The 1,153,433-nt window shown below is 39.5% G+C and overlaps 2 protein-coding genes and 5 pseudogenes across 20 annotated transcripts; 5 read left to right on the top strand and 2 right to left on the bottom strand.

The window, feature by feature from the left end:
- The first annotated feature begins 37,611 nt into the window (after positions 1–37,611).
- LOC309806763 (small ribosomal subunit protein uS17-like) lies at positions 37,612–38,128 on the top strand (annotated as a pseudogene). The gene has a single exon. The product of its transcript is annotated as a small ribosomal subunit protein uS17-like (transcript).
- A 253,964-nt stretch (positions 38,129–292,092) lies between these two features.
- Positions 292,093–292,514, top strand: LOC309806522 (protein BEX1-like; annotated as a pseudogene). Its single transcript has 2 exons — positions 292,093–292,255; positions 292,289–292,514. The product of its transcript is annotated as a protein BEX1-like (transcript).
- A 102,903-nt stretch (positions 292,515–395,417) lies between these two features.
- On the bottom strand, positions 395,418–417,687 carry DIPK2A (divergent protein kinase domain 2A). The gene is made up of 3 exons (XM_082625288.1): positions 416,938–417,687; positions 401,146–401,449; positions 395,418–398,306 (listed from the first exon to the last, which is right to left on the bottom strand). Exons 1-3 carry the CDS (start codon positions 417,592–417,594, stop codon positions 397,975–397,977), a joined length of 1,293 nt encoding a protein of 430 aa, XP_082481414.1. The 5' UTR covers positions 417,595–417,687; the 3' UTR covers positions 395,418–397,974.
- Positions 417,688–418,347: 660 nt separating this feature from the next.
- SLC9A9 (solute carrier family 9 member A9) lies at positions 418,348–1,103,469 on the top strand. Of its 14 annotated transcripts, none has more exons than XM_082624526.1 (20): positions 418,348–420,117; positions 423,561–423,805; positions 440,906–441,000; positions 443,408–443,451; positions 518,484–518,566; positions 577,409–577,611; positions 608,513–608,590; positions 610,553–610,629; positions 723,987–724,102; positions 760,185–760,290; positions 824,487–824,625; positions 828,922–829,027; positions 847,181–847,269; positions 893,760–893,873; positions 895,457–895,568; positions 916,236–916,389; positions 994,524–994,572; positions 1,006,831–1,006,910; positions 1,101,632–1,101,737; positions 1,103,007–1,103,469. In XM_082624526.1, exons 6-20 carry the CDS (start codon positions 577,417–577,419, stop codon positions 1,103,232–1,103,234), a joined length of 1,749 nt encoding a protein of 582 aa, XP_082480652.1. In that variant the 5' UTR covers positions 418,348–420,117; positions 423,561–423,805; positions 440,906–441,000; positions 443,408–443,451; positions 518,484–518,566; positions 577,409–577,416; the 3' UTR covers positions 1,103,235–1,103,469. The 14 variants fall into 14 exon arrangements, 13 of the variants coding, with proteins under 13 accessions (XP_082480652.1, XP_082480651.1, XP_082480650.1 ...); XM_082624525.1 differs by having other exon boundaries at positions 418,348–420,126; positions 423,561–423,772; XM_082624524.1 differs by having other exon boundaries at positions 418,348–420,126.
- LOC309806396 (cytochrome b5 domain-containing protein 1-like) lies at positions 466,836–467,543 on the bottom strand (annotated as a pseudogene). Its single transcript has one exon. The product of its transcript is annotated as a cytochrome b5 domain-containing protein 1-like (transcript).
- On the top strand, positions 877,018–881,645 carry LOC309806086 (eukaryotic translation initiation factor 4 gamma 2-like; annotated as a pseudogene). Its single transcript has 2 exons — positions 877,018–880,149; positions 880,372–881,645. The product of its transcript is annotated as a eukaryotic translation initiation factor 4 gamma 2-like (transcript).
- Positions 1,103,470–1,151,952: 48,483 nt separating the features above from the next.
- Positions 1,151,953–1,152,573, top strand: LOC309806395 (large ribosomal subunit protein uL22-like; annotated as a pseudogene). Its single transcript has one exon. The product of its transcript is annotated as a large ribosomal subunit protein uL22-like (transcript).
- Positions 1,152,574–1,153,433: the final 860 nt, after the last annotated feature.

Here is a 1,153,433-nt window from a genome sequence, read left to right as displayed (position 1 = left end):
GGTTCACATCAGACTTCTGATCTACAGAACTATAAGATAGGAATTCTGAGTTGTTTTAAGCCACTAAGTGTGTGGTAATTTGTCACAGATACAGTCAAAAACTAATACAGACACCAAACAAAATAATCACTCCAATAACTGATTAACTACACCTCTGATGATTGTTGTAAGCAGTGTGCCACCCCCATGTTAATAGGGGTACATAATAAATACTGGGAATAAATGTCCAAATGCCAACACTTTTATTTTAGAAACTTCAAAATGGTTCATGCCTTCATGCCTTTCCAACCCTTGCTTCAATTCTCACCATCTTCCATCGTATCCAACCACCATTTTCCAGATTAAACCCCCATTACTCAGAACACCAGCCAACACATACTAAGATCTTAATGAATTAATTAACTCGTTAATTATGAATGAAATAATTCATTAATTAATGAACACCTAAATGGTTAAGAGTTATATTTGTGCGTTTGAAACATGAAATATAGATTTATGACTAGTAAGTATTTAGGTGTTAGCTGTTCTGACAAAAGAATTGAGAAAGACTCAGGAGATTATAGGAAGTAGAAAAAAAAAGAGTCAAAAACAGAATCTTGGCAAATATCAACATTTAAAAAGTACTCAGAGATGATTATATATACAATGTGAACATTAAAAGATACTAGGTACTTGATAGAAAATCAAGATTTAAAAAATTTAGATAATTTGATTAGACTATTGAGAAACACATAATCACAAACATATACAACACACACAGAGCCTGGAAAGAAACTGATCAAAATGTTAACTAGTTGTGTTTGGATAGTATACATGTTGGTAACAATATATTGTGACAATAAAGAATATTGTTTTATTCTTTCTAAATTCCAATTTTATGGAATATAATTTAATCATATCTTAAAAAATAACAATAGCATTTCATGGGCTCTTTCAAAGAGCTTCAAAAAGTTTCTTCCTTTAGAACAGTGGTCCCCAATCTTTTTGGCACCAGGGATCGGTTTCGTGGAAGACAATTTTTCTGTGGACTGGGAAGGGGGGATGGTTTCAGGATGATTTGAGCTTATTACATTTATTATGCACTTTATTTCTATTATTATTACATTGTAATATATAATGAAATAATTATACAGCTCACCATAATGCAGAATCAGTGGGAGCCCTGAGCTTGTTTTCACTTGCTACTCACTGATAGGGTTTTGATATGAGTCTGCAAGCAATTGATTTATTATGGTCTCTGTGCAGTCAAACCTCTCTCTAGTGATGATCTGTATTTGCAGCCACTCCCCAGCAGTAGCATCACTGCCTCAGCTCCACCTCAGATCATCAGGCATTAGATTCTCATAAGGAGCACGCGACCTAGACCCCTCGCAGGTGCAGTTCACAGTAGGGTTCACGCTCCTATGAGAATCTAATGCCTCCGCTGATCTGACAGGAGGCAGAGCTCAGTCAGTAATACAAGTGATGGGGAGCGGCTGTAAATACAGATGAAGCTTTGCTCACTTGCTCGCCACTCACCTCCTGCTCTGTGGCCTTGTTCCAGTACTGGACCATGACCTGGGGGATGGGGACCTCTGCTTTAGATGTCCAAAGGGAAAATCTTTTATTTTCTTATCTTGGGGATAGAGCCCATTCCACCTTGACCCTTGATGATGGCACTGCTCCTTGCCCAGTTCAGTCCTCTCTGTTTCACACCCTTAGATTCAGATATTCTAAACCAAATATCAATACCATTCAGTGCATGGGCTCATGTCATCACTCCTATTTCAGAAGACACTGCAAACTAGGGTCCACAATTTCAGTTTTTTACCTGCTGCACGTAGCAAAAGAAGCCCAAGGATATTTACACTTGAAAACTGAGAATTCCTTTACATACCACCACTTCCCAGGTGCTGGTGAGGTTTGCCTGGTAATGCCAAAGCTGTCAATCAACTCCCAGCTACCAGGCTTTCCAGGGACCAGCCAAGAGATGTAAGGCTAAAGAAGGCAATGACCAAATGTATTCAGCTGTGGACTCAGAGGATCAGTATAAACTGAAAATAACTGTGGATACACTGTAAATGCCATAGATTCATGCACAATAACCTTAAAAAACAGTCCTAGTGGAAGTCCATGCACAAGGTATCATTATGATTAAGACTATATTAAAGGTCATTTTTAAGTAAAGATACTGCCTTGAGAGGATGGATACAATAACAAATAAATGAAATGTTATTTTTACCTTTCTTTATCATTTCATGTCTTATTTCCTTTATTTCTTCTTCTTTTTTTTTTTTTTTTTTTTTTGTGGTACGCGGGCCTCTCACTGTTGTGGCCTCTCCCATTGCGGAGCACAGGCTCTGGACGCGCAGGCTCAGTGGCCGTGGCTCACGGGCCCAGCCGCTCCACGGCATGTGGGATCCCCGTGGACCAGGGCACGAACCCGTGTCCCCTGCATCGGCAGGCGGACTCTCAACCACTGCGCCACCAGGGAAGCCCTTATTTCCTTTATTTCTAAAGATTATTACATTACATACCTTAAGATATCTCTTAGTCCATTGTGACATATATAACATGTGACATTATGACATAGGGTTAGATGCACGCTGAATAAAATAAACTTTAATTGAAGTGCTTCTTCAGTTTCATGGAGAAATGTGGCTGAGTTTCATTTCAAAAACTGTATTAATATATCTAGTATAAACATGTCTAAAATGTTTATGTTTTGATTTTAATATGAAAAAGAAAACCAAACCTGAAATTTTCATTATATATTTAAAGAGTTGAGATTATTTGGGTTTTTGGTAAACCATATTTTTAAGTATTTGGGGTTTAATTTTTTCTGGGATGAAAAAAATCTGGCATAAATAAATAGCAATGCAAATACCCTATTAGGTGAAATCAATTGGTTATGTTTTTGTTGGGCAAGGAGAGAAGACCCTTCCTTCTGGATGCTGTGCAGCTGTGTAGAAACACAGTGATCTCTGTGGCTTCCCACGAGTCTCCAATATTATGATGCTAAGATTCTGTCACCATCTCCCCTCCCACCACCACCCACAGCTCTTTATTGGCTTAATGCTTTCTCGATGCTCTGTTTTTCATCTGACATATAAAGTCTTTAGGTCTTGTTCTTATTCAGAGCAATAACTTTCATAAATGTATCACCCACTGTGCAGTGCTTCCTTGCCAATTGCTATGGGTTGAATTGTGTCCCCCGAAAATCTGTATATTAAACCTAACTCCCTGTATCTCAAAATACAACCTTATTTGGAAATGCGGTCATTGCAGACAGAAATGAGGTGTGAGGGTGAGCCTTAATCCAATATGACTGGTGTTCTTATATAAAAATGAAATTTGGATAGAGAGACAGGCATGCACAGAGGGAAGAAACTGTGAAGATACATAGGAAGAGGAGGCCTGAAAGAGATCCTTCCCTCATAGCCCTTGGAAGAAATCAACCCTTTTGACACCTTGATCTTGGACTTTATCCTCCAGAATTATGAGACAGAACATTTCGGTCATCTAAGCCACCCGGTTTGGGTGCTTTGTTATGGTAGCCCTAGCAAACTATATACAATTTTTAAGCATCATACCTTTTCCTAGTTATATCTAGAATTCTAAAACTTCATTCAACCCATATTACATTCAGTATTCAAGCCATTTTTCCATATAAAAGCTTCCTTATTTTTAAATACATGCTTCTGCAGCTTTTTCACTTTCATTTTCTTTAGAGGTAGCATCCAGAGCCAATTGCAGAAGCCTGTGCCTTGATATAACAGCCAATCACTTACTGAGCCTCAGTTTCCTCATTTGCAAAAGGCATTAAAAATTATCACACAACAGGGCTTCCCTGGTGGTGCAGTGGTTGAGTCCTCCTGCCTATGCAGGGGACACGGGTTCGTGCCCCGGTCCGGGAAGATCCCACATGCCGTGGAGCGGCTGGGCCCGTGAGCCATGGCCGCTGAGCCTGCGCATCCGGGGCCTGTGCTCCGCAATGGGAGAGGCCACAACAGTGAGAGGCCCGTGTACCGCAAAAAAAAAAAAAAAAAAAAAAAATTATCACACAGTAATAACTGTATGATTTGTTTTGAGGACTAAACAAAATAACATGTATAAAAGTGTTTGAATTGCTACTGATGCTTCTGTATCATTTGCATGGCCTCCTCTGATGATTCACAGAATTGTGATAACTGTTTTTGTCACCACAAACTTCAGGTAGAAGTCCAGGAGGAGAAGATAGTAATAACTCTCAAATCTTTATCCTGGGTCATCACTGATGCTCAAGGGTTATCATCATATAAAATTTGGTTTGTATTCTTTTTTCTTATTCTACAACATTCACACATCCACGGTGAAGTCCATCTTTGTGTCCTGACCTCACACAGAAGAAGGAAAGATTTTTCTACAGTTTATCCTTATCAGCTTGACATTTAATTACCCAGTGAAGCTTAGTGTCATCTGTGAACTTGAAGATTTTACTGGGCACTTCATCTTCCTGATCACTTATAAAAACCTTAAATGAAGACAGCCTGGCAAAAATCCCTGAAGCAGAGCCTCCAAACCGGAGTGCTGGGAGTGAGCTACAGATGTGCTGAGGTGCAGATGCTTCGGGAGCAGCCTTTTCCACATGCATGAGTGAACAGGGACAAAATTATCATCTTCTACAGGCATTATGTAAGAAAAATTGGGGAATGACACTTTAAAGATAGCTTCTGTTAAGATCATTTTCTGCATAAAAGTAGTTGTTTATGCCCTTGCCTTTTTCCCCGTAAATAAACCGGGCTTCCAGCCACGAAACCATATTCTCCTGAATTTCTAGGCTATTTGTTGTGTGTGTGTTTGTATGTGTGTGTTTGTGTGTATGTGTCTTCTATGACTATTTTTAGTGGCCTGACTTCAGCATAGACGATTTTCAGATGTGTTGCAGTCATGGCAACTAAGAATCACAGGGGAGGTGAAATTCAATGTTATGTGAAGAATCAGTCAGATGAATAAATAAATAAATCAGAAGTGAAGGTCAAAGAACTCATATGAGGTATCACTGTCATATCTCAACAGATGAAATCATTTTATGTTTCTCATGTGGAACTGTATTGTTATGGAACCTATATACATTCAGAAGCCTTGTAAATGTTACCTTTATTTTCTATCTACTGGATATTCCTTGGGCCATTCCAAAAGGTCATCTCAATAAATGTGTATTTTGTTTTACTTAAGTCCAGCAAAGCTTTCTGAAAAGATAAAGGGTTCCTGTGCAGGTAACAGCTCTTCCCTCCAAAGATCATGGAGGAAATAAGAGATGGGGAGGGAGTCGTTTAATGGGAGGAGTAGGAATTCCCAGGGGAGAGGTGAAGAAGGAGCAAATGCAAGTAAGGCTGGGACACCTGTTAGAAACCTAACAGCCTGGCCAGAGCAGTGGCAGGCGAGGCAGTGGGTGATCAACAGCTCGGAGCCTAAACCTCCCAAAGGAAGGGGTAACCTAATAAGTGGCTCAGTAAACAAATAGAAAAATAAAAGAGCAAGAGTGAGAGAGGGAGAGAAAAAGAATGGAAATGAAAGCAAGGGTGAAAGTAAGAGATAGTGAAAGAAAACTCTAGACAAGGCAATCCACTTCCTGTCTTACAGAAACATTTGTTGCTACGTGAAGACGGCTTCTATATATGCCAGTAGCAAAATTCTGTTTAAAATTTTATTTTCTTAATTTTTTATCCCATTTTAATTAATGGGGGATACTCTTCATTGTGGTGTGCGGGCTTTTCATTGCAGTGGCTTCTCTTGTTGCGGAGTATGGGCTCTAGGCAAGCGGGTTTCAGTAGTTGTGGCTCACAGGCTCCAGAGTACAGGCTCAGTAGTTGTGGTGCACGGGCTTATTTGCTCCGCAGCATGTGGGATCTTCCCCGACCAGGGCTCGAACCCATGTCCCCTGCATTGGTAGGCAGATTCTTAACCACAGAACCACCAGGGAAGCCCTGTTTGAAATTTAAAACCTTGTGTGCTTGTGTGTCTATCTACACACACACACACACACATGCACACTCTCAGCATCCTAGGTAGATATCTATTCTGCATATAGAGAAAACAATATAAGAACTATTTGGAAAGCCAATTATTGATGCATATTGTGCTATTACTGTGCTTTCGCATTGTGTCATACACGACAAACTCAAACAGATGACTTCTCTGGGGTAGGATCCAAGGGGAGAGAAGGTTAGAGAGACAAGGCAGTGTCAAACAACTTGTGAAATCATGTCCCTGTCCTACAACACTGGCACATGTTCCAAGCTGAATTTTTCCTAATTGCTGTTATGGGGGTTTTTGAGAGTCTCTCTCTGCCATATCCTACTAGAATACTGGTAATGCACAGGGTGCCTGCATCATTCCCAGCCTCAGAACCCACAGACTGTCAGGCCCTTTCTGGGCTATGTCACCCAGAATTGTGTTGCATGGATTTCCTTCCAAGATGGCTCCCCTTAGGCTCTCCCCTGATGGATGTGTTGGGAGGTCCACCTAAGACTCTTCCCATGTGACATAAGGTCTGGAAGGAATCAGTTCTCTTCCTACCCCAATAGAAGGGAGAACAGACAGCCGGCCCATACTCTATCTAAAGAAAATCTCCCTCATTCATTTTCTACCTCTATGCTTTTGTGGTTGGAGGTGAGTGATCACTAATATGACACAATCAATTTAACCAACTCAACATATCCTGGTAAAAGGTGTAGCAACTTTCTTTGAAACTTTTGGCATACTTGACATTGATTGTGTTATTCCTGGCCTGAGGGGTTTCAGCCAAAAATAAAATAAAAGGAGTTCTGTCTACTAGGTTGCTAAATTTTAAATTGCCATGTTTGAGGTTGAATATGGATGGTCTACATAGGCAATTTCATATACTTCAATATAATGAACATCTTATGTAAGAGTTTTCCCTCTGTCCTACTTTTACCACCCAATTTTTGCCAAAATGGAACTTGTTAGGCAACTCTTTTCTGTCAACCAGAAGTTTTTGAGTGACCTAAGGAAAAAAAATATATGTACTAAATTCAACTCTTTCCTGTTGCCTGAAATAGCTGTTCATCAAACAAATGAACAAAGCACATACCCAACTCAATGTTCTCAAAATTATACACTTCCAAGTTGTCTTTTATTGTAAAATGACAAAACAAATTGTTACTCATTGCCCAGCTTGGATGGATATGGGAATAAACAAGTTTTCTTATTTCTTACAGAATGAGCTGTGACTTTTCTGACTGCCTGAAGGAACCCTGCTTAAGGAAGTCTCACGGCACTGTGTCAGATGCAGGTTCTGTAGTTATGATGCCCCTTAAAAATGACTGTCATGGCTGCTGACCTGTGACTTTTACCTAAGCTCGAATACCTTCAGAAAGCGTCTTCACTCCTATGATCATCTACGATGTTTGTTATTTGTACCTCTCATTTGCTAAAAGTGAGAGGTATAAATATGTTATTTGTTTCCTCTTTTTGACTTGCATTGCAATTGAATTATGTTTATTTCCATAGATTCTGTGCTCCTTATGTGGGGTGGCATGCAATACATTGGAGTACAGTTCTTTATTACCCTCTGTGCTTCTCTGGCCTTTACACAGTGGAAAAACTCAATAAATGCATGCTGAGGGAGCTAATGAAGATGTCTGATCTTGAATGCTGAATTTCAATGTTAGTATTATTCTATTTAGCTGTAATATTTATTTTTGAGATTATTCAAATCAATCACAATAGCTGGAAAAAGACACCTTTTTACATTTTTGGGAGAATAATATGTATTATGTTTAACTTTAGGAGTGGTTCTTTGATTTATTGTTCTGACCTTTTAATTTTCTGCAAAAATGAGATCTTTTACACATATTCATCTTAGGCTAAAACCAACAAGAGAATTCGCCTAATTTTTAAGCTCAAAGAAAATGGAAGCTTATGTGGATCACAGTATGATCCTCTAAAGATCCCTTTGTCACCTCAGCATATATAAGAAGTTGAATAATCACATCAGAATACCAAAGAAAGTGTAAGACTGTATCACAGCTTTTGCAAGAATATGGAGAAATCATTTTTTTATTCTCTTCCTTTAGCCATTATAAAAGGAGAAATTTAAAAAGCAAATAATACATTTTTAAATTCCCAAAGTTTCTATAATACTTAATTTATCTGCTCATTTAGAATCAAACTACAGATTTTCCCAGAATGAATAACCACAACTTAGAGACAATCATATAAAAAGACCAGAATAAAGACAAGATACTTTATTCATGGTTGGTAGGTTTTTTTTTTTTTTTTTAATAGATGTTCTTTTTCTCTGGAGCTCAAAGTAGAGTTAGTCAAATTGTTTTATCTGTATGGTTTTTAATGAAATTTACTGTTTGAGTCTCATTTTCAGCAATCAATGAATGTTTGATGATATAGACCTCGACTGCATCTTCTTTGCTAAAACTCCAGGAACTCCTGTAATTCTTTACAAACCATCTGTGCCAAATGGAAATAAATTGTGAAGGGAAAAATGAAAGAAACTTAAAACAAATATTCACAAATGGACAAATGTTTATAATTAGCAAGTGCTTTGCATGACTTGTAGTAGCAATTTACTTACATTTATAGAGAAACATACTGTTAAAAAAATTGAATGTGTGAACATTGTCCTTATTATCCAAACAACACCTGTTGTTGTCAATTAGTGGATGTTTAAATGAGACGAGTCAAACGAGTTTGAAAATAAGGGAAACAGATCATACTGGGGAACCCCATTATCAAATACACTCAGAGGTGATCAAGCAGAGATAAGCAAAGTCACACAAAAGAAACAGAAATTCTTTCAGGCTTATAAACTTGATTATAACCAAGCTGAAGTTATGAGCATACAGAAGAATGATGAATGTCAGTCAATATGGAGTTGGTATAGAAAATGAGAATCATGAAGGCAATATCCAAAGTCAAAATTAAGTCAACTGCCTTAAGTATGAAAGGAAGATTGGCAAGAATAGTCCCATCACTGTGTAAATAAATAAACTGGGATTAGCTTTAAACCATTACACATTGAAGTCATGTGACTAATTATCCCTTGAGCGTGGCTTTGTGAAACCCTTAGCAGAAAAGCCACTCATGCTGATGCACTTTTGACCTACTGACCTGTGAGCTAATAAATGGGTATCATTTGTTGTGTGGCAATATAAAAGTAATGCACTGTCTGCGACTAACCAGGCTTTACAGGACCAACCTGAACTAACCAGGCTCTACTCAGCTCTACTTGATTATTATCATACGAATGCGGGTTTGCTGTTGCCCTGTATTCCACTTTTTTTTTTTCTTCTGGTACGCGGGCCTCTCACTGTTGTTGCCTCTCCCGTTGCAGAGCACATGCTCTGGACACGCAGGCTCAGCGGCCATGGCTCACAGGCCCAGCTGCTCCGCGGCATGTGGGATCTTCCCGGGCCGGGACACAAACCCGTGTCCCCTGCATCGGCAGGTGGACTCTCAACCACTGCGCCACCAGGGAAGCCCTCCACTTTTTATGAGATGCTGGAAATGTATATTTTTAGGTTAAATTTCCTAGTGTTTTTGAAATTGACAAGTTATTCAATTAAAACAGAGAAAAAAATCATTGTGGAAGCCAAATAAATCACATCTGAGGGCAGCCTGTCTGAAACTAGCCTAGATGATGATCAAGGTGCCTTTTAATTCCCATGTCCCATGGATTTACTAAATGAATGTTATAAAGCCTTCTCCTTTTTGTTTTAAATAATAAATACTGTAAATGTTGTAATATCCTAAATGGCTTCCTTTCTTCCAGATGAAAGATTTATGATTATTAATGCATTATTTTTTTTACTTTTTTCTATGAGATATCTTCCTGTGCAGAGAATTACAGGAATTGAAGCTTATATTGTAAATTTGCCACAGTAAGCCATCAGACAAATTCAAAAATAGGATATATTTACTTTGATGTACGACCTTTTTAATTTTAATAGAAATATGAAAATAATAATATGTTCCAAGAAGGAATAGCTGTGTTTTTCTTCCCATCCACAGAGGTGGTAGTTAAAGAGTGTGAACTTGGGCAAGTTGTATGACCTTGGGCAAGTTGCTTAACCTCTCTGTGTCTAAATTTCTTGATATATAAAAAGAACTTATAGTAATAAGAAATTAATAGGGTGTTGTGAGGATGATATGAGTTAGTATGTCTGAAGTACTTAGAATGTTGACCAGAACACAGCATTTAACAAATGTCAGTGATTTACAAACAGAAGCATGTAAATTCTAAAGCATGGAGGAGCTCATGCCTTGACCAGGAATAATCAGTTGCTTCCGTACTCCTTTCTGTGGCTTTCAGTCTAGCTCAAGTCCATCTTTTCAGCTCCCTCGTCTGCTTTAGGCCAACTTGACTCTATAGTCCAAATCATTCAACTGCTCAACATTTCCTAGCCCCTTAAAGCAAGAGTCCCCAACCCCCGGGCCTCAGACTGGTACCGTCTGCGGCCTGTTAGGAACCAGGTTGCACAGCAGGAGGGGAGCAGCGAGCCAGCAAAACTTCATCTGCCGCTCCCCTTTGCTTGCATTACCACCTGAATCATCCTCTCCCCAGCCCCCCACCACTGGTCCGTGGAAAAATTATCTTCCACGAAGCTGGTCCCTGGTGCCAAAAAGTTTGGGGACCGCTACCCTAAAGCACCTTCCCTCTCATTTAGATCCCACAGTCTGGACTACCAGAGTCTTATTTCGCCTTGTTTGTCCATCTTAAAAAGGAAATCTGTAGACAAGCCCTCCACAAAACCTTCCCAGATCCTGCAGAGGTTTGACTGGTTATTGCCATAGTAAGTGTTTAAACTTCAGGTAAAAGTGAATGGCTGATACCTTGCATTATACTCATTTACATATTGATCTGTCTCATCTGTAGATGATAAGTTCTTTACAAATAAGTATATTTTAGTAGTGTTCCTACAGAACTTAGTATAATGACTTCTCTATGTTAGGAACTCAGTAAATGTTAATTGAATTGAATTGAAAATGTTCAAAAGAAGCAGGCAGACCATTCAATGATGAACAAAGATAAAAGGAGAAAGAAAACATTCAATATTTATATATAAAATTTAAACAGGCTTTGGCCTGCCTGTTTTTTAGAATTTTGTGTTTGTTTTGTTGTGTGTGTGTTAATTCACCTTTTCAGCTTTAAGAACAAAAGAACTACTGGGAAGAGAAGCGTGTCCAGGAATCATTTCAAACAACATAATTATGTTCCATCACAGCACAATAGTCTAGAGCTCCATTTATAAAACACATATAGGCCTTTGACAACAGCAAGAGCACAAAGGGAAAACTTTACCATGAATGAAAAGGAAGCATGCCCATTTATTTAAGATCATAGTATCCATTATAATGCAAAATGTTGCCTTTATTGATAGCAGCAGGAAGGGTTTTCTTTAGCATAACAACTCACCCTCTGGGTAGAGTCTCAATGTTAGACAAAAAATGATGCTTAAAAAAAAAGAAAAGAAAAAAGAAAAAGAAAGGATTTGAGTGGAAAGTTCCTTTCCGCCCCTCCCAAAGGCAAATCCATCAATCTTCATTTAACTTGGGATTCTAATATACTATTTCATTTGGTCAACAGCTGCTTCTGCTACTAAATTTTTGCCTCTTTACAAAGTAATCACATGGCAGAATCATCTGCCAGGGTATACCTGGGTGGTTCGCCTGTTAATTTTCTTTGCTCTCTACCCATTGTAGATGCTGAAAATACTAGATTCTTACTTCCTGGTCCTTCCTTCCAGCCTGGTTGATTTATAAACCAGTGCTGGTCAAGGGAACCTTGTTGCCAGTCTGCTGGGGGTTTCTGGGAAAGGTTTTCATCCCTAATAAAAAAAAAAGAAAAAGACCTCTTTCTGCCTTTGAATGTGTTGAATGAGGATATGCCTGTTGTCTGGAGATTATTTTGTAGCCACAAGAGGACACACCTGAAAACTAAAGCCAAATCACCAAAGATGGAAGGACCCTAACACTGCTCTGCCAGAAGATAAAACCCAAGGTCTGCCAACTCGGGACTTCTTTTTCTGTTAGACCATAAATCCTTATTGTTTAAGTCACTTTAAGCTTGGAATTCTTTTACTTGCAGCTGAAAACATTCTAACAGACGCAATTTTCTCCACATAGTCTAGATCTACCAAGTCTAAAGTGTTTCCTGAATGATACAGTATTCATCATAATCACAGCAGACTAACACCTGTATTTCTCAATCAGTTTTTTTCTATATAAAGTTCCAGTTAACAGCAAGATTGTTATAATAAAATGATGACAAGGGATATTTAAACTGAAATTATGTGACTGTCTTTATAAACCGTAATACTTTGAAAGATAAAACTAATGGTAATCTTGTGCAGTTAAACATTAATATCTTGTTAATCCTGGACCTCCCTGGTGATTCACAGCTCACCGAATACTGCTAATAAATATTCTAGTGTAATTCATGTTGATAATTCTGTGAGAGAAGGACTGTATCAGCTTACTTCCAAATGAAGCAGCAAGACATTTGAGCTAGAAACCTTTCAATTATTTTATGACAAAGAAATTGAAGAAGTTTCTATTTCAAAATTCAATTGATATGTATTACTGAGTTTTGGTTTGTGTACCCTTGAGGACTTATCCAGCCAGTATAGAAATATGTAGGGCACCTCTTATGCATAGAGCCATTCCTAAACAGTCCTGTTCACTTCAGGTGAATTAGCAAGACTCCTAACACTAACACTCTTATTTTAGACAGATACTACCTTAGTAATATTCCATTGTCTATATATACCACATCTTCTTTATCCATTCCTATGTCAATGGACATTTAGGTTGCTTCCATGTCATGGCTATTGTAAATATTATGCATCTATAAAGAAGAATGAAATAATGCCCTTTGCAGCAACATGGATGGACCTAGAGATTATCATAATAAGTGAAGTAAGTCAGACAAATATCATATGATATCAATTATATGTAGAATATTAAAAAAAAAGATACAAATGAACTTATTTACAAAACACAAATAGACTCACAGACATAGAAAACAAACTTATGGTTACCAAAGGGAAAAGGTGGAGGGAGGGATAAATTAGGAGTTTGGAATTAACATATACATACTACTATATATAAAATAGATAATCATCAAGGACCTACTGTGTAGCACAGGGAACTATACTCAGTAATCTGTAATAACCTATATGGGAAAAGAATCTGAAAAAGAATGAATATATGTATATGTATAACTGAATCACTTTGCTGAACACCCGAAACTAACACAACATTGTAAATCAACTATACTCTAACATAAAATAAAAATTAAATTAAAAAAAGATAAATACTACCTATCTATACTAAGACAAAGCACACAGAGCAGGGAAAGGTAGAGTATATATTTGACTTAAATAAAACAAAACAGAAATTCTTTAAGATGTACAATTAGCAGAATCAGGATTTGGTGTTTGTATAGTTTACCTATTAACAGACCTTACTTCATCCTTTTTATAATCAAAGTTAGATAGCAACTGATTATGGTAGAATGGGGGCAAACAGTGGCTAACTACATTTTAAAGGGTGAGTGGAATGTGTGGAGTTTACTTTTTGTTTTGGAAGGAATGAGCAATGAACATTTTAATCTCTTCCTTATTTGGTAAAAGAAGGTGAGTCAGAACTCCTATGATTACAGAAATCTCAGCTCAAACTAACTCAAGCTAAAAAAAGAACTCTATTGAGTCAGGTATCAGAAGCGACTAGAGCAGGTTCTTATTATGGTTGATCCAAGAATGGATTCAGTATCATCTGGATTTGATTTCTCTGTAGGGTTTATTTCTAGTCTCCTCCTGTAGCCTTCCGTAGCTTCTGGCTTACATCTTTATCATTACTAATAAGATCAAGGAGACAAGAGCCATGCCTTTCTGTCAATGGTTCCAGGAAGTCTCCTTGCATTTCATTTTCCTTCATTGGGTCTCTATCCAACCCTGAATCACAGTGACCAGAGCACTACAGTTCCAATGAGCCAGGAGCCAGAAGTGAAGATTTCTGCCCTGAGAATAAAGGAGGGTGTTGATCATTAGAAGACAGTTGTGGATTTATGACCAAGAGGAGAGAGAATAGTTGCTGGGTAGCAAAGACAAAGATGTCCACTATCATCTTTTCTTTTTTATCTAGACTTGAAATAAGACTAAACTGACATACATTCTTTTGATACATAAAGAAACAGTCATTTAATTGTCATGTGACAAAAATCACTTTGTTTAAGGTTGATTGAATTGACTCATTATTCCCAAATCTTTCAGGATAAAACTAAATGCAAAATATATTTTATACATATTACTTAATATATTTACTTTCTTTTAATCAAAAAGCAAATTCGGTATTTGATGTGGTGAAGTCTACCATGATCTCGGCACTGCAAAGGTGTTTTCATAGAAATAGAGAAGATGAGACATGACTCCAGATACCAAATTAACCTAAATGGGGAGAAAATACTTACTTACTTAAGTAGTGTTGGCTAATGGAATGGGAGATTCAACAGTGTAAAATGGTGTGTTCCTGCTGTGGAAAAAGTAGGACAGATATAGAAAATTTTAAAAGGGATTGAGGTAGAATTCTCAAAGAATTTTAGGATTTAATTAGATGAGATCAGAAGATAATCTTAGTGGAAGGAACAACAGCACCCCTTAAAAAAAAAAAAACAGGAAAACAGTGAATAAAATAAAATTCATTTTTAGTGGGACAACAAAGATATCATTTTCATAAGAACAGAAGAACAAGTGAGCACAGAGTTTTATGCAGGAAATCGTGGAGTCCTTAAAACCATGTAAAGAAGGAGTGACAGAATATGGTAACAATGTGGTTAATGGAATTACAGAGACAAGAGCTCAAATCCCAGCTCTGCCATTTACTAGGTATGTGACCTAGAACCAATTACTAAACCTCTCTGTGCCTCAGTTGCTTCATCTGTTAATGAAGGTTAAGAAAACCCACTTTAAAAGATTGTGAGGGGGACTTCCCTGGTGGCACAGTGGTTAAGAATCCACCTGCCAATGCAGGGGACATGGGTTCGAGCCCTGGTCTGGGAAGATCCCACATGCCACGGAGCAAGTAAGCCCATGTGCCACTACTACTGAGCCCGAATGTCACAGCTACTGAAGCCCACGTGCCTAGAGCCCATGCTCCACAGCAAGAGAAGCCATCACAATGAGAAGTCTGTGCACCGCAACGAAGAGTAGCCCCCACTTGCGGCAACTAGAGAAATCCCGCACACAGCAATGAAGACCCAACGCAGCCAAAAAATAAAAATAATTTAAAAAAAAAAAGGTTGTGAGGACTAAACAAGACAATGTATTGAACTTAGCACCACTCCTGGCATGTGAGGTACATGTAATAGCTGCCAGTAGTTATTATTATTACTATGTGACTTAACGTAATAAAAAGCAAAGATCCGGGCTTCCCTGGTGGCGCAGTGGTTGAGAGTCCGTCTGCCAATGCAAGGGACGCGGGTTCGTGCCTCGGTCCAGGAAGATCCCACATGCTGCGGAGCGACTGGGCCCATGAGCCACGACCACTGAGCCTGCACGTCCGGAGCCTGTGCTCTGCAACAGGAGAGGCAAAAACAGTGAGAGGCCCGCATACCGCAAAAAAAAAATAATAATAAATAAATAAATAAAAAGCAAAGATGCTATGTTGGGCTCTTTTAGGAAAAAATAAACACCACCGTACTCAACTCCTTCAAGTAACATAAAGTTGTTTGTTTTCTAGGAGTAAACACAGAAATAAAGGCAATGCAGGACAAGGTCTCAAAAGAACCCATGAACCATCGGAGAATAGAAACCACAGTCAACCTAACTTCACAGTAACCAGATTGCCATACTGGAGTGTGGTTCAGGCTCCAGGGCTCTGAAAAGACAAGAGTTAATTGTGCTTCTTTCTCATGATAACCTGGTCACATTCTCTGATGAATCTTTTTATGAAGATTCTCCTACCTCCACTGAGCTGACTCCTCTCATATGGCCAGTCAAATCCTGAGAGTGAAGGTTGGATCCAAGCCATTCTTTGGATTCACCCCTTCACCTGTGAGCCTGCAGATGGGCTATCCTTGGATCAGATGCCCATCTAGTCAGCAGCTGCCAGTGAACAGAGTGGAATTTGGGAAGAAGGTAGTTGTAGCATGGAGAAATTTGCAGAAGGAATCTTGTAGATGGGGACTGTGCATAGAAATGGGGGTGGAAGACTTTGTAGATTCTATGAAGTGTGGTCTATCCAGGACACAGAAATTTCAAAAATTATCTAAGAAATTAATAATAAAAGTGATCATTTAAAACAACTACTCAGGCATCAATATACCAAATGCTTCAAAGAGAAGGATTCTTGGGTTAGGCAGGCCAGCGCAAAGGTTGTTACATTCATACTTGGATGATGTGTGAAGACCTGATCCAGGACTACAGGAATGACAATGGTGAGGATGACTTCACCCCAAATATCTAAACAAATTAGTATGACTTGATAACTGACCAGTTAAGTGGTAAAAGGCCTTTTAGCAAAGTGGTTGAAAGCATATACTTGGTGCTTTGAGAGTCTGCACAACATTGCTTAATGCTCATATTTTCTCATTTGTTAACCGTGTGACACTAAGTGTTGTGTATACATTCCAAACCTCAGTTTCTTCACCTGTGAAATAGGGTTACTCACAACAGTAGCTGCACGGTATTGGTGGGCCAAGCAGAGGAGATCATGCGTGTGAAATTCTGAGCTTAGAGTGTCGTTTAGTAAGTGCTCAACTCATGTTACCTGCTTCCATTAACTCTATCAGAAGAGAAGGAGTCTGAGCACTCCAAGAGATTTAGATGGAATCCAGGAGAGTCAGAGGCTCAGGAGAGAAATTTATCCTAATGCAGCAGAGGCTGGATTCTGCTTTGGATGTGTTGTGTGGTTTGTGGTACAAAAGAGTCTCGAGCTGGAAAGGCCATGAGCGCCCTGAACACATGGAAGGTCATTAACTTGGAAGAAGACAAGAGACAGAACAAGAGAGTGGCATTGGGAGAAAAAGAGGATAATGTCGGAAGGTAAGCTTCCTAGAGAAAAAACCAGAGAGATCAGAGAGAAGAGGACTGCCCCTTCCCCCTGTTAGAGGCTGAAGTGAAGTGTCAGGAAAGAGAATAGAAAGGGCTCTCTGCGAGAGGGTCCCAAGATTCATTTAGAGGAATGTGTAATTTAAATAATTTGAACTATGTTTAAAATTGTGTGTTTGTTTTTGGCCTTTTATCTCCCTGCAAGAATATAATTCTCTGTAATTAACTGGGAAGTTCAATAAAAATGATTTTAATTTATATAAAGTGGTCTGTGAACAAAATAAATCATGTGGAAGTAATGTTCCTTAAGCACTACACTGTACATGAGAATATTTGGGGGATTGTAATACAATGACACATATTTTAAATTTGCTTACTTCTGTAGGTTGTATCATTCAATACCATAACACAAGATGGAATTCACTCTCACTGGAATCAATCGGCAATTCTGTAATATGTGCTAAAGATCACTACCTTCTACCTAGATTCTCAAGCCATAAATTTAGGAGAATTTCCTTCCTTTTTTCTCTGTGGTGCTACACAACATACACACACACACACACACACACTCACAATCAATCATCAAGACTTTTGCTTCTGTAGCTTAATTATCTGTCAGAACTGTCCCGATTTCTACATCCCCACTGCCACTGCCCTTATCCAAGCTGCCATCTTCCCTTGTCAGGACCACTGCAGGGCCTATGAGCCAGTGTTGCAACTTCCACTCCTGTTCTTCTCTGACCCTTCTCCATTCTGTTATCTAGAGACATTTTGTAAAAACACAAATATGATCATAAATGTCCACTGCTTAAAACCCAACAATTGCTTCCCTTAGGCCTTAGATGAAATCAAATCTCTTGGACACAGTTTATACGGTCCTTCACACCTGGCTTCCCTCTACTCCCAGAGCTTCATCTTTCACCACTCTGATTTGTATTCTATGTCCCAGTTGTACTGGACTCTTTCCAGTCTGTGGCTCATCCCTAGTCAACTTCCTCACCTCCTGACCTTATACTTACCTAAGACAAGTCTAACAAGTCTAACTATAACGCCCACTTGGGCATTCTTCAAGTGGAAGTCTAAATCCCTCTTTCTCCAGGAAGACCTGGCCCCCAAATCAGGATAAGTCTACAATACTATTCATTCTATTATTCTTTTGCCTCTTTTGGCACCTGTCACACTCATAATTACTTACTTATTGTCTGTCTTTCTCATTAAGCTGCATACTTCTTGAAGGCTGGGAATGTGTCAGTTTTGTTTACACCCAAAGCTGCAATAATAAATAGCAGAATCTATTGTATAGAAGAAACACAATATTTATTGGCTAAGTTGAAGTTTTGGAAGAATACTATCAAACCAAATGGTAGGAAATATTTGTATTATCACTGAGTAATTCTATTAATCATTTCAGTTATTTGTCTGTAGAGCCCATTTTTATCATTATACTATGACATACATGTCAAAATATAAACTAAAGGGCTTTTGTCTATATGCACGTCAAATCAGATAAGAAATGCATTCTTTAAAATGGAGATATATTTTTTTAAGATTGTGATTTCATATGCACGTTGGTCTCATAATCATTTAAATGATTTTAGAAATACACAAAACTGTTTTCTACAAATATATCTTCTTTGTTACTAATTTCTTGGCAAAATTAAAACTTGGTAGAATTTTTTTCCAAAAACTTCTCTATAATCCAAATCCTTTCTTTATTCTAAATTAATATGACTTTTTCATTAAAAAGTAATTTCTTAAGAGGAGGAATAAACTGTGTGACTTGGTACTTGAATATTTCCACTTATGCGAGTAAGACAGGAATGGCAGGGGAATATGATAAATGAAAATTATGCTTTATTGTCAAAATGAGCCAGATGGTATGGTATGGCAAGTAGGAACGTTTGAAGCTCAGAGATACAGGGATTTTCTAGGAAATACATACCCCAGATAGTCAAAGCTCGTTTCAATTCAATCCTAAAATAATGGAGCCTAAATTATTAAATAGAATCTGTCTCAGACACCCAGAATTAGAACAGAAGCCAATTAAGTGTTTAATGCTATTGGGTATCATGAACTAATTCTCCCAAACTCCAGGGACAAGTTTCTTTCTAACCCAGTCCTAAAAATAAGAAGCCAGAGAACAGTCTTAGACTATTTTATTTCATCTCAGTTTATTAATCGACTTGATTCCTGCCCTTGTTGGGGGTTAGGGCAGTGGGTACAAGCTATTACAGGGTAAAAAGACACTTTAAAATTAAAATTATGGCTTTCCATGGCAATCAACGAGAGGTGTTCCTGTCTTCAGAACATTTACTTCAAAGATTAAAGCGCAATGCATTTTCATGGTTCATGTTAAAAAAAAGACAGACACTATTTCACTCCAGTTGATGACCATGGCCACCGTAGGCCAAGAGCACAAGTTCAACAAAGCCCAAACTTCCTGGCCATCCAGGTCTTCCAGTCACACAAGTCTTTCAGGTTTTGACTAGAGTGAAATTTTCAGATTTAATTTAGGTTTAAATTTAACAGCAGGATTATGGCAGAAGTCAACATCAGCAACTAGAGGACCTATATCATCTTTATTCCAGGGTTTTGAACTCTTGTTAGGGAAGAGATCAAAGTCTTACCTTTGCTCATTGGGAATAAGATAGGCAAATGAAAAAGTGATTATTCCTGCTTTTATTTCCAAATACCCTTCTCTATGTATGCAGATGTTGCTTTTTCCTGTTATCAGCTTGAAGCCCCAGCTGCAGAGGCATCTCATATTTCCTCCTGTGACTCAAGGGCTGGTGTCTTATATTCTCTCTGCTATGATGTTAGTTCTGCCTGGTGAAGATGTAAGTCTCACCCACCCCTACATCTCACATTCCAGTACCTCCACTGCACCTTCTTCTATTTAGGGGGAATTATATCCTCTCTTCTCAAGACATTAAATCTGGGCTTCCCTGGTGGCACAGTGGTTGAGAGTCCGCCTGCCAATGCAGGGGACACGGGTTTGTGCCCCGGTCCAGGAAGATCCCACATGCCGTGGAGCGGCTAGGCCCATGAGCCATGGCCGCTGAGCCTGTGTGTCCAGAGCCTGTGCTCCGCAACGGGAGAGGCCACAACAGTGAGAGGCACGCATACTGCAAAAAAAATAATAAATAAAAATAAAAAGACATTAAATCTTCTCTACTTTACTTGGTTCAGCTGGCAACTTCATGTGAATGCTGAACACTGGCTTCTTAAACACTTCAATGATTTTAGAAATATATAAAACTGGCAACTTTGTCTAAAATGGGAAGTCTGCTGTCCTTGCTGGACCAGAGATTCAAGAAAAACTATCCTCTCTGCACTTGAGAAACTGTCCTGACCAAGGCTACCAATGATCTCCTGAAATCAAAACAAAAAACTTCTTCTAGGCTTTCATCTTTCCATAATTTGGCACTGATGACCAATACCTTCCTTTGGTTTCCAGGACTACACACTCTCCTGTTTCTCCTCTAACCTCATCAAACAGTGGACCATTTATTCTCAGTCACATGAGAAGGTGCTTCCTTTTCTGTCTAGCCCATAAAAGACCCTGAAGCATTAAATGGCTTATCCTCTCTTTTTATTCAACACACTGTCCTACCCATATACCATCAGTCACCTAAAATAGCTAAAGACTTCCCCATCTCCATTTTCAGCCCAGGACTCATTCTAGAGCTTCATGTTTATATACCCAGCCACCTATTCAATATTTCTGCTCCAATATGATGCAGGAAGTTCAACTTCAACATATTTGAAACAGAGGTGTTCCCCCTTCTGCACTCTCCATCTTATGAAGGGTACCACTTTCCAACATCAAGTCATTAAAGGGAGAAGTATGGGATCTATCAGGATCTTCTCTTTTCTTTGAATCAAATCCTGTTGATTCTTCCTCTTTATATGTTCTTTGTAACTTCTCCACCTCTCTCTTTCCTTTCTGATATTTCATACCTGCATGTCTTAAGGTCTCGTGATGGTCAGCATGTGCTCATAAATGGTCTCTCTGTTCATTTTATCTCCCTCTAATCAAATTTTCACTAAAATAATCTTTTAAAATACTGATTTGAACATATTATCACCAGCTTAAGGCCGTTTAGGGGCTTCTCTTAGTCCAGTGGTTCTCAAACTTTAGCATGCTTCAATCACCTAGAAGTCTTGTTGAAGCACCGATTGTTGGGCTCCACCCCCAGAATTTCTGAATCAGTTGGTTTGGGGTGGGGTTGATAATGAACATCTTTAATGAGTTCCCACGTGGTGCTGTTGATGCTACATTGAACCTACACTTTGAGAACCACTGTGTAGCTGACAGTATACATTTCAACCTCCACAGCCTCATGTACAGGGCTTTGTCAACCCATCTCTCCAGCCATATCTCCTAACCACCACTATCAAGATCTGAGAAATGGGCTTCAGATGCATGAAAATGCCTCACTGCTTCTTGCCTCTTTGCCTTTGCTTAGCTATTTTCCTCTTCCTCTTTCCCTGCTTAATTAATATCCACTCATCTTTCAAGGTCCAGCTCAAGTCTCATCATCTCACTGAGGTATTTCCCCAAATTGTCTCCCCACCACACACACACACACACACACACACTTTGATCGAACTGGCTAATCCTTTCCTCGGACCTCATTTAGGAACTGAGTCTACTCTTCTCACAGGACACATATCTCTTTATCACACTCAACTGCCTGTCTCCCCCTTTAAATTTTAAGGTCTTATGGGCAGAAACTCTCTTAATAGTATGTATACCTCCAGTATGTAGTAGAACATCTATAATATTCTAGAAATGCAATATTTGATCGTGGAATGAAAACAGATGACTATATGAGTTAAACTATTTTTAAGCCTACACAGTCCCACAAATGCTACTCTGTACCCTTGTGTAAAGGAAACTTATGAACTAGAAAAAAAATATCCAAGGGTATTTTACCTTTTTAGTACATGAATAATATGGAGAAGAGAAGCAGAACAGATTAAACCTTCTTCTTTCTTCTACTTAATGAATGTATACACTAAGAATAACTTGGCTAATGGAATATTAAGCCATACAACTGATTACATAGCAATTCCATAAGAATAAAGAGACTCCAGTAATTCTATTGTATTCTTGGCTATATTGGGTAAGGCCAGAATTAATTTATGATGCATGTACCATGATTAAATAAAAAGGATCAGGCCATCTTTACAAAGAAGAGAAATAATTCACTTTAAACAGGGCATGAAATGGGTGGAAGAATTGGTTCTAACTATAAATTATGGAATGGCCAACCAAAATGAAATCTTTATATTCCTACTGGGTCAGAGATATAAATCCCTGCACGTTTCATAACACAGTACCCAAATGTTTTGAATAGTTCATTTATTTTTATTTTTAAAATACAACACAAAATAGAATAGCCAATAACTATAGTATAAAATATTGTGCTAAGTACAGTGGAGGATTCAAAGAAGAGGTCAACACCACCCTCACCCTATATGGCAACAGGGGCTCTATTGGTATTTGAGGTAGGATAATTCTTTAATGTGTGGGATAGTCCAATGCATTCCAGGATGTTTAGGATTCCTGTTATTCATCTACTAAAATACTGGTAGCCTCCCCTAGTTAATGTAACTAAATGCCTTTATACTTTCCCAAACACTTTCTAGGGGTAATATCAGCCACAGTTGAGATTTACTATATGAGAGTTTCCTTGACAAGAGGGTTCTTTGTGAAAAACTGGGATACTTTCACTCCCTGGCTATCCCACCCCATTTTGAAGGGTATAAGAGAGAAATGAAGAAGAAATGCTTTAAATTTTCTTTTTTTTTTTTTTGTTATGGTTAACACACATGCTACTCATATAACTCGCTAAGTTTACATATGAATGGTAATGGTAATATCTAGTAATTAGTTACCAGAGGAATAAATATTTCTTGCACTGATGTCAGCTATTATAAAAATTGGACAATAATTATTATCTGGCCTGGATTCTATTTTTAGACAACAGGCACATAACAGAATGCTTCATTTTCCATCAATGCATAAATATTCCTATGCCAAAGTTTATACAGGGCTAGCTTAAATTTATTTATTGTAGTCAAAGTAAAAAAGGTGAATAGATTTAGACCATGACTCCTGGCTTTGATCTTTAATTGTGCAGAGCATTTGATTTTTGTCAGTTTACTCACATGTGATTAGAACTTGTTTAACTCCCAAAAATGTAAAATATGCTGGTAAGTCAGAATGTCAATTTGTTAATTCACAGTGGGGCTTAGACTTTGTTTGGGACCAGAATGTTTGTGTCCTCTCCTCAGGACAGTTTAATAAGCCCAAGTCATAATTAAAAGGCTGTGCATCCATCTCTCCCACTTCTACCCTTGTCCTTGCCTAGGCTTGCCTTGTCTAACTCATCCTGACCTGGTGCATCCTGTTGTCCCATCTCCAACCCGTTCTTGACTAGTTATCCTTGTAGTGTGTATCTCTAGAAAAATTAAATGATGATTTTACTTCCCTGCTTAACCCCTCCAATAGCATCCCATTGCTCTTAAGATTAAAAAAAAAAAAAACATAAAGATGTTTTTCAGAAAAATAAAAGCTCAGAGACTTAGTAGCAAGCAGGTCAGAAAACTTCTAAAAGAAGTTCTTCAAACTGAACAGAAATTATAACAAATGGAAATGGAAGGTGATACAAAAAGATAAAGAATACTAAAAATGGTAAGTATGTGGGCAAATATAAAAGCCTATCTATCTTTTCTCTATTTCTTAAAAAAAAACACTGAATTTTACAGCAAAAATAATATTACATTGTGGGTTTTCTAATATTTGTAGAAACAAATTATAGGATAAAGGGGGTAAAAGGAATTATATTTTTAAGGTTATTTTATTCTACATAAGGTGATACATATCAATTCCAATTAAACTGTATTTTATGTCCTAGAGCAACCTATTAAAAAATAAAAACAAAAACATATAAGTAAAAATCTGACATAGAAATTAAAATGAAATAATAAAACATTATTTGAGTGATGAAAAATGAAGCAGAAAATAGGAAAAGAAAAATTGAAGAAACAAATGGAACAACGAGAAGCCAAATAGCAAGACTGCAGGCTTAAATGGAATCATATCAATAGTTCCATTAAATGTAAATAAACAAAATAATTAAATGACAAAAATTGTCAGACTGAATAAAAACATAAGAGTCATATACCACATATAAAGACACAGATTGAAAGTAAAAAGACAAAAATTATAAACCATTCAAACAATAAGTAGAGAGAGAGTGTGACTATAGAAACATCAAACAACATAGACTTCAAGAAAGAAGTATACAATTCAGAGCAAAACAAAAAAAAAAAAGAAAGTATTGCTAAAAATAATGATAAATAGGACAATTCATCAGAAATACTTAAAAATCCTAAAAGTGATTTATTTAATAACAGGACTTCAAAATACAGTGTTAAAATCCACACCCCAAAATGATGTTCAGATGATCATTGATATGACGAGCAATTTAAAAGCTAAACTTCTAAGGCTTCCCAGAGGAAAACAGAATGTTTTCACAAACTTGAAGTAGGCAAAGATTTCTTAGTGAATATCAAAAACACTAAACAGAAATTAAAAAAAAAAAAAATATATATATATATATAAAATTTGGACTTCATCAAATTCAAAATTTCTGCTTATCCAGTGATACTCTTACAAAGATGAAAAACAAAGTCTAGAATGAGAGAAAACATTCTCAGCACAAGTGTCCAACAAAGCACTTGTATCCAGAATCCAATAGAGAACACTTACAATTGAATAATACATGAAATGCGATTTAAAAATGGGTAAAACTTGAATAAACATTCACGAAAATAAGATAAATAAATGTTCAATAAGCCCATAAAAAGACATTGAACATCTTAAATCATTATTAAAACAGAAACTAAATTCACAATGATAAACCACTTTATACACCATGAACACCAAATACTGGCAATGATGTGAAGCAGGTGGAACTCTACTTCACTCAAAGGGACTGTAATATGACTCAATCAATTTGAAAAATTGCCCTTTTATTAAAGTGTTAAATATATACCTAATGTAATCCAACAATTCCAATTCTAAATATTTACACCTAAGGGCTTATAAAAGACTGTTCATATGAACTTTATTTGTAATGGTCAAAAACTAGAAACAATCAAAAAATTAATCAACAGGAAGCTGGTAAAACAAATTATGGTATATTGATTCAACAGGATGTTACTCAGCAATAAAAAATAAACAAGTGATACATGCAATAACATGCTTGAATCCTACAAACAGATCTTATACATATGAAGTCAGAAAAAAGAAAGAATGCATATTTTATGATTCAGTTTATATGAAGTTCAAGAGCAGGCAAAAATAATGTATACCTATAGAAATCATAAATGTGGATGCCTATGGGAGCAAGAATTGACAAGAAGTTGGAGAAAGAATTTTCTGGAGTGATGGAAATGCTCTGTGTCCTAACTGGAATAGTGGTTATGTGTGTGTAGACATCTGTCAAAACTCATTGAACTAAGTACTTAAGATCTGTACATTATAAGAAGTTTACCTCGAGAAGAGCCTGAACCAAGATGGTGGAGTAGAAGGACATGTTCTCACTCCCTCTGGTGAGAACACCAGAATCGCAACTACCTGCTGGACAATCATCGACAGAAAGACGTTGGAACTCACCAAAAAAGATACCCCACATCCAAAGACAAAGGAGAAGCCATAATGAGACAGTAGGATGGGCACAATCAGAGTAAAATCAAATCCCATAAATGCTGGGTGGGTGGCTCACAGACTGGAGAACACTTATACCACAGAAGTCCACCCACTGGAATGAAGGTTCTGAGCCCCACGTCAGGCTTCCCAACTTGGGGTTCCAGCAAAGGGAGGAGGAATTCCTAGAGAATCAGACTTTGAAGCCTAGTGGGATATGATTGCAGGACTATGACAGGAATGGGGGAAACAGAGACTCCACTCTTGGAGGGCACATACAAAGTAGTGTGCACAGTGGGACCCAGGGGAAGGAGAAGTGACCCCAGGGGAGAGTGAAACAGACCTACCTGCTAGTGTTGGAGGGTCTCCTGCAGAGGTGGGGGATGGCTGTGGCTCACTGTGGGGACAAGGACACTGGCAGCAGAAGCTCTGGGAAGTACTCCTTGGCATGAGCCCTCCCAGAGTCTGCCATTAGCCCCACCAAAGAGCCCAGGTAGACTCCAGTGTTGGGTTGCCTCAGGCCAAACTACCAACCTGGAGGGAACCCAGCCCCACCCATCAGCAGTCAAGCAGATTAAAGTTTTACTGAGCTCTGCCAACCAGAGCAACAGTCAGCTCTAACCACCACCAGTCCCTCCCATCAGGAAACCTGCACAAGCCTCTTACATAGCCTCATCCAATAGAGAGCAGACAGCAGAAGTAAGAAGAACTACAATCCTGTGGCCTGTGGAAGAAAAACCATATTCGCAGAAAGACAGACAAGATGAAAAGGTAGAGGACTATGTACCAGATGAAGGAACAAGATAAAACCCCAGAAAAAACAACTAAATGAAGTGGAGATAGGCAACCTTCCAGAAAAATAATTCAGAATAATGATAGTGAAGATAATCCAGGACCTCGGAAAAAGAATGGAGGCAAAGATCAAGAAGATGAAAGAAATGTTTTAAGAAGACGTAGAAGAATTAAAGAACAAACAAACAGAGATGAACAATACAATAACTGAAATGAAAACGACACTAGAAGGAATCAATAGCAGAATAACTGAGGCAGAAGAATGGATAAGTGACCTGGAAGACAGAATAGTGGAATTCACTGCTGCGGAACAGAATAAAGAAAACAGAATGAAAAGAAATGAAGACAGCCTAAGAGACCTCTGGGACAACATTAAATGAAACAAAATGCACATTATAGGGGTCCCAGAAGGAGAAGAGAGAGAGAAAGGACTAGAGAAAATATTTGCAGAGATTTTAGCCAAAAACTTCCCTAACATGGGAAAGGAAATAGTCACCCAAGTCCAGGAAGTGCAACAAGTCCCATACAGGATAAACCCAAGGTGAAACACACCGAGACACATAATAATCCAACTGGCAAAAATTAAAGACAAAGAAAAATTATTGAAAGCAGCAAGGGAAAAATGACAAATAACATACAAGGGAACTCCCATAAGGTTAACAGCTGATTTCTCAGCAGAAACTCTACAAGCCAGAAGGGAGTGGTATGATATACCTAAAGTGATGAAAGGGAAGAACATACAGCCAAGATTACTCTACCTGGCAAGGATCTCATTCAGATTCGAGGGAGAAATCAAAAGCTTTACAGACAAGCAAAAGCTAAGAGAATTCAGCACCACCAAACCAGCTCTACAACAAATGCTAAAGGAACTTTTCTAAGTGGGAAACAGGAGAAGAAAAGGACCTGCAAAACCAAATCAAAAACGATTAAGAAAATGATCATAGGAACATATATATCGATAATTACCTTCAACATGAATGGATTAAATGCTCCAACCAAAAGACACAGGCTTGCTGAATGGATACAAAAACAAGACCCATCTATATGCTGTCTCAAGAGACCCACTTCAGATCTAGGGACACATACAAACTGAAAGTGAGGGGATGGAAAAAGATATTCCACGCAAATGGAAATCAAAAGAAAGCTGGAGTAGCAATACTCATATCAGATAAAATATACTTTAAAATAAAGAATGTTACAAGAGACAAGGAAGGACATTAAATAATGATCAAGGGATCAATCCAAGATATAATAATTATAAATATATATGCACCTAACATGGGAGCACCACAATACATAAGGCAACTGCTAACAGCTGTAAAAGAGGAAACCAACAGTAACACAATAATAGTGGGGAACTTTAACACCTCACTTACACCAATGGACAGATCATCCAAAATGAAAATAAATAAGGAAACAGAAGCTTTAAATGAAACAATAGACCAGATAGATTTAATTGATATTTATAGGACATTCCATCCAAAAACAGCAGATTACACTTTCTTCTCAAGTGCACATGGAACATTCTCCAGGATAAATCACATCTTAGGTCAAAACACAAGCCTCAGTAAATTTAAGAAAATTGAAATCATATCAAGCACCTTTTCTGACCAAAACGCTATGAGATTAGAAATGAATTACAGGGGAAAAAATGTAAAAAACACAAACACATGGAGGCTAAACAATACATTACTAAATAACCAAGAGATCATTGAAGAAATCAAAGAGGAACTAAAAAAATACCTAGAGACAAATGACAATGAAAACATGACAATCCAAAACTTATGGGATGCAGCAAAAGCAGTTCTAAGAGGGAAGTTTATAGCTGTACAATCCTACCTCAAGAAACAAGAAAAATCTCAAATAAACAACCTAACATTACACCTAAAGGAACTAGAGAAAGAAGAACAAACAAAACCTAAAGTTAGCAGAAGGAAAGAAATCATAAATATCAGAGCAGAAATAAAGAAAACAAAAGCAAAGATCAATAAAACTAAAAGCTGGTTCTTTGAGAAGATAAACAAAATTGAGAAACCATTAGCCAGACTCATCAAGAAAAAGAGGGAGAGGACTCAAATCAATAAAATTAGAAATGAAAAAGGAGAAGTTACAACAGATACTGCAGAAATACAAAGCATCCTAAGAGAACACTACCAGCAACTCTATGCCAATAAAATAGACAACCTAGAAGAAATGGATATACTCTTAGAAAGGTATAACCTTCCTAGACTGAACCAGGAAAAAAAAGAAAATATGAACAGACCAATCACAAGTAGTGAAATTGAAACTGTGATTAAAAATCTTCCAACCAACAAAAGTCCAGGAGCAAACATTTAGAGAAGGTGAATTCTATCAAACATTTAGAGAAGAGCTAACACCCATCCTTCTCAAACTCTTCCAAGAAATTGCGGAGGAAGGAACAGTCCCAAATTCATTCTATGAGACTACCATCACCCTGATACCAAAACCAGACAAAGATACTACAAAAAAAGAAAATTACAGACCAATATAACTGATGAATATAGATGCAAAAATCCTCAACAAAATACTAGCAAACAGAATCCAACAACACATTAAAAGGATCATACACCATGATCAAGTGGGATTTATCCCAGGGATGCAAGGATTCTTTGATATATGCAAATCAATCAATGTGATACACCATATTAACAAATTGAAGAATAAAAACCATATGATCATCTCAATAGAGGCAGAAAAAGCTTTTGACAAAATTCAACACCCATTTATGATAAAAACTCTCCAGAAAGTGGGCATAGAGGGAACCTACCTCAACAAATAAAGGTTGTATACCACAAACCCACAGCAAACATCATTTTCAATGGTGAAAAACTGAAAGCATTTCCTCTAAGATCAGGAACAAGACAAGGATGTCCACTCTCAGCGCTATTATTCAACATAGTTTCCTAGCCATGGCAATCAGAGAAGAAAAAGAAATAAAAGGAGTACAAATTGGAAAAGAAGAATTAAAACTGTCACTGTTTAAAGATGACATGATACTATACATAGAGAATCCTAAAGATGCTACCAGAAAACTTCTAGAGCTAATCAATGAATTTGGTAAAGTAGCAGGATACAAATTTAATGCACAGAAATCTCTTGAATTCCTATACACTAATGATGAAAAATGTGAAAGAGAAATTAAGGAAACACTCTCATTTACCACTGCAACAAAAAGAATAAAATGCCTAGGAATAAACCTTCCTAGGGAGACAAAAGACCTGTATGCAGAAAACTATAAGACACTGATGAAAGAAATTAAAGATGATACCAACAGATGGAGAGATATACCATGTTTTTGGATTGGAAGAATCAATATTGTAAAAATGACTATACTACTCAGAGCAATCTACAGATTCAATGCAATCCCTGTCAAATTACCAATGGCATTCTTTACGGAACTAGAACAAAAAATCTTAAAATTTGTGTGGAGACACAACAGACTCCCAAGTAGCCAAAGCAGTCTTGAGGGAAAAAAAAGGAGCTGGTGGAATCAGACTCCCTGACTTCAGACTATACTACAAAGCTACAGTAAACAAGACAATATGGTACTGGCACAAAAACAGAAACATAGATCAATGGAACAAGATAGAAAGCCCAGAGGTAAACCCATGCACCTATGGTTAACTAATCTATGACAAAGGAGGCAAGGATATACAATGGAGAAAAGACAGTCTCTTCAACAAGTGGTGCTGGGAAAACTGGACAGCTACATGTAAAAGAATGAAATTAGAACACTCCCTAACACCATACACAAAAATAAACTCAAAATGGGTTTAAGACCTAAATGTAAGACCGGACACTATAAAACTCTTAGAGGAAAACATAGGAAGAACACTCTTTGACATAAATCACAGCAAGATCTTCTTTGATCCACCTCCTAGCATAATGGAAATAAAAACAAAAATAAACAAATGGGACCTAATGAAACTTCAAAGCTTTTACACAGCAAAGGAAACCATAAACAAGACCAAAAGACAACCCTCAGAATGGGAGAAAATATTTGCAAATGAGTCAAGTGACAAAGGATTAAACTCCAAAATATATAAACAGCTCATGCAGCTCAGTATTAAAGAAACAAACAACCCAATTCAAAAATTGGCAGAAGACCTAAAAAGACATTTCTCCAAAGAAGACATACAGATGCACCAGAAGCACATGAAAAGCTGCTCAACATCACTAATTATTAGAGAAACGCAAATTAAAACTACAATGAGGTATCAACTCACACCAGTCAGAATGGGTATCATCAGAAAATCTACAAACAACAAATACTGGAGAGGGTCCAGAGGAAAGGGAACACTCTTGCACTGTTGGTAAGTATGTAAATTGATACAGCCACTATGGAGAACAGTATGGAGGTTCCTTAAAAAGCTAAAAATAGAATTACCATATGATCCAGCAATCCTTCTACTGGGCATATACCCTGAGAAAACCACAATTCAAAAAGACACATGCACCTCAGTATTCATTGCAGCACTATTTACAATAGCCAGGTCATAGAAGCAACCTAAATGCCCATCGACAGACAAATGGATAAAAAAGATGTGGTCCATATATACAATGGAATATTACTCATCCATAAAAAGGAACGAAATTGGGTCATTTGTTGAGACATGGATGGATCTAGAGACTGTCATACAGAGTGAAGTAAGCCAGAAAGAGAAAAACAAATATCCTATATTAACGCATATATGTCGAACCCAGAAAAAGGGTACAGATGAACTGGTTTGTAGGGCAGAAATACAGACACAGATGTAGAGAACAAATGTATGGACACCAAGGGGGAAAAGCGGTGGGGGCGTTGTGGTGGTGGTGTGATGAATTGAGCGATTGGGATTGACATGTATACACTGATTTGTATAAAACTGATGACTAATAAGAACCTGCTGTATAAAAAATAAATAAAATTAATTTAAAAATTAAAAAAGTGTACCTCAATAAAAATAAATATATTCCTTTTGAAAATCCAAAAAGGGGAAGGGAGGAGTTATCCAGTGAAATGTAGTAGAAATGAGAGACAATGTTTAAAATCCCATGGAGAATGGACTTGAGGACATGGGGAGGGGAAGGGTAAGCTGGGACAAAGTCAGAGAGTGGCATGGACATATATACACTACCAAATGTAAAACAGATAGCTAGTGGGAAGCAGCTGCATAGCACAGGGAGATCAGCTTGGTGCTTTGTGACCACCTAGAGGGGTAGGATAGGGAGGGTGGGAGGGAGATGCAAGAGGGAAGAGAGATGGGGATATATGTATACTTAGAGCTGATTTACTTTGTTATACTGCAGAAACGAACACACCATTGTAAAGCAATTATACTCCAATAAAGATGTTAAAAAATCTATTTGAAAATAAATATAAACTTATAGCTATATTCCCAAAGAAATAGTGAGCCAAGGAATAAACGTATACATTTCACTGTGCTTAATAAGTATATTAACATTTCAGTGATCCTGCAGATAAAATATAGTAACCTGTTAGAATGCTTAAATTCTTGTGACTGACATCCCATGATTTATAAATTCATATATATCAACAAATAATGTAGAATATTCCCTTGAATTAAGTTACTAGTCTATAATGGTTTGGAATAAGAAATTAATATAACTCTCAAAACTGAAATATCAAAGTTTATCAATGTTTCATGAATATTTCTCCTCTAATAAATATACTTCTAAGGTCTAAATCTACTATTGGCATTAGTGTTGTGCACCCATAGAAATCTGAGCAATTGACAGTGTCATGTACTAATCTGTTAAATAAAATTAATGTTTTAAGATGGTATCATGCAGCCCAGTCTGCAAAGAGTTCTTCTGAGGTGTTTTACAATATTCTGCTAAGGAAGCACTGGTCATGAAGAATGAACTAAACAGTGTTATTTATTTCAGTGCAGAAGAACTCAAGTTTTTCTATTTCTTAACATCGTGGTTTGTAAAACCAGAAGGATGTATGAAATAAGTCCTGCCTCTTGATCTGTAAGAGAAAACTTTTAAGTGTTGATTTCTTTGATACATGTAAAAGATTGAGATATAGCTGTACCTGAAGTAGTTAATCATACAAAAGGACTATTTCAATATATAAAGGGTTAATGTTCTGTGTAGGAAGCCAAAAATCAAGTACTAATGGTCAGAACCAAAGCTAAATGAACTTTCGCTGGGCATGAGGATAAACTTGAAACATTTGCAGTTGTTCTGATTCATTGTGATCAAAGTCTTTGTTCTATTCTGTTCTCGAAAATGTTTTCTTAATTTCTAAGTTTTTCTTTTAGCCCGAAACAGTATTAGAGAGCATAACAACTTCTCGACAAATGTATGATGAATAAACTAATACACAAACTAAATGGAATAGCAGATAGGGAAGAGTGAAAGAGGGGCCCCATAGTGTGTCTCTGGAAGAATGGCGGTACCACTGGCTTGAGCAGTGGAGATGCTGTAGGGGGTAACAAATTCTTGCAGAATGTCTTCTCAGAGAATCAAGCAGTAAGTCCTGAAATTCGAGACCTAAGCCCTGCCCTCGGAGACAATATTGGCTTGGCCAAAAAGTTTGTTCGGGATTTTCCATAAGATGATACAGAAAACCCAAACAAACTTTTTGGCCAACCCAATATATCAACAGAATATCCTTTCCTAGTGTTGTCAGGCTGAGAATATTCTGGAGAATTTTTGTCTGTGTCATCAGATGTTTCAGCATCAGAGTCAGGAAAGCAACTTGGCTGGCAGATCTTTCTCAAAGCTCAGTTTAAACAAAGTTCCTGACGGCAAGTGCATTAAAACTGAGATAATGAAATGAACATGAATCATCAGCCAACAAACGGAGTAAAGAGGTGGACTGGCTTAAGTTCTAATTTAAGGATGCATCTTTTACATGTGCCCATTATTGTTAAAGCCCCGTCCAAACTGACCCTTCATCTGTGAGGATGCTGCTCACACTGGAGGAGAGAAGTGCAGGCAACATTGTCCCAAAAATGAAAATATCATTTCCTGAAAATGTTGCTGTAGGAAATTCCTACTTATTAAAATAGCTAAATTAAATGTTTTCAAATGAAATAACTGCGTCCCCCTTGCTAACCTCCGGCTCATCATATTACTGTTCTATTTCCTAAAAGAAAGAAACCTTCGATTGTGAATTATCAAAGAACTCTGGAGTTTGCATGGTACTTCATCATTATTTTTCTCTGCAAGAAAACAAAAAAGAGACTAGTAGAATGCAAAAAAAAATTCATATGTTTCAACAAGATAATCAGTTTTTCTGAATGAACAATAGTATTCAAAATGGAGGCTTCCCCACACAGTACTGTAAAACTAATTTAAATAAATAAGTAAATAAATAAATAAATAAATAAATATAATAAATAAATGGGGGCTTCCCTTGCAGGTCTATGGGGACCTGTAAGTATTACTGACCCACAAACACGTGCATCAGAAGCCATGGCTGTGCTCACTTCACATTCCTTCGTGAGTCTGTGCTATACACACTCTCATCTTTATTGCCTGGTATTATACAGTGGTAGAAATTTTGGGGAGCTATATAAAAAAATTCTTCCCAGAATCCGCTAGAGACAGTTTTTTTTTTTTTTTCTGTTCCAGCTCAGAAATTTGTATTTGGGCAAATTTCAATTTGGATATTTGCAGCCTGTCAAAGATAATGATTTCATCCTTTAAGCTCTAGGCTTACTTTATCTTTTAAGTAATGAGGATATCAATTTTCTTTTGGAAAAGAACAAGCAAACTGAGGTAACTTCTCATGGTCCTTCCAAACTGATAACTACTCCCCCATAGAGATGCCAGCTTCTGTCTTCTTTGAGCAAAGAGCTTACTATTCTGGCACTGATTTTTCTCATTTGAAAAGATGGAATAAAATGGCATTTCTCAAGATAGGTCTGTGGATACTAGTCCTGTTTGGTGTAGAAAAACCTACTGCACTGTCGGATTTTTTAAGAAAGATGTTGCCACTTATAAGACCTGTGTTACAGAGGACAAAGGGGACCCCATCAAATCCCTGCCCCATGGTCAGCAGAGAGGAGGGCCCTCAGCTCTCAGCAGCAAAGGTGAGGTTGGACTATGTAATCATAAATCAACAAATTACAAAAGGCTATTTAGAAAGGGTTCTGCTAAGATACAGATGAAAGAGGCCACAGTATTTACACAGTAAAATATTAATCAGTAAGTTTTTTTATCAGTAAAGAGGTAACAGGGCGTTTCTAGGAACCAATAATCTCTTTGTTAGTTCAGATTTTAATGTTTTGAATATGGGACATGAAGTTCTGTTGATTTTGGAAGGCATTTATCTCTTTAGTGATTCTTTAAGTATAAAGGGTCCAAGTTCAAAGAATCCTGGTAAACAGGGCTCCTACCCTTGGAGAGTGTACATGAACAAACTGAAGGCTCTCTGTAAGCTGTGTTTAACTGTGTTTCCCAAACATGTTTAACCACAACATGTACTTGCATCATATGGAAATAACCTCCTTAGAACAGTCTTTGGGAAATACTGACCTCAAATAATTTCCAAATCCTGATATATATTCTGCAAAGAGGCTAAACCTGAGTAGATTTTTATTTCTAGCCTTCCAGACTAGTGAAAAAATAACAACAGTGTTTCAATGGTTCCTTTTTGTTTTCATATTTCTTCTCTCAAATACGTTTTAACTGATCTTTACAATTCCATGAAATGGGTTTTATTTTAAAATGACACCAAGAAGCCACAACACTCAAGAGACTTCTGCACTTGGTTTTAGTGGAAAATCACCTGACCTCACAGTAATAGTCATAAACTGCTCAGTTTGCAAGATCTTCTCTGGCTAAAGCCATGTCATGCTTCCATGTCCCTAAGATGTCAATTCCTTGAAAATTACCAGCCAAAATTCCCCATGCTTCCCACATAGACCTATGCAGTAACTCCCTTTATGCTCCAAATGACTCCTACTTCCCTCACTCTCTCAAGATTTGGAGAAGTGCTATATTATGGAAATAACACTAGTTAGACACTCCTGGGTTCCAATCCTTACCCTGTAAGTCATCAACTTGAAGACCTTGCAAGTTACTATTTTTTAGTTTTTTTTTTTTTTACATTACTTTATATTGCAGTATAGATGACTGTTGTGTTTCGGTTGTACAGCAAGGTGGTTCAGTTATACATAGACATATATCCATTCTTTTTCGGATTCTTTTCCCATATAGGTTATTACAGAGTACTGAATAGAGTTCTCTGTGCTACACAATAGGTCCTTGTTGATGCAAGTTACTCTTTGCAATTTCATTTACTCCTCTTGAAAAGAGAATGATGACATCTATACTTTCCAGGGACAACAGCGTCTTGATCTAGAATAGAGACCTTCAATAGAACTGATATTCGCTTGACCTCTTCCTCACTCTCATTTTCCTACACCATCAACAGAATTGCAAACAGCTAAAAATGAAGATTACATTGATATTTATTGCTGAAAAACTGTTATCTTGAGAAAACAATGGTGAATAGAGTAAGGAGAAGAGCCATCTCAGCACCATCATTATCCACAACCCTCCTGCAAAATGTAATCTTCACTATAGGACAAAAGCAGTATGTTCTAAGACTGTGAACTACAGTGACTACAATGGGGTCGAGGGCTTTACAATGGACTCCCATTTCTCAGGCAGGAAAAGCCTTCTGACTATACTTAGAATGGAGTGTGGAAGTGAAGAAAGAAAAGGCCAAACATTCACACCCCTTGTTCAGTGAAACCCAGTAGCACTGCATGGGTGTATTTTGAAAAATAAAGGGTATTCTTTTTCTTCCTTCCTTCCTTCCTTCCTTCCTTCCTTCCTTCCTTCCTTCCTTCCTTTCTTTCTTTCTTTTTTTCTTTCTCTCTTTCTCTCTCTTTTTTTTTATTCACTCATTCATAAAATATTTATTGACCACTTACCAGGAGTCAGAGGAATAAAGGAAATTGTGATTTTTCCATCCTCAGCCCTCAGTTACTGCAGTCCTGGGCTTGTCTTCTGTGTCCCAGGAAGCTGTGGGGTGGCCAGCACCAAAGTGAACAGTAGCTCATGGTGGCACTAGAAGAGCAGAGGAACATATGAACTGGAATGGATATGAGTCAACCTCCCTTTTTACTAAAAAAGCCAAATCCTCTCCCCAATAGAGGGGTTTACTAACCCAAATGGATTTTTAAAGAATCAGTCTGGGGTGATTAATTTTTTATGAGAGGTTGCAGAAAGACCCATGTACTATGCATTATTTAGCAAAGGATGGCCACATTTAAAAACTGATTATTGGATACATATTGCACATAAAAATGAACTATTTTTTAGGAGAGTTTTGTGGCATAGCATTGACTATTGGGTGTCAGAGAAGTGGAACTATCTGTATTTTTACTTCCAACTTATTTGTCACCAAAGCCAACTCTGAAATAAAAGATCTATGGTTGTTTCTTTTGATGTTGCATAGAAAGAACTTTCCCCCAAATTACAGGTAGCCTAGTGTGTAGGCAGTGCAGTCATGAGTGTTTTAGTTAATGTATGGCTCGTTTTGCAAAGACTTTTGCACATTTAAAAGAAATGTTCATGAATTTCCAAATGCTATGTTTGCTGTAGCAAGACATTTAGAGTAATCATTACCTCCAGCTGTGATTTCCATCTTCCCCACCACTGCTCCCCGTGTGTGCTTCTTTTATATTTGACAGACTTTCTGCATTTTTAGCCACCCTGACAATAATTATGTAGTTGGTGAACAGCAACCATTAGGTTTAGGTACATTTAGTTCCTACTTAGTCCCAGTTATCTGATCACGAAGCACTTCAAGAAGTAAAACAAAATCAAGCATTATGACAATATAAAACCGAGACTTTAAATGAAACAAGGAAAAGAAGTTATTCTGAGTGAAGTACAAGATAAAACACATCTTTTATGGGGTCCTTTTTTAATGTAATAAGTTACCTTAGAACAAAAATTATTTGAAAATAATTTATGAAATTACCATCAGAACACATATCTATAAGCTATAGCAAAGACTTCGTGAGATTTTTAAATCTTCTGAATCTTTTTCTTTCTTAAATATTAAAATTTAACGTTTTTTCAGGTGGCGGGGAAGATGGCGGACATTCAGATGGAGAGTGCCTACCAAAAGCAATCGACCATCTTTCAAAATAAGAAGAGGGTTCTGCTTGGAGAAACTGGCAAGGAGAAGCTCCCGTATAACAACGGAAACATTGGTCTGGGCTTCAAGACACCGAAGGAGGCCATCGAGGGCACCTACAATGACAAGAAATGACCTTTTACTGGTAATGTTGTCATCCAAGGGCGGATCCTGTCTGGCGTGGTGACCAAGGTAAAGATGCAGAGAACACTTGTCATCCTCTAAGACTACCTCCACTGCATCCGAAAGTACAACCGCTTCGAGAAGCGCCACAAGAACATATATATGCATCTTTCCCCCTGCCTCAGGGACATCCAGATTGGCGACACTGTCACAGTGGGCGAGTGCCCTCCCCTAAGCAAGACGGTGTGCTTCAATGTGCTCCAGGTGACCAAAGCTGCTGGCACCAGGAAGCAGTTCCAGAAGTTCTGAGACTGGACACCTGCCCACTGCCCCAAACAAAGTAAAGGGTTTTTTTTTCCTAGTCAAACAAAACAAAAACATTTTAGCGATATTGTCTCAAAATAGAGTTACTATCCAGTAACCCCACAAAGGGGTTTTCTTTTTTTTTCTCTGTAAGATCTCAGAGTGCATATTATCTCATTTTAAGACTCCATTCGATGTTTTTTTTTTTTTTTTTTTGCGGTATGCGGGCCTCTCACCGTTGTGGAGCACAGGCTCCGGACGCACAGGCTCAGCGGCCATGGCTCACGGGCCCAGCCGCTCCGCAGCACATGGGATCTTCCCGGACTGGGGCACGAACCCATGTCCCCTGCATCAGCAGGAGGACTCTCAACCACTGCACCACCAGGGAAGCCCCAATGTGTTCTTTATAACAGGTTGTTTAGGAATAAAACAATTAATGTAGAATTGCATCTAAATTATATTCTACTTGAAATGAGCAAATAAAGTCAGAAGATTAACATATTAAAACTGTATAGCAATGTCTTCAGCAGGCATATTGTATGTGTGTATGTATACATATATACATTTATGTGTGTGTATATACATATATACACATATATACATATATATTTACTTTTTTTAGCTGACATTTTTGGGATGTAGACATAGCTAATCAAGCTAGACATAGTTGATTCTAGTAAGAGTTATTTCCTTACTTTTCACTGCATTTTTTTGGTAGAAATATTTTAATGGAAACTCAGTAAGAAAAACAACAGGTAGTATCTTTTAATTCATCAAGTTCCAAATTACTTAGAGTTGTGAGAATGCATATGATGTACACACACAAAGATATTTCTTCCAAAAACATTAGACCTACTTTTCAAGTGTCAAATGAGATGGTAGACCTAGGTTATTTCTCAACTCCCTAAGTTAGGAATTTGGAATTTGTGAATTAATTTTTTAATTAATTAATTTGTGTTTTTCTTATTAAAAGTTTCCATTAAAATACTTCTACAAAGATGCAGTGAAAAGTAAAGAAATAATTATTACTAGGATCAGCTCCTAAAACTGTAAGCTCAAAAGAAGTCTGGCTCCATTATATAGCTCTAGGTTACATATAATTCAGATGTCAATCAGATAGAGTCAAAAAACACATATACATATTTTACTATTAGATATTAGGATTACAAAAACACAGCTTTGGAAAAAGGAGGATGGAAAATAAAAAAAGATTATCTTCATATCTCAGCAGTTAAAAATCGTGGAGAAATTTCATGGGAACAAATGTGATCTTGAATTGTATATTTCTATTAATAGTAGAATATATATTTTTTGAAGTTTGGGATTAGGAGATAGTCCAGAGCACAAAATGGAGAGAAGCTGCTTCCTTTGCCATATTAGGATTGTATAGGAAGCACCTGAACTTGGCAATGACTCTTTGCAATTAAGTGACATAAGAAAATACATTATCCGGTCAAGATTTTGCAACATTTTTGAGAAATCTGAACCCGTTGTACCAAAATTCTCATTATTTACCAGGCACCTTTCCAACCATAATACAGCAGAATTTTCTTCTGAGCTCCTTCTCAATGGCTACAGAGAATTGGCTGAATAGAAAATGATGGAAGAAGTCAAAATGAGATCAGAACTGAGCAATAGTTATTGAACCATTTTTTAATGGGAGCCAACGTGATCCATGAAAACTTTATCCTTAACCCATAATGATGATCTCTTTATATCAACCATCTCTATCATCCTTTATTATATTTATATGTACTTGTAACTTTCTAGAATTTAATTATGGTTGACCTGTGCTCCCTTTTAGACATGAGGAGTTCCATTTTCTTGTTGGTCCCATTACCTTTTTACTGTGATCTCATTTTTATGAGTAAATCCTTCACGGGCAACAGTCACAATTCAAAGCACTGTACATTAAACTCTTATCTCCTATAGTTATAATGCTATGAGTAGGTAATTCACTCTTGGAAACCTGCCTTACACCAAAAAATACTAAAACTGATTAGAGAGAGAAAGCAAACATGATTAGAGAGAAAATAGTTAGAAATATGTTTTAAAAACATGTTTTAAATATATAAAATCAACCAAAGTGCAATGAAATCTAGCCTCAAAATGCTTTCTTTCTTTTTTTTTCTTTTTAGATATCTCTACAGTAAATATCACTTATTTTCTTACTCCAACGTACATTCAAAATTTAGAACCATCCACCTTTAAACTTCCGTTGCTGATTTCTATTACTGATATACATAAAAAGCACAGAAAATCTCTGAATGTTAATACTGCAGAATTAGTTTCTCTAAGGCCCTTTGTATTGGTAAGAGGGAGCGGGTCAGCAGAATTCACTGAGAGGCGGGGTGTGAACATTACTTGGGAGACAGACAGTTATAATAAACAGCCCTCAAAATGAACATCCACAAGTCAAACAGCCTCAACTCTGTACATGCATTTTAAAATATACTTCATGGTCCACTGGGTCCTATTTCAGAACTGCTCAGATGATATTTATGGACAGGACTTCAAAAATGTTAAATTTCTCCAAAATGTATGTATGGAGTCCAAGGAGGGCTCCACTCAATACGAGTTAGGAGATAGGAGTCCCTACATTTCTCACTGTGGTCCCTGGGATTGCTTCACCCAGCTATTCCAGGAGCACATCCTTGAAGGAGAACCATCACCAGCTGGGCTGAAGGACATCCTGATCTCTTCAGTTTCACTAGCAGGCAGGAAAAAGGAAGCAAGAGGCAAGATTAGGGCCACATACCCTGCTCTAGCCTGTTGATATTCTCTTGAGGCTTTGGCAAGATTAGGGCCACATACCCTGCTCTAGCCTGTTGATATTCTCCTGAGGCTTTGATGTGCACAGAAGAGACCTGTATCCCTCATCCCTTATTTTACTGATGAGCACATTCAGATTCATTCTGGGGCAGGGAATTCCCATTTGAAACCAAGCATTCAATCATAGTCTTGAATTAAAATGACATCCAACCCCTCCTTGGAAAAATAAGTGTTCAAGTCAGGGAGAGGCACGTACTCAATAACAAACTTGGTTCCACTCAAATTTCTCTCTAGTCTCTCAGAAAAGTAGCAGTGCCATTTTCTGAGAGTTGCAATGATTTTGTCACTTTATGCGTTTTAATTTTTCCATGACATTTTATTAGAGAAGTTTTAAATGTGTTCTTTTCCCAACAGAAAACAAGCAGCTATGTTGTCTAAATATAAAATGTCATTATTTAAACTTAGTATTTAATAATCCAAATGGAGGGAAGGGTCACTAAAAACATATACCTGTGGAATATATATTTTGTTTCCTTCAATTTCAGAAAGGAAACTCTTACTTTCAAAGAAGTACCACGGACCATGAGAAGTATCTTGTACGTCAAATCTCTTAACAAGGCTTTTAGAGAAATAATGGATCAGAATGCTGTGTCTTATCAGTAAAACATACATCATGGTAAACTCGGAAAGAAAGCATTGAGTGGAACAGATGTATGCTCTTTAAGGACCATTTATAATACCAATCCTATTAAAAATAATAATGTAGCTTCTCTCTCTTTATAGTATTTTGATCCTTCCTTTTGCTACACATAATACTTTAAGTTAATACTTTACATGAAAATCCATTTCCAGGACAATCCTATTGGGCTGCTGTACTACAGTAAACTCTAATCTCTGGAAGAGAGGGAAATTGCCATAAAGGATAACAATGTCTACCTTTTAAATATGGGTTGCTGTTTTCTTTTGCATTTAGTAAAGGAAAAGAAGGAATAAAGGGGGCACCATTCAAAAGATTTATTGCCATGCTAAAGAAAAGACTAAAAATAAGAATAATCCTTCCAAGTAGGAGATCAAACCTACCAAGCCCAGCATAGGGAAAGCTGATGTCACTGTATTCAACTGAATAAATGAATTCTAAACATGAATATAGATTATAATGAAAGATGACTTTATAATCTTAAGAAAAAACTTTTCAACCTAAGGCAGACAGTTCGTAAAAATCAGGGTGTACGTGTATATTCACGCAGTGTAATATTATTTTTTTTAGTGTAATATTATTCAAAAAATTTACATGTAATTTTATAGCTTCCTCCTACACACATTCATAGGGCACAGATGAATGAGGACTCATGTTGATAGAAGAACAACTGTTACAAACAATAGTAAGTACGGTTTTCTACTTCCCCACCACCTCTCGAATCCCAACTCTTCTAAAAGGGAAAAACAGAGACAAAACCATTTCTAGAAAACAGGGCCCGGGGGAAATCTTACTCTACATGCCTCCCTCTTTGTCTCAATCATTCATTCAGCAAATATGTATTGATTGTACACTATGCACCAGCTAGGGTTAGGGATATAATAATGAGAATAATGGAGTTTCTTCCTTCAAGGAAATTATTATCTAGGGGGAAGAGAAATCTAGAGACTATTATAATACAGCACACTAAATTCTCCTCTCTGAATACTGTATTTTGTGATAACAAGTCAAAATCCTGAGAGTGCCTGGAATTAGAAAAGACAAAACAGGTCTGCATTCAGAAGGGGAGATGGAGTTCGCATAGATGCTATAAATTCATGTACCTTTTTACATCAGGAGATGAAAAAAGATATTTCATGACCCCCTGACTCTCTGGGCCCTCTCCCTACTCCTGCATTCTTCATATTTGTCCCCCATATTCCTCCAAACATAGGCTCCAAGACAGGTGCCCTTATTTTTTGTGCCCTACAGATAGTTTTCCAAAAACAAGCAGATAAAAACATTCTGAGAAAAATTCAATTGAATACAGCATGCCTGCAAGACCGTGTCTCCTGGGGACTCCCAGTCTCCAAAAACCAGTATCATCATCTATTAAAGCAGAAGTTTCATCTGCGACATTAAGATAGATATCAGATACCCAGGCAAGATACAAGACAAAGAAATTTTTGAAGGAAATTGTCAAGTAAAATATAAGGTTAAAGATGTACTTTATTTACATCCAAATTAAGAATATAAAAGAGTCAAGTGAGAATTTGGGGAGAAGAATTCGTATGGCAAGAGGAATTCTATAGGAACCATTTACCCCAAAGGGAGGGAGGGAAAACTTTTTCCTCTTCAACTCAGGTCAGAAGAAAGGAGGGTTCAAAGGGACCACTCCCTACAGGGAAGGTGACCCAGTAAACTAAGGTCTGCCTTCCATTTATAAAGGAGGCTTAGTAAGCTGGAGGGATGGACCAGAGAGCTGCTTTGATGATACAGAGAATGAGGGTTGCTTCTGTACTGGGACTGGTCTGCCCACTCAGAAGTTGTAGGGGCAAAGAGTGCCCAAGTGTTTCCTGTTGACCAGATGTGAGCTCTCAAAATAGAGAACCAATCAAAATTGCTGAAGAGGACTGACCTGAGAGAAAACCATCATAGAAAGCCCCTTGAACTCCAACAAAGAGAACCTGGGGGGAAGAGACCTCTGAAACACCAGAATTTAGGGGCCCACAGAAAACAAGAGGAAAAGCAGCACTCACATCGGGCAAGTACCACCATATGTACCCAGTAGGGACCTCTGGAAACCCATAAAAACACCCTTCTGAGAGTCCATGTTAAACAGATGCCAAGCCCGCAGAAGCAATCATGAAAACCCTTCCTACCCCCTTCCTCGTCTTTTTTTCCTCAACCTTCAGAGTCAGAAACCAAACAGAGAAACAGAGGGAAAAAAAGGAAAAAATTAAAAGCCTGGAACAGAGATACTAGGGAAAAATGTCCAAAACTTGGGAAAGAGGAGAAAAGACAGACAGACTGCATGTCCTTTCAGTGTCCCGTTGAAGGACAGCTAACAGGTTTACCCAGGGGGAATCATTATTTCACTTACTATCTCTACTGATTAGGGCCCAGACTCCAGAATTTGACAGTGACTTATAGATTTCTGTCCAGGAGAAAACAGAACCCAAAGGTACAGTTTTAGGACAAATTTAGGAAACTTAATTCAGCTTTATTTTCCTGAGCGACTATATTGATTCTGCAAATGCTCTGAAACCTGCTTTATCAGCCTACCGATTTCCTCATTCATGAGTTACATACATTTTTGATATGTGCTTATTTTATGATTGCAAGAGAGTCATGTTTTAAACTTTTTAAAAAATGCTTTTCTAGAGAGGCAACCTTTCTCTGTCTCTCATTGTCAACCTCCAGCCTGCAGCATAACCCCAGCCAAGGAAGGGGGGAAGATTTAACTAAAATCAGCTCCAAATTTCTCATTACTACATGGAACTGTCCCTTTTAATTTCTGAGCAGAGGCCATATTGGCAACACAAAGTGACTTTAAAAGTTTCAGTAACCTAAGAGTGATCATAAATGTCTTGTATCTGACAAAATTACCTTTCCAGGGATAGAGGAAGACTTTCTGTAATATATTTTTAAGTAAAGGGATAATTGGAAATAAAAATGTTGTCTTTGATAAAAATCCTATGAGTTATATATTTTTAAGTAAAGGGATAATTGGAAATAAAAATGATGTTGTCTTTGATAAAAATCCTATGAGTTCTGTTTGTTCTGCTTATAATGACTTGTAGTCTTCTTAAATTGATAGTTTCACTAAGAGAAAAGAAACCAGAATATGTATTTCTTTGTTCTTCTCTCTAACCAGGATGTCTCATTTTTAGCTAACAAGAAAGAAATAAAAGTTTTATATATAAATGATGTATGGTTCTTTTACATACAGATATTAGCATATTTAAATGTACAAGCACTATATATGCTATAAAATATATTGAATCAGGTATTCATAGGATTATAAAAAGCAAGCTCCAAAAAGTAATAATTTTCATCAGGACGATTTCATTTGAATTCCACTTTATCCAAATGATACCGATAATGTATTTTTCTTGAGCAATTATAAAGCAGATGGGATCTTATTATAGATTTTTGCATAGCAACAGTAAGATTAACTATAACCAAAGTTGAGATGACCTATAAAACCTGGCACAGCTTGTGTTATACAAGATGTTAACATCCCATACACAGAAATTCAAATGAAATAGAATGCAGAAATACAAAGAAATAAAAGAAACTTGTTAAAACACACTTTCATTAAATATAAGCTTTGAGCATCATATGAAAACCTAAGATACTTAATTCAATAAAAGTAGTAATGCATTATATCTTCATATTGTGCGTAGTTTATAGTTCACACAGGAGTGAATATAATCCTTGGAATCAAGTCTGAAATCTGGGGTCTACATGGATTCAAAATCTACATAGACTCAGGTTCTAAATCCACTTCTTAACTGGCTGTGGAATGTGGGGGAGGAATCACTTAAGTTATATTAGCCCCCATTTCATCATAATGTCTACTGCAAAGTGTGTTAAGTACTAAATATAACAAGGCAACATATATGAAGTACTCTGTAGACTTCTAAATCCTCTGTTCATATTTATTATTAAAGTTTCTGTTTGTAGATATTTTCTCTTCTTGGGGGAATAGTATCATTATAATACAGAGCATTTTCCTGAAGACTAATACATTAATGGGAGAAGATATAGTGTACCATCTTTGAAGGCTCTAATAAGATTAACTGAGACTTTGAACTTGAGAAATAAAGAAGGAAGTCAAGTGGAGACCTCTCTGCTGCTGCTTCCCTTGTACACAGCTTCTACATATTTCTGGCCAGTGGAGTGGGAAGGCAAGGAACACAGATCACTCTCTCAATGCGTGCAGGGGAAAGCCAAGTGCAGCAGTTGTTACCAACCATGGGCATTGGCTCCCTGATAGCCAAGCTCCCAGCAAGACTCCTGGCTCCGAAGCCAGGCAAGTACTCAAGAGTCCTCGACTTCAAGAAAAGCCCTTCTTCCCTCCTGTTTTACTGCCCTGAATCTACTGAAAACCAATGCCAGAAGCAGCAGAAACTCAGGAGCTGAAGGTCCACCATGCCACAGGACTGATATTGCTGAGGGTGGCAGAGTAGCCTCTGCCAGTATTTAGCTCTACAATGACTGATGAGGAGCCCCTGGATAACATCCTACTTTTTCAAACTGCAGCTTCTCTATGCAGAGCACAGATAATAAAGGGAGAAAAAAGTTAAAACTCAGAGAAAGACAAAGTAATGAATACAAGTTTCCTCATATTTTAAGGAAATACCTTGTTATTTGGAGATACATTTTGGAAAAACAAATGAATATGTTTTGGATTGGAATTATCCCATTGCATTAGAAGATATTCTGCAGCTTCTGGAGTAAAAAATTGCAAACAGAATGAAAGCAAACAGACGTGAGATTATTTAAAAGTAGCATATGGTAACTTTGGACTATTAAGTAAACTATTGTGTTCAACTAGTTTCTCCTGTACTTCCTTGTACAGTTCTGAGAAATGTATAATGTCCTAAAAGGTAAATAACAGGTAATACGTCAGATGATAAGCACATTGAAGATTTATAACTACTGGATATAATTTTGGAAAACAGTGGGGTAAGTGGAAAACACTTAATGTATCATGGTGTTCAAGGCGCCACCTCCATATACAGCTAGCTTTTTTTTTTTTTTTTTTTTTTTTGGTACGCGGACCTCTCACTGTTGTGGCCTCGCCCATTGTGGAGCATAAGCTCCGGACGCGCAGGCTCAGCGGCCATGGCTCACGGGCCCAGCCGCTGCGCGGCATGTGGGATCTTCCCGGACCGGGGCATGAACCTGTGTCCCCTGCATCGGCAGGCGGACTCTCAACCACTGCGCCACCAAGGAAGCTCACAGCTAGCTTTTTGGCTCTGGAGAATGACTACACAAAATCATTTAAAGGTCAGCTAATCAACAATTTAAGAAAAAATATACACATAGTATCTTGCAGTTTCTATGTTTCTGGTATCAGACAAGTCATGTGAAAGTGATAAATTCCAGCCTGCAGCTGCTGTGCTAATAAAGGTGCCAGTGAGTCAAGTTCTGTCTAAATATATGCACGGGCTTCCCTGGTGGCGCAGTGGTTGAGAATCTGCCTGCCAATGCAGGGGACATGGGTTCGAGCCCTGGTCTGGGACGATCCCACATGCCGCAGAGCAACTGGGCCCGTGAGCCACAATTACTGAGCCTGCGCGTCTGGAGCCTGTGCTCCGCAACAAGAGAGGCCACGATAGTAAGAGGCCCGCGCACCGCGATGAAGAGTGGACCCCACTCGCCGCAACTAGAGAAAGCCCTCGCACAGAAATGAAGACCCAACACAGCCATAAATAAGTAAATAAATAAATAAATAAATAAAACATACATACATACATACATAAATATATAACTAACTAACTAACTAATTGTAGGAGAACTAGTGAGAGGTGTTCGGATAGGGACACACCTACCCAGTCAGAATTTTTTTAAAAAATAAATAAATAAATATATGCACATGCATTTCTCTTGCAATTACATTTACCCCAAAGACATCAATTATCTCAAGAGTTAAAGGGTATTTCTTTACACCCCTACCAAAAAAAATACCCAGAATAAATTATGCGTTCAACAAATCCCCAAATGTATTCAATATGCCCCAGGATAGCATTTGGATTTCAGTCATTTAAAAGGACAGCTTCTGGACCCTGACTTGAGTGTTTTCTGCCATCACAACTGAGAAAACAAGTTTTTACTGTGCAATAGTATTAGTGTGGGGTTTTTCTGTCTCATGATCTTGGTGATCAATATTAAAAGGAAAATATATATTTGACCCAACATTTGTTCATAGTTGTATTCACAGATCTAAGGCAAACACAATCATCTTTCCTTAATAATTTTTTTTCAAAATAATAATATTCTGTTGTCATAATAACATCTTCTTTTGCTTTTGTGTGGAGATCACAATTCAGGGTGAAAAATATAGAGGCTAACTAATTCTTGATTATTTTAGTTTACCCTAGGAAAATCCTGAAGACAACCATAGTTAAAATAGCCACAGATTGTAGGAACTGAGATTCCACTTTGCAGGTATTTGTGATTGAAGAAACTACAGAGCATAAATTGTCAAAAGCAATAAACTAGGTCAGACTGCCAGCTCTGCCAATGCCAACGAGGAGTGGCCTGACCCACCTGTGTCATTTGGTGCTTAGGGTCACCATTGACTGACCTGCAATCTGAGAATGTTAGGGAAGTTCACTTCAGAAGGCTTCTTAGTTCTAAAACCCTATATTTGGGTAAAGAGAAGGTTAAGTTATATCATAACTTGCAAAAGTAGCAACAATCACCCCCTCCAAAAATCACTATTTTTATGATTAATTTCCCCTCTCCCAGTAATTCACCTTCAAAAATAGATAGGCTGTACATCTGAAGAAGCAAAAGTTTTCTTTGTCTACAAACATAACATATACATAAGCACAATTTTTAAATCATATTACTCCTATACAGTAATTTCACATATGTGCATATATAATTTATTTCTTATGTGTATATATACTGCATACAACCTTCCCAAGCTATTGGTACATGTATTCATTTCTCCTCGATGTGAACTGGGAGTCCGATGTTGAATTAAATACATATTCATGTAATGAATAATAGATGGCTGCTAGACATATATTTCATGTTACAGAATATAGTATCCAACATAGTTACCACCACTATTTCAAAAACATTTTCTATTCAGACATAATACAATTACCTCTGCTTGTTCTCAGGGCCTACCATCTGATTATGAGTTATAAACATGGAACATTTAATGTCTAAGCTGCCTGCATTTAAATGTAAGGCACAATCAGAATAACTAAGCGCATCCACCACATTAATTTGCAGTCCTGGTAGGAACTATAAATTCAGAGGAAAGTAATCAATTCACCAAGGAAATTATGTTGATCTCTTAGCCTTATATCATATTCACCCTGGAATTATTCCACTGCCATCAATCAGAAAAAGAAACATAGCATATAAGCAGCAGAAACCATCAACCATTCTTAAATAGAAACAATCTTTGCATATGGTTTCCTAGAAATAATGCATGGAACAGGTTCTGAATAGTAAGAAAGCACTGAGTCACCATACTGTGTGGTTTTCAACTGAGGAAGTAAAATAAAATTTCCTCTTTGAACACCTCCCCACCCCTACTTATGAGAAGGAAAAAGAAAGGTTTGATGGGACACCTATAAGTTACTAAAAGGGAGATAATTTCCTTGGTCCATGAAGTGGTATTGGGGAATTATCTGGCGACCACATCACACTCCCCTCCACTGCTGAGATCATCAATGACCTGAAGAGTCAACTTCATCATTTTTTAATTTAGAAAAATACTGTGCTTTGTGCACATGGGGCAGCTGTTTGGCTGGAGGGAGTCAGGCTTACTGGTAAGTGACAGAATCCACCGTAATAATGTGTCACAGGGTTTCACAGCCTTCCCTTGAGAAGCAGGAGAGGAATCAGCTTTATCCAGCCTCTCTTTAAGAAACTTCCCCATCAAGATTTCTCTGAATGATGGCTATCGATGTGCCCCTCTACCTTTCTTTCAATACGCATCATCTTTAGCAGGATTCTGGAGGTGTTATCCCTCAAAAAGTACTTACAGACTTTGAAAGAGTTGAGTTGATCTTTAAGGAAATCAAGGCAATACTCAAAAGCAAATTTAGTGGTCAGTAACTAGTCTAAATCTCAGATTCTCCTGCTGCAAGTCCTAATTATTTAAAAAGGAGAGAAGAGGGCTTCCCTGGTGGCACAGTGGTTGAGAGTCCGCCTGCCGATGCAGGGGACACGGGTTCGTGCCCCGGTCCGGGAAGATCCCACATGCCACGCAGCAGCTGGGCCCGTGAGCCATGGGCACTGAGCCTGCGCATCTGGAGCCTGTGCTCCGCAACGGGAGAGGCCACAACAGTGAGAGGCCCGCGTACTGCAAAAAAAAAATTAAAAAATAAAATAAAAATAAAAAAAATAAAAATAAAAAAATAATAAAAAGGAGAGAAGACTAAGGAGTGATGAAGGAACACTACTGAGCACGTGACTTGTTTTAAGAAGACGAAGGTGGAACCTAGATAACTTAATATTTATCTTAGCTATGTTGTAGAGAACACATAAAAGTTGTTGGATACTTCTGTAGCCAGACCCAAATTATACAGTTACTTTACCTTGAACTCATCAAGAATATGCCAAATTAACCTCATAGAATGAAGGCTTAGAATACATTGGATTAGGAGGAATTTGATTGGATTTTTACTGAGTTAACTACTCACCAGTTACGAATTGATACAATTCAGTTAATATGAGAGGAGGGAGAAGCTTGACATAACATGGGTTTTTTTTTCTATTCAGTGGCTCAGTTGAATCAAAATCAGAAAGATGTGCTCATTTTTAATTTACGGTTTATGAAAGATTGGGGAAGCTTAGATCCTACAAAACTCATGTTTATCTGAAGAAATATTATTGCTCATTATATATCTGAGAGGGAGACACCAAATAGACCCTTCACCATCACTATTGGTAACTTTTTTTTTTTTTTTAAGATGTTGGGGGTAGGAGTTTATTAATTAATTAATTTATTTTTGCTGTGTTGCATCTTTTTTTCTGTGAGAGTGCTTTCTCTAGTTGTGGCAAGTGGGGGCCACTCTTCATCATGGTGCGCAGACCTCTCACTATCGAGGCCTCTCTTGTTGTGGAGCACAGGCTCCAGACGCGCAGGCTCAGTAGTTGTGGCTCATGGGCCTAGTTGCTCCATGGCATGTGGGATCCTCCCAGACCAGGGCTCGAACCTGGGTCCCCTGCATTAGCAGGCAGATTCTCAACCACTGCGCCACCAGGGAAGCTCCTATTGGTAACTATTGAATCCATTCATGAAAGGGCTGGCCAGAAGCAATTAGAGAATGAAATCAATCTCCATTGGTTGAAGATTCAGCCTCTCTCTTTCTGCTTGCACCAGTTGTTTCTTGTCATCATTAATGAATAAAATTGATACAAGGGTTAGAATTAGAGTTGAGGCTAGATTTTAGGGTTTCAGTTCAGGTTCAGGATAGCATGAAAAAAATTGCCTTAAACTTACACTGATTCCAGTAGCTACAAGTTCCTAATGGACAGTTCCATGTGGGTAGTTCATGGTGTAATTCAGCATTCTCAAAGCCTAACTAAGGATCTTCCTAAAACAGAGACCTTCCCAACTTGAGAGTTTCACCATTAGGTTGCCTTCCAGCCCAGAAACACTGGAGTTTTCTTGTCTCCCTCTATAACTCATGTATCTCTAAGTCCTGTGAATAATTTCCCACTACCAACCTCCTTTATTTTCAATGTCTTCCCTACCTCATCCTGAAGGCAACCAAGTAAAGATTCTCACAATCACAACATGCATTGCATCAAAAGTTACCAAATAAGTTTTTCTTTTCTTATCCAATTTATTCTACACAGGCAGAAGGTCTCATTTATATCACTGCTTTGCCCTTGAACCTATACTACCTACTTGCTGCTTTTGAATCAAAGTTAAATCTCACTTGGTTTTGAAGGTCCTCTACAGTGTGCATCTCCCCTTCCTATCAAAAGATACAAGTGCTTACACACATCCTTGGCTCAAAGAGAGCAGGCTCATCATGGCACAGCCATGTGGGGGTTGATGCTTATGCTTCCACTCTCGCCACTCCCCACCCGGGAAGGCTCCGCCTTCTGTACCCTGCTTGACGACACTCATCTTTCTAGCTCAACTTAAGTCACCCTGCATCCATCACGTCTCCTTAGACTATGAAAACTTAGAGTCTTTTGGGGGATCCTACAGCACTTACCACACATACCTCCTCACTTAGCACTTTGTAAGTTGTGTTCTTACTCGAATTGTTGCCTGTATATTGACATCTCCATAGCAAGTAGTTCAGTATGCAGAAGCTGTTCAATGTATGCTTAAATCATTAATCTATTAATATGAAAAGTGCTCTATTATATACTAAGATGGAAGCCCAAAGTACAGATAGAAATGGAGATTGAGTCTTTACAAAAATGAAGCTATTTTGGAAAAACGGAAACAAAAAATATTGTCATTTTTAAAATTATCCTTTGGCTGAGTACCTAGTATGTGTGGGAAAAGCTCTGTGTAGATGGTCATCTCTAAACAGTGTATCTTATTTAATCCTAACAGCAATCTTGTTAGGTAGGTAATAGACTATATTCATTGAGAGCAAAGAAACTGACTTTAGGAAAGGCGTGCCTAAGACTGTCCATCGGGCAGGTGGTAGAACCAAGATGGTCTCCGGGTTTGTCTGACCTTAAATCTACTAAATCTACTGTTATTTTTCCTGTCCAATAAGGTAGAGTTTAAAGACATAAAAACAGAGGAGACATTTTAAATGGAGAAGCTATATTAAAATTAGAGCATGAAATACTCACTTCTGTTATCTTTTTGTGCATGAAAGGGAGCTAGCCATGATCTTTCCCAGGCACAGACTTTCACCCTGCCGCCTCCCATGCCAAGATTTATGCTTAGACAAAAGAAAGCCGGGTTCTCCAGCTGCCAGGTAATGAATACCCCTCTGGGAGAGCAGCATCAGCTGCTTGGAGAATTACCTGTGAATTAAAATGACATCCCTGATCTTTCTAAATCAGTGCCCCTTCCAAAGATGCACATGAGCGAGACAGTTTTCTCTTTCTTGTTGAGGATTCCTTATAATTTTTGTGTGTGTGTGTGTGGTACGCGGGCCTCTCACTGTTGTGGCCTCTCCCGTTGTGGAGCACAGGCTCCGGACGCGCAGGCTCAGCGGCCATGGCTCACGGGCCAAGCCGCTCTGCAGCATGTGGGATCTTCCCGGACTGGGGCACGAACCTGTGTCCCCTGCATCGGCAGGCGGACTCTCAACCACTGTGCCACCAGGGAAGCCCTCCTTATAATTTTTAATAACAGTACACATATGAATTAAGAATACCCCATTCCTCACATTCTGCGTAATCTGCCCTGTACTCAGAGTGGTTATAGGGATGGGGAAGGGAAAGCCGCAGGGATGCTAGGAGGCTGGCAAATGGAACACTGGGAGAAGAGGACAAGATAGAATCTGTAGCCCTTTGAACCCAGGCTGCGGAGTCTGGAATTTGTCTGATAGGCAACCAGAAAGCACCGAATTTATTGTGTAGGAAGATGACATTATCCTAAAAGGATGCCACAAAATCCTGCAAGTAGTCATGAATAAAAACAAGTAATCTGTCCTTATTCTAAGCTCAAAATTACAGTTGAATAGCAAATTGGACCAAAATTTTTAATTTAAAAGCATCAGATTTAATATTATTTATTTGATCTTGAGCAAGATATTTAAATAAGATGCTAATGTTCAAGTTCTTCATCTTAAACACACACACACAAGAAATGATAAAGCCGACCTCCCATGCTCTAGGGGTATTGTGGAAAAAGTGAAATAAGGTAAGTGAAAATATATACAAAACAAATTTAGAAACAGTGAGAGTATAAAAAAGCAAGTATTTCATACTATGTTTTTATTATGGGTGAAATGGGAAAATACAGACTCAAACCAGAAAAACAAAATCTCGAATTTGTAGAAAGAGTGTGATTCACTATTCTTGACATTGAAAGACAGTCAGAGAAGGTTTATTATTTCTCACAGCTGGGAGGTTCTTCTTTATATCCAGCCAGATTCCTGAATTCTACAGTTTGTATTCACTTGCTAATGTTCTCCCTCCTGTGAATTTGCAAATGGTTATCATCTTCTCCATAATAAGGTCTCCCATTCTTGCATAGTTTTTAATGATCTTGTGCTTTATTGTCTAAATTATTCCAGTTTCTTTAGCCTTTTCTCTGAATACAACATTCTATTGCTTTTATAATTTGCCTACTCCGAAATTAGGGGAAAAAAAGTGTGGACCCTGACCATTTTTTAAAAAGGAAGAGAAGGATATTTGCTGATCACTCCCAAGCATGTACATTTTGATGAAATGCAGATGAAGTATATGTTGTTTATTCTGATTAATAATAATGGACAGAATTGATACATTCCCTAGAGCTTGTAGATAACCACCAAGTATTTTAATATTCCACATGGGCTCTTTAGGGACTCTGGTGATGGAAGGAGGAGGACAGCGCTGACGGGACAAGAAGCACCCCATTGCATTCAGCGGGGGTCCCTGTACTGTCAGAGCAACCTCCTCCCTCAGTCAACGGGATGCAGCCCAGAATCCGTGACAAGCTTCATCTATGTTTCAACTAAATTTTTAATTTGTTTGTGCCTAAGGAATAAGGTGTCGGACTCTCTTTTCAGGTTTTGCTCTTTTTTATTCTGTCTTTAGCTTTAAATGTTAAATTACTTTCGTACAACGTGTCCATTATTTTGTCCTAAATTCTTCCCCCCGTGTGTTTCACACTGCACTTCTCATCGCTCTGTTTTTACTCTCAGTAACAGCTTTGAAGTTAAAATAAGAGTGTCATTAATCCTTGTCCAGAGTTAGGGGATCTGAGCTCAGTCAGTTGATCTCCCCCAAGTACAGGGTGGAAGGCTGCCCCATTATGACCCCAAATAAGATGCCAGGTCTCCCCACTCCATTTTCCTTGGATTTATTGGTGCCCTGGAATCTGCTATGGGGTAACCAGAGAGGGACTGGGACTAGTCTTAAGGTACGTGTGGTAGAATATTTATGAAAATAGTCCCGATTCTTCCCCCCACCTTAATCTAGCTCTTGACTTTGCAGCTCTTCCAAGCAGATAGCATCTATTTCCCCACTCACTGAATCTGGGCTGGCCTTCTAAGTCATTTTGGGTGGTAGAATGTGGCAGAACTGACAGTGTATCAAATAGGAGTTTGGGCCTCAAGAGGCTGTGTGCATCTCTTTTTGATGCCTGTCCCCACCATGAGAACCAGCGTGGGCTAGCCTGCTGGAAGGTGAGAGACCACATGGAAGAGAACTGAGGGCCAAGTCTCAGCCCAGCTGAGGGCATTCTGGACCAGCCATCCCTCAGCTGACCAACCAGCTCACTGCAAGTGCAGGAGAGAGCCCAGCAGATTCTCCAAGCCCAGCCAACCCCTAGACCCTTGAGAAATTATAAATGGTAATTGTTTTTAAATCACAAAGCATTGGAGTGGTGTGCTATGTAGCATGATTGCAACAATAGCTAACTAATATAACATGTTGTATTCAGATTGTCGGATTGTCAGCCTTCAAAAGGAGAACATGTTATGTACAATTTCCCAAATGTATTAATAAGAGAACTTCTGTTATGGAACATCTCATAAAACTCGTCCTCAGAATGCATTCTGAATTGCACTGCTCTGGACTATTTACTTTATCAGTTGTCCTAAGTTAGACCTAGGACTCACATAACAATGACTTGTTTTCCATAAATGCAGCCCAGAGTATTTCTTTGCACCTCAGAACAATGAACTCCCCAGTTTCAGAGATGAGGGAATGGCTAGAGCTAGAGCAGATAGCTCAGGTAGTCAAAAAATATCATTTGCAGGCAATTTTCTACTCTTATTCAAGGCTTTTTACTCTCTTTACAATTTCACTTAAGAAAATCAGAGACCATGAACGAAGGTTGATCATCGAATTAATAGAAAACTCCCAAACCTTTTGCAGAAATGAAAGTACTTTGCATCCTTTCTCCCATAGTTTATAATGATTAGTTCTTGGCATTTTTTCTCTTTTTCCTTCCTTGAACAAAGTCGTGAGATTTTGTGTTTGTTTTGTACATTAACTGAGTGGATTAATGAATGATAGTAATTTTATACTAATATCACAAATAAAGCAGTGACCTATGCTCACCTTTACTTGCTGACACAGCTCTATAAATATGAAAACTCAGTCTCTCAGATATTTAAGATCTACGGTAGCAAATGTGACAGACTAAATTGCATCCCCCCAAAACTCATATGTTGACATCCTAATGCCCAGCATACCTCAGAATGTGACTGTATTTGGAGGTAAGACCTTTAAAAAGATAACTGAAGTTGAATGATGCCATAAGGTGGACCATAATCCAATAAAACTAGTGGCTTTATAAGAAAAAGAGGAGACACCAGGGATAGGGATTCACAAAGAAAAGGCCAAATGAGGACACAGAGAGCAGGTGGCCATCTGCAAGTCTGGGAAAAAAGGCGTCAGGAAAAACCAAAGCTGCTGAAACCTTGATCTTGGACCTCCAGCCTCCTGAACTGTGAGAAAATGAGTGTCTGTTGTTTAAGCCACCTGGTCTATGGTATTTTGTTATGGCAGCCATAGCAGACTAACACAGCAAGTAGCCAACCCATTGCCCAAACATCTAGCTAATTACTTGGACTTTTTGCCTTTTACTTAGAAATTAAAATATATAAGACCTAGAATGAGACTGCAGGTTTTATGACTAGACTCTATTACTAACTGGTTGACCCAGAGCAAGCTATTTAAAATCTCCAAGTCTCATCAGCAAGAGGGGGCTGATAGGAACACTATTACTTAGTGCTTCTGTGAAGAGTAAATGAAATAATAAATGTGAAGTATTTATTAAGCCCAGTTCCCAGAAGCGTATAACAAGGACTCAATACATGTGACCTATCAGCATTATTGTCATTACATTAGCATGACTGAATAAAAGCAGACAATTCAATTCCCCTATGCAGATTCCTATCTTTGTAAGGCTTTTAAAATACAAAGTGGCAGGAAGTCCCAGCCTTGAACTGCTTGTTCTTCCCGTCATGCAATATTAGAATAAATGTATGAAAGTTTGGAACCCTCCTGAGCAGTGGTGAGAGTTGGTGGGATGGTGACATTTTCTAAGACTTTTATTAAAGTTAGTCTATGAAATTTGCAGTCATAGGTTAATAAAGAGAGTTAACAATCATGTAGAAGCTTCTATGATCAAAGAGCCTGGTAACATTTTACACAGAGGCTCAGATTTTTCTCCTAAAATCTGTGACATGTTTCAAGGGAGCTCTGCAATAGCTCACCTACACATTTCCTGTTTGTCACCTACTTGTCACTCTCACAGTGAAAGCAAAAGGGTCAATATATGAACAATGGTTGGAACCTGAAATCTGAGAATTCTGGGAGCAAATGTAAGGCCATAGGAATACAAAATGAGAAACAGAAAGAATCTGCTTTTAGCAAAAGCTCTTCTCATCATCCTGGAATTCCGAGCAAGGTCTGTTTAGTTCTAGGTGAACTGGGTTTCAAATCAATGCCCTCATTTACATAAAAGAAAGCAAGCAGAAAAACAAGAGCACATAAATTTAAAGGGTAAAATTGCACAGCATCTCATGTATTTAAATAAGAGCACTTACTTGGATTTATTTTGGAGACCTCAATTTGCTCAATTTTCACCAATTGTTTAAGAATCTCTGTTTGCAGTTATGTTTACCACCATCCCTGCCCTGCCTCTGCTGTACTCTGAATCCCTAATTTGAGAGTTTGGCATTTGGATTCTAACAGTCTGGGCTCAACCAACCACCATTTGGTAGCTGTGTGGCCATGGGCAAGTCATTTAAGTCCTTTATCACTCAATGTACCCACCTATGAAATGAGCATAAATACCATACCACTGTAATAATAGTAACCTAACGTTGCCTCATTTTGTTAAGTATTGAGCATGTTGACTATATGAAAAGTGCTTAATAAATTAATAAATTATACTATTATTGTGGAACATTTTCACACCCAAATCTCTCTTTAATCCTATCACTTCACTTCTGTATGATTCTCATACACACAGCATCCTTTTCCTGAACATACCTTTGACTCCCTCTACCCTCTTGATTTCAATATATGGTCTCATATTAGGAAGGGAATTCATCTTGACGTGTGGTCATTGTGAATGCCACCCTTCATTATCTAAAGTGTTTAAACAATGAAGCATTTTGGTTAATAAAGTATTTGTCTAACCTAGAGGAAATAAGGTACTGCCTATGCTTGAATGATTAGAATTTAAAAACAAAACAAAACAAACAAAACTCGAATTTCTGAATCCTGATTTGGGGATTTACAAGGTACTTCAGGATTTTAAAGTATTTGAGGTAGCATAAGACAGAAAACACTGGATAATGTGAAATAAAATAGACCTTTTTGAAGTTTAAGTTTACTTACAACTAAGGTCATTTGGATTTTTAATAACTTATTTTTCATATCATCCTTCATTGTGTCTCTTTTCCTGAATAAAATACTTTTTTTTTCTCCATTGGTACATGTTAATACAGAGGTAAAACATCTGCCATCTGCTTTTTTTGTCCTGCTGACATATATTTTAATCTTCCTTCTAATGAATGTGGTATGGTACAATCTATGTTGTCAGAATCTACAGGGACTGACTGCAGCTATTTCTGAAGACTATCATTAATTTTCAAGAAACTCATCACAAACGTGTAGAAAGAGTGGCATTTTGCAAATAACGTATTGTCCTCTTTAATATAGAAATGACCTCTATATACCCAAGTGTCCCAGTTCTTCAAATAGGCTTCTCTCCATTTTTGAGAGTCAGGCATTCTATCAAATTAACCAAGAAATTGATTGATTCTATTTCTGAACTGACAAAAATCTTATCTGCCAGCTTTGCTTTTATTTGTAAATGTTTGGAAGATAATTTTTATTCCCCTTCTCCTTAGAAAAAGCTCCTACACATTTGCAAGACATTATTTTTCCATAACACCAATATTTCTAAACATTTACTCCATAAAAAATCACTATAGTCTAATTATTTAAAAAGTCTTAATTAGTTATTTCAGATTATATAATTTCCTAATATGTTTAAACATTTAGAATAGCTTCACTAGTGCTATTTGATTCAATATATAAAATCTTTCATACAGTTAAAATATTGTTGTGTTTTTGTGTTGGCTTCAGTGCCTGCTATTAACTGTCTGAATTTTTGTCTCATACCAATAACGCATGAACGCCTTTATGATGACTTAATGGACTTCAATGATTTTTAAATCTTGACTTTATTTTGGTTTTATTACAGAAAAATATTTCCCTCTTGCTATAATATCCTTATTTTAATTTTTTTAAGTCGTACCTGCGTGGATATTCTAATCAACTTTAAAATTCTTGAAGTTATTTCCTATAGTTAATACCTTTAGGGGCTAGTACACTTCACCAAACCTTTAAAGTATAAAGTAGCCAGTAGCAGCGTTTATCAAAAGAACTAAGGGAGCAACCTCATAGACCCTGGGAAGCCAGGAGGGACCATGTCAGGGATATTTACACATGCCTTAGCCCTTGCTCCCAGGATTAGGTGAGTAGAGGTTTCACCATGACATGGAGAGAATAACTCTAACGAACCTCCTGCCCCTGAAAATTATCTTGCAGATGTCTCAGAATCTTGAGAATTTGCAGTAAAATTTTAATAAAGGAAAAACTTCATCAATCTAAGCAAAATCTCTAGGCCAATAAGATGAGTCATTCTGAGCTGCATGGGAAGTAATTTAAGAAAGCCTTGTTGGTATCTCTGTAACAGAAACAATGTATTTTTCCTTTATGGGTGGAAAAAAGGGTTCCTATGTATATGAGTAGACTAATTTCATAGGTAAAGTTGAGGGCCTAAAGATATTCCAACATAAATCAGCCAAAAGACCTACTAATTTGCAATTAGTAGGCTGTCTTTTTGTGGCAGGTTGTTGAGGGGAGGGGGAGCAAGGAAGTGTTGCCTAGGATACAGAATATACAATGCACGGAAAAATAAGGCTGCCTTCTGTAAAGCAACTGAGAACAGAAAAAAGAGACTCAATATTTTAGCATAACAGCTTTTATAATGCCAAGTGAAACTGGCATTAAAACTGCAGTAAAATATGGGACCATCTTGGAGACAGCGGACTTTGAGTTAGCACTCCTAAGGGGAGGTTGCCTCAAACTACCTCCTTCAAAGGAGAGAATCAGGACCCCTCTCTAGAACAGCAGGAGGGGGTGGGGGAACAAGACTGATAGAACAGAATTAGTGCTAAAGGAGGAAAGGGGATGAGATTAATGCTCTTTGAGAAATCCGTAGAACAAACTGAATAGGGAGAAGCCCTGACCCTTACCCACCCCAGTGTCCTTTGGATGCACACAAATTACAGAGATTAAGAAGAGCCTTCTGCACACCCTCTGGCTTCTCTGTGTATTGACTGGCTAAAAGTAAGATACACTTTTTAGATAATAAACTATCCTTTCTCTCTTTTCAGCCCGGAGTGTACGGTAAGGACATTACTTTTAGAACTGTGGAAAAGTCACCCCAGATTCACCTGGAGGAACTAAACAGTTTAGAGTTTAGAATGCCAAACTGCCTTGCCCACCCTGGTGTCCTGTTTCCCTGATCCCTCAGATCTCATCCTGATTATCTGACCTAGTCCAAGTCTTTGCCCTTACACAGAATCACATGTTTACACCAGTTACATACCTACACATGTGGGTTGATTGGGTGTGTTTTGTGTTTTCCATGACAGATTGGATCACATGCTTACACCAGTTACGCACCTACACATGTGGGTTGATTGGGTGTGTTTTGTGTTTTCCATGACAGATTGGGATGCTGAGATGGCTGCAAGATCCAAAAGGCTTTATTCAGACAGCACAAAATTCATGCTGACCACGAGCTGGGAGCTCAGTTGGGGCTGATAGCCAGAGCCTTCCATTCTCCTCCATGTGGACCTATCGTTATGGTTACTCAGGCTTCCTCACAGTATGGCCGCTGAGATCCAGAAAGGAGGAAGTAGGAAGCTCCCAGTCCTCTTGAAGCCTGGCCTCAGAAGACCTAGAATGCTGCTTAGGCTACATTCTATCGATCAGAGCAGTCAGAGGGCTAGCCAAGAATTATGGAAAAAAGAATTACATTCTTCTTTTGGATGGAAGAGTGGCACGTATGTACAGAGACAGAGGAATTGATGGAAGCCACCTTTGGAGACTACCACACAGACTTAATTTGATTTCACTTCTGAACAGGTTAAGAAAAAGCAAAAGAAAGCTTTCAGAATTGGCTTACACTATAATAGCTCTGTAAATCCCAAATCAACACAATAAATCTCTTTGTGTAATGTTTTTCTTCTGTGTAAGAAGTTTTTTTTTATTTAGTTCTTAGAACTAAAAATCATTATACATTTTCTTTGTTTCATTGTATTATTTTGAGGCAAAGAAAGCATTTAAAACATTACTAAGTTAAATGTTAGGTACTATTCCTTTTCTAAGTGTTACTATATCCACCAATAATTTGTTGAACAGAATAATTTTCAAGGATTTATGTTAAAAACAAATGAGCTTAGACTCAAAACTGAATCTTTAAAGGCAACGGAAGTTGCCCAAAAAGCTGACTTAAAAAGAAAAAGACATATTATTTTAGCCACTAAATTATTATGAAGAATAACAGCTAAATATTTAACATTTTAGTCACACTTTGAGACTTACTTCTTTTAAAAAAATCTGAGCTAACATAATAGAGTGGGAAAAATAAAGAAAAAGAAGAAGATGACAAAGAAGAAAGAACTACCAAGTAAAAGGCTAGCAAAAAAAAAAAAGTGAGGCTAAATTTGGTAAAATATGGCATTTCAGAGAGAATCTCGTGTCAAAAAATAATTGAAGAGTGTTTATCCATTAGATCACTGTTTTATTTACCCAAAATGAAATATGGATATAACATATGTCAACTTCCAAATCTGTTGAGTTAAATATGCCCAGAAATCTACTTAAGAAACTAGAAAGATTCTGAACTATTTGTTTTATTTATTAGTATTACAGTCTGACACTACTCATCTCCAACTGGAAGAAAACTAAAACCCACATACCAATGTGCCAGACTGAGAAACATATGGCACTTTCCAATAACCAAAGCCTGCATATTTGTAGGTGGTGAAAATCCACTGGGGGCCTCCTTATAGCTCATGAGAAATAGCATCATATGTTTACTTTCAGGAGTTTCAGTAAGAAGAAATTTTAGATTTATTTACAGCATAGAGGAAAAAGTATTACCTTTATTCATGAAATGTGGGGATCTTATGGAGACTGGAGGGAATTCTTTTAATACATTTCTTTAGAAAGGGTTGGCAGCTCAGAGAGAACACTTTGTGGGGTTTTTAAACATTTAATATCCCACTGCTGCTTTGCAGCTTGAGAAAAACTTGTGGTTCTTTATTGGTAAATATTTCAGAGCTTACCTCAACTGGTATGGAATTTTTAAAAAATGTTTAATATTTCTAAAATATAAAGCTAGATGATAAAACAACAGCTTAGGGCAACAAGGTAATTCTGTCTTTGCAAAATTAAAAAACTAAATATTAAAATTTCAAACTCATAGATTTTCACAGCTGGATAAAATTATTCTTGTTATTGGGGTTTTAATTCATTATCTTTTAATTAATAGTTGTTGGTTCTCCATTGTACATGAATTATTTGAATTGAAGAGTGGGTGAGTCAAATAATCATGTGCTCTCTGTTCTTAATAGTGAATAATTTAGTAGATACACATATTAGACAAAAGATATAGTGATGGAAACAGTTCAAATAGGGCAACTGTAGAAATATTTTTTTTAATACTGCTAGAAAGTCACTCTTAATGGATTACTACAGGTCTGGAACCACATATATTATTAACCTCATAAAGTTAAGTCACTATCAAAATAATGTGTATTGCCTGGAAACTAAAGAATATTATTTATTTTTGATCCTTTATATGTATGTATATATTAAATTATCTATTTATTATATAATCCCCATGTACTATCAGAAAGGACTGTCAAGACAACTGGTGATAAAAGGCAAAATATAAGGAAATTTCTAAGTTATAATGCATTTTTAAAGTTAAATATTCAGTTCCACAATTCAATAATGGCAGTGGTTAGTAGTAGGGATCCTATAGTCAGAGTATCTGAAATTTGATCCTTCATCTACTATTTAACAGTCGTATCTGATAGGACTTTGGCAACTTAATTAAAAGCCCCATGGATCAAATTCCTCATCTTTAGAGATGTGCCATATTTTATCTAAGATGCCTTTGATTATAAGATACACCATTATTTTATGTACTACTACAAAAGAAAAATCACCCAAAGCAAGGAGTTGAAAAGAAGATGCTGTGTTAAGTGGATAGACCAAAGGGCTATCACCTCAACATGAGGAAAATGAGAAAAAGTATTGATACACATAAAAAGGAACCAGAAAACTTGCACACCTCCATCTTGGCACAGAGTAGAGAGAGAGAAAAAATATGTCCCCTAAAATATGAACAAGAAGCCAGTAATCATGCTGTTCAGCCCACTGAATTTACACTATCAGTATGGTCTGAAAAATCTAGAGAGACTTTATTTGAAAGTGGCTTTAGGTTGGTCATGCTCCAGGTGACTGGCAGAAGCAAACACAAATTGTCTCTGGAAGATTTTGATGGAAATCCAGGCTGAAGCCACCTCAGGACAGCACTGTTTATAAGACCAATTTCAGAGATGTTACAATGAGGAAAAAAAGGTGTATGGCAAATTGATTGCAAGTATAGCCCCCATTCTTTTCTTCCCTGAATCCATATTCTTTGCACCATGACTTTGCAGGTTCTCCCATCAAGAAGTCTATTTATTTCCCCAACACTTCAATCTCTGCTTGCCTCATGACCTGTTTGGTCTAATACAATATGACAGACATAATGGTGTGCTCGTTATAAATGTAAGCTCAAGAGACCTTGCACACTTCTACTTGTTCCTTGAATTCTGCCATTTCCAGGAAAATAAACCCTCACTAACTTGCTGACAAGCTGAGAGACCATGTGAAATAAAGCCAGTTCATCCTAACCAAGGTTTTGCTAGATCACTCAACCCAACCCCTAGCCAACCCAACAGCTGATCACAGATGCATAAGCAAGTTTATACAAGATCACCTAAACCCACCCAGGTAAACAAACCACCCTATAAGCTAGTGAGCAAGAATATTATTATTTTAGACATTACATTTTGGGAAGTTTTATTATACAATAGCTAGCTAAATAACATATATCTTAAAATCAATGAAATATAGTACTAGTATCACCTTAGCGAGCTATGGTAAGAAATTAATTGACTTAATACCTCTAAGGCATTTAGAATAATGCTTCCTACATGGTCAGTCTTAAGAAATGCTATCTAAATTATTTATTGAGGTGTTACCATGTTCAACTGAGACACTTTTGTCTCCAACTTTACTCATAAATAAAACAGGAGTTCTGATTTGCAGAATGATTGTGAAGATCAAATGCATGTAGACATATTTTATGACTATAAGATACTAAATGAAATGTGATTACAACTGCAATTACACATAAACAAATAGCTACAACACGTATATGTTGAGAAAGGTATGAACTGTAAGTGAACACAAAAAAGCAAATGATGAATTCTGTCTAGGAGACTCAGGAACGGCTTTATAGAGAAGGAGGTATTTGAATCAAAAAGAAAAGAATAGGAAAGATTTGGTAAGGTAAAAGTTACTATGAAGAAGAGTGTGGAAGGCATTCTAGGTTAAAGAAACTTCCTGTACAAAGATTTAAAGATATGAAAACATGTGTTATACGGCCATCTTGCCTAACTGTTTGATGTGACAAAAGTAGAAAGTATAAGAGGAAAAATGGTCAAAAATGAGGCCAGAAAGATAAGTGGAAAAGCTAGTCAGTCATGAATCTGGTTAAGCAAAAATGACTTTCTTCTTTAAGCAACATACATCATCAGAGGTTCTAAGAAGGCAATAATATGACAAAATCTATTTTAGACATATAATTCTGGTAGCAGTGTAAAGGAAAGATTGGAGGGAAGACAGTAAACACAATCATCTAGATGAAAAATGATCAGGGCCTGATCTAGGGTCCTGAAACTAAAGAATGAGGAAAAATAAATAAATAAATAACTAGAGACGCATTTGAAAGGCACGTTGGAAGACCATGAAAATTCTTAAGTGTGCTACAGTGTAGCAAGTCCTGAGCTAACTGCTCTCACATGTTTTCCTGCAGGTAATTCCTCTGAATTGTGAAGCGTGAACAGCACACTGTGCATGATAACACAGCTGGTGATGAAAACCTGAGTCAGCCTGCTTCCAAAGCCCACAACTATTTATTCTTATGCCTTGATCACCAATTTACAGAGAAAACCAGAAACCAAATATAAATACTAAACCCCTAATGTATTTGTTGCAATTATTGAGTTAACATCTAGATACCAAATGAAATACCTATGAAGCATAAATAAACTTTGAATTAATTCACTGAATTACCATAGAAATGAGTTTTTAAGAATGGATCATGGTCAAGTAAGACTTCATTGGGTGAAGTTAAAAAAATCACTAGTCAGGCTTCCCTGGTGGTGCAGTGGTTGAGAGTCTGCCTGCCAATGCAGGGGACGCGGGTTCGTGCCCTGGTCTGGGAAGATCCCACATGCCGCAGAGCGGCTGGGCCCGTGAGCCATGGCTGCTGAGCCTGCGCGTCCGGAGCCTGTGCTCCGCAATGGGAGAAGCCGCAACAGTGAGAGGCCCGCGTACTGCAAAAAAAAAAAAAAAAAATTCACTAATCAGATAGGATGCCACATTGAGGATTCCCAGATAGTGCAAAAATTTTATGAGTGGACTAAGGTCAAAGGAGGAAAAGTTCTGAGAGGAAAATGTTGGTAGTGAATATAATAAGGTGTCTAGATGCCAGACTATAGAATAATTCTTGAGGAGTTATTTTGCTCAGCCCTAAAAAGAGAAAAAGTATGCAAACAGTCTTCAAAATATGTGAAGAGATGCCATCCATTCAATGGGCTGAACTCTTAGTGAGTTGCTGCAGAATTTGGAACTCAGAATAATGAGTAGGAATTAGAGGAGGTACAGTTTTTGACTTACCAAAGGAAATATTTTCTATTACCTAAAGCTATCCAACTAGGAAATGAGTTCATTCACAGGGTTATGATCCCCAACTCTGGAAGTATTCAAGTATTGTTCATTCAAAACTATTTAATTGAGCAACTAAAATTTGCCAAGCTCTATTCTAGGCATTCAGGAACAATAACAATCATTGCTGACCATATATCAGAAATGATTATAGAAAGGGATTCCACATTGTTTATATAATAGACCCGTATATAATGCTTACTACATTCTAATCACTGTTTGAAATTCTTCAAAAATATTAATTTACTTAATACTCAAAACAACCTTACAAATAGGGAAACTGAGGCAAAAAGAGGTAACTTATTCAAGAGCTAGTTAGTGTCAGCACTGGAATTCAAATCCAGATGGTCTGGCTCCAGGGTCTGTGCTCTTGGCCACTATGACTGCGTGGTCACCAGCCCCAGTGGATGAAGCTGGACCATGGGAATGATAAGGTGCATCCGTGTCTCACTCCCAGAAGCCTATGAGTTCACTCATAAAGTAGTAGAAGACACTGAAGCCATTTTTTTTCCCCAAATTCAATATGCTTCCAGGGATTAGACTTGATCATGTTTTGTCGCTGTTTTCTTTTTTTTTCAAATGTGACCACACATATCCACAAAACATACATGTATACCACTGGTCCAGAATGTTTTCCTGTTTTACTCAGCTTTTAGATGTAAGAAGGTCTGGGTGTTTACAGGAGTGAAAGTTTAGAAATCTATTTTGTTATACAGAATTTATTTTAAAGAATCCATACAAACTTAAGAATTATTTCTTCCGGATATGAGATGGGGAGAATGAGAATAGAGGAAGAAGGGATTTTACGTTTTAGAATTCTGAACTATTTGTTTTCTTATTAGCATTCTTTATTAAAAACATATGGGAGACTTGTGTAAGTTAAAGTTTATTATGAAACAATAATAAGAATGTCTCTCATCTTTGTTATTAGAAAAGAAAGCAAGGATTTGGAATTGTGAACAAAATTCATGACTTCCTCTAATTCTCATAATTAGAAAATGTTGAAGCTAATAGTATGAAAATCACCTGTCATCTAACTGCCTTATTTTATAGATGAGGAAGCTGAGGCCAAGAAATTTTATGAAACGTGGATAGGGTCAGAAAGTAAACTGATTAAGTAGAAATGCACATAGAAGTCATTAAAACTATAGTCATTAAAACTATATATATAGTTATATATATAGTTATATAGTCATTGAAACTATAAAGCACTATACAAATACAAGTTTGGACACTATTGGTGCCAGAACCAGGCCTAGAACTAAGCTCTTCTCATCCGCAGGTCAGGGCTTCTGTTACTTTCTCACAGTATGTGTTCGGAGTTGCCTGCCATTATGACTCGCTTAGATATTAGTGTCAGGGGACAGAGAACCCTTGGGAAAATTCATTTAACCTTTCTTTTTTTTTTTTTTTTTTCTTTTTGCGGTATGCGGGCCTCTCACTGTTGTGGCCTCTCCCGTTGCGGAGCACAGGCTCCGGATGCGCAGGCCCAGCGGCCATGGCTCACGGGCCCAGCCGCTCCGCGGCATATGGGATCCTCCCAGACCGGGGCATGAACCCGTATCCCCTGCATCGGCAGGCGGACTCTCAACCACTGCGCCACCAGGGAGGCCCCATTTAACCTTTCTGAGTCTCAGTTTCCACATCTGTAAAATGGGGATAATAAGCGTACCTGCATCATACTGTTGTTCTGAAGATTAAATGAGAAAATTCATGTTAAGCTCATAGCCTGGAATATAGCACACTATAAATGTTATTGATATTTATTATTACTATTATCATATTACTTACCAAATCACTGGCTACAGCTGGTTTCCCACAGCAAAATTACTATTCCCTCTAAAGTAATCTGTTTTTTAACGTATCTTGATGATGGACTTTGAAATGAGACAGATGGGAGCACAAATGTCAGCACTGCCAATTACTAACTGAGGGATCTTGAGCAAACTATTTAAATTTCTAATACTCACTTTTCTAGATGAAAAATATAGTGATACTATATAGTGGAGTTGTGAGGTCTAAGGGGAAAGGCATGAAAAAACACTATACTCCTGGCATTTATTAAAACCTTCAATAATATACAGCAATCATCATTATCTATTATATCATATTATTATATGTTCTGAAGGCTTTGTGGTGCATGCAAACAACATAGTAGAAAGAGCTCAGAGGTCAGCAAGATTATTGCACCTGGGCAAGAGTTTTGCTTCATTTTATTTCCCTAGGTTTGTTTTTCTATTCAGCTATTTGACTACAGCCACCTGCATTCAAGTGAAAACTCATGGAAAAAGAAACTAAAGAGAACAATTAAGAATTCAATACCCCTCCCTGGGAAAGAATTAGGTATGGATCCATCTAGGGATCAAGCCTGTTCACTGGTCAATTCCAATCCATGTGCTATAGCCGAGAGGAGGAGATGGAAAATGGCCAGTGTCTCTGATCTACTATGTTGTGTAGCATAAATGGGTGAAAACATTGGATTTTGACCTTAAGGAGAGTCCCTGGGTCAACCCAGGATAATTCTTCAGAAAGGAATCATCAAGATGATGAGGGATACAGTGGAAGCCCAACTGTGGAGTCAATATGGGTATGTGATGGCCTGCTGAGGGGATGGAGAAAAAACCTGTGAAGGGCTGAGGTGACCATGACTGAGGCTAGGTGGGCTTTGTTGTTTTCCTGATATGCGTGATCAAGGATGCCACTAGCCATTTAAAGAGATAGGATTAAGTGGATAGAAAAAGGTAAAATACATGAAATAGAAAAGCAAGGGATCAAGAGAAGTGTTTCATTTCAACACTTCACTTGACTTAGAGCGGTGGTTGTCGATGTGTGGTCTCCAGATCCACAATATCACCTTAGCTGGTAACTTGATAGAAATGTACATTCTCAGCCCCACTCCAGGCTATTGGATCAGAAACTCTGGGTGTGGCCGGTTGGGAAGGGCATTAATCTGTGTCTGAACAAGCCCTCCAGGTGGTTCTGCTGTATGTAAATTTTAGAGGAAAATTCTCATCATTTTTCTCCCTTTTTATTCCAATCAACAATGTCTTTTTATGTCCCTATCTGAACCAAAAAGATAAGGGAGAAGGGTGCAAAGGCTAGGAGACTGGGACAGACCTACATAAATAATTTGCAAATTCCAGACTTCTGAAATTTGCAAGTTATTTATGGTAAATATACTATTTTATAGTAAAAGTGAAGGTTAACAATTTCTAATCACAGTGAAGTTTTAATCACAGTCATGCATGACTTTCACAAAAGAATAGACAATAGACATATTAGTCCAATGGAATAAATAATAAGATCAGAACAATACAGAACAGTATTTGTCAAGTGAAGAGGAAATGGCACTCGATGGGTTGCACAATGAACTGGGAACAAGTTGTCCTAGATAGACCCTTCCCTGTCACCATGGCTCCTGCCAGGCCATTTCTACCCACAGCACTGAAGGACATTATTTGCTAAAGCTCAGTTGATCCTTTGCAACGTGGATAGAAAAAGATAAAATACATGAAATAGAAAAGCAAACAGGACAATGCTGTATAAAGACTTTTCAAGTTTTCTCACATCCCTGATTCCAGCAAAAGACTAGCATTATTAGGAAAATCCTGTGGTGGAAGTTAATAAAAAAAACAGCAAATAAAAGACTGAAAATTTATTTCATCGTTTGGAAGAAAAGACATACCCCGTTGGAAGGGCATTGGAGTAAGTTTTCTGCACATCTTGCCTCACCCATTTCCTACCTGACAAGTCTAACATTGTACTTTTTAGTGGTACGAGGCTTGTTTTTATCCACCTTAACCAACAGAATGTTCTTTCAGCTGTTCCAGTGCTAAGAAGTTCTACTTTAAACTTAGCAAGTGAAAAATGGGCATTTTAAAGTTATTTCATGCGTTAGTGAGCCTCTCTTTTCATATAGTTACTAAAACCCTTGGTAAGGTGCTAATGAGAAATGCCATCTTGGGTACCAAAAATTTCTAACTAGGCTATATTTTACTGTGTATTCCATAAAGTCCCAAGGGATCATCAAATTCAAAGAGACCTGAAAATATAGAGTAATGCTGTTGCATTCTGATAGTACAAGATATATTGCCTCTCATTCACTTTTGTGGTAAAAATTAGCCTATAAAATTAGTCTATAAAATTTTCATAGCAACTTCAAAGCATTAAAGTGTAGGTCATGGAATGAAATAGCTTGAAATGAAAAATTATTGAGATTTTGCCAGTGGGTGGCACAACTGAAATTAGAACAAAGAACTAAAAGACTTTAAAAACATGTTTGGGAAATACGTTTTAAAAGTTGCTATAACTCTCTCTTAAAGAGAATGTATAATGGCAGTGGTTAGATATTCTATCATATATCGGGCTGTCCTGGTCTGCAAGTCCATGTGTAGCTAGGAGACGGGATAGGATTTTTTTTTCAAAGGTAAGGGATCTTTGCAGGATGCTCTCTTTTTATAAGTGGCATGTTCACTTCTTAGTCAAGATCCAGGTTTCCTGATATAGAAGTGCCCACTCTCTCTCCTATCTCTCGGGTAAGTGCAAACAGAGAGCCCACAGGTAGAGAGCTCGTGTCTAAGGGAGTTGACTGGCCACTGCTGGGGCTGGAGCAGATTCGGTGTTGAGTGGAAGTGCAATGAAAGCGCTGTGAGGGAGGAGAGCCTGGAGAGGAAAAAGAGAACGGAGTGAAGCCATCTGGCTACCAAGAGAAAAGAGTTCAGTTGCTTTGCCTGTAAACTCTCTCGACTCCCTACCTGAAGGATAACCGCAGGGACCACAGCGTCAAATGAAAGGGTTTATTTGATAAGAAGTCGAATCAGCAAACACCAGAGCCACCAAGGTCTGTGTTGCTCCCAGATCCTCCCGAAAGCCTGTGTTTGTTGCATGTGTGATGACTCTAGGGCAGCAAGTACCCATTTGGAAAGAGACAGGTGAAAGGTCATGATACATTAGCACTGAAACTTCTTCCAGACTCCTTCATTTTTCTCAAACACAGTTTCCTTTGATGACAGGAAGACACTCTAATATGGATGTTTCAGAGAAAAAAATTTGCTTGCTCAGAAGCCTTTGTTTTAAAGATTCACTGCAGCTGTTTCAGCAAGAAGGCCAGAAAGGATGCATATGACTCTGAGTGCCCCGTGTGCCGCCCACTGAAAATTCACTTTGCTAAATGAATTAACCTCTTTGACTCAGTTGCTTGGCTTTAAAAACAGAAACAATAATATGGCAAGGTCACAGTCTTGCAAATCTTTTTAAGCAACACACCTACACATTCAACTGTCTTAGACATCAACCACCACTTGAAGAGACCCCGGCAGCTCAAAACCACAAGTTTCCCTAAGGAACCTCAGCATCTTTCCCCAAACCTGCTGTCTGGATTTCTTTCTTTCTTTCTTTTTTTTCTTTTTTTGCGGTACGCGGGCCTCTCACTGTTGTGGCCTCTCCCGTTGCGGAGCACAGGCTCCGGACGCGCAGACTCAGCGGCCATGGCTCACGGGCCCAGCCGCTCCGCGGTATGTGGGATCTTCCCGGACCGGGGCACGAACCCGTGTCCCCTGCATCGGCAGGCGGACTCTCGACCACTGCGCCACCAGGGAAGCCCATGTCTGGATTTCCTGTCACACAATTTAGACCTTCTGCTTAGTGGCCGTTTCTTGAAACGACTTCCCCTCCTATTCTTACTGACCCGGTCTTCATTCTGATTCTCATTACTTACCTGGGTTAATGCAGCCATAATCACTCTTCCTAAGTGGCTGCCCTCACTCCAAGCTTGCCTTCTCCATTCCTCTTCCGAGAGGGACAATTTTACCTTTTTATCCTCATCAGACAGAAGGACTGGAAAGGGATGGAGAGAGACACAGGTGGAGGAGATTAGCTTCTAGAGGCATGAAATAAAAATAATTAATATTGGTGTGGGAATTTGCTCTTCCAGCTTCAACCTATTTTTTCATTCTACTGAATACCTCAAAAAGAATGTCATTAGAAGCCAGTAAAAAACAAAACAAAACAAAACAACAAAAACTTTCTTTCTTCTTTCCAAAATATCTAACATTTTATCTGTTAGGAATCCTGAAAACGAACAGAGGAGTCATTCTTTTTTGTTGATTTGTAAGCTCAAATATACTGCTGGCTGTGCATAAAATTTCTCTCTCACAGTCGTATGCCAGAACATAGAAAACTTTAAAAACAACAAAAGCACTTTCTGCTTTGCAGAGGTAGTAAAGCACAGTTTTGTACTCTTCATTTTGTACCCAGCTGGCAGACACAAAGATCTCATAAACAAGTGTATGACAATTCTGCTAGGCGGGCACTTGTCTCTGTCAACTAAGTTATAAACTCACTAAACTACTTGCAGATTCTGAATGCAAGGCTCAGCTCTTCCTAAAGCACTAGAAATTTTCTCAGAACCTGCGCCTTAGAATAAGCACAAAGGACAAACAAGGGCCTGATTTGGTCTAATTCTCCAGAAAGAAAGTGGCTAATAACAGGTGCTTTCTCAGCTCAGCAAGGAATGAGTGGATCCTGTACAGGTGAGTATCAGAAATATTGCAGATGTGATTCCTAAAATAGAATCATAAAACTTTGGAGCCGGAAAAGACATTAGAGAAGCAACCTCCTGGCTGCGGTAGAAAAGCATGCTGATACTCAGAAAGTGACTTGCATTTGGCCCGTGAAACTGTCACTCAGCTAAGAGAGGGGCAGAGCTAGCCTGGAACTCTGGGCTCCAGATGTAGAGACAGGACACCAGCCATTTGCTTTTTTCACAAGTAGCAAATACCCAGAAGTTAGCTCGTCTTAAGTCCTGACAGGTGCTGAGTTATCTCAGCTTCCCAAATGGGAGCCGCTCTGGGGAGATTCCAAGCACGTGAGTTAAAACAAATGGAAGATGCACCCCCAAGTGTCTCCTGCCTCTAATGAAATACTGTGCCAGTGTCAGAGGCAAAAACGCCTCCGTTTGCCAGACCAAAACAGCAGCAGGAACATGAAACAAACACGTCTAAATTTCTGTCATCAGTACTTCAAAAAAATAATGCTGCCTGTCCTCTAGAGGTGCTTAGATGCTGCTGCATCACACATCGGTTATTCTCTGAGCATCAGGTTACTAACATGGATTTACTCTTTCATGTACATGGTCATTTGCAACTCATTTAACAAGCGTTTATTGAGCCAGACATCATGATAGATACTGGAGCAAACCTGGTACTTGTAGTCTGTGCCTTTGTGGGACTTTCGCTGCAGCAAACCTTTTTATGATTTGCCTACGCTGCTCTTCAAGCTCTACTCAAGAGTTAAAAAAATGCATTGATATAACAAAAAACTAGTTGCATGCATGAAAAGACTGGGAAAGCTAGTAAGTTACTTTTTTCTGGAAAATTACTTAATTATACTAAAGCATGTGAAAATAAATTCCCCCCCAAGACAAGATAGATTTTCTTAATCCTCCAAAAATGAAAACTTTAAAATTAAAAGATAACAAGTGCTTTTAGGTCAGAGCCACAGCATATTTAGCAAAGGATAATGAGAAATTGAAGTAGGATACCAAGTTATAGGTTTCTCCTCTAACCTAAATCAGAGAGCCCTGGCTTGCAAATGACCCAGCTACAGTGTTTCTTATTTCTTGCACATTACATGTTTTAGATTAATTAAATAGACAATCTATTTCTCTGAGCTTTATTCCTTAACATCTAATTTCTCAACCCCCTGAAATCTGCTCACCTTTTCATTGATCCACTGATTCAGTGAAGTGGCCAAATCCCAAGGTCCCGGCTCAGCTTTTAATAGCATCATGGTTTTTTACTAAATTCAACACACTTGAATGCACTGTTAGTCAAAAAATCACTTTCTCTCTCTGATCATTTTCTCTGGTTAGCTCCCTCTCTCTTCTTACATTCACTTTTTTAAAATTTATTTTTTTATTGAGTATAGTTAATGTTCAATATTATATGTTACAGGTATGCAATATAGTAATTCACAATTTTTAAAGGTTATATTCCATTTATAGTTATTATGAAATATTTCCTATATTCCCCATGTTGTACTATATATATACACACATTCACACACACACCCCACTTCTTCTTTATCCATTTATCTGTTGATGAAAATTTAGTTTGCTTCCATAGCTTGGCAATTGTAAATAATGCTGCTATGAACACTGGAGTGCATGTATCTTTTTGAATTAGTGTTTTTGTTTTTTTCAGATATACACCCAGGAGTGGGATTCCTGGGTCCTATGTTAGTTCTATTTTTAGTTTTTTGAGAAACCTCCATACTATTTTCCACAGTGGCTGCACCAATATACATTCCCACGAACAGTGTATGATTACTCCCTTTTCTTACATCCTTGCCAACATTTATTATTTGTGTTCTTTTTCATAATAGCAGAAACTCTGCAGGCCAGAAGAGAGTGCCACGATATATTTAATGTGATAGAAGGGAGAAACCTACAACCAAGAATACTCCACCCAGCAAGGCTCTTATTCACATTTTATGGAAAGATGCAAAAGATTTACCAACAAACAAGAGCTAAAAGTTTAGCATCACCAAATCAGCTTTAAAACAAATGTTAAAGGAACTTCTCTAGGTGAAAAAGAAAAGGCCACAACTAGAAACAAGAAAATTACATGGACTTTTTAATTTAGATTGTATATCCCATGTTCTTCCAAAAGCATTTAAACTGTCTTACAAGGTAAACATAATATAAAATGGAGCAGTTCGGAATAAAACAATTTTAACCACACACCTGAACACAAAGGCAAGTAGATATCATCCCTTGCTTGAAGTAAGTGGCAGTTTAGGTTAGGCAGAACTGAGTTCCACATTTTCTACCAGCTGAAACACCAAGGGAAACATGTCGAACTACATTCTTTTCATTGTCTGACAAGCAAAGGTACACACAACTGTCTCTGTAGTCTGTGCTATTTCCTGGAATGAAATTCAAGCAGGAATTTATGACTTGAAACCTTGTAGAAGACACAGCAAGTAACACCCCGTTTCAATTACGTGATTATAGAATTATGTGATTACAAAAAATCCATTCAGACCACGCTTTGTCAAAACAGCATGCATAAAGTCAAAGTAAAATTTGATGAAAGCTTTGGGGAGAGAAGGTAGGACAAGGTAGTCTAGAGCCTCACATTCTCAAGATCTAAATGAAGATGGGGATCATTTTCAATAGTGAAACAATGAACATGTCTATTAGATTCTCTCAAATACCAGATTCCTTAGGCAATGTGGCTGAGGCTAGATTATCGTTAGTTCATGATTAAACTCTCACAAGAAACTGCAGTGTAAATATTCCGGGTTGTCAGTTAAAAGTAAACCTCCTTGCTTAATTATTAGTCAAGATGTCATTTTTGTCAATAACCACATTTGTTCTCATCACAAGCAAGTAGTCTCACTACAGCAGAGATGCCAGCCTAAGAACAACTATTTTTCTTGTAATTGGCCTTGGACAGAATCTCAGGAAAGATTCTATCATCTGTATCTGCTAACGTGAGGAAAATAGTTTCACTCTGAAAGTTTTTTTTTTAAGCCTAAATGACTTTGTTTTGTTTTATGATGAGTTATTCTCAACTGTTGAAGAACCTCAGTGGAATACCTCTTAAAGATTAAGTATTAAGAATAACACTTCCTGGGGCTTCCCTGGTGGCGCAGTGTTTGAGAGTCTGCCTGCTAATGCAGGGGACACGGGTTCGAGCCCTGGTCTGGGAGGATCCCACATGCCGCAGAGCAACTAGGCCCGTGAGCCACAACTACTGAGCCTGCGCGTCTGGAGCCTGTGCTCCACAATGGGAGAGGCCGCGACAGTGAGAGGCCCGCGCACCGCGATGAAGAGTGGCCCCCGCTTGCCACAACTAGAGAAAGCCCTCGCACAGAAACGAAGACCCAACACAGCAAAAATAAATAAATTAATTAATAAACTCCTACCCCTAACATCTAAAAAAAAAAAAAAAAACTGTATTTAAGTCAAACACTTGCAGGTAACTGAAAAAAAAAAAAAAAAAAAAAGAATAACACTTCCTTAAAGACCTCATGATTGTAAGTGAGCTGTAAATGTAGCCTTATATAACTACCCACCAATCTGTTTGTTGGATGAATCTCAATTAGTTAAATAGTGGTGAGTGTCCAGATTATTTCAATTTATATTTAATTGATGCTGAGTTGTTCCTTTATGTAATGACTTGCTAATAGTCTATATCTTAAGATCTTTCCTGATTAAAATGAGAAGCTTTTCTTGTGTGCTATATAGTAGAACATGCAGCTAGCTCTCCTAACAATTGCCCAAATGAAATAGATGTCCATTAAAAGGGAAGAAAAGGAATAGTGTTAAGACATAACTTTTTGTCTGCATTTTGCTTTAAGATTGTATCTGTTAGGTTTCCACTTCTGGCCATAATGTAGTCATTTGAACCAAATCGCTTTCCCACCAAAAACAATGAAAAAATTAGACAAAATACACAAAATAACTCTGTAGATACTGGATGACATACAAGGCAGTACTATGATCCTTGAGAGAACAAAAACAAATGAGATGAGTCCTCTAATCACTCTAGGTCACTGCCTGACAGCGCTTTCCAGACTGCAGTGCAGGGAGGGGGGTTCCATACAAGCACAGTAGGGTCTCACGGTTCATGGTAAATATGAGTTCGAATATCTGTACTCACTACTTTATCTTAGCAGTTAAATTTTTAACTTTTAATGGGATCTAGTGGGACTCTAAATTCTTCAGATTATGTGCTCTGGTAAAAGAATTTGAACTTAATAAGACTTTCAAATACAAGTAGGTTTAAAATTGGATGATCTATTAGAGACAGCAGATCATTTAAGAAAATAAAGCAATTGATCAATTGATACAGAAAAAACATTTTAAAAACCCTTCACTAAACCTTTTATTTTAACAAACTAGACATAAGAACTTAGAAAAGAGGAATTAGGAAGTAATTAGGGAGCATGATAAAGAACATTTAAAACCGCTAGTCAATAACATACCAAATAATGTAGTTATTTTATTATTCTCAAGGTCAATGTAGACTAGAGGTCTTCCTACTAAAAGCAGTAATAAGACACAAATGCTCCTATTACCTTTGTGGCTTAATATTATTCTAGGATTAATAAAATGTCTAACAATAGGGGACTACTTTAGCAATATAGGTGTTAGATATAAAATAACCATTAAGAATGATGTTGCAGATAATTAAACAGGAAATATCTGCATGACTTTTAAGGGCTTCAGAGAATTTAATTTTAAAGAGTTCCTGTCATTTGTGCTATTAATCAGCAATTATAAGACATTTCTAGAATATAAAATGTAAATGATGAATGAAATAAAATACAGCAATTTTAACAAGGATTATTTCTGGATAGTATAGTATTTTTTACCTTACTAAGTTTTCTAAAATAAGCATGAATTACTTTCATTATTACATTATTATTATTTCATTATGTTACAATTACATTTAAGAAAAAAAATTTTAAAACACCAACATATGTGTACATATGCTTATATAAACAGAGGATATGTAGAAGATTGCAGATCAAGCAATTAATATTGGCCATCTTTGAGTTGGTGGCATGCGATATGTGGGCTGGGGCAGAGATTTCTATATTATTTGACTTGTTATAGGTACATGTGTTCCTTTTGTGATTTCAAAAATCCAATAAAAAATTATTCCAGAACTACCATAAATAAAATAAAGGAAAAATAATAACATTCAGGGATAACTATTCGCCAGATATGATACATTGGTATTTTAAAGTATTAATAACACAGATAACTTAATAATAAAAATACAAACACACCACTATAAAATGCAAAATAATATTAAAATAAAAGCAAAAGATACAAATAAGACAAGAAATTTGAAGAAGAAACATACATCCCTAAAGCATATAAATATTGGTAAATTGAACGTTTCAAAAAAATACAAAAATAGGGCTTCCCTGGTGGTGCAGTGGTTGGGATTCCGCCTGCCGATGCAGGGGACATGGGTTCGTGCCCTGGTCCAGGAAGATCCCACATGCCACGGAGCGGCTGGGCCCGTGAACCATGGCCGCTGAGCCTGCGTGTCCGGAGCCTGTGCTCCACAGCAGGAGAGGCCCATGTACAGAAAAAAAATAAAAAAAAAAAAAAAATAATATATATATATACATATATATATATATATATATATATATATATATATAATTTGTTAACATTTTGCCAAATTCACAAAAGTTCCAAAAATTATATAAGTTGCTGAAATTATTAAGTTGAGAACAATTGTCTTATAAACTAGTATGAAAAGATAAACTGAATTTTTTTTTCTTGAAAGTAATTTGGTAATATAGAACCATTAACATTTTCTCCTATTGAAACCAGTAAATTCCACTCAAAGAAATCTACCCTAAAAATTATTGAGATCTAAAGAAAAATGTGTTGAAAACAATTATTGCAGCAATGTATGTAATGGAAATACTCTAAAGTCCAACAGTAAGAGAATGGCATATTAAGTACAAAATATTTAAATTGTAAAACATTACAGTCTATGGGTGGGTTAAACTAATCTTTATTTCTAGTGTCAACTGAAATCTTGACCCTGTGGAATGACTTTTCTACAAATACTGCTTTAGGTTTAGGACCAGCTGGCCAAATTTCTGTTTTTCTAGGCAAGGGCAATCCTGCTTTTTTTCAGTTTATCCAATCTCTGCTTAAAGTAGAAGTCTCTCTCAAACAGAAGAGTGATTTCAGCTTTTCTGGCCTTCTATGGTTCTCCAGTCTCATGTGTATCTAGTCTCACCTGGCTTCCTGGCCTTTCCTCAGACTCCTCCCAGGGCTGTGGCATTCTCTGCAGGTGGGGATAGACACTGTGTCTCCAGGAAAGGTCAATAATGCACTACTTTTGGACCATAGCCAGTGTAAGATTTACACATAAGAATAAGATTCAATGTCATAAATAATATTTTGGAATGGTTAGAATAGCACATACTGCTATAGTCCTATTCATAAGAGAAATCAATAAGTAAGCGTGGTAACATGTCACTGTGCCTAGAATGTATTATCTAAAAATGTTCTGGGTTTTGCAATCTGCACAAACAAGGCTTTCAGATCTGCCAATTGGAAAAACGTTTCATTTGTCACGATTCATAGATTAAATAGTAAATTATTAAACAGGACCTACTCAAGTTTTGCAGTAGTCCTCATTGCAGATGTAAGAATATGCAGTATTAACAAGAAATATGAGCTCCATAGGACAGACTCTTCTTGTGCAAGAAGCCAGTAGCCCTACAACTCAGTGATTGGTTCATGCTACCTTGGCAGCCACCAACAAAATGTGTAACATCATACAAAGCATTTCCTTCTCTGGCATTTGAAAACATTACTGTTGACTATTATTCCTCAATATGTGAAGCCCACTTTTGTTCATCAAACATTTATTAAGCATTTACCTTGGTGTGTACTGTATTGGAGACTTGATAATAACATCGTCCTCATTCTTGAGTTGCTCACCATCTTGTACAAAGTAACTGCTTACACTTTTTGGATGTTGATATAAACACTTACCACATGTATAGAAATATTGAATCACTATGTTGTATACCTGGAACTAACATAGTGTTGTGAGTCAGTTATGTTAAAAAAAATCCTAGTAACAAATAAATAAGCAAATACTTACTACAAAAATAATCTTAGAGAAAAGTAGGGAGGTAACAAGAAATGCTTAGATTCAACCAGCATTTTTCCTTTGTTCTTTATTTAGATCTATTAAGTTAACATGTATACAGTGTCTGAAATCATTACAGCACTTGATTACATCTTTATCTTTGAAAACAAGCTAATAAAACTCCTTATTTATGATCCAAGAAATAGAATTTATGATCCAAGAAATATATGATAAAGGAATTATCTTTTTTTCTTTTAAACTTCAGGTGTACAAAGTTGAGTTAATAAGACTCCTTCCTTTTTGGTCTGTTATCTTTTTTTTTTTTTTTTTTTTTGCGGTATGCGGGCCTCTCTCTGTTGTGGCCTCTCCCGTTGCGGAGCACAGGCTCCAGACGCGCAGGCTCAGCAGCCATGGCTCACGGGCCTAGCTGCTCCGTGGCATGTGAGATCTTCCTGGACCAGGGCATAAACCCACGTCCCCTGCATTGGTAGGCAGACTCTCAACCACTGTGCCACCAGGGAAGCCCAGACCTGTTATCTTTGCAAACTGCTCTCCTACTTTATTTTAGTGTATTTCCCTTCATCCCCATCTCCAACCCCATTTTCCCCCTTGGTCACTCACTGTGACCAAGATATTTAATACATGTCCTTACTATATATGCATCTCCAGAAATATGTAGTATTTCTTGTGTGACACTTAATATACATGAGTTAAACTGCACTGTAAATTTCAACACAGTTCTTTTTTTCACACTCAACACTATACTTTAAAATGTGTCCATGTTCTGTGTCTAATTCGTCCTCGTTTCTTTGGATACAGCCACGCCACTTCCATCATGTGCACACATTACATTTTTCTTATCCACACCCTTAGCGAGTATGTCTATGTTGCCTCCAACTTTTGCTCCTATAAGCAGTGCTAGAGCGAACATCTTCCTGTATGTTCCTAATGGACCAGTGAAAGTTCCTCCCTGACAGATACACCCAGGGATAGAAATGCTAAGGTAGGGTACAAGCATGTTAACTTTCCTAATTACTGCCAGGTTGCTCTTTAGAATGAGGGCAACAATTTACCATCTTACCATCAAGCACAAAATACCCCATTTCTTCATATTTTCTCAAACATCTAATATCATCCAGTTTTTGCAAATCTAATGAGACACCAGAGGAATTCATTGTTATGATTTAATTTCTCTGGAATCTGAGGTTAAAGTAAAGCTGAACATTCCTTTACATACTTAGTCATTTGGGTTTCCCTTTCAACAATGCGCCAGTGTGAGGCTTGCCCACTAGCAGAGGTCCTGCCTGAGAACCGTGCACTAAGAACACACCTGCGAAGACCGACCTGCTGCCTTCCACCTCGAGAGATCAAGAGGAAGCCCAATGTGATCTGAGTTGCACAAGCCTCCTCAGCCCTCTCTACCCCTTGGTGTCTCTATCTAAACCTCATCTTTCTGTGTGTCCCTCATCTTCTAGCTCTAATTGAGCCCTGGATCCCTTCAGAGGACACTACATCTCCTGTAGTTCTCACAAGTGGAAGCTATTATTTCTCCTCAATACTTTGTTCCCATGTTTGAAGAAGGTGAAGGTTTTCTTTGGCCTTGTTGTGGTTCCAGCCCATTCTCTCCACCTCCTCCCTAAAATCCTGCATCTCTGAATCCCATGTCATCACAATGCCTCACACCTACTGCTCAAGGTTGGTTGCCATCCTCTGCTGATGTCTGTTCTCTCCCTCACTCCCAGAGATGATTTTCTCACATTCTCTCCTCTCAAATCCTTCCCATTTTCTCTCACAATGGGCCTCGCTTTCTACTTCTGTGAGAAAATAGAACTATCCAGAACTCCCCCACATTCTTCCACATCTACCCATGAGCACACACCTGGCCCTCCCAACAGGTGAGTGGATGAGCTCTCCAAGCTCTTGTGGAAGGCCCAGCCCTCCTTGTGCACTGATGTCCCTCTTCCCAATTGCTCAGGGACATTGTTCTAGCAATTCTCTGAATTCCTGAACATACACTCATACTATTATTTCTCCAACGCTAAATCGAAAACAAACAAACAAAAACTGCTGCATCACTTTTCTCTCCAGCTACTGTCCTACTCCTCTATTTCCAGTTAGTGCAAAACTCCTTCAAGGAGTGGTCAGTATTTGCTCTCTCCCATCATCCCCCGGCCATCCCCTCTTAACCCATTCCAGCCAGATTTCTCTTACTACCACCCTAAGGCTTCTCTTGTCAAAGTCACCATGCCCCCTATGTTGCCAAATTTAATGGTCAAGTTTTAGTCCTCCTCTGATTTGAACTGTCAGCAACATTTTGCACAGTTGAGCACCTCTCCCTAAAATAACTTCCTTCAATTTGATTCCAGGACACCACTCTCTTGGTTTCTCCCTTACCTCTATATTCCTTTCCAGGTTCTCAGCTGGGAGTCTTTTCCTAGTGTCTCTGAAACACTGCAGTTACTGAATCTCTCTGAGCCTCGGTTTGTGGTGTACCTTGCTTAGATTCAAGGAGGATTCAATGAAATAAAATATATCAGGAGCCAAGCATTAAGCTTGGATCACAGACATTCAGTGAATGATGGTTATTATAATCAGTAGTAGCAAACATGATATCAGGGGACAGTTATAAGTCCCAGGTAAAGAATAATAAAGAGATACCTGCAATAATTCCCAGTCAGCTTTCCTTAGGAGTATATAAAAAATAAAAGGTCACAACTTTAACCTTTAAAAGAAATAAATGTAAATAAAATACAGACTAATTTTATTTCTTGATATGAAAAAAAACCCTTGTTACAGAACTTAAAAATAATCAAGAAACTGAAATGCAAAATGTTACCTTAAATAAGAGTTGGTAAAACCACATATTTTAAAAATATCAACATCTATTATACCAATATATAAGCCAAAAATTATTAAGGGCAGTGGTATACTTTTTGAGCTTCGCATGTCTGTTATAAAACTTTGAGAGTCTGGTCTAGGGAAATATTATGTTATTAGGAAAATGTCATTAGTCACAATGGACTACAGTATGTGCAAATACCCCCAAATTTCAATGGCTTAAAACTTAGTTTTCTGTGGGTTTTCCTCACTTATGTCACATGTTATCATGCATGTGGCTCTGACTCATGTTGTTTTCACTTTAGGACCTTGGCTGATGGAGCAATCACTATCTGGAATGGTGCCCATCACTCTAATTGGAAAAAGATGTAGCAAGGCACACACTGGTTCTTAAAGCTGGCCTCTGGAGTGACAGGCATCACTTGCTTCATGTCTCAAAGGCTAAAGCAAATCATGTGATTATACATAACTGCAATTGGGTGCAGTCATGTAACCCTTCCACGTGCTCAGAAGAAGAGAGAGAGCTGGATATTTGTGAACAGCCTGATAGATGCCAACTTTGAATTTAACACTGAGAGTTCAATACCCAGTTCCTTTGACTCCTTGAATGGAAAGAAACCCTTAGCTCTCAGTAATCTTTATAAACAGGAAGTAAGAACTTTCTCTGGAAATTGCAAGGGGTATCATACTTTCAGTAGCAAATCTGAACTTAGATCTGCAAAAGAAAAAGGTTCCTTTAAGGGAGCAAGACTTGTTGATACAAGTACTGAAGTAGGAGTTGGTATTTCTGTCTAGGTTTTACAACTGATATCTTCTGTGGCCTAAGGCAAGTTGTTAAATAACACCATCCTTCAAGAAAATAAGGAAATGTAATGACTGACTGATGGTGGAACATTTCTGAGCAGAGTCAGGAGGTGGCTGAGATTAATAGTGAAATCTTCCCATCAGATGGAAGCCTGAACTACTCAGTGACTGACACTAAAGAAGCAAAACACTGACATGCAAAGTGTTTCAAATCCTACGTGACGGGCCGTCTATATTGTAAAGAGTAATTATACATGAGCATGTCATATTCCTTTCTCTCCTTCACACTGATGGAAAAAGAAAACCTACAGGTTCAAATCTGGCTCTGAATTTTCCCTGTAGTAATACAGGCATTATCAAGAACTAGCTACACAATATTGTATTTATCACACATCCCAATGTGAATGTCTGCATTACCTAGTAAAGAGTAAAAAAACTACTAGAAATAGTCACTGTAAGGTTTTTGGATAAACGTAAGTTTTTATTTATCTTAGGTAAACACCTAGGAGTAGGAATGTGAAATCATATGGTAAATGAACATTTAAAAGAAAGTGTATGGGAATTCCCTGGCAGTCCTGTTGTTAGAACTTGGTGCTTTCACTGCCAGGGCCAGGGTTCAATCCCTGGTCAGGGAACTAAGATCCCACAAGTCTCACGGCCAAAAAAAAAAGAAAGATTGCTCAACTGTTTTCCAAAGGGAGTATACTATTCTGCATTCTCACCAGTAGTATATGAAAGTTCCAATTGCCCTGCATCCTCACCATCAGCACTTGATATTATTGTGGGTTTTTTTTTTTTTTTTTTTTTTTTTTGCGGTACACGGGCCTCTCACTGTTGTGGCCTCTCCCATTGTGGAGCACAGACTCCAGACGTGCAGGCTCAGCGGCCATGGCTCATGGGCCCAGCCTCTCCACGGCATGTGGGATCTTCCAGGACCAGAGCACGAACCCGTGTCCCCTGCATCGGCAGGTGGACTCTCAACCACTGCGCCACCAAGGAAGCCCCTCTGTTGACTTTTTAGTCCATTTATTCTTGTTTTTTTGCTCCTAGGACTATTCTACTGCCATAGCTATATTCTCCTATGTTTTGGCTGTCATTTCATCTTATTTTTGCCCATAGATCTGATCCTATCTGTTTTCTCTCTTTCAGAAATTTAGAGCTTGCATGTGGAACTCTTCTTTTCCTGTGCTTATGTAGATTTTTTCAAAATCTTCTTTGTAATTTCATGAAGTGCATTTCTGCCAGGTGGCAACTTGAACTCAATCTTTGCTTGCTCTCAAATGCTGCTCCCCGACTTGATATTTTTCATGAGTAAGGTTTGCTTGCAAATCAGGCATATTTTGGAAAAGTATACATATAAAGTTTCTGAAAACTAAATCACATTTTAAATATACTAGGTAAACTTAACTTTTAATAACATCTTGCAAACTGGGTAATCAGTTGTGAAGTACAAACTCAAAACTACCAAAAAAACAAAAACCTATGGTATCCACTCTGTGTTATTTTCATTAGGACTTGGTATCAGGATAACTCTCAGCTCATTCATTGAGGTTGAAGTTTCTTTTTTTATTTCTACAAAATTTTATCTAATATGGAAATTATATAGTCCTTGTATGTTGTTAGATCTTTCCAGGATAATTAATTTGCCTTATTACCAATAATAGAAACAGATTTCAATCACTATTTTAAGTTTTTCAATGGCACTGGTCTATCCCAATGTTTTGGCTCTTCTTGAGTTAATGTTAACTGAAAAAGTTATTTTATCTAAGTTTTCAAGTTGCTTGCATAAGGCTTTTCATAGAATTATAATTTTTAACTGCTTCAGTTTCTGCAGTTATATTTTCATTGCTCATGTTGTCTAAATTTTCTATCAACTTGGATGTCTGTTCTATCAACCAAAAGATGTCTTCTAATAATTATTTTCAAAGCACCAGGTTCCTATTTTTTAACATCTTTTTTGAACGTTTTCTCTCTTTAATTTCAACTTTCACATTTAACCATTTCTTTCTACTTTCCTTGAATAAATTTTGCTGTAATAACTTCCTGAGTTGAACACATTTCATTTATTTTCATAATAAGTATATTCCAGACTCCAAAACCTCTATAGTTTCTCTTTGACCACTTCTCACAGGTTTTACACTTCCTTTGTCATTTATTTTAAAATTATTAGAGAACTGCTTTAATGGGACAAGGACTTGCTAGTAGTGAGAGAGGATGGCATGTGTGTGTCCTTCTTTGCTAATATTTTAAATTTAATTGTTATAAGATTTTACATGGCATCTGCTTTCTTTTTAATTTTTTTTATTGATTGATATTTTGTTTAGAATCTCTTCAAACTTTTGACACTATCTCATGTATTTAAAAATAAATTGTGAGGAATTCCCTGGTGGTCCAGTGGATAGGAATGTGTATTTTCACTGCTGAGGGCCCGGGTTGGTGGATCCCTGGTCGGAGAACTAAAATCCTACAAGCCATGAGGCACGGCCAAAAACATTTTTTTAATTAAAATAAGTAAATAAATAAATAAATTGTGAGTTGTTTGCAAACATCTCTTAGAGTCAAATAATGGCTAAGAGATAGAAAACAAACTTTGATTTACTTGCCTATGTCTGAAAAATTAAGATGGCCTCATGGGAAATCAAACAGCCTGACCAATAAGAAATCAGAGAAAAGGCCTGAAAAGTATTTTCAATACGTTGATGCTGTTATTCTAGCCTCCACCCTCTTCAAGTAGAAATGGGAAAGGTTGTGGTTTTTAATTTGCTTTTTTAAAAAAAATTCATCTTTGGATGTGAAGACCCACAAATTTTATTTCTTACAATTTCTTCTAGGTTTAGTGGCACAGGAAGCACTAGAAAAGTAGACACGTTTGACATAGGAGACAGACAGTGCAAGTGTAGGAGATCATAGAGAATTTGTCGGGATCAAGTGATATTTCTTTGGAACACCATTTGCAATATTTGATAGCACATAGTTAAGTTACAGCCTAATATTGCTCCATAAATGGGATAGAAAAGGCATTACAATGGATGGTGATTTTTTTTTTTACCCTCTAGTATATTGACAAGTATAAATTGAATAAAGGGGAAAGTACTTAAAGCATATAAAGGAGTTATCCCTATTTCTTCAGGTCACACCATCTTAGAGGCAGAATGGTGTTCCAGTATTAGTAATAAGTGGCATTATTCTGGATTTCATTCCCCAACGTGTGAGAATACCTTTCAGTCCTCAAATTCACCTCACACTTGCTTCTAAGTCTCTGTGGACCAGCACAGGTGGGCTTACAACCCCTTCTCTCAGCAGCTGCTAAGTCCAGAGGCCTCAGCTGCTCCCAGCGGTATATGAAGCAGCCTCACCTCCTCTCCAGGAAGGAGAAAGGCAATGGGGTCATGACAAAGACTGCGCCTCCCACCTCCCTCAAGTCCCGAGCTCCTTGTAGTACTGATGTGACGTGGCTGAGGGCCTCTGCTACCACTGTGGCCTTGGAGTCCTCACAGTACCTCACCTGGTTTATCTGGAGCTTCAGTTCACTCAAGCCAGAAGTGCCCCTGGGCCAAAGTGAAATTTGCTTCCTTCCCCCTTTACTGCTATTCTATTATCCTGTCCTCAAAGAAAAGCTGCCTTTTGCTCTCAACATAGCACAGAGATGATGTGTAGAAGGCTCTCTTTTGGTTTTACCCATGTGCCATTTACCCCCTAAGACTCAAATGTGGATATATGACCATCATACTGCTGTTACACATGCTGTAATGCATTAGTCACCTCTTCCATCTGATGGCAAGACGTGGCTAGATATTAGACCAAGTTCATGTACCCAACTTTCTCCCCCATAAGATGAGGTTTTCTTACAGGGCCTCTCAATATCTGATGCAGAGAGACTCCTAGCATCCACTCCATATTCTGCCAGTGGTGCTCAAGCATTTCTGAACCCAGATGAATATGTAGCTCAGATAAACCAAAGCCTTCCCTAAAAAATAGAGACTATATTTAATCTCCTGGAAAATCAGCAGAGAAAATATGCAATAAGTAATAATCCTGTTTGATAAGCCTTTTGTAGAAATTTACATAGAGCAGGAACCTGATGGTGCACAAAGCAGTGATTCATCAGTGAGGCTGGCTGATGTCGTAAACCAGGAGAGGCGAGTAGGAGAAGTTTATGGGCAGTAGCAGTTGTCTCTGAGTAAATTACTGCTGTGTACTCATTCTGGGACATTTACTACTTTCTCCTATAAATACAATTAATGTGCTGAATTTATTTTCAAAGCACAAAGCCGGGTTATAACTTATCTTAAAGTTTTTCAGTGGAGAAGCATATAAAACAACTTCAAAGGAAATTCTTTGGGACTGCCTTATTGAAGAATTGAACCAACATCTTCATTTTCCTTTTGGAAAGCATGGCACACAAAAACAGAATTTCCTTTCAGGATGTGGCACATTTTCAAAAGCAATAGACAGAAACTAGATGCTCAGTTACTGTTTTCTCTTAACTTTATCATTCCTGTCTTTCCCTGAAAATCTGAATTTGACTTAAACATGGTACTTTAATTTTTTTGAAGGAGCTTGTCATCATGAATAAAACATGCTTACAAGTAACCGTAAGCCATGGAAAGTTACCTCAATTCGTTTTCAATTATCTAAAAATACACAGTTAAAAGGAAACATTCACAGAAGTTTACCTGAAGCCTACAGGAATTTTCCAAGTTCTTCTAAAACTTTGGATAGCCATCAAGGGGCCTAATTTGCCCTGACTTTATATTCCATTGTCTTTTAAAAAAAAAAAAAAAAAAGAAGAAGAAAACAGTGATTCCTTTGATTGAAGAACTATAAATACAGTGAAAGGGATTTCTTCCAGTCTCCCTTTCCCAGCACACATTCTCTTTCCTTTGTCTTTCACACAATCTCAGCGTTCATTCTACAATGTTCCACCAAGAAGGGGGAAAATAGTGCAGGTGGGGAATGGGTCTATCAGACAGGAAATGGAGCATGCAAGCAGGCCACTGACCAAGTACTTAAGCATCCAGATGAACCACATGGCCGTAAATTACGGTCATTACTTTCTGAAAGTTCCCTAGATGGTGCAGGATTACCCATGCAATCACAATTACAAAGCAAGCTGTAGTAATCATTAAACAAACACTGCAACTTCTGCAGTCTTAAGTAAAATGCTTGTTTTCCTAACTGATGCTCGTGCACAATCTAGAATTACCTAGTGGGAGGCAATAGCTCACCTTCAGTCCCTAGGATTCAGAGAGAGAGTTATGCTTTCCATAGGTGGTCATGATTTTCACCAGCAATGACGTTTGGCAAGTTTATGTTTCAAAGTGTTGAAATAAGCAAGTAATCAAGGTAGCTCTGAGGACCATATAGGAAAATTACTCAAGAAATTCAGTGAGAAATTCACAAATTCGAGTTACCATGGGATGAATTGTTTTCCACTTGGCACACCCCTTACAGGTGCTGTTTTACTTTCTTGATATTCATGGAGGAATGTCAAATTTGGAAATTGACATTAATGGGTACTTATCATGTGGCAGGGTGCGAAACTTTCTTCATTTATTATCTCCTTTTAATATTCACAGCGACCTTCTATATAAAATAGCTTACTTGCCTCCATTTGATAGAGGGGCACAGTTCGGCTTCGAGTAGTGTGATGATTTACCATTTTTCATCACTGGTTAGTGTCAGAACCATGATTCAGCACCAGGATTATCTGTTTTGGAAGGCAACGCTACCTCTACTGCCCTGCACCAGGAAAGCTGGGAGAGTTTTCTAAAGTAAAAAAAAAAATCTTGGGTGGCATTTTATTTAATGTTTCACTTTAAAGGTGAGGCAGTTTACACAGATCCAATAAAATTACAACTGTTATCACAAACAAAAACCAATCAGTCAGACTTCCCTGGTGGCATGGAGGTTAAGAATCTGCCTGCCAATGCAGGGGACACGGGTTTGAGCCCTGGTCCAGGAAGATCCCACATGCCACGGAGCAGCTAAGCCCGTGCACCACAACTACTGAGCCTGAGCTCTAGAGAATGCGAGCCACAACTACTGAGCCCGTGTGCCACAACTACTGAAGCCCATGCACCTAGAGCCTTGCTCTGCAACAAGAGAAGCCACCGCAATGAGAAGCCTGTGCACCGCAATGAAGAGTAGCCCTGCTCGCTGAAACTAAAGAAAGCCTGTGCTCAGCAAAGAAGACCAAACATAGCCAAAAGTAAATAAATTTTAAAAAAAAACCAACAATCAATCCAGGCTGTACCCGGAAGAGCACAGATGCAGATGTTTACCGTAGGCAAAAGGAAAACTTAAGTGTAAACACAACATTTATTTACACATCTTAATGAGTGCTGATTTGCAAAATACTCTGTTAGACGTGGGTGAAACAACGAATATGGCCTGACCCCATATTCTGAGCCGAGCAGATGGTCACAAAGATAATTAAAATACAAAAGAACCAAGGCAGCGAGAAGCTACAATGAGTGGTGTACTCAGGGTCCCCAGAAAGAGGAACTCCTCCACTAACCTTGTCCACCTTGTATACCCGTGCTCCCCAAGACATGAGCAAGCAGCCGTATACCCTGGTGAAAATGCCACATTGTGAGAGGAGGTAACAACTCATCTCTATGGTTCTGGGTGGACCTAAGCATTGTGAAAGAGGAGAAGGATGGAAAAGACCAGCTAACGGTGAAGCGCAACTTCACAAATGTTGCCTTAGATGCCAGCCTGCAGTAAGCCAACAATGCTCTTTATAGTCAAATCTCTGTTTATTCCATCCCAGACAAGCCCAGGCAGCAATACCAGATTCATACGCTGGAGAAACCCAAGAAGCCATGTACTGTTATTCCCACTTGGAGAAATAACTTGGAATTGTCCTGAAACATAAATGTTGCCACCTCCAGCCCCCACCTCAGCCCTTGCTCCTTGACGATGTGACTCATGGATGCTTGGCCAGCTTCCCCCTTCACTAGCCACTGTATACCTTGCACTGCTGGACCTCCTGCAGTTCCCAGAGAGATTCCCATTCTGCTCTATCTACCTGCATGTCCTCCTGCACTCTTATTTTCCTACCTTAGTGTTTTAAAATGCAGCTCAGACATTTCCAGCTTCAGTAAGACTTCTAATTCCTCTAAAACGGTATAGGTGCAACTGTGTGATTTCATTCATGATACTATCCAAAACACACTTACAAACACTGAGGAGTCAGCAGTGCACAAGGCAGGCAGCTCTGCCTTCATAGAGTTTATATTACGAAGAAATAGGATCATTTCGGATATTGGTGAGTACCATGAGAAGGCATCAGGGAGAGTTAATGATGCAGGAGGACGTGGTGGATGGTGAGGGGCAGTGGCGGCTTGCTTTACCAAGGGTTCCGCTCGGGGAAGCGATAACTGAGCTGAGCTGTGAACTACAGGAGACTTCCATACAAGAGGCAGTGGAAGAATTCATTTTCAAGCAATAGCAAAAACAAGTTGGAGTGCCTTATCACAGCATTTCTCCAGTGGCATTCTCATTGCCTTCTGAGGTCAGTCTGAATATTTTGAGGGTAAGGTCTATGTCTTCTTCATCTCTGCATCACCAACATATACCTTAGTACCTGGTAAATGGGCAGTCAATAAATGCTTGCTAAATGAAAGACAATAAAAATAGCCTGAGCCCAAAGAAAAACTTTACATGAGTGTCTTTATATCTGGAACATAACACTGTGATGGACAAACAATATCCTAATTCCACAAATGTAGTAGTGTAGGTGCCTTGGCAGAGCAGGGACTATAGTGGCTTTGGGTGTGCCCACTTAGACACATCCATCCTACATTTATCCAACTGCATCTATTTACATACAATGCAGCTTAGAAAACCTTCTGGAGGGAAAAAGGCTTCCACAAACAGCACTGATATTTGGACATACCAGCCAGGCTAATGAACAAGGACCATGAGAGCACTGAAAGAAAACTTGCTCTAAGGGAGAAAAATCTGACTTCCGGTCGCCAGCCAAGGCATGCATGTCCAATGGAAGTGGTGGTTTCTGGCCATAACAACCTGTCCTCAGCCAGCAACTCCAGAGCACTTGAGAGGAAGGGACTCATGAGCTGAAAGTAATGTCTTCATGAACTCTACACTTAGTGACCCTTAGTGACAAACACATCCCACTGTGGCAAGCCTAACAGCGTAGGATAGAGGGAGGAAGCTTTCCCTCTACATTTATGAAAGTTGACTGAACTGCTGTAGTATTACCAAGGCTAAGAACAGCATTGGGCCACAGTAACACTCCAGGGGAGCCCAAAGTAGCTTCGTTCATGGGAAGCAAGCTCCCATTCAGCCACAGTGACAACTCTGCCCTCGAGACATTGGCTGTGGGGATCTGGCCTCCTGGGGGCCGCAGAAAACAACAGGGTGATTATATTTGTCAAGAAACATTTGAGTCTCCTAAAAAATCTTAGAAATTCTTGAAGCCAAGAAACTGTCCAAATTATATTTTATAAGTATATATATATACATATATATATATTTTATATCCACGTATGTAGAGATTTGTGGGTAAAGAAGATAATGTTTAACCGTGGTTCTGTAAAGGAAACTGATGGGAGCAAGATCAATTTAACATAATCTAGTTATTCCTAGACTATAACACAGACTGGGTATTTCTTGTGCTCTAGCTTACTGTTGAGTTGAAATTTAAAGTCTTGTAATTTAAATGATTAGTATTTCTTAAGCTAATATTTCTCAGTAGATGAGTGTGTGGAAATATATCCAAATCACCTAGGAAGTTTTTCAAAGTAAGTTTCCCTTGTTCTCCCTCTGTCTATAATCCCTACCCCCATGATTCCAATATACTCCCCCCTTCCTAACCAGCTGAGATGGGATATGTGTCTCTTTTTGTAAAATCCCCCTAGATGATTCTAATTTTATACTCCTTACATGGCCAGCCATCTCCTGAACTGAGAACTGCCCTAATCAATCTATCAGTTGCCGCAGCCTAGTCTTTGACTAAAACTGTTTAGTAAATCAGAGGTAGTACTATTAGTAAGTCCCTGAAACACAGGTAAGTTGATCACAATATTTCTGGCTGCAAGTAATTTTAAAAAATTGAAAATACCTTAAAATCAAAGAGTATGTATTATGCACACAGAAATACATCTGAAGATAGGGTGGCTCTAAGCCAACATTATCAAGAAGGAAGCCTCTACCTTCTTCATCTGTGCTCCCCATAGCACAACCGCTCATCCTCTTGGGCTGGGCACCTCATGGTTTCAAGATAACTGTGACAGTTGCAGGTATCACAGGCAAACATAGTATCACCCAGAGGAAGAAAGGTTGTTTTTTTTTTTTAAGTACAGACCTATCAATAATCACTTTAGGGCTTCCCTGGTGGCGCAGTGGTTGAGACTCTGCCTGCCGATGCAGGGGATACGGGTTCGTACCCCGGTCCGGGAAGATCCCACATGCTGCGGAGCGGCTGGGCCTGTGAGCCATGGCCGCTGAGCCTGTGCATCCGGAACCTGTGCTCTGCAACGGGAAAGGCCACAACAGTGAGAGGCCCACGTACCACAAAAAAAAAAAAAAAAAAAAAAAAATCACTTTATTTTTCATTGTTTGTTTTTATTTTTGTTTTGTTTTGTTTTGTTTTTATTGAGATACAGTTGATTTATAATATTATTTTAGTTTCAAGTGTACAACATAGTGACTAAAACTTTTTGTAGGTAATACTCTACTGAAAGTTATTATAAAATATACTGGCTATAGTCCCTGTGCTGTACAATATATCCTTTTTTTAACTTTTTATTTTATATTGGAGAATAGTTGATTAACAATGCCATGTTAATTTCAGGTGTACAACAAAGTGATTCAGTTATACATTTTTCTTGTAAACTTCTTTTTGAAAGATGTCAGTGAGGGTTTATTTATATTTCTGATAACTGATAAACCAAACATTTAAAAATGTCTATAGTCTTCTCTGTGAAGGCTTCTTCCAAATAAAAATGTTGTAATCTTTTTCCCTCTAAAAATAAAGTCACTCTTCGAAATATTTAGTAAAAGGTTTGATATCTGCTTCTGGCAACAGTAGGGGATGACCTTATGACCACTACCTTGGTGACCTCTAGGGGGAGCTCAGGTTTCCTCTTCACTCTCCCTGGGAGGCTCAGGGCAGACAGGCTAAAAGGGACGTCACATCGGAGGGGTGAAGGGCATTGAACTTTCAGTACTCAAGGGAAGGGGATTAAGTTTGAGGCCTATGAGGAATCAGTTTTTCTCCCTTTTGGAAATCTCAGAACTTCTTCTTGAAAATTGTCTTTCCTTATAAGATTGGTGGAAAGAAGCCCAGTCTGGAAAATCTGTACCAATTTTCTGGAACAAAGGGATTTTCTGTTCCATTCCTTGGTGTGCTTTCTTTTCAATCTGCCTTGTCTTGCTATTAAGAGACGCTAGAGAGAACTGAGATCTGTGTGAGGGCTTAAAAGGAAATGAGTTGAAAAGATTACCTCCAAGGCCACCCCAGTTTTACTTGTGACACTGAGGCCACCAGTAAACTAATAAAGTCCTTCTGGCTCCATATAATTGAGGTCAGTTTATTAGAGCTAAAGATTGACACTGCAGTTTGGAGCCAAATTCTCCTTTGACTGAACTATTTCTCACTCAGGAATTGCTTGTGGAATGAACCAAGTGTCAGTGTTAGGGCAGGATCATGTTTGGAATCCTGGGTTCCAGCCCCTTACGAGTCTCTTCCATCTCAACACAACTCATGCTACCACGTAGGTTGGAGATGAAAGAAGAGAAGGAAAAGGAGAGCAATAAATATTCAGGTTGAATAGTGGTAGTGCTCACTGGCCTTGAAAACAGGGAGACATGATTTCATGCCCTGGATCTAATACTTATTTATGTGCTCTCAGACAAGGTGCTTAGAATCTCTAACCTTTCATTTCCTCAGATATAGAAGAGGGATAGTAACAGCAGACACATACAGTTAAGATGAAGGCTAATTTCAATCAGTCATTCTCAAAAAGAGCACACGTAAGAATCATGAGGAGGAATATATACACAATGGAATATTACTCAGCCATAAAAAAGAATGAAACAATGCCATCTGCAGCAACATGGATGGACCTAGAGATTATCATATTAAATGAAGTAAGTCAGGCAGAGAAAGACAAATTCCATATGATACCACATATATATGGAATCTAAAAAAATGATATGAATGAACTTAATTACAAAACAGAAAGCATACCTATAGTTACCAAAGGGGATGGGGGGGATTAACAGATACACACTACTATCTATAAAATCGATAAATAAGAAGGACCTACTGTACAGCACAGGGAACTATATTTAATATCTTGTAATAACCTATAATGGAAAAGAGTCTGAAAAAGAATACGTATATATATAACTGAACCACTTTTCTGTACACCTGAAACTAACACAACATTGTAAATTAACTATACTTCAATTTTTAAAATGGTTAAAAAAAAAGAATCACCTGGAGGAATTGTTGACCCATGGATCACTGGGCCGTACCTCTAGAGTTTCTGATGCAAAAGACCTGTGATGGAGCCCAAGGATTTTCATCTCTGTTAAGTTATCAGATGATGCAGGTGCTAGTGGTCTGGAAACCAGACTCTGAGAACCACTTAATATAATGCAAGCAAGCTACTTAGCACAATTCTTGGGAAACAGTAAGCAAGGAGTAAATATGTTTTAGCTATTATTTTTAAGCTACATTTTGACTTATTCTTATTGCAAAAAATTTATCATGTTTTAGAGTTTTTAAAATGAAACATCTGCTATATAATTCCTAATGCTGGCAGAGAGTTTGTGCTGACCTTAGCCAGTTATCTTTCATAAATGTAATTATAGCTACATGTCAAGGCATGTAAGTGGTTTTTGGTGATAGACTATTCTCCTATGACATGTTTATTTGCCAGTATGAGTGAGTTGCTAAATCTATGTCTAGAAAATTCTACCTTGACTATTTCTTCACTCTGAATCTTTCTGTATTAGGAAATCTGAACTTTCACTAAATTGTTAGCCAATGTTGGCAGTTTCTTAAGCAATTGGGTTCTTCAGTACTTACCTCATGAGATGACCAGGTATTGTCTAAAGAATCCTGGGAAGCAATAGTTCTGCACAAACTGGGCTAAAAGGAATCATATCATTTTGGCTGTTCAATCATAATTTATCCCTCTCTTCATCAGGGTTAAGTAAATTGCTCTTTCAGGTAAATCATAAATTCGGAATGACACTCATACAAGCTTCAAACTACCTTCACATTTATTATTTTATATGATCCACACAGCCTCACAAAGGCAGTTTTCTCATCACTGTAACCATCCCACAGATGAGAAAATGAAGATCTGGACTGGTTGTAATTGTATAGTCTCATTTGCTAGATTTCTGGAAGCCAAGTTCTACATACAATGTGTGCTCGAAATATGTTCAGAATTTTAAAAAATCAAACATAAGATTTGGGCTTAAAGACTTTCATTTTTCATTTGACAGTTTAGTTAAAACTGAAAAAGTGATGCTTATCTACTATCAGAAATCAGAATATATGTAGAAAAAGAAAGAAAATAATTAAAACCACACCCAATCTAACCCACTCAAAGAAGACCACCATAGCATTTTGGTGCCTAATCCCCTAAACTTCCATCCCTGTCACCATGTGCAAATAAAACACTGATGCTTTTGAAGCAGCTGTTTTCATTTACCAATATATTATGATCATCTTTCCATGTTAATAAATTCAAAATTTTTATAGCATAGTGGTTCATTGTTTGAAAACATTATATTTTGCTTAACCAACTGAGTGCTAGGCAATTTCCAACTTTTGCTTTTTCAAAGAACATTCCAGTGAATACTCTGGGAGCTCAATCTTTCCCACATCCTTAGTTATGTCCTCGGGAACAATTCCCAAAAGCGAAATTACTGTGTCAAAAGCATGCACGTTTTAAGTCTTTTGATACGTATTGCCAAATTGACCTTGAGAAACGTTGTACTAAATAGCTTGCCAGTCCTCAACTCATGAGCATGGCACTTCCCCCTTTTATTATTATTGCATATTATTTGTTTATTTGGCTACTGGTCAATTTTCCCTGGCCAAAGCCTCTTATGTTCTGTACCTCCGCAAAAGAAGCCTTGAAGCACTCAATAAGAGCACCTAAAAATCTCTTCTCATGAACAAGATTGAGGATTGTGTAAAGAAAATTGGTAAAGCTCTTTCACTTAACTCCATTGTCTCAAAACTCCACCAATACCTTCAACTCCACATTCCCACCTGTAACAGCCCATCTTTACAATGAGCCACACATTAACCTAAATCTTTCATGTGTGCAAGAGGAGACGCTATTATCATCTCCTCTCTACAGAAGAGGAAATGGAAGCACATCTTTGCCCAAGATCATATTGGAAGTAGGAGAACTGATGTCTGAACCCAGGTAATCAATCTTTAAGTGAAAATAAAGGAAACTGGAGAGACAAACAGGAAGAAGGCAGAAAATGGCGGGGAACAAGAGATATTGTTCCAGAATGTCAAATGGACAACCCTGAGAGAGTCAAAGGAGATAATAAAATATGAGTATGCTTTGTATTTGTTATTACTCCCAATAAGATATAAGGAAATTAAACTAATGGGACTAGAAGCACTGCTCAACCGTTTCTGTAGCACCATCACTGATCCCTGTGAGGAAGAAAACCAGCCCTCCTGAAGCTCGAGACCTCTGCATCAGGGTGCATCCCCTCTGAAGCCCCGGTCTGTAAACAGAGCTCTTCCGTCTCTCTGCCTCCACAATTTATGACTCAAAGTGGGCACACTAAATCATTAAAAGCTCTGATGGATAAAACCCATTTTCTTGACCCATCCTAGGTTTTCCAGATCAGGAAATAGAGCAAAATAAGGCATGATAATTTAAAAACAAAAACAAAAAAGAATCCCAAACCTCAGACAAGCTTTTATGTCTACATCACAAATCCTGGAGGAGATTGCACAAAACTGCTCATCAATTCTGGTGCAAAAAGGGTACAGATTGTGCTAAGCTAAATGTTGCTAACCGTTGGAAACCTGGATGCATTTCTGAATAGAAGTACTTCTTGAAAGCAAATAAATAAGTAAGGGTCCCCATGCTGATATTTTATTGAGTTGTGTACTGCTTAAGATTTGGGGTAAAACTAATGGCGTTATTCATTAAAGCAATTTAGACCATTATCAGTCCTTTGCAAAAAGGGGTTTTTATCCAAAAACAGCAGATGCTGTATGTCTTCCCTTTGTCATGGTTTGATTCTTTTAGCCCTTACCTAGTCTCAACACATTTTTTCCCCTAAAGTACTGTTTGTCACTGTCCTCTTTTTTGTTGTTTTTTATCTTCACAGCTCTACCTTCTAAACTGGAAATTATTTCGTACCTTTTTTGTGTGTGTGGTTCGCGGGCTTCTCACTGTTGTGGCCTCTCCCGTTGTGGAGCACAGGCTCCGGACGCGCAGGCTCAGCTCACGGGCCCAGCCGCTCCGCGGCATGTGGGATCTTCCCGGACTGGGGCACGAACCCGTGTCCCTTGCATCGTCAGGCGGACTCTCAACCACTGCGCCACCAGGGAAGCCCTGTACCACTTCTTAATATCACAACCTCAAGACATTGTTAACTAGATTTGTGGACGCTTAGTTAGGTAAGAAGTAAAGTAAGGAACGGGGGTTAAAAAAGGATGTAAATGTATTTTTTCCCCAAATTAAATATGCCTCAGTTGTCTCCAGATCCTCCTCTCTTCTCTTTAGGGTTAAATAAAGAAGGCAGCAAGAAGGTAAGTAGGAGGGCTTGACCAGAACAGAAGGTACTGGTCCTAATGTCTTCATTCTGATGCGAGAGAGGGGCAATATATGGAGGCCCTGCTCCCAGAGAACATGTTGCAAAAATGCACTGGTCCCTTTGAGGAGGAGGATGTGAGGTCTTCTTACCTCCTCTGAAGGAGCTAGGTCTTTTACTTTTTCTTCGTGTTGCAACTTCATTCTTAATCCTTAGTCTGACTCTGAAACAGCTTATTTTTTTTTTTACTCATGGTTTAATTTTCCTAACATGTTTTCAAGAGCCAGTAAATTTCTGAAGCAGACAGAAAATGCAAACCAGATGTCTGTTTAAGGCCATGGGCAGGCAACAGCATACAGTAGACTCAATTTTTTGCTGTAATTTCTTTTTTGGAAGTAGCTACAGATAAATAACCAACTCAAACAATAGCAACAGAAATGATGGAAGAGATGATAGAATAGTATATTCAAATGCAACATCCTTCATTTCTTCCTTTTAGTTGAAGAACTATTCCAGCTGGCTTTACTGTGTAATTTTCCTGCAAAGGAACAAATAAATAAAAGCTAAAACCTCAAAAACTTTACTAGAATAGTTGGAAAAATGCCTCAGGATAAAAAAATAACCAAATACTGGAAACATGCTAAAGTGCTGTGGTAAAATATTGTGTGCCCATTGTAAGCTTTCCAAAGTACAGTAAGTCCCCTGCATACGAACCTTCCAGTTGCGAACTTTCAAAGATGCGAATGTGCATTTACATGTCCAATCACGTAAGTTAGTTCACGTGTCTGGTGTACATTCTCACGTGTGTGCACCCTCTACAAGTGGTTGTGCTTTTGTGTACTTTACTGTACAGTACTGTATAGAGTAGAGTAGTACAGTATCTTTATTTCAAGCCCAGGATGTCTGGAAGCAAGCGTAAAAGTAGCGGTGATGTAGCTGGTACTGCTGAAGAACCGAAGAGATTTATGACGCAGGAAATGGCAAGAGGATTTCCCTTACTTCAGGAGGCACTGTTAGTTTTTGAGGCACAGGACCCGAACGTACAACGGTACACAATGGTTGCAGCAGCCGTTCAGAATGCAGTCCAGTGCTACCATGTCATCTATGGCGAGAAAAAAAGAGCTACTACCCAGACATCACGGGATCGTTTTTTCAAGAGGGCAGATAGAATTGAATCCACCGAGGAACCAGAACCTGTGCCATCAAAGTCAGGCGTGAGTGAGATTGCAGCTTGCCCTCCGTCTCCTATGACTGAGGATCCTTCAGCTCTACCATCTCCCACCTCCTCTCCCTCCTCCAGTCAGTAACTCTTCTTGCCTGTTCACTGGATGCCAGCCCCTGTATGCCAGTTGTTGTACTGTACTACTGTACTTTTCAAGGTACTGTACTGTAAGATTTAAAATGTTTTCTTCATTTTTTGTGTTTGTTTATTATATATTATTTGTGTGAAAAGTATTATGAACCTATTACAGTACAGTACTATATAGCCGATTGTGTTAGTTGGGTACCTAGGCTAACTTTGTTGGACTTACGAACAAATTGGACTTATGAATGTGCTCTCAGAACAGAATTCGTTTGTATGTAGGGGACTTACTGTGATTACACTCTGTATAATACAAGCTTTTCAATTCCCAGGATCATATTACTTGTTTGCTGTTCTCACTAGAACCCATAAAGAAAAATGAAACCAACAATGGCTACTAACTCTTCAGGAAGACATTTCCTTTCAAAAGTAATCCTTCAAAGATACCTCTAAAGTTCATGAACCAGGTTTGACTTGGCCCAGATCATCAACTTCTTGAGTCTCTCTGAAAAGTCTAAGAGCTTAGTTATAAAATACAATAAGACTTCACTAACTCAGATTATGTGTAGGAAAGGCTAACATGTTCAAATGATAAGGTTTTCCTTGAAATTTAGTTTTGCTATTATGAGACTATACACATGAATAGTTACTGCCATATCAGAGTGCTGCTAGATTTTATAAGCCCTATCTTTAGTTATGCAATTATTTACTGCGTACAGTTTGGGTTTCTCCCTTTCTCAGGTATTACTTTCTCCCAAAGAATAGAATCTTTGGTTTAGACTGAGTAACACAGATAGTCATCACTTTATACATTAGAAGATTAAAAAATAAAAGAGTATAATGATATAGCCTCCAGCCAAAAGGCTAATTTATTCCTATTCACTGCTGGCCCTAGAATATTTCCAGTTGTACACTCTTGAATGCTAGTTTCCTGGAGAACATAATTTGGAGAAAGATGCTTATAAGAATCTTCTCTTAGATGGGAAAGATCTGCAGGGTATTCAGGTGAGGCCTCATCTCACCCACCTCACTATTACACTAATAGATTGGGAAGAGAGCTGTAAGTGAGGCTATTTTAGAATTCCAAAAGACTGTGATAACCTTGAGAAGTAGTCAAAAGCTGACACTGAATTTTCATAAGCAAGATTTATGTATGTCAAGCATGATCACAAACAAACTTCAAAACAAAAATAGAATTTCTTTTTAAGCTTGTTAAAGTAAGCAATATTATGTGTGCACAGCACATGGGCAAAAATGGAGACAATTTTCACATCTATTTCTTGAAGCTAGAGACTGTGTGAAACCAATGATCTTTCAGAATGAATGAAAAATGAGACTAGCAAGGTTCTTCAAATTAGTTAGCACAACATGTGATCTATAATGGAGTACAAGTTATTGCCAATGTGAAATATGTGTGATTACTTACAACCTAGAAGAGAGATCAACACAATAGCTAAGGTTACATCTGCCTTTCTGCAGTCATCACATTATGAGGATGTTTGATAACTGCATGTAGTATTCAATTGAAAGAATTTCAAGCTGCCCAACCTAATCTGAGCTTCTCTGGTTGGTGAATCTTTCAACAGTGTTTCCCATTGAGGGTCTTTTAGTTAGTTTTACAAGAGGAGGCTTAAGTCCCCAGGGAATGATAACACCATAATATTCATCCCTGAGCACACAACAAATTTCCATTTATTATCTACAAAACCATTTAAAGAAAAATTACATACTCCTTAAGAAAAGATGAGCTTCATCAAATTTTTAAAAATGTGCTCTTGAACTAAAACACACATAAAAAAGTACAATATGAATAAATATGCTCATGGAAGGAATAAAGGGAAACATGCCAATATATTGAGAGAAATCTTGCCCTTTCAAAAAGGACCAAGTCAGGTATAAATGAATCAGACTTGACTAGCAGCAAGGGTATTTGTGTTCTGGGATAGCCAGAAACTAATTCTATTCTGGAACACTTTTATAGCTAAATAAAAGTTTTTCAACCCTGATTCCCATTATCTTTGCCCTATTTCTTTAACTTCATGTTTTCCCTTGTCATTGGCCAAAGTTCAATCACTTATTTCCTTGAAAAGAATTTGGAACGTGTAACTGAGGTCCCTATTTGGAAAAGAGATTGCATGGGTAAAGGAGTCAAGAGAAAAGTAACAGAGAAAATTCTCACCATTTTGGCTTCAACCTCTCGGATCTTCACGATTTATAACTTAGAAACCACGAACCTACATACAGACGTACAATTGGTTCTGCTCTAAAACATTGTTTACCTTACCAAGCATGTCACCAAGAAAGATTATTGCCAAAGTGTTTAGCTCCAGAAAGTGGAAAAATTGTTTAAAAAGGAATGAATTTAACATAAAAAGCATACAGCTTCTCCCCCAGGAGATATATTTTTATGAAGAAATGGAAAGCAGTACATATATACAGCAAATCCTTATTTACTCAACATTAGCAGGTAATCTCCCATGTTTCTCGTAATCAAAGCTTATCTGGACATTTGAGAATATTACACACTTTTCTACTTTTTAAAAAAGTTATTTTGTTTTGTTTTGTGTTTTTGCAGATCCTTGGCATTAATTGTTCTAAAATGATATAGTTAGAGACTCCTGAAGAATTTTATATATCCACAGAATGCTGTGTTGTTGTTGTAATGACTTTTGTCTGTTTCTAATAGTTTTTCATCACCATATTGGCCAAGTTGTCATCTCTCCCTCGCTATATGGAAAAGGGTCTAACAGACTCTGTAAGGCTCTACTAGAACGAGTCTTTTTTTAATTAGATACTCTGATCTGCTGTAGTCTCAGAAACTAGATAAACAAGTTTGTTAAAAGTCAACTTAAACTAAGAATAAATAAATTCTAAGTGTGGATTTCTTTCTCGTTTGTCAAGACCATAATATGTGGGCCACTCGGAAGCCTTTCCAAGTAGGCTTTTTAACTTTTCGACTATTTCCTGAGCAGTAGAATGTGGCATTTAAACAACTTTCATGTAAATGAGGCATTGCGTGGTGTGCCTGTTTGGGGGTTGTGGTGTTACTCAAAACAAATTTCATCATTCTAATAATTTTTAGTCTTAAATGAATTTAGTGGGAGATCTTTCCTATCCTGCTGCACATGTATTTCAGACTTCAATGACCTCTATCACCAAATTAAATTAAGATAGAACATACATAAGAGGGATGAAGGCAATGTTCTCACATCTTTAGAATAAAGCAGGGTAAATGTTTGGCTTCAGGTCATATTCTGGATTAATGGGTGGGCAAGTTGAGGGCACAAACACATTCACACCACGTGCACACACTCATGCACAGACTGACCCTAAGAGGCCTGGGTGACTTGTTATTCTGGCAACTAAATCCGGTTCTCTCTCCTAACCTGAGTTCACTAAAGGCTGATTCTCTACATCTCCCACCCTACTATGATATGTTGTATGGATGGTACTTTGCTCTTGGATGTTATTAGGAGAAGCAAAAGATTCTCGGGACTAACACATCAGTGATGTTCTCAAAGCATCTTGGTAAAATGAAGAAAGCAAAACAGAGCAGTGTTTTTAAAATAACAAATATCTATGGTTCCCTTGAAGAAAATTCAAAAATCTCACTCTAACAATCTATTTGTTTTTACTCCACTCCTAAAAATGGCTTCTTTTTCACATTTCTGCCCCCTCCCTCTTCTTTTTTTTTAAATTATTTTAATATTTTTTTAACCATGAGAGCATCCTGCTCCTCTCTAGCGAATATCAAACGTAATTTCAGGCAATGGGATGATTAGAGGCTGCATCATTACTCTAGAGAAAAAAGAAAAGCACCACACTGGCCATTATCATCATGCCAAAAAGGGAGAAAACATACTCAAATTATGGCTGAGTTAAGCCATAATCCTCATTGCTTAGACAGTTGCTATCCAGAGGTTCTCTCATCTACTTATCTTCAAATATATATTAAGAGCCTAGTTTCATTTTCATTTCTGCAGATTATATCTAATCAGTACCCATCTTGGAGCACAGATTGAAGATATAATGCTGATCATTAGGCTGTGATGGATCTTCATCTATTCCAAACTACTGTTAAGCATCTCTGAAATGAGGGGGAGACATTCTCTTTACTAGTGAGAGGATATATTGATGTTAAGCTCCAAAATACTTGGGGACATTTAGAACTAACTCTGAGTTACTTATCTACATTTTAATCTTATTGTAAATTTCAACTAGTCACATGCCCTAGACATTTAATACCTGCCTGTAGACACTGACACATGCTTGGTACTTTTCACTCCTCCCCACTCTCCCATTTCTATCCCTTCACTCACTAGCTAACTTGACTAAAACTTAGAAACTAAATTTGAGGCCTTCAATTTTAAACGTGAATTGAGAGAATAACAACTTTCCCCAATGCTCCCTTTCATTTATAATACGCTCATTAGTACAAAACACATAGACTCAAGGAAATGGCACAGAGATATTACACATTCTGCAGTAGAATGCAGAAATAATCCAAAAATGGATTGGCTTTGGGAAAAGTTTTAAAATAGGTGATTTGCCTTTGTAGCTTCTTCTTGTCACCCATTTCCTCATTAAATTTCTTTACATTTATCCACTCGTTCTTCACCACTCTTTCAGAAACCTGGTGTTTCACCTAAAGTTTTTGTCTGCTACTTAATTTATTTAGACCCAAATATTTTGTTCATCACCAACTGAAACTTCCTCTCCTCTTGCCTAGAACAGGCTCCTTCTTTTTTTTTTTTTTTTTTCTCTTTTTTTTTTTTTTGCGGTATGCGGGCCTCTCACTGCTGTGGCCTCTCCCGCTGCGGAGCACAGGCTCCGGACGCGCAGGCCCAGCGGCCATGGCTCACGGGCCCAGCCGCTCCGCGGCATATGGGATCCTCCCAGACCGGGGCACGAACCCGTATCCCCTGCATCGGCAGGCGGACTCTCAACCACTGCACCACCAGGGAGGCCCACAGGCTCCTTCTTTACCTTCCCACTTCTTTTCCTTTTCTCTTTCCTCCCTTTCACTGTTTCTTTCCTCAGTATCTTCCTACTTCTTCTTTTTTTAAATTAATTAATTAATTTATTTATGTCTATGTTGGGTCTTCGTTTCTGTGCGAGGGCTTTCTCTAGTTGTGGCAAGCGGGGGCCACTCTTCATCACGGTGCACGGGCCTCTCACTATCGCGGCCTCTCCCGTTGCAGAGCACAGGCTCCAGATGCACAGGCTCAGTAGTTGTGGCTCATGGGCCCAGTTGCTCTGCAGCATGTGGGGTCTTCCCAGACCAGGGCTCAAACCCGTGTCCCCTGCATTGGCAGGCAGATTCTCAACCACTGTGCCACCAGGGAAGCCCTTTCCTACTTCTTTCACTCTATCTAATCCCTTTATTTCTTTTATACCTTTGTGAACAACAGAGAATATCAGCACATAGTGGGAAAATAATAAACACTTGTGGAAAGAAGGCAGAAAGGGAGAGTGAGCAGGAGGCAAAGAATTAGCTCAGACTCAACCTGATTTCCCAGCCCAGAATGCCTAGGTTTCCAGACCTTTCTTCCAATCTAGCTGAAGGACATGGAGAGTAGGAAAAAATATAATATATTAGGAAATGAAAGTATTGAAAAAACAGATTATGAGATATTCTCGTTTTCTACTCTTTGTGTTTCCAAGAAAATAGAAGACAGAGGTAATGATTGTTTGACTGAGTTTATTTTGTCAGAATTTTAGAGCTGAAAGGGACCAGCTCCCATCAACTGGGGGCTAATTAGCCCTTTTTGGTTTCCATTTATGTATGATCATCATGCAACATATTCTTCAATTCTTTGAGTTCAGATTCCTCTACTGTGACTGCATAGTTCATTTTTCCATTTGGCAAAGAGCCGTCTTTTTCCATGAGGCTGAAACTAGCCACACTCAAGAACATGCTAAGGCTCTCTCTTCTGGATTCTGCTCTCTGTAGCCAGAACCCCATCGGTATCCTGTAGTGAAGGCCTACCTATGTCACCTTGGCCTGACAACGACTGAGTAGTTCCTTCAGCATCCAAGGCCTATTAGTATTATTTTCTCCTCCGCCACCTCCCTTCTCTCAAAGTTGTTTGGTATCAAGAAAGAAGCTACTAATACAGCTAATCATCTTAACATACCTCATCGAGTTGAGAAAATCACACAGTATGCACCAGCACCTCAAAAATAGAAATTATCCAGTTTTGAGATAATATAGCTAATATATAATATAGCTTCAATTAAGGCATCCACTAATAGAGGCATTTCTTTCTGCTTAATCATCTTTTCTTTGCATTAGTAAATGATTTCTGGCAAGAAACCCAAGGTTGTTAAGCTGCTGCATTTCCTTACTTCATTTCTAAGTAGTTCCACCTGGACTGGATTTGTGACGATTCATACAAAAAAAGCCAAAAATATCTTGTCTCTCAACAAAATATTTGGACTCTGGAATGAACTGAATCTCTGAACACAGCATTATGGAAACTGACAGCATGAGCTCAATATTTTTAGGGGTGTATTCATTTTAATCTCTTATAAGTCTAGTTACCAGAAACATCTTGGGAGCCAGTCCACTAGCCTTCCATGGTATCAGTGCAACTTAAAACTTGTTCCACTGAATCTCATGTCAGTCTACTCCTTCAGGATAAGATAAAAGGCAAAACTGTCTTATCACTCAACTCCGAAGAAGAAAATCATTTATTAGAGAGATGGTCTTGACTTATCTAAAAAATTACTGTAGGCTGTCATAATTTTTCTCCCATAGCTAGTAATTCTGGACATTTTTTAGTGATGATGTTTTCATTGATTGCTAATGAAGAAGAGATTTAGTTTCTTAAATCTTCCACTTGTGCTGCATTATAAAATGTTGCTTGAGGGTTTGAAGTGTTTCTTAAATTCTAAAATTAGAAATCACTCTGATTTGAATGAAGAACAGCTCTGTTTAGTTCAACAGTAATTCTTTGTATTAAAACATGTTTCCATTAATGTAGTAATAGAAAATGTAACATGAAATTAATCAAAATAGATCCTCAGCCTTAAAATAGAAAGGATACTCAGAAGAGGATGCTATTTACAACCACAATCTTCTATCTCTCTGAAGGATACAGAAATATTACAAGAGAAGAAAGGTTAAGATGGCTGACTGAAGCCATTCAAATTTCTCAGGATATATAGAGAGTTAGCTGGATATTTAAATAAATTTATCTTAAAATATATCCATAGCATCACTGCTAACCAAGAAATGTTGTCCATTGTGAATCAGAAATGTGGATGAATCTGTGATAAATAGAAACTGAGATAAAATTAGTAGAAGAAACTACAGATCACACCCATGCAGGCAGGGGCTGCTGCGGAGGTGAGGGTGTTTCCAGGGTTATCCAGACTTTTTCAGGAATTCACGAGAGGCCCCAGGGCAATTACTGGAAATAAGAAATTGTGTTAGAAGGAAATATGCTGCATGACTCCTCTCTCCTTCCACATTTGTGTTGAGCAACTGGCAGTAGAAGCACGTGTCCATATAGAGGAGTACTAAGGATAGGCATGCCCCACCTAGTCATGAACTACCTGAAGGCAAACTATGGGTAAAAACCACACATTGCAACTCTCACACACTCACCCCCATTGCATTCACTGTAGATGACCTCTGGTTATCAGAATAGTCTCCAGCAACAGGGCAATAGAGATTCTCAAATACAAGATGAACACATGATTGAGACTCACTATGTGATTCAGGAAAGACCACACCATGAAAAATAAACACAGATAACAAAAAAAAATAAAAGAACCCCATGGATTTCCCTAGTGGCTTAGTGGTTAGGACTCTGGGCTTTCACTGCTGTGACCCAGGTTCAGTCGCTGTTCAGGGAACTGAGATTCTGCAAGCTGTGCAGTAGGTCCCCATCCCCCTCCACCCCAGGCAAAAGAAGAACCCCACCCAAGAAAACAGAGGTGCTATAACAAACAGAAGAACTTTTAAAATAAGGACAATTGATATCTTCAGAGAGAGTTGAGAAGATCATTCATTCAAGAAAGAGAACAACTAGAAAGCATAAATGTTTAAAATATGATTATCAAAAGGACTAATTAGCAGAATGGAACAAAAGCATGGAACTGGAAAATTATTAAAGTGTAAAAGAAAGGTTCAGAGACATGAAGGATGCAATAAGAGATCAGAGAGGCTAGATGTAAGAAATAATCAAGAAGTTTAAAAAAATCCCAAAGTCCTAGAAAAATATGTCTTCAGTTTAAAATGGCCCAACCAAGCAGGATGTTTGGCAAACTGTTCCACCCTCCCAAAATATCATCCTGCAATTTCAGAACACAATAAAAACTGACCAGTCAACTTTCACTAAGGAGAGACTTCACCTGTCTAGAAATCTATACTATTCTTAGAAATCAACAAATTGTGTAGATTAAAAAAAAAAAAAAAAAAGTAAGGGCTTCCCTGGTGGCACAGTGGTTAAGAATCCACCTGCCAATGCAGGCGACACGGGTTTGAGCCCTGGTCCGGGAAGATCCCACATGCTGTGGAGCAGCTAAGCCCATGCACCACAGCTACTGAGCCTGAACTCTAGAGTCCATGAGCCATAGCTACTGAGCCCATGAGCCACAACTACTGAGCCTGCGTGCCACAGCTACTGAAGGCCACGTGCCTAGAGCCTGTGCTCTGTAATACGAGAAGCCACCCACCACGATGAGAAGCCTGCCCACCACAATGAAGAGTAGCCTCCACTCGCTACAACTAGAGAAAGCCCACGTAGAGCAACGAAGACCCAACACAGCCAAAACTAAATAAATTGAAATAAATAAATTAAAAAAAATAGTAAGTTGCAGAAGATTTAGATTAACAAAATAAGCTTGATTTAGTGCAGGTATAAAGAAATCTCTCCTGAATATGCTTAAAGGAAAATATATTCTAAATTTAGAAAGAAATCAACAAAATTTTATTTATTTTCTGAAGTTTTCAATAATGGTTCAATACTATGCCCCTCAAAACCTTAAAATTCAGAAGTAAATGAAACATGATAAAACCTAAAATATAATTAGCATAATCCTAGAGGATATGGAAACAACAAAAAAGAATCTTACTCATAATCCGACCCTTGAATAGCTCTTCTACGGAGGAACACACACACACACACACACACACACACGTGGATGCACGCATTTTCTTTTCTAAAACATTCCTCAGGGAATACTTGTTCTCTTTGTCTTGATTCAGTTTCCTATACCAAAGGGGAATATTGCCACAAATAAAAATCCTATACAGAAACAAAATATTTATGATAAAGCAAGCCACTCAAAAAAGAGCCAGGTTCACTGGCAAAAGCAGGAATGGAATAGAAGATTATGCTACAACTGATAACCTGGTACAATTTACAGCCATGAACTGCCTCAGCACAATTGCTCTGGACTTTTCCTCCATCGCAGAATTTGAAGTGGTTAGATTCTATCAAAATTCTGGTTGTGCAAGCTCCTATTGAGGCCCATGGATATTAAAGGAGAAATTCACAGGGCCAGCCTGGAAATCAACAAGCCCAGGGCTCCAGCATTTAATATTAGGCCTCCTTGATTGGGCTTCCTTCTCTAGACCTCCCTTGAAGAAATGGATTTGTAGCTCCGTAAGGCTTCTGCATTACAGGAGACAGAAACCTTAAAATGCATGCACTACCAGAATGATCTAGCAGCAGGTGCATCGATTTTAAGTCAGTGTGATGGAGGAGGAATGGGATTCACAATGGAGAGGCAGCTGGAAGGGGTACCCTGCTTTCTAACGGCCCAAGTTCCTTGGCTCCTAGGGTTTTCACCAGCCAGCTCAGGAGAATCACAAGTTCAGCATTTCTTTCTAAATCCCAGTTGGCAAAACAATAACCAAACCTCATAGACTGGTCAGAGAGGTGTGAATGGTATGTGGGAAAGCCATACTTTGCATGTGGTGATGTCTTTTCTCACAAGCATACAGGGTTGTTGCAGACACAAGAGATTTAAAAATTCTCAGTAAGTTAAAAATAAGAGATTACTGAAAGCATTTTTAGAATTCTGAAATGATTCTAATATAGTGAATTGAAGGAGATATATATGATATTTTATATATCTATATATGCTTTTAAAAATTGTACTACAGGAATGGCAAACAAGGGCAATCCTGTTCACAAAGATGGTTGCTTAAAAGCAACCCAAATGTTGGGGGTACTCACTGGGGCCTCTTGAGGTGACAAGGTAAGTTTGGCTATAATAGAATGGACTCAGAAAAGCCATGTTATTTTTGCAATTGTGCTAGTGACAGTTTTATGAAAAACTTGAGAATTCTCACTAATTATGAATATGCCTCAGTTTCTCTAACCATAAAATACATAACCAATTCTCAAGATCAATCTGAAATGAACTATTATAAAAAATGGGACAAATGTCAATAAATACTAATAATGAAGTATCATTAACTAAACTAAGATCCTTAGGTAAAATCACCGAAGAATAACTATAAAGCTCTCTGAGCACTGTTTACCAGGTAAGAGTGAAATCCATTTACATAACTGATATTTAATGGCGATTTTATTGGCTTAAATTATACCATGAAATGTTACTCTTTTTAATTTAAGGTAACCATAAAAAAGAATACTAGTAATCAAATTTAGAGACTGACTAAAAAGGGAGATTGAATAAAGTATAGAAGTATGAAAAGGTATACAAATCACAAAATCCACGTTCAAGTATTTCAATGAAAATAAAATCCATAAAGAAAATAAGAGAAATTTTTCAAAGGCACAAAAGGAATGTAACTAGAAGTGACAGAAATGATTGACAAAATAATCAAATACAAAATGGAAAAACAATAGAAGCCTATAAGTTGGTACATTAACACTCAGCTACAGCCAACGGCTAGAAATCAGTATAAAGACAGTGATGTTGCCCTAAAAACTCTCACAAAAGGAAAGCATTTGTTATTAACCATTGTAAAGCAGGATGCTGCCAGCATGAGAAGGGTCTCAAGATAGGATTCTAACATTGTCCTTTCTATGTTCATCTTCCTGTAATCATTTAGTTCCACTTTAAAAACTCAGTGATATATCATGACCATAAAAACAAGAGTCTGTTTTCCCAGCAAGAGAAATCAACATTTGTTCCATCCTGCAGCTGGATTCCCTACCCAGGCCCATAACAGGGAGAGAAGAAACAGGGTGGTGTGACCATTCCAGTAGCAGCAACTCTTTACTGCATTTTCTTTCACTCCTTCCTTCAATAAGAATTGAATTTTGTATAAGGAAGGTCACTTGTTACCTTGCCTTAGACAGTTACATGATTCCACTTACCCAACTTTCAACATCCCTCCTCTACCCTCCCCCTCCCCCAGAGGATGCTGTGCTCTATGCCCCACCCCAGCATGTTTTACAAACACTCTTTATTCTGCAAACCATGTTCACCCATGTTTAGAAATACGACTCTCTTCTTGTTAGTCCTCAGCTGAGGCTCCAAGCTCAGGGCTGGCATGATAAAATTTTCTTTTTAAAAGATTGAGGTAGGAATGGAACAGAAGGCAATTATCACTGAAAGTTGTCATCCTTGTCCTCTCCTGGGGGCGCATTGACATTCCCTTTACAGGGAGTTGCACTGATTCTGCCCACGTGTACATAGGGATGGGGCATTCGAGAGACCGAGGAAGTGGCCAGCTAACCTATAAGGGCTTTTGTTTATTTGGCAGAGTCAGAGGGACTTATTGTCTTTTGAAAGAAGAAATTATCCACAATCATGTCTGGTAGCTTACTTTTACTATAGGGATAAAGACTGGCAGTTAAGACAAGGTATGAGTAAATGTTATGACAAAGAGAAAAAACAGAAAGAAGATTGTCACACAATTTGCAATCTGTGGGCCCAGCTTACACATTTCTTCCTGTTTTCACTTAAACCCACTGCTTATAGCAGTGAGGCAGAGTAACTTAAAGAGTAGAAAGGGATAACTAATAAAGGAAACCTTACCCAAAGCTTTTCTGGTTTATTCAGAAAGATCTAGTTTTCAGGGTGAACACCTGGGTGTCAAGGATTATGAAGAACATTCTCCCTGGTATCTGTAAATGTACTGCTCTAAACACTACACAGATCAACTTCAGTGTATTTTTCTTTCACTTAGGAGAGAAAATCCATTTTGAGCACTGCTTTTGAAACAACTCAAAAAACTTATTTTCTACTATGGCATGCAACATCACTACACATGATTAAAATAGTATTTAAATTCAGCAGGATTCACATTTATATCTAGGTTTATGCATCCATATTAGTAAACCTGAAAAATATTAAGGAAACTCTCAATCAAGAATATCCAGCAATGTTCAGGGATGCACAGGAGACCTAAGGAGAATAAAACAGGTACAGCAGGTGTTTTTGTGCTGTCTGCTCAGCCTATGATAAACCCTTTCTTCTGAGAACTAATTACATCCACCAGGGAAGGACTTCAGTAGCCATGTGTAAAACATGTGACGCTGCAACTCTGGCCACAGATGACTGGAACAAAATTAATGCCTGGGCCAATCAGATTCTCTCTTCACCAGGAATCTGTAGAGAAGGGATGTAAACTGAGGACAAGAGGACCAGTGAGTCAGTCAGTCACCTTCTTCTTGCAATGTGCATGGACAAAGAGATAAACCAGATCTTGGGAAAGACAAATGAAAGAGATGCAAAGAATGAAACAAATGAATGAAATAGAGAAAAACAGACGGTACTACTTGGACTCCTGAAAACTTTCCATCTTTTCTTGCTGACAATCCCGCTTCCTTCACTCCCAACAGGGGTTGTTCTATGGCGGTGGACTTTGGGAACAAATGTAGACTCAGGGTTTGATGTATGTGACTGCCTTGTTTCTGATTTTTATGTTTATCTTAGTACAGTATTTAGTGCTTGATATCATTGGTGGATTTGTTTCTTGGTTTGGTTGTTCTCTTTTTTTTATTTTAATAAATTTTTTATTTTAATAATTTTATTTATTTATTTATTTATTTATTTATTTATTCTTTTTTTCTCCCTCCTCTTCTGAGCTGTGTGGCTGACAGGGTCTTGGTGCTCCAGCATGGTGTCGGGCCTGAGACTCTAAGGTGACAGAGCTGAGTTCAGGACACTGGACCACCAGAGACCTTCCAGCCCCATGAAATATCAATTGGCGAGAGCTCTCCCAGAGATCTCCATCTCAACGCTAAGACCCAGCTCCACTCAATGGCCAGCAAGCTACAGTGCTGGACACTCCATGCCAAACAACTAACAAGGCAGTAATACAAACCCACTCATTAGCAGAGAGGCTGCCTAAAATCATATTAAGTTCACAAACACCCCAAAACACAGCACCAGATGCCGTCCTGCCCACCAGAAAGACAAAATCCAGCCCCACCCACCAGAACACAGGCACCAGTCCCCTCTACCAGGAAGCCTACACAAGCCCCTGAACCAACCTTACCCACTGGGGGCAGATACCAAAAACAAGGGGAAATATGAACCTGCAGGCTCTGAAAAGGAGATCCCAAACACAGTAAGTTTAACAGAATGAGAAGACAGAGAAATATGCAGCAGATGAAGGAGCAAGGTAAAAACCCACCAGACCAAACAAATAAAGAGGAAATAGGCAGTCTACTTGAAAAAGGATTCAGAGTAATGACAGTAAAGATGATCCAAAAGCTTGGAAATAGAATGGAGAAAATACAAGAAACGTTTAACAAGGACCTAGAAGAACTAAGGAGCAAACAAACAACACAATAAATGAAATTAAGAATTCTCTAGAAGGAATCAATAGCAGAATAAATGAGGTTGAAGAACGGATAAGTGACTTGGAAGATAAAATAGTGGAAATAACTACTGCAGAACAGAATAAAGAAAAAAGAATGAAAAGAACTGAGGACAGTCTTAGAGACCTCTGGGACAACATTAAATGTACCAATGTTCAAATTATAGGGGTCCCAGAAGAAGAAGAGAAAAAGAAAGGGTCTGAGAAAATATTTGAAGAGATAATTCCCTAACATGGGAAAGGAAATAGTCAAGTCCAGGAAACACAGAGAGTTCCATACAGGATAAATCCAAGGAGAAACACACCAAGACACCTATTACTCAAACTATCAAAAATTAAATACAAAGAAAAAATATTAAAAGCAACAAGGGAAAAGCAAAAAAAATAACATACACGGGAATTCCCCATAAGGTTAACAGCTGATCTTTCAGCAGAAACTCTACAAGCCAGAAGGGAGTGGCAGGACACATATAAAGCAATGAAAGGGAAAAACCTATAACCAAGGTCACTCTACCCAGCAAGGATCTCATTCAGATCCGATGGAGAAATTAAAGCCTTTACAGACAAGCAAAAGCTAAGAAAATTCAGCACAACCAAACCAGCTTTACAACAAATGCTAACAGAACTTCTCTAGGCAGGCAACACAAGAGAATGAAAAGACCTACAATAACAAACCCAAAATGATTAAGAAACTGGTAATAGGAACATACATATCGATAATAACCTTAAATGTAAATGGATTAAATGCTCCAACCAAAAGACATAGACTGGCTGAATGGATACAAAACAAGACACAAAAACAAGACCTGTATATATGCTGTCTACAAGAGACCCACTTCAGACCTAGGAACACATACAGACTGAAAGTGAGGGGATGGAAAAAATATTCCATGCAAATGGAAATCAAAAGAAAGATGGAGTGGCAATGCTCACATCAGACAAAATAAACTTTAAAATAAAGACTATTACAAGAGACAATGAGGCTTCCCTGGTGGCGCAGTGGTTGAGAGCCCACCTGCCAATGCAGGGGACACGGCTTCGTGCTTTGGTCCGGTAAGATCCCACATGCTGCGGAGCAGCTAGGCCCGTGAGACATGGCTGCTGAGCTTGCATGTCCGGAGCCTGTGCTCTGCAACAGGAGAGGCCACAACAGTGAGAGGCCCACATACAGCAAAAAAAAAAAAAAGACAATGAAGGACACTACATAATGATCAAGGGGTCAATCCAAGAAAAAGATAACGATTGTAAATATTTATGTACCCAACATAGGAGCACCTCAAAACATAAGGCAAATGCTAACAGCCATAAAATGGGAAATCAACAGTAACAAAATGATAGTAGGGGACTTTAACATCCCACTTTCACCAATGGACAGATCATCCAAAATGAAAATAAATATGGAAACACAAGTTTTAAATGACACATTTAATAAGATGGACTTAATTGATATTTCTAAGACATTCCATCCAAGAAAAACAGAATACACTTTCTTCTCAAGTGCTCACGGAACATTTTCCAGGATAGATCGTATATTTGGAGAGAAATCAGGCTTTGGTAAATTTAAGAAAATTGAAATCATATCAAGTATATTTTCTAACCACAATGCTATAGACTAAGTATCAATTACAGGAAAAAAAACTGTAAAAAGTACAAATACATGGAGGCTAAACAATATGCTACTATATAACCAAGAGATTACTGAAGAAATCAAAGAGGAAATCAAAAAATACCTAGAAACAAATGACAATGAAAACACGACTATCCAAAAACCATGGGATGCAGCAAAAGCAGTTCTAAGAGGGAAATTTATAGCAATACAATCTTACCTCAAGAAACAAGAAACATCTCAAATAAACAACTTAACCTTACACCTAAAGCAATTAGAGAAAGAAGAACAAAATAACCCCAAAGTTAGCAGAAGGAAAGAAATCATAAAGATCAGATCAGAAATAAATGAAAAAGAAATGAAGGAAACAAAAGCAAAGATTAAAAAAATGAAAAGCAACAAAAAGAATAAAATATCTAGGAATAAACCTACCTAAGGAGCCAAAAGACCTATATGCAGAAAACTATAAGACACCGATGAAAGAAATTAAAGATAATACAAACAGATGGAGAGATATACCGTGTTCTTGGATTGGAAGAATTAACATTTTGAAAATGACTCTACTACCCAAAGCAATCTACAGATTCAATGCAATCCCTATCAAACTACCAATGGCATTCTTCACAGAACTAGAACAAAAAATTTCACAATTTGTATGGAAACACAGAATACCCCTAATAGCCGAAGCAATCTTGAGAAAGAAAAATGGAGCTGGAGGAATCAGGCTACCTGACTTCAGACTATACTACAAAGCTACAGTAATCAAGACAGTATGGTACTGGCACAAAACCAGAAAGATAGATCAATGGAACAGGATAGAAAGTCCAGAAATAAATCCCCTCACATATGGTCATCTTATCTTTGATCAATGAGTCAAGAATATACAGTGGAGAAAAGACAGCCTCTTCAATAAGTGGTGCTGTGAAAACTGGATAGCTATATGTAAAAGAATGCAATTAGAACACTTCTTAACACCATACACAAAAATAAGCTCAAAATGGATTAAAGACCTAAATGGAGGCCAGACACTATAAAACTCTTAGAGGAAAATATAGGCAAAACACAGTATGACATAAATCACAACAAGATACTTTTTGACCCACCTCCTAGAGAAGTGGAAATAAAAACAAAAATAAACAAATGGGACCTAATGAAACTTCAAAGCTTTTGCACAGCAAAGGAAACCATAAACAAGATGAAAAGACCACCCTCAGAATGGGAGAAAATATTTGCACATGAAGCAACTGACAAAGGATTAATCTCCAAAATTTACAAGCAGCTCATGCAGCTCAATATCAAAAACACAAACAACCCTATCCCCAAATGGGCAGAAGACCTAAATAGACATTTCTCCAAAGAAGATATACAGGTTGCCTACAAACACATGAAATGATGCTCAACATCACTAATCATTAGAGAAATGCAAATCAAAACTACAATGAGGTATCACCTCACACTGGTCAGAATGGCCATCATCAAAAAATCTGCAAACAATAAATGCTGGAGAGGGTGTGGAGAAAAGGGAACCCTCTTGCACTGTTGGTGGGAATGTAAATTGATACAGCCGCTATGGAGAACAGTATGGAGGTTCCTTAAAGAACTAAAAACAGAACTACCATACGACCCTGCAATCCAACTACTGGGCATATACCCTGAGAAAACCATAATTCAAAAAGAGTCATGTACCACAATGTTCATTGCAGCACTATTTACAACAGCTAGGATGTGGAAGCAACCTAAGTGTCCATTGACAGATGAATGGATAAAGAAGATGTGGCACATATATACAATGGAAATTTACTCGCAATAAAGGAAATGAAATTGAGTTATTTGTAGTGAGGTGGATGGATGTAGAGTCTGTCATACAGAGTGAAGTAAGTCAGAAAAAGAAAAACAAATATTGAATGCTAACATATATATGGAATCTAATTTAAAAAAAGGTTCTGATGAACATGGGCAGGACAGGAATAAAGATGTAGGTGTAGAGAATGGACTGGAGGACATGGGCAGGGGGACGTATAAGATGGGATGAAGTGAAGGAGTTGCATTGACATATATTCTCTACCAAATGTAAAATAGCTAGTGGGAAGCAGCCACATAGCACAGGGAGATCAGCTCTGTGCTTTGTGACCACCTAGAGGGGTGACCTCCCTATCCGGGAGGGTGGAAGGGAGATGCAAGAGGGAGGGGATACGGGGGCTTCCCTGGTGGCGCAGTGGTTGAGAGTCCGCCTGCCGGTGCAGGGGACGTGGGTTCATGCCCCGGTCTGGGAAGATCCCACATGCCGTGGGGCGGCTGGGCCCGTGAGCCATGGCCACTGAGCCTGCACGTCCGGAGCCTGTGCTCTGCAACGGGAGAGGCCACAACAGTGAGAGGCCCACGTACCGCAAAAAAAAAAAAAAAAAAAAAAGAGGGAGGGGATACAGAATATATGTGTAAGTATAGCTGATTCACTTTGTTATACAGCAGAAACTAACAGAACACTGTAAAGCAATTATACTCCAATAAGGATGTTTAAAAAAAAAAACAACAACTTTGGATTCTTAAGAGTGTAGAAAATCTCATATTTTCTTTGTTCTTCTCTTGGCAATTATAGTCTTTCCTGAAATCTGAGAGCATGGAGAATTAATGTATTTTCAATTCAAACCTTGAAAACATCCATTTATGTCTCAGTGATAGAAATATATTGTGGCAGAAAATTCTCCTCCACTATCGAACATATTTTGTACAAGCAAAGGGAAAAGTCTTTAAACTCTATCAAAAACTCATGCAGTTAACTAAAAGTAATATGTTCATATTTTATTATAATCAGTTGTACTCTAATAAGACCCTAAATGGACTACGGTTATCAAAAATACTTTGTCTTTTTTGTAACTTCTTTCTCTTTGAGGGCTCAGAGAACTTTTAGCAGAATTAAAACATTTATAAAGCTTTTAAAACAGCTTTGCTTTCCTTTAGGGGCAAAATGCCATTTTTATTTGCAATTGTTTGATATCACTGATGTCTTTGATAAGTGACATCATGGTAGAAGCTAAGAATACCATCTAAATTATTATTTTCCCTCTAGCATTTCACTGGATATAGGAGTCTGATTAATATTTAATCACTGTAAATGTGAACATAATTCTATAGAAACTAATGTATTGTCCACTTTAAATACATCTGCCCCTTATTATAACAGATCAGTGGCCAACACATATGTTTCCTATAATAAGTGTGCAAAACAAAAGAATGCCCTAAGTCGGGAGAATATTAAGGGGAATTTAACATGGGATGCCATTTCAATTCTCTATATCTGAAATTGGTTAAAGCTAGGTACTATACGAAGAAAAGTTGTAGATTGTTCTGACTTCTTCAATAGCCATTTTATTATTTGGAAAGCATATTAACCAATTTAGCCCAATAATTGAAATGTTGATGCACTCTCAGCCTTTTAGCTAAAGCAGAGCAATTATGGGTTGTGAAAGCTTTATCACAGCTTTGCAGTTTCCTGGCCTTTAAGCCTGTATCTCTATGGGTTTCTGAATGAGGTGTCGTTTTAGTAGTTATGGGGCCCATTTAAACATCATTGGATCAATTGTGATCATTGCCTGCTAAGCTGCCCTTTACCCCCTCTCACTGTTGTGGCCTCTCCCGTTGCAGAGCACAGGCTCCGGACGCGCAGGCTTAGCGGCCGTGGCTCACGGGCCCAGCCGCTCCGTGGCATGTGGGATCCTCCCGGACCAGGGCACAAACCCATGTCCCCTGCATCGGCAGGCAGACTCTCAACCACTGCACCACCAGGGAAGCCCTGTAGAGGTTTTTTTTTTGACTGCTTCTCTGGGTCTTTCCTTGGGTTGAGATAAACACTACTCTTGGCAAGATTTGGATTTCTTGATTACCATTCTCATTGCTATGTCCTTTTGCTATTTGGATTGTTTATTCCAGGGATAAATTTATTTGTCAGTCTTGCTTTATCTTGGATCATAACACTACCCTGACTGGTACTTGACAACAGACCAGAAGTTAATTACCATGATCAAGACAGAAGATATAGAGCCTCCACCTGTTTCTACACTGAGTAAATATTGGTCCTCGCAACAGGAGCTGACCCATATGTGATGAATCGTTTAACAAATGAGTGGTTTGTATATTGCAGATACACTTGCCTGGTTTGAGCCGTCTTGAATAAAGATCTGTCTCAAGAGCTCCGAAGTCTGAACCTCTTCCATAATGAGCCAAAGAACCAATCTTTCATTTCACTTTATGCAATTTTAGATTTCCATAGGATTATAAAATAACAGGTGTTCATTTTGCTTTTTCTCTCCCAAAGAACCATCCCTCCACATACACGTACACATGTGCACAAGATGTATAAAGGCCAAAGAAAAAGAATTTTATTTTTGCCTGTAAATAGCTTTGATATATACGTTTTCAGAATTTTATTACAAATTCAACTTTTCCACCATATATCTTTAAAAGAAATCCCTTGAAATTCAGTTGTCATTGATCCTTGGTTCCTTTCTTAGTGGCAGAAATTTTTAAATTCAATTTTATATAGATATTTTCTTCCTGCCTTTCAGTGAAGTGCCAAATTTGCAAACCTTTTTAGCAGTCTCACTGAATTCACCCACAGCCATTTTGTGAGTGTTTGAACACTTACTTGTTACATGGACGCCCTCCGAGTGACACAGAAGAGTTCTCCCCACTGGGAGTGTAATGGTCCCTCCCTTGCACATCAAAAAAACCAGAATGTTCAGCCTGTTGTCCCTTCTATTTTTCTATTACGTCACATTTACTTTTCTATCTCGGCTTCTTTAGCGAAAAATGAAATGAGTGGAGAAACTATTATTTCTCATCAACCTCTTTGGAAAAGCAGACATTTAAAACTGTTTCACTGACTGGGAGTATTCCTTTACTTCTCCTATCAGATTTATCATCTTTATACAACAGTTTTCTGAGCATGATATGAAGCCTCGGAGGCTTGTGCTCAGGCTGAACATTTGCTCCTGGTTGAAAGAGCCTCTTATTCTCAACATTTCTACCATCACTCCTGGGTAGAGAATCAGCGAGCACAGCCTCCTGCATATCTGTAGGGTTGGGTTAGGTCTTCCTCTGGCCAATAAAGCATAATTCTGACAAAACCCATTTATTCTAAAGTTCACACTGTTTTTCAGCTTCACAATCACCTCCCACCCTTTTTCATGTACTTTAAGAAAAAAAAGTTTATTGTACAAATGTTTGGGAAACACAGATAAGTATAAAAATAAAAACACCAATAGCTCCCAACCAGAAGATGACCACTGTGGTTCACAACCTCAGGTTTATCCTTCCAGAAATAAAATATAAGTGAAAAAAAATAAAAATGTTTATTTTAAAAATTGATATCACACTATACCACAGTTTTGAAAAATGTTTTTTTTGTTCATTTAATACATTTCTATGTTTCTCTATGAGATTTTAGTGTCCATGTCATATTTCATAGTACAGATGTCCCTTAATTCCTTTAAACATTCCTTTGCTTTTGGACATTTAAATTTTCTTAAATTATTTGCTGTTATAGACAGAAAAGAGGTAATGTTGCAGTTTGGAAGTTCCTGTTACATATACCTTTATAACTTTAAAGTATAAAGGATAAAACTAGGCTTTATAACTTTAAAGATGATTTTTGCCAAATTGATTTGTGATTAATGGTATTTTTTGTTCTGCTTGCTCGTATACTCAATATTGCACACATGAATCTTTGGAGAAAGCGGAAGTTAAAAGAGAAGGAAGGAAGAAGGAGAAAAGAGAAGAAAGGGTCATCACTGAGTGCTTCCTCTGTACCACATTCTGCTAAAAGCTTTCAACACTTGAAGTCATTCAACCTTTACCGTAAGCCCTGACTTGCCACCTTCTGTTGTATAATTATTAGCTCATTTTAAAGGTGATCAATTTGAGGAAAGAGAGGTTATGAAGACCACAGATTATAAACAGCTTGAGTACTTTTAGACCAGAAAGCTGTGTAACCTTGCAACATTTGCTTAAGTTCTCAGAGACTTGATTGTCTCATTTATAACATGAATGAGATGTTCAGATCTCTTCAAGTTCAAACAGTCTACGATCCTAGGTTTAATAAAAAAGAATGCTGCCATACCTTGGAGGTATCTTCACATTCCAATATGAGGATACCAGACAACTTAAGTAAGACTTACCAAAGAGGGACCAAAAACGTGTTCTATATCATTAGCCAACACCCACCCTGAGGGTTTAACAAGATGAAGGTTGAAGAAGACAAAAGTGTCTCATTGAAGAAAGTCGCCGATGTGCTGTGGCAGTGTACCTCACATACCCCCTCCCCTCCAGCCGTGCCCCCTACTAATGGGGAGGGCAGGGAAAAGAAGTCCTTTCCTTTGACCTTCAGTTACATGCAAGGAGCTTCCTGGGGATGATGCAGAGTAGCCCTTTGGAAATTAAGATTTACAATAAAATGGTGTCTCATTTTTGACAAGGTCCTAGCTGAAACATTTTGCAGCAATGATGAAAAGGCAGGATTTGGGAAATGCCTGCAGTACCGCTGATAGCAGATCAAAAATGTGTGTGTGTTTCCCAAAGTCCCAATGTGAAGCCTACTTGTAGAGTCAGGCCACTCAAGGTGGCTGTTCTCTTGCTCTCTGTACATCCCCTGAGAGACCAGTGCCTGCTTCACCTATACCCTACACATATGACTGACCTTCTGACATACTTGTTCCAGGCCCCAGCAGGTGATTTTTCTTATCAAAGGGGTGGTGAGGGGTGTACCCTTCTTCTTCCCCTGGTAACTGATGAGCCCACTTGATATCAATTCCCCCTATAACTGGTAACATCCTCCATCCCCCAGGGATCAAAGATGGCCACCATGTCCTGCCCCACTGTCTGTCCCACATTAGGGTGTTGCTCCAGAACCTTGTTTCAGATGTGTAAGATCCTCTTATCCACTAAACCATCAATGTCTCTCTTGCTGACTCCAGGCTCTTTCTTCAGTCTTGAAACTGGGCAAGTACAGGGCTTGCAGGCCTGCGGGGTGCAGCGCAACCCTACTATAGAGCAGTCTACCTGGGCATTGCCAGGGTAAGGCTATGTCAGCAGAAAGAGGCCAGAGTGGGGGTGGGAGTGGGAGGACATTATAAGCAACCATTTGCAGGGGTGGCTCTTACCACATCAAGGGACTAATCTGGTTACTCAGGAAAGATGATCACAGATGTCCCCACAAGATAAAATTTCAGCTTTAAATACCTGCCAAGGCCAAGAGAAACCAAGGTCATATTTCCTTAGTCAACCCTGCCCCTTACCTCTCCTCCCTACCTGCTTCCATTCTTGGAGGGTCAGGGCAGCCTACAGAGTGGGGGAGGGGTAGAAACTTAAGAACATAGAGAAGAAGCTGACCACGTGCTCACCACCCGGTAGGCTTCTGTAGCCATGGCCAAGCCAAGCTGGAAAAATAGAAAGAGGTTTGGAGTTTGGATTTCGTATTGGACTGAACATGTTAATTACTGAAATGAAGTTATCTTAATACGCAAAAATGACTGGAAGATAGTCCATTATCTGAGAGTGACAAGATAAGTCAACAAATCTACTCAACTTTTTATCCAAAGAGTGGGGTGGGGGTGGGGGGGGGAAACTAGTGCCCTGAGCTGGATAAAAGAGGCAGATGGAGGGAAAAAAAAGTTGCTTTCCTGTGGTACCCTAGGGAGTCCCACCTCTTTCCACAAATAGGTTGATTTAGAAGGTATCAAAGGGTGCAAAGCCCTCCTCAGCTTGAGTATAAATATACCTACTGCTAGTTTCAAACATGTCTGGACACGCCTGGGGAACTGGTGGAGTAGGCCTGCTGGCATCTCTTTATTAGGACACTCTCAGGAAGACAAAATATCTTGAAATGGAAAAATAGGCTTGACTCAGTGACAAAGCTCTATGCCTCGGGGTGAAGAGGTGATTCTGATAATGGCATTTGTCAAAGGGATTCTTTTGCTGCCCTCTCTAGACTCCTGTAGTATATAAGAAGAGAATGAAAGAGAAGGCTGTATAAAAATGAAAGATATGTCTCCAAAGATTCCTTTCCTTCCTGTCCTCACCATGGTTCACTGTGACTGGAGTATATACTTCTTGGCCACGTGACTTGTTTGGGCCAATAGGATATGGATGAAAGTTACAGTGTTTTCTGAGGCCTTATAAGGCATCATTTATTTCCATTCAGTACTCGAGCTTCTGCCGTTTCCATAAGAACCTATGTCTGAACGCAACCTGCAGCCTAAGCCCAGGCAACGCTACTCGAGCCCAGCAGAGCCATAGCCATCCCATGAATCCAAAAGTAAAAATTTAACGCTGATTTTTGTAAGTCACACATATTTTGGTGTTATTTGTTGGGTAGCATTGTCACGGTGAGAAACAAAACCGATTGATACAAGCGATTTCTATTAAAATGCAGTTGGACACCGGGGCATGTAAAACACTGGAGTTTGAAGGATGTATTCACCCCTTATTTTGCTACTGAACACTCAGAGTTGTAGCACCTTTAGTGATTCAGGGTAACAGAAGTGACAGGAGGACCTGGGAGAGACCACAGTGCCTGTTGCCTGGAAACGGGTGGCAACGGCCATGCTCTCACAGGTACTGAGTGGCGATAGTAGTCGGAATTTCTGTATGGAGATGCTTAATGGCCCACAGGAGGTGGGAGAGGGGATGACAACCTCACAGATCCACACTGAGGCTGACCGTACTTGTGTAGGACTAGGTGTGATCACATCCTGTGATCTCCCCAAAAGACATGTGGTCGTGTAATACCAGTCAGAGCCAGAAACAAAGAGATCCAGGTTCTATCATTGAAATGGACTTTCACTGAAAAAATCAAATCCTCGAACAAAGTAAAAAAAAAAAATGTCCCAAAGGGTGGTGGGAAAACTGCTACTTCTGATGATAGGATAGAGATTCAAAATGTCAACAAGGTGAAAACATGAGATGAAATCAAGAAAATGAAATGTATGAGGATAAATGTAAAACTTTGCATTGTGATTCAGGAAATCTGATGTCCATATTCAGACAAAGGGATGGACATTAAGAGAAAAAGTTCAGGACATGTTATATGATAAGCCCATTTGATTTACAGTAAAGCTAATGCAATCTTATATTGTATTAATAAAAGTGTAATGTCCAGATGAAAGATGGGATAGTTTCTCTGGACTCGGCACTGAATATAGTGTATGGCTCAGTTACATTAAATTCTGTCAGCATTAATCCGTCTGCTTTGTGGGTATCATTCAGCTGGATATGGCATTTTGAGAGTGTACAGTGATGCAAAGGAATGGTTCCAAAGCACTACAGTGAGGAAGGTGAGGGTTCTGGAAGCTGCAACATAAAAGGCATTCCTGAAGAAAAAAGAGGTGTTTAACCTGAAAAGAGATGACTTCAGGGAGTTAATGAGAGTTATTTTCAAATATCTGAAATCTATTCTTCGAAAGAATGAATAAGCTTATTTTATGAGATTCCATAGAACAAAGCCAAGGCCAGTGAGTGGATGGTATAGAGTCACATTTTGATGCAATGTAAAGGGAACATTTACAATTAAGTCTATTGAAAAAATAAAATAGGCTCTCTTGCAAAGGAACGAAGCTTACATTCCTAGAGGTATATAAGCAGAGGTGTAAAGTGACCATGTGGCAAAGGGATTTCAGTTTGGGGTTCTGTTTCTCTCTCTCTCCAAAACTCTATCAATCTGTGAAGGCTTCTGATAATTTACCACTTACTCAGCAGTAAAACAATCTTCATAGAATCCCTCTGCTTTATCATCCAGAGGGGCGTATGTGAGAAGCAATCCATATAAGAATTTTCCCACATTTACAAGAGCTTAACTTGCCCACATGATATTTTCTTACATGCCTTTTGGAAAAGTGAGCTCAGAAGCAGCTGAGGTAATGTTTGAGTACATGTGTATATGAGCTTGCCCTTGCGCACACATTTGTGGTACTGTGTAGATGGTTGGGTCTGTCGATAAATAGAGACAGATGGAAAGAGAAGAGCAAGAAAAGAGAGAGCAACAGCGAAAGAAAGGAGAGAGACAGACAGACAGAGGGAGAATGTAGCCAAGAGGGTAAAAATTGCTGTTTAAAACTGCACATAACTAGAGTCCCCATCCTCTAGGAGAATGAGATAGTTTTCTCCCTTTGGGACACTGTGTGTTCAGAGAAACTCCTTCCTACATATAAAAAGTGAAGCACTCCGGCACAGTCCATCAGCCAGATAAGTTAAACAAAAGTTACTGAATTGTTTAGCAGAGTATATGTAAGAAGAAGTTTAAGCTTCAAGGGCAGCTTAAAGCTTAACATCGTCATACATGATGAAGGGTCTAAGGAGGAAGAGGGAGAAGAAAATGCCCAACAGGATGACTGGATGCAGTGGCCGTCCCTCTGTGGGTGAAGCCAGGGAGATAAGCAGAGAACAGGGACGTCCAAGAGGCAGCTGGGGCATTAATGAACTAATTATTCTTGAGTTACTCCCAAAACACCAGCATAAGTTGGCTGCACATGCAGTCTCGTGAGGATGGACCTTTGAAAGATGAAACAATCTGGGAGGTGTCCAGTGTGGGTCAATGCTAGGCATGAAGGTAACAGGATGCCCGAGAGTTGAGAGTCTGGCAGACACTAAAAGTAGAGCAAGAGGAGACAATGATAAATTTAAACCTTACAAAGAACCCTGAAATATTAAGATGGAAACAGAATTTCTTACAGGGTTTCCTAGTCTTGTGATGGAAGTTGGAGCAGTTTTACTTAAATCCTGATGGTCAAAGTCATCCCTGGAGACTATCTGCAAATGAGCTGACAAGTCTGGCAGGCTTTCCTAAACTCAATGTATGAATGAATAATAAAGAAACAAAATAATCAGCATCCACTTTGAAACAGTTTGTAGGCTTAAATTTATTATTAATGCATTGTTAATAAACAACAAGTAAATGAAGAAAACCCAATAAATGCCATTCATATTTTTGAGCACTTTGCTTGTTAAGAAAATTATTAAAAAATAAATGAAAATTGGTGCAGCCATTAGGGAAAACAGTATAGAGTTTCCCTCCTAAATTATAAATAGAACTACCATATGATCCAGCAATTCCACTTTTGGGTTTATCTGGAAAAAATGAAAACACTAACTCAAAAAGATACATGCACCCCCATGTTACTGCAGCATTATTCACTGTAGACAAGGTATGAAAGTAACCCATGTCCACTGATGGATGAATGGATAAAGAAAATGTATGTTTCTATACTATATGTGTATAGACACATACACAGCGTAATATTATTCAACCATAAAAATGAAGGAAATCTTGCCATTTGTGACAACTTGGATGGACTTGGAGGGGACTATGTTTAGTGAAATAAGTCAGAGAAAGACAAATGCTGTTTGCTCTCACTTTTATGTGGAATCTAAACAAAAACAAAAAAAACCAAACTCATAGATACAGAGAAGAGATTGATGGTTGCCAGAGGTGGGGTGGAGGAGTGGGAGATGGACAAAATACATGAACAGGGTCAAAAGGTACAAACCTCCAGTTGTAAAATAAATGTCATGGGAATGTAATGTACAGCATGGTGACTATAGTTAATAATACTGTATTGTATATTTGAAAGTTGCTAACAGAATAGATCTTAAAAGTTCTTATGATAAGAAAAATAGATTTGTAACTATGTGAGGTGATGAATGTTAACTAGACTTATTGTGGTGACCATGTAGCAATATACACCAATATGGAATCATTGTGTTGTACCCTGAAACTAATATAATGTTACATGTCAATTATATCTTAATTAAAAATAAATAAATAAATAAACAAATAATTGGATTCTTTTATGGATAACTATATTTTTCCCAATTATTGATAGTCTGTACAAATATTCAAAGTTATTTTGATTGTTCCTGATTATTTCCTGGCTAATGAACAGTAATATATGAGAAAGTTTTGTATGTATTGTGTCAGGATCCCATATTAATTTTTATAAAACAAACATAATAGTTTACAAAAGAAGCACTTCTCTTTGTAGACTATGATTTTGCTCTTCAAAGAGCTTTAACATCTATTGTTTTATAAATTGTCTTTCTACTCAGTTTATTTTATTAATGGTTGATTCATTTATAGCATCCACCAAAATCCTGAGAGGTTCTCTTGATGTCTTAGAACCGAAAGTATCCCCTGGAATTTCTCACAAGATCAAAATAAAAATTAAGTCATCTACATATAGTCTGGAGAGAAAATTAAGGCCAAACATTTTGACACAAAAGGAAACAGGTAATCACTGATGGCTCGGCTTAATAGATAAAGAAGTGTCCTGTGTTAGAGGGCTCCACTAGGGCTTAATCTAGATGGAAAAAAGGGAAAGAGACATAATAGACAAGAGAGGCGTGACTCTAGAACCCGATTCCTTAAAACAGGAACTTAGTCCAATTCCAACTGAATATCCTGTTTTATGTCTTCCTCGGCAATACATCTGAAAATATTTCACAAAACACAACATGCTCTTCCGTAAAGCCCATTTATCATAGGAGGAGCTGAGGCCACGAGAGTTTTATTCTTAAGATCATCCAAGGAAGAAGTGGCCTGAGAAGTTGATATTCAATATTCTGCAAATGGGTAAACAGAACTCCTAAAAATGCAACATGGACTTTGGGACTTCACAGTGGTGTTTTCCCTCCCTCCCTCTCTCTCTCCCTCCCTCCCTTCCTTCCTTCCTGCCTTCCTGCCTTCCTTCCTCTACAAATATAATGGATATTTGAGAAAGATTCAAATAAAGAAGCATATATTGAAAAAAGGAGACTTTCTCCCTCTGTCCACCTCATCTCACCCCCAGAGGTAATCATGCAGTATTTAGAGTCTACCTAGAATCCTTCCATATCATCTCAGCTCAGGCCGATGTAACAAAATACCCCAGACTGGAAGGCTTAAACAACAGATATTTATTTGTCACAGTTCTGAAGGCTGGGAAGTCTGAGATCAGGGTGCCAGCATGGCTGGTTTCTGGTGAGTACCGTCTTCCTGGCTTGCATATGGCCAATTTCTCACTGTTTCCTCCACAATAGAGGGTGAAGGGGCAGAGGTTCTGGTCTGTTTTATAAAGACACTAATGCCATCGTGACCCCCCTCATGATCTCACCTAAATCTAATTACTTCCCAAAGACCCTTCAAATACCATCACACTGGAGATTGGGGTTTCAAAATATGAATTTTGGAAGGGTGCAAACACTTGGTCCATTGTACATATCTTCTATACATTTACACATTTAAATAAATAAGTATTGGTATTTACAAAGAAGTAGGAATATGCTGTATGTATTCTTCTAAAGTTTTTTTTTTTTAACTTAAAAATAGACCATGGATATCTTTCCATGTCAGTCCTTGTGGACCAATCTCACTTTTTAAAATAGTATATGATATTCCATAGTATGGCATTTCCAAAATTTATTTAACCATTTTTCTCTTGATTGACATTTAGGCTGCTCTCAATTTTTCTCCATTAAAAATAATCTTGTGGTTAGCATATATAGCTTTATGAGTATGTGATAATATTTCTAAAGGACAGATAGAGTCTTAGAAGAAGAATGAGGTAGGGCTGGGTAGTCATAGGGCACATGCATTTAGGACATTGAGGGACACTGCCAAATGGTCCTGCAGAGGGCTCTCCCACTCCCATTTTTTCATTCTCACCACCAGCCCTTCTACTCCCATCCTGGTATTGACGATCTTACATTTCAAACATCTATCCTATTATCTGACACATTGTAAATGCTCAAGAACTAGTATTTTTATGATGAAAAAATGATATAGACTAGGTATATATCCAGAAAAGATGAAAACCCTAATTTGAAAAGATACATGCACCCCGATGTTCATAAGTGGCACTATTTACAATAGCCAAGACATGGAAGCAACCTAAGTGTCCATCAGCAGATGAAGGGATAAAGACGATGTGGCATATATATACAATGGAATACTACAGAGCCATAAAAAAGGATGAAATCATGCCATTTGCAGCAACATGGATAGACCTAGAGATTATCATACTAAGTGAAGTAAGCCAGACAAAGAGGAATATATGATATCATTTATATGTGGAATCTAAAATAATGATACAAATGAACTAACCTATTTACAAAACAGAAACAGACTCACAGACATAGAAAACAAACTTACATTACAGAATGGGAAAGGGGTGGCAGAAGGCTAAATTAGGAGTTTGGGATTAGCAAATACACACTACTATATATAAAATAGACAGAAAACAAGGACCTACTGTATAGTACAGGGAACTATATTTAATATCTTGTAATAAGCTATAATGGAAAAGAATCTGAAAAAGAATAGATAGATATAACTGAATCACTTTGTTGTATACCTGAAAGTAACAAAACATTGCAAATCAACTATACTTCAATTAAAAAAAACTGACATGGATTTTCAATTTATAATGCATCATGTTAGTTAATATTTTGCTTTATGATTAACCACAAAGGTCCTATGTTAAATGACTTTCTATGCATGTGAGTTCTTATTAGAATATTACATGACATCACACTATTAGTAACATGCTGTAAGTCTCAAAATCCCCATGGAACATTGGTATAATGAGAAAGTCAAGGAGAGTTGGAGGTTACTCATTAGGTCTCCACGCTTTAGAACCAACAGCAGCACAAAAACACGAGTCCCTTCACATATTCCTCACATCTCCATAGCCAGGGGAGGCAATATACCAAATTAATTCTGAGGCAAAAAATGAGTGTCACTGGGTGAATAAAATTGGGAAAAAATATTAGCATGAAGGAACATCTGCTGCCATCACAATGAAGTACTGGCACATAGACCATCTTAAAGTGACAACACTCACAACAATGAAACTAACGTATGGACAGAAAACCCAGTAACTGCCTCTATGTACCTGTGCCCTCTTTAGCTGCTTTCTAACATCCTTAGCCCAGGCCTGTGAATCACTGGAATTGTTGCAAAAATTGCCAAAATAACCTCTGAGAAGCAGATGGCTCGAAGCCTTCTGTCCAGATGCCAGAACCCCATATGCTTGCCAATCTGTGTTTCCAGCATGCACCATTATACTTAAAATTATATTTTTCCTTTTCCTGCCATGTTCATTCTACCATAATTAACAAGTTTCTAATACTTTTCCAGAAAACAAGAAACATCACAGCCTGTTCGCCTCCCTTTTATAAATAGAAATGTGAAAAGCAAGTGTAAGACACCCCCAAACATTCAACCTAAGCTGCAACTCAGCTGTTTGGGACTCACATTAGTGGTCTTCATGGAGTCTTTTTTATAATTTTCTTTTATTTCAACAGAGTCACTGTCTTCCCTGGGCTCTCTCCAAGTACCTCAGTACTAAGAGGGCTGCTCCCTAATTCTTTTCTAAGTCTATTAGCAAACAAAAAAAGAACATTTTTTTTTTGTCATGAATTTTTCATTATACAGAACCAGGGAGGAGAATGGTAAGAAGCAAATTCTCTGCTTTAGAACAATATGTGGATTTCTCAAGCCAGCAGTGCTGGCTAATATACCCCACACATCATGACAGCAAAACCTTTGGCACAGTCTCAGAGATTGAGCTTTTAGATACCAAAACAAAGCACTTTGATCAGCACCCAAGTTTACATGTCACAGGGAGAACTGAAATATTTCCCAAATCCAAGTTGACCCTTTGGGGAGCTCAGAGATGTCCTTGTTCAGAGGTCAGTCTTTCAAACAATTAGTTTTTCTATTGACTTGTTTATTTGCTCCTGGACCAGAATGCCCACCCCCTCCAGGGTCTGGCACCACTGGGTGTGGAAAATGTCCAAAATTTCACAACAAGTTGTCTATTCTGCAACAGTCAATTTGGCATATTTACATGGTGTTCCAATGCAGGGCTTTGAAGCTACCAATCATGAACAGCACACCCTCACATTCCTCTTATGTTATTTTCCCAGGAATCTGTGTACCATACCTGTGATGTTGGAAAGGAAATACCCTTAAACATTCAACCTTTCAACAGAAAAGGAACTTAAATTTCTTTCAGTGAATATTTTGGAGTTGTAGAACAGTACGTTGATTTTATTAGTAAATCTGACACAACATTTTTTTTTTTTTTTTGGTCTGGTGTAGGGAGCATGATGTTTTTGAAAAACTTAGACTACATTGAGATATGTGAATTTAAATCAGCAATTTAAAAGTAAGTATTATGACATTTTAATTACATTTTAATGGTAAAACCTTGAAAGTGATGCTGATTTAAGTCAAAATAACCTTTGAAAGTGTTTTTCTTGCCTGCAGCTATCTGGATACCTGACAGGAGGGAAATAGGAAAAGAGAGAGTGAAAAGAGAATGATGTTCTCACCAAGAAAAAAAGTGAGTTGCGGGTTGGGGGTTTTTTGTTGTTTATTTGAATTAAAGTTGATAACTGTGATGGAAAGATCTAGGAGTAATAGGAAACATTTGGACGTGTCAGCATGCAGGATACTATGTTTACATTTGTTTTACAAAAAGTCAACATTAAGGATGAAAAATTGATGACAAAGATTGCAACATAATTTCTGTCTGCATGTATGCCCTCTCTCCCGCTGTCATATGATCTTATGTTTAGGTTCTGCTTGAACTCAAAAGAAAGGAAGGAAGGAAGGAAGGAAGGAAGCAAGGGAGGGAGGGAGGAAGGAATGAAGGAAGAAACTGAGAAGTTCAGGAAGATTAGATGCAAACACCAAAATCCCAGAACATTTTTTATCTCAGTATTTCTTCTTCCCAAGGAGAGAGGAAAACTATTGAAATATAACTGATAAAAAATGTTTACTTTGAGAAGCTAACAATAATGAGTTAAAGGCAAAGACATTAAAAAGTTGTACTTAAACATACTGACCTTCTATAAAAAAATAACAAAGGGATGAAATAAGCCCAAGTATGTATGATCTAAAACAAATCAAAATGGATAAATATTACGTTTCTGTTGGAGAGTGTTGTTTTATTTACAGTATTTTTTTTCATTAATTTCGCTTGGGACTTCCTAATAGTGTTTGTAATTTTTTCCCCTAAACTTAAAACTCCAACCACACTAAAATTTTTGCATTTTACAAAGCACTTGCCCCATGGCCCTGAGCCTTTGCACTGACTATTTCTTCTGTGCAGGATGTGCATTCCTAACAATTCCTGCCACACAGAAAACTAGCCAACAAGGAAGTTTCTTCTTCAGATGGAATAAAAGAGAATATAGATATAGGCATAAGAGAATTTTTTAATATTATAAAGGTGACAATTCAAATGAGTGGGTTAATTATTTTGTCCACAACTAGAATTGGAAGAATTTGCTAATTATTTGGAAAATAAGTAAACCTAGACCCCTGCCTCATGCCTTATTCAAAACTAGATTCCAGAGGTTTAGCAGTGTGAAAATGAAAAACAAAACTACAACTATTAGAATATCATTTATGAAAATAATTTTTCTAAAAATCAGTTACAATGTGGAAATTTATGGGAAAAAGCAAATAACTAATAAATATACAGGATGACAACCTCAATAATGATTAGATAAATGTAAATCAAAATATCTAGTCTATATGAATTATCACTTATCAGAATGTCTTATAAATCTGTGAGGGGGTGAAAAGAGTCTTTCTCAAATGTAGGTGAAATTCTAAATCAGTATAAGGATTTTAAAGGGCAATTAGACAATAACTCAAAATTCCAAATGTGCATACATGTCAACCCAGAAAGTTTAGTTTTGAGGAATCTATCTCATAGATATACTCCTACATATGTACAAAGACACACACACACACGCACACACACAGTCATTGCAGTATCATTAGCTATAACAATGAATAGAGATAAAAAAAGTCCGTCGACAGGAGATTGGTTAAAACAATTAGAATTCAACCATACAACAAAAAATCAGACCACTATTAAAACGAATAAAGTATATCTGTATTGACCGAGTTGGACAAATATTCATGATATACTATTAAGTCAAAAAAGAATGTTTTAGAACCGTATGCGTTGAATGCCTATACATACAAATTCAAAAATGAATGTAATGTTATGAAGGTACACATGTTGTAATTATACAACCGCATGCTTCAACCTGCGTATGAGTCATCTCCTTTTTGAACCTTTCTCAATCTCCCTGTGAATATGATATCCACCGCTTAAATCCATACTTTAAGAATACACCTACAATTCCACTACCATCATACCTTTGTAGTTTCTGATCAAATAAAGATTAAAATGTTTTTCAGTGAAAAAAAAGATACAAACTCATTTACAAAACAGAAATAGTCCCACAGACATATAAAACAAACTTACAGTTACCAAAGGGCAAGGTGCAGGGGGAGGGATAAATTAGGAGGATGGAATTAACATATATATACTACTATATATAAAATAGATAACCAACAAGGACCTACTGTATAACACAGGGAACTATACTCAGTATTTTGTAATAAACTATAAGGGAAAAGAATCTGAAAAAGAATATATATATATATATATATATATATATATATATATATATATATATATATATGAATCACTGTGCTGCATGCCAGAAACTAACACAACATTGTAAATCAACTATACTTCAATAAAAAACAAAAATTAAAAAAAAATGGGACAACCAAAAAAAAAATGTTTTTCAGTGGACATAGGGTGCTGAACTTTCAGAAATATATGCTAACTTGCCACACCCCAAATGCAAAAACCACGCTGGAACTAAAAAAAAAATCAGAGGCAATTTTCCAACAAATACTTGGAGCCTCAATTGTTTGCCTAGTCTGTCTCCAGACAATACAAGACGCAGAGTTAATACACAAAGGCACGTCCACAGTAGTGACACCCTCCACCAAGATCAGACAGACTCCTGGGAGGAGACTGGGGGAATCTTCTCTGCTAGGAAGCCTGCCCCTTGTAAATGTTTCTCATTTTTAAATTTCTAATCAAGTGTGGGCAGGTGGGAGCCAAAGAAGGAGAGAGTGGGAGCCCTTGCTCACACTCCAGCAGCCCACAGCAGGGAACAGCGGACAGCTCAAAGAGATGTATCACAGTTATTCACCTAACATCTGCTCCCGTCAACCCATTTGCCAGACAGGGTTTTATAGACAATAAGATTGGATTGAGGAGGGCTGATTAGAAAGTGCATAGTTTAAAGGAAAGACACCCAAATGTAGATGAGTTGAACCAAAGTAAATATTCACATTTAACTAATTTTATATTTTTAAAGTATCATCAGTCTCAGATATTAGAACATCTCAATGCTGAAGCATTTTCTAAAAGGACAGAACTATTCAAGATATCTGATATCTTTAAGATCTCTTATGAATTTTTCTTTCCAATTCTCTCTGCAAAAGCCGATGACGGGTCATTAAGATCACCCCGAGAAAAAACTGTGGTATCTCCTTAGAGATTTTCCTTCAACTTCCAATCCTTTTCTAACCACCATCTCCAAATTCAAATTCAAAATCACTAAGGTATTTATGAGTTTAACAGAATTCAGACTAATCTGGCAAAAAGCTATATTTTGATCGGTGAGAAATAAACAGAGAGCTATAAAACCATATATGTTTTAAATATACATTATATGTGTTTGTTGTAATGTAAAACACGATGTGAAAATAATTGCAGATTGTATCTTATAGTGATGTTACTATATATATATATACATTTTTTTTTCTGATAAGCTACACAGAAAACAAAAATGTCTAGGAATTTCCCGGTGGCTCAGTGGTTAAGAATCCACCTGACAATGCAGGGGACATGGGTTAGAGCCCTGGTCTGGGAAGGTCCCACATGCCGCGGAGCAACTAAGTCCGTGCACCACAACTACAGAAGCCCATGCGCCACAACTACTGAAGCCCATGCGCCACAATTACTGAAGCCCACGTGCCTAGAGCCAGTGCTCCGCAACAAGAGAAGCCACCTCAATGAGGAGCCCGCTTGCTGCAACTACAGAAAGCCTGTGCGCAGCAATGAAGACCCAACGCAGCCAAAAATTAACTAATTAATTAATTAATCTTCTTAAGAAAGAAAAGAAAAGGAAAAAAATCTAGTCAAGTGAAAACTGGAACAAGGCAGAAAAATCTTTTCTCAAAATCTCTTAGGCATCTTCTAATACAGTGGTTCTCAAAATGGGGTCCCTGGAAAGCAGCATCAACATTCCCTGGGCACTTGTTAGAAAATCTGAGGGTGGGGGCCAGCAATATGGATTGAATGAGTCTTCAGGTGAGTCTGATGACCACTCAAGCTTGAGAACCACCATTCTAATAGTTATAGTCTTGCAGGCTCTGATAAACTCAACTTGGGGTAAGTTCACTCTATGTGTTACTCAAGGTCTTCTTTAATAGGACTTTTTTACATTTGTCATATTGGGCATACTCAGTATTTGAGAGGGAATCACTTGGTCACTCTAGATGCATACATATATTTTTAAATGATAAGTATTTGATATGAGCCATGATGACAGTGAAATATATAATCTAGTTTTTGCTGGTTTATAAATGCTTACATTTAAAGTCCTATAGAAGTATGACAATTGAATCCATTGATTTATGGTTAACAAATCATCTCTATTGAAAATATATATCTTTAGTAATTGGGCTTATCCCAGTATATTCCAGTAGTCATATCTAAATGAGAACAGGACACTATCTGTTCTCATTATAAAGGAAAGTGATTGTAATATACCTCTTCCTTGACTCAATTCTGCTTCTACTGCTCTTTCACACTGTCACAGTAGTAAGATGATTATCTTACTTGATGGCCTTAAATTATTAATAGCCTTTTATGGAGTGAGCATTTCATTCATGCTACAGATGAAAACTCAGTGCCTTCTTACTTCACGTATATTGGGGAATAATAGTCTTCTTCCTCCGGTCATAGCATGGTGTACATTTTCAAGGTCTCCAAACTTTTTAAACCTTCAATGAATTTTATATAAAGCCACAGTATAAAGTCAGTGCTCACATTCTTCCTCAAATAATTCAAACAAATTTAATCCATAAGATGAAAGGCATAATAATGTACATGTAAATTATGAGTATTTGCCATTTGTCTTACCGCGTTTGAAATTACAAATAACCCCCCCACACACACCGTCCCCCCCACACACATACACCAAAAAAGCCCTCCCCAGGCAACACCATAGCCTTGATTACAGAAGAAACAATTTTTATTCTATTAGCTCCAAGTACTTTAATAGAAACACTAATTTTATTGTAACTTAATTGAAATGGGTCAGAAGTTCAGGTGATTGTATGGAGAAGCAAGCAAAAGCAATAAGTTAGCAAAAACTTTCTATAATTACCAGAGTGCATAGAACACCATTAATTTTATTCTTATTTCTGATTTGTCTTAAATCCCCATATTAATACTTCTAAGATGAAGGCCAAGTAATAGGCCATTCTCATAGCTCTCTATGTTTTAACTTGCTGTTTATTATGCCTCTTCAATTTAGTCTTTTAATATAACATTTATAAAACAAGCCATAAGTATTACAGGCTCTGGGTTAAACCCTTCATTTAATTCCTGTACATGTATGTTATACCTTTAAAGATTCAATTAATCGCAATTTTCATATTCAAAATCAAATAATTTAGCCATTATAATTAGAATTTTCTTTCAGCTAATCTCTCAATTTAAAATGTCAAACTAAAAGTAATATTCATCTTTAGGAAAAGATAACACATAGTAAAATGTTTGGCATGATTGGGGATTACATAGAGACTTGAATTCCTCAAGCCCAAAAGGAATAAAAATGATGCCACCATATGAATATGTATCTTATTTGGGGGGTGAGGGGGAGGCAATAAATAATTTTTAAATAGTATTTAATGTCTTTCTTATCAGCCTCACTATGCCTCTGCCTCTTTTTCATTCAGCATTGTCGGTGCTGAAAATTGGTAGCAGTAAAAAGGTAAAGGTGCCTTTGCAATTTGTTTCTCCTCTCCACTCCTCCTTGCCCCCTGAGCCTGACATAAGTTGCAGTTGTCATCAGCAGCTCAGGTAGCAGACAGAAACCCCAGCCTGTTCCGAGACCTTGCCAAGAGCAGCAATTGTTCAGCCCCAGTGGGTGCAGGAGTGTGCCTGGCACTTCCATCAGAGCATTCTGAGTCCAAAGACAAACCTCTATTAATGGCGCCTACTAATGATCTTTACATTTTAATTAGAAATGCTTGAGTTAAGATCACGCGCTGAAACTTTAATGAGCAAAGGAAGGCTTACCTCCTGTTCCTCTGCTTTTCAACTACAAGAAAAAGCAATAAGCTGAGCTGAATCAGGTCAGAGCAAATATCAAGAAAACTCATTAGAAATCTGTGATTTAGTCCAAGCTGGAAATACCAGATATTTCCACTACAAAGCCAAGAAAACATGAGGTTAGCAAAGGGAATCATCCACAGAGGTCTCTTCTCCCTTTCTCTTTTCTTTTTCCACTCACACATCCATACATTTTTATTTGACTTTACCATAGCCAATCCCTTCAATATGCAGAAACCAAAAGCCACATGCCCATATCAATGTCTAAAGGCTCTATCAAGTTTGAATATTTTCCTAAGCAATTTGAGGGTTTTGTTTACTTTCTTTTGTCTAAAAGCACCAAGTATTATATTGGATGAACACAGATTTATATCTAGATTATTGTAATAACAAAAAAGTAGATTTAATACTATTGGAAAATGGTTTTCGAAAGTTTCCTTTAAACTGAAGACTGATGTGTTCCTTTTTTGAAAACGGAGACAAGTTATAGGTAGTTTTAAAGGTGCTTTTATTGGGGAAAAAGTTCTATGAGGTTCTGCTTTCCCACTCCCAATGACTTCTAAAGCATCATCATCACCATGGAAGCTTGCAAACTTATAAATAAGTCCTCAAATATGGAGGAGAAAGCATCACAACTAGACTCCGTTCCAGGGAATGGCTTTGAGCCTCTCCACTGAAAACAGAGTAGAGGTGAGTGGTCTCTCTCAACGGTTTCACTTCTCTATGTAATTTCAACTCAGATTTTGTCTCAACTTTCCTTCCTCAAATTTGTGGAGCAGGGTTTCCTGAAGTGGGGTTTCCAGACATCTGGTGTTCCACAGTTGTCAATCAAGTGGTCTTGGATAACATGGAAGCTTTAAAAGAAAAAGCAAGGAAATGGCTATGCTAACAAGCATTTCAGAACCTTATGAGGTGAAATGTGAAATGATTTGGTTTTCACAGAAATCTTGTCACATGTCCAATAATCATCACATTTTGAAAAGTTGTCCTAGGTACTGTGAATGTGCTGATCAATTCTTCTTGACTATGCTTCAGTTAACAGTGTGTATTTTTGTCTCAGCTGATGAATTTTCCCATCTTTTGTGATATATTTTTCATAATTGTGAATTTAATATTTTCTGTTGTAAGTATCATGCTGAGTTAATGCCCATTTGAAAACTTAGATCAATGGCTTGAAAAGGGTTCAATGATGCATGAAAGTAATAATGACAATAATAATAATTTCTACAACTCAGAAGGTCATGCAAATAAAAAGAGAATGGAACTCTACAGCAAATATAGAATATGAATTTGTATATATTCACATATGTGAATCTGCTGGCTTTCCATAAGGAGATGAAAAAGAAAGCAAATATCTGGAAATGGTTGTTTTGAGGGAACAGCAAAACTATTGGAATCCAGCCCAATTCTATTTTCTATTTTGAAACATTTCCCAAATAATGACATAACACATAAAAGCTTCATTTCTAAAGATAACAAAGTGACTTCTTATGGAAACAACTTGAGTTAACATAGGACAAATATTTAATAATGCTTTTCAATATAAAATTAATTTTGTTACCTGGCCAGAATGGGACTGAAACCAGAGTGGTATCATTGACAGTGATCCTCCTCATAAGGCCAGATCCTTTGTTCTAATAGCACATTTAAGTCTCGCTGGCCTAAAACGCTTCCCATTTAAATTCAATGTTTTCTATTTAAGGTCATTGTGTCATCTACAGATAATGACAGTTGCCTCTTACTCTCCAACAGTTCCTCTTTCTTTTTTCTTATCAAATTTATTGTTTGGGCTTAATCCTCTAGCAGTGTTGAAGACTTGCAGTAATCGTTAGCATCTTTGTCTTATTCCTGACTTCAAGAAGTCTTCAATAGTTACACCAGTTTCTCTGACACTTGCTGTGGATAGTTGATGGAAATCCATTAGCACATTAAGGAACTTCCCTTCTGTTCCAAGTGAAGAGTTTTTAATATTAAATGGTATTAGATTTTATTAATTGTTTTGGAAGGGCAATAGTTAAGATAATTATATGGTATTTTCCCTCTTAAATCTCACTCTAGAGAGAATTACATTAGACCTCCTAATGAAAAGTCTAAATTCCTAAGACAATCCTTACTTAGTCATACCTTCAATACTCTGCTGCAATTTTGAAGTTTTGCATCTATGTTTATAATTAGAATACTACTAGAAGTTTGCCTTTTTTTTTTTTTTTTGTATTAAAATCATTCTGCTTCGGTATCACTCTAACCTTAGCCTTGGAAAATTAATTAGATAGCTTTCTACCTTTTTACTCATCTGAAAGAATTTCTAAAACATGAGAATTAGCTCTTCCTTTAAATTTTTATGAAACAGAGTAAACCATCGGGCACTAGTTCTTCCTTTGAGGGAGATTTCTGACTACATTTGCCATTTCTTCTGTGGTTGTTGATGGTTTTAAAGTCTTCTGCTTTTTTTTTGAGTCATTGCTATTAATTTGTATCTTCTTAGAAAAATAATTTTGTCTCTTAGAATTGCAAATGTACTTACTCCAAATTCATCTCCACAGCTCTAGTTAACAGCCCTATCTCTTCTTCTCTGTTACTATATTATCATTCATGTTATTTTCTCCCTTGATCACAGTAGCAAATGTTTGTCAATTTTGCCCTCTATTGCTTTTATTAATAAGACTTTTAATCTATATATATTTCAACTTTCATCTGCATTAATTCCTTCTTCATATTTTATTAGTCATTCACTTATAATCTAGTATCTGAGAATTGAGACATAATTTCAGTTTGTCCAACTGATAATGGTATTCACTGATCACTTGATTAACATGGGACCTAAATATCCTGTTCCTTATCAAGCTTTTAGTTTGTTTATTTATTTATTTAATTGTATCATCATGGACTCATGGTTTCCTATTTTACCAATGAGTTATAATTCATTAAAATCATTAGTTATTTTGATACACAAATTGTACTTGGTTTGGTTACTGGGAACCCATCCAAGAAGACTTCTGAGTTCTGTCTTCTGTCACAGATGACTCAGGCGTATCAAACTTCTCCTGCCCCATCCCTGAAAGCAGTATTTCTCAAAGGAGCCCTGGATCCTTTTTGTGGAGAATAGTTGTTCCAGAGCCCTCTCAGTGGACAGAGCTAGGGAATTTATGTGTGTATACACTTAACACGTTCACAGACACACACATACATCAATGTTCAGTGTGTTTACAAACACATAACTCTATTTAATTCTGTAGTTACCTATCTTTATTGATCTATACTAAAGGCCATGAATTCAGACCAATACTGTTGAATCCAATCTACAGAGTTCATTCCAGTTTCCTTCCTTGCTATATTTGTAACACCTCTTCCAACCATGAGAAACTGGTTCCCATTATCTTTAGAATATTTAATTGATCAATTTCTCCATATATATGGCCAATATCCCATTTCTGGTTATTCCCCATCCAAAGACTCAAAAGCCAGCTTGGATGTCCTCCTCAGCCCACTTGGGCTCCAATTCCTGATGGCAGCTGCCCCTGTCCATGGACACCTCCTCAACTTGCTCAGACTCTGACATGCTACACAAGACCACCCATCCACATGAATTTCTCTCTCACCCTACTCAGGTTCTAAGGGAACCATGCTGGGCCACCTCAGATGTAGGTGCCCATTTCACCCTGTGAGACCTCTGACTGCTGGTCCACTCTGGGCCCCCTGGCTCCCACTCCCAATGACATGGACACCTTTATCAACCGCATCTGAATGATTTAGGGAGGAAAGGGAAACAGGAAGAGAAAAAAACCTGTATTCTATGCTACACTGAGCTCTCCTCAGTATTATTGAAAACCCAGGAAAACTTTTTACAAGGATAAGTATTTGTTCATATTGATCAATCAACAAACATTTATTGAACACCTTCTGTGGGGTCAACTGAGGCATTAGAAGCATGAAAAAGGTTCCTGTCTTGTAGCTACTTGAAATTAGATGGGAAACTAAACAAAGAGTAGAATAATAAAGGTTCCATATATTTTCCATAACAGCAGAAACACAAAAAGGAAACTATATAACTATTAGATTCTCAAATTGTCATAATATATCATTTGCTTTGAGGTAACCTTTCCACGCCTTGATGTCGAATACCTTTCCTTCCAACACCATTGAAGTTCCATTTGCCCCAAGCTTTTTATTAATGCTTCAGAATGGCTGGAGGTAAGTTTTCTTCTGTTAACTTACTGGAGCAGACACTATTATTGTGTTGGTAGCTCTGTCATCAGAACTAAAGCATAATAATGAAAGTCACAGTATAATGTAAAAAAAAAAATCATCACTTAAGGAAAAAGGAAAAGAAGAAAGATGTTTACAGAGTAATTCTTAAAATGTGCTCGCTCTAGGTTGGTATGTTTATATTTTAAACATCATGTTCATAAAGGTCTACATTTCATGTGAAAAGTGTAAAGCATAAAGCTTGGCTCCATGTTCTGGCTGGGAGTGTGGAGGTTGTGTCTGTAGAGCCGAGCAGTATCTATAGAATTAAAAACAGAACAAGGACCTGTAGGGAGAGGAGAAGGCAAGGAGCCGCCGGTGACAAAGGAAGACAGCAGTCCTGCTGGGAGGCCCCGGAGGAGTGCAGGGAAAAGGAAGTAGCTGCTGCCAATTGCTACCGTCACCACAACTATCATCATTTTTGATGGTTCAAAGGGATATCATTTGTGTCTTGTTCTACATGGATTTAAAAAAAAAGTGATTACAGTGGCTGAGAGGACAATGTCACAGCTGAAGGCCAGATACTGACTAATGTCCACAGCAAGCAATGACGACTATTATTAAAATCATTAATTGCTGTTCCCGATACTGCTTTTCTCAAGGTACATGTGCAGAAACAATTATGAAAGCGATTATTCGTGCCTTTAAATTTCACAGGTGTGTTTGAACTTCACTCTCTGGCTTCCTACAGGAGTGACTGAGACTCAGTACTTCTAAGTAATGCCACTGATGATCAAGGCCCGGCTTTCATTAAGATACGAAATATTTCCCTCCCTAGCCTAGAAGGAAATGAAAGCTGATTCCTTAACATTCCAGACGTCCTTTCCTGCAAGAGACAAAAGCCTCCACATGGTCCTCACTTACTGCAAATGTGGTTGGTCCTACATTCATTAAACGAGATCTTTGTGAATGCTGCCTGGGCTCTGCGCTTTTCTCTAAAACTCCTCTCCAGCTGTCAACCTCTGGGACCCTGCCCCTTTTGCCCAGATCATTCCATTAAGGTAAATGCTGACCTGAGCTGGATTAATGAGATCCTCCTTCCTGTGAGTTTACAGTTAAAACTCAGGGACTCCTGTCACTTACCTGATGAAACTGAATTTTTAAGGATATATAAATATGGTGACTGGGGAGATGTGTCTCATGTTGGTACTTGTAGTCCTTGTGTGAAGAAGCAGAGAAAAGTGATCTACAAAGAGACTAGAAGGTGAAGCAGATGGGCCGAGAAAAATAGACACAGTCAAGGGATAAGTGGAGGAACCTCTGTCTCAGACCTTTCAGCTCTGGATCCACCATCTGCCCTTCCATTTGGTAAAATTCCACTGGTTCCTTACAAACATCCCCTACCTTCACCTTGCCTTTTACTTAAGTTGGCCAGGATTGGACAGAGTTGGGGAAAACTTTTGTTCTGTGAACGGTGTATCTGTCAGTGCTTTATAAGTCTTACCTCTGACTCTGTGACCCTTTGTTTTAACTGGTGGCAGAATGTACATGGACATACCACTGACATGTTTTATATACCTGGAGGTGGCTACCAATGGGTTACAGAACACCCAGGATCACAGACTCATTTGGTAAGGCTGCCTTTCCACCCAAATTCACTCCTATCAGTCCTGGAGCAGGTGGTCCAAGAAGCAGGGGCCCTAGCTTGGGAAGTTCTATCAACAGCTCAGAATATCTCCACTTGAGATACTTACCAGAGATTTCAATGTTTGTTTCTTGTACGGGTCCTGAAAAGCCCAGCTGACCTTATTAATGCTATGGAATATGCTAATTAATTCATCTGGGCCCTCGAAGAATTGCCATAACAACAACTATTCTATTATGTCAGAGACACTGCAAAGGCTTTTAATGTTCCCTTACAGTAAATGTACAAGAGATTGCCTTAATTAAGCTAAACTTCCTAGCTTTCTTTTTCCCTGCCTGCTTTTATTATTTGGTTCTTATTTTTTCATTTGGGTTTTCATGTTTCTTTGCTGTTGTTGTTTTGTCTAGTTTTTATTATTTGTTTTATTGTTGTTTGTTTTGTTCTGTTTAGTTTTATTGTTTCTGTATCTTTTATGGTGAATATACTCTTGAATAAAAGAAAAAAAACAAAAACTTATTTTCAGATTCATCCACTTTACTAATATATCATCCAGAGATATGGAGACACCATGAAATGAATCATCACTCAGACCCAAAGCTCCTGGACCCTTTCCTACAAGGTTAACAATACCACATGCTCCATGCTCCAGGGCCTCTTTCAGGGCCTTCTATTTATGTTTACAATTACTGAGCATTTACTCTCCCTGCAGGAAACAAAAGTAAAGAAGAAACAGTTCTTTCACTTGAGGAATTTACAGTCAGTGGGGAAGGTAGACATGAACTCAGTTAACAGGAATATAAGTAAGAAATGTCCATTAATGGATGAATGGACAAAGAAGACGTGGTATATATGTACAGTGGAATATTACTCAGCCCTAAGAAAGAACAAAATAATGCCATTTGCAGCAACATTCATGGATCTAGAGATTATCATACAAAGTGAAGTAAGTCAGATGGAGAAAGACAAATCTCATATGATATCACTTATATGTGGAATCTAGAAAAAAATGATACAAATGAACTTATTTACAAAACAGAAACAGACCCACAGACATAGAAAACACACTTATGGTTACCAAAGGGGAAAGTGGGGGAGGATAAGTTAGGAGTTTGGGATTAATAGATACACACACTACGACATGTAAAATAGATAACCAACAAGGACCTACTGTATAGCACAGGGAACTATACTCAATATCTTGTAATAACCTATAAAGGAGAAGAATCTGAAAAAGAATATGTATATATGTATATGTATAACTGAATGACTTCACTGTACAACTGAAACTAACACAACATTGTAAATCAACTATACTTTGATTAAAGACAAAAAAGAGTATAAGTAGGCTCTAGGAAGGTAAGTACACTTGCATGATAAGATAGAGGACAAAATTGGCTATAAAGGAAGAATAGATTGAGAGAAACTAAGAGGATATCAGATGTCCCAGACCAAAGGACCACCCTGAGCAAAGGGGCAGGTCCCTAAAGATCTGTCTTTTGTTTGTGAAACAGTGAAGAGCCAATCAGGAAAATCTTGATTTGTTAGAATTTTTTAGAAGCTTGATCCATTTGGAAAACAATATTTTTAAGTTCAGACATAAGATATATCAGATAATACACATTTCATTAATAAGGCTAAGTTTTATCATGTCAAATGCTGCTTAAGTAAAAAATAATCTAAAGACAAGGAATAAAATGAGGAAACTCGAGCTGGGACTGATGGGAATAGAGGCGGAGAAAACATTCTATGGGCCTAAGCATGGAAACCCGTTATTGTTGTTGCTGTCTTTGGGAGTCCATCATGGACACAACCATTAGCTGAACAGTCTCATGTTCTTCCACCGGAGCCAGCCAGTTACAACATGTTTTTAAAAAACAATCTATTATTGTATCCCTTACAAATCTGTGCTTGAGATCATTTTTTTTTTTTTTTTTGCGATACGCGGGCCTCTCACTGTTGTGGTCTCTCCTGCTGCGGAGCACAGGCTCCGGACGCGCAGCCTCAGTGGCCATGGCTCACGGGCCCAGCTGCTCCATGGCATGTGGGATCTTCCCAGACCGGGGCACGAACCTGTGTCCCCTGCATCGGCAGGCGGATTCTCAACCACTGCGCCACCAGGGAAGCCCTGTGCTTGAGATCAGATGTTTCCAAGGTAACTGACCTCCTCTGTGCCAGATGGTCAGTCTATGTCTACGCTGGCATCACACTATGGTTCTTTACCTTTGGCATCACACACCACCATGAACTTCCTTTGGTAGAGCAGAGCATGTATAAATTTTTAGTGCCAGAAGTGACATTGGTGTTACCACATCCTTATTTTCACTAATATTTTATGGTAACTGTACATAACTGAAGGATTAATGTTTAATGTTATAAAATCATCTGCTATTTTTCTAAGACTTTGTTTTTTATAAACTAGATATTAAAACACTTTTTTCTATCACTTAGAAATGGTTATTGATCCAACATGAAACAAATTAACTTAAAAATAGGTTATAGTTCTTACCCCAAAAGCTACTTCTCTCTTTTTCCCAGAGGATTTATATTTAGCAAACTACATTTCTTCTTGTCAGTGTGTGACAATATGCTACAAGGAGACACATTAACTAAAACTGTCAAAACTAAGCTACTGATGGCACAGTTGTGTGATGGGGCAAATCTAGGTTGATGTACTGTGATGACAAATGCAACCCAGTCAAAGGGCCATGGGGCAGCTATTCTAATACCCAAAGTTTGGCATCTTACAGAAGAACAAGGCAATCCATACATGTCAAGATGAACACATGATTTAAAGGGAGATTATGTTACGGTCTTACATTTCAATTTTTCACATGTATTTACTTAAAGGATATCTTATAATAATAAATAAGGTAAGAAATGATGGAGCAGTGAGAGGTGAGCAGAGCAGAATCCCACAGTCAAACAAGTGGAAAGACTAGATATTAAATTCAGTGCAAAGGCATTTGCTTTTCAATCATTTCACACAATCTTCCAAGGGCTTCTCTCCCACTGCGGCCACAGAGAGCAGAAGGGAAATCAGTTCGTGTACAAGCGAGCTCCAGGAGTTCCCTATTTAGTTCTTATCATTTATTTTGTTTTGGACACTGTGGTGAAACAACAAGCATCATCTTATCTACTGGAAATCAGGGTCACTTTTCCCCCTTTTTAGCACCATCAATTGTGCATCTGCCTTTGATCTTCTCTCTTAATATTCTTCAGCAGGAGACTTCAGGGAAATTGATTACTAAAATGTTTGAAGGCAGATATGAAGAATTACCAGCTCTTACCGAGAATTCATGTGGTGACATATTTACGATGCACCCTTATGGAGAAGAAACTTCTATCCAGCCAGGCAGAGATTGGAACAAGATGAAAACATAACCTCATAACAACGTCCTGTGAGGCCCACTGTTCTCCTGCTAGCTGGGCCATTCCCTTCTCCTGTGGAGGAAGAAAACAACTGGAGGGTAGGGACGCTTCTGGACTCCTGTCGAGGGCCTGACTACAATGGACCAGGGAAGTGGGCTCTGCCCACTGTCAAGTGTGCTCTCAGTGTCCCTAGGCTGTATGGGCATTTCCCACCCACGATTCTTCACCTCAAAGACTCTCCAGGCATAAATAAAAAAAATATTCCACCCACAATCTATTATTCATAGGCCCGGGCCTTCTCCAAGTTTATCAATGGAAGCACCAGATGCTCACTTAATCCCCTTATCTCTGAGCTCTTCCATAGTCAGTAAAGGGGCTGAAGAGCAAATAGCATTAAGTCACATCATCACAGCAATGACAACCAACAGTCAGACTTCCAGCCACTCAACTACTGGAAACAGCCTCATACATGTATTAAACAAGAAGAGATCTCTAGGGCTTCCCTGGTGGTGCAGTGGTTGAGAGTCTGCCTGCCGATGCAGGGGACACAGCTTCGTGCCCCGGTCCAGGAGGATCCCACATGCCGCGGAGCGGCTGGGCCCGTGAGCCATGGCCGCTGAGCCTGCGCGTCCGGAGCCTGTGCTCCGCGGTGGGAGAGGCCACAGCAGTGAGAGGCCCGTGTACCTCAAAAAAAAAAAAAAATCTCCAAATGACAAGGAAAGACTTATTCCCTTTCTATTTGGGAGGGGCAGGGGAGCTTTAATAAACATTCCTTTGACCAGAAGCTTTTATTTTTAACTTTTTATTTTAAATTGGCGTATAGGTGATTAACAATAGTGCTGTGTTAGTTTCAGGTGTTCAGCAAAGTGATTCAGTTATACATATACATGCATCTATTCTTTTTCAAATTATTTTCCCATTTAGGTTATTACATAATACTGAGCAGAGTTCTCTGTGCTATACAGTAGGTCCTTGTTGGTTATCCATTTTAAATATAGCACTGTGTACATGTCAGTCCCAAACTTCCCAACTATCCCTCCCCCCTACCTTTCCCCCTCGGTAACCATAAATTCATTCTCTAAGTCTGTGAGTCTGTTTCTGTTCTGTAAATAAGTTCTTTTGTATCACTTTTTATAGATTCCGCATATAAGCGATATCATAAGATATTTGTTGGTCAGAAGCTATTGATTTAGTATTGTACATAAAGTTAAGGTTATTGGTTTAATATGTTAGATTATATTTACTCTGAGCATCCCCACTCTACCTTAACAAACAGGGGAGCACACAGGAAAAATGGCAAGGGTTGATTGAAGCAAAACCAACTGAAATAGGAAGAAACAGCTGAGATGTAGAGAGGAAAGAGGATAAACACCCCAGCTTGCTTACTAGAGAGAGTGTAAGGTCTGAACCAGACTTTCTGGGTTCAAATCTGGCTTGGCTACTGACTGCTTGGTGGATTGAACAAGGCTCTTAACTTCTCTGTGCCTCAGTTTACCCAGCTATAAAGTGGGGATAACAGTGATACATGCTTCCATGGGTTGTTCTGAATGAGTTTAAATGAGCTAGTTCCTGTGAAGTGCACAGTACTATATTTGATGCAGAGTAAGCCCTCAGAGTCTGTAACTGTTAGTTGTTAGTGAAGGTGGTATTAGGAAAGCATAGCAGTTAGAAGTATTTGAAAGGCTCTTACACATCAGGATAGACCCAGAGGGGATCATTCTGTTGTAGTCTTTTTTTCTTTTAATTAATTAATTTATTTATTTATTTATGGCTGCGTTGGGCCTTCATTGCTGCACGTGGGCTTTCTCTAGTTGCAGCGAGCGGGGGCGACTCTTCATTGTGGTGCATGGGCTTCTCATTGTGGTGGCTTCTCTTGTTGCGGAGCACAGGCTCTAGGCGTGTGGGCTTCAGTAGTTGTGATGTGCGGGCTCAGTAGTTGTGGTGCATGGGCTTAGTTGCTCTGTGGCATGTGGGATCTTTCCAGACCAGGGCTTGAACCCATGTCCCCTGCATTGGCAGGTGGATTCTTAACCACTGCGCCACCAGGGAAGTCCTGTTGTAGTCTTTTTTTAATAGACTTAAAAAAAAAAAAAGAATAAAAGTATCAAATTGCACATTGTGTTTTGTAATCTTTTGTAATCTGCTTTTTTCACTTCACGTTTAGTGAACACTTTCCTGTGAAATTAAATATACAATTCATCCCATGGCCATATCTTTTAGTTGCCAGTGTCTTGTTATTACACACTTAAATTGTTTTCAATTTTTTTAAAATAATAATAGATGTAGTGAGAAGAAACTATCCATACATAAAACAGACAAAACACATTAACCATCACTATTTCCATACACTAGTGGAGATGGCTCTCTGTTTAGGAAAATATCTAGAAAAGCCTCTTTGGGCATGAAGAGTACCAATCCATTCATGGTCTAAAGGAAGAGGAAATTACAAAAAGGAAGATGAGCTGCCCAGCATAGTAGAGGGAAGAAAATTGTGTTTTGCCTCCGGGTTGCCTGAGGAGAATAGGTGAGGTTTGGAGATGCAGAGGCTCCTCAGGGAGGGGAGGCTCCATGGTTAGAAAGGCATGACATGGGCTGGGGCTCCATGGAGGACACATCAGCAAAAAATTTCCCAACGTGTGGGATAATTTTCCAGTCATGGTGAAATTTGACATCAATGTCAAAGCTGTTTCTGGTACTATGATCTACCCCCCATTGGTTATCCCTAGACCTCATTGCCTCCGACAAGACATTTATAACAATGATAACATAGGGGATTAGAGGAGGATATACGTGTAATGTGGAGAAAAAGCAGGGCACCAGGAAAAGCCAACATTGTTTCTAGCAGTGAGATTTTTAGGGGTGTTACTAAACCATGCTATGCATCAGTTAATCTGAAAATGGTGACGATGTCACATTTCATAGAGTTGCAATGTAAACTTAAAATGCTTAGAAGATGACTGGTAATAGTGTATGTGCTCAATAAAGGTTAACGATAAAAGTCTACTCCAGGGCTTCCCTGGCAGCACAGTGGTTGAGAGTCCGCCTGCTGATGCAGGGGACACGGGTTCGTGCCCCGGTCCGGGAAGATCCCACATGCCGCGGAGCGGCTGGGCCCGTGAGCCATGGCCGCTGGGCCTGCATGTCCGGAGCCTGTGCTCCACAACGGGAGAGGCCACAACAGTGAGAGGCCCGTGTACCGCAAAAAAAAAAAAAAAAAAAGTCTACTCCAATGAATATCCTTGTGCACATCCATGATTGAATGTAGTACCCTACAAAGCCACCAAAGGAACTTCTAATCAAAATAAAATTAGGTTTTTGTTGTTCTGCAAGGTAGACACTGGGATACATCAAGAATGCAAGCTAACATCTGAAGTCCAGAACAGATATGTAATTAAGTAAATATAGTATAGGCCTACCTCATTTTACTGTTCTTTGCTTGCTTGTGCTTCTCAGATATCATGTTTTTTACAAATTGAAGGTCTGGGACAACTCTGTCTCTAGCAATCTATTGGCGCCATTTTTCCAACAGCATTTGCTCACTTGTATCTCTGTGTCACATTTTTGTAATTCTTACAATATTTCAAACTTTATTTTTATATTTCTTATGGTGATCTAGGATCAGTAATCTTTGATGTTACTATTGTAATTGTTTTGGGGCACCATGAACCGTGCCCATATAAGAGTGAATTTAATTAATAAATGAGTGTGTCCTGACTGCTCCATCAACTGGCTGTACCCCCATCTCTCTCCTTCTTCTTGGCCTTCTTTATTCCCTGAGACATAATAATATTGAAATTAGGCCAATCAATAATGCTACAATGGTCTCTAAGTGTACAAGTGAAAGGAAGAGCTGCATACCTCTCACTTTAAATCAAAAGCTAGAAATGATTAAGCTTAGTGAGGAAGGCATGTCAAAAGCCAAGATAGGCTGAAAGCCAGGCTCCTTACACCAAACAGTCAGCTATGTTGTGAATGCAAAGGAAAAATACTTGAAGGAAATTAGAAGCACTACTCCAGTGAACACCTGAGTTATAAGAAGGTGAAACAGACATTGCTGATATGTGGAAAGTTTTAGTGGTCTGGATAGAAGGTCAAACCAGTCACAACATTTCCTTAAGCCAAAGCCTAATTCAGAGCAAGACCCAAACTCTCTTCAATTCTGTTAAGTCTGAGAGAGATAAGGAAGCTGCAGAAAAAAAGTTTAGAGGTAGCAGAGGTTGGTTCATGAGGTTTAAGGAAAGAAGCCATTTCCATAATATAAAAGTACAAGGTGAAGCAGCAAGTGCTGATGTAAAAGCTGCAGCAAGTTATCCACAAGATCTACCTAAAATCATTCATGAAGGTGGCTACACTAAACAGCAGATTTTCAATGTAGATAAAACAGCCTTATATAGGAATAAGATGCCATCTAGGACTTTCATAGCTAGAGAGGAGAAGTCAATGCCTATCTTCAAAGCTTCAAAGGACTGAATGACTCCTTTGTTAGGGGCTAATGTCATTGGTGACTTAAAGTTGAAGCCAATGTTCATTTACCATTCCGAAAATCCTAGTGCCCTTCAGAATTATGTTCAATCTACTCTGTCTGTGCTCTATAAATGGAACAACAAAGCCTGGATGACAGTAAATCCATCTGCAACATGGTTTACTGAATATTTTAAGCCCCCTGTTGCTATGTACTGTTCAGAAAAAAAAAAAGATTCCTTTCAAAATAGTACTGCTCATTGACAATGCACCCAGTCACCTAAGAGCTCTGATGGAGATGTACAATCAGATTAATGTTGCTTTCATGCCTGCTAACACAACATCCAACCTGCAGCTCATGGAACAAGGAGTAATTTTGACTTCCAGGTCTTATTATTGAAGAAGTATATTGTTAAAGGCTCTTGCTGCCATAGATAGTGATCCATTTGATGGGTCTGAGCAAAGTCAGTTGCAAACCTTCTGGAAAGGATTCACTATTCTAGATGTCATTAAGAACATTTGTGATTCATGGGAAGAGGCCAAAATATCAATATTAACAGGAGTTTGGAAGAAGTTGAGTCCAACCCTCATGGATGACTTTGATAGGTTCAAGACTTCAGTGGAGGAAGCAACTGCAGATGTGGCAGAAACAGCAAGAGAACTAGAATTAGAAGTGGAGCCTAAAGATGTGACTGAATTGTTACAATCTCATGGTAAAACTTTGAAGGATGAGGAATTGCTTCTTACGGATAAGCAAAGAAGGTGGTTTCTTGAGTTGGAATCTACTCCTAGTGAAGAGGCTGAGAAGATTGCTGAAATGACAAGGGATTTAGAATATTACATAAACTTAGTTGACAAAGCAAGGTGTAAATGGATTGACTCCAGTTTTTTTTTAAACTTTGTATTGGAGTATAGTTGATTTACTATGTTGTGTTAGTTTCAGATGTACAGCAAAGTGAATCAGTTTTACATATACATATATCCATTCTTTTTTAGTTTCTTTTCCCATATTGGTTATTACGGAATATTGAGTAGAGTTCCCTGTGCTATACAGTAGGTCCCTATTAGTTAGTTATTTTATATATAGTAGTGTGTATATGTTAATCCCAATATCTTAATTTATCACTTACCCCCATGTTTCTCCTTGGGTAACCATAAGTTTGAGTTCAAGATCTGTGAGTCTGTTTTGTAAATAACTTCATTTGTATCATTTTTTTTACTTGATTTCACATATAAGTGATATCATATGATATTTGTCTTTGTCTGACTTGCTTCACTTAGTATGATAATCTCTAGGTCCATCCATGTTGCTGCAAATGGCATTATTTCATTCTTTTTTTATGGCTGAGTAATATTCCATTGTATATATGTACCACATCTTCTTTATCCATTCCTCTGTTGATGGACATTCAGGTTGCTTCCATGTCCTGGCTATTGTAAACAGGGCTGCAATGAACATTGGGGTGCATATATCATTTCGAATTATGGTTTTCTCCAGATATATGCCCAGGAGTGGGATTGCAGGATCATATGGTTGCTCTATTTTTAGTTTTTTAAGGAACCTCCACACTGTTCTCCATAGTGGCTGTACCAACTTACATTCCCACCAACAGTAGGATTCCCTTTTCGCCACACCCTCTCCAGCATTTATGATGATGGCCATTCTGACTGATGTGAGGTCATATTTCATTGTAGTTTTGATTTACATTTCTCTAATAATTAGTGATGTTGAGCATCTTTACATGTACTTTTTGGCCATCTGTGTGTCTTCTTTAGATCTTCTTTAGATGTCTACTTAGATCTTCCACCTTTTTTTTTTTTTTTTTGGGTTGTTTGTTTTTTTGACATTGAGTTGCATGAGCTGTTCATATATTTTGGAGATTAATCCCTTGCTGGTTGCTTCATTTGCAAATATTTTCTTCCATTCTGTGGGCTGTCTCTTTGTTTTGTTTATGGTTTCCTTTGCTGTGAAAAAAGCTTTTAAGTTTAATTAGGTGCCATTTGTTTACTTTTGTTTTTATTTTCATTACTCTAGGGGGTGAATCAAAAAAAATCTTACTGAGATTTATGTCAGGGAGTGTTCTGCCTATGTTTTCCTCTAAGAGTTTTATAGTATCTGGTCTTATATTTAGGTCTTTAATCCAGTTTGAGTTTATTTTTGGATATGGTATTAGGGAGTGTTCTAATTTCATTCTTTTTCATGTAGCTGTCCAGTTTTCCCAGCATCACTTATTGAAGAGATTGTCTTTTCTCCATTGCATACTTTTGCCTCCTTTGTCATAGATTAGTTGACCATAGGTGTGTGGGTTTATCTCTGGACTTTCTATTCTGTTCCATTGATCTATATTTCTGTTTTTGTGCCAGTTGCATACTGTTTTGATGACTGTAGCTTTGTAGTATAGCCTGAAGTCAGGGAGCCTGATTCCTCCAGCTCCACTTTTCTTTCTCAAGATTGCTTTGGCTATTCAGGGTCTTCTGTGTTTCCCAACAAATTTTAAGATTTTTTTTTGATCTAGTTCTGTGAAAAATGCCATTGGTAATTTGATAGGAATTGCACTGAATCTGTAGATTGCTTTGGGTAGTATAGTCAGGATTGACTACAGTATTGAAAGAAGTTCTACTGTGGTTAAAATGCTATCAACAGCACTGCATGCTACAGAGAAATTATTCATGAAAGGGAGAGTCATTCAATGCAGCAAGCTTCACTGTTACCTCGTTTTAAGAAATCACCACAGCCACCCCACCCTTCAGCAACCAGCACCCTGATCAGTCAGCAGCATCAGCAGTGAGGCAAGACCCTCCACCAGCAGAAAGATTACAAGTTCCCGAAGGCTAAGATGATAGTTAGCATATTTTAGCAATAAAGTATTTTTTTAATTAAGGTATATTTTTTTAGACATATGCTATTGCACACTTAATAGACTACAGAATAGTGTAAACATAACTTTTATATGCACTGGGAAACCAAAAAAATTCATGTGACTAGGTTTATTGCAGTGATCTGGCACCAAACCTGAAATATCTCTGAGGTTTGCTTGTGTATGATCTTTCCAAATTCCTTTCTCTAAAGAATTATCCGTGCAAGATAAACATTGTGTAAATAAAGAATCAACTCCTACCAAAGACTATTCACATTCTACACACTTTGTGTCTGTACCCCTTGGATACACAGGTTATTTTTGCAGTGAAGCAAAAATTACACAAAAGGAGACTCCTGGAATTTCTAGATCTATATCTAATTTTAATTGTCTTTAAAATGGGGTTTTTACTAATAAGTATTAAGGACAATGTTTAATTATATAAAACATATTTAATTTAATAAGGCAGAGAAGTAGCGTACCCTTTTAAAGAGAGTTTGTTCAAAAGCGAATACATATATGCTTTGAAGAATAAATTTCACTTGTTTGGGAATTTGGTTATCTAGAATAAGTCATCCTCTAAAAGTGCCAGCTAACATAACTTCTGGTTTACTACTCCTCTGAGATTTCTGCATTTCACTCTATTAAACATGAAACAACAACTTGTGAAAAGATTTTTTCAGCCATTTATTCTTTCACCGGCTACAAGTATTCATCTATTCACTCATCATGGGCCAACAGATATCTATTGTGAAGCTGCTATGTGCCAGAGACTGGGCAATAGGTAGGGATATATTCTGATTTCAGAGTATTTTGTTTAACTGAACATGAGGTTACAAATATATGCTGCCATCCTTTGGTTATACAGAGTGTATCCCTTTTTGCTTGCCAGCTGTCATGAAGGAGGGCTTGGGAAGATTTCCATATTATATCCTATAGAGTAAGAAAAAGGCTACACTGGAGACACGTACAGGCCAAGCCTGGGATTACGAGAGAAGGCAGAGGCCCCATCCTTTTGTTATCCAGCAGATGGGTGTGCCTGGCCACACCACGGCTGAAGTTTTCAGGGGAGGGTCCATGCCACTATGTTGATCTCCCTTCTTCTCAGGCAGTCATGAAAACAACTGTGTGTGTGTGTGTGTGTGTGTGTGTTTGAAAGAGAGAAAGAGGATGTGGGTAGGGGAGAAAAGAGAAAGTCTGGCACAAGTGAGAGTGTGGTAGTAATCAGAATACTGGGGAACCAGGCACACCAAGTACAGTTTTAGAGGTCTCTATAGTCATCTGGGAAAGCCAATAATCCAGCTCTTGGAGTTCATGGGAAGTTTGGTTCAAGCACAGCTCCTCCTGCCAGAGCCCCTTTTGCCCTCAGTCCTGTGGGATGCTGAGCTTGGGTGCAGTACCTTCCACGGAGAGAAGGAGTAGTCTCCTCTCCCATCTGGTTCTTTTTTCAAGGAAACAAGAAACTACCAGATTAATTTTCAGACAATTTGAGGCTCTCTTGTATGCCACAGTTTATGCTAGGTATCAAGAATATAAGAGTAAATAAATTGGATAAAAGTGCCAGCTGTCATGTAACTTGCAGTCTAGTGGGAGACACAGGCTAGCACAATTAAGGCTACCAGATTAAGTATTATCTGAGCATAATATCAGTTTTGTCCAAGATGTACAAGAGATAATTTTACATTCATTTTAATGTGTAATAGAAAAAAAAATATCAAGTGCATCAAATTTTGGCAAATATTTCTTGAGATAAGGGCAAAGAAGCAATAAGTTAAAAAATGGGAAGGGGGAGAGTTACTTGTTAAAGCATGGTAAGTAAATAGTAATACAGATAGAACCCAGACACAACACTAAAATTGCTCATATGGTGTGTGAATAACTAAAGTTTAGGAAACACCACTTTCAGCCACTGAAACCTCTCATCAAAATCCTGTGAAGTAGTCACTCATATATATTACTGTCAGAAATTAGACTCAGAGAAATCTAGAACATTATCCAGTCCCTCAGGACCTGAAGGACGGACTGCTTGGCTCTGCAGCCCATATTCCCTCCATGGTCTTTCCCTAACATCAGGAAGGCCAATGATCATCAAAAATTATAATTCTTGTAGGATTTTCCCAAATGCTAACCCTACATAATCAACTCTCTCTCCTGCAGAGCAATCTGGAGCCACCATGCTGTGCATCACGAAAGGAGTTGCAACTTGCCTTTTCCCTCCAGGAATCAATAACTCAATGGTAGTAGCATTTACTCTGCCTGTGCTTCTGCAGCCCAGAAACCTGAAGGCAGTTACCTCAAAATTCAAGAAAATGTCTGCTGATAATAGGTAGCCCCACGGGGAGGTTTCCTATCATAGGAAAAATCAAAGAGAAGAGGAACTAAAGATGGACTGAGAGAAAACTGCTGAGCTGGCTTCTACCCTGGAAGTCATTAAATAAGTTGGATTAGTAAACTCTTCCAAAGCTACATCTGCCCTATTAAAGCTTGAAGGGCCATATACCAAAGTGAAAATTAAATAAAGCAACAAAAAGACTGTGCCCAAATGAATTTGGTTTTATTTTAACTACACAGTGAGGCTCTGCATAATAAAGCAACCACAGAGAGACTTTGTTGAGTTGTGGTGGTTTCTCAGAATGCATTAAAAACTCAGGAAATCTCCATCATCTCTACTAATGATGTTTACTACTGGATCATAAAAGGACCCCTGTTCTGACTTTTAGGGAAAAACCCATGTAGTGAACATTTCATCAAGCAATGGGAAATTTGCACTTTAATTTTAGTATAGTCTGTCAGACATGCTAAAAATTCTGCAAAAATAAAGGTTTCAAAATGCCTTGTTGTAATCAAAAAACCTCATTCTTGTGTTAATTGCCTCTTTTCCTTCCAATATTACTAAGTATTTTAATCCCATACAAAAAAAAATCTTGGCTCTAAATTTAGTGATGGACAAAGAGTACAGTTCCAGGGGCTTCCCTGGTGGCGCAGTGGTTAAGATTCCACTTGCCAATGCAGGAGACACGGGTTCGAGCCCTGGTCCGGGAATATACCACGTGCTGCGGAGCAGTTAAGCCATGCACCACAACTACTGAGCCTGAGCTCTACAGCCCACGAGCCACAACTGCTGAGCCCACGAGCCACAACTACTGAAGCCTGCATGCTTAGAGCCAGTGCTCCACAGCAGGAGAAGCCATTGTGATGAGAAGCCCGTGCACCGCAACGAAGAGTAGCCTCCGCTCGCTGCAACTAGAGAAAAGCACGTGCACAGCAACAAAGACCCAACACAGCCAGAAAAAAAAAAAAAAAAAGAATACAGCTCCATGAAATTAGATGATACATTCAAATGCTGTTATGATTGCAAAAGGACTTTTCCTATTCTGTTCATTGCTTGTAGAAGGCAGTATCAGAAAAACTTTAGCCCTTAGATAAGTTTCATGATTGCCAAGTTGCTTCAAGTGTTGAAGTTTAAATTATTTAAAAATTATTTCCTGGTATACATATAATTTTGTGTATCTTCACCAATTCTGGGATGATAAGTCTGAATTATGGAATATTTGTTTTGTCTTGCTTTGTTTCTTGTATCTTTTTTTTTTCCTTCAAGTATATGCAGTAACTCAAACCAGACCAAAAATATTCCTAACAACCTGTTTAAATGAATACGAATAATGAAAAGTATTTCTAAATAATACAACAAATATATTCTCTAGTGCAAATATGGTTTGTTCACCGAATTACAAAGACTTTTTTGTAGCAAATTATCCTTCCCAATCCTTGTTTCATAATCAGTAGAAAAAGCAAATAGGTAGACTACAATATAAAAATTTTTTTTTCTAATACAAGCTTTTAGGAAAACTGGGTAAAATATAACAAGTTTGTTTTTCAATACATAGCATAACTTGATAAAACAGTAAGGGGAAATATCAGGTGTTAACCTCAAGAAAGTTCTGAAAACCCCATTGTATGTCTATGAAATAACACTGAAAGAACCCAGGGAGAGAGCATCAGTACTATTAATCTAGGGACTTGAATTTTAATATCAATCTAGGGACTGAAAAGTAGCAATGGAACCATAGCACTTGAGATCCCAGCAAAAAATCATAATACTTGAACGCCTGCCCACTCTGAATTGGTGGCTTCAGAGTATGGGGAAAAAATTCCCAAATGCCTATAGAGGGCTCCGCTCATAAAGACTAATTAGCCACACAAGACTAATGGATAAAACAGACCTTGCTAAAACTTAGTTGGCAAACAAAGTTAACATAACACATGGAAAAATGTATATAAGCAAGAGTCAGAAGACATAAAAACAAGATTTGATCCCATAGAATTTTATGTAATATAACAATACCTCAGTTTCTAGGTAAGTTGAAGTCTTATTCCTTATCAGAACAGTAGGAGAAGCTGGATAATAACAAGAATGCTAAGCTTGGAAATATTATTGGAGGACTACAGATTAGTGAAATCCAAGAGGGTCTGGATTGTGGAGACAGCAGAACCACGAAGAAATGAGCTGACTTTTTGCAGCTGCTTTTTCCCTGGCCCAGTTGTTGATTTGGGGAACTGGGCGAAAGGCTAAGTATTTAGATTTTTGCCTGGGCAGAAAAATTCTTCGAGGAATAGAAAAACCATCAGAGATTTTAGTAGTCTAAAAAGATGGAGAGAGAAAATTGGAGACTCAATAATTCTCTAACTGGACACTTGATGGTGTTCTCCTCTAGGCATTTGCCAAATCATCATGCTGCAAAAGGGAGGAGGCTGAGGCTACGAGGCTCAGAGAGGCAGAGCAGAATTTTCTGGAAACCCATCAGGACAAGGAGGCAAAGACTAGAAGTTCAGGAATAACCAGGGGGAGGAATCTGAGTGCATACAATACCCTCCCAGTTGAATGCTCTGGAGGGCTATGACCTAGAACAGAGAAGAATGAGAGGTAGACTGAGCTCTACCAAAATTGCAACCCAATTATGAACCTGCTTAGTTTCTGACTGGATTAATGAGTTCAGCCCCAACTTTATCTGCCTTTCAAAGAGTAAAGCTTGATGAAGAAATATAGTATTAACTGGATCTCTACAATTTAACATACACAGTCTGGCATTCAGTCAATACTAACTTGACTTTTCCAGCTTATAGAGGCTGCCCACATTCCTTGGTTTGTGGCCCTGCTCTATCTTCAAGAACAGCAACCACATCACTCTAACATTTGCTTCTGTCTTCACATCTTCTCTGACTCTTCTGCCTCCCTCTTCCATCTTTCAAGGACCTTTGTAATTTTGCTGGGGCCACCCAGGTAATCTAGGATAATATTCCTATTTTAAACTCCTTAATTTAATCACATCTACAAAGTCCCTTTTGCAATGTAAGGGGATATATTTATGGATCCTGGGATTAGGACATGGACATTTTTGGGGGGCCATTAGTCTGCCTCCCACAAGAGTAACATAAAAAAATTAAAGTAACAATGAGATCTATTATACAGCAGATTAGGAAGTAAATACTTGTCTGTTAACAGCAAGTATGGGTGAAAATGTAATGTAAAGGGGACTTTTACACTCTACTGGTGAACATGTAGAACTTTACAGTCTTTTTGGAAACTATTTTGACAATATCATTTCTTCGTGTCTACCCTCGAGAAGACATTACCTGTGTACAAGGAGACAAGTTCAAAATTATTTATTGCAGCTCTGTTAGTAATAGTGAAAAAGAGGAATAATCTGATTCTTAGTGGTAGAAAGAGAAGTAACCATTGTTTACATGTGCAATGGAATCCTATACATTAGATAAAAGTCAATGAAATATATACATATATTAATATGATATATTACAGATTATTAAACTATATATATATAAATCTCAGAAACAAAAAAAAATAGGGAAAATCTATGGTGTAAATTTCTGCAAAATCATGGTAGTGAGGAAGATGGAGCTAGCACCCAGCTCTAGACTTAAACTTGCAAATGTGCATGTCCATTTTCAAGTACACATAATAATATTATATTGTATATGGATACATAGCTATAGAAAATAATAACCCAAAATTTCAGATTAGGATTGCCTCAAGAGTGGAAACAGGCTGAAAGAATGAAGAAAGAGAATTAGATTTACATGTAATATTTAATTTTTTAAAAATCTGGAATAATTAGTAAAAATTAACCTCTGTTTAATCCTCAAGGAGGTTTATGAGTATTTGTTTTATTATTTTTCAGTGTTCTTTATTTTTCATTTTAAAAAATAATTATAGGTATGCATTAACAGTATTTAATTTTCATTCTATTTCATTTCCAAATTATCACAACCCTGAAATTAAAGGAATCAAATTTAAGTAGGGATTGACACAAGAAGCTAGATCATAGACATATTCATGAATAGGACATAAAATTGAACATAACAATACAAGTGATTAGAAAATAGTCCTAAGAAAAGGGATTATCAAATCTGACTGTGTCTCATAATGCTAGATGTGTTTATTTGAAGTACTACTCAAAGTTTATGGAACTTCTGCAGAAAATCTAGCTAAGAATGTGGGTTCAAAAGTTTTATTATCTTTCAATGTACTTTTATAGACACCATAAATTAGCAATTTCTATATAATATACTAAAATAATTTAGAAATCTACCCTGCTATTTCTGTCCCTTTCATCATTCATAATGAGCATTTTAGGCATTTGGAGAGCTGTCATCTGACAGCTCTTTCTCTCTGATGTCCTCTCATGGTCCTGCTCCTAAGATTTTATTTGCACAATTTTGTTCTTTTTGTGCATGACAGAAGACAGAAAGAAAAATCATTGACAGACATTTCTAGAATATCAATGCCAAGTAAATTCCTTCTCACAATCAAGTAGGGCCTCACAATACTGCCTGGATTGCACATAAGACTGTTCTACGTTTTGAACCTGCCCCAAATGTCAAACTGCCCCTCTTCTAAGATATGTCTCTAAAGTTGGTTAATTTTCCTCCAGTCTCAAATCTAAAAGTATAAGTCTAGAGCTGGGTGTCAGCTCCTTCTCCCTCACTACAGAATTTTCTAGTAATTTAACCATAAATAAACAATAGCAAATGGAGTAACACTCCCAATTGTAATATATGTTGCCTCCAAAATCCAAGTTACAGCAACTTGTCCTTTACCTTGGCAGAGATTTTCCTGCAAGTCCCAGACTACTGGACCTCAGAAATTTCAATAAGAAAGCAAGCTCTTCTGTTTTCATGGAACTGAACTCCCATCTTCCAGCTTGCATTTTGCATTTGTCTTACCAAAATGTCTTAGTAAGAAATTTGCTCTTGGTTTTCAGCTTTGGTGAAAGGGAAAGCTTGATGGGTTTCTACATGGTTCATTGCATCCTAATACCTATTGCTCAAAGATTTAGAAAGTCACTATGGAAATCCTATCATTTGCTAAGTATATTTATATAAAATTATACACTCAGAATTTGGAGAATAGCCAGATAATGGTTTGAAGGTACCAATAACTTATCCATGAAGTTGAATGTGTCAAAATCCCTTTCACTGATCCACACAAGCCTCCACTCTGACTGATGCTCTGGGACCCAAGATCTTTTCTGTCTGTTCAAGTCCATTTCCAACAATGCCTGAAAGGTCTGCTCATTTGTCTTTTTCCAGTCCAGTGACTCAGGTAAATGGCCACATAGAGACTTAAGAGGTTTTCTGTATATGTTTGTGAAATTTGCACCTGCTTCTTCCTCTAGAAAGGCTTTCCTCTTTTGAGGGGCTCTAGGTTTGTGAATAGACTAAGGTTCAAGATTTGGGAAAAGCTATGACTCTTAGGTTTCTGTTCACCAGACTTTTTTTTTGTAAGTTATAAAAATCAAGTAGGATCCTTCTTGATTAGTTGGACTTCTCATCTTTTTCAGGCCTAGGGATCAATAACCAATTACCCACTATGGATCACGGTGAGTCAAACCACTTTAATGAACATGCCTACCTCTTTACCAATTACTATTGTCATGTCCATCCATGCTGTGGCATTTAAGGATTTGAATCTACCACTCCTGGAGTGTCTTTGCATATGAAATGAAGCATCCCATTTCAAAGGCAGTGTCTCTTACCAGCATCCCAAGTTAACAAAGAACAATTTCAAGAGTGCTTTTCAAAGATGATGGAACTGCTGTTACCAATGCATTTCTTTTTTCATTAATTATGCCCTTTAGAGAGTCTTTTTCAGAGCCCTCTTGGGAAACATGGGTTAGGGGGCAGGCAAAAATGAACGTGTTGTATGTGAGCAATCCATTTCAATTCATATCTCCCTAAGTCTTTAGAGTCCTTCCCAAAGCCCTAACTGTCACATAAGAGACCAGACAAGGCTGTGAATTTAACTGCAAAATAGTGGCAACTGCAGGACCAAAATTTGAATTTGGTTTTTTATGTATTTCAGCCCTATGCCACAATTGGTAAAATATTTTTTTTAGCAAAGAAATTATATGGCTTTCTTTCTCTCTCTTGAAATATGAGCTTCAGATTTTGAACTTGTAATTCTTTTTTAAGTCATCAAATGCTGTTAGAATCAAACACTCTTGTTCCTTGAATTCCTTATGTCTCTGCGTATGGTTTTTTGGCTGTGGCCTTGGTTCCCTCAAAGACTCATCTTCTGTGGCTATTTCATTGCAGGTGACCACAGATGAAAATTAGAGGGCCGTTTCACACTGCTTGCCAAGAGCCTTTCATATTGGCTAGATTTCAGAACCCTCAGCCTGAATCAGACCAGATAACCAATTCCAGGTACTTCCTATTTGCCCGAGGTTCTATTTTATAATATGTCTTCTGGAGTCAGTGTCTGTATCATTTAGGGTTATAAGTAGTAAGCAAAATAAGCTAATTTTAATAGTTTAAGCAGAAAATGAGTTTGTTATAAAGATATGGCAGCTGATGAAATTTTGAGAGGGACGGAGGAACAGGCTAAAGATTCCAGAATTACTGCCCACCACCATATCACAGAACTGGCCCAAGGAGAGAATAGTCACTGCCACCAGTACTAAGCACTTGAAACTAGAGTTTATATGACTGCCAGTGAAAAGACTTTATTTGCATCTGATAGTGATGAAACTTTTGTGCCAGGAATTCGATCCTGGAGGCAATTCACACTTGAGAGGCAAATGCTGAAGTACTGTACTGACTAGTACAGCTAGTAAAATGAATTCTTCATGGAGCCTCCTTTCTGACATTTCTCACTTCTGAACCACAGTCTGGCACCGAGTTTAATTGGGTTTACCCAGGTCACACACTTGTGCTTTAAGTGCAAGAAAGTAACAAAATGAATTTTCTGGTTTCTACTTTGAAGATGCTAAACACATAAGTAGGAAATTCTCCAAACATAAGAAAGTTTTCAAAAATGCTAGATAATCAAAAAATATAACAGATATTCACTATTACTGATGTGTACTCTTATTTTCCATCTTCCTCTGTGAATAATTTTTGCCTGAAGTATGTTGGATATAAATTGCATAAAGTCTTCTTTCTTTGGTCCTATCATGGGATTTTTGGTGTTTATGTTTTCTTTTGCTTTCTTGCTTTCTAATATTGCTGTTTTACTCAAGTTTTCTTTACATTTTTTGTCAAGTGGTTTAAATTTTTTGCTTTCAGTATTTACCATTAAATTAACTTTGAAAAACTGAACTAATATTTCTCTCTTACAATCAAAGAAAAAAATCTCCCATCAGCAGGATAAGAAATTTAACCCTTATTATTTGTTTCAACCCACACTCGACTTATAGTTTTCATTAAAATAATCTGGAAATTTTACATCCCGAGTATTTTATTTGTTCTTACTGTATCCTCTCTTTAAAAATAATATTTTGGGCATTCCAGTGGTTAGGACTCCATGCTTTCACAGCAGGGGACATGGATTCAATCCCTGGTTGGAGAACTAAGATCCTACATGCCACACAGCACAGCCAAATAATAATAATAACAATATTTTGCCACATAGTATTTCATAACTATGTTAACTTTTTTTCCCAAAACTCAAACTTTCCATATAATTTAGATATTTATTTGGTTTCATTTATTAAGTAGCTAGAGAAAGTTTTCTACTAACTTTTTCTGGGAAGTCTATTTGGGTTATCTACTTTCTAAATCATTGCCTGTCTAAAATTTCTTTCTTAAAGCATTTATTTAAGAAATATAAATTCACAGGTTACAGAATGCCTTGGTGACAATTATCCCCTTAAAACTTTGAAGAAACTATTCCAATGTTTCTTCCATCCAATGTTTTGGGGAATTCAATGGCACCCCATGTGTGTGAGTGTGTGTGTGTGTGTGTTTTAACTCCTTGTTAGATAACCTGCTTTAGCTTAGTAAGACTAAGAAGGAGAGAGATTTACCACCTGCAAAAAATGTGTGCAGATTTCCTTTTGGTTCTGAAAATTCAACTTTTACCAAGATATATTCTAGATGTGTAATTTTTGTTAATTTTGCCTGCAATTAAAATCTGGAAGTTTGACAACATTCTCTGTCAATGAAACTATAGGGAAACAGGCTCTCTCATATATAATATATATATATATATATATATATTGCTCATATATATATATATTGCTCATTTGAATATGTAATGCATAATTTATATGGCAGGTAATCTGCTAACATCTAATAAAATATTGTTTCTGACCAGCAATTCTACTTCTAAAAATTTTCTCAAAGATACCCTGGCAAAAAAAATGAAGTAATTTGTACAGAGTTATTCATTTCAAGATTATTACCTTGTAAAAAGCAAAATGTCCTTCAACAGAGCTAATTAAATAAAGTACCTACAAAGTAGAGTGCTATGTAACTCTGAAATGGAATAAGGAATATCTGAAAATGCTAATATGGAGTGACCTCCAAAAAATACAGTTAAGTTTAAAAAAAGAAGAAAAAAGCAAGGTGGGGAAAATTGCACACAGAATGCTACCATTCAGCTCAAAAAGGAAGGGTATGAGCATAAATACATTACCTTCCAATCTTAAAAAGTAAACAACAGAAAAAAACACAAAATAAAAGAAGTGGTTTCCTTTAGAAGGAGAACAAGAACATAAAAATCTACATTTCTTTGGATATGTCTTGCTTTTACATTTTACATATTTATAAATAAATTTATTTTAAAGGAATCTCTGAAAAATTAAAATAATAGTTTGGGAGTAAACTTAATGTGTGTTTAGTTGATGGCACAAAGATTCTTCCAAATGACTTTTAAATATAGTAATTTGACTGTACATTCCTAGAAGGATATAACCCAAGAAGTAAAAGAAATTTTAAAACTCATTTTTTAGTAATCATACTGTTAGCAAGGTGTTGATGTTTTTAGTCTGAATCTGCTATGGGTATATTTTGGGACAAAAAAATATAAATGTGATATTCTTATTCTATAATTCTCCCATGTTACTCAGAACCAGGATTCTCAGCATGAGTAGAGGAGATACAAATGTAATGTTGAAATGGTTAAGTAAAACCTTTTGTAATCTTGAATTTGAATTGAAAGTACCAGTGCAAACTTGTGATTAATTTTCCTTTAAGGAAAAGTATTTCCTAACTGCATGCTAAAAAGCCAAGAGAGAATGACAAACCCATTTGTAACAAATGCTCTTACGTCTTAGATTATGGTCACCACATACTATTTCTCATTAAAAGGGACTGAGGTTCCTTGAAGAAATGTCTGATTCCAGGTCTAGAGTAGAAATTTTACAAAGTGAGCTCAGTATACTGTCAGACCACACACCAAGGAAACACTCCGAGACTGGTCATGCCAAAAGGACTCAGAAGTCAACCTAAAGAGGCTCACACTGGTCAAAGACAAATTTTCAGCATTAATAAGAAATTAAGTAAGTGGTTTGAAACTCATCATATATACTTAAATCTATGTCTCTGTGATATAAAAAATTAAGTACCTAGGACGTTAGTGAACAAAGTCATAATTTTGAAAACTAGTAAACAAAGGGAAAGAATAATACACCTATTCTGCCTTTCCTATACTGTACAATGGGGTAACCCATTGTAGTAATGAAAGGAAACTTCTTTTAGAGAAATATTCTATTTGCTAACTAAGGAATGAATGATAGAATTAGAATATTACTATTTTTCAACCCATAATGAGTCTAGGCACTGATCATCAACTGTTTCTAATATCAAAAAAAGATAAAAGCCCAGGCATTGCATGCTTCCTAATAGAAAGCACTTATGAAGCAGCCTTACCTGGGGGGGAAAAAATATCAACCTTTTCTGGTCAAGCCTCTAGATCCATATACTAACTTTTAGGAAATACAGAGGTTAAAAGATCTTTTTATTCAACACAACAGGGAGGCAATTCGCAAAACTCAGACTGGAAAACTCCAGGAGTAAAACAAAAACAAAAAAAACAAAACAAAACAAAACCCCACTCTTTCTTTAATAAGAAATAATTGCAAAAAAAAATTATTTTATGACATTTATGAGAAAATTAGAAATTCAAACAAGACAATATCTGATGATACTAAGGAGATATTATCAATTCAATTTTTTAAGAATTATAATGATTAGCCTCTTTAAAAGCATTTGTTTTAGAAATAAGAACTGAAATATTTACAGAAGAAATGATATGGTATCTAGGATTTACTTCCAAATAATTGAGGAGGAAGAAGTTAATTTGCATGTAGAAGAAACAAGTTGGCCAAGGACTAATAATTGTAGCTGGATAATGGGTATACGGGGGTTCATTAACCTATGCTGTCTACCTTTCTATTGGTTTGCAATTTTCCATAATAAAAAGTTGTAAAGTGTCTACTACTTAATAAATCCTATAATTCAGAAGATACAATCCTGTATGTGGTCTCAACTAATTTATTACGTGTTTGACTTTTTTTTCCTTCTGCCTTCTTAGTTCTTGACTTTTGGAATTCCTGTTTTATACATTTTGGATCTACTGGATGTATATTTAGAGGCTTTTGTGTTTTCTCTTATTATGTTCTTCTCTTTATGTTTTTTCTCTGATTGAGTTTTTAAGCCTTCATTTAAAACTATTACAAAATTAAATTAGGTTATTTTCAAACATCCAAAGTTTTATTCACTACTTTTATTGCATATTTTATTTGCCATTCATTTCTCATCTCCAAAACAGCTAATTTTCTCTCAATCTCATTGAGAATATTATCTTATTAAATAATTTAATAAAAATAATAGTAATAATAATAATTTCATTAAATGATGTTTCAGGCAATATTAAATAATTTCATTAAAAGCTTACTATGTTTCATAGATTTGCATACATTATATCCTTAGATTATTCATATTTAAAGACAAGAAACCTGGGATTTATAAAGCTTTAGTTACATTACAAAGCCCCAGGCTGGACTTGACTGGGCTCACTTGGAAGGCACTGTGCATCTTGGTTGGGCTTGCTCAAGGGTCTGGGGCTTGGGTGGAGGTTGGCTGATCTAGGTGGGATTAACCAGGTGGTTCCACTTTGTTCCATGTGTCTCTACTCCTCCTTCTGGGACCAATGAGCCAGTCTGCACACAGTCATTTAATGATGATAGAAAAAAACGTAAGGAGACAAGCAGAAATATGCAAGGACTCTTAGGACCTCTGCTGGTAAATGGCACATCAACGATTCTTAAAGTCACATGGCTGAACTTAAAGTCAAGAAGCAAGGAAATATATCCTGACCCTTTACTGGGAAGAATCTCTATGTTACAGAACAAAAGGGATGAATTTGTACACCAAATTCACTCATGCAGGCTCTTTATATATTACATGACAGAGCGTTAAATCTGGACAAAACTTGTGCCCTTAACCACTACCCAACAATGACATTTCTAAAGTTTTATACTAAGTTTTGCTGTATCATTCTTTTATGAGAAAACATATTCATTGATGCCACGGAATGATGTGCTCATTGGAATCTATTGAATCTTTTCATGTGCCTGTGATTTTTTTTCTCTTTTCACAAATGGAAGAGTGAGGGGCATGTATTTTTGTACAGTATTGGGAATTGGGATGGTCTGTAAGATTTTGTGCATATGTTCCTTTCATTTTTCACATCAACTAATTAATGACACTCCAACATATCTCACTGGATTATAAGAATTAAATGCAACATCTAGACATACCTGGCACATAGTAGTAACTTGATTTTTAGTCCCCTATATCTCCCAACAGTCCCTTTTCCTCCTTCATGGAAACATGCACAACACTTTTTAATGCTCCTCAGATTTTCAACAACACTACCTTCCATTCATGTTCCCTACTTCCTCAATTATTTCTCAGGATGACTTGCTCCAGCCTCCATCTCTTAAGCATCTTGAGAAACTAAGCTCTCACATGACACCAATAATCCAATTTTCTTCAATTTCCATTCATTCCTCAGACAGCTAACACTCCATACAATCGCATTTCTCGAGGTCGTCAATATCCTCCATGTTGCCAAGTCAATCAACACGTTTCTTTCCTCATACTACTCACAATCTTAGTAGTATTTTCCATAGCTGATCACTTAAAGCTTCCAGAAACACTCTCTTCTCTTGCTCCATGATTTCATACTCTTGAGGTTTTTTTTCCCTATACCTCTCTGGCCATTCAATTTTACTCTCTTTTGTGATTTCTTCTCCTCTACCAAATCTCTAAATACAAGAGTTCCCCAAGGCTCACACCACCTGGAATCATTTCTAATTTTTGTAATGTATTTTTCTCATTAGACAATTTCATGCTTTCCAATGGCTTTTGACAACTTCCAGATGCTGAAAACGCTCAGATTTATATCTGAGCCTAAACCTCTCCTTTGAACATCATGTTCTTACCTGACATTCCCACTTGAATATGTCCATGGACAAATTCTTGATTTCTGCTGTTAATTCCCTGAAGTCTGATAGCCATTCCAGGCAGATGTAACCTAAGCTAACTCTCCCAATAACCCTATTTCACATCACTTTGTTTTACTATATGACCAACACCACACACGCACAGACACATACACACAAATAAATCTGAAATAATCTTTTTTTTCCATTTATTTGATTCTTGTTTATTTTCTATCTGATCATTAAGATAAGCTGCATGAGAGCAGAAACCTTGCCTGTTTTGTTTACTGTTTTATCTTTAGTACTTAGAATACTGCCAAACACATAGTAATAACTTAATAACTATTTTTTGGATGAAAGAATGCATGTTGTCTTACTTTGGTTGGTTTTCTGAAAAACAAGCTGAAATATACTAAAGTCTATTAATTATTAATAATAATTGCTCACTTATTTATGCTGCTTTATGTTTTGCAAATAATTTCATTTAAAATGTCTCATTTAATGATCATTGTAACCCTGCGAGTAGAGATTATTACTCTCTTTATAAAAGTGTAGAATATTGTGACTGAGAGGGCTCACACAGATGTGAAGTTGAGTTTTGATTCCAGGTTTTCTGATTCCAAGTTCACTGATATTTCTATCATACCATAGCATTTATGATTTTTTCTAAGGAGGAAATAAGCAAAAGTAATTAGAAATGCATTTTTTAAAAGAAAAGTTATTAAAGGCACATATTCACATTCCATATTCATTCATGTACATAGAAACCATAAAGTCAATAGAGTTTTTTCCTGGTGTTGTATTTTTTAACTTCTCAATAATGAAGGATGTACTTAGACTACTATACCCAGTGACTTAGAGCGTCATTTTTCATCTGGAAATTTTTTTGCAATGATTCAAAGAGAACGTTTCATGAATCAACATGACTGGATTTAAATAACAATGACAATCAGAGTCATAATAATCATAATAACATTTATGCTTTTGTATGGTACATCATATATTTCCAGTGTACTTTTATGATACTTGATTTGCACACAGACTATAATGTAAGATTATTAAGAGCCTTTTCAAAAAATAATTTTAGGTATTTTTATTAAAAAATTTTTTAAATAAATTTATTTTATTTTTGGCTGCATTGGGTCTTCATTGTTGTGCACGGGCTTTCTCAAGCTGTGGCAAGTGGGGGTTTCTCTTTGTTGTGGTGCTCAGGCTTCTCATTGCAGTGGCTTCTCATGTTGCAGAGCACAAGCTCTAGGCGCGTGGGCTTCAGTAGTTGTGGCACGTGGGCTCAGTAGTTGTGGCTCGTGGCCTCTAGGGCACAGCCTCAGTAGTTGTGGCTCATGGGCCTTAGTTGCTCTGCAACATGTGGAATCTTCCCAGACCAGGGATCGAACCTGTGTCCCCTGCATTGGCAGGCAGATTCTTAACCACTGTGCCACCAGGGAAGTCCCTAGGAATTTTTAAAAACCTACTTTAATATAACTATGTGAATAGCCTAATGAAATACTCTCAAAATTGACTCCTTCTTAATTTCTCCCTACACCCACACTCAGTAGGAATTATCTTTGAACTCTTCACAGAATTTTCCATCTACCAATTCATGCATTGATACCTGTCCCTCCAACCACATAACCCCCTTATATCCTTCTTGAGTGCAATCTGGACCTTCTAATGTCCAATATAATTGCCCATTACAAGAAAAGTGTTGTCTGCAGTCTTCTATACATCTCCTGCTATTTACACTTCATTATTTTTCCATAACCCTTAAACCTTACATACCACTCAGCATCTTGCATGCTTGTCTGAACTCTCCACACCTTTTGGCTCTGTGCCAATACATAATTGCAAGCAACAGAAATACTCTGGTTAACTTAAGCAAAAGAGAAGTTATTGGAGTCTCACAACATAGTTTGAAGGTAGGAGGCCTACTGAGGAAATTGTGTAGGGAAGAAACTTGGCCATAACATGGACAATCTAGTCAATACACCACCATCAGGGTAAAATCTCCTTCCAAACACAGCCAGTTGTCTTGTCTCCTTGATCAAAACTGAAGAAAGCGTCCAACTCACTTATCTTGGGTGATGTGCTACCCCTTGGCTAAGGGAGTATGTGAACAATTAAAGCATACCTATATTCAATAGACAAGAGGTGTACAAGACTATATTCAATAGACAAGAGGTATACAAGGCTATATTCAATAGACAAGAGGTGTACAGGACTATATTCAATAGAGACTCTATTCAATAGACAAGAGGTAATTCAAGAGGGAATAGGAGTGCTGGTGTTCTTTTTAAAGAGAAAATTATGTTATATTGACAATGAAAAACAAATTCCACTACAGTCTACTTCTCTGACTATATGATATCTGTACACCCAAACTGTCATATGTACATTTTCAACAATATCCCTGTAAAACAAAAATTAATCTATTTCCTTAAAGAAACAATGAAAATTCATCCAGATCCAAGTCCACAGTTTCTGGCATTGCTCTTTACCTCATCTAGTTCCTTCAAGATATCATCTCAATATTCTATAGTGTAGAAACTAACTGGAACATCTAATTACCACATAACCCCCTTTATAAAATAGTGGGATAATGGAAGAAAAACGCGAATACATATTGATTTAAAGTATAAAGATGTGTGCATAACACCCAAGGAGGAAAATAATGGTAAAGGTTAATACCATCATTTCTGCTACTGGTCATGAGGCTGTTTTTTTACTTCCTTCCTCTATTGCCTATTATAGAGTATCATGGCTTTTAGTTGGTATCAGCAGTATCCCAGCTGGAAGAGATTACCTATTCTGTGATATAATCCAAGTTTGCAATATGGGGACCTGAGTGGTTGATGATCTTGCATATATTGGATTGTAATAGTCTTATGTTAACTGTTTCCTCTAGTCATACCAAAACAAGTTGGTACCCCCAAATAATTTCCCAGGTTCCTACCATTTCTCTCTCTGCCTTATTGTACAGCAGAAACCCTATTTCCCCTTGATAAACATGGCCAATAATCTCAATTAATGTCATAATTGTTTTTCACAATTTTCCCAGTTGCATGACAAAGGCAAAATCACTAGATGTTAGTCCAAGCTTCCAAAGCGGTGAACCCATTGCTATGTTCCTTCAACATTCCTCAAATGGAAACAAAACTAAAAACTTGAATGGCAACACAGTGTCAGAAAAGGAACATCAGCCCCCTCGACTTATTTTCCTTGATGACTTAATACATATTTTCTGATGTTAAGGAAACTCTAACTTTCATAAGATGATGTGTGTCAAATGGAATCATAACTGAACCTCCAATAGTCAGTTCCACTATTTCATGATTTCAGTGAAACTTCTTTACCTTAAATCAAATTCTTTGGTCAGAAGTAATAAAATAAGGGATATCATGACAGGGTATAAGGTATAAGGAATTTCCTCAGTAAACAGAGGCATAATGTGAATAGAAAACAAATGTAAATTCAGAACAGACATCTATCCCAGTGGGAATAAACTGCAGTTTCAAGGGCAATCAATTTTCTCCCATATGGTTGGATGGTCACAGAGGTATAAAGCCAAATTAAAGCCCCAGCTTAGTGCTGCTTTCTTGCAAATTGGACTCTCGGTGACAATAGCCAGATTGCCCTCGGTGAGAAGTAAATGCTCTTGAGTCCTAGGATGGACTCCATGTCCATCCTACCAATATGACCACTTTATGAGCTCAGTGAACAAATATTAGGATGGCAGTGGTAAATGGCTGACTGAAAATCAGAGTGCACATCCTATCCACCTGATTTTTAAGAACTTCTTTTGTAATGGAGACACACATGAACATTTGGGGACTTAGTTTGAGAGATTCATCTACATTTTTCTTCCACAACATCTTGTCACTACTTCTTCAATTATGCCCCTGCCAATTTTCCAAACATGTAGCCAAACCATTACCTATTGCTCATTAGTGTATACAAATCTTTACCTCATGCCATCATTTTTTTCCAGGCAAAGTGGAGTACTGTGACACTGGTGGCATGTAGAATCACTGTGCATGTTAGGCTGATTACTTTTGGGAAAAGAGGGCTGCCAGGCAGCCATAGGAGTGGAGTAGTCGTGCTAGGCATTTTGCTGAGCGTTTTTTCTTTCAGTATCCAAATCCCCTTTCTAACTTCACCCCAAAAAACCTCTTTGAGAAACGATTCCCAATTGAATTATTTTGAATAATTATTTTTAATAAATTTTAAAACAAAAGAGCAAGAAAGATGTGGCAGTAGACTTGCAATTTCCTATCTTCCCATGTAGCCTGTTATAGTAGGAGAGTAAATGGGAATTGGATGGAGAAACACAAACTCAGGAATAAAGAGTGCGTTTGACCATCATTTTCTGTAGTTTACTGAGAAACTTCAGTATAGTAATTGGCAGTTGGACCACATCTACTTTACAAAAATAATCTTAAATTAGACAAAATCAGGAGAATGTTACTCTAAAATCTGAGGGATCTCAACAACCGAATTCCAAAATGTGTGCCTCTCTACAGTTTGATGTGGATTCTAACTAACCTTGTCCACAATTTTTCATATATATAAATTTTATTCTTTATTATGTTAATTGCTTTTGCCAAGATTTGGAGATAGAAAGTATTGGAAATTGAATACTTCTCATAATTTTCTTATAGTTCCAGAAACTTATGCAAAAATTTTATTCTTTTTTGACATTCAAATGAATTATATTTCTAACTGTTCTAAGGACATGAGTTTTAGTGAGAACATCAGTGAACTTTGGGTTCTAGTTTCAAGACAGCACTTGAGACAATAATTTCTTTGGAAAATGTGTGATTGAACCTCTATGAAATATGATTATAAATCATGATCACCAGTGGAAGTGTATTATTAATCCTGCATAAATGATGCAGCAGTTATTATTGCTACTGTGCATTCAGTCCTCTGTCTAGGAGTGTAGTTGAAATTCCCAAATTGTAGGTCAAATTAATCTTTCAGTTTAATGAGCAGATTTTTGTATCTATCATTTTCATATTTATCTTCATCTCTTATAATTATGGATTATTAATTGTCTTCTGGCATTAAGCCATCTGCCTCAAAGTTAGTTTCACATTCTAAAAATCTTTTCAGTGACTGTCTTTATTATAGATTGCTGGAACTGCTAGAAAGGAATGACATTTTCACCACTTTTCCCTTGAATATTTGACCTGTTTCGAGGAAGGAGAACCATTTTCAAATTTTCAATGATTACGAGCTGTTCCATCATTCTGAAATAGGTATGTGCAATGAAAATGGGGAAATTTCTAATCTACAGAATGGTGACATTTCACCCTGAAAAATTTCAGCATCCATGAACATCTGATTTTGCATGTGAACACTGATAATTAAAGAATTTCAAATAGGCTCAAATTAGTAAAAGGCTAGACTTCAGATCTCTTCTTTAATTAAGATTTAACTTTCATTTTTATTTAAGTAATAGAGGTTCACACTTTAGGACCTAGAGATTATCACACTAAGTGAAGTAAGTCAGACAAAGACAAATATCATATGATATCGTTTATATGTGAAATCTAAAAAATAATACAAATGAATCTATATACAAAACAGAAACAGACTCACAGACACAGAAAACAAACTCATGATTACCAAAGCAGAAAGGGGGGTAGGGATAAATTAGGAGTTGGCGTCAACAGATACAAACTACTATATATAAAATAGATGAACAACAAGACCATACTATATAGCATGGGGAACTATATTCAATATCTTGTAATAACCTCTAGTGGAAAAGGATCTGAAAAAATATATATATATGTGTGTAACTGAATCAATTTGCTGTACACATGAAACTAACACAACATTGTAAATCAACTATACTTCAATTAAAAAAAATAGAGGTCAAAGTTTAAAAATAAATACTAGACTTAAAATGAAAAGCCGATATCTTCCGTCCCCTTTCTCCCCACTCCCGATTCTCCTTGCCAACAACTGATTCTCACTCATCAGAAGCAGCCACTTTCATCTCTCGTAGATTTTTCTTAGAGTATATACATCCATATTTTAAAATAACAAATACCGTATGCTAACACATATATACGGAATTAAAAAAAAAAAATGTCATGAAGAACCTAGGGGTAAAACGGGAATAAAGACACAGACCTACTTGAGAATGGACTTGAGGATATGGGGAGGGGGAAGGGTAAGCTCTGACAAAGCGAAAGAGAGGCATGGACATATATACACTACCAAACGTAAGGTAGATAGATAGTGGGAAGCAGCAGCAGAGCACAGGGAGATCAGCTCGGTGCTTTGTGACCGCCTGGAGGGGTGGGATGGGGAGGGTGGGAGGGAGGGAGATGCATGAGGGAAGGGATGTGGGAACAGATGTATATGTATGACTGATTCACTTTGTTATAAAGCAGAAACTAATAAAAATAAATAAATAAATAAATAAATAAATAAATAAATAAAATAACATGATTATACTGTTATCAATTACTTAATTCTTACATGGAAGAGGAAGAATGTGCCATTCTCCATACACAAGCTCGCACGTACACACACATGCATGCACACACACACACATCCACTCTTCCCTCATCCCCATCCTCCAAATACAGTTATATCATATTTTTGGATTAAGTTCACATTATTATGACCAGCTAAATATTGTTCACAGTTAAGCTACTAAGTATGCTATTATTACATTTTCTTTCTTGTACAAACTTGTGCTTCCCTGCAGGTATACTTGCCTCATCTTTTATATTTGCTTTAAAAATGTATGTATACCTGACTAATTCATCCCAAGTGCTCCAACTTCCTCTAAATATATGTATCCAATGTTCTAGCAATATTATTCATTAGAGTATCCCTACCAAATCCCCCATCAACCTACTTCAAATTACATTGCTTGATCTACAGATTTCACCCTAAAATTTGCTTTAATTAATTTCTCTATGAATCCCCTTCATTTTGTTTTTTTAGTAGCTTTCTGAGAAGAGTGTTTGGGTGGTAAAATGTTCAAGATTTTACATGTCTGAAAATGCCATTTTCTACGCTCATGATTGATTTTTAGTGGGGCTGAGTAACAAATTACTGGTTATAAATCATATATTCTCATCATTTTGAAGGCCTCACTCAGTTGAATTCTAGTTCAGGTGTTGGCCAATTTTTTCAATCACGAATCAGATATTAAATTTTTAGGCATTGCAGACTGTGTGATCTGTGTTGCAGCTACTTAACTCTGCTATCATAGCTTGAAGGAATCATAGAAAATTTATAAACAAATGGGCATGGCCCTGTTCCAGTAAAATTTTATTTACAAAAACAGGCTGTAATTTGCCACTCCCTGTTCTAGGTTCTGATGCTACTTAATGCATTGTGATTTCTAATTCATTTATATATAACATTTTGTTTTCTTTTTAGAATCTTTGAGTTTTAAAGGTTCTTAACTTTGACCTCGACATTTGAAATATCCAGATGATATACTTTGTTGGGCATTTGAGATTTCTTGCTAGAAACTTGGTGGGCTTTTCAAACTGGAGAATCTGGAAAAGGTTCTTTTTATATTGATAATTTCCTTCCATCTCCTTTCTTTGTTCTCTCCTTCTGGAACTCATATTAGTTGAATGTCAGGCCTATTGGATGTATTATTTTTAACTTGTCTCCACTATTTTTATACTTTCTGGAAGATATTTTAGAAGTTAACTTTCAATCCTTCTTTTTGACTTTTTATTTATATTACCATTTTTTAATATTATATTACCATTTCTTATTATCTGACTCATCTTTATTTTATGGCCTCTTGTTCTTACTTCATGTGTACAATCTCTATGAGGATGTTAATTGGGGGGGTGTGTGTGTCTTCGTTCGTTCAGGCTGCTATAACAAAATACCATAGACTGTGTGGCTTATAAACAACAGAAATTTATTTCTCACAGTTCTGGAGCCTGGAAAGTTCAAGATCAAGGCACCAACAGATGTGATGTCTGGTGAAACCTCCTTCTGGTTTGTAGGGGGCTGTCTTCTCAGTGTGTCTTCACATGGTGGAAGAGCTCTCTGAGGCCTCTTTCATAAGGACACTAATTCCAGTCATGAGAGATCCACCTAATCATTTCCCAAAGTCTTCACTTCCAAATACTATTACACAGGGGATTAGGTTTCAACATATGTGTTTGGGGAGAGGCATAAGTATCTAGTCTATAGCAGTGCGTGTGTGTGCGTGTGTGTATGTGTGTGTGTGAGTGTGCGCTCGTGCATGTGAGCATACACATGCACATGTGTTAGCGTGTTAGCGTGTTATCTGTATTGCCTTTTTTTCTTTGACTTTATTCCCTCTTCTCCTCCTCTTCTTCTCCATCTCTCTCTTATAGAGGCTTCCTTGAAGGTTAGGTGATTTTTTGCTATCTCTTCACATTTAAGAACAAGGAACTAAACTGATGACTGGAAGTTCTATAGACCTAAGTAATCTTGGCAACTGGTGGGCTTTATTGTAGCATGGTCAAATTAAAACCCAGCAATTTCATTGAGACCCCTGATTCAGCACGTAGGAATTTTTTCTTAGGCTAATCAGTTTCCAAGAAAGCAATTTTCCAGTCTCTTGCCTGGGGAAATCACCCAGCTAAGAGCATTCTGGGAGCCAAGGAAGGGAAGTATGGTGTAAGGATCTCACAATTCAGTATGTAGCCTTTGACTTAATTCCTGTAGTTTCAGTGTGCCTCACCACAGCCACCCTGGGTGTGTTCAGTATTCCCCAACTCAGAACTTGTCTGACTCAACATCTAGAGTAGGAAAATTTTACTCAGCCTTCTTCATGGGTTAGAGAAAGGTAACAATTTGCGATCAGGAAGGTGATCCCATGGTCTGATACTTTCAAGACTTTCATCTGATCTTCCCTTTTTTCATCCAATCCTATATCCTTTGTCCTGAGGTACCTGAAACCACCAACTCTTTAGCCTTTCCAGGTATCCACAGGACAAACTGGCTTGGTTCTTCTTTACTCTTCCACTAGCAAGCTTTGATTTGAGATTTCTGTAGTTGGATAAGTCAATTCCCACTCATACATCAGTTTCCCAGCAATTAAAAAAATGGTTTAAGTTTTTAGTCTATTGTAGTCTTCTTTTTTATTCTTCATGTTTCCCCCCCACCGTGGGCTTTTTAAACTGTTTCATTCCTTTGGGATCATTTTAGTAGGACTTCAGAAAGGACCAGACATAAATCAATGAGTTTACTCTAACATGTTTCATTTCATTATATTTCTAATTTTAGGAAACCCATATGTACACAAGCTATTTAAAAATTCCATAGGGAGCTCTGGAGGTAGGATGGCCTGGCAGAGTCATCCTGAGTTGGGGTGAGGGGGACTGAGCTTTTATACACGGTCCTCCAGTGACTGCATGCCCCGGGAGGGGACACATCCTTGCATGAGGGAGCTGAGGGCAATTCCAGGAAGGAGTTTAGAGAGGAGGCCTGCCAACACACATAATGGGAATCTAGGCTATGCAGCTTAGTGTCTGCTGCATGTGGCTTTTAGCAAACTTCCATTTGAACATCTGGACGAACAAATCAAATTTTAAATTTTAGAAGAAAATTGCAAGTGGTTTACTAATCAAGGAGAATTGACATTTCTGAAACAAGCAGGGCTCTGAACTTAGTTGTAGAGATTCAATTGTAGAGACTAGGTATAATTCATCGCTTTGTCTGTAAGATATAGCCCTTTGCTTGGTGCATAGTTGATCCACACTTAATATTTGTTTAATAATTATGTGAAATTTGTAAATTTAAAAACTTAGCTTCTATTCCTAGAGATTACCATACTAAGTGAAGTAAGTCAGACAGGGAAAGACAAATATCATATGATATTGCTTATAAGAGGAATCTAAAAACAAAAAAAAATGATACAAATGAACTTATTTACAAAACAGAGATAGACCCATAGACATAGAAAACAAATTTATGGTTACCGAAGGGGAAAAGGGTGGGGGAGGGATAAATTAGGAGGCTGAGATTAACATACACACACTACTATATATAAAATAGATATTTTATATATAGTAGTGTGTGTATGTTAATCACAACCAACAAAGACCTACTGTATAGCACAGGGAACTATACTCAGTATTTTGTAATAACCTTTAAGGGAAAAGAATCTGAAAATGTATAAACATACATATATATATGTGTGTGTATATATATATATATATATATATATATATATATATATGTATAACTGAATCACTGTGCTGTAAACCTGAAACTAACACAACATTGTAAATCAACTATACTTCAATAAAATATATATATATTAAAAAAAACTTTACTGCCTAATATGGACTTCATCTATTTCAGCAGCTAAAAAAAAAATTCAACATGTGGCAGTCAATGAAAAGAAGATTGTAACAAATAGAAGAGTTTAACCCACATGAAACACATTGAAATGAAAAGGTCACAAAATATCACCATTATCATAAGTGGAAGAGATGCCACACTCTCCCCAACTCCCACAACCATGTCAATTTACTCTTTGACAAAAAATCATTGATACATTTACAGAAGTAATGTAATGACCAAGAATGTCCTAGGGATAATTTCCCATCAATAAGTGGATTATCGTCTCATCTCTAATAAAAACTAGAAATGGAAAGAGTTGGGATTAATGATCCTGAAAATAAAATGTTAATTAGAATTCAGGAATAGATTTCTCTAAGCCATTGCTCCATATGGAAATAACACTGGACAAAAGATGTCTCTCCTTTCAACTATGTGTCATCTATTGGCCAGTTTATTACCTCTGAATGGTGAAGCATCACAGATCTCCCTGGGCATATCCAGCTCATTTACATAGGCCAGTGGTCCTAGACTCAATGTTCTCATGTTAAACTAGCAAATAGCAGGAAGAAAATGAACCCCTTTCAACACACTCAGTTCAGAGCCATATTTTTCTCATGTTGATGGCTTGGAGAGAGTGCTGCTTCCCAATTTTGTTCTAGATGGGTAATGTTATGCTGCATCAGTCAAATCCCATTATATAGAGTTACAGAGCAGGTCAGCACAAATGGCTGTGTTCAGAGAAGTCTCTGACTTCCTGCCAAGTCGTTTGGCACCACTCAAGTTGTCATCAATTTGAATTACTTGTAGATCATTTCAGGAGATATTAAGATAATTATTGGCTGTTCTTATAAGGGGAGGAAGCCAGCAAAGCACTCACTGAACCTCCGCATCCATCTATAAATTGAGAAACAGACACTATATCTTAAAACAATATAATTCATGTCATGTTGATGTATGCACCATTTCAGTTTATATTCTATTATTCCACTCTTAAATTATAAACTATATTTGGGTAATTGTCCAGTTGATATTAGCACACAGGCAGCCTCGGTGAGGATAAGATATTTTCTCTTAGTGCTTTGTTATTTTTCCACTAAAGAGTTATTGGAGGATAAATGTTACCTGGTCATGCAACATTCAAGAAACAATTGAAATTAGACTTTAAAATTTACCTTTTTAAAGAAATATGGGGCTTCCCTGGTGGCGCAGTGGTTGAGAGTCCGCCTGCCGATGCAGGGGACATGGGTTCGTGTCCCAGTCCGGGAAGATCCCACATGCCGTGGAGCGGCTGGGCCCGTGAGCCATGGCCGCTGAGCCTGCGCATCCGGAGCCTGTGCTCCGCAACGGGAGAGGCCACAACAATGAGCAACAATGAGAGGCCCGCGTACCACAAAAAAAAAAAAAAAAACAACAACCAAAGAAATATGCACACAACAACTGATATTACAGAAATACTCCCCATTCACTCCAAAATTTCATTCAAAGGCTGGTTGCCTGAAATACCATTTCACATGGAAACAATACAATTATGGATCCCACAACCTGGTTATACTGTATCAATAATAATGTAGTATATCAATAATAATGCCTATCTACAATATTGGTGCTGTGAAGAAAGTCATTCTATCCTCGAGGAAGCTCTAAGATCTCATCTCTTGGCATGATGTTCTAGCAGAAAAAACACTCAACCTCTGTACCTTCTTCATTGACTTCTCGAGATGCCAGCAATAGTAGAGACAGTAAAACATCATAATTATCCCCAGAAAATCAAGCTCAAGAGAAACAGAATGGAGATTAGCTCCTGATAAAGATGATTCCTATCCCTAAGTTTGTAACTTTACATGACAAATGGAAATGGTACATAACTAGTTAGTTCCTTTGTCAACTTCAAAACTTATTCCACAGCTTCCCACTTTGCTTTTGAACTTTATCTTCCCATCTCTTCTCTTCTGATTACTTATTACAGTTTATCAAGTAGAGCCTGTATGATAGTTAAAAGCACAGGCTAGAGTCAGACCATCTGGGCTGAAAATATGACTCCATGTTGGAAGACAATTATCCATGGGTATATCACATTTCTGCACATCCTTTCAGCAGAGGTACTAACAGCCTTTATTCTGGAATATTTTTTCAAAGCTGTTTGTATAGTGAACAACCTGGGACAGCAGAGATGGTCCAAGTGTCTCTGGGGCAGAGGGCATATTATTTGTTGCCCAGTATAATAATGTCTCTACCCAGGGCAATTGTTGGACAAGTTTGCATGCAATCCATTAAAAAGATTGGGATCTCCTAAACTTGGGGCTCCTCAGCTGTGATGCGAATCCACAGCATCCAGCTGGGTCTGTCTCCATGTTGCCTCCCTGGGACTTGAGGGGCAAGAGTAACTGACAGGAACATGAAATTCATGCTACCTGCTCTGTCCTTTGTCTTTGATCCAGGAGTGTTGTGTCTTTTGCAGGCATCCGTGAAACTGTAAGAGGCTAACCTGTTAGCTTAGGAGTGGGGTGAAACCTCAGACCTTAATAATGCCACTTAATAGGCATGTGACCTTGGAAATGAACCTTTGGTTTCTGCATCTAAAAAATGAGGTTAACAACAGTCTTTACCTCACAAGATTGTTAGATGCTTAAATAACACCAAAGAAATATTTAGCATAGTTCCTGGAAATGTAAATGCTTACAAGTAAGTTAACTCTGGTTGATTTTAATTTTTTTGTGTTTCTCCTGACATTTTTGGCTTAAATTTTGGTTTTGGGGTATTTTTTTGTTTTGTTTTTTTGCTCTTCTTATATGAACAATTCATCTTTTTGGAAGTGCTGTATGTATTCATCTTTTTCTTTTGTTTTAACCATATATGAATTTGTATGGAAATGGAAGGTTTAAGAATTCATAAAATACAATAGAACCTGGGAATTGTATATCTAAGCACCATTCAGAGATTTGCAGAGGAGAGAAAAGGAGCTTACTGCTTTTGAACTCACAGCTCAAAGCCATGAGTTTAACTCTACGTATGTATTACAGGCAAGTTGCTGTCAAACAGAGAAAATTCCCAAACATATAAAATTAGAGCACCTTACTATGGGGCCCCAGGCAATGATAGCATCTCCATATTCTCCCAGGTAATAGTAATGTTCAGCTCAGTTGAAAACTACTGCTCTGGTCAAAAGATTTGTCTGTTTTCTTCTAAGACAGTGGTTGAGTCCTGATTGGAAGCACCTGGCGAGCTTTAACAAATACCTATGGAGGCCTGAGCCCCACCTCAAAAGGTCTTGATTTAATTGGCTTATGTGAGACTCTGGCAACAGGATATTAAAAACTCCCCAGGTGATTGCAATCTACAGCCAATGTTCTAAGCAAAAGAGCGGCAAGAAACTAAAGGCATCTCTTTTTAAATATTTCAAGGAGGTAGGGCAGGGGATGAAATAACGTCATGAAAAATTGAAAGGATGAATCTACCCTTTCTCATGCTTCAAAGTTTGTAATGTCTAAAATCAAGTTGAAGGCCCTCAAAATCATAAGTCCAAATCAACTGGTTTTCTCTCTAGGTGGTCAAAGTGGTCTTGCGTGTGGTTCTTCCCCAACACAACTACATTGTGGCACATTGTAAAGTAAGCATTGTATATTTCAATGTTGATGATTCAGATGATTTCTATAGCCAAATATGCCACAGACATTAGTCAGACGGGTTGTATAGACAAGTCTATAGTTGATCCTTGTGATTTGAGAAGGTTATGTTTGCTCTGAATGAAGCCTTCTTTGTTTTTCACATCAGCATGTTTCACTCATACGTTTGTAAAACGTGAGACTATCCAGGATAGGAAAGTCAAAACAGGACTGTTACTGAATTATCTGCAAAATAAACAGTTTCATCTAAAACAGCCATTTTTAGGCCACCCATAGACAAAGATTTTACAGGGATCCTTCAAGTTAAATATGAATGTTTAAATCATAAAAATATGGTTTAAAATCAAATGCAGGACTTCCCTGGTGGCACAGTGGTTAAGAATCCGCCTGCCAATGCAGGGGACACGGGTTCGAGCCCTGGTCCAGGAAGATCCCACATACCACGGAGCAACTAAGCCCATTCACCACAGCTACTGAGCCTGCGCTCTAGAGACCGCGAGCCACAACTACTGAAACCCGAGTGCCTAGAGCCCGTGCTCTGCAACAAGACAAGCCACCGCAATGAGAAGCCCACGCACCGCAATGAAGAGTAGCCCCCCACTCATCACAACTAGAGAAAGCCCACGCTTAACAACAAAGACCCAATGCAGCCAAAAATAAACAAATTAATTAAAAGGAAAAGAAAAAGCAAATGCAGTTTGAAAATGAGAAACGGGAAAACAATTTAGGAAAAAACATTATTTAAGAACGTGATTGGTGAACAATCACACCATTCTCTCCTTCCAACGTAAAAATATAATGATCAAGACAAGTTAATCACTATTTCATTTTATTCCTTATTTGTGGCATCAAAAGGGATAAGGCATTAGTATTTGAACAATTTCTTCTGTAAATGTTAGGCACTTTACCAACAGCATTTCATTTTCTTGCCCACAACAGTCCTATGAGGTGTTTTCGTTATTGGGGCTCATGGAGGTTAAACTCTCTGAAGTATTAATAGTTTAACTACTCTGTGGGTATGTGGGTAGGAAGGTAGGAGTGGACCTCATCCGTCTCATTTAGAAATCTCACTCTTTCCCATTACCTCACTTGACATTAACAAAGGACTGAGCATGCAAAGGTAAGTGATGTAGGTGTTATAGACTGAACTGTGTCCCCACAAAATTCACATTTTGAAGCCCCTAACTGCTAATGTGACTGTATTTGGAGATGAAGGCTTTAAGGAGGTAATTAAGGTTAAGTGACATCATAAAGGTAGGGTCTTAATGTGATGGGACTGATGTCCTCATAAGAAGAGACACAACAGATTCACAGACTTGTGGTTGTCAAGGGGGGTTGGGGAGTGAAGGTTTGCGAGTTTGGGATTAGCGGATGCAAACTATTACACGTAGAATGGATAAACAACAAGGTCCTACTGTATAGCACAGGGAACTATATTCAATATCCTGTGATAAAGCATAATGGAAAAGAATATAAAAAATACATATATATATACCTGAATCACTTTGCTGTACAGCAGAAATTAACACAATATTGTAAATCAACTATATTTCACTAAAATTTTTTTAAATTCTTTAAAGTGCAAACAAACAAACCAAAAAGGGACACCAGAGATCTCTTTCTCTCTCTCCATGAGTGCACAAAGAAGAAGCTATCTGAAGACACAGAGAGAAGGTGGCCATCTACAAGCCAGGAAGAGGGCCCTATCCAAAGACCAACTATGTTGGCATCTTGATCTTGGACTTCTAGCTTCCGGAACTTTGAGAAAGTCAACTTCTGTCATTAAAACCACCTAATCTATGATATTTTGTTAAGGCAGCAAGAGAAGACTAATACAGAAGGAAATGGTTCTGTAATTCATTTATAATCTCGCTATATGTGTCTGGAATCATAAACCATTGAATAGTAAAGAAATCCCTGGAGCAGGAGTTGGAAGTTGCCATACCTTCTCCTCAGCATACCAGCCAGTGAATGTGGGCATTCCAAACATTCTTTAAGCCCCAGTTTACTCATTTGTAAAACTGAGATTTTACTATCTGCTCAGCCTACCCCTCCCAAGTTATTGTGAGGATGAAGTACTAATGCTTTATAAATTGTAAAGAACTAAGCAACCATAGGAAAGACCACCAGTAAAATTCAAAGTACATGTGACAGTTACCCAGAAAATACCAATTTCCTTCAAACAGGTTTGGAAAGTATTTACAGTAGCAAGGCATTGAGTAGATATAATGCTCAGAATAGATTTCAAATGGCCTGTCCTAACACACAAAATTTAAATTTCTCTGTCAAGTGATTACTCCTTGGATAGAACCCAGGAGACCTCTTAGGGTTCCCTGATTGAGTGGCTATAAGTGGGCAATTTCAGCCCCTTATTATACAACACCAGCATTTATATTCCCTTATTAGTCTTCCTTTCAGGGTATTTCTCCTCTACCTGTAGCGTATCTTAGGGTTTTTCCTAAGTACGTGGGAATCAAAAGATCTGCATTCTTATCCCAAGTCAACCACATTCTAACTACAGATACCAGCATATTTAACCCCTGTGGATATAGCCTCTTCATCTAGAAAATGAAAACATTGGGCTATGTTTAGGGTTGCCAGATAAAATACAGGAAGGCCTGTTAAATTTGAATTTCAGATGAACAATTTTTTTTTTTTTTAGAATAAGTATGTTTGGTATTTTTATTTGCTAAATTTTACAACCTTGGCTGAGTCACTTCTCGCATCTTGCCTGGTATAACTTCAAATTATATAAACAATGACAATAGCTGAATTATTGAAAGTTTGCTCTGTGCCAGGCGTATTTGTCTTTAACATCTATTATCCAACTTAATCCTCTACAAAGCCCTATAAGAATGTGTGAAGTCAGAGGGAACACAGACCACAAGACAGTCTCACTGCTGACACCAATGGAAAGTTCAGAATCTTCAAGACAACCCTTAGTTTCAATAATTCACTGCAAGGACTCACAGAACTCACTGAAAGCTGTTAGACTCACAGTTACAGTTTATTACAAGCTAAAATCTATAGATTAGGGAATTCTCTGACAGTCCAGTAGTTAGGACTCTGCACTTTCACTGCGGGGGGCCTGTGTTTGATCCATGGTAGGGGAACCAATATCCCGCAAGCTGTGCGGCACAGCCAAAAAAAAAAAACAAAAACAAAACCCCCAAAAAACTACAGATTAAAATCAGCCAAGGGGTTGACATGTACACACTACTATATTTAAAATAGATAACCAATATGGACCTACTGTATAGCACAGGGAACTCTTCTTAATACTCTAATGACATATGGGAAAAGAATCTAAAAAACAGTGGATGTATGTATAACTGATTCACTTTGCTGTACAGTAGAAACTAACACAACATTGTTAATCAACTATGCTCCAATATAAAATAAAAATTAAAAAAATAAATCAGCCAAGTGAGGAGATGCATAGAGCCAAGTCCAGGAGGGTGCCACAGCAGCTTCCACGTGTCCTCTCCCATGTAGTCGTGGGCAGTGTTGACACCTCCTGGTGATGATGGGTGACTGTACACACAGAGCATTGCCAACCAGAAAAGCTCACCTGAATTCTGGAATCTTTACTGGGGCTCCATCATTGACTGCCCACACAGCTAACATCAGTTTCCAGTGCCTTCACAGGTCAAACTGATAGCATAGAATTTAACATTCCCACCATAAATCACATTATTAGACTTTCTGGCATGGCTCAAAGCACCCAGGTAAACAAAGACACCCTCATCAGGCAAGACATTCCAAGGGCTTACAGATAATCTCAAGTAGGGCAAAGGCCAGACCACTCTTTGCGCAAAGTTGAATTTTTTACTACATTGATAGAGATTAGTAGTAGCTCTCTGTTTAAAGATGAAAAAACTGAGATACGCGGTCAAATGACCCACCCATGGCCATATAAATAGTAGCAGAGATGGAATTCAAACTCAGAGTCTATGCTTTTAAGCACTGAACTGTGCTGTATTTGATTCACAGAAAGATACAGAACAAGTCCCAATAACTGTGGTCCATCCTCCAGCTACTGTTACTTTCCAACCAAGCCGTCAACCCCTTTTAAACCAAGCCTGATCCAAGTCAGGTTGTTTACAATAAAAGCCTGGTTTCAATCCCCTGATTTCTTAATCAGGAAAACAGCCAAAGATGATTTTTGTTTTTGACTGAAAAGGTATAGCACCCCAACTTTGTCAAATAACACCACAAAAGTTGAGTATCCCATATACTGGGCAGTGTACTAATGGCATTACTGTACCCAAGTAAATGTTAGTCATGAGGGGTGTTCCTTTCATTATATAATTTCTGAATGACCAACATGTAGCTCTTGTTCAGATTCTCAGTCTTCCTCTCACTCCCCCTCCTTCCCTCTCTCCTTCCATCCCTCCTGCCCTCTCATTGAGGCAGTAATCCTAACTGCTGGTTTTCTCTTTCACGCCTTATCTTCCGGTCTCTTGGGTGAGAAGAACAAGGTATGTAGCTTGTGCTTAGGGGAAAACAAAAAAAACAAGCAAAGCCAGCTTTGGTTTGAAGTTCTCCTGGCCTACTTAGCATTAAATTAAAAAAAAAAAATAAATCCTCAAGCTTCAGCTGAGTTATTTGGCCTAAATTCAAAGGCCTTCGAATTTGGCCTAAATTCGAAGGCCAAAAGCATTGCTAACCTTATTTGTGCTGCCACTATAATCTTATTTTTCTTTTTGTTTATCTCAAATGGTGAATTCTTGAGAAAATAATAGATTTAAGAATTCCTACATATTTTGCCAAAATAACATCATTATTAAGACCCAATAGTTACCACTTATATATACCATGCTACCAATAGAGTAGAGAAAACTAAGGATCAGAGAAGTTATATGAGGAAGCCAAAGTCACACAGCAAGTCAAGGGCCAATTCCGAACTAGAACAAATGTTTCCTAATTTAGAACTCAACAAAGGCTATGCCATCTCCTCTACAGACAGAGAGACAGTCTTTGCTCTAGACAGACGATCAAGCAAAAGATAACAAGGGAGATAAGCTGGCTCTCAGTCAAACATATGAAGTAACTCGAAGTAACTCGAAGTAACTCAAAGTAACGTCAATAACTTAGGAAAGATTTTCTAAAACCAGCAGAGGATTTTAAGTTTTTTGCTTCTGTTTATCTGCATTTTACATTTGTCTTTACATAGCACATCAATACAATAGTCTCCAAAAGGAGTGTTTTGTTGCTTGGATTGAATTTTTTTGTTTGTTTTATTAGTTTGTTTTTACTGTGAGGTCTGTTGAAAGGGTAAGAAGGGTGAAATGTGAGGTGGGGGAGTTAGAGAATGAAGAGGCTACCTTGTTTGTTTGTTTTTTTTTTTCACTTTGAAATAGTCTCACAACTTATTATTACATAAGGGTAATATTAGCAAATGTTAAAACACAGGTGCATCAAGGACAGCAATTAATTAGTCTCCAATATCACCAATCAGTCCAGATGCTGGCCATAGTTCATGGGTTTGGAGAAATGAGACCCTGGTACACACTGGCTAAAGGGCAATGTTTTACAACTCCTAAGTCCTAGTTTTTATTGAGCACTGTTATGCACTGAATTCTTTGTGTCGCCCCTGCCCCCTTACAAAAAAATCATATATTGACATCCTAAGTCCCAAGGTATTCATATTAGGAGGTATGGTCTTTGGGAGGTAATTAGGTTATGAAGGTGGAGTGCTTATGAATGGGGTTGGTGCCTTATAAAAGAGACCCCAGAGAGCTCTCGTCCCTTATGCCATGAGGACACACCAAGAAGATGGCCAATTATGAACAAGGAAGTGGGCTCTCACCAGATCAAATCTCCCAGCATCTTAACCTTGGACTTCCCAGCCTCCAGAAATGTGAGAAATTAATTTTTGTTCTTTAAGCCACCCAGTCTATGGCATTTTTGTTGTAACAGCCCAAACAGACTAATCAAGCACTTATTTTGAATCAGTCACTATTTTACAAACACATTATAGTACTTAGTCCTCTCAATATCCCATTTTACAGATGAGAAAACTGAGTTCAAGAAAGGTTAAATAACTACCCAATATTTTACAGCTAGAAACTGGCAAAGTGTGAATTTTTATCTAGTTTCTGCAACTTCAAAACTCATAATATTAAGCACATAACATTGCCCCATAATATGGTGACATAGTAAGATATATTGGCCATCGTTAAGGATATTATTGTTTGGATGGTTTGGCTTGGTTTGTTTGATTTGGTTGGACTTAGTTTGGTTTTAAGCCAAGTGTCCCAAAAGAAAATTTTGGGAATCATCATTTTGACTTAAACTACTTTACTTGTTTTGCCTCAAAGATATTTCAGGGCTTCCCTGGTGGCACAGTGGTTGAGAATCTGCCTGCCAATGCAGGGGACATGGGTTCGAGCCCTGGTCTGGGAAGATCCCACATGCCGCTAGGCCCGTGAGCCACAACTACAGAGCCTGTGCATCTGGAGCCTGTGCTCCGCAACAAGAGAAGCTGCGATAGTGAGAGGCTCGTGCACCGCGATGAAGAGTGGCCCCCGCTTGCTGCAACTGGAGAAAGCCCTGGCACAGAAACGAAGACCCAACACAGCCAAAAATAAATAAATAAAAATAAAGAATTATTCTAAAAAAAAAAAAAGATATTTCAGCATATTTTTCCTGCCAACAGAAATTCTATAGATGCAGTTTCACATAATAAAAAAGTTTTACTACTTAAATAAATTATAATTAGCTGTTGTAAAGTACTTCTCATCTTTAAAGTTTACTAACATCCAGCCTATTAATTTTCTCACACCTCTGCAGCTGTTCTCACAGGTGGTTGATGAGTGAACTCCAGAGTGAAGAAGAAGATGGTCACAGAAGAGCTATGCCTTGTGGGGAAAACCATCCCCAAATCAAAATAAATCTTTGTGCACCTGACTCTTTGCAAAGGCAGTATAGGGTGAAAATAACACATTGGTCTTCCTTTTGCACTGAGTTCATTTGGTCTCAGACTCCTGGGGAGGGAGATAGCTGGTCAATGGAGCACCTCCCCTATAGGTGCTGGGGAGATACACTGATCAGGAAGATAATTATTCCAACGGGTGGGTAAATAGGAGGGATAAACACCACCAAAAAAAAGAGCATTACTGTGAGGCAGGACTTAACTTTAAAACTAACTATAGAAACAGGTTAAAGAATTGCTAAAGAAGAACCAATGTGAGTATGAAGAGGTGGGAGTGCAAATCCTTGTTTCCTTGTCAGTTAGACTTCCACATAGCCAATGCCAGCTCTTCCTCAACTATGCTGAAGTCATTACAGAAAAGGGAAGTGCTGAGTCAGCAGTAGGTCAAAGAAACTCACCTGGAGATGAGACAATATTATTAATTACACCTCAGTAACAATCCCCAAAGCGTGTTGATAAAAATCTAAGCCAAGGGACTTCCCTGGCAGTCCAGTGGTTAAGACTCCGTGCCTCCACTGCAGGGGGTGCTGGTTTGAACCCTGGTCCGGGAACTAAGATCCCACATGCAGCATGGCATGGCCAAAAAAACCCACAAAAAACAAATTCTAAGCCAAGTGTTGAATGATTCTGACTTTCTTTCCCCAGTATTAGCACAGACAATCATTTACCTGCAATCCAAGAACAGAAAGAGGAAAATATTTCTACACCATCATCTGTGTGGAGCTAAGTCAGATATCTGGCCTTTGAATTAGGCAGTGGGGAATAAAATAAGTAGCAACCAAACATGGAAGATCACAAAGGATTGGACATATGCAGGAATCATCAGCAGTTGCTCATCTAACATCCATGTTTGGAACGGTGGGTGTTAATAGGTTGAGTTGTAGTACATATCCAAAGTCCAAAGTTCACAAATCATACATGTGACAGTTCTCATGGATGCATTGTATTCACCCATAAAATCACCTAATGAGACTGTTCATCATAATCTTGGCTCCAAAGCCTAAGAACTGCCACCCAAGTGTGGCTAGACCCAGTTCCATGATGAATCAAGGCTCATTCCAGAGAACATTCATTAGCTCTGCTATTTATATGGCTTCTGAGGGAATCTAGACTATTTCCTTCTAATCACAAATTAAATCAGACCAGCATATTATGAAGCAAGTGCACTATTGGCTATTTTATGCAAATAGGCCACTTACAGTTTCTTTCCAAGGTTTCCCAAATCAGAGCCCAATCTAGTAGTCAGTGCAAAATTGGTCCAGATAAGGATAAATGTGGTGAATTTGCATCAAATAAATCACAGTGGTTAAAAATTCTAGGCCAACTTGTAGCTGGTATCTGTGTACGGCAAATAAGTAGATTTAGAGGATCAAGGTTGAAAATAAAGTGAGCCTCTTCATTTAGGGGACAGAAATCACATCAACCAAATTCCCCAGGGATCATCTTCGCTGCTACAGCAACCCCAAGCCAGTCGGAAAGAAAGTTCAGCTGGTCTTAGTTCCATCTGGCCTCCAAGATTGAAGCCAACGAACCGAAGTAAGCATGCTATAGAATGGAGACCCCTAGAGTCAGATTACTTTATTTTGGTAATGGCTGATTGGTTTTGAAAAGAGAACTGAATTTACCATGTGTTCACTTCATATCAGCATGTTTAGGATAAAAAGTTACTCTAGGGCTTCCCTGGTGGCGCAGTGGTTGAGAGTCCGCCTGCCGATGCAGGGGACACGGGTTCGTGCCCCGGTCCGGGAGGATCCCACATGCCGCGGAGTGGCAGTGCCCGTGAGCCATGGCTGCTGAGCCTGCGTGTCCGGAGCCTGTGCTCCGCAACGGGAGAGGCCACTGCAGTGAGAGGCCCGCGTACCGCAAAAAAAAAAAGTTACTCTAAAATGTGTCCAGTGCTGTGTGTTTTAGGTTATGTGTGTGTGCTGTTTTAAAATACTGGTTTCACTACATGTGTGGCACGAATCCTGCTTAATCAGGAGTGGGTTAATGGCTGCAGTAGTGGCTGACATTAAAGCTGTCATTTAGTTAAATAGCACTAACCTACTGGGAGAGAACGTGGCATTGGAAGAAACCAGAGCAGAGCATTAGTAGTGGACAAGAGCAGCTTCGTCGCTGAGAGCAGAGGCAGCCAGGGAAGAGGAGAAGGGCAGAGTGCAGACATTTCAGCGGATCAGAGAGGCCGATATTCAAAACTGTCCCATGTTAACAATGTAGAAGTTCCTTAAATTTGAGGAGTTATAAAAAATATGTTTTTCAAAAATAAATAACATTACATCTTGAAATTTAAACTCTAACTTCTGCTAAATTTCTGTACTAAATGTCTGGAGGGTATTTTACCTTTTATAGACTATTTCTCTTACTGTAATAATTTTGTTTCCTTTTATTCAGCTCACCCTTCCGCATTCCTAACCCAGTCTTTCAGTAATTAATATTAACAGCCTGGAGTTAACTCCTTCATATCTTCTATTATAGATTATGTTTATAAAATATAAAATAGTAGTTTACAGGAATGACTGAAAAATAACAAACAGTTACAAAGAAAAACTTCCACAGTGGCATGTCCTAAGACAATTATGATGATATTTGAGAAAATTTCTTTCTTGAATTATTTCTTTTTGTAGATTTAGATTATTTTTTAAAGTTAATATATATAGCTTATGATCTTATTACCTTTACCTGTTACTTTCAATAAAATTAAGGATGAGTTTTAAAGACATTTGTAAATATCTGCATAATGTTCTGCTGAATGGATGGATCATGGATGTGGCAGAATATTGGTACTCTTAGTGCCAGCACCCACGTGCTTCTCTTCATTCCCAGGTGCCCTTGCAGTTAGATTAGCTATATACTAGTCAGCGGACTATAGATGAGAGTGATGTATGTCACTCCTAAGTCTGTCTTCCAAATCTTCCCTCTGCCCTCCCTTCCTTCTTCTCTCAACTGGTTATAGAGGAACAAGCTAAAGACTCAGGAATCCAAGAAGTTGGAAAGAATCTGCACTGTTGAATCACCACATAAAAGGCCATTTACCAAATACCTGACTGGACTGTGACATGAGCAAGAATTAGAACTTTATTTTTTATGTCATGAAGGTGGTTGCTTGTTACCTCATCAAGCTTACCCTCATCAGAGCGTAACTTACCCTAAAATTTTATCTTCTAGACATAGCAGTTCTGTGGCGTCATGGAAGTGCACTGCTCAGATCTACAAGAGGAACGGTGGCAGGAAGCATAGTTCACTGAGCACTCCAGGCACTGTTCCCTGGCTCTGCCATGGTGTTCCCACCAAGGTCAGGCTCCTCTTGGACCGCTTGCTCCCAGCCAGTAACTGAGCACACAGTGCGAACTAGAGCCGGGATATTCCTACCCAAAGCAGGAACCCTACAACCTTTGTTCAAGGACTCCCCATCAGTATAGCTGAGACTTTCTGAGAACTACGCTGCAATCTGAAGGTTCTTCCAACTTCTTCTCCCTCTTATTTATCTTTCACAGATTTGTCCAATAAATCTCTTATATATATAATATCATCTTCACATCCTCTTTCTGTAGGATCCAAATCAATTTAGGTTACTTCAGGATTTTCACTATTATATATAAAATTGTGATGAAAATATTTATGCATATTTTCTGAATTTCAGATAAAATTCTTAAATGAGATTCTTCAGGAGACATAATGAACATTTCAGGACTCTTGGCACATGCACCAAATGGGTTCCGAATTGTTACAATTTACTCTAATACCGATTAAATGAAAGTGCTCAGAGTAACATCCTCAGCAAAATTAAATATTATAGTTTAAAGAAATAATAAAAGCTTTTTGCTCATTAGAAGGGCAAAAAGCATCATTCATAGCTGTTTTGCTATGCATTTTTTTCAAACCTAGTGAACTTGAACATAATTCTAGATATTTGCATATAAATTGTATTTCTGCTTTTGTGAGAATTCTATTTGTGTATTTTGCCCATTTACCTTTTGTTGATCTTACCATTTTTTCTCTTTGTGACATTTATTTTTATTCACTAAAATTCCTAGTTCTTTAATTTCCTTCAAAAAAAAGACCCTAGGGCTTCCCTGGTGGCGCAGTGGTTGAGAGTCCGCCTACCGATGCAGGGGACATGGGTTCGTGCCCCGGTCTGGGAGGATCCCACATGCCGCGGAGCGACTGGGCCTGTGAGCCATGGCCGCTGGGCCTGCGCGTCCGGAGCCTGTGCTCCACAACCGGAGAGGCCACAACAGTGAGAGGCCCGCGTACCACAAAAAAAAACCCAAAAAACTAATTTTAAACAGAAATAGAATAACTAAACAGAAAATGTTTCCTTGTAAGTACATCAATGCTACATGTAGTTAATGATAAAATATGGGCTGTTTTTAATTAACACCCTTCCAGTGTTAACACAAGCTCCTCTTTTACCAGAATGTCAACGTTTATTCATTGGCAAATTAAATTAATTAATTATAAATTTATTTATTTATTTATTTATTTATTATTTTTTTTTTGTGGTATGCGGGCCTCTCACTGTTGTGGCCTCTCTCGTTGTGGAGCACAGGCTCCGGACGCGCAGGCCCAGCGGCCATGGCTCACGGGCCCAGCCGCTCCGTGGCATGTGGGATCTTCCCGAACCGGGGCACGAACCCGTGTTCCCTGCATCGGCAGGCGGACTCTCAACCACTGCGCCACCAGGGAAGCCCTGTTTATTTATTTTGTTTTTGGCTGCGTTGGATCTTCGTTGCTGTGCGCGGGCTTTCTCTAGGTGCGGTCAGCAGGCTTCTCATTGCAGAGGCTTCTCTTGTTGAGGAGCACTGGCTCTAGGTGCACGTGCTTCAGTAGTTGTGGTACGCCAGCTCAGTAGTTGTGGCTCATGGGCTCTAGAGCGCAGGGTCGGTAGTTGTGGTTCATGGGCTTAGTTGCTCTGCAGCATGTGGGATCTTCCCAGACCAGGGCTCAAAACCCTGTCCTCTGCATTAGCAGGTGGATTCTTAAGCACTGCACCACCAGGGAAGTCCCTCATTGGAAAATTTTAAATGTTAACAATGAAATATGTGTTGAATTACCTATCATGGAAAAAACAGAAATCTCTGTTGAAGATACTTAAGAAAATATCGTATCTCTTCTTATATCATTTTTCCCCTTTTTCTCGGTATAGTACTGTTGTCTTTTACCCATCTTCCATGCCTCCAACGAATAAAATCAGTTGAGATTATTCTTTAACTGTATCTTCAAAACAAAATATCACAAGGAAAAAGCTCAAATTTTTATACAGAATCTCTATTGGACAACTGAATTCACACACACACACACACACACACACACACACACACACAGTCCTACTAATACTGACATACAAAACTAAAGAAAATAATGTTACACCTTTGTACACACCACCAAGCCTAAGAAAAGAACACTGCAGATCATATCAAAGCCTCATGTAGAATCTCCTCAATCTCTTTCCTCTCCAATTCCCCCAAAGATAGCCACTATTATGAATTTAATGTTTATCAATCTTACCCTTGTTTTTACACTTTCACTATATACATGTCATGCCTTAATAAAAAATATGAAACATTGTTTTTCATTGTTTCAATTTTATTTAAATTGTATTATATCCTACACATCCTTCTACAACATGCTTCTTTACCTCAAAGATATGTATATATATTTTTTTTTTCCTTTTTTTTTTTTTTTTTTTGTGGTACGCGGGCCTCTCACTGCTGTGGCCTTTCCCGTTGTGGAGCACAGGCTCCGGACGCACAGGCTCTGCAGCCATGGCTCACGGGCCCAGCTGCTCCACGGCATGTGGGATCTTCCTGGACCAGGGCACGAACCCATGTCCCCCGCATTGGCAGGTGGACTCTCAACCACTGCGCCACCAGAGAAGCCCAATATTTTTGAGATTTCTTTATCTTGGCAGGTGTAGCTCTGGTGCACTTTAACTGTTGGATAGAACCTTCTTCCAGGTAGTGTCTGTGGATCATCAACATCACATCACCTGGGAATCTATTAGAAATGTGGGATCTTGAGACCCACTCCAGACCTACAGAACCAGAATCTGCATTTTAACAAGGTTCCTGCATGATAGAGATGCACACTACAGTCTGAGATATATTGCCATTGATTTCCTTTGTATTAAAACTTCACACTTTATCTATTCTCTGCTAATGGATATTTAGACTGTTTGTAAATTTTTAATATGCTGATTTGATATTTTGCTTCTTTTATGTTTTTGTTTTTAAGAAAGCTTCCCCATCAACAAAACAGTAAAGGTTTCATAACCAGTTCCCATTTAGGCATGTAAGTAATTTACTGAAGGAGTAGTTCTTTATTCCAGGGTTAGGTGCACTAGTAACGTGTATAATTTGCTCAACAGCCCTCAATGTGTAAGACATGTCATATTTCCTTATTTGTACTAAACTCACTAAAATCCTGCATCTGTTGACCAAGGCCAACAAGATGTCCAAAATCATAAATTTTCATGGTTTCCTCACCCTCACATCATTTTACTAGAACTTTAACCTATTAAGACAAGAATGAGGCATCTGGTTATCATTCTGTCAGGTGGATGATGAGGATGCTCCCTGACCAGGCCTACGAAACCCTTTCAAAAGTCTGTGGCTGTACTCCATCTGCACCAAGCCTCACCAGGGACACTTCACTGAGTCCAGTGGCCATGCCCCCGTACTCACAGGCAGGCATTCACTTCCAGGTCCTGACACCTCCAAGTGCCCTCATTGGGCCACCTGCAAGCCTTTCATGTTCCTTCTCAGTGTTTGAGGCATGAACTTCTTGGGTAGAGCAGTTACCCAGTGAGAACACAAAATACCATCAGAGTCCTCTCCTGCTCTTTTGGGTCAGCTCTGGTATGCTTAAAACTCTTCCTGTTTTTCACAAAAACCTGTTAATCCTGTTTTGGGAACAAGGAGAGCCCAAACCTTGGGAAGAAGCCCAATTTAAGTCCTCTTGTTTCTAAAGAAAGAACATACATCCCAGAAAAATAATACAAGATGCCAATTAATTTCTCATAACAATCTATTATAAGCTTCACATTTGCCAAAGTTAAAGGATCTAATTCAGGGTAAACCAACCATTTCTCTTTAGCACTGATTGTCCTTAGCACTGAGTCACTGCATTTTTTTAAACTCGTATCCTCCACCTCAACACCTTCTCTTTTACAAATTAAGAATTTGGCCCCAGAGAGTACAAATGCTTACAAAACCTTGACCAAGGTCCAAAGTTTGCTCTGGAATTGATGAAACCAGAGTTCCTCTGGAAAACATCACTTATGAAATGGTCTCACAAATTCCATGCAGCAGTCCAGTCGCCATTCTTGGGACCACCATGGGGGTTCACTCAAAAATGCTACCTCTGCAGTGAAGCTGCAGTCTCACAGACAGTTCCTATTACCAATGGATTACAAAACAAATTTAAAAAATAGAACTTGGCAAGGCTGAAACAGATCAGAGAAATTGGTAGGATTGACAGATTACTTGGGGGTAGAATCTAGTAATAAGTCAGCAATTATTAAAGACTTGCTAAAGTGGGGGCTTCCCTGGTGGCACAGTGGTTGAGAATCTGCCTGCCAATGCAGGGGACAGGGGTTCGAGCCCTGGTCTGGGAAGATCCCACATGCCGCGGAGCAACTAGCCCCGTGAGCCACAATTACTGAGCCTGCGCGTCTGGAGCCTGTGCTCCGCAACAAGAAAGGCCGCGATAGTCAGAGGCCTGCGCACTGCAATGAGGAGTGGCCCCCACTTGCCGCAACTAGAGAAAGCCCTCGCACAAAAACGAAGAACCAACACAGCCATAAATAAATAAATAAAATTAAAAAAAAAAAAAAAAAAAAGACTTGCTAAAGTGGACACAGCTAGTGGATTGTAGGGGTGGAAAAATTCCACGAGTCTTGCTGCCCAGGCAACTCAATTCAATAAATGTGTTCACTACCCACTAGATGCAAAGTGCTTCATACTTTATTTCATTCAATCTAAAAAATCATCCTGTAGGGTAATATAATGATCATCATGATACATATAAAGAAGCTAGTCCTTGCATTTTCAAAAAAGGATTACATACCCAGCAAGTAACAGAATTGAGTTTGCTCCAGGTGGGACTTCTGGTTGCAAATCCAGCTCTCTTTCCTGTATACCTCACTAAGTAGCCAATAAAAATACCAGGCAGTTATAGACCTCTAGACTTATCAGATAAGTCATATTAACAGTAATCATCCAGAGCATCCCATCTTTTGGCTCTTTTCTGCTCAGGTTGCATTTCATCCACCTGAAAAGAAGTTACAGTATTTCTAGGAGATTTGCTTTGGAAAATGTCTGCTTCTACCTGGACACAAATTCTGAAGTATTCCTTCCTGCCAGGTATCTGCTGGGTATTGTCAAGTCAGAAAGGCACCACCATTTCTCATCAGATATTCACTGGGCACTTTTACCAGAGAACACCAGAGAACTCAAGATTCCAGACTTGGACTTTGTTCTATTGTGTTATAGCAAAGAATAGCAAAGAATCTCTCTTTCAATCTCTCTCCCTCCTTCTCTCTCTCTCTGTCTCCCTCTCTCCCTCCCTCCATTCTGTTAGATAAATACCAAAGTAAGGCTATTAATATTCCATACACAGGCTTTATAATGAAATTGTTCATCACCATTTTTACTGACAACATCTTTATTCTTTGTTCCTGCCCTTGGTTACCATAGTACTTAGGTACAAGTTACAGGAGGGTTCAGACAAATCAGTCATCACTCAAACTCATCTCACCTATGTGATGTTCAACAGTCAGGCTTCTTATTTTATTTTATTTTATTTTATTTTATTTTATTTATTTATTTATTATTATTATTATTATTTGCTGTGCACGGGCCTCTCACTGTTGTGGTCTCTCCCATTGCGGAGCACAGGCTCCGGAAGCTCAGGCTCAGCGGCCATGGCTCACGGGCCTAGCCGCTCCGCAGCATGTGGGATTTTCCCAGACCGGGGCATGAACCCGTGTCCCCTGCATCGGCAGGCGGACTCTCAACCACTGCACCACCAGGGAAGCCCCAGTCAGGCTTCTTGAACACAGATTCTGCTTTATCTAGGTTCCCCATGTAAAGAGGCTTCTGGACATCCCACTCCCAGTGTTTCCCAGGCATGTCTCAGTCCCATCTGAAGCCAGTCCTAAGAAAGCCCCATAAAGATAAACAAGAGGGACAATATTTATTGGGTTCCTGCCCTAAGTCCTGAGTCACGTGTTGTTTATATTACTTATTCTTCTCATGTACCTGCAGGTAGCTATAATTATCTTCATTTTCATATAAGGAAACTGAGACTCAGAAACTTTAAACTACTTGAGACTGTACAGAACATAAGTAAATTTTACCTCAGCTCTTTCTGTCTCTGAAAGCCATTGCTAGAGGTTTATGTCCTCCCAAAATTCATATGCTGAAGCCCTAATTCCCAGTGTGACTGTATCTGGAGATAGGGTCTTTAGGAGGTAATTAAGGTTAAATAAGGTCATAAGGGTGGGGTCCTAATTCAATAGGACTGTGGCCTTATAAGAACAGGAAGTGATTCTTTCCCCCTCCCCTCCTTTCCCACATTACCACTACCACCATGCCACCATACACAGGGAGAAGGCAACCATCTGGAAGCCAAGAAGAGAGACCTTACCAGGAACCAAATTGACCAGCACCATGACCTTGGATTTTCTAGCCTCCAGGAATGTAAAATATAAATTTCTGTTGTTTAAGCCACCAAGGCTGTTAGTACAGCTTGAGATGACTAAGACAGCCATTCATTTTCCTCTATCTCATGTGTCTCTCTCAAGTAGCTTCCAGGCCATTTTATTCTACCCACAAGTAAGGTTTATACTTATGTACACTGTGCTGTGTATGGGAAATATAATGATGAGAAAAAACAGTCCAGGTGCCCACCCTCATGGAGCTTAACAGTCTAGTGGAAGAGATAAATAGGAATTAAATCATCATACACATATATAATCATATGATTACTGATATTGAGCTCCCTGTCTCCCAAGTCCATCAGGCACGTCTATATAAGTCCAAAGGCAATTTGTGAACACAATTCAAGATTTTTTTTTTCCTAGAGATTTCACACTCCTGGGTTAATTAATAAATGTATATTGGTATTCATTAAAGAGGGGCAGGAGTCACCTAACCCCACTGCTTGACTCATCCAAGTCTCAGCTAGGGTAAATCTGGATCCTGTGATGTTGCAATTAGTCTCAAAATGAAAATTACTCTGGGAGAGGTACTACATGACTGTACAGCCACACTAAGGTATAAAATCTGAAAGCAGACACCCTTGAGAGAAATTTTGCCAACAAGGTATGTGCAAATGTTTCCTATGGTATCATTTTGCCACAGGCCTGTCGTGGAGAAGAACTATAGCTCCAGAAACTCAACATGAGTTTAAAGTCTTACTAAGGTAATTTTATTTCCATTGTATAAGTCTTATGTACATTTCATGTAGTTTCAACTGCCTTGGGAAAAATATTAGAAATGAAGTTTGGAACCTTTCCTTTGAAGGAAAACTCTTCATGCTATTAGACTATTTGGGGAAAGGTTACACAGAATGATAAGGAGAATTTTAAGATAATGGCTGCTCAGAGCTCCGGTTTAGAATTTGAGGCTGGGGTTTGAAAAGTCAGAGCTGGCAGAAACTTTATGACCTCTTAAATAAATTATAAGAGAGCACTCCCGCCGTACTTAAAAGAGCATTATTTTTTAGAACCAGCGAGAATCTCTCTCAAGAGCACTTTATGCCTCTAACTGCTGTAGAGTGAGCAAGGAATCTCATTTCTGAGACACCTGCAATGCAGGGAAGTGGCTGCTGGTTCGAGTCCCAGAGCCTTTAAGGGAGAGGAGTAGCGAATGTGAATGGGTGGGTCATAGAGGCTTGGCTGAGGCCAGCATCATACGTATTATAGGGCCTGTGCATTGGTGGGGTGATCCTTCTCTTCCATGGGCTGTAATTTTGTTTCCAAAGGGAAGATGGAGATGCAGTTAGAAGGCAGTTGGCTCAAATCTCTCAAGCTGTCTTCTTCTGACTTGGGACAGTGAAACCCCCAGAGATATGATGGAGAGGAGGTGGCTTTCTCGTAACTGGGGAGGAGATGATGGCATGCCTGGGACGGTGCTCACTCTTACGGTGAGTCAGCTCATGCTGGACAGGTCCTGAGAACATAGACCCAGGTTTAATAGCACATCAGTGACAGGCTTCAGTAGGGAAGAAGGGCACTGACAGTAAGCAGAAGAATCATGAAAATAGCAAAACCTACAAATTCAGTCATACCATACCCCTGCTCAAAATCCTTCAGTGGCCTCCTAATACCCACAGTATGAAACTTCAGCATGGCACACTTCTATCTAAGCAGCTTTCTAGCCGCTGTTTCTCCTTCCCATATTTGGTGATTCAGGATAACTGCCATGGTCTCCTGCCTCTGGGTCTTTGTTCCCATATTCCCTACTTTCCCTCTAACTTTGTTTTTTGTTTTTTTTGTGTGTGTGTGTGGTACGCGGACCTCTCACTGTTGTGGCCTCTCTCGTTGCAGAGCTCCGGACGCGCAGGCTCAGCAGCCATGGCTCACGGGCCCAGCCGCTCCACGGCATGTGGGATCTTCCTGGACCGGGGCACGAACCCGCATCCCCTGCATCGGCAGTCGGACTCCCAACCACTGTGCCACCAGGGAAGCCCCCCTCTAACTTTTGAGTGTCTATTTGTCTTTCAAGACTTGACTCTAGTGTAATGCAGTCTTCCCTGTCTGAGGGTATTCTTTCTCTACCAGGCAGAGCAACTGACCACCACCCTCCATCCCTCTATTCCAGCACTTCTTATCACTTTGTATAGTCATTGTTTGCCTTGTCTCAAGATTGTCAGGTCCCATGTTGTTTTCTTCTAACTTACTAGTTGGGTGACTTTGGGCAAATTACTTAACCACTTTTTACCTCCTTTTTCCTTCAGAAAGGGGGCTGCTTATGTCATATATCCTTGCACTTCAAAAAATAAAGGGATGTAGATAATGTCTAGCCTGGTGATGCCAAAAAGAGGCTGTACATGAAATTCACAACAGAGAAGGGAATACATCAGAAGTCAGGACTCAAAACTAAAGTGAATCAGGAAAATGAAGCCTCTGAGATCCCTGGAGATACTGGGGAAGACCACAAGGGTTGGCGTTCAAGGCAATCTGATTAAACCTTGAAGAATCAGCTTGTCCCAAGAGACTGAAAGATTTAAGGTTATCTATCCAAGCAATAGACATGCACACCTGTGTCCCCTATTATTATGCTATTGGTTATATCCTGATGTTCTCCATTCTCCAGCTTTGCCCCAGGAATTAACTCTAACTTTTCTCATGCCTTCTGTCAGAGTAAGTCAGTAGTGGTTTAAAAAAAAAAAATAAAGACACTGGTCAGGGTTTCATGAAGTTTCATAAAACTCCCCTGGGTAGATGCAAGTGACTCAGCACTAATTCAGCCAGACAGCAATCTCTTTAGAGTGCAGCCCAAGCACTGGTTCTGCCCCTGCACTTTAGGTAGACAGAGGAAAGAGGTCATTCCTCAGACTACAGACTGGCCTAGATATACGCCAGGACTAGAAACAGTGAATCTCAGTCTCTTCAGCTCCTATAATACCTCTATACCTTGATCTAGCATTACCTTTATATGATAAGCAGATATCATATTCTGAGGTTGTTACACTGATATTTCCAAATCCATTAAGCTGATTCCACTTCAGCCGTTGTAGTGTCCTACGAAGGATTATGGTCACTTTCATCTTATAGTTTCTGAAACGTCCTTAAGAGGTGAGCCATGTGGTTAAAATATGAACCTTTGAGGTCTCTGAATTAAAGGGATCCCGATAATACTATTGTTCACCCAGCCTCACAAAAGTCACATCATAATTAATGAGGAGCTCAGTGACACCTTTATATTCGCTATCCATGACCTAAACTATTATGCACAACCTCTCTTCAATGTGTAAAGAACAGCTATAGATCCAACAACACCATAACACATCCTTTGCTACATGATATGTCTTTTTCTAGGGCAGAATGGAAACAGTTAAAGAAGGCAGGCCTTCGATGAAAGACTTAGCACATCCATTGCTCAGGTCCTATGGACATGGGCTTTCTGGCTTCCTTGAATGAAGTTCACATGTTCCTTAAACTCCACAAAAATGCAAAACGTTTTGGGATGGCATCTAAGAAAAATAGAAGTTTTTCCCCTGAAATGGTCTTTTAAAATCAATAATGATTCTTGACCATTTTCTTGGTCAGTTTGGAAACTTGTCACCTTCTCCAGGTTTGAAGGTCAGTTACCTTTTCCAGATCATGACATGTTGCTTCTTGCTAATATTTTCAGGCAAACAATACATAATGTTATGTATATATATATATATATATATATATATATATATATATATAGGGGTGTGTGTGTGTGTATATATATATATATACATATATAGTTAACATCTTCTAAAATAACATTTCGCTAGAAATAGAAAAGATGGTTTCATAGGTGGATAGTTCATGTTGAACTTTCATAGGTGGATAGTTCATGTTGAAGGTTTGTAATGATGTGAATCTTGAGGCTTTCAAGCAGTTGATGACAAAGTCTATCAATCACCTGGAAAAGGTAGCAGACAGGTGGGAGGCTTCATAGAGGAGAATTTACTTTCATGAGTCCAGCATGGTCTAAAATTAGTATCTTTAGCTTTCCAGGCTCAGACTCCATTTTGCCAGCACACTGAAAGCTCCTCCTTCCATCATGGGGCGGGGCACATGGGGGATTCATATGAGCTAAGCTCACATCATCATTAAATAAGAGTGAATAAAGATGCAGATGTAGAGAATGGACTTGAGGACACGGGGAGGGGGAAGGGTAGGCTGGGACAAAGTGAGAGAGTGGCATTATGTATACCCTACCAAATGTAAAATAGATAGCTAATGGGAAGCAGCAGCATAGCACAGGGAGATCAGCTGGGTGTTTTGAGTCCACTTAGAGGGGTGGGATAGGGAGGGTGGGAGGGAGACACAAGAGGGAGGAGATATGGGGATATATGTATATGTATAGCTGATTCACTTTGTCATAAGGTAGAAACTAACATACCACTGTAAAGCAATTATACTCCAATTAAGATGTTTAAAAAAATAGAGTATTATTTCTCTCCCATGTAAAATAAGTCCAAAGTTGTGAACCATGGCTGGTGTAGTGGTTACACTTATCACCATGGACCCAAACTCTATCTCTCTACTCCACTATTCCTATCATTTCCTTCCATTATCAGGGCTGCCTCATTATTCAAGATGCCCAGGATATCCACATTCCAGGAAGCTATACAGAAGAAGAGGTAGAGAGCAAAGAATGAGCATGGGAGTTGTTGGTCTTCTTTTTAAGGAACATTTTGGAAGACCCATTAACAATGATTGCTTACATGTCACGAATAACTGAAAATGAGGCCTGGGTATTTAATATTTTACTGATTCCACCTGGAATAAAATTGGGCTCCAGTTAGTAAGGTAGAAGTGGAGAATGGAGATTATTTCATAACTAATATCTCTTCCACAGATATATGAATCAGAATATCAAGTTATTGATTTACAGCAAGAAATGTTACTGTGTTATATTAAGGAATGGGAAGAACTGGGATGAAAAGTCAAGCCATTAAGTAGGAGCTGCCTGCAGATATACAAATGGAAATTACCATGAATTGATCCCAGTCAAAACAAGTGACCACAGTTAGAGGAACAAGACAGAGCAGAAGTCAAAGCCAATAAATAAAGCAGGACAAATAAGGAAAGGAATGTCATTGTCACAGTACATTAAGGAAGCAGAAGCAAGAAAACCAAACCAGATCAAAACTCAAAGAATGTATAAAGGGAATAGATTTGCAGAGGTAAAAGTAATTGTGCTATAACAGTTTCTCAATCTCAGTGCTATTGACATTTTAGTTGAATAATTCTTTGCTGTAGGGAACTATCCTGCATTGCAGCATTCTTAGCCGCCACCCACCAGATGCCAGTCATGACCATCAAAAATATTTCCAGACATTGCCTAATGTCTCCTGACCTGAGGAGAGCCAAATCACCCCCTGTTTGGTATCACTGTGCTAGACTTTTTATTGTTCTAACAGTTTTTGTAGTTCCAACTCTGAGAGTTCCTTAAAGGCAGAGTTACTGCTTACATTTCATGTATCTTATCTCAGCAGATGTGGTTCTCAGAAGCACTGATGGTGGCATCGAGGAGTTGGGGGTGACCTAAGAGATCTATCACTAGGGAGGGGGTCAATAAAGTGGTGTGGATGCATGCTCTGGAACCCTAGGCAGCAGTTAGAAGCAAAGAACTGGATGGATATACAGCAACATGAGTATAACTTTAAAAATTAAGGGAGATCTATAGAGTAATGTGCATAGAAATTTAAAATACAGATACACACAGAAAAACATACAGATTTTACAAAGATACAGACCTATTGGAGGACATATAGGAAACATACAAGAGTGAGTGCCTATGTCAGGGATTGAAAATAATAAGGGGAAAATAAAATTAAATTAAGGCTAAAGCTTTAAATAGTACAATGAGTTAGTATGCCATGAATTGAAGAGTATAATTATATCAGTTCTCAACACTTGTTGTCCAAAAAGAAAGAAAGAAAAAATGACACTGGATATCTCAAATTCACATTTTCACTAGATGGTTAACATATTGTCATGGTGGAGGCCTTCTTGGCACTGAGAAAACTCATCATCTGTGGATAAGTTATGCAGCAACTTGCTGATAACTTCCTAAGTATGATACAACTCTAGGCTTTAAGTTATGTGAATAATCAAGAACTAATGACAGGAGGTGAGCTGAACTTCTACAAGACTCACTGAGCTCCATTTTGATCATTTTAAGTAATCAACAATTTTGTCAACATTCTTCATGTAGAATCTACAGTCTTCCTTCCTGAACTGGACACAGAGCATTGGCATATCACTCTTTGGCCTGATAGAGCAATTGTTTCCACAAAACTCGCTCTCGAATAATGAGGAGGGTCCAAGACTCTAACTGTTGACCGACAGTAGCCCCTCTCAGGTTAGTAGGTGATGGTAGAGATGACGTTTCAGCCACAGATGGCTCAGTTGTTGAAGCTTCTCCTTCATTTTGTGATCCTACAGTGACGCTGTGCTGCTCCTTTCTTAAGCCATTCATTACAAATGGCCAAAGGCATTGTTACATGGCTTCATCATAAACTCAATATGCAAGATCAAAGAATGGGAAAGATCTCCATGAATTTCAGTGCTAATACAGAGGTATAATTTTGCAAGAGTGACATTAACACCCACAGCAGGCTTTGATGGTCCTACGGTAACTTAAACCTCTGAATGGTAGCTGGTTGTTGCAGACAATGGATGTACCACTCATATCCCTTCAAGAAAGGACTCCTGCCCAGCTGCAAAGCCTGTGATTAGTAGAGAGCCTCTAGCTTTTACCTCCTTTAGGACCTCCCTTAAGCATTACCCTCAAGGTCTCACTCTAGCCAGGAAAGACACCAGTCAATGATTAAGCAAGGCAGTGGGGCCTTACCATTTCTGCCCAGTGTGAGACTTCTCTAAAAGGCAGTCTCTGCTCAAAAATCCCCCCACAGAATTAACAGAGTTTTCTCAGTTCTGCATAGTTATCTGATGCCTCCCATCTGCCAAACTCTATTTCTTCTCCTTTTATTTTGACAAGTGTTTTCCCCCCACCAAAATCTTTAAAACTTCTAACTCCATCTCAGATCTGCTTCCTGGAGAATCCTATTTGTGACAAGGGTGGTGCTGATGAAAGTGTCATTTACATATTTTCATATTTCTGTGGAACTTGGTAAGACTCTATCAGAGGGGAAGTCTGAAACAAATCCCAAAATCATATTAAAAATGTGTGTATGCATATGTGAATTTTTCTAAAGACATCTTAGCATTTAAAAAGAGTCCTTTGAGATTTTTCTTGTTTCTTGAGAAAGGCCTGTATCGCTATGAACTTCCCTCTTAGAACTGCTTTTGTTGCATCCCATAGATTTTATAAGGTTGTGTTTTCATTGTTGTTTGTCTCGAGGTATTTCCTGATTTCATTGTTGACCTACTGGTTTTTAAGTAGCATTTGTTTAGTCTCCATGTGATAGTTTTTTTTCTCATTCTTTTTTTTTTTCCTGTAGTTGAAAAGATTCTAAAAGGTGTCTGTCACATAGAATGATGATTGTCAACCCTCCCAATATTCACCCTTACCTTCATTTTTAGCTGAAAACGGAAATGTCAGAATAAAGACTTCCCTATCCACCTTCCCTTGCAGCAAGGCATCAACAGATGACCATGTTACTAAATAAGAAAAAGAGATTATCTCCATCCTCTTTCCATCAACATGATGGCTGGTGTTTGACCAGCCATCTTGGAATATGAGGTGGAAATCAAGTGCTGAAGATAACAGGAAAATAAATTAGAATCCTTGATGATCATGGAGATGACATTCTAGTTACAGATTGCTTAGGTTTACAGGAAAAATAAACTACTACCTTGTTTAAGCCATAGTTATTTGAAGTTTTGGTCACTTCCAGCTGAATTTAATCCTAACTGATCCAAGGTCCATGACACCAAAAAGGTTAAAAACTATGCAATAATTACTTAAATTAATCTAATGGCCAAAGGCATTGTTACACGGTTTCATCATAAACTCAATATGCAAGATCAAAGAATGGGAAAGATCTCCATGAATTTCAGTGCTAACACAGAGGTATAATTCCTTGAGGTCAGAACTATCTCTTGTTTTACTATACTGTATAACACTATACCTGGCATCTCGTTGAAATTCAGTGTGTATTTTGATCTTGAAAAACATATGGTAAATATCTGAGCCCCATGTATTGTTGGGAGCTGCACGTTTTGGCCCAAATTTTTCCATTTAATTTGTTTCCAAATTGAATGAAAGTCTCTCAGGCTATAAATCCCAGGAGGTGGGCTTTTGTCATCAAACTGTTGAATATGTCCCAAGATATCTATTTTAACCTCAGAATCTGGTCTGGTTCCAATATTATTTCAGGGTTGATTTAAACTGTATACAATTATCCAGCTTTTTAAAATGGAATTTCCTTTTTATAATGGAAAAGATGTTCCCTTTATTGAATCTCTGTACAACAATTGAGCAGATGACAAGCAGTCTGTTCCAAGGTAGGGCTTTGGCTGGGAAACTACCACACATTAATGAGTGACCCTTTTCTCTACACTGGCCAAATCACAATAGCCTAGGAATTCAAAAGAGCTTAAATAAGAATATTGAATATGGGAACAGATGTATATGTATAACTGATTCACTTTGTTATAAAGCAGAAAGTAATACACCATTGTGAAGCAATTATACTCCAGTAAAGTTGTAAAAAAATAAAAAAAGAATATTGAAAGTTGATATCTCATAATAATCACAACAAAGAACAATTCAAAGTTTCAAGTTTTGGTATTCACCCACATCTTATTCTCAATCTATTTCCCACTATTCCACTAAATATCAACTCCAAGTTACATATGAGGCTTAAAAATCTCCCCAGTTTTCTACTGTTGAATCCACATATGCCATTAGGATAAAACAAGCTCAGTTTGAACCAAGAGTCTCTGGCTAGTTTTATATCTTATGGGGAAAATCTGAAATGTGAGTAAAGCAATCATTTCAGTAAAGGCTTTGGAAATGAGTACCTTTCCTTTTATGGCAAATTGTTCCAGTCACTTCTCTGTTCTCTGGCAAGTCTAAATGACAGCTTAACCGCTTTTGTATTTTGTTCAAATCTTGGATAAGAAAAGTTATTCAAGGACATTGATCTAATGTTTGAAGTTCCAGCACTTTCCCCAGAATGAATTACAACCTCTGCAAGATGCAGAAAGAAAGTTACAACCCCTAATGTCTTAACTTCCTTCCATGCCACCCTGGTCACCACAAAAGCCTCTTGAGGCTGGCAGGCTGTGTCAGCAAAGTCTCACAAGTTTCTGCCTGTGCTGACTCTGCCTGAGGATTCTAACAGGGCAGCCATCCCAGAGCCTCATCAATTCTGTCATGTTTGGCTGCGGTTCATCCTGTGCTGACACAGACCTGAAGATGTGTCAGCCGTGGCAATGTTGGCTTCTTGGAATCTCACATGGTGCTTGTGACCAGGCTGCAGAAATTGCCAAAGAAAGCCTTGCACATCAGTTATAATTTTAAAGAGAGGGAGAGAAAATTGCACAGAACTGCTTAAGCAGGCCACACCCTTGGAGAAGCAGCGTGGAGCCAGGCTGACTGGATTTGAATCCCAGCTCTGTCATTATTCACTGTGTGATCCTAAATAAGTTACTTGCCTCTCCATGCCTTCCTTTCCTGATCTGTAAAGTGAGGATCATAGGACCTAACTCTTAGGTCTATTATGAAGACCAAAGGAGTGAAAATTTGTAAAGCAGCTGGAACAATGCCTAGCACATGGTAAGAATTACATAAATGTGTGGGACTAACATATACACACTACTATGTATAAAATAGATAACCAACAAGGACCTACTGTAAGCACAGGAAACTATACTCAATATTTTGTAATAACTTATGAGGGAAAGAATCTGAAAAAGAATATATATATGTATATATACATATGTGTGTGTGTGTGTGTATATATATATATATATATATATATATATATATATATAACTGAATCATTTTGCTGTACACCTGAAACTAACACAACATTGTAAATTAACTATACTCCAATTTAAATAAATAAATTATAAATAAATACATTTTTGTTTGTTTAACCCATTAGAAGATGCATCCGAGTCCTAGTTTCTTACACAGAAATGGGTCTTTAACTTCTTGTATGGCTTCTCATAAGATTTCAGTCCTGTTTTTAATTCCCAATATAAAATGTATCTCACATAAATAAGAGCCAGTGTAGCTCATTTCAGCGATTTCTACAGTACCATCAATGAATAAGGCACCGGGCTTTGCAGAGTGTGGCATGGCAGGTGAGCCACGATGCCCACCCTCAAGGACGTTATAACCTAATAGGAGGAATAAGAAATTATGTGATCTTAATCAAGTCACTTAACCTCTCTCTCAGAGCTTGGTTATGCATGTCCCTGTCTATAATTAATCTCAGAGGTATCTTCCATCTTTAACAATTTATAAACCAAATAACTTAAAAGGCTGAAAGCAATAAACTACAGGAGAAATACAAAGTATTATGAGGGCCCACAGGACAGAAGATTATTTGTTAATGTTTCTTCAGGTTTAGTTATAATATTACACAGACTGTCTCACCTTAAATTGTTGCTCCTTCTGTACTAATTCAAATTGTTTAAGGCATGGTGATTAGGTCTGGGAAGTATTCTTTAGTAAAAACCAGTAGAATTTAAATCATGAGGTATTCTCAAATTTTAATTCCAGAGCTTTCAGTTATAGAGTTTATGGAGTAGAAGTTCTTTTCTTAACAGTGACAGGGAACGTTTTGCACCTGGCCTAAGCCATACACGTCTCTACCTTAGGGAATCTACGTTGCTCTGACTCTGGCTCTCGCCAACATACGCAAGAGCTCTGGCCCACGGTAAACTCCCTGTCTGGGGCATCCTCAGGCAGGGTCTCACATGTACTCGACCTCCAGCCTACTCACCACTGTCCAGGCTGCTCCCCCAGACACTGCTGTTAATCTGCTCAGCTTCACTCCTTAGACCATCTGCTGTGCTTATCGGGATAGAGCCGTCTCCCCGTACTCAGCTGGGACCAGCATCTTCAAGGCATAATGTTCACTGCGATGCTAATAACAGTTTCACCAAACACCCAGGCTGCCTTGTGTTGCTTCCACCTGGAGGACCCCTCCCTGGAGGTCCCTCAGATGCCACAGTCCAATACAGGTGTGCTCCTGGTCTGCCAGGTATCAAAGTTTGTGTTCATTATAGCACAATGGGAGGAAATCAGCACTCCCACTCATGTGAAAAACTATTAGAATGGTCCCCAAAAGGAATGTGTCTTGGGTCCAAAATAATTACAAAGTTCTATTGGGTGTTAGTTACACACTGCTCTTCCTCTCAAGGACCCAAATATGCTGTCAATGATTCGGGGATAATCACCACCCTGCACTAGCTGGGTGTACCCTTCCAACGTGAAAGCCCTCGCTAGCAGGCCCAGCTGGCCTTGACAGGCTTCTTGCTTTAGGATGAGACCTCCCTGGGAAGGCCCTTCCCTCTGCACATAGACCTCTGTCAGGACATTCACCAGTTCCCTCACATGCCTAGATGTTTCTTAAACTTGGCAGTGAAGACAGGTTAAGTCCTTTACCAAGAATCTCCTCAATCCTCAGGAAATAGCCTTGAAATGATATTGCTCAAGCTTTGAGATAAATACTTGATATAAGTCAAATCTTCAGGTAAACCTCTAGAGAGGCAGCTGGACAAAATTAAGAGGAAAGAAAAATGTAAAGGAAGTGTGGCATCTTGCTACTTATTCGTCCAAAATCCATCCTGCCCTTCTTCCAAGTTATGAGAGTTTAGTAGGGCTTGCATTTGCCCAGCCAGGACAAAATTACCCAAGCTCCTTTGCACCCAGGAGGCACCACATGGCTGAGTTCTCGCCAACTGGACATGATTGAAAGTGAGGTGGGTAACACTTGTGCCATTTGCTTAAAATGCAATCTATACTTCCCTCCCCCTCCCCCCACACTGAGAGTAACCAAGCTTCAACCAAGGGAAAATGAAGCAAAGATGTGGAAAGGAAGGAAGGAAAGAGGGGAGGGAGGGAGGGAGGAGGGATGGAGAGAAAAAGAGTTACTTTCTTAAGCTCCAAAGTCTGTAGACTGAGATGAATACCTACCACAATTGCTTGTTTAGAGACAATGTTAATAATACTGTATTATATACTTTAAAGTTGCCAAGAGAGTAGATCTTAAATATTCTCACCACACACACAAAGGTAATTACATGAGGTGATGGAGCTGTTAACCATACTGTAATAATTTTACTATATATGTGTAGCATATATATATTGTACACCTTAAATTTACACTTTATATGTCAATTAAATCTCAATAAAACTGGAGGGGAAGAAAGAGACAATGGTGGAGGCACACAAGCTAGATCAACAACATAAGTGTAAGGATATCTCTTGAGAGAAGAAAACCTTTTTCCCTGTGAGCTGAATATTTATGTTATCGGTTCTCAAACTTCAGTGTGAATGTGAATCACCTGGGAAATTTGTTTATATAGATTCAGAACTTCCATCCCCTAGGATTCTGATTTCAGTGTCTTTGGTGGAAGGCCGCCACCACAGCTGCAACATTAAACACCCAAATATATTTTCAATGGCTGGAAATAATAGGATCATTTATTATCTCCCAGCCAAACTTTACTTCTAAGATGCTCTTGTGAGAAAATAACATTTCCTATATTTTCTTATAAAAAGTATTTTCGACAGAGTATGAATTGTTATTTCAAAATTTTTATAACTTTCTTGTTTACAGTTCTTCTTATGATCAAAACTACAAAGAAATATCATTGAATCATCTCCCCAAATTGTTCTACATTCCTAATTATAGAAGCCTAATTATGAGGTTCCCTCCACCTCTCTCTGCCTCAATGACCAAATCATTCATGGAAAATAAAACTGTGTGATGTTTAAGACCTTTTGATATTAGAACCATGATAATATGATATTAGTCCATATTAGAACCAGAGACTTGACATATCATAAGCTTCCTATCTAACCACTTATTTTGGTACAACTTGTTTATAACTCATTAATAAGATATGCTGCTGATTTGGTACTTGTCTCAACTTCTAAAGTTCATGGTAGAGTAGATTTAAGCCATCACTCACCCAAGGCAGGGTCCTGCAAGTTACCTCGACCAGGCTTTCTCAAAGTGTGGTACCTAGACCAGCAACAGGAGCAGCAGCATCACCTGGAAATGTGTTAGAAATGCAAATTAAGCCCCAGCCCAAACTACTAGGGGTCTTTCAGGTAGTTCTGTGGTTCACGAGAGTTTGACAGCCCCACCCTAGACTTCTCGCTCTTTTCTGCTTTTTCTGAACAGTAAGCATAGCCCATCACTGTACTTCCCTATTTTTCCTGTCAGTCCCATTCTTTTCCATATCCCAGTCCAATCCCTTATCATATTTCACCCATGCTATGGAAGAAGCCTCTGTATGGTTTCCCTGTCTTTAATCTTGCTCCTTCTGCATCCAGCCTTCACAAAGAGTGAAGAGCTAGCCTTCCGAATGCTAATTTGCACATGAATTTTCCTAACTAAAGTTCTTCAAATGCCTGCAGGATAAAATCCAAACACATTAACTTGCTGTCATAAAAGCCCTTTATTATCTGGCCCGCCTTCAAGGCGGTATACCTTGAAAAGCAACACTTCTTTCCCCATTCTCATGTCTCTTGACCCTTGCATATATTGTTCCCTATGCTTGATATGAATCACTTAAACTGGAAACTTGGATATATAAAATAATATTATTCTCATCTATTTACTAAAGCAGAGTTTCTTCTTAATCTTCCTCACTCCAACTACTGCCCTCATCTTATGCACAATGTACACAAAAGCAAAATTCTATTTATTCATATAGACTCAGTAAAGTCTCACTTCCTCTGAGCTTCCCATGATCACTCGCAGCAGATTCAGTTGCTCTGTCCTTTTAGCTCCAATGCACTCTGTAAAAGAGCTATTCTAAGGCCTCTCTTGGACCATTACAGTGTATAAATATGATGTTCTTTCTATTAAGAACAGAGACGATGTCTTGTTCCTCTCCAGCACCTTTGGACCACAGTACATGGTCCAAAGACACTAAATGATATTGTTGATTGGTAAAACCAATGAATGAATGAAGGAATAAATGAATATCAAATAATACGTGGTAAGGAAAATAGCTTGGGCCTTGAAGTCATTTACAACTTGGATTTCTATTTTCTGCTATATTACTTTCCAGGTTGCAAACCAGTGGCCAGCAAGAAAATATTTTCCAAGGATGTGTCTTATTTGGTCAGCACAGTATTTTAAAACAATTTAAATGATTTTAGTTGAGTCATGTACCCCCTCTCCAGTATCTAGTCCCCCCCATCCATTTTTGTCTTGCTTCTACCAGACTCACCCATTCATGTTACCATCTGGGCTCATGAAGGCATGTGAGTCAGCCACCAGCCTTATCTGCTTTTCTGGACCCTGACTCTCAGCTCCTATTTCTCAGCTATAGCTCTTGCACTCCATCCCAATTGCTGCCCAAGTCCTCCCCTTCACCTTCCACTGGTATCCTTAGATATGTATGTAGACATTCCAGAACTCTCAGCATCTCTCTTTGTCACTCACCTTGGGCCTCTCTGGCTGAGTTTTTAAATCCACTGTTTCTCTAATTTGATGCCTTCTCACGGTCCCAGTTTAGGGTTCTCTTATCCTCCAAGGCATGTAGGGTGATCTTTAGGGCACAAACACCAGCTCTGGCACATTCAAACTGGGTGACCTTGGAAGAGTATTTCTAAGCCTCAGTTTCCTCATCTGTAAATGGAAAATCATAGCTTCCTTGTAGATTTGCTGGAAGAATTAAATAATGAGAAAGAAGATAAAACTTTGACTGTATAGCTTTGGCAAACTAGAAGGTCTTTATTAAATTCTTTCTTCTACAAGCTGGTTAAACCAACACTAGCCCCAATAGCATAACTAAAGAGGTATTTATTAGTGAGCTGCTCTCGAGTGTTAGTCTGTTAAAATACATTATTCAATGAGTCGTTACAGAACAACAATCATAAACTGAGTTAAGCACTATTAGTCTCATTTTACATAAAAGGAAATTGAAGCTCAGAAAAGTTAACAAGTTTGTCCATCATAATAAATGTTGTATATCAGTAAGGAATGCTTTTGGCTACAAGCAATGAGTTTTTTTTTTTTTTATCACATTATAAGGAATCAGAAAGATAACCCCAGGATTGGGTCAGTGATTCAACCAGATAGAGGTGCAGGTCAGAGTCCTGGCATCTTCTTGTTCTCTGCTTCTTGGTCAGAAGATAACTACAACCATTTTATCCATTTACAGATGCAATACAGGAAGAAGATGGGCTGGTGGCAAAAAAGAAAATGACTTTCTTTTTTTTTTTTTTTTTTTTTTATTTTTATTTTATTTTTATTTTTTTATTTTGTTGTTGCTTTATAACAAATTTAATCAGTTATACATATACATATGTTTCCATATCCCCTCCCTTTTGCGTCTCCCTCCCACCCTCCCTATCCCACCCCTCCAGGCGGTCACAAAGTACCGAGCTGACCTCCCTGTGCTATGCAGCTGCTTCCCACTAGCTATCTACCTCACGTTTGGTAGTGTATATATGTCCATGCCGCTCTTTCACTTTGTCACAGCTTACCCTTCCCCCTCCCCATATCCTCAAGTCCATTCTCTAGTAGGTCTGTGTCTTTATTCCTGTCTTACCCCTATGTTCTTCATGACATTTTTTTTTTCTTAAATTCCATATATATGTGTTAGCATACAGTATTTGTCTTTCTCTTTCTGACTTACTTCACTCTGTATGACAGACTCTAGGTCTATCCACCTCATTACAAATAGCTCAATTTCATTTCTTTTTATGGCTGAGTAATATTCCATTGTATATATGTGCCACATCTTCTTTATCCATTCATCCGATGATGGACACTTAGGTTGTTTCCATCTCCGGGCTATTGTAAATAGGGCTGCTATGAACATTTTGGTACATGTCTCTTTTTGAATTATGGTTTTCTCAGGGTATATGCCCAGTAGTGGGATTGCTGGGTCATATGGTAGTTCTATTTGTAGTTTTTTAAGGAACCTCCATACCGTTCTCCATAGCGGCTGTACCAATTCACATTCCCACCAGCAGTGCAAGAGTGTTCCCTTTTTTCCACACCCTCTCCAGCATTTATTGTTTCTAGATTTTTTGATGATGGCCATTCTGACTGGTGTGAGATGATATCTCATTGTAGTTTTGATTTGCATTTCTCTAATGAGTAAAGATGTTGAGCATCCTTTCATGTGTTTGTTGGCAGTCTGTATATCTTCTGTGGAGAAATGTCTATTTAGGTCTTCTGCCCATTTTTGGATTGGGTTGTTTGTTTTTTTGTTATTGAGCTGCATGAGCTGCTTATAAATTTTGGAGATTAATCCTTTGTCAGTTGCTTCATTTGCAAATATTTTCTCCCATTCTGAGGGTTGTCTTTTGGTCTTGTTTATGGTTTCCTTTGCTGTGCAAAAGCTTTTAAGTTTCATTAGGTCCCATGTGTTTATTTTTGTCTTTATTTCCATTTCTCTAGGAGGTGGGTCAAAAAGGATCTTGCTGTGATTTATGTCATAGAGTGTTCTGCCTATGTTTTCCTCTAAGAGTTTGATAGTGTCTGGCCTTATATTTAGGTCTTTAATCCATTTTGAGCTTATTTTTGTGTATGGTGTTAGGGAATGATCTAATCTCATACTTTTACATGTCCCTATCCAGTTTTCCCAGCACCACTTATTGAAGAGACTGTCCTTTCTCCACTGTACATTCCTGCCTCCTTTATCAAAGATAAGGTGACCATATGTCCGTGGGTTTAACTCTGGGCTTTCTATCCTGTTCCATTGATCTATCTTTCTGTTTTTGTGCCAGTACCATACTGTCTTGATTACTGTAGCTTTGTAGTATAGTCTGAAGTCAGGGAGCCTGATTCCTCCAGCTCCATTTTTCGTTCTCAAGATTGCTTTGGCTATTCGGGGTCTTTTGTGTTTCCATACAAATTGTGAAATTTTTTGTTCTAGTTCTGTGAAAAATGCCAGTGGTAGTTTGATAGGGATTGCATTGAACCTGTAGATTGCTTTGGGTAGTAGAGTCATTTTCACAATGTTGATTCTTCCAATCCAAGAACATGGTACATCTCTCCATCTATTTGTATCATCTTTAATTTCTTTCATCAGTGTCTTATAATTTTCTGCATACAGGTCTTTTGTCTCCTTAGGTAGGTTTATTCCTAGATATTTTATTCTTTTTGTTGCAATGGTAAATGGGAGTGTTTCCTTGATTTCACTTTCAGATTTTTCATCATCAGTATATAGGAATGCCAGAGATTTCTGTGCATTAATTTTGTATCCTGCAACTTTACCAAATTCATTGATTAACTCTAGTAGTTTTCTGGTAGCATCTTTAGGACTCTCTATGTATAGTATCATGTCATCTGCAAACAGTGACAGCTTTACTTCTTCTTTTCCAATTTGGATTCCTTTTATTTCCTTTTCTTCTCTGATTGCTGTGGCTAAAACTTCCAAAACTAGGTTGAATAAGAGTGGTGAAAGTGGGCAACCTTGTCTAGTTCCTGATCTTAGTGGAAATGGTTTCAGTTTTTCACCATTGAGGACGATGCTGGCTGTGGGTTTGTCATATATGGCCTTTATTATGTTGAGGAAAGTTCCCTCTATGCCTACTTTCTGCAGGGTTTTTATCATAAATGGGTGTTGAATTTTGTCGAAAGCTTTCTCTGCATCTATTGAGATGATCATATGGTTTTTCTCCTTCAATTTGTTAATATGGTGTATCACGTTGATTGATTTGCGTATATTGAAGAATCCTTGCATTCCTGGAATAAACCCCACTTGATCATGGTGTATGATCCTTTTAATGTGCTGTTGGATTCTGTTTGCTAGTATTTTGTTGAGGATTTTTGCATCTATGTTCATCAGTGATATTGGCCTGTAGTTTTCTTTCTTTGTGACATCCTTGCCTGGTTTTGGTATCAAGGTGATGGTGGCCTCGTAGAATGAGTTTGGGAGTGTTCCTCCCTCTGCTATATTTTGGAAGAGTTTCAGAAGGATAGGTGTTAGCTCTTCTCTAAATGCTTGATAGAATTCGCCTGTGAAGCCATCTGGTCCTGGGCTTTTGTTTGTTGGACGATTTTTTATCACAGTTTCAATTTCAGTGCTTGTGATTGGTCTGTTCATATTTTCTATTTCTTCCTGATTCAGTCTTGGCAGGTTGTGCATTTCTAAGAATTTGTCCATTTCTTCCAGGTTGTCCATTTTATTGGCATAGAGTTGCTTATAGTAATCTCTCATGATCTTTTGTATTTCTGCAGTGTCAGTTGTTACTTCTCCTTTTTCATTTCTAATTCTATTGATTTGAGTCTTCTCCCTTTTTTTCTTGATGAGTCTGGCTAATGGTTTATCAATTTTGTTTATCTTCTCAAAGAACCAGCTTTTAGTTTTATTGATCTTTGCTATCGTTTCCTTCATTTCTTTTTCATTTATTTCTGATCTGATTTTTATGATTTCTTTCCTTCTGCTAACTTTGGGATGTTTTTGTTCTTCTTTCTCTAATTGCTTTAGGTGCAAGGTTAGGTTGTTTATTCGAGATGTTTCCTGTTTCTTAAGGTGGGATTGTATTGCTATAAACTTCCCTCTTAGAACTGCTTTTGCTGCATCCCATAGGTTTTGGGTCGTTGTGTCTCCATTGTCATTTGTTTCTAGGTATTTTTTAATTTCCTCTTTGATTTCTTCAGTGATCACTTCGTTATTAAGTAGTGTATTGTTTAGCCTCCATGTGTTTGTATTTTTTACAGCTCTTTTCCTGTAATTGATATCTAGTCTCATAGCATTGTGGTCGGAAAAGATACTTGATACAATTTCAATTTTCTTAAATTTACCAAGGCTTGATTTGTGACCCAAGATATGATCTATCCTGGAGAATGTTCCATGAGCACTTGAGAAAAATGTGTATTCTGTTGTTTTTGGATGGAATGTCCTATAAATATCAATTAAGTCCATCTTGTTTAATGTATCATTTAAAGCTTGTGTTTCCTTATTTATTTTCATTTTGGATGATCTGTCCATTGGTGAAAGTGGGGTGTTAAAGTCCCCTACTATGAGTGTGTTACTGTCGATTTCTCCTTTTATGGCTGTTAGTATTTGCCTTATGTATTGAGGTGCTCCTATGTTGGGTGCATAAATATTTACAATTGTTATATCTTCTTCTTGGATCGATCCCTTGATCATTATGTAGTGTCCTTCTTTGTCTCTTCTAGTAGTCCTTATTTTAAAGTCTATTTTGTCTGATATGAGAATTGCTACTCCAGCTTTCTTTTGGTTTCCATTTGCATGGAATATCTTTTTCCATCCCCTTACTTTCAGTCTGTATGTGTCTCTAGGTCTGAAGTGGGTCTCTTGTAGACAGCATATAGATGGGTCTTGTTTTTGTATCCATTCAGCCACTCTGTGTCTTTTGGTGGGAGCATTTAGTCCATTTACATTTAAGGTAGTTATCGATATGTATGTTCCTATTCCCATTTTCTTAATTGTTTTGGGTTCGTTATTGTAGGTCTTTTACTTCTGTTGTGTTTCTTGCCTAGAGAAGTTCCTTTAGCATTTGTTGTAAAGCTGGTTTGGTGGTGCTGAACTCTCTCAGCTTTTGCTTGTCTGTAAACGTTTTAATTTCTCCATCAAATCTGAATGAGATCCTTGCTGGGTAGAGTAATCTTGGTTGCAGGTTTTTCTCCTTCATCACTTTAAGTATGTCCTGCCACTCCCTTCTGGCTTGTAGAGTTTCTGCTGAGAGGTCAGCTGTTATCCTGATGGGGATTCCCTTGTGTGTTATTTGTTGTTTTTGCCTTGCTGCTTTTAATATGATTTCTTTGTGTTTAATTTTTGACAGTTTGATTAATATGTGTCTTGGCGTATTTCTCCTTGGATTTATTCTGTATGGGACTCTCTGTGCCTCCTGGACTTGATTAACTATTTCCTTTCCCATATTAGGGAAGTTTTCAACTATAATCTCTTCAAATATTTTCTCAGTCCCTTTCTTTTTCTCTTCTTCTTCTGGAACCCCTATAATTCGAATGTTGGTGCGTTTAATGTTGTCCCAGAGGTCTCTGAGACTGTCCTCTGTTCTTTTCATTCTTTTTTCTTTATTTTGCTCTGCAGCAGTTATTTCCACTATTTTATCTTCCACCTCACTTATCCGTTCTTCTGCCTCAGTTATTCTGCTATTGATCCCATCTAGAGTATTTTTTATTTCATGTATTGTGTTTTTAATCGATGCTTGATTCATCTTTAGTTCTTCTAGGTCCTTGTTAACTGTTTCTTGCATTTTGTCTATTCTATTTCCAAGATTTTGGATCTGGGAAATAGAATCTTGGATCATCTTTACCATCATTATTCTGAATTCTTTTTCAGGTAGAGTGCCTATTACCTCTTCATTTGTTAGGTCTGGTGGGTTTTTATCTTGCTCCTTCTCCTGCTGTGTGTTTTTCTGTCTTCTCATTTTGTTTATGTTACTGTGTTTGGGGTCTCCTTTTTGCAGGCTGCAGGTTCGTAGTTCCTGTTGTTTTTGGTGTCTGTCCCCAGTGGCTAAGGTTGGTTTAGTGGGTTGTGTAGGCTTCCTGGTGGAGGGGACTAGTGCCTGTGTTCTGGTGGATGAGGCTGGATCTTGTCTTTCTGGTGGGCAGGTCCACGTCTGGTGGTGTGTTTTGGGGTGTCTGTGGACTTTTTATGATTTTAGGCCACCTCTCTGCTAATGGGTGGTGTTGTGTTCCTGTCTTGCTAGTTGTTTGGCTTAGGGTGTCCAGCACTGTAGCCTGCTGGTCGTTGAGTGAAGCTGGGTGCTGGTGTTGAGATGGAGATCTCTGGAAGATTTTCGCCGTTTGATATTATGTGGAGCTGGGAGGTCTCTTGTGGACCAGTGTCCTGAAGTTGGCTCTCCCACCTCAGAGGCACAGCACTGACTCCGGGCTCCTCAATTTGGGATGATGTGTTGTCTATTCATGTATTCCACAGATGCAGGGTACATCAAGTTGATTGTGGAGCTTTAATCCGCTGCTTCTGAGGCTGCTGGGAGAGGTTTCCCTTTCTCTTCTTTGTTCTCACAGCTCCTAGGTCTCAGCTTTGGATTTGGCCCCGCCTCTGCGTGTAGGTCGCCGGAGGGCGTCTGTTCTTCGCTCAGATAGGACAGGGTTAAAGGAGCAGCCTCTTCGGGGACTCTGGCTCACTCAGGCCGGGAGGGAGGGAGGGGCACGGAGTGCGGGGCGAGCCTGCAGCGGCAGAGGTCGGCGTGACGTTGCACCAGCCCGAGGCGCGCCGTGCGTTCTCCCAGGGAAGCCGCCCCTGGATCCCGGGACCCCGGCAGTGGCGGGCTGCACAGGCTCCCGGAAGGGCGGTGTGGGCAGTGACCTGCGCTCGCACACAGGCTTCTTGGCGGCGGCAGCAGCAGCCCCAGCGTCCCACGCCTGTCACTGGGCTCCGCGCTTTCAGTCGCGACTCGCGCCCGTCCGTGGAGCCCCTTTAAGCAGCGCTCTTAATCCCCTCTCCTCGCGCACCAGGAAACCAAGAGGGAAGAAAAAGTCTCTTGCCTCTTCGGCAGCTCCAGAGTTTTCCCGGACTCCCTCCCGGCTAGCTGTGGCACATTAGCCCCCTTCAGGCTGAGTTCTCGCCACCAGCCCCAGTCCTCTCCCTGCGCTCTGACCGAAGCCCGAGCCTCAGCTTCCAGCGCTGCGTGCCCCGGCGGGCGAGCAGACAAGCCTCTCGGGCTGGTGAGTGCCGCTCGGCACCGATCCTCTGTGTGCGGATCTCTCCGCTTTGCCCTACCCAGGTACGTGGGGAGTTTCTTGCCTTTTGGGAGGTCTGGGGTCTTCTGCCAGCGTTCAGTAGGTGTTCTGTAGGAGTTGTTCCACGTGTAGCTGTATTTCTGGTGTATCCGTTGGGAGGAAGGTGATCTCCGCGTCTTACTCTTCCGCCATCTTACCCGGAACCAGTTCTGTGAATCTTAACACACGTATAAATTCATGTAACTACCCGAAAATGACTTTCTCCTCGTGTTGTTCTGTCTTTTCTAGGAAAACATTTCCTAGAAATGCCCTGGAGCCTTCCCCTTACAGCTTAGTGGACAGAACTGGGACATACAACTTCTTTGGAAGAGAGTCTGGGGAAGCTGGAATCTTACTTTCTCAGCTGCTCTGTGGGAAGTTGGGGAGAGGAAAGGAAGCTGGGAAAGGCAGTTGGGTGAGCCAAACACGTGTCTGCCACAGGTGGATTGGGAGAACAAGGATTCCATGCAAGCCTGTTAGGTTTCAAAGGCTACATCCCTGTCACTAGTCTATACTATATCTTGTTACATGAATGTAAACTATTTTATAGGAATGTAACATGTTAGTAAAAAAAATCCAAACTGTTTCTATTTCCATTCTGAACTCTTTCAAAAAAAAGCCTGATTTCTCTCTCTGGTGACCTACAATAAAAATGGCATGTTTTATTAAATAAACCATTGTACCTTTATGGAATAGAGATATTAACTTTCTTGAAAATATGTTTTCCCTTTGATATCAAAAATATAAGTGATGTTATAAAGCAGGAGTCATCAAATTGACAACTGACTTCAGATAAATTTAAATTGGAGGAGGATGGATTCTATGCTTTTAAAAGATCCATTTTATATTTTTGATCATACATTCATGTAACCTAGGTAACATGTTTCCACTACATCTTTCAACCAAATATGTCTTCAACATTTTCAAATTTCAGCCAGAATCTTATTCCAAAGGATTTTTGTGTTTGTTTGAAGACTACGGTTGCATTTCAATTTATTTTAGCAATCCACTGACATTTATCAAAATGTGAATATATAGAAGACTAGAATATTTCAATCAAAATTTTTAAAGATACACATTTACTTATTAAATCAATTTCACTTTTGAAATTTAATTCAAATCCAAGTTTTATTTCAGTTAAAATTGCTAGTCACTCAGTTTTGCAGGAAATAACTGTATTTGATTTATTAAAGACAAAAAGACATGAACGTCTGTTTATCTAAAAATTAGCAAAGAGGCTAGGTTAATTACTTTAGGGCATAAGAGAACAACCTCCTCTTTTAGTCTAAAAATTCACCATGATTAACTATACTAGTTGTCAATGATGGAGTAGTTTCTCTGGTTTAGTATTTCCCATTTTGATTTATGGAATCACCTTTTCTCTGTTATGAATATATAAGGAAGGGGTGGATTATAAATATTGTGCTTAGATTTGTCATCTAAAAACAAGACATTTATAAAAGAACACTAAAGCAATTTTATCTGCAGGGGTGCTAAAAACTCTGCCATTAAAGAAATAAAAAACCTTCAAGTATCTGATAGAAACAGTTTATACTGGAGATGGTTACAAAATACTGACTGAATGCCAAGTATGATTAGATTATTGACCTCAGAACTGCCTGATGAGGGGTACTAGTGTAAGGCTGCATTCATTAAACTGCATTCAGCTCTTTGCAACAGAAAACCAACTAAAAGTAGCCTCACTATATAAGAATGTATTGTTTCACACAACCAGAAGTTGAGAAAAAGCAGTCTAGGGCTGCAATGGCACCTGAGTGATGTCATCAGGGACCCAGATCCCCAAATCTTAATGTACAGGCCTCATCCTCATGGTCACAAGGTAGCAGTTTTGACTGCCAGGTAATCAGTCTCATTCTAGGTGGGATGAAGAAGGAAGGGAGGTGTGAGGTCTGACCAGTAGTCCTAGGAACACCACTGTGAAATTTGATAACATAATTTTAAGACCATCAATTCTAGTCCCCTAATTTTTTCTAGTGAAAAAAAAAAAACTCAAATGCTTTGTGAGATCAAATGGTTTTCCCTAGGTGGCCCAGCTAGTTATACTTAGAACAAGAGTAGGTCCTTTTAGTCCTTGGGCTAATGTCATTTCTATTGTACCCGCTCCTCCCCTCCCCAACTTTCTGGCTATTGGGTAGGCTTCCTTTGGAGTGCTAAATAATGATGGCACTGGAGACCACGCTATATCCTGAAGGAGAAGGGTAAGGAGAGGGTTGAGTCACTGACTCATGAAAACTTTTACCGTATGACTACCAGATCAGCGGAGCATCCTTCTCTATAACCCCACCCTTTTCTATCATCCAAAGAATCAGCTCTTGGCTCCTTGGCATCAAAAGACAGAGCATAGGGCTTCCCTGGTGGCTCAGTGGTTGAGAGTCCGCCTGCCGATGCAGGGGACACAGGTTTGTGCCCCGGTCCGGGAAGATCCCACGCGCCACGGAGCCGCTGGGCCCATGAGCTGTGGCCACTGAGCCTGCGCGTCCGGAGCCTGTGCTCCGCAACGGGAGAGACCACAACAGTGAGAGGCCCGCGTACCACAAAAAAAAAAAAAAAAAAAAAAAAAAAAAGACAGAGCATAAAGAGATCTTGAACAGAGCAGTGATCACAATTATGATGACCATGGTGGTGAAGGTGGTGGAGATTATATGGTAAAGGGAGTGGGAGATGAGGAATTGGTGTGGAGGAAAGAGGATCCAATTCATTTTAACATGGAAAGGTTCTTAGTATCTATTTTTCTTAGCTTTGTGCACCACATCAAAGCACAGAGATGAATGCAAAGGTCTTATTTGACATCCATTACTACATAAACAGAGAAGAGAGCTCATAATTATCATTGAAATTATACAGGTGGCCTAATACTTTAACCACTACCAAGCAGATTAAGTAGTTCTGGTTTGACTGAGTACTGAATTCTTGTTGTCAGAATAACTGGGTCGTGCAGCCCGATAGGATGATTATTGTCTGAGAGTGGAGCCATGTAGTCAGAATTCTACTTGAAGAAGCGGAAACCCATCCTGCTATGTGTGACGGCAGATGGCCTCAGCATGCCTTCATGCTTGGTCAAATATTATTAATCTATGACCAAAGAAGCAGGTGGCAACCAGCGACCGCATGACTTCCTTCACAAGTCACCGAGCCACAGAAAAGTATGAATTGTATCAATGTGTTAGACTCTCCATACTGCTTATTTTTAATAATTGTACTTTTTAAGCAAATGGAAATGAGGAACTGACATTTTATCACCGTTTTCCTGATGTCTATGAAGGGCTCCGTAGAATATTTAAGTGAATAACCCCTCACTCAAAGACTCACTGTTCAAACGTAATTCTAAAATAGGACATTAACTCCACATTTAAAGAAAAATTCATTAAATCTGAGTAGTTCATTGCCATGAAAGGCATGTGATTATATTTTATAGCATGAATAGGAGTTTCCACAGTATAAAGCATTCAGCCAAACATTTTGCAGATTAACATGCATTAGGAATGTAAATTATTCTAAACCAAAGACTATTTCCTTTGTGGTTCACTTCTGTGCAGCCCTAGATATCACCCTAGGGCCTGATACATCAATATCTCCTTGAATCTTCCTGGAGGAAGGGTCCTAATAGGCCTCAGCAGTTCACACTGGTATATTCCGGTAAAGCAGTTAAAATACCAGCATCGCAAATTAAAACCTTAAATTTATTACCTACAGTTATTAAAATGCCATTGTCAGATGTTACTCAGCAACATCCCAACAGCTTTCCTTTCATATTATTATTTGTATTACTTAAAGCCATTTAAAAACGAAATCCCATTTCAATTTATCTTTGTGTTTAGATTGGTGGTCTAGCTTAAAAAGAAAAAGAAGCAGGAAAAAAAAAAAAAACCCTCAATCCCTTTACAAATGAAAATTGCCTTCTTGTGCTCTGAACTAATTTAATCTGAATTGTTACCTCTGCAGAAGTTGCATTCCGAAGAGAGAAATCTCATCCCAAGAGCTAGAGGGGTAACAGCTTTATTTTACTGATGCGTCTGGTGCCCTAATTCATGAGACTCTGAAACTCCGGACTTAACCACTCATAGCTCACGGCCAGCAGCGGCTCCCTTTTATTCAATAAATTCTGCAGTGGCAAAGCAATATGATAATAAGCTCAACCCAGAGGAGCGTCCAAGATAAATACCGAGCGACGACATAAAGCTTTAGGAATTGGAAAGGAGCAGCTGTTGGAGATCACGGGAAACTTCCTGGAGTTGAAGTTTGGGAGGTAGGAGGGAGGGGAGTTGGAGAGACAGCACCTTTATTTCACCCAGTTTGCAAAGGGAAAACACAGCCTTCCAAAGCAAACAGCTCTGAGTCTTAAGTGTAACTTTTTTTTTTTTTCCCATGTGCATGATGCCCTAAATCTGTTTATTTGTGTTTCAGACTCACCGCTGCAAAAAGAAACACGTGGTTGTTAAACTTTTATATTTGGAGCAAAATACTGAATGCTCTCTTAGATGAATCCACCCAATATCTGTTTCTCTGTTATGTATCAACAGAAGGCTTCCACATGGATGCCTTTAGCTCACTTCTTTTCCTCTCCCCACACAGAGCAGCCTTATATTTGGGATTTAGAAACCAGGTCCTGGCAGGTGTTTTAAACAGTGTCAACATTTCTTCAGTCTATAGGGGATTAGTTCCTTGCACTCTGCCTCTATAAGCTTACCTCATAACACAGGCAATTAGGAAACTCCATTTAACCAGATTGTGGTAAAATATTTCATCATAATTTGCTTTCTATTCCAACTGGATTGAAGGAGGACACATGGAAATCACTGTGAAACTTTTCCCCAAACCTAGACCTTGAATGAAGCGTCCCAGGCAAGTTTGTTCCTGCCTGAATGTTTGTTTCGTAGCCCTTGCTTGTTTCTGTCCAAATAAAGCTGTTGGACAGGTTCCTGTTTAAAAGCCTTGGTAAACTCCGCTTTTAGCAGCAATTCCAGCACCTACTAAAGATAATTCAGACCCACACAAAGTGCACGTGAAGGTGAATAATTGCAATGTTTCCACCTCCTGTAGGCAAGATAAACAACTTATCATTATGATTGATTAATTCCGTGAAACTACTGAAAACATGATGAACTCGGAAGCAGCTTAGATATTAAGTTAGGAGATATTTGTTGTGCTTTAGCTACCAGGGTGAGGGGTTCCCCCCCGCCCCCCTTTTTAATTAAGGAAGTCTACATGCACCCATGAATTCAGGATAGTCAGGACTACAGGTCATGGTCTAGAATCATGTCTCTCCTCACCTTTGCCTGTCACGGCAGCTTACAGTGAAGGTGCCCTCAACAGAGAATGAGGAACTTAAGAAGACACCAGATGGGTCCAGTGCATCTAGGAGAGCAGATTATGTTCATTGGTTAACAGAAGATCAGTGAGGTTGTAAATATGACGGGAGGTAGCTGCTGAGATTAGGATTGTTAAATCATCTGCCAGTTGCTGGTTCTGTAATCTCGGACGTGTCCGAAGTGAGGAAACTGCTATAGTTTCCTCATCTGTGAAATGTGGACAAGAATACCTTGTAAGCTTGTTGTCAGGAATAAATAAGCTGATACACAATGTACTCAGCATGGTGTCTGGTTCACAGAGGGTGCTTTACAAACCTTACCTTTCCACTAAATCAAAGAACACTCCCTCCCTGTAGTAGGCTGAAAAACAAACCCTCCCAAAGCTATCCATATCTTAATGCCTGGAACCTGTATATGTAAAGTTTTTTCTAAAAAGAGAAATACGGGGCTTCCCTGGTGGCACAGTGGTTGGGAGTCCGCCTGCGGATGCAGGGGACACGGGTTCGTGCCCCGGTCCAGGAAGATCCCACATGCCGCGGAGCGGCTGGGCCCGTGAGCCATGGCCGTTGAGCCTGTGCGTCCGGAGCCTGTGCTCTGCAACAGGAGAGGCCACAACAGTGAGAGGCCCGCGTACCGCAAAAAAATAAATAAATAAATAAAAATAAAAAGAGAAATATGATTAAGGATTTTGAGATGAGATTTTCCTAGATTATCTGCGTGGGTCTTAAATCCAATCACAAGTATCCTTGTAAGACAGAGGCAGAAGGAGACTATATACACAGAAGAGAAGGCAGCAATGGCCACAGAAGTAGAGATGGGAGTGATGCAGCCACAAGTCAGGGAAAGCTGGCAGCCACCAGAAGCAGGAAGAGACAAGGAGGGATTCTTCCCTAGATCTCCTGGAGGGACGCAGTCCCACTGACATCTAGATTTTGGCTAGTGAAACTGATTTCAGATTGTGGCCTCCAGAACTGTGAGAGAATAAATTTCTGCTGGTTTAAACCACTAAGTTTGTGGTGATTTGTTACAGAAGCTATAGGAAACTAATACCATCCCTAACTTCTTCAATGTCACACACTATGGTACCAGATAGTGTTCACCCTCCTTTCAAGGACACCAGCAATTCTTTTCACTGTCCACAAAGACAACCATCTTGTTTATGTCATGAAATGAAGCGCACTTTGGTTGGCACACCCAAATAAAAAATGTCTGTTTTCCCTTTAATTGCATATTTTTCACCTCAAAGTAAAAAAGAAAACCCTGGGTAGTTTGTGATATATGACACCATAGGTTGTGCTGGTTAGGAGGCATTTATGCATGCTACACAACTGGATTCCAACGTGAAAGCCCACCATTTGTTTGCCCCCAAGCCCTTCATCATTAGGGTAACTCCAACAGTGCTCCAGAGCCTCTGGTTGGGTGAGGCAGGACCAGCTTGTCCTGGGGCGAAGAATGTATATTTCCTCCTAAACTGATATTTCCGTAGTCACCGAAAAAATGTGTTGAGATGATTTTAAGTAATATAGCAGATGGTCTTCAGTGGTACATGGACACAGAGTTAGTCTCATTGCCTTTTCAATTCTCTTTCAATCCAATTCACATCAAGGAGGAAGTCTAATGGTATTTATATTGATTATGAACTCCTATTTTATGGCAAAGATTTCTCTTTTTTAACCATTTATGATAATCATACAAATGTTCCTTCTTAAACAAATGTATTTAAGTAAACATAGTGAATCAATCTAAACAAAAATATTCAGTAAATAACACTACAGATGGTCATAGTGAAAATTGTCCTCCAATGCTTAAAGTTTGGGACATACCACCCTATAAAGATAGAAACTTCTATAAAGTCCATGAAGGACTGCACCCAACCCCAAAGTTTCCCAGACCATAATAAGTCAATTAATATCAAGCCTTAACCCCAGGTCTGTCTAAGCTCCAAACTGCTCTCAAGGAGTTCCAGTAGATTCTGCCTGAGAATCCCAAAGTGTGATTGAGTGCTTCTTTTCACCTGGGAAGCACCCTGAGCATTCCTAACATCCTGCTGAGTCAGGCTCTGGTTCATCTGAACTGCTCTGTCCACCCACTCCCTGGACCATCTCCTTAACAGTCAAGAGAGTCTTTGTCGAGGACAAATCTATACAATTCTTAAGTTAAGCAACTGTCTTATACGATCTTACTATTCCCTATCCTTCCAAAATTAGAAAAGTAATTGGCTCTCACATTAGCCATCAGAATGAACTGAGTGGTGTAGAACACCATTGTGTTCTAATGGTGACTTTAAAAGAAAAATGCAGTTCAGTAACCTTAAATAATTTGAGTCATGTAATTACAGTAATTTTCACATAGAAAACAAAACAAAAGCACTTAGATAATTTTGGTTGAGTCATACTTCACTCTGGTTAGTGGAAAATGATAATAATACATCTAGGGTTTATTTTTCCCCCCATGTATGATGACAAAACTATACTCCAGTACCTTTAATGGGCAGAAAAAGAAAATTACTTCAGTCTTTTGGGTACTTACATTACATTCACATGTGCAGGAAAATTTTTCGACCTTAACTCCTCTATAACAGATTCAGCTTCCCTCCTGAGCCCCACCCACATGATGGCAGAGAAAATAACTAGATTTTAGTGCGACAGAGTAACCCCAGGCCAAGCCCATCACTGATCAGCTTAGGTCACACAATCATGTTTTGATAAAGGCTGTTCTTTACCCTTCTCCCTTCCTTCCTCAAGTTGGCAGTGGGTATATAACAGAGAATGACATGCTCTTGGAGCGGCAGGCATGTCATATACATATTTGTGCTCCTTGTACAACTCTCCTCATCACCGAGCCTTCTAGCTTCTCCTATTGAATAGTAAAGATTAGTCCATCACTTAACTGCCTCTTCATTTGATCAGGATTACACGGGTTTCTCTAGTTGATTCTTGTTGGTGTTCGGGGCATCCTGAGGTCTGGCCCAGGCAGTTTGTCCTATAGACCTTGGTTATAGGACCACTCCACTCTGAACAATGATCGCCACCCAGGATATGACACCAGATTGTCTGTTTTCAGATCACTGCTTATTATCTGTGACCTTAGGCAAGAAATTTAATATCTTTGTGCCTGGGTTTCCACATCTATAAAATGGGAGGGGGATAATAATAGTATCTACCTCTCAGAGTTTCTCAGAGGATGAATTAATAAAGGTGAAGTACTTTGAGCAGTGTCTAGCACCTCCAAGTGCTATATAAGTAGTTCTTACCATTACTGTCACTGCTGTGCTAGGAAGGTGTGCAGCCAGATCGCTTACTTCCACCTCCCACGGGAGCTTGTGAGGACCTCCAGATTCTATTCAGATCACACACCAGCCAAAGGCAGCTCAAAGGGCTAACCTCGGTGGTCTTCCCATGCTAAGCTATGGGGCATTCTCAGTTGTGAGGAGATCCAGGTCAGCAGGGGAGCCAGCTGGGAGGCAGCCTTCTCTTAGAATCCCAGAATGAATCAAGGGGAAACTCCGCCCACATCATTTCCTTTGGTTTGTCTAATCCCTGTGCCCAGGCCAAAGCCAAAGAAAGGAGCTGGTCTCAGTCTCACTTGTCTCTCTCATCTCTTGCCCTCTTCCTCCCCCAACTATCCTGAATGAAACTGCTCTCAGGATCTTTTCTGTTACTTTTCTTTCCTGTCTTCCTTCCCTTGCACCACACCTTCCTCTTCCAGACTCTAGCTTTTTTGGCCATGACACAGTGGTGGACAGAGTGGAGGAGAACTTACCAACGAAGAGACGCACATCAGGAAGCTTTCAAAAATATCATACATATCTTACACTAGCTTATAACCTAAAAAAACAGCAAGAATTGTCTTCCAATACTCGGTGATGGAAGAAGAGAAGTAAAAACAGCCATATTGGATTGAGAGTAGCATTCAGAGAAGTAGCGGAAATTTACTATATTTCAGCTCATGGAAGTGATTTCCTGAAGAGAAGCCTCCCAGCCTCTCCTTCAAAGATATTTGGAGGAGGAAGAGGAAACCTTTTAAGTCAAAATAAAGTGTGATTCCAGGTAACTATAAACTAAGATTTTTCTGGGAAAATTGACCATAAGATTGATCTTTCAAAACTATAATAAACAAAACAGGAGACACAGTACCTTAATGAAAAACAAACTGAAGTCAGGGTTCTTTTCTTTATAAAAAATTTTTTTTGGCCATGACCTGTGGCACGGCGAAGCTTGAGGGATCTCAGTTCCCTGACCAGGGATCAAACCCACGTCCTCTGCAGTGGAAGCACAGAGTTCTAACCACTGGACAGCCAGGGAAGTCCCTCAGTGTTCTTTACAGACACTGTCAGCAGGAAATGCCAATTTCTAGAGTTCTTGGTAAGTAAGCTTTTTTTTTTTTAATGTAATGCCAAAAAAAAAAAAAAAAGGCCTGAAAAAGGAGAATCACTTGGCTCTTTGCAGAGGTCTCCTGTGATCTATAAAGGTAAGACACACACAGAGGTTCAGGATCTGCCTATTCAACACTCTGCCAATACCAAGAAGCAAAGCATGCTGTTCTACTACAAGGGAAGTGCTTTGGGACTTCCCCAGGTTACTCCTACTAAAGTATAAAAACAGAGAATATGCCATAGAATATATAAATCTAGAAATACAGACATCTCCAAACTTAATAACTGTAAATCACCATGAGAACCACTTGTCAACAAGCTGCAGTGTCTCCTAGTAATCAGACGACTGCTGATTGCTTCAAGTATAAACTGTTTTGTCTCTTCTATTAACACTGAAGCCATAAGCACACTATTTCATTTTCAGAGGCCTTATGTGCGTGTCCACGCACATGATGAAAAGGTTAAACTGGCTCAGAGTCGGAAAGAAAACTTTGGTAACTCTAATTGTGTTGCCCATTTCTGTCTGCAAGGTCATTCATTAGCTGCAATTTTATGAAAGCGGCAGGCCTAACTCATTAAAGCTATTGGTGTTTTTTAAATGGAAATGGTTCATAAGAGTTTTACAGAAGAAAAAAGCCCTGGAGGCATGCAGAAGTTTCTTCATTAAAAGAAAATTAACCCTGAATTTGGAGCACTGTGATTTAATGAGCAATGGTAATGCTTGCCCAAAATATACAAGATCAAAAAGGTACCATATGGCTTGATTATAAGCAGTAATTAGGATAGAATTGGGAAGGAATGAAATCATAGAAATTTAGACCTGGAAGAGCTGGAACAGGTCATTTCAGCTAATCTGTTGAGTTTCTCCCTCCCAACCACCTGTATCCCTTTCTCCCCACACACATTTTACAGATGAGGCAACCGAGTACCAGAAAAATTAAATTTCTTTCTCTGGGTTACATATTTATTAAAACTGAAAGCCCACATTCCCATTTCAAAATACAGGAAAAGGCAAAAGAAATTCCAGTGTAAATGACAATCTAGAACAAAAAAAAATTGTATTATATAAGATAAAGATGCTAATATCCTTAATATGTAAAGAATTCTCTACTAATCAATAAAAAAAGTTAAGCAGCTTAAAGGGAAAATAAAGGACATTAATAGACAGCTTAATGAAGAATTCATAGGAATTCTTGATAAATGTTCAATCTTAATAGAATGTAAAAAAATGCAGTTTGAGACAATAAGATTGCATGTTCAACTATCTACTGATAAAGTTTTTTTTTTAAGGTTAATATTCAGTATTCCTGAGGGTTAATGAAAGGAGTCCCTTTATATGCTACTGATAGTCATGAAAACATACTTTCTGAACAGCAATATGTCAAAATCCTTAAAAATATTTCTGTTCTTTGACTTACTAGCTCAATTTCACTTATCTTAAGGAATTACTTAGAGATACACAACCAATAATTATGTGAAAGGATGTTTATTGCAGTGTTATAGCAGTGAAGAGTTGGAATCTAAAAATCAATATAAAAATCCAGTAATAGGGAAAAGACAGTCTCTTCAATAAGTGGTGCTGGGAAAACTGGACAGCCACATGTAAAAGAATGAAATTAGAACATTCTCTAACACCATACATAAAAATAAACTCAAAATGGATTAAAGACCTAAATGTAAGACCAGATGCTATAAAACTCTTAGAGGAAAACATAGGCAGAACACTCTTTGACATAAATTGCAGCAATATCTTTCTGTATCCACCTCCTAGAGTAATGAAAATAAAAACAAAAATAAACAAATGGGACCTAATGAAACTTAAAAGCTTTTGCACAGCAAAGGAAACAATAAACAAAATGAAAAACAACCCACGGAGTGGGAGAAAATATTTGGAAACGATGCAACTGACAAGGGATTAATCTCCAAAATATACAAACAGCTCATGCAGCTCAATATCAAAAAAAAAAAAACCCAATCAAAAAATGGGCAAAAGATCTAAACAGACATTCCTCCAAAGAAGGTATACAGATGGCCAAAAAGTATATAATAGGCGTTCAACATCAGTAATTATTAGAGAAATGCAAATCAAAACTACAATGAGGTATCACCTCATACCTGTCAGAATGGCCATCATCAAAAAGTCTACAAATGATAAATGCTGGAGAGGGTGTGGAGAAAAGGGAACCCTCCTACACTGTTGGTGGAAATGTAAATTGGTACAGCCACTATGGAGAATAGTAAGGAGGTTCCTTAAAAAACTAAAAACAGAGCTACCATATGATCCAGCAATCCCACTCCTGAGCATATATATGGAGAAATACGTAATTTGAAAAGATACATGCACCCCAATATTCACTGCAGCACTATTTACAACAGCCAAGACATGGAAGCAACCTAAATGTCCATCAACAGGTGAATGGATAAAGAGGATGTGGTACATATATACAATAGAATATTACTCAGCCATAAAAGGAATGCAATTGTGCCATTTGCAGAGGCATGGATAGACCTAGAGACTGTCCTACAGAGTGAAGTAAGTCAGAAAGAGAAAAATAAATATCATATGGTATCACTTATATGTGGAATCTTAAAAAAAATGATACCAATTAACTTATTTACAAACCAAAAACAGACTCACAGACTGAGAAAACAAACTTATGGTTACCAGAGGGTAAAGGTAGGGGAGGGATAAATTAGGAGGCTGGGATTAACATATACACACTACTGTATATAAAATAATCAACAAGAACCTACTGTATAGGACAGGGAACTCCACTCTATACCTTATAATAACCTATATGGGAAAAGAATCTGAAAAAGAATAGATATATATGTATAACTGAATCACTTTGCTTTACACCTGAAACTAACACAACATTGTAAATCAACTATACTCCAATATAAAATAAAAATTTTAAAAGAAGTCCAGTAATAGGGATTGAGCAAATACATTTTTGTATATTTTCAATTGACTACTACCCAGTAATCATGTTATATGACAAAGTACATTTAGTGTCATAAAAATGTTTATAAAAATATCAGGTTATAGAAGAAAAGTACAGTGTGATTTAATAAACTGATCTACCAATAAAAATTAAATGTATGGAAAATAGACACCAAAATATAAAGCACTATCATCATGAGTGATTTTTTTCTTCTTTATTTCTTTTTGATAATTGTTCAAATCTTTACCAATGAACATGCATTACCAAAAAATAAAACCTTATCTACAAAGATAAATCTCACTTCTTTATCAACATGGAGGTTGAATTTTATAATCTCTAGGAACCCGTCCAAGGATAGCATTTATAGTTCAAATCGGAGCCTTCAGAAAAACACACTCTGTTGAATTCTGCTTCAATGAGTAAGACAAATGCTCACATACACCAAAAAAACCTAACAAGGAATATTTTAATACTGCATTTAGCCTTTTGGAAGTATGGAGAGTGGGAAGAGGACCAAGTGTTCCTTTAAATCTTTTTTTTTTTTTTTTTTTTTTGCAGTACATGGGCCCCTCACTGTTGTGGCCTCTCCCGTTGCAGAGCACAGGCTCCGGATGCACAGGCTCAGTGGCCATGGCTCACGGGCCCAGCCACTCTGTGGCATGTGGGATCTTCCCGGACTGGGGCACGAACCCGTGTCCCCTGCATCAGCAGGCAGACTCTCAACCACTGTGCCACCAGGGAAGCCCTAAATCTTTTTTTTTAATTGAAGTAATATTATAACATTATATTAGTTTCATGTGCAGAATGTTATTTTTTACTTCTGTATACACTACAGCATATTCAAAATAAAAAATTTAGTTTCCATCATCACCATACAGTAGACCTCCTTTACCCATTTCACTCTTCCCCTCCTTACCCTCTGGTAACCACTACTCTATTCTCTGTATCTATGTGGTTTTTTGTTTTGTTTTTTTTTTACATCTTTATTGGAGTATAATTGCTTTACAATGGTGTGTTAGTTTCTGCTTTATAACAAAGTGAATCAGTTTATGTGTTTGTTTTTGTTTGGTTTGGTTTGTTCATTCATTTTTTTGTTTGTTGTTTGTTTGGTTTTTTTTTATATTCAACATATGCATGAAATCATATGATATTTATATTTCTCCATCTGACTTATTTCATTTAGCATGATACCCTCAAGGTCCATCCATGTTTTCACACATGGCAAGATTTCATCTTTTTTATGGCTGAGTAGTATTCCAGTGTGTGTGTGTGTGTGTGTGTGTGTGTGTGTGTACCACATCTTTATCCATTCATCCATCGATGGGCATTTTTTCCATAACCTGGCTACTGTAAATAATGCTACAATGAACATATCTTTTCCAATTAGTGTTTTTGTATTCTTTGGATAAATACCCAGAAGCTGAATAGCTGGAACATATGGTAGTTCTATTCTTAATTTTTCAAGGAATCCCCATACTGTTTCCCATGCTGACTGCACCAATTTACATTCCTACCAACAGTGAGCATTCCGTTTTCTCCACATCCTTGCCAACTCATGTTAATTCAGGTGTGAGGTGATATCTCACGGTTTGATTTGTATTTTCCTAATAATTAGTAATGTTGAACACCTTTGCATGTAGCTGCTGGCCATCTGTATGTCCTTCTTGGAAAATTTTCTATTCAACAACTCTGCTAATTTTTTAATCAGGTTGTTTGGTTTTTGTTGCTGTTGAGTTATATGAGTTCTTTATATATTCTGAATATTAACTCCTATTGAAAATATGATTTGCAAATATCTTCTTCCATTCAGTAGAAGGGCTTTCATTTTGTTGATGGCTTCCTTTGCTGTGCAGAAGCTTTTGAGTTTGATGTAGTCCATTTTTTAATTTTAATTTTTGTTTCCCTTGCCTGATGAAACTTATCCAGAAAGATATTGCTAAGACCAATGTCAAAGAGTATACTGCCAAAGTTTTCTTCTAGGAGTTTTATGGTTTCAGGTCTTACATTCAAGTCCTTAATCCATCTTGGGTTGATGTTTGTGTATGGTGTGGGATAGTGGTCTAGTTTCATTTTTTGGCCTGTGGCTGTCCAGATTTTCCAACATTATTTATCGAAAAAAAAAATTTTTTTTGGCTGCACTTTGTGGCCTATGGGATCTTAGTTTCCCAACCATGGTTCGCACCCATGTCCCCTGCAGTGGAAGCACGGAGTCTTAACCACTGGACTTCTGGGGAAGTCCCCAAGACTCTTTTCTCCATTGTATTTTCTCTGGTCCTTTATCATAAATTAATTGTCCATATATGTGTGTTTATTTCTGGGCTCTCAATTTTGTTCCATTGATCTACATATCTGTTTTTGTGCCAACACTATGCTGTTTTGATTACTATAGCTTTGTAATATAGTTTGAAATCAGGGATTGTGATACCTCTAGCTTTGTTCTTTTCTATCAGGATGGCTTTGGTTATTCAGAGTCTTTTGTGGTTCCATATACATTTTAGAATTTTTTTGTCCTATTTCTGTGAAAAATGTTGTTGGGATTTTGACAAGGATTTGCACTGAATTTCTAGATTGTTTTAGGTAATGTGGACATTTTAGCAATGTTAATTCTTCCAATCCATGAGCATGGGATATCTTTCCATTTCTTTGAGTCTTCTTCAATTTCTTTCAACAATGTCTTATAGTTTGCAGTGTACAGGTCTTTCACCTCCTTGATTAAATTTATTTCTAAGTAGTTTTTTCTTTCTGTTGAGATTATAAATGGAATTGTTTTCTTAATTTCTCTCTTTGTTAGCTCACTTTAATGTATAGCAATGCAACAGATCTTTGTATATTGATTTTGTATCTTGCAATTTACTGTATTTGTTATTTCTAATAGTTTTTTGGTGGTGTCTTTAGAGTTTTCTATTTGCAAAATCATGCCATCCACAGATAGTGACAATTTCACTTCTTCTTTTTCAATTTGGATGCCTTTTATTTCTTTTTCTTGCCTAATTGCTCTGGCTAGGGCTTCCAATACTATGTTGAATAAGAGTGGTGAAGGTGGGCATACTTATCTTTTTCCTGATTTTAAAGGGATAGCTTTCAGCTTTTCACCATTAAGTATTATGTTACCTCTGGGTTTGTCATGTATGGCCTTTATTATGTTTCTTCTATACTCACTTTTTACTGTAAATAAGGGTTGAATCTTGTCAAATGCAGTTTTTGCCTCTATTGAGATGATCATATGATTTTTATCTTTCATTTTGTTAATGTGGTGTATCATGTTGATTGATTTGCAGATGCTGAGCCATCCTTGCATCCCTGGGATAAATCCCACTTGATCATGGTATATGATCCTTTTAATGTACAGTTTAAAACTGAGCCTTCAGAAAACCACACTCTCTCTGTTAAGTCCTGCTTCATTGAGAATAAGAGAAATGATCACACACACACACACACACACACACACACACACACACACCCAACAGGGAATTATTTTAATACTGCATTTAACCTTTTAGAGGTGTGGGGAATAGGAAGAAGGACCCAGTGTCCCTTTAAATCTTAAGCATGACTTTGTAATTTCCATTGCTGAAACAGGGTCATGGGTTTAATGCCTTTAGCACCTGATTAATTAGTAATCAGGATAGAGTTAGATAGCTTTTATGCTTCAGAGCTGGTAATTATCATTCCTGACACAGAATTCAACTTTTGGAAGGCAGCAGGCACACTGCTGTCACCATTATACTCTGCTCCACACTCCAAATTTATTTTAAGGTTCTATTTGGAAAAAAGGAAAAAGAACTCTTGCGAAGATTTTACCTAAAGCAGCCTCTTGGAATCTTTTTTTTTTTTTCTTTCATAGCATCCCTGTATTCATAGGTGATGAAATTAATTTTTTAATGAAAGCAAAGAAATTGTGGGTAGCTCAGGGACATATTAAACATTTTTAAAACTCATGTTATGATTATTTAAAAGCAGGGGCTGGATTTTGAAAAGACTATTGTATTTTAAGAAAGATTCCTAAAGTATCATGGAAAAATAAGAAAATCTGGCTTTTTCCTTTTCAATTTTAGCATTGTGCCTGTAATCAAATGTGTGTCCAAAATTGTCTAAAGCCATGATTTATCTAGGGCCTATTAATTAAGAATTAGTTTGGAAAAACATATGTAATAATTCAATTGATACTCACATTTGGAATGTAAGTAACCAAATTACCAACTATAATAAGTTAATTTTTCCACTGTCAATGTTGGATGCCAAAAGGAAAAAAAAAAAAAAAAAAAAGGTGAGATAACCACGACAGAAAACATCTTAAAATTTCTGTAATGAAAATTTATCACAGCTGATACAGCCATATATTCATGAATAAACACATAAACAAGAAAACAGACAAATACAGTGCACTGTGACAATACTATATGCATGGGTGGTCCTATCTGTGGTGAACCTCTAGAGTAAGGTGCTATTCTCCTATTCTAATTACAGTACCATACCTTTTGTGTTCCTCTGACATTTGCTGTTTTCTTTTTTTTTAATATTTATTTATTTAGGCTGCACCGGGTCTTAGTTGTGGCACATGGGATCTTTTAGTTGCAGCATGCAGATTCTTAGTTGCGGCATGCATGCGGGATCTAGTTCCCTGACCAGGGATTGAAGCCAGGCCTCCTGCATTGGGAGAGGGGAGTCTTACCCACTGGACAACAAGGGAAGTCCCAGCATTTGCTGTTTTCTAGTTAGAATTTTAGGATATGGGGAGCCAGGTTTAAGAGACATTTCTTTTTTAAGTAGTGTTGTTACTAACTCTAAGCTCATACTGCTCACTGCACAACAGGCCTATAAATTGAGAGGTGAGGTGTTGAGGCAGGGAATAGCGATTTTATTCAGAAAGCCAGCAGACCGAGAAGATGGTGGACTAGTGTCCCAAAGCACAATTTTACCTGAGTTAGCATTCAGGTTTCTTTTATAATAAAAGTGTGTGTGTGTGTGTGTGTATGTGAGTGTGTGTGTGTGTGTGTGTGTGTGTGTGTGTGTGTGTGTGTGTTGGGGGGTGCTGGTTGTTGCAAACTTCTTGATTCCAGCCAGACCCCGGAAGGGATGTGATAGTCCTTTGTACTTGCACCTGTCCATGTAGGCCTGGTCACAACGTTCCTGTAAACCTCCAAGACAAATGTTATTCTCTGTTCTGTAACTTTTTATCTCTATATGAATGAAAAGTGTTATACCTTTAAAGGCCAGGACTGGGAGGCAGAGCCTTGAGAAAGGGCTATTATGTATATTTCAGGCTACAGGCAACAATCCTTTACAAAGGTGCAGAGCCAGCATGACTAAGCATGGGCAACAGAGCACAAAGGTTAGAGCTAAAGGAATAGATCCACTATGGAGTCAGGTTTGTTCTTCTCTGTTACAATGTAAGCAATGTAGGAGTCTATGTGATCCAAAAGTTCTTTTATAAGAGTTTAAATCCATTGACTCTGGAATAGGACATTTCCCATTTCTTTCAGATGCTGGTGTTCTCAAAGGAAAGAAGGAAGTATGTCTGATGCATAAGTGATGTCTTGATGCTCAGAAACAGAAAAACAAGTCCCAGGCCAGAGCTGCAGGGTGGTGTAGCAGTGATACTGCAGGAGCCAGGCAGTGGTAGGAACATGCTAATGAACAACACAATGACCCTGTGCCTTTGTGTAGGAGCATTAGAAAAAGAGCATATGATAAATAGGTTGCATTGGAATCTAGCATGATATTAATGATTGCTCTTGAAAATGCTGAGGAGGCAGTTAAAAAGAATTCTTGGAAGTCAAGTTATTGGGGAAATGAAGGTATCAGAGACATACTGAGGTAGTCAGCATAGTTCGCCAAGTATGTCCAGTTTTCCATGTTCCAGGAATCTCCAGGTGTCCCTATGGGTGGAGCCAAATGACTATTTTGGTCAATGAGTCATAAGCTCAAATGAAGTATGTCATTTCCAAATCAGAGCATTTAATAGCCAGTGGGAGACACTCAAGCTTTCTTTTTTCCATCTGGCATGGTGGCTAGCTGCATTCAAGGTGGGCAGCCACTCTCTCAGTCTGAGATCCTAAAGAGATGATGAATCCAACCCACTCTAGACCCACAATACACATTACTGAATGAGAAATAAATTTGGGTTATTTGAAACCACAGATATTTGGAGTTGTTTGTTACCTCAGCATAACCCAATATTCTGACTGAGACATATGTGACTTCCAAGTGGATTTGGCCTAATGATAAAGCTTTTAATGGTCTTTCAAGAAATCAGATATAGATTATAAAAGTCATAAAAAGACACAAAGGCCACAAATATCCTAGAATGGTTAGAAGTGAACAATGTAAAAAGTACAGCAAAGCAGACTTGAACAAGTATATTTCAGGGAAAAATAAATTGAAGGGAAGCAGTGAATCAAGAGCTACAAGCATAATCCTCATAAATAAAATTTTACTTGTGTTTGCTACAGTTCTTCAAGCAAAGTAAAAATAATTCATAGAATAATTTCTTATCATAAGCACTTGTAAATTATTTCCTTGCTTCTGGTACATTGTTCTATACATAAAATGCACCATTCCATTATTCTGATAACACTGTCATTTTTCCCTGTGAATTAGCAATTGAAAAGCTAAAGGCTCATGCTTTTATTATATAGACAATATAAACACACTGGCAACAAATTAATCTTTCATCTTAAACCAACTTATTTCTCAAAAAAATGAGATTAAAAAATAAAGTAAGAATGTAGATTATATAAATGTCCATAAAACATTTAATTCTGCTTTTCCTTGTTAACAACAAAAATTCTCTGTTGATTTTGATAAATAAAATGTGTGCTACTTAAGTTATGTGCCTTCATCATAAAAGCATATTTGAACTATGATACCTATGCTATCCCCATTTCATAAATGAAGAAAGGGAGGCTCAGAAACATTACGAAGCAAACTAACATGAATTTAGGAGTCCATTTTTTAGTATTATTTGAAGTTTCTAAGGACTTGACATTCACTTGGTCATTCAATAAATATCTAATGAGACCCTCCCAGGCATCACACACTGGGTTAGGTGTGCAGGACACACTCTAATTGGGAAGGCAACCATCTATGAGTAAGTAAAAAACAGAATGGAACGTCCCAGCTTGAAGTACAGCAAGGGAGCTGTGGGGGTAAACAAAGCGCATGTAACACAGGTGAGCGGGGGCCAGAGGAAGCCTTCCTATTGGTGATGCATAAAATGAGACCGGACTACAAGGGGCTGAGGAAGAGCAAGACAAGAGAAAGGCTTTAAAAAACAAACAAACCCTGAAGCAAGAGAGCATGGGCCCTTGGTCAAAAGATTGGTGTCCTCAAAGGCAAATGGAAAATGGACAGAGATGAAACCAAAGAGGTAAACTTGATAGGATTCAGATCTTGAAGCTCCTTTTAGACCACATAAAGGGACTTGTGTCTTTGGTTAAAAACCAGAGAACCACTGAAGGATTTTAAGCAGAGATTGCTGTGATGGAGTTTGAGTTTCAGCAAGGTCATCCTGACTATGGTCTAGAAAATGGATTGGACAGGACAAGCCTGGAAGCAGAGTGGCTGACTGGGAAGCATTTTAAGTAATTCTAGTTCAGTAAACTAGGACAGTGGCAGTAAGGTGGAGAAAATTGGACAGTTTGAGAGAAAGACAAGAGAATCAAGGGAATGTCCACAGGTCAGAGGATGGGAGGAACATTCAAGGACATCCCTCCAATGGCTCTGGGCTCACCTGCCTGGCTTAGGATCCTGGCTTCATGATTTACTATTGGGTGACCTTGAGGACCTTTCCCAACTTCTTTCACAATAGTTTCCTCATGTAACAAATAGAGATAAAATTAGTACTTACCTTATAGATTGTTGTGAGGTTACCAGATCCATTAAGGCCTAACACATAGTAATCTCCCAATAAATATTAGCTATTAGGTTGCAAAGGAAATTAAGCAGGATTAGGACTGAAAGTATCCATTAACTTATTGACTTTGGGTAAAATAACTCTATCATTGGAGGGCAAAGACTGATGTCATCTTGCAGTGACTTAAGGAGTAAAAGAGATAAAGAAGGAGAGATGGCGAGTGTGGATAAGTCTTAGAAGAAGGAGGAATAGGAGGCAAAATAAGGACTTTTAAAACCAAAAATTTTAAGATGATATCTGTGTGTAATTAAGTGCTGATAGGAAATAGAAAATAGAAAGGGTGACATTGAAGTTTCAGGAGAGAAAGGGCATATGTGATGGTACAAGTCCCATAGGAAGGAGAGCAAAATTGAGATCCAGAGCACAGCTGGAGGAATGAGCCACAGAGGAAAGAGAAGAACACTCTTTCAAATTCTGAAAGACTAGCTATACTGTTTTTCAGACAAATTGTTTACATATGGGCAATCAACAGAGCATTTTTGTTCAATCTTATCACAGAAAAGAGGACACTAACATACATGGCACATATGACTCAAGATAAAAAATCACATAAATGTGAGCAAAGTGAATGAAGCAGGACTGTAGTTTCTCTTAAGCCCCACATTGCCAGACTGTACCCTAGTCCTCTGGATGTCACTGACAGAGCCACATTAGGTCACTGTCCAAAGAGTCCTTGTGAGGTCAAGAGGAGGGGACAATGATGGACTATTGAGCAACCAGGAGGATTCAGCAGCAATTTAGCAAATGATGCCAGACCAAGTAAAAATATTCATGTGTCCAGAAATTAAACTCAGAGAGTAAGGCTTTATAATATAAAGAGGACAAATGATATATTTAGATGCAGTGAAAGGCTAGGACAAGAACCAAGGTGGGATTCTTGCATGAAATATTTACCAGTATGGAATATTTAAATTTCTATATTTGCCAAAAAAAATTCTCCCAGGCTCTGTTACAAAGCCAAAGCTCTTAGGAAGCCTAGGCTCACAATGCCTTCCAGGGTCAGCATTCTATCAAGGAAGATATTAATTGAAACTCAGACATGATCACTTGCAGGGCTGTTGGTAATACAGTAATGAAAGAGCCATTGGTATGCAATTGGTATGCAATTGATTTTTAAGACGACAGTAAACATACTCTTATGCATGACTATTTCTGATTCATCTGTAAGGCAACATATTAGAAACCTACTTAAGTAAGTCTAATTTATATTTTGCAGAAATTTTTCTAATGAATCACACTCTGAAATATGAAGAAAATGTAAAAATATCCTTTAAAATTATAGTAAAGCACAAAAATAATAACAGTGCTTGAATTTTAAAAGATCAAAGAGATAGCTCATTAGAATAACAGGAGTATTATAGATAATTTTTTTCTAAATATTAGGTACTTATAACTGTAAACCAGTTTGGAAGTCAAGTTAATGATATGCTTGCTGAATTATTTAGGAATGAAAAGTACTGATATCTGCAAACTCTTTTGAAATGCATCAAAAATATTAGATGCTTTGTTTGATGGATAGAAGGATGGATAAATGAGATATGTAATAAAGCAAAAGTAGAAAATGTAGCAAAATGTTAATGCTAGAAACTAGGTGATAGATATATGATTGCTAACTTTATAATTTTTCAACTTTTCTGCATGTTTTAAAATTTCGTACTAAGATGTTGTAAAAAGTACTTTTATAAGTAATCACTTTACTCAAGTTCTTGTTTTCATCAGCTACCGTCCTCTTGAGGGCCTTGTTTCATCAATTATGAATTACTTTTGCTCTATCTTATACCACTTTCTCATTTTCTCCCTACTGGTTCTTAACTTCATTTCAACACTTTGAATAGATTGTGTGCATGTGTTTTGTAAAAACAGAAATGTATTCCAATTAGTCTTACAGAAGAAAGGTTTGGACTACTCACCATTTGCAAGTTACAAAGACCTAACTCAATCTGACTCAAGTAAAATGGAGAATTACTCACTTAACTCAAAAGTCTCGCCACAGAAGTGGGGAATCTGGAAGCCTCAGGCAAAACTGGATCCAGAAGCTCAAATTGTGCTGTCAGGAATCTACTTTTTTCTATCTCTCTGTCTTTCTTTTACTATGTTGGTGTCTTTTCAGCCACTGTAAAATTATTTGAGAAGCCGTTATATGAGAGGTAGGATCACAATATTGTTAGACATATTCCTTAAAAAAACCTCTCTTATTCTGGAAAATTCCACCCTTGAATCTTTGTCTCCTTCTGGCTCTCACCTTATTACTTGCCACACATTTTGGAAGCTCCATCTATACTCATTTCCTTCTTCCTCACCTGAAAACGCCTCCATGGTTCTCTGCAATCTGGATTCTGCTGCCATGGCTTCGTTGAAACTGCTTTTACAAAAGTAACCAATGACTTCCATATTGAGGAAACCAGGGGAGACCGTCAGTCCTCTCACTGGTCCTCTGTGCAATATCTGACTCTATTGACCACACACTTCTTTTCTTACTTTGGATTCTCTCAGCCGCAGACCCTAAGACAAGAGCTTGGGTTCAAGAAGTTTATTTGAAAGATGATCTCCAGAAACACAATTGAGGAAGTATCAATAGAAAAAAAGTGAGACAAGGAGGAGAGAGATGCTAACAGAAAGGCATTCATTTAAAAAGGCCATCATCAGCTTCATTTTCACCTGGACTGTGACAGCAGTCCCCTAATGGGTCACCTTGCCTGGGTTTTGCTTTCCTAAATCCATCTCAACATGTATTCAAGGAAATGTATCCAAAGGGTCACCTCTCCCTTTTCAGGTTTCCAGATCCCTACCAGGTAAAATCCAGCTACTTAGCATTCGGCACAAGGCCTCCCACCACTTCACTCTTATTTGCCTTTCTTATCACTTCTTGCTCTGGTCTCCATCTGTAGTTTTGGACTCTAGGACTCGGCTACTATGGGACTCCCAATAAGACAGGCTCCTTCACAGCCTCTTGTTTTTGACTCTGCCTAGAGCACACTTCCCACTTTCTGTGCCTAAAATGCCTTATGCATCCTTCATGACTGGATCAGGCAGGCTTGCTCCACGACATCCCAGTGCATCTTGAGCAAACTTTTACATTGGCACCGTGTATTATTATATCAACATAGTCTGTTCCCTTTTTCCATCTCCCATATTAGACCATAAGAACCTCAAGGGTAAAGGCCATTTACTATTCAGTAGGCACTTAATAAATATTGAACTGAGTACTAGTAGTACCATTCCTGACATCTCTTGACTTAAGCATATAAAATTGATTATAATTTATTGGGGGACATGAAATTACAAGCACTGTTTACTGAGGGAGTGAGGAAGAACACAGCAAGGAGGTCTGTTTTACTCTAGTATGTTGGAGTTAGCCAAATGCCCACGGCATAAATTACTGGAGCTGGTGAAGGGGGGAGGCCAACAACCCCACTCTGTGCTCCTTGGCACTCTCCTTGGTGAATTTGCTAGTGTTTCCAAGGTCTGGATTTGGCTTCAGCCCCTAGGCTGAAGATTTGCTTTTATTAATAGGTAGAGAGAATTTAAGCTGCTGTTTATCTTACCTACTTTAACTAGATGTAAACTTCTACCACAAAAACAGGTGACCTGATCTTACTTTCTTGAGATTCTCAAAACAGTCTGTTAATAAAGAACTTTTTGTCAACCTTTATTATTCATTCATTCATTGAACTAATATTTTGTTTCATTTTAGTTAATTTTTTGAAAAAAATATAACATGAACATGGTATGAATACTAAATGGTAAAAAAATAATATACATCAGTGCTATCCAAAACATCACTCTGCAAAGATGGAAATATTCTATTTCTGTGTTATCCAATGCTGTAGCCACTATCCACATGACACTATGAAGCTTTGAAATGTGGCTAGTACAAATGAGGGACCGAATATTTTTTATTTTAATTAAGTTAAATTTAAATAGCCACATGTGACTGGTGGACAACTTATTAGTGTAAAACAGATAGTAAAACCTCTCTTTCCCAATGTTTCCCCTCAGCCGCCCAGTTCCACTCCTCAAAGGAATCCATTATTATCAGATTTTTGCACATATTTCCAGTGATACTCTACACAGTCACAAACACATATAGATGTGAATGTGCACAAATAGCAGCATAGAAAGTTGTACAAACCACTTGGAATTCTGGTTTTTCCCTTTAGATATTTTACTAACATTTCCACATCAGAATATAAGATTGCCTCATATAGGAGTACTGTACAGTGTTCCTTTTTGTGAGTGTGCCATAACTAGTTCCCTTTTCATGGACATTTTACTTGTTTTAATATTTTTCTGTGAAGACAATTTATAATAAATATTTCACACGTCCCCAAGGCCATGTGCATATTCCATGATTCACTAGAAGGACTCTCAGCTCTCAGAATATGGTTGTTCTCACAACCAAGGTTTATTACAGCAAAAGGATACATAACAGGCTCAGCAAGGGAAAAAGACACAAGCAGATTCTGGAGAAATCCATGCATAGGCTTCCTATGTTCTCCTCCTCCTGTGAGGGGACACACAGAGTGTGTTCCTTCCTTCAGCAGCAAAAAAATGTAGTAACATGCATGCAATGTTTCTGCCCAGAGAAACCCATTAGACACTCAGTACAAGATTTTCACTGGGGACTGATCACATAGGTACCCCCTGCCTAGCCACTACCCAAATTCCAAATTTCTAGAAGGAAAGCAGTTGATTAATGTCCCAAGTGGGTATAACAGCCTTATCACTTAGGAAAAGTTTTGCATCAGTGCAGGTAACTATTTACTAGCTGGGTTCTCAGATGCCAACCAAGGGCCACCTTGTAAGCAAGTCCTTCTAAGACAGCAGCCTCAGGCTTGCTATGTTAATTCTTTTCTGCACCATGAATATCTTTTCACGTACCTGATTTTTTGGATGTGCAAGTATATCTGTAGGATAAATGCCTAGATGTAGAAACGCTGCATCAAAGAGCATAAATAACCTTTCTAATCCTGATAGATATTGCTGAGCTGTACCAATCTACACTTGCACCTCCAGGGTATGTGAGTGTTTCCTTAAATCCCCACAAACACAATGAAACAAATATTTTTAAAAATTTACTATGCACAAGGCAATATTCTAGGCACTGGCCATAGAGTGTTAAACAAGGCAAAGGCTTCCTGCTTATACTCTGTATGAAGGAAGGCAGGAAAAAAATAAGTAAATAAGTGAACAAAAAAGATTAAAATAATGATAAATCATAAGAAGAAAGTAGAATAAGATCATATAATATATGGGGGCAAAGAGGACTATTTTGGATTCAACAGTCAAGGAAGTTCTCTCTGATCAAATGATCTTTGAGATGAGATCTGAATTACAAGGAGACAACTACCCCAAGACTGGAGGCACAGGCCTACTATATAGACTTAACGGAACCATCCATAGGCCTCAAGGCTAAAACAGAAAGAAGGTCACTATGGCCAGAACACAGTGCTGGACCAAGGGGGAGAATATCTCAAGTTCAAGCCAGAGAAGACAGCTGGGGCTTTCTATGTCAATGCAAGAAGTTTGGGTTTCATGCTGAGTGTTGGGGAAGGCAGTCTCATGCATATGCATGCTGTCTTCAACCCCCTCTCAGCCACATAAGAATGGGCCATGAACTTGCAGACCTGCCTTACCAAGAGCAAAAGAGTCCTCACAACCTCACATCTGTCGATGGGCTTATGACCTTATGTGAGAATATCTTTCCCTGTTTCAGACTCAGTCATGTACTGCTTTGTTCTGCTTGGGTGTCATATGACACCCAGTCAGCCCCACTACTATATCTGTTACCTGCAGGGGGAGGACAGGGTCCTTCCTCTGTAGCACAAGAAGGGTGCGTGCAGGCCAATTGCCCTGCACGGGCTGCTAGGAGGAACCTGCTGGCCATGGGGGTATGACACTCATCACTGAAGCTGATCTTGCTCTGTCTCCCCTCTAACTGAGTAAAGTGTTGTTCCATCCAGTGCCTGACAGTGTTGTCTTCCTTGGACTCTGCTACCAAGATGTCAAGGCAGAAGTGCAACAGATACCACTTGCTCAACAAATGCAATGTGAAATTTTGGAAGATTTTAAGTAGGAGACAAGAGTGATCAGTTGACAATTGTGTAGAGAGTTTTGAGAAAAATATAAGAAAAAGAAGAAAAATTTGGAAATTATAAGGTGAGAGATGATGGCAATGAAACTACAGGAGTAGCAGTAGGGACAGAAGAAGTGAAGCCAACAAGAGTTGCTGAGAGTTTGGATGTGTATATACTGGGGACTGAAACCAACATAATCTCTGCCCCTGTGTTAAAGGATCCTGGAACAGGCATAATTTCTTTTCTCCATGTTAAATAGTAATGAGAACAAGCATAAAGTAACAGCTAACTGCTTGAGGAAATACTAGCTTCTTAAAGACAAGACTATAGAACCAACTAAATAGCTTACTCGTCAAGACTAACAGCTTCGGGGTGGGGGGATGGTGGTGGGATGAATTGGGAGATTGGGATTGACATATATACACTAATATGTATAAAATAGATAACTAATAAAAACCTGCTATATAAAAAAATAAATTACAAAAAAAGACTAACAGCTTCAAAACTATAGCCTTGACATAGCTACTAAACCAAAATTATTATGTTATAAACTCTATCTAATCTCAACCAGTTTCTTGCCTTAGAAGATTCACCTTAAAAATTACTCAGTCCACACCCTAAAATCCTGTAAATATCCTCCCTGACTTCAGAGACACTGCTAAGATGTCAAGGTGATCTTCTTATTCACTACAGAGGTCTAATAAACTCAGCTGTGCTTGATCAGCAGCTTTTTTTTCATGTTTTCTTGTAGTGTTAAAGGTCCAGAATATGTTCGGAGAAAGAGAGAAAGAAGCAAAGAGAGTCTCATGGAAGATTACTGTCGTATCTCTATTACTGTAAAGTTTTCAGAATCTCAGTATGAGATCCCAGTAGAATGAGTCCTAGATTAAAATTCAAAATGCTTAGTCTATGACAAACCCATCGACTTAAACCTCTCAGTGCCTCAAGCTCTTTTTTCTACTAAATCATGTAAAAATAAAAAATTAGGGGCTTCCCTGTTGGCGCAGTGGTTGAGAGTCTGCCTGCTAATGCAGGGGACACGGGTTCGAACCCTGGTCTGGGAAGATCCCACATGCCACAGAGCAACTACGCCCGTGAGCCACAACTACTGAGCCTGCACGTCTGGAGCCTGTGCTCCACAACGGGAGAGGCCGCGATAGTGAGAGGCCCGCGCACCGCAATGAAGAGTGGACCCCGCTTGCCACAACTAGAGAAAGCCCTCGCACAGAAATGAAGACCCAACACAGAAATAAATAAATAACCATTTGAAGCCTTTAAAAAAAAATTAACCTCTCATCCACCTTCAAAAAGTGTGAAATTATATATGTAAAACACTGAGTATATTGAGGGGAAAACTGAACTTTATGAAGTAAATGAACTGTATTATTTTCTTTCTTTCTTTCTTTTTTTTAAAGCTATACTTTTTGTTTATAACTTTATTTACTTATTTATTTATTTTTGGCTGCATTGGGTCTTCGCTGCTGCATGCGGGCTTTCACTAATTGCAGTGAGAGGGGGTTACTCTTCGTTGCGGTGTGCGGGCTTCTCATTGCAGTGGCTTCTCTTGTTGCAGAACATGGGCTCTAGGTGCACTGGCTTCAGTAGTTGTGGCTCGCAGACTCTAGGCACACTGGCTCAGTAGTTGTGGCGCACAGGCTTAGTTGCTCCATGGCATGTGGGATGTTCCCAGACCAGAGCTCGAACCCGTGTCCCCTGCTTTAGCAGGCGGATTCTTAACCACTGTGCCACTAGGGAAGTCCCAGAACTGTATTATTTTCTGATTGGAGTGGAACTTTTAACTCACATTCAACCAACTCTCCTTTTGAAGTACAAGATGAGATTTTCTGATTCCTGAGGAAGTGCCTTGAAACCCATTATGTTTTACAAGAATATAGATTCTATCAAAATAGGTGACAGAACTAGCATCTGGGTGTTAATTTTCTTTCAAATGGTAGGAAACAGATTATAATCCCAGAGCCAGCAGGGCCTTAAAAACAGACAAAATCCTAAATTACACAGAATAATGATACATAAAACAAGGAGTAAAACTATCGGCAGATAGCCATACAACACTTTATTCCAGTTATGCAAATTCAATTTTAAAATATTACTTTTTCCAAAAGAACCCATGCTTGTTATTACAGACACATTAAAGTTTTGCTGACTTTGAAATGCAAAAGAAATCTTTGTTCAAAAGGGGAGGAAATAGCTATACTTCTCTCTTGGTTTGAATTTTCTTTTTCAGTATTTCTCATCAACTATTTGTAATTTCCTTATACATTGCATGGACCAGGTGCTACACAAACCAGTATAAACCTTTTCAATGAAAACACAATAGTTACTCGGAAAATGAGAGCCTATAAACAGTATGTTGTGGTATATCATCTTGCAACATCTAAATATAGGGCAGGGTCAACTCCTGTAGGTCATTAAATAGAACTGCTGGCAAATCCAGACAATTACTTTTTGTATTTTTCCCCTGAACATTTGTACCACCTGTCTTCATGTCTGACCTGTCCAGTCATTTCAAGCAGTTCACAAAGAGAAGAAGGAAAAAAACCTGGCAAGCCCATATGCCAAACTAAATCATATCCAGGAGGCCAAATGCCTTCTGAATCCAAGAAATGGTTATTTATAGACCTGTAATTAGTGATTAAAACTCCAGGGAGTATTTTGTTTTCCTTTTAACCTTAAACTCCTCTCAGCTTCCGTGTATTCTCATACTAAATGTGATGCTGCACAGCTCTGCCATTTACTAGGAAACAACCTAGTAATTATTGTGAGAAATGTGCTCTTCACAGTATGTCTAGTTTGCCTCATTTTTTTTTTTTTTTTTTTTGTGGTATGCGGGCCTCTCACTGTTGTGGCCTCTCCCGTTGCGGAGCACAGGCTCTGGACGCGCAGGCTCAGTGGCCATGGCTCACGGGCCCAGCCGCTCTGCACATGTGGTATCTTCCCGGACCAGGACACGAACCCGTGTCCCCTGCATCGGCAGGTGGACTCTCAACCACTGAGCCACCAGGGAAGCCCTGCCTCATGTTTTTAGTGGCCAATTATTCTTTAAAATAAGATCAAAGCCTAATTTTTTCATGATCAACCATCAGGAAACTCAGCAATGTAGAAATTTGGAGATACATTAAAAATGAAAAGCAACTTTTCATTAGTACGGATATTTCTGATATCTTTAAGCTGAAAGAGAGATTTACGAAATGGGTGTTCAAGTAGGAAAAACAGAGCCAAGCTCAGTATATTCCCATAGATTTAATAACTGAGGGGTGAGTAATGTTAGATTAAACGTGTTTATCTATCATCAATTATTCTGAATATTAATGAGTGAAGGCCTATATATTTGCTTGATTAAAGTTTGCCCAGGGACTTCCCTGGTGGTGCAGTCGTTAAGAATCCGCCTGCCAATGCAGGGGACACGGGTTCGAGCTCTGGTCCAGGAAGATCCCGCATGCCGTGGAGTAACTAAGCCTGTGCACCACAACTACTGAGCCAGCATGCCTAGAGCCCATGCTCCGCCACGAGAAGTCACCGAAATGAGAAGCCTGCACCACAACGAAGAGTAGTCCCCACTCACCACAACTAGAAAAAGCCCACGCACAGCAAAGAAGAACCAATGTGGCCAAAAATAAATAAATAAGTTAAAAAAATTTTTCCCAATATAAACAGACACCTCACTTCTAGCATTGAAAAACAGAGATCAGAAAACAAACAAACAAATAAAAAATGATTAAAGATGTCATGCAAAGAATTCCAAATAATTTATGTAGATACTCTGTCCTCAAGGGGGAACACCATACCCACTGCTTAAGTATGGGCTGCACATAGTAACTTCTTCCAAAGAGCAGAGTATTTTCCAGGAACAAGGGGGAACAAGAGAGTAACTTTAAAGTCAAGAAACCTGACAAACACCACCTCAGCCAGGGGATCACAGTCAGTATCAACAGTGTAACTCATGTTGATAGTATTACCCTTGATATGATGTGATGAGAATGGTACTTCAGCTCTGGATATTACTCCTCTGAACACATAATCACAGTCTAATGAGAAAAACACCAGCCAAATTCCACTAGAGGGGCATCCTACAAAATACCTGACCAGTAGTCCTCAAAACCATTAAGATCATCAAAAACAACGAAAGTCTGAGAAACTGTCACAACCAAGAGGACCCTAAGGAGACATGACTACTAAGTGTAATATGGTATCCTGGATGGATTCCTGGAACAGAAAAAAAGACATTAAGTAAAAACTAAGGAAATCTGAAGAAAATGTGGACTTCAGTTAATAAAATATCAATGTTGGTTCATAAATTATAAAGAATACACCATACTAATATGTTACTAATAGGGAAAACTGTGGGGTATGGGGGTACTTTCTGAACCATTTTCTCAATTTTTCTATAAATCTAAAACTGTTATAAAAGATAAAGTATATTTTTTAAAAAATAATAATACATGTGAGCACATCTAGTACCCAGATCTTGGTTTCTAGTACCAAAGGCTCCTTGGAGAAGTGGCTGATCCTTGGACTAGGGCAGGAAATAAAACCTGGAGCATGAAAGTAAGAAAGTGCTCCAAAAAACCCAAAACAAAACAAAATAATGAGTATATGTCAAAAGGATATATGAGCTAAAAGAGCTCCTAATGGCCAAAGCTGAAAAAAATCATTTAGCTTTTGGCACTGACAAAGGGGAAAGGAAACTAATATTGACTGTAGGCTGTTTATGAACCAGGCACTATGTTAAATGCTGAGCATTCATGCTGCATTTAATCTGAGGTACCACTCTGCAAGGTAGCTGTGATTATCTCAACTTTACAAACGAGGAAGCTACAGGTCAACAAGTTGTGTTACCTTGCCCAAGGTCACACAGGTTTCAAAAACAAAACCAAGAGAGCACGCAGCCCTGCTTCCCATGGGGACACGGCCTGAGGGGCAGGGGCGGGAGCTCTGAGACTAGGACGGCATGAAAGAATTGGCCTAATATATATGCCATTAAAACAGAGCTTCAGGGAGGAGCTTCAAGATGGCGGAAGAGTAAGACACGGAGATTGCCTTCCTCCCCACAACTACGTCAGAAATACATCTACCTGTGGAACAGCTCTTACAGAACACCTACTGAACGCTGGCAGAAGACCTCAGACCTCTCAAAAGGCAAGAAACTCCCCACGTACCTGGGTAGGACAAAAGAAAAAAGAATAAACAGAGACAAAAGAATAGGGACGGGACCTGCACCAGTGGGAGGGAGCCGTGAAGGAGGAAAGGTTTCCACACACTAGGAAGCCCCTTCGTGGGCAGAGACTGCGGGTGGCCGAAGGGGAAAGCTACGGAGCCGCGGAGGAGAGCGCAGCAACAGGGGTGAGGAGGGCAAAGCGGAGAGATTCCCGCACAGAGGATCGGTGCCGACCGGCACTCACCAGCCCGAGAGGCTTGTCTGCTCACCCACCGGGGCAGGGAGCAGGGGGATTGGGAGCTGAGGCTCGGGCTTCGGTCAGAGCGCAGGGAGAGGACTGGGGTTGGCGGCGTGAACACAGCCTGAAGGGGGCTAATGCACCACAGCTAGCCGGAAGGGAGTCTGGGAAAAGGTCTGGACCTGCCTAAGAGGCAAGAGACTTTTTCTTCCCTCTTTGTTTTCTGGTGCACGAGGAGAGATTAACAGTGCCGTTTAAAGGAGCTCCAGAGACGGGCGCGAGCCGCGGATATCAGCACAGACTCCAGAGACAGGCATGAGACACTAAGGCTTCTGCTGCCAGTCACCAAGAAGCCTGTGTGCAAGCACAGGTCATTATCCACACCTCCCCTCCTGGAAGCCTGTGCAGCCTGCCACTGCCAGGGTCCCGTGATCCAGGGACAACTTCCCCGGGAGAACGCATGGCACGCCTCAGGCTGATGCAACGTCACACCGGCCTCTGCCGCCGCAGGCTCGCCCTGCACTCCGTACCCCTCCCTCCCCCCAGCCTGAGTGAGCCAGAGCCCTCGAATCAGCGGCTCCTTTAACCCCGTCCTGTCTGAGCAAAGAACATTCGCCCTCAGGCGACCTACACGCAGAGGCAGGGCCAGATCCAAAGCTGAACACTGGGAGCTGTGTGAACAAAGAAGAGAAACGGAAATCTCTCCCATCAACCTCAGGAGCAGCGGATTAAAGCTCCACAATGAACGTGAAGTACCCTGCGTCTGTGGAATACCTGAATAGACAAGGAATCATCCCAAATTGAGGAGGTCGATTTTGGGAGCAACAATATATATATATTTTTCCCTTTTTTACTTTTTTGAGAGTGTATGTGTATGCTTCTGTGTGTGATTTTGTCTCTATAGCTTTGCTTTTACCATTTGTCTGGGGGTTCTGTCTGTCCGTTTTTTGTTTATCATTTTTTATTTTTATTTTTTACTAAAAATGTTTTTTCTTAATTGTATTTTATTTTTTATTTTAACAACTTTATTTTATTTTACTTTATATTATTTTATCTTCGTTCTTTTTTCTTTCTTTTTTTCCTCCTTTTTATTCTGAGCCATATGGATGAAAGGCTCTTGGTGCTTCAGCCAGGCATCAGGACTGTGCCTCTGAAGTGGGGGACCAAGTTCAGAACATTGGTCCACAAGACACCTCCCAGCTCCATGTGATACCAAATGGTGAAAATCTCCCAGAGATCTCCATCTCAACGCCAAGACCCAGCTTCAGTCAATGACCAATAAGCTACAGTGCTAGACACCTTATGCCAAACAACTACCAAGAGAGGAATACAACACCATCCATTAGCAGAGAGGCTTCCTAAAATCATAATAAGGCCACAGACACCCCAAAACACACCACTAGACGTGGACCTGCCCACCAGAAAGACAAGATCCAGCCTCATGCACCAGAACAGAGGCACTAGTCCCCTCCACCAGGAAGCCTACACAACCCACTGAACCAACCTTACCCACTGGGGACAGACACCAAAAACAACGGGAACTACGAACTTGCAGCCTGGGAAAAGGAGACCCCAAACACAATAAGTTAAGCAAAATGAGAAGAGAAATACGCAGCAGATGAAGGAGCAAGGTAAAGACGCACTACATCAAACAAATGAAGAGGAAATAGGCAGTCTACCTGAAACAGAATTCAGAATAATGATAGTAAAGATGATCCAAAATCTTGGAAATAAAATAGAGAAAATACAAGGAACGTTTAACAAGGACCTAGCAGAACTAAAGAGAAAACAAACAAACAGTGATGAACAACAAAATTAATGAAATTAAAAATTCTCTATAAGGGATCAATAGCAGAATAACTGAGACAGAAGAATGGATAAGTGACCTGGAAGATAAAATAGTGGAAATAACTACTGCAGAGAAAAATAAAGAAAAAACAATGAAAAGAATTGAGGACAGTTTTAGAGACCTCTGGGACAACATTAAACATACCAATGTTCAAATTATAGGGGTCCCAGAAGAAGAAGAGAAAAAGAAAGGGACTGAGAAAATATTTGAAGATATTATAGTTGAAAACTTCCCTAATATAGGAAAGGAAATAGTTAATCAAGTCCAGGAAGCACAGAGAGTCCCATACAGGACAAATCCAAGGAGAAACATGCCAAGACACATATTAATCAAACTATCAAAAATTAAATACAAAGAAAAAATATTAAAAGCAGCAAGGGAAAAACAACAAATAACACACAAGGGAATCCACATAAGGTTAACAGCTGATTTTTCAGCAGAAACTCTGCAAGCAAGAAGGGAGTGCCAGGACGTATTTAAAGTGATGAAGGAGAAAAACCTAGGGCTTCCCTGGTGGCGCAGTGGTTGGGAGTCCGCCTGCTGATGCAGGGGACATGGGTTCGTGCCCCGGTCCGGGAGGATCCCATGTGCTGCGGAGCGGCTGGGCCCGCGGGCCGTGGCTGCTGGGCCTGTGCATCTGGAGCCTGTGCTCCGCAGCGGGAGAGGCCACAGCGGTGAGAGGCCCGCATACAAAAAAAAAAAAAAAGAAAAACCTACAACCAAGATTACTCTACCCAGCAAGGATCTCATTCAGATTTGATGGAGAAATTAAAACATTTACACACAAGCAAAAGCTGAGAGAGTACAGCACCACCAAACCAGCTTTACAACAAATGCTAAAGGAACTTCTCTAGGCAGGAAACACAAGAGAAGGAAAAGACCTACAATAACAAACCAAAAACAATTAAGAAAATGTTATTAGAAACATACATATTGCTAATCACCTTAAATAGAAATGGATTAAATGCTCCAACCAAAAGACACAGACTGGCGGAATGGATACAAAAACAAGACCCGTGTATATACTGTCTGCAAGAGACCCACTTCAGACCTAGGTACACAAACAGACTGAAAGTGGGGATGGAAAAAGATATTTCATGCAAATGGAAATCAAAAGAAAGCTGGAGCAGCAATACTCATATCAGACAAAATGGGCTTTAAAATAGACTATTACAAGAGACAAAGAAGGACACTACATAATGATCAACAGATCGATCCAAGAAGAAGATATAACGACTGTAAATATTTATGCACCCAACATAGGAGCACCTCAATACATGAGGCAAATACTAAAAGCCATAAAAGGGGAAATCGACAGTAACACAATCATAGTAGGGGACTTTAACACCCCACTTTCACCAATGGACAGATCATCCAAAATGAAAATAAATAAGGAAACACAAGATTTAAATGATGATACATCAAACAAGATGGACTTAATTGATATTTATAGGACATTCCATCCCAAAACAACAGAATACACTTTCTTCTCAAGTGCTCATGGAACATTCTCCATGATAGATCATACCTTGGGTCACAAATCAAGCTTTGGTAAATTTAAGAAAATTAAAATCATATCAAGTACCTTTTCCAAACACAACACTATGAGACTAGATATCAATTACAGGGAAAAAACTGTAAAAAATACAAACACTAGGAGGCTAAAAAATGCACTGCTTAATAACCAAGAGATCACTGAAGAAATCAAAGAGGAAATCAAAAAATACCTAGAAACAAATGACAATGAAAACACGACGACCCAAAACCTACGGGATGCAGCAAAAACAATTCTAAGAGGGAAGTTTATAGCAATACAAACCTGTCTTAAGAAACAAGAAACATCTCAAATAAACAACCTAACCTTACATCTAAAGATATTAGAGAAAGAAGAACAAAAAAACCCCAACGTTAGCAGAAGGAAAGAAATTATAAAGATCAGATCAGAAATAAATGAAAAAGAAATGAAGGAAGTGATAACAAACATCAGTAAAACTAAAAGCTGGTTCTTTGAGAAGATAAAAGTCATAAACCTTTAGACAGACTCATCAAGAAAAACAGGGAGGAGACTCAAATCAATAGAATTAGAAATGAAAAAGGAGAAGTAAGAACTGACAATGCAGAAATACAAAAGATCTGAGAGATTACTACAAGCAACTATGTGTGAATAAAATAGACAACCTGGAAGCAATGGACAAACTTACAAATACACAACCTTCTGAGACGGAACCAGGAAGAAATAGAAAATATGAACAGATCAGTCACAAGCACTGAAATTGAAACTGTGATTAAAAATCATCCAACAAACAAAAGCCCAGGACCAGATGGCTTCACAGGTGAATTCTATCAAACATTTAGAGAAGAGCTAACACCCATCCTTCTCAAACTCTTCCAAGAAATTGCAGAGGAAGGAACACTCCCAAACTCATTCTATGAGGCCACCATCACCCTGATACCAAAACCAGACAAAGATGTCACAAAGAAAGAAAACGACATGCCAATATCACTGATGAACATAGATGCAAAAATCCTCAACAAAACACTGGCAAACAGAATCCAACAGCACATTAAAAGGATCATATACCATGATCAGGTGGGGTTTATCCCAGGAATGCAAGGATTCTTCAATATACACAACTCAATCAATGTGATACACCATATTAATGAATTGAAGGAGAAAAACCGTATGATCACCTCAATCAATGCAGAGAAAGCTTTCGACAAATTCAACACCCATTTATGATTAAAACCCTCCAGAAAGTAGGCATAGAGTGCAATTTCCTCAACATAATAAAGGCCATATATGACAGACACACAGCCAACATCATCCTCAATGGTGATAAAATGATACCATTTCCACTAAGATCAGGAACAAGACAAGGTTGCCCACTTTCACCACTATTATTCAACATAGTTTTGGAAGTGTTAGCCAGAGCAATCAGAGAAAGAAAAGAAAGATAAGGAATCCAAATTGGAAAAGAAGAAGTAAAGCTGTCACTGTTTGCAGATGACATGATACTATACATAGAGAATCCTAAAGATACTACCAGAAAACTATTAGAGCCAATGAATGAATTTGGTAAAATAGCAGGACACAAAATTAATGCACAAAAATCTCTTGCATTCCTATACACTAATGATGAAAAATCTGAAAATGCAATTAAGAAAACACTCCCATTTACCATTGCAACAGAAAGAATAAAATATCTGGGAATAAACCTACCTAAGGAGACAAAAGACCTGCATGGAGAAAATTATAAGACACTGATGAAAGAAATTAAAGATGATACCAACAGTTGGAGAATTATACCATGTTCTTGGATTGGAAGAATCAACATTGTGAAAATGACTCTACTACCCAAAGCAATCTACAAATTCAATGCAATCCCTCTCAAACTACCACTGGCATTTTTCACAGAACTAGAACAAAAAATTTCACAATTTGTATGGAAACACAAAAGACCCCGAATAGCCAAAGCAATCTTGAGGAAGAAAAACGGAGCTGGAGGAATCAGGCTCCCTGACTTCAGACTATACTACAAAGCTACAGTAATCAAGACAGTATGGTACTGGAACAAAAACAGAAATATAGGTCAATGGAACAAGATAGAAAGGCCAGAGGTAAACCAATGCACATATGGTCACCTTATCTTTGATAAAGGAGGCAAGACTATACAGTGGAGAAAAGACAGCCTCTTCAGTAAGTGGTGCTGGGAAAATTGGACAGGTACATGTAAAAGTATGAAATTAGAACACTCCCTAGCACCATACACAAAAATAAACTCAAAATGGATTAAAGACCTAAATGTAAGGCCAGACACTATAAAACTCTTAGAGGAAAACATAGGCAGAACACTCTGTGACATACATCACAGCAAGATCCTTTTTGAACCACCTCCTAGGGAAATGGAAATAAAAACAAAAATAAACAATTGGGACCTAATGAAACTTAAAAGTTTTTGCACAGCAAAGGAAACCATAAACAAGGCAAAAAGACAACCCTCAGACTGGGAGAAAATATTTGCTAATGAAGCAACTGACAAAGGATTAATCCCCAAAATTTACAAGCAGTTCATGCAGCTCAATATCAGAAAAACAAACAAACCAATCCAGAAATGGGCAGAAGACCTAAATAGACTTTTCTCCAAAGAAGATATCCAGATTGCCAACAAACACATGAAAGAATGCTCAACATCATTAATCATTAGAGAAATGCAAACCAAAACTACAATGAGATATCATCTCACACCAGTCAGAATGGCCATCATCAAAAAATCTACAAATAATAATTGCTGGAGAGTGTGTGGAGAAAAGGGAACCCCTTGCACTGTTGATGGGAATGTAAATTGATACAGCTACTATGGAGAACAGTATGGAGGTTCCTTAAAAAAGTAAAAATAAAACTACCATATGACCCAGCAATCCCACTACTGGGCATATACCCTGCGATAACCATAATTCAAAAAGAGTCATGTACCAAAATGTTCATTGCAGCTCTATTTACAACAGCCAGGACATGGAAGCAACCTAAGTGTCCTTCAACAGATGAATGGATAAAGAAGATGTGGCACATATATACAATGGAATATTACTCAGCCATATGAAGAAATGAAATTGAGTTATTTGTAGTGAGGTGGATGGACCTAGAGTCTGTCATACAGAGTGAAGTAAGTCAGAAAGAGAAAAACAAATACCGTATGCTAACACATATATATGGAATCTAAAAAAAAAGTCATGAAGAACCTAAGGGCAAGACAGGAATAAAGACACAGACCTAATAGGGAATGGACTTGAGGATATGGGGAGGGGGAAGGGTGAGCTGTGACAAAGTGAGAGAGTGGCATGGACATATATACACTACCAAATGTAAAATAGATAGCTAGTGGGAAGCAGCCACATAGCACAGGGAGATCAGCTTGGTGCTTTGTGACCACCTAAAGGGGTGGGATAGGGATGGTGGGAGGGAGGGAGACGCAAGAGGGAAGAGATATGGGAACATATGTATATGTATAACTGATTCACTTTGTTATAAAGCAGAAACTAACACACCATTGTAAAACAAGTATACTCCAATAAAGATGTTAAAAAGAAACAAACAAAAAACCAAAAACAAAAGAAGTTTTGAATCCTCTGGTTGCCCAGCTCCTGAGTTCACACTTTTTGCACTATCCAAAGCTGCCTCTAATTCAAATTCAGTCTTCATCTGATCTTGAAGCTTAGTCCTAAATTACTTAAAGTTTTCTTGTGAATACCCACTAAAAAGTTTTAAAAAATTGGATGGGGGAAAGTAGCCTATAATTAGAATTTATTATTATTATTCCTTTAGTGACCATGATGTACGAATTACACACACACACACACACACACACACACACAAATACACACATGTGAAGCCAAGGAAATGATAAAGATATCTGTTTCAGGTACCCAGAGCTTAACCGTTCTTGGAACATTAATTTGCATCCCAGAAGTGGCAACTAACAGTCTGCCCCTTAAAAAGCGGAGTGTTTCTGCTTCATTTCTGCTCGCTTAGCCTCCAGGAGAACCAGTTTCTAGTACAAACTGATGAGCAAATGGCTAACAGAATCTCCATGCGACCTCATCAGAGGAAAGAACCCAACATACTTTGTAAGGCTGCTCCCATCAAGTTGCCACCCTGGAAAGGCCAAAAGGGATGTAGTTAAACAGAGCATCACCAGGGAATGCCCAGTAAAAGTACAAACGAGCATAGCACACACTGCCCATGTCGGGGTTACATCTCTCTCCACACGTCTACTCCCACATCCACTCCCTGTCCCCACCATCCACGTCATGTGGTGCTTACCACCATCATGGGTTGGCTTATCACCCAAAGGCCTCAGCATCACACTGACCCAGGGACTGGTCACTACTATATTTAATTAATACTTTATTACATAACTTTCGTTGAAGTTTATTTCTTCTTTGTGGATAAGTAACCCACGTTGGTTGTTTGGGACTATAGGAGTTTTATTTACATCTTTTCTTCCTTCAGCCTCTTTACTTAGTGGTTCATTCCAACAACACTTTCAAATTCTAACTTGAACATTGTCTCAGGAATTGTGTAGCTTGGAAAGTTAAATCCTAGACGATTATCAGGTCTATGAGTTGTCTCAATATACTTTTCTGACTTTGAGAATGTATCCTTTCAGACCCCTTTTTTTCTTCCAAATTATATTCTTCATCATTATTCAATTAGTCACTTTTATGTGTAGGTCGTTTTCATTATATCTTTGTAAACAAACTTTTAAAATCTTCTTAGAATCCAGCCATGTTATTTCCTTATTTTCTTTGCATAAACAATCCCTAAGTCATTGAAGAATAGACTAAGAGGTTGAAAAATATCTGACACCAATATAGGTAGAAATAATCTTATTAAACTGAGAAGGCAGCCGAGGTCTTCCAAATTGGGCTTCCAGGCTCTGGGAACGTTTTATGAGGCCACAGCTCAGATCCAAAAGGTTTGATGTACAGTAAACCAATTCGCGTTTCTGTGTCAAAGAAAAAAACCTGCCATTCAGGATGGTTTGCTGGGGTAGGGGGTTGGGGGCTAGTATTAACTTTATTTGGTTAATCTAATCTTTATTAGATTACTAATCTTTCTGTAAATAAATTATGAAACAACTTTAAATAATTTATTTTTCTTTCTTAAAGAAAAAAATGTATGGCTAACTTCCAAATAAAATGCATATTTTGCCTGCCTTAAAGAAATTAACAACAACATGAATGATAAAATTTTAAGCAGAGTTTGAAAAATATTATTTCTAATATTTTCCCACAGTTAACAGTCTGGGGACATTTTCTCTTGTTAGATAACCAAGAAGCTAACCCTGTACAACATTCTGGCAGTTTGCCTCTCTGGACAAGGGTGGGAAAAGCAAGTATTCAAATTCTGGGAAAGGCCATCTCCTAGGAAACCCCCATGTTTACCCTTCTTTGGGAAAATTGTGTGAGGGCAGGACTCTCCATGTCTAGGCAGGTGACAGGCAGAAAGAGCTTTTAGAGAAGGGGTGTCCAAAACCCCTCCTCAGCAAATGCCTCAGGCAGGCACTAGCTTATTCGACTTCTTGTAATTAGATGTCTGTGTAACTGCCCAAAGACATATGCTACCACAAAGAATGAAATCTCTGGGAATTTAGCCCTTGGATTTAAAGGCTGGCAGGGAGAAATGGTCAAAAAGAGAGGGGGTTGAGGAAAAGGCAGAACCAGTTGCAGAAAGGATGGAGCAAAGCTTCTCTCACCTAAAAAAAAATTAAAAATCAAATTTTAGCACCCAATGCTTCTAATTAAATTTGGATTATTTCAAAGACATTCCCTTTCCCATCACAAACTGTTTTAGAAAGGATTAAGCATGATGCTAAAGAAGAGATCTGGGGATCCAAACCGTTGAACAAATAGCACCCTTTTAGTATAACAGGTCAAATACGAGCCTGGCTCCCAGTATAGAAAAACCTGGGAAATGTACATACTGGGTCTAACCATAGTTAACATTAGATTTTGCACAAATGAGGGTGGAAGAAGTAGGCAAAATGCACCAAAGATATAATTATATCCTTGAATCCCATTTAAGAGATCTGCTATAAGCTCTTAGGGAACCAATCTAGAAGGATTAAAAAAAAAAAGATTAAGATTCAGTCTTTTTTCATCAAGGAGTGTGTTGTCTGGTAGAGTAATAAAGAAGGTACATTCTATGATCAAAGCAGTAATGGGGGCTCAGGGAAGAATGAAGCCCATATAGCTAGGATTAAGAGTAGATGTTTTATTGATGAAGCATCTTTGAAATGAGCTATGAGGTAGGAAGAGCATCAAGTTTTGACAGGTGGGGATAGGGAGGAATAGTTCCAGGCAAAGGGCAATGGCTAAAAATTAATAATAACAATAACAAATAATAATAGTGAGTTTTAAGTACATGGAATTGGCAATTTGTTTGGAGCAGTGGTTAACAAAGTGTGGTTCCTGAACCAGCAGTATCAGCATTATATAGAAACTTGTTAAAAATGTAAATTCTTCCAAAGAAGATATTCAAATGGCCGACAAATACACGAAGAGGAGCTCAACATCACTAATCATCAGGGAAATGCAAATCAAAACCACAATGAGATAGTATCTCATACCTGTTAGACTGGCTATTATCAAAAAGGTAAAGGACAACAAGTGTTGTCAAGGATGTGGAGAAAAAGGAATACTTGTGCACTGTCGGTGGGCATAAAATTGGAGCAGCCACTGTGGAAAACAGTATGGAGGTTCCTCAAAAATTTAAAAATAGAACTACTATGTGATCCAACAATTCTACTTCTGGGTACATATCCAAAGGAAATGAAACCACTATCTCAAAAAGATATCTGCACCCCCATGATCACTGCAGTATTATTTACATTAGCCAAGACATGGAAACAACCTAAGAGCCCATTAACAGATGATTGGATGAAGAAAACGTGGTGTATATGTTTACAGTGGAATATTATTCAGCTATAAAAGAAAAGGAAATCCTGACCTTCTGACAACATGCATGGACCTTGAGGGCATTATGCTAAATGAAATAAGTCAGACAGAGAAAGATAAATTCGGCATGATCTCAATTATGTGTGGAACCTAAAAAAACCAAACTCATAGAAACAGAAAATCAACTGGTGGTTTCTAGAGGCCAGGGGTGGGGGTTGAGGGGTGTGGGGAGGAGGGATCATTGATTCTCCTCTGGTAATGGTTTATATTCCTACTTGCTTATTTTAACTCTCCTATTTCATAAACATGTTAGTTTTATAGGAAAATTCAAAATCTTTTTTTGAGGTAGCTGGAATCAAACATGCACATAAATATCATAAATATTTCTAACTTGGAAACAACAAATGGAAAGCTGATTATTTCATAGCAGATGGCATCATAATTAAGGGATGTTAGTTCTCAGAGACTAAAAGATTTTAGTTATTCTTAAAGTAATTTAATGTATATACTATAAAAATATGCAGGAATAAACATTGGTATGAGCCAAAAGTATGGATACTCTGACATTCAGTGCCTAACTGCAGTAATTTACCCAAATTTTCTGGGGTGGAAATCAATAAAAGTTTTCAGTGGTGACAAAGCACCCTTAGCTAGCAAACTGATAACAGAAGAATATATTAACTACGTAAAGAATATGTTACACTTAGAGAGAGGAGGGCAATACATAGTAGGGTGAGGAGTTTTAGCCCTGTGAATGACAGGGTTCCCACTGATCTCACCTGGGACATTTGAGGATCTAAATAAATAATAATAGTGATGGAAAATAGCCCATTAAATAAAGTAGAAATCCAGAGTTCAAAACTACATAAATAAATAAATAGATGGAAAGTTTGATAAGAAAGAATATTTCAGAGTCTCCAATTACCTTTGCATAAATTACTTAAAAACTGCAAGAAGAAAAGAATAATTTTATGGTGGAGAAACCTATAATCAAGTGATCAAAGTGAAGATCATCAGACATAGGACAATTCAAAATCACAGGCCTCCTGATAGGATGTAATGAGAAGAACACCATATCACATCTGAGAGAGCCCCTCAAAGATGATTGAATCTCACCATTAAAAAAAAAAAAAAAGACAAACCCAAACTGAAGGGTGTTCTACAAAATAACTGATCATTAAAGGCATGAAACTCAAGGGAAGACCAAGAAACTGTTATTGACTTAAAGAGATGACAACTGAATGCAACACATGAGTCTGAACTGGATTCTTTTGCCTGAATTACATTATTAGGACAACTGAAGAAATGCGAATGGGATCTCAGCTTTATTTATTTATTTTTTATTTTTTTTTTGCAAAGCACAGTATTTTTATTTCTTACAGATTTTCCATTCTAATTGTGTCTAATATAGGCTAATATTAACATTGATCTTTTCTTTTGGGGGGGAGGGATCTCAGCTTTAAATGTTAACAATACTTGGGGGATTAGGAACCAAGATGGCAGAGGAGAAGGATGGGCTCTCACTCTCTCTTGTGAGAACACCAAAATCACAACTAGCTGCTGGACAATCATCGACAGGAAGACACTGGAACTCACCAAAAGAGACGCCACATCCAAAGACAAAGGAGAAGCCACAATAAGATGGTAGGAGGGGAGCAATCAGAGTAAAATCAAATCCCATAACTGCTGGGTGGGTGACTCACAGACTGGAGAACACTTATACCGCAGACGTCCACACACTGGAGTGAAGGTTCTGAGCCCCACATCAGATTTCCCAACCTGGGGGGCCGGCAACGGGAGGAGGAATTCCTAGAGAATCAGACTTTGAAGTCTAGTGGGATTTGATTGCAGGACTTCGACAGGACTGGGGGAAGCAGAGACTGCACTCTTGGAGGGCAAACACAAAGTAGTGTGCGCATCGGGACCCAGGGGAAGGGGCACTGACCTCAGGGGAGATTGAACCAGACCTACCTGCTAGTGTTGGAGGGTCTCCTGCAGAGGCAGTGGGTGGCTGTGGCTCACTGTGGGGACAAGGACACTGGCAGCAGAAGTTCTGGGAAGTACTACTTGGTGTGAGCCCTACCAGAGTCCACCAATCACAAGTAATGAAACTGAAACTGTGATTAAAAATCTTGTAACAAACAAAAGTCAAGGAACAGATGGCTTCACAGGTTAATTCTATCAAACATTTAGAAAAGGACTAACACCCATACTTCTCAAACTCTTCCAAAAAATTACAGAGGAAGGAACACTCCCAAACCCATTCTAAGAGGCCACCATCACCCTGTTACCAAAATCAGACAAAGATACTACAAAAAAAGAAAATTACAGACGAAGAACACTGATGAATATAGATGCAAAAATCCTCAACAAAATACTAGGAAACAGAATCCAACAACACATTAAAAGGATCGTACCACATGATCAAGTGGGATTTATGCCAGGTATGCAAGGATTCTTCAATATACATAAATCAATCAGTGTGATACACCATATTAACAAACTGAGAAATAAAAATCATATGATCATCTCAATAGATGCAGAAGAAGCTTTTGAAAAAATTCAACACCAATTTATGATAAAAACTCTCCAGAAAGTGGGCATAGAGGAAACCTACCTCAACATAATAAAGGTCATATACAACAAACCCACAGCAAACATCATTCTCAATGGTGAAAAACTGAAAGCATTTCCTCTAAGATCAGGAACAAGACAAGGATGTCCACCCTCACCACTATTATTCAACAGAGTTTTGGAAGTCCTAGTCATGGCAATCAGAGAGGCAAAAGGAAGAAAAGGAATCCAAATTGGAAAAGAAGAAGTAAAACTGTCACTGTTTGCAGATGACATGGTACTATACATAGAGAATCCTAAAGATGCCACCAGAAAGCTACTAGAGCCAATCAATGAATTTGGTAAAGTTGAAGGAATCAAAATTAATGCACAGAAATCTCTTGCATTCCTGTACATTAGTGATGAAAAATCTGAAAGAGAAATTAAGAAAACACTCCCATTTACCACTGCAACAAAAAGAATAAAATACCTAGGAATAATCCTACCTAGGGAGACAAAAGACCTGTATGCAGAAAATTATAAGACACTGATGAAAGAAGTTAAAGATGATACCAACAGTTGGAGAGATATACCATGTTCTTGGATTGGAAGAATCAACATTGTGAAACTGACTATATTACGCAAAGCAATCTACAGATTCAATGCAATCCCTATCTAATTACCAATGGCATTTTTTATGGAACTAGAACAAAAAATCTTAAAATTTGTATGGAGACACAAAAGACTCCGAATAGTCAAAGCAGTCTTGAGGGAAAAAAATGGAGCTGGAGCAATCAGACTCCCTGATTTCAGACTATACTACAAAGCTACAGTAATCAAGACAGTATGGTACTGGCACAAAAACAGAAACATAGATCAATGGAACAAGACAGAAAGCCCAGAGACAAACCCATGTACCTATGGTCAACTAATCTATGACAAAGGAGGCAACAATATACAATGGAGAAAAGACAGTCTCTTCAATAAGTGGTGCTGGGAAAACTGGACAGCTACATGTAAAAAAATTAAATTAGAACACTCCCTAACACCATACACAAAAATAAACTCAAAATGGATTAGAGACTTAAATGTAAGACTGGACACTATAAAACTCTTAGAGGAAAACATAGGAAGAACACTCTTTGACATAAATCACAGCAAGACGTTTTTTTATCCACCTACTAGAGTAATGGAAATAAAAATAAACAAGTGAGACCTAATGAAACTTAAAAGCTTTTGCACAGCAAAGGAAACCATAAACAAGGCAAAAGACAACCCTCAGACTGGGAGAAAATATTTGCAAATGAATCAAGGGACAAAGCATTAATCTCCAAAATATATAAACAGCACATGCAGCTCAATATTAAAAAAACAAACAACCCAATCCAAAAATAGGCAGAAGACCTAAATAGACATTTCTCCGAAGAAGGCATACAGATGGCCAAGAGGCACATGAAAAGCTGCTCAACATCACTAATTATTAGAGAAACGCAAATCAAAACTACAATGAGGTATCACCTCACACCAGTTAGAATGGGCATCATCAGAAAATCTACAAACAACAAATGCTGGAGAGGGTGTGGAGAAAAGGGAACTCTCTTGCACTGTTGGTGGGAATGTAAATTGATACAGCCACTATGGAGAACAGTATGGAGGTTCCTTAAAAAACTGAAAACAGAATTGCCATATGATCCAGCAATCCCACTACTGGGCATATACCCATAGAAAACCATAATTCAAAAAGACACATGTACTAGAATGTTCATTGCAGCACTATTTAAAATAACCAGGTCATGGAAGCAACCTAAATGTCCATTGACAGATGAATGGATAAAGAAGATGTGGTACATATATACAATGGAATATTACTCAGCCATAAAAAGGAACGAAATTGGTCATTTGTTGAGATGTGGATGGATCTAGTGACTGTCATACAGAGTGAAGTAAGTCAGAAAAAGTAAAACAAATATCGTATATTAATGCATATATGTGGAATCTAGAAAAATGGTACAGCTGAACTGGTTTGCAGGGCAGAAATTGAGACACAGATGTAGAGAACAAACGTATGGACACCAAGGGGGGAAAACTGTTGGGGGGGTGGGGGTGGTGTTGTGATGAATTGGGCGATTGGGATTGACATGTATACACTGATTTGTATAAAACTGATGACTAATAAGGACCTGCTGTATAAAAAAATTAAATTAAATTAAAAAATTAAAAAAAGGGCCTCCCTGGTGGCGCAGTGGTCGAGAGTCTGCCTGCCGATGCAGGGGACACGGGTTCATGCCCCGGTCCGGGAAGATCCCACATGCTGCGGAGCGGCTGGGCCCGTGAGCCATGGCTGCTGAGCCTGCGCGTCCGGAGCCTGTGCTCCGCAACAGGAGAGGCCACAACAGTGAGAGGCCCCCCCGTGTACTGGAAAAAAAAAAAAAAAGCTTTTGCTTACACAGACGTTATTTTTTTCCTTAGAATTTGAATCTCTAAAACATTATGGTGACGATTATTATATAACAACCCCAAATAGTTAAAAGCCTTCCTAAAGTGGCTTATCATAATTCTTTCACATATTTTAGTGAGGGAATTTATTTTTCAAATATCTTAATAATAAAATCAAGTATGCAGTTGTTATAAATGAGATCAAGATAGGTTGATAAGTTAGAACAAATATGTTTTTTCTGTGTAATGCATTTGCATTTATAGATATGAATATAAATAGCCATTCCCTTATTAGAACTTAAGAGAGAAATATGAAATGAGGTTTATTTTCTAAACGTTCAGAATTTATTTTCTTATTATAACTATATGAGCATGATTGCAACATTATCGCAAATGAATTTTTCAGTACTTTCACTGATGTAGTAGCTATGTGCTTGAAATATTTTGCAAAAATTCTTGTTAACAACTCTCTTATTCTTGCTCCTTTTACTTATGTTCAGCCAATAAAGCCATGTAAACCAATAAAAAACAAACAAACAAACAAAAAACAATACTTCGATGTTAACTTCCTGAATTTGATGGTTGTATTACAGCTATTTGTGAGAATGTTCTTGACTGTGGGATTTATATATTAAGATGTTCTTTGGTGATGAAGCGTCAGTTTGGCAACTTATCCTTGAATGGTTCTGCAAAAAAAAGTTTCTTTTACTGTCCTTGGATCCTTGTGGTAAGTTCAAAGATGTTTTGAAATAAAATTACTATTAAAAAATAAAACAAAATGTTTGGCATTTGGAAAGAACTGCACTGGTTGCCAATGTTTGAAATGCAATGTGAGATCACAAACCCAATGTACAGTTCCACACTTTCAGTTATGCTACCAAGCAGGGGAGGCGAGTTCCAGAATGCTAGCAAGTAGAACATAAACAGCTCTTTTGAATCATACCCAACAGGGCAAAATGACTGGAGGGTGAGGAGTTGGTTCCAGGGCAGGTCAAGCAGGAATCAGAGCTCTATCCCTTCATGTAGTTCAGCGATGACTCTGGAGTTTAAGAAAAACTTAGGTGTAGGAGCAAAACAGAAGCCCAGTTAGCCCAACAAGATAGAGAACAGGGCACAAAGTAACATTCAAAAGAGGACCCCAAGTGGTGAGACTCGGAGTCCCAGACCATTCCTTCATCTCTCTCCCTCTATTTATTCTTTTTAATAGCAAAAAAACTGTGGAGGATGGTTGGGGGGGTACTTAAATGTCCATCGATGGGTGATTGTTTAAGTACATTGTAATATAGCTATACAATGAAATACTTCCCAACTAGAGTTGACCTTTTAATAACACAGGTTTGAACTGCGTGGGTGTGCGTATACATGGATGTTTTTCAATAGTAAATACAATAGTACTACACAATCCACAGATGCAGAACCTCAGATGTGGAGGACTGAGTATAAGTTATACTTGAATTTTTGACTGTGTGGAGGCTCGGGGCCCCTAACCCCTGCATTGTTCAAGAGTCAATTACATTTAAAAAATGTGGCTTACCTATATGTTCTGACTGCAAATCCACAAGAGAAGGCAATTTGTCTACTCCATTGTTTACTGCTCTGTCCCTAGTGCCTGAAAAGAGTGTGGCATGTAGTTGTCGTTCAATAAATATTTGTTGACTATAGAAAGGAATGAATGCTAATTTTTTTAAAAAGTTGCAAATTAATATGAATAGTCCAATCTCATCTAAGTTTTACCTGTATGTCCCAGGTCCTCAAGGGTTTAGCCTTTTCCTTTAAATACTCAAACCCAACACCTCTAGCCCTAATCACTTTTAACTTTTTGCAGGAGAGGGGGACCCATTTCTAAAGGAGAGAGGGCTAACATTCTCTTAGAGGTTGCTGTCACCTCATTCCAATTTCCTGCTCAGTTTCTCTAAGCTTCACCTAAGCACCTCTTTGGCCTCTCCCTCCACCACTTGGCCATCAGCATGGACTGTCTTTCTTTATTCCCTCTATCACCACTAATAAAAGGCTGGTTGTGCAGTATACTTTAATTGAAGACCTGTGAACAATGGAGGTTCATTTCAGCTTAGTACACAGAACTATTTGAAAATGAACATCAAGCATCATTTGTCATTCCTAAACCCACAGGGCACTCTTTGACAAGGAACATTCTCTCCCATGCTTGTGGCCCTCCTGATTCCCAGACTCCCATGAGTCCACCTCACCAGCTCTTTATTACCTGGGCATACCCTCACAACTTTTATTTTCCCACATCCAAGGTTTTCTTCATTACATACCCCCTACTTGCTCTCATGCAGCTCTAGAAACAGTGAAAATAACTGTTAATTTACTACGAACAGCATTTTTGGTCTCAAGCTTTCCATTCAACTGAGCCCTGAGTCTTTCCTTTTCCTTTTCAGAGCCACTAAACCAACCCATTATTGTTTTCTCCCACCAACATGCAAGTATCTCCCCAAAACAATGTCTACCCTCCTAGATGAATCTGCTCAAAGTGAAGGCTATTTTGGAAACAGTAAATGTTCTAGCCTCATTATGCATAGATATAATCAGAAAGATGATAAACCAAAGCATCAACAGTAGTTGTATCTGGCAGATGGGGCACCAGAGGTTGAAATAAAATATACCTACAGGGCTAAGTAGGCAACATAACCAAGTGAATCAAGCTGATGTAAGAAATATTTCTTCCAAAGAAGCAACAAAGTTTTCAGGAGCAATTCTTTGTCAGATATGTGCCTGATTTATTTTTTAAAAATACAAATGGTCATGAAAACATGAAAAGATACCATTTACCATCAGGGAAAAGCAAATTAAAACCACAGTGAGATACCACTTTACACCCACTGGAATGGCTAGAATAAAAAGTCAGACAATAAGTGTTGGTGAGGATATGGAGAAATTGGAACCCTCACACACTGCTGGTGGAAATGTAAAACAGTGCTTGGAAACAGTTTGGCAGTTTCTAAAATGCTTTAACATAGAGTTACCATGTGATCCAGCAATTCCACTTCTAGGTATATACTCAAGAGAAAAGAAAACATCCACACAAAAACTGGTACACAGGAGAGGACCTTAAAGATGGCGAAGGAGTAAGACGTGGAGATCACCTTCCGCCCCACAAATACATCAAAAATACATGTACATGTGGAACAACTGCTACAGAACACCTATTCAATGCTAGCAGAAGACCTCAGACTTCCCAAAAGGGTGTGCAAGGAGAGGAGATTCAGAGCACCGCCTAAACGAGCTTCAGAGACAGGCAAGAGCTGCAGCTATCATCGCAGACACCAGAGACAGGCATGAAACGCTAACATTGCTGCTGCAGCCACCAAGAATCATGTGTGCAAGCACAGGTCACTATCCGCACCTCCCCTCGCAGGAGCCTGTGTAGCCTGCCACTGTCAGGGTCCCGTGATCCAGGGACAACTTCCCTGAGAGAACACACGGCGTGCCTCAGGCTGTTGAAATGTCACATTGGCCTCTGCTGCCGCAGGCAATCCCTGCATTCTGTACCCCTCCCTCCCCCCGGCCTGAGTGAGCCAGAGCCCCCTAATCAGCCGCTCCTTTACTCCGTCCTGTCTGCGTGAAGAACAGATACCAGAGGGCAACCTACATGCAGAGGCAGGGCCAAATCCAAAGCTGAATACCAGGAGCTGTGCAAACAAAGAAGAGAAAGGGAAATTTCTCCGTGCAGCCTCAGGAACAGCAGAGTAAATCTCCACAATGAACTTGATGTACCGTGCATCTGTGGAATACCTGAATAGACAACAAATCATCCCAAAATTGAGGCAGTGGACATTAGGAGCAAATGTAGACTTGGGGTTTGCTGTATGCAGCTGACCAGTTTATGATTTTTATGTTTATCTTAGTTTAGTTTTTAGCCCTCGTTATCATTGGTAAATTTGTTTATTGGTTTGGTTGCTCTCTTTTTTTTTAATTACTTGTTTTATTTAAATAATATTTTCTTTAATTTTTTACTTTAAAAACTTTATTTCCCTCTCTTCCTTCCTCCCGCTCTCTCTCTCTCTCTCTCTCTCTCTCTCTCTCTCTCTCTCTTTCTCTCTTTCTTTCTTTCTTTCTTTCTTTCTTTCTTTCTTTCTCTCTCTTTTTCTCCCTTTTCTTCTGAGCTTGGTACTCCGGCCGGGTGTCAGGCCTGAGGCTCTGAGGTGGGTGAGCCGAGTTCAGGACATTGGACCACCAGACACCTCCTGGCCCCACATAATATCAGTCGGCGAGAGTTCTCTCAGAGATCTCCGTCTCAACACTAACATCCAGCACCACTCAATGACCAAAAGGTGCCAGTGCTGGACACCCCATGACAAACAACTAGTAAGACAGGAACACAACCCCACCCATTAGCACAGAGGCTGCCTAAATCATAATAAGTTCACAGACACCCCAAAACACAAGACCGGATATGGTCCGACCCACCAGAAAGACAAGATCCAGCCTCATTCCCCAGAACACAGACACAAGTCCCCCTCCACCAGGAAGTCAACACAGCCCACTGAACCAACCTTACACACCAGGAGCAGACACCAAAAACAGTGGGTGCAGCCTGCAAAAACAAGACCCCAAACACAGTAAGTTAAGCAAAATGAGAAAAGGGAGAAATACACAGCAGATGAAGGAGCAAGGTAAAAACTCACCAGACTAAACAAATGAAGAGGAAATAGGCAGTCTACCTGCAAAAGAATTCAGAGTAATGATAGTAAAGATGATACAAAATCATGGAAACAGAATGGAGAAAATAAAAGAAATGTTCAACAAGGACCTAGAAGAACTAAAGAGCAAACAAACAGTGATGAACAACACAATAAATGAAATTAAAAATTCTCTAGAAGGAATCAATAGCAGAATAACTGAGGCAGAAGAACGGATAAGTGACCTGGAAGATAAAATAGTGGAAATAACTACCACAGAGCAGAATAAAGGAAAAAGAATGAAAAGAATTGAGGACGGTCTCAGAGACCTCTGCAACAACATTAAATGCACCAACATTCGAATTATAGGGGTCCCAGAAGAAGAAGAGAAAAAGAAAGGGACTGAGAAAATGTCTGAAGAGATCATAGTTGAAAACTTCTTTAATATGGTAAAGAAAATAGTCAATCAAGCCCAGGAAGGACAGAGAGTCCCATACAGGAGAAATCCAAGGAGAAACACACCAAAACACATATTAATGAAACTATCAAAAATTAAATACAAAGAAAAAATATTAAAAGCAGCAAGGGAAAAGCAACAAATGACAAACAAGGGAATCCCCATAAGGTTAACAGCTGATCTTTCAGCAGAAACTCTGCAAGCAAGAAGGGAGTGGTGAGACATACTTAAAATGATGAAAAGGAAAAACTTACAACCAACATTACTCTACCCAGCAAGGATCTCATTCAGATTCGACAGGGAAATTAAAACCTTTACAGAGAAGAAAATGTTAAGAGAATTCAGCAACACCAAACCAGCTTTACAACAAATGTTAAAGGATCTTCTCTAGGCAGGAAAGATAAGAGAAGGAAAAGATCTACAATAACAAACCCAAAACAATTAAGAAAATGGGCATAGGAACATACATATTGTTAACTAATTACCTTAAATGTAAATGGATTAAATTCTCCAACTAAAAGACGTAGACTGGCTGAATGGATACAAAAACAAGACCTGTATATATGCTGTCTACAAGAGACCCACTTCAGACCTAAGGACACAAACAGACTGAAAGTGAGGGGATAGAAAAAAATATTCCATACAAATGGAAATCAAAAGAAAGCTGGATTAGCAATGCTCATATCAGACAATATAGACTTTAAAATAAAGACTATTACAAGAGACAAAGAAGGACACTACATAGTGATCAAGGGGTCAATACAAGAAGATATAACAATTGTAAATATTTATGCACCCACCATAGGAGCACCTTGCAAATGCTAACAGGCATAAAAAGGGAAATCGACAGTAACACAATAATAGTAGGGGACTTTAACACCCCACTTTGACCAATGGATAGGTCAACCAAAATGAAAATAAATAAGGAAACACAAGCTTTAATGACACATTAAAGAAGATAGAATTAATTGATATATATAGGACATTCCATCCAAAAACACCAGAAAACACTTTCCTCTCAAGTGTTCATGGAACATTCTCCAAGATAGATCATATCTTGGGTCACAAATCAAGCCTTGGTAAATTTAAGAAAATTGAAATCATATCAAGTATCTTTTCCGAGCACAATGTTATGAGACTAGATACCAATTACAAGAAAAAAAATGTGAAAAATAAAAACACATGGAGGCTAAACAATACACTACTTAATAACCAAGAGATCACTAAAGAAATCAAAGAGGAATTCAAAAACTACCTAGAAACAAATGACAATGAAAACACGATGACCCAAAACTATGGGATGCAACAAAAGCAGTTCTAAGAGGGAAGTTTATAGCAATACAATCCTACCTGAAGAAACAAGAAAAAACTCAAACAACCTAACCTTATACCTAAAGCAACTAGAGAAAGAAGAACAAAAAATCCCCAGAGTTAGCAGAAGGAAAGAAATCATAAAGATCAGATCAGAAATAAATGAAAAAGAAATGAGGGAAACAATAGCAAAGATCAATAAAAGTAAAAGCTGGTTCTTTGAGAAGATAAACAAAATTGATAAACCATTAGCCAGACTCATCAAGAGAAAAAGGGAGAAGACTCCAATCAACAGAATTAGAAACAGAAAAAGAGAAGTAACAACTGATACTGCAGAAATACAAAGGATCATGAGAGATTACTACAAGCAACTATGTGCCAATAAAATAGACAACCTGGAAGAAATGGACAAATGCTTAGAGAAGAAAAACCTTCCGAGACTGAAACAGGAAGAAATAGAAAATATAAACAGATCAATCACAAGCACTGAAATTGAAACTGTGATTAAAAATCTTCTAACAAACAAAAGCCCAGGACCAGACGGCTTCACAGGTGAATGCTATCAAACATTTACAGAAGAGCTAACACCTACCCTTCTCAAACTCTTCCAAAATATACCAGAGGGAGGAACACTCTCAAACTCCTTCTACGAGGCCACCATCATCCTGACACCAAAACCACACAAAGACGTCACAAAAAAAGAAAACTACACACCAATATCACTGATGAATATTGGTGCAAAAATACTCAACAAAATACTAGCAAACAGAATACAACAGCACATTAAAAGGATCAAACACCATGATCAAGTGGGGCTTATCCCAGGAATGCAAGGATTCTTCAATATACACAAATCAATCAATGTGATAAACCATATTATCAAATTGAAGGATAAAAAGCATATGATAATTCAGTAGATGTGGAAAAAGCTTTCAACAAAATTCAACACCCATTTATGGTAAAACCTCTCCAGAAAGTAGGCACAGAGGGAACTTAACTCAACTTAATAAAGGCCATATATGACAAACTCACAGCCAACATCATTCTCAATGGTGAATAACTGAAACCATTTCCCCTAAGACCAGGAACAAGACAAGGTTGCCGACTCTCACCACTATTATTCAACATAGTTTTGGAAGTTTTAGCCAGAGCAATCAGAGAAGAAAAATAAATAAAAGGAATCCAAATCATAAAAGAAGTAGTAAAACTGTCACTGTTTGCAGATGACATGATACTACCTATACATAAAGAATCCTAAAGATGTTACCAGAAAACTACTAGAGGTAATCAATTAATTTAGTAAAGAAGCAGGATACAAGATTAATGCAGAGAAATCTCTTTCATACCTATACACTAGTGATGAAAAATCTGAAAAAGAAATTAAGGAAACACTCCCATTTACCATTGCAACAAAAGGAATAAAAAACCTAGGAATAAACCTACCTAAGGAGACAACAGACCTGTATGCAGAAAGCTATAAGACACTGATGAAAGAAATTAAAGAAGATACAAACAGATGGAGAGATATACCATATTCTTGGACTGGAAGAATCAACATTGTGAAAATGACTCTACCACCCAAAGCAATCTACAGATTCAATGCAATCCCTCTCAAACTACCACTGGCATTTTTCACAGAACTAGAACAAAAAAATTCACAATTTGCATGGAAACACAAAAGATCCCAAATAGCCAAAGCAATCTTGAGAAAGAAAAACGGAGCTGGAGGAATCAGGCTCCCTGACTTCAGACTATACTACAAAGCTACAGTAATGCAGACAGTATGGCACTGGCACAAAAACAGAAATATAGATCAGTGGAACAGAATAGAAAACCCAGAGATAAACCCACTCACATATGGTCACATTATCTTTGATAAAGGAGGCGAGAATATACAATGGAGAAATGACAGCCTCTTCAATAAATGGTGCTTAGAAAACTGGACAGCTACATGTAAAAGAATGACATTAGAACACTCCCTAACACTGTATACAAAAATAAACTCAAAATGGATTAAAGACCTAGACAAAAGGCCAGACACTATCAAACTCTTAGAGGAAAACATAGGCAGAACACTCTATGACATAAATCACAGCAAGATCCTTTTTGAACCACCTCCTAGAGAAATGGAAATAAAAACAAAAATAAACAAATGGGACCTAATGAAACTTAAAAGCTTTTCCACAGCAAACAAAACCATAAATAAGATGGAAAGACAATCCTCAGAATGGGAGCAAATATTTGCAAATGATGCAACTGACAAAGGATTAATCTCCAAAATATACAAGCAGCTTATACAGCTCAATATCAAGGAAAAAAACGACCCAATCCAAATATGGGCATAAGACCTAAATAGACATGTCTTCAAAGAAGATATAGAGATTGCTAACAAAGACATGAAACGCTGCTCAACATCACTAATCATTAGAGAAATGCAAAGTAAAATTACAATGAGGTGTCACCTCACACCAGTCAGAATGGTCATCCTCAAAAATCTACAAACAAAAAATTCTGGAGAGGGTGTGGAGAAAAGGGAACCCTCCTACACTATTGGTGGAAATGTGAATTGATACAGCCACTGTGGAGAACAGTATGGAGGTTCCTTAAAAAACTAAAAATAGAACTACCATATGACTCAGGAATCCCACTACTGGGCATATACCCTGAGAAAACCATAATTCAAAAAGAGTCATGTACCACAAGGTTCATTGTAGCATTATTTACAATAGCCAGGACATGGAAGCAACCTAAGTGTCCATTGACAGATTAAGGGATAAAGAAGATGTGGCACATATATACAATGGAATATTACTCATCCATAAAACGAAATGAAATTGAGTTATTTGTAGTGAGGTGGATGGACCTAGAGTCTGTCATACAGAGTGAAGTAAGTCAGAAAGAGAAAAACAAATACCGTATGCTAACACATATATATGGAATCTAAAAAGAAAAATGGTTCTGAAGAACCTAGGGACAGGACAGCAATAAAGACACAGATGTAGAGAATTGGCTTAAGGACACGGTGTGGGGTAGGGTAAGCTAGGACGAAGTGAGAGAGTGGCATGGACATATATACACTACCAAATGTAAAATAGATAGCTAGTGGGAAGCAGCTGCATAGCACAAGGAGATCAGCTCGGTGCTTTGTGACCACTTAGAGGGGTGGGATAAGGAGGGTGGGAGGGAGATGCAAGAGGGAGGGGAATTGGGGATATAAGTATACGTATAGCTGATTCACTTTGTTATACAGCAGAAACAAACACAACAATGTAAAGCAATTTTACTGCAATAAAGGTGTTAAAAAAAAAAAACTAGTACACAATTGTTCACAATAGCCAAAAGTAGAAGCCTCCCAAATGTCCATCATCTGATGAATGAAAAAATAAAATGTGTTATGTCTATACAATGGAATATAATTTGGCAATGGAATATAATTTGGCTTGTAGCAAGTATATCCTTGTTACAGTATAGAGCAACTTTGAAAACATTATGCTAAATGAAAGAAGTCAGCCTCAAAAGACCACATATTATATGATTCCACTTATACAAAATGTCCACGATGGGCAAATCTATAGAGACAAAAAGCAGATTAGTGGTTGCCATGGATTGAGGAGGTTGGGGGTAAATGAGAGATGACTGCTTCTTTCTGGAGTAATAAAAATGTCCTAAAATTGATTGTAGTGATGGATGCATGACAGTGTGAATACACTAAAAGTCACTGAACTGTACATTATAAATGGGTGAATTGCATGGTATATAAACTATACCTCAATAAAACTGTTAAAAAACACCAAGTGAGTCACACAAAACATATCTACAGGTCTGATGTCACCTGCAGACCCTCCAGTTTGGAGTCTTTGCTTTATACTTCCTTATTTATTGAATGTTTTATAGTGAATATTGTATTAGTAAACTCTCACTGCCATGACAAAATACCATAGAGTTGCTGGCTGATAGGACAGAAATTTACCTCATCATTCTGGAGGCTGGGATGTCCAGATCAAGGTGCTGCAGGTAGATATTCTGCAGCCCCTTTTGTTGGCTTGTAGGCAGCCACCATTCTCCATGTGCTCATATGACCTCTTCTTTGTGCATGTGAGAGGAGAGAGAGCAAGCAAGCTTTCTGGTGTCTCTTCTCTTAAGGGCACTAATCCCATCTTAAGGCCCCATACTAACAACCTCATCTAACCCTAATAATTCACCAAAGGCCCCATCTCCAAATACCATCTTATTGGGGGTTAGGGTTTCAACATGTGGATTTTGAGAGAACACAAACATTCAGTCCATAAGAATCATGAATTATTCTAATTTTAAGAACTGTGCTTTTTAATAAATGTTTTTAATAAAAATAATGAAACCTCTACAGCCTATAGTCTGGCTTTATCCTAAAAAAGACTGAAAGTAAGCTCCATGAGGATGGGAACTGGTAAATCCCAGCTATGTGACACAGAGTTGGTGCTCAAAAGGATTTGCAGGAAGAGGGGAGGAAGGGAGAGAGAGCTAACAAACAGGGGTCCAGGACTAAACCTGCAAGTGGGGTTAAGAACAGAGTGAAGTGAGTCAGAAAGAGAAAGACAAATACCATATGCTAACACATATATATGGAATCTAAGAAAAAAAAAATCTCATGAAGAACCTAGGGGTAAGACAGGAATAAAGACACAGACCTACTGGAGAATGGACTTGAGGATATGGGGAGGGGGAAGGGTAAGCTGTGACAAAGTGAGAGAGAGGCATGGACATATACACTACCAAACGTAAGGTAGATAGCTAGTGGGAAGCAACCGCATAGCACAAGGAGATCAGCTTGGTGCTTTGTGACCACCTGGAGGGGTGGGATAGGGAGGGTGGGAGGGAGATATAAGAGGGAAGAGATATGGGAACAGATGTATATGTAAAACTGATTCACTTTGTTATAAAGCGGTTATACTTTGTAAAGCAATTATATTCCAATAAAGATGTAAAAAAAATAATAAGAAGAAAATAAAAGGTAATATTTGTGAAGCAGTTAAAAAAAACAAAACAAAACAAAACAAAAAAACACAAATAATGGAACCTTCAGGGCTACAGAGGGGAAGTCAGGCACTCCGAGAACCTTCACCCTTAAACTTCACCTTCTTCATTCAGGTACCAGTGTGTGCCTAAGCCCAATCTGTTTTAAAGACAGGCAGTGAGCTGAGGTGTAAGTAATTCACCACTGTAGGTAAACCTTGTGCCCTGCCTCAAGCAATTTCAAATAACACAGACGTAGTAAGGCCATGTACACATCAGCATTGATCAGTTCATTGAATTAGAGGTCAACTAGCAGAGAAGCAGAACAAGCCTCTGTGAAATGAGACAACAGTGTCCTGCACACCGTGGGGTGCTCTCGGTGGACCCTGATGCCTCGTGTGGCAGCAGGAAGTGAAGTCAAGGGCGGGAGGTGTTGCTGAAAGCAGCCATAGGATTCTGTCTGGGAAGGGGTAGTACCTGTGACTCGTGTGCCTCGTCTGTCAGGAGACTCAAGGGTTTCACAGTTTTGCCATGAAAGGAGCATTCATGTGAGCTCCGCTGATGAGATGATCACATCCCAGTTTTGCTTCTTCAGTGATTTCAGCCTCACCCCACCCCCCGCAGCCCGGCACATCTCACAGCCTCACTTCCTTTCCTTCCCTCACGCTCCACCTTGTTCCCGAATTAACTTTCAAAGGTCTGGTCTGACATCTCTTACTTTGTAATAGTGTCTAAAGTAATATCCACCATAACTCTGCTATCAAATCACACAAGCAAAGAACTCAGTACTGGGGGAGGAATTTCCAAGAAGAAGCACAAAAATCAGTACTATGTTTCAAAGTGCCACTTTAAAAGACATAATGCCCTATATTTGTATAGTTATTTACACATTACAAGCACTTTCCCATGTTTACCTCATCTGATCTTTTTGAATCTTACAGGTATCGTCTTCTGGAAGCTGAAGCTCAGGGAAAGGAGATAACACAAAATATTTAAGACTGAACGGGGTGTTGATGCTGTGCAGACACTGCTCTTAGTGTTTAGGTGTGTGAACCCACTTAATGCTCATGACAACCCTGACAGGAAGGTACAGTAATTACCCAGTGAGGGCATGGGACACCAAGAGATCCCATGGCTTAGCCAAGACTGCACGAGCACACACAGGAAGCGGTAGGAAAGCAGGGAACCCAGCCAGACCACATCCTGAGCACACAGGCTTGTCCTGTGCTCATGTACCTCCCTCTGCGTGAGTGGCAAAAACCAGGCTGTTGGTGCCAGGGCTTGTGTACCATCTGTTGGTCCAGGTCATTACTACTGTTAGTGATGGTGCTGAGGCAGTGGGGGGGGGGTGAGTTTTAATAAAGGTAGATGATTTATAATCTTGTCTTTCTGAACTTTTATATCCTAAAACAGCACACGGACACACACACTTTACTTGTATGAACTGATGACAGGTGTTTTTTTTTTTTCTTTTTTATAATTGAAAAGAAGAGTCACACTGATTACTCTTTGGAGAAAAGGGTACCGTGTGTCTTCCCAGCTCCCCTCAAAATAGGCTTCACAAAGGAGATGCAGGAGGTGGAGCCTGAATAGAGTGGCTGTGCAGGTGGATAGTAGGGGCTGGGGGGATGGCTGAGAGAGTAAATACATCAAGACATGCTCATTTTGCTTCTATTATGATATGCCTCACTCTGGTAGCTATAAAGAAGACCTTTCTGAGGATATTTCCCTCAAGGAGCTTGCACTGTCTAGGAGACAAGCCCTACAGATATAAAATAATTAGAGAACACCACTAACACAAGTGCGAGAGTGTGCAGTATTGACAAGAGATTCTCATTCTGGACATGAGGATCTAAGGCCAAGTACAGTTTATTGTGCACAAGCTCTGTAGTGCTACGTGGCAGACTGTAAGGATCTTTTTTTACATACCAGTGTGTGCAATTGTGTGTGTGTGTGTGTATGTGTAGGGCAATGGAAGGTATGTGATCATATGATTGTGATTACACTTTTAATCTCTATTGATTGAGAATATACATATATATGTGTAGATGAATTCAAGAACACCTCGGAATAAGAATCTTGCACCTATGGGTGCAGGACCTGCATGCTTTAAGAAGAAAAGCAAAATGAGTCAGGAAAGATGGGAGGTTGTGGGGCGTAGGATAGACAAGAAGAACTAGTGAAATGTGGATTAAAAGAAGAATAGAGATGTTCAAAGCAGAGGGAATACAGAGTTAAGGCTCAGATGACGGTATCAATTTTGAATTTGTGGGGCCTGTAGGGAACAATGCCATTTTTCAACTCTACGTTTTTCATGGCTTTCTCTTTTCATAATCTAATATAGTTAAGTAAGAACCTACTTGGAATGGAATTGTTCCTTATAATTTCATGGCCAAAGGCATCATGAAAATTATTCAAATTGCTATTTTTTCCATTGCAAAGTTTCTAGATCACTTAGGTAATTCACAGTAGAGATGTATGGACTAGGCCAGATCATCTTCAATACATTCTTTACATTCTTACTGGTAGAGAAATTCTAAAGTGAAAACTATAAAATACCACATACTGATTTCAATAGCTACTCAGATATGGTTAAATGGATCTTGCCATGTCTGGAGTGTTTAGCCCTCTAGAGGGGAACAAAGGCAGCATTCCATTGAATACCTGGGTAATCAGCCTGTTTATTGTACCACTGTCCTGAGAAGTACCAGTGACTACTTCTGATTTTCCAAAGAACATGAAACAGTAGTGGAAGGAATGTTTCTTAGAGCATAGGGCAAACATTTTAGCTTTATAGCTTGACATCTGAGATTACACACAGACAACATTCAGTTTCCTATATCCTCAGGCTAATAATATTTTACTTCCTAAAAGGCCTGTGTTGTTTCCCAGCTTCAAGACAAGGTTCCCAAAGAGAAAAAGAGATGTTAGACTCTTTATGATGTCCCAGGTGATCCAGATAAATGAAGACAGAGCTAGAGGTGGAGAAATTATGTTGTTTCACAAGAGAAAGTAGGATGGGTACAGAAGGAGGATGTATCAATCAGCTACTGTTGTAATGACATTACGTATGTAATGACAGACTTGTAATGACATGCATAACAAAGCACCCCAGAACTCAGGGGACTATAACATGAGCATTGCTTTTTCTTGTGCACAAGTCTTTAGCTTTGCAGGCATGACTGCTCTAGGCTGTGGGTTGGCTCTAGAATGCACGATGGGACCAGATCCACTCTAGATGTCTTTCATCTTTCTTAAACAAGTGTGGACAAGTGACTGCCTGAAGCAAGTTCTTCCTGATACTCAGCAACCTGGGTCATTACCACAAACCAAAAATCAAATGTGAGAAAAACCTGGAACTTCTAAAGAATCTCTTGAGATGCAAGAAAAAGAAAAAAATACCATTCATGACCTGGGAAATATGGTTCTCTCCAAACAGCCTTCCGGACCTCATACCCTTGCTCCTACTTCCCATGTATACCTTCTGATGAGCTTCTGAATTTTCTGTACTCCTTCAAGTCCACTGATACATGGCTAAACTCATAATCCCCCCCAAAACTGGATATTAAAGGAAAGAAGCAAAGAAAGAGAAAGGCCACATTTAGTAACAAACAGAAGACCCTACTTTGTAGGTTACTCATTCTCTCTACACCTCAGTCTCTACAAAATGGGACTTTTGACTGTAGACAACGTTGGCAGCCTAAAAGCAGTAAAGCAACTAGATGCAGGGGAATGGAGTTCCAAAGTCTTGAGCGCCTTCCTGAGAGACATGCTAGAATTAAACAAATTTAGCAACATCTTCTCCTTAAATAAAAATCACCATTAAGAGAGTTTCTAAAGGCCAAGCCTGAACCCAAAATAAACATGTTAATAGGTACTTATTGGGACAATTGTCCTGAGAAACAGGTTTCACTTTGCAGCTGAATTTCTTCTGTCTGAGGGTGGGTGTCAGGGTAGGGAGAGATGTCAGGAACATGAATGAGGAAGGTGGGGAATGATTTAGAGGATGCAGGTTTTTTCTTGGAATAGGCACAGGCACTGCTAGAAACTCCATTCCCATCCCTTCCTATCTCTCGTAATCCCCCTCTTCTCTATCCTTGGTGGGTTTGGGCTCCGTGCAAGTGAGTGAAGTGGGGGTCAGAGGGAGTGAGTCAGCAGAGTCCACTCAGGGGTGCTGGGTGCACTGGGGTCTCCTTGGGTCACAGCAAGTGGCTGGGTGCTGCATTCAGTCTTCTACAGATCAATTTCACTCATCAGGGCTTCCCTGGTGGCGCAGTGGTTGAGGGTCCGCCTGCCGATGCAGGGGACATGGGTTCGTGCCCCAGTCCGGGAAGATCCCAAATGCCATGGAGTGGCTGGGCCCGTGAGCCATGGCCACTGAGCCTGCATGTCCGGAGCCTGTGCTCCGCAATGGGAGAGGCCACGAAAGTGAGAGGCCCGCATACTGCAAAAAACAAACAAAAACAAACAAACAAAAAACCAATTTCACTCGTCAAACAAAGGAGCTGCTGTGAGCTTCCTCCTACACCTGCTTCACCTTAGGTGATGAATAGCAGAGCACGGAGGTGAAGCTACCCAACCCTGCCATTTCTGCTTGTGCTGCTGAATTTTGGAGATGCTGCCATTCCACTGGCCTTCAGGCTCAGGGCAAAGGCCTGCACCTGCAGGGACAGCATACTGTCATGTCAATCACCAGAGTCTTGCCAACTTCCGGAAGAAGAAGAGGCTGCTAGGGCTGGAAAAACAACCTGGTGGGAGGCACCTGGTAGGCAATAGACCCAGCTCTCTTATATAGAGCAGCCAAAGCGAGCCAAGGAGTAACCTCAGGTGATGGGGGAATCAAGGTGCCAGATCCTATCTTGCTGCCAGCTGAAGCTGGAAACTGGTTCCCTGATAAGGTGGGCAAAAATATGTCCCAGTCCTTTGGGAGAGCCTTGCAGGATGTCGGATGGGGCCAGACCCACAAGCCCAGAGAGAAAATGAGCGAGAGTAGGATCACAAAACTGTCAGTTGGACGGTTTCTGTGCTCTGAGTGTTTTCTTAGTTTGCTTTTCTCTCAGCACCATGAGAGAAAACCGTGTCTTTTCACATCAGTCTACTTCAGTGGTGGAACTTTCCAGAGAAGACAGGGCTTCCCCCACCCAGAGCAGTATGTGGTGGCAGTGGTTACCCCAGGAGAGAGTGACTCAGAGGTGATACAGGTGGAGCTGCTTGGTTCAGGTGGTTTTCCCCATTGAAGGATACTGCAATCCCACTCCTGGGCATATATCTGGAGAAAACCTTGTTCTCTGTGCTCATATACCTCCCTCTGCATGAGTGGGAAAAACCTGGACCCTATCCAAGCCAACAGGAAGGAGAAAAAGAGGAAGGAGAGCATGACCCCCCTCCTTTAAAGACACTTCCTCAAAGCCTCACAGAACACATTCATTTACATACATTTTGCTGGAACTTAATGAAATGTCCACCCCCAGCTTCAAATACAACTGGGAAATGTGGTCTTTGTTCCAGGAAACCCAGTTCCCAGTTAAGTGAGCAGATCACCTCCTAAAATAAATAGGTAGATAGATAGATAGATAGACAGATAGATAGAGGATAGTAACACAATAGTAGTAACCCATTTAAAATGTTAACTTAAAAAGTTTCCCTGATAATAATAATAATACATAATATGATACATAGGAATAAAGCAAAAAAAATAGCAACTCAAGCAAAAAAATATATGTGGGAAAAGATGGAGAAAATCATTATGAATTATTTAAAAAGAATAGAAAAGTTGAATATGTAGAGATATATACCATATTCATGGATGAAAAGACCCAATAGCACAAAGACTTTATTCTTGTCAAACTAATCAATAAATTCAAAGCAATTACAATAAAAAAACTGAGCTAGGTTTTTAATAAAATTGTCAAATGAGTCATAAAGTTCACATAGGAGAACAAGAAGTTAAGAGTCAATTTTGAAGGGAATTAAATGGCAAGAATTACCCTACCAGATATTAGATAATAAAGTTGGAAAGGAGTAGAAAAATAGACAAGTGAAACAGAATAGAGAGTCAGAAAAAGATCCAAGCACACACAGAAACTTGATATCTGACAGTGGGGATTGCATACAAAACAATAGGTATATTAGTCAAGGTTCTCCAGAAAAACAGAACCAATAAGGTGTGTGTGTGTGTGTGTGCGTGTGTGTATCTACATCTATCTATCTATCTATCTATCTATCTATCTATCCATTTATCTATCCATCTCTATAGTGAGAGAGAGAGGAAGGGAAAGATAAAGGGGGTGAGGGGGACAGTAGAGAAAGGGATTGATATATTTTTAAATATTGGCTCACACAGTTGTGTAGGCTAGCAAGTCCAAAATCTGCAGGGTACGCCAAGGTGTTAGAGACCCAGGGAAGGGTTGATGCTGCAGTTCAAGTCTGAAGACAGTCTGATAGCAGAATTCCCTCCTTTTCTTCTGGGGAGGTCAGTGTTTTTCTATCTAGGGCTACAACTGATTGGATGAGGCCCACTTACACTATGGGAGGTAACATACTTTACTCAAATTCTATTGTTTAAATGTTAATCTTAGATTTTAAAATGTTCACAGGAACATCTAGAATACTGCTGGACCAAATATCTGGGCACTGTGGCCTAGCCAAGTTGACATATAAAATTAACCATCGCAGTGCGGTAAGAGAGAGATATTCTAAATGTGATGCTGGGACAAATAATTATCCACATAAAAAAAATTAGATCTCACTTACTTCACTCCAAAAATTAATTCTAGATGGATTAAAGACTTCAATGTAAAGCAGTAAAACTTTCATACATTTAGGGAAAAATATAGAACATTTTTGTTGCTTTAGGGTAAAAAAGAGTTTATTAAACACAACAAAACCATGTACTATCACGGCAGATTAATAAATTCAGTTACCTAAAAGTGAAAATTTTTCTTTCAAAAAAGGAACCATGGGCTTCCCTGGTGGCGCAGTGGTTGAGGGTCTGCCTGCCGATGCAGGGGACGCGGGTTCGTGCCCCGGTCCAGGAAGATCCCACATGCCGCGGAGTGGCTGGGCCCGTGAGCCACGATCGCTGAGCCTGTGTGTCCGGATCCTGTGCCCCACAACAGGAGAGGCCACAACAGTGAGAGGGGCCCGCATACCACACACACACACAAAAAAAAGGAACCATAATCAAAGTTCCCAGATTGGAAAAAAAATACTTGTAATGAAATAAATAACAAAGGTGTAGTATGCATATTTAAATAATTTCTTCAAATTGGTAAGAAAAAGACAAAGAACCAAATAGAAAAGTAGACAAAGGATATCAACAGGCAATTCACAGAAGAGAAGATTAAGTGGCTAATAAAGATTATTCAATCTCTCTGGTAATCAGGAAAATAAAACTTAAGACAATGTCATGCTATTTAATATCCATTATATTAGAAAAAGTTTTAAAATATCTAATAATTCAATTTTTATAACAGAAACAATGCAGCCACTTCAAAGAAAAGTTGGTATTTTTTAGTGAAATTTGAAGATGCATGTGCACTTCAAACCAGCAGTTCCATTCTTGGTATATACCCTAGAGAAACTCCTATCTATGATAAAGAAACAAAAGAAAGAATGAACATAGTAGCATTACTTGTAATTGTGAAAATTAGAAACAACCTCCTACCTGTCGAGAATGGATTCTTAACATGTGGTATTTCAATATTCATTCAATAGTATATTACATAATGCTAAAATGAATGACCTCTAGATCAGGTATAAGGTAATATGAATCAAAACAGCCAAATCTCAGAAATATAATGTATAATCTGGTACTACTTACACAAACTTTGAAAACATGCAACACATTAAGTATTACTTATGAGTTTGTGGGGGAGGGCATGTGCATATATATAAATGGAATAAAGTATAAAAATGTGAATGAGAATGATAAACACCAAATTCATGACAGAGGTCACCCTGTAAAAATGAAGGAGGGGAATGGGATTTGGGCATGTTACAAGAAGTGCTTCAATTATACTAATGGGTACACAGGGGTTCTTCATGTTACTCACTGTACTTGTCTGTTATCATTTAAATAACAGAATAAAAATGTTAAGAATTTACTAGTTATCTGTAATTTTAAAACTGTCCCTTTCACAAAAAGGCCACATTTTTTTCAAAAACATATTTTTTTGGACAGAGTATTAAAAATATAAAGTGGTTTCCTGACTTGCAAAACAGCTTCCTTTTAACAAACTCTGAACAGTATCCTTAATTTCCTTTAAGTACTAACTCTGTTTAACTCCACATACTTGTGGATTTTTAGGAAATGCTTCTGTTGATATGAATTTAAAGACCTGTCAGTAGACAGGAATATAGTAAATTATTAAAGGAAGATATAAATACCCAAAGCGTTCAACCAACTGGAAGAAAAAATATAGCTAGTTCTTTTAACAAAAATTTATAAAATGTATTCATTTCGATTGTGCACACATTAACTACTCTGCTGGCATGATATATAATAAAACATTGCTAATACAGTATTATTCACAGGGGATACATTCCAAGAGTCCCAGTGAATGCCTGAAATCACAGGTAGTACTGAATTGTAAATATACTGTTTTCTCTATACATACACACCTATGATAAAGTTTACTTTATAAATTAGGCACAGAAAGAGATTAATAATAACAAATAATAAAACAAACAATTATATACTATAATAAAAATTATGTGAATCTCCCCCTCCAAAAAAAAAATAGCTTGTCCAAATTTAACACCTTTTCCATCTTCGCTAAGCACTTACACACACCCTGTGGCCATAACTTCTGCAGTTTGAGGAACAACAACAAAACTAGCACAAATTTCTTTTTCCTTCTTTCCACAATTTCATGGACAGAAGATTTGTTCTCAACGTAGGTCTTAGCAATCTCAGCATATGATATTTTTTTCTTTCCTTATTAGGTGGGGAACTTTCACCTTTTACACTTGAAGAAATCACTTTACAGCTTCTCTTTGGCATATCTGATGCCAGCATCACTACTCTTGTGCTTTGGGGCCATTATTAGATAAAAGAAGGGTTACTTGAACACAAGCACTGAGAAACCACAGCAGTCGATCTGTAACCCAGACAGCTACTAAATGACTAACTGGTGGGAAACACTGAACAAAAGAATGATTCCCATCCCAGGTGGGATGGAGCAGGATGCTGTGAGATTTCATCACTCTATGCAGAATGGAATGCAATTTAAAACTTATGAATTGTTTACCTTGGGAATTTTCCATTTAATATTTTCAAACTGTGGTTGACTAGGGTTAACTAAAACCACAGAATGTGAAACTGAGGATACAGGACTAGATCTGCAACTGCTGTATTCTCCAGTTAAACTCTGTGCTGTGAATTAAAGATATTATCACTTTCAACTTTAAAATATTTGAAATAATACAGTGATATAGTAAAGAAAGACTCAATAAAATTTATCTCCCGTCCCTCTTGATTTCTTGCATGGACCTGAAGTTGTAATTTGTGTATGTACTCAGTTGTGTGAAAACCATCAGGCAAGGCATCTTGGCCAATGGAAAAACCACAGGCTGGGGGGTGAGAGAGACTTGGATTCCATTCCAAGCCCGACCACTTTCTAAAAGCATGATCTAACTTGAGAGGTTTTCCCATATTGAACTTCAGCTTCCTTGTCTATAAAATTTAGATAGTAACACCTACCTTATAGATCAACATGTACACTCATGTGTACAGTGTAAATAACAGTCATACAATACACACCAGCAAATCGGAGCTGTTATTACCGGCTTTTAGAAATGAGAGTGTATGTTTCAGCCCAAATTTAAATTTAGCAATAGCTTCAATCTGAGGCAAGATAAGCACTGTCCAAGTGAAGAAAATTATTTAGTCACTCAAAGTCATTGATTTGTGAGCAAACTTTAAAGCCACTTGGAAATATTGGAAAAAATACAAAGTCATTTTTGTGCTAATTCTCTGATTTTGAGCAATACCAAGTCATAGAAAGACTTTCATCTGTAAATAGGCCGTAGCATGTGCACTGACTGAAGCATTGAATAAAAACACACTTTCAATTTATACACTCATTTTCCTAAACCAGGTTCTACTCTCTACAAGTCCATATGTGATGTCATGTTTAGTGTGGCCCTAAACATGGAGGGAGTTACTCAGCTTTTCCTTCAAGACAGAACCTGCTTCCGGAAGTGCAGGTGGCTCAGGGCACCCAGGTGCACCACCTTGTCAATTTACTACAGTTTTCAATCCCAGCCCATGAGTGAGCTCATAGGTTGTGCTAGGGCACAGCCGTTTCTGCGCAATGTGGACCTTCTCCGTGGCCATCGTTACACCAGAGCTTCTGATTGGTCTGGACAAGACTTTCTTAGACCTGCACCACAGCCTAAGGCTCTTCCAATGCAATCCTCCTTCCTTACTACTCTTAAGTCATAGTACTTGTTGCACAAGTACTACACCCAGATCTGAAGACTTTCCCTGCCTACTCTCGCTCCCTTTCCCCTTTATCCTTCATAGATGTAGCTCCCAATAAATGTCCTGTATTTCCTACTGTCTTAGCTTCTGTTTCCTGGAGGACGTGAACTGAAACAAGGGGAAATAAACATTTTTGTTCCTGAAGGGATTTTTAATCTAGAATATAATACACATTAATTCTATTCTTATAGAAATATGTACATTTTAATTTTTTAATTGAAATATAGTTGATTTACAATGTTTCAGGTATACAGCAAAGTGATTTAGTTATACATATATATATACATTCTCTTTCAGATTCTTTTCCATTATAGGTTATTACAAGGTATTGACTATAGTTCCCTGTGCTATACAGTAGGCCCTTATTGTTTATCTATTTTATACATAGTCGTGTGTATCTGTTAATCCCAAACTCATAATTTACCCTCTCCCCCTTCCCCCTTTGGTAACCATAAGTTTGTTTTCTATGTCTGTGAGTCTGGTTCTGTTTTTAAATAAGTTCATTTGTATAACTTTTTTAGGTTTCACAGGAAATATGTGAACTTTAAAAGCACATTATTATCAGTCTACTATAAGGCAAGTAATTACAGCCTACTACTCCCCACAAAGCTAATTGATTTAATGGATGTATTTTTTAGAATCTTATTGTTCTGCTATGATGTTCTAGGAGCAAATGGGATAGAGGTGGGCAGTGATTCAGAAAAAAAAAATCCAACTTTTAATTACTGAATTCTATCATGACTAGCAAGAATAGTAGCTATAATTACTTTGACCAACACTACCTGACACTATTGAAATCCTTTCCTTTTTGAAGAATTATGGAGTGTGATTGACTCCTTGCTTTTCAATTCTGAGAGATCATTCTGGAGATTTATTGATGGCTAGTTGAGTTGATACAAGTACAAACAAGCAAGCTGTAAAAGTGTTTGGGAAAAAATGACAAAATATCCAATATATTTATACTACAAATACTATGGGCAAGGCTCAGTGTTAGTGTTAGCCCTATTGGAGAGTTATAAAAATGAAACAAATATAAGTATTCCCTTAAAGAGCTTAGAGGGTAGTCATGAAATTCAAGATCATTTAGGTATTTCCATTTTTAAAGTCATACCTACAAATTTAGAAATATTTAAAAAGCAGGAGAAAGTAGCCAGAGGAAAAATACATTAAAAAAATAAAGATAGGGCTTCCCTGGTGGCGCAGTGGTTGAGGGTCCACCTGCCGATGCAGGGGACACGGGTTCGTGCCCCGGTCCGGGAAGATCCCACATGCCGCGGAGCGGCTGGGCCCGTGAGCCATGGCCGCTGAGCCTGCGCGTCCAGAGCCTGTGCTCTGCAATGGGAGAGGCCACAATAGTGAGAGGCCCGCGTACAGCAAAAAAAAAAAAAAAAGATAAATACAAGGCATCAACGTATTAAAGAGGCAAAGATAAAATGCTACGGGAGTTCAGAATAAAGAGTACTACTGCCACCTGAGTTGAGAGCAGAGAAAGGGGTAACATGGAAAACTTCACAGGGAAGATGGAATTGGAGATAGGAGGTACAGAATTTGGACTTCAAGCACAGGATAAGCCATGCCCTGAAAAGTGAAGGAAGGTGAACAAAGTAGCAAGGACATGGGGAGGTCATGGGTGGGAAGAACATTAATTCAGGCTCACTGGCACAAAGGATAAATCAAGAGATATAGTGAGAAATGGGGTCAGAAGGGTACATTGAGGCTGGATATGGAGGGTCTCAAGTGCTACACAGAAGCGTCTTATTTTATATCATACGTACCAACTGACAGGAACAGGTGGATGATGAAAAAAATGGACAGGTGTGCGATTTTACAGTAAGTGAGGCCCAAATGAAAATATCAGTATCAACTTTGACTTCAATGTCACAAAGAAGCAAAACCTTTCCACACATTTTGAAAACTCATTACCATAAAGAACAAGTGACTTAGCGTGCCTGAAGTGGGATCATGGTAAAGAATTCTGCATTTCATTTAGCTTTATAAATATGTATTTCTCCACTTGCTTTTAATCTGGGAGAAAAAAGTTCTCCAATATCCTTCTCCATGAAAATGATAAGAGTTTCACACCTGGTGTCTATCTGTAAAGAACACAACATATTCAAAACTTCACTTAGCTAGGAGTGGGAGATTTAAGTCCTGGGTTGTATCAATATCAAAGCTCTAAGCTGCATGTGATAGGAAACGTCAACTCAACTAGCTTAAAAAATAAACAAGGGGCGGTGAAGGGGCCAACCGCCTGGCTGCAGCACCCCCACTGCCCCGACCCCAACCTTCTGCAGGTTTCAGTGAAGCAGCGAGAGAATCGGGAGGAGGAGACAGCAAGGACAGCCCAGAAGCAATGGCGTCGCAAGAGGAACAAGCAGTAAAAAAAATCTCAGCATGGAAAATGCCAACCAGGAGAATGAAAAAAAGGATGAAAGGAACAAGATGCTAATAAAAGAGAGCCTTTGGTCCTCCCTTTGGAAGCTGGTGACTATCGTGTACCTAGAGGAAAGTTCCATGTTAGGCATAGAACTTTCCTAGGCAGTTCCTAGGCAGTTCCTAGGCAGTTCCATGTTAGGCAGCCCATCCTGCAGTATATACGGGACACGACTCAGAGGCTTGGAGAACCACAGGCAAGGATGAGAGAGGAGAATATGGAAGGGATTGGAGAGGAGGTGAGGGAGCTGATGGAAAAGCTGAGGGAAAAGCAGTCTGCAGGCAGTTAGCACGGACCTCCCTCACCATGACCATCGTGATGAGTTTTGCCTTATGCCTTGAATCCTGATGTTTTCCCTGAAGTTAATAGGGAGACACACCTGCTTCCTTACCTTACCTGTTTGTGATGTACCTTTGTTGTAAACCTTTTGGTGTTACTTGTTTCTTGCGGGTCTCCTATTTCCAGCTTCTAATTGAATGTTGTGTTTTTGACCCAATCTGTAAGTTTCTGTCAGCAGGAGAGTTTTACTTATTGCATGGAGAGATGTTCATTATATATTGTGAAGTTAATAAAGCAGTTTTAAAAAAAAGTAAATAAATAAATAAAACCAACAAGGACCTACTGTATAACACAGGGAACTATATTCAATATTTTGTAATAATCTATAAGAGTAAAAGAATATGAAAAAGAATATATATATATCTGAATCACTGTGCTGTACACCTGAAACTAACACAATATTATAAATCAACTACACTGCAATTAAAAAAAATTAAACTAAATTTTAAAAATAAAGATGAGTTGGCTGCACACTGAAAAACCAGAAACAAATGAAGAAATAATCAACTCTTAAGCCAAAAAGCCATTGGTTAGTGACTCAGGTATATGTTTGCATGTTGAATTTCCCCATACCTGAGAAGATAACCAAAGTCATGGGCTGAGAGGAGGGGAGAGGAGAGGGAAGCAGAGACTAATTAAGGGGGCAGGAGAAGGTGACACTGACAATCTTAAACTCACAAAAGCAGTTGGGTTATCCTCACTGCTTCCATTGAGGGGCATCAAGAAAAGAGTGGAAACAATAAAAGAAATGCTTGCAAAGATAAAAAATAAACAAACAAATAAATAAGAATTACTGCCTCATATAACTAGAAATCCAAGGCAGTTTCCAAAATTGGTTAATTCAGCAACTCAACAACATCATCCAGAACCCCAGCGCTTTCCCTTTCTGCTCTGCCATCCTCAGCATGACACTTGCCTTAGGGCTAGCTCCCCTCATGGTGATAAGGTGGCTGCCTCAGTTCTAGGCAGCAAATTTCAATCGGTAAAGCCCAGCTGAAAAAAGGAGGGCATCAGTCTTGTGTGTCTGCTTTCATGAGCCAGAGAACTTTTACAAGAAGCCCCTTGAACAGACTTTTCCTCTCATTTCATTGGGTAGTTGCCAGGAAGAGTTCACATGCCTATTCTTAAGGCTGAGACTAATCAGGATTAGCTCTGGGTCACTGAGTCAGGGGTAAAAACCTAAACAATTAGGATCAGCCACCAAGGAAGAGTAAACGGCCTTGGGTTGGCAACCAACAATGCCTGCTGTATAGTCTCCCACTACATGCTGGATGACTGTGTATGACCTTTAACATATCTGAGCCACGACATCCTCATTTGTAAAATAAGGAATTTCATAAATTCTACATGTTACTTTTCAACTTCCTGTTAATTATTTTTCATGAAATGTTATCTTTCTCTTCCAAATTTTCTTCTCTTCAGTTGTATTTCTTGTTTTTGACTGAAATTTAGGAAGCTGGTGGTTTAATGCTGCAAAGGCATTTCAGATAAAATTGAGATGAACAGAAAAAAAAAGTGGTAGAAAAAATTTGTAATTCATACAGAAGAAGGGCTGAATTTATATATATATATATATATATATATATATATATATATATATATATATACACATATAAGAAAGAAGGTTCGTTCCTTCAAATTGGAAAGAAAAAAATCAAATTAAAAAAATGGGTGAAGTTCATAAAGAAACAGATCCTGAAAGAAGAAATACAAATGATTCTTAGGTATATGAAAATGATACAGTTCAGTTATAGTGAGAACAATTCACATTAAAACTACACCGCAATACCATTTTTCACCTGTTAGACTGGAAAAGGTCCAAAAGTTTGGTAATGCTTTCCATGGGCAAAACTTCAAGAAAGCAGGAGCCGCGTGTGTCTCCTATAAAATTGGAGATGGGGAGACTCCTCTGTAGGGTAAGCAGCTGATAGCTCTCCACATGACAAATGCACATGCCCTCTGAGCCAGCAAAGCCAATTTTAAAATATTGTCCTATATTGTATCTCTGGTAACAAGATATTCACTGCAAAGTTATTCTTTAAAACAAAATACTGGAAACATCTCAATATCTGTCAATAGAGGATTGGTTTTAAAAAATTAAGTAGTATACTGCATACATACAGAGAAATAGTATGCCTGAGGAAAAGCAAAAAAAAAAAAAAAAAAAGGAAGACTGAGGTGCTCATACATATACAGATGTGAAAAATCTCAAAGACCCACAGACCAAGAAAACGCACATAGTATGATAATATTTGCTCAAGAAAAGTGGAAAAATATAGACTATTTTTGCTCGCATTTAACTATCTCATTAATTGCTTAGAAATTAATCACATTGATTCCCCGTGTGGAAGAAAACTTGACAACTGGGAGACAGAGTTCGGAGAAAAAAATGTTTTCACTGTAAATCATTTTATATTTTTTGAGTACTTAATTATATAGGTACATTGCCTATTCAAAGTTAAATAAAACACTTTAAAATTATTATGATAGATGCCTCATAAAACTAAAAAGTTTACTTCAACATCTATCTCACAAAATGTAACAATAATCATCATAAGCTGGAAAAAAACTCCTACAATATAAATTTCTATTCAGGAAAAAGTACATTTTTTAATTTAAAAGAATATATAAGTAGACTTAAGAACAGTATTTGCTCATTGATTATTGACTGTTCCTAAAAATGATGCCTGTGGGGTGCTTGAAGTTGGTTTATAACAGTGAGCATCTAGAAATTGATTGTGTATACAAATCCAAACTTTGGTATCCTGCCATCAGCTGCTGTGGTAGCCATGTAATTCACTCACTAGGAGCCCCCTCAGGGCAGGAGAGGAGCCAATTTCCTTATTTCCTTATTTCCTTGTTCATCTGCCACAAACCAGCAAAACATGACTAGACCCATGATAAAGATCAACCCTCAGCTTCACCTGTATTATTATGGAGATTGGATTTTCTTTAAAGATGAGAATCAGGACCACATTTTAAGCAAGTGTACATATTTATTTTGAACACTGGGCAATAAGAAACTTCCCTGATTTGAACTATAGCAAGCTATTTGGGGAAACTATAATAGTGGGAGTACTGTCCAGAATAGTCTACTCAGCCACTGCCAGAAATGAAACTCCTCTTTGTACATTTCTGAGTGCATCCCAGCAATATAATTTTTTGACTTCAGAGCCTCCTTTACATCTTTCATATCCTATTTACAAATAAATTCATTTGTAAATTATCTACATTGACTTCTTTAGTAATAAATTATATATAAAACCTACACAAGAAACAGCAATACTTTTAAAGATCAAGAGATAAACATATATAAAAGTTTAAATATTTCCTTCCTACAGTCCAGCATCATGTTCTCCTTCTGGTGCACACACCCTACCATAGAATATCAAAATTAAATAATTTAGTAATTTTGTCAGAATTTTCATACTATTAGAACTTTTGTTTGTGAATATAATTATAATTAATATCCATACCTGAACCAATAAGATGACCTATTTATCCAAAAAAAAAAAAAGATTTCATGATCCTGAACTACACAGAAGGCTGTGTTCTACATGTTTTGAATGAAATAATGATTAAGAACTCCTTATCCTTGTCCTTAAGGAGCAGAGAACTTAGAAGGGATGTTGCAATCCATGTTTTTATGTAAAATCTGTATTACCAGGAACTGATAACTATTATATACTCAAATGACTTGCAGTTTAGAGGGAAGATTAAAGGGCATTTCAACAGTAATCTTCAAGAAAGACATGACTGAAGAGGCTAGGTTACATCTTGGCTTTGAAACACAAGAAGAATTTCAACCAGTGGAGGTGGGTGTGGGTGGGTCATGGTAGGCTGCCATGGCATTCTACATGGGGAGAAAGGCAGGAGCAATATGGTAGAATGATGAGGGGTGTTCAAAGAGCAAGGAGAGGTGAGCTGGAAGTGTGAACTGGGAGTCAGATCGTGGAGGACCTTGAATTGCTGGCTAAGGATTTGGGTGTTTACTTAACACTCATTAAGAAAGCTCTGAAGAAGATGTAATGGAATTGAAAGAATTCTAAAATAAGAGTTAGGACACCTGGTTCTAGTGCTACTTACAGTTATTTGATATCAAGAAAATTAATCTCTCTAAACCTCATTTTCTTTCCTAGATGAAAGCTTCTTTCATCACTGATATTCTATAATTCCTCAAGGACTTTTGAGCTTGTCTTAGCATAAGCTGGGATCTGGTTAAAAGTATATCATAATAATCCAGAGGTGGGTAATGGTGGTCTACACTAGGGAGGTGGCAATGGAAGAAGTCCATGGTGTCCACAACAATGGAACAAGGACTGCCCTGCTACAGGCTTTACTTAAGAAATTATCCAAATAAAACTGGAAAGGAAGAAAGAATATGAATGACATTGCCAAGATCTTACCCTGGGGCATAGTGAGTAACTGGAAACAGGGGAACAGGAGAGAGAAATGCAAGAGGATTAAAAAATTGTTAGCCTACATTATCAAGAGAATTTCGGCAACATTAACAGAGGGATTGGGATTTGAAAAGGAAAATATTCTAGAAGTAGGAGGTGAGGACAGTTTGCAGGCTTTTGAGTAGGTAGGAGATTGTCTGGGTCAAAATCTCCAGCAAGGAGCTGTTAACTTGACATGATAGATTTGAGTCATCCCCCCAAAAAGGGAAAATTCAAGCTCAGAATTATAAATAAATGTTTCCAAAGAGTTTATAAAGACATAGGAAAACGCTCAGGAAATATTCTCAAGGGGGAAAAGAAACAATATATACATTTTGGTTGCAATGTATGTACATATAGGTTCACAGATAAAAGGTAAAACCAAAATAATCAAAATATTATTATTCAGTCTACATTATGAATATATAAGCGAATTTTATTCTTTATACTTTTTTCTCCCAGTGTTCTATAATGAACATACATTATTCTTATAAACAGAAAAGAAAAACAGTAAAAAAAGAAATGCAAAAATAAAAGTGATGATCAAAAAGTTTCTATTAAATCTTGATCAGATTTTTAACACAAATGTCTCTGAAAAAAAGGTCTGTCTCAGAAGTGCTTATACTGACTACAAATCACAGTTCATGAAAGTCCAGTGGGACACAAGGCAAGAATTAATTTTCTCAAGACTACACGGTTCCAGTTATAAACAATGGGCTATTTATTCTCACATTCCTAGTAGAATCAGGTACATTCTACCTGTCTTCTTCCATAACAGTCATCTGTATTCTTAAAAGAGAAATAGAAATATATCTGGACATGGAGAAAACCTTTGAGGGAGAAAAGATAACTCTTAAGTGTCAAGGTAGAAAACTTGAGCTTCAACAATACAGGACTGCCCCATTAAAATCACTCCATCACCAAGCATTAAAACTGAGACTTCAGTTTTAATTTTATGGTTTAATACATGTTGGCAGCATCTTTTCTCTTAACCCCTGACAAAAAACTATATCAAATATAGGAGGAGTCTTAACTGAAAAAAGAGACACTGTTATTAAATCTAGAATTAAGCAACCTAATTTGTTGGGTCAGATGTAACCAAAGTATAAAAAAAAAAAAGTAAATATATTGGCTTTGTCTACTCAGAAACTCACATTTATGCTAACATTAACTATAATTAGCCTAGAGCAGAATATAGCAGCTAATCAACAGGATACAGGATTCCAGGATTCCTCTGAAATTGGTTAGTATTTTTCCTTCCTAGCTATCTGGAAGGGAGCTATTTCGGTTACACCAAGTGGCCTGAGACATTCATTTCTCCTAATGAGAATTCTCCTAGGGCCATTTGGATAAGGATAAAAACATAATTGACCCATGTGATGTCATGAATAAAAAGAACAGACAGTGACAGGACCAAAAGAGAGGTCATTCCTTATATATCATTTAGGTGGGAGGCAATTAAGGTGCTAGGTGCTCATCTGCAATTTCTTAGCCCAATGGGAGTGATCACTGGGTCAGCCTAGACTGTTGATCCCACATCTGGAGCACTAGAGAGTAACGTCCAGCTGAGGACTGAATCTAACTTAGAGCAAACCTCCAGAAAGAACTATAGTTGCACCATAATTGACTTTCTAATATCCTCTGCTTATGATCTCACTAGGGTACCAGAAAACAACATAGCATATTGAAAGGAACACAGGTTTTGAAACTACAAAGACCTGGATTTAAATTCCAGTGCCACCATGTGACACTTACCATATGACCTTAGACTAGTCATTTAACCGCTTGGAACCTGAGTTTTTGCATCTGTAAAAAATGGGGGGAGAAAATTTTACAGGGGATAAGCATGATAACTGAGATAACCACCTACAAATACTGTAACTGTATCAACTCAATATTAATATAGCAAATTGCCTTGTAACAAAGAACTCTTGTATTAGTCAGGTTCTCCAAGGAAGCAGAACCAATATGAGACAGATGAGAGAGAGAGATATATATACATACATACATACATACATACAGATACATAGATAAATACATAAGCAGATAGATACATGGAGAGAGAGAGAGAGAGATTATTAAAGCTGAGAAATCCCAAGATCTAAAGCAAGCAAGTTGGATACCCAGAAGAGCTGATGATACAGTTCCAGTCCAAAAGCCAACAGACTTCAGACCCAAGAAGAACCAATATTTCAGTTTGAGTCCAAAGGTAGGAAAAGACTGATGTTCCAGCACAAGTAGCCAGGTAGAAAGAGATCTATCTTACTTGGCAGGGTGTTAGCCTTTTTGTTTGATTCAGGCCTTCAACTGATTGGATGAGGCCCACCCACATTGGGAGGACAATCTCCTTAACACAGTCCAATGATTCAAATGTTAATCTCATCCAGAAATACCTTCACACACATACCCAGGGTAATTCTTCACCAAATATCAGGGCACCCCATGGCCTACTCACGTCGACACATGAAGTTAACCATCACTACAAAATCTTAGTGGTTTACAAGAAGAATTCATCCTCCTTAGACCAGTGGCTACCCCAGGCATGATCTCACAACGATGGTGGACATGCATGAGAACATGTCCATTTCATGTACAAGCACATTTAAGCATCTGTTCACATCATGTCTAACATCGGATTAACTAAAGCAAGCCACATAGCAAATCCAACATTAATAGAACATGGAAATATACCCACCTCTGGTAGGAGAAACTGCAAAGCCACAGAACAAAGGGCTTGAATACAGAGAATGGCAAAAACTGTGGACAAATAATACAATTTACTATGGTAACCCATGCCAGGAACATGTTAGATAGCCAAAAAATTTTACTTGTGTGCCTTTCCAACTCCCTCCACCCCAGTTACACTTGCTGTTTTCCAAGAATTTTCCCATCCCTCTATGCAATGTTCTACATTGAATACAAATATAATATTTTAAGGAATTAAGATAATGCTATTAATAAGAGAATGCTCTTTCACTCTATGGAAAGTTTCACATACCAGGCAAGATGTTTCCTTAACTGACCCACAGTACCTGTTAGTTCATTGCCCTAAGAAGTTTTACAATCAATTAGGAATGTACAGTGTGTATAAGTAATTTACATCCTATTCTTCAGTGTGTCCTACTTCACACTTGCCTGTTTCAAATTTCACCTGCTGTTATTTTGCTCAATTAACTATGCTCATTCCACAATTATCTAATCTATTTAGTATGTACTAAGAGTCTTTAAAACTCCTTTCTCATCTTTGCCCTGACTAAATAATTTATCATCTGGCACGTTAACCATCAGGCCATTCAGCCCAGCTTGTCAGAAACTTCTTTGAAAATATGAACATTTCAAGTTCCAGTGTAGAAGGCATGGATGTTGTACAATTAATTTCTTTTCATGCTGTGACTTGCCTTTTTCTCTTCCTTGTTTTGCTAATCTCTCAACTCATTTTAAAATCCATGATAGAATTTTAAGTCTCACCACAATGCTGCCAGTTTCTTTGTGTACTTCTTTATGGAACAAATATGAAGATCTTATCAAGATATCAAGAGTCACAATTACTTGAGGCAACATGAAAACCACTCATAAAGAACTGAAGGGTTCATGTAGAATTTTAATCTTTAGAAGCCAATGTTTAACAGGAAGATGGGTATTTAACCCTTAAGATGTCTTATTTCAAAGGAAGAACACTACTTATATTGCCTCTTCTAGGATCTATCAGGCCCTGTATGGATGTGCTCACTTTTTTCACTTTAATTCTCACCACAACCTTACCAAATTGTTACTGTTATTTCTATTTTACAGATGAAAAAAAAATGTATTAACCACAAGGACTCGACCAGGGTTGTCAGCAAAGATGTGAAATTCCTAATGGTTGATTTCAAAGTCTGTCTTTCCTCTAAACCTCACTTAATAGCTCTTTCTCATTCTTTTGTCTATGACTCTTAGTGATAAAGAAAATTTCTCACTATTACATAGCTATATTGGGTATTATATTTCAAAAATAAATTGAAGCAAGAGGACAAAACACCAGGTTTTTCAAACTATACTCTTCCCTTAAAAAAGAAAAAAAATGCATATATATACATAGATATATATAAAATATGACTTCCCATGGGAGAGTTCCCCTCCCAATTTGAAAATCAATCCTTTATAATATTAAAATTAGTTCATGAAAATTATCTCCCCTATACCAGTCTCCAAATTCACTAGGCTTATTTACTGTTCTCACCATACAGTAACTCCGGACATTTCTGGTCTGACATTTCTATTAGTAAAAAATTTTGCATATCCATCTCCAAAGCAAGTATATTGATTTATACATTATTTACATGGACTATTTTGATCCATATGCTAAATTTTTCATAAAGCTAATGTTTTTCTTGTTTTCAGGAAACAAACTTAATTAGAAGTTTTAGTATCTTTTCCTCCACGTCCAGGTGGGAGCAAGGGTAGTTAGAGACCAGTGCTGAATCATAAGCTCCTTGAGGTCCTCAACAGTGCCTTGTTTGCCTTTGACTCTGTGAGACTGAGCATAGACCTGGACCATGCTAGGCATGGAACTGAGGCTTGTAAGATGAACAATGGATGATGGAGATGACTTTTTAGGAAAAGATCAGAGCCAAGCCTTTGTTGTACTTCTCTAACTCCAGAAAAATACCTTTTGTCAAGAGCACATTGGGAAAAAAAAATTAAAGAAAAGAACACATCGGGCCTTACATTCTTTCCTCAAATAATCTGAATTTTCTCATGAAATGAATCTGGCTTGCCGCCATAACACTCAAATCTCCACTCTAAGATGAAATGGTTCCTAGGAAAGGGCACTGGCGTGAGACTTCCCGAGATTTGAGTTTCAGCCCTTTTACTGGCTTAACTTCATGCCTTTGCACAAGTCAATCCAGCCCTCTGAGTCCCTTTTGTACCAACTATTACAGAATCATGGAATGGATAATTATGAATAACACTGCAGCTATACCATCTAAATAAAGACTGCTTGTAATTTTTTTTCTAAAAAAAAGTTATATTGTATATATTCAAAGATTTATATTATATAAAAACCTTGAAAAAATAGTTACTTGAACTAGTCTGAGACTGAGAAAAAAATCCAAAAGCTATTCCTTCTTCTCTGTATTCCTCAGTAAACAAGGAAATTATGCCCAGAGGTGAGTAAGGATGTGGCTAGGTTCAAACATGGTTAAGGGTTGTAAGAGGTACCATCCTTCAGCAACTCCCGTGTAAACACACTGTGTAATAAATTCCCAACTGTTTCCCTATGAAGCCTACCTTTGTGGTAGAGTCTCTAAGGAGAGATAAAGACAATCAATCTAAGGCTAACAGGTGATGCAATAAGAACCAAGTCATAAATTTATTTGTTCTGGTCTGTTTCTGTTCAGGGAATGGATGCAACTTGATTAAATTACAAAAATGTTATTATAGGAAAAGACAAATAAAGGAGCATTGGGGTTAGGGGAGGAGAGACTCTTTCTTAGAGTAGCTGAAAATTTCCATTTTCAAAGAAATAACATTTATTTATGTAATTAAATATATCATGTAAATCGTTCTGCCAGACACACATTGTATCTAAAAATCACCTCTTGGGGTTTTGTCAGACTCTGATGTCTCAAAGCCCACACTAATGTGAAGGATTGAAATAAGTTATGCTGAATAAATAGAAAATTCTACCATCAGATGGCAATTTTCTGTCAGAGATCTGCCCTTTATCTCTTGAATTAGATCTAGTTGCCTTCCTGGAAATAAGCATTCTTATCAGAGATTGAAGTAGTCCCAATACAAAAGAAAAAGTTTAAATGCTCTACAGTTTCACAAAGCAACCTTCTGACTTCCCAATATTTATTACTTTGACAGAAAGTAAAGTGTACATTTTAATACGTATTCAGCAGGATGAAAATAGAATCCTTAATTTTTTTTCCTTCGTGTAATGGTTTGCTTAAGGAAACTCCACAATCAAATGTTCTCTGTAAGAAAGGCTGCTTGCTGGACAATCTCCTGGTGAATAAAGTGGATTGGGGAAGATTTTCCTTCACAGGAGCAGTTCTATGGCTTTTTTCTCATTCTACAGTGTTTCCCACCAAGGATGCAAGACTCAGAGCAAGGAATGCCCAAAGCCAGCTTTTGAGCCCCTACTAACAGCCACGTGATCTCAGGGAGGTCATCTGAGTGTGGATAAGACAGCATTATTCCCTTTTTATAGCTGAGTAAATTGAGGCGCAAAAAAGGTAAAATAACTTGCCCAAATCCAGATAGCTAGCAATGACCAATGTCTGTTTACCCCAAAGCTCACTATATCATGCTAGCGTGTGGACAACCTGCTGATATCCTGAATGCTCCAGTCTTGTTTTCATCTCAACAGTGATGGAATAAAATAGAATTCCTCCAGACACTCCTGTTACCTCATACAAGATTAACCCTTTACTCTTGATTTGACTTTACATTGTGGGAATTTTTTTAATATTTAAAATTGAACACAACTTTTTTCCTCTGAAAACAAAGCCACATGTCCTTAATGAATCATGCACCCACAAAATGTTTAAAACCAGGAAAAGTGAGTTACCCAGATGTATAAAGAAATCTACTCTAGTAATAACTTTCTCCTTAAGAATTTACAGTGTCTTCATATTTATCATCTCATTCCTTATAACATCTTTCTATAAAACCTAATTACCACATTTCATGATTGGTCATAGTTTCCAAAGACTGCTATTTCTAAACTAGCTCATCCAAAGAAACCGCAGGAGGAGAGAAAGATTTATTTCATTGTCTTAGCTTTAGCACAGGTTTTTCCTAAATAAAAACAACTGAAGAATGAAGAGTACTTGTTCTAGTTGAATGTAATTCTAACCAATACCTATAACCCACTAGCTTTTCACAAAGTGCTTCTTTCCATTCTCTCACTGCTGCCTCCTCCCTCCTTTCCCTCAAAGAAAATTTGGACAGATTCTAGAGTCATAATCAAGTAAATTTCTCCATCATTCTCACAACATACAATGCAAACACACATGTGCATGCATGCACATACCTTTTTATTTATTTATTTATTTATTTATTTATTAGAAAAGCTACAATAATATGTCTTTCCTTACTAAAGGCTGGTGATTCTGCAAGCCAGGCAAGAAGAATTTGTCATTTTCACTAGGATTCCACAAGTTTTGAATTTCTCAAAATTTCCTTTCCTTAAAAACTAGTGAGTAAAGCAACACATACAGTTATATAGAAAAAAAAATACTGCTGTCCATGCCTTTAAACATAAATAGACTAGTAATTAGCCTCTGAATTTGATAATGAAATTAGCCTTAGGAGGTTACACAGGCACTCATATTATTCAACATGTCCTTAGCCAGCTCAAGCATAAATTTTCATGGCATTTAATAGATATTCACTGCAACAAGGGAAAAGGGATGGAAAGAGATATCCTCAGAGTCTCAAATAAAGAGACTAAGATCTACCCAAATGCACAGTTGTGGCCCCGCTGTTGTGGATCAGATTTACCTGGAATAAGAGGCCTTATTATGGCGTCCAAATGTAACCATTTACTACCTCAAAGCCTGGTTATCTACACCTTTGTACAGGTTATCATATGAGTAAAAAAAGATTTTCACCACTTGTTATTTTACCTTATTATCATGTAGAAGATCACATCGATGCAAATTACCCACACTGGTATCAACTCATCAAGTAATTTTTGCTCTTACTATAAAACACATATTCCATCCCTTTGCCCAAAAGCTGTCCCTGTGATTAAAAAGGATTCTTAGAAAAAGAAATGTAATCCAAATTGGAAATGAGAACCATCACTGAGTCTCCAACTTTTCTCTTAGATGAAAAAAATATGAATTTAGAAGTATCTTTATTACTTCTCTTCCAGACACCTGTCAAATACGACATCAGGGAGAAGCTGCATAGACGCCTCACAAGAGGAACCTCTCTAATTTATATTTATCATTGTGATTATCACCAATGAGTTCCTGGGTAATACATAGCTCCCCTCTACATGTAACAAGTGGTGTTGGGCAAAACCCTGTCCATTTTCCTAAGACATGAGTTAGTTTGCTAGGGATGCCATAACAAAGTACTACAGATTAGGTGGCTTAAACTACAGAAATTTATTGTCTCACAGTTATGGAGGCTATAAATCCAAAATCAAGGTATCACCAGGGTTGGTTCCATCTGAGGGCTAGAAGGGAAGTATCGGTCCCAGGCCACTTTCCTTGGCTTGTAGATGGCTGTATGCTCCCTATGTCTCTTCATATTCTCTTACATCTATGTGCATCTCCATGTCCAAATTTCCCCTTCTTATGAGGACACCAGTCATGTTGGATTAGGGCCCACCCTAATGAGCTCATTTTAACTTAATTATCTCTATAAACATTCTATCATAACATAAGGTCACATTCTGAGATACTGGAAGTTAGGACTTCAACATATGAATTTGGAGTGGACACAGTTCAGCCCATAACAAGACACTGCTACCTAAATATCATGCACAGTTTAGGAGAACTGTGTCACGTTTTATGCAGTAAGTTACTGATTTTTATCATCACCAAATTTTTATAAGAAACTGTTGCAGATACAGGAGATCCAAATAGCATAAGCACCCAAATTCTGCCCTCAAAAGCTAACCAATCTTTGAGAAACTGGACACATACAATGTGAGATAGTATTACGATGAATAGTGAGATAGAATTTTATAAATTGTATTACATTCTTTCATTTACTTTTGATTTTAATTATACATTTATCAGTGCAACCAAACTTGACGTGCTTGAGCAACCACAGCAGAAATCACAGCCATGACTTAGAGTGAATAGAGGCCAAGTACAAACAGAAACACCACCCGGAAATTGTTTTTAAGTGTAATAGGCCAGTATCAGAGCTCAATGTACAATAATATATCAACAGAACCTTTGTGTCTGGTTTACTTGCTCTGAATGCTAGTTTCGACACTTGTGCTAGCAAGAGATGCAACTGCCAGCTGTTATACAGGTCATCTTATTTGGTTTTCCCAGCACATGTACTGTAAATTTACAAATGAGGACAATGAAGCTCAGGAGCCCTTAGTTGACGTGGCCAAGGTTATACCACAACTTGGCACCAAAAACAGGTCTAGATCTTGGGTTCTTCTGCTTCTCCTCACTGTTCTGCTTCTCATAAAGTGGGTAAGGAGTGCAAACCTTGCATGGATAAGATTGCTTTTTTTTTTTTAACATCTTTATTGGAGTATAATTGCTTTACAATGGTGTGTTAGTCGCTGCTGTATAACAGTGAATCAGCTATATGTATACATATATCCCCATATTTCCTCCCTCTTGTGTCTCCCTCCCACCCTCCCTATCCCACCCCTCTAGGTGGTCACAAAGCACCGAGCTGATCTCCCTGTGCGATGCAGCTGCTTCCCACTAGCTATCTATTTTATATTTGGTAGTGTATATATGTCAATGCTACTCTCTCACTTTGTCCCAGCTTACCCTTCCCCCTCCCCATGTCTTCAAGTCCATTCTCTATGTCTGTGTCTTTATTCCTGTCCTGCCCCTAGGTTCTTCAGAACTATTTTCTTTTTTTTTTTTTAGACTCCATATATATGTGTTAGCATACGGTATTTCGGTATTTGTTTTTCTCTTTCTGACTTACTTCACTCTATATGACAGATTCTAGGTCCAGCCACCTCACTACAAGTAACTCAATTTCGTTTCTTTTTGTGGCTGAGTCATATTACACTGTATATACATGCCACATGGTTTCTCAGTCAATCTGCACCTGCTCCAGGTAGCTGTCTCGTAAATGTGTTTTGTGGGTCACAAGGCCTATCAGTGAAAGGCTGTGAGTGAATCAATAAGAACAATTTAAAATGAATGCTCTACCAGTGTTGGGTCAGGAACAATCTACCCATCTTATTACATGAAAAATGTACTTATAAATTCTATTCTAGACAGTCAGCTAAAAAAACAAACAAAAACAAAACAAAAACCCCCCCAGCATTCTTTGGAACCATTTCTGTTCCCACAGCCTTGATACCATGTTTACAAATCTGTTGCTATAGTTTCATGCATTCACACACAGTTTCCTACATGTATGGGTCTTGTTGCTACTATGATGAATAGACACAGAATCAGAGCAGCTGTGGAGGAGAGAGAGAAATATAATGGAACAGTCATTAGAGTAGTTGAGCTTACACACTGGAGATTCTCAAACCAGAGGAGTCCTGTCCCTAAGGAGACCTCAGAATCACCTCACATGATAGACTGTCCCCAGATGATGACAATGATCCCTCACATCCCGATGTTCTTTCACTAATGTAATTGTGTCCTTTTCTCATCAAGAGCTGGTGTCTATTTCCCCTCCACTTAAAGCCGGGCTGACCCTGTGACTTATTTTGACTTTGGTGCTTTTTGAGTTTGGGATCTCCATCTTAAGAGAACTTACAACTTCTATTTTTACCTTCTTGGAAGCCAGACGTCACGTAAAGAAGCTGGGGTGAATGATGAATTACCATGTGGACAGAGAATGCTCCCAGCCTCCTAGGCATCCTCAACAAGGCCCCAGACACGATGGTGTGGGTGAAGCCATCTTGGACCTTCCCACCCCCCAGCTGCCAGCTGAATGCAGCAACCTAAGTGAGGCCAGGGAAGACTAGCAGAAGAACCATTGTGCCAATCCACCAATCATGAGAAATTAAATGGTTGTTGCTTTAAACCATTCAGTTTGGGATTGGTTTGTTAGAGAAATAAATACCTGAAACACCTGAGAGATTTTCTGAAATACCCATGCATCCCTAATTTACTCCCTTGGACTCTGATGTGCTACTTACCTTCCCAGGAACTTGAGATTCATCAAGTAAGAATCAATAATATGACCTTTTCTTGCTTTCAGTTTGTTCAAGTGAAGACAATTAGCCATAGTACAAGGCAACTTGTGGTAAGTGTCATAATTTAGGGGCACAAGAATTTTGTATTTTATCAGAAGTGCACCCCACTCTTGTCAAAAGAATTGAGAATTTCTACTTTAAGGAACAATTAAAAATAATTCTCATTCAACAACAACAAAAAATAATCACATTTATTTTTAAAATGAGCAAAAGACTTGAATAGACACTTCTCCAAAGAACATATACAAATGGCCAGCAAGCATATGAAAAGATGCTTAATATTACTAATCATTAGGGAAATACACATTAAAACCATAATGAAATAACCACCACATACCCATGGAGATGACTACTATCAAAAAAAAAGAAACAAAAAATAACAAGTATTGACAAGGATGTGGAAAAATTGGAACACTTGTGTATAGTTGGTAGGAATGTAAGATGATGCAGCTACTGTGGAAAACAGTATGGTGGGCCTCAAAAAATTAAATATAGAAATTCCATATGACCCAGCAATTCTACTCCTGGGTATGTATCTGGAAAAAAAGGAAAATGCTAATTCAAAAAGACAGGTGCACCATAATGTTCATAGCAGCAGTATTTACAATAGCCAAGATATGGAAGCAACACCAAGTGTCCATCACAGACAAATGGATAAAGAAGATGTGATATATACATATAGATATGTACATATACATCATGGAATATTACTCAACCATAAAAAGTAATTAAATTATGTCATTTGTAGCAACATGGATGGACCTAGAGAATATTATGCTTAGTGAAATAAGACAGAAAGACAAATACTGTATGCCATCAATTATATGTGGAATCTAAAAAATAAAACAAGCAAATGTATATAGCAAAACAGAAACAGACTCACAGACATAGAAAACAAACTAGTGATTACCAGGTGGAGAGGGAAGGGCGGAGGGGCAAGTTAGGGGTATGGGATTAAGAGATACAAACTACTCTTATAAAATAGATAAGAAACATGGATATATTGTACAGCACAGGGAATTATAGCCATTATCTTGTAATAACTTTTAATGGAATATAATCTGTAAAAATACTGAATCACTATGCTGTACACCTGAAACTAATATAATATTGTAAATCAACTAAACTTCAATTTTAAAAAGAAGAAAGATACTCCATTGTAGAGTAGCACTGACATATATACACTACCAAATGTAAAATAGATAGCTAGTGGGAAGCAGCTGCATCACACAGGGAGATCAGCTCGGTGCTTTGTGACCACCTAGAGGGGTGGGATAGGGAGGGTGGGAGGGAGACGCAAGAGGGAGGGGATATGGGGATATATGTACGCATATAGTTGATTCACTTTGTTATACAACAGAAACTAACAAAGCAATTGTACTCCAATAAAGATGCTTAAAAAAAGAAAGATAAACTCCTAAAAAAATTTATATTCACACAAAAACCTATCCATGACTATTCATAATTGCAAAAACTCAAATACCCTTCAACTGATGAATGGATAAACAAACTATAGTACATCCCTACTATGTGATGCCTCAGTTTCCCCAGGGCAAATGGAACTATATGAAGAGATTAGTTCTGAGAAGATGTGGATAGAAACACATAGATCTCAGTTTTGTGCAGTATTTCTTTCTGACACATATCCCATCAAACACTGTGACCAGGAAGCTTCCTGGCAGAAATGAAAGGAGCAGGTCTATGCCATACAGATAATGGGCAAAATAAAGGATGTGCTCCATGTGGTTTGAGATCAGTCTATTCTCAATCACATTGGAGAAATGAGACCTAGGTAGAAGTAAAGAATGAATAAATGACCAATCTCTGCCCTCAAGAAACTCAAAGTTTAGGAAGGAACTGTTCACCAACAAATGGCAACTGTCCAATATAATAGATGGAGTAATAGTAACATGTAGTGAGCCATGGAAATACAAGGAAGGGGATGATCCACGGAATCAGAGAAGGCCTAAGAGAGGAGACGATAGCTGGGTTTCATTTTTAACAATCCTGTTACGCCACCAAGGAAATGTAACTTAAAACCTTGAGATACCACTTCACACATACTAGGATGGCTAATTAAAAAAGACAGATAATGACAAGTTTTGGTGAGGATGTTGAGAAATTGGAACCCTTGAACACTACTGATGGGAATTTTAAATGGTGCAGTTACTTTTGATACAGTTTGATACTCCTCAAAAAGTTAAAAAGTAGAGTTACCATATGACACACCAATGTCACTTGTAGGTATATAGCAAAAAGAAATGAAAGCATATATGCACACAAAATCCTGTATACAAATGTTAATAATAGCCCCTAATAGAAATAACCCAAATGTCCCTCAACTGATGAATGCATAAATAAAATGTGGTACGTCTATACAGTGGAATATTATTTGGTAATAAAATGAAGTACTGATACATACTACAACATGGATGAATCTTGAAAATATTATCCAAAGTGAAAGAGGCGAGTCACAAAATGCCACATATAAATGATTCCATTTATATGAAACGTGCATAATAGGCAAACCCATAGAGACAGAAAGTAGAAGTGGTTGCCAGGAGCTGGAGCGAGGAGAAATGGAGAATAACTGCTAGTGGATATGAGGTTTCTTTTTGGAGTGATGAAAATATTCTGAAATTGATTATGAATAAATTAAAGACCATTGAATTGAACACTTTTAATAGGTAGATATTATGAAATGTAAATTACATCTCAATATAGCTATAAAAAAGTTCTGAAGGAAATATGACAAAATTCTAATGTTTCTTAATCCTTTTGTGCATTGGGGAGTAAGTGTAAGTTCATCAGAAGACAGCAAGGGAATTGAACTCCAGGGTAGAGAACGTGGTCCAAGGCATGGAGGCATTAAAGAGCATGTTGTATTGAGGGATTAGTGAGAAATCCAGTATGGTCCTGGAAGGGTATGGAAAGTATGAAGTGGTAAGAGCTGAGGCTGGAAAGAGGTTTTCATCTTTGGAATTTGCATCAAATTCTGAGTTTGCCCTGAAGGTAACTGAGAACCATGAAATGTTTTTAAGCAAGAGAGTGAGTCATATTTTAGGAATATTTGTCTGGCAGTGTGGAGTGAATTGCTGAGGTAGTGACTGTAAGCAAGAGAGACCAGTTGGAGGGTGGCTATGATCATCTTCATGAGACCTGACAAGGACCCGACACGTGATAGTAGTGAAGATGGACAAGAGGGAACATATTTGAAAGCTAGTTACAAAAACTCGAAAAGACCAGAAAAGTCACTTACGATGCTAAGATTTCTAGGTTGGGAGAATAAGTAGATGCTGTTAGCAGTTTTACCCTTTATAGTAAAAGCCAGCAAATTTGGGATGCAGTGTCCATGAAAATGCACCAGTGGGATCTCCTGCTGCAGGGGCATAAGGACTGAAGGCTCAGGTGCTCTGAATTCACCAATTTGTTAGCACCAAGGTTGCGCTTCCCCTGGGGTGCTCTCAGCCAATGATTGATGTGGTAGGAGCACTAAGGCAGGTCCCTTCCTGCAAAATGTGGCCCTACTCTGAGAGGCAAATTTAACTCAAGGACTTCTTACTGAAACTTGCTTAGAATGGTGCTGCAGTACGAGGCTCCCTCTCTCCTTCACCAAGGTCAGACCTGCATGGCTCTGACAGCTCTCTCAGTCTCTTCCAGCTCCCTCCCATTTTTCCCTTACAGGTTGCTCTAGACTGAATGTTTACGTCTCTCCAAAATTCATATGTTGAAATCTTAAGCCCCAATATGATGGTATTAGGAGTCAGGCCTTTTTTTTTTTTTTTTTGCGGTATTCGGGCCTCTCACTGTTGTGGCCTCTCCCGTTGCGGAGCACAGGCTTTGGACACACAGGCTCAGTGGCCATGGCTCACAGGCTCAGCCTCTCCACGGCATGTGGGAGCTTCCCGGACCGGGGCACGAACCCATGTCCCCTGCATCGGTAGGCAGACTCTCAACCACTGTGCCACCAGGGAAGCCTGGAGTCAGGACTTCTGATGGTGTGTGCTGCACCCCTATGTTCATAGCAGCACTGTTCACCATAGCCAAGACATGTAAGCAACCTAAATGTCCATCGACAGATGAATGGATAAAGAAAATGTGGTGTATATATACAATGGAATACTACTCAGCCATAAAAAAGAATGAAATAATGCCATTTGCAGCAACATGGATAGAACTAGAGATTATCATACTAAGTGAAGTAAATCAGAAAGAGAAAGACAAATACCATATAATATCACTTATATGTAGAATCTAAAATATGACCCAAACAAACTCATCTACAAAACAGAAACAGACTGACAGATATAGAGAACAGACTTGTGGTTGCCATGGGGGAGGGGAGGGAAGGGAGGGATGGATTGGGAGTTTGTGATTAACAGATGCAAACTAATATATATATGATGGATAAATAACAAGGTCCAACTGTATAGCACAGGGAACTGTATAGCACAGGATACTATCACAAATATCCTGTGATAAACCATAATGGAAAAGAATATAAAAAAATTCTATATATATATATATATATATATATATATATATATATATATATATATATAACTGAATCATTTTGCTGTACAGCAGAAATTAACACAACATTGTAAATAAACTATACTTCAATTAAAAAAAAAAGATCTTTAGGGGTATGACTAACTCCATTTTGTCAGCTCCATCTTAGACCCACAGTCCTACCCACTCCCTTCTCTATGTAACTGAACTTTAGCCTACTCACAAGGAATGTGCCCAAGGCAGATAAATTCCTCATCAACTTTTACCCTTGCCTTCATCTGATATGAAAACTGGAAGAGTGTCTTTTTCTGATACAGATGGTTAATGGTCATGAGACCCCTGGTGAGGAAGGAAAAAATTCCAGTTCCAGTCAGTACAGACAGGCTTCTCACTTGATAGTCAAATACTATTTTTAGTGTTGGTCCCTTTAAATCCTGCTGTACCCCTTTCAGTGATGCGCAGTGCAGCTGTGAATGCCTCTGGATCTTCTGTCTGCCTGCCCCATTTTTCCTGCCTATATTTAACTTACCCACAACAAACTTCATAATTGTACTTTAGGGAGTTGCACACTCAGTTTTTCAGTCTCAAAGTTCCTTCTCAGTTCAGAGAATATTACTCAATATCTCTGTCTCCCAACAGGAAGATTAGAGCATGAGGGTGAAGCCTTCATGAATGGGATTAGTGCCCTTACAAAAGAAAAACCCAGTGACCTCCCTCACCCCTTCCTGCATGTGACAATACAGTGAAAAGACAGCCACCTGCAACCCAGAAGACATTTCTTACCAGAACCCAACCATGTGGGCAACCTGATCTCAGACTTCCAGCCTCTAGAACTGTAATAAAGCTCTGTTGCTCATAAGCCACCCAGGCTTTGGTGTTCTGTTACAGTGGCTCACACTGACTAGGACAGAAGCTGGCACTGAGAGGTGGAGGTGCTGCTTTGACAAATACCTGAAAGTGTGGAAGCATCTTTGCAACTGGTAGAATCTGGAAGAGCTTTGAGGTGCATGCTAGAAAAAGCCTCCATTGCCACAAGAAGACTGTTAAGGGCAATGGTGCTGAGAGCTTATAAAGGAGAGGAGAGCTCCAGGGAAAGCCTCAGTCTTCTTAGAGATTACCTAACTAGCCATGAACAGAGTGTTGGCAGAAAGGTGGACAGTCAAGGCCATCTTAATGAGGTCTCAGATGGAAATGAGGAACATGCTATTGGACAATGGACGAAAGGTGATCCTTGTTATAAAGTGGCAAAAAAACTTGGCTCAATTGTGGAAGGTAGAATTTGTGAGCAATGAAATTGGATAGTTAGCTGAAGTGATTTCTAAGCAAACTGTTGAAGGTGCAGCTTGGCTCCCCGTGACTGCTTATAGTAAAATGTGAGAAAGGAGAAATGACTTTACAAAATAATTGTTAAGCAAAAAGAAACTAGTTTAAGTTCTAGTTTTAAGATTTGGAAAACTCTCAGACGGTGGATATTGCAAAACATGAGAGTGTGTTGGGAAGGGAACACTAGGGTGTGGCCAAGTGACCATCTGATGAAGATTTTAGTCTGAGTGTGAACCATGGACTTAGTCACCTATTTCAACAGAAGCCAGGCGCTATTCTCCAAGCCAGTGGAAGAATGACCTCAAAGTCAATTCAGAGAGCATCAGAGTTGCCAGTCTACCACAAGCCCAGAGAAAGGAAGGAGGGTCGGGGAGCAGAAGGGACCACATGATTTCAAAGTCAAAAGACTGGCGCCTGTGGGTCCTGGTACAGCATGGGCTGCTTTGGCTGCCCCTCTGGAGGACACAGGCAGCAAATTTTGGCAGTTTCCATGTGGGCCTGAGGGACATGGCTGCCTCCACCTGGATTTCAAAGGATGAGACTTGTCTAGTAGAGCCTCTGGCACAGGACCCCAACCTGGGAGAGCCCCAGGGTCTGGGCAGAAAGCTGCTACGAGGCCATCCCACTGAGCCATGGGGCAACAATGCCATCATAGTTGGGCCTGGAAGGCAGAGCATTGAACCAAAGAGAATTATTCACAAACCTTAAGATCTCATAGCATTTGCTGTGGAGTTTGGACTTAACTTGGAAGCAGTCTATCCTGTGTTTGTCCCACCTTCATATTTTGGAGGTACACAACTTGTTTGGTTTCACAGATTCACAGCTGGAGAGGAATTGGCCTCATAATGACTGTACCTTGAGTCTCACCCATATCTGATTTAGATGATACTCTGACAAGAGTTTGAACTTTATACTTCAGTTGATGCTGGACTGAATTAAGACTTTTGGAGCTGTTGAAATGGAATGAACGTATTTTGCATGGACATGAATTTTGGGGGACCAGCAGTGGAATGTTGTAGATTAAACATATGTGTACCCCCAAAATTCATATGTTGAATTATTAACCCCCATATGATGGTATTAGAAGTGGGGGTCCTTTGAAAGGTGATTAGGTCATAAGGGCAAAGCTCTCATAAAGGAGATCAGTGCCCTCATAGAAGACAACCCAGAGAGTTTCCTTTGCCCCTGCAGCCATGTGAGGACAATAAGAAGTAAGTCATCTATGAGCTAGGAAGTGTATCCTCATCAGACACCAAATCTCTCGGCACTCTGATCTTGGAGTTCTCAGCATCCAGAACTGTGAGGAATAAATTTCTATTGTTTATAAGCCACCTAGTCTATTGTATTCTGTTATAGCAACCCAAACAAACTAAAACACAGGTGTTTTCTCCAATAAATTTCTTGCAATCTAATCCCATCTTGGTATCTGCTTCTCAGAAGATCCAAAATAATAAATAGAGGAAAAGAGATGAAAATAATGCTCCTTATTCCTTTAGCCTAGTTTCATTTTTTTTCATTGAAATTCAACATTCACTCAACAATATTTTTGAAAACCTATACAATGATCCGTAGAGTAACTGAAATCAAATACCACAAAGGATTTCTTGGTTATAGTTGTTTTCCAAGGTTCTGTGATTTTGTATTACGTATTAATGACCTGGCCTTGGTTCAGTAAACATTTTATTGAGAAATATCATATAAAAATAAACATTGTATAATACTAAGGGAACAAAAACAAAGTTAAAACTTTAAGGTTTCCCCAAATATTTTAAATGTATTTATGTACAAAGAGAGAGAAAAGACTAAAAGAAAATAACAACCAAAACTTGAATGTTGATTTCTGAGAGGTAGAAATTATGAATTATGGGTTAGAATTATGAGTAACTTTCCGTGTTTACTCTCTTCATTATATTTTTTAATTATCCAAAATTGCTGAAACAAACATTTTGGTAACGAGCAAGATGTCTATTCTTTGAGGTTACCTATAGAAAGAACTAAGTTCTTTGAGGCAGATAAGAAAAGTTTACTTTCTAGTATCAGAGACCTTGGCTAGACTCTTTTAGTGTGTTGCCATGGGAATTAAAATAAAAATAAGAATTGCTATGATTTTTTTTAAATCTAGAAAGATCCACATATAGTGTTGAATCTCCTAGATTATCTGAATCATCACTCTGCAGTTCTATGTATATGTTCTCATAAGTCTTACTATTAAAACCAGGTTTAAGAGCTCACCCTTACAAACTGTGCTATAAACTATGAAAAACCACTCTCTTAAATACAAGAATAAATATGCCCCCAATGCTCATTAACACTGAAAAGATATTTAAATTCAACATAATCCTTGAAAGAAAATTTAGGGGCAGCGATGTCTGTGCCTGAGGTGCACTTCAGTTCCCTTTCCACTACACCATTGTTTTTTTTTTCCTTCTTGGTCTTCTTCATAAAAACTCATCCCTTCACCCTGGCTGCTATTTTTGCCCACAGCAAGAAAGTCAGATGTGGCATAAGCCTGTACCTAAAAGATAAAAAGTAAATGACATTACACTTCTATCCTTGGGAGACATGACTTTACTTGCTTCATTATGTCTATGGCTATTGTGCCACTCAATTACTCAACCAGAATCCAGTGAAGAATAAAACATAAATGTTTTATAACTCTTGCCAACACCCTGAACAACCAGTCAACTAGAGCTCCAGATTAAAAGACCCAGTAGATATAGAAAAATGAAGGTGACCATTCAAGAAATTTGGTGCAAAGAAGTCATCAAGGTGTAAGAAACAATAGCATTATTAGAAAAATGGAATCATTTTCTTTTCTTTAAGAAGACAAATTTCACTGCTTAAAAGACTGCACAGGGGGCTTCCCAGGTGTCACAGTGGTTGAGAGTCCGCCTGCCGATGTAGGGGACACGGGTTCGTGCCCCGGTCCAGGAAGATCCCACATGTCACGGAGCGGCTGGGCCTGTGAGCCATGGCCGCTGAGCCTGCGCGTCCGGAGCCTGTGCTCCGCAACAGGAGAGGCCACAACAGTGAGAGGCCCGCATACCGCAAAAAAAAAAAAAAAATAAGACTACACAGTATTCAGTTTGAAATACAGATCTCTGGGCCAAAATCTCCAGCTTTAAGCTCTTGCTGTAATACACTGGACCAAGATTGCTGTGTCTAGGTAGCTCTCAGTGAATGGTGAGAGCCATTTGATTTTGTGAGAAGGGAAATAAATCTGGAAAATACAGAGACTATTTTGGAGGAACCAAGTAATCTCTTATGCATTGCTATGAATTTGACTAGTGTTCCCAGTCTCAAATTAGTATATTAAAAAAAAAAAAAAAGGTAAATACTTTAGTTACACAAAACCAACAGGACTTGAAATGTAAGCAATCTCATTTCACAATACAGAGCAACAATGGCAAAAATAAAGCAGATCATTATTACAATGTTCTCTATTAATTATTCACATGTAATATAACAATATTGGACTGAGAATTAAAGAAAGCCAAGTTCTAATCTCAGATCCACCCTTTACCAGCTGTACTAATTACAGCAAGCAAACTGAACTTTGTCAGTTTCCTCATCTACAAAATGGGTTTAATAATACCTGCCCTGTCAACCTAAAGGAATTATTTGAGATTTGAATAAGAAAATGGCATAAAAGTGCTTTGAATATCATGAAGCATTACTTAAAGTAAAAATTATTATTACTTCCAAATTATTAATGTATAGCACATGGGAAATATGGCAATGTGAATTTCTACTCCTCAGCAATGTCAGATAGAATGCTCTCTCTCTCTCTCTCTGTCTCCCTCTGCCCGCGAACACACACACACATACACACCATCCCTTATCAAAGCCAGCTATGAAGAACAACTTGGGTGATAAAAGAAATAATAATATTTAAGAGCACATTAAAGACATCTTTAACTCATTAAAGAAAAAAAAATCTGTGCTTTCTGGGAAGGGGAAAAGGTGATCAGGTGTGAAGATGTTGGGTGTGACATGCCTGAGAAACATCCAAAGATGTGAGGAAACAGATTAGGAAAGAGATCTGTATGGGAAATAGAAATTAGTGAATTGTCAACATATGGTTTACATTTAAAGCCATTGTAGTAGGTGAGATAAGGCTAAGAAAAGAGAACAGGAGAATAGGATATTGCTGTTGAAACTGCTGAGTTGTGGAGAAAACGAGTTTTGTGGGTGCAACACTTCTGAGAAGTCAGGTAAATACAAGAATGAAAAGTATCTTTGGGATTGGTATTTTATTAAAACCGTTTCAACCACTCTATTTCTAGGAAATTATTCTAAGGAAATAGTTAGAGGAGCACAGATGCCATTAGGTAAAAAGGTGTCACAGAATTCTTTATAATAGGAAAATAATCTAAATGACTGAAAATAATTGATTAAATTATGTTTCATCTATAAATAGAATGCTATTAAGTCATTTTAAATGTTTTTGAAGAATGTATAAATAAGTATACAGGAAAATTTTCAGGATATTTTTTAAAAAGCAGAATACAAAAATACATAGCATGATTTCAAATGTTGTAAAAAAAAGTCACAAATATAGGATTCCACACAAAATATTTTTAAAGACAATATATCAAATTCATCTCTATGCAAAGTTATGGATGATTTCTATTATGTTTTTTAGTTTTCGCAATATTTCTACTGTGACTGTGTATTACTTTAATAGAGAAGAAACTATAAATTATACACATGTTTTAATAAGAGGTTGCTTATGCACCTCTGAGCACCCTATAGTTTTTAGTGATAGTAAAACCATTTTTCACAATTCAAATATGTTTCAAATAATGTATCTAACCAGTCGAAGATGTTTTTTATTTTTATAATAAAGGTGGAAAATATTGATCCAAAAATATTTTTTCACATGCCAAAAATCCAGAAATAGCAAAATTAAAGCCACCAAGTCAATAAATAGTAAGAGTTGATTGTGTATATAAGAACATTTTGCAAGCTGGGAACTTCCTAATTCCAAGACTGATATGAAGCTCAGGAGCAAGAAGTTACAAGATGGACTGTAAAGTGAAACTGAGAAAGTTGTTAACCTTTACAATGATTGATTATTATGGTGAGGGTTTTCAGGCAGCAGGGTATTGGTGAAAAGTAATTATCTCATACGTTTTTAAGGAAGATGACTTGTTGTTTTTTTTTTTTTTTTTTTTTTTTTTTTCTTTTTGCGGTATGCGGGCCTCTCACTGTTGTGGCCTCTCCCGTTGCGGAGCACAGGCTCCGGACGCGCAGGCCCAGCGGCCGTGGCTCACGGGCCCAGCCGCTCCGCGGCATATGGGATCCTCCCAGACCGGGGCACGAACCCGTATCCCCTGCATCGGCAGGCGGACTCTCAACCACCGCGCCACCAGGGAGGCCCGACTTGTTGTTTTTATGATGGTCAGAGGCATTTACAAGAAATGACCTAAGTTAAGTTTTGCTTATGTTCATAAAGCAAGCTAGATTTAGTTTTGCTTATGTGTCTTAAATGCTTTTGTCTGCTTGGGAAAGTCACAAGTCTGGTCTCCATTTTGTATTGAACACATAAAATAAATTTAGGTTACAGGGAAAAGACGGGAGAGAATGAATGAGCCATGGGACAATCAAGGAAGAATACTAGAAAATAAATGATCTCCAAGACTTCTTACAAGTACCAAACCTTAGGCTCAGAAAGGCCAGCCCCTTGTAGGAAGAGTTGCAGAGAGATGGTGACGTTTCACTTCTTCTAAAGCCAGGACACCTGCATCTCTATTTCTTTAGCAGGTTATGCTGCTGACGCTGCTAACTGGATAAAAAAAGAGACCCCAAATTCCCTCCCAAAAGTTAAAATTCTATATCCCTTTCTTTGTAAAGTGATATAAATGAAACTAAAACAACAACAACAGAGAGTAAAGGAAAATAATTGATCTAGATTCTTGGTTTCAGAACTCAATGTTCAAATCCATCACCCATCGAAATGACACTTGGGGAGGAGTCTTAGACATGTAGATAATAGCTTCCAGCTAAAAAATGAAAGAGCAGTACAGTAGGTTTTGAATGGGTCATTGAGTTCCTGGCCTGGAGCAAGTCAGTCTGCTTAAAAAAGAAAAAAAAAAAAAAAGTCTGTTTCTCACAATGTTACCATGCTTTCAAAATCAGAATTTAAAGTTTGTAATAAAAGACAATATCTACTTGCAAAAAAAAAAACGTATAGTAAAACAGTTATAGAAAATAAGTCTTCACTGCACTGCTCCCACAAGACGCATACACCCTTTAAAAGGGATGCCTGCCTTTTCATTGAGGACTAAAGAAACATTGAAATCTTGGTGGCAAAAGTTACTGCAGGTATACAGACAAATTTTGAGGTGAGAAAACCCAATATTTTGTTTCTGAGAATAAGAAGGATTTACAAATGCCATACTTTTGGAGCACATTCTCATGTACTTTTCTCTTTTCCATTGAGCTGTATGCCCTCAAATGTTCTCTAACACTACTTATTACAATAAAAACATCTTGCTTCTGCTTCAACCTACTTTAAACTAAGGTTATCCTTTTTTTAACATCTGCTTTACTTGCTTTAAAAGAAATTCTTCATTGAAACAAAGAAAAAAATAATCCACAGTTATAAGTTAATCTTTAATAACTTTGAACATAAAGATTAATAAGGAAAATCAGCTTTTTAATGGAAAGCACCTATTAGCACAACTAAGTTTGAAATGTGTTAGAGTATCTTGCTTAGTAATCTTACTGCCTCCTTCATTAAAAGCCTATCATTTTTTAGCTATGCTTGACTTTCTGCCTCAATTCTTAAGAGAGATTAAAAATCTACCTTCCATTTTGACAGATTAATTTTGCTAACTTCCAACTTTCAGAGTTTCAGAAGTTTTCATGAAAGTGTACTGTTAGCAGAGCTTTGTTAAACTAATTTACTCAGCATCTCTCTTTATTACTGTGGGCTCAGTTTCCAATAGTCCTCTAAATTATATCTGCAAAGTATGATAACCTTCTCAACAGACAAAATTGCTTATTTTCTGCATAATTGTTAATTTTGACCATAGTAATACAAGAACTTATCTGCAATTTTAGAAGTCTTTGCCAACTTATTAGATCCAAAAGAATTTTTTCGTATCGTTCAAGAGCTGATAGATATTTAAAACTTTAGTTCGAGGTCTAAGAGGGAGAATATTTAATTTATTTTTTCATTTTACTTGGTCACTAAATATAGACTAGCTCCCATACACAGACTAACTAGACCAGGATTTCCAAACACAAATGCCTACCAGTGTCAAGAAAGTTGAGAATATATGAGAAAAGCAGAAGTGCCCTGCACAGTAAGAGGATATGACCCATTCAGAGCAGACAGCTGCCCCTCAGCACTAGCCAACTTTTGCTAGGAGAGAATATCGACCAGATGAAACAGAGCTTTTGATTCATCAAAGGAAGCCAGAAATTTGGATTTATATATCCATTAGCAACTAATGTTTAAAAAAAAAAAAACACTGAAAATTAAATCAAACAAAAAAGAAATGTTTGTGTCCCATATCCAGCCACGATTTTGTTACTTCTGGTGTAGGAAATCCCTACAAGAAGTGCAAGTCCCTCTGTACCTGTTCCTTTAAAGGTATAAATTTTACTGTTTAAATGTAATTATACTATCTGAAAGGAAAAATATTAATAATAGTCTTAGTTTATAAAATCAGAAAAAGATTAATCTAAAACTAACAGAAATGAGGGACTTCCCTGGTGGTCCAGTGGGTACGATTCCACACTCCCAAAGCAGGGGGCCGGGGTTTGATCCCTGGTCGGGGAACTAGACCTTGCATGCATGCTGCAACGAAGATCCCGTGTGCCACAACTAAAACCCAGCACAGCTTTAATTAATTAATTAATTAATCAATTAAAAAAAAAGAAAACTGCAATGGATTGTAGCATGAGAAAGCCTAGATGTAGATGAAGCAATGGTCAGTGATTTTTTTTAATGCAAATGAAGTACATGAGCTTGGGAGGCTTTGAGGATCTAAAGGCTCTGCAAGAGTCCCAAGGAATAGGGATGAGGCTGCAAAAGCTTCAGCGATTTCTAAAAGTTGGAAGAGGTCAGCTCTGTTCTCAAACAACTATTTCTATTGGCAATTTAGTGTAATAAGTCCCGAATCAATCAATCAACTGACTAAGTACAGTACAGGGGAAGAGTTGCTAACTTTTTTCATCCACCATGTTAAAATTAAACATTATGCAAAGCATTCAGACATTTAAGAATCATATTATTAAACCACCACCAAGTCCTGGCAACCAAGACACAACAAGAAATCAAAGCAAAAGAGGAATAGTAATAGTACAGCAGCTGGTGTTTTTTGCAAGCCAATTTGTTTATAGGTGTTGGGTAGCAAACTAGAAAGTTCTCATAGGATTCAAAAGAGGGCCAAATATTGAGGTAAGTGCACAGCCAGGTTCTAAATTATATATCCCAAGTACCACGAGACCAAAACACCTCACACTTCAATTACCTCTATTCTGACCATGTTCACTCTTTTGTTTCTTCTTCTGATGCACAATATTCTCATGCTCTTTCATTATGGCATTTACCGTAAGCTGGCTTGTATTGATACTGTGGTTAACTGTCTTTACTTGAACAGCTGGAGAACAGGAAAAGGTTATATTATTACCACTAACATACCTAGCAGGTGCCCTGGTAGAAAATACCAGCTCCATAAACTTTGACGTGAATCTAATGGATGATGGTGTTTCCCTATTGCTTCCTGGTAGCTCCCTCTTCTTCAACTATTCCCCAGCAAACATCTGCTCTACCTTCTTATCCAGCTCTGCTGCCAGCCTCATCAAGAACGATCTCACTTCTCCCAACAGAATCTGTCATCCAGAAACTGTTTACAAAGTTTGCTTTTCATAATACCCTTATGCTGGCTCTAACTTTGTGTCTTGGTATTGAAAATGGTCTTTTAAAAACTAGCTTTTCCTTCACATTTTACAAATTATTCCTGATACAAAATTCTCCCAACCTCTTATAAAACCTGAAAACTATCTTAATGTAGTCAATAACCTTCCTAAGACTTTATGATGATAAAGACTTGAACTCTGTCACATTTACCTCTGAATTTCCTAGTATTGCAAATTCCCGTCTCTTCAGAACTATTATTTAACTCTCTCTTAGGGTATGATTTGGTCCTTAATCGGTATTGACTCTTCTTTCTGACAGTCCAAAGACACCTTCATCCTTATAGCAATAGACAAGGTTTAATTTCCTTTCTCTCTGCTAGAATAGCTGCCAAGAGAAATGGCATTGCTGAAAAGTGAATGCGATTCGATTCTCCATTTGGATGGTGAATCCACATGCTCAAGTGGGCATCCCAAAAGTCTATCAGGGATCTCAGGAGAACACAAACCTATCTTGCTTGAACAGGCCCTTGTCAAAAGAAAACCAGTGCTTCTCAAACTTTGGTGCTCATATGAATTACTTGGGGATCTGGTTTAATGCCCATGCTGGGTCTTGCAGTCCACACAGACTGCACTCTGAATACCAAGGATCCAGACAAGGTGCCTTTTGAACTCTTCCTCTGACACTTTTTCAGTTTTCCTTTTCTCCAAAGCACCCACCCAGTTTCTACACCTACTCTTGGTCACACTGCAATAACCCACACAAGCCTGCCTCTCATGTACTGACTGGCCCACCCCAGTCCCTCATTACTCTCTGTGCGATTCCTATAGGGACCTGCCCTAAGCAGGCTGCAACATTGCAAGAGAAAGCTAGTCAACTGACTCACATGAAATGTTAATAGCTGCTTTCTGAGCTATGCTTTATTTTACGAATCTCTACTTCATCTAAGAGCAGTGAGAGGAAGATTCTAGAGCAAGGGTGGGGGATTTCTCTAGACTCCTTAAATCCCAAACCATTGAAGCTACCTAAACTCACCTGTGTCAGCTGGCTCCCTTCTGCTCTTGAATGTTATTATTATACTAGAATTTTCCACTATTTGGTACAGCTCAAGTTCACCTGCCTAGAGTGACTCTGATTCTCCTTATTTTCTCCTAACCCCCAAGTGGAGATGCTGTGACAGCTTACTCAAGAGCTGAGACTGTAAAAATTGTTGAAGTGCTTCTGAAAGCCTATCAGACTTGGCAATATTACAGGGATGAATCAGACACAGAGGTATGTTCAACTTTCAGCTGAGATGAGAATGTCTGTATCTAAATTCCATTAAGCCTGGCACCTTTCAGAGAGTTCTCCAACAGGAACAAAACTCAAACATAGTGTCTGCAAGCCTGCCAAGTTCCCCTTATCTGAATAACCTTCAATTTAGGGCTGGCCTATATCATTGACTTTAGAAAATTACCTGTCATTCCATTTTTGCTTCTTGTGTATTTTAGGTTTTATTATAGTCAACTTGAAGTATCATTTACAACATAATATTAAGATTCTTTATGGTCATTATTTTAACCTCCATAAGCATACACGCCCATGGGTGAGAAAGAGAAGAGATTTTAAACTTGAAAAATTTTTAAATATTCATCATCAAATGCTCCTGTACCAACAAAGAAGAACAACCAGCCCCGAATTTTAGGTGTATTTTTCCCTGAGAAATGTTTTTAAGCAGAGGTGAAGGTTGGGTCATCTGTAAGCTGGATGAATGTGCCCTGTCTCTTTTATAGATTAACCATCAATAGAAACAGAAAGGAGAGGTCAAGTCAACAAGAGGCGAAGCATATCATTAGGTGATGAAAAAAAGAGGATTACCAGAATGGGAATCAGAGACAGGAAGATATTTGTCTTGGATTTCCTCCTTAACCCACTAGCATGATTCTGATTACAGCTCCTGTATTTGCTTCTTTAAACAAAGATTATCCTAATTATCCTAATGATTTTTTCAACAATTACTTAGAAAAGCACTGCCTTACTTTCCCAATTAGGCACTAAGCAAACAAAAATAGGATCTGATTTTACAGTATTGACAGAATGAAGCAGCCACAACCCAGGGTCAGCAGAGAAGAGTATTGAGAGACACAGACCAAGAGCTTCCTCTCCTGAACTCCAAAAGGTACATGTAGTGTTGCCTAGCATTTCCTATTTTGGAACTCATTGTTTCCTTCTCTTTGAATACAAAAAAGGTTGACACTAAAAATCTGTCTGAAAGGGCATACACTGGGCAAGGCAGAGCAATGTGAGGGTCCTCCTGTAATTCTGAATGTATCTAAAGCTGAACAGCCTTAAAAGCTGGTATGTTCAATCTCACAAAATCCCTATCACCTATGTGACTTTGATTTATCAAGAAAACCCCCAGCTAACTTCTAGGCTCTGACTTATAAGAAATAAGCAGGAAATCATTAGTTATGAAGCACACAAAGCAAGCATTTGCTGGGAAGTTATATAAATCCAACCAACTCTTAAGTTCCCAAATTAGAGCTATAATCCTGGGAGGGCCTCTTAGCCTCCCACCAGCAGCTTTGGTAGGGTATGAAAAAAAGGAAAAATGGAGCCAGTGCAGGTTGTAAATCTACTGTGATGGATTCCTCGATGACCTTGAAGCTGGAGAGATAGCTCTATGGTAGAAGGCTCTGGAAGCCTGCAGCCTGAAGCTGATTGCATAGCAGCTAGAAAATGTAATCCCAGAGTCAGCAGCAGCTTCTACTAAGTGTGAGTTGTCTGCAGGTGCCCACTTATCATCCTTAATAAGTGCCTGGGAGGTGTCCGTCATGTTCACAGTCTGGTCAGACAGAAAGAAAAATGTGTACAGCAAGGTCCTTTCCCTGTTATACCCTTGTTTACTTTATCCATAAACACCACTCAAATCCTTGGCCCACAGGAAATCCTCAGTGAGCATCTGTTGAAAAGGCACATAGCCCAGAACTGAGAATGGGAACATTTCAATAGATTAAAGGACAGAAGCCAACAGATTCACTTATAAATTAAAAAGAAAAAATGGGAAGAAAGAGTTGTAGACAGAGGTTGGCTTAGTGAGTTTGGACACTAATCAAACTACCATCAGTATCATCTGGATTTTAAAGACCTGGCATTTTCAGAACTTGCCATCTGTTAATTATATAATGCCCAAGTTTTCCTTTCTGAAAATTACCAATTCATGAAATAAAAGATGTTCTAAATGTTATAAATGAAAACACGTATTTCTCCACTACTCTTGCACTAACATGAAATCTGGTTTCTTCTGTTTGAAAACACAGTTACCAAAATGCAGCTTTACAAATATTACCAAAATGTATTACTTTATATCACTTCATCAGAAAGTGGGCATAGAGTAAAATAACAGAAATATTCTATATTTCTCAGTCAGCAAAGGCCATTATATACCCAAGGCAAGAAATTATTTGCCAGAGTAAACTATTAAACTATTTTATGACTCAATGAATTGTCAACAGAATAACGCAAATATTTTAGAAGGCTTGATTTCATAAGACTAGCTCACGAATGAGAAGTTCACAGTATATTTATTTAATAAATGTAATAAGCTCTTGCGAGAACACCAGAATCACAACTAACTGCTGAACAATCATCAACAGGAAGACACTGGATCTCACCATAAAATATACCCCACATCCAAAGACAAAGAGAAGTCACAATGAGATGGTAGGAGGGGTGCAATCACAATAAAATCAACTCCCATAACCATAGGGTGGGTGACTCACAAACTGGAGAACATTATATCACAGAAGTCCACCCACTGGAATGAAGGTTCTGAGCCTGACATCAGGCTTCCCAACCTGGGGGTCCGGCAACAAGAGGAGGAATTCCCAGAGAATCAGACTTTGAAGGCTAGTGGGATTTGATTGTAGGACATTGATAGGACTGAGGGAAACAGAGACTCCACTCTTGGAGGGCACACACAAAGTAGTGTGTGCATCAGGACCCACGGGAAAGGAGCAGTGACCCCATAGGAGACTGAGCCAGACCTACCTGCTAGTGTTGGAGGGTCTCTGGCAGAGCAGGGCAATGGCTGTGGCTCACTGCAGGGACGAGGACACTGGCAACAGAAGTTCTGGGAAGTACTCCTTGGCATGAGCCCTCATGGAGTCCACCATTAGCCCCACCAAGAGCCTGTAGGCTCCAGTGCTGGGTTTCCCTCAGGCCAAAAAACCACAGGGAGGGAACTCAGCCCCACCCATCAGCAGACAAGTGGATTAAAGTTTTATTGAGCTCTGCCCACCAGAGTAACAGTCAGCTCTACCCACCACCAGTCCCTCCCATCAGGACGCTTGCACAAGCCTCTTAGATAGCCTCATCCACCAGAGAGCAGACAGCAGAAGCAAGAAGAACCACAATCCTTTAGCTTGTGGAAAGAAAACCATATTCACAGAAAGATAGACAAAATGAAAAGGCAGAGGATTATGAGCCAGATGAAGAAGCAAGATAAAACCACAGAAAAACAACAAAATAAAGTGGAAATAGGCAATATTCCAGCAAAAGAATTCAGAATAATGATGATCCAGGACCTTGGAAAAAGAATGGGCGCAAAGGTCAACAAGAGGCAAGAAATGTTTAACAAAGACCTAGAAGAATTAAAGAACAAACAAACAGAGGTGAACAATACAAAAACTAAAATGAAAAATACACTAGAAGGAATCAATAGCAGAATAACTGAGGGAGAAAAGTGACCTGGAAGACAGAATGGTGGAAATCACTGCCACAGAACAGAATAAAGAAAAAAGAATAAAAAGAAATGAAGACAGCCTAAGAGACCTTTGGGACAAAGGTTAAACACACCAACATTCACATTATAGCAGTCCGAGCAGGAGAAGAGAGAGAAAGGACCCGAGATGATATTTGAAGAGATTATAGTCAAAAACTTCCCTAACATGGGAAAGGAAATAGCCACCCAAGCCCAGTAGGTACAGAGAGTTCCAGGCAGGATAAACCCAAGGAGACACACCAAGACTCATAGTAATCAAATTGATGACAATTAAAGACAAAAAAAAATTATTAAAAGCAACAAGGGAAAAATGACAAATAACATACAAGGGAACTCCCATAAGGTTAACAGCTGATTTCACAGCAGAAACTCTACAAGCCAGAAGTGAGTGGCATGATATATTTAAAGTGATGAAAGGGAAAAACCTACAATTAAGATTACTCTACCTGGCAAGTATCTCATTCAGGTTCAACACAGAAATCAAAAACTTTACAGACAAGCAAAGCTAAGAGAATTCAGCACTACCAAATGAGCTCTACAACAAATGCTAAAGGAACTTCTTAAGTGAGAAAAACAAGAGAAGAAAAGGACTTACAAAAACAAACCCAAAACAATTAAGAAAATGGTAATAGGAATATACATATTGATAAATATCTTAAACATGAATGGATTAAATGTTCCAACCAAAACACACAGGCTTGTTGAATGGATTCAAAAATAAGACCTGTATATTTGCTATCTACAAGAGACCCACTTCAGACCTAGGGACACACACAGACTGAAAGTGAGGGGATGGAAAAAGATATTCCATGCAATGGAAATCAAAGGAAAGCTGGAGTAGCAATACTCATATCAGATAAAATAGGCTTTAAAATAAAGAAAGTTATAAGAGACAAGGAAGGACACTACATAATGCTAAAGGGATCAATCCAAGAAGAAGATAAAACAATTATAAATATATATGCACCTAAGACAGGAGCACCTCAATACATAAGGCAAATGCTAACAGATATAAAAGAGGAAACTGACAGTAACACAATAATAGTGGGGGACTTTAAAACCTCACTGACACCAATAGACTGATCATCCAGACAGAAAATTAATAAGGAAACAAAAGCTTTAAATGACACAATAGACCAGATGGATTTAATTGATATTTATAGGACATTCCATCCAAAAACAGCAGATTACACTTTCTTCTCAAGTGCACATGGAACATTCTCCAGGATAGATCACATCTTGGGTCACAAATCAAACCTTGGTAAATTTAAGAAAATTGAAATCATATCAAGCATCCTTTCTGACTATAACACTATGAGATTAGAAATAAATTACAGGGAAAAAAAGTAAAAAACACAAACACATGGAGACTAAACAATACGTTACTAAATAACCAAGAGATCACTGAAGAAATCAAAGAGGAAATCAAAAAATACTTAGAGACAAATGACATTGAAAACACGATGGTCCAAAACCTATGGGATGCAGCAAAAGCAGTTCTAAGAGGGAAGTTTATAGCAATAAAATCCTACCTCAAGAGACAAGAAAAATATCAAATGAACAAGCTAACCTTACACCTAAAGGAGCTAGAGAAAGGAGAACAAACAAAACCCAAAGTTAGTAGAAGGAAAGAAATCATAAAGATCAGAGCAGAAATAAATGAAATAAAAACAAAGAAACAAAGAAAACAATTGCAAAGATCAATAAAACTAAAAGCTGATTCTTTGAGGAGATAAACAAAATTGACAAAGCATTACCCAGACTCATCAAGAAAAAGAAGGGGCTTCCCTGGTGGCACAGTGGTTGAGAGTCCACCTGCCGATGCAGGGGACACGGGTTTGTGCCCCGGTCTGGGAAGATCCCAAATGCCGTGGAGCGGCTAGGCCCATGTGCCACGGCTGCTGAGCCTGCGCATCTGGAGCCTGTGCTCCACAACAGGAGAGGCCACAACAGTGAGAGGCCTGCATACCACAAAAAAAAAAAAAAAAAAAAAAGAGAGAGGACTCAAATCAATATAATTAAAAATGAAAATGGAGAAGTTACAACAGACACCGCAAAAACAAAGCATCCTAAGAGACGATGACAAGCAACTCTATGCCAATAAAATGGACAACCTGGAAGAAATGGACAAATTCTTAGAAAGGTATAACCTTCCAAGACTGAAGCAGTAAGAAAGAGAAAATATGAACAGAACAATCACAAGTAATGAAATTGAAACTGTAATTAAAAATCTTCCAACAAACAAAAGTCCAGGACCAGACGACTTCACAGGTGAATTCTATCAAACATTTAGAGAAGAGCTAACACCCATCCTTCTCAAACTCTTCCAAAAAACTTGCAGAGGAAGGAACACTCCCAAACTCATTCTATGAGGCCACCATCACCCTGATACCAAAACCAGACAAAGATACTACAAAAAAAGAAAATTACAGACCAATATCACTGATGAATATGGATGCAAAAATCCTCAACAAAATACTAGCAAACAGAATCCAACAACATATTTAAAGGATCGTACACCTTGATAAAGTGGGATTTATCCCAGGGATGCAAGGATTCTTCAATATATGCAAATCAATCAATGTGATAAACCATATTAACAAATTGAAGAATAAAAACTATATGATCGGGCCTCCCTGGTGGCGCGGTGGTTGAGAGTCCGCCTGCCGATGCGGGGGATACGGGTTCGTGCCCCGGTCTGGGAGGATCCCATATGCCGCGGAGCGGCTGGGCCCGTGGGCCGTGGCCGCTGGGCCTGCGCATCCGGAGCCTGTGCTCCGCAGCGGGAGAGGCCACAACAGTGAGAGGCCTGCATACCGCAAAAAAAAAAAAAAGAAAAAGAAAAAAAAAAAACTATATGATCACCTCAATAGATGCAGAAAAAGCTTTTGACAAAATTCAACACCCATTTATGATAAAAACTCTCCAGAAAGTGGGCATAGAGGGAACCTACCTCAACATAATAAAGGCCATATACCACAAACCTGCAGCCAATATCATTCTCAATGGTGAAAAACTGAAAGCACTTCCTCTAAGATCAGGAAAAAGACAAGGATGTCCACTCTCACCACTGTTATTTAACATTGTTTTGGAAGTTCTAGCCACGGCAATCAGAGAAGAAAAAGAAATAAAAGGAATCCAAATCAGAAAAGAAGAAGTAAAACTGTTACTGTTTGCAGATGTCATGATACTACATATAGAGAATCCTAATGATGCCACCAGAAAACTACTAGAGCCAATCAATGAATTTGGTAAAGTTACAGGATACAAAATTAATACACAGAAATCTCTTGCATTCCTATGTACTAACAACAAAAGATCAGAAAGAGAAATTAAGGAAATAATCCCATTCACCATTGCAACAAAAAGAATAAAATACCTAGGAATAAACCTACCTAAGGAGACAAAAGACCTGTATGCAGAAAACTATAAGACACTGATGAAAGAAATCAAAGATGACATAAGCAGATGGAGAGATATACCACGTTCTTGGATTGGATGAAACAATATTGTGAAAATGACTACACTACTCAAATCAACTTACAGATTCAATGCAATCCCTATCAAATTACCAATGGCATTGTTTACAGAACTAGAACAAAAATTCTTAAAGTTTGTATGGAGACACAAAAGATCCCAAATACCCAAAGCAATCTTGAGGGGGAAAAAAAGGAGCTGGAGGAATCACAATATACTACAAAGCTACAGTAAGCAAGATAATATGGTACTGGCCCAAAAAAAGAAATATAGATCAATGGAACAGAATAGAAAGCCCAGAGATAAACCCATGCACCTATGGTCAACTAATCTATGACAAAGGAGGGGAGGATATACAATGGAGGAAAGACAGTCTCTTCAATAAGTGGTGCTGGGAAATATGGACAGCTACATGTAAAAGAATTAAATTAGAACACTCCCTAACACCATACACAATAATAAACTCAAAATGGATTAGAGACCTAAATGTAAGACCGGACACTATAAAACTCTTAGTGGAAAACATAGGAAGAACACTCTGACATAAATCACAGCAAGATCTTTTTTGACCTACCTCCTAGAGTAATGGAAATAAAAAACAAAAATAAACAAGTGGGACTTAATGAAACTTAAAAGTTTGCACAGCAAAGGAAACTATAAACTCTCAGAATGGGAGAAAGTATTTGCAAACGAATCAACGGACAAAGGATTAATCTCCAAAATATATAAACAGCTCATGCAGCTCAATATTAAAAAAAAAACAAACAACCCAATCCATAAATGGGCAGAAGACCTAAATAGACATTTCTCCAAAGACATACAGATGGCCAAGAGGCATATGAAAAGCCGCTCAACATCACTAATTATTGGAGAAATGCAAATCAAAACTACAGTGAGGTATCACCTCACACTAGTTAGAATGGGCATCATCAGAAAATCTACAAACAACAAATGCTGGAAAGGGTGTGACAAAAGGGAACTCTCTTGCACTGTTGGTGGGAATGTAAATTGATACAGCCACTATGGAGAACAGTATGGAGGTTCCTTAAGAAACTAAAAATAGAATCACCATATGACCCAGCAATCCCACTACTGAGAAAATACCTGGAGAAAAACATAATTCAAAAAGACACATGCACCCCAATGTTCACTGCAGCACTATTTATAACAGCCAGGGCATGGAAGCAACTTAAATGCCCATCAACAGACGAATGGATAAAGAAGATGTGGTACATATATACTATGGAATATTACTCAGCCATAAAAAGGAACGAAATTGGGTCATATGTAGAGACGTGGATGGACCCAGAGACTGTCATAAGAGTGAAGTAAGTGCGAAAGAGAAAAACAAATGTCGTATATTAACACATATATGTGGAATTTAGAAAAATAGTACAGATGAACTGGTTTACAAGGCAGAAATAGAGATAGATGTAGAGAAAAAAACATATGGACACCAAGGGGGAGAAGGTGGGGGTGGGATTAATTGCGAGACAGGGATTGACATATATACACTAATATGTATAAGATAGATAATAAGAACCTGCTGTATAAAATAAATTTAAAAAAAAATAATAAATGTAATAAATATATATGTTGATCAATAAAATATTAGAGGTAGATTAGATTTTTGTTTTTTAAGTATTTCCATTGCAAAACAGAAAAGTAGCTCTTGCTATCATATATGTTTTGCTGTTCAACATTCTCTGTTAGTAAAGTAAAACATTACCCAAGTATGATGGCAAGTCATATCCTAGAACAGGTAAGCCAAGAGTTGACAAACTTATTCTGTAAGAAGTCATACAATAAATATTTTAGGCTTGCAGGCCACTTCGTCTCTGTTACAATTACCCAACTCTGCAGCTACAGCAGAAAAGCAGCCATAGACAATACATTGAAGAATGAACACGGCAGTGAGACAATAAAACTTTATTAACTAAAACAAGTAACAGACTCAATTTGACCAACAGAATATAGTTTGTTAACACCTGTGTAAAGCCAAACCCCACTGTAAAAATCGGATCCAACAATGTTGTCAAATTTTACCTAATATTTCTAGTATTTGGCATTTATTTCAACTGCATTTTCTAACTGTACTAAACTCATATTTCCACAAGTATGCAGAAAATGAAAAATTCTGATAAAGTGTATAATCAGGTTAACATTTTTTTCAATGTATAAGTATTCATTAAACTAGGACATGTCACATAATATTGTGCTAATACTAGATTACATAGGAAATTGCATGAAAAGCAAATAGTATTCTGCTAAAACATCATAATCAAAGCACCTTTCAGGATCTTAAAGTAGTGCTGAAATGTATGTATAAACAAACTTCATTATATAACATTGTTAAAATATAATTACAAAAAAGCAAATCGTGGCTCTCAAGCAAACATAAACACATGCTAAAGATTTTATTTAACTCATTATTGAATGAGAGAAGTGGTTCAAGGAACATTTGAAAAGGTATATGTTGGCAATTTAAGAAAAACATATTAGGATAAGATTACTGGGCTAGATTTAAAACTGGTTAATTGACCAAAACTGAGGTTATCTATTCCACTGGACAGAAATTATTTGCATATTACCTGCCATAAATTTACAAGTTAATCTTTGTCCCACAGAATTATAAATGGCCAAGTTAATAGAAGCCCAGCACTACACTGAAAGAATACTCAGTAATCTCTTCTGCCTCTTTCCAAGTTTCAAATGATTTTTCTGGCAATATTGGAGATCAGCCTATATCTATTCTGCATGTATAAAATATCTTAAAATGTATTAAATAAATTCTATGTATTACCTTGTGGTCTCATTTTTTGTTTTGCTATAAGAGTAGAGGATAGAATTAGGAAAAAGGTGAGCTTCTCTGCATCATAGCACAATGGAGACTCAAAAAAATTATGACAACAAACAGCCTTCTCCCAAGTTGTTCCGCACTAAGCCCTTGGTTGTGAGGACTGCACACCCATGTCCTTGGGCTTTACTGTTCCCAGAGTCTGTATTCACATGGCCAACAACGAACAGCTGAGTGGAGGATGGGATATTAGCACCATAGAATAAGTGCAGCTGTTGCCATCATGTTGGAGAAACATTTTTTGGCATGAAAATATTTTCATAGTTTATTCACAGGTGAAAAAAATTAAGCCACTGAACAATATGCATAGGCACTTCTTTGTGTGAGTGTATTTTCCTGGTTTTTTGCATTACTTTTATAGCTTTTAAAGTTTAAGGTCCTCTCCGTATTCCTTAAATGTAGTCTGTACATAATAACGTTTTTTTCCAAAGAGTACAGTATGCAAAGGGAGGAAAAAATAACTTTACAGTGAAGACACCTGACAAACACTACCTCAGCCAGGTAATCAAGGTCAGTATCAACAGTGATCATTCATTCATGTTGACACCATATACCCTTAATATGATGTGATGAAATGTCACTTTACCTCTGTGGTCTTCCTCCCAAAAACCCATCGCCCCAGTCTAATCATGAGAAAAAGTTCAGAGAAATCCAAATTGAGAGACATTCTACAAAATCCTGGAATTGTACTACTTAAAATTGTTGAGATCATCAAAAAGAAGGAAATTCTGAGAAACTGTCACATCCTAGAGGAGCCTAAAGAAGACATGACAACTAAATATGATATCCTGGAACAAAAAAGGACATCAGGTTAAAAACTAAGGAAATCTGGGGACTTCCCTGGCAATCCACTGGTTAAGACTCCGTGCCCCCACTGCAGGGGGTGTGGGTTTGATCCCTGGTCAGGGAACTGAGATCCTGCATGCTACGTGGTGAAAAAAAAAAAAAAAAAAAAACCTGAGGAAATCTGAATGAAGAACAGACTTTCATTAATAGTAGTCTATCAAAATTGGTTCATTAACCTTAATAAATGTGTCATATTAGTGTAAGACATTCATAATAGGGGAAACTTGCACGTTGGACATATTGGAACTCTCTGAAATATTTCACAAGTTTTTCTGTAAAGATAAAACGGTTTTAAAATAAAAATTACATTAAACTTTTTTGAGATTTATGAGTCTCTATTTTCTGTATCATTATTTTTTCACTTCAATCTCTTCAAAAATTTTCATCCACGTTTCCCCTTCATAAAGTGAAGGCATATTCACTTTAAATGAGGAAGGCATATTTTGTGAATTTATGCTTCTATATTTTCAAAGCTGCCATCTCAAGTCTCAAAGTCTCTTTTCTCAAAAAAAGAATACTTCTATATGCATCACACCACAATTTTCTCCAATATCTCCTTAATCATTTCCTTTAAAAGAATCCTCTGCACAAATATGAAAAACTGTAACTTTGATATAATGAGACTTAAAATTCTTCATAGGGTTTGCATGATTTATTTCCTATCACATAAACTATCTTCTGTAATAATATTTTACTTTATGAATACCACCCTAATGCCTCAGTTAAATCAATGCAGCTGTATTGGTAAGGAAAGAAATAGTAAAAATATTAAATGCGGGCCCTGCTTTATAAACATTCCAGTATAGTCTAGGGTGACAGAGGAATCTAACAGGTAATCTGGTGGTCAGGACTGATTTGTGTCTTAAACTTTATCCCATACTTACTGAGAGGTCAAGTTATCTGTGTGGTAATTTTTAAGTATAAATAATATGATATACGTGTGTAAATTAACTTTATATTCCCAGGTAGCTCATTAGCGGTTGGAAGACCCCAGTCAGAAATCTACAGGACAGAAGTGTCTAGTAAGCCCTTCAAATGCCTTTATTGAGATATGCATCAGGATATTTGTTAATTAATATAGAGGGTATCTAGAAAATAATTTTCATGCTTGAAATAAATTGTGTTCCATGGTGTTTACCTGGACTAAAATGATTATACAGACTCCACCAGCCTTGAATGAAGTGAGCACAAAAAGCCAACAAGCCCCACACTCTAAACCTACTGCTCCGTTCATTAGGGGAACCACTGACAAAAACCACCCGCCCTGGCCAGGCATGATAGTAACCACTTGCATGAGTTATCTTACAACAGGAGGTCCTGGTAAGGAACACAGAACTGACAAGCTACCACCAACTGAAAGAATTCAGGAAATGTCAAAAGGAGAGAGGAGATGCCAGTCCATATGTCCTACCAAATTCCCAGAATCCTTCTCGCTGGAATTCATATTAGCTGAGCAATGCATCCTGAGTCAGAATGATTGGCCAGAGACAACCTGGAAACTAACCCCATTACCATAAACTGTGAGACTGCGAGCCACGTGGCAGAGCAGTTCTCCTGGTTTCCCTCACCCTGCTGCTCTCCACCCAGATGCCCCTTCCCGATAAAGTCTCTTGCTTTGTCAGCACGTGTGTCCCCTCAGACAATTCATTTCCGAGTGTTAGAAAACAGCCCACTCTCAGACCCTGGAAGGCGTCTCCCTTCCTGCAGCACATGGGGTTCTGGGTTCTCCCCACTTCTCAGGTGACCTGTGGCCTGACCACTCCAGAGTTAATGTTGGGCCACTAAAACGGTGGAACATGGTTTGTGTCCATGTCAGTGTGAATCTTAAAAGTAGGAAGAACTAAGATTTATTGATCACTTGCTGTAAGTCGGGCATTGTTCTAAGCTTCATACACACAGAAACTCATGCAGTGTCTCTGAACCCCCCTAAGATATGCAGAGCTATGTAGCACAGATGAAGAAACAGAGGCACAGAGAGGTTACATAACTCACCGAAGGTCTCACTGCCAATCAGTGATGATAATGAAAGAAGCCCTCCTAACCCATGGAAGTGTATTATGTCCTATATTTTAAAACAGCTGTCCCCTACCTTTTTGGCACCAGGGACCGGTTTTGTGGAAGAGAGTTCTTCCACGGACTGGGGAGGGGAGGAGGTGGGGGATGGTTCAGGCGGTAACGCGAGCGATGTGGAGCGACAGATGAAGCTTCACTCGCCTTCCCGCTGCTCCCCTCCTGCTGTGCCGCCCGGGTCCTAACAGGCTGCGGACTGGTCGCAGTCCGAGGCCCAGGGGTTGGGGACCCCTGTTCTAAAAGGTAGAAATTCCAATAACAAAGATATCCTTAAGGTATACACTGCCTTGAATATATTACATGACAGGACACTCTCCTTTGTTCTTCTGAATTGACTCCCAATTGACTCCCTTTTATTTCAAATGTTTGTTTACTCTGTTGCCCCTTCTTTTTAAAACGTTTATTTGAATTTCTTTTCAAACGTGTATTTGACCTTTTTTTTACTGCTATCTCCTAAACTTGCAAAATAAATACTTTAATTGCTTTTAAATTCATGTGTTCAAAAACTATTGTGTGCATACATCCTTCCTCTATGTCTGCATCTCTATTCATGCCTGCAAATTGGTTCATCTGTACCATTTTTCTAGATTCCACATATATGGGTTAATATACTGTATGTGCAAGGTGGCGGGGGGGATGAACTGGGAGATTGGGATTGACATATATCCACTACCAAGTGTAAAATAGATACCTAGTGGGAACCTGTGCTATAGCACAGGCAGCTCAGCTCGGTGCTCTGCGGTGACCCCAGTGGGATGGGGGTGGTGGTGGTGAGAGGGAGGTCCAAAAGGGAGGGGATATATATGTATACATATAGCTGATTCCCTTCTTTGTACAGCAGAAACTAACACAACATTGTAAAGCAACTATACCCCAATTAAAAAAAAAAAAAAGAACGACAGAAAAAACTATTGTGTGTTAGTACTTGGACTCCAGCTGAAATGACTGACCCATCATTTCATCCTCCAAAGGGACAAATGTTATGCTGGTCTTTTCCCACCATACTTTGGTGTAGTTTTGGCCTGACAGGAAACAGAACAGACCCTGAAAAAGAGTAGATGGGCTACAGGAAAAAGGCTCATCAAAATCTCCAGAAAACATTCCCTGAGCAGTTTTCACTTCAAAAGGCTCTCATTATTTCAAGTACACTGAGCCCGACTTCTGCGTTTGCTCCTTCTGTCTATCCTGTCATCCCTCCCTACCACGTTAACATATTTTCTATAAAGATTCCATTAATCACTTTTTCTACGTAGCCTATTTTCATCCTTAGGCAAGATCCACTTTTTATAGATGCTCTCTGTCCAAGGGTCAGGGAAGTAAAGCCCTACCCTGCTCAGTTATTTTCAACTAAATGGACTCCATTCTGCATAATTTGGTGTACCAGCGATGGCCCAAGGTATTCCCTTGATGACTTCTAGGATCATCATGACCTGAATCATCTCAGAAAAAATAGAAAATGTTTTTCCAGTAGAAAAATTCCATCCTGGCCAGATGGAATCTGGTATCTACAGGAAGAAGAAGCATGCAAAAAAAAAAAAAAAAAAAAAGAAAGAAAAAGCCATATTTTAATTGATTCCCTCTCAGATGCCCAGGAGAGGTTGAAAACCTTACTAAGTACAGAGAGAGAATTTAGGGACAAACCTTATAAACGTATCTGTTAGAAGGCCCCAAGAGCAAAAGTTCTAATCCTCCTACCTTAGAGGGGGTACAGGCTCAGGTCCCTCCACCAGACTATGATTGGAGACATGGACCCCTGAGAAACTCCTGGCACTGATAAAGTGTAACTGAGCAGGACCCCAGGGGGCCTTCCCGGGACAGGCCTTCCCCCAGATCCTCTGCTGTGGCTCCTCTCTGAATTACCTAGATAATAGTATTTGATTGCACATTTCCTGAGTTGCTTTGCAGATGTAAAAAACCCCCCTCTCCAACAAATGCACAATGTTAACTATTGACAACCATGAGCACGTAGCCCCAAGCCTCCTGGAGCCTAAGGACTGATAACTTTAACCCCTGTGACACCACCCTGCTTCCTCACCATCAGCTAATCAGAGAATTGTGCACAAGCTGATCACATACCCTGCGAGCCCCATTCCCTCACCTGACTTTCAAAAGTGCTTTGTCGAAACTCTTCAGTGAGCTCAGGGCTTTTTAGGGCATGAGCCACCTCGTCTCCTTGCATGGCCTTACAATAAACCTTTCCCTGCCCCAAACTCTGGTGTTTGTTTGACCTCACTGTGAGTTGGGCACACGAACTCGTGTTAATAAGAGGAGTGTCCAATAACTTCAATAACCTTCATACTTTGCTCCTAGGCTTATAACCACCCATACAGTGAGTCCCTACCAGCTTCCAGATTTCCTCCTTCAAGGATGGTAGGAAAGTTTCTGAACAATTACTTCGGTATAAGATTAAATATTCAAAGCATTATTATTGAAGTTCCTAAACCCTGAGGAGGTCACAGCTTAGAAATAATGGCCAGTGGTGGCCATTCCACTTACAGTAAATGGAACAAAAATGAATCCACAGAAAAAGCCTTCCTCTGCTGTCCATTCCTTTACTTTTAAATGGTAGGAAGTAGATCAAAATAACCTCTCTCAAGCAAGCCTAAATTACAAAGAACAGTAGAATAGAAAAATTATTAGTCTAGCAGGAAGCAGTGAGTAGATGTTGAAATTCAAACAGGTATAATTGTAAGCAATTCTGTTTTAGGTTGTAATGTAATCTCTCTTCCATAGATGAGAAATATTATCCTAAAAAATATTATCCTAAAAAAATTTTATCCTAAAAAAACACTAAAAACCTGTTTGGATAATTACAAACATAAACTTGTTGAATTACAAATGATATTGAGAATACTTTAAGAATCTTAAAAACTGTCTGTTTGAAAAGGGGCACTCCAAATATATTTACCATATAAAATGTCTATTTTAAAAAAGTATAAAATGTATTGAATGTAAAGTAGAATATTTTGACTGAATATGACAGTTGATTTTTTTTAACCAGAAAGACGGGATGACACTGAAAGTTTGTGTATGAAAATTTAAAAATAGTCTTAAATACTTTTTAGTTGTTTACAATAAGAGTCTAACACTCAAAAAGAAAAAGCTATCTGTGGTCTGATAAAGGCCAGCAACAAGCCAAGTAACTGATACTAGGCTTGAGCCTGAGGTCAACCTTTGAAAGTGAATAAAAAGAGAGGGAGGATGACTTCCCTGGAGGTCCAGTGGTTAAGACTCCATGCTTCCACTGCAGGGGGCATGGGTTCCATCCTTGGTTGGGGAACTAAGATCCTCCCATATGCTGGACTTCAGTTCTAGAAAACTGGGGAAGAGGTGACCTCATTACATCCTTTTCTTTAATAAAATATTCATATTTTATCTCACTTTTCTTTCCAAAACATTCATTTCAATTTTGTGGAGGTTTTGTTGATGTTGTTGCTGTTTAAACATCCCTGTTGGGAAAAATATATCTAATATATGGAAATAGGCAAAAGGATGAGTGTGTGTCCTTTCATTGTCATCCTGGAACATTGTCTAATAAGAGTCAGTGGACTAGGGGAGTATTCCTTTGTTTGACTTACTATTTACTGTTGATTAAAGTTCAGACAGTGTAAAGTTAGCTATTAACTTACAGAATACATATAAGTTGCAAATGATTTTGATCTGGTAGAGATGTAAATAATGACTGCCCTATAGAAAATACAACCCCAGAGATTAAAGCTTTATTGTCCTGTTTTGCACCTAATTTAGTGCTCTTATTTCAGCATTCTTTTTTTGAATACTCCTTTGATCCAGCTTTGCCACCCTGCTGGTTTCCTCTTTAATGAGTTGAATATATCTTTGACTCATTCTATATTTATATGAGAATTATGTTTTTAACTATCTACCTATTATACTTTGACATCTTTAAGTCTCAAACCATAAGTTTTAAAAACATTGAATAATAAAAATGAAATTTCTATTGGTGTACTTGAATTGTAAGGAATATAATTTTATATTGTACTCTAGTTACAAGAGCAATTACTATGAGATATGAAATTGGAAATCTCAGGCAGAGCATATTTGTTTCCATTCAAGAATTTGAATTTCTGCACTAAATCTGAAGAGCTAACGTTTTATGTAAAATATGACATTTCTTTCATTTGGAATGAAGTGCAATTGAAATGCGTTATAATTATAAACCTGGGTATTCTTTACAAGTATCATTCTAACAAGACCCCAAGAGAATCTGAAAATTATATGAATCCATGGAAAAGTTTCCACTTGAATTTCTTGAGTATAAAATCTTCAACATTTTCCAATTATTTTTAAATCAATTTCATTTTATTTGGATATACTCTTGATAGATTTTAACATTCTTAGTTGAGTTTTAGAAGTCTGAATTCATAAATCCTAACATAATATCTAACTGTGTTTATCCAAAGGCTTCTGAAAAAATGGTTGTGTTTATTAGAATCATTATTAAACTAAGGATACCAATAATATATGTGTAGTAAGTATTTTTGACCTTTTATTCCAGACAAGGCCTGAGAAGCCTATAGATCCATGTTTTGTTCTTTGATAATCACATGAGTTGTAACATATGAGGTGTTGCCTTGATATCCTTGGAGCAAAATGGAAGACCTTGACAGTACTGGGTCAATATGATCCTAGTTGGGAGATTTGGATTTGGATACCGTAAATTTGGTATAACAACGTAAGTCATGAGATGCTGAGTCCTTAATGGGATGTTATATATTGTAAAATAAAGGAATTTGTAGCTCAGAAAAGAAAGCAAAATAAGATCAGGAGATGATTTAGCAGAGTTTAAAATATATATAACTAAATACATAAAATATATAGATTCTGATATTCTAGAAATTCAAGAATACTTAGTAATATTTTAATATATGATTTACTTTCATATTTTTATTAGGGATGATGATGTTATAGACAATGTACAGAATTTTGAAAACTGAGCTATTCGCATTTTATCTCAAGTAGAGCAGATCTTTCTCTCTCCTAGTTGACAACAGGCCAAAAATTAAGGAAGCTTATGAAGTCGTGTCAAAATTACACCACGGCCAATCATAATGGAGCTCCCATTGGCCAAAATTGTAATCATCTGGGTATCAAAAGGAGAAAACTGGCTGAAGTTGACTCATACTTTAAATCTGAAGAGCCATAAATCCATAATGATACATGAGTGGGGAAAAGGCTAATGTAAAATAACCTGAGAGAAAAGAACTAAAAAATATATTTCTATCGTTTTGTACTCAATCAAGATGGTCTTACTGAATCATTTATTATATCAAATGATTAATAAATAATTAATCATAATTAATCATAATGATTCATTATAATCATTATAATTATAATGAAGCAAATAAATGTAAAAACTTAGGTAAAAGGCATTTTCTGATTATGGAAAATAGCAATAGAAAGACTCCATAAAGTATGACCTGGGGACAGATAAAGCCACATAAAATGTACACATTCAACTAAGATAATGTTAAATATTTTAAAGAATTGATCTGAAACATGTAAAAGAATACACAATTTCACCAGGTCCCAAGACTTTACATTTCTCAGGATACCAGAGCGAGGAGACTGACCTGAGTGGGAGCTGCAGAGTTCTATGGTGACATAGAAGAATCAGGCAATAGGAAGAACTGGAATGCAGGAGAATGGGCTACAGGATCACCACCCTCTTGAAGACAGAGGATAATTGACATGAAAACCACAAGTGGGACTCAGCATACTCCTACAAAGCCTACCTGGTTGGTGTACCACAGTATACAGTAATGGTTAATTTTATGTGTCAACTTGACTGGGTCACAGGTACCCAGATACCTGGTTAAAACATTACTTCTCGATGTGTGTGTGGTTGGGGAAGGGGGGTGGTACTTCCAGAAGAGATTAACATTTGAAATGGTGAACTGAGTTAAGCAGATGGTCCTCCTCATTGTGGGTAGGCATCATCCAATTGGTTGAGGACCTGAATAGAACAAAATGACGAGGAAGGGAGAATTTTTTGTTTGATTGCTTGAGCAGAGGCATCAGTCTTCTCCTGCCCACAGACTGGGATTTACACCATTGGCCCTCTGGTTCTCAAGTCTTAGACTTGGACTAGAACTTACACCATCGATCCTCCTGGTTGTCAGGGCTTTGGAGTCAGACTGGAACCACACCACTGGCTTTCCTGGGTCTCCAGCTTATGCATGGCAGATTGTGGGACTTGGCAGCCTCCATAATTCTGTGAGCCAATTCCTTAAAATAAGTCTCTTTATATTGACACTGTTTCTCTGCAGTACCCTGAGTAATACCACACTACAACAAGGAAGTCTGAAAGAACTGCATGGAGACACAGGACAAATAACCTCAGGACTGTGTTATGAATTTGAAAAGCCATTACACTAATAGTGGCTATAGGACTCATTCCTTCTTTACTTCACTTACAGTTGTAGTTTGCTGCTCCCTACAAGACGTTCCTTCTAACCCATTTCTCAGACTTCACCTTCCCCAAGTATCTCTCACAGTGAACAATGATAGTGCTTGGAAAGGCAGAGTTAACAGAGTTAATAAAAAATATGTAGGTATAAATGTGTGGATTTTTATACCCAGAAAAGAGAGAAAATGATGACAGAATCAGAACCTCTATAATCAACAGAAGTTTAATATATGTTCTAAAATTTTAAATCTCAATTCATTTTTAAAAATCCTTAACTTTTCTCTCTGGAAGCAACTTCATGAATGCTTCAATATCACATCGCTCTTTGTTCTTCCAAAAAAAACTTGACCCCCACCCCATTCTTTGCAATAGATATCTGAATTTCTTTTCAGAACTGTATTTACTTTGTTTACTATGTCTCCCTTGTTTCAAATGTATATTTCATTTTTTAAAAATTCACATTTGATCTAATTTACTGTTGATATTCCCATTTTCAAAATATATACTTGAGTCACTTTTAATGTCCTAAGAATTGAAGTGTCTGACTTCTGACTGATAGATGTTCCCTTGTTTCTTCCTGCATGTAAATTTTATACAAATAACAAGTCTTTTTTCCAAAAGCCTTCTATACTCTTTTCCCCTATCCAAGGCAGAGCCTGTGGATAAAACCTAGTATCTCATTGATCAAGTGTCTGATGACAGGAAATAGGGTGTTTAATTAAGATTCAAAAATAGGTTCTATGGTATCTCTTTGCTAATAAGTAATGCCTTGCTTCATAGAATTTGGCCTAAGACTTACTTTAATTCTAATATACCCCTCAGACAGAGTGGTGAGAGATAGATATGGCCTAAAAGATCCTGAATCACCAGAAGCTCCTGATATTTACCAAAAGAACTTAGCAACTGCTGAACAGCTCTGGTCACAGCATAAGGCTATTTCACTATATTAAACATTAATATTCTTTTTTATTGAAATATAGTTGATTTACAATGTTCTGTTAATTTCTGCTATACAGCAAAGTGATTCAGTTATGCATATATATACTTTTTAAAATTCTTTTCCCTTATGGTTTATCACAGAGTATTGAATATAGTTCCCCGTGCTATACAGTAGGACCTTGTTGTTTATCCATTCCATATATAATAGTTTGCATCTGCTGATCCCAAACTCCCAATTCATCCCTCCCCCACCGACTTCCCTCTTGGCAACCACAAGTCTGTTCTTTATAAACATTAATATTCTTACTTACTAGATCAAAATTAATAATGAGAACTCAGACTTTGTGTTTTGTAGATAAAGTTGGACACAGTGATTTTTTTAAGCTACCTTGGTATGCATTTTAAAAATAAACAGGCTAAAGCCTGTCATTTTATCAATAAAATATTTTTAAACTTAACACATATTGATTTCTAATCATGCAGTCCAATTTCTTAAAACTGCAGATGCCTTTGGAAAGTCAAAAGACTCTAATTCTACCTCTTTTCATGCTGTTAATTATCTGTGGGCAAGTAACTCAGATGTTAATACCTTTATCTATTGTTCCTTTTCTTCAGAGTATTGTAGTAAAGATCAATGAAGAAAATATACTTGACAATGCTTCAAAAAAGTTAAAAACAAAAAAATAAGGCTACAGTTGTCAACCTTTTTTCTACTGTGAAATAAAATTTGTATTTTATGGCAAGACAAAAAAATTTAAACATAAAAAATTTTCTCTGCCATTTGGCCTCCTCTTTCCCCTCTACTGTGCATTGTGCACCTGCATTATGCTTTCACCAAACCTCCCCCAACAGCAGAAATACTGGCTCAGCCATAAAAAGCATTCTTCTAGCCTTATTCTCCTAGCTTAAACAAGACAACTCCTTAAAAGATAACATTCCTTTTTTGATCTTAGTTCTGAATTGTGCAAACTGTCATTTAATGTACAGCCTTGTGTCTCAAAAAACTTAAATAACTGTGCCTTGACTTCTAAAGGGCAGAACAGTTCTCAGACCTTTCTGAGATGCTGTTCCCAGGTTATAACCCTCAGTCTGACTCAAATAAAATTTTCCATTTCTTTCTTAGATCAACTGATTAATTTTTGTTGACACTACCAAAGAGTACATGATAGATGATGTTGACATACACTATCCACTCCTATGGGAATATTTATATATTTTACAAACATTCAAACAACACTTCCTCTATTCCAGACACCCTTCTAAGCAATTTGGAAATAACAACTCATTGAATCCACAACTCCCTATGAAGTAGGCATCCTTATAATGTCTATTTTACAGATGAGGAAACTGAGGCACAGAGAGGTCATGTAACTTGCTCAAGGTCACACAGGAAGATGAGTGAAAGAATTAAAATATAAACCTACCACACTACGACTTCTTACCTACCACAGGAAACTGTCTCTAATGAAAATAAAGTGAATCATGATGCAGTTTTTGTTTGTTGTTTGCTTTTGAGTTTTTAGCAGTTATACAAAGTTGCACAAAAAATAGTCAGCTATTTGAAGACCCCAAATTGTAATTTTACAGAAAAAATAAAATTAAAATAAAAATAAACTGAACCTTTTTAAAAATCTCAATTTTTAAAAATCAACTCTTCTCTCCTCACCTTGGGTAATAATAATAAGACAATCACTTGAGAGGCATATGGCATAGGGGTAGAGAGGAAAGTTTCTGGAGTTAGACTTCAGAACAGCTTAGCACTGACATTTTTGAAGGATCTTGTAACTGCTGTTCATGAGTATTTAAGGGTCAAAGAATAATATTTGTGATTTTCCTCATTCAAGACCTGTTGCTGAATCATTTCCCACAGATTAAGGACCCCCAGAGTCTCTCTTTTGTCTGTTCTACATGGGAGAAAAAAAGGAGGGCAGAAAGCAGAAAGATGCTTCTCAGATGATAGCATAAATTTCTGGGTTCTCTTTTTTTCTTTTCTAATCAGAAAGCATAACTTTTACTCATAAACAAATAAAAGGATACCTTTCTTCCCCAGCAGAAGTTTTACTGATTGCTGCGGGTAAGGTATTTAGTGAAGTTTAGTAACAATGGATTTCCTCTTCAGCTAGAGTTGCCACTGGCTGCAATTCCATTTTACACATATTTCAGCAAGGTAATATTTCAGAAATGATGCCTCAGTATCTTGTATCCTTAACAGAAACAAAGATCTTTAAACACTGCAGAAGAAAGAGTAACTTCACAGTTATTTTTATACAACAAACACTCCTGGTGGTAAATGCCTACTATGTGTGAAGTCCTGCACTCATCGGGGAGACCAATGTAAGTCACGGAACACGTCCTAAAAGAGGTCCCATAGCAGTGGTGGAAGCAGTCAGAGGAGTAAATAATGACAGGGTAATATGATTTGTGGTCTGACGCAGGCAGATAAAATATTGTGGAAACACTGCAGGTGAACAGCTCCATCATCCTAGGCAAGCAATCATGGCGTGACCTTTAGTTTTGCCTTGAAGGGCAAAAGAATTTTAATAGGTGGAGAAGGGAAGCAGAAGGTGTCCATATTTCAAGAAGGAGGAACAGTATGAGAAAGGGCTAGAGGGATCAAAGGCAATAATTTTGGAACTGATGATAATTCTTAGTGGCTAGAGAACAGCACCCATGGGAGAAGGCTGGTGAGAAATGAGGCTGCTGAGGAGTATGGGGATGATTTGTGAAGAACCTTGGAGGGCATTTTAAGGAGTTTACATTTTATCCCCATAGACAAATAGGAGAATTTTTTTTTTTTTTTTTTAGTTTAAAAGTAAGCCAAGTAACACTTCTAAAAAAAACCTGTGGTTTTGAAACATCACTCTTGTTGTAATGTGGAGTTTAGAGAAAAGGAAGAAATTAGAGGTGGGAACACTGCTAGAGGAGTATTGGGATAATCCTAATGGAAGATAATAAGAGAGTAGCAAAGGAGATCAAAAAGATGATTTGAAAGCACTTCATGAGGGGACATCCCTGGCGGTCCAGTGGTTAAGACTTCGCCTTCCAATGCAGGTAGTGTGGGTTCGATCCCTGGTTGGGGAGCTAAGATCCCACATGCCTCGGGGCCAAAAAACCAAAACATAAAACAGAAGCAATATAGTAACATATTCAATAAAGACTTTAAAAATGGTCCACATCAAAAAATCTAAAAAAAAAAAAAAAAAAAAAAGCACTGCATGACATATTAATAGAATCAGTGGGAGTTGCTGACCATTTGATTAGCTGAGATGAGAAAAAGGATGACACATAGGTGTGTGGTCTGGATCACTAGAGTAGGGAGTATAGAAAGAGAAAGATTTAATCAGAAAGTAAAAACTGAAAACATACCTGGTACTCATGCTCTGCCAGAAAAGGACAATGGGGAGTAACTGAATCAGAGTCTCTGAAGTGGGTGTTTGAATGCAAAGCACAGAAAGATAGGAGTGGGTAGTAGAATCAGAAGCAGAGAGACACCCAGAGTGAAAGCACTTAGAAGAAGCTATATGTCTATAGAAGTCATGAGTTGGTAGAAGCCACAGGGCATCAAAAACCATGCCAACAAGAGAAGGAGAGTGGAAAGAATTCAACTAATAAAGGCAGGAGCAATAAAGGCAGAGATGGTGCTCGATGGGTTGCTTTCATGTGAAGCTCCTGCAAAGTAAGGATGCATAGTTTCTAGAGCTGCCATTGTATCTCCAACAGTGCTGGAGGTCAACTGCAGGACCACCGCTTTGCCCAATGAATCCTGACCATTCAGCTGTTCCTGGTCTTCCAGGATTGCACAAGGAGCTCTCTATTCCTCCACTCTTTCCCACATACTCTGAAAATAAAACCTCTGTCACCTGAATCAACATGAGTTTATTTGTTGTATACTGCTTTGTTTTGTCTTTATGCAAGCTTATTACAGAAAAAGACAGTGAACTATGTTTTAATTGACTTCAAATCCATGGCATTGGATTATCTTAGCAAGTATTGTACCTCTAGAGATTTGATACAGTAATATAATTACACCATTCAAGGACTACACCCTTCTTAGAAGTTAATTTCTGAAAAAAACTCATAAATTTGTGTTTGGAATTTCATGATCATAAGGGTATCATTTTAATGCTAATGAAACTTCAATAAACAAAAGTTATCCTTCAGACACTGTACATGGCTTGCCCATGTACATATATGTCTGCCCATAAGTTCTAATTCCTTTTCTTCTTATGTTAGATCAGAGGTAGCTGTAAGCTCTGAGGTTTTAATTGAATCAAAATTAATAAAGAACTTGCTGCAGGAAAGTACAGGACAGATGACATGGTTTCTTCAACAAATGAATTACAAAGAAAAAAAGAGAAATGATATTAAACCCATAGAATAAGAGAGGTTTAAAATCATACTAATCACAATGTGTGAGCTTGATTTAAATAATGTAAACAAATTCAAGTAAAAATATAAATAAATACAAAAAAGTTGGCATTTATGAGACCCTTGGAAATTTGAACACTGACTGGATTTTGATGGCAAGAAGGAATATTGTTAATTATATTTGTTTGTGATAATGTTTTGTGGCTATACATAAAAAAAAAAGAATCCACATCTTTTAGATGCACAAACTAGTATCTAGGAGTTCCTTCAAATAATACAGGAGGGGAAAAAGAGTGAGGACATAGATGAAACAAGATTGGTCATGAGATAATTGTAGAAGCTGACGATGGAGATTCATAATACTATTCTGACTCCTTTAACATATATTTTGAAATTTTTCATAAAAAATCTTTTAAAAAATTAATAAAGATTTTGAGCATCTGTTCTTCCTGAGCCTTGATATTATGTAACAAAAATGAGATAATTTTGTCTTCTTCCAAATGTGTGTTTATGGATATGTATATATGAAGATATAATTAGAAATAAAATGCCAAAATATTAATAGTGACTATATGCATATGGTATGTGCTTTAGACTGTTTGTATCCCCCTAGAAGTCATATATTAAAACCTAATGCCCAGCGCTTCCCTGGTGGCAGGGAATAGTCCGTCTGCCAATGCAGGGGAAATGGGTTCGTGCCCTGGTCCAGGAGGATCCCACATGCCGCGGAGCGGCCGGGCCTGTGAGCCATGGCCGCTGAGCCTGCGCATCCGGAGCCTGTGCTCCGCAACAGGAGAGGCCACAACAGTGAGAGGCCCGTGTACCGCAAAAAAAAAAAAAAAAAAAAAAAAAAAAATCTAATGCCCAATGTGATGGTGTTTGGAGATGGGACATTTAGGAGGTGATTAGATCATGACGGTGTAGCCCTCATGAATGTGATTAGTGCCCTTATAAAAGAGGACCCAGAGAGCTCTCCTGCCCCTTTGGTCAGGTGAGGTTACAGCAAGAAGATGGCTGTCTATATACCAGGAAGCAACAGACACTGAGTCTGCTGGTACCTTGATCTGACATTTCCCAGCCTCTGCAACTGTAAAAAATAAACTTTTATTGTTTGTAAGTCATCCAGTTGATGGTATTTTTCTTACAGCAGTCAGAATGGACTAAGACTACATGATTCTGAAAGAACGCTTTAAAACTTTTCTGCTTATCTGTATTGTATATATATATATATTTTTTCCTCCCATAGTGGGTATATATGATGTAAGAGATTTTTTCTTTCATTTTGCACAAATATCCATAATGCCTGAGATAATAGTTGAATCATCATGCTGAAATTACACTGCTCAAGTTGGTAGATATCCCTGAACTGAAACATATACAAGTTGAGAATTACTGGGCCAATCAGAAACCTGCTAGGGACTAATACTTTCAGCCACAGTTCTCCCTTATTCCCTGAATATCACATTGATATTGTTCTAACTGCTTTCAAATGTATACTTTCTTCATGATTTACTCTAAAATACCACATTCTCAAAAGTCAAATTATAATTTTTTTGCCCAAAATGAAATCTTTTCCTTCTACTGCGTATTTCAGGTATCAAATTAATTCTTTTGGCAAGTCGAAATTCTAAAGATCTACAAATTTACAAACATTTATTGAACATCTATTGGGTTTAAGATACTGTGCTGAGTACTACAGGAAATAAAAAAGATGAACGACACGGCAGTCCTGCCTCTACATATATATAATCTTTTGTAACATTTTATATATTTATATATATTGGCCAAACCAATATATATGTATATATATAATCTTTTGTGATATTATACATTGTGTGAGACTTCATATATATATATATATTTATATATATATATATACACACACACACACACACACACACATATATGTATCTCTCTTTTGTGAAAATTATGACAGCAACACAAGCAACTACAAACATAAGGCAAATGGAATGTGATAAAATGGAGATGTTAAAATTCTATGGGGAAAATAAAGGAGGGACAGATTACTTCTGATGAGATGCTCTTGGAATCCTCATGGAGTTGGTTACATTTGACCTGGGTCTTCAAAAGTAAGTGGAATACAACAAGCAAAAGTGCATAGAAGGATATTTCTCCCATTTCTAGGAAAAACACTCCTGTGTTCTCCTTTTCTCTCACACTTACCACATTTCTGACACTATATGTGTGGGTTTTCCACACATCAAGTAACTCCCTGCAACACCACCTGAGTCTCTATAATCCAATTCAATTCTGACGCTGTCTACCTGAAGTTAGCATCATATCCCACAAGTTAAGGACTCAGTCCCACAAGACTGCTCCCACTTTAGACATCCACTGCAAGTCTCAGGTTGTCACCTGTACTTCTGACCCACTGTCTATAGGTGGGGGTTCCCACCGCCCCACCTTGGGTTCCATAATTTGTTAGAATGACTTAATGGAACTCAGGAGAACACTTTCTTAACATTTACTGGTTTATTACAAAGGTTATAATAAAGGATAAGAATGAACAGCCAGCTGAAGAGACATACAGGGTGAGGTCCAGAAGGGTCCCCAGTGCAGGAGTTTCTGTCCCCGTGGAGTTGGGATGTGCCACCCTCCTGACACGTAGTTGTGTTCACCAAACCCAAAGCTCTTCAAACCCTGTAGTACTGGGATTTTTATGGAGGCTTCATCACATAGGCATAATGGAACATTAACTCAATATCCAGCCCCTGTCTCCTTGCCAGAGAATGGAGGGTGGGGCTGAAAATTCCAAGCTCCCAATCACAGCTTGGTCTTTCTGGTGACCAGCCTCCCATGCAGGAGCCCACCAAGAGTTACCTCATTAGAACAAAAGATACTCCTATCACCCAGGAAATTCCAAGGTGTTTAGGAGTTTTGTATCAGGAACTGGGGTCAAAGATCAAACATAAGAACAAAAGATGCCCCTAGTGCTCTTATCATTTAGGAAATTACAAGTGTTTTAGGAGCTCTGTGCCAGGAACCAGGGCCAAAGTTTTTTGTTTGTTTGTTTGTGTTTTAAAGAGAGATTTATATTTTTATCATATATTTTTTATATTATTTCACACTCCCTGGTATAGGGAAAGGACAAAAAGAAGCAGTCCAGTGGCACACAGCCTACAAGAATCTTAAGTGAGAGATGAGTCTGGAGAAGTAAATTAGGGTCAAATCATAGGTGGCCTTAGATACCATATTGAGACTTCTATGCAGTTTAAGAAAATGAGGCCAAAAAATTAAATTTTACTCAGATGCAATTTTATTGGTATCACAATGCTCTCTGAATGTAACGGTCTAGTCAGTTACCACAATCAATACTATTGAAAATTTTACTAAAGTGGGCCTCTCAGAACCTTTGGGACCCAAGGCCCTGGCTGGATCAACTTAGTTTTCCATTGACACTGTGACTGTAGATAAAACTCTTGGGAATGTCTACATATTTAGGAAGTAGGCAAAATGGGAAGAAAAAGTGGATTACTTACAGGAATATGTCAAATTTCCTTTGAGGTTTTTGCTTTAAAAAAACCCTCTTTTCCCATCCCATGTCTTCTCCCTGGTCCTACACATGCTTTTCCTTGACCTCCCAGTTCACATTCCTGCATCTACACTGGGGTCTGTATAGTCACTGTGCACAGAAGGCCAGGCCTAACTCTGAGCACACCATGTTCTGACATGCTTCAATACTAAGCCTTTGTCTCTAAGCTCATATGAGAAAGAAATACTCCCCCTCTCAGGACATTATTTTTATACTACCGATGCCCCTGATGAATATTAGATTAGTAAAATCCCATTACCATACATCTCAATGGATAGAAAGGAAAGCATCATACATGATCCTATCCTGGGTAGACTGAAGGAACGCTCTCAGCCTGGTCTGACTGCATTTATTGCTCCCCAGCAGACCCAGCTTGGGGCAGAACAGAAAACCCCAAAGTGATCACTTTATGATCAACAGGTTACAAGAACAAGCAATTTTACAAAGCAGCCTTAGGCAGCAATATATACAAGTGTGTATAAAAACAATGGACAGTGTTAAAATAAAATCCAAATGTCAGGCATAAAAATGCATTTTTCTTACTTTACTCTGAAAGGATGCACCAGGGAGAAATTCAGCAAATAAAACCTGTTGAAAATATGAGCGTTCCTGCAGGCTTATTTCCAGTGGGACATTAACACAGGCTTGCAGTAATACCTCTATTAATGAAGAGGATGTGTTCAAATGACACACTTATTCATCAGATATTTCATAAGCAAGACAGAAAAAATACAAAAGATCTAGGTGCTGGCTGCAGATCTTCATGTAGGAGGGTAAAAATATGACATATATTACAGGGGAATATGACAAAATACTAAAGAAAATAGCATCAAATCTGTGGGAAAACATAAAACAGGCCTCCTATGAGTCAGTGTTGAAATAAATGATGAGAAATCATGCTAAAGGATTTTAGGAAAGAAACCCAATATTAACCCTGTAGTTAAGAAAGGTGGAAGGTTTGGGGGAAAGTTGATTGGAAAAGTTTCACCAGGTGACCTGTTGAAGGGCAGGACAGCCCAGGTTTCAGTAAGACCCTGTAGCAAAAGACACAATTTCATCCAGCTCCAGCCACCCCAGTAAGTGCTGTTGGTGACCCAGTGGAGGGAGGGGAGAGACAGAGAGGAGTAGTCTAGGGAAAACATTGAAGTATCATTCCTCCCCTCCTATTTGTATTTTTTTTTTCATTTTTTCCCCAGTTTTATTCAGATATGATTGACACACAGCACTATATAAGTTTAAGGTGCACAGCATAATGATTTGAGTTACATAAATCATGAAAGGATTGTCACAATGTTTAGTGAGCATCCATCGTCTCATATAGATACAAAATTAAAGAAATAGAAGAATAAAAATTTCCTGTGATGAGAACTCTAAGGATTTACTAAGGGTTAACAACTTTCACATATAAGTTACAACACTTTTATATTTATCATGTTGTACATTACATTCCTAGTACCTATCTATCCTACAACTGGAAGTTTGTACCTTTTGACCATCTTCATCCAATTCCCCTACTCCCCACTCTTTTGCTTCTGGTAACAACAGATCTTATCTCTTTTTCTATGGGTTTGTTTTTGAAGTATAATTGACCTACAACACTATGTTAGTTACACAATATAGTGATTAAATATTTCTATACATTTCCAAATGATCACCATGATATGTCTAGTCGATATGTCACTACACATAGATATTACGTAGTTATTGACTATAGTCAATAACTATAGTTCCCACAGAGTACATTTCATACCTGTAACTTGTTTATTTTGCAACTGGAAGTTTGTACCTTTTAATCTCCTTCATCTATTTCTTTCCTCCACCCACAATCCCCCCCATCTTTAATAGGAGTAACTCTACTTTCACAATCTAGAGACCACATGATTTGAGTTACTTACATACCTGCTTCCCAAGGTCTGATATTCTTTTAAGAGGAAACCAAATCTCTCCCTTCACAATTAGAATGTATAGGTATAAAACTTAAATTCGTAAAACGTAAGTGCTATTGAGGGTAAAATAATCATTAAATACAGCAGTCAAAAGAAATGTCCACAAGGGCCAGCAGGTGACATAAATGAGTGAAGCAGCTGAGGAGGGAGAATGATGGAGTTGCTGTAGAGGGCACGTCTTGTCTGCAGGGGACAGACATCTCCCAGCTTCAACTTTGGGTGGCCAAGGGAAAGTCTGGATGGTTACAAATGTTGCAAGAGCTTCTTATATTTCAAGAGAGATGCTGACCCCTATTTTTATGTAAAACGTTTGTATTTTCAAAACAGTGGTAACTAATTCATTCGAGCAAACAAAACAAAATACTCTGTGAGGGCAAACAAAAGTTGTAACAGCCAAACGCAGGATATAGATAGCCATTTTGTAATTTGCTCTTCAAGAGGCATTCAGTCAATGAGGAAAGCTAGTGGAAGTGAGAGTTATTAGAGCTTCCTCTTTTGGCAAAGTAGAGAGTGAAGAGCACAGGAGGGGTATTGGTTTAACGGGGTGAGGCATATTTTGACGGCCTCACAGTTTTGCTCCTTGTAGCCCTGGCCACCTGTATTTAGATGGGACAAGTGGAAGCAGCCGTGTAGTGCCATCTGTCAAGCCGGTTAACCACATACAAAGTTTTACTTCCCACAGTTTTAATACTGCCAGTTTCGTGATAAAGGAGACCAGTTCCCAGAGTTTTCACTAATCAAGGTATCACATTATGTTTTTTGGCACAAAGCGTATTTATGAATCACATTAAGTTCCATCTATATGGATGATTTTTCCAAGATGCAGCAGACTGAGTGTGGTTTTGGATTCTGCAGCCCGAACATCAACAAGGCATTTTTTTTTAAGGAATTAAACTGTAATCTGCAATGCAGCAATAATTCACCTCAGAGCTTTGGGCAAGAAGCCTGCCACAAATTGTCAGCCCGAAATGTTATTAACACATCAGCTACTAAGGTCACCAAAAGACAGTATAGAAGCTTCTTTCACTGTTTTTAGATGGTGAAATACATAAATCACTTAACTGGTGCACAGAACTTGCTTTAAACAAATAAATTCAACATTTGCTATTAATCGATTTCAAGGAAAGCAGCAAGCTGATGAATAGCTCTTGGAATAGTGAGAATCCTAGAGCTTAAGTTAGATAGCAAGAATCACCCACAATGATACCCCAAGGTATTCACGTACCTCTGAGTAAGAGGAACATATATATGTTTATAGGTATGTGCATGAGGTAGCTATATAGTGTGTGTGGAGAAACTGTTCTCTTGGAAAAACTAGAAACATTCATATGGTCTCACTATGAATTTTTTAAAGCTGGTACTGCTTGGTTACATGCTTTTTGCACTCTGTTGTAAATTTATTTTATACATAAATAAATATTATCTCATTACCAACCATCTCCATTAGAATCTAGCAGACCATGAAATAGGCTTTGCAAGATCAAGCAATGCACTTAGGCCCAGAAAAACATTGTTTTGGCTTCTAGCTTAAGAATTCACAGAGAAATAAAATTTTACATAATAGTTTGAAGAACATACACTATATAATCCTTTCTAGTCAAAGGCATTTCTAAAAAGGAAAGCAGATTATTTATAATTGTGAAAAATAAATGTTTCTACCTACGTCTTCGTCTACCTTACTAGTATTTCTAACTTACACATTTTCTGACAATCCATGTTTAAAAAAGTATATTTTCTGTAATACAAAAATAACCCAAGGGGTACTTCCCTGGTGGTGCAGTGGTTAAGAATCCGCCTGCCAATGCAGGGGACATGGGTTTGAGCCCTGGTCCGGGAAGATCCCACATGCCGCGGAGCAACTAAGCACGAGAGCCAAAACTACTGAGCCCGCGTGCCTAGAGCCCGTGCTCCACTACAAGAGAAGCCACCGCAATGAGAAGCCCACTCACTGCAACGAAGAGTAGCCCCCTCTCACCGCAACTAGAGAAAGCCGCGCGCAGCAACGAAGACCCAACACAGCCAAAAATAAATTTAAAAAAAAAAACCCAAGGACAAAGCATCCTGAGATTTAAATCTGCTAAATTAAGGACCAAGTAAGTGATCAATCCATTCCCCGACTTGTTTCGAGCACATAACTTCCAATGATAATGTCACTAAGAATATTATAAAGTTCAAGAGCAACTCAGTGGCCACATCCTAGATGCAATTCTGAAATGTTGCTAAAATGTCAGTGAATCAAGTGTATACTCCATTAATTAGGCAAATGATGCCCTATGATAATGACAGCAAATATACACAACCAATTATGGTTATAGGCATTCATTTAAATTTTTATTTAAATTGCATAAATTTTAGCACTTTTACAAAGTGCATGTGCCGAGAGCCCAAAGTTCAAAAGGAGCATTTAAGTACCCTCCCAAAGAAAAAATTAAAGAGTTGTATTTTTGCCCAGCATTTAAAGTGAGCCGGAAATATAGCAACACAAACTTTTGCAGCACAAGTTCTCTTGCCAAGTTTAGGAACTGGCAAAAGCCCAGGAAAGTTGGCACAGCGGGAACAGTCAGTTTTGATTGGCAGAAGGCATGCCTTGAGAGGCACAGCAATGCACACACAAGGGCACTTGTATTCTGGCTCCTGTGAACCCCAGAAAAGAGGCAGTGTAAGGACCCCAGGATGCTTACACAGCAGAAGGCATCAGTTCTGCAGCATGCATGAAACATAACAATATTTTTATTTAGCAGAACGTGAGAGTTTTAAAAGAACTGAGCTTATGCTTGAAGAAAAATGAATTCATCTGTTAAGTCATTTGGTCTAATACAGTGTTTATATCGCTTATTATAGGATGTAGATTTTGGGTGGCCATATTTCAAAGTCATATATATTTTTCACATCCTCCAAGGGATTTCTAAAAAATCAAGTGTATTTAAATATTAACTATTTAATTAGAGGATTTTATTTTCAAAATAGTAATCAGTCTTAAAGTTCAGCTACTTGGTGGTGCTGAGGCATCACTGTAGAGACTGATGGCTGGAGGGGAGGAATGTAGGTTTGTAGGGAAGGACCTGGCTGGGGCCTCTTGGACTCAGGGAATCAGTCTTGGCCCAATGGTGGAGGGGTGGTGGGATGCATTAGGAACTAGGTGACATTACTCATAAAGCATTTGTGTCAAAAATGTATCAATACAACCTGAATCAAATCACTCCTAAAGATCAAACTTCTGGTTTATAGAAAAACAGGCGCTGGAAGAACAAGCTAAAGGAGCATCGCCAGGAAGCAATTAAACAAATTCAAAAAGCAGGTGGTTTTACAAGACAACTGGCCTAGTCTCATCAACAAGTTAATATCATGGAAAGGGAAGGAAGTAAGGGAGGGAGGGAGGAAAAAGTGGGGGTTGTAGATAAAAACAAACAAAAGACATCACAACCAAAAGCACTGTGTGTCCTTCGTTAGGATCCTGGTTTCAGTAACTGGCTATAAAAGACATGTTAGGGACAACACAGAAAATTTGAATGTGGGCTCAGTACTAAATAGTGTAAGGCAATTATTATTATATCTTTAGCTGTGATAGTAGAATTGTAATTATGTGGGAAACTGCCTTCATTTTCTAAGAAATCCATTCTGAACTATTTAGAGACAAAATGTCATGATGCCTATAGTTTATTTTAAAAGATTTCAGAAAAAATAGAAATATAGCAAAAGTTTTAACAATTGTAAAATCCCAGTAAGGGGTGTATGGGTGTTTATATGTGGTATTCTCTATACTTTTCAGTATGTTTTAAATTTTTAATAATAATAAATATAAATGAAACAAAACAAAGTTTTTATCTTTTTTTTAGTTATTTATCTTTTTAAAGTTACTTCTGTTACTTTATTAACTTTAGAAATTCAAAGCAAATAGTCACTATATTGCATTTAACTATCTCCCTGTCCCATAAGTCCTAATGAATAATTCTTGATCTTCTATTTATTCATACTCTTTAATGCTTTTCAAAAAAGCAGCAGGTTTCTGGGCCTTAATTCAGTAAATTTTATAGAAAACTTAAGAGCATACCTTATTCTACTCCTCTAAAATACAAGTTAAAAAAATAAAGTATTTTAAAAGATAGCATGTCACTCAATACCATCATCCAAAAATGACCACGGTTAATATTAATATTCCAGTCTTTTAGAGTACCATATATTTTAATATACTAAAGATATTAATATATCCAAATTTTTATTCTGCTTTTTACATATATTGTAAAAGAGGCCAGGTATTGGTCTTTTTCTAAATATTACTTTAAATTTTCTTAAAGCAATTTCCCAACACAGGGTAGATTTTATAACTACAGTGCACCTATGCATAAGGAAGAATTTTATAACTACAGTGCACCTATGCATAAGGAAGAATTTTTTAAGTCAACATTTAATTATCTTTTCCATTAGAGAAAGTCCTATTAAAGAAGCCACAAAGAGGAAAACCACAGTTAGCAGACAACCACCAAGCTATATTATGACTAGATCACAGCCCCAGGGCTCCCCACTGCCTACATCCAGCCAGAGATGGGGGCAGACTCATTCCATTCAAAGTTGCATAATACTGACATCCAATTTCATAACTTTAAACAACTTGAGGCAATATAGCCTTGGGGATATGCTCCTTCAGAATGGAATAACTGAACTGAGATAGAAATATTTATAGAAGTAAGACTTAGTTGGACCTGGAAGAAAGCATGGCATGGATATTTGGACTGAGAGTCAGGGTGAAGGTAAAAAAGCAAGAGAAGGGATTGAATTGGAGAAGGGTTTGAAAATGGGCATCTCTGGCAAAGACAACAGAAGCAAAGATGTGGGGATATGCTGAGTTTGTATCAGAAACCAAGCTATAGCAGAGAGTATAGTTTGGGGAGATTTAAAAGACAATTTCTATAAGTACTATTAGACTGATGATAAAAGACATTGAATGACAGTCAAGTTCAATTGGATTTCAAACTTCAAGTCATATACAGTTGCTGTGAGCTCTCAAGCCAAAGAGAGCCACAATAAAAGCAATGTTCTAGTTAGATTAATCTGGCCAAAATGTGCAGTATGGTTTGACCTGGAGATAAATAAAAGTTGGGAAAGAGTGACATGCTGGTAACAACAATGAGTCAGCAGAGGGCTGTAGCCATGGCACTAGGAAGGAAGGGACACTGCAAAGGAAGAGTAAGCAAGATTCCATGGCTAATTAAATAAGAGAGATAATGGAGAGGAAAAAGTGAACGATGACTCATGGACATATCCCTTAATGACTGGGAGAGAGGTATGCCACCGATTGAAAAGAGGGGTGGGGAGATGGGAAGAGGAGCCAGATAAGAGGGAGGCTTGACTCAGGATACGAGAGTTTGAGCTGATAGTGGGACATGAATATGAAAATGCTCTATAGGCCTCTGGAAAGATGAACCTGGACCTAGAGCGAAGAGTAAAACTCTGACAATAAAGTAATGTGAAGAGTTTCATGAGTGGTTTGTAGAATCCAGCATCTTAACTAACTATATAGGACTCCTTGTACAGGCCAGTTACTTAAGTGGTCACTGAAACAAAAGTGAAAAATAGTCTTCATTCATTCATTTATTCAACAAATACACACTTATTTTCATCATGAATGACATACTACATTTACTCTTCATCAGTGACATTCTAATCCCATTCACATTAAGAAGGTTTACAAGTAAAATTCAAAGTACATGAAAATCAATTCAGGATAACTAGGGAATGTGTGCTGTCTTCCTCTATGTTGGCAATTACCTGTGTATTGAAAAATCGAGACGGGTTGTTTTCATATCATAGAATTTATCCGTGTGACTCTATCTCCAAAATTTGATAACACATTCTTTTAAAAATACTTGTTAGCAAACTTAGTCTTAAAAGGCTATTACCTCTGGAGTCAAAGTTATATTAAACCCACTTATAAAAAATTCCCTGCCATTATCTTTGCTATAACTGTCAATATTACTCAGCTCCCATTATCCACGACATGATTAAGTCCCACTGAGTCTATTCCAATTCTCTTACATAGTTATTCATGGTGTTTCTGCTATGTCTCTAACCCACATAGGTATGAGGTCATATAATTCACAAAACTGTCAAAAAAAAAAGTGAATCAAAAGGACATTAGCATAAGGGCTTAATCATTCAAAAATGAGTGGTGGTAGCTAGATGAGCAAGTCAAATGCCTTTTCAGAGCTCTTTCCCAGGGTATCAAATTCCTGATTTTCTTTATCCTATGCCATGGTCTAGATATTGTTAATATTGTTAATATTTTTGTGCATAATGTTAATAAAAAACCAATATGTCAGAAATAACCATTTCTAATATAGGTCATTAGTCAGCTGATATTAGCTGGAATGCTCTCAGCTGCAAATAAAAATATGATTTAAGCTGTCTAGGATAAGGATATGTACTGGCTCATATACCTAGAATTCCAGAGGAAGGCATAGTGAAGGTTTGGAACAAGCCAATAAACTCCAGTCCTATTTCTCTGTAATTCACTCCACTAAATCCTCCACTGTGAATTAATTTCATCCTTAGATTAGCTTCTGCATAGTGGAAAAAGAGCTGTGGCAGTTCTGAGCTTTTTATCTGCACTTCCATGATGACCAGAGAAAGCAAGAATATCCCTTTTGAGTGGCTCTTCCTTAAGAGCAAGAAAATCTCTTTCCCTGAAGCACTTAGCAAACCTTTCTTTACATCTCACTGGCACAAACTGGGTCTCATCACATGTCCATTTCTGAAGCAATCACTGGCAAAGAAGAGGGATTATTTTTGGTCAGTGATACCAATCCTTAGAACTGAGAAAAAGGGTCTTACCCAAAGTCCGTGAGCTGCAGGGGGACAAAGGGGAGATATTAACAAAAAGGCAGGGGAGGGACTTCCCTGGTGGCTCAGTGGTTAAGAATTCTCCTGCCAATGCAGGGGACACGGGTTCGAGCCCTGGTCCGGGAAGATCCCAAATGCCGCAGAGCAACTAAGCCCACGCGCCCCAACTACTGAGCCTGCACTCTAGAGCCCGGGAGCCACAACTACTTAACCCACACACAACAACTACTGAGCCCACATGCCACAACTACTGAGCCCATGTGTTGCAATTACTGAAGTCTGCGCACCTAGAGCCCGTACTCCACAACAAGAGAGGCAATGCGAAACTTGCGCGCCACAGAAAAGAGAAGCCTCCACTCACAGCAACTAGAGAAAGCCTGCGCACAGCAATGAAGACCCAACGCAGCCAAAAAAAAAAAAAAGAAAAAAAAAGGCGGGGGAGGGGGATTGTTAGGAAGAAATAGATGCTCTAACAGACCAAAAGCTCTGCCACTGGACATTATTATTATTATTATTTTCAGGTAGGGAATTTTTGGTGTGAGGTAAAGAAGAAAATGGACAAGAAGCTGTTTGCCAGTTCTCATGGTTATCCACTCCTCCCAATTGCCTCAATTTTTCTTTTGGATTTTTCAAGATACTTTGCCCTGTCATTGCTCCTCATTTATTAGCCTAATTGCAAGTTTAATTTCTCAATAAGATTAGTGACTAGGATCCAATATACTGGGACTACTTCTTCCTAGTAATTTTTTTCATGTATGTATTTTTCTTTCTTCTATTTTTAGAAATATTAGTCAAGTTTCTAATACTTGAGGGAAAACTCATCAAGAAATAAAGATTTTCTGTGTATCACTTCCAATACTAGATCATTTGAATACTTTTTCGGGGTGGGAGTATGCGTGGTATTTTTAAGACACCAACAATTTATCAAAAGAGATCTCACATTATCACTGCTAGGTAAAAATTTTAAACACAATATGCTTGAGCCTGGTCAGATTGAATGTTCTCTCTGTCTCCCATAAACTGCTTCTGAAAGGGTGTAGTTCTATCTATTACCTTCCTTGTTCTCCCACTGGTATGAAGAATTAGTCCTTTGCTCCCAAATCTGAAATTTATTACAAATAATAGCTACTATTTATTGAGCATGTAGGAAGTTATCTAAGTTAGTCCTCATATCAATTCTGCATGGTAAAAATTTTTCACTTAATTTATTCCCAAGAAAACTGAGGCCCAGAGAAGTTAAATTTCACAAAGTTTTCAGACTAATGATTGGTAGAGTCAAGATTCAAATAATGTCTGTCTGATTCAAGGTCCATCATGTTATTTTCACTGCATCAAATGGAGTCTTAATTCCAAATTCCCACGAACAATTTTTTTTAATTAAAAGGTTTTTCTTTTTTTAAGAGCAATTTTAGATTCACAGCAAAACTGAACAGAAACTGAACCAAAAGTACAGACTTCTCTTATACCCGCTCAGATGCAGAGCTTCCCCACTATCAATATCCCTTACTGGAGCGGTATATTTCCTTCAGTCGACTCACTCTTGATGTCATGCATTTAATGGGCTTTGATATACATGCAAGTCAAGTACACACAACTGTAGTATCATACAGAATAGTTTTACTGCCTTAAAAATCCTCTGTGTTCTACCTATTCATCCCTGACACCCTCTTACCCCTGGCAACCACTATTATTTTTACTGTCTCCATGTTGTTTTGCCTTTTCCAAAGTGTTGTATAGTTGGAATCATACAGTACGTAGTCTCTCAGATTGTCTTCCTTCACTTAGTAATATGCATTTAAGTTTACTCTGTGTCTTTTCATGGCTTGATAGTTCATTCCTTTTTAGCAGTGAATAATATTCCATTGTCTGGTGGTACCACCATTTATTTATCCATTCACCTACTGAAGGAAGCAATCTTAGCTGCTTCCAAGTTTTGGCAGATATGAATAAAGCCACTATAAACAACTGTGTGCAGCTTTTCATGTGATATGTTTTCAATCCCACCAACAATTTTCAGTCACTGCCAGCCCCAACAAATCCATTTAAACTATACCAATTGTCACAAAGATTTCCTGCAACCTTGTCCTCTGAGTGGAGTTTCCCAGGGACATAAAGAATTCTCTAAATCCAAAAGAAAATGTTTTAGAAATATAGATTAGCTGTTAATAATATTTTACGAGAGAGTTTATATCAAAATTATACAAATGCTTAATATGGGCTTCTCAACACAAATGGAACTCCTGAAATACTGTAAAAATGTAATTTGAAGAATATTATTAACAAAGATTAGTTTTCACTGTTCTTCAATTGGTAGAAATGAAAGTCTCAATGTCAAAGGAAAATAATAAAGAGGAATTATTTTCCAGGAATCACATATTTGTATCCCATCCATTCTTGGCACATATTTTAGAGTGAACATATAAAGAAAAAAGAGAAGGCTGTAGAAGCAAACACAAGAACCTTATCTTCAGAGGCCTTAGATCCTGTGCTCCCATGGGAAAGGCGAAGGGTGTGACATCTGCAGCGCTAGAGAGCAATATAATTAATTCCAAATCATAAATTTCACTGAGGGCTAATGTCCAATATGGGCTGAAACAATCATTTTAAAACAAGGACACATAAAATAAATTCCATTTTCAGGACAATTTTAGGAGTTTAATATGAACCCGATGAATCATGTTTAACACATATAAATTTTTATTGGTACAGTTCATGTTATTTTAGATCTTTTTTTTTATTATACAGACAGATCTCAAAGATATTGTGGGTTTGGTTGCAGACTGCTGCAATAAAGTGAATAATGCAATAAAGCAAGTTACACAAATTTTTTGGTTTCCCAGTGCATGTAAAAGTTGTGTTTACAATGTACTTTAGTCTCGTAAGTGTCCAATAACACTATGTCTGAAAAAACAATGTACATAACTTAATTAAGAAATAATGCTGTTGTTTGGGGGTTCCCTGGTAGCTCAGTGGTTAAGAATCTGCCTGCCAATGTAGGAGACAAGGGTTCGAGCCCTGGTCCGGGAAGATCCCACATGCTGCAGAGCAACTAAGCCCATGCACCACAACTACTGAGACTGCGCTCTAGAGCCCATGAGCCACAACTACTGAGCCCAGACACTACAACTACTGAAGCCCACGCGCCTACAGCCCGTGCCCCACAATAAGAGAAGCCACAACAAGAAGCCCACGCACCACAACAAAGAGTAGCCCCCACTCGCCGCACTAGAGAAAGCCCGCACGCAGCAACGAAGACCCAATGGAGTCAAAAATAAATAAAATAAATAAATTTAAAAAAAAAAAAGAAAGAATGCTGTTGGAAAAATGGTGCAAAGAAACTTGCTTGTGATGTAGGGTTGCCACAAACGTTCAAAGACGGAGTGGAGAGGCTAGACAAGGGACCCACACTTGTGAGGCTATAATGAGCTGCCCCAAACCCTGTCTGTGGTACCGTTAAAGAAAGTAAAGTAGGATGAAAAAACCTCCATACCAGAGAGGACATCCTTGTCTTAAATCGTTTCTGACAAATCTGCTGTCAAATCTTTTTAATTTATTTTATTTTCAGAAATAATGTGATATTTTCAATACTAATGTCCCAACCATAAAACAAATCAAACAAACAAAACACCTTGATGTTAGTTAAAAATTTCTGGGAGGTGTTATAAAGTACTGAATAAACATTCAAACTGTGAATAGTACAAAGACAGTTATGTCTAAAAGAACAAAGTTAAAACTGTACTATATAATCTTAATAGACTAAATATTAACACCTTATTTTTTTAATTTAATTTTATTTATTTTTATACAGCAGGCCCTTATAAGTCATCAATTTTATACATATTAGTGTATACATGTCAATCCCAATCTCCCAATTCATCCTACCACGCCCCCCACTCCCCACCACTTTCCCCCACTTGGTGTCCATATGTCTGTTCTCTACATCTGTGTCTCTACTTCTGCCCTGCAAACCGGTTCATCTGTACCATTCTTCTAGGTTCCACATATATGCGATAATATACGATATTTGTTTTTCTATTTCTGACTTACTTCACTCTGTATGACAGACTCTAAGTCCATCCACCTCACTATAAATAATTCAATTTCATTTCTTTTTATGGCTTAGTAATATTCCATTGTATATATGTGCCACATCTTCTTTATCCATTCATCTGTCGATGGACACTTAGGTTGCTTCCATGTCCTGGCTATTGTAAATAGAGCTGCAATGAACATTGAGGTACATGACGCTTTTTGAATTATGGTTTCTCAGGGTATATGCCCAGTAGTGTAATTTCTGGGTCGTATGGTAGTTCTATTTTTAGTTTTCTAAGGAACCTCCATACTGTTCTCCATAGTGGCTGTATCAATTTACATTTCCACCAACAGTGCAAGACAGTTCCCTTTTCTCCACACCCTCTCCATCATTTGTTGTTTGTAGATTTTCTGATGATGCCCAGTCTAACTGATGTGAGGTGATACCTCATTGTAGTTTTGATTTGCATTTCTCTAATAATTAGTGATGTTGAGCAGCTTTTCATGTGCTTCTTGGCCATCTGTATGTCTTCTTTGGAGAAATGTCTATTTAGGACTTCTGCCCATTTTTGGATTGGGTTGTTTGTTTCTTTAATATTGAGCTACATGAGCTCTTTATATATTTTGGAGATTAAGCCTTTGTCTTTTGATTCGTTTGCAAATATTTTCTCCCATTCTGAGGGTTGTCTTTTCGGCTCATTTATGGTTTCCTTTGCTGTGCAAAGCGTTTCAGTTTCATTAGGTCCCATTTGTTTTTCTTTTTATTTCCATTACTATAGGAGGTGGATCAAAACAGTTCTTGCTGTGATTTATGTCAAAGAGTGTTCTTCCTATGTTTTCCTCTAAGAGTTCTATAGTGTCTGGTCTTACATTTAGGTCTTAAATCCATTTTGAGTTTATTTTTGTGTACGGTGTTAGGGAGTGTTCTAATTTCATTCTTTTACATGTAGCTGTCCAGTTTTCCCAGCACCACTTATTGAAGAGACTGTCTTTTCTCCATTGTATATCCTTGCCTCCTTTGTCATAGATTAGTTGACTGTAGGTGCGTGGGTTTATCTCTGGGTTTTTTATCTTGTTCCATTGATCTATGTTTCTGTTTTTGTGCCAGTATCATATTGTCTTGATTATTGTAGCTATGTAGTATAGTCTGAAGTCAAGGAGTCTGATTCCTCCAGCTCCATTTTATTCCCTCAAGACTGCTTTGGCTGTTTGGGGTCTTTTGTGTCTCCATTCAAATTTTAAGATTTTTTATTCTACTTCCATAAGATATGCCATTGGTAATTTGATTGGGATTGTGTTGAATCTGTAGATTGCTTTGGGTACTATAGTCATATTCACAATATTGATTCTTCCAATCCAAGAACATGGTATATCTCTCCATCTGTTGGTATCATCTTTAATTTCTTTCATCAGTGTCTTATAATTTTCTGCATACAGGTCTTCTGTCTCCCTAGGTAGGTTTATTCCTAGGTATTTTATTCTTTTTGTTGCAATGGTAAATGGGAGTGTTTCCTTAATTTCACTTTCAGATATTTCATCGTTAGTGTATAGGAATGGAAGAGATTTCTGTGCATTAATTTTGTATCCTGCTACTTTACCAAATTCATTGATTAGCTCTAGTAGATTTCTGGTGGCATCTTTAGGATTCTCTATGTATAGTATCATGTCATCTGCAAACAGTGACAGTTTTACTTCTTTTCCAAGTTGTATTCCTTTTATTTCTTTTTCTTCTCTGATTGCCATGGCTAGGACTTCCAAAACTATGTTGAATAATAGTGCTGAGAGTGGACATCCTTGTCTTGTTCCTGACCTTAGAGAAAATGGTTTCAGTTTTTTACCATTGAGAATGATGTTTGCTGTGGGTTTGTGGTATATGGCCTTTATTATGTTGAGGTAGGTTCCCTCTATGCCCACTTTCTGGAGAGTTTTTTATCATAAATGGGTGTTGAATTTTGTCAAAAGCTTTTTCTGCATCTATTGAGATGATCATATGGTTTTTATTCTTCAATTTGTTAACATGATGTATCATACTGATTAATTTCTGTATATTGAAGAATCCTTGCATCCCTGGCATAAATCCCACTTGATCATGTGGTATAATCCTTTTAATGTGTTGTTGGATTCTGTTTGCTAGTATTTTGTTGAGGATTTTTGCATCTATATTCATCAGTGATATTGGTCTGTAATTTTCTTTTCTTGTAGTATCTTTGTCTGTTTTTGTTAACAGGGTTATGGTGGCCTCATAGAATGAGTTTGGGAGTGTTCCTTCTTCTGCAATTTTTTGGAAGAGTTTGAGAAGAATGGGTGTTAGCCCTTCTCTAAATGTTTGATAGAATTCACCTGTGAAGCCATCTGGTCCTGGACTTTTGTTTGTTGGAAGATTTTTTTTTTTTTTTTTCGGTACGCGGGCCTCTCACTGTTGTGGCCTCTCCCGTTGCGGAGCACAGGCTCCGGATGCGCAGGCTCAGTGGCCATGGCTCATGGGCCCAGCCGCTCCACGGCATGTGGGATCTTCCCGTACCGGGGCACGAACCCGTGTCCCCTGAATCGGCAGGCAGACTCTCAACCACTGTGCCACCAGGGAAGCCCTGGAAGATTTTTAATCACAGTTTCAATTTCATTACTTGTGATTGGTCTGTTCATAATTTCTCTTTCTTCCTGGTTCAGTCTTGGAAGGTTATACCTTTCTAAAAGTTTGTCCATTTCTTCCATGTTGTCCATTTTATTGGCATAGAGTTGCTTGTACTAATCTCTTAGGATGCTTTGTATTTCTGTGGTGTCTGTTGTAACTTCTCCTTTTTCATTTCTAATTTTATTGATTTTAGTCCTCTCCCTCTTTTTCTTGATGAGTTGGCCTAATGGTTTATCAATTTTGTTTATCTTCTCAAAGAACCAGTTTTCAGTTTTATTAATCTTTGCTATTGATTTCTTTGTTTCTATTTCATTTATTTCTGCTCTGATCTTTATGATTTCTTTCCTACTAACTTTGGTTTTTCTTTGTTCTTCTTTCTCTAGTTCCTTTAGGTGTAAGGTTTGATTGTTTATTTGAGATTTTTCTTGTTTTTTGAGGTAGGCTTGTATAGCTATAAACTTTCCTCTTAGAACTGCTTTTGCTGCATCCCATAGGTTTTGGATCATCGTGTTTTCATTGTCATTTGTCTCCAGGTATTTTTTGATTTCCTCTTTGATTTCTTCAGTGATCTCTTGGTTATTTAGTAACATATTGTTTAGCCTCCATGTGTTTGTGTTTTTTACATTTTTTTCCTTGTAATTCATTTCTAATCTTACAGTGTTGTGGTCAGAAAAGATGCTTGATATGATTTCCATTTTCTTAAATTTCCTGTGGCTTGATTTGTGACCCAAGATGTGATCTATCCTGGAGAATGTTCCGTGTGCACTTGAGAAGAAAGTGTAATCTGCTGTTTTTGGATGTAATGTCCTATAAATATCAATTAAATCTATCTGGTGTATTGTGTCATTTAAAGCTTCTGTTTCCTTATTTATGTTCATTTTGGATGATCTGTCCATTGGTGTAAGTGAGGTGTTAAAGTCCCCCACTATTATTTTGTTACTGTCGGTTTCCTCTTTTACAGCTGTTAGCAGTTGCCTTATGTATTGAGGTGCTTCTATGTTGGGTGCATATATAATTGTTATATCTTCTTCTTCGATTGACCCCTTGATCATTATGTAGTGTCCTTCCTTGTCTCTTGTACCATTCTTTATTTTCAAGTCTATTTTATCTGATATGAGTATTGCTATTCCAGCTTTGTTTTGATTTCCATTTGCATGGAATATCTTTTTCTATCCCCTCACTTTCAGTCCGATGTGTCCCTAGGTCTGAAGTGGGTCTCTTGTAGACAGCATATAGATGGGTCTTGTTTTTGTATCCATTCAGTAAGCCTGTGTCTTTTGGTTGGAGCATTTAATCCATTCACATTTAAGGTAATTATCAATATGTATGTTCCTATGACAATTTTCTTAATTGTTTTGGGTTTGCTTTTGTAGGTACTTTTCTTCTGTTGTGTTTTCCACTTAGAGAAGTTCCTTTAGCATTTGTTGTAGAGCTGGTTTAGTGGTGCTGAATTCTCTTAGCTTTTGCTTGTCTGTAAAGCTTTTGATTTCTCCATCGAATCTGAATGAGATCCTTGCTGGGCAGAGCAATCTTGGTTGTAGTTTCTTCCCTTTCATCAGTTTAACTATATCATGCCACTCCCTTCTGGCTTGTAGAGTTTCTGCTGAGAAATCAGCTGTTATCCTTATGGGAGTTCCCTTGTATGTTATTTGATGTTTTTCCCTTAATGCTTTCTATAATTTTTCTTTGTCTTTAATTTTTGCCAGTTTGATTACTATATGTCTCGGCATGTTTCTCTTTGGTTTATCCTGTATGGGACTCTCTGTGCTTCCTGGATTTGGGTGGCTGTTTCCTTTCCCATGTTAAGGAAGTTTTCAATTATAACCTCTTCAAATATTTTCTCGGGTCCTTTTTCTCTCTCTTCTCCTTCTGGCACCCCTATAATGCGAATTTTTTGTGTTTAATGTTGTCCCAGAGTTCTCTTAGGCTGTCTTATTTCTTTTCATTCCTTTTTCCTTATTCTGTTCCACAGCAGTGAATTCCACCATTCTGTCTTCCAGGTCACTTATCCGTTCTTCTGCCTCAGTTATTCTGCTATTGATTCCTTCTAGTGTAATTTTCATTTCAGTTATTGTATTGTTCATCTCTGTTTGTTTGTTCTTTAATTCTTCTAGATCTTTGTTAAACATTTCTTGCATCTTTTTGATCTTTGCCTCCATTCTTTTTCCGAGGTCCTGGATCATCTTCACTTTCATTCTTCTGAATTCTTTTTCTGTAAATTTGCCTATCTCCACTTCATTTAGTTGTTTTTCTGGGGTTTTATCTTGTTCCTTCATCTGCCCCATAGTCCTCTGCCTTTTCATTTTGTCTATCTTACTGCGAATATGGTTTTTGTTCCACAGGCTGCAGGACTTTAGTTCTTCTTGCTTCTGCTGTCTGCCCTCTGTTGGATGAGGCTATCTAAGAGGCTTGTGCAAGTTTCCTGATGGGAGGGACTGGTGGTGGGTAGAGATGATTGTTGCTCTGGTGGGCAGAGCTCAGTAAAACTTTAATCTGCTTGACTGCTGATGGGTTGGGCTGGATTCCCTCCCTGTTGGTGTTTTGGCCTGAGGCAACCCAACACTGGAGTGTCCTGGGCTCTGTTGTGTGGCTAATGGTGGACTCTGGGAGGGCTCACACCAAGGGGTACTTCCCAGAACTTCTGCTGCCAGTGTCCTTGTCCCCATGGTGAGCCACAGCCACTGCCCGCCCCTGCAGGAAACCCTCCAACACTAGCAGGTAGGTCTGGTTCAGTCTCCCCTGAGGTCAATGCTCCTTCCCCTGGGTCCCGATGCACACACTACTTTGTGTGTGCCCTCCAAGAATGGAGTCTCTGTTTCTCCCAGTCCTGTAGAAGGCCTGCAATCAAATCCCACTAGTCTTCAAATTCTGATTCTCTAGGAACTCCTCCTCCCATTGCCAGACCCCCAGGTTGGGAACCTGACGTGGGGTTCAGAATCTTCACTCCAGTGGGTGGACTTCTGTGGTATAAGTGTTCTCCAGTTTGTGAGTCACCCACCCAGCAGTTATGGGATTTGATTTTACTGTGCCCCTCCTACCATCTCATTGTGGCTTCTCCTTTGTCTTTGGATGTGGGGTGTCTTTTTGTTGAGTTCCAGTGTCTTCCTGTTCATTATTGTCCAGGAACTAGTTGTGATTCTGTTGTTTTCACAAGAGGGAGTGAGAGCACGTCCTTCTACTCCGCCATCTTGGTTCCTCTCCAATCTTATCTTTATTAATCTATAGTGTGTGTTTTTTTGCTTTTCTCCTTTAGTTGCTTTTAAGATTTTCCTTTCATCACTCCTTCTAGGTAATTTAATCATAAGGTTACTTGGTGTAATTTTCTTCATGTTTCTTGTAAATGGGATCCATTGAGCTTCCAGGATCTGTGGGTTTAAAATTTCACAACTCTGAAAATTTTTCAGCCATTATTTATTCAAATATTTTTCTATACCCCACTCCCTTTCTTCAGAGACTCCAATTACAGTCATATGTGGCTGCTTGAAGTTGTCCGAAAGCTCACTGATGCCCTTTTCTTTTCTTTTATGTTCTTTTGTCTCTCAACCATTCGTTTTGGATACATTTTATTGTTATGTCTTCGAGTATACTAATCTTTTTCTTTCCTGTAATGTCTTATCTATTGTTTATCTTATTCAGTATATTTTAAAATCTCAGTCACTGTGGCTTTCATCTCCAGAAGTTTGATTTGGGTCTTTTAAAGATATTTTATTTAGCTTTTTGAATATAGCTTAATCTATTTTAATGTCCTTTTATTAATCCAGTTCTGGGTCAGTTTTAATTGATTGATTTTTCTCATTATTATGGGTCATGTATTTCTGATTCTTTAAATTCCTGGTAATCTCTGATTGGATACCAGGCATTGTGATTTTTGTATTATTGATGGCTGCATGCTTTTGTACAAATATTCTTGAGTTTTCTTCTTCAACACAGTTAAGTTATTTGGGAAAAATTTGATCTTTTTAGATTTTGCTTTTAAGATTTGTTAAGTAGGACTAGAGTAACATTTAGTTTAGGGCTGATTAATTATTCTCCATTGTGGAGACCTTTCTGAGTACTCTACTCAATGCCCTGAATTGTGAGATTTTTCCAGTGCAGCTGGTGAAATCAGGCCCTCTTCTTGGCAGTATGTGAATACCAGGTTCTATTACTTCTAATCTTTTTTTTTTTTTTTTTTGGAATAGTTCTTTCCTTGACCTGAGGTAGTTTCCTCCCATGTAGATGTTGATTAGTACTCTACTGAATACTAGAGAATGTTCCTCTGCAGATTTCCAAGATTCTCTCTCTGTGGAGCTCTCTTCTTTCAACACTCAGCCCTGTGAACTTTACCTACCATAATTTCTCTGAACTCCCAGCAGCATCTCCTTAACTCAGGGAGTCCACCGTTCTCTGCCTCCATTTCTTTTTTCTGTGCCAACGCCTAAAAACCCTCTCAGGCAATAAAAGAGGCAATAGTAGGGCTAACTTCATGTGTTTCCCATCTTTCAAGGATCACTATCTTTATGTCCAGTGCCTTGAAAACAATTTTTTTCATATATTTTTGTCTTATTTGTTTAAAGCTGGAGGTTAAATTCAATCTCTGTATTCTCTCTTAGCTAGAAGCAGAAGTCTGGTGAGAAGATCTTGAAAAAAACTAGATTTGGGAATTGTACAGTCAGAAGAGAAAGGAACATGTATCTGCCTACTCCCTTTTACTCTTCAGTGGGATTTGGTGTTCTGATAGTCACCATTAACTAAATTTTCTTGTCTCCCTAGACCCCACCTTCACCAATTCTCAGAATACCTCAGCCTTAGGGAAATGTGCTCTTAGGAATGGGGGATATATACTGGACCTATATCCTACTCCTCTGTATAGGAGTTGAGTTTTTCTGAAGAGAGTGGAGATTCACCCAGCACAGTTTCAGCAGAACTTGGAACAGAGGATGCAAACTTGAGATAAGCACATGGCATTTAACCTGTGAAGGCCTGAACTTTTTGAATGTGTTTTCACACCAGCCCTGAGAAGCACACATGATCCGAAGGTGCAAATTCCTCTAAGGGGAGAACTCAGGAGGGATGAAGCTAAAATCTCCCCTTTTCTAACACATTCTAGAATAAGCAAATCTTAATTACATTACTTAATTTCCCCAAGAAAGAATATAAATAATAGATTCATAAATATAGTGAGAAGAGACTATAGTGAAAGCCACAAGTTACTAAAGTTAAACTCATTTGCTTAGTCTGAGATTGCTGAAACTGACATTCAGAGAGTAAAGTTTCCTGGCTGTGCAAAAACAAGTTTATTCTTAGACAAGAACAATTAAAGAAATGACCAATACATAAAAAAATGATTTTCAGCATATAATATAGACAAGCTTGCAACATATTTTCAATGTAATGTTACCAAAACCTGCCATTTGAGTTGAAGTTCTAGTGAAAAAGCTAATCCTCAGGAGTGACCAGCTTCCCTGCCTTCTTCCAAATTTCACTCCAACTTCCTTCTTGGAGAAACTCCTCTTGCTTATATGGACATACAGCTTATCCTTTCATGAAGTTCATTCCTCAGATGACAGCCCAAAAGGAAGAGCATAGGACCTTGTTTGAGTCCTATGATATTAAAGATATCGATAAACTTTACAAGGAAAAACATGGTATCCTAACACCAAAACTCAAGCTTGCCTGCAGATATCCTACCTTTTCATAGAATCTAATTCAAATCTCTCAAATGTATAGAGGTGATTTAAAATAAATTCTTTCTTCATTAACACTCCCCCACCAAGGTCTCTATTAGAAATTCAGTGTAATAGCTGCAGCCACTTCTTTCTTTCCCCAAACCACCATTTGTCTTTCATTGAATCTGGGAGATAGGCAATAGCTCTAAAACAATAATATGTAAGAAATGGCTGAGCCCTTACTCACAGGACATAGAGGTATCTGATGTGCCCAAGGTCCCTTTACACTCTGAGCACATAATCCCCTCTCCTATACTAAGATTGAGCCCCAAACCAGCTGAGAAGTCTTGATTTCCTAATCTTATTAAAGCATAGGTATAATAAATAAGTACTTTAAGCCTACAGTAGGTGGGAGGGCAGATCCTTCTCTGATAGGACAAGAAAAATCTTCACTCTGCTACAGAATCAAGCTATCATACAATCCCCAGCTCTAGTACTACATACTGCTCCTAGCTCCAATTCTACAGTAGCAATATATGCTCCTAGTCATTTATCCAACAGATATCTATTGTGCACCTGTTCTGTGTTAGGCATTGTGCTAGATGATAGAGACACAAAGGAGAACAACTCAGAAAAGGCCTCTGATGTCACAAAGAGTGGAAGAAGGTGAGAACAGATAATAGATGAGTAAACGAACAAGACAATTTCAGAAAAATAAATGCTTAAGGAGATAAAACAGGGTAATTATGAAAGAGTACTTTAAATGTGGTATAGGGGTTTCATTAAATAGAGTGGTTAGGGAAGGTCTCTCTGATTAGGTGACACTTGGGTTGAGACGGAAGGCAAGCCAAGCAAGAGCCCAGGGAAGAACCTTCTCTCAAGTAAAAGGGCAGGAAGGGCAAGGTAAGGCCCTGTAAGATCCTAGCCAAGCTTGTGGTCCTTTTCTGGAGCCCCTACCTCCCAGACATCAGGTCTCATAAACACTTACTTTCTGACCTGCCCTACTATGATACACCTGTCCTACCCCAAACTCCTTTCATGTTGAGCACAAGCACTAAAGATTCCCAGCTCTATCCAAAGAGTCACCATCCCAGGTCCAACCTTCTGCTCATGATCAGCACTCCAAGAATTGCATTAGCTTTACCCTACAAGTCTACGTAGACATAGTCTTTGGGTGTCTTCCCAGCCAGGTGTTAGATCTGTGCTCAAAGCACACTTACAGGAAGAAGCAGAGATAAGAGATGGGGAGAAATTGATGTTTTCCAGTTCCTGGAGTCACTCCCTTCCTGAAGCCTGACCACAGTCATGCTGTCGGCATATGAGACACTTATAATAAATAATTTTTAAAAACACAAGCTAGCTTGAGTTACTCTCTGTTACTTACAATCAAAGAATATTAACCATAATGCTCTCTCCACTTTTCCCTCTACCATGCAAGTATTTCTATCTAATGTGAGTTCTGAACTATGCACCCAGTGATTAAATATAATGATGTGTGACCACACTTTCTCAGGCATTTTCTTCCTGATGGTAGAGAAGTTTCACTAGACAGTCTGTCATTTCTTAGATGCTAGTGGCTTGTACTGTTTTCCAAATATAATACTGGATCTAGCCTTCAAATTGCCCAGCTGCTATTTATTTCATATCTTTCATCTGATGGCTATGCACTTTGATAATAATGTGTTCATTTTCCTGATTCTGTCATGTTTACATATTTTACTTAATATTCACTTTGACGTTAGAGTCTTATTTTTTCCTATAAATATTTTAACAAATCTTCTTATATTTGCCTTGATACCACTGAAAGTTTCAAAATGGGTTCTGTTGTAGCAAAACACCCATGCTCTATTCTTTGATCAGTAATTATGTGTAAAAGAAATGTCACGTTTTCCTTCTCACTTGTTAATTTATTTTTTTAACTCTTTATTTTATATTGTAGTATAGCCGATTAACAATGTTGTGATAGTTTCAGCTGCACAGCAAAGGGACTCAGCCATACATATAAATGTATCCATTCTCCCCCAAACTCCCCTCCCATCCAGGCTGCCACATAATATTGGACAGAGTTCCCTGTGCTATACATTAGGTCCTTATTGGTTATCCATTTTTAAATATAGCAGTGTGGACATGTTGATCCCAAACTCCCTAACTATCCCTCCCCACCAGGTTTCCCCCCTGGTAACCATAAATTTGTTCTCTAAGTCTTCTCACTTGTTAATTTAGTTCAGTGTATTTGTTAGGTATTATAGACTACATCAATTTTACTCTCATGTACAAATACATAATAAAAGCAAAATCAGGAATAGATGCTAATCAGGAAAAGAAGCACTGGAAACTATTTCACAGAAAATAACTTAGAATCTGTTCCCAATAAGAACAAGTTTTTCTGAGAACACAAATTCTGTTTTTTAGTAGCCATCATCATTTTCATAATACTTATAAGAATAATTCCAGTAGAAGAAAGAATTGTTGGAAAAAATTATTGGAAAGATTCAGACATTTAAGTCACTTTTTTTCTTAGTATAAACAAATGATCCTTAGTTACTATTTCTAAGATGATTTTAGTAATCCATCTACAATTGATTTAGTTATGCCAATAAATATTTTAATTAAAAGATAAACCACACTTAGATAAGTGATGTCTAATGGAAACTCTAATTTCAAGTGTATAGAAAGAGACATTGGAGATGTGATGTGTTCGTGTTTTGGTGTTCGAAGCCCATAGTGGGTGTGTAATAGAACAATCTAGTAAATAGGCAACCCCATTCAGATATAATAGATATATTTTCAAAGCATTAGACCAGCTCATTTACCCCATTCTCTTTGAAATGCCCCCTGACACACTGGGCTGAAACCCTGGCAGCCATTTTTGCAAGTGGAAATAAGAAAATAAACAACTAAAATATACAGTACTTATATGATAAAAAGTGCCATGGAGGAAAATAAACCAAGGAAGGGGCTCAATCATATTCAATGCATCTTTTACACAGGGGAACATTCATGTTCTATTTCAAATGTGAATATGATTTTGTTTTACAGATATTTAAAAGAAATTTGATGAGACTCTTAATATTTAGGACCTAATAGAATACATAGCTATTTAGAGACTTAAAAAATGTGTCAATGGGGGGCTACCCGGGGGCTACCCTGGTGGCGCAGTGGTTGAGAGTCCGCCTGCCGATGCAGGGGACACGGGTTCGTTCCCCGGTCCGGGAAGATCCCACATGCCGTGGAGCGGCTGGGCCCGTGAGCCATGGCCTCTGAGCCTGCGCGTCTGGAGCCTGTGCTCCGCAACGGGAGAGGCCACAACAGTGAGAGGCCTGTGTACCGCAAAAAAAAAAAAAAAAAAAAGTGTCAATGGAACACAAGTTTATAATGCTTTAAAAATAGTTCCTATAAATAAAAAAGCTTTACCAAGTTCCAGAGAATAGCACTTATTTAGCAACAAGATCATCCTCCACGTTCAACTCCATCAACACCACACATCATCCCAACAAAGAACAGGCCACACACACATGAATGTCTATGAAAGCAAATATATTTCTTTAAGGTACTAAAATCACTCACAAGAAAGCATGGAAAAATAGGTCTAAGAAAAACTTTATCCCTTGGTCTTATTATTTTATGCACCAACCTGTTTCTCACACAAAGTCTGCTAAGACCCACTACAGTTTACAAAACACATCTAATCCTCCAGCAAGCTTTTAATACAATCCATTTTGCCTCACACTCTAGTTATTCGTGTTCACGTCCCATCATACTGACAGACTTCCAGTTCCTTAACGGTGTAATATTTATTGAAAGAATATTTTTAAATATTTAACAACTTTTTAGTAACTTGTTCAATATGACTTATCCAATGATATAGTAGATATTATTTCAGAACACAGAGTAGTTGTTATTTTAGGCAGGACTTTTTGAGAACTCAAGATATGATGTATAAGTGTATAATGAAGACCACAGTCAATTTATATCAACTTGAAATTATAGAAAACTGCAGCTGAAACGATCTTTAGGAATAATTTAATCCTATTTCCCTTTAAGAGGAAAAAGTTGAAAATCAAAGAGAAAAAGTGATTTTCCCATCTGCACTTTGATAATAATGTGTTCATTTTCCTGATTCTGTCATGTTTACATAATGCCTGAGAAAGTGTGGTCACACATCATTATATTAAATCACTGGGTGCGTAGTTCAGAACTCGCAATAGATACAAATACTTCCCCATCATTTCCCATCCACTAGTGAGCTGATTATTCAGCTCACTAGTGGTAAGGAGAGGCCTCAATCAAAAATATTCTGGCATCTAAATCTTATCTTCTCTCTCTAAAACTTGGCAAATGCCCTCAAACTTAAAAGTTAATACTCTGAATTATAATTCAGCAAACTGCATTTTTAAAGTATTGTGTAAAAATCCTTAAAATGCTTAAATATGCTCTGAGAATGTATATCCTTAAATTTACCCATAGACACCACTAGCTTCATCATAGCAAAACAGCAGCATTTAAGTCTTCTCTGCCAAATGATATTTAATGGAAAAATATACAGCCTTTGCCTTGAGGTTGCAGCCATCCTGACCTTGGTGCCCCATTGTCTAAGATGAAGACATTTAGGTAGACATTGTAGTAGCTCTCTGCAAAGAGCATCTACTCGCAAATCCAAAGAGCTAATTCAACCTTAAGGATGAGGCATTTTCTTATGTTATCCTTCAGGTTTGACCTAGCCTCAAAGACGAAGAGATTATTCACAGTGACTCAGCTCTGGAGTGGCAGCAAAGGAACTAAAGCGTGGGTAAAGATGGAATTCAAATCTGGAACATTATAAGACAGAAATCGTTCTTTTAGGGCCATGGTTTCCATATGGAAATTACATTGAAGGCTTTTGTCTAGGACTGCCTCCTTGCATCCTACAGAGTAAAGCACACAATTAGATTTTTTTTTCCCTCAGTAGACATCAAAGAAAATGTCCTAAACATTCTTCAACCAACCTCAGTCCTGAGCAGACATGCACATTTATTTACAAGGCAGCTGCTCAGAGGAAAAAGGGGGAAACCTCAGCAGTTTCCAAAAATTTTAACTTACAGTAAACTAAGGGACTAGTGGTTAACTTTGATGATACAGCACATTCTGATGTCCCTTTATATCACTTAAAGTGGTAAAGATACGGCTTCCCTGGTGGCGCAGTGGTTGAGAATCTGCCTGCCAATGCAGGGGACACGGGTTCGAGCCCTGGTCTGGGAACATCCCACATGCCGCGGAGGAACTGGGCCCGTGAGCCACAACTACTGAGCCTGTGCGTGTGGAGCCTGTGCTCCGAAACAAGAGAGGCTGCGACAGTGAGAGCCCCGTGCACTGCAATAAAGAGTGGCCCCCCGGGCTTCCCTGGTGGTGCAGTGGTTGAGAGTCCGCCTGCCGATGCAGGGGACACGGGTTCGTGCCCCGGTCCGGGAAGATCCCACATGCCGCAGAGCGGCTGGGACCGTGAGCCATGGCCGCTGAGCCTGGGCATCCAGAGCCTGTGCTCCGCAACGGGAGAGGCCACAACAGGGAGAGGCCCGCATACAGCCAAAAAAAAATGTGGCCCCTGCTTGCCACAACTAGAGAAAGCCCTCGCACAGAAACGAAGACCCAACACAGTCAAAAATAAATAAATAAATTTATAAAGTGGTAAAGATGAACCTGCTCTCCTAAAGACTTCAAATGTAAACAGACAGAAAAAAAATTAATGAATGTGTCCTACTTTTTCAGATTAAGCTTTTCCCTCCTTTAAGAATGATTTTTCAACAGTATCCTGTTTGCAAATAGTCAGGCTGAAAATTGTTCCAGCATTTCTTCTTTGTTTTGGTTGAAAAGCGTGGCGAGTAGGTGAAGGATGAGTTCCCATGGCCACAACTCTTCTTCTTTTTCCAGTTTCTCATATATGTAACTCTAGGTACATCCACAAATAGAAATGCCCTCCAAAGAAAGGACAACCTTTTAAAATGTGGGAACACGTATGAGCATATATTTTGTTGAGCTCAAGGCCTGGTACAAGCTAACTTTTTCATGTCAAAATATAAAATGGTGCAAGGCAAGTATTGAAGATCACATCACAGGCATATATTTTTAAAAGCATCAAGCTGTCAGAAACTTGCCAAGAGGAAACAAATATCACACACACAGAAAAACATCTTGCCAAAAACTTGAACAAAGTTGAAAGATCTGCAGACCCATAAAATCTTTTGCCAGTAGCACTAAATATAACCTGAGGTGGCATGTAAACTCAAAAGCTAATCTAATCTGATGGGTCATCTCCTAAATGTGACTTGAGAGTATTTTAAAAAGGAACACAAAACAGATACGAACATTACTTTTAGCAGTTGTCAAAACTCAGAATTTTTGTTAAAACCAGACATGCAGGGTAAATAAAAAACTGATGGCTTGAATTCAGTTTTTTAAATCACTCTTTTTATCCCTATAGAATGTACAAAACAGACAGTAAATAAATGCTTCTTAGTTAGTAAAAACACCATGGGGAAAGAATTGCTGGGAATTTCAAATGGGACCCAAATGACTAAACTGTTTTCTTAAGGGGGTTCTTCATCCAAAGGTATGACATAAATAAATTTTTCTTCAGGGACTGCATCACCTAGATATGTTTTTGACAGTCTGGACAGCTTGTCAGAATAACAAAAGCATTACTAAAGATCTAGAGAGCTTAGCAATTTTCCCCATGATTGCCAAGATTCATCTAGATTTTAGAGATGGTAACAGCACACTTATAATTCAGAACTTAATTTTATGAATTCAGTAAGAGTGAACAGATCATTTTCTCAAAATCAGACTGAAATACCTGTACTTGAAAAAGTGTGCATCAAAAGAAAAAAATTAGAATCAAGTGAGAAATTTAAAGATGCTTCTATATATTTTTACCTTAAATTTTTATTGGGGTTACCATTAAAAATGAAATGAATCCTTTTTTTAAAAGTATTGCCTCATGCCTTTATTTTACTTTCTACTCCTTTTTAATATTTATCATCCTACCATGATGCGCATAAAAAGCACATCCATTTTAAATAACTCTTAACAAAATAATATGAGTAAGAGACCCTCAAATATTGGTGATATGGACTTATATCATGAAAGATTATTGAGTGGGAGCAGATCAAATGAGAAGTAGGACATGTAGTGAAAGAAGACCCAAACTGGGGCAGGAGACCAGTTTCTAGGCTAAATATTGCCACCAACTGCCCCCTCCTACTTCCTGGTAATGACCTTAACCACTCCTGGTATAATTTCTCATGTATCATGAAGAAACTAGATTTGGGGACTTCCCTGGTGGTCCAGTGGTTAAGACTCCATGCTTCCACTGCAGGGGGCACGGGTTCCATCCCTGGTCGGGGAACTAAGATCCCGCATGTTGTGTGGCACGGCCAAAAAATAAATTTAAAAAAAGAAAAAGAAACTAGATTTGATGAATGATTTTTTTTTTTTTTTTTGTGGTACGCAGGCCTCTCACTGTTGTGGCCTCTCCCGTTGCAGAGCACAGGCTCCGGACGCGCAGGCTCAGCGGCCATGGCTCACGGGCCCAGCCGCTCGGCGGCATGTGGGGTTTTCCCGGACCGGGGCACGAACCAGTGTCCCCTGCATCGCCAGGTGGACTCCCAACCACTGTGCCACCAGGGAAGCCCAATGAATGATTCTTTTAACTGTGTTTTTCAAAGTAATAGGGTTTTGAGGAAGTGCCTCCTTTGGGGCCACCCTGAGGCTGGCATAGGTGATGGCTACAGCAGTCAGAGTGGGCCTACACTATCTATCGGGAATCCTTCAGGGATTTTGTTTGCAAATAGTTTACCTCTGCTTGTAACACTTTCAGAAACTACTGGACTAAACCACTAACATCCCTTTGGCCCTAAATTCTTAAAAGTGAGAAATAGTTATGGGTATTTAAAGGTATCTGCTGTGATCCGTTGATTCAATTCTCTCTGCTAAAGAGTAGCACATCCATTTCTTTCTGTGGCTGCCTTGTCATGTTTTTAAGTGTTGTCTAAAATCCAGGTATTACCTGCATTCTGATGTGCCTTCCCAGAGGGAGACAGTCCATGTGTTAAGAGAATGTGCTCTGAGTAGGATGGGGTAATCTCCAAGACTGGAGAGCAGACCTTCCTGGGAAGCTCTGTGTCAGCACTGTCCTAGCCGATCTGACCTAGCAGGTCCCAGCTGGCCAGGCTGATACTGGAGAAAAGTAGCATAAGCATTATATGTAAAGGTGCAGTCATCATTATCATCATCATCATCATCTACATACAAACTAAGGTGAGAAAGAACAGGAAAGATGGGAATAATCAGGAAGTGTGGAAAGCTTTCAATTTTAAAGCTGAATCCAGAAGTTAAAAATAAAGTTACAAAGGGACAGCAGAGAAGCTATGATGGCTGAGGAGGTGCTGTGAGTTAGAAGCTCTACCTAGCCCTGTATGTACACAAATGGAACCTCTAGCAATCTTTTGATGTTCTAAAAATCCAGCACTAGGAGTCCTTATGAAAGTCATACGTGATGGAGAAATGTGAAATCAATGGCTTGATTTCATAATATTTGTTTATAGAAATAGTAGTGCTACGTATCGTGTGACCTGCAATGATTTAATTTGGCTGATATGATATAGCTGTAAAGAAAACATGTTGCCTGCCATAACAGTTCTACAAGGATCAAATTATTAGCCACTGCGGTCGCTCATTGACAGTGCACCCTGAGGGGAATTCAGGATGGAGGAAAACAGGAAGTATTCTGTGCTTTGGATTGACCGGCCTCTAGATAGTTAAGATACATACTTAAGGAAAAATTTCAATGACCCCAGATTCTTGCATCTTCACATACATAGAAAAGCACTAAAATCTTTAACTTGAGATGTCCATTCTTTGTGATTAGCAGTAATCTCTTGATGTTCGTCATTTTTTTTTTTCCGCAGCAAAATTGTATATATATGCTGGCTTCTCATTTACCTCTTAAGAATAGTTCCTCAGAGCTGTCTGAGAGGCTGTCTCCTGGGCTATAGTCCTCAGTAAGGTCCCTGAATAAAACTTAACTAACAACTTTTATGTTTTGTGTTTTCCTTTCAGTTTACATAGCCTACTAGGAACGGTCTAGAAACTTAGGTGGGGTACTACTGGGCATATACCCTGAGAAAACCATAATTCAAAAAGAGTCATGTACCACAATGTTCATTGCAGCTCAATTTACAATAGCCAGGACATGGAAGCAACATAAGTGTCCATCAACAGACGAATGGATAAAGAAGATGTGGCACATATATACAATGGAATATGACTCACCCATAAAAAGAAACGAAACTGAGTTATTTGTAGTGAGGTGGATGGACCTAGAGTCTGTCATACAGAGTGAAGTTAAGTCAGAAAGAGAAAAACAAATACCATAGGCTAACACATATATATGGAATCTAAAAAAAAAAAAAGAAATGGTTCTGAAGAACCTAGGGGCAGGACAGAAATAAACACTCAGATATAGAGAATGGACTTGAGGACACAGGGAGGGGGAAGGGTAAGCTGAGAAGAAGTGAGAGAGTGGCATGGACATATATACACTACCAAATGTAAACTAGATAGCTAGTGGGAAGCAGCCACATAGCACAGGGAGATCAGCTCAGTGCTCTGTGTCCACCTAGAGGGGTGGGATAGGGAGGGTGGGAGGGAGATGCAAGAGGGAGGAGATATGGGGATATATGTATACATATAGCTGATTCACTGTTATAAAGCAGAAACTAACACACCATTGTAAAGCAATTATACTCCAATGAAGATGTTAAAAAAAAAAAAAAACTTAGGTGGGGTAAGGTGTAGAACCTCCTTGAATGTTAAAAAATGCTCAGGCTGTATCAGTGTCTGGATCATTTATCTATTGCCGCTAAACAAAAGTATCTAACACTTAGATATGGGAACATATGTATATGTATAACTGATTCACTTTGTTATAAAGCAGAAACTAACACACCATTGTAAAGCAAGTATACTCCAATAAAGATGTAAAAACAAAAGTATCTAACACTTAATGACTTTAAAAAATAAACATAAATCAACCACATAAGTCAATTATTTGCTCATGATTCAGTGAGTCAGCAATTTAGGCTGGGCTCAGCTGAGCAGTTTTTCTGTTGCTTTTGCCAGGTCACTCATGTGGCTGCAGGTATTAGGTGGCTCAACTGAGACAGGATGGTCTATGATGACCTCATAGACATGTTGATGGAAAATTAATCAGTCGATCTAAGAAAGAAATGGGAAATTTTATTCAAGCCAAATTGAGGATTATAACCCGGGAACAGCATCTCAGAAGGCTCCGAGAACTGTTTCTGCCCATTAGAAGTCAAGGTACAGTTATATAAGTTTTTTTGAGACAAAGGGTTGCACATTAAATGACATATTATGGGCAGTTTACATAATCCAGATCTAAGGATCATGGTGGACCCTTACAAGATCAAGAAGGAATGTTATCTTTTCAGGAGTTGTATTTTTGATGCTAGGAGAATGTTGCTCCTATGGTTGATCAGGTATTTCTGACTATGAGGGAGGTTTGGTCAATGCAATAACGCAGATCCACGATGCACAGTAGGTGGTAGACAGGAGGCCAAAGGGTAGAGAAAATCTCTTATGCTTAAATTCTTCTTGTCTTGCCATAAAATGTGAATTTTATTTCACAGACATAACTGGCAGTGGGTACTGCCCATCAGCTGAGTCACATGTCTTCAGGCCATGTTCTCAGGCTCCTTCATAGAACAGCAGCTGTGCTCCAGGAGGGCAAGAGCAAACACTTCAAGCCACCTTGAGGCCTAGGTTCAAAATTACACCATTCTGCCATAATCTATCAGCCAAAGCAAGTAACAAAGCCAGTCCCAGATTCAAGGAATGGGGGAACAGAATCTACCTCTTCATGGGAAAAGGAGAAAAGCCACACTGCAAAGGAGTTTGTGTACAAGTGGGATGGATTACCTTCCACAATGTCTTTAATGCATTTTTCCTCACTCATACCTGGAGTGACAGCTCCCAATATAGAAAGAAAAGGAAAGGATAGGAAAGGGAAGGGAAGGGAACCTGGCATTTAAATAAATGATGCTGACCTTAGTAACTTTGGAATATGTTTTGTCTGGAAACTGTTAAGACTAAAGACAAAAGGAAAGGTGCATAAATACTGTACTTAGATGGATAAAGTTGTTTCCTGTGGAGGTTAACATTTCTGAAAGTACTCTACATATATACTGAGATTGAGCAAATAAGTAAAGGCAGGACAGGTGGTGGGAGCCAGGTTTCTCCCTGTTGGAGAAGGAGGCTACAGGCTAACAAGAGGGGCAGGCTAGAATGAACCGTGTGGGCTTGGATTAAATTTGGCGACATCAGCATGAACTCATGTTTAGCTTAATATAGATACAGATGGATAGATACATGAATAACTATAGATATTTGTGTATACATATGTGTACACGTATGTTAATACACATACATATATTTCCTAGCTCTCTGCACTGAAAAGGCTTAGGAGCAATGACACTCCCATAGTAACAGGCACACCAAGGGCCCACATGTTGCTTTCTGTACCATTCTCCTATTAAAGAACCAGTGATCTTTGGAGAAATGGCTTATTCTAGGGCTGGGGCCGGGAATATACCAGATGAACCTGGAGTGTTTTGTAGTGCCAGAAAGTAAGGAGATGCTGAAAAAATAAACGATGTGGTCATGTCAAAGGGACACGGGAGCCAATCTGAAGAGCTCCCAATGGCCAAAGCTGGAATAATTCAAACAATAAAACAAATAATATGGTATTGGATTATAGCCCAAAATATAAAATAAATATTCAAGAGTCTGTGCTGATATAAATGAATGATTGAATAAATAAATAAATGGGGGAGAAGACACAAATCTCTCATACAGGAGAATTCCAAATAATTTATGTAGATACTTCTCTGAAAGACGCAGCTTAACTCCCCACCCCTCAAGTATAGGCTGTGCTTAGTGACTTGCTTCCAAAGAATAGAATAGGAAAGTTAAAAAAAGTAACTTTACAGTGGAAAAATGTGGCAAAAACTACCTCAGGCAGGTGATCAAGGTTAACACCTACAATGATAAGTTATGCTAGTAACATGAACCCTTGGTATGAACATGAACCTTAATGAGATGAGAATGGCACTTCACCTGTGTGGTCATACTTCTCCAAATTCCATAATCCCTGTATAACCATGATAAAAACATCAAACTACCCCTCAAAACTGCCAAGATCTTTAAAATCAAGGAAAGTTTGAGAAACTGTCATAGACTAGAGGAGGCTGGGGAGACATGAGGACTAAATGTAATGTGATATCCTGGAACAGAAAAGGACCATTAGGCAAAAACTAGTGAAATCCAAAAAATTATGGAGTCGAACTAATAATGTACCAGTGTTAGGTCCTTAGCTGTGACAAATTTACCATTGTAATGAAAGATGCTGATGACAGGGAAACCAAGTGAGGGTTATACAGGAACTCTCTGTACCATCTTTGCAACTTTTCTGTAACTCTAGAAGGCTTAATAAAAAGCTTATTAAAAAACAAACCTGACTCCTACTCTCTGGTTTAACCTTACTTACATCTGCTTTCCCAACTTTCCATCCTACGATCTTGGACCTGGAGTCTCTTAATATGCCCAGCCCTTTGGGTTGAAGTCTGGATGACCCATTGATTTTCAAATGAAAAACATAAATATATATATGTTTAAATATACATATATACATACACATATACATGTGGAATGCACACACACATACATATATGCATATACACACAAATATAATCACATTGCAGAGATACAAAATAAAAATATACCAAAAGTAAAAATACAACAAATAACCACTGCTAGCAACCCTCTGCATAGCCCATTAGGCTTTTCTGAAATAAGAACAAAGTTTCACACGCTATTGAGAAAACTACCTTCTTCACAATGTGTATTTATGAAGCTTAAGCTTTAAAGCCCCACATAAGCATAGACCCCTTCCAGGTATCTGAATCTATCTTCTTCTTAAAGAAATTGTGTAAACTTCAGGCCCTACATACCTGGATTCACTCACTTCCATGTGAATAAGTGTATCTCTGCATTATCATTTTAAGTGCCAGAAAGCATCATAGTATTTGACTGCATGGATGGACCATCCTTTTTTTCAATTAATCCCTTAAAGAGACGTCTAGCTTTTCTAACTCTTTGGAATATCACTCAGTATTTGCACTTGGGTGTTGAGTTAGCATCGCTCTAAAATGCTTCCTCTGAGCCCTGAAGCCCCGCACTCAATCCAGGCTTCTAGCTAGTGTTCCTGTCCTTGGTGCTTCTGGCCCCTAAAGGTCTTGAGGGGAGAACTGGGAGTAAATTTGGGACAACAGAATATAAGTGAGAGTTCTTGAGAAGGAAGTCAGTGAGAGGAAGCTGTGTTTGGAGACTGTTATTATGACAATCATTTTATCAACAAATCAGTATAGCGTGTGTGTGCTTCGCAAATGTAACTCTCAGAGTAACAGGAAAAAGAGAAACTGTGACAGATCTGAGACCCCCCTGTAGTAGCAGTTGCAACCCCAGGGGCATAGGATCCCTTGACATGGCTCTTAGGAGACACAATCTTTGAGCTATAAGTAAACAAATAAATAGGAAATAGAGGGTCTGCTGAACGGTAGGGATAGGGTATGTGGGTGGGTACACTTTAGAAAGGTACCCCCATAAGCTACCTTTTTTTTTCTCCTGTGAAAATAGGAGGCCCCGTTATGCAGGAAGAGACAGGAGTTTGATGTTGAAATGTGCACTAAGTCGACAGAGGAGGTTATAAGAAAGTAAACTCATACCAGCAGCACAAGGGATGGTTTAAGTTTGGGAATGAAGCCTAGTACGTCACTAACCAGACACCAGACACAGTGAAAGAATCGCACAGCTCCGGGCAGAATCACAACAGAACAACAGCCAGTCCCAGGAAGGGCAAGGCAAGCCTGCAAGGAAGAGGGACCTCGCTCTTTCTGACAACGGTAGGCAGGAAAGGGTGGTAGTTAAAGAAAGCATTTCAAATGTGGAACTTGTAGGGCCAGAGCGGCACAGTGAAGAGGGCTGGGGGAGGGGGCACACCCCATCTTTGAAGTTCACTAGCTCTGGGGCCTTGGGCAGACACAACCTCTAGGACCATAGTTTCCAGTATGTAAAATGGAAATAGCATACCTCTCTTGCTTTAAAGATTAGATATAAAGTGTTAAGCACAATGCCTATCACTTAGTGTGTGCTCAAGGGGAGTGGTATTTTAAATGATGTTAATAGACCTAAATCATTTGCTTCTTCTCTCTCCCTGTCTCCTTTTGGTAGCTTCTTCTCTCCCCAAGCTCCAGGTCATTTCTGTGGTTTCTCACTCTCTCTCCTTTCTTAGGCAGAGCCATTGAGCTCTTTCCACCTGCTTTCCCAAATTTAAAAAGATGAATTGTTCAGTAACTCTGGGCATAGGCTTACTCCTTAGATTTATTTACAATGACTAATCTCTTTGTTTCTAAAGATACAATTAAAGAACCTCTGGCTGCTCTTGCACTTCATAAGACATACACCTATGTGGACACTGTTGCTCCCAGTTCCCTCACAGCCATTGCTTCACCCTTACCAAGTCTGGGACAACAATGGACAACTTTCTGTTCATCTCCATGGTGTCAATCAGATGTTAAAGTTAAAAGATACGTGATAGTCTGGCAATTTCTGAAAAGGTTAAAAATAAAATTCCCATGTAACCCAGCAATTCCACTCATGCATATACCCCCAAAATTGAAATCAGGGACTCAAACAGTCACCTGTATGCTAACATTACTTTCAGCATTATTCTCAATAGTCAAGAGATGGAAATAATCCAAGCATCCAACAAGAAATAAATGGATGGGGAATTCCCTGGTGGTCTAGTGGTTAGGACTTTGTGCTTTCACTGCTGAGGGCCCGGGTTCGATCCCTGGTCAGGGAACTAAGATCTCACAAGCCGTGCAGTGAGGCAAAAAAAAGAAAGAAAGAAAAAGAAATGAATGGATGAACACAATGTGGTATAGACATAAAATACAATATTCTTAATAAGGAATACAATTCTGGTACATGCTACAACATGAGTGAACCTTGAAAACAAGTGAAGGAAGCCAGACACAAAAGGACAAATGTTGTATGACTCCACTTACATAAAATATTTAGAATAGGCAAATTCATAGAGACAGAAAGTAAATTAGAAGCCTGGGGCTGGGGAAAGGGGTAATGCAGAGCTGTTGATTAATGTGTACAGAGTTTTGTGTGAGGTGATGTAACAGTTTGGAAATAGACAGTGGTGATGGTTGTACAATACTGTGAATGTAACTGATACCACTGAACTGTACACTTAAAAACGGTTAAATGACAAATTTTGTTTTATATATTTTACCATAGAAAGAAAAGAAGAGGCATGACACATTGGAAGAAAAGCACTCTAATTCATCAGTTAGAACACAAACATTTCTTCAAATTTTAATATATCTGACACCAACATTTGTTTTACAATCTCTGCGTCTTATGTTTGCTGTCTACTAGGCTGTAGTTGTGAAATGAAGCCATTGCCTGCACATGTTCAAATGTGGTTGATACTCCCATTATTATTGGAAAGGTGCAACCTCAAAACACGAGGGTTGACATGCTATTCAAGAACCATTTAAAGAGAAGAATGAGACTTCTAGTTTTTTTTGTCTGAAACCCTGTTACTTCTATTGGTAAGTTCAAGAAAGTACCAGCATCAAAACTTAAAGAATTGGTGGCTATGGCTTGGAAGAAAATTCTGGAGACAGCACCGAAGCACTCTTTGGAGAAACGTGGCTGCACCAATGTTCTTGGTGACACAGAGGATGACATATACTGTGGAAAAATGTGTACAGCAAGGGCTCTGATAAGTGAGTCAAGAGAGTGAATTCTGAATATAAAATGTTTTGCAAATACCTTAGCCAATCTATTTTGCTTATATTTTCCCTCTTAAGTATACACTCAAAAAGTCTAAGCAAGCTCTTTCAGTACATATAAAATAAAAATTCTAAGTGATAAGACTCACTGTGACATAGCTTCACTAACAGCGTTTTATTTTGTTTTTTAGGCTTACTCCCCTTAGGAGTATATAAAATAATGGTATCTCACAAGCAATGGCACCTTAGATTTAATAAATGCAGTAATTGTGGTAAATAACCAAAGATTAATATCCTTAATAAGATGAAGCACTCCTACAAATCAATAGAAAAATATCAACCAGCTTTTAAAAGTGGTCAAAGGATAACAGCAAGCAGTTCACACAAAAATTAAATGGTCATCAAACTTATTGGAAAGATGGTTAACCTCACTAAGGCTGGAGCTGGGGTGTTGGGGGAAGACATTAACTCATGTTTCCAAGTGGAAGGACTGCCTGAGAGGGGCACTCCTGATCTGTCTTCTCCCCATCTCCAGTGACTCATCTAACTGGTGAGTTGGGAAAGGGAACTGGACATGTGTGGTCAGACACTTTCTCTTTCTTTAAGGGGTATGACTGTCTTCTGAGTCACAAACTCTCTGCTTCTCCATGTATGTTTTCCAAGGAGAGACTACCAATGGCAGAAGGTCTGTCGTTTTGCAACTCTGTCTGTGATAAAAGTGGGGAAGATTAATTCTAGGATATAGTATTCAGAAGACGATTGTTATCATGGACATAGGCCATGCTGTCCAACAGCTTTATATTGATAAATAGCATAGGTGATATTCTCCATCTTCTTGATTCCTGCATTTGCCTCTCAATTTATTCTAAATCAGGCAGGAAGGTAAGAGGGTGTTATTAGTTCTCTCAAGCTTCATCAACTAATTATTAGGAATAAGGGGAATAGTATTTTGCACATAATATTTGTAAAAATAAAACTAAATAGGGAATTCCCTGGTGGTCCAGTGGTTAGAACTCGGCACTTTCACTGCCAGGGCCCAGGTTCAATCCCTGGTTGCGGAACTATGATCCCACAAGGTGTACAGCACAGCCTATATATGTATATATATATATGTTATAGTCAGTGTTGGCAGGCAGTAAGAAGCCTATTCTCATACAGTTTAGGGGAGAATAAGTTGGGAAGCCTTTAGAGAGTTTGGAAGATATATTTCCATATTTAAATATGCATACCTTTGACCTGGCATTCACTTCCTACAGAAGTACTCATATATGTACAGTGTTATTTGTATAAGGATAGTCAAAACAACTGTACTTAATAGTGAAAAATTGGACATGATTACAAAAATAAAGTATGGTTATTTATTTATTTTTTTTGGTACACGGGCCTCTCACTGTTGTGGCCTCTCCCATTGCGGAGCACAGGCTCTGGATGCGCAGGCTCAGCCATGGCTCACGGGCCCAGCCGCTCTGCGGCATGTGGGTTCCTCCCAGACCGGGGTGCGAACCCGTGTCCCCTGCATCGGCAGGTGGACTCTCAACCACTGCGCCACCAGGGAAGCCCAAAGTATGGTTATTTTTATGCAGAAATACTATGTAACAATTTAGAACAGGAGTTGGCAAACTGTGATCCATGGGCCAAACTTGGCCTATTTTTGCAAATAGAGCTTTATTGGAACACAACCATGCTCCTGAGTTTTTGTATTGTCTATGGCTGCTTTTGTGCTATACAACTGCTATACAACGACAGAGTTCAGAAATTCCAACAAAGACCACATGGCCTGCAAAGTCTTAAAGAAAATGTTTGCCAACCCGATTTGGAAAAATGAAGTAGATTTAGACTGATAGGCTCTGAGTTCTACCAAAAAAAAAAAAAAAATCCAGTTGAAGACTAATATGATGCCTATTATGTAGTTAATGTGATCTCCATTATGTAAAAAATCTGTATGTATGGCTACATAAATGCAATCCAACACAAACAGTATGAACAGCAGTTACTTTTTTGAAGGAGAAGAGCTGGGGTAGGGGAAGAGGGGTGATTTTAATAGGTATATATTCATGTGTTACTTTTGGAATTCTTATACAGGCATCAAAAAGGGCAAAGAAAATGTCTGGATCCATCCAGGGATTTCTCTCTTTGCCTTCTAGCCTCCCTAGCCCTTTACTAAATCCTTGCTCTAGACTCATGTTCTGACAAGCCAAGAAGAAAAACTCTTCATCTGCTTCTGTACCATTTTTACTGGTACTGTTTCCTTCCAATGAGGAGGGTGTGGAAGAAGTGGCTTATTATTTGATTATTAATAAGTTTGCATATTTTGCCATGTCAGCCCCATTATGTTTCCTCTTTTCAGAACTGTTAAGACTTAAGTAACATATACTATACTGGTTTCATTTATTTTTGATCAAAGAAGATCCTAAGTAAAACCATGAGCTGAAAATAAATAGCCATACTTTAAGTATCATGGTAACTGATATTTTTTACTTTTTGATATTTCAACAAAAGATGCAAAAATTTAGCTTCAAAAATGATAATTAATTTGACAAAAGTCTTGGAACAGTCCCCTCCCCGAAAAAAGTTTGTGATTTTTTCCCCCTGTGGATTATACATTATTATCCTATGAAGCACAAGAACATGGAAACTTAAAATTCTCATGCTGAATCATATCTTTGGCAATTTCATCTAAACCACAGGAAGTTTTCTAAAAATATCTGCTGCCTTTCCTCCTGCTAAAACTAGTTTAGAGCCTTAAGTTATAAAGAGGTAAAAGTCATGGGTGCCTGTGCACTTCCAGCTAGCAAGAAGCCAATTATTTAATCCTTGAATGAAGCCTCTTCTTTCTCTCTGGGCAAACCATCAATGTTTATTTGTTATTACCATGTACTTGTATAGCACTTCACAGCTTACAAAGTGTTTTCCCTTATATTACTGCATCTGGCCAGTAAACTTGTAGTAAGAGTCAAAAGAGGAAACTCTGTGTTTCTTTAATGTGAACACTATCTCACAGATGTTAAATAATTTGTCTAGGGGAACACCTGGCAAGTATCAAAGAAGAGATTCAAACTCTCTCAGAAACATTTAAGTATACATTTTTAATAATTCAAAGATGTCTTTCTTCTCTTTTTCACTGCCTTTTCTCAAATGACATCAGAGAAACATTTTTCCATGGGGGACATGTAAGTGTTAAGTGTTTGAGATTTCTATTTGTGGCTTTAACAACAAAAAATGACTTTTTAAAAGAGAATATTAGTTTCAGAGGAAGATAGAAAAGAGCTATACTCAAAACTTCATTACAGGGCTTCCCTGGTGGTGCAGTGGTTGAGAGTCCACCTGCCGATGCAGGGGACATGGGTTCGTGCCCCGGTCCAGGAGGATCCCATATGCCATGGAGCGGCTAGGCCCATGAGCCATGGCCGCTGAGCCTGTGCGTCCGGAGCCTGTGCTCCGCAACGGGAGAGGCCACAGCAGTGAGAAGCCCGTGTACCGCAAAAAAAAAAAAAAACCAGAAAACAAAACAAAAAAAACTTCATTACATCTGAGTACACCAGTATCATTAACTAATTTCATGAGACCAAAATCTGCCTGCAACTTCTAATTCTTACCTTATTCTACTTCCACAACATTTGAAAATGTTATGTCTGAAAATCATTACATAAAAGGACCACAAAAATATAGTGTCCCAGTAATAGTGGGGAAAAAAAATCAAAGAAACTCAAAAATACAGGCGTTGATTAAAAAAAAAAAAATTCTAGAAGGTTGCCTTTCAGAATTGTTAACGAGACAACTGAAAACACCTTTCAAAGCAAGTCTCAGGAAATAATTTGGGTAACCCAATATTACAAAGTGATTACTTAAAAAACGTAAAGATAACCTACATGGGAAGTCCTTAGGAGACTGTAAGTATAATTAAGTAATTTGCGTAGCTAAAAAAAGAAAAAAATGAATACATATTACAAGAAACGAAAACCAATAATCAATGTCTTTAAGTATAAAAAGAAAAAATGGAAAAATAGTGAGACCACTCAATGTCATTGGAGAGCCACTGGTTTTGTTTCAGGATTAAAGTGAAATACAGAGAGCATTGCTTCTGCTTGTCCTATCTTTATCTAACAGCCTACAGGTGACCTCTTTCAGTATTCTGAGTCACCAAAACACCTGAGATATACAACTAAAAGGAAAACAAATTAACAAAATCCCAAGCCTGATTGCATAAATGTTGAGCTTATTTTAATGGTCTGTCACCTTACAAAGCAGACTTTCTTATAGGTCTGTATAGTCTTAGAACTTGGGAGTATAAGGCATGATGTACAGTTTCAAGTTATCTGTAGGATAAAGAAAGGTGAAAGGGAAGAAAATAACTTGAAAGGTTGAGGTAGATCCCTAGAGACAGAATATATTAGTAAACTCATGTTGGGAAGAGTAATCTAATCTATATAGATCTATGAGGCCTAACATTTCAAGGTCAAAGAAGAAAACATCTTACCCTTTTATTTCTCTCACTCTCTACTCTTCTCCCCGCATCTCTTTTTTTTTACCTTGTATTTTTAAAAAAAATTTTTTAACATCTTTATTGGAGTATAATTGCTTTACAATGGCGTTAGTTTCTGCTTTATAACAAAGTGAATCAGTTATACATATACATATGTTCCCATATCTCTTCCCTCTTGCGTCTCCCTCCCTCCCACCCTTCCTATCCCACCCCTCTAGGTGGTCACAAAGCACCGTGCTGATCTCCGTGCTATGCGGCTGCTTCCCACTAGCTATCTATTTTACATTTGGTAGTGTATATATGTCCGTGCCACTCTCTCACTTCTTCTCAGCTTACCCTTCCCCCTCCCCTACCTTGTATCTTAATTGGGGTTTTTCTACTTCTTGCCCTCACAAATCTTCCCCTCCACTAATTTATTAAAAATTGAGGATATGGATGTAAACGTTTTATGCAATTATATTCATATGCTCTTGTCCTCAACTATATGCTTCTGGTTCTTAAAAGTTGCCACATGGTATAGGAGAAAGAGTGTTCAAGTCAACCAGAAAATCAATGTTGAGCCGCAGGTCTGCCACTACCTATTTTTGTGACCATGGGCAAATAACTTAAAAAAAAAAAAAAACTAAAATGTCTTTATCCAAAATTTAGACATATAGACAAATTTAGACTTCATATAGGTAGTTTTATCGTTTTTCCACATATTAAGGCAAGTGCAAAATTAAAGTAGATGAGGTTACTCAAGACATCCACCTTTTTGTTTAGTTGTTCAAATTTGTTTCCACTTGGTTTTAAAATAGATTTGTTCAAATCAGGATACAAAGGTGACATTTGCATTTACTTTATCTGTTACTAAAGTCTCTTTTAATGTATAGGGTCCCCCTCCTTTTCCTTGCAATTTGTTAAACAAAGCCAGGTCATTTATCCTGTAGAATTCCCTGTGTTCTGGATTTTGTTGATTGTATTCTGTAACATGTTCTGTAACATGTTCTTTTGTGCTGTGTTTTTCCCATTAATGGGTAGATCTAGGGGCTTGATCAGATTCAGGCTTTTTTTTTTTTTTTTTGTCCCTGTCAAGACACTTCATAGGTGGTGCTGGGTACTTTTTCATTGAGTTGTATTAGAAGACACATCATTAAGATTAACCAATGAGTTCATCAGGCTGCCATTCAGATCCATTCATCCAAAGTTCCTCATCAGCTTTTCAATTAATAGCTTCAGCTGTCACTGATGTGCATTGCCTAGCTCTTGCCAATTCATTAGGAATTTAAAAATGGTGATATTCTAACAATACTCCTTCTGCATACTAACTAGAATAATTCTACAAATTCTTCCCCTCAGTTATTTGATTATCCTGGGGGTAAGGCAGGATAAATGCTTCTTTCTCTGCAGGTTTCCAGTTTTCAGAATAATTCCTCAACATCTTTCCAAAGGTAACTGAGTTGTTTTGTTTTTGTTCACGTTTATCATTTTGAATGCATAGGTTACATATTTAATGAATTTCATTGCATTTCAGTTATTATCCTTATTTATCATCATATTACTCCATGTATGTATCGCCAGTGGTTTAAAGTCCCTGCAGTTGGATCTTGAGCTTCTGAGAAAACATCTTTGAGTTTCCGAAAGCTCTCTTGCTTTGGTGATATTGAGGTATTAAGTTTTTGGATGTGAAATTTTTGTTGGAGAAAATGCCTCATGTGCACGGCTGAATCAAATGATATCTCTCGTAAAATAAGCTGGGGCAAGTAGGCTGGGGTACAGATGAAACAAGTTTGGCCACCCGTTGCTAACTTTTGAAATTAGTATAACAACAGTTTATTATTGTTCATTATATTATTTTCTTGTATACATCTGAGAAATACCATAATGAAGTTCTCTATCCCATTTTAGTAGTAAAAGTTTAAAAAGTCACCAACTACTACAGAAAAACAGAAGAAAACAAACACACCTTAAGTTCGGATCACACCCAACCAGATAGTTTCTGAAAATTATATCAAAATATATGCAAGAGAAAAAAAAAAAAACTTATCTATATAACTCCACTTTCCATTCAAGAAAAAGCTGTATATTTGAAGTTAAGAGATAGTCTGAAAAGTGTGATTCTTAAAGTATTCTTTATTAAGATCATTAAAAGTTGTAGAAACAACTTTATATTATAAAGGCACAGGGAGACAGTTCTGATAAAATATTCAAATTAAGCAGTAACTTACAGTACAAAAGACAATTTTAATGCACATACAAACCCCAAATGTCTGATTCAAAAATATTTTACTGCGTCTATTAATGGGCAATGATTAAAAATATAAATTGCTGCTGTATAATAAATATCTGATAGTGAACATCTTGATAGCAAAGTGAACAAAATATTTATTGCTTTTCACATACATATTTTTCCCTGTAATTTTAAATTCCTAATTCTTTTACTATCTTCTCCTCAACTTTTCCAAAGATAAAAGAAATTACACGTAATCTCATGGGGGAAATGGTAGTTATAAAAAACTACCTCAAGTTGCAATCACTGCTGGCAGTGTTTTCTCACTTCCTGTTCTGCAATCACAATCACTCTTCCAAAAAGTAAGATAAATGTCTGCTAAACCACAGAAAGACAACTCCTCTAATGACTGGCATTCTAAGGTTTGTAATGAATACTTATCAAATATAAAAGGTGCTCCATTTTGAAAATGTGTATTTTATTTGAAGTTTTGAGTAAGAGGCGAATGTTTGACACGTAATTTTACCTACTCCCCTCAAAAGTTTTCCAAAGTTGTAAAAAGTCAGCTTAGTAAAATTTCCAGCACTTAAATATTTCTTTGAGGGCTAGTTGATACATGTAATGTACTGATGTATAAAAATTAACTTTACAACGAAGAGATCTTACCCTTCTTCCAGTTTTTAAACTGGGATTAACTTTATTGATTTCCTCCTGCTCTTTTTGTAGCAACCCAGTTGCAGATGGTACAGGTAGAACTTCCATCACAACAGTAAAGTAACATGAAAGCATCATCCCAATTTAATGAATGCTCTTTCAACTTAAGAAATACCCACATCAAAGTCTTTGATAATCATTTTAAAGTTACTTAACCATATGTCATGTTCAGACAGTGTGTAGCAGCTAGTAATGTACCTGGCACAGAGTTGATGCTCAATAAATAGTTGCTGAATGAATGAAAAAGAAAAGAAAAACTTGGCTTTGGTTGTGCATATTTAATCACTTTCTGATTAGAATAAGGTCAGTCTAGAACTACATACTGCACACTACACCAAACTTTGCGGTAAACAAAAGTTGTAATTTCAAACAGAAAAATATCACCTACGTTAGTGATAGCCTATTTATATATATATTGTAACTTTAAAAAACAGCCCACAGAAATCTCACACGTTTAACTTTTATCCATATACTTAAATTTGATGATTTTTATGGCTAATAATTGGGTAATGAAGATCAAGTTGGACAGATTGGCTAAACCTGTCTGCTTTATAGTAAGAATTATTAGTCCATCAATAAATAAAAAGTTATGATGCCATATTAAACTCAAACAATGACTACCACGTTGACTTTTGCAAAACTACCAATGAATAAAAGGTACGACATCTTTAAGTTACATATGTTTGGAAGCAGTAGCTTAACTTTTCAATGTAAAAGAATAATCAGGAAGATATGAATTTAATAATGACAAAGTTGAAATACTGGAAGTAGGATAGTAAAAATAGCTAGGTGACCAATTTTAAAATCTAACCATAGGACTAGGTCTAATATTTCTTTGGCATATGCATTACTATCCTGGAATAGTTAGCATTTAAAAAATACTGGGTTTTTTTTTCCCTCAATCAAATTAACATCAAGGTATAGACTGCTAGTATACTCTTAAAGCCTTTTAAGGGACAAAAATGACATTTTGCAACATATGCCAAAGTTCATGTTTAGTGTACACTTATAATTTATTGGCATAGAGGGATGTAACTGTTAAACAACCTTAAATGATCTCATGCAATGGTGAAACCACAGAAAGTGGGAAGAAATGTATTTACATAATAAAATATTCAGCTTTCTGAAAAAACAGTAAACCTGGGAATCCTGCCCTAACGGTAAATGTGTACCTTACGGCACTGAATGAAAACTAGCCCAGATGTAAATGAATACCTATAGTAACCTGAATGTGTAAAATTTAATTAAAAACATAAAAATGGGGAAAAAAAACCAAATCTACACATCAGAAGGAAAAAGTAGCCTATAAAACAGGCCAATCTAATTTGACATTCAAAGTAAATACAAGAGATTCACAAAATCATAATCATAACGCAAACTAAGTCAAGTACCAAGTACCCTTTGATACACAAGCCAATATAACTATCAGACTCATTTCCAATAGCTTAACAATACTCATTAATCCAGTCAGGCATTCAGGGGGTAAAGCAGTTAACGATAGCTCAAGCCTCCAAAGTGTAAGAACAAACTTATTTGCAGAAGCATCATGTGATTTTTTGAAATTATGTCTTACTTTGATGGATGTTAACATTAAGATCTATCAGTGCAAGTTTATCATCCTCTGAATGTATTACTTCCAAATTTCATTTTTCCAGATAATTTTTGGTGGTTTCGTTTTAGCCAGTGCTATTTAAATGAAGAAAAGCGAAGAAAAGTCCACTATAGACTACCTCACATTGTTACTTAATTGTGCTAGATATTCACGCAGTTCTTTTGCAGCCTGGAATCTGCCATAGCGCTTCTTTGGGTTGGCGCACTCATCCAGCAAGGCCTCTAGTCGGCCATCTTTGGCAATTTCACTTGGTGGATCATGAAGCAGTCCTCCAGAGGTGCCACGCCAGGTGGCATGTCTGGATAAGAGGTTCTGACAAACAGCATAATAATTGTGGTCCACAGTGGCACGAGCACAAAGAATTTCTTTTGAAAATGATAAGCAAGCTTCCTTATCACAGTCATCAAATTTGCTTTCATACCATACATCCCAATTTTCAGGTTTATCTGTGAAAAGCGAAAAAGGAGAAAGAGAAAAATACATTTTAAGAGAGTTTTCATTGTTTCCCAAAATGTAACATTTGACTAATTAACACAGTATTTGTTCTTAAAATTGTATAACATTGAACACTTAAATATATTAATTTATACACAAACGTTTATTAGGAGTCCATCAATGCCAGGCAGAAGGATCAGACAAGGTCCCTGCTACTAAAAGGTTCAGCGTAGAGTGAAACTCTCCATGATACAGAGAAAGTGCCATACAGAAGTATGACATAGTGCGACGTGAGTACAGAGGAAGCAGTACCTGTGCCTGGGGCTGCAGAAAGCTGCACAGAGGAGAACAACTGATTTAGGTCTTGAAAGATAAGCAAGTCTGAAAAGCAAAGAGGGAAAACAGCATGCTAGGCCCAGGGTACAGTATGTACGAAGGCACGGATTTAAGCGATTGGTACGGCTGGTTCAGGAAACAGTAAATTCACTGTGGCTAGAGCATGAGACAGGTAACTGGGGAGGAGGTACAGATAAGGCTAGAAAATAGTTTGTACCTTGGATGGTCACGACCATGATTCGTCTAATAGAAATGTAAATCTGGGCTGAAGACTGGAGGGACTAAGATGGTCTAGGAAAAAAAGCCAGACTGTAGAAACATTTGAGAAAAAAATTAACAGGGAAGTGTATGAGTAAAGTCTGAGGTTCTAACTAGATGACAAGATAGACACTATTAACATAATGTTAATATTTTATACATAAATACAGAGTAATATAAAGTAGCTGTGAGGTATTCAGTGGAAAGGTTCATTCAAGAAACTAAAAGGCCACTGTAGCTGAAGCATTAAGGGCAGTGGAGGGATGTTAAAAATGAAGCAGAACAGATCCAAGTCACACAGATTATTCTCTGGTAAGGAGTTCGAATTTTACTCGAAGAACCATGGAAAGTCATTAAAAGCATTAAGCAAAGGAGTGCTAAGATCAGATTTATGTTTTAAAAAATGAACTACCTGAATAGAAGGAAACCAAAGGAGAAAAGAATTTCAGAAAGTTGTTACTATTAAAATACTCAGTGAATGATGAAAAAAAAAAAAGAAAGTTGTTACTAATCAGTCACTTCATGAATTTGCCAATTGGGTGGTTGCAGATGGTAATGCAGTCTTCTAAGTCAGGTTTAATGGGTGGAGAAATGAATGGAGGCTGAGGAAGCAGAGACAGGCAGTAAGCAACTTTTTTAAATGCTGGGAAAGCAGAAAAGAATCTTATGCATACTTGTTTTGGGGAAGGTAAGAAAAATTGGATTTTAAGGAGGAGGGTGGAAAGTTGAAGAAGATAACTGATGCAACAATTTCTCAAGGAAGGATCTATTCTGTTTGAAAAAAATGAATGTGTATTGTTTTTACTAGTTTAGATGATAAAGGGAAGGACATTGAGGGAGTTGCCGAAACAAAATCACAATTTCCCTGTAAAGGTCATTTACAAGAGTTCAGAAAAGAGGGTGAATAACTAAATATGGCCTTTTGCAAAGTGTCTATTTAGACAGCCCTACCATGAGACATTTGAAAAGAATTAGCCAGAGCTAAAGTAGCACGGGAGTAATGCTCACTGGATGAAATGCGAGAATACAGAAGCTATATTGTATTCATTCAAGGTCGGGAATTAGTTGGTATAAAACTGTAACATGTATTCCAGGAATGCCCACATTAAAAAGAAAAAAAATTACAAAAATATTATTTTTACGAACACTGGAATTAAAGTGTTTTAAAGTTTAGGCAAGTTGCACAACTCTGAATATAATAAAACCATTGAATTGTACACTTTGAAAAAGAAAAGCATGGTGTAAGCTGCTACAACATTCACAAATGTAGGAAGAGATAAGTAGGAAATGAAGCACTCCAGAGCATGGCATCCACTCCCCATGAAAGGATCTACATGGCAGGTCAAGAAATAATCAGAAAGTAGTTTGGTGAGTATGGAATCAGATCAAGGCATTGAGAAAAATAAAGTATTTAACAAGATCAAGCTGATGTAAAAAGTATAAACTTAATAGATTGCTGTTACATTCACTGCATTCTGTAGGTGCCACAAATTTTTGGTCTCTTCATCAACAGACCCCCATATGAGATGAGGGGATTAAGAATACAAGACCTTCACCATGGAATAACAACCCTTTGGGATTTTTTTTACTAAATACATTAGTTATAGAACTATAGGCTTTGTCTCTTAAACTTTAAAATTCCTATGACACTTAATTTTCAAAACACTTCAGCCATTCTGCCCACCTATCCTTTGAAGAGCTCATAAATAAACGGAGAGCAAAGTTTTGGATGAGACGTAATAATGTCAAACCAAAGTTAGAGATCTGCAGTGCTACGAATCATCTAAATGGTTGAAAAGAAAAAAAAAATCACCGAAGGGACCTCACAGAACAATGAAACACAGAATATCGCTAGAAGAGACTCCACAGAAAAATATGGACTCCACGAAAGCAGTACAGTCTTTCTGGTGGCCTTTAACTATATAAAAACTTAATTCTGCATTAGATCCTAAACCACAGCATAAATCAGACAGTATGAAAAAGACATGTGTACACACACACACACACACACACACACACACACACACACAGTATATCTGTGTCCATTTGAATCTGAAGGCTATTTTCTAAATAAGGACAAACTGTGACTAAGAGTACAAGCGTAAGTATAATAAATCAGTATTTGTTTACTGATACTGGTCAACTAAAACAAAGAAAGATGCAAGGTTGCCCTCTAAGGAGGAAATTAAAAGTTTGCTTTACATAAATGTAAACATTATTTTGACATAGAGAAAATCTAAAAGTTATAATACTTACTTTGTCTAATTAACCTTTTGTCAGCAACCAAAACATTTTCAGCATCCACAATGATCACCTTCCCATCTCTAGGACCAACTGCAAAATTGTCAAAGCTGACGTCCAGGAGGTAGAGTGCAAATTCAAAGTCATTGTTTGTCAGCTGCTCTGCTATTTCCATTAATTGCCAAGCGAGGTCAACTCGTTTCTCCCATGGTGCATTAAAGTAACTCCACAGTTCTTCTCCAACATAATTTACAGCCACCATTCTTCCACAAGCTCCAAGATATTTTGCAAATGGCCAACCTTCATCAGATGGAAAACTCTACAAAAGAATTATCTTATTATAAGAGATTCTGATGAAGATATCCTAGGTCTACCCCAGATCCTCCGTAGGGATTTCTACTAGGCATGAGCTTGGATTTTCTTTTTATATTCAATAGTTCAATAGAGAGTAACTTTTTTTTCCTTCTTTCTTTCTTGAAGTATAGTTGATTTACATTCAGTTATACATATATACACATTCTTTTTTTAAATATTCTTTTCCATTATGGTTTATCTTAGGATACTGAATATAGCTCCCTGTGCCATACAGTAGGGTCTTGCTGTTTATCCATTCTATATGTAATAGTTTGCATCTGCTAACCCCCAACTCCCAGTCCATCTCTCCCCAACTCCTTCCCTTCCCCTTGGCAACCACAGGTCTGTTCTCAATGTCTGTGAGTAACTTTATTTCTTCTTTAACTCATACCGTGACCATGGACGTGAAAATTTTTTAATAGATTACATTATAAAGCTAAAATAAAGAAAGTCTTTCTTATCAAAATCTCAGAACCAAATTGATCAACAAGACACAAGACACCTTCTTTATTACCAGATCTAAAAGTATGTATGCTTTCCTTTATCTTTTTGACTCCTGTAAGTACAATCAACCAATCCTTTCTTCGGAATGAATAGGACTGTAGGCCTATTAGCCAGCAAGTGTTTAGCAGGCACCAGGCACTGTGTTATGCTGGAAGAGTGAACTACACAGTCTCTAAAATAAAAATTTTAGAAGAAAAGACATATACCAAACAAATAATTATGAGTGCGATAAGTGTTAGTTACTAAAAGGTGGTGCAGGTCCTAAGAAAGTCTTTAATAGGGGCCTTATCTAGTCCAGAGGAAAGCAGGGGTGGAATTCAAGAAGGATTCTTGGGAAGTATCTTCTATCTATACCCAAAGGTTGGTAAAGAGCAATCTGATAACCTACCAATGCAATCTCTACTCCAAGTACCTCTGGTCCCAAGTTAGCCTTGCTTCCCTTTCCAATGCCATCACATTGTCTATTCACCTTAAACCCAACTTCAAAATTATTCTCTTAATCTTGGCAAGATTTTCTAATGGATTTTATAACTACTAGGAAGATTAACATCCTAAAACAAAAATCTTCCAGGATCATGAACATGTCATTTTCAACCTAAGTAAAATGGCAGGCTTATTCTAAGGTACTCACTCTCCAAAGCTAAAACACCCAACTACAAGATGAGCAATGGAGTGCAAAAGGGTGATAAATATTGTTTTAAACAACTTTTTGGAAGACCACATGACCAGAGGCGTTTTTTTAAAGAGACATTTTTCAGTCTAGCACCTTTCCTTAAGTTGGGGGAAGAAATTATATAAAGATGATGTTTACATAAACTTCAGGGGAAACAAAGCAAAACACTACAGAATATAAATGTAGCCTACTTCTATTGCTAAAAATTGAACAATCTACATACAAGAGCTGGAGATGAGGCTCTTCTTGGGCCTCTCAAGAAAAGTAAGTAATTTTACCCTGAGCTTTTATAAAATTGACAAAACTCAATAATACCCTTACATTAAAACTTTTATCAACTTTAAAACCATAAGATTTTTAGAACCAAACTTCCTCCATAATTACCTATGTTCATTTGTGTATCCTTTCAACACTATCAATGTACAATAACTATTTGTTCTTGGTACATATACCTTTTTTTCTTTTAAATTTTAAGATCTGGAGTTTTGTGATAAAATACTAATTATGTAAATTAAAAATTTAGATATGATAGTATGAATCTTTAAATACAGTAAATTAATTGATTCAATTTTGTTCAGAGACGATATCTACTGATTTCTTTAATTAGAGGAAAATACGTTTTTAATCGTATTACCTGAGATATTAAAATTTCTTGTGGGCAATGGGAAGAGTGACAGATTGCTCATGTCCAATGTGACATGCAAAAACTGCTAACCACATGTTATTTTCAACCTTTCCTCCCAACTTAAAATACCTCCACAAACTTGAAAATTTATTTAGACAAAATGATTACAAAAGATTTAACTATTTCCCAGAAGTATTCATGTATAAAACCTGACATATAAATGAAAGCACTGAAAATACGTAAATATGTGAGATTACATAGTTTTGTCATGCAAAAAGTAAACGAAAAAACTCCTCCATACACTATTGGTATATTATTCACATGCCATATTGTAGAACAGATACAAACTTATCTTTGTGAAAATAAAATGGTCTTTGACAACAGGAGAAAAGGGAACTCTGCCAACCTCTGCACATGTACAAATGCCTCCTTGTTTTTGGAGGCTTTCCAACTGGCAAACGACAGTCAGATATACACTTCATTACTCAAGTCCCTCATGGAAGACGATAAAATATATGAACAAATGTCATACTGAGCAACTTTACATTCATACAGTAATTTCTGACAACGTTAACTGAAATCCTGTTATACCTCATTTTAAGAAGAGCACTACAATTCTTTCATACAGTTTGCTACCTAATCTTTTGGAAGAACTTTAACAAATGAATTCACATCACTTGCTCATGAGAAGAATGTTCATTGTGTAGTCAAAATAGTCAGACTTCATTAATGAGAACAGAATTCTATTGAGCATTCTATTGAAAATGCTTCAAGGAAGCCAAAATATTTATAATTTGTATTTAAAACAATTCTGGCTTAGGATCAAATTACCATGATGAAGGAGAGTTTGAGAGACAAACTTTTAAGATGTTACTGCTTGGATTTATTAAATATATCAAGCAATAAGAAACACAACTTCTGACTTCCTGACTACCCAACTCCCACAGTGCACAAAACCACAGTAGCTAAGATAAGAAGTATACTGCTGAGGTCCACATTTTTTTTCTTTAAACAAAATCTTAAAATCAGATTTTCAAACTGCCTAGCACAACAGGCACACAATTTAAAGTAACCTGAAATAAAATGCGTGTATTTCATTTTTATTTCTATTTTTACTTTATTTTTTATTGAAGTATAGTTGATTTACAATATTGTGTTAGTTCCAATTGTAAAGTACAGTGATTCAGTTATACATATATATCCTTTTTCAGATTCTTTTCCCTTATAGGTTATTACAAAATATTGAGCATATTTCCCAATGCTATACAGTAGGTCCTTGTTGGTTATCTATTTTATATATAGTAGTGTGCACATGTTAATCCCAACCTCTTGATTTATCCCTCCCCCCTCTTCCCCTTTGGTAACCATAAATTTGTTTTCAAAGTCTGTGAGTCTCCTTCTGTTTTGGAAATAAGTTCATTTGTATCTTTTTTTTTTTTTTTAAAGATTCCACATACACGCAGTATCAATATGACATTTGTCTTTCTCTGTCTGGCTTACTTCACTTAGTATGATAATCTCTAGGTCCATCCATGTTGCTGCAAATGGCATTATTTCATTCTTTTTTATGGCTGAGTAATATTCCACCGTGTATATATACATCTTCTTTATCCATTCATCTATTGGTGGACATTTAGGTTGCTTCCACATCTCAGCTATTGTAAATAGTGCTGCAACGAACACTGGGGTAACATGTATCTTTTTGAATTTATGGTTTTCTCTGGATATATGCCCAGGAGTAGGATTGCAGGATCATATGGCAACTCTTATTTTTAGTTTTTTAAAGAACCTCCATACTGTTCTCCATAGTGGCTGCACCAATTTACATTCCCACCAACAGCGTACGAGGGTTCCCTTTTCTCCACACCTTCTCCAGCATTTATCGTTTGCAGATTTTTTGATGATGGTCATTCTGACTGGTGTGAGGTGGTACTTCATTACGGTTTTGATTTGCATTTCTCTAATAATTAGTGATGTTGAGCATCTTTTCATGTGCCTTTTGACCATCTGTATATCTTCTTTGGAGAAATGTCTACTTAGATCTTCTGTCCATTTTTTATTGGGTTGTTTTTTTCTGATATTGAGCTGTATAAGAAAATGTGTGTATTTTACAGGATTATTTACTACTGAAAAAATGTGTACAAACACTTTTCATGTGAAGGAAAGAGACTTTCAACCTGGAATGGTTTAAATTCTAATTGGATTGGAGGCACTCCAATTAACTGTTCAGGGCTTTTCATCAGGCTTGAATGTGTATGTCATAAAGTGTAGTATGTGAAGTTTTTATAACTATTAGTCTAAGATTACACAAAGGCACATAATAGTTACAAAACAATATATTTACTACTCTATTACTCTTTTTTTTATATTGAGTGGGTGACTACCCAAAGAAAGTCTACAGAGTATTATTACCAATTTAAAAATTAAAAATGGAAATTTAAGTATCATGTCAAACATGCTTAACTCTAAGATTTAAAGCAACATTAAATGCCTTCACTGTTAATTTACATAATAAAAGGTACTGTGAATATGAAACCTAAGATAAGTCATCATGTCTAGGTATCTTTTAGCTTAAAGCCAAGGTTTCGGAAACAAACAAAACCACTAGGATCATCTTCATTTTATGAGAAAATAAAATGAAGGTGACATAAAACATATATATCAATAAAAAGAAAATTTATTTTATACTCTTTAAAGTACATAATATTTCATAAAATTTCTATATTTAAAGGGTGAAACAGTATATGAACAGAATAATGGACTTGATATCACAAGTCTAGCTTTTGAGTTTCACCTTCACCTCTGCATCTCACTAGCTGTGTGATGGTGGCAAAGCCAAAACTTTTTAGAGCTTTAGTCTCTTCCTCTGTAAAACTGGAATAGTATTTGCCCCATATTCATCAGGGCAATGTAAGATCAAAGAAAAAAGTATGAAATGTACAATTTACTACTGCTTTATAAAGAATTGCTTACCAAAACATTTTTATACTTCCTGTTTAAATCTTCCTATTTATATAAGTCCATACATTCATCAATAGAGGTGCTTGTTTGCAAACCGCCTATTGAAAAGGCATCTACAAATAATGAACACCTTCCAAACGTAGCCAAGAACCACTAAACTAGAAATCTATCTTCACTGTCCTCTAGTAGTTTTTAATTTACAAAGGAATGTATAAATTAGTTACCAAACTTTAAAAAGGCTCAATGCTATGAGAAATGTACAGGGCATCCACAAGCACTAAAAATATAAAAAATTTAAAACTTGGTAATATGTATAAACACAGCATTGTAATTTGATTTTCATTTATAATAGGCAAGCACCACAAAATGGCTATTTTATAGCCATTTATTATCTCACAACATTCCATTAAAAGGAATATAACTTTGCAGTTTGCCTAAGAAGGAAATGTGTTATAAGACTGGCTCTTTTTTTTAAAATTCTAAATGCTGACATAACTATCACATATCTATTGATCAAAACCAAATGTCACGACACTTTATGTGACCAATAAATGGGATGTGAAATCTAAGAATTCTAGATTTGGAGGGTACCTGAGTTGTAAGTACAGTTCAACTTTATCAGCATAGTTTAAGTGATTTGCCTCAAGTCACACAGGTAATTAAGAGGTGAACTCAGGCTAATACAACCCCTCAATCCAATATCCCTCTGTTTCAGAAGTTTTCAGATTTTGGAAAGGTGACAGTACGTATATTTCATACTCATATTATGCAACGCCTCAAGGAGAGTCTGAGGTAGCACCTCACAAGAAAACATATTACACTGCAAAAATACTATAAGCTTATTCATCCTAAGTGGGATAAAGCACATAAATTACCTTGTGTTTTCACATTTGTTTGTTTTTAATTTGACGAAACCTACTTTTCTTCAGATTTTTAAATTTGGAATTACAGATAAGGGATTGTAGGTCAACCCACATTTCATTGAGTACTACAAGCAGCTGGAGTAAAAGGCAGTGAGACAGTTACTGTAGAATGAAAAAATACAAACCTTGAATTTAAAAATCCTAGATCTAGCCTAACTAACTCCATCAAGAAATGCTAAGTAAAGAGCTGTAAATAAAACATAGCCCCTATTCTAAGGAAGGCTTTTTAGCCTGAGTTAGGAAGATGATTATTAAACATGTATAAGTAATAAATTATGGAATTTGTTGCAAATCACAGAAAAGTATACAATATGTTGAGAAAGAAGAGTAGGGATCTATTTTAGATGGTGTGGTAAAGGGCAGCCTCTCTAAGGAAGTGCTACTTAGGGAGAGATCTAAAGGATGAGTATAATATTACGTAGACTGGGGATGAGGCAGTTTAGAATGTTGGAGGCATATGTTAGAGCCAGAAACTGTCCTCTTCAGAACTTAAAAAAAGTCCAAAGCAGCTGCAGTGAAATGAGGAGGGAATTGCTTGAGGTGATGGAGTCTGGAGAGGGAGGTAGGGATCAGATCACGTTGGGACTTACAGAACAAAACACAAACTCCTCAACATGGTCCACATGCCATGAAAATACAAAGTATGTGTCCAAGGCTTAACATTCAGAAACATCTTACTTACTGGAGTTAGTCAATATCCCGTGGTATATAACATCATTCCAAAAAACAAGCTTTTACAATATCACAATATCCTTTAATCAATAGCCATTGTCCTACCAGATTAATTACATCATTTTATTCTATTATGTCAGAACACAGTCCTAAAAAAAGGAGATATGGGATGTATAAGAAAAACTGATAGAACAAAGTAAGGTCAGCTCTAAAGAGTTTGTGTTCTATTATCTTTTTCTCTCCTTACATGACCAAAAGTAGTTTGCATACTAAGTTTAAAAGATCCGAATTCCTTTCACACAAAAAACATAAAATATTTTATAGCCATTTATTATCTCACAACATTCTATTAAAAGGAATATAACGTTGCAGTTCGCCTAAGAAGGAAATGTGTTACAACAATGGCTCTTTTTTTTTAAAGAAGAAAATTCCTAGTAAAAAGACACTGACTTGAAAAAAAAATCCATTAATAGTCAAAACATGCAATCTAAAATCTAGTTAATAGGTTTTCTAAAGAACTGGCATTTCTACACGTACACGCAAATTTAAACTTGAGAACATTCTTAGAAAGTAAATTATCAAAAGCATAGAAAATGCTTAAAGGTTCAATTTGAGCTTCAAAATTATTTTTAAAAGCCAAAATTTGAACAAAATCCCATTGTAGTAACGCATGTTGTAACAGCTGTTCATAGAGATTAGTCTAATGCACTGGTGACAGACTAATGTGTTCACAGTTTTGTGAACTGTCTGGAGGGAAAATAGAGTAAAATTACTGGGATGATTTAATGGTTACCTAATTTTTGATAAAATTTCTCTAAGACCTCAGCTTCTTAATTTATACTGCCAAATAGTGGCCAAAATCCATTGCAAATACTGTAGAATCTTAATAATCTCAAGATTTTCAAGTCACAGGGTATGTTCCATTTATTTCGTTAAATAATTTTCTGAATGCCATTTCCACCCACCTAGAATTCCAACAATATTAAGCAATGCCTTGAAAATAGCATGGTTGTGTTATTTCACTGAATATCATGTCCAACAGCTGTATCTAAAATAGGAAACTAACATCAAAACACATCAAAAACAAAAAATCTACTAAGTTTAACAGAAATAACTCATCTTTTAGAATGAGTAGCTTAAGAAATGCTCTCCCACACCAAAAAAAAAAAAAAAAAATCACTTGGCCACAAATTTTAAATGTAAATTTTTAAATATATAAATATTTAACTCGTCTCAACTGACCCTTTCTTACCTCATGAGAACCAGCAACTGTGGTCCATGTTTCTAAGTTGAAAAATATACCTAGAAACACTATACTCAAATATTTACTTTCAGTAAAACAAAATGTCAAATAAAGAAAAAAAAAAGATATAAGCAGTTTCTTTTGAACCCAATAACCTGCATTACTTTCTTTAGTCAGACCTGATTTCTTTAAAAAGTCTGCCAATAGAACAATACTAACTTCCCCCCTTCCCTTTAACTGAATTAACACAGCCCTTCAGAAGTAAAGCAAAATACCTGCCAGGAACATACTATCTCTGCATTAAATACTTGGTGCCTGGTTTTAGATTTGTATTCCTGTTGTCTTAACTTTATCATAGCCAAAACAAAACTCTTGGTTCCCCCTACTCCAACAGCCATTCCTTCTCTGGGCTTCCTCATCAACAGTTGCTCGGACCAAAAACCCTGGAGGTATCTTATTTTTCTCTTTCCCTCATACTGTAACCAATCCCAATCATCAAGTCCTGTCAGCTATTTCTCCAAAACATATTGGGTCTAACAGCTTTTCATAACCTCAACTGCAACCACCTTAATACAAACCACCAAGCTTTCTCCTACAAACCAGTGCAAAAGCCTTTCTGATTGATTCCTCTCTTATTTCTTATAACCCATTCTCCACAAATCAGGCCCTACTAAAAACACTTATACTGTTTCCCAGTGCTCTGAAAACAAAATTCTAAACTCATTAAGCATGTTTCCAAGGCCCTACAGGATATGGACCTTGCCTACTTCTATGATCTTGTGTTCTACCACGCTTTGCTACTCCCATGCTTGATCCTGTTGGGGCCTCTAAATTTGTCATACCTCTTGCTTAAAAACACTCTGCCCTCAGAACTTTGCACCACTGGCTTTTTCTCATCATGCGCACCTCAGCTAAAATGTCACTAAATTCTGACCACCAAATTTAAAATTCTATCCCCAATCCAACTCTCCATCCTAGGAATCTGCTTTGTTCTTTTCATAGCGTGTAAAATCTAAGATTACCTTGTTCTCTATTTGCTGCCCACATCTAATGCCCCAGAAAGCAAAGACTGCACAAACTGTGCCCTGGCGTGTCATCTTCACTGTATCCTAAGGGCATATAGGTCAGTTCCCAGTGCTACGGAGCGATGCTACAGAATTCCTGTCAGATCTTTTCAGTTCATAGTTAAAATTCCAAATGAGCAGTAAGGCAAATTATGAAGACCCTGGAACATCAAACTTACCTCAAATAATAAATCTTCTAACATTCTGTCTCAGAGTCTAAGAATGTCTAGAAATAACCCAGACTTAACCTCTAGTTTTAAAATTATCATTCATCAGTGTACTAAACAAAATTATTAAGCTTAATAATGATTTACAGAGAAAAATTAAACTACTTGCTTTGTATTAGTGAATCCTTACAAAAAACCATGTTTCGTACAATATTCATTCTATTCATCATATGGGACAAATCCTTAACCCCCTTTTAATTACTAGTCCAAAAAAACTATAGTCTGAAGCAACAGCTACATAGGTATTTATGATGTGTCTATGTGTATGTAAGGGTGGTGACATTTGAACATTTGCCATAGGAAGAGTAAAATTTACATATTTCTAAGATATCAACACAGTGTACTAAGGAAGTTTACTATAGATCTCTAAAAATGGAATAAGCTGATTTGCAAAGTAATAATATACTGTAAAAAACTTCACAAATAAGGATATTTTGCGTATAGTATCTGAATAATCCTATCTCCTTTAAAATAATCCTTTCGATCAGTATTAACATTCCCATTTTACTGATTAAAAAACTCAGGCTCTGAAACATTAAGGGACTCATTCATTGCCACCCAACAACTTTGTGGTAGTACAGAACGCTATCTCAATACTGTCCTCACCACACCTCCTGGGCCCCCCCAAACCCCCACCTCCCAAATCTACAGGCAAAATCCCATTTATCCTCAGAATTCAATTCCTCTGTGAAATCTTCCCTGGTATCCATTCTCATGAAGATACACCCAGATGTCCCTCCCTAAATGAGTCATCTGACAGGGTGCACAATATCCTTTTTTTTTGTAGGGCTTATTATGATAGCATAATAATTAATGGTAATTAGTCATGTATATACCTACCTCCTACACAGCTAAGCTACTTAGTAGTTGCCTAGAAAGAAGGTTTCAATCCAAATGCCTTATAACAGACTATTTAGCAAATGAGGAAACAAAATTCAGTTCTTCTGACTCTAAGTCCAGGGCTATGGTATGTCCAAAGAGCTTCTGGGTATTTTACAGATAACTTCCTCCTATAATCTACAAAAAGACATAAAAATTGGATAAAAAATTTGATTACATAATTTAAAACCTTTCAAGGTCTATGACCAGGATGAATAACTATCCTCATCTTACACCAATAATTTACAGTCTCAAGACAGCTTACAATCATGTACTAAAGTTCACTGCATGTATAGGGAAAATGCAGGGCTTATATTCTAAGCCCATGTTAGTTTAATATATACAAAATGAGTGAGTAAAGAAAGAAAACGTGTCAGCATTCTGTGAAGAGTCAGCAGCAATAACTGCAATATAGGAAGTAGACCAGAGACATAAGCCAGAAAATCAGAATAAAAACCAGACTGATGAGCCACTGAGAAACTGACCACCTATGTCCAGAAAGTAGATCCCCCAAAAGTAAGCTTTCTACCCCCCACCAACATACGTGAGGAATATGTGCTGGTGCAAGCAATGGAAATATGAGGGAAAATAGTTCAAAGATTAGATAAAAGTACAGAAAGGATCTCAGAACTAATAATAGTCAAATGATATGAACATATCCAGAAAATAGGCTAGGGTGTCAAATGATTTTGCTCCACTGATCTGAAAGTGGTGCCTTCCTATGGGTGACTGTCTGTTTCTATAATCTTTCCAAAATAAAAGTCTCCTTCTTTTTAGGACCTGAGTTAACACAGATTTTCCTATTTTTGTTTGCTTTGTCAGGAAGCACAATCAAGTGTCAATGAAACCTCAGATAAAAAGAAAAACAGGAAAAAAAAAAAAAACCAACCCTCTAGATTTAAGCTCATTCATTTATTAGATAAAAAGTGCTCTACTCAGAACTATCTAGTCAGAACCATCTCTGAAGCCTAAATCGGGGAGTGCAGGAGTGTGGTTACTGCAGCAGCAGCCAGGAGGAGAGAAGGAGGTAGCCGCTTAAACTGTTGCTTGAAAAGAAATTCCTGTGACAAAGTCTGGAACATCCTTTCTAGGTGCCAATACCCGACAAGACCCTTAGCTACCTTTAGCTCCAGATTTGTTTCCTTTAAAGGCAGTCTCGAATTTTGATTTGCTTTAATCTGATTTCATGTGTGTAAAAATTTGAGGCTAGGAAGACAAGCCTGAAAAAGGACTATCTATCCTGGCCTCCAACCCATAGCAGGGATCAAGTACAAAAACGCCCAACCCCCTTTTATAAGAGCTTAAACTCACCAGTTAAAGTCAAGCTCAGAAGAAGAATAATTTCTCAAGTCGAGAGTTTGAGAGTCAGAGGATGTTGGGGCTGAAGAGAATTTAATCCAATAGTCTCACTTTATAGCTAAGTAAAGGGAGTCCCATAAAAAGTTTATCAACTGGTCCAAAGTAAGACAATTAGATAAATGGCCATAATCTTTTGTTTACGTCAAAAACTGCATCTTAGTGCATCTTAAAAGTACATTCTTTTCCTATAGAAATTATTTTTAAGGACAAAAACAACAACATTCACTCAAAGTTTAATTATAAAATTCATCTTGTAATGTAGGAATGGAATAAATCTGTAATTAAAGATATGGTTGATATTCAGAATCATAACTATTTTTAAGGTGATTCACATTCCAAACAGGCTTCAAAACCACTAATCAAATGCATTGGATAATTAAGTCACTTACTTATTTAATATCTAAGCACTCTAATTATTGAGTGCTTACTATGCATGAGGCACTACATAAAATGCTTTCAATGTATTATGTCATTTGTAAGAATAGAAAAGTTTAAAATCTATAGCTTAAACAATGATAGTTACGTTACACACTGTAAATATTAAAGAAATCCCATTAAAACCATGATTCAGAAAATTTAAGACAAAGTTCTACAAATATAATAAGACAAATTCCCACCTCCTTGCCCCAAACAACCAAGAGCTTTCTTATTTCTATAAACAAGACCATCTTCACTATCTCCAAGCGATAACGTCAGAGAGACAGTTTGGGCCTCAGGAAATCCAGACAGCATTTTTCTCCCTTATACACACAATTTTTATAAATTCAAGGATAAGTAAGTACAAATACTGGTAGAAATTTTATCAATAACAGAAAATATCCTACTATCTTGCCAAATACTTCAACACCTCAATTTCTGACTATTCCAAAAATGCCATACGAATATTACAAAGTTCCTCTCCACATTTTTTTCCAGTTAAGATTAGCATACTTGTAATTAAAATATACCTCTGGGTGAAGTAAAAATGTGAAGAGAAAAAGTAGAAAATAAAGATTCTAGCATTATCTTGTTGCTTGATGCTTATAAAAATTTTTTAGAAGATAATTCTATGGCAGAACAACTTTCCTTAGAATTAGATAAGCTGCTGAAGGCCAGTAAAACTATCTAACAATGGGAAGAGAGTTGTACTTCTGTATCATTTCATATTGGGAAATCTATGCTACAAATCTGTATAGCCTTACATAGCTAAGGTATGTCCAAAACATATCTTGCAGACATTTAATACCATTCATGTCTCCTTTCAAGGCATAACAGAAACTTCAGTTTGTTACTGTTTCTTAAAATCAGAAGATGCATGTTTAATGGGTTACATTAATATATACTTTTCAGTTTTTTCTTTAGTACCTTATCAAAAGAGATTTTTCAATGTTTATTTTTGGAAGCATGTTTCCTACATTGGAACTTTTCTTAAGAATAGTTTGATGAATTCAATCCAAAAGACTTTTTCTCTCCAGTAGTTAATCTGGGGGCAATATAAGAAAAATCTAGTTTGTTATCAACTGTCCAAAAATTCAATAAGTAGCTCCCTCTCCTGGAAAAAAAAAAAAAAAAAAAAAGAAAAGAAAAAAAACAGCAAGTTCCTCTTCAAGCTGTAAAACACACACTTGTACCCTTAAAAATATTTTTTAAAACTACATGAACCCCAAAATATAGAGAGCCAAATCTGAGTGAGTTTTTCTACCAGTATCAATTAATATCCCAATACTACCATAAACAGCTATGAACAGTTTCACAGAAACCTGTATAAATACTAAAATTGTGTATGTCTGTCTAGCTAACAAAAAGTAATGAACATCATGATGTGACTTAGTGTATAACAATCTTTGTACTTGACCAAAGGATTGTGAGATTCCTTTCACTTCAGTGGTTTTATACAGTCATCAAATTTTAATTATATTGTTCATACTTAACTCATTAGTTTTTACTGAAGATTAAGTGGTTCTATAAAGTAAGTAGCAGCTCTATGAAGATCTTCTATTTAAAAATAAGTCTTCTTATTCTACTTGTTTGTTCAACAGTTAAAAAAAAATACCAATGACTGACTGGTATTAAAGACCCCAAATTTATATTTCACACAGCATGTAAACAGCTATAGAACTAAATTAAAATTTCAAGTTACAAATATCACAGTCAACAATGTTGATACAGATATTTCCTCACATACTGAAAACAAACTCTTATACTATAACCCACCTAGCCACCTGCTCACTGCAATTGTGTCAAGTAAGCTTAAATTACAAAAATATAACTGATTTTTTAAAAAAGTTTTTTATCACTAAAGATGAAAAGAGAAGAAAAGTTTAAGCGAAGAGTTCATCAGAAAACAAGATATACGTACACTTGACTGTCTCAACTATAAAGTAAACTAAAAATACTAAGACAACTTCAAGCTTCAAAAACATGTAAGTTTCCCAAATAAAGCAGATTTACCTTAGTGCAAATCAAATGCCAACGTTTCTCATATTAAAATGCCATACATTTATAGAACTGGATATACAACGTTCTTAAAATATTGGTTCTAATATAAGTAGAATTAACTGATAAAAACCTTTCAATAGCAGCCACTATTTTAGTTGCAGAAAATGTGTATTACTAAGATAGCTCTTTACTAAATTTTTGGGTCCCAGAGAATTTGAGAGACTATCTGCTAAGCAAACCATACTGCTAGAGCTTTCTCCAGGGACTAACCTCGTTAACATAAACATCTATTTCTCACAGAGAAAAAGCAGCTTAAATGGAAAAAACCTTTCAAATCAAATGTATGTATCATAAGTACGGACTTAAACTTTAGAGGCTGACTAGTTTTGGAACTACCGAATAATGTAATTTCTTCGAGGAAAGCTTAACCAGTTTTATATACCATTCACTGTTAGAGAAGCATTTACTATACAATCTGTACTTTAAATGACCCGTTACATACATCCTAGGACGACTTAAAATTTACTACGGTTTTGTTGGAGGCAAAGTATTTATTTTGTGTTAAAATTATTTGGCTGAACTAATCAAACGATGCTGGTTTCTCTTAGTTAAGTTGGGCAGCGAAGAACTTGAGAAAAGCCAGCAATATAAATGAATACTGCACATTCCTATTGATGCACTTTAGATTTTAAAAAAATGCAACCCTGTAAAAACCCCCCAGCCATCAGTGACATTCTTAGCAGCGCCGAAAGGGCGTGAAGTATTCAAAATTACTTGTGATTAATTTTACGTCATGTTTTTTTTTCCCTTTGTATTTGAAATACAGCACAACTGCTATGTAAAACGAGCAAGGTAACTTTCCCTGCGGTTATCGGGCTAGATCAAAACCCCAACAGTTGTAACCACTATCCAAGGACACACTGCACTAAAGGCGAGTGGGAATGTGGATAAACTCAGCAACTTTTCCCAAGGTAAACACAGTTTTGAGAGGTTCTGTTTTCTTTTTGGCTGTCACCACCAGTAAAAAGATCCCAACCTACTCCCCTAAAAGGCTCGTTTGGTTTCAAAATAAACTCACGAGAGAACCAATAAGTCAGCTAGAAGAGAGATGACTCTCCTTTTTCCCTGTTTTCTAACCCTGGCCTAACATTTCACCTTCCTGCTGCCAAATTACCGCATGAATAGAGCAGGTCACAGGATCAGGATGAAAATGTCCGTCTTGGCCTTAAAGCCTCGCAGCCCCAAGTCCAACGGGCCTTACTTTTTCCTCTTTCTAATCCCACCCAAAGCACGGCTTGCAGACTGACCCCACCCCGGACCCCGGTCCCCATTCTCTGATCTCATCCTCCCGAGTCTGTCCCCAAATTGGCGGCCCCAATGATGTGCCAGGTGAATGAGCTAAGGAATAAAACAAAGACAGACTTTGGGGCCGAAGTGAGGCCAGCCGCGCGGGGTGCTGAAGACGAGACCAAACGCGGCACAGAAACACTGGAGAACTAAGAAAGGTCCAAGGGCTCGTGAACACACTGCGCCGCGGAAGCGCAAGCCCCGGCGGATCAAAGCAGAAGGGCAGGGAGGAGAGCCGAAAGAAACTCGGCGGAGAGACATTTTGCGAGCGTACAAGACGCGCTCCCTCTGGCGTTGAAGGATCCGCAGTCAGACCCGAGATGAGCCCGCGCCCAGCTGAGAAGAGCAGACTCTCCAGCAGCCGGGTCCCCCTCCGCGATACCTCACAGCGCCAGGGGTCCTCCAAGCGCCGCCCCCTCCCCACGCCCGCCCCCTCGCCTCGCCGTGCCGCACTGGGTCCTGACCCGGCGACGGGCGCGGGAGGGGCCGCTTCTCCGGACTCCCGTTCCCCGGGCGGCCCTCCCGGCAGGACGCCCCCCGTCCGGGCTCCGCGCCTACCTGTAGCACCAGCGGCTCGGGGTTGAAGGCCAGGGTCAGCAGCAGCTGCATGCGCTCCGAGTCCTTGAGGTTGCGGAGCAGGAAGCTGCCCGAGTCCTTGGTCTCGGCGTAGCGGCGCACCAGGCGGTCGAGCAGACGCTGCGAGGGGCAGTGCACCAGGTCGGACCAGCCCTCCACCGCCTCCGGCGTGAGCAGCCGCACGTCGCCGTTGAGGCGCGCGAACTCGGTGCGGGGCATGGCCTGGAGCAGGTCGCAGCGGGGCCGGCCGGTGGCCCGCTTGCAGATGCTCTGGTCGAGCTGCGCCAGCTCGCGCTGCGAGCCGAGGCGCTTGAGGACCACTCGGCGGCGGCCGCCCTCACGGGGCTCGCCGTACTGCGCGAAGTAGACGTTCTTCACGTTGAGGAAGTCCAGCAGGCGCAGGCGGCCCCACGCCTCGAACACCACCTGCCCGTTGAGGAAGCGGCGGCACCAGCTCGTGCCGAAGCACGCCGGGCACTTATTGAGCTGCAGGAAGCGCCGGTCGGCCAGCTCGTTGCGCTGCCAAGAGGCGAGCAGCGACGGCGAGTGCAGCACCATCAGCACCAACAGGCTGCCCAGCGCCGCCAGCTTCAGCGAGCGGGACAGGCGGCCCAGCTTCGGGGGCACCAGGCGCCACATCCCGCCCGCCGCCCGTCCGCCCGCACCCGGAGGGCGAGGGCACCCCCGGGGCGCCCCCGCCGCGCCGAAACCCGGAGAGTGACTGGCAGGGGCCCCCGGGCGAGAAAAGGAGCGAGGGCGCAGGCTGGGGCGGAAGGCGGAGTAGGTGTGTTAAGAGAGAGAGAGAGAGAGACGGGGAGCGGGAAGGAGCCGACCGGAGCAGGCTGCCACTTCTCCCAGTCACTAGTCTCCACAACTCTCGAGCTCCCTCCTCCGAGCTCCCCGCCCTCCGACTCCGGCGGCGCCTCCTCCAAGCCAGTCAAGTTATACAGCGGGGGGAGGGGGAGGGAGCGCGGGGACCTAACGGCCGCGCGCCCGCGTCCGCCCGTGTACGCGCACGCGCTCTTCTTGTTTGGGGCGCGAAAGCTGTTGCGCTGGTGGCCGCCCGTCGAGCGAATGGGGTCTCTAATGAGGAAAGGAGGGACTCACGGAAGGGGATGAGAAGCTGGAATGTCTCACATCGAAAAGTAGCAACAGTGTAGGAAGGTGGGAAGGATGAGGTGCCCGCGCGTCCCTGACGCCGCATGCCCTAGTTCGTGCGCGCTGGCTCTCCTGAGGGAGGGAGAGGGGGCCGGAGGGCGGGGCTGGCGGGGCGGAGCGAGCGCGTCGCGCACCGCCCGGAAAGCGTAAGCGCGGGCTCCCAGGGGCGGCTTTGGTTGGGGGGGGGGGGGGCGGCTCCATGGGGGCGGAGTTCGAGCTAATTTGGAGGCGGGGTAAACTCGCGAGGTCCTGTGCTGAAATTACTTTTAGCAACAGTTACTCTTTTATGGTTGTTGACTTCTACTGGGCCCTGTTTTTTGCCATTGTGAAAACAGTCTTCTAAGAGGAAAAAAAAAAAAGAAAGAAAGAAACTGCGGAAACCTATTGCAACCCTTGCCTCCGCCCGGCGCGCGCGCGGGCTGGAGGCAAGGTGGGCGGAGCGGCGTGCCCCCCGAGCCTTATACGGGTGGGGCGCGCGCCCGGGGGCGGGGCGCAGCGAGGCCGCGGCGGGAGCTCGAGCTTCCCCTGTGCCCGCACAACTCTCACTCGGGGGCGGCCCTGCGGAGAAAACGTGGGAAAAGGCGTGAGTTTTGGCGGGACTGTTCGGAGGCTTCACCTTTGGCGTCTGTCACGTTTGTGGAGGCATCTTAAATTATCCTGCGTGGGCACGGAAAAAACGAAGTCTGCAAGGCACCATGATAAAAAAGGGAAAGAAGGATGTAGAAGGAACTGACGCGGCCTGGTGTTGCTGGGAGCTCTGCCCTAGCCATTGCGAAGAAGCAGGGACGAGCATTTGGCTTGCTCCCCGCCAGCTTTCCCAGCCCGGCCCTGAAGCCGTTTCCTCAACTCGGGGAAGACAGTGTCCCGGCGCCTCCCCTGAGCGTCCCTGAGGCGCGGGCGGGCGCCCTCGCCCCTCCCCGCGAGCTGGGGCCTGCCTTGCGGGACGCGACGCGTTGCTGTGGCGGTAGCCGTGGGGACCCGGGGCCGCCTGGTGCGCCACACGGGCACCTTGGCTCAGATTCACGTCACAACTGCAAAAATAACTCGGAAATGCTGAACTGCAGCGCCTTGTTTTGGTAGAAGTTTTAGGGGACCCAGACTCTACAGTAGCTGGAATATGCAATTATAATGCTTTTCAGTTTTAGCGCTAGAATAATTAAAATGAGGACTAGTCATTTTTCTGATGGACAAGTGATTCTTGATGTGACATTAAATATCTGGGTTTTAACTGAGTTAATGATAGGGATTGGACAATGATTTTTAGAAGAACCGTTAACTGGCCTGTATACATCACCTCTGGAAGGCTTAATGAGTAACATCTATACTGAATTATCAAATTTATTTCTCTGTGTTGTTCTCAGTAGCTGTTTAATTGTAAAAGGCAGAGCCATTCTCTTGAGAAGTACTGTTGAAGTCAGTGTTTTGACCTTCATGATATAAGAATTCAAACTTTGAAAAAGGAAACAAAAAAACTTTTGTACAATTTAATAAATGCATTCAACGCAGAAGTGACTTTTATTTTTTTTATTTTTATTTTTATTTTTTGTGGTACGCGGGCCTCTCACTGCTGTGGCCTCTCCCGTTGCGGAGCACAGGCTCCGGACGCGCAGGCTCAGCGGCCATGGCTCACGGGCCCAGCCGCTCCGCGACATGTGGGATCTTCCCGGACCGGGGCTCGAACCCGCGTCCCCTGCATTGGTAGGCGGACTCTCAACCACTGCGCCACCAGGGAAGCCCCAAAAGTGACTTTTAAATGGTATTACATTGACTACAGACAAGTTGGACAATTTAGTCTTCCGATTTGTACAAAGCCTGTACAAAGTGCTTAAGAAATGTGATAAAGCTAAGGACTTTTTGAAGCCTTTGGCAGTAATTGGATTTAACTTACCTTCAAAGCATCCCAGAACTTCATAAAATGTAAAATTATGAGCAATATCTCAAATGAGGATTTCGTAAGAAAAGAGTTTGGTGCGATTGGTCTGGAGAAGTCAGCTCTGCTGAATGGTAAACTAGGCAAGTTATTACTAAATGCAAATTTCTTATCCCTAACATCTTTTCTACCTGTCATTTAGATGTGTTCAATTAATAGTAGATAATTTATGTGGAATTGCTTTAAAACAATAAGAGCACTACATACATTTTTATATTTTTATTTAGAATGAATGATTCCATTGGCACTTTTGCCAATGATTAAGCTGAGAGGATTGAGGCGCAGTGAGACACCATTTACGGCCCTTGTAACAGGATTAAGGAAGTACTGCTTCTATGTATAGAAAAGATCTTTGGAGTTCTTAAGCTATTTTCAGTCTCCAAATCTTTGCAATTTTATAGGCATCATTTGAAGAATGGAAGTAAAAAAGATTACTAGCCTATATAAGTTGAATTTTGAAAAATATTTGTATCTAAATATATTACATGTGTTTAAAAGCCTTGATACTCTTTCAGTTCAGTTTTCTAGACTTTTACAAAGAAAGATAGTCTTCAAGAACTTAATACATTCATCAAGGGGAAAAAAAAAAGAAGGCTTAGAGCTATATGAGGTAAACTCAAGAGTGTTCTAAGGTACCCGTTAGGGTTTGGGAAAAGATCTGTAAATGAATGTTAATGTACATTACCCACCTATCCTATGAACTGCTGAATGCCTTTGGCTAATGGATTGTGAGCTAACATCCAAAGTTCCTCCCCATAAGTTCAAATAATGGCAATGTAATTTCCAGTACATCATAAAATGTAATTTTACAATCGCTCTTTTAAATGTATGCAATGGGATTAAATATAGTATTTTGATACCCATCATATATTTTAAAAAAATGAACTAGCTCTTTGATAAAGTTTTACATTACACTGCTATTATATTCCCTACAGCAGTGGCACTCAATTAGGGAATATTGCCTCTCAGTGGGGTGGGGGAACATGTGGCAATATCTGGAAACATTTTTGGTGTCATAACTAGGGAGTAGGGGCTATTGGCATCTAGTGGGGAGAGGCCAGGGATATTGCAAAACATCCTACATTGCACAAGGCAATTCCCAACAACAAAGAATTAACCAGCCCAAAATGTCAATAGCGCTGTACTATTGAGAAACTCTTAACCTACAAAATGCCACTGTTAGGTAGTAAGGTTTTAGGTATGGAAGTTTTATTGGTTATTCTTTTGCAGCAAAAAAAGTGTGTATATTTACATTTATTGCGTATCTTGTGATCATAATGTTCTGAACGTTGTCAATTCAGAGAAATTTTTTATCATTACAGCTGTTATTAGTATACAGCTGATCAAAGTATAAATGTCACAATTTTTTTTTTTTTTTTCTTTTTGCGGTATGCGGGCCTCTCACTGTTGTGGCCTCTCCCGTTGCGGAGCACAGGCTCCGGATGCGCAGGCCCAGCGGCCGTGGCTCACGGGCCCAGCCGCTTCGCGGCATATGGGATCCTCCCAGACCGGGGCACGAACCCGTATCCCCTGCATCGGCAGGCGGACTCTCAACCACTGCGCCACCAGGGAGGCCCAAATGTCACAATTTTGAGTATTATAAAAAGTGGAATATTTTATTGGAATACATTTCTTAGGATATTGGGGTTTTTTATCATTTAGGTAAAGTTTTCATGGATGAGTAGTATTTATTGCTGTAATCTGACAGAGTTCAACGTACATTCTTTTTCTCTTTTTCAGTTTTAGAGATGTAAAGGCCAAAACATCTTGTTAAGTTGAGAGGAGTAAAAAGAATGTTATAAAGTAATGTCATTCAATTCTTTTTATTCCTTCAATGTTGTATGCCAAAAAATCATTACTGACAGTGATCTATCAGAATATTCTTAATGACATATCAGTTAGGTTCTCCAGTTTAGTCTGGTTAAGAAGCAGAGCATTGGAATCTTGACTTGGAAAATGATTCCTTACTGAGTCATTAACTTTCTCATTGTTGACTGTTTAGTCCCCTCGTAGTTATGTCCTGGGACAATGCATCATAGTGAATTTAGGATGGATAAGAGGTATTCCTTTTGTAAAGGCCAAAGGGGCAATTCTCTGTGTACTTAAGTACCCCAAACAGTGTCTGATATAAGTGGTTGTTTATTAGTAGTTGTTGGATGGGTGGATGGATGAACAGTTGAAGCAGTGAACACTTTAGGATTAAATATTATTGTAATAATCCAAACTAGAAATGACAGCTGATAGCAAGGAAGCTGGTAAGAATGTTCTGGTGATATTCCGAAGACCGATGTAACAGAATTTACTCAAGGTTTGGATGTGAGAGAAGGAAAAGCATCAGCTATCACTGCATAGTTTTTGTCCCAAACTACTGGAAGAGTTACCACTTACTGAGATGGGGGAGATTTAGAGGAAAAGAATGAGGAAGATACAAGTAAAATTTTCCATGTCCATTTACTTCAGTGCCACATTTGTGTTTCTAAGCTTAATTTAGCTGTTGAAACCTGTAGCTACCTATCAAAATATGAATAATAATAATATATTACTTTCAGTCTAATTAAAAGACCTATGTCATTTTCCCACAAAATGATGGGGTCTTTTCCCTGTTTCCAACTCCAATACCTAAAATTCAAACACTTGACAATGTTAACTGTAACTCTTCTACTAAGTAATGTTAATTATCTCATTTATGTATATTAGATGTACCATAAGAACAGGTTTTGTAGTTAAAAGCTGTTCAGTGTTTCAATAGAATTTTAAGCACATTTTATTGTATTTTAAATCAATGACACTATACACAGGTGTTTTTTAGGACAGGTTTAATAAACAGTTGGCTTCATTGGATGTAAAAAATAGACTTCTCAAACTAATAAACCTCAAAACCATGACTTTGTTTGAGATAACTGAATCATATAGTTTTCTGACTTGGTCAGAATAATTCAAATTAGCTCAACTGCAACTGCAATTTATAATTATTGATGTATATTAATTCAGATTAACATGTAGTATTACATAAGAGTTTTCTACCTTGACTACGCTAATCCAGAGAAGCACATTTTCTCTTAGTAAATTTTTAGTACTTCTGTTTTTTTCCCAGCTTTTTTCAGCAGAGAAAGTAAGATAAGCAAAGACAAAAAAATTAACACCATTTCAATGAGAGAACACTTACAAACCCAGTTGTCAAGATCTTTTGAAAAGTTAAACCAAAACTTATGTGAATTAGCATTATTATTATCTACTTTATGAGTTGGCATATATACTGGAAGTGCCTCTTATTCACTTCCACCCAAGTATAAGATTCTGTGGGTTTGGGTTTTCAGAGTCCAGTGGAGAGACAGGTACATACATATTAACTTTATTACATGTTTGAGAAATATTGAGATATAAGTAAATATTAAAGATTCATAAATAAGGAAGAAATTCCTATAGCTTATAGACATTATCTTTGCATTCATAGCACTCCTCTTAGGAGAGTAGGTTTTGTGCACTAGGATAATTTTGCTTCTTTTTCCCTTGACAGTCTCTTTTCCTCATAAGCCTCACATTTTATGTCTCCTACCCCTCTGAATCTACTGGCTTATGCATCTGATGTTCCTGTCACCTCTGCTGGATGATGGCAGCTGCAGCCCATTGCTCCTTTTAAGCAAGCATGCCAGAAAGCTGGGAGAACCACAACTGCCCTTTTCAGAGCAACAGAATCTTCTGGGTAGCTACCGCTCGGACTTCTTCTAAGTAAGGATCCCTTCACGGAAACCACATGTATAGGTAAAAGATCTGCCGTAGTCTTCAGCCTAATGGCTGTGCCCGTCATAAAGGTCAGCCACAGCAGAGGAAGGCCATTTATGTTTTGCACTTGGATATCAAATGTAGTGTGTATTTAGTATTCAAAATTATGTGGTTGATATATGTCGAAGTTTTTGGTTTTTTCCTTATAAAAGGGTTTATAAACCCTGTAGGTAAATAATTAAGAATCCCATTTTGGGGACCTAAAGATTCTGGTCACCAATTCTTGTGTGTGGGGTGTATGTGTATGGGAGGGCATTCCCCACATCAATAAGCAATTATCTGACACAGGCTGGATATCCTACAATTTGACTCAATTCTGACACTGTACGTCTGGAGAGAGCATCAGATTCCACAGGTTAAGGACTTAGTCCCACAAGACTGCTGTTTACTTCAGAAGAAATTTGTGAACCCAGGTTGTTGTTACCTGTACTTCTGATAACCAGCTACAAATCAGAGGTTCCCTCGACCCCCTCTTTGGGTTACAGGTTAAGGGGTCCATCCTACAAGACTCCCCCTCCCACTTCAGAAGCCGGTCATGTCAGTCCAGGTTATCACCTATGCTTCTTACCATATGCCCTCCTTGGGTTTGGTTAATTTGTGAGAGTGGCTCACAAAACTCAGAGAAACTCACCAGATTACTGGTTTATTATAAAAGGATATTACTCAGGAACAGCCACATAGAAGAGATGCATAAGGCAAGGTATGGGCAAAGGGCTCAGAGGTTCCATGCCCTCCCCAAGTGTGCCACTCTCCCGACTCTCTACACGTTCACCAACCCAGGAGTTCTCTGAATCCCATCCTTTTGGGGTTTTATGGAGGCTTCATTACATAGGCACAGTTGATTAAATTATTGGCCATAGGTGATTGATTCCACCTCCAGTCCCTTTCCTCTTGCCTCTCCCCTCATCACGGAGAGGGACTGAAAGTTCCAATCCTATATTCAAATTGTTTCCCCTGGCAACCAGCAGCATCCTTAGGTGCTCTCCAAAAGTCACCTCATTAACGAAAGCCAGCTGTGGTGGAAGGGGGCTTGTTATGAATAACAAGACACCTACTTCACCTTGATGGCTCTGAAGTGATTTAAGGAACTGAGGACAAAAGACCAAATGTTATAACAAAAGGTGCTCACATTGCTCTCTGCTCAGGAAATTACGAGGGTTTGGAACTATGGGCCAGGAACCAAAGGCACATATGTATTTTTTATTATAAATCACTATGTCACAGGAACTAACTGTAGAGATGTCTTATTATCCAGTCTAATCTAATTACAGAGTATGGCCAGTAGAACTATGAGTTCACAATAGAGATATAATTGATTCACTGGTCTATCCGATTTGACAGATCATCTACTACTTTTCTGTACTTCTTACGCTGCCCTATACTTTCTGTAGAAAGTAGAGGGGATGCACAAACAAAGGAAAAGCAGTATAGCAAGAAAAGTAATGATAACCTAAACAATAGTTCGGTGAAAAAAAGGAGTCCTAGTTCCTCCTCAAGGGATATACATAACAAACTGATGCTTTTTCCCTTTTTTTCCTTTTTTTCTTCCAGGAAATAGTAAAGCTCTGGTTATTTTTTGAGAAGTTGCTACTGAACTGAATTTGAGTCTGCTTGCCTGCCTTGTAGCAAAGCCAATCTACTGACACTAGGTTGTGGTTAAGGAAACTACAGCATTTATTTTCAGGGGCCCAAGCAAGGAGAAAAGGCAGCTCATGTTCAAAAGACCCAAACTCCCCAATGGCTCTCATGGAAGGGTTTTTAAAGGCAACATTTGGGATGAGGGTTGCAGCTCAGGGGTTTTCTTCTAATTGGTTGGTGGTGAGGTAACAGCATGACCTTTCAGGAATCTTAACCGTCAGCCTTCTGGTTCCAGCCAGTCTGGGGTCTATGTTCTCCTGGTCAGCATGTAGTCCACCTTCTTCCATATGGGTAGGGGGTTTTAGTTTCTGCAGAACAACTGGAAGATATGCATCAGATCATTATGTATCTCCCTGGAGGAGGAACTAGAACTCTTTTTTTTTTTTTTCACTGAACTATTGTTTAGGCCAGAGGTCCCCAACCCCCAGGCGATACCTGACAGAAACCTGTTAGGACTGCACAGCAGGAGGTGAGCAGCAGACAAGCAAGGGAAGCTTCATCTGCCACTCCCCATCGCTCACATTACCTCCTGAACCATCCCCCCATTGCTCACATTACTGCCTGAACCATCCCCCCACCCCAGTCCATGGAAAAATTGTCTTCCACAAAACTGGTCGCTGGTGCCAAAAAGGTTGGGGACCACTGGTTTAGGTTATCATTACTTTTCTTACTTTACTGTTTTTCCTTTGTTTCTGCATCCCCTAACTTCCCTAATTAGTAACTATTTGAGTCTGCTCTTTGGAACTCAGGGAAGGCCTAGGAGATTAAAGTCTTTTTCTGCAAACAAGAACCAGGAGACATGGAGGGGTTTTTGTCCCTGGGAGGGGCCGGAAGGATCCTGCTCAGTTTCAAAGTCAGGGATTAAAATCTTAAATCACATCAAAGGGATTAGAAATATTACATATTCCTTTATTATAACTAAGCTTCCTTGAAGATTTGCCTGATACTTAGAAAATAGAACTGAAATAATCGTATAAGTAAAACATGTGTAGTGATCTAATTAATGATAAAAAATTATAGAACTTGTTGACAAAGTAAAAATAGCAACTTAGTAAACTGAAATGTAAAAATAATTTATATATTTATAAATGTTATATCATTCTAACATAAGGTAGTACCTAATTGCAGCTATTAGTTTGCAGACTCAGTAGTAAATACAGTAATTGACGTTCTAGAATGTATTTTAAAAGAAGCTTTAAACTCTACATAAGGGCAGATTTTATTTTATTTTATTTTTGGCCACAATGCGCGGCTGGTGGGATCTTAGTTCCCCCTGCCAGGGATCGAACCTGGGTCCTAGCAGTGAAAGTCTTAACCACTGGACCGTCAAGGAATTCCCAAGGGCAGATTTTAATTGTTTTTTGGATTAGGTTTTGATTCCCAAGTCTTTAAGACACTAGTACTTAGTATAGAACTGTAGATAATGAAAGACAATTTAAAAAACAGTTAAGTAATCTTCAATATCAAGAGAGAAAAACTAGTTCAGTGTTAAAGTCTGAAATACCAAAGCAATGACCAATAGTAAATAGTAAAAACTTTCCTATAAAAATCATTAAATCGTAACATGTATGTTTATTCATTTTTTGGAATGTTCGGTTTCTACCAAAATGACTACGAATGAATTACATTTCCTTTACATTGTTTTCTCTCTTAAAACTGGAAGTAATTTCAAAGGAAATTACAGAGAAAATACTAAGAAAAAATTTATTTTAAAAATTGCTTTCAAATTCCACAGATATTTTTAAAAGCCACAGCTCAATGTGCAGGTTAATCCTCAGCAAGACTCTAGGTCAGCCTTCTACAGATCTCTGCAGTGCTTTCTATACATTATTATATCTCCTCAACATCATTATATCTTGCAAATTATAGAAAACTTGGCATCCTTAAACACCAAACTCCAGTTCCCTAATTTAGTGTGACTGCTGATTTATGTTTGGGTACCCTTTCATATGATGCAATCTGGAAACTCCAGAAATAAGCTTGGGCAAAATAGGGCTTACCTTCCTTATTTCCTTTTTAACAGGGTCATTGATCACTGTCCTGTGCTGACATTGCCCAGAGTCTGAAAACCATTGTTTCATATAGTTTGTTCCCTGACCAGGAATCTATTTGTTATGGCAGGAGGATAAAATCTGGTCCCTCTTACTCCACCATAGCTGGAAACTAAACTTACTTCAGAGTGTTTTAAAAACTTTTTTGAAATTAAATTCCTTGAGAAGGCACAAACTTTCCAGTTTTACCCCTAAACTACTCACTCACCACTAAATATAGTTTTAGAATGAACAGTTTCTCACACATTTATGCCACCTGCTTGGTCTCTAAAGTTGGCTGAGTTTGCAAGTGATTTCTAGTGTCACCTTTCCAGTCAGCTTTCTCTTCTTAGAGTTTTTTTTCTTTTACAACACTAAAGCTCCTACAACTGTTCAAAGAACAAGGACAAAAATAATACACAGGGCAATCCAGATCCAAACATAAAAGGAGACTTTTGCCAAGGAAGCCCCAAAACTTGTAGAAACCTGATACCTAGGTACATTTGATTTACAAAACAAAACTCTTAGCTGCTCTAAGATATTTACATTCAAGATTCTTGTGGTTTTCTCAGGAACAATAGATACATGACTTGATTTACTTTACAGGCCCACTTTGTGGCTTTCTTAGAACAAAGAAACAATCTAAAAGGTAAAGTTAACCTCTTGAAAAGCAGACATACTTATAACATTTAAATGGCATTTTTCCCAGTCTGTATTCATCCAGGATTCAAAAGCATCTTGTAGTCCAGTGTGTCACCTTTTTGCATAAATGTGTAATAGAAAAATATTTGGTCTTTGTCCCTAGTTTCTCACACAAATCCAAAATTTCTGGAACTTCCTTAGTGGTAAGGCAGGCCCTTAGATGGCTTCTGGATGGATTCTGGTCACCAGAAAGAGCAACCCACGATTAGAAGCTTGGAACTTTTGTTATCTGAAAATAGGTTTACCTTTTAGTGAGTGCCAAAAGACACAAACAAGCCAAAGAATGGGGCAGGGATTTATTACTTGCAGCAAGTAACGAGAACACCGGGGATCTTTCCCAAAGCATTGTTCCCCAAACAGCAAAGCTGAGGAAGTTTTAAGCTAAGGGTACATTCATATTCATGAAGGGTCTTGGGCAGTGTATGCATATTCATGAAGGGGCTTAAGCAGAGGAGAATTTAGCATTGAATTGAAGCAAAGGTTGACCAAGTCCAAGCTTTAGTTGATTAAAGTCATGAGGGTCAGAAAAGGTCAACATCATCATTCCTTAGGTTCCACCAGTCTGAGGTCTCAGTGTGTAGTTACTATCCTCCACCTGGGTGTGGGCCTTAGTTCCTGTGGAACTGAAAGAAATGTATCAGAGTGTTCTGTATATCCCTTGAGGAGGAACTAGGACTCTTTTATCTGAACTATTGTTTCTTGACTGCTTTTCCTTTGTTTCTACATTGCCTCACCTCTCTTAAGATCATTAATTACTGAGACCTGTTCAAGGGCAAACATTGTGGCCAGGCTTAGATCACAAAAGGACTTAGGCCAAAAATGGTTTCTTTTATTTCTAAAAAGCTATGCCTGGTTCTCTTTCTCTGGGACCTCCTACCCTATCTGCTTACACTTTCAGCCCTACCCTCCAACCTCCAGGAAGGGAGAGGGGCTGGTGATTGAGTTATTTACCAATTATCAATAATTTAATCAATCATGCCCATGTAATGAAACCTCCTTTAAAAACCCTCATCAATGGAGTTTGGAGAGTTTTTCAGTTGGTAAACTCATTGAGGTGCTGGGAGGGTAATGCACCCAGAGAAGGCATGAAAGCTTCACACAACTACACCCATACCTTGCCCTACACACCTCTTCCATTTGACTGTTCCTGAATGATATCTTCTATAATAAACCAGTAGTCATAAGTAAATGCTTTCCTAAGTTCTGTGAGTTGTTCTAGTGAGTTACCAAACCTATTGAGAGGGTTGAGGGAACCCTTGAATGTTTAGTCTGCTGAGCAGAAAGGTAAGTATTTTGGCACCCAATTTGTGGCTAGTGTCTCTAGTGGGGGCACTCTTGTGGAACTGAGACACTTGTGGATCCTGATGCTAACTCTGGGAGTTGGTGTCAGAATTGAATTGAATTGTTGGAAACCTAGTTGATACAGGAATTAGTTGATGTGAATAAACAGCAAGTATTTACTTTTACAGTGACAATTGTTATGGGCTGAATTGTGTTTCCCCAAAATTCATCTGTTGAAATCCTAATCCCCAGTATCTCAGAGTATAACCATAGTTGGAAATAAGGTCTCTAAAGAGGTAATTAAGTTAAAATGAGGCCATTAGTGTGGGTCCTAATCCAATCTGACTGGTGTTCTGGGGAGGTAAGACTGAAAGTGAAGCAGATAGGGTAGGGGGGGAATCCTTGGAGAAAGAGAACCAGGCATGGCTTTCTTGACATAAGAGAAGCTATTTTTGCCCTTAGTCATTTGCTTTTATAGAAGAGGAAATTTGGACACAAAAACTGACACCAGGGGGTGTGCACACACAGAGAAAAGACCATGTGAAGAGGCAGCAAGAGTGCAGCCATCTGCAAACTAAGGAGAGAGGCCTCAGAGGAAATCAATACTGTTGGCACTTGATCTTAGACGTCCAGCCTCCAGAACTTTGAGAAAATAAATGTCTGTTGTTTAAGCCACCCAGTCTGCGGTATTTTATTATGGCAGCCCCAGCGAACTAACACAGTTTATTACTCCTTCTTCATTTCTGCTGATTTTATATGCTTATTTCAGGCCTGAGTCTTTAGCCTGGAAATTTTAGGAGCACATTAACTAGTATCCCTATTTCACACTGTCCCAACCCAAGGATTTGAATCATAATTTTTGCACTTTAAAGCTCAACACATAAAAAGCCAAAAACTCAGCACATAAATCATATATCAGAATTAATAGTATGAAAATTGAAATGGTGGAAAATTGAGAGCACAAAACAAAAATATAAGTGGATGGAAAGCATAAAAGACAAGATCACGGCTTCCCTGGTGGTGCAGTGGTTGAGAGTCTGCCTGCCGATGCAGGGGACATGAGTTCGTTCCCCAGTCCAGGAAGATCCCATGTGCCGCGGAGCATCTAGGCCTGTGAGCCATGGCCGCTGAGCCTGTGTGTCCGGAGCCTGTGCTCCGCAACGGGAGAGGCCACAACAGTGAGGGGCCCGCGTACCGCAAAAAAAGAAAAAAAATAAAAGACAAGATCAGAGAACTGAAAGACACATACAGAAGACCCAACAGAGTAACAGGAGTTCCAAAGGGAGGAAGACTAAAAGATGGAGTAGCATTTCATATAAAAAAATATAGAAACAATGTTCCTGAACTAGAGAAAGGCATTCATCTGCAGAATAAAAGATCTCACTCAGGCAGGATTGATGAATGAAAACATTGTTGTGGAAAATAAGACCATAGACTCCAAATTTTAAATAAGACTTTGTTGTTTACTAAGAATGACATTGCAGAAAAGGAGGGGAGTTCCCATCAGCTATAGCAAAGCAACCATAACTAATGTCTTAATACATCAAAATTATCATGGTTTATATTACACAGCAGTACAATGAAAGCCCAATTCCAAGAATTGCATTATAGGCAAAAGGGAAGAAAGGACCTCAGTGACAATGAGAAAGGAAATATCATCAGTCACAAATTAGCAAACAAAAATGACTATGTGAGGGCTTCCCTGGTGGCGCAGTGGTTGAGAGTCTGCCTGCCGATGCAGGGGACTCGGGTTCGTGCCCCGGTCCGGGAGGATCCCACATGCCGCAGAGCGGCTGGGCCCGTGAGCCATGGCCACTGAGCCTGTTCGTCCGGAGCCTGTGCTCTGCAACGGGAGAGGCCACAACAGCGAGAGGCCTGCGTACCACCAAAAAAAAAAAGAAAAATGACTACGTGAAAGATATGCTAATATCATGCAATTAGAAAGGGTCATAGAATCTATTCATTAATATCTTAAGGACCTGTCATTTTGTTGAGGTTTCAACTTCCTTTATTCACATGCTGACTTTTAATACTATCTTGTTATGGACATATTAGAAATAATCTTAAATTTCTAAGTTCCAAGGATAAAGAAAAAAGTCTGTCTTCCTTGGTAAAAGAATAAATCATGAAGGAAAAATAATCAGACCACCTTTTACTTACAATATGAGAAGCAAGAGGAAAATTTAGTATCATTTATATTGAGAAAAAGGACTATGACCCAATAACTCTAATATAACTAAGATATCATTTAATTGTCAATTTCAAAGGAAGTTGTTTGGAAATATGCGAGGATTGGTAGAATATATCACTCAGTAGTACAACTGAAGAAATAGTAAAGGAAAGGACTGTAATCAAACAGCAAACAAATGAAAGAAAATACAGCCCTTAAGACATGGGAAGATGGACTAGATGAAAGAGTGATGAGCTCTGACACATTTGTTACCTGAAGAGAAATCTAAACAGAGATGCAGGCTGAGTATGTATAATATGAGTACAGACTGTTGATTCTTGAAATAGAAGTGGCATATATGAGGAATCCCTGATAATAGACTGACTAAAGGTAATTATCAATAAAATATGCTAATTAATCCTAGCAGTTTGGGGGTGGGGAGAGGGGACGTGAAAGTATTCTAAAGGACTCATCCAGTGAAGGAGCAGAGCACCTAAAAACAGAATTCATTGGTTTCTTATTTTCATATAATCCTTTCGTATGGGTTTCATTTTGAGTATATGAAAATGATAATCACCAGTTGAATGGAAAAGTGTAATAAAATTTGCTAATTATAAAGAGGAAAAAGATAAGTAACAGTAATGATCAGAGAGGGAACTAGTAAGGGAAATATTTAGAAGGAAAAAGGAAAATGTTTAAAAAAGCAAACAGGGCTTCCCTGGTGGCACAGTGGTTGAGAGTCCGCCTGCCGATGCAGGGGACACGGGTTCGTGCCCCGGTCCAGAAGATCCCACATGCCACGGAGCGGCTGGGCCCGTGAGCCATGGCCGCTGAGCCTGCGCATCCGGAGCCTGTGCTCTGCAATGGGAGAGGCCACAACAGTGAGAGGCCCCCGTACCGCAAAAAAAATAAAATAAAAAATAAATACAAATGCAAAGTATAAGGTGAAAGGAATAAATCATAACAAATGTTTAAATTCCCCATTGTGTAAAACAGATTCTCAGATTTAGCTGATAAAAACAAAACCTATCAATGTATTCCTAAACACACACACACACACACAAACACACACACACACTTAAAGCAGTGAAGAAATATTGGAAATAAAAAATAGGAAAAGAGATAAGCAACTGCATACAAAATAAATGGAGGAAAGGCAACATTCAGATCAAATAAAAAGGTTAAAAGTATTAAAGATTATGCAGTGATAAAAGTCACAGTTTACAAAACTATAACAGTTATAAGCCAGGTTTTAAGGTATTATCTCTCAGCTTCAAATTGACCCTTCTATATTTTGCTTTGTGATGCTGGAGTTAGAACTCTGGAAATTGCACTTCTGGTTTGTCAGCTTGCTCCCTGTTAACCTCTGGCAATAGGGAGAAGTATAGGGTGATCACAGGACAGAAGGAGGAGGAAAGAAACTCTTCTTTTTCTTACTATTTTCTTCCTGTTCCTATTAGCATCACCCCAATAAAGCTTCACTCTGACACTAACATTTCCTTTCAGCATCAGCAGTTGACTGTAGTTTGCAGTCTTTCAAATATCATGCTGATTATGTCCCCTCAGGGAAACCAACACGAATGTTGCTCCAGCTTCTCTTAGAGCTGGATCCCAACTCCATGAGTCCCCTCATCTGAACTCAGAAATGCCAGCACCAGCCAAGTAATAAACATTCTTCGGTTTCCCAGATCTAGATATGGTAGTTGCTTCCTGCAGTTTCTAGCTCTGTGATATTCAAGAGTTCTTTTTATGCCTTTTGGTTCTTTAACATCTAAATAACTTTTTTATATTAAGTCATCTCACTTAAATAACTGTGTGAGATTCTGAGAGGATGGTAATAGAGGTGGTAGCATATGTTTGAGATCTTTTGAATCCCCACATAAAAAGAGATTGCAACTAGATAACAAAGCCAAAAACAAACAAACAACAGGCTGGCTCTCCTCACAAACCCCAGAATACAAGCAGGTGGGACAATAGTCGTAAGACCTGTGTCTTATCAATGTCTATGTAGGGGAAAGCAGTGTGAAGCCAAGGGACATCTGACGGAGCTGAGAACAGAAAAACCCCACATAAACTAAAAGTTATTCCCTGGAAATCATGGCAATTCAATTTGAGAACAGCAGCTAAAACTGGGAGAGGTGTAGCATATTCCAGTAATCAGACCTAAGTCTTAGAGTTGGTTCATTCCCATAAATTCTCATAACTGAGACCAGGGCTCGCTTCAAGTACAAGGTCTCACACTGAAGAGAAACTGCTGGGATGACACAAAATTGTTCAGCATGGGAACAACTAAGACAAAGGAAAAAGAAGATCCAGAGAAAAGGGAGAAGGAAACGGAGCTGGTAACTGCACCAAGCAAGCACTTATAGCTTTACTAATATAGCAAACTATAGAAAAGGGAGCTCATGAGAAGTTAGAAAAGCTATATGAACCAAATCTAAGAAGCTATGCAAATTAAATCCATGTAAAAATGAACATTGGAAAACTATTGAAGTCAAATAACATACAAGTAACTATAAGAAAAGATGACAATAAGAAACAGAATAACCCTGCAGGCAAAGAAAACATACTAGAAAGACATGCTCAACGTGTATGCAAACTGAAACATACCATTTCAAAATGAGCTAAGAGACTTAATGTTGCTTAATGAAAAGATACAAGATATGAAAACAAAAATTAGAATTAGAAAAACTCAGAAATTAGCTAATAAAGCTCAAAAAAGAAAAAAAGAAAAAATATTTCAGAACTGAAGAATAAATTAGAAGAAAAATACTTAACACACACACATACACACACACAGAGACAAATACAACAAATAATGCCTTACAAGAAATAGTAAATTAAAGGGAGGGAGTTTAAAAAAAAATGAAAGAAAAAAAGATTTGAGGGAAAATGACAAATATTGAAGCTATAAAAAGAAGATTCAACATATAGATATAGGAGTCCCTAAAAAAAGAAACAAGAACATCTAGGGAATAGAACAAATATTAAAAACTTGCTGAAAAATATTACTGTGAAATATACATTAAAAGAGCACACTTTTACATGAGAATATTCAGAAGAACTAAGACCAAGAAATATTCTAGTAAAGGTATTGGACTTTAAAGGAAAAGAAAGAAAAATCATTGGGAATCTAGGCAAAAGAGTACATAGTTCAGAAGGGCATCAAAATTATCAGATTTTTTAACAGCAATGCTTTATGCAGGAAGAAATGGGACAACATATTTAAGATACTTAAATATGGGATAAAAAACAAGGATAAAACAAATGAGCAATTGTGATATATTCTAAATCTATCATTACTTGTGACCTTGAGAATGAGGATTCTCAGTGTGAAAAGAAAGATGTAAAATAAAAAAGGTTAATTAAAAACCCTGTAGTCCTGAATTTGAAAAATCCTAGAAAAAAAAAAATCACCAACCAGTAGCAAATAGCAACCCTAGCTTCCAGAATATTCTTTTGACATATCATTTTCTTTTGAAGGAAACCATAAAGGCTTCTTCAAGATATGATTGATTCCAGGTGTACAGCAGAAAATATACTAGAACATCTTGAAGTATTATATAGCAGAAAAACAATCAGAAATTACAAAGGTCATGTCACAAGGATTCAGAAGTCAAATTGAGGCTCTAATTGGCCATAGTTTGTATAAAAATTACAATAGATTGAAGCCAATCAGATATGTTTAAACTTGTGAGTTCATAATAATATTAAATAATATTTTTTAAAGATTGCATTGGTCACTGTGGTAGGCCTCCAGAGATATACAATTTTTACTGTATGTGGAAAAAGGGTCTTTGCAGATATGATTAAGAATAGTTAGATGGTGGGACTTCCCTGGTGGCACACTGGTTAGGGCTCCGCGCTCCCAATCTAGGGGACCTGGGTTCGATTCCTGGTCAGGAAACTAGATCCCACATGCATGCCGCAACTAAGGAGCCCTTGAGCCACAACTAAGGAGCCTGCCTTCCTCAACTAAAGACCCAGCACAACCAAATAAACAAATAAATATTTTTTAAAAAAAGAATAGTTAGATGGGGAGATTATCCTCAATTATCCAGGTCTTAAACATAATCACAAGTATTCTTATGAGGGAGAAGGAGATTTGACTACAGACAGAAAATAAGAAGGCCATATGATGGAAACATTGTCAAAGAGAGAAGATGGAGGAAGCACCTGGACATGGGATTCTCACCTAGAGTCTTTGAAGTGAGTGTGGCCCCGCTGAAACCTTGATCTTAGCCCCATAATACTCATTTCAGACTTCTGGCCTCCAGCATTGTAAGGGAACAAATATATGTTGTTTTAAAGCATCAAGTTTGTGGTAATTTGTTACAGCAGCCATAGGAAACTATTATAGTCGCAAATCATTATCTTAAAAACAAATGAAAGGAAAACAGCAAGCATTCGTGTCACCCTACCTAAGTGAACCATACCACTTGGTAAATAATAAATAAGTTTGTGTCTTCTTATAAACTTATTTCAACTAATAAAAACATTAGGCTATCACTATTTCACAAGCACCAATGAATTAATGAATCTAGGCATTGAACACAAATGGCTGCACACATCAAAACTGAGTGAAAACAAGCTATAAGTGCCTTCAGATGAAAATTATAGTCTTACCAAAGGGATAAAAAGGTAGTTTTATCAAGCTACTGGATCCCGAAGACAGTTTGCAAGAAATAGAAAAAATAGAATATTTGAATTACACCATGAATACGTAAACAGCAAAATTCATACTGTGAGAAACTGGACAGGACAAACAGCTCAGTTCTTCAACAGATAAATAGTAAAGAATAGAAAGGGATGAAGGGAACACCTGTATATAAAAAGAGACTTACAAGACAATTCAACTTAACAAAAATGGGTAAGGGTCTAAGGGTGCCCACTTCAGTGATTGAAAACCATAAAAACTCCAAGGAAGTGAGTATTATAAAAGTTGGGAAAGTCGATATGGGTGGGAGGGGGCTGTGAAAGGAAAAGAGCACACAGAGAATCTTCTAGGATGGCTAGTCAATTTCTGTTTCTTGGCCAGAGCGGTAGTTACAAAGGTATAGTCTTAGACTGTTTGGGCTGCTATAACAAAATACCACAACTGGGTAGCTTATGAACAACAGAAGTTTATTTCTCACTGTATTAGAGGCCAGAATTCTATGATCACAGCACTGGCATGGCTGGATGAGGGCCTTCTTCCAGGTCACAGAATTTTTCTTGTATTCTCAGTAGGAAGAAAGGGCTAGGGAGCTCTCTTTTGCCTCTTTTATAAGGCACAGTCCCATTTGTGAGGGTTCCACCCTCATGACTGAAGCACCTCCCAAAGGCCCCACCTACTAATACTATCACCTTTGGTGATTAGGGTTTTAACATATGAATTTTGGGGGGACACAAAAATTCAGACCATAGCAGGTATTTAACCTTATAATAATTCATTAAGATTCATTTTCTTTTGTGTTTTTTTTCTGTAATTTTATTTTATTTTACAATAAAAATACAAAAAGGAAAGTAAGTAAAAAGTACTAGACTGGCATACAACTAAAAAACTGGACAAAGTATAGGAAACAACTGTTTTCAGACTTCAGAAAACAGGCAACACAAGGCTGTGATCCTAAAGAGAAGGGAAAGCACTTAAGTGAGTCCAGCAATCATTCTACCTTTCTAACTGGAGGCACTTTCCAGAATGAAAAGCAGGACGGTAGAGCATAGACAGACCTGGGATATATTTGAGTTCAGACCAGCCAAAGTGTAGTAACATTAGTGAACGGTCCAGGCATTCAGCAGAGACCCCAAAAGGGTACTACCTTAGTAACAAGGCTAAATTACATCCACATTAAGGCTAGTCTAGCACCTCACAAACAAAACTTTTTAAACAACCTCAAAGGGATGAATAATTGTGTTACACAAAAAAGTCAGCATTCTTTAGAGGAAAACTAAAAATCCAGACTCAACAACATGAAAATTATCATATTCAGCATTGAATCAAAAATTACTAGACATGCAGGAAAAAGCAGCTAATAACTAGGAATGCAATTAGTTAATAGAAACAAACCCATAAATAAAATAATGATATTAGCAGACACATTCTTTAAAATAGCAATTAGAAATATTTTTAAGGAATTATAATGAGGAAAGAAAGTTATGAAAAGAGAACTAAAATGAACTTTGAGACCTGAAAAATATATCCAAAATGAAAGAAAAAAAAAAAAAAACAGGAAACAATAAATGGGCTTAATGGCAGATTGTCCAGTGTAAAATAAAGAATCAATGAACTTAAAGATATAGCAATTAACAATTGTTTAAAACAGAGAGCAAAAGGGTTGAATATAAATGAACATTCACTCTGTGAGCTATGGGACTATATCAAGTGATCCAACTTAAGTACAAATGGTGTTCCAAATGAGGGGAGCAGAAATTTTTTTGATGAAATAACAGTCAAGTATTTTTTTCAAATTTTAAGAAAATTATAAACTCACAATCCCATGGAGCTCAATAAGTCCCAAGTAGAGCAAACACAAGAAACCATACCAAGGGACATAAAATCAAATTGTTGAAAATCAGTGATAAAGAGAAAAATTTTAATGAACCAAAGATTAAAGAAGGGGGGGCATTTTCCATGCTTTGGAATTAATAAGAGTTAAAATTGACTTCTCATTAGAAACAATATCAGCTGGAGGGCAATGGAGAAACATCTTCAAAATAATGAAAGAAAAAGAAAACTATTGATCAGATTCCATATCTAGTTAAAATATCCTTCAAAAATAAAGGCAAAAATAAAGACATTTTCAGACAAAGCGAAGAAAAATATATCATTAACAGTCCAGCACTACAAGCACTACAAAAATAAAGGAAGTTATTTTTGGCTAAATAAAAATTTAGATGGAAATGTGGATCTACACAAATATTCTTACAGTCCAATTAAAAGGTAGAGATTTTCAGACTGGATAAAAAGGCAAGGCCAAACTTTATGGTGTCCACAATAATCACTTTAAATATAAAGACAATTATAGGTCTTTAGTCATAAAAAAGATAAAGTGGCTATATTAATATAGGACAAAATCAATTTCAGGTCAAACAATATTACCAAAGTGAAGAATGTCATCTCATAATAATTAAAGGATCATTTAATCAAGAGGACATAATTCTAAATGTGTATGTGCCTAATAATGAGCTTCTAAATGCAAGAAGCAAAAACTAAGAGAATTGAAAGGAAAAATAAATTAATCCATAAATGTTGTTGAAGATTTCAACACAGTTTAGTAATTCATAAAATAGGTTGACAGAAAATTTCTCTAAGATTATAGAAAACATGAATAACAATAGCACCCTGACTGTCCTAACTGAAATTACAGAAAACTACACCCAACACAGAATACATCTTATTTTTGAATGGGCAGGAAATATTCATCAAGATAGATCATATGTTGAGTCATAAAAGAAGTTCCAATAAATGTAAAATAATCAAAGTCATACAGCATGTATTCTGTGACCACACGAAATTAATTTAGAAAACAATGACAACATTTATCTTGAAATAAATCTCTAAATATTTTAGAATTAAATTACACAGTTCTACATACCCCATTGGTCAATGAATAAATAACATGGTAAATTAGAAAAAATGTTGAACTGAATGAAATATTATTTTTGAACTATAATGAAAATAACACATCGAAATTTGTAGGGTGCAACTACAGTAACTTACAGGGAAATTTATAGCTTTAAGTGCTGATATTAGAAAAGAGGAAACATTTAAAAACCAATGATCTAAAACCAATGATCTAAGCTTCTATTTTATTTTATTAATTTTTTTTTTTTTTGCGGTACGTGGGCCTCTCACTGTTGTGGCCTCTCCCGTTGCAGAGCACAGGCTCCGGATGCACAGGCTCAGCGGCCATGGCTCATGGGCCTAGTTGCTCCATGGCATGTGGGATCTTCCGGACCGGGGCACGAACCCATGTCGCCTGCATCAGCAGGCGGACTCTCAACCACTGCACCACCAGAGAAGCCCTAAGCTTCTATTTTAAAAAGTAAAACAAACAGACAAAAAATTAAACCCACTGTAAGTAGGAGGAATGAAATAAGGAATAGAATAATAAATTAAATGGAAAATAAACGACAGAGAAAATCAGTTGAACAAAGAGCTAGTTCTTTGAAAGGATCAATAAAATTGATAAACCTCTTGCTAGACTGATCGGGAAAAAATGAAAAACAAAAATTGCCAAAGACCGGAATAAAAGAGGAGAAAACGCTATGGAGCCTACATACATTAAAAGAATAGTAAAGACATATTTTGTTAAAAACTATGACTACTTAGATAAAATAGAATACTCCTGAAAGGCCAAATTAAAACTGGCATGGGGGGAAAAAAACATGTAAGTCTCCTATTTAAGAAAATGAAATTGATTATTTTAAAACTTCCCTTTTACAAAGGAAACAGCAGTCCCACATGGTTGGACTGGTAGATTAAAACAAATATTAAAAGGAAAACATCACTAATCTTATACAGTCTCCTTCAGAAAATAGTGGTAATGAAACTATTACCAATATCCAATTCATTTTATGATGCCAACATTATCCTAATAACCTAAAACCAGACAGAGACATTGTTAAGTAAACAGAACTACAGACCAATATCCCTTAGGAACATAGATTCAAAAATTCTTATCAAAATATTATAAATTCAGCAATATATAAAAATAATATATCATAACTAAGTGGAACTTATTCTAGAAATGCAAGATTGATTTAATTTTCAAAAACTACAGACACTTAATTTGAAATGGGTCATCTAAACATAAAAGCTAAAACATCATAGAACTTCTGGAAGTAAACTTAGGAGAAAATCTTCACAGAACTGGAGTAGAAAAATGTTTTTGAGATAAAACACCAAAAGTTCTCATCATGAAATCAAAAACAATGATAAATTTGGGAAATTCCCTGGTGGTCCAGTGGTTAGTACTCGGTGCTTTCACAGCTGTGGCTCCAGGTTCAATCCCTGGTTGGGGAACTAAAATCCCACAAGATGCAAGGTGTGGCCAAAAAAAAAAAAAAATAGGCTAAATTTATTTTATCAAAGTTGAAAACTTTTTTAAAAATGCTTTTATTGTAAATTTTATAGTTTAACAAATTATTTAATAAAATATATAAAATATATTTTATGAGGTAAGGAACTGAAGTAACTGGAGAACTGGTTACAGAGGTTATTGAGAGAGTGGGCATGTGGATTCTGAGATCTAATTGTCTGAATATAAATTGCAGGTACTAACGAGGAGAGCATCCTGACTCCGTTAACATCCTGAAGTAATTCTTCATGCCGGGAAATTACTGCAGCTTTTAAAACTCTATTTGGCAGGGTAAGACCACACTTCATCCCAGGGTAGAATGTGAGAGCAGCTATATGTTTTAAGACTAGTTTAAAATCTACTAATATTCTTTTTTTAACATTTATTCTATGATTCTGACTTTCCTACTCCTTTTCTCTTTTCCAGTTTCTTCTTAATTATTAGCTGTTGGTTTACAGTGCTCACCCAGTTTATCCTTACTTAATTGTTTTTCCTTGCTTGATGTTTTTTCTTGCTTGAAGGACATGTAGAGGTGCCAAAAGATCTCATGGTGATAACTGCCCCTCTTCTTTTCTCCTGTGCTTCCCACTCAGGGTTGTTTTTTTTATTTTTTTTTAATAAATTTATTTTATTTATTTATTTTTGGCTGCGTTGGGTCTTCATTGCAGTGAGTGGGCTTCTCATTGTTGTGGCCTCTCCTGCTGCAGAGCACAGGCTCCAGGCATGTGGGCTTCAGTAGTTGTGTCATGCGGTCTCAGTAGTTGTGGCTCGCTGGTTCTAGAGCACAGGCTCAGTAACTGTGGCGCACGGGCCTAGCTGCTCCGTGGCATGCGGGATCTTCCCGGACCAGGGATCGAGCCCGCGTCCCCTGCACTGGCAGGCAGAATCTCAACCACTGCGCCACCAGGGAAGCCCAGGGTTGTTTTATTATCCATTTTCTAGGTGTAAACCTGTATTACTATGTGTTTTGTTATGACACAGTCACAGTCTTGGTTCCTTTTGGAGTGGTTTTAATAAATGAGTTATTTTTAGATTTTGCAATAGTATCTTTGTTATATTTTTCCAGTTTTATTGATATATAATTGACATACAGCACCACATAAGTTTAAGGTGTACAGCATAACGATTTGACTTACATATTTGTGAAATGATTACTGCAATGAATTTAGTTAACATCCATCATCTCATATAGATACAAAAAAAAAAGAAAAATTGTGTGTGTGTGTGTGTGTGTGTGTGTGTGATGAGAATTCTTAGGATTTACTCTCTCAACAACTTTCAAATGTGCCACAGAGCAGTGTTAACTATAGTCATCATGTTGTATATTACATCCCTATTACTTGTTTATCCAATTACCTTCACAGCCCCACCTCTGGTAACCATAAATCTGATCTCTTTTACTATGAATTTGTTTTTTGTTTTTGTTTTTGGCTCCACATATAAGCGAGATCATACAGTATTTGTCTTTCTCTGTCTGTCTGACTTATTTCACTTAACATAAATGCCTCAAAGTCCATCCATGTTGTCACAAATGGCAGGATTTCCTTCTTTTTATGGCTGAATAATATTCTATCATATACATATATATATATGGTGATATATGTGTATATATATATATATCATAACTTCTTTACCCATTCATCTGTCAGTGGCCACTTTGGTTGTTTTCATGTCTTAACTATTGTAAATAATGTTGCTATGAACATTGGGGTGCGTGTATCTTTTAGAATTAGCATTTTCATTTCCTTCAGATATATTTCCAGAAGTGGAATCGCTAGATCATATGATAGCTCTATTTTTAATTTTTTGAGAAAACTATACTGCTTTCCATAGTGGCTGTACCAATTTACAATTCCTCCAGTAGTGCGCGGGGGTTCCCTTTTCTCTACATCCTCACTAGCATTTATCTTTTATCTTTTTGATGATAGCCATTCTAACAGGCATGATGTGCTATCTCATTGTGGTTTTGATTTGCATTTCCCTGATGATTAGTGATGTTGAGCACCTTTCCATGTACCTGTTGGCCATTTGTATATCTTCTTTGGGAAAATGTCTATTCAGGTCTTTGGCCCATTTTTAATTGGATTATTTGCTTTTTTTACTATTGAGTTTTATGAGTTCTTTATATTTTTTGGATATTAGCCCCTTATCAAATATACAGTTTGCAAATACTTTTCCCCATTCTGTAGGTTGTCCTTTTACTTTGTTGATCATTTCTTTTGCTGTACAGAAGCTTTGTAGTGATGTAGCCCTACTTGTTTATCTTTGATTTTGTTGCTTGTGCTTTAAATGTCATATCCAAAAAATTACTGCCAAGACCTATGTCGAGGAATTTTTTTCTTATGTTTTCTTCTAGAAGTTTTATGGCTTCTGGTCTCATTTTGAAGTCCTTCATCCATTTTGAGTTAATTTTTGTGAGAGGTATAAGATAGGGGTATAATTTCATTCTTAGAAATATTCAATTTTCCCTGCGATATTTATTGAAGAGACTGTCATCTCCATTGAGTATTCTTGGCTCCCTTGTCAAATATTTGTTGACCATATATGTGTGGATTTATTATGTTTCTAGGTTCTTGATTCTGTTCCCTTGGTCAATGTGTCTGTTTTCATGCCAGTATCATACTGTTTACTTACTTTAGCTTTATAATATAGCTTGAAATCAGGAAGTGATGCCTCCCACTTTATTCTTCTTTTTCAGGATAACCTCTGCTCTTTAAAACACATGATTAAGAAAATGAAAAGGTAAGCCATATTGGGAGAAAATGTTATATCTATCAAATTACATACATATATATGTGTGTATAATTATACATGTATAATACACATATATATTTATATTATAATTATACTTTATATAAAACTATATATATTACATAAATATGTAAAAATATAGGTAGTCAACAAACACATGAAAGAATGCTCACTATCAATAGTTGTCAGAAAAATACAAACTTAAATGCAAATGAGTTACTACTACACATCATTTCACATGGCTAAGATTAAAATAACTAGAAATAACAAGAGTTGGCAAGGATGTGAAGCAAGAGAAACTCATACATTGCTGGTGGGATTGTGAAATAGTACAACACTTTGGAAAACTATTTAACAGTTTCAACAACATCTTGTTGTAGAACACATTTACACAAATAAGTCAATGTCAATAAATAGCCTAAACATTTACCTTATTCCAAAAATAAAGAGAAAATTATATAGAAATTCATCCCAGTTACAATCAGTGCTAGAAGATGATGCAACATTATTTACGTTTTCCTCAGGAAAAGAAAGAACATCAGAAAAATTTAATACAAAACCAAATTATTATACATGTTTAAAGCCAACAAACAGAGTTTTCAAGCCTAAAAAATTAGAGGATAGATTATATTAATTTTAAAAAGAAAACCATTGAAATTTTAGGAAGAAAATAAGCTTAAAACTAAACCAAAGAGAAAAGATAACCTTATAGTAAACATTAAAAAAAGTTAAAAGAAGAATACAAAACAATTTGACAAAACTAAGAACAAACATATCTATCAGATCAATAAATTTAAATAAAATAAACTCAGCTAGTGAAAGAGGAATCTCTTAGGTCAAATCATAGAGCTAAACCCAAGTATAAACTGTAGATTCAAGAGATTCATCTAAAACCAATCTAATCCAGAAAGGCTGAAAATTAATAGTTGGGCACAGACATACCTGCAAATGCCAACAAAATGAAAATAGGAGATACTTGTGTATGTTTGTATGTGTCAATTTTTTTTGCAGAAATTTTTTTTGCTAGGTGCTTATCAATCCCACTTCTCCTTCCACATAGGAAGACTGCCTTTCCCGGCCCAAGCTGCAATATGAATATGACTCGATTCTAGACAAAGTAGTGTGGTAGATGGGATACATCCACTTCCAGGGTTGACAGCAAAATGTTTCATGCAGCCTTCTCACTTTTTCTCTTAGCCAGCTAAAAGCAAAAGATCCAACATAAAATTCTGAGAGGGTCATAGTAGGTGGCTTGAACTAATTTACTCTTTTCTAAATATAAATATATAAAGATGATAGTTTATACTTATTCCTCTAGAAAATATGGTCCTCCACACCAGAAGATAGCATCTCTGGGGGTGATTTCCTAGTTCTGGGGCCTTGGTCTGCTCAAATCCCAACTATCAGATATCCTTAAGCTTCAAGGGAAAGGTAATGTTGAAATATTGCTGGGAAGTGCAATATAAAAACCATTGTTTTTAATGGAACTATAGCTGATTTACAGTGCTTCAGGTGTACAGCAAAATGATTCAGTTATACAGTTATACATATATAATATACAGATTCTTTTCCATGATAGGTTATTACAGAATATTGAATATAGTTCTGTGTGCTCTACAGTAGGCCATTGTTGTTTATCAGTTTTATATATAGTAGTGTGCATCTCTTAATGCCAAATACCCAATTCATCCCTCCCCCGCCTTTCCCCTTTGGTAACCATATGTATAAAACCCATTTTTATTCACATACTTTCCACCATGTAAAGTTCTAAATCATCAAAGCTTTGTCCAACTATTAATATTTTCAAGTCAGTCTAACCATTTGATGAGAATGATCTAATTCCTAGCATGTCCCTTTGTCTAAATAATTTCTTTTTTTATGTTGTGTACTTACTCTTGACATATGGTTATGATTTTTGGTTCTTCCAGCAGCCTTTTCATGATCTTTTAACTAAAAAGTTGTTGCTAGCTTCTGGTTACCACTTTTGTTACTGAATATATCTTTCTTGTTACTATCTTCTGGAACCACTTTTCGAATCTCTCCTTTAACTCAGATGCCATGATTTTCTTTCTCACAAAATGGAATTTTCTGTTTTTTCTCTTAAAGTTCTAAAGAATTTCTGACTATGATATTTATAGATTTTTTTTCAGATTTTCTGGTGGTTGTTAACTAGTGATAAAGTGCTGAATTATATCAATGTATTAAAATGTGTTTTGAACAGTAAAATAACACCACATTTTAGATTTCAAAGTCCAATTGAACTACTCTAAAATCTCAGCCTTAACCAAATCACTGTTGACAAAATGATGGATGTTATACTCCTTTAAAAGTTTCCTTCTGATATTATTTAAAATTTCCTGTTTCCCTTTTCCCATCTATCTGGAGTGTCTGTACTTCTTTGGCCCAAATCAAATATTGCTCTAGGGGTTGGGACAACCTAAATGACCTCTCCTGTCTTGTAGACCCTTGGCTTGCGTAAAGTTTAAAAGTACATCCTTGGACGTTAAATCATCCTCTGTTACTTATAAAACTAGCTCATGTTCTCCAAGTCCACTTGGAATGTTATTACATACCTAGAATCTCCTAATGTTGTCTTAAAGTGAGAAAAATAAAATGTGCTTTATTGTGGAGAGCATAAACATATTTTTTTACTTAAAGATTGTACTACGTGATTCAATTTACCTTCTTGTTCCTTCTTAACTGCTTATGAAAGACAGGAGACACAGCCCCTTAGCTAATAGTTCCTAGAAAATAGTAAATCTTTCTAAACAAGTTCTTGCCCTGTTAAATCTAGAAGATTTATTAAAACAGTTGCTGTCTCACTTTTCTAAGACTGCCATAATAAAGTACCACAAACTAGGTGGCTTAAAAAAATTACCCAAAAATCTATTGTGTCACAGATCTAGAGGCTAGAAGTCCAAAATCAAGGTGTCTGCAGGGCTATGCTCTCTCTGAAACATACAGGGGGATCCTCCCCTGCCTCTTCCTCGCTTCTGGTAGTTTACAGCAATTTTTAACATTCTTTGGTTTGGAGATGCATTACTCCAGTTCTCTGTCTTCACATAGTGTTCTACCTGTGTCTCCTGTTGGAAGCATTCCTCCCTTTGAAACTCAGACCTGTAGATCAGAGTGTAAGGTTGCAGGTATAGGGAGCAAAAATTTTGCTAGTGGATCACTAGGAGTAATAGTAAGTGGTGCCACTCTCATATTCTTCAGGAGGCTATTTACGTCTAAATCAGCATCCAATATATGGTATTGTTTCTTCCATAGCCAGTATTCACAGGGCTAGGTATCAGAGGTAGAAATGGGAATGAATCCTATTGCTGTTTTTTGTTTGTTTGTTTTTTTGCGGTACGTAGGCCTCTCACTGCTGTGGCCTCTCCCGTTGCGGAGCACAGGCTCCGGACGCGCAGGCTCAGTGGCCATGGCTCACGGGCCCAGCTGCTCTGTGGCATGTGGGATCCTCCCGGACCAGGCACGAACCCGTGTCCCCTGCATCAGCAGGCGGACTCTCAACCACTGTGCCACCAGGGAAGCCCCTTATTGCTGTTTAATACAACTGTTTCCATACTAATTTGACCAATAATAGTATTTTGATGATTAATTAAAATTAACTCTTAAAAAAGCTTTTAGCAATATTTTAATCACTAATGTAAACACATAATTATATATTGCTTATACTATAAATTTTGAAAGAGAGCTGAGTTGAAGTTTACTTGTGCCTTATCTGAATTCTTCATAGTTCTCTTCTTTCTCCATCTGTCAGTGTTGACTCCTTAATCTTACCATCTCAAATTCCTCATTTATCTTTATCAAAGATAGAGAGGAAAAAAAAAAGATAAACTCAGTCACCTTAACAACTCAAGAAAAAGAAATAAACTAATAACACGAGAGAAACAAGTTAAAAAAAAAGGTAAGATTTTTAGACTTTATATTTTTGAGTTTGAAACACTTTGTGACTAATTTTTCACAGCAATGTTATCGTCATTGCCATCTGCCTTGAGTTCTTAAGTACTAGATGTGTGATATTTATTAATAGAAAAGAATGTGGACAATAGTCCATGATTTATTTACAGCTTCTTTCATGTATAATTTTATTATTTATGAGATATTTTTATATACACTATTTCACCTAATCAAAAGCCCTTAGAAGTAGATTTAGAAGTAGCCTTTTTTTCAGGTAAGAAAACTAAGTTTCCAGGCAGCTAAACAATTTGTGTTCAGTCATATAACTAGTTTAGTGGCAAATAGGAAACTCAAAATCCTTTTTTTCTACTAAACTCAGCTTTCCAACAACATTACAGACTGAATATTCTCTAGTGAATATTACAATAAAGATTAGTTGGTATATTAAAATTCTCCTTTTAAGCTATCAAAGATTATGCTACTTGTATGAACCCCATTCTAAAAGATATAATGGTATAAAAAATCTAATTTTTATTTATAATTTACTTACTATTTTAAAAATACCACTGGATTGTTTGAATATTAAAATGTGTGATAAAACAATTTTAAGAAAAAAGCAGTTACAGCTGAAAATTATCATTTCTTAGTCATGATAAGGTTTTTTTAGTTATAGTCTAAAAAGGCCTCATGCATCATCCAATATAATTTTCACAATTACTTCTTGTGTTCATCCCAGGGACATTTAAAAAGTTGTGGGGGCAATGTTTCCTTTTATATACATTTTCTGTAGTAAAGGATTATAAGTCATCAGGTGCCAGTGTAGTTGAGAAGGTCATGGGTATAACTTCTAGAAAAGGTATTTCTCTTTGAAAGGAAATGACTGCACCACTTTGTTTAAAAACAGTCCAATGTGTTAAACTTGAGAAAAATGGTACACTTCCATGTACTGGTGATGGTCTAATTTATATCTGCAGCCTTGATTGCTCTTCTGAGCCCCATACACACATATCTGCCATTATGACCTATCCACTGGGATGACCATTAGGCACCTCAAGTTTAACCTGGCCCTAACAGAACTCTTGTGTCAGCCTTCTAGCCCCATCTTTGTAGATGGCTAAAATCTCAGACAGTCTTATTTCCTCTTTCCTTCACACCTTACATCCAACCTATCTGCAAGAACTATTTGGTTTATTTTCAGAATATATCCTGAGTCCGACCACTTCTTGAAACCACTACCCCTACCATCCTAGTCCAAGTCGCCATTATCTCTTATTCAAACCACAGCAGTAGTCTCCTAAATGTCTGCCTGCTCCTACCAGACCATTACCCTACCATCCAGTCTCTACATGGAAGCCAGGGTGATATTTTTACATTGTAAATTAGACCATATATGTTGCCCCATAGCCCAGAATATGGCCCAATGTTTTTACGTTGGCCTAAGGGCCTACATACCCTTGTCTAGCCTCATTTGATATCACTCTTCCCCTACCGTTGCTCCAGCCACACTATCCTTCCAACTCTTCCTACGAATACACCAAGCTTTCTCTGGCTTCAGGACCTTCCTACTTGCTATTTCTTTTACCTTTCACTGGATATTTTTGCAGATTCAGTCCTTCACCTCATTCAGGTGTCTGATCAAATGTCCCCCTGAGAAGCTTTTCCTGATTGCTTTATTGTACAATGATACCCTTCTCCACTACTTAATTTTTTTTTTTTTGTATTCCTTGGTTCTTTTTCTTCATAGGAAGTATTTATTTTTTGTTTCCATATTAATTGTCTGTCCCTCCTGTAAGAAGAGTAGCTTTGTCTTTTTCATGGCTTCATCCCCAGTGCCTGGTACAATGCCCAATGCTTAGACAGAAATAAGTATTTTTGAATGAATGTATAAATGCATTTATTTAAATACTCATAGTTTTAAAATTGAGGCAAAATAGTTTAAAAATGTATAGTGCTTGCTTTAAAAAGTTATATTGCTTTAGAAAAATCTCAATCAGTTAAAATTGTATGCAGTTTGCTTCTATGAAGAGAGTTGATATGCTGAGTGAATCAAGCATTAATGGACACACCTGGTGGCAGGTGCAGGTATTGCAAAAATAAAGACTAAAAAAACAATTTGTCTCCATCTACAGAAGTGGTTCTCAAACTTGGCCATGCATTAGAATCACCTGGGGAAGTTATACAGGTCTAATGACCAGGACGGACCCCAGAACAAGTAATTCAGAATCTTTGAGGGTTGTATCCAGGGCTCTATTAACATGTTTTTAAAAGTTCCCCAGCTGATTACAATGGACAACTAAGAATGAGAACCACTGATCTATAAGGTAGGGGATTTTTGCAAAACTATTCCCCATGCTGACAATAGTATAGGAAGTATTCAAATACTTGTTAAATTAATTAACGAGTGAGTGAATGAATGAATGGGTGAATGTAAAGTGTGTTGATAGCCAGCTGAACTCTTGAAAACCATTCAAAGCCAGATTTAGCAAATGAAAATACCGAATTCCCATTTAAACTTGAAATTTAGAGGAACAAGGAACGTTTTTCAGTAATCCATGTCCCAAATATTGTAGGGGAGACATACTTATACTAAAAATATGTATTTATTATTTGCCTCAAATTGAAGTTTAACTGGCATCCTGTATTTTATGTTGCAACCCTATCTATTGATGAGGGAACAGTTAAGGTTCTCTTGTAAAAATCAGCATGTTATTAAAATATTTAAAACAATTCACTGTTTTTTTTAAATTTATTTATTTTATTTATTTTTGGCTGCATTGGGTCTTCGTTGCTGCACGCAGGCTTTCTCTAATTGTGGTGAGCAGGGGCTACTCTTCGTTGCGGTGAGCGGGCTTCTCACTGTGGTGGTTTCTCTTGTTGCAGAGCACAGGCTCTAGGCACGCAGGCTTCAGTAGTTGTGGCTCACGGGCTCTAGAGCACAGGCTCAGTAGTTGTGGTGCACGGGCTTAGTTGCTCCGCAGCATGTGGGATCTTCCCAGACCAGGGCTCGAACCTGTGTCGCCTGCATTGGCAGGTGGATTCTTAACCACTGCACCACCAGGGAAGCCCAACAATTCACTGTTAAAGTGGTAATTGAATCACTCCTATCTTCAGCTATAAAAAGCTACCACAGAAACAGTCTATTATCCTTAGGAATAAACTTAATTTTGCACTGTTAAGCTATTGATAGAGTAATCATAAAAATGAGGTGAGTTCTTGTGCATTATAGATTTTCCAAGCTAACTTAGAATTTAAATTTTCAGTATCTATTTTCAAGCTATCAAATCTTATTCCATAGAGTAAGAAAAGCAAAATTCAGACTGTTTTTAAGACCTATGAAGTACATTCTCAGCATGACTTCTGAATCAGGGGCTACATTAAGGTGCTGTGTCTTGAATTCTCCACAGGTCCCTAGGAAGTGTGAGAAAGACAGGAATCCTTCAGGCTATAGACTTTATTTCTCCCTAGCTATTTTCTGCTCATTATACTGACCAACTAAAACTAAGATTAAATGATAATAATGAATAATACTTGACTTTAATTCTGGAAAAAGAAAATTATTGAAACAAATCAGTTGAATAATTTGTCATGCAAGCAGAAGTATCAAGGACATTGCCTTTTTCTTAAAGGATCCGTGAAAGTTCCAATCCTTTGTAAATGGCAGATAAACACCTTTCACCAGAAGGTGGCATGCCCATATGTTCAGAAACTCTCCAATGAATGGGTGACCCAAAAAAGGATCAATTACCGTTTGATTATCAGTGTGGAAAGAATGGAATGATGAAAAGACAGAACAGAAAAGCCTGTTCACATTTGTAATGTTTTCTGTCCCCAACTGAAGTGCACAGTGTGGACTGGTTTCTATGCTTCCTGCAGAATTTGCAGGAAATGGCTTGCTGAGAGTTAGGTGGTCAAAATTTTTGATTTTCTTGGAACACTACCTTTTATTGTTTGAAGACATCTTCAAAACTTGTGCAAATGTTGTAATAAAAACCAAACTTTTGCAGCAATTTTCTTGGTTATATGCCATTTCTTTGCAGACATGTTAGCAGGCAGCCATCCCTAAATCCAATGATGGATTAAAAAAACAAACCCAAAAAATCAGGAGGGGAAAAGGTCTATTTCAGATAGAAGTTTTACGCTGTTTATCCCATAAGTCTGAGACTATTTCGGCAAGGGCAAACTCCGACAAGCTATATATTTTCTGCATATCGCTCTGACTGACAATCTGAAGTGAGGATATAAGAACATAGGAACTCAAATTGATTATTCTGACATGGACTGCATATGACACTATGCTCTTTCACAAACATTACTGCACCTTACTTTCTCAGAGCTTGAGATGACATAATTGCAGGCTTTATCACTTTTCAGCAACACACACTATTTAAGATATCTGATGCAGATGTGAACATAACTTTGGAATTCAAAATTTCAAATTCTGTTTCTTAGAAGGATTGTCCTGGGAAAGTGGATTCAGGTGTGGAGTGCTTAGTGCTTAGCTCTATTTTGACTTTTAGAAGTTGTCCTCATAGTTACTTTGCAATTCAGTACAAAGATAGATGCTCTCAATTCAATAGGTTATACCTGAAACTATTTGATTCCCTAATTGCATTTGTCAAGTTTCAAACATATGCATAGGTGTATCTTTTTAGTACATTGATTTTATGTTTATTTTTTTAAACTGACACCTATGGTAATAATAATAATAATAATAGCTACTTTTTGCTGAGGTAGTACAGTAAAGGTTAAAGGCAATGGCTCTGAGGGGTTTTCTTCTTGGACTCTGACCCTAGCTCTGTCTCTGATTAGCTGTGTAACTTTGGCAAACTATTTAATCTCTCTAAACCTTAAGAGAAAATAAATGCCAAGTCTCCAGCATGTAGTAGGCAGTAGATGGTTGGTAGCTGCTCCTCTAAGGGTAGAATTTGTAAAGTGGAAGTTAACATTTCAATGAACTCATCTCTGAATGACAGATAATGGTACCTCCCTTTATGGCTTTTGTGAGGATTAAATGATGTAAAGTATATGACATACTGAGTTTAGTGGCCTTCACATAGTAAGCAAGTCAATAAATGGGAGCGATTGTTTTATTATTATTATTATTCTTTTATCAGGTACCATATACACTATATCTATCACCAATAAAAATATTATCCCCATTTTATTAAGTAGAAACTTTGGCCCAAACAGCCTAAAAGGAATTCGAGCCAGCAGTCAAACCCCAGTCTGGTTCCAAAGTCCCAGACCCTTTCATGACAATTTATTTGGCTCTAACCAATGGCTATTCTGACATCAAAAGAGCTGACATTGGGCAACCAAGGAACAAGTTTTATTTCAATTTAATTGTTCAGAGATGGTAAATTCCTCGCACCACTTTGCTGATACTCTACTATATAGTTACTGAAAAGTACATTGTTTACTCTAAGTTTTGAGGCCTTTTTAAAAAACATCATAATTAAATTATCTTCTATCATTCAGACAATGAGATTACAGAGATTTCATAACTGAATAAGATATAAAGAAAAAGACAATATCATATTCTTTAAATTCTCCAAAATCTCTGACAGAATTATAGACTTCTTTGTACTTCTTGGTGCATTTTAAAAGAACAAGAAAGCCGATGTGAAGTACTTTGTATAAGGATGTTATATGAAATTATTATTTTTTACCTCTAATGCTTAGTTTTGACTGATAGTGTTTACAAAATGCGCCTGGCTAAACATAATGAGTCAATCAGTTGGTGTTCCAGATGTTTGGGGAAATATCCAGATGTTTGTGATCTTAAAAAAGGATATTTTCAAAACAAACATTTTATTTTCCCACTTTTCAGCTGCATGTGCTAGCCTAGCTATTATCAGACTTAACTATAATTTGCTTTTTAGTGTAAAATAACCTGAATCTTTTCACAGAGAAAATCTGATTTCAAAAATATAAACATTAAGTCACTTTGGAAACATTTTAGAAAATTTGAGTGGAAAGATTGGCAAACTTTTTCTGTCAAAGACCAGATAGTAAATATTTTAGGCTTTGAAAGCCTAAAATCATTCTTGAAACTATACAGCTCTGCCTTTTGTAGAGTTGATAGGTGTGGTTGGATTCCAACATAGCTTTATTTACCAAAGCAAGCAACAGTGCGCTGCATTTGTTTGGCCTAGGTCTAAACACACTGAAGATACTAGATGTATTCTATTTTGGGTAATAAGTAAACATCTGTCAACATAAATTAGGGAGAAGAAATTTCAAAATGGTAGCATCTATCACTGTTTAGTTGGCCTTGAAGATGGGCTGATTATGCTTCATGTGCCCTCACTTCCTTGGTCTCCCTTCTCTGCCCTCCTCTGTCTACTGGGAGGCTGACCTTAACAGACTACATCACCACTGGACATTTGGGTGACACCAATAGGAGATGAGAAGCTAGAAGGAGGGAGAAACTTTTCCAACTTTAGAGTGCCTCTCCCAGACACAGATAATTCACTGCCTACCAAACCTGACTGTTGTGTTCTAAGGGAAACCCATATTGGGCACGAATCTTTCCCCTCTCCTCCAAACACAAGTGTCTTGCTTCTATATGTATTCTCTCAGGGCAAGCTTCCTGCTGATTGTCACTTAGAAGACAGATGCTAAGTCTGCTAAGTATTGACTAAACCCGGGGTGTGTGGGTGGTGGATGTCTCTTTATTAGAGGACTCCAAGAAATGCCTTAAAAAGTAAATAAGAAAGGAATTTATAAAGATGGTACCAAAAGCTGCCCTGTGGAAAATGAGGGCAAAAGAGCCATTCTGGCAATTCCTACCATAGAGAAAATTCATTATTCATAAGTTCAGCCTTGATACTGGCAGTGAACCAAGATTTGGAGTCACAGGTTTGTTGTGTCACCTCACCAAATGCCATTAGGGCTTAACAAGTGGTGTAGTATTTATTCACGTTTGGTGTCACCTTTACTACCATTCTAGAGATACTTTATTTTTTTTTTTAAGATTTTTTTTTTGATGGGGACCATTTTTTTTTAAATGTCTTTGTTGAATTTGTTACAATATTGCTTCTGCTCTATGTCCCGGTCTCTTGGCCCCGAGGCATGTGGGATCCCAGCTCCCCGACCAGGGTTCGAACCCGCATCCCCCCACACTGGAAGGCAAAGTCCCAACCACTGGACTGCCAGGGAAGTTCCGATTCTAGAGATATTTTAAATTATTCTCAATTGTCAGGTGTTATGCTACCCATGATATAATTGAGAGATGATGAAGTAGAACTAAAGAGGTGATTTTTTTCATGGTATCTTAATGACATTTAGAGATATTACTGTTTTGACTAGGTATGTGTCTACAAAGAGTCTGTTGGAAAAAAATCCCTTTAAAACTCTTATAATGAGCCATTTTTACTTTTATAATTCCTGAAGTCCACTTCCTGGAACACTAATCCTATGAGTCTCTGCAAAGGAGTCCTGTTATAACCTGCTCTTAAAGGATCACAATGCACAGGAGAAGATTAAAGCCTCTGGGAAGTATTGGCAGTAACTAACCTGTTTAACTTTCTTCACTAAATGTTTCCCAAGCTTACTTAACCATGACATTTTATTTTGAACATGATTTATTAACACTCCATGGAACTTACTTTAGGAAATGCTGGTAAAAGCTATTAAGATATTTGGCCTTAATCACTAGGAAAACTGCTACTATTTCACTTGATTATTTTTGTCATCTATCAATTGATTTGAATATTTATTTAAAATTGTTACCTTTGAACAGATTTATAAGGAAAAAATAATAAGGCATTTCCCAAAATTTCTGGTAAATAACTTTTGCCTGCCTCGAAGTGTTAGATCTGCTGAAGTCAGGTCACGAATAGTGCTTGAGAGGAAGTACGTCTTACCTGTGTCCGACGTTCAACTCAAGTATCACCTCCACTTGGAAGTGTTTCTGACCCATGATCCGGTTACTTGCTCCCTCCTTTGTGTTTCCCTTACCACGGCATTTACTAATCGTATTTATAGTCTGTGGCTTACTTATCTAATCCCACTCTCATGGATTATAAAATCCTTGAGGGCAGAGACTATAATTAATCTTCTTTGTTCCTAATATCTAACACAGTACTTGATTTTTAGTAGATGCTTAATAAAGTGAATTTTTTGATAATTCTACATGGTTTGAAGCTGCTCTAGAAATAATTTGCATTCTCACTAGATATTGAAGCAGTGGTGTGCCAGAACTGGTATATACCAACTCATGAGAGCAGGTGGTCAAAATTGGAGGAATTTTGCCAGCTACTTGATTTCCTATTAGTACCTTGATATCAGGCCATGGTGAGAGTATTTACAACATAGAAATAGGCGAAAGCTACAAATCAAGGCTTTTTCATTTTCCTGGAGAGCCAGTTGTTAAACATTTACCAGCATACCACTATATATGATATCTTTTATCATTTTTGTCATTAAATAGTAATTTAATAATAATAAAATAAAATAAATTTTAACTGTTTTAAAAGTAATGATTTTTAAATGAGTTGTTCTGTCTCCTCATTTAGATCACAAATTCTCTGGGGAAAGGGCCATTACTTTCTTTACCTTTATTGCCCCAGTGCCTAGGAACTTATAAGCACTGAATAAATAATTGTATGTGGAGAGACTGATGTCTTAAACAGGCTTTGTGTTTTGAGGAGTAGGGGTGGGAGTGTCAAAAAGGAATGAAAAAAACAAAATCATGTTTTGAGTTGATCCTAACACTGAATTCTGTGTTCAAAATTTTGGGTGTACCATATATTATTTTTTCCTTCTAATTTTGTATTTATTCTCAAATTTTAACTATATTGAAAGAGTTATATTAAAACCAGTGACATAATCATAGCCACAAGATTATAATCTCAGGGATACAGGATTTTATGGTGGTTGGACTACAGACAAAGATATATTTTCACTGATGCAAAACTGCAGCAAAATTAGCTGGAGTTGCAGGATTTCCTTAGTTTACCATTTTTAAAAAACTACCTTAAAAGACTGTTAATTTCCAGCGATATTAATTAACCTGAGGAACTAATTTATTGTGTGGAATGTGATGAGAATTTCAACAGGAGTTTTTGACCATAAGTGAAGAAAATGCTGCCTCTGCAATGTACCATGTAGTATTTATGCTCATGCTGTTACAGATAAAATGAATCTTTGAAGCCAAAAGCGTCTAAATCTAGGATTTCACCTAAGCAAAATACATACTCTAAAAATATTTTAAAATAAGATATCTTTTACATATAGTAAAATACACAAATCTTAAACGGAAAGCTTGGGCTTCCCTGGTGGCGCAGTGGTTGAGAGTCTGCCTGCCGCTGCAGGGGACACGGGTTCGTGCCCCAGTCCGGGAAGATCCCACATGCCGCGGAGCAGCTGGGCCCGTGAGCCATGGCTGCTGAACCTGCGCGTCCAGAGCCTGTGCTCCGCAACGGGAGAGGCTGCAACAGTGAGAGGCCCGCGTACCGCAAAAAAATAAAAATAAAAAAAATAAATAAAAAGGAAAGCTTGATGAATTTTCACAAACGTATAAACCTCTGTTACCATCACCAGATCAAGAGATAGGCATTTCCACCCTGCCAGAAAGTTCTCTTCTGCCCCTTGCCTGTTGATACTCATCCTTCTCATATTATTATTCTGACTTCTACCACAATAGATTAATTTTGCCTGTAAAAGACATATTTTATGTCTATTTTTTTATTGTTAACAAATATATAAAATTGAATGATTACTGTCTGAGGACTAGTTTGGCACAAATGAATATAAAACAGATTAGTGATTATATATTTATTAATAATAATGATTAGATATCACTTTCAGGCATCTAGCAATGCTTTCTTAAGGCGAGTTTTAAAATATCTTCCAACACTTTAGGAACATCTTAGGACTTGTCAATTAGCTACTACAATTTTATTTACTCTTTGCCTACAGTTCACTTAAACAGCATAGCTATTCTGTATGAAGAACTTTTCATAAAAAGAAACATTTTTTATTCTTTGAGCTCATTGTTAGAGGACCAAGAGACCAAATTAAACAGACAATTCTGTCAAGAAGTTTATGATCTAATGTCTATAGTATGTACACATCTTTCATCACTCACCACTGTTTGCTTTATTAGGTTTTCTCTCCTAAGTAGTATGTTTAAAACCAGCCGAGGATTGGAATCTGGCTCTCCAAAACACTTACCCTATGGTTAGCTCATCCTAGTCAAAAGAAAAAGAAAAGATGTTTCCTTTGACAGTGGGCTGCAGGGATGTAGCCACAAAGCCAAATATTCTTGCTCAAGTGGAACATTGTAGGCCCTGAACATATGGTTTCTGGGAGAAGCCTGAAGGGTGTGATTTTCTGTAATGTGTCTGCACAGACAAGATGGACTTCAGAGGCTGGAATGATAATAATTATCCTTTGTATGGTCTAGAGGTTTCTTGCTTTCCAAGTTGCTTTTGAGAAGGGGCAGAATGTGAATGGAATAAGTTCCTCAAGACAGCATTCTTATGGTGCTGCTTTCCTGGCCTGCTCTCCAACTCTGAACACCACAGTTCTGTCTATAATTGTCAGCTGGGGTCCTGGCTAGAGATGGACTATACCCTCTGCATCTTTAATCCCTTCAGCAAGTATTCCATACTGCCTATTACTGTTGGCAGTCAGCATCCCACCTCACTATTCCCCTGGTGGAGTGTAACAAAAGCCTCATGAAAGAAAGGTTAATGATTTCTATATCTTCCCTTTACGTTTTTAAAAAAATTATTAATCTATCCAAGAGACTCCTGTTTTCCTTCAAAGATATTTCATTCATCCTAGTCCCCTAATATTCCAAACTTAAAATTGAAGTTAAAAAAATTTAACCTGAAATTTTGCCTAAATACAATTTCTCTTTTCTCCTAATTATTCTTTCAAACTTAATTTAAATGAACTTAATTAAACAAATATCTCTTGGGTTCTATTGTGTGCCTGGCACATATCCTAAGTCCTGGGGAAGCAACAACAAATAAGAAGCTCACAGTTTATTAGGCAAAGGTTCTCAGAGTGGCTGGGGTTACAGAGAAAGGGCAAGCCTGGGAACATTTTTCTTTTCTTTCTTTTTTTTTTTAAATTCCCAGTGAATGAGAATTTTGAGAATCGCATGTATTGAATATTGTGGTGTGACTTTCTCTCCAGCCTCTATTTTTCTTTTCTTAGAAACTTCCCTGAATTTTCACTTTGGTAGACACAACGACTTCATACACCCCTGGCTCTAGGGTGAGGCATGAAGTTCAGGCTCAAAGTAGATTTTATATTCTCATGTTTGGATCTCAGTGATTAGTTAATGGTTGTACCATTGTAGGAAATCCAGACTCAGAATGAGGCTAATACATTGAAGACTGAGACCTAGAAAGGAATGACTCCTTGATCAAACCAATCCTGAAGCCCAAAGAAACCCTAGATTTTCTAGTTTCATTAGTCAGTAAATCCCTTTTTTTAAAAAATTTGTTCTGTCTTAGGGTAAATATTAAACTGCTATAACAAAGGACCAAAAAAAAAAAAAAAAAAAAGAAACCCCAAATCAGTTGCTAAAATAAGATGGTAGTTTATTTCTTTCTTGTGTTATAGTTTGCCTTGACCATCTAAGGCTGAGGAAGCAGCTCTGCTCCATGAGGCTGTCCAGGGACCAAGAACCCTCCATTTTACTCCTCTGCTATCACTCGGGTTACCTCTTTTTGGGGAATAGTTGAAGCTGGGTCACTGCCATGTCTGTACCCCAGCCTATAGGAAAAGGGGAAAGAGAAGCTGGAGAGATATATCCCCAGTGTTTTTAAGACCAAAGCCTAGAAATGGTAAACGTTATTTCTATTCACATATTGGTCTAAATTTAATCACATTGTCCTATCAAGCTACAAAGCAGACTGGGAACTGTAGTCTCTATGTGTATGCCTAGCTAAAACTTGATTACTAAGCAAGAAGGGGGAGATAGATTTAGGAGACAACTAGCAGTGTGTCAAACGGTTTACGTCTAGTTTTCTGTTACAACATCAAAACTTCTGAGACATCATTATTATAAGAGGAGAAATTCATGTTAACATTTTTATGTAGTGAGGTAAATACTACAGAAGCACAAAAAGCAAAGCATTTTCCCCCCTTAGATCTTGCTTTAAGGATAAAAATTACAGATCTATGAAACTATTTGTAGGGCACATTTAAGCCATTAGAAGGTTCTTGGGGATGTCCAATAATTTTTATTTGATCCTTTGTCTCACAGTTCCCTCTATCCTGGTCTATTATCTGCTTTTCATTCAGTTTTCTGCTTTACTTCAAAGTACAGCCTCCAAAATGGTCTTTTATTGAATATTTTGAGTCGTCTTTCTGAGCACATACAAAACTAAAAATGTTTTCCAATTAATTGTTGCTTTTATTTGTTCAAACAAGAGTATGGAAAAAGTCAATGGCATTTATAGAAAGGTACTTCAACCAACCAAAACTTTGTCAATATTTTTTACACTCATTGGGCCATCTATGTGTAAAATGGCTCACTTTAGTAATATAATTTCATTTAAAAATCACAATAGTGGAATGTTTTAGTTAAAACCTGAGGAAACAATATTACAATTTTACTTGAAAAAAATTTACTTCCTTTTAAAAAATGGTAGCTTCCAAGAGCTTATAGATTTTTTATGTAGGCTTTATTTTTTTAAAGATTTTATTTTTTTTAGAGCAATTGTAGACTTACAGCAAAGTTGAGAGGAAAGTCCGGAGTTCCCATATACTTCCTGCTCCCACACATGCATGGCCTCCCTCTTTATCAATATCCCCCACCAGAGTAGTACATTTGTTACAATTGATTAACCTGCAGTGACACATTATAAGCACCCAAAGTCCATAGTTTATATTAGGGTTCGTTCTTGGTGTTGTACATTCTACGGGTTTCAACATATGTGTAATGACAAGTATCCACTATTGTGGTATCATACAGAATAGTTTCACTGCCCTAAAAATCCTCTGCACTCTGCCTGTTCATCCCTGCCACCCTCCTACCCCTGGCAACCACTGATCTTTTTACTGTCTACATAGTTTTGCCTTTTCCAGAATGTCGTATAATCAGAAACATACAGTATGTAACCTTTCTAGGTAAAGCTTCTTTCATGTAGTAATATGAATTTCCGTTTCCTTGAGATCAAGAGAGCTCAAATATAGCCATCCCCTTTTTTAATAGTCCAGCTAAAAATTTTCTCTTGAAGTAATGTTTTTTTCCATTTAAAATATTCCGATTCCACATCAGATCTAAAGTGAGGCTTTTAAAAGCTTCGGGGATTGATTACTGAAGTTTCTCAAGGAGCTATTTTCTCCCTGTTGACCTCCAGTATTTTATTTTCATACTTAATCTCAAAGATTTGCTTTCCTACTAAGGGCATTTCCCATGTAGCATCACTTCATTCTCTTTTCAAATCCTATGGTTTATAGATACAAACATACACAAATATACATTTATTTACAAATATGTATATAATTTTAAATTTTAAGAGTTTAGTATATTTAAAAAATGACAAGATGTTTCCCTTTACCCAACACATCCTTAGCAATTAGGTCTATGGCTGTTGCCTTTTTTATTCATCTTCTGAAAAGTCTTTCTTAAAAGAGTTATTAGTGCAGCAATAAGATGAGTTATGACAACAAGCAACAATACCTCCCTTATTTGTTAAAGAGAAATTTAGTAAAGAATCACAATTATTAATCAGTTAATGTTTTATTTGTTTACAAGATGCTGTGTAATGGCTATATTATATATTGTATTGGCATGTCATTAAATTTAATTCATATTAATACAGAAGTAAAGAAGTAGAACTGTAAAATAAAATATTTTTATTCTCTGTCTGAATTCCAAGTTGAGATACTCATTTCATGCCATGTATTATTTGTTACCAATTGGAAATCATAACATAGCATAATTTTATAGCTGGGAAATTGCAGAAGTTTGAAGAAAAATATATTTCTTATTAAGTTGTTTTCCTACATTGACATATAATTCTTAAATTCACATAACATTTTGAAAGAGGTCTATTCATCTGTAAAATAGGTCAAAAAATATACTTCCACTTTACAAATTCATTATTTCAATGTCAGTGACAGATGCATTAAACATTGGTCAACAGTTTCAATGGTCTTCAAAGTAGGGCACCTCCACACTTTAATTGCTATGCAAATTGATCCAGTGGTGTGTGGGGAGAAAATGTTAGAACATATACTTCTTGTTAACTTTTGAAAATCTGATCCATTTAAAATGGCTATTTTTATGAATTCTTACAATATATACAATATTAGTACAGGAACACATATATGTTACTTATAAATAAATAGTGGATGTACTGCTTCTTTTTTCCTAATAGTATTGTTCAGTTTAAAAATTTTGTAGACACTGTCTCTAGATATAAACTTCATTGTTCTCTTTTGTATGACTTGTACCTCATACAGTACTTGACACAGAGTAGAGATGCTCAGTAAATATTTGTGAATGAATAGTTAATCAGAATGGGTAGAGAAGGGCCCCATGCATTACTTAAATCTGGGAATGCCATGGAAACAGGCCCAATATATAAACAGGCAGAGTAAATGTTTTCCAGACCTTTTTTTAGGACACTTAGACTTAGTGATTGCTGTGATACTGCATTGCCCCAGGAAGCACAGAGCCTTCTAAAATGCATTCCCCCCCATTTTTAAACTTTATGCAGAAAAAGAACAAAAATAAAAACAAATAAATAAACATAAGTGGTTGATAGGCTAGAATTCCGTTTGGACTTAATGAAGAGGAGGTTAGGGAAGAATTTACTATTGACTCTAAAAATGTGGAAAGGGAGCAAAATGAGGTGTTGACACAGATACTTACAAAACCATATCTTCTACTAATGTTCAAAACCTAAACCTTAAGAAGGAATATAATTTAAATTTGTTATAGATCTTTATACCTTTAAGTTTATATAGGTTTCTTAGAGTCTTTAAAATTAAGTAATAAGGAGAAATAGAAATTTAGGGGAGAGTTCTTTTTAGAAAGGAATGAGTGACTGCATAGCTTCTCATACAGAAATTACAGCCCTGCTGTTTAAGAGGGAATGGGAATATTTTCTCAGGCACCTGCACTGTGGGCCTCAGCAAGGTGTAGGAAAGGAAGGAAATAAGATTGGTATATACAGTTAAACTTGATGATCAAAGCAGAGGATATATGCAAAGTAACTAGAAAGACAGGAGTCTTGGCTGTCCCCAGACTGAATGAATCACCATGTCCAAAGAAAGGCTTGCCAATAAGGTGGGGCTGTTCAGTCAAGGAGCACCCGCTGACCTAGCAGCTGGACTTCATAGTGTTTGATCTCCAGTGAGTCCTGGTATAGTTAACAGATGCAGGGAGTATTACCAGTGAACTTTAAAGGGTGTTGTTTTGCTTTTTTTTTTTTTTTTTTTTTTTTTTTTAAAGCAAGACCTTCCCCCTTCTGAGGTTCAAGTTAGTGTTTCTGCCTGATCTGATTTCATCCCAACAAGGAGCCTTCTGAACAAAGGTCCTTTTTCTGATTTGGCTGCTCACGAGGGCTCACTTACAAGGAGAAAAATATACTGATTATATGAATTTGGGTTTTTCCTGATTTCTATGATAGTGGTTTCTTAAAGTAAACTAATTAAGTGGCTTCTGATGATGTTTGGGGTTCAAGCTGAGAAGGTGACCATGCTGAAGAGGCCAGCAGTCCAATCTAAGAGAGTTCTTACTCTGCATGAACTGGTGTCTTCTTCTAGTTCACATTCATTTTAGGAAGCATGAATCTTGCTCAGGTCTTATCATTCCTCAGTGAGGATAAAAGTGAAATATTTGGCATTGCAAAATGTTGAAAGGCTGGCCTGAATCCAGGATTTGTCAGTCCGATGAACCAGCCTTTGCTTAAAGAACTTAGCTTGGCTACCTCTTCTGTGCTCTCTCTCCCTTACCCAGGAAGGAATTTGAACACAGAGCACCGAGTTCTTTCACCTCTGTGTAAAAGAACAAAGAAACTACAAAAAACTTGAAGAATAACTTGGACATGTGTTATGAGTTTTCTTAAAAGGGTGGCACAGTTATTTCACACTGTGCATCATATAGCAAGCCACCCCCCCCTCCACACACACATGTCTATTAGCAGCTCTCCTTCTCCACGTTTTCACCCTTGAGCAGCTATTTAAAAATGAGTCTCTCTCCCCAGCCTTTCTCTGAAAGTAGTTCTATCACCCACGTAGCCTGCATTTCACAGTCCTCAGCCCAGACCCTTCCAAAATCCCACCTAACATCTGGCTTGCCCTCTCCTGAAAATAGTGCATTCCTCATGCTGAGCAGTCCCCTTGAGATGCTGGAGAAAACAATCCTTTACCTCAGCTCAGCAGTGAAAACAAAAACTTCCTTAGAAATAGTCTTTGACATGATGTGTCACTTTTGTGTTAAAAATAAGCAAGTATATGGGCTTCCCTGGTGACGCAGAGGTTGAGAGTCCACCTGCCGATGCAGGGGACATGGGTTCGTGTCCCGGTCCGGGAAGATCCCACATGCTGCAGAGCGGCTAGGCCCGTGAGCCATGGCTGCTGAGCCTGTGCGTCCGGAGCCTGTGCTCCGCAACGGGAGAGACCATGGCAGTGAGAGGCCTGCGTACCGCAAAAAAAAAAAAAAAAAGAAAGAAAAGAAAAATAAAAGCAAGTATCGGATGATTTCTTACCTTAGCATAGGCACAAATTCTTTAAAAATATGAAAATAGCATATTGAGAGATTGATTATTCAAACCTTTCAATTTGGTAACAAATGACCCTATCATAGGAAAAAAGGGCTTTGAAAAGAATTCCAAGAGATATTTGAAAGTATTTAGTAATGAAGAAATAAAAGAATTGTGGTTTTGTTTGTTTGTTTGATTTTTGCGGTACGCGGGCCTCTCACTGCTGCGGCCTCTCCCATTGCTGAGCACAGGCTCCAGACGTGCAGGCTCAGTGGCCATGGCTCACGGACCCAGCCGCTCCGCGGCATGTGGGATCTTCCCGGACTGGGACACGAACCCGCGTCCCCTGCATCGGCAGGTGGACTCTCAACCACTGCGCCACCAGGGAAGCCCAGAATTGTGTTTATTTTTGATATTACAGAGCTAATTGCTAGAAAAACCTTCCTCTTAATCTCAAGCCATTACCCAGTTTACTGTATTTTTATTCTTTATTTTTAATTTTTATTTTTTTGAGTTCATTCAGTCAAAATTTATTGAGCAGCAACTGTGTGCCCAACATTGGGAATACAGCAGTGAACAAGATGGACATGATCTCTGCCCTCATGAGCTTACAATCTAGCAGCCAGCCAGCCAATTACATCCATAATTTTAACATTACTATTGTAATAAGTGCTCTGAAATAGACATGGTGCTAAGAGAAGATTTAACAGAAAGTCTTGACCTGCATCAAGAAATCAGAAAAGGTCTCTTTGAGGAAGAAACATTTAGGATCAGCAAGGTGGGAACTGGAAGAGTGTTGTAACCAGGGAGAACAGCCTGTGTGCCGGCTCTGAGGCAAGGAAACCTTTAGTGAACAGAAAGCCAGGGAACAAAGAGGGGTGATGCAAGGTAGAGGCTGATTTATGCAAGGTCTTTGCATTTAGGACTTTATTCCAAAAGCAACTGGAAGCCACTGAAGAATCTGAAGGAGGAAAGTTAGATGTTTAGGTTTGTTTTTCAGAGCTCACTCTGCTGTGTGTGGAGGACAGAGTGGAGATGGGAGGACCGGTTAGGAAGTTACTGCAGCAGTCCCAGACCAGAGGTGATGATAACAGCTTCGAGAAAAGAAGATGGATTCCAGAGATGTTTAGGACATAGAATCTACTGGGAGAATGACTGGGTGTGTGAGGAGAGGGATGTGCTTCTGGCAAGAGGTACTAAAGTAGGAAACTCTGGAAGAGGGATGAGTTTGGGCAGGTCCCATAGGCACAGGCCCTGTGGCTGGGGTTACAGCAATAGCATAGCTTTGGTTCTCAAATAGTTTAGGGTTTAGTTGAGCAAACAAGATACACATGAAACAACTGCAGGTGGATACAGATGTCTCCACCTCTGTCCATGCCGTTCATAGTCAGCCCCTCAGCATACTCCTCTGCAGCCTACCCAGTGTCTCCTAGGGTGCCACCTTCCACAAAGATGCGTGCACATCTCCCTGCTTTTTTGCCTGCTACTGTCAAGAAACTCACCTGTGATTCTCATTCCCCTTCCCTGCTTAGGGCATAGGGGACCAAATCTGGCCACTGCCCTCCATGGTTGTTCTCTTTTGAACACCAGAAGTTTTCTGACTTAATTAGCACTTCTCTTTACCTCACCTCTGTCAAGCCCCTTCTTGTAGAGTCACCATCTGGCAAAGTCGACCCTGTCTTCCTCATCTTCCCTTCAGAGGTGCAGGCTCATCATGAATATACATGCTGTTGCCTCCTTTTTGCTCCCCCTTCTAAGTGGTCCCAATCCAAAGGCCCTTTCCCACTCTAATTTTCCTGGAGTCAGTATATAGCCACCTCTTTGCCTCAAAAAAGTCAGAGGAAAGTTTTGCTATGTGATTAACCATGAAGTAGCCTCAATAGCTGTGACTCAGCTGACACATAGCCTTCCCTGTGTCCTCTCTGCCACTGCAGAACTCTGCTAAGTCCCTTGCAAAGACAATAACTAAAAAAACAAAACAAAAAAGCACAACACCACAGCTGACTACACAATAGGCCTATAGGTTCCCATTGTGCAGTGAGCCTGGACATTGAGAAGAACATAGACTTTGGACTTGGGAAGACCTGGGTTTGCAATCTGGTTACTAACTGGTGTGCCTTTTGTGCTATTATATCTTGCTAAGCTTCAGAATATTTATCTGTAAAATAGTGGTAATGGTATCTGTCTTATGGGTAGTTGTATTAAATGAGGTATATAAAGCACATAGCATAATACCTAGCCTGAATTACCTGGTGACCATTCACTTCCTTCGTTCCTCTTGGGTTTCAGCTGCCAAATACTATTCAGAAGAGAGATTAGCCAGTTTTATATGGCCAGTGATAGACATTTCCTATTCCTGTCTTTGTAAATCCCATCTTCCTGCAGCCATCCCATTGCCATCATTGCCAGAAAAGTTCTTCCATCCCTCATCCCTGTGTTGGACTTCTCTTTCTCTTACTATTGAAAAGTTATGCCTGAGCTCTCTCTGACTATCCTCTTCTACATCTCCCTGATCTAAGATACTTTATTTTCTTGTATCATTCCTAAAAATTAATTCACTTCTAGCATTCTTCCTAACTTTCTCAGAGTAAATTGTAATTAACCCAAGGAATAGGACCTTTACACTTCAGTTGAGCATGGGAACCTCAGGCCAGCTCCCAGAGCAGAATGGAGGTCTAGGTCCAGGTACTGCCCTCCCCGCCCCATCCCCACCTCTTTTCCTACAGGGCACAGAAACAGCTAAACTCAAAATATGTCTTGAGCCTACATGAACATACATCTCCCTTTCTATAGCTCTGTGAGGTCATCATTGAAGTACAGCAGTACTGCAGGTATGTAGAGTGTACTGTCCATATTGAGATAATCAAATTCTTCCTCCTCATCCCAGATGCCATTCTCTTCCAGGGTATAATCCATGTCAGGTTCTCCCCTTCATATTTCCACGTGTAGCTGGCAGCATGTGCAGCATAGGGGAGATACCTGTGTAGGATTTCCCACATTGATTCCCGGGCCCCCACCTCTGGTGTGTGCTCTTGCGATGTGCACGTGTTAATGATGCAGGTATTCCGGGTCTTGGCGGACAGCCTCCCCACCTCGTAACGTGACCCCTGCCACCAAGGCTTCCCGAAATCATTGGCCCAGTCCGAAAGGGGTAGCTGAGGCGGCACATGCAGAAAGCAGCCCCGGGGGGTGCGGTATCTCAGGGAACCTGTCAGCGGATCTGTGTGCTTTGCCAATGTCTCTGGTGTCTGGATCAAACCAGTGGCTGATGTCCTGGCCCGCAACTTCCACGATGGGTTTCAGCAGCAGGTCTCCCTTGTACTTCTGTAATAACCGCGTTAGGTCATACACGTTCCCCAGGTAAGACACCCAGAGGTCTTCCGGCTGGTTATGTTGGGCCACCTCTGCTGGCGTGAAAGAGTGATGCTGAAAATAGTCAAAGTCTGGCCTGGCCAGTAGGCCCCGATGTGGCATGGCTCTTGCTCTATCTGTTACCGACTCCTTTAGTAGCTTCCTCACTTTTCAGCATGCAGTCACTGCTGCATCCTCCCTCTCGTCCAGGAGCTAAGGTGAGCGTGTTTATCCACTCCAGGTTACTGTATTTTTAAAAAAAAAAATATTGAATTTTGTGGTCTTTTATATTTCTGACATTATAACCGTACTATGAGTTCATTGTACACAAATTTTTTCCCCCAACTTTAGAGATATAATTGACATATGGACTTGGAGATACATGTATATATTGCAAAATGATTACCCTATAGCATTAGCTAACACCTTCATCACATTACATAATTATCATTTCTGTTTTGTGGTGAGAATACTTAAGATTTACTCTGTTAGCTGCTCTTTCAGAGGTTCTTGTATTTTGTTTTTATCGTATTCTAGGGAAAACCACTTGGCTAGACTTGGCCCAGTGTCAAGCCACGTGATGCTACATTTCTTGGAACTTCATATTCTTCATCTGTAATGTAGGATTAATATTTGCCCTGCTATGGAGATTAAATGATACTATTAATATATGTGTAATAAGGAAAATTTTAACAACTGATACCACAGTCCTTCCTAGGGAGAAAGTTAAGGGACAGTTGCCTATATGCTAGAACATAAGGTGAGAGTTTGCGTTTTTTTACCCTCAAAATTATTTATCCCTCCAAAAAGATAGCAACCTTACATTCAAATCTCATAGGACATTATTTCAGTAGTATCATGTTGGAGGACAAAGAACTGTTTGGGGAAGATCAGCCTGAAACCACTTCAATCAATGTTAATTTCAGTTGTTTATAAAGGTCACTGAAGAGAATTGGTTACAAAAAAGGACACAAGGAAATTTAACCCAGCTGTAATCATTATTCCCCAGTACAAGCTCTCAATTGCAAGTGTTGAATGTCGTTGTAAATAAGGCTTAAAGGTCAATTTAAGAAGCAGAAAATTAAGTGGTTACATTATGGAGAGCATAAATAACAGGTTGATTTTTATGGCTTGGGCTGACTGGATTAAGTATGCTGTACTTCAAATTAGTTAGAAAGAAATTAACTTCATGTGTTTTAGAGAACTGTGTTAGATGACTCAACAATGGCTCTATTGATGGCAAAGACACCTATGTCAAATATGAAGAATTTGTTTCCCCCAGTTCTGTGGAGCTCCTGCAGTCAAGCCCCACTGGCCTTCAAATGCAACTGCTTTGGGGATTCCTCCTCCGGATGCAAGACCTCAGAATGGGGAGCCTGATGTGGGGCTCAGGACTCTCACTTTTGTGGGAGAACCTCTGCAGTCTCTTCAATAAATGGTGCTGGGAAAACTGGACAGCTACATGTAAAAGAATGAAATTAGAACACTCCCTAATACCATACAAAAAAATAAACTCAAAATGGATTAAAGACTTAAATGTAAGGCCAGACACATAAAACTGTTAGAGGAAAACATAGGCAGAACACTCTTTGACATAAAATTGCAGCAATATATTTTTTGTTCCACCTCTTAGAGTAATGAAAATAAAAACAAAAATAAACAAATGGGACCTAATTAAACTTAAAAGCTTCTGCACAGCAAAGGAAACCACAAACAAAATGAAAAGACAACCCACAGGATGAGAGAAAATATTTGCAAGTGAAGCGACCAACAAAAGATTAATCTCCAAAATATACAAGCAGCTCATGCAACTGACAGAAGATCTAAATAGGCACTTCTCCAAAGAAGACATACAGATGGGCAAAAAGCACATGAAAAGATGCTCAATGTCATTAATTAACAGAAATTCAAATCAGAACTACAATGAGGTATCACCTCACATGGGTCAGAATGGCCGTCATCAAAAAATCTACAAACAGTAAATGCTGGAGAGGGTATGGAGAAAAGGGAACCCTCCTACACTGTTGGTGGGAATGTAAATTGGTGCAGCCACTATGAAGAACTGTGTGGAGGTTCCTATAAAAACTAAAAATAGAACTACCATATTATCCAGCAATCCCACTCCTGGGCATATATCTGGAGAAAACCATACTTTGAAAAGGTACCTGCACCCCAATGTTCATTGCAGTGCTATTTACAATAGCCAGAATGTGGAAGCAACTTAAATGTCCATTGACAGGTGAATGGATAAAGAAGGTGTGGTACATATATACAATGCAATATTACTCAGCCATAAAAAAGAATGAAATAATGCCATTTGCAACAACATAAATGGACCTAGAGATTACCATACTAAGTGAAGTAAGACAGAGAAAGACAAATATTATATGATGTCACTCATGTGGAATCTAATTTTTTAAAAAATGAAAAGAAACAAATGAACTTATTTACAAAACAGAAACAGACTTACAGGTATTGAAAAGAAACTTATGGTTACCAAAGGGGAAATGTTGCAGGGAGGGATGAATCAGAAGCCTGGGATGAACATACACACACACTACTATATATAACGTAGATAACCAACAAAGACCTACTATGTAGCACAGGGAACTCTACTCAGTATTCTTTGATAAGCTATATGAGAAAAGAATCTTACAAAGAATGAATATATGTACATGTATAACTGAATCACTTTGCTGTACACCTGAACATAACACAACACTGTAAATCAACTATACTCCAATTAGAAAAAAAGCAATATAAGTCCTCTATAATGCATTCTTTTAAGTATGATTGTGTGATTAAATTGATAAATTCAATACTGTAAGAAGACGCATGACGGGTTCTTCTATATCAATCATTTATATACATATTTAAGTTGGCTAAAAACTTTTTAAAGGGGATCTTCTCTTTTGGAAAATACATTCTTGGGTCTCTTATGTTCAGGCATATTTAGTATCTTGGTGAGCATCTTGTTGGAGAACTTGTGACTCTGGAGATGGAGAAACAAGTTTGTTTACCCCTGAGGGAATGAGGCAGGAATAGACGGAAGCAGGAAGCTAGAACCTACTGAAAGTATGGGGCAAGAATCTCCTTGGGGAGGACCTTCAAGATGGCAGAGGAGTAAGACATGGAGATCACCTTCCTCCCCACAAATACATCAAAAATACATCTACATGTGGAACAACTCCTACAGAACATCTACTGAACGCTGGTGGAAGACCTCAGACTTCCCAAAAGGCAAGAGACACCCATGTACCTGGCCGTGTGGCTGACAGGGTCTTGGTGCTCCAGCCAGTTGTTAGGCCTGAGCCTCTGAGGTGGGAGAGTCAAGTTCAGGACATCGGTCCACCAGAGACCTCCTGGCCCCTCATAATATCAATCGGTGAAAGCCCTCCCAGAGATCTCCGTTTCAACGCTAACACCCAGCTCCACTCAACACCCAGAAAGCTTCAGTGCTGGACACCCCATGCCAAACAACCAGCAAGACAGGAACACTACCCCACCCATTAGTGCAGAGGCTGCCTAAAATCATAATCAGTTCACAGACACCCCAAGACACACCACTGGACGTGGTCCTGCCCACCAAAAACACAAGATTCAGGCTCATCCACCAGAACACAAGCACCAGTCCCCTCCACCAGGAAGCCTACAAAACTCACTGAACCAACCTTACCCATTGGAGGCAGACACCAAAAACAACAGCAGCTACAAACCTACAGCCCGTGAAAAGGAGACCCCAAACACATAAGCAAAATAAGAAGACAGAGAAATACACAGCAGATGAAGCAGCAAGGTAAAAGCCCACCACACCAAACAAATGAAAAGAAAATAGGCAGTCTACCTGCAAAAGAATTCAGAGTAATGATAGTAAAGATGATCCAAAATCTTGGAAATAGAATGGAGAAAATTCAAGAAATGTTTAACAAGGACCTAGAAGAACTAAAGAGCAAACAACAACATAATAAATGAAATTTCAAATTCTCTAGAAGGGATCAATAGCAGAATAACTGAGTCAGAAGAACTGATAAGCAACCTGGAAGATAAAATAGTGGAAATAACTACTGCAGAGCAGAATAAAGAAAAAAGAATGAAAAGAATTGAGGACAGTCTCCAAGAACTCTGGGACAACATTAAACACACCAACATTCAAATTATAGGGGTCCCAGAAGAAGGGGAGAAAAAGAAAGGGACTGAGAAAATATTTAAAGAGATTATAGTTGAAAACTTCCTTAATATGGGAAAGGAAATAGTCAATCAAGTCCAGGAAGCACAGAGAGTCCCATGCAGGATAAATCCAAGGATAAACTCGCCAAGACACATATTAATCAAACTATCAAAATTAAATACAAAGAAAAAATATTAAAAGCAGCAAGGTAATCCCCATAAGGTTAACAGCTGGTCTTTCAGCAGAAAACTCTGCAAGCCAGAAGGGTGTGGCAGGGCATATTTAAAGTGATGAAAGGGAAAAACCTACAACCAAGATTACTCTACCCAGCAAGGATCTCATTCAGATTCAACGGAGAAATCAAAAGCTTTACAGACAAGCAAAAGCTAAGAGAATTCAGCAACACCAAACCAGCTCTACAACAAATGCTAAAGGAACTTCTCTAGGCAGGAAACACAAGAGAATGAAAAGACCTACAATAACAAACCCCAAACAACTAAGAAAATGGTAATAGGAACATACATATTGATAATTACCTTAAATGTAAATGGACTAAAGGCTCCAACCAAAAGACATAGACTGGCAGAATGGATACAAAAACAAGACCTGTATATATGCTGTCTACAAGAGACCCACATCAGACCCAGGAACACATACAGACTGAAAGTGAGGGGATGGAAAAAGTTATTCCATGCAAATGGAAAGGAAAAGAAAGCTGGAGCAGCGATTCTCATATCAGACAAAATAGACTTTGAAATAAAGACTATTACAAGAGACAAAGAAGGACACTACATAATGATCAAGGGATCAATCCAAGAAGAAGATATAACAATTGTAAATATTTATGCACCCAACACAGGAGCATCTCAATACATAAGGCAAATGCTAACAGCCATAAAAGGGGAAATTGACAGTAACACCATCATAGTAGGGGACTTTAACACCCCACTTTCATCATTGGACAGATCATCCAAAATGAAAATAAATAAGGAACACAAGCTTTAAGTGACACATTAGACAAGATGGGTTTAACTGATATTATAGGACATTCCATCCAAAAACAACAGAATACACTTTCTTCTCAAGTGCTCATGGAACATTCTCCAGGATAGATAATATCTTGGGTCACAAATCAAGCCTTGGTAAATTTAAGAAAATTGAAATCCTATCAAGTATCTTTTCTGACCACAACGTTATAAGACTAGATATCAATTACAGGAAAAACAGTGTAAAAAAATACAAATATATGGAGGCTAAATAATACACTACTAAATAACCAAGAGATCACTGAAGAAATAAAAGAGGAAATCAGAAAATACCTGGAAACAAATGAAAATGAAAACACAATGACCCAGAACCTATGGGATGCAGCAAAAGCAGTTCTAAGAGAGAAGTGTATAGCAATACAATCCTATCTCAAGAAACAAGAAAAATCTCAAATAAACAACCTAACCTTACACCTAAAGCAACTAGAGAAAGAAGAACAAAAAATCCCAAATTAGCAGAAGGAAAGAAAACATAATGATCAGATCATAAATAAATGAAAAAGAAATGAAGGAAACAATAACAAAGATCAATAAAACTAAAAGATGGTTCTTTAAGAAGATAAACAAAATTGGTAAACCATTAGCCAGACTCATCAAGAAAAAAAGGGAAAAGACTCAAATCAATAGAATTAGAAGTGAAAAAGGAGAAGTAACAACTGACACTACAGAAATACAAAGGATCATGGGAGCTTACTACAGTCAACTATATGCCAATAAAATAGACAACCTGGAAGAAATGGACAAATTCTTAGAAAAGCACAACTTTATGAGAGTGAACCAAGAAGAAATAGAAAATATAAACAGAGCAATCCCGAGCACTGAAATTGAGACTGTGATTAAAAATCTTCCAACAAACAAAAGCCCAGGACCAGATGGCTTCACAGGCGAATTCTATCAAGCATTTAGAGAAGAGCTAACACCTCTCTCCTTCTCAAACTCTTCCAAAATATAACAGAGGGAGGAACACTCCCAAACTCATTCTATGAGGCCACCATCACCCTTTTATCAAAACCAGACAAAAATGGCACACAAAAAAGAAAACTACAGGCCAATATCATTAATGAGCATAGATGCAAAAATCCTCAACGAGATACTAGCAAACAGAATCCAACAGCATATTAAAAGGATCATACACCATGATCAAGTGGGGTTTATTCCAGGAATGCAAGGATTCTTCAGTATACACAAATCAATCAATGTGATAAACCATATTAACAAATTGAAGGTGAAAAACCATATGATCATCTCAGTAGATGCAGAAAAAGCTTTCAGTGAAATTCAACACTCATTTATGATAAAAACCCTCCAGAAAGTATGCATATAGGGAACTTACCGCCACACAATAAAGGCCATATATGACAAACCCACAGCCAACATCGTTCTCAGTGGTGAAAAACTGAAACCTTTTCCACTAAGATCAGGAATAAGACAAGGTTGCCCACTCTCACCACTATTATTCAACATAGTTTTGGAAGTTTTAGCCACAGCAATCAGAGAAGAAAAAGAATCCAAATTGGAAAAGAAGAAGTAAAACTGTTAATGTTTGAAGATGACATGATACTATACATAGAGAATCCTAAAGATGCTACCAGAAAAGTACTAGAGATAATCAATGAATTTGGTAAAGTAGCAGGATACAAAATTAATGCACTGAAATCTCTTGCATTCCTATACACTAATGATGAAAAATCTGAAAAAGAAATTAAGGAAACACTCCCATTTACCATTGCAACAAAAAGAATAAAATACCTAGGAATAAACCTACCTAAGGAGACAAAATACCTGTATGCAGAAAACTATAAGACACTGATGAAAGAAATTAAAGATGATACAAACAGATGGAGAGATATATCATGTTCTTGGATTGGAAGAATCAATATTGTGAAAATGACTCTACTACCCAAAGCAATCCGCAGAGTCAATGCAACCTCTGTCAAACTACCAGTGGCATTTTTCACAGAACTAGAACAAAAAATTGCACAATTTGTATGGAAACACAAAAGACCCCAAATAGCCAAGTAATCTTGAGAGAGAAAAACCGAGCTGGATGAATCAGGCTCCTGACTTCAGAGTATACTACAAAGCTACAGTAATCAAGACAGTATGGTCCTGGCACAAAAACAGAACTATAGATCAATGGAACAAGGTAGGAAGCTCAGAGATAAACCCCCGCACATCTGGTCACCTTATCTTTGATAAAGGAGGCAAGAATATACAATGGAGAAAAGACCGCATCTTCAATAATGGTGCTGGGAAAACTGGACAACTACATAACAAAGAATGAAATTAGAACACTCCCTAACACTGTATACAAAAATAAACTCAAAGTGTATTAAAGACCTAAAGGTAAAGCCAGACACTATAAAATTCTTAGAGGAAAACATAGGCAGAACACTCTGTGACATAAACCACAGCAAGATCCTTTTTGACCCACCTCCAAGAGAAATGAAAATAAAAACAAAAATAAACGGGCTTCCCTGGTGGTGCGGTGGTTGAGAGTCTGCCTGCTAATGCAGGGGACACGGGGTCGATCCCTGGTCTGGGAGGATCCCACATGCCGCGGAGCAACTGGGCCCGTGAGCCACAATTACTGAGCCTGTGCATTTGGAGCCTGTGCACCGCAACAAGAGAGGCTGCGATGGTGAGAGGCTCGCGCACCGCGATGAAGAGTGGCCCCCGCTTGCCACAACTAGAGAAAGCCCTTGCACAGAAATGAAGACCCAACACAGCCATAAATAAATAAAAATAAAAAAATTAAAAAAAAGTTCCAATTTCAACGGTCAGATACTCTTAAAAAAAAAAAAAAACAAAAATAAATAAATGGGACCTAATGAAACTTAAAATGTTTTGCACAGCAAAGGAAACCATAAACAAGATGCAAAGACAACCATCAGAATGGGAGAAAATATTTGCTAATGAAGCAACTGACAAAGAATTAATCTCCAAAATACACAAGCAACTCATGCAGCTCAATATCAAAAAAACCAAAAAACCTAATCCAAAAATGGGCAGAAGACCTTAACAGACATTCCTCCAAAGAAGATATACAGATGGCCAACAAACACATGAAAGGATGCTCAACATCACTAATCATTAGAGAAATGCAAATCAAATGCAAAATCAAAACCACGATGAGGTATAACCTCACACCGGTCAGAATGGCCATCATCAAAAAATTACAAACAATAAATGCTGGAGAGGGTGTGGAGAAAAGGGAACCCTCTTGCACTGTTGGTGGGAATGTAAATTGATACAGCCATTATGGAGTACATTATGGAAGTTCCTTAAAATCTCAAAACAGAACTACCATACAACGTAGCAATCCGACTACTGGGCATATACCCTGAGAAAGCCATAATTCAAAAAGAGTCATGTACCACAATGTTCACTGCAGCTCTGTTTACAATAGCCAAGACATGGAAGCAACCTAAGTGTCCATCGACAGATGAATGGATATAGAAGATGTGGCACATATATACAATGGAATATTACTCAGCCATAATAAAAAACGAAATTGAGTTATTTGTAGTGAGGTGGATGGACCTAGAGTCTGTCATACAGAGTGAAGTAAGTCAGAAAGGAGGATAACAAATACTGTATGCTAACACATATATATGGAATCTAAAGGAAAAAAATGGCTCTGCAGAACCTAGGGTCAAGACAGGAATAAAGACACAGACATAGAGAATGGGATTTAGGACACGGGGAGGGGGAAGGGTCAGCTGGGATGAAGTGAGAGAGTGGCATGGATATGTATACACTATCAAGTGTAAAATAGATAGCTAGTGGCAAGTAGCCACATAGCACAGGGAGATCAGCTCCGTGCTTTGTGACCACCTAGAGGGGTGGGATAGGGAGTGTGGGAGGGAGACACAACAGGGAGGCGATATGGGGATATATGTATATGTATAGCTGACTCACTTTGTTATTACAGCAGAAACTAACACACCATTGTAAAGCAATTATACTCCAATAAAGATGTTAAAAAAGAAAAAAAAAGAATCTCCATGGAGAGAAGGGCCAGTGCACATTCCCAGTAATGGAGAGACTGAAGGACAGGAAAGAAGCAGAGAGGGATATGTTCATATGAAATTACTCGTGTGCTTCAAGATAAGCCCTTCCAAATCTTCCATCAGGCATAATCTTCAGAAAATGCTATACACTTTCACATTGCTTTGGGAGAGCAAAATTTTCTGGGCGACTCAAGAGGGGGCATGTTTTGCATCTGAGTTAACACTGGAACTGGGTCAGAGGAACCTGGAGGCCAAAATGACCTTACGAATATAGATTATTCCTTGTTCTCTCACCTTGTACTTGTGGGAAACTTGAGGAAGGCTCAGAGATGTCACCAAGCAGAGGTCAGATCAGTCTCTCCCAGACTCCATGGGAAGGGGGACCAGGTGACATGTGGACCATAAGCGTGAGAGTTGGCAACACTAATGCACTTCATAAAGTTAAGACTATATTATTATTTAATTTAATTATTATTACTTTCTATCTAGCAGCTTGTATCAAAAATTTAAGTACTTCTGATACAAATAACAATGGAGTATTTTAAGTGTCCTACTCTGACTTAAAAATATAATGTTTCAGACCCTTGTGTATTTTTTTTTTTTTTCTTGCGGTACGCGGGCCTCTCAGTGCTGTGGCCTCTCCCATTGTGGAGCACAGGCTCTGGACGCGCAGGCCCAGCGGCCATGGCTCACGGGCCCAGCCGCTCCAAGGCATGTGGGATCTTCCCGGACCAGGGCACGAACCCGTGTCCCCTGCATCGGCAGGCGGACTCTCAACCACTGCGCCACCAGGGGATCCCCCCTTGTGTATTTTTATAACAGATTAATTTTCTCTTACCTCATTTGAGCCCTATTTTCAAAGAAAAAAATATATTTAAGTGATCGATTGTTAACTTGGAAGTAAGTACTTTATGAAATAAGAATCCATGTTTTTATTGAAGTAAAACCTGTCACTGAGTGAGTTTGAATCTTCCTCACTTTGTTTTTACATGAACTGTAAGTACTCTTGCTAGAGTCACACAGTTGCTCAATTTTTCTGTATTTGATTCTGTAATTTAGTTATTACCTTCATTTTACAAAGAACCACGTTAGAAGTTCAGCTTTATTATTTATGTTACCAGAGAGATTTTCTCAAGAATATAAATACTAGGAGTAGCAAATATCTGGCTCATAACTCAGATGTGACCTTGAGGGGACTTCCCTGGTGGTCCAGTGGGTAAGATTCCACGCTCCCAATGGTGGGGTCCCGGGTTCGATCCCCGGTCAGGGAACTAGATCCCGCATGCATTCCGCAACTGAAGTCCACATGCATGCCCCAACTGAAGTCGGCATGTGGCAACTAAGAAGTCGGCATGCTACAACTAAAGATCCCACGTGCCACAACTAAAAAAACAAAATAAAAAGATCCTGCATGCCACAGTGAAGATCCCATGTGCTGCATCTAAGACCCAGCACAGCCAAAATAAATAAATAAATAAATATTGAAAAAAAAAAAGACCTTTAGGAAAATTACTTTTAAAACTTAATGGAAAAAGCATTAGCTTCAAGAATCATAACTTTTTAAAAGTCAACAAGATTGGATTAAAATATGCTCTAATTTTATTCTAAAATGATCTTCATATATTTCTGGTTTCTATAACAATAAAAAAGCTTTCATCATTTTTGTTAAATGAAAGTGGCATTTTATAGGCTTTGGTAAGGAAAGCAGTTATAGGAAGTTACTTCTGTTAGTAAATTTTGCTAAATTGGTCAGTCTTGTTTGAGCCATTTAACTTCTTACATCATTTTAAGTGTGTTATCTGTTTTGAAAGCAGGCATCTAGCTTATCCTTGAAAAAAAATTAAGTTAAAATCTGAATATGCTTTTCAGTTTACTGTCCTGTGCAGTAAGGACTTATTTTTGAGAATGTTTAAGATGGAGAAGTGGGGAGGAACAGGATGCCACTTTTTTAGTCACAAAGGATTTTTACTGTGATCCTTGTGTTTCTTGTTATCTTGGATCTATTTCTGTAAAACTTGTAGCTTTACAAAACTTGTAACTATTTTCTAAAAAAAGAATTTGAGGCCTAACTGCTGATATGTAATTATAGCAGTGTTATTATGTCTTTTGGTATAATCCACTATAATCAAAGCTGTGTACTCCCTGATTATATATCCAATTGTTCTACCAACCATGAAACAGTTGCTAGGAATGTTCTTGAGAACCAATTTTGCTTCTCCTTATCAGTCCTTCATAAAATCTGCTTCTGCATTTACTGTAAAATCTTGAAGACCTTGTCTCTCAGAAACTCATTATCTTCCATACATATAAAGCTTCATGTGAGGAATTTCTTTTAGAATTTAGTTTTGAGGTTCCAACTTTCCATACTGACAAAGAAAATGAGAGGTCAGAGAGAGGCAACTCGACAGAAGCAACTCAAAAAAGAATTAAAAACAAAAATGTCCTTGGCCAACCTTGTTTATATTTTTGTTCTTCCCACTGGGAAGCTCATTTGTTCATCCCTGAGGACCCCATATTGTTCTGGGGGTTGGAGTAGCATTTGTAATCCCAGTTTCGCCTGTTACACACCCCATTTCCTGTGCCTGTGGCTGACATTGTTAGTTAATTTGGGTATTAGAATCCTCATGACCTCAGAATCCCCATCAACAAACAGGATTGGCAGCCCCTCCCAAGCGATCATAGTTGGCTTGCAAGATGAAATCCATATGTCATCTTTAGTTTAGAAGGTATGACTAGCAATTCCCTTTTAAATGCTTTTATTGATGTTTGTGTGAAAACATTGAAACTTTCTTATTAGATTTATAAATGACATCATGGTGTGAAGATTGATTGTTATGAGAGCAGTTTAGTGTTGTGCAAAGAACAGTGGTCTGGGTACAAGTCCAGACTTTGACCCCTCTGTGTGACACTGCACAAATTACCTTCCTTCGTCTGTCTGCTTTTCCCTTTTGTAAAAAGGCTATCATGATGTACCAGTTAAGTCTGCAGTTAGAATCTAATTTCATACTGGATGTGACAACCTTTGTAAAATGTCTGATGATATACACATGGAAGTCAGTGTTCTTTTTATGTTTTCTTTGAAAAACTGTGAAACAAGCATATGTTTTGCTCTTTTAGTCTGTTAGGGCTGCCATATCAAAGCACAACAGATATTACCTAAGTAGAGCTGCAGTCAAACAGACCACTCACCTCTAACAGACGACTGAAGCAGTTTAGTCCATTAGTCACAAGGAGCTGGAAAATTTCCCTCCTTTCCTATTCCCCAGCCCTCCTCTTCCTTGTCCCCTCTTCTCCTTTTTCTTCTCTTTCTCCACTTTCCTCCTCTGCCCCAACTTCTTCTCTTTCCTCTAGGATGTTTTAAGGGAATATTTGCCTAAAGATTAGGGAAGATTCCCTTCTCTATACCAGGCCTCAAATAAATTGATAAACTCTTTTTATACAGCAATAGATAAAAAAGTTCAAAATGCCAAGAGACAGTCATCAGTCAAGGTTTTGAATAAAGTTGCTTATTTATATACTTAAGAAAAGGTGAGGTAATAGTCAGATGTCACTTGTACTGGTTTCACAGCCCTGACAGATGAGGCTTTGCTTCTTCCAACTGTTTCAAAGATCTGAGAAACCTATCCTAGGAAGGAGAGATCCAAAGCGGGTCATCCATGGTCAAGATCCATGGCACAATCTGGTCACTCTTCCTCCTGCTTCAGAAGAGGTATCTCTCCCTTTCAGACCCAAGAAAGATAATTGACAGTGAGGAAATCATCAGTAACTTTCCTGTTCTCATTTGTGGTGATGAGAGGCCACCTTTCTTTTCTCTCTAACAAATTTACAAGGTCAGAAGCATGCAAAATTGCTAAACAAAGAACAAGCTATAAAGCATATTATGCTTTTGTTCTTTGCCCCTTGTTTTCACTTATGTAAATTACCTTGTGGGAATGGGCCAGGTTAAGCTTGCCATGTCAGGCTTTCCTAGAGAGTGGATACCCATCGCATGTGCTCAAAGACTGTGTAAGATCAGGACACTCTCTCTGTGTGCTTTATGAGATTAGGCAATAATCTGGAAAATGAAAGAAAAAGAAATAGAAATATCCCGTTTAGAGCTGTGTAACAGTGGAATAGGTTCCTTCACAAAGCAGTGAAATTCCTGACACTGTAAGTATTGAAGAAGGGGGGTGGGGTGCAACTTTTAGAGACATGTCAGTAGAGTTTTCCTCTACTTTGGCTCAAATGACATCTGACTGTTCATTATAACTCTAATATTCATGGATCTTCTGGTTCTGTATGACATCTTAGCAGGGGGCAGAGACCACAGACAACTGAAATATAGAGAAGCAGTTGAGGAAAACAACATTGAGTATGTAGAGTATAAGATTATATGAATTATGACTGTAAGAGCCAGTTCTTGCCACAGAAATTCATCAATACCAACACACAAAGGCTGCCTACTGTCAGTAAGGGCCACCTTAGCTTTCCGACATGTAACGTATTAGGTTAGCCTAATTTGCATATATCCAATAATACTGAGAGTGTGAAGAGAAGTAATTCTGGGTGAAATAGTCACAGAATAGGAGCACCTCACCACAGAGAGCAGAACCCCAGGCTTCCATGGCTAGATGGCCTTGCTCCCTCAGCAGGGAGCCATTGCTCTGTTTTCCCCACACTTGAAAGTTGAGGCTCTGGATCCCATTTGACTCTGACAATACAATTTGCTCCATGACAACAGCCAGACAATTTCCTGGGAGAGAGAAAGCATTCATATCTACAAGGCAACCAATGGACCAATGCAGCTACCCACCTAGAGACCTCACCCCTCAGGAATGTATGTGTGATGGAGGGAGGTGCATGTATTAATGGAAATGGCTCTACATTTGTAATTCTGTAACAGCTCTAAGAGAAGTTATATTCCACTTAGTACATCAAGACCATGGATGTTACACTGTCACTGTACATCTGACCCACCAGGAGCTTTTAGGACGTAGTTTCAATATCTCAGTACTTTGGAGTTTTTTTTCCAGAGAGTCCCCCACTCCAAGGTTAGACTCTTCTGGAAATGAGAGGACCCCATTGATTATATTAACCATGACAAGTACTGCTCACCCCCAGACCTACTCCTGTGAGGCAAAAAGGCCATCATTGATGGATCTGGGGAGTCCCACTCTGGCTGATTCTGACAATGGTAGGACTGAACAGGGACATTAGGAACTTTTGTCTTGCCAGTGGTGGGTGGAGTTGGATTGGACGTAGTTTTAAGTTCAGGATTCAGCAAGCCTTGGGCCTCCACGTATTGAAAGCTCTGGTCTTCCACGCTGGTCAGTCCCTGCACTAAGGGTCTGGTCAAAGTCAGTACTTTTTCTGCCTCAATTTTCTGTTCAGCTTTCCAATTCTCTAGGGAACTATATACTCCAGTATAGCCCTTAAACCTGGGCAGAAAGGGCCCCCGCCCTGAGCCCTGAACTCTGGACAGCCTACATATCAGAAATATCAAACTGCAAAGATTATGAGAATGTTTTTTGGATGTTTGGTAACTGATGGAACAAATGGGAGTTATAAGAGAGGAATTTATGAGCTGAACTGGGCATCCATCCAGCCCAGAAGATGCAGGGCTGAGAACCCTCGCCTGTAAATGTGGTGGTGAGGGTGGGAAGGGGTGGGTAGAATAAAATCACAGCCTCTGCCTTGGGGAACCAGGGAGAGGGAGTAGCTGCTTTTTATTTGAAGCTGGCTGCTATTTATTCAAAGTGGCATCTATGCAAACTGGATTCCATAGATAACTGTACTCCCTCCTTCTTTTTTGGGAAATGCTAAAAATTCTGAGAAGAAAAAGTTCATTGTGGGAAAGAGAACTGGCCCCCTTCAACATTCTGGGGATCTTTTCTGGATCACTGGGCCTGGGCCCAGTTTCTGCACTGCCCTGCCCCACCCCAGCTAATCTGTGCTGGCCCAGGAGAGAGGCCTCATCCTTCAGCCATCAAGGCTCTAGGGTAATACCTGGGATACCGGTGGGAGAGGAGGTGCCTTGGAAGAGAATGTGGACCACACACTACACTTTTGCCAGTCCCTTGTGCTGGGTTACATGAGGGGGATTGGATTCTGCTTCTGAGAATCAGGTCATGGTCTGGGATCTTACTCAATAAACTGATTATCTGGAAGGACAGTGCCACTGCCTGCTCTCTGGGTTTGAGCTGAGTTGCCTAGGAGCTTATGCTGCGATGTCCTTCCTCCCTAGAATACCCACCATCATAACATCACCACCACAGCTACCACGTTGGGTCATCTTGGATAACTTAGTTAGCCTGAGCTAATCCCCAGTTTGCCTTGGGATGTTGGATATTAAGTAAAATCAATTCTCCCTTAACCCCATTTCCTCCTAGGCCTGATTCCCTGGTGAAAAAATATTTCAGGCCAGGTGAAAACTGTGCGTTAGGCACTGTAGTTAGTTTTCTGGGGCTGCCATAGCAAAGTACCACAGACTGGGTAGCTTAAACAATAGAAATTTATTTTCTCAAAATTTCAGAGGCTAGAAATTCAAGATAAAGGAGAGTTGGCAGGGTTGGTTTTTCCTGAGGCCTTTCTCCTTGGCTTGTAGATGGCTGTCTTCTCACAGTGTCTTTCCTCTGTGGGCCCTCATCCCTGGTATCTTTCTGTTATAAAGACAGCAGTCATATTGGATTAACATCCACCCTAATGATTTAATTTTCATTTAATTATTTCTTTAAAGATCATATACCCTAATACAGTTACATTCTGACGTATTGGAGGTTAAGACTTCAACATATATAAACTTTGGAGGGGATGCAGTTCAGCCCATAACTGTTACTTATTGACTGTGTGACCTTGGAAAAGTTATTCAGTCTTTCTAAGTCTCAGTTTCTACAGTTATAAAGTGGAGAAAGGCATAACCACCCGATGAAGTTATTAAGAGAATTAAACATATAGTATATGTAAATAACCAAAATGCTCCTTGGCACTCCAGAGACCCTGGGATGCCAGCTTGACTACTGTGGGGTGCCTGAATGTGTGATTAACAGCTCCACTAATTCAAATCACTCATACTATGGTGCCTGTGTGTATATGTGAATGTGGGTAGAAAACACATGACTTCTAAATACCCACTTATGGGCTTCCCTGGTGGTTCAGTGGTTAAGAATCTGCCTGCCAATGCAGGGGACATGAGTTCGAGCCCTAGTCTGGGAAGATCCCACATGCCGCGGAGCAACTAAGCCCGTGCACCACAACTACTGAGCCTGCGCTCTAGAGCCCGCGAACCACAACTACTGAAGCCCTTGTGCCTAGAGCCCATACTCTGCAACAAGAGAAGCCACTGCAATGAGAAACCCACACACCACAACGAAGAGTAGCCCCTGCTTGCCGGAACTAGAGAAAGCTGGCACACCGCAACAAAGACCCAATGCAGCCAAACAAACAAAAAAAGTTTACCATTAAATAACCACTCATGTATGTGCCTTTCTAGTGTCTGACACAAGTATTTATAATTTAGTTTGAAGAAAAACCCTATACAATTTCAGAAATTAAAGTTACAGTCAAATTCAGGTGTTAGAAAATGAAGGAAAGCCTGTTTTCCTTTTGGTGCAGTTTTTTGTTTCTATTAATCTTTCGACACTTTAACTTTGGAGTAAAGCAATTCAAATTATGTTGCCGAATGGCCTTTGGTGTGCAGTTTACAAACTGAAGAAACAGAATGAAACAGAAGAAAGAATCTACCATTGGTATAATAGGTTTCATTTTTCTTCTTTCTCTTTTAACATATTGTTTTTGAAGTAGATTCCCCCAGGAGTAGAATTTCCTTCATGAAAGTTGAAATGAAACTGAAGAGCTCTTCACAAAGAGAAGGCTGCGTGATTCCAAATATGGTTTCCATTCATCTCCATAATGAGGATGAATTTTCTGTGACATCACTGAGAAATGTGGGCATAACGGCTGGGGTTATCAAATAGGGCAAGGTCCATCTCAAGGAAAAGCAACAACAACAAAGAGAAAATGACCAACAAGAGAATTTGCTTTTCCTTAGTGCCCTTTGCCATGCAGAGATGGTAATTACCGGAAGCTCTGGTCAGAGGCTTGTCTGGGGACAGGGCTGAGCTGAGTCCATTCTAATGCAGGTCTTCAGAACAGCTTAGGAGTGGTCAGGCCCAAAGGGCCCCTGCAGCCTGAATTCCAGGGCGAGGTGTTTGGGCCTAATGAAGAGTGTTTCACTTCATGGGCATAAGCACATGGGGGAGGCGGGGAAAGGAGGCCTTGTACTGCTACTTAGATATCTTTCTGTAAACAGCCTGAGGGTATTTTCAGGACATCTTGAACTTGTTTTTGGAAGTCTTTTCCCATTGTATCCAGTGAGATAGTTCTGTTGCCCTGGCAGCTAGTCTGAGATGTGCAGGTAGCTTTCTAAATGTCCTTATGCTTTCTGTCTATTTTTCCCATCTCCCTGACAGCCCCGGGCCCAGGCCTTCTCACTGGTCTCCCCAGCCTTTCTCAAATCCATGCTTCACACTGCAATCAAAGTGTCCTATAGATAAAGCTCCAAATCCTTTCTATATCATGTAGCAATGCCAGATAAAATACAGGATGACCAGTTAAATTTAAATTTCAGATAAACAAAGAATAGTTTTTTCAATACTTGGAACATACTTGTGCTACAATGTTACTTGTTATTTATCTGAAATGAAAGCTTACCTGATAGTTCTGTATTTTTATATGCTAAATTTGGCAGCTTAGTGCCCTGCATACTCTGGCCTAACCTTGCTTTAATCTCTTTGGATATTACAAGTTTTCTCTGTGGCTCAGCTGCTTCCAACTCACCCAATAAGGCTGCTTAGTCTGGATTCCCCAGAGCAGACCCTGTGACAAGGACTGGAGGGAAAGCCCTTTATCTGAGAAGCAGAGAAAACACTGGTAAGGAGTGGGGAAATGACACAGGAAAAGGAAGCCAGTGCCCACAGTGGGGGATTGGAGCTAAATCCCTGGGCAAATTCTGGGAAACATAAAACACACTTAGAATTATCCCACCTGAGGGAAGAAGGAACTGGGGTGTTTTCATATTAACTGCACCACTCTCATTGTTTGAGGGCTGCTCTAGTGGGTATTAGTCCTCTCAAGCTTTTTACCAGCATTTCCCAAGAGAGGGAAGAGTGGCCTTCTGCTGCCCTGGAGGAAAACTATCAGGTGGAGATGCAGATATAGGCAGGTGAAAGTGCCCTGAGAACAAGGAGATTTTCAAGCCAAGGGACATAGACAAGGCAGCCACAGCCTTGCTATACAGATAGTGCTTTTCCTCTTCTAGGTCTCTTTTCTTTGCTACTCTTAGACTCCTCTCATCTCCCCAACGCCTTTTGTTCTATTCCCTCTGTAGTATTTAATTTATATGTCACTTCTGGAGGAATTTTCCCCACCCCCATGCCCACCCACTCTTACACCCAAAATTCAAATACTCCCCATATCCGTGTGCTAAAACTTCTATTACAACTCTTAGTAATTTTCTTTTTTTTTTTTAACTGAAGTATAGTTGATTTACAATATTGTGTTAGTTTCAGGTGTACAGCATAGTGATTCAGTATTTTTGCAGATTATACTCCATTATAGTTATTACAAGATAATGATTATAATTCCCTGTGCTATATAGTATATCCTTGTTGCTTATCTATTTTATACATAGTAGTTTGGATCTTTGTCTCTATCTCTTTTATAGAAAACAAACCATAAGTTTGTTTTCTATATCTGTGAGTGTTTCTGTTTTGCATATATATCCATTTGTATTATTTTTTAGACACATAAAAGTGATATCATACGGTATTTGTCTTTCTCTGTCCGACTTATTTCACTAAGCATAACATTCCCCAGGTCCATCCATATTGCTGCAAAAGGCAGTATTTCACTCTTTTTATGGCTGAGTAATAATTCATTGTGCATATACACCACATCTTCTTTTTTTTTTTTTTTTTTTTTTTTTTTTTTGCGGTACGCGGGCCTCTCACTGTTGTGGCCTCTCCCGTTGCGGAGCACAGGCTCCGGACGCGCAGGCTCAGCGGCCTGGCGCAGGCTCACGGACCCAGCCGCTCCGCAGCATGTGGGATCTTCCCGGACCAGGGTACGAACCCGTGTCCCCTGCATCGGCAGGTGGACTCTCAACCACTGCGCCACCAGGGAAGCCCCACCACATCTTCTTAATCCAGTTATCTGTTGATGGGCACCTGGTGCTGCTTTTCAGCCAATTTAGTTATGAGTATGTGTCAAAGTGTCATTACAACTTTGCTGCAAGGAAAAAGCCTATGAGTGTGTATGCTGGTTAAAGATTCTTTCTTGGTAAGGAATTTTATAGTCAAAAGAATGATTAGGTAGTTATTGTTGAATCAGATCAAAAAGAAAAGAATATTTGGTAAAAGTTTATCAAACTTTTGACTGACAGTCATCAGGATGATGGGTTACTTGATTCCCCAGAGCAACTTTTTATCTACTAAAATCTGTAGGGATATTATTTAAAAATTAATCGGAAGTAATACTTTCTCCCAAAAGGACATCATGAATTACATAACTCAAAACATGTTCTTTCTCAGATCAGGCTTGGAACAACTTTTTCAAAATGTGATTACATATTTTTTTCTCTCTTGCCTCCCTCTAACTCCTTGAGAATAATGATTATATCTGGCTCCTGTTATATTCCCAGTAACTAGTACAGTTGTAGAGCCCTCATACACAACATAGTGGGGACTAAATAAATACTTAGTATTCTGGATGCTACTAGTCTGGTACTAGCCTGGTAATATAGCCTTGAATCTTGCTTCTCAGCCTTAATCAAAAATGTGTTTCCAAAAAATAATTTCAGCAGGGACTTCTGGTATCCAGCCTGGCATGTAAGGATCATAGAAGTTATCACTCTGTTCTAACAATAAGTGAAAACTTTAACAAATCAACAACTCAGTCGATCACAGCAGTGCCCCCCAAATCAGTGTCTTAGTCAGTTTTGGCTGCTATAAAAAAATATCATAAATTGTGTGGCTTAAACAACCAAACATTTATTTCTAACAATTTTGGAGGAAGACCAAGATCACGGCGCCAGCAGATTTATCGTCTGGTGAGAGTCTGCTACCTGGTTCATAGATGGCTTTCTTCTTGCTATGTTCACACATGGTAAGAAAGGGCAAGAGAGCTCTCTGAGTTCTCTTCTGTAAAGGCGCTAATCCCATTCATGAGCCTGATTACCTCCCAAAGCCCCCACCTTCAAATACTGTCATATTGGGGGTTAGGATTCAACATATGAGCTTTGAGGGAACACAGATATTCAGTCTGTAACTTTCCATCCCTGACCTCCCAAAATTCATGTCCTTCTTGCATGCAAAGTATGTTTATTTCATCCCAACAACCCCAAATGTCTTAACTTGTTCCAGCATCAACTCTAAAGTCTGAGTCCAAAGTCTTGTCTAAATGCCATCTAAATCAGATATGGGTGAGACTGAAGGTAAGATTTATCCTGAGGCAAATTCCTCTGTAGCTTTGAACCTGTCAAACCAAGCAAGTTGTGTGCTTCCAAAAAACAGTGGTGGGGCAGACATAGGATAGACATTTCCATTCCAAAAGGGAGGAATAGGAAAGAAAAAGGGGCTAATGGGTTCAAAGTAAGTCCAAAACCAAACAGGGCAAATAACATTAAACCTTGAGGCTCAAAAATAATCCTTTTTGGCTCAGTGTTCTGCCCTCTCGTCCCACTGGGATAGCAACATCACCCCAAGACTCAGTGGGGCACTGTTAATGCCATGCTCTCTGCAGTGGCCCTGCCCTTGCCGCAGCTCTCCGCTGGGGCCATATCACTGAAGCACTGGGGCCATGTCACTGAAGTACTGGGCATTCTAGCCCAGCTGAACTGGAGAGGCAGCCTCATCCTTTGAAACCATTCTGCTACCTGGGCCCTTTCACTCTGGGACTGTGGTGGAAGTGGCAGGCCTGATCTCTGAATCACTTTGGGAAGACGGGGTATCATTCTTTCCTGTCTTGGAGAATAGTGCCTGGCTTCTGCTGAAATTGCCATTTAGGTGCATGATTCATATCCACATTAATCTCCTTATCAGATTATCTTTTTCCTGTACCCTAATGTTCTCTTTAGAACATGCTTTCTCATTTTTGCATATGGATAGGCTGAGAATTTTCTAGATTTTTAAGCTCTGGTTCTTTTTTGCTTAACAATTCCATTTTCCAAAGACTTCTGTCTTGTCACATCTTACTACAAGCAACCAGAAAGAACCTTCAACATTTTGCTTAGAGATCTCCTCAGCAAAATATCAAATTTCATTGCTCAAAAGTTCTACCTTCTACAAAGCACTATGACATGAATACAAATCAGTCAAGTTCTTTGCCACTTCACAACAAGGATGGCCTTTTCTCCAGTTTCCAATAACATGTTCCTCATTTCCATGTGAGATCTCATCAGAATGGCCTTTACCCGTGTTTCTACCAGTATTCTGTTCAGGATTACTTAGGTATTCTCTAAGATGACTGAAGCTTTCTCTACAGCTTTATTCTTTTCTTTTGAGCTCTCACCAGAATCGCCTTTAATGATCCATTCAAAATGTAATCTTTAACTAACTTCTACCTAAAATTCTTTCAGCCTCTCCCCATTACCCAGTTCCAAAGCTGCTTCCACATTTTGGGGTATTTGTAACAGCAGCACTCCAACTTCATAGTACCAACTTCTGTATTAGTCAGGGTTCTCCAGAGAAAAAGAACCTATCTATCTATCTATCTATCTAGAGAGATTGATTTATTAAGAGGAATTGGCTCATGTGATTATGGAGGATGAGGAGTCCCACAGTCTGATGCCTGAAAGCTGGAGACCTAAGGTGGAAGTATAATTCAGTCTGAGTCTGAGGGCCTAAGAAGCAGGGGAACCAATGGTATAAATCTCACTCTGAGGGCAGGAGATGAAATGAGATGTACCAGGTGAAATAATGAGGCAGAAAAAAGGAGAAAATTGCTCCTTCTTATACCTTTTATTCTATTCAGGCTCTCATTAGATTGGATGATGCCCACCAACATTGGGGAAGGCAATCTACTTTACTAAGCCCACTGATTCGAATGCTTATCTCATTCAGAAACACCCTCAAAGACACCCAGAAATGATGTTTATCCTTTAGGTACTCTATGGCCAGACAAGCTGACATATAAAATTAACCATGACAATTGGAGAGACAGACGATATGGAGAATCACAACTAACCAGATCAGCAATCCATGAGAGCCCGTGCCAGGGTAGGAAAATCTAAACTGTAATTGATGAATTGTTAGAGGCTTAGTGTGGACAAGTCTGAGAATTAAAAACTCCAGGGAGACCCAGTCATAGAGAGGGCCCACAGTATTGTGAGATTTACCTCCAGGAGCTCTACCAGGTTCTCATAGGGAATGTTAGAGACAAATCCCCTCATACTTCCAGCAGGGGGAGGGGAAAATGAACCATTTTCAAATACACCAGAGCATTCTGTTCTTAACAAACCTTTCCCTCAGGAGAAATTATTTTACCAGAGCCTAAACCTGCTGGGATTTTGTCAGCAATAATCTACCTGGAGAAAGGGAGATAACCAAATCCAGCTGACTTAGCCTTCCATGTAGGGGAAACAGGAACAGATGACTTCACAGGTGAATTCCACCAAACATTTACAGAAGAGTTGATACCTATCCTTCTCAAATATTCTGAAAAATTCGAGGGTAAGGAACACTTCCAAACTCATTCTATGAGGCCAGTATTACCCTGTTACCAAACCCAGACAAAAACTACAAAAAAAAAAATTATAGGTCAACATCTCTGATGAACATAGATGCAAAAATCCTCAAAATATTAGCAAACCAATCAATAGTACATTAAAAGGATCATATGCCATGATCAAGTGGGATATATTCCAGGGATGCAAGGATGTTTCAGTATATACTAATCAATCAACCTGATTCACCACATTAACAAAATGAAGGATAAAAATCACATGTTCATCTCCATAGATGCATAAAAAGCATTTGACAAAATCCAATATCCATTGGTATAGAGGAAACATATCTCAACATAATAAAGGCTGTATACAACAAACCCACAGCTAACATCATACTCAACGATGAAAAGCTGAAAGCTTTTCCTCTAAGATCAGGAATAGGACAAGAATGTCCACTCTCCCTGAGGCAGGAGGAGCAATATTGGAAGTTCTAGCCACAGTAATAGACAAGAAAAAGAAATAAGAGCATCCAGATTGGAAGAGAAGAAATAAAACTGTCACTATTTGTAGATGACATGATATGATATATAGAAAACCATAAAGACTCCACTAAAAAACTGTTAGAACTAATAGATGAATTCAGTAATGTTGCAGGATACAAAATTAATATACAGAAATCTATTGCATTTCTATACACTAGTAAGCTATTGGAAAGATAAATTAAGAAAATAATCCCATTTACAATTTTATTAAAAAGAATAAAATACCTAGGAACAAATTTGACCTAGGAGGTGAAAGACCTGTACCCTGAAAACTGTAAGATATTGATGAAAGAAACTGATGATGGCACAAATAAATGGAAAAATATACCATGCTCATTGACTGGAAGAACTAATAATGTTAAAATGTCCATACTACCAAAAGCAATCTGCAGATTGAATGCAATTATTAAAATACCTGTACCATCTTTCACACAACTGGAACAAATAATTCTAAAATTTGTATGGAACCACAAAAGACCCTGAATAGCCAGAGCATTCTTGAGAAAGAACAAAGCTGGAGGTATCACACTCCCTGATTTCAAACTATACTGCAAAGTTATAGTAAAGCATAATGGTACTGGAACAAAAACAGACACAAAAATCAATGGAACAGAATAGAGAGCCAGAAATAATCCCACGCATATATGATCAATTAATGTATGACAAAGGAGGCAAGAATATACAATAAGGGAAGAAATAGCCTCTTCAATAAATGGTGCTGGGAAAACTACATGCAAAAGAATCAAACCATACTACTTTCTCACACTATATACAAAAATAAACTCAAAATCAATTAAAGATTTAAATCCAAGACCTAAAACCATAAGACTTCTAGAAGAAAACATAAGTAGTATGCTCTTTTACATCAGTCTTAGCAATATTTTTTTAGTGTGCTCTCAAAGGCAAGGGAAACAAAAGCAAACAAACATATGGGACTACCTCAAAATAAAAAGCTTTTGCATAACAAAAGAAACTATCAAGAAAACACGAAGGTAGCCTTCTGAATGGGAGAAGATATTTGCAAACAATATATCTGATAAGGGATTAATATACAAAATATACAAAGAACTCATACAACTCAACATCAAAAACAAAAACAAAAAACCCTGATTAAAAAATGGGCAAAGGATCTGAATAGACATCTTTCCAAAGAAGATACACAGATGGCCAACAGACACATGAAAAAAAGGTCAACGTTACTAACCATCAGGAAAATGCAAATCAAAACTGCAATGAGATATCACCACACCTGTAAGAATGGCTATTATCAAAAAGGTAACAAATAACAAGTGTTGGTGAGGATATAGAGAAAAGGGAACCCTCTTGCATTGTTGATGGGAATGTAAATTGGTATAGCCACTATAGAAAACAGTATGGAGGTTCCTAAAAATATTAAAATTAGAACTAACATAAAATCCAGCAATTCCACTCCTGGGTATTTTTACGAAGGAAAAACCCCACTAATTTGAAAAGATATATGTACACCTATGTTCACTGCAGCATTCTTTACAAAAGTTAAGACATGGAAACAGCCTAAGTATCCATAGATTGATGAATGGATAAAGAAGATATGGTGTATGTACCTACAATGAAATATTACTCAACATAAAAAAGAATGAAATCTTGCCATTTGCAACAACATGGATGGACCTAGAGGGTATTATGCTAAGTGAAATAAGTCACACAGAGAAAGACAAATACTGTATGATTTCCACTTATATATGGAATCTAATAAACAAAACAAATTAGCAAACACAAAAAATAGAAACATAATCATAGATAAAGAGAACAAGCTAGTTGTCAGAGGGGAGGGAGGGGGGATAAATGGCCAAAATAGGTGAAAGGGATTAAGAAGTACAAACTTGTAGTTATAAAATAAGTCATGAGAATGTAATGTACAGCACAGGGAATAGTACTGTAATAACTTTTATGGTGACAGATGGTAACTATACTGATAATGGTGATTACTTCATAATGTATAAAAATATTGAATCACTAGCTGTGCAACTGAAACTAATATTATACCGTAAGTCAACTATACTCCAATAAAAAACTAAAATAGTAAATAGTTGTGAAATTAAAAAAAAAGAAAAAACAGAACTGAATAGCCAAGAACTGTGAGACAACTACAAAAAGTGTAACATATGTGTAATGATAATACTAGAAAGAGTAGAAAACGAGATAGGAACAGAAAAAATATATGAAGCAACTGTGACTGAGAATTTCCCCAAATTAATGTCAGACACCAAGCCACAGATTCAAGAAGCATAGAGAACACCAAGCAGAATAAATATCAAAAATATCTACACTTAGACATATCATATTCAAACTTCAGAAAATGAAAGAACAAGAAAAAATGTTGAGAGAAGCCAGACAAAAAAATACCTTACCTTAAGAGGAGCAAAGAGAAGAATCCCATCCACCTCCTCCTCAGAAATCATGAAAGGAAGAAGAGAATGGAGTGAAATATTTAAATTCTAGAAACAAAAACAAAAACAAAAGAAACAACCTAGAATTCTGTACACTGCAAAACTATGCTTCAAGTGAAGGAGAAATAAAGACTTTCTCATACAAACAGAAGTTGAGGGAATTTGTTACCAGTAGACCTACCTTGCATGAAATATTAAAAGAAGTTCTTTAGAGAGAAGGAAAATGATATAGGTCAGAAACTCAGATCTACATAAAGTAAGACCATTGGAGAATGAATTAGTGAAGGTAAAATAAAAATTTTATTTTTCTTCTTAATTAATCTAATAGCAGTTTGTTTAAAATAATAATAGCAACAACATATTCATTTATAAATTCTTATGTATAAATGAATATAAATTATAGCAATAATATAATAAATGGAAGGAGAAATTAGGAATATTTTGTTATAAGGTCTTGCACTACCTGTTAAGTGCTATAGTGTTATTTGAAAGTGGATTTGGATTAATTGTAAATATATGTTGTAGGATAACAATGAAAAAAAGAAGTACAACTGATATGCTCAAAAAGGAATTATATTAAGTTTTGCAGTAAAACTACAAAAAGCAGAAAGAATGTGGAAGAAAAAAATAGGAACAAAGAACAATGCAGTGAATAGAAAAGAGTAACTAATATGGTAGATATTAATCAAACTATGTCAATGATCAGTTTAGTCATTAATGGCCTACATACACCAATAAAAGACAGAGATTGCTAGAGTACATTTTAGAAAAAGGACCCAACTATACGATATCTACAAGAAACCCACTTTAAATATAAAGACATATATATTCTTCAAAAAACTAAAAATAGAGTTGCCATATGATCCAGCAATCCCACTCCTGGGCATGTATCCAGACAAAACTATAATTCTAAAAGATACATGAACCCCTGTGTTCATAGCAGCACTTATTTACAATAGCCAAGGCATGGAAACAACCTAAATGTCCATCAACAGATGAATGGATAAAGAAGATGTGATATATATATGTGTATATATATATATATACACACACACACAATAGAATATTACTCAGCTATAAAAAAATGAAATAGTGCCATTTGCAGCAACATGGATGGACCTAGTGATTATCATACTAAATGAATTAAGTGAGAAAGAGAAAGACATGTACCATATGATACCACTTATATGTAGAATCTAAAATACGACACAAATGAACTTATCTATGAAACAGAAACAGACTCAGAGACATAGAGAAGAGACTTGTGGTTGCAAAGGGGAAGGAGAGAGGGGTGGAGGAGGGAAGGACTGGGAGTTTGGGATTAGCAGACACAAACTATTATATATAGGATGGATAAACAGCTAGGTCCTATTGTATACCACAGGGAACTAGGTTCAATATCCTGTGATAAACCATAATGGAAAAGAATATGAAAAAGAATATATATGTATAACTGGATCATTTTGCTGCACAGCAGAAATCAACACAACATTGTAAATCAACTATACTTCAAAAAATTTTAAAAAAAAAGACATATATAGATCAAAAGTAAAGGGAGGAGAAAAATACACCATACTAATCAATATACATTAGTATATTGTATAAGCTATATAATACCACATGAGAGTTGCTATATTAATTTCAGATAGAGCAGACCACAGAATAAAGAAAGCTATCAGGGATAAGGAGCGGCATTGTATAAATATAAAATATTTAATAATCCAAGAAGGCATAACAATCATTATTGTGTATGCATCTAACAACAGAGTGTCAAAATGCATGAGGCAAAAACTGATAGAACTGCAAGGAAGAAATAAAAGAATCCAAAGACTTTAATAACCATTTATTCGAAATGTTCAGATCCAGCAGGCAGAAAATCAGTAAGTACATAGTTGAACTCAATAGCACCACCAATCAATTGGATACAATTGACATCAAAATGCTACTGTATCCAACAATGGCAGATTACACATTATTATCAAGCTCACACAGAACATTCACAAAGATCACATTTTGGGCCTTAAAACATACATAACAAAATTAAAAGAATGTAATTTACATAATGTCTACTCTTAGACCACAATGGAATTAAGTGAGATAGGAATCAATAACAAAAAGGTAGCTGGACACCCACCCCCACCCCACCCCAGTACTTGGAAATGACCAAAATACTTATAAATAGCACATAGGCCAAAGAAGTAATCTCAAGAGAAATTTAAAAATATTTTGAACGAAATGAAATGAAAACACAACTTCTTAAAACTTGTGGGATGCAGCAAAAGCAGTGCTTAGAGGGAAATTTACAACATTAATGCATATGCTAGAAAAGAAGTAATATCTAAAATCAATCCTCCAAGCTTTCACTTTAGGAAAGCAGAAAAAAAAAAGATAAAATTAAGCCCAAAAGAAGCAGAAGAAAAGAAATAATAAACGTTAGAGTGGAAATCAATGAAATTGAAAATAAGAAACCAGTAGAGAAAATCAACAAAACCTAAAAGCTAGTTCTTTGAAAAGATTAATAAAATTGATAAGCCCTTAGCCAGGCTAATTAAGGAGGAAAGAGAGAAGACACAAATTATTAACATCAGAAGAGAAAGAGTGAACATGACTACAGATCCCAGGCACATTAAAAGATGATAAATGAATATTGTGAACACTTCTAGGCCCATACATTTGATAACCTGGATGAAATGACTGATTCTTTGAAAGACACAATCTCTGAAAACTAACATAAGAATAAATTGTTAATCTGAATAGGCCTATATCTATTCAATAAATTGAGTCAGTAATTAATAACTTTGAAAAATAGAAAGTATCAAGCTCAGATGTGTTTACTGGTGAATTCTACTAAGGATTTAAGGAAGAAAGTACACCAATTCTTTACAATCTCTTCCAAAAGATAGAAGCAGAGGGAATATTTCCTAACTTATTCCATGAGGCCACCCTTGCCCTAATTCTACAACCAGACAAAGACAGTACAAGAAAAGAAAACTACAGACCAATATCTATCATGAATATACATGAAAAAAATCCTCAACAAAATATTAACAAGTCAAATCCAACAATGTTTAAAAAGAAATGTACACCATGACCAAGTAGGATTTACCTCAGGTATGCAAAGCTGGTTCAACATTTGAAAATCAATGAATGTAATCTATCACATCAACAGGCTAAAGAAGAAAAAATCACACACTCATATCAATAGATGCAGAAAATGCATTTGACAAAATCCAATACATATTCATGATAAAAACTCAGAGCATATGAAGAGTAGAGGGAACTTCCTCACCTTGACAAAGTGTTTCTACTATCTACCTACAGCTAACATTGTACTTAATTGTCAGAAACTTGAAGTGTTCTTGCTAAGACCAATAACAAGTCAAGGAGGTCCTCCTCTCACCATTGCTTTTCAACATTGTACTGGAAGTAATAGCTAAAGTAACAAGGAAAGAAAAGGAAATTAATGGTATGTAAATTGGGAAGGAAGAAATAATACTGTCTTTATTTGCAGATGATATGATTATCTATGTAAGAAAACCAAATGAATCATCAAGTATCTCCTGGAACTGATAAGTAAAATAAAAAGGTTGCAGGATAAAGAGTTAACATATAAAAGTCAGTCAATTTCCTATATACCAGCAATGAACAGGTGGAATTTGAAATAAAAAACATATTACCATTTACAGTAGCACCCCCAAGATTTAATTAAGTATAAATCTAACAAAATATGTACAAGACCTATACAAAGAAAACTACAAAAATCTGAAGAAATATATCAAATAGGTAAATGGAGAAATATTCCAAGTCCATGGAAAGGAAGACTCAATATCGTCAAGATGTTAGTTCTTCCCAACTTGATCTACAGAGAATCTATGCAATCCCAAACAAAAGCTCAGCAAGTTATTTTGTAAATGCCAGCAAATTGATTCTAAAGTTTACATAGAGAGGCAAAAACCCCAGAATGGCCAACTCAGTATTGAAGGACAAGAACAAAATCAGAGGACTGTACTACCCGACTTCAAAACTTATAAAGAAAAAGTAATCAAAACAGTGTGGTATTGGTGAAAGATAGAAAAATCAATAGAACAGAATAGAGAACCCAGAAATAGTCCCCCATACATATAGTCAACTGATCTTTAACAAAGGAGCAAAGGCAATACAATGGAGCAAAGACAGTCTCTTCAACAAATGGCACTAGAAAAAATGGACACCACATGCAAAAACCATGAATCTACACCCAGACCACCCTTCACAAAAATCAATTCAAAATTGATCAGAGACACAAATGTAAATCAAAAAGCTGTAAAACTCATAGGAAATAACCTGGGAAAAAACCTACGTGACTTTGGGTATGGTGATGACTTTTTAGATATAACACCATGGGTACTATCCATGAAAAAAGTAATTGATAATCTGGTCTTCATTAAAATTAAGACTTCTGCCCTGTGAAAGACAATGTCAAGAAATGAGGAGACAAGCCACAGACTGGGAAAAAATATATGCAAAGGACATATCTGATATCTGACTGTTATCCAAAATATACAAAGAACTCTTAAAATTCAACAGTGAAAACACAAACAACCCAATTAAAAATGGGCAGAATATTTGAACAGTCACTTCACCAAAGAAGATATACAGATGACAAATAAGCATATGAAAGTATGTTCTATATGATATGTCATTAGGGAATTGCAAATTAAAACAACAGTGAGATACCACTACACACCTATTATAAAGACCAAAATCTAAAACACGGACAACACCAAATCCTGGTGAGGATGTGGAGCAATAGGAACTCATTCATTGTTGGTGGGAATGCAAAATGGTACAGACACTTTGGAAGACAGTTTGGCAGTTTCTTACAAAACTAAACACGCTCTTGCCATATGATCCAGCAATCATGCTCCTCGGTATTTATTGAAAACTTACATCCACACAAAAACCTGCTTATAGATGTTTAAAACAGCTTTATTCATAATTGCCAAAACTTGCAAGAAACTAGGATATCCTTCAGTAAATGAATGGATGAACTGTGGTACATCCAGACAACACAATATTATTCAGTGCTAAAAAGAAATGAGCTATTAAGCCATAGGAAGACATGGAAGAACCTTAAATGCATATTAGTACATGAAAGAAGGCAAACTGAAAGGCTACATGCTGTATGATTCCAACTATATGACATTCTGAAAAAGGCAAAACTATGGAAACAGTAAAAGATCAGTGATTGCCAGGGATTGGGGGTAGAGGGGAGGAATGCATAGGCAGAGCACAGAGGACTTTTAGGACAGTGTAATGATTCTGTGTGATACTACAATGGTGGATAGATGCGATTATACATTTGTCAAAACCCATAGAATAGACACCACCGCAAGTGAAACTTACGCTACAGGCTTTGAGCGATAATATATGTCAATGTAGGTTCATCATTTGTAAACAATGCACCACTCTAGTAGGGTATGTCGATAATGGGGGTAGTTGTACATGTCTGGGAATAGGACGTATATGAGAACTCTCTGTACTTTCCACTCAGTTTTGCTGTGAGCCTAAAACTGCTCTAAAATATGTTTATTAATTAAGAAATTTAGTTGTACAGAGATTTTATTTTTTTCCTCTATGCCTCCATTTTCCTCATCAGATCCAGTCACTTCCAAAGGTGAGAATAATAGAGAAGGCCTTTTAGTAAAGCTGACTGAAAGAGCTGCTAAAAAGATTTTAACAGTGTAGTGTGATTACCTCGCAAGTACCTCGTAATATAGGATTAGAGTCTCTTCCTATCCCTAGCCCTGTCTAGCCTAGGAAAAATCTAGCACAAGAGGCTAAACCAAAGGTAGAAGAGGATGGACTCTGTGAAAGAAGGTGAAGCCAATATTATATGATCCCATTTGTATGCAATGTCCAGAATAGGCAAATCTATAGAGACAAAAGATAAATTAATGGTTGTCAGGGGCTGGGGGAAAGGTGCCACAGGTAGTGACTGCTAAGGAGTGTGGGTTTTTGGAGGGAGGGATGAATATGCCCTAAAATTGATTTTCTGATGGTTGTACAGCCTGTGAATATACTAAAAACCATAGAAATATATGCTTTGAACTTTATGGTTTGTAAATTATATTTCAATAAAGTTGTTTTTAAAAAAGGAGAGTAAGGCAAACCAAGAGCTAAAATGACCAAGGAGTGGGAAAAAGGAGAAGGACAGGAAAGAGAAAATCAAAAGGGGAGGAGTTTCTTGGCCATCCTCCAATTTTCAACCTCAGAGGAATGACCACATGCGGATGCCTTGATAGTTTAAAAATTAGACTTCAAGTTTTTAAGGAACTACAGAAAATAAGAGTGAAGAAGCCAATTCTGAATCTCAGTCCCTCTGTGAACTCTGTAGGGACTGGAATAATCAACTTGAACCACAGGAAGAGACAATTTTGCACATGCTTCTGGACTCTCTCTGTGTGCCTGTCTATCAGTGCGATTGTTTGGGACCCACCTTCCTTTAAAATAAAGGGAAACTCACGATAGGGAGTTACCTATTTTTGAATCCCTCTTGATGTTTTATATTTTAACATAAGATCAAACATGAACCTCAGAGAACTGTGTACTCAAACTGTACTCTTTGGTCATCAGAAAATTGCTTTTATTTAATTGTGTTTTGTCATTTTGCCATCTGCCTCTTGAAGAATGCATTGAAAAAACAACGCTTGAAACTCAACATCATCTTTATTGTAGAGGTTGTTCTCCAAAACATGTTCACAGACCTGACTACATCAAAAGCACCTGAAGCTCTTATCAAATGCACAGATGCAAAGCTACTGAATCATAACCCTGAGACTGGGGCCAGGGTTATGATTCTAAATGTTAACATATAATTCTGTATGTTAATGAAGGACTCTTCTGTTGCATATCCCAGCTGAAAACCACTATAGTACATCACCTGTTCCTCCTCTATAACACCCCAAAAGTGTTTTTTAGAAAAAACAATTGAGACCCAGAAATAAAGTTATTTAGGCTTGGATGAGATGGCAGGTCTCTTGATTCTTCACTCAGTCCTTTTCTTACCACACCATATCCACATTACTTACTGATTTGCTAATTTTTAGGGGTCAATAAAGGAGAGTCATTGCTTCTCATTCCATGTAGACTATATTCTAAACACTAACCTGAGGGATGCACTCTGGACGACCCAAGACTTTAGAACTAGGAAGACACCACTACCTGGGCTTAGCACATGAAAGGAGCTGGGAGCTGAGGGGCCATTGAATCATCAGGTGTTAAACAGCCCAGAAGTCCACAGGCCTTTGCTTCATTGCCTGCTGGGTTAGTCTGGCCCTCCTCCATGCTATCCCTAAAATTCCAATCTCTCCTCCTTTCAGTGGGAGTACCTCTTAGAAATATGTGGAGTATGATATGAGCATCTTCAAAGAAAAGACAGTTCTTTGGAGAACATTTTATTGATGGGATTTTTCCCCTTTAGAAACATGAAGGTTTGGTCTGAAAAGCCCAGATATTATATGGAATCATTCATATTCTGGGGTTACCAGGGACAAAAGTATGTGCAAAATCACAATACTCAGAAGGGCAATTTATTTATATTATATGACAATTAGCAATATGTAGATGTCCTAAAATTGGTTATAGTTATATATTGCAATAATTTCTAATCTATTACTCATGAAATGACAATGACAAATTACAAAATATAGCAACAAACATGATTCCTCTTGAGTCAGTCTGCTCTCATTCTGGCTCACTTGTTCTTTTTTTCATCAAGAATGAAATATTTCATCAAGAATGAAATATTGATAATGCACATTGTGATATTCTATAACTTCTTATTTGGGTATATTTCCAGAATTTGATGTCTCTGAAAGCAAAAGCACTTAAGATCTATAAATGTTAATATTAAAGTATTGTATAAGTCAGCTCAGGCCACCATAACAAATACCATAGACTGGGTGGCTTAAACAACAGAAATTAATTCTTCACAGTTCTGGAGGTTGGGAAGTCCAAGAACAAGGTTCAGGTAAATTCAGTTCCTGGTGAGGACTCTCTTCCTGGATTTCAGACAGCTGCCTTCTAACTGTGTCCTCACATGGTAGAAAGAGAGATGAAGGATCTCTTTCTCTTCCTCTCCTTATAGGGCTACCAATCCTATTGGATCAGGGCCTCACCCTTACAACCTCATTTAACCTTAGTTACTTCCTAAAATCCCTATCTCCAAATACAGTCACACTGAGGACTGGGATTCAATTTTATGAATTTTGTGGGGGCACAGTTCAGTCCATAGCAGGTATGTTTTTTTTTTTTTCTTTTTGCGATACACGGGCCTCTCACTGTTGTGGCCTCTCCCGTTGCAGAGCACAGGCTCCGGACGCGCAGGCTTAGCGGCCACGGCTCACGGGCCCAGCCGCTCCGCAGCATGTGGGATCTTCCCGGACCGGGGCACGAACCCGTGTCCCCTGGATCAGCAGGAGGGCTCTCAACCACTGCACCACCAAGGAAGCCCCGCAGGTATGTTTTTAATATCAAGAATAATTAGACTAGGAAGGGAGGACAAACAAAGACGGGAGAGAAATTTTTCAGGGTGTGAAGATATAAACATTGGTGTCTTGGTTTTTCGGTTCCTGAATGGGATGCCCTTAAGTTTATGGCCTCCAGTTCTACTGCTACAAACAACCATTAACTAAGAAACATTTCCGCACAGGCAGGCTGTCCCACACAAAGGTGTAAGCTAGCATCCTTCTCACAAGTTTCCACAGAATTCTCGGCTAACTGGCATTGTTATAGCAACCAGAGTGCCAATGGAAGCAGTCATGGTCTTCATCATCAAGTATCACTATGGCAACAGGAGCCTCTGGAAAGTAAAAGAAAAAAACCCTTAAACTGTCAACTGGAATAAAAGAGGTTTGTGAAGGAAAAAATGTGGAGGCTGAAATGAACATGAGGCTGAAGGAAGGGGCAGAGCAAAGAGAAATGATTGTACAGATGCTGAGCAAGCAAGAGAGAAAGGAAACGATACGCAAAACAGAGGGCGGAGGGGCTTCCCTGGTGGCACAGGGGTTGAGAAACCACTTGCCAATGCAGGGGACACGGGTTCGATCCCTGGTCGGGGAAGATCCCACATGCCGCGGAGCAACGAAGCCCGTGGGCCACAACTACTGAGCCTGTGCTCTAGAGCTCGCGAGCCATAACTACTGAGCCTGCATGCCGCAACTACTGCAGCCCGCGCACCTAGAGCCCGTGCTCCACAACAAGAGAAGCCACCGCAACGAGAAGCCTGTGCACCGCAACAGAGTAGCCCCCGCTCACCGCAACTAGAGAAAGCCCGTGCACAGCAACCAAGACCCAACTCAGCCAAAAGTAAATAAATAAAATAAATAAATTAAAAAAAAAAAAACAGAGGTCAGAGACATGACTCACATAAGAAATAGGAAGGCAGGAAGAAACATAAAATGGTAAAGATAAAATGGTGAAAAAGTGTTTCTAATGAAGGATTTGTAATATTTATTGATTTGAATAGCCCAGAGATAAACATAGGATATTAAGGTCTATATTGTTGGAACTATCCAACACACTACCATTACTAATAAAGAAATATTTAGAATGAGGCCACAAGACAGTAAGAAAGGGTAAACCAATTTATGGAGTGCTTTTGGCATAGCATCCTTCTGACTAGGAATTCTTGTAATACTTGGTGTTCTGAGGCACCACAATTAAATGTGGATCTTCCTTTATTGAACAGTATGATTGCTTCAGACAAGGGCATGTTGCCATTTGGTCCATTACAAATATATATTTCCTTCATTAAAGTACCTTAATGGATGTTTTCTTCCAAGAGAGAATTAAGGTAATTACTCTAATACTATTAAAAAGTAAGTGGCAATGCCATTTGGAATTAAACATTTTCACTTAATGTTTTCTGTTTTATTAGTGCTCAGACAGATTGAAGTTTCTCATGGACCAATATTAATTTTTGTAAATGGAAAATATCTACTTTATGAAAAGATGCCACTAAAATGTTGTTACATTTTTTTAGAATTAAGAGAAGATTTTGAGAAATGAGAGATTAAAGAAGGAATGAAAATAGAGACAGGGAAAGATGTGATAGGTGCAGTCATAAAGAAATAAAGCAAAAGAAAAATAGCAAAAGCTTGAGATTAAAACATAGAAATAAAACCAGCAGTCTGGGTGCTTTGCATAAATCTGTACTTAAGAATTTAAATAGGACTTTAATTTTTGCTGTTTTCTGTTTTAATGACAAGTATTTCTCTCAAGCACTGTATTTCAGGTGTCATTTGCTAACTTGGCAAGGGGTGGTTTCTGGCCATTTCTCTTCTGCTCAGAAAAAGTCAAGTGGTTGACACCAGAGATGAACAAAACTCTTCACGAAGGTCCACGTTTTCAGTAGCCATTGACCCCTTCTGACCTGTTCCCACCAGAAGTACAGACCAAGCCCCAGAGCATATCACAGGACAAATATCCATCTGGTGTTTGGGATCCTTCCCAAAAGCTTGGATGCCAATAGTGATTATGCCTCTTTGTCAAAGTCTGTGATTCAGAAACCAATGCAAAGCTTTTTCCTGGATAATACTCTCAAACAAGTTGCATTTTTCTTTTTAGTATTACAGCTATGTTTTAATTTTTCCATATTTTTCTACCAACACATACACCAAGCATCATAATTTATAAAATGTGTATAAAATTCAATTAAATGAATAAATAAAATAGCCAATTTCTAATATTCTAGATACTTAAGAAATGAAACAAAAAAGTGAGAGAACATGCAAATAGAAGTCAAATTATGGATTATATCTTTAAAAAATAAAACTTTTTGTGAAGTATAATATATAAACAGAAAACGACCTAAAAATCATATTGTAAATGCATTGCTTGATGAATTATCATGTAGTGAACATACCTGTTTAATCATCCAAATCACGATATGGAACACTATATTATATATTATAATACACTGTATTATAATATAGTGGAATAAATTCTACTATATTATTTTCAATGGTTTTCTAATAATGTAAGAAAAGAGTTTTGATATATTTTGCAACCACAGCCATTTACATTGTAAGATTGGTAAGCAAAATGAAAATACTCCATTCCAACATCTAAGAATTTTTTGTACCATGTGTGGAGAGAGACCCCTGCTGGAACAATTTTTTTTTTTAAAGAGAATGTCTAAACCAACCCAAAGAAATTGTATGGGGAAAAAGAAGAGCTGCCACTAGCTCTTACGGCACTCTTGTAAAAATTAGAAGAAGGTGCCCATTTTTCAGTACCCCTTACTTATCTTTGCCAGGAAATTGTTCTAATATACTTACGTAAACAAATGAACATTTGTTAAGTGTAGTCTGGGGTTCTGGATGATGAGCCGCAGTTCAACAACAGACCCAAGAGAAACTGAAATAGAGAAGTTATTACTCATAGGTCCTGGAGGAAGTGACCAGGACATCTCAAGGGGCCACATGGGGAGGTCAAGCCAGAGAGAAAGAGACAGGACCTTGGGCACATGCTTTTATTAAGCACTGGTGGAGTGCTTTGGGGTTCCCAAGTAAGGGACAGATTGACCAATTCAAACCAAAAGAGCTGTGTTTTTGTGAGCCCATGAGGGTCTTATGTAAGGGGTGCACAAGGCAAGCAGGCACTGGGAGACAGGGGGCTTGATCACGTGGGCTGTTGAGGAAGTCTTATCGGGAACTGACTTTTGCTTCTGATTCTACTGGCTGCTACCTGGGGCATGTGCTTGTATGACAGGGCTAGTGTCCTTTTAAGGTTACTGCAGGCTGCTTGGCTGAACCAAATGGATGCTGAGGCAGCAGTACTATGGAGTAACTTAGCTAAACTCTTGGTACCTTAGTTTGTTAAAACAAAACACTTTACGTCTATCTGCCAGAAAAAGTGTTGTAATAACTCTATGATGTCCGCAGTGGGAATGACTCCCCTTTATGTGTGGTTCCCCTATACATTACAGACCTGCATAACCGTACACAGCATCTGTGGTCATGAGAGAAAGATGCAGTACATTAGCATACCTTGGAAATCTCCAGAAGTATTTGAAAGTGAGAACCTGCTAATCAGAGCAGGTTAGGACTGGCTAAAGAGAACATTACCACTTCTGTTTGCATGCATGAATGATGTTTTTAAACAATCACACACGGCGTATATTTTCACCAAACTGGGCAGCAATATAGATGACTACATAGACACTATAGTCTAGTCCATCTACAGTTATCAGAAAGTCCCCTTTGAAAGCAGTCCAAGACTTTCCCCAGACACTTCTTTTAAAAAAAAGGATGAGGGCTCCCCTGGTGGCACAGTGGTTGAGAGTCCGCCTGCCGATGCAGGGGACATGGGTTCGTGCCCCGGTCCGGGAAGATCCCACATGGCGCGGAGTGGCTAGGCCCGTGAGCCATGGCCGCTGAGCCTGCGCGTCCAGAGCCTGTGCTCCGCAACGGGAGAGGCCACAACAGTGAGAGGCCCGCGTACCACACACAAAAATAAATAAATAAATAAATAAATAATAAATTTAAAAAAAGGATGAGGGCTTTCCTGGTGACACAATGATTGGGAATCTGCCTGCCAATGCAGGGGACGCGGGTTCGTGCCCTGGTCCAGGAAGATACCACATGCTGCGGAGCGGCTGGGCCCATGAGCCATGGCCACCGAGCCTGCGCGTCCGGAGCCTGTGCTCCGCAATGGGAGAGGCCACAACAGTGAGAGTCCTGCGTACCACAAAAAAAAAAAAAAAAAAAGGATGAGATGTCTGGTCACCTTGTTCAAATCCAAAGAATTGGATCCTTGCTGAATCTGGCTTAATCTTCCTCTGTCCTGAAAGATGTAAGATGTCCAGCATTTTCTATTTATACCTGAAACCATCTACTCCTACTTTTCAGGCAGCAAAGAACTGGAATGCTAACCAAGACAAGGGACCAATGCCAGGGCTAGGTGTGAGAGCTGGCTGGTTGGCCTGTGGACTATGAAATGCAAAGGAGAAATGAATTCTGAATCTGGGAATGAGGGAAGCTAGTAAGAATGGGTCAATCTGGAATATTTGGTCTAATGGGGAAAATGGGAACAACAAGCGTATCAGAAGCAGAGAGTCTAGAACAGGTGAAAACTGATTTGGCAGGGTCAGGAGGTGAAAGTGGAGGAGATACCTTGGGGTGATGCTGCATAGAGGGAAGACACCCCACATGGGGAAACCCAGGGGAGGGGAGGGAGCTACAAAGGCCAAGCTGGTTCAGAGGGGAAATGTGTCACCTCTGTGACTGTTCAGAATCCAAACACTTTTCCTGTTTGGGGTTAATTCCAAATAGATGAGAAGCAGGACCCCACCTCTCACCATAGCATCATAGGTGAGGCAGAAGTGCCTTTTCCCAGGCACTTTTACTGGCAGGGGACATGAGCATTGTAGCCCAATATCAACCAACTGACTACTCCAGCCTGGAAATTTGAAAGTTAAGGTTGTGACACTGACATAACACTTGTTCCCTCAATAAAAGGGCCTGGAAGAAAACCCTAGATGCCAAGTTTTTTTGTTTGCCAGGGAAACAAGAGTGAGAAGGAAAAGGGAAGTGAAGCAGAGGAGGGAAAGAAAATACAAAGTGATGCATTACAGATCTGGTCACAGCTTTTCAAGAAGACACCATTGGTAGCTCAGTTATGTGAGACATGACCACAGTATGTGCACGGAGGTCTGTCTCAGAACAGCCCTGCAGCGGCAGAGAAGAGGAAGAATTTCCTGTCAGCTTCTTCCTATCTTCCATCTCCTGTAGATCAAAGTCCTCCTCATTTGGGTGTTAAATCTCCTGCACTTTTCGGTTGTGATAACCTGCCTCCATGGGCAGCTCTGGGGAAGGCTCAGTATGTGTGGACAGATTGGACTGGCCCTGGAGCTGCTTTGGACATACAACACCTAATCCCATCTCAGAGGAGACTGATAAGGTAGATGGTAATAGGAGATGTGATGATGTTTGCAGCAAAGGTTTAGCACCATAGAAACAGCATGCTCCATCTCTGGAGCTATGTGTTTAGGAAGCCAGGCAAGTGGCTCAGGCCTGAGAGCATGAGGGCCCAGCAGCTCTGGTGTGGTACAGAAAGTGGCTCTGGAACTAGGAAGTAGTCAAGGAAACCACTGAAGATTATTTAAGGACATATCTCGTGTCCCAAGTTGGCCATGCCAACAGTGACATTATAACAACTGTCCCCATGATTAGGCAAAAATGTAAATGAGCAATCATTTTTTAGCTTTCTGTGGATCCTTAAGTTACTAGATTTCCTTCCAGTAAATCAGCTGTCAGCATAAATAACCAGAGTGGAGTTTTCTGGCTTACATCAGAAAACCCTGATATCCATCATAGCCAATTATCCTTTGGTTTGCAAAATGCATTACTCTTTACTTGCTCTGGATGGAGCGTATGTGTTAACATAAGCATATATGTTGGGCTTGAGATAGGTAAAACTATTTTTATGGCTCTAGAACAAATCACCAATGAAACATTTTGAAAATTATTTCAAGTTTTTAAGATACTATATTATAGGGTATGGGACTTCTCTGGTGGCGCAGTGGTTAAGAATCCACCTGCCAATGCAGGGGACATGGGTTCCAGCCCTGGTCCAGGAAGATCCCACATGCCGTGGAGCAACTAAGCCCGTGCACCACAGCTACTGAGCCTGTGTTCTAGACCCTGCGAGCCACAACAACTGAGCCCGTGTGCCACAACTACTGAAGCCCACATGCCTAGAGCCCGTGCTCGAGAAGCCACTGCAATGAGAAGTCTGCACACCGCAAGAGAGTAGCCCCCGCTCGCTGGAACTAGAGAAAGCCCCGTGCACAGCAACAAAGACCCAACGCAGCCAAAAATAAATAAATAAATTTATTTTTTAAAAATACTATATTACAGGGTATGAAGAAAGGAACTAGCATTTTCTGGAGCTCATTTAATTCACCATGTACCTTATGTATGTTATTTTATTTAAGTGTAGGAACAACTTCTGTGATAGGAATTAATCACAGACACCACAGAAAGTTTAGACATAGCCAGAATGGTTCAGGCACTCCTTAATTGCCATTTCTTAGAAATGTAAATCTCTGTTTTATATAACATTCTCTCCCTCTGATATCTTTATTAATGTTTTTGTTGGTATCTCTGGATTTTTCTTTGCAATACTTCTAACATAGTAGGCCCTCCAAAGGTTCAGCAAATGGAGTTAGAGTTATATGCCATATACTACCAAAAACTGCCTTTACAGAGTACGTAAAAAGCTACTTTGTATTCAATCTGCATATTGTAGCAATGGATTTTCATTTTTTTATGGACCATGAGCAGAATAGCAATCTTGATGTCTCATCAAACTTGTTAAAAGAAGAATTTACCTGTCTGTGCGTGTATAACTCTTTTGTTTTGGAAAATGACAGCGACTGTGATTACTCTCTGCAAATCACTTAAATGACTGCTGTATAATTAGCAATCATTTCTACATTGTACACACAAAGATGCCCATTTGATTTTAACCCATTGTTGCTGTTTGTGTGCTGTTCGTTCTTCTCACTGTAGATGGCAACCCACCACTTAGATTTACTTTCAGGCAGATTATTTTATGAGACACTTGACATCTCTTTTGCCCCAACAGCTCCTCATGGTGCCACACTTGTTCATTCAGTAACTATTTATGAAGCACCTGCTGTGTGGGCTTTGGTGTTATTGGGCTTCAATGAATTCTAAGCATTGCCTTGATTTTTCACATGGGACCTTGATTTTTCTATTAGTTACATGAAAATCTAAGTTGCTATAACAAAGAAGCCAATAAACTAGGGGATTAAAGAAAATTATTTCTCTTATCTAGTGGTCCAGGGTGGGTTGCTGAGCTGCTATGCACCACGTGGCTATTCAGGGACCCAGCTGCCTTCCCTCTGGCTTCCACTGTAGGTTGTCACCCTCATTTGCATGGTCAAAGGTAGATCACAAGCAGCAACCTATTCCAGTTCACAGAAAGGAAAAGTGGGAAGGAGGCTATGTATAAGGCCCAGGCCTGGAGTGACGCACATCATTTCTGTTCACACTCCATTGTCACACCTGGATGCAAAGAGGCCTGGGACTCAGTAGCCCATAGCTAAGTGGCCACATATGCAGGTACAACTGCACTCACATGCAGAAAGGGAAGAGTGGAAATTTGTCTGTTACAGCCTCAGGACAGTCAGGGCTTCTTATGCTTTGCACTTTGTTTTTGAGCAGTGTAAGTCACTGCCTTTTTGTGATCACCACTGCAGAGCTATCCTGAGGCCTGACTTTTGGAAATAAAGGTTTTGATGACCAACTTCTCTAGAATTTCATGCTGGTCCAGGAAAATGACATTTTTCTTCCCCACAGTTGATGTAGCACCTTTCCTTCATCTATTATCTCACTTTCCTAGACTCATCCCTGACCCCAGATCACCCCAACTCTACCACATCTCATTGTTCCTGGAACTTGCTTGCTCAGAAATCTATTATCATTAAAGTTAATCCTTGTGGCCAGATAATTTATTAAAATATTTACTGAGGTATGCATTTGTGTTTTTGTTTTCCAATTTCAGAAAAATCAGAGAGGTGCTTATGTTTTTTATTCTCTAAAAGTTTTTTGAGCATCTATTTATTTATTTAATTGAGATATAATTGAAATATAATATTATATTAGTTTCAGATGTACAGCATGGTTCAATGTCTGTATGTATTGGGAAATGATCACCACAGTAAGCCTAGTTACCATCCTTTACCATACATTGTTACAGAGGTTTTTTTCCCTGTGATGAGAACTTTTAAGATCTACTCTCTTAGCAACTTTCAAATATGTAATATGGTATATCAAACTATGGTCACCATATTTTATGTTACATACCCATGACTTTTTTACGTTATAACTAGAAGTTTGTACCTTTTAACTCCCTTCACCAATTTTGCCCACCTCCCATGTGCCACCTCTGGTAATCACCAATCTGAAATCTATATCTATGAGCTCACTTGTTTTTAGATTCCACATATAATTGAGATCACACAGTATTTGTCTTTCTCTGTCTGACTTATTTCACTTAGTATAATGCCTTCAGGGTAAGATGTTATTCTTTTTTATGCTTGAATACTGTCTCTTTTATATATACCACATTTTCTTTATCCATTCATCCATCGACAGATGAACAGTTAGTTTGTTTCCACATCTTGGCTATTGTAAGTAATGCTGCAGTGAATATGGGGATGCATATATTTCTTTGAGTTAGTGTTTTCAATTTTCTTTGGATAAATACCCAGAAGTGGAATTGCTGGATCATATGGTAGTTCTATTTCTAATTTTTTGAGGAGTCTCCATACTGTTTTCCATAGTGGCTGCACCAATTTACGTTCCCACCAACAGTGCACAAGTGTCCCCTTTTCTCTACCTCCTTGCCAACACTTGTTACCTTTTGTCTTTTTAATAATAGCCATTCTAATAGGTGTGAGGTGATGATGTCTTATTGTGGCTTTGATTAGTATTTCCCTGATGATTAGTGATGATGAACGTCTTTTCATATGTCTTGGCCATCCGTAGGTCTTCTTTGGAAAAATGTCTATTCAGATCCTTTGCTGTGCAAGACACTTATGTGTTATGTTGAGTGTTTATTTTTTGATTATAGCCAGGCCTCTTCCTTCCGTGGCCTTGAGTTGGAGTGGGGTGCTATATTGAAGGCTAAAAACAGAAATTACCTAAGTTCTTGCTTTCAAAACTTCGAGTTAATTGAATGCATTGTGCTAGGTCAGTCTTTCTCAAAATGTAGCCTCGGGGCTTCCCTGGTGGTGCAGTGGTTGAGGGTCCGCCTGACGATGCAGGGGACACGGGTTCGTGCCCCGGTTTGGGAAGATCCCACATGCCGCGGAGCGGCTGGGCCCGTGAGCCATGGCCACTGAGCCTGTGCGTCCGGTGCCTGTGCTCCGCAATGGGAGAGGCCACAACAGTGAGAGGCCCGCGTACAGCAAAAAAAAAAAAAAAAAAAAAGTAGCCTCAAATCAGAGTCACATGGAGGATTTGTTAAAACACTTCCTTCTGGTCGTCTACATCGAGATTCTGATAATTTCCATTTCTAACAAGCTCCCCCAGTACTGCTGCTGCTGCTCTCAAAATCACACTTAGAGAACCCCCGTGAGAGAGGTAAGGTAGGAAGGAGAGTGTCCCAAGAATACTTCAGAAGCAGCATAAGAAAGGAAAACAATTTCCTCAGGCTGAGAAGGGGTCAGAGGCCCCAGGGACCTGAGACCTACTAGATGTCAGACAATGGCTTGCATCAGAGTCTCCTGCCTTCTCCCAAAGAGGAGCAGTGCCCCTGACCTGAAAGGACATGTGGGCTTTGCTAACGCACATAACAAAGAGGGACCGCACTCCTGGCTGCTTCTTACCCTTTGAAATGTTCTTCTGTGTAAGATCCCCAGGACTTTCCCATGACCCTGGTGAGTGGACCTAATAATCCTGAGATTGAATTTCCCAACAGCTCTGACCAATCAAGATGGAGATTGAATTATGATTTGAATAAAGAAAATGACATTCTTGCACATCTGGGGCTACAGGGTAAAATTCCTACTTGCTTCATTGACTAAGTTGCTTTCAGGGATTGGCTTAGGGCACTAACCCTTCTCTTTATACCTGTACATCTTTCCAAGGCCACAGGGAGAGTACTTCAAAAGGTCACTTATAAGCCCTGTGATTTAGCTCTGGAAGAGGACTGGGGCAGGAGGCCAAGATCATGCCCATGACTCTGATCCTCTGCCCATCCAGCACTGCCAACACAGCTGTTTTGAGGTTATGAGTGAGGGGACCTGGTACCCCGGTTCAGCTGACCTCCATTTTATCTAGACCTTAGGGCTACACTCAGCTGCTGCACTTCTATAAACACGTTTTCATTTAAGCAACAGTGGAAAACTTTTGCAAAAATTATTATTGTTCCTCAATTCCCCCAAACAAAAGGCCATTTTGTATAAATGGCCAAGATGTTTAAAACAAATGTTCTCAATCAGAAATGTTTACTCTCCAAATGTTATAAACAAACTTTTTTTCCATACACTTACCCAAATAATGTGTTTATTGGGACAAAGTGTCTTCTGAGAAACTTGTCAGGGAAATCTCCAAAGTATCTGGAATATTTCATATAATGCTCTACTTTGTCCTTTCAAAATTACCCTTCATTTTGGCTTTGACCTGTTCTTTATTGACTGAAGTTCTAAGCATAGCCAAGAATAATGTCTGTTTTCTGAATTATTTTCTGGCCATTTTCACAGAAACATGGAAGGAGTTGGTCATTATCCTTAAAGGACCTGAGAGTAGAAAGAGAAGGTGACATAAATAAGGTTTATAAATACTTATCAGGTATTGACAGTGAGATGAACCACTGTGAAAGAAAGTGGAAAATGTCCCTATTATTAAAGTATGGTGTTCACACTGGATCATTAATTCATATCCTGCTGTGTCCAGACCACACAACTATTTGACACAGAACCTGCCAAGTTTAGTCTCAGTCTAAGCTTTACATTATTTGTGCAGAGGCCCCAACTCTCACTTTCTGCACATAGATGAACTCTGTCAAGTCACATAATATATGGCTCGATTGGGTGCTCTATTAGGTGTGGCATAAATGCAATACAACATGCAGCACCCCTTCAAAAAGGTAACACTAGATTATTATTTATCTATTATTATAGATTAGGCCTGATACATTTTTGGTAGTTATAGAAATTGATAGCTATAAAAATAATCAAACTGCACACTGGGGACTGGTATTGCTTCACAGTTCTAATTTCAAAATAAATTAGTAAAAATATCAGCTTTTGCTGCTGTAAATGCACCATTGGATCCAAAATAGGAAAGGGATACTGTGTATAGGGGACAATTCCAAGTCAGCCTCTATCCACTGTCATTTCAGTTTCTGTCTTTTTTGGTTAAACTGTAGAGAGTTCTTATATTTGCCATTTGCTATGATGTAGAGAATTCTTAGACACTGTGCTAGGAAATGTGCATATATTTCTCATTTAATCCCTACAGTAATGCTATGAGGTTGTTACTTGTTTTAACTCAGACTGGCGTAACAAAATACAATAAACTGGGTGGCTTAAACAAGAATTTATTTCTCACAGTTCTGGAGGCTGTAAGTACAAAATCAAGGTGCCATCAGGGTTGATGTCTGATGAGAGCTCTCTCCTTGGGTTGCAGACAGCCACCTTCTCCCTGTGTCCTCACATGGCCTTTCTTTGGTGCATTTGGATAGGGAGAATGAGCAAGTTATCTGGTATCTCTTCTTATAAGGGCACTAATCCCATTATGAGGGCCCCACCCTTATGATCTCATCTAACCTAATTATCTCCCAAAGGCCCCATCTTCTAATACAATCACACTGGGCATTAGGGTTTCAATATATGAATTTTGGAAGACAACATTTCAGTTCATAGCAGCACTATTATCATTTCCATTTTATAGATGAAGGAATCAAGCTCTGAGAGGTTCAGTTAATCAGTGGAGGAGCCAGGAATTGTACCCATTCCATCTCCAAATTCTGATCTCTGGAAGACCATATGACTTTCATAGAGCCATCCTTGGGACAGTATCACTGGCTGATGTCAGTATCACCTAATCCCCCAGGTCTTAGCAGCTTGTTCTATAAATGGAGTTAAATTTCCACTAGATCTCTCCTTTCCTGCTCATTCAGGGTCTCATTCCTTTCAGATTGCAGCCCTCCAGTGCTTCTGGGAGATGGCAGGCAGATACCTCCTATGGGCAACTATAATTCAGCTTCAGTAAGACTGGCTCTCCTAAGGTACCTGTCCTCTCCATCCCCAAATACTATACTTCACACCAGGCTTAGATCCTGGAAGCTTCAAACGTCATGACTTCCTACTGGAAATGTCTTCTGTGTTCCTGGCACTGTGCTTCATTTACCACCATGGGTGAGACAGAATATAACTAGTGAAGTATTATATACATGACTACAAATTATGGTACATGTTTTAAAGTTTCAAACCTGTGTGTTGCAGGGGGAAAAGTATACCTTTCTCCCTCTTTTTATGAATGCATTAAGAAAAAAATCTAAAACAGAAGAAAAGGCAACAGGTAACTGTGTGCTTTTTTCAAAATCATAATAGACTAGTGATTCTCAACCATGGGCAGTTTTGTCCCCCAGGGTCATTTGGCAATATCTGGAAACACTTTTAATTGTTATGACTGGGAGGGAAGGTGCTACTGGTGTCCAGTGGGAAGAGGCAGAGATTCTGCAGGACATCATAGAGACCACAGAATAACCCCCCCATGACAGTTATGCAAATTATGCAGCCCAAAGTGCCAGTAGTGCCAAGGCTGAGGAGCCCTGTACTCTAGAGCATTGTCTACCAAGCCTGATTAAGGGTCAGCTGGTGCTCCAGGGAACTATAACTTTGTTCGACTTTCTATTTACTATTGATTGCCTTAGACTATGTAAAGTTGGATGTTAACTTACAGAAGATTGATAAACTGCCAATGATTTCTGTCTAGTACAAAAGTTTTATTGTCCTAGTCGTCACTGACCATTTTTTAAAATCTAACTTTGAAATTGATTCCAGCATTCTTTTTTTTCTCTGAATATATATACAATTGATGTTCATTGTTTGTGGTAGTTATGTTCTATAAGTTCACTCTGAATGCTGAATTAGTGAATACTGAAGCATTGCTCCTAGAGGGAGTATGGGGTTAGGTTCCTTCAAGCTTCTGGTCACATTTTAATCAATATTTAACCTTGATTTATATGTGTTTCTGCTTCAAGGGCAACTTATTTGGTATATGCTGTTGATTCATTAACATTGAGCTCACAGCCAGCAGCACCATAATTTGTGCTTGAACGAAGCTTATGTAACACACAGAGTTTCTCTGTGAGGCATATCACAGTTTTCTTGAGCTTAGAAGCAATAGATAGAATCCCAACACTGCATGTAGGACTTATTTTGAACAGTAAAATCACCAAGAAAAATGCAAAAATGTAAAAAAAGTGGCAATAAATAGACCTCAAAAAGGACACTTATTTACAATATGAGAGCTGAAACAAGAAGGCAGAGCATGCAGTTGTTTGACCTTGGCTGGGAGCTTATATGTTGGGAGACTCAAATATTTTGCCTCTCTGCACATGACCTCTGTGTGTCCTTGAACACTCCACAAATGACCACGAAAGTGCCGCAAGGCTTGATTTTGTGATTACAAATAAATTTTAGTGAGTAGACAAATTTGCAAATATGGAATCTGCGAGTAATGAGGATCTATTTTATTAGTTTCTCATGTTCTATTTTGAACCAGCTTTTCAAAACAGATGTTAGTTCCTTCATTACGGAATTAAAAAATTATTTGACACATGCTCACTATATTGGTATAAGAATTATGTTTTTAGCTTTTTGAAAATTAAAATAGAAAATTTAACCCCCTTTTTTTTTTTGCGGTACATGGGCCTCTCACTGTTGGGGCCTCTCCCTTTGCGGAGCACAGGCTCCGGACGAGCAGGCTCAGCGGCCATGGCTCACGGGCCTAGCTGCTCCACGGCATGTGGGATCCTCCCAGACCGGGGCACGAACCCGTGTTCCCTGCATCGGCAGGCAGACTCTCAACCACTGCGCCACCAGGGAAGCCCAAAATTTAACCCTTTTTAGGTGTCAAAATTTGTTATTTAGATAGACAAGTGCCCAGTGTCTTATGATGGTTTAGGGTGGTATCTGTTCCAGGTTTATTTTAGGGACATGAGTCCCTCCCAGTCAAGTGGGGACTGGACCCAGAGACAAATGTGCATGGCAGACGACTCACTGTGTTCACAGTCTTCTCTCCCTTCAGGTGTTCCTGGCTAAGCCCCCTGTGTCTGGCATCTACTTCCCTCAGCATGAGTTCTCCCTCAGGAGGCTCTTAGTCCTCAGGGAAACAGGCTGCTACTGAGCCCACTGCACAATTTCCAGAAATGCCAGGCTAAACTCAATCTGGGACCCCAAGAGACAGGTGGGAAGCTGGTCTTTGAGGTCACAGCAAGAGTTAGCTGAAGTCAGGAAAGTTTCAACAAAGTTAAACCAAAAAGAATTCTGAGGGAAAAGACTCTCCACAGAGTGAATTCTCACTAAAGGGACTGGGGAAATTCTCTTTCATAACAGAATTTTCTGGAACCTAAAGTGATAAGGCCCAGGGCCTGTAGCAAAATAAATGTGTAGCAACTTCCACATACAACTGAAAGTTTATCAGAAAATTAACATGTAAGAAGTCTTTGCAAGTAGGAGGTGCTACATTATATTAATGGGGCTGCTAAGAGGAAGACTGACGCCTTGAGAACCAAAAGTAACTTTACAATCTCTGCATACCTAGAGACCATGTGAGTTGTATCTTTAAACAGTAGTATACATTTTTTGCTTGGGGAGTTTTAAAGTTAAAAATAGTATTTAAAAAACTCAGCAAGAGATAAAGTAACATTTTCCTTTTTCTTTCCCTTCCCTTCCCTTCCTCCTTTTTGTCTTTAGCAACAAAAGACATGAATGTTTTTGTCTATGAATCATCCTTATAACCTTGTGAAAATTACTGGGGTGGTGTTTTCATCATTTACAGCAGTGGTTCTGTTACCGACCTGTCTGAGTCTGAGTTGGCCCCCAAGAAGCGTTCTTCTGCCCAGTGTCAATCAAGTAAATAGAATGAGATCAAGCTCCATTCAGAAGCAAAGGAAAGCTTTATCCTTTGATCAAAGAATGGAGAGGTGCGAGCTCGACTCTAGAGTACGTGTTCTCTAGAGTACATGTTGGCAGGGCTTCTTTATAGGGTTCTCTGCTACGGAGGGAGGGATGGATGGAGTTCCTACGGGTCCTTGCAGTCATGTTGCTCACAGCGCTCCAGACTGAAGTGTTGGGCACAGCATCTCTGCACACAGTATGCAGTTGCCACCTTGAACTGCAGTGTTGTGGGCAGCGCTTCTGCACATGGTGTGCCAAGTTGGGGTATGGGGCGCAGTGGTTCTGTGCTGGGGATGCTAATCCATAACTTAGGTGTAAGATTTTATCACCTAGATTCCATCTTATTCCCCTCACCTCAGTCCCCAGTGGGCTTGGTCTGTGACAGTTCTCAACCAGGAGGGATTTTTGCCCTGCAGGGGACATTTGGCAATGTCTGGAGATGTTTTTTCATAAGGGATGGAAGGGTGGTTAGGGAGTAGTCCAAAATATCAATAGCGCCAAGGTTTAGAAACTAGTCTACCCAGGGGTCAGCAAACTTTGTCTGTAAAGGACCAGATAGTAAGCATTTTAGGCCATACTCTGTTGCAACAACTCAACTCCGGTTGTAACGTGAAACTAGCCATAGACAACATGTAAATAAATGAGTGTGGCTGTGTTCCAATGAAATTGTATTATGAACACTGTTAAATTAATTAAGCAAGGAAGCCATTAGGCTGAGGTAGCCCTAACGCTGTGACTGCCTACACAAGCAAACCCAAATCTAAGCCTATAAATACCACAAATGTACGAAATTGAAACCTAAGGCCAACCAATCACAAACAGCCAACTAGGCTTTAAGCTGTACCCATCAATAATTTCCTTTCTTTGCTTCCACGTTTTTTTTTATAAAAGTCTTTCCTGAGCTCCTGTCAGCAGAGCTGTCCTTAGCACTTCTGGTTTGGCAGTGCCCCATTTGAATCAATTTTTGCTAGAATAAACTCTTAAACTTTTTAATATGAATCAGTTTATCTTTTAATAACATTGAAATTTGAATTTCATATAATTTTCATATGTCATAAAATATTATTCTTCATTTGATTTTTTTTCTTTTTCAACAATTTAAATATATAAAGGAAAAACCATTTCTAGCCTGCAACCCATACAATAAAAAGTATTGGGCCTGATTTGGCCCATGGTCCCAGTGAATAGAAAGGTTTTTGCTTCCATCTCTTTTAAAGGAAGCACAGTACTTTCATTCAGCAAAACCATTTATTCTTTTTTTTTTTTAACTTACAATATTTTAAAGTATGATTTGTGTTGTGTGATTCAGTGATTCAGCTAAGAGGAGCTGTGGATGAAGAATAGCCCTTTTTATGTAAGCAGCGCTGTTGTGTTCCAGTCATTAAGAACTGAATTTTTAATAGGCTCATGGACTGAGGAAAATTATTCTTTTTCTTAAGTGTTTATGATTTGCTTATTTAATCTTTGTCCCCTTTTTTAGCCTTCTTGTCTTCTTTCAGCTCAGTACTGGATCTTCCGACTGAAGCAGACCCAATTTTCTGTGGGGCTGAAATTTCACCAGGGGTGAGTTCATTCAGATTCAGGGTCATTTACATTTCAAGTCTGCAATTTGATCTGATTATCACTGGCTGAAAAGAAACACTAAGGGCTTTTTAATGTGGGCTGAACTGGATAATCCATTCCAAGGGCTGGGTAAAACTGGGAGAAACTGGGAGTCTGGAGGATAGTTGCTTTTTATTTCTCAGCAGGGGAATATCATGGGAGAGTTTTATAAACACCATTTTCCAAAGAACAACTGAAAGAAGATTGAGATTTTTTGCTGAAGAACGGGGGAGGGAGAAACACTTCCTGCCAGGGTGAAAAAGAAGGAAGAATGGAAAAGGAACATAAAGGAGTTATCGTGGAACAGGCTAAAATATGCCTAAGGGTGAAGGGCATAGTTATAGTACTTCCAGTACTTTCTCCTTTCCTACGTGGTGTAAAGAGTACCTGAGAAAACTTCTAGAACTGATAAGAGTTTGCTACAGTGCCCAGATATCATATAAAATATACAAAACATTAATTTCTCTAAGTTTACCTATTAGAAGACATGATATGGAAACAAAGGATCCCATTCTCAAAGTCAACAAAAGACATAAAATAGCTAAGAATAAGCCTATCAAGAAATGTGTAAAGTATACATGATGAAAACTACAATATTTTACTGAGAGGTATAAAGAAAAAATTGAATAAATGGAGAGACATTTTACCAGTCAGGTTTCTGTCAATGAAGCAGAACCATTATGAGTGATGAGAGTCAGGGATTTATTCAAGGATTGGGCCTTACACAACTGTGGGAACCAGTTGAGAAATCAATGTACAGCAGTTGTTTCTGCATCTGGTGCTGGCCTCATGTCATCAGAGCTGGCAAATGGGAAAGAAAGATGGTCTTAAGTTGGGGAGAGCAGGGGAAGACTGGACATTGCATATCTTTTTCTTATCACCTCCAACCTCCAACCTGAACCTGGCACATGAAGCTGATTCTGAGAGCTGGAGGAGGAGGTCCAGCATTAACTGGTAGAGCCATAGGTCCAGATGCTGCTTCATTTCTTCTCTTCAAATCTTGTACACATTTCTCTTGGCCAACGCTAACAGAACCATACAGGAGAGGAAAGTGAAGCATAGTTCCAGCTTAGCTAAGTTGACCCTGTATAAAGCAACCATACATACTTTGTCTCTGGATGATGATGATATTGGTGATGATGATGGTGATGATGATAATAATAATAACAACAATAATAATGTAGCAAATATATGACATTAACTACATGTTAGACACTTTTCTAAGCATTTTACATTTATTAACTCTCACCACAACTCTCTGAAGTAGGTATGATTATTAGCCTTATTTTATAAATGAGGAAACTAGCTTGCCGGTGGCCACATAACTTGCAAGTGGTAAAGCCATCATTTAAATCCAGACAGTTTGGAAAGACCGCACTTTTTAAAATGTCAGGTCTTGTCAGGGACTTCCCTGGTGGTCCAGTGGTTAAGATGCCACTCTCCCAATGCAGGGACCAGGGTTCAATCCCCAGTCAGAGAACTAGATCCCACATGCCACAACGAAGATCCCACACCCAGCAACAAACATCCCGTGTGCTGCAACTAAGACCCAGCACAGCCAAATAAATAAATACATATTTTAAAAAAATAAAATGTCAGGTCTCATAAGATTAATGTATTTTAATACAATCTCAGGTAAAATCCCAATGGGCTGAGTATTGAGAATTTGTAAGATTTTTCCAAAGCTTTTCTGAAGCCTAAACATGTGACTACATAAATAAAATTCCAATAATTAAAATAGCACATTTCCATAAGAATCAACAAGGAATCAAATATAGCTCTTAAACAGAGCTTAATATACAAACGTAGAAAAGAAGATCTAGAACTTGACAAATGCACCCTTGCAGAACTGGCTTCTGGGTGGGGAAGAATCCAGTGAGACCCCCATCTCCCTGTGACTCACTGTGACTGTGACGTTGGAAGAGGGGAGGCGACATCACTTGCATACTTTCTCACTGCCATCCTGGCAAACCTGCCACATCGGCCCCTTTTTCTCCTGTGTACTTGAGAGCTGCCCTGGGCAGATAGGTCCCATCATTTATTCAACCATCTTTAGGTAATAAGTCACTCTAGTCACATTCAGTCATAGAAGTAGGAGTGGTAAAGGGCAGAAAGTTCTAACTGACAGGCAGAGGTCCTCTGATATTCGCTCCCCCTGCCTGTCACAGATGTTTAAAGCAGGATTCTTATTATGCAAAAGTTTTTGGGGTGGGGGGTGGTTACCCTAAAAGGCCCCTGCTGGATCCCTTCCACTGCAGATCCCCTGAGGGGCAGAGTTCCTCCTGGCCTGGTTCTTGCCTCCCACCTTAGCCTCTCCTGAGGGCTGTTTTGCCTCTTTTTTCATAACTTCTTGGGCAATGTGTAAGGTGTCCAGCCACCCTGGTTTGCCTGGGACTGAGGGCTTTCCCAGGATATGAGACTTTCAGCGCTAAAACTTCGACAGGCCTGGACAAATCAGGACGATTGGTCACTGTCAAAGGTCCCTTTTAAACACCTCTGTACGACCATGCCTGTCTGCATTGGCTCCTAAGAAATAAGCCCTTTTGTTTGTAATAACATCCCAAATACAGCCTTCTGAGGCCATGGATCACTACTGGTAAGTGACTTGAGTCTTACTGTGGTCCACTGTGTTCCCAAATACCAGGGAACTATGCACCAGTCTCTCACAGTGGCCTCCTAGAAGCCCCCAGTTGGGCTTGTGGTGAAAGGAAAGAGTCCCCAATTTCTCCCTTCAGAGTAGGTGTGAGACCCACACTGACAACTCTCTCTAAAGACAGCTACCCTCCCTTGGCTTTTTCGTTGTCAGTCCTTGTAGGCCTTTCTCTACAGTTGGCTAGGGGCCACACACTGGTGTTTGTCATTTCTTTGCAGTGCTGCTGAGTCACTGAAGTTTAGGCATCCCACTTTGGAATGTGGAAGCACCTGCCACGCACTTTCATTGGTCATGAGCTTTTTAGGCTTCAGAAAAAACTGTGATAAAAAGAATTAGAGTTTTAATATCATGTTTCATAAACCAAAAAAAAAAAAATTTCAGGGCAAGAGAGGATTATGAAGCATTAAAATAATTGATTTGATACATGGAATTGTTAAGTATCTGTACATCAAAAACTGTATACAAATATAAAAGTTAAATGACAACCAGGAATTTATCTCCAACAAAATAACAAATAAGAAGCTAATAAACATAATTATGTAAAAAAAACCACTTTTACAAATAATAATCTAGAGTCCACCTCTCACCACCTGTACCCCACCTCCCCTGTACAAACCACTTACCAATTTCTGGGCCCAAAAGCATAGCAATTTAGGCTAATGGATGCCTCTGTTGTCTGCCTATGTGCTATTCACTACCAGCAGTAAAATGATCCTTTAAAAATGTAAACATAGGGTTTCCCTGGTGGCGCAGTGGTTGAGAGTCCGCCTGCCGATGCAGGGGACACAGGTTCGTGCCCCGGTCTGGGAAGATCCCACATGCCGCGGAGCGGCTGGGCCCGTGAGCCATGGCTGCTGAGCCTGCGCGTCCGGAGCCTGTGCTCTGCAATGGGAGAGGCCACAACAGTGAGAGGCCCGCATACTGCAAAAATAAATAAATAAATAAAAGTAAACAAGATCATGTCATTGCTCTACCTGAATTTTCTTTATGGCTTACCTTACATTTAAAAGTGAAATCCAAAGGCCTTACACGCCATGGTGCACAAAGCCTCATGCTATCTGGTTCTGGATGCATTTCTGACCTTATTCACACCCTAGCCCTCTGTGAGAGCAGGAACTTTATTGCTATCACTCAGAACAGTGCTTAGCACAGAGTGGACCCTTACTAAATTGTTTTTGAATGAATGAATTAATGGATGGATGACTAGAAGAAAAAAGACCAATGAATTATGAAGAGTTTTTTTTAAAGAAAGGATACAATTCATCATTGGCTAGTTAAGGGCACTCTCATATACTGCTTGAGGACATGTATATGTAGACAGTATTTGGGGAAAAAAATTTGGAAATAAGAATGTAGATTTTGTGAAGTTCATATCATTTTAAGATTTAGTAGTTTCAACTATAAATCCAGAATATGCATACCTACTGACTTAGGTAAAAGGAGCTTATTATAGCATTATTAATCATAATTAAAAAATCGGGAACAATCTAAATGTCCAACAATAGGGGAAAACTTTAATACATGTTTGTCTACTCACATGATGGAATATTATATAGGTATTACCATGATTTCCAAACAAATTTTTACTTCTGGGAAATTGTTAAGTAAAAGAACAAAATACAAAATTTTAGATATCATATGATTATAATTAAAAATACATATGCATAAATTTAAAATTGGAGTAAATCATTACAATGTTACCTGTGGTTAATTGTGGTTGGTGGGATAACTAGTGATTTAAATTTTCTTCATTATACTTTGTTTAAATTTCAAATTTTATTATGTTTAGAATCAGAAAAGCCTATAAAATTTATTTTTTTAAATCATAATTGACAGAGAAACTACTGGTCAATGAATGCTGGCAGTCTTTAACACTCCCACAGACAGGTGTGGGCCAGTGAATTGATGAATGTGAATCAAATGTGCATAAAATTAAATTACTTTCCTACAAAACAAGGCCAGAGAACCTTATAACAAGATTTCAGTTCACGTCTATGGCTCAGATATTCATAAAAAGGAACATCCTTTACTTATTTATTTTTTTAATAACTGGTCCCATTTTATTCTACCTTCTTCCATGCCTCTTATGGTAGAAAATACTTGATTTGTCAGCCGATGTTGTCTCCGTCTCATACAGTTTAAAATAGTAATTACAATGTGCTATTCCATCACTTCCTTCTTTGGTTGATATAAATCTGGGGGACATGCTTTATGAGTTTGCTCTAGAGACGTGTCATTTCATCCTTGCTGGACCTGCTTACAGTATCTTACTTCATCTGACCACTTGCCACATCTGCCTCAGTGTCTCCTGGCCCCTTAGTGCCTGGGGTCCTGTCCCATCAATTATGGGAGTGAGGATGGTCTCACCTGGTGTTCAGGGCAGTGTTTGCAACTGATGCTTATAACAACTAGCTTTTATTGAACACATATCATGTGCAAGGTCGTGCATTCTAACAACCTGAGGGGTACTAGCTTGTGCAATCCTCATACCACCTCTATGAGATAGACAGACAGATAAGGAAACTGTGGCTCAGAGAGAGTAAGTACTTTGCCCACAGTCTGTAAGTGCCAAGGTCAGATTGTCCATGGACCTTGTCACTGCCCCCAGTTGTCAGGCTCCCTCACACTGTGGGATTCTCATTTGACCCCAGGTCTCCTTGGGACCCCTTCTTCACAGTTACAGGAACCCTTGGCTGCTTCTCCACAGGAGAAGTTGGACCCTGTGAGGTTGTTCCCATACCTATGTACAAGTCTGTACCTTGATTCTACAAGTATTGCTTCATTACCTTGACTTGCCAAGGCTGTCAGAGGCAGTAATGACAGGCTGGCGGTTTTCCCAGGGTCCTCACAGGGAGAGAAGGGAATTTGTCCCACTGTTTTCTAATTTTCCAGAGCCTGCCTTCCTGAGAACTTTTGGGAAACTCACTTTCTCCCTCTAGCTTCTGGATGAGCTTTCTCCTTTTGAGCTTTGACCTTTTTCCTCCTTGTCTGATCTTCCAGCTTTAGATCCTGATGTGTGAAAACCAAGTTGTGGGATATTTGACAAAAACATTGAAAAGTCAGGTTATTAGTACAGAAAAAAGTCTTCCTAGGAAAAAAGTTCAAACAAGTCTTCTTAACTTCAGGTCTTACCAGTTTGTTGCTTTTCTGGATTTGTCTTTATGATGAAGAGCTGAAGAGGAAAAAAACATCTGAATTACACAGAAGCGACACTGGGTGATATTTGAAAATGTTACCCTGCTCCTTATTTTTACCTTCAACCCTGAAGGTCTATGCTAGCCTGGCTGTCCCTATCTGGAAGCACCCCTTCCTGTCTTGGTCAGTGGTCCTGCCTTTCCCATCCTGCCATCACACACTCAAGAGCTATTAATATCCAGGTTCTGCCATTCATGTCAGCATTTGTAAGGTTCTTGGGTTTCAAAAGACCCTTGTTTAAACTCCACACTGGTGAAAGCAAAATCTTAAGCATCAAAAGCTGACATCTTAGCTACAACTCACTTTTGTGTTACAAGTGAGAGTGGGAAAAAGAACTCAAAGAGGGAACCCATAGAGGACCAGTGAGAGCATTAGCATGTTGCCCAGAAGACCCTCTTCTCTCTAGTATGAATGCCCTCATTGCACAAAGGGAACACTGTTCTACTTGCAGTTTAATGTATCTGTTTAATGATAACAAGTCTTAGTTATCTTCATTTTGTCCACACATCTACTTCCAGATTATGTTTTACTCATGCAGGGGAAACAATCAATATTCCCTTTTTATACCAAAGTGTTTAGACTCACATTATTAACTCCATTCAATCTTAGTCTATAATTTACTCTAAGGTACTTACTCTAAGGTGGATAAAAGTGAACAAGCAAGCAAACAAAACCTACAGATTATGCTTACACTGGAAGAAAATAACAAAAAGAATCACTTTTCACTCAGGTTTTGTTACAGAACCAAACTTGGACCCCAGACCCCAACCAGAAGCCTGGCATAAGATTCCTGGAACACCACTCTGTTACCTCACCACCAACCAAACAGAAGAAAGTTACACACCCTGCAGCCCTACCCCTAAATTTTACCTCTAAAAACGCTTCCCTGAAAACCATCAGGGAGTTAGGTCTTTTGAGCATGAGCTGCCTGTATTCTTTGCTTGGCACCTGCAGTAAACACTGTACTTTCCTTCACCACAACCAGGTGAGAGTAGACTGGCTTTGCTGGCTGGTGGGCAAGAGGACCCTAATAACACGCTGTGTTAGGGAACATGTGGAAAACACATACCCTAAAAATTGGTGCTGAGATTGGGCAAAATCTGACAAAGTTGACAATGCATATAGTTGTTGACCCATAAGTCCCACTTCCAGTAAATTTATCCTATAAGTATACTCACACCCAGGCAAAGTGACAGATGTAGAAGTTTTTTTTTTTTTTTTAACATCGTTACTGGAGTATAATTGCTTTACAATGGTGTGTTAATTTCTTCTTTATAACAAAGTGAATCAGTTATACATATACATGTGTTCCCATATCTCTTCCCTCTTGCGTCTCCCTCCCTCTCACCCTCCCTATCCCACCCCTCTAGGTGGTCACAAAGCACAGAGCTGATCTCCCTGTGCTATTTGGCTGCTTCCCACTAGCTATCTATTTTACCTTTGGTAGTGTATATATGTTCATGCCACTCTCTCACTTTGTCACAGCTTACCCTTCCCCCTCCCCATATCCTCAAGTCCGTTCTCTAGTAGGTCTGTGTCTTTATTCCTGTCTTGCCCTTAGGTTCTTCTGACCTTTTTTTTTTTTTTTTTTTTTTTTTAGATTCCATATATATGTGTTAGCATAGAGTATTTTTTTTCTTTTTCTGACTTACTTCACTCTGTATGACAGTCTCTAGGTCCATCCACCTAACTAAAGATAACTCAGTTTCATTCCTTTTTATGGCTGAGTAATATTCCATTGTGCATATGTGCCACATCTTCTTTATCCATTCATCTGTTGATGGACACTTAGGTTGTTTCCATGTCCTGGCTATTGTAAATAGAGCTGCAATGAACCAAAGTACATGACTCTTTTTGAATTATTGTTTTCTCAGGGTATATGCCCAATAGTGGGATTGCTGGGTCATATGGTACTTCCATTTTTAGTTTTTTAAGGAACCTCCATACTGTTCTCCATAGTGGCTGTATCAGTTTACATTCCCACCAGCAGTGCAAGAGTGTTCCCTTTTCTCCACACCCTCTCCTGCATTTACTGTTTATAGATTTTTTGATGATGGCCATTCTGACCAGTGTGAGATGATATCTCACTGTAGTTTTGATTTGCATTTCTCTAATGATTAATGATGTTGAGCATTCTTTCATGTGTTTGTTGGCAATCTGTATATCTTCTTTGGAGAAATGTCTATTTAGGTTTTCTGCCCATTTTTGGATTGGGTTGTTTGTTTTTTGATATTGAGCTGCATGAGTTGCTTATATGTTTTGGAGATAAATCTTTTGTCAGTTGCTTCATTTGCAAATATCTTCTCCCATTCTGAGGGTTGTCTTTTCCTCTTGTTTATGGTTTCCTTTGCTGTGCAAAAGCTTTTAAGTTTCATTAGGTCCCATTTGTTTATTTTTGTCTTTATTTCCATTTCTCTAGGAGGTGATTCATAAAAGATCTTGCTGTGATTTATGTCATAGAGTGTTCTGCCTATGTTTTCTTCTAAGTGTTTGATGGTGTCTGGCCTTACATTTAGGCCTTTAATCCATTTTGAGTTTATTTTTGTGTATGGTGTTAGGGAGTGTTCTAATTTCATTATTTTACATGTAGCTGTCCAGTTTTCCCAGCACCCCTTATTGAAGAGGCTGTCTTTTCTCCACTGTATATTCTTGCCTCCTTTATCAAAGATAAGGTGACCATATATGCGTGGGTTTATCTCTGGGCTTTCTATCCTGTTCCATTGATCTATATTTCTGTTTTTGTGCCAGTACCATACTGTCTTGATTACTGTAGCTTTGTAGTATAGTCTGAGATCAGGGATGCTGATTCCTCCAGCTCCATTTTTCGTTCTCAAGATTGCTTTGGCTATTCGGGGTCTTTTGTGTTTCCATACAAATTGTGCAATTTTTTATTCTAGTTCTGTGAAAAATGCCAGTGGTAGTTGGACAGGGATTGCATTGAATCTGTAGATTGCTTTGGATAGTAGAGTCATTTTCATGATGGTGATTCTTCCAATCCAAGAAGGTGGTATATCTTTCCACCTATTTGTATCATCTTTAATTTCTTTCATCAGTGTCTTATAATTTACTGCATACAGGTCTTTTGTCCTCTTAGGTAGGTTTATTCCTAGATATTTTACTCTTTTTATTGCAGTGGTAAATGGGAGTGTTTTCTTAATTTCACTTTCAGATTTTTCATCATTAGTGTATAGGAACGCAAGAGATTTCTGTGCATTAATTTTGTATCCTGCTACTTTACCAAATTCATTGATTGGCTCTAGTAGTTTTCTGGTAGCATCTTTAGGATTCTCTATGTATAGTATCATGTCATCTGCAAACAGTGACAACTTTACTTCTTCTTTTCTTTCTTTTTCTTTTCTGATTGCTGTAGCTAAAACTTCCAAAACTATGTTGAATAATAGTGGTGAGAGTGGGCAACCTTGTCTTGTTCCTGATCTTAGTGGAAATGTTTTCAGTTTTTCACCATTGAGGATGATGTTGGCTGTGGGTTTGTCATATATGGCCTTTATTATATTGAGGAAAGTTCCCTGTTTTCCTACTTTCTGGGGGGTTTTTATCATAAATGGGTTTTGAATTTTGTCGAAAGCTTTCTCTGCATCTATTGAGATGATCATATGGTTTTTCTCCTTCAATTTGTTAATATGGTGTATCACGTTGATTGATTTGCATATACTGAAGAATCCTTGCATTCCTGCGATAAACCCCATTTGATCATAGTGTATGATCCTTTTGATGTGCTGTTGGATTCTGTTTGCTAGTATTTTGTTGAGGATTTTTCATCTATGTTCATCAGTGATATTGGCCTGTAGTTTTCTTTTTTTGTGACATCTTTGTCTGGTTTTGGTATCAGAGTTTTGGTGGCCTCGTAGAATGAGTTTGGGAGTGTTCCTCCCTCTGCTATATTTTGGAAGAGTTTGAGAAGGATAGGTGTTAGCTTTTCTGTAAATGTTTGATAGAATTTGCCTGTGAAGCCATCTGGTCCTGGGCTTTTGTTTGTTGGAAGACTTTTAATCACAGTTTCAATTTCAGTGCTTGTGATTGGTCTGTTCATATTTTCTATTTCTTCCTGGTTCAGTCTCAGAAGGTTGTGCATTTCTAAGTATTTGTCCATTTCTTCCAGGTTGTCCATTTTATTGGCATAGAGCTGCTTGTAGTAATCTCTCATGATCCTTTGTATTTCTGCAGTGTCAGTTGTTACTCCTCCTTTTTCATTTCTAATTCTACTGATTTGTGTCTTCTCCCTTTTTTCTTGATAAATCTGGCTAATGGTTTAGACAGATGTAGAAGTTTATTGTAGAGTTGTTCTTAATAGCTTTATTGGAAACAATCTTAAATGTTTATTAATAGATCAGGGGTTGGATAAATTATACTACATCCCTACATTGGAATACTAAGCAGCCTTAAAAAGACTGAGAAGGGGGACACCTTCAAGATGGTGGAGGAATAAGATGTGGAGATCATCTTCCTCCCCATAAATACATTAAAAATACATCTACATGTGGAACAACTCCTACAGAATACCTACTGAACGCTGGCAGAAGACCTCAGACTTCCCAAAACGCAAGAAACTCCTCACATACCTGGGTAGGGCAAAAAAAGAAAAAGAAAAAACAGAGACAAAAGAATAGGGATGGGACCTGCACCTCGGGGAGGGAGCTGTGAAGTAGGAAAAGTTTCCACACACTAGGAAGCCCCTTCACTGGCAAGAACGTGGGGTGGGCAGAGGGGAAGCTTCGGAGACATGGAGGAGAGCACAGCAAAAGGGGTGCAGAGGGAAAAGTGGAGTGATTCCCGCATGAAAGATCGGTGCCGACCGGCACTCACTAACCTGAGAGGCTTGTCTCCTCACCCACCGGGATGGGTGGGGACTGGGAGCTTAGGCTTGGGCTTTGGAGGTCAGACCCCAGGGAGAGGACTGGGGTTGGCTGCGTGAAGACAGCTTGAAGGAGGCTGGAGCCCCACAGCTTTCCAGGAGGGAGTCTGGGAAAAAGTCGGGACCTGCCAGAGAGGCAGGAGACCTTTGTTTCGGGGCACACAAGGAGAGGGGATTCCTTCCCATTGTGCCCACAGAAGTCAGAGCACTGCCTAAGCGAAGTCCAGAGACAGGTGCCAGCCATGGTTATCAGCTCAGACCGCAGAGATGAGCATGAACTGCTAAGGCTGCTGCCACCAAGAATCCTGTGTGCAAGCACAGGTCACTATCCACACAGCCCTAGGAGCCTGTGCAGCATGCCACTGCCGGGGGCCCGTGATCCAGGTCCAGCTTCCCTAGGAGAACACGTGGCGTTCCTCAGGCTGTTGCAATGTCATGCCAGCCTCTGCCTCCTCAGGCTTGCCCCGCATTCCAATCATGACTACCGTACCCCTACACTTCCCCAGCCTCAGTGGGCAGGAGAGCCCTAATCAGCCACTGCTTTAACCCCCTCCTGTCTGGGTGGGGAATAGATGCCTGAAGAAATAGAAAGAATAGAAAATATGAACAGACCAATCACACACAGAGGCGGGGACAAAAACCATAGCTGAACCCCAGGAGCTGTACAAACAAATAAGAGAAAGGGAAATTTCTCCATGCAGCATCAGGAGCAGCAGATTAAATCCCCACAATGAACTTGATAAAACATGCATTTTAAGAATACCTGAATAAACAACAAAAGTTCCAAAAATTGAGGTGGTGGACTTTGGGAGCAACTGCAGACTTGGGGTTTGCTTTCTGTATCTAATTTGCTTCTGTGTTTATGTTTATCTTAGCTTAGTATTTAGTGCTTATTATCATTGGTGGATTTGTTTATTGGTTTGCTTCCTCTCTTCCTTTATATGTGTGTGTATATATATATATATATATATATATATATATATATACGTATATATATGTATATATGTATATATATATATGTATATATATATATATATATATATATTCTTTTTTTCTCCTTTTTCTCTTTTTGTGAGTGTGTGTGTGTATGCTTCTTTATGTGATTTTGTCTGTATAGGTTTGATTTTGCTTTTACCATTTGTCCTAGGTTTCTGTCTGTTCATTTTTCTTTCTTTTTTCCTTTTCTTCTGAGCTGTGTGGCTGGCAGGGTCTTGATGCTCCAGCCGGGTGTCAGGCTGAGCCTCCAAGGTGGGAGGACTGAGTCCAGGACATTGGACCACCAGAAACCTCCCAGCCCCATTAATATCAATCAGTGAGACCTCCCCCAGAGATCTTTGTCTCAACACTAAGACCCAGCTCCACCCCAATGGCCAGCAAACTCTAGTGCTGGACACCCCATTGCAAAAAACTAGCAAGACAGGAACACAACCCCACCCATAAGCAGAGAGGCTGCCTAAAGTCATACTAACTCCATGGACACTCCAAAACACACCACCGAATGCAGCCCTGCCCACCAGAAAGATAAGAAACAGCCCCACCCCCCAGGACATAGGCACCAGTCCCCTCCACCAGGAAGCCTACACAACCCACTGAACCAACCTTACCCATTGGGGCAGACACCAAAAATAACAGGAACTATGAACTTGTAGCCTGGGAAAAGGAGACCCCAAGCACAGTAAATTAAAAAAATGAGAAACGAGAGAAATTTGCAGCAGATGAAGGAGGTGGGTAAAAACCCACCAGACCAAACAAATGAGGAAATAGGCAGTCTACCTGAAAAATAATTCAGAGTAATCATAGTAAAGACGATCTAAAATCTTGGAAATAGAATGGAGAAAAGACAAGAAACATTTAATAAGGACCTACAAGAACTAAAGAGCAAACAAACAATAAATGAAATTTAAAGTATTGTAGAAGGAATCAGCAGAATAACTGAGGCAGAAGAACGGATAAGTGACCTGGAAGATAAAATAGTTGAAATAAGTCCTGCAGAGCAGAATAAAGAAAAAAGAATGAGAAGAATTGAGGACAGTCTTAGAGACCTCTGAGACAACATTAAACACACCAACATTCGAATTATAGGGGATGCAGAAGAAGGAGAGAAAAAGAAAGGGTCTGAGAAAATATTTGAAGAGATTATAATTGAAAGCTTCCCTAATATGGGAAAGGAAATAGTCAATCAAGCCCAGGAAATGCAGAGAGTCCCATATAGGATAAATCCAAAGAGAAACACACCAAGACATATTAATCAAACTATAAAAATATAAATTCAGAGAAAAAATATTAAGAGCAGCAAGGGAAAAGCAACAAATAACATACAAGGGAAAACCCATAAGGTTAAGAGCTGATCTTCCAGAAGAAACTGCAAACCAGAAGGGAGTGGCAGCACATATTTAAAGCGATGAAAGGGGAAAACCTACAACCAAGATTACTCTACCCAGCAAGGATCTCACTCAGATTCAGTGGAGAAATTAAAACCTTTACAGACAAGCAAAAGATAAGATAATTCAGCACCACCAACCAGCTTTACAACAAATGCTAAAGGAACTTCTCTAGGCGGGAAACACAAGAGAATGAAAAGACCTACAATAACAAACCCAAAACAATTAAGAAAACGGGAATAGGGAAATACATATTGATAATTACCTTAAATGTAAATGGATTAAAGGCTCCAACCAAAAGACACAGACTGGCTGAATGGATACAAAAACAAAACCTGTATATATGCCGTCTACAAGAGACCCACTTCAGACCTAGGGACACATACAGACTGAAAGTGAGGGGATGGAAAAAGATATTCCGTGCAAATGGAAATCAAAAGAAAGCTGGAGTAACAATACTCATATCAGACAAAATAGACTTTAAAATAAAGACTATTACAAGAGACAAAGAAGGACACTACATAGTGATCAAGGGATCAATCCAAGAAGAAGATCCAAAAATTGTAAATATTTATGCACCCAACATAGGAGCACCTCAATACATAAGGCAAATGCTAACAGCCATAAAAGGGGAAATTGACAGTAACACAATAATAGTAGGGGACTTTAACACCCCACTTTCACCAATGGACAGATCATGCAAAATGAAAATAAATACAGAAACATAAGCTTTAAAACACACATTAGACCAGATAGACTTAATTGATATTTATAGGACATTCCATCCAAAAACAACAGAAGACAAAAACAACACTTTCTTCTCAAGTGCTCATGGAACATTCTCCAGGATAGATCATATATAAGGTCACAAATCAAGCCTCGGTAAATTTAATACAATTTAAATTGTATCAAGTACATTTTCTTAGCACAACACTATGAGACTAGATATCAATTACAGGAAAAAAAGTGTGAAAAATACAAACACATGGAGGCTAAACAATACACTACTGAATAACCAAGAGATCACTGAAGAAATCAAAGAGGAAATCAAAAAATACCTACAAACAAATGACAATGAAAACACAATGACACAAAACCTATGGGATGCAGCAAAAGCACTTCTAAGATAGAAGTTTATAACAATACAATCCTACCTCAAGAAACAAGAAACATCTCAAATAAACAACCTAACCTTACACCTAAAGCAATTAAGAGAAAGAAGAACAAAAAAAACCCAAAGTTAGCTGGAGGAAAAATAATGATCAGATCAGAAATAAATGAAAAAGAAATGAAGGAAACAATAGCAAATACCAATAAAGCTAAAAGCTGGTTATTTGAGAAGATAAACAAAATTGATGAACCATTAGCCAGACTCATCAAGAAAAAAAGGAAGAAGTCTCAAATCAACAGAAGTAGAAAAGAAAAAGGAGAAGTAACAACTGATACTGCAGAAATACAAAGGATCATGAGAGGCTACTAAAAGCAACTATATGCCAATAAAATGGACAACCTGGAAGAAATGGACAAATTCTTAGAAAAGTACAACCTTCTGAGACTAAACCAGGAAGAAACAGAAAATATGAACAGACCAATCACAAGCACTGAAATTGAGACTCTGATTAAAAATCTTCCAACAAACCAAAGCCCAGGACCAGATGGCTTCATGGGCGAATTCTATCAAACATTTAGAGAAGAGCTAGCACCTATCCTTCTCAAACTCTTCCAAAATATAGCAGAGGGAGGAACACTCCCAAACTCATTCTACGAGGCCACCATCACTCTGATACCAAAACCAGACAAAGATGTCACAAAAAAAGAAAACTACAGGCTAATATCACTGATGAACATAGATGCAAAAATCCTCAACAAAATACTAGCAAACAGAATCCAACAGCATGTTAAAAGGATCATACACCATGATCAAGTGGGGTTTATCCCAGGAATGCAAGGATTCTTAAGTATAAACAAATCAATGTGTTATACCATATTATCAAACTGAAGGATAAAAACCATATGATAATCTCAATAGATGCAGAAAAACTTCTCTACAAAATCAACACCCATTTATGATAAAAGCTCTCCAGAAAGTGGGCATAGAGGGAAGCTACCTCAACTTAATAAAGGCCATATATGACAAACCCTCAGCCAACATCGTTCTCAATGGTGAAAGACTGAAACTGTTTCCTTTAATATCAGGAACGAGACAAGGTTGTTCACTCTCACCTCTATTATTCAATGTAGTTTTGGAAGTTTTAGCCACAGCAATCAGAGAAGAAGAAAAAAATAAAATGAATCCAAATCGGAAAAGAAGAAGTGAAACTGTCACTGTTTGCAGATGACATGATACTATGCATAGAGAATCCTAAAGATACCACCAGAAAACTACTAGAGCTAATCAATGAATTTGGTAAAGTAGCAGGATAAAAATTCATGCACAGAAAACTCTTCTGTTCCTATACTGTAATGATGAAAGACCTGAAAAAGAAATTAAGGAAACACTGCCATTTACCATTGCAACAAAAAGAATAAAATACCTAGGAATAAACCTACCTAAGAAGACAAAAGACCTGTATGCAGAAAACTATAAGACACTGATTAAAGTAATTAAAGACAATACAAACATATGGAAAGATATACTGTGTTCTTGGATTGGAAGAATCAACATTGTGAAAATGACTCTACCCCCATAGCAATCTACAGATTCAGTGCAATCCCTATCAAGCTACCTGTGGCATTTTTCACAGAACTAGGACAAAAAATTTTACAATTTGTATGGAAACACAAAAGACCCCGAATAGCCAAAGCAATCTTGAGAAAGAAAAATGGAGCTGGAGGAATCAGCCTCCCTGACTTCAGACTATACTACAAAGCTACAGTAATCAAGACAGCATGGTACTGGCACAAAAACAGAAATATAGATCAATGGAACAAGATAGAAAGCCCAGAGGTAAACCCACACACATACTGTCACCTTGTCTTTGACAAAGGATGCAAGAATATACAGTGGAGAAAAGGCAGTCTCTTCAAATAAGTGGTGCTGGGACAGCTACATGTAAAAGAATGAAATTAGAACACTCCCTAACACCATACACAAAAATAAACTCAAAATGGATTAAAGACCTAAATGTAATACTGGACACTATAAAACTCTTAGAGGATAACCTAGGAAGAACACTCTTTGACATATATCACAGAAATATCTTTTTTGACCCACCTCCTACAGTAATGGAAATAAAACCAAAAATAAACAAATAGGACCTACTGAAACTTAAAAGCTTTTGCACAGCAAAGGAAACCATAAACAAGACCAAAAGACAACCCTCAGAATGGGAGAAGATATTGACAAACAAAGCAACTGACAAAGGCTTAATCTCCAAAATATACAAGCAGCTCAATATCAAAAAACTCAATCCAAAAGTGGGCAGAAAACCTAAATAGACATTTTTCCAAAGAAGATATCCAGATTGCCAACCATCACATGAAAGGATGCTCAACATCACTAATCATTAGAGAAATGCAAATCAAAACCACAATGAGGTATCAACTCACACCAATCAGAATAGCCATCATCAAAAAAATCTACAAATAATAAGTGCTGGAGAGGGTGTGGAGAAAATGGAACCCTCTTGCACTGTTGGTGGGAATGTAAATTGATACAGCTACTATGGAGAATAGTAAGGAGGTTCCTTAAAAAACTAAAAATAGAAATACCATATGACCCAGCAATCCCACTACTGGGCATATACCCTGAGAAAACCATAATTCAAAAAGAGACATGCACCACAATGTTGCACTATTTACAGCAGCACTATTTACAATACCCAGGACATGGAAGCAACCTAAGTGTCCATTGACAGATGAATAGATAAAGATGTGGCACATATGTACAATGGAATATTACTCAGCCATAAAAGGAAACAAAATTGAGTTACTTGTAGTGAGGTGGATGGACCTAGAGTCTGTCATACCGAGTAAAGTAAGTCAGAAGGAGAAGAACAAATACTGTGTGCTAACACATATATATGGAACTTAAAAAAAAAAGTGGTTCTTGTGAACCTAGGGGCAGGACAGGAATAAAGATGCAGGCATAGAGAATGGACTTAAGGACACAGGGAAGGGGAAGGGGAAGCTGGGATGAAGTGAGAGAGTAGCATTGACACATATACAACTATCAAATGTAAAATAGATAGCTAGTGGGAAGCAGCTGCAGAGCACAGGGAGATCAGCTCAGTGGTTTTTGAACACCTAGAGGAGTGGGATAGGGAGGGTGGGAGGGAGGCATAAGAAGAAGGAGACATGGGGATATATATATACATATAACTGACTCACTTTGTTTTACAGCAGAAAGGAACACAACACTGTTAAGCAATTATACTTCAATAAAGATGTTAAAAAAAAGACTGAGAAAATATACATAGATACATAATGATCTCTAAATATAAGTTAAAAGGGCAAAGTATTGAAAGGGGGCTACTATATGTATAGAATAGTTGAAGGGGAGGTCTTTATTTATGTACAGCATTTTCTTATAGTAGCAAAAAATAGCTCAGGAAACTGATGGCATATGTTGTCCCCACAGAAGGCACCTAGAGGTCTCGGTTGTGGAGAGGGAGTGACATTTTTCACTATATTTCTATCTATCTACACAGCTACAAATATACGAATTATTTTTTGTTTGAATTTTGGACCACACAAATATATTATCTGTTTAAATCGTACACACACTTTTGTTTATAAGTAGCAAACGCTTTTAAGTAACTGTGAGCTGTTTCTACTTACAACACTTCTGACATAAAATGCATGGTGTTCTTCTAGCACCAACAAATTCTCCAACTCTTCAGCCATCAACTGGGTGTTCTACAATTCATTTTAGTTCTGACACTAACTACCCAGAGTTAGCACAGATCCCATAGGTTAAGGGCTCATTCTCAGGGTAGTAGTGCCCCCACTTCAGACACCAATTGTATTGATAAGTTCTGGATCCCCTTACTTCTGACCAACCAGTTATAAATTGGGGGTTCCCATGACTCCCTCCTCAGGTTTGATAATCTGCTAGAACAGCTCACAAAACTCAGGAAAACACTTTACTTACGATTACTGGTTTATTATAAAGGGTGTAACTCAGGAATTCACTCAGTCATTGGCCCCTGTCTCTTTCCTGTAGGTTAGGCAATGGCACTGAAATTTCCAACCCTCAAGTAGTGCCTTGGTCTTTCTGGCAACCAGACCCCATCCTGAAGCTATCTAGGGGCCCTCAGTTAGCAGTCATCTCATTAGCATACAAGAGACACTCTTTGGCTCCAGAGATTCTAAGGGTTTTAGGAGCTGTGTGCCAGGAACCACAAAGACCAAACATATATTTATTCCATCACAGTAACAAGATATCACTTTACAGAGGATGTGGCAGATTAAAATTTACAAAGGTCGCTACGTCAATATATCCCATCTCACGAGCTCTTCTTACAATATGATGCTGACACTCCTCTTGAATCTGGGTGGGGCTGGAACCATGTGACAACTATTTGAATTTCAAGGTTAAGTCATAAAAGGTGATATAGCTGCTCCAGTCTCTCTTTCTCTCTATAGATGCTTGCCCCTGGAATCTAGCTACATTGTTGTAAGGAAGTCAAGTAGCACCTTAGCAAGATTTTGTAAAGGTGTTTCTACCCCAGCCCCAACTGAGGTCCAGGTGGCAGCCAGTACCGACTGCCAGACTTGGGATTAAGTGAGCCAGTTCCCAGCCTTCAAGCCATCTCAATTGGTGTTGACTAGAGCAGAGACAAACTGTCGCCTCCCAGCTCTGCCCAAACTGCAGATTTATAAGCAAAATAAATGATACATTGTTTTAGGCCACTAAGTTTTGGATGGTTTATTGTCACACAGCAATGAATGAATAACTAGAACAGAGGGGAAGTTGTTGGAAGTTTTTGAGAAGACCTCTGAGGCACTTTCATGAAATAAAGGCAGGGATACAGCTTGGTGTCGGGCACAGCTAGAATCAGATTGGTCACTTCCACAATTTCCTCTCTCTATATCAGTTTCTCCCCATCCGTTGGTCATTGCTGCTTCTTTTTTTTCTGGATATCATTCTCTTAGGTCTTTTGGCTTCATTTGCATGGTATGCTTTCCCAATTCCCAATTCCTAACTTGGCCCTTTAAGAAGAACTAAGCCTCTTTTCTTAGTTACAGGGTTCAATATCCTATGAACAACTTTGGACCAATTAAATGTGCCTAAAGGGAGGGTCCTATAACATTTGGCCCTAGGGGCTCCTCCGGAGAATTGGGGCTATTTTCTGAGAAGAGAAAATTGCAAAACGAGTAGTCCTCACTTTTGACTTTGGGGAACTCTTAGGAAAATAATAAATTGCTCTCTGCGTGAGTTTAAATCTCAAGCCAAAGGTAGGTCTAATTTTATGATGGGAGTCAGTGTCAAATAGGATTAGCTGAACAGGAATTCTTCTAGTGGTACCGTCTTGGATCTTCGATAAAAATCATCAAGATCAATTGATTAGGGAGCCAGCAGGATGTTAATAGTAAATAGAAAGGGAGACTGTGAAGGGCACATTTATCCAGTATGGCTTTAAATGTAAACTAATTTTATGGAGCAGCAATACATTATAGTTGTTAGAAACCTGGACTCTGGAGCCAGATGGCTCTGCTCAATGTGGCTCCACCACTGGCATCTTTATGACATTTAGCAAGTAGTCTCTCTGTGCCTCAGTTTTCTCATCTGAACACTGGCACTAACAACATTTCCTGCCATACAGGGTTATTGTGGGTTTTAATAAATTACATGCTGAGCACTAATAATAGTGGCCGGCACAAAATGAGTCCTCAATAAATAATGACTCCTGCTTTTATATTCCAGACATCAGATACCCTGTAGAATTTATCCTAAATTAAGTCTTTGTCATTGGAACTTACAATCAAGTTAAATTCATCAAGTGTGAGCAAGTCCCAGCCAAAAGTTAGATGCTAATGGGAAACTCCTTTCTGTTGCCCTTTGGTTCCTGTCTCCGCCTATGTTTGGGAGTGGTGGGATGTTATGGATATGGTAGATTGGCCTTCAGCCTTAGTTCCCAACTCCTCCGCACGTGCTTGGAGTTACACAGAGACTGGCGTACTGAAACCTACCTTTCCTAAACTTCCACACAGCTGGTATTCTGGGTACAGCTTAACTCTTTAATCTGACGCGCTTATGCAGAGTCTTTAAGGTGGACGTGAGATGGGTGCCATCTTCCTGTTGCTTTGGATCTTACTGGCAAACATCATTGTGAGGATTTTGAGATTTTTCTGGAGAAGTCCAGCATCCCTTCACTAGTTCCATGTGTGTTGAAAGGCAGCTGTGATGTGGAGGGCAGTGGCTGCAGCTTCTTGATCCCTGGATCGCAGTAGGTGGCAGTGGGTTTTGAGGTCAACCAACCCAAACGTCAACTCCTGAAGCCCCACATTTCCAAACGGGTCAGAGGTAGCAGCTCTCTTGGAGGGCTTGTTGCATGACGTTGTTTGGGAGTAATTCCTCCAGCCCTTACACCACTAACAGAAACACCCAATTTCCTACACTGTATCCTTTTAGCTCCTTTTCTTGCAGCCACACTCTGACTGATTCAGACAGGAAGCCACAGAAGTTATCTTCCCCATGGTAGTCCTCTGTCAAGTGATTAATTTTTCCAACTTATTCCATGTGACCTTGCTGAGCTTCTCTATATAATGGAGGAGAACAAGAAAAGGAGGGTGTGGGCTAAGGAGTTGGATTGCTGATAAAGGATGATTCTTTAAAAAATAACAAACAAGTTCATCATGTGCACAAGGGAGAAAGCCATTCCTCTGCTGCTGCACTGTTACGGGAGTGCACTGGGGTCATGTAGTGAGGGTACCTGGAGTAGTCCTCAGTGTGATCACCCCCGAAAGAATTTCAGTTGATTTTACAATTTATTGTTAGATTTTTCCACTTGAGCAGAGCGATTCGGATCTGTTTTAATCTCCTCTGCTGTGCCACCCTGAAAAATTGACTTTTTAATGCCTGTCATTTTTCATCAACACCAGAGTTAGGTTCCCAAAATGTTCTCAGCCCCTTTCTTCCTTGCCACAGAGCACAGAAAGCCATACACTTACTGCACTCCCTTCTCTCGCCCTAGCAGGGATCATATGATTCAGTTCTAGTGGAACTCTGCAGTAGCTTCTGGAAAAGCTTTTGTTTTCCTTACTTAAAAAAAAAAAAGATATAATTAACAGGACTCCCTCCTTCCTTCTCTCCTACCTTAAAAATAAATATGGTGCCTGGAGTCATATAGCAGCCATTTTGTAAACATGAGGTGACAAGTCAATTCACCAAAGATGACAGAGGGAAAAAGAATGGAGTTAAGATCTTAGGTGACACCACTGAGTCTCTGCATTTGCCCTGAATTTCTTACCCCAGGGCTTTTCCTAAAGTGAGAATAATAAACCTCTATTTATTTAAGTAAGTATTTGTAGGGTATTCTATTCCTTGTAGTCTATAAAATTTCTATACAATATGTTATTTGTATCTCCTGGAGTTTTGTGGGGATCCAACAAGATAACTGGTGTGGCAGTACTTTGAAAAACTATAAAAAGAGAACTAATTTTAGGGCTTCCCTGGTGGCGCAGTGGTTGAGAGTCCGCCTGCCGATTCAGGGGACGTGGGTTCGTGCCCCGGTCTGGGAGGAGCCAGCGTGCCGTGGAGCGTCTGGGCCCGTGAGCCATGGCCACTGAGCCTGCGCGTCCGGAGCCTGTGCTCCGCGGCGGGAGGGGCCACAGCAGTGAGAGGTCTGCGTACCGCAAAAAAAAAAAAAAAAAAAAAAACAGAGAGAGAACTAATTTTAAAGTCCTATTTTTAAGGGAATCAGATGTTTTCTGAGTAGCTCAAGGTAGAGGATATTTCAATGAAATGATAAGTGATTGAAATAAATATGCCACATATTCCTTTCAACAACTCAGATGAAGGCTTGCTTCTCTCTTAAATTATTAATAACCCCATTTAGTACTTTCAAAGTGCTTTGCTATCATTTGATATTTAATCCTCAGAATTTCCCTAGCAGATTGTAAAATCTCATTTTACAAGGGTAGAAGTGAAAACAACGTTTTTCAAAGACTTTCTCAGAGACAGATATGCCTGTGGCAGACTCAGAACTAAAAATCAAAGAATCTAACAGTCCGGTGTGTAATTGGCTTTCTCATGTAAGTTTGATATGCAGGACATGACACAGCCTAAGGAAGCCCTAACCATTTAAAGTTTCATAGTATATGTATATTCAAACTAAGATCCAGCTAACCATGTACTTTATACTGTTTATCCTGTGAATAAAATGCCTTTATGCACAACATTAGAAGAGGACAAGGAAATAATATCCTCTACCAGTAATGAACTTAAGTCTATTTACACACTGCTCTATATTGTGTAATAGTTTTGTGTGCCCCCCACATTCATACGTTGAACCTAATCCCTAATGTGATATTTGGAAGTGGAGCATCTGGGAGGTGGTTAGGTCATGAGGGTGAAGCCTTCATGAATGGGATTAGAGCCCTAAAAAGAGAGACCCCAGAGAGCTCTTTAGTCCCTTCCATCATGTGAATATAGCAAGATGGCGGTTTTTGAACCAGAAAGAGGTCTCCCTAGATACTGAATCTGCTGGTGCCCTGACCTTGGGTTTTCCAGCCTCCAGAGCTATGAGAAATGAATTTCTGTTGTTTATAAATCACCCAGTCTATGATAATTTGTTATAGCTACCCAAACTAAGACACACACTGAAAGCATCATCCTATCCTGGCATAAAAGAAATGAGGTCATATTACTTTGTTATTTTCCTGATGTACATTGTTATAAGCAGTAAAATGGGGGTTCTTTTGATACTACATGTTGAAAAAAACAGGGGCAAAGTAAGGAGAATATCTAACTGCTTAAACAGGAAGTGGATTCATGCTTTAAAAAGGAAGTGAAGAAAAATCATCGGTGATCAAAACTTCATTCAGAATTGTGCTGCTGAGAATCTCCCTCCGCCTTCAACCCAAGAAAATGTTCTGGCAATTTTAATAATGTTATGTTCAATGAAAAGAAACTTGGCCCTTAATTAATGGTGTTATTTTCAAGAAAAAATTTATCCATTTCAAAGCCTTTTATCCAAATTCCGACTTAGTAAGATTTACATGACATGGGATCAAAGAGAGGAAAAGGAAAAAAAGAGCTCAAACAGAAATACAAAAAGGCCTTAATTAAGTCTATATTATTACTATCTTTATTTTCAAATCCAGAGATGGATGATATAGAGATTTCCTTCCCCAGCTCTACTACTCCCTAGCCATGGGACTTTGGGCAAGTGGCTCTCTCTGTGTTTAATTTCCTCAAGTGGTAAATGGACATAATGATAGTACCTACTTCATTGGGTGGTTAATCGGATTGTATGAAATGGTATTGTAACAGTAATGTTAGCTATTAGTATTGTCTGTAAAAACCAGGAAGCAATAAGCACAACTAAGTCAGGGACACCTGCGACACATACTACAAAGTTGCAGGACCTATGTCAAATACATTTTGTAAAATACTAAAGGGTAGGTTGTTGAGAGGTGACAAAGAGCACACTTTTGTCCAGTTCTACTATTCCTAAGGGCAACAATGGTCGCTGGATTCAAGAGGACATAACTGAATTTGAGGAATGAAGAAGGTGGTGTTCAGCAAGAAACAGGGATGTTCCTGAGCAGAAATCCACTGTAAATGGGAGAAAATTATCAAAAATTATTAACGGATTATTACTGGTCACAACAAGGAGCAGATGGCTTCCCAGAAAGCCTACCTAGTAGAACTCTGATAAACCCTCTGGATTCTTGTTGAGGCTTATGAATTTATGGGAATAGCACACAACCTGGGAAAATGAGAATTTTGTAAGATATTTAAATCTCTGCCACCTGATGTTCTAAAGGCTGTTGTATTTGTACATTTTATTTGTTAACTACCTCTTTTTCTTTTTTTTAACAAATAAGTTTTTAAATTTTTATTTATTTTTATTTTTAAATTATTATTTTTTATTACTGTTATGTTTTGGGCTGTGCCGTGTGGCATGCAGGATCTTAGTTTCCCGACCAGGGATCGAACCCGTGCCCCCTGCCGTGGATGCATGGAGTCCTAACTACTTGACCGCCAGGGAAGTCCCTGTTAACTACCTCTTCTGCGACAGTTTTATGATAATTAGAACAGGGGAGTGAGGTGACAATCTTGCCTGTTTTAGAAAACAGATATTTTCAGGATGTAGTGTAATTGGATTGGGGGAGAGATAGGAAAATGAAGCCAGAGAAGTCAAGTGCTTGAAACTGGAAGAATTAAACTGGGTAAACTTCAGGAAAGAAATGTGCATAACATACTTGTCAGGCCAACCCTGGCTTCTAAATATTGTTACTGCCAAGAGCACCGAGCACAGGACAGGGCCCTTCACCGAGTGTCCTGTGTTCCAAGAACACCTCTAGTGTTTCCTGTCTGCCTCCCAGGTGGCTTGGTCTCTCGTGAGTAAGCTACACTGAAAGGGGAAATACGATGAAAGAAGGGTGAGGAAGAGAAGACAACAAGGAAAAAGAGGGAACCAATGAAGAATACAGAGGAGCGAGGGAAAGTTAAGAAGGGAAAGAGAAAGGAAAAGAAGGAAGACAATGAGATAATATGGGGAAGAAAGAGACGAAAGCATGAGAATGGGACAAGCATGGAATAACAGAGACATCACTAGGAAGCTTGGACTGGAGTGTTGAGCTAGAATTGGATACAGGAATGGAGAGAGGAGACACTGTGTCAGGAGGAACTTCTTGAGAGTAGAGGAGGTAGGAGAAAATGAGGTTAGAGGAATAAGAAAACACTATGTGTTATCCTAGATGTCTGGATTAATAATCATCTTTATGTCTGTTGTGTCAAAGCTCTTAGTGACATTGTGGGCAGAACCACTTCCAGTACTGTTTCAGAATAATGACGGCTTTTGGTGAAGCAGAGTGTATGAAGGGGAGGAGAAACTGGATGAATGATGAAGGACGAGATAGGAAGACAGTCCTGCAAGACACCACAGGGAGACGCTAATGCTGAACCCTTGGAAATGAAAGTGATGCAATGCCTGTGAAAATGAGCAGGATGTTTACTATCCTTCTGCACAATTAAAAAAAAAAAGGGAAATGATAGCACTGGCTACACACTACTGTTTCTTTTTTTTTTTTTTTTTTTTGAGGTACGCGGGCCTCTCACTGTTGTGGCCTCTCCCGTTGCGGAGCACAGGCTCCGGACGCGCAGGCTCAGTGGCCATGGCTCACGGGCCCAGCCGCTCCGCGGCACGTGGGATCCTCCCAGACCAGGGCACGAACCTGTGTCCCCTGCATCGGCAGGTGGACTCTCAACCACTGCGCCACCAGGGAAGCCCTACTGTTTCTTAAAGAAGAACATATTGGCATCCAATTTATCTGAGACTGGGTGTCACCTTGAGGATTTGGCATGTGTGTTATTACTTACATGTGATGTTCCATACCAGTTATTTTACTAGTTTTAAACCAGGCTTTGACACTTTTTCATTTGTATATTTGCTCCTTTTACTTTATGATATGAGTCATTTATTGCTCTATCAATTCATACCTCAAGATGTCTCTTGGACCAGTCGTTCTCACACTATAATGAGTCTCAGAACCATCTGGAGGGCTTGTTCAATGTAGATTTCTGGTCTCCACACCTTCAGAGTTTCTTACGTATGCAGTGGTCTGGAGTGGAAGAAGTTTCATTTCCAACAAGTTTCCAGGCCACGCTGATGCTGCTGGTCCAGACCTCGCTTTGAGAACCACAGTATTTGATAAATAATAGAGTGTTCCTACTGGGTGCAAATTCTATTATTGCAGAGATATTAACATACAAGTTTGTATGTCCAAAGGTGGAATTTTTAGACTTCAGAAAAACTGTGAGAAGCATTACTATACAAAACTATCAATTATATTATTTTATCGATAGTAAAATCAAAGAGTTCTCTGACTTTTTTCAGGAAAGTTTCTGAATTTGTGACTTTGTCTGATTAGATGACTCACTTGAAATTCTGGCCTTCCCACTGTAGTTTCCTCAATTTTAAAACCTCAAACTTAAGAGCTGTGAAGGAAGTATTACACCTGAAACTAGCACAATATTGTAAACCAATTATACTTCAATTTAAAAAAAAGTTGTAAAGAAAAATTTCTCCTCTTCTTCACATGATCCCATCTTGGCCCAGAGAGAAGGACGCATTCACCAATATTTCTGTCCTCTCAGAATCGTTCTGGTGAGAAAACTTGTGCCCCTCCCCCCACCTGCTGTGGACAGAGCATGATAGTCATCGGGCCATATTGGTTGTGAGGACTGTGCCCATAAACAGAGGAGGGGGCCTCCTTAATCTCTGTGACCCCCCTAGGCTCTCAGGTGCAAACAGGCTTACCTGCACTTCTGTGGCCAAGCAGTAAGCCCACCTGGGTAGCGCCCTTCCACGGGCATCAGTCCCTGCTGGAGACATTACACAGTGTAGCCTGGTCTTTGCAGCTGACTGGGTAAGTGGACACAGAGTCCTATCTGTGACCTGGACACAGCTCCAGGGTAAATGTGCAGATCCTAGATCTAAGAAAACTTCAGGTCAAAGCTGTAGTCTCCAACATGTTTTAGCAGAAGCCCTGCTAAACCATTCATACAATTGACTATCTGTTCTTTAAGTGTTTGCTTTATCAGTCAGCACTCTGAAGGGGAGCAGAATAGGATTTTAGATCTAAAAGACCTCTAAAATAGGCTGGGAAGCAAGTATATACATAAGATGGGCATGTGGGCAGCAAAAGGCAACCTAGGGAGACTGAGGATCTCAATGTAAGACTCAGTGGTCAGCTTTGGCTGGGGCAGCTCACAGTGGTTTATTATACAGCCATAGCTGGTACATAAGGCACGGAATGCTCAGAAGCAGAGTTCTGGTTAAATGCAACCTCGAAACATGTGGTCTTCACTCTGTGAGGCCTTTTTAGACATTTGTAGAAAGAATGATTGCTACTTTCATAGTCTTTTTTCTCCATATAGTGCTTGGGGCACAGGACACTAATGTGTTCATTCTGACCTCCAGTTTGTTAGCATCAGGCCTGAGTAGCAGCTCCAGATAAGTTCCAAATCTTACAAATAGTCTCTTGGGCTCATGAGGCTCCATTATAGGATTTTGGAAATATACAACCTCTACCTTTGGGTTGTAAATTGGCTCTGAAATGGGTATTTTAGCAATTCTGCTCATCGGTGTGGATTTATCCCAACCACAGCTTCAACCATGGAAGGGTAGTGCAACAGGCAAAGAGGAATATGGAATTTCTCCAAAGGAGCTATGTCACATTTTTAAGCTGGAGTAGAGTTCAAAACAAAACCATCCTCATTATGAACCAAAGGCTAGTAGGAACAATTTCAAGATTTCCTTCCAGGATACTCTGTCATTTGGAATTTGGTTTGCTTAGTGATATATTGAGGAAAGAAAACTGGAAAGAGGTTTGATCTTACAATCAAAACATCAATGAGAAAAAGTAAAAGCAAAATGAAGGCATACACACTGAGAGTATAGATGGAGATGGAGAATGAACTTTTACCTGTAAAGAAAGGTTGAATTCTTGAAAAAAGATGTAACTGGGAAAAAGGGAAATATTTTAGTTGTTACTCAATCAAGGAGTTTGGGGAGCTCATGAAACCAAATAAAGGAAATGAGATGGAGAGAGCTAACTGGGTTAATTCTCCCAGTGAGAGCCCAGATAGAGAATACTGCTGAGAGTGAAACTTTCCCTTCCTCCCCTCCCCTGCCTCCCCATCCCTTCCCTTCTCTTCTCTTCTTTTCCTTTCACTTTCTTTTCTCCTCCTCCTCCTTCATGTTTTAAAAAAACATTTTAATTACCGAAATTTCCTAACAAACACAAAAGAAGAGAGAATAATATGATGAACCTCCATGTGTTCATCTCTCAGCTCCAGCAGTTATAAATATATGGTCATTCTCATTTCATCTATACCTCTCCATTCCTCCCCCAGCCCCTTATCCCATGCTGGATTATTTTAAAGTTATTTTCAGGCACCATCTAGTTTCATTTGTATTGTCTTAAAGAAATAAGGATTTAAAAAGCAAAATTTAACCACAAGCTTCTTTCATATCTAAAAATATTGATAATAACTCTAGGAGCTAATAACCTATTATACCAAAGTTCCAGGATACAATGTTAATATGCAAAAGTCAATTGCTGTCCTATACACAAACAATGAGCAAGTGAAATTTGAAATAAAAAATGCAATATCATTAACATTAGCACCCCCCCCCCAAAAAAAAGAACTACTTAGGTATAAATCTAAAAAAAAAAAAATGTGTGAGACCTATATGAAGAGAACCATAAAACTCTGATGAATAAAGTCAAAGAAGAACTAAATAAATGGAGATATATTCCATGTTCATGAGTAGGAAGACTCAATATTGTCAAGATGTCAGTTCTTCCCAACTTGATCTGTAGATTTAATCAAAATTCCAGCAAGTTATTTAATGGATATGGCCATGCTCATTCTAAAGTTAACATGGAGAGGGAAAAGTCCCAGAATAGCCAAAACAGTACTGAGGGAAAGGAACAAAGTTGGGGAACTGACACTACCCAACTTCAACACTTGCTGTAAAGCTACAGTAATCAAGATGGTTTGATATTGTACAGTACGGGGAATATAGCCAATATTTTATAATAACTATAAATGGAGTATAACCTTTAAAAATTCTGAATCACTATATTGTAAACCTATAACTTACATAATATAGTACAGAAACTATACTTCAATTAAAAAAATAATTTGGTATTGGCAAATAACAGATTAATAGAACAGAACATAAAGCCCAGAAAGAGCCACTCATAAATATAGTCAACTGATTTTTTTTGAAGTTATAACTCACATTTTTATTAATAATATTTATTCACTTTAACAATATTTCTAAGTTTCAAGCCATGTAATTTTTTGGTTTTGTGTTCAAATGTAGACTTTTCACTCTTATACCTTCCGAGATGAGTTGCATAAATCAGTTGTTAAAAATACTAGATTCATCTGCTCTGACAATATTCCCTGCTAATTTAGTCATTTAAAGATTTAGCTTAACTTCTAAAACTAAAACATACTACACCTTTCTTTGTGAAATAAGAACTAGCCATTTTATTCAAGAGTACTGATGTCCGACTATAGATAATTTTGTTACAAAATTGCCATTATTTAGAAACAAGACCAATAAGTCAAGACAGTCATTAAGTCCTACAACAGAAGTGTGAATTAATAAATGTAACTGAGAACCACTAAGTCAATGAATAATGACCATTTCATATACTTTACTCAGTTGTTTTAAAAAGCATTCATCTGTACTTGTGACTGACAGATGCCACTAGCATGACATCTGGCCCAATATGCATACATAATAACTTCGGTTGAACACATAATTATTTAATTATTATAAAGTTATTAAATACATAATAACTTTTACTGTGTCCATGTGCAGAAAAGAGTTACCATGGCATGCCTGACACTGTTCTCTTTAGAAAGGCCTGCTTACAAGGCCGGCCCTTAGCTGGCATCAGAACCTGGATTTGGGGAGCATTCCCACCATTCCCTAATTGATGAGAGCTGCTCACTGTGCCTAAACTGTCTGGGTAACCCACGAGGTTTGTGTTCAATCCCTGCTTTCCTTCTGGGATTCTGGAATTTTGGTACATGCTATGCAGAGGCTGCCACGTGACCGACTCCCAGTTAAAAGTCTGAGGCTGAGTCTCAAACGAGTTCCCCCAGAGACAACATTTCACACGTTGTCACAATTCAACCATGGTGGAATTAAGCTCATGCTGAGTGACTCTACCAGGAGAGAACTCTAGGAAGCTTGCACCTGGTTTCCTCTAGACTTTGTCCCATGTGCCTTTTCCCTTTGCTGGTTTTGCTCTAATAAATCTTAGCCACCAGTATGACTATATGCTTAGTACTATGAGTCTTTGTAGGAAATCACCAAACCCAGGGGTGGTCTTGGGGACCCTGACACAGTCCAGTGTAGGTCCAAAAAAGAGGACTTGTGCCTTAAATCTCTTTATATTTCTTAGAATATATAACATGCTCTTATACATAACAGATACTCATATTTTGTGATTTTATATATTATCCTCTTAATATACCCAAACCAGTCTAAAGATGTGTTGAATGTCTACTTCAGTGTGTAGTCAACAGATCTTTGACAAAGGAGCAGAAGTAATACAACAGAGCAAAACCAGTCTCTTCAGTAAATGGTGCTGAAATGCCACAGACTGGGAGAAAATAGTTGCAAAAGATATCTGATAAAGGACTGGTATCCAAAATATAAAAAGAACCCTTAAAACTCAACAATAGAATAATAAACCACCCAAGTAAAAATAGGTAAAAGATTTGAACATAGAGCTCAACAAATAAGATACACAGATGACAAATAAGCATATGAAAAGTTGCTCCATATCATATGTCATCAGAGAAATGCAAATTAAAACAGCAATGAGATACTACACACTTATTAGAATGGTCAAAATTTGGAACACTGACAACCCCAAATGCTGAGGAGAATGTGGAATAATAGGAACTCTCATTTATTGTTGGTGCAGCTACTTTGGAAGACAGTTTGGCAGTTTTTTAGAAAACTAAACATAATTTTACCATATGATCCAGCAATCCTGCTCCTTGGTATTTATCCAAAGAAGGTGAAAACTTGTGTCCACATGAAAACTTGCACATGGATGCTTATAGCAGCTTTATTCATAATTGTCAAAACTTGGAAGTACCAAGATGTCCTTCAGTAGGTGAATAAATAAATAAACCGTGGTACATCCAGACAATGGAATATTATTCAGTGCGAAAAAGAAATAAGCTATCAAGCCATGAAAAGACATGGAGGAATCTTAAATGCATATTAGTAAGTGAAGGAAGCCAATCTGAACATGCTACATACTGTATGAGCCAACCATATGACATTATAGGAAAAGCAAAATTATAGAGATAATAAAAAGATCAGTGATTGCTAGTGAGGGGCAGGGGGTGAGGAGAGGGGAAATATGAATAAGCAGAGAACAGAGGATTTTTAGAGCAGTGAAAAAATTCTGTATAATATTATAATGATGGATATATGCCATCATACATTTGTCCAAACCCATGGAATGGACAACTGCATGAGCGAACATTAAGGTAAACTGTGGACTTCGGGTGATTATGATGGGTCAATGTAGGTTCATACTTGGTAAAAAATATACCATTCTGATGAGTGATGTTGCTAATAGGGAGGCTATGCATGTGTGTGGGCAAACTATATATCTCTGTACCTTCCTTTTAATTTTTTTGTAACACCTAAAACTGTTCTAAAAACTGTCTTTAAAAATATTAACAATAATTCCCTCATATTATGCGTATATTATTATCCATATATTCATGGACATTTCATGGAAATGCTGTATTGGGTGGTTGCAGAAAAATTGGGTATGGGGACTTCCCTGGTGGTGCAGTGGTTAAGAACCCACCTGCCAATGCAGGGGACATGGGTTCAGTCCCTGGTCCGGGAAGATCCCACATGCCGCAGAGCAACTAAGACCATGTGCCACAACTACTGAGCCCATGTGCCACAACTACTGAAGCCCGCACGCCTAGGGCCCGTGCTCCGCAACAAGAGAAGCCACCTCAGTGAGAAGCCCGCACACTACAAAGAAGAGTATCCCCCGCTCGCCACAACTAGAGAAAGTCTGCACGCAGCAATGAAGACCCAATGTAGCCAAAAACAAATAAATTTTTTAAAAAAGAAAGAAAAAGTGGACAACGTTTATGATAGAAGGACTGGGAAGATTAGCAGAGAATACATTAAACATTGTTTGATGAGTTCGAAGGTAACATAGTCATTTCAGGTGGCCAACTCATATGGCCATTGTTTGGGGGAAGATGTCCAGGAAAATCATAGGGTTAGCACTCTGAGCAAAGATTTAAGGAAGATGAGGTACAGTGAAGGCGAGCCTGGTAGGTTTAAAAGAGATCAATTCCAGACCAGGGTCAGGTGCTAGGCTGATGGAACGTACTTATGGGTAGAATTATCGAGCTTGGGATGGTGAAGGTAATTGGATATGTTTGAACAGTGAACACATTTGGCTGACCCAGAACTGACTGATTTCATGTAGGGGATCCCAGAACAACTGTCTGGTTTGAAGAAAAAAAAAAAGGCAGGAACTCTGATCCAGCAATAAGTGCTACCCAGGAGGAAAGAAAATTCAAAGCTTTGCTGAGCCTGCAGAGTTCATGGAAGAAGAGAAGGAAATGGAACATTAGGGGATATTAAACTGCTGTAGGAAAAGATGAAGCTGAATGAATAGCTCTGCTACCAATGATGTGGGAAGAGAGACGTTCAAGGTCTGAAAAGTCCAAAAGCCAAGGAAAGGCAAGGTTTGGGGGGAAAGGACGTGAAAAAGAACACAATGATCCTCTTTTAGAACTATCCACAGAGGATTCAGATAGGGGTGTACTGAGCATAATTCTTTAAATGAGGCCATCAGGGTGATAAGAGGGAACTGCATCTATAAGATATGGTTCCTTAGATTAAGGTTAAAGGAATTCCAGCTCCGAATCTGCTCCAGCACAGGCTAAAATCCTTTTGAGTTTCTACTGGGGATGTAGAAATAGAGAAGGAAAGAGGTTGAGTTTACATAGAATGTTAGGTCATGAATATGCTTAGAAGGGGATGAAGCAGCAATATCACTAGACAGAGTTCAGGCTCTGGGAGGAACTGGATACTCCAAAAGCAGCAATCAAGAAGGAAATAAAAATATAGTTAAAATGTTTTATTGTGGAAATTTTGAATTACACATAAAAATAGATAGAATAATATAACATTCCCATTATGCAGTCACAGCAACCATAAAATTGTTGCCATTCTTATTTTAACTATTCCTTCACATGATTTTATGGTGGAGTACATTAAAGGTCCAGATGTTTATTATTTCATTAATAAATAATTAAGAGGTTTTCAACATACAGGACAGACACAGAGCGGACCAGTGAAGCCTTGGGTTAACCCAGAGTACTAGACTAGAGGTGTCACCCCTGCACATTTCAAAGTTTTAGAAGAAGTTACCATTTTATTTTATTTTTAAATTTCTTTATTGAACTATAGTTGATTTACAATATTGTGTTAGTTTCAGGTGCACAGCAAAGTGATAAATTATATATATATATATATATATATATATATATATACACACTCTTTTTCAGATTCTTTTCCATTATAGATTATTATAAGATACTGAATCTAGTTCCCTATGCTATACAGGAAATCCTTGTTGATATCTATTTTATGTATAGTAATGTATATCTGTTAATGCCAAATTCTCAATTTATCCCTCCCCACCCTTTCCCCTTTGGTAACCATAAGTTTGCTTTCTGTGTTTGTGAGTCTGTTTCTGTTTTTAAATAAGTTCATTTGTACTATTTTTTAGATTTCCCATATAAGCGATATCATATGATATTTGTCTTTCTCTGTCTGACTTACTTCACTCAATATGACAGTCCCTAGGTCCATCCATGTTGCTGTAAATGGCATTATTTCATTCTTTTTTATGGCTGAGTAATATTCCATCATGTATATATACCACATCTTCTTTATCATTCATCTCTTGATGGACACTTAGGTTGCTTCCATGTCTTGGCTATTATAAATAGTGCTGTTATAAACATTGGGGTTCATGTATCTTTTTGAATTTGAGTTTTCATCTTTTCTGGATATATGCCTAGGAGTGGTATTGCTGGGTCTTATGGTTATTCTATTTTTAGTTTTTTAAAGGAATCTCCATACTGTTTTCCATAGTGGCTGTACCAATTTACATTCCCACCAACCGTTTAGGAATGTTCCCTTTTCCGTACGCCTTCTCCAACATTTATTATTTGTAGACTTTTTGAAGATGGCCATTCTGACTGGTGTGAGGTGATACCTCATTGTAGTTTTGATTTGCATTGCTTTAATAATTAGTGACGTTGAACATCTTTTCATGTGTCTGTTGGCCATCTGTATGTCTTCTTTGGAGAAATGCCTATTTAGGTCTTCTGCCCATTTTTTGATTGGGTTGTTTGTTTTTTTGATATTGAGTTATATGAATTGTTTGTATATTTTGTAAATTAATCCCTTGCCAGTTGCATCATTTACAAATATTTTCTCCCAGTCTGTAGGCTGTCTTTTTGTTTTGCTTATGGTTTCCTTTGCTGTGCAAAAGCTTGTAAGTTTGATTAGGTCCCATTTCTTTATTTTTACTTTTACTTCTTTGGCCTTGGGAGACTGAGTTAAGAAAATATTGCTACGATTTATATCAGAGAACGTTTTGCCTATATTCTCTTCTAGGAGTTTTAAAGTGTCATGTCTTATATTTAAGTCTTTAAGTCATTTTGAGTTTATTTTTGTGTATGGTGTGAGGGTGTGTTCTAACTTCACTGATTTACATGAGGCTCTCTAGCTTTCCCAACACTACTTGCTGAAGAGACTGTCTTTTCTCCATTGTGTAGTCTTGCCTCCTTTGTCAAAACTTAATTGACCATACGTGTGTGGGTTTATTTTTGGGCTCTCTATTCTGTTCCATTGATCTATATTTCTGTTTTTGTGCCAATATCATGCTGTTTTGATTGCTTTAGCTTTGAAGTATTGTCTGAAGTCTGGGAGGATTATGTCTCCAGCTTTGTTCTTTTTCCTCAGGATTGCTTTGGCAATTCTGGGTCTTTTGTGGTTCCATACAAATTTTTGGATTATTTGTTCTGGTTCTGTGAAAAATGTCAATGGGTAGTTTGATAGGGATTGCATTAAATCGGTAGATTGCTTTGGATAGTATGGCCATTTTAGCAATATTAATTCTTCCAATCCAAGAGCATGGGATATCTTTCCATTTCTTTGAGTCATCTTTGATTTCTTTTATCAATGTTTTATAGTTCTCAGCATATAGGTCTTTCACTTCCTTGGTTAGATTTATTCCTAGTTGTGTTTTTTTTTTTTTTTTTGACGTGATTTTAAACAGGATTTTTTTTTTTTTTACTTTCTCTTTTTGATATTTCATTGTTAGTGTAAAGAAATGCAACAGATTTCTGTATATTAGTCTTGTATCCTGGTACCTTGCTGAATTCATTTATTAGTTCTAATAGTTTTTGTGTGGAATCTTTAGGGTTTTCTATATAAAGTATCAAGTCATCTGCATATAATGACAATTTTACCACTTCTCTTCCAATTTGGATACCTCTTATTAATCTTGTCTGATTGCTGTTCCTAGGACTTCCAGTACTATGTTGAATAGTAGTGATGAGAGTGGGTCTCCTTGGCTTGTTCCAGAATTTAGTGGGAAGACTTTCAGTTTTTCTTTGTTGACTATTATATTGGCTGTGAGTTTGTAATAAATGGCTTTGATTATGTTGAGATATGTTCCCTCTATACCCTCTTTGGTGAGAGTTTTTATCATGAATGGACATTGAATTTTATCAAATGCTTTTTCTGCAAGAAGATAGCATTTTAAATGCCTCTCTCTAATAGTGAGACAATATATCCAAGTGAATTTTCCCATCGTTGCAGGAAACACAGTATGACCACTAATGGGCAATTTCTCCCTTGTGGGTTTAAATTTGCTGGAAATGGCCTCTGGACCACATGCCCAGATTGATGTCTGTCGGTTAGCCTGAAACCAAAATATTTTATCTATAACTGTGTTTTCTTCACGTGCCTGTCTTTCCCTAGGATAAAACTCTCAGCAATGTTCTGCAGATAACAAAAATACAGAACTAGATTGTACTGTCTACAAAACTCTGGACAGATAATTTTGCTTGGGATAATGCTCTGGTGGCACAGGAGTTTCTTGCTTGTATTTTCTAAACTTTGTTAGAATAAGTCTGGTGCTGTGATTCTCAGGCACAGCAGAATGCATGCGTAATTTGTAATTGGGTAAATTCAACTTTGTAGCTGCTGAAGAAGCTATAATTATTCTAGTGCTTCAGAGATGGCGCAAAACACTGCAGCTGCTAAAAGAAAGCTGGCCACACCAGAGTGAGATGAATCCATTAAACCCAGAAAGAGACAGAAAAAAAAAATTGAATTTAGTTTACAAGGAGAAGCAGAATTTGATTTAGACTATTAGTACTTTCTCTCATAATTTAACAATCAAATAATTAATATTCAAATTTGGGGTGTTTGAATGTTGTTTGTATGGTGTGTTTTTTGAGTAGTTTTATGCTGGCACACGGAGCTTTTATACTTTTTTTAAGCTGTGAGTTGCACAATGTGGATCAACACAACTTACCGAAAATAAAAAGAATTGAATAGGAGTGAGTTTTCATCCTTTGGTGTGTGGTGGAGTTAAGGCAAATTTAATGGGTTCTTATCCTTCCTCACAGGTTTTGGGAGCAATAGTTAGACCACTCAACACACTGTCCCAGGTGGATGCAAAAGAAGCATCCTCTTGAACACAGGAGCATGATTGCTTAGATACAATGCTGATTTCCATTCTGGAGTGGGTCAGTCTGCTCCTGGTTGATCACAAGCCTGACAGTGAAGTCTAACAAATACCTGGGGAGAGTTTATGGGGAACATTTCTGCTCCTAGCCCCACATTTCCACACTGGTTCATGCAGGAGAAAACTTCTACCTATGCTTCTGACCTTTTGCAAGTGCCATGAAGGAGCTTCTGCTTCACTCTTGATCCCTTGGAACAAGAATGTTCAGTGGGTGATCTAGGCATCACATGGGCTGGGCCACACCTTATTAGAGGGAAGTTTTCTGGGCTTAGGAACAGAGAAGTCTGAACCGTTTCTTCTCTGACTACTACAGTCAAGGTGAGCCCAGAAGGTTAAGGAGTGGTTGAAGCCCTAACATTCTTTCTTTCTGTTTCCTGCTGTGTCTCTGCAGGAGACCTCCTTAAAACAGGCTGAGTGCATGGATGTGGATTCTGCTCTGCTGATAAGGTCTTACATCATTAGGTGTGTCTCTGAATGTGCTCTCCTCAGCCTCTTTGTAGATTTGGGATGAGGTGGGAGACTTGTGGTCTAAGCCACCTTCTCAAACATAGTTCACAAAAATTTTATATTTTGGATGCGACTACTTTGTTCAGTTATTTGTTTTGTGTGTATTCTCCTTTGGTTAAGATGGTGGCAGGGAGGAGCTGTGAGGTTAGGCTGCTCATGGAGCCTAACAATTCCAACAGAACAATTCCATTTTTCACATGGAGATGAATCTAGCTATTATAGTAGATTTTGGTGGAATCCAATACTGTTTCTATCTCAAATTGCTGACAACCAATTGATTCTGCTCTTTCCAAATTTAATATTTCTTAATTAGAGTGCCTTAACAGACAAGGTTTAAGTAAGTTGAAAGTAGACTTAGAAAGACATTTTTGTTTTAAAAAAAGATTCTTCATTTAACATTTAAAAACTTATATAGTTTATAGTCCCTCAGTTTTGAAGACCAAATGTACTGAAGAAAAATTCTTCTTTTAACAAGAATACTAAGAGTGAATAAATATTCAAAGTTATCTATTCTTTTTTTTTTTTTTTTTTTTTTTTGCGATACACCGGCCTCTCACTGTTGTGGCCTCTCCCGTTGTGGAGCACAGGCTCCAGACACACAGGCTCAGCGGCCATGGCTCACGGGCCCAGCTGCTCCGCGGCATGTGGGATCTTCCCGGACCGGGGCACGAACCTGTGTCCCCTGCATCGGCAGGCGGACTCTCAACCACTGCGCTACCAGGGAAGCCCTATCTATTCTTTTAAAAGTAATTTTGTTGAAGAATCTGGGAACCTGAAGACCTGCTATAACATAATGTTCTCTGTTACAGCTTAATTGAGATTTATAAGCCCTGATAATATTTGGGGGAATAGTTCTTTCCCCCACCCAGTGTCTAAGAGACATTTCTATCAAAATCTGCTTGACATTTATGTACTTCATTTCAGAAAAATATTTCCAAGTTTATACAACTTCATGTTGTTGGGAACTCTGTCTTCTCTCCTCCTGTGTACGTTTCTCTAACTGGAGAAATATGCAGAGACCAGGGGGAGGTGAGGGGCATGGTGCCTTTCTTCGTTAGTTTATATAAAATTTTAATAATTTAATGGAGAAGTGATAGGGCAAACTATCAATATATTTCAGCTAATGAGGTCAGAGTTATTAGTTTGTAAGACACAGAATAGAAGTTACATCCTAAGAGGAATGTGAATTTATCTTGTAGACACTTAGGAGATCAAAGGAATGAATTTTCTCAGGTCTTTGATCACAGAAACTTTGCATTAAAATTATCAATAGATGCAGCTTGGAGTGTCAGTTCTCCATCTTGTCCTCCCTGTCCTTGGTTCCAGAGCTCATACTTCTTTCCAGCTCTAAAGTCTCCATCCTGGGTTGTAGGGAGGTTTCAGCCACTGTGGCCAGCCTGCACTTACCCTGCCTCATGAACTGACTGAACAAAATGAAAAGGCAGTGAGTGAAATTTTTCTCACAACTTACCCTTCAGTATGTTCAAGACAGAAGAGGGGACCAGTGGACCGAAGCTTGTTACTTTTTTTTTAACTTTTTTAAAACTGAGATATAATTGACATGTAACATTTATTATTTCTTACAGTGGTACCCTCTACAAAAGAAAAGGGGTGATATGCTGTGGATAGAAGTCTAGGAACAAAGAAAGAGAAGAGGCAGAATTAGGAATCAAGGGGTATTCATCTGGTGCCCTCGTCACTCTGAGGCTTTAGCTGTGAAGCCCTTTGATGGCACAGGGATGACATGGCTAGATCACAGGCAAAATGCCAGCCTTGCCTCTCTTCAGCTCTGTACAGCTTTGGGACCCCTCAATGAAGCAATGCTTAAATAAAAAAAAGTGGGATCCAGTATATGTTTGCTGGGACAAAGCCAGCAAGTGGCATCTAGTGCAAGTGTAAGGCGATTCCCCTTTTCTCTGGTCATCCCTGGTTTGGGGTCCTTATTATGTACTTGTGTACATCAAGGATGAACAATCTAGAGATAAGACCTCACCTTGGAAAACAGTAAGGTCTGTACCCCAGTTTTCCTTCCTCAGAGCATGGCTGGAACTTGGTGGAGTAGAAGAAGGATGAGATCCTCATTCATGCGCACATGTTTCTATATATGAGTTGTCTAATGAAATTATACAAGCCCTCTCATTCTCACTAGTTTTCAGTGAACTTTATTTCACTTTGCCGCCATAATGAAGAACAGTGGAAAAAACATGCACTTGGGGGTTATGTCCTGGGTTCATGGTCCTTGGTCCCATAGACTGAGAGTCTGAAGAGGAAAACCAGGTATTAGGCAGTGAATGTCTTTGGGACTTAATACTGTCCAAGTGTTTACATGGAATTTAACTTTCTGTGAAATTTTTGAACTTTCATTTCTCTGTGGGAATCTACTAATGGGAGCAGTTCATGTTGTTCAAATCAGGGACATTTGTATGCTAACGTGACTTTTGGAGGGTAAGGAAAGCTAAGATGCGTTAAAAGATAAACTGAAGCACATTAAAGTTTTCAAGAGTTTATTTGTGCATACATCCATTCAAACTGGGACACCACCAAACTGAAAGTGATTAGGAGCACTCCACCAACAGAAGCTTAGAGAGAAGTTTTTGTAGAAAAGATAGGGAAACAAAGCAAGGACAGTATTTGGTTTGCTATAGCTTTCCTGGTTGCCTTATTTGGGAAATCTTAGTTGGCTGTTTGTGATTGGTTATTCTTAAATTTCATTTTCTTGGATTTGAGCACATTGACTCTGGCTTAGGTTTGGTTTGCTTGCATAGGTGACCAAGGCATTAGAGTCACCCCAGTCTAATAGTTGCCTCATTTAATTACTTTAACAGATGGATTTACGGCAAGTTTGAAAATAGAATGGGGGGTGAATCTTTAGTTTAGTTCATTGTGTGACCTTCAAGTAAACTTAATTACAGTCCTGTCCTGGTCTATTTTAGAACCTTTGGGGGAAAAACATGAAACTGCCATCTCACTGGTCTCAGAGAGGGATTCATATCAGGAGAAAGGCCAAGTGAATGAGGAAATGGGATTTTCCTCTAACCCAGGGCCTGAATTGACTTAAGTATTTTCCATGAAGCCCGATGGTTGAGAGAGAACTAAGGCTGGTCAGAGTGGGGCTCTAGGGAACAGGGAAGAGGAACTCTCAGCATCTCTCCTCACCCCAGGAAAGTTTCCCTTCTCGATCCTCTGAGCCCACAATCACCACTGTCCTCTCCAAGAGCAAGGAACTCTCAAATGATTGGCTAGATTATGAAACACAGTCTATGGGTTGTAACTGGTCACATTCACTAAGGGTGGGGTTATTATGCTACACCAAGTTATTTGGCTTGGAAGTCTCTTCTCTTCAAGTTTTTCCTTCCATGAGACTAGATGGGCAAGCTGAGATGGGAATTTCACTGCATAAGCTCGGCCATCCTGTTTTTCTCTTTACTTCCTTCCTCTTACTGGCATGTTGCATCTTTCAGCAAGAACCTTTGACTCAGTGGCCAAAAGGTGTTAAGATCTGAATTAAGGGACAATCAAGAATTCTTCTTTGGGAGTATTTAAGTTTTGTATTTAAGTTTTGAGATCCCAACTTCGTCAGAGAACTAGTACTAAGGTTTATGTCACCAGCTAATAAAATACTGCCTTAATTTTTAATTGATATTCTTCTTTTTGTGAATATCTCCCTCAGGAATCTCATAAAGAGTAGTCATTTTTGATAGTACAGGATTTGTAAATTTGGGGAACCTTGGCTATTAGGGTGACCAGTTGTGCTGGTTTGCCTGTGACTGAGAAGTTTCTGGGATACAGGACTTTCAGTCCTAAAACCACGAAAGTCTCTAACAAGTCAAGGTGAATTGATCACCCCAGCTAAAATGCCATCTTAACGCCACTAAACCCTGTGTGTGAATTTAACCCCTACTGGCTGTGCAACCTTGGATATATTACCAACCCTCTCTGAGCCTTAAGTGCCTCACATGTAGGGTTTTTATGATTATTACATTAAATTAAATTTCCCAGCATATTTCCTGGTTCATAGTAGATACCAAAGTAATACGTGCTTCTACTTAGTTTTCTTATTTTTCTTGGTACATAAGAATATTAAATGATAGTCTGAGAAGAAAACACAAGATAGGAGGAATTGAAATACTTTTCTGAATGGAAGAATTGGAAAAATTTCCTAAACCCCCTTTTCTTTTCAGCTTCCCATCCTAACATTAAACAGTATCAGGATCGGACAATGGAATGGTGAATGTATTCCATTCCTGGAGTGAACAAGGGGCCACATGTTCAAATGACTGTAGGGGTCATGCAGGGAACATAAATGAGTGAAATAGAATGAATGGGACTTGTGGCAAACAGGAAACCCCTCAGCCTTAACAGGTTGTGGCCACATGGGAAGGAGGGTCCAGTGTGCCAGATCTTACCAGTTTTTTTCTAGAGAAACCATGTGTCTGATATTTTTATGTGAAATATACCTTTTTTCATATGTTGACATCAAGTTTAGGATTTTTAAAAACAGTGTATTAGCCAATCAAAACATTCCATAGGCCTTTAATCCTCTCACTGAGTTGCTTCTTTGGGTAAGAGAGTGAAATTGGATGTTGTAATAAGACAACTGAAGAAAGTTTATTCTGGCCAGATGGAATAATCATCATTATTAAAAGGAAACCAAAGTAATTAAATGATGACTGAAAAGAAAAAAAAAAGATAGGAAATTGCCACGTTTTGAAGTTGGGTTATCTTGTAAATCTAACAACTCAAGACTAAACCTGTGGGGTTGCAAAATTGTAAAGGTAGAACCTGCTAGCAAAGCTTCATGAAATGCTTGCAAGCATTATCTGACAGATTTCAAAACAGTTTGAATATTAGTCATCACGGATATGTCTGCCAAAAAGGGTAGTGTGTTAAAAGAACATCTGCAACCCACATAAATACCCCCTGCTGAGTTAAACTCAGGAAATCAGCTTCAAAAGTTGAGAAGGCAAAGAAGCTGAAACAGCAGAGTTTTATATTAAGTGGTTGATAGACTTTCTCTGTGGGTAAAACCGTTATTGAGGAGCTAGTTTAGCCCCCAATATATTGTGTGTTTGACCTCTAGCTTTTGGTGACAAGATATTCTGAGGCTCTATTTGGACTCATCTTACTCAGTGAATCACTTACACCATATAAATTGAATACTAATTCCATCAAGTATGGGGATACTAGATGATTATTACAACCCCTGAGTTATAATAATATCATGAAATGATGAAGAACCTCACTTAACCCTGTATCTAATTGTATCATAAGACCAATAAGGCAAACGAATCATAACAATTACTAAGAAAACAGCAGAGCCTATGGTAGTGTTATCTTGATCTTTTTCAAAAAGCATAAGAATCTTAATTCAAACAGAACTAACCTGCCAAATGCAAGATGGTCTGAAGAATCATCACTTTCTGTGCCCTGGAATTCTGGAAACTTCATTGTTGGTGGCAGACTATTCCTCAGTGAACCACATAGGACAGAGGAGGTTTGTGATCCGTGGCAGATTCTGTGGGTCCTGAATGTCTGGACCAGGAGCTTTACAAAGAGAAATCCACAAATGTTGCATTACTGGGAATGGCTGTATGGTTTTTTCCTTCAAAGACACGTGTTTAGTTTCTTTTCTTTTTTGACTCAAAATATAAAAACAGCACACAGCTGTAGAGATAGGACAAAATTCTTTTTGTCTTGTGCTTTCATTTATTCTTGTTAAAAGAAAAGCAATTGATTCAGAGTTTAAATACTGCTCTTGTGACTACCAGTTATATAAAACCAGAGAGAGAGACAGTCATATACAAAATTATTTCTTGCTTCTAAACTTAAAAAAAAAATCCTTGTGAAATCATTTTCAGTCTGTCCCCATCACATTGCTAGGCTTTGGTTGGAAAGGAAAAATCTCGAATGTGAGTGAGGTTATGATTCAGGAATTGGCTTTTTGAATTTAGAAAATGTTGGTGATGTAAGGTGATCTGCTTTATTATTAATCTACAATTCACCTGTTATGCAGCTTAAGAAGACTTGTTCTAAATGATAAGATCATGACTCAAGATCTCAGAATGACTGATAGCAGGTTTGTCCGATATGAAAGTTAATTTCATGGAATGAATAATTTAAAGACAGTAAGAGTCGATGATGAAACCACACGCTGGAGTTTGAAAAGAGACGAGGCTGCTTTAAGAGAGAAACAGGAAGTTGTAACTAGAAGCCATCTGAATACTAAGCCAAGGCAGAATGCTCATGAAGTAGCAACTTAAGTGGCAGTGTTATCCTGAAATCCTCAGGCAGCCAGACCGTCTTAGGCAAACCTTGATAAAACAGTCCTTATCCAGGTTTTTATCTAAGGAATCCCGAGTAGACTGGAGAATGGAGAGACAGCAAAGGTTCATGTCAGAGAGGGACGAGTATCAGTTTCAACATCAGGGAGCGGTGGAGCTGCTTGTCTTTAATTTTTTGCTCATCCTTACCATTTTGACAATCTGGTTATTTAAAAATCATCGATTTCGCTTCTTGCATGAAACCGGAGGAGCGATGGTGTACGGTGAGTGCAGCAACTGTAGGATTGATGTGAAACTTGTTGCTTGGGCGTAATTAGAGACTTGTGCTCAGATGGCAAAGTACCGAAACTGGAGAAAACATGCTGATTGAAATGTCATTAGCTTGATGAAAGGTGCTGCAGCATAATGAATGCTCATCTCTATCCAGATGAGCTGCCAAAATTTGCCTTGTCACAAGAGTAAATGTCACAGTCATGTTCTCACGCGGCACATAATGCGAGTCTGTTGACAGATGCAGGTCCATTGTCATGTGGGGAGACAAACAGGGCTAGCTGTTTGTTTTTGTAATGATAGATATTGGGAAGTCACAGAGAGCAGCCTTCTTTCACTGGAGGGGCTGATGAGCTTTATAAAGTTCTAGAAATAACATCACTTAAACATGTATTGAGTAAATCCTTTTACATCAACTAGTTTCAAGAAGAAAACTTGCAGAAACGTATGTATTCCACCCCTACTATTGGAGTAATTTTGTTCAAATCTATTTTAATTATATGAGCATGTTTTATTTTCTTATAGTACACAAGTTTCTTTATGCAGTGCTCTTCATTTCTTAGCCTGATTTCATAATTTCTAGTTTATAGTTATTATTAGTATGATTTACTATCTATCTTCTTTTTTGGAGGGAGGGACAAGGTGTGGAAAAGAATTTAACCTTTTAAACTCCCAAGGTATTGCTCTTTCTGTGCAACTTACCATGTCATTCCTTTCAGAAAGCTTAATAAAATGTGACAGAGATTATCCAGTATGTACTCTCATCTTTTAAAGTAAAGTGTAAGACACTGGTGGTTTTAAAACTGATCTGATTTATGAAATAGTTTGCTTTACCACTCTAGCCAGATAATGGATGGGAACTTTGAACACAATGGAAACAGCTGAGGCATTGTTATAAGTCATAGTAAAGAATATACTTTTATATTTCACTTCCCTTAATTTGGAAGTCCTAAAGCCTTTTATACCCCCGAGGTTCAGGGAACAGGATCAGTGCACATTTTTTATGCTAACCATATGATGTCCTGATGATAAGAATGTACAGTCATGATTTGAGACCATAAGAAATCGGATGCCTTAACTGGATCCCACTGTGAGATACTTGAGCTAGAAGGCAGAAGTTTTAGGCTAAGCAGTGTAATTTCTTTCAGGAGACTGATGTGCTGGTCCATTCAGAGCACAGTTAAGTTCCTTTCCATTGAGGGACTTAAAAAACATAACAGAACTCTCATTTGAGGGGAAAAACTTACGATCAGGTTAAAGAGAAATAGTCAGAGAGAAGGGAAGTGACACCACCAGATGGAAAGCCCGCGGCGCCAGTCACTGCCCTTCTCCGCCATCAGCGGACCAGGCTTTCTACTGACTCTTCTAATAAATAATCAAAGAGGATATAGGATGTAATCTGAGAAGCCAGAAACAATGTAATTCTTGGCATTAAATTAAAGGGCTATATATAGTTTAGCAAAACCACACTGGTTTTAAAATTATAAACCTTTATTAGAGGGGAAGATTTCTTCACAGCCCTGAATTTGATTGAACTATGACTCATTTACCAATTTCAGCTTATCTATGATGGAGATACTATTTTGTAAAACTTTTGATTAAATTTTGGTGACCTATTAAAATTCAGACACACTTTGTACTCACAACACATAAATGTAACTTTTACTTTTTAACATGAAAATTCCCAGATTAACTTTAATCCTTAAAAACTGCATGAAATACTTTTAAGTTGTGGTTGAAGTCATAAAATATTAGCACATTTACTGTATAGCACAGGGAACTATATTCAATATCTTGTAATAAACTATACTGGAAAAGAATTTTTAAAAGATTCGGTAATATATATACATATATATATGTGTGTGTGTGTATGTGTATGTGTATATATATATATATATATATGTAAAACTGAATCACTTTGCTGTACACCTGAAACTAATGCAATATTGTAAATCGACTATACTTCAATAAAGAAGAAAAAAATTAACACATTGAGCAATAGTTGAGATAGCGTTTCTCTAAATTGCTATTCTTAAGGCAGTTTAAGCTTAAGGTTTGTGTGGGATTAAGCTGAGCTATCTGATTTCTGTCCTTCTTTTATAAATTTTTTATATGGGAGTTATTGAAAGCAAGTTCTGAAACACTGCAATGTATAAGGATTATAAAAATTATGGAGACATCTATATATATGTATAACTATCCCATTACTAGAATTTTTAGTATCCTTGAGTTATCTTGAACTGTATAAATCAGTGAAAAGACTTTTATTTTAGTGTTGTTTAGTTTTTTTATTGGCATAGGATTATAATTGTTGGAATTTAAGGAGATCTTAAAGGTTATTTTCTCTAGCCACCTCATTATACAGAGGAAGAAACTAAATCTCAAAGAAGTGAACTTCCCCCAAACTGAATAGCTACTCATGGCGGCGTCCATGTGATTTTACTCATCTACATGTCTAATAAGGTTCATGTTCATCTCAAAAGAGTTCTCACTGATAATCTCTGAAAATAGTCCATATGGATAGCACTGGTGACATCTCATATTTCTTCTTCAGGGATGATCTAAATGTTATGTCTAAAATATTATGTCATGTCAGTGATGTAATAAAATCATCTGAAACTACAACAGAGAAATAAGATGGGACATTCAGATAAACCTTTTTTGTTGTTTTATTGGAGTATAGTAGCTTTACAATGTTGTGTTAGTTTCTGCTGTACAACGAAGTGAATCAGCTATATGTATACCTGTATCCCCTCCCTCTTGGACCTCCCTCCCACCCACCCCCCCAACCCACTCATCTAGGTCACCACAGAGCACCAAGCTGAGCTCCCTGCGCTATACAGCAGGTTCCCACTAGCATGGTAAGGGGAAGGGAAATGCCAAGTGAATGAATCTCCCAGTAGCTGTAACTGAATTTGAAATTCATATACTGGGAAGGAGTCAGAGATTGTAGGTCCAGCATCCTCATCTCACAGGTAAGGAAATGAAGACTTAGAGATATGAAGGTCATGTAATTAGCCAGCAAGCTGGGCTATCTATGTATCTCTATTAAAAGATGCTGAAGATATTTTAAAATAAATAAATTCCTTCAATGATTGTCATAGAGAGAAGATGTATCTGTGAGATCCAGATGCATCCTCATATTGTTTATGCTTTCAAGATTAGTCAGATAGATTCTATTTTCCAGAAAGTCCAAAAGAATGAAATTTCAGAGTAAGACCAAACAAACCCCTTCATCGCCAGAGGATGGAAGCCATGGCTCTTGCGAGAGTTCTGCCAGGGGCCTGGTGATAATCAATGGGGAAGAAAAGAAACAAAACTATGGTTCACGTTGAACTTTTAAAACTTTTTTTTATCTTAAAGGAGATGAACACTTGAAAGTAAACTGTGCTTCAGTCAGCTCCATCTTACAGACAGATATGCTTGTAATGAAACATCTTCTAAAATTGCTTGGTCCTGTACCTGACGCTTATCAATGAATTTGACTAATAGTTCCCCTACTAGACTGACTACTGCTCTTACTCTCGTCAACTGTTTGTATAACGTTTCATTTTCCTCTGCATCAAGAACCATAAATATTTTTCTAAGGCCCTGGACTTCCTGTTTCAGCCCAGCCAGGCTTTTGCCTTTCTGTCACTATTCTGCCAATATGTGTCAGTTATCCTTTAGAAGACACACTAGATATTGATGCATTTTATCTTTATATGAGGAAATCCAATTTAAAAAACTCAGGGAGGAGTGTCTTAGGAAATGAGCAATTAAATAAAATTGAGGAGAAAAGTGACCAAACAGAACATTTAACTGCTCTTTTATAGTTATTGTTAGGAACCATTTCCACGTTGTTAACCTTATATTATATGAAGTGTTGTAGAGGCCAAGAAAAATCATGGGTGGTGTTTGATTTGACTCTGGAGTTCATTGGAGATAATTCTGATACTCCAGATACAAATAATCTATCTTTCTTGGTATCAAGTGTCCTAGGATGCTTTTAAAAATTAGTGGCAGCATTTTAACAATATTTTTGCTTCACCAGGAACAGTGGTTGTTAATTGTGTCTCATGACATTCTACAGCTCTCATTATTTCAAAATCAAAGGATTAGAATCCATAACTGGCTTAAAGTATAAGCCACGATGATATTCATTTAAATTGGACTAAAAGCTTAAGAGACTATTAATGGTCAAAATATTGACTGGCAGCAGATGGTGCACTTAGCGCTGCTCACTTAGGGCCCTGTATCCATTGCTCGTTGTTCGTAAAAGAAAAATTGCTCCTTGTTCCCTGATAGCATTAACAATTCCATTACACATCACTGGGGGCTCCCTTACTTTGTAGGACATTCATAATGCCATGCATTTGAGGGTTGGGATCTGAGTTTAGGGACAGACCAATTTAAATCTCTTAGAATTCTACCTTTGATTTCACAGCCTTATAATATAAGGGACGGTCTCCAAATACAAGGGGAAATCTTGCTCACTGTTCAGTGGGCTGAAGGGAAATTTTAAGCCACAAAGTTTAGATTTTGAATTCATTAAACTATATTCTATTAACCTATTAGACTATGTCTGATCCTCTAAGAATATATTTAGCAGTTTAATAAGGCCAATTGAGTTCACTCAACAGCCTGTTTTTCAAGATTTAAAGAAAACATAGTTACATAGTCAAGCACTAAGATTTTAAAAGCTATTTTTCTTAAAAAAATCATAAGGCATTAATTTTATCCTAGCACTGCTTGGAGATTCCTCAGGATAAAATAGGCTTGGTGGACATGGTGTGGCTCTCCCCTACTGATCTGCTTCAGTCCAGCCCTGCCTCCTTGACTGCCAGGCCCATAGGAGATGTTGACTGCCACTTCACACCCTTCTCCCTGCCTGGAAGGCCCTCCTGAGGCTTTTACTTATTCAAATGTAGCATGCTTTATAGAGAAAGCATTGGATGCTCTCTTGGGGATCTGGGTTTTTAAATCCTTATGATTTTCTCTTTTTTTCAGTAGCTAGATGCATTACTTTGGGCAAGCGATTTAATCTCTAGCCCTAGTTTTCTTATCTATAAAATGAGGAAAAAATGAAATAGATTTCACTAACCTTCCTTCCAGCTTCAAAAGTCCTTCAAAATTCAGGCCAAGACTGACATTAGCCATCAGGCAACTCTCAGCCACTCCAACTCAGACCAATAGCTTTTTTCCCCGACCAGCCTGTAATGACATCCGAGTCTTTCTCCCAGATGGGATTTTAATTAGTGTTATTTTACCATTCTTACTTCTTCCAGTCCTGCTCTGATTTTATATGGAATGCTCAGTAAATCCTGTTGAATTCATGTTAGAAAGGCAAAGAGAGAAAGTTATACCATCAGAACAGTGAGGTCTGGCTGTGGATTTGGGGATCTGTGGATGCATGTCATATGAAAACCAGAGTGGCTCTAGTTTAATTTGAAGGGATCTGCAGGAAAGGTAATTAGGGTTAAGAGCCTTGTAAAACTTGCTTTCCCTCTTAGGGGAAAAAAAGGTTGGTTTTAAGAAGCTTTGGAGATCAGGGCAAGGTTTTCCATGCTGTAAAGTGTTAGCCAAAGAAAGTTTGAAAAAGTGGAAAAAATCAAAGATGTATTGCTCTGTGTAGGTTTTTAAAATTTGATTTTAAGAAAGTAACTTCCTATATATCCTGCTGTGCTTCTGAATTACTAAGGAGCTACAGAGGAAGCCCGTAGAGCAAACTACTGTGTTGCCTCAAAGGATCCCATCTCAGACTCTAAAGGCTAATGAGTGTGCACATCAAGAAAATGAATTTTTGATTTAAACTGTTTATGGAGATATTATATATAGTCTAAATGGTTAGGCAAGTGGTAACATGATAAACTAATATTTGCTAAACATTTATTATGTCAAAATAACATATAATAAAAATAACAATATAACAAGTAACAATAATAAAAATAGCTAACACAAATAGCATTTACAGTATGAATTATGCTGTCATAAGTACTTTACATATATTAACTCATTTAATCCTCACAACAACCATTTTTTATGTGGGGAAACTGAGACACCAAAAATTTAGTAACCTGCTTAAGGTCACACATATACTAGATATCTAAGCTGGGACTCATACCCTGGCAGTTTGTCTCCATAAGGCCACTGGGTATCACAAACATGGGTGTGTTTGTGTGTGCATGTGTGTGTTGCATGGGGGAGGTATTGTCATTTTTATGTTACAGATGATGAAACCAACACTCAGAGACATAAAGTGACTTGCTGGTAACCACCAGGGCTGAACTTCAAACCCACGATCATAAAACCCATACTTTCACCTGTGTCACACATTTAGCCCTAGAAGTGTTGCTGTTACTTAATAAATGTCTATTTTGTGCCAGGTGATAGTACTTTAGAAAGTTTATAAAAGAAAGACAGAGATTGAAAGATCTAACTACATACTAACCCTCATGGCTAATCATCACCATATCCATGCAGAATAGGTCTGAGGCTCTTCAGTTTGTATATAAGGAAACAGAAACTCAAAAAATTTACAACTATGGCCAAGGCTGCCCACAATAATTGGGAGAAATACCATTTTTGGAAGCTAGTGCTCTCAAATTCTGGCCACAGTTGTCCTCTCATCAAAGTCTGCTGTTGGTATTTAACTCTCCCAGGAAGTTAGGAGTGAGGAGAGGTTGGGAAAGGGAGGTGGGTCGCTAAGTTTTCTTTTTACCTTGAGGCCTCAGAAACATTATACTGTCCATAGCAAAAAGCCCAGCATGGGAAAGGCAGTGGGAGCAATATTGTGAAAGCACATCCATGCCAAGCAGCTGGGTTGAAATGTCCCAGTGAGAGTGATGAGGCTGACCCGGAAACTACCTGCCCCAGCATCAGGGAAGGTGGTGTTGCAAGTCCACAGTGATTCTGGTTTTAAATGCCTGTGGTTGTCAGAATGGGTGGGGAAGGAACTGCAAATGCCTTATTCCTGTGGAGTGTGCAAAACTAGGCTTTCATCTAATCTGAGTTTAATGGAATTAAATTTTTGGAAGAGACTGAAGATAAAATTAATTATTCCTCTGGGCTCTCCAAGCTTGATGAAACCTGTGTGCATGAACCTGAGGTGACATGGCTTTTGATGGAGTTCTATGACTGTGATGGCAGTCGTATTGGTAGAAACTGCTGTCTTACAAGACAGTGCTTCTCACAGTAGGGTTCCAGAAGCAGCAGCAGCAGCATCACCTGAAAACTTGTTAGAAATGTATATATGTGGCCCCCAACCCAGCCTTGTTAAGTCAAAAACTTGGAGTCCAGCAGAGCAGTGGTTTAATGAAACTTCCAGAGGTTTCTGATGCACTAAAGTCTGAGAACTACCCCACTAGGAAAATGAAACATGCAGTTTTTCTGGTTTTGTCTCCTTTTCTCCTATCTTTTTTCTTTCTCACTTCATTACCCTGCTGTGATGAAGAGAGAGTTTGGGAGACAATCTCCATGTATTGGAGAGCCCCTTCCTCTTTCACTATCTAGAATACTTTGTGATGTTTCCACCTCTGGTTTGAGAAAAAATAGACTGTTCTGTGTAAACATTATAAAAGAAATCATTTTGTTTTAGTCAATATTTATCTAGTTAGATATCTCTATATTTCTTTTGTAAACTTCCTAAGATGATTTCAAGGAAGGGTATTAGCTACATATAAGCTGTGGCTGAGATAGTTTCTAGAGAAAAGTTACCTATAGTGCTATGTTAGGAATCCCGGAGTGCTGTGAAATGTGTGTGTTTGTGCATGTTGTATGCACGAGTGTGTGCATGTTTGTGTTGTCTGGTATGCACCAAGGATGGATGTGCACATCGGGCAGCCTACCATGGTGGAAGATCTCATGGTTGGGACTCTGTCATTTCGCATATGACTCTAACCTGTGAGAAGATAGAACTTTGAATGGATGAAGCATCCCAAGGTGGAACAGCTTCATGGACCACTTTCCACCTTGGAATATCATGGGATACTCTTGCGGGCAGATGCCCCAGACAGACCTGTTCTGAAATCGTTATGGGATGCTTTTCTTCAGCAAAGCAAGTTGATAGTGAGCCAGCACAAAGCAATAAATTATGTCCCTTTTAGCAACACCCACACCTTCCTTTAGTCCTTTGAATTTAGAAGGTTGGTGGGAGAGCAGAGAGGGAACAAAAGCCCTAAATAGCCAGAAGGCATTGTATATTTTTACTTTTGGTTCTATCCCTGACTAATCTCAGTGTAAAACTAAACTGCTAAAGGAAAATGTTAGGGAATGCATTTAGCATGTGAAACTCAATCCCATACCATCCCTCTAAATCAGTGTTCTGACAAAGGCTTTGATAAGATGGTAGAGGTGGATAAATATCAAACAATTAAAAGTTGTAGCGATAACACGTAATATCTAATATTTGTGAATGCTATCTTACAGTTAAATGGTGTCCACTGACTTGGCTTCCTTCGAATATTTATCACACCCTTTCCTTCTTCATTTCCACATTTGGATCCCTAGTTCATATTTTTTTAATCTGAGTGACTGAAATAACATCTTAGATTCCCTGCCTTAAAGAGTCTCCCACTATAAAAAGTCTTAAGAGTGGTAAAGAACACTCTTCCTTGGCTTTATTTTATTCCTGTCATCTTGAAATTCCTCTACTCAAATTCCTTTGCTAAATTCTTTTTCATATAAGTAGACACTATTTCTGATGTTGACTTCCTCTCCATGTTCCCACTGTATCTCAGTTCTCTCTTCTCTCTTCGGATAATTTTCTCCAAATGCTCTTTCCTCTGCCCCGAAACAGAACAAATCTGCCTCTTCAAAAGGAGCTCACTCGGTTCTTCCTCAGGATCTTCTTGGCAACCATCTCTCCCTCTTGAACACCCTCTTTTTCTCAGCTGCACTGGGGTCCTTGATCTCAGGTGCCCTAGTGGGCCACCCAAACTGCTCGATGTTCCCGATTAGCACCCCACTTATTGATTTCCATGTGCTTCTCCCTATAAAGTCCACGCCCTCTTCTCTCTCTTGCAAATCCTGTGCATCCTTAAGAAGCTCCTCTGCGAAGCCTTCCTTAATACTGTAGGGGGTGGAGTTAGTCGATCTCTCCTTTGGGGTTCTTTGGGACTTTGTACATTCACTTGTTAAAAAAAAACTGTATCTGTTAGGATGTGTTCAACTGCTAGTCACAGGAACCCTAACTCAAACAGACTTAAGCAATATGGCAATTTATTATCTCCCATAACTAGAAGTCTAGAGAAGCGTAGTCTTCAGGGCTGGCTGATTCAGCAACTGCTGTTGTTTAAAAGGACGCAGGGTTTTTTTTTTTTTCCTTTTCTCCGCTCTGCCATTCCCAGTGCTGACTTCAATGCCAGGCTGGGCGCGAGGTGGGCATGGCAGTTCCTGGTGTCCTGACCAGGCACAATAATAGCCTGAGGAAGAAGAGAGCTCATCTCTCCTCTGCCCCTCTTTTAGGATGTCAAAACTTTTCTAAGAAGCCTCCTAGCAAGCTTCTCTTCGCATTTTATTGACAGGAATAGAGTTACATGCCTTCTAGCACCAATTAGCAGCAAGGGGAATAGAAACACCCTTGGAACTGAGAGAGAGGTCAACTTACCCTGAGCACATGTGGGGAGGGATCGTTAGCCGAAGAAATCAGGGTTTTGTTGGGAAAAAGAGGGGTTAGATGCTGAGTTGCCAATCAGCAGTGTCTGATACCCTTATTAAGTTGAAATATCATATTACGTAGTTTAAGGATTTATCTTGTTTTTTCAGTAAGAGACAATACCTCATTTATTTAGATTATTCTTGGTAGCCACTCCGTGCATAGAGAGTGAAAGAACTAGAAAACTCAGTTCTTCAATCTTCATGTACTAACTACCTTTTCTTGAGGCTCCTAAATTCTCTCCAGTGTCACGTGGCACTTAAGTATACCTGTGTGACAGTCTGATTAGATGCATGTGTACAGTTGGGCTTGTTGCTTTGTGTGACTCCTACAGGAAGAGAATCTGAAAGGAGCCCTCTGGAGTGTGCCATGCAGTGTGGCAGTGTGTGTGATAGTGTGTGAACACAATCATTGGTCTGAACATAGCCAAAGAGGTTTCAACATGTGGTGTTTTAAAAACCATCCTGTTATCCATTTCATTATATATAAATATGATCATTATCTATAAAAGTAAATCCCCATCTATATTCCTCTGAGAAAATTCTCTTTAGGATAACATTTCAGCATCATGTAGAATGACTAAATAAGATGCAGGGGAACTGGTTATGAAATGCAGGCTTAATATAAGAAGACACTTAGGACACCCTTGTACCTTATTCTTACTGGAAATCAGGATCACAGGATTGGGCAGAAGGAAGAGGCCTGGTAGGATTAAAATATTTTAATATTTTATGATCAGGGCCATATTTTATTCATTTTTATAATTCCCACAAGTCCTAGAGCAAAGCCTTCCATGTCTGTAGCATGAAAGCAGAAGGAGGGAGGGAGTGGGGTTTTCTCATATTTTCAGTGTGGAGACTGGAAAGCCAGTCCAGAAAGAGGAGGCTCATATTTCTAAATGTCTCGCATTTTGAGTGCTCGTGAGGCTCTTTCCTCCTTCCTTCCTCCGTCCCTCCTTTCCTCTCCCACAGACATCACCATGTCAACTGTATGTCAGGCATCTGCTCTGAGAGTTATATTGCAAGCTCTGTAAGGACAGGAACATCACAACATTTGGTGTGATGCTCCTTACATGTGACATTTTAAAATGTCGGTCACTGACTAACTACATAAACTCAGAGGATCCTTTTCTTCTTGAATCCAAGGGAGTTTGTGGACTTGGAGAAAGTTGGGTTATAACCGCCTAAAGTGTTTGGATTTTCTAGAGAAAAAAAAGAGATGAAGAATAGCACAGCTTCTGCCCTAACCAGTCTCATTATCCAGTGGGGGTGACAAAGCCAAAGTCTACAGAGCAATGCTGAACAGTATATATCTTTATATAAAATGGAGCCAAAAAGGGTGTGGTGCAAACCGTAAGTACTCAAAGATTAGGGAGCTTAGTGAGTACAGGCTGCATCAGAGCACAGGTCCCCCAGCTGGGACTTGAGATGGACTTTGTAGGATTGTGAGGACCTTAGGGATGAGGTCTGTTGTCCAAGATCTGTCTTGGGGGTTTGTGTGCTTCTGGGGCAAGGTCAGCGTTCACTAGAAAGCAAGTTCCCCCTGCTGTCACCCTAGTTGCCCTGATGCTCAAATTTGTAGACCCAGGGGATGCATCTGGACTAGAGTTTCTGCTTGGAGAAGGTAATGCCACCAGCCGGCCAAGTGACAGAGCTCAGCAAAGTGTCATGCTTGTGAGGATACAACCTGGGGTCAGGGCTACGCACACATGTGTTTGTGGTATTGCTTTGCTGGGACAGGCTACCTCCTTTTCTCCCCGGGCAGGTAGGGTTCTGGTTCATGGCTTACCAAAGAGAGTAGTGGTTTGTGTCCATAAGTCATGGTAGACAGTTCCCTCTTTTCTTCTTCTGTGCACAAGTGGTTGATGCTCTCTTTACCCTGTATCTTTGTGGGAGTATAAAAATAACCCCTTTTCATTAGCATTTTCTTCCTACTAGCAATCCTACCTTACCTGTCACCTGCTCTCATGCAATACTGGGCTGGAGTGTGTGAACTCAACATTCTACGTTTGTGTCAGCATACAGCTAAAGCTCTGAGTGGCTGTCAAAAGCATTATGAGGCTCTATGAGTAGGTGTCTGGCCTCCAACATTAAGGATTTTCTCATTGCTACTACTGCACACAAATGGGTGGATGCATTTGTTAACCGAGTGCATGGTGAGGCTGCAGCTTCCCCACTGGCCCTTGTACTGTGCCAAGATGTTCATTCCTCTCAACCCTTGTGATTGGGGAGAACGAAGGCCAGGGCCTTCTGTCTAGTGTGTTAATTTGGGTCCTCCAAGAAGCAGATGCCGGAGAGAGATTAGCTGTGCAAAAGATTTATTGGGGGAAAATTCCTTTGAGGAAAAATGGGGAGGGAGACTGCGGCTGCTGAGCCAGCTATCAGGTCTTGGAGCAGCCCACCCAGCCCCTGTGGAGAGAGGGAAGGAGGGGAGGCTGCGTAGGAAAAGGTTTAGGCTGCGGTGCAATTCTAAGAAAGGTTGGGCAAAGCTGACGCAGAGGCTTTGAGCCACGGTGACCCTTCAGAGGAGTCCCATCTCCCTGTCTTAGTGCCCCTGCTGCGATCAGTCATTGGCTGGCTTCAGCATGACTGCAGTCATGAATTCCAGACCATCGGTCAGACTACACGCTCCTCATAGTGGGAGATCTATCTGCAAGGTGCATTTTCATGGCTATTACATCTGGTCATCTCTGGCAGCGAGCAGCTTACTCCCCTTACTCCAGTGTGCCGCTTCTCGAAGGCTGGAACCAGAGAGGTACAGAGGGCCAGGCACGGCCGTTTAGCTTTTGAGGCATTGTATGAATTTAACCACAGAAACCCAGGTACTAAGCACTTGTTATTATGACAAATACTTGTTTCCCCTGCTTGAGAAAAAACGGTGGACACTTCATGTTTACTTCTTGTTACTGCACTGAAGGCATATTGCAAAAATAAGCGGCTCACAGCTCACCCTTTGGGAATTTCAGATATTATCAAAACAGGTTCTCTCCATTCATGCCCTATGCATGTAGTACCTTGTTTCCCTTCTTTATATTCCACTTAGCAGAAAGCAGAGGTCATAGTATCATTCATGGTAATTGCCAAGTAACTCTTAGAAAACGAGTCCTTCCTAGGATTCCACTAGAGTGTTGGAAAAGTGATGTTCTTACGCAGGCACCCTAAACCATGTGCAGTGTATGTGGTGTGTCTTCCCTTCTCTTTCCTGACTAGTTTTATTGTAGTCATTTGACACTGCACATCGAAGGCTGCCCACTGTTCTGTGATGGGTCAAGTGCTCATGGTGGCTACATACCCATCACTTAGTTTTTCTTGCTGGCAAAGGTTAAGATAAAATATTTCTCACTATTATGGGGGAGTGGGCCAAATACTGAAGCAGGAACAAGTAAGGTAAAAATATTTTTGACAGAAATCTGCTTTCATTCTCACCTATTACTCTAGTTCTCTACATTACTGCCAAAGTGATAGATCTTATATGAAAATCTGACTGTTTTACTGTCCTGCCTAAAATCTTTCAATAGTTCTATATTACCATTGGGTTAAAAATAAAAACTTCTTAGCACGACAGAGGAGTCTCTTTATGACCTGGCCCCTGTGGTCTAGTTTTTCTCTCTCTTTGTCTCTGTCTCTGTCTCTCTCCACCTATTCTCTTCTTACTCCACTGCTGATTCCCTAAATCCATCAGATTTCTTAAATTCCTCTGTATTTATACATTATATTATTAGTTTATCCTAGTGAGTGTTAACACAGAACCACTCACATTTCAGTGACTACACAAGTGAAGTTAACTCTTCACTCAAGTAACAGTCCAGTGCAGGTTTTCCTGGTTGGCGGATGGCTTTCCCCCACCAGGGATGCAGACTTCTTCAGTGTGGTGACTCTGTCTACCTATAGGGCCTTTGTTTCCGCCCCATCCATATGATAAATGGGGAAAGAGAAGGGAGAAAACTCACCTACTTCTTCAGTGCTGTGGCACACATCACTTTTGCTTGTATTCCATCAGTGAGAACCCAACCAAATGCCAGAGAGCTGGAAACACAATCTCTGGCCAAGCAGCCACTTCCTGACAACTATTCTACACATTGGCAAACAAAAATCCTAGGGAACATTTATCTGTCTCTGCTGTTACTCACGTGCTGCCACCCACATGTGCAGCCTGGATCCCAACTCATTCCCTGATTCAGGTCATCTGGACAAATCTTATGTGACCTTTTAAGATTCATCTAAAGCTTTGCATCATTCACAGAGCTTTGGAGTGTCTCCTCTCTGTACTCGTATAACACAGGGTACTTACCAGCTGTCATAGCACACGTCACATTGTATTATAATTGTTTGCTTATGGATCTTCATTTTACAAACTTCAGCTCCTGTAGGACTGGGACTGTATTTTTATTTTAAGTCTATAAATGTCTGAAGCAAAATATGCACCCAACAAATGTTTTATTGAATAAATGAAAGGCCATTAGATGACTAGATTTACAAAAGAGTGGTAAAACCTCCAACCTTTGATGTTTTAAAGAGTGAAATGTGGATTTATCCTAAAACAAATACATCAATCCTAATTTTAAATTGAGGAATGTGTGGACCTCTAAAGTTTCTTTGTGATTTTGTTAATAAATCCACAATATTAAGAGAGTTCACATTTATCAGATTACCATGAGCATCCTAACAGAGTCTGTAAACTCAAAAAGTCAAGGATTGTCACTTGAGTTCAACTCTTTGCTAAGGGACTATTGTATCATTAGAATGCGTTTGGCTGCAGGTAAGCAGAAACTTGATTTTACATTGTTTGAAAAATAGAAAATGTATTATGTCACATAACAGGAAGTCTAAAATTAGGGTAGCTCCAGGATAGGTTGATCCAGGGCTCAGTGAAGGCATCCAGGGCCTGGGTTCTGTCTATATCTCAGTCCAACCATCCTCAGTATATTGACTGTGTCCTTGGACTGTATCCCCTCGAGGTCACAAGATACCTGCCAGCAAAAAGTAGAGAAACATATTACCTTGATCATATCCTGAGGGAGAGAATAAGAACACTTGTCCCCTAACCACAGTATATAAGTGCAACCTTTTAGTCTGATGGGGCTGTCTCAGATATGTGCTGATCTGTGGACCAGAAACTTTCTCCAGGGGAATTCCATCTCCTGACTGATTAGATTACTCAGTATCTCTCATGGAGCCAAGGTTTTCTTGAGCACTTGGATGGATAGAAGAGGTGGGTAGCTTTTCTCTCCAAAATCTGTGGGTCCATTAGGAAGGAAAAAAGGAGAAGTATTAACAGTGTCCATCGCAAATATTTTAACAATACAGTCTACTGAGTTGAGCTGGTATCTATGGAAGAGTGAACAATTTTCTAAACCAGGCAACGACCCTTTCTCCTGCCACCTATACAAGTTACAAATCATATATTTGAAAGCATCTAGTAATGAACATTTTAGATTACAGTTCTCCAGTGCAATTATTTATTCTTTATTTTAGGCCTTGTAATGGGATTAATTTTACGATATGCTACAGCACCAACTGATATTGAAAGTGGAACTGTGTATGATTGTGGAAAACTGGTCTTCAGCCCTTCAACTCTGCTGATTAATATCACTGACCAAGTTTATGAATATAAATACAAGAGAGAAATAAGCCGGCACAACATCAATCCTCATCAAGGCAACGCTATACTTGAAAAGGTAAGGCTCCTCCCTCTCTGGTCACATATTTTTGTTTTCCAGTATAAATAATTGCATCATATATGAGCCACCATAAGTAACGCATCCATACACATACATATGCCTTTTTTCAACACCACACTAATGGGGTGATTTAGCTAAGTGGTTAATGCCTTGATATACTCTGATTGTAAGCTCAGTTGTCTGTATTTTTTTCTAGAAGTTGGAAAAATAATGCTTTTTATTATAACTGTTTTGCAAGCCACAGTTACATTAGGTAGAAAGATAATAGTAATTAAGCTGACTCTGCCTTTCATGTTACTTGATTCAAGTTTTCACATGTTTTTTTTTTTTTTTAATTTTTGGTTGCATTGGGTTTTTTTTTTTTTTTAATTTTTGGTTCCATTGGTTGCTGCACGTGGGCTTCCTCTAGTTGCGGTGAGCGGGGGCTACTCTTTGTTGTGGTGCACAGGCTTCTCCTTGCAGTGGCTTCTCTTGTTGCAGAGCACGGGATCTAGGAGCGCAGGCTTCAGTAATTGTGGCACACGGCCTCAGTAGTTGCGGTGCTTGGGCTCAGTAGTTGTGGTGCTTGGGCTCAGTAGTTGGGCTCAGTCGTTGTGGCTCACGGGCTCTGGAGCACAGGCTCAGTAGTTGTGGCGCACGGGCTTAGTTGCTCCACAGCATGTGGGATCTTCCCAGATCAAGGCTGGAACCTGTGTCCCCTGCATTGGCAGGGGGATTCTTAACCGCTGCACTACCAGGGAAGTGCCACATGTGTGTTTTAAGTGTTGTTGTATATATTACCAGCTGGCTACGCAGTTTAAATCTCCCTTAAGTCAAAAGGAAAACGGAGGGCTTCCCTGGTGGCACAGTGGTTGAGAGTCCGCCTGCCGATGCAGGGGACACAGGTTCGTGCCCCGGTCCGGAAGGATCCCACATGCCGCGGAGCGGCTGGGCCCGTGAGCCATGGCCGCTGAGCCTGCGTGTCCAGAGCCTGTGCTCCGCAACGGGAGAGGCCACAACAGTGAGAGGCCCGCGTACCGCAAAAAAAAAAAAAAAAAAAAAAAAAAAAAAGAAAGAAAGAAAGAGCCCTGACTTCATTAAGTTGAACTCCATCATTTTATAGATGAGTAAAAGAAGAACTTAAGCCCTAAAATTGATTTAAGTCAGTGATTTACAAACTTGTCTGAATTTTGGAATCATTTGAGGCTGCAGAAAATCCTGCTGCTTGTGTTCCACCCCTGGAGTTTGTAAGTTTACTGGATTGGGGTGCCACCTGAGCTTTGGAACTTTTAGAAGATCACCAGGTGATTCTTTTTTTTTTAAATTTTTTATACAGCAGGTTCTTATTACTTACCTATTTTATACATATTAGTGTATATATGTCAATCCCAATCTCTCAATTCAACCCCCCCCGCCCCCGTTTTTCCCCCTTTCACCAGGTGATTCTAGTGTGCAGACAAGGTTGGGAACCACTGATTTTGGTCCTGTGTTGTGTTCAGGTGAATATAGTGAGGAGAGAAATGCCGCTTTTCTGCTGCTTCTCCTCGCCTCCACTGCTGTAGATCTATCAGCCCCTTTTATACACAAAGTACTTTTCTTGCTTCTGGACCTCTACACGTTATTCTTTTTGCCTAAAATGGTCTTACTCCTTCTCTTTGGGTGCCAGCCTCCTTCTTATCCCTAGAATCTTGAGATGCCATCCCTTCAGAGAGGGCTTGCCCTGTGATTTTCTCACACTGTATCCCCTCTCTCTCTTTCTCTCCTGCCCTCTCTTTTGTTTCAAAGTACTTAGCACCATATGAAATTTTATATGTATTTTCTTGCTTATTAATTATCATTCTTACATTGTTTGATGTCCACTAGACTGTAAACTTCACAAAGGCAGGGATCATGCCTTTTTTATTTTTATTTATTTATTTTTTATTTTTTTTTTTACAGTGATCACTTTTTTTTTTTTTTTTTGCTTGGAATATGTGTGTGTTTTATTATGCACTATATATTTGCCATTACATTTAAAAATATTAATTTCTGTACTTTTAGCTATTTAGAATGTAGTGAAGGTTAGACACTTTTTTTTTTTTTGAACTGCCAAACTGTTCTTCTTTTTCTTTTTTTCTTTTTTAATGGTCTGATATTTTCTTTTCTTTTCTTTTTTTATTTTTTAATTTTTGCTTTATAACAAATTTAATCAGTTATACATATACATATGTTTCCATATCCCCTCCCTTTTGCGTCTCCCTCCCACCCTCCCTATCCCACCCCTCCAGGCGGTCACAAAGCACTGAGCTGATCTCCCTGTGCTATGCGGCTGCTTCCCACTAGCTATCTACCTTACGTTTGGTAGTGTATATATGTCCATGCTGCTCTTTCACTTTGTCACAGCTTACCCTTCCCCCTCCCCATATCCTCAAGTCCATTCTCTAGTAGGTCTGTGTCTTTATTCCTGTCTTACCCCTAGGTTCTTCATGACATTTTTTTTTCTTAAATTCCATATATATTTGTTAGCATACAGTATTTGTCTTTCTCTTTCTGACTTACTTCACTCTGTATGACAGACTCTAGATCTATCCACCTCATTACAAATAGCTCAATTTCATTTCTTTTTATGGCTGAGTAATATTCCATTGTATATATGTGCCACATCTTCTTTATCCATTCATCCGATGATGGACACTTAGGTTGTTTCCATCTCCGGGCTATTGTAAATAAGGCTGCAATGAACATTTTGGTACATGTCTCTTTTTGAATTATGGTTTTCTCAGGGTATATGCCCAGTAGTGGGATTGCTGGGTCATATGGTAGTTCTACTTGTAGTTTTTTAAGGAACCTCCATACCGTTCTCCATAGCGGCTGTACCAATTCACATTCCCACCAGCAGTGCAAGACTGTTCCCTTTTCTCCACACCCTCTCCAGCATTTATTGTTTCTAGATTTTTTGATGATGGCCATTCTGACTGGTGTGAGATGATATCTCATTGTAGTTTTGATTTGCATTTCTCTAATGAGTAAAGATGTTGAGCATCCTTTCATGTGTTTGTTGGCAGTCTGTATATCTTCTGTGGAGAAATGTCTACTTAGGTCTTCTGCCCATTTTTGGATTGGGTTGTTTGTTTTTTTGTTACTGAGCTGCATGAGCTGCTTATAAATTTTGGAGATTAATCCTTTGTCAGTTGCTTCATTTGCAAATATTTTCTCCCATTCTGAGGGTTGTCTTTTGGTCTTGTTTATGGTTTCCTTTGCTGTGCAAAAGCTTTTAAGTTTCATTAGGTCCCATGTGTTTATTTTTGTCTTTATTTCCATTTCTCTAGGAGGTGGGTCAAAAAGGATCTTGCTGTGATTTATGTCATAGAGTGTTCTGCCTATGTTTTCCTCTAAGAGTTTGATAGTGTCTGGCCTTACATTTAGGTCTTTAATCCATTTTGAGCTTATTTTTGTGTATGGTGTTAGGGAGTGATCTAATCTCATACTTTTACATGTCCCTATCCAGTTTTCCCAGCACCACTTATTGAAGAGACTGTCCTTTCTCCACTGTACATTCCTGCCTCCTTTATCAAAGATAAGGTGACCATATGTCCGTGCGTTTAACTCTGGGCTTTCTATCCTGTTCCATTGATCTATCTTTCTGTTTTTGTGCCAGTACCATACTGTCTTGATTACTGTAGCTTTGTAGTATAGTCTGAAGTCTGGGAGCCTGATTCCCCCAGCTCCATTTTTCGTTCTCAAGATTGCTTTGGCTATTCGGGGTCTTTTGTGTTTCCATACAAATTGTGAAATTTTTTGTTCTAGTTCTGTGAAAAATGCCAGTGGTAGTTTGATAGGGATTGCATTGAATCTGTAGATTGCTTTGGGTAGTAGAGTCATTTTCACAATGTTGATTCTTCCAATCCAAGAACACGGTACATCTCTCCATCTATTTGTATCATCTTTAATTTCTTTCATCAGTGTCTTATAATTTTCTGCATACAGGTCTTTTGTCTCCTTAGGTAGGTTTATTCCTAGATATTTTATTCTTTTTGTTGCAATGGTAAATGGGAGTGTTTCCTTGATTTCACTTTCAGATTTTTCATCATTAGTATATAGGAATGCCAGAGATTTCTGTGCATTAATTTTGTATCCTGCAACTTTACCAAATTCATTGATTAGCTCTAGTAGTTTTCTGGTAGCATCTTTAGGATTCTCTAGGTATAGTATCGTGTCATCTGCAAACAGTGACAGCTTTACTTCTTCTTTTCCAATTTGGATTCCTTTTATTTCCTTTTCTTCTCTGATTGCTGTGGCTAAAACTTCCAAAACTAGGTTGAATAAGAGTGGTGAGAGTGGGCAACCTTGTCTTGTTCCTGATCTTAGTGGAAATGGTTTCAGTTTTTCACCATTGAGGACGATGCTGGCTGTGGGTTTGTCATATATGGCCTTTATTATGTTGAGGAAAGTTCCCTCTATGCCTACTTTCTGCAGGGTTTTTATCATAAATGGGTGTTGAATTTTGTCGAAAGCTTTCTCTGCATCTATTGAGATGATCATATGGTTTTTCTCCTTCCATTTGTTAATATGGTGTATCACGTTGATTGATTTGCGTATATTGAAGAATCCTTGCATTCCTGGAATAAACCCCACTTGATCATGGTGTATGATCCTTTTAATGTGCTGTTGGATTCTGTTTGCTAGTATTTTGTTGAGGATTTTTGCATCTATGTTCATCAGTGATATTGGCCTGTAGTTTTCTTTCTTTGTGACATCCTTGTCTGGTTTTGGTATCAAGGTGATGGTGGTCTCGTAGAATGAGTTTGGGAGTGTTCCCCCCTCTGCTATATTTTGGAAGAGTTTGAGAAGGATAGGTGTTAGCTCTTCTCTAAATGCTTGATAGAATTCGCCTGTGAAGCCATCTGGTCCTGGGCTTTTGTTTGTTGGAAGATTTTTTATCACAGTTTCAATTTCAGTGCTTGTGATTGGTCTGTTCATATTTTCTATTTCTTCCTGGTTCAGTCTCGGCAGGTTGTGCATTTCTAAGAATTTGTCCATTTCTTCCAGGTTGTCCATTTTATTGGCATAGAGTTGTTTATAGTAATCTCTCATGATCTTTTGTATTTCTGCAGTGTCAGTTGTTACTTCTCCTTTTTCATTTCTAATTCTATTGATTTGAGTCTTCTCCCTTTTTTTCTTGATGAGTCTGGCTAATGGTTTATCAATTTTGTTTATCTTCTCAAAGAACCAGCTTTTAGTTTGATTGGTCTTTGCTATCGTTTCCTTCATTTCTTTTTCATTTATTTCTGATCTGATTTTTATGATTTCTTTCCTTCTGCTAACTTTGGGATGTTTTTGTTCTTCTTTCTCTAATTGCTTTAGGTGCAAGGTTAGGTTGTTTATTCGAGATGTTTCCTGTTTCTTAAGGTGGGATTGTATTGCTATAAACTTCCCTCTTAGAACTGCTTTTGCTGCATCCCATAGGTTTTGGGTCGTCGTGTCTCCATTGTCATTTGTTTCTAGGTATTTTTTAATTTCCTCTTTGATTTCTTCAGTGATCACTTCGTTATTAAGTAGTGTATTGTTTAGCCTCCATGTGTTTGTATTTTTTACAGCTCTTTTCCTGTAATTGATATCTAGTCTCATAGCACTGTGGTCGGAAAAGATACTTGATACAATTTCAATTTTCTTAAATTTACCAAGGCTTGATTTGTGACCCAAGATATGATCTATCCTGGAGAATGTTCCATGAGCACTTGAGAAAAATGTGTATTCTGTTGTTTTTGGATGGAATGTCCTATAAATATCAATGAAGTCCATCTTGTTTAATGTATCATTTAAAGCTTGTGTTTCCTTATTTATTTTCATTTTGGATGATCTGTCCATTGGTGAAAGTGGGGTGTTAAAGTCCCCTACTATGATTGTGTTACTGTCGATTTCTCCTTTTATGGCTGTTAGTATTTGCCTTATGTATTGAGGTGCTCCTATGTTTGGTGCATAAATATTTACAATTGTTATATCTTCTTCTTGGATCGATCCCTTGATCATTAGGTAGTGTCCTTCTTTGTCTCTTCTAGTAGTCTTTATTTTAAAGTCTATTTTGTCTGATATGAGAATTGCTACTCCAGCTTTCTTTTGGTTTCCATTTGCATGGAATATCTTTTTCCATCCCCTTACTTTCAGTCTGTATGTGTCTCTAGGTCTGAAGTGGGTCTCTTGTAGACAGCATATATATGGGTCTTGTTTTTGTATCCATTCAGCCAATCTGTATCTTTTGGTGGGAGCATTTAGTCCATTTACATTTAAGGTAATTATCGATATGTATGTTCCTATTCCCATTTTCTTAATTGTTTTGGGTTCGTTATTGTAGGTCTTTTACTTCTGTTGTGTTTCTTGCCTAGAGAAGTTCCTTTAGCATTTGTTGTAAAGCTGGTTTGGTGGTGCTGAACTCTCTCAGCTTTTGCTTGTCTGTAAAGGTTTTAATTTCTCCATCAAATCTGAATGAGATCCTTGCTGGGTAGAGTAATCTTGGTTGCAGGTTTTTCTCCTTCATCACTTTAATTATGTCCTGCCACTCCCTTCTGGCTTGTAGAGTCTCTGCTGAGAGATCAGCTGTTATCCTGATGGGGATTCCCTTGTGTGTTATTTGTTGTTTTTGCCTTGCTGCTTTTAATATGATTTCTTTGTGTTTAATTTTTGACAGTTTGATTAATATGTGCCTTGGAGTATTTCTCCTTGGATTTATTCTGTATGGGACTCTCTGTGCCTCCTGGACTTGATTAACTATTTCCTTTCCCATATTAGGGAAGTTTTCAACTATAATCTCTTCAAATATTTTCTCAGTCCCTTTCTTTTTCTCTTCTTCTTCTGGAACCCCTATAATTCGAATGTTGGTGCGTTTAATGTTGTCCCAGAGGTCTCTGAGACTGTCCTCTGTTCTTTTCATTCTTTTTTCTTTATTTTGCTCTGCAGCAGTTATTTCCACTATTTTATCTTCCACCTCACTTATCCGTTCTTCTGCCTCAGTTATTCTGCTATTGATCCCATCTAGAGTATTTTTTATTTCATGTATTGTGTTTTTAATCGATGCTTGATTCATCTTTAGTTCTTCTAGGTCCTTGTTAACTGTTTCTTGCATTTTGTCTATTCTATTTCCAAGATTTTGGATCTGGGAAATAGAATCTTGGATCATCTTTACCATCATTATTCTGAATTCTTTTTCAGGTAGACTGCCTATTATCTCTTCATTTGTTAGATCTGGTGGGTTTTTATCTTGCTCCTTCTCCTGCTGTGTGTTTTTCTGTCTTCTCATTTTGCTTATGTTACTGTGTTTGGGGTCTCCTTTTTGCAGGCTGCAGGTTCGTAGTTCCCGTTGTTTTTGGTGTCTGTCCCCAGTGGCTAAGGTTGGTTTAGTGGGTTGTGTAGGCTTCCTGGTGGAGGGCACTAGTGCCTGTGTTCTGGTGGATGAGGCTGGATCTTGTCTTTCTGGTGGGCAGGTCCACGTCTGGTGGTGTGTTTTGGGGTGTCTGCGGACTTTTTATGATTTTAGGCCACCTCTCTGCTAATGGGTGGCGTTGTGTTCCTGTCTTGCTAGTTGTTTGGCATAGGGTGTCCAGCACTGTAGCTTGCTGGTCGTTGAGTGAAGCTGGGTGCTGGTGTTGAGATGGAGATCTCTGGAAGATTTTCGCCGTTTGATATTATGTGGAGCTGGGAGGTCTCTTGTGGACCAGTGTCCTGAAGTTGGCTCTCCCACCTCAGAGGCACAGCACTGACTCCGGGCTCCTCAATTTGGGATGATGTGTTGTCTATTCATGTATTCCACAGATGCAGGGTACATCAAGTTGATTGTGGAGCTTTAATCCGCTGCTTCTGAGGCTGCTGGGAGAGGTTTCCCTTTCTCTTCTTTGTTCTCACAGCTCCTGGGTCTCAGCTTTGGATTTGGCCCCGCCTCTGCGTGTAGGTCGCCGGAGGGCGTCTGTTCTTCGCTCAGACAGGACAGGGTTAAAGGAGCAGCCGCGTCGGGGACTCTGGCTCACTCAGGCCGGGCGGGAGGGAGGGGCACGGAGTGCGGGGCGAGCCTGCAGCGGCAGAGGTCGGCGTGACGTTGCAGCAGCCCGAGGCGCGCCGTGCGTTCTCCCAGGGAAGCCGCCCCTGGATCCCGGGACCCCGGCAGTGGCGGGCTGCACAGGCTCCCGGAAGGGCGGTGTGGGCAGTGACCTGCGCTCGCACACAGGCTTCTTGGCGGCAGCAGCAGCAGCCCCAGCGTCCCACGCCCGTCACTGGGCTCCGCGCTTTCAGGCGTGACTCGCGCCCGTCTGTGGAGCCCCTTTAAGCAGCGCTCTTAATCCCCTCTCCTCGCGCACCAGGAAACCAAGAGGGAAGAAAAAGTCTCTTGCCTCTTCGGCAGCTCTAGAGTTTTCCCGGACTCCTTCCCGGCTAGCTGTGGCACATTAGTCCCCTTCAGGCTGAGTTCTCGCCGCCAGCCCCAGTCCTCTCTCTGCGCTCTGACCGAAGCCCGAGCCTCAGCTTCCAGCGCTGCGCGCCCCGGCGGGCGAGCAGACAAGCCTCTCGGGCTGGTGAGTGCCGCTCGGCACCGATCCTCTGTGCGGGAATCTCTCCGCTTTGCCCTACCCAGGTATGTGGGGAGTTTCTTGCCTTTTGGGAGGTCTGGGGTCTTCTGCCAGCGTTCAGTAGGTGTTCTGTAGGAGTTGTTCCACGTGTAGCTGTATTTCTGGTGTATCCGTGGGGAGGAAGGTGATCTCCGCGTCTTACTCTTCCGCCATCTTACCCGGAAGTCCCCATGCCTTTTTTATTGACCAGTGTATCCCCAAAGACTACCACAGGGCCCGATGCATATTGCTGCTATATAAGTAGTTTGTGAATGAATGAATGAGTAAATGGAAGAATCTGAGAGCTTGGTGGAGTATATACAGCTAGACTATTTGGAAGTTATCATCTTGGATTTGGTAGAATAGTGTCCTGGATACTTAATGGTTGAAGAGACTAAGATATTATCTAATCTTAGTTGTGTACATATAGATAGAAATTCATATCCAGAGAAATTACTTGGTGGGTCCAGGGCCCCACTACTGGTCAGAGGCAGAACTGAGACCCATAGCACTTTACTCTGAGTCCTGAGTGATTTATCATATCCCACATCATTGGACAGGCTCTTGAGTGGCCCTGTGGACAGAGAAGGACTGAGGCCTGGGCTATCTTACACTGAGATGGGTGGAAGGAGATGAGGACCAATGCTGGAAAGAGAAGAGGATGGTCAGAATTACAGAAAGAGGTCTAGCACCCTGGTGTTACAGAAGTCATTGGTGCGGCTCCACTGGGACCTTTTTCTTTGTGGTACAGATTTAAGGGAGTATTTGGCCTTTGTTTCTAAAAGTTACAGGATGAGGAAATGAGTTTTACTCTCAGAAGAATGTAGTTTAAGGGCTTGGATGAAATTTCTGACTTCAGGATTTGAAGAGGCTGAAATAAATTCCTGTGCCATATAATCATCTCTTGGAATACTCGTAAGAGCACGTGTATTTCTGAGATGGTTAGGCCTTGATGTGTTTGGAAACAGCTCTGGGCTTGATGGCTCCCTGAGTTTCTTCCAATAAGAAGGTATAAAACTGGAAAATATGAGAGCTGTTGGCATGTATATATGCAGCAGTGTACTGTGCTTTTATGCCACATTATAAACATATAAAAATTTCAGGAAATACCATATGCCAAGCTTCTTTTGGTCATGCTCAATACAGATAAGGAAAAAATATTTTCGCTTAAAGATATGTGAAAACAGTATTTTTCTATATGTTATGAGCAGCTGATGATCTCAAACAACCTTCTGAGAGAATAAAACTAGATCGTGTTGCTTTGTATCTATCCGGTTAATGCTTCCAACACTGTTTGTCAAACTGTTCTGTGGATCTCATGTATCCTTAAGTAGTTTTAACTGAGTGGGGCCTATATTCTATTACACAGTGGCTTTACAGACATTAGTTTGTTACAGAGTACTTAGGCATTCTAAGATGTCTACTAAGCATTTCTGAATTTCATATCAATAGGAAGTTTAAATCTTGCTCTTGAAGAGCAGGAGATAAAAGAACTTTCTCCATCACTCATTTATTCATTCTTTCAACACAGGTGAACTGAGTGAGTCTCATCCATTTCAATTCTGAAATAAAGAATGATCTCAAATAGTTTATTAGTAAATTGGAGAAAACACAGCATATGAATAAATGAACAAATACACCACAAGACAGCTATCAAAGGAGTGGGTCAGATACCACAGACATTCAGAGGGGGCAATATTATTTCTTGTTAGGGTGACAGGAAAGATTTCAAAGAAGGATAGCTGATTAACTCTGGTGGTGATATATATAGTGCGTGAAGGTAGGAGAGTCATTCCAAGCAGAGGTAAAAGCATGATATGGAGGTAGAAAAAGGGGTAGAGAGTATTCCAAGAAAGAAAAACATTTCCAATAATTTGAAGTATGGAAGACCAGTGAAACATAGGGTGGGAATAAAGGCAGATCTTGGTTATGGAATCCCTTAAATGCCAGGCTGAGTAATGCCTACTCTATTGGTAGTCAGTGGAAGAGTGCAGTGTTGACAAAAGAAAATAAATAGTTAGGCTCCTGTGCACAAAGTAGAGAGTGAAAGCAGAGAGACAGATGAGGCTAAGCTTGAATGGTAACCAAGGGGCAGATGAAAGAGAAGCAAGAAAGGAAGACGCTGTAGAGTTTGGACCAATTGGGCACAAGGACGAAGAGAGAAGAGCTAATTCTGCTACCCTCTCTTGTGGGTTCACAGACAGTGGCAGGACAGAAATGGGGACCTTAAAAGTTAAGGGAAGGAGCTGGTTTGTAGTGGAAAATCACAAGTATAGTTTAAAACTGATGAATGAATTAATTTGTCTCATCATTAATTTATCATTGATTTAACACATTATGTTTTTCCACATTGAGTTGGAAAGGTCAGCAGACCATTTGGCTGGAAAAGTCTTGCAGACCCAGTAGGTTTTCAAAAAGTTGTCAGCACAGTTAAATTTATACTTCCTATAACTTATAAGTCAGTTGACTGTAATGTGAAAAGTCAAAGGAAACTACCCAGTGAAATGTTTGCCAAGTCTTCACTTCCTGTGTGACAAGTGACACTATCATTTGGTGAGGAAAGTTATTTTGGAGTAAGTTACACTGCTGAGTAATCTGTCCTGTCTATTGTTTCAGTAAAGAGAATTACCAGGCAAATAGGTCACCCTGAAGCTGTTATCAATTGTGCTGATAATACTGTGTATTTTTGAGATATTTTAAGGAAGTCCTTATAGCCACAGCTAATTATATGACTTTAAAAAATAATTTTGTATTTGAAGTATCAAAACATCAGGGTCTTAATATTTTTCTCACTGTCCAACTTTTTCTGATGGTGATTTTGACTGTCTGCGGTTCGGAGTCTTAATTCTCACATATTTATTTGTAAACTATTTCTGTTCTTTCCATTCTTTCTTATTGCTTGATTATTCTGGCTCAGAGGCAAGCTCTTCTGGTAACAGGAACAGCTTGATCAGAAGGAGTCATTAGACCATGAGATAAATATGTGCAGTTAGTGCTGGGGCACTTTTGGAGAGGATAAAGAAAAGACAGGAAAGAAATCTCTAAAACTGTTCTAGGCACATAAATCAGCACTTTGGGTTTGGAGAAACATTTGTAGGACACTATCAACTATTTCTCCATTCTATAGAGAACAGGGATTCATGATTTATGTTTCTTTATCATGACAAGTCCTGACTCTTACAAATGAGATTGTCCTGGGGGGATCTCAAGCTTGGCAGAGCATGGGAGGAGGCTGTTTGGATAGACTTAGCTACTTTCATCGTAAATCTTAGTTAAGAGATCTGTTGTTAATAAAGAAAGCTAACATTTTAAATTTGTATTATCTGGTTTCTTCCACCTTTGTTCAACTTTCTTTGTAGAACATTGGCCTGAGAAATGATTTCAGAACTGTCTCGACTCTAAATATTCCATTAAAATTTTTTTCCAATTTTATTGAGATAAAATTAACATATAAAATTATATTAGTTTAAGGTTCACAACATAATGATTTTGTATAGATATATAGATATCTATATATATATCAAATGCAAAATGATCATCACAATAAGTTTAGTTAACATTCATCACCTCATGTAGTTACAAATTTTTTTGTAATGAGAACTTTTAAGTTCGTAACAACTTTTGAATATACAATACAATGTTATTAACTATAGTCACCATGCTGTACATTATATCCCCAGGATTTATTTATCTTATAACTGGAACTTTGTATCTTTGGACCACTTTCAACTATTTTTCACACTCCTCATCTCTCAGGTCTTGCAACGACCAATCTGTTCCCTGTTTCCATGAGTTCATTGTTTTTTTTTTTTTCTAGATTCCAAGTTAGTGAGATCATACAGTAGTTGCCTTTCCCTATCTTATGTCACTTAGCATAATGTTCTCAAGGTCCATCCATGTTGTTGCAAATGATAGGGTTTCCTGCTTTTGTACTGTCGAATAATTCAATTGCATATATCTATATATATACACCACATTTTCTTAATCCAATTATCCATCAGTGGACACTTAGGTCATTTCCATGTCTTGGCTATTGTAAATAATGAGACAGTGAACATGGGTGTGTGGCTATCTCTCCAAGATCCTAATTTCAATTCCTTTGGATATATTCTCAAAAGTGGGATTGCTGGATCATATGGTAGTTCTATTTTTTAATTTTTTGAGAAACCTCCATATTGTTTTCCATGCTGGCTGCACCAATTTTCATTCCCACAAACAGTGTGAATAGTGTTCCTTTTTCTCTACATAGTGGTCAACACTTGTTATCTTTTGTCTTTCTGATAATAGCCATTCTAACAGGTGTGAGATGATATCTCCTATGTCGTTGTGATTTTGATTTGCATTTCCCTGATGATTAGTTCCATTTGATTTTAATTTAGTCATTGAACAACATAGATTTTCTTTAGTCATTTAGTCATTCAACAAATATTTATTGATTGGACACTAATCATTTGCCAGTTTGTTTTAGATGATGCAAATACAGTAGTGAACAAAGCAAAGTCCTCAATCTCATGGAGCTTAGGTTCTAGGGGAGAGACAGATAAAGTACAGTTCAACATAAGTATTCATAATCTAATGCCAGGTGGAGACACGTGCTATAAAGAAAGGTTAACAAAATGAGGGGATGGTGAGAGAAGTGTATTTAGGTATGTCCTGCAGGGAAGGTCTCATTGAGGAGGTGAAGCTGGAGCCAAGATCTGAATGAAGTTGGAGTGAGCCACGCAGAGATCTGTAAGCAGAGAATTTCAAAACAGAGGGCAAAACTAAATAAGACTAGGTGCCTTTGCTTTCTGGAGGTCATTTTCTTCCCTTGCCAGTTCTTTGCTATATTTTTCATCAACATCCAACACCATTTTTGTCTATACAAAAAGTTCTGGAAAAATTCTATTTGTTGTGGTTGAGAAGGGTAGAGGAGAAGAAGAGAGACGTCCACTAGGAATGGGCAGTGAAAATGCAGAAAACGTAGAAATAACAGAACATTGTGCCCCAAAGACTGGCAGGCTCTGCCTAGCATCCTGGCAATTTTTGCAGTCTGGCCTTCAGAATGCACAGTCCAGACACAAAGGAGTTGTTCTACTACAGTTTGACTGTAACTTGGAGCACCCCCAATGCAGGATTAAGAATTACCCTAGACAGATCTATGTGGCAGAGTTTGGATTAAGCCCTTGCCACCTGGAAGGCAGCTCAGCTTTCTAACACAGGGCTATGGAGGCAGCACTCAAAAACTCTTATGACTTCCTTTCTTCTTCTTCACAGATCATCACTCAGGACTCATGTTCTAAGGAAACTGACCACTGGAACATTTATTTGTGGCAGGGATTGCATTCCAACCAGCTGTCTGATTTTATTTCTTAACAAAAAGCCTAGCTACTCAAAATAATGTAAAAACTGTTGGTGGCAATGGTCTCTTGGAGTGTCATGTGATTAGAGCACAGATTGTACTGATATCTCTCATATTCACTCTTGGCTGGGAAAGGAAGGAAGTCACGTGAAAGTGTATGAGTAGGATGAACACTGGCATGGTGCTCTTTCTAACGTGACAAAATTTGATAAGAGGAGAGCAGCTATGGAATAAAGGGATAGCTTCTCAGAGTCCTGGCTTCAAGCCCGAGAAAAAATCCCAGACCACCATGGGGAGAAACAACTGAGCTGCCCACCCATCTCCCAATCACCTCTGCCTCCTGACTGTTGCCTGGTCTTGGACCATCTTAGCACATCCATTTGGTCATCCATTTGCCTGGTTCCAGAAGGGACTTAAAGTGGTAGCACAGACACATTTTTAGGAACTATGGGAGCCAGCACGGCAGACCACACCGTGGACTAGCATTTTGGGGTGCTGAGTAGCCATCCACTTAGCTATCAAATGACAGGTTTTCAAAGCTATTTTGGGGGGAGGGGGGTGGCTGAGGGCTCTGAAGCTATTCTCTCCACTTCCCTATCCTACTCAGTTCAAGATCATGGTGAAATATATTCCATGAGAGGCCAATCTTAAAAGAATGACTTATACCTTGTTATTTGTTACTATTTTCTGTAATTATTAATGTCTTGTATTTATTGTGTGTTATCTCAGAACAAAATATTCCTCCTAGGTGATCTTTCCAAAAAACACCAAAGTATTATTCTTTTAAACATCAGCACATACGTGCTGGGAACTGGAGTGTATGAGGCAGCATAATATGGTTAGAGCCCCACGCTGCAATCAGAATACCTGGGTTTAAATCCCTGGTCTGCCTTTTTTTTTTTTTTTTTTTTTTTTTTGTGGTACGCGGGCCTCTTGCTGCTGTGGCCTCTCCCATTGCGGAGCACAGACTCCGGATGCGCAGGCTCAGCGGCCATGGCTCACGGGCCCAGCCGCTCCGCGGCATGTGGGATCCTTACCGACTGGGGAACGAACCAGCGTCCCCTACATCGGCAGGCGGGCTCTCAACCACTGCGCCACCAGGGAAGCCGCCCTGGTCTGCCTTTAACCTGATCTTTAGCATGTGACCTAACCCTTGGTGCCTTTGTTTCGTCAAATGAGGCAATACTAGTACCAACCTCAAAAGGTTATTAGGAGGACTAAATTAAATAATTCATATAACCAGATAATATGTTATAGCATTAATAAGTCCTCAGTAGATATTAATTGTTATTATTAAGCACCAGCTAACTGCTAAGTACTTTAAAACACTGATTTCCATACTTTGATATGTGCATCAGTAAAACACTATTATGTGTACCTAATATATGCCTATTTATTTACAAATGAGATGAAAGTTCTATTGTACCAATGTACTGTGTATATTATAAAGCAGCATCAAACTAGAATTTTTTAAAGGATGAGATAAAAATAAAATGTAAAAAGTTTTTTGCACACTCAGGTGGATCACCTTGTTTACTTCCTAACATATGTACACCTCAACTTAAGGACCAATAGAATAGTTCATATTTTATTAAAATTTCATTTTTATTTTAACTATTTTTGATGTTTCCTGAAAAAATCTGCTCTTCTCTAAAATCTTACTATATTCTGAGTCTCAGCAGCACCAGTATGTACATGGGCTCTTGGCCTGAGATAGGGATGCTCTTAGGGGCTGTGAGCTTTGTGAGAACATTCAACCCCACCCTAAGTGATCCCACACTGCCATACTTCAGTACCTAGTTCTATCGTCTCAAAGCTCCAGCTGGTGTTCTCCTACTGTATCTTAGCTGAGTTGTAAATTAAGATTTATATCTATGATGTTGGATTAATGTCTGTCTCCTCACCAGACTATAGGCCCCAGGAGAGGAGGAGGGACCAGGTCTGTCTGTGGTCACATTGTATTCCCAGCTGACAGCACATGCGTGCTGGTGCCTGGCACATGGTTGATACTCTGTGGACCCTGGCAAGTGAGTGGGTGATATAATGAAGTATTCTTCTCTGCTTTTCAGTTGCAACTTCTCACTGCTACTGTGTCCTGTCTTAGTTGTCAGCCATTTTATACCCAAGTATCTATCACAGATTTCTCCTCAGAGTGAAGTACCAGGACTTTGTGATGGCCTTTTGCTACTTGGAGGGTTGAATTGCTGGCAGTCTCATCTCCAAATAATTGAGTAAGGATAGAGAGAGAGGGAGAAAAGGAGGCTGGGTACAGGAGAGACAAACAGAGGGAGAGAGAAGGAGGGAGGGAGAAAGAGAGATTTCTCATAAGGCTTATAGTCTCAGTAGATAAAACTTAAAACGGATCTTTCAATTTCTTTCCTCTTTGCTTTATTCCTTCTAAAACATTAAACTGTGGCGAGAGTGCACATTTATCATTGCTGGGCTCCAGTGAGTAGTTATATAAGGTTCTATCCAACTGCATTTCCTGGTTCTTCCCAAAGGTCATTAAGAAGCTCCTCGTTAGTAGCTTATACAGCCTGAAGGTAGGATATGCATCAGTGGCACAGGAAGGGTGGGGACCATCAAGAGAGGTGAGAACCTTAAGGAAGCTGTGCATTTAACTGGCTTGTCTCCTGATGCCATGTGAGCCTGTCTTGTGTTAGGGGTCTCCCAGCTAGCTGCTCCTCTCAGATCCATTTTTAATTATAAGGCTACACATGGTCTGATTTACAGAGTTCTGCCTCAGGTGAAGGTGTGTGAGTCGAGAATGTCTACAAATTCAGGTTCTCTTCACTGTTCCTTTTTTGTTTGGTTTGGTTTGGTTTGGTTGGCCATGCCACAAGGCATGCAGGATATTAGTTCCCCAACCAGGGGTAGAACCCGTGCCCCCTGCAGTGGAAGCACAGAGTCCTAACCACTGGACCACCAGGGAAGTGCTCTCTTCACCATTCTTTCTGACCATTGGGTTCCTAGAGGACTCAGAGGTGGGGTTTAATGGGATGGTTAAGTGCTCTTGAGATCAACACCTTATGAATGGAAGAGGAAGAAAGGCTGAGAGGGCCAAGGGAGAAGTTAAGCTGTGATGCAGGCCCAACAATTTTGTCTAACTCCCTGGGAAGCTCTGGAGTTAGAATGGCTCTTCAGAGTCATCCACGGTTGGACTGAGATGGCCTGGACTCTAAAATACCAAATCATTTTTTCTTTGGATGTGGGCTACTCTGGGAAGGGCGTGACTTTGCGTGAGCTGCCTCTTTTCAGTCTTGGCAATCTCTGAAGGGGCTGACAGCATTCTAAGCGGCAGAGGTGACAAAGCCTTCAATGAAGGAAAATCCCAGTGTCTAACACATTGACCCTTGTAGGGGAGAAAAATCTTTCTTTCTGCCTGTCTAGGTTTTTGACTAGGGCCCTTGTAACAGAAGACAGATTAACAAGAGAAAGACAAACAGAAGTTTATTAACATATTTATTTCATGTATACCTGGGAGAAATCTAGGGAATGAGTAACCCAGAGAGATGGCTTAGAATTCAGGCTTCAGTACCATCTTTAGCTAAAATAACGAAAAGTGTGTAGGGGAGGCAAGTTTTAGGAAGGTGACCAGGACATGTTTGGTAAAGAGGGTAAGGTTATTATGCAGATTTAAGTCTGTGCCTTTTTTATTGATAAGTTTCATATGATTTAGAGTCATCCTTCTCTTCCTAGAAGGAAACACCCTTACAAACGGAGGTTTCCTTAATGTAAGTTTCCCTTACAAAAGGGTAACTTCTACTCTGTTTTCAGAGCTTCTCCTGTGTCTGCTGTTTCTCAAAATAATCAGGTCAAAATAATTCTAAGGCCAAAGCATATTTTGGGGGGATATAATATATTCTGGTCTCCTATACCTTCAGTAGTCTGAGAAGCTTTATATAGGTTATGTGTGCAAGAAGAGTACCCAAATGATGAGTTAAAACATAGTTGAAGTAAAATAATGCAGTGGAGTACTGAGAGTCTGTGCTCTGAGAGCTGATTATTTATTAAATATCCAAGAATCTTGCAAGCCAGTTGATCAAACATTGACAACTTGAAATGGGCCATGGTAGGAGTATTTAGACTACAGAAATTGTCAACTACTACAAATCGGGGCTTGTAGGCTTTTTTTACTCCAGAGAGATGATTTACCAGCACACCACTGAATATATACTATATCATTGCATTTTTAGGAGAACTGAAAACATCCACACACCACATGTTTCATCTCACAAAAAAGTTCTTTCTCACATGATGATTGTCTTAAAATTTCACTATTAGAGCTTCATATCTTCAGCTTGAACTGACTCCCTCTAAGGTGATATAGAGAAATGTGTAAGGTTTATGTCTTTGTCTTTTTGGGCAGCTATAACAAAAATACCATAGCCTGGATGACTTAAACAACAAACATTTATTTCTCACAGTTTTAGAAGCTGGAAAGCCCAAGATCAGGTCACCAGCATATTTGGTATCTGGTGAGAGCTAGCCTTCTGATTCATAGATGGCTATCTGCTTGCTGTGTGTCCTTATGTGATAGAAAGAATGAGATAGCTCTCTCAGTTTTCTTTTATAAGGACAGTAATCCCATGTATGAGGGCTCTACCCTCACAACCTAATCACCTCCCAAAGGCACCACCTCCTAATACCAACACCTTAGGGGTTGGATTTCAACATATGAATTTTGAAGAGATGCAAATATTCAGTCCATTGCAGTTTTGCCATTACACCTAGGGCTGAATCCTACCTCTGCCACTTTCAGCATTGAAACTTGGAGAAGTTAACTTCTCATATTTTTCTTTATCTATACAACAGGGATCAGTGATACCCACTTTAGCTTTACAAAATAAAGGAGAAAAAGTTATTTAGCGTTAGGTGTGCTGTAAATATGACTCTGCTTCCTTAACATCGGCCCTTGGCAAGCATGGATTTCCTCCTTGGGACAAAGTTTGAAGTGGGCATGTTGAAGGAAGTTTGGTATTGTTTTTTAATGCATCATTTTTAAGATGAATGCACTGTTTGAAAAATACATCATTTTAATTTTAAATCAAGATGTATGGTATCATTTTCTGCTGATTTCAGCACCTCCCCCCCACCCCACTTCCCCCAAATCCCCTCAAGCATGCCTGCTGTGACTGTGGTCCTTGCTGACTCAGCCCTTCCCTGTCCAGCTTCCCCAGGCCAGTTGCTCCCTGGTGAGGTCTTGTGATGGAGAAGCTGCAAGCACACTTCAAAACTAAGGACCAAAAAGATAATGCAAACTCAGAAAAACTGTAAGGCAAAAAAGAAACTCTGTGGGACTGTGATGCTCCTGTATATTCCAAGAGTTGGAAAGCACAGTTTCTTTGGCTTATAATATAAAAATTGGCCAAGATTAAGATCGATTCCAGATTAGGGGGGAAATCATTCTTGAGGCACAGGTTTTCAGTTCTGTTAGATGTCTTTCCTTTTGCAACCCTCCCCTGGGTACTGAGGAATGAATACTCTTGGTGAGATGGGGGACCAGGCCCTTCTCACACACACCTATTATTTTCTCTTCCCCTGCTGCTCTGTAGCCAGGGAGTCCCCCTGTCGTGTTAATACCACAGCTAGTGGAGGTAAGGGGGCTAGGCAACCCACACAGCAAAGGGCACCAGCAGCCAATCCGAGCTATATGTAGGGAGTTAAAAGGTCAGGAGTCTGGGTGTCTAGGGTCAGGAGTAGGAAACCATATCATTTGATTTTCAAACTGGAACTCTTGAGAGCTAAGTGAGGCATGATAAATAATTAGGCCAGGACAACAGGTATTACCTGGGACTGTTCTGGTCAAACCAGAAGGTATGGTTACCTTAGTAAAGGGTCACAAAGGTAACAGAGGTAAGTTCATATGTCAAGAATCTTATGCAGAAACATAGGAGACTCTCTGCCCATCGGTATCTAGGTGCTGTGGCAATGATCTGGAAAATGTAGGTGGTCTTTATGTATTTGAAGCTCATGAGGACACATCCAGTAGTGGAGTGGATAACCTGAACCCATAGGTGGATGGCAGATGGACTATTTTAGTTAAGAAGGAGGTCCCTGGCATCATATTACTTGGTTCGAATGCTACTTAACAGCTGTGTGATGCTGGATGAGATGATTAGTTTTCCTATGCTTCAACCTCCCCATTTGTAAAATGGGATATTCCTAACTATCAGTACTTTGTAGGGTCATTGTGAGTTGCAAATGAGAAAATACATGTAAAGCACTTAGAATAGTGCCTGGTTCATAGTAAGTGTTCGAGGTATATTAACTGTTAGTTTTGTTATCTTTATTGTTATCAACAAAGCAATGGACTCACAATTAGAAGCTAAGGTTTGAGTCCAAGTCTTACTACTTACAAGGTGTGACTTTGTGAAAGCTACATATCTCTCTGAGCCTTGGTTGCACCTCTGTAGACATGGGGTGTTCACAGTACTTACCTCAAAAGGTTGTTGTAAAGAAAAAATGAGAGTCTGTGTATGAAGGCACTTTTAAAACTGTAACAGCCTTACGGAAATGTCAGGGTTTTTAAAAATTATTACTTATTATTGTAATTAATTGACAAGTGGTAACTGTAGTAGTCTATAAGTGAGGAAGACAGACCCTGAGCTTCAGCCCTGCCTAACTTATATATAATGACTGTGCATTCCCTTTTCCATAGTAGTTGTTATTTCCATTTCAGTCTCACCATTATTCCATGAGGTGATCAGATATCACCCCTATGTTTCAGAAACTGAGGCTCTGAAAGCTTATGTGACTTGGTCAAGATTGATCCGTGGCCCAAATGGTCTTCTGACTTTGAGTTCAGTGTTCTTTCCACACCTCTGTGTTGCCAAGCTAAATATTTAGAATTATATGAATGTTTTGTTCTCAGTTGTCCACTTAGGTTTGCCTGGGTTTATAAACATTACCTACCTCCAATGAAATACCAGTGCTTATATCTGTCATTTTTGCATGTATAATGTTCACAATAGTGTATTTCTAACTTCTAGAATTTTAATTACTTGAAAAGTCATCATAGTTTTGTGAGAAATCTCACAATTTCTCAATGATAATTTATAATTATTATTACAAATAAAATATATTTACATATATTTTACATATTTTTCTATGTGATTTAAATCAGATGGTCTCTCAAGCTTTGCAACTTGCTTTATTTATTTATTATTGTACCCTTACCTTTCCTCAGGCTTTTAAAAGTTTAGGGTAAACAGCCAATTATAAAACTTCAGGAGAAAATATATTTATGACATCAAGATAAGAGAAGATTTTTTAAAGAAGTTACCAAAAGCTGAATCAAAGTAAAAATGGAATAAATTTTACTACATTAAAATGAAAAACTTTTGCATGAAAAGACACCATGACAAAGTTAAAAAACAATGTTAAAAAGTTTAGGGCCTCCCTGGTGGCGCAGTGGTTGAGAGTCCGCCTGCCAATGCAGGGGATGCGGGTTCGTGCCCCGGTCTGGGAGGATCCCATATGCCGCGGAGCAGCTGGGCCCGTGAGCCATGGCTGCTGAGCCTGCGCGTCCGGAGCCTGTGCTCCGCAACGGGAGAGGCCACAACAGTGAGAGGCCCGCATACCACAAAAAAAAAAAAAAAAAAAAAAGTTAAAAAAAAAAGTTTAAGGAGGCGAGAGAATAGAAGAATGTATTTGAAGTGTAAATAACCAAAACAGAATAGTAATCAGGTTGTGTGAAGAACTAATAAACAAGAAAAAGTCATACTGGGTAAAAGGTATGATCCAAAAATTCACTAAAGAGATGTCACAAAAGACCAATAAACAAGGAAAATATGCTTATTTCATTAGTAATGGGAAATGCAAAGAAAACAGTAATGTGGTAGCAGCTCATATATATCTTACTGGTAAAAATTAGAAATTTGTCAATACTAAGTGTTGGCTAGAAGGTGGAGAAATACTTCTAGACTTTCCCATGGAGTGTAAACGGTGTAACCACTTTAAAGTTACTTCAACCTACTACTGTTGAAGATTCGTATACCTTATCATCCAGCAGTTCTACTGCTATGTATTTTCCTCTTTTAGAGAAATTTACCCATGTATGCAAAGGCTTAAGTACAAGAATATCTATTGCATTATTTTTAGTCATAGTGAAAATAGGAAAATACCTAATTGCCCTAATTCTCTTATCAGAGAAGGGAAAAAATTGTGATATATTCATCCAACAGAAGGCTATACAGCAGTTGAAACGAATAGACAAGATCCACATGTATTAACATAGATAAATTGTAAGAAGACTTCTGAATGTAATAAGCAGGATACAAAAGGCTAGTTATGGCTAAATTTCTGTAAAATTTTAAAATACACAAATAATACTAATTATTTCTATGGATACATGTATATGAAGTACAAGATTACAGTCATGGAAGGAAAACACTTTCTAACTTCAGGGTATTGGTCACTTCTGGGGAAGGGTCTTCAACTCTGACACATCATTTAAAACTTGTTTGAAGCAAAAATAAGAATATAAATATAATAAAAAGAGAAACAGCTCTGGTTTAGGATTTCAAAGTTCAGTGGTGCCTCTGAGTGATCCTGTGATTTTCCACATGTCCCTTGAACTTTCTGGGGGACAATATTAGGTCAGGGTTTCAAACATTTTTTAGCAGAGGAACACTTTATTCAAAGAAAATCTGAAAATCCTTCACAATGTGTGAAACAGGTAAAATCAAAACTGCTCAGGCAGAACCTGGAGAGTAGAGCCAGGGTGGACGCAGCGCAGTTGTCTCCACTTCCCATCACCACCACTCCCTCTGTGCAGTCCAGGGATTGGCAGAAATCAGTTTGCAGACCCCTAAGTTGGGTGACGTCTAAGGCAGCTTCTCCTTCTGACAGCCTGTGTGTCTGTGGCACTCTGTGTTTCTTAAACAACAGCCTACAGGAGGTAAAGCCTATTTCTCTGATGAGTCCCTGCCACATATAAGAGCTCTGTAGGAAGCCATCTGGAAAAATGAAGAATGCTTTTCACTGTGAATAACTATCTCCTAACCTGGCCGTTCCATAGATTTGAATGTCAAGAGCAGGATTTCTCCCCATTTTTAAAAGACAGTAATTCATTATCTTTTTGCTGCTTGTATGGCTTCCTTACCTCCCTAAACTTATATCCTTACCATTCTTTGTCCTGATCTCACTTATTCTAAGTAAATATTGTTGAATGAATGGATGTCTCCTGGGTTTGGTCCTTTCTTTCCATTCTGTCACAGTCACCTTCATTCACATTGTTATTACCTTGTGCTCATTTTGGTTCTGTGACTTGACAACGGTTTCCCTTCATCCAGGCTAAACTTGAGGCCCCTTCAAACTAATCTACCTGAGACACCTTTTTTTTTAATGACTTTAATTTATTTTTTGAGTAAGTAATACATTCATGTGGCTCAACGTTCAAAAGGTACAAAAAAGGCAGGTTGGCATCTTGAAGACATTATTCAATATCACTTCTTTTGCCCATCTGATTTTTAACTTGATAGTATTTATTAACAAAGACTTTTTGTTGTTGCAGTATAGTTGCCCATCTGATTTTATAGTTAGTTGAGACATAGATACAGGAATGAGAAAGACAGAGAGCAAAAGCTAGGTAAAATAATGAGTCTCAGTCTGTAAGCTGGCTTGCTTGCTCATCTTTCACCCCAGAATTAGAAGGACTGACCCACCCAGCCATGGACCCAGCTGGACAGCATGAGCCTTCCCTAGGTCTGGGAGGAGCCAGGGACATCCACTTTGAGCAAGCAGACCGGTTCCAACACTGAGAGAGAGGGAGCTGAGATGCACACACTCAGTTCCTTTACTCCAGCTTACCAATTAGACTAGTCACTCTCTGTTTCCTAGGGAGAGTGAATGAAAGGTGGGACCAGGGCCAGGAGTGTTAAATCCTGTACAGCGCTCCCCACCTGGTGTGCTGATGGGTTACAGGTGTGCCATGAGATATCAATCTCTTCATCCTCAGGCTGAGGATGGTCAGAGTCCTAGTCTCATCTTTTCATCCCTGAGTAGTCTCATCAGGACCCTAATTTCCCCACAGTTTACCCCATTGACCCAATATACTCATCTTCTGTGTGTGTGTCATGATGGCAAAAATGCTGGGATGCCCTGCTCTAAGCAGCAGTCTTCTCTGTATCCATAGGTATGAAGCCAGGGCAAAGAAAGTCATCCCTCACTAAGTACACACAGAAAATCCTTCTCCTAACCCCCATACTTCCTGCCACCAAGTTCTCCTCCCTGGCCTCCCCAGAAGCAACTGATTTTATATATATATATATATATATATATATATATATATATATATATATAAAACTTATATATATATATATATATATATATAACTTATATATATAATATACAGTAGACAATAGTATATATATGCATATATACACACACACATATTTATAATATGCAGGTAAATATTCTACACGTCCTCCTTTTCCATACAAATTATGGAATAGGCCAAATGCTTTAACAAACTACCCCCAAATCTCTATGACTTAACACAATAAAGGTTTATTTCTTGCTTGTGTTCCAATCCATTGTGGCCTTTGGGCCATGTGGGGACAACTGTAGTCTTTTCCAGGGGCCATTAATCATTCCCATCTTCCTTTAGTCTAGTGGTTCTGCCAGTCCCTAGTATTTGAGACCTCTGCCAGATGTTCTACAGGAGCTAACAAAGGCAGAAAGACAGAGAACATGGAAGATTTAGGGGATTTTTAGAGACCAGGGTTGGAAATTATTTATATTACTTCTATCCATATTCAACTGGCCAGACCTTTGTCATATGGCCCCATGTGACTACAAGGAAATGTGGTCTAAGTGTCTGGCCAGGACAAAAAGAAAATGGAGTGTGGTGAGGCCATAGCAGTGTTTGTTACACATGCCAGACAGACTGTTCTACACCTTGCTCTTTTAGCTTGACAGCAAATTTTAGAAAGCAACCATATCAGTTCATAGACAGTTTCCTCAGCCTTTCTAACAGTTGCATAGTATTCAATTTTACAGATTATAGCTGACCCTTGAACAACACAAGTTTGAACTGCGTGGGTCCACTTATATGCAGATTTTTTTCAATAACAAGTTCTGCAGTACTAGATGATCTATAGTTGGTTGAATCCGCAGATGCAGAACCATGGATAAGCAGGAACTGCAGAAAGGGAAGAACCTCATATACAGAGGGCTAACTGTGAGTTATACCCAGTTTTCGACTGCACGGAGAGTCAGCACTGCTAACCCCTACCTTGGTCAAGGGTCAGCTGAATATTGTGATTTATTTAACCAGTCCATTTTTCAATCATCCTCAATGCTTTCTTTTTCCCCATTTATTCATCTGCAATGAATACTCTTGCCCTTATGTCATTCTACACATGTGCAAGCATATCTGCAGGATAAATTCTCAGATGAGGTGTTGCTGAATCAAATGGTATGGATATCTGGGCTTTCCTGGTGGTGCAGTGGTTAAGAATCCACCTGCCAATGCAGGGGACACGGGTTCGAGCCCCGGTCTGGGAAGATCCCACGTGCCGCGGAGCAACTAAGCCCATGCTCCACAACTACAGAGCCTGCGCTCTAGAGCCTGCGAGCCACAGCTATTGAAGCCCACGCGCCGAGAGCCTACGCTCCACAACAAGAGAAGCCACTCCAATGAGAAGCCCGCACACCGCAATAAAGAGTATCCCCCACTCCCTGCAACTAGAGAAAAGCCCGCGTGCAGCAACAAAGACCCAACACAGCCAAAAATAAATAAATTTCAAAAACAAAACAAAACAAATGGTATGGATATTTGACATTTTGATAACTTTTGCTAAATTACTCCACTAAAAGGTTATACAAATTTGTACTCTCAAAAGCCATTTTATATAATCCTGCTGTGCAAAATATCTCTATTTTCTTCCGTGTTTGAGTGAATATAGTTTCAGTTCATTTCCGCTGGGTTAGAGAGGTTAATAGTCTGGGCAGTATGCATAGCCAGGCCTTAACGTCCTCCCACATCACTCAGGAGGTCTACATTTTCTACTTCTGTTCCCAAGTGCACCATGTACCTCCAATCCTTAACCCATTGCTTCAACAGTTTCTTCCATTTCAATTCAAGTATAGTGAGCATTTCTTGAGAAACAATCAGTGTCAGGTACCAAGTAGAACACTTTACATCTCTTATTACATCTAATCCTCAAAAGCAAGTCTAGGAAGTAGGCATTTGCATGCCCATATTACAAATGATGAAACTGAGCCTCAGAGAGATTAAGTGGACTAAGCTCATCTAATTAGTAGGTGGTATATTTTCATCAGATATTCTGAATTTGTTCTCCATTCTCCCCCTCTGGTGCTTTTCATACCAAAACTTAGGGCAGAGGAAAGGAAACACACACCCTTGAGTTGTCTCTATGTATATCCCAAAGCTGTCTCCCCCGAGCAAGCCAAGGTTTCTTTGAATTCTCATATTTATATTAAAAATGCATATGGGTTTTGATTTTCACTTTTAAATATATCTGCATTTTAAAAGTATTTAAAATATTTCAAACTGCTTGCTATCAAGTGTAACTGAAACTCCAGGAAGCCGCCAGTTTCCCTTGTGGCTTGGTGAACCCTGGCCCACTGCTTCCAGGGCAGACAAAGGAGCATGGTTCTGTATGTTGGTGCCCCATGGAGAGGCTCCTACCCATCCTTCAAAACCCAGCTCATACGCTGCTTCAATATCAAGCCTCCCTGCAGGGTTAGCAAGCCCAGAGTGGTGTCTCTGTCCTAGAGAACCATGAACTACAACGTAACCCTGTGCCGTGTACTGAAACTACACAGCATCTTTCTTTTGACTATAACCTTCATGGATTCAGTCCATCTATCATATATCTTCCAGAACTTTGCAACAGAGAAGAGGCCTGTTAGATTTCTAATGAACAAAGCATTGAAGATAAGTGAACACATTGTTGTGTTAACCACTTTTACTTTTCCAAAGGAATTGGGAATTGCCAAAATAATGAAAGCCTACTTCTGAGTCCCAACTTCTCTTAAACACTCCTAAGTCTTGCTTTAAGTAGTTATGTTAGCCTGGTTCTCCCTTGGAAAGCACACATTTAGCTTGCCCATGCAGATACACCCAATTCCCAGCAATATCCCTGACACATTCATTGACACTGGGCATGCCATTCATTTCTTCTCCTGTCTCTGGAAAAAGGGGATAATTGCATTTGCTAGTTACCACTCAGGAATGCTGTCAGAGTTGATGAAACTATGTTTTTAAAAGGCCTCTTTGGGAGTAATATGCCACATAAATCACAGTCCCCTATTAAAGTGGTTCTTTTAGTGCTTATTTATTTAGTAGTTGCCTAGAACACTGATATTTTTTCCTAGATAGTTCATACTGAGCTGCTGGATGCCTTAATACTCAGGACCAAACAGAATTTTTTTTTTTTTTTTTTGTGGGTGTGTTGGGTCTTCGTTTCTGTGCGAGGGCTTTCTCTAGTTGTGGCAAGCGGGGGCCACTCTTCATCGCAGTGCTCTGGCCTCTCACTATCGCGGCCTCTCTTGTTGCGGAGCACAGGCTCCAGACGTGCAGTCTCAGTAGTTGTGGCTCACGTGCCTAGTTGCTCTGCGGCATGTGGGACCCTCCCAGACCAGGGCCCAAACCCGTGTCCCCTGCATTGGCAGGCAGAATCTCAACCACTGGGCCACCAGGGAAGCCCCAAACAGAATTTTTGTATCTATAACCTTCTGATGAGAATTAAACTTGGTACCTTTGCTTTCTGCTTTTGGAAGTTTTCAAGTTGATTATCTCTATCAACATGTCCAGGCCATTCCTAGCCAATACCGGTGCATAGTTGAGTTAATAGGTAAAACTACTGCATCCTTGTAGTAGTTGAACATATTGGTATTTTTCTGTCTCATACTATCTGGTATCTGGTAAGAATTGAATCTCAGTATTTAAAAATCTCACAGTTTTCATGAAGCATCCATAATTCTACCACCTGAGTCTCAGGTCGGTTGCTTCAAATTAGCCATTCCTTATATGGGACGATAAACCATCAAAGAATTGAATGGTCTGAATTTTTAAATTCTAGTAACTGTCTATAAATGTACAGTCCAACAGTTACTAGCCACAGAAGATAAAAATTTCAGTCCCTCAGTTCCAGTAGCTTTCAATTGAATTGCTCAATAGATCATGTGACCCATGGCTACTGTATTGGGCAGGACAGTAATAGAACATTTTCACTTCACAGAAAGTCCCACTGGACAGTGCTGGTGTATAAAATTTGTATCTTAAGACTAATGTATTTAACTGGAAGATTTTTAACTTTCTGCTCTTCCCTTTCACACCTGTCTTAGGTTTTTTCCCCCCTCATACTATAATGAAGAATTTTAATTGTTTGGGCCTTAAAAACAGTCTCACCTCCAAGGCCACGATTTGAACACAAAGTCTGAGGAAAATGACATGTGGAATCGCCATCTGGAGGTTGGTGCAGCGGCAGATCCAGCCATTTCTGAGAAATTGTCTGGGTTTGGAGTTACTCCCAGAACTCTGATTTAGCAGTTCCTAAGCTTATAGCAAGTCTGAAAGGAACACAAATCTGTTTTGTATATACAAATAAATCCTCGTACGCTGCATGCCATTCTCAGCCTGCCAGTTTCATCTGGCTGCTCCAGAAAATATAATTCAATAACACATTATTTAACCTGCATGCAGGGAATGGGGCATTCTGATTATTGAAATGTTCTGGTTGAGTGACTAACCTGATTTTTGCAGAAAAACTGCCGAGGCAAGGGATTTTCTGTCCAAGATGTTGTGCCACTGTAATTCTCTTTTCCAGATGATCACGGCTGCATTGCCTCTCTCCTCCAGAACTCAGAGATACACCTCTTTGCTAAAAACTTTCAAATATGCAATTGATACACTCTCAAAGAGGCCTCAAAAATAGATCAATAATGGTGTTTCAGATAATCTTAGAAAAAAGAGTAAACTTAGAAGGAAAAGTAATATCTTTGCCCAAATGTTACACCGTTGTAACACTCAAGAGTTCCTAACAACAGGGCAACTTCTTCAAATAGTATAACTTCAAAATATTAATTCAGATATTTCATTTTCTTTAGTAATAAATACTTAAAGGTGCTTGCTAGATGTTAGGCAACGCTGCAAGGGCTTTGTAAGTATTAATTCATTTTAGTTTTATAACCGCCTTAAAATTAGGTACCAGATTATTGTATTCATTTTCAAGATGAAGAAACTGGCACAGAGAGTTCGGGATGGGCCAAGCTGATCTATCTGAATGCTTACTGGTACAAACAGTTGTAGCATCAATGAGGGAATAACTAGGTTTATGAGAGGGTGCCCAGCTGAGTTACGTGGCTCCTACTTACCCCCCTTCCCCTTCCCAAATATGAGAAGAGTAGAGTTGAGGGGCCAGTATGCAGAAAAGCGAAGAGGGACTCTGGCAATGCTCAATTAGGCCCAAAGTAAAAAATGGGAGTTAAGAAAGGCTTTTCTTAATTTTTACTTAAGTAATTCTTACCTGTAATGTGTAAGGTTGTTAGGGATATATATTATTCATTCCATTTTAATAGATTTGTCTCTCAAAGGCAATTATTTTTTTTTCCAATTTAGCAAATATATATTGAGCAATGGGGTAGCACTGGGAGGGATGAAAGCAACACAGAATTGACTAAGACATCATCGTGATCCTTGATGGCTTCCCAATTTAACTGGGAAAATAGTCAAACAGAAACCAATAATCGTGTAAAATATGTTATGAAACACATATGCTGCAGGGGAGGGTACAAAGTGCTGAAAGAACATAGAAGAAAGAATGGTCAGTTTTGACTCGGGAAATCAAAGCATGTTTCAGAGAGGAGTAGCTTTTGAGATCCAGCTTCAGAGATGAGTAAGAATTCAGGCAAAAAGGGGGAGGAAATTAGAAAGTATAGTTGTGAAACCCATGCATCTCAAAGATTTTGACGAATGCTGTAATGGTAAGAAGGCTTAGTGGTGAAATAATGAATGGCAGTGTGTGTGTGTGTGTGTGTGTGTGTGTGTGTGTGTGTGTGAGAGAGAGAGAGAGAGAGAGAGAGAGTGAGAGAGAGAGAGAAAGTGTGGAAGAAGAGAATGAGCCTAAGGAAGGTTTTAAAGATTAAATGAGTTAACATTTTCAGACTACCCAGCAAATAGCAGATATTGGATTCAAGAATTTCTACATCTCATTTCATTGTATTTCACACCAAGGAATTTTTTGCCAAGTTTATTTTAACATTTAAGTAAAAGCCAATAAACAAATACTAGAAAAATCCAGTTTCACTTTCAAATGTGTTTTTCCAGAGTCCAGAAAATATTTTGAACTTCAGAGTGGGATAAAGTGGGAAAAGTAAGACTAAATTTCTAAAAATGTTTTATTTGGGAAAACCTTAGATAAATACTTGTCAGAGCTAAAATGTTGGAACACTACCAATCCCCTCAACCAGAAAAAAATAAAATAGAATAAAAACATTGAAAATATGAGGAATGAATAACTAATCAAAGGAAAAGGAAAAGGTTTTCTTTGCCTAGAGAGGTTTCATTGAGGTTTTTTTGATGTTCTTATTAGCTACAGAATAAAGTTTTACATTTAAAATATTACTTTAGGGCTCCTCTGGCGGCGCTGTGGTTGAGAGTCCGCCTGCCAATGCAGGGGACACGGGTTCGTGCCCCGGTCCGGGAAGATCCCACATGCCGTGGAGCGGCTGGGCCCATGAGCCATGGCCACTGAGCCTGCGCGTCCGGAGCCTGTGCTCCACAACGGGAGAGGCCACAACAGTGAGAGGCCCGCATACCACACACACAAAAAAACAATTACTTTATAGTATTCAATTATGAATTTCTAAGTTTGCATTTTCTCTTATTTTCATCTTTGCTAATTTAATATCATGTTAATATGCCCCAGACAACCTTAGCAAGGGTGACCATAACAATTTTTTTTAACTTATTTTAACTTATTTTTAGTAGCCCAAAGGAGCATCTTCTTAACTATACTTTTGTCTTTTCTGGCAGATGACATTTGATCCAGAAATCTTCTTCAATGTTTTACTGCCACCAATTATATTTCATGCCGGATATAGCCTAAAGAAGGTAAATATACAGTGATTTTTTTCTTCTTTTATCATTAAGTAGAGAATTTTGCCAGCACTAATGAAAAAAATTATTTTATTTTATGGGTTTACCTATTTGGTAAGAATATCATTATCTTAGATCATATGTGATACAGATTCAAATCTGACATGCTTAGAATTCTTCTAAATCGTGCTATGTCCAATATACTGACCAATAGCCACGTGCCATTGAAATGTGACTAGTCTGAATGGTGTGCTTTTTCTTTTTTGTTTGTTTTTTTTACTTTTATTTATTTATTTATTTTTAAATATTTGGGGCTTTTTAATCAGTTGTTTTTCTACAGCTATCATAGTTTATTTTATTTTATTTATTTATTTTTGGCTGCGTTGGGTGTTCATTGCTGTGTGTGGGCTTTCTCTAGTTGCGCCGAGCAGGGGCTACTCTTCATTGAGGTGCGCAGGCCTCTCATTGCGGTGGCCTCTCTTGTTGTGGAGCACGGGCTCTAGGCAAGTGGGCTTCAGTAGTTGTGGCGCTTGGACTCAGTAGTTGTGGCGCCCGGGCTTAGTTGCTCCATGTCATGTGGAATCTTCCCAGACCAGGGTTCAAACCCATGTCCCCTGCATTGGCAAGCTGATTCTTAACCTCTGCACCACCAGGGAAGCCCCTGAAGATGTGTTTTAAGTGTACAATATGCACTGGATTTTACAGACTCAGTATCAAAAATAATGTAAATTATTTCAATAATGTTTTATATTGATTTCATATAGAAATGATAATGTTTGAATATATTGGGTTAAATAAAACATTTTATTATCAACATTCATTTTACTTTTTAAAATCTTATTTTAATGTGGCTACTAGAAAAATTTTAAATAACATATATGGTTTACATTATATTTCTACTGGGCAATATTATTCTAGATGATTATAACCAAAGAGTTTGCTGTTAATTACATTGGGTTTACCCATCACCCATTGGGTGAAAACTTAAGATTGCTTTGCTAATACTCAGCTGTTGATGCTCATAGAGACAAAGTCCGGTTTTGCAGTTCCTATGCACTTGCAAAACGTTACTTAGGTGCAGCCTGAATGCTCACATTTCCTAATTAGTAATTCACATAAAAGTTTAGGTGCTAGCATCCCCAGTGCTGCAGAGTGAGGTTCTGGCCTGAATGAGTTTTGAGATGCAGAGGTAGTGCAGTTGCTTTTCCGCTGCCCACCACCCACTCCAGAGACTCCTAGGGCTCTCCTCCTTTGGCCTGTGGGCTCCAGCAGCCTTTGCTTTTTCAGCACAGACCTGATTTTCTTGTGTACTCCAGGCTCCCTCTGTCTGTCAGTTCTGGCTACTCAGGTGCGACTTACAGAACTGGAAGCGAGTTTTCCCAAGCAAGCATTTGAAAAGATTTAGAAAGCTAGACTTATTCCAGTCATCCTTCCTCATCCCCAGCCCCAAGAATAGGCATCATTTTGTGTGATTCATTAGAATAAACTGTTGTAGGTGATTAAGGTTTTGTTTCATCACATTCAGAAGAACTGTAAATCAGAGATCCAATAAAAGTCAAATGACAACTTAAATCTTTTAGAATAGTATATTTAAAGTGCTGAAGGGGTTTCAGTGACAACAAAACTTCTGAAAAACTCTGTCTTCCTTTAATCATCCCTGAATCCTTCATGGCCATTGCTCCAGTCCCTTCCCTCTCTCTCAGGTCCAGCCAGTTCTGGCAGTAGTTTCTCTCATCTCTACCCTGTCACATTCCAGGTGTATTTTTCCCCTATTTTTTTGGAAACCTCTATCCTTTTCTGTGTAAATCAGTTAAACCTTATTTGTACAATAAGGCCAGGAACTGATGCTCCAAAAGCAAAATTTGCCTAAACAGTGAGGGAAGGGTGGGGCAATTTATTGCATTTATTTTTATTTCCTGTTAACACTAAGAAGAAAAATGCTGATGTACTATATAAAATGTATCTTTTTCTCCCCAGAGACACTTTTTTCAGAACTTAGGATCTATTTTAACATATGCCTTCTTGGGAACTGCCATCTCCTGTATCGTCATAGGGTAAGTGACATTCGGAGCACAAGTTCCAGAAGGCTGTAGGGCCGGTGCTCTGGAAATGTGGGAGGAATCTCACACTTCCTGGACTCACACTGACTAGGTGAATTGTCTATTTTTTTCAGTATATCACCTCTTTACACATTTTTCTGACTCAATTCCAAGGCTTGCATGTCTTCTGACAAACAGAAGTCTTCAAATCAAAGCAAACTAGAATTAGACTGTTGGATTTTCTCTGTGAGTTTTGAACTTCTGACTTAGAGAATGTGGATAATTTGGTTTGAGTTATGTGAAGCACGTTCCCTTTTTTGGCTTAAATAATGCAGATACGCACATCGCATTCGTTTTCCTTCTTGGCAGAACCTTACCTGTAATTGATAGGAGTAAAATAGTAACTATACGTTAAGGGTTTTCTTTCTAAGGGAAAGTTTACAAGAGAGCAGTCTGAGACAGACATCTCTAAATATCAGCAGAGTTGTTTAATGCTGGGACACACTGTAGGACGCAGACTTGTTTTTTTCTCATTATATTTTATTGGTTATGCTGCTAAGCCCCAAGTCTAACTATATGGACTCTGGCTTGCAGCTCATCATAAAGCAAAATGTGGTACAAAATGGTGAAGCCAATCCAATTCACTTATAATCCTATCCAATACGTTAAATCTCCACTGCAGAAAACATGTACAGCTGCTGTGACTACAATGGTGTGGATGTCTTAAATTGTCGATACAGCCAGTTCTACCCTGGAATTTTACTGCATACAGCTGTTATATCCCTAACACAAGAAACTGAGGCTAAAAACACACATTATTCACTCATCCAGCCTTTTCCTTATGAAATGTTTAGTGTGTGTCACTGGGAGGCTAAGGAGCTATCATTACTTGGACCTGAAAGTGGGGGGCAGGGTGGGGGGATTATTTTGAATTCTCTGTTAAATTTTTATTGATTCAAGCCTAGAACAACTCAGGCTACATTATATGAAAATGTCCAGCATCGTTAAGGTGGTGAGGAAGCTGAAGATTTTAGCACCTGAAGGTGGAGGCTTGCAGAAATGTAGACTGGGGAGCCTTATAAAATCTGGACAACTAAGAGATCTTTCAGCTGTTTGTGATTGAGAGTCACAGTGGATTTGATCTTTCTCAAAGCTTGTTCAAGGTGGGGCTTCTCTGTTCTGTGGGTGTGCCATAGCTAAATATCCAAATTTCAAAGCTGGCAAGGGCTTCAGAGATCTGTGTAATTAAAACCACTCCTTCTGAAGATGAGGAATGTAACATCTTGAAAGCCTAATTAATTGTTTCAGTCTCACCATCTATGAGAAGTAGGACCTTGGTCAGGACAAAATTCAGAACTTCTGCTCTTGATCCAGTAGGTCTTTCCATCACCCCTCTCTTCATTTAGCAATTTATCTTGAATTTCTATACATACCTAATATTATCCCTATACATTGACACAAGACTCCGAGATGTGTGGACTCTACAAATGATTATCAGTTTATAGCAAGATTGATCTTTAGCCATTCTATAATATGGAAATCTGAGATTTACAATAGATGCAAATTCTAAACTTGTGGACAATTCTGTCAAATTATGGCATAATCAGTTTCATTATTACTCTGTTTCCTTTGCATAACTGATTTTAAGTATACATAAGTATATGCATTTATATAATACGCTTTACTATTATTAAAAATCTATACATCTATTTTTAAAGCTCAATAATGTATAGTGTGTGTGTGTGTGTGTGTATGCTTGCACTTGTGCATTGTATATAACTGACTTATTCTTAAAAATTTCAATTCAAGAGATCTAGTGATATGTATTTACTGGAGCTGAGAAACTCTTCTAATTGATTTTTAAGGCTGTGATCAATAATTTATAATGAAAAGTGATTTGAATAAAAAGTACAGCCCTGGCAAAACTTTTAGAACCATGTTCCTTGTTTGAACAACAAAAACTTGTAGGGTGCCTTCCTAATGTGGGTCATTAGGTTAAAGTGCAGAAGGGTTAGATAGTTTAAAGATTTTAGGATCTTATCCAGCAAGGTAAGGGAAACCGTTGAAGAGCTTTAGCTTGAGCGTGACAAGGTCAGATTTATACTTTAGGAGGGACATTCTGGTGGCCATGTGAAGTGGGAAAAAGGCAGCAAGGGGACTATTTTAGAGGCAATTTCCAGGCTAGGTTGGAAGTGATGAGGGCCTAGTCTTAGGCAGTGGCCGTAAAGGTGGATATGGAGCTATCAACTTGTTGAAATCTTGAGAGAATGAAGTCATCCGGGGCAAGTATGTGGAGTGAGAAAGGAAGGTACTTATGCAACAGCACTATTTGAAGAAAGGAAGAGGTGCCCACGAAGGACTAAGTACTGGGCCCAAGAAACAGGAAGCAAACCAGCAGGCAATGTATCTGGAAGTTAAAGTAAAATGTAGATGGAAGGTGGACAGTGTCTAACACAGGAGAGGTCAAGTGGGATAGGCGTAGGTCCATTGGATTCAACCCCTAGGAAATGATGGGCGACTCCACACTTATGCTATGGGCAGAAATAGAGGAAGAGTATTGGTAGGTTCAGTTGTTTGGGGTAGTGTACAATGAGAAACCATCATTTATTTTTATGCTGTTCTCCAGATACAATCAGAAATTTTGAAAGAAAGGCACACACTTAAATTCAGACCGAACACTTTCATAATTTGGTGACTCCTGTTGTGAGTCACTCAAACTTACACTTAAGTCTTAGAAAATGACCAGTTATATTTTCTGATAACTTAATGGTGGTAAGAACAACGCAACAAACATTTATTCAGTGCTTAATATGTACCGTGCCCTTTTTAAAAGTACTTTACATGGATTATTTCATTTAATCCTCCAAATAATCCTATTAAGTAGATAATGTTATTAGCCTCACTTAACAGTTGAGACAGCTGAGGTTCAGAGAGAATAACACAGTGTAAGTAACAGGGCTGGTGTTAGTGACCAAAGCGTTTGACTCCAGAGTCAAATTCTTAATGCCAGAAAATGTGCTTTACTTCTATGTATTGGTATCACTAAAAACAGCATTCAGAATATTAAACTAAAGAAAACATTGTGTACATCAGTCAATATTTACTCACATGCCCCTTGTTTCTTCATTTATCCCCTTAAAAGTTCTCACAGACATGAGAGATTTTTATTAGGGAACCCTATCTAAAAGAAATCCACATGTTTAAGGGGAAGAAGGGGGAGGCCTGAGTTTATGCAGTTCTGTTTATACTCGCATAAAATGGGCAAGAGGAGGGATTCAGGACAGTCAGGTAGATTGGACTCTGAGAATAATTTTATAAAGGAGGCAGATTCTGGGTAGTCATTTAGTGAAGAGGGATGGTAGTTGGAGTTTCCATACTCTCAAGTGCATTAGTCCTGGTGGGTATGGGGAATATTGTGCAAGTTTCCAAGTTAGAGAGTAAGTCTCACTGAGCAATGTAAGAGACTGTGGGAACTAAAATACTGGAGCATCAGCTGACAGATGGCCATGAAGCCCAGGATCAGAAATATATTATATTTTTATTTTATTTATTTATTTTTGGCTGCGCTGGGTCTTCATTGCTGCATGCGGGCTTTCTCCAGTTGCAGCGAGCGGGGGCTACTCTTTGTTGTGGTGCATGGGCTTCTCATTGTGGTGGCTTCTCTTGTTGCAGAGCCATGGGCTCTAGGCACACGGACTTCAGTAGTTGTGGCACGCGGGCTCAGTAATTGTGGCTCGTGGGCTCTAGAGCACAGGCTCAGTAGTTGTGGCTCACGGGCTTAGTTGCTCTGCGGCATGTGGGATCTTCCTGGACCAGGGCTCAAACCCGTGTCCCCTGCATTTGCAGGGGGATTCTTAACCACTGCACCACCAGGGAAGCCCCAGGATCAGAAATTTATGAGAATGTGAAGGTCACAAAGAGTGATCTTGGAATATGAATGAAAACTCAGCTAGTGGGTCATGGTCTTCTGTAGGTAAACACTGTAATCAAACTACAGGTTGGTTTTAGAGCTGGATTCAGAGGCTTTAGTAATTTAGATCATTGGGTCCATTTAAATGAAAGAGTTCTTAACCTTTATTAACTTCATTTTGTTTCAAAAATTAGATGTAAATCATCTTTCATATTACATGGGAAATTTTAACAGTATCCTCCTGGCAATAAAGTCAAAGAAACCTTTAACCATTTTTTTATAGGATGGATTGTTCTTAAAGGATCAAACCATCTTTTCTAGTTTTCTCTCCCATTTTATCACTTAAGAAATATTTTAAATGCATATCTGTTTTTAAATAAAACCCATGTGTTTGAATTATTTTGCTATTCATCTCCTTCATCTTTGGGGACTATTCCTTTATCTTTGACTCCATGTTTCCACTCTATGGCCACACAGATGTGTCATCACAATGACAACCTACCTAATGCTTACTGTCAGCACATACATTTTTGTTCTAAGAACTCATTAGTACCCATGAAGTGCTTCTTCTTCAAGAGCAATGAAAATGATACCCTTTTAGCTTCTCTGTTAATGAGGAATTAAAACAAATGCCACAGTTTCAAAAATATTTGGAAAAAAGGGACATGGAAGATTTCCCTGGTGATGCAGTGGTTAAGAATCCACCTGCCAATGCAGGGGACACGGGTTCAAGTTCTGGTCTGGGAAGATCCCACATGCTGCAGAACAACTAAGCCCATGAGCCACAACTACTGAGCCTCCACTCTAGAGCCCGGGAGCCACAACTACTGAGCCCGTGGCATGCCACAACTACTGAAGCCTGCGCACCTAGAACCCATGCTTACAACAAGAGAAGCCACCGCAATGAGAAGCCTGCACACCACAACGAAGAGTAGCCCCCACTCTCCACAACTAGAGAAAGCCCGTGCGCAGCAACGAAGACGCAACACAGGCAAAAATAAATAAATAAATAATAAGAAAGAAAGAAAGGGGACATAGATCTAAATGATGAAGAATGGGGTGTTAATGTTAAAACTAGCTCACTTTTTAAATCGCATCCCATGTGCCACACACTGACCTATGCTTCTATCTCATTTTATTCTCATAATGCCCCTATGAGACAGGTACTATTATTATCCTTATTTCACATACAAGGATGCTGAGGTTGAGACTTGCTCAAGGTTACACAGGAAGTAAATGGTATTAAATGGCATAGCCAGTCTGACTTTAGAACAGACACACTTAGAATCTCCTTGTCCTCCTCCTCCTCCTAAGATGATGCGTTACATTTCCTATAGTGTTTTGCAATTAATAACTATATATGCCATACAAACCAAGTCCTCAATAATTTCAGATTCTTGTATTTATCATTATGGCTAGCAATTATGAAAAATCTGTATGTTTAAGAATGAGCTGTGAATATAATTGCAAAGTAGAAATGGAACCTGTCTTTTCTTACTGGAGGTAGTTGGAGGGATGGTATGAATCCATTTTACTTGCCTAGAATTGCTGGACTCTGCGTAACTCACTCTGGAAAACTTGGATTCAGAAATGTGAGGTTGTTTATATTATTCCTATCAACATTCCTCAGGAATGTTGATTTTCCTGCTGGGCTCCTTAATATACCACAGAAGCATGCCTGACACTGCCCTCTTGTGTCATCATGCCTGCTGAGCTGGGGACCCATAGGTCTAAGTGCCTATGGCGCTGGTTCTGGAATCGCTGTTGCTCTGTCCTTAAATGGGATACTGTATGCTGATGTTCAGTAGTCTCCAAAGGCTGACTCCTAAACCTGGAAGAAGGAACAAGTGTCTAGGACCAAAACCTGAAGACGTTTAGTTCATAGATGGAGGCCCAGTGATACCTCAGTGCCTTAAGCTCTAACACTGGGAAGAGAATGACTTAGAGCAGTTCTTAATTCGTAATCCAGTTCTTAATCCAGGAAACACAGACCCTTAAATGGTTCATAAAAGGACTTCAGGGTGGGGCATTCAACCCCCTTAAATCGTCCATGAATTTTTCATGGGAGAGAGTCTGCATAGATTTCACTGATTCATCAGCTTTGCTAAGAGATTGAAGTTGACAAAGAACAAGTATGTTTTTCAAGAGCCGAAGCAAAGAGAGTGTTGAGAAAGGAAGGATTTCACATATCTCCATATTTAATTAGAACTGAAGAATTCTCTAGACTGCATTCAGTGTGGCCATAAAGTCTGTAAATATGCATGCTCTTATCTTATCATGTACTATAATGTAATAACAATAAACTAGCTATTACGTATTTGTCCATGGTCCCAGACTTGGTGGCCATTCTGTATCCATGCCTAAGAGTGGAAGTGCCAGGTGGTACGGTCTGCAAAATACTACTCATTTTTACAAAATAATGCAAAATCATTTCCAAAGCACCTGTACCAATTTTTCCTCTTAAATTTTGGCAACCTAATAGGTGTGAAGTGAAATTATACTGTGGTCTTTATTTGTATTTCTCTGATTGTTAATGAAGTTGATTATATTTTCATATGATACCTCACCAAACTTTTTTTTATTTATTTATTTATTTATGGCTGCGTTGGCTCTTCGTTTCTGTGCGAGGGCTTTCTGTAGTTGCGGCAAGTGGGGGCCACTCCTCATCGCGGTGCGCGGGCCTCTCACTATCGCGACCTCTCTCGTTGCGGAGCACAGGCTCCAGACCCGCAGGCTCAGTAATTGTGGCTCACGGGGCTAGTTGCTCCGCGGCATGTGGGATCTTCCCAGACCAGGGCTTGAACCCGTGTCCCCTGCATTGGCAGGCAGATTCTCAACCAGTGCGCCACCAGGGAAACCCCCTCACCAAACTTTTTGTCCATTTTTCTAATGAGTTGTTTTACCATATTTTCATTAATTTGCCTGATTTCTTTGTATGTTCTGCATGGTAGTCTGTATTCAGTTACATATGCCACAAATATTTTCTCCCAGTTTGTGTCTTATGCTTTTACTTTTCCATGATGTCTCTTAATGAACAGAATTTCTTAAATTTAATGTAGTTAAATTTATAAATTTTTCTTTTATGGTTAACGTTTTTGTATTTTATTTAAAAAATCCTTCCCTACCCCAGAATCAGAAAGACATTTTCTTCTAAAGTGTTTTAAAGTTTTGCCTTTTGCAGTAAGTCCATTTTCCGGAATCGATTTTTGTGTATAGTATGAAGTAGACATCCAATTAAAATTTTCTTTCTCAAAGGGACAGCCAGTTATTCTAACATCATTTATTGTCTAGTCCCACTTTTCCCCAGTATCTACAGTTCCTCCTGCACTATGTGTTGTGGTTTCTGTTTCTAGACCATTAATTCTATCTTATTGGTCTCTAATCTATCCCTGCACAAATACCACATGGTCCTAATTATGATGGCTTCATAATAAGTCTTTATATCTTAAAAAGAAACTCTTCTTCATGAGTACCTTTTCTATTATTATTTCTTTACTCTTGAATATAAATTTATTCCAATGTATATATTTATGAGTATATAATTTTAACATTTATAAATACATTCTTATATACTTTGTACATATTTGTGTAACTTATAACTCTATTTCTGAGTGTTTTCCTAAGGACCCCCTTGTACATGTGCACCATGCATAAAAGTATTTGTAGCAATTTTATATAGTAATATATATATTATCATATATAGTTATATATATTATTAATATATATATATTATATGATAGCAAAAACTTGTAAACAGCTCATTTCATTAAAAGGAGAAAAGAGAAATAAATGTATTTAATATTATACAGCAGTGAAAAGCAATGAAATAAAATTGCTAATGACAATAGAGGTGAATCTTGGAAACATAAGGTAAGATCAATAAATCAAGTCCCGTAAGACCTTTTTTATAATGTTCATAAATGACCAAGATTAAACAATGTTGCATAAGCATACATGCATATAGGTGAGGATGCATATATGCATATGTGTAGTAAATAAGGGAATTAAGAACACAAAATTCAGCCAAGTGGTAATTTCTGGGAAACAGGGAAGAGAATGTAATGGAAAGAAACACGTAGAAGAAATAAGTTATTGGTAATATTCTGGCTTATGGGTTGGAGTGGGTTTCCAGGTATTCAATATACTACTATAATTTATAACTTGCATATATCTTCTGTATATTCTCTTGCATGTGTCAATTGTATTAAAAAGAAAATAAAAGGGAAAACAACTTGATGGAGCTATTTAATAGATTTATAAATATAAGCAGCTTGGTTATGTTGCTTACTTCCATTTCTGGGAAACTCAGACTCTTCTGTTGTTTCTCTTTGTGTGTGTTTTAATAAGAGCAACTCTGGTTGGCAGGCAGTAGCAGAGATGCAAAGGTGCCAAGAGTGTATTTGCTAGTATCCCCTGGTTAATTCTTACCAACCACAAAGCCCTCTGTTTTTCCTCTCTCTTCCCTTATCTGTCTTCACCTTCTCTCTTCTTTCTCCCCACTCTCTTCCCCTCCATCCCAACCGTGTTTTTCTCACTGTCCCCTGAGACTCTGTCTGGGCTGCTGCTCTCTGAGACTCCATTTTCAGTAGGCTGCAACACAGCAGAGCTCGGGAGGCTGTGTTGAGTCAGCCTAGAAGGCCTCATGCCTCCTCAGTGCATTCATTTACTCTCTAGATACGGAGCTGGCATGGTAATAGCTGTCACTGGTGTCAAAGAGAAAAATAAATGTGCTGCTGCCCTGACACAGCCAAATGAGAAAAAAATAATCTCTAATCTGTCAAGTACAGCCCGAGCTGCTTAGCAGTGTGGTTTCTCATATCCATATCACAGCAGGCACGGGCTGTATTTCTGGCAGCAAAGAGGAAAGTGAAGTTTATGAGGAAAAGAAACAAAAGGTAAGGAGGGAGGGACTGTGGAGAACATCAGAGATGTAGTTTGGAGGTAAAGGAGGTGAAGCCGTCAGAGCGCCATATGGATCTATGCATTAGTTACTACGTTACTCCTTCTATCACAGCCTTGAAGATGTTGGGAATAAGAATGACAGCACAGAACAGAGAAAAGTAAACAAATTCTGAAAGATTCAAAAAGGAAAGCAAATAAAACCTAACTCCAAATTAGGAAGAGGAATGCTGAAAATCATGTAGAAGGAACAAAATACGTGAGATTTTCTACATGGAAAAAGAGAAATATATAATAATAAAAAAGTATAAAAATAATTGAAACAATCTATTCTGAAAAGGCATTTGCCTGATAAGTCTTATGGTTAAATAATGTATTCTAAAGATTCTAACTATGGGATTCCTTTTAAATGAAATATTCAAGTCTTGGAATTACCTAGTTTATCTTCATTCTTCATTACCCTTGGGCACAAAGTCAAATATTTTTCTCAATTTGACCAAAATCTGATGGAGAAGCTTTAAATGTGGCTCTGCTTCTACATGCACACACACACACCACAGCCCTTGCAGATAAAAGGTAAAAAAAAATAAGGGAAATATATCAGTTATCTGTTGCTGTGCAACAAACCACTCCCCAAACTTAGTGGCTTAAAACAGCTATTTTATTAGTTCACAATTCTGTGGCTCAACAATTTAGGTTGGACTCAGATGAGCAGTTCTGTGGTTCTCATCTGAGGTCACTCATGTGACCACAGTCATCTGGGGCTTGACAGGGATTGGGTGGTCTAACATGGGCTCACTCAAATGTCTGGTGGCTGATTCTGATTATTAGCTGGTTGGTCTGGGGACTCAGTTCTGTTCCATGTAACCTCTTACCCCCCAGTAGGCTAGCCCTGGCCTTTTTCCATGGTGGTCTCAGGGCAGCATTCCAAGATGATGAGAACCGAAGTGCAAGACTCTTAAGGCTCAGTCCCAGAAGTCTTGCAATATCACTTTCACTGCATTGTATTGGTTAAATTATCACAAGAGCAGCCAAGATTCAAGGCATGGGGAAATAGGCTCCAGCTCTTGATGCAGGTTGTGATAAAGTCACATTACAAAGGGGTATGCATACAGGGATGGGAAAATTATTGTGGTCATCCTTGCAAATATTCTACCACAGGAAGGAACTATAAAATATCTTCAGAGACATCAAGGTAAGAGCTGGCATTAAAAAGTGGGACTCAAAACTTGGTGTGAAACCTATGGCTACGAAAGGAAAACATGATGGAGAATCAAGTTGACCTTAGAAAGGCTAACTCACCAGCCTTCTCTGTTAGACTTCCCGATGTTCTGAAAAGAGCAATAATGAATCTGTACCCTGATGACTTAAGTGACTTTTAAAGAAGTACCTTATAACATTCTATGTTTGGATATAAAATTTTATGCAAAAATATACAAAAGTTCAAAGGAAATAAAGTAGAGAGCTTGGCTCACTAAGATTTTATGCTACCAAAGCAAATGGCATTCGTGGAAAATTGATCCCTGCTCAGCTAGAGTGGAGGATTATGGAAGAGTTTTATTTAATTTGGGAATTTCAGTTGCTCTGTTTCCCACCAGTGGTGCTGGGAATGTGGAGGCAAAGGTGTGGCCATGTTCACTGTAAAGGCAACAACAACCTTGCTGAGGTTTCTTTCATGGCTGCACATCCCTTGCCAAGGGCTGTCATAACAAACCTGATTTGCATGCACTATTGTCTGACTGATTGTGGTGCTTTGAGAAAGGGTGGAGCTTTGGAGATGACTAAAGCTTGATCTTGGCAGCTTATTCATTTTGCTTGAACAGTTTAAGAAGAAATAAGACTAAGGAGTTATGCCACATGGCCTTTATTGTATGTTTTCAGGGCCTTGAAAATTTCCTTAAAAATGGAAACCCATGAATCTTTCACTAAACTATAAGCTACATTGCCAAAACTGTCCAACTTACCTGTGTGCTCCTCCCCATTCTCCTTCCCCCCATCCCCAGAGGTAAATCTTACGCTGAATTTTTATTTACAGTCTTTCCATGTGCTTTCGAACTTTATAAAAACAGTATTATACTTTATGTCATCAAGCCATTTTCTTTTTTCCCCCCACTCATGACTTTTCTAAGATTCATCCATGTTATGCTTTTTAGCTGTAGTTCATTCACTGTCATTGGTAACATGCGAATGTGGGAATAGTCCACGCTTTCTTATTCTCTTATTGATGGAGTTGCTTCCATCTATGAATATTCTTTTTTTTTTAATAAAGCTGCATTTATTTTTGTTTGTTTGTTGTTTTTGTTTAATTAATTTATTTATTTTGGGCTGTGTTGGGTCTTCGTTGCTGCACGCGGGCTTTCTCTAGTTGCGGCGAGCAGGGTCTACTCTTCATTTTGGTGAGCAGGCTTCTCATTGCGGTGGCTCCTCTTGTTGCAGAGCATGGGCTCTAGGCGCACGGGCTTCAGTAGTTGTGGCATGCAGGCTCAGTAGTTGTGGTGCACGGGCTTAGTTGCTCTGCGGCATGTGGGATCTTCCCAGACCAGGGATCGAACCTGTGTCCCCTGCGTTGGCAAGCAGATTTTTAACCACTGCACCACCAGGGAAATCCCATCTATGAATATTCTTGTACAAGTCACCTGCGGCTCTTGTAAAAGATTCTTTAAACAATGAACTTGAAATGGAATGTGTGATACCACACTGTTTTCCAAAGTGGTATCTCTACCAGCTGGTGTGTTTCCATTGCACCACATCTTCACCAGTGCTTATTATTGTCAGACTTCATGATCAATTTGTCTAGCCCCATGACAGTATCACGCTACTTTAATTATTGTTGCCTTCTAGTAATTAACTCAATATTTAATAGGAACAACCTTACCCTACTCCCCACCACACACACCCTACAATATTCCTTGTTAATATCATAGCTCTTTGGATCATTTTCTTTTACTGTAAAAATTTTAGAATCATCTCATCAGATACTTTGACTCACTGTGCTGGTATTTTGATTAGAATTGCATCAAATCTATAGATCAATTTAGGGAAAACTGACATATTTATGATATTGCCTTTCTATTCTTAAAATCTGATATCTCTTTTTACTTATGTTTTCTTTAAGTCTTCCAATAACAGTCTTGCACAAATTTTACTAAATTTATTCCTAGGAATATTGTATTATATTATAAATGGTTTTATTTTCAACAGTTCATTTTCTTAGTGTTGCAATTTAGCAGTCTTTGAAAAGCAATAAAATGGCCCACTTCTAGCTGGCCTGGAGCTTACAGTCTACAAGGGAGGCATTCATGAGGGAGTCACATAAACACATGGAAAAGCACAGCTACAGAGAGTGTGAGCAAGGAGAAGTGAATGCTGCAAAGAGATCAGAGACTTGGAAGATCTGCTTGAGGCTTGGGTCTGGAGTGATAAGAGCTCTGACGGGGTAGGTAGAGGGAGCTGTGGGAGCACACTAAGGAGGCCAGGAGAGGCTTCCGGGGAAATGACTTCTAACCTGAGATCTTACATTTATTTCAAAGGAGGAACCTAGGAAAAGATCTGAGAGAAGACATTTCAGGCAGAGAGTATAGCACGTGGGAAGCCAGCAGCAAGGTGAAACTTTAGTTCTGGCTTTTGTGCAGGGCCAGCGTATGGACAGGAAGCAGTAGGAGATACACAGGGTGAGGGCAAAATTTTTTCTGGGAACTCGAGACCTTGTTCTGGAGTTTGGACATAACTCTGTAGGCTGTAGAGTGCTCAACAGGAGATAAGCACTTTTAAAATTTCACTCCAATTGGAATATGAAAATGGATGAGAGAAAGTCAAGGTGGGAAACGAGAGCAGCTAGGAGGTGATGCTACTTTAAACCTGGAGACTACTTGGTTGGATTTGAGAGCTGACTGGGAGATGGAACTGACAGGACATGGCCATTTGTCAGATTTAGAGAAATAAAGGACATCATGGGTAACTCAATTTTCTGGCTTCAACCATAAGCTCACTCTGAATTTGACTGTCAAATCTAGCACAGTTTGGACCTTATGTGCTATCCCCTTCCATCCTTGTCTTATGTTCCCTAATAGAATTAACCTCTTGGGGGCTTCCCTGGTGGCACAGTGGTTGAGAGTCTGCCTGCCGATGCAGGGGACATGGGTTCGTGCCCCGGTCCGGGAAGATCCCACATGCCGCGGAGGAGCTGGGCCCGTGAGCCATGGCCACTGAGCCTGCACGTCCGGAGACTGTGCTCCATAACGGGAGAGGCCACAACAGTGAGAGGCCCGCGTACCGCAAAAAAAAAAAAAAAAAAAAAGAATTAACCTCTTGGTAATCATGCCCTTACTTTTAGTAAAAGTCAATAACTATGTAATAGCCAAGTGAATCAATGAATTAATGAAAAGATCTGAGAAATGTATATTCTTTGGTTGACAAATAGGTAATAGAAGTAACAAAAGTTTCAACAGAAGCTAGCTTTTTGGTTCATTTTTTTGGTTCCTGGCCTTGAACTGACCATACTGCATTTACTATCTCATTCAATCTTCACAACAAACAGCAGAGATGGATAATTTCTATTGTTCCCTTTTTGTAAGTGAGAGGTATGAAGCTCATATTGCTTAAGTAATTTTTCCAAGGTGTGACTGACTCCAGAGCTCGTATGCTAAATGTATCCTTAGAACTGAAGTTGCATCTTTGTACCTGCAGCAACACCTGGAGTTTCTTAGAAATGCAGAGTCTTGGGCCTCATCCAAGACCTCCTGAGTCCTAATCTGCATATTAACAAAAGCCCTAGGTAAATTTACTATGCTACACTTCCAAACTGGTAGTGAGATTTAATACCTTACTTAGGGATTTAGTAAGAACAGACTATAGGAATCAAGATGATTTTAACTTGTGTTTAATTCATATTACCCAGGCATCACTGAAACGAAACCAAATCAGTTAATTTCAGAATTTATATCCACAAGATTTATGTAGCTATCTTTGTCTGTGCACATATCTGAGTCAAATATTGTATGTGTGTTCCGTAGAAGGTAATTGGTAGATTACTGTTAGTGGGGCACATAGAGCCATCTCAGTGAGAAATGCCCAGAGTTCTGGTCTAAGGGTTTTAGCAGTATCAGTGTGGGAGGTACTCTACCTGATTTAGCAATTATGCTCTGATGTCAGTGAAATGAAATGGCCCCAATAAAAGGAATAGAAGTCAATCTTAACCACAGCTCTGAGATGCTTTATTGCTCTATTTCACCCTTACTTACTTATTCCCTCTGCGTGAGAGGCAGCTATAAAGGTTTCCAATAGGTAAGCTACATTATCAACAGAATCATGAACATGAATGATGACATACATCATTGTTTTAGCATCAATGAGCAAGTTTAAACTTGAAGGTCATTGCTACTGGATGATAGGTACCTACGATCTGTTTTTATATGATTCTTGACTATTTGCCCTGTGGTTGCATCTCCTTCCTCCTTGTGATTTCAACATCTATATGAATTTGACCTACTTTTGACTGGATTTTTCTTGGCAACTCTTTTCTAGTGCTTGGTGAAGTGGATTACTCAATCTTTTCTTTAGCTTCTCAAGGATACCATATCTCTTGGTCCCCCTCTTCAAATAAGGTGTACAACTATGAGAACTATCAACTCTAATGATGATAATTGCTTGCATTTATTGAGCATGTACTTTGTGCCAGCCACTGACATGCACTTTACACATATTAAATTCATTCATTTTCACAACCCTCCATTTAAAGATTTTTCTCGTCATAAGCATATACATTTTCATATTCTTTACTAAAACAATTTTTAATTTTTCTTTAGAATGTTAAAAAGTTTTACAAAATACTTTCATAAATATTCTTACTTATGGAATAGACTCGCTGGAATTTTGTTAATATACAGTAGAAGCTTAGGGTTCTTAAGGAAGAATGTCCACAAAGACAAAAAATGAACCCCAATGTAAACTACAGACTTTAATTAATAATAATGTATCAATATTGGATTATGGTAGATGAAACTGGAGGAGAGTGAAGGGGTATATGGGTAACTATCTTGAGATTTTGAATACTTCTACTCAATCTTTCTGTAAACCACTCAAAAAATAGTCTATTAATTAAAAAAAGAATGTCCACTTTATAAATCTTTTACACAACCTCTTTCTTTGATAACATATAGAATATACCAGATATTTCCTATGGCCCTAGTGGTCCGATATTGGATGAAAACTAGAGGTTCTTATCCTTATCTAAACCTAGGACTGTAACTCTTTTGGGCTCATGGACTCCCGAAGTCCACTTAGCCTGTTTTAGTGATAGCACCTTAGCTGACCAGTTTGGCAATGGCCCTACTACACTTCATCTCTATCATAGTACCAGGGGTCCTAAGAATAGTAGAACTAGAAGCTGAACTCTTTATGGCTAATGGGAAACTTTCCCTCTGGTTAGCCTCCATTATATGGTGGCCACCTCCCCAATCCCTTAGAATAGGTGTTATGAGGATGATGCTTTCGTAATTGCCCAAGTTAAATCATGTTTCTTCTATTTTACAGAATGGATATTAGCACTCATGAGTTTCTTGCTTCTCCTCTTTCAGTGTCTAAACTACACTATTGACAAAATCATGATTGAATAAAACTTTTCATAAGAGTGATCATAATGTATCATCAAGCCCTAATTGGCTGTGATTCACTAATCACATTTCTCAAGATCATTTTCTCCATGGCTATGATCATAATATCTTCATTATGTTTTTTGGTTGCATGTAGTGTGCCAATGTTTTCTTCCCTCCAAAATACTAACCATAATTTAGTAATTTGTTACTAATTGATTCTTTCTCTCTGCGTAATACCTGACACTTCTTTTTCAAAGTTTACTTATGTGTTTAGTTTTTCCTGTTTATTTTGTATAGCTTGGCTTCTGTTATTGAGCTGTCCTCTATCCAGGTGACCTATGGCTTCTAACATATATATATATGTATATGTAATAAATAAATTGCTTACATGATTGTGAAGGCATTGCTTTTAATTTGCAGCAAAAATACATCTATTCTAGGTCACAAATTTAAGACTTCTACAGGAATCAATAACCTGATTATTTAATAAGTTATCCACTGTGCTTCACAGGGCTAAATACAATTACAGCCTTATCCCAGCAGAGAGAAATTAAGAGTATAGGAAAAGGTAAGCATTATCCTCTAAGGGTGGAAAGTAGATGGAGACTCATTTGGAAGAATGTAAGTGGTTATTGTGGATGGCACATGCCTTAGGAAAAAATTTTACTTTCAAATGGCCTGTTTTCATAGAAATGATACTCATTTTAGAAATATGAGTGAAGTGTACTATTCTCGTAGTCCCTTGCCCTCCTCACACAGTGTATTCATTTGCATTTTACCACAACCATGCCAGACAGGCAGAGGCAGAAATTATCCTACTTTATACATAAGGAAACTGAATATTAGAGAAGTTATATTACTTTCTAAGATACTTTTTTCATTAGTATTTGTCAAAACTGGAAATAATATCTGTTTTTTCTAATTCCTAGATCTCTTCAAATGCTTTACATCCTTGGTTAAGGGCTATCCCACTCTTGAAATCTATTCTCTTGCTGATCATTCAATACAACAAGTGAAATTTGAGACTTATAATAGACATGATAAATAATAACAGTGTATTACGTACACTGCAGGTATATATATATATATATATATATATATATATATATACATATGTATAGTACATACACATATGTACATAATATATATATACATACCTACACATGCATACACACGCACACACAGACACATCACTTTCAATTTTTAATTATTTTTTTTTACATGTATTATTTTAACTGCCTATCAAGACAGCAGGGATGTGAGATTTCCCCCCAAAGACATCCCTGAGCCAGATCCAGAAATGAATATAAATCCAGTGAAATTGTTTAGGACACTGGAGGTGTAATTTCATGTCATTGCAAGAGTCCTACATTAGAAATAGTGCTGTGTTCACAGAATTTTAGAGAACTGTATTTAGTTGATCTCTAGAGGAAATTACATACACAGGGCATGCAAGTCAACCAGCATTAACTCACTCAATGGCAGCCCAAATTATACTTTTCAGGAGCTGTGTCTCTAATCTTAGATTCAACTGTTCTATTACTTCCACTGATGTTCAGTTTAGCTTGGCTACTTCTAATGAATAACTCTTTGTAAGGAAATCGATTTTCCTGTTGGGAAAAGGTACAGAAGTTTCCCCAAAGGTTTTTCTCTCTTTCCTTCTAAATTTAACTAACTTTCCATATATCAGGTTAGGAAAATACAGCTATTTTTAAAGATATTTTCTTACATAGTTGCCAGCTGATTTCCAACCCTCCTTTTTCTCTTCCTCCCTGCCTCCCAGATGGATACGTTTACAAGGGACATAGTTAAGCACGGATATACAGTTCCAAAAGCCGTTCTCTGACTCCATTCCTCCCATTTTGAAGAATTTCAGCATTCAGTAATAGTTATGGGATTTTTGTTTTAAAGTTTTACAAGATGAAAGCGATTTTACTTAAACCTTGAGTTATTCATAGCTATTTAGATACTTTGAAACATATTTTGAGCAATGTTAGTACTCTTCAGGCAATGTAGCTATGAGAACATGTCAGGTTTTTTACAACCTTGCTGTAAGAGGAAAGGTCATGAGCACAATGCTACTGAGAGTGTTATCTGCAGACTGGTGCTGGTCTGTGGGCTGGGTGCTATTAGATTGGGAGGAATAATTACAAAGACTGAGAATAAACATTTAGGAATAGCCACAGTCATTTGATACCTGTTGAATTTAATAATAAAATACTTGGACTTGCATTTTGTGTAATGTAAAAATACAGTTTATGCAGCATTTCATTTTTATTGCATTTTACAAAAGTATCAGTGGCAATAGTTTGGAATTAATAATAATAATAATTAACTAATTGATTAATGCTCCTTCACCACAGAGAGTTTGAGAATCAGTGCTCAAGGAGGTCAATTCAAAAATGTCCTTATGGTAGGGGTATTTCATAGAGGAAAAGAAAATGGTTGAAAATCAATTCTAGGTTATGGTTTTTAAAAAGTTTGGTTAAAGTCCACTAGGTGGATAACTAGTTTCTCAGAACAAATCTTAATTCCATTAAAGTTCATCAGAAAATTACTTAAGCATTTTTATGAGATGACATTTTTTCAAGAAGGAGATTTTTAATTTAAGATATATATAAAAATATAACTCAGATAAACTTTGCTTCAAATTTTCTTTTATTGGAGTCAGGGAGGAAAGGCAGGCAGTTCAGTTGTATACTTGAAATCTAACTTGACTACGTTTCTTCCTGATGTAAGCTTTCCATATTGAGTAAATTTCTTTGAGGCAGCCAGACTTACTTCAAGTAACTCTGGCTATCTAGTTTTTAATAAAAATGGCTGTTTTCCAAGATAGGTCCAGTAGAACTGAGATTCAGGCATGATCTCTGTGATGGGTACACCAACACCAGCCTAGTATTTTTAAGAAAGAGAGAATGGGGCCAAGGAAGAGGTGATAAAAATGCCTTTTGGTAGCCTCCTTAGTCCCCCAAAGAACTAAACTAATGCATCTTTCACCAGGTAGATATTCAATTCCTGAATGTTGTGAGTTGCTTCCCAGAAGAAAATTTTTATATTGAAAATATATCTTAGCATTCTCTTAAGTGAATTTACAAAATTCTTATGATGGGAAATGTTCAAAATTTGCAGTCTTTCTAAAATAACAAACATATGTAGGGATAGATTTTCCTCAGTTGAAGCAACATTGCTACCATGGTGTGAAATTCATTCACTTGAAGGGGAAATATTGGTAAAATATTGCTTAAAAACATTACTTATAATTGAAAAGAATTCTGATCTAGAAAAATATCCCCCCCTCTCAGATTTTCAAATTTTAATATCTAATAATATTTGTAAAACTTTTTGTTTTATTAATTTGAATTTTAGTCTTTTTTTTTCCCTCCAGTTACACGGTTTTCAAAAATCCATAAGTCTGTAGAAGAAGTTATAGTTATGGGAAATAGCTTTTATTTTACATGGCATATTCCTGCTTTATCCTTTTTTAAAAAGGGGGAGAAAATAAATAAATAATTATATATTTTAAAAATAAAATAAAAGGGGGGAGAAAACATTACAAATTATATTCCTTAGAATGGAAGAGTTGACTCGATAATGCTTTAGAGTTTGTTTTCATCACCTGCCTTGCTGTTCAGATTTTTTCAGATGTTCACATGTTTTCTTACTAGTTTACAACTTCACAGGATAAGTCCATTAAATCACTATGAAGAACATCTCAATAGGGGGAAATTCCCTTAACAAAATTTGGTTTGAAGAGATGGAGAAAAATTATACAATTGCCACAAGATATAAATAAAAGATCTAATGATAATCTTTATACCTATTCCTTTTGAAGGATAGGAATAATATATAGCTTATTATTACATGTATTAAAATCCTTTCAAACTGCCATTATATTAAATAAACACATGTTTTGAGAAAGCAGAAGAGAATAGTAAATTAGTTTTTTAAACTGTTATGTTTTAGATTTAAAGAACATACATTTAAAATTTGAAGCTGATAGATTTTATTTAGAACATGATAAGGATGTGTATATTTTCTCAGTGTCCTGAGAATTTGCATGTAAACTAGATTCGGAGCACAAAACAAATTGATAAAGCTACACCCCTTGCTTTTTAACCACTAACACCCACACAGAGTTGAAGCCAGATTTTAGCAGTGTTTAAAGGCACCATAGAGTGTTATCATAAGTTTACATTTCAAGATCATTTCAAAGTTACAATCTTTTGCCTATTGGAAAGAAAAGTTGGAACTTAAAAAAGGTCTGTTTCAATAAGCAGATGTGAAAAGCCATTTTGGTAAAATTATTTGTGGATTTCAGACTCAAGGCAAACCCTAAACATGTGAAGAATGAAGTGTGGATTATATTAAAATGGATGTTAAACAGGAGGGGCAACTATCACCACCTAGGAAGCTGAAACTCCATTCCAAAATCAACAGAATGAAATAATTATACACAATAAACCATACACCAGCTGTAGCTCAGCAGCCATTGGCTTTTATACTGTGCCCTCTGGTGGGAAAATTTATAAATCACAATTTTAACAGTTTCGAACTGACTCAACAAGGTTTATTATTTCTTATTTCTGGGCTTTATGTATAATCAAACTTTAGCCTAAGGGAGAATATGTACTGAATTTTTGAGGCAGAGTTGCCTACAGCATCAACTAATCCAACCTCCCAGTTTTACCTGGAGATGATAAATAATTTAGTCAGGCTTAAAAAAAAAGTGAACTATTTATTATTCAGTTCTCCTTTGTCCCAGGAAAGTATTAATTATTGAATACCTCTTAAGTGCCAGACACGATATAATCGTCATTTCATTTAACCTCATTAACTCTGAATTCAGTCCAATACTTTCCCTCTTCATTTCCCTGTTACCTTAAGGTCTTCCCAGAGCTAAAACCTCATCTCCAGTCTACTCATATTTGCAAATACAGGTTTTAAATGTTATTTGCTTCCTCTCCCCTTTCAGAGAGGGCCAAGGAGGGGCAAGACCAGCAGGGTAGGGGTGGGTCCCAGGAGGTGCTGCTCTCTTTTGACTAGTGAGACCTGGGGTCCTTCACACAAGTTAGCAATGGGACCAGGAAATCCAGCTCCAGGTCACCTATCCGGGGCCAGGTGGGGACAAAAGTCCATGGCAGTGGGCCACAATGAGGCTTGTGAAGCTGAAAAAGCTGAGGAGAAAATTAACCAAGGAGGCAGGGGAGAGGAGGGTCCTGGGGTAGGGGTGGGGGATGGCTGGAACACGATGGGGCATTTTCACCCAGCCTTGGGCTTGTCCACATATGCTAGGTCAGTTTGAAAGGCTCAGAGTTGGCAAATATGTACATAATATGAACAATTTTAGAATTAGGAAATGTTGCAAAAATATGTAGTTCAGCTTTCGGTTTTTTAAAGATTGTCTTCTTTCCTTCTTTATAATATGATACATGATACACATAATAATAATATAATAGCTAACCTTATAGGCCATCTTTTATGTATGTATTTTGTTCCAAGCCTTTCATATATCTTAATCCATTCAGTCCTCACAAACACCCCATGGACTGGATGGTGGTGGTGTCCTCAGTTTGCTGGTGGGGAGACCACAGTCCAATGGGAATAGGAACCATGACAGATGTCACATGGACAGCACGTGTGAAGAGCTGAGGTTCAAACCCAGGCCAGCCAGCTTCAACCTATGCTCCTAACCAATCTGCCATGCCTATTATGAAGCATAATAATACATCAAACACCTATAAACTCTTGGCTCAACTTTAGAAATGAAAGGCATCACTGGTACCAGTGAGGCCCCCAACCAGTGAAGGTTCCTTTCTCAGAAAGGCTAAGTAACTGTCCCACAGTTGATTATTATATCTTGCTGAGTTTAACACTCAGCCATTGAGTTTATATGGATGCTACCTAGTAGCAAAAGTAGAAGTTTACTAGTTGATTTATTATTTATTAAAGCCAAGAAAACAGAATTTTTGCCTTATATGCGGGGGTCACCCCCTCCACCCCTTACTTGATTTTAAACAGACCTGAATCTTTTATTGCATTTGCATTTGGAAGACTTTTAGGATCAGAGAGTTACTCATTAACTAATGAACCAATTAATTCACCAAACTTATGTAAAACACCTACTAGGTGGCAATCACCATGCTAGGGACAGTGTGACGATCAGTGCCACACTGAAGTGGCTTGTACTGGCTCACAAGAGCCAGTGGTTAATGTTTCAGGACTTTTGTGAGTCAGTTGTCAAACACATCCATTATTAAAAATTATTAAATTATGTGAATATACAAATATATAAATTATATTAAAACAAAGTTAATAGTAAAAACATCACTTCTTAATTTTTACTACATTTTATTATTCGTGCTTTTGAGGTTATTTACAAGTGTATCTGTATGGTGGAAATACAGTGTAAGAATGTGCTAGCAACTGTGCATTTTTTCCCAACTCTACTTCAGAGATCTCACATTGGTAGCTTGAAACTGGCTATTGTGTATTTACAGCATAGAAATCAGCAAAGGCTATAAATCAGGGCTTTTCTTCTTAAAGAGCTAGTTTTTAAACATTTAGCAGCACACAACTAGATACAGTGAAGATTAATATACAACTAAAAAAAGAATTCTTGGTCTAATGGAACTAGTTATTTGAGCAACACACACACTCAAAATGTTAAAAAAAAAAAAAAAAAGAAAGAAAAGCTGAACAAAACAAACACCAAAACCCACCATGGTCTCCAACAATGATAATTTTAAAGTATTACCTTTCAACATAGTTAAAATCAACTTCATTTCCATATTTCTCTGGAATTTGCAGTTGGAAATACAGAAATGCTGCCACACTTCTGAAATTGGAATCAGTTGGGCAGGACCTCTTGGGGGCAGTGGTGTCTCTATAAATGAATGTTTCCAGTCACAGCTCCAATCTGACAGTTTTACACAAACTGGACTTTAGGGCAACCAATAAGCTTGCTAATTAGCACTTCACAAAAGTGGTCACAAGTCTTCTTTTGAAGTGAAAAGGCCATTTGTAGTTTTTAACTAATAGGGGTTAAGTGCTACAGTTCCTTCCGGAACCTGCTTTCACTTCAGGTTACAACTAGGCAGAGAGAATGCTCGGAAACAACCACGGAGTCCCTGGGCTTACAGCATAAACTACATATGACCCAACCTGGAGTTTGAGGCCCTTCTAACTAGAACCCTCCTTCTCAAATATCTGTATTTGATTTTACTGACTGTCCTTTAATCCACAAGCTTGAGTGTACCAGAAAGAAAATTTTCTTTACTTTTTTTTCTGTAACTAAAATTTGTTTCTGTTTTGAGGCTTTAATATCCTGTCTGGGTGGCTGAAGATAAATCTATCTCCCTGGGATCATGTGCAATACTAGGGGACTTTGGAGCCCCAAGGTATCAGGGTGGGGGGCCCCCTGGATGTTATCAGGGCACGCTGGCATTCACAGAGACACCATAGTCTGGACTTCAGGCATTGGTCTACACGTTTCATTTGTATACCCTTCCTTGTCCTGGCAGCAAAGTCTCGCCAGGGCTTCCAGCAGTCTGAGTCATGAGTGTGCCACTCTGGGACCCATGAGAAACATTCTGCTGCCCCTCCACACACACATTCGGGAGCTCCTCTGAGGCTGCCTTGGACCCATCTGCCTAGGCTGGAAGCCCACCTGTGGCTCAGCTGACCATCTGGCCATCCTTGAGCACTTCTTCTTCTGTTTCTGCTGCCCAGACTGGAGGGTAGTCTGGAAAGGAGGCTGCTTCCTCCTCTCTGTCAATTCCAGAAGGGGAAGTGGTCACTTCTCCAAGTGATGACAAGAAGAGAAAAGAGTCTGAGTGGTTTCCACTACTTTCACAGCCAAAAATATGACAAGGAATGGCAACAGGAGTAGAGAGGAAATCTTAATGTCTTATTAACCGAGTCCACCCCAATGTCAATAAAATTCCTGTTTATAATTAAGGAGTTTCCTGGGTTTTCAAAGACAAGTTAGCCTAAAAGGGGACAGTTCAGTGTAGAGGATAAATTCCCATTCAGTCTCTTTATCCTTGAGCTTGAGATCTCAGCCTTTCCCCCATGACACCTACTCTCTGCAAGGTCAGGCTGTCTGTCTATGTGTATGTGTGTGTGACTAATAATGACAGTGTTAATCTGAAAAAGCAAGCTTCACTCAGTCTAGTCACTCCATCACTTCCCTTCTTTGGTACATGCCATGCACCACTTGCAGTCGAATCAGAATCCCACTGAACACGTCATAAGAAGGAAATAAATATCATGAAGAATACCTCCTGGGCTTCCCTGGTGGCGCAGTGGTTGAGAGTCCGCCTGCCGATGCAGGGGACGCGGGTTCGTGCTCCGGTCTGGGAGGATCCCACATGCCGCGGAGCGGCTGGGCCCGTGAGCCATGGCCGAAAAAAAACCCAAAAGAGAATACCTCCTCCTCCTTAACATGGTTGGAACTCAATGAACATTGGTTCTGTGTAGAGGAGACTCCTTTCCCAGTTCCCTACAGATGCTCTCATCAGCCATTACAATTCAGCCCTGTTATGAGATCCCTTTGCTTCTTTGCATTGTTGTGTTGTATGAACTGAATATTTGTGTCCCCTTCCTCAAATTAATATGTTGAAGCCCTAAGACCCCAAAGTGATGGTATTTGGAGGTGGGGCCTTTAGGAGGTAATTAAATTTAGATGAGAACAGAAAGGTAGGATCCAATGATGGAATTCGTGTCCTTGTAAGAAGAAGAAGAGAGGCCAGAGCTCGCTCGCTCTCTGCCAATGTGAGGACACAGCAAGAAAGCAACTATCTGCCAGCCAGAAAGAGGGCTTTCACCAGGAATGTAATCTGCTGGCACCTTGATCTTAGACTTCCCAGACTCCAGAACTATGAGAAATAAATGTCTATTGCTTAAGCAACCCAGTGTATGGCATTTTGTTATAGCAGCCAAGCTGGAATATTATATAGTGTGTGCTTAGAATCAGGGCACCAAGTGGAACATAACAGGGGAGGCATTTTCCCTTCTACACACCTTTTGATTCGATCTTTGCCATTTTGATAGGCGAAAAAAAATAGCTTGTAGTTTTCATTTACATTTCTCTTACTGTGAGTAAGGCTGAGCATCTTTAAATTTGTTTAAGAGCCATTTATATTTCCTTTCATTGAATCATCTTCTTCATAATTTTTATTTATTTTGTCTTTTATTAAGTTGTAGGAGCTCTTTATACATTAGTGAGATTAGTCTACTGTGATGTGAGTTGCAAATATTTTTCGCAGTTTGTCATTTCATTTTTACTTTTAGGAAATTTTTTTTCCCATATAATTGTTGTTATCAATACTTTATTTTGTGGCGTTTAGATTTTTCTCACAAAGGCCTTTCCCAGTCTAAATTTTATTCATTTTTTCCCGCGTTTTCTTCAAGTGCTTTCATTCCTGTTTGTATTTGTAGTAATTATTTTGTCTATCTTCAATTTCTGGCATAAAAGTTATGAGGTAAGACTCTAACTTTATCCACCCTCCATCTCCATCCAACCCCCCCAAATAAATAGTTATTTATTCCTATAGTATTTGTCGAATGCCTCATCTTTTGCCCACTTATTTTAAATACTATTTTTGTCATATACTATATTTATACATTTGTTTGGGTCTATTCCTGAACAGTATAGTCTGTTTCATTGATTGTTTTTTTTAAGAACCACCAGTACCTCACTATCTTCTTCTTCTTCTTAATTATTATGGCTGTAAAATACGTTTGCATATATGAAAGGGCTAGTGTCTCTTCCTTTTTTCCCCAGAATTTTTCTTACTATTCCTGTTTGTTTATTTTCAATATTAACTTATGAATCACCAGTATAATCTTGCACCAAAATCATCCAGAACTAGGTGTTTTTACTAGGATTGCATTAAATTTATAAATTAACTTGTGAAAAATTTGTATATTTATGAGTTTGAGTCCTCCTATTCAAGAAACAAGATATGTTGCAAGTAATTTATTCTGAATGATAAAGTATCAATAGAGGAAATAATTTATATGCTTTATATAGTTAGAATGACTCTCAGGTTATCCATAAACATTCATGTTTACTTGCATGCAGCTATATCTTCTCTTGAATTGAGGAAAAAGAAACCAAGCTTGCAGCTAGCTCCCTAGGAATTCCACACATCTCTTGGCATATCTTATCTCTGTACTCAAGGCTGTGTATTCTTCATGTAAATATCATCCATCCTTGTGTCACATTGGGAGGAAAAAGGTTTTGAATTTTAGCCAGAGCCTATGCTCCTATTTATCTAACACAGATTGCTGTGCTTTCTTGACCTTTTCCTGGAGTACTACCTTTTCAGATCAGTATTGGCCTAACTCGCTGCTATATTTTTAGTTTTTGTATGTTTGTTTGCACTTTTTATTCATTAGTTTACATGGAATTACAAGTTAGCACAGCTTGCTGGAATTTGGTGGCTGCAAGGCTACTCTTAGAAAATAGCAAAAGAGAACATTTGTAATAGTGTGGAAAAGAAAGAGTTCTCACAGTTTCTAGTGTTTTCTTCTGATTTTGCTTTTGTTTCAGAGGAATACCTTAGGTACTGAAGAATAAAACATTAAAAAGACTAAGCTGGTATCAACAACTGAATTCAATATGGGCTTGTTTTCACTAATGTTAACATGGATAAAGATTGTATAAATCCACTGAGGGGAATAAAGAGAAGTGTTGGTTTCTGGGCATAGGATAAGCATGATGCAGAGCAGGGGCCAAAGCAAGTTCAGGTTGTAGCAAGAGTTGAAGAAGCCACTCCTGTATTTTTAAGATTATAAAATACAATTTATTTTCGTTTAATTTGACAGCTCCTTGCCTCACCTTTAATTACTGGTAGTAACAACATTTACTATTTACTATGTGTCAGTTGCTAAGTATTTTACTTACATTTTCTCCTTTAATCTGATAACTCTATCATGTTGTTTCTTTTCACTCTGTAGATGAGGAAATCTAGGCTTGAAAAAGTTAAATAATTTGGCCAAAGTCTGACAGACAGTAAATGGGGGAACTTGAGTGAATGTTTAAACACTTAACCACTAATCCATGCTTAACCTTTTATAACAGACTAAAAAACCTTATTATTTTTAATTATTCATATTTTAATGTGAAACATTTACTCAAAGTGACAAAATATAAACATTTGTACTAAATGTTGCATAGAGGTATATAATCTTGTTTTAAATAGCGTTAGTACTTTGGAATTGGAAACTTTACCGAGAAATACCATTTCCCTTTATTTACCACATTTTACTGAATGAAGACATATTCATAGAGCATTAACATGCCATGCCATTTATTCAGCAATTACTTTTAAAGCACCTATTATGTATATAGAACTGGATATCTTAGTAACCTCATTATAATGAATCTGTGTCTTTTTTGTGTGTGTGGTTCACGGGCCTCTCACTGTTGTGGCCTCTCCCGTTGTGGAGCACAGGCTCCGGACACACAGGCTCAGTGGCCATGGCTCATGGGCCCAGCCGCTCTGCGGCATGTGAGATCTTCCCAGACTGGGGCACGAACCTACGTCCCCTGCATTGGCAGGCGGACTCTCAACCACTGCGCCACAAGGGAAGCCCTCTGTGTCTTTTTGTATGCATGAGTAGGAGTTCTTTCACCTGAAGTAGCCCTTTGGTATCTTAAACACAGTTCCTCCTGTGTTTGGTTAGATGAGGTACACTCCATCCAGTTTCAATACCTCATTAAATCGTGTTCTATTACTAGATTCACATGCTCAGAGGAATGTGGTACATCTGATTCCAAGAGAACCATGTTTCATTCTCTTAAAAAAAATAGAACAACCTTTTTCAGCATCTATAACTTAGGGACAAAATATAGGGCAGGGTGTTTTCAAGATTAAATGAATTAATATATAAGAAGTTCTTAGAACGATGCCAGATGCATTTTGTCCCCTCAGTCAGTAGTGTTCTAGTTGCTTATTATCACAGCCATCACTGTTATATATAGGTAGAAATGTTTATATGATTTTTCCTCCTGACTGAGAATCATTGAGAGAGGAGCCCTTCAGGTGTGTAAACTTAGTGTATAGCAGTTAATGGGTGAATATTGCATGCAAGCAAGAAGAGGGGGTGGTGTGAAGAATAAGAGGGGAAAGGAAATGTTAAGAAACGTGGAAAAGTCCAGCTGGAGGGGCTAGAGCAAACAGGGTGGTTATGGAGAGTATCTCTACAGCTGTCATCTACTTACCTTTAATTGCCTGGTACAAACTTTGCAACAAACAGAGCAAACATGAGAATTCATACCAGCTCTCTTCAAGAGAATATATTTTGATCATTAAAAAATTCTGAGGAAGTGAGAGACTGGAAAGATATAATTACTGTCTGTGTAGTTAATTCTAAACCATTAGGCTTCTCCTTTATAATCATTTAGGTATAAGATAGAGAGGCGTCACAGAAATGCATGAAGTGATAAAGATGATTGGGAAACCAGACATCTAAATGGCCATTTCATTAAGGAAATAGGCTGTTATTTTTAAACATTCCATGATTTTTTAAAAAAATCATGCTGTAAAGGACGAAGGAAGATTCACACTTACTGTTGAAAAAATTCTAAAGCTTTTCACCTCTATAAAAACAAGCAGCTAGTTGTTTGGCTGGAGGCATCCCAGCACTGTTGCCTGCGGGCTGTTGGGTGCTGCCAGGTCTCAGTGCAAATGAGCCAAGAAATTAGCTTCCAGCAGCAGTGTTCCTGCAGCTGAATGTTGCTCAGTGTGTCCTCCACCAGTGTGCACATTCCCAGGGTGAGCCACAGCTGTATGCCCTCTGCTCTCCCAGAGACTCTCCAAGACCAGCAGGATGGTGGTTCTTAAAGCGTGGTTCTTGAAGGAGACCTTCAAGATGGTGGAGGAGTGAGACGTGGAGATCACCTTCCTCCCCACAAATACATCACCAAAATATCTATATGTGGAACAACTCCTACAGAACACCTACTGAACGCTGGCAGAAGACCTCAGACCTCCCAAAAGGCAAGAAACTCCCCATGTACGTGGATAGGGCAAAAGAAAAAAGAAAAAAACAGAGACAAAAGAATAGGGGCAGGACCTGCACCTCTGGGAGGGAGCTGTGAAGGAGGAAAGGTTTCCACACACTAGAAGCCCCTTCGCAGGCAGAGACTGAGGGTGGCCGAGCGGGGAAGCTTTGGAGCCACCGAGGGGAGTGCAGCAACAGTGGTGCGGAGGGCAAAGCGGAGAGATTCCTGCATAGAGGATCAGTGCCGACCAGCACTCACCAGCCCAAGATGCTTGTCTGGTCACCCGCCAGGGCAGGTGGGGGCTGGGAGCTGAGGCTCGGGCTTCAGAGGTCAGATCCCAGGGAGAGGATTGGGGGTGGCTGCGTGAACACAGCCTGAAGGGTGCTAGTGCACCACAGCTAGCTGGGAGGGAGTCTGTGAAAAAGTCTGGACCTGCCAGAGAGGCAAGAGACCATTGTTTCGGGGTGCACAAGGAGAGGGGATTCCTGCTCCGTGTGCCCACAGACAGCAGAACACTGCTTAAGCAAGCTCCAGAGATGGGTGTGAGCCACAGCTATCATCTTGGACCCCAGAGGCAGGCATGGACCACTACTGCTGCCACCACTGCCAGCAGGAATCCTGTGTGCAAGCTCAGGTCACTACCCACACTCCCCCAGGAGGCTGTGTAACACACCACTGCCAGAGTCCTATGATCCAGGGACAACTTCCCTGGGAGAACACACAGCATGCCTCAGGCTGTTGCAACATCATGCCAGCCTCTGCCGGCACACCCTGTGTTCCAATTATGACTACCATACCCCTCCCTCTCCCTAGCCTCAGTGAGCAAGAGAGCCTTATCAGCTGCTGCTTTAACCCCCTCCTGTCTGAGCAAGGAACAGATGCCTGAGGACGAACTACATGGAGAGGTGGGGGCAAAACCAAAGCTGAACCCCAGGAGCTGTGCAAACAAAGAAGAGAAAGAGAAACTTCTCTGTGCAGCCTCAGGAGCAGCAGATTAAATCCCCATAATCAACTTGATAAACCCTGCATTTTAAGAAGATCTGAATAGACAAAAAAGTTCCCAAAATTGAGGGGGTGGACTTTGGGAGCAACTGTAGACTTGGGGTTTCTTTTGGCATTTGATTTTTTTTGGTTTTATGTTTATCTTAGTTTAGTTTTTAGTGCTTGTTTTTTTTTTTTTTTTTTTTTGCGGTATGCGGGCCTCTCACTGCTGTGGCCTCTCCCGTTGCGGAGCACAGGCTCCGGACGCGCAGGCCCAGCGGCCATGGCTCACGGGCCCAGCCGCTCCGCGGCATATGGGATCCTCCCAGACCGGGGCACGAACCCGTATCCCCTGCATCGGCAGGCGGATTCTCAACCACTGCGCCACCAGGGAGGCCCTAGTGCTTGTTTTAATTGGTGGGTTTGTTTATTGGTTTGGTTGCTCTCTTCCTTTTTTTTTTCTCTTCTTGTGAGTGTGTGTGTGTGTGTCTGTGTATGTGTGTCTGTGCGTGTGTGCATGTGTGTGATTTTGTCTATTTAGTTTTGTTTTTAACATTTGTTTGGGGGTTCTGTATGTTCGTTTTTCTTCTTCTTCTCCTTCTCCTTCTCCTTCTCTTTCTTCTTCTTCTTCTGTGCTGTGCAGCTGTCAGGGTGTTGGTGCTCTGGCCAGGTGTCGGGCCTGAGCCTCCAAGGTGGGAGGGCTAAGTCCAGGATATTGGACCAACAGAGACCTCCCAGCCCCATGGAATATTAATTGGTGAGAGCTCTCCCAGAGATCTCTGTCTCAACAGTAAGACTCAACTCTACCCAATGGCCAGCAAGCTCCAGTGCTGGACACCCCATGCCAAACAACTAGCAGGATAGGAACACAACCTACCAATTAGCAGAGAGGCCGCCTAAGGTCATACTAAGTTCACAGACACCCCAAAACACACCACCAGACATGGCCCTGCCCACCAGAGGGACAAGATCCAGCCCTACCTTCCAGAACACAGGCACCAGTCCCCTCCACCAGGAAGCCTACACAAGCCACTGAACCAACCTCACCCACTGGGGGCAGACACCAAAAATAAGAGGAACTGTGAACCTGCAGCCTGGGAAAAGGACACCCCAAACACAGTAAGTTAAACAAAATGAGAAGACAGAGGAATATGCAGCAGATGAAGGAGCAAAGTAAAAACCCAAGAGACCAAACAAATGAAGAGGAAATAGGCAGTCTACCTGAAATAGAATTCAGAGTAATGATACTAAAGATGACCAAAATCTTGGAAATAGAATGGATAAAATACAAGAAACATTTAACAAGGACCTAGAAGAACTAAAGAACAAACAGTGATGAACAACACAATAAACGAAATTAAAAATACTCTGGAAGGAATCAATAGGCGAATAACTGAGGCAGAAGACCGGATAAGTGACCTGGAAGATAGAAGAGTGGAAATAACTGCCACAGAGCAGAATAAAGAAAAAAGAATAAAAAGAATTGAGGACAGTCTCAGAGATATCTGGGACAACATTAAACTCACCAACATTCGAATTATAGGGGTCCCAGAAGAATAAGAGAAAAAGAAAGGGTCTGAGAAAATATTTGAAGAGATTATAGTTGAAAACTTCCCTAACATGGGAAAGGAAATAGTCCATCAAGTCCAGGAAATGCAGAGTCCCATGCCGTATAAATCCAAGGAGAAACACACCAAGACACATATTTATCAACCTATCAAAAATTAAATACAAAGAAAAAATATTAAAAGCAGTGAGGGAAAAGCAACAAATAACATACAAGGGAATCCCCATAAGGTTAACAGCAGATTTTTCAGCAGAAACTCTGCAAGCCAGAAGGGAGTGTCAGGACATATTTAAAGTGAGGAAAGGGAAGAACCTACAACCAAGATTACTCTACCCAGCAAGGTTCTCATTCAGATTCGAAAGAGAAATTAAAACCTTTACAGACAAGCCAAAGCTAAGAGAATTCAGCACCACCAAACCAGCTCTACAACAAATGCTAAAGGAACTTCTCTAGGCAGGAAATACAAGAGAAAAAAAAAGGATTACAAAAACAAACCCAAAACAATTAAGAAAATGGTAATAGGAACATACATATCGATAATTACCTTAAGTGTAAATGGATTAAATGCTCCAACCAGAAGACATAGACTGGCTGAATGGATACAAAACAAGACCTGTATATATGCTGTCTACAACACTTCAGACCTACGGACACATACAGACCAAAAGTGAGGGGATGGAAAAAGAAAATCCACGCAAATGGAAATAAAAAGAAAGCTGGAGCAGCAATTCTCATATCAGAAAAATAGAGTTTAAAATAAAGACTATTACAAGCGACAAAGAAGGACACTACATAATGATAAAGGGATCAATCCAAGAAGAAGATATAACAATTATAAATATTTATGCCCCCAACATAGGAGCACCTCAACCCATAAGGCAAATGCTAACACCCATATATGGGGAAATCGAGAGTAACACAATCATAGTAGGGGACTTTAACACCCCACTTTCACCAATGGACAGATCATCCAAAATGAAAATAAATAAGGAAACACAAGCTTTAAAAGACACATTAGAGGAGAGAGACTTAATTGATATTTATAGGACATTCCATCCAAAAACAACAGAATACACTTTCTTCTCAAGCTCTCATGGAACATTCTCCAGTATAGATCATATCTTGAGTCACAAATCAAGCCTTGGTAAATTTAAGAAAATTGAAATTGTATCAAGTATCTTTTCCGACCACAATGCTATGAGACTAGATATCAATTACAGGAAAATAAACTGCAAAAAATACAAACACATGGAGGCTAAACAATATGCAACTAAATAACCAAGAGATCACTGAAGAAATCAAATAGGAAATAAAAAAATACCTACAAACAAATGACAATGAAAACATGATGACCCCAAATCTATGGGATGCAGCAAAAGCAGTTCTAAGAGAGAAGTTTATAGCAATACAGTCCTACCTCAAGAAACAAGAAACATCTCAAATAAACAACCTAACCTTATACCTAAAGCAATTAGAGAAAGAAAAACAACAAAAAATAAACCCAAAGTGGGCAGAAGGAAATAAATCATAAAGATTAGATCAGAAATAAATGAAAAAGAAATGAAGGAAACAATAGCAAAGGTCAATAAAACTAACAGCTGGTTCTTTGAGAAGATAAACAAAATTGATAAACCCTTAGCCAGACTCATCAAGAAAAAAAAGGAGAAGACTCAAATCAATAGAAGTAGAAATGAAAAAGGAGAAGTAACAACTGACACTGCAGAAATACAAAGGATCATGAGAGACTAGTACAAGCAACTATATGCCAATAAGATGGACAACCTGGAAGAAATGGAAAGATTCTTAGAAAAGTACAACTTTCTAAGACTGAACCAGGAAGAAATAGAAAATATGAACAGACCAATCACAAGCACTGAAATTGAAACTGTGATTAAAAGTCTTCCAACAAACAAAAGCCCAGGACCAGATGGCTTCACAGGCAAATTCTATCAAACATTTAGAGAAGAGCTAACACCTATGCTTCTCAAATTCTTCCAAAATTTAGCAGAGGGAGGAACACTCCCAAACTCATTCTATGAGGCCACCATCACCCTGTTACCAAAACCAGACAAAGATGTCTCAAAAAAAGAAAACTACAGGCCAATATCACTGATGAGCACAGATGCAAAAATCCTCAACAAAATACTAGCAAACAGAATCAAACAGCACATTAAAAGGATCATACAACATGATCAAGTAGGGTTTTTCCCAGGAATCAAGGATTCTTCAATATATGCAAATCAATCAATGTGATACACCATATTAACAAATTGAAAGATAAAAACCATATGATCATCTCAATAGATGCAGAAAAAGCTTTTGACAAAATTCAACACCCATTTATGATAAAAACTCTCCAGAAAGTGGGCATAGAGGAAACCTACTTCAACATAATAAAGGCCATATATGACAAACCCACAGCCAGCATTGTTCTCAGTGGTGAAAAACTGAAACCATTTCCTCTAAGATCAAGAACAAGACAAGGCTGCCCACTCTCACCACTATTATTCAACAAGTTTTGGTAGTTTTAGCCAAGCAATGAGAGAAGAAAAAGAAATAAAAGGAACCCAAATCAGAAAAGAAGATGTGAAACTGTCACTGTTTGCAGATGACATGATATTATACTGAGAGAATCCTAAAGATGCCACCAGAAAACTACTAGAGCTAATCAATGAATTTGATAAAGTAGCAGGATACAAAATTAATGCACAGAAATCTCTTGCATTCCTATACACTAACCACAAAAAATCTGAAAGCGAAATTAAGGAAGCACTGCCATTTACCATTGCAACAAAAAGAATAAAATACCTAGGAATAAACCTACCTAAGGAGACAAAAGACCTGTATGCATAAAACTATAAGACACGGATGATAGAAAACAAAGACGATGCAAACAGATGGTGATATATGCCATGTTCTTGGATTGGAAGAATCAACATTGTGAAAATGACTATACTACCCAAAGCAATCTGCAGATTCAATGCAATCTTTATCAAACTACCAATGGCATTTTTCACAGAACTAGAACAAAAAAATTTACAATTTGTATGGAAACACAAAAGACCCTGAATAGCCAAGGCAATCTTGAGGGAGAAAAACGGAGCTGGCGGAATCAGCCTCCCTGACTTCAGACTATATTACAAAGCTACAGTAATCAAGACAGTATGCTACTGGCACAAAAACAGTAATATAGATCAATGGAACAGGATAGAAAGCGCAGAGACAAACCCATGCACATATGGTCACCTTATCTTTGGCAAAGGAGGCAAGAATATACAATGGAGAAAAGTCAGCCTCTCAATAAGTGGTGCTGGGAAAACTAGACAGCTACACATAAAAGAATGACTTTAGAACACTTCCTAACACCATACACAAAAATAAACTCAAAATGGATTAAAGACCTAAATGTAAGGCCAGACACTATAAAACTCTTAGAGGAAAACACAGGCAGAACACTCTGTGACATAAATCACAGGAAGATCCTTTTTGACCCACCTTCTAGAGAAATGGAAATAAAAACAAAAATAAACAAATGGGACCTAATGAAACTTTAAAGCTTTTGCACAACAAAGGAAACCATAAACAAGACAAAAAGACAATCCTCAGAATGGGAGAAAATATTTGAAAATTAAGCAACTGACAAAGGATTAATCTCCAAAATATACAAGCAGCTCATGCAGCTCAATATCTAAAAAACAAACAACCCAATCCAGAAATGGGTGGAAGACCTAAATAGACATTTCTCCAAAGATATACAGATTGCCAACAAACACATGAAAGGATGCTCAACATCACTAATCATTAGAGAAATGCAAATCAAAACTACAATGAGGTATCACCTCACACTGGTCAGAGTGGCCATCATCAAAAATCTACAAACAGTAAATGCTAGAGAGGGTGTGGAGAAAAGGGAACCCTCTTGCACTCTTGGTGGGAATGTAAATTGGTATAGCCACTATGGAGAACAGTATGGAGTTTCCTTAAAGAACTAAAAGTAGAACTACCATATGACCCAGCAATTCCACTACTGGGCATATACCCTGAGAATACCATAATTCAGAAAGAGACATGTACCACAATGTTCATTGAAGAACTATTTCCAATAGCCAGGACATGGGAGCAACCTAAGTGTCCATCGACAGATGAATGCATAAAGAAGATGTGGCACATGTATATAATGGAATATTACTCAGCCATTAAAAGAAACAAAATTGGGTTATTTGTAGTGAGATGGATGGACCTAGAGTCTGTCCTACAGAGTGAAGTAAGTCAGAAAGAGGAAAACAAGTACCATATGGTAACATATATATATGGAATCTTAAAAAAAAATGGTTCTGGGGGCTTCCCTGATGGCGCAGTGGTTGAGAGTCTGCCTGCTGATGCAGGGGACGCGGGTTCGAGCCCTGGTCTGGGAGGATCCCACATGCCTCAGAGCAACTGGGCCCGTGAGCCACAACTACTGAGCCTGCGTGTCTGGAGCCTGTGCTCCACAACAGGAGAGGCCGCGATAGTGAGAGGCCCGTGCACCACGATGAAGAGTGGCCCCCACTTGCCACAACTGGAGAAAGCCCTCGCACAGAAATGAAGAACCGACACAGCAAAAATAAATAAATTAATTAAAAAAAAATGGTTCTGATGAACCTAGGAGCAGGACAGGAATAAAAATGCAGACATAAAGAATGGACTTGAGGACACGGGGGGTGGGGAAGGGTAAGCTGGGACTAAGTGAGAGAGTGGCATGGACATAGATCCACTACCAAATGTAAAATAGCTAGCTAGTTGGAAGCAGCTGCATAGCACAGGGGGATCAGCTTGGGGCTTTGTGACCACCTTGAGGGGTGGGATAGGGAGTGTGGGAGGGAGATGCAAGAGGGAGGATATATGGGGATACATGTATACATATAGCTGATTCACTTTTTTATACAGCAGAAACTAACACAACACTGTGAAGCAATTATACTCCAATAAAGTTGTAAACAAAACAAAACAAAAACAAAAAACAAGGCTGCGCTAAAAGTCCCCTACTACAAAAGAGGAGAAAAAGTAGAACATATTTGTTGAGGGTCTACAATGTTCATTCCAATGGAGTTGAATGCTACAGGTATTTAAGAGTGAGATGAGTCCCTGGCCACAGGGAGCCTTCTAGTTGAGGTTAATGAGATATTTGCCTATGAAACTATCCTTCCTCTCGCAAAACAGGATAGTCAGTTAAGGTAGCCTTTGAAGTCAATTTATTTTTTCACTTTCTTGCACTCTCTCTCTCTTTCTGTTTCTGTTTCAGTAACCAAATCATATGAAGGGCCGTGCCAGCTCATGTATGTATATGATAGGGAAGGAGTAAATAGCTTTACTCAGTATGGAAAATTGCATGTAGCTGGGTGATCATCCACATCTTCAGAGGTTTTATTGTCCAATCCTGTCTGAAGATACCCTGGCATGAAGGCATGAATAACATGCATGAAGTTTGGCCTTGTTATTGTAGTCAAACATCAATTCTTTCACTTTGTCCCCTGCAGAAACTTCTGGAGATCCAATCAAGGGGCATACCTCCTGAATGAGACATATGCTCTAAACCCCTAACCATCTTATTAGCATAATTCTCATGAAATATTCTTCAACTCAGACACACTCAAATCATAGTGGTATTAATGCTACAGATACTGCTTTCTAATTGCATACAGTAATTGTGGGCATGACTACCATGCATTGTTTCTCAAAATAATAAATTGGTATACTGAGATAATAGGGTTATGGGACATGTGGAAGGAGCTTTGGAACTCTTCTAGTCTACCCCTCCACTTACAGCTAAGAAAAACCAAGACCTACTTGTAGAAATGCAATTTGCAATTCCTTAATGGTTAAAGCAATCATCCCGCTATTTTTAAATATGTGGTGAGGTCAAATCCTGTGTGGTAGCCATTCTCTTCCATCAGAATCCCTTCCTTCCACACACATTCACTAAGCGTGGTCATATTGGTTCTGGCCTTGTTGCCTGATACTATATCCTTGTCAACTTTCTTAAATGTCCGCTTATTTTCACCATGAAGTACTTTTTCACTTTTGTTCCCTGTAGCTCTCCTTTTTCAAAATCCCAAACTACAGTTCTTCTTTGCTCTCAGATGACTATTTTTCAATAAGAACTTCCTCTGGTTAACCCCTAAGCCATCCCAAAACTTAGTGTGCATCCTTTATCAGTTATCTATTGCCTCAATGACAATAGACGTGGCAAATAGATGGAAGGGTGAGGAATTGGGGCCATTAATGCAATCATTACACCAAAATATGACAGGAAAGTAATTTGAATTTGGCTGCAAAGAGCCCAGGGTGACCATGAAACATAGATTTATGTCAGTGGTTTATATCAGCAATCACAGGCTTATATTTTTCATAGGTAGCAGTCTTTATACCAATTGACCACTGATGCTTTTTGTTTTTGGAGTAAAGGACAATTATTGTATAAATTATGTGTTGTCCATGAATAAACAGCTAGTCTATTGAACAGCATAATTATAACAAGATCCCTACTGAACCCCAAATGCCCCACATCTTTCTAGGCAGCATATGGATAGTGTGACAGACTCATGGGATATGAACTCAGGGATCCCTCTTGGTTCAATGATCTCTCGGGGATCATTGGTAATTAACACAGGTGCCAGAAACAAAATACCAGACGTGATGAAGAGAAGACGGAAAATTCAGCAAAGGAAGTCTTAGCCTTTCCAGATCACTGAGGTGGACACATGAGGTGGTGACTATGCACCTAAAGATTTTCCAGAAGTTACTCTGAGAGCAGCAGTTAGTACTGCTTGTGGAAGTGTAACTTGCATTGCATATGTTTTACCTTTCAAAGGGAAAAATGATCAGAAGTGGTCTATCTGGAAAATTACATGCTATCATTGAAATTCATTCAGTTGTCTACACAGATATAATCTGTATTCATCCTGAGAAGTAGATGAGAGCCCCATGATTTATTATGTCTCTTTAATCTATCTGAGAGCACTCACATCACCTTGTTAGATACCTTATCAGCAACTTTCTCCATCAACCTTTTGATAAGAATTAATAACTAGGAAAAAATGTCCTTTCCTGAGCAACAGTCCCTTTCTTTTCCCTACCCATTCAGAGTGGAGTTTTTATAAAGCAGTGTCTTCTGATATGAGCTTGGCAAAGGGAAAGAGGAAGAACCCAAGTACCCTGCTTATGATATGACAAAGGATGGCTTTCAGGGGTCAGAGATCTTAGTTGAAAAAGATCTCTTAATAGTAACCTAGGAAATGTGAACCCTCCCACTTAAAAAGAAGCAATATTGACTTATCATATCAGACTCTCAATAAATACATTTTGTGTAGAAAAAAAAATCACTCGTCTGACTTGATGGCCCCATCCTCAAATTTCTTAAGTTTTAGAGGTTTTACAACAGAGTTATCACCTTAAAGATCCCACTAGGTGGAGATCCTGAGCCACATTCCATGCTTTAGGACAAATATGAAGAAATGTGAAAAATATTTTATTTTGCTTTTTACTTCATTTTTCATAACTTTTTTTCTTCTGAAAGATTGCAGAGTGGAACTATCTATTGGTTGGTATATTAAAGAAAATCTGGCATGTACAAACAAGCACTCCAAAGATTTTTAGTAACACCTATCACAGGAGGCTGAATTGATACCAGAAACTAGGAGTACAAAATCCATGATGGTATTTATTTATAAAAGAGAAGTGCAGGGGTTTGTGCTTTGTTTTAGAACCACAGTGACCAAATCCCACGTCTATTATTTGAACTTATCTGTTTATAAAGGCATTTACCTTAAGTCAGATTAAGAGATTTTTCTGACCTCAATTTCTTTGTTCAGTAAAGAAACTAGTAAGATAAAGTCAAGTTAAACAAAAAAAGTAGATGGATGTAAATTTCCAAAGCTTGTGAACTAAATGGCTCTGGCTTTAGTGACTGACACAGATATCTGAATGTCATTGTGGGTTGAATCTCATGCACATTATCTGGGTTCTGAAGGAAGAGGGTGGGGAACTCCCTTGGCTCACAAGAAGACCGTATGAATTTCCAGTTCTGATCACTGTATAGGAAAGCCAGTAGAAGCTGCCACCAAAAGCCCCAATGGGAGGCTAGCCAGGTTTTCTAGAGGCATCTGAGGACTCTCCAAAATGTCAAGAAACCATTGGAACTAGTTCCGTCTCCTCACCTTTTTTTTTTTTTTTTTTTCAAATGGGACCCAAAAGCACAGCTCTGTAAATGGCAGAGCCTGGACCAGAACTCCCCATCCAGTGCCTGGCCATTCTACTGGATACTTCTCATGTGAATTGATCTGAGTTCCTCAACCTTAGGTCGCCTCTTAATGTTATGAAACTGGTAAAAGCCACAAAACCTTCTCAAAGAGGTGAAATGTAAAAAGCTTTAAATCAGGAATATTAGCTCACTCAGGATCCAGTGCCAACACTGCCACTAAATTGTGTGACCTTGCTCTTTAGGCTTCAGCATCCTCATCTGCAAAATGAGAATGATGGAGAAGGTCTATCTGTTCTATCTGTGTTTAGTCGCAGTCATATTAATTGCTCAGGCAAGTTCAGGTCAACTTGAGAAAATAACCATAGGCAGTATCCTTGCCTCCATCCCCCTCATAAAAACATAGTTGATGTGGGAAAGTTGCTTTGGAGATCATCATGCTATTAAAGCAATCCACTGCAAAGTTTTATTTGCGAGTATAAAAGTTAAGCTTCTATCAGGGGCTATTTTAATTATTTATCAGGGATTACAGTAGAATTCCATTTTAATGAAATTGGTAGACTATCCAAAGAGCCCAAGTACCATTAAAATTAATGTCTACTCTACAAATAAAAAGGGTATTTATGATATCAGATGTGATGGTGGCTATTGTTATCATTTTAAAAGTCATTTCCATAAAGCAAATATGTACAGTACACTCTGTGGTTATTTTGTTCCCAGTCTTTCTAGTAGGAGATGGAGGTCTGCTGGTGTCTGTGATATTTTTATTGTTCTAAGACTAAATCTCAGAGGGATTTAGGAAAGGGTTTCTTATCTGAAAGAAGACAGAAAATGTTGATGAAAGGGATAAATGCTTAAGACAGTAAAATACAGAAGAAGAGATAGAAACTACAGATTGGAGTTCTCTATGTTATTTTAGTTACATCTCTGGTTGTAAGTGACAGCAACCAACTCAGAGCAGGATAAGCAAAAAGGGATTCTTATTATGAGGATAGAGGGCATTTTACTGAATCTAATGGCAGGAGAGGAGCTGGCCTCAGTTTGGCCTGGAAAAAAGGAGCTGGACACCCACTAAGGACCTAGGAAATGCTCCCTTTCTATCTCTTTTCTGTGTCCTTCCACTCATTCCCCATCTTCTGTCTCTCAGTAGACCTGAAGGGAAGAAGGCAGATACATGGTAGCCCCTACACTGACATTTCTCAGACTAAAGGACCAAACTCACTGGTTATTTCTATCCCAATTCCAAACTGTTGGGGTGGGGGAGAATCTGAAGGGATTAGTTTGGTGCAAGGTGCCTACCTTGATTTGAACAATTCTGTCCTGGGGAGGGGATAGTGCACTCAGGGCTTCTGGGGTCCACTCTTGTTGGGGTAGGGATAGTTCTCAAGGGGTCTGTCATCCTGGGAATAACAGAGAGTGTCAGATGTGAAAAGAGGCAGTGTCACTTGACAGTTAAAAGCAGGGATTTGGAGCCAGATGCCTGCCTTCAAATTCCCCTTAGTACCCATGTGACAGAGTTGAACCAGTTATTTAACCCTCTCCCCCTTAGTTTCTTCAGCTGCAAAATGAGGATGCCCATAGTATTGACATAAAAGAAGCTAATCCATGTAAAGTTAATAGAACATGTTGATATTATCATGATTATTAAAAAGTACAGATGTTTTAAAAACATATCAAGAGTTACTTTGAATCAGTTTCTGAGGCTGTAGGAACTTGTTAGTGACCTCTTATTTTGTAATCCTCCCTTCCTTGTCAATAAGCGTGGACATTACATTTAAAAGCCCAGCTTCATACCAAGGCTTAGAGGACTCCTTCCTCCCCCAAACCCACCCCTCCCCCGTATCCCCTCTCTCCCCTGCAACACACGCCTGGTCTGCTAGTCTTTGCTTCTCTTCCAGAACCAAACTTAGTGTCAGTTATACCTCCTGACCTTTCCTTACACTGGTTCTTCCACCCTGCTTTACCTATGTCTGACACTTCTCTATTCTGAACTTTTGAAATTGTCTGACACCTATATTCCCACCCCCACCTTGGTTCATTTTCTCTTCTCTGTTAAGTTTCATTCCAAACATCTTCAAATCTGCATATCCCTGAGACCTTTTTTTTTTTTTTTTTTTACTATTTTAAAAAAATGCGAGGGCCATTTCTCCATGGGGGGAACCCTACAGTCATCAAGTCCTTATAGTTTACAACATTCTCCACTCGGAGGAAACAAAAAACTGAACTTTGAGAATTGATGCCAGATTTACACAGGATATTATAACATGCAATCATCCAAAAGTAATTTCTATTTATGAATGAAACACTATATCAATAGGTGTATTAACTAGGTTGACTGGTAAATGAACAATGACTTGGGAATACGTTTGTCTTACATGAGTTTTTCATTTAAGGAAGCTAATTATATCCATAACAGCAACCTTGAGTTACTGTGGGCTGTTGACCATGAGTTGGCAATGGCCTCATTATGTAGAACTGGATGTTATAAATGGTGGTCATTAAGACAGGATTCTAACTTAATTTAGGGGCCAAAGATATAAATGCAAAGTTTCTCAAATTGGTCATTCTGGGAAAGTTCCAAGGTGATGGAAGAGGATGAAAGAGAGCAGCTTTGAAAAACTGTGTGGTGGTAGCAATAATAAAAATCACTAGTCCAGCCTCCATCTCCACATACTTTCCCTGCTGTTTCCTTTGCCTAGTGACTGTACTGACTTGCCCTTGATCATTTTCTCTTCCTCCTCATCTCATTATCTTCATATTTCCTGCCAATCCCTTCATAGTACCCTTTCTAATTCGATGTAAGACAAAGGAAAGGGCCTGCTATTATACTGTTCTTCTTAAATCCTGAAAATCATTTGGTGAAAAAGGAAAAATACAAGGTGAGATATGAAAATACCAAGAGGCAGAATAGTTTAGACATGGAACTAGACACTAGTTCCCACCTTGGGGGGTGGGGGAGGAGTGGGAAACACACATTTGAAATTTGTGGGGTGGTGGGAACACTTTCAGTTGCCTGAATGGTGCTATAGCTTTTGGTTCCTGGGAGACCCAGATGACCACAGACTTGCAATGCACAACAAAGTGCTGCACAGGGAAAGTTGGTTCCACTCCAAGTGCCAGTAGTTCCACTGTTGAGAAACTTTAGTGGCGTGAAATATATTGATTATTTAGATCAGGGGTCACAACATAGCCATTGAGCCAACAACTGTGGTCAACAGATGTACAATATTTTGTCTGTCTTGAGGCATGTTTTATAAAAATTTACATTTGAATGATGGGAAGGCACATTCTCCATTTCCCCATAAGGCCCACCCTCTGTGGTTTTTCACCACTTCATTCATTTATACCCACACTTCCAACCTGAAGGCATTTAAATTTGCCCAGTGATTTTGGTTTAGGTGTCACAAATCTATATTTTTGAAAAGAGAACCCTGAGTTCTCCCTGTTATTGGTTTGGTTTTTTCTTCCTCCAGCACGTGTAAACTGTTTGGCTCTGTGGACCAGATATTGTTCCAGGGGACAGTTTCTGGGATATCACAAGGAAACTTTATTCTCATTTGTCTTGTACCCTGATATGCATCTTTTGATTCATCCTGCATTTTACCTAAGTTCCTGTAGAAAGCATTTATGTTTTATTACATTTGCTTATACATGATTTACACCTTTTAAAAAAGACTTTGAGCAGCTTACAGTAACAAGACAATTAAAAATAGAAACAGAACCATTTAAGAGATCAATTAAAAGGAGTAGAACTGGGCTTCCCTGGTGGCGCAGTGGTTGGGAGTCCGCCTGCCGATGCAGGGGACACGGGTTCGTGCCCCAGTCCGGGAAGATCCCACATGCTGCGGAGCGGCTGGGCCTGTGGGCCGTGGCCGCTGGGCCTGCGTGTCCGGAGCCTGTGCTCCGCGGCGGGGGGGACCACAGCAGTGAGAGGCCCGCATACTGCAAAAAAAAAAAAAAAAAAAAGGAGTAGAACTACCAGGATTAATTTGTTACTTCAGTCAGACATTTAACTCTGTGCTTCGGATGAATCAAAGAATGGACTATAGAATTCTCTTGCCCAGTTAACGGAAGCATACACCTTTGTTTGGAGGGACAGACCTCTTGAGCTGATATTGAAGTCTGAAAATATTTTATTGCAGAGATTCTTATAGTGTGGTAATTCCTATTAATATGTTCAGCCTGCCTCTATTTATTGTTATAAAAATGGATTATCCATTCACTAAACCAACACTCTCCCCAGAGCGCCTTAGTTTCTGAAGTGTAAAGGTGTGGAGGACCAATGAATGCTTTTGAGAATAAGTACTTTTGAAAATCTTTGGAGGCTTAACGTACACAGGGCAAAGAGTATAAGGCAAATGGATGTTTGTGCTAACATTTGTCAGGCAGTTTGGAGCATAGATATTTTTAAGAAAGCACACGAAAAATAGGGTACTAGAATGAGATAGTGTATGGAAATGACAGCAATAACTCTCTTTTCATGCTAAAGCCCTTGCCTGGTGAGTCAGTGGCTTTAATTGGTTTATTCCAAGGATTTATAAGGGCTGGATACTGCTACTGTTCTGTGAAGAAGTGCTTTTCTTTCCTGAATCCTGAGGTCTAGTTGTGGGATTGTGGCCTTCCTGTTTTGTGACCATAGGCGCAGAAAGGCCTGTAGATATTTTCTTTTTATGAGACAGTGTGATGGATGAAAAGTGATTTGTTTGCTTTTGTGTGTGTGCAAAGAGGAGGAAGAAGACCCGATTGGTAAGAAATGGTGCTCCACCTGCCATGGTGTTTTAGAGACTTGGGCCCTGCAGTCCCCACTGCATTACCTAAGAAGCGCCATTGATCAGGTTTCTTACTGGAACCTCAGTTTGCTCAACAGTTATATCCATCATCTTTTCTTTTTTCTTTCCTTTTCTTTTTTTTTTTTTTCCATTTCTTTTCTTGTTCTAGGAAGTTCAAAGAGAAACTTAGAGCCAAATTACTTTAACTTACTTTTTAAAATCCAATACAATTCTCTCCCACTCTTCCCTTGGTATGTTTTAAAAATTACATACACACACATGCATGCATATTTGCATATATAATAGATATATTTGGCATAATATATATTATGACATTATATTCTAAGCAACTTCAAACTATTTTTGGAAGTCACAGGAATATATACTTTAAATACACTAGATAAGTCATGAATTATGATTTTTTTTTTAGTGCTTTTTAGCAACCCTACCATATTTCTATCTTCCACCTGACTGTTTAATAGGACACTTCTATGTCCTGTCCATGTAGGAGCCTCACAATAAATATTTCTTGAACGTCTTGAAGCCAATGCTTCTACAGGGCTCTAAGACATTTTCAAAACAGGTCTTATAAGTTTACTATTAAATCACCATGACCAAGGTTGCATACCGATTTAGGCAGTCCCTCTTTCGCTCTGTCCTTGAATAGAATCTGTAGAGCTCTTCCTTGCTCTGAGATACCTGTGAACATGTTAAACGCTTGAGAGCACACTTGTGGTCATCTTGGGGAGTACTCTTTTGAGGGAATCAACAAATCTTATAGATGTGTATACCAGTGCGGATCCAAATGTGTTCACCTTGGAGAAGCTGAGGCAGTGAGCCTTGGCAACCTACTGAGAGGGGAAGTGTCTTCAGTTCATTCTAGGGTGGCTTGGGGGCAGCTGGAGAGAGCCCGGCAGCCCACACTGCTCCCTGAGAAGGGCTGGAAGCTCCTAAATCACCCATTGTGCAAACACCTATTCACTAGCAAGTTGTGGTTATAAGATTATGTCCATAGCAAGGTTTTGATGGTGCTGTAAACCACTCAGACTCAGCTGTTATAATTTATTGAAACATCAGTTCCCCTCAAGGGAATTATAGGCTGATAATTACCATTTGTCCAGGTGCCATAAACAACAAGTCAAGAGACTTTGGATTTCTCTATGGCAGAACTAAACACTGTGCTGTAATGGGGGGGAGAAAGCTTTTGTAAAAACTAAACTGCTTAACAGACAGGACCCATGTCATCCAGATGAGGTTCTTTTGATACACATATTCCCTCATCTCTTGTTGCCACTCACCCTTGTCTAAATCCCTAAAACTTCCTTTTTTTGGAGGAGCTTCTGTGATAACCAGCTTTCCTTTTGAACATCTCGAGAAGATTTTGTTTTCATCGTAGGCTTTGTCTTAGGACTGCTGGCTCAGTTTCCGCCCCTCTGTTTCCCCTTGTCACTTTCCTCTCCTGGCTCCTGCCTCTGTCTGACTCGTGCTTTTCAGTGGCTCAGCCTTTTTAGTCACTTGCTCACATGGGGAAAAAGTCTGTTCTCCTTGGGGACCCACTGAGGCTTCCATATCAATAAAGCAAATTGATGGCAGCTTTAACACATTTCCCAATTATTGTCTGCAGATGCTTTTCAGAACAAACAATCCCCCAAACCCTTCACACACAAGAAAACACTCCCCTGGCAAAATGATCTTGTTGGGAGGTTGAAAAGGAAAACCCTGACAAAGGAAGAATAGAAAATATTCATTGGCAGGAGCTTCCTGGCTGTAAACCTTACTCCTGTTCAGAGGGATAAGAGCAGGAAAAAATCCCAAAGCATGATAACCTGACCCTGGGGTTCCCATATTGGAACTAAATTTTACTGAGACAGGGTGGCTGCAAGAACACTTTCCCTTATTTTATCAGCTCAGTGGTTACGTTTTTCTGTATTTTCTATTTCTTCGGTCTCACTTTTCCCCTATTGTGGATTCAGGTGTCTAATCCTGACAGCTGGCCATGTCTTTTCCATACCTTTGTCTTAAGAGTCTCTCAGACTCTTAAGATCTCTGAAAGGTCTATCCAAAACTGTGGAGGATGGTTGGGCTTCGAGCCCTTTTCCTGGCTCCTAGGAGGAGAAAGAGAAATCCTGAGACATCCAGACAGACCTGATTATAGGGGAAGATTCAGCACATGTCTTGGTCTGTTCCCTGTTGGCAGACAATATCTGGTAAGTTATTTACTTTTTCTCTTTATCAAAAATCTTTCTTTTTCAGTATCCCTTTTTCCTTCCTCTCTCCACATAAAGAATTAGGGCATCTACCTAGACAAAACTATACTTCGAAAAGATACATGCACCGCTATGTTCATAGCAACACTATTTACAATAGCCAAGACATGGAAACAACCTAAATATCTATTGACAGATGAATGGATAAAGATGTGGTATATATATATACAATGGAATGTTAGCCATCAAAAAGAATAATGTCATTTGCAGCAACATGGATGAACTTAGAGATCTATCATACTAAGCGACGTAAGTCAGAAAGAGAAAGACAAATACCATATGATATCACTTATACATGGAATGTAAAATACGATACAAATCAACATATCCATGAAACAAAAACAGACTCTGATATAAAGAACAGATTTGTGGTTGCCAAGGGAGAGGGAGGTTAGGGGAGGGAAGGATTGGGAGTTTGGGGTTAGCAGAGGCAAACGATTATATATAGGATGGATAAACACCAAGGACCTACTATATAGCTCAGGGAACTATATTCAATATCCTGTGATAAACCACAATGGAAAAGAATATGAAAACGAGTATATATACACATATATATGTATAACTGTCACTTTGCTGTACAGAAGAAATCAATACAACATTGTAAATCAACTATACTTCAATAAAATTTAAAAAAAAACGACTGACTCCTAAAAGAAAAAAAATTAGTTGCAAGATACTTTCTTATATCTGTTATAACTACACACCATTCTGGGCAGCACCGGTAGATATGCAAGTGACCTCAGCAAGGCTGAAGGCCTGAGAGGACTAAGTCCCCTCCACACTCAGCCATGTCCATCTACATTGAGGGGCCACAGGGGTTTGAAAAGCTCCCAGGACTGCCACAGTGGAGTACAGCATCATCCCTGGAAATCCTCTAATGTTGCCAAGGATGGTCACCATTCCAAAACTCAGCTGTAATAACCTGTTAGGGTCCTGAAGGGCACCAGCGAAGAACAAAGACCGGTGCTTCATCAGGCCCAGGGGACGGCCTCCGTCGGCTTCCTTTCTTTTCCTCTCTTGGAGGAAAAATTCCACCTCGTTTTTTTCACCCATCCAAAGAAGGGATTGGAGCTCTGTATGGCTGCAGTTAACAGAAAACGGGGCTGGTGGGGAGGGGAAAGCAAGCTTTCAATTGATGTTTGGTATCTCTGCAAAGTTCAGCTAGTCTGCTACTTCCCAGTTTGCATGCATGTGGAGTCAGCAAAGTCATACATCTACATCTTTCTTTTTTTTTTCCACACGGGCCAAATCCTAATTTCAAGGAGACAGAAAAGCCTTCCAAATGTGGCAAAATACAAAGCAAAACTACAGCCAAGGGGCAGATGTGAGCTTTCTAAAAGCAGAGCAAAACTTATTGGAGCCATTCTGCTCAAGGGAGTGGGGAAAGAGAAGGAATGAAGGCCTGAACTTCAAAGAAATGTAAATAAAACATTCCTCCTGCTCTGATTGTAATCTTTTCATTGGCCGCTTTCTGTGAGGGGGTCCCTAAGTGAGTAGATTTGCCTACCCCTTCAACAAAACAAAGCTTTTCAGAACAGGATCATCAGTGGGGACTCCTTACCCCAGGAAACTGTAGTTGGAGGTAAATATTAATTTTAGAGGAAGGCCTTTGAGCCCAGGAAGTGCAGCAACAATGTGCCTCCGAGGAGCCACTTCTTTTCTCTTCCATATCCATTGGAAGCAGATTGTGGAAGCAAAGCTTATCTCCCATTTTTATCCACTTTAACAATGCTCTGCCTACTGCTAGTTAAACTGAGCTGCCTTAAGCTCAACACAAAAAGCTCTTTTCAGAGCATCTGGCAGATAACTTTAAAAAAAAAAAAAAAAAGAACAGAAAAGGAACCTTTTCACACAGCTCTCCCCAGTGCCTTTTCATGAGATGTGGCTGTGTGCAGACAGCCAAGCTTTTGGGGATAAAGACATCACCAAGTATTAGGTCTACACTTATTCTTCTTTAAAGTTGCTGCCATACTCTTGCCTCTACCTTCTGCCTTCCTACAACACCCACCCTCACTCCCCCGAGGTGGGTAGGCCTATGCTGGCAGCTATGATGGTTTTTCTTTGCATGTTGGTCAGTAAAGCCCAGTGAGGATCTCCTGTGTTGAATCATGTCTCACCTTCATCAAGTAGTGGTGTCTAAAGCCCATGGTCTCATCTGGAGACTTACTAGACCACCTATGGTGAAGGTGATAAAAAGGAGAATTCAAAACAGACGGGATGGTGACCAGATTCTGCTAGAAACCTGTGAACAGTTTGTGTCCGTAATCAGCAGGGCTAAAGATGGGCTGCTGTTCTCTCTGCTAATGAGACAGATCTCTGGACTGCCATCTCCCATCCATGATAAGGGCAGGAGAGGTGCCCACTCTGCTGCTGCTGCTGAGGAGGTTTCTGAGAACTCCGGAGTTTAGTTTCAAATCTCTGAACTTCACTTTGATAAGGCTTCTTTGAAGTAACTCTGAAGCAGATTCTGAAGAGTTTGATGAGTGTCTGAGAGGTGATTAAACAGACCGTGGATGGAGGAATAGTCTCTCCTCCCAACCCTAGTTGTCCTTTCCTCTCAACAGCGGGCCATGTTGGTGGCAACAGATTTTTCAATAGTGAGACTCACTGAGGAGGCCCCAGGCTCTGGTCCAGAATCCACTTGACTCAACTCAGCCTGAGGAGAAAGGAAATCATTGCCTATTTCGTTTTAGTCTCCAGCGTGACCTACTTCTCCCCCATACCTCCAACTACTTTCTTTCACATCCTTTTATCATTTGCCTATTGACGCCATGCCCACCTTGTTAATGACTGTGATCAGTGTCATACCATTTAACTTCTTTTTTTTTTAAATTAATCTTTATTGGAGTATAGTTGCTCTACAATGCTGTGTTAGTTTCTAACGTACAGCAAGATGAATCAACTATACATATACATATATCCCCTCGTTTTTGGATTTCCTTCCCATTTAGGTCACCACAGTGCATAAAGTAGAGTGCCCTGTGCTATACAGTATGTTCTCATTAGTTGTCTATTTTATACATAGTACAAATAGTGTGTATGTGTCAATCCCAATCTCCCAATTCCTCCCCTCCTTCCCCCTCAGCATCCATACATTTGTTCTCTACATCTGTGTCTCTATTTCTGCTTTGCAAATAAGATCATCTATATCATTTTTCTAGATTCCACGTAGATGTGTTTCTTTGTTTGTTTTTTTGTGTGTTTTTGTGTTTTTTTTGCGATACGCGGGCCTCTTACTGTTGTGGCCTCTCCCGTTGCGGAGCACAGGCTCTGGACGTGCAGGCTCAGCAGCCATGGCTCACGGACCCAGCCGCTCCGTGCCATGTGGGATCTTCCCCACCCGGGGCATGAACCCGTGTCCCCTGCATCGGCAGGCAGACTCTCAACCACTGCGCCACCAGGGAAGCCCACATAGATGTGTTAATATATGATATTTGTTTTTCTCTTTCTGACTTACTTAACTCTGTATGACAGTCTCTAGACCCATCCACGTCTCTACAAATGACCCAATTTCCTTCCTTTTAATGGCTGAGTAATATTCCATTGTATATATGTACCACATCTTCTTTATCCATTCGTCTGTCAATGGACATTTAGGTTGCTTCCATGACCTGGCTATTGTAAATAGTGCTGCAATGAACACTGGAGTGCATGTGTCTTTTTGAATTATGGTTTTCTCAGGGTATGTGCCCAGTAGTGAGATTGCTGGGTCATATGGTAGCTCTGTTTTTAGTTTTTTAAGGAACCTCCATACTGTTCTCCATAGTGGCTGTATCAATTTACATTTCCACCAACAGTGCAAGAGGGTTCCCTTTTCTCCACACCCTCTCCAGCATTTATTGTTTGTAGGTATTTTGATGATGGCCATTCTGACTGGTGTGAGGTGATACTTCATTGTAGGTTTGATTTGAATTTCTCTAATAATTAGTGAGGTTGAGCCAAGAAGAAATAGAAAATATGAACCGACCAATCACAAGTAATGAAATTGAAATTGTGATTTAAAATCTTCCAGCAAACAAAAGTCCAGGACTAGATGGTTTCACAAGTGAATTCTATCAAACTTTTAGAGAAGAGCTAACACCTGTCCTTCTCAAACTCTTCCAAAAAATTGCAGAGGGTGGAACACTCCTAAACACATTCTATTAGGCTACCATCACCCTGATACCAAAACCAGACAAAGATATCACAAAAAAAGAAAATTATAGGCCAGAATCACTGATGAATGTAGTCGCAAAAATCCTCTACAAAATACTAGCAAACAGAATCCAACAGCACATTAAAAGGATCATACACCATGATCAAGCAGGGTTTAATCCCAGGAATGCAAGGATTCTTCAATATACGCAAATCAATCAATGTGATAAACCATATTAACAAACTGAAGAATAAAAACCATTTACTTCTTCTGGAAGGGAACTTCCTGTCATTTCTGTCACAGGCCAATTCCTTAGGAAGCCAACTCGGAAGCAGAGGTTAGTGTGCAGAGATTAGGAAGTGTTCTCGTGATACAGGCCTGTGGAAGGAGGTAGGGTGGGGCAGAGTGAGCTACAACGCCGTCCCAAGGAAGGCCCGAGCTGACCCCAAGGGGATGGGAGACCCTCGAGCCAGGACCACCCTTCAGAGTTGCCCCAAACTGACACAAGGAGGCCAGGCCTTTATACCCTTTATAGCACTGGATGTAAGCTGCCTTTGGAAGGAAGTATGCCCTTATACAAGGCGAGTCTCTTCAACCAGGGCAATCCCTATAAGGGGCTGAGAGCAGCAGGGGAATAAGTCCTGCGTTCCTGAAGGGAGATGAGACCATGCATCATATCATGTACTACAGTCTCCATGTTAAACCATTAGGTGGTCCTTCTAGGAACATCCTACTAGTGATTTTAAGGTGATAGATGCTTAGAAAGGAGGGTGCCCTCTGAGAGTGTGTATCCTCCTGTCCACACATCAAGAACCTGATGGAGGTGTGGCAAGAGCAGCCACCACAACTCATCCTGCAATGCCAGATTGGGGTCCCCGCCAGCCTGGCTTCAAAAGCAGAACTGTCCGTAATGGTGACTTCCTATCTTATCGAAGCAGCATCTGATGTGCATCTCCTCCAGCAGCCCTGGAAACTGGTTCTGCCAGTTGGAGAGGAGAGAGCCAACAGCTAGACTCAACAGGAAGCCTGAATCTCAACACAGAGAAAAAAATATAAATATTTATCTAATCACATAATTAAAGGAAATCCACTGTCCCTCCCTGTACAGTTGCAGTCTAAATGGCCCACTTCATTAAAATGCAAAAGTTTTGTGAAATACTTAAAAATATTTCCTGAAAAGACTCTCTCCTCCATGGATTTATTTTTTTAAAGAGGAAATGTATAAATATACTTATATGTAATATTAACATACTTTATTTAAATAAGAAATATATTTTATTTAAGTATATATTTTACATACCATATGTAGTCATATATGTGACTACAATTTGCTTTTACCCTGTACCTTCTTCCCACTTTTCTGTAGAGTAGTTATTGGTTATTGGTACTTAACAAAGACATTACCAAACGGCATTGTGAAACATTTTCTTCTATGTTATCATTATAGGATAGCGGGTAGATTTGTCTACACAGGTAGGGGAAGTGGAGAGCTGAATTATTCAACGACTTTGATTAATGTTTATGTCAGAGCAGGAACTAATGCATCAGTAATGGGGAAGTTCAATTAGTGCTTTAATTAATTAGACTCCTGTTTTTAGCTCTATTGTGAAGGATAATTATTTGTTAGCTTTGCTTAGGACCTGGGTGAAGGCCTTGATTACAGGTATTACAAAAAATATGCCACTGAGTTTGGGGCTCTTTGAAGAAATGTGAAGCTTGTGAAAATAGAAAATGTCAGTGAAAATTTAAACACATTGTCATTTACTAAGCCATTAAAGGCTCAATTGAAAGTTAGAACAAAGTTCAAAATAAACGGTTATAACTGAAGATGGTATTGATGCATTAATTGTCTTCTATTTGAATTTAGGGCCACTTTTAACTACAAAATCAGGACAATACAGTATCATGCAGTTAACCATAAGCTGACTTACTTTTATCCTTACAACGATAAATCTACTAACAAATATTAAGATCATGAAGGCCTAGTCTTACCAAAAAATGGAGTAGCACCTGCAGAGGAGCCTGCATAATTTACATTTCTCCCCCTACTCACTGCTAGGGTTTAATCATATCTGAAAGACAGAATAATTTAGATGCCTAAGCATCGGCATATAGATTTTCCTTTTGTTCCTTATTTTAGTCTGACCAGTGGTTCTGAAACTTTAATGGTATACTCAAGGATTACTGTACAGAAATACGTTCTTGAAACCAGGATAGTTATACCTCATGGACCAATAAGGGCTGTTCAAAGGCAGTTTTGGCTATCTGAGAATTATAATAAGAAGCAAATCAACTATTAAGCCACTTAGGCCTTGAAATCAACTAAACATCAAAAGTGTTGTCCCAAAATGCCATTCTCCTCAACTCTAGCTTTAAGATGGAACACAAATATTAGGCTTCTGATAAACTGTTGAGCTTTATGAGTGATTTGCTTTTCACTTTTGAATGAAGTAGAGGACATTAAACATTAGTCCCATAAAGTAGCATGCTTAATCTTTGGCATCTAGGAATGTTTTCCTAAGTGGGATAAAAGGAATTCCAGCTAAGTCTCCAGACGCAGAATTTTTAGGCTAGCTCTTTAATGCTGCAGCATTTTGCTGTGGGTTGTCTTTCAAATTACTGTAGTGTTTCTAAAATGTGATTTTACAGTTAATTTTCTTCTTAACTTTAACCATGGATTCATTTTTTCTAAAAGGAAAAAAACAAAGAATAAAGGAAGAAAGCATTTTGATTGTGTGTGATAATGACACCATAGCTATCTGTTTTAAACCTCCCAACAGTTTCAATTCCTCCAAAACAAGGCAAAGAGATTTATGTAGGCTTTATAAATATCAATTTAAAATAACAAGGAAATGAGTAAAACCATGTGTTCACAATATTTATAGTAATAAAATGCTTTAAATTTTTAAATAGTCTGTACTTGCATCCATAAAATTCATGAAAGTCTAGAAAAAAATATTTTAAAAATTAAGTTTAGTTAGACAATATATATTCCATATTTAACTGTTTTCTATGAAAAATGACACTTTTATTATTCACATGCTTATATAATTCTATTATGCACATCTTTATTATGTTTGGCTTTTTTTGGTCTACAATTTTAGTTTTATTTCTGTCTTCAGTTAGTACCATCCTTTTTTTATATCTTCTTTTACCCTTCTTTCAACTATTTTATATAGTTGAAATAAATCTTTCATATTTTACATTATCCCTTTAAGACTTCTGAAATCTTTTTTTTATAAAGAAAGTGTGTATATATATGTGTGCATGTGTGTGTGTTTGGGAAGGAGGATAGTGGTAGCAAGCAAGGAAGTAAATAAATAAAGACATCTTGGGCCTCCCTGGTGGCGCAAGTGGTTGAGAGTCCGCCTGCCGATGCAGGGGATACGGGTTCGTGCCCCGGTCTGGGAGGATCCCATATGCCGCGGAGCGGCTGGGCCCGTGAGCCATGGCCGCTGGGCCTGCGCGTCCGGAGCCTGTGCTCCGCAACGGGGGAGGCCACAACAGTGAGAGGCCCGCATACCGCAAAAAAAATAAAAAAAAAAAAAAAAGACATCTTAAAAAAAAGAAATATATATATATATATATATATATATATATATATATAGGCATACATGGCCCTGTACCTCTTACACAGCTGTACTTGAATGAAAAAATGAATACAATCAGGAAGAAAGCTGTTCTTAGACTTCATATATATTAAATGTATGTAATTAACTTACATATTCTGAGGGCTCAATTCTGAATACAAGGAAAAGAGGGGATTTACAACCAATGAGCAGGGTGAGGGTCAGTGGACAAAAAAATTATTAGAGGAAACATTAAGGCTGAGGGGGGGATTCTGGCTAAACTAACTCAACAGGCTTCTTGTTGAAGGCAGGCCAGGATGATCAGATATTGAGGGTGAAGGATTCTCCATAAATTGACTTAGAAGGATTCTTGCTCTTGAGGACAAGGACCCCAAACAGGGCCTAATCGAAAAGGAGCAAGAGCCTGACTAAGTTTGAAAAAGGTGAGAGTCTTTGCCAGTGACATGATCTGATTGTCTTATTAAAAATATTTCTCCAGCTCCCGGGTGGGAAATGGGCTTTGGGGGGCAAGAATAGAGACTCTGAGGTCACTGCAGTGGGGCAAGTGACAGGCAGCTGAAGCCCCATGAACTTAAAGAATGTGCCACCAGTGGTGGAGCACAGATTTGATGCCAAGTCTGATTCCAAAGCTCCAATTCTTTCTGTTATTGGATCCTCTCCCCTGTTGGTTGTAGTAATGTGCCAGGAACTTGTATTATACAAGAACTCTGATCAAGGAGCTCAAGAACATGGAATGCTCTTTAAACTAGCTATCAGACACTAGGACTTGGGCAAGGAAGAGGAAATCACAAGATGTCAGCTTGGTAAGCCCAGACCTATTCGTGGGTCTATAACATTTGTGGGGACCTGGACAAGAGCATAGACGGACACCCACATATCATATGCCTACATATTTAAAGGTAAAAGGCAGGCCCAAAGACTGCTAAATAAGTATGTTCATACTTATACCTTGACAATTATACCTTTATAATGACCTGGAAGGCCAGCTCCAATTTGGAATTATCAAGACGCCAAGTTCAGTGCCAGAACATAAGGGCAGTGAGAGTGTGAGTCTCTGGTCCCTGGCTGCCACCCACTTTGCCTCCATCTCAGACTTAGGAAAAGGGCCCATAGAATCCCAGGAGCTGGCTTGGCACCATTAGTGGCAGGGGATCCTGGAGTCTGAGAACAAGAGTGTGGCCTGGATAGCAGGGTTATGGGTTCAGGGTGGCCACATCTCATTGGCCCATACACTTTCCACCCCGGGGAGAGGGGACATCTGGACAAGGTCGATAGTTGGGTCTCTAGGGCACAGGACCTTGGACAGGTGGTCATTTCACCAGGTCTGAGAGCAGTGCTGCCTGTCCAGTGAGCTGAGAGGTAAAATGGGATGCTGCAGAGGACAGAATGCAGACCAGATCCCCAAGGAGAATTCTTAAAAAAATAACTCAAAGCATAACATTGCTGTATTGGTTTCCTGTGGCTGCTGTACGAATTACCACAACCTTAGAAACATAAAATAACAGAAATGTATTCTCTCACAGTTATGGAGGCCAGACTCTGAAATCAGTTTCACTGGTCTAAAATCAAGGTCTTATCAGGGCTGCGTCTCCTCTAGAAGTTCTAATGGGGAATCGATTCTTTGCTTCCTCCAGCTCCTGCTGGCTGCTGGCATTCTTGGCTTGTGGCTGCATCGCTCCGATATTCAAGGCCAGCATCCTCAAATCTCTCTGCCCCATCTTCACATCTCCTTTTCTCTGTGTGTTCAGATCTCTCTCTTCCTCTGTTTTATAAGGATATATGTAATGGCATTTAGGACCCACTTGAATAATCTAGGATAATTTCCCCACTTCAAGATTTTTATCTTAGTCATAGCTGCAAAGTCCTTGTGTCTGTGTAACGTAACGTTTACAGGTTCTGGTGATTAGGACCTGACATTTTCTGTGCTCACTGTTCAGCCTACCACTGCACTGTCTTTGTCTGATGGTTCAAGTTATAATATTTGGTCCAAAAGAATTAAAAATATTACTTTTGAGGGAAAAAGCAATTAGATTTGTCACATGATTTAATAGAGAGAGATAAGTATTTTCATCTTGGATGTTGTCAAGACCATCACCAGTGAAGACAAAAATTTTCTATTTGGTCATCTTTTTCCATGGTTATGGAGGAAAACTAATAGCAGATGAAGAAGAAAGCAAAGATTTCTAGCCAACTGTTTTCCTATTTTGTTTATATGAATCAGCACTATTTTTATTTGGAATGGGCAGGTGGCAAACCACACTACCTTGGAAGGAAATTATTTGAGCACTTTAAAAAATTGGTGAATGTACTCACATAGGCAGGGCTTGATGACAAGCTTTTTTCCTGAGAATTTGAGATAGGAGTCTTGAATTCAATTCAACATATTAATTAAACACAAAAACATTTATTGAGACACCGCTAGATGCCAGGCCCTGGGCTTTGGAAATAGAAAGATAAATTATATTCCATACATGTCCTTCAAGAACTCACAATTTAGCATGTGAGAAGAGACACAGAAACAAACAGCTAAAAAATGAAAATACAATGTGGTACGTGCTATGAGAGGGATATAATGGAAGCGCTGAGGCTGAAGGCTCAGGAGGAGAAAAAAGAGAACATAGGAAACTATCGGACATTCAAGGAGCGCTCAGGAAATACTTGAATGAATGGCCACTGCTGTCTCCTCCCTAACACCTCCTGCACCTGCTCCGAGTTCAAGCCACCACCATTTCTTGCTTGAACCACTCTCAGACCTTACAAACTAGCCCACCAGATCTATTCTCCATGCAGGAAATCCATGTCTTCTCTGCCTAAGACCCTCTAATTGCTTCTCAGCATATTGGGAATAAGATTCCACCTGCTTGCTATGGCCTAAGTGACATGGTTTACCCTCTGCCTACTTTTTAAAAAAAAATTTTATTGAAATATAGTTGAATTACAATGTTGTGTTCATTACTGCTGTACAGCAAAGTGACTCAGTTATACATATGTATACATTCTTTTTCATATTCTTTTCCATTATGGTGTATCACAGGATGTTGAGTACAGTTCCCTGTGCTATACAGTAGGACCTCGTTGTTTATCCATCCCGTATATACCAGTTTGCATCTGCCTACCTTTAGAGTATTGCTTATGGTCAACTTTCTCCAGCCACGTTGGCCTTCTTTCTCTTCCTGGAAACTCTGAGCTTATTCCTGCTTCAGGACCTTTGCTCTTGCAGTTTCCCTTGTTCTACCTCAGCTTCTCTTTTCATCCAGTCTCTGCTCAGGTGTCGCCCTGATAGAGGAATTCGTCTGATCACACACAGCAAGTATCAATTTCCAAAGTGATTTCCTGTGTTTAATTTATTTCTTTTCAACTGAAATGCAATTTCCATGAGGCAGGACCTTGTTAATCTTATACATTTTATCCCTATTGGTTGTCTCAAGATAGATGTAAACTTTGGCCCCTGCCATGATATGAAAACTCTAAATCTACACTGCCCAAAGTCAGGACCTTGATGAAGAGAATTTCCAGAAAAATGTAGAGCAAGCCCTAGTGTTCTAAGTATTAGTGACATTATTATCCGAATCCTTTAAGTAGGCTTGAGAGTTAATCCCATAAAGGTAGCGTTGCACAGTTGTAAAGTTTTCATGAAGGATGATTTTAGTGTTCTTTGCAGACTTCTAGGCTAGTCATTGAGCTAGGATTATGACACAGGAGTAAAAATGGTCTTAAAAAATAACAGTATCACTTTAAAATGAGAACAATTCAGGAGATACAATTGTGATGATTTGAATTAGTTATTTGAAAATCTCTCTTTTTTTCTTTTTCTGGAGGCTTTTTTCTGTATTGCAAAAATAAAAATATCTGTAAATGCTTTGCAATCAAAGAAGCTTATTATAAAAACATATCTTGGTTGCTTGAAAATGCTCACTGGTCAGTATTTTTCATTTATCAGTCTCTATGCCATGTTTTGTCTGGAAGCTCCGTCTCTCTCTCTCTCTCCTGTGAGTTATTGCCTGAGCATCCAACTAGTATATTTTGTATGCCAGTCATATTAAATTAGAAGTTAAACTGAAAAATCTCCTTTGTGTAAAGGTCAAGCTCTCTTTAAAAAGCTTTTGGCATTCAAAGTCAAAGCAGTAAACAACAAAAGAGGATGGCAGAGTTGAACAAATGGGGCTTAATTGGCCATTAGACTTGGACTGATTTAAAAACGAATACCTAACTCGGCATTCTGGGTATCCACCAAACCTAAGGTAATTCCTCTTAGTGGGCTTACTTCAGATAAGTATCATCTAATTCCTTTCTCATTAAAAACTTCCTCTGGATACTGGCACAGTAAATACCTGGTATAAAAAGCTACCCCTGACTCACACCCCTTTCCTCTGATTCTCCACTTAATCAGACTTAATCATTATTCATTTGCCTAATTCAGGAAACATTTAAAGCTGTTTTTCACTTAATCATTTTGACTAAAAAAGCTACAAGACCAGTGGAGACTTTTTTAAGCCTTTAAAAACCTTTAGAGCATAAAATGGTGAATTCTAATTATTATCTAAATAAGACAGGGGAAAAAAAGAGAAACAGGAAGTTCTTTTCAATGGCGAGAGGAATGCAGGGAGGGCCTGGGTAGGCTGGGGAGTGAGTGGATGGGGCCCTGGGGAGAGGGGGAGTCAAGTTTTCTATTACTGTGGCTCAGCTCTGAAGCGGTTTTGAGTTAGGGACACCTGTGTGGGAAATAACTATGTACAGGTAACTGTCATATCTGATTAGCACGGCCTGGAGTCCCGTGATGAGGGAGACACATTCAGGGCCTGTTAGAGATTCGGTCTCCCCAGGCAAGAGGTGCCATGAGGGATGTCTTTGGCGGGTGTGAAGTGGCCTTTGCCAATGTTCCTGAAGAGGACTGGGGCAGCAACAGGTTTCTACCAGCTGAGCCCATGTCTGGGGATACCGGAGCCTAGGGCACAACTGGAACATCGTGATGCTCTAAAGCAAAACTGAGAACTGGCATTAACCTGGAGGCGTTAAAGACTCTGGACTTTTCAAAAATTACTTTGAACTCTATATTGCTGGTGCCTGGGATGTGGTTAAGTATTTAACTGATGTTGCTACTATGATTACTATTAATCATATTAGCTACTCACTACCTGAATCCACAGAATCAGAATTCTTTAGACCATCTAAAGCCTCGATGGTCATCTGGTCCAGACTTCTGCCTTTAGGGGCTTAGAAGTGTCAGAATATATTAAAGTTGAACTTCTCACTTGCATTCATGTCTAAAGAATTGTTCAGCAGAAAAAATATTCTCCTCACTCTCATGCTTTCATTCCCGAAATAATTAGGAATGCCACAGCAAACTAACACAGGAACTAGCACATACCAAGGCATCTATGCAAATTAAAAGCATATACCAATGCCTTTCTACAAATTACACAAAGTTGACCCCTCTGAAGGGGTGCAGTCTATTACCTGGGCCATGGGCTGTACAAGCAGAGTGGGAGTTGGGCTTCAGCCCCCGATCACCCTCCTAAATTGGCATAAATTGGAAGGAGTTAAAGAGAAGCTCCTGGGAACAGGCAGCAGGCTCTCTTGGAGAGTTGTGATACATTTATTTTAACTCTTTAAATAATAGGCTATATTTTAGAACAGTTACAGATTTACAGAAAAATTGAGCAGCTAGTACAGAGTGTTCCCATTATGTCTCCCCATCCCCCCAACCCGTGCAGTTTCCCTTATAATTAACGTCTTACATTAGTTTTGTTAAATAACAAAAATTCCACTGAGTAAATTTTAAAGGCCTAATTGACTTTACTGAACGATTCATGAATCGGGCAGCAAGCCCTCTAGCAAGTAGAAAGGAGCTCTGAGGAGTTGTACATAGTGGAAGCCTTTTCTAGGCAGAGGGGGAGGAACAGTAGGTTGCAGGCTTAGGTACCTCCTCCCTGTGGGGGATGGAAGGGTACCTGTGGCAGATTGCCGCATTGGTCCTGACTAGAATTCCAGACTGACTGGCTAAGACCACATTCCTGGGAGAGGTTGTAGCTGCATTTAGGGTAGGTATTAAGTCTTGATTTGCTGACATGAGGCTTACCACAAGTTACTCCATTTGGTCCTGTTGTTTCCTTTTTAACTGTTTGGTACGTTTGTTACAACAAATGACCCAATATTGATACATTATTATTAACTAAAGTTCATGCTTTCATTCAGATTTCCTTAGTTTTTACCTAGTGTCCTTTTTCTGTTCCAGGATCCCATCCAGAATATCACATTACATTTAGTTATAATGTCTCCTTAGGCTCCTCTTAATTGTGACAGTTTCTCAGACTTTTCTTGATTTTCATGACTGACAATTTCCAGTACTGGTCAGATATATCATAGAATGTCCCTCTACTAGAACGTGTTTGATATTTTTCTCATGATTAAGACTGGGGTTATATGTTTTAGGGAGAAAGATCACAAAGGTAAATTGTCATTTTCATCATATCATATCAAGGGTACAAAGTTTCAACATGATTTTTTTTTTTTTTTTTTTTTGCGGTATGCGGGCATCTCACTGCTTGCTGTGGCCTCTCCCACTGTGGAGCACAGGCTCCGGACGCGCAGGCTCAGCAGCCATGGCTCACGGGCCCAGCCGCTCCGCGGCATGTGGGATCCTCCCAGACCGGGGCATGAACCCGTGTCCCCTACATCGGCAGGCGGACTCCCAACCACTGTGCCACCAGGGAAGCCCTCAACATGATTTTTGACTATTGATGTTGACCTTGGTCACCTGCCTGAATTAGTGTTTGTCAGGTTTCTCCACTATAAAGTTACTCTTTTCCCCTCCTTCCAGTTACTCTTTGGAAGGGAGTCACTATGTGCAGCCCACACTTATGGCATAGAGAGTTATGTTCCTTTTCCTTTCCATGGAGTATCTGCATCAATTTTTGGAACTCTACATGGAGAGATTTGTCTCTTCTCCCCCATTTATTCATTTGTTCAATTATTTATTTATTTCAGTATGGACTCATGGATATTTATTTAGTATTTTGGTTGATAATCCAATACTACTTTATTTTATTGCTCAAATTACTTTAGCTTTGGCCACTGGGAAATCTTTTCAGTTGGTGCCTATACCCCGTTGACATATTCCCATCACTGTGGGATTCCTTGAGTGGGGGTGGGTCACTTCCTTACTTTCTGGGGCTACAACATGCTCCAGGCTTAGACTGTATAATTCCTGTCCAGAGCTAGAAACAGCCATTTCTCTAGGGAACACTGGTTTCTTTTGTTGGAGAATGATGTTAGAAACCAAGATCTGAGGACTACGCGTACTCATTGCTACTGGGTCCTCTCTTTTAGGCCTCTCAGCTGACAGAGCGAGGAAATATATGTGTGTATACTGTCTACATGCATATATCTATAAATATCTCTATATGTAACTTTCTGAATCTATATTAACTAAAACATGAATTCTTACCGAGCCTCCAACTCTGTTACCACAAGGGTTGTTCTAGCCTCCTCCCCTTGCTGACCTATAAATTTTCTCTCCAAAGGGGAGAACCATTTACTTACTTAATTTTAATATACATGTATAGCAGTATCAGAGTTTTTAACCTCTACCTCCATGGAAAACAATTTTATCAATTAAAGTATTTATGTGCAGTTCCTTTTGCCTTTAGTTTTAGGTCAGCCTTTTCCTCCTTCCTCCTTTAGTGAGTTGTTTCATACATTTGTGATATAGCTAGATACTCTTGTCAAAGTCTGCATTCTTTCCAGAGATTCTCTAATGAAGAGATGTGATAATTTAATAAATTAATTAATCTCATATTTACCAAACATATCACTGATATGCATTTATTTTAATTTGTACTAGAAAAAAGTATATAACTAGACGAACAAAACTATGATTTCATGACCACTATTGATTAGGACAAAGGTAAATATATTTAATTTTAAAACTGGGTCATATTAATGAAAATTGGCAGTGACGGGGAAAGGCTGAAGTCTGGGAAAAACTGAATTAATTTATGCACAAGGCCCATCAAAATCATACCTATATCTACTTTTAATGAATAGCCAATTGAGAATCCTGCTTTCACTTCAGATCCTCAACCTACAACATTCTCGACAGTTCAAAACAATCTGGTGTACAGATATTAATGATCTATCATACATTATATATTTTTCTCTTAATTTTTTGTCTAAAATAGTGATGCTGCTCTCTCTGATCTAGTCTCATTTAATTTTACAACACATGAGGCAACAGTCAATTCATAACTTTGGCCAATTTCTCACTAAGTTCACAACTTCTTCAAATGGTATACTCTAGAGAATTCCAGGATCTCCAAATGGAGGAAGCTGGATTTTGTCAGATCTTAAATAAGACAGTCCTAGTTGACAACATTAATGCTCTAACTCACCTTACAGACACCCAACCAAGAGAAATAGCATCTCAGAGGGAGCATAGGTAAGACCAAGATACCTTGACAAGGATAGGGATAGAGATTTTAAAAATAGACCAAAAAAATCTTAGAGGATTTATTAAACACAGATTTCTAGGTCCCACCCCAAAGTTTCCAATTCAGTAGGTATAGGTGGGTCCCAAGAATTTGCATTTATAACAAATTCCCAGGAGATACTGAAGTTTGGGGTACAGGGATCACACTGTGAGAATCATTGGTTCAGGCGTTCAGGCAGTGGCTTAACAGAAGCAAAAGAACAGATTAATCTTGTATATGTTATTATAGAAAATATCATTGCTTGAAGGCAAATGAAACTTTAAGTATCTAAATGAAATTAAACTTGAACTTTGGAGCATCCTTAATTTTATTGTGGTCACTGATCACAAGATCAGGTAAGGAAATATTAAACCTTCAAATTTAATAAACATGACAATTATCAACATCATCATCTTTGTTTCCTTTCATGGCAGATTTTAAGTAAGTATTAAGTAACTATTCTCTTTGTGTTTGACCTTTTTAAAATCAGGAACATTTTGTTGTTTTTTGGGGGGGGGGGCTGTTAATAGGAGCAAGTGGTTTGGTCACGAAGAAATTTCTTTTACTTTGTTTAGTTTGAAAATATACCTCAAATTTGCTTCATATTTCATTTGCTCATTTGCTTATTATTTTAAAATATAAGTATAAAAATTTTAAAGAAATTTGTAGCCTGAGATACAGTAACCCAATTTTTAGGAATCTCTCTTTATGGTACAATGTGAAATGCAGGTAAAGCTTGAGAGCATTATTTAAGAGTAAAAACTGGAATTTGTCTCAATGTCCAATATTAAAAGACTGTTTAATATATTATGTTAAATAAAATGAAATGGGGCTTCCCTGGTGGTGCAGTGGTTGAGAGTCTGTCTGCCGATGCAGGGGACGCGGGTTCGTGTCCTGGTCCGGGAAGATTCCACATGCCGCGGAGCAGCTGGGCCCGTGAGCCATGGCCGCTGAGCCTGCGCGTCCGGAGCCTGTGCTCCGCGGCGGGAGAGGCCACAGCAGTGAGAGGCCTGTGTACCGCAAAAAAAAAAAAAAAAAGAAAGAAAGAAATGTTCTATGATTCATAAGTTAAGTGTGTAAACGAGAAAGAAAATCATGTACTATTTGAAAAATGGTAATTTGCAACATTTTATAAATGGTATGGGTCACAAATGGGTTAAAATGCATAAAAATTAAATTGGCATAAAATGTGCTAAAGTTATATACAATTTATCATAGGACTTAAAAGTGCTGCCTCTGGATGCAGACTGAATGGACATAAACCTCAGCTCTAACACTTTCTAGTCTTGTGGCCTTGAATGAGTTTGTTAGTCTCTTTTTATTCTCCACTGTGAAATGGGAGTTGTGGTACAGTGGGGAATATATATTTGGTCTTTTTCCTGGCTTTCTGGCACACAGCTCCTAAAATCTTTGGAATTTTCAGAGTGATAGGAGTGTCTTTCATTATTTGTGATAAGCTCCCTTCAACTATACCTGCATTTATGCTTATGAGGTGACTCTTGCAGGCCTCTAGATAGCTTCAGGACAGGGATTGATTGCCAGAAAGACCAAGGCATGATCAGAAAGAAGCCTGGAACTTTCAGCCCTACCCCATGACCTCCAGGGAAGCAAGAAGGCCTAGAGATTAAGTCAGCCATCAATGGCCAATGATTTAATCACCAATGCCTATATAATAGAACCTCTATGCAAGCCCTAAATGATGGGGTTCAAAGATGTGTTCCAGGTTGGTGATCACATCAAAGGGCTGGGAGGGTGGTGTGCCTTTCCACCCCACCCCCTGCCCCTGCCGTCCCGCTGCCACTATACCTTGCCTTATACATCTCTTCCATTTGGCAGTTCTCAAGTTGTATCTTTTATAATAAGCTGGTAATAGTGAGTAAAAAGTTTTTACATGTTCTCTGAGCTATTCTAGCATGTTACTGAACCGAGAAGGGGCTGTGGAAACTCCTGATTTATAGCTGGTGGGTCAGAACTAAAAGTGGCTCAGGACTTGTAACTGGCATTTGAATTGAGGGCAGTCTTGTGGAACTGAGCCCTTTAACTTGTAGAATTTGATGCTAACTCCAAGTAGATAGTGTCAGAATTAAATTAAATTATTGGACATCTAGTTGGTGTCCAGATAATTGGAGAATTGGTTATTTATGTTGTAAAATGCCCCAGGAGTCATAATATTATTTAGCTATAACACTAACGGTTCAGTTGAGAAAACAGATCCACTCTAGGTATTTCAAACAGAAACTATGTAATAATATTTGGGGGTTTACAAAACTGTTGGAAGGGCTGGAGAGGGAAGTAAAGAGGGTAGCCATTAGATTTTACAGCTGTGTCCCAGAGATCCCATCCAGTGGTGAGGGACTGTAGGACACCTTGCTGTTATCCCAGTTATGCCTGTGTCCTATGGCATGTGACTGGAAGGGGATTCAGAAGCCACTGAAAGACTGATTTCTCCTAAGGCCCACATATCTGCCACTGCAGGAGAAAGAAGAATGAATTCTGACTCCCTCTTGTCTCCCAGATCTAGTGCTAAAGTATTTCACTAAATGGCAAAATATAAAGTACATGCAGAACCTAAGTGGTAATGGAGTCTAGGACATGTAGTTCTTGGTCTTCCAGCCCCTGTGATAAAGGAAAGGCACAGAGAAGCATGGGGATATTATAAGCTAATCACTTAAAATAGTTTTAAAAATCCAGCATACTATCTCATAGGATTTTGTGGGGATTAAGTGAGAAATTCATGTAAAGCATTAACAGAGCATATGAACACATTTTAAGTATTGAATTAGTGTAAACATTCTTGATGATGATGATGATAAGGTCTTAGAGGGTGAGGGAGAAGATGGATAATGTCTTGCTCTATACTTTTCCCCCACTTTCAAATTTTCTACAGTAAAAGCTTATTATATATTTAGAAGAAAACTAAATACCAACATAAAGCTAGGAAATCATATTTTCTGTAGGTGTATTAGTATAGGACAGCATATTAGAAGAAATTGTATATAAACTCATAGGCAAAATATGTTTTCTGCACAAACCAAATACATTGACCTTCTTCCTGCACATGTTTGAAACTTGAGATTGAAACATGCCATCAGCACAGTCTTCACTAGCTTTGCCATTCATGAGAGTTTTAAAACTCCCTTTAGTGGGGTTCTTATTTTAGGTATTGAGTGAATTCTGAATCAAGCCTTTATTTCTGTGATTCAAACTTAATTATTCTACCTGCTGTCTTCCAAAAATAAAAGTGCATCCAATTCCTGTGAGAACATCTTGGTAAAAATTGGAAAAGGCAAATGACTAACAGGAAGGACATCGAATGTACCTGGAACATAAAGAGTAATAGGAAAATGAAAAGAGCTAATTTTTCAGTGAACCCAGGGAGGCAATTCCAGTTAAAGGACTAATTAAAATACTGGGGCAGAAAATGTTGTTTTCATGGTGAAATGATGTAAAGACTTAGAAGCTTGGTACTTCCAGAGCAAATCTTAAAATGTGACACACTGCCTTGACATTTTTAATGTGGCATGAAGTCTATTGAGTTATTATTACCATAAATCTTTAATAATACAAAATATTATAACTTGGTTTTTTAATCAAGGAATATTATTAGAATGACTCAATATCTGAGCTTTTCTCTACTTAGTGTATTAAAATAATTCTTTCAAATGCTCCAATTATGATTGTCAGAGTAAGTGGAAAATAATTTATTTAGGAAGTAACCGCATTCTTAATGTTCCCTACCCACTGACTCAGAGCTGATTAATACTTTACAAACTAGATGTGATTAGCTGGCAGCCTGGCTTGGAAGAGTCATCTCATTACTGGCCCATTATCCTGTTAGCCCTTTGCTCAAAAACTGATTAGTGAGCCAATTAATTACTTCTCCTTAGTGTGCAGGAGCATAGAATTGTGGTGTGTTTGTCTTTTACAGATGTCACCTACCATAGTCATTTATTTTGAATATCATGAGAACTAAGAGCAAATAAGACAGAGATTTCTCAGTCTTAGACCTTCTTGCTATTGATTAAAACAAACCCCAGAGGGCTTCCCTGGTGGTGCAGTGGTTGAGAGTCCACCTGCCGATGCAGGGGACGCGGGTTCGTGCCCCGGTCCGGGAGGATCCCACAGATCCCACATGCCGTGGAGCAACTAGGCCCGTGAGCCATGGCCGCTGAGCCTGCGCGTCCGGAGCCTGTGCTCTGCAGCGGGAGAGGCCACAACAGTGAGAGGCCAAAAAACAAACCCCAGAAATTTAGATAAAACTTGAAAGAGGGAGTAAATAGTTACTTCCACAGAGCCCCCTGTTTAGGGTGTAGTCTGTGTCTCTTCAACATTTATTGAATATCCACTTCCTCTAACACATAACTTCTAAGAGGGTAGGATTTTTACCTTGATCACCTTGGAATCCACATGCTGAGAACTGTGCCTGGCATGTAGTCGTTGCTCAGTAAACATGAGTAAATGAGCAAATGAACACTTGACAGGATGCTCGTGCATAATGGCAAAGAGAACATTGTTCTTACCTTTAGGGAACTCCCAGGCTAGAAGAGAAACAGACACATAAGCAAATAGCTATCAGGTAGTGGGTGATGAACTATTATAATACAGGTGCAAGGAAGAATGTGAGTCAGGGAGAGACTAAATTTTGTGTCAAGAGCGGGGCGTGGGGTAGGAGCAGAGCAAACTTTCCAAGGATGGAGATGCGTAGACTTTAAAGGATCATTAGGAACTCCACAAGCCAAATGAAGGGTTCCAGAGAAAGAACACAACATGTACAAAGATGTGGATTCCTGGAAGAGCATCCTCCATTAAAAATATCTCAAGGGAAGTTTTCTGCATAACCCACTAACGTTTGAGATTTCGTGTCGTGATTTTCAAAAAGAAAAATGACAAGATATGGGAAAGAACAAATAAGTTGCCAGGAGAGTCTGAAAGAGGCACATTAAAATGATTGTTGAAGAAACTAAGGCTCAGAGAGGGCTAAGTAACTTGCTCAATGTTAGACAAGTAGCAAATGGGAGATCAGGGATTTGAATTCATCTCTCTTGACAACCCATGATCTTACACACTAACTCTTGGCAGTATCTGTGAGGCATCCACTTAATTTTTTCCTTGAATTATTATACCTGAGAAATTAGATTAGTTATTCAAAGCCTTATTTGGTGAGCATGAAGTCTTAAAGAAGGAAGCCTATAGTTTGAATGTTTTTACAGAGTCTTACTTTCCGTTCAGCTTTCCGCAGGTTCATTGCTTCATTCATTCAGTCAGCAGTTCATAGCTCATGTATGCCAGGCACCGTGCTGAGCATTGACTCTATAACACTCCTTACCTTGGGCTTTGTGAGACAGACCATGAGAAGGTCTTAATTTCCAACTTTACTTTCTCAGGCTCACTGGAGTGTTCCTGCAAATCTAATTTTACAGATAGCATATCTTTTAAATCTAGGATTCCAAGGTTGAACAAAATATTACTTGAGTAATTCCTGGGATTCCCCAAAGGGTAGGAGTTCTTTTATTTGAGGTCTTTAGAGGTCTGTTGTCTACTTTTCTGCTTCACATTATTGACTGCAGAAGCTTTAATCATTATTAAGCTTTTCATTTTGGTAGTTGGTCCTCAAAAACCATTCTAGTGATTACTTTCTCTTTGAGGAATGGGGAATTTTATTTTACCAACAGGACAAGAAGTGTGGCTCTCACATGTATTAGTGTTTATCTTGTCAGGGATTGCATTGTGTGTTCTAGTGAACAGGCCCTTCCTTCTACATAAAGCAAGTGTGTGACTCTGAGTACACTAGTTATTGTCATTTGTTAAATAGATCTGATTGAGCTGTAGCCAGACTGACTGATGCATCTTTACTAAAGTACATGTGACAACACAATTCACAATCTGATAATCTTTATTATGACTTAACCACAAGATACTTCACCAGGGATTCTCTTTAGCCACTTAGAGAGGGAGAGTAGAGGACAGAGCATGGCCATGTTACTCCACCTTAGTTCACCTCCCAACTCTGTCACCTCTGTGACCTTGAACACATTACTGAAGCTCTCCATAATACAGTCTGCTCATCCACAAACCTCCCCAGGTTTTTTTATGAAGGGTATTTATGAAGATAAAAGATAGTAGCTATATGTAAAGTAACCAGAACATAATCAGTAATCAATAAGTGCTGACATTATTTTCTAGGAACCATAGATGTTTTACTCGTTAGTGTAATGGCACATATACATGGGAGCACATGAGAACACTGGAAAAGGGTTAGAGAAGAACCACAAGATGAATTTGAAGGTTGAAGAATGAGCTTTGGAATGGAAGACTATAGAGACTGAGGTTCATGATATTAGAGATGAGAAGGAGGAAGACAATTTTTTAATGGTGTTGAGCAATACGGTTATTATCCCAAAGATGACAATTGGCTGTTTGCCATTTAACTGAATACAAAGTAGGATAATTGGGGCCTACGATACAGAATGGTGAGTAGGGGACAAGTAAGTTGTTCCCATGATATTTGCACACACTAGACTCTTGATGCACTAGTTGGATGAAAACATACATGAGTTAATGAGCAAATGTGGAATAATTTCCTAGTATTTATGTTTCTTGAACATTGGGTTATTACTGAGAGGGATTGAAAAACTCTTTTATCTGGTGAAATGAAAAGAATGGAGATGTAATTAAAGAGGGGCCTTCAACTGTCTTGATAACGTGTTATTTCTGAGCTGGGTGGGTATGTAGTTACTATAGTTGTATGTTGATTTATTCTTTACTTTTCTGAATATGTTAAATATGGCATAATAAATTTAGAAATAACCACACCCACTAAAATAGATTCAAGTGTCTCAGAGGATGAAATTCTTTGGCAATGAGGCTTAGTGATGAGAAGGAATAACAGGAGAAAAGGATACCAAAATGCTCGTTTTGATGGCACCTGTGGAATTTGCTGTACTAGTTACCCAGGATTCAGCGTGCAGGGGGCTGGGCCCCACATATACATTGTTCCACTGCCCTTGTGGTAGTTGCCCTGGAACCGAGGGTGCAGCAAAGGCAGGAGAGAAAGGTATTCTGCTGCTCATAGCTCCTGAGGTGGGCCCAGGAGAAGCTGGGCTAGTTCTGAGCATGTAACATGACAGGCTGCGACCTCAGGCTTTCCCCTTGGCGGTCGGTAGTGGTGACAGCTACCATCATGATTCTATGTGTTTTTCCATTATATGAGCACAAATTTAAACTAGTGCTCAGAGGTAGTTAAGTGTTGAGTGAATGGAAATAGGGCATCTTTCCAAATGCTGAAAAAGAAAACTGTAAAGAAATATAAACAATTAACAGTTTTGAGTATTATTGACTCAAGTAGACAGACTTTCCTCTCTCTGTTTCCACTGGGCAGTTGCTTCCACCTTTGGTTCCAATTTGGTCCTTCTCTCAGAGTACCTATTTGGAATGATCTGTCCAGTGGTCAAAATGCCTGTAAATCACAGGAGGTTCCTGTGGGATTCCTGGGCCCTTACAAATGGAGGACAAAGAAGAGACCAATTATCCCCCTTCATCCCTTCCTCTGAATTGTGAGCCCCTGAAGAAGACTTCCTACAGCCTTGTGACCATTAGCTTGCTCTCCCCTCCCCTCCACCCCGCATCCCTGTCAAAATCCTCCTTGTGGCCATCCTGAGTGTAAGACCCATGAGTGGTAGGTAGTAGGGACAGTGTTCCTTCATTCGCTTTTTAATTGTGAAAAAAATATTTGTAACGTAAAACGCCATTTTAAACATTTTTAAGTATCTAATTCAGTGGCATTAATTGAATTTCCAATGTTGTACAGCCATTATCACTATTTATTTTCAAAACTTTTCAACATACCAAATAGAAACTTTGTAACCATTAAGTAATAGCTCTCCATTCTCCCCTCCTCCAAGCCCCTGGTAACCTCTAATCTACCATCTGTCTCTATGAATCTGCCTATTCTAGATATTTCATGTAAGTGGAATCATACAATCTTTGTTCTTTGGTGTCTGGCTTATTTCATTTAGCATAAGTTTTCAGGGTTCATTCATGTTGTAGCACGTGTTAGAACTTCACTCCTTTTTATGACTGAATAATTTTTGTATAGCATAAGCTACATTTTCATAGTCCTGGGTCAGCCATACAAAGATAAATAAATAATACATAATCTGTGTTCTCAAGATGGTCATGATGCAGGGCAGGATGAGGGAAGGATTCATGGAAAGTGGAAAACAAACAAGTAAATCAGTCATCATTGATCGTACCATGTGCTAAGTATGTGCACCGTGTAACAGGGTAAAAAAAGTAAAAAAAAACAACAACAGTTCAAAATGCCTTGAACAATAAGTGGATTTACTGTCTCAAATAACCAGACATCTGGAGTTCTCACAGTTGGTTAACTGAGCAACTTAAATTCAGGCCAGTGTCCTCTCATCTTTCTGCTCTGCTATCTTCAGTCTCTTCCCACCAAGCTAACTCCCCTCCTCACAATAGCTGTGAGGTTGGACAATAGCTGAAACAGTTCCAGGCAGCTATTTCTCACACACAAGTGACCAGAAGCTGAAAGGGGGACTCTATCCATCTCGAGTCTCCTTTTAAGAGCTAAGGAACATTTTCCACAATACCCACCCACCCCTAGCAGATTTCCCCTCGTGTTTAATTGGCTTAGATTGTCCTGCTTCACCCCTGGGCCTGGCATGTGGCCTCTCACCCAGAGTGCACCAAGGGAGGCTACCTGAACAAACTCAGTGTTCTGCTAGCAAGAAAGATGGGAAGGAAAGGGCCTAAGGTGAGCAACCGCATCCCGTTACACCCTGGGACAGAAGTGCTCACGGGGTTTCTAAACAGCTTGCAGAGTAGGAAGGGCTTAGATAGGATCTTCTCTTATTGATGTTTCATTTCTCTGATGCTCACAAACTGTTTACTTACGTCAAATTCTTCTTTCTTTTGTAACTAATAGTTTTATTTCCAATATTGAAGTTCACATGCCTCTTGAAACATGTTTAAAATAAAAAATATATGAAGAATAAATAAAAATAAGACATAATTCTACTATCCTGGGGTTTATTTTGTATATTTCTTTTCTTTTCCCATAAATTATAGATATATATAATCTGTCAAAATCTCAGGTATATAAGCCATCTAACTTTATGTTTTCCATAATTCAAATCACCATTATGCCTGGGGGCAAAAACAAAATCTTGACTAGTTACATTAATCTCAATCAATTCAAGGTTTTAATTAGTCAATCCGAGTTATCCTCAGTCAGTTCAAAATGTTCTCTTTCTCTTTTCTTGGGGATTCTCTAAATTCCAGGAGTCACAGTGTTGGACTCCTGGAATTTAGGAGAAAAATGGAAAGTCAGGGCATTTGTTATTTCATTGTCCTCTGTCCACAGTCCATGGCTAGATCTGAATCCTGGGTAGTTTCTCATCTTTGGTTCAAATAAATGATGACCATGTCCTCATTGTTTGTATAGCAAGACCTCTTGGCTCTGCTGGCTATCTGCCTGTTTGCCGAGAATCACACCACGGTATCTAGGAAAAGTTGCCTTAGACCTGTGTGTGTGGATACCTCACACCTCTGTTTCTACCTGACATCTCTCAAGGCATGCTCCACCAGTGACCAAGGTGAGGTAGGTGCCCTCACTGGGACCTACCTAGAAAACAATCCATACAGGCTATGCTCTCAAATACCCCAAGTCTACCCGAGGAGTGGCATCTATCCTCCCATCCCCACTCCCAACATGCAGCCAGGGATGAACCAATGTGTAAAGTCTTTTCTTTACCCTCCTCCCATCCCCATCTCTTCTCTCCGTTTAGCCTGGAAAACTGTCCCTCATCTGGATTTGGTGCTGAGGGTAGAGGGATTGGAAAACCTGGCATATGATAGAAATCATATCCTTCCATATCTATTCATTATGACTGAATCCTTCAAGGTCTTTGCTTTTGACATTCCAAACCTAAGCTTTTGAGAAAAACTCAAAAGCCATTTTCTCTCCAACATTTGTGAATTTTAAAGTTCAAAATCTGAGAATTATAAAGCCAAAAGCTGAGCCAAAGTGAAACCTGAAAGAAGTAATAATAGTCCATGGAACAGACAATTAGGGAAAAAATAAAATATCCAGTTGATGTAGAGAATATGGCAAAGTATTGTCTTTACTGACTGATAGGTCAGTTGATGGTTTTGATAACTTTTTATCCCCGTTTCACCATTCCAAGTGCTAGTTACCACTCAGCATATTCAGTCTAAGACAGCCATGTGGTCCGACTGAACTGGTTCTAGTGATAATCATGTCATATTTTACCACTTTTTTTTACCTCTGATCCAAATTTCCTTTCTCTGGAGTTCACAAACTGGTCATTGTTATTTTCTGTGAGTAACAAAATTCCTTTAGAGGAGATAACTCAGCGGTGCCTTGAATTACCAGGAGGTGTAGCAAGGGAGGAGGTTAATGAAGAATTTAGATGGATTCTAGTGAAGCATGGATTTGTCTATTGTAAAATTGGACATTAAACATTTAAGCAAACACTTTGTTAATGAAAAGTCAAAGTGGTCAGAGGCTGTCCTTAAATCCCCATTCACAATTCCCATGTGTCTCTCTGAGACATTCACACATGAAGCTGAAGGCAGTGTTGCCTAAAGCTCTTTCTTTGAGGTTAACACCATAAACACACACTTTCATTTATGAGAAAAGGGTCATTAATGGTATTTGAGGGATCTCTGTCACATAAGGAGAGAATGATGAAGAGCCGCCCCACTTTTCTTTGTAAACTCTCTACGTTGTCCACAGATTAGACGCAAATTAAGATATTTACAGATAAAATGCGCAATAGAATTTAGGAGGCCAAATTAAGGGACTTGTGGATTTTTGACAGAGAGGCATAAACTGCCACCAAGTTTCAGACAAAGTGAAATATTTTAAATTCATGGCACAGTGAGCTTATCCTTTGAAGTGTGAGATCTGGGCCTTCTGTTGTCGTCAAGTTCATCCTCTGAATCAGTGACACATGCTCCAGTAAACATCAAGTTACAGCTCCTAGTCACTAACCAACACAGGGTTCCTGGAGTAGATCCAATCCTCAAGAACAGAAGCCATGTAAATAAACTCTGTTCAGCAGGTCATGCACTGAGAGGGAACCAGACTAAGACATCAAGGCAATTCCTGGGCATATTGCTATAGCTGAACAGATGGCGGGCAAGAGAAGTGCTTAAAGGAGCCACTGGAGCACAATTTCAAGTGATGTCTCACATCCTTTGACAGTTGGAGAGTGATAGAAGCAAACAGATCATGGGGATGTGTTACCACTTGGAAAGAAATGATTTCATTCAAAGATGACTGAAGCAAAAGACACAGTAGGATCTCCTCAGAAAAGGGCAAGGTGATATGGAGAGGTGACTGCAACTTGGGCACCAAGGACCTATCCTGGGTCAGGAGTGTAGCAAAGGGGACTTTTTCGCATCTTAAGAGTATTATATTCATTGTGGGGCTCTGCATCACAAGTCATCTTAACAGTAAGAATACTTGATATTAGAGGAGGACAGGTATATTCAAGCACTTCCTAGCTCAGAAGTATGTCTGAGGACACATTATGTGGTTGAGCCTACAGGTGGGAAGACGAGTGAGAACAAACTGTGGAGTACGAGAATCAAGACCCTGAGGGAACGAAGTGAGGGCTGACAACAAGCAGGAACACTGTCCTCATCCCTTTCTAGACCTTGCACAGGCCAGGAAGGAGCAGTAGAATTCAAACTCAAACTTGTTTGGGTATGCATGTTGAATAAAGGAATCAATTGGGAACTTCAGCTTGAGGAACAGATATCTACCCAGCATCCTCTCTTCCTCCCCCTTGCTACCAGAACTCCTATTTTGTTTAGGCATCTACCCATTATCCACATGGCTCTGAGGATGATGATCTCTTCCCTAGTTCAAGAGTAAATCTCTGTAGGCATGACTAGGCCCCTTGCCAGAGATTGGTGGGCCTGTGAACTAGTTCTGGCCCATGAGGCTTGTGGGGAAAGCCTCTGAGGGGTTTCCGGGAAAGGTTTCCTCTCTCCTAAGGGAAGATAGCCCTTTCATCTCTGAAAGTTATTGTGTCTATATATAAGGGTTGGAACAAAATATTGCAGCCATGCTGTGACCACAAGGAAATAGTCTATGTTGATCAGGTGAAAGTGGCTGAGCTGGAAAATTACCAATATGAATCAAGGTTTTTGTTTTTGTTTTTGTCACTTGCAACCTATATCATCTTAAGTGACAGATTTTTTTTAAGTCATGCTAACTTTTCTGAAAGTTTAGTAGAGGTCTGGGGGAGGGGAGGTGGCTTAGTCTGCAAGGCTCTATCTTCTGCTCTGTCCATCCACCCATCTATCCATCCATCCATCCATCCATCATTTATTATGTGCTTACAATATACCAGGCATTTAGATGAGCATTGAAGGTATGAAGATGAATTGGAAATAGCCCCTGCCCTTGCAGTGCTCATAACCCTATTAACAGATGGTATGATATGTCTTGTAAGATAGGAATGTACAAAATGTCTTGGTAGTCCAGAGTGGGTAGTGATGAGCTCTAATCTCCAGGTCGGACGTAGAGTAGGACATACAGAGACTGATTAGGACTTGCCCAGCAGAAAGTATGTTTCAGGGAGTAGGAACTGAAAAAGCGAAGAGAGGTAGTAAGGAAAGCCCAACTGCTTCACCCCTAGATGTAAATCCATTCAGAAAGGTAGGCTACGTAGAAATGGACAGCCTGTACCATAAGAGAATCTCAGAGAATGGTGAACAAAAAAGGAAGACAGTTTACTTATTTAGATGCTGCAAGGGAAAGAAGGTAGGTTTGAGGAATGATGGAAGATGGGTTGTAAGACTAATCCTTGCTCTTGAGATACACAGTCATGCCAAAGTCTCCAAAATACCTCCCTTTCAAAGGTGGTCCAACAGTGAGTATGCTCCCTGAGTTTTTGTGACCCCCTTTCTGGTTCTGATTGTCAGAATTATATAAGGCCACCACACTTGGCCTTAACATGTGCACTTCAATTCTGAAAACATTTATGTAATCAACCACTTACTATATGTGATACAGTTTGAAGAACAAGATACGGTGATAAATACCAGGATTCATACCTAAGGAACCCACAGGATAGAAGAGAAAACACACACATAACACATACCTATCATACAACAGAAAACATTACCATAAAAGTATGTACACAGGTGAAATCCTTGAGGGATACAATGGGGGGAGCTTGGCCACGTATAGAGAGTAGATAGTATTTCTGTTGATTCTGAATGGTAAGTAATAGTAGGAGTTTCCATGTTGGGAAGGTACTTCCAGATAGAAGGACCAACAAAAAGAGGAAACCCCAGAAGAAGAGGGCATCTAAGGTGAGAATCTTCTAGGGGGCAAGAAGGTACAATGAGGTGAACTGGGGGGGTGGCACAGAGAAGTGGATGAGAGAGCGGTGTGAGGTGACAAGATGGAGAGGGCTTATGGACCAATAAAGGTATTGTATGCAGTCTTGAGGAGTTTGAATTTCATTGATTATATATATGTTGAGTGTCTCCCATGTGCCCAGGAGTTTTAGGATCCACAGATACAAATTCAAGTTTTAATCCCTACTCTCCAGTAGGCCTGGACCTGTGGAGGAGATAGACACATGGACAGGAGTGAGGAGAGTTAATGTTTGAAGAGCCTTGAACTTGTGCTAGCACTCTACCTCAATTATATGATGTAGGCCTCACAACGTACCAATAATAGAATATTATTATTCTGATTTTACAGAAGAGGAACTGAGGTACAGAGAGGTCAAGTAACTTTTCCAAGACCTCACAGCTAAAATAACAAGTAGTGTGGATTCAGACTCAGGTCTGTTGTATTCCAGAGCGAACACAATAATGTATAAATTTGGAAGCTCAATAGAGTGGTACTTAGCCTGAGGATCAAGGAAGCCTTCCTTAGGGAGATGATGTATAAGCTAAGTTTTAAAAAGTAGAAGGAGTTGGCTAGGTGATGAAGGAAGGACATTCCAGGCAGAGGGAAGAGCATGAACAAGAGTGTGGAGGTAAGGAACTGCCTGGTGGTAGAGGGAATTAGGTGTTGGTATCACATACGTTATGAGGCAAGAGGGGAAGGAGATGAGTCTAAATATGTAAGCAGCAACCAGATTATGGATGACCTTTATATTATAAGGATAGGACATTGACCAAAACACATTTCTTTTTCAACCATGTCACGATCATCAGCTCCCTGCAAAATATCTTCACCACGTCAGTTATTGGAACCATAACCTACTTGATTAAGACTAGACCTTGATAGTCATCCTTGATTTTTCCATACCTCTACCCACTTATCCAATGAATCAAGAGTTAAATGAGGCCATTTCTTCCTTCTAAATACATCTCTAATATTCTCCCCACTCCATCCTCACAGCTACTTCCCAACTCTGAGAAAATCATTCTTCACCTGGTTATGGTGAGGGCCTCCTTCATGACCTTGCAATTCTGCTCAGCAGCCACAGCAACTTTCTAAAAATGTAACTCAGACCACCTACCTCCTCACCCCTGCTTGAAACCCTCCTGTGAATTCTCCTGTATTTCAGATGAAATCCAAATACCTTACCATGGCTGTCAAGGCTCTGCTTTTCTCTCCAAGCTTACCGCACCCCTCTGTCCCCTTCATCCGTTTTGCTCCACTTCCTTCAAGGTCCTAGAATGCGCTATATCCCTTGCCTCGAGGTCTTTGTCCATGCTGGTCCTCCTGCCTGCAATGATCACCTTCCAGATCTTTACATGACTTCCTCCTTTCCATCCTTCAGATTTCAGCTTAAACAGTGCGTTATTTGATTCCTCTTTCCATTCTCCTCCATCCTACTCTGATTTGTTCTCCATCATTGATATTGTGATTTTCTTAGCATCCTCACCACAAGTCACCATGCTATTTGCTCATTAAATATCTGTCTCTTCTGTTGGTCTGTAAACTTGCAAGAGGACAGCACCATGTTGTTTTGCTCACACCTTACCCTGAATGCCTGGCCCAGAATAGCCACAATCCTTAGACATGTGGCTGTCTCCCATTAATTGTTTAATAACAGCTCCATCAACTAATAACTGAAGACTTAAAAACAACTTTAAGGGACAGTATGAGATATAGAAGAATGTGGAGAAGAAATAAAAATTTGTGCAGGAAATATAGGGAAGCATGAGGATAAATTCAATTTAGGAGGCATGGGGACATGGTAACTCCTCTGGACAGTGCCTGGCACAAAATAGTCATCAATAAATATTTGTTAAATAAATTAATATTAGCTAAATGATTGAATCTATTGACATAGATGAATAATCCAATACTAACAGACCTCATAGTGGCAAGTAGAAGTAATAGCCCAAGGTGGGTCGCTGTCTAAAGCATTTTCTTCATCTGTGAAAGGAAAGCACTCAGTGAATTAATCTGTTTTATTTTCTCAGCTGTCTTTTTTTCTTTACTATACAAATTTGAAGCCAAGATATAATTTGTTACAGAAGATGAGCCCTGCTAGCCATAAAATTTTGGCAGGAGAGACGCAGAAGCCTTTTCCCATGGTAGTAAATAAAATCTGATTCACTAAGAGTAATCTAATAATAGTGAGAGAAACAAGTGTCAAGGCTAAAGAGTGGCCAGAGAATCTTTGGTCTGCATAGGCTAATGCATGGATAGGAATATATTTTAATTCTAAATTTTATAATTCAAACAGCACAACATACTAATCCAATCACTGAAGTTGGATTTTAAAAACATAACAATGTTTCCATTGATGCCCCAAGTAGCACGTATAGAGAAAGCATTTAATAACACAGATTTTCTTTACTGTTCACCTTTTATATTTGGATAATATGCAGTCTATGTTTGAGCTACCTTGGTTAGAAACAAAGATAAGATTTTAGACAGTTGTGTCCTCTTCTCAAAGTACTCAGAATTTTTTTTTATTCCTGCTTATCAGACAACAAAGATTTATTGAATATCTGCTATGTATCAGACAGTGTTAATTAAAGTTTGTTTCTCCTTTGTCATGTTAAAACTCTAGGCCTTTTTTTGTTATTTGCACTATAATTAGGCAGGCAGCTTCTATTTTTTTTTTTTTGATTTTTTGAATTTATTTTTTATACAGCAGGTTCTTATTAGCTATCCATTTTATACATATTAGTGTATATATGTCAATCCCAATCTCCCAGTTCATCCCACCACCAGCACCAGCACCAGCACCACCACCACCCCGCCACTTTCCTGCCTTGGTGTCCATGTTTGTTCTCTACAACTGTGTCTCTATTTCTGGCCTGCAAACTGGTTCATCTGTACCATTTTTCTAGTTTCCACATATATGCGTTAATATACAATATTTGTTTTTCTCTTTCTGACTTACTTCACTCTGTATGACAGTCTCTAGATCCATCCACATCTCTACAAATGACCCAATTTCGTTCCTTTTAATGGCTGAGTAATATTCCATTGCATATATGTACCACATCTTCTTTATCCATTCGTCTATCGATGGGCATTTAGGTTACTTCCATGACCTGGCTATTGTAAATAGTGCTGCAGTGAACATTGGGGTGCATGTGTCTTTTTGAATTATGGTTTTCTCAGGGTATATGCCCAGTAGTGGGATTGCTGGGTCATATGGTGATTCTACTTTTAGTTTTTTAAGGAACCTCCATACCGTTCTCCATAGGGGCTGTACCAATTCACATTCCCACCAGCAGTGCAAGACTGTTCCTTTTTTTCCACACCCTCTCCAACATTTATTGTTTCTAGATTTTTTGATGATGGCCATTCTGACTGGTGTGAGATGATATCTCATTGTAGTTTTGATTTGCATTTCTCTAATGAGTAAAGATGTTGAGCATCCTTTCATGTGTTTGTTGGCAGTCTGTGTATCTTCTGTGGAGAAATGTCTAATTAGGTCTTCTGCCCATTTTTGGATTGGGTTGTTTGTTTTTTTTGTTATTGAGCTACATGAGCTGCTTATAAATTTTGGAGATTAATCCTTTGTAAGTTGCTTCATTTGCAAATATTTTCTCCCATTCTGAGGGTTGTCTTTTGGTCTTGTTTATGGTTTCCTTTGCTGTGCAAAAGCTTTTAAGTTTCATTAGGTCCCATGTGTTTATTTTTGTCTTTATTTCCATTTCTCTAGGAGGTGGGTCAAAAAGGATCTTGCTGTGATTTATGTCATAGAGTGTTCTGCCTATGTTTTCCTCTAAGAGTTTGATAGTGTCTGGCCTTACATTTAGGTCTTTAATCCATTTTGAGCTTATTTTTGTGTATGGTGTTAGGGAGTGATCTAATCTCATACTTTTACATGTCCCTATCCAGTTTTCCCAGCACCACTTATTGAAGAGACTGTCCTTTCTCCACTGTACATTCCTGCCTCCTTTATCAAAGATTGTTTTCTTAATTGTTTTGGGTTTGTTTTTGTATGTCCTTTTCTTCTCTTGTGTTTCCCTCTTAGAGAAGTTCCTTTAGCATTTGTTGTAGAGCTGGTTTGGTGGTGCTGAATTCTCTTAGCTTTTGCTTGTCTGTAAAGCTTTTGATTTCTCCCTCGAATCTGAATGAGATCCTTGCTGGGTAGAGTAATCTTGGTTGTAGGTTCTTCCCTTTCATCACTTTAAATATATCATGCTGCTCCCTTCTGGCTTGTAGAATTTCTGCTCAGAAATCAGTTGTTAACCTTATGGGAGTTCCCTTCTATATTATTTGTCATTTTTCCCTTGCTGCTTCCAATATTTTTTCTTTGTCTTTAATTTTTGCCAATTTGATTAACATGTGTCTCAGTGTGGTTCTCCTTGGGTTTATCCTGTATGGGACTCACTGCGCTTCCTGGACTTGGGTGGCTATTTCCTTTCCCTTTTTAGGGAAGTTTTCGACAATAATCTCTTCAAATATTTTCTCGTGTCCTTTCTCTCTCTCTTCTCCTCCTGGGACCCCTATAATGTGAATGTTGTTACATTTAATGTTGTCCCAGAGGTCTCTTAGGCTGTCTTCATTTCTTTTCATTCTTTTTTCTTTATTCTGTTCCGCAGCACTGAATTCCACCATTCTGTCTTCCAGGTCATTTATCCGTTCTTCTGCCTCAGTTATTCTGCTATTGATTCCTTCTAGTGTATTTTTCGTTTCAGTTATTGTATTGTTCATCTCTAGTTGTTTGTTCTTTAGTTCTTCTAGGTCTGTGTTAAACATTTCTTGTATCTTCTCGATCTTTGCCTCCATTCTTTTTCCGAGGTCCTGGATCATCTTCACTATCATTATTCTGAATTCTTTTTCTGGAGGGTTGCCTATCTCCACTTCATTTAGTTGTTTTTCTGGGGTTTTATCTTGTTCCTTCATCCGGGACATAGCCCTCTGCCTTTTCATCTTGTCTATCTTTCTGTGAAGGTGGTTTTTGTTCCACGGGCTGCAGGATTATAGTTCTCCTTGCTTCTGCTGTCTGCCCTCTGGTGGATCTTCTTTTTTTATTATTCAGTTTCTTTTTTACAATTACTCAGGAGTTTTTTTGGGGTGGGGGTCTTTATGTTTAAAATCTGTGATTCATCTCAATCCTCAAGTGATTATTAAATAGTCCAACTGATGCAGTAAGTCCAATCTTGAGGCACTGGGATGAGTCCTTTATACTTTATGCTGGAATGATGGATTCCTTGAGAATAAGTAAAGATAACTGCTATCTTTGTTATTATATTTCCAGTCAACCATATTCTCCCAGAGTATTTTCCTTAAGCATTTTACAAAGGAGGTGGATGTTTTTTCCATCTCTGAAGACTCTTATTCAATTAACTCTGTCAATACTTTTTAAAATTCTGACTACAAAAGCCAGAGTTCACCTCTCTTTGCCTCCTATCTGAATATACTTTTATTATAGTTTATTCACGGACAAGTAGCTTATCCACTGAAAAGACATGTCACAGACTGTATTCAGAATATTCAGGGGCAAGCAGAAATCTAATGATGTGATATCATTATGTGTGACATCTATGTCTGATGATCTTTTCTTTTACCTTTTAAAATGAACTTTATCAAGGTGTAATTTTCATACAGTAAAAGGCACCCATTTTAAGTGTACAGTCAGATAAGCTTTAACAAATGTATGCCCATTTAAACAACACCTCAATCACTATGAAGGATGTGTCCATCATCCCAAAAGTTTCCTTGGTGTCCCTCTGTAGTCAGTCACCCTCATCCTCACCATAGGCAACATTGATTAGTTCTGTATTTCTAACTTTCTCCTAATCACTGGGCAGGATGAAGGACAAGACACATCTCCTGCCTTCAAAGCCCTTATGCAATAATGGGAGAGGGGTAAATGGACACTGAAGAAATTCAGCAGCAAGATAGTAACATACTCAAGAATCACGGGTGTTGGGGGCAGGCAGTGCTGGGATGAGAAGTAGCATGGATTAAGCAATACATACAAGGCCTGGGCTCTTTCTTGTACGGACTCTATTTCTAACCCTCTGTCTTGGTTTTCCCAACTATAACACGAGCAGCTTGAACCACCTGACCTCTAAAGGCCCTTCAGGTGTCTTGCCTTTATATTTTACTTGTGAGGAGTGAATGCTCAAGTCCGTGGGACCACCACTGGTGCGGAAGTCTGTAATTACTCTGTGGTAGGTAAAATGTCTGACTTCACTCACCAAACACTTTTTCATAAAAGCTAATGTTTTTGGTGTTTAGCATATTAGGATCTTCTCATCAGAAGCAATCAATGGAGTTTTATTTCAGTCTGTTTACATAATTTGAAATAATTTGAAGGAGCTACTTTTTGGTTCAGTTTGAGAAATATGTTAATTGATGTTTTCTAGCAAGGATATAGCTGCAAGAGACTGTCCTCAGTTGTCTATCATCTCCCCTGCTGGCCAGTCTCCTTTACTCAAAGGTGGCTTTCCAAAAAGTTAAATCTCCAGAAAGTTACAACTCAAACAGGAAATGAGACAGCAAGTGAAGACAGAGGAAAAGAGATCTCCACAGTGGTCTTCAGTTAGAGCAAGGGTAAAACTTCCATCTCCAGTAAATAATTGGGCAATTATTTAGACATTATTCTAGCTTCTCTGCTAGCTTCTCTGACCATTAAGGGTGTTTTATTTTTCTTCATTAGGCTTCTCATACTTTCACAGGTTAAACTTCTCAAATCACCTGTGAATGTTGTTAAAATGCAGATTCCAAGCCAGCAGGTCTGGGGAGGGGCCTGAGATTCTGCATTTCTAACACACTCCCAGGTGGTGTGGATGCTTTTGGACCAAGGACACACTTGGACAGGTGCCTGAGGTGGTGAAGTGTTGGATGGGTCACCTTTTCTGGATAACTGACCTACCGACCACTCTACTTCAAGTTATTTATGTTATAAAAGGTGCATAGTTTAGAAATGTCAACTTATTCAGGGAATACTCTTCCTGTGAGTCGAGTCCAAAATAGAGAGTTGAGTCCAATATAGAGGCAGCCCTCTGAAAATGTCATTGAAACACACATTTTCCATTGGGCAACCAACCCATAGCCTAGCCTTCTGGCTAGAAAATGTTTCATTCTTTGGATTAACATGAAAAATATGAAAATTATCTCCACCCTAAAACCCCAGGGACCCGTATACAGGAAATAGAGGCCCCATCCATCACCATCCTGGCCTTCTGATGGACTTAAACTTGAGGCAATGGCAGGTTTGGGTCTCTCTACCCAGGACACTTGTTTTTGGAGTTTAGCTTCTAATTCTCTGTGTGCAAGAGTCTGACCAAATTTTTCTCCTGACTGTGGTTTTCAGGAACACAGGTTTTTTTGTTTTGTTTTGCTTTGGTTACTGCTTATTGGTTTGTTGATTTCTAAAAGCAATCTTTGTTTCATCAATCACATACCAGGAAGACATATTATTTTTATCACCTAAAGAAGGCAGATACTGAAACTCAGAGCAATTTATGTGTTGTTGGGTTTATTTATCTGTAGGGGTACCAGGACTCAACCAGCCTGCTGGGTTGACTAGCTAGGAGTGAAGTGGACAGTAATCATCAAACTATAGTGAGGAGGCTGGGGAGAAAGTTAGGAGACAGTGAAGTCATTGGTGTTCTGAGCTCTGTTTATACTCAGCAAATATTAAAATACCAATTTTCAAAAATAATTGGTCCTTAGGAATAGAGAATGGATAAATAAACAGAAAATGGTCTTGGAAACATAACACAGAGACTATTTACTGGCCACTGAAGACAAAATTGACCAAAAATGAAAAGGAAATTGGAGGGGAGTTGGGGAGTTAAAAGAAAATGTCCTCTTCTCAAAGAAGGGGAACAAAAGGAAAAGAAAGTTAAGGCCAGAGAATTTTTGACCAAGGAGAGAGAGAGGGAAACCTGCATTCTATGTGATTCTGCAGTTTGTATGAGACTCCAGGAAGCCAGACCTTTGGTACACTGGCTTGGCCCTAGGGTGTGCCATCAATTTTATTGATGACTATGACTCATTTTAGCCTGCAGAAAACTGTTGAATTCAGGAGGAAGGAGAGTGTTACCAGATTTACACCTGGCAAAATTGCACCTTATTTCCCCATCATACCCCCCAACCCTCCATTCATCAGATTCTTTAAAACTTAACATGATACTGCTTTCCTTCATTCACTTAAAAAAATTGTTTTTGACTCACAAAAATCTTTGTAAAGGCCATGTTTTCAATAATACTTTTGTTTTAGACACTGACTTGTCAGATTGCTGAGACATAAAAGCAAACCTTCCATTTAAAAAATGATGTTTTTCTGGACTCTTCTTCATCTGTTCTTTGTCTGATGTCCATCTGACCCTCGGTGTTAAAGGTCACCTCAGAAAGGGCTGGCCACTTTCTCTCCTTGTGCTGAGCTGCTACTGTGTGGGGATTTCTCGCCCTCCTCCCTTCTCCTCAGTCTCCACCACCACTGAGCCGTACAACCACAACCACCAGCGATTCGGTGCCTCACTTCTACCCAAGGGACTCTATAAAGCCTGGGCTGCTGGGAAGAAGTTAGGGGGATGCAACAGGAGGACAGTTACCTACCTCCACAGCCACTGTAACAAGGCCTCTCCCCGGGACCTGGGATGGATGATTGAGACACACTTTCAGCTCTTCCCCTCCACTCTCTTCTTTTTATTTATTTAGTTACTTATTTTTGGCTGCGTTGGGTCTTCGTTGCTGCACGCAGGCTTTCTCTAGTCGTGTCGAGCGGGGGCTACTCTTCATTGCAGTGCACGAGCTTCTCACTGCTGTGGCTTCTCTTGTTGCAGAGCACGGGCTCTAGGCGCACAGGCTTCAGTAGTTGTGGCACGCAGGTTCAGGAGCTGTGGTGCACGGGCTTAGTTGCTCCACGGCATGGGGATCTCCCCGGACCAGGGCTCGAACCTATGTCCCCTGCTTTGGCAGGCAGGTTCTCAACCACTGCACCACCAGGGAAGCCCCCCTCCACTCTCTTCTTATTAACTACCTCCTTCTCCAGAGATTCCCTTCCTACACCTTCACAGGCATCCTCAGATTCAGAGAGTGGAAACTCACCACTTCTTTTATTTTTTCAGTTAGACATTGGATTATTTATTTTATAGTAGAACATACCTTTTGCACCTCCTCTTTTGTTTCTAACTCAACAACATAGCTTAGAGATCTTTCCGTATTAATGTATGAAGAAGAGCTTCCTCCTTCTATTTAAAGTCTTTGTGGATGAATTCTAATTCATTTAACAATCTTCTGTTGATAACATGTTGATAGCATTATAATATTTAACTCTTATTTTAGATACTCAGTATTGTCTAGGTGCTGGGGATACATTGATGAGGACAAAAGATAAAAGAGCATATTTCCTCTCCTCATGGAACTTGAATTCAATGAGATAGACATTAATAAAAGACCTACTCAGATAAATGTAGAATCATAATACTGATAAGTGCTGAGAAGAATCTAATAGTGGGAATTTATATAGTCAGGGAGTAAAAGATAGCTTTTCCACAAAAAAAGTGGTAATTGAACTGATATCTAAAGAAAGAACTCACCACTTCTGTTTCTTTACACCATGCCATTAAAAGGATTAATGAACGGAAGTTGCTAGTATTTCTCCTCCCTCTGTCTGCCCACATGAGGGATTTCTGACTTGGTCCTCTCCTATAGCTTCCTCCCACAAGCTCTGAGGATGTGGCATGTGATTGTAGCAGGTGGGAGATGTAAGGGAGGATTTTGAAGAGGTACTGTTGGGACATCTTTAGGTTCAAAAATTATATCTGGACTTCCGGGTAAGATGGCGGAAGAGTAAGACGCGGAGATCACCTTCCTCCCCACGGATACACCAGAAATACAGCTACACGTGGAACAACTCCTACAGAACACCTACTGAACGCTGGCAGAAGACCCCAGACCTCCCAAAAGGCAAGAAACTCCCCACATACCTGGGTAGGGCAAAGCGGAGAGATCCCCACACAGAGGATCGGTGCCGAGCGGCACTCACCAGCCCGAGAGGCTTGTCTGCTCGCCCGCCGGGGCGCGCAGCGCTGGAAGCTGAGGCTCGGGCTTCGGTCAGAGCGCAGAGAGAGGACTGGGGCTGGCGGCGAGAACTCAGCGTGAAGGGGGCTAATGTGCCACAGCTAGCCGGCAGGGAGTCCGGGAAAACTCTGGAGCTGCCGAAGAGGCAAGAGACTTTTTCTTCCCTCTAGGTTTCCTGGTGCGCGAGGAGAGGGGATTAAGAGCGCTGCTTAAAGGGGCTCCACGGACGGGCGCGAGTCGCGGCTGAAAGCGCGGAGCCCAGTGACGGGCGTGGGACGCTGGGGCTGCTGCTGCTGCCGCCAAGAAGCCTGTGTGCGAGCGCAGGTCACTGCCCACACCGCCCTTCCGGGAGCCTGTGCAGCCCGCCACTGCCGGGGTCCCGGGATCCAGGGGCGGCTTCCCTGGGAGAACGCACGGCGCGCCTTGGGCTGGTGCAACGTCACGCCGACCTCTGCCGCTGCAGGCTCGCCCCGCACTCCATGCCCCTCCCTCCCGCCCGGCCTGAGTGAGCAAGAGTCCCCGAAGCGGCTGCTCCTTTAACCCTGTCCTGTCTGAGCGAAGAACAGACGCCCTCCGGCAACCTACACGCAGAGGCGGGGCCAAATCCAAAGCTGAGACCCAGGAGCTGTGAGAACAAAGAAGAGAAAGGGAAACCTCTCCCAGCAGCCTCAGAAGCAGCGGATTAAAGCTCCACAATCAACTTGATGTACCCTGCATCTGTGGAATACATGAATAGACAACACATCATCCCAAATTGAGGAGCCCAGAGTCAGTGCTGTGCCTCTGAGGTGGGAGAGCCAACTTCAGGACACTGGTCCACAAGAGACCTCCCAGCTCCACATAATATCAAACGGCAAAAATCTTCCAGAGATCTCCATCTCAACACCAGCACCCAGCTTCACTCAACGACCAGCAAGCTACAGTGCTGGACACCCTATGTCAAACAACTAGCAAGACAGGAACACAACGCCACCCATTAGCAGAGAGGTGGCCTAAAATCATAAAAAGTCTGCAGACACCCCAAAACACACCACCAGACGTGGACCTGCCCACCAGAAAGACAAGATCCAGCCTCATCCACCAGAACACAGGCACTAGTCCCCTCCACCAGGAAGCCTACACAACCCACTAAACCAACCTTAGCCACTGGGGACAGACACCAAAAACAACGGGAACTACGAACCTGCAGCCTGCAAAAAGGAGACCCCAAACACAGTAACATAAGCAAAATGAGAAGGCAGAAAAACACACAGCACGAGAAGGAGCAAGATAAAAACCCACCAGATCTAACAAATGAAGAGGTAATAGGCAGTCTACCTGAAAAAGAATTCAGAATAATGATGGTAAAGATGATCCAAGATTCTATTTCCCAGATCCAAAATCTTGGAAATAGAATAGACAAAATGCAAGAAGCAGTTAACAAGGACCTAGAAGAACTAAAGATGAATCAAGCATCGATTAAAAACACAATACATGAAATAAAAAATACTCTAGACGGGATCAATAGCAGAATAACTGAGGCAGAAGAACGGATAAGTGAGGTGGAAGATAAAATAGTGGAAATAACTGCTGCAGAGCAAAATAAAGAAAAAAGAATGAAAAGAACAGAGGACAGTCTCAGAGACCTCTGGGACAACATTAAATGCACCAACATTCGAATTATAGGGGTTCCAGAAGAAGAAGAGAAAAAGAAAGGGACTGAGAAAATATTTGAAGAGATTATAGTTGAAAACTTCCCTAATATGGGAAAGGAAATAGTTAATCAAGTCCAGGAGGCACAGAGAGTCCCATACAGAATAAATCCAAGGAGAAATACGCCAAGACACATATTAATCAAACTGTCAAAAATTAAACACAAAGAAATCCTATTAAAAGCAGCAAGGCAAAAACAACAAATAACACACAAGGGAATCCCCATCAGGATAACAGCTGATCTCTCAGCAGAAACTCTACAAGCCAGAAGGGAGTGGCAGGACATAATTAAAGTGATGAAGGAGAAAAACCTGCAACCAAGATTACTCTACCCAGCAAGGATCTCATTCAGATTTGATGGAGAAATTAAAACGTTTACAGACAAGCAAAAGCTGAGAGAGTTCAGCACCACCAAACCAGCTTTACAACAAATGCTAAAGGAACTTCTCTAGGCAAGAAACACAACAGAAGTAAAAGACCTACAATAACAAACCCAAAACAATTAAGAAAATGGGAATAGGAACATACATATCGATAATTACCTTAAATGTAAATGGACTAAATGCTCCCACCAAAAGACACAGATTGGCTGAATGGATACAAAAACAAGACCCATATATATGCTGTCTACAAGAGACCCACTTCAGACCTAGAGACACATACAGACTGAAAGTAAGGGCATGGAAAAAGATATTCCATGCAAATGGAAATCAAAAGAAAGCTGGAGTAGCAATTCTCATATCAGACAAAATAGACTTTAAAATAAAGACTACTAGAAGAGACAAAGAAGGACACTACCTAATGATCAAGGGATCGATCCAAGAAGAAGATATAACAATTGTAAATATTTATGCACCAAACATAGGAGCACCTCAATACATAAGGCAAATACTAACAGCCATAAAAGGAGAAATCGACAGTAACACAATCATAGTAGGGGACTTTAACACCCCACTTTCACCAATGGACAGATCATCCAAAATGAAAATAAATAAGGAAACACAAGCTTTAAATGATACATTAAACAAGATGGACTTCATTGATATTTATAGGACATTCCATCCAAAAACAACAGAATACACATTTTTCTCAAGTGCTCATGGAACATTCTCCAGGATAGATCATATCTTGGGTCACAAATCAAGCCTTGGTAAATTTAAGAAAATTGAAATTGTATCAAGTATCTTTTCCGACCACAATGCTATGAGACTAGATATCAATTACAGGAAAAGAGCTGTAAAAAATACAAACACATGGAGGCTAAACAATACACTACTGAATAACGAAGTGATCACTGAAGAAATCAAAGAGGAAATTAAAAAATACCTAGAAACAAATGACAATGGAGACACGACGACCCAAAACCTATGGGATGCAGCAAAAGCAGTTCTAAGAGGGAAGTTTATAGCAATACAATCCCACCTTAAGAAACAGGAAACATCTCGAATAAACAACCTAACCTTGCACCTAAAGCAATTAGAGAAAGAAGAACAAAAACATCCCAAAGTTAGCAGAAGGAAAGAAATCATAAAAATCAGATCAGAAATAAATGAAAAAGAAATGAAGGAAACGATAGCAAAGACCAATCAAACTAAAAGCTGGTTCTTTGAGAAGATAAACAAAATTGATAAACCATTAGCCAGACTCATCAAGAAAAAAAGGGAGAAGACTCAAATCAATAGAATTAGAAATGAAAAAGGAGAAGTAACAACTGACACTGCAGAAATACAAAAGATCGTGAGAGATTACTATAAGCAACTCTATGCCAATAAAATGGACAACCTGGAAGAAATGGACAAATTCTTAGAAATGCACAACCTGCCGAGACTGAACCAGGAAGAAATAGAAAATATGAACAGACCAATCACAAGCACTGAAATTGAAACTGTGATAAAAAATCTTCCAACAAACAAAAGCCCAGGACCAGATGGCTTCACAGGCGAATTCTATCAAGCATTTAGAGAAGAGCTAACACCTATCCTTCTCAAACTCTTCCAAAATATAGCAGAGGGAGGAACACTCCCAAACTCATTTTACGAGGCCACCATCACCTTGATACCAAAACCAGACAAGGATGTCACAAAGAAAGAAAACTACAGGCCAATATCACTGATGAACATAGATGCAAAAATCCTCAACAAAATGCTAGCAAACAGAATCCAACAGCACATTAAAAGGATCATACACCATGATCAAGTGGGGTTTATTCCAGGAATGCAAGGATTCTTCAATATACGCAAATCAATCAACGTGATACACCATATTAACAAATGGAAGGAGAAAAACCATATGATCATCTCAATAGATGCAGAGAAAGCTTTCGACAAAATTCAACACCCATTTATGATAAAAACCCTGCAGAAAGTAGGCATAGAGGGAACTTTCCTCAACATAATAAAGGCCATATATGACAAACCCACAGCCAGCATCGTCCTCAATGGTGAAAAACTGAAACCATTTCCACTAAGATCAGGAACAAGACAAGGTTGCCCACTCTCACCACTCTTATTCAACCTAGTTTTGGAAGTTTTAGCCACAGCAATCAGAGAAGAAAAGGAAATGAATCCAAATTGGAAAAGAAGAAGTAAAGCTGTCACTGTTTGCAGATGACATGATACTATACATAGAGAATCCTAAAGATGCTACCAGAAAACTACTAGAGCTAATCAATGAATTTGGTAAAGTTGCAGGATACAAAATTAATGCACAGAAATCTCTGGCATTCCTATATACTAATGATGAAAAATCTGAAAGTGAAATCAAGGAAACACTCCCATTTACCATTGCAACAAAAAGAATAAAATATCTAGGAATAAACCTACCTAAGGAGACAAAAGACCTGTATGCAGAAAATTATAAGACACTGATGAAAGAAATTAAAGATGATACAAATAGATGGAGAGATGTACCGTGTTCTTGGATTGGAAGAATCAACATTGTGAAAATGACTTTACTACCCAAAGCAATCTACAGATTCAATGCAATCCCTATCAAACTACCACTGGCATTTTTCACAGAACTAGAACAAAAAATTTCACAATTTGTATGGAAACACAAAAGACCCCGAATAGCCAAAGCAATCTTGAGAACGAAAAATGGAGCTGGAGGAATCAGGCTCCCTGACTTCAGACTATACTACAAAGCTACAGTAATCAAGACAGTATGGTACTGGCACAAAAACAGAAAGATAGATCAATGGAACAGGATAGAAAGCCCAGAGATAAACCCACGGACATATGGTCACCTTATCTTTGATAAAGGAGGCAGGAATGTACAGTGGAGAAAGGACAGTCTCTTCAATAAGTGGTGCTGGGAAAACTGGATAGGGACATGTAAAAGTATGAGATTAGATCACTCCCTAACACCATACACAAAAATAAGCTCAAAATGGATTAAAGACCTAAATGTAAGGCCAGACACTATCAAACTCTTAGAGGAAAACATAGGCAGAACACTCTATGACATAAATCACAGCAAGATCCTTTTGGACCCACCTCCTAGAGAAATGGAAATAAAGACAAAAATAAACACATGGGACCTAATGAAACTTAAAAGCTTTTGCACAGCAAAGGAAACCATAAACAAGACCAAAAGACAACCCTCAGAATGGGAGAAAATATTTACAAATGAAGCAACTGACAAAGGATTAATCTCCAAAATTTATAAGCAGCTCATGTAGCTCAATAGCAAAAAAACAAACAACCCAATCCAAAAATGGGCAGAAGACCTAAATAGACATTTCTCCACAGAAGATATACAGACTGCCAACAAACACATGAAAGGATGCTCAACATCTTTACTCATTAGAGAAATGCAAATCAAAACTACACTGAGATATCATCTCACACCTGTCAGAATGGCCATCATCAAAAAATCTAGAAACAATAAATGCTGGAGAGGGTGTGGAGAAAAGGGAACACTCTTGCACTGCTGGTGGGAATGTGAATTGGTACAGCCACTATGGAGAACGGTATGGAGGTTCCTTAAAAAACTACAAATAGAACTACCATATGACCCAGCAATTCCACTACTAGGCATATACCCTGAGAAAACCATAATTCAAAAAGAGACATGTACCAAAATGTTCATAGCAGCCCTATTTACAATAGCCCGGAGATGGAAACAACCTAAGTGTCCATCATCGGATGAATGGATAAAGAAGATGTGGCACATATATACAATGGAATATTACTCAGCCATAAAAAGAAATGAAATTGAGCTATTTGTAATGAGGTGGATAGACCTAGAGTCTGTCATACAGAGTGAAGTAAGTCAGAAAGAGAAAGACAAATACTGTATGCTGACACATATATATGGAATTTAAGAAAAAAAAATGTCATGAAGAACATAGGGGTAAGACAGGAATAAAGACACAGACCTACTAGAGAATGGACTTGAGGATATGGGGAGGGGGAAGGGTAAGCTGTGACAAAGTGAAAGAGCGGCATGGACATATATACACTACCAAACATAAGGTAGATAGCTAGTGGGAAGCAGCCGCATAGCACAGGGAGATCAGCTCGGTGCTTTGTGACCGCCTGGAGGGGTGGGATAGGGAGGGTGGGAGGGAGACGCAAAAGGGAGGGGATATGGAAACATATGTATATGTATAACTGATTAAATTTGTTATAAAGCAAAAAATTAAAAAAATAAAAATAAAAAAAATAAATTAATTAATTAATTAATTAATTAAAATTTTATCTGATGACCTGGACTTTGTTCTTGTAACAAAGATAAAGCTTAAGGAAAATACTTAAGGACTGAACTATACATGGGTTATAGCCTCAAAATATTAAATCAATTCTTCCTCTACCTAGACAGCTAACATTTTCATTTACCCATTCTTTTGCCTTCCTAAACTGGACCAGATAAGAGTTGAACATGAGAACCTAAGAAGGCACTTTTCATTGCTCTGCCCATTTTCCCGTTGAAGGCTACATATGTTCCTCAGAGACAGTGGGGTGGAAATGAGGGGGAAGCTGAGGCTGTTGGAAGCAACAGAAGGTGGAGGTAGAAAGGGATACTGGCTCTTTGCAGTTATCCCTGCAGGGGTGTGACCGGAAGCCCGTAGGCCTAGGAGACCTAGGCCTAATCCTTTTGAGGAGGCTTATACTGGCAGGAGAGCCTGATTTCCTGACATCTCTGTACGTCTGGCTTGAATTTAAAAGAGTAAAACTCCTCACCTGCTCATTTGTTCTTTCCTCAGCAAGTGAGACCCGAGTCGTTGACAGCCAAATGCATCCTCCTCAGGTTGCTTCCATCCTCACAGTTAGTTCTGACTTTGATTGCTAGGCAAAGAACAGCAAAGAAAAACCCTGGGCCTAGGTAGAAATCTCTTTTGTTTTTTCAAATCATTTATCATGTGTATAGCTATATAGATAGAACCCTTGGAATATCTGCCTCATAATTCCAGTAGAGAACACAAGTGTGGCACATTGGTGAGTGTGTGTATCAGAATCTTTACAAATATCAATTGGGTTTATTAGAACATTCATTTGGAAGCCTTTTAAAAATACTGCCAGATGGGCTTCCCTGGTGGCGCAGTGGTTGAGAGTCCTCCTGCCAATGCAAGGGACACGGGTTTGAGCCCCGGTCTGGGAGGATCCCACATGCCGCAGAGCAGCTGGGCCCGTGAGCCATGGCCGCTGAGCCTGCATGTCCGGAGCCTGTGCTCCGCAACGGGAGAGGCCACAACAGTGAGAGGCCCGCGTACCACAAAAAAAAAAAAAAAAAAAAAATACTGCCAGTTATTTAGGATTAGGAATTACAGCCAAGCATGAGAAGAAAAGTAGATTATTTATTTAATTGTATAATTATTGGGCATCTACTCAACAGTAGGAGCAATAGTAGAAGCAGTTTTTCAGGAGGGAACTTCAAGGAGTCTCCATGTAAGAGGGCCTCTGATTCTCTGATTGAAAGTATTACCATGTTTGACCTACACACATATGGGTGGCTGAGTGAAAAATGGAAGGTGATATCCCAGAATGACAAGAGGGCATACACAGGACTAGGATTGGAGATAGTTCAGTACAGCTACCAGAGTATTCCTGTTTTTTCATTTATCATAAATGTTTTCAACAAGAAATTATTCAGCACCTCTTAAAGGCCAGGTACTGTGCTAAGTATTGAAGATAAGAGAAGAATTAAATATGGTGCCTGCAGAGGGCATACACAGCCTAGTAACAGCAAATAAACAAATGTTACCAAATGACAAGATAAGCTACATCTACCATGGAATCAGGGATAGGAGAAGGAAGGAGAGAACACTACCTTGGAAGACCCAGTGTAAACGGTGGACAGGTCCAGATGGCTTCCCAAAGATAGAGCCCCTGAATTAAAACTTGATGAACGGGTAGGACTACTTCAGGGGCTGTCCAGGGGTGGGAGTGGTGGAGGTAGAAGGTATTCCGTGTGAAAGAAACAGCAAGTACCAAGGTGCAGTTTTATCAGCCTGACATGTTATTCAACAAGGAACATCACACACATATTTGCATATATTTTATTTTCAAGTAAAAATAGGGACTTGTATTTCTCCAGTACCACGTCTTCCATATTGTTAAGACTCTCACCATCTCCCTATTAGGAAAAACAAGCAGATACTCAAATAAAATAGTGACTAGATTAATTAGGGCAAAGATAATTAAAAGCTGAAGATCCAAAACTCCCTTGTAAACTAATTTCTCCCATTCCTGAAAGGACTTATTTTTTTTAAAACTTTTATTAAGGTATCAAATTTGTCATATTAGCTGTACGTTTAATGAATCCTTTTTTTTTTTTTTTTTTTTTTTTTTTTTTGCTGTACGCGGGCCTCTCACTGTTGTGGCCTCTCCCATTGTGGAGCACAGGTTCCGGACGTGCAGGCTCAGCAGCCATGGCTCACGGGCCCAGCCGCTCCGCGGCATGTGGGATCCTCCCGAACCGGGGCACGAACCCGCGTCCCCTGCATCGGCAGGCGGACTCCCAACCACTGCGCCACCAGGGAAGCCCAGGGCTTATTTTTTGAAAGCTAAAGGATGTGTTTTGGTTGCTTGTATTTTTATTAAAGACACAAGAAAAGGGACTTTTTTCCCAAGTAAAAACAGGGTTTAAATTTACAATTTACTTTATCATCATCAAGCATCATGCCTGTGCATCTGGTTCCCCTGGGCTGCTGCAGCCCAGATGTCTTCCCCATAGGAATGGAGGTGCCTTGAGGGAGCTAGGAGTCCTGCCCAAAGATCTTGTAAAATAGAAGGTGGCAAGTCACCTGTCTGCAGGAGGAAACTCTGAGCCCTTTATCTGCCATGAAATACAAATTTCCACAGTTAGAGCCTCTCAGTAATGTGCACTATGTTCTATAAAGAAGCAAATGTGAATTGAAAGAACACATTAAGAAATTAATGTCCATGAACACATTAGCATGGATTTTCAAAAATCTGTTTAAGATTCAACAGCCATTTGTTTGTTATCCTCATCTTACAGAGGAGACTGAGTTTCTGAGAAGCTGAGCTGTCCTAGTTTAAACAGCTACTAAATAACAGTGCTTGGAATTGAACCCAGAGTTTATGACCAGTCAAATGCTCTTTCCCCTATATTCAGTTCTCACAATTTTTTTTTTTTTTTTTTTTTTTTTGCGGTACGCGGGCCTCTCACTGCTGTGGCCTCTCCTGTTGCAGAGCACAGGCTCCGGACGCTCAGGCTCAGCGGCCATGGCTCACGGGCCCAGCGTCTCTGCGGCATGTGGGATCTTCCCGGACTGGGGCACGAACCCGTGTCCCCTGCATCAGCAGGTGAACTCTCAACCACTGCGCCACCAGGGAAGCCCAAGTTCTCACCTTTAAACTCAGAAAGCAGGGTCCTAAGGAATGGAATTCGAGATTAAATAATTTTTTTAAGATGAGAAGTGATAAGGAAATTTTTAATCCATGAGATACTACCAGGGTGGGCTGACCCAGGTGAGCTGCTGCAGGGCTGGGCATGGGCCACTTGTAGGAGAGCTATGAAGGGCTCGAGAGCAATAGCAGAACCTGCCTGTCCAGGTGGTAAGTGGGAATGGGCTGGGAAGGAGGGGAGCCCAGGTATTTCACCCCATGAGGAGTTCAGCTCCAGGTGAGAGGTGCTGGTACAGCAGGGATGTAACTGAGCCCGATCCAGTCTCGCTGGCACTTTGCTGCCTGTGCTTTTCATTCAAAGCTCTTGATTCCCTAGTAGGGGCAGAAATGTTCACTCTGCAAGGACTCTGTTGGATACCATTTCAACAAAAACAAGAAAGCATTATGCAAGGAAAACATTTTCCCCTGAGTTTCTTCGCAAATATGTGTGTATGTGTGGGAGAGAGAAATATGTGAGAAGAACAGAAAAATGTAAGTAAACAGTGCAAATCAAAGCAGTAGGCGAGCTTGCACATCCCAAGATGACGAGGAAAAAAAGAGTTATTTCAGCTTTATATTGTTCTCTCTAAATGTTTCTTTTTTGTTCTTAATGTTTTCAAGTCAGAGGCTTGTAAACTTGCCAATTCCTAAGAAATGGCTTAGCTGGACTGCGCTATCTTTTGTTTCCTTCTTCTTAGCTTCAGTCATTCTCTTCTCCCCTGTTTAACTCCCCATAACCTATTTGATCTTCAACTTCTGTGGCTTGAACTTTCCATCACCATCTGGATCCTTCAGTCATCATTGACCATGATTAGCTGCTTAATTCTTACCCCTTGAGAAGGTTACATCCACATTGTGACATGTGGACCTACTAACCCCACCACTGTTTATTCAACTAATCATTTTGCTCTCTTTATCTGCAAGTGGATAAGGAAGGCCACCTTGCCATAAAAAACGTGTTCCTTCTGAACTTGTCTGCATCCTTAATACCAGGGATATAGCTTTCTAAAATGGAGAAATGTGTTGATAACTAAAAAGACTTGACTGGAAGCAAAATTCTCTTTCAAAATACGGGGTGCATCTCAGTTAAGACTAATATAGCAGAATTCACAGACACAAATGCAGAAGGGGATGCAGCAGGGGATGTAAAGATTGAAGCCAGCTAGATGTAAGAGTAGTTCAGACTGTGGTCAGGTAGGGAAGCAGGCAGCCACCGCTCAGTTCCAATGGGCTACTTCCATGAGGGAAACATGGTCCAATGTTGCCAGATCTTCTTAGTTTCCAAGAGAAGCTCATAGGCTGAATTTTTATGTGTGATCTTTTACTGTTAGCCACTAATCCTAACAATTTTCAAGGCATTCAACTGCCTCTCAGCAGCCAGATTACAGTCTCTGTGGTAGGTGAGGAATGAAATAGAGATGCCATGCTGAGATAGCACCATTCACTGGAAAATGCCTGTCGTGTGTGTAGTTTGGGACGTTGCTCCTTAAGTGTGGTCCATTGACCACCAGTATTCATATCACCTGTATTCCAATCTGAATGCATTAGAATTCAGAATCTCAGGCCCCACTTGAGACCTACTGAATCAGAATCTGAATTTTAACTAGGTCCCTAAGTGATTGATCTGTGCATTACAGGTTAAGAAGCATTGATATCTGTATAAGGTGATGATTAGTGTAAGGACAACTTTGATGTTCTGGAAAGGGGCTCCGCCATGTTCACCCACTCTGGGAGGCACCAGAAGAGGCTTATTAAGCTCAAGGAGCTACAGACAGTAAAGCAGCTGAAGGCTGTGGTTCATTTGCAGTCCTCTCTCCCTCATCCTCTTGCTCGTCCTCCTTTGCCCCATCCTGGGTCTCACCAGCTGTGGTTGGAGAAAACATGGCTGTTGCTCCCCATAGATCTCCTAGACATCCAAGCCAACAGCAAAAGAGCCACATAAAGGGCTTTAGCAACCTCCTCCACTTCCACTCTATAATTCTCTCTCCTTTTTCTCCCTCTGCCTCCTGCACATTGCCTCACGTACCATCTCTCCCTTGGTCATCATCTTGCTTGGTTTTCTGTTTGTTTGATTTTGTTTTGTTTCATTTCGCCTCAGCCCTTGTCCATCACCCTTTGATCTGACGACTGCCTGCTGGACTGATTTCCTAACCTTGACCTTGTGCTCTCTGATGATGCTTCTTCTGAGTGTCCTTTCTCCTCTCACAGCCACGTAACAGGAGAAACTTGCCAGAGTTCAACATAGGCTCAGGGGCTAACCGTGGCCACTCTTTGCTACTTGGCAGGAGCCTGGAATGAGACACTTTAATTAATCTCTTCTTTGATATGAACTGATAATTAACAAGCAGTGCTTAATAAGAAATTATGTATGTGGGGTTATTTTTTCTGAAAAATATTCATATTTGAGTCTTGAAGGAAAAACACTATTTCTCTTTTGAAAATAACTCAAAGCAACACCTATGTCAACTCCAGCCAAGTTGCTATGTGGTGGCTTTGTGTGCAGTAACAGAAAATGACTTACTCTTTGGGGTATAAACTCACATTTTGAAAACGCATTTAATTGAAGATATTCTCTTTGACAATCTCCTTGTGAAAAGTATCCTGCCAAACAATTTTTTGATGTCATACCTCCCCCAAATTTTATATGACAATTAGAGGACAGTCTATGCTGCCCTCACTTCTTGGCCTTGTAGTGTGGAAGGTTTTGGTTTGTGATGGCTCTGGTCAATCTGACTGGGGCTCTTTCATTCCTGCCTTGGCCTTCCTCTCCACCTATCCCTCTTCCCCACTCTCACCAACCTTCTTATTTGATAAATAATTATTGAGCACCTATGTGTAAGTGTCCTAGGGATTTGGGGATGGCTAATACGGGATGATCCTTACCCTCATCCTAGCAGGAAAGACAGATATTAGACAGTCTATTATACAATTAATCATTTAATTCTATGGTGAGTGCTATGAAGAAGAGAAGGCATGACAAAAGCTTCTATTAGGCAGATCTGACTCTTGCAGGAGGGTCCAGAATAGTTTCATTGAAAGAGTAATGTTTGAGGACTATTTAAAGGATGGGGGCAGGGCAAAGAAAAAACATAAGGGGTAGTCTGGTTTCCCAGGGCTGGTAATAGTGGGGCACAATTATCTGAGGGGGGAAGTGATGAAGAGGTATTAGGACCTGAAGAGATCTGTGTGGACAGGACCAACTGAATTTAGGTGTGACCTTTATTGAAGGACAAAGAGCACATATAGACCCTGAAGGGAGAGATCTGAAATCATAAAGGATAAATACCCCAACCTTATGCTTGTCTGCCACTTTGATCTCCTGCCAGTGTCCCTTCACCCCTTTGACCTGTTGGTCAAATCAAACCAAAATCCAGAGAATAGGAGAGCTCACTGATAGAGCTCATACATGTCAGCCTCTTGGAGCACAGAGCAGGGTAGAAAGGATGGAGAATGGACCTGGAAAGGAATAGCCACCACAAGTATTCTGGCATTTAATCTAAGAGCAATGGGAAGTCATGAAAAGGCTTTGAACATGGAGATATATGGTCAGATTTGTGTTTTACAATGATTCTGGCTACACATTGGTGGGCAGTGAAGGGATACAAGGAGACAATTTCAGCAAGCATAGAGATATCTGGAGGAGATGTGGCCTAGGCTAGATAGATGTATTTGAAACCAACTCAAGAGGTAAAATAGCAGTTTAGTGATAGATTGCCTACAGGGAGGGGCATGGAGAGGAGGTAGAGATATGTCTAAGATGACCTCCAGTCTTCTGGGTAGGAGTTGCTGCCTTTGCTGAAGAGAAAAAAAGAAAAAAAGTCACTGGAATAACCCCAGGGTTCTGGAGAAGATCCTATGTTCAGACTCAAAGCTAGTGAGTTTGAGGTGCCTACAGGTCCTCCTAGAAGCCAGAACAGGAGCCTGGGTATTAGATAAGGTATAGAGGCTGCTAGACATCCTGTTCAGTGTCATCTGGGAAATAAAAATGAGTTGTTCCCCAGTCTTGGGGAATTCAATGAGTTTTGTGAATGTCTCCTCCCATCTCCTGGGAAGGTGGAGGTATTTGACACAGGCAAGGATAACTTCATCTGTTTGCATTCTATTCCAGAATAAGCATTTGTGAAGGAGCTACTGTCAAGTTAGGAAAAGAGTGCTGGTTAGTAAAATCAGTTCCTGGTGCCAGACTTTAGGTCCTGTCAAACCTGTCTTTATTTTTACTTTGATAACTGACTAAATGCTGGAAAGTATTGTCAATTATGAAGTTTCCCATCTTCCTCTCTTGGTCTTTGCTTTTATTTTATTCTTCAGATTTTTATAAAATCATGAAATTTTAGAGTCTGAAATCACCTTAAAATTTATTTAGCTCCACCCCCTAAATTCACTCCCTCAAGTACACCTGTATCCTTTTCATATAATAAGCCAGCATCCTTTCTGGAGAATACTTAAGGGATGCTTAAATTCCTCCAGGGAAGGAAACTCACTGCTTCCCACCATAGTGGATTCCTACCACACTGTGGACAGTTCTTCAATAGGCTGATCTGACTCTTTGTAATGTCCTGGTTGTCTGGAGGAACATGGATTAAATTCTCTTTCTCCCTTCCAATGACGACCCTCCAATTCTAAACTCTGGGTACCATGTTGCTTCTTGACCTTCTCTCAGGTGGCAAACCCAGCTCTACGTCTCCTGCCCATCTAACATGTTTCTAATCCCTCAGTATCTTAAGAGCCATTTTCCAATGGGGTGTTCTGAATAAGAAAATATTTTAGCTGAGATCAGACCAGTTTTGAATACAGTGGAATTAGTATGTCTCAAGGTCTGCACAAGTATACTTTCATCGATATAGATATCTTTCCCCTCCACTACTTCTTTTGCCATAGATCTGTCTTCTCTTATCATCTTCTCTTGTCACGTCACTAGCTTTGGGAATTTTGTGATATTTGTTTGAATATTTTCATTATGTGGGTGAATAAACCTATTAAGCTATTCGTGACCTCCTGGCAAGCTTCTCTTCACCATCTTCTGCTTGGCTACTTGCCTGTTTTTTTCAGGGGAGCCCAAAATTGGATGTGGTGGGGTCAGGGGATGTGGTCTCTCAGTTGTGTGCTGTGCTGACAACACTAGATCCGGTTGAAGAATCATTTAAAGGAGTAATCTCTTTGCCAATGAGGTCTTGGCAAATGTCTATAATGAAATTAGATGAAAATGTATGTTTCTATGTTGAAAACAACCTATTAAAGGCTTCTCTTGATAACTCAAAATCTGAGCCTTTCTCAATTTACTGATTCTTTGAGGGAGACGGTCTCAAAGGCTAAATGGCATTTTGTGTTTCTCCACAAAAGTAAGAGCTGGAATAACTAAATAAGCCCTTGGGTCATTCAGCAGTGGTTCTCTGGTAATAATATTGTACAAAAGGAGGACTATTATTATACCCATCTTATGGACAAGGAAACTGAGGAAAGGATGAGATAGACAAGTTGCCTAAAGTCAAAGAGCTAGAAAGCAGCAGAGGCATCTACCATAAGAGATTTTAACAATCCGTTTACTCCTCTGTGTACCTGAGTAGACTGCTCATTATCTTTTTTTTCCATTTTATGCCTGGCACCTAGCAGGGTTCTGGGTATATAGTAAGCGCTCAATTAAAAATGTACTATATGGCTTAATAAATAAACTTGATTCTTACCTCTCCCTCTAAGCCTCATTTTTTATAAAGAAGAAAACATTTACTCCTTCTATTGATATGTTGAGTTTTTAAAGATGAAATTATGCTTGATAATAACAGGTGCTTTGTTCTTCAGAGGTATAGAGTTGTTAAGAAATTAAATCATTAACTATTGGCCCATTTACTTGGGTGAGTCCTCTGCAGATGGTTCATACCACCATGTCTGTCTTACAGCTGAATTAAAAGCCCATTCAATTCAAATCACATGGGGACATGCCCAACTGTCTACATTTCAGTTCAATGCCTAATAGTGTAAAGCAGTCTGTATGTCAGGTAGGATGGGGGTTAGTAGACAATAAGTAGGGGCATAGATGAAGAGTAGTTATATCAATTGTCTGGTGCTGTGTAGACCAGATAGGTGGGTAATTGTCAGAAATGTTCCTATAGATTGGTCAGGCTGGCCCCAGGTAGATCTAGCCCTGGAGTCTGGTCATTTAATATTATGACAGGGACAACTTGGGAGTAACAAGATTTAACAAACCAAATGGCCTTTTTTGGAAATGCTTGTGTTGCTGGGTTGATGGGGAACAGCAGTAGTGATCTCAAAGCTCAGGATCTATAGGGGAATACATAATTTCTTTATGGCACTAAATATTTTATTGTTTTCTTGTTCTCTAAATCATTTGGGTGATTTTTTTCTATATTTGATTAGTTGGTAAACTCTGTTATTAGTAGAGAAACCCATGAGAACAATCTGTCTCTGGGCTCTGATAGTTGATTTGAAATATTCCAAAAGAAATTCACTTTACAACTACAAAGGAATTTCAAGTAAGAAGTTGTATTACATGCATCAGAAGCAAAACAGACCATTGGAAACTCTCCATTCTAGATCAAAAAGTTTTCAAAAATATATTGACATGGTTGAAAAAGAAGAATCAGGGCAAGGAATTAATGTTTGATTTTCATCACTCACAAGATATATTGTTCATTCTATCTTGTCACCAATAATGATAATATATTTTAAAGCCATAACAGTGAATAGTGTAACATCCTACTTTGAGCTAAATATGTTTTATACATCTACATTATTTATGAGCTTGCTACTTGCTGGAAAATTCATCTGATTGGGGAAAATCCAGAGAGTTGCATTTTCTTGTTATTTACATTCTGTTGCAACCAGCAGTTGGCTTTAGGGTTCCAAATGGTACAGCTGAAGAACATAAATATGCTTTAGGGAATATGAAAAGGGATGAAAAGTTTTCTGGGAATAATAGATTAGGCAAATTATATTCAAATCGCAGGTTCTATTCCCTTTGCTGAAATCCTAGGCAGCAGAGCGTCTGTGGTATCTGCCAGTTCCGGTAAAATCTCTTTAGGAGAAAACTGGCATTCCAGTCCTGGCTCCCCTACCAGCCGAGTTCACTGTGACTTTGACCAAGCCACTAACCTAGGTGAGTCGTGGTTTTTATATTTTTAATAGGGATTCTGAGTTGAATAATTTTTTAAGGTTTTTTTTTTTCCAGATCTAAACAACTGGTTCCAAAGTGTTTCAGTTTCACACCTGAGGAAAAATGGTGGAGCAAGTGCTGTGAGGCGGTAATAGGCTGCTAAGCTCCTTGTGACGGTTACTTCATCTGTGAAAGTAGGATAATGGAGCTTGATTTTATCCACCTCCCAGGAAGGGTGAGAGCAAGTGAGGCAACAGTCATGCATGTGTTTTTAAAGATGAAAAGTAGTGGCTAAGGGGCTAACTGTACAGGGCAGCAGGCTCCTCTCTTGCTGCTTTAGCCTGGATGAATTTCATAGCTAGAGATATTTTGTACAAGCTCATTTGTTATTAATCAAAGATTATATGTATATATGTGTATACATATATGTGTGTGTGCATGTGTGCATTACACATGCACACACACGTACATACATGTATTTCTACTGCCAATCAGAGCTTCTGAGTTGATATAGTTCAGCCCAAAGCAAAGAAATGGGTTGTTTTATTTAACAGGCATAGTATTCCTTTAACAGACATGCAAATTTCTGCTAAGAGTAAAAAAAAAAAATTAAAAAAATTAAAAAGAAAAGCTTGAAGATACCCTTTATCACTTTTGAAGACTCAGTAAAACTTTGCAGTGACCAGCCTCAGATGTGATGAGACCAAAGCAGTCACCCAGCTCTTTCCCTGTGTCAGTGAAGGGTGGGTCTCTGTACCTAGGACAGAAGTCTCCGTGGAGCTGTAAATCAAAGGCATAATGGAAATCTGTTAAATTTTACATTTTACTGGGAGAGACATTCTTTCACTCCCTCTTCCCCACCTCTTTTTAAATTTTCTTCTACAAAGAGCTCCAGATTGGAACTGAGAGGTAACAGTACCTTGAACCTTCATATGTTATTCAGTAAGCCTCATCACTCATCCACAAATCAGCAGGGAGACCAAGTCACCATGCAGTGGGTAGTAAGCATTAGGTGCTTATCTGTATGTGAACCTGTATTAATTGCATCTCAAGCAAGCTCCATGTGGGAATTCAAAGTGCTGCCTAGAGTTTACCATTAGAGCCAGAATGTGTACAAGTGTCTCAGTGATTTTGCTTAGTTCGCAGCATCCTCATTTAGGGTCTCCTACTCCAAGTGTGGCATGAAACCAGCAGCATCAGCACCTGGGAGCTCATCAGAAAGGCAGAATGGCAGGCCACACTCTACTGGCTGATCCTTAGGTGATTGGTCTGGACACTAGAGACATGATGTGGTGATTTAGAACGCTTGTTCTAGATCTGGCTGCATAGTGGAACAGTGGAAGAACTTTAAAAAAAATACTAATGTCTGTGTCCCACCTACAGAGATTCTGATATACTTGGTCTGGGATGTAGCCTGGGCATCATGATTTTCAAAGCTCCCTATGTGATTCTAATATGCACCAAAATTTGAGAACCATTGAATTAGACTATATAGTAATTCATAGTGGAAGAATCCATCACACTGAATTACCCACCTTTCATTGTCCACACCTCAGGTGTTGCCACCCACTTGCTTTGGTGGCCCATGTTAACTTTTCCTTAGTGACCACCCCACCCCTTTACATGACTACAACTCGTGTCTGACCCCATTGGTCCTACAAGAAATATGCACCTCCAGTGTTTTCTTCCCCCAGACCATAGTTCTCCTTTCTTCCCCTGAGTTACCCCTTTAGCTTTCTTACCAAACTTGTTATTTGACACTTAGTAGTCCAGTTATTTATACACTTAGCTTGTCCCTTCTCTAGGAGCTGTCAGCCCCTAGAGGGCAGAAGCCGTATCAGATTCATCTTTGTAACCTTTAGTATCTAACAAGGCTGGGTAATATGTGCTTAGAATGGAGACGGGAACAGAGAGGGAAGAAGGCAGAACAGTCCAGATGTGCTGTCTTTCTTCAAATTAGTCAGGTAAGATAGGCACACAAAGAATGCATGAGCGGAATTTAGGATCTGGATGAAATAAAGAAGAGAGATTTTTAAACCACATCAGAGGGCGGACAGTGGGGATACAAGTTGAAAGAGGAATGGCAGCAAGAGAGCAGTGATTATATCCAGCAAGTGTTAGGCATGGTTTTCTGAAAGGAGAAGGCAGGGTGCCCGGGTTGTAGAGAGAGCTGAGATGACTCAGAGCACTCTAAGGGCCAGGCATCCCTGGCTGCTGGCGTAGGCTGACACACTGCAAGGGAGGTTGTCATTTAGGGTACCTGATGCCTTTAGTGAGTGTGACTGACTCCCACACCGCCTTCACTGTTCCTCTCAGTCTCCTCAAAAGCAATCCTCTTTCAGCCCTGGATGAGCCAGCGTACTCCCAGAAAGTGGATCTGAGTAGACACGCAATTAGGATGCCTGGTCAAGCTCTCACCTGTGTGTAGTTCACCCTTCAGTAGATCTCAACTTCTTGCTGCATTTCAGCATTGTGACTTCTGCGCATTCCATATTCATGCTTGGGATGTGTATCCCATTTCCTCCAAGAACTGTGAAGCACTTAACAGAAGGGTAGCTTGTTTCCCTGCAGGCAACTATGTAGGTTGCTATAGGGCCTCTGGGGAGGCCCAAGAAAGTGACAAGTTGACAGGCAAGTGGGCAGTAGAGTATGTGGAAAAAATGGATTCGCTTAACTTTGTTCCAAGGATCCCACGGTCGCAAAGCCTCAGACTCCAGCCATGGTTAAAAAACAGTGTATTTCTTCACAACCTCCTCTCTGCACCCTTTCCATTCTTGAAAAGACATGGTGACCATGTTTTCTTCTAGGCCCATAGGAAGCCTGATATAGAACTGACTTAAAGGGAAAATCATGGAAGCTATGGTGCTTTCCAAACCCTCTTACAGCCAAATTTGATGCCGAAAAGCAAGGTCTTCAAGGCATTCCTAACCCTTAAAAAGCTGGTCCCTTTATGTATCATGCCATAAACATTCTTTCAGAAACAAAGAATATAGTAATGGACTTTTAAAATTTGGGAAGCCAAGGCAAAGATATCTTAAATTTTCTACTCAGTGTCCTATACTAAAAAGTAGAAAGGAACATATATTTAAATCTCATTTCTACCCTTAGCTGGATTTCCTTGTCTGTAATATAAGATTCCTGACAGCTGCCCAACTGGTGTGTGTGTGTGTGTGTGTGTGTATGTGAAGATTTAAAAAATACAGAAAATGCACTCACATGGGAGGTCTACAGAGTAGGAACTCAAATGTTCATATGTTCATTGCCTTCCTCCTTCCCCCATTTTTATTCCTAATACTTTTATTCCTTAAAATCTCAGGGCCAGAGAGCCACCTACCCAATGACAGTTCAGCGCCTTGAAAGAATTAAAGTTCCATGGGGTTGGCAGCCAAGAAGAAAGTAGGAGAGTAGAAGCCATGGGGGTACAGTTGTCTTGCTGATGGCTGTTGCAAACAAAATTTTTGCGTGGTCAAATGTTCCGGCATAGAATTTCCCAGCCCTGACACACGCATTTATGCCCCTGACAGCGAAACCTCCCCTCATCTCTCCTCTTCCTCTTACCCCCACCCCCTTCCCTAACCAGCCTCCTCTTTCCACTTAGGGACAGAAAATTTGGATACAACCTTTCCCTTCCTCTACTCCTCTCTCCCTCTACCCCTTTCAGAGGAAAGAGGATTGAGGGCAAGCAGTCTGCACTCTTCCTAGTTGCTGGTACAAGATATCTGATAGAGGAGCTGGACAGGAGCTCACTTGTCACCATAGCAAAGCTGAGTGGGGCTTCACCCGATCCCCTATCTTCTTTTAACATGGCCACAAGCCACCCAGTTGATTCCTTCATCCTCCTCTTCTCCTCAGCTTTCACTAAAACAGAAGGAACAAAGTCTTGGGGCTGGTGGGAAAACTAGAATGGGCCAAGGGGTCATCTAGTGTATGAAAGCTTAGCACCTGACTCAGCTACAGCAGGGCCTACGGGCTTCGTGGGCTTCTTGGGGCCGAGCAACCCACTCTGGGTGCTGAGATAAAGGCCATAAATAGAGTCACAGTTCAGTCAGGACAAGCCTTTCCCCGCCATCTCCGCAGTGGGTGGCAGACGGCAGATGGTTTCCTGGATTGCTAAAGGAGAGGTTTCATTTTTTGGCCATTGTATTTTTATTGATCCAAGAAGAAACCACCTTCAGTAGGAACAGTTTTGCATTCTAGGGGATGAAAATCAGTAGTTTGGGCATCTTACATATAGATGGGATATTGCTGGCAGTCTCCTTCTTACTTGAATGTATATTTCAAATTCAGCATATATGCCACCTTCCTCTCAAAGCCTTTCCTGCATCCCCAAGAGAGCTGCTTCTCCTCTGTGAACTCAGTGCATTTGATCTGCAACTCACCTAGGACACGTAGCACTTTCTATCACGTATTCTGTTTTTGTAGGTGACTTGTCTCTCCCTCCTGAGGATGGAAATCATACCTAACTTAACTTTGCATTTCTCATAAGCCTTAGTAAAGGCTTTTATGATATTAAATACTATATATATAAATATATATATAGAGAGAATTTACTATCATATATATGTATGAGTTTATATATATATAAACGTGTGTGTGTGTATACACACACACACACACACACACAAACTGAGAAACAGTGACAAAAGAGGAGAATCATTTCTTTGATACCTAGGAGCAAATGATCCTACAGACCCTTTAAGGCCCATATAGTTTCACCTAAAATCAGACTCACCATCTCACGCCACTACTCTTGACAAAGCAGAATTCTTATTTTGTAATTCCTGTTTGTGAGCCCCCATGAGATGTGAGCTTCTTTACATCCTTCTTCCCCACATCTTTAAGATCAACTCAAGTCTCACCCTAAACCCCCTTCTGGAGACAGACCCGATTTCCCTCATAGCCAAACCTCCCAAAAGGATGGGTATGTTGCCTGTCTCAGTTTCCTCATTCTTTCCATGGGCTCTTCAACCCATTCTAATCTCGCTTTAGCTCCCACATTCCTAATGACACTCAATGAAAGGGCTCACTTGGCCACATTCAATCCTACGTATCACACCCTCCTTCTTGAAACACTCTTCTCCTGACTCTTGTGACACTCTACCAGATTTCCACTCATGTCTCTGTGGACCAATTCTTTGTATCCTCTTTTCCTCATCATCTCTACCTCATCTTCAAATGCTGGAGTTCCCAGGCCTCAATCGTGGGCCCTCTTCCACTTTATGTTCTCTTCACGTTTTCATTCACACCCAACGCTGAATACCCAATAGGCTCACCAGCTTCTCAATCTCAACATTTCTCAAGTTGAACGTGCAATCTTTCCTATAAAATAAAGTCCCCCTTTATTGTTCCCAGCTAATAGAAGTGTGGACATGTGCAATCTGTACTTCTCTCCATAGGACTTAACCACAATACTGTTAAAATAATAAATTATAAATTAGCTATTAAACATCTGGTGCCCCCAATAAAATATAAGCTCCCTGAGAGGAGGAATTATGTCTGTTGGTACGTATTTGTTGAATGAATGAGTTAATGAGCAAATTAATGAATGCATGAGTGAATGAATTTGGCTAGAAGACCGTCCCAATTCCATCCATCCCAACATTAGTAAATTATGAGTTCTCTCATGGAAACAGAGAGCAGATCGGTGGCTGCCAGGGGCAGGGGTCAAGGGGGAGGTGGGAGAAGTGAGTGAAGATGGTCAAAGGGTGCAAACTTCCAGTTATAAGATGACTGGGGATGTAATGTATATCATGGTGACTAGCGTTAATAATGCTTTCTTGTATATTTGAAAGTTGCTAAGAGAGTAGGTCTTAAAAGTTCTCGCCACATACAAAAATATTATAACTGTGGGGTGATGGATATGCTAACTAACCTTATTGTGGTAGTCATTTTGCAATACATACATATATCAAATCATCATATTGTATACCTTAAACTGACACAATGTTATATGTGAATTGTATCTCAGTAAAGCTGTAAAGAAAAAGAATTTATGGGGCTTCCCTGGTGGCGCAGTGGTTGGGAGTCCGCCTACCGATGCAGGGTACACAGGTTCGTGCCCCGGTCCAGGAAGATCCCATGTGCCGTGGAGCGGCTGGGCCCGTGAGCCATGGCCGCTGAGCCTGCGCGTCCAGAGCCTGTGCTCCGCAACGGGAGGGCCCGCAGCAGTGAGAGGCCCGCGTACCACACACACACAAAAAAAAAGAATTTATGACTTCTCTAGTGGGGTATTGCTCTTGAATGCATGCCCCAGAAAAAAAAGAAACTGAGATTGAAACTATCCATGAAATGTGAACAAATAAATAAAGATGCTTATCCAGAGGAAATGTTTGAGTATAGAAATCAGAAATTTAGGTGCAGATTATAATCTTTGTTTTGCTATCAGAGCCTGTTGGTGCTGGGCTTTCCCACTGCAGAGTGAGGTCCACGTAATGGTCTGTTTCACAAGCTTTCACAGGCAGGAATGTGGCTCTTCTGACAGTTAACAGGCCTGGTCCACACAGCTGTTGCCAAACTGACAGCAATTCCCCTTGCATATCTCTAGCAATTCAAAAAACTGCTTTTTCCAGTAGATCTATTCATAGCTTGATCAAGACTATTTTTAAAAAAGAAGATGTATTCTTTTTAAAAAATACCGAGAGAGACTAAGATGGCATACTTAAAAATCATCCAAGCAGTTGAGCCTTCTGGAACTTTTTGTTTTGAAACATTTCTACAACATACCTTTAGGTGTGCAGCTTTAATAGTGTGAAACAAGCTCATGAAATTCAAAATCAGACATGTGTCACAAACACTCAATAAAGTGAGTATATGGAGCATTGTGTAGGACATTTCTTCAAATTCTCTTTTACCCAATGCCTTCTATAAGTGACATGACTGCCATCCTGTGAAACTCTACTCTTTAAAGGCAGGTCATGGATTTGCACCTTTGTATCCTCTGTAGCATAAGCACTCTGCTTTTTAAAGAATAGCACTAAGTGGATATTTGTTGAAATCAATGTTATCAGCAATTTTGCTTTTTATATGGCAGTTCTGCTTCTGCCCATCCCTGTGACCTGGGCTGTCCCTAAGCACAGGCTGACCCCAGAAGGACATCTCACTTGGGTCCACCATCTTCACAGCATTACGTGCACTGGAACTCACTGGCTTCCCTCTCCCCATCAGACCACATCTTTCCTGTATCCTGAGCCATCTGAAATAGTTTCTGTGAAGTGCTGATAGAACATACCACCCTGCGAGAATGTGGTGGTTGCTAATGGGTTCATTTTTTTTATCCTCCCAGTTAATATAGTTACAATTAGTTAGTTATAATAATGTAGCAACAATAACAATAGCTATTTATTTTTTTAAAAAAGTGCCTGGCACATAATAGATACACACTAATTATTGACATTATAATTATCAGTGACAATGACCATTGTTATTGGTAATAATAACAAAATGATCATTCTGAGCTCATACTACACTGGGCTTTTTCTGTTTTTCTTGCTTTTTAAGGTATTATCTCAAGGAAGATATTGGAATTATAGTTATTTTGTGTCCAGGAGTTGATTTGGAGTAAACAAATCATTTACTTTCTTTTTTTAAAAAAACAAACTGTGTGTATAGGAGTATGTGTATATGTGTGTGCATGTGTATGTGTGTGTGTACATGCACATGTGTTTCTCTTGATTTCAAAACAGTTCCCAAATTTCTATAGAATGGTGGTTGTGTATGCAGATTTTGGCATCCAACTGCCTGGGTTCAAATCCAGCTCTGTCACAAGCTAACTTCTGTGACCTTAGGCAACTTGCTTAACCTCTCTGAATCCTGATTTTCACCTTTGTAAAAAGGAATAATTATAGTACCTAACTCAAGTATTATGAAGATTAAATGACATAATGAATGTCATGTCACATAATAGCACTCACTAATGTACATTGTTATTTTTTTTGTTATGACTGTTATTTAGAAAGAACTGGAAAATGCAGAATAGGAAAAAAGAAAATAGTCACATGTCATTTTATAACCACTATTAACTTCCCAGACTATATGCTTCTGACCTTTTTCTGTTTATATGTGTGCTTAAATATATTCAATTTTTATAAAATTAGAAATTATTATATACTACCACTTTATAATTTGCTTTATCAATTTACTTTTCAATGCCTAATATACACTCTTGTATATAGTATTAATAGTTGCATATTAGTTCATTATATGTGTGTTCTGTAATTTATTCACTGGACATTTAGATTGCTTTGAATTTTTCACTCATGAATAGTAACAATCTGAAATAATCTAAATACCTTCTGGTGTGTATTCAGATTAATTTCTTGGCAAAAATCCATAGAAAATCATTTAATAAGCTACAGAATATAAAAAATTTAATACTTTTAAAATAAATTGTCAAATTGGCTTTTATAAAGACTTTAATTTTATTTTCATCAACAGTATATGAGGCTTCTAGTTTCCAAGTAATCTTCCCAAGCCTGGTTAATATATATGCATGCATATATTTTTTTTTATCTCACCCAATCTAATGGCTTCTGTAGGGCAATATGGGGCAAGTCATTTTAATTCTGAGGCTCAGATTCCTAACTTGTAAAATTAACTAATGGGTATAGAATTCAGAAATACAGTCATAGGTCATAAAGTTGATACTGATTCCAGAGCCTATCCATGCTCCATATTGGAAGTGTAGCTCAAATGAGAAAGAACTGTGGTGAAGTCAGGGTAACACCAGGTGAGGCTGAAGGGATGACTATCGGAGAACATTTCCCTGGTAATGTTGTGACTGTCCAGAAAGTCTCAGTGTTCATCAGACATGCAGATTCTAATTCAGAGGGTGATGTGGATAACATATATAATTAAAATCTATGATTATATTTATTGCCATCTGCCTTGCTATAAAAGACATGCTCCATAAGGACAGGGATCTTTTTCTTGTTCACTGATGTATTCTAAACACCTAACACAGAGCCTGACAATATAGGGGTTCAGTAATAAATATCTATTGAATAAACAAGCTGAATGACTCTACTCTTAACCTGTCCAGAGGCTGCACACCCTGGTAACCAGCAGAATGCCCTCCACAAGATAAGTGTAGGTGAGCTGCCATGATTGAGCCCTCTTCCCAGAAACCATTGCTGTGTCACATGACACAGGCTTTCTCAGATATGTTAACACTTGCAGCCTAGTTAAGATTCAGCCTCCCCTGCTAGAATCCACACACTTCACAGCAATATTGGGTCTCTGCTCAAACCCATGTTGGTTGTCTTAATAGTTCAACTCATGGGTAGTAGTATCTCCAAGTTCTTAGGGATACTCCATTGCTGCACCTTTGTCCTATATAGAACAACCACCTTATGGACTAGTTAAGAGTATACTGTATGAGATAACATATAATGTACAATATAGAACTGTTCATGTAGGCAATATGACGTGGGAATTAAAAGCCCGGGATCTGGGTCAAATTCCTCAGTTCAAGTCTGGGTTCCACAATTTAATAGCTGTGTCACCTTGAGCAAGTTACTTGATCACACAGTGTTCAGTTTTCTCATCTGTAAAATGCAAATAGTACCTACCTTGTAGGATCAATGTGTGGATGAAATGAGTTAAAACATGTGAAGAAATAGATATAGAAAGTGAATATTACCTATTTTGATAATTACTATTAGCAGTAATAATCTCATTGAGAATTTACTATGTGTCAAAACCCAAATTTATATTACCTCAGATAATCCTTAAAACAGCTCTGTAGACTAACCATAATTGTTATACCTACCTCAGAAGGTTTTAGTAATGCCCTAAAATCACATACTAGTAAGTGGTAGAAACTGGATTTAAATGCAGGTGTGTCTGAAATATTCTCTCATAGAGAAATTTTTCATAAGAGAATTTGAAATATCCACATTCTCATTGTCATTAAAATTTCGAATATCTGATTCCTAGTCTTTTTAGTCATGCTCACAACCCTAGAACATTTTTCAAGAAACTAATTTAAATACGTGTGAATATCTAAGCAACAGTCTATTGGTCTGAGAGTCAGTGGTTTCTAAGGACTCTTACAGTCACTTTTAGTGATTCTACCGTGGTCCAGTTCACCAATTTTTGTGTTTCCTCCACTAGGATTTAGAAAAATCAGTTAATTAAATACAATTTAAAAGCTATAGGGTGGCAAATGATGACCAAAACAGATAATTTGCATTCCATGGGTTTGGTAAACATAATCTCATGAAAAGAATGGCTTTCTTTGCAAGACCAAACTGTAACCATTTCAAGATTCATTTTCAACTGTGTTGAAGTTACAGGCGCTCTAAACCTAACAGTGATTCTCTACCTGGTGTGGAAGTGTCCTGACACCACCAGTAGTAGAGACTCATCTATTGTAAAGTAACTGGTTGACTGAGTGCCCTGTGAGTGGCCGGTATCCTTCTCATCACAGCGACAGACTTGAACCTTGAACCCTTTTCAGACACTCTAGCAGACAAAACAGTAAAACTGAAAAGCAATCCATTTACAGATGTCAACCCAGCCACTATATTTGTGGGTATGATTTGCTATGCCATATTTCACAGATAATTTTTATATCCTTGAGATTTGTTTTCACTGAAGTACGGTATAAAATGTTCTTTTACCTTTTGCCAGGTGAATAAATTGTGATATTTAGTACAGTGTACTGAGAACTAGCATGGCTACAAATAGGCAGAATAGTGGTAATTTGTGCATCATGCTTATTCAGGAAGCCCATTAGAATGTCAGCTATGATGGCATGGGTTTACACAGGATTCAAGTTGATGTTTGAAGATCACATTTTTCTCTTCAACAGGTTAATTATGTATGGCTTTGTGAAGGCTATGGTATATGCTGACCAGCTGAAAAATGGAGACTTTCATTTCACTGACTGTTTGTTTTTTGGTTCACTGATGTCTGCTACGGATCCAGGTAATTGCCCAAATGATATGCTTCCTTCTTTCTAAGAGTCAAACATTTAAATTGAATTTTTCTCTAATGACCATCACCCGAGTCTACATAATAATATTCCTTATTCCTTTTCACTTGCAGTAGACATATCTGTCAGTGATTACAAAAAAATAAAGAAAAGAAACAGGTGCATATTCAAACACCTCTCAAAAAATAGTTCTGAAAGCAATTTCAGTAATGGGAAAGACTCTTGAAAATTCATTACTGTTTATTTCTGTAGAATATGTAGCCATTTTGAGCTGTGGTCCTTAATTTCTCTCTATTTAACTTTCTTCTTTCAAAAATGCTCTATGGGGCTTCCCTGGTGGTGCAGTGGTTGGGAGTCCGCCTGCCAATGCAGGGGACACGGGTTCGTGCCCCGGTCCAGGAGGATCCCGCATGCCGTGGAGCGGCTGGGCCCGTGAGCCATGGCCTCTAGGCCTGCGCGTCCGGAGCCTGTGCTCCACAACGGGAGAGGCCGCAGCAGTGGGAGGCCCACTTACCACAAAAAAAAAAAAAAAGCTCTATTGAATTAAATGGTAAAAAATAATTTTTAAAATTGTTTACTATGTAACATTTTAAACATATTAAACATAGGGAGAATAATAAAAAGAATTGTCATATACCCTTAAAATTATCAAATTATGATGAGTATCAAATATGGCCAATGTTTTTATGTATACCCTTCTACACTCCTTCTCACTATGACTGAATTATGTTAAAGCAAATCCTAGACAGCATATCATTTTATTTGTAAATGTTTTGAAAAATGACCATTGTCATAATGAAACCTAAAAATATTAATAATCTTTTTTAATATTATCAAAGAGCTAGCCTCTGTTCAAATAGCCTCAATTATCTTTTTGTCATTATCATTATTAGTTTGTGTAGTAGTTTGTACAAATTAGGACCCAAATAAGGGCTACACATTACAATTGATGGATATGATTATTGAGTTTCTTTTAATCTATATGTTCCCCTTCCATCTTCTAATTTTCTTGTCACTTATTTGTTGGAAAAAAAGGCAAATTGTCTCGTGGTTGAATTAAATATGGTTGCTTAAAATGTTCCTCTAGCTTCTGTATTTCTTGTAAACTGATGGTTAAATCTAGAGGTTTAATCAGATCAGCGTTCATCTTTTTTGGCAAGATTACTTCCTTGGGGCTTCCCTGGTGGCGCAGTGGTTGAGAGTCTGCCTGCCGATGCAGGGGACACAGGTTTGTGCCCCGGTCTGGGAAGATCCCACATGTCACGGAGCGGCTGGGCCCGTGAGCCATGGCCGCTGAGCCTGCATGTCCGGAGCCTGTGCTCCGCCACAGGAGAGGCCACAACAATGAGAGGCCCGTGTACCGCAAAAAAAAAAAAAAAGATTACTTGCTTGCTATGAATCTCTATAGCATCACATCAGGAAGCACATACTGTTTAGTGACTCACCTGCCAGCCTGATCCACCACACTACTGAATTGCTACTCCAGCAAAGACCACCAGAACACACCTGTAGTTGAACAAGATGTGTTTATTACATGTTTTAATGAAGAGAATTCTCACCAGAGGAACCATGGGACATCTCAGAGAGTGTTAGAAAGGACTTGTTATGGGACTTGGGCTTATGCTTGGTGATTTTAGGGAAGACTTAAGGAATTGGGGCTTTGTTCTGGATTACATGCTGTCAGAAAGCATGAGTGATTGGGCATTTTAGTAAGTCTTGTCCAGCAGGAGGAAAGACTGAATAGAGCCTAAGGCTACAATTTGTAAAGAAGCGGCGCCACTTATAATAGCCAAGATAGGGATGTTGTGGTTTGGACAGTGTTCATTTTTTGTGTTTAGATGTGATTACACAGCAGGCTTGTTTTTGTCTTGATCCATCATGGTCACAGAGTAAATTTGTCTGATTTTTCTGTGAAATTGTTTACACTCAACAAGAGAACAACAAAGCCCAGCTGATAGTACCAGGCCAGCTCCCGGATACTAGGGGCTGCTCTTCTCTTTCTTAGAATGGCCCTCTGACCAGCAGTATTGGCACCATGTGGTAGCTTGTTTTAAATTCAGAATCTCAGGCTCAACTCTAGAACTACTGAATCAGATTCTAGAATTTAATATCCTCAGGTGGTTTATATGCACAGTAAAGTTTGAGAAGCTCTTAATGTTAGACTTCCCCATTTTAGCTAATGGCTTTAGTACCTGTTGATGGTTATGCTTAGTCTAGAATTTGTTAGGGGTTACAAACTAGTGGTATGCTAATTCTATCCTACATTTTGCATGTATCAGCTGGTACTCTCCTGAAAGAAGCAGTTTTCCAGATCAACTTTTTGAGTACCCTGTGATAATTATTTGAACAAAAAGTCAGGATAAATTATTTATTCTTTTTGTTTATTTACTAATTTCTAATTTTGAAAATAATGAGTTGTTTATCATCTCCCACATATGATCAAGGAGGTGGTTTGGGGCTTTTTTTAAGTATCATATCAACACATGGATTTAAACATAGTTGATATGTTTCAATCTACTATAGTAATTATACTTTTTGAACAAAATATTCCATCTTTGACAACTGGGAACCTCTTCAAGTTTCTCCTATATCCTTTTGCCACAAACCCAATAGTCTCTCATAGATTTCTTGTTTTGGAGCAGGACTAGATGTTCCAACCTTATTTTGTATGTTTCCTGTACCCTGATTTAGAACCAGACATTTCTCTAAGAACACTTGGTTCTTTCTAAGAGGGAAATTTATTTAGAGAACAAAATGTGGGCACTGGGTGTTTTCATTACTATTGTATTGGTCATTGTTACTACATATTTTTATTTGTTTTGAAGGAGAAATAATATCACAAATTCAAATTAATATTGTTACTTCCAATTTAGGATTATAGAAATTTAACTTAACTGCCTTGAATTTATTTTGCATTTAAATTTTTCTTCTGCTTACTTTTCTTCTTTCTATTACATTAATATAATTTCTTACTTCCTTTAAATGTATATTTTCAAATTTACAATACACATATTATTACTAAAAATATGATTATTGAAAACTGCTTAGATTACATTGTGGTTCTTTTTAACCTTTGTGTATATGCCACTAGGATGAACAGTTAAAAATTACTCTGTTTTAAGAGCTCTTGAAATAATCCTCTGTGTGGGTAAGCCACAAGTCAATTATACAATAATGTTCATTTGTTTCATTTTGCTTTTAATTGTTGTTTTAAAATTAGATTAAATATCTACAGAATTCCAAAATGAAAACCACAGGACAAAAGAAGAGAAATCTAGCTTCTAGACCTGTCCTCTCTATCCTAATTTTTCAACCATTTTGGTTGGTTTTTAGTTTATGCTTCTATTTTTTTTTAACATCTTTATTGGAGTATAATTGGTTTACAATGTTGTGTTAGTTTCTGCTGTATAACAAAGTTAATCAGCTATATGTATACATATATCCCTCTGGTATCCCTCTGGTGCGTCTGACTCCCACCCTCCCCATCCCACCCCTCTAGGTGGTCACAAAGCACCAAGCTGATCTCCCTGTGCTATGCGGGTGCTTCCCACTAGCTATCTATTTTACATTTGGTAGTGTATATATGTCCATGCCACTCTCTCACTTCATCCCAGCTTACCCTTCCCCCTCCCCGTGTCCTCAAGTCCATTCTCTACGTCTGCATCTTTATTCCTGTCCTGCCCCTAGGTTCATCAGAACCATTTTTTTTTTAGATTCCATATATATGTGTTAGCACATGGTATTTGTTTTTCTCTTTCTGATTTACTTCACTTTGTATGACAGACTCTAGGTCCATCCACCTCACTACAAATAACTCAATTTCGCTTCTTTGTATGGCTGAGTAATATTCTATTGTATATATGTGCCACATCTTCTTTATCCATTCACCTGTCAGACACTTAGGTTGCTTCCATGTCCTGGCTATTGTAAATAGTGCTGCTGTGAACATTGTGGTACATGTCTCTTTTTGAATTATGGTTTTCTCAGGTATATGCCTAGCAGTGGGATTGCTGGGTCATATGGTAATTCTATTTTTTTTTTTTTTCTTTTTGCGGTACATGGGCCCTCTCACTGTTGTGGCCTCTCCCGTTGCGGAGCACAGGCTCCAGACGCCCAGGCTCAGCAGCCATGGCTCACGGGCCCAGCCGCTCCGCGGCATGTGGAATCTTCCCGGACCAGGGCACGATCCCGTGTCCCCTGCATCGGCAGGTGCACTCTCAACCACTGCGCCACCAGGGAAGCCCTAATTTTAATTTTTTAAGGAACCTCCATACTGTTCTCCATAGTGGCTGTATCAATTTACATTCCCACCAATAGTGCAAAAGGGTTCCCTTTTCTCTACACCATCTCCAGTATTTATTGTTTGTAGATATTTTTATGATGGCCATTCTGACTGGTGTGAGGTGACACCTCATTGTAGTTTTGATTTTCATTTCTCTGATGATTAGTGATGTTGAGCATCCTTTCATGTGTTTATTGGCCACCTGTATATCTTCTTTGGAGAAAAGTCTATTTAGGTCTTCTGCCCATTTTGGATTGGGTTGTTTGTTTTTTTGATATTGAGCTGCTTGTATATTTTAGAGATTAATCCTTTGTCAGTTGCTTTGTTTGCAAATATTTTCTCCCATTCTGAGGGTTGTCTTTTTGTCTGTTTATGGTTTCCTTTGCTGTGCAAAAGCTTTGAAGTTTCATTAGGTCCCATTTGTTTATTTTTGTTTTTATTTCCATTTCTCTAGGAGGTGGGTCAAAAAGGATCCTGCCGTGATTTATGTCACAGAGTGTTCTGCCTATGTTTTCCTCTAAGAGTTTTATAGTGTCTGGCCTTACATTTGGTATGCTTCTATTTTTAACTCTAAGCAAACAAACATGAACACGCTCGACTATATACTACAGTACACATGGTTCATCACCTTGCTCTTCTTTAATTAACAGTATTCTGAAGAGTAATCCATAGCAACATATAAAGAGTTTTCTCATTTTCTTTTATAGCTGCAGAGTACTCCATAGTTTATTCAACCAGTTGCCTGTTAATGGACATTTGAGTTCTTTTTTGTCTTTTGCAATTATTCATGGTGTTACAGTTAATAAATTTAAAATTACTAGCTTTCCACATTTTGCTCCTGTTTCTTTAGGATAGATTTGTAGAAACAGGTTAAAAGGTATTTGTAATTTCCTAGATGCCAAATTTCTCCCCATAAAGTTTGTACCATTTTGCATTCACACCAGCAATGTATGACAGTATCTGTTCTGTACAGCCTTGCCAATGCAGAATTCTGTTACAATTTTGGGTTTCTGCCCATACAATAAGTGAGGATTTGTATCTCTGTGTGGCTTGACTTAATATTTCTCTTAATATGAGTAAGGTTGAACATTTGTTCATACGTTTAGGGAACATATGCACTTTTTTTTCTGAAAAGCAAATGTTTATAAGATGCCCTTTTCCAGTAGGGTTGTTGGTCTTTTATTGTTCATGCTTTAGAAGCCCTTAATATACTAGGGATATTAACCCTTTGTCTGTAATATAAGTTACAAATATTTTTTGCACATTTTTGTCTGTTTTATTTTGCTTATGGGATGGGGGAGGAAAAAGCATTTTTAAATGTATGATGTTGACCTGCTTCCTGGAAGAGGATGAAATGAAAGTATGTCTCAGATTTAGAACTCGTGGTATCCATTAGAAGATGAGAGTCCCAGAGTGGTGTACAGGGAGAGACCGTTCCATATCCAGGCCTAGAGAAGACCTGGCCACTAAATCATTGCTGGAGCATTTCACGCTACCATCCCCCAAACCCAGGGAAATGCAGAAGTCCCTTGGCATCCACGGAAATGGGGCCTCAAGTAAATTATTTTCAATCCATCAGTGATTTCTAGGTAGTTCAGGTTATTCTCTTCTGCCATATATGGATACTTTGCTTTTCATAGTCAGTTCCCATTTTAGGTCACCTGTGCACAAATCTGCATTTTGAAAAGTATTGCATCCATTGTTTCTTGGTCCCAATGCTAATGGCCAAGTTGTTGTATTTTATGGAGTGATTCAGCCAGCTCCAAGTGTGTTGTGTTCAAGCTTTGCTCCTTCTGTGACTGGTGATATTCCTGAGGTTATGTTTACGTGACACAGGAAAACTGATTGAAATAGAAAAAAAAAATCTAGCTCAGTAAGATGGTTATTTATCTACATTGTATCAAACAACTGAGCTGACTGAATTTTTTTGAAATACAGAATTGACTCACAGCCATAATGAGAATCCTGGGAACCAAGTCCACTTTCCAAGTCTGGCACAGACCAGCTGTACAACTTTGGGCACCACTTAGCCTCTCTAGATTTTATGGGTTATTGAGAGTGGAAGATATTCGATCTCATCTTTTCCAACCCCTTCATTTTACAGATGAAGAAACTGACTTTTCATCTGTAAAATGAAAAGTTTAGACTAGAGCCCTTTCCAGCTCTAACATTTGGCACTTATTTCTGTGAGACTGTTTTTTGTTGTTGATGTTTTTTAATTTTATTTTAAAACAAGTTTTTGTTTTAAAGTAGTTAAAAGTGAACCCAAAGCCCTCCACCCAGACATTTGGGGGTTCTAACACCAACTCAGCAAATGTTAGAGAAGATCTCACATAGCAGAGACCCACACATGAACAGAATACTTAAGCTCCCTTTTCTTCTGGGAGCTAATTGTTATATTAAAACACACTGAACCTACTCTCTGCTAAATTGGTGCAATTTAAGATCTTCAACAACCTTTAAACACCTAGTTAATCTTACCCTACAATTATTCATTTATTGCCTAAATTATTGTGACTCACTAATTTATGAAAGAGAACCTATGCTCTCCAGGTCTGATTTTTCTTGGCCTTCTTTAAATTAATTCTTTCCCATTTAGCCTTAGCTAAATCTTAGCGAGGTATTATTAACTATTCATATTTTTCTTTTACAGTTACATATTTAGACTTAAATCTAATTCTTCCTGCATGTTTCAGACTCCCTTCAGCCAATTTTCAGTTTACCTCCAGTTAGGGTGATTTAGATATTATTTGATTGATTTAATTTCCTCCTTTCCTCACTGATGAAGATCTTGCTGATGATGTAAACGTCATCAGCATCCCTTAACAGAAAGAGTGGATAACTAAATGGAGAGCCCCCAAAGAGACCATGTATGATAAACTGCAGGGTATGGGAAGAGAGAAGTACTTGCAGGGCTTGATCGGTGAACCAGCTCCTCTTACGGTGTGTTTAGACAAGGAAAAATAGGAGGATGGGGGAGGGAAGAGAAACAATCAACAAAATGGTAATAGAGTAAGAGACCCAACAACTGGAAATAGATGCTATAGTTAATATCCCTCTTTTTACAAATGGCCAAAGCCCATTAGGAGTCTCTCCGACCTCATACTATCCTCCTGTCTCTTTCATCACTGACTTGGGTCCCAGTTTGGTATATTTAGATTATCCAAGATAACGATTTTTATTATTAAGACTGAAATGTCCCTTTATATGGAGTGAGTGACATAGAGAGGTCTTTAAGGTATGTAAAGATACTTGGGAATCCCACTGTACCCATGTGCTATTCCTTAAACACACCAGTCTTTTTTTTATTATTATTATTCAAGTATAGTCAATTTACAATATTAGTTTCAGGTGTACCACATAGCGATTCAATGTTTTAATATATTCCATTTAAAGTTATTACAAAATAATAGTTACATTTCCCTGTGCTGTACAATATATCCTTGTTTCTTATTTATTTTATACGTATTAGTTTGTATCTCTTAATACCATACCCCTATCTTGCGCCTCCCCCTTTTCTCCCCACTGGTAAACAGTAGCTTGTTCTCTATATCTGAGTCTGTTTCTGTTTTGTTATATACATTCATCTGTCTTATTTTTTAGAGTCCACATATAAGTGATAACATAGTGTATTTGTCTTTCTCTGTCTGACATTTCACTAAGCATGATACCCTCTAGGTCCATCCACATTGTTGCAAATGGCAGAATTTTATTCTTTTTTATGGCCAAGCAATATTCCATTGTGTATATATACCACATCTTTATCCATTTGTATGTTGATGGACACTTAGGTTGCTTCCATATCTTGGCTATTGTAAATAATGCTGCTACGAACATCGGAGTACATGTATCTTTCGGAATTAGTGTTTTCATTTTCTTTGGATATGTACCCAGCAGTGGGATTGCTGGATCATGTGATGGTTCTATTTTTAGTTCTGGGGGGATCCTCCATACTGTTTTCCATAGTGGCTGCAACAATTTACAATCCCACCGGCAGTGTACTAGAGTTCCCTTTTCACCACATCCTTGCCAACATTTGTTATTTGTAGAATTTTTGATGATAGTCATTTTGACAGGTGTGAGGTGATATCTTATTGTGGTTTTGATTTGCACTTCTCTGGTGATTAGCAACGTTGAGCATTTTTTCATGTGCCTATTGGCCACCTGTACATCTTCTTTGAAAAAAATGTCTGTTCATGTCTTCTGCCCATTTTTTAATCGATTGATTGTTTTTAGATACTCAGTTGTATGAATTGTTTATACATTTTAGATATTAACCCCTTATTGGCCATATCATTTGCAAATATTTTCTCCCATTCAGTAGGTTGTCTTTTCATTTTGTCAATGTTTACCTTTGCTGTGCAAAAGCTTTTAAGTTTAATTAGGTCCCATTTGTTTATTTTTGCTTTTATTTGTTTTGCCTTAGAAGACAGATACAAAATAATATTGCTAAGAATTATGTCAAAGAGTGTTCTGCCTATATTCTTTTCTAGAAGTTTCCTGCTTTCCAGTCTTATATGTAGGTCTTTAATTCATTTTGAGTTTATTTTTGTATATGGTGTGAGGAAATGTTTAATCTCATTGCTTTACATGCAGCTGTTCAGTTTTCCCAGAACCACTTACTGAAGAGACTGTCTTTTCTCCACTGTATAGTCTTGCCTCCTTTGTCATAGATTGATTGACCATAAGTGTATGGGTTTATTTCTGGACTCTCTATTCTGTTCCATTGATCTATGTGTCTGTTTTTGTGTCAGCACCATACTGTTTTGATTACTGTCGCTTTGTATAGTCTGAAAGCTGGAGTGTGATACCTCCAGCTTTGCTCTTTTTTCTCAAGATTGTTTTGGCAATTCTGGGTCTTTGTGGTTCCATATAAACGTTAGGATTATTTGTTCTAGTTCTGTGAAAAATGTCATGGGCATTTTAATAGGAATTGCATTAAATCTGTAGATTGCTTTAAGTAGTATGGATATTTTAACAATATTAATTCTTCTAATCCTCTAAGAACATGAGATATCTTTCCATTTACTTGTGTCATTTTCAAATTCCTTCATCAGTGTTTTAAAGTTTTCAGAGTATGGGTTTTTCACCTCCTTGGTTTAACTTATTCCTAGGTATTTTATTCTTTTTGATGTGATTTTAAACAGGATTGTTTTCTTGCTTTCTCTTTCTGATAGTTCATTATTAGTGTATAGAAAAGCAACAGATTTCTGTATATTAATTTTGTATCCTGCAACTTTACTGAATTCATGTATTAGTTCTAATAATACATGAAGACTGTTTGGAGACTTTAGGATTTTCTGTATAGAGTATCATGTCATCTGCAAATAGTGACAGTTTTATTTCTTCCCTTCCAATTTGGATACCTTTTATTTATTTTTCTTGTCTGGTTGCTGTGGCTAGGACTTCCAATACTGTGTTAAATAGAAGTGGTGAGGGTAGGCATCCTAGTCTTATTCCTGATTTTAAAGGAAAGGCTTTAAGCTTTTCACCACTGAGTATGATGTTAGCTGGAACACACCAGTCTTGCTGCTGCCTCCAGACATTGCATTTGTTGTTTCTCCATCCTCACCTTCTTCAGGTCTTTTCTCAAATGTCACCTCAATGAGACCTTCCCTAACCATCCTAGCAAAAATCACTCCCTTCTTCTCCCCAACACAGTTTGCCCCAAATCACTGTGCTTCCCATCCTTTTTCCTTGACTTACATTCTTGTACAGCACTAATCACTATTGATCTACTATTTATTTTATTTCCTTATTGTTCCTTAGTTCTTTGTCCCTCTGAAAGAGGGGGTTTTTTTTCTATTTTTTTCTGGGTTTTTTTCCCTATCTTTTCACTCTTATATTTCTAGTATCTAGAACAGTAGGTTTTCAATAAATGCTTGTTAAATTAATGAATTAATAAATTTGTGGAAGAAACTGCTAGAGCAAAGTGTGGAGCTTGAAAGGGTATCTTTTCTCAAACGTGAAATGTGAAGCAGTTGAATATCCCAGCTCACCCTTGGAGATAAGGAGCCTCATGGCCCCAGGAGGGACAGTGACTCAAGATGAAGGTGGAACTCCTAGCACATAGCTGAACTTCCAGCACAAGCTGAGTGCAAATATTAGTTTCTGTCCTCTGAAAAAAAAAAAAAAGATATATCCAGCTAAAACAAAAATGTGTCTTTCTTTTTGTTCAACCATGCAGCCAATATTTCTTTCCCCCTTTTCATCAGTGGTCAGTAGCTTAACACTTTCCAGAGAGCACAAAGCTGTAGATTGTAGACTTGCAGAAGCAGTTATAACAGTGTGAGGTTTTTTTTCAGGTTGAAAGATGTCCAAAATAGGAGGTTCCTTTAGGAAAAGGAAGAACTCAGCACAATACATTAAATATTAATCACCCAGAAGATGACAGAAACTCATCCTGGTATTTACAGGACTGACATTTCTTCCAAGGTCCCAAGGAAGCCATTCATTCAGGAAAATGCACAGTGGGCTGTGCATTTTCTCACTTCATCAATTTCCCTGTTTCCTATTTGGATTAAAATGTCTTCATTTTATGTGATGCAGCTACTTTGAGACTCAAATACAGCTGTGCTATTTTGAACTCCAGAAGTATTAGTCCAGTATTTAAAACTAGAAAATAATTCTTACTTTGTAGACTTGTCCTATTTTCTCTCAAGAAAATTAATCCAGGTTGTCCTGACTTAGGCAACCTCAAATAGGGCTTACTTGAGCATTGCTCTGTCCAATGTGATGGCTATGAGCCACACGTAGCTATTGAAGTGTAGCTAGTCAAAATTGATGGGCTGTATGTATCAAATACACCCTAGATTTCAAAGACGTAATGTGAAATAAAGTAAAATATCTCACTGATAATTTTTATACTGACTACATTTTGAAATAATAATATTAATTGAATATTGAGTTAAATAATATATACACTACCAAACGTAAAATAGATAGCTAGTGGGAAGCAGCCGCATAGCACAGGGAGATCAGCTCGGTGCTCTGTGACCACCTAGAGGGGTGGGATAGGGAGGGTGGGAGAGAGGGAGATGCAAGAGGGAAGAGGTATGGGGACATATGTATATGTATAGCTGATTCACTTCGTTATAAAGCAGAAACTAACACACCATTGTAAAGCAATTATACTCCAATAAAGATGTTAAAAAAATAAAATAAAAATAAATAAGAGGGCTTCCCTGGTGGCGCAGTGGTTGAGAGTCCGCCTGCCGATGCAGGGGACACGGGTTCGTGCCCCGGTCCGGGAAGATCCCACATGCCGCGGAGCGGCTGGGCCCGTGAGCCATGGCTGCTAAGCCTGCGCGTCCGGAGCGTGTGCTCCGCCACAGGAAGGCCACAACAGTGAGAGGCCCGCGTACCGCAAAATAAAAAAACTTAAATAAATATATAAGATAACATTTTCAAAAATTGTTAACTTGTTATTTTTATGCTATATTAAGATGAGGCTGCTATTTTACCATCAGCAAGTGAAAGATGCACATTTTTGCTTGTTTTCCTGGTAATAGTAAATGGATTTCCATAAATCTACATACTTGGTTAGTGGAATGTTCCCTTGACCACCTCCATTTGTTCATGAGTTGGGAGTGTAATATATATAATGTGGCAATTTTGCTTTGGATAAAACACAAATACACTTTTACATTTATATTTCACAGGTAGAAGATCATATGTGAAAGCAAATCCCAGACATTGCCATTTTTCCCCATGTGTTTTGGTATGCATCTCTATAATTATGATCATTATTCTTACATAACCATGGAGCCATTATCAAACCTGCAAAATTTCCCATAATCCATTGATATCATCTAATACCCAGTCCACATTCAATTTCCCTGATTTTTGCCTTTTACCTTAATCAGAACCCAAAAAAGCTTCACATTTGACATTTAGGTGTTATATCTCTGCATTCTCTCTTAGTCCAAAGCAGTGTTTCCGTCTTCTACCCCACCACTTTTTATGCTATTGACTTGTTGAGGAAATTGGTCAGCTCTGTAGGACGTCCCACATTCTAGATTTGTCTGTTCACTTACCGGTGGTGTCATTTAATTGTTCCTGTATTTCCATTTTGAAAGTTAGTTCAAAACATCTTGATTAGATTCAGGTTCACCAGTTTTGCAAAAATGCTGCATAGGGGATGCTGTATAGCTCATGTTGCATCATATCAGAAGTTACACATTCTCTGGGTGTTGACTTTTAGTGATGTTAAGTGTGATCAGTTGGGTTCAGGTGGTGACAGCCTGATTCCTCCTTGTGAATTTTCCCATGAAATTTTCATGTAATAGTTTCGTCCATTGATGCTTATTGTCTGAACCTATTAGTTTCATTAAGATTGACAAAATAGTGATTCTTTTCTAATTTTGTCATTCTTTAAGATTATTAGCTAGAATTATTATTGCTGCAAAAAATCCTACGTTATTATTTTAAACCAATCCTTATATCATTTAAAAGGAATGAGTAGACAATACCTGGATCTTTGGTCAAATAAAGCAGCTGTAAACAAATTTCCATTTTAAACATGTGGCTTAAAACATAGCCCCAATGCCATCATCACAACTAAAATATTAACAATAATTTTTGTGGTAGGCAAAATAATGGTCCTCCACGGACGTCCATGTCCTCATCTCCAGAACCTGTGAATATGTTACATTACTTTGCTAAAAGGGCTTTGCAGATGTGATTAAAGACCTTGCAGTGTGGCTATTACTCTGAATAATCTGGGTTGGCCCAATCTTATCACATGGGTCCCTAAAAGCTGGAGAACCTTTTCTGGCAGTGATCAGGAATAGATGTGACTATGGAAGAAAGGTACAAAGAGATAAAGTTTTTCTGGTTTTGAAGGTGGAGGAAAGGGGCTATTAACCAAGGAATGTGGAGGGTGGTCTCTAGAATCTGAAAAGGACAAGGAAACCAATTCTCTCATAGAGCTTCCAGAAAGGAATGCAGCCCTGTTGACACCTTGACTTTATCCCATTGAGACTCATGTCAGACTTCTGACCTCCAGAACTATAGGATAATCCATTTGTTTTGTTTAAAGTTTGTGATAATTTGTTACAACAACAATAGAAAACTAATATAATTTTAAGTGTTATCAAATATATAGCTAGATTTAAATTTCTCAAATTGTCTCATAAAATTTTTTATAGCTTCTCTATTAGACCAAGGATCAAGACAATGTTTTCACATTGCTTTTGGATGATATAAGGAGTAATTTAAAATAATAAAATTGTAGAATTTTTTTTATTAATCAATTACCTTATTTTTTAATTTTTTTTTACTTATTTGTTTTTTAACATCTTTATTGGAGTATAATTGCTTTACAGTGGTGTGTTAGTTTCTGCTTTATAACAAAGTGAGTCAGCTATACATATACATATATCCCCATATCTCCTCTCTCTTGCGTCTCCCTCCCACTTTGCAGAAAGAGACTTTAGAAATCATTTAAGGTAACATTCTTATTTTACAAAAGAGTGAACTAAGGTTTAGAGGTGAATTACTTGACCCTAAGACATGTCAAAACAACATTATAATCACTCTGAAAAATTTATGAAGGTCTGCAGTGAGTTCTGGGAAAGTGATGGCCTTAACTTGACTTCCTTGCCTTTTATTACTCACTCTAATCTACCTGATTTTGCTAAAATCAGATAGATGCCTATATGCAACTGAGTGCTGGTGAAGCAGTGAGCCCACCACAAGTGAAATAACAAGCACTGAGCTTTCTCTACCATGAGTAGCATGAGCATCTAGATGCCATCTTCACAGATGCTTTTAGATGGAGACTGGAAAGCTATGAATACTCAGTAAAGGTTTGGGTTTGCAGAAGTCTGTGTATCTTAGTGATGGAAAAGGGGGAATAGGTTGACCCACTTGATCCTGTATGAGTGAACTTGGTTTCCTTGATTACTGGGCAAAGGTGTAGCCTCATCCAGCTGTCTGAGGGTAGCCCACATGCTTCTACACCACTGGCCTACTTTCTGCCACTTATGGGACTGCTGTCTTGGAGGGTAGTCCAACAAACAGTCTTAAGCCCCAATAACCCAACAAAGAAAAATAAAAACACAACATGGCTTTTCAGTAGCCTGAGAGAGGAAGATCAGTCGAAACAAACAGAACACACACACACACACACACACACACACACACAGAATAAATTCCTGAAGTAGTCAGAGGACAATTTGAACAATATTTTTATAAGAAAAGTTAAGAGGATCAAGGGCAGATAAAATTCATGATTTTTCCAAGTAAGCAATTGGGTAGATAAATCAAAGGATTATGCAGTTAAGACCTTCCCTCCACAACAGATAATCATCTGGCCCAAAATGTCAATAGTGCCCAAATTGAGAAACCCACATTAGCTAATTTCTCGGGTCGGGTTTAGACCCTTAAGGAAAGACAGCACTGGGAATCCACCAGCCCCAGGATTTGTATGGAAAGAGAATGACTAAGATTCTCATCAATTCCTTACACCAGGATATCTTTTGTACTGCCCGATATTACTCCCATGAACACTTGTTCTATTGTCTAGCTAACTGTGTATGCTTAGTGTGGCATGGAATGCAAGTGAGCCTAAAGGGTGGCGCTTATATTGATTTTTTTCTAATTTGTCTTTTCACTGCTGTGTATAGCTGCCCTTTGCTGGAGTCTGATGTACGTACTTTTCCCAACTCCCTCACCTCCCTTCCACAAGCAGCAATTCAAAACAGACTTCTTCCTGGGGATTTCTCATGGCTTTTGTTGGTATTGTTATTATTGTCTGTTAGCTCCAATTCCATTTTCTTTGTATACTTTCTCTATCATTGATTTAGGGGAGGAAGCCAGTAGCTTACACTAGCTCATCGTCTTGTTGATGGGAAGAATGCTATGATAAAAATGCCACTTTTTCTCAAATTAATATAAAAATTTAATGCAATTCCCATGAAAACCTAACACTTTAAAAATTTGGAACTGGATAAAATTATCTTAAAGTTTATAAAGTAGAATAAAAGCATGAGGGGAACTGCCTAACCAGATATAAGAATAAACTACAAAGCTATTATAATCAAATTAATATGGTATTGGCCTAGGAATAGGGAGACCAGTGGAAAAGAATAGAGGATCTAGAAACAAGTCTCAGTATAAATGGGAATTTGAGGGGTGGTATTTCAATTCAGTGGGAAAAGGATTGTGTATGTAACAGATGATATTTGTAAAATTGGCTTTCTATCCATTTAGAAGACATTAAAATTGGATACTTATCTACCATTTACAAAAATATACCTAGAAGAATTAAAATGTAAATGAAAAAATGAAGTAAAAGAACTTCTGCAATAAAATCTGTACATTTATATTTGCAGATTATAGATAAGGAAATTCTTCTTAACAAAGAATGGAAACCTGGAATCTACAAATAAAGAATAAACATACTTGACTATATAAAATTGTTTTAAAACAATTTTTAAATTGCTTAAATTGTTGGGGAAAAACATTTAAATATAGAGGACAGAGTATTATTGTCTCTAATATACAAAGACACTTAAAAAGGACAATCTGGCCATAAATAACAGAAAAATGGACAAAGACAATAAAGAGACAATTCATAGAAGTACAAATCCTCTTGGGTCTCAAATGTGAAAAGTTATTCAAACTCATCAGAAACCTTAGAAATGTAAAATAAAGTAACAGCATATCATTTTACCCCTAGCAGTTTGGCAACAACTGTAACACCAAGTAACAGTCATTGCTGTCAAGGAGGCAGGGAAAAGTGGACTCTTACACATTTCTAGTGGAAATTTAAATCATCAACAGACTTTTGGAAATCAATTTTGCAACAGCTGTTAGAATTTAAAATACATAGCCCCTTCTCCCAGCCATCTAACTCCTGGGAAGTTGTCCCACACAAGTAAAAAGACTGATTCTTAAGGATATATGGACAGGGATGTTTATTGCAACGTCTTTTTAAGTGGAGGGGGAAAAAAAAAAAAAGAAGCAAAGTGAATCCTATCCATAAGGGAATTGTTGGATAGGTTGCAGGACATCTACACGATGTCATGTAGCCATTAAAAAAGAAAATTAGTGCTCTTCCATCTGACTTGAAAGCTTTCCAGGAGGCACTGTTGACTATGTAAAGCAAAATGCAGAAGAGTATATATATGATTAAAATTTTTAAAAAACAACAGTCATTCCCATGTATTTATGTATATTTATTTATATAAATGTATTTATATACATAATGTACATACATAAATACATGGGAATGCCTGTATTTGTATTTACATATACATATATATGTATAAAGCAGGACTCATGGGGTATAACTGTAGAAACTGCTTTTTTTCTCCCATTGCTCTTTTAAAAGTATTCTTTTAATAGACTACTCCTTTCCCACGTGGATGAAAACTTTTGGTCTTTAAGTTGCAGTCAGAGTCTCAATTCAGCAATGAATATGTCCAATATCATGTAATATTGCATGTTTTCAAGTTAATTTAAGACTTTGCCCCACATCTCCCAGCACGTTGAAGGCAGGTTGGTTGGGGTCTTCTTTCTCACATGCCTCATCTACCCCTTGCTAGATGCAGCTCCTGACTCCTACAAGATGGGGGCAGAGATGAAGTAAGGAAATTTTTTATTTGATTAACAGTAAGCCATCATTAGAGCAGCTGGACAGCCACATCCCATTAGATTTCTCAGGCGAGAGTCAACCAATATTCCAGTGTGTTCCCCAACTCCAGGGGTCACATCTTAAGCTGTCTGACGGTCTAGGCAAAGATCCTTTTCATAGGCTTGAGATGAGGTCAAACACCCCCAGCCCTCCCCATGTGGGAGTGTGAGATCCACAATTCACAAGTAGCAGAACACCATTCGCAAATCTTAACCTGCTAGGCTAGAGTCTAGAGACCCTTTCACATTCTTAAGGTAGGTGAGAGGTTTAAAGGAATCATGTAACTGGTTTTTGGATAAGTACTTTAAAATTGTGCATCTCACTGTGAAAAATGTTATTTTTTTCTTTTCTCCTCAGTTTAAACTTCTGATTTACTCTGTTACAAATGTGTGTGTATGTGATTAATATAAAGAGAATTTTCGTATGAAGAGACATTGGTGGGACGTGTACTAGATTGTAAAGTTGGGTTACTTTGGAAGGAAAAGAAGAGATGGGGAAAGGGGAGACATGTCAAAAAGGAAAAGAAAAAAAAGACTATTAAAACAAAGCAAACAAAAATGTATAAATATAATGTGACATTTACATATTTATGCATTTATATGGAAGCACATCTATGTATGCAAAAAAGAAAACTTCAAAATTTCATAGAAATGGGAAAATTGATGAATTTTTTAATGTCATGTTATTAAACCACTATAAAGTGTAATTAGAAGATCTTAAAAGAAAACCTTCAAACTCGATATGATATTATGCATACTATGAAGTAAAAAAAAAGTTCAACAACTTTGCATATTACATGTAAGTCACACATCTTGACTTGATCTGGCAGCTAAAGTGTGCTAAGAATCCCAAGTGCTTGATGAAGCCCTGGACCCTGGGTGTTGGCTTTCATAAGGAGACTACTGGCTCATGTTAATTGAATTTACAATATTCACAATATTCCAGACAGGATAATTATCCTGTCTGGAGCCCAAATTAAATGCATGGATAATTCATTTATTGAAATTAGAAGCCAAGAGGAATATAGATACAAAGTCTAAGTCTCTGCTTTGCTAATACGGAGCCCAACCAGCTTCTTGACAAGTGTTGTAGCACCATGTTATTTTTGTAACTGGGCATTGGGAGATCTAAGGTCTAGTTCAGTTCCTGCTACTAACTCACAGGGCAAATTCGGTGGCCACTTAACCTTTCTAGGCTTAGTTTCCTCATATATTCCTAGAAGAATTAGATGATTGCTGAGGTCATTCACTTCCTGTTCTCCATTAGTGATTCTCCAACTTGAGCGTATGTAAATCTCATTTGGAGAGTTTGTTAAAATTCAGATTACTGGGCTCTGCTTCCAGAGATTCTGATTCAGTAAGTCCAGGTGGAGTCCAGAACTTCAATTCTGACAAATGTCCAACTGACGCTAATGATGCTAGTCCAGAAAGAAGCCTGATGAATATAAGAACTGATGAGTGAAATATTTGCAATCCTGAGTAAACATGGTGAATCATAGAGAGTGAAGTAGGCTCAGTACTGATGTTTTTAGGTTGAGGTAAATATCGGTTTATGCACTTATAGGATATATATGTAATTTCAAGGGTGGCAAAAACGAACTTTTTAGGATAATTGTAGTAAAGATAAATTCTCACCACCATATGTGTTCCCTCCTCAGAGAATGTGAACTGTAAATGTCCTAGTTCCCAGGAGATTGCAGAAGTATAGAAAGTGCTGCTAGAAAACCTCAGAGACGTCCACCTCTGGGAGGTGGTGACCTCCCTCCTGAGACACACCTGACTGTCCCCTGGCAGGGCAGCCTCCATTGCCCAGCTTTCCCAGCATGTGCTACCTAAAATCACAGCTAGGTGTCACTCTAATTCTGGGGCTAGCTGGTCTCAAGTGGAAAGCTAGAGTGAGCCAGGGTACTGGGGAATACATTACCAGCTCCTATGTTTGTGGGTTAAAGCATTTAAGAGATCGCCTAGGAAATTCTCCACATAAAAGGATCACAGTTAGGGATGGATCATAAACTTTCAATCCCAAGAGGAATTGCCACTAAAAATAAAATAGGTGTGTGATGGTGTAGGAGAGTTACCTAAAAATGAGGTCAGGATGGGGCCTTCCAGTGGCCAAATTGTCCTGGATATTGAAAGTATATGTTCATTAAGGCAAGATTAGTGCCATGGGTGAATGGAGCACCATATTTTAGTGATTTAACTTCTCTGAACTTCATTTTCCATGTCCTTAAAATAGATACTGTAAAAACAAAACAAAACATCAAGTACCTTCAATTTCTTCACAGAATTCTTGTGAGATCAAAAGAAATGTTATTTGTAAATTGCTAGGTATTATTATTAAACAAATTTTTACTAACAATGAGTTGTTCTAAGTCACTTTATTGACTTTTTAGATGACACTGTCAAAACATTTGTTTATAATTGAACATGAGATTGCCAAATATCCACTCTTTTCTTAAGTAACCATGAAGAAACAGTTGTTGTCTCATGATATTTCATTACTTCTCCATCCGCTTTCAAGGTAAATCCCAAATGTAAAAGGATTAAAAAGAAACAATTAAATTGTGTATATCTTTGTATGGATTCTCTACTTTTTGTAGCATCCAGTGTACATTATTTATTTATTTATTTTTATTGAAGTAAAGTTGATTTACCATGTTGTGGTAATTACTGCTGTACAGCAAAGGGATTCAGTTATACATATATATACATTCTTTTTTGATACTGCTTTCCATTATGGTTTATCATAGGATATTGAGTATAGTTCTCTGTGCTATACAGTAGGACCTTGTTGTTCATCCATTCTGTATATAAAAGCTCACCTCTGCTAACCCCAGCTTTCCACTCCATCCCTCCCCCAAACCTCTCCTCCTTGGCAACCACCAGTCTGTTCTCTCTGTTTGTGATTCTGTTTCTGTTTCATAGATAGGTTCATTTGTGTCATATTTTAGATTCCACATATAAGTGATGTCACATGGTATTTGTCTTTCTCTTTCTGACATACTTCACTTAGTATAATAATCTCTAGTTGCATCCATTTTGCTGCAAATGGCATTATTTTGTTCTTTTTTATGGCTGAGTAGTATTCCATTGTATATATGTACCACATCTTCTTTATCCATTCATCTGTTGAAGGACATTTAGGTTGTTTCCATGTGTTGGCTACTGTGAATAGTGCTGCTATGAATGTAGGGTTACATGTATCTTTTTGAATTATGGTTTTGTCTGGATATATACCCAGGAGTGGGATTGCTGGATCTTATGGTAATTCTATTTTTAGTTTTCTGAGGAACCTCCTGTTTTCCACAGTGGCTGCACCAACTTTCATTCCCACCAACAGTGTAGGAGGGTTCCCTTTTCTTCACACCCTCTCCAGCATTTATAGTTTGTAGACTTTTTGATGATGGCGATTCTGACTGGTATGAAGTGGTACCTCATTGTAGTTTTGATTTGCATTTCTCTAATAATTAGCAGTGTTGAGCATCTTTTCATGTGCCTATTGGTCATCTATATTTCTTCTTTGGGGAAATGTCTGTTTACGTTTTCTGCCCATTTTGGAACTGGGTTGTTTGTTTTTTTGTTGTTGAGTTGTATGAGCTGTTTGTATATTTTGGAAATTAAGCCCTTGTCGGTCCCATCATTTGCAAATATTTTCTCCCATTCTGTAGATTGTCTTTTCATTTTGTTGATGGTTTCCCAGTGTACGTTATTTAAATATTTAAAATTCAGAGTAGTTTCCCTGTGCTTCCAGATGCTGCTCCTGGAGTCATATCAGGCATTGCAAAATGTAGTAGAAAGGCTTGAATACCAGCCTCTGTTTTGGATTATATAGATCATGGAATAATTGAGAATGAGTGCTCTAGCCTTTTATCCCCTGCTCACCCATCCCTCCCCACCCCATTCTAATACTACCACACATTATAAAGCCAAATTCAGATCTATGTTTGGGTTGGTACTTCACTGGTCTTCCAAACGAGTTCCACTTCTCTAATTAAAGGCTCCTTTTCTTCATAATTTGACTGCCAGTCCACACCTTGAGTCACTGACTATAGCTCTTCCCACGTAATGTGTGTCTACAATCACCACTGACCAAAGCCACCCTCTGAGTGCATGGGCACAAAATATGTCTTCTCATCCTGCAGGGCGCCCAAGGGTAGGGTTTTACCTGTAACAAATTCTCCAGCTTGGCAAAATGATTATTATTGTCTCCTCAGCATAATCAGATGGAAGCACTGGACAAATGAACAGCATTGACTTTTCATCTTTTCTATTATTAACGCTTTGAGGAAATCAGAGTCTTCCAAAATGAAAGGTGTTTTTATACACCATACTTGCAAGTCACTATTTTCATTTAACATTTAAGTTGTAAGGGGAAAAAAGCCACCTTTATCCTTTACAGTTTGCTGCAGTGTAACTATTCCAGAGGCACATGAACTACCTTACCTTTGATCATGTTGATAATCCGAAGAAGACCCTTTCTATTTGGGGTTACTATGGTTACGGCTGCACGGGTGATGTGCGAGCTACACTGCTGTTTTGATAAAAATAGGTATTAACTACGAGTCATAGTGCTTCTCATTTCACAGTAGTTCTTGCAGAAGAACAGCATATTTTTTTAACAAAGGAGGAAAAGAAAGAAAAAAAGCCTTTCCAAAGAAGCACGAAGGAATATCTGCATAAATAATGGTGATTGGTCATGTGTATAAAAATATTTTTAATTAAATTCTTTTTAATTAAACAAGGCATTTTGCTGAATCCTTCTCTGTTATTTGCACCAAGCTTAGCCTTGAGGAAGATGGCTGATTAATAGACCCAAGAATCTATAATTAAAAGTAGAACTGTTATTTTTGGAGAAAAGCCTCTCCAGTAAGGGTGACTTAATTGGGCTGTCTCTCATATTTTTTCATTTGTCATTGAACTCTCTGGTTAGAATTTTGATTTTTTTTAATTAATTAATTAATTAATTTTTGGCTGCATTGGGTCTTCATTACTGTGCATGGGCTTTCTCTAGTTGCAGCAAGCGGGGGCTACTCTTCATTGTGGTGCGCAGGCTTCTCATTGCAGTGGCTTCTCTTGTTGTGCAGCATGGGTTCTAGGCATGCGGGCTTCAGTAGTTGTGGCACACAGGCTCAGTAGCTGTGGGCGCAGGCTCAGTAGTTGTGGCTCACAGGCTCTGGAGCACAGGCTCAATCGTTGGGGCTCACAGGCTTAGTTGCTCCGCGGCATGTGGGATCCTCCTGGACCAGGGCTCGAGCCCATGTCCCCTGCATTTGCAGGGGGATTCTTAACCACTGCGCCACCAGGGAAGCACTGATTTTTTTTTTAATATTGGAGGAATGATTATTAACATTGTCAGGCTTCCCTGGTGGTGCAATGGTTGAGAGTTTGCCTGCTGATGCAGGGGACACGGGTTTGAGCCCCGGTCCGGGGAGATCCCACATGCCGCGGAGCGGCTGGGCCCATGAGCCTATGGCCGCTGAGCCTGCCTGTCCAGAGGCTGTGCTCTGCAACGGGAGAGGCCACAACAGTGAGAGGCCCACGTAGCACAAAAAAAAAAAAAACAAAAAAAAACATTGTCATAATCAGAAGACTTTTCGTTGTTTAGTTCTGTTGTTTTAGGTCCCTTTGATCACACACTCTCTTCACTATTGTCTTTCAATATTTAATTGTGGTCTTCATTCATTTCTTTTGTTTGTATTATAGCTTTTTTTTTTTTTTTTTTTTTTTTGCGATATGCAGGCCTCTCACTGTTGTGGCCTCTCCTGTTGCGAAGCACAGTCTCCGGACACGCAGGCTCAGTGGCCATAGGCTCACGGGCCCAGCCGCTCCGCGGCATTTAGGATCTTCCCGGACTGGGGCACAAACCCGTGTCCCCTGCATTGCAGGCGGAATCTCAACCACTGCGCCACCAGGGAAGCCCTATAGCTTCTTTTTTTACAGTCATATATATTGTTCTTTTTCTTCTTTGGTCCTCTCTGCCTCTGCATTTCAGAGTTTCAGAATACACCAAGTTTGTGGTTTCTCAACACTGGTGTTAGCAGCATTCTACACAGAAATTCAAGAGAAAACTGAATAACTTTCTATCTGCAGACAAAAAAAAAAATAAGATGTAATTTACAAAGCAGTCTCTTCAGCACCAGGGCTGGCTTTGAGAACAAAGACAACATTCATTTAATATCTGCTAAGCAGCATAGGAAGAGATTGAGATGGTTTTATTCCCATATTCAAAAAAAAAAAAAAAAAGCTCACATACAGTATAAGGTTATGTCCCTAAATCATTTGCCTAGTTATCTGTAGAGAAACTTGGGTGACTCTACTTCTATTGTGTAATATTTGGTAGAGAAGTACTGTATTAGTATTGCTGTGGAAGAAGGCAAGCAGTGAGGGATCATTTGGGGTCTTTTCATACGTTTTCATTGAATTCCAGGTAGAAAAAAATTACACATCTGAGGAAGTTCAGAGGATATTAGACCAGCGTACTTCCCATAGAAGGCAGCAGGCTTCTAGAGACTGCAGACAGACCAGACATTTTTACGAGGCAATCTGTGCTTCAAACCTATCCACAGTGTCATTTAATAGTATTCGGTTGCATTTTTTTGTGTCTGTCCAATTCCATGTTAAACACACTGGGATAGCATCAGTTTAAAAGTCTCTACATAAACCCAGGTCTATAAAACACCATCATATAAACCCAGATTCTATTCTTGAGCTAATTTGTCCAGAAATAAAAAGAACAGGTTGAATTTATATTATGTATCTCTTTCAGCGAACTGAAATGGCTTCCACACGCAGTATTTCAATTACTTTCATGTAGTTTTCTTGGGTAGAGAGGATCCATTTCTTAGATGAAATAATTGAAGCACAGAGAAATGTTGGGTTTTTCTTAAGATTTTATAGTAAGTCAATGAAAGTTTGACACAAAAGCCAGGACTTCTATTTTCTTAGATGATTAGACTATGTTTTCTATAAGACACTAACATCTGTATGATCAAAATGTATTATTGACTTCAGCTAACATGCAGCCAGCTCTAAAATCAGTAACGTCCTTATTCTAACCATCAAAGCACCTGTTAAGTCAAAATTTGGAACCCAAAGCCACCAATTGGTAGCAAACAAAAACCTCCATCTGAATTTTTCTACCTGGAGAGTATACCATTCAGTGATAACAACAATTAACTAAGTGTGTACACATATATCATATAATTTGATCATCACCACAGCCAGCCAATTATCTCCATTTTAAGAAACTTAAGATTATAAATACTTAAGTGGTTTATTTAAGTCTACAAGGGTCATAAGTGGCAGACATGGGAGACAAAGTGTATCCAACATTCTTTGTCCTATACCACTGTTATTTCTCAAAATATTATAGAACAGTGATGTGCCCATTAGGCTTAGCACAAAATGAAACCTAATAGTCAATTTCTCACTTTATTGTTGATTTCATTTAACAAACATTTATTCAGCACCTGCTATGCACTAGGTACTATAGGAGTGACTGAGGGAGGGAGTGAGAAGCAAAATACTGATCCTGCCCTCAGGAAACTCCAGTCTAAAGGGGGATATAAATATGACAACTGGCAGTAAGTTTAAAAGATAAGACAGAGGTAGTCAGGCAGCTTTGTGAGCTCGGAGGAAGGGCCCCATGAACTCTTGTATCACTCTGGTTGGAAGAGGGTCCTGGGAAGACATAGGACCTCCTTCAAGACAGTATTTTGCTTGATTGAAGAAGACAACATGGGGCTTCCCTGGTGGCGCAGTGGTTGAGAGTCTGCCTGCTCATGCAGGGGACACGGGTTCGTGCCCCGGCCCGGGAAGATCCCACATGCCACGGAGCAGCTGGGCCCGTGAGCCGTGGCTGCTGAGCCTGCACGTCCGGAGCCTGTGCTCCACAATGGGAGAGGCCACAACAGTGAGAGGCCCGCGTACCACAAAAAAAGAAGACAGCATGTCAGTTGGAGGAACCACAAACCATGTTTCTCTCCTATAAGAGGTGGCCATATGAGTAGGGTTCTTTTTAAATTCCCATTCAGGCCACAGATGGCATGACCTGCTCAATTTTAGCAAGATTTTCCTAGGCTCAGACTCTCTTTGGGGGTGTCCTGACTTGATAATTCAGGGGGCCAGGGTCAAATCGAGAGCACACACTCTTGCTATTATAACAGCTCTCTCCTCACTTATGCAGAAGAGTCAAGCTCATGATCATTTGTCTTTGACACTCTTATGCACCTGTTGCTCTGCAACCCCTGATCTCAGTCCCCACCCAGGCTCCATCAGCATAATTGGAAAATATACACTCTCCACACCCAGAGTCTACAGTTTGGAGTTTAGGTCTGAGAGCCATAGAATCTTAGTTTTGGAAGGACCTTAAAGACAAGCTCTCTCAATCTCATTTTTAGACGGGGACCTTGAGACTCAGAAAGAGAAAGTAAATGTGCATTGGGTAGGAGTAGGTGTTCTTTCCAAATGCAGAAATTCAAGGGGTAATTTGTGAGAAATGGAGGGAGGCAGAGAAGAGTTTTCATCACTTCTCTGCTTGATAATATCTATTTACCTCTCTTGAAGTCATTTTTGAGTATCAAAGGGGAAACACACAAGTAGAAGGTGTCATTCCATTTTATAATGGACAAACCCTCTGATGGTTTTGATGACATGAATAATAGCATTAATGGTAACCACCATTAACGGAAATACAATATGCCAGACACTTTACATAAATTATCCCACTTAATCATTCTCCAAAAACCTACGACGGAGGGAATATTTTTATCTCCCTTTTGCCAATGAAGCTTACTGAAAGCTTAGTGAGGTTAAATAACTGGCTCAAGATCACCAAGTTCATTTGCATTGCAGCTCGGATCTGAACACAGGTTGGTTTGACGTCAGAGTCAAGTTCCCAACCATTATGTCTACCTCAGAACAGAGTTGTGAATAGCAAGGTCTTAGCACAAAGGTCTTGCTTCAGAAATTGGAAGCCTAGTTATGGAAAATCAGCTCCACAGAACAGAATTAGAGAAGATAGTAGGTGACAACCAACTATATAAATGCCCAGGATATTGAGAGTGGATAAAGCAAGACTCCAGGTGTTCTGAGGATGGGATTTCAAGAACACACTGAAAAACCATTTGAAACAATTCAACAGCTCCGTGGACAGCTGGGAAGCAGCTGTGGCTGACAGACCTCTCTGGCTCGCTGCTTTGGGGAACAGAATGACTCTGTTTAAATGAAAGCAGTTCATTCTCAGCAGTGCTCAAAGACAGACCTGCAGAACAGAAGTTTTGAAAGTCAGTGTCCAGCCCACACTTTCCATTTATGTGTTAAAGAAGATATTGCATATGGGGGAAAATTGGATTCAGAAATTTCTTGGAGAGTGTTTCCTTGGACAAGAGCACCCTCTGGCTCACTTTAGGGTTTGGCTTGGCTGACTGAGGTCAAAACCATGGGGCAATGAGGCAACTACTGAGTCACACTGAAGGCAGCATTCACTCTCAGAGTCATGTAAATGCAGCGTCAGCACTTGCACAACCTGAAAGTGAGCACCTCCTGAAGGGTGAGATGCCTAAGGAGCCAGGAGAGCCCCCCAGCTAGCAGCCTGGCTTGAGTCCCCTTGAGGCCCCTGGGGTTAGGATTCTTTGAAAAGTGGTTTCCCTCTTTCTAGAACACAGCCAAGAAAGGACAGGGACTGACCTTTTACCCGGGTACTATAAAAAAACACATTATAGTGTTCAATGTATTATTTTGAACTGAAACAAAAACAGCTTTTTATAACAAGTGCTATCAGGTCAGTGAGTGGGCAAAGAAGTCATTGACCACAATGGGAGGACACAAGAGAGGCAGGAGCCGGTCTGATCTTCAAGGAGTTAGCCACATGGCGCATGACCTTCAAGTTTCATTCATCTGTTCACTCATTAGGTCAACAGAATTAATTGCCTGCTGCTTGCCAAAACTATCAAAGGCATCAACAAATATATAGATGAATAACCGATACCAGTGATGACCAACTTTTTATCCAAGGGGACCAATTTAAAGAAAAGTAAAAATGCTTGCAGTCTGTTTTTTTGGGAGGTGTTTTTGTTTGTTTGTTTGTTTTTTAATACTGCTTTCACATAAGAAAAAGCATGTATCTGCACCTGAACTCCTGCCTGCTTATATTATTTTCCAATCCAGAAAGGATTACTGTAGAGGGCTAAAATTTCAGAAATGACAAAGCTAGTTCACACTGCAGTATCTGATGTAACATAGCACCTGTAGAACTGGTTTCTTTTTCTTTCCTTGACTGACCTTGTAAACCACTGAACTGCAGTGTTACTTGGCTCTTAAAAGTATATCCTATAATGCCAGAGATTTTTCCATTGTAAATAAGATAAGTCAACATTTTTTTACACAGACAAAATGTTTCTGGGTAGGTAATGATGCCATTCTTTGAGATTGGTAGTTCAAGAGCAAGAGCAGCCGATTGATAAAGGCTGGTTAGGGGACAGGGAATCTATAGCACATCCATACCCAGTGCCAGGCACACAGTGATGCTTAACAAGTATTTGTTCCAGTAGAAGAACTCCAGGTGGAGTTGTCTTGGCAGTGGCTAGATACGGGAGTCTGTAGCTGAGGGAGAGGAAGAGATAGGCTGGAGATTGAGATTACTTAGTGTGGATGAGATTGCTCAGGGAGAGTTGGTAGAGTGAGAAGGGAACCGAGGAGGAGTTCCTGGGCAGCATCTGCTTGAGTTTACACAGGAGAGAGAGAAAAAGGTTTGAGTTTACACAGGAGAGAGAGAAAAAGAGACACGAGGGGTTGAAGGGAAATTAGGTGAAGCTTGTATCCCCAACACAAAGGAGAGCACTTGGAGAGACAAGAAGTGTCCACAGTGTCATGTCACATAGAGGGCTCAACAGTCTGGAAGCCCAGGGAAGAAGTTCTGAGAGAAAGGGAGGAGGTGAGGGGTCCTCACATATGGCATCCTGGGCCGTGGGAAGAGACTCCGAGTTCCATGCTGTATCTCCTTATTAAGTTTGGCCAGTTTTTAAGATGGTTTTTACCTTTCTTATTCTAAAAATAGTGCATGCTTATTGTAAAAATTTATAAAATACAAAACAATGTTCAAAGAAGAAACATAAAAATTATCCTGAGAGCTGCTTTATGACTTTTGGCTTGCCCGCTTTAGACTTGGCTTACCCAATTGTGCTAACTTTCCACCCTGGTTTGGAAGTCATCATTCCCACTTCAGCACCAATTCTTCACAGTGTAGGTCATATAAAATAAACACTGGAAAATGAAGTGATCTGATGAGCTATAAAGTAATACATTCTGAGTAAATGAGTGATCTGTTGTGTGTGATGATCATACCAAGGGTGACTCACATGGATAATTAATTAGCACAGCGGGCCCCATACGCACAAATATTTTCAAACCCACAGCTTTCTCATCGGTCCAGGTTTTCCCTTGCTAAGCATGAGCTAAAAGATTTGTCTAAGTGCCTTCTTTTCTACCCATGGTGGGGTAGGGGCCGGGAGGACTAAAGGGCCATTCTAGCTACATCCCCACTCAGTAACTCATATATTGAAAAGTCAAATGCCTGGAAGTTTAGCCATTTTGTAGTTCCTATGGTGAGAGGGTAGCAGAGTGTATTCATTTGCTAGGGCTGCTATAACAAATTACCAGAAATGTTGCAGCTTAAGACAACACAGATTTATTATTTTACAGTTCTATAGGTCAGTAGTCCAGGTTGGCTCAACTGGGGTCTCTACTCCAGGTTTCACAAGGCCAAAATCAAGGTGTTGGCTAGTTGGGCTCTTACAGGGAAGCTCTAGGAAGAATCCTCTCCCAGGGTCATTCTGTTTGTTGGCAGAATCCAGTTCCTTGCAGTTATAGGACTGAGGTTCCTGTTTCCTTGCTGGCTGAAAGCTGGGAATACCTTGGCTTCTAGAGATCTCCCTCTGGCCCTTGCAAGTGACTCCCTACATCTCAGAGTTAGCAATGGAGTGTTGAATCCTTCTCACACTTGGAGTCTTCCTGACTCCCTCTTTTTTTCAGTCTCTCTTCTGCCTTGCCTTCAACTGCATCTCTGACCAGGCAAAGAAATTTCTCTGCTTTTAAGAGCCTGTGTGATTAGGTTGGACCCACCCGAATAATCCAACATAGTCTGCCCATTTTAAGGGAACCTTAATTACATCTGCAAAGTCCCTTTTGCCATGTAAGGTTATATATGCACAGGTTCCAGGGGTTAGTGCATGGACATCTTTGGTTGGGGGGGCGGGTGGAGGGCAGGCATTATCCAGGCTACCTCACAGAATGATGACATGAATGATTGGACACATGGTATGATCCCTCTCCTCCCGTCCCTTTTCCCCTCTCTCTCACACAGGCCCGGTGTGGACTCTTCTCAATATTACTCTTGTTCATCCTTAGCAGCTTGTCTAAACTGCTTAGAAAGCAGGAATATGCACCCTCTACTTTGAAACCTTTCAGTAATGTCCCTTAGCGTCTTGATCCACAGATTGGGCAATGATGGTGTAAGATACCTGCTTGTTTCATATCTTTCTGTAGCAAGAGAAAAATTTATTTGTGAAACCCACTTATATTATGACCATGACTAACACTACCATCTTTTTTCCTACAATTGTTACATTTAATGGGTCACAGTGATATTTTTACCTTCCATTGATGACCCATCCAAGCTTTGTCTGCTTTATGGCTCCACTGAGCTTTTCTCTGAATTTATTTCATGATTTGTAGGCAAACCCTCGCCTACTGTGTTCATTTTTAAAATGGCAAAATGCTTGTCATAATCCTGATTGGAGAACACTTTTTGATGACAGGGTGAGTCATCTTCACTCAGATATTGCGCATACTGCGAAGATTCCCCATTAAACTGCACCATGGCTCATTAAACCCCATTGGTGAGAAAACTGGGTCTTATTTTAAATGTTTATGTTCTGTGCTAATGTTAAATTTAGAATATTTCTGTTGCAGGTACCTTTGGGAAAAATTTTAATGCACCAGCTAAAGTGCCAACAGATTGCAGCCCATAAATTCCCAAATATGGAATCTGGGAAACATCCCCCCGACCCCTGTATTTATTCTCAGTTTCTCCCTTCCTAATCTTTAAATACCTTTTTTTTTCTTAATACCGAACCTTGTGATCTTCTGATTACCTTTTTATAGTCTCAGTAACTGCTAAGGACTGTACTCCTGGTTTTAAAGCAAAAGAGGAAGTAGATTATTCTGGAACAACAGTCAGCCATGTTTGAAGTCAAGGAAAGGACGTATGATTGTCAGTGTTTTTATTATTCATATATTGAAGAAATAATCTCTGTCCACAAAGCACTTACATTCCAAAAACGGACTTAAACAAACAGAAACACTCATGACAGAACTGTGATTCCAGAAATGTGCCAGTGGAATTAATATGAAAAGAATAATTTTCCTCATGTGTGAGTTTTAGAAGTCCTCTACATATATGCCAGAAGAATCAGCTGGTTATAGTGTGGCAAAAGATATTAAGATCTAGGGTGGCTTTCTCAACAGGAATCCAACAAGAGAGTTAAATTCTACAGAAAATGATTTGAGCAACTATTTTCCCATTTCTCTCAAAGATGACGCTTAGCCAGTATCATTCTGGCTGCAGAGGATGTAAATTAATTCATTATGTACAACAAATGCCTTTGGACAATGGTTCTCAAGCTTTTTGGTGTCACAACCACTTTACAGTTCTTCAAAATTAGGAAAGACCTCAAGGAGCTTTTTGTTTATGGGTGTTATATCTATCAATTCTTACCATGTTAGAACTTTAAATTTTTTAACATATTTTCATTGATCTATTTAAAATACCCATCATAAACCATTTATAAGCTAAATGACATATTTTTATAAAAATAAATTTATTTCCAAAACAAAAAAATTTCCTGAGAAGGGTGACATTGTTTAACATCTTTTCAAATCTCCTTAATGTGTGGTGTAGTAGAAGACAGCTGGATTCTCACGTCTGTTTCTGCATTCAGTTGCACTCGCACACATCATATAGCTTCTGGAAAATTCCACTGTACACAGATGACATAATAAGAAGGAAAAACTCAAGTGACATTGTCATATTATTCTGAAAATGGTTTTGACCTTGGGGATCTTCCTGGATAGGTCTCAGGAACTCCCAAAGGACCCTGGACCATACTTTGAAACCATTGCCTTGGGGCATTGTTTCTCCCAAGGATCCCTGGTGAAGAGGGCTGCAATAGTGTGCTTGCATATGGTATTTTCTCCACTACTAACTCAATACCAAAATAACATATCATATTGATGGCCAAAATAAAGTTGCAGCGTTTTAGGGTTAAATCATCCATGATGATTTTGTGTAACTTCTGATTTAGAATAACCTCAAAGAAGTAAATCTAGTGGTTAGCTTTCTAGATCTGGCATAGTTTCTCTGACTTATTTCAGAAGGGTTAGGTTTTCTAGTTGTAATTCTAGGATATGATTAGCAAAGTTTGACTGGCAAAACCAGTACATGCACTGATTCTGCTGCCAAGGCTTCACTGAGAAGGTTTAGGCTCAAAATAATTCCAGTATTCTAGCCTGTACTAGGATACCTCAACTTTTTTGGAAGCCTCTCCTTGAAATCTCACTCTGTATAATATTTCAGAAAAGTGGGAAGAGTTACAGGAGAATTTCTTCTATAGGAATTACATGAGTAAAACAAAAATCCCACATTTCCCCAATAATCACTTGTGGAAATGCAAAAATGCCACCTTATTTATGAGACTACCAGGATTCTCCACCTGTCAGGCCTGACATGGTTCAGCTGCATAAGCCAGAGACATTTTTGATTCTCCATGTGTCAGGGACAAGTGTCATACATACTGATTTGCACAGAAAACCACAGAGAGCACTCTCCAGGGAAAGCCAGCATTTTGACAAGGCTCAGTGATGACTTAGAGCAACAGGGGTAGGAACTATTGTGTGATGTTGTCCATAGACCCATATCATTTGAAATTTAAATTCCTTGTAAAACACCAAGAAAATATGGGTCAGAGAGCTGCTAATGGGGATTCTAAGGAAGGGACTGTCACTAAATCACCCTGAAGACTTAAGAGTGACTGAAAGAGCAATGAGGCCAGTTCAAAAGCTAGCAGTAAAAAAAAAAAAAAAAAAAAAAAAAAAAAAAAGCAAAACATCATTTAAGAGTCAACACAGTGAGGTACTGATGGGGTCAGCCAGTCATTTTCTGAATTTTTATCTCCAGGTATGGATATTACATTTGAGATGAGAAAATATTAGTTTCAATGCTTTAAAGGGGTTCCCCTCTTTTTCCTCTCTCTTCAACTTCTCTTTCCGCTTATTCTGCTCAATCTGTAATTTAGAAATTGAAGAGAAAGCCTCTCTTGGCTTTCTGCTCCATAGGCTTAGCTTTATCACCAGCTTCTCAGAAGTGCCATCCACACCACTGCCTCATTCATTCCCCCAAGACCCCTCGCTGTTTGATTTCTGAAACTATTTTCTCAGATATCTCCAGTGAGTCAGTGGCATTTCTCAACCATCCACTGCTCTTACCTGGGGGTAGTTGTGTGTGTTTGGGTGTGTGTGTGTGTGTGTGTGTGTGTGTGTGTGTGTGTGTGTTTGAGCATAAAGTTATGTATGCTTGCATTCCTTGCTACCAATTTGGGAGACAAAGCGGATATTTCTCCAGCTAAAAATTCAAGTAGAACGGGGATGTGTTGGGGAGGGGTCCTGAGCCCCAGGCGGAGCTTTCAACCCACCACTAAGCGATGGGTGCAACTACAGCATGACAAAGGCAAATATGACTGAATCCCCTGATAAAATCAGAGGCTTAAGAAATTGGGTTGTGTCTTCTCCCCTTCTTATCCACATGGGGTCTAGAATGTTCTCCCCATACTGTCACAAGAAGGCTCATCTAACTATGCATTGCTTTTCAGCCCAGCCTCGGACCTAGGTTGTCCTTACAAACCCAGCAACGCGTGGGCAGAGCTTGTGTGAGCATGTCCACAGCTGTTCCAAGAGATTCTCTCCTGGGAAGGTGCCACAGAGTCTTGGACATTGTGTGTGAGATTGAGCCCTGCCAACGAGCTAATTAAATGGGTTTTTTAAAAGCTCTAAGCTTAGCAGCGAGAGTGGGCGGCTAATTTCCTGACTCACCTATTCAACTCATTTGTGGTCCCAGCAAATACTTCCTCTTGTAGGACACACTGCCTGGCTCTATTTCCAAGCCCTTCCATTTCTTCACAGGGTAAATAGGAATGCACAAAGTAATAGCTTTCTCTCTTGTGTGGGATAACGTTTATAAAGTGGAATGCAGTTCTTTGTGCAAAAGGAATTGTGGGAATGTCAGAACAGTTTTGAACAAAACTGGATATTCAGTTAAAAGCCTTTCCCTCCTAAGGCCCAGAGCTCTCACTGGAAAGGTGCAGAGTCCATCCCAGCCCAGGGTGGACTTCGTAACCGGGGATGTGAGGAAAGAAACCCTGGGCCTTACATCCCTATTCATGAGCCTAGGAAACCTGTGTGTCTGGGAGTGCAGACAAGCTGCAAGTCATCTTCAAAGCTTGGAAAATCAACAATCACAATAAAACAACAGCCAATATTCAATAGAGCTTCCATGATAGAATTTTCTAATTTAAAAATTACTTTTATTCCACAAAATCCTAGCAAAAGGAAAATGTTGCTAATTAAAACCCCCAATGGAAGTCTCTTTGTTTTGATTAGATGCAGGGTCTTGACTATCCTAGCAGGAGACAGAGGTTACTTAGCAGAGGTAATTGTTAGCCCCTCCTACGACCGCCTGTGAAGGCTAAGGGTGGTGGCAAATGTGAACAACTACATGCTAGTAGAGAGGACATCTCTGCCATTCTGCCTATCGTGATTAAGGATCTACTTAGCTAGAATAATGAAATTGACTCTATGCCTAGTAAAATGGGAGCCGGCTAATTGTCATGCCAATTCATGACATTTTATATCTGTTGTCTCTTTACCTCGGAGCTAGTTGTTGAATTCAATACTCCTTTCCCTAGGATAATTTTTATTAAATAAAACTCTATGCATGATGAGTATGGTTTTCAGCCAACTTGTTCATGCTTAGGGTCAGGTTTGGCAAATATCCCACGTGTATATTTCATGCTTCTTTTTCTCCACGTACCCCTTAGCTGTAAGTGTTCCCCAAGGATCTCTCATGAACTCTCTTCTCTTTCTATATACTTTGCCCAGGCAATATCAGCCACTCCTGTGGCTTTATGTTCCATCTACATACTTATAACACTTAAAATCTTTCTTCTGCTTTAACTCTGTCCAACTCAGCTTACAGCATTTTATTTCCAGCTTTCTTACTGAAATTTCCATTGGAAATTCTACCTGGCTATTTAATTCAACATGTCAAAAACCAAACTTACAAAATGCCCCTGTCTACAAACTAATATCTCTTATGCAGCCCATCTACCAACTGCCCAGGATTGAAACCAAGATCACTCCTTGCTGTCTCTCAAGCACCAAGACCCACCAATTCTCCATCCCAAATATCTTGTGGGTATTGTCACCTCTGCTCTATCCTCCCTGACATTATCTTTTATTCATTCACTCACTAAAGGCTTACTATATTCTAGCACCGTGCTAAGGGCTAGTGACACAGAGGGAAGATGAGAACCAAGGAGTAAGTAAAGTACAAAGCACGGTGGTCATTGACCTATCAGAACCCAGGGTGGAGGATGTTCAGGGCAGAGCAGGATGTGCAAGAGTTTAGGACTCTAGGAATCTAGGACTCTTCCTGTCTTGGTACAACTCATCTCTTGCCAGAACATTTGGGAAAGCTTCTAGCCACACATCCATTCTGCCCTCTGCCCTGCTGCCTGCACTTAATTTCCAAAGTTTAAATCAGATTGTGTCACTGTCTGACTAAAACCCTTCCATTATAGCAGGACAAGCGCCAAACTTCTTGATTCTACTTACAAAACAGTCCAACTCAGCTTTTTCTCCCCCCAGCACTCTTTTATACAACATAGTTCCTAACCTCACGACCCATGAAATAGGAAAAGAAAGAGCAGAACTGAAAATGCCCACTCTGCCTTAAAAATTTACCATCAGTGTCATTTGCAACCACCCTCTTTTCCCCTTTGGCAATCAACTCAATGGATCATTTTCCTAATGATTGCTGTTCACACTTTGCATGACTGTTTCAAGTATCAAGACACTGAATAGATTTGATGACCACAGCTAATCAGTGTGTGATTATTTACTGCCCTGGTGTACTCCCAAAGGCTCCATACATATATGAGGTATATAGTCGCCATGCAGCAGGCTGCCAAAAATGAATCCTCAGGTCTTGCTTTTAGGATCATTGAGTCCATCTTTATAGATGAGTGTGATCTCGAGAGAATGAGAGCCAGGTGCCGACTACCTCTCCCTTCACAGGAATAAGTCGCTGCAACAACATTCATTCATTCATTCACTTAGTCATTCACGCATCAAACATTTATTGAGCGTTTGCCAAGAGCTCACAGTCTCTTCTGTGATATGTTCTGTGATCCCAACTTCTGGATCAAAAAGGAGTGACCCAGGTCTTTGCTGAGGGATCAGCGGGGGTGGAGGGGAAATTTGAAAGGCTTTTAAAGATTGAATAAAGGTTTTTTGTTTTGTTTTGGTTTGGGTATTTTTTGGAGCAAGAAGTGTGTGTGTGTGTGTGTGCATGTGTATGTGTCTGTGTTTATGTATTTAAGGAAGGAGGGGAACAGTAGCACTTGGATGGGAAACAAATAGCTGCTCTGGTAAAGTGAATCAAAATGCCAAGGTAATTAAAAAATGACACGTGTTTGGGAAATTATGGCAAATTCCTTGTGGCTTGAGGGAGGCAGCAAAGGGTGGTTAGGGGGTGGGAGTGGTGCAGACAGAGATGCTGGAAGGTAAAGAGCATGAAGATTATAGAAGACTTGTACCAAGGAGCTCAGACTTTCTCTTGTAAGCAGGGAGGAGCAAGCCCAGAGAAATCTCTAAGCAGGGGAGTGAACAGTTAACATCGTTTTTTGATTAAAGGTTCGGTGCGTGTATAGTGATGGATTTGAGAAGATGAACATTTAATGAGTGCTTTATACAGGTGACCACAACCAAGGACAAGTCCCTGGCAACGTCCCAGCTAACTCTGCATATCTGTGTGTCTTCCCTAGTGACGGTGTTGGCCATTTTCCATGAACTGCATGTCGACCCTGACCTGTACACACTCTTGTTTGGGGAGAGTGTGTTGAATGATGCAGTTGCCATAGTCCTTACATAGTAAGTACCAGAATTGGCCTGTGCTTCTTTGACCATGTAAAATATGCTTCTACTTGGTGATAATTCCTAGTGGCTTTAATAGTATCTTTTCTGTTATGTCAAAGATAGTCAATTTCTAACTTTTAAGGAATTATTATCACAGAAGAGCTCCAAGAGTAGGAACATTTCATTAGCCACTTAATTTCTAACACCATTAATAAGCTTCATTCATGTTTCCAGCTTATTACAAGATACTACTCAAAGGGTAACATTTTTTTTTTCTTGGTGTATGTATTTAGCTGATTCACTTAGGCTTCCTAAAATGCACATGAATAAGCTTTCTTCATTTCAAATCAATATCATTTAATGTTTTCCCTTAAGTCACTTTCCAGGTAATAGACTAATAGAAACCGTTGTATTTATCCTAATTTTGGCAAATTGGAGATAGAAGTTGAGAGTCAGAATATTCTTTATTTATCAGTGCAAATGTAACACGTTATAGGAACACACACGTTTTAAAATCATCACGTGACAAGTAAAAATAATGGAGCTTCGTCTGCTAAGAGTTAATGTAATTTTCCCTTCATCCTGGAAGAATTTTCTTTTCAAGATGAGAACTAGTACTCTTTCCTCACCTCCCCTTTAGATGTTTACCATTTATATTTAATAAATGACACTTTGGTGGCTTTCACTATGTCAGAGGTCTCTTCTTGGCTTTAGATTAAGACCAACATTTTGGGCAACAGTCAAATACCCTAGAGGAAAGTAGCTATCTAATAATTAAATGTGACAACAAGATTCAATTCAGGGTGTTAATTACTTCAAATGCATTTGAAAATGTATTGCAAAGTAACAAAGGATTTTTAAAAGTCAGATCACCCAGAGGGGCGTTAGGAAACAACAGAGCAGCACTGTTCTTTCTTTCTGCCAGCTGACATTTCTTAAGGCTGCCACCCTAAAGTTACCACTGAATTCAGCAACTTTCAAGAAAGAGTCTCCAAAAAAGCGTATATTTTACCTGGCTACTGCGAAGTGCCTCCCCTGCATTAAAGGAAAATACCAGTGAGTGCAAATTAAGAGCAAAAGCCATGGCAGATTCACAAATGCCAGAGGATGCTTTTAAAGAAACACCAAGAACAATTAATTAAAACATCAGGGATCTTTGTCCAAGATATACTAGTATTAAAGGAACATTTGGAGGAAAAATTTTTTAAAATCTGCTGAGTCCCTCATCTTCACTTCCTGAGCTGCCATGTTGTAAAAAGGCCAAGCAAAGCAAAACGACTAAAGCACAAATGAGCCTTGGGAAAGAATCATGCAGCTACAGCCAAGGAAAGGTTTGGCCTTTCTACTTTCAGCACTACCATGCACAGTAGTTTTCCATTCAAAATGCAGACTCCAAGGATGAATGTTGACACTGTTGAGCACAGGCCTGGGGGGCATTTGAAACAGTCCATTTAAGATCTCCTCAGGTCAATATGTGGTTATTACTGGTAGCACCTTTTCTACCCCCCTATCCATGCGCTGCATGTCTTAATAAAATGTGTTTCCCACCATGGCAAGGTCCTTTACTTTCTAGGCACCAGACACTTGCCATTCTAGCTGAAATCTTGTGCTTCCCAGCTTTGGCATTTCAGGTATTGTGCAGAGTGACCCCAGTGAGTTTCAACTTAAATAAAAATAATTCTAAATTAGGAATACTTGACACGGAAACTTCCACCCATTCAAACCTGCAAGCTCGTTCTTCCACCTGGTGCATTTGGACTCCACCAGCCTCTTCCAGGAGCTCTACTTAGCGTTAATGTACAACTGCCCCTCTGTATCCACAGGGAATGGGTTCCAGGCCCCCTGTGGATACGAAAATCCACAGGTGCTCAAGTCCCTTATATGAAATGGCATAGTACAGTCAGCCCTCTCTATCCGTGGGCTCCATGTCTGCTGAGTCAACTAACTAAACCTCGGATTGTTCGATGAGGAACCCGAGAATACGGAGGGCCTCCTGTAACTAGGTTACCCTGGGTCTAGACTCTCTGTCCCCCTGTGCCATCTGTTGACCATTTCTTCTTTCACCTTACACAATCCTCCATGTGTTTTACTCTTCACTTTTCTCACTTGCTTCTTAAACTTAGTTTACAGCACGTATGACAATCTCTTTTTTTTTTTAACATCTTTATTGGAGTATAATTGCTTTACATTGTTGTGTTAGCTCTGCTGTATAACAAAGTGAATCAGCTATACGTATGCATATATCCCCATATCTCCTCCCTCTTACGTCTCCCTCCCACCCTCCCTATCCCACCCCTCTAGGTGGTCACAAAGCACCGAGCTGATCTCCCTGTGTGATGCGACAATCTCTTTTTATACATCTACTTACACACACATTCCCTCTCCTTTAATGCTGCATCCCCACCATCTCTCTTCCAACTATCTTCCAGTTCCCATGAAAGAACCCTATTTAACAGTCTTCCATGACTTTCAGACCAGGAGTTCAAACATTTGCCTCTCCATTTTTCTCTTCCTTCACTCTAACTTCGCATAGTAGCCAGACACGTCTCTCTGGCTTGTAGCCTCATGCCTTTCTTCACAGGCGCAAAGCTCTCTCTTCCCAGCTCCTGCATCTGCCCCATCAAGTCTTTCACCATGTACCTCAGTCTCCTCCTCTGGGAACTACTAGCCCACATGCTAAGTCCCTCCTCCACCTCTGTATGTGCCTCCATCGATTCCTTGCCAGCTCAGCCATGAAATCTTGGGTTTACACGTATATTTGCTTTTCTAGATAGTAACTTTCTGAAGATGGAGACTTTGCACTTGAAACGTATATTAACAGAGCAAATGAAAACCTCCTTTGTATTTTCCCTTTCTCAGTTCCATCTCTGTGTGGTTTTGAAGTTCAAGAATAGAGGTAGAGCTTTTATTGTACCATGGAAAGGAAAAGACACATTTTGATGTGAACCCAAGCACAGTAAATGACCTAAACCATCAGCCACTATGGCCTTGGCAGTGACTCCAGAGCCTCTTTGGAATAGCCACACACTTTCATTTGTCTTTCCATCTTCTACAAGCAAATCTCCTTGCTTAAGAACCATCCTCTTAGTATTTAAAAAAGTTTTATTGTTAGTTTTTTGACAGTAATGTGCTCTAGTATTTCTCATTCAAATACAAAGTAATTTAGCCACATTTTAGATTAAATCAGCTTTTCTGTGCTAATCTAAGAAGCGACTAACTAATTATAATACTTCTTCTTAGGTTAAATGTGCTCTGAATTTCAGACAACTAATTTAAAATTGAATTTGATGACCACAACTCTTGTCCACAGCGGCACGTGGTGGGTGGTGTCCCTAAGGCTTAAAATGATCCAGAATTATCTTAAGATAAAAGTAACTTTATTTAACAAAAAAGTTTTGAAATTAGCTTTTCTCTGATCCATGCTATTATTTCAAGTATATAGGGAATGCCATACCCAGATATGTATGTGTAGTGGTTCATGAATGAATTCCATGTGATGGATTTGCATTTCTAAAGATTGTGTAATAGACTGTGAAGGAAGGCAAAAGATATAATGAAGACATCTTGAAAGGTGTGTGTTTTTGAATCCTGAACAAAGAGATTGCTTTCAGAGGCACCATGGTAGGGTAGAAAGAGCCCTAGATTTAAGTCAAAAGTGGTGGTGTCAGGATTGTCACGAATTAACTGTACAATTATTACAGTTGACATGAAATCAACCCAAACTGGAGTAAACATGAGGGGAGTCTGTGTTGGCTGATGCAACTGAACAGCAGGAGTAGAAATGGCTCAGGAAAGGATCCAGTGAAATGAGCTGAACTCTCTCCTCGCTCAGCTTCTTCAGGGTTATCTCCCTCACCCGGTCACTAGATAGCTGCCAGCAAGTCCCAGGGCTGCATCTTTCTTCAGGAGGATAGAGCAAGAATCTTTGTCCCATTATTCCCAACATAAATCTTAGTACACCTTATAGATTCTGATGCTATTCCAGACCCACTTGTGGCCAGGGAAATGTGCTTCATTTACTGTCTCAGGTCTAAGTCACATTATTCATAAATTCAGGGCAGTAATTAGTTTTACTTGGAAGCACATGAACTGAGACTGGGGAAAGATGGGATTCTTGCTTAGAGTAAGACTGCCACAGAAAAGGAAAAGTGGATGCTGGTCAGAACCAAAACAAAACAAAACAGAACCTTAAAGACCACGACAGCAACTTCATATGGCCATAAACTCTTCATGCTTGTTTCCTAACCTATAATATGTAAGAATAGTTCTGTATACATTACAAAATTATTCTGGGCAATAAATAAAGCAATATATTTGGAAAGGCTCTATAATCTATATAATCTACATAATCTATGCTTATAAATATATATACTTATTATAATTTATATAGTCATGTATATCAATATCTTTCATTGTACTTACACAGATCTCTCTGGTTTCTTTGTTGTGACTAAAGATAGGCCTGCTTCTAGTGAAGCATTCCTTCATAAATATGGCATTTTACGATCCAAGGGATAGAGAGAATAACCATTTTTACATGTGATTTCCCCCATTAGGAATGAACCACTTAGTTAAGATACACTGTCTAAAGAACTAGAGGTTGAAGTATATTACTTAAAGTTATACAGGTACTCACAACCAAAACTGATATTACTTGTGGAAGTTAATTGGAGGACGAGAGAGAGAAAGGCAGGGCTAAGTTACCTAAAATGTCACATCTCTCACAGTAAGAAATCAATATATATGTGCGGAGTTGATAAATCAAGAAGTGGAAGTATATACATATTATTTAGAGTCATGGGGCAGCCATCAGAAGAAATGGTTAAAAGGAGATAATTTTGCCATTGTAGGACCATGACAAAGGGGGAAAAGATAATTTAACTCTTTGTGTCCTTTCATACTGTCTGAATGCTTGTATGTGTTTGAATTATATTTATTTAAAACATTCTTGAGGTGATCAAATATCAAAATAAAAGCCAATTTATTTGATGAGAATAGAATCAAGCAATCCTAGCAGGCAAAATTCACTACAAATAAAATTAAATGACAAAGGATAAACCAAGGAAAGCAGTTTCAGCACACATATTGATAGGTTAATAGTCCTTATAATATATATAATGATTGTTAATCTTTTTAATATACCAAATGTACTAGTTATGTTACCTGAGACAAATTACTTAACCTCTCTGTGCACCAGATGTGTTGTTTATAAAATAGGGGTGGTAACAGCACTTATCTCGTTGGGTAGGATTAAACATAAAGCTCCTGGAACAGGGCCTGGCTCATAACACTCAATAAACATTAGATACGTACTGCTGATATTACTCCTGTTATAAAAGACCAATAAAGAAAAGGGAAGGGCTTGCCTGGTGGCACAGTGGTTGAGAGTCTGCCTGCCGATGCAGGGGACGTGGGTTCGTGCCCCGGTCCGGGAAGATCCCACGTGCTGCGGAGCGGCTGGGCCCGTGAGCCATGGCCGCTGAGCCTGCGCGTCCAGAGCCTGTGCTCCGCAACAGGAGAGGCCACAACAGTGAGAGGCCCGCGTACCGCAAAAAAAAAAAAAGAAAGAAAAAAAAAAAGAAAAGGGAAGCATAATAGAAAAATGGACAAAGGATATAAATAATGAACAAGAGAAGAAACAAAAATGGCTGATGCTCCACTAAATAAGATTGCCTTCACTAGTAATAAAACAAATTACATACCATTTTTTGCCTAGCAAATCTTCAAATTTTCAGAACTCAAAAAAGAACAATCATACTTGGGGTAAATTGGAGTTTGGGGAAATGGGAACCCTCCCACATTACTGAGCAAAAAGAGAAAAGTGATAGAACTTCTACAGAGGCAATTTGGCGATATTTACAGTCATTAGATTTTGTGAATCCTTTCATCCATTTATTTTATTCCTGGAAATTTATCCTAAGAAGCAGTTAAGGGAATGCACAAACATTTCTCCATGAAGATGAATGCATTGATTTGAACAAAAAGTTGTACATAAGTTACTAGTTGGTTGAGTAAATTATAATATATTAAGATCATGAAATCGTATGCAGCCATTTGAAAAATGATAGAAAAGGAGTGTTGATGTTAAAAGATATTCACAATATATTTTTTTTAAGAAAATAGGTAAATTTTTTAATGGTGTATACTCTAAGATCTATTTTGGTTAAAAAAAAAATCACAGCCAAATTCATGTGTGTGTATGCATGTGGGTGTATAATTAGAACACATTATTATTTATATACAAAATCAGAGTGTTAGGTGGCATCACAGGTGATTTTTATTTTCTTCTATTTGCTTGTATATATGTATTGGAAATAGATTAAACTACTTATGATCGACTCTGGTCCAAAGAATCCCCCGTTAACATACTTGAAAATTGGCAATCTTCATTTAAATGCAGATTCTACAGAGGTTTAAGTTTGAAATCTTTTTCTACCCATGAAAGAGAAGAAAGAGGATGATGATTTGTTCTCAGCCATTTATCTGCGAAACTGAAATATTGCCAGTATTGTACTGAAACATCTTCTTGTAAAATAATTCCACAGTATACAAATGCCTCCAGATTTTCTTAGAGATAAAATAAGAACCTCATTAAACAGCTGGCTCTTGGATGATAATACATACATACTAGATGCCTTTATTTTCTGCTAAGCAAATGCTTACAAGGAAATTTAATATAGATTATTGAAAGAGATGGAGAAATGGACACCATTTTCTCATTTTAAATAAGAGTGTTATGCTGCTTAGAGGCTCTTACTAGAAAATGTCATTTCAAGTGTGATACTGGTGAGTGCTTGGCACTTAAGAGTGAGTGACATTTTGAAAGACCACATTTCTTATAGTCCATGCATCTTAAGGGAAATTTAACATGGAAATTAATGGGATGGCTGTGAGACTCCAAGTACCATGCGGCTAACAGGAACCTTGAGATGTCATCCAGCCATTTGACAAAAATGTACTGAGGACCTGTATGTGCCAGACTCTATGCTGAGCATTGGTAATGTAGATGGATGGGCACAGTCACTGATCCCTACTCTCAACAGCTCCTCACCGAAACGAGGCAAAGGATAGCTAAAGCAGGATTTAGTATGTGCAACAAAAACTTGCTCTATAAATTATCCCAGAAAATAGCTATGTAGGGATTGGTTCTAAACATATATCGTTAAGGAAATCTATTATTTCTCTTGGTACCATCATCTCTAAGTAGATTACAAGCTCCTTGAATGAAAGATATACTTTTCTCCATCCTCCATGACATGCAGCTAATTATCTGGAAGTTTCTCAACCTTTCAAACACAGGTGGGGACATTTTACTTATCCCCTCATTAAAATACATTCCAGAGGATGGATGTTTAATATTCTTCATACTGCTTCTTCTAAATATATGAAACGCCTTATTAGTTATCCTCACTAGTGCTACTTCTCCCATTTTACCCATAGCTGTAAACATAGAGGTGATAAGGAGATGTCTCCTTTTGATGAGAATGAACCAAAACTGTTATTACCACCGGAAAGTATAATATTTCTCATGAATCTGCTTAACTTAAAAACAAATTTCTTATATCTTGATGCATCTTTCTGAGGGTAAATCACTTTGATATTTGCCTTGGAAACTGATAATCAGCATAAAATACATTTATTTTGATGCCTGTCTAGATACTGCTGGGATACATAATTAGAGAAAAAAAAAATTATGGTCCTTTTTGCTTAAGGACTCCTTGCCCTAACAGTCAATCCATGCCAACTTCATTTTTTGGACACCAGATGGCACCACCTAGCAGGAATGGGACAGTGTCCTGGCATCTTTAAGAAGCTACTTGGAGGCAAAGCTCAGCTGACCTCCAGCATAACTCAGAATGTCCAGTGTTTGCTGCCCACACCCCTGCCTGCTGCTGTGGCCTTGTTTGCTTTTCCTTGTTCCTGATCCCTGGTTCCTGTTTCCTGGCTATGACTCTGGCATCTCCCCTACTTTATCTTTTAATGTCCCTGTTCAGATTCCTGGGAATTGACATTGACTTTATCCTGTGACTCCAATCCCTTGCCTCTCAGATTAGATCTGACGTTTACTCACTGCTTCTCGGGAACTCAGAACTTGCTTTGCTTCATGTCAAACCACGCACTACAGACTGAACTACCAAAAATAAATAAATAAAAGAAATCCATATTGGGACTTCCGTGGTGTTGCAGTGGTTAAAAATCCGCCTGCCAATGCAGGGGACACGGGTTGGAGCCCTGGGCAGGGAAGATTCCACATGCTGCGGAGCAACTAAGCGCATGCACCACAACTACTGGGCCTGTGCTCTAGAGCCCGCGAGCCATAACTACTGAAGCCCGCACGCCTAGAGCCCATGCTCCACAACAGGGAAGCCACCACAATGAGAAGCCTGCACACCACAACGAAGAGTAGCCCCCGCTCACCACAACTAGGGAAAAGCCCGTGCGCAGCAATGAAGACCCAACGCAGCCAAAAAATAAATAAATCAATAAATAAACTTAATAAATAAATTAAAAATTTTTTAAAAAGAAAAAAAGAAATCCATATTGATGGTTTCTTATCTCAATTCCATTTATACTTTAATTTATTGGTGTATAAGTCAGATGTAAGTTCCAGAAACCCAATTCAAGTTAGCTTAAGCAAAAGGAATTCACTGGCCTATTTAACACGAGTTGGGCTGACTCTGGGCATGCCAGGATTTAAGGATTCAAATGCGGTTGTCTATTCTTTCTTCTTCTTTCTTGGCTCTGATTCCCTGAGTGCTAGTGTCATTCTTTCCTAGTACAGACAGATGACTGCACAGATAGATGACTACAAAGTAGGAGAGAGTGACCTATGGCATCTCCAGGCTTATATTGTTCTAGTTCACAATAACACTTAATTCTCCCAATATTTGCATATCAGCCACAGAGAAGGACTCCTATTGGCTCTGCTTGTATCAGAAGATCACTTCTAGGCCAATCACACAGTACTCTATGGAAATTAAACATGGTAATTGGCCAGATCTGAATGATATCCCCATCCTAGTGGCCAGTGGCATGGAATCTATTATTAGAAGAAAGTGATTGGAAGTAAAGTTTAATCCCAGAACAGCAACTACCGTATTTCACAATAATGGAATGTTCAGAACATAATGAATTGAAATGAAACACATAGGCCCTATGCCTTTACGAACTTTAAAAAATGCTTTATATATCTATTTTTGTTTTTATTTCCATTTCTCTAGGACTACACTACCAAATGTAAAATTGATGGCTAGTGGGAAGCAGCCACATAGCATAGGGAGATCAGCTCGATGCTTTGTGTCCACCTAGAGGGGTGGTATAGGGAGGGTGGGAGGGAGATGCAAGAGGGAGGAGATATGGGGATATATGTATATGTATAGCTGATTCACTTTGTTATAAAGCAGAAACTAACACACCATTGTAGAGCAATTATACTCCAATAAAGATGTTAAAAAAAAGTTTTATCTAAAGAGGCAAAAAATCTTTGCTAAATGTAGAATTGATTTGAAGGAGAGAAAAGGAAATTCCCCAGGTGTACAAGGCAAGAGTGGGAAGATACCACTGTCAGTAGCTGCATGATTTTGTATAGGACATAAACCCAGAGGTTTTGGAGCTGGAGTCCCATTGCCATGTGGAAATCAAAGCACTTTCTCTTGTAGGCTCACTCATGATAATAAACTTGAGCAAAGCTCTTTGAATAAAGCCTGGATTCTCAAAGTGGTCCCTCCATCACAGACTCTGTCCATCAGCCTTAAAAATTGGTGAGGAGGGGCTTCCCTGGTGGCGCAGTGGTTGGGAGTCCGCCTGCCGATGCAGGGAACATGGGTTCGTGCCCCGGTCCGGGAAGATCCCACATGCCGCAGGGTGGCTAGGCCCGTGAGCCATGGCCACTGAGCCTGCGCGTCCGGAGCCTGTGCTTGGCAACAGGAGAGGCCACAACAGTGAGAGGCCCAAGTACCGCAAAAAAAAAAAAAAATGGTGAGGAAACGTGTCATTTATCTGGATTTTGCATCAGAATCCCTGGCCTGGGAAGTTGTGTGTAGGAAATACAAGCCAATGAATTAAGATTAAAAGATTTTAGGACTATTGAAACATCTGCCCCAGCATTATTTCCCTTTCCTTATTTCTAAATATGCTAAACTTCTCTGAAGTGATACTATCTCAACCCAGACACATGGAAATCCAACAGAAAAAAAACAACCCTTCCTGAAAGTAAATTCACAATAAAAATTTACAAGCCACAAAAGGAAATAACTCCACTATGAAGAAAAGTCAGGAAATAAAAGTAACTCAGAACAAGCACCCTAAGGAACTAAACAAAAATTATAAAATCTTGAGATATGTTATAAATAAGCATACTAAAATGACTAAAGAGATAAATGGAGGAACAGAAAACAAGTTAGGAAAGAATAATGCAGATATCGACATTAAAAACTAAATGGATGAGATAAATGTCCTATTAAATGCAGCTGGTTAACCAGAAGATAAAGTTTGCAAATGACCCAGAATGCAGAGCAGAATTAATCTGTGGCAATATTTGAAGAGATAATGGATGATAATTTTCCAGAGTTGAAGAGAAAAACTGAAACATCATATTATGTCCAGAGCTGGAAAAATTAAAACTAACCCACATCCAAATATATTATAGTGAAATATGAGATCATCAGAGACAAAGTGGAAATCTTAAAAGCAACCAGAGAGGAAAGATGAATTACTTACAGTGGAAAACATTTGGACAGTAGAATAATATGTACAAAGTTATGAGGGAAAATAGCCTACAAACAAGGTTCTAAATTCAACTAAAGTACTATTCAAGGGAAAGAATGAAATAAAGACATTTTCAGGTAAATAGAGTTTATGACTCATAGCTAATCAATTATAGAAATAAGAAACTGAACTCACAAAGACTTGGGAGACAAGGAGTGGTGAGCAAAGATATTGGTGAAACAATCATAAATCTAATAAGCAATGACTGTGACAACAATAATGATGATTAATGGGGAGGGGCAAATTATGGAAGAAACAAGCAGTATATTATCCACTACAGTATTCAGAGATAGTGGACATTGAATGATAGTGGACTGAGAGATGATGGATGGTATATAGAAGAAGTGGAGATACAGCAAAAGAGCTGTTTTAAAGCAATCCAATTTTCACTCAAGAAGCCATATTTACCGAAATGTTTCTCAAAATGGTTCAAGAGTCTGACAACAAATAATCTTTTTCAGTTTGGTTTAGAAATGCTGCAATCAATTTATACTTGCTCTGAAACCTTAGATAGTCTTTAATAATTTTAAACGGTATGAGGTATTTCTATACATTAGGAAGCTGGTAAAGTATCTTCTCTGGGATCCCTCCATTTTTCTGTTGAAGATTATAGGCTGTATCCTTTGTACCTATAGCGTCTCAAGTGTGGGACTCGTCGTGTTCTCTCTGGAGGCTGTCCTTCATCTTTCTCATTGTCTTCCTACTTTTGCTTACTCTCTGTTCTGATTTCCTCATGTTCTCTTATTGTCAGATTTATGATCCACACTAGGAATTCATCTATTCAGTTCTTGCCAATTCCTGAGAAGAGGTTACTTCCATGGGTGGAAAGCAGGGGATGTTTTCTACCACACCAGTTCTTGATATGCTGTGTGATGGAGATTCTTTTAAAAATTGTTCTTTATGTGCACAAATGACTGTGAGCTAATGTTTTAGGCAAAAAAAAAACAGTCTTGAGAGTTGAAAGAGGTAGTTCTGTCTTTTGATGTACATTGTCACCAAGTCATAGTAGTGCCTTATTTATTTTAGACCCTGTTTGAAATTTTGGCTCTCTCTCTACACTGAAGAACCTGGTGATGTTCTCTTGTTTAGGCCTGGCATGACCAGCCATGTACTAAGAGAATGATTTGCACTAAGCCAAGTATGCATGAGGCAGAGGTGGAACCAGGGTGCTGATATAATAAACACCAAGCAGTTACTGACCCATGGACCAGACTATCCATGCTAGCATGATCAGCTCATTTTCTTTCTATAGTCAAGCTACTTAGGAAGCTGAATGATAATCAGCATCCACTTTATTAATTCACCACAGGAAATTACTGTCACCGGGATTTGAAGTACCCCAAAGATCACATGATAAAAGCAGTATTTCCTGTGGCCTGACCTGCATATAAAGACAAATAATATCCAAAGGGTTGTATGCTCAGCATGGGGACAGATGAAAGGTAGATTGATGAATCAGATGTTTATCTGCATCTTTCACACAAAAGGTATTTTTTTTCCCAACGGAACTTGGAATTTTGAAGTGGTAGGCAATGGCAACCACCCCCCAAATCCATACCAACGTTTAAGACATTTAAAACTATTCTACATTTGTTAGGATAACTAAACCTTGCTCTCTCCCCACTAGATAAACCTGGGATGGTCACTTGCAGTGTTTGATTCTGTGATTCTCAATTATTCTATGACTAGTCCATCCTTCTTCTGATTGGTACATTGCACTTTTGTCACCACACATGAATGCCTTTGTCTCTATTTAATGTCCTTTAATACCTGGTGGGGGAATTAATAGTGATTGTCTCTCCTTCTCTGTGTTGTGACCAGTGACATACATTCACAAGACAGTGGCCTAGTGATAGAGGATAGTTCATAACTAGGTATCAGGGACATCTATGAGAAGAACCAATCATGGCTTTGGCTTCACGTGAGGTAAGATTTCCAACATTGCCAAACTGGCTTCTGTTCATAACATGATCTAAAACACTACACATTAAACTTTTGGGGAGGAGGTCATAAACTTCTTTTAGAATCTGTAGAAAGCTATGGCTCTCATGTCAGAGAGAGGGAAGTGTATCTAAACAAAAAAGAAAAAACTTTATATTTCAGGAGCTCTGGGTTAAGATTTTGTTTTGTCCTAAAGCATATTTTCTTTCCATTGTGTTTAAGCTTGACTTCTCATTCTGAACAACCATGAAAATGCCTTTTATTTTAGGTGATCAATTCTGAATTTTTTCCCAAGAAAAAAACTTTCCAGAGAACAAGGGGTCAAATCAGTATGCGATCATAATTTTAGTCTAAATTAAAAGCTCTCTCTTGGCCTGGAGAATATAATCTGTTCATGTTATTTGGGCTCCATAATGAATTTACATGGCAGGCTTATTGCAGATTTTATGTGGGCTCTGCCTTACTGGGGCATGTAATGCTCTGGGAATCTGATTAAAACTTTGGGAAGGAGCAGCTGTTCAGCCATAGAAGGTGAACTCAGGACCCATTTTTCAGAGCATGACCATAATGCCGGATACCCTGACCTGCTATTAGATGATAAATGAACTGTCTTTGAATGCCCAGCTCCTGTGTTAATAGCTTTAAAAGATCGGTTGTTTATGGAAAAGAAGGTGGGAGCTCTTATCAATTTTCCTGTCCCAGGGGTCCTCAAATACATCATTTTTTTTCATTGCCGGAATGACAGGCAGTGTTGAAGGGAAAAGGAAGAAATTCTTCCAGTATTTAGGTTGCTCTTCATGGGTTAACATCAAGAGTTTCTCATTTCAAAAGATAGTGGAGGGCTTCCCTGGTGGCGCAAGTGGTTGAGAGTCCGCCTGCCGATGCAGGGGACACGAGTTCGTGCCCCAGTCTGGGAGGATCCCACGTGCCGCGGAGCGGCTGTGCCCGTGAGCCATGGCCGCTGAGCCTGCGCGTCCGGAGCCTGTGCGCCGCAACGGGAGAGGCCACAACAGTGAGAAGCCCGCGTACCGCAAAAAAAAAAAAAATAAATAAAACAAAAGATAGTGGAGTGAGTGCCCAGTGAATTCTTTTATGAAGTGAAACACATAAAATCCAGACCACATGCTTGCTGGCATTATCCTATAGTATCAGAATCGTTATGTAATTCCATCTGATTTTTCTAAAGGTACTTAATTCAACTCAATATATGAAAGTCAAATTCTGGAACCTGTGCCAATTACCTTATTTCCAGAATGACAGCTAAATGGTCAAATTTGATCTAATGCCATTGATTGAGCATGCTATCCCTGATGCCATTATATTAAATCCTGACCCCAATATATTTGGAGGTTTATCCTTTTTTATCTTTAACCCCATCCCCACCCTCATCTGCCTACTTTGTTTTTATGGACATCAGGATATCTTCAAAGCAGAGTTAATTTTTCATTATGTGACTATTGAACATTTAGATTTATAGACATTGCCTATTGTTCTAACAGCAGTTTGCTTTTAGCCTTTTCATTAACATGTTTATAAGAACAAGTTATGAAAAATAAAAAAATATACACATGTATGCATTCAATTTCATTTTATTAGGAGTTCTGGTAAAAGTTTTGGTGGAAGAATTTTAATCTTAGAACATACCTCATGTGTGGATTGTGTGTGTTACTTTCTCCACAAAGAAGCGAAGGCTGGGCTGGGAGTCTGGATGATGACTCTATCATTTACTAGCTTTATACCATTGAGCAAGTCAGTCAGTTTCTGCAAGTCTGCTTTCTAATTTCATCAAGATGGCAGCCTCAGTATACACATCTATCCCAATTTAAAATATAAAAATCTGTTGGGATTTTAGAAGTGAGAGTGCACTGAAGATATAGATTATGAAAGCAATAAGATCAGTGTCATGGGAAAACAAAACTATAGAAAACCAAATCCCAAAACATGTATAATTATTTACTAAGATGGGGTAAAAGACTATATCCTGAAGACAGGGATAAGCTGAAATTTTAATAGTAAACTCATACAAATTTAAAATATAAAAATTAAAATTAAATACTTAATAGATGAGCTGATATGATTGTCTACTTAAAAATACAGGCGACTCAAATGGAAAAATTTAGAGAGCTCAGAAATCTAGCTGGACAGAAGACTGACACAAAAACATCAATAGGTTTTCTAGACTTCAGTAACAACTGATGATAAAATGTCATGGGAAAATTATTTTGTTCACGATAACATTTAAAAATCTAAAATAACTAGAATAGCCCTAAATAATAAATCTATAAGATATGTGAGAAGAAAAATCTTAATTTTAGCGAAGGACAAAAAAGACAACCTCAATAAATGAGGAGCCCTGCTACGAAACAGGATGGGAAGATTCAATATTGTAAAATAGTCAGCCCTTCCCCCAAGTAATCTGTACCTTCAGGATAATCTGCCTCCTTAAATCCCAACAGATTTTTTTAAGGTGATTCTAAAGTTCACATGGAGCTTCTGCTTAAAACAGGAGGATAAAATATTTATCCTACTAGACGCCCTCAAAACAAACTAAAACTATGAAAAACACTGAAAAATAGAGAGGAAATTTTCATAGCACATGAAACATAGAAACAGTCACAACTCCAAACCACAAACTATGAAATATTTACGTATGAAGTATTGCTGCCAAATAATGTGAAATCTTGAACAAGAGATGGAAAGATGCTGAGCCAGGTCAATTCCTTTCAGATTTGACAGCATATCACATCACTGACAGGCCTAGCTAACATTCCGTTGTTTAAAGCACAGATAAGATCAGGTTGGATGGGCCAAGGAAGAAATGGAGGAAAATAATCTGACCCTTCAAAATGCAAGATGAGTAGAAATCATGCTGACCTACACTCTAGTTTCCCAGCTAGGGCATTGCAGGAGGCTATTTGCATGGGGGCGGGGGGGGGGAGGGAGGGAGGCAAAAATTTCCAAACCAAAGCATACTTTATCTGTAACTTATGGATCTTTTCTCTATGGCACTCAATTTGAATGCCATGGACTGCAAAAAGATGTATTCCCAAAAGAAAGAAAACGGATTTAGCAACAAATGCTTGAGACAGACAACTTGGGGCAGTTTTTCAAACATGACTCCCAAATTCTTTGACAGTCCTCCCATGGGGAGGTGAAGTCTATGTTCCCTCCCCTTGTCCCTGTAAATCTATAAAATGCAGAGGAAGGGATGCTGTGCCAGTTTCCAGGCCCAGGCCTTAAGAAGCTAGCAGCTTCCACTTCCCGTTCTTTGTGACACTCCCCATTGGAACGCAGCCACCTTACTGTGAAGTCAAGCCTCTCTGTGAAGTGTACCACCTGGGGAGAGAATGACAGCCAGCCTGACTTCCCAGACCTTTGGGTGGTCCATCCTTGAAGTGGATCCCTCAACCTCTTTAGAGCTGCCCCACTGATACCGTGTGCAGCAGAAATGAGGTGAACCTGCTGAGCTCCACCCAATTTGCAGATTTGTAAACAAAGCAACTGATTGTTGTTTTAAACCACTAAGTTCTGGGGTAGTTTGTTTTGCAATGATAGATAACCAGAACAAAACCCAAATTAGAACTGCAATTGGCTTCCGCTTACTCAACTCTATTCCACCCATTTCCCTGTATCCCTGCACTATACTATTCTTTAATAAATAGCCAGTCTCTTTTAAAGATGAGTAATAATCAAAAAGGAGGGAATGGGACATGTTCATCAAAACTGCAAAATATTTTTTTTAACTTAAGCCAAAGAAGAGCCCACAATCCCCCAAACAAATTTACTAAAGTATTAAAGAAAAGTTTAGCCAAAGAGTTCTCCACTATTATGAAGGACAGCATGAATTTTCTCTCTCTCTCTAGATGTAGATATAGATAGATATAGATATATCATTAAAGATTTCACAGAAGAGACATAAAAAAATCAAGGGAGATTAAAACTGTGCCAGCAGAGCTCAAGAGAAAAGTTGGAGAGATAAATAAAATCACTTAAGAGATAAAAAAGACTTTAGAAGCAACAAAAATAGAATGAACTTCTCTGAAAGCACTGTTAGGGACATAGAAGATAGATTTGAGGAAATAACATGAAACAAAGTAGAAAAGAGCAAAGTTATAGTAATGACTCTAGGGAATACGGTAGAAGTGGATGGCAGATAGTTGAGTGTTTTTGAAGAAGAAAGCACATGGAAATTATTTTAAAACATAATAAAACAATATTCTCCTGAAATGATGTAATAAGTGGATGGAAAGACTTAAAGGACCCACCAGATGCCAGGAAAATTTCATTTGGAATCATCAACACGATGAGACAATCTGGCAGAGTTATTGAATTTCAAGTTTAAAGAAAGAATTATGGGGACATCTAAGCAGAAAATCCAAGTCACTTACAAAAGCAGGAATAATCAGGTTGGCCTTGGACTTGACCAAGGCCCAAGTGACATTCAATTTCAGAAAATGGATAGGCAGCACATTTTTACTTCTCAGGGACAGAATGTGAAACCCAAGCCAAATTGTTCTTGCAATATAAAGGCAACAGATTAGGTGTTTTAATAAATAGTGTGGGTCAATGGGCTATTCCTTTGGGAGACAAAGTTAAATGCCTAATTCATATTGTTCCTAAAAAGAAACTCTAGAGGGGCTACAGAGCAAGATGTTAAGAAAAACTATAAAAATACCAGGAGCTATTTCTATAATTTTGGAATGTTGATGGTCTTCCTAAATAACACTCAAAAAAAAAAAATACCACTCAAAACTTAAAAACAGTAAAATTAAAAATTAACCAATTTATACACAAATTTTTAAAAGTAAATAGCATAAATAGGAGACAAAGGACAGACTAGAAGAAAATATTTGCAACATCTTTACAGTCTTAATATCTTAAATACACAAAGAACACCTACAAATCAATATGAGAAATTTTCAACACAAAGTTGAATAAAAATATGAAAAAATAATTTGCAGATCTCTGTATGTGTGTGTGTGTGTGTATATATATATATATATATATATATATATATATATACATACATACACACACATGTATATAGCCAAGTAAAATGATGTTTATTTACAAATGGAGAAAATTCAAATGAGACATTTTACATCCATCTGATTAGCAAGATTTAGAGTTTTTTCACGTTCAGTTCAGTGTTGGCAAGAATGAGGAGAATCAGGTGTTCTTATACACATTTTTGTTGGTCACTCAACATTTTAAATGTACTCAGTTAAGCTGCTTCTAGAAATATACCTCAAGAAATATTTCCTTATGCAGACAAAGATACCTATGTAGTGCATCAGTATAATGACAACAAAAATGTAAACAGCCAAAAATGCCTATTGATAAGGAAGAGATTAAATATATTGTACTATATTCAGCATGGACATACATACACTACCAAATGTAAAACCGATAGCTAGTGGGAAGCAGCTGCATAGCACAGGGAGATCAGCTCAGTGCTCTGTGACCACCTAGAGGGGTGGGATAGGGAGGGTGGGAGGGAGGCTTAAGAGGGAGCTGATATGGGGATATATGTATACGTATAGCTGATTCACTTTGTTATACAGCAGAAACTAACACACCACTGTAAAGCAATTATACTCCAATAAGGATTAAATATATATATATATATTGTACTACATACAAACTAGGGAAGACTTTGGAGCCTATAAAAAGTAGAAGACATGGAAAAATCAACCTTTTTAGTTACAAAATAATGTTTCTGAAAAATGCATACTGTATAATAGCATTTATGCAAAAATGACATTTGTATGTAAATGCGTATAAACGTAAGGGAATGGCTTTCACATTTTACTCTACACTTTTGCATTGCCTTAATCTTCAATACAGAGGGCGTATTTCTGTTTTACTTCTGTAGTAAATGCATTTTTCATGGGAAGAAAAGTGCCTTACCTGCTTGCTTAGTAGAGGTTTTAAGTTGTGTTTATTGCTACATTCTGAGCACCTACAACTAGCATAATAGTTGGCCATCTGTAGTTAGTAGGCCTCTGTCTAATGAATGAATGAATAGGGATTTGGTGAGAATCCAATGGGAGGATGGTTGTAAAAAGCTTATACAAGCACAGGTATTTGTGTGACAGCAAAAACCTGATTTTAAATTATAAGAATGAAACTCTAGAAATGTGTGTGTCTCGGATGCCAGAACAGTTGATTGAAAATTGAAATCTTTGGCCAATTCATTTAGATCATTTTCGAAGTTCCAAATCCCTAACCACATAAGAATGTTTAAGACGTATTGGATGTATGCATCATGAACTTGACTCAGGAAAATATATTCACATAAAATCAAAAAAATTTGCCTTTGTATTAATGATAATACAGCTCTAAGTAGTTTGTGAACAAAGCAGGTAATACGAATTTGTGATGGTCCAGGACACAAGACGACAAAAAGTGGTGGGGCCAGTGACTAAGTGGAGGATGCATGCCCTCCAAAAGTACTTTCGGTTCAATTTTAATTTTAAGCATTGTGATAGCCAAGCCTAGCTGGAGGGGGCCAGTTTGTGACCCTAGGTGTAAGCGACATAAACAATCCACTTCCATTAGAATCTTCTCATTGCCATCTGCGTTTCAGGCTATCCTCATTTCTACCTTAATTCTTTTGTGCCTTCTCTTTTATCAGTTAGGAATTCCCTCCCAAGTCTTCTGTGTCCAAATGGTTATTGTTTTGCAAAGCTGAGATTACATCCTACCTCTCCAACAAACACTATCAAGAACGTTCCAGCCATAGATTCCTTTCTCTGAACCCCCAGGGAAAGTTTTATTTGGAACCATAGCCTCTCAGAGTGAGACTGGGCATTAAAATTCAATCAGTGCAGTTTCAGATAAGGCTGCCTTCCGTCATGACCAGCAGGAGGTCACTCCACCCAGAGCTGGTGATCTGGAGGGAAAGCAGGGCAACTCTGAGGAGCAGCGAGTGCTTCTCTCCACTCACCTCCTACCTGATTCCCTGTATCTGCAAATCATTGGTCCTGGTCTCACCTCTGGGAATCCTATAGTAACTAGAAGCTTGGTTTTGTTGGGCTTCCCCAGTGTTGACTGGCAAAGTTTTTTGTTTTCTTTTTAAACTCTGAATTTATTGCCCAGATTTAAAAATCAAGAGAATTAACATAAAAACCCAGATTTCTGATTACTTTTGAAAAAGCTGTTAGCTGTACTAATATTGGGAGTGCATAGATAACATCTCCCCTGAGAACAATTAGCTGGCATTAGGAAACGGCTGCCCCCGCTTTTAATCCGCGGAGAATACCCCAGTTAGTCACAGTTCCCTCCACTCCATGTTGCCCCTAAACTGAGCCTAGGGATACTCTGCCATGGGCTATTGAGTTTACACAGTGCCTTTTTACAGGAGAGTTAAGAGGAAAGACATTATTTCCTGTGCTTCTGTCTCTATCAAAGGTGGAAAAGGAAGAGTAAGGCTGTGCTCCCTCACTCACATTGCCTTCCAGACCTCTGTGGAAGTTTGAATTTGCCACCTTAGCAATGAAGACGAACACCTTCTTTTTCATATGAAAGCCATTTATACGTTAGAGAAAAAAAAAAACTATCAAAAAAATTCAATGTTTTCTTCTCTGCAAATCCCTATTTCTGTTCTACATACCACATAGTTCTGATTTCATTCATCATCCTAGTTGCTCTACTGTGAACGAGTTTGCTCCTATGTTTTCAAAAGTGCATTAGAATTTTTGACCCAAATGCAGGGATTATTTTTAATCCCTACTAAATTTCATCTGGATTTATGCAAGGCACTTAGCCTCTCATCAGAAACTTGTGGAATAATATGGAGAAGTTAGAGTTAGTAAGAAGCAAAATTAAGTAATTGGGTATTGATTTAAGTAGCAATAAAAGTCCGTATTTCTAGTAGCTTGGCAGAGAGCTCAATTGAGGGATTTATTCTGTTTAATAGTTTTATCGGTGACTGACATGGAAGGACAGATTGCAGACTTGTGAAATTTGCAATTGATATGACTCTAAGAGGTATAGCAAATAGACTGAATATGATATTGAGATTCCAAGAGAGAACAACAGGCTGGAGAAGTAGTCTACCCTATGTATTTAAGGTTAGTTTGATGTAACTAGTCTCTGAATTATTATCATATCATAATCATCCTATCAGATTGTTTTGTTTTGGGCTATTAATTGATGAATAAACCTAGGTAAGAGCATTTCCAAAGAAATATACTTTAAGCAAAGTCTGTAATATTCATAAAATACATTGGAATATGAATTCATTTTTTAATTTGCTCAGATAAGCAAATTAAAAATTGAGCCTTTGGGCTTCCCTGGTGGCGCAGTGGTTGACAGTCCGCCTGCCGATGCAGGGGACACGGGTTCGTGCCCCTGTCTGGGAGGAACCCACATGCCGCGGAACGGCTGGGCCCGTGAGCCATGGCCGATGAGCCTGCTCATCCGGAGCCTGTGCTCCGCAACGGGAGAGGCCACAGCAGTGAGAGGCCCGCATACCGCAAAAAAAAAAAAAAAAAAAAAAAATGAGCCTTAAATTGGATTCTGTTTCTTCCCCTTAGATTTTCACATAATGAACTCAACTCATGGTTTGAAAGCTAACCTCTGATCATTTTTCCTGAACTGCATTACCATTAATACAATGGATATTATCTGAAAAATCTCAGATAATTGTCAAGGCAGAAAAAATTTGCCTTAGCTTCTATGATGAGAGGGATGGCTCTGTGCTCTTATCCACAAGAATCACTCCTTTCCCCCAGATGAACTGATCTTCAGAGCAAAAACACAATTCACTGGAGAAAAAGATATTTGTGGTTATCCTGGAACTTTCCAGATGGTTACATTTCTAGAATATATCTTTTTTCTTGGTTCTTTCTCACATCCAGAGCATCTTTGCTATTCTTGAGGCACACTGGATCAACCAAGTGGTTGTTTTGTGTTCACATCTTTGTGCCTTTTGACTTTTTTCTCCACTTGAGTTGACTGGTTTAGGGAGTTATTTAAACGAGTATGAATTTTCTCTAGAGAGTTCATTTTACTTCTCATTAATTTTGAGGCATTTTATTGATGAGCAACCCAAAGACAATTATTGTAAAGGATAACAAAAGGTTGTCTGTCAACTTCTTTTTTTTTTTTTTCCCCCTGGCCAAGTTCAGAATAAATGGTTGTTGAATTCAACAAATACACATTTTTTGTTTTTTTCTTTAAGCCTCATATTAGCAGCTAAGGGAATAAAAATGGTATAGTTGAATTATCTTCCGTTCCCTTGCTAAATATGATCTCACTGCTGCTGTGCCCTGTTGTTCTCTGTTGGTACTCTAGACTTGTAGGTCCATGAGAGTAGAGAATGCTTCTGTCCTGCTCACCATTGTACCCCCAGTGCACAGGGCCTGGCTCATAATAGACACTCAGTGAATACTTGCTGAATGAATGAACATCTCGGGGCCTTTGAACCCCTTTGAACCCCCTATGAACCCCTTTTTGTCTGGAATTCTGTACCCCCCACCCATACCTGTAACAACATCCCACCATATGCCACCTATTCCTTTCCTGGCTGGCTCCTTTTCATCTGTTCGGTCTCAATTTAAATAGAGTGTCTAGAATGAGCCTTGCTCGATTATCCTATCTAATATATCTCTCCCCTGACTCTCACACACACACACACACATGCACACATGCACGCGTGCACACACACACACACATGCACACACACACATTTATTTTCTATACTGGTAGGGTTGCCAGATTTAGCAAATGAACATGTAGGACTCCCAGTTAAATTTGAACTTCAGATCAACAATGAAAATTTCTTTTAGTATATGTAAGTTTAATACTGGCAACCCTAAGTATGGTGCCCTGATCATAGCTCTTATCATGATTTGCAATTATATATTCATTTATTTACTTTTTTATTGTCTCTTATCCCCTACTATGATGTAAACTCCATGGGGGCAAGGACCATGTCTGTTTTCCTTACCAACATGTCATTATCACTCAACACATCTCCTTCCACTAGTAGATGCTTAATACGTATTTGTTGAGTGAGTTGATTGGAGATCAGATGAGCTATCAAGCTTAATAAATGATTTTTCATTAATTGATTGATGAGTTGCATAGACAGACCGTTTATTGCTTAGTGCTTCCCCCCACCACATGATGACAGATTGCAGTCAGTTACATTAAAAGAATATTACCTTTTTTTTTGACAACATCACCAAAAAAGTGACCTAAGTGCAGGTGATCCAGAGGAAACAGAAATGGTCATGAACTTACCCAAAAGAGATTTTGATTAGTAAACCACTGATACTGAAGCTCCTCTGATGCTGGTATTTGTGTCCGTTTTAATCATTTTAGCAAAGAAAAATACTTAACTAAGCTACATTTTCTTTTGTTTTGTTTTGTTTTGGCTGCACCACACGGCTTGTGGGATCTTAGTTCCCCCACCAGGGCTTGAACCTGGGCCCACAGCAATGAAAGCCCGTGTCCTAATCACTGGACCACCAGGGAATTCCCTAAGCTATATTTTACATTTTAAAATGTATTTTACTTTTTTGTTTTTGCACAAGAAGAAATTTTGAATGCATTAATCTTGAAGAAAATAAGGTGGTTTAACTATGACATTTCAAAGACATATTTGAACATACTCTTTGGGCCTGATTTACGTTACCTGCAAAATGAGTGTTAATGAAATGCCTCTTATTTTATGTAGTGTAACTCTGACATCCCAAAGCATAGTTCAGAAGATAACTTAGTTCAGAAAATGATTGTTCTAACAGAACTAATCAATTTAAGTGACTCAAATAGGTCTCTATATTCCATCTAACTAATGATGAATATTAAAGAGTGAGTTATTATGTTATTCTCTCTACCCTTTTATCCTTCCATCTCTCCATCTCCATCCATCTGTCCCTTAGGGAAATAGCTTCTGCCCCCCAGGCTCTCACATTCTAAACAAGACCATCTTCCTTCTAAGAGGTGAGAAAGTAGTGTTTTCCTAAGAGTGTGTAGAAAGGATTAACATATTCTTAGGGAGAGCTCCAGGGTAGAATACAGACAACATTAAATAAAATAAATAGGGGCTTCTCTGGTGGCGCAGCAGTTGAGAGTCCGCCTGCAGATGCAGGGGACACGGGTTCGTGCCCCGGTCCGGGAAGATCCCACGTGGCGGAGCTGCTGGGCCCATGAGCCATGGCCGCTGAGCCTGCGCGTCCGGAGCCTGTGCTCTGCAACGGGAGAGGCCACAGCAGTGAGAGGCCCGCGTACCGCAAAGGGGAAAAAATAATAATAATAATAAAATAAAACAAAATAAATTAAATACAATAAATACAGATACATTAAATAAATAATGGCCTGTCCTCCTGACAGCTCACAGTTTAACTGGAGAAGTAAATGTTCTCCACTGAACTTTCATATTACCAGCTTCCTGCTAATTAAAAAAAATTTTTTTCTTTTCTATTGAGTGTTTAGTACGTGTTATGTATTGATAAGTGATTTGCATACACCATTACGTTTAATCCTCCCAACAATGCTATGTGATAGATACTTCTTATCCCCATTTAATAGATTAAAAAAAACCTAGCCTCAGGGATGTTAAGCTACTTGCTAAAACTCCTTAGTTAGAAAGTGGCAGAACTTAGTAATGGAGACACTGCACAGATAGTTAGTTGGTACAATTTGAAGTGATATAAATATTATAGAATAAATGTCAAAAGAAAGAGGACCTGCAAGAGAAGGACCCTCCCTGAAAATGAACTGAAGTATTATGTCATGACTCCCAGACACAGGGGCCACTGAAAGGAAGAGGGGTTCCCCCACTCTTGCCGCTGTTCCATGGCCAAGGCACAGCTGTGACAACCCAAACACTGCCTGGGTTGAAGCCCTGCATCTGCCGCCTCCTAATGATCCAGGACAATTATTCAATCTATTTGACCAGCATTGCTGTCATTAACAGCAACTTTTATGAAAACTTAATGAGATGGGCTTTCTGTTGACTGTAAAACACCATGAAAGTGGGATTTATTATTTGATCTCTTAGTGGGTCCAGAAGTTGTTGAGATACTGAGAAAGAAAAGGCCATTCTTAGAAGTGCTTCACCTCAGTTCTTCCTCAAATCTCTGGCCATGTGGGTGGCCCTCCAGAGTCAGCTGCAGGGTAGTGAGATTAAGGAGGACTAGTTTATCCTCTTACCCAAAGCTATTGTCCTGTTAAAATGAGGATTTGTGTGCCTTTCCTCAGGATCGACACAGCATGACACTACAAGATGAATTTTTATCTGGGGTAGTGCAAAATGTTGTACACATGCATTACACTAAATAAAAGGCTCTGTAAAGATTTTAATATTTGAATGCTGTGCATGGAAAATGTGTGTGCATTATGTATAAAATGCAAATTTGAAAATCCCATTTTTATCAGACAAACCTAATGGTTCTAGTTTGCTTCCAGTAAGTTTCCTTTCTAAATATTAGTTACTGTTTCAAAATGTGTTTTCTTTCTTTTTTCTCCATGCACAAACAAAATTACTCTGCTTAGAGCAGTTATCACAAGTTCTCTCCAACAGTGAGCATTGTCTGAGATTTTGCTTCAGAAACTGTCATCTTTACAGTGACAGCATTTTCTACGTTTCCTTTTTAACCTCTTTGCTTTTCCCCTTGTCTTCCAGTTACTCCTTGTGGATTTTCTTTAACGCCTCTCTATAATACTGGTAAAATATAGGGCTTAGAAAATTGCCTCAGCTACTCTTCTGAATGAATTTGACAGAGGTGTGTGGGTTGTTAAGGAAAAATCCTTTCTCTTCTGTAAGATTCGGTTCACTGTTAATGATGAGCTTGATTGGGGAAGCTACCATTATTTTCAAAATTCAGGATGCTGTGGTTTGAGTTTCTTTGATGTGATGCTCCATAGAAACTGCCATGTCTTCTCTCCTCAGAGAAATGGCTTAAACCCTCTGTGTCTTTCATTCTCCACTTGGTCAAACTCTTTAGAAAATGCTATTGAGTACTTGTTTTTTCTTCAAATAAATAACTGTTTTGAGATTATCTCTCCATTCACAAATGAAAGTAGCATTTCAATTCTCCTTACTATTAGGTGGGAATAGATCCTTATTGGAAAGCTCGTGAGGGTCTTTCCAGCAGGCAAGAAGTGACTCGTCTGCTGTGCATCTAAGGAGGCTGAGAGGAATGGTAAGTCTCCTTTCATAGTCCTAGGTTGGTCCTGAGGCAGCTGCTCTTCCACCATCAGAAACCATCCTTGGTTTTGGAGGCAGAATTAGGAAGGAGTAGAAAGAGGCACGTGGATTTGGTATTATCTTTGAGCCCCTGTGAGGTCTCTATATCTATCTGTATCTACCAGACTTTCCAAATCTAGGATGTACATTGGACCCCAAGGCTCCCAACAAAGCCATTTCTCCCTTCAACTACCCTAATATTCTACACCTACCTATAATGGAAGGCCACTGGCCCCAGATATTTTTTTTATAGTCTCTTCCAAAGAGCTTCTCTGCCCCACCTCAACGCCTGTCATCCCCAAAGCTCCTGATACATAAGCTGTCTTGACCCAAGGTCGATCAGTCAACCATACAAAGCAGGCCCTATGCCATATTGACTTTAAGAGTTTGTTGACAATCCCCAAGTGGGTGTTCAAAAAATGGTCAATGCTAATGCTTTTCCCCACACCATTCTAGTACAAGTAGCAGTGGTGAGCTTTTGTCAGTCTAATATCTCCTCTTTGTAGCTCAGTCCCAACTGTGCTTTTGGTTGCCTTGTAAACATTCCTAATACCGATTGCTTCTTTACTTTCCCTCTGACACCAAGTTAAGGCCTCCCTCAACTCTTTACTGGACTTCTTCAAAAGCCTCTTAACTGGTCCTACTGCCTCCAGTCACTGTTTCCATTAGTTCATTCTTCGTGGTGCTATCAGAGTATTGTTCTTTAAAAGGCCAGTCTCCTCAGGTCAGTTGTCTCTTTCAAACCTTTCAGTGGCTCCCCGGCACCTCAGGATCAAGTTCAAACTCCTCCACAGGGCATTCCTAGCTCTTTACTGAATCACTACTACCTTTATCTCCAGCTTCTTCTGGAGTTTGTACACTTAGATTCCTGCAGGACAGAGGTAGATAGACGAGTGGATTAGGCTGGGAGTGGAAGGACAGTGGGAAAATGGGGAGCTCATGCCCATGCAGGGGGTTGCCCCTCCTCAGCTCTAATTCTGGCTATGCAGAAAATTACATCCAAAATTGTTAGAACTTCTGATTTTTCAAGAGTAGCTAGGAATCTGGGTTTTTTTTATGTGTGATCTCAATTTTAAATGTTGAAAAGATTTCATATTTTCTTTTAAACAAACAAAAGAACAGTGTATAGGCCAAATAAAACATGGCAATCAGATGAAGCCCATAGGCCATCAGTGAATAATCTGTCTCCCTGCTTCCATCTACTCTAATCCAGGGTTCTGCAAACTTTTTCCGGGAGATTATCAGATGATAAACATTTTAGGGTTATATGCCCTATGGTCTCTGTGGCAACTTAACTCTGTCATTGTTGTCCAGGGTAATCTTTTGTACTTCCAGAAGTCTCTCAAACTCTTTCCAATTTGCCATTTCTAATATGTTTTACAGTATAAAACTGGATAATCAACTTCTCTAAACTTCTTAGAATTGTGTAGATAGTAAGGATGAATGGAAGCAAAATACTGTACTGAAAAGAACACAAACATTAGTCAGATGAAGATTCAATTCTTCCTTCTTTCACTCACAATGTACAGCCTTGGGGAAGGCACCTAATCTCTCTGAGATGTTTTCCTCATCTATAGAATGGGGCTAATTTTACATATCTCATGCAGTTGTTGTAACAATGATGATAAATTATTTATAGCATCTAATACATAATGAAAACTCAACAAGTGATGCCTGCTACATTTACTTTACTATTACTATTGGCTCTGACTTATCTCCTGTGATCATTTTAATACATGGACATAAGCTTTCATAACCTATTATTTTTTATTTCAAATGTCTGGGCTTACAGCTACCTTTTGAAAAACTGAGATTGTCATAAAGCCAGATAGTATCTGAGAGAACAAGTACCCCATCTGACACATAAAAAGATCCCATGAATGTAGAATCTGAATTGATAGTTCCACCACCCATCATGGGAGTGGAAAGTCTTCAATGTCCTAACCATGGTTTATATCTTTCTTATGCTAATAAAGAAACCAAAAAAAAAAAAATCCAAAAGCCTTAAATTGTCCTGGATCCCTATTGAATGCCATGTGAGCAAAGACATGATCCAATTATAGCACACTGAGAGAGCAATTTCTCCTGGTTTTATTAGGCAATCAGTAAGATATACTCTTATTGTCTGTTGGAGGACTGTGAATTAAAGTGCCTGGAATCAGAAGAGAGCTCTGCGTAGTCTATTTTCTCCCAAGCTAGAGGTGTCTCTGAATAAGCTTTGTGGTTCATTAGAAAGGAGAGTTAGAAATGATTGAGAGCCAGAAAGACTGATCAAAGAACTAAATATACAGCTTACCAAATGATACGTAGCAAGAGTGGAGGCAGGGGGAAAGGGGATCAGAAACTGATACAAGCATACCACAAATGAGTAGAACGACCTTTTTTAGAGAGAAACTGAGCCTAGGAAACACTAGTCTTATTTCTCAGAAATGATGTACTCATCACATGGCTCATTGAAGACTCCCCCAGAGCAAACAGTGGAATAACCCAGACTCATTCAAGCTATTGGGTGCTGCTCTGGAGCAGATGGGCGATGGAAAACACAAGCAGAGGTAATGCTCAGAAACTATAGGAGGAGAATTATAAAATTTGAAGAGGGGAGAGATATACTATTGCATAAGAAACTCATTATTAAAAATGTTAATTCTCCCCAAATTAGTTTTAAAATGTAATGCAATTCCCCAAAGTAATATGACCACTTCTACTAAAACTGGATAAAATTATTTAAATTTTGTATAGGAGAATAAATGAGTTATGATAATGTCTAAAGCAATCCTGAAAAAGAAAGCCTAATGGAATGATACAATTATAATTATTGCAATATGGTACCAGTACAGGAATAGACAAGTCAAATTTAAAAAATAGAACACTCAGAAATAAACAGAGGTGTGTCTGTGGACATGTATGCACATGTGTTTTATGTTTAGAGTAACATTACAATTCAGTGAAAAATGAAAAAGAAGATGAAGTTGGAACATTTTGCTGGCTAATTATAAAAAGACAAGAGGAAAAGATTATAACTCTACCATCATACCTTACATGAAAACAAATTCCAGATGATATGTAAAAAAATGTACGTAAAACCACCAGAAATACTAGGTTTACTACAACTTAATACTAGCTAGTAGCACTTAATAAATATATTTGTGGAAGATTTTGTGGCCATAAGATTTAATTGCAAAATTTGAGAGGTTTTGATATATTCTGAAGACTGGTTGCCAAGACTTCAAACATATTAAAATTACAGAAACTTTCACAAATTCTTTATGATTCCATGCTTAATTTTCTTTTTAGTAAGTTATTATCCATAACTGCCAGAAAATTAATCATTTGCTATTGACATTTGGAATTCTTTTTACACACTTTTCAATTCTAAGATGTTTTTTGAAAAGAAAGAAAAAAAGAAAAAAAAACAAGCATACCTCGGGGCCCCACCCCCTCTGCTCCCTTAGACATTAATCATGTGACTAACGACAGCACAGCACACAGAAGGAAAGGTAATTGATCACAGTAAAACACCTTGCCATAAGAAAATGTTTTGTAACTTTTCAGTACTTCCAGGAGTCAAGGAATCAAACTGAGAAGAAAATACAAGCAGTATATTATTGGGAGACTATCGCAATCCGCACAGCTGTTTCCAAATTGTTTGTCACATATTTCAGCCCCTGCTGTGTTAGTTTTTTTTCTTTTTTTCTACATTAGAAAAAAAAAATCCATATTGGTTTGATTTAGCTTTCTTAAAGTGCTTCAGGTTTCTAAGGCAGTTCTTTAAGTAAGTTGCTATTGAGGTAATTCCTTTTGTTTACATGTAATATTCAAATTGAAATCACAGTCGTCCTCTCTAAGTGTCAGCTGGAACATTTCAGTGCGAGGTGTCATAGAGTTCGCCCTCAGGGATGTATGAAAATGTAACTTGGTGCAAATTAGCTGGGAATTCCTGTGCATGTCATTTAAAATCTGCTCAAGACAGCTGCAGGTATTTTGGTCTGTTTTTCTATAAACAAAAGGATACTATGAAATGGAGGTTTGATAAACAGACAGTTCTGTTGGAGAACCTTGAAATCACCTCAGGGAAGAAATTATTTACCTCTGTATTCAATCGGCTTACATACTGGTGGTCTAGCATCCTAACACGTTCCTCTTGCAAACTGTCAGAGCACAAGGGCACCACCCTGAAGGTCAGTGTGATTGCAAGCCAAGCCAGATCCTTGCTCATTTATGTAAGAGTAGCCCATGAGTGAGACAGACTGTCTGAAGGCAATAGGATTGCATAGGATTTGCTTCCACCTTGCAGACAATATTTCATTTAACTGGGCTGCACTCATGCAAACTCACATGGGTTCAGGGTTTGAGACTTTGAAACAGGCCAAAAATGCAAAGTTTAACCACTGTGCTGCTATATATAGTGATACCTACCTCTCTTCAAGCTTGCTCTGTCAATGGCAATCACTGTCTAGTGCACAGAGACAGGGCCAGTGCAACTCTGCAATGACGCACCCCACATGGGGCAGGCTGGGATCCAGCCTTGGGTGAAGTCTAGCACTCATTATCTGTCTTTTGAATGCTTCGAACATTGATGATTGACCTAAAGCATTGACTTAAAAGTATCCCCTGCTTTAATCTCCAATTGCTTCACATCAACCTCTATAATATCGTTGTCTTTAACCTCTTGATTTTTTCAAACCAAGATCCACTCTGAGTCAACCCACTCTGTATTTTTCACTCATGCTCCCAGGCCCTAGAACACTTCCTAGTCATCTTGCAGGACAGGATCCAATTTAAAACAACTTGAAAGACCAACTGGCTGCAAACAAATTGATCTATCAATACAATAATTTTTTTCCATAAATCAATTCCATTCTGTTTTTTTTTTTTTTTTCATGTAGCAGTTCGATTTTTGAAGTGCCCCAGATCACTTTTAAAATGCTTTGTTTGGGGCTTCCCTGGTGGAACAGTGGTTAAGAATCCGCCTGCCAATGCAAGGGACACGGGTTCGAGCCCTGGCCCGGGCAGATCCCACATGCTGCAGGGCAACTAAGCCCGTGCGCCACAACTACTGAAGCCCACGCGCCGTGCTCCACAATAAGAGAAGCCACTGCAATGAGAAGCCCACACGCCGCAATGAAGACCCAATGCAGCCAAAAATAAAAATAAATAAATTTATCAAAAAATAAAGATAAAAATAAAAATGCTTTGTTCTCCTCTGCTCATCTCTTTTTGTTTTTTTGCTGTTTCCTCCAAGTCTCCCCACCCCACCCCTATATACCCCAGAATACAAGGGGAACTAAATGTTCAAAAAAATGTATTATTGATAAGTTGAAAAAACCTAAATACTCAACAGTTGGGGGTTACAGCCGCCATAATTGTTTGGAAAAGTTTTTAATGGATTGAGGGTAAAAAAATGAATGTTTCCCTTCACTATATCAAGACTTTATAACTTTTTGTATAAAGGTCATGAGGTAGTATATGAGGAGACCACAGAACAGGCCTAACAGCTGAGTAGACTCACTTGACTAAGAATTAACTCAAACTTTATAAATTAAAGAAAAATATCTAAAAGGCCTAAGTCTGAAAATTTTTAGTATTTTTCCTTTTCTGTGTTTTTCTTTTCACCTATAAATAAAAGTAGTTTAGGCACTACAGAAGAAAATCATAAATTGCAGACAAGCAAAAAGACGTACATCAGAAACCCCACCATGATCCAACCTAGAGACAACCACGATTATAGATATACCATTTCTTTGCTCATACATATGAATAACATATACATATATACCTTATTCAGAAATTATCTCATACCATACTTAGTGTTTGAGAACATTTAACCAATCATCTATTGTTGGATATTAGTTTTATTTGTGAGTGTGTGTGAGTGTCTTTTGGTAAATTTTTACTATTACAAATAAGTACAGTAATAGTTATAAAAATAGATTTTGAAAACTTAAGAAAGGAAAAAGGAAAAAATATTCTGGAAATTGACAAAAATATTTAACAGTGAAACATTATAAATAAAACTGAAGGAGCACCCAAGTTACCTAGTGTGGGGAAAAAAAAGTGTTTTTGATAATTATTTTCAGCAATTTATTCTTTTGTCTAAATTATCTTGTTTAACAAATTTCTCATGAACTAGTTATTTCCTATCACCAAGTCCCTTTATTGGGTCCCATTAAAGTTTTTTGCTGCCAGTGTGTGTCTCTCATGAGGAGAGTGGTTCTTCCTGAGCCCCAAGTGTTCTGCAATTTAACGTTTCAGATCTATTCCTTGCTCCTTAAACCTCTGATTCTTTTACCCTCCTTCTGAGTTTCTCCTTCAGGCAATGATTTATAGTAATACCCAAGTCACTGCTTATAAATTAACTTTTACACAGTCAACCAGACCTTAACATATTGTCGTTCCTGCTTTTGTCTTCTTAATCTTTTCATGTGTCTCAGATAAACTCTCCTTGTTAGAGTGACTGACTTCACTTGGATTCTCATCCCTTTGTGTCCATTTTAAGACTTTGTTTCTAAGCTCATCTCTTCCTCTGTTTTGCTGTATCTCTTCTTCTGTATCATCTCCTTTATTTTTTTCTTTCAGCTATGCCATTATTTTCCCCTCCTTAAATAGTACTTTTGCTTGTCTCTACTATCTATTTTTACTACGAATATATTTTTCTTCTTCCTTGCATCACCCATCTAGTAAATGAATTGTTCTACTCTACTTTCTCATATCCCTCCTTAACCCCTGTAAACTGACTTCCATCCCATTGACTCAACAAACCTGCTTCTCCATTCCCTTTGTGCCTATTCAAACTGTGCTTTCCAAGAATTCAGACTTCTTCTCTGAAGCATCAAAAACTGTTTAACCACCTACTTTTTAGGACTCTCTCCACTTCCATCTATTCTCAACTCTGAACTAACCGAGCTTTCCATCTGTCTTTCTCTAGACCCCCTTTTGTTTGGTCTTAACTGCATCTTTCTCCTGGTCCCAAGTTTATGAGGCTTAAGTCTGTGTCCTCACCTCCATTTCTCTCTTGGCATTTACTCCCTTCAATAACTTATCTCTTCTCATAGTTTCACATCCACGCTCTATTTCATCTTTCCCCTATATTTTCATGGAGCATATCCTTCAGTATGTTTCTGCAAAGGGAACATAAAGAGCAATTATTCTGAGACATTGCATCACTGCATGGTAAACATGGCTTTACAGTTGGCCCTCCATATCCATGGATTTCACATCTGCAGATGGAAAATATTTGGGGAAAAAAAAACTTTCAAAAAGGTCCAAAAAGCAAAATTTGAATTTGCTGCAAGCTGGCAACTATTTATATCACATTTACATTGTATTAAGTATCATAAGTAATCTAGAGATGATTTAAAATATACAGTTATGGGGTGGGATGGGAAAGGTGGGAGAGAGACGCAAGCGGGAGGGGATATGAGGATATATGTATATGTATAGTTGATTCACTTTGTTATACGTCAGAAACTAACACAACATTGTAAAGCAATTATACTCCAATAAAGATGTTAAAAATAAATAAATAGGGCTTCCCTGGTGGCGCAGTGGTTGAGAGTCCGCCTGCCGATGCAGGGGACATAGGTTCATGCCCCGGTCTGGGAAGATCCCACATGCAACAGAGCAGCTGGGCCCATAAGCCATGGCCGCTGAGCCTGCACGTCCGGAGCCTGTGCTCCACAACGGGAGAGGCCACAACAGTGAGAGGGCCGCGTACCACACACACAAAAAATAAAATAAAAATAAATAAATAAATAAATAAATAAAATAAACAGTTATTATGCAAATACTATCCATTTTATGTGAGGGACTTGAGCTTCCATAGGTTTGGGTATCCACAGTGGGTCCTGAAACCAATCCCTTGCAGATACCCAGTTTCAACTGTATTCCTCTCTCATGCTTGGAATGATTCTTTGGCTGGCTATGGAATTTTAGGTTAGAAGTCATATTACTTCAAAATTTTCAAGACATGTTTCATTGTCTTCCAACTGCCAGTGCTGCTTTCAGAAATCCACTGCTGTGTGACTTCCACCCATTTGTTTGTGTTCTTTCTTTTGTCCCTCAAAGAATTACTTAAACATTCTCTTTATTCCTTTTATTTGAAATACCACAATAATGTGTCTGAGTATAGTGCTCTTTTCCATTCATTGTGCTTCATATTTGGTGAGCCCTACAATTTAGAAACATACTCTGCAGTCTGGGAAATTTTCTCATACATTTTCTCTCATAATTTCATCTTTTCTTTTCTCCTTTCTTTCTTTCTTTCTTTTTTTTTTTTTTTTTGTGGTACGTGGGCCTCTCACTGTTGTGGCCTCTCCCGTTGCGGAGCACAGGCTCTGGACACACAGGCTCAGCGGCCATGGCTCATGGGCTCAGCCGCTCCGCCGCATGTGGGATCTTCCCAGACCGGGGCACGAACCCGTGTCCTCTGCATCGGCAGGCGGACTCTTAACCACTGCGCCACCAGGGAGGCCCTCTCTCCTTTCTTGTCATGGAACTCATTTTGTAATGTTGACCTGATCATCTCATTTTCTCATCTTTTCTCTTGTACTTTTCAATTCTTTATCATATCTAGCTAAATGTCTGTCTATTAATATAAACATCTTCGAAGAGATTTACTCAACTTTATATTCCAGTTTTGAAATTTTCATTTCAGCCCTTGTATTTTTCTTTCTAAAAGTCCTTTCTTGTTTTCTGATTGCTTCTTTTTCTAGAGTCCTATTCTTGCTTCATGAATGCAATATTTTCTCTTGCCTCAAAATACTGATAATAGGTTTTGGAAGATTTTTTTCAGTACCTTAGGTTGTGTCTGTTTTCTGAAAATTCTTTTTCTTTTTTCCTGTCTTTTCATTTTGTTCTCTGTTTTTCCTCATCTCTCTAGAGAGGCTTGGCTGAATATCTATATTTAAGAGTAAAGGGGGGAGAAAAAGCCTAAGAAGGCACAGGATGTGGGCTAAGGGCAAGTCTTGGCTGTCAACTGGTTAGCCTCATTGTAGGGTAATTGGGGAACCTGGCCTTTATTTGGGAGTACCTCCAAATCTAAGTACCTGTGAACCAGTCAGCGTCTACAAATAGTCCTTCTAATGGGAGGTGTAAGTAGATTACCAACATGCTGGGAGTACTGCATGGAAAAGGATCTAAGGGTTCTCACAGTTTATGGTATGGACTCTTATTTAACCCATCTCTATTCAGTTCTGTATCCTAGTCTTCCTCCCCTGTGCCTGCTGTCCCCAGTCCAGACCCTCCCTGCCTCAATTTTTAAGTAAATCCTCTGGAGATGGAGTGCACAATAATGGCTGACAGCTCAGAGAAACAGATTGGATTTTTTTTTTTAATAAATTTATTTATTTATTTATTTTGGCGGTGTTGGGTCTTCATTTCTGTGTGAGGGCTTTCTCTAGTTGTGGCAAGCGGGGGCCACTCTTCATCGCGGTGCGCGGGCCTCTGACTATCGCGGCCTCTCTTGTTGCGGAGCACAGGCTCCAGACGCGCAGGCTCAGTAGCTGTGGCTCACGGGCCCAGTTGCTCTGCGGCATGTGGGATCTTCCCAGACCAGGGCTCGAACCCATGTCCCCTGCATTGGCAGGCAGATTCTCAACCACTGTGCCACCAGGGAAGCCCCAGATTGGATATTTTAAACTTAACAAAATGATGCTAAAGTTTATCTGGAAAAATAAACATTCAAGGAAAATTCTGCAAGTCCTGAGTAATGCTGAGGTGCATGATCTACCAGATCCTAAAATGTATTATGAGGCTCTAGCCATCAAAGTTTGGTGCTGTGAAGGAAAAGGCTGGCAGTTTTATGGAAGACTAGAGTTAGAAGAAATCCGAACAAACACATGTGGGAATTTTGGATATGATAAAAGTGGCTGTTCATATCTGTAGGGAAAAGATGAATTATAACAGGATGTTTATTGCAACACTGTTTATAAAAACAAAAAACTAAAAACAACCTAATTGTCCACCAATATGGAATTTGTTTAATAAATCTGATCACTTTATACAATATTTGCAACTGTTCAAAAGAACGAAATCATTAAATGTGAGCTGATTTGGAAGATATCCAATATATCACTTAAGTTAAAAAGCAATGTATTGAATAATACGTATGGTATTTTCTCATATTTTTTCTAAAACTAAGAGAGGGTATATATTGCTAATCCATACATAAAAGTTTTAGAAGCAGAAGAAATATTAATAGTACTTCTGGGAGTGGGAATTGGGGCCTGGAGAGGAAGGAAAGTCTTTCACTTTTCATTTTATACCCTCTGCTCTCTTTGAATTTTTTTTTCAGTTTTTTTCCCATGAGAATACATGTCTTGTATAGCTAAAATTTTGTTAAAAATTAATAACTACAACATTGCTAGCTTGCTGTCCAAATACTAGATTGTGAAACAGTTTTTAAATGTAATTGAAAAAATATTGATTCTCGGCTGGCTTGCCTTGTAACAAATTGGCCCATGAGCTGAGATTTCTTCAGGCTTGTCATCATCCCATATTTTTGCCTACACCAACTCCAACTGCCAACCATCATGCTTTCTTGCTTGCTTCTTAGAACACTCTCTCCACAATTTTTATTTACCTACTCTGTTGCAACATAAAAGTTTCCCAGATATCTGTTCTCTTAGGTCATTTGCTACAGTTGTAGCAGACCTGTACCTGGAACAGACTGAGAATAGACTTATCTTCTCCCCTGCTTTAACTCCCTGGAGTGTGGAAATAGGTCAGATAATGGAGTTATAGATCACCACCTACAAGGGACACAACAAACCATGTTCCAGCATAGATAACTAGAGATTTTACATGATTTCACATTTCTTTTGTCTTAGAGAAAATGTTTAAAATGATTCAACTATGTAAAAGTGTACAGAAAAAAATATACCCATTACTCAGATTTTTTTTCAAAAGATTGATATTACCTTAGAACTCTTTTTAAAGGAATAAAAATACAGCTACTGTTGTAGTCCTGTTCCTTGCTATTCTCTTCCTTCCCCCAGCTCCCTTCTCCCCGAAGGTAACCACTACCCTAAAGTCAGTGTTTACCTGTCCCGACCATTTTTTATTATGCCCTATGTCTGTATGTATCTGTATACAACATATAACATATTTCTGTAAATTTTATGTAAAAATTTACATAAATGGTATTATACTTATTTATTTCAATTAGATTGCATTCAGCTGCAAGTAACAGAAAAATACACTATAAGGTAGTAAATAATTGAGTATTATTTGTCTCACAAAACAAGAAGTCTAAGGAAAGGTGGTCCTGTGGTGATCCAGTGGCTCAGTGATGTCATCTGAGATGATAGTGATGTTATCTGTCATCCTGCTCCACTGTCGCAGTGGGTAACTCTTCACCTGCTGGTGAGTTGGCTATGAAACCTCAGGACTTCACGTTCCAGGGAAGACAAAGAGGGAAGGCAATAGCCTTTTCCTTGTTAAGTTTTGTCATTTTATTTGGGAAGGAAAAGACACCCAGAGAATTTCACTGCATCTCATTTGCTAGAACTGATACACCCTTTGCTACAAGAGAGGGCAAAGTATCAAATATTTTAGCTTTTCAGCTTTCTTGTAGAGAAAGTCACTGGGAAAAATGGGAGCTATTAACTTTTAAGTAGCTAGTCATGATGTCTGCTAGGTTATTCTTTTAAAAGTTGCATTTTTCCATTTGCCATCATTTTTTTTTCAGGTTATCAATATTGGTAATTCTAGATATAATCCATTCATGTTAACTGCTGAGTAATAGTTCATTATATAAATATATCAAAATTTATTTGAGTATTTTCCTATCGATGGACCTTTAAGTTGTTGCCATATTTTCACTATTACAAAAATGAAATCCTTGTGTGTATATATATATATATATATCTTTGTACTCATGTGATAATTGTATATATAATACATATAGATTACATAAAGATATAATATATAATACATATATTACATACTATATTATATATAGTATACTATATATTATTATTGAATACATATAAAATATATCCTTAAATAATGAAATAGGACGATAGATCATGTCATTTTCATCTCTGATCACACACACATGTGTGCATACATATACCTTACTTTGTGCTTTCAATGTAAATGCTTTTCTATGTTTCTTGTTTTCTCCTTTGCTTTTTCATTTGGAATATTGAGTGCTCTATGTCCCTTTTATATTGTCGTTGTTACACTACTGTGGAGTGATTCATTTCAGTTATTTGTGTTACCTTAGTCATTATCCTTAAATTTTAAAGATATAATTCACATAGCATTCATAATTAACAAAGTCTGAAATAAATAAATATCTCTAGCATCATCCTGGATAATACCAAGAAATTAAAATGCTTTAACTCTTCTTACTTCTCCCATCATTCATGTTATTAATTGGCTAGTATTTTAATTCCAACTCATTTTTAACCATTCAATAATAATTATTGTTGTTACAATTAATGCTTATTTTGGTTCATCTTCATGTTTAATAGTTTCTTTAATTAACATTGCTTCATGGACCTACTCTTTCTTCTGTGTCCAGTTTTCTTCTTTTTGAAGCTTCTTCTGTAATGACTCTTTTACTAAAGATGTTAGATTAACAGATTATCTCAGTAATGGTAATTTAGCAGTAAATTATTAGTCTTTGGCTTAAAATTTTCTTTATTTTGTCCTCACTTTTGAAATATAGTTTATCCAGTTATAGAATTCAAAGTTGACAAATATTTTCCCTCAGAACTTTAGACATGTTAGAAAATTGTATTTTGGACTTTGTTGCTATTGATTAACAATATGCTCTATAATCATTATCTTTTTAAAACTAATCTATCTTTTCTCTCTGGTTGATTTTTGGTTTTCTCCTTATATACTGTAATTGTGCAGTTTCACTGCAGCAAGTCTAAGTATGCATTAATTTTACTTTATTCCACTCAGAATAATGATTATTCAATTATATAAAAATTCTCCTAGAATATTGTCTCTCCCTCATCTCTTTTCTTTCATCTGAAACTGCTATTAGATATATATTGGATCTTTTCAATTTATTCTCAATGTGTCTTATTTTTTTAAATTTTTTCTCTCTTTATGTTACTTAAGTGATTTCCTCAGATCTTGTTCTCTAATTCTCTTTTGAGCTGTGCCAACTGAGTTTTTAATTTCATTGTCTACAGTTTACTTTCTAGATTTTGGTTTGTTTCTTTTTAAAATTGGCTATGTTCTTTCATTATTATTATTATTACTATTTTTTTGCGGTACGTGGGCCTCTCACTGCTGTGTCCTCTCCCATTGCGGAGCACAGGCTTCAGACACACAGGCTCAGTGGCCACGGCCCACGGGCCCAGCCGCTCCACGGCATGTGGGATCCTCCCAGACCGGGGCACGAACCCGTGTCCCCTGCATCGGCAGGCGGACTCTCAACCACCGCGCCACCAGGAAAGCCCTCATTATGTTTTATATTTATTTTTAACTTACCATTAATCGTTTTAAATGTAACTGTTTTGGAGGGTTTTTCAGACTGTGCTGCTATTTCTATTTCTTATGGTTCTAGTTCTCCCTTTTTAAATTTTTTTTATTTTCTGCCTCTCCCTCATAGTGGTTTCTCTTTTTACACTATGTATATATTTTCAAATTTTTTTATTAAACAAAGTTAGAATGAAAAGTGAAGGATATTGATTTAAATTGTCCTCCAAGTCGGTTAAAGAAAGCACACAAACTTGTCTTTTGTGAAGGTTTTGTTTTTTTTAGTAGCATCAAGTGGAGCTGATTCTTGCTTTCAGTTTTCCTTTTGTTTCTTACTCCTAGGGATTTCCACTTCTTTATTTCACATTCAGCTATGAGTTCAAAAAGTTGTTATAATTTACGTTTAAATTTATATACACTAATACGGGAAGAAACTCTACATTAGTTTAGTTCTACTGTTTTCATGAACCCCCTATTAATGACTTTCTGAGGACACTTAACTTCCTTAACACTGCTCTGTACTCCTGTCAGCACTCAGTGATGTCATAAAGTTATTGAAAACAGATACAAATCTTAAAAGTGGTTTCTGAACATTTTTTTAATATGTGCCAAAGATAATACTTGCTAATATAATTTTCTAAGTCTGAAGTTACAAACATATGGTCCACTGCTCATATCCCATATTAAGACACATTTTGTTTAGTCCACACAATGTTTAAAATTTTGTATTAGTTTCCAACATTTAAAAATTGGCCTATTTTATATAATGGTTAAGATTTTTAGTGTCTCTTACAAACAGAGTAACCAAAAAAATGCAGTTCCTCCTGCATGCCTGTGCCAGTACTGAAAGATGGAGTTCTCAACCCTCTCCCTTGTTTCCACAAACAGTTTGTTCCTTTATAGGTGTGGCCTTGCACACACCTGAGTTTGTAACTTCTGGTCTAAGGAAGTAAAAAATTTGTGGAGTGCCACAAAATACATCACCATTCAGCTCCTAATAAATATGTAAAGGGCTGATTAATCTGATTAGTTCACTTTAGTATGTAAGCACTTTAACTCACTAAGATCAGAAAGATGATCTGCTCTTTTGACATACTCCAAGGGAAGCATATTTATTTTGGGGAGTAATCCGAGGTCCTGTAAAGAAAACACAGACACTAATTTTAGTAAATATAAACATAATGAGTTCCAGTGTGATTCAGACCAGCAGAAAAGAGCAGATAATCTTTCATTTTTGCTTCGTATTTGTGCATTTGTATCTTTGTGAGGTTTCGTGGTTTCTTTTGGAAGCAGAGCCTCCAGAACTTTCTCTAACTCTTGTTTCAACCAGTGGGCCCCCTGTTGCAAACTTGATAGAATCTGTGGGTAATTAATAAGAATTGGACATGTTTCCAATTTTAAATTATTCCTTCTTTCTAGTTTTGCAAGGATTCAGCAGTATCACAGCCAAGTAGGGGTGCTGTAAAATGTTATGAAATAGCTTTATTATTTCCTGTTAGGTTAGCTATTTATTCATTTGGTCAGTACTCATGTGGAAAAAATAGGCTTTATTGTGTTACAACCTCTTCCATATAAACTGTGTTCCCAGATACTCAGAAGCATATTACTTGTTTTTATTTGTACCCCATACACTTCCACCTCCACTTCACCCCCACTTGAGCCGCACTAAGCTCCTCACCATATCCTAGATGACTCTTATTTTCCCTGAAACATAACGCCAGCCTCTCCCTCTTCGTCAGGCCCAGTTTTGGTTTTGTCGCAAGTCAGGAGTCATTTTCTCTTGCTAACACTTTCATCCTGCTTCATTCACTCTGTGATGAGCATGACTGTCACTTGGTTTTATGACTGGTTCTCCACATAGCTGTTCAGTACTAGATTTTGAGCTTCTTAAAAGCAAGCCTTACTTCTTGTCTTATTCATCTTTGTATTTCTAGGGCCTGGTACCCTGCTGGTCACCTAAGAGTTACTCAACAAACTCACAGTATCTTGAATTAGACTTATTGTCCAGAAAGGAGTTGAGTTAGTTTACGGGACTAAGGAATATTTACTTTCAAAAAGGATAATAAGTAAAAGATTAAAAGACATCTCTTAAAAGAAACAAGAAAATGCGTATCTGGCACCACTTAGTCACTTAATTTAGCACTAAATTTTGTTCAGAGCCTCCTGGCTACAAAGTGAAAAGGGAAGTACAACAATTTATATAGTTCTTCAAGCCAGCTAAAGAAAGCACACAGATCATCTGCCAGTGTTGTTTGTTATTGAACTCCATGAGAAATAAGGCATAGGGTGACATAGTAGACAATGTTCTTGACTACAGTCTTATGAAAGACACAAAATTATTCTTCATATTGACCTTCTAAAATCTGCCCTCTGCCAAAGCTAAAAGTAGAGCAATAATCCCTAACTAAATAAAGCCACTACTATAATAGTTCTTTAAAGTTGTTTCCTGATGATCTGATGTGAAACAAAGTTAGAGCTTAAGTGACTGTTAGTTATCCATTGCTGAGTAGCAAATTACCCCACAACTTTGCTGCTTAATATGGCAAACATTCATCTCACCATTCCTGAGGGTCTGTTGAGGCTAGGTGTTCTGGTTCGAGATCTCTTGTGACTTTGCAGTTAAGCTGTTGACCAGAGCTGCAGTCTCTGAAGACTCAACTGGGACTGAAGCACATTCACATGGCTGTCAGCAAAACATTTAACTTCCATGCTGCACATTCTCCTTCACAGGGCTGGGCATGACTTGACTTCCCTGACAGAGAGCAATCCAAGAGAAAGATTGAAAGATTATGATGTAGCACATGTGAGAGAAAGAAAGAGCAACCAAAATGGAAGTCGTGGTGACTATTTCAGTCTAGTCTCAGAAACAACATATTATCACTTCTGTTGATCACACAGATCAGCCCTGGTACAATGGGAGAGGGGACTACACAAGGGTGTGGATACCAAGTGTCAGGGATCATTGGAGGCCATCTCAAAGGATCGCTGCCAAAACAACTGAAGAATGTTTGGTTCTCATGTACTTTAGATGGTCCTTCTGGAATTTCAGATGTGAGCACTTATAAGTAGTACATGAAGACCATTCAGAGTTGACTTCTGAGGTTGCAAGTCAGTAGTTATGTTGTTGATTAATGAGAGATGTATATACTTCCAGTCTCAGGAGATTAATGTACCTGGTACGGGGTGAAAATGTGCAGGCCTGATGCACATGTTTCTTTCCCACCCCTGCAGTGATAAAGCCAACAGTTTCCTTGAAAGAAATCTGATTATGTTTAATTACTCAAAAAGGCTGCACATAGATTTCTGCATGTAAAATATGGAAGAAAAACTTTTGGCTTTAAAACTTTTAAGCCATGTGTGGTCACAGGTATTCTCAGCCACAAGTCTTAGAAATGCCATTTCACATGCTTGACTTTCAGTAGGACTGCATGTTAAATGGTCCTCAGGGACAGAGCTAAAGAAGGGAACTGTCTTAAAATGTGAAAGGGACTCTTTTGGAGAAAGCCAGGTACTATTATCCCTATTGTACAGGGGGATTAAGTAATTTACCCAATATTACAGAGCTAAGCATCAGATATATTCAGCCAGGAATAAAGAGATTAAGTGCTCTCATTTTAGAGTACAGGCAGAATTGTCCCACTCATACCCATATTTCCTTTAGCCTTTTAAAAGGATTTATTAACCCATTAAAAATGAATAAAATATTAATTAAAAGAAACACAAAAGCTAGTAGTAAATAGAGTTAAAGTAATGTATTTGAATGTTAAGAATTTCTAGCGTGTAAAAAAATTGCTTTAATTCCTTTTATAGGCAACTAGTAAATGTTTGGAGCACTGACATGATACACAGCTGGCTTTCCTCACCGGGAAGAACTTCTTAAGGGGCAGACTTTAGCTAAGATCTCACCATTGAGATCTTGAGAGGTGTTGACATAGAGTCCTTGGATCTGAGTCAGAGCCTCCAGCCCAGGTCAGGAGCATGCACGGGAAGGAGGCCTGTGACTATGGGGCTGCCTACGTACCGCTGGTCCCACAGTGAGCAAGCCAGCGATTTTTCAAAGCAAACTGGTCCAACAGGCCTCCTCTCTCCCCTGACTCTTGGCTGCTTTGAAACTTTGAATAATACAACAGCAAAGTTAATTTTTTATATGATAGTGTTAGGGATGAATAAAGCCTGCAGGAGTAATAAGTTTTTAAAAATTGAAGAAAGGCATTGTCGAAAAATTTAAAATAAATAGGAAAGAGAACACTGGAAACCTGTTATATACAGGCTGGAAATGTAATAGAGGAGAATTTCTCCAGGAAATCTCCCCAGCAGGGCCTCAAGTCTTAGACAGGGGAGTGTGAGAACTCGGAGGGATGGTGATAAGGGTTCGGGGTGCAGGAGGTGGGGATGAGTGTGAGAGCCGTGCGGGGTGAGGGGAGGGCGAGTGAGAGGGTCTGGGGCCCAGCGAGGGTGTTTCCTCCAGAAGAGTCTACAGAGGGAGCAGTGCTCCTGTGCAAACACGTGCACACATCCCATCGAGTTCAGGCATTTTTCAAAATATGTAGAACTGAGTCTTCTGGGTGACTTCATATGAGAGCTAGATAATGGGCTCATTAAATTGTCCCCCAAAAGGTGTGCTTTGCAGCCCTCTGGGCTTGAGAACCTAGGAATCAGACCACCTGGTCTGTTAGCTGGAGTTTTGCTCACACCATGGCATTGGCCTCAAACTTCAGCAGACCACTTGGGTCCTCTTCGTGAATGGAAATAACAAGAAGCCTAGTCTAGCTACATGTCTTCTGTCGGGCATCTGATTTAGAGGATTCCTTTAGCGATAATTGTACTTCACCATTCACAAAGTCTTCCTACGTCTGTTGTACAATATGTTTCTTATGACCACCCTAAGAGATAAATAAGGTAAACTAACGTAATTATCATTCCCTTTTTCCCAGTGAGCCAACAGAGGCAAAGAAAAGTAGTGGTAACTCCCCAGGGTTACATCTGTAAACATCATGTTGCATGTGCCATGCATTGCCTCATCCCATTGAATCCTTACTGCAGTCCTGTAATTTACTGTACTTGGAGAGGTTGAGTGAAATTTGAAAGCAATGGTTAAACTGCAAAGCTATAAATTAGCAGTATGGAGTGGGAGGGTTAAATACATGAATTTGGAGAATTATTTAATACTGGATTTGGAAACTGTATGTAGGTACATAAAATTTTAAATCAATCCTTGGAGGTGGTATGATATAGTAAAAGAGCAGAGGTTTTGAAGAAAGGTGTTCTGAATTTAAACCCTGGCTTCCCCATTCACTGTTTTTGTTTTTGATAATTGTTTTTTATGTATTTTATTCTTTTTTATTTTTATTTTATTTTATATTGGAGCATAGATGATTAACAATGTTGTGTTAGTTTCAGATGTACAGGAAAGTGATTCAGTTATACATATACATGTATCTATTCTTTTCCAAATCCTTTTCCCATTTAGGTTATTACAGAATATTGAGCAGAGTTCCCTATGCTATACAGTAGGTCCTTGGTTATCTATTTTATATATAGTAGTGTGTGTACATGTCAATCCCAGACTCCCAACCTATCCCTCCCCCTCACCATCCCCCCCACCCCCCAAGCCCATAACATTCACTGCTTAAATGGATTTGGCCAAGTCACTTCACTTTGCTTAATTTCAATCCCCAAATCTACAAAATGGGGCTTTCGCCACAAAACTTATGTCATTGGAATATGATGAAACTCAGATAAGATATTGTCTATGAAGTCACTTTATAATTCTAAATTCTGAATTATTTCAGATCTTTATGTGGGGAGGGTCACAGATCATTCCCCATCTCAAAAGATTGATTGTTGATTTTCATATTTATTTTCTGTCTCTTTGCCTCCCCCCTCTATATTCACCTATGGCATCTACAATAGTGCCAGGCACTTAGTAAGCACTCAGCAAATATTCATTGAATGAATAAACATGAAAATCAATAGAAATAATCATACTGGAATTTAATTAAAGAGAAGAACTTTTGAAAAATAACTCCCCTACTATCATTATTGAGACTGTTTCTCCCCTCAGCGTCCCATGTCTAGGGGAAATGAAATGTGTACCTAAACAAATACACACTTGAGGCATTTACACTTACATCCCCAATTGCCACTTTCTTATGCTCAGTTAAAATAAATCACACAGAGCTTCCTCCCCATATTGTTTTCTGATCTTCAGCAAGCTCTGCCAAGAGCTAGAGGGACAGCCCAGTGGGTCTCTTCTCTCAGCCTTGGGCACAGTGAAAGAGAGGATTTGAAGTAGTTGAAAGCATTTGTGAAAAAAAATATTTCAGCCTTCTGGTCTATTTAACAGCCTGTATCACCCATATTTCATTACCTTAGCTCCTCTCGAAAACTATGAAATAATTTCCCAATTCTTTCCTTAGCCATGGTTGCTGATCAACATAGGTGTTTCCATACTGATCAGTTTTTTTGATTTGCTGGGAGTTGAGTTTGGGGACAGTCATCTCAAATCCACTGAGGAACAAGAATGTCACCAATCTCTGTACATCATTAATATTTAAAAAGCTAATAATATTTATTAGCTTTAAGGATTGACTTACCAAGGTTAATATTTAAATCTGATAAATTAATGAGTTCTACTTTTGTTTACTTTTTGCACGCTTAAAGAATTCTAATCTGTCTAGAGGAAACTTTTGTTTTTGCTGCCTTTCAGGGCAGCAGACTGTCTGCAAGCAGCACTGTACTGATAGGTAAGAGGCCAAGAAAATAATAGTTGGGACAGTTATTGATTAGCTGCATGACCCTTGACAAGTGACTTCATTCTCCATATTTCCTTTGGTTTCTGAGTTTAAAAAAAAAATGGAAAGAGCCACTGATTTCCTACTTTGTGACATCATGAGAAGACAAATGGAATATTTCGCGACACTGATTTCTCATAGGTCTCAAGGGACCCAGACGAGTTTGTTTTATTTCTATTTTATTATACACTTCATTATGGATGACACTGAACACTTCAGGGCACTGTGAAGGAACTTGGATTCCTTATTCCTCACAGCCTTGTCTGTGGTCAGCCTCAGCGCCGTTTGTATTGCAGTAGTACAAAGGAGAGAAGTGATATTTTGCTGGGTCACAGAGAATGTCAGTGACAAGTTAGGACCAAACACAGGCAATTGTTTAGCTCATAAAGCCCCACAGCTTCCCGTGGATAATTTGTGGGTCGCATCTCAACCTTATGTTTAATAACAATAACCACCACAAAGATTGTTGATTACTCAGATGTTAAGCACAGCCGTATTTCTTTGCAAACAAAGGCCTTCCTCACAGAATAAAAGGACCAATTATGCTTTCCAAGTAAAGTCCTTTTATTATTAGATTCCTGGGCATTTGGTGACTTATACCATTTATAATTCAATGCTCTTAGTGATAACAAAATAGCTGTAACCAACTGCTTGATAAAATACAGAGAATTCCAGAAACATAATTATGTTTTTAAGAGTTAAACAGTGATATGCAACAGGGAATATAATTTCTTTTCTAACTCTTTTCCCATGAGGCATATGGGAAGCTTTCCTTTCCTACTTTGCTGCCAGAGTCCCACTGCGCCTGTGTGACCGCAAGAACTGTCCCTCAGGTTAACGAAGGGATAACTAGTTTGAATCTTGTTTAGAATGAGGGATTGAGGCCACCAACATTTTGAAGCTACTTACATAATTTTCAGCATCTGATTTGCCAAGCAAATCAAGGCCTTAAAAACAAAAAACAAAACAACAAGCAAAAGGGTCCTGCTCCCTGAGAAACACAATGTCATTGTTAAAGAAATGTCAGCTCCACATGTATCTATGTGTCGTTATTGATGCCTACTGTACCCCACACAGAGAAGACCAAACTTTTTCCCTCTTGAAAGACCAGGACAGCAGCAGGCAGCGCACCCGCCCCAACTGGAAAGTGGGGAATGATTTTAAATACATTGTGTTGACTTTCTTGCAGCCTTTTAATAACACATAGGTAGGAGGCCATGGAACTTCAGATAAACAAGGACTGAGTGAGTGCTGTCAGTTGAGCTTGCTTCTGGAATGTTCTGGGGTAACGTTGAGATTTGGGGGATGAGGGTATGTTTTGAAAAGGCAGCTACTGGAGAAAATTATGTAAACCTGGTGCTAAGTGTCTGCCTGAAAAAACTGGGTATAAGTTGAACTCTCATCAGCTTTAAGTTACCCTCCGATAAGCCCTGATGGGAACATAGCTACAGCCCCATCTTTAGTTCTGCTTAGACTTATACGCATGTCCCTCTTACTACAGCAAAAGACAGTAGCGTCATTACATCTGGACGTATTTTATGATTCCTCTTGGAAACAGCTGTGTTGCCTGTCTTTGTGTGGATACAGTTTTTTAAAAATGAAAATCACCATGGCAACAGCTGCAGCCACTTATTACAGAGCAGTGGAAGTGAAAGAAAGCTATGCTCTCAGAATAATGTGCCTCTTACAGTGGAGTGGATTTTTCCTGCTAACATTTCCATTTTTTAAAAATACAAAAGTATAAGAGTGTGTTGAAAAGAAATTTAGCAGGGAACTGGAGAGCTCAGGGAATTGGTATGCAAGAATGGAGGCTTTCGTCTGTGGCCCCTGAGTTAAAATCCAACTGTTTGTTACTAGCTCCCAAAAATGGGATTCTAGGGAGAGCAGTGCTCATTATTTGTTTTTAACTCCATGGTACCTAATATGGTACTCTAAGTACAATTGCTTAATAGCAATCATAGTGATGATTAGAATTAATTGAAGCCAGTTTTCTGCTTCTTTTAGCACCACACCTTCCTTAGAACTTTGAGGAACCTCTAAATTTGGGACTATAGGACCCAATGTGCTCCATCTCAGCCAATAAGTATAAAGTAGTTTAAGAATAAGTTTTGGTGTTCTTTTAACTCAGTTCTGAGATTAATGACATATTTCATAGGCTCATGCTAAATGTTCTGGCACTTTCTCTGTGCTAAGCACTAAGAAGTAGAGTGAAAGGGAAGCTAGCAAAGAAGATTGCCACGACATATGTTCAAGACTTTTTAAGTTATGGGGGGAGCATCTGCATGCTGAGTTTTGAACAAGTTTTTCATATTCCCTAAGCATGATGTCACATCATTTTAATGATCCCATAGACCATGTTCTTCATGGAAGCCGCCAGATAATTCAACAGGAAGTGTTTAACTATAAGGAAACAGAAAACCGATACCAATTTGGGGTACCTTATGGAAATAATAAAACCTCCAAAAGCTGTAGTCTCTAAGACTACAGATAAATAAGCCTTGAGCATAGCACAAACATCCATCAAAACCAAAATCCTTCACTCACTTCCAAAGAACTCTGACACCTGATGAGGTGCTTCAGTTGTGCAGGGGTGTGTGGCTACTTACATCTCTGAGTGTGCGTGTGTGTATGTGTGTGTGTGTTGAGAAAAGATTAGGATTTATATGATCTGCTCTATCTCTCACAAAGTTCAAATCCCTTAAATAAAAGTTATTCCATATATTTTTCTGGTTGTTGGATCCTAAAGTTTTAGAGTGTATATTTCACCACCAAAGTTATACTTCATCTGAACTTGGTTAAACTATGTTGTGCCATGGTTTGTTTTCCTCCCATCGCTGGGAAGAAGCAGAGAAGCCCACAGAGAAAGTTTTTGCCCTGGGCTATAGGCAACATATTGCAAAAAGGCTCCATCTCATCCTGTTCCAGGAAACGACTGAAAAACAAAAACTTTTCCCCCGTTAAGCCCAGCCACTAGGGATTGTTTTATGTTTATTAGAAGTCAAGGCAGCATATTAGAATCTATTGTGCAGCAAGCAATATGTCCCATCTCTCTCCTTTCTGCTGCCAAGTTTGTTTCCCATTCAAGCCAACCAAGCAACTGTTACACAAAATAAGCCAGAATTTGGGATTAGAACACCATTTGATGGACTCTCTCCAGAGAAATCTTCAGTGCTCGTGATTTACCCCTCCCCTTATTTCTACACTCCACGCATACCACCCGAACCCGTGCATTCGTGGCATTGCATCATATCTTACTTGAGAGACTCAGGAGGAAGGTGACTCTAACCATTTTATTTTCACTGAACTAGGCAAAAAGGGATTTAATCCTGATGCAGGAAAGGGAACACTGAAAGGAATACAACAGTAAAGAAGGGAGATAATCAGTCTTTTCATAAGAAGTCAATACATTTTCCTGGATCTGGTAGCCTCAGGCAGATGTTTGATAAGAGTTGTTGGTTGAGAGGGAATCACCATCTGGCATGAAATGCATCTTAGTATCATTAATTTCTCATTTAATAAATGTATTCCATTTTGCTGGACCACTCTGAAGCCAAAGGAATATGATTCTGTTGGGAGGATCTTGGATCTGAAAGGTGGATCAGGTCCACCTTTGCTGCTGTGCTTAGGTCACAGGGAACCACTGCCCCTAAATCTGGTATGTTCAAAGGAGAACTCATCAAGGGTTGCATTTTTGGGTGACACCTGTCTTCAAGTCTGCTTTGGCGGTGTAGGCTTCCATCATTGGGTACTCCGTTTGGTACTACATTCCATTCTGATAGAAAAATAATGTTTTGATTATCCATAAAATTTAGTAGCAGCCAAGGACAGATATGCTACTTCCTGCCAGATAACAGGCAAAACACTCTACCTTTCAAACACAGACATTTTGTTAAGCCTAGGGCAAAGTCTGGAGGAGAGCTGACCCTGTTCAACTTCAGTTTCAGTAGCCCTGTGGACTTTTTTTTTTTCCTGCTGGTTTGCTATTAAATAAACACACAAAGGAAGAACTAAAGAAATATGCAGATAGATACTTTAAAGACCTCACCTCACCAGTAGAGATTACCAAAGGGAAGGACTTACCTATTGGGACCAGCACATATAGCTACCCTTTTGTTGATGCACACTTGAGGACAGTTTACTGGGAGGGGGCCGTAAGGAGGTTTAGAACTGGGTTCTAACGCTGGTCCTACCACTTACTTGCCATGTGTCTTTGGCCACGTAGCTTAACCTTCCTCAATGTCCTCAGTTTCTCCTTGTAATATGCAGATAATATTATCTCTCCTGTGGGGTTGTTGGAACGATTACAAATAATGTATATGCTGATCACAGTTCTGGCTTGCAAGAGGGCTTCAATAAGTGGCAGCTATTAGCATTGCAATGTGGAAAGCACAAAGTCCAAGAGGATTTTAACACTGAATATTTTGCAGGAACATACCATATATGCTTTCCAAATTCAGTATTTAAGACTCTAAAATGAAGCTGGCATTGCACGGACTGATCACTCAATTTACCAACTATCTTTTTATATCTTACCAGTTTATTTTATTATGGTTTGAAAAGCCAGAAATTATTATTTTTTTCTTGGTCGTCATTTTGGTAATTTACTGAGTCCTTTTTTTTTTAAATCCAGAAGTTTGAAGGCAAAACGTTTTCAAAATAAATAATTTAACAGAACCAGTGTTCTCTTGCCTCTCCACTGCCACCTACACAGACCGGTTGGTGCCAGAGCCAAAGATTGTCAGGCAGTCCAAGGTAGAAGATGGCAGAGGTGCTTGTCTGGTTCTCTGAGACCTCCCAGTTCATTACATTCGCCAAATTCTGGCATTAAGTTTGTGGGGATTATCATACTTTTCCTGTGATGAAGTTACCTGGGCCTTCACCATCACACTCCATACACATCCATGGTGCTATAATCTCTAATTATGCACTGACCTCCTCCTGACGATGTTTCATTAGCATTAAGTGATAAAGCAGGCTTTTCACACACAAAAACATGGATTTTGCTATTTCTCTGCATAAGATTTTTTAGAGCTTCTCTCTCTCTCTCTCTCTTGTTTTCGCTATCACTCTCTCCCTCTTTCTCTAACACACACACACATACACACACACACACACACAAAATGGATATGAAAGCAGCACAATCCTCTATTGTTTTCATCTAAATGGTATTCTCCTCTTCTATCACTGGCTCACCTCTGTTTCCATTTGGATGCTTTCTAGCAATGGCCCCAAGGCATGTTTTTAAAAACTGGATTTTCCAAGAAGGTGGTAATAGGTTTGAATACAAATCTAATGAATACATTTAATCCAGAGGAGACAGTGAGGTATAATTATTGAATTTCACCCTTGATCTCAAAGACTTTGTAATTTCTATATAACCTTAGTCCCATTTAAGTAGTAAAGTTCAACACTAGCTGGTAGCATACCCAGTTAGTGGTGGTCTACAAAATAGACCTGACCAAAGAAATCCAAAAAACAAAAAACAAAATGAGAGAGTGAGAGAGACCCCTACCATAAAAGGAGGAGAGGGGAATTATCCCAAAGCAGCCTTCCCCACCTGCCACTTGCCCTCCAAATAGGAGGGGCCACATCTCCAGCACCTCCTTCTGACCCACCCTGGCTACCAGTTTCTTCCCTTACAAACAATATGAACAATTCACTAGTTTTTAACCCATCTCACAGAGAGACATCTACATCCCAAATGCTTTTTATTACCAACATGTTACTTATTTCATAATTGAGCCATCAAGGAACATTTCTCTTGCAAATTCCCTGTTTCTCCCATGTGCTCTCATGACATATAAATAAAGACAGTAGATCTTTCGAAGATCTTGCCATGGGTGCACTGAACAAGGCCTGGGAGCTGTTGTGTCTCACACATTCTGATTGACCTAGGGAAAGCCAAGCCCTGGTAGTGGTGGTGGTGATGGTGAGTGACTTTGGATGTTTTGAATCAATAAAGTTGACATAAGCTAAACCCTGAAGAGAGAGTAGGATTGATTCAAGCCACAGTTAATTTATGCTTCACGATGTTATCTGCTATACTTCCTCTGTCATTTATTCCTGTGTAAATACAACTCTCAAAACCTCACCTTTCTCTCCAGATATACTTAGATGTCATTATTTACTTACATTCTCCCGTGCATTGCCTGCTAGCCCACAGCTGACATATACGACCCCTACCCGAGCAGGCAGCGAGTGAAAGGCCATGGCTTACGCACGGGGTTTCCTCCATGACCCCACTCCTGTTTCTTGTACCTTGGTCTGGTTATCTGATTTTGTCTCTTATCTTCCCTTCTGCAGATCACTGTTAGCCTCAGCTTCTGACCACTCCTTCCTTGTTCTGACATCAGAATTTGTGTACCCCTACTTCAGTGGTATTTAACCTTTTTGAGGTCATGGAATAAATGGTGAAGGTGTATGAAAGTTAAGGACTCTTCTTCCAGCAAAGTGCTTGTGTGTATTTATGTTGGGTTCACATCCATCCCGGGACTCCCTGAATCATTGATTCCCTGGCTGCCTTGCTGGTTGTATATATACTCATTGTGGCTTGCTCACCTGGGTCTAACTTGAAGTGTTGTACTGACCTGCCTCCACCCCAATCCTCCACCAAGTCTTCCAGTCTGCATTTTCCCCAGCCTCTGACCTACTGTCCACCTAGATGTGCAAAACCTAGCTTCTTGAATCTTTAAGACTGCTTCAGGGCCCTAGCCCTAGGAGCTTGTGCTCCTTCACGGCTCAGCAATGGCCTTGGTAAATGAAGTGTTCATCCTGGTGCTTGGCTTTTGACTCCAAGTCTTAGAAACTATCTTTATTACATGGGTGGGAAAAACCTATTAATTGCTTGAGTTAGAAATCTCTCAATTTTTACAAGTTGTATTGGTTTGAGATTCAAATATACCATAAAGTCTACATTGTTATCCTAGATAAAGCTGTATCCTGAAGATGCAGTATCAGAGATGACTCTACTGTGGAACTTTAGCATTCTGCAATATATACTTTATAGCAACTGCTAGACACATGTAATGTAATTTAAAAGCATTATGTGAAAGCAAAACCCTCTTTGGTAAGATTTGTTGGTCCACAGCTCCCGTGCTTCAAACATTAAATCAAAATCTGTAGAGGGGAGGCAACATACCTATGTGCTTTGCCCCCAAAGATAAACTTGTACTCAAGCAAAATTATCTGCAACTCTATTTAGTTGCAACTCTATTTATGGATGCAGATTCTCAATTAGGTTGTGATTTGGGGCCCAGATGCTCACTTAATTGCTAATAAATAGAAGCACAGGAGAAGGATCTGGGGATATGAGTTGATCAGTGCAAATATTTTCTGGGAGTTGGCTTGTCACCAGGTGAAACTCCATCAGGCTGTCTCAGGAAGCTGTTTATAACAGGAGTGAGTTTTGTTTAACACAGGAATGAAAAGCACCCAGATTAGGAAAGCTTTTCATAGAACATTGTCTATGAAAAGTCCTTTGACCCAGCCAGAGGAAGCTAGTGTGTCATTCAGCCCCTCATCTCTGTCCTCAGCCCACAGCATCTGTGAAGCACTGCAGGCCCCAGTGAAAGCAAGTGCCTGTTTTCGGATTCTTTTTATCTCTATGTAGCATGCAGTGAGCTGTGAATTGGTGATCGCAATGAAAGCAGACTCCATCGGTTTCATGATTTTTCCTTGATTGTTGCTGATCCACAATTCTATACAACTTCATTAGATACTTTCTGTTCATGAACATTTTTGCTTCAGGTATAGCAACGGGATTTCTGTGGTATGTCTATCTTGGTGTCCCCTTCTCCTGCAAGGCTGCTGGAAGTTAAACTCTGCTGGATTTGTATAACAACCGTGGATCTTTGGGTCTTAACTGTTGTTAACAATTTACATGCATCTTCTTTTTTGATACTACCCCAATAACCTTCTGCCTTACAGGCCTCATTAAGAAAAAGATGAATTCAATGCATGATCTAACTCTAAATGTACTACTCATTCCACCTCAGAAGACTCTTGTAATGTTCTGACACCTTAATGGGAATTCCTGAATGCCTCTATATTCTTAGAAGAAGAGCTCAGTTTTTATTGATTTCTTTTGAGCAAATGGTGAAAGATAATCATTCCAACAATAATATTGATATAAATAACAGTAACAACAATCATAACAGCTCACATTTATGGAGTGCTTTCTATGTTCCACGTAGAAACACTGTACGCGTATTAACCCAGTTAATCCCCACTCTATGAAGGAGGCACAGTTGTTATTATCACCATTTTTTAGATGAAGACACTGTGACACAAGTAAGTAATTACTATACAGAGACAGTAGTCACCACATGCAGCACAGGGTGAGCAACTGCATGACATGATATGAGGCCTGAGTTGGTGCTGGCATGAACATCAAGAGACATGGAGTGTACATAGTTTCATAACAAACTCATTCAGTGTGGAGAAGAGCCCTCCATGAAGAAATCCTGGCCTACAAGCAGCAGTAGGTGGTCAGCAAAACTCCTCATATCGAAATGAATATGCTCACTAATGCAGTTTTTTTCTTCCAAATTAGTACTAGAAGTCCTAAAATCTTAACCTTCTGTGAGTAGTCTTTGCCTCTGTCCTATGAACGTGAAACGTTTGTTGAGTTACTTATCTGTGTGTACACTCAGGCGATGGATCCAAGTGTTTTCACTTCCCAGTCTACGTTGCACACGGGCTTTCACTAGTGGGACCTGAGTTGATTGGCTGCCGCTCCAGTTACTAGTGAGTTACTTGGGGCAAATGATTTACCATCCCTGAGTCTATTTATCTCTAAAATGCAAATACTTTCTTCATTACATTTTTGGAAGGATTAAATGAGGTGAGATATATAAAGTTACTTCATTTCTCGAAGCCATAGTTTCCTCATCTATAAAATGGAAATCATAATAGCACCTACTTCAGGGGGTCACTGGGAGGGTTCAGTGAGATAATGTTTATAAAAATGCTTAACATAGCGCTTGACACATAGTGAATGCTCCATAGTAACAAATACAGCGAATAACATGTATTCTGAGTTCTCAGTAAATGTTGGAGCACCTGACCCCCTTCTCCATTTCAACCTTGGGGATTAATATTTGGTCTTTCTTACACCTGTTAGTGATTATATTTTAATTTTAACTAGATTTCCATCTTTAGTGGCTATTAACCTACTTTTCTATATCTTTTTATATCTATTATGACTAAAAGTTTCACATATTACTGTACTCTTTGGAGCTAAGATTTCATTAGTGAGGATTAAAGGAACTGAAAAGTTGGAGAAAGGGTTGAAGTTCCCATTAGATCATGAGAATTAGTGTCTCTCTCTCTTTTTTTTTTTTTTTTTAATCTCTTTTAAATAGGTTCACAGTAGTGGGATTCAAATTCCTGTTTCTGCTTCAGAAAAGAAAGAAAGAAAGCAAATAAAATAAGAAGAGTATTTGCGAGTTACTTTTATCTTTAGGACTATCTCAGATTCACTTTCCTCTCAATATTAGGTGCAAGAGAAAATTTCTCAAAGCCCACAGACTAATCCAATTCTGACAAGACTTTTCAGGCTGAATCGCAAAGTAATTTAAGATCTCTTTTCAAAGAAAATGTACATATAATTCATAACAAACCTCCTTTAACTCTTCTTCCCTTTGAACCAATTTAAAGCTCAGAGCTCTCTAAGTTGGAACTTAATGGACCACAGCCACTTAGGAATCTGTCAAAGACTTTATTCCGTGCTGAAATTTGTAACTGTTCTTTATTTTATTTTATTTTATTTTTTTGCGGTACGCGGGCCTCTCACTGCCGTGGCCTCTCCCGTTGCGGAGCACAGGCTCCGGACGCGCAGGCTCAGTGGCCATGGCTCACGGGCCCAGCCGCTCCGTGGCACGTGGGATCTTCCCGGACCAGGGCACGAACCCGCGTCCCCTGCATCGGCAGGCGGACTCTCAACCACTGCTCCACCCCGGAAGCCCCTGTAACTGTTCTTGATGTCATCATTATCAACACGGTTCCCACCTAAATCATCGGCACCTTCATTGCATCCCCACTGAAGTACTTCCCCTGCTCGCTGAATACTCAGCCGTTTCCAGTGGCAGCATTTGGGTAGCACAGAAAGCCAAGTACCCTCCGTCCCTCTCTTGATAGTCCTGGAGGAAGCTGGAAATAGATGGGGAGTCAGTGACCCTGGGGGCGGGAGGTTCCTCGAGGCCACATTATCCCACTGTCTAGTGCATGAATTTTCTCCATAACACCCTGACAGGTAACTCTTTCATTCTATGTTTAAGTATCTCCAGCGACAGAGAACTTGACTTTTATAGATCTCATTTCATTTTCCATCAGATCTAAGAATTAGGAAATTCTGAAATAGAATATAAAGCTGAAATCTTTCTCCCTCTGATGTTTTACTCGTGGACTTTATTTTGCCTTCTGGAAACACAGAGAATGAGGCCAGTCCCTCCTCTGCATGGCCACCTTTCCGATGCTCGCTGTAGCTGTTTCTGCTAAATTCATCCATCCTTTAAACTCCCCTCCTTCCTTACTTCTACTTCCCCACCACCCTACTCTTTCTCCTGTGGTCTGCTATGGTTTGTCAGCTTTTGTTCAGATGGTGCCACCCAGACCAAAGAAGAAAGCCCCATCTGATCCAGCCATGGGAGAGGACAACGGGACCATGCTGACTCCTGTCCCGCTTCCTCTACTGTTATTAACATAGCCTTCACCTGGAATGTTCTATACCATGCTCCCCTACCCCAAACCCTCCAGTGGATGCCCTTTCACCCCTAGAGGAAAATCCTAAGTCCTAAGAAAGTCCCGTAAACTTCCACAAGACCTGGCCCCAGCCCAGTCTCCAGCCCTGTCTCCTACCACTTTCCCCTTGCCCATTCCCCTCCAGCCACACTGCCTCTGCTTCAGGGACTAGAAAACTCTCCCCACTCTTTTCATGCCAGACTCCACTTAATAATGTTTTTCAGAGAAGCCTTTCCTGACCATCCTAAGTAAAACAGCACCCTCATCACTCTCTATTCCATCCCTTCATGCTGCTTTCTTTTTCTTTTCTGTCTCTGTCCTTAAATCATATGTTTACTTGCTTAGCTGTTTATTATGTTGATTCCTCCACTGGAACATAAGGAACATGAGGTCAGAAGGTTTGTTGTGTTCCCTGCTGGATCTTTAGTGTCTAGAAAAAGGTCTGCACATAGTAGGTGCTCAAGAAACATTTGTTGTTAGAATGAATCCATTAATTCAGCCTGAGATCGTATTATTCTGGGAGCAGCCATGATATACTAACTCATACTTCCCACAAAATTCTCCTTGTCTTGTGGTGCCAGACATCAAAATGGCAAAGTGATATTTGTCAAGGATTTGGAAAAATCACTGTTCGGTGTGAATTTGGACCCTAAGGGAGCGGTCATTAACTAAACAGTCCTTCAGAAGCTGAAAGAGTTCATTAATGTGCTCTCCTGAAACACAGCCCTTGAGCTGCAGGGCTGTTGGCCCTTGGGAAGGTGAGACCCTGTGGTTCTAACTCAAGCTCAGTGAACTTCTGGCCAGAACCACTTATTATTAAAAGGCAGCTTTTCTAACCTCCCAGGGTGCCTGGAATGCCCCCAATTCCTGAAGTCATTATGTTTTACAGCAGGTTCTCTTGACAGAACTTCATCAGCCTTTGGCAGGACATAAGCCAGAATAATGGGCAAGCAGATGCCAGAATGAATTCCAATGTGTACACACAATTCTTGGCCCCATAAAATCAATTCCTTATTCATAATTAAGCAACTTCTTGAGAAAGGGCAGGTTGGTAGAGTTATTAAAAGGTAAATAATAGATAAGGATACACTTGTTTCTTTTTTTGGGGGGGAGATAAAAAATTTTAAACACAAAATAGCACTGTAATTAGTTTTTATTCTACTTTATTACCTGTGAAACTCAGGGCCAACCAAACAGAGCGGCTTTTACAAATTTCCATCACCCCTCTATGTTGTATTTCTCCTTAAAATGTATCCTTCAGAGCAGAATGACAAGGCAGCTCTAGATAGATGGGGAGAAAAGAAACTAGAAGCACCCGGACATAAAGGTCACAAGATGCATCATCCTGTGGGTTTTTGCCTGTTTTCCAAACTGGGTTTAGGAAACAGACCTGAAACAAAAGTTGCTAAATGCCTCCATACTAAAAGGAGCATCAGGGCTCCCCAGCACTTAGAACCACACACCTCCCAACAGGCTTAATTGGCAACAGAATCAGCCTCATTTCCTCCAATTCCTACCCCATCTCCTTGGTCTCAAAACAGTGTATGAAAGGAGTGGGAAAGAAAGGGGGTCCTCCTTGGAGAGACTGCAGCGTTTGAGGTGTGAAGCTGTAACCCCTCCCCATGAGGGAGCTTCCTCTCCCCTAAGTCAAGTGGAAGGAACGCCACTGGAATCACCCAAATAGATGGAGGCTGCCTGCAAGAGGAAGGCTGCCAGCTTGTTCCCATGGGAGGAACTGCAGAGGGGCTGAGCCCCCTCTCAAAACAGAGCAGGGAAGGAGGTTCTTGGATGTGGCTTCTTGGAGTGAGACAGCAGAAGAGCACAGGGACTGGCCTTCAGATTTCTGAAAGGAGTCAGCTGGAGTCCTCTGTGTCAGCAGGACCTGAAGCCTCCCTAGTTTGCTGTGTTTGGGGAGTGGGCAAGGTTGAGCCCTCCTAGAAGAGTGCTCCATGGCCCATGGAGGGTGTTCAGGGGTGCCCCAACTAAAGGGGACTGGAGATCAAGAGAGGTGTGAGAGCCACTGAATTCCCCAAGTGGCCCCTGATCCAAGCCATAGAAAAGGGCTGCGAATATATAGAACTGGCAGGGCAGAAGGAAAACTGAATGGTCCTGTGAGGGGATCCTTAATAAATTGGAGGTGCCACCATGTCAGCAGGGGCTTCCAAGAAACGGGCCAAGCAGGGGCAAGAGTGAGGCCAGGGACCCTGTCCATTGTGGCCAAACAATTGGCCACAAAAGGTGGAGAGCTTGGCTCCCCATCACTCCTCCATGTCTCTAACACCAGGGGACGCTGGTGCTCAGGAGGGAGGTGGAGGTGAGCATTTCTGAACACTTTTTGTTTTTTTGGCTGCGTCGGGTTTTTGTTGCTGTGCGTGGGCTTTCTCTAGTTGCGGTGAGCGGGGCTACTATTCCTTGTGGTGCGCGGGCTTCTCATTACGGTGGCTCCTCTTGCTGCGGAGCATGGGCTCCAGGCTCACGTGCTTCAGTAGTTGTGGCGCACGGGCTTAGTTGCTCCGCAGCATGTGGGATCCTCTTGGACCAGGGCTTGAACCCATGTCCCCTGCATTGGCAGGCAGATTCTTAACCACTGTGCCACCAAGTGCGCCACTCCTCCCTTTCAAGTCATCCTGCCTGCTGCTCTAGAATATTCTGCAGGGAGAAAAAGAACCTTGCTTTGAAGATATAGGTTTTAAGCTGGACAGCATTAAGTTGTGATAACCGAAAGGAACTGAATAATGGAATTTGACCAAGACATCATTAATGGAACTATACACCCAGCACAAAGAAGGATTCAATATAGTACAGTTGGAAGAATCAAGAACTCTGTAATAAACTGGTGCTAGTAGTTTAAATTTTTTTGTTAGGGATTAAAGATTTAGCAGAGAAAAGGGAAGGTCCTTTTTGTATATCTTTGGCTATAGTAATCATCTTCCCATCTTTTTCTTGATTACATTCATAGAAATTCAAAAAGGGATGTGATGTATATGCTTAAAACTTTCCTTTTAAAATTTTAAAGTGGCATTGATTCATGTTAACAAGAGAAGTGAGACTGGACTGGGAGATAAGAGAAGCAGGTTGTCCTAATCAGTCACCCAGAATATTGAGTAGATTGTGGGAGTTGGGAGGACCTGTCAGAGACGAGCATCATTATGAAAGAAGGCTGTCCAGGAGCTTGAGGTTGTTGAGTAGTTTCTGTGAGGGAAAATTATGGGGAAACTATTTTAGCAGTAGCAGTAAAGAGTAACAGGAGTGGGTGGTGATGGAAGCTGGGTGGTCTTAAGATTGAAAGAATCAGGAGAGCGATGACTCAGTAAGGTCCAGAATGGGAAGATGGCCAGAGTTTTGGAAGGGATGGCATTGGCGGCAGTGATGGTGGTTCCATTTATAGGATACTTTCTATACATTATCTCATCTTCACTCTCAGCATGATTGCAATAACTTCTTCCCTACTTCCTCTTCTTTCGTTTCCTCCTTGCCCCCCTTCTCCTTCTTCCTCATGGCTGGCATTTATTGAGCATATGTGCCACATGCCATTCTACACAAAACAATGTGTATGATCAAATGATCCCCGATACCAAGAGATTCTAGACCAAGGACCAGTCAGAGTGGGAGAGAGACAGGTGATGACATCTCAGCTCTGTTTTGGTTGAGGTACTCATTAGACATCTAGTTTGGGTTACTTCTTTTAGAACTAAACCAATCTCTCAGTTTGAGAAAGAGACAGAAAGACAGACAAACAACACGATGATGAAGAAGAAGGAGAAGAAGAGGAAGGGGGAGGGGAGGGGGAGGGGGAGGAGGATGGGTTATTTGAAGAAGGATGATTAACTTAAGAAATGCTTATCTAGTTCTTACTATGTGCCAGGTACCATTTTGAATGCTTTATAAACATTAACTGATTGACTTCTCATAGCAACCTTATGTGATAGGTACTATTATTATCATCCTCATTTTATTATCATTTTTTAACTCTCATCATCATAGGAAACTGAGGTGCATATAGTCTAAGTAACTTGGTCAAGTTCCCACAGCCCGTAAGTGGCAGAGCTGAGATTTCAACCCAGATCTCAGATTGAGATACCATAGTATCCCCTTAACGCTACCTAAGTTGCCAGGGGGTTTCCTGTAGGAACATCGTAAAGATGAAAAGATGAGTTGTTGAGAAACACTGGAGTTTTGATGGTGTCTGTGAGTCTTAAACGATACAGCGAAGGGCTTCCCTGGTGGTGCAGTGGTTGAGAGTCCACCTAACGATGCAGGGGACACGGGTTCGTGCCCCAGTCCGGGAGGATCCCACATGCCGCGGAGCAGCTGGGCCCGTGAGCCATGGCCGCTGAGCCTGCGCGTCCGGAGCCTGTGCTCCGCAATGGGAGAGGCCACAACAGTGAGAGGCCCGCGTGCTGCAAACAAACAAACAAACAAACAAACTATGATTTCATAAATATTATTTAATAAAAGCTTTTGCATTTGAATAAAAATGAGTTGATTTAAGAACAAACATTACATAAGTAATGATACGGAATATGGCCAAAAGAAGTGATGGTGGTGCTTCAAGCTAGGGAAGCATCGAGACAGAGAAAACACTCTCAGCGAGTGCAAAGGTGAAGATGGGGTTGAAGAGATGCCTGTTCTAAGGATCAGATCTGCTGGGAGCAGCCTTAGGAATTAACAGGATTATTTACAAAACTGTTACTGTGCAAAAACCTTTGTTTGAAAGACAGACAGCAACTGGAATGTTTCCTCATCACTACTGTTTTTTTTGCACACAAAGCCATGGGCACCAAGTTTCAGAATGGCCATGGGGTTTTACACCCTTTCCCAGGACTGTCAGCTAAAAAGGACCCAAATATGGGTTTGCTTTTCCTTTTTTTCTGCAAAGCACAACACTTTACAAAAAGAAGAACACTTCAAAGGCAATCCCTTTCTCACATACATATCAGGGCTCCATTTGAGATCCACATTCATCTTCCTTATCCAATTACATGATCAAAGCAGAAGTGTTTGAAACAACCTAATCCAAAAATGGGGAGAAGACCTAAATAGACATTTCTCCAAAGAAGACATACAGATGGCCAACAAACACATGAAAGAATGCTCAACATCACTGATTATTAGAGAAATGCAAATCAAAACTACAATGAGGTATCACCTCACACCAGTTTGAATGGGCATCATCAGAAAATCTACAAACAACAAATGCTGGAGAGGGTGTGGAGAAAAGGGAACCCTCTTGCACTGTTGGTGGGAATGTAAATTGAGACAGCCACAATGAGAACAGTATGGAGGTTCCTTAAAAAACTAAACATAGAATCAGCATATGACCCAGCAATCCCACTACTGGGCATATACCCAGAGAAAACCATAATTCACAAAGACACATGCACCCCAATGTTCACTGCAGCACTATTTACAATAGCCAGGTCATGGAAGAAAACTAAATGCCCATCAACAGAGGAATGGATAAAGAAGATGTGGTCCATATATACAGTGGAATATTACTCAGCCATAAAAAGGAACGAAATTGGGTCATTTGTAGAGACATGGATGGATCTAAAGACTGTCATACAGAGTGAAATAAGTCAGAAAGAGAAAAACAAATATCGTATATTAACACATATATGTGGAACCCAGAAAAATGGTATAGATGAACCGGTTTGCAAGGCAGAAATTGAGACACAGATGTAGAGAACAAACATATGGACACCAAGGGGGGAAAGTGGTGGTGTGATGAATTGGGAGATTGGGATTGACATATATACACTAATATGTATTAAATGGGTAACTAATAAAAACCTGCTGTATAAAAAAATTAATTAAATTTTAAAAAAAAAGCAGAAGTGTTTGGCCTACTTTGGGGGTTTAAAGACATCCAGGGAAAAACTAGAAACACTTAAAACTATCTTTTTTATGCCACACGTTTTCCTGGAGGAGAATTGGAACCCACTCCCCCTGTTCTCTCTTAACTAGTCTTTAGACACAAAAAGTCAGGTCAGAGAGTTAACATACTCTCATCATCCAAGTCACAAGAGATTCAGTTACATCTGTGTAAAATCCTATCTAACCTCAAGTCAGTGTGTCTGGTGTACTGTTTGCTCTCTAAGAGCTACAAAGTCCCTCCCAGCAGCTGCTGAGAAACTACTGATTTTGTCTGATTAGCTTTAAAGACCTTGTATTAAAATAAAAACTGCAGGGCTTCCCTGGTGGCGCAATGGTTGAGAGTCCACCTGCCGATGCAGGGGACATGGGTTCGTGCCCCAGTCTGGGAAGATCCCACATGCCATGGAGCGGCTGGGCCCGTGAGCCATGGCCGCTGAGCCTGCGCGTCCGGAGCCTGTGCTCCGCAACAGGAGAGGCCACAGCTGTGAGAGGCCTGTGTACAGCAAAAAATAAAAAATAAAAAATAAAAAAAATAAAAACTGCAAAAAAAAAAATCTGAAAAGTTACTTCATTAGTCTCCTGAAAGCTACTGGTTCTAGCACATCCGTTCATTTTGATGCTACAATACGGAGCTCATGTTTCCTAAAATAGGACACACGTTGTCCTTTACATTAACACTGTGGGATTTGAGGCCCTGGTTACAAAAAGAAAATAGCAAATATGACATCCTCAAAAATATTTAAGTGAACAGACTGCCTATTGGTAGATTGATTTTTCTCTGTGGATATAAATCTATTGGCAGCCACCAGAATTGGGGTATAAAAGATGACCTCAGGCAGCTGCTGCCATTGGTTTCAGTGGGAAAATGAGTGTTTTGTCTCTCCCCAGGGGTTAATACTATGATGCTCTGAACGTCCTCTGGGCTCTGTTTCTGAAGGGTTACACTGGAGAGGAACAATGCTTTGTGGTTTATGACAAGATCACAGCAGAATATTTTGTGCATGCTGTGATTTGTATCGCCCATTTGTGCACAAGACATAAAAGTGCACTTTTTATCAGAAACATTTGTGAATATATAACAGCACTGAAGACATATGGCCACTAAATAATTCACAGTTATCTATCTCCTCAGTAGATTCCTTATACACCTACCATGTTTTAATGCCTAGTTTGCTCAGAAACAATATTCCTTATGACCCTTCCTATATAAAAATGTTTACTGATGGGCAGCAATATATAGATACCATGGGATTGGGTTGTAAGGAAGCAGAAAGCTTTCTGCCTTCTCCACCTCTCCCTGTCCTCATCCGTTTCCCCTGAAAGCTTCCAACCAGCACATAACCTCATGGGAAAACGTGCCCTTCCCAAAAGTGGGTGCTAAATTCTGACTTCTGGTGTTTGGGCCATGAGATGGGAGTCGCTGACTAACCTTCACCTTCTTCTCTTTTCAGTTCTATATCCATTTACAGTCCCAAGGAGAATCCGAATGCATTTGATGCTGCAGCATTCTTCCAGTCCGTGGGGAATTTCCTGGGGATCTTCGCGGGCTCATTTGCAATGGGGTCTGCATATGCTGTTGTCACGGCACTGATATCCTTTGTCTCGTGTGGAAAGCTGGGGACTGTTAAGAGCAGTCAACTTCCCTGGAATGTTTCTGAGGACTGACAAATTCCAGGCTAGGAAATGGTTAGATAGTCTTGTTCAAGTGCAGTATGGCACCACTGGAGCCATCTTGATTCCGAGCCACCCCTCGAAGCATAGGTCGGTACCAGTGGAAGAGGGGCCCAGGCTCTTTTCCTGTCCAAGGCCAGTTCTAGCACTGCTCATACTGTCTGATCCTAGGATAGCAACAGTCTTAAAAAAATTCCCACCTAGGAATATAGGTGACCAGGGGGTATCAGGCTTGGGTATATTAAGGTCAAGAGGAAGAACTGAAGATCCAAGGTCAAGAATAAAACATGATTGACTGGGAGTGTTCTCTGCCTCCTTTTCAAACTTGTATCAAACACTAGTTCACAGGGCTGGCCAAGCCAAAGATCACTGTGAGTTTAAATGAGCATCCATAGCTCTTTTATGGAAGGGGAATAGCAAGGAAAGCAGAAATAATGTTTGCCATATCCAGGCAACTGTGTCATCTTACTCCCTCTTTTTCAGCAGAGAGGTGGGAGGGTGGGTAAAGTTCCTAGAGGATTTGAGCCAGGGAAAGAAGCTGGTCTGGTGAGCTCTTCACTCACAGCAGTTGGATGGGACAAAAATAAGTCAGATTTGAAGAGGAAAGCCAGAAGGCTAATGTCAAGTGTTAACTGAGGCTACAGAGAAGAGGCAGAACAAAGGACCAGAGACCTTGGGGGAAAAGAGAAGTAAGAAAGGAGAAAGATGCAAGAAGGGCCCGGGATCAAGGCAAGGAAAGCAAAACGTTGGGGTCTTTTTTCATGAGGACTAGCCTAACAGTTCACTGAACACCTGCTAAAAGGCTAGGTTCTACTAAAGTTTTCTAAGATAAGTCAGAAGGTGAATAAAACATGGACTCTGCCTTCAACTAATGGCAAACTTGGAGAGACAAGCTCTACAGTAAGAGTTGGATGGAAAGTGAGCGCTAAAGCTGCAGCCACCTTAGTAAGATTATAAAAATTCAAATGATGATGAGGCCACTGTGTCTGGGATAGTCCAATAGACTCTTGGCCAATCTTATCATTCTGGAAAATAATCTGAAAAGCAGTATTTACATGCAGAGTAGGACCTGGGCTTGACCAGAAAGATGGGTAGGATACAGACAAAAGCCACATGGTAAGAGATTCAGGAGAAGACCAGCATTCATGAAGGTGTGGCGGAGGGAGCAGTGACATGGCACATGGCAGTTGTGCCTGAAAGGACCTGAGGTCTCAGGCTGGTGAGTGGTGGAAGATGAGGGGACACAGGTGGGATGGAGTTAGCTTGTGGAGTATCTTGGAGTGTTATTCAAAGGAGCCTGGGCATCTTTCTGTAGTCCACAGAGAGGGACACAATGAAAGTCCTATTTTTAAAACATAAATAAGGAACTGGTATGTAGGGTGAATGAGAGAAGGAAGATTAAGATCAAGGAAAACTGTGATGACAACCTGTGGGGGGGAAATAGGAAAGGAGGCCAATGTTTAGAAGAATCTCTAGGACTTAGTGATTGGTTGGTCCTAAGAGCTAAGGAAGAGGAGAGAATCAAAAGACCCCCCCAAAGTCATGTCCTGGAAACCCTGGAGAATGTCAACTCCATTGACAAAAGTAAGTCGGAAAAGGTAGGGCTGACTTCCAACTAAAAATAATGATTAACAATCTACCCAGGACTGGAGACACGTCAGGCTCCCTACTACTTGTTTTACATGCAATAACTCATTTAACCTTCACAATGGTCATAGCTTTTTTTACTGGACACTGGAGCTTAGAAAGGGTAAGCTATTGCCCAAGGTCATACAGCTTGGAAGTAGAGCCAAGATCAAACCCAAGGCGTGAAACCGAGAGACAGACCATGCTCTTGATCACTACTCCCTGTTGCCTCTTAATTATTAAGTGGAATGACGATGGGGGTCACATGTTGTTTGGCGTAGAGTAATAGCAATGATCATGACATTTAGTGAATGTCTAGCATGGGCCTTTATATATATATCTCCTTATTCGAATTAACCCTGTAAGACACCGGGTTACACAGGAGGAAACCGAGGCTCAAGGAGGTTAAGTAGCTCACTCTGAGTCACATATCAGTAATAGTGGGCATGATATTAATTATGTCATCTTACATATGTTCAGAACTGTACCACGTGCCAGCCATTTTTCTTAGTATTTTACATAGATTATCTCCGATAGTTTTTATAAGAACCCTGGCAGGGAGATACTGTTATTCCCCCAATTTTCAGCTGAAGAAACTGACACATAAGGTTAGGCAACTTGTCTAAGTCCACACAGTTAGGACATTTCAGGGCAGGGGTTTAAAACCAGGCCTTTGGTCCCAGGGATGGCACGAGGTGGAAGGGCTGAGATTGGAACTTTTTTCTGCCCAGTGTGCAGGGAATGTATGGACACATAAGTTAACAAATTGATAAGGAAGGTAAAAATTCCTGGAGGTTGGAAGTCTGCCCTGATACTGGATCAGATCTGGGGAAAGGGGTGGAGAAAAGGAAGAGACAGGGGCTCAGTAACAGTGGCGACACCTGATGGCCTTGGGTCACAAATTCAGGCTGTGAAGGAGACAGGGGCACAGTCCATTCCTCCACCATAACCACCTGGATGCCTTGTCCACGATGAGGCAGAGGCTCCTCAGATTGTGGGCCCCTGGGCTCCGGACAAACTTAGGGCTTGACTCAGAACTGAACAACTTTCTGGAGGCCGTGGAAAGAGAAGAACACTTTACGCCCAGTTGGTATTCTGTTACTCAAATCGGCCTGAGCCTTCTCTTTACAACAAACTAGAAGAGGGAATTCAGAGGAACAAACTCCATTAGAAACAAAGCCTTCCCTCCAAGTAAGAAGAGGGGACATTGGAAAAGGGTCAAAGGGCAGCCCATGTTTTCCTCCAGATAAAGAATTGCTTCCAGACCCTTACTGAATCTCTTTCCAGAAAAGATGTTTTCCCAAACAAATTTATTTAAATCACACTGATTGAAAAACTTATACATCCTTTGTTATATACCAGGCACTCTTCTGAGTACTTAACATATTGTAAGTGGTTTATATACCTAGGAGGTAGGTGGTACTATTATGCCCATTTTCAGACATGGAAACCAAAGCGTAGAGTGGCCCACGGACCGTCTAAGCTGATACCATGAGTATGAGCCCAGGTAGAGTTGCCTTCCAGAGGCCACACTCCCAACCATGACATGATCCTTAGTATTTTGTGCTTTCTAAGACTTTACAAAACACTTTTAATATCTTCATTGCAGGTTACTCTGCACATTGTATGAGTAGGTATTATTCTTATTGCCAGTTCACCTAAGATACAAATAAGGCTCACAGAGGTTAACATACTGCTCAGAAGTCACACAGCCAGTGACAAGCAGAGCCAAGACTCAAACCCAGATCTACTAACGCAGAGGTCATACTTTTTGCTTCCTTGCCCTGCTGCCAAACATCTCTTAGTATGAAATCTTCCTTACACTTTGCTGTAGAAACATAAAAATGCAACCGCATAACATCTCTTTATCTGTCAGGACATTTTCCACCTAGTGGTGGTGGACACAATTACAAGGTAGCCCTTTCCCATCCATTGCTTACGCCTAATCATCTCCCCATAGCCCATTCTCTGCCTGACTCAGATCACTGTGCCTTTGTTCTATTTGCAATTTATAGACTATTGACCAAGTGTCATCCTGGCCAAAATGAACCACTGCCCGACAGAGGGCATCTTGCTTGACCTAGAAACAACACCCATTTTCCTCCATCCTACTTTTACAAAGAGTGTCCGGGCAGCTTCCCTCTCACTGAACATAAATGCTCCTCCTGATTCAATTTCTATCCCCAAGAGAGAAGGCTCTTCAAGGTGATCTGTCCACAGACCAGCACTCCCTGAGGAGCAGTGGCCTCCTTCAGTGTTGACGCACTGGCAGAGATCTGCCAGTATTCTGAGGGGCACCCCCCAAGGGCTGAGGCCAAATTTAAGAAGTTTTGTGTCTACACTTAGCTGATTTTATCCTCTCAGTAAGACATCTTTTTTATCTGAACACCAGTTTGCATGTTTATAGGAGTGTTCAGCCCGCAGTGAAGCATGATTCCTGATGGCCTTCAAAGTCAAGTCTCAGTCAGCTATAGTCAGGTCCGAAAATTAGTTCTCTCATCTAAAACACAACCAGATTAGTTTTTCACAGCCAAAAAGGAGATTTATTCATAAAAGCAGTTGTTATTTCCCTTAACACATCTTTGTCACTTGACCAAATTTACCAAACTGTGTGAGTTCCCTATGCTGGAAACGGGACTGTTTTTCCTCCTGTCTTGGAGCGCCTTCCTGTCTGCCGAGGCCGCTGGCCTAACAGGTCAGTGTTTCGTCCAACGCAGCAAACTGGATGTGTGAACACATGTGCTCCCCCCGCCTCTCCCCATGCCCCCCTCCCTGACCCAGCCGGAGGTGAAATGGAGTCCCTTTTCTATAGGTTTGTGTCAGAATCAGCCTCTCCTGGGCACCCTGGGGAGAAGAAAAAATATCATCCATTTATACAACAGCTCAACTGAAAGTCTCCAAACTGCCGTTTCCTCTCCTGTCCTTGCTGGTCAGGAAGGGATGTTGAAATCTGTGAATGACTGGTATACTGAGGTGATGGATGACTTTACAAATAGGAGTCTCTGCTCAGAGTGTGAAGGATGCACAGCCACTTTGTGGGAAAGGGTGGTGACTTTCCATTGGCTGTTAACAGCAGCGCCCACGTAGGCAGCCTCTCCTGGTGTGCTCATCTCCACACTCAGCCGTGTTTAAAAATCTTTGCATACGCTCCATGGCAGGCCAGAAAACAAGGAGCTAACTTGGTGGCTTCATGGTTTAATTAATGTCTCTTACTGTAGAAAGTCTGTATGTAGAGTCCTCTGAGATGGAGCAGTTGATAGAGAGAGAGGCCGTCCCTAAGGTCCCAGGTGCCACGCATCCTGTATCTGGATTCAGCAATTAGATTGCCTTTCTGCAACAGCGAGGGTTTGCGCTTGGCTAGCTGCAACGATTGGGTACTTTTCCATGTAGAAGAATCACTGTGGCTCTGAGCAAAATTTCAAAGCTGTTTCTCTCCTTTGGCTTAGTTCCTTGCTTCTCCTGGGTTTCAGTCCTGGATCCCTTGCTGCTCACTACATCTTAATTGACTTTCAAGTGGTGAGACTCCCCCGCCCCCCTCCGAAGTACTAACTGGGAATAAGGTATGCCTCCCTGGGTACTTGCATTTTAAAAGGTGGTACTTTAAGTGTAAATAATAATAAAAGTTGATATATAGTGAAAGCATACCATGAGCCAGGTGCTGGCTAACTGCCTTTCATGGATTTTCTCATTCATTGACAGAAGGACCCAAAGTTAGGGACTATGCCCAGTTTACTCAGCCAACAGTAAGTGGTGGAGCAGGGATTTCAAATAAGGAGGTCTGATTCTAGAGCCTGGGCTCATGGGTACCAGGCATTGCTACCTTGAATGAAATTCTATCTATAGAATATAAGGCAGGCCCCCAGGAGTAGGAAGATATTTGGGACCCCAGAAGCCTGCTTCGTCCATTTGCTTCTAGGCATTGCTACCTTGAATGAAATTCTATCTATAGAATATGAGGCAGGATCCCAGGAGTAGGAAGATATTTGGGGCCCCAGAAGCCTGCTTCGTCCATTTGCTTCTAGGCTGGTTTGGCCTCTCCTGTGAAAGCCATGGCAAATCTTTTTTGTAATGATAATTTGTTGCTCTGGGCAGCTGACCCACCTTACTTCATAGCCATGGGAACCAAGCTATTTCCACAGGCTTTGAGGGTGTCTGTTGCTGATACAGACAGCCATCTGCCAGTTATTATGACACTATAATCAAGACTGCATTACCAGAGTCCACCCTACCAGGCCCAGTATCATTCCAAACCATTCTAACACAACATCCATTATATTAGAGCCTTACTGTGTTATTAGAAAAGTTGCTAAAGAGCTTATGCCTTGCAAAGAAAAAGGATACTGGGGTCTCTTAATGAAATAATGGAGGAAACAATTTACATATGTCATTCAGAAAATTGTGGTTCCCTTTCCTGCACATTCTATGCCCTTTTCAGCACTTACCATATTGTAAAATGATGTAAGTAATGTTAACAGTTAGAATACATATTTGACCTTCTGAAAGATAAAGAAGTACCTTAACTCACCTGATATTTTTTAGTCTACTGTTGATCATTGTAATAAACACACACACACACACTTACACGCACACATCCCAATGCTTAAGATTGTTTCTGTTCGTGAAGATTGTCTATTTCCTGATCCAATTCAGCAATATCTTGTTTTCTTAAATGTTTTTAAGGTTATGGTCCACGTATAAACTCTTCGTTTATCTGTGCCTTGCTCTTTTGCTCTGCTTTTGACCTGATATCCTTATTGGATACCATGCAGATCACTTCTAAGGAGCCAGCATCATGGGGTGGGTTGATGCATGTGTGGGCCTTGGTAGCAGAAAGACCCAAATGTCCACGTCTGCACCCAGGGGAGCGCTCATCCAGAACAGTACTCCAGATTAAGCAACATGCCCGAAAGGCATTTGATACAAATCAAACTTTAGGTGTGAGCGTTTTGTACTGCCGAAGACCAAGCCTGCTTAGTCCAAATTACTTATGTGTTTGTTTGTTTATTATTTAATCCTTGCCTGTTTCTAAATTGGCTTTGAGACAACTCATAACCTGAGCCATGCATATCATGGGACCATTTAGTTGAGGCTAGACACTCAAGTGCTTTGGGATAGAGTTTTTCTGCAAAATGAGGCAGCTGTTCATTGCTGTGGTTTGGCAATAAATATAGCTCTGAGCTTTCTGGCAGCCAAAGCCAAAAGGGAAACATGATGAGTTATATAGGAATAATACAGTACTATAAAAGGAAGTCACAATTATTTATAAAAATGGGCAACCTTTTTTTCTAAAACTTTAGGGGAATTTATCACACGCATCTTTATGTAAGGGCCTTTGAGCACCATAACAGACAATGTATTGTTTTAGTGAAGATGGAGATCCATTCTTCATGTAATCATTTCTCATATCAACCTTCAATAAAATCTGATGGTGTGGAATTAAATTATATTCTCTGAGGATATTTCATGTAGTAAGAAAATCTTTTTATCTCTAATCCACAAGTAAACATATAACACAAAGCTAAAATCTAGAAAAATTTTCAGAAAGTGCTTAACGAATGAACATATGACAATGAATATAGTGAACTAAATGAAATGAACTATTAAATAGTTTATGAGTAACTGTAGTGGTAACCAGCCATCCTGGGGCCGTGTATGGGTTCACTGAAAATACATCATGTAGGACCCAGAAATGGTGTTTACACACAATGGGTTCTCAGCAGAATTCCCCCAGCCCTGACATTGCTAGGTGAGGGCTCAAGGGTGCCCATCAAGGGAGCAGGCCTCTAGGCCTGCCACCCCTACTTCACCCCTCTTATTGGTTCCATAGATTGGGTTTTCACCTAAGATTTCATTTTAAAAAAAGGATTTCTGTTGCTTTAAACAAAATATATCTGTTTTAAGAATCTATTTTTTATTTTTTCTTACTACCAAGGTAAGGCATATACATTGTAGAAAATTTGGAAAATGTAAATTTACAGAAGGAAATAAAATTAGAGTTACCTGTATTCTCACTGCCTATTAATAACTATTGTCAGTATTTGTCTGAATTGATCTAATTATATGCAAATACATATACGTAATTAAATATATACATGTGAACATATATGTAATTACATTTTTATTTTTAAGTAACTTGCTTTTTTTCACTTAACAATCTATAGTGAATGTTTTTCATGGCATTAAATATTCTTCCATATTATTATTTTTAATTGCTGCCTGGTACTATATCATATTAACTTGCCATAATTTATTAGACCAACCTTTTGATTGTTTATAGTTTTCAACATTGTTAATATGATTGCAATGGTAATCCTTATAGCTTGATGTATGAACTTCTATTTATATAACTGCCTAAAAATAAAATTCCTGGGTTAATAAGAATGCTAACATTTTAATGTCTTGGAAAAATTCATCCAAGTTATCCTCCAGAAAATTTGCATTCCTTTATACTTCCACCAATGATGTAGGAGAGAGCTCATTCACTCACCTCTTCATCACCCAAACTCATATTCACCCCTGCTAATTTGATAATCAAGTTCCATCTTATTCTGATTTAAATTCATTATATTTTTACTGAGGATATCATTTTAATTATATGTCATTGGCAGTTTGTATTCTCCCTTGGTGAGCTACCTGTTTATGACCTTTGTCCTTTTTTCCTATTGAAGTGTTTATTTTTGTCACGTTAAATTTTAGAAGCTCTTTATCTATTAGAAAATCTTAACCTTTTGACTGTCATGTAGGCTATAAATATTTTCCAATTCATGGGTTTACCTTTTAAATATGTTATGCTTTATTTGTTTATGTAAGGGAAAGGTTGGTATAGACATTTTCAAGTTTCATGTGGTTAATTTTATCTCTTCCTTAGAAAGCCCAAGATTTTATTGATTTCTACTTATAAAGCCCACTGTTATTAATAATAATATACATTTTTTAATACTCATCTGGTTTTATCTTTGCATTGGAATCCATCTGGAATTTGTCTTGTTATGAGGTGCAAGATATAGTAGGGATTTGATTTTCTTCCTAGATTGTTGTTCACTCATCCTAACACCCTTCAAACTTAATCTATGAATTTACAATATAATGTCCATGTATGTAGGTACATATATGTGTATATATGTTCTGGGCTTTCTGTTGTTCCACTGAGCTCTTGATCTTTACTGTTTTCATCATTTCAACTCCATGGCTCCTTTTAATAGCTAATAGATCCATTTCTCATCCCCCTTCCCCAATTTCAGGAGATTCTTTGCTATACTCACATATTTATATTCCAGAATGACTTAAAATAACTTTCTTATGTTTCAAGCAGAAAATAACTTTAGGATGATGATTGGGGTTGTATTAAATTTTTAGATTAATTTGAGGAGGAATGGTGTTTTTACAATGTTGAGTCTTCCCACAGAGGAATATGTTATGTCTCTCCATTTATTCAACTCATCTTTTATGGCCCTTAGTAAATTTTTATAGTTGTCTTCACATTAGACCTACAAATTTCTTGTTAAGCACTTTTTAAGTTATTTTATATTTTGGCATACTATGATGAATGGAAACTTCTTCCATTATAGTTTCTGGAAGGCTATTGTTTGTTTATGTGCATCTAGACCTCACCATGCTATTTGATTTACTCTCCGCAGTTCTGAAATATAGAACCATAGCTGATGTGTAGAATTTGGATTGATGGGCCACAATTATATTAGACTATCAGGTTTGTGAGGACTATATCAACACCAGCAGTGTGGCTGAAGCATGCTAGGCATTCAATATCTTTTGAGCAATGGAATGAAAGATTTTAGCTTAACAAAAGGAAAATTTTCTAAAATCTGAATAACAGACTGTTTTATGAGTTAGTGAGTGCCTTATGCCTGATAATATTCTTGTAGGTTCTTTATGTCCACCAGTCAGGATATTTCACAGCAGATTCATACATCAACTAAAGGATATATCATAAATTACATTAATCTGCAATTTCATTTCCCTAACTCTTAGGTTAAAATGGAGACATGGAGACCTTGGGAAACAAGAGTCTTATCTAAAAGAATATGGTGGGCATATGTCAGCTTTGGCTGCCCAGCACCCGTTCTCCCTTTCACTGAGAATAGCATCCTGATATTATTTGGGGAACTACCCCTCCTCCATCAGATACCATCTTCTTTTTTTTTATTTTTCTTTTTTATTTTCTGGTACGCGGGCCTCTCACTGTTGTGGCCTCTCCCATTGCGGAGCACAGGCTCCGGACGCGCAGGCTCAGTGGCCATGGCTCACGGGCCAAGCCGCTCTGCGGCATGTGGGATCTTCCCGGACCGGGGCACGAACACGTGTCCCCTGCATCGGCAGGCGGACTCTCAACCACTGCGCTACCGGGGAAGCCCAGATACCATCTTCTTAACCAAGGTACCCCACCCTCCCCTGCCAAAGAGAATAGGGGCATCCTAAGCTAGGTCAAACAGACACTCCTTCCCTGTGATATGAACTTTTAGGAGGGAGTTAGAAGTATATACAACTGTTGGCACCCGGACTTTCCAACAGCAAAACCCTATTGGGACCCTCTATTTATTCCTGCCACAGATCTCTGGAGCTGCCTTTATGCCTCTTCCCTCCAATAAATTCCTTTCTGATTACCGTTGCCGGAATCAGTGTTTATTGCTTGCAAACAAAGAAATCTAAATAATACAAGGGAAGGAATAATCTATGAGGTATTTCAACAAAAGATGCTGCATAACTTAGTGACAATTCAGAAGGGAAGAGAGGCTCAAAGACAGCACAGCCTCTGGGCTAGGATGCTTGGGACCATCTCATGCCAGGTGCGTACTGATAGACAAACAAAAAGAATCAAGCTTACAAAGACAGTTTGCACAGTCTTCATTATTCTTTTTCGATTCGCCTCCTTAGAAGATTCATTATGAACACTTCAGTGTGGTGGGCGGGGTTTGCTCATGACCACGTTTGTTGCTTTCACTTTTAGTTGTTACTAATTTGATGATGATCATTTGATTTATTTTGATCATCTTTTACTTCAAGGGCCACATTTGCAGCCGCCTCATCTCAGTCTCTTAGAAATTGCACCTGCAAATGTTCAGTAGTCACACAGAAGCACTTAGTTTTATGGAAACAAGTGGCTTTTAGACATGCAAATGAAGGTTGGCATTTCTATTACCCAAAGGTCTGATGCTCTGCTACTGGAAATGTACAAGTGCTGTCTGAGAAAACTTTTATTTACGAAGACTGGGCAGAATATCAAATGCAAGTGAGAAGTCTTTCTAGAAGATGAGGGTGTGTAGATAGAAATGGACTTTAGGGAGTCCTCACAAGCTGGGAGAGCATAGAAGGAAGAGAATGTATATGGAAGTTTCTGCCCTAATTACAAAATCAGCCACTAAGGGGGATGTCTCGGATTTCTAGTTCTTCTGCTAACTTGCTGAGGGATAGGAATGTCGCCCTGTTAATTGGTATCTCAGTTTTCTTTACTGCTGAGGTAAAAAGACTTTATTATTTTATAGTGGAAGGACATGGCACACATACAAAATGTGGCTTTTGAGCAAATACATGACCTGAGGTATTCTCTCTGTCAGGTACCTGGTACACATGCATACCTAATTTCTGATCAAGTAGAATTTTTCTTGGCCTATTTTCTAAAAGTCATTAGGTTACTGAGCCATTATTTTAAATTGAATATTGAAAATAATGCAGCAGTATTATTTATAGAATAATCTCTGGTGGCATTGAATCCTGTCATAGAAGCTGCTTTACAGTTTATAAAGATAACCAAAAAGCACAGCTGGATAGGTGGTTTGAAAATTCATTTTTATAATCTGTTTCCCAGCTGAGACTTTGGGGGTCAGGTTTTTGTTTTTGTTTTTGTTTTTTGAGGTACACGGGCCTCTCACTGTTGTGGCCTCTCCCTTTGAGGAGCACAGGCTTCGGACGCGCAGGCTCAGCGGCCATGGCTCACGGGCCCAGCCACTCCGGGGCACGTGGGATCCTCCCGGACCGGGGCACGAACCCGTGTCCCCTGCATCGGCAGGCGGACTCTCAACCACTGAGCCACCAGGGAAGCCCTGGGGGTCAGGTTTTTGCCAGAAGCAAACTTTCAGGGACTGTCATTAAACACCCAAAGAGTAAGATTTCTAATGGCAACATTGACACTGCATCTAATGATTTCTCTGCTTCCAGGCACTGTTGTAATAAAGGCAGCTTCCAATTTTAGGTTCCTGGGGCATATTTTATGTCAGCTGGAAGTGAAGGAGGAGGAGGGAGGCCCTTGGCATCCCTCACTTTCTCATACAAAAAGTCAAACAGTATAGCCCACTATTTACTCAGCTTAGAATGGTTTCCATCTAAGAAAACAAACGTGTAAAAATCTGAAAGAAAAAAAGTCCTGATTACTGTACTAAGCAATGCTATTGGGCTTTGTAGTCTGACTCTAGAGAGTAAGAGACTCTGAAAAAACTTTTGAACGTAGAAGGGTAAAAACAAATGCCACTCAGGCTCATTCACTAAGGAATTGACCAAGATGTCTGAACGAGAGAACTCAGCACACACAAACATGAAGCACAACATAAACAGTCAATTCAACTCAATGCCATCCCCCAGCCTTGTTCCCCACTGGTCTCAAATGACAAGGGCCTAATTACATTGTCATGATAAGGAAAAGCTGACACCTGAAAGCTCAGGTCCTGCTTATCTGTCCAGTCAGCTCTTGAAAGGCTTTTGTAGAATACGTAGTTGGGAAAGGGGGAAACTGGGAATGTCTTTCTTTTTAGCAACAGACAAGGAAAGATTTCCAAATGAAATGACTATTACTGGACATGTTGAGACTTTACTTGATCTGAATAAGTAAGTTGGCTCATTACTTCTCATCTCCATCATCTCTCGACTTGGTGAATACTTGTCTGAAACTCTTAAGAAGGCTTCTAGTTCAGGGATAAATGTGTTCCATTTGGCTTGCCACTGATGCATCGCATGACTGGATGGGAAATATATTTCTAGATCTCAGTAAATAAAACAAATCACCAGGAGGGACTTAGTTTGAATTGTTCCTCAAATCAAATCAGGCCGGTTTTAGCTTCTAAATGCATGTCATTAGCTGACATCTCAGCTTCAAACTGTTCTTGCTTTCATATTGACAGGACCATATGAATCCAACTTAATTAGCCAACAATTCACCAACAAATGAGGTGCACTGAGTGTTTTCCGAGCCAAAAATAGAGCCAGAGGCTCAAAATATGAGGCATTCAAGCTGTAGCAATAGACACCTAAAATTCTCAAGGGGATTTATTAACTAGCTTGCTGAACCAAGGGCAAACACGCAAAGACGCCATCTCAGTAAACACAGGTGTAAAGTACACCTCCTAGCATAATAACTCATTAACTCACACCTGCACTTTCTTGAACCAAATAACTCATCATTTCAATATTCAAACAATCTTTCACATGTAACTTGAATAGTGGACAAATATACCTCTGCTTTCTTCACTGTAAATGTTTTCTGTCTTTACTTAACATCTCCTCACGGTGCCAGCAGCCATAGGGAAAAAAGAAAGTTGCTCATGTCCTGCACAGGCGTGTAGAAAACTTTCAGAAGATGGATGGCACGAGTGATTAACACACTTGAAGGAGAAAAAGGAGTCAAGGATACTGGGAATTATATCAAATAGATCAATGGTTCATTTCACCAAAATGGGGAATGTGAGTGAATACATGTAGCAGAAAGAGAGACACAAAAATTAGTTCATTCCGGGCTTCCCTGGTGGTGCAGTGGTTGAGAGTCCGCCTGCCAATGCAGGGGACACGGGTTCGTGCCCTGGTCTGGGAAGATCCCACGTGCCGCGGAGCGGCTGGGCCCGTGAGCCACGGCCTCTGACCCTACGCGTCCGGAGCCTGTGCTCTGCAACGGGAGAGGCCACAACAGTGAGAGGCCCGCGTACCGCCCCCCCCCAAAAATTAGTTCATTTGAGAGTCTTCTGGATTCTATACAAGTGTGGAATTTCTACATGGAAAGGTACAGTGGTCAATTGGACATGGATATCTGGGATGAGGCTGCTGACTAGAGATTTAGGTGACACTGGTGTACATGTATTAAGTGACTCCAAGGAAATGAAAACTGAAAAGAAGGAGTAAACCTGACAGTACCAACATTTGAGGTGGAAAGCCAGGGATCTAAACAAAAGGATATTTTTCTTCTCCTCTTGACCTCAAGTTAATTTGCATAAGTACTCACTACTACATTATTTAAGGAATTTTTTATTTTAAATGGAAATTTATAAACCTTGCAACACAGACAGGAAGTAATCTTAAATGCATGCCTACCCTCTGCACTGGAGGATCTAGAAGGAAGAACAGATTTGTGCTGTTTTCTATATTGATATTCTTGTATCCCACAGACTCATCATTCATCTGCCAACCGTAGCATTGCCAAATATAGTAAACTAGACAGTAATTGTATTCTTTGCAAACTTGGAATCCTTCATATTCCCTGAAGGAGTTTTCCATTTCGTTAAGTCTTTGACTTCTCAGTTCCAGGTTCACATTCAGGAGTGGTGGTAGGAAACCTGTCAGAAACGTCTCGTTTTACTAGATCAAAAATAAATAAAAGTGTGGCATGGAAAAATAACCCATCAACCTTAAAACCCCTCAGAGTGCCGCCTGAGAGCAAGACACATTTTTTTCTTTCTCACTCGCTCTCTTTCTGTGTTCTGATGATATAATCAATATTTCCTGTCCAAAAACGCAATATTCTCCAGTCTTAGAAGCCCCTCAAGTCTGCATTTAATGTCAAAGAAAATCATGCTCCATATGACAGATGTTTATTTTTCAGCTTCTGTATCTGAAGTCTTCATCAACTTTTAATGAGAAAAGAACCACTGAATAATGTTATCAGTAGCAGAGACCGTACGTGACAATAGTCTTGAATAAGAAAATTTAAATGTTAGAAGAAAATAGACTCTGCCACTAATAAATCCAGATAAACATCTATTTGTATGTGAGGACCAAAAATAATTTCTCCTTCGTTCTCTTTTTAGAGCAGATAAATATTTCTTGAAATAGAGATTCATTACTTTGACAAACCTGCATTTGAGTGTCTGATGTCTACTGGGCACTGTTATTGGGAGCAATACAAAGAAGCAGGTCATAGACCCAGCCCTTGAGGAAATCTAGGTCGAGAACGTAATCTAGTTGTCAGGAAGTCCACGTGAGGCTTACATGGGGGTCCCATGTAATTCTTCAATTCCATATATGCAGTCCTTGAAGCAAATGTAAAAACAGCAGTTCAGATCACAGACACTTAAGATGGGAAGGTGCTTAGAGATCATCTAGAGCAGTATTTACCACAGTTTCTTGACCCTTATCATAAAAAAATAAGATAGTTTTATCATGCACTTATCTGCACATGAGCGTATTTTTTTGCCCACAATGGTACTTACTTACCTTAAACTACACAAAAGTCCTAATTAAAAGTTATGAACCTGAAACTATCACATTATTAATCAACTGTACTCCAATATAAAATAAAAAGTTAAAAAATATTTATGAAGTTCTTATATTTTCTTCTACCCTTCAGTGGGTTTTTTGCATACCCCAATCTAAAGAACACTAATGCAGACCATCTTCTTTAATTCTTTGAGAAGAAAACAATGGACCAGGCAATGAATTTGAATTGCATTAGTCATTCAACTAGTTAAGTGTCCAAACTATGCCAGATAGATCCCAGGTCTCCTGACACCCATTGGAGTACATTTTTTCTTACATAATTTACAACCACACAATGAACCTTGATGTCATGTAAGCATAGCTTTGTGTGTGATGTGTGTAAGCATAGGTTAATGTTACTAAATATTGTATATACACAAGCATTAGTAACACTAATGCTTTCTGAGAAGGTCCAGAAGTGGGAATCATGGAGAACAGTGCAAATGGTGTTCTGTTAACCAAAAGGAGCTAATTGTCCTCTCAGAATTGATCTCTCTGGGGCTTCCCTGGTGGCGCAGTGGTTGGGAGTCTGCCTGCCAATGCAGGGGAAAACAGGTTCGAGCCCTGGCCTGGGCAGATCCCACATGCCGCGGAGCAACTAAGCCCGTGCGCCACAACTACTGAGCCCGTGTTCTAGAGCCTGTGCACCACAACTACTGAAGCCCATGCGCCGTGCTCTGCAATAAGAGAAGCCACTGCAGTAAGAAGCCCGCACACCGCAGCGAAGACCCAACGCAGCCAAAAATAAAAATAAATAAAATAAATTTTAATAAATTAAAAAAAAATTGATCTCTCTGGAAAGAATTTACTTGCCAGCAGAATCATTATTCTTCCCAAAGAATTACAGACCTCCTCATGCTGTTTCCTAAACTTCTTTGCCTGGCAATAATTTGAATTTAACTGTGTACCTCTTTGTGGTTTCTCATACAGCTCTTTTAGTTAGTGTCATAAAGTATCGGTTCTAGTTCTTATTCAAAATTGCACAAATGAGTCCTTGCAGACAGCTCTTCAGGGATCTTGCCCACCACTGAAAGCTCACTGTGCAAACTGAAAGGCAATTTTGAGCATACACGTGAGTCAGAAACTCTTATTATTATTTTCTCTAAGCCACTTCTTGATTTCTTTCAGAGCTCCTTATCTATTTTAGTTCTCAGATATTTTTGAGCATGCTCCCTCCCTGTGGATCTGGATGTATGTACTTGGTTCCACTTGTCATTGCTACAGCGCCCCATAAATACAACTTGAAACCAAAACCTTAGACTTGCAACCCTCATAGTTGCATTTAATGACCGCTTGTGATTTTCAGAAGAGATGGAAGCAGAATGATCAGGTTTTACCTCAGTTAGGAAAGAAAATGCAGTAATGTTTGCCAGCAGAAGATCAACATATTAGATGTTTCATAGTTCTATATTATGGATACTAGGATTAACACAGCATGTAAGAGAAATACTTTCATACTTATAATAATTAGTTTGATCATTTTAAACATAGAGCATATTAGATGTTTCTTCTAAGTTTTGTATTTGGAAAAATGTAATTAATTAATTCAACGTGTATTTATTCCCTAACCTATAACAGATTCAAACCCAAAGTGTGCAGGTAAACTGCATGTTCCTGGGACATGACACATAGTCTCCTAGCTTTCGCCCTTCACTCACAATGAATTCCCTACCCCTGACCCTGCACCTCCAAATTCTTCTTATCTTCCAAGACCTAAATGCCTCTGTGTCCTTTAGGAAAACTTTCCCCATCTCTCTCCCACTTTCCCCAGCCCAAAAGAAATCACTCCCTCAGAATTCCCATTTTCTTATCACCTACTTCATTAGACCTGCTTTTAGATATCTCTGTGTATGTGTGGTCTCTGGTAGGAGACATAAAGCTACTTGAGGTCTAGGACTGGGTTTATTCATCCTTGCATTCCCCACATCCATAACCCATGTTTTCCTCATTGAATATCTCAGTAGATAGATAGAACTTGCAAAAATCTGATACCTTAACTGTAATATTACTGAGAATTGTCTAAGTTTGGATTTCTAGGAGTGAGGCACACATTTTCACCTGCTTTTCCTTGTTGCAGGAGTTGATGTGGAAGAGAAGGCAACAAATAACTATTAAAGACATAAAAGGAGTGAGACGTGCTAGATGTTTTGTATTTCTTCCCCCAGCAACTTGTTGAATAGGAAATGTTGTTGTGTTTAGACCTGTAATGAGCTTCTCTGAGTCATTCCTTCTTTTCATGCTTTCTTCCTTTCACCTACTTCTAGTAATTATAGCAAAACCTTATATTTATTTGTTAGTGTTTAGTTTACAAATCATTTTAAAATCCACTGTATTGCTTTATACTTAGAACAGACCTGTGAGACAGGTGGGCCCTATCCAAATGAGCAAACTGAGTCTTAGGTGGGTGAAGCCCTTGGCCAACATCACCCATTGCATACCTGCAGCCATGGCCAGAGAACGGCAGCCTGGGGAGGATGGACACCTGAGGGACCCCAAGGCCTGAGAGGCATGAACCATATGGTTATCAGGAATGTTCTCTTTGGCTGTATTTTTTCATTTTTCTTTATTAAGTTTTTAATTCTACTGTCTTTGGTTCCATTTTTATGTCTTTTGTCTAGATTCTTTAGGTAAATAGTCCATTTATTTTCCTTTTATTTTTTCTAATAGAATGCATGTAAGACTGTAACCTTTCCTCTGAATAATCCTTTGGTTTTATCCCATTGGTTTTGGTAAGAAATGTACTATACACTTACTGTTATTTATCTCTACATAAGCTAAAATTTCAAATTTGATTTCATCTTCAACTCCAATTTTATTGAAAAGAATACAGTTAAAAATCTCTAATGGTTACATTTATGTAGCTATGCTTTTTGTTAATTTTCAGTTTTATAACATTTTGATCAAAGGATGCAATTTGTTTGTTTTGTTTTGTTTTGATTTTTAGAGGGGGAAAGAATTTTTGAACTATTCGATAGTAAAATATATCATCAATTTATTCCATGTTAACTAATGTCTTTTATATTCTAGTGTTGCTCGGGTTAAAAAATAATTTTAAAATAAAGAAAAAAATGTGTAACTCCTCAAACATTCTTAATAGATAATTGTTCCATGACCCTAAAATTATTTCATGGAATCATGTCAATTCTAGAAAGTCACAGAAAGAAAAAATGGAGAATAAGACACAAAAATATAATTTAAAAAAATTTTAGAGTTAGCAAGAGCTGCGAAAATAAAAAAGGGGCACTGAGGCAACACAGAGGGAGTCACTGCAAGAAGCAAGTGTGACCCCTTGGACTGGAGGAGCAAAGGGAAGAGAATCTAGAAGCTCCTAAGAAGGAACCACGGAGCTGGGACTCAGACCTCTGAGGACACTGCCTGACTGCCGCTGCTTTCTCTGAGGGGGTCCCAGGAGGCTGGTCTGGAAGTGAAGGAAAACAACAAAAAACAAAAAGAGAAAACAAGGCTGGGACCAACTGCCAAAGCTGTGGTGAAGAACCATGGCTGAGATGCAGCTGACAGGACCGGCAGGCAAACAGGAGGCAGCAAGGCCTTCTCTCCCGTCTGCATCCTACTCTGCTCCTGGGGCTCTATACTGACAGAGCCCGTCAGGCAAAGGAAGGTGTAGTCTGGAGAGCCCCAGCCTCAGGATCACAGGGCCAGCACAGGAGGGTGGGCTTCGGGCTGAGACACTAGCTACGGCCTGGCACAAGGAACACTTAGTCCCCCTCCCCGTCCTTTTTACAACTGAGAATCTGAGATCCAGAGCATGTAAGAGAGTGGTCTAGGGCCTCACATAACAGGGGTACAACTAGGGCTAGCAGGCACAGGTATGTAAAACTATAGTGGCAATTAAAATATACTTTTGTAAGGTAGAAAACTGGCAACTGTGAATCTGTTTAGATGGCAGAGAATTTTATAGCTAATAGATGTATTCGGGTGAAACATTTTCAAAATGTGTTTTAATTTGTGTGAGAGAATTAATTACCAAGCTATAGAATTATGATTATGTATGCTAATACTAAGGGTCAGATCAGCTTTGTTGTTTTATTTTACTTACAACACCAGGACTCTGGGCATGTAGGCAGACTCTCCATTGTTTGCTGCTTGTGTGACATATCTGTAGACATAACTCAAAAAATATGAGCAGAAACTTTGCCTATTAGTGTTCTAATGGGAAAACCAATGGAGCTACTGGAGAAAATATCCTCAAAGGAGATGTCCAGCCAGGTATATAATCTCAGGTATATAATCTTCATCATCAAATCTCTGACTCTTTCCCTGGGACAGCAGAAATGATATTTTTTAGATGGCTTAAGATTACCTTAAAACATTCCTGGAGGGTCTAATACAGGCAGAAAAGTACAGGGAGTCTGTGGAATTTTGAATCTTAGCTCTGCCACTTTCAAGGTGACCTTGAGTAAATTACTTTGGTTTCTTGTTACCTGGTGATAGGAATGTTCATTTATTTATTCAGCAAATATGTGAAGTGCCTACCATGTGCCTGGCATTGCTCTAATGGCTGGGGACCAGTGAATCACTCTGCACTCCCTGAGCTTTCCACTGCAGTGCAGGAAGGCAGAAAATAAACCTATAAATATATAAAATGTTAGGTGGCAGTAAATAATATTACAAAAATAGGTCAAGGTAGGCAAGTAGAGAACGACGAGAGGGATTATTTTTATAGAGTGCACAGCAGAGGCCAGTCTGATAATGTAACATCTTAAGGAAAGGAGGGAGCCATGTGGATGTTCTGGAGAAGACTTTTCCAAACAGTGGGAACCAGACATGCCAGGGCCCTGAAGCGGAACCTGCTTAGCGAAGACGAAGAGGATGTGTGACAAGGGGTGGTGCGTGGGAAAAGTGGAGGTCCGGGAGCTGCAGGGAGGGGAGGAGGAGGCAGGACTAGATCCTACAGGGCCTGCTTGTTATGGGTTTCCATTACAGAGCTGGAAGCAGAGGACTGACATGATCTGAACTGTCTTAAAAGATTCACTAGCGCTGCTGGGTGGAAGGTAGACTGTGGAGAGTCAACAAGGGAGACGGGGTCGGAGGTGCAATTAGGAAGCTCTTGCTGTAATCCAAGCAGAAAATGATGGTGGCTTAGAAAAGGGTGTTAGTGTGGAGATGTTGAGAGGTGATGGCATGCCGGGTAGGTTTTGAAGGACCAGTCAACAGCACTGCTGATGTACAGAGAGGGGAGAAGTGAAGAGTGTTCCCAGAGTTGTTGTTGTTTTGCGGTACGCGGGCCTCTCACCGTTGTGGCCTCTCCCGTTGCGGAGCACAGGCTCCGGACGCGCAGGCTCAGCGGCCATGGCTCACGGGCCCAGCCGCTCCGCGGCATGTGGGATCCTCCCGGACCGGGGCACGAACCCATGTCCCCTGCATCGACAAGCGGACTCTCAACCACTGCGCCACCAGGGGAGCCCTTCCCAGAGTTGTTTGCCTGGGCGGCAGGAAGAACGGAGATGCTGTTACTGAGAAGGGGAAGAGAGCGGGAAGGGCTGGTGAATCGTGTGAAGCCTGTTGTGAGATAATAAATCAATGAAATAAATGAGATGATGTGAATAAAACTAGTGTGTTCCTTGCCCACAATAAGCATTCAGCCGGTCTTAGGGCCCTTACCTATCCTTTATTCTTTGTTACTTCTTTTTGTCCTCAGAATGCATTTGTGCACTACCCACACACCCCTCCCTTTTTATTCACTACTTCTCCGCAGATCAATATATAGTCAAAACATTTCCACAACAGTGGGAGGTCGGCTAAACCTCACCCAGAAAAACTTCCAACAGACTGCTGAATCAGCAGAGGTAGATAAATTGCATTTTTAAAGAAAGAAAGAAAACTACTTGATGACAAAACAACATGCATGGCAATCCTTCCAGTTCCTCGAATTCGTTGAAGTACTTCAGTACCCACAAAGTTTCCCTGGTACTGGTTGTTTTTTAATAGAAATTCTGTGAAGAGTGAAATATAGTATTTCATAAGCCGTTTTTTCTTTGAATTTCTGAAGAGAGGCTAGAAAACTGAAAAGTTACCCAAAGCAACTATATAAATGCTTACTGCATATATTATTTCTTGGCACAATTTCCTAGTTGTTTTTATTCTTTTGCCTAAAAGTTTGAAGCATAATATTAAAAAGAAATAAGTGATGTAAATGTGTTAGACAAATATGTCTTAGCAATATTTTATCCAAAGCCAACACCCAAAATAACCAACATATAAATAGAAGCATACAGTGTACATGTAAAAAATATGCTTGGTTCTTTAAAATTCTTTACTGCAAAATTTTTATTTCATTTGAAATGTCAGTATTCAGTTCACATATCTCTATACTCTTAAGAATCATCAGCATTTAATTTATGAGTGTTTTTAGTTGGAAGGAGTCTGCTGTTTAAAATTCAATTCAATCCCCTTGGTTTGGGTTGAAGACTACTTACATCTTGTGTTTTTCCCAAAGCCCTCCTCTATGCCCAATTTCCCATAGCTAATCAAATCTTTAATCCAAGGTAGAATGCAGCCCCTACCACTTCCCCACCCCAGCTCAGGGGCAATAACACAGAGAATAACAGAGCCCAGGGACAAATAACACATTTGTCCCATGGTTTCTCCTCCTCTGTCCCCAGGCAGCATCTAGTGTATGTGTGGCTTCATGTAGCATTTAAACCTGGGTATAATGATGGCTTAAGAAATAAATCCTGCAACCAGCCAAGAGGCAGCTGAGGGACCACTGTGGATAAGAAGCACACAAGAACAGACCAGCTTACCTTCAAGGAGTGTGTGCCTTGGGTGTGTTCACGAGATTATCCAGCAGCAGAAAGACGAAGCCCCCAGCTTTGCCAAGGAGGTATAGAGGCAAACAAGGATCTCTTTGGGGGCTTGGCAAGTAGGAGTATTGGCAGAGGCAACTGAACCCTTGTAGATGTCTTAGGTTTATGACTCGTGGTTTTTAATACTAAATTATGGTATGATAGGAAATTCTCAGGCTCCTGAAGGTACACAGTGGAAAGCAAATGTCTAAGCAAATATGCCAGCATTTAGTATAAAATGCAGCCGAGTAGTTGGCACTAGCTGTGAGAGGCCTGGAATTGACTATACAGTCTTTTGTTCATGGGTTTCCAAGTATAACTTTCCTAACTCATGACCAGAGAATCATTTATCCCCAGGAAGAACCTACTTCTTAATGCTTTTCTTTAACTTTAATCCTGTTAAGTTCCATGTTTAAAGTAAGCAGCCAGGTTTACCAAAGGTTTCATCACCATAATTATTAGCAATTTTAACTCTACTGATACCAAGTCTGTTTTCCAGCTGGGATAGCCCTACCCCTTTGACTTAGATGGGAAAGAAAATTGATTTTGACTGATATGTTTTTAAATTTCAGGGATAGTTGCTGTTCTCTTCTGTGGAGTCACACAGGCACATTACACCTACAACAATCTGTCGTTGGATTCCAAAATGAGGACTAAACAGGTAAAAGAAAAAACTCACTACAGGCTTTGTCTCTTTTCTCAGTGTAATGGTTATGTAATTCTGGCAGGGCACTTGGAAAGAATTTCATTAGTAAAGGAAGACAGTAAGCTGAAGCCTTCGTTATAGGTTGGATATTTATAGTTTTTTTTTTTTCTTCAGGATAACTATTAACAATTCTCTTGGTAAGCAAAAATATAGTTATAATAGTCTCTTCCTCCTGAGAAATGTGGAACGTAGACTGTCAGTCCTGAAGATGAAAGGCCTACCATCAGTAATAATTCACAGTCACTTACATCTAAAAGCATTATAAAGCATGTGAGATTGGCTAGTTTTATAGAAAGAAGGAAATGAAGAAGGATAAGGAAGTAATATTTGGTCTTTAATTGGGTGCTTTTGCTTCCAAGTAAACTCAACTGCCAGTTGTCACATAAGCAGAATGTATCTCCGATATGCCAGGAACACATCTGTTTTGATATTGGTGCATAAACACTCACAGATTCCTCCCACAAACATTTGCTGCATCACCACTCTGTGCCAAGCACTGTGCTTGGTACAAGGAATCAAAGGGCAGATAATATATGACCCTGCCTTTAAGTGGTTCATTATCAAGTCTGTTGAGGAGGATAGAGATGTGCAGTGAGCAATTAATTATCCACAGTGTGATAAGTACTGAGATAGAAATGTCTATATAGGTTGTTTGGGGAGAATTCCATAGGGCCTCCTCCCATGGTTAGGCCTGGGAAGGTGCAGAGAAAGTTTCCAGAGATGATAGCCCAATCTGGAGCTTGAAATACAAATAGAAGGTAATTAGGTAAAGATGTGGGATCCAGTGGGGGATGAGAAGGTAGCAGGAAGGGCATTCGAGGCCAAGGTTGTAGCATGGACAAAAGCTCTGAAGCAGTTTATTGGAGCACTTTAAATAGTTCTATGTGGCTAGTGAATGGGGTAAGGCTGAAGTTAGTGGAATACAGTATGCGATGAGACTGCACACACAGCCAGAGACCAGCTTATTGAAGGACTTTCATACCTTGTGAAGAAGTTTAGACTTTAACCTAAAGGTAATGGGGAGTGGCTCTAACAACAGAAATTTATTGTCTTACACTTCTAGAAGGTAGAAGTCTGAGATCAAGGTATAGGTAGGATTAGTTCCTTCTGAGGGAGAATCTGTTCTATTCCTTGTTTTTACCTTCTGGTGGTTTTCTGCCAATCTTTGGTGTTCTTTGGCTTGTAGACACATTATCCTAATCTCTGCCTTCATGTTCACATGGCATTCTCCCTGTGAGCATGTCTGTCTCTAAATTTACCCTTTTTATAAGGATACCAGCCATACTAGAATAGGAACCCACCCTACTCCAGTATGACCTCATCTCAACTTAACTAATTACATTTTCAAGGACTTTATTTCCAAATAAGGTCAGATCCTGAGGTACTGGGGGTTAGGAATTCAACATATGAATTTAGGACGACATCACTCAGCCCATAACAGGAAGTCATTGAAGTGTCTTAGGTAGAGTAATTTTCAGATAATTGAAGTTCCATTTTAGAAATATCAACTGACAGACAAGAAGAGCATGGATCAAATGGCACTTGTATCACCTAGCTTGTGCTGTATAACAAGCAACCCCAGTGGCATTTAACAATAAACACTTATTTATCGTGCATCTGCAGGGCTTAGCTCTTTTGATCTGGGTTGATCTGGGTGGCTCTACTTGTCTCAACTAGGATGATTCACTGTCTGTGGGTTTGGTGGGGCTCTATGCTAGAGTGGGCTTGTCTGGAGCACCTTCACCAGTGTCACGTGTCTGTCATTCTTCTCCTGGCAGAAGAATAAACCCCCGTGTGCCAGTTCATTTCAAGCTTCTGCTTGCATCACATTTCCTAAACATCCTATAGGTAAAGAAAAACACATGGCTGAGCCCAGGGTCAAGTTGCTGAGCAGGTCACTAGCTTACAGTGGGAGAACACTGTAAAGTTACATGATAAGGAACATGGATATAGAAAATTATGAAGAACAGAACCAAATTATTGCAGTCTATCCCAAAATGCAAATGGAGGTAGATAGGCTCCTATAATAAGCCCAATGATGCTGAGAACATCTGATGTTGGGGCAGTGGGAGTGGAAAAAACCCAAAAAGACATCTAAGCAAACCTGTAATTGGCTAGGCATTCCTAAACAGTTTTTGAAGACTTACCTTAAAGCTCTGTAAAATGGCTATTGTTTTCATCCTTCTCTCTTTGTCATGTCCCAAGCTCAGCTGGACCTGAGTCCATCTCCCACCTACCCAGCAGGGACTCTGCAAGGTCACCCTTATCTCTGCCCACCAGAGGACACAGAAAATGCAATTACAGACATTTTAAGGAGCCCCAGTTTTAAAAAATGAACCAGAAAACTGAGCCCAGTACCTAGAAACTTCCAATACATAGTCTCCTAGGATCCTTTTAATTATGGAGACTACTAGCATTCTCTAGAATTTAAAGGGAAATATCTTAGGCTGTTTTTTCCTGACCTCATATGGTTCTCTGAGCATTTGTATTCTGAAAGGTTGAACTCTGTTTAGGGACTTGCAGTTTTAAGTCACGCTATCCAGACTGCGCAGCAGAACTTCAAAGATAACTCATCTCATGGCGCGACAGCAGCCCAGCACCTAGGGGAGTCAAAGCCAAACTCAGTGCCCCACAGCCTTCTGTTCTTCTCTGAATGGCTTGACAAGCACTCCCTGATGGGCTGCCAGCATCCATTTTTACAGCAGTCTCCTTTAGGGAAGGAGATTTTTACAAGTTCATTCCTTAACATCCAGATAATTGCATCCCTCCATCTTTGCTCCCCCCATCGCCTTCTTTCCTGGGTGTCTGGTTCATAGTAGGAGCTTAATGAATGCTAATTCCCTTCCCTTCCCTTCTCATACCTTTCTCACTTTTCTTCTTTCAGGATATCTCATTTTCTATTTATTTTTTCTCTCAATATATGCATACATAGCAACTGTGCATATTTATACATGAATATATATGCATACATCTACACACATATTCCCCACCCTAGCATATAGAGTCCGAGGTCACCATTTAAAAAAAAATGAGATCAAGTACTTTATTTTTTATTTTTTTAATTTCAATAATATGCTTTATTTAATGCAATGTAGCCAAAATATTATTTCAAATTGTATCCAGTGTAAAAAAATATTAATGAGATATTTTACTCTTTTTTCTGTATACTAAGTCCTTGAAATCCTGCATCTGTGTCATCCTTATTACAGCACATCTCAAGCCACATTTCAAGTGCCCATTAGCCACATGTGGCTAGTGGCTACCATATTAGATAGCTCATGTCTAGAGGCTTGATCAGGTTCAGTTTTGATTTCCTTTTTTCTTTTTTTTTTTTACATCTTTATTGGAGTATAATTGCTTTACAATGGTGTGTTAGTTTCTGCTTTATAACAGAGTGAATCAGTTATACATATACATCTGTTCCCATATCTCTTCCCTCTTGTGTCTCCCTCCCTCCCACTCTCCCTATCCCACCCCTCTAGGTGGTCACAAAACACCGAGCTGATCTCCCTGTGCTATGCAGCTGCTTCCCACTAGCTATCTATTTTATGTTTGGTAGTGTATATATGTCCATGCCACTCTCTCACTTTGTCACAGCTTACCCTTCCCCCTCCCCATATCCTCAAGTCCATTCTCTAGTAGGTCTGTGTCTTTATTCCTGTCTTACCCCTAGGTTCTTCATGACATCTTTTTTTAGTTCCATATATATGTGTTAGCATACGGTATTTGTCTTTCTCTTTCTGAATTACTTCACTCTGTATGACAGACTCGTGGAGAAAAGGGAACACTCTTGCACTGCTGGTGGGAATGTGAATTGGTACAGCCACTATGGAGAACAGTATGGAGGTTCCTTAAAAAACTAAAAATAGAACTACCATATGACCCAGCAATCCCACTACTGGGCATATACCCTGAGAAAACCATAATTCAGAAAGAGTCATGTACCAAAATGTTCATTGCAGCTCTATTTACAATAGCCAGGACATGGAGATCAAGTACTTTAATGAACTTCACAGATCAAAGTCCTTGGCCACATCTTCACCAATGTAGCAAGCAAAGTTTAAACTCCATGTGGGAAACCAATTATAAATTGTAAAGAAAAGCTGAGGCAGGGATTATAGAGATTGCCACTGTTTCCTCTTGAAACGGACAAAGGTTTAGAAAGTATTATATGACAACACATGGTTACAGAATACATTATCTTCCTCTGCATCTCCCTGAGTGGTGTTCATTGTCAGTAGGATAAATCGCCTCTTTGCCTCTGTCCCCAGGACTGTTTAATGGGAGTGAAGGAAGTCAATTAGTGAAGTGTAGGAAAAAATCAATGAAAATCCACTTTGTGTTATAAAATCCTTAGTTATGGGCTTCCCTGGTGGCGCAGTGGTTGAGAATCGGCCTGCCAATGCAGGGGACACGGATTCGAGCCCTGGTCTGGGAAGATCCCACATGCCGCGGAGCAGCTAAGCCCGTGCTCCACAGCTACTGAGCGATGAGAAGCCCGCGCACCGCAACGAAGAGTAACCCCTGCTCACCGCAACTAGAGAGAGCCTGTGTGCAGCAAGGAAGGCCCAACTCAACCAAAAATAAATAAATAAATAAATGTGTATATAAAAAAAAAATCCTTAGGTAATAAGATTTTAAAAAGAATTTTATTCCTGGACTGTGCCTAGATCAGCTAATGAAACGGCTATATCTGGATACAAAGACTTTTGAGAATTAATATATCCTTTGTAGCTTCAAGAATTAAAGTGCCTTTTTTTTTTTTTTTTTTTTTCAGTACACGGGCCTCTCACTGTTGTGGCCTCTCCCGTTGCGGAGCACAGGCTCCGGACGCACAGGCTCAGCGGCCATGGCTCACGGGCCCAGCCGCTCCGCGGCATGTGGGATCTTCCCGGACCGGGGCACGAACCCATATCCCCTGCATCGTCAGGCGGACTCTCAACCACTGCGCCACCAGGGAAGCCCTAGAGTGCCTTTTTAAAACTGCAGTTTTACATTAAAATATGTTTTGTAACTGATAATGACCATCTAGATGCCAGTGAATTGATTTTCACTCCAAGCCATGAAGAAACATGTAGCATCACTGTGTGTTAGGCACAAAGCAGCATAATAGAGACATTCTGGTGCTTTTACCCACCATGCGGATTTCTATTTCCATAGCAAAGCACTCTAGTAAAGAGTATATGAACATACGTGGCAACCCTTTCCCTGGACTCAAAGCCGTTTGCTTACTTTAGGGTGTGCACATCTAGTCCTAGAGACAGACAAATACTGCAAGCCCTGACTCTTGACCTAGAAACTGAGAACCGTTAGAGATACTCGAGATGGACATCAGCACACGGCAGTCTGTGAGCCTAGAGGTCTCACCCTGAAGCATCCAGAAGACCGCACACCGACCTCTTGACCCCACTCACACAAGTCCCGGCCTGCCTCCCAACCCCTTCCTCCCTCATGCCCTCACCCGCTAGGCAGGCCTGGGAGCTGATAGTCTGGGCCAGATTCCAGGGTGTTTCCATCAGCTGTCTCTTCCTGGCCTGAGGCTGACTTACAAAACCATGTACTTCTCTACCATCCTTTTTTTTTTTTTTTTTTTTTTTAAAGATTAAAGAGTATCCTTTAATTTTTCCTCCAAGGTTTTGGGGTTTTTTTAAAATTTATTTTATTCAAGTGTATTTGATTTACAATGTTGTGTTAATTTCTGCTGTACAGCACAGTGATTCAGTAATACATATATATACGTTCTTTTTCATATTCTTTTCCATTATGGTTTATCACAGATCTAGCATCCCTTTTAATTAGAATTTCTCCTTCCCTTCCTGCAATTTCCACCTAAAAATTACTTTTACAGATATACATGGGCGTACAATGTTAATTTAAATAATTAACATCTATGATGCATTAACATGTACAAAGTACTTATTTAATTTTTACTTACTTCTCTACCTAAGTGGTAGCTCTTCTTATTATCACTGATTACCTTCATCCATTCATCTAATATTTTGTGAGAGCCTATTTTGTGCCAGCCGCTCTTCAAGGTGCTGGGATACAAGAGTGAATCAAAAAGAATTGCTAGTAGAGGAGTTTGGAGGAATCAAAATAAATAAGCAAAACATACAGAGTGTTCACGGTAAGTTATAAGGCCCATGATAAAGCAAGGAAGGGAGGAAGGAGTGTGTGTATATGGGAAGGCAGCATTGCTACTTTAAACAGGGTGGCCAAGGAAGGCCTCAAAAAGAAGGTGATCCTTGAAAGAAAGAAAAGAGGGAGCTATGTGGACATCTGGGGCAGAGCTACCCAGAAATTGGGAACCACATACACAATGGCACCCTGGGACAGGGTGACCAATGTGGCTGAGGTGCAGTGTACCAGGGGAGAGCATGAAAGACAATATCAGAGCAATGACAAGGGACGGGTCCTGGACAGCCTGAACAAGGTGGGAAAACACCAGAGGCTTTTAAGTTCAGGCATGGCATGATACGATTTAAATTTTAAAAGAAGGGAGGTTTCATGTATTAACTGGAGAAGATTGCAAGATAGCACATTTGAGGGACAATCGACAACCAAGTGTTGATTTGTGACATTTGAGATGTGTATTAGTCCACAAAGCAAAGCTATTGATAGCCAGTGGGACAAAGAATTCTGGAGTTCAGGAGCGAAGTTTAGGCTACAAGTATAATTTTAGAAGTCACCAGGATAGAGATGATATTGAAAACATGAGGCTGGATGAGATCTCTAAGGAAGTACTAGAGGAGAGATCCAAGAACCAAGCTTTGAGGCACTCCAGTGGTGGTAAGAGGTCAGGAACCAGCAAAGGAGACCTAGAGGGAGAAGCCAGTAGGGAGAAGGAAAACCAAGAAAGTATGGTGTCCTGGGAGTCAGATGAAGAGTCTCCAGAAGGAGCATGAGGAATGGTGCCAAATACTGCTGAAAGGTCAAGTAAGGTGAAGAACATGAACGTCATTGATGACATTGATAAGAACCGTGTTGGTGGAGTGTCAGGGTAAAAGCCTGAATGTAATGGGTTCAAGAGAGAATAGAAGGAAAGAAATTGGAAACTGTGTGTATAGACGAGTCTTTCAAAGGATGTGGAGCAAAGAAATGAGATGATAGCTGGAGGGAAAAGTGAGGCCGAAAGACAAATCGTTCTATTTTTAAGATGGGAGAACTAACAGTACTTTTGTGTGCTGATGGGAATAATACAGAGTAGAAGACCGTGTGTGAGAGGGTTTGCCAAGACTTATGAGTGGCAGAGGGAAATTTTTAACTTAGGTTTTTTGACTTGTCGTTCAAACTATTTTGCCTTTTACTATTCTCTGATTAGTAAATGGGTTTAGTAGCAATTGGGGGGCTTAGCATCATTTATTCAGTAAACCTTGAGTGGATGGATAGATGAATGAGTGAGTGACGAATGAATGTTTGGCTATCTTTATTATCCTTTCAGCTAATTAGTCATTTAGCTTATATTTAATTCTGTCATCTTTGAAAGTCTTTCAGTGCATTTTAATTTTTTTATTAAAATATAGACCGAGATGGACATAGATGTTTTCATGCATTTATTTTTGAAAAGCCAGATTCTTTGCCTAGCATTTATGGGCAAACAATGACATCTTCGTTACAGCACTTTCTTTCCAGATGCTTATTTTATTTCCATTCCCCCCAGATGATATTTTGAGTGTTTATCACCATTGAATGGAAAAGCAGCAATGCAAATCCAAATTTAAATTTCCAATAAAAAAAAAGACAATGGGAGCCAAATTAGATGTGCTATGCATGACTTTGTAAAAAAAAATTCAAGAAAAAGAACAGGAATGTGGGGAAATCCAGATGATATGGTGAAAAGAACACTTAAGTGAGAGTCCAGAAAGCTAGAGTTTGCCCATTATCTCTACAACTAATGGTGGGGCCTTGGATAATTAATTTAACACCTGTGAGCTTCAGTTTTCTCATTTGTAAAATGAATGATTGAACTATATGACTGGGTTTTAAGGAGGATGCTATAAACCTAATAATTCTCTGACTTGACATAGAGCATAAAACACACATCTGGTTCCCTCTTCCAGACTGGGATGGGCAGGGATCACTTGATTACAATGCAATGCACAGAGATGAGAGGAGCAGTCAAAGTTTGCCAATGCTCTTGTTGACAGATCGTTGGGTAGACCATTTTAATAAGCTGTCAAATCAAATCCAAGGATGAAGCTGTAGAACATCAAAGTCCTTGATTTATCCTGGGGTGAAAAGTTTCACTGAGGGCTGGATACTTTTTCCTGGAAAAATTCTCTGTTCCTATGTGAGTGATTGTAATGGGTTCTTCAAAGACTGCCTGCTTCCTTGGGGGTGGAGAGAACAAAGCTTACGTTGCTACCACTCAGTGTCAGGGTCTGACTGAAGGGCTTCCCAGCTTTTCATTTCAAGCATGGACTGAGTGTGGACTAAGCACCACATGGTTGCATGGCAGGCACCATGCTAGAATCCAGGGAGACAAAGGCAAAAAAAAAGGCAACCAGGAGACTGAATTGCTCCCTGGAGGCAAGGTGTTCACGGGAGACTAGAAAGATAATTAGGAGATTATCATGCAGATTTCATGGGAAATGAAAACAAAGAGAAAAGAGTATGCAAAAGCAGAAAACTAAGAATGATCTTGACAAGTCCTAGAGACAAAGAGATAGCACACTCTGCCTGGGGCTCAGGTTCCCTTGGGGAAGTAGATAGGGGTGGGTTTGGGCTGCTGGTGTAGGTTGTGGAGCAGGAAAGGGAAAGGTTTGGGAGAGGGTTGAGGATTAACATGGAGAGATGAGTTCAGGTGGACATTTTAGTGTCTCACTGTGCTACGTTTAGGAGAACTATATTCTTTTTTTTTTTTTTTTTTTTTTTTTTTGCGGTACGCGGGCCTCTCACTGTTGTGGCCTCTCCCGTTGCGGAGCACAGGCTCCAGACGCGCAGGCTCAGCGGCCATGGCTCACGGGCCCAGCCACTCCGCGGCATGTGGGATCTTCCAGGACCGGGGCACAAACCCGTGTCCCCTGCAACAACAAGCGGACCCTCAACCACTGCGCCACCAGGGAAGCCCAGGAGAACTATATTCTATAAGGCTCATACTTGCTTAAGGCTTTTAGACATAGAGATGATGATAATAATCAGATTTGTTACAAAGATAATGAAGGTAGGATCATGAAGGAAATGACATCAACCCATGACATCAGTCTCCCTGCTCACCACACTTCCTTTTGATAAATGCTTACATATGTAACATCTAAATTTATCTTAACCTTCTGTGGCTCTAGGTATACTTTTGTCCTGTCTGATTCCCTTAGGATGTTGTGGTCTATATGAAAAGTTTATGGAAGTTTACCATTTAGTTTTTTCTTGAACTTAGGAGTTGCTGAATTAATAAAAAAAAAAATGAATGAGTGAATGAATTATGACCTTTAACATTCCAAGATAAAAAATAGAGAGGGGAAACAATGTATGCTAATTCATAGTTTTATTTAATTCTGATATGATGCATTAATTTAAATGTAATGAGTTGGATGTACAAAGCAAATGTCTAGGGTAATCTTGAGATATTGAAAGAAAGATCAAGTATAATTCCATTACTTGTTTCCTGCAGTGTGCATCTGCCTTATTGATTTGCATTACAGTGGTTTTTGATTATGGTTTTCTGCAATTTTTCTCCATCACTTTTAACAAAAGCAAGCTCGTTTCATCCCAGTTACCTGTTCTGAGGCACAGAGTAGAGAGAAAGTCGGGGGCAACAATGCCCCTGTCTCCCTGGCTTCTGAGAAGTAAGATCAAAGATATCTTCATAAAGCTTAGAATTGCCATTTAAAAAAAACTCTAATTACATTTCCTTTGTCAAGATTTCTACCACTTTTCTTCTTCCCTTCATTCAAAGTACGTTTAAAAATACCATCCTAGAAGGGTTGAATTCATAAAAGATGGCAAAGTGTTTAAATTTCTCCTTAGCTAAGCTGGTGATTCTTTCCAATGAAACTCATTATATTGTATAAAGGACATTTAGTAGTTCAGCTAATAAGTGTTCTCTTTTAAATGCTAATGAGAGTGGAGCTCCCACATAATGGCAAGAACACACTGTACTTTCGGTGCCCAGAAAGAATTATTGTCTGTGAGCCCCTAGTTAAGAAGCCATATGCCACAACCAACTTGGATTATAGTAGGGGCCACAATTGACCATTAGGTGCACTCCATAGTAGGTATCTCCTATATGCCAGGTACTAGGGAGAAATAAAGCTGAGTAAGACATAAGATGTGCTTTCCCTTGAAAATTTTTCATGTAAGTTTTTTTCTCTGATAAAGCTGTAACATCAAGGTACCGTAACTTCTCGATTAAATTTTAGCTACTCTTTTAACCACACATCTGTGTTTGTTTATCATAGTATATAATTGCAGTTGAGAATTTTAAGTCATAAAATCTAAGAAGTTCAGAGCAAGGTGGGAATATAAAGATTTTAAACCCAGAATTATGTTGGAGGAAACTGAAGCCCAAGGAAGTTCGATGACCTGAGGGGTAGAGTCAGTTCTGCAACCCAGGGGCCAACGTGGGCATAGACCAATGCTCAAGGGATATGCCCTGCAAACTAAAAATACCCAATACCCACCTCCAAAAAGCAACCTTTGGTGTATTACTTATCTATTGCTGTGTAACGAATTACCCTAAAATGTATCATTTAAAACAACAAACTTGTACTATTTTGTATTGTTTTTGAGGGATCAGAGTCTAGGAGCATCAGCTTAGCTGGGTAGTTCTAGCTCAGGGTCTCACATGAGGTTGCAGACAAGCTGTTGGCCATGGCTGCAGTATCTGAAGACTCAGCTAGGCCTGGAGGATCCACTCCAACATAGCTCACTCACATAGCCATTGGCAGAAAGCCTCAGTTCTTCACCATGTGCCTTCCATAGGGCTGCTTGGGTGTCCTCATGGTGTGAAAGTAACTTTCCCCCAGAGCAAGTGAAACCGGAAAGAGAGAGAGCAAGAAGAAAGCAGCAATGCTCTTTTTTTTTTTTTTTTTTTTTTTTTTTTTTTGGGTACGCGGGCCTCTCACTGTTGTGGCCTCTCCCGTTGTGGAGCACAGGCTCCGGACGCACAGGCTCAGCGGCCATGGCTCATGGGCCCAGCCGCTCCACAGCATGTGGGATCTTCCCGGACCGGGGCACGAACCCATGTCCCCTGCATCGGCAGGTGGACTCTCAACCACTGCGCCACCAGGGAAGCCCAGCAATGCTCTTTATTAACTACTCTCTGAAGTCACACACTGTCACTTCTGCCATATTCTGTTTGTTAGAAGCAAGTCACTAAGGCCAGCCCACACTCAGTGGGAGGGGAATTAACCTCCCCCTCTTGAAAGGAGGAGTTTCAAAGAATTGTGAACATACTACCATGGAGCCTGATGCCATTTTGGGAAGTGATTTTTTGATCATGGTTTCAATTTCTTATATGATTGCATACTTAGGTTTTCTACTTCCTCAGTCAACTTTACTTTCCTAGTAAACCATCTATTCTCTCCAGCTTTTCAAAAATTTTAATAACAACAATTGTTGAACACTACTACCTGGCATTATAAATATATATTTCACATAAGTTATTCCAATTAAAATTCACCAAAAAATTCATGAGGTAAATAATATTAATCATATTTTACAAGCCTTAGAGAAGTTAAAAAGGTCACCCAAAGGATAGAGTTGTGCACCATAACTCATTATTATTTTAATGTCTTTTTCATATATTTGATTATAGACTTTTCCTGTAGAAAGTGATGTGTATGTATTTTCCCCTTTCTTTTTTTTTTTAAAGAAGATGTTGTGGGTAGGAGTGTATTAATTAATTTATTTATTTTTGCTGTGTTGGGTCTTCGTTTCTGTGCGAGGGCTTTCTCTAGTTGTGGCAAGCAGGGGCCACTCTTCATCACGGTGCACAGGCCTCTCACTATGGTGGCCTCTCTTGTTGCAGAGCACAGGCTCCAGATGCGCAGGCTCAGTAGTTGTGGCTCACGGGCCTAGTTGCTCCGCGGCATGTGGGATCCTCCCAGACCGGGGCTCGAACCCGTGTCCTCTGCATCGGCAGGCAGATTCTCAACCACTGCACCACCAGGGAAGCCCTTCCCCCTTCTTTAATTTATGAAACTGAATATTATACTGATCATTTTAAGAAATAGCACTTGGATTTGTTTATCTATTCTACTACCGTGTTCTCTAATTCATTCCTTTCTCTTTTTATCACTGTCATTTTCTTCCTCTCCTTGGGCTTCACTTCTTCCTCCCTGTCCCCTTTGTAGATGACAATGAACCCAAGTAACCATGTCCTTGCCGACCAACACTCCTCCCTTTTCTCTTCTTTTCCTTTATCAGCCTTAACACTAACCGGAGACAGCCTTGATAGGTAAAACCAAGAATGACTTTTCTTTTTCCACCAAAGTATCCATGCTGTCACGTCTTCTATCCTATTCACCTCTTTATCTTGTGACAGATATTTTATTCCATTTTGCTGCTGTTGTTTTCCTCTTTCTTCAGGATTCATCAGTACTCCATGTAGCTAAGAGTAATTGAGTATTATTGTTGTTTTCTTCTGCTTCCTCATCCCGATCATAAAAGACTCTATATCTGAGTCACCTGCCAGGACTGTCTATCTCTACCCAATAGGCAACATTTGGGGGATCCATATTAATTCACCATGACATTTCTTGCCAACAAGATTCAAAGCCTTCTCCTAACTTTTGTCTTATCTTAACCCTAAGAAAGTATACTCACTTCATTCAGCATTTTCTAAAATTTAATTTTTTACTGTGTTTCCCCCAAAATAATGGCTTTGTATTCTTTACCACTATGTAGAGCTTCAGCCTCTCAGAGAGATGGTCCTCTCGCTCTCTCTTTCTCTCTTGCCCTTTGTCTCAATATTTTCTCTCATTTCTTTCACCTTTAGAAAACAAGAAAAAAATCGTTATTAATGCTTAAGTATTAACATATAAATAGATATGATCCATGTCCTTCTATGTATGAGTCTGATTCACTGCTTAATGGGAAAAATTTATCTGAATAGGTTTTAAGAGATCAGCTGGCCTGGTCCCCATTTTGATGACATTCAAGACAGATGGTTGCTCATTATTACCTTAAAATTTCTAAGGATGGCAATGACATAACCCCCTTGAATAGCCCATTATAGTTTTATCACCCTGCTTGACAGGTGCAGGTATGAAGGGCTTCAGTCTCATAATGGCATTTTGGGATGATAAATGGAAATTACTGTCATCTTTCTACTCATTTTAATTAAATTTGATTGATGCAGCACAGAAAACATCAAGGCTGAATACGTGCACCAGAGCGTGTGTTTGTTAAAGAATACTGCCAAATTTAAGGATGCCATTTCCTTGATGGTCTTGAAAGATGCAGCAAATGGATTTAATAAAATGTTAAGTCTTTGTGCAATTCCTTCAGAAGAGAAATTGAATTACTTCTGGAGGCACAGCTCAAAAACCCAAAAAATCTCATCAGTGGAGAGATGATACAGAACTCCAAATTACCTAAAAGGAAAATCTAATAAATGAGAATAAGACTTTGGTTTTAGGAAAGTCACTTAATGCAATTGTTCTGGGTTGCATTGAGAAAGCACTTGATTGGAGTCAGCAGTGACCCATCTGTTCTTGAGGGAGAAGAGAATGTCCCTTATTATGGACTGCTGTAGCAGTGAGCACCCAAATAACAAACTATTCCTGATGTATTTTTCCATTGGTTCCAAGATGTTAAAAATTATGCTTGAAAACATACTTCTTTTCCCTTTTCGTACTGTGCCTTGCTCCATTCCAATTAAATTTTCAAGGACAAACTAGAGGGGCAAAGATGCCTGATGGAAAAATAAAGGAATTCTTCTGTTGAGAAAGAATGTCTAATCTTTTCTGACATTATAGGTAACTGAATTTACACAACTCTTCTCTTCCCCAGAGATCTGTGAAAATGTGGTCCTTGGGACTCAGGTCTGGAAAAAATGTTATTTTAGGTTTCTAGGACAATGACTTCAGACCTCAACACTAGTCATCCTCTGACTTGCTTTTCTTGTCTAAAGATGCTGCTCTGATGATAGCACAGGGACCTACAACATAGGGCCGAGGTAGCAGATCTCTTGGCCGACTAGAAACAGGCAGGCAGAGAAGGGCTCCAGGTAGCACGTGGGATGAGGTGAGAACCAGCCGAGTTTCGCTATTCTGAGTTCTGACACAGCAGGTTTCTGGAGAGTTACTGTGAAGTTCTATGAGCAGCCTCTGGGTTCTTTCCTAGGGTCACAAGGTGGACTATATCTTAACTGTTTATTCCTTCTGCAGGTGTTCCCAATGGTGGTTTGTAGGCTAGTGTGATAATGATTCAATTTTATGGCACTGCCTGCACTCAGTTCTGGCATAAATTAATGATTTACACCACCCTCTTAGGGGAAACACCACCATTCTTCCACTTTGTGCTAATCTGTTGTTTGGTTTGGGGCTTGCTTTTATAGTATCAAGTGGGGCAGGTAGTCTACAGGGGTCTTTTGCTTCATCCAAGTTTATTAGAGACAAAAGAGTTTGAAACCATCTAACATTCCGGGGAAAAGTAGTCTGATTTTAAAGGAACATTTCTGGCTTGTTCGGCCCTACTGAATGTTTCATGTAATGGCTGGACTGTTGCTAGGACTCAGATACACTGGCCTGTGGAATAAAGCACCATTCCTTAAGGGTCTTCCCTATGTTCTGGGCAAAAAAGTACCTTATTAAAGGCTCTAGAATGTTCCCAGGCACTAATACAGGCACTAGCCCTAGTTCCTGATTTGTCCAAGGTCCAGACAACCCAAGGGAAGGAGCTTGAATTTTATCCCTGACTGGGCTTCAGGCATGTAGTGATATATGTATGAGGAAGGGGTTAATGACAGAAGCCAGACACAGAGAGGAATAACCAAACCCTTAAGTGGGAAATTCCTATAAATGGGAAGGGGTCTAGTACAGCCTGAGGATCAGCATCTTTTTGTGGGACTTTGTGAGAATGGACGTGGCCCTCCTAACCCACCCACCTGCTGGCCTGCCTATATTCTGAGGACGAGAGCACTAATTGGTAAAATGGGGAGAGGGGGAGGCAGCAATGTGTCCCTGCTGGGACCCTCCTCTCTTCCCAGAATGCTGGCTGGTAAACTAGAAAGAATTTAAGTGGGTGTCCAAATACCTCTACTAAGGGGCCATCTCTAAAAGAACTGGACACAAGGAAACGAAGTTGGAAGGAGAGAGAAGCGGCAAAGACCAGGAGGCAGGCAGAAATAGAGCTTCAGGTGCTGGTGGCAAAAATAACAGGTGCCCCCAGGAACGAGGCTGTCCTAGAATTGCAGGCAGCAGGCAGCTGCGGTGCAGGCAGCATGGAGAGCACGGTCAGCAGCTCGGAGTACAGCGAGAGTAGGTGGGCGCAGGTAGCATGGCTGTGGCTGAGCCGAGCAAGCACGTGGGCAGCCGGAGCTGAGGCGTGGCAAGTTCCAGGCTCTGGTCATATGTGCCACCCCCGCTCCCTCCTCCTGAAAGCCCTCAGAGCAGGCGTTCTCCACCCTGGACTCTGTTGGAATGACTGAGGAGCTTTCACAAATCCCAGATGCCTAGGAACTCTGATTTAGTTACTCTATGGTAGGGCCTGGGCTGCAATATATATATATTTTTTAACTCTACCTAAGTGATTCTAATGAGTGACCAAACCTAGGACTCTAGAAAGACACTGGGCGGGGAAGGGCTGAGGTTCCGTCATTTGACAGGTGGGGTTTTGATCCAGCAGCTAGAAGCCAAACTGTCCAGGTGACTTCATGGGGGGTGGGAACTGCACGCCGGAGGGCTTGAGGCCCTTCTCCAACCAGGCTGCACACTGGAATTACCCAGGAGTTGTGCCCGGTGCCTCCCCCAGGGATTCTGATTTAATTGGCATGGGGTGGGATGGACCAGGCAGCAGAGCTCTTTAAATCTCCTTGGGTGGCTTTAATGTACAGCAACTCTTGAGAGCCAATGACTTGGGGGAGATTAACATCACTCATGGGGTTCCCCTTTGGGATTCCCATAAATATTCAAGAGAAAAGGAGGGGCTTCCCTGGTGGCACAGTGGTTGGGAATCTGCCTGCCGATGCAGGGGACACGGGTTCGAGCCCCGGTTTGGGAGGATCCCACATACCATGGAGCAACTAGGCCCGTGAGCCACAGCTACTGAGCTGTGCGTCTGGAGCCTGTGCTCTGCAACAAGAGAGACCAAGATAGTGAGAGGCCCGCGCACCGTGATGAAGAGTGGCCCCTGCTTGCCACAACCAGAGAAAGCCCTTGCACAGAAACGAAGACCCAACACGGCCAAAATAAATAAATTAATTTTTTTTAAAAAAGAGAGAGAAAAGGAAACTCTGGAAGGGATTTTTACATTCTGTGTGAGTAGGTGGAGGTTCAGAGCCATCAATGTTTAGATGTTTGTACAAATGCCTTTATATTTGCAGTCAGGATGTTTTGGGGACATTACCCAGATAGGTATTTCCACAGTTCTTAGATCTGGGGAGGCAGTCAGACTGACAAGCCGAAGAGAACAATCGACAGACCCCGTCGTAGGGTGACTTGCTCACTTGTCTGAAGCAGACAAATGGAGGTTTCACTTTAAGATTCACAGATTCACTGTAGTGATCACAGATTGCAAAACTGTTGCACTACATAGAAAATGGTACTTCAACTAGAATGAGCTATTTAGGGGTATTTATTTTCACTACTTTCATCTTTAATTTGGGAGAATGCAGATTTGATTAATATTTATTGAATATCTAATAGGTGCCAGTCACTGTCTAAGGTGGTTTACTGAAAATTAGTATATTTAATCTTCATGACAACAACTGGTCAGTTAGGTCTTAAGAGCAGCTATTTTACTGAGGAGGAAACTGTCACACACAGAGCTAACTCATTTACCTGGGATCATACAACAAATAGACCTGGATGGGTTTAGGACAGATCCCAAGTTCAGGGCTTTTTTTCCACCTCACCAAGCTGCCTTTCTTCCACCTCTACTTATTGACTTGAGGGTATCCCACAGTTTAACTTTCATTTCCAGTTTTAGTTTCGTAGAAGCATTTATTTGTGATGAATTTCATGAAATACCTTTGGAAAGTTGCTAAGTATACAATCCATATAAATCTAGACTTACCTACAGTATCCCATACTATAGATAATTCTAGGATAGAGAATTTTTTCCACCTAAAATTATTTGAAGCCTCAATAAATAATATCTTTTTAGAGTCAATACTCGAGAATGTTGAAATCAAATCTCTAATTTCTTCAGCTAAGGAGGTGGTATTCTTAAATGACAGTGATTCTAATTACTGTACTCTACCATGTATGAATTGAGAGAAAACTTGCCATGTCTATTTCTCAGAAGCTGTGGCTAAGGCACACTTTGATAATTTTCAGAACTGTACAAAAGAAAGTTTAATGTTTTCTATATGATGAGGTAGACGTGTAAAGAAGAATCATGTGTTTAAAGTTATAATCTATGTGCAATTTTTGTACATGTTTAAGAATTTTAGATCCCCAACTAGGGATCTAACCCATGCCCTCTGCATTGGACGTGCGGAGTCTTAACCACTGGACCACCAGGGAAGTCCCAAGAATTTTGGATTCTTTAACATTCTCAAGAGCTTTCATCTTAGAACACCTTATTCTATTCACTGAATCCTTCCCCCACAAAGAACACATTTGTGTAAGTTATCAGTACTCTGAAAGCTCATATCACCATAAGGAACATATTCAGCTACTTGGAGATAGATAGAAAAAAATGCTGTTTCCAAAAGTGTGTATTAGTACTTAATTTCAAGCAATTTACACCATGTTTTTCAGAGTTAAGCAAAAAAAAAGTAAATTCATTGACAATGTTCAACTGGACATGAAAATAAAACACCCAGGTATCATTGGCAGAAAGTGATAGGATTGAAGCTGACTCCAGGTTCTGCTTCTAACATGAATTTTTTTGTTCAGAAACAGTATGTACTAGTTGATTTTGTGATATAGAAACTTCTATGACAGAACACTAAAGTCTTCTAAGCTGCCTTAAGACTTGCTCCAATCTCTATGTTCGTCAATATCTTAATTTTACTTTGTCTTGAATGTATATATTCTATGCCTTCCCAGCACTTTTAAGTGCTTTTAAGTGATTGATTCTTTCCTAAGTGTTTTTCTTGGTTGTGATTTATTATGATGATTTAAGTGGTGACCTACAGGAGTTAAACTTCAGATCTGCTTTTAAAAGAGAGACAATTCCATTTCTGTTGTTCATCCGAATATTCTAAGGATTTAATGATTTATGCAATCAAAGCTCCTTTTTCTATCATTTTTTAAAAGGCCTCCCTCAACCTAGAAATTCCATTTGAAAAGAAAATGCTTTTTGATTTTAAATTGCAGCAGAAGCTTCAGCTTATGCCACAGAACAGAAAAGTGACTTTTTTTAAGCCTTTTTTTTTTAAAGTAAAATGTTAGTTGTACCATTCGTTTCCCAATGACTTAAGGGTTGCAGTTCAAAGAAAACCTCATGCCAAACTTATTTATTCCAAATATGTTTTTCTGATCCCACTGTCCAGCATCCCAACTCTTCCACCAGTTTCCAAATGTCAAGCCAAGCAACCACTAGGGTTGATAAAGAAACACTTAAATCTACCCTGCTGGTCAGCACAAAAGACTCAGGGATGCCGGGACCCCTAGCTCCGCCCTAGTAGTAAACCCGAGTTCTGTGGACCAAAAGAGTCTGGGGTCCCTAAATGAACCCATGATCTTTAACGTGAACAAATGATCCTCCTGCTAAAAAATGCCCAGCACCTGTATCCAAAAAACATCATTGCCTGACCCTGGGGGAGTAGTTCCAGGGTTCTGGGAGAGGGGCCCAAATGCAGTGGGCTCCTGGAGAAATCTGTTACCATAGGAATATTGAGAAATCCAGTTAAAAAATTCACATTTTACGGTCAGTCAACTTCAAACAGTCACGCTTTCCCTTTCAAACTTTGAACTAGGTGAACAGAGAGATGATTTGATTTGTGGTTCTGCTGCACAGAAGTTACACATCATTTAAAATAATTTTTTAGAATTTATTTTCAAATGTTTAAAAGCACCAATAAATTATTTTTGTGTTTTATTGACTTTCAGATTTACTTGATTCTTGAAACATTATTACCTTTTAATTACTATGAGCTGGTCTTGAGTTTCAAAGTATCATCTGACAACTGATTTAATTTTCAATGTGTAAAATATGGGCTTTCTTCCCACAAACATAACTGTTTTTTTTTTAAGTGAAATCTGGGCAAGATAATTGTTACACTCAGTTTTTACCATATGAAATCTTTAATAAGAAAAGCTTTTTGCTGTAGCTTTGTGAATTGTTCCAACTTGCAATATATAACTCAATTTATTTGTAGATGCGTATGCTAAAAATTGCATTATATTTTAGGCAATAGGTTAGGTGGACTAAACCCAGACATTTATTGCTTTACAGAAGAGATCTACGCTATTATTTTTGAAAAATATGCATAATAGCTATTCACAAATGTTCACCTCATTAAAAAAGAAATGCCATTTCACTTTAGCTACAAAGACCTTTCCTTGACAAAGGGGCGTTGGCTACAATGGTCTGTTTGAAATATTTTTCTCTCTCTCTCGGATACATTTTTAAAATACCTCTACCTCCAGATGATTCGAAGATATATGATATTTAAAGATGTAGGGTTTCTTTCATGGTTATGCATCAGTAACACAACAAAGGTCGGCTTTGCTATGCTTTGCATGTGGTATGCTCGTATATCTGACTTCTACCTGTTTAGCCTCACTTACTGCACCTTCCCAGATTCCAGTGTGTTTGTCCTTTTCAAAGCATCCTCTGCTGGGTTAGAGCCATGACTCTTTGAATTATTAACACCTGTACAATGCCTCCCAGAAGCGAGAGGATACAAGTACTGAATTATCCTGTGTGTCTCCAAGTCAGTCTTCACACAACCTTGGCATCTGGGAAGCAGGGAAGGTAGGGCAACTGACACTGGACATGGGAGACCTGGGCTCTCTGCCTGGGTCTGCTTGTGCACTTGTGGTATCTCCCTACACCAAAGATTCTTTCTTTTATTTATTATTATTTTTTTTGTGTGGTACGTGGGCCTCTCACTGCTGTGGCCTCTCCCGTTGCTGAGCACAGGCTCCGGACGCTCAGGCTCAGCGGCCATGGCTCACGGGCCCAGCCACTCTGTGGCATGTGGGATCCTCCCAGACCGGGGCACGAACCCGTGTCCCCTGCATTGGCAAGTGGACTCTCAACCACTGTGCCACCAGGGAAGCCCTTTCTTTTACTTTTTACTATTTTTTAACTTACTATGTCATGGGCGATGTTCCAGGCCACGATATAGATATCCTTCATTAAAATGAGGCTTGTGGATATATGCTGAGCAACAATTACCTAGATCATTTGGTCTTGTTTTTTCCTACCATTTCTCATCATCTACACCCACATTTTATATTTTATGGAGAGTTAAGCTATAAAGAGGAACTGCGAAGGAACCCAGTGAAGGAAGGTTTGCATAGACTCCCTCTTTTCTAAAGACGTTTCAGACAGGCTTCCCACATGTCATGTCCTCCCTGGTTTCCTGCACTTCTAGCAGGAGGACGGACTGTGGACCACTTGTGGTGTGGGTTCTTCCATCCCCTCATCTGAGTCCCAATCCCCAAAGACGAGAAAAGGTGCCCTTAGTACTCTTTTGAAGAGAATCAAATAAGTAAAACTCAGCTGAATCCATTGTGGGCTCAGGAGAGTCCAGAGCAGAACTCTCAGGAAAAGAGGAAGTCTGGGGATTGCAGTTTGCTTCCCTTGCCAAGAGAGCATTCAACATCTCAAGAGGTCGGTGAGGCCAGGATACCCAAAAGGAGGCCTGAGGGGGTGAATCGGGTTCATTCATGAATGGGGATAATGACAGCTTCTACTTCATGGCATCAGAATCTGTAACAGAGTTCACCAAATAGCGGTTGACGAATGAATAGAATTGCGGTGAGGATTAAATAAGTTTTCACACACTCGTTTTTACAGCGTTTGTGGCACTTATATGCATGTTAGGTTTGGTTTTGGTTATTTTGTTTTTGTTTTGTTTTATTTGTTTTCTGAGTGCTAGAATTAGGACTCATAATTACATCTTGCAGTTCAAGCTTCTGTTCTGTAATAGAATTATCTTATTCCATGAAGTCAAATTTAAAATGCTAAAAGAAGCTCAGTTGACATAGGCAAATCATGGATCACATTATAGCAATTTTTCAATGAACTTAGGTAGAGTAGCAACCAATCTGAAGCTGGTTAGATCAGAAAACAGGTAGTGGGGAACGCATGTCTTGACAGAGCAGTGAGAGGCCATATCTGCCCTTTAGCTGCCTGATTCTTGTCTCTGTTTGCTGTGTGCTGCAACAACTATTTGGATAGTGTTTTCAAGACTTCTGACAGACTTGAGAAAATGCATGGGCATTTTTCCACCTGGTCAGTAAGGGAAAACCTTGACCAGATAAAATAACTTGGATATTCTACCAACCATGATAATTCATTTGCTTAGTAGCCACTTCTTGTTTATTAGCCACAAACCTCTCCATTCCTCAAAGGCAGGTATTCCTTCCCTTCTGCTTGCACAGTGTGTGTCACAGACTCAATAAATGCAGGCTGAAATAAACCATAAAGCTTAAATGAGGCTGCAGCTGCCTTCCAGTCTCTAAGAACAGGTGATACTCAGGCTAGACTCTTGGCAAGCACGACCCCAGATTTCTCATTCTCACTCCTCCATCCTGGAGTCATGGGGGGTGGCATCCCTTCCTCCCATAATAAATTTAAAACGAAGTAAGGCACTCCTTGGACAAACTTTTCTTTTGAGAAATTAGCTAAAAATACAGCATCAGATATAATGTCCAATTTTTTTAGGCTTCCATTTTTGAATTCTTCACTTTTTAATATATATCAACTACTTTATACTTTATAAATACTATACAAATTTATATAAATATCAAATACTTTATATAAATCTCAATCTCTCCCTTGAAGCCAGTAACCATTCATAGGTCACAGAGTCCTTGGAATTGAAAGCTACGACTTCTATTTTCTTCTCTGTTAAAATGTACTTTGAGTTTTCTTAAGTTAAAAATCCCTGCTCTAGTGTGTTCAGTTCATCCAATATATAAAACTATCCAACAAAACAGTGTTGGATCCTTCCAAAATCCACTCACAGAGCCTTTCAAGGGATGACATTCCCCAAACAAAACTTCATAATGCCCTTGTTCTATCTAAACCCCTAGAGAGGATTACATATCAAAAACAATTAAAACTTTTTAGTAGAAATGGGGCCAAAATGCTTGAGATGAATAAGAAATCCTCTAGGTCTTTGCCAAAAGCCAATGAACTTGGACTTTTTCTCCCTCCTGTGTTTTTATTAAAAACATTTTTTTTAAGTTTAACTTATGTTTTTCTTAACTATCTCAGTGTTGTGGTTTAGGCCATGGAAGGTTGACTTCCTTCCAGAAAGGCATTTCCCACCCTGAAGTGAGATACTGTGATTGTGCTCCAGAGGCTTCTGGATCTGAACTTCAACGAGTTAGGTTCCCCCAAGGGTCACTGCACCCTGTTCAGACGCTCTCTCTCCTCCCACCATGGCCCTGGCTCTCTCCTCATCTGTAGGATGCACATGTTCTCCTTCAGGCTTTTTTTCTTTTCCTTTCGAGTTAATGCTCTTGCTGGCTTTATATTTCCATTGTTTCATGTTGTTGATTTTCCCCACTTATGAATCATGAAGATTAACCAAAGTAAAGTCCTGATTTACCACATAGTAAATACTCAAGAAATCTTTGTTGCCTTTTATTTCTTTTAAGCTAAAGGGACAAGTTAAAGTATAGAAGGCACCTTCTTCTCCTTACCCACTCCTAGCCATGTTAGGACTTTTTACTGTGTTGGACCATATGAAACTGTGGCTATTTGACGTTTTCAACTACAGAAATGGCAATTTTGTATGATTCAACTAATACCATGCTGCTAAGCAGCTGGGCATTCTGTTTGCAAAGAGTTCCCACACTCATTACTAGGTGACCAGCCAATGGTCCTGGTTAGCCCAGCACTGAGGGGCTCCCAGGATATGAGATTTCAGTGCTACAACAGGAAAAGACCCCAGCAAACTCAGACTAGTTGGTCACCCTAGTCGGTATACTACAGTCGAATTCTGCTTTCTGTGATTTCTTATTTCCTAAATGTGTAAAGAAAAAAATGTCCAAATGTATCATAAAAATATAATCATCAGTAAGATTTATTGAAGACCCACCATGTGCAGACACCTCAGTTAATTTGTTTAATCCTTCCAATAATTCTATGATGTAGGAACTCTTCTTATCTCCATTTTACCTGTGGGTAAAAGGAGGCACAGAAAAGCAAAGTTGCCTGACTGGGGTCACAGAGCCTTCAGTGGTGGAGCAGGGAGCTGAGCACAAAGAATCTGAATCCAAAGTTAGTGCTCAAAGGAGAAATATTCACTTCTCCCTTCCTTGGGTGTCTATGGTTTCTGCAAAGTCGGCTGATGAAAGTGGTTTCTGAGGAAAAGGAATGCATATAGTTTTCTCCATCCCTCTCCAGCTTTAGTCTTCTTTTTTTCCCTCCCACTTCCATGCCCTGGATATTGACTTTCGTTACAGCCACTTAGCCTTGGTCATGCTACTGCCTAGCCCCAACCTGGTGGCATTCTCGCCACCTTGTCCCAGGTGCACATGCCCGGCTCCTAACATGAGGTGCCACTCTCTGTCCACTAAGCCTGTCCCTCACCTCTGCCTGGACCACCACTCCCTGCAAAACAGTTTCATATGTGGCCCATACCACCCCTTGGCTCTGCTCGCACTACTAAGGGGCAGAGGGGAGGAGGGCTAAGCAACAGGAGATGGGCCTGGGGCTAGATCTTGGAGAGTGTTGAGTCTTAAAAGTCATGCTAAGTAGTTTGGCTTTTATTTGACAGACGGTAAGGAGGCAGCTAAAGTTGATGGGCAATGGCAGGAGCACACTGTGTTTTAGAAAGATAAGTCAGAAGGTGGACTGGGGCAGGGAGAGTCTCTAGGATTGCTTTCATTATATGAGAGCCGGCAAATTCTGATGCAATAGCGCTCAACGTATACTGTGTGGCACCAAGACAACTCGTCAATTAGATGAAAAAAATCATCCTAATCCAGTTACATCAGCCTTGTGATCATGTTCCCTGATTTTCACTCTCCTAAACCGATAGAAAATGCTAACAATGAAAAGACACAAGTTGTCAAGTTTTGTCAAGTGTCAATTAAATACTTTTTGCTGTAGTGGATCCTACTGTGCTCCAATATGGCTAATATGTGTAGTTAAAATGATAGTCTATTAATCTTATGTTAAGGCGTAAAGAGGAATGGCAGAACATATTTCATGCTATCTATGAAAAATGGTGAAAAGCAAAAACAAAAATGAAAATGTTAAATCTGTGAAGGGGAAACAGGTCATCACTGTTCTGGCTATATTTGTGGATTCCAAGTAGATTTGCCTAAAACTGCATGGAAGGAGTTTCAGAACTGGAAATGTAAAACCCTACTTTAAAATAAGCAAATATCTCCCCAAATAACCCTGGTCCCTAATGCGGGGTAGATCTGCTTGAAATGAATGCAACAATTGTCCATGTCCACGTCCGTAGTTCCACAAGGGTGCCCAAGCCCCTCACCACACAGGAAGCTTGATATATATTTCAACACATAAGATAGCATATACTTTGCACTGAGACTTCCTTGCTAAGTTCAAGATCCTTACAATGGCTGCCAACTCCTAATATTTCAAAGACTGTCTACATTAATATCTTTCAAAGCCCCAAACCTTGGCAAGGAACAAAAATTGTTTTTGAATCTGCTTCAAGAATTAATATTAGAGAATAGGAGGTTTTCCTCTCAGCAAATTGAAGCTGAATAAATTGTTCTCTGTCTCCTTCGAAATGGAACTGATTGCTGGAGGTGAGCATGGCTGGGAGGGGGCAGCATGCAATGCTGGGGAGGGGCATGTGTGGGCTCAGAGGGGCCTTTGTTCTCCTAAATTATTGGCAGATCAGTTTCTTTAAACCCAGTGTAGATGCTAAAATACAGGAAGTAAGTATATTAGCTTGGAGTTACATTAAAGACAGCTGGAACTGCTGGACGATTACTGCCTATTTTCTTTGATTATTGCGTGCCCACAGAGCAGCCTGCTCCCAAGCATTTCTGGGCAGTTGCTCACGTCCTCACCACTATGACAGGTGAATTGAAAGAATCCTGTGTAGACCTGCATTCAGGCTATTCCTTGGAACAAGACAACAAGCCCAAGAGACATTTCCTTGTGGCGCTTCTGACGACTGCTTTGTCACTCCCTGCACCATACAAGCAGGGATTCTGTGGTTTGATGGTTTGGTGTCATTCCCCCTGTGGACTTAAAAGACCCAGACTTCAAAGCCACCTGCCAAAAGCTTTTGGTAATGGCTTTGACTTTATTCTTTCTATTTATAAAAATAACATAATTCTTGTAGTATACCAGTAAATATAAAACAGAATAATGAGAGTAAAAGAAAATCTTACTGCCTAAAAGCAGCCACTGTAACTGCTAATACTTTGGCTTATTATTATTATTATTATTATTTTTTGCTGATCTGTTGCAAACTGCTTTTCTTTCAAATCATTACTTCTCTTTGCCTTTTAGAATATCATTATATCCCCAAAGAACCAACACAGTTTCTCCATTCCTGATCAGAACAACTAATACGTATCTACCCACAATTCCAGGATTTACAAATGTATGCTAAGAATTCATTGCATATTACCTGAACTTGGCATTTTTTTCTGCTAGTATTTCTTAGCTATTTTAATTTAGTCAAGAATAAACTGTGTGTGTACAATTTTGTATCTTGCACCATCTACTTGACAGTTACAAACTAAGCATCTCCCATTAATTTTAAGTCTTCTTCTTTGTTTGTCATTACTGGCCAAATAGATGTATCTAGATCCATCTACTTTTCTCCTCTTACAACCTGTGGATTTTTATCATTTCATTCTTTCTGATTTATACATCAGATTAAATCAGATGCCACAACAACTTATTGACACCATCTAAGTGAAAGGGTATGTTTTAAAGGGATAAAATTGTTCTTCATTATAGACTCAGCAATATGCTCTTAAGGTTGTAATGACATTTGAATGCCAATTCCTAAAATAAAAGAAGAAATGTTTCCCCAAGAGACTCACAGAGCAAAGAGAAGATGGTAGGGAGATTTGAAGGATGAGATTCATATGCTACTTCAGCCTTCTAGAGAAAGTATCCATCAGTAATCTGACAGAGCCAGGGTCCTTACTTGTCACTTGCTATGTGATCTTAAATATGTCACTCAACAGTCTGAGCCACAGAGGCTTCATCTGGGAAATGGGAGAAATAATACTCACTTCATGCAGGGACACTATTTAGCATGTAATCGACGCTTGTTGGAGCTCTGTCCTTACTATTCAAGATGAGGTCTTTTTCATAATGGATTTGTGTGAATTTAAACAATATAAAAAAAGAGAAATGACATTTTCAAAAGCCTTAAACATATAAGAACCAGTTCCTTAACTGCATCCTCCTTTAGCTAGCATTTTTTAGAACAGGTAGCCATATTTTGCCTAGGCTGACAATTTCTTTTGACATCTGTATAGCATTCAGTATACTTTGTTCATCTTGGTTGAGTATGGATATAGATCTCAAGAAATCTAATTCCATTAATTGGTCATAATGACGGGCACTCTGGAAACCCAAACGATTAATATAGATAGAATTCTAGGGTCTTGTTTCAAAAAATATATGCAAAAACTGATTTTAGTACAGTCAAGTATTTTCGAAACAACTATGTACGTATGAAGAAACAATGTGACCACCACACATTCTTCCCTGATTATTAAAGCTGATCCACTTTCTCCTCTTTCTGCACATTCTCCAATCCCATGCCACCCTTGCCTTCAGCTTGACTTTGATACCTGAGACTATTAGTTGGATGGGTAATCTATTAACCTTGATCCCTCATCTCAGTTCAGCCTCTATCCTTTTCCTCTCCTGTGAGAGCAGGGACTTGGATCTCCTCAGGGACTTCGGTCATCTTCTTCCCCCCGTGTCTTCAGCCTTTCCATCCCTTCTAGCTATTTCTCCTCAGCACAGTGTTTTTCATCATAGACAACAGATACATTCTTCAATCCACCTCTTTACTTGGTTTCTCGGAGACAGTCAGTCCCCTCCTGATCTTCCTCCTCCTTTCTGGTCTTCCCTTTTCAGTCTTCCATCTGCTCTGCTAAGGCATCCATTCCCTGGACCACCCAGGGAATTCCCTGGTGGTTCAGTGGTTAGGACCTGGCACTTTCACTGCTGTGGGCCCAGGGTTCCATCCCTGGTCAGGGAGCTAAGATCCCACAAGCCACACAGTGAGGCCAAAAATGGAAGAAAAAAAAAAAGGACCCCTCAATATCATGTCCTTTCAGCATATCAAAGAAATGTAACATTATTGTTAGATTTCATTGTTTGACTTGGGTAAAGGAGACATCTATATTCAACTCTTTCTTCTTTTTACATAGCTTATGTGGCAGAAGTCAAAATAAATATATGTACCATAAATATTTTGTTTCTTTCTCATTACCTTCTTACTTTAGATATACACAGTACACACAATCTTGTCATGATTGATTGTCTTTCAACGATTAATAATTGAGAATCCCTATGTGCTAGACATTGAGGGGATTACAGAAAAATATAATGATAACAGTTAGCCTTCATTGAGCCCCTCATGTTTGCCGGAAGGTTTACATAACAACAATGTTGCACAGTAGGTATTAAATTCTCCAGTTCTACATGGAATAATGTTGAGGCTTCAAGTTTTCAAGTTCACACAGCTTGCAACCAAAGAGCTGGGATTCAAGCTGTGTCTTTATAACTCAACACTTTCTTTTTATGACTCGACGTTAAGTATAACAGTTCCTAAGAGGTACAAATTACTAGGAGGGGTGATTACTGGGGTTAGCTTTGAGTTTTGATAAAATTAATTATATGGGTTTTTTAAATTTATTCATTTGTTTTTCTAAAAATTAAGAAAAATATGAAGTTCTGCAAAGTTTGAGTTTTGTGAAAAGTAAAAATAAGTCACTCCTATCCACATTTTTCCTTTTAATTTACATGTCAATTTTTTTCTACCTTATGAAATTGTGCATTTTGGAAGCAAAGATAAGCATTATATGAAAATACATTCAGAAAAGTTAAGTGCTGGCCTTTCGCTGGTCACGCCTAAGAGCTGTAGCGTAGGAATTTTTACATGATTCAGGATGTGTTGAAGCTGTGTCTCCCTGACAGTTCATTAATTATTGACATTTTCTCTTTTTCTCTCCATGGAATTCTGGGGCTGGAAGAGACCCTGTTATGTAGCCCCCATATGAAAATAAGCAATGACCTGAGAACCAAATGAAATCCAGGCAGGCCCAATGAGAATCAGTAGGTGTGGGTAACGAGAGGCAGGCAGTTGGCCTAATGAGAAACTTTACAGAACCTGTTTCTTTCTATTACCTTTTTTCTATTTTTCAGGGTAATCTTTTAGGTTGTGTTTTACTGAATTTTTAAGCATATTTTCACTTATGCTTTCTTATATTCTTATAAGTTTCTAATGTAGTGAATATAATGGCATGAAGTGGCAAGGTTGTGCCACAATGTAGGTAAATATCCAGGGCAGTGTTAAAGTAGCACAGGGAAATTCTTGTTAGATCTGGTTGTTTCTATGCCACCCTGGTGCCCAGTCTTTTCTGACCTTGGAAGCTGGTTATAATTGGAGGGAATACTAGATGCTTCAGGTCTTTCTTCTAGGTCAAGAAAGACAAGAAAGGATGATATATGAAGACTCAGATGAACAATATGATGTAGAGGTGGAGTTTTATGGCTGTTTCCAAAATCAATGGAAAAGAAAGCTGGGACCAATTAAGTACCTGTCATGGGCATACAAGGGAGAACTTGTGGTGCACATACTAGGTTTTGACCATTTCTGTGTAACAAGACTGTAAATTTCTCTATCCAACTATTATTTCCTTGAAAATAAGAATTATGTTTTATTTCTTATTGTATCCCCAGTGACTAGCACATCTTTAACATAAGGCAAACAGTCAACCAATATTTGGAAATAAATGGGAATTGAATTAAGAGGATACAAATGATGATTTTAAATTATTATCAAGTCTAATTTCTGGGCTAGACTTGTCTCCTAAATAGTTCTTACATGTGATCTACTATATCTACAATATCTCAGAAATCATTGGTGGGTTCTAGGTGTGGAAAGATGTATCCCCTGAGAAATTTAGACTTCAGGCTTGACCTTATGAGAGTTTATGGTTTAAATTTATATTGCCTATGATATCCACAAAACCCAAACTTAAAATATAAATTTAAAATGTGGTCCAGGTTGGAAATATGCCTGGAACAACTGGCAAAAACAAAAACAAAGCATCTTTGGCAAGCCACCTTCTAGACAAAGGCCACAAAGTTGTCACCTCTGTTAAAACTCCACCATTAGCTCATAGATCAAAATTAAAAACACACAAGGAAAAAAACCACCATGAGAGACAGCAGGAATAGCAAACAATAGAACTAGACCTCAAGATTTTGATACAATGAATAACTGGATAAAGATTATAAAAATTTATATTTAAAATATTAAAGAAATAAAAGATGGAAGCTGGGCTTCCCTGGTGGCGCAGTGGTTGAGAGTCCACCTGCTGATGCAGGGGACACGGGTTCATGCACCAGTCCAGGAAGATCCCACATGCCGTGGAGCGGTTGGGCCCGTGAGCCATGGCCGCTGAGCCTGCGCGTCCAGAGCCTGTGCTCCGCAACGGGAAAGACCACAACAGTGAGAGGCCCGCGTACCGCAAAAAAAAAAAAAAAAAAAAAAAAACTACAAAGAATTTAAATTTAATGAGTAAAAATATCAGTTTAAGAGTTAAGAAAAGGAACAAGCAGAACAAGTCCAAAGAACAAAATTAAGTAAAAAATAAAGGTAAAAGCAGTAAAAAAGGAAAGAAAAGAAATGGAAAGCAAAACTACAATAGAGAGGATCAACAAAGCCAAAAATTGTTTCTTTGAAAAAAACCAATAAAATGGACAAATTGGATAAGGCAAAAAAAAAAATAAATAAATAACAATGTTAAAAAAGAAAAGGAGGGCATTACCATAGGTGCTGTGGAAGTTAAAAAGATGAGAAGATGTCATGCACAATCGATGCAAATAAATCTAAAAACTTAGGTGAAAAGGACAATTTCCTAGAACCATATAACTTACCAAAACTGTTTGAAGAGGCTCCTGTTTTCCATTCCTCTCCCCCTCCCTTCCCCGTCCCAGACGACTGGATCCTGAGGAGACATCTGCAGTGGCAGCTGCTGAGTTCTCGGTGAAGGTTTTTCATTTCTCCCATCCCCTTCTCTCCCCACCCCATCCATTAATATTATTCTTTTGAAGATTCTTCATTGTCAAGCTGCCAAAATGGTGAGTGTGATGGTAGAAGCGGCTGCTTCTCATTTCAGTGCTTCTTCGGGCAGAGAAGGAAGTAAGGGTGCACCTCAGCACTACCCCAAGACTGCTGGCAACAGCGAGTTCCTGGGGAAAAACCCCAGGGCAAAACACTCAGAAATGGATACCTGCATCAAGCACTAGACGAGATGACAACTCCGCAGCAAACAACTCCGCAAATGAAAAAGAACGACATGATGCAATCTTCAGGAAAGTAAGAGGCATACTAAAGAAGCTTACTCCTGAGAAGTTTGACAAACTATGCCTTGAGTTCCTCAACGTGGGTGTAGAGTCTAAACTCATCCTTAAAGGGGTTATACTGCTGATTGTGGACAGAGCCCTAGAAGAGCCAAAATATAGCTCACTGTGTGCTCAGCTATGTCTGCGATTGGCAGAAGATGCACCAAACTTTGATGGTCCAGCAGCAGAGGGTCAACCAGGACAGAAGCAAAGCACAACATTCAGACGCCCCTGAATTTCCAAATTACAAGATGAATTGAAAACTGAATCAGAAATGTTGATGTCTGTGATAAGCATGAAAATCCCCTCCTCCCCGAGGAGGAGGAACAGAGAGCCATTGCTAAGATCAAGATGTTGGGGAACATCAAATTCATTGGAGTACTTGGAAAGCTTGATCTTATTCATGAATCTATCCTTCATAAGTGCATCAAAACACTTTTGGAAAAAAAGAAGAGGTGCAACTCAAAGATATGGGAGAGGATCTGGGGTGCCTCTGTCAGATAGTGAGGACAGTGGGACCTAGGTTAGACCATGAACGAGCCAAGTCCTTAATGGATCAGTACTTTGCCCGAATGTGCTCCTTGATGTTAAGTAAGGAATTGCTGCTGCAGGATACTGTAGAGTTGAGAGAACACCATTGAGTTCCTCGCAAGGCTTTTCTTGACAATAGACCAAAGACGATCAATCAAATCCGTCAAGATGCATTAAAAGGTCTAAGAGTGTTTATTCCTGCTGCTATGGCTCAAGGGATGAGAAGTGACTTCTTTCTGGAGGGCCCATTCATGCCACCCAGGATGAAAATGGATAGGGATGCACTTGGAGGACTTGCTGATATGTTTGGACAAATGCCAGGTAGTGGAGTTGTTACTGGTCCAGTAGTTATCCAGGATAGATCTTCACCCACCCTGGGGCGTCATCGTTCAAATCAACTCTTCAGTGGCCATGGGGGACACGTCATGCCTCCCACACCATCGCAGTTTGGGGAGATGGGAGGCAAGTTTATGAAAACCAGGGGCTAAGCCAGCTCTACCATAACCAGAGTCAGGGACTCTTATCCCATCTGCAAGGACAGTCGAAGGATATGCCACCTCGGTTTTCTAAGGACAGCTTAATGCAGATGAGATTAGCCTGAGGCCTGCTCAGTCTTTCCTAATGAATAAAAATCAAGTGCCAGAGCTTCAGCCCCAGATAACTATGATTCCTTCTAGTGCAACCACCACGCACTCAAACACCACCTCTGGGACACACACCTCAGCTTGGTCTCAAAACTAATCCACCACTTATTCAGGAAAAGCCTGCCAAGACCAGTAAAAAGCCACCACCATCAAAGGAAGAGCTGCTTAAATTAACCGAAACTGTTGTAACCGAATATTTGAATAGTGGAAATGTAAACGAAGCTGTCGGTGGTGTGAGAGAGATGAGGGCTCCTAAACATTTTCTCCCCGAGATGTTAAGCTAAGTAATCATCCTGTCACTAGACAGAAGTGATGAAGATAACGAAAAAGCAAGTTCTTTGATCAGTTTACTCAAACAGGAAGGGATAGCCACAAGTGACAACTTCATGCAGACTTTCCTGAATGTACAGGACCAGTGCCCCAAACTGGAGGTTGACATCCCCTTGGTGAAATCCTATTTAGCACAGTTTGCAGCTCGTGCTATCATTTTGGAGCTGGTGAGCATTTCAGAACTAGCTCAACCGCTGGAAAGTGGCACCCGTTGTCCTCTCTTCTTACTTTGTCTTCAGCAATTAGCTAAATTACAAGATCGAGAATGGTTAACAGAGCTTTTCCAACGAAGCAAGGTCCATATGCAGAAAATGTTCCCAGAAATTGATCAGAATAAGGACTGCATATTGGAGATCTTGGAAGGAAAGGGACAGTTTCTTACTCCCAGTCCTCCAATTGGAGAAGGAACTGTTAAAGCAAATAAAGTTGGATCCATCTCCTCAAACCATATATAAGTAGATTAAAGATAACATCTCTCCCAAACTTCATGTAAAGGATTTGTGAACATCTTTTTTTCTTTCTTTTTTTTTTCTTGCGGTACGCGGGCCTCTCACTGTTGTGGCCTCTCCCGTTGCGGAGCACAGGCTCCGGACACGCAGGCTCAGCGGCCGTGGCTCACGGGCCCAGCCACTCCACGGCATGTGGGATCTTCCCGGACCGGGGCACGAACCCGTGTCCCCTGCATCGGCAGGTGGACTCTTAACCACTGCACCACCAGGGAAGCCCGTGAACATCTTAATGACTAGCTTCTTACAGTACATTTCTAGTGAAGTAAACCCACCCGGTGATGAAACAGATTCTTCCTCTGCTCTTTCCAAAGAATAGTTAGAGCAGGAAAAACAACTGCTTCTTTCCTCCAAGCCAGTAATGCAGAAATTCCTTCATGATCACGTTGATCTACAAGTCAGTGCCCTCTGTGCTCTTCAGGTACACTGCTACAATAGCAACTTCCCGAAAGGCATGTTACTTCACTTTTTTGTTCACTTCTATGACATGGAGATTATTGAAGAAGAAGCTTTCTTGGCTTGGAAAGAAGATATAACCCAAGAGTTTCCAGGGAAACGCAAGGCTTTGTTCCAGGTGAATCAGTGGCTAACCTGGCTAGAAACTGCTGAAGAAGAAGAATCAGAGGAAGAAGCTGACTAAAAACACCAGCCAAAGCCTTAAATCGTGCAAAACATACTGTTGCTATGATGTAACTGCATTTGACCTAACCACTACGAAAATTCATTCCGCTGTAGCATTTTCACAATATTTAAAGCAGAAGCACGTCAGTTAGGATTTCTTTCTGCACAAGGGTTTTTTTTGTAGTGTAATGTCTTAATCATAGTCTACCATCAAATATTTTAGGAGTATCTTTAATGTTTGGATAGTATATTAGCAGCATGCAATATTATATCATAAGTTCTCAAGCAGAGGCAGTCTATTGCAAGGACCTTCTTTGCTGCCAGTTATCATAGGCTGTTTTAAGTTAGAAAACTGAATAGCAACACTGAATACTGTAGAAATGCACTTTGCTCAGTAATACTTGAGTTGTTGCAATATTTGATTATCCATTTGGTTGTTACAGAAAAATTCTTAACTGTAATTGATGGTTGCTGCCATAATAGTATATTGCCTGTATTTCTACCTCTGGGAATGGGCTTTATGTGCTAGATTTTAATATCCTTGAGCCTGGGCAAGTGCACAAGCCTTTTTAAAAGAAACATGGTTTACTCGCACAAAACTGATCAGTTTTGAGAGATCATAAATGCCCTTGAAGTGGTCTTTGTGGGTGTGAAACAAATGGTGAGAATTTGAATTGGTCCCTCTTATTATAGTATTGAAATTAAGTCTACTTAATTTATCAAGTCATCTTCATGCCCTGATTTTATATACTTGTATCTGTCAGTAAACATTGTGATACTCAAAAAAAAAAAAAAAAAACTGTCTGAAGGGGAAAAAGAATTAAGTAGACCTATAATCATTAAAGAAATTGAATCAGTTGCTAAAAATCCATTCACCAAAAAAAAAAAACAAGGCCCAGATTGTTTCATAGGTGAGTTCTATCTAACTTTCAAGAAACAGATCATTCAATTTTATACTTACCTTTTAAGAAAAAAGATAAAGGAGGAATGCTTCCCAAGTCATTTAATGACACTATTATAATACTCCTGAAATAAAAACCAGTCAATGGCAGTAATAAAAATGAAATGTGTATGCCAATCTCATTTATGGACATAGATACAAAGATTGTGATAACAATATCAGCAATCCAAATTCATCAGTGTAAAACAAAAGTACATTATGACTGAGCTGGGTTTGTCCCAGGAATGTAAGTATGCTCTAATATTAAAATATTGTAAGTATAATTTACCACATAAACAAATGAAAAGAAAATATCTCAGTAGATTTTAAAAAAGCATTGAATATGAAAGATTCAACAAATATTTATTTAAAAAATTCCTGGCAAAGTATAGAAGGGAAGAATTTGCTTTATCTGATAAAATGTATCTGGTAAAAAGCCATAGGAAACATCATACATGGCAGTGAACCTTCAGAAGTGTAATCCCTTTTAAATTGTTTAAGTGTTCTTCTTTTGATGTATGTTTTGGTTGTCTTCCATATCTTTTTATTTTAAGCAATGAACATCTTGATGTAATCTATGTATACTTGTCACATTATTTGCTTAGGAAAAATTCCAAAAAGTAGAATTGTTCAGATCAAGGTTTTACATCTTATAAATTTTATTATATTTTCCTAAATTTCCATGAAGGAAGATTGTGCAAACTTACAGTGACACAGGCAATTCCTTAGAGTTCCCTTTTTATTCACTTTGTTTATTCAATAGATATTTACTGAACATTATGATATGCTAAGCTCTCTGCTGGGAGTTGGTGTTCAGTGACAAACACGACAAATGTGCTAGGCACCCTTCTGAAACTTACAGATTAGTTTTGGGGTCATCTGTATATATTCTTTAAGAAATTGCTTGTTTGTGACTTATCCATTTTTCTGAATTTTCAGTTTGATTTTCCAGAAGTCAAGATTCTAGGATGTTTGGCATCTGAAGTATAAGGGGTACAAGGAATGAAATCTCTTGGGGTAGAGTAACTTTGTTTTCCAAACCAAAAATAGAATAGAGGATAGAAAAGCACAATAGTACTTAGATGGGGACAAAAGAACAAAGTGTCTGAAAATAGGTTGGTCCCCAAAAGTCTGAAATAGATGATTTCCTCACCCATGGAAAGGGAGGAAGTGCCACACGCAGAGAGGCTGAGGGCATAGGCCATAGACAACCTCATATCCCCAGTTTTGCCTTGAGCAGGCTTTTCAGTAGTTTGACTCAAATTGAACTCAGAAACCCCTATGGAGGAGAACACTTCAATACCATTTATCATTCTCAATCAGCAACTTTAACTTTAAAAATAATACAAAACTCAGTGATGACAAGATAGCAAACTAGCTTCAGCTGCTGGCTCCTTCTTCCCAAGTGAAACCTGGAGAAACTACATGATTGAGAGAAAATATGGAACCAAGCAAGTAATAAAAACTATAAGAACACCTGGAGAGGCCAGAGGTGGTCAAAGTGGTATGAAGGATGGCCACACCTGCACAGCAGCGAAAGCAGGAGCCCGAAGAGAGGATCAGTTAGAGATTTTAACTTCTGCATTTGCCTCTTGCCCTTATTGTTTTGGGGTGATCTTCACCCGCCTCATTGCAATAGCCTAGAGCATCCATTGTGGTAGCCCTGGAAGTAGCATCTGGGCAGTGAAGAAGTTGATAAAAGTTCAGGATGACCAGATGCCCTGCCTTTGAGCATCCTCTGTCCTCCATCTCCTGTGCCTCCAAACCCTCAGGATGATGGAAAATGACCTAGAGAGACTCTGCCTCTTCCCAGTGTTGCTATGTTCTAAGGGTTTAAGGGTGAATCCCTGACAGAGGAATTGCCAGAGGAGTGAAACCAATTCAGTTTTGGAGGGTGATCAAAAGTTTGCTGGTGCTGAGGGCTTCCTCCACCCTGGAGCTCATCCCTGCTCATCTCCTAAAAATCTCTGAAGGAACTCTAGTGTGTGTCCCTCGTAACATTTCCTCATGACATTGGCAGACAGGATTGACCCCAGGAAAATATGGGCTCACAGGCCCAAATAACAAAATGTCCAAAAAGCACAACCACTTAAAACAGAGACCAAAATCTGGACATAGACCACAAGAAGCAAAACTATTGGAAACGGCAAGCCAACAATTTAAAATATGCATAATTAGTATCCTTAAAGAGATAAAGAAGAATATTAATAATTTGGAACAGGTACAAAATGTTGTAAAAAATAATCAAATGGAAATATTAGATACAAAAAAAGTGTTAAAAGAGAAAAACAGGCACCACTTTTATCTAAAGCAAAATTAGCATCAGTCAATTAATGGAAAAGTCAGTTAAAGCAAGGAATCATTTTAAAATGACACAAATACCTCCAACATTTAATCGTCACTTACACAAATGCATATTAATTTGCCAATCTTTTGATAAAGATTCACTGCTTTTTCTTTGAATCTTAGGGTTCTAGGATGCCTTTCTTGCACAAAGCACACCCAAAATATATCTACCAGAATTTCCAGTTTCTATTTCTGTGTCTTTAGTTCAGAGCCAAGAATTAAAGACATCGGCAGAGCATATATGTTAAGAACTTTTCTGTATTTAAACGTTTTATAGTTGTCCTGCTCACCACTAATTTAGTAGCATTTTCTACGCAACTAAATTTTACCAAGTCTTTTCTACATATTTAACTTAGTTTTGAAAAACATCAACCCTTTCTTTCATAGTCACACTTAATCTATGTAGTTACATTAACAATTACAAATACCAATTTAAAGCAAAGATAAACAGACTTTGGAACAAGTGGAACTGACTCATTAAGCCTAAAAATGTATGTGGTAAGAAGGAATGGAGGGTTAAACTAGAGAGTAGAGACTGATTAAGATCTTCTAGTTCATATCTACAGCTGAGTCTTTCCCTCGGTATTTGCATATGATTTGTTTTGCATACAAACTCATTCTGAACATCGTCAAAAATACACATGTAGCCCAAGAGAACTTTCTGAGGGAACTTTGTGTGGTAACTCTGAAGTCCCCAAAGAGTTTGGAACAAAAATAAAATTAGCTCCAAACCACCAAAGTAAGTCAAAGCTAAAACTCTCATACAGAATCGATTTAGGCATGCCTGGTTTTTATGTGAAAATAGAATTGCCTTCCTTGGAAACAAAGAGAAATACATTCACGTACTGTAATCATTCATAATTTTTGACATTTTACTTATATTGTCAAGGGTGTGCAGAGCTTCAATACAAAGAGGCTTCAGGGAGGGGGCTTTAGAAATCTTGCTGGAAAAGAAGCTCAACAAAGTTAATCGGTGTAAAATAAGAGTTTTTTGGAGTTCAGTACAAGCACTGACAATCTACATTCACTACATTTTAACTCTCCATTACAAAGAAACAAGTCAAGCAAACTTAATTTTCATCAGCTATTGATTTAGTGATATTTGTGCCTTCATAAAAATCATTTAGCAGCTGTTTTCTAATTACATGGCATTATTCAATTGTCATATTTTTGTCTCATTTTCATTGATTTCTCTGATTTATAAAGACTCTTTCACATGTTCCAATTTCTTATCATATTTAGCACAATGTTCTACTCTAAGCTTCAAACCTTCTATTGAATGCCTTTCCATAATCCAATCCACCATAGTTCAGGAATTGAATTCAAAATCTTCTTCATAATTAAAATGCTTTTTAACCTTTCGTTGTGATATTTTCTTTGTCAGTCAAATCAATGAACTCTTTAACCATCTGGAAAACAAAAAATTAAGAGTTTGCATATTACTATTTACATATAATATAAAGTTGTGTTATATACTTGTATCAGACTTAAAATCATATTGAAATACATAAGAAAAAATATATACCTCTTTACATTCTAAATTGTGAAAAACCTACCTCCATGTATTGTACAAAAGATGGCCTCAAAGCAAAAGGAAAAGTTGAACAAAGAGTTTGGTCAGGTTAGATAGCAAACCAGTTGAATTAGTCTTCAAATCACTTTCCCTCAAAAATAGGAGATGGGGTAAGGGTGGTAAAATAGTTTTTTCTGAGAAGTTCTGGCTACTGTCATACCATTGCAGTAAATTATTCAAAATTATCTAATTCAGAAAGTTTATCAAAGGAATTCAAATACGATAGATGCACTAACATAAATGACAGTGTTTATTAGGTGTAACATAACATGAAGCAAAGAATCTCTGGAAATTTTCAAGCTAGCTTTACAACTAAGTGTTATTCCAAACACATGCTTCAACTTCTCAATCTGAAATACTGAGGCAAAGCCTTTCTCAGTGAATACTGGTTTGGCTCTAGTGTTTTGCATTTGTCCTGATATTCTATGCATTACATTGTGAAATAGCTGATCATGAAACAACGAGTAATGTCCTTAATCCTAGGCATTTTAGTTTGTAACACTTTCATCAAGGAAATGGGATGGCAGGAAGAAGTCAAACACAGCTCACAGTGTTTGGGGCTCCATATACTGTATGTTGCCAGTGCCAAATCTTCATGTAGAAAGAGCACAATATTCTCATGGTGGATGGAGCAATATATCCTCAGCCATGGTGTGGGTAGTTGTCACTCAGATCAGTGGCAAGGGCTGGGGTATTGGTATTCAACTCAGAGACCTAAAGAAATGACATCATTAGAAATCTTCCTTTGGGGCTTCCCTGGTGGCGCAGTGGTTGAGAGTCCGCCTGCCGATGCAGGGGACACGGGTTCGTGCCCCGGTTCGGGAAGATCCCACATGCCGTGGAGCGGCTGGGCCCGTGAACCATGGCCACTGAGCCTGCGTGTCCAGAGCCTGTGCTCCGCAACGGGAAAGACCGCAACAGTGAGAGGCCCACGTACCGCAAAAAAAAAAAAAAAAAAAAAAAAGTGGCATTTTCTGCCTACACTGTAAAATTGCCTAAACTGCAACACTTCTGATAGAAATCCCCTTTCTGCTGTTAGAGCAAAGCAGTATGGAATAAAATGATACCCTACTTGACTAATTTTTTTTATGAGCTAAAGAAGTAGAAGTAGGAGAAGTAGTTGAAAGTGATAGAGAACGAAATTTCAGCTCAACATAAGAAAAGATTTTCTTACAGTTACAGATGTCTAAAAATGCCATTTGCTTCCTTGGTAAGTGGTGAGGTTTCTGCCTTTGGCTGTGTTCAGTTATAAGCTGGAGAGACCATTAACAAGAGTGTTGGAGCAATCAAGCTTTGGCTAGATGTCTGGACTATATACATCACAAGGTGACTCTACCTTTGAAATTTGTGTTCCTATATCATGGTGTGCCTGTGTATGTGCATATGTGTGTGTGTGTGTGTGTGTGTGTGTGTGTGTGTGTGTATGTTTAAATTCATCAAAATAGATCTAAGGACAGTCTTATTTGGTGAACCAATATTCCTGATCAATATCATGATAATAAGAACTTTGAAGTTGCAGACTTGAGAAGTTATTCTTAACCTAATAGTGTATTAACTTAAATGCAACCTTACAAAACTCTACACTTTTACCTTAATAGCCCCCCAAAAAGGAAGAATCAAAACTGGAAAACCTCCAGAAATAAGAACACCATTATCAGTGTTTACTGGCTAAAGTAATTTATCAAATTCATAGAAAATAACCTTCCCCTTAAGTTATAAGCTCAAGGATTTCAAGAAAATCTGGCTATAGTATTTATTCAGTTTAATGAAGCTCAATTCCTTGTAGCTGTAACTACATTCATTTCCTATACTAGCTTTACTTACTTAATGATGCCTATTCATCTTCGTAAAATGTGTTCTGTTGTGTTTTTATAGGCTGTGCTTTTAAATTCTCATGTTTTTAAAAAGTCAAATTAAGTTTAAAAGAAAACAATGAAAAATGCAGGGGACGGGAGAGAGCTGGGTAGCAGCCAGGAGTGCATAGGGAACCCAAGAATTCTCAAACAAACAATTCTCAAACTTTTGGGTTGGCCAAAAGTTTCATTTGTTTTTTTTTCAGTAAGATGGCTCTAGTAGCACTTAGCTGTCTTTAACTTCATTTGAAACAATTTTGTTAGATTGTATGTGACAGCTGTCATATCAACATGCATTTTAAAAAGACATCAAAATTAGTGAATTTTTGTGTAGCCATTTTAATATTGAAGATGGAAGAAAAATAGCAACATTTTCAGCATATTATGCTTTCTTATTTCAAGAAAGGTAAAAACGCAACTGAGATGCAAAAAAAAAGATTTGTGCAGTGTATGGAGAAGGTGCTGTGACTGATTGAACGTGTCAAAAGTGGTTTGCAAAATTTCGCACTGGAGATTTCTCACTGGATGATGCTCCACGGTTGGGTAGACCAGTTGAAGTTCATAGTGACAAAATCAAGACATTACTTGAGAGCAATCAATGTTATACCACGCGGGAGATAGCCCACATGCTCAAAATACCCAAATCAAGTATTGAAAATCATTTGCACCAGCTTCGTTAGCTCAGTAAAAGAGCTCTCCGAACCTCCTTTACTTCAGGGCCTGTATTGTCCTAACTTTGAAGAATCTTATCTTGGATTTGGAGTCCACCTCTGAGACATTGCATGAAGTTTGTCTTATTTTAGGCCATAGATAGATAGATAGGTACATAGATACCTAGATACAGAGAGATATAAAGATACATATATGTATCATAATATATATATAAAACCATATACAATCATTATGTAAGGCACAGTGAAAAGTCCAGAATTTCTCTAAGGGGAAAGGGGTGAATGGGAAGGAGATTTGTCTTGAAGTTACAAATGCACGGCAAGACCTTTGTTTTTACTTTTTGTACTTTGAGAGGAGGGAAAGGGTTGGAAGAATTGGTTTGGGTGAGCGGATGGTAATAGACATTGCGGGGAGATAAGTATCCCCTACCTCAAGTCACCCCCTGCATCCACTAGTTGGGTACAAGGAAATTTACCTTTCGGGTTTCTTTACTTGAAAAACAATGTGGTCGGAGTCACAGATATCTTCCCTACCAACCAAGAGTTGCTCTGATGATCAAACAGGATGTATATATGTATGAAACTATACTTTGCAGAGTGTAATGTGTTACAAATATTCACCAGTACTATTATTACAAACTTCTTGCTGTCCCTGAACCTGAATCTTGTCTAATGGAGAGGCAGCCTAGTCTGGCAGAAGTGGCATGGGGCTTGGACAAAACTCAGGACAACTCATTTCTTCCCTTTATTGTGCTTTACATGGGCAAATGCATTACTATGGTTGAGTGCAATTTACCCAGCTGTAAAATAGAAATAATATTATCAATTTATGAGTTTTCTTTTCATAATGACATGAATTGCTAAAAATGTTTAAAGTAAGCAAAAGCCTTTAACTCATTCCCTAGCACAAGTTAAGTCCTAAAAAAATGAGTCCCATTAGCATTATTACTATTTTAGAAGTAGTAATACTGATATTATTACAGTGTCCTAAATCTAGAAGAGGATCTCAAAGGATTGCCCTTGTACTTATTTGTAACTATAGATCTTCAGCTTTATAAGGAGAAGCTTCACTCTGGGAACATGACCTTGACTGGCAACAAAGCTTTCAGATCCCTTATGTCCTGGTGGTAAAGGTCACAGGTCTTCAGCACAATTCAAGTCCTATGCTACCTGTAGAGCCCACAGGAATTATTGGGTTCACCTTGAACAGATTTCCTCAGGACTTGGGACTAAGCAAATATTAGAATCCCAGGAGCAAAAGTTTATAATTTTAATAGAATATATTGTAATGTTTGTTTGCAAATCCCCCAATATAGGAATAAAAATTGTTTACTTGTACTCCAGTTTGTTCAGAATAGTTATAGATATACCCAATAATGTATAAAAAAATGAAATCTGAGATATTCTCTAAAGAAGGCTCCCAGTTAGGAATAAGGGTAAATTTTATTAACAAACAAACAAAAAATTAATCCCAGCACAAAATTATGGGGAAAATAAAAGAATATATTTAGTTCTTTCTTTCCTTTCACTTTTATTATAGTTTTGTAGGTTCTTTAACATCCCAATTAAAATGCATTACTTGGCCAAGTAAATGAAAGTCAATATGTTGAAACAAACTTTAAGTCAAATAAAAGCCATATTGAGGAGTTCATGTGAATTTAATTAGTATTAGTTAAGCAAGGTATAGTGAACTGCTGTAATATTTCTGTACATGAACCACAGTAATATGGTTGTTTCATTCTTTTACTAATAGGAGAAAAAGTCAATCAGAATTAGTAATAAACATATTTTATAAAACAGATATGACTTTTTCTTACTTTCTAATAAGTACAGTAAGTAACACTAACTGAAAAACGTAGTATCGAATAAGTCTTTAGAGAACACAGTTTGCTGACCAGATTAAGTTGTTTAACATGTAAGTTGTTACCATGAACTTTCAGAGTTTTTAAACACAGACTGTCCTCTTATGCAGTTTAAATATTTCCCTAGTCTTGCCTGCCCTATTAAACGTGCTTTTTTGTCCTAAAGAAAAGCTCTGCTAAGCAAATATTACTTTTAACCTGGGTCCCCTCCACAGGCTCACAAACTGAATTAAGGGAGATAAAGCAAATGTTGCTTACTGTACTGGATAAATAAAATGTTGACTCAAGTTATTTTTCATTGACCCTGAGTGGGAAGGAAGTAGATTCAAAGTTATTCATATTAAATACTGAATTAACTAGTTTGACATTTATTATTATTATTATTATTATTGGTTTGGGGGTGGAGTTTGTTCTTTTTTTCTTTTTTCCAAAATTGACCAGTAAATCTATTCCCTCAGTAATTGACTACTCTGGGCCAGACTCAGGCAATGAAGGTTTAATGGTCAAATTGGTTGCTTCTGTCAGCTTGGCCTTAAGGTACATTCTCTTTCTGAAACATGTCTTCAGGAGATTTTTGCATGTGAAACACAAAGTTGAATTTGCCCACACATTTTCGGTAAGTACCCTGAGAAGGAAGTTATTATGAAGCCTATTCATTCAGAGGAATGTTGTTACATGATATAAGTAGACAAAGGGGTGCTAATCAGTGCTGCTGCCTTGCTATGAAGGGAATCTTTTTTAAAATGATAACAGCCATCTACAATTTAAAATAAGTGAGTCTATTAGATTGTCAAAGTTTTTTTTAAATTGATAAAAATTAATTTTGGCAAGAGTGTGAGGAAAGGGCAGCCTCTACACCATTATTAGAGATGTAAATTGGTATAATCTTTCTGAAGGGTAGACTGGTAGTATGTTGAAAAAGAAAATTTAATATATATCCTTTGACAGAAGTAGCCCATATCTAGGAATTTCACCTAAGGAGTAATCACTCAGCTGGGGAGAGAGATTTGTATAAAGATGCTCGTGCAGCATTGTTTATAAGGGGAAAATCTGAAACAACCAAATGTCTAATAATGGGTAATAATAGATACAGTGAAATAAAATTGGGTATGAACATACAAAGGGATATTGTGCTGCCATTAAAAATTGTTCAGTAGATTGAAATTTATTGCCATGGAAAGAGGTTTGTGAAATATTACTGAGTTAATTGAAGTAAATTATATAAAAATACGGTCAGATTTATGTAACATTATGCTTGTTGTCTGTATAATCTATGGATCTGTGAATAAAGAGATCACTGAAAAAGATGTTCCACAAAAAGATAAGTGCTTTTTTTGGTTGTTGTTTGTATTTTCCTGCACTCAAGAACAATTTTTAAGGAAAATAAGAAAAATATTAGAAATAGATAAGAATGCTTGATAACTTCCTGAAAGTAAAAAGATGAAGAGTTGGTGCTTGAGCAAGGCTAAAGAAGGAAAACATTTGGGAAGTATTTTATTCCACTTTAAAATTTTTGTTATAATTTAATTCAGTTTTTTAAGCTATGAAAGTAACATGTTCATGGTAAAAAACAAAATTTAATAGGAATGCCAAACGTCTGTAAAGTGGAGTGCAAGTTATGTGTATATGTATATGTATATGTGTATGTTAATACACGATGGATTCATACGTATACAGGCATATCCTTTGTTTCCTTAACTTACTTTTCTTTTTAATGTCTCACAATCAGAAGTCCTAACTCCAGCTAATAACTGCTGAATTCATCACACACATTTCTGAACCAAACATGCTGGGCTGAGTGTGGGGAAAGAGGTGGACCCCAGAGGCAAATTGGGGTATGACCACTAACAAGAGGCTGAATGGATCCTAGTCAGCAAAATGTCCCCTCTAGAGTAAAATACACTTGGGATGGGGACCAGAGAAGGAGAAGCCCTATGAATTTAACCTTGATATGCGATTATTAATGTCAAAAACTGGGTAGCTGGACTGAATGTCTCCCCTTAACCCCCTTCAAATTCATTTGTTGAAGTCCTAATCCCCAGTGTGATGGCATTTGGAGGTGGGGCCTTTGGGAGGTAATTAGATCATGAGGGTGAAGTGCTCATGAATGGAATTAGTGCCTTCAGAAAAAGAGACACAAGAGAGATTTCTCTTTCTCTCTGCCATGTAAGGATACAGCAAGTAGGCTGCTGTTTGCAAACCAGGAAGAGGACCCTCACCAGAACTAAATCAGCCAGCACCTGGATCTTGGACTTCCCAGACCCAGCACTATGAGAAATAAATTTCTGTTGTTCAAGGCACCCAGTCTATAGTATTTTGTTATAGCAGCCTGACATGTTATGGCAGATTAAGACAGCAGCCAAATCTCACTTTTTGAAAAAGTAAAGACATAATGAGATAGAAAAGTGTCCCCCATCTCCTATATTTCCCCCTATATTTTCAAGCTGTCTGTGGTTATTTGAGTGACGCTGTTTGTTTAGATGGGCTGGCCTAGAGTGAGTACTCAAGATAACTGACGATCGCTAACCCCTGCAGAAAGACCATTCTGTACCAAAAGAGCTGTGTTTTTTTTTAATCCATTCTTTCTATTACTGGTTTTAAATAATATGTCTGACAAGATTCTGCTTTTCTTTCTGTCAGCTGTCAGTGAACAGGTATTGGGCATTATTTGTGGGGCTGTAAATACATTACATGAAAAAATAACGCGTCCTTAAAAAATCAAGAGAAATGTCTCTGGAGACATCTACCTAACATGGTGATTTATGTAGGTCTGGGAAAGAAGTTTCAGAACTTCCAAATGAAATAGTCTGGATCATAAACTAAAATCTCTTCTAAATCTGCCTTTGCTGTAGCCCTTGGACACATTTCCCTTTCACTTCTAATCTGGAAGTTGGAGAATGTTTTTCTTGTTCAACGTAAATTGTTTAGTTAATGGTCTAAGAATAACTCTTGGGGGCATCCCTCAGCATTACATGTTATTACTCTATCCCTCTGACTGAATTTGATCAATCGGTTGTGTCCTTGCTGAATTAACTGACCCCTGGGATTAATCATTTCCTTTTTACCAGCTAGAGATTGTAGACATTTAATGGATATACCTACGTCAGTCAATTTAATGAGTCGCATTGTCTGAAGTTTGAAATATACTGATTATTCTAATGTTGAAATATAGTCGACATTCATCCTCACTACAGGTTTCTAAGTTTTCCAGGTTTGCCCCTCCTGCCTGCCTGAGGAAGGTAATTTAGCTAAAGCTTTTTTTTTTTTTTTTTTTTAGTTCTTCAGGGTCTGGGAACTCACGTGTATCTACTGGGTGATGTGCAGAAGGGGCTAAACAATTCTTGCATAGTTCACTATGGTACACGTTAAGCAAATCATGTAGTTTCAGTTTCTGTAACAGGGACTATTCTTTCATCCTAGTAGGAATTGTTCCATGGAGGATCATGTCAGTTAATCTCACCCTGGGGTATCTCTGGCAGCCCTGCAGTTGGAAAGGAGGGTGGGATGTTGACACGGCTGCAGCATCTGTCACTGGGTAGAGAGCCAGGGTAGAGTCAGCTGACCTGGCAGGATAGGCAAGGCCCCTGCATCCCGCCAGAGGCTGAGCAAAAGGCCAAAGGATGGCCTCCCCAGTTACAGGAGGACCATCCAGTCACCAAATACAGTCACAAGAAATTGAATGGACTCAAAGCTGAGTCATAATTCATGGATTCTGTTTTCTGTTTTGTTTTCAGTTGTTTGAATTTATGAACTTCTTGGCTGAGAACGTCATCTTCTGTTACATGGGCCTGGCGCTGTTCGTGTTCCAGAATCATATCTTTAATGCTCTTTTCATACTTGGAGCCTTTGTATCCTTTGAAATACAGAACAATGGGTGATGAGAAAAGAGAACAAACTACCTTTAGTGATTATTCTGTTAAATTGTTAAAGTAATTTCCTCAGGTTTGCTGCAAAGCTCAAATTCAGGGCAGACAAGTCATTCTAATTAGGGGTGGAAAATATCCTAAGAAATTGGGACCTTTATTAAATGTTATGGTTCAGGGTAAAAAGTTTGGAAAATACTGAGGGAAGTAAGGGGGAAAAACTAAAAGAAAATGACGTTTTTTGAATATTCAAAATATGTTTAACTCAAATTATGAATCATTTACATAAAGAGTATGTCAATCCATTTTTTATATCTAATCTGCATTATAATGTATCATAAGACAGCCAGGATTTAGAATTTCAGCAATACTTCTAGTGCAAGATGGTAAAATCTTTTTTTCCAGTGAGGACTTTGAAAAAAAGATAGAGTAAAGATCAAGTGAAATTAACATGATAGATGTGCTTTCAACATCTTAAGCACTGTGCACATGTAAGTTTATTTTAATAAGATAGCCCCTTTCCTGAAAGTAAAAGGACAGGTAAAATCTAGACTTCAGTTTTAATGCAGAGGGCTTTTCTAGCTCTAGGTCTGGGGTATAAGCATTGCCAGTAGGAAGGGATGTCTATCAGAAAGGATACTGAGCCACTGCAGATGTCCCCAAAGGACAGTCAGCAGCTGTTGTCCTTGTTCCCACTTGGAAAATGGGCAGATGCCCCCTAGGATCACAGGCAGATGATCGTAACAGCCAAGAGAACCAGCTCCTCTCTGGAATCCAGGGTCCAGCTAAGCACCTGCACCTACCTCTTGTTCTCTTTTCATTGAGCAGTCAAGTGAATTTTCAAATTCCATCCAAAACCTGGATCTTAGAAGGAAGCTCCCTCTTCCCAAATAACTCCAGCCCATTTGAGGACAAACTAGAATAGACAGGCTATCAGGGAAGGAGTCCAAGAAGTCAAAAGAGGAGAGATGACTACCACAAATATTTTCATAGATTTTTAACCTAGAAAGCTTGGAGTTTAGTGAAACACCTCTTAAAGCAGAAGTTGTATTATACATTTAGACAGGCAGTTCCTCTCAAAATTAAATCCACTAAAAGAAAAAAAAATAAGTGAAACTTGCTAGGTTTAAGGAGTATAAACTGATGGAAAGTAAGATGATAATCATGAGCTGAAGCACATTTATCCTTTCTAAAGCGCTGCTTGAGAGGACGATGCCACAACCTCGGAATGGTCTCTGCCTCACATTTTGCAGCAGAACTGAGTGTAGAGTCAGTTATCAGCAACATAAACATGATGAGAAAATTTACAGTGATGGAAACGATATTGGTTAACAATTTTAAACCGAGTATATGTTCAAAGAAGACAGAGTTCTCTACTGTTTCTGGAAAGGAACTGACATTGAAAAATGAATTTTGGAAGCAAGTTGGACATACATGTATTGACATGTTTATTCCTGTTTTCTGGGTCCTAATATAGAGAAGCTTAAGGACATAATATTTAAAGCTCAAGAACTCTCACCCTTATTGCAGGAACATTTTCCTCAATGTTTCCCTGTGCTTATCCACAGCTAGCAATTTTTGTAGCCAGAGCATGCAACATATATCCCCTCTCCTTCCTCCTGAATCTGGGCCGGAAACACAAGATCCCCTGGAACTTTCAGCACATGATGATGTTTTCAGGTATGTGAACTACATTGTGTGTCAGTGCATGTCTTCTCCCGTAATTTCCCAGTACTTGGAAAACCATGAGGATACTTAGAGACCTTCTGGGGAAGCATAACTTCTCTTTATCCCGTTGTACATACTGCCATGTGGATATCCATAAGTTCTGAACAACAGTGGGATTTTTCTTTTTCCAGAAGGGAAATGAAATTAAAGGGAATCTTGTTGGAATGACCTCAAGGTTCAGTATCTGCCAGAAACTGGCCTGGAATAGGCATTGGACTTTCCCCTGACTTATTTCAGATCAATTTTCACTCGGGAGAATTTGCCTAATTTAATAATTTCATAAATTGCATACTTGCAGGTAAATAGTGTGTAAATGGTACCATTTTTGTTCAGTGTTAAAGCTCCTTCTCTTTAGAACCCCTGCTCCTTCCCTAATGCCAAGCTCCAGCAACTTCTTATGGTTAATACAAAAGCAAATCATATCTAAGTATGATCAGTTATTAGTTGAGAAAACAAGTATTAACTGCACTCTCACCAAATGCCAAGAGCCGTTCTAGGCACAGGTGGATGAATCGACACGATCTCTGCTCTCAAACCATACCTGAAGGCTCTTTTTTTCCCAAAGAAAATAAACAAAATGAATTTGCTGACCCTGAACTACTCTGGGGATTCTGTTTCTCTCTGTTCAATTAATTTTCCTACCATCAGCCTTTTCTTGTTTGGAGACCTTTCCCCGTACATGCCTTCTATGTATTTGTGCACTTATATTACACTCAGAGGTAGTTCATTGGAAGATGCATGAGAGTAAAACAAAACTGCTTCAGAATAGAGCAAACAAAATTTGGGGTATTCAGGGAGATATGGAAAGAGTGAGAAAAACTATCATTTATTGAATATCTGCTGTTTGCCACTCACTATATATCAATCCTATAAAGCAGATATTAACCCATTTTGTATATGGAAAAACTGAGGTTCAGGATCTCAAAGAGGTCAAGTAACTTGGCCAAGGATGAAATCATCCCTAAACCCAGGTCTGTGAGACTTCACCTCAAACCCAACCAAGTGTCCCAAATCCACATTTTTAGAAGTAGTAGTAGGAATAAAAGGCTTGTTTCACCTTCAGGTCCCTCCTAGCCTGTTTCACACAGTAAAGGTTGGGAACTCTCAGGCTGAGAATGAGTCATTTAATCAAGTACTGGCAAATGGAGACCCAGAGTTTAACAATGTCCTTCTGTAGGCCTCTGACAGTGCTTCTCTACATTTCCAGACATGCCAGCGAGGTGAGAGAGGGAGTCATACAGAGGATAATTCGTACCGATAGGTGATCTTTGACTTAGAGCAGTGATGAACTTTGGTAATGATTGACTCCATTATGGGAAAGCAAAAGGCAAATTGGATCACATAAATAAGAAGTCGGCACTGGGTTGCATTTTTGCAAAGAATTTCTAGGAGCTGGGAAGCACTTTTCCTTCTTTCCCATCAAAATATCAGTGGCTTTACTCTGGAGAATGGTGGTTTATTTTTAAAACTCGGAGATTACATTTTAAACAATGCTTTTTTCTTACAAAGAAGATTGTGAGAGAAGTGCAAGGTTTAGACAGCCATGTTGGGATGTGAAGTGTCTGCCCAAATAACCTCGTGGCTTGGTGGTTTTCTGGATTTGGCACCTTCTATGTTTGCTTAGCTGTTGGATTGGAGCTGCATTAAAAACTGAGGCCAGCAGTATGGTGTGTATGACCAGGGGATGTGAGGAAGCCCAGAATTCGGTGATACCTTTCTGATATCCTAAATCAGGGAGTCAGCAAACTATGGCCTTTGAACCAAATCTAGCCCACAGGAATTTTGTAAATAAAGTTGGAACGCAGCTATACTCCTGTTTACATATTGTCTGTGGCTGTCTTTTGCAACAGAAATTGTATGGCCCACAAAACCTAAAATATTTACTATCTGGCCCTGTTCTAGATCATCTTCATCCTCTAGAAGAAAAATAATAATCCCATCACTTTAATGGGATTGACATTACTAGTTTAATTCAAGGGAATATCCATCTGCTAGTTCCTATCATTAAGAACATTGGATTTTCTACTAAAAAGCTTTAAAATGAGGAGATTGTAATGTTACATGGTTATGTAATGGAATCATAGATGCTCAACTCCAAAGTCACTTTATACCTTTCTAAGACCTTTTGTGTGTAATGTTTTGAGACTCATAGCCAGGGCAAGATAAGATAGGCGCTATTGGTCTCTTCCTGCAGGTTAAAAAAAAGAGAGAGAGAAAGACGTGGAGAGTTTTTGAGTATCTTGCTCACGATCTGACAACTCATTAAGAGATGAAATTGAGACTTGAACCCAGGCCTCTTCACTTTGAATTTAGAGCCTTCTCATCTATCTTGACACAACTTCAGATTTACCCTCAAGGTCATGAGAACAAAAGTTAAATCAAAACCATGCCCTTCCTAGCCCAGGCCAACTCCAGCATGTCTTAATATGTCTCTCATGCAAACCTGACCCCGATCGTGTTCGCAGTAAACCACACACGTGGGTGACACCCCTCCCAGCCATAGGTTCAGGTTCTACACTGCACCCACTGACCCCCTTCGGAATGTAGGAAGGACCAGTGGAGCTTACCATGTGCAGCACAGTATTTTTCTTCAAAAGAGAATGGTTCAGACTGGGCTTTGATTTTCTGCATGAGTTCTGATATGCCATACCTCACTAAGGACCTAAAGTTTTAAATATATTTGCCAGGAAGTAAAGAATTTAAAAGGTCAACGTAAGGTAATGTAAGCCTGAGGAGGAAGTGAAAAAGCAGATCAAATAACACTGTCTAGCCTTTTCTGGGTGTGTGGGCACAACAGCCGCTGAAACCAGAAGAAACAGCCAAACCCCTTAAAGAATATTTGCATTATAATGTAGTTTAATGTTCTTAATTATGTCTATCTCTGGTGGAAACTAGTTGTCCATGCCTCACTAATAAATTTAGATGGAGCCTTTCTTTACATAGCTTAAAATGTTTTTCAAAGAGTCCTCTGGAGAAGGTAAACAACAATGACTCTAGATCTAAAATGAGAGCGTGAAGTTATTTACACAATCCCTCAATCAGTCACCCAGCTACTCATTCAGCAGACACTCCCTGACAGGCTCTCTTTGGTAGGTATTTGGGTGAACGAAGACAGCGATGAGAACCCTGCCCTCAAGGTGGCTTGCAGCCTAAGAGAGAGAACTTGGTTTGGGGCCAAGCTTGGTTCACCAAGCCCAGGCACCACAGATGGTTCAAAGACCAAACAAATAAGAACCAGAACTTCTGTCTTAGTCAATTACACCTACTATTTGACAAAGCCTTTTCCATCACCTTTACCCTCACCTTGTGCATGCCTTTTTGCACTGGGCAGGTAAAGAACTGGTGACGTATTTCAAGCAGAAGTGGCTTTACTTGTAAAGTTAAAGAAGCTTCAGTTTTAAGCTCCCCGTGTCCCCCTTCCAAGACCCTGGGATGGGCGCTAGCAGTGTGTCCTCATGGTATATAAAATTTGTGAAAGGTGTTTTTGTATCATTTTTCTTAAAGAGGATCCAAAAATGTGTAAGTTTCAGGCTCCATAAAACCTGAATCAGACCTGTTTCCAAATCTGGATGCACCTGGAGGTGACAGTTTGCAGAGGGATCCAGCTGCTTATTACTTACCTCCTGGTGGGGAGCACACACTACCGGCAGTGAGCACTGAAGCAAAGCGTGGAGCTGTGTAGACGGCTGGGGTACAGCACTGTTTTTGAGCAAAGCACACATTGTTCATGGATGACCCTATTGCCACTTCCACCACCCTGTGCCCTCCCCTCCCCCGACCCCGTCTCCACCTTTGGCCTCTAGAGCCAGTTAAACTGAGCGAAGCAACTGTCAGGACCCAGATTGAATTTCTCACCTAGCACAGGCCCTACCCGATTGGTTTTGTGTAGTCTAGTAATCCACACACATGCAGCCTTGGAACCTTAAAATGAGGTCTCAAGGTCAGGCGTAGTGTGGTCTCTCTGCCTCATTTGCCTTGAGAAGCTTTTAATAACGCAAATTCTGTTTTTGATAGCTAGGTTGCAGTTAAGAATCAGTTGGGGGAGTTTACCCTGAGACATTTCCAGACCTTCTTTAAATTCAAGGCCAGGAGTTCACAACTGCTCTGCTGTATCATGTGACACCCAGCACAAAGGGCTTAAGAGGACCGCTCAGCTCCCCTGAAACTGTTCCTGTCCCTCTTAGCACAGCCCTGGTTAGTGCCTGATGTGAGCTGCCCTGCCCAGGGCTCAGCTGCCTTGAAACCGGAGAAGCAGAGCTCTGTGGTTTAAATTAAAGGAGGAGATGTGCTTTGCACAAATTAGCTTTCCTCCTGATGTGGTGCATATTACAAAGATCGGGCCTCTTGTTTTAATTCAAATCCATGTGCCGCAATTTTGATTTAATTTAAAACTAAATAAGAGCCGGGACTTGCTTGAAGGAGGGGAAAAACCAAGCCCAGTTGAGCCCCGGCAGCCTTCCTGAAACCACCGTGGCTGGGGACTTTAGCCTACTGGGCTTCAGAGGCTCCATGCAGAGCTGCTGTGCTGATCCGGACGGAACGGAGGCCCTGAAGCACCCAGGCAGGTTCAAGGGGCCCAACGGTGGGTCACAGGACATAATTCTCCAACTTGTCCATTTCTGTTGCACTTTGAAGAGACATTGCAACCCTGATGTGTCCTATTGCATACACTAGGAAGGGTTTTTAACCAGGGAAATGTGACCTCAGTGTATGGATACAATATAAAGCCTGATCCATGAGTTTACAGAGCCGTAAAGACAACAGCGCCAAGCGTGGCCAGGCTTTGCTGCTAATGTTGCTTGTTGCTCATTTGATTGTCCCCAGCACTCATTAGCATTCAGACAGCTACTGGCACCAAAGAACTGAGAGAAAGGCCTGGAAGTAAAACTTTAAGAAAATTTTCCCATTAGCATTCAGTTCCTTCCCCCTTAATGGTAAAAAGTCTGCCATTACTATTCAAGTTCTGGGAAGTACTGTATAGAACCTCAGTGTTCTACAGAAGGACAGCTTAAGGACCACTGCCCAGGTGTAGGTGACGACCTTTCTCAGTGTCTTTTTGGTGAGCCACCAATCAGGCCATTGTCAGAGCCAGTCTGAGGCTTTGACCAAGAAGTGGCCTTCCCAGTTGATTTATCAATTATACCCAGGAAGAAAACATAAGTGGAATTCATGAAAGTGAAGAGTCAAGGTTATTGTTTCAGCAGTGCCTAGGAACAGGACTCTGTATCTATGACCACCCAAATTAATGGAACGCTATTAAGCCACCAGGACTGTCCCACAATAACTACCAGCCACCATGAAAAAGGGACACTTCCATGCTTTGTTGATCCTTCAAACCCAAAAGTGTGGTCCAGGGACCAGAAGCTATGACATCACTTGGGGTCTCTTTAGAAATGCTGAATCCGAATCTGCTTTCTAACAAATCCCCAGGCAATTCACATGCATGTGAAAGTTTGAGAAGTGCATCCCAGAACATAATCACAATTCGTTTCTGTTCTGAACCTCTCTCTTCAATCCATCCCTCCCACCTTATTCTGTTTTGCTTTGGACCCTCTTGGGTGCCAGTCTTGCTTCTTGTCCTTCCCCTTGCCGTCTGATCAGCACAGCAATGTTTACCCATTTACAGAATCTCCTCCAGTTCCTCGAGTATGTGGAACTCTTTCCCTGTTCACTCAGGCTCTCCATCTGCCTGGACCCCTTTCCACACCCACCCACCCACCTCACTCTTTTACTCAGCTAATACCTTTTATCCTTCAGATCTTGGCTTAGACACCACTTCCTGTAGGAAACCTTGTAACTCCTCAAGTCTGGGTTGATGTCCCTCTCCTCTGTTTCCATAACACCCAATACTTCTCCTCTCCTAGCACCCATCACATTCTACCATGATTTTTGGTTTGCCTGCCTGTGTGCCCCTCTAGACAGGGAGCTTTGTGAGGCCAAATACTTATCTGTTTCATTCACTCTGTACCTCAGCACCCAGCCCGCTACTTGAACCTTCCACAAATAATTGAGGGATGAATAGGCAAATGAATGAACAACCTACAACAATGTCTATGCAACTAAAATTGTACATTTCACTAAAATTTCACTTAAGGACTCTCCATTCCTGTTCTATCAGCCTGGGAACTTCTGAATCCAGAATTGACCCCAAAGGCAGCTCTCAGACCATGTTTGCCCAGGTGGGAGCTAAGCAACAATAAATTTAAGGAAAGAGATCAACAAAGACTTTTGTTTTTGAAATAAAAGAAAATATTTTTCACCTACTCACTTCTGGCTAAAAAAACCCTTCCCTGAGCATTCATAACACTTGTGCATAACCCTTCCCTGAGCATTGTTAACACTTCCCCAACAGTAGCATTCGGATATGAAACTATTTTTCAAATCTTTGCTTGCTTTGTGTTGGATGGATGTTTATGATTTCCAGTTAAAGACCTAAGATCTCATTAAAAACCCTGGGACTTTTATATGAGCCAAATGATTTGAATCAAGAATCAGGCTTGGGGCTTCCCTGGTGGCACAGTGGTTGAGAGTCTGCCTGTCGATGCAGGGGACACGGGTTCGTGCCCCGGTCCGGGAAGATCCCACATGCAGCGGAGCGGCTGGGCCCGTGAGCCATGGCTGCTGAGCCTGCGCGTCCAGAGCCTGTGCTCCACAACGGGAGAGGCCAAAATAGTGAGAGGCCCGCGTACCGCAAAAAAAAAAAGAAAAAAAGAATCAGGCTTGACTTCAGCTCAGGAAAAAGATTTCTTTAAATGTATGTACAAGGGTTGTCTGAGAGACTGAGCCTTCTAAGCAACAGGACTGTTTCTTTTCTTGGCTTGCGGGGATCTTAGTTCCCCGACCAAGGATCGAACCCGGGCTTGGCAGTGAAAGCGCGAGGTCCTAACCACTGGACCGCCAGGGAATTCCCGACAGGACCCTTTCTCTCCTTGTCTCTTCCTTTGTTCATCCTTCCAGAGAGCGACAGCCCAGATGACGCCATCACGCTGTCAAGCATTCCTTGCCAAGCCTTCCTCTTCTCAGCCCCTCCCCCAGAGTCCAGTGTTCCCTCCCGTTCCCGTGGTGGTATATCTCCTTCCTGCTCTGGGCATATCTTGTGCAATTAATTAGGCCACTATCTCTTCCTTACCAGTACAAGGTCACTAACCAGCTAATGGGACATAGGCTGAGAACATTTTCTCCATTAGAGTGGATGAACATCTATCTACCAAGTCCCCACCTTTCTCACGTGACACCCACTGTGGCCTGGGGCAGGCATTAGTGAGCAGGTGGCTGACTGGTGAAGGTCTTCTGAGGTCTTCAAATGGGACAGGGTTAACCAGCTTATACAGGAAATGAGTCATGAAAATTTTCTAACCAGTGTGTCCAACAGTCAGATAAAACACATCTTGAATAACAAGTAACCACTTGCCGCATTGCTGTGACAAAGTAGACAAGCAGGGTAGGTCCGTATGAACTGAAGATCCCATTAAGTCCTCATATTTTCAAATGCTGAGAAAAGTTTATGTGATGATGACAAATTCAGAACATCTGAGAACTAGCTTTGAGCTACAGCCAGCCCCATAGTGTTCTCCTATGATTAGGTCAAAATAGCATATTGTTCACTTAGTTCCAAAATAAATTTGCAGTAAAAGTTATTAGCTCTTGCATTTTTAAGCAGCATATTAGATTCTATTGGGCACCCCACATATTTTCTAAATAGGAACTACCGTTTTGGTGAAATGCAAAGGGCTCAGGCTTTGAAGTAGCCTCAGCCATGGGACGCTCTATGGTTAACTCTCTCTAAACCTCAGCTCCCGTGGCTGTAAAATGGTACTTACGTTAGACGGTCAGTGTTGAAAACCAGAGTAGAAAGTGTATATAAAATGCCTGGCACAGGGACCGCCACTTAGGCCACGTTCGACAATTGGGAGTTTCCATCACTTTCTTTAACCACCAGAGAGGAGATAGCCGTTAGTGCTTCACAGAGACAGGATTCATATAAACTCACAACTGCTCTCGGAAAAACCTCCTATCAGAGGTTAAGGTTTTTATTCTAAGTAAGGTTTGACCGTCAGATCACTGCTGAGGACCTAGTCTGAGGCCAATGCTAAGTGCTAGTGACATACCCGTGGAAGGCAAGATCCAAGGCTCCACCCCCCTCCCCTTCATTTAAGGACAATTGCTGATATTCTACTTTTAGTTGCAGCAGTGACCTACTCCTGGCACTAAGACATGGAATGTTGTAAACTCAAAGTGAAACTCAAAATACCAGTTTTTGTGAGGAAAATATACTGTAGCCCCCTCTGGGACAAGTTGACACATGCAAAATGCCACTATCTACTTAAACATTTATTGAGTGTGAAAAAGTGGCAAGGCCTTGCAGATTACCCAACCGCACTATATAGAGACAGTAACCAATAAGAACACTCTAGCCCCTGAGAGACACTGAGTAATGAAAGGGGACAACCCAGAACACTTGTCACCTCTCCCTGTGTTTCAAGGATAAGGTCTTAGATACAGAAAAATGAATAATCTTATTTAATTTGGGAACTTTCTGTGTGCATTTCAGTTTCTCAGGAGTGTCACAGATATCACAAATATCTGACCGATGGTTTTAACCAAGCTAACCTGTCCGCTGAGGCAAACAAAAGGACCACGTTGTTTTTCCTTGTTTTCTGCCTGAATTTGCTTACTAATTGCTTGCTTGTTTTTGGCATTAGGTAGACATAACCTTAGAAAACTATCAATACACACGAACCAAGCTCAAAAAATAAGTCTGTTTGTGCCATGCATAAATCCCTCTAATTCTGCCCTCAGGTTCTGTGAATAGAGTTCAGAAGAAGTCAATAGGATTGACTCTAGTAAGTTATATGTGCAAATGAGCAAGAAGCAGTTACATTTAAAAATGCCTTGTGCTAAATTTCAAAAGGGCCATTACGTCATTTAGGAATTATCGGCACTGGCTCTAATATACTGGGGACATTCCAGTGCTGTTTGGGCAACCAAATCCTTCACAGACAGACCAAACCTGTATGAGTAGGGCTGGGTCCCAGCCGCACTGCCCAGCCTCCCACTGACCCTCTTCCAAAAGCACCAGGAACTTTTAGAGACCTGTGGTCGCACTTGAGGGCAGAAGGAGACACCAGAGGTGCCCTGCCTGTGAATAACAGCCTCGCCCTCCCTTTACAGGATCCTCAGTCCCACTCACCATCCACTTCCCTCAGTGCCTGAAAAATGTCACTAGACCTTCCTGGAGCTGTTTTAAATTCCACAAGTAAATGTGAAAGCACGCATGTTAACTATTTTAAAAAGCACACCCTTCAGGAGAATTGTGTGCTCTCCTTCCCCAGCAGATTTCTTCCTTCCAATTGTTTTCTTCCTGGCAGGAAGCTCATTTTGGCTGCATGCGGAAATGGGAGTTTTGACTGAAGAGTCAAAAACCAACCGATCATTTTAGAGTAGGGTGGCTGGGACTGGGATGGGGAGGGCAGCAAGATGGCAGTAATGCGCTGAAAGGGAGAGAGACACAGAGACACAGAGACACGGAGAGAGAAGGCACAGAAAGAACTGGGGAGGGAGAGCAAAAGGCAAAACATCTTTTTCAAAATGTTGCCTCAGGTTGATCGTCTGCCTAGGAAAGGGGAAGAAAATTTTCTTCTTCGCATCTTTCCTAAAAATTCAAATTATTAAGATAACCATGATTTTTTAAAATCTTTGTTATGGGTTATATATTCAGTGGGGGGAATGAAACAGTTGAATAACAAGCCATACCATTTACTATGTAACCTTGGCTACGCCATCCTTCCCAGCCCATATTCCCTCATCTGTTAAGAAAATATTCTGTGATTCTACAGGGACATGTAAGGGAGAGAGATGTAGGTTGGGTAGATGTAGAGAGCCTTTAGATAGGCTAAGCTGCTAGAACACAGACTCCTAAAATTCAGTTGTTGAACCACAGTAGTAAATCCTCTCTCATTCAAGTCACAGGTAGGGTTGATATTAACATGAGGATGGGGGAAAGATGCCCCTCCTCCAGGTGGTGATTCAGATATCACCAGGCCCCTTCTATCTTGTGGCATCATAATCCCCTAAGTCAAGGGTTCTAAAAGTGTGGTCCCCAGACCAGCAGTATCAGCAACACCTGGAAACTTGTTAGAAATGCAAATCCTCAAGCCCCACCACAGACCAACTGAAATCAGACACTCTGGGGGTGGAGCCCAACAATCTAAGGTTGAACAGGTCCTCCAGGTAATTCTGATGTAGCTAAAGTCTGGGAACTGCTGCTATAGGGATTCATCATGATTTATAACTGGCTGGTGGAACGGGAAAGAGAGACTGGAGTAGGTAGCTTTTCTTAAAAGCCTGGGCCCAGAAATGACATGTATCACCTCTGCTCTCATTTCTCTGGTGAGAACCAGCTGTATTCCTAGCTGCAAGAGACGCTAGGAAATGTAGTTTATGCAGTTATAGCAGCATAGCATGGATGATAAAAATAGTTCCGGTGGACAGATAGCCATCTTTGCCAAAATAGCCCTCTGCAGTAGGAATATTTTTAGCGTTGCTCCTATGGGAAAAAGCAATCCAGTGTCTAAACTAGGGTTTCTCAAACCAGCAACTATTGATATTTGGGGACTGATAATTCCTTTTTGTGGGGTCTGTCTTGTACATGGTAGGATATTTAGCAGCACCCCTGGTCTCTACCCACTAGATTAACATTAGCACCTCCCACCACCCAGTTGTGGACAATCACAAATGTCCTCAGACATTGCCAAATATTCCCTGGGGGACAAACTCACCCAAGTTGAGAACCACTGGTCAAATAGGAAACTTATAAGCTGACCTTTGAAACACAAGCTGGCCATAAGTTGGGTACTGCTCACAGAAAGTTGACTTTCTTCTGATCTCTCTTAGCCTTTCTCTTGAAACCCTCCATTGAAGATATCAGCTAGTGGCAAGGATTATTCCACAGTTCCCTACCACAGCTACCTTCCCTATGTAAAAATAAACTTCCAAAGACAGAGGCATCTATGCATATTGACTCAGAGCTGTGACAGAGCTAATCCTATTTACAATTACCCTTCCTGGCTGCCTAAGGTGTCCAAAAACAAACTTCATTCTATGCAAAAATATATTGAAGTTATGTCGCATTCCTTCTCAGTGGCCTTAGGTTTAAATGATTCAAGTTCAGGAAGAGAGATGAAGGAAAGAAAGTTCTGCTTGTCTAACACAGACTTACTTTCCAGAAAAACTCAATTTATTTTTGAATGCAGAGGCTTTTTCACTGAAACAATCTGTTGGCTTCGCTTCCATGTGATAAAACGACGTTGAACTGAAAATGGGACTGTATAACAAGGTTGTACTATCCTGGAAAATGTATTTTGAAATCAGACTGACATTTTTGCTGAAAGTAGTTACCTTTTGCAAGGTCATGGGACTTCAGCAAAGGTAAAAGCAATACATAATTCTATTGTAGGCTCAAACTAGGGTTTGATTTATCAGAGTGATGAGAAGGTGTTAAATCTTTGAAATCAACCCCCTCACAGTACTTGAAATGAAAGGAAAAAAGGTATTGCAATGGATTATATCCCAAATGAAAAGAGAGGCAGCAAAATAACTTATCTAAGGGATATTTCTTTTAAAGAATGGGTCAGTTTCTCAGGGACATTTCTGCATCCCTGTCCAACTACTGTTCAGTTGCCTTTGGATTCCAATTGTGTTTCAAAGGCAAAAGATGATCTTTCCCTCATCCATTCACTCATGTATTTATCCAATGCTTAAGGAGTTGCCTACTATATGAGAGGCACCATCCTGGCACTGGGCCTGCTGTCAGTGAGCTCACTGCCTTGTGGAGGGACACAGGTCTTAAAGGCTAAAAAACAAACATATAATTTCAGATGGTGATCAGTGTAATAAATGACATGTGAAAAAGGCCTGGGTTCAAGTGGAGGACACTTAGCTGGCATGGTCAGGGCAGCCTTTCCGAGGACTGAAATGAATGAGGAGAAGCCAGGGCTGGGGGCCGGCGGGGGAAACTGGGGAACGGGGTGAGGGGAAGCCTGGGAAGATCACTGGAGGTGCAAGGAGCAGCACAAAGTCCTTAAAGCAAGAGAAAACATGGTTTAAAATAAACTTTATCTTCCCACACTTTTCAAACTCCAACTCCCCACTGTCTCCAGTAAAAAAGACTCTAACCTCTCCCCCGAACTCCAGACCCTTAACTCCAACCACCCACTCAACCTCTGCACTTGTATGACTGCTAGGGATCATAGATTTCACATGGCTGGAATATAACCCTTGATCTCCTCCAGACACCCCAATATGCTCTTCCCACAGTTTCCCCCAATTCTTCCAGTTGTTCAAGCCATAAGTTCTTGGAGTTCTCTCTTCTTCCCATACCCCTCATCCAACCCATCAGCAAATATTGTCAACCTTTGACATTATTCCAGTACTTACCATGCTACCATCCTGTTTTGATCCACTTCCACTTCTTGCCTGGATTATGCAGCAGACTTCTCACTGACCTCCTGCCTCCAGCCTGGAAATCTGTTTTTCATAGCAGAGCCAGAGTGATCCTTTTAATCATAGAACAGATCCTAGCACTACCCTGCCAAAAACCTTCCTGAAGTTTTCCATCTCAAAATAAAATTCAAAAGCCTTGCTGTTCAAGAGCCCAGCATGATCTGGCTCAGTTACCTCTTTGGCATTATCTCCTTGCACTCACCCCCCACTCCCGCCCCCCATTGATTCCATTCTAGCCACACCAGCCCCTTTGCTGCTATGTGAACATATCAGGCATATCCTTGCCTCAGGGCCTTTGAGCCTACTGTTCCAGAAGCCTGGAGTGCTTTTCTTCCGGACACCCACATGGCCTCTCCCTCATTAGAGTCTATGCTCAAATGTCACCTAACCAAAGTGGCTTTCCTAACCACCCTAAAAACTCCAGCCCTTCACATAAATATATCCTCTATCTTCTTATCCTACTTTTGTTTTCTTCAAAACAACTTACATATTACTTTTTTTTTTCTTTTTTAAACTAATCTGGAAGCCGCTTTAAGGCAGAAACTATCTCTTGTTTTCTGCTATCCCCTAGAGCCCGAATGAATGAAGGAACATATGAATGTCACCACCTCATATCTCAAGAGTCTGAAGCCACTGTAATCATTGACTTCAAAAGCGTTTACTGAGTTTCATGTTTTGGATACTATGAGAGATATTAAGTTGTGTAAAGAAGTTGTAATTCCAGCCTTTTAAAAGATTAATAATTGAGAGGAAAGAATAGATCATATTAAACTACTGATTCATCTCAGACTATCATTCAATAATATGAGTGGCATGAGCAATATGTTTTATAGGATTTCCAAGAAAAAGAGAGCAATGTGGACTGGAGTGTTCCAGGAAAACTTCATGGGGGTGGAATAGAGGCAGAAAGAAGTGAAACACAGGCTTAACAGTGGGATCATGGCATAGGGGCAAGGATAACAATTGTTTATGGAGAGAAAGAAGACCACCTTGTTGGTATGCAAAGCTCTCAGTGGACAAGGGGAGGTAGACCTGGAAGGGGGGGCAGAATTCTGATTGAAGTGTTTCTATGGACTGTAGGAAGCCCCTTACGGTTTCTGGGTCAGATCACCACCTCATAAAGCTAGATTCTGAGGAAACTGTTCAGAGGGACATTGATAGTCTGGAAGGAAGAAAGGATGGAGGCTGTTAGGCCAAGAGACAAGGTTGTTGGTCAGGGGCACAGTCAGAGTGTGAGGTGATGGGCCTTGGACCAAGGTGGTACAGAGGGAAGAGAGAGGAGCCTGAGCTTTCAGGTAACTCATTCTCTGCTGAATCCAAATCTCTAGAGTCAGGACACTAGCATGAATAACTCATACATTTTTAAGTTTCACAGTTGATTCTGATGTGCACTTCTGGCTAAAGACCACAAGCTAGTCTTAAAACCTCCATTCAGTGATGAGACAACACAGATTCAGATGAGGCTAATGATCATGCATCCTGTCGGGCAGGCCTGAGAACAGATCCCAGGTCTCTTGACTCTCAGTACGAGGCTTTAAGGGTCTCAATAAATAATAAAAGGGCAGAAGCCAAACTTGAAGAAACAATTACTCAACCATTCCATTGAACTAAGAGATATCAATCACTTTTCCATTTGTAATCAAGAATCATGAAGAATCAGAACATTCATCTGTTCATTGACCTTGTATGTGCTTGGCATTGCTCTACGTGTGTGGATAAACAAAGAGCCAGCCAATTACAGTGTAATGTCATAAGTCACCTGATAGGCCAAGCACAGTTTGTACTGGGAATGTCAGTTAGCCTAACCCAGGCCCAGACCTCAGTGGAGGCTTCACAGAGAAATCAGTGGCTCAGCTGAGCTCTGAAGATCATTGGAATTAGGTGAAATTTGGGTGAGGGTTATAGAAGAAAGAACTAGAGAAAATTTGAATGGGAGAAAAATGATTCAAGTATAGAAAACCACATGTCAAAGACCTCTTTCACCCCACCATTGATTTCAGTGCCTTAAACATTGCACATTTGTTAACAATGGCCATGATTTGGGCCCTCATGAAATTTAGCAATCTTACCTTTTTCTTCAACAGTCTATACATGCAAAGCATACTCTTTATACCTCTAATATACTTTAGCATAATTTACCTGTTAAGAGACTCATTTTTGTAGAACCTTGAGCCCTAAAATAGAGGAGCCCAAGCTTCCTCACCATTGCATCCCCCCACTGTGCCTTGGGTAACAGGTAGCACAGAGTGAGTGCTCAATAAATGTTTAGGTTTAGACTCTTGCTTTGCACCTTCAATGCAAATGCCTTAGGGGGTACTTGTATTCTTGTGATTTAAATGTAGCTGTATATGACCTTCACCCTGTTCAGAACACATTTGCAAATTTATAACAGATTAAGTTTCACTTTTGCTGTTTAAAGATAAACAGGAAGCTGCACTTTTTCTGCAGCAGGGGTCCTTGCCTGAAAGCTTTCCTTGGTTCAATAGTCTTCTATTGTTATGAATAGAACATCAACATAATTAACATAAGAATCCCTTAGAGGCCAATTTTAAATGAAACCACATTTAATTTCAGGTAATTCTTTTATTCCACAAGATGATGCTAACTTTCCAACTGAGTATGTGAAATATGTCAAGTCTCTGAACAGTAAACCCATCTAAAATGAGATGATATAGTCTATAACCCCCAAAAGTATAAAATTATGTCCATTAGTTGGCCAAAACAAAGAGAAAAAGAAAGGTAAATCCAAAGAATCAAAGTACCCATAAAACAAAATAAAACACAAGTTTTGACACTGAGTTCTGAATTTCCTGGTTTGTAAGCAAAATGGCATGTGTTCTTGGAAAATAGTGTTTTGCTAGAAGAAACTCCTAAGTCAATACTAATCTTTAATTTCTAGTATTTTGCTGGTAGCCTAAGTAATTTATTTCAGTCCTAAAGTCCTCTGTTTCCCAAATCCATGGTGTGAAGGAGATAGGATAAGTGTGCCCAGAGCCTCCACATAACAGATAATCAATCAGTACATATTGCTATGGACTCCCCTCACATAGTGTCCCCTTCAAATCCATAAGTTGAAGCCCCAACTTCCCATATGATGTTATTTGGAGATGGAGCCTTTGGGAGACAATTAGGTTTAGATGAGATTATAAGGGTGGGGTGCCCTATGATAGAATTAAGAAGAGACACCAATGAGCTTACTCTTGCATGGCAAGCAGGTCGCCTTCTGTAAGCCAGAGAGAAAGCTCTCACCAGACCTGGCCATGCTGACACCCTGATCTTAGACATCCCAGCTTCCACACTGTGAGAAATATTTTCTGTTGTTGGAGCCACCCAGACAGTGGTATTTTGTTATGTCAGACTAAGACACATATGTGCTGAATGAAGCAATGAATGGCCATTGATTTGACAATTGTCTAGGTGCCGAATGTGTGATCAATAACTTTGGCTTCATAAAAGATGAATGGTATGTAGGCAGTTGTTCTCATCTAGAGTTCTAAATGAGCTTCACTTTGTCTACTTAGTGACCTCACCTTTCTCAGTTCCATGCTTCCCATGCTACTAGGCCATCTCACATGTGGCATGAGCCATATTTGCGACAAGTGGCCAGGGCTACAGACAGATACTCTCTTCTCCAAAAACACACTGTTTCTGTGGTTTTTTAGGTGACCATTATATGGGGAAGGGCTCCTCTTATAGAGCCATCTTGAACTTGGTTCTAAATATCAATGTTTCTTAATATTCCACAAGTACAAGTACAAGGCAGTGGCTGCATTTTTCTTTCTTCTTTTTTTAAAAGAGATTTCTACATTGCATCTCCTGTAAATATAGAGTTTTATTTATAGGATATAGATTTTTTTAGAAGTCAGAATAACATATATCTTTTGAGTATATTTTTAAACTAAGAACTGCTCATGTATAGATAATTTAGATTTAAGAGCCTAGCTATGCTAGTTTAACATAATAAAAATACATTATTAAACATATTCAGGAAGATAAATGATTATGTCCATCCTTGCCCTTGGTAACTAACATGAACTTTACAATAAACACGACATAGCAAGTTTTAACTTTTATTCCAGTCTCTATTTTTCTCTTTCTCACAAAATTCAAAGTAAAAACAAAACAAAAAATGAAAAAACAAAGCCAAAAACATACACACACACACAAATATTCAATATAATGAAAACAAATACTTCGAGTCTTAGCACTTAATATTTCTAATACACACCATTTAACTGGAGTAATGTTTCTTTATGGACACGTCTGGAAATGTGAGCTTGAGGAAAAGAGAAAAAGAAAAGATCACTTTCTATCTCCAATCTTGTCCTGATTAAACACTGCTAGGAGCTTTACCTTAACCTATACATTTTCTCCTCAGATATAGAAGGCTGTTGGAAAACTGCTTCTTTCAGTTCTCATTCCCTAATGACACCATTTGTATTTCCTGGAGAGAACATTATTGAAATATTCTCCAGTAATAAGGGTTATTAATATCCCCACTCTCTTGTCCCCAGCTGGGTCTAAGTGCATGAACGTCTCTGGTGTACTCTTCTTGAGTACAGCCATCTAAGTGTTCAGAATTTCTGATGTATAAGAACTTTTCTTTATTAATATCTACTTCAAATGTTATCTTTCTTATCTTCAGGCCATTTCCTTGTCTACATGGAGATTTAGAATAATTTTCTTCCTCCATTACATTTTGTTCCTTGAAGGTAATTTTATAATCAGAGTGCATGTTCCTCTCTCTTTCTGAGGCTTCCTTCTTTCAGGCAAAATATATTAAGTCTCTCTATTCTAGTCCTCTAGATCTTGTGTTATGCCACTTGTCTCTTGTATATTCTCAGTGTAAAGATGAGAAAGGAGCATTACATTCTAAGTTGTGAAGCCAAGGATAAAGACCAAAGTAGTTACAGTTTTTCTCATCCTACCCTGTATCCAATTTCTAAAAGTCTTTTAATGTATGAATAAAGATTTAGAAAATTAGAAACCTAGATGATATTAATACAATAAATATTATAAAAAATGGACCATTGAAATTTTATGTATGTGACTTAAACCTTCCTATAAAAGTAGCAAAAATCACTACCTTTGACTTATACTTGCTATCATTATAAATGTTTATTTGCCCTGTTACATGGTATAACAGAGCCTGTAAATGTCTTATAAGTCTTGTGTTACCCAAGAGAGATTTTCCATTTTAACTTTTTTATTTTACTACTTGTGCTTTTATTTACTTTTCTTCAAAGTCTACATCTGTTTTTATAATGTTATCACACTTTGATTTGAAATTGTAGCATTTAATCTTCTTTAACATCTTCTTGCAAATATATTTAATATGGATCATAAAAATTCAATTAACATATTATTATTAAAGAAGAAAAATAGACAAAAAAGCAGGTTTTAATAGGTCAGTTTAGATTATAGACTTTGTAAAAGTATGTTCTCAGGCTGGAATAATTCTTAAATGTCATTTAATCGTTTATTAATTTTCAATGGTCCATAAGCTTGGTTTTCCTTGTTGTCTAACACACTTGATTTTCTAAAAGTATTTGTGCCCAGAAAGATTTTTTTGTAAATACAGACGATATTCTTTTAAAATTTTATGGAGAGGCAAAAGATCTAGAATATTTAAAACACTTTTGAAAATGAAAAATAAGAATCACTCTACCCGATTTTTTTTAATAGATCTTTATTGGAGTATAATTGTTTCACAGTACTGTGTTATTTTCTGTTGTACAACAAAGTGAATCAGCCATATGCATACATATATCCCCATATCCCCTCCCTCTTGAGCCTCCCTCCCACCCTCCCTATCCCACCCCTCTAGGTAGTAGCAAAGCACCAAGCTGATCTCCCTGTGCTATGCTGCTGCTTCCCACTAGCTAACTATTTTACATTTGGTAGTGTATATATGTCGACGCTACTCTCACTTTGCCCCAGCTTCCCCCTTCCCCACCCGCCCCATGTCCTCAAGTCCATTCTCTATGTCTACATCTTTATTCCTGCCCTCCCACTAGGTTCATCAGTACCATTTCTTTTTTTAAATTCCATATGTATGTGTTAGCATAAGGTATTTATTTTTCTCTTTCTGACTTACTTCACTCTGTATGACAGACTCTAGATCCATCCACCTCACTACAAATAACTCAGTTTCATTTCTTTTTATGGCTGAGTAATATTCCATTGTATATATGTGCCACATCTTCTTTAGCCATTCATCTGTTGATGGGCATTTAGGTTGCTTCCATGTCCTGGCTATTGTAAATAGTGCTGCAATGAACATTGTGGTACATCTGTTTTTTTGAATTATGGTTTTCTCAGGGTATATATGCCCAGTAATGGGATTGCTGGGTCATATGGTAGTTCTATTTTTAGTTTTTTAAGGAACCTCCATAATGTTTTCCATAGTGGTTGTATCAATTTACATTCCCACCAACAGTCCAGGAGGTCTACCTGATACTAAGTCCTACCATATACCTACAGTAATCATGACAGTGTACTATCAAAACAGGAATAGACACATAGATCGATGGAACAGAATTGAGAACCCAGGAATAGAGCCATGCAAATACACCCAATTGGTTTTTGACAAAGGTACAAAAGCAATTCAATAGAGCAATTAAACATCCATAGGCAAAAAAAAAAAAAAAAAAAAAAAAAGATCCTCAGCCTAAAACTCACCCCTTATACCAAAATTAACTCAAGATGAGCATGGACTTAAAGGTAAAATGTAAAGCTAAATAACTTTTAGAAAAAAATTTAAAATACAAGGGAAAATCTTTGGGACCTAGAGCTAAGTAAAGAGTTCTTAGACTTGGCTCCAAATAGATGATTTATAAAAGGAAAAATCAACAGATTAGACTTAATCAATAAAAAGCTACAAAGTGGGAGGAAATATTTGCAAACTATATATCCAACAAAGGACTATTATCTAGAATATATAAAAAACTCTCAAAATTTAACAAACATCTAACAATTCAATTAGAAAATGAGATAAAAACACAAAGAGCCATTTCACCCAAGCAGGTAGATAGATCACAAATGAGCACATTAAAAAATTTACAATACCATTAGGAAAGTGGAAATTATAACCCCAATAAGCTATCAAAATGGCTAAAATTTAAAATAATGACAACACTAAAGGCTGGTAAAGGCGGAGAAACTGGATGACTTATCTATTGCTGCTGGGCATGTAAAATGCTAGAGCCATTCTGGAAAAGTTTGGTAGTAATTTCTTTTAAAAACATGCTATATTAAAAAATAAATAAAATTAAATTTAAAAAAGAAATATAATGTTGTACATGTGAAACATAATGTTATAATATATACAATGTTATACATATAAATTTAAATAATGTTACTTCAATAAAATTTTCAATTAAAATCAATTAATTTAAAAAACACCATGCAAATACCATATAACTCAGTGATTGCACTCCTGGGCATTTATCTCAGAGAGCTGAAAACTTATGTTCACTCACACAGCAGCCTTATTTGTAATAGCCAAAAACTGGAAACTACCCAAGTGTCCTTTAACAGATGACAGTTAAACAAACTGTGGAATATCCATACCATGGAAATACTACTCAACAATAAAAAGGAACAAACTATCAATACATTTGGCAACCTGGATGAGTATCCAAAAATTACGCTGGGTGAAAAAAAGCCAATTACAAAAGGCTACATACTTCACAATTCCATTTATATAACATTCCTGAATCGGCAAAATTATAGAAATGGATGATTGATTACTGGCTGCCAGATGTTAAGGAGTTTGTGGGAGAGAAGTAGGTGTGATTATAAAGGGCAACATGAGGGATCTTTATGGTGTTGGGAATGTACTGAATCTTGACTATATCAGTGTCAAAATCCTGGGTGTGATATTGTACTAGACAGTTTTGCAAGATGAGACATCACTGCTGGGGAGAAAATGGGGAAAGGGCACACAGTAAGTCCCTATTATTTCTGACAACTGCATGTGAGTCTACAGTTATCTGAAAATTAAAAGTTTAATTTTAAAATATAATTGTGTTTGTCAGTAAACTGTAAAGATACATTCAATGAAATGAGAATGACACTCGTGCAGATGTTTCTTCTCCTTCTTTTCCTTCCTTACAGGTTTGCGAGGAGCGATAGCTTTTGCCTTAGCTATTCGGAACACAGGATCTCAGCCCAAGCAAATGATGTTTACCACCACTCTGCTCCTCGTGTTCTTCACAGTCTGGGTATTCGGAGGAGGAACAACCCCCATGCTGACTTGGCTTCAGATCAGGTGAGTGACACTGCTTAACAAAGGAAATCATTATGAGGCATGGCCACACTGTTCCGTTTCTGATGTTGCTGACTGGTCAAGAGTACAATGGCATGTCTGTACACTAACTTTCCCTGGGGTCAAGTTGACCTTCATTCACAAGGTGAAACAGTATGACCTATCACCAACAGAACTGACTTTTCCAAGAGTTCTAGAAATCTCAGGATGATGTTTATAGTCTACAGTCCCTAGAAATGAATTTCTTTATGAATTTTTCCATTCAATCATATTTACTGAGTATAATGTGATAATCTATGGAATTTACAAAAATGAGTAAGACATGAGTCTTGTCCTCAAGATACTTATGATACAGTAGAATTTATACAGAAAAAGCTATAATACCAAGGAGAAAATGAACTTGCTTTGTTTTTAATTTGTCACAGCACTTAGGATAGAATTAGAGACACAGGAAATGCTTAAATGTATTTGATTATTCAGCCATATGTTTGGCCAGAGGGATGCTATAGACACAGATTAGACAATTTCTTAAAGGAAAATCAGGTCAAGGCTTCAGTTAGGGGCCATCCAATAAGCAGTGCTTGGAAGATGATTGCTATTAACCCAAAGTATGCAGGTTTGATGAAAAATGAATAGCTTGTGCCAATTGTGAAAAAGTAAAATGTTGTTGTCTTTGTTTCTTTGATCTGGGTCCTCATTTTCATATCCCAGAATGTAACAGTGTTTTGCATAAATCACATTTTACTTTCCAAAGCCATACATCTTGATGATCATGCAGCCTGTCCCTGGTCCCCACCCATTCTCTGTGAGGCAAATCCATACCCACCACCTCTGACAAGAAAAGATCCATCTGACTGGGAGGGGATTTCCAAGAAGATTTTTTTCAGGCAGGGACTCTGTTATTCCAGCACCAGTGAAGTGCTTGGCACATAGTAGAATGGAATAAATAATTGCTCCATGAAAACTTGAATGAATATATCCACACATGTAAATTCCTTTTGTTAAGCGTTTACTGACAAATTTCTATCCATCTGACAAATAGAAGCAGAAGCAGGACTCACGAGTTTAGGGTAAGAAAGCTTATGTCTAAACTGGGCCAAGTGGTTATGCATTAAATGCAATTCAAGGAAAAAAGGACCTCTTCAAGTATTGTGAATATTGCTAACACATAAAAGGGCTTTGACCAAAGGTTGAAATGGAGAATGTTTTGAAATACTTGTTGAACTATTTTCTAGGCATATAAATGTGACCTTCAATTTCTTTCACGGTAGTAGCTGCTTATAGGCTCCTCTGGATGAGCACGAATGTTTTATTAAATGCTATAGTGTTGAGTCTCCTGTAAACTGATAGTAAGATAACGGTGTGTTCAGGTTTCGGGAAAATAAATTCAGTAGGTGGATCCATGCATGGAAAAATTGGGACTTGGAAAGCAGAAGTTAGAGGATACCAATCCTCACAAGATAAATGTATTGAATCCTCTATCAGGTAAATTAGAATATTCAGAACATAAAGTGGTGCCAGCAACATTTTCTTAAAGTAATTCAAACATAACTTATTTTCTACTATTGTCTTTCTTTACCCTGAAGGATTTGTCCCTAAATCAATACATGTTTTACCCTAAAATGTTTACCTAACTCTACTGTAGTGTTTTCCAAAGGTATCCACTGACTTCAGATAGATGTCATAGCTCATGCAGTCTCTTGATACCCAGATCAGTAGGAACAGGGTAATATAAAATGGGGCCTAGGCAGGTTAGAATGTTTATCAGGTTATAGGACAAGGACTAATAAAGAAGGATAGTAATGTCAACTATAACGTCCACATGTGAGGGGCCTGGAGGTCATCTTAGGCCAGTGCTATTATGGCCTGCTGGGCGGCACAGCATGGAGTTGCCAGGTCATAGAGATGCCCCAGTGCGAATTGGCTCCAAGTGACCCAACTGATTCAATGCCAGACTTGTCCACCAGCCAGGAGGGGAGAAGAGTAAAAGCAGGACCGTGATATATTTAAGGAAAGGAGCTGACAGGGCTCTGGTCCAGCAGGCCAGGTGGAAATCCCAGCTGGGAGCTAGAGTGTTAATCTGAAATCAGGGCATAAACCCAGTCAGAGAGACAGAGACCCAGTCATGAGGAAATCAGAGGGGATAACTGAGCTTTATCGGTATGTGTGTATCTAGGAAATCAACCCAGGTAGACAGGATACAGGGCAGCAAGACCAAGTTAAGACCAAAGGCTCTCAAACTTTAATGACCATCAGAACCAACTGGAGGGCTCATTAAACCCCCACATTGCTGGGCCCCTGCCCCAGAGTTTCTGATCAAGTAGGTCTGGTTCAGGGCCTAAGTATTTGCATTTTAACCACACTCCAGGCAGTGCTGATGCTGCTCGCTCTAGGACCACATTTTGAGAACCACTGGTTTAGACTTATAACCCCACATAGAGATGGGGCTAATATTAAATACTGTCAGATTTGGCTGGGGTTGCCCAGGGCCCCACACCTGAGCCTCAAGTTTAAAAATTTTAGCACCTATGCTGGAGGGAAGCAGGGGCTAACTTGAAGAGAAAAACTCATTGTGCATTGATCAACGAGAAGGAAATAGAGCACAATAGAATAAACATAAAAGAATAGGATCATAAGTTAGTGTGTGTTCAAACACACACAAGCACGACATAAGTTTGGTTTGACTATGTTATAGTGATACCAGCATATGCTCCACTTCCACTGTGGTTTATAATGCTATCAAAGAAATCCTTCATTTCTTTTTTTTTTTATTAGTTTCTGCTTTATAACAAAGTGAATCAGTCATACATATACATCTGTTCCCACATCCCTTCCCTCATGCATCTCCCTCCCTCCCACCCTCCCCATCCCACCCCTCCAGGCGGTCACAAAGCACCGAGCTGATCTCCCTGTGCTATGCGGCTGCTTCCCACTATCTATCTACCTTACGTTTGGTAGTGTATATATGTCCATGCCTCTCTTTCGCTTTGTCACAGCTTACCCTTCCCCCTCCCCATATCCTCAAGTCCATTCTCAAGTAGGTCTGTGTCTTTATTCCCATTTTACCCCTAGGTTCTTCATGACATTTTTTTTTTAAATTCCATATATATGTGTTAGCATACGGTATTTGTCTTTCTCTTTCTGACTTACTTCACTCTGTATGACAGACTCTAGGTCTATCCACCTCATTACAAATAGCTCAGTTTCGTTTCTTTTTATGGCTGAGTAATATTCCATTGTATATATGTGCCACATCTTCTTTATCCATTCATCCGATGATGGACACTTAGGTTGTTTCCATCTCCGGGCTATTGTGAATAGAGCTGCAATGAACATTTTGGTACATGTCTCTTTTTGAATTATGGTGAGAAATCCTTCATTTCATTATTGCTTTTAAATGATAGTTGTCCATCTTTTTTTTTTTTTTTTTTTTTTTGCGGTACGTGGGCCTCCTCTCACTGCTGTAGCCTCTCCCGTTGCGGAGCACAGGCTCCGGACGCACAGGCTCAGCGGCCATAGCTCACAGGCCCAGCCGCTCCGCAACATGCGGGACCCTCCCGGACCGGGGCACGAACCCGCGTCCCCTGCATCGGCAGGCGGCCTCTCAACCACTGCGCCCCCAAGGAAGCCCCCTTTTTTGTTTTTTTTTAATTTCTACACTTTTTTTCTCTTAAATTATTAGGTATGTACCTGAGTTTATTTATTTATTTATTTAGTCCCTATAATATTTGCCATTCAGCTGCAAACTACCACAGTAAGATGCAGATAAAATGTTTTATGTAAGGTAAAAATTGATATTAATATGAATTGCACTTTGATAGAAAAACTTTAAAACAGCAATGACTTCATGCTTAAAGAGATTCAGCTTGATCTTAACATATGAAACAAATTCTCCACTGGTTAAGTTTTATCCTAAGCGCATTCAAATTTCTTGTCCTAAAGCTGTTGTTTTTTTTAATAATAACAAATATTTTTAATGCAGCATTTGAAATAAATCGCGAACCTTTGTTTCTTAAAATTCTAGAGAAAAAGAAAAGACTCCCCCAGTATTATTTTGGAGGTTTTCAGGTAAAAGAAAGCAGAATGGTTTCTCAATTAGAATCCAGATCTCCTCCCTTCTGTGAATTACATTAATGCTGGTGGTGAGGAAAACCCAGCTCCCAGTCTCCAAGGACTAGCTCTGCTGTTAGCCAAGAAACAAGAGATCAAAGGTGTCAGGCTTTGCCTTGCAGAGGCCAGTAAACAGTACTGTCCACCAAATAATTACACAGGCCTACAAATACACCTCAGAAGCCAGTGGGGCAGAGCTCTCCAGCAGCGGTAAGTAATCTGGGATGGTAACCCCATCCTTAGTTTAGGGTAGGGTGTCACATGGAGTTAACAGAACTCATGAGAATGGAGCCCATACCACAGTGCAAACCTTTCCTGGCTTCTCCCAGATAGGAATGCTGGACCCATCTCTTCGAAATACCTCAACCACAGTACAGAAAGCCTTGCACACCGGAGCAATTCAGAACTTGTATTCCAGACAATATGAGAAAGTGCCCCCAGCAAGATGACTTCTACAGTTTCCAGATTTTTGCTTCGAACATCTCAAAGAGTAATAGCTGGCTTTTTTTTTTTTTTTTGCGGTACGCGGGCCTCTCACTGTTGTGGCCTCTCCCGTTGCGGAGCACAGGCTCCGGACGCGCAGGCTCAGCGGCCATGGCTCACGGGCCCAGCCGCTCCGCGGCATGTGGGATCTTCCCGGACCGGGGCACGAACCCGTGTCCCCTGCATCAGCAGGTGGACTCTCAACCACTGCGCCACCAGGGAAGCCCTAATAGCTGGCTTTTATTGACTATTTACTCTGTGCTAGATATTTAGAAAATAAAGTGCCAGGCATAAGACCACCCTGTGACTCAGCCTCTAATCTATAAAATGGGGATGATAGCAGTAGCTAGCTCCTAGGGTGGGTGAGGCCTGGCAAAGTGGCCCAGGGTCACCCCACTGTCCAGCTACAGAGTCAGACTACAAGGCCAGGCAGCCTGAGCCCAGGGCCTGCACTCCCAACTGGTTCATTCTTCTGCTGCCCCAAATAAATGAGCTAATTCCTGAAGCCTGCAAACTACCTTGGTTAACAAATTCTCTGGGGAAAAAGGGATGTACTTTTATAAGCAAGACGGGCCAGTTAAAAACAAACACAGGAAATCTTCATCCCTCATCAGTGATGGGGTTGACCTGCTAGTGCGGCACAGAAGTTTCTTGCTGCAGATTTTTTTCCTCGACCTAGAAAACTTAAAGGTAAACAAGGCCAGCCCTGACCTCAGGTAGCCAAGCAGGGACGTTTGTCTTCCTCAATTATAGGAATTTGGAATTACGGGAATTTGTTACCCTCAGGCTCATTTCCCAACCCCATTCGGGATCCCAAGTCAGCCTGCTGTCATGTCAGCCCCTTCCTCAGATCAAACAAAAAATCACACATACTGCCCTGTGTCCATTGCAGAGTGAATAACTTTTAGCTAGTGGAATGTCTCCACTGCCATTATTTTAGTTAAGTATTTAAAATTTATTTTTGGGTTTATGGCCCATCCTATTTTATGTCGTCCTAGAATGATTTCTTTATCATATATACCCACTGGCTACAAAGTTTATAACAGCCACCATGGGAATGCACACAGTGGTAAGGAGAGAACTGTCTTTAGTAATATTTTTTCATCTTAAACAATAGTAGAGCTAAATACACCTGCTTACGTACAGACTTCCTTTATTGCTGAGGTGAGGCAATGTCAATTTTATATAATGGAAGAATACATATAATCAAGTTCCCTTCATATCCAGCTGTGTTCTGCCTGGTTTTCTTTCTAGCATCCAAAGTCTCATGCATGCTTAACAATTTACTTCACTGGTGTATTAACATAGTAGATCAGTGCACACATTCTGGAGGCAGATGGTATGGGGCCCAGCCATGCCTCCCTCTCTTACTAGCTATGGGATCTTGAGCAAGAAATTCTTCCTCTCTATGCTTCAGTTTTCTTATTTGTAAACTTGGAACAATAATAATACCTACCTCTTTAGATTCTTATATGGATTAAGTATTGCATGTATAAATTTAGGGCACACAGTAAGTGCTCAATAAATGTTGCTGTAACACTACCCAAAAGACCACCTATGAGCCTTTTCTTATCCAAACACTCTTCTGCCTATGGCATATATATACACACACACATACATACACATAAAGTGTTATTAATTAACTGTATTTATGAAAGCATGGTTTACATGGGGAATAGAAAGAAATAGCCTCTGGGGAGCTTAGTTCATTTTTTGTAATGATTAGATTCATCAGTTTTACAGGCAGCTCCTATTCTGCATTCAAAATGATAAACCTCTTAAGGAAAAATGCTCACAAAAAGCATTATATTCATCCAACAGCTCAGAAAGATTCTTTCTAGAGCATGCTTTATTTCCTTCTGGACATGAAAATCTTTGCTTAGGATCTCTTCAGATATTTAATTTGCACCGCTTCATCAATGTGTATCAATTCATTATTTTGCATTGACTGTGTACCAATTTATACATTTTGTCTCAATTTTTATTAATTGGCAGGTCCGAGAAATACCCTTTGTCAAGAAACATGGAAAACCAATTTACTCATTTGAATATAAACTTGTACTTAATATCCCCTACCTCTAACCCCCATTTAAAATTATGTTCTATTTTCCATAGGCTCTTCTAAAAAATGTTTCACAACTCCAAATATTTATTGCTTAAATCAATCTAGTTTGACATATTTTATTAAAGATATTGTATAACTCTAGTAACCTATTGTTAACCTAAATATATCCTAGGTTTTTAACAAGCAGGGATTAGCAGCTCCTAAATTTGCCTCCAATGCCATCTGGGTTCTTTAATACGCTTTCTTTCTATGTACTGAATCTTCCCAGTTTCAGAGATAATAGACTTTATGTTCAAAACTGCCAGCTATCCTCCACTAGGCATGTTCTTATTTATCTTCTCCAACATGCTCTTGAGAACATCGATGTTAATAAGCTTCACCCATTTATTAAGTTTACCAAACAGTGAACATTTTCTTCTATCGAAGAGAATTTATTAGCTTTCTACCATAAAGAATAATCAAATATAGGTGCCTAACTTTAAGTAATAGATGTATCTTTACTTTGGGTAATAGGTGGAGTCTGAAAAAAAAATATTTTAAATGCAATAGATGGAACTTGTGATCCAAAAGACTATGGAGGTGTTCCAGTTCTGGTCAAGATGGTGTAACACACTTACTCCCCTCTGGCTCTTCCAACGAATGCAACTAAAATCCCTGGCCAGAATGAATGTAGCAGTCATCTAAGGACTCTTAAAAGCAAGTGGCAGCAGATAGATTGGGGAAGGAAACCAGAATTCAGAGTACTATTAAAACAGTGATGAATTTCCCTTTTTTTTTTTCCTCTCTGGAATCTCTTGACCTGAACTCAAAGGCAGTTTAAAGGCCAGAACTGCACAAAAAGGAAGAACTGCAAAAGAAATGTTCTGTTTTGGACATAAGGAACAGGACAGAGGACTGCTGTGGGTCAAAAGAGTGGGGGAAATCCCCTCTTTTGTTTGTTGTTATCATTTACTCCATTCTCATTCCAGTACCAGGCAAACCTGAGGCAGCAGTGGTAATGATGGCAGCAACAGTTGGGTGGACCCCAAATTCCCAACCAGAGCAACTGAGGTCCAGAGGTCTTGGGAAGAAGTCCCACTGCATTTTTTCTCTCTTAATCTTATCATTGCTTGAGCTTGGAAACAGGCCCAATATTATGGAAAAATCATGGGAAACATGTAGCAGTGTAGGGAAACGAAAGCCCTGAGCTTTGGGAAGCCAGAAAACATGGAAGACATTGTGGAGTAGAGGGAGTACAAGAAAGTGATCCAGTAAAATTGTGTATAAACTTTTGGGCTCACTTCCAAGCTATGTAAGCATGTATCTGAGCCTAAACAGCACACCAAAGTGTGAGACATGAGCTACAAGATAGAGCATCACTCAGGTCCCAGACTATACACTGGATGGCACACATGCAGGACATGTGTGGATCATAGATCAATATGTAAAATATAAAACTATAAAACTTCTAAAAGGAAACATAAGAGAAAAATCTTCATGACCATAAATTAGGCAAAGGAGTCTTAAATGTTATACCAAAAGCATCATGTACAAAAGAAAAAAATGATAAATTGGACTTCATCAAAATGAATATTTTTCGATTTGCAAAAGACACTGTTAAGAGAATGAAAATACAAGCTACATACTCACACTTAAAGAGAATGCATTGCTGGTGGGAATGCAAAACAGTATGGCCAATCTGTAAATCATTTTAGCAGTTTCTTATAAAGTTAAACATACAATTATTATAGGACTCAACATTCCCTCTTCTAGAGCCTAGAGAGCAAAATGGGGATAACAGGATCTGTCTCTGAAGATTAAATGTGTGAACATTAAATAAGAAAATACATGTTAAAATCCTTTAAGCAGAACTAAGCACTCATTAGTAACCTTCTTTTATTCACAGCTTTTATTAGAAATGTCAGATAAATTTTAACAGTATTTTCAGCATATATTGAGATAATCACATAGTTTTTTCCTCTACTTTATTGATGTGATGAAATATATTGATAGATATCCTGGTATTGAGTTATTCTTACAATATCAGGATAGCTATTTTTTCCTACAATTCTGCTATCTATAACAATAACTGAGGTTAGTCTATACTTTTTCTTTTTGGGGGTAGAGGGGGCTGTCTTTATTGGGTTTAAATAGTGTTAAGGATGTGCTACATTCATAGCATGAGCTAAAGACTTTTCTATTTTTTCATGGCCTGAAATAGCATAGCATAGAAATGATCAGATTTTTAAAGGCTAGTTAGGAGTCAGCTGTAAAACCATCTGGTTCCTGGAGTTCTTTTAATGGTGGGTTTTTAATCACCCTTCTAGTGTCTCCTATGGTAATTGGTGTATTCAAATGTAAAATAGTCATTTCTTTAAACTCAAAAATGGTCAAGTATTGTTAATTTCATATAGTTCAACTAAAAAGGATATCCATATACCATTTACCTAGTTTTATCCACTGTTAATAATATGCCCATTTTGCTTTCTTGCCTTTATATATACATATATATCACATATATACATATATATCACATATATTAAATGTGTTTTTATTTATTCTTTTCTTTTTCACCGAGTCATTTCAATGTAAAAACAGACATACACTTCTTATCTAAATACTAAAGGATACAACTTTGAAAAACAAGGACATTCTATTAGGTAACCAAAATACCATTACTGTGTCTAAAAATATTAAAAACAATTAATAATTTTATCAGTACATACACAAATTTCCCCAGTTATTGCAAAAAAAATTATGTATAGATGTTTTTTAATTCATGATCAAATCAAGATTATGTATTATATTTGGTCAAATTTTTTTTTTTTTTAGTCTCTTTTAACCAGTTTCTCTCATTTTCTTCCCCATGACATTGATTTTTAGAAGAAACCAGGTCAGTTGTTTTGCCCACTCTTCCACATTCTGGACTTGTTTGTTTCCTCCTAGCATCCATTAATATATTCTTCTCTCTGCTATATTTCCTGTAAACTAGAAATTAGGTCAAGGCTTGAAATTCAGGTTGAACCTTTTAGACAAGTATATTCATTGGCAAATGCACAAGTCTTTCTCACTCGTTAGGGATATGCTTCAAATACAACTGTTGGACTGTACTATTCCACAGGGTACCTGGTAGCCCCATGTCTTTTGACCATGTGGATGTGGCTAGTCCAAACTGAGACTTAGCATGCTGTGTAGTGAACTGTGTCCTCTCAAAATTCATATATTGAAGCCCTAATCCACAGTGTGAGTATACTTGGAGACAGGGCTTTTAGGAGATAATGAAGATTATATGATATCATGAGAGTAGGGTCCTAGCTTACAGGACTGGTGGACTTGTAAGAAGAGAGATCGAGATCAATCGCTGTCTCTCTGCACACATGCTCCATGGAACGCAACGAGGACACAGGGGGAAGGTGGATGTCTGCAAACCAGGACAAGTGCCCTCACTAGAACTTAGCCATTCTGGCACCTTGATTGTAGACTTCTAGCCTCTATAACTGTGACAAAATAAATGTCTGTTGTTTAAGCCAAAAAGAAAAGAATATTCATTGGTAATGCTCTATGCTTAATAATGTGTATTTCAAAAAATTATTAATGCGTATTTCATATCAACAGGCACGTAAGGTCAAGTTGTCCCACTCTTGGTGATGCTAAGTTTGTTCATATGGTTATAGTGCTAACCCCCATTGTAAAAGTATAGTTTTACCTTTGGAATTAGTTTTTAACCTATGGGGCAATACTTGAGCACTGGGTGAATCTCCTGTCTCCAGTCTCTCTGTAAGCCACTGTTTTTAGCGTCCATTGATGATCCTTGTCTGATTCAATGATTACGTTGAGATGATTCAGTTTTGCTTTCCTTTGATAGGTAATTTTTTGACAGTTTCTTAGTTTACCAAATGATCACAGTTTTGATCACCTTTTAAAAAATTTATTTCTAATTTATCAAATTATGAGAATGTTATCAGTAATAATTCTACTTTTAAAATGTAAGATTTTCTGGACTTCCCTGGCGGTCCAGTGGCTAAGACTTTGCCTTCCATTGCAGGGGGTGTGGGTTCGATCCCTGGTCAGGGAGCTAGGATCCCATATGCCTCGCAGCCAAAAAACCAAAACATAAAACAGAAGCAATATTGTAACAAATTCAATAAAGACTTTAAAAAAATGGTCCACATCAAAAAAAATTTTTTTTAATAATAAAATATAAGTTTTCTTTGTGATCAAGTACATGACTGATTTGGGTGTATATTCCATGGACATGAAAAGAAGTATATTTGCTATTTTTAAGAAAAAAGTTCTGTACATATGTATTGAGTTTCTTGATTATGTTACTCAAATTCCCTATATCCTTATCTATATTTTTACTAGATGTAAGATTCTGAAAGAGGTACATTAAATTTCCCACTATAATTTTTTTTTGTAATCAAGGTCTTGCATTCTAATTTTATACAGTCTTTCACATATTTCTGATGTGTTGTGTGTAGTACACCATTTTATGATAGGGAATCTTCAAATTGTCTGGTATGTCTTTCTCATCCCAGAAATGAAACTTAAAATGGTTGTATCCTTCTTATATGTTCATGCCCCTCTTCTATCCTCTAGTTCTCATAATGTGGAATCTTAAAAAGTAATATAGAAAAGTCATTTTCATTAGCACTAGACAGTGGAGACTCCCTATTTCCTCCATTTCATTCTGGTTATAAGTAAGCAGTGAGCTAGTAGATTTCAGTGTTTTGATCAACATCGTTTCATTCCCTGAAGTCCTTAACTTCTCTTCAGAAAATAGTCTTATTTTTTAATCTATTATAATCTTTTACCTGCTAGTATGCACTTTAAACCTTATGGTTTAAAATGTGTAAAATCCAAAGAATTACAATAAAGCTCCCATTTAGCATCTACCCTAGAGATCAATTGCAAGCCAAAATATGGGATTTTAACTGGAGTTTTTAAAAATAAGTGTTGAATTCTATCACACAGAGTCACTTGGAAGAAATTGCTTAAGACAGGGAATTGCCCATTAGAGGCAAAATACGCTTTCATGCAGATTTCATTGTATTTGGTACAACTAATGTTTGGAAGAGCCTTAGCTGTCTTTTCTTTTCTTTTTTTTAATGGGCAGTGTTCTATGCTTCCCAGTGCTAAATCTGTAGTGCAGAGTATAACTGGCCAGTTATGAAGCAACACTCATGTTTGGAGATGATGGTGAAAAGCATCTCAGCAGTTGACTTCTCAGTGGCACTGGCTGCTTATTTCTTATTTTCTGCAGGATTCAAAGTGGACCTCAAAGGTCACCACATGTTCCCTTGAGCCTGCTTGTCGCTCTTTCTCCTTGGGCACAGCACCCACACATGAGTCCCCACCAAGCAAATGATCATCTTTGTTTGGAAAGTTCCAGCTAAAATGCTGGGAATGGGTTTGGTTCAGTCCGTTCTGGGGCCACCACAGCCTGGGTTTCCTCACCTGCCCCTCTGCGTGGCCCTCCTGGGGCTCTGCCAGGGAGTGCAGCTGCCTGCCTGCAGCCTTTGTCCCTGTGGGTTGCAGTGTATTCTGGTCTAGCCAGCAAAATAATCCCACCCTTCTCTCTTTTTTTTTAATTTTACTGTCGCCATGGATCTACTCATTTTTATACAGCACTCTTAGCATTTCAAAGGATTCTCAGAGAAAGGGGAGAAAGTACAAATGTTTGAAACAGTAATCTTAATTCTATTTTTCATGAGCCATTACCAGGCATTTAAGCAGGTGTTTAATTTTTATGAGTATAAACTAATACATGCTTATTATATAAAATTAGAAAACTAAAAAATTATTTTCTTATTTTATTTTATTTTATTTTTTAATTAGTTTCTGCTTTATAACAAAGTGAATCAGTCATACATATACATCTGTTCCCACATCCCTTCCCTCATGCATCTCCCTCCCTCCCACCCTCCCCATCCCACCCCTCCAGGCGGTCACAAAGCACCGAGCTGATCTCCCTGTGCTCTGCGGCTGCTTCCCACTAGCTATCTACCTTACGTTTGGTAGTATATATATGTCCATGCCTCTCTTTCGCTTTGTCACAGCTTACCCTTCCCCCTCCCCATATCCTCAAGTTCATTCTCAAGTAGGTCTGTGTCTTTATTCCCGTTTTACCCCTAGGTTCTTCATGACATTTTTTTTTAGTTCCATATATATGTGTTAGCATACAGTATTTGTCTTTCTCTTTCTGACTTACTTCACTCTGTATGACAGACTCTAGGTCTATCCACCTCATTACAAATAGCTCAGTTTCGTTTCTTTTTATGGCTGAGTAATATTCCATTGTATATATGTGCCACATCTTCTTTATCCATTCATCCGATGATGGACACTTAGGTTGTTTCCAGCTCCGGGCTATTGTGAATAGAGCTGCAATGAGCATTTTGGTACATGTCTCTTTTTGAATTATGGTTTTCTCAGGGTATATGCCTAGTAGTGGGATTGCTGGATCATATGGTAGTTCTATTTTTAGTTTCTTAAGGAACCTCCATACTGTTCTCCATAGTGCCTGTACCAATTCACATTCTGACCAGCAGTGCAAGAGTGTTCCCTTTTCTCCACACCCTCTCCAGCACTTATTATTTGTAGATTTTCTGATGATGGCCATTTTGACTGGTGTGAGGTGATACCTCACTGTAGTTTTGATTTGCATTTCTCTGATGATTAGTGATGTTGAGCATCCTTTCATGTGTTTGTTGGCAACCTGTATATCTTCTTTGGAGAAAAGTCTATTTAAGTCTTCTGCTCATTTTTGGATTGGGTTGATTATTTTTTTGATATTGAGCCACATGAGCTGCTTGTATATTTTGGAGATTAATCCTTTGTCTGTTGATTTGTTTGCGAATATTTTCTCCTATTCTGAGAGTTGTCTTTTTGTCTTGTTTATGGTTTCCTTTGCTGTACAAAAGCTTTGAAGCTTCATTATGTTCCATTTGTTTATTTTGTTTTTATTTCCATTTCTCTAGGTGTTGGGTCAAAAAGGCTCTTGCTGTGATGTATGTCATAGAGTGTTATGCCTATGTTTTCCTCTAAGAGTTTGATAGTGTCTGACCTTACATTCAGGTTTTTAATCCATTTTGAGTTTATTTTTGTGTATGGTCTGAGGGAGCATTCTAATTTCATTCTTTAACATGTAGCTGTCCAGTTTTCCCAGCACCAGTTATTGAAGAGGCTGTCTTTTCTCCATTGTATATTCTTGCCTACTTTATCAAAGGTAAAGTGACCATATGTGCGTGGGTTTATCTCTGGGCTTTCTATCCTGTTCCATTGATCTATATTTCTGTTTTTGTGCAGTACCATACAGCCTTGATTACTGTAGCTTTGTAGTATAGTCTGAAGTCAGGGAGCCTGATTCCACCAGCTCCATTTTTCTCCCTCAAGATTGCTTTGGCTATTCGGGGTCTTTTGTGTTTCCATACAAAATGTGAAATTTTTTGTCCTAGTTCTGTGAAAAATGCCATTGGTAGTTTTATAAGGATTACATTGAATCTGTAGATTGCTTTGGGTAGTATAGTCCTTTTCACAATGTTGATTCTCCCTATCCAAGAACATGGTATACCTCTCCATCTGTTTGTATCATCTTTAATTTCTTTCATCAGTGTCTTACAGTTTTCTGCATACAGGTCTTTTTTCTCCTTAGGTAGGTTTATTCATAGGTATTTTATTCTTTTTGTTGCAGTGGTAAATGGGAGTGTTTCCTTAATTTCTCTTCCAGATTTTTCATCATTAGTGTATAGGAATGCAAGAGATTTCTATGCATTAATTTTTTATCCTGCTACTTTACCAAATTCATTAATTAGCTCTAGTAGTTTTCTGGTGGAATCTTTAGGATTTTCTATGTATAGTATCATGTCGTCTGCAAACAGTGACAGCTTTGCTTCTTCTTTTCTGATTTGGATTCCTTTTATTTCTTTTTCTTCTCTGATTGCTGTGGCTAAAACTTCCAAAACTTTGTTGAATAATAGTCATGAGAGTCAGCAACCTTGTCTTTTTCCTGATCTTAGAGGAAATGGTTTCAGTTTTTCACCATTGAGAATGATGTTGGCTGTGGGTTTGTCATATATGACCTTTATTATGTTGAGGTAGGTTCCCTCTATGCCCACTTTCTGGAGAGTTTTTAGCATAAATGTGTGCTGAATTTTGTGGAAAGCTTCTTCTGCATCTTTTGAGATTATCATATGGTTTTTATCCTTCAGTCTGTTAATATGGTGTATCACGTTGATTGATTTGCATATATTGAAGAATCCTTGCATTCCTGGGATAAACCCCACTTGATCATGGTGTATGAACCCTTTAATGTGCTGTTGGATTCTGTTTGCTAGTATTTTCTTGAGAATTTTTGCATCTATGTTCATCAGTGTTATCGGCCTGTTGTTTTCTTTTTTTGTGACACCTTTGTCTGGTTTTGGTATCAAGGTGATGGTGGCCTCGTAGAATGAGTTTGAGAATGTTCCTCCCTCTGCTATATTTTGGAAGAGTTTGAGAAGGATAGGTGTTAGCTCTTCTCTAAATATTTGATAGAATTCGCCTGTGAAGCCATCTGGTCCTGGACTTTTGTTTGTTGGAAGATTTTTAATCACAGTTTCAATTTCAGTGTTTGTGATTGGTCTGTTTATATTTTCTATTTCTTCCTGGTTCAGGCTTGGAAGGTTGTGCTTTTCTAAGAATTTATCCATTTCTTCCAGGTTGTCCACTTTATTGGCATATAGTTGCTTGTAGTAATCTCTCATGATCCTTTGTATTTCTGGAGTGTCAGTTGTTACTTCTCCTTTTACATTTCTAATTCTGTGGATTTGAATCTTCTCCCTTTTTTCCTTGATGACTCTGGCTAATGTTTTATCAATTTTGTTTATCTTCTCAAAGAACCAGATTTTAGTTTTATTGTTCTTTGCTGTTGTTTCCTTCATTTCTTTTTCCTTTATTTCTGATCTGATCTTTATGGTTTCTTTCCTTCTGCTAACTTTGGGGTATTTTTGTTCTTCTTTCTCTAATTGCTTTAGGTGTAAGGTTAGGTTGTTTATTTGAGATGTTTCTTGTTTCTTGAGGTAGGGTTGTATCTTGAGGTAGGTTGTATCTTGAGGTAGGTTGTATCTTGAGGTAGGTTGTATCTTGAGGTAGGGTTGTATCTTGAGGTAGGTTGTATCTTCCCTCTTAGAACTGCTTTTGCTGTATCCCATAGGTTTTTGGTGGTCATGTTTTCACTGTCATTTGTTTCTATGTTTTTTTTTATTTCCTCTTTGATTTCTTCAGTGACCTCTTGGTTATTTAGTAGTGTATTGTTTAGCCTCCATATGTTTATATTTTTTACAGTTTTTTTTCACTGTAATTGTCTAGTCTCAGAGCATTGTGGTCAGAGAAGGTACTTCATATGATTTCAATTTTCTTAAATTTACCAAGGCTTGATTTGTGACCTAACATATGATCTATCCTGGAGAATGTTCCATGAGCACTTGAGAAGAAAGTGTATTCTGTTGTTTTTGGATGGAATGTCCTATAAGTATCGATTAAGTCCATCCTGTTTAATGTGTCATTTAAAGCTTGTATTTCCTTATTTATTTTCATTTTGGATGATCTTTCCACTGGTGAAAATGGGGTGTTAAAGTCTCCTACTGTGATTGTGTTACTGTCGATTTCCCCTTTTATGGCAGTTAACATATGCCTTATGTATTGAGGTGCTCCTATGTTGGCTGCATAAATATTTACAATTGTTATATCTTTTTCTTGGATTGATTCCTTGATCATTATGTAGTGTCCTGCTTTGTCTCTTGTAATAGTCTTTATTTTGAAGTCTATTTTGTCTGATATAAGAATTGTTACTCCAGCTTTCTTTTGATTTCCATTTGCATGGAATATCTTTATCCATCCCCCCCACTTTCAGTCTGTATGTGTCCCTAGGTCTGAAGTGGGTCTCTTGTAGACAGCATATATACAGATCTTGTTTTTGTATCCATTCAGCCAGTCTGTGTCTTTTGGTTGGAGCATTAAATCCATTTACATTTAAGGTAGTTATAGATATGTATGTTCCTGTTACCATTTTCTTAATTATTTTGAGTTTGCTTTTGTAGGTCTTTCCCTTCTCTTGTGTTTCCTGCCTAAAGAAGTTCCTTTAGTATTTGTTGTAAAGCTGGTTTGGTGGTGCTGAATTCTCTTAACTTTTGCTTGTCTGTAAAAGTTTTAATTTCTCCATTGAATCTGCATGATATCCTTGCTGAGTAGAGTAATCTTGGTTGTAGGTTTTTCCCTTTCATCACTTTAAGTATGTCCTCCCACTTCCTTCTGGCTTGCAGAGTTTCTGCTGAAATATCAGCTGTTAACCTTATGGGATTCCCTTGTATGTTATTTGTTGCTTTTCCCTTGCTGCTTTTAATATTTTTTCTTTGTATTTAATTTTTGATAGTTTGATTAATATGTGTCTTGTTGTGTTTCTCCTTGGATTTATCCTGTACGGGACTCTCTGTTCTTCCTGGACTTGATTATTTCCTTTCCCATATTAGGGAAGTTTTCAACTATAATCTCTTCAAATATTTTCTCAGTCCCTTTCTTTTTCTCTTCTTCTTTGGGACCCCTATAATTTGAATGTTCATGTATTTAATGTTGCCCCAGAGGTCTCTGAGACTGTCTTCAATTCTTTTCATTCTTTTTTCTTTATTCTGCTCTGTGGTAGTTATTTCCACTATTTTATTTTCCAGGTCAGTTATCTGTTCTTGTACCTCAGTTATTCTGCTATTGCTTCCTTCTAGAGAATTTTTAATTTCATTTATTGTGTTGTTCATCATTGTTTGTTCGCTCTTTAGTTTTTCTAGGTCCTTGTTAAATGTTTCTTGTTCTTTCTCCATTCTATTTCCAAACTTTTGGATCACGTCTACTATAATTACTCTGAATTCTTTTTCAGGTAGACTGCCTATTTCCTATTCATTTGTTTGGTCTGATGGGTTTTTACCTTGCTCCTTCATCTGCTGTGTGTATCTCTGTCTTCTTATTTTGTTTAACTTCCTGTGTTTGGGGCCTCCTTTTTTTAGGCTGCAGGTTCATAGTTTCCATTGGTTTTGGTGTCTGCCCCCAGTGGGTAAGGTTGGTTCAGTGGGTTGTGTAGGCTTCCTGTGGAGGGGACTCGTGCCTGTGTTCTCGTGGGTGGGGCTGGATCTTGTCTTTCTGGTGGGCAGGGCTGCATCCTGTGGTGTGCTTTGGGGTGTCTGTGAACTTAGTATGATTTTAGGCATCCTCTCTGCTAATGGATGGGGTAGTGTTCCTGTCTTGTTAGTTGTTTGGCATGGGGCATCCAGCACTGGAGTTTGCTGGCCAATGGGTGGAGCTGGGCCTTAGCATTGAGATGGAGATCTCTGGGAGAACTCTCTCTGATTGATGTTATGTGGGGCCGGGAGATCTCTGGTGATCCAGTGTCCTGAACTTGGCTCTCCCACCTCAGAGACTCAGGCCTGACACCAGGCCAGTGCACCAAGACCCTGTCAGCCACACAAATCAGAAGAAAAGGGAGAAAAAAAGAAAGAAAAAAAATTTTTTAATAATAAATTAATTTTTTTTTAATTTTTAAAATAAAAGAATAAAAAAAGAAGAGAGCAAGCAAACCAATAAACAAATCCACCAATGATAATAAGCGCTAAAAACTAAACTAAGATAAACATAAAACTCAAAAGGAAATCTGTCACAGACAGCAAAACCCAAGTCTACATTTGCTCCCAAAGTCCACCACCTCCATTTTGGGATGATTCATTGTCTATTCAGGTATTCCACAGATGCAGGGTACATCAAGGGGGTTTAATCCACTGCTTCCAAGGCTGCAGGGAGAAATTTCCCTTTCTCTTCTTTGTTCGCATAGCGCCTGGGGTTCAGCTTTGGATTTGGCCTCGCCTCTGCATGTAGGTCGCACTTAGGCCTCTTTTGGGAAGTCTGAGATCTTCTGCCAGTGTTCAGTAGGTGTTCTGTAGGAGTTGTTACACATATAGATGTATTTTTGATGTATTTGTGGGGAGGAAGGTGATCTCCATGTCTTACCCCTCCACCGTCTTGAAGGTCCCTCTTCCAGCTTATGATTACTGAAAACTCCTGTGAGATTCTAGCACTAGTCTGCCCGTTATTTTAGGGTTTCAATGGTATTGGAGTTGTTTGCCTTTTCTGGGCCTTCAAAAGGATTTTAGTAGGAAATTAGGAGGGGTACCATTAGGGACTGCTAATGTGAAACCATTTTAAACAGAAATCACACAGGGCATTTGCAAATTTTGACTTGCTCTGTTTCCTTTTTTCAAGGTAAACTTTGAGGCAATCATTTTTGGAGAAATTTTTTGTTGGCAACACAACAAAAGAAGCACAAAAGTATAGGAATAAATATATTTTGTAAAACTACTGATGATTATTGATGATAGTATAGTTTTGCTTTTTTGTTTTACTTAATATTTCTGCCTCCAATCCTGAACACAAACATCTGGCTGTGATTTTGTTTTTTTCTGTCACTGAGCCAAATCCTGTCTAACTCAGTAGGATACTAAGGTGAAATGAAAATCTGGCCTGTGTTTACATCCTAGAGTTAACTTCTCTTTGGATTGTTCAGTGTGTCTCATAACTTCTAATACATGCTATAAAAATAAATAGCAACATCGTAATTTTGTCTTCTGCCAAGTGTATTTGTGATAGGTGGGGCTTAGTGGGGGGATACAGAGGTAGTTTCAAGTATGTGACGTGCATCAAATGGAAATGGGAAAAAGGCAGAATGTTGCTGATGGTAACATTCTCTACCTTAGACTGTGAGACTCCCGAGGGCATGGTCTGGATCTCTTCCCTTTGTCTCCTAGCTTTTAGCATCATGCTTGGCACTCAGAAGGCACTCGGGGCCTTTGAGGGATGCGCAGAAATAATCCTAAAGTTCCCTAACCCATTAACAATCCCACTCTGCTAGACAAGCTCATTCGTACCTTCTCTCCACCCCGCAAGCCCCCATCACCTCTTCCCCAGCTTTCTCTTTCCTTTGATGAACTTCTCAATTCACTAAGGAAACAGAAGCAATCAGAAGATACTTTTCACAAGTTCCCCCTTTATCTACCTACTTCCCTGTATCAATGCCCTTAAACTCCACATTGTTGTATTACAAGGGACAAACTGATTTTGCTCCAGTTAAGGCTCATCCTCCTGTTTGTGTGTTACTGTCATCCTCTCTCACTTACTGGAAGACATCACTCCAGCATTTATCTCTCTTCTCTCTCATATCATCACTTGCCCCCATTTGCCCCCTTCCCTGAATAATTTAAAAACCTAGTGTAATCACTCTCATCATAAGTAAAAACAAAAAACCTTTCCTGCCCACACATCCCCCTCCAGCTATAACCTCATTCTTTGCTGTCCTTTATATAAAGCAAAATCCCTCAAAAGAGTTTTCAAATCACAGTATCTACAAATCCTCTCCTCCCAATCTCTCTTGAATGTACTCTGATATTGCAGTGGCCCTCATCATTCCACCAAACTCTTCTTACCAGTCTTTTTTCTTTTTTGTTTTTTGGCTGCGGGGCTTGCAGGAGTTCCCTGACCAGGGATCGAACCTGGGTCCCCTGCAGTGGAAACACGGAGTCCTAACCACTGGACCACCAGGGAAGTCCCTGTTCTTACCAGTCTTGATGCTCCCCTGCATGTTGCTAAATCCAATGGTCAAGCCTCACTTTTCATTTTATTGGACGATCAACACCATTTAACTCAATTGATCCTCCTACTTACTTGAAACCTCCTTCTTCACTTGGATTCCAGGACATACTCCCTCTAATTTTCCTAATACCTACTGTGCCACTACATAGCTAGTCAGTTTTTGCAGCAGGGACAGTAGCCCAAATATCTCAGGGATCTGCAACCACAGAGGTGTTTGTTGATGTTTGATGTTTGTTGTTCAAGTTATGTAAAGGCTAGGAGTCACCTACATGTCTGCTTGACCCTACCGGGCTCTACTTAGCTGCAGCTCAGCTGGGCTTGACTCCTCTTGGCTGCCAGTTGGCTGGAGCTCTGCCATCTGTTTTCTCATCCTAAAACCCAGGCTAAGGAGCAGCCTTATCTGGAACATGCTCCTCTCCCATGACAGGAGAAAGGGCTGAAACTTCCAAAGTCTCTAAAAGCTTCCACTTAGACGTAGTGTGTATCATGTTTACTCACATTCCACTGGGCAAAGTAAATCTGTGAGTCCCATCATGTATAAGAAAAGGGTAACAAAGATGAAGTTTGCCCCTCCCCTTAAGCCCCTGAGACGAGGTTCATTGAGACCATTGACAAGCTTGATGAATATCCCCAGAGGATTGAGAGACCCAGTGTCAGACCTGCTGCCTGACTCACCTGAGAAATCTAAAGGGCCAGGAGCTGGCTGAAACAGCCTGCAACAGAGTGAGAGCCACAGTTTAGGAAGCTGATGTGTTTCCACTGAGAACGCATCTAAGGAGCATGTTTCCTATTGACTGATCATGTGGTGTAATAGGCTGATCCTGTTGTGTTGAGTTGTCATAGACCTGGCCCTAGAGTGTCACCTGGAGAGGCCAGAGATCACAGCAGAAGAAAGCCAGGGCTATGCAGCTGGTTGTTCAGGGGCCAAAGGAGGGGTGGATGAAATGCACAAACCGTGTAGGAAACCACAGGTGAGAGAGCCCTCTGGGCTTCCTGAAGAGCCCTCACAAATGCCCACACCAGTCAACTTCCAACATCTGTCACAGCCAAAGGGAAATGTCACCTTAGTTGTGCCAGACAAATGAAACCTTTCTTGCCTATTTATTTCTCCTCCTTCTCCTGTCCCCTAACCTTGGAGAAGCCAAGCTAGCAAGTAGGAGTGGAGTGGGAAACATCAGGAGGATCAAAAGAAAGATGGATCCTTGCAGCAGGCCCAAGCTGGTGAAGGGAACTCACTTGGAATGAAACTCAGATTCTGATATTATTACATGTGACTGGACATAGTTATTACCTGAGACTATTTCTGTGATTACAAGTGACCAGAGGACTCTTTTTTAAATTATTATATTTCTTTTTGAATAGGAAATGCATATATAAAGTACAAAATTTGAAAGATACAGAAGAGTAAATAATGAAAAGTAAGTCTGCCCCACCCATATGTATAACATACTATACACACTCTTTTTTGTAGTGTATTTTATTCAAGTAGAGTTGATTTACAACGTTGTGTTAATTTCTGCTGTACAGCAAAGTGGTTCATATATATACGTTCTTCTTTACATTTTTTCCATTATAGTTTATCATAGGATATTGAATATAGTTCCCTGTGCTATACAGTAGGATCTTGTTGTTTATCTATCCTATATATACTAGTTTGCATCTGCTAATCCCAACTCCCAATCCATCCCTCCCCCACCCTCCTGCCTTGGCAACCACAAGTGTGTTCTCTATGTCTGTGAGTCTGTTTCATAGATAAGTTCATTTGTGTTGTATTTTAGATTCCACATATAAATGATATATGGTATTTGTCTTTCTTTTTCTGACTTACTTCGCTTAGTATAATAATCTCTAGGGCCATCCATGTTGCTACAAATGGCAATTTTTCATTCTTTTTTATGGTTGAGTACTATTCCACTGTATATATCTATACTGTACCACATTTTCTTTATCCATTCATGGGTCAATGGACATTTAGGTTGATTCCATGTCTTGGCTATTGTCAATAGTGCTGCTATGAACATAGGGGTACATGTATCTTTTTGAATTATAGTTTTGTCTGGATATATGCCAAGGAGTGGGATTGCTGGATCATATGGCAACACTATTTTTAGTTTTCTGAGGAACCTTCATACTGTTTTCTGTAGTGGCTGCACCAATTTACATTCCCACCAACAGTGTAGGAGGGTTCCCTTTTCTCCACACCCTCTCCAGCATTTGTTATTTGTAGACATTTTAATGATAGCCATTCTGCCCAGAGTGAGGTGGTACCTCATTGTTTTGATCAGAGGACCATTTTTTAAGCTATCTGAAAGTAATAAAAAGTCATAGGACCAGCCCCACAGAAGGAGTCTGTAGAAGCAGAGGTGTGTATGCATGTGTGTGTGTGTGTGTGTGTGTGTGTTGGGTGGAGGGGAGAGAGGCCTGAGAAAGGTGTTTTCTTTCTTGCTGCATGAGCCACATTTGCTCCAAGGGCTCTTGACCCCTGGGCTCATTGCTTCCATCTGCCTGGATTTTCTCCATACTAAGAAGTTACATCATGACTTTATGGTGTCTTCACTGGCATCTTTGATCATGAGGCTCCAGGAGGCCAGAACCTTAGTTTACAATTGGCTGCCCTCACATTTGACCCCGTTTACGCAAAGGAAATCTAGGCATCTGGACAATTCAGGACCAAAGAATTTTGCAGTGGGGGTGTTGAACTTCATTTCCTTTTTCATTTATAAACGCAGTTGGAGCTGATTCCAACGTGTTTTTAGGAAGTCAGTAAAAACATTTAGGCGTAACTACTACTGTTTTATGAAATTTCAGCTATTGTTTTCACCTCGCCTGTGCTTAAATCCAGAAATAAAAAGCTTGGTGTGGCCATGGGGGAGTGGAGAGGCGTTATGTCATTACAGCACCTACTTCAGGTTCAGGAAACTCTGAACCCACCATCCGTTTCCTACTTTACTAAGCCAAGGAACGCAGTCAAGTGTGTGACCAAGGGTAACATGATTCAGGTTAAGAACTGGGTCTGTGGAATTTGTTTCCTGGCCAAGAGAACTACAATTCAATTGCTGCTAGAGTTAAGTGGAAAATATATACTTTTGCCTTCACTAGAGCCATTGTTACTTTTAAAGACTTGTTGAGAACAGAAGCTCAAACTCAAACATGATAGCATGGATTCTAGTTATTGGAAACGAAGAGAGCCCTTGGGAATATTGCCTTCCACTCCCAGCTCTACCCATGCTCCATGTCTGACCTTGGGTATCACACCTCAGTCCTTACACTTGAAAGAGAGACTATTGCTCATTAACACTCAACATTGGACAAATTAAAAAATGCTCATTTAGACACAGGTTTGACTAATGTAATCTTATCCTTATGTGGATTTATTTATCTAGTTCTTCACTTCTTAACATGGTACCCTTCATGGAAGCATCTTGGGATACACGCAGCACATTAAAACAGTAATTAAAATAGATAAAACATTGAAAAGCAGCAATTAAAAGAGCAGCAAATAAGGTTACATCTTAAAACACTATTATGCTTAAAACCGGAAAACAATGCTCACCTCATCAGTACAGGAGGCGCCTACGCAAGCAGTGAACAGGAGACTTGGGGTGGCTTTGAGAAATCATACATGGGAAGCACATGATGATAAAATTATTCTAAACCTTGCTTCAAAATGTAATTTTCCATCCCTCCCCACCTCTGCCCTACTCTGTTCACCTGTAGGGTGGCTTGCTGTACACTGTGCTTTCACGTGTCTGATCAGCCAGAAAGGGTTACAGAGGGTTCAAAAGCTCCTTTCTTTCCCAGAGGCTGTAACCGGAGTCCTCAGTCATACTTTACACGGCTTAAAGGGCAGTTGATGATGCTTAAGTACTGGAAACAAAGGATTATAACCTCAGAGAACATTCTACCAACTGAAATAGGAAAAGCCTTGTCCTTTACCACCAGCTCCTACCCCACTGGGTCCCACAAACCCACCCAGTGTCCTTACATGACCCCGCGGACCCTCGCAGCCTGTCACACACCTAACCCAACCTACTAACTGGCCTCACCCATCCTGTTTCGCTTTCCCCTGTTAATGAAGGATACTCAAAAGATGTGGCTTTTAAAAGTTAGGATTTGCGTGGGTAGCAAGCAGTTTACAAAAGCTGAGCACTGTGCCATTGTCTGGCTGTTAGGCATGTGAGAGCTTGGTGAACGTTCTGAAATGGGAAGTTGAAAGTGGATTGTCTCCATTATGTTGAACCAGGGCGCCAAGATGCTGTTCTCCAACACACTGAGTCCTTTCAGAAACTGCTCTGTAGGAAGTCCAACTTGTTGTTTGTGTGAAATTGTCACTGCATGTCCATTTTGGTTCATATGGTACTTAAAAGGCAGCGTTCCACTGTGCCAGCGCCTGCCTCTGCAGTCCTGGCTCCGGTTCCACCCTCCCACTTTCTCTCACTCTAGCGAGGCCAAACCACTCAGGATGCTCAATTCAGTGAACAGAATTCCCAGTAACAGCATCTTTAAATCTATAGTTCTGGACCAAGCTCTGTAGAATAACAACCCACAAAAGTTATGCCAGGCTTATTTTAAAGTTTCTTCTGTATGAACATATTTAAACAGTTTCAATTCTGCCAGCAAAGCTCCTTTGGGGGATGTACTGGTTCAAGTAGTTTTTTACCACAAAGCCCTCTGTGATCATTCTGGAAGTTCTCATCAAAGGGAGCAAGAGCATCTCGATGTTCAGTAAAGACCCTGCCTTGGGAAGCAGAGGCTTGCTGAGGCCCCTTGGCGAACCCCTCCAGGTTCCTAGGGCTCATTTCATAAAGAACTTCATGTACCCGTTGGGATGTGTCGCCACTCTGTCAACAATAAACAATAAGGAAGTCTCCCAGAATTCAAACCACATTAGCATGGCGGTGATTAAAGAGATCATTAGAATGTCTTAAAGGGCCTTTTGATTTCACAGGACACATGAAGTCGCTGTGTTCTCAGAGCTTGTAAAATCCTTAGGTGGGTCTCCCCTGCCGAGGAAAGCGGCAAACCAAGGTCAAACACACTCTCCACTAGCATCAGCCTGTGTTCCCCTTGTTTCCTGCACCATTCACTCCATCTTAACTGTCCCTTTCCTGCTCTAAGCACAGTTTGAATGTGGCTTAAGTGAGCATGAAGACAAAGCAACTTGCATTGGCTAATTCTGCTGCCCTGGGAAGGCCGTAAGGTCAGGGGCAGGCTGAATTTGGCACCAGGGTAGCCTCTGAACTCCTGAACCCATAGAGCCACTGTGGGCTTACCTTTAAAGCCCAGACGTAGGTGCCAGAGCTTTAGAAGAGCCGCCTCTGCCCCAGCAGGACTGGCTTCTGATTCGTCCTTGTGGCCACAGCTGCCCCTGAACTATCTCCTCTCCTCAGAGCCAGGGTCCCTGCATTCTCTGTCCCACCCTCTCCTTTTCATTCACCTGGTATTTATTGGGGGCTCTGGGTGGGAGACGCAGAGGAATGGCATGGTCCCAAAAGGTGGCCCCTTACTAGGGGGACAGATTACACATAAAAGCCACATGACTCCACAAACCAGGAAGTGACAGGTACCCCACTGCGAGGTCCCTCCTCCACCCTCTGCTCCTGAGCCCCCAGAGCTCAGGCTGCCTTTCTTGCCTTAATTCTTCTTCCTACTCCACCTTCCACCTGGTGCTGATTGTGGCGACTTCTCACCTGTGAACCTTTCCTGATTCCCACGGAGAACTGACCCTGTGCCTCCACTGGACTCTCAAGGTACAGCGAGCTTAGCCAGAGGCAGTGCGAGGCTGTGGCTAGGCAGGTGGGCTCGGAGGCCCAACTACCAAGGTACTAAATCTTAGGTCTCTTTAGCTGTGTGACCTGAAGCAAGTCTTTCTGTGCCTCTGTTTTCTCATCTGCAAAATGGGACAATAGCCCCTACTGCACAGGGTTACTGTGAGGGATTAACTAAGTAAACAGAAAAGGCTCCAGACAGTGCCTTGCAAGTGCTAAGTTCCTGTAATTGTTGTTCATTACTACTTCTGTCACTGCTGCTAGGCTGTGTTAGTCCCTAGGATCTAGACACCTGCTCGTTTAACTTTATATCCCCACCCCTTGCAGCTGTGAGTAGCACAGAGTGGGCAATCACACAAGGTTAGCACTGTACAGATTGAACAACTGCATAAATGACTGAATCAACAAGCAAAAGGACCTTAGCAAGGACAAAGGAAGCAGCATGTTGTTGTAGCCAGAGCCCTGGGCTTTGAACGGGGAGGCCTGAGTTCAGCCAGCGGCAGTGTGACCTTCCTCCGTCAAATGAGCCCCCGAGTCCTCCAGCAGCCGCATTCCCGAAGAAAGGCGGTGGGGTGTGGCTCTGGAGACTGGGGTCCACTCCCTGATCAGAGGTTCAAGATCCCTGTGGCTCCAACAATCTCAACCTTGGTTTCCTCAGCTGCCAAAGGCAGGTGCTGGACGGACCAAAGGGCCCCAAACCCTGTGGGTCATTCCAGACTAAGGGCTTGTAAGATAGTGTTCTCACTCTCCCCTGGGAGACCATTTCCGCTGTCTCGAGTGGGGCTGGGGATCTGCATTTTTTAAAACTCCCCAGGTTTTAAATCTCATGTGTTTATGAATCTCAGACACATGCTTCTGAACAACTAAGCTAGACGATTTCTCAGGCTGGAAGGCAGAGATGGCTTTTGGGCTGTACCCTGGAGTGTACTTCTTTTGCAGAATTCCACCAGACTCCCTCCCAGCCCCTACCTCGTGTGTGCGTGCGCATGTGTGCACACACACACACGCATGCACACCAGGGGGACACTTGGTAGAATCCGTCTCCACCCTGCTCCAGAAACACAGAAACTTGGGCACTGCCAAATCCCACATAAACCTCTGCTCTGTGAGGGAGTGCAGAGTTGCTGCTCTGAAGCCACCTTTCTGCAGAGACTGGGCCTCCCGCCCCCGGTCCCTCCCCACAGCACACACCTGACAAGCACTGGGCTGAATGACCACCTGCGACTGATCCATGCGAGTTCTAAACTGTATGGACCTGGTTAATTGTCTTGCTTGTATAAGCACATTTTGCTTCATCCACTTGTCAAGCTGAAGGAAGGTTGTTTTATAAAAGGGGGTTTAATTAAATGTTTTGTCCCAGCCTGGCCTTTCCTTTCCTCATCTGCATTATGCTTGTGTCATATTTTCCCTGGAGGGCAGGAAAACAATTTAGTGAAAATGAAGGATCCATTGATTTACTATTGAAAAAAGAAATGCCAAGCTAACAGTCCCCCTCTATAATTTTCTACTGACCATAAGAGGGAACCCAGCCGTTTAACTTAAAGACAGTGTGTTTCCTGGTGCACCTGGCTCTTTACATCCCTCTGTACCATTCATGCTGCTATGTTTATGGCCTTGCTCTTGATTGAAATTATTTCTTGAACACTCTTAAGAGCTATTTTTCTTCCCTGGACAGAAAAGATGTTTCTAGTAAGTAAAACCCTTTCATTTTTTCCTCCTCCAATTTGGTGACTAGGGGGTGGGGAATCTTTCTTTCCCTGAGACTGTATCAGTGGGATCATAACACGCCTCCAATCATTTAGCCACAGATCTCCCTGTGCACAGAATTTAACTTGACCTACTTTTCTGCCTGTTGAGCTGCCTCTGGCCTCAAATGTTCTAGTAGAGATCAGCTGTTTTTCTGGGTTAAAGTCTTAGATCTTTAGCTCAATACAGTATCCCAAGTCCTCAAAGGAAGCAGGTTGCACTAACCGTCTAAAGGTGCTGAATATGACAGGACCCACACTGGGCATCCCCTTCCTCTAGCCACCCTATGTCCACTGATTACCATCCTGGAATCCGAGCCTGAGGCCAAGGACCAGGGTAGTTCTGGAAGTGACCTGTTTCATTCTGAAGGCAGTGAATGTGGGAAGGAATCTGGAATTCGAAATCAGGAAACTATGATTGCTATAAGGGACACTGTGTCTTTGGACACATTATGTCACCTCTGGGGGCTTCAGTGTCCCTTCCAGTGCTAACAGTCTGCAATTCCTTCATTCAGTTTTATTGAGCATCCGCTAGGCGGCAGCCTCTGTGGCTGGAGCAATAGTGGGGAACCGAGGCAGACCCAGTCCTGCCATCATGAAGTTCCGAGTCTAGGGGGAGGAACAAGCTGAATCAAGTGTGACATGATAATACTCTGATTAGAGCTGTACACAAAGGGCACACGAGACGATGAGACATAACCGGAGGACCTAGCTAGGTGCCTGGCTATACGTAATCCAGGAAGTGGAGGAAGGCCTTTAGAAGGGAGTGACTTCTGAGTGAACCCATAAAAGGTGAGTTAACTAGGAGGAAGGTGGCTCAGGCAGACCCATGCAGACAGAGCAGCAATGCTACCACAGACTCGGCCAAGCATCCCGGCTAAGGAAGCTCATTTCCCTGGGACAAGCATTTGCCTTCTCTCTTTTTGATCTGTTAGGAAACACACCAGCTGACCTCTGGATTGGAGCTGGTCAGCCAGAAAGCACTTAGGCCTAATTAGTCACAACTTACTGTCCATGAAGAGGAAGTATTTTATTTTGCTATATTAGACAGGAATCAGGGCAGCCGTCCTTCTCACTGTTGCCTCTCCCACCCGCGCCGTGAAGAAAGCAAGGGAGAGGCCCTCGCTTCAGCTCTGATTTTCACAAATCATCTGACCAAATCGCAAGGGACTTGATGGAACAAGACGGTAACTCACCTCTCGTTTGCTGATGGACCGAACAAGGTCTGACTGAGGCTGTTTTGCATTTATAGCACTTTCCACCTGAAGGCCTCAAAATGTTTTGTGAGCATGACAGGTAACAGGGTGTCATGTGAATGCTAAGTGCTCTCATGTTACATGTTCACAGGCCAGGGTCTGGCTCTTTAGCCACCTGGGGTGGGAGAGGGGCATGCCCGGGATGGGGTAATGAGCTGAGCCTGTCAGCTAAGACTAGACCCTGTGCCAACCAGCCAGTGCTCTCACCACAGACACCAAGTGTGAGCCTCATGCAGACTTGAACCTACTTCTCCCCATGGAGAAGGGAGCCCCCATGGCCCTTGTGTCTGAAGAGGTGCTGTGAGGGCTGATTGACAGGAACTTGGAGCAAGAGAAGGGCAAAGAGAGACTAGAGGTAAAGCAGGAAAGGCCTGCCTTGAGGATATGGGAGGGTAAGGAAAATGGGCCTAGGGGGTTGATTACAGTGACATAAAAGCTGGCACAATCATCTTAAAGGTTTAGTGTCAGGGTCTGTGACTTATCTTTCTACACGATTCCTTCTAGTCCTATACCTCCAGCCCCACTATGTCCCTCGAGGGAGGAAAGGATGTAACGTGTGGCGCAATCCTCTTTTGTATATAATTATGTTAATCCTCCAGGTGTATTAGTGGTTTGACTAAGCAGAGTAGAGAGATGGATTCTCATGTGCCATTTCAGACTGAGTGGCACTCAAGCTGGGACCCTTTGGGAGAGATCTGAGTGGGGCTTTCTGTCACCCCTCAGATCCTGCCACTCTACAGGCTGCTCTGAAATCTGCCCTAGGCTTCCATGTCCCTGGCCCTCTCATTCCAAAGCCCTTATCTCCTGGAAAGCTTGATTTCATTGATTAATTACTTTAAAATAATTTACTGAAAGTCTAAGGTGTCAGGCAATGTGTTAGACTCAAAGTGAAGACATTTTCCCTTGCTTTGACTTCTGAATTTCCCAAATTTTCTGTAATGAGTCTGCAAATTTTTTTGGACAGTAGGATTTGCTGTAGAATTATAATTGAAAATGGATATGTAAGCTAAACATTTATTAGATACATAAGCAAATTATTACTTTTTTAAAAAAGTCACTTGAAACTCTTACTTTAAAACCTTGACTTTACTGTCTTCTTCATCAAGAAAATACAAGGTTATTGGACTCCAACTTTCTCATTATCTACAATGCCTTTCCTCCAACTCAGGGAATCAGGTACATTGGGTTTATAATGGGAAAAAAACAGACAAAAAACTTCTTTAAAAAGAAAAGACACAGTCATGCCTTCTGTCCTCAAGATGCTTACAAGATAGTCAGGAATAAAGACGCTGACATAGAGAATGGACTTGAGAACATGGGGAGGGGGAAGGGTAAGCTGGGACAAAGTGAGAGAGTGGCATGGACATATATACACTACCAAACGTAAAATAGATAGCTAGTGGGAAGCAGCTGCATAGCACAGGGAAATCAGCTCTGTGCTTTGTGACCACCTAGAGGGGTGGGATAGGGAGGGTGGAAGGAAGATGCAAGAGGGAGGGGATATGGGGATATATGTATACATATAGCTGATTCACTTTGTTATACAACAGAAACTAACACAACACTGTAAAGCAATTATACTCCAATAAAGATGTTTTAAAAAAAAGGTAGGAGAGAAAAGACATCCCAAAATAGAATCTTTTATAATACAAAATATATGAAATATTATATTAAATATAAGACAAGATTGAGAGGGATAAATATTTTAAAAGGTATCTTGATAAGGTCTAAGGGATGCCAGTAGGAGGTGTTTATTCCAGCTGAAGGCTGGGAAAGCTTGATGATGAAGAAGCACAGGAGCCATGCCTGAAAGAAAACAGGGTCCAGAGCCACAGTCAAGGGCAATATTGGGTGACCAAAAAAGGGGTTAACATGAGCGGTAGGAGAGAGGTCAGAAGAGGCTCGTGGGATGGACCACATGAGCTTGGTTAGCATGAAGCCCAGGAGACATAAAGAGATGGATGTAAGGCTGAGAGAGCTGGGTGTGGAGAGGTCATGGAGGGTGCTGGGGACCAGGCTGAGGGAGATGATTCTATCGTCAGAGGCATTGAGATGATGAGGACTCTACCCACATCCAATTGGTCCAGCAGCAGAGGTTATGGATTGGGGTGGGGAGAGATGGAAGGTTATGGAACTGAATCCAAATGAGATGAGATGAATACCTGACCTAGGGGAGTAGCTGTGGGAATAGGGAGAAGGGGCAGGCACAAGAGGCATTTTCGAGACAGAACCAGTAGATTCTGGAGAAATAAGGATTTTTCTTTCAACCTGTGCCCTCAGATTGGATGGGCCCAGCAAGAGGAGGCCAAGGTGGTTAGTAGTTGCAATAGAACACTGGAAAGGAAAATTACAGCACAACACAGAGGCTGGAAAGGAAAAATTACAGGGTGTTCTTCCATGAGAACTTCTTCAGTTCAGAGACGCTAGAGGAGATGCCAGCATAATGAAAGCTAAACATAGGATTTCCAAATAAGCAAGAAAGATAACCTATAAAACTTCTCTTTCATTTTCCTTTCTTGCCTCTCTCTTTCTTTTAACTCATCAGTCACTAAATATCTATAAAGCAGTCACATTATGCAAGAAACCAAAGAAACACAATTTAACACCTAGTTCCTATTCTCAAATGACTCTCAATATATTTGCAGAGATAGAACTGCATCCACATGTCAACATAGCATCATATACTGTAGTTCATGATAAAGGCCACCTTGAAAAAGATGCTGAAACTTGAAGCAAACTTGAAACATTACATAAATTAGAAGAAACTAAGTATGTGTGTGTTGGGGAGAGGAATGCATGTATCATAGTGTAGTGCTACTATGTGCCATATACTTTTTATCTTATTCTTGTGCCCATTTTTTAAAATTGGAGTACAGTTGCTTTACAATATTGTATTAGTTTATACTGTACAGCAAAGTGAATCAGCTATACGTATACATATATCCCCTCTTTTTTGGATTTCCTTCTCATTTAGCTCACCACAGAGCACTGAGTAGAGTGCCCTGTGCTATACAGTAGGTTCTCATTAATTATCGATTTTATATATAGTATCAATAGTGTATATATGTCATTCCCAATCTCCTAATTCATCCCACCCCTCCTTTCCCCCTTGGTATCCATACATTTGTTCTCTATCGCTAAGTCTATGTCTCTATTTCTGCTTTGTAAATAAGATCATCTATACCAATTTTTTCAGATTCCAGATATATGAGCTAATATACGATATTTGTTTTTCTCTTTCTGACTTACTTCACTCTGTAAGTCTCTAGGTCCATCCATGTCTCTACAAATGACCCAATTTTGTTCTTTTTTATGGCTGAGTAATATTACATTGTATATATGTACCACATCTTCTTTATCCATTCATCTGTTGATGGACATTTATGTTGCTTCCATGACCTGGCTATTGTAAATAGTGCCACAGTGAACATTGGGGTGCATGGGTCTTTCTGAATTACGGTTTTCTCAGGGTATATGCCCCGTAGTGGATTGCTGGGTCAGATGGTAGTTCTATTTTTAGTTTTTTAAGGAACCTCCATAATGTTCTCCATAGTGGCTGTATCAATTTACATTCCCACCAGTAGTGCAGGAGGGTTCCCTTTTCTCCACACCCTCTCCAGCATTTACTGTTTGTAGATTTTTTGATGATGGCCATTCTGGCCTGTGTGAGGTGATACCTCATTGTAGTTTTGATTTACATCTCTCTAATGATTAGCGATGTTGAGCATCCTTTCATGTGTGTGCTGGCCATCTGTATGTCTTCTGGCAGAGCCAGAAGAGCCTTCCCCGAAGACCCTCTACAGCACACCACCCTTTAGTGAGGCAGAGATCAGGTCGGAAGATACCTAAATGAAAACTTGATGTGCAAAGATAAGGAAGATACAGGCTATCTAAACTTCAAAACCATTGAAACGCTAAAGGTTTGGTATGCAACTCCCCACTTACTTTACTTTATGGGTGATTTTAATCAAGGTTTCTGAGAGATTCCTGCTGCTGCCAAGAATCTGCACATTTCCTCAAGATGTGGGGCAGGGCAGGACAAGATAGAAACACACGAGTAAAGAGAGTATAAATGAATTGCTTTCTGGAGTGTGTATGAGAGTCAGACAGGTTTAATCCTTGTGTGGTTCTATATACCTGCCTCCTGGGCTTCATAGGGTTAAGAGACACCAACCTTTTATAATATCAGCAGATCTTGATTAATCTGGCAAATGCTATAAATCAAGGGGCAGTGTGAAATTGGACACTAACTGTATTGGACGTTATTATAAAAAGAGAAATTGGATAATTTCTACTCATTCCTATCTGAAAATGAAAAACCGCCAGGGTAATGAATCTCCTTGATCTGCTGAAATGCCTATCAGTTATAAAGTACTTTTCCATCAAAGAGATAAGCAGAGTCAAAAACACACAATAAAAATTATTCACCTCAGTATTTTTGAATACAAGTAAATAAATCTCCATGATGCTTGTGCTATAAACCCCCCACCCCCCAAAAAAGACGAAGTGACCATCTCTTTTAAAAAAGCCATAAAGTCAAAATCAAGAGGTGCTCTTGTTGCCCTGACACATTTGAGTCAAGGGAGGAAACCTCTGCAGTCATTACGGGAACTGTCCAGCTTTCCAGGAAATCAAGAGCAAACTTATCAAGACTGAATCTTATGATCAAGTCCAATTAGACGTGCATGAAAAGGAATGCTGTCTCAAGGGTTTTATTTAAATTCTCCCTTTCATTGTTAAGTTCAAAGAAATTACCAGGGCTGTAACTTCATTCCCAAGGGAGTTGGTTGATGCTGTTGCTCCAATCAGATTATGTCCTGGATGCTGATTTCCAGTCAAAAAGGCGAGAGTGCCTTCAGATGAGATAAAAATGTGGGCAAGATCAGCCAGCTGGCCTCCATCTCAAGGAATAAAAGTCCTTCAAATACTGATTCCTGGGCAGCCTGCTCATTGTAATAACATCTTTCTTTATAAAGTTCCTCAAAACCTGGACCCAATCTGTTTCCCTTTCTGTATGAATTATGGATGGGGTTGTAATGAAGGAGCCCTCCAGAAATTAATGTTTTAATTCTTATTCTTCCTTTATATGATAAATATACCCTCTACCTATTAGTGAGACTAGTCTAAGTAGGGTAACTGGGATGGTAAACAATCATCTAGCTTCAGACTCTCAGGAGCCAGGACCGTAGCTCATTCCCACCACATCCCTAGGACCTGAGAGGGTGTGACACACGGGAGGTCCTCAGTGCCATGTTAATCTTAATCGTTTAAGATTAATTTATTAAGTAATTAATAAATTAATTTAAATTAATTTAAATTTAAATAAATTAAATTATTATAAATAATTTATAAAATAAAATAAAATAAATTTATTTATTTATAATTTATCCATTTATTCAGACACTCAACAAATATTTATGTGCAAAGCACAATTCTGGGCACTTGAAATAAGTCAGCTATCGAAAAAAGACAAAAATGCCTGCCCTCAGGGAGCTTTCCTTCTGGCAAAAGGAAGTGAACCATAAGCAATTAGCACAATAAATTGGTAAATTATACAGTATATTAGAAGGCGGTGTGTGCTATAGAGAAAAATAGAGCAAAGTAAGGGAAAGTGGAGGGCTGGATACAGGGGATGGGGTTGGGTTGCAATGTGAGTCAGGGTGGTCCAGGTAGGTCTAAGGAGAAGGTCTCTCTTGAGCAAACACTTGAAGGAGGGAGAGGAGGAAGAGAGCTCTGGCAAAGGGAGCCGCTTACGCAGACTGTAGGTGAGAGCGAGCCTGACACGTTGGGGCAGTGTCTACAGGCCAGTGTGGGTGAAGAATTAGAGTTAGAAGGAGACCCTGGAGAAACAATGGGGGCAGGAAGGTCGTACGGGGCCTTACAAGCCATTGTAAGGACTTTGCCTTTTACTCTGAAAGAACGAGGAGTCACTGGCGGATTTTACAAAGAGGGATGTATCTGACTGGTGTTTCAAAGGAACCTCTCATCCTGAGAATACACTGTAGGGAGGCAAAGGTGGAGGCTGGGAGTCAAGTTAGGGGGCAGTTGAAAGAATCTAAGCAAATCAGCAAATAATACATGGTTTTATGTGTTGTGGCGATGGTATGAACAAGGTTAGAGTGTAGAGCAGGGTGTGCGACCAGTTCCCCGGAGGACTTCTCAGGGCTGTGATATTTGGATCAGAGGAATGGGGTTTTGAGAAGGGAGGGAGGTGGCAGCAGGTGAGACGGGAAAGGTTTTGTGGCATCGGATTGTGAAAGGCCTTGGATCCCAAGGTCGTTACTTGTTATGATACCAGGAAAATACCCAACTATGTAGCTTACACAAATAGGGTCTTCTTTGTCTCACATATTAAGAAATCCGAGGATCTGTCCAGAACTAGTGCAGAAGGTCGATGATGACAATGGTGACTCAGGCTCTTTCCATCATCTCTGTCATGTTAGTTTGTCGCGGTCATAAGAGGCCGCCACAGATCCGTGTCCTCAGAAGGAAGAGGGGGGAAGACAGCGTGTATAGCACATGAATCTGTCACCTCCTTGATTTAACCAGGAGAGCAGAACCCCTAGAAGCCCCATCCAACAGCTTCTGCTGATGGATCTTTGGCCCAACTGGGTCACATGACCATCCCTACCTGGAAGATTGTTGAGCAGAAGGGCTGGTGGACCAGGTGCGTCCATGACTAACAGCGCTGCTACGAGCTCTTCATGCAGCTGATGCAAGTGAAGAGGATGCTTTCCCAGAAGGCCATGTGCAGCTGCACGGCCTCCCCACCCCTTGTAGGCAGGGTCAGTGGAAGGAGAGTTGCCTAGAAGTACCCACTCCCCGCCTTGGCTGTCATTGCCCCACCCCCTCCACAGGGGCCCAGGTGGGCCAGCTGGGGCTTCCAAGTCCTGCCTTTCCTGTGTGTCTGTGAGCATCACTGACTCAGCCGTGGGTTGGGCTCCTATGCTGCCTTTGGGGTCTGCCTCTCAGTAGAGAAGAGGGGTGTATGCGTGTATATAACACTCAACATTTCCCTAAGCCTGCAGAGCTTGCTTGTGTTTTGTCAGAAGAGGCTTCTGTCCTGTCAGCCTAAGTGATGTAGCAGGAAGACGCCCGTGTGAGGGCACCCGTGGCTGTGTGTGACTGAGCCACATTATGAATCTGCAAAACTTGATCTCAGTGGCCACAACCAGCCCTCCCCAAACCCAGGGCACTGCTGCCTATCTCTCTTCACCCTCTTTCCAAATCTATTCTCCTAGAGGCTCTGATGAAGTCACTACCCCTGGAGTGTAAATGACTCATAAGACAGAAAATAGCCCCTCCCCTAAGTGTGTCCTTATTTTCATAACTGCCAGGCCCCTGTGGCTCAGGCCTAAGTGTGGCATGAATAGGGCATCAGAGCATCTGGTTTCTATTTCTAGCTCTGCCACTCACTGCCCAGTCAATCAGTAGATCTTGTGGGCTTCAGTTGCCTCATCTGTAAAATAACAGATTTGGAGGAGATGACCTCTAAGGCCAATACAGCCAAGTAATGAACCCAGGACACCGTGACTCTGGCCTCTGCTGGGCCTTAGTGGCCATCGTGGATGCAGGCTTTGTCCTACACACTATCTGACGACCAGGACCACAGACACTCTGCTTCTCCTCTTCGGGGGTGATCTCCAGCCAGGGGTGCAAGCCCTTCCTCCCAGACCTCTGTCTGACTTCCTCTAAAAGTAAGTATCTTGGTGTGGACAGCCATGGAGAGGAGCTGCCTCTTAGTGTCATCCACTAGACCATCAACCTGTTGAGGGCAGGGATGTGTCTGGGTCACCATGGTACCGTAGCATCCAACACAGTGCTGACACACAGCAGGCATTCAACAAATGTTTGTAAAGATGAACTGCCCTAATTGTGGTTCGAAAGGTAGCAGGGATAGACCTCTTTCTCCACTCCTCTCCTTGCAGATAGACTCAGTGGGGCTTTGAATTCTAACTTTACCTGCCTTCTCTCCTCTCTTCCTAATACAAGTCAATGCCTGCTTTACATACAGTCTTTTTAGGGCGTCCCAAGTTGACCCCTTACCCCAAGCATCATCCAGACAGCCTCACAGCCTATACAGTTGCCCGAGTCACCACTTGAATCAGTCCCCTAATTTAAAGGTATTATTGCTTTGATGGTCCCATTAATAATAACAATAAATACCTCTAACACCTTTTCAAGTTTTCCAAGTGTTCTCATTTATTCTACCCTGCTCTCTTGGGAGAGGTAGTTTCTCAAACCGACATAAAGCCCTGACTTCTAAGAGATGAGCTGACAGCCAGCTGAGAGACCCTGGGAGGAAGGTGCCTCAGGAGACATGTGGAGAGAAATATCAGCATTAAGTACCAGTAGCTGGGCAGGGAACGAAGATAAAAGATGGAATATCAGGAGCTAAGACACGTTTCACCAACATCACACCATTGCTTTGTGCCAATTAAGCACGAAATGCTGGGCTCAGTTGTCATAACTATGTCCAGCCCTAAGTTTTCTAAAACCATCATTTTCTACCCACCCCTCCCCCCATCCCCCTCATCATGACATAACACTTGTCCTTGTCCAACTACGTGACCTTCTATCATAAGTTGCCTCAACTCCTATTTTGTAAAAGGATAGGGTATGGGTAAGAAGTACCTTACTTGATCATTATTAGGGACCATTTACTCTACACAAGATGCCCTGATGCAATAGGAAGAAGATCCAAGAATAGTTTTAAATGCCTAAAAAGTAGCCTAAATTTGTAAATAATAACAATAATAGTTGTAAATATGTGGCAACATATGGTGGTTTCTTTTCTTAGAGTATGAGACCACATAAAGGGTAACCTTATGTGCATGAGTGTGTTACACAAGCATAACTTTTGCCACTATTTCCATGGATATTTTCTGGACATTTAACCCACTTCATGCTTTAGCCTGGTTCATAGTAAGCAAATGTATATTCCCCAGGAATCTCATCAGTGCGGTTGTCAATCAGTATATGAAGACATTGCTTCTCAAATCTCTTTTACTTCATTTTTATGGATTTAAAAACAAACAAACGAACAAAAAGCTTCGACCTTGCTTCAACAGTCATCATGTTTTGTAGATACTAGTAGACTGTAGTGGCTGAAAGCATGGGCTCTGGGGCCAGCTGCCTGGGTTTGAATCCAGCTCTGCCACTTGCACGTTCCATAACCATGGCCTAATCACCCAGCCTCCTGGCACCTCCCTTTTCTTTTTCTAAACTGGGGACTATAATAGAAACCACCTCAGAGGGTCATTGTGAGGTCATTAACTGAATTAAATTGTGGACAGCGTATACAGTACTTTAAACAGTGCCTGGTACATAATAAGTGCCCTATAAGTGTTAGCTTTTATAATTATGAACAGTCATCCATTGTTACACTTAACAATTTCCATTTCTAGTGCCATTTTCCAACATGGCATTGCTTATTATCTAAATTATTAGCTTTTTTCAAACAGGTTGTCCATGTAAGGGTAATCATAAAATTTCCATTTGACCTTGAACAAAATTAGCTTCTTGTGTGTTCTGCATGTGTGTGTGTATTTGAAAAATATTAAGAATATGAGCCTACATTGAGATAAAAGAATTTATTTAAGGATGAACAAGAGGAAAAAGGTTGGGGGAGGGGGAAGGCAAGAAAATTGCTTCTACATTTTCCAGAAATGAAGAATCAGTGAACTCCCAGCTGAATGTTTTAAGAAAAGAAACTGATAGGTTTCCACAAGATGCTTCTTATAAACCCAGATCAGCTTGGAAATTTCCAGTGGCTTAATTGTGAGGGGCCAAAATGGTTCCACACTAGTGACTGAATCTAAAAGAGTTGATTAAAATACTTTTTTAGTAGTTCACATCCTTGAAAGTAAAGTCCCAGCTATGACCTGAGCCAGTAACAGCCAGTAAACAGCTAATTACATTATAAAGTGTGTTTTTTAATTGTTAATTATAATAAAAGAAGCAACAACCAAACAATAATTTGCCAGTCCGTGCATCTGTGAAGTTTAAATGGGAAAAGTGCCTCTTGTCTCAGCAAGGATGTAATTGATTCTTGGGCAATTAACAATATAATACCAGTTGCTGCCTGTTCTTCTTTCTTCCTTCAAAGAGCTGACACTATTATGTCACTGATATAAATGGAATCTTGAAGGTGCATCAAAAATCCTCTGCCTTGGGGCTTCCCTGGTAGCGCAGTGGTTAAGAGTCCGCCTGCCGATGCAGGGGACATGGGTTCGTGCCCCGGTCCGGGAAGATCCCACATGCCGCGGAGTGGCTAGGCTCGTGAGCCATGGCCGCTGAGCCTGTGCGTCCAGAGCCTGTGCTCCACAACGGGAGAGGCCACAACAGTGAGAGGCCTGCGTACCGCAAGAAAAAAAAAAAATTCTCTGCCTTTTGAGAAGACAAAAAAAAAGGAAAAGCCAATGTGGCTCTTTAGTTCAGAACACCGGCATATTCAAGTGGACATCCCAGGGTCCAGGTCAGAGTTCAGCCCAGCTGGAGGTTTTCACTCTTTTCCAAGGGGTGAGGTGGATCCCATTTTGTCATGTTAGCAGTGGTCATTGTGAACCTCTGAAACGTTTTAAAGTAACATTTTAAAAGACTGCCAAATGAGAGAGCAAAGAGGCTTTGTCAGGGCCCATTGGCTCTCATGTCAACCAAAGCTAACTGAAAAAGAACTCAGGGTTCTTAAAACTGAATTTCATTAGTGGAGACGGACCCAAAAAAAGTATGCATTGAAGATAACTAGCAAAATACTAGCCTTACTCCCCACGCCCACACTCAGCTTCTCATATTGTGTTATTCCTGATCGGTATTAAGTATCCAAAGGGCAGAAGAGGAATAATTTCAAAGAATCAACATCAAAGTGCAATCTGTGCTTCCTTCCCAACCAGAACATTGTTTTAATTTCCATTTTTTATTTCCATTTTTAACTGAATTAGCCACTGTTGGTAGTGGATACACTTTAATCCTTTATAATAGGCCATGCATGTATATTTTTTAAATTGCTTAAGAAACATCTTGTCAATGTGATAATCACTTTTTCTTCATAGTAATGCCTAGATTATTCCTAACACAATATCTTGGCCTGATAGGATAATTATGTATAGTTTAAAAAAAAAACTAATCCCCATTGGGCCCTACATCAAAAAGTATATATCCAAAGATTACAGACACATCTGTGTTATTTTAAACTTTCTCAGTCTGTGAAAGCTACAGCCATCTGCCTGAATAATAGGATTGACCGCATAGCACATGTTTTCTAGCTGAATTCTATTTCTAGCTGAATAAGTCAGAAGGAGTAGGCCAGATCTCTCTCCCTGGCATACACCTTGAGGGGAACATGGATCACAGAGAACCATATCATTGCCTACCATGTAAGAAGAACAACCAGCAGTATTAAGCACTGATTACAGACCTCACGATATCAAGTACTTTATGGTTGCTAACTCATTTAAATCCACAAAGAATCTATGTTGGTACTTTTATTATCCCCATTTTACAGACCAAGAAAGTAAGTCACAGATAACTTAGGCCTAAGTTCACATAGCTAGTAAGTGGAAAAGCTGGAATTCAAATCCAGAGCCTAAAGAATGTTTTTAACCACTTTACTATAACTTCTGCATGTACCACCTGTGTTCCATTTTATTTTTGTTTTTGTTCTGAGATTTTTATTGTTTGGGGAGATAACTTTTTATCTTGAAAACAAATACAGTACAAAGGCCTTTTTTTTTCCTGAACTATCTGAGAGTAAGTCGTTCACCTGATACATCTTACCTTGAAATATATTAACATGTAATTCCAATAAAGCAGATATTCTCCTACACAACCACAACACAACCACCAAGATCAGGAATTTAACATTCAAAACATTTCTTCCATCTAATTCTCACACCCCATTCACATTTTACCAGTTTACCACTAGTGTCCCTTAAAGCAAAATTATGTGTTACATTTATTTGTCACATCTCATTGGTCTCATTTAATCTGGAACAGTTGCTCAATCTTTTAACTTTCATGACCTTGATACCTTTGAAGATTACAGACCAGATCTTTTGTAGAGATCCTTCCTTTGGTGGGTATCTGATATTTCCTCATGATTAGATTCAGATTTTCATCTTTAGCGGGAATATCACAGAAGTGATGCTGAGTTCTCTCATTGCATGCTCTCAGGGGCTCATGATTTGGACTTATCACATTGCATTTTACCCTCCATAATTAACAAGTATTTCTGTGGGGGGGGCATTTTGAAGCTATGTAAATATTCCGATTCTTATCAATTTTCAAGTCATTCATTTATTTATGAATACCAACATAGACTTGTGCTTTTCTACTTATTCAGTGGATTATAATGTATTACTACTGTTTTTTTTATTTTGATATTCCAGTTGTCTTCAGTTTGCCTATTGGGAGCCCCTTCAACCTGTCTGCTTTGTCTTTTTAAATTTTCCTATCATTTTTAGAGCACTTCCTTGCGAATTGGCACAATAAGATATTCCAGGCTCATCTTGTACCTTCCCTGCTCCAGCCCTGGCATCAACCATTTCTCCAAGGATCCCTGGTTTCTTTTAATGAAGAACAGTATTTAGAAACCAAGATGTGGTGTTGGTGTGCTCATTGCTGCTTCAAAGCTGGCCCTCTAGGTAGAAAGAATTAGGAATTATGTGTATACATGAAGAAAGAGAGATTTACATATACGTTCGTTTCTATTCTGGATGTGGCTACATATACCTTTATATATGAGTTCATACCAATGCCTTCAAAACAAGGCTAATACCGTTCTAGTTTCTCCCTTTCCATATTTCCATCTCTGACAGCAAGAAACCTAACAGCCTGTGCTCTTAACCATTCTACACTATTGTCTGCCCCCCGGGGTTCAAGGAAAAGGAAGAAAACTGCACTGAAACTTGGGACTGAGTCCTGGGCCTCCTCTTCAATAGCTATATGATCTTGAACAAGTCACTTAACTGCTCCAGTTTGCCATTCTTCATCTCTAAAATAGCTGTGACCATAATACCTGTTTCAGGAGCACACACAGGATGGAGGTCAGAGTAAAGGGCCTGTGGCCAGACTGGCTCTGACACCCACTGGCTGTGTGAACTTGAAAAAATGACGCAACTTCTCTGAGCCTTGTTACTTCATTTTTAAAATGTAAATAATGCTACCACCAAGCTCCCAAATGGTTGTGATATTTAATTGTATGCAAAACTGTTTGGCAGAGTGCCTGGTAGATAGAAACAATTAATAAATAATTATTCCCTTCACTTTTCCCCTCACCACAATGTTAAGTAATAATAGTAATAACAATAATAATACAACTATAGGGGGCTTCCCTGGTGGTGCAGTGGTTGAGAGTCCGCCTGCCAATGCAGGGGACATGGGTTCATGCCCCGGTCCGGGAGGATCCCACATGCCGCGGAGCGGCTGGGCCCGTGAGCCATGGCCGCTGAGCCTGCGCGTCCGGAGCCTGTGCTCCGCAATGGGAGAGGCCACAACAGTGAGAGGCCCGCATACCGCAAAAAAAAAAAAAAAAAAAAAAAAAAACTATAATTATACCTATATAGAGTTAAAAAATGAGCAACGAAGTTAAAATGATCATGTAATTTCTTAAGTATGGTCTAGTGAGATAACCTTCTAAAAGAGCAATTGAGTATAATAAGTTGCATTTTTATGGCATTTTCACCCTCTCTGAATATTTCCAAGGTGCGATAGAACTCGGAGGAAGAGACGACTGCTCCAGCAATAAAGGATGCATTTAAGACAATTTTACCATAGAGTTTTAACTCTGTGTAATAATAATGATGGCTCTGGGTTGATTGAATGCATATTATACTAGGAAATTTGCTAACTCATTGCTAATCCTTAGAACATCCCTGCAAGGAAGATCCATTTCATAGATTAGAAAACTGCAGTTTGGAAAACTTTAATGTCTTTCCAAGGCTGCACAGGCAGTAAATGACTGGGTCCAGATTGGATCCAATGTGTGAGGGGCACCAGACCTACCTTCTGTTCATCCCACTGTCACGTTACTCGTCAAGAGAAATATGCCCAGGACGTGACCCCATCCAGTTGATTTGTGGAACTCTGACTGTGCCCCACTTGGCCAAAGAGGCAAATTAAAATTGCTAACAATGAGCTCAGAACACCACCTCCAGTTCCCAGCATTCCACATTCCCCTTGTTCCGGACATTCAAGAGCACAATGACTAGAGTTTTTGGCCTCTTGTTGCCAGAGTATTTCTGTAACACAACCAGAAGAGTTGGCATCTGCTCAGGGACTAAAAAGGCTGCCATTGAGAATGAAATAAATTCGGCACCATTGACCTGTTCTTTTTCCTTATGTAGTTTGTTTTTCACAGGATCTTGTGTCTCTGGGGGTTTCCCTGTATCCTTTGTTGTACTTTCCCTGTCCATTTGTCTGATCCCCAGCTAGACTGAGTTCTGGGGATGCAAGGAGAGTGTTTTGGTCACCTTTATCTCATTTGTGCTAAAACAAGGTAGGCCTTTCATAAATATATGTTGGCTGGTTGGAGAGATGGTACTGGTCATCTTTATCCTTAATGATGGCAACAGCAGGAGGTACATGCAACATGAGGGGAAGGTAAGGAAATAGCCTAGTTAGAGGTAGGTAGATCTATTATAAATTTTCTCAGAAAGTAAATATTTTAAAGAGACACAAATTTTTTAACTTCTTTTCAAGGGTGCCCTAGAGAAGCATAGAGGTACAAAGCATGGAGTCCAGAGCAAGGCTGCCTGGTTGAATCTTAGCTCTGATACTTCCCCGCTGTGTGACCTCATGCAAGTTACTTAAGCTCTCTGTGCCCTACCTGAAAAATGAATGAGTTCATATATGTAAAGTGCTTAGAACAGTGCCTGGCACATAGTAAGTGCTATAGAAGTATGAGCTTTCTTTGTCATCTTGTGCCTTTGTTGCTTTAACACAAAGAGATTAAGACCCTGATAGGGTAATAAAAAGAAAATTCAGTACCCAAAGCCACATGAACTAAGAAAATGAGTTCTTTGTCCAAAGCATTCTACAAATTAAATTACCATAAACTGGTAATTTACACATGTGGTCTCAGGGGAAAGGGACAAGGAAATGAAAATGAAGCTACAACAAGGTGAGAAGACTCTAGAATATTTCCCTTCATCATTAACATAGTATGTTATGAACAAAACTGGCACAATCATCATGTATAAAAGCAGATGTTAGTGCACAGTGGACACACAGCCCTGCAAACGAGGACAGTCGATCAGAAAGCAGCTCCACGCCTTCTCCCTGCATCACCCCGGGTTGCTGGATGTTGGAAGAAGTTCACACAATCAAGCCTCTGTTTTCACTTTAAATTCATGATCTCAAGACTTAAATTGGCACTCAATATTCCTCATCAAGCTTGCTAGGTTTCTCTAGAAGGTTCATTTTCCCCCTCTTTTAGACATCTAACTCATTCCTTCTCCAGCCTTCACAAGCCTCCCACGGCCCCTCCTCCATGCTGCCCATCAGCTGATGACCTTGTTTCACGTTTCACTGAGAAAACAGCAGCCAGCAGGCACACACCCTCTCACCCTCCACTACCAAAACTGCCACCCCAACTTCACTTGCTCCCATCTTGTTCTCCTGATACAGTCAAGACCATTTTCCTTTAGAAGCACATGCCTTGGACTAACTGAGCTGGCCATGCTTCAGCTCCAGGAACTGCCATGGGTCCCCTGCTAATGAACTCAAGGAAGAAAAACAGAAAAAAATAATAAGAGCCAACATTAAGTATTTACCACATGCTAAGATTTTTTACATATATTAACTTTCTTGACTCTCCACAACAAGCCTACAACGTGGATGGTGTTATTGTCCCCACGTTACACATAAGAAAACAAAGGCACAGAGAGGTTAAGCAATCTGCCCTAGGTCACGATACTGGTAAAGTGACGAACCCAGGCATCTGGCTCCAGAGACTGAATTCTTAAACCGGTACAGCCTCACCATGAAGCATGGGTAGCAGAAGTGGGAAGAAGAGGCAATAAATCATGAATTTTTATGTCAACCTTTTTGTGCTCAGGACAGACCCTCCTGCTGGGTCTGCTTCCTTCTGGAGGGTATTGAGTAGGAATTAACCAAATAGAATGCCATGGTAGAGGAGCACAAGAAATGCATGTAATGAAGCTCCTTGCACTGGAGAGTAAGGCTACGGAATCCTGATACTCCTTCCTCTGAGCGTCTCCCATTGTCCCAGCCTCTGTGACCATCACACAAAGCAAAAATATGCTCTTTCCAAAGCTAGAGGCCCTCTGGGCCTTGGAAGCTACTCTTTCACAGGTCAATGGCTGTGTGGTAAGAGTCCTTAGGAGGGGCATCTTAGTCTGCTCAGGCTGCCAGAACAAAATACCAGAGACTGGGTTGCTTAAACAATAGAAATTTATTTCTCACAGTTCTGGAGGCTGGGAAGTCCGAGATCAAGGTCCCAGCAGATTCAGTTCCAATTGAGGACCTTATTCCTACCTTGCAGATAACTATCTTCTGACTATGTCCTCACATGGACTTTCTTCAGTGTGTGCAGGTAGAGAGAGAGACCGTTGTCTCTCTTCCTCTTCTTATAAGGCCACTAATCCTATGGGATTAGGACCTCACCCTTATGTCCTTATTTAAACATGAATTACCTCCTAAAAGCCTTATCTTCAAATACAGTCACATGGGGGTAAGGGCTTCAATATGAACTTTAGGGGACCCAATTCAGTGCATAGCAAGGAGAATTTCAGAGCTTTCTGCTACAGTTGCTACTGCCCTGAGAGCACAGAAACAGGGTCACCCAGCTTGGAAAGAGCCTCCGAACCGAGTAGAAGGCTTGCCCCTTCTCCTATCTAAAGCAACCTCTCCCCTGAGCTCTGGAGTCTATCCTCTCTCACTTCTCAGATCTTCCCTCCTTCAGTCCTCCTCTCCCTTTTTCCTGTACCATCAATATCTCCCTTTAGACTGGAAGGCTAATATCAGCATCCCAAATGTTCTCCTATACCCCATTCCCCTCTCCTCCTCCAGTAATGCTACAAGAATCAAGGAATAAACTTAAGCAAGATGTCGTTTAGACTCTTTTCAGGCTAGCTTTTATGAAGAAATGGCTTCATTATCAGCTGTAGTGGGTATCTGATATACACATTTTTTATTTATAAAATATATATTTATACTATATATATTAAATGTGTGCATGCACACACATATATACATACCAACATACATAAACACATACATGTAGATATATACAAGTATATACACATACACAGATATGTACAGATTTACACACATATACTCCTCCACACAAAAATATATTCACATATACACAGACATATATACAGATATACACATATACACACATATATAAAAGCATATACAACTTTACCCACATAAGCACATATACACATACACATACAAACACACACATATACACATGTAGTCTTGAAGAGGTTGTAAAGAGGAAAAGAGAAATTGGAATGCAATTATAAAAACAAATGGTGTAGGGGCTTCTCTGGTGGTGCAGTGGTTGAGAGTCCGCCTGCCGATGCAGGGGACGTGGGTTCGTGCCCCGGTCCAGGAAGATCCCACATGCCACGGAGCGGCTGGGCCCATGAGCCGTGGCCACTGGACCTGCGTGTCTGGAGCCTGTGCTCCGCAGCGGGAGAGGCCACAACAGTGAGAGGCCCGCGTACCGCAAAAAACAAAACAAAACAAAACAAAAAAAAACAAGTGGTGTAAAGGCCAAAAAGAAAGGAAAGATCAGACTGAATCTCTACCTTTCCGCTGAATGCTGACTATTCCATTTTCAGCACATTTTTCAAGAGCCTGCTATGCTTCTGGCCCTGTGTGAGGCACTGGCCATTGCCTTTAAATGGTGCATTTAAAGTGACAGTGTGCTAAATGGGATTCTTAAAGGGGCCAATAGTCTCCTTTCCAGGAAGAGCTGCAATATTTTCTCTCCAAGGGAAGGCTGCTGCTAATACATCTTTACAATAAACACACATTCAGTTAATAATACAGGTCTCTGTATTTTAGTACCTTCAGCTTGGCTTTCTAAACAAGAGCAAGAAAATGGCACCGTGAGACCAGCTACTTCAAGGAGCCCCAGGCAAGAAAATGGTTAAGCTAGTCAAGGTTAGACTGTTGATTATCCAATTGTGTCATCTTTGCTCATTCCCAAGTCACAAAGAGGTCTGGTGACAGGTGAAGTGTTCTTCAGAAAGTTATGGTTCTCTATGAAGTGGGAGTCTGCAAGCAGGTGGAAGGAGGGTGAGTCCTGCTTCATTATAATCAGCTGCCTTGGGAAAGGCACCTCCCAACTCTTCTTGTGCATTCTGTAGGACTGCACTTTGCTTGACTAATCTCTCTACTTCTTAACATGATGAATCTTTTCAAACTTCCTGAAGTGTCAGAGGCATTTCCCCCTCAGAGCTTATCTTTGCAATGGTTCATGTACGACAGACAGGTCTTCTGAAAAGCACGAACCTCTGGTCTTTCGCCGGCCATCTTCTACCTGACTAAGCTGCCTACTTCCAGGCAACTGAGGAGAGGCTTTGCATGACATGCAGTGGCTGTGACTGACCACAAACCCTGTTACCCACATCCTGTCTCTCTCTTTATAATAACACTTCGGTGGAGTAGGAGAAAATAATTGGAAGTCCTTCTCATGAGATTCATTCTTGCATTCTGAAGGTGCAAGTCTGTAAACTGATGCTGAGGACATCAGTTCCTCTGTTAAACTCCAGTAGATCTTAATGACGCTATCTTCCACCAATAGTTAAAAAAAAAAAAAAAAAAAAGCCCAGGGTTGCTCCACCAATGTCCAGTTTAATCGTTTTCCATTGTCAATTCAACACTACAAATACTGGGCATCCATTTCATGGAAGACACAGTGAGAAGAGATAAAATAAAACAGACCTAGAACCTGCCCTCATGTTATTTAGGGTCTGGGGTGGGAGAGGGAGAGAGGGTAATTTAAGAAAAGGCTGGTTGGGACTTCCCTGCAGTCCAGTGGTTAGGACTCGGCACTCTCACTGATGAGGGCCCGGGTTCGATCCCTGATTGGGGAACTAAGATCCCACAAGCCACGCGGCACGGCCAAATGAAAAGAAAAGAAAAGGCTGGTTGTATGAAGTGCTGTCACTGAGGAACAACTAGGAGCGATAGGGGCACAGAGGAGGGAAGAATAAATTCCAACTGAGGCTTCCTGTAAAAGGTGGTATCTGAATCAGAGAATGAAGAGGATGCCGGAAGTCAGAGCAAGGGGAAGTGGTGGGACTTCCCGATGAGGGGAACGTGCACGTCAACACAGAAAGGGAATACACTGCATGGATCTGGAGAAAGTGAGGAGTCAGGTATGACAGAAAACAGAGGGGGTGAGGCCTGGTTCAGTGCATCCAACTTAAGGAGGGTTCAGCTCATAGGTCCTAGGGCTTGGATATTGTGCTATAGGAGAGGGGAGCCACTGGAAGGTATCAGTATTGCCTACACTTTAGGAAGATAGCTTGGAATCTGAGAAGGGGACTGCCAGAGAGAAAGCATGGCCTTGTCCCCCGTCCTTCTCAATAGAAGTGAGACTAGAGCCAGAGTCCAGAGGACACAACGAGGGAGAGCATGTTGGGGACTTCAGGCTCCATGGCAGCGTTGACTGGAAAAAACTGCACAACGTGAGAGCTGTGAGTTAAGTTTTATTGGGGAAAACATGAAGACTATAGCCAGAGAGACGGCATCTCAGTGAGCTCTGAGGAACTGCTCCAAAGAGGTGGTGGGGAGGTCAGTTTATACGTGATTTTGTGAAGGGGGGTACATGCGATCAAGCACACATTTTTGGCAGAAGGTTGTTTCTCATCTCATGAAGCTTCCTGCTAGTCACGAGGCGCAGATGTCACCGTGAAGGATTTTAATGCTTTTCTAGATATGAGGAGATGCAGGAATTTGAGCTCATAAATTCTTCCCCTGAAAATATCTAACTATCCGAAGGCTTGTTCTGCCGTTTTTTTCCCAGAACACAGAGATTCCTACTCTCCACCCTGAACTCCTTTCAAGGGGTGTTGAAGGTCAGCATCTGCAGCAGCTCATAATTTAACCCTGGTAGAGGCAGATGGCAAGTGCCAATTTGTAGTTGGCAGCCACCAGCAAGGCCTGGTGACCAATGACAGAGGAGGAGCCATAAAGTGAGGACCTTGGATTTTGCGACTCCCCAAAGAAGCCCCTCTGGCAGATGTCTGTCCGGGCCCTTGGAAGGGGGCTGTGTCTCTCCCGACTACAGATGTGGAATTCGAAGAGGTCACCAATTTATGCTCACCCTCTTGGACCTACATGGGGCTTCCCTGATGGGCTGGATCTGTTCTATTGACAGAGAGTTCGATCAGCACCTCAACAGAAGGTAACACTTTGCCTGCTTGCTGGCCGCCAGCCCATAAAAATGGGCACTGGCATGCCTCCTGCCCCATGCTCTGCCATCACTGATAGAATTCCCCAACTGGCTGACGGGGACACGAATTGAGGGAGCACACACCATCAGTAGATAATGAAAAATTACAACCCACTTAAGGGGGCTCTGTAGACAGAGGGAGAAAGACAAGGCTGAGCAAGTGAAGCTGGCAACTTCATTTACATTAGAACTAATGGAAGAGAGAGAGAGGACATTAATAACAGTAATTAGAGCAAGATCTAATTAGAGCACAGAAAGACTTTCTGGAAACAAGAATGATATTTCTGAATTTTAAAATTTCAGTAACAAATTGAAAAAAAATGAATGCTCACTGCTGAGAACAGAAGTCATGTTGTGGGAGATCAAGTTAAAGAAATATCTCAAGACACAGAGAACTAGTCCCCAAAGTATAAGTCATGTGGAATGAGAAAAGAGCCCTAGAAGACACAGCCAGAGGATCTACCATGTTAACATATGAAGTAACGTGTGCAGAGCCATAAGCAAATAATGGAAGAAAATATTCCCTAAACGGAAGAAATACTTGGTCCTTCAGACTGAAAGCTCCACTGAGTCCTAGAGAAGATGAATTAAGAAGGGGAAGCAACAACAATAAAAACCTGAGACATACTCTAGTGAAATGTCTACCTTTCAAAGATAGGGAGGAAATATTACAGGCCTTCTGACAGAAAGAACAGGTCACTTGTTCATCATCTGAAATACTAGAATCTAAAGAACACTGAAATAACACCTGTATAGAGAAAGAAAGATTATTAATAAAAGCAGATTATGATCCTAAAATCTTATCCAGCCTAAGTATCGTTCACCTAAAAGGGAAAGGAAAGAATATCATAGTCCCCATCCTTGAACAACATGGAGGTTAGGGGTGCTGACCTTCAGTGCAGTTGAAAATCTTCCTATAACTTGTAGTCTACCTTCCATATTCAAGGTTCTTCCATATACGCAATTCTGCATCAGGCATTCAACCAAACACGGATGAATTATGCAGTACTGTATTATTTACTACTGAAAAAAAAATCTGCATATAAGTAGACCCATGCAGTTCAAACCCATGTTGTTCAAGGGTCTACTGTATATTGTAAATCAACAACAAATGGTTACCCAAAACAAGTGTAATTACCTGCAAATTAAGAAACGTTCTTTGGCATAATAGGCAAGTCCTAGCAAAAATGTGACATTATCTAGAGAGTAACAAAAAAGTATACATTTCATGCCAAAGAGTACAGGATGCAGCTAAAACTGTATTCAAAAGGAAAATGTAAAGCTTTAAATGCTTTTAGTATATTAGAAAAATTAAAATGAAAGTAAAGAAAGACTGAAGAGGGCTTCCCTGGTGGCACAGTGGTTGAGAGTCTGCCTGCCGATGCAGGGGACATGGGGTCATGCCCCGGTCCGGGAAGATCCCACATGCCATGGAGCGGCTGGGCCCATGAGCCATGGCCGCTGAGCCTACGCGTCCGGAGCCTGTGCTCTGCAACGGGAGAGGCCACAACAATGAGAGGCCCGTGTACCGCAAAAAAAAAAAAAAAAGAAAAAAAAAGAAAAGAAAAAGAAAGAAAGACTGAAGATAAATAAAATGTACCTATTCAACTTAAGAAATTAGAAGAGGTATAGCAAAGTGCAGAAGAAGACAATTCTGGCAGCAATGCCCTGAGATAACGGTGGAGATAATTCTGCAGCAAAGTGATGAAAGCCTAAAATACCAAAGTGGCAGGATCAGAAGAAGAGCTGAATTGAGAAGCTGTTCTGGAATGAAATGATCCTGGCATTTGGAAGCAGAAAATAGGAAGTAAAAGGAGTCAAAGGGGAGTGAGAGTTGGAGATTGGGTCATCAGGTGAAGGTGATACTATTAGTAAGACAGAAAATGGAGAAGGAAGAATAAGTTGGAGAGGGAAGACATGAAGTTCAATTTCAAATACATAGCGTTTGAGGTGCCTGTGGTGGGCAAGGCACTTTATGAGGCACTGTACTCATCATAAATCTGAATATGCCCCTGCTCACCCAGATGCCTCTGTCACCAGTCCAGGGATGCAGTTATCTTATAAAGGTGATAAATAATCAAAAAAATATATGTTTAATATAGACTGATTCCAGAAATGTCCAGCCAAGCTCTGGAGTGAGAGAGAAGAAAGCTCCCTCCTCTCCAACCCTCTCTGCTACAGTTCAGAGGGCCCATCCTAGGGGACTGGGGATGGAGGGTGGGGACAGAGAGAAACAAGCAAGGTCAGCATTTCCTCATTATTATTCCTCGAGGCCTCAGTATTCAACTCTAACGTCCTACTTAGGGAACAAGTGATCTGCTCAAGAGACTTGTTCCTAAAGTAATTAAACACAGCTTCACAGTTGTAACTCAATGACTGTTAATACAGCTTTAGTTCTTCAGCTCAATTTATGTTTTCTTTGTCTTTCTTTCCTCCTGCCCCTGCAGTCCAGAACCCTAACAACACATCACTGAGAAATCTAGATCTTGGGAATCAAATAAAAGAATCACTGGTCAAGATCTCTTCATATTCAGATAACTCTTTCAAACAAAACTGGTAACAAACATTCTGGATTCCATCCAAGTCAATCTTCCTGCATAGCTTCTAGAAAAGCAACAAGTCGATGATAATATTTGCTTGGGGGAAAAAAAAAGAGCCAGGCAGTGAAGCATCCAGGAAAGACTTTTCTGTTCTGTGCCTCTACTTAGGCCAGCTTGATTTTCTCTTTGATGGAGAAGGGTAGGTTCAGGCAAAGTATATTTGCTGAACTCTCTACCACTGATTTGTGCCATGTTAATTTAGTCTTTTGGTGAGGTTTAACCTGTGAATGAAATGGAAACATTGAATATTGGCAGCTGATTTTATTTTATTTTTGCTGTTTATTTTTTTATTGGAGTATAGCTGCTTTACAACGTTGTGTTAGTTTCTGCTGTACAGCAAAGTGCATCAGTTATACGTATACATATATCCCCTGTTTCCTTCCCATTTAGGTCACCACAGAGCATTGAGTAGAGTTCCCTGTGCTATACAGTGTGTTCTCATTAGTTATCTATTATATACATAGTGGTGTATATATGTCAATCCGACTCTCCCAATTCGTCACACCCTACCCTTCACCCCTTGGTAACCATAAGTTTGTTCTCTACATCTGTGACTCTATTTCTGCTTTGCAAATAAGTTCATCTGTACCATTTTTCTGGATTCCACATAAAAGAGATATTATACGATATTTGCTTTTCTCTTTCTGACTTCATTCTGCATGACAATCTCTAAGTCCATCCATGTCTCTGCAAATGGCACTATTTTTTTCCTTTTTATGGCTGAGTGATATGGCATTGTATATATGTACCACATCTTCTTTATCCATTCCTCTGTCGATGGACATTTAGGTTGCTTCCATGTCCTGGCTGCTGTAAATAGTGCTTTGGCAGCTGATTTTAATCAAACCTTTCTGGTCCTTCGTTTGAGGCTATGCTTTGTTGCTGAGAGGCTAAGTCACTATTCTGGACTCCCAGAGATGCTTAAAATATGGAGAACTCAGTTTGGTCCTCCAGCCATGAACCTGTATCTGAGAACATCTGTGCAGTATCCCAAGAAGTGTTCTTCCATGTTCAGGCCATGGAAGGTCAGATAATTATTTTTACCCACCACTTTCCAGTCAGAAGAAATAGCAGGATATCACACTATTTACCGTTGAAGTCTCTAAAGTTTTTCTTTGAGTTAATAACATTAATGGGCACAGTGGCCTGACCTCACATCCAAATGAGCCTGATTCATGCTCAAGGAAAACAAAGGCACATATACCCAAAGTAGTTCTGAGAACCACTGACATACCACTGGAGAAAAATGGTATTCCTGAGCCCAGAATTAACTTGCCTCATTTGTAGGAAACTGTCAAAATACATCTGGGCAGGCATTCTCTTTTCTTTTTCTTTTCCTTTTGTGTGTGTGTGTGTGTGTGTGTGTGTGCAGCTCTTTTGTAAAGTCAGTCCTCATTTCTCCTGGTTGGTGATGCTTATCAGCAGCCCAAATAAAATGATGGCAAAATGGCCTGATTCTTCATCTTTTTCTAAGTTTCATCTGTCTCTGTAGAGTTACTAGTAGTACAAATTTGGAAATTCAGGTGGAGTCTTCTTTCCCCTCTATGTGCTAAGATTATTTTTCTCATATAGTAATGATGTTTTTGTCTCTTTGCTGAAAATTTAATAATGCTCCAGAGACGGGGTCTTTGGTAAGAAGCTTTCAGATTTGGAGGCATACGGCATTTCATCTGGAGAACTTCACATGTCTTAGAAAAAATCCAGAAATCTGAAAGATACCATTCAAGGCAGTTTCACTTAGGGTCATTTGTTGAAGAATTGACTGCCATTGTGCTAATCTGTTCATGTCTTTGTGCTTTCTTTGATGACATTTTACACATCAATAGGATGCAGTGCTGTTATTCTCATTGGCATCATTCCTGAACAAGCTTTACTAACATGATTAACCATGTCATCCCATTTATCATTGAGCACCCCGATTCTGTCCTAAAGCAGGACCTGGGACCTTTAACTTTGGTTCTCTGATACCCAAAATGTGGTCCAAAGGCAGATAGCATCCATATCACCTGAGAGCTTGTTAGAAATAGAGAATCTGAGGCCCCCCACACACCTACTATTATGGACTAAATTGTGTCACCACCCCAAATTCATATTTTGAAGCTCTAACCCTCAATGTGACTGTATTTGGAGATAGGGCCTATTAGGAGGTAATAAAGGTTAAATGAGGTTGTAAGGGTGGGGCCCTGATCTAATCAAATTAGTGTCCTTATAAGAAGAGACACCAGAGAGCTCGTGCTCTTTTTTGCCATACACACAAAGAAGAGGTCATGTGAGAACATAGTGAGAAGGCAGCTATCTGCAATCCAGGAAGAGAGATCTTACTAGTAACCAAATCAGTCACTACTTTTATCTGGGACATCCCAGACTCCAAAACTGTAAGAAATAAATGTCTGTAGTTTAAGCCACCCAGTCTATGGTATTTTGTCATGGCAGACCAAGCTGACTAAAACCCCTCTGAATCAGATTCTTCATCCTAACAATATCTTCAGATGATGAGTATGCATATTAAATTATGAGAAAGACACTGCTTAGTTAACCTTGATCAAGACGTTATTTAAGCCCATTCCCTGTTCTGTCTTTTTCCCATGGAAAGAACTTGAGTCATGGACTGGGATGGACTTTGAAATGAGCCTTAGGCTTGGTTAGGCCCTGACTCTTTGATTCTAAAGACTCTTGCCAGCCTCAATTTGCCACATAATCTCTGAAATGAAGAGAATCCTGGTTCTCTGGTTAAGAGGGAAGAGGTGCTCCTTGAAAAACACTACACATCTGTAAGCACAGAAAACTACAGTACTTTTTCAGGAGGACTCTATAAGAGGGTCAGGAGGGATTGTATGGTGCAAAATTGAACCAACAGCACAATTCTTTGGATTATACCAGAGGCTTCCCATCCTACAGGTACTTTTATTTTTATGTGACATCAGTCGGCTCTTCAGTCTATTTGGGGGGTCCATCACGTTTACAGGGCTATGTTGTTTGGAGTCACGTTTACTCCCTTTCAGAAACCTGAATATTTTTCCATTATAGAAGGTAATCAATAAATACTTGGTTCTTCCTTCTTTCTCCTTGGTATCAGTAATATTTGGTGAGATAGGATGCATGACCAGAAGAACATTATCACTGGACAAATGTGTCTTTCTCAAAAAGAACATTACAAATAGGAATTGGCATCTCAAGTGACAAATGAGCAAGAGATACATGTTAACTATAGGACGGTACCAGAAAAATCCAGACCCACTTCTGGAGTGGGAGGAAACAAGGGCTCCACCCTCTCCAAGACTCTCTTCTACCACAGTAGTGGGAGCATCCTTGGGCAGGTGTGCCACCTGTTTTTGTATGGTTCATGAGCTAATAATGATTTTTATATTTTTAAATGGTTGAAGAAACATTTCTTAAAGAATAATATTTCTTGACATGTGAAAATTATTGGAAACTAAAATTTCAGAGTTAGCAATAAAGTATGGGAACACAGCCACACTTATTCGTTTATATATTGTCTATGAGTGGATTCATGCTTCAATGACAGAGTTGAGTAGTTGCAACAGAGTATGGCCTAAATCACTACTGGCCTCTTACAGAAAGCATTTGCTGACTGCAGTTCTAGGGGAATTGGAGTGGAGGTCAAGGGACAAAACCTAAATTGTTTCTAGATAGGTTTTTGGACTGTTGGTGATAATCTGTGGTGAACATGATGATGCTTTTAGTTTAGGTTTTATTTGAATTGTCAGTTGGGCATTTGAAATAAAATCAGTTCCTGGGAGTAGGCTTTTGGTGCCAAAGAGTGACTTTTATGACTTTTACATATTGCCTAATTGTTCTACAAAATAGCTGTAGCAATTTCTAATACCACTGACTGTTTAGCCATGTCTTTCCTGAGTGTTATGAAGTATGCCTTCCTAAAGCCAGAGGTGTACCTAATTGAGCCTATCATTTTTTTCCTTCACATTAGTAAAGTCCAGGATAATGTTCCAAAACTTCCCTAAATTTTCCATTCTTTCTTTGTCATCACTATTCTGATTTCTTGGTCAGTTTTGACAGCAAAATAGAAATCCCTCTTGTTACTTTCATTTTGTTCTGAGTAATAATAATGAAATTGTCAGCAGGGAGAACCAAGAAATAATCAGATGCCCTATATTTAAAAAAAAAAAAACTTAAACTTCCAACAGATATCTGGAGCACTGAAGATCTAGCTGTAGGAGCTCTTCTCTGTACGGGTCTGTACACAATACTAAGAGGGTATGTCAAGGCCTTTCCCTGGCCTCGAAGTTTGTATAATACTCCCAGGATATAATCCTTCCACTTCTCTTTCATCCATGCAGAAACACTTTTCATCTCATTTTTCCACTAAGATTTGTTTATTTTCACTTAATTATATATCTTTAAACACACACACACAGTGCCATTCCTCTATTTATAATGTTTCTTTTGAGCCAGACCTATTTTTCCATTAGTCTTAGTCTAGTCATGCATCTTCCTCAACAAAGATTATTAATACCAAAAGGAAAGAAGGAAGAAGAGAGTATTTATTGAGCACCTAATGTTTCCTAGTAAATACATTGAGTGTTTTTTCTTCATCTCTGAATATGATGTTAACTCTGCAGAGCAGGTTCTATTATCCTCTTTTTATAGATGAATAAACTAGAATTTATAGAAGGGATATTTCTTGTCCATGGTCACACAGCTAAAAGGAGTGGGGCCAAAATTCAAACCTGGGTCATACTGGTTCCAAAACCATTAGGCATCCTAGCACATCCCTTTGCCTAAAGTGTGATACATATTCATGCAGGAGTATTTTAAGAGGTACAATGACAAACTTTAAATTTTTTTAAGTTACACATTTGTGTTTAATCCTTAGTACAATAGGAAAAATATTCATCACCATTTACTATCTAGATCAAATTTGCTTTTGTTTTTTATATTTTAAAACATTTTATAAATAATTTTCAGAAAAATAAAAGGATACCATATGCTACCGCACATACATGGAATCTAAAAAAAATGGTACTGATGAACCTAGTGGCAGGGCAGGAATAAAGATACAGATGTAGAGAATGGACTTAAGGACACACTGGGGGAAGGGGAAGCTGGGACGAAGTGAGAGAGTAGCATTGACATAAATACACTACCAAATGTAAAATGGATGGCTAGTGAGTAGATGCTGCATAGCACAGGGAGGTCAGCTCGATGCTTTGTGACAACCTAGAGGGGTGGGATAGGGAGGGTAGAAGGGAGGCTTAAGAGGGAGAGGATATGGGGATATATGTATACATATAGCTGATTCACTTTGTTGTACAGCAGAAACTAACACAACATTGTAAAGCAATTATACTCCAATAAAGATATAAAAAAAGGATAGTGAAAAGCAACTTTATTCAAAATTTTATTAAGAATACAAACACATAAAACACAATTTTTGTTATATATTTTTCCTCTCTTTCTCTCTCTAGGTACATAAATGAGAGAGAGAAATCTGAACTGGGCAACATTCTCTTAGTTCAATTAATTGCTTGTCAACTGTCATGCATGCACCTAGAACATATTACAGATTTCACACATATCACTAAGAGGATCTAGCTTATCATTACTTATGGGTCTTCTTTTTGCATTTGCATCATGAAAATGGAAAATGTAAAGACTTTTTAAAATTGTGATTAATCATAATTTTGTTGAAGAGGCCATATTTTTAATTCCACATTACAAAACATTTCTATTTTAGATTTACAAACAGCAATTAAAATATTAATGTCTATTGAATTGTTTTAATTTTCTTTCACTCATCTTTGTATATATATCTGATTCAGCATTTGTCTACTTACAAATCATATCAAATAATTTTGGCACAAAAGCATCATAAAGGATAAAAAAAAATAATGGGTACGTCCTTTTAGAAACATGGGATAATCCAAGTTCTTGTTGCAAAATATTACATGATAAAGTTCTTCCTCTTCAATGACTAAATTGATGAAAATGCCATACTTCCTTTGTGCTCTTACAATTATATTAATCACTCATGGATTCTGGAGTTTAAAACAATTCATCTAGGATATTGTTATTCGAAGAATTATGGTCTAAGATTTTGCTAATACAATCAATTTGACCATCATCCTTAGAGAATAGAGTTTTACTGTCTCTTTGCATTTGTTTTCTCATTTGTCTAATAATTGTGAAATGTCTTCTGTTGTAAATTCTACTCTTTTTATCATTATGGGTGAGAAATGAAAAAATTCTGAATTCTCAATTGTGTCCAACGAAAACTAAAAGCAGACTATGACTACAAAGAGAGTGTCTTCTATCTTACCTTACACCTTTTCAACAGGTAATGCAATACTTTAGACAACTTAATAAGAAAGCTAAAGGATAATAAAATAATGATGACTTATATCACTCATATCATATCAGTGTAGCTAGGTGATCCCATCAGTTTTCTTGTTTTCTTCTTAATTTAGTATTTTATAGCATCATTTGGAATAATGAGTGATGAGGACATAATTTCTAGGATGACAGAATAGCAAAATTTTTCAAGATAAGAAAAATAAGATCACTAAGATTTTAAAATATAATTTAGCTTTTTAAAAGGGTCCAGTGGACCTATTGTAGAATTATAAGAAAAAAAATTGGTATTATTTTATTTTTTTAATATGTAAGATTTCTCCTTGAGCTTTGGAAGACTTATAAGAAAGAAGGAAAATATGAAATAGCAATACTTACAAATAGAACTACTCAAAAAATAAACTCAAAAACTAAAATTAGATCCAATGAATGCTGATGGTATACTGAGGGTAAAGGGATATATAAAATACATAGCTAGCATATCAAACCATAATTTCATAGATATTATTGCTTAAGATAGACTAAGCTTATAAAACATCAATTGAGCAGGACTTCCAAAATGGAAATAGACTTTACATAATTTGTCCAGGCAATCCACTAAACAGATAAACTAATAAAAAATAGCAACATCATCATGCCCTGTGGGTGGGAAAGGGGGCTAATCAGAATCCAGAGTTGGTACAGTATAATGTTCAGTTTTTGACAAAATATTATAAAATATGGAAAGAAACAGGATATTGTGACCCTTGTACAGGAAAACAACAACAAGTAAGCAATAAAAACTGCATTTGAGGGAGCCCAGGTGAAGGAGACAAAGATTTCAAAGCAGCTATTATAAATATGTTCAAACAACTAAAACCATGAAACCATTTTTAAAAAATTAAAGGGAAGTATGATGACCATGACTCATCAAGTAGGAAATATCAATAAGGAGATAGAAATCAAATTGAAAAATGGAAATTCTGAAGTTGAAAAGTACACCTGCTGAAATGGAAAATTCACTACAGGGGTTCAACTAAAGATTTGAACTGGAAGAAGAACCAGCAAACTTGAAGATAGATCATTAGAAATTATACAATCTTAAAACCTAAAGAAAAAAGAATGAGGAAAAATGAATAGATCCTCTGAGACACCATTAAGCACAAAAACATGCATGTAGTGAGAGTGCCAGAAGGAGAGGAAAGAAGGGGGCAGAAAAAATATTCAAAGAAATAATGGCTGAAAACTTCCCAGGTAGTTTGATCTACACCTTGATCTACACATTCATGTTCAATGAACTCCAAATTGGAAAAACACAAAAGAGCCATATCTAGACATATCATAGTCAAAATGTTGAAAGTAAAAGACAGAGAAAATCTTGAAAGCAGCAGAGAAGAATGTCATCACATAGGAGAGAATCTCAATGACATTACAGCTTCTTATCAGAAATGGTAGAGTGCAAATGGTACTGGATAGCATATTTAAAGTGCTTCAAGAAAAAAACTGTTAGCCAAGAACACTATATCTTTCAAAAGTGGGGAAAACATAAAAACATTCCAAGATAAACAAAGACTAAGATAATTTGTAGCCAGCGGACCTGCCTTACAAAAATTACTAAAGGAATTCTCTAAGCTGAAAAGAAGTTAAGGCTAGACTGTAATTTAATCCATATGAAAAACAAAAAGTGCTGACAGAGGAAATCATGTATTAAGCATACAAGACAACATAATTACATATTTATTTTCCTTTCTTCTCTTAATTAATTAAAATACAACAAGATTAAACAATATAAAATTGAATTATGGGGTCTATAACATAATAATCATACAAAGGGGAAAGGAAGAAAGGAAGCTACCTATAGTGATCAAGGAAGTAACATGAGATGATAACTCGAGTCCATGGGAAGAAATGAAGTGTACCAGAAATGGTAAATCAGAAGATTAATAAACAACTTTATAAATATATTTTTCTGCTTTCTTAGTTTCTTAAAAAGACATAAGATTATATAAAGCACCAATTATAACGCTATATTTTTGTACTTGTAACACATATAGATGTGATATATATTGTATTAATAATACAAAAGAGGGGAGAGGGAATAGAGTAGAACAAATTTTCTATATCTCACTGGAATTAATTTAGTATAAATCTGACATAGAGTCTGTTAAGTTAAAATGTATATTGTAATCCCCAGAGCAACCACTAAGAAAATTACTCAAAAATATTTTAAAAGTTATTAGAGGAATTAAAATGGTACACAGAAAATATCCACTTAATACAAAAGAAAGCAATAAATTAAGAACAGAAGAATAAAAAACACATGAAAGATATAGAAAAAAATACCAAAATGGCAGAGGTAAATCTGACTATATCAATAATTAAATGCGAATGAACTAAACAATCAAATCAAAAGGCAGAGATTATTGAACTAGATTTTAAAAAGACAAGATCCTACTAGATTCAAAGATACAAATAGGCTAAAGGGCAAAAGATGGAAAAAGATACACCATGGAAAGAGTAACTGTAAGAGAACTGGAGAAGTATACTAATAGCGGACAAAATGGACTGTCACACACACACACACACACACACGTTGCTAGAGGACTCCTTTATAATGATAAGAAGGGTCAATTCGTTAGGAAGATATAACAATTATAAACACACGTTCTGAACAATAAGGCCCCAAAATACATGAAGCAAAACTGACAGAATGGAAGAAAGAAAAGTTAATTTAAAGAAAAATATTAAAGAAATAATGGTACAAGTGGCTTTCAGTAATGTAAAAACTCACAAAGGGACTAAGCAAATTACTAGAGTTTGAGAAATACCACCTCACGCCACATTAAGGCTATATTGTTCTCAAATTTCAAGTTCACTCTGCATTGTTATATCCTGACGTCTCAGACAAAAGTATCTTCCACTAACCTTTTCATTTTAATCTTTCCCTCTCCTAAAAGTCCATTCTCACCAAAGGATAAAAAAGATTCTATAATCTCCCCCATCATTGTTCATTTGCTTATTTAAGGTAGGCAACATACAAAGTTGAAACAACCTAAATTTAAAAACTGATTTAAGTCTTGTTTCTATTACTTACAACCTAATTGCCTCTGCCAGGTAATCTCTGTGGGTCTTGGCATTCTCATCTTTTAAACGATGTGGTAGAAGGAGACCATCTGAGGTCTCTTCTGAGCCTGGTGTGAACTGTTTCACCAAGCTCACCATTAGGAGGTCAGCAGGATCCTGACTGCTGAGTTGGTGAGGTCCACCTCACTGCTTCACTGGGTTACAATTTCAGCTTCTAGAAAGACTTCTGCAAACTCTTAACATTTCTACAGAATTCAGTAGTTTAAGATGCAAATTTAATAAAGCACACTTTGCCTTTGGTTGTAATAAGTGGATTCGGTTCCGAAACACTTTTTAAATTTTTTTTATTTTCTACTGGAGTATAGTTGATTTACAACATTGTGTTAGTTTCAGGTGTACAGCAAAGTGATTAAGTTATACATATGCATGTATCTATTCTTTTCCAAATTCTTTTCCCATTTAGGTTATTACAGAAAATCGAGCAGAGTTCCCTGTGCTAAACAATAGGTCCTTGTTGGTTATCTATTTTAAATACAGCAGTGTGTATATGTCAATCCGAAACTCCCAGTTCCTCCTGTTTAGGTCCTGTCTGTGGCATGACCTGCACTCCTAATATCTGCAGTCAGCAGATTTCCCTAGTGAAAAATCTAAGCCAGCCTAGGGCTGAGAGCAGTTTATGTCAAGCTGGGCATGAATATGCAGGTGCCCTAGAGAAACAGTTAAAAACGCAATTTTAACTTTTAAGGCTGGAAACAAAACTCTGTTTAAGATTTGTTTATTATATTCATGAGTTCCTTAAGAAATTTCAAGTGCCTACAGAATTCCCAGTTCAAAGTAAGAACTTACTGCAGCTGCATGCTTACAGATGTGGAATATTTTATACTAGCCCGAGTTTAGGCAGAACGCAAGTAGCACGTTCAAACTGACTCATTTAAAGAAAGTTAATAAAGGGAATATTTACAAAGATATGGGCTGGCCTAAGAAAACCAACCAGGGACAGTGCAGTATCCCAGGACTCGGATCAGGGGAGAGAAGTTACCACCCAAATGGATAGGGAGAGGGAGTATTGACCAGGACCCAGAGAGAGAAGCTATGTAGACCTGGCTGCCAATGAGGAGCTGAGGCTTTGGGAGAGGAACACAGACAGCCACGGTGACCTAGCAAGGAGGGAGCTTAAGGAATAAATACCCTGTCTTCACTCTCCTCCCTCCTTCCAGTATCCTGCCAGTGCTTCCCTTTGGCCAAAACCAATCTAAAGTCAGAGGGCGAGAGAACACAGTTATGTTTTTCACAATGGTGAGCATCCCGGAGCCCAGGACAGTGTGGAGCAGGTAGAAGGGCAAATGGAAAAAGTCACACGTTTCCCAAATCCAGGGGTGGGGCAGCAAAAACAATGGTGAGGTTAGTTTATCCACGATCAAGACAAGAGTGAAGCAAACAAGGTACCTAGGATGCAAAATTTAAGAAGGTGCTCAGTCTCAGGGTCAGGCTGTGGATCAGCACTTTCCTGACCTGGAAAGAGGGGTCGCCTAGTCCCAGGCCTGATTCACCCAGGGACTTAGAGTTGTTTGCAATACAGTTAAGAGAGGGAATGTACTACCTTTTAATCTGTAAGTATAAGAGGAGCATTTGTTAAAAGATTTAAAAATATCTCTTTAGAGATTTAAAAAATATCTCTTTAGATGTTTCCCCACCCCCGCCAGGTCCAGGCAGATAATACACTACTCATATATGAAATGTCCAGAGGCTAGTGTGATTAACGGCCTGGCATTGAGCCCTGGATTTTGATTATTTTGTGTGGGTGTGTCATTGATTCCAACTGCACATTTTTTCACATCTTAACATTGCTGAAGTCAATCTTGTCTTATAATCAATGATGTGAGAAGTGCAATTAGCAACATTTTTCTTCTTAGAGGTATGCAGAGTAATAGTGTGCCTTTATAAGTGATGGCACCTTTGATTTGATGAAATTCAGTGTAAACACTTTGAGCATGTATCTGGATTTAACACATACCTAGGATGTAATAATGGTCACGGTATATCTTCAGCCAGGATTTCATGAAGGAATGGATTAATAAGTGAGTGAAGGAGGGAATGAACGAGAGAGTCCTCCTGTCCTAGCTGATAATTCCTTTTAGGGTTTGGATAGTGTGGTGTCAGGAAAAATACTAGTTCGTATACAATAGTTTAAGCTATCATCACGATCTTCTGCAATGATAGGCTAAAAAAGCCTGAATGTCGCATTCACCGTGAGCATTCACTTAACTCTCATTATTTCATTTTCTGCCAAGTTGACACTAATTCTGTGTCCATGCTGGGCACTTTCTGTAGTCTTTATGACAATCTGAAACCATTTGACAGCAGATTTTCACTCACTCTTCTCGTCTTCCTCTTTCTCATCTGCTCTAAGAGAACTTCTTCCCAATGGCATTTCATTAATTCTCAATTCACACCCCTGATTCTGAAATCAAAGTGCAGTTTTCAGTGTAATTCTAGCATTAACCATGAATTCTTTTACTTTAAAGTTTAAAATTTTCATTTCATTTTAACACAGTCCTGCATGCAGGCATGCACCTCAGTCTCATGGTTAATAGAAGCTGGTTTGGCCAGAGAAAACATTATTTTTCTAGCGATTTACTTTAATCCCTCTTTGCAAGAAGCTAACATTATTTTCTCCTTTTTGATGAGTCATGCAGTAACAGCTTCCTAGCTTAGCCATTACTTCTTCCTGTGAATTTCCCTTTTAAAATTGACATTTACTCATTTATAATGCAATATTGAGACTGGTGTTTCTGACTTAACTCTCTTCTGAGGATAAGGAAGAAGTTTTTTCATTAAAAAATTAAATATGAGTATATCAGAAGGCTGAGTATTAATTATTAATAGCATCACATGGCCTTAAAAAGTGTTAACCACCCCAAAGGAGAATAAGATTTCAGTTGTTTGCAGAGATTATGGATCACAATCTACTTCCAATTTGGGGCTTAAGTAATGATTTGGGCAACCATTATTTACCCCAAAGCTGTTTTAATTTCAATTTTAGTGATTTATTACTGTTGGTGAAACAATTTTCTTTGGCTATTTTTTCATGTTTTACGTCCACATGGTTAATAATTCTGTACTATCTGCAGGATGTTGGTGATGGATAGCCAGAAGCAACAGATTTACTGGTGCAAAATTATTATAGAACCCAGTTGCAAGTGCTTTTTAATGGCTAACTTAAAGAAATGGGTTATAAATCTTTTTTTAATTTTTAATTATTAAAATACATGGTATTACAATGATAACTTAAGATCCTCTTCCTCACCTCCATATGCTTTAGATAAAACAGGAATATTACTGAATGCTTATTCTAACACTCCTTAAGCACTCAATATATATTAGTTGCTACTATTAAGTTTACATTTCCAGGTGCCTCTTCACACTCTGACGCCCTTACTTCCACGTTCCATGATGCCCTCTCTCAATACCTTGGTGCCCTTTGAGCTTTTGTTCTCATCTCTTCCTGCTCTCAGGGATAAGCCTAATCCAGTCACTTGTACATTGTGTGAATACAAGTCCAAATATTGCCTCTACCAAGTCCTTGCCTTTAGGTCTAATCTTCAACTGGGAATGAAGCACTTTATCTCATGTTAAGGAAGTTCAGGCATTAGAAGTTAGAGAAGGTCACGATTTGGGGAGGTAGCCTTCTCAAAACACCTTGTAGATTACCTGCCCTACCCACAGGTAAAGCCAACTTGGGATGGAGAATTCAGAACCAGCCACTGGAATTATACCTCCTGCAACAGCTGTACTATAGATAAACATCCATCAATTTTGCAAAGCTTTGTTGTTCTCCTCTTAGGATAATTTCCAGGACATCATTCCACATAAATGTCTCCTGGCGATCATTTACTCTGGCTGGGTCAACTTTTCTCCTGGGTTATTGCTTAAAGAAATTTAATGGTTCCCTAAATGTATGTTTAATGTATTTCCCCCTTATCGTCAAAGTCCATTCTTGATTTTTGTGGGTGATTTCTCATGGGGATAATATGCTCTTTGCATCAAGAGGACACATCCCCATCCAGGCTCCTTCCCACTGAAGTCTGAGCACATCAGAGAACAGCAGTGTGAAATCTTGCTCTGAGATGGCCTCTAGACCAATGCTACATACCAAGTTCAGTCTTCCCTGGAGAGCTGGGATTAGGCCACAGTTCCACCTTGAGTTCCTTATAGCCTGGGGTGGTTTGGAGTGAGGGAAGGAGATGCAATTCTGGTGTTGCCAAGGGAGGTTATTTGACTGTGAAGGAACCACAACAGTTTCCAAGTTTTAAATTTTCCACTTCTCACTCAGACAGCTGACAGTCTGGGATTTATTTTCAACCACTTTTGGTTTCACACCAACATTTAAAGCAGGCTCCTACAACCTCTTTATATCCAGTAATAAAATGTCTCTCTTTTTTCTCATAAAACGTCTTCAGTTTGACATTGAAAAGACGCATCACCTGGTAACACACTAGAATTTAAACAAGCTAATCCACTTGAAAGGATGGCTTTTCTTGAAAGGGGATGAGAACTTGGCTCTGATAAATCCCTAATTGCCCAGACAAGGCACCCAGAGTGAAGCCTTAGGGAAGAAAGACCAGATGCCTTGATAAGTTATTACATCTGTCTTCCCACCAAAGTGTGTCGGTGTGCTTGCAGCTTAGGTCAAAAGAAATTAGTCCGTGTATTCAGTCTCAATCCCCTTTCTAATTGACTCTTATCTGTAGCCTGAAATTAGCTTACAGCCTGGCAAAACTAAACACTCCAAACTCAAGGGACGTTTTGCCAAACTTAAAGAACAGGGTATAGATCTGGTTTGTGTCTGTGACATGTACTTGTTTATTGGTGTTTATTTTTCAAAGAACACAACGTTTTCAGCATACTTATATGTTCCCAAATGTATTTCTAAATTGTCAGAGATTATAAACATGAGCCCAATGGCTCATCTATGCATCCATAAAGCACCTCCTCTTCTCAGTGTTTACACTGTAAATAAGCCTCCACTGGAATCGGGAGTTACATGGAAAAGGGACTTTAAGGTGATGAAGGGTGAAACATAACTGCCATGCTAGAGACACAGTTAAATCTCTATCCAGAAGGCCTAAGCAGCAAGGATAACATCAACAAGAAACACAACAATAACAGCAGCTACCACTCCTGAGGACTTCTTGGTGAAGTCCTGCACTGAGCCCCTTACATCCACCAACTCACAACAACCCCATGGATAGTTACTATTAATATTCCATTTTATGGAAAGGGAAAGCGAGGCACAGCTTCTTGCCTATAGCCACACAGGTAAATGATGGGACCAGCTTGTCAGGGTTTCTAACTCCTAATGATTAGGCTATATGCCTTGTTAGCTGTTACCTAGTATTTTTAGTAAACTGTATCAGCAAAGAGTTAAAGAGAGATCAGACCCTTCTCTAGTCTGATCAGCCTGAGGGTGACCCAAGGAATCTGTTCCACATCCATAATCTCCTAAAAAAACAAAAATCATGTGGGCAGCCACAGGACACCAGGACAGGAATGTCACGTGAACACTTGATTTAGCCATTTTCAATTTAGTGATCAGCCAAGTCCCAGGGGTGGGTAAGTATAATCTAGCAGAGCATACAAGGAGACCAACAGATGACAGTGTGTCCATGCACTGGTGGAAACCCAGAGAGACAGCTCTGCTCTCAGCAGCATCCCCAGACTCACAAGTATCTTACGTGTCTATGGAGTTCACAGTCATCAAATGCTTCATGTCCCCAAATTATGGAACCTCCCTTTCTCCCTTCACTTCATTGGCAGATATATTATCTTATCACTCCTCAAATCCAATGCCTCTGTGCGCTCTAAATCCAGTGTTCTGATAGAAGTGTAAACCATCCACCCAGTTACTGACCAAGGGACTCACTGTCACACCTCTGACATGATCCATCTTTCTTGGCTTAAAAACAAACAAGAAATGGGGAGGTGGGGTGCTTTTCTTGATTCTGAGCCCACATTGTCTACATTTGGGTAATTCCTGTGGTACTGTCTGTCTCATGTAATGGATGTTAATCCAAACTGAAATTTTTCTACCTCTATTGCCACAGCCTTCATCCAGAAAATGTTCACCTCTCTTCAAGACTATGATAAATTCCTCTCCTGAGCCTCTTTCCTTAGCCTCTCTGTAGCCTTTCTTAAATAAGACGTCCAAACTGTCTTCAAATACTGATTGTGATACACCCTTCTCCAGCTTCCGTGAACATTCCCAGTCCACTGATCTTGGCCTTGAAACACCCATTTTCCCTCCCTTATTCCTTGAATTTTACCATTTAGTCTCAACCTCCACTTCAGACAAGCAAATAGCTAAAACTCTTAAGGAGCAGGGGCTACTTTTCTTGAGCTGATACAAATGTAGGGGCTGACCCTGGGGAAATATGGGAGGAAGTGATAAATTAGGAGACTGGGATTAACATATACACACTACTATATATAAAATAGATAGCTAATAAGGACCTACTGTGTACCACAGGGAACACTACTCAATGTTCTGTAATAACCTATATGGGAAAAGAATCTGAAAAAGAATGGAGATATATATATTTTATATATGATTCACTTTGCTGTACACCTGAAACTAACATAACATTGTAAGTCAACTATACTCCAATAAAAATTTTATTAAAAAAGAAAGAAAGAAAATCCACACATACGTCTCCCGTATATGGTTAATGGCAAGGGTGAACCATTCGGGTGTGCTGAGTTAAAAACTCAGAATCATCTCGGTAGTTTCCTCTCCTTCCCTCCACAGTCAGTCCATCATGTACCACCACCACCACCCCCTGCCCCTCCATGTACACGTCTCTCAAATCCATCTCTTCTCCACCACCAGTGTCTGAGCTTAGACTCTTGGCTGGACTCCTGCAGTCATCTACTAAATGACTTCCATGCCTCCAGTTTCTTAATGTCACAATTTTGCCACCAGTTGTTTTTCTAGAACCTAAATCTAATTATTTCAACTCCTACTGCCTACAGGAAAACAGAACAAAACAAAAAACACTCTCATAAGCATAGCATTCAAGATCCTTTATAATTTGGCCTCAAATTACTTTCTGATCTCACCCAGAGCAATTCTGCCCACCTCAACATGCATAGCCCTCCCAATCTACTGACACAATTATTTACCATGTCCTAAGTCTACTTCGTTCTTTTAAATTTCTAGCCCTTTTGCCCATGCTGTGCCTTCAGCCTGGAGTACGCTCTCCCAACCTCTCTTTCATTAAATCCTCATGTGGCGTGGGTCCCAGTCTATTGATAGTGATGCTCTGAGTTAGGAATGCCTGAGGCACTCACTCGCCCATATTCCTCGTTGAGAGACACCACAGACATTTCTTCCACTGGGGCCAATGTTTTGGCTGGACCAGCCCTTGTGGTTTTTGTTATGATTGCATGACACACTTCCAAAAACCATCAGGGAACTTTCAGGAACAAGTTTCATTGCTCAAAGGGTGTACTCAGCACCCCTGAGGCCACACAACAAGGTCATGGGGGCGGCGGGGGGGAGAGAGAGAATGGACCTGGGGCTCTGCCTTTATTAGGTCTGAGGGTGGGGTGTCTAGGTTTTCGGGTGCTCACTCTTTATTGGCTAATTTAAAGCATAGGAGTATGGGAAAGGAGAGCCTGGGTCCCTCAAGCAGTCAGTCATCTGGGTTACCCAGGGCTTTCTGAAAGAGGGAACTTTATGGGTGGGGCAGCTTAATTCCTAGTCTGGAATTGTTATGCTAGGAACTGTATCATATAGCAGGCAATGTGTTTATAGAAGATGGATGTCTTTAGAAATGGATGCCTCGGCAATCAAATCTTAATGTCAAGCACATACACTATACTCCCCTTTTAATACCCAGCTCCTCTTTGTTTTGGGTTTTTTTTTTTGTTGTTGTTGTTTTAACTTGATGAAGCTATTTAAATTTTAATATTATTCTAAACTCTAACTAATATTCAATTAGTTAGTTGAATTACACTCCTCTTCAATTTATATTGCAGTGTACAAAGAATGAAAGTTCATTAACCTGGCTGTGGAATATGGTTTGGGGATGAATTTTTTTTTTTTTTAACCCAGCTCCTCTTTGAAATGTGCCCAATTCCCTCCACAACCCATCTTGGTTGGGCTCTTTGTTTGTGTGTTCCAATAATTATGTGTACAATGCCTACCTCACTGTACTCTAGTTCTTTGCTTCCAATGTCTGTCTTTGCCGTTAGATCTGGAGTCATTGATGGCAGGAATCCTGTCATTGATCTTTATAGCTTAGCATCTATCATTTATAGACAATCTACTCTTGGCTTTAACCTATTTACCACTCAATTTAGGGTACATCAGTGTCTTGCTAATAACACCAAGAATATCAGTTAATGTTTCATGAGTGTTTCCTAAGTGGCAGCCAGTATTTTACACACTTTATGTGTATTAACTCATTTTATCCTTATAATAACCCCTACATTCATATATACATATCCCCATTTACAATTGAGAAAGCTGAGGTTTAGACAGATTAAGTAGTTTGTCCCAAAGTGACAAGTGCAGTAAACCATAGAAGTGAGATTTGAACCCATACAGCCTGGCTGCAGGCTCCTAACTCATCTAACTACGGTGCCACGCCGAAACTACAAAATGAACTGAGGTGAGTCTTTCCAATTACGTTAGTCCATTTTCTTAATTCCCCAAAATAAATTTAAAATATTTGAGTGATTATATTAGATTGATTTGGGTCATACACAAGCCCCACTAATCTTTATTCAAATAATATAGGGTGAAAATCGGGTGAAGTACCGAATTTGGGCCCCTGTGGGATGTTCTCATGGCTACACAATAGTCCGCAAACCTCAGCGGGTGTCTTTCAGACTCCTCCATTGTCCTGCTGTATTTATTACATTCAATATCCAGTCGCTCTTCCCTTACTGAAAATGTCATTTTTTACATTTAGCCATCAAATACAGTTCTTAGAGGAAATGGTTTCTCCTCCCTCACCACCGGGCCCCTGTCAGCGGGAGGAGGGGGGTGGGTCAAAAAGAACCAAACTGAACGTAAGACTATTGGAATTCACACAATGAGACTAAGCCCTGGTAATATTTCACTGCCTTTCTGGAGGTGCTAAGTGATAAGGATCAGAATGGACTTTGTTGGCCTTAATGGGAAAAGTGAGCCTTTTGTTCGTTACTTACCTTGCTTCCACTCTATGAAAAAACCCAACTTTGGAGCATTCTTTTTGCCGTGGTTGGTTATGGGAGCATCCTGAGACTTTAATATGTCTAATAAAACTCACCAAAGAATGGAGGTGCCATGGGAGGGGAGGTGCATGATGGTGCACAGAGTTTTGTTTGGTTCTGAAAATGGCGCTGGCTGCTCGCCATAAATGAGGAACCCAGAGTGAGACATTGGAGGGCACAGCTGGGAATATGTGCAAAGATCATTTTCATTTTCATCTGAATACCACAGAGGAGGCCCTCGACATGTTTAAAATTAAAAGGTACATCAAAAATGCAAAACATGGTATAAAATTTTAACCAGACTCTTTAATTGCTTTTTAATCCTCTACTGGCTCTTCAATTCTCTATATTTTTAGAGATTTTCCTGGGCTGTGCGGTTGTTCCTCCACCCACCCTTGGCTTCCCTTTCTAAAGTTGCACGCACCTTTGTGGTTATTTATCCACCACCTGTACCTATTCTTTACAGTAAGATACTGTTTCCTTTGCCCCTGCCTTCTCTTTGCTCTCTTTCTGCTCAGTTCTACGCTTTCCTTCCTTCCCCTTGCTCTCTAGACACCTTCCTTTCCTTCTTTGTTGCCCTCTTACCTGCCTAGCCTACCAGTAAATTGTAAATGAATTCCAATCTGGGAAGCTTGGCCCTCTGTAAATAGAAATGATGTTTTACTGTGAAACTGGAAATTCCTGCTGTGCACTGGCCACTCCCTATGGCTCAGCTGTAACTGTTAGTTTATACCCAAGGGTTGCCCAGTGCAGAACCAGGGACTAGAAGGGTTGAGCAGTGAGCATGGCAGTACTGAGTTCTGGGCCCATTGATTTAAAAAAAAAGTACAGATAATAATTAAAATAATAACATGGACAATAGCTGCTAACGTGTCTTGAGAGCTCAGTGGGTACCAGGCCCTAAGCTAACACTTTACAAGTATTTTCTCATTTAATCCTCACCACAACTATAGGAAGCAGGTTCTGTCATTATCCCCACTGTACTAACAAGGAAACCAAGGCAGTGAGTGATGCAGGTCACACAGTAGTGACAGGCTCTTCACAGCGGGGTTTCACTCACCCCTCAACAACCACAGGGTGATCCTGAGTCCTGGGATTCCAGCCAGGGCTGGCATATCCTGAAGAGCACTGGCTAGCCCCACTCGGCTGGCTGGCACCAAAGAGATGAACGCAGGGTGGGCCAGGGACACAGCAGGACAATCACAGACACACTGGAAGGGGTTCTGTTGGGAAGCAGAGAACGAAGTCGAAGGTGTATGGCTACTTGCCATCCAAGTCAGTGAATACTTTAAGTGATGGGGCATCTGAACCAAGTTAGGGCAACAAAATGGATGGTCCACGGTGGTGATCAGAAGAGGAAGGGCAGGAGAGGGAAGTTCAGGAAAGGAGGCGGGGCATCACAGATGGCCAGTGATGGCCAGCATGGCCCAACCACCACCTAGAGTTTGGAGAGAGGGGATTCAGTCAATGGAAGAGGCACTGATCCAGGCAGGACCAGAGCTCAGGGGCCCAATTGGGTACTGAGGCTCAGAAACAAGGACAGGTCCATTTACCAGCCCTGGAACACTGCGTCTAGATCAGATGAGCAGAAAGGGTGGTACGAGGCTGTGGGAAAGGTGCTGAAGAGCCTTCGATAACACCTAAGGAGGGTGCACTTCATCCCATACACCTGTGATCTCACCTTGGGAGCTGCTGTATGCATACGCCTGTGGTGCCACATGCCAGGGTTCATTGTGTCTTCCTTCTAATAATCTCTCAAGAACCCACAGTGTGTAAATGATCTCTTATGCATAAAAGTGAGTGGATTCAAGGTTAACCCTTTAGGGGGTTACTTTCACACTCTGACTTGCTTTCTTGAAGAGGAGAGTAAGAGATACAGGCGCAGCTGGCGTGTTTGCTTAACCCTGGGGATGCTGTGTGAATGTGCCACGCATGCTGAGGCCAGTTTATACATCACAATGGAGAAAAGGCAGAAAATTGCCCTCAGAGGAGGGGAGTCGGTATGTGGGTGTGCAGGTTGTGGCAGGAGACTACTGTGTTTTCTTGTAAGCCCTTCTGTAATGTTTCAATTGTATTATTTTGTTATGTATGTGTGTGTGTATTATAAACTTGAAAAGAAAAACGTACTAAAATTGACTCTCAGGCTATCGGTCCCACACTAAATTAAAAAGTAGGGGGTGAAAATCCAAAAATGGGCAGAAGACCTAAACAGACATTTCTCCAAAGAAGATATACAGTCTGCCAACAAACACATGAAAGGGTGCTCAACATCACTAATCATTAGAGAAATGCAAATCAAAACTACAATGAGGTATCACCTCATACCAGTCAAAATGGCCATAATCAACAAATCTAGAAACGGGGCCTCCCTGCTGACGCAGTGGTTGAGAGTCCGCCTGCCAATGCAGGGGACACGGGTTTGTGCCCCAGTCCGGGAAGATCCCACATGCCGCGGAGCGGCTAGGCCCTTGAGCCATGGCCGCTGAGCCTGCGCTCCACAACGGGAGAGGCCACAACAGTGAGAGACCCGCGTACCGCAAAAAAAAAAAAAAAACGAGTCATGTACCACAACATTCATTGCAGCTCTATTTACAATAGCCAGGACATGGAAGCAACATAAGTGTCCATCAACAGATGAATGGATAAAGAAGATGTGGCACATATATACAGTGGAATATTACTCAGCCATAAAAAGAAACGAAATTGAGTTACTTGCAGTCAGGTGAATGGACCTAGAGTCTGTCATACAGAGTGAAGTAAGTCAGAAAGAGAAAAACAAATACCATATGGTAACACATGTATATGGAATCTAAAAAAAAAAAAAAAAAGGTTCTGAAGAACCTAGGGGCAGGACAGAAATAAAGACACAGACATAAAGAATGGACCTGAGGACACGGGGAGGGGGAAGGGTAAGCTGGGACGAAGTGAGAGAGTGGCATGGACATATATACACTACCAAACGTAAGGTAGATAGCTAGTGGGAAGCAGCCGCATAGCACAGGGAGATCAGCTCAGTGCTTTGTGACCACCTAGAGGGGTGGGATAGGGAGGGTGGGAGGGAGGGAGATGCAAGAGGGAAGAGATATGGGGACATATGTCCATGTATAACTGATTCACTTTGTTATACAGCAGAAACTAACACACCATTGTAAAGCAATTATACTCCAATAAAGATGTTAAAAAAAAAAGTAGGTGGCAAGCATAGAGACAATATTCTAACATATTGTTGCAGGTAGAAAATCAAGGCAATCTAAATGGCAGATACAAGAATTTCAAAAAGAAAAAGAATAGTAGCCAGGGACCATTTAATATGGGCATAAAGAGGTTCACATACCTCTTGGAAATCATTATAACAAGTGAGTGTTAGATTTTATGGGGCCAGTGGCGATACTGAAACCTCCAGTAAAGTTCCGAGTAGCCCCATCACACTCAGTTTAAGGAAGCAGGGGGCCAGGTAATATATTTTAGCAAGATTGCTATGAAAAAGAGGCAAAATCATAAGGGAAAGAAGGCATCATTCTTAGGTGCCTTTCCTTCATAGCACCTCAATTATAATAGCATAGAGAACAAATGTATGGATACCAAGGGGTTAAGGGAGGAAGGGGGGGTGGGAGGAGTTGGGAGATTGGGATTGACACATATACACTATTGATACTATGTATAAAGTAGAGATCTAATGAGAACCTACTGTACAGCACAGGGAACTCTACTTAATGCACTTTGGTGACTTAAATGGGAAGGAAATCCAAAAGGGAGGGGATATATGTATATGTATGGCTGATTCACTTTGCTGTACAGTAGAAACTAACACAACATTGTAAAGCAACTATACTCCAATAAAAATTAATTAAAAAAATAAAACCAAAAAATTATAAGAAACTTTTCAGAGTTTTCTAATTAAACATACCTAACCGTTATGCCCTGTGAGGGCAGGGACCACATCTGCTTTGTTCCCCACCGCTGCCCCAGGAGGGAGTAACTCACACGAAGTCTCTCTTTCCTCAAGCCTCTTGAGATGTTTAGTCTGCTCTAGGCAAGAGGACTGCCGGCCTGGCCCCAGGAGCAGACCCTGAGCTTCCCTGAAACTGGAGGAGAGAGATGTATTCTTGCTCCGAGGAAAACAGCCGATCTCTCGGGCCCCTGAGATGCTTTTCACCGAGTCCCACATAAAACTGAAGCACTTAATCCACTGCTATCATTCCTCCGCTCCATCTGGCTTCTAGAATAATTGTAACTAGAAATGTCTGCTATGACTGCTGCTGGGGAGGAAGGTCTCAGTGCTGCCTCAGACTTTAAATGTTGGGTTTCTTGTGAAATTTGATTTCTGTTCTCTCCAGTTTTCTAGACAGAGGAAAAAAAAAAAAAGGCCCTAAACAAATGCAGCAGGAGGAACTTCAGGACCCTCAGTTCAATTCACAGCCTGCATGGGTGCCTGTAGCTCCTGCTGTTGGGAAAGGGGTTAGGGCTCAGTATTAAAGGCTCCTAGGGGCACCCAGCATCCGCCAGAGAGCTCAGATCCACCAGAGGCTTGAAGGTGGCCCAGCCCCACAAGAAAGGGGGCCAGGGTGCCTCCAACTGGGACCCCACTATTCATAGAGGTTGGACTCAGGCCACCCATACCCCAAGGTCACTGTCTAGACCCACCTTGAGAGGCTGGGCCTTAACTCCCCTCCATTCTCTCTCCCCTACCCTTTCCCTCCCCCTCTCTTCTTCTCTGTCCTCCCACCCTCCCCCCTTCAACTCTCCCAGTCTTCTCTCCCCCCGCCTCTCCTGCCTCCCCCATCCCTACAGTGCCCCCTCTCCCTTCTCTCTTCTCTTTCCTCCCCCCTCCTCCCTTCTCCTTCCCGACCCCCTTTCCCCCCTCCTCCCTCTTCCTGTCCTTCTCTCCCTCCAACTTCAACGAAATAGATCAAATAGCTGTTTCTGCTCTAAGAAAATCAAAGGTTAGTCCCCACCAGAGGCTCTTTCTAGTTACCTGAAGGCCAAAAGGTTCAGCACACAATAAATAGCCACCCATTTCACCCTCTGGGTTAGAGAAAAGGGGCTATTCATGCCCAGAGGACACTAGTTTTTGAAGAATCAGGGTTTTTTTTTTTTCTTTTTTGCGGTACGCGGGCCTCTCACTGTTGTGGCCTCTCCTGTTGTGGAGCACAGGCTCCGGACACGCAGGCTCAGCGGCCATGGCTCACGGGCCCAGCCACTCCGTGGCATGTGGGATCTTCCCGGACCGGGGCACGAACCAGTGTCCCCTGCATCGGCAGGTGGACTCTCAACCACTGTGCCACCAGGGAAGCCCCAAATCAGAGGTATTTTAAACAAGCCACCTCTCCACCGTGGCTTTCCTTTCACAGACTAACACATCTGCAGGCCTGGTAGCTTCTAACCTGCCTCCCCTCCCCCCATCTAGGGACCAGAGCAAGGGCACTGCAGAAGTGTTTACAGGGGCCGGAGTGGAAGGAAAGACTCTAAAGCTCTAGAAATTGTGACATTCTCAGGAAAGGCTCTGGTGGAGCCCCAGCCAGGTGGCTGAGGCCCTGAGCTGCACCCCCATGCCGCCCACCACAGGCAGAGGCCCACTCTCCAGAGCAGAGGAAGTTCAAGCTCCAGGCCCTCACATGCTCCGGCCCTTCCAAGGCCCTGGGAAGAGCCCTAGCATTGTGTTCCCATGGTCCTATGTTTTCGTAAGATTTCCAAAAGGAATATATTTTAACCACTGTTGGGTTTGATCACTGTTTCTTTGTACTACAGTTTCCCCTCCGTCATACTTCTCGCCTGGTCAGATGGCTCTGGAGTGGCCCTGGGCAGCTGTGGGGTCCGACCAAGGGGAAGCTGAATTGGGAGCACATTTAGTTTGTATTTAGTGGGACGAGGCTGTGTGGTCTTCAGTCACTTCTGTGCAAAGGGCAAGTCACTGCTGGCCAGGCTCCTGCAGCGACAGCTTACAGGAAGGGTGTCACGAGGCTGGATGGGAGATGAACATGTCCTATGGCGCCTGGCTTCACAAGTCTGGGGATAGTGGAGGAAAAACAAGGCTTCAAATGCACTGAGCCAGAAGCTAGTCTGTGGGAAATTCTTCCAGTCATGAGATGTGTACAATTCAAAGTGGAGGATTCTGTTCTCATTGATGCCCTGTCAGAACGGAAATTCAGGAATACGTGCATCCAGTGATGCAGCATATACACTGATAAGCGTACTGGGTATTGTTGATGAGAATTGCATGAAGTGAAATTTATCAGAAATCTTGTCTTTTCGGGGTATAAGCCTTTAGCAGTACTGCACACAGCAAGCGTGTCTGTGTGTGTAAGGAACCATGTTTTAATGCCTCGCAATTACTAATAATTGTGATGATGCTTGCTAGAGGAGAGACTACCTTGTCCTCCTATTCTCTCTCTCTTTTTTTTTTTTTTGCGGTACGCAGGCCTCTCACTGTTGTGGCCTCTCCCATTGCGGAGCACAGGCTCCGGACACGCAGGCTCAGCGGCCATGACTCACGGGCCCAGCCGCTCTGCGTCATGTGGGATCTTCCCGGACCGGGGCACGAACCCGTGTCCCCTGCATCGGCAGGCGGACTCTCAACCACTGCACCACCAGGGAAGCCCCCTCCTATTCTCTCTTATACAAAATCATTATATCATATAAAGAGAGTAACAAAGTATGCAGGCAAAACTTAGGAGGAAGAAGTTATTTTAGAGGTATGTCAGGCAGTAAATTAATTAGAATATTATGTATTTTATAGATGTTGAGATGTCTGTTGCATTTGCCAGATTTTAAAATTATGAAATGTGTTATCATTTATTTTCTCTTTCCCTTTAAAAAGTCACTTTCATCCCTAATTTTGTATTTGTATTTTTGTATTAATTTGCTTAAAGAGAGCCCCCCAAATTGTATAAGTCTCAGGCCCCACAAACCTGGATCCTCCCTACTGCCAGCCTCCATGAGCATCTGGACAAAGGATCTGTTTTTCCTCTGTCCTGGGGAGCCCGCTCCAGCCTGGGCCACCACATTCCCAGAGCAGTTTTGTCAGTGAGTCCTGCAGGAAGAACAGGTAGCCTTCCTTCTAGGATCCCTGTTTTGGGGGCCATGGAGGTCTTTTCCTGAGCACTCCTGTCCCAGGTTCTCAGGCTTCTGCTCTTGCTGGGAAAGACAGCAGCAGGGAACAGCTGTTGGTGCCCAATCTCACCAGCTGTGCAGAGGCCCAGCTGTACAAGTTCTCCTCTTGCCATAAATCTATTTGAAGTTCTTTTGATTCAGGGAGAGGTAGGAGGGTTTTCTGCCAAACCTTTCCTCTGATTCATATTGTCTTTGGTTCAGGTGATCTGACCCAAGAGATTGTCTCATCTCATCTGCAGCAAGGCCCTTACCAGTTCTCTGTTCTCTTTAACAGGGTTGGTGTGGACCTGGATGAAGATCAAAAGGAGCCCTCTTCACACCAGGCAAGTCAAAGAAGCAGATGCGTAGAGTACAGCGATATGAGATCTTCTGTTCCGTAGCCAGTAGGCTCATTCTAAAGGGGGCTGGCCCCACAGATAAAATAAATCAGATGGGGCTTCCCTGGTGGCGCAGTGGTTGAGAGTCCGCCTGCCGATGCAGGGGACACGGGTTCGTGCCCCGGTCCGGGAAGATCCCACATGCCACGGAGTGGCTGGGCCCGTGAGCCATGGCCGCTGAGCCTGCGCGTCCGGAGCCTGTGCTCCGCAACAGGAGAGGCCACAACAGTGAGAGGCCCGCGTACTGCAAAAAAAATAATAATAATAAATCAGATGACTATAAAATACGCAGGAATTCAGGGTGTAGATAACCTTTGTGTAACCTCTAGAGTGCTTAGAACTAGCATACACTCGTGCCTTCTTTGTGGCTGCAGGAAGCCTGGAAACTGCAGTGTACGAGCAAGAGCACAGCTCTTGGAATCAGGCAGCCTGGAGTACAAATGCCTGCCCAGCAACTTGCTAGCACCATCATCTCAGTGAAATTTACTTGATGCATGTTCGATGCATGTTGGGCACACATCAGATGGGCCTGCTTCTCCTGCATGACTTCTCATTTATCAGGTCCAGGTATACAGAAATACAGAAACATTGAAAGTCTGCAAAAGCACAGCCTGAAAATCCTTAGGGAAAATTATTCAGAACAACATGCTATCGCCTTGAGTAAGGGAAGTGTAGTCTCCGCAAACTCTGGACTTGAATCTAACATCAGAGTAAAACCTGTCATTGGCAATTTTGCTTTAGTCATTTTTAACTCAGTACTTAAAGCAAACAATTGTGTAGAAATGTTGCACCTCTTGCTGAAATTGCAGGTAGACAGACATGATAGAATAACATCTTAAATAAGCGGTGCTGCTTAATGAACTGTGTCCTGACCGTATCTGGATCTGAAGAGGATCCATCTCTCTTTTATTTCGTGGGTTTTTTTCCTACAGTCCCATCAATGAGGCACAGCTGGTTAGTGCCACCAGGCAAGATGCTGCTGCTTTCCTGGTTCATGTAAAGAGGGGGAAGGATCCTATGCTCTACACAAAGGGCTGGAAAATGAAGTTGGCAATGATCCTGGCTCATATGTACTTTGATTTTTTTTGTCACATGTGTTCCAAACCCATGCTGGTGCTGTTTTCACAGACTTTATTGCTCAGGAAAGACACTTAACTGCAGGACTGAGCCCAGCAGGGTGTCAGCATACTGGGATTAGGGCCAGAGTGGTGCCCTTCAAAAGGGGATCAAAGCCTGTCCATCTCCTTACTCTGGTGGGCTGTAATGAGTCCTTAGGAAGGGCTGGTACAGATTTTCACAAGCATTTTATCTCATATAGATCAACTAATCCATTCTCCTACTTTCACGTAGAGCTTTTATCTAAATTTGTCCTTCTCATATCTTTTTCTGTAAAAGAAAAGTGATAGAATAAGAAAATTCATCAAAGAAAATTCTTCATCTTCCTCTAACTGCCTAATATTTTACAATTACATATAATTATTGGTAAGGTTACCTGCTAGCTTAACTTTTTTCTTTTGTAATTTAAATGTATTTTATTTTAGCTCATTCATACCATTGTCAATTTAGTAATTACTCTTACCTGAAGATACTTACACCAGTAGAAAGTATTTTTTTTGTTGTTATTAGAGAAATGAGATAGTACAACCTAGTACAGTGAAAACTACGTGGTATTTGGATCTTGGGCAAGTTTTTTACATCTTCGAATTGCAATTTTCCTAACTGTAAAACGTGAATGATAATAATGTCTACTTCTCCAGGTTGTTAGAATTATATTTATGAAAACTACCTAACTTAATTAATTTCATTAAAACCATCTTATCTCATGAAGGATTTGATGAAGCAGCTTACACCACCACATATGATAAAATAATAGTAAAATATTTTTTAAGAACTTTAAAACTCAGTTAAAAAAATTAATGAAAGCAGGAACAAAACCAGAGGAGTAAAAAGAATCATGAGTAAGCAGATCATAAGGTCCTATGTACTTGCTAAAATTGAACCACAAGTAAGCTTTCTGGCAACCAAAGGGGGGGAAAAAGGAAATGATAACCAGTAATATACTAAATTACTATAATTAGAGGGGAAAATTATACTCTGTCCTCAAGCTGTACAGAGGTTCACAGGCCACAATTTCTCACTTGGGGCTTCCTGTAGAGGACACATAAAGAGTTATCTAACTAACCTTGGTATAATTTACATGGTTCCTACTGATCTTCTGCTGCTATTGTTTTTAAAAAGTGTCCTGGAAGTGTTCTTATTCATGATGGTTGACTACCGAGGTAACTACGTTTCAGAAAAAGGTTTTTTCCACCCTTGGAATAATTCTTATGTTCAATGTCAAGTACAGGAAATGGTGGGCTCAGGCCAGAAGTAACAAACCACAGCGTCCATGCAGCTGCCACTTGACCTGGACAGAGGGGGTTTTTTGGTACTTTCCAAACTATGTGTCAAGAACCTGTCGGCCCTCATTTTGCCTGACAACTCTTCGCTTATTATCACCATCTGTTGCTCTGACTACAGACCAGAAACCTAATTCTTAGGAGGATTGCATTTTTCCACTCAGCTTGCACTTATTAAATTGGTCTTGCATTAACAAATAGGATAATCTTTGCACTGGTCAACTTCTGAAAAAAAGACTTTACTCTTACTTGCCCAAAGCTAAAACTTTCAGATAATTGTGGCAATTACTGATCATATACTCTCAAAATCAATAATAAGCATATATAATATGTACTTTTTTTTTTTTTTTTCTTTTTTGCGGTACGTGGGCCTCTCACTGTTGTGGCCTCTCCCGTTGCGGAGCACAGGCTCCGGACGCGCAGGCTCAGTGGCCATGGCTCACAGGCCCAGCCGCTCCACGGGATCTTCCCGGACCGGGGCACAAACCTGTGTCCCCTGCATCGGCAGGCGGAGTCTCAACCACTGCGCCACCAGGGAAGCCCGACATGTACATATTTTTGAAGGAATTTCCTTTTTCTCTGTTTCTGGAGAATAAAATAACCTTTGGGAAATATGAACTTGTGGCTGTGACTAACCAGCAATGTCACAATTTTCCTTTTTGCCTCGTAATACCTTGAAAGTGTTACACTCTTACTCATACCAGACCCAGAAGCTTTAAAAAGAATGTTCCACAAGCAAGTATTAAACTTTAAATATATAGTCTATGCAAATGTGCCACTTTGAGAAATGGAAAATATCGCAGTTGTGATTTTATGTCTCTTAAATGTAAAAAAAAAACCAAAAAAAACCCTCAGACAAAATTCCACCACCCCACCCTCGCCCTAACAAGAAGTTGTCCTTGTAATTGATTCTGTGTCCTTGGCAGCCCAGCATTACAAAGAAGCTGAGACTTGCTGGAGCACCACGCCCACCTTAATCTTTCAGTAGGAAATTCCCGCTACCCGAGAAGGGCTGCCACGATTGCTTCTCTTTTTCCCTTTTTGCCCTTTTTCATGATCATTCTAATATTTGTGGAGTACTGACTCTTGTTGTTAACACTGTTCTAAGCACTTTATCTGTGTTAACTCATTTATCTTCCAAGATAAACCTATGAGTGGGTACTGTTATTGTGCTTATATTTTAAATAAGGAAACTGTATGCAGAGAAGTTAAATAACGTACCAAAGGACACGTAGTGAAATTCGAACCCAGACAATCTGGTTCTAGAACTTCCACTCTTAATTGGTGTGCGTGCGTCAATTCGTTCATTCATTTATTCATTCATACAACCCACCCATGTCAGACACGAATCTAAGTGTGAGGAGGATGCAGCAGTTACCAATTCAAAGTCTTCACCCTCACAGAGCTTACGCTCTAATGGGGGACACTGGGAACAAAAAGGTAAACAGCTACATACTATATGTTTAGAGAATGGGAACAGCAGAGCAGGTACAAGGATGGAGAACAATGGAGGAGAGGCTATGGCTGGCCAGGGCAGGCCTCTCTGAAGAAGTGGCATTTGATCAGAGTCCTGAACAATGTGCAGAAGTGAGATGTGTATGTGGGCTCTGGGGGGAAACAGTCCAGCCAGAGGGAACTGCAAGGATGAAGGCCCTGGCCTCACAGCGGGTTATGGTGTGCTCCACACACAGCAAGAAGGCCAGTGTGGCTGGAGCCCAGTGAGCAAGGTGGGAGCCAGTGCAGGTGGATTAGGAGAGACCAAGAGGGGCCAGATCACTGGCCACAGTGGTGATTTTGATTTCATTCTATGTGTGATGGCAGCAAAAACTTGCAGGTTTGGAACTTAAAAGTAATGGAATCAACTTTTTAAAAAATTCACTTTGCTTCCAGCTCCGACTCTGCCAACTGTTACAGTGAGGCTGATTTTCATCTTTTCTAACATAATTTTATTTTGAACACTATGCTGGCTTCTCTATGTGCTCTCTTAATGCTAACTTCCACTTTTGTTTTTGCTTCGAGAAGTCCCTTCATTGAATTCTGGTTTTGGTTGTCATTTATGCTTGTGTGTAACCTGGGTGGATAAGTTCTGGTCACCACAGCTCAAGAAAGTCAAAGCAGAGCTGAGAAAGGTCCAGAGAAGGGCAGATTCAATGAGCAGAGGGAGATTAAAAGAATTACGATTTCTCCAGCAGAAAGACTAGCACTAAGAAGGGATACAACAAAGTGTCTGTAAAAATATGGAGGGTATGAGTCAGGTGAACAAAGACTTGTTTGCCAAATCCCAGAAAACCATAACTTAAAACACCCTTAAAACTGAAAGAGCTCATTTGGAGAAGAATAAAAGTATGTGTTCTTCTGCACAATTGATACTTAAATGCTGGAAATATAAGTAGGTTCAAGAGGGAAAGAGATTAGCAGATGGTAGGGTCATCTAGTCATTAAATAAAATTTAATTTTGCCTTGTGAATATTTTCTAGATATTGCTAACAAACCTATAGAAAATGGAATAAAGATTCCCACGTATATGTTCCTCAGATCGAACACTTATCAATATTTTTCCATACTATGTCCCCATGCTGTTGGAGCTGGCCTCACAGAATGTAAATTCCATGCTATACCAACAAATATTTCAGAAATAGAACAGTAAGCTCTAAAATTGACCTGACCCAGATGAAGGGTTTTTTTATGTTATTGTAACTAATAGTACTTTGAGAAAAATAAAATGACCATTTCAGAGCAAGTATCTTGGGTTTTCCCTTGGCCAACACTGAATTTATTTTGGTTTTACTTACGGCTTATACACCCCAAAGTATACACCCTCCCCACTACATTTTTACTGCTTAAGACTATATTCCATATATATATATATATATATATATATATATATATATATATATATATATATATATATGGAATAGAATATAGAATCTATATTTACAGATTCTATAATTACATGCTCTAGAAAACAGAAATAATAATGAGGAAGAGGAAGTGGAGGAAGGTGGTAGCCTCAATTTAGCAATTAGGTGCCATATGTAAAATCACATTTAATCTTTACCTTGACCAATCGAGATACATATTATAAACCCCATTTTATAAATGATGAAATTGAAGTTCAAAGAATAAAAGTAACTTTCCCAAGATGACAACAAAAAAAAAATTCCAGCCGCTTCCATAACACCCAATCTCCAATTTGTAGTTCTTCAACTCAGTGAGACTGTTGCTCTCAGCTTGAATTGTTGTCTGCTTGGACTCTAGCTCCTTGTACTACAGTTGGGAAAGGGCCTCCAGGCAGAAAGAAAAGAGAATATAGGGCTTACCTCATTTGTCCTTCGCTGCCTGTTACCCAATATCTGAATTCTGTCATGTATTTATGATACCAGTTATTCTTATCAGCCATTATGTATTTTGCAAGTAGTTTTGTAGGGGGAAACATTGTTTTGTTTTGTTTTCAGACAAAAATATAATACTGTATACTCAAATCACAAGTCTAAATGTAGAACCCTTATCTTTGCTATGGTGTTTGTGGTTTGGGGCACTGTCCCTGGGGAACAGCATGAACTAGGATCTTCTTGTTCCAAGGTGCATTTTCTACTCCAGTGCCTTTTACATCTAGAACTTATAATTCCAATATGTAATTGTATCAGCCTTCTAATGCTGCTGAACAAATTATCCCAAAATTTAGTGGCTTAAAATAACAAACATTTATTATCTCACAGTTTCTAAGTGTCAGGAATTTGAAAGCAAATTAGCTGAGTGTTTCTGGCTCAGGGTCTCTCATGACGTTGCAGTCAGGATGTCAGCCAGAGCTAGAGTCATCTGAAGGCTTGACTGGGTCTGAAAGGTTCACTTCCATGTTGGCAGGAGGCATCAGTGCCTTGCTGACTATTGGCAGGGGGACTCGGATCCTTACCACATGGATCTCTCAGTAGAGTGGCTTGGGTCCTCACAATATGGTAACTAACTTCCCTCAAGTGATTCAACACAGACAGAAAGGAGGAAACCACAATGTTTTTTTGTGACTAGCCTTGTATATTACCATCCCTTCTGCCCCATTCCATTGATTAAAAATGAGTCATTATGTATCGTCCACACTCAATAGGAAGGGAAATTCGTCTCCATCTTTTAAAGGGACAAGTACCAAAGAATTTGTGAATATACATTTTTAAATCACCAAACTATTATATTTACCTGAACCAAGCAATTTATTTTTCCCTGGATTAACTTGAGTCTCTTGTATGGACAAAGTTGTTTGAAGCAGACCTTTTTTTTTTTTTTTTTTTTTTGGTAGCTAAACCATGAGTTTAGCCTATCTGGTAGTCTTTCTGTGATGTCTATGTTTCCTCTTGGCATTTTTACCCATCCTTATCTAGTTGTTTCCATCATTCTTTCTCCCTAAGCATGTATTTTGTGACTATACCTTCTTGGGGACGTTTATGAATTTATCATAGTGTGAGGAAGGTGAAAATATTTGTATAAAATACTCTCTATGTGGAGGCTAAGAGTTAATTTTACCTTTTAAAACATCAATTTGAAAAAAATGTCCTATTGACTCTCAATTGTATCATGTCCCCCTTCTTCAGAATCCAGAAATCTTTCTCTTTAGGGACAGAGAATCCGGTCTTCTCCTTGGTAATCAGAAAATCAAGGCAATAAACTTGAAATTATTACATGAATACATTCCACACTGGGAGATGGCAGGGCAAAAGTACTGCTGTCAAATCCCATTCACACTGACTAATTGAAAAAGTGCTCTGGAACCCATAAGGAACTCTACAGATTTGTTATGATAATTATCTGTCTTTGTCATCATTCTGTACAACCTCCACTGACATTAATATTGAATATGAAATCTTAGAAATAGAAAGGAAAATCTTCTCTCTCTTAATCCACTGAATCCCCGTGAAGTGAGAAGCAATCCCATATGACTAGCCCAGAGCAGAGTTCCTGCGGTTCGCTTAGCAAAGGCCCCTCCTTTCAATATTGATAGAGGAATGTATTTACATTTGCTTAGTTCTTTTTCATTAAGGTTAATACAGCAAACAATCCCCTCTTGCTTCAGTGTCTGTTTTTTAAAGATTCCTGGCCAGAGCCTTTGTTTTCTCTCTGGGATCCAAATAAGCATAAAACAAAGAGTACCTTCCTAATTTTCCTGTTGCTCCCTCTCTAGGGTGGTGCTAGAGGGGTCACTTAAAAGACAACTACTGGGCTTCCCTGGTGGTGCAGTGATTGAGCGTCCGCCTGCCAATGCAGGGGACACGGGTTCGTGCCCTGGTCCGGGAAGATCCCACATGCCACGGAGCGGCTGGGCCCGTGAGCCATGGACAACTACTCAGTCCTTATTATGCTCAGCCACTTCCCAACCTCTGATCTATTCCCTTGTTTAAGGAGAAAAAGGAAAGATATCAAATGCCCCAGTCATTTTTACATTTTCCCAGAAATGGAGGATAATAAAGGAAACAAATTACACATATATCAAACACTCTGCTTCTTAGAAGTAGCAAGGGCAAATAAAAGCTAACATTCAATGCCCTTGGATCTCCAGTTCCCATTTACAGCTGTGAAACATGAGGCTCAGATCTGGAAAGTGTATCATTATTATTAAATGGTAGACAGTAGAGAGTCGGAACTCAAATCTTGGTCTTCAGTTTCTGGATCCTCTGCTTGTTCCAACATGGATGCCACTGCCCCTCTGGCATCAAAGAACTCAAAAAAGAAGACATATTGCTAGCAATAAAGAGACTATCACCAAGTTCCAGATTCTTCTTCTGATGACTGCTTATATCCATTGTCCTTGGGTGTGATCTGATCTCTGATTCAGAATAATCCAGGTGAATTGATGCTACCTGCTGTCCTCTGCCCATCTGGGCCCTCCCAGAGGCTTGCCCTCTGCGCTACCTCATTGGATACCTTCCCTGTTCCAGGGTGACTGCAAAGGCTGGCCTTCCCTTGGCACATTTATCTTCAGCCCCCAGTGAACAAGCAGAGCACACAGTGGACTAACTCATTTATTTCTACTCATTTATTGATGGCCTTTCATAACCGAGTTATTAAGTCATCAATAACTTCAGAGAAATAAATGAATGGATCCAGAACTGGGCCAACAGATATTTAAGACATACACTGAACATTTTATCTCAAATCAGCAGAAAAGTCAATGCTGGGTCATCCATGGTATTTCCCTTACCTGGAAAAACATTTTTTTTTTTTGCGGTACACGGGCCTCTCACTGCTGTGGCCTCTCCCATTGCAGAGCACAGGCTCCAGACGCGCAGGCTCAGCGGCCATGGCTGACGGGCCCAGCCACTCCGCGGCATGTGGGATCTTCCCGGACTGGGGCACGAACCCGCGTCCCCTGCATCGTCAGGCGGACTCTTAACCACTGCGCCACCAGGGAAGCCCTATGTTTCATTCAATTTGGAACCCAGTTTATTTCTCTACAAAGCAGTAAAATGAATAACATCTCCAGTATCCCAAGTAAATTAAAGTTTGAAAAATAGATTACAAGTGTTAACATTTTTTCCAAAATGCTATGTAGTATGTGTTGCTCTCATCAGCTGGCAAAAAATAACCTTGGAAGATTTCCCAGAAATAGAGTATAAGCTCTTTCAGGAGTGCCTGTAAGTTCTGATATATTCCCATCAGGAAATAAAATAAAAAGGAGAGGAAAAAGGGAGTGAAAGGCAGGGAGGTTTTCCAAGACCTTGAGAAATCCCTGAAACCAGTATTTAGGAGTCTAGAGAAATTTCTAACACTGAAGTTGTTTCTACAGGGACACTTTCCAACATATCAGCGTCCACCCAGCTGAGGGGAGCCATGCATTTTCGTTAGGTTTGGGGGGATATATAGCTGCTGCATCTCAACCTTCAGTATCCTGACCTCATCTCCTCTTCAGATACCCATTTGCCCTAGTTTTCTCTTCACTTACACCCACCTAGATGACAAGAATCATGGCTGCTGCTGAGAGGCCACAAGTGTGCTTGGAAACCTCTCTGTGCGCCAGTTGCCTCAGTTTCCTCATCTGTAAAATAGGAATAATAATATATGAAAAGCACTTAGAACAGTGTCTGGCACATGGCATTTATTCAAGACGTGCCAGCTGTTATTGTTGTCATTAATGAAAAAACAGTATTTTCCATATGATTAGGACCTCAGAGACCAGCCAATCCAATTTCCTCAATTCATTTTACAGATGAGGAAACTGCAGCCCAAATAGCCTATCATACAGTGTGTGTGCTTTCCAAAGTTCAAAGGCTGAGTGAGATACCAGCAGAAAGAACATCATCTTTGGAGTCCTTTAGTCCTACGTTCAAATTCCAGCTCTATAGCTTGCTAGCTATGTGACTTTGGACTCATCTCTTCCCTTCTCTGGGCCTCTCTAGGTCCTCACCTGTAAAATAGGTATAATGCAACCTACCTTGAGGGTTTGTTGTGAAAATTGAAAAACAATGACTGAAAAAGTTAGTGACTGGATAATGTGACCAGCACATTGCCTGAGAATGAATGAGCATTCCATAGCTGGAGAATATTATTACAAATGTCATTCAGCTGGGCTGCTGTGGAGTGGGTGCTAGAATCCTGGGCCCCTGACTGCCAGCCAAGCTCAACACTACATAGGCCACCTTAACTTAGAAACAAATAACCAAACCAAAAAACAGGAATTTGCTTACCCTCCTTTCTATCAATTTTCTTCAATGACTATCTTGTCATCAATAGATATTGTCAGCTATCAAAATTACCTGTGCCTCTGGATGGATAAAATTTGTAACTCCTCATTGTTCTTAAGGAAAGAAAAAAGAAAAGAAGAGAAAAGAAAAGAGAGAGAGAACTCCCCAGGGCTAGCCCAGAGCTTTACTACCTAATTTAGTTTAGGGATAACAGTTTTACTCTGCCAGCTGAGCCCCAACGTGCTGACCTGTTTGAGAGACAGTGACTCAGAAACAACTTGCAAATGTTGCAAGATGATGAAGAAAACACTAAGTATAGCAGTGACTTTGCAAATCTGACACCTTTCTTGGGGTAGAAATAGCTAGGGAAAGGTTCAGGGAAGGATGGAAATTGAACTGGACACCTTGGTTTCCCTTTTGTGGAAATGCGATGGGTACATTCTAGCTCTAGATAACAGGGCATGGCACTCTGGGTCTATCAAAAAACAGATCTATGAAACTCTGACATCCATGAAAAGATCATAGATGTCCCACTGTGGGACTTGGGAATGGGGCATGACCAGGTAAGTTGGAGAAAGGCTTCCCTCTCAAAGATTTACAATGCTTATTTACAAATGAAAGATTCCAAAAATGTCTGAATATAACAAACCTGGTTAACACTCTCTAACCCATCCTTTCCTGAACGATCGGCACAGAATTTCCATCAACATCACATAGAATAGTGGCGTACTAAGGAACGCCTTTCAGGAAACTGTTCAGGGTTGGAAATCAGAGATCTTAAAACAACCAATGGGAAAGGCTGCCAGTTTGGGTTTTCATTTTACTGTTGAGTGTCTGCTTCAACCATTTTCGACAAAGGATAAATGGCTGCCTAGAAAGGGAGGGACCACACTTAGCATTCTTGTATTCCCCTTTTGTTTGTGAGGCATGGAACTGCAGCATCTGCTTTTACATGTGTTTCAGAGAGCAGAATACAGCCTTTTGTGTTCCGTTATTTATCATTACCCATCAGTGGAACTGTCTGGAAAGGGGCAAAAAAGTAAATAAACAAAATAAAGTAAATCACCTTGAGTTCAACTAAGGGCTAGCTTTGGAGCAGCCAGTGGTTTCTCACTGTCTTCCATGCCTCATGATTTCTTGAGAATGTTCGCATTATTACTGGACTGTGAACTCCTGATACCATTTGGGCATGGAAACCGAGGGCCCAAACAAAGCAATGAAGTCCATGCTACGATATAAATGCTTTTAATGATGAAGATAATTACAACTGATTGAAGTCTGGGATTCTCTTAATATGCAAAATGAGATACACAGAAGAGGTAAAAATGTCACTGAATCTCCTTCATACCACATTGCAATGTCCATTATCATCTCTCTAAAGTCCACAAAAATTTTCCACCTTTTTCTCACATTTTCATCCTCTACTGTTACATAAACACCTATCAGATGCTTCTCTTTTGTCCTTTTCTTCCTCCCTCCCACTGTGGTCCTTTGAGGACAAAAAAAAAACAGAGAGTGAGCATGGGGTCGGGGGAGACAAACACATTCACTCAGTTATTAAATTATTACAGGGTTCTTAACCGGAATATCTATTTCAAAACTTAAGAATCAAAGGGGGAAGATATCAAAAATTAACCATAGGCTTTGGTTGTATCCACCAAAAATAAAATGAATGAAAACTAGTTTAACAATTATTAGACTGTTATCCCTTTAGTCTTGACTTTTTGGTAAATCGTAAATAAATACCATCCAAATCTGACAGAAGTAACTGCAAAATTCCCACAACAGCAATCTGACAGAAATCTCATGTTCACTGGTGTCAACAAAGTGGCATTTCTTAGCTGTTTAATAAAATAGGAATTATGAAAAAAAGTAAACATTGAATTATACCACAAGAACCTCACCCATATGGCAAGATCCATGAGCTAATCTGCTTGGCAGCAGGTTCAGCATTTAGATGAAAATACCTGTATCTGAAAAGATTTTTTTTAAGTGGTTAAGTTTAATTTGGCTTGACACATATTTTTATAGTTAAAATATATTAATATTATATACATACTATATATTAATGTTGATATTATATATCAATATTTATAGTGATCATTTATCCAATGCCTTTTTCTGTTGTCTCTCGCTAGGAAGCAAACAACGCTGGCAAAAGCACGACAAAAACAGAGACTGCCTGGCTCTTCAGAATGTGGTACAGCTTTGACCACAAGTATCCTTTGATAATGATAATCTCCCAGGTCCTGCTACATGACAGACACTGACTTCGAGCACTTAATCATTGAGGTATGTGCTCCTGCTCTTCAAGAAACACAGAAAGGTAAAGCGAATTCACGAGCAAATGTAGCCAAAAGAATGATTTCAAAACATAAAAAGCTGTGTAGTCCATACTTAAGTGTTACAAAGAGCTAAAGTGAAATCTCTCAGAGGCAAATGAATTTGGTGTGTTCGTGGCAATCTACTATTTCCTAATGCCCTATGATAAAATCAGAGTCCTGAAAAATTTATCTATTTTACTAATTTTACTGTTCGTCCCTTTGTAAAAATCTTGTTTCTGGTGGAGTCGGCCAGGGTGACAAAGCTCCTTCACCCTTCTGCCAGGAACACATTTGTCTGTTTTTGATTCATGCTGTAAAAAATGAAGGGGGAGGGGGTAGAGAGGACGAACGGTCCAAGGAGAAGAATAAGTCCGGTCATCACATTGTGAAATAATACTACTTTGTTTTCCAGGAAACACTTGAGTAAGCTTTTTCTAGTGACGGGCAAAGTCAAAATTCTAGCAATCAGTGTAAACATAGTGGCTCAGATACACCTTGCCATGCGACTCACAGAGCTGAGAAGTCAGGCCTGAAGGGCTTTGCCATTGTGAGTTGCAGTAAGCGGTCCACCTCTTATCCCAGGCAAAAGCGCCACAGAAGAAAGGAAAGAACTGTGCTGAAAATTGAATGTGTTGGGTCTTTGTAGTTAGTTTTCCACAGTCACAAATCCCTCTCCTTTCAGGGAGAAAATGTCAGTCACTGGGTGATTTTAAAGCAGCTCAGCAATGATTAAAGCCACAACAGATCAGAGGGAAAGGAAGAAGAATTAAGAACAGGGGAACGAAATTCAAAGAATAAGATGAAGAAGAGGTAAAAATGGAAAGGGGAGAAGAAGCAAGAGAAATACAGGAAATTCACAGCAGGAAGGAAAGGAAAGCAAACTCGAGGAATGACTGTAGAAAAAAAAATAAGTAAGAGTGAAGGGAAGAGAAGCCAATTGAACATTGCAGACATAAGCAAAAGTAAAACAAGGTTAAAATTAGAAAGCAATTCTGAAATAGTAGAACATTCCAAGAATTATGAAATGAGATGTGGAAGGTAGAGGCTTTTTGAGGCTACAGTTTTGCTTTTCCATACTTCTGTTATCTATGGGCAAATACCTTGCCTCACTCAATCTTGAGCTTTCATGGACAGTGTAGGTTGCCACCACCCTAAAAGTGGTCCATCTTGGCCACTAACCTCTTGGAGGTTCTGGTACCTCATTAACCAGTCACTGGTCTCTCTGAGGGAAGCCAGTTCTTAGCAGGTTATGCTGGTTTGTGTTCCAGTTTGTTTCTCTTCTGGAAACACAATTTTCTCCTGCCATTGCTTAAAGTATCTGATAACCAAATTTGTAGGAAGTTATAAAAATGTGGCTAACGAGTACATATAAAGGCTGCTTGGTTATGACAAGATGTACAGTAAGAAAGTGTCTTTTGAGGTTCCAGGACCCGATTTCCAACTTGTGGAAGGGGGGCTTCCCCACCCATCCAAGCAATGCGCCAGGTCAGTGTCCTACAACTCAACTCAATTCTGACACTGTGTCCCTGGAGACAGTGTCAGATCTCACAGGTAAGGGCTCGGTCCCACAAGACTGCCCCTACCACCACCACTTCAGAAGCCAGTCACAAGCCCAGGTTGTTAACCTATGCTTCTGATCTATTGGCTACATGTTGGAGGTTCCTGTGACCTTCTCCTTGGGTTTGATTAATTTGCTAGAAGACCTCATTACTTACTAGATCATTGGTTTATTATAAAAGGATATAACTCAGGACCAGCCAGATGGACAAGGTGCACAGGGCAAGGTATGGGGAAAGGACATGGAGCTTCCATGCCCTGTCTAAGTGCACCACTCTCCCCGAATCTCCACCTGTTCACCAACCTGGAAATTCTCCTAAACTCCATCCTTTTGGGGTTTTATGGAGGCTTCATTGCATAGGCACAACTGATGAATTATTAACCATTGGTGATTGAACTCCATCTCCAGCCTCTCTCCTCTTCCCCAGAGGTGGTGAGGGTGAGAACTGAAAGTTCCAACCCTCTAATCACTCTCCTGGCATCCAGCACCCAACCTTAGCTGGCGTCCAAATGTCATCCATTAAGATAACAGAAAGATGCCTTTTTGCTTTCATCACTTAGGAAATTCAAGGGTTTTAGGAGCTCTCTGCCAAAACTGGGGATGAAGACCAAATTTCTATTTCTTATTATAAATCACAATATCACAAAATGGCAAATCAGAAATTAGATAAAAGATGTTTTTGTTCAAATTCTGACAGTGTTGTTAGGAATGCTTTGTAATGAAGAAAAGGAGCAAAATGGAAAAGATAACTTAGAGACAAGAAAATGTAAGTAGGAACCCACCCAAATTTTTAGCTTAGAGCAGTGACACTAAATTCAGATGATGTCATAGTTTTTGTCTCACATTTCACCGGGGGGTTATTTCCATATGATTATGGACAAACTAGCAAAAAATGAAAGCAGACTTACACTCTCAGTAATATCTCTTCTCATGGTAATTTGTCCTCCTGTGCTTTCATCCTAGAAATTGCGGGGCTACCATCACTGCATAAATATATTTTCACTTAGACAACAGAGTTTTTATATCCTAGTTATGCTCTGAATTCATACACAGAGTGTAGCAAACTAACCAGTTTCCACTCTGTAAACTCTTGATTTATCCATATTTTTAGAGACAAATTATCCCCTTGGCACTTATCGTCATCCTGTTGGCCACCTAGAACCCAGGCAATGTGCCCCATGGACCTCATGGGTAGACTATGCCAGCTGCTGTCAATGTAGGGATGATCCCCCCAACTCCGGGGTCAGATTGCCTGGCTGAGGCCAAAAAGAAATTGTGAGGCTGAAAGAAATGGATTATGCAGTTTGGAGCTGTTCAGGTTTCATTTTAGTAAAATTGCATCATGCAAATGAGACATCATAAAGAATTACCGACAAAAGAAAAGGAAGAATAAATGAGCCTTCATATGCACCTTTGTAAGTCAGGATTCTCCAGAGAAACAGACACAGAACCAGTCAGGAGTACACACACACACACACACACACACACACACACATGCATACATACATATACATATAATACACATACACATAGGTTTACTTCAAGGGATTGGCTTATATGTTTGTGAAGGTGGCAAGTTCAGAATGTGTAGGGCAGGTTCTCAGTCTAGAAACTCTCCAGTAGGAGCTGAGCTGCTGCAATCTTAAGACAAAATGTCTTCTTCCTCAGGGAAGCCTCAGTTTTGCTCTTAAGTCCACTCAACTGATCAGATGAGGCCCACCCACCTTATCGAGGATCATCTCCTTAAAGTCAACTGACTGTAGATGCTAACTACACCTAGAAAATACCTTCACAGGAGCACCTAGATTAGGGTCTGATTGAATAAAGAGGTAGCCTAGCCAAGTAAACATGTAAAACTAAGTGTCACAGTACTCAATTCACATTGAACTTATGCCCAATATTCAGACCCAAGGATACAAAGATGCTCTTAACTCACCATCAGTATCAATAAAACAAGTCACTATTGCTCATATAGTTTTTTTTCTTTTTTTCATAGCATAATTAATACATATGCATTCCCATAAAAATTTTCCAAAAGCTACAGAAAAATAAAAATAATAAAAATTAACATTCCATAAGGATGAACCATGGCCAAGTACCGTGTTGAGTGCTTTACCTTATAATTTCATGTCACCTCCACAGCTCTGTAAGAGGGTGGCTCCAAGGGTAGAGTACCACACAAATGGATTGCTGATTGTCTTGGCCTCTGACAAAACAGCCTGTGTGGGCTTCCCTGATGGCACAGTGGTTAAGAATCCGCCTGCCAATGCAGGGGACACGGGTTCAAGCCCTGGTCTGGGAAGATCCCACATGCTGCAGAGCAACTAAGCCCGTAGGCCACAACTACTGAGCCTGCACTCTAGAGCCCGCGCTCAGCAACAAGAGAAGCCACTGCAATGAGAAGCCCATGCACCGCAAGAAATAAAAATAAATAAGCCGGAAGCCTATGGTGCCAAAATTGACAATTAGTTAAGATTTCATTATGATTCCCTGTGGGCAGCAATTCTGAGTCTTGCAGTGCAAAGCAGAAATTGAGAAGGGGGCAATGAGAAAGGGAACCATGTTACTGAGCACCAGCGCTTTGCCATCGAGAACATTCTTTCGTTTAATCCTAATAACCACCCTTTCGGTTTCATTCTCACAAAGACTCTTTTTGAGATGGAAGAAACAAAGTCTCCAAGAACTTAAATAACTTTCTTAAGTTTCCATAGCTAGTGTCAATTCCATGATCCAAGCCCGGATCTGTCAAAATCTAAATTAGGGACTTACCCGGGGGTTAGGACCCTGGTTAGCGGTTAGCGGTTAGGAGCCTGTGCTCTCACTGCAGGGGGCTTGGATTCGATCCCTGGTCAGGGAACTAAGATCCCACATGCTGCACGATGCGGCCAAAAAAAAAAAAAAAAAAATAGACTTCGAAACACTTCAAAACAAAGACTGTAATGACAAAGAAAGGCATTACATAACGATAAAATCCATAAATATACTTAAATGAACTCTCTCACTGACAACTCTATGTCCATGATAGCTCTTATCTACACATATACCCCATTTCCGTACGTCCAGAATGTCACTATTAAAGCAATGACTGTTATGACTGCTTACATTACATCATACAGAGTTCACATCCCAAGCATCTGTTGAAGATATAGGAGGTGACAAGTTTAGGGGTCCTGGTCGGTCACCCTAAGAACACCACCATAAAGGAGTCTCCAAGTTTCTGAATCATGTTGTCAACTTTTCAAAGGCAGAAAGTTCAATATGCCAAAGACTCTGAGAATGGTTTAGTTTCATAGAAACGGGTGCACTCTAACCAAGCTCAAGGAGGCACGAGTAGAAACCAGACATCAAATTCCTAAATCATCATATGTATCCTCATGGGGAGGGATATTCTTTCCCAGCCCTTAGAAGGGTCAAGTCGCAATCTGGTCCCCAGTGTCCCTCCGGCGCCTTCTCTTCCTGTTGCTTGCTGGCTCACCCTGCTTCAGCGCCCCGGCCTTCCTGAGATACACCAAGCACATTCCTGCTTCAGGGCCTTCGCACTGTTTCCTCTTCCCCCTGCTTGGGGTGCTCTTTTCTCAGACATTCGCAGGCCTCCCTCCTTCACCTCTTTCATCCAACTTGGCAGTGAGACTTTCCCGGCTCCATATTTAAATTAGCCATCCCAACAGGAGCACTCCCTCTCCCTTTCCCCGCTTCGTTTGTCACCATTATGCTCATCACCATCTGACACTGTATGTACTTTATGCATTTGTTATAATATTCTCCCCCAACCAGGATATATGCTTCCTGCGGACAGGGATTTGGGTCTGTAATCAAAGCATAGAACAGAGTTTGGCATAGAGTGGACACTCAATAAATATTCACTGAATGAATGAATCAAGCAAGAAAGCAATATTTCCTATCCAGGGCACATTTACTCTAAAACGTTGATGTAGCAGAAAAATCCAATTAATTATCTGAGGGTTGCTAAGTGAGTCTGAAAGCAGAGCAAGGCAGAGGGGATAATCTTAGTGTTTTTCATCCAGGCTGCCCTTTGGCACCAAAAGGCACACCCCGGGTGGACACCCACCCCTCCCCCAGCTGCAGGGTCCCTCTCCCTGGGCAGGGACAGCCACCATGGCAGAGTTGGATCCCTGTTGCCTCACTGACCTCCTTCCTATGGTTGGTTCATCCTTCCTTAGGTTTAATTCGTACACCTGATCTCATATATTCAAGCCTGGCTCTGGCTTAGAAGCCATTCTCTGTCTGGGTGACTGTATCCTATCTCACCGATTGTGTGTTGATTTTATTTGTATACAGAAATCAGAATTTAGAGCCACCTATCATCCTCACTAACAATCTCTTATAATGAGAAGATTAGAAGCAGAAACTGACGCCCCCTTATTCAGATTTTAAGACATCAGATAAAACGGTTTGCTTGGATTCACAGTGTTGCAGCTGGTATAGGAATCGTAGGTTGCCTTATTCGTACGTGACTCATGATGCTGCTGGACTGTCTACTTTCTACAGTCTCTATCCATGCTATCATTTATCATCTCTCCCCTTAAGCATGTGTATATATTAGTTCTACAAATGTGAATGACAGAGGATTAGAATGACTTCTTCCAAAATAAAAAGGGCAGCCTAAAATCATTTTTAGCGCTTCCTGTACGCCAACATCAACTGAAAATAAGGAGTTATCCTGTGGTTGCCAACATTTTACATAAGTGTAAAGATAGCACAAAGATAACAATGGGTTGGCAAGTTGACACAGTAAGAGAATTACAAGGTCACATGGATGGAGACTTCCTTCCCATCACTGGCTTGAAATGAATTGTGCACTGAGATGTTACCAAGAAAATGAAAGGCCCATGGCAGATGTGTAGCTGTTGCAGCTCTTGAGTTTTCCATTAAAAAGTCTGGCAAGGAAAGTGGCAGATGTCAGACCCCTTCCTGTACCAAAGTGTGACAGACTGCATTCCAGGAAAAATAAACGTGAACATCAGGATCATTCAAAATGATCCTTGGAAACAAGTATTTAATGGATTTAAATGTAACGGCATTGTAGTCTTTAAACAACAACAACAAAAAAAAACAAAACAAAGGAAAAGAACCCTTTTCCTCCTAAAACTTGACAGAATTCATTATATCCCACACAGTCATGCTTATTTTAAACCATAGGTATGAATATTGTGAGCAGCAATTTCCATTTTAAATGATGATCACTGCATTGCAGTTTTTTCTTATTCTGACTAGCTGAAGCATCTATGAATTATTTATTGGGTTGGTACTGTGGCCTTGTGAATGACTTGAGTTCACTTAGCAAAAAACTCTCAGAGGAACAAGGAATGTTAGCTCTGTGATTCCTGTTTTAGCGATGAGGCAACTGAGCCCAAAGGAGGGAGGAGACACACCCAAGGTCAGTGATGGACTTGGAGGCAGCATTCATAATCAACCAAGAGTGGGCTGTGTCCACCTGAAGAATCCACGGGTCCTGGTTCGGGGAGTCCATCCAGTGAGCTCTGGTGGCATTAATATGTGTGTGATGCTCTTGTTGTCAAGTGTGCCTGGCATACAATTGATAGCTTGACGTGATAGCTTCTTGGGTGGCTCATGAAAAATTTCACCAGTCTGGAGGCAGGGTGTGTTTTACTTTAAGTAGAAAGCCAGAGGGATAGCAGAGGATGTAAGTAAGATGCCTTATGTTCAACTTATTGAGTACCTACTATGTGCCAAGCAATACAGGAGGTACTGAGGCCAGCAGCAAACAAGGTAGGCACGGTTGACTCTCATGTCAACCGTTGAATCTCAAGGCACGTTGAATCTCATGTTATTTGATTCATTCAAATGAGTCATGACCCCAAAGCCCCTTGAAATGACAGGTGGCCCTTAGTGTAGGAAAGAGAGACATTGGCATCACCAGAGTTGAATGGGGGAGCTCTTCAGGGAGCCATGAATTAAAATAATTTGTAACCCTCACTTGCAAAATGTAACCAGATAACTCCACAAGTGGTTTCAGAAAGCACCAACATTTCAAAATATTTGAAACAAACATAAGCAATCAGCTTTCTAAAGACTCTCTCTAAATACATCCCCAGTGGTATCCCACGTGAGGATGTACATGGCATTATAACTGCTTCCCTCCTGAGAAGCTGGCTATAGGGAGGAGCTGAGCTTGTATGGGGCAGTAGTGCAGCCAGCCTCCCACCCAGGTGGTTAATCCATTGGGTATGCAGCTTGACTTTTGGTCATCCTTGTCCTCACAAATGCTAGTGTAGAAAGATCTTGTAGACAGCCCTTGACTTAGCACCTAAGTGAAATGAAATTAAAATTCACTAAAAGAAAACACCAGCTTCCTGGATCCTTATATTCCTTGACTGTTTGGTGAGAACAAATGTAGGGGGTGGTATCAGTGCCTGGAAACACGAGCTGTCTTTTGTTCAGGTCATAACTTGGGTCTTCCATGATTTCTTCTTCCATATAATGGGAACAATAAATATTATCTTCTGTTTTGTCTAAATCCATTGGAAAATTTGGCTAGTTATTAAAACTTGTTCACTTATCTCTCAGAGCCAAAACATGTTTAAAACAGTTCAATAGTGCAACCTTCTTAAGACCCTGTGGCCTAAATATGTTGAAATATTCTATAACTGGACTTAAACTCTTCTGGAGTCCTGACAAGTGACTACAAGCATGACATTGTGAATTGTTGCCCAAACGTGTTGGATACTCTGCTATGAATGTGAAAAGTTGTGGATCCCAAGATGATAACTGAGTTTTCTACAATAATTCTAGGATTCTACAAGAGTTTTGGCATCCCTGATTTGTTTTGCCTTTTCCCCCATAAAAGTTTTAATAATATTTCTCTTAAATGAGAATGCTTTCTCATTTCATCTTCACTGTAAGCAAACAATATGAAAATTTGGATTTACACAAACAGGAAATCAGAAGATGAATCCTTCTCTTCTCGAATGGATTCATAAAACAAATTCCTTTAAATCCAATTTTAAAAATCTGTTGAGCACTTTCTCATTGCAAAGCACTGTATTAGACTCTCCTCTTTTCTCTATTTATTCACGTATTCACCACATGATTATCAAGAGGCTACCATGGGCCATGTGCTATACTAGGCAGTAGGGATACAGCTGTTGACAAACCCTCACAGAGCTTACATTCCAATCTGGTTCTGTTTTTGAGTTTCTGATTTACAGATGTCTTTTCAGGAAATGACTATGGTATAAAGAAAGATACACTTAGACATTCCACTATTGGTTTTCATCAAATAGAGGGAAATCTGGCTCAGTGGTCAGGATTTACTGATTTGCTACTGTAGCCTACACACTTACTAGTTGTGTAATTTTAGGAAAGTTATTTACCCTGTCTGTGCCTCAGTCTCTCAGCTGCAAAATGGGGATAATACAAGTCCCTACGTCATAGGTTTGTTTTGAGGATTAAGTGAGTTAAAGCACTCAGATAAGTGCTCAAAAATGTGAGCTTTATTATTGTCATCATTACCTGTTGATGTCTGCTTCTCTTAAAGGACAGCATCATGTAATGTATTTGGTATTCATTGTCATTTATTGTTTCTGAGTGACCAAAATATCCATGGTCTTGTATGCTGGTAAAAATTTTTTGTTGGAACAGCCATATTTTAATACCATAAGAAAGTCTTCAGTCTCCAGAAACAAAAGATTCCACTCAGGCTATAAATCAGACACAATTCTGATTTGATCTTGAGTAGATGGAAGTAGCTTGGTGTTCGGCATTTCCTTGTGTCCCCTGTTCTGCACATGTGATTGTTTCATTTACAATTTTCCTAAGTTACAGTACTTCGTCCCATAGTATTTTTCTGGAAATTACACCACAGAAAGCAATTTTCACTTGATAGAAAAGTGCAACAATTTTCCTGTCCAACAATGGAAGCAATACAAGCCTTTGATGATAATTATTCCTCTTGTACATTCTTGCGATAAAGGAAATCTTTTAATTGCACCTTTCAGGTGAAGCCATCATGTTTTGTCATTAGCAGTGTGATGTTACATTTGAAGATTTCTAGGTCAGTATATATTGAATCATTTTATTAGAAAAAAAAGAAAAGGAAATAATGTGAAGACCGACCAAAACATATGTATTACCTTAATGTTGCCAGTTTTGAATTTAGTTTCAATATTTCTTCCCCATGGGAAAAAAAGAGTATTTTGCTTAAATTGTCTTTAATTGCTACTTGGTCATTCCTTCTCAGCCGTAGGAGACAAGGCATTTACAGGCTGCCAACAAACTCAGGAGCTACCAGAGACACCTTAGCAGCATGAGCCTTGGCTGCTGGTCTCACATATTCTCACCTGACAGGGAGACAGAGGCCAAGTCTATCTCATGGACAGCAGTACTCAGCCCTTGTCTGATTGTGAAACTGTGGTAGACACAGGACAAGGCATGTGGGCAGACATGACCCCACCCTAATTAAAGTTCACTCTACAAGGTGGACAGTGATAACACCCTCTCAACTTATGTCACACCGGTGCATAAATAAGAGCAGGCAAAGAGGTACGTGCGCTGGCGGTGAATGAAAGAAGGGATTACAGGAGAAATCACTACTGTTCTTCTAATCATGTGGGAAAGAGTCCATGGAGGAACTGGGATTTCCTAACATGAAATTAAACAATGGAAAGTGAAGAAGAGCATGGAATACCATGGAGGATGGTCCCATGACAAGTGTGGCACGAATAGCTCAAAGAAGCCTGAGTAAGGCTGCCTGTAAGGCACAGAATTGGGAGAAGAGAAAGCAGGTGGTCTCCAGAGAACTATAGTGTCAGCCTTTGAAGCAAAGGAGGAGACTCTTATTCCCTACACCTAGCGCAATCAGAATTCTCTCCCACTGGTATTAATTTTATTTCTTTGTTTTGGTCACTCAGATGGCTAAAGGTAGGGCAGCGTGTCACAGGCTAAAGAGCCTTTAAAGTTTCCTTTCTGTCGCAAATCTGATTCATCTGTCTGACAGTCATTTATCAGGTACCTACACATTTAATGTTTCCAGAATTAACATTTAATTTTAATATTTCTCCTGGAATAAAACAAGTATTTTGCTTAAATTTTCTTTAATTGTTTTAACTGACTTTAGTTTTAATACTTCTTTCCTAGAAAAAAAAAAATAGGAGCATGTCTTCTGGCTTCTGAAGTCACAGAGATAAATAAGAAATGGTGGTTGCCCTCAAGATGCCAGTAACCTAACGAGGTAGAGACAGCAGCCACCAATGCACTAAGAACTATATAAAAGTTATGAGCAAAAAGCATTACGGAAGCCAGAGGCGGGTGTAGCCAATGCACTCGCCAGCTTTGGAGAATCAGAGAAGCCACACAGAAGTAACTTAGAAACCAGATGGGGAAAAAAAGTAAGAATCCGTGAGGAACTGGGCTGAGGATGTGAATGGCCTTTTGGCAATAAAACAGCACAGGCAGGGCTTCCCTGGTGGCGCAGTGGTTGGGAGTCCGCCTGCCGATGCAGGGGACACGGGTTCGAGCCCCGGTCCGGGAAGATCCCACATGCCGCGGAGCGGCTGGGCCCGTGAGCCACGGCCGCTGAGTCTGCATGTCCGGAGCCTGTGCTCCGCAACGGGAGAGGCCACAACAGTGAGAGGCCCGTGTACCGCAAAAAAAAATAAAAATAAAAACAAAAAAACAGCTCAGGCAGAGACACAAACAGGGTGTGAGGTATTTGGAAAATGGTAAGAGATTCAGTGCAGCTAGATCAGTGGGAGGTGAAACTAAAGAGTTCTCATGTGGACAGATTGGGCTGGATCACATGTGTCACAGTCAAGAAAATGGATTTTATCTTATTGACAGCAGGATACCAATGCCGCGCTTTAAGTACGGAGTCACACAGTCCGGCTTGTTATAATGAAGAGAACTCGTGGCTGTGTGGAAGGGGGCGACTGAGAGAACAATAAACTTAGGATGATTCTGGACAGTTGCTCTCAAAATCACCCACCCGTTTTCTATGTGGATAAAAATGAGGACAGGAATGTTCTCATTCTCCTTTGAGAAACATTTGGGAACGCTCAATATGTGTTTCGAAACACAAGCATATTAACATACAAAGGTATCGTTGCATTAAGAGATTGATTTTTTTTTAACTTCCACTAAGGAAAATCCGGTGGTGAAACGATTAGGGTCTACCAGGAGGTTTTCTGGTTCAAAAGCCAACTCAAGTCTTTCAGCTCAGCTTCTGGTACTACAGTTCCCTAACCATGGTCAGAAAAGGGAGCACTTCTGACAAAGAGGTTTGAACTAATCTAACAGAAAATGTTGGATTAAAAATCACTTCCAAAGAAAAGCCTGCTCTTTGTTCCTAAACTGATAAACTAGAACACCACCAGCCCTCAGGCTACGTTCAGACCTGGGGTCAGCCACTTGCCGGTGGTAACTGCTGATTTTAAATGGAGGGGAAGAAGCACAGGAGGGCTAACCTTTCTCCAGAGGAAACAGACACATCCTCAGAGCATTGCCTTTGACATTCCTTAAAGCCATTTCCTTGGAATTCCTGGAAGTAAACCAGTGTGTTGAGTTTCACTGACCTGTTGCTTGTAAACATAGCCAGAGCTGATTTCCAGCTTATACTTACAGCCTTTAATAGCTGGAACAGGAAAGGCCATAACTCCTTTGTCCCTTTCCTCACTACCCTTTCCCAGCAGTCGCAAACACCTCTTCCTACACCCCTCAACACCAGGAGCACTTGGGTTGCAGGTGCCAAGCCCTTTGCCTTTCCCTCCCCTGCTTCATGTAGACGCAGATCATGCTTGGAGCTTCCATGAGCAGCGTGCCAAGGCTGGCTGCATGCACTGCAGGAAGAGGGCACCCTACTCAGAAGCAGGTACACCACATCTTGAACAGCTCTGGCAGCATAAGCCCAGAAGCCTGGTCTTTAGCTTGACCAATTCTTTTTCCTTTACTTTTTTTTTTTTTTTTTTTTAATTTTTACTCTCAGTCTGAAGTCCTCAGGCCTTCTCTGAACTGCAATGTTCAGAAGATGAACATTATGGTAATTGGTAATTATACAAACTCTTTGCAAACGTCAAGTGCTTCATAAAGTTGAAATGATACTAACTTCATTGACGGGTTTATAGGCTTGAAGGCTCTCAGACTCACTATGCAGATATAAACAAAAAAATTTTATTACATTTTTACTATTTTTAAATTCTAGCTGATTTCCTGCTCTAGTCAGGATTATGACGAGCACACAAATCTGCTCTCAGTCTACAGATGTGCCTGATTGAGAAATCTTTCTCCCCAGATCTCTAGCACTCTCTTTTGAAGATGATCCACTGTGAAATGGATGCACCCCTTTCCTCTATCAATTAGCCCGTTAAGGGTGCCTCTCCTTGCATAATCTCACGTACATGTGGAAGCCAAAAAAGTCAAACTCATAAAAGCAGAGAGTAGAATGGTGGTTACCAGGGGCAGAATTGGGGGAAATGAAGAGGTGTTGGTCAAAGGGTACAAAGTTTCAGTTATGCAGGATGAGTAAGTTCTGGAGATCTAATGTACAGTATGGTGATTATAGTTAATAATTCTGTATTCTATACTTGAAATGCACTAACAGAGTAGATCTTGAGTGTTCTCACCACCAAAAAAAAAAAAAGTAAATGTATGGGGTGATGGATTTGTTAATTAGCATGATTGTGGTAATCATTTCACAATATATACATACACCAAAACATCGCGTTGTACATCTTAAATATATACTATTTTTATTTGTCAACTATACCTGAATAAAGCTGGGGAGAAAAAAATCCCTGCTCTTTACCTTCCAGCTAGTAGAAGCTGGTGCTCTCCAGCTGAGGCCCTTCCTTCCTGGCCTAGCCTTTGTGAGAGGTGTTTGTGTTCCTGATGAGAACCACAGATTAAACCCCAATGAACTTAGTTCTCTTGGTAGCCCAGTCTTTTACAAATCTTTGAAAATGTTGTCTAGGCCATTTAGAAGGACAGATTAAATTTAAATCAGTTTTCCAAACTGCTGACTAGGACTCATTAGTCCTCAAAATCAATTTAGTGGGTTCCTAACTAGTACTTTTTATTAAAAAAAAAAAAAACTAGAGAAAATATGATAATGCATTGCAGCATTAGAAATACTGTATCATGAAACTTGTTTCAGGGGTGTGTGTGTGTGTGTGTGTGTGTGTGTGTGTACACTACTTTGTGATATAAAATGTGTTTCTTTTTTGTTTTGTTTTGTTTTTTGTGGTACACGGGCCTCTCACTGTTGTGGCCTCTCCCGTTGCGGAGCACAGGCTCTGGACGCACAGGCTCAGTGGCCATGGCCCACGGGCCCAGCCGCTCCGCGGCATGTGGGATCTTCCTGGACCCGGGCACGAACACGTGTCCCCTGCATCGGCAAGCGGACTCCCAACCACTGCACCACCAGGGAAGTCCTAAAATGTGTTTCTTAATGGAAATCCTAATCAAAAAGACTTGAAACCTTGATCTATGCTGGCCTCAAACCCTTATCCTGGAACTCTCAGGCCTTTTCACCTAATTGCTTTAAGTGCCAGGGTAGTTGGGTGAGGAGCTGTAAGAGCGAATGGAAGAGAGAGCCATTGACTCTTACGGGTTATTTTGGAAGAGTTCATGGAGCTAGTGGATTTGAGCTGGACTTGGACAAAAGGCAGAACTTGACAAGTAGAAACTGGAGGGAACCAGAGGAAAGGCAGAAGAAGGAGAGAGAAAAGCAACCCAGAGCTGTGGAGAGAGGGAATTTGAAGACCTGGCTCCTAGGCCTACATCTCAGCTGTGGAACCTCAGGCTCTAGGCCTGCTCAGAGCCAATATTTTCTAGTCTGCTATCTGCCCTGCTTAGTAATTACAATTTTCCAATAGAATAAGGAAAGTGAAACCACTTTGAAAACTAGGAAATATCAAACAAACACAAGATATGCTTAGTAAGTTTTTCCAGGCAAAGCAAAGTTCACACGTGAAGGTGAGACTGTGCCTAGGATAGATGGAGGACGGCAGCCTGGCACATGTAGGGCTGGCCATGAGAGAGGAAGGGGCTAAAAAGCTGTGTTTAGGGAAATCTGTAAAGCTTTTGAGCATCAGGTGAAGGTGTCTGGATTTGATTCAATAGATAATGGGGAAGTGGATGATTTGTAGACACAGGAGTGAGTCTTGTTTCAGAAAGACTGATTTAACAGCATTGATTAGGGAGAAGTCACAAGGGCCTAAATAGGACTAGTGGCAACGGGACTAGAAAGAAAAGGGACAGATGCTAGAAAACCCTGGCCCCAAATCCATAGAATGTGATGCTGTGGTACTGGGGGTATTGGGGCTGCAGAGAGGAAGAGCCAGGAGGTGCAGTTATTAGGGAGTGGGGGGCTGTGGGTAGCTGGGGGGGTTCCAACCCTCTGCTTCTGCCAGTCACAGAAACAGGAGGCAGGAAGACTAGTCTCATGGGGAGAAGCGGTTGGTAACCCCACAGGTGGAAACCTATTTATATGAACCTGCTCTGTGTTCTTGCTGAGCCTGTTCTTTGGGAAAAACAAGCCACTGGCCCAGTCTTGCCTTGCAAATACAGTTCTCTTGACCTCTGAGTGAACTTAGTTTTTTCTCCCAAGCTGCTCTCTCACAGGGAGATGCTCTGCAGTTAAAATTATACACTTATTCAACATAGTTTTGGAATTTTTAGCCACAGCAATCAGAGAAGAAAAAGAAATAAAATGAATCCAAATCGGAAAAGAAGAAGTAAAGCTGTCACTGTTTGCAGATGACATGATACTATACATAGAGAATCCTAAAGATGCTACCAGAAAACTACTAGAGCTAATCAATGAATTTGGTAAAGTAGCAGGATACAAAATTAATTCAAAGAAATCTCTTGCATTCCTATACACTAATGATGAAAAATCTGAAAGTGAAATCAAGAAACACTCCCATTTACCATTGCAACAAAAAGAATAAAATATCTAGGAATAAACCTACCTAAGGAGACAAAAGAACTGTATGCAGAAAATTATAAGACACTGATGAAAGAAATTAAAGATGATACAAATAGATGGAGAGATATCGCATGTTCTTGGATTGAAAGAATCAACATTGTGAAAATGACTGTACTACCCAAAGCAATCTACAGATTCAATGCAATCCCTATCAAACTACCACTGGCATTTTTCACAGAACTAGAACAAAAACTTTCACAATTTGTATGGAAACACAAAAGACCCCAAATAGCCAAAGCAATCTTGAGAAAGGAAAATGGAGCTGGAGGAATAAGGCTCCCTGACTTCAGACTATACTACAAAGCTGCACTAATCAAGACAGTATGGTACTGGCACAAAAACAGAAATATAGATCAATGGAACAGGATAGAGAGCCCAGAGATAAACTCACACACATATGGTCACCTTATCTTTGATAAAGGAGGCAAGAATATACAGTGGAGAAAAGACAGCCTCTTCAATAAGTGGTGCTGGGAAAACTGGACAGCTACATGGAAAAGAATGAAATTAGAACACTCCCTAACACCATACACAAAAATAAACTCAAAATGGATTAAAGACCTAAATATAAGGCCAGACACTATCAAACTCTTAGAGAAACACATAGGCAGGACACTCTATGACATAAATCACAGCAAGATCCTTTTTGACCCACCTCCTAGAGAAATGGAAATAAAAACAAAAATAAACAAATGGGACCTAATGAAACTTCAAAGCTTTTGCACAGCAAAGGCAACCATAAACAAGACCAAAAGACAACCCTCAGAATGGGAGAAAATATTTGCAAATGAAGCAACTGACAAAGGATTAATCTCCAAAATTTACAAGCAGCTCATGCAGCTCAATATCAAAAAAACAAACAACCCAATCCAAAAATGGGGAGAAGACCTAAATAGACATTTCTCCAAAGAAGATATACAGATTGCCAACAAACACATGAAAGAATGCTCAACAACATTAATCGTTAGAGAAATGCAAATCAAAACTACAATGAGGTATCACCTCACACCGGTCAGAATGGCCATCATCAAAAACTCTACAAACAATAAATGCTGGAGAGGGTGTGGAGAAAGGGAACCCTCTTGCACTGTTGGTGGGAATGTAAATTGATACAGCCACTATGGAGAACAGTATGGAGGTTCCTTAAAAAACTAAAAATAGGGCTTCCCTGGTGGCACAGTGGTTGAGAGTCCGCCTGCCTATGCAGGGGACACAGGTTCATGCCCTGGTCCGGGAAGATCCCACATGCCGCGGAGCGGCTGGGCCCGTGAGCCATGGCCGCTGAGCCTGAGCGTCCGGAGCCTGTGCTCCGCAATGGGAGAGGCCACAACAGTGAGAGGCCCACGTACCACAAAAAAAAAAAAAAAAAAAAAAAGAGTGGGCAGATGACAGCAGTGGTGGCCTCTTCATTCTCGCACAGAGCAGGAGGCTCCTCTCTCTTTACACGTATAGAAACGGAGGCTCAGCAGAGCTGGGACTGAAACCCTGGGCATGGGACACCCCCATCCAGGGGCCCTTTCCCTATCTTGTGTTTTATCGCTCTGGACTTCAGCTGGGAGTAGCTGCCGTTTGATTTCTGGTTTAGCCGAAAACACCTACATGTTCTTATAACAAATTCTCTTTGGAGGAATTTTGAACTTCACTTTTATTCCTTCACTTATCTGTTTCCTTGAGTGAATTTCTTGATTTCCCCTTTTATCTGTCTCATCATTCCATTTGTTAACGCAAACAAATGCCCCTTTCCCATGCTGCCATCTGATTAAACCATACATAAAGCCGCTTCTCTATTAAAGTCCTAAATTAGTTGCCATGCTTGGGAACGTTCTTGAACCAGTACATGACCAAATTCAATGATGAAATATATCTTCGATGTTCCTTGCTGAGAAAAATGCTATCCATTATCTCATAGGCTCACAGATGGGCACATTTTGGGATTCTAGCAATTGCTTCAGTTATGTCCCCTACCAGGTTCAAGTTCATGTCCTTGGATTGTTTAGATGCTTTTTGTTTATTTGAGGTTTAGCTGGTGAGGAGAAATTCCTTTTCCTTTCCTTTGCTTTTCCGGAATAACTAGTCATGTTCCTTTCTGGAAAAAAGGAAAGTTAGACTTTCCCTTGGCTGTGATATTACTTATTATTTGGTGAAGGAAATTGACAACAGTCATCTGAAAAGTTTTGTGGAGATTGAATGTAATGTTTTTTCCTCACGATTTTTCTCTTGTTTTCTAATAGCTAGTGTTTTCTTTTCCTTTTCATTTTATCCAAAGGTTTTAATAAAAATAATATAATACAAAAAGGCCACAGAGTGCTGAGAAAGAAATGAGACTTTAGTATGATTATTTTTAAGTGTATTTTTTACAACATCAAATATCAGTTTTCTCCTGCAATTAGCTCAGCACTCATTTTGCTGAGAATAATGGAAAAATTAAATGAGGTTCCCCTTTGTGTAAAGTTATGCTTTTCATCCTCTCTCTCCACTTTTTTTCCTCATCTGGTCTCCAGTTCTTTGTACACAGTGGTGTTCCTTTACCCTTAGCCAAATGCAAAGAGAGCATTTTTCCCACAAATTTATTAAGCTGAGAGAGTTTTAACTGGCATATAGGAGAAATCTATATTCAGATAAGAATTTATACAAGTCTGAGCTTGTCTTTGAAATCTGTTTTGTCTGTGCTTGGACCTTCCTACAAATTTGAAGGGAGAGGTTAAAATTGGATTAAAATTAAATTAGTTAAAATTGGATTTAGTTCTCTTTTGCCCTTTAGTTTAATCAAAAAGAACTTCTTTATATTCAGTGACCTTAAATATCTATAACTTTAACTAAGACATTATTTTTCCTCCTTCTGTAGTCAAGCTATATTAAGGGGGGCATATGCATAGATGAGACCATTCTTTCATGTGATAGAGACTCCAGTTCACTAAGGTCTATCCTTTCCCCACATTTCTACTTACCTAGATTGGAATCCATGCTCCATCATTTCAATAACACCTTTTCAAGCACTCTAGATTCCTTTGTCCGCTATCCTTTTGGTACACCCATCTGACAAAATCCCAAGCAGTGGTGGACCCAACTCTCTGCTTTTGGGGGAAACTGCATCTGAGTCGCTGAGCCCTATTACAGTTACACACCTGGGAAAACTTCTTCTCAATTAAACTGTTGAATACCAACCTCAAATGGATCTGTACTGCTCAACTCTCCTACTTCACAACTCTCATAACTTTGATCTTTAATTACTCTTTCAAACCTATGTCTGCTCTCCTGAGACTTCAACTCTCCAACTTTCCCATCTCGCTCTCAACAAATGAGCTCCCCTCCTAATAGAGAGAGGAGGCTAATGGAGAATAGAAGCCATTAGATGGGAACTCCTCTCATCTATCTGTCAAACGTTCAAACCAACCTACTTCCACACTTTCTCTTTTCTTATATTGTCAACCACTCCTTCTCAACTAAATCTTTTGAAATGACTTTTAAAAAAATTTTATTTTATTTTGGAGTATAGTCGATTATCAATGTTGTATTAGTTTCAGGTGTACAGCAAAGTGACTCAGTTATACGTATACATGTATCTATTCTTTTTCAAATTATTTTCCCATTTAGGTTATTACAGAATATTGAGCAGAGTTCCCTGTGCTATGCAGTAGGTCCTTATTGGTTATCTGTTTTAAATATAGAAGTGTGTATATGTCGATCCCAAACTCCCAATTTATCCCTCCCCCCAAACTTAAGAAGTCTTAACCATTTAACACCAACTACATAAATAAAAACTTTCAGTAACCTCACAACCCCTTCACCAATCATCTTCTTTCACCTTCCCTTTTAAAGTCGAAATTCTCAGAAAAAATGACTATAATCACTGGCTCCATTTATTCTCCATCTACTCAGTCCTCATCCCACTCAGTTCTGGCTTCCATCTCAACCACTTTACTAAAGCAGTTTGTTAGGTCCACAATGACCCCCAGATCTCTAAACCATACGGATATTTTTCAGTTCTCTTCTGACGTGTCTTTTTAGCAGCATGTGGTACTGTTGATGGCTCCCTGCTTGTCATGCTCTTTCCCTTGTCCTCCCTGGCTCAACACTCTCTTTGAGTTTCCTCCTGTCACTCTGGCCAATCGTTTTCAGGCTCATCTTTCTTTGTCCTTTATTATTATTTTTTTAATTTAATTAATTTATTTATTTATGGCTGTGTTGGTTCTTCATTTCTGTGCAAGGGCTTTCTCTAGTTGCGGCAAGTGGGGGCCACTCTTCATCGCGGTGCGCAGGCCTCTCAATATCGCGGCCTCTCCCGTTACAGAGCACAGGCTCCAGACACACAGGCTCAGTAATTGTGGCTCACGAGCCCAGTTGCTCTGCGGCATGCGGGATCCTCCCAGATCAGGGCTTGAACCCGTGTCCCCTGCATTGGCAGGCAGACTCTCGACCACTGCGCCACCAGGGAAGCCCTTTCTTTGTCCTTTAAATGCCGGGATTAATCAAGATTCAATCCAAGGCCCTCTTCTCACTCTGTTCTCTATCCCTAAGTGTCCATCTATACTCTTGGATTAAAACAACAGGGAAACAGAGATAAGTCACAATTTAAACCTCTGTCAAACTCCAGGTATGTAGATGCAACTTACTTGATAGCCCCACACATATGCCTTAAACTCAGGAATTTCCCCTGCAAACCTAATCCATGTCCAGTGTCCCCTCTGCACTGTTAACACAGACAAAAAGCTCAAGCATTTTCTTGGGTTCCCTCTCCTTTATCCAGCTGTTATGTAAATCATCTCTCAACAGTTTTACTACCTTCAGAATTTACGTTCAGGATAGCTTGGAATGTTCTGATTGTTATTGTTTGGTTGAGTTATTTAGAAGAACTACCTAACACCTTTTTTTTCCTCCAACACACTGAAACAAGAAAGAATTATAAATGGGAAATGATGTAAGTGTAAAATAGTGCACAGGATCAAGTATTTTTTGAAAAAAAAAACAATTACATGCCAGGAAATATTTTGTTTTTTTAAAGAAAAACAACATTAATAGTGGGCATCATTCTTGTCACCTTCTCAAGGTCAGAGTCACTAAATTACACAGGACTGAGACACATTCTCGCAGCTACACCCAAGAATTTCAAAAGGTCTAAATGGATTGTCATATCTTCTTAGATACATACATTTCTTCCATTTGGAGGAATTGTAAAACAGAGTATTAAAGTTAATTTTCTGATCATAAAATCTTTTAAATGGGCCTCCTTATCATATTGGATTTCTCAAGAGATCTGTAACTTAGCCTGTAAAAGAGATGGCTTAATATATTTTAAAATATTATCTTTGGTTCTAAGCAGAAAGCACTAAAGACTTAAAATGAACATTTTACCCTGTTTTCTTTTGGTCTTGACTGTTTTTACACTAGTAAAACAATGATATAGTCTTCTGCAAAACCTCCTAAGAATATAGAACTAAATGCATCAGAATATTGCATTGTTTGGAAAAATGAAAGAGGTGTATTTTTGCAAGTAAACCCTCTACCTATATTGAAAGCTCAGTATTCATAGGCATATTGATAGGAGCTTTCTCAAATAATATGCCTCCCTCTGCCAACATACAAAACAACCTCCATCAGTGAATAATGAGCATGACTAATTATTAACCTGAACAACAGATGACATCAGAGAAAACGGGCATAAATTATCCCAAAATGAACTGTGAATGAATCTGTCCACTTAATGAATCTAATTTACATGATTCTTCTCCCTGCTGTTCCCTTTGTAAATAATCTTTCATTTAAATAATTTCCAGCCCAAAAGCTGAAATCATTATTCTGAGAGTTATGTGGGTTTGATGGGTAAGCCATTCCTTCAGCCGTAACTCACGAGCTGTTCAGATCATTGATCACTACACCTGGCTGTTAGTTTAGATATAATGTTGCTCAGGTAGTCAGCTCAGGACCTTGTTCAGAGCTCAGATCACAGAGAGAGAACTCATGGGAACTCATGGGACCTAGAACCAGGCTTCCAAGGCAGCAGTGTTGGGTAAATAGCCTAGTGAAAATGTATACCCTCTGTCATTTTTAACTTATGAATAAATTTTATTTTATTACCAGGGCAAGCCATGGGGCTCACCTAGCTGCAGTAACATGCTTTCCTCAAGCCCAAACTTCATGGCCAATCACCCAGGCCAGGAAGCAGCCTGCTGGATTGTAGATGAGATACAGGTTGTCAAATTTAAATTATGAATAGCAGACAAAAGTGCTTCCTTTTATATATAACCATGAATCATCTTGGACACCATCAGGAGAATCAGTGGTAGTCAGGCCACTTTCACAGCCTTCCAGGTTCCAGCAGACCCTTTAAATTCATGCTGGGGGGACACGGTGGGGACTCCTGCAGTTTTCTCTTTACAGCATTTTTTTTTTTTTTTTTTTGCTGAATCCAAGACCACATTATGAAGCCATATCATTGATTTGATCGACTACCACTTGTGGCAGTTCTCTCTTAGCTGTTGGAAATTACTTTTTTTCCCTCTTAACATCTTGCTAAAACATCTCATTCTGAAAATTGGCCTACTCTCACCCTTCATTCCCACACTTTGCTTAGAAAAAGAGAAGAATTGTAAAAGAATGCCCTCCTGTTCCTGTCACTACAAAGTGAGAAATCAAAAGGAGTTCAATATTTCCTGTCACACATGTACTCATGTGAACCTGATCACACAAAATTAGTCCCTTCATAATAAAGAGGGAGAGAACCAAGGACAAAAAGCGTTCATAACCTCTTCTGGTATTAAGTCTATGGGATGTGCTACACAGTCAAACCATCTATTAAGGTCAAAACCATTATATCCTTCTCTGGGTGTCTAAACTGCCTGTATCAGTCATTTCAGCAGATAAAAGAATATAGACTAGAAAATAGGATAGTTGCAGATTTGAGAAACAAAGTGTCAGTGCCATGAATGGCAATAATACCACTTGTATTATTACAGTCATTTTTATATTACTAGCATTTGAGGATTATATTGTGTAGCATTTGAGGATTGTTTTGACAATTTGTTCAAAGAGAGATAAGATAGAAAGAAGGAAGAGTCTTTTCACAAAGAGAGACATGTTTGTGTGTGTGCATGCATATGTGTGTGCATACCTGTATGTCCTGGCTTGAACGTGCACTAGACATACTGTACCCAACCTGAGTGATTAAACGGAACACCCAAAAGGAATTCTTGCAACTAATTTTCAGTTTGCTTGGTCTTTTGAAATAACATGATATGCTATGGTCTCCACAGGGGTATGTGTCTACAGCATTGCCAGATTTTAACTTGCTCAAGTTAATCTTGACAAATCCAGTTCTTGGCAGCTGTTTGGCCTTGAAGGTTATTTTATTTGTGGCTATTGCTCTAGTGGCTACCTAGGTAATAGCATTGTGTGGGGTGTTTTAAATCTAAGGTAGTTCAATGATAAACAGGAATACATCCCCAAAAGCTTTATAAGTGGCCTCATGAGGAATCTTCCAGCTCAGTAAATTCTGGATTAGGGCCTTCTGGTCATAAGGAAGCACAAGTTCTGGTGTTTGTTTCATTGAGAGTTCCCTTCCTAAGGGATCAACAAGCAGCTTTCAACATGGTCAGCAAAGCACTCAGTTGTGCTAAGTAAAATCTGAAATTTGGAGCCACAGTTTCCACATTCACCTTTGCCTGCCTCCTACTAAGGTGGCAGGGGAGCTGGGCCCTTCCCATGACATGGCTCATAACACAGCTCTACATCCAGACGTGGATTTGCCAAGAATCGATGACATTCAACTCTCAGGGCCCTTCACTCGAGGGAGACCCTTGTAAAGAATCTGTCCTTATTTTATACTCAAAGTTTATATTCTTTTTGTTAAGGAGGGTCCCCCAGATTGGATAACCTTCAGGGTCCACAAAATCTGGATCCACTCCTATTCATTTGAGTAAGCAAGACACAGCAAATACGATCTATTGTGAGTCTTATTGTAATAATATGTGTCACATCACTGTGAAAGATTTCAATCCCTAGCACCCATTTAGCACCATTTTCTGCATTTGCTTATTGGAGCAGTTTTGGTAAAATAATATATTTTCAATTTACTTCAGTGGGGCTCAAAAATTCCTCGGGAAGTTCAATCCTCAATTTGGTATCTGAAACTAATGTTATTCCTCTCCACATCTCTCCCCAACCATCTTGCACAGCTTCTCCTGCTCATCATACTATGGCAAGTACCTTGTCACCTCCTGAGAAGTGTGCTTAAATTTACAGGTACCCAGTCATGTGGGTTACAGGATGTCCTCCAATACCTTCCGTCCTTCAGTCTAAATTTGCACTGTACAGCCAATGACCTAGAATGACTCTCTTGACCTCCTTTGCCACTTGGTACAGTTATGAATTGATGATTATGTTGAAATCTCACTCTGGATCCCCCAAACCACCCCACACCACATATCCTTAACTTCAAGCATTGGAGGCTCCCAAACTGGCCTCATCTCAGGCATACATTCTCATGACCAAGGCTTCATGGGAGCCCGGCACCTGTAAGCCTTCTGCTCCAAAGGGTCTGCACAATAGAAACACTAAAGAACCGTGACAAAAAGCCTAATGAAGGAAAATTACCTCCCAATCATACCAAATCAATGCTATCCTGAGATAAACCCAGAGAAAAGAACTGATTATATTCAATATAAGCGCCAAAAGGCATTTGGGCAGATTTTTCAGCCTAAAGGATAGTGGGAGGGGCAGTCTTAAGAGTTTTGTTAAGGATTTCTTAAAGAATTTTCTTTGAATTAAGTACCCTTTTCAGCTTTAATTATGATTCTGCTACCAGCAAGAGTGGTAAAGTTCAGATGATAGTAACTGCACAAAATATGTAGAAATGAATAAAAACTTTTGTCCTGATGACTGATAAATTTCAATAAATTCTTCATCTCTCTTTTTTACATTCCTCATACCAAGCCATTCATACTGTCATCTTAGAAAGAGCAAATGAAAGGGCACCTGCAGACAGGTTTTTGGATCTTAAGAGAACCTTTACTGAGTGGAGATAAGATCTGTACAGAAGACCTTTTCTGAGTATATTCTGAAATACAGACAGATGAGTATAGTAAGGGCAAATAATTATTATGAATTGCATCTGGAAAAGGATCGGTGCCCACTTTCCAGAAGAAATCTTGACGAGGGTGCAAACAGAGAGCCCTGGGAAAGCTGCCAAAGCCCAAACCAAAACCTCATTAACAGTGTCTCTTCAGACTCTGCTATAGAGTGGTTGAGAAAGGAACCCATCTTGGTTTTCCACTGAGAAATCCCAACTGCTCATCAGTAACTGTTTGCTCACCACGATAGCCTCTAGGACTACCACTGTGCCTGGCACATAGCAGGTGTTCTAGTAAATGTTTAATCGGCAGGTAATCAAAAAGGTCCTGCAGTTAAATAATAGTAAAAACACGAACGTATTCCACAAAAAGGCTTGCTCTATTTCAGGCTGGTATTGGGCATTGGCTTTTGACCTCTGCCCACTGCTTTATTTATTTATTTGCTTTGCACTTAATTTTTCTGGCTTAGCATGGTTGTGCACAGGATCTGGAACCTAAGACCGTATTAGGCCATTCAAGCATGAAATTATAGTTTGTTGGCTGATCATGTGCAAGGGTGCCTAGGAGACTAAGCATGATATAATAGTGCTGAGGGCTTCTAACAGGAATTTAATCCACCATGATTCCAAGACACTTATTATTTTGTTTACAATGTCACAATGCACAAGTTCTCATGTTGTGTCTTTAATGCTCTTTAGAGTTCTCCTATGCATTAGTCTTTGACCTGATTGCTTTTTTCCATATCAGTTAACACCTTTCTGGGAGCTGTAATTGTATGTAGCACACCCCATAATTCAGGCAGCACAATTCTTTAACAAGCAGTTGTCACTCCCAGAGTTGTATTAATAATTGTGAGAAAACAGTGAATTGAGCAACAGTTGTAAACATGAACCTAATGATCAGAACTGAACACAGCCAAGCTCGGCTTTGGAACAGGAGAGGAAATGATCAGAGTCGTGTGATTGTTGAGAACTCCAGAGGACACCTCAACAATCTGCACTTTTAGTGACGACTATCATTCACCAGGCACAACAAGGGTTTTCAATGATGGGGCAATGCAATATGATGGAGACCCTTAAGAACAGCCGTGAAAAGGATCTGAAGAATCATTTATTCATATTAGAAACAAAGTAGTATGTCAATGCAGAAGGAGGGGATGTGACATAGAGGAAGGCAGGAGGGAAAAGGAATTCTGTGCATTGAGCGAGAATCAAGCAGCCTGGAACCCAACTGGGAAAGATCCTCATCCAAGGCTTGAGCCGAGTAGGTGAGCGAGAGAGCTGGAAACTGCATTTCTTCCCTCCAGACACTCAGCTCCTATGTGGCAAATTGTAATGAATTACAAAAGCGAGAGATGACAGCCAACACACACTAGCAGTGAAGGAGGCTGAGGGCACCCGTCCAAGGAGCAGTGTGATGAGCCTCCACACCAGGAGGGAGCAGTAATGAGCAGACTGTGAGACAGAGCGAGGTGGCGTTCCAGGGACGCACAAATCATCGCTGATGATGATGGAGAGTGAAGCCCTCGGTGGCAGGTAGTGGCGTAGGGAAGCCAGAAGTCCGTCCCTCGGGCTGTCAGGTGACACAGAGCCTTGTGTAGGAGGCATCAGTGAGATTTAAGTTATGGAATCTGAAGGTTTCCAGCATTCTTAACCACTCCTTGGTTATAATTCCAGCAAGACCTAATAGGGAAGAGATCACATGGCATTCTTTTATGTTATAAGCTAAGGTGGTGTGACTTGTGGAACTTTGAAGGTCTTTGGACTCAAAACACATGGGTTCAGACCCCTGTCTCTTTCACTTAATAACTGAGTGACTTGGCCAAGTCATTTTTCAAATCTCTTTTGTAATCTTCAAACGGGAAGAAGCTATTGTCATAATGGCAAAGTATCAAGCACTGTACCCACATGCATGATTATTTTAATAAATTGGCAGCCTAGACGTACAATCCTCAGGCTGCTCTAAGTCATTTTTTAATATAAAGGTGATTGATTACCCTGGACCATTCTGACTGTTTTCCTCAACCCAGTGGCAGCTGTGAGTGGAAGCAAACACCTGTGTAAGGCCATCACCTGGTTTGGGTGCAGTCAGGTGTGTCATTATTTTTAAAGAATCTTTTAAAAATATGTGTATGCAGGTCCCAAGTTCTGTACACACACTCTAGGCTAGGAATGAGTTAAATGATTAAACAGAGCTGACTGGCTCCCGCCTGCTCCCTCTCTCCCTCTCTCCCTATGGGTTTCACAAAGGTGTTTGTTAATATAACACTGCCCTGTCTCCCTGTCAGGAGCTCCAGTCTGACACAGAAAAACACAGACCAAATCAGGCCAAAGATGTTTACAGTGCCTTTCCCTTTGCCACATTTTTTGTGCAAACTGAAAGATTACAGAAAACTGGATTCAGTTTTATTTATAATGAAGCCTCTTAGAATGGATTTAGGCACAACTGGGTTGACAACCGTAACACTTTGACATTGCAATAAAAAATGAGAGCTCTTTTCTTTCTTGAAACTCTGCAAGACCACTACAGTAATGTGGCCAGTTTTCAGCCTGGTACAAAAAATACACATTCTGTACCTCTCCAAAACCACATGACTATATGTTTTAATAGGGCTTTTTATTTAAAGAGACATCTATATTAGTCTCTTGTATAATATATAAAAGTCACTTCATTGGCATTCAAGGATCCCTCCTTGCTTGAGAGAAAAGCAAAAAGCATGTGATTCTCCTTCATGGGGTCATGACTGCTTCCACTCTGGCCCTGACGTGAAGCAGCGGTGGGTTCTGGCTTTCAAAGTATCCAGGCAAGGATGCTCCTCTGCCAACAGAGAGGATGTAGGTCTAGGAAGAAAGGGATGTAGGTACAAGGCCAGGAGATTCCCCTAGGCTGGAGATTCCCCTTCCCACTCTTTAGTTTCCCAAGAATCTTCATCAGGGTTTGTCAAGCTGTCTCTAAAGTAGTACTTTCTAAACATGGAGGCAGCTCAGAATCCCCTGAGGCACTGATTAAAAGTTCAGATCACTAGTCCTCCCCCTGCAGATTCTGATTCAGGCAACCTGGGTGTGAGGCCAGGGGATCTGTATATTTAACCAGTATTCCAGGGGTTTCTGCTAGAGTAGGTCAACAGGAAAGCTTTGGGAAAGTCCAGAAGTCCTCTGAAGAAGCTGCCCTGTCAGATTCCAGTAGAGCCTGACTACTGTGCCCATTTTACAGAAGAGAACACTGAGGATCAAAGTAAGTAAGGGGCCAAATTGGCTCATGAACCAAAATCTGTTAGATTCCATAGTCCACACTGTGACCCACAATGTCACAATGTCCCTCCAGTGCAGTGGGTGACTGAGTCTCATGTCACTCCCTCTGCTGTGGCTTCTATTAGTTTTCCGCATGTTAGCTTCCAACAGCTCTCTACTAATATATGCTGTTGAAATGTAATAACCAGGATTGTTAAATCAGAAACCTTGACTTTAAACCTGTTTTAACTCCATGGTCATGGTATAAGGGCATGTAGGTAGATCCAGATCTCTCCCAAGAGTCAAGTTCATGGGCTTTGTGACACCTCTTTTCTGCTATGTTCAGGCCACTTTTTCAGACATGCACAGGGTCAGAATTGAATTTCCAGACAATTAAAATTAAAAGAAGTCCAATTGATTGACACATGCAGATGCTTACCCAGGGATTTCTTATGTCTAGTTCAGTGCTCTTCACATCAATTATAGCCTTTTTTTTTTTCAAATATAAAATTAGTAAAAGCAAAACTGCTTGGGTTGAAGATGGGATGAACATCCTAGAGCCTAGAGTCCAACCCTCTCTCCTACCTTCTTCTCCTCCCCATGACGTCCACTGAGGTCCCTCCCATACAGCAAGGAATCTTGGGGCTCCACAGAACACAGCTGGAAAGTCAGGGTCCTAGGGTCTCCTTGCAATTAAAAAAAAAAAAAAAGACGCTAACGAAATGCATAAGATTTTGTCGAGAGAGTAAAACATAACAAATGAATAAAACACCCCTTACTTGGCTCCATTGTTAGGAATTAATACAATCTGATCATTGAAGACTTTAAACAAAGTTAGGGACTTCTGCACTCTGTGGTGTGTTCCTCCGCTGGCGGCTTTTATTACCAGGGCAAGCCATGGGGCTCACCTAGCTGCAGTAACATGCTTTCCTCAAGCCCAACCTTCATGGCCGATCACCCAGGCCAGGAAGCAGCCTGCTGGATTGTAGATGAGATACAGGTTGTCAAATTCAACTCATGTCATGGCTGCCGACTATTCCAGCTGCCTCTGTTGTATAGAGAGAGATAATAGAATGGAAGTTTCAGACCAAGTAAGAACTTAGTGCTTCCTGTGAATCACTAGTTTCCAGCTTATTAGTTCTGAAATGATCTGGATAGTTAGGTAGCCTCGGAGCATTAATTGGTCACTAAATAACAATTGGTCGGACAAATCCAAGTTTTATATACATTTGCAAAAGGACCTAATGTGTCTTTTAATTTTAGAGGTTTCACTGTACTATCTGTTCACAGGAATCACAACCAAGCAAACACACCTAGTCAGGGCAATGCTGTGATGTGCATACAATGAGGATTTAGGCCAACCAGGACACAGAGTGAAAGCAGAGTTCCTGGTGGGTGGGAATTACCTTGTCCAGACCAGAGGGAAACATGGATGTTCCCATCAGTCCTCCATAAAAAGGCTACAGTAGGTGTAAAATAACCCATTTCCTTAATGCCATTTGCAGCAACTTGGACCGACCTAGAGATTATTATACTAAGTGAAGTAACTCAGACAGAGAAGGAAATACTACATGATATCACTTATATGTGGAAACTAAAATATGACACAAATGAACGTATCTATGAAACAGATCCACGAATATAGAGAACAGACTTGTGGTTGCCAAGGGGGAAATGGGCTGGGGGAGGGATGGATTGAGAGTTTGGGATTAGCAGATGTAAACTATTATGTACAGAATGGATAAACAACAAGGTCCTACTATATATCACAGGGAACTATATTCAATATCCTGTGATAAACCATAATGGAAAAGAATATGAAAAAGAATGTATATACATGTATAACTGAATCACTTTGCTATATAGCATAAATCAGCTATACTTCAATAAAATAAATTTTTTTTAAAGTCACCCATTTCCTGAGCCACAGGGCCAGCCCAGCCTACTTGACAGCAAGAGGCTCAGGTTTTAGTTCCCGAAAGTGAACTTGATCATACCTAAGAGTAACAATACACTCCTCAACGGCTCTTATTTCTTCTAATGTATTTCCTGCATTTTATATATGATTTAAATTAAAAGTCCTGAAAGTAACATGGAGGAGTGAAAAGAATATAGCTCTTGGCATCAGAGTACCCTGTGATCATAAACAAGTTACTTAAGGTCTCTGAGATGTGGTTACCTCAGCTGTAAATTGGAAATAATAAATACATATTTACAGGATTAATGTGGGGATCAAGTGAAATTATACGTCTGCATATAAGTTAGCAAACACATAAACACACAGAAGACTGCCCAGAAAGCACAGTCATTCCTAGTTATACTATTTGAATAAAGTCCAAACAAGGGCAAATCCTTTCCCATCTTCCCCAAGTCATCTCCTCCCCTCTCCAAGATCATCAGGAAAGAAGATAAAACCTACTACATTTAATAAATGTTCTCACTAACTAATACCCAGACAAGTGGATCTCAACCCTTGGGCACACATGAATCATCTGGGTTCACTGGTTTGGGGTGGGACCTAGGTACAAGATATTTTTAACAAGTACTCAAGTATTTCAATGTGCACCCGGGGTTGAGAACCAATGGCTTAAACTATTAAACAGTTTACTACTGTTTTTTCTGATTCAAGATTCTGCCCACTCCAATCCATTCTCTAGTGTACTAGTAAAATAGGCTTTCCGATAATCAAATCTGACCTTGTCATTCCTGTATTTAAAAACCTTAGAATACTTCCTTTGCCTACAGCAAAGATAGTGAATATACTTTTCCTATGTTCCAATCCGAGTAAGGTGGAGGGGGCTTCCTAAAGCCCTGTGCAGAGAAGGATTCCGTGGGTCGGCCTGGGCTCAGCAGGAAAGACGCCATTCATGGCAGACTGGGGACATCTGCCATGAGGGTGGGAAGGGGGAAGCTCTGGGATTGCCATTCCCAGTATATAGAATAAAGCTAAAGCTCTGACATGACACTGAAGATCCTGAAGAGGTTATTTCTCTAATTCCATTTCCTGTCTATGAAGCCACAGGCTTTATCCACAACCAATTTCTTATTTTTCCTCCCAAGCATGAATCCTTAGGTCTGTGACTTCGCTCATACTGCTCCTTTGCTAGGAAAGGAAAGGGCCTTGCCCTCCTCCCACCCCACCAATACCACTCCTTAATCCACTAATCCATCTTCAAAATTCAGGCTGAAGTTCACTTTATCAATTCCCTATGACGACGCCAGATATAATTAGTCTCTCTCTCCTCCTCCATCCTTGCAAAGCATTTTCCCCTATTATTATAACTGACTTTGTCATAATACCATATGGTAATTTACTCTCTGTTTACATATTCAAGTCCCCCAATATACGATGCACATCATTAATGCTCAGTAAATGTGGAAGAATGAATGAATGAATGGACTCCTTGGTGGCAGATACCATTGCTTACTCATCTTTGTTTCCCAATGCCCAGCTAATAACCGACTCATAGTAGGAATTCAGAAGTCTGCTGAGGGCTTCCCTGGTGGCGCAGTGGTTGAGAGTCCACCTGCCGATGCAGGGGACGCGGGTTCGTGCCCCGGTCCGGGAAGATCCCACATGCCGCAGAGCGGCTGGGCCCGTGAGCCATGGCCTCTGAGCCTGCGCGTCCGGAGCCTGTGCTCCGCAACGGGAGAGGCCACGCAGTGAGAGGCCCACGTACTGCAAAAAAAAAAAAAAAAAAAGAAGTCTGCTGAGTGACTGAGTCAGTGTCTAAAGGCTCTGCTGCCATCCATATGGCAGAGTGATCTGGGCTCATTCTGAGTCACAAATCACAATCTGCCAGAAAACTTCCATCTGGAGAGATCACTCCCCTCAGCAGCTTTTCCTTTCAGTCTTTAGGCCTGTTTTGTTCCTTATTCAACAGGAAATAATTGAATGCTAGCACTGACTCAAAAATAACTCGGGAAGCTATAAAAATTGTAAAAGGTCTATTAGTAATATTGTGCAGGGTGCTTTATGGCAGCCCTGCAGAGGGCCATCCATTTAGTTCCCAGGGTTTCTTTATGCATTTCTGTTGCAGGTGTTCTTCTTATCCAGGTGGTCAAGGCAGCCCACCAGCCCCTCACAACCCTCTTGTGTGCAACTTGGCCTTGCTGACTGCTGGGTGCAGCGAAACTGATCAGCTGTCTATGTGGAGTAAAGGGAAAGTGCTCAGGGTTTGCTCAGGATTATCCTTAATCAGTTAATGTGCAGAAGAAATGCTGCATCCGTTCTTTCTTACCCCGTCCCACCTGACACATAAATGCTGTACTCTCTCCACTAACTAAAGGTGAAATTCTGCCCCCAGAGAATTCTTTTGTAAGCACGACCATGCTGAGATACACAAAGAGTTAAGCTTTCTCGATTCCTTGTGGTTTACTCATTTAAATCAGCATCGCTACAGAGCAGAAACTATTTTGGCTCCATGCATAAGTGGAATATCTAATATAGAATTACATTATAATGAAATATGCATTAACGCAAGCCTCATAAAGTGCTTTTCATGTTCTGTGGACATCCAAAAGTTGAAAATGCCTATAATCTTATTTTGGTTGCTGCTCAAGTGATGATTCATCAGGTTAATACACTTAATTAAAAGTCACATTTGAAACATTCAAAGGGATAGTTAGTCCGCTATTGGCATTTGCTATAACACAATTAAGCATTGTGGAAATAAGACAATAGGATGTGTCACACCTACAAACAGAAGGAAGACCTTTAATGATTTTCAGGAAACAACATGTGCTTGACACCCAAGAAAGTGTAACTAACCGTATCCTAAAATATTAGCCATTAATAATAAATTTGTGCTTAAAGAAACACTCTCAAAATAATATCCAAACTACTTTTAAATGAAAATTAATGAAAAAGAGATATGTCCAAGTGCCATTTATTCCGCAGCTCAGGTCTGATTAGTTGACTGTTGGTCACAGTCCTCAGAAATGGCCCAAGACGGTCGAGACTGTCCCTTTTGGCTTCTGATGACCTACCCGTCCCCAGTGTTGAAGGTGAGACTTGAAACTAATTAAGTCCACTCCCCACCACTTGGCACTGAATTTAAAATAGAATGACTGAGCTCGTTCCATTCACAAACGTCTTGACTTCCCACTAATGCACTTTATCCTTTTTTTCTCCTGCCCTCAAGTTCATGTTGGTTTAAAACGCAGTTGGGCTGCCCTCTGCTCACACGGCTCCTACCGATGCTGGGCTGCCCCGCCGATGGCCCTGGCCAGCACATCAGGTGGCACACACGGTCCCTCACCTCACCATCTGTTTCCTCCACCTTGGACTCAAAGCCTGGCGTGGCGGGTCATAGCCCGGTCAAATTCCACTTTTCCTAGAATTGCACCTCCAGCATTTTTGTAAAAAGTATTTTGAAAGCTCTTTCTCAGGATTTCTTTCTAATTACCCTCCCTCCTATATTACGGAGAAAAAAAACCCCACAGAGCCAATCCTGCAGGTACGGGTGCCAAAGAAAAGCTGCGGGGAAAGGGATCCGCGCCCAGGGACCTGGGCCCCGGGCTCCTGAGGTCCCTCCAGCGAGGACCCCGTAGTTCCCCGTAGTTCCCGCGGAGGACGGGACCAGCCCTTCCTGAAGGGGAACAGCTGGGAGGCTGCGCAGACGAATGGAAGAGAAAGGGTTCTCCTTGGGCCGGGAGGAGACCCGAGACCCCGCCAGGCGGGCACCGGGAGGCAGAGGGTCGTGCACACAGGTGTGCCCAGCTTCTCCCGTGTAACCACCTTCCCCCGCCCCAAGAATCTGATGGGAAATCAAAATTGTTTTGTTAATCAACGATTTTAAATGTCATGTCAGTAGAGATCCACTGCTGCCCACACACAGGGGAGTTCCTTTTACAGGGTCTACAAGTTATTCATTTTTTCCTTTTGGCTATTTTGGTCCTCCTGGCTTTACTGAGTACCCTGTTCTGCCCCTGGGTTCAGCCTCTCACCTTTTGCATCAACTCCCCTACCGCCACTTCCACCCCAAAACGTGTGTGCGCGCACGTGCGCGCCCACACACACACACACACACACACACACACTTCAAGGGACAATAAATTACTAGATCCGTAAAAGATTGCCCTAAATAGGAAACATTCCTTATGCGGTAGGATTTCTTGTCAGCATTATGGAGCAATGTGTTGTTTGGATCACAGCTATACTGAGGCTCAGAAACAGCCCTTGTTCTTAAATGGCTGGACTCTTGAAAGTCAGTTGTTGGCATTCCTGACCCTTTTAGAGCAAGTGCCACATGCAAAGATCAACTTGAGTGGGAAGTTTGGGGCCCACATCAGGCAATAAGGTTATATTTTCAGGGCTCTTTGACGAGATCTTTAAATGGGTCACATGTGGTCAGGCAAAGTTGACGCAGAGTACTAAAACAGCACAAAACAAGCACACTTGCAGACAGGCAGGAACAGCATGATCAGCAAGGAAAATCCAGGTACTGTTCTAACCATCTTTCGGGTCCATAACAAATAGGGTAATGGGGGAACAGATCAAGCTAATCAGGGAGAACAACCCAGATATCCTCCAGCAGCTAAAGCTAACTTGTGCCAGAAACAGGAGAAGCCCTGTGTACAAGTTGTGGAAGCTGGGAAAGTTCCAGCAATGGTGACAACATTACTTCCAGGTGGAGAACTGGATGTTCTGAAAAAGAGGATCTCAGGGAACTGGGCTGAGAATACCGTGTAGGGTTTTGAATCAGGGAGATGAAGGAAGGGGAATGTGCCGGACATGATCGGGGCATCTAGACTCCAGTGTTACATCAGCACCCGTTTAATATGGCAGAGTTCACCTGATTCTTTATGGCTCACGGTTGCTGTGTTTTCAGGCTGTTCAGAATGGTTCTGTGAAACAATCTTTAATATCATTAAAGATCTTGAAACCAGAGGGATTGTAACTACTTTGTATTTTTTTAATTACTAGAGTTTACTTTTTAGAGCAGTTTTAGGTTTACAGAATTTTGAGCAGAGTTGAGCAGGGTTCCCATATACTTCACCTCTCTCTTCATATAGTTTCCCCTATTATTATTTTGCATTCGTGTGGTACATTTGTTACAACTGATGAGCCATTATTGATACATTATTATTAACTAAAGTCCATAGTTTACATTGGGTTCCACTCTTTCTGCTGTACATTCTGTGGGTTTTGGCAAATATGGAATAACATGTATCCACCATTACAGTAACATATGTAATAGTTTACTTTTTAAAAGACAGCTGAGACTCTGCTTTCTAGATATCTATCTATTATTGATTAAAATAAGTATCTATTATTGCAGGCAAGAAAAACAGATAGTACTTGTACAAGGAGCAGAAACGTGTATGTAGAAAAACTCCCTCTGTTGACACATATTGCAAGCAGGAAGAGAGGAGCCTTTCAGAACCTTTCTTTTCTTAGTAAGAATAGCTCATCCAGGTTTGCAACTTTTTTTTTTTTTCCGGTACGCGGGCCTCTCACTGCTGTGGCCTCTCCCATTGCGGAGCACAGGCTCTGGATGCGCAGGCTCAGCAGCCATGGCTCACGGGCCCAGCCGCTCCACAGCATGTGGGATCGTCCCAGACCGGGTCACAAACCCGCATCCCCTGCATCAGCAGGCGGACTCTCAACCACTGTGCCACCAGGGAAGCCCCAGGTTTGCAACTTTTAGTGGAACGTGAAAGCTGGGGATTGGACTAGTTAGTGCTCAAAGAGTTTAGAATGAATTTGGAAGAACTGGCACTGCTTCTCAGAAAAGTTATTACATGTACTTGATTTTTCCCCTAGATAGCTTGGAAAATCTAGTTACTATCACATTCTGGAACAGTGTGCAAACACAAAAATTATGAGATCAGAATGTCCTGTTAATCTTGTGTTACATTCAGAGTATTACCCTCAAGTACACTGAACCCAAAAGATATTAGAGGCTGTTTCTCTATCTCCAGTAGGTGACCACAGATGTTTGTGGAAGAACTAAGAATAATGAAGGGGGGGTGGGGAACAGAGGGAAATACTTCTAAGTTCTAATGACAGGAAACAAGAAAAGCCTCAGGGCCCAAGAAATGGAATCAATCTACTAGTAATAATAAGAGGAGATGGAAAAAGTTAAACAGACAAAAGCTCTGTTTCCTTCTCTTGAATTAAAATTCATAGTTGTTCCATATGGCGCTGTACTAAGGAACTTCTTTTCGCACTGTCTGATCCAGTGTCTAAGTTGGTTTTCTTCTTTATTCCCCACATTTACTAGTCAAGTTCCTTTTACTGTTCATTCGCCCCACTCCACCTCACACCCACAAGTCTACTTTTATAGATTTTTTTCTTTCATTGTGGGAGGTTGTGATTTTTTAAGAGAGGAAGTTTAGCTCTCACTTGGATTTATCATTTGCAATTTTTGGAGACTTTAGACTTCCTTCCTCTTTCTTTCCTGTCTGAAAGAGCTTCTGCAAGTGAGAGTTCTAGTTGAAGTTATGGAAAAATGTGTTTCCAGCTCTCCACTGTACTCTAAGAATACTTGCAAGGACCCTTTCTGAGCTTTTTCAACTGAAATTATCCTAAAAAGACTTATCTCTGAACCCATGTCTGCTGACAGATTCAAGGGGATCATTACTGCTGATGAAAAAAATTACTTTATTTCACCACAAGGTAGATGAGTGGCCTCTATCACCATTTGTAAGAACTGTGAACACAGGCAAGAGAAAATGGACCCCTGAGGCAGAGACACACGTGACTCTTGATTTAAGTGAGCAAACATATAACAGCTTATTGATTCTACAAATATTTATTTAGTGCCTACTAAGCGCCAGCCTCTGTACTTGGGCTGGGGCTAGAAGACATGGCCCCTCTTATCATGCAGCTTGCAGCCTAACAATCTAGCAGGTGAATAAAACAAAAATCAAATCAAACAAGTGGAATAATTACAGAGTCAGCCATTTTTTACCGTGATGGAGAGGAACCATAGAGGGGAGAAGCTACGTTAAAGGCAGTCAGGGAAGAGCTTTCCTTCAGAAACTAAAAATGAGAAGGACCCAGGCTCTCGCGGAGCTTGGAGAAGAGGGTTCCAGGCAGAGGAACAGCACGTGCAAAGACTTGGCAGGGAAAGAGCTTAGTATGTTTAAGAAACAGAAGGGCAGCCAGTGTGGCTGAGAGAGAGGATGACTGAGGAACAAGGTTCAAGGGAAATCTGGTGAGGAAGGCAGATCCCGCAGGGCCTGGAGGCCAGGCTGAAGAGGGGAGACTTTATTCTAAGTGAAATAAACATGCATCAAAGAGTTTTAAGCAATCTTGTGATCTAATTTACTATTGTACAGATCACTCCGGTTATGCTGTGCGGAGTGAGCATGGCATCTGGGAGACTAGTTAGGAAGCAGTTGTATTAGTACCGGCAAGAGACAGTGGTGGCCTGGATGCAGGGAATCGTGGTGCCTTGAATCTAGTCTGGAGGTGGACTCACAGGACTTTCAGGCATTGGTATGGGGAGTGGGGTGAGGGAAAAGGAGGAATCAAGACTGACTTCCCAGGTTTCTGACTTCAGCCACCATGTGGCTGGTGATGTCATTTACTGAGAGAGGGAAGACTGGTGGGGGCAGGGAGGACTCCAGAGTTCAGGTTTAGATAAGTTAAGTTTGAGGTTGGCCAGTGGAAAAGGTAAGTAGTCAGCTGGATATATGCATTTAGAGCTCAGAAAACATATGGAGATATAATATTTGTTATATGTGATTCGTTAATCTGTAGACACTATTTAAAACCATAGATGAGATCACCTAGAGAGAGGGTGTTTGGGGGAAGATAGGAGGTCCCAGGACAGACCCTCCAGGAATACCAGTTTTTAGACTTCAGTAGAGGGATGGGTGTCTGCAAAGAAGACTTCAAAGGATAGGCCCACAAATGGCAGGTGGGGAGGCAAGAGGGTACAGAAACCTGACAACTCAGGTAGCAGGGTGTGTGGAGAAGGCTGGTCACTGTGCCAGGGGCTGAGGGACACAGAGAAGGGTCCTTTGGAGTTAGCACCACAGAAGTCATTGGTTGACCTTGACTAGAGCAAATTCAGTGGGGTGACAGGAGCAAAAGCTGGCTGGGGCTAGATTGAGGAGTGAATACAAATGAGAAAGTGAAGGTAGTGAGCATAAATTAACTCTTCTGAGTATTGGAGCTCTAAAAGGAATCAAAGAAATGGGGCAAACTATGGAGGAAAGTTAAATATGGAAGATGCCAGATCCCATTGGTCTGTAGCTGATGGAAATGTTTCGGGAGGGAGGGAGGTTCAGCAGTGCTGAAGAGTGAATAAAAAAAGAATGCCCGGAGAAGGTGCCAGAGGATGGACTTGCAATCCCAGGAGGAGGGACTGGCCTTTGAGGGGGCAGGACAAACACTCAGAAGAAAGAAGAGCAGAGGAGGAGAGCGTAGGCCAGGCGGGTGGGAGCTTGATGTTGGGAAGGGGAGGGGGCTCCCGTCCGGTCCAGCTTCTGGTTCCTCTTTATTTTCAGTAGAGTGCGTGACGAGGTCATCAGCTGACAGTGAAGGTGGAGCAGGAAGCTGAAGGGGAGAAAGGCAAGTCATTTCAGGGAAGAAAAGCAAATCTTCTTAAAAAACACACAATAGGGTCATCTAGCACAGTTAAGTACCCAGTTGAGGTTTGTTACCACAACTCAGGTCAATGATTTCCTCCAATACTTTTCCGAGAGATCTTTTTTCCTTTCTCCAGAGGAAGCCTCTTTACTTGCCACAAAATGTGTCCCTGTTCAGGTGCTAACACTAAGTCACTTCAGAAATGCCTACAGAACTAGAAACTCTTTGTAGAATGAAACCCAAATGCCCCGCAGGTACCTGGGAAGAAGAGATACCCAGAAAAGCCGACAGAGGGTGAAATGGACGTAGGGAGAAATTTCTTCTAATCCTTCCTCCGCTCCTTCACAGTATTCATTTCTCCAATAATTGGGTCCAAAGACAGTCAAAACCTCCTTTCACTGCACATCCAAGATTTGTACGTTTTTTTTCTTTTCATTATTGCGAACAACTTTTTATTGAATTTTCTATGAATGGTCATGTGCAAGCAAATACATAAAGCACTCACAGAACAGTTGCGTGCATGAAGAGAAAACCAGTACCAGGTGGTATCAGAGCTTCAGCTATAAGAAAATAGATTCATCCTTCCTAAAGCAAAAACATTAAGCAAAACTTTAAGCCAGGACACATTTGCAGTGCCTCAGGACTGACTGAGGGCACATCAGCACATTCCAGAACCTGCGCAAGTGATGGCTGACACACCCTCTGTGTCTGCCCCGAGCTCATCCTGTAGGCAGAGACCAGGTCTGAAGGATTCACTTTAAACAGCTACTGACAAGGCACCCATAAACAGTCCATTACTGTACCTTTTGATGCCGCTGCTGATAATCCTGACTGGCACGAGGCCACGGGCTTTCAAAGATTTGAACACACTGCAAAGCCCAAGGGGATGTCTTGTCCTTTGGAACAGGCCAGGGCCGTCCAGGTGTATCCGTTCCTCTCAGTCACTCCTGCCCACCGCATCTTCACCCTTAGCAAAGGTAAGGACGCTTTTGATCCTGATTTGCGCGTGTGGCACATAAGGCAGGTCCCTGGTCTTGGGAGCCTGCAGTCAGAGACAGAGGGGACACGATAAGGACAGCCAAGCTGACCCTGCCAGAGCAGAACCCAGTCTGACAGTAAGCTCTGTCTGAACTGAGGCCAAGGGAGAAGTTTTGGGTTATGGAAGGTGAAGAAATGAGAGACGTAATTGACTGTATTCTGCAGATCTGTTAACAAACCCTTAGCAAGGCCAGTATTTCAGGCACTTCCTGGCGCTCAAATCTCTCAGTGCTTAAGCACTGTGCTGGGTATTTTACATGCATTTTCCCATTCAGTCCTTGCACGAACAGTCTTTCATAGGTGAGGAGAATCTGGGGTTGAGGGAGGTTAAGTGACATAGTGACATAGCCAATGAGAACAAATTCAACCAGGGCCAATGGAGAGCAGGCTTGGAACTGTTCTCTCCACGGTGGAAAAAGGAGAAGCGATAGAGGCTTGCTTTTATTTATTTTATTATTATTTTTTTTCTGGTCAGTGAGAAGAGACAGAAACATATAAAAAAGAAAACAGCAGGTCGTCCATAATCTGACCAGCCAGAGTAAAGGATTTGGGGAATTTTTACATATTTTCCATAGAAGATTTTTGATGACATTAAGAAGAGTAAGCTGACAGCCGTGTTGGAGGTGGGAGAAGTAGCCTCTAAGAGGCTGCCCTGAGAGCCTTAATGCAGATGAATGGAGAAGCAGCTACTATTTACTAAGCATCCACACTGTATCAGCACCACCCGAGGGCCTTTACACGTACACTGTCCTCACTCAGTCCCAAGAGACAGGTATTGCTTCCAGAGATGGAGGAACTCACCCAACGAGGGTCACACACTAGTAAGAGGAAGGGCCCCGACTGCAGTTAAAGTCCAGATTGGTCTGACTGCAGAGTGCTTTCCCACCGGGCTATGCTGTTGGAGCTTCAGGGAAGCAGGGAGGCTGCGGGAATGGAGAGCAAGACCTAGACCAGGCTCACCTGTTGCCTGGGGAGCGTTACAATGACCCCACGGTGCTCCCACTCGTTCAATAAGTCTCATTCAAGGAAGGTTACTGTTGTTCCCCTGACCCCATCTCTGTCCTTTCCCAGGGGAGCAGGAGGTTTAAGTTGAGCAAAGGAGAGAGGTGATGATAACAGCAAAGAACAGCACGGGAAGGAGCTTTCAACCTGGACTGTCACCTCCACCACCAACAACAGACTGATAAATATAATGCAAAGAAAAATGGATACATTGGGACCAACTAAATAATTGGAAGATTAGGTAACCATTTTCTTAGGCTGCCAAACTGAAGACTAACATAAACCAGCTTCAAGAATCCATTTTAAAAATATTAGTTTCCTCAGGGCGCATATGTATTATAAATGGATCCATATGCCGGAAACAAAGCAAACATAACCATCTTTTATGATTACAGCTGTGTGAAGACCATGCCAGGCACTCTGGTCTGGAAGACTTCTTCTTTCTGTTACTCTGTAGGCAACCTATTTTGCACTAATTAATACCTTAAAAGTAAGCCTTGGAATTTCTACTTTGAAAACATACACACACACACACACACACACACACGAAGGGCCTAGATCCACTGTGGAATAAGCAGTTCACAGGCAAAATGAGGTACAGATTCTGACTCCTCTTTCCCTGGTTATATTAGTCAGGGCTCTTCAGAGAAAGAGAATAAACAGGAGATATACTTACATATTTACACACTGGGGAGAGCAATCTGCTTTACTCAGTTTGCTGATTCAAATGTTAATCTCATCCAGAAACACTCTTACAGATACACCCAGAATAATGTTTGACCGAATTTCTGGGCACCCCGTAGCCCAGTCAAGTTGACACATAATATTAACCATTCCTACTGGTGAATTATGTAAATGAAGGAAAAAGTCAGCTGAGATCAACCAAAAGGTCAGGGCTCCTCCACTAACTTCCCAAAAGCCAGAGGCCAGGACTCCTCTTCTGAAAAGTCATTGGAAGGGCCAAGCAGCTTCTCCTTTTGATAAGCTGAGATGAAGAAAAAGATGATCCACCTAGGGCAGAGCAGGAATTCCTAACTCAGGATCCAGGGCCTAAAGCATCATCCAGATGTCATATGGATGTCCACCTAGAGAGACTCCATAACATCATCAGACTGTCAAAGGGTCTGCCACCTAAAAAGTCTTAAGACTCATGCTCCAGAGTCTTCCTAAGGAGCTAAAAATCATGATCAAGAATCACTGACAGGGGCTTCCCTGGTGGCGCAGTGGTTGAGAGTCCGCCTGCCGATGCAGGGGACGCGGGTTCGTGCCCCGGTCCGGGAAGATCCCACATGCCGCGGAGCGGCTGGGCTCATGAGCCATGGCCGCTGAGCCTGCGCGTCCGGAGCCTGTGCTCCGCAATGCGAGAGGCCACAACAGTGAGAGGCCCACGTACCACAAAAAAAAAAAAAAAAAAAAAAAAAAAAAAGAATCACTGACATTCCAAAATTACTTAAAGTTCTAAATATTCCTTAGTTACAAGAAGGAATATACTTCAGAGCAATGGATGTACTATTTCAGCTGGCTCTTTGGACCTCAGTGATTATGATTGACGTGAGGGGAAATGTCCTAGAGCATACCTGACACACAGACTGCAGTGCCCATAGCAGACCCATTTGTCTCACCGGAAACAGAGGATATAGACCACACAAAGTAAGAGCTTGACGCTCCAAAATGCAAGGGCATCCAGTCAATAGGTGGCTGGTGGTATCCATGGCGGTAAACATGCCAAGAGGAGCTAACCCCAGGAGAAACACCTCCTGGAATGTGAAGGACTTCAGGGGGGCCATATTTGAAGACCAGACAGACCCACCTGGGTCAGAGGGCTCCTGGGCACAAAGGGAAGGCCTCAGTAAATTTCACACATTTCCCTTTCTTCCCATCTGTATCTATTACCACCACTCTGACAAAGCTGCTATGATAACTGCCTTGCTCTGCAGTGGAGGCCATAAGTAAACTGAGCTTCCAAGCAAAAGCGAGCAGAGCTTCCTGTCTCATTCCCCAAAGGGTCTCTTGCTGATCTGTAATAACCTTCATGGATTGGTTTCCCAGGGTTGCTGTAACAAAGTACCACAAACTGGGTGGCTTGAAACAGCAGAAATGTATCCCCTCACAGTTTTGAAGGCCAGATGTTGGAAATCAGTGCGTCAGCAGGGCCATGCTGCCTCCAGAAGCCCCTGGGAGGAATCCTTCCTTGCCTCTTCTAGCTTCTGGTGGTTGCTGTCAGGTACTCTTTGGCTTCCTTGGCTTGTAGGTGCCTTGCTCCAATCTCTGCCTTCGTCTTCACATCATCTTCTCCCCGCGCATTTGTGTCTCTATGTACAAATTCCCCTCTTCTTATAAAGACAACAGTCATTGGATTTAGGGCCCACCCTGACCCAGGATGACCTCATTTTAACTTGATCACATCTGCAGAGACCCTATTTCCAAATAAGGTCCTATTCACCAGTACTGGGGATCAGAACTTGAATATGTATTTTGGAGGGGATACAATTCAACTACAATACCTCAAACACAGAAACTTCCTCTTCTTCTAAACAGGAGCTTGTTGTCATTGAAGTGGTAGCGTATAGAAGATAAGCAGTAAATTCATACAAGCAGTATTTATTGAGCAACTACTATACACCAGGCCAGTCCCAGGCACAGAGGATACCATAGTGAATAAGATGGACAAGGAGCATCTGCCAGCACTTCCCTCATGGAACTCACAGTGCTGTGAAGAGAGACAGAGTATGAACAAGTAAACAAGTAAAATAACTTCAGAGGGTGGTAAGAACTGTCATCCCAGCTGCTCCAAAGTGGCCATCCACGTGGCAGAGAACTGGGTGGACCTCCAATGACAGACAACTCGTGTTTGTAGGGCGTCATAGCAAAGACCTTGAAGCAGTGGTGTTAATGAATGATACCTCCCCACAGGGTGTGGGTATATTAATTAGCTAAGGTTTGTCATGTGGCTTGAAGATCAGAGCTCTACCTACTGTAAAAGCTTTTTACAGCTGTTCCCAAGAAGTCAATTCCCTTAGAAAAAGAAGCCACCTCCCAGGGCAGTGGCTGCTCTCCATCTGATGGGATACGATTTTTCCCATGTTTTCATCTGTCAGGGAAAAAAAGGGTTTGTTTAATTAGCAGGCAATATTTTTCTGGAAACGGCTTCTGTGAATTAGCAAGGAGGCTACAACTCCCAGTGTATTATTATTTTTCTTTTCCCCCATCTGACATTTGCAGTCTGTCGCAAGTCACAGATTCCTAAAGGATAGATGTACTGGGGGAAAAGCTAAGTGGTGAGAGTAACAAGCCACTAAGGATTTCTGCTGCAACTGAAATTTAAGGTCTTCAGGAAACATCTGCAAGATTATCAGGGCAAAATGGTAGCAGAGAGAGTAGAAGCCTGGAGGAACTATGGGTAAATGACTTCCTATTTTGTGTTTCTGTTTTCCTAACTCTGAAATGGGCTGATAGTCCTCACCTGTCCCTTTGCTTCCCTGTCATATTATTTGAGTTGGTCCTGTGTCCAACCTGTGTCCACTGCTTGTACCTTATTCTCAGACAGGCAACAGAAATGGGTATCACAGACTAAGTAAAGACCAGGAATGACAAGTGAGACTCCACCCCATGTCTGGGAGAAGGGGTGGGAACTCTGGCAACTCCAAGGTTCATGCATCATAAAGGGCAGCCATTTGTGACTGATGAGTTGTTTTGGTTCCTTTGGTCCAATGTGTGCTTCTGGAGGTCGCCTACTAAATTTACTGGCTAATTGTGAGGTCTGTATGTAGTTACAAGTTCTGCTTGACTGCATTGTGTATTCTGAACGAGCACATCACTTTCCTTCTCCATGTTTGTTTCTTCATGAAAAAAGTGCACCTAATCACATTTCTCTCGGATTTACTTCACCAGGCTAATCGAAGGTTACTTTGAGTTCCTCAAAGAAATAATACAAAAATGCTGCTTATCTTTCTTATTTTAAAGATTGCAATAATGACAGCTTCTTCTCAATACAATTTTAATTTATTTCTCATCTTCCCTTTGAAATATCCCAGTCTTGATTTGTTGAAAGAAGGGTGAAATGCATGCAGGAGTATTTATTAGTCAGTGGAGAAACAACCTTAGGTATAGTTTCTAAAAGTAGATTGTCTAATAAAAAGTGAAAATAAAAAGATGACTATATATCAACATCCAGCCCCACTGCTGGCGGTTGTAACAAACTTCTCGAAATCCCGCTGGGTGGCAAAAGCCTATAAAGAGATTGGGATGGGGAGAAAAGGAAGAAATGAAACACAGAACATATCAACTTTCTGGAAATAATGAATTTGGTAGAAACTGCTTTCTTTAAAAGAAAGAAAATAGATGTCTGCTTTCTCCAGTGCCCAGAATGCCTATGTCTTGGAAAACACTGCTGGGAAGTGTGGCTCATCACCTCTCACCTGTTCCCCGCATGTCCCCACCCCTCCCCCTCCCCAAGCCCCACCTGCTGGCGTGGGAATCAGGAGGATTTTGACTGAAGAACGTGTTTTAATCGGTAACACTGAAACATCCAGCCCAAGAGAAAATGGAGGGACAAATGGGGTGGGAGTTGTCCCCGCCTTGGGCTCCCAGGGCCCCCACTGGGCTCTACCTGGGCAGGGAGCATCGTGGAGCTGGCTCCGTGGAGGATCCCCTGCACTGGACACCACGAGCCTGACCCTGGCTGGACACAGGGGGCTGGCAAGCTCTCGCCTCATTTCTTTTCTCCTTTAGGCACAGGTAATCAGTGCCTTTAATCACTGAGAGGTCTGCATGAAGTTGGTTGTTTGAGGGGAGATCATTTAATTTTCTCTTGGAAGAGATCTGCAGGCGAGATTTATCTGTGTTGGTAATAATGGTTCACTCTCATCGGATGCTGGCTACGTTTCAGGCCCCATTCCTAGCACTTCGCACATATTTAGTCCTCATGACAACCCTAAGATCAGAACTAAGATCGACTCCTACGTTCACCACTTACCATTTGTGTGATACTGTGCCCACGCAAGCTACTTGACCTCTGTGAGTCTTGATTTGCTCATCTAGGAGATGGAAGTAACGATCATTTCTTTCCTGGGACGGTTGCTGGGAGAATTAAAGGCAGTAACACTTGTAAATTGTTTTAAGTGCTCAGTATGAATTTGCAGTTAGTATTGCCAGTGTCATTCTTCTCTATTCCTTGGTGCATCCATTATATCCTGCTGGTTCCCAGCAAGGCTGATTTTTCTCACTGTCTGTCCAAGTCAGATGGTCAGGGTTCTATCAAATGTCGAGAGTGCATTACTTCATATTTACATGCCTGATATGGGGTCAACTAGGTATTTTATTAATATCATTGTGGTATCAAAATCAGTGTGGTCTTAAAGGCCCATCTCCAGAGCAATTCACTGCATGGAGTATTGTCTGCTTGGCACTTTGTTGCATACAGCTCTCCTGGGAATGTAGAAGAGGTCCTCTTGCCACTGAGTTTGGTAATAACTTCCAGTCCTGTATGCTTCCAAAGACTCCTATCCAGACCCTCTCAGATCACTGAGCACTGAGGACTTGAAGTTGCCTGTTTACTTTTTGTCTCCTCACCAGAATAGGAGAGAGTCTGAGGGGAAGAACTATGTCACAGTTATGGTTATATCACCATTGCCTAGCAAGCTCCTTGACATGTAGTAACTGCACATCGTAAATGTTGGGTGGATCGATCAAGAAAATGAAATAAAGCTGGCAGCCCCCTTTGCCCATGTGGTCTTGTGAGTGGCAAGTGGTTTTCAATGTTTAGAGATGTGGGAATGTTTTCACCCGTGCAGTTTCAACAATGCGTCATTTCCTCTTCGTATCTAGTTTCAAACCCTCCAATGCCCCAGCATCCCTCAGTGCTGGGTGTCTCAGCTAAGTATAACCCAATTTGTCTGGCTCAGACACTCAGATACCTATCACAGAAGCTTCTGGCTCTAGCTTTGGGCAAGGGGACTTAGGTGTCACCGTCTCCCCTCACTGCCTCCTGGCTTTTTTCATCAGCCAGAGGTCCTTCCTGGCTGCCATTGGAGGCCTTTTCTCTCCATCCAGATCCCAGGCTCCGTCTTCTCCAGGACCTTCCACAGCACAGGGCCGTGGGATCGCGTTCACTCCACTGGCACACCATTAATACGCATTTTAGCATTACCCCAGGGAAGCTTTAAACCCTGGGTTTATTTTAGCTCTACCCAAGTGGGAATTCTTCCAATTAAGGAAGATAATATAAAAGCCTAAAACCGGTACAGGCAACAAGTGTTATCAAGTCTCCTTGACCAAAGGACAAGCAACCCCCTGGGTCTTTAGTATCTTCTGCTTCCTGAGTCATGATCGCCACACGTGGTTTTAAACAAATCTAGGTAGGAAAGGGACTAAGTGGCATCTCTGTTCTCCTTGGAGGTGACATGGATGTTGCTTAGGGCCAGCCGTGTACCTACTCTATGAGCTAAGCAGCGGAGAAAAGAGGAGTGGACCGCTGGGTTTTGTTTTCTCAGGCCGCACAGCAGTACATCAATTCTTGAGACACAAAGAATGCTTTATAGAGCTGAGCAGAAGACAATCTTCCCAGAACCACCCATCAGCCCTGTCAAGATGAGCCAACTATATCTTTGCAAAGATCTAATTTTAGAGAGATCAGAGCTCGGTAATGTGTGGCCAGTACAATAGGAATAAAATGTGACTTCCATTAGTTAGATGACCAGAAGATGTACTATAACTTGTCTTTGCTGGAGCCTTACAGCTGATGCGTTTTAAATTTAACTTATTCTCAAAAATTGATTTTCTTTATTTGATTTGCCGCCTCTATCAGGCTTTCTATGAAGACTGCCCACGCTATGGCCATTAATAACCCCAGGACTCTCTGAAATTTCCTTGAGTATCACACCTTGAGGTTATTTGTTTCTATGAATTAGACTCTTAATTCTCTAATAAGAACAAATCAAAAACCAAACAGTATTTTATGTTTAACTTCCCAGGTGCTGAAGGGCTATTGGAAATGGCACTGCCCACCAGCCTATCAGCTACTCACTGTTGAGGGCTGTGATAGAGTCCAAGGGCTGCTCTGAGGTTCCTCTCCAAGAGTGTGGCTCTTGCCCCAAAGTAGAGTGAGGCTAGCCTGGCCGCCTCCGTCTCCGGCAACATTTTACTTCCAGCTTTGCCGACAGTGCCAGGGCATTTGCTCAGGACCAGTTAAAATTCGTGACAAGCAGCCAGCAAGAAAGAATTGGGATTCGTTTTATCTCTGTAATGTAAGGGGAACCGTAACCTCTAGAAGGACTGTCCAGTAGGGGGAAAGCAGGACTAACAGAGATCTCTTTGGTCTTCAGCTGGAGAAACTTCTTTCCTTCAACCCATTTAGAATGACTCATTTCCATGGAGATTTGTTTTAAATTCTGAGTCCATTTGTAGTGACACTTGGTAATCAATTTTAAGTGGAAACAGCTGCTGTGTGTTACTCACACAGTTCCCCCTTCAAACCCTGGAAAAGTAGAATTCAAACCATTCTCTCCTCACCCCCAAGTCGACGCACCATGCTCATGCATATGGCTCAGTCTGCTGGGTTCCTTACCTCTATTCCCTGGGGCCAGCCCCTCTATGGGGACAGGTCAGAAGAAGGACCAGCAAAATGTGGGGAGAGGTAGGTGAGCAAGGGGAGTGTGGGGTCCTGACAACATATGGAATAGAGCAGTCTGTGATCTCAGCAGTAAGGAAGGAGGCAGCCATGTTTCTCCTTCCACTCGTCCGTGACATATTTATTGAACAGCTACTATGAGCTAACAAACTATGCTACCTGCTCGGGATGGAAATGAGAAGATGCAAATCCTGTTCTCAAGGAGCTCATGGTCCAATGCGGAGACAGGGGCTTAAAAAGTCATAATTCACAGAGTTAAGTCCCATGATGGAGGTGGGCACAAGGGCAGTGGGAGCTCCCAGGAGGGTTGCTGAATTTACTCTCCACCCGTCCCGAGCTCACCCACATCTTCAGTCCCACAAAGCGGCAGGTCTGGTGGCGTGGTCAGGTCGGTGCATTGTGAAGGCCAGCATCCCAGGCAGGGCCATTCTCCAGGACAGTCCAGGAGAAGAGAGACATGCTGCCTTGCCTCTACCAAGAATGGAAGAAAGGGAAAGACCCAAGTGTGCCCCCATAAGCCAAGAGGTAAAAAAAAGTGTGAACTTTCACTCCTTCATTGCTCTCAGGACATGAGTTTCTCCATCTGTAGGATGGGAATTTTGGGGAGGATTCAGGGAGAAAACAGAAGTATTGACATTCTGGTGAGAAAGAGTGAAGAATCTCACGACAGGCGGCAAGCAGGTCCCCGCTATTGTGGCTCTGGGCCTGAGCATGGCTGTAGCTTAGAGCACTCTGCCAATCCCAAACCAGCTGGGCCCTGGCTGTGTTTTGTGGATCTATGTCCCTATGGCTACGAGGGGACCAAAAAATTCAAAGAGAGGCAGGGACAGGGAATTCCCTGGTGGTCCAGTGGTTAGGATTCTGCGCTTTCACCTGGGTTCGATCCCTGACTGGGGAACTAATATCCCACAAGCCACGTGGTGTGGCCCAAAAAACAAACAAAAAAAAAGAGGCAGGGACAGGATTTAACCTTGGCTATGGAACCCTTCCCCATCACTGGGCCCCTGCCCTCCTGGAGTGTGTGGCTTTAGAATCAGTAAGACGCTGAACTGCAGCTTTTCTATTCACTACGGAACTGAGGCTCCATTTCCTCAAGCACAAAGCTAGCACCAGCCAAACCCACCTTGAAGAACCATCCTGAGGATTAACTGTGAGGGTCCATGTGGTCCACAGTAGAAGATCAATTAATTCTAGTTTTTAAGGGTTTTTTTTTTAACTTCCTGACCCTTTGAGCTGTCTCCTATGTAATATTATTAGTTTTATCGAAGTCTCACAAGATGAATTCGTTAGCACTCTTGCCCAGAGAATGAAGGGTCAGCAAGAGGATATTTGAAAAAAGAGGAGGTATAGTCTTAACAAGAGCTTGTTCTCTGGGATGGAGGATTCACTGGGGAGCTCTCTGAGTCAGCAACATAAGGCACGGGTTGTCATGGGGCACGACATGCCATCTTGGTCTGAGCACTGATCAGAGGTGAGAGGGGGATAACGTCAGTCCCCAAATGTCTGATATTATTAGAAAATGGTAACCAGCTGCACTGAAACAAGATGCGACACGGGGAACTCAGTTTCAAAAGGGAGAAGACCTTCTAGGGAGGTGGGGTTGCTACCCCAAGGAATGAGTTGCCTGCAGGAAGGTGTAGAATATGACTTCTCTGCCAGCTGCAGAAAGCAGGGTAGGTTTTCATCCACTAGGGAAAGGCAGGATGATGGAACAGATGACTTCACTGGGTCCCACTTCATCCTCAGGCCTGGTGAGCCAGGGTCCAGTTTGGAAAGGCCATGCTTTTCCGCCCTGGTGTGACATCAAGCAGCTAACCTGCTTCTCTCCTTCGGGGCCGATTCAGAGAGAGTCAGATGGAAGTTGGAGCAAAGATTTGAGAGCAGCCTTTTCCCAGACAAATGCTCGTGCTTCCGGAAACAGCATGGCCAGAGCTTTTGTAGAGGTGCTTTTGTGACGTTACAATTGAGGGTTAACTTTTTGGCAACCGTTTCTGTGTTTCCTCCAAAGTTTGTTCCGGTTCCTTTGACTTGCTGTTGGATTGAGCCCTGTTGCAATACATTTTCAACCATCCACCACCATTCCTCACCCACAAGCCCACACATCAATCCTTGCTCAGCAAATGACAGAAGTAGGTTACACCGTGTCCTCTGACACGGAGAGAGGGCAACTGAGTATTTTCCTGGAAGGTTTTGACTCTCTGTAACTTAAAGAAGATTAACAGGCCAAATGGTCAGCATTCAGATTTTGTTTCTATGTGAAGATTGGAGCTTAATGCTTTTTTTCACCTTCTGGTAGACAAATAGAATGTCTCTCATGCCTCAAAAGGACTAACTCAGCTAATGTTTTTGTTTTCTCCATGGGGTAGGGAAGTATAATATATTTTCAAATTATTTTCTAAGGCTGAACTTAGGACGAACTCAGAGAAACTAAACTATGGATGGGCAACCATCACTCTTCCATCTCATGATGTTTAGGGTTGGTATTCAGTACACAGGGAAGCAAAGTCAGCCAGAGCAACAGGTAGAGACAAAAGAACATTCAGAACGTAGTTCCTCTCTCCACTAACTAGTCAACATAATTAGAAGAGACATTTTTTCCCAATATTTTTATTTTATGTAATAAGACTTGACATATCACCTGCTTCTAATACAACTTTACTTGTCCTAATCTCCCCCATTCCTGTTGTTTAGTTCCGCAAGATAAAAGGTGTAGTTATTGTTAGTAGAAGCATCTAACCTGCCTGGGAGTGAAGTCTGCTTTCACCAGGGTGCTAGAGAAGAATTTCTCATAACCTGGAAAAGTTGAATTGTTTTAGGATGGAAAGGAAGTTTTGAATTGGCATAAAAAGTCCCTGGGTCAAGCCCTACATCTGACACTTAATTACTGCCCTTGAGCGAGTCATTCTTCCCTATGTTTTTAATTTCCTTATCTGTGAAAATGGGAACACGTACCTCACAAAACAGACATTTAGAGCAGATGAAACACTGTGTTCTCATTAACTTGTTAAGTGCTATACAGATGTCTAATACTGAATGATATTTGAATGGTTTTGTTCCATTACATTTCCCAACTAACTGTAAGAGAAGGTCATAACCAATAGGGAGAGCAGGCACATTAATTTATTAATGTAGACTATTTATGATCCCATACCAAAATAATATGCCATTTCACTTCACCAGCCACGTAAGGTCTTCCCTAGGTAGGCCCAAATTATCCAAACCTGGACTATCAGTATTGATTTTGGTTCCTGGCTATCAGGAGTGTTTCACTGTCTTTTCGGCTCACTGAGACATCCTTCCCTTTATTGCAAAGTATAAACCCTCTTACAAGAGAGAGACCGGGCAGGTAAGAAGAGTCCTGGCCACTAAAGACAAGGCAGGTGACCAAGGGCCAATTAGAGCACGATGGACTTGCTTTTAAAGAAAAGACCACCATCTCCCACTGACCGTGTAGGGTAGGTAAGAAGCCAGTTTTAGTCTTGGCTAAACTGGGTGGGAAAATTTCTCTGGAAATCAAGTCATTTACACAGAGAACTTTTACAAACTCTGGTAACTCAACCTTTCAGGGTGCCCATTTTCTGATCTCTAAACTATGTGAGGTCTAAGGACATCTGACATCCTCCCAAATAAACAATCCGGTTTGAATTGAGGACATTCTTAGCCCTGAAGGATTTTAGGCCCAGAATATCTTTCTGGATCTGAAATTTTCTTCTGATTTTCTATTCATGAACATTATGACCACCTGTGCTTATTAGTGTCTCCATGATCTCATGAGCCTGTGAGACACAAATTCTTGTGGTTACACCAATTCTCATCACTTCCCTCTCCTGCACACACAGGATTTGCCCCCTAGTTTTCCTAGTTCCTCTAGGGAATGTGCCATCTACCTGCACAGCTATAACTACCCCTACAACTCTATAATCCCTGCAACTAGAAAGCATCCCTTGTGTCAGGATGGGGGAAGCAGAAAGTATCCATTTCTGAAATTGGTGGAAACCTAGATTCTAAATTGGGATTTTTTTTTTAAGTGCAAGACTTTCTGGGTTTGTTTTGTAAAGGCCACACCACCTCCACATTTCACTCCAAGCTTCTCAGCCCTCATTCTGGCCTGATGCCAGCTGAAAATTTCATAGCAGCCCCAGACTTCTGTGACTTTCTTCTAGAAAGGAGATTATTACACAGCCTATGGAAAAGGGAGAGAGTACCCACTGGAAACTGTTCTTAGTTTACAAACCTCATTCACAGGCTGATTCAAACTGGTTGGCAAATCACAGTTCCTTAGAATTTGAGCCTTTGGGCTTCCTTTCTAAGCTGTTTGAAAATGGAGAAAATGGCATATGGCCTTAAATCTCAATGAAAGTTGAGAGTGGCACAAAAAACCCTTTCCCTTTGTCTCTGAAGTGTCTGTCAGTTCAGGACCACTGCAGCAGCAGAAGGGCAGATTAAACTAAGAGAAGAGATAAAATTACAGTCTTCACTCCCACTAAAACAATACATGTTTAGTCTGGCCCTGAGCCAGTTCATGTCAAAAGTACAACCTTAAATTTAAAAATATATCACTCAAAAATGAGCTGGATCCATTGTCCAGACAGGGCTCCCTCAGTGAAAGAACCAGCACAAATGGGGGTGAGTATGATTTTTGGAAGTAACAGGATTTCCAGAGACAGAGACTTTTTTTTTTTTTGTCTCTAACTCTCAACCTTGGGAAAAGCTCAAAAATTTCCAACCACTAGGCACATGACCAGATGCCCCATGGAGAGGTCTACTAGGAATTCACATGGACCAGACCCAGGAATGACTGAGAACATTCCTTCCTTCTTTTCAACCTTTTCTTTTAAGGGAATGATTAGATATCCCCAAAAGACCAGTTGAGATGGAGGGAAACAAAAAATTAAGAAGATATGCTTTTATGACAAATTCTAGGTCCATAGACCTCACTACAAATAACTCAGTTTCATTTCTTTTTATGGCTGAGTAATATTCCATTGTATATATGTGCCACATCTTCTTTATCCATTCATTTGTCTATGGACATTTAGGTTGCTTCCATGTCCTGGCTATTGTAAATAGAGCTGCAATGAACATTTTGGTACATGAGTTTTTTGAATTATGGTTTTCTCAGGGTATATGCCCAGTAGTGGGATTGCTGGGTCATATGGTAGTTCAATTTTTAGTTTTTTAAGGAACCTCCATACTGTTCTCCATAGTGGCTGTATCAATTTACATTCCCACCAACAGTGCAAGAGGGTTCCCTTTTCTCCACACTCTCTCCAGCACTTATTGTTTGTAGATTTTTTATGATGGTCATTCCAACCAGTAGATAGCTAGTTGGAAGCAGCTGCATAGCACAGGGAGATCAGCTCCGTGCTTTGTGACCACCTAGAAGGGTGGGATAGGGAGGGTGGAAGGGAGACGCAAGAGGGAGGGGATATGGGGATATATGTATACATATAGCTGATTCACTTTGTTATACAGCAGAAACTAACAACATTGTAAAGCAACTGTACTCCAATAAAGATGTTTTTTTTTAATTAAATAAAAGAAGATGTGCTTTTAAAGGAACATCTTTTTATTCACCCTGGAGTACAGAAGCGTGAGAAGAAAGGGTCTGGGAATCCTGCACTCACATGGGAAGAGAGGAAACCCTCATCCTTACTAAGTAGAAATTACTGGAGAAATCATGAAACTAAGCCTGGGTCAGGTGTCCTGCTTTTGAGAAAGTAGGAACATACTTGAAAAAAATATCATCCGGTGAGCCTAAAGGAAAATTTACTTTTTTCTTCTTTTTTTTGTTTTTCTACTTCTTCTTTGTTTTTATGAAAACTTTTTCAGAAGAGAATAATTGCAAAATATGATTATAAAGATGTCTTCTGATGTTTCCTTCGCCAGGAAAGAAATGGTATAATCCTGTGGAGGAGCAGGTCTTGATTCCTACCCTCCTCCATCTCATTATACAGCCCCAGGAGAGGCATTCAGCCATCCCAAGCCTCAGACTGCTCACGCGTAAAATGGGTTGACCTTTGAATTAGAGGAACTTTAGAAAGAATACATACCCTGATTTATGTATCCAGGGTTGGAAAGACTCTTTGATATGAAATGAACTTGAGGGCCAAATAGAATCTCAGCAAACCCAGGGAGGGAGAAATTGCTTTCAAAAGAACATTAAGACTTTGGTCGTATGCACAAATGTCACGGAGTTGGCCAAAACAGATTTAGAGCTGGTAAGCTCTTTAGAGATTTCCTGCAATCCCCATGTTTTACAGAAGGAAAAATCTGAGCCTAGAAAAGATGAAGTGACTTACAAAAAATCACCCAATTCACATTACCATCAAGGTAAGAATTCAGGATTTGTTCTGGAAAAGGCTGAGCAGGCCAGGGGGAACCAGGTCAGACCACAGAAACAATCCCCCCCACGTTCTGGACATTTTCCCTGGGCCAAGCACCATGCTCAATGCTGTCGATGCTTCGGGCCATGGAATCCCCACACCTCTGGATGATAGGTGTTATCGGTAACCAAGACTAGCTTCATGGGCTTGAGACCAGTGGTGTTGCAGACAGACACCATTCAGAAGGGCCCTGTGCTCTGCGATCGCCATCTTGAAATTCTTAATTTTTGAACAAGGGATCCCCCATTTTCATTTCACACTGAGCCCCACAAATTATGTAGCTGGTCCTCATTATCTCCATGTTACAGATGTATCAACAGAGACTTAGAGAAATTAAATGGCTTGGTCTTGGTCCTAGCCACTCACAAAGATAGGGACACAGATGTACAGAGTCAGCAGGCAGTGTGAAGGTGACCAAAGGGACTGGCTAAGTGGATGCTGTGCTTTCAGAGCCCCTTTGGGATTTCCCTTCCTCTGTTGGCCTCAGTAGTCTCTGTATTCTAAGTTGGATGACTAACCATTCCAGATTGCCTGGGACTGTAGGGGATTCCCAGGACATGGGACTTTCAGTGCTAAAACTGGGAAAGTCCAGGGCAAACCGAGATGAGTTGGTTACTCTACTATGAAGTCGCAGGCATGGGGCTCTGGAGGCTTCCCAGACCTTATCAGTTGTGCCATGTCCTGTGCCCACTGGGACACATGTAGGTCCCCAAAGACAGGGCTCATCCAGAGGGCAGGCTGGAGACCATAGCAGAGGGTGGGCAACCAACTATCTGTCATTGTGAGACTGGGGACCAGGCAAGTGAATCCAGAGGGACCAGTTTATTTGGGAACAGGCAGGCTTCAGTCCATCTTCAGAGACCCAAGCCAGGCTAGAGACAGTGTGGGTGCAGACAGCCAGGAGCACAGGGCAACAGGCTAGAGCAGAGCCCTAAGGCGCAGGCACAAGGGATCTTCAGCTCACTCTCTCTGTGACATTGGGGAAATCACTTACTTTGCTGAGCCTAACTCTCCTCATTTGAAAAACGAGAGACACAGTACATATTTCGTGAGGTCATTGTCAAAATGAGACATTAGATAGATAGATAGATGATAGGTAGATAGATAGATAGATAGATAGATAGAGTGCACAGTTCAGTATGGTCACCCTGAAAGTCTCAATGTATACTTATTTCGTTCCATAAATATCTAAAGAACCCTATTATGAGCCAGCCTCTGTGGGAAGGACTGGGATACCTTCAGCTCTTGTGGGACTAACCAATGGTGTGCTAATAAATGTTTAACAACCAGCTTTCTGGAGAAAAAGTAAAAAATTGCTTTGTCACATATGCCAGTTTCCATGGTATAAATATTCCCACCATGGCTGATATCAATGTACCAATGTGAGGTCACCAAATACAGAGTTGGGAAAAGTTGTGCTGAATCTGCTCTAGGGAACCTATGCCAGCATATCACTGAGCTACCATCTATTAGAAAGAACAAACTATAACACTGAAAGTTTTACAGAAGGAAAAGGAGAGCAGGAAACAGGTCAATATAACTTTGGACAGAGAGCAGGGAGGACCTCCTTGAGGAAGAAGATTTCTACTGAGACCTGAAGACATAGATGTGAGACCATAGACATGACCAGGGGAAGGAAACAGCATGTTTGCAGGCCAGGAGGAAAGAGAGGGAGGAAGAAAGGGAAGCATGTTTGAGAAAGAGCTGGAGCAGGGAAAGACAAGGTTGTGGAGATGCAGAGACCAGACAGTCAGACAGTGCAGGGGCCAAGTTCACCAGCTTCCAGAGCTGGGTGTTATGATAAGGCAGCCATGGACATTGTACTTATATTTTAGAACCATCACTCTGGCTAAGTGTGGGCAATGTGTCTACAGGCAAGTGGGCAAGCAGGGAGACCAGGCAGGCCATGGCAGCATCCCAGGTGGAAGATGCTGGCGTCCTGGGCCAGGTTTTATATATCTGTGTTAACAGGTATTTATTGAGCTTGTGCCATATACATATACCTGTGCAAGGTCCTGGTGATTCATCAATGAGAATACTGCCCCAGCCTTCATGGATCTTCTAGGCAAATGGAGAAATTGTTTTAAAAGATATAATAATAGTTAACTCTGGAGTGTTTACTGCATGGCAGGCATGGTATGCAGTACCATTTTACATGCATTGCCTCATTAATTCTCAAATAATTCTAGAGGGGAGGTCTAGATGTTACCCTTGCGTGAAATATTAGGTCATAAACTGAAAGCAGGTAGGTTCATGGTGCAGGTGCCTGGGTTTAGCTGGAAGGCAGGTGGATGCCAGTGTGAGGGCAGAAAGGGGCCGGGTCCTCCAAGGATCCAGCAAACTCCTGCCTTCTTGTCCAGCACCCCTGCTGCGCTTCCCCACAGCCTCCCTGATGGTGCTTCTGAGGTGCATTAAAATCTTCCAGGAAAAAATAAGGCTAGAGTGGGACAGTAAGGAAAACAATGTCCATGTTTGTCAGTGTCTCAGAATGTTTTTAAGGAATTCCACTTTTATGATTTTTCAGGTCATACGTGCCAAAGAGAAAACAACAAATGTTCATAATCTGATTAAATTACCGAATACACCACAAAAGGAGGTTTTGTTAGACTGTTTTGCTCACTCTCAAATAAAAATGATTTTGACAAATAGCAAACATTCTTCTTCACCACTTGACAGCTGAGAAATTGAGACAAGCCAGGAAAGAAGCCTAGGAGATGGTTCTATGACTTGAGCTGGGTTTTCTGCCAATCCACTTCTGGTCAAAAATATATTTCTTTATATCTTCAGTCATTTCTTTTTTATGGAGTGATGGACAGTTAGTTTTGATCAGAGGCCTTAAATAGAATTGACCGTCATTGACCGGATCCTTCAAATTTGCCAGAACATTTCCTTGAGACCAATCCACACTCTCGTATTTATATTTTCATTTGTGGCCCCTTCCCTAGACTATCTCTTCCTATCAGTTCACTTCCCCCCAGCAACCCTGTCACAAAGAAAGTGAAATCCAAATAGTCGTGAACTTGTATGAAGACAACAAAATTGCTTTTAGACTTCGAGGTCAGATAGACCCGGTTCCAGTACTGGTTTCCACCATTTTCAAGTTGTGTGACTGGGAAATATACTTAACTTTTCTGAACCTCAGTTTCCCAACTGTAAAATGGCATTACCTACCTTATATGGTTGTCAAGAAGAATAAACGAGGTAAAGAATATGAGGTCCTTAGCACTCAGTGTATCTATCGCTATTAGCATCACCATCGGTAGCCACTGCTGCATAACAAAATAATCATGATTCAGTGAGAGGTTTAGAAGAGGAGGCAGGGATCACCTGCTGGAACAGAGTGAGGAGCAGCAGAAAAAAGGTCTAATGGAGCTTCTCAAAAAGTTGGCCTCAACTCTCCCTTTCCCTATCTACCCAAATGGCCCACAACAGTTGGCATTACGATTCTTGAGCACCAAGATACTAATAAAAAAGCTATGACTTTGCCTTGTCACTTCCTGAGCAAAGGAAAAGGGAATTTTTTTCTTAATCCCAAAAATCTAATTTTGACATTGGTCCAGGATCAGATATCAAAATATAAAATATTCTCCAAAGCTCTTATCTATAGACCCAGATCAATTGGTTGACCCTGAGTTACAAAGTTATAAGCAGAGCTGAGTGGCTACCAGCAGGAGGAGCTAGAATGCCAGTGTGTGGGTGCATGTGTGTGTGTGTGTGTGTGTGTACTGGGGAGTTTTGACCTAAGGGTGGGGTTGCTCTTCACCTGGACTTGCAAATAGTCAACCCTTAAAAAAAATCTGTGTATTAATTCAAAAAGACACATGCACCCTAATGTTCATTGCAGCACTATTTACAATAGCCAGGTCATGGAAGCAACCTAAATGCCCATCGACAGATGCATGAATAAAGAAGATGTGGTACATTTATACAATGGAATATTACTCAGCCATAAAAAGGAATGAAATTGGGTCATTTGTGGAGATGTAGATGGACCTAGAGACTGTCATACAGAGTGAAGTAAGTCAGAAAGAGAAAAACAAATATCATATATTAACGCATGTATGTGGAACCTAGAAAAATGGTATGATGAACAGTTTTGCAAGGCAGAAATACAGACACAGATGTAGAGAACAAACGTATGGACACCAAGGGGAGAAAACCAGGGTTTGGGGGTGGTAGGATGAATAGGGAGATTGGGATTGACATATATACACTAATATGTATAAAATAGATAAGTTATAAAAAAAATCTGTGTGTAAAACTAATGTATTTAATGTCACTGGACTTAAATTTTAATAGGAATACTCTAGAAGGAAGGAGAGTATGTTAAATCAACGCTTTTTTAAAAATTACTAATAGAAGATGTACTTTGAATGTCTGTGGGAACATTCTGGGAAGTCATTATTGTTCGCATTAACTTTATTTAGAGAAATCTCAAAGAACTCAGCCTTATCAGCAGTGATAATAGTAATTTATTGGCTGCTCTGAAGATAGACCTTGGGTGTCTCATTCATGAACCAGCCTTGGCTGGACTTTTATCAAGTCTGTCAACTTGAAACCAAATTCTTGACCGAGTCCTGAATGCCACCAAGATGAAGCTGAGTGTAAACAAGGTATAAACATCCCCTCTAATCCCAAAGTGCCTCTCTTGCAGCACTCCAGATGACTAAGAGACTTTGGGTTCCTCTCTCAGTTTCATGTCTTAGACACAAGAAGCAGTTTCTCACTGCTGGAGTTGAACAAAGGCACTTCCCAGGCACAAGCATTAAGGTGGATATTTCCTGGATGCTTCGGCCACCAGTGATTCAGAAGATGAACCCCAGAAATTGGATTTTCAAGGCTCTTTATCATTTCTGTCCTCCCTGAGGCCATCTCTCTTTGGCAGAAATCTCACCTATGTATAGGAGACAGGAAAAGGAGAAAAATGCTGAAGGAATTCCATTTTGTTTTCATAAGCAGACCTGGAATAAAGTTATGTTGAGGTCACAGACCAAAACCAGTAGATCCAGTGGCCACTAACAATTGACTATAGTTGCTGTCTTCCCACGGAAATCTAAGAGATCACTGAGTCCTCTTTCCCCCAATTTCTTTCCCTCTTTCCAGCTGACAATATAAATATTTTCTGGAAATCAGTGCCAGTAAATGCCCAATGGAACATTTTTTGGTTCAGCTTTCTAAAAACTAACCTAGTATGAATAAAGTCTTTCTGTTAAGAAATGAAGCAACTAGATTTTTTAAAGTATCTCTTTAGGGGCCCAAGGGGCATTCTCTGAACTGGCCTGAATCTAGTTCTTTGTGGCTTTTGAAGGTGAGATGGGCCTAGCAAGTTCTGCAAGGAAAATCTCACAGGTCACTCAGACCTGAGGTCTGGGTAAAGAGATCAGGTTTAAGCAAAACAAAACGGAGTCAAGTTCTGGTTCTGCCATCAACTATGTGACACGGAGCAGGTCATTTATAAATACCCCTCTGAGGCTGAGTTTGATCATATATATAAAAAACTAAATAATAATACCTTTCCAAAGTAATCATTCTCAGATGCAAATCTCACACCTCATCCTTGCTTCTAACCAGACACTACCTAGTTCCTGTAAAGTGATATCTGGTTCTGAGCCTGGCATTCACGTTCCTTCACAACCCCGTTCCTTCCTCCCTGTTCTAACCTCATCTCCATCACTGGGTCCCCTCTTAACCACCTTTCACACAAATGCTCCAGCAATATTGAAAATCACACTGCTTCCCACCTCTGGTCCTTTGCACACGCTATTCCTGCCCCAAAGCAGTTCTTTCCCTTTGTTCCACCCCACACACACACACAAAACCATCTGGAAGAGGGAAAACATTTGCTCATCTTTGAAAACTCAGTTCAAATATCGCTTTTTATGAGCAACTTCCGCTGAACACCTCTGTATACACACCCCTCCCCCCCACACACACACGCACGCACGCACACACACACACACAGCATCCTCGCAGAGTTGCTGACTGCGACACAAGTCTTGCTTTATCCCACCAGCACTTTTCTCCAACTCATTTGCCCAGGACCCCACGGGCCCCTTTTTCCAAACTGCACAAAGGCTGTGGATAGGCTGACAGTGGCCCTGGAGGAACGAGGGTCCATGGGGACAGGAAGGCGCCTTAAGAGTCCATGTGTCACACTGGCCGGCAGTGCCTGGAAGTCGGGAGGGGAAATGACTGGAGATGCAACGGAGGCTCTGGGGGCAGAGGGCCAGGATGCGGTGGCTGGAAAGGGAGGGCCGGGAGGTGGCCAAGGAATCATCCCGGTGTTAGCAGTGGCTGTCTGGGCTTAACCGAGGTGGACTTGTAAGGTGGCAGGGACTGTGCTCTCTCGCAGAGGATAATTGAAAACAGAGAGAAGTATGCAGTTTGAAAATATCTGATTCCAGAAAACGCGATGAACCCTGACAGTGGCCCACTTCACTCGCACCGGTTTGGCTTTTCCCTCCAGTCCTGCCTCAGTCAGACCTGAGCCACTCCTGTCTGTCCTCAGCGAGGGGACCAGCTGTCCTGGTCCTGGGAGGTTCTGTCCCCATGACAGGTCTCCCCCTCCCCCACCTCCTTCTTCCTACCTTCACTGCCTTCCTCTATCTTCAACTTCCCGAGGTCCCTCATCAGTCACTCCTTTACCTCTTTCTCTCCGGTCATTTCCCCCTTTTTCTCCAGCTGTCCCGGGGGCCCCTTCATCCCCTCACAAACCTCACTCAGGCCTCCTGGGCTTTCCTGCATCTCATTTACTGAGCTTTTTCAGCCCTTCACTTCGTTCCCTTCAACGTTTATTAGCATCAATACCTTATTTTTACCTACTTTCCCCATTAAATATCATTTCCTTTCTGTTTCCTGAAATCCTTTGGTTCCTCCATACTGTCCGATTTTACTTCTTTCTGCCACTTCATTCATTTGTTGGACCAGCACTTCTTAAGCACCTACTATGTTCCAGGCAGTATGCTAAGCGCTAGGGAAACAAAGATGCATGAACCTGTTTCATAAAGCTAAAGTATAGGCAATCAGCCAGAAGAAGCGCGAGCCGGGGGACCAAGTGGGCCACTGGAAAGTTGTGGGACGTTTCCACTTAGGGCGTCAAGAAAAAGACTGACCCTGCCAAGCCTGCAAAACCACAGCTTTTCAAAAACCATTTCCGCCCTCTTGCTGATTTTCCTGAATCCCTGGGGTGTGTTAAGCCTAAACTTTGTGTGAATAGAAGAGGAAGCAATTGGTACCCTTAAAAGAGAGAGAGAGATAGAAAACTATAGTTTAAATGTGACAGATTTTCAAGACTCACGAAGTATGCATTTTGCATAAATGTCCAAATGTAGTCAGCAAATCAGAACAATTCGGGAGAAGTGCAGCACGAGTGTTTTTGAAGCCGCAGCTGACCATACACCAGTCCTATGGTCACTTTGTAGGATTAGCCAGGTTTCGCAAATGAGAAAATGTGGAAACATAAACATGAAAAGATCGCACTGAAGGTGGTGACGGAAGGAATTAGGTGCTGAATGTTCTCTCTTGAGCCTCTTTCTGCGCTACTGTACAACACAGCTTCCTGAATACAGATGTTAAACAATTTTTTGCCTTTAAAATAAGAGTAAAAAATATTCTTATTTTGGCCATATTTCAGTGTAGATCTCCTGGGGAAAAGGGGACCCATTTGAAAGGAAATTAATTGCTTCAATCTCCTGGAATACAAGTCAATCTAACTTCTCCCTGTGCCTTACTAAAGAGTGCTTTGGACTTTAGAAAGAGGTTCTCAAACTTTACTGCTCATTAAAATACCCGGGAGCTTTTGAAAACCTTAATGCTCGGGCCTCACCCTGGACCAAATCAAAATCTCTGGGAGTGAGACCCAAGCATCATTATGTTGTAAAACTCTCCAATATGTAGCCAACTTTGAGAACCAGTACTGTCCAAACTACAGGTTTGGATCAGCCGTGGAGCTTCGACCATGACTGATGTTTGTACCCCACCCCAGAGACTGGGATTTAATTGGCTGGGAGTATGGTCTGAGGCTGTTAAAGGTCCCCAAATGATTCCAATGTGCAACCAAGTTCAAGAGCAACTGCTGAGGAGACTTGCCACTCAAGGTGTAGGTCTGTGGACTAGGAGCTGGACCAGGAGTGTGGGCGTCACCTGAGAGCTGCTTAGAAATGCAGATTCTCAGGCCCCACCCGAGACCTACTGAGCCTGAATCTGCATTTTAATAAGAACCCCAGGTGCTTTGGATGCACATTCAAGTCTGAGAAGCATTCTTTTAGAGCCATGCCCCTGCCAAAATAAAAAAAATTATAAAGCAAACAAGTTCTTACATTCTTACATTCTTAAAAGTTCTTACAGGGCCTCCCTGGTGGCGCAGTGGTTGAGAGTCCGCCTGCCGATGCAGGGGATACGGGTTCGTGCCCCGGTCTGGGAGGATCCCATATGCCGCGGAGCGGCTGGGCCCGTGAGCCATGGCCGCTGGGCCTGCGCATCCGGAGCCTGTGCTCCGCGACGGGAGAGGCCACAACAGTGAGAGGCCCGCATACCGCAAAAAAAAAAAGAAAAAAAAAAAAAAAAAGTTCTTACATTTCTAAACACTGAAGGTTTACCTCCCTCTTCCAATAAGGTCCAGAACAGGTGCAAGAGTGAATCACAGAATTTTAGAAATGGAAATAATAATAGCTAGTAATAAGAAATATCACCTAATAGTTATTAGCCTTCACTCTATGCCAGGTACTTTGCATGCCAGGCACTGTATATGCACAGCTTTGTTTGATATTTACCACAAACCTATGATATAGATACAAGCACTGGGCCCATTTCACAGCTGACCAAACTGAGGCTCAGACCTAGGTGGACAGCTGCAAGACCACACAGATAAGCAGAGGGAGGACTTAACCTAAGATTTCCAGGACTCGAAAGCACATGCTCTTAACCACTTAATCTGACTTTCCCAACCAGACACTCGGGATGGGTTACAGATGTGCCAAAATAGTGATTCCCTCAGCCCTCCATCAGTGTAGCAGGACCTGGGGTGGTCACTCGCTACAGAAAAAAGATGAGGAAGCTCTTCTCTAAATTGTACTTTTTCCAAGTTACACTATTTGCCTGTTGCTGGACAGAGAAGAAGCCATGTCTCCTAGGGCTTACGTGACTTACCTAAGGTCATGCGGCCCTTCAAAGCCAGCATGGGTCCGGAGCCCTGGAGTCCCAACTGCCTGCGTGTCTCCTCCCACAAAGCACTGTTTCTCCACTTGCGGTCCCCAGACCAGGAGCATCAGTATCATCTGCGAATTGTGAGAAATGCAAATGTTCAGGACCCACCTAGCAAGCCGTTTTTTTTTTTTTTTTTGCGGTACGCGGGCCTCTCACTGTTGTGGTCTCTCCCGTTGCGGAGCACAGGTTCCGGACACGCAGGCTCAGCGGCCATGGCTCACCGGCCCAGCCGCTCGGCGGCATGTGGGATCTTCCCGGACCGGGGCACGAACCCACGTCCCCTGCATTGGCAGGCGGACCCTCAACCACTGCGCCACCAGGGAAGCCCTAGCAAGCTGTTTTAATAAGCGCTCCAGGCCATCCTGACATTGCTCTTTTGAGAGCCAGCACACTAAGGCAAGCAGCCCCAGTGGCCCTGCCTGTGTGCTTGCCCACAGCTCCTGTGCTTGAGCCCCTGCCACAGGAGGGGACCCTCTGCAAAATAAAGATTTCTTAAGGGGCTTAGCTTTGAACTAAGCTGAAATTTACATGCTGATTGAATCTTTCAGGGCCTTCCTCACCTCTCAGGAAAGAACTGTAATGCTCTAGAAAAGAGAAAGAAAATGATGGATAACAGATTAAATATTAAGCCCTCTTTCCATGCCTTCAGCTCACTTTCTGCTAGGGCAGGAAACACGGGGGCATCAGAAAAAGAAAAGAGAACTGGCATTTCTTGAGCACCGACTGTAGGCCAAGCATCAAGCATACAGCGATACAGCATATACACCCTGCTCACCTATCATCTCATTTAACAGAGTGATCCCTGTCTGAGAAATAGGGAAACTGAGGTTCAGAGAGATGATGTGACTTGCCTAAAATCACAAAGTGGCAAGGGTAGCCCCAGGGTTTTTCCAACAGCCTGTGCTCCTGTGTTCCTTACTCTCCAGCAGGAAAGTTAAAGAGCTTAGGGCACACTCAGTATCTGGAATGATTGGGTTTCAGAATTCTCACAGCAAGGTCCCAAAATAGATCCGCCTACTCAAAGCCCCGGGATGCCTAGCTCAACAAACCTCTTCTGTGTTCTGGCTGCACTATGGAAGCTGCTCTCAAAGCATAAGAATAGATCAGCCATGGAAAGTGAAATAGTTCAGCTGTGCTTGAGCACCCTGAAACACTTAGAGATCTATTCTTAACCGGCAGCGAATGTTCCAAGTTAGCAGGTCCTGCGTTGCCAATGCCCTGCTAAGCAGCCTTGAGCTTCACTCTTCAGAAGACCAGGGAACCTCTTTGCCACACCTAGAACTTGGGAAATGAACTCCCAAGAGAAAGAAGCACGTGAAGATAGAGCTAGTGAGCCATGTCCTCCCCACATCCCCAGTAAGAGCTCACGTTCGTGCCATTAAATGAAAGAAGGCTCTGAGCTATGATTCGACAAGTCGAACAAAAAGGACACTGGCTAATTCAATCACAGAATGAGATGGACACCTGCTTAAAGGTTAGCGTTGGGTCGTGGATCCATACAGACTTCCTTTGCTGTCTGCTTGCCTCAGCACCTGCCCAGAACAACCTCTAAACACCCTCTTCCCAATTGCCATGTTCATCCACAGGATGGACACACACTGGTTAACCTGAACCCCAAGACGTGGGAAGCCCTTCAACACTTGGTCCAAAGAGATCAATTCTATGGAGAAATCAGCAGGCAAAACAAAAATTGTGTTTCAACCTTTCTCATTCATGCAAGGAGAAAGCCATTTTCCACTCTAAGTAATTTTATTTGAATTATACGTTTTTGCCAAAATGCAGGTCAGTTATTCCTGTAAGGGCCTCCATGGGCCATTTTCCCTCTTGTTTGAGGTTAAGTCAGGGACTCTTTGAAAACCTGCACCCAGCCCAAGGGTTACCGCTTACTTGTCACTACTGGGACTCCAAATTCCACTTCCCATTGTACCTTCCAAGTAAATACACACCACTGTGGCTGAGTCTTAGATTGAAGTCAAGAAAAAAGTTATTCAGACATGATTGGGCAATACCATATTATTAACAATTGTAGGCCCTTGAAACAGGAGTGATGAAGGAAAGATCCAAAATGGTAGCCACAGGCCAGGGAGTGTGGGCGCCTCATCTCCCAGTGGGCAAAGAAGGGGTACCATGAGCAGCTGTGTGAAGGGGCGTTGGGGACGCAGGGGCCTTTGCATGTTTTGTTCAATTGCTCGATTTCGTATTATGAAAAGATGTTGCTATGTAATTGCAGTAATGTTGGAAACGGTCTGAAGCACAATTAAAAATCACTTGACTAAAGGAAGAATGAAAGAGAGCAAAAAATGGTCTAGAAAAGGGTGTAGGTGATTTGAAAGGTTAGCTGTAAGATGGATGTGAGAGGCTGTTGGTACACTGTCAATTTTAGCATCCTCTGTGGATTAGTGGTGAGGGCAAAATTTCTTTAAGAACTGTTTTCTAAGAATGTCTTAGAGTCAGTTAACATTTATTGAGTCTAATCTCATAAACTTTTTTTTTTTTTTTTTTTGCGGTACACGGGCCTCTCACTGCTGTGGCCCCTCCCGCCGTGGAGCACAGGCTCAGAGGCCATGGCTCACAGGCCCCGCTGCTCCGCGGCATGTGGGATCTTCCCGGACCAGGGCACGAACCCGTGTCCCCTGTATCGGCAGGCGGACTCTCAACCACTGCGCCACCAGGGAAGCCCTCATAAACTTTTTAATTTAATCTTCCCCAAATCATTCATCATTCCCATGTAACAGATGAGGAATCTGAGGCTCAGAGTGGTTAATGCATTAACCTGAGATCATAGAACTGATTAATGCCATGGTAGATTCTGGAATGCAAGTCTCTCTTCTTTTAGCTTCTACTGCTTTCTGTATCAGGAAACCCACCTAAAAGTGCCTACAGGGACAAAGCAGGCAGGACAAATAAAGGGAGCTGCCAGGTTTGAGGGGAAAAAAAGAAGTAAAAGCAATTGATACATGGCTTCAGTGTCAGGGAGACATTAGGGATTGTTAGGGACTATGGCAAAGTGGAAAACTGCAGACAACATCTAAAGTGGACAGCTGGTACTCAGAACCAACTGTTTGTTACCTTTCAGGAGTGCAGACTCAATTGCCAGATCTGCTGATTATTCAGATTTTTATATAAAGTTTATATAAGGTTTATATAAGTTTATATAAGGTTTAGTGTTTGCTTTACTGTTAGCTCAAAAAAAAATCTTAACCTCAGATGTTTACCTGTTTCATCAACAGGCAAAACAAAACCTATCTGCAAACTAACTTCCGTTCATGGACTTCCAGAGGTAACTTCAGCTTTTTCTAAACCACTCTCAAATCATTAAACTTTATCACAGATAGGACTTCAATCAATGATCTTCTGATTAGCTCCTCCATCTTGTACATGTAAATATTAATCCCCATGATAATGTTATTTTTGAAATATTTCTATCTATTTCCTACATGGGACATGTGTAGAAAAAACATGTTGTCCGATCAAGTTTAGAACCCCAGTCCTGCTAAGCAAGAGCTGTGTGACCTTAAAGCAAGCAACTCAACCTCTCTGAGTATTCAGTTTCTTCATCTGCAAAATGGAGACACTGACATGTGAATTACAAAATCGAAATAAGATTTAAATTAGGCAACTATTAGATGTTATAGTGCACAAAGCCTGTCAGAAAGAGCTTGGGCAAGGCCCTAGGGGTTGCCAATGCCCACCCTCCACCTGTCTACCCTCCCTCACCTGAAAATTTCTTTTCTTTCAGTATTTGGACAACCCACTTGGAATACAACTGATTTTCTCAAAAAGTTAATGTAAAATAGAAACTGGAACTTCTACTTCTGTCTGAAGCAGGCTCCTCCAGTAGATTTCTGTGCTTCCTTGTCCCACACTTACTGGGTACCTTGTTTGGCAATAGTCTTGCCTTATCATTCGGTATATGATATATCTGAAAATGCACAGTACGAATTTGAGCCTTACCCTACTCGTACCAGATTTTTCCTTCCAGAGTAGAGGAAACCCAGTTCCTTTCTGCTGTGCTTCTTTCCTGGTAATCTCCTTTACTACTCACCTAGCTCATTTCAATTCTGACACTTCCGGTCACCAGAAGTCGGGGTATCCTGCAATTTAGCTCAATCCTGACACTACCTACCAGGAGATAGCGTCACATCTCACAGGTAAGGGCTCAGTCCCACAAGGCGGCTACCCTTACCCCCACTTCAGACGCCAGCCACAAGCCCAGCTTATCACCTGTGCTGTAGATAGGAGGTTCCAACGACTCCTTCCTCAGGTTGGATAAACTCCTTAGAGAGGCTCCCAGAACTCAGGCAAATACTTACTTACATGTACCAGTTTATTAAAGGATATGATAAAAGATGCACATGAACAGCAGATGAAGCAATACATAGGGCAAGGTCTGGGAGGGTTCTGAGCGCAGAAGCTTCTTCCCCTGTGGAGTTGGTATGCACACCCTCCTGGTACTGATGTGGTTACCCACCTGGAAGCTCTCCAAACCCCCTACTGTAGGGAATTTATGGAGGCGGCCTCACGTAGTCATGACCAATTTTTAACTTCCTTTCTGGCCCCTTTCCCCTCTCAGGAGGATGGGGGTGGATATGAAAATTCTAAGCTTCTAATCATGGCTTGTCCTCTGGTGACCAGTCTCCATCCAGGAGCCACCCAGAGTCACCTCGTTAGAACAAAAGATACTCCTGGTACTCTTATGACTTAGGAATTTACAAGGGATTCAGGAGCCCAGTGTCAGGAACCAGGGTCAAAGACCAATACATATATATATATATATATATATATATATATATATATATATATTTCTATTATCTCACACCTAATATAAGTGTTTGTCAGTTGAAAACAGGCAGAAAACCAAGGCTCCTACATCTCTTCCCCTTTCCCCATCAGTTGCCTAAATTCAACGTGTTCTTTCCCACTGTAAACACCAACAATTACAAGAGAGGGTAAGCAATTGGGAGTTAGTTTTCTTTAGTTTTGTTTGAGGTTAAGTGAATCTCACAGCAATGAAAAATCAATATTGTATTTGGCCAGATAGACATTATTAAAGCACCTAGATTAAATGGAACATAAGTAATGGTCCATTGATTTTTTTATCCAATTTTTTTGTAATTTAGTTTACAAGAAACAGTTATTCACAATGCACCAAGTGCTTGACTTGGCTGAGTATATTCTACAACATTTTATATGAATTTACGTTTCATCATCTCATATTATTTGTTCTATTTGTTTTTACAGATGTGTGTAAGAAAAGAGTTTTATAATTTTTTTTTTTTTTTTTTACTCTCTGGTCCCTAACTGAATGCTTGGTTTTAACAAGAAACACCTCCTGCAAGGGTTACAGGCACATTCAAAACACTGACTTGTGCTCAAAGATGGAATTCTTCAGTATTAGTAAATACTGTAGGAATCATATTTTAAAATCTGATCATGGAGATTAAACTGCCTTCTGATTCTGAGACTACCCAATGCTTGTGTCGCATTATTCAGGAATTTCTAATTCCAAGCCAAATAGACTCAGATAAGCTCCCGTGATTGACAGTAACATACTAAAATTCACAGCCGCCAACCTCAGTCTCAGATCACATTCAACAACAGAAAGGGAACTTGCACAATGATGTGCAGTCCTCAGGTGGGTTCCATTTTCAAGCTTCTCTCCCCCATAAGCACTGAAGATCTTGAAGGCACTTATCGGGAAAATGCCAAATATGCCAATAACAGAACAGCTGCAGAATGATAAACGGCATGAATTAGTCTCCCCTCCAGAGCCATTTCCAAAAGTATCTGCTCAGGGCTTCCCTGGTGGCTCAGTGGTTAAGAATCTGCCTGCCAATGCAGGGGACATGGGTTTGAGACCTGGTCAGAGAAGATCCCACGTGCAGCAGAGCAACTAAGCCCGTGCACCACAGCTACTGAGCCTGCGCTCTAGAGCCCGTGAGCCACAACTACTGAAGCCCGCACACCTAGAGCCTGTGCTCCGCCACAAGAGAAGCCACCGCAATGAGAAGCCCACACACCGCAATGAAGAGTAGCCCCCGCTTGCCACAACTAGAGAAAGCCCACGCAGCCTAAATAAATAAATAAATACTTTTTTTTTTTAAGTATCTGTTCATGACAGGTTTCCTGTCTAAAGGTGCAATTGCCAAGTTAACTTTATGCACATACTATTGATTTTGGGTGTAGTGAAGCCAATTAATACAAAAAAAAGTAAAAATGAAGAATACATGCAGGTGCACATATCTACCAGACCACTTGTTAAACCCTGCCTGAACCAGTGCATACAAGTAGGTCATTGAAAGTCAATGCAAACCAGGGCAGCTCCCCTGGCAGGAGATATTAACCTGCAGGAGGAATCTTGCAGACAAGTAATACATTTCAGCCAAGCAGCTGTATATTTTATTTATGAATTGATATAAGCATAGAGATATATGGGAAGAGGAATGCATATTATATGTATCCTTAAACACACTCCAAAATAAAGACAGATGGGAAGAGTGATTTATACCCACAAGTTCTTCAATTTAAAGGGTCTCTTCCCCCACCTTCACCCCCAACTCGTCCAAAAAAAAAAAAAATCAGAGCTTTAATTATAGCTCTGTGGCCTTAGTGCACTTAAGTGTCTTCTATGTTGCCCCCAGCAAGTGTAGCATTAACCAGCCCAGGTCTCCTGTCTCAGTTAAGACCACCCATGCTGCAGCCAGAGCAGTGCCATCAAGGCACAGAGGGATCAAGGGATTCACATATGTCACTTGGTCCAAAAGCACCAGGGTCTTACATTTTGGAAAAGAGGTCTTAAAGGGGGCAGATTTCCCTTCCTAGGCATCCACTTGGATGTATACCCAATTGTAGACAGTGGAACATGTGTTTGCTTCGAGTTATGGAATGAGAGGTCAGGAAGGAACCTTTTAGATCATCCAATCCACAGCTCTCATTTTACAACCCTGGGACATCCCCCAGCCACATAGACGCAGGAAAACACAAGCAGGGGACATCCATGTGGCCAGAAGGAGGCAGGATGTAGTAGAAAGAACATGGGTTCTGGAACTAGGCCAAGTTGTGTTCAGATCACAGATGTGTATAAACTGCACCAAATCCCTAACCTTTCCGATCCTCAGGTTACTCACCTCTACAATGGAAATAATAGTATAAATCCACAAGCTGTCATCAGCAGTTCAGAAATCTAAACTGCCCTGAAAAACAAAAGCATTTCCTAATTCCTTTGGTAGCAGAGTCAGCCCAGACTGAACTTACTTAGAGGTAAAAGCCGACCTGAAGGGACGAGGCTACATGTTGTAATTATTAATCCCATGGCAGCCGAGCACCATGCCAGGGGCCAGTCCAGGGGCTTCTAAGCCGAATGGAAGCCCTCTGGCTCTGTGTCCTCATCCCATGTGCTCAGTGAAGAGGCTTCTGCTGTTCCTAAGCCCCCGGGTCCTGCCTGCCGTTCTGGTTGGTAGCAGGTTAGGCCAAGAGGCCGGCTCTTCTTTACAGGAGCAAAATCTAAAAGTCTAAAGCATTCTTTAGTAAGGTAGGGGGACAAGTCAGATTGACTCAGATTCTAAAAGCTTAAAGTAATTTATTTCCCTGCAGATGGACCCCCCTCTTTCCTAGGAGAGTCCCTTTGGCCTCACCCCCGCTGGCTTAGAGCAGCCCTGTGGGTGACAGGCCCTCCCACTGGACTCGCTTGCAGCCCATACTGGCTCCACTGCAGAGTTTCAGGATGGCATATTCTGAGTGTTTTTCCCCTTTTAGATTGGAAAAAGGACAGTGAAAAAGGAGAAGATTCAGCTTGTAGCTTCATGAAATTTTGTCTTTCTATAATAAATAATTAATTTGGAAGAAGGAATAGTATCCCAGAAGGAAAAAGAAGTTACACTGCCAAAAAATTCTTCAAGACAGACTTTTAAACCTGCTCCAAAGGAGCAGCGTTTAACTTTTGAGCACCATCCTTTTTTTTTCCTCCGTCATTGGGTGGTTTTTTGTTTGTTTGTTTGTTTGCGGTACGCGGGCCTCTCACTGTTGTGGCCTCTCCCACTGCGGAGCACAGGCTCTGGATGCACAGACTCAGCGGCCATGGCTCACGGGCCCAGCCGCTCCGCAGCATGTGGGATCCTCCCGGACTGGGGCACGAACCCGTGTCCCCTGCATCGGCAGGCGGACTCTCAACCACTGTGCCACCAGGGAGGCCCCGGTCCTACTCTTTCTAAGCAAAGAACAAGAAACATTACTTCACGGAACATGGCTGTCAATAGGGCTGTGCTTGATAATGATGCTGTAGCCAGGTTTGCCTCTGTAGCAGTGATGAAATTATCCCACCAAGAACTGTCCAGTTCAGGGGCTGGAATGATCCTGTTGTCTGAAACCCTGAGCCATCAGCAGATGTATTTGTCACCCCCAAAAGCCTCTTGTTGTAATCCAGAGGGCCAACCTTTGCAGGCAAAGCAAGAAAATTCCAAGTTCAAGTTGCATTTCATAAGTGTTACAGTGACCCAAGGCCAAGGGAAACCTTTTAAAGAAAGCCTAAAAAGAGTTCTTGGCCTTGAAAATGCAAACAAGTAGAACCTGAACAGTGTATTTATATTTTACTTAGCAATCCCAAGAAACCTATGAGCACTTGGATTTTATGAAGTGTGATGTGTTCTGTGGTTTTCGTTATAACAGGAGTCTAGGCTTAGCTTTTTCTCCATGCTCTCTCTGTGTATAGCTGGAATTACAATCATCATAATCAAGCATTTAAGCAAACAAAAATAATCATTTGAAAGCTATTTTCCATAAGCTCTTTAGTTCTCAATTCACTACAATTCTGTTCAGAAGGAAATGTTCCATTGTTTTCCTATTGTAGTACTTACTGTCAGCAGTAGAAGCAGAGACCAGTCCTCCACCTATAAAATTAATTCCATTTCGGCTTTCTGAATAAAAACAAATCAATCAAAAGCCTAAATTTGTTTTTCTTCCAGGAAGACATTTTGGGGGGACAGGCCAGAATCTACTGGAGAATAGCATTCTAGTGATACTTCAGTGTAAGCACTTGGCATAATTTTGAGCCCTTCTGGAAAAACCAAATAGTTTACCTCTGAAACATTTTTTAATCTCTGAAACCCCTTTGGTATCCACTTCATGCAAATTCTCCTCTTACCCCAGGCCATTCCTAACTAAAGCTCAAAGGCCTATAGATAGAACGATTCTATAAACTAACTCACTATTATTCCATCACCACTGAAGGACAAGGTGCTGAGGAAAAAATGGGAAGATGATTGTCCTGGCCTGCATGAAAAGCAGCAACGGGAATTATTCCAAACCCGGGGGAATAGCTACACAGTCAGCTCCTTCATTCTGTTGGCAAAGAGAGTGAATTTGCAGGGATAACTCAAAACAATGGGTGACTGCTCCCGGTTCGTATTTCCACTTCAGTCACCTGTGAATCACAGAAATGAGATGCGAAATCACAAGAGAAGCCAGCAATGGTATGCACAGGAAGAGAAGCTCCCAGAGGATAAAGAAGAGAGAGAAGAATTTCTCCCTCTGGTCCATTGCACCCTTTGATGTGTGCCCCTTAACAGGCTGTTTTTTTTTTTTTTTTTTTTTTCTTCTTTTTGCGGTATGCGGGCCTCTCACTGCTGTGGCCTCCCCCGTTGCGGAGCACAGGCTCCGGACGCGCAGGCCCAGCGGCCATGGCTCACGGGCCCAGCCGCTCCGCGGCATATGGGATCCTCCCAGACCGGGGCACGAACCCGTATCCCCTGCATCGGCAGGCGGACTCTCAACCACTGTGCCACCAGGGAGGCCCCAGGCTGTTTTTTGAGTCATCCAATTATTCCTACTTTGCTGGATTAGCACTCTTCTAAATTGGCAATGCAAGACTTTTGCCCAGGGTGTAAGCTGGCCAAGCCTCAGGTCAAACAGAGACTAGGGAACGGTATCTGCTTTGCTGCCTTGTCCAGGTCATGCCAGCGGCCCCTCTAGAGCTGCCTGGCCAGGCATTCTTGGGCCTCCCCTGTTTGCCGTGGTTATCTCCCATTCCCCACCAGCCCAGCTTCTAGGATAGAGAAGGGGTTGAGAGATGGAGAATTTTGCTGACACTTACCTTGTGAGGTCCAGAAATAGGGGAGCCACATTTTGCTTTAAGACTTCTCATGTCATGGGCTATGCTGACTCAACGGTGACCTGCATTGGCACCTGCATTTCACAGTCTAGCAGACACTATGAAGTTTTATTCTAAAGAGTTTGGAGTTAATCTGAGTTATTTACGTCCTGGGGGAAACCCCAGAAGATGCCACTGTGATGGTTATCTGTAGTCACTGAAATCTGGTGTGATTGTTTCCACCTCCATTTATATCCAGACAGAGCTGCATCCCTAAACTGGGAAGAATCAATGGGAGAAAAAGAATGTCCATCCACAGCACAAAACAATGCAGCCTTAGCCTGAACAAGAACACCCTGTGAGGACCTGGCTGAGAAGAAGGTTGGGAGCCAGAAGGACTGTCACCAGACTATAAACCTCGAGACCGGGCACCGCCTATACCGAGAATGCCCTGGCCTCCTTTTAAAAATGTCAGATTTACTCCAAGGGCTCTGAATGGCATCAGGAGCCCTGTGGCCCTGCAGGAGCCAACAGAAAGAGCCGTAGAATGCTTGGCTTGGCCTCCTCCAAATCCTCAAGAAGATCGCAGAGCCGCTATGTCTGGCAACACTGTGTGCACAGGCCCAGGGCCTGGCCGAAGCTCTCAGGCAGATCCTGGGAAGGTTTATTGAGACCCCACTGCTTCCTACCCCTACCACCTCCAGAGCACACACTCGCCTTCCTTTGCAAACACCCTTAAAATCAGCCTCAAAAAAAAGAAGCTCAGTTAGGGGAAAATAACAACTACTGTTCAATCAGCTGATGGCACATGGAAGATGAAAATTCCCCAACTTCCAAAGTCACCAACTCTTGAATGTCCTTGGCCTCCCTTTTGTTGGTTGAAAGAGAAGAGAATCTTTCAGTTCTGAGTACCTTACTAAACTCTGTATCCAACCCCTCCCAGGTTCTGGGTTATTAAGTCACATCTCATACTCCCTCAACTGTGTATTCAATTCCTAAAAGGCTCAAAACACTATAGCTCATGAATAGAACCTCAAAACACTATAGCTCGTGAATAGAACCTCAAAACTACACGTAGTAGAAAGAAAGGGAGGAGGGTGAGACAGTCCAGTTTCTCTTCCAAGGTGTCTCTGCTTTCCTCTCCTTTTCTTTTTTTTCCTCAAGGAACCAGGGATACGTGGGACAAACTATTAAAACTCCAACCATTGCAAATGGAAGTCTGCCCCATGGCAAATCTTTTCACACCAATAATTCTGTTCCTAACCTAAGCCCATTATCATGCCACAAAGTTCCTGGGCCACAGTCACCTACTGGGTTGATGGCCTCAGGTATGAATGGTGCTGAAGCAGGCTCAGAAAATGCAGAAAATGAAGGTCTTTTCTAAGAGACACCTCTGCTGACTTTTTCCGAAGCCAGGGATGTGATCGTCGTGCTCTGAGCTCCAGAGTCAAAGCGCGGGGAAGTGAGGCTGGCAGTGAGGTTGGCAGTGCAGCAGCTCAAGTGTGCATTCTGGCTTCACCATCTCCTAGCTGAATGGCTTCAACTCCCTGGGCCTCAGTTTCCTCACCCATAAAATGGGGATAATGATAAAACTACTTCCTAGGATTAAAGGAGATTATTCATGTAAAGCACTTAACACAGAGTTTCCAATATACTTAGTGTTAATAAATGCTGGACACCATTAATATTGCAATTCTGAGCCAGAGGGTCAGAGAGGCATGAGCTTGCTGCTTTTGATTCTAACCCAGGTCAGAAACTCGACAGTGTTGCATAGCATGTGAAACCGGAGGGCAGGAGTAGCAGGACTCATCCGTACAGTAGAAAGGCCCATTGATATCAGCACGTCTTTACCTTCCCTGCCAATCAACAGGGATCTCAAGGGTGTTTGGAAACTCACGTAGAGCCAAAGGACGCAGCCAATCTGTATCGCTCATTTTTTTTTTTTTTTTTTTTTTTGCGGTACGCGGGCCTCTCACTGTTGCGGCCTCTCCCTTTGTGGAGCACAGGCTCCGGATGTGCAGGCTCAGCGGCCATGGCTCACGGGCCCAGCCGCTCCGTGGCCTGTGGGATCCTCCCGGACCAGGGCACGAACCCGTGTCCCCTGCATTGGCAGGTGGACTCTCAACCACTGCGCCACCAGGGAAGCCCTGTATCGCTCATTTTATCAGCAGAAAGTTTCATTGGATTGGCAGGTTACCCATAAATGGTCACTTCATTGTGGGGTGGGGGAACCCCTGAGAGCAGTAGCCAAAGAGCAAGGACCCTCCCATCCTTGCAGAGTGGTTCCCGTGGACTTCAAGTTTTTGTCTCGCCACCAAGGTCCTATTAGATTAGGTGAAAATCTCATAAGATCTAGTTTCCTTACCAAATTCCAGTTCCTAAGATTCAGGTGGAGCTGGAAATGTCCTTGAAGTAATCATATTTCTGAGAACCTGCCAATATTTCTCACCCATACCCCTGCTGAGTAGGATAGGGTTGTAAATGAGGGGAATTTCTCCATCCTGCTAAAATATTTAGAGAGGAATTCTGACTGAAAGTCACAACCAATTCAGCCTTCCCAATTCCTGAGGGTGATTTCAAATTGGTTTTCAAAAGAGAGGCCAAGAACCAAATCCCACAGAAGTTTCTGGAGCTGGCATTAAATGAATCTTTCACAGAAATCATAGCAGCAGTTGGATATTAACAAGGAGAAAAGAACAATTATCGTTTGGCGCTCCAAGTGCCATTTTATGTCACTTTAAAGAATGAATAGACTTCCAGCTCCACTCAGCTGTCTCCTCACAATTACAAAGCAATGGTAAATAATTGTGGCAAACGGAAGGTTTGATTTAGGAGAGTGGAATTGTACAACGACTCGGCGCTTTTTCTTCCTTTTCTGTGGCAAGCAGGACAGCTCCTGCCACTGGTTTGGCTTATATCCAGATCTGTGACTTAACAACAACAAAAAAGACCCTGGAACTGTTTATTAAAGCAAACACACAAAAGCACAGCAAACCTACCAAAACATTTTTTTATTATTTTTACAAGAAGAGAATAATCATATCATGTGGCATGGTTTAATTGGCCCTCCAGTGGTTTTATTTAGCCAAAGGATCATATTTGTCCATGCCAATAAAATTTTTGAACGGTTTTAATAGAAAGTGCGTCTTTCCATTTTCTCAGCGCACCGGTTTCAGAGGACGCCACCTGAGCTCTGCTCATGAGAAGATGTGTTGATATGGTGGATATGTAGGACTTCTCTCCTTCTGCACCCGTAATTCACTGAAAGGCGGGGGGGCAGGTTTTATACTCGCTCTGAAAGGGGTCTAGAGCCCGGGTAGGGAAGACTTTGATCTAGGGCCCAAAAGCATCTTATCCAGATATGCATTCATTTAATCTTGCAACTCAAGAGTGACAGACCCTTCCAAAGTGGTTTGGGAGGACCAAGGGGACAGGGCTGGGGCATGCAGGAAGCACTCGCAGCTATGCCCAAGGAGCCAGTTATCTGTGATACCTGGTCTCGGGAGAGAAGCTGTGCCTCTCAGAGAGGCAGGAGGGATGAGGTAAAGCATTCCTAATGCAGGCAGCCTCCTCTAGGGCTCTCCAGGGAGCGAGGTTCTGTGTACAGAAAAGCATAACAGCAAACAAGAGCTGCCCTAGGGAGATCCAGGTGGGCTGCAATCCATGGCTGTGGTTTTTCCCACTTTCCTCCTGCGGCCAGTTCAGCCCGACTCATCCCTCACACCCTCAACCAAAGGCCCCCGGCCAGTGTCATTTCCCATGATGTGATTTCTTGCCAACTAAATCCCAAATAAGGTTCAGGTTTCAGATAATACCCTTTCCCAAAGAATTTGCAAGTTAACAGAAAACCCGAAATCCTTTTCAAGTCTCAATTCAACTCAACAAACATCAGTTGAGAGGACTCATTTCTAGCTACCAGACATTAAGCACTGCAGACACGAAAAGGAATGAGACAATGTTCCTCCCTCAAGGAGCTCACAGTCTTACAGGCAGGAGATATATAGTCAAATAGTTCTTATATATCAACATAAATATACTCAGAAAGTTGAGTGAAGGCCTGTGGGAGCCCCAGTAAAACAATTCCCTAGTTAGGATACAAGGATGGTGACAAAGAAGAATTGAGCAGTATATCCATTAGGATTATGTTTTGCTGCATATAACAAAAATCCAAACAATAGCTTCATCAAAATAGAGGTTTCACCTCATGTAAATGAAGTCCAGCATTAAACAGTCTACAGCACGTAACAGAGTTCTATGATGTCATCAGTATTCCTGTGGTCCTCCTATCTTTCTCCTCTACCATCCTTAGTATACAGTTTCTAGCCTCAAGTTTACCTCATGGCCCCAAAACGGCTGCTGGAGCTTCAGACAGCACATACAAGTGCCAGGAAAGAAAGGAAAAAGGACAAAATTGAAGCTCTCTTTGCAGAGCTTCTCTAGAAATTCTACCCAACAAACGTCTTCAATTTCATTGGCCACCTAATCTGCTAAGGAAATAGAACCTCTTGCTATCATAAGGAAGAAAGGGAGACTGGATATTGGATAGGGAAAAAGCAATCTATCCCACAGGCTTTAAAGAATAAATGGGCCTCCCCCAAAGATAGTGAGGAAGGACATTCCTTGTAAAAGAAACAGAGCATGCAAAGATAAAAGTCCGTATAGTATTTGGTAAATATGGGAACAGTGAGTAGCCTACAAAGGCCTTCCATGTCTTAATAAATCAACCTTGGTTTTTTTTTTTTTAATTTATTATTATTTTTTATTTATTTATTTATTTATTTTTGGCTCCGTTGGGTCTTCCATTGCCGCACACGGGTTTTCTCTAGTTGCGGTGAGTGGGCGCTACTCTTTTGTTGTGGTGCACAGGTTTCTCACTGCAGTGGCTTCTCTTGTTTCAGAGCACGGGCTCTGGGCACACAGGCTTGAGTAGTTGTAGCACGCGGGCTCAGTAGTTGTGGCACGTGGGCTCTAGAGTGCAGGCTCAGTATTTGTTGTGCACGGGCTTAGTTGCTGTGTGGCACGTGGGATCTTCCTGGACCAGGGCTCAAACCCATATCCCCTGCATTAGCAGGTGGATTCTTAACCACCGCGCCACCAGGGAAGTCCCTCAACCTTATTTTTTTAAGTCAGTGGATTTTCTAACTTTAGGGTATGTGTTATGGTTATTGTTGTTCATAGGCAGCCTTTTATTTGGATGGAATTTTATGAGGAACCCCAAGATATAAAAGCTAAAAGAGAGCAGCTCTGGCTCCAGGTAGGATTGCGGGAGGAGAATTGAACTTTAATCATCCTAAGGTAGAGAGTGGTAAGTCCTAGAAGAGGAGTAAATAAAAGATCAATGGGATTTCAGAGACAGTGACAGTTGAGCTGTGTCTGAAAGGATGTAAGATTTCCAAGTGCCAAGGTGAAAAGAAAAGCTGTTTAAATGGAGGGAACAGCATATGCAAAGGCCCGGAGAGACAGTGATACATAAACAGGAATCAGTGCCCAACTACATTTATCAGAAACCAAGGATTGTGGAAAAGTATGGGGAATAGGGTTGGGAAAGTAAGTGGGATCCGCAGAGGATAATGAAGTTCAAGTATCTAGTCAAGGACGCAGCCATGATGGAGGCCTCTGATCTCACCACTTGACAGTACAGTAGTAGCAGTCATGCGATTGTACTCCAACTTCTTTTAATAATAAGCAGGATACACTGCTTATTTGGGCTCTCAGCGCATATAGGACTATTGATAAAATGCAGTATATAGGAGGCCTGAATCTGGATCCATGTACATCCAAAAGGCAAAAAAAATGTCCCACAGAAAGGGCAAATGCACTACTCAGTCACCTTTGGAACTAGTCCCTGGTGCCTCCGCACCAAAACTATTGTAACCTAACTCTCTAGGTCCCAAGTCACACAACCAAGTAGTCCTTAAGTCAACCAATCCCCAGGATTTGGAAGCCTGAGGAGAGACAGCACTGGTATGTGCTCACCCTCCTCTGTGGCGTTCTCTCTCTATCTAAACTTTGGGGCTATCGATGTGGCAGATGCTTTGAAAAAAAGATTTTCAAATTGTAGGAGGCTACCCATGGTGGGTCATGGAATCATTTCAGTAACCCAGGACCAGCATTTCTTAAAAAAAAGAAAGAAAGAAATACACAAGAATACCATATTAGAATAGGATAGACTATCCTGTGGTAACAAACGCTCCCCAAATCTCAGTGGCCCGTCAAACATTTTTATTTCTCTCTTACTTAAAGGCTGCTAAGGATGCAGGTGACCCTCTAGGGCAACAGACCTCCATGAGGCAACTCAGTGATGCAGGCAGCTTTGATCTGGGGCTCCACCAACTCAGCCTGAGGCCTCCTGGGATCACTGTATCAGGGAAGGAGTGAGCTGGAGGTTTGCTGGCTTCCTATGTTTCAGCGTAGAAGTGACACTAGTCACCGTGACCACAGCACATTGGCCAGCATTAGTGATATAGCCCCACCTACTTCAAAGAAGCCGAGGCACCTTCTTCAAAGATGCTGATGTACCTGAAAGACGAGGAGACCTGGATATTAGTGAATCCTAGCAATGCTCAGGAGAAACATATAGAAGACAGACTGAATGGCATGGGATAGGATAGGATAGGGTAGGGTAGGATAGGATAGGATGGAGAATAGGACAAAGAATAAAAATAGGAATAGGAATAGACCCAAGTGCATCACAGCAGTATTTTTACTTTTATGACTCGGCAGATGTTCGGACACGTACTGAGAAGCAATTATGAAATGTATTTCCAGGTAAGGGTAAGAGGGGAAAAAAAGTTTGAAAGTGACTGCATCTGAGAGAAAAATGTGCCTGGAGAGCAGAATGAGATTATTTATGACATGTGACCCTGTAACAACACAGAGCTCTCCTCCTATGTCCTCTCAGTCAAAGGAAAAAGAGTTTCTAATGTCTCCTGAATGGGGCTTCATTCCATAGCTCCAAACAACCCAGGGTCACATACCCTGATTCCCATATGCGTAACTAACTCAGTGGGTTACAGCAGTCAGCGTTGCTGGTTTGTGTGTGTGTGTGTGTGTGTGTGTGTGTGAGAGAGAGAGAGAGAGAGAGAGAGAGACAGAGTGACAGAGATTTGTCTTTCTCAATAGTAAGGAGTTCGCTAAATGGCCAGGAAGAGGCGGCATCTTCAGAGTATAGGAAAGTTGGATCGGCCTCAAGGACAACCAGAGCTCAGAGAAACAAATACAATGATGAGAAAGGGCTGCTCTAGGGCGACCTTAAAAACCAGATGCCCAACATGAAAACACCCCCCTTCTGAGTGAGTGCCTCACTCCTGTGGAGACAGGTCTTTCCTGTGTCAGGAGCCTCGGAATGTAAGTGCTCCGTTGAAACCCTGCTGACATGAAACAGTGAGCAGATCCTCCCTGGGCACCATCACGTGGGGCACAGCACCAAGAACAAAAGGGAATCTTCTGAGAGAAACTTTGCATTACCTTCCTCTGGGCTCCAGCAGCCAGCAGAAGAAATATTAGGAAATCCTTGGGGCACATGGAGGGGTTTTCATGAGTAAATTGACTTGGGGATATTTGGAATATATTTCTAATACATACAACTCCTCAAAGGACACAGTGAAAATAATAATGTTAACTAATGTTTGCTGAGTGCTTATTATGTGCCCAGACCTGTGCTTTAAAAAGTATCTATTTTTATCTCACTTAATTCCCCCCATGAAGTCACTATTGTAAGCTATTTCCATTCTATGGATGACAAAAATGAGGCTCAAAGAGCTTAGGAAATTTGCTTACTCACAGATAATAAGAGCTGTGATTCAAACCCAGCCCATCTGCCTTTTTAACTACTCCCCCCAAAATAAATAGATAAATACACAGAAGACCTGGGACTATTCAGAAGTAGCAGGAAATCACTGGCTGAATTATTTCCCCCAAAAAAAAGATATACTGAAGTCCTAAGCCCCAGTACCTCACAATGTAAGCTTATTTGGAAATAGATTTGTTGCAGATGTAATTACTTAAATTAAGATGAAGTTATAATGGTGGGTCCCTAATCCAGTATCATTGGTTTGCTCATAAGAAGACAGTCCTGTGAAAACTCAGGGAGAACAGCATGGGAAGATGAAGGTAGCAATGCAGTGATGCACCTACAAGCCAAGAACACTAAGCAGTTCTGGCCGTAACCAGGAGCTGGGAGAGAGGCATGGGAGAGCTTGGCCCTCAGAGCCCTCAGAAGGAGCTAACGCAGCCAGTACCTTGGCCTCAGCCTCCCAGTCTCCAGAACTGTGAGATAATACATTTCCGTTATTTCAAGCCACCCAGTTTGTGGTGCTTTGTTAACGCAGCCCTGGGAAACAAAGACACGAGGTAATTGCAATCTCTAAATACTTACCTAACCAGATCTAACATAGCATTATGAGTCTCCTCAGTAATGAGAAAATAGAGGCACAAAAATTTGGAGACTTTTGCTCAAATTGAGAAGCAGTCATGGGGCCAGAACCTCAGCCATCTGTGTTTGGTGTCTGCCATCAGCCTCCCCATGAAAGCATTGAAGGTAATTTCCTCTTTAGCTTTGTGCCCTGAGAATCCTGACCCATGGAGTCCATGTTGAAGTTGTCAGTGCAAAAGTGACTGTTCCTGGCTCCCTAGAGGTAGAAGATGAGTACAGTTACGCATCCCCAGGGGGTCCCTGCCCATGCCCACATGGGGAAGCATGTCCCTCAGGTACGCACTCTGTTCTGGATGTCGAGGGGAAGGGCCCAGCCCCGTGGATGAGCCACAGAGGGCTTGGGCAGGGCTGGCCACCTCCGTCTTAAATGTGAATCCTGGGGTAGCCAGCTGAGGCTCCAATACTCACAAGACCAGATGCAATCAGTGTTGGGGGAAGAAATCAAATAAAAATTTCCCTCTAAACAAAAGTGAAGACTTGGAACGTTGGAGCAGAGTTACTTCTCAGAGCCCAGTTCTCCAAAACACCGCAAGGGAGGTGACCCATAAAGGGTCAAAATCACCATGAGCTAACAGAGAAGGTCTGGGTCTTTGGCAGCACTTCCCCTAACAACCAGAAGGCCACGAAAAGCCAAGACCCACTCCATGTGAGCACCGGCAGCATTCTTCTCCAGAACTGTCTTCTCTCGAAACAATGAGCCAAATGTGACCTCCCATGTGGTGCAAATGGATTTAACTGCGTCTGATAGGCAGCAAAGATTCCTGGAAATCTGTGATCCCATCCTGTGCCCAAAGGGAAACATTTTAAGGCCACAGTAGTAGGAGGAGAAGCAATGGTGGTTAGGGTGAAAGTAATACTATTGTCACCACTGTTTTTATTGTTAATACTGCGCTGTGCAGCTCGTAGATATTGTACCTCCACATCCAGAGTTCTTCAACAGACAGGAGGCCATTCTGCTCTGCATCATTTAGACCAGTGGTTTTCAGGGAGTTCTTAATATGCAGACTGCTAGGCCCCCACCTAAGGGGGTCAAGGGCCTGGAAATCTGCATTTTAAGAAGCAACAATGATTCTGACGCAGATGAGCAGGTGACCACCCTTGGAAAAACCCCAGGTTTAGACTTTCTTTTGTATTTAGATCCAAGGCTGTGGATCAGATGAACTCTCAGGTTTCCTCCAGCCTCATGATTCCAATATTTCCCCCTGTTTATCTCCTGTCCACTTGCCCTACTTACACTGGCCGCTTTGGTATCTTACAACTGTCTTCTTTCCTTTAACCTTTCAACAAACTCCACTGCCCTTTCTCTGTCCCTGGATTGTCTATCTGGAACCGAGAAGCCCAACAGAATTAACATTTGATAGTAAGATCCTATAGATATCACTGATAAAGCCAACTCCCGGTACAAATAAGATAGCAAGCACATCATTTTATCGGCCTTTAGTCTGCTCTTGTCCTTAATACTTAATCACCAGAGTTTCCTAGCTCAGGACTTCTAGGGGAACATGGATGCATTTCAAGGCATCTGGAAACTCTCTGAAACGTCACATGAAATTTTACGCAAATGATGAGCACACAGGCCTTCTTTCAGAGATGCCAGTCCAAGGCCAGGGAAGGTTAGGAATCATGGCTCCAGGTACCTTCAGCTCACCTGGCTGTGACATAGGAAGTCCATTTTGATAAATCTAAGCCACATTGCTTGAATTATGGACAGTCCCCAGTTAGCTTAGGCAATTCAGACAGAGCACAATTTACAAATCTAACTAGACCACATCCCCATTCATTAGTAATGTGCTAGATACTAATCACCAAAGATAGAAGATCAAATAAAATACAGTCCTGGAGGATTCTGGGAAGATGGCAGTGGCGTCAACAGCAGTCTCTCAATCTCTCCAAATCCCTACATAAAAATAGGCAGAACAATTTTTTAAAGTAAGTAAAAAAATTTTTGAGTTTAAAAAAAAACAGGCAGAACAATTAGGTAACAAAACCAAAATCCATGGACACATTTACAGCAAAACTAAGGGCAAGTTTTCTCACAAACTCCAAATTAAAAGTGAGGGGAAACAAACCACCAATAGTAAAGTGTCCATTCAGGAGGAAAAAGGAAGCAATAGGGTAACATCTGAGGTAACATCTGAAATCAGGAGAACTGAATGGCCAATAGTATTTCCTGGAAAGTGTAGTTGGACCAATTTGATAAACATCCCTAAACCTGGTGTTGGGGCAGGGAGTGGGAGATGTAGTTTTCTCTAAGAGGAGTAAGTGGAAGGTCCCAGGAAGAAGGACTGAATGGGCTGGAGCTGTCGAGACCCCTGAGAGCTCTCAAAGTTGTACACGAGTGATGAGCACATGGGCATTTTTTCAGAAGTCTCCCTTCCAGGTCAGGGCCCTACACTCAGGAGAAATGGCCTTGGAGTGGAGTTAAAATTGAGCTGCATAGAGACAATAGTGATAAGGGAAAGACAAGGTCCAGATCAGCTGGGGGGTGGGGGGAAGTGTGGTGGGCACAGGAAACAGGGCAGGAAATCTCAGAGTGCAAGCCACCATGTTTACCACTATATAAAAACAACAGAAGAGGGAAACCTGTGAAGTCAGAACAGCTTTCCTGAGCCCTACCTTATTCTATAACTTTAGGAAAACTAATTTTACGTAAGAACAAACAACAGAAAAGAATAGAAGTCAAATCCCATAGAGACTTATTATAAGGAAAAAAAAAGAAAAAAGAGGATGAGGAGCAGAATAACATCTCTACAAATGATGAAAACATGCCAGAAAGATGTGCCCATAAATAGATCAAAAGTATAACATACTATATTAAAGAAAGTTAAAAGATGTTTAAAAAAATGATACGAGGGCTTCCCTGGTGGTGCAGTGGTTGAGAGTCCGCCTGCCGATGCAGGGGACACGGGTTCATGCCCTGGTCTGGGAAGATCCCACATGCCGCGGAGCGGCTAGGCCCGTGAGCCATGGCCGCTGAGCCTGCGCGTCCGGAGCCTGTGCTCCGCAACGGGAGAGGCACAACAGTGAGAGGCCCGCGTACCACAAAAAAAAAAAAAAAATAAAGATACAAGCTATGAAAGAATGAAGTAAATCAGAATTAGAAAAAAAACTCTGGAAACAATTTAAAATTTTTAAAAAATTATTTCAGAAATGAATAGTAAATTAGAAAGACTACAAAAGCAAATAAACACAATGGATAATACCTTAAGAGAAAATGCAAGTGAAAAGAAAGAGAAGTTTTTAAGTCAAAAATAAATGAAGAAAAAGATTAAAAAGATTCAAGAGAAAGTGACAAATATTGAAGATAGGCACAGGAGATTGAACATCTAGAAAACAAGAATCCCTGAAAAAAGAGCAAAGCAAGGAAACAGAACAAGTCCTAACTCAAGAGAACTTCCCTGAAATACAACACATTTAATACATTGGGAACTACACTTTGAAAGAGCACACCATGTACCTGAGACTATCAACTAGGAACAGCAAACATCAGAAAAAACTTAGTGAAATTAATGAAATTTTTTAAAAAGTCCTTTGGACATCTAGAGAAAAAAAACATGATTTATAAGGGAAAGAAAATTATATTTTCATTAGATTTTTCAGGAGCAACTCCGTATGTTAAAAGAAAATAGAAACATATTTAAGTAATCAAATAAAGAAAGTATAAGCCAACAATTTTATTTCCAGAAGAACAGAGTTTCAATATATAAAGGGCACTAACTCTTACCAATATTCGAGAACTCAGAGAATGTTTCCGTGAGTTCTTCCTAAGGAATATACTGAAGAATGAGCTTCAAAGAATCAAAATGTCTAGAAAGATATTGACATAAGGCCTGAAGGTGAACATTAAATGTACAGTTACCTGTAGTGCTAAGATTACATGAGGGCTGAGAGAGAGTATAGAATGTAATGGTTATATATTCTGACAATGTAAATATAGTACAACTGTGAATAGTTCTACTATAGATTTTCTTTTTTTAATGAGAAGTTAGAATGCAGGAAGGATAAGCAAAAAGTTTTAATATATGATGTAATTATTATGGTGGTAGTATATTATGATTATGAGACTACTGTAAGTATAATACTGTGGATAAAACAAATGAGTCATTGTGGAGTATTCTAATTCTATCATCCCCTATGTCCTTGAGAATCAGAAGTTCTTGAACTTGAATCGGAAGTATCCATAGGAGCTCATGAGATATATAATCAGTGGTGTGGTGAAGCTGGTTTACAAGAGCTGGTAAGAACAGATTGTACACATTTGTCCCAACTCCACATTTAATGACTCCATGTTGGTATATTGGAATCAGCCATAATGGGAGTATTTACACCATGAAAATTGGGAAATGCTACAAATCTGCCCTTTTTTTAAGAGAGTCAGTTGTTAAACATTTGCCAGCACCCCATTTTATATTGCAACCTTTGGTGCCCAGGTTGTGCTGTTAAAATATCCTTTCTCACTGAAAAAAAAAAATTGAAATTTGGAGAAATAGCTTCTTTGAGGTCTGAAACAGAAATGTATAAGATGAACCTACAACTTGCCATGCAGATGACAAGGAAGCTATCAAAGATACTGGCATCATGTCAATAGGACTCAGAAGCCAATCTGAAGATTCCCATTGACCAAAGAGCTTCAGTTTGAACTTCAACAGTGATAAAAATTGCAATCAAATTCATTTAAATGCATTACTTTATGGTGATATTTAAACAAAGAATCAGTCATTTTCAGAGGGTCATAACCAATCATTATCTGGAAAACTAGTAAATAGAGGGAATAAATCAAACATTTATCTTGCCTTTCCTGTATTGACTATTCCACTGAATATCCCAATAGGACAAATGAAAAATGTCTCTTTATAAAAGTATTCTACCTAATAAAATAATAAAAAGATAAAATTAGAATTTCACTGTTTGCACACCCCAGTGAGCAAATAGATATAGTTATTACACATCAGTGGCTGCTAAAATCACCCAAAGAGAGACAACCAGATATGATGTGCCTTCTTTAGTCTTGCAGAAGGCCTAGAATAAAACCTGAATCTGATCCAGTCTCTGGATCCAGCTGGCAATTTGCAGGAGATACGAAGGGCAGAGGAACATGCTGGGCTGCACATGAGTTTGCAATCAGCAATCCAGACCATGGGAAACTCCACAGGCCCAATGGCCCAGGTTCTTCAGCAAATAAATTATAAAGAAAAGGGTGGAAGAGGAATCTATAGATTAAAAGACATAACACATTTTTAAAAATAGGCAAGACCAAACTGTAGTGTGCCAGCATGCACATTTAAGTGGCAAAACTGTCATAAAAACTCAAGGAAGTGACTTGTATAAAAATCAGGATAGTAGTTACTTTTAGAGAGAGGAAGAAGTTTTGATTAGGATGAGACACCTGAAAAGGGCTTCAAGGGTAGACGACATAGTTCCATTTCCTGGAATCTGGAAGGTTTCCATGCCTTATAATGATCCATTAAGATACACATTAGATTTGTGATGTTTGATGTATCACTTTTTCATTTTACAATAAAAAGATTTTCTTTTATAAGCTCCCTCAAGGAGCTTAGGGTCTAAAGAGGAAGATGGAGATATAAACAATCAGCTTTAAGACAGTGTGATAAAGGCTGTCAGGCAGGTATGTATTATACATGTTGCTCCGGATCCGCCATGGAGCTGAAGCAGTTCAGCGTGGCAGATCTGAGATGGCTATTGGGAGGAAGGGACACACAGGCCTGGCCTTGAAGGGAGAGCCATTCTCCAAACAGACATGTGAGTAGCAGAGCCCAGAGACCAGGCTGAAGGGGCTTGCAGTCACTCCTTGCTATCTTATTCCAGGCAGCTCTGCTTACCCCTCAGCGTGTTTATTCGGGCTTCCTTTCCATCCTAGCACTTGTCTAGGGCAATTGCCTTTAAAATGGTAAAGGTTAGGATTGTCAACCAAAGGAACACATGTTCACCCTTGTATGTGAATAGCGGGTTTCTGCCTTTTCCTTTTTTCTTTTTTTTTTCTTCTTTTTTTTAATTGGAGTATAATTGCTTTACCATGTTGTATTAGTTTCTGCTGTAGAAAGAAGTGAATCAGCTATATGTATATATATATCCCCCCCCTTGAGCCTCCCTGTCACAGCCCCCCATCCCACCCCTCTAGGTCATCAGAGAGCACCAAGCTGAGCTCCCTGTGCTATACAACAGCTTCCCACTAGCCATCTATTTTACACATGGTAGTGTATATATGTCAGTGCTACTCTCTCACTTTGTCCCACCCTCCCCTTCCCCACTGTGTCCACAAGTCCGTTCTCTACATCTGCATCTCTTTTCTGGCCTGCAAATGTATTCATCAGTACCATTTTTCTAGATTCCATATATATGCGTTAATATATGATATTTGTTTTTCTCTTTCTGACTTACTTCACTCTGTATGACAGACTCTAGATTCTTCCACATCACTACAAATGACACAATTTCATTCTTTTTTATGGCTGAGTAATATTCCATTGTATATTCTTGATAGCTTGTTCTTGAAATAGAGTGGCTGCTTCAAAGACAGAACCACACCTTTACATTCTCGGAATGTGCCAGTGCAGAATGGGAAGTCCTCCCTCAAGGTAGAGAGAACAGAGTGATGAAACAGCTTAAAGAAGAGGGCTTTTGGTTGGACTCTTAAAGCCTTCCTCCAACCTGAACCCCAAATACACCTCAGCAAAATTTTTCATCACATACTTAAGCAAGATGGCAAGACAGTGTGTCCAATTACAGAATCCAATCCAACATATCCTAAGGAAGAGGGAGAACACACTCAATTCAATTTGTTAGCCCACATTTCCTGTGAAATAAAGCATAAAGGGTGTGATTTGTATATTGGAATCAAAGAATGATGGGGTGTGTACAATTTGGGGCTATCCTCTACTTGTTCTGTTCATGGATGCTGAGTAAATACCAGCGTGGGGACTCAGCAAGTCCATAGCAAGTGGGACCTGGTTTCCTGCAGTAACATATGGGCTTGGAGGGCAAGGTCAGCTCCCACTCTGGGATGCACTTACCCTTCCCCAGCCACCTGCCATTGATCCCTGACCATCTCTGGTAGCAAGTCAGCCCTGGAAGTTAAATGTGCTCTGGAAAGGGAGGTAAAGATAGTTTAGAAGAGAATCGAAAAGCCTTCTGATTACACATTTCTTGATCTGTAAAATGGGACTATAATACCCACCTACAGTTGTAAAGAGAAAATAAGATATAGAGAAATGTCTTATAAATAAAAAGATGCAGGCTGCATTCCTAAAAAGATAAATGTGCTTTCCTTCTCTACACACCTCTGAATTAACAAGAATTTTTTCCTGATAAAAAGACCATTTATCAAGCTTATACATACAAACACATGCAAATGCTCCCAATAGGCACAAAGTCTTCCTACACAAGCCAAGATGCAATGCTTCATTATTCCACTCTCAGGTGTAACATTATCAAGACTGTATCTTGTTGAACCAAGTTGCAGACCCATCCCTCAGGGACAAGTTGAAACAATTGGTATTAGTCAGGTCTGGGTTCTGGGCAAAATGGGCTTATCTTATACCTATACTCACCCTAAAAATGATGGCTTTATGGACATAAGAGGCCATGTTCTTTTTCTTCCTATTTAAGATCTAAATCTCACATGGAGGGCAATACTCTGGAGAGAGACCACTGTGTTCCATACTTGCCTGATCATCAGTTGCCTGGGCCATTGAAAATTCAGAGTCCCAGGCCACTTCCCAGACCTGCCAAATCAAAATCTCCAGAGCAAGACTTGGACATCTGAATTTTTAACAAATGCCAAGATGGTCTTCACAATGAGGCATGTTTAGAGAAAGCCAAGATAGAACATAGCTCTTCAGTGTTCTGAAATCAAAGACTTTTCAAGAAGTCCAGGAACAGGGGCATGTTAGTCTTCTCAGGCTGCCCTAACAAAATACCATAAAATGCTGGCTTAAACAACAAAAAGTTATTTTATCACAGTTCTGGGGACTGGAAATCTGAGCTCAGGGTGTCAGCATGGTCAGGTTCTGGTGAGAACTCTCTTCCAGGCTTGCAAACAGGCACCACCTCACTGTGTGTTCACATGACCCCTTTGTGGACATGTGGAGAGAGAGAGAGCAAACTCTCTGGATTCTCTTCTTATAAGGACACTAATCCCCTCAGGAAGGCCCCACCCTCATGATCTCATCTAACCCTAATTACCTCCCAAAGGCACCATCTTCAAATACCATCACAGTGAGGGTCAGGGCTTCAACATGTGAATTTTGGGAGAACACAAATATTCAGTCCATAGTACAGGGCAATGGGGCTTACTCCCTTCAAAGGGGCAGATGTTTTTTGTGGAGCTGGATCTTTGCTTGGGGTTTCTGCATCTGACCACTCTATGTAGGACCGTGTTATGAGAGGCATAGGCAGGAGCAAGCTGTGCACTCATTGGTTTTGGCAACTTACAAGGGACAAAACATGAGGACTTAGAATAATCAAAACAAACTAACAAAAGAGAGAAATCAATGTCACCACTATTTTGGATGTTGGTTCAGTTAAGCACTAAATTTAGCTCTGGACCTGCTGATAGCAGATGCATTTTCTCCTTTGGCCTGAGTTAATTGTCTTTCTTATTTCACACATGTTAAATTCTGGGTAGAGTTCCAGCTTTTACTTACATCTCCTGAACCAGACTGCTCTTCCCAAACTTATGCCCTTTAAAGATGAGAAAAGTCATTGTTTTTTTTCCCCCCAGAGCTTAACATTTCATCTCAATGCATTTCGAGCTTATTAGAAAAGCAAAACTAGCTGTACCAGAAATACCCAATGGGGAATATCTCTCTCTCCGAACGTATACTAGAACCTGATAAGAAAAATAACACATTTTGCAAAATCGGCAGTTGGGATTTCCTGTAGATCAAAAGAGTTTTCTTACTTTTTAATAATTCAGGTAATCCTGGAGATTCAGCCACTTTCCAGATACTGCTCAGCAATGAAGAACTCAGAAAGTCACTGAGTCCCCAATTCCAAATAAGTTATCCAATTAGATGAGACTTGTTACTCAGTGTCTCTATACCAGCAGGAAGGTGCCCAATGTGGTGGAAATGTCTGGGGTCTCGGGCCCAGCTCTGCCAATAACTAACTGGCTGTGTTCCACTGAGCAATTCTTTTACTCTCTTTGAGCCTGTTTTCATCATTAATTCAACAACTATTTCTTGAACATCTAAAATACGCCAAGCGTTGTATCCAGCTGAAGGGGACAGCCCTGCCCTCAAGGAGACCACTGTCTAGAGACAAGGGAGCTTTCCATTCTATAATGTAATTGTTAATTTCCTTGTGTGGGTACTTCAGTAGTTTAGTGCATAATATAAAAACATGTGAGTATATGAAGGAACAAATGAATGATTGAATGAGTGAAGCACAAAGTTGTTTTCTAACCACTTTATTTTATGCCGTTACCACATGGTCCCCTTTCTCTAATAACCTAGGCCCAAGAGATCCATCTCTGACTTGACCTTCCTTAGACTTTTACCCTCAGGAAATCCTCATTTGTTGGCTGTAATCTGCTCCCTTCATTCTTCCCTTGACACAGTTACCCAGAATCCACCTCCATCACTCATAATACCCCTGAATATTTTCCTAAACTATAAATTCAACGAACATCCACTGAGCACATTATATATGGCAATCATTGGGCAAACCAAGACGCTGGAGAACGTAGACTCTGGTCCACGTCTGCCGTGTCTGCGGATGGTGCTTACACGTTCCGTTCACTTTTTTTTTTTTTTTTTTTTTTTTGCGGTACGCGGGCCTCTCACTGTTGTGGCCTCTCCCGTTGCGGAGCACAGGCTCCGGACGCACAGGCTCAGCGGCCATGGCTCACGGGCCCAGCCGCTCCGCGGCATGTGGGATCTTCCCGGACCGGGACACGAACCCGTGTCTCCTGCATCGGCAGGCGGACCCTCAACCACTGCGCCACCAGGGAAGCCCCCGTTCCATTCACTTTTGCCACGTGGTGTATGTGTCCTTCTTTTGACTTGCCTGCCGCTACTGAGATGCCAGCAGAGCCAGAATGGCATCATGAGTTTCCTGGAAGAGTCTCATGTCAGCAAATGCTCCCACCTCTCACCTACTACCTGACTCCAGCCCCCCATACAACAATGTTTAACCCAAATAGCTATTTTCGGTGTAGGAGCAGCTCAAATCTTCCAACCACTAACTAGCCTGTGACTCCCAATGCTGCAGCAAATGCCAGGAGTGCCACTCTCTCATCTCTACCCTCATATCATCTCCTTTCTGTTATTTGCACAATCATTGACACACCACTCTCTCCAGAAAGTATTGCTTAGAAAATAACGTTTTTAAATAAAATAGCATTTGAATGGCCTGTGAAAGTGTAACACCTCTGTTCCATGTTATTTCAGTTAGTATCCATGGCAATGCTTGAGGCTCACAGGGGTCAGTCACTAGACCACAGGTCATAGAGTCGGTGAGGGGCAGAGCTGGCAGTTGTGCCCAAGTCTTCTGAGTCGAAAATCCCAGAGCTTGTCCAGAGGGGCCAGATGGTAGCCCATGTGGTCCAGGCCTCACAGTCACAAAAAGCTACAAAGTAAGTCATTAAGTGTTAGCCCCAATAACAAGACACATAAAGTTGAAGAGATACCTCATCAGGATGAAAAGAAGAAAATGTGCCTTGTGCAAGTTTAAATTTGTGTTTTCCTTTTGTGACATGATTTTGGCATTTTGATTTTTCATTATACTGAGAACCTCAAACAATGGAAGTTGCCCAAGCCTCTCTTAAACAACAGACTTCATGTTTATTTACACAACATTGCTAAAAATGTTGCTTACTTGCTGTCACTTTTCCATCTGGAAATAAAATTGCCTGGATTTTCTTTGATTTATACTCCAGTTGTATAATATATATATCGACCACCTCACCTCCCTAAAAAAAAAAAAAAAAATTTTCCCTGATCTATGCACACCATAAAACCTAGTAAGACCACATGCCCCCTGCCTGAGAGGGTCCGCAGCTCACCAGCAGGGGTGCTGTCTGCAAGCTTTTCTCTCTAGAGAACCAGTTGGTCACATGCATGATTCTGCTCTGATAAATTACCTTTCACTAGGGGATGACCGTGGTGGATTCAAATAGCAAAGGGAGCCTCCGGATTATTTAAAATCATCATATCTCTAGGCTTCAATTCTTTCATCCCTAAAATGAAGGTAATAACACTCTGTAATAAAAATTAATGGCAAATCATCAAGGACTTTCCAGAGTTGTAGATAGACTTACAAGATGTTGCAGGGAATGCCAGGTTCTGAGCTTTAATATCTTCCCTGTCCTTAACTGAGCACAACCGCTGCTCATCTGAAAAGAGTCGTCAAGTTTTCTATTCGTAGTTGCAATTACAGACCCTCTTAAGCATCTTTTCAGTCGCTCTCCTCACATCATAACTAGGCTGTGTTCATGAGCCTCACCAGCTTTGTCCCCACTGTGGTGGTGAGTGATTTGAAGCCAGAGGCAACCAGATTCCTGGCCCATGTGGGCCGCACCCTCCTGTCCCACACGCTCAGAGCATCCCAGGCATGACAGAATGGTGTCACCATCCAGCCGTGGGTGGGTTCCAGTAGAGCCATCGCCTAGATTACCTCTTGTCTTGAGTGCCTGGGGGTGACTGTACATCCTCACAAGCTGATGGTAACTGCTTTCCATTTTGTTTTCCCTTTCCCTATTTATTAGAGCTTTTCAGAAAGTTGATGAGGTGACCTATTCTCCAGAAGAGGAAATAATACAAAGCTTAAAAGCTGTTTCTGATAGAATGGTGAAATAATTTCGCTACTTTTCTTGGAGGAAAATAAATAAATAAATAAGGCAACCTGAGGCAGCCTCTAGGGATTTCATTATTGATAGATTTGGAGGGAAACATAACGGCTTTAGATGAACAGGTTTTCCTTTTAACTTGTTAGAGCATTTCGGGATGAAGAGAGGGGAAAGACAGGTGCTAGACAGTAGAATAAACCTGGCTCCAGCTTATTTACATTATTTCGTATGGCGATGCATTGATGTATGAAGTGTAAAGTGACTGTGTTGAATAGTGAAAATAAAGTATTTTGGTAAACAATCTCTGTTCACTACCCAGTCCTAGAATGAGTGAACGTTTTATGAAATACCTCTTGCTTCTTTGTGACAATTACCTCTGGTTTAAGCTGTGTGTACGGTTTTAGGAAAACACAGTCTTGTATGCTGCTATTAAAGTCATTCAGGTCGAGGCGCCATTTCTCCATGATTAAAGACCACGAGGAGGGCTGGGAACGTGTGTGGAGCAAGGAATATAGCTAGCCATTTTTGCGGGCCAAATTACCTCCTAAATGAGGGAGTAGGCGATTTAAGTGTAAAAATAACTGTCTCTTTCGTGGCATGCAAATGTTTGTGCTGTGTAAGAAACTAAATCCTGGCTTCCTCTTGGCAAGTATTCCCTAACAGGCCTCGCAGATATCTGAAACCAATTTTAACCCACTCTGGTCCTCCGCTGACCACGACATTACCTGAATGGTGCGGCCCAGTTTCCAGACTGCTCACCAGTCCTCAGGCCTATGGGGTGAGTAAATATCCCGAGAGGGACAGGCATGGTGAATACTGATGAGCCTGGGAACCTCGGAGCTATTTCTTCCCAGCATGAGGAGGAAGCATTTTTAAAATTCATGGCACAAAGGATCATCTCCCTTCTCTTTTCAGCTGTTGCTGATGTGGGCTCATTCTTCTTTTTAAAAATGCAATTTTTTTTATTGTGACCAATGTTTTTAACCATAAAATGAATTTAGAAAGTATAAAAGAAGGAATGTGCCCTCACAAAGTGCTGTGTTTTGAGGTTTAGAATATTAGGCCTGTGCTTTATAGCTCAAGGGGGTGGAATCAAAAATGCTGAGGAGCAATTAGAATCCTTTTCAGTAAATCAGAGTGTCAGGGATTGGTGAGGAACAGAATCTTGGAGTTTGTGGCACCCTTGGAGGTTGTCCAGCTGGCTGACCCCTTGTCTAAACAGAGAAAAAGGCGTCTCAGATCTCAGACATGCTCAGGACACCACAGCGTGAGCCAGTGGTTCTCAAAGTGTGTCCTCAGACCGGCAGCCTCAGCATCACTTGGAAACTTGTTAGAACTGCAAATTCTCAGGCCCTACATCAGAACTCTGGTCTCAGGGGCCCAGCATCTGTGCTTCAACAAGTGATTCCAAGACAGGCCAAAGTTGGAAACCACTGAGCTGAGGTCACCTAGCCATGGTTCATTCTACAGGTAATTTCCTGTGGTTTTCCAAAAACCAATGGAAGAAGAGTTGAGATTTTAATTACGTTCTTTAAGGGAAGCTCTGTCTGAGGAAAACTTTAGTGGCCAGATCTAGTTCATTTCCACCATTATCTGCTATGGTAACTTCCAACCCTTTTTAGCCCTGTGACACTCATCCCACGAAACGTGCTGTGAGGATATACTTTTCAAAGAAAATATAACAGACATTGAGTTTTAAGAATTTTGTGATAGGCAGGAGTGTTACAAAACCTACATTGAGAATCATTCCGTACTCTGAGGTTACAGGATTCTGCAAACTCCTAACTCCTCTTACCCAGATTAGGTATCCATTCAAACAATCCACTGCATTTTATTTTAACTTCCTTATCCATAGAGGTGCTCAATTAGCACATGTTCCCTTACCCACAGAGAGGGAAAACGTGACATCTGCCATACCAGCAGCTTCAGCTGAGACAAGACAGGGCAGTTAAAAAAGGAAAACAAACATCCTAGTTTCTAACACTGTAGGACTGCTATTGTTTTCTGCTTTTATCAGGAAGTGACCTCTCTTTCTTTCCAAAACCAGGAACAGCTCAAAGGGGATGATGTAGAATGTATTGTAAACCAGGATGAACTGGCCATGAATTACCCGGAGCAAGCGACCTCACCCTGCAGCCCTCCTGCAAGGCCGGGTCTGGACCAGAAAGCTTCACCCCAGACTCCAAGCAAGGAAAACATTTATGAGGGGGACCTTGGCCTAGGAGGCTATGGACTCAAGCTTGAGCAAACTCCGGGTCAATCCCAGCTGAATTAATGGGCGTGAACAGGGCCGAGGCAATCACAGGTAACGCAGGGATCACAGAGGACCAAGCCAAGCCGATGAGGCTGCGTGGGGGAGAGGCTGGAAAATGTATGAAGAGCATAAATTGGAGAGATTCAAAACCTTATCACGTGCATCCTCTGGTGCCTGCAGAAATGAGAATTTATTATCAACCCTCTATATTACGCAACTGCATCTAAGTTTTTGATGGCGCCGTTTTTATTAATGAATTGGGTCGGGTGGGAAGGGTACAGAGGGGAGGGAGGGAGGAGTCTAGCTGCTGGGAGGATGAGACAGATGTGCTGTGTCTGCAGGGTGTTTCTTTTCTGTGTGCAGCTCTCTGGGCCCTTTACTCAGATTTGGGATTCTCTTCCCTTCATTAAGGAGAGTTTAAAAATCAGAAAAAGAGTTTCTGAGCTTAAATGCGTGCCTCGTAAGCTGGAGGGAATGCCCAGTTCTTCAGGAAGTGAGACGTTTTATATGTTTAGAAACTAGGCTCCCTCTCGCTCCGAATGACCCACGGATATTTGCCCACATAAGTGCTTGCTTGATACCACTGCTGACGGCCTCACAGAGCCCGCGGCGCCTGGGGACCGGCTGTTCTCCGCATCCTCTTCAAGTTGCTCTTCCTGTTGCTTGAAGCTGTAGGTGACAGCTTTGTTGCACTCTGCACTAAATGCAGTGCCACTCTTCACCTTGGTAGGACCCCTTCCAGGGACAGCAGACCTCTTCTCCATACCATGTTTCAGCCTTCTTGTCCTTGCTTGCATCTGAGTCACTTCCTGGCTCCGTGGCAGGTCCCTCCGTCTGCTGAGTGATGAGATTCCTTAGCACAGGTTCCTCCCCACACAGCAGGATTTGGGACAGGAACCCTGACCTGTCCTCCAGTTCCAACTCTCACAGCTCAACAGCAGCGCAGGGGCAGGAGCGAGAGGATCGGGGCTGAGGATGCACAGAGACCACACGGAAGAGACAAGAACGCAGCATCAGGAGCATTTTTACAAGGCACGGCTCATGGCCCATGGTGGGGAGACCAACGCAATAGCTTTTAATTTAGCTGCACAACTTTTAAGCCATTAAGATACCTCAAACACAGCTTCTCTTGAAATGCAAATGTTAATATCAGACTCCAAGAAAAAGCAGACCCCAGTCACAGGTGCCTAGGCTCTGATGAGTCTGTGCCTGAGGTAGGTAGGAATGGCATCTTCCTGGGGCCCAAAGCTTGGAAGTAACATAGGCTTTGCTGACCAGTTATTTGGCTTTAGTCATGAACCATGGTGGTGCCGGGCACGCCACTATGCAGATTCTCTTGCTTTCCAAACAGTAGAATCCAGGGGCACAAATTGTTTTCTACTCAACTAAGTATAACATGGTCATTCTGGGTAAATATGGCAAATGGCAAAGCAGGAAGTTTTCTAATTTGACTTAATCCTAATAAAATTTTGTTTAAAAGCACGATTGTTTTATTTATGTATTTAAAGCCATCTTCTACTGTCTACGCCCATTGGCAGTGCTAAGCCCTTGCTCTCGAAGTGCCAGGTGAAGGGGGACTGAAAGGTGATGTAAGGACGATGCAGGGGTCCTCTGGGCCAGGAAGAGCCATGGGGGCTACTGGCCTAGCCAGTGACGTGGGCTGGGAGGATGTGAGAAGGGAAGGCGGAGTCAGGCAGAGGGGAGCACCTCCTCCTTTCACCCTGCAGGGGACCAGAAACTTCCAAAACAGGGGAGGAGGTGCTGGAGGAGAAAGGACGGAAGGAAAGGCGGGAGAGAGGCTTCATCTTATTTCTGCCTTTATCATGTGAAACGGAGGGATGAGAACTTGATGTTTTGTTTCTTTTCCTCTGCGTGGAGAAAGACACATCAGGGAAAGAGAAGATCCCCCCAAAACAGACCAGCGTTAGTGAGGGAAGGAGTGGAGAGAAGGGAGAGAAATATGACACACTGGATGGAAGTGAGGCGGGGTGGGGAGGGGAAGATACATCGTCTACACCCGGTACCAACTGGCTAAGAGGGCAGACCAAAAATAGCCTCCTGGCCCACAGGCAAAGCCCTCTTCCTGCTTGGAAAAATATCTCTTTCCATCTGAACATCATGAACCATTACCCACAAGGAGAATGAGGGCTGTTTAATCTGGGCTGGACCACTTATCCCAGCTGACTCCAGGTAGGTATGATATTGTGAGTTTGAGGAAATGTGTGTCCCGCCCAATTGGACAGGGTTCCAGCTTCAAGATGTGATAACCAGTCTCTTTCCCTCTGAATCAGACCAAGACCAGAACAGAGGCTAGCTAGTGTCCCAGTTAGCAATTCATAAAACCAAATTCCCTTTCTGCTCCTGTTGTGAAGCATAATAATATATGATCTTAAGAAATGCTCTGTGCTTTGATTAGCAGCATCAGGATGGTGGAATTCAAACCTATTATTTACTGCCAGTTTCTAATGAATAATGAAGGCAAAGGAGCTTTATTCAAACCATTAATGCTTGCATTCATTATTAGAGCTTTAAACAGGACCCTAATTAATTCACCTAAGGTTCTTCCTTGAACTTCTTACCGTGTATACATCACACTCACATACACACACACACACACACACAGAGTTCCTTTCACTGTCAGGGTCGCAGCTAACGTCTCTGTCATGTTCTCCCTGGTACTCGGCACACGTCTGAGCAAGTCTGAAGCCTGGTGGCAAGTGCCATCACGGTCTTCATTCATGAAGTTTCTGGAAACTTCTTGGAGGACAACTTAATGATATAAATGGAAGCTGAAAATTCAAATATCCTTTGACTCACCAATTTCATAAGCAAAATTTTTATTCCAGATATTTGAGAATTGTATACATATAAAGAATATTTATTAAAACAACTGAATTGCCATCCTGGTTAAATAAAACATGGCACAGCCATCTCATGAAACAGCACCATAAGTACTGATATGGAATGATCTCCAAGATATATTGTTAAACAAAAAGAGCAAGGGGCAGAACAGATGGTGTGCTGTCATTCTGGATGTTGAAGAAGCAATTGGTAGTATGATTGCCTCTTAAGAATTAAAGAGAGATTTCTCACTTTTGCAGCTTTTGGGTTTTGTACACTGTAAATGCACTATTTATTCAAAATAAGAAGAAGAAGATTCCTATGAAGCAACACATTAAGGTACTGAGTTGTCATAGGACGTAAGGACTGGAAAAGCTATTTTACACTGCAATCTTTGAGACCTTGAGAATACCAAGTATAACATCAATAGTTTACTCATTTGCATCATTCAACATACATGGGTGCAAACTACGTAAAAGATCTTTAAAATTCAAAGACATGTGACTCAGTCCCGTCCAGCCCATATCTAGTAGAGACAGAGAGCTAAAAAATAATGTCTCCTTATAAAGTATCAAAACATACAGTAAAGCTATAGTAGCCAAAACAGTGTAGTATTGACCCGAAAATAAGCAAAGCATCAAGAAAATCTACTACAAAGGACAGAAGTTGACTCATGAATATGTTTAGAAACTTAATATATAAAAAGTGTCATTTCAACTTGGGGGCATGGATGAATAGAATAATATTCAATAAATAGTATGGACCAGTGGACTTTCAATTTGGAAAAAGAAAGAAAATTAGGTAATACCCTCAAACATCATAAAATTAAATGCCAAGTAACTTTAACAGCTAAATGTAAAAAATAAAGCTACAGAATAACACAAAATATAAAATAGAATATGTAAATAACCTTGGCATATGGATGGTCTTCCTGAGAAAGATGAAAACCAAAAGCAAAGAATGATACAATTGACTACATAACAATACAAAATTTCTTATAATTAAAGACACGATAGGGCTTCCCTCGTGGCGCAGTGGTTGAGAGTCCACCTGCCAATGCAGGGGACATGGGTTTGTGCCCTGGTCCGGGAGGATCCCACATGCCGCAGAGCGGCTGGGCCCGTGGGCCATGGCCGCTGGGCCTGCGTGTTGGGAGCCTGTGCTCCACAACGGGAGAGGCCACAACAGTGAGAGGCCTGCATACGGCAAAAAAAAAAAAAAAAAAAAAAAGACACGATAAGCAAATTTTTTTTTAATGAAGTGGAGAAATACACACTTTTTGTTTGTGCAACTAAGGATCATTCTTCAAAATATACAAAGAGGGCTTCCCTGGTGGCGCAGTGGTTGAGAGTCCGCCTGCCGATACAGGGGACACGGGTTCGTGCCCCAGTCCGGGAAGATCCCACATGCCATAGAGCGGCTGGGCCCGTAAGCCATGGTCGCTGAGCCTGCACGTCCGGAGCCTGTGCTCCGCAATGCAAGAGGCCACAACAGTGAGAGGCCCGCGTACCGCAAAAAAAAAAAAAAAAAAAAAAGTGTATATATATATATATATATATATATATACAAAGAACTTTTACTGATGCATGAGAAAAGAAAGAAAAAAACTACCAAATAAAAAAATATGTCAAGAAATGTAGAATCAAATATGTATACCTTCTATCCAGACTTCTACTTTTAGGCATCCCTGTAGAAAAGAAATACTTGGCGTCTATGCATAAGGAAGTGTACAAAATGATATTCATTGTGACACTGTTATTGCAAAATACTGGGGGGGGGGAATGTTCTTCAATAGCAGAAAAGGTGGACAGAGGATTAATCTCCAAAATATATAAACAGCTCATGCAGCTCAATATTAAAAAAAACGAACAACCCAATCCAAAAATGGGCAGAAGACCTAAATAGACATTTATCCAAAGAAGACATACAGATGGCCAAGAAGCACATGAAAAGCTGCTCAACATCACTAATTATTAGAGAAATGCAAATCAAAACTACAAAGAGGTATCACCTCACACCAGTTAGAATGGGCTTCATCAGAAAATCTACAAACAACAAATGCTGGAGAGGGTGTGGAGAAAAGGGAACCCTCTTGCACTGTTGGTGGGAATGTAAATTGGTAAAGCCACTCTGGAGAACAGTATGGAGGTTCCTTAAAAAACTAAAAATAGAATTACCGTATGATCCAGCAATCCCACTACTGGGCATATACCCAGAGAAAACCATAATTCAAAAAGACACATGCACCCCAATGTTCATTGCAGCACTATTTACAATAGTCAGGTCGTGGAAGCATCCTAAATGCCCACTGACCGACGAATGGATAAAGAAGTTGTGGTACATATATACAATGGAATATTACTCAGCCATAAAAAGGAATGAAATTGGGTCATTTGTTGAGACGTGGGTGGACCTAGAGACTGTCATACACAGTGAAGTAAGTCAGAAAGAGAAAAATAAATATCGTATATTAACACATATATGTGGAACCTAGAAAAATGGTACAGATGAACTGGTTTTCAGGGCAGAAATACAGACACAGATGTAGAGAACAAACATATGGACACCAAGGGGGGAAAGCGGCGGGAGGTGGAGGTGGTGGTGTGATGAATTGGGAGATTGGGATTGACATGTATACACTGATATGTACAAAATTAATGACTAATAAGAATCTGCTGTATACAAAAATAAATAAAATAAAATTCAAAAAAAAGATAAATTAGTGGAAAAAAGATTGCTAAGCAAAGCAATTTAATTCTTTCTATTTGAAATTTTTTGAGAAATGTTAATGCCTGCATAGCACACCATCAATAAAACTCCTTTTAAAAGGTTTAAAAAAATAGCAGAAGAGTTAACTAAACTGTATTATACCCATACTCTGCAGCAGTTAGTTATACTCTATGTAGAGATGGACCCATACATATGCACTCACATGGAAATATTTTCAAGATAAATTGTTAGTGAAAAAACAGTCTGGAATGATCCACAGCAGACTGATAACAAAAAGAGGAGTGGGAATAGGAGGACTGAATCAAGAGAGCCTTTTGGTTTATCCGCATTACTTTAAATTTTTACAGTGATACCATTTTCATTTATGATCTGTTCTTAGAATGGCTCTGGCTTCAAGATGGAGGTGGGGAGTGAAGGTATGGTCAAGCAAGGCTTCAAGGAGGAACTTACATTTGAATGAAGTCTTGAAAGATGAGAGGATATGACCAAGCAGACATGATGGGTGCTGGCCCATGGGGCAAGAGGCACAGTGGATCATTAGAATATGGAAAAGTCATTCCAATCAAAGGGAACAGCCTGGGCAGAGACAAAGGGGTATGAAGCAGCCTGGCACATTAGAGAAACTATAAATTATGCCACATGGGGCTGTTTATGTGTTTGAGTGTGAGAAAATGGAAGAATAAGAGATCATTCTGGAGATGTAGATCAAATGAAGTAGTCTGGGTCATGATCCTTTGAGAATGGGGAGCTACTGAAATATTTTAAACAGGATTGTGAGGAGACGGAGTGCAAGTAAGACTGGGAGTTGGTGCAATAATCCAGTTAGGATGCTATTTTACTAGCCCAGGAGAGAGATGATTAGAGACTTAACTCAGGTGGAATCAAGGAGGATGCAGAAGGGACACCTTCTAGATGGGTTTCAGAGTGAGAATCTACAAGGCTGGTGACTGATTGGATATGGAAGGTGAGGAAGCTGGAGGAGCCCAGAACAATCCCAAGTTTAAGGCTTACGTGACAATAGGTTGACGGCTCCATTCACTGAGGGTATTAGGAGGAGGAACAAGGAAAAGCCCGTGGATTCAGCTCTGGACATGCTGAGCCTGAGGTTCCCATGTAGAGCTTCACGGAGCTATCCAGAGGTTTACAAGCATCTGAAGTTTAAGGAAAATGTCCAGGCTGGAGGTGTGTGGTTGGAGGGATGAGATGTGCATCACAGCTTCACTGAAGAGTTTCTCAAATGCCACATGACCTTCATCACCTGTCTCTAACTCCTGCAAAGAAATTCCGGTATGCCCTCCCCATAAAAGGACCGTGTCAGAATCTCCAAGAGGACAAGCATATTTTTCCTCGAAAGGCACCACAGATGAGTCTCACTCAATCCCTGGGGAGAACCACCGACAAGAAGAAGAAAAAGAGAGTCGGACAGAGGCTAAGTGCTACATTCAGTGGATAGACAGTGTGCACCCGTGAAAAGAGCCTGGATGAGCCCTCACGGAGAATTCAAGAAGCTCTGGCATTCTGGGGACAAGGAAGTAGCTCAGAGAAACATCGGTTTCTACCGTTACTGTTCTAGTGGTCGTGTACAACGGCCCTACCTCTCCTCAGCTGTGATACTTTTGCTTGTCAACTCGGCTATGATATAATCCCCAGTCATTCAAACACTAATCTAGGTGTTAACTATGAATGCATATTTTGTAGATGTGATGAACATCCATCATTAGTTGACTTTAAAGGAGACTGGGCTAGCTAATCTGGGTGGGCCTGATTCAATCAGTTAAAGGCCTTCAGAGCAGAACTGAGGTTTCTGAGGAGGAAGTTCTGCTTGTGACCGCTGTGTCACCTCATACCAGAGACTTCCAAACTGCCCACTCTGATGGCCTGCCTGCCAAGATTGCCCTCCCTCACCTGATCTCTCTCCCCTCCCTCTTCCCTTCCCCTCTCCTTCCAGAATGGACCAGAAGGACAAAGACTATAAGAGCAATGCTCACACAAAATAAATGAAACAGGCAGATTATTTGATCAATTCAAATGTTTTTGAAAGGAGCACTTCAGGGATTTGTCTCTAAAAAAACCACCTTCCATGCTGTATGCTGATTTACTCATAGTGTTGCCCCAATCTCTTATCCCTGTGTGTGGAGATACATAGCACAGTTCAAGGATAACTGATGTCCATAGGATGATCCTGAAGCACGCTTTTTTTTTTTTTTTTTTTTTGCAGTACGCAGGCCTCTCACTGTTGTGGCCTCTCCTGTTGCGGAGCACATGCTCCAGACGCGCAGGCTCAGCAGCCATGGCTCATGGGCCCAGCCGCTCCGCGGCATGTGGGATCTTCCCAGACCGGGGCATGAACACGTGTCCCCTGCATCGGCAGGTGGACTCTCAACCACTGCACCACCAGGGAAGCCCCTGAAACACACTATTGAAGTACTTGTGAGATTAGCCCAGAAGCCTTCAGGTGTGTTTATTGCTGAGCGTGGGCAGCCGTTAGGCTAGGTTTGGGGAGGTTGCAAGGATAAGACTCCTGCCTATGGAAGGTTCCATAGTCTTCCCAAATATTGTCCATCAACCTGTCTTTCCTTCAGTTTCACAAACATTTATTAGAGGCTTACAATACTGCTGATAATCCAAGTTAGGAATTGCCAGTGTCAACATCCTTAATGGGATCAGTCACGATGGCACAGATGACTAATGGTGAGTCCAGACAGCACATGAATTCAAAGACATCTTGGTTCATTGCATCACCTCAACAGGCAGACTGATTCATTTTAGCAACAAGTACAGAGGAGAGGGGAGCTCCACCAAGCCAGCCTGGAGGTAAAGGAGGGGACTGGGTCATCTGCACCTTGGCATTACAGGAGGCAGCTTCTTCCCACTGGGAACTGGTGAGTGGGAGGGGAGCAGCTCAGCAAGGACCAAACACAAGAGATCAGATTCAAACGCCCCCTACTTCAGGATGTGGCCTAAGCAATGCAGTCATACTGTGAAACTCACCCATCCTTTGCCTGGTCTACAGGCAGCCTTCAGTTCACCAAAATCATCAGGTCCCCCTCCCTGAAACCCCACTGTCCACTCACTATCCTGCAGATGGCCAGCACTCAGGATATGCTGACTTAACAGAACTGAACTGAATTCAGTCATGGCTTGGTAGAGCTTGGTTGTACCTGGCACCATGCCTAAAGGGAAAAAGGAAAAATGACAAAAGGAAGAAAAGGAAACAAATATTAGTTGACCTTTTGATATGGGCCTCACTTTTCCAGATACAATATCTCATTTTATCCTCACAACCACCCTAGGAGCATCACATTTCAACTCCCGCTTTACGTGCGTGGACCTGGGAGAAAGGGACGTTAAGTCTTGGCCTAAGATCACGCAGTTGATTCATGGCAGAGGGGAGTTTTGAACCCAGAACCGTATAGTTCCAAAGACCATGACTTCTTCCCCAATTATACCAGGCTGCAGGCAGACTTAGCACAAGTCTGTCAATATGCACTAAGAACCCCTGATGTCCCAACATCAGGGGCAGAAAACCAGACAGATGCACCTCAGCTTCATGAGGTTTACAGTGATCAGACAAATGTTATGGTACTAGTACTGGCTGAACATTGGAGGGGCCGGGAGAGCTTTACAAGCTCCTGATGCTTGGGTCCACCCCTGCGATCCTGACATAACTGCTCTGGGCTGTGGCCTGAACGTTAAGATTTATTAAAGCTTCTCAGATGATTCTGATGTGCAGCCAAGGTTGCAAACCACTAGATGAAAGGGATTTTGGAGGAGGGAGCAATATCATCCAGTTGCAGAAAATCATCAAAGAGGAAGTGGTGATTGGGATGGGCGGTGCAAACTGGGAATGTGGACCCAGGGGACAGTCTAGGGAAGGGGAAGAGAAGGGCAAACGGTGACGGCAGGGGCTGGAGGGCGCATCCCTGGCATCCTGCTTGCTGGGGCAACAAGGAACCACACAATGGCTAAGAAGTAACAGAGGTGATGAGGATGCTGCCCTCATTTGAGCCTGATTCTCAATCCTCAGGCTATAACCACGCGCATGGCCGAGACCACTGTCCGGCTAGAAAAGCACCAACTCACAAAACTTGTGAATCATCAAGTTCTAAATCCCCAGCAGGCAACGCATATGGGAACCACAGCTGCTGCCTGAACAAAAGAAGAAAAAATAATTGCTCCCTTCAAGCCCCCATGACCATGCAACGTCACCCACCAAATCACTTCAAATTGTCTCCTTTTCATACCACTGGGTCCAAAGATACGAACTGCATCAGGAGCTGGCCTTGGTCTCCAAGTGCATCCTCTTCCTGGTGGAACCTTGACCAAGAGCCAGCCCTGCCCCTCCCACCCTCTCCCAACAGTCTGCACCTGCTAGAAATGAAGAGATGACTCTTTTGTGTGTGTGTGTGTGGCTGTGTTGGGTCTTCGTTGCTGCATGCGGGCTTTCTCTAGTTGCAGAGAGTGGGGGCTACTCTTCCTTGCAGGACGCAGGCTTCTCATTGCAGTGGCTTCTCTTGTTGCAGAGCACGGGCTCCAGGTGTGCGGGCTTCAGTAGTTGTGGCTCACAGGCTCAGTAGTCGCAATGCACGGGCTTAGTTGCTCCACGGCATGTGGGATCTTCCTGGACCAGGGCTCGAACCCATGTCCCCTGCATTGGCAGGCAGATTCTTAACCACTGAGCCACCAGGGAAGCCCAAGAGATGACTCTTGATACAGTCAAGGATTGCGTAGAGTGGAAAACTCTTCTCTCCTTCCCTTCTAGGTTCTCTGGCTGGTTTAATAATTAAATTGACGTAAGACAGATTCACAGGAGAAAAACAAATTTGTACATATGGGAGCCCCATAAAAATATGACACACCCCCACAGTCAGGTAATTGAGGCTTTTATACCATCCTGAGCTAAGAAGAAGGGAGTAGGGATCTGGGGCTTCAAAGAGGAGGAAGACAATTCACAGGAAGATGGGAAGAGCCAATGTTTGGGAACAAATGTTTGCCTCGCCACGTAGATGAGTCTTTTGGATATAAAAATTCTCTCTGCCAATAGCTCTCTTCCTGGTACAGACCCCCTATCTAAATTCTTTTAGGCAGTTAAAGGGGAGGTAAAAAGCTCTACCTGAGCCTGCTGGGCCCCGATTATCTTCAGGCTGAGATAATCCACATGCCCAAGTGGCGCCTTCTGGGGTGGCTTATTCTGTTCCCCCTCAATTGCCCGTTCAGCTGGTGTCGTTGCCATCCTTGAAGGCCTACAAGGCTGCTTTTCTTTATTAGGAGAGTAACCCCGCCCTCCTGACACCTATCTTAAGAAGGGCTGTCTAGAGCATCACTTCTCAAACTTTAAAGGCCATTTGAATGCCCTGAGGACTGTGTTAAATACAGATTCAGATTCCGAAAGTCTCGGATGGGACCTGAGGTTCTACATTTCCCGCCGCTCCTGGGTGATGCTGATCTGCTGGTCCCTGGACCACACTTCAAGTAGCTGGAGGCCAGAGCAGTGTTTCTCAGGCTTGGGATGCAGTTAACAGGCAGTCTTTATCTGTCAAGCGTCTGCAAGCAGTTTGGCAGCTTCAGAAATGAAGTGACAGAACCATTTGGTTCGCAGCCAGGGCACTCATATGAAATGTAATATTAACTGTGATCTTCACAAAAATTCTTCTATTTTTAAAGTTTGTCCATGTCTGGTAAGGATAGTATCGCTCAGTTTTCCCCAGCTACTTCTCAGTTAGCTAATCCTTCAGTTATCTAATCTTCAGTTTACAGGGCGCAACTCATCTTAATTAATATATTTTCTCCTTATTTGGGCAAAACGGCTATGTTTGTCATATATGCATTTTTGTCCTTAGTACTGTGTCACCACGTTCCCAGAGATGGATCGATGACTCAAAAGTAGTTCATTGGAGCATAAAAGTAGGGATAGAAATAATCATGTAACTACTATAATTCAAAATGTTATACACGTGGGCAGCAAACAAGACTCGAGCGAGAGCTTGTTTCTGCGGTTCTGGTGTCTGACCAGGCAGGTGAATTCATCGAGTGACAACTGCACACAAGCAGCACAAAGGAAAAGTATCTGAAACTCAATTATCAGGTCACCCCTCCCTCGAAGAACATCATCTTTTAAAAAACTTGTCAGAGGAGGGTATAAAGCTTTACCTCCACTTCAGAGCACAGAGGGAAACTTCCTTTCCTTCTGTGGTAAAATCTTTCCATTTTTCTACAACAAATACAAAATAATACATTCCAGTACAAAATTAACAAATCTGGCCCAAAGTTGAAGAAGAGTTATAAGCCACAGAAACACCATTCAAAGTTGTATGCCTAACAGCAGAAAATGGGTCAAACTATACTTTTCGCCAAAATGTTTGTTAAACCAGTTTAATTATAAATACTCCTCTTAGAGGGAAAACAAGAATAAACTTTAGGACACGATTTTCAAGGTGAAACGTCTTTGTGATCTTGTGAGTTTGCGAGTGGGTATTTCAGTTTTCACTTGGATAATACCACCATTGAATAGAATATAAATCAGCTCTAGGCTTATGTGAAATAAATAAATGAAGTAAAAAATGCCCTGCAAGTTTTTGTTCTCTTTGTTACTAAAAACCCTTGCTACAGAAAAGACTCTTTATTTTGGAATTGATTGTTTTATACCTGGGGAGGTAGACCAGAAAAGGTGTGCTTGGATCATACTGACAAAATACTGTCAGGTGGCCAGAGAGGGCTTTGACAAGCAAGCAGAAATGTCCATCCACACATTGCCTTATTCAGAGAGAACCTCTCTGGTCACCAGTATACCTCTTGACCTGTATTTATTCTACAAATACTTAATGAGCACCTATACTATGTCAGGCACGGTTCTAGGTGCTTATGATACTGAGTGAACAAAACAAAGTTTCCTGCCCTCTGAAACTTACATTCTAGCAGAAAAAGAAGGACTTTAACAATGACTGTCTGGTAGATTACTGAGTGATAGCACCATAGGGGAAGGAAATAGAGCAGTGTAAGGGAGGTTGAGATTACAGGATGAGGAGTAGCATGAAGGTTGGGATTTTAAGTAGGATGATCAGAGGTGGCCTCTCTGAGAAGACGGCATTTGAGCAAAGACCGTGGAGACACCTGCAGGGAGAGAGTTCTAGTCTTGTCTGGAATGTTTAAGGACAGCAAGGAAATAAGTGTGACTAGAGGAGAGCTAGCAAGGAGGGGGCTTGTGGACGATGAAATCAGGAGGAAATGAGTAGGGTGAAGAGGTCGTCCATATGGGTTCTTGTAAAACTTTTTGTTTGACGCATAGTGAAATGAGAACCGAAGGCATGGGCAGCACATAACTGACAAGGTCTGGCTTCTAAAAGGCTCATTCCATCTGCTGTGTTGAACATAGACTCTAGGAAGGTAATGAGAGAAATAAGGTATTCTGGTCAGCTATTGCTACATAACAAACCAATACAAAAATCTCAGCAATACAAACAGTAAGCATTTATTTAGCTCATGTGTCATGAGTCATTTGTTGGGGGACAGGGGGCATGTCTGTTAATCCAGGCTGGGTCCTACTGGGGTGGTCACCAGTCTAGCCCTGCTGTACCTCCCATCCCATCCTCCTCTGGGACCAGCAGGCTAGACCTGGAATTTTCTTTTCAGGAGAATCATTGGCATACAGATGGTGTTTTTCTTTTAAGCCAGGATCTTGATTTAGCTATAAAAAGTGGCATATCAAGTCAAATTGTGGTCACCAAGTATAGAGTTTTTCCATGTACCACCTAAAGCATGGACAGGGAGTCCTCTGTGTTTGACTCACCAAAATATCCTGAATGTCAAGGAGAAAGGGACTCACATAGTTTTTTTTTTTAATGGATAATATGATTTTTTACTTCATGACTCTGGAATCCAGTAGGAGCCATTTCTGTAACTAATCAGTTCAACTGTGTTGTTCAAGTTACATATCACACTTGAACTTTCAGTGTCTTAAACAGCCTGCAACTCTCACTTCAGAGCTGAAATGACATCATTTTTAATATTGGAAATGAGACATCTGGATTTTTAAGAAACAAACAGTGGTACAGACAACTCCATCCCTGGAAGTAGCTATTTTCCAAAACAATTTCTCTTGTCTTCTGATAGAGAGAAATATATGGCTTATTAATGGGCATATTGAAAACCCATATCTGAGGCTTCCCTGTTGGCGCAGTGGTTGAGAGTCCGCCTGTCGATGCAGGAGATGTGGGTTCATGCCCCGGTCCGGGAAGATCCCACATGCCGCGGAGCGGCTGGGTCCGTGAGCCATGGCTGCTGAGCCTGCGCATCCGGAGCCTGTGCTCTGCAACGGGAGAGGCCACAACAGTGAGAGGCCCGCGTACAGAAAAAAAAAAAACAAAACCCATATCTGAATATTACAAAAGAATATGAAGAAAACTTACAAATGAAACCAAAGAAGAAATAAGGAATTCATTAGCCATCATCCTCCTTGTTGAAACGTCCCCATTAGTAGGACGTGTTAATTGATAAGGGGGCTGATGGGCAGAAAGACAATAATGAGAAAGCACCCCATAATCTGGGGTGCTTGTCCTTCCTATGCAGATATCCAGAACTATCTGACAGAGTTACCTTATATGTCCCTTCATTACCAAACACATAATTATGAATAAGGATTTTCAAATTTAGGAGAAATACAAACCAAAAACAATAGATTATAGGGAAACTCATCTGTGGCTCAAACTCTCCCTCACTGAACAGATACGTTATAATGGGTCTGTATATGGATATGGACACATTAGTGAAAGATGGTAAACTATATCATGTCTCTCACCAGGAAAAAAACAAAACATTGTTTTCCATTTTGAATGCAGTTTTTACTTTACTATTTTAAAAATTGTGTTGCATCTTTTTTCTGTGAAAACGGTGGTCTATGGGTGTATCAAATGTCTGATAGGTATTCTGGTAGGCTAACATTCTGAGAAACACATGCCAAGAAGCTGCAAGTAAACCCAATTCAGTCACTCACCTACCACCAGTCAGGTTATACTAAGTACTTTTGACGGATAAGTTTGTTCCGAAGTAGGGCAGGCTTTTCACTTGAAGGAAAAAAAAATGACTCCCAATAATTCTCAGTCCACAATACCCAGCGGTGCCAATAAGCCAAGCCAGTTATAAGAAAGATGACATAAGTACAGCCAAAAAAACAGTGACCCATCCACATTAAAAAGACAAAACATACAACTCCATTTAGCAGCTCAATTAAGGTGACCTCTAGCCATCACACTTATTCCAGTGACAGCTCCTCCCCCCAACACCCACCAGCCTTGGCTTTCTCCTGTGGCCTGGAAATGATGGAGAGGGGAGAAGGAATGATTCTCTCTCTCTGTCCAGGCATCAGCATTTCACAAGCGCTTATGGTGGCTTTAACCTCAAAAGAGTTCCCGCTCTGAGGATAAACTTTTCTCCACCATATGTAATTAGCCCATTGATGCATCTCCCACACTGTGCTGATCCTCTGGAGGGCAGCATTAGTAGGTCAAGTTCAAGTGAGGAAGGCAGGTGGCACAGCTGCCGAAGATGAGAGCAAGCCCTCTGTGGAGAGAGGGCCAGAGCCCTGAGGGTCTCTGAGCAAACACTGATGCCCTGGGAGACAGGAAGATAGTTTGAACCTTACAGTGTGTGACTAAAGTGTTGATGGGAGTTGGGGATGGGGGACAGGGAGCACGTGACTGATGTGTGCTGGTGTAGTTGTTCCTCCCGTCCAGGCTTTCACAGGAATTCTGAACCAGGGGAGGGCACAGCTGGTGGAGGTGGGAGACAAAAGGAAGCAGAGAGGGCGACCAGAAGCTCTACTATAGGCGCAGTCCCTGAAGGACACCCGGGGCTGTGTGTGGGGGGGGAACTCTTGTTTCAACCTCAATGTTAACTAAACACAATTACAAGAAGTCCCACCCAACCACAGCTGAAATCGCAATTGATTAAAGGAGAGTAAGAAATCTGGGTCCTCAGCCAACCCAAGCTGAGTGAGCACGGCCACCCTGAGGACAGGGATGCTGGGATGGAAGTGTCCTCATCAGTTGATTTGCACCCGAGGGGTCCATGTGTTTCTTTGTTTTTCTGTTCTAGATTGCTGAGAAACAGGGGGATTTAGCCCTGCTCCAGAACAAAGAGAACCACAACTCAAGTTTTGAAGCTGAGTTTATACGCTTTTGACAGTTCTGATCTAATGTCAACACTTACAATCCCCTCCCCATACAGGAATCTGGGGGGAAGATGAAAACACATCCTGACTCCCTCACAGGTAGCCTGGCAATGCTAAGGGGTCGGTTTCCCATGAGGAGGATCCGCAGCCCCACTCAACGGGGAGACAGAACCACACATGTGGATAAAACATGGGAGTGACCATAGGACCCAGCAAACATTCAAGAATAGACTTGCCCTCCAAGACACCACCTGTAAAACCCATACATAATGCATGAGTTCAGCCATCTGTGGAAATAAACCCAGAGGCTGTAAATATGTAACTGAAAAGATTGGGAATATTCAAAACTCCAATCAAGGGGACCAGAGTGTAATTTTAAAGAAACAAAACCAAACTGTAATTGTAATTTAGAAAAATCAATCCTAATCAATTATATTGTGCCCAGTTTAAGAACAGTCTCTGGAACTCAGGGGGCGTGGTTGGCCTGGAGCACACAGCAGGGAAGCCCAGAGACCCCATCACTGACAGTGTTTGTTCAGCTCTGTCAGGCTGGATGGGAGAGATCCCAAAGCTGGCATCAGCAAGGAGGCATATCCTGCCATGGCACAGGGCTGAAACACCAGGCCTGTCCCTAGAAGAGCCCTGGTGGGTTTCTGAGGGCCTTTGGGGGTCACCACAGGTGCAGAGGAACCTCCACCCCTGATGCACCAACTTCCACATGCTAGACTTCCCCAAACATTTTTTAAGTGCCTTCTTTTGAAAACGGTCCTGAATTAAATGTCCCCAAACTCTGATATATTAATACCTCCCTTTGCTCTGACTTCATGTCTACCAAGGAAGCTTCTGATAATTCTTCTTCCTTAGACTCCAAATGGCAAGTATCAATACCAGCCGGCAGCATTCAATACGCTCAGTTATGGATGTAAAAAATCCAGCTGAATCATCAGTCTCTTCTGAGTTTAATTGGCTCCAATAACACCCAAGTCATATCCCAAGTCAAGTCATCCTCCTGTCCAGCTGAAGCCCAGTCCCATGATGAATTCACCACCACCCCACCACCGAGGCCTTCAGTAACCCAGTAGAACCTGGCCTTCCACCACTATCTTCAAATTACAACATGTAAGTGTGAATTAAATGGTTAACTTTGTATCCATCAACTGACGAAAACTCTTCTATCACAGTAAAACCCAGTGAAAAAGCAAGGGGACAGTTTTTACTGGCAGCTGCTGTGGCAAGGGGAGCGACTGTTAGTGCAACACAGGAAGCAAGTGGAGAATCGAGGCCTTGTAAGGAAGGGGAGCATTTTTGAGGATGCACACAAACCAAAAGTTATCCTCTCCCCTCTTCAAGCCAGAGGAACCCTTGAAACCCCGCTCCCCGGGTGGCTCAGGGGAAGTCATTTGTACACCTTCACGAACATCAGTAAAACAATGTGTGGCACGTGTTTGCTAAAGGCAAACACAAGGCATTTGTTTGCTGGAGGAAAACCAAAAAGTCCCTCAAGCATCTAAGCTATGGTTTGGAGCATTGTTGCTGTAAATTACCACAAATTCAGTTGCTTAAGTCAACACAAATTTGTAATCTTATAGTGCTAGAAGTCAGAAGTCCAAAATCAGCCTCACTGGCCTAAAGTCAAGGTGTCGGCAGAGCTGGTTGCTTCTGGAGGATCAGGAGGAGAGTCTCTCTGCCTTTTTCTGCTTCTAGAAGCTGCCGTGTTCCTTGGTTCATCACCCCCTGCCCGCATCACTCCAACCTCTTCTGTGATTGGACTTTCTTCTCCTGACTCTGAGCCGCCTGACCGTTCCTCTTAGAAGGACCTTGTAATTGGGCCTACCTGGATAATCCAGGATAATCTCTCCATCTCAAAAGCCTTAACTTAATCACACCTGCAAAATCCCTTTCATCACGTAAGGCAACGTCCACGGGTTGCAGGGATGAGGACCTGGATGTCTGTGGGAGCCATTTCCAGCCTACAATAGCATCATAACCATAGGTGGTGTTGAAAGATAAAATATTTAAAGTACTATCTTTAACATTTTAAGAGTTTGAGCAAACATCTCTTCTATTGGGGCAGCACCAAACCAGAAGTGGTGAGGGGTGCCCTGCAGACAGGCGCAGTGGGAGGGAGTTCTGCAGAGAAGGTGCAAAAGCAAAGAAAGGAAATGATTGGATTGTCTGTAGCATAAAGCCTGGTTGGCTGTTTGTGATTCGTTGTCCTTAGCATTTCGGATTTGTAACCTGGAGGCATTTATGGGCTCAGATGTTGGTTGGTTTACGTAGGTCATCAAGGCATTGGAGCCAGTCTAATGGCCTCCTTGTTTAATTAATGTAACAGTTGGGACAGAATTAAATGTCACAACTGTAATGCAATTGATAAACCTTAAAGACTGAGCTCCAAGGGGCTGCATTCGAGAAGACAGAGAACTCTTTGTATCTTGGATATCGATTCTGACTGAGAAAGGAGCTGCACATCTGAAGGGGGCTGGCATGGATCCATGTGGGACACAAATCACCACAGGCCATTAGCACAGACCAACAGAACTCCCAGGACCGGCACAACCTAGGAAAGAATACTAACAGCGCCCGGCAGACATCCCAAGCCCCAGTCAGCTCCACATTTACCAACTGGTAATTACACTGATGCTCAAATTAAGGAGCATCCAGTGTGTTTAGGGTTTATTTTACACTATATAGGCTAGATGACAACTGTGTTCTACATTGTGCTCTTAATTATACTTTCTTCTTTTCTTTATAAAGTCCCAAGTAGAAAACTCCTTTAGATCTCATCAAGCAAGTAACCTGACCAGAGGTCCCAACTAAAGTTGGTGGTCAGTATGCCAGGGCTTGAGTCAGGTAGCTCAGGTCAACACTATCTGGGACTTATTCCTGTTGACTGTGCATCCATGGCAAGAGTCCCTCCTTAGCCCCAAATATCTCCCCATCCAGCCCCATCACAAGCCTATAATGAAGACCTGCTTCCTATCAAGTTTGTCTTCCAACTTGAGTCTGTCTGGATACAGATTTGCCCTCTTTTTAGCTGCATGACAGTGAACTTAACATCTCTGAACCTTGGCTACATCATCTATAAAATATAGGTTCTAATCTCTACCTTGCAGGTTATTACTGTAATGAATAAAGTAGAATTATAGCTAGCATGAGAACAAAGCACTCAATAAATTGTAGCTATTTATTATTGTTATTGACATTTTTTTCCCATCTGTGAAACAAAGATAATAATATACACACAATTTGTGTAAGAATGAGGTAACATTATGTTAAGCACCTGACACAGGACCCGGCGTGTAGAATGCTCAGTGACAATCCATTCCCTATCCCCTCCTTCCCTGTGTTCCTCACAATCACTCTGCTGGGTTAACTGAAAAGAAGAACTATTGGCTCCAGAAAAATGCTGCCAAAATGTAAACCTTTAAGTGGGAATGTAAATTGCTGCCGCCACTATGGAACACAGTATGGAGATTCCTCAAAACACTAAAAATAGAGTTTCTATAAGATCCAGCAATCCCACTCCTGGGCATATATCCCAACAAAACTATAATTCGAAAATATACATGCACCCCTATGTTCATAGCAGCACTGTTCACAATAGCCAAGATATGGAAACAACATAAATGTCCATCGACAGATGAATGGATAAAGAAGATGTGGTATATCTATACAATGGAATATTACTCAGCCATAAAAAAGAATGAAATAATGCCATTTGCAGCAACATGGATAGACCTAGAGATTATCATACTAAGTGAAGTAAGTTAGACAGAGAAAGACAAATATCATATGATATCATTTATATGTGGAATCTAAAATATGATACAAATGAACTTATCTATGAAATAGACTCACAGACATAGAGAACAGACTTGTGGTTGCAAAGGGTCAGGGGTGGGGGAGGGATGGAGTGGGAATGTGGGATTAGCAGATGTAAACTCATATATAGAATGGATAAACAACAAGGTCCTACTGTATAGCACAGGCAATTATATTCAATATCCTGCGATATCCATAATGGAAAAGAATATATATTTATGTGTGTGTGTGTGTGTGTGTGTATATATATATATATATATATATATATATATATATATATATATATATGTATGACTGAGTCACTTTGCTGTACAGCAGAAATTACACAACTCTGTAAACCAACTATACGTCAATAAAATAATTATTTTTTAATGTAAATTTTTACCTGAGACAACCCCCTGACTGGCTCATCAACACAGACTCATTTCTTAGATGAGCTTGCCACTACCACTGTCCAGAGAGCCTGTCCCTAAGGAGACAGGAAAGACTAGTTTAATGGGATGAGCCACTAAGGTGTGTTAGGAGGGTATTCACTTAGGGACCTCTTATGAAAGGATCCTGTGAGTGACAGAAACACAGCTTTAAGAAGCTTAAGGAAAGACTATGTGGGATGAAAAATCTGTTGACTAATATAACAAAAAAGTCCAGGGGACATATCTCGTAAATACACCTAGATCCGGATACTCCAAAGATGTTGTCAAGAAGTGTGTCATGCTCCACCTCTTGGCTTTGCCTTCTTCCATTTTGTTTCTCTGTCTCAAGAAGTTACCCTCTTCAGGGTGGCCCCTGGTCACCAGCTTAGCAAATGCAATGGACAGAGGGAGCCTCTTTCTCAAGAGTTCCAACAAAATCCCTGGGTTGGAATTCACTGGACCAACTTGGGCAAGGTGACCAGCCCTATACAAGTCACTGAGGCCAAAGAGATGGAATATGCTAATAGTCAGGCTGAGGGAACATGCCCACCTTGGAGCTAATATATGTGCATGCTGGGAGGGCGGGTGAGTCACAGCTCCCTCCTGAGCTCCATGGATTGAGTGGGTGATGAGTAGTTTGCCAAAGAAAGAGAAAAGTGCTAAGGTTAAAAGAAGCAGAAGTAGACTCTGGCGAAGCACAACCTTCCAGGGGACTTAAGACACAGGGTGCCTGGGTTAACTGAGCCATAAAATGTCCCCAGCAAATACAGCAGACCCCAGAGATGGGAGGAGAGACACATAACTTCCTAGCAGCTCTTCTGCTTACAGTTCTTGCCCTGTCTGCCTTTGATTAAGTAGATTACCACATCCCATCAGCCTTGCCAGTCTCTGGAATACCCATGATTCATTTTCTTTACAGCACTTTAGAGGATCTTACATTTTCAGAGTGTGAATCAAGGTCTGGGGTCAAAGCCAGACAAATAGCCACTCAACCTTACCACCCTGTCCTGGACAAGCAAGGAGGAGGGCAGAGAGCTGGTCATTAACCACTTTGCTTGAGAGCCCTTCTCTCTCAAAAGATGCTGTAAAATTGGGTAATAAAAACAAAAAAGAATCTTAGAAACCACGAAGTTTGTTGATCAGATCATTGTGCGGGTCCCCGCTGAAGCTGGCTACACTGAAAACAGACATTTGTTCCTGACCCCAGGAGTCCCAGTTCCTAATCAGTCCTAATCCCTGGCAGTTCTGCAGTTTCCCTCCCCAGTTACCAGGTTCTCTTCTCATGAAGAACTTTATCAAAGGCTTCTGGAAAAACTAAATAAATTATAGCCACTAGTCCCTTTTATCCATGGCTTTATTTCAAGGATTTCTGACAGGTTCAAGAGGCATAATTTTACTCAAGCCAGCTTGTTCCATTCAAATTCTACACATCCAGGTGCTTTAGAAGACTCTTGAGTGATTCATTTTGCTTTGTCTGTCTCAGCCTCGTTACAGAGAAGTTATATCATCAGTCTGTAATTCCCAAGGATGAGATTTTTTCTTCAACATCTGCAGAGTACAATAAATGTGGCTTAAATTAAAAATAGAGCAAGGTTCCAACCCGTTTGGCCATGGCTCTACAAACAAAGCCTGCTTTTAAGGATAAAAGCAAATCAGCAAGATAGCCGAGAATATTCGTTCTTCACCCTGGTTATACGTTAAAGTCATTCAAGGAGATTTTTTTAAATTACCATGCCAGAACTTTACCCTAAACCCATTAAATACAAATCTCTGAGGTTGGGGCCTAAATTCTGGAATTTTCTTTTAAACGTGAAGCTAAGTTAAGAACTACTGCTTAGAACAGCGGTCCCCAAACTTTCTGGCACCAGGCACCGGCCAGGGTGGTTGGGGGGAATGGTTCAGATGGTAATGCGAGCAATGGGGAGCGGCTGTAGATATAGATGAAGCTTCGCTCGCTCACCTGCCACTCACTTCCTGCTGTGCGGCCCGGTTCCTTACAGGTTCTGGGCCGGTACCAGTCCACGGCCAGGGGGCTGGGGACACCTGGCTTAGAAGATGCTGGGGTTCTCAGGGAATGAGTCCAGATCATCATTTCTGATTCATCTGCAGGAACTAGGAACTGTGTGCCCCGTTCATTGTGTCTTGAATACCTGAGGATGATGAGCTTAAGAATTAAAGGATCCTGAGGTCAGCTTTAAAGGGGGGCAAATCTGTGCTTATGTGGAAAAAAACTGTCTACTCACAAAGGAAGACACTGACAGATAAAGGAAGCCTATCCCCTAAGCTACAAAGGATCAGACCACCAGTGTATAGTTAGCAAAATCTCACAGTGACACCATGTCTAGGCCTGGGTGTTTGTTCTTCCCAGACTCTGACACTCATTTGTTATATGACCTTGGATAAATCTATTAAACTCCCTTGTCAAGTTTAACCACTTGAGGAATAGGCATGGCCTTCTTGGCCCTTTAAAGATCCTTTAAAGAAACAAAAGGCATTAGCTCTCATCAAAAAGTAACTTTTGACCTATAATGAATGAATGAAAAAACAGGCCACAGAAGTTGTTAATGGGAGAGAAGGGCAATTCCTCCTGATAACTGCTACCTTTACTTCCTCCCTATTGCTTTACTTCTCTGTTTACAGAAACAAGAGACAAAACTACTGGAAATGCACCAAACTAGATTCGGGACATACTAAAGCTCCCTCAGTGCGCTGAAGATAAATGTTTTGAAAATTAAGCTGATCAGAGCTACTCAAGAGTTGAAATATGTTCAGGGTAAATCAGAGTGTCAGAAGTCTCAACAATCTGTTAAAAAAGCATAAAAACCCACAAGCTTTCAAAGAGTACCCCATAGCTACAGATGAATTTATGCCTTGTCAAAATTTCTTTCTTGTTACAGATAAACAGGAAATAAGGGTAGAAAGTTATTAACCATGACAAGCCTTCTTAACAATAAAAACTGATACAAAAACTAAACAGTGATATCCAGTGAGAAAGACCAGGGTCAGGACTGACTTACAGATGCAGCTTAGCCTTCGTTCTTCCAAAGTCCTCAGTACTCTGAGGTCGAGTAGCTGAGAAAGTGGACTTAAACTCTTTATGTGATCGCCATTGTCAGAAGGACTGAACTTAGGAAGCCGGCTGGTTAATTCCTCCCAGGCTGGGGACCTGACCCTAGTGGGCAATGTTAGTTGATTCTGGAGAGCACAGGAAGCAACTAGGGTTCTCTCCGTGTGCAGATAACCGAGATGGATCGCAGGCGATTCATCTCATGATGCCATCCCCTGCGGCAAGCACCAAGATGCAGACATACTATCCTGGAGAACCATCTACCTTCTTGGTTTGTTTTTTTTTTTTAAGTTTTGTTTTGTTTGGGTTTTTTTTTTTGGATGTGGACCATTTTTAAAGTCTTTATTGAATTTGTTACAACATTGCTTCCGTTTTATGTTTTGTTTTGTTGGCTGTGAGGCATGTGGGATCTTAGTTCCCTGACCAGGGATTGAACCCACACCCCCTTCTTTGGAAGGCAAAGTCTTAACCACTGGGCTGCCAAGGAAGTCCCTACCATCTTGATTTATTCCCATCGAAATGATTCATCTCCTCCTTCCTTCTTCTGTTCACTCTTTCAGGAAACATATTATATTTGTATGGTGTGCCAGACCTAATGTAAAGTATGGTGGATACCAAGCTTAAAAAAAAATTCCCTTCATTCAAGAAGTGTGGTAATGTAACCGAAAGTGGGGTCTGGCTGCTCACCACTCAAAAGCCATTAAAGAGGCAAGGTTGGTGGAAAGGAAAGTTTGCTTTATTTTGGATGCCAGCAACCAGGCATAGGGTGGACTCCTGTCCAAAGGCCAAATCCCCCCCACTGACAATCAGTGGGCAAGAGCTTTTATAGATGGAGGGATGGGGTCACATGCAGGAACAGCACAGTCAGCTCTCACAGTCATCTTGAAATTGGCCATCGGTGGTCTGATCAGCATCACCTTGATTGTTCTAAGCACAATTAATCTTCAGTTCCAGGGTCAGTTTTTTCCCATTTCTTTGAGGCTAATTCTTGGAATTGTGGCAGCTTATGTCATGGTTACAGTCTGGTCATCATGTAGTTAACATCTTCCACCTGGCAGGGGTTTCAGTGTCTATAAGACAGCTCACAGGATACGGCTCAGAATATTATCTATAGCCCTTGTGGAGGAACTCAAGGTTCTTGACCTTGCTTACTGACTAAACTATTATTGTTTAGTCTTGTTGGATGTTTTCCTTTGTTTCTGCATTTTCTCACTTCTTTGATTAAACTTCTTCTTTGGCTAAAGTTTTTCCACAGACAAAAGGCAGGAGGAGGACATGGTTGGGGGGGGCGGCAAGAACCATAGGGTCCTGCTCCATTTCAGAAAGAGCTGTGATGAAGGAGTGCCTAGGATGCAATGTGCAATGTGAGGGGAACAAAAGCCAGATTTGAGGGGTTTAGTCAGGAAAGGCTTTATGGGAGTATCAACTGAGATGAAATAAATAACACAAAGAAAAATTATGGAAATTGCATTCCAGGCAGAGGGAAGAGTTTATGCAAAGTCCAAGACATGTCCATGGATCAGGAAGAGTGTTTCAAGCAATCCAGCACAGCTGGAGTGTGAGGAATTTAAAGACAAAGGGAAAGAGATGGGATGAGCAGGAGGGGTGGACCAAATTGCAGGGTTTTGGAGGACCCCATTAAGGAGTTTGGATTTTACGCGGAAGGTAACATGGAGTCACCAAAGGTTTTAAACAGTGTCGTGAATGAATAAGACCAACACAGTGACGGGTGGATTGGAAGATGGAGAAAATGGAAATGAGGAAGCCAGTTGGGAATGCCCGTTGCATAAAATGGTAGAAATCAAGGGGCACCAAGGCAGGAGTGAGGAGGAGAGAAAGTGGGTGCTGGGATGAGCTGATGGCTGCACTGGGTGACTGGGAGATGGTGGTGAGAGAGAAACCATGGAGGAAAGCGTGTTTGGGGAGAGTTCAGTTTTAGTATTAGTTGCAAGCTGGGTCCTGTCAGCAGGTGAATGTGTAAATCTGGGGCTGGGATGAGAGGCTTGACCACAATAGAAATACAAAACTGGGGATACAGGATGGAGGGAGATGTGATTGCCCACACAAAGCGTGTTTGTGAGATGCACACATAGTCAAGGCGAGAATCCTCCCTCTGGAAACAGAGGGGTTGACAGTGATGGACTCTGTAATGACTAATAAGAAACTTACAGCCCCTCAAATGCATAAAAATAATACACCAGTGCTGGCTACCATTTGTTGGACACATAGCAGGTGACAGGCAGTGCATGAGTGATCCCTTGTCATCCCCAAACAATCGGAGACATGTGTCCCATTTCTGTCCTCATTTTTCAAATAAGCAAGCCTAGATTCGTGGAGGTTAAGGGACTTGCCCCGGGTTATACATTATAAGGGAAGGAGCCGGGGTTTGCCGCCAGTTTTATCAGAGCACAGAGCACAAACCATTAACCTGCGGTGCAAATCTCACTTACTATTTCCAGAAAGAAAAGAACTATTTTTTTCCTCTGCTCCTTACCAAGAGGCGAAATTTTACAATGCAAAACTTAGAAGAAGAAACAACGATCTGGGGGCTAGGAGAACTGAGAAGGAAGGCGTGGGTTACTAAAACAGAAACAGAAACTGCCTCTGCCCCAGCCTGCCGGTGCTGGGGGCAAAAAGGGCACCGTAGGGAACAGACCTCAGTCTGGTCCTTCCTCTATGAAGCTGACAAGCACACGCTGACATGTTAGGATGGTTTGCGAACACAATGCAGAGTGGGTGGGCCAGGGACTGAGATGCTGAAAACAACAGACTTCAAGGCAGAAGAGAGCTTGGCCGAAAGGGCACATTTTTTTCAGCGAATCATCCGAACCGAGAGTGCCTTTTCACTTGCTTGACATCAGACAAGAAGGTCCTCACACATTTTTTTTCCTTTCTTTTTTTTTTTAATTGATCATCTTTTTTTTAACATCTTTATTGGACTATAATTGCTTTACAATGGTGTGTTAGTTGCTGCTGTATAACGAAGTGAATCAGCTATACATATACATATATCCCCATATCTCTTCCCTCTTGCGTCTCCCTCCCACACTCCCTATCCCACCCTCCCTATCCCACCCCTCTAGGTAGTCACAAAGCACCTAACTGATCTCCCTGTGCTATGTGGCTGCTTTCTACTAGCTATCTATTTTAAATTTGGTAGTGTATATATGTCCATGCCACTCTCTCACTTCATCCCAGCTTACCCTCCCCCCACCACCCCGTGTCCTCAAGTCTATTCCCTATGTCTGCGTCTTTATTCCTGCCCTGCCCCTAGGTTCATCAGAAGGCAGTCTGATCTTGGGTCTGGTTTTGTTTTCCACGATTTGCAGTGTCCAGACCCAGCCCAGCAGGAGCCCGACCTTGCCTCAGAGAGGGAGTCCTGGAGGAAAATTGTGCCCATGATCCCCTTTGCCAGAATCCCACCCAGGGCTTGTGTTTTCATCTTTGATTTCACATGGCCTACTGGATCCCATCATTTCAGGAACCAATTTTTGTTTTTTGTTTTTGTTTGTTTTTTAATTTTATTTTATTTTTGCTTTATAAGTTTATTTATCCTATTTATTTATTTTTGACTGCATTGGGTCTTCGTTGTTGTGCACGGGCTTTCTCTAGTTGTGGCGAGTGGGGGCTACTCTTCATTGCGGTGTGCACGCTTATCATTTCAGTGGCTTCTCTTGTTGCAGAGCATGGGCTCTAGGCACATGGGTTTCAGTAGTTGTGGTCCTCGGGCTCAGTATTTGCAGCTCGCAGGCTCTAGAGCACAGGCTCAGTAGTTGTGGCACACAGGCTTAGTTGCTCCACGGCATGTGGGATCTTCTCGGACCAGGGCTTGAACCCATGTCCCCTGTGCATTGTCAGGCAGATTCCTAACCACTCTGCCACCAGGGAAGTCCAGAGCCGATTTTTTAAAGGTGAGTGTTTTTCTTCACTAAACTCAAGACTGGCAAGCCTGCCTCTCCCTCTGCCTCTCCCCCCACCCTCACACACACACACACACACACACACATACCCTTCTTCCTTTCTAGCCACATCTTACTGCCTTGGCAAAGAGTGCAGTAAAGCAGAAAACAAATGCAGGAAGTGACAGACGACACAAGCCTTTGTCCAATTAGCAATAAGAAAATCACAGGCTCCAATGGTGACCATTCATGTCACACAGCCAGCTCAGCAAAGAGCCCTGCTCCACATCTCTCTGATCTAATTAGAACCACTCAGGCCATGGCTGCCCAGCCAGTCTCTGCATTTTTAGTCCACACAGGGCCCATGCCCAAGTTGGCCATTAATGAGGGACATGAAACCATCAATAGTTTTGATTAAGCCACAGACTACCATGCTATTTAGATGTACCATATTTCACAGATTCTAAGACAGGCTTCCCCGCCCTCCACATTTTAACATCTTTTAAAATCAAAATGTGCCTTAGAATCAAGGCAATCACAGGATAGTCATCATGGCCTCTGTGTGGCAAACTTGGTCACAGCTGTTCATGCTATCATACTTTCAGCTGAGTTCAATGCATGGGTGCAAGGACGGGTGTGGAGGTTCAATGCCGTTTAAAAGGCCCTCCAAAGATTATCCTATATTTTGGCATTCGGACAATGAGCTATTGTGGATGCAAAAAGAAACAGAGGAAGGGGCTGTACATTTGACATTTGTGAAGCAAATATTTGTTCCTACAGGAAAACCGCCATTCCGTACTTTCTCACAAAGCAACAATCAACTTCTTTCAAGACCTCAAAAAGGATGAAACCTAGAAGAAATGAAGCAGTTATATTTGCCCCACATCCAGCAAAGCAACTGAGTGCAAGAGAGATTGACAAATCCTTCAGAAGAGATGAAAGAAATTTCAAAGCAGCACAGGCTAGTATGACCAATCAAGGATCCTGCAGAATGACTGTTAAGACATTACGTAAGAGTTTAAAATAACTTTTTCTATGTTAGAAGTTCACTAGACAATGGTGAATCTTGTAGTCTATGGTTTCTTAGGTCTGATGAAATATAGTATGTCCAGAATAAGTTCCACTCCCAAGAAAACCCTTTAAAGTGCTTGAGAATTTGAAAAAGATAAGTTCACATTTCAGGAGAGGGCAGCCACTGCAGACATTGATGAGAGATAGAGACAGGTCTGTGTACCCAAAAGCATCACCCACCCTACAGCAGTTGCTCTTCCTTGTCATCCCCTGCTCTACCTTCCTTGCTAGCAGAACCCAGAGTTGATTCAAGCAGCCTTCTGCTTCAGAAGAGACTTCTTCCTTCTCCACCCCAGAGAAGCTTCATTAATCAATCCCAACATCATGATTGCTTCTCTTTCCCATTGGTTGTTTTAGCAGTGACACGTGACCCAGTTCTTACCAATAGGATGTGAAAATATGGGAGTGGGAGGGGAGGGAACACTTTTAGGATTAAAAAAAAAAGGATGCAAGAGGGCAGACAGAAGAAGCAAGAAGAACTACAATCCTGAAGCCTATGGAACAAAAACCACATTCACAGAAAGACAGACAAGATGAAAAGGCAGAGGGCTATGTACCAGATGAAGGAACAAGATAAAACCCCAGAAAAACAACTAAATGAAATGGAGATGGGCAACCTTCCAGAAAAAGAATTCAGAATAATGATAGTGAAGATGATCCAGAACCTCGGAAAAACAATGGAGGCAAAGATCGAGAAGATGCAAGAAATGTTTAACAAAGACCTAGAAGAATTAAAGAACGAACAAACAGAGATGACCAATACAATAACTGAAATGAAAACTACACTAGAAGGAATCAATAGCAGAATAACTGAGGCAGAAGAACAGATAAGTGACCTGGAAGACACAAAGGTGGAATTCACGGCTGCAGAACAGAATAAAGAAAAAAGAATGAAAAGAAATTAAGACAGCCTAAGAGACCTCTGGGACAACATTAAACACAACAACATTCACATTATAGGGGTCTCAGAAGGAGAAGAGAGAGAGAACAGACCAGAGAAAATATTTGAAGAGATTATATTCAAAAACTTCCCTAACATGGGAAAGGAAATAGCCACTAAAGTCCAGGAAGACAAGACAGTCCCTTACAGGATAAACCCAAGGAGCAACATGCCGAGACACATAGTAATCAAATTGGCAAAAAGTAAAGACAAAGAAAAATTATTGAAAGCAGCAAGAGAAAAATGACAAATAACATACAAGGGAACTCCCATAAGGTTAACAGCTGATTTCTCAGCAGAAACTCTACAAGCCAGAAGAAAGTGGCATGATATAGTTAAACTGATGAAAGGGAAGAACCTAGAACCAACATTACTCTTCCCAGCAAGGATCTCATTCAGATTCGATGGAGAAATCAAAAGCTTTACAGACAAGCAAAAGCTAAGAGAATTCAGCACCACCAAACCACCTCTACAAAAAATGCTAAAGGAACTTCTCTAAGTGGGAAACACAAGAGAAGAAAAGGACTTACAAAAACAAACTCAAAACAATTAAGAAAATGGTCATAGGAACATACATATCGATTATTACCTTAAATGTGAATGGATTAAATGCTCCAACCAAAAGACACTGGCTTGCTAAATGGATACAAAAACAAGACCCATATAGATGCTGTCTACAAGAGACCCACTTCAGACCTAGGGACACATACAGACTGAAAGTGAGGGGATGGAAAAAGATATTCCATGCAAATGGAAATCAAAAGAAAGCTGGAGTAGCAATACTCATATCAGATCAAATAGACTTTAAAATAAAGAATCTTACAAGAGACAAGGAAGGACACTACATAAGGATCAAGGGACCAATCCAAGAAGAAGATATAACAATTATAAATATATATGCACCCAAGTTAGGAACACCTCAATACATATGGCAACTGCTAGCAGCTATAAAAGAGGAAATCAAAAGTAACACAATAATAGTGGGGGACTTTAACACCTCACTTACACCAATGGACAGATCATCCAAACAGAAAATTAATATGGAAACAAAAACTTTAAATAACACAATGACCAGATAGACTTAATTAATATTTATAGGACATTCCATCCAAAAACAGCAGATTACACTTTCTTCTCAAGTGCACATGGAATATTCTCCAGAATAGATCACTTCTTGGGCCACAAATCAAGCCACAGGAAATTTAAGAATATTGAAATCATATCAAGCACCTTTTCGGACCACAACACTATGAGATTAGAAATGAATTACAGGGAAAAAAACGTAAAGAACACAAACACATGGAGGCTAAACCATACGTTACTAAATAACCGATATCACTAAAGAAATCAAAGAGGAAATCAAAACATACCTACAGACAAATGACAGTGAAAACACGACGATCCAAAACCTATGGGATGCAGCAAAAGCAGTTCAAAGAGGGAAGTTTATAGCAATACAATCCTACCTCAAGAAACAACAAACATCTTAAATAAACACTCTAAACTTATGCCTAAAGGAACTAGAGAAAGAAGAACAAGCAAAACCCAAAGTTAGCAGAAGGAAAGAAATCATAAAGATCAGAGCAGAAATAAATGAAATAGAAACAAAGACAACAATAGCAAAGATAAATAAAACTAAAAGCTGCTTCTTTGAGAAGATAAACAAAATTGATAAACCATTAGCCAGACTCATCAAGAAAAAGAGGGAGAGGACTCTAATCAATAAAATTAGAAATGAAAAAGGAGAAGTTACAACAGACATTGCAGAAATACAAAGCATCCTAAAAGACTACCTCAAGCAACTCTATGCCAATGAAATGGACAACCTGGAAGAAATGGACAAATCCTTAGAAAGGTATGACCTTCCAAGACTGAACCAGGAAGAAACAGAAAATATGAACAGACCAATCACAAGTAACGAAATTGAAACTGTGATTAAAAATCTTCCAACAACAAAAGTCCAGGACCAGATGGTTTCACAGGTGAATTCTATCAAACATTTAGAGAAAAGCTAACACTCATCCTTCTCAAACTCTTCCAAAAAACTGCAGAGGAAGGACGACTCCCAAACTCATTCTATGACGCCACCATTACCCTGACACCAAAACCAGACACAGATACTACAAAAAAAGAAACTTACAGACCAATATCACTGATGAATATAGATGCAAAAATCCTCAACAAAATACTAGCAAACAGATTCCAACAACACATTAAAAGGATCATACACCATGATCAAGTGGGATTTACCCCAGGGATGCAAGGATTCTGCAATATACACAAACCAATCAATGTGATACACCATATTAACAAACAGAAGAATAAAAACCATATGATCATCTCAATAGATGCAGAAAAAGCTTTTGACAAAATTCAACACCCATTTATGATAAAAAAAAAAACTCTCCAGAAAGTGGACATAGAAGGAACCTACCTCAACATAATAAAGGCCATATGCGACAAACCCATAGCAAACATCATTCTCAATGGTGAAAAACTGAAAGCACTTTCTCTAAGATCAGGAATGAGACAAGGATGTTCACTCTCACCACTATTATTCAACATAGTTTTGGAGGTGATAGCCATGGCCATCAGAGAAGAAAAAGACATAAAAGGAATACAAATTGAAAAAGAAGAAGTAAAACTGTCACTGTTTGCAGATGACATGATACTATACATAGGGAATCCTAAAGATGCCACCAGAAAACTACTAGAGCTGAATCAATGAATTTGGTAAAGTTGCAGGATACAAAATTAATGCACAGAAATCTCTTGCATTCCTATACACTAATGATGAAAAATCTGAAAGAGAAATTAAGGAAACACTCCCATTTACCATTGCAACAAAAAGAATAAAATACCTAGGAATAAACCTACCTAGGGAGACAAAAGACCTGTATGCAGAAAACTATAATACACTGATGAAAGAAGTTAAAGATGATACCAACAGATGGAAAGATAGACCATGTTCTTGGATTGGAAGAGTAAACATTGTGAAAATGACTATACTACCCAAAGCAATCTACAGATTCAATGCAATCCCTATCAAATTACCAATAGCATTTTTTATGGAACTAGAACAAAAAATCTTAAAATTTGTATGCAGACACCAAAGACCCCGAATAGTGAAAGCAGTCTTGAGGGAAAAAAACGGAGCTGGAGGAATCAGACTCCCTGACTTCAGACTATACAGTAAAGCTACAGTAATCAAGACAATATGGTACTGGCACAAAAACAGAAACATAGATCAATGGAACAAGGTAGAAAGCCCAGACATAAACCCACGCACCTATGGCCAACTAATCTATGCCAAAGGAGGCAAGGTTATACAGTGGAGAAAAGACAGTCTCTTCAATAAGTGGTGCTGGGAAAACTGGACAGCTACATGTAAAAGAATGAAATTAGAACACTCCCTAACTCCATACCCAAAAATAGACTCAAAATGGATTAGAGAATTAAATGTAAGACCAGACACTATAAAACTCTTAGAGGAAAACATAGGAAGAACACTCTTTGACATAAATCACAGCAAGATTTTTGATCCATCTCCTAGAGTAATGGAAATAAAAACAACAATAAACAAATGAGACCTAATGAAACATCAAAGCTTTTTCACAGCAAAGGAAACCATAAACAAGACAAAAAGGCAACCCTCAGAATAGGAGAAAATATTTGCAAACAAATCAATGGACAAAATATTAATCTCCAAAGTATATAAACAGCTCATGCAGCTCAATATTAAAAAAAACAACCCAATCCAAAAATGGGCAGAAGACCTAAATAGACATTTCTCCAAAGAAGACATACAGATGGCCAAGAAGCACATGAAAAGCTGCTCAACATCACTAATTATTAGAGAAATGCAAATCAAAAGTACAATGAGGTATCACCTCACACCAGTTAGAATGGGCATCATCAGAAAATCTACAAACAACAAATGCTGGAGAGGGTGTGGAGAAAAGGGAACTCTCTTGCACTGTTGGTGGGAATGTAAATTGATACAGCCACTATGGAGAACAGTATGGAGGTTCCTTAAAAAACTAAAAATAGAATTACCATATGATCCAGCAATCCCACTACTGGCCATATACCCATAGAAAACCATAATTCAAAAAGACACATGTCCCCAATGTTCATTGCAACACTATTTACAATAGCCAGGTCATGGAAGCAACCTAAATGCCCACCGACAGATGAATGGGTAAAGAAGATATGGTCCATATATACAATGGAATATTACTCAGCCATAAAAAGGAATGAAATTGGGTCATTTGTAGAGATGTGGATGGATCTAGAGACTGTCATACAGAGTGAAGTAAGTCTGAAAGAGAAAAACAAATATCATATATTAACGCATATATGTGGAACCTAGAAAAATGGTACAGATGAACTGGTTTTCAGGGCAGAAATTGAGACACAGATGTAGAGAACAAACGTATGGACACCAAGGGGGGAAAGCAGCAGGGGGGTGGAGGTGGTGGTGTGATGAATTGGGCAGTTGGGTTTGACATGTATACACTGATGTGTATAAAATTGATGACTAATAAGAACCTGCTGTATAAAAAAATAAATAAAATAAAATTCAAAAAGAAAAAAAAGAAAAGAAGGGTCCAGCTACATTGTTTAGATATATATTAGTTGTGACTTTATAATGTAATAGTAGAATTTTGAGACATTTTACAATTAGCTTGCTTTTGAATGTTACTTATGTATGTAAGTGCTTCGTGTATTTGATTTTGTCCTAGTTTTACTATTTTCTTGTTGCATCTTTTTCCTACTGGGTCAAAAGTTAATTGGTGCTTCAGTTAAAACCATTTGGATTAAGCTTTTCTGAATAGTAATAAAAATTTTAAATATATATATATATTTTCAAAGAAGTTGAAAAAGCACTAACTTATTACAAGCTGAAGTGGAATCTGCTAAGATGTGCTACAACTGTTAGTGATAAAAATACACGAGGGGCAGAAAAAGGTTTAGAGAAATTTACAAATTTTACATTTTAAATTTATTAAAATGTAAAATTCTAAAAGTCTATCTTTATTCCTTGTACTATTTATCAGCAGTTGTGTAAAATACTCATGTGTTATTGAAACATAACTGTCCATGGCGTATTTTACTTGCTCTTATGGACTTAAATATCATCAGTTCCGTGAATTTTTGTCAGAAGTAGAAGGTGAATATAATGACTTGTCCTACCTTAGAGCAGCTTAATGTCTTAATGGTGGTAAAGTTACATTTTAATTTTTGGAGCTTAGGACTGAGACTGAATTTTTTCTGAATGAGAATTGTCCTCTGACACTATTAGTGAGTACTGAATGATTTTGGAATTTAGTTTTGCTATAAACTTGACAATGTTTCTTAATAAATTCAACCTAAACCTACCAGACCAAAAAAAAAAAAAAAAAAGATGCATGAGAAGAAAAGAAAGGTGCATTTTCTACCTCTGGGCTTGGTGATGCCTGGAGCTACTGCAGCCATCTTGCAAGCATGATGAAACCAAACTGAAGGACAAAGACACACACTGAAGACCTAAGTCCTTAATGACATCACTGAACCACTTTCTTAACCAAGCCTAAAGACTGGCTTCTGGTTATATGAGATATTAAACACCTTTATTGTTCAATCCATTGTTAATAGTTGAGTTTTCTGTTACTTTCACCCGAAGTTATGTAATTGATACACTCCCGCCTCCCCACTACTGTGATGATGTCACCTTCCCTTCTAGACTTGTTGAAACTCCCACTGGGATGAATCAATAGAAGTATGGACTCTGAAATGAGAGATATGACAGTCCTCGTCAGCTCTGAGCTGGACTCATCAGTCAACATCTACAAGAGTTTCTTCAACTCTAGGAAATACCCATTTACTGGGGGCAGGGGAACACATATTAATAAGAACCTGACAAAATAGAGCTGAGCCCTGTCCAAAGGAGAGGGAATACTATTTGTTATTTTATTTAGGAGATTTATTGAATGAATACCAAGGATTATAAAGTGACATCAAAATCACGTGACAAAGGGAAAGCTGAAAAATATTTTATTTTAGGGAAAAAGAAGCCTTGTTTGGGATAGGGGAGGAGAGTGTCTTCAAGGAACTGGAGGAGCAGAGTGCGTGAAAGGGATGACACTGTTTCTGGGTGGACCGAGAGGGTAAGAATAGAATACACTAGTGTCACTCATTCATTCATTCATTCATTCATTCAATAAACATCTACCAAGTTGCCACCTAACAGCCAGAACTTGCCCTCATGAAACTTATGGGCTAGTGGGGCAGGCAGATGATAAGCAAACAAATTAATTATTATAAAATGTGCAAAGAAGGAAATGAAGCAAGGTGCTGAATTAGAGAAGAGGGGCAGAATTCTAAAGTCAATAGAGCAGTAAGACATGATGTGTCTAAGGCAGTTATGTTTAAACTGAAGCCGAAACACTGAAAGGAAGACACTATTCAGAGAACAAGGGGAAGAATATTTAAGGTGAGGTAACAACGGGAAACGAAAGAACAGGAAAATGGTGGGAGGACCCACACTGTATAGGGCTTTAGGCCATTTAAAAGTCTGCATTTTACGTTAAATACAACGAAAAGCCTTTAAAGGTTTTTAAAAGTAGAGGGATATAATTCAAGTTAACTTTTTAAAAGATCATTGGCTGTGGCCTGAAGAATGGTTTGAAGAGAGGCCTGAGGGAAAGAGCAGAGAGCAGTTAGATGTTGTCCCTGTTCAAGGGGTTGCTCCTGGGGGCCTGGATAGAGTGGTGGCAGTATAGAGGGAGCGAAGGGGACACTTTCAAGACACATTATTTTAGTTGTCATCGATAGGCCTTGCTTACAGGGGGACAGGAAGAATGAGTGGAAGCAAGCAATCATGGGTGAGTCTGGTTGAAACAAACAGGTGGACGGTGATACCATTGATCTAGAGGAGGAAGAAGGCTGGAGCATCATCTGGGAGGGTGGGGAATGGAACATTCAGTTTGGGTTTGGGGGTTTTTGTTTGTTGTGTTTTGTATAATTGATGTACAATGTTGTGTTAGTTTCAGGTGTACAGCAAAGTGATTCAGTTATACATATATACATATATATTTTTCAGATTATTTTCCCTTAAAGGTTATTATAAAATACTGAGTATAATTCCCTGTGCTATACAATAGGTCTTTGTTGATGATTTGTCTTATATAGGGTAGGGTGTGTATGTTAATCCCAAACTCCTAATTTACCCCTCCCCACACCTTTCCCCTTTAGTAACCATAAGTTTGCTTTCTATGTCTGTGGGTCTGTTTATGTTTTGCATATAAGTTCATTTGTATCATTTTTTAGATTCCACATATAAACAGTATCATTTGATAGTTGTCTTTGTCTGGCTTACTTCACTTAGCACGATAATCTCTAGGTCCGTCCATGTTGCTACAAGTGGCATTATTTTATTCTGTTTATGGTTGAGTAATTTTCCATTGTATAAATATACCACATCTTTATCAGATGGTCAAAAATGAAAACCATATGAAAAGATACTCAACATCGCTAATTACTACAGAAATGCAAATCAAAACTACAATGAGATATCACCTTACACCAATCACAATGGCCATCATCAAAGAGTCTATAAATAAATGCTGGAGAGGGTGTGGAGAAAAAGGAACCCTCCTACAGTGTTGGTGGGAATGTAAATTGGTGCAGCCACTATGGAGAACGGTATGGAGTTTCCTATAAAAACTAAAAATAGAGCTACCATATAATCCAGCAATACCACTCCTGGCCACATATCTGGAGAAAACCATACTTTGAAAAGGTACATTCACCCCAATGTTTATTGCAGCACTATTTACAATAACCAGGACATGGAATTAACCTAAGTGTCCATCCACAGAGGAGTGGATAAAGAGGATAGAATGTTCACTTTGGGACATGTTAATCTGAGATGCCTGTGAGGTAGCCAGATGGAGGAGTCAAGATGGCAGTTGGATATATGAGTCTAGAGCTCAGAGGATTGTTCAGAGAAGGACCTACAAATTTGGGAGCCTGCAGATGCTAATGAAAACCATGGAAAAAACGGATGAATAATGTAAGGGAGCAGTATGTAAGGAAATGGAGGGCTTAACACCGTGCTGTATTAGAACTTAGAGACTGGGTAGAGATGGGTTATCAGCCAAGTAGAAAAAAAAAAAGCATCAAAGAGAAAAGCCAGAAGAGTGTTCTATCATGGACGTCAACAGGGTATCTCAAGAAGGAGTGAGCAGTCAGCTATAACAAAATCATCTGAGAGGTCAGTAAACTGATGACAGAATAAAGGAGACATTGGATTTATAAACTAGAGGTTGCTGGTAATCTTGACAATGGACCGATGCAGACAAAAACTACATGGGAGAAGGCTGACCCGTAAACGAGAAGCAAAGAATTAGAGATGGCTTCCAAAGACAGCTCTCTCATGAAGTTGACTATGAAAAGCCTCAGGAGATACAAGGAGAAAATAACAATAACAAGGAGAAAAGCTACCATTGATGGCAGCCACTATCAGCAAGCAAACTGTCTCCAGTCCTTACAAGAACCCTAGGTGGTAGGTATTATTATATTCTATAGAAAATCAATGAAGTTAAGAAGCAAGCCCAAGATTATACAGTATGTTATTCATTTTCTTTGCTGTGTAACAAATTACCCAAATAGCAGCATAAAGTAACACACATTGATTATGGCACAGTTTCTGAGAGTCAGGAGGTCGGGAATGCCTTAGCTGGGTCCTCTGCAGCGCTGAAATCAAGGTGCCAGTCAGAGATGGGTTCTCATCTGAAGGCTTGACTGGAGAAGGTTCCACTTCTAAGCTTTCTCAGGCTGATGACAGAATTTATTTCCTTGTGGCTGTAAACTTCATTACAGCTTACTTCTTCAAAGCCAGCATTGAAGATAAAGAGTGGTCTGAGAGGGACATGGAGTCTTATATATCATGGGTATGGGAGTGACATCACCTTGGCTACATAGCATAATGTAACCAGAGGAGTGACAACCCATTACTTTTACCACACTCTGTTGGTTAGAAATAAGTCACAGGGCTCACCTACACTCAAGGAAAGTGAATTACACAAAGACATGAACACCAGGAGACAGGGCTCATGGGCTCATCTTAGAGTCTGTTCAACTCACACAGTTAGTAACTCTCGTGGAATTGGAGACCACTTCTATCCTATTCCAATATCCATTCTCTTTTAAGTTAGCTATGAAGCCTCAAAAATATAAAATAAGTTTCTAAAAAGGTAGAGCCTTCTGAAAATGGAATGTACTGACCACAGAGGTCCTAACTTCTCTGTCACTAATGATGTCCATGCTTAAGTGGGACAGTCATTACATGTGGATGTGGCTGAAGGGGCTTCCGCTTTAGCCAGAATATCATGGGGCAATATGGGGGTTTGGGGAGCAGTTGTCGAGTTAGGTGACTTCCAAGGTATTTCTCAAACTTGCAGTTCTGATAGAACACACAGAGCTTGCAGTTCTGATAGGCACATCATAGAATCACAGAATGTTATGGTTGAACAGAGTCTCTGAGATGAAGCCCAGCCCCTTCACCTTACAAATGAGGAAACTGAGGTTAGAGAAGCCAAAACTTGTTTCAGGCTCAGCGAACACTGTTGGTGACAGAAAATAAATGGACTCAATTCCTCTCTTCAAGAAGTTTACAATCTAATGGGGAGAAAACAGTAAAAAAGTAACATAATAAACAATAAACAAGTCCTGTGATGAAATATAATTTCAGGCACCCCTGAAACGTAAAAGAAGAGAAGAAGCCCAGGAGGGGGCAAGTTGTGGGAGCAGATGATGGGCTTCGAATCAGACCTGTGGACATTGAGTACTTAAGGGACATCCAGGTGATGATGTCTGGTCCGGGGCTTCTCAAACCTTAATGTTCACATGAATTCACCCAGAGATTTTCTTAAAATGCAGCTTCTGATTCCGCAGGTCTGAGGTGGAGCCTGAGATTCTGCATTTCCAACAAGCCCCCAGCGGGTACAGACGCTACTTGTCCTCAGACCATAGTCTGCGTAGCAGTCTAATAAAGCAGTTGATAAACTGTTCTCAGATATTCACTCTCCATTCCTTTCCCCCTCACCCCACTGTCCTCTCTCTGAAAAGGGGAAAGACTGGAGGCATCTGCCAGAATGAGGAAGAGGGACACAGAATGAGGGGATTTCAGATATGAGCACCTCCACCAGAGGCCACGGGATACAGCCACGTTACCTGGGAAGGGAAGATGCCTTTTAGTTGATGTAAAGACTTCATCTACTATTTCTTACCTTCAACTTACATTTACTAACTTTCCTTTCTAAGGGAATACAAAAATGAATGACTCAGCTCACCGGTGCAAGTATTTAATAATGCAGATCAGTGAGCCTGATAAGCCAAGAATTGTGGCCTTGAGGGCAAATGATATAATAGGTTTCAGTGCAGAGGGTGGAAACCAAAAGGAAATAGGTAGGGGGTAAGATACTAAAAGACACTAAAAGGAGAATCAGGGCTGAATACCGAAGAGGCTAGAGCTAAAAGACAGTCTCCTAAGATGTCCTTTCCCCTTATCAAGATAGCCCATGATGGGCTTCCCTGGTGGCGCAGTGGTTGAGAGTCCGCCTGCTGATGCAGGGGACACAGGTTCGTGCCCCGGTCTGGGAGGATCCCACATGCTGCGGAGCTGCTGGGTCCGTGAGCCATGGCTGCTGAGCCTGCATGTCCGGAGCCTGTGCTCCGCAACGGGAGAGGCCACAACAGTGAGAGGCCCGCGTACCACAAAAAAAAAAAAAAAAAAAGATAGCCCATGATCCACTCTAGATAAGAATAAGTTACAGACATTCTGAGTCTACAATCCTCTGAGACTATTTTCTCCAACAGACGCTCTCAGCCCAGAGCTTATGTCACATGAGTTCTTCAGGGACCTACAAAAATGTTTGAGGCCAGAATATAAAATCATTAACTCTCAGATGTGAAAAGAAGCCAGCAAAACATAAATTAATAAATGTTTATTGCCAAAATACATTATTTTAACCTCATTAATTGTTCAGTTTAGTATTCATAAAAATTCCATTACATCTGAAAACCATTTGTAAGTCAGATTTGCTCACTTTGCAGAAACTCCTGAGCAGGCACAATGATTGCCAAGAAATCCTAGCAAATTGTCAATTAAGTAAGTTTCCAATAGCCAATAATTTCTAAAGAAATCTTTGGCTTATTTTACAGCAAATTAGTTCTTTCTAATGCAGGCTTTGGGTGTATATTAATACATATAATGTCTGAATGTGGTCTAAAACATGGTACTGACCTTAGAATGTGACAGTTCTTTGTGAAAAACTATAAACCAAAAAACAGAGATGGATCTCCAAGTGACAATAATTGTCCAGGTGCAAATTATAGAACTTTGGGGGTCTCACTCAAAGCAGTCTAAGGACAAAAGAGACGAACTCATTCGTTCATTCATTGAACACTTTCACTGAGCACCTACTATGTGCCAGACACTGTCCTAGGCAAAGCAATACAACAGTAAAGAAATTAGATAAAGCAGCAGGTAGAAGTGTAAAGCAAGGTACCGGGAGATGGAGCTCACTAAGCCATGCCTGCTGCACCCACCAGAGGCCAGGCCAGGTGAGCCCAACAAAAGGAAAACAAAAGGACCTCCAGGATGCCTGCCATAGAAGGCCACCTAGCTTCCTCAGAGAGAAGGAAGGAAATTCACATTGATTAAGTGCCTACTTTGTGCCAGACTGTGCTAAGGGCCTTGTCATTCATTCCTGTTGACAACTTCCTGCAGCTCTGTGGGTCTCTTAATTCACAAATGAACAGCAAGGAAACTGAGACCTGCCCCAGATCAGACAGCTGGTTAGCAAGTGGGTCACTCAGGACTCAAGCCCAGGTCTGTCTGAGGCCAAAACCACACTTCTTCCCTCAGACACCCTTGCTGAGAGGCAGCCTACCCTGACCACTGCATGCTCGGGAAGTTCTCCAAGCTGACACTGTTGGTGAGAGCCAGAGACAGGGCAAGGTTGGGGGGGGGGGGGTGGGTCACTCTTAGTGCTGTGCTTCTTTGTCACTTCCTGGGCACAGAGGCCCCACCCAGGCCCCAGCTCTGTCAGAGAACCCCTGCCAGAAGCCTTGAAGGTTCTGGATGTGCCCGGCCTCTGCCCTTAAATAAACACCTCTCTGGCCAGGGCAGGGTAATCTGGCATCTGGGGAGAATGCCACCCCTGCCCTCGCCAGCACCTCTGGTCGTTCAGATGGTTACCTGTGGCTGCAGCGATGCTTCATCTCGGGATCCGAGCTCAGCGTCCTCTCCATCCATGAGCAGCATGGCAGAGGGCTCCTTCCCTCCCTTGAGGTCCTCAGCTCAGGTCAGCTGCTCCCCCAGCAAACCCCAGGCCTGAGAGGACAGTGCCCAGTCCTCTCTCGGGCTCTCTGCTCAGCTGGCCTCTCTTCTCTCCTCCCCACACCCACTGCTCCTCGGGTGATGCTGAGCCCTCTGTCTCTCAGGACCAGATGCCAGAAGCACCAGGAATAGGAAGTCTTTCAAGGGCGACTATCCGATGGGCCTTCACGGCTCACTTCCAGACACCCCACCCCAGGGTCCTCCTGTGCAGGATGCTGGGGAAATGGTTAATGACCCCACACCTGTCTTGGGCATCCCTTAAAAGTGGGTGAAGAAAGCAGTTGGCCTTCTGCTTAGTTTCCTGGCTTTCATCCCCTTTTCTTCAGAGTATTAAGTATGAAGGAAAAGGCAGTGGTAATTACAGTTCTTTTCCCTCCTGTGAAAGAGCGGTTCTAGAGAGTTGGGGGCAGGTGGTGGCGGGTGTCCTAGACATGATATTTGGACTCTCTCCTCCTTGGTACCTAAGATAGAAGTCAGTCTTCCTGTCCCCCTAGGGGCTGCAGGTACCACAGCAAAGACCTGGCCAGAAGCCAGAGCTAATCAAAGCAAGGGAAAGCCATCCTGTCTTGTAGCAACAGCAATGGATCCCAGCCAATGACAAAAATACTCCAATGTAAACTCTCTCTCGTTCTCTCTCTCTCTCTCCAGCTGTCTTTCTTTAGCAGATACCACCAGTCGCCTACTCAGTATGCCTTCTCTTTGTCTTCCTTCATTGTGTTCAAAGCCTCCACTCCCTTGCAGCTAGGCAGATGGGAAGATGCCAGCTTCCCTTTCATCCTGTGAGGACTTTGGACAGAGTTGACTCCAGATACAGTGGCCAAAGTAGAGTTTCAAAATGTGAAGTCCATCCGTTGAAAGAGACCCTACAAGTCTCGTTCCTTTAATCTATTTGGGATTTATTTTTATAAATGATACTAGATACAAGTCCTCTTTAATTTTCTTCCAGATAGATAGCCTGTTGCACACATTATTTATTAAATAAATCATTCTTCTTCCGTTGAATCGAAATACCACATTTTCATATGTAAAATCATCCTAGCACAGGCAAACTATTATATATAGTATAGATAAACAACAAGGTCCTACTATATAGCCCAGGGAATTATATTCAATATCCTGTGAAAAACCATAATGGAAAAGAATATGAAAAAGAATATATATATGTATAACTGAATCACTTTGCTATACAGAAGAAATTCACACAACACTGTAAATCAACTGTACTTCAATAAAAAAATTTTTTAATCCTATGAAATGGGATCTATTTCTGAAGTGTCCATCTGTGTTTTGATCTATATGGCCATCCCTATGCCTGTATCATACTGATTTATTATGGTGGCTTTTTAGTTAAGCAGATGCCTCCTTACTATGCTTCTTTTTATACTTTTTCTGGCTGTTCATAGGCATTTTTTCCTCCATATGAAATGTAATATCATCATAATCAATTATCCCCCAGAAAGCTCTCATTGGAATTCTAATTGAAATTGCATTGACATATTAGTAATGACATAATTGATTTTGTTTAATATTAACACTTCCAATCCAAGAACATGAAAGTTTTTCCAGTTATTCAGATGTTGATTTACATCCTTCCATCTCATACTATCATTTATTTTACAGGTTCTGTACCATTCTCATCTATATTTTAAATTTTTGTTGATGTTATCAATGAAATGTTTTCCCATTTCCATGTCTTATTTCTAGAATAAAGAAAAGCTTGTGTCCCACATCACCAAATTCTCTTATTTCCCCTTCATTCTCTAGGAAAATTTCTTTTCCTAGAAATTTTTCAATCTAGAATTTCTTGGTTTTTCTAGGTGTAGAATCACATGATCAGTTTACCTCTTTTTTCTCCATTGCTTATACTTACTACAGTAAATAAGTCCCCTACATATGAACGAGTTCTGTTCCGAGAGTGCGTTCATAAGTCCAGTTTGTTCGTTAGTCCAACAAAGTTAGTCTAGGTACCCAACTAACACAATTGGCTATATAGTACTGTACTGTAATAGGTTTATAATACTTTTCACACAAATAATACACGAAAAAAAACACAAAAAATAAAACATGTTTACTCTTACAGTACAGTACCTTGAAAAGTACAGTAGTACAATACAACAGCTGGCATACAGGGGCTGGCATCAAGTGAACAGGTAAGAAGAGTTACTGACTGGAGGAGGGAGAGGAGGTGGGAGACGGTAGAGCTGAAGGATCGTCAGCAACAGGAGACAGAGGGCAAGCTGCAATTGCACTCACGCCAGACGTTGATGGAATGCACGTTCACAGCTTCGAAAGTTTGCAACTTGAAGGTTCGTATGTAGGGGACTTACTGTATTTTATTTTTATTTTGTCTTAGTATATACAACAGAACCTCCAAAATGATATAGAATGATAAAGGCAATAGTTGGCACGTCTTTTTTGAATTTCATTGACTTGCCTTCATCATTTCAGTACATAGAGTGATGTTTCCTATTTCGTTTTCAAAAAAGAGTCTTTTGTTTTGTTTTTTGCGGTACGCGGGCCTCTCACTGTTGTGGCCTCTCCCGTTGCGGAGCACAGGCTCCGGATGCGCAGGCTCCAGACGCGCAGGCTCAGCAGCCACGGCTCACGGGCCCAGCCGCTCCACGGCATGTGGGATCTTCCCGTACCGGGGCACGAACCCGTGTCCCTTGCATCGGCAGGTGGACTCTCAACCACTGCGCCACCAGGGAAGCCCGAGTCTTTTGTTTTAATTGAGGTATAGTTGACCTATAACTGTATTAGTTTTAGGTGTACAACATAATGATCCAATATTTGTATACATTGCAAAATGATCACCACAATAAGTCTAGGTAAAATCTGTCCCCATACATAGTTACAATTTTTTTTTCTTGTGGTGAGGATTGTTAAGATCTACTTATTAGCAATGTTCAAATATGCAATACAGAATTATTAACTGTTGTCGCCATGCTGCGCATTACATGGCTTATTTATTTTATAACTGGAAGTTTGTATATTTTGACTCTCTTCACTCATTAATCATTTTTAAATACCTTTTCTTAACTGCCATTTATTTAGAGGGGTTTTTTTTAGGAATAACTGCTGCGGTTGTTTTTAATCAAATTTTTTTAGCATTTATTGCTCTGATCATATTTGCATTTCTCTTATTTGCTGATATAGTTAATTATTGATAAATTTCTTGATAATTTAGAGGCAACCACCCTTGCCTTTTCTCCTTGGTTGTGACATACCATTCACTCGGTACTTTGCTGTATTTATTTGTACATGTTAGGTAGGCCAATTACATCTCCTGATCTTGGAGAAGTGGCTTTATATAGGAGACCTCCTGTGGGACCCAACAGCACCCTCCCCGCTGGTCACCAGAGCTTTATGCTCTAGGGGTGCCCCTCATCTGGGTTGTGTGGGCCTTTCTGTTGTGGTAGGGGTGACTGCTGTGGACCCACTGGTCACTAAAGCTGGCACTCAGCCCAGTTAGCTGCCAGGCCCTGCCTCGTGTGGTGGTTGCCAGCCTCCTGCTGGGCCAGGCCAGGTCCCCGTGCCGCTGGCTGCACAGCCCAGAGTGTCCAGGGCTGATGACAGCCCATAAGTGGGGGGTGGGGGACTGGGTCCCAAGACTGGTGCTGGCCTGTGGGTGGGCAGTAAGCCCCTGGCACTAGTAGGCTAGAGGGAGGACTCCAAAATGGCACTTGTCATCACCAATGTCCTCAGGATAGAATGAGCTCCCCCAAAATAGCTGCTGCTAGCATCTTTGTCCCTAGGGGGTGTCCAAATTGCTTCCTGTCTCTCCAGGAGGCTCTCCAAGATCAGCAAGGGGATCTGACCCAGGCTTCTTTCAAAGTATTACCTCTGTGCGAGGACTCGGAGCATGTGAGATTTTTGTGTGCACCCTTTAAGAGCAGAGTCTTGGTTTCCTACAGCCCTCTGGCTCTCCCATACGCAAGCCCTGCTGACCTTCAAAGCCAGGCATTCTGGGGGCTCATCTTCCCGGTGCAGGACCCCCAGGCTGGGGAGCTTAATGCAGGACTCAGACCTCTCACTCCTTGGGGAGAACCTCTGTAATTGTGGTTGTTCTCCTGTTTGTGGATGGCCTGCCCCAGGGGCATGAATCTTGACCATACTGTGTCTCCACTTCTCCTACCCATCTCTTTGTGGTTTCTTCTTTCTATCTTTAGTTGTGGAAAATCTTTACTGCTAGCCTTCAGGTCATTCTCATCAGTAGTTGCTCTGTAAATAGTTGTAATTTTGGTGTGCCCATGGAAGGGGATGAGCTCAGGGTCTTTTCCTACTCCACCATCTTGGCCACATCTTTCTCTATAAATATTTAAATGGTTATTTAAATACCTACGTAATAGCCTCGATTTACCTCTCACAGAGCCTAAAATATTTACTACCCGGCCTCCTAGAGAAAAAGTTTGCCAACCCCTAGTATCTTTTTTTTTAATAGATCTTTATGGGAGTATAATTGCTTCACAATACTGTGTTAGTTTCTGTTGTACACCAAAACGAATCAGTCATATGCACACACATGTCCCCATATCCCCTCCCTCTTGAGCCTCCCTCCCACACTCCCTATCCCACCCCTCCAAGTCATCACAAAGCACCGAGCTGATCTCCCTGTGCTGTGTGGCTGCTTCCCACTAGCTATCTATTTTACATTCGTTAGAGTATATATGTCGATACTACTCTCACTTCACCCCAGCTTCGCCCTCCCACCCCAAGTCCACTTTCTTCTTTTTTTTTTAACCTCTTTATTGGCATATAATTGCTTTACATTCAAGTCCACTTTCTATGTCTACATCTTTATCCCTGCCCTGCCACTAGGTTCATCCGTACCATTTTTTTTTTTTTTTTAGATCCTGTATATATGTGTTAGCATATGGTATTTGTTTTTCTCTCTCTGACTTACCTCACTCTGTATGATGGACTCTAGGTCCAACCAACCCCAGTTCTTGATTTTCAGATAGGTTGCTGATGATTTGCATGAATATTCTCTTACTGTTTCAATCTACCTTCTCTGTTAGCTCTGTGTCTTTTCTTACTCCTAATCCCGTATATTTTTGCTCCCACACTTTTGTCCTTAATCAGGCTCATGAAGAATTTATTTATACATTACCAATCTTTGCAAAAATCTAGTTTTTCCATTTATTTATACATGCTACTCTTTCAGTTTTCTATTTCATAACTTTAACTTTTGGCTGTGTAACCCCATTTCATCATTATTTTGGACACCGCTAAAAAAATAAAACTCTTCGACATTATCTAGGACATAAGGCTTTCTTATCACTTAGAATGTTTATTCTTTACTTATTGGAAGAGCTCTTTTAGACTCATTAGGCATAAATTTTAATCATATTTCTCTTATGCATCCATAAAAGAAAACATAAAATCACTTAAAGTACTTCTAAGATGTCTTCTGATTGAGAGACCAGCTCTTTTAAATCATCATCCACTCAGTCATCAATGTTCCAATTTTTCCACACAATTTTGTCCTCCGTGCTGGTGACACAGCATTTCCTAAGAGCGACCCACAACTGTTTCCAAGATTTTCTTCCAAATTGCTGATACTCACTCTTCAAGTTTTGATGCTAGTTCTCTCTTACTGGAAGTGTCATTCAAAGTATTTCAGACATCAACCAGTATTCATAGTCCTTCTTCAAACAGTGCTTAAATGGTTTTTTGACTGACATCTCAAGGGATTTCAATCATGCCACCAGGAAGAACAGCCAAGTTCTTACAGGCACAGGTAATAACAAGGTCACACTGCTACATGGTCAACAGAAATTGAGGACATGTTCTGATTTAAGAGATGTCAAAATAAAAAGGAAAGTGAGCCTTAGAATTGATGCAATATGGTAATCCTCACTTCCTGGCTTGTTTTGTTTGATTTATTATATTTTATTCTAAGATAGGCATGTTTATTTTCAGTACTTCTATAATAATAAAGATATTTAAGGCTATGGATTTTTCTATGAGAATAGCTTTTGCAGTGACTATTAGGTTTTAAGATAAAGCATTATTTTCATGGTTTTAAAAAGACTGTAACTTCAGTTTTGATTTTGGATTGTACCAAGTGTTTTCTATTTATTTTTATTCTCCATGCAGTAATATTTTGGTAACTTTCCAGTCTTTGTTTTTAACTGTATTGAATTACGACCATACAACTTCCCTGTAAAATCTCTACCTTTAAAAATGTAATAAGGTGACCTTTTTTGGTAACATATAACTAGTTTTATAAATTTTTGTGGACATACACACATACGATATTTATCCCAAGAAAATGAAATTAAAGAAAATAAAATCCACTAAGAATTAAAATCAATTTGATAAGTGTTTCATTCAGTTCCTCATTGTTTTAACTTATTTTTTTTCTACGTTATGAAAGCAAAAAAAATAAGAAACTTTGAGAAGCCTGGAGTTTCTGGGTAATATGGAAACTTAAGTGGGTCTGGGGAGTGAGGTTCTTTTGTAACCACATGGTCAAGCAGAGCTCAGGTGCAACCACAGCGTTGGAAGTCGGAACAGAGGCATTTCTGTGGGTTTGTGACTGACAGCATCATGAAGAGAGCTTCTAGGATCCTGGTAATACTCTGGGTTGATTTATTATTATTATTACTACTCACTCGGTTACGTGGACATATTCCATTTGTGAAAATTGTATGATTTTTATACATTTGTTTATATGTATTATTCTCTTTTAGAAGTTTTTCATTTTTTAGTGTAACCACAAGGTAAAATTATTTAATGTCATTTCTTCTTTCTTTCCCTATTCCCTGCTCTCTTCAACAAATATTGATGTAGGAGAAATATTGATTCCACCTTTAGATCTGTTTTGGGAAAACCGCTTTATGTTTTTGCTGCTTCCTTTCTTCCTAGGTCTTTTCCCATATATTAGTCAGGATGGTTTAACCTACAGTGAACCCAACATTTCTATGGCTGAACTTGTTCACACAAAGCCCTATACAGGTCAGGAGAACTTCCTCTGTCTTGTTTTCATCTAGAAAACTTCAGAGTAACAGAGAAAGAGGAATCTGGAGAGTCTGCCTGGCTTTTAAAAACCAGGTCTGCAAGTGGCTTACACCACTTCCGCCCTCATCAGACGGCCAGAAACCAAAAGCTGCAAGGGAGCCTGGGGAAAGGGAGCTATCATTCCGCTCCTGGTGACGTGACTTAATGGCCTGGAAGAGCATGTTCCATGTGTCAACCCTGCAATCTTCCCAGCTGTTCAAGATCTCTCTTAATCCTGCAAACCAGCTCTTAAACTCATGAAACCGGTATCTTAATCCCTTTTCCTTCATCATAAAATCAAACGATGTAAGTAAACATTTTGCTTTGTTAAGAAAAGACCTGTGCTTCCTTTTCCAGTAAGCAGCCTGAGGTGACCTCTAAAAACGGTTCTCTATTCACTTGACCCAGAAAACCCCACAAAATCATGCAAGTCAAGAGGTTCAAATCTTCGTGTTCACTTTAAGAACACTCGTGAAACTGCCCAGGCCATTAAGGGTATGCATATCCAAAAAGCCACCAAGTATCTGAAGGGTGTCACTTTAAGGAAGCAATGTGTGCCATTCCGTTGTTACAATGATGGAGTTGGTAGGTGTGCCCAGGCCAAACAATGGGGCTGGACACAGGGTGGGTAGCCCAAAAAGAGTGCTGAATTTTTACTGCACATGCTCAAAAATGCAGAGAGTAATGCTGAACTTAAGGGCTTAGATGTAGATTCTCTGGTCATTGAGCACATCCAGGTGAACAAAGCCCCCAAGATATGGCACAGGACTTACAGAGCTCATGGTAGGATCAACCCATACATGAGCTCTCCCTGCCACATTGAGATGATCCTCACTGAAAAAGAACAGATTGTTCCTAAACCAGAAGTGGAGGTTGCACAGAAGAAAAAGATATCCCAGAAGAAACTGAAGAAACAAAAACTTACTTATGGCCTGGGAATAAATGCCTCAAAAAATAAATGCAAATGAAAGTAAAAAAAAAAAAAACAACAACAAGAAAAGACTTGTGGTTACAAAGGAGAAAAGGGAGGGAGGGATACACTAGGGATTTGGGATTAACAGATACACAATACTATACATAAAATAGACAAACAACAAAGACCTGCTGTATAGCACAGGGAACTGTACACAGTATCTTGTAATAACCTATAATGGAAAAGAATCTGAAAAAGAATATATATATATATATGTGTGTGTGTGTGTGTGTGTGTATGTATAACTGAGTCACTTTGCTGTACACCTGAGACATTGTAAATCAACTATACTTCAATAAAAAATTAAATTTAAATTTTAAATTTTAAAAAAGAAAGCAATAGGATTCCAGTGCTTATTCCTAGTTAGGTTTGAAGTGGGAAAGGGAGAGTTTTAATCATCAATTTTTACTTATTTAACATCTCTCATTTTTCTCGGACATTCCTTAACACTTGTCCAATTTCACCTTTGATATTCTCATGGAATCCATATACGAAAAGAATCAAGCTCATGTGTGGCTTAATCATCTTCTCCTCCTACCTATTCAAACACATCCTGGGAGGCCTAAGTTTTGCCCTGCTTGCTAGAAGAAATTGAAGACAAGTCTCATGGTTTTATGGTCAATCATCACCAATAAGAAAAAAAAAGACGTTTCCAGCTATGTGTACTTCATGAAAATGGTCTCAGTTCAATAATTAAAATATCCAGTCTTACAGAAGAGTCATAAGATTCGATTACATTTAGAATGACGTCTTCTTCCTGTCATACATGCTTTGAGAAGGAAATAGATGTGGTCAGCTCCTTTTCTGTTTCTTCATCTTGAGTTTCTGTTCCCCTCCAATCCCTAGTCTGCGTTCACCTCTTCTAAGCTTAGAGCGCAGGGAGAAGCCAGGGGCAGAAATGTTCTT

Source organism: Mesoplodon mirus (genome assembly GCF_964341445.2).
Source record: "Mesoplodon mirus genome assembly, chromosome: 6".
Lineage (NCBI taxonomy): Eukaryota > Metazoa > Chordata > Mammalia > Artiodactyla > Ziphiidae > Mesoplodon > Mesoplodon mirus.
This window is presented reverse-complemented; position numbering and strand designations above follow the sequence as displayed.

Bases quoted from the DNA above. Each gene is read 5' to 3' on its own strand.
- DIPK2A (XM_082625288.1), bottom strand. From the start codon at position 417,594: ATGTGGCGCCTGGTGCCCCCGAAGCTGGGCCGCCTGTCCCGCTCGCTG. The intron at 401,450-416,937 runs GTAGGCGCGGAG...ATTCTTTTGTAG, and splicing joins CCGAGCCGCTGGTGCTACAG to AGTTTTCCATCTGATGAAGG. The intron at 398,307-401,145 runs GTAAGTATTATA...CGCTTTTCACAG, and splicing joins CAAAAGGTTAATTAGACAAA to ATAAACCTGAAAATTGGGAT.
- SLC9A9 (XM_082624516.1), top strand. From the start codon at position 562,119: ATGGAGAGACAGCAAAGGTTCATGTCAGAGAGGGACGAGTATCAGTTT. The intron at 608,591-610,552 runs GTAAATATACAG...TTTTCTCCCCAG, and splicing joins CCGGATATAGCCTAAAGAAG to AGACACTTTTTTCAGAACTT. The intron at 760,291-824,486 runs GTAAGTACCAGA...TTCTCTTTTCAG, and splicing joins GTTGCCATAGTCCTTACATA to TTCTATATCCATTTACAGTC.